Genomic DNA, 906,026 nt, shown 5'->3' with positions numbered 1-906,026 from the left:
CGACCCATCTCGTCCTGTACGCTCCTAAAAACTGCCATACGCTGGTATCTAGCTATATCTAGCTACTGTATCAAGACGACCTTGACGCCTCGACGAAAAGCACACCACTGCGATCAGTGCCACCTTCGCCACTCGTGCCCGCCTTCCTTTGTCTCTCCTCTTCCGCCGGACATTGTAAGTTGTCGTGATTTTAATAATGTTGGGCCCGATCGTGCTCCAAGTAGTCGATACGCGCGACCCGGTTTGGGCGGCCTACACCGTCCAATGTTCATCGTCGATGACGCCGGGCGCGCCGCCCATGCTCGCTTTCTGGGGGAGTAGACGGGATGATGCTGATAACACCCGAAGGACGTGCATTAGCCCGTGTGACACTATTGTTCGAAAGCATCCGATCATAGCGCGCTCTGGACGCTCCCCATTCACACCGAACACCGACCCATTAAGCGCACACTTCCCCCCTCCTCCGTGCTCGCTAGCTCCACACCATCTCCTCCCACGACTATTCGGACCCAAACCCCGGGCTGTTTCAATCAGGTAGGTAGTGCGCAGGTGCAGGCGGGTAAAAACCCTCCGCACCGGGACCGAGTCGTCGTCATAGCTGACGTTTTGGTGTGTTGTGTCTCTTGTGTGCCCTTGTGCCCAACGTTACTTCATTAACAGTGCATCCATCTGCTCGCCCACGACCTTGAAGCATTGCTCGCACTGCTTCTTTCACGCTCTTTATCACGTCTACGACAAACGAACACTTGAACGAAACGACTATACGCATTGATCAACTTGGTTTGAAACCGAGTAAACGCCACCCACCCATCCCGCCCACCACAACCTTTTCGCCCACCGTAGCAACCACCACCCCACCCACCCACGCGACGGCCACACCTTTTCCGCGTGTCGACCATCTGCTCTTGTTTTTACTTTCCAGACCTCTCGACGTGACCAACTTTTGCCCGTGAGTGAGAACAACAACATCATCATCAAACGCGTCTCGGAGAAGGAAACCATGATGCATCACGGGGATATCTCGCGGCGAGCCTCTTTCGCTCCGCGTCACTGCCTCCCCTGGTAGACGGCGCCGCTTGCGCCACATTCGGCGCAAACTGGTCCAGGCTGCACCCAACTTGACCCAAACAAGAAAAACGGGGGTTCCCCCTTGTTGCTTCTCTTGCACCCACCTACCACGTTTCCCCCCCCCTCCCCCATCTCCCCTTCTTCCTTTTCATCCATCACCCACCCCACCATCCACCACGCACCACCCCCACCACACCATCTCCACGTGAAAAACACATGCTAACGTGGGCCGTCTTTGCCCACAGTTTATGAACAGAGCACCCGCACACCGCTACCCCCCATCGGCATCGGCCTCGGCCTCATCCTCGTCGTCGCCGGCGTCACCTTACAGTCCGTACGGAGCACCTCACCACCCGCCCCACTACTACTCGTCGGCACCACCTCCCACGCCGCACCACCCCCAGCCCCACCACCACGGCTACCACCCATACCAGTGAGCATCCATCCATCCACCCACATCCATCTACCCCCACCCCACCCTTTACGCGTGTACTGACGCGTCTGCAGCCGCCCAAGGACGCCCACCCAGCACTACCCTCAGCCACCTCCACACGCGTACAACCCGTACCACTCTCCACCCCGCCCCCGACGCGTCCAAGAGCATCGTCCCCAGACGCTCCTGCCCCCCATCGAAAGCATCTGCTCTTCGACCAAACGCTCCGACGCACCACCACCCCTCTCGTCGCGTCACCACCGTCCTCCGCGATCAAGCGGCGGCCGCACCCACTCGCGTAACAACTCGGATACGTCTTCGGACCTGATCCGTTACTCGTGCACGACCCCGCGCACCCAGTCGCCCGTCGACCACCACCCCCACAGGAGACCAACCTCTTCGCAGCACTACCAGGTCAAGCAGGAGCCCCGCGATTACCACTCGCCGACCTTCTCGCACCAGTACACTCGCCACTACGACGACCACCTTCCTCTGACACCCATGTCTATCAAATCGATGGACTCGCCAAACATGCAGCCCGCCGACATGCGCCGCAGCTCCACTTCATCGGACAGGCCCCTCGCCGTTCCCGAGGACATTTCGCGCTCAATGTCTCCTGCCGAGCGCCGGATGCTCCAGACCATGCCTCCCATGAACCAGCGCTCAGTGACCGTCTTCCCCGTTCAGCACACGTACACGTGGCCCCCAACTGCCGCCGACGGCGTCTCGTCGCCGGCTGCTGCTGGAGCCGCTGCTGCCCCGGCCCCTGCTGCTGAAGGCGAGAACAAGGACCGCAACATTGCCATCGACCCCGCGCTCTCGTCGGTTCGCTCGTCGACCGACGCCGCGGTTGCTGCCACCGCCCCGGCGGCCAGCGTCCCTGAGATCCGTCTGCCCGAGACGCTCGACTCGGCCTCTTCATCTGCTGCCGCGGCGGTCGCTGCCGAGTCGTCCGGCATGGCCATCGACCCCCCCGGTTCGCTCGACGTTCCCAAGAAGGAGACCCCCTTCTCGCGTTCTCCCGAACTTCGTGTCAGCCACAAGCTCGCCGAGCGAAAGCGCCGCAAGGAGATGAGAGATCTCTTCGACGAGCTTCGCGAGCAGCTCCCGGCCGACCGTGGAATGAAGGCCAGCAAGTGGGAGATCCTTAGCAAGGCGGTCGACTACATCAGCCACTTGAAATCTCAGGCGGCCGACGCCCACCGCACCATTGACATGTTGCACCGTGACCTGGCCATTGCCCGTGGCGAGAACCCAAACACGACATGGACGCCCTCCTACCACGGCTTTAGCAGCACGCTCCCCCAGTATGTCCCGCATGCCGGTGCCGCCGCCGCCGCCGCTGCGGCCGCTGCCGCTGCTGCTGCCCCCGCGCCCGCCGCTGCGGCCCCGGCAGCCGCTCCTGCCGCCGCCCCAGCTGCTGCTCCGGCTGCTGCACCAGCTGCTACCCCCGCGGCTGCTCCCGCACCCGCTGTCACAACCCCCGCGCCAGCAGCTGCTGTCCCGGCCGCTCCGGCCGCTGTGACTCCCCAGCCTGCGGTGACTACCCCCGCGGCGCAGCCCCCGGCTGCCGCCCCTGCCGCCGAGGCGGCCAAGACTACTTAGATATACCTGTCTTGTTCGATTCCCCCATCTACACGATCTTTATGGCCCCAATGGTTAGACAGTACCCACGTAGAGTCTCTTATACTCCGTGCTTTAGTCGGCCGTAATGAGCAGAAATGTTACACATGACTTCGAACAATGGTGGTGGAGGGGGATGATTACAAACAAGAGACAGGTGGCGACTAATGCAAGTAAGGTGCCATTTGAAGCGGAATCAAAATGGAGCAAAAATGCTCCCGTGTGTATTCTCTTTGTTGCAAACCCACTTTGAAAGTCGACGATTGTCAGTCATCTTGAGATCATCTCGAACTCGACCTCCGACCTCGACTTCAACTCCAATCCCCCATCCAACACCTAAAACGCGAGGCGCATCATGCACCTCCTCAACCTCACCCTCCAGCCACCGACAGCCGTCACATCAGCCGTCGTCGGCTCGTTTTCGGGCAAGGGGCAGGAGATTCTCGCTGTTCGAGGCAGCACCAGACTCGAGCTCCTCAAGCTCAACCCATCAACTGGTCGCCGTAAGTGCAAGATGGAGGGCGGTGGACGAGACAGAATGCTGACCACGTACCCAGTCGACTCTGTCTGCAGCTCAGAAGTAAGATTACCGTGCTGTTCTCTCGCTAACCCCACAGGCGTTTGGAACCGTTCGCGATGTCAAGGCCTTCCGCCTCGCAGGCATGTCCAAGGACTACATTGTCATCTCGTCCGACTCTGGAAGGCTGTCGATCCTCGAGCTCGTCATTACGCCGACGCCTCACTTTGAGAGCCTGTACCAGGAGGTGTACGGCAAGTCTGGCAGCAGGCGTACCGTGCCGGGCCAGTACCTCGCCGTCGACCCCAAGGGCCGCGCGGCGATGTACGCGGCAGTGGAAAAGTCCAAGCTGGTCTACATTCTGAACCGCAACTCGGAGGGCAAGCTGTTCCCGTCGTCGCCGCTCGAGGCGCACAAGAACCACTCGATCCTCATCGACCTGGTCGCCTGCGACACGGGCTACGACAACCCCATGTTTGCGGCTCTCGAGATCGACTACAACGAGTCGGACCAGGACCCGACGGGCGAGGCCTTCCGCCAGACAGAGAAGTTCTTGACGTTCTACGAGCTCGACCTCGGCCTCAACCACGTCGTGCGCAAGTGGAGCGAGCCGACCGACAGGAGAGCCAACCTGCTCGTCCAGGTGCCTGGTGGCCAGAACGCCAACACCGACAAGTTCGACGGCCCATCTGGCGTGCTCGTGTGTACCGAGGACCACATCATCTGGAAGCACATGGACGCCGAGGCGCACCGCGTCCCGATTCCCCGCAGGAGGAACGCGCTGGCCCAGCGGGGCGAGAGCAGCCGTGGCCTCATCATCGTCGCGGCGGTCACGCACAAGATCAAGGGAGCGTTCTTCTTCATCCTCCAGTCGGAGGACGGCGACCTGTACAAGGCCTGGATCGAGCACGAGGGCGAGGACGTCTCTGCGCTCAAGATCAAGTACTTTGACACGGTGCCCGTTGCCACTGCCCTGTGTATCCTCAAGAGCGGATACCTGTTCGTCGCGAGCGAGTTTGGCGACCAGAACTTTTACCAGTTCCAGAGCCTGGCCGACGACGATGGCGAGCAGGAGTGGTCGTCGACGGATTACCCAGACTTTGGCAACTCCGAGGGCCCGCTGCCGTACGCCTTCTTCACCCCGCGTCCGCTGCAGAACCTGATTCTTGCCGAGAATCTGACGTCGTTGGATCCCATCCTCGACGCGCAGGTCGTCAACCTGCTCGGCCACGCGTCCGACACGCCACAGATCTATGCCGCGTGCGGTCGTGGACCACGGAGCACGTTCCGCTCGCTCAAGCACGGTCTCGACGTCAACGTGCTCGTGAGCTCGCCCCTGCCTGGTGTACCCAACGCCGTGTGGACGCTCAAGCTCGGTGAGGATGACGAGTACGACTCGTACATTGTCCTGTCGTTCCCCAACGGCACGCTCGTGCTGTCCATCGGCGACACGATCGAGGAGGTCAACGACACGGGCTTCCTGTCTTCGGGGCCAACGCTCGCTGTGCAGCAGTTGGGCCCCAACGGTCTTTTGCAGGTTCACCCTCATGGTCTCCGGCACATCCGCGCGGCGGACAGAGTGGACGAGTGGGGCTGTCCGCCCGGTACCTCGATTGTTGCTGCGACGACCAACAAGCGCCAGGCGGTCATTGCGCTCAACACGGCCGAGCTGGTCTACTTTGAGCTCGACGACGAGGGATCGCTTAGCGAGTATCAGGAGAAGAAGAGCCTGCCGTCCAACGTGACGTGTGTGAGCATTGCCGAGGTGCCAGAGGGCAGGAAGCGGACGCCGTACCTCGCCGTCGGCTGTGACGACCAGCGAGTGCACATTATCTCGCTCGAGCCCGACGACACTCTGGAAACGCTCTCGCTGCAGGGTCTGACTGCGCCGCCGTCCGACATCTGCCTCGCTGAGATCTTTGACACGTCGATCGACAAGAACCGCCCGACCATGTTCCTGACGATTGGCCTGGTTAACGGTGTGCTCCTGCGCACGGTGGTCGACCCCGTCGACGGCTCGCTCTCCGACACGCGTCTACGATTCCTCGGCGCCAAGCCGATTAAGATTGCACGCTCGACGGTTCACGGCTCGCCCTGCGTCATGGCCTTCTCGTCGCGTACCTGGCTGCTCTACACGTACCAGGACCTGCTGCAGACGCAGCCCCTGATCTACGACATGCTCGAGTACGCGTGCAGCCTCAACGCGAGCATGTGCCCCGACGGCCTGATCGGCATCTCGGGCAACACGCTGCGTATCTTCACGATCCCCAAGCTTGGCGAGAAGCTCAAGCAGGACTCGACACCTTTGACATACACCCCCCGCAAGCTCATCGGGTACCCATACGGCAACGTGTTCTACTCGATCGAGGCCGACCACCGGACATACTCGCCCCAGGCGATTGAGAGGATAGTGCGCGAGAAGGAGGCGCAGGGCGACCGCGTCGACCGGTCATTGTTAGAGCTGCCGGCGGACGAGTTTGGACGGCCGCGGGCGCCTGCAGGAAACTGGGCGTCGGTGATCCGCATCGTCGACCCCTTGGAAGTGAGTAGATTGTCGGGTGCACGAGCTGACGCAAAGACATCAACAGTGCAGACGATTGAGCTGGATGAGAACGAGGCGGCATTTTCGGCGGCCGTCTGCTTCTTTGAGCGGATGGGCGGTGAGCCCACTTTGGTGGTCGGAACGGCTGTGGGCACGACGCTCGTCCCCAAGTCGTGCAAGGAGGGTTGGCTGCGCGTGTACGCCATCAAGAACGAGGGACGGACGCTCGAGTTCTTGCACAAGACCAAGACGGACGACATTCCTATTGCGGTCGCGGCGTTCCAGGGCTTCCTGCTTGCGGGTATCGGCAAGTCGTTGCGTCTGTACGAGGCGGGCAAGAAGGCGCTGCTCCGCAAGTGCGAGAACAACGGCTTCCCTACCGGTGTTGCGACTATCAACGTCATTGGCGCGCGTATCATTGTCGGCGACCTGCAAGAGTCGACATTCTTCTGCGTGTACCGCTCAGTGCCGACGCGCCAGCTCCTGATCTTTGCCGACGACAGCCAGCCACGATGGTTGACGTCGGTCGTGTCTATCGACTACGACACGGTCGCGTGCGCCGACAAGTTTGGCAACGTGTTTATCAACCGCTTGGACGAGCGCGTGTCGGAGAAGGTCGACGATGACCCAACTGGCGCGGGTATCCTTCACGAGAAGGGCTTCCTCATGGGCGCGGCGAACAAGACGGACCTTATCGCGCACTACAACGTCGGCAGCGTGGTGACGTCGTTGACAAAAGTGTCTGTGGCGCCTGGTGGCCGCGACGTTATTGTCTACACGACGATCTCTGGTGCCGTTGGCGCGCTCATCCCGTTCATCTCGAACGACGACGTCGAGTTCATGTCGACGCTTGAGATGGTGAGTTTTGGTATTGTAGCATGAGCTGACTCTGCAGCACATCCGGTCACTCAACACGTCGCTTGTGGGCCGCGACCATCTGTCGTACCGCGGATACTACGCGCCGGTCAAGGGCGTGGTCGACGGCGACCTGTGTGAGAGCTTCAACCTGCTGCCGTACCCGAAGCAGCAGGCGATCGCTGCGGATCTGGACCGCAACGTTGGCGATGTGCTCAAGAAGCTCGAGCAGATGCGCACTGGCAGCGTGTTCTAAGCAAGCGGGGTAGTGTGCGGGGTGGGGGTGAGATAAGACGGTGATCAGGTGACATGAGGGCCGCGATTAGGAGGAGGCGATTAGGAGCGGAGATTAGGAGCTGGACTGGTGCCGTAGATGACACTAGAGTCTGCAAGGTAGAAGTGGGTGCAAGCATTAGCGCAACCGAGGGAACAAGCGAGAGGCAGCGATCTGCACGGCCGCGGGCGTTTACCGGTGCCGATGGGCCGTGAGCGGCGGCGTCGGGGGAGGCGTCGAGCGGGCGTCGAGTGCGTTCGGAATGTGTCCGTCGCGGTTGGAAGCCGACGAGGAGTGGTGGGTGAGGGTGCGGACTTATGCCGCAACGGTGCCCGCCAGCGTCGCCGACCTGACCCGCTGGCTAGCCTTTCCGATTCGGATCATGGCCGCTGGGTTGGGCCTGGCGGGCGCCTGGCGGTGGGAGCGGGAGCAAATTGCGGGTACAGTCGGGGCTTGCTGCTCCACGGCCCACTGCGCCAAGGAGCAAAAGCGAAAGTGCCTGTCGTCATGCCAAATAGTGTCGACGACGGCGGCGGCGCGTGTGGAAAATATATAGCAGCAGGTTCGGGCCAGAGCCGTCGACGCCTCATCACATACCGCACACATCATTACCACAGTTATGTCGTCGTCTTCAGCATCTTCATCCGACCGCTCGGTCGCCACTCCGGTCGGCAGCGATGTGTCGTACATCGAGGTGGGTAGCCCCAGGTTGAGCCAGTGCGGCCGCTAACAAAGCCCAGCGCGGAGGCCGCGACCAGCAAAAGTACATGTCGGACGTTCTCTCGGCCGCGTCCAAGGGCCTCGTCGTCGGCATCGCCGGCGCCATGACGGGCAACTACTTCCTCAAGCGGCGCTCGCCTGCGTGGCGCGCCGTGCCGATGCCGTACAAGTTTTTCGTGGGCATGATGATGTCGATCCCCGTCGCGACTGTGTTTGGCGAAAAGGCCGGCGAGAAGCACATTGCCCAGCAGTGGAGCGGGTTCGGCAAGGAGGAGCTCGACAAGGAGGCGCAGGCGGCGCACGAGCGCTGGGAGAGCATGTCGGCCTGGGACAAGACCAAGGACTGGGCCGCGCGCCACCAGTACACCATCATCGGCGGGTCCTGGGTCGCGTCGCTGGGTATCGCGTTTGGCGTCGTCGCGCGGAACAAGTACCAGACGTTCCCTCAGAAGGTGAGTGCGGCGCGGCGAGGCGAGGCCGAAGGCCGAGCCGGGCGTAGGCGCGGCGGGCCGACACTGCCGGTGTCGCACCGTGCGCCTTCCCCCCCACCCCACCCCCCAGCCCCAGCTGACTCTCCAGATCGTCCAGGCACGCATGTACGCGCAGGGCCTCACGATCGGCGTGCTCATGGTCTCTGCCGTCCTCGCCGGCGTCAACGCGCAGGGCAAGAAGCCCGAACTCCCCCCCGACCACTCCTGGCGCGACATGCTCGAGCAGGGCGGCCAGCTCACAAAACAGGAGCGCATCAACCTCCGCGCGGCTGCCAAGGTCGGCAAGGCCAACGCGACGGCCAAGCCGGCCGACGTCGACGCGCCGGTCGCTGCTGGCGCCGAGGCTGCGGCGTAGGCGGCAGCGTGAGCACGCACCCCCGCCCCGCCCTTAGACTACGGCCCAGCCGCTCATTGTTTGTACTTTACGCATGGATTGCATAATCGCGGTGTGGGGTGGGGGGTGCGACGAGGGCTGATCCGACGTCGTATCGGTGTCTTGCCGGCGCCGTGGCCCGAGCGAGATGCGTGTGGCGGTACGCTGTGGCGGTACGCTTGTGGCGGATCGGCGGGCGATCAAGCAGCGACGGAGACGGCGACGGCAGGGCTAGCGCACGACTAACGCAGCAGCGCTGGCAGCGACACAACGGGCTCCCGACGGCGTCGTGGCATAAACCACTCCGGCACGCGCCCACCGACCTCGCCGCCCACCTCGACCGCCCCCCCACCCCGATGCCCGCCATACTCCTCATAAACGGCTTCCCCGGCATCGGCAAGCGCGCAGTCGCCCACGAGCTGGTGTAGGCGCGGCCCACCCCGCCGCTAGCTGACCCCCAGACCACTGCTCCCCGACGCGCGCGTCCTCGACACGCGCGCGGCGCACCACCCCGAGCCGCACGCCGCGCTGCTCGAGGCCGTCGTGCGCGTGCTCGACTCGCCCGCCGCACCGCACACGCTCGCCATCCCCGTCTTCTTGTCCGTCCGGCGCGCTGACCGCGCCGCGCTGCTCGAGCTCGCGAGTCTCGCCAGCACCGCGGGGTGGGCGTTCGTCCATGTCATCCTTTGCGCGTCAACCGAGGCGCACGTCGCGCGTGCCGCCGCCGCCGGGAGGGCCAGCGAAGACGACCTGCTCCTCCTCCGCATGGAGGAGGAGGTCGCCGCCCTCGCGCCGTGCCCCGACCTCACTGCCGAGCTCGAGCTCGACACGACGTGCTTGGACGCCCGCGCCACCGCGGCCGTGCTGGCTCAGTATTGCGACACGCTCCGCCGCGAGGTCTGCGTCCAGGCGCGGCCGCGTCCCTAGCCCGCTCCTGCGACGTGCCGTGCTGGACGCGGAGGACGCGCGCCCGCCCCCCGTGCCCCCCCGCCCGTGTAGACGATTCATGCTATGTGATGCTCGATGCGTATGCTAGTGCCAGGCCAGTGCTGCTGCCGCTGCCCCCGCCTACCCCCTCTTCCCCTTCATGCGCTTCTGCTTGCGCCCGAACTGCGCCTCGCGCTGCTTCAGGTTGGACCGCCCGTGAGCGCCCGCCACGAACGGCGACTTGGGCGCTCCCGCGCCCTTGTGGTGGTGCCGCGAGCCCGAGCCGACGGCCAGCTGCTTGGCGTCGACGCGGTGGTGCTTCGACTTGAATTTCGCCGGCTTGGCCCCCGGCGAAGGGTGCGACGGTCTGGAAATCGGCGACGGGGGTAACGACGGCCGCTGCGGCTTGGGCGCAGCGCGCACCGGGCTCTTGGGGCTCGACGGCGCGCCGTTTGCGTTTGCGCGGTTGAGCAAGCGCTCAAACGCCGAGCTCTCGCCGTTCGCGACTCGCTTGATCGGCGACAGGGCCGCGGGTGCCGGCCGCTTGACCGGCGACGGGCTCGCCGGCTCGGCACTCTCGTCGTCGCGCCGGCGCTTGGGCCCCACCGAGCCCGCCACGGCCGGCGCCGGCGTCGACACCGGCGTCGACATCTCGGCCGCGTCGTCCCGGATGTAGCTCAGCAGGTACGCCGATCTGTCGTTGAGCACGTCGGACAGCTTTGCGTGCGACACGTCGTCGTCGTCGGCGCTGTACCACCGCCCGTCGGGCCCGTGCACGTACGACGTGTAGTGGCCGTAGTTGAGCGACGTGCCGTGGTGGCACGTCACACCAAACAGCCTGTACCGCGTGCCCTCGTGCTGTCTGTCAGCCCCACACGCCCTCCCCACTCACCCTCCCCTCGGTCATGTACGGCGCGATGTCCAGCGCCTTGCCGTACTCGATCGCGTTGTTCATCTTGGTCATGCGCCCCGACATGGACAAGCTGAATCCAAAGCGCTTCAGGTGCAACGTGAGCACCGGCGGCGCCTCTGCAATCCGCATCGACTTTGTCGCTGCCGACTTCTTCTTGCAGCTGGTCGTCAGCGCCGCCACCACCGCCCACTCACTTCTCGCAATTGTACTTGTTCTCGCCGTCCAGCCGGTCCTCGTGGATGAATCCCTTGAACAGCTGGTCGAGGGTCCGTGCGCGGGCCGGCACGTCGAGCGACAGGTCGAGGAACGAGTCGAATGTGTCGGACGGCTTACGACACGTCAAGCACAGCACGCGCGAGCGCACCTGGCCGCCCCAGGTGCGGTAGACCCAGGTCGTGCGCTTGAGCTTCTCTGGCAAGTCCCTAGTCCCGTCAGCGCTCACCCTCCCCCAGCACCCACTTAGGCTTGCCCGCCAGCGCAGTGTTCTGCAGCGCGTCCGTGACGAAGCGGAAGAACTCGTGCGTGTCCTCCTGTCTGTGTCTGCTAAAGCCCTTCTTGATCTCTGAGCCGTCAGCGGTGAGTCACCGAAAGCAGGCACGCACGGCCGAGATGGTTGTGCACCGGGACGGGACGGTACGCGCGCTTCTTGCCGGCCCAGTGCTCTGCGACGGCGACCTGGCGCAGCGCGCACAGCATGCAGAACTTTGTCTTGGTGTGCTTGGCCTGGACGCAGCTGGCCGCGTCGTGCGCCAGCGCGACGCGCAGCACCGGCGGCGTGTGCAGCAGCACCTGCAGCGTCGCGTTCGTGTAGCACGCCATCGAGCCGTTGTGCAGCCCCGCGGCGGGGCGCTTGGCCGACGCGATGGGCTCGGGCCAGGCGAGGTCGTCGATGGGGGGGTGGAGGCCGGCGCCGGCGGAGGAGGCAGCCGCAGCCTTGGGCGCCGGCCGGGCCGAGCCGTTGGCCTTGGGCCCGTTGCCGTGCGCGTGCGCGTGTCCGTTGGGCGTGCCGTTCGGCGTCGAGCCCGTCGTCTTGGGCGTGCCGTTGGGCTTGGGCGCGCCGTTGGCGCCGAGCTCGCGCTCCTTGCCCTTGCGCGACGGGAGGGACGTGGGCGTGGCCGGCGCGGCGGGGGACGCGGGCTCGGGCTTGGACGACGACGCGGCTGTCGTAACCGGCGCGATGCGGCGCGGCGTCGCCTGCGTCGCTGGCGGGGTGGGGAGGCCCGCTGGGGAAGGGCTGCGGCTGGCCAGGGTGACGCGCCGCGTCGCGTCGCCCAGCACGAGGGCACGCCGCGCCTCGAACGGCAGGAACTCTAATGTGGCGGCTGCCATCGCTCAAGAGGTCAAGAGGGGGGGGGAAGGTATGCGTGTGGTCAGTAATGTCTGGCTCGAGACTGGCGCGCCGAGGCCACTTGCTGGCTCAGGTTGCTCGTTGTGGCCACTGCCCACCGACGCGTTCCCAAAAAATAAATACGGCGGGAGCAAATTACCCCGCCAGCAAGCGCCACTCTGCCCACCCTGCTCTGCCCTCACACATGCATGTTGTACAACAGCCGCAAGCAGCAGCATCTACGACGCACAATTATAGCTATGATGAGCGGGGCGTCAGCGGTGTGGCGCCTCGTACGGCGCCAGCCCGTCCACCGGCGACTCGGTCAACGGCGTGTCCTGGTCCCAGACGTTCGAGTCGGGCGACGGGGCGTCGGACCGTCGTGACCTGGGCGCGGACAGGCCGTCGTCGGTGGCGTTTGATGTGCGCCGTTGCTGATGCGACAGGGTGCTCCAGACGCTTTGGCCGGCCGGCACCTCATCCGCGGCGGGCGGGTACAGCGGCGAGGTCGGTGCCGACGCCGTCGCGCTGCTCGCGCGCGACGTGACAATCGGCGCAATGCTGCTCCGCGAGCCCGAGCGCGAGCGCAGCCCGCCGGGCCGGTCGCCGTCGCGCAGGCTGGCGTTGCGATGTCGCGGCGAGCTCATGGCGAACGACGCCTCCATGTCCGTCTCGCGAGTCGGCAGCGGGCGGTACCCTCCCTCTTCGTCGTCGTCGTAGCCCTCGTCGTCTTGCTCGTCCTTGGCGTCTGCGCCCTTGCCGGCCTTGATGAGCTGGTCCATGACGCAGAACTGGAACACGTTCATGATGACGGGGAAGATGGCAAGCACAAAGATGACCTGCGAGTCGACCGACAGCCACGACAGCAGGCTCTGGCCGAACCGGATGAGAATGCTGGAGATTTTCGGCAGCGTGAGCGGCAGCAGCACGATGAGCTTCATGGTCACGACGGCGAGCAGGTACGGCTGCAGCTGGCGGCCCCACAACTGCCACTGCGGCGGGTTGCCGTAGTAGCCGCTCTTGTACCCCTCCAGGCCGTAGTGGTTGGCGAAGAGCCAGGTGTAGCCCTTGAGCGCGACGTAGAAGATGCCGACGCCTGGCGTCAGCACACCGACCAGCCGACCAACCCACCGATAGTAGTGTCGATGAGGATGTTTAAAAAGTAGAGCGAGCACGGGTTTTTCACGTCGTCCCCGACGTTGGCGTGTGCGACCACGCTCGATATCTAACGTCAGCCATCGCTCCCCCTCTCCCACCCACCAAGATGTTCAAGCCGTGCAGCACGGCCTGGCCGACGAGCTGCTTGCCGACGTCGAGGACCCAGACGCGCCATCTCCGCTTGCGCTTCTCGAGCTGGCGCTTGACGACGAGGCTGCCAATGACAATGACGCCCATGATGGCCTGCACGACGAGCGCCGTCGGCCCGAGGAGGTGGCAGCGCTCGGCGGCCGCGTCTGGCGGCGGCGGCGCCGTCACCGGGAGGCCGGGCACGGGCGACGTGTTGTTGGACATTGCGGGGGGGGAGGCCGGGGGAGGACAAAGATGAGCCGAGCAAGAGGCAAGGGCCGCCGTACGTGTCTGTCTATCTGCGCATATGGTCGCGAGAGGAAAGAGCGTGAGCAAGAGACGTCTGCTGAGATGGAGTGCGATGGTGATGTCGTCAAAGCTGGGTCTGGGCAGATGAGGGACCGGCCAGGAACAGCGGGCGGGCGGCAGCGGCAGCGGCGCACACGACGCACGCGGACATGCGGGGTTACTCCGCGCTCCCCGCCGCCCCGTACCGCCAAGCGCCGCCGCCAAGCTCCGCCGCGCTGGGCTATGCATGGGACGAGCCGACGATGCGCAAGCGTCGCGGGGAGAGTGTCGGGGCAGCGATAGCGGCGCGGCTGGCTCCTTCTGTGGCGGGTGGACCAGCTCGTGGCTGGTGGCTGGGCCGTAGTTGTCGGTGCTGCCCAGCCATTGCCGCCGGTCAGGAGAGCACAAAGCCACACCAGGTGTGGCTCAGCCATTCCGGTCAGCCCCCAGGTGCGAGCTGCACCACGCCGGTCGGCGCCGTCCGCCGCACCACCACCACGACTCACACATTAACATGATGATACAACACAGATACAATGCCACGTCGGGAGCAATCGAGCACAGACCGGCCGGGCGTGCCTACTCCCCAGCCATCGCCCAGAGCATGTTGGCCCGCTGTACCCTGCTCGCGCCGTCGCCGAGCGACACGACATTGACGTCGGGCTTGGTGTCGTTGCCTGGGGAGTCAGCTTGATGGAACGATACGTCCAGCAGACTCACGGACGAGCACCTTGGAGTCGCCGATCATGCTGAACCCGAGGCCCTTGAACAGCTCGAGGCGGACACTGGGGGTGAGCTTGGGTTCATGACTGTCGCTCTCCACCACACTCACACCTGGCCTGCGTTGCCCGCGCCCGCACCCACGTCCCACGCGCGCACCTTGTCCCTCTCCGTCTTGGTGCGCGCGAGCTCGCTCTCGCGCTTCGTGATCCCCTCCTGCTCGTCTCTGAGCGCCTTGTGCGACGCGTACTGCTGCTGCTCAAGCTGGCGGACATGGATCTCGTGCTCCTGCGCCGACGGCTGGCCCTCGGGGCGCTGCGCCGCCGCCGTCGCCTGCTGCAGCTTGTGGATGAGGGCTGGGCGGGTGAGCTGACCGTGACGACGTCGACACCACGCACCATTCAAGTCGTCCTGCAGCTTGTCAACGACCGCCTTGCGCTCATTGTCCTTGGCGTTGACGGCCGCCTCGGCCTTTGCAATGTCCTCCAGCTCGTCCTCGGGCGTCAGTGTCGCGCCGACGTCGCGGAGGACAGAGCTGCGTGGTGAGCGAGTGGATGGGGGCGGGGAACGTACCTCAGCGCGGCGCCGGACAGGTATTCTGTTGACACGTTGCCCTCTAGTGATTCTTCCTGCGGTGCGGACATTGCTGCGTGTGTTGTGGTGGGATGCAAGAGTGCGAGAATGCAAGAGTTGCGAGTGGAAAGCAGGCGCGCTTGTTGTTGTTTTCGAGTGGTGGTGGCAATTGCGCGCCTAGCAGGCCTGTGAGTTAGGCTCGAGTTTTCAAATCAGGCCTAATTCCGCCGTTATCCCTTATTCCACCCTCCCTCCCCCTCCAAGCTCTGTGGTGTCGCGCGCATGGGGCTGCGGTGGGCAAGACGGTCGGTCGCGCGCCTTGTCGCGCCGTCGCCCCCTGTCGTCATTTCCGTCTTCCCCCCTCCTCCCCCAACTTGAGCGTCGCCTGGCCGCACATCCGGAACACCTTCCTCGGAGTTCAGGTTTCACCCGCCCCGCCCCGCCCCGCCGCTCCTCCTCGTGCCACTTCACCCCTCGTCGTCGTCCTCGTTCGCGTCTCGTCGCCGCTCAACCTGCAAAGTCGCCCCCTCTCTATTGCATTCACTCGCTACTCGGTGACAACAACGAGCCTTGCAACAGCGAGCGACCAACTCGGCCTTTTTGCAACAACCCGGCACTGTTACACGAAAACCCAAAGGCACTCCCCACTCCCGGCTTGGACCGCTCGCGCGTGACGAAAGCCACCAGCGACAACGAACGAGAGACCCCACACGGACCCACCTAATTTCAAGCCGCCTGCCTGCTAGCACCGACCGCGACACGACGCTGGCGCCAAAAGATCGCAAAACGAACCACATCCTCACTCGCACTCTCCCACTGCACCCACACACACCATGTCGGCACCCACAGCACAGCCAAAGCGGCACAGGCGCTCCGACGGCCGCGTAGAGGGCAGACGCTCGACCCGTGATCCCGACAGCTCGCAGGACGCCAGCGAGGAGGGTGAGTCTCATTGCCGTGCAACTGCCCGAGGTGTGCAAGCCGTCTTGCCCGGCGAGCTGCCACCCAGTCGCTTGCATCGTGCTTGCTCTTTCACTGACACGCTCTTGATCTGCCTCGTCCTGCCTCGCTCCGTATCGACCCACCTCGTCACATCACCCACCACACGCGCCCGTGCATTCTTGTTGACGAACGTGTCTTCAACGTGGCGTGCTGCTCAACACCATGACTTTGCTTCTCGCTCGTCCGGCCGGCCCACACGCCCCCACCCCCACCCGACCCTCCACAGACAACGACGTGTCGGACGTCGCTTCCTCGATCAACGCTCCTTCGCTCACCCCTTCGGTGGCGTCTTCGCCTCGCCTCAACGCCCCTTCATCCGGCAATGGCCCGACATCAGCCTCGCGTGGAAGCGTCCCCCTCCCTCCCCTGCCCCTCCCTCTCGGTGTCGCGCTCAACCCCCTGCTACGCCGCAAAGATGCCAAGGAATGGAGCGATGAGGGTCTCGAGTCGCCCACGTGAGTTTTCCGGGTACGGCTAGCCGCTAACCCGCAGATACGATGGCGACATTGAGAGCTCGTCGACCATCGGCACGCCCATCCACACCAACCACGCGTCCAACCACCAGCGCCGGTCGTCGTCCCCGTCGCCGCAGGGGCCATCAACAACGTCGCCAGGGTACCCTCTGGGCCGGGCGCCGACCCCCAAGGCGTCGCGCGCCAAGCTCGTTCCCGAGATTCCTCCCCCGCTCGGCAACCACGCTGCCGACGTGCCTGTGGCCGAGTCCGAGTCGCTCTCGAACCCGTACCGCCATCACGAGCAAAAGTCGACCGGCAACAAGGCGGTCAGCGCTGCCGGCCCGCGGAGGATGTACACGCGCCCTGTCGAGCTCAGCGAGGACAACATCCGCTCGTTTGTGCAGCGCGCGATTGACGGCCGCGGCGAAGAGGACGGCGTTGATCGCTGGTGGAAGACATCGCCCCCGCCAAAAGACCGGCCAGTGAGGATCTACGCCGACGGCGTGTACGACCTGTTCCACTTTGGCCACGCGCTGCAGCTGCGCCAGGCCAAGCTGTCGTTTGACAATGTGCACCTTATCGTCGGTGTCTGCTCGGACGCTCTGTGCGCCGGCCACAAGTCTGCGCCGGCAATGACGCACGCCGAGCGCTGCGAGGCCGTGCGCCACTGCCGCTGGGCCGACGAGGTGTTCCCCGACGCGCCATGGGTCGTCGACCAGGACTTCATCGACAAGTACGAGATTGACTACATTGCACACGACGAGCTGGTCTACCCGTCCAAGGACATGGAGGATGTGTACACTTTCGCCAAGGGCCAGGGTGCGTGGATTGGATTCGCAGATTCGCGAGGTACTAACCCCCACAGGCAAGTTCCTGCCCACGCGCCGCACGCCGTCAATCTCGACGTCGGACCTGCTCGAGCGCATTGTGCGCGGGTACCGTGACGGTTTCTTCGACTCGAAGCTCGAGAAGAATGGCCAGATTGAGCTGCTGGCGGCCGACGTCGACTGGGACTCGGACAAGAGCGTCGAGCGCCGCCAGCGCCGGGCGGCTGCGGCCAAGAAGAGCAGCAAGGCTTAGAGAGGTGGCTGGGTTGGGTTGAGTTGGGGTCGACTAGTTGGGACGGGGCGGACGGGGCGCGTCTCCGCCGCCGACATACAATGGTTTTATTCTTTGCTCTCAGACATTCCGCCATCATGCCGCGTCATGCCGCGTGTCCGTGGCTTGTGACTATCCTACTGCATGCAGATATACAAACGCGTGGCGCGTGATCGTGATGGCTTCTGGCGTCGGTGCTGCCGGCCAGAGTTACAGCGCCCCCTGTCTCTCCAACTTTCCTGGTCCCCGTCTACAAGTGGTCCTTGCCGGCCGCCTGGGCCTCGTTGAACATGCGGCCAATGAGGCCGCGGCGGATCTCCTGGGTGCCAGCGCCGACAGTGTAGAGGCGCGAGTCGCGGACGAGGCGTCCGACGTCGTACTCGTTGATGTAGCCGTTTCCGCCAAACGACTGCTGGGCGTCGAGGGCGACCTCGACTGCGCGGTCCGACGAGTAGAGGATGGCACCGGCACAGTCCTCGCGGCTGACCTTGCCGGCGTCGGCGGCGCGCGCGACGGCGTACACGTAGGCGCGCGAGGCCGAGAGCTTGGTGTACATGTCGGCAATCTTGCCCTGCATGAGCTGGAACGTGCCGATGCTCTTGCCAAACTGCTTGCGCTCGTGCGTGTAGTCGAGCGTCAGGTCGAGCGCGGCCTGCATGATGCCAAGGGGGCCGCCGGAGAGCACGAGACGCTCGTAGTCGAGGCCCGACATGAGGATGGCCGCGCCCTTGCCCGGCTGGCGGAGGAGGTTCTCCTCGGGAATCTCGACGTTGTCGAAGAAGATCTCGGCGGTTGGCGAGCCGCGCATCTGGGTGGGGTGAGCGGTATCCTGGCTGTGTCGGGCCCCGCGGCACTTACGCCAAACTTGTCGAGCCCCTCGCCGACGCTGAAGCCGGGCGAGTCGCGCTCGACGAGGAACGCGCTGAGGCCCTTGCTCGCGGGCCCGTTGGGGTCGGTACGGGCGTAGATGAGGAACGTCGACGACACGGGCGAGTTTGTGATCCACGCCTTGGAGCCGTTGAGCACCCACTTGTCGCCCTTCTTCTCGGCCTTTGTGCGCATGCTGACGACGTCCGAGCCGGCATTGGGCTCGGACATGGCCAGCGAGCCAATGTGCTCGCCGGTGAGCAGCTTGGGCAGGTACTTTTGGATCTGGGCCTCGTTGCCGTTGCGCACGAGCTGGTTGACCATGAGGTTGGAGTGGGCCTGGGGGTGGGTGTGAGCGGTGCACGCGAGCGGAGCGAGCGGGCGCGGTCGGCACAGCGGCGCTGTGTGCAGCGCGGAACGCGGCTGTGCCTCCCGCCTCACCGCCACGGCAGCCTGTCGGCCGCCATGTCGCTACTCACACCGTAGCTCAGCGCAATCGACGCCGACGCGCGGCCAATCTCCTCCATCGCAATCGTGTGCTCAAAGTATCCCATCCCAAGACCGCCGTACTTCTCCGGCACCGTGACGCCGAGCAGGCCCATCTCGCCGAGCTTGGGGAAGATGTCCTGGGCGTGAGCGGGGCTCAAGTGGCCAACCTACCTCGGGCAGCTTGTTCTCCTTGTCGATCTGGGCGGCGCGCGGCGCGATCTCCTTCTTGGCAAAGTCGGCGACGGCGGAGCGGAACTGGGGTGTCAGAGGGGTCCGTCTTGGAGGCAGCCTACCTCCTCCTGGGCGGGGGTGAGGCCGGCGACGGGGGCGTTGTACGACGTGAAGGTGCGGGCGGCGAGGCGCGGCGCCAGGCGGGCGGTGCGGGCGGCGGCGAGGAGGGTCATTGCGTTTGTGGTGAGCAGGGGAGTGGAGAGGAGGAGCAAGACACGACCAAGTCGAGGTGGAGCAGTACTTGAGCAAGAGACAGCCGCCAGTGACGCCGGAAGGCGGAGAAAGGACGGAGCTTGGGCGCTCGCTTACTTGGGCCAAGCGGAAAACAAGACCCGGCTAAGGTCCGGCTATGTGCCAGGCAACGACGACGGCCGCGACGATTAACGGGCGGCGCGGGGTGGGGAGGCAGGTTGGGGATGCAGCCTGCCAGTGAGATATGCACCGATGCAGCGCGCGCCGACGCAGCTGATAAGATCGAGCGAGAGTGGGAGGCGTGGGGGTGGGTTGGAAGGCGAGCGGAGCACCGCACCCCGGCGTAACGCAGCTCGCGTGATATCTGCCCGCGGCGCGGAGGGCGGCGCTCGCTCTGCGCGCGACTTGCGACCCCGCGCACAGGCTGACTGGTCCACTCTCGGCGTCTCGAACGCCGAGCGAAGGGCGCGCGCGCACGCGCCATATCCCGCGGGTTGTCGCGCGCTCGGCTGCGGCTACTTCACGGGTCCCCACCCCGCGACCTCTGCCACGCCCGTCCCCGCCACGAACTACAAGCTACTCCTTGCATACAGCACAGCACTCCGCACATGCACTACCTCCCCTCAGCACCCTTACGCGGCGTATTCTCCACCCCCTTCCCCTCCGCCTCGACAAACAGCCCGCCAGTCGGGGTCACCGGGCCGACGGGGCTCGTCGGCGTGCTCCCCCCGCTCGTGCTGCCCCGGCGCGCGCCCCACGGCCACTTTGCGACGGTCGCCGCGTCGGCCCACGAGAGGGGGCGGTGGGCTAACTCCGGGCGCTGGGGGGAGCGGGGCGCAGCGTCCACCACGGACGCGGGGCGCGGGGGGTCGAACGCGGCGGCCGGGTGCGGGCGGTGCGTCGACTCGGCGAGGGTTAACGGCACGGGCGGGGGCGCGCGCCGCGGCGCCACGGGCTCGGAGAAGGTCACGCGCCGCGGCTTGGGGGGCACGCGTATTGGCGGCGGCGTGGGCTCGGGCTCGGGCTCGGGGTCGAGGTACTCGTCGTCGTCTTCGGCTAGGCCCACGATCGCGGTGTGCGAGCGGACCGGGAGCGCCGTGAGGCTCGAGCGGAGGGACGGGGGGGCTGGGCGTGAGCTCGTGCGCGTGCACGGACGCGGCGGCGACTACTCACCCCCGTTGGGATCCACAATGTCGAGCACGACCGCGCCGAGCAGGCAGTCGCGGTACTCTGCGTCGTAGCCGAAGGCCTCGGCGCGCCACTCGGCCTCGATGGCCGAGTAGGTGGTGGGCTTGGGCGCGGGCACGGGCTTGCTGGGCCCAGCGACGGAGCTGGGGGCCATGGCGCGGGTTGGGTAGCGATGCATCAGCAGCGAGTCGTGTCAACAATGTTTTGTTTGCGCCGCGGCGGCGGCGGTGTCGGCGGTGGCCTGGGGACTGCGGCTGCCCCTCAAGCCACAGGGCATGGAAGGCAACGTCTGCAAAGGCAAAGTTAGGCGCGCGGTCGCGGTGTCTGCTCTGTCTGCGCGGCTCATGCATGCACCGCCGCTGCTGCTGCTGTTGAGCGCTCGAGGTCTGGCCGGCCTGACAATGTTCATGCAGCAGACGTCGCAGAGCGCGCAGAGGTGCAATTCACGACGCGGCTCGTGGCGTCGCAGAGCGCAGCCTACGCTACGCGCTACGAGGATCGCGACTAGCCCGGCGCGTTGTGCCCCGCGTCGCCCTGCTCGCATGCTCGCGCTCGTCCTATTAGAGTCATGTCGCGGCACCGCGGCGGGTGAGCCTCGGCGCGCTAACCATACATGTTCGTCGACTGCGCCGGCGCGCGCTCGGCGAATGAGCGACGACCCGAGAGGTGAGGTGCCAACTCGCTCCGAGAACACCGCGTGGTGCACTGCGTCATCGGAAATTGCCGATACACCACAACTAGATATGGCCCAGCTCCATCGACGACGTCTGTGCTCTCTTTCCCCCACCTCCTTCCCCGCCATGCGCATCGCCCTCCTCGCCCTCCTCCCCGCCATCGCGGCGTTCCGCCTCCCGTCGCCCGAGGTCGCGTTCGAGCTCGCGCACGACCTCGTCGACGACGTGCTCGGCGGCCCTGCGGCCGCCCACGCCCCGGCCGACGCGGTCCTCTCCCCCGCTAGCGACATCACGCTCGCCTCCATCCCCGGGGACGAGCACTACGTCCTCACGTCGGCGCTGCACCCCAACCACAAGGTGCGCATCAAGAGCACGCAGGGGTGGTGCGACCCCGATGTGCGCAGCTACTCTGGGTGAGTTGGCGTGGTCGCGTGGTCGCGTGCTGGCTGGCTGGCTCACGCCCCCAGCTACCTCGACGTCGGGCACGGCAAGGAGCTCTTCTTCTACTTCTTCGAGTCGCGCTCCGACCCCGCCAACGACCCCGTCATCATGTGGATCAACGGCGGGCCCGGCTGCTCGAGCTCCATGGGCCTGCTGATGGAGCTCGGCCCCTGCTCGGTCAAGGACGACTTCAAGACGGTCAACGACACCAAGGTCAACCCGCACTCGTGGAACAACAAGGTGGGCGGGGACTACGGCCGTGTTGACTGACCCCAGGCGAACATCTTCTTCCTCGACGAGCCCGTCAACGTCGGCTTCAGCCAGGCCAAGCACGGCCAGGTCGTTGCGACCGCCGAGGAGGCGGGCCAGGACGTCGCCGCCTTCATCTCGATCGTGCGTGCAGCTGCAGAGCTCCGCTGACGACAGTTCTTCGACACGTTCAAGGAGTTCAAGGGCCGCGAGTTCCACATGGCCGGCGAGTCGTACGGCGGCCGCTACCTCCCCATCTTCGCCTCGGCCGTGTACGACCAGAACAAGGAGCTCGTCAAGGCCGGCAAGGAGCCCGTCAACCTGCAGAGTGTCCTCATCGGAAACGGCATCACTGACTGGTGTGCGTGGGGACCACGCCGGTGGCACTGCGGACGACGCTGACAACCCCCAGACGCCACCACCCTCTCCTACTTCCCCTACCAGTGCACCATCAACGGCAACATGACCGACACGGTCCAGTCGATTTCCGCGTGCGTCGAAATGGCCGAGGCCGTCCCCAAGTGCGCCAAGATGGCCCAGGAGGGCTGCATCGACACGCGCGACCCCGTCAGCTGTGAGATCGCCCAGATGTACTGCGGCGCTACCCTCAGTTCCAGCTTCATCCGTGCGAACAAGAACCCGTGAGTCTTGTTGGACCTGGTTGGGGCCGACGCGCTGACATGCCAGCTACGACGTCACCAAGTCGTGCACGCTCGAGGAGCTTTCCGACTCGCTCTGCTACCCCGAGACCAAGAAGATCAAGTACTACCTCGACCTCCCCGACGTCCGCGCTCGCCTCGGCGTCGACAAGGCCAAGGGTCCGTTTGAGAGCTGCGACTCGGGCGTCGGCTATGCCTTCTCGGCCGCCCAGGACAACGTCGGCCAGACCTGGCTCTACGTTTCCGAGCTCCTTGAGCGTGGTATTCGTATCCTCAACGTGAGTGGCAGCAAGAAGGGTGAGGGCAGCTGGCTGACGCGCAAATTAGTACGCCGGTACTCACGACTTTAGTGAGTGAACAGACGCCCAGTGCCACAGACCTCGCCGTACTGACCAACAGTCTGCAACCACCTCGCGCAGGAGCCGTGGATGGCCGCCCTCGAGTGGTACGGCAAGGAGGGCTACAACGCGGCCAAGTTTGAGGACTGGAAGGTCGACGGCGTGCTGGCCGGCTCGTACAAGACGTACGACAACCTCACTGTATGTCGAGTCTGCCGGGCTGCCACTAACCGCGCAGCTCCTCAAGGTGTACGGCGCTGGCCACATGGTGCCCTTTGACCAGCCCAAGCACTCGTCCATCTTCCTCGACGACTGGCTCAAGGCCGGCCGCAAGTAAGAGGGTGTCGCGTCGTCGCGCGTCGAGCGACTCTTACTCGGCGGTGACTCGGCACAGTGGCGACACTGGGTGGCCACTGGGCCGCGTTAGATCCCGGGCTGCGGGTGTTCCCGTGGGAACGGATCTGCACACCGCTATCAGCATCAACAATCACCAGTAGAGGTGTAAAGTGTCATGAAGCAACATTCAAAGCACTGCAGCAAGCACCTGAGCATGCTCTACGCTGCGAGCCCTTGAGCATGGGCACGAGAACGCATTATACACCCTGCACGCTGCTTCAGGGCCCACCAAGTGTGTTTCTCACGACCACGGGCGAGCAAGTGTACTCCAGGGTCTCGAGGCTAGTAGGTTTTTTTTGTTACATGCTGCAGAGAAAGGGACGGGTACGAGGGTCAGGTCAGCCAGGCAAGCGTAAACTGTCCAAAGAGGTTTGGGAGGTAGGATGAGTGGTGAGAATGGACAGGGAGGGGGCTGAGTGGCACGGCGGCGGCTGAGGCGAGGGAGGGACAACAATAATCGGCAGTTGCCAAGGGACGGACGGAATGGAACGAGGCAGGGGGGACCGGTCGAGGCGTGCAGCGTGCTGCGTCCGCGTGCCTATGTACGGCTGCTTGGCAGCTGGGTGCAGCCGGCCTGCGCTGAGTGTGTATTCTACGAGCCCGTCGTCATGGGTACGGGTCGCAGGAACGGTACGGTTGTTTCGCGGGGACCCGTCGTGGGACTGCTGCTGGGGTGGCGTGGTGGAATGGCAGCGTCAGGGCCAGCGGGGGGCGGGGGATGAGGCAAGCTGGTCCAGGCGGGGAGGGCCAGCACAGAGGGGAGGCAGATGCATCACGGCTCGCTCGCATTCTGTCTGACGGGCAGGCACGCCCAACACGGCGACGATCGCTAGGCCAGGGCCCTGGCTGCTGGCTGCTGGCTGGCGCACGGACAGATTGCCACGCGCCGCCCACGCGGCTTATCATTACCCCCGAGCTGATCGGCTCTGTGCATGACACACACCACACGTCATTCCCCTCCACCACTCTAGTCAAGATTTCTGGTCCAACTTATCTTTCGGCCCACCTCGTCGAGATCACGTCGGTCCACCCCATCCCATCTCACACCACACCACCTCGCTCAACATGGCGTCCGCCGAGATCCACGACCTCTACGACTCGATCCTCATCCTCGACTTTGGATCGCAGGTGGGTTGCGGCTTGCTCCGACGCCCCAAGCCACTAACCCGCCCAGTACTCGCACCTCATCACCCGACGATGCCGTGAGCTCAACGTCTACTGCGAGATGCTGCCGTGCACGCAGAAGATGGCCGACCTCAAGTGGAAGCCCAAGGGTGGGTTGTGGCGCTGTGTAACGCGCTAACGCCGCAGGCATCATCCTCTCGGGCTCGCCCTACTCTGTGTACGCGCCCGACGCGCCGCACGTCGACCCCGCCGTCTTCACTGCCGGCGTGCCTGTCCTCGGCATCTGCTACGGCCTGCAGGAGATTGCGTCGACCCACGGCGGCAAGGTCGAGGCGCACACGCACCGCGAGTACGGCTCGGCCCACATCCAGGTCGTCAAGACGGGCAACAAGAACGCCGACGCCCTCTTCGAGGGCATCGAGGCCGGCCCAGAGGGTATCCAGGTCTGGATGTCGCACGGCGACCAGCTCGCGTCGCTGCCCCCCAACTTTTTGACGGTTGCCTCGACCCCCACGTCGCCGTGGACCGCCATTGCCCACGAGTCGCAGCAGATCTACGGCGTCCAGTTCCACCCCGAGGTCACGCACTCGCCCCGCGGCAAGGAGGTCATTGGCGCGTTCGTCCACAACGTGTGCGGCATCAAGGGCGGATGGAGCATGGAGACGTTTATCCCCAAGGAGATTGCGCGTATCCGTGAGATCTGCGGCGACAAGGGCCAGGTTATCGGCGCCGTCTCGGGCGGTGTCGACTCGTCGGTCGCGGCCAAGATCATGCACGAGGCCATCGGCGACCGCTTCCACGCCATCATGGTCGACAACGGTGTCCTCCGTCTCGACGAGGCCAAGAAGGTCAAGAAGATGCTGGTCGAGGACCTCGGCGTCAACCTTACCGTTGTCGACGCGTCCGACCTCTTCCTCGAGCGCCTCCAGGGTGTCGAGGACCCCGAGAAGAAGCGCAAGATTATCGGCAACACGTTCATCGAGGTCTTCGAGGCTGAGGCCGCCAAGATTGAGGAGACCTGCGCCGCCGACAAGTCCAAGGGCCCCATCGAGTGGCTCCTCCAGGGCACGCTCTACCCCGACGTTATCGAGTCGATCTCGTTCAAGGGCCCCTCGGCCACCATCAAGACGCACCACAACGTCGGTGGTCTCCTCGACGACATGAAGCTCAAGCTCATCGAGCCCCTCCGCGAGCTCTTCAAGGACGAGGTCCGCGCCCTCGGCCGTCTCCTCGGCATCCCCGCCCACCTCGTCGGCCGCCACCCCTTCCCCGGCCCCGGTCTTGCCATCCGCATCCTCGGCGAGGTCACGCGCGACCAGATCAAGATTCTCCAGCTCGCCGACGAGATCTACATTGAGGAGATCCGCGCCGCCGGTCTCTACGACCAGATCTCCCAGGCCTTCGCCGCCCTCCTCCCCGTCAAGGCCGTCGGTGTCATGGGCGACGCCCGCACCTACGAGCAGGTCGTTGCCCTCCGCGCCGTGTCGACCGAGGACTTTATGACTGCCGACTGGTTCGTGTTCCCCCCGCAGGTCCTCAAGAAGATTTCGTCGCGCATCACCAACGAGGTCCGTGGCATCAACCGTGTCACGTATGACATTACCTCGAAGCCTCCCGGAACGTGAGTCACGAGCGAGGCGCGCAGCGCCGAGCGGCCCCCCGCTTCTGTCCAATACTAACCTCCCCCAGTGTCGAGTGGCTCTAAACGATTACGGACAGCACTTGTATAGTTTCGAATGCATTTATCACGGTAGCGGTGGGCCGGTGGGCCGGGCAGGACCGCAACCCGAGAGCGGGAGGCAGGGGTCGGGTGCGGCAAAGACCGGCTGCTCGCGTCCGACTTGGCTGATTCGAGACGTCGACGGCGGCGAGGGCGCGTCGTCGTCGTCGTCACGGCGTCACCGATTGTCCGCCACGCCCGCCGCCCTCGCCCTCTGCTTCTCTCGTCCATCGCGCCGATCCCACGGCGTCACGACGACTGCGTGCTGCGCCCGCTGTCCGAGTCGCAGCTGCGGCGTGACGGCGCGACGATCAGCGAGGACAGGCGCGAGGGGGATCGGCGCGAAGCACGGCCGCTGCGGCGCGGCTGCCTCGTGTCGGCCTGGCCCGGCCCGCCTGGTGTGGCTAGCTTGCTCGCTTGGCCTCGCTGGCGCTGGCTCTCGAGGATAAAAGGTGGCATTGCGCTGCCTGCTCTTCACTCCTCCCACTCGCTTACTCACTCACCACACTTCACTCGGCCGACCTCGACGTCGACCTCCCACGCCCCACCCCTCGCCATGCTCGTCGCCCGCGCCCGCGCCCCCGGGCGCTGGCAGCGATACGGGCGTGAGTGAGCGGGCGAGGGCGTGGCCGTCTTCGCCATGCTCCGCCCCGAGCCCTCGCACGCGGTTATACACCCCCCCTCGCCACCTGGCCTCTTCCCACCCGCCATGCACGCAGCGGACAGCGCCGCCGCCGCGGGGTTCATAAGGCGCACGCTGGGGCTCTTGTCGCCCACCAACGCTCCTCCTCCTCCAGCCTCACCTCCTCCAACCGCACCTCCCCCAGCCCCACCCCCCGCCAACGCAGCAATGTCCAAGCCCGCCACCCCCGCCACCGCACCCAAGGCCAAGGGCCCCGTCGTGCTCGACGACGGCGCAAAGGCCCACGACTCGACGACGGTGTACGACTCGGCGTCGACCACGAGCTCCAACGTGCTCGAGCCGCGCACCTACATCGACCCGGCGGCCGACGTCGTGCTCCGCTCGACTGACGGCCGCGAGTTTCGCGTGTGGAGCTACTTTCTTAGGGCCAACTCGTGAGTACTTGTACTCACTGTGAGCGCGGCATCCAACGGCCTCGCAGGTGCGAGGCCGTTTCGGGGGGGCGGCGTGGCGCTTCTGCGTCCACTTGTTCATCCCCTCCCATTCCACCAGGTGGTGGAGTGGGGGCACCGTCGCACAGGTGCCAACAAAGATCTCTCGTGAGCAACGTAGCCACGCCGAGATACCGACTCCTGTGCGCGGGTTGTAACCCGCCACGGAAACATCGGCCGTTCAAGGTGTTGAAACCTCGCTCGGCCAATCTTAGCTCCCGATGGTGACCATCGGGGCGCTGGTGCGGTGCAAGGCTAGTCAGCCTTGCACTGCTCGTCGGTCGCCACATGGCCACCTGGCCATGTGGCACCACCCCCAGCTCCAAGCTGTCGAGCAGCTTGGAGTTGGATCTCTGCCCCCTTCCTGCGGATAGGCGGCACCGGATGCTGACGCCACAGTACCGTCCTTCGCGAGACACTCGCGGGCGCTCATGACGACGTGATCCAGCTCGACGCCCACCGCAAGATTGTCAAGATGTGGCTCGACCTCATGAACATCCGCGACGACGTCAACGTCCACGGCAACCTCGTGTTTGTCGTCCACAAGGCGCTGCTCAAGTTCTGCGACGACCTCGGCAGCAAGGCCGTCGCCGAGCGCGCCCTCTCAGCCCTCATCATGGTCGTGCACAAGGACCCGTGGGGCCTCTTCCTCCTCGCCTCGCAGCGCAACCACGTCCCGCTCGCCAAGACGGCCCTCCAGCACCTCGGCTCGCTCGAGCGCCAGCAGAAGCTCCACGACAGCGACACGGACGAGGGCCGCCGCGAGGTCAAGGTGCAGCACGGTGCCGTCGCCAATGGCCACGCCGCGGCCAACGGGCACATCCAGTACAAGGCCAATGGCAACCTTGCCGTTGCTAGCCCCAAGCGCCCCCTCAAGGCAAAGTACAAGGCCAAGTACCCTGCGCCCGCGCCGATTCCCAAGGTCTCGGACCTCACGCCCGAAAACATTGGCAACGTCGGCGTTCCGTTCATGCTCGGCCTCTTCAACGCCGCGCTCGACCAGCGCGGCGTCGTCGAGCACCCCGGCGCTGTGGGCTGGAACGAGATTTCTGAGAAGTGGGAGCCCGTCTACTAGGCCGTGTTAGGGTTCCAGATCCACTAGTCATACGCCCTCCTTCTCGTAGCCGCTGTCAGCAGGGGTGAATAATCATTAGTATGGGGGTGTTTATAGTTATTGGGAATGCACGAGCGCGTAAAGTCATGCTGGGCAGTGTTGGCGGGCGTCGGGCGGTGGGTGGCAACTCACATCTCGAAAGTGGCGGTCCTCACGCCCCCCGTCGCTGCGCCCGCCCTTCGCACGCATTCTCCTGGCATCGCAACTATTAGATGGGTGGGATTGCAGGCGTCGACCTCTCCTGCTAGTTGATACAACATGGTGACTGACGAGCCGGTGGACAGCGGCCAGCAGCGTCTCTATTGGCGCTTCTCGCACGCTCGCACTCAATGAGTGATGACCCTCCAGACTTTGCCGTACCACGTCGTCGGCTCGGGCTCCTCGGTAATGTCCCAGGGGTTGATGATGTTGGACGTGAGGTCGGCCTCGGCGGGGTTGACCATCTGGCGCGGGGTGAGCCACGTTCTCTGCCACACACGCACCTTTGACCGCTTGACGACCTTGTACCCGACATACGGGATGAGGTAGAGCACGAAGCCTGGGTCCATCAGCAACGATCGCGACACGCCCACTCACTGATGTACGTTGCGACGAAATCCGCGCCGCTCCACCGGCCCTTGAGGAACACGGGGAAGCCCTGGAAGATGCACACGATGATGCAGAAGACGACGGCAAACCAGGCCGCGTACGGCTGGAAGCGGCCGTACCAGACCAGCGTGCGGCGGCTGATGTCCTGCGCCTTCATGGCCTTGTGGAAGCGGAGGTAGGTGAAGGCAAGCAGGCCCCAGTTCATAATGTTGTTGAGGGCGATGAGGTTCTTGAGCCACTGGAACGCCTGGCTCGCGCCGCCCGAGCCGACCGACAGGAAGGCGAGCAGGCCGAGCGGGGCAGAGCACAGCACGGCCATGAGCGGGACGCCGTGCCGCGTCGTCTTGGTGATGAACGCCGGTGCCTGCTTGTTGAGCGCCATGCCGCGGATCGTGCGCGCCGCAATGTACAGGTACGTGTTGCCTGCCGACAGGGCCGAGGTGATGATGGCCGCGTTGATGATGGACGGGAGCGCCTTGATGCCGGCGGTTTTGATCGCGATGACCCAGGGCGACGAACTGGCGTTGCCCTTGCCGTTGACGAGGTCGGGGTGGTTGTAGGGCACGCTGGGGTGGGGTCAGTAGGTGGATCGGGTTGGGAGACCAGGCTCGACTCACATCATGCCGATCATGAGCGAGCCGCCAATGTCTGCGGGTCGTCAGCGCTGCCTTCTCGTCCCCGCCCCCACAGCCCACTCACAGAAGAAGAGCTGGCGATACACGAACAAGCGCACGTTCTTGGGGATCTGCCGTGACGGGTTCTTGGCCTCAGCACCGGCGAGCACGATGACCTCGGTGCCGCCGTACGCAAAGGCGGCGTTGGTGAGCGAGCTGCGGCGTCAGCGATACCCACGTGCGTACGCACTAGAAGAAGCCGAGGAACTCGCCCAGCGACCCGGGGATGCCGTTGAAGTGGTTGAAGGCGCCGGGGTTCTTCCAGTACTCGAATCCGCGGCGGTGGCGGTCCGGTGCGCCGCCGAGCGTGATGACGAGGCCGCAGATCATGAGGCTGGGCACAGGGTCAGCGGGCTTGTCGCCTGTCTCGGCGACACTCGACTCGACTCACCCGACCAGCGTGATCACCTTGATGCACGCCGTGGCCACCTCGGCCTCGCCGTACCAGTTGACCGGGAGCATGTTGAAGAACCAGATGACGGCGAGCGCGATGGCGATCCACGCCGCGGCGTTGACGCTCGTGATCCAGTACTCGACGAGGATGCCGATGGCCGTGCACTCTACGGCGACCGAGATGGCCATGTTGAGCCAATCTGGGGTCAGCGAGCCTCGCTCGTTGGCAGCTCACATGTCCAGCCGATCGTGAAGCCGATGGCGGGGTCGACAAAGCGCGTGCCCATCCCCGGGAAGCTCGCGTCGACCGGGTACTGGGGTTATCAGTACGTGATGCCAGGCCGCCGACCCTCGTCGGCAGGGACACCATTCAGCCACTGCTCGCAGGTAGGGCCCTACCTTTGTCACAATCTCGCCGATAGATTGGATCTGTTGTCGTCGTCAGCCAAGCGCACGCACGCCCAGGGACACTCACGACCGACCACACCAGCACTCCGGTGATGGCGAACGAGAGGAAGATGCCGGCCGGGCCGGCGTTGGCCAGCGACTGGCCGATACCGACAAACAGGCCTGTGGTCAGCGCCAGTGGCGAGGAGCGTCTACCCACCGACACCCTGGAGGAGGTTAGCAACGTCTCGGGCGGAGGGAAGGGGATCATCGGTCTTCGTCGTCACACCATCCTCCTCTCTTCCAAACAACCCCAGCTCTCCTCCAACGTCCTCGGCGCCGCTCTCGCATGCAGGTGAGCACTCACAATTCCGCCGCCGAATCCGATGAAGGAGATGTGCCGCGACGTGAGCGCGCGCTTGAGGCCCTGCTCATCTGCGCGATGTCAGCGCGGCCTGGGGCGAGACGTACGAGACTCGTTGAACTCGCCGCCCGCCTCAGCGGTCTTGGCCGTGCCGCCGTTGCCGTTGGCCGCATATGCCGGGTTGGCGAACTCGCTCGTGTCGCCGAGGCTGAGGTCGCCGAAGCCAAAGTCGTCCTTGACGTCCGTGTCCTTCTCGTTGCCGTTCATGATGCCAGGTCGTTCAAGAGACGTGTGGATGGACGGTTGTGAATGGATGTCGATGTGGGGCGGCGGCGGGTGTGGGTTGGCCCTCGAGTTGCCGAGCGAGCATGCCCACCGACCCAGTTACTGCTGCCGCAGCCGTCGAGCCCAGTTGGCCAGGTGCTTCAGGTGCCAGGTGCGGCCCAAGTCTCTCGCTCGCTCGCTCGTGCGTGCGCCAGGAACGGCCCCGCGGGATCTTCGTCAGATGACACAAACAACGGCCAGCGGCGGCGGCTGATGTGATGCTTTGCTCCTCTGCTTGCTTGCCATCTCCACGCGCCTATCCACTCCTCCCAGACTAAATGCATGCTGTGTTGCCATCGACAATGCCACTGTGCAGCTCATCGATGCATCCTCGTCCACCAGCAACAGCTACGACCGTGTCTCAAGCAGCATCCACCGCCAAGCCCAAGCCCACGTTCCAGATCACCCTCCCCTCCCCTCCCCCTCCCCCCGCACGCAGGGTCGGCTCACGGATAATCCCTCGCCCTCATTGGCAGTGGGCGTGCCGCGGCGTTGACCGTGGCCAGCGGATGAACGTGAAACCTGGCAGGCAGCACCACACCCACGACGCTCTGCTCGCGAGCACAACCGCACACACGCACGTCCACAAGCGGCGGTCCCTCTTCGCCTCCGCTGCGGCCGGCGGGGTTCGGCGCCAAGCTTGCATGTGCACACTGGCCTGGCCACGGATGCGAGGCGAGGCGAGATTGGCACAGCATGGCTCGTGGCCCACTCGCTGTCGCTGCGCTGCCGTTGTCCTTGGGCCGTGCGCTGGTGCTGCAGACTGCCGTGCCTGTGCTGCCCTCTGGGTCTGCGAGTATGCATGCTCCAGAGCTTGCCAAAGGACGCAAGGGAGGGAGGGAGCCCTGCCAGAAGAGGATTAGGACACAAGGGCATTCCTAATCACCCACGTGACTCGGATTAGAAGCCTTTGGCTCGTATTAGATCTCGTCAGCTGGCCCCGGCGGGATCAAATTCCCCCGACCATCCGCTGCCCGCCGCCGGCAACTGTCGGAACCGTGCTCAACCTCGCTCTGCTCCGACGACATTTCCTGTAACCCACCGCGGCGACAGCGACAACGACGACGGCCGCTCCGAGCAAGCGAGCGGCGACACCCCCACCCCCTTTCCGCCCCCTGCCCCCGCCAACATGTCGCGCGCAGCGCGCCTCGGCGACAAGGTGCGCGGATACGGCTGGGATCTTCGGTACCGCGCGCTGCCCGTGTGCAAGTATGTGGTCCAGGCGTTTGCGTTCGTCCACCTCGTCACCGAGGTCGCCGTGACGGCCGTGCCGTGCAGCGGCACGAGCATGCTCCCGTCCCTGTCGGTCGACGGCGACGTCATTGTCCACGCGCCGCTCGCGTACTGGCGCTCACTGATGCCGTGGGGCCCGCGCTTCGTCATGCCCAAGCACGGCGAGCTCGTCGTCGCGACCAACCCCAACGACTTTCGCGGCACCGTGTGCAAGCGCGTGATCGGCCTCCCCGGAGACATTGTCGAGTACGACCCGCGGCGCGGCGACGTGACGTGGTCCAACGGCTCGCTCGTGCCCCAGCTCGAGGCGGACAAGCGCAAGGAAAAGGGCCTCACGTTTGTCAAGGTGCCCAAGGGCCACGTGTGGCTCAGCGGCGACAACCTGTCCAACTCGACCGACTCGAGAGACTATGGGCCGATGCCGATAGCCATGGTGCGCGGCAAGGTGCTCACGATTGTGAGTTGTGGCCTGGGCGAGGTTTGGACGACGCGGCTGACTGTGCAGTTGACGGACAGGGGCAGAAAGCCAGTGGTGACGACTGTCACTGAGTTGGGACCGTCGCCCGACCCAGCCAGCTTGAGGGACAGAAAATCGCGACAATAGAGATCGTGCGAGCTCGACCGACAGAAAAATCTCGGCACTTGTGATCGTGCAGGCAGCGGGCTGTTTGCCTCGGAATGACGAGTTCCAACAAACCTCCGTGTCTCACTCCTCGACACCCCTCGCCGCACCCTTGCCTTGGAACCGGCTAGTACAGCAGTGATTGCTGGAACCCTGCCCCGATCATGTCGAGCGCCACCGTCAAGCCACACGCCGCCCCGCACCCCGCCCATTGAGGCCGGCCCACCATACCCAGCACTGATATTCCTCACTGTACACCTAGCTAGCATGTACTGTATGGCCCAGTCCAGTCCAGTCCACTAGTGCATCGATCAAGCTCCCGCGAATCTCGTGTCTCCGATCAGTATTCGCGGGTGCTAGTGTGTCGACAGTCAGAGAGCGGAGAGCGGAATTTGGCCCCGATCGCCTCCCGAGATGGGCTTCCGCCACGGTCCTCGAGTCGTGTGGTGTGCGTCGTGTCGTGATGCGTGCCGTCTCGTGCCGGCCACAGTGTGCGGGGTGGGCGTGGGCGGGTTCCAGCACTCTGGTACTCTGGACCGCCTGCGGCGTCTTGCGTATCCCTGGCCAAGGCGGCCCCCGACAACCGTCACCTCCGTTGGAGCCTCGTCCTAGCGACGGGAGCGTGGGCCCAGCGCGATAACCCGCTATCGCGGGGCTAGGCCTCGTGCAGCCGGTTCCACCGATGTGGTTTCGCCGGTCGTGTGCATGCACATGGGCACGGATGTCGGGGCCGCAGGTGCATGGCAGTGGCGGTGGGGCCGGCGGGGCTCGCCGCCGCAGTCGGCGCCGAGATTGCTCGGCGGCCCCGCTCTCCTCTCCGCCGAGTCGACCCGTGGCGCGTAGCGCGCCGCGGCCACGCCAGCTCGCCGCGGCCAGTGGAGCCAGCCGGCGCGTGGCATAGCTTACTACCGTGCGGGTTCGGTGCGGATCTGGAACGCCAGCCCCGCCAGCCCAAGGAAGTGGCAATCGCACCGCGCCAGCCACGCAATTCGCATGTCCGAAACCGCGGACCGCGGCAGGTAGCGCTCGCGGGGTTCGCAGCTTGCGGCTCCACGAGCGGCGTGGCGCGTGGAGCGGGGGTGGGGCAGGACGAGGCGAGCCATTGTGGGTTGTGGCGCGTTGTCCAGGCGAGCACACGCTCGTCGGGCGCGGGCGGATACTCCGGCGCGGGCGACATCTTGAGCGACGGGGGCCGTGGTGCTTGAGGGCGGGGCCGTGGCGCTTGTGGCGGCTCATCGGACGGGCGGGAATGGCCCAGGCGCGGCTGAAGTGATGGCCGGGCAGTTGTGGGACGGTCGGGCGCCGGTGGAGAGGGGCACTATGCCTGTCGAACGAGGCAGTGGCGGGGGAAGGGCGCCGCCTGGCGAGGGACAATGGCTGTCGGGGGCCGCCATAGTTGACCCGGAATGATGGTTATCCCAGAATTGATGTTCTCACGCACGTACTGTGCGTTGGGGGACAACCCCGTGGGCGGTACGTGGAGGGGGCGACATATGGTGACATCAGGATGAGGGGGGGGGGCTCCGGTCCGTCGTGGCGGATAACTCGTAGGTCGTAGGTTGAGAGCGAGGCGGAGGGAGCGACGCTGGAGGTTGCGACGGCTCGCCCTGTTTCTCGGCTTTCGTCCTCTCTCCTCGGTTGTCCACCTTGTCCAGCTTCACGTTGTCCAGGTGGACCAGGTTGCACAGCCCGTCAGACCAAGTTGTAAGCTTGTCCAGGTTAAGCTTTCCAAGTCGCCAGCTCAGCAAGGCACTGGATGTGGCTGCGTCGTCAAGGTCAACCCGCTCGAGAAGACATCAAACTCCATAGGCACACGACACATCGTCGAATCCGACGGATCTTTCATCGAGGCATAGCCGTGGCTACGCTCGACGCCAAATCGTGGCCACCCAGTCCAGTGGTCAGCCGACATGGTCAGCGCGTCTTGCAATGAGCAAGTAAGACGTCCAGGCGCGTGTTTTATCTGACAGGTAAGATCAACACTGACAGCGGGGTACCAGAAATGTCGACCACACTGCACGCGCCCAGCGCCCAGCGCCACCAAGCAAGCGTGTGGTCACCACTTCTGGTACCCCGCCCCCACTGTCCTTCTCACCCTGTTGGCGAGGGATGAGAGCCCACCCCTCAGACCTCGCGCGAGACGGTAAAGCGCCGCCTTCGACTGGGTCGGGCGCCCTCGTCGGTCGTTGGGCATCGCGCCGAGTTCATATTGGCCACCCAGCCCCAGGCTGCCCGAGCCGTCGACCCGTCGACTGGGAACCACACTCGACAGATCGCAGCAGTATGCAGATCGCAGCAGTATGCAGATCGCAGCAGTATGCAGATCTGATGTCAGTATGCAGATCTGATGTCAGTATGCAGATCTGAAGGCACCCGCCCAAGTTGCCGGCGCATACCTCGCGAGTCGATCCGCCGTCGATGCCGTACGCTGCGTTGGTGGCGAGTTCAGTTCTGCCTGCCGTTCAGTATGAGCCGCGGCAAGAATGCCTCTCTCGTCTGGCAGTTAGCATGTCAGTAACCGCTAACATGATCAGAACCAGGCCACCGCCTTCTTGCGACCGCACGCCTCGTCCCAGCCGGGGCGTGGAGCCATGGCCACGGCGGCCACACGTCCACCGCCACGGGAAAGACTGCCCCGACCAGCGCCACGCCAAGTGGCCCGGTCACGCCGGGCGAGACGGTCTCGTCACCAGGTGCCACACCACTCCCACAAGCGAGGTGGAGCCGGCCGGCCGGCCTGGCCGCCACGCTGCTTGCGTCACCAAAGGCCACATTCGCTTAAACATTCCGCGCGCACGGGTCGAGCTTAAAGAGGTCTCGCTGGCCGCCACGCGCCACTGTCGTCAATGCCGGCGTCGGGAGCATCAACCTCGTGCGGGCAGGTGCCGTCGGTCCGAGGGGTGGGTCGCCAGGCCCTCTCCAGAACGAGCAAGTGCCGCCGACGACGGCCAGCTATTTGCGAGCTGGCGTGCCCCGGCCGCCCTGGGATCGCAGGGATGCCTCCGAGCCGAACAGACCCCGAGGCGTTGTTTGTTGATCCCAGAGGCGGCCTACTCGACCACGACCACCTGCTGATGAGGGAGGCGCCTGCAACTCCCGGAACGAGACGCGCGCGTCACGCTGGCGCAGTATCTGTCTGATATGTCATTTTTCGGGCGGAAAGAACGGACGTGGTGGGAATTTGTAGTCTGGCGGCTGGGATTTGTAGAATGGCGAGTATTTGTAGGAGCAAAACACGCCAAAGTGGCCACGTCTCGTCCGGGCAGCGGTGCAGCGGGCACGGCGCAGTCGGCCATGCCTCAAGATGCTGCAAGACGATGCTGCGTTGGCGATGCTGCTGCGGACCGCTCTCCCCTTGCGATGCTAGGCCATGCGCGATCCCAGTCGGCCCCCTTGCCATGCTTGAGTGTGGCCTTCGGCGGTCCTCGGCGGCCCTCGGCCGCCAGCTTGCACTTTGGGGATGCGTCCTTCCTTGCCTTGGCCTCTCCTCTGGGTGCGCAACTCTCACGTCTCGTCGCGGGTCGCCGTCCGCCTTGCCTTTGGACGAGCAGGAAGAGAGGAAGGAAAGGAGGTAGGGACAGACGCAAGGGGGACCGAGAGGGCCACTCTGCAACACCCGATCTGCACCCACCGTCGTCGCCTCGGCCGCCTCGTCCTCTGCCTCCGCAGTCGTGCCCACCAGCGACGGCCCGCCCTAAGTACGCAACGCGTCGTGCTCCGTCTGCCCTGCTGCGAGCTGGATGCTCACTTGCTCACCCACCCACCCCCTTATAACATGCACGTAGGCTCCGATGAACACGGCGCAGCTTGACGCGTGACCCGCTGGCCGCTGGCCGACCCACGAACATCCCACGCCGGTCATGCATGGCAGAGTCGGCACGGCGTGCTGGTGGCATCGGATTGGCAGCGGATTGGCTGGCTACCAAACACCTGCTCCCTGCGCGACAGGCCCCGCAATTCTAAACTACGTCCGAGGCATGCCGTATCGATGCCGAAACGGTGGTGACCGCCGCTAGCTCTCCCCTTGATGCTGGGGCATGCCAATCAGCAGGCACCCCCACGCCGGATAATTCCACAATGACGGCATCGTCATCATCAGCAAATCGAATGCGATCACGCACTCCAAGTCCCAGCTCTGCCGCGCGCAGCCGGTCTGTGAGCTGAGACAGCGTTGGGTAACACACAAGATCTCTGCCTCACCCCCTCCTACCAACGTGAGCTCCTGGAGAATCCACTCCTCGCTCCCACAGTCGTCCGGCCTGAAAAACCGGTCGGGGGCGAGGGGTTGAAACCGACCCGACAGTCTGCATTGATTCCTGAGATGCCGATGCGTATAAGCTGTGATTCATCCCGCTTTCCAGGTCCCCAACGGAAGACATAAAACGGTCTTCAAGACGCGCGGCAATTTACCACGACGAATGTTGTTTCGGCAAAGATATTGCCGGCCTCTTTTGGCGACGGCCATCGCTCCCTGCTCCACACTTGGCCAGTTGTTCGCTGGGTTCCTATGCATTGTGTATGGTAGGTATCAAGTCATGTGGTGCGGGGAGGTCACGCGGGGTTGGCATTATGATAGTGGTTTGATTTAGTAAACGACGGGAGCTCTGCTGTTTGATTATGATGACACTGGCCAGCAACGACATTGTAACTCGCGGTCTCTCGCCGGGATGATTGCTACATCTGGATGGTGGGTCGGTCGTCTCGTTCCTTGAGTGTCGATGTCGTTGACGGATGCACCGCTTCTGTTCCTAACGCATTGTCGAATACCTTCGCGCTGTTAGCACCAGTTCCCGCATTGCCACGCATTGACACGGCGCCTCACTGGCTCCGAGAGTGACATACCCGGCTTCCAGTGATCCAGTCAACTGGGCGAGCATGGGGCGCCCCAGTTCCGCGTCTCGAGCTAGTACTGCACTTGGCCCCTTCCGACAGGCGCCAGTTTGCCTATACGGAAGGACGAGGTTGACAAGCACGGCGGCGTTTGATCGGTGTTCTGCTCTGTCGGAATCGGCCGAGTTATAGGAACGGGCACGGGGACCTAGGTGGCGTTGCTGGGGGTGCCGCAGTTGGCGCACGTACGTCGAGTGGGCGTCTTGTTGGAACAGGGTAGCGGATGGCGTGGCTCAAAAGCCGCCAAACCAGAGAGAGAGAGGCGAGGTCGGGACGAGGTCGGAAGCGCGAGTGGGGGCGTCCGGCTGCACTGGCGCCGCCGCCGCCGTCGCCGCCTCCGCCTCACTTGGTAGTGGCGTGAACCAAGGAACGATCTAAGGTAACCAGGGACGGGTCCGGTCGACCCGCGTTATTAATGATGTGGTGGTGGTTTCGCAGCCTCTGGCTGGAACGTGGCTGACGATGGTGATGCTGGAGGCGACACTGCTTGGCGTTCATTCTGTACCGTCATTGTCAGCAAGAAGTGCAGACGTCGGCGAGACTGGGAGGAGGGGAGGGGAGGAGACTGCAGTGTGACGTCGTCGGCTGGTGACTAGGGCACCAGGGGGGGCCAGGGGAACGGATGTTGACGTGTGACAGGGTCGCTGACCTGGCACAGATACTCCGCTGCCGTAAATCCCTGTGGCGGAAGTGGTAGCTGGGGAAACATGCGTGTGTGCAAACCCTGGTCAGATCTCTTGGACATTCACGACTTGTCATTCAACCTCCCCTGGCCGCCGTCGTATGAGCGGAGAGGATGGGATGGTGCCGCACAGCTACACCAGGTAGCGAACAAGCACACACGCACAATCACACAACGGTGGGGTGAGAAGGGGGCAGGTAGAGGATGAGAACCGTACCTTTCGGGTGTTAAGCTTGTACCCCTGGCGGGCGAAATGCTCCGCTAGTTCTGTTGGCTTTGGCAGACCAGGAAAACTTGTGCCCGCTGTCAGCAATGTCTCAACACTTGGAGTAAAAGCGGCAATGCGTACTTGCGCGGGGAATAGACCTTGAAGTCGGCACTCTGACACTCGACGAGTGGTGGGATAGGTTCGCTGTTGGCCCCGGTCCCGATGGCAGTCATATCGAAACAACGGAATCGCAGAGAGTAGCTGTGGATGTGGTTAGTACGACAGGTGTGGCCTGGGCGCGGGGATTCATACCTTCCCTCGTTTCTAATGGACAAGTCCTGGGTCACGCATCAGTTGTGATCGGTCGGCCCGACGACTGCAAACGCGGGTGGTGTGCGTGGGAACGAGCACTCACCGTGAAGAGGAACCAGAGGCCTACGCCACCTTCCATTGCGGGGACGCGAACTCCAGCCACATGCAAGTTACCGTAGAGGTTCCGCCCAGGTACCACTCTGCGAGAGCCGCTGCCAGGTCTGTCACCAAGCGGCTCGGAATGCGTTACTCTGCCCGAGCCCCCTCTGCTGCCTCTGCTGCCTCTACTGCTTGCTTGAGACGGCGGACGCGTGGCTGACGAAGGTCGGTCGTCGGGGATGCCGTCGATGTCGTCCATTCGGGGCTGGTGATTTAGCGGAGGTGTTGGAGTGTATCGAGGGTCCAGAGCGTCACGGTCGTCCTGGGGTGAAGCTGACACTGTGCCGGGAGAGCGCTTGATGTATCCGTCCTGTGCTAGTCGTGCTGGAGAGGGTGTTCGCCGCTTTGGTGATGCTGTTTCTCTCAATGGCACTGGAAAGTTTGAGGATTCAGACTGCGCTGGTGTTGGCTGTCGCTGCGAGGAGAAGAGCTCTGCGGCGCAGACGATATGAGAGACCTCGATGTCTCTGCAAGACCGCTGTCAGCACTGGCATGAAGCCGCCATGGCGACTCACGCTGGGTCCACGGCCACGCCTGGCGCTGTTGAGTGGGCATGTTCACGAATCCACAGACGAACGATCGGACTTGGGGCAAGCGGGCGACGATCCTTTTCAGTCTTGCGGCGGCCATGCACAGGCTCTTGGGCGACGTCGAGCCAGAAACTGTTGTCATTAGTGGGTTGTGATTGAATAGGTTGAATAGGTTAGATGATCCGAGACTCGGTGTGCCTCGAAAGGGCCCATTCATGCCTCGTTGGGAGGCGCTGAACACGATCGACGCACGCATGGGCGGGGCGTGCTTGCCCACCTCCTCACTACTTACCTCATGTATCTCCCTGCAAACATGCCAGATCTGATGAGTGTGACCGGTGTCCATTCACCACCAGTGTCCAAACGTCCTCGCGATGGTCCCGGGGTTGGAAGGTCGGATGCTGTTGACGGACGTTCTGTCGCCGACTTCCCGACGGAACGCGGTGTGGCAGACCGCGGGCGAGAATTGGGCATGGCGCGCAGCTGTTGGGCTGCGCGCGTGGGGCGTGGGCGCGATCCAAGTGATTATAGTGGGGGGAGGTGGAGAGGAAGCGCGCCAGACCCTAGTAGACGTGTGGTGAGCTCAAGTGTCCTCGCTGCCGACTTGACATTGACGGTGGTGGGTACGAATGTGGGGTGGGCGATTGCGGCGGTGGTGGCGTATGGGGTGCTCAGGGGTAGTGGCAGCGCCGTACAAAGTAGGCTTGGTCGTGGGTGGGCCGTCGTTGCAGTCGTTAAATTGATGGATTATTGATGACGTGGGAGCGTGGCGGGATGGGTGGTTGAAGTACGCCAAAGACCAAGTGGTTGCACTCCAGGATTTGTTGGCGGCTGCTGTCGACCGTGTCGCAGTGGCGTCCAGGCAGAAACTTGAGAATGACGGTCGAGTACAGAAGTGGAAGCGGAATACGTAAGGGCAAGTGAAATGTATCCAGGGGTGGTGGGGTTGAAAGAGGCGAGCGAGCAACTGAGGACGAGGAAGAGGCGAGGTAGGGCCGAGGGGGGGAGCGGGGGTACAACGACCGAGGTTCAGGTCGCGGCTATGGCCAGGACAGGTGAGATAAAGTTACAGCCTGGCGAGGTGACACCGTGGCTTGCTGTTTTTGGCGTGTACGTCTGGTCGGCAGCCAGGCCCACCAGGATGCAGGATCGGATCAACGCCTCGTGCGCTTTTCCTGATACTTGAGCCCTTGTACCGCTTCCTCTGCGGGGACTTGGTATGTCCGGGTGGCTGCGGTCCCGCTGATAGCACGCGAGGTCGCCGCAAGTGGGGCTGCCGGATTGCAAGTGTTTCGCGATGCTTGAGTCCGCTCCAACCAGGCTCGACTTGAAGAGGGAAGCTGGGCGCGGTGACCAGGGGCGGTCGGGGCGGTCTATCTCCCGGGTTCCCTAGTTCCCGCCGGGTGTTAGGGGGGGCGGCGCGGCGCGTCGGTGTGATGTGGGGTCGAGTGTCGAGAACCGACGGGGTCCGCAACACCTATTGAGTGTATACAGTGTTGGCGCTGCCGTCGATGTCGTCGTCGTTGTCGCCTTCAACCAAGCAACTATGTAGGCGATCGTTGCCGGACGTTGCGATTCGTACTATGCACGTTGGTTGTCGCTAGTTCTCGTGGACACAAACACCCAACGGAGCAAGCACGGATGCAGGCACAGTACCGTAGGTGGGCGGTGCCTCCCTTGTGTGCCTGTGCAGTACGCTGCCAAGTGCTCGATGGGTGCTCAGAGCCCTATCGTGCACAGTGCCGACAGCGGTGACGAGCCGGGTCTTGTCTCGCTGTCAAAGATCGGCTGTGCACAGCGACAGCAGCGGGGCTGGGAACGTGACGGGAAGTGTGAGGTGATGGTCGAGATATGGACAAGGTCTATCTGCGTGTTGTGGGAGGCAGGCCGGGACACCCGGTGTGGTTTGAGTCGGGTCGGGTGGAGGAGGGAAGGGGGGAAGGAAGAGGCGTCGTCGTGCACCAGGCTGTGGCGGCGCGGGGGAGGGGAGGGGACCGGGGGGGTAGAAGAAAGAGGTTGAGAGAGTTGTCTGACAGATCTTTGCCTGTCCAGGCGACACGCGGTGCATTGACTCGGTTCTTGTGGGGTGGTCACCACTTGCAGGCTGGGGACGACGGGTCGTCCGAGGGGAACAGCGAGGGAGGGGAGACGAGACGAGAACAGGTTTGTTTCTTGTGCCGCTAGTGCTGACGCGCGCCGTGTGATGATTGCCCCTACCAGCCCTGGCAGAGGACGAGTGCTAGAAATTCCTCGGACGGCGGCGACGCAGAGCGTGCACGGCGGCGAGGCGAGGCCGTCGCGAGGCAGCATGGAGCAGAGCACAATCAGGCAGGCAGTCAGGCAGGCAGGTTGACAGCCAGGCACGCATCGACCGAGGGTAGACGTTTCCTTTACCTTGCTTGCCTCGTTGCGACCGACCGGACAAGGCGCCGTGCTCTGTGCTCTGTTTGTTCATTCGGTTCGGCTCCCCCTAACGGGATACGGAATACCGACAGAGGCAAAGGACGCGGCCGGCCGATCTCTGGGATGGATTCAATTGAGGGCACCGGATAACGGCGGCTTGTCCGCACGCACGAACCGAGTGTACGGCACCGGTCGTCCCTTGGCGTGGTGCACTGCAGGTCGAGACGGGCCGCTAACCACGGAGGGGGGAGCGAGCTGCATGGCTCGATCTGTAGTGGGTCGCTCGCTCGCTCGCACTGCACACGCGCAGGCACGCTTGCTCGAGATGATGATGATCGGAGTCTTGCTGGCATGCCATCCCTGACACACGGGTGGGGCAGACGGCAGACGAGACGAGACAAGATGGGCTAGAAAGGGAGCCGCTCGTTTTCATTCCCCTACGTCCGTCCGTCCGTCCCGGCAGCCGAGATGAAACCACAGCTGGCGCGTACTCGACGAGTTGCTGCTGCCGCTGCTGCTGGCAGTCCTACAGCCTAGTTGCCCACTTGAGCCGCGGTGGGCACGACAATGGCAACGGCAACGGCAGCTGGCTGGCGTCGGGGTCGCCTAAAACATGCGCGGGTCATTTCGGAGAGAATATGCCCAATGATAGGTCAAACCTACACGTGGGATGGAAGAATTGGCGGTACCATCACATCCTAGGCTCGAGCTGGCTAGCCAGTGACACCCTGTCCCAGTGACGACAGACTCGTCAGGGTGCGCGACCCGGCACCTGTGGGCCAGTCGAGTAAGCCAGGCCCAGGTCCCGACCTGGTGCCAGGTGAGGTGCCAGGTGCCAGGGGAACCACGGTGCAGCCAAACATCCATCTCTGTCGTAGTCCACCCGCGCGCGCGGCTGCCTGTTTGCCTGCCCCAACCAAACGAGCGCCTCTTGCTGTCCCCGCCCTAGAACATTACGAGCGCCTTTCCCTGCGGTTTGTAACCCACTACCTCGGCGGAACCCTGGCGGACCAGAACATTCGTGCGTGCCGGCCGGCGTGGCGTGTGCCAGAGAAAGCAAGAGCAGCGGCCAGCTGAAACGCGCGGCACGGTTGTGCTGGCTGCAGACCCGATCGCCGCCAGGCAGCTATGCATTCATTCTCCACCTCCTGTCTCTCTCTCGTGAGTGCCGTGCCAGACGACCCTGGACCTCTTGGCCAAGGTATGCAGCAGGTGCAAACACGAGGTGCACTCGCGGCACGGCACGGCGCGGCGCCAGTCCGCTCAAAGGCCCAGCACACTGGCAAAATGCGCTGCAAAATTGCCTTCCCGTCACCATACACTACCAAGGTCCCACATCGATGCGCCGTGTCAATCAAGCAAGCACAAATGAATCCTCTCACTGCCTGCCCACCCCGCTCGCGTATCACGGCTCAACCAATAATGGAGCTCAGCCTCGGTAGTTGCCGTCGGTGACCAGTCGTCATCCGTGTGGCATCTAGACGCTTGAGCGCTCTCTTCCCGCAGTGCTCTTCCATGACTACCCGGCAGTCACCTGCCACGCAGCCGTCGCCGTCTTCTTGCTTTCCTCTCCCGCCTGTCCCTTGCTTTCCGGATCTTGCGCAGGGGAGCAACGAGGAACAAGACTAAAGGTTCCGCGTGATGCCGGCCGGTTCGGCGGCGGCGCTATACTACCACCACACCCAATTGCCATGTTTACATACTCCTTCTCTCCGCGCAGTCACTTTGTCCCAGGCTCTCGTCGGGAAAGCCGTTGCGGAGTGTTGGGCTACTCGCAAGTAGATCCCAGTCCCTCACAGTCACCGATCACGAGCCACCTAGTCGCCACCGGCCGCTGCCGTATCGCGACTCTGACACGACGCAGCTCCACCACGTCTTGACCAGTTACATATGTTTGTTTGTTTCCCCCCTTCCTTGATCATGTTTCAATCCCCTGCTTTAACAGAGCCATTCCAACCTTGTCCCCTTCGATTGTCGCTCAGCAAAGCTTTTCACCCTTCTCAGCTCCAAACGTGGAACGCACGACGCGCAGCGATGAGGTAATGTGATCGCAATTAGGGCATACATAAACAGGGAGAATGACAGGGGTCTCCGACCATCTACAACTAGTGCTTTGCCCGTCGACACGCAGTATCGACGTCCTGGGCAGTGTACTCGAGGGACAATCCCGAGTCGGCGTAGCTCTTTCCCATGATGGTTGTGGCACGCTCAACTTCGCGCCGCAGCCCGGCCGACAGCTCTCGCCACACGGCCGCAATCAGGGCAGCAGTCGCTGGGTCAGAGGGGGTAACACTGCTACCGCCTCCAGACACGACAGCGCCAACTCCAGTTGCCGTTTCTTCCTCGTTGAAGTGTTTGTCTACTCGTCGCGCCATCGTCTCGACGGCCTTGCGCATATCCTTGGCCGTCGTCTCCTTGAGCACCTTTTTGAGGTTGCTCTTGGAGCAGCCGTCATGGACCGACACCTCGTTGGCGGGAGTCGTTTTGAGTAAACGTTCAACAGTGTCGAAAAAGTCCTAAAAATACGAGTCAACACACGCGTGGGGCGAGGTACGTGCTAACTACTCACAATAAGACGAGCAAATCCTCGCCGCAGCATGAGTTTGATGTACGCCTTCATGTTCTCCTCGTAAAGGCCCTTGGCGCGTTGCAAGAAAATGTCGAGGGCTGGTACGTCGAGAGCCGACACTTCGTCCACAAACAGGTGCAAGTTTTCTAATCGCAGGTTAGCAGGTGAGGTAGGTGAGGAATCAGTCTACTTACCGATCATGACGACGTGGAAATACAGCTGGCCCTTCTCCTCGCCCGAGGCCATCTCTGCGCCAACAATCTTTGAGACATGTTGGAGTGATCCCAGCACAGCCGCGACGACCCTTTCGTAGGCGCCATTAACTCGGTCGCGAATGGGCAGGCCCTCGCAGCCATCAAGCTGGGATTCGATCCGCTCAACGAAAACGGGGAAGTGTTTGACAAAGTAGAAGGGACCTTGACGCCGGCGGATGCTCGCCTTGGCCGCATCGATTGTCTTGACTTGTTCGGCCTAGTGGTGTCAGAGGCAGCTCAAACAACGGGGATTCGGCTGAAGGGGGTCGTTGGGGTTCGCGAAAACATCACTAAAATAGGATCGCACTGAATGACTAAAGGGAGAACTCAAGTCGAGACAGCCACCACCAGAAATCGCGGATGACGGACACGAAAGCTGGACGAAAGCCGCAGCAAGTGGGAAAAGAGGAGCTCGTGGTAAGGGATGAAGGGAGCGCACAGTGAGAGGGATGATATTAATCATCAACCCCTGCTCTGCGCAACAACCAGGACAGCCCAATGTTGAAGGAGGAAGACATCGAAGGGAAGACGCAAAACGGGGACGAAGTCATCGAGAAGAGAAAGGAACATGTGCTCTCGCTCGAACATGGGAAGGAGGTCGCTCGAAGGGAACCGAAGGAGGGCTCCGAATGCACACACATCGGGCGGGGAGGGAGAGAACCGAAGGAGTGCTCCAATAGAGGACGGCCGACTCGACGAAAAGAAAATAAAGAGATAACCTGTGCTCGAGATGGGAGGATGCCGCGGAGGAGAAAACCGAGGAAGAAGACTCCGACCGCAACACGCAAAACGAGGGAATCCGCGAGAAGAGAAAGGGACAACGTGCCCTCGACAGCGAGGAGGAGGCACCTCGGAGGGAGGAAACCCAAGCCGATACTGAAGAGGTAGCCCTCGCGTGAGGCACAACGTCGAAGGAGGAAGACCCCGAAGGCAACACGCGAAGCGAGCGAGTCGACGAGAAGAGAAGGTGAAGGACGATGTGCCCTCGAAAACGGGTGTGGCCACCCAGAGAGAGGGAACCAAGTCGCTGCTGCGTTGCGCTCGACGACAAGGGTTTGAAGGGTGGGATGCAAGAATGGGACGATGAAAAGCAGGGAGAGAGAGACAGCGAGGAGCGCCCACCCCGAGGAAAGACGCCCAGCAGGAAAGGAGGTTGCAAGGAAAAAGGGGATAGGTGAACCGACGCAAGGGGGGACACGCATTCGCAGTGGAGTCGGGCATGGCCAAAACAAACAACTCACAATAAACTGATCAAACGACTGGCGCTGGCGGCCGAGCTGCTTGTCAAAGAGCTGGAGCAAAAAGAGGGAAGTTTCCAGCTGCTCTGCCTCGCGGGCGAGCGACTCTGTGATGGCGATGACGCCGACGATTGCGCTGATTTATTAGCAGGTTTCGGTGCTTTCAGCCGAGCCACGTACACTGGGTTCTTTTGGATCGCGGCATCGACCCAGTTCTTGAACTCGCCCTCGACGAACCCGAACAGCAGGTCCATGCGCGAGCGCGTCACCTGCGCCAGGCCGGGGCTCATGCCGTGCGCGGCGTGCCGCGCCGCCTGGCGACGGAAGTACGAATCGAGCTCCATGTAGTCTGCAAAGGTCGACTCGGTGTCGGCGAGGTGGAGGAAGGCGTTGATAAAGTCGTCTTCGGTGACGACCTGGTTGACGACCTCGCCCATGCCCTGTTTGTAGAGCTCTGAAACCTTGCGCGTAGCCTCGTCTGCCTTTCTGCCCTGCTCTTCCTTTGACGACGTGTCGTTGGGCCGCTTCATCGTCTTGGAGCGCACGACGGCGCCGCCGATGGTGGTGGGCTTGGGGACGGCGGCCGCCGCGCGGGAGAAGGAGACATCGGGGTTGGTCTTGGACTTTGTGCTGTTGAGGGCCTTGATGAGGTTCATCAGCAGGTCCTTCATCTCCTCTTGGTGGAGCTTGCTGGCGGTGGTGATGTAGTTCAAGCAGAGCTTCTTGTACTTGTCTTCGTCCATGTCCTTGACAAAGAGCACCAGTCCCTCGTACGTCATGAGGGACTCGCCCAGCGCCGTGTGGGGGACGAGCTTGAGCGCGCCGCTCGCCGCGCCCTTCTTGTAGTCTGCGAGCGTCGTGTCCGACTGGTGCTTGAACGCAATGTCGAGGTACTCGAGGATGCGCATGGCGAACTGGGTGCTGGCGGCCTGGTACTCGCGCGCGTGGGTCGCGGTAGCGGCGACCTCGTTTGCCTGGTCGCGGCTGGCCTGGATCGCCTTGTAGAGCGACGCGGCGGCGAGCTCGAGCTCCTTTACGCCGCGGGGCGTGGACGGGCTCGTCTGCGACAGCTTCTGCAGGTCGGCGCGCGGCACGTCGGTGATTTGGATCAGCTGCTGCACCTCTTCCAACAAGGCGCGCTGGTTGGACGTCTGGACCTGCAGGCCGCGGTTCTGGCCCTCGATGTAGGCAATGTCCTCTGTCACGGCATTCAGCTGCAGCCGGTACCCGGTCAGGTGCATGTCAATGTCGTCGAGCTCCTGGAGCGCCTCGCCAATGTGCGCGATGACCTGGTCGATGCGGTCGTCCGACTCGAGGAAGGCGTGGATGTTTGCAGACTCGAGCGCGGCGAGTTCATCCAGCAGCCGGCTCTCAATCGTGTCACCCTTTGCCCTCGTCCCGTCCGGGTTCACGGCCGACGCCGAGGCCGTCCAGTCAAAGCCCTTGATCATCTCCTCGACGTTGGCCATCATCGCGTCGCCCGCGTCCTCTGCCTCGTCGCCGATGACGGCGTCGGTCCCCGTCAGGCCGGTGCGCGACGTGAGGAGCACGTCGCGCGAGTAGGCCGTGGTGAGTGGCTGGGCCACGAACGAGACGCGGCGCTTGGCGCCGGGCGCCCCTTCGGCCGACGCCGTCGACTCGGGCGTGCGCGCACGCCCCGGCGCCTTGGGCGACTTTGCCGGCGCGAGCGACGGCGACTTGCTCGGTGCCGGCGAGGCCGACGGCAGCGCGGCCTTGCTCGCGGCCGGCGACGCCGAGGGCAGCGACGGCGGCTTGCTCGCCACGGGCGAGAGGGACGGCTGCTTGGCCGTCACGGGGGAGAGCGCGGCCGCCTGCGAGCGGGGCGAGCCCTCTGGCGAGGGCGAGAGCGTGGCATTCACCACGCGCAGCGCCGGGCGCGGGGGCGCCGCCGCCACGGGCGGGACGAGCACCTCCTCGCCGACCCCGCCATAGGCATCGTGTGGCGGCTCGACGATCGGCGGGATGTCCGGCGCCGTCGCGGACGGGCGGCGGGGGGGCCGGAGGCTCGTCGTGCTCAGTGTCGGGCTGGGCTTTGTCACCTCTGGCCGGAGGCCTCGGTCGCTCGAGCCCTGTCGCTGGGGCGGCGGGCGCCCGATGCCGATATTCGTGCTGCTATCGCCGTAGGCCCTGCGCCCGAAGCCGCCGCCATCGACAGTCGCGACCGGCGAGCGGCCGTACGAGTCGCTCTGGCTCGGCGCCGAGCTGCCCATCGAGCTGAAGCTCCCGTTGCGCTCGCCGCGGTCGCCGCGGCCGACGGGGCGGGGCGGCGCCAGCGCCGGCTCACGCAGACTCGCCTGCGACGCCGAGCCGGCCGGCAGCCGGCCCGTAACGGGCAAAGGCGAGCGCTGGGCCCGCGGTGACTCGGGGACAAAGTTGATGATGGCGAGGTTCTGGGGCCGCGGCACGGCCTTGCTGGCCACGACGAGCGAGGTGAGGAACGCGGCCATGTCGTCCTCGCGGTCAGTCTTCCACACGTACCGCCGCACCGTCATGGTGAGCGAGAACTCTGCCGGGCCGACGCGCTCGAGCGCGCGCATGTCGTCAAAGCTCCACGTCTTGCCCTTGGAGAAGGTGCCGTTCGAGTTGCGCTTGCCCTTGTGGATGAGGTAGCGGCGGTCCTTTGTGACTGGGTCGTCAGCGCAAGGCGGCGTGGGTGTGCTTACCAGCCAGCATGAGGTAGCGCGTCTTGACGCCTCCGGGCTCGGGCTCGTGGATGACAATGTGCGACACGAGCTGTTCTTCGAGCGTGCCGTCGGCGTCGGTGCGCGAGAATAACGACGCGGTCATCTGGGTGCGCGTCGTGTCCGCCGACGCGGTGGACGGTCTTCGGCCTCCCATCGTGGTGTTGTTGGTGTTGGGTGCGGTCGACAGTCGACGATGTTCGACTTGTGATGGTCGACGAAACACGACAACACGGTGCAATGACGCTGGTGGCGGGAGCAAATGGGCTCTGGGTGGGATTAGAAATGGAAGCCAAGAGGTATTACCCGCTCGGCATCCCAAATGTCGGAATACTATTCTGAACTTCATCATCTCCAACAGCAACGTCGGCGTCGGCGTCACCAACTCAGACCTCACCGCGCCGACAAGCATGAGCGCCGCCGCCCCATCGCCCCCGGCCGACCCCCGCGCAGCCCTCCACGCGCTCCTGCACGCGCGCCTGCGCGTGACCCTCACCGACGGGCGCGTGCTGTCCGGGCAACTGCTCGCAGTGGACCGGGGCGCGAGCCTCCTCCTCTCGAGCGTGGTCGAGCACCGCGCGCTGCCGGACACGGCGGCCGGCGCAAACGTGGCAGCGTACTACCCCTACTCCCGGCGCGGGGGAGAAGAGCCCGGCGCCGCCGGCGGGGCGGGGAGTGGCGGCCTGCGCCGCAGCCGCGAGCTCGCGTCCGTGCTTGTGCCGTTCCGCTGGGTCGTGTCGGTCGAGGTGGACGAGGGCGACGCGCAGGTCTGGGCACACTTTGCCGGCGTGCACTTCTCCGACGGGAGCGCCGTGCCACCGCCCCCTGTACCGGCCGCGACGGCGGCTTAGCGACGCCGCCGATGACGACGACGGCCGCCACCCCCACCTTGTCGACGGCGACCACGCCCTCGCAACCTCGGCCACTCGCCCTCGCGACCTTGCCTCGACGACATGCCCGCGGCCGACTCCCGACTGCGCCTTGGCCAGCCCTCGCAACACTGCATAGACACAGCCAATTCCTCGGCAACTCCACGACTGCAGCTCTCTCAGCGCTGCCTCCATCAGCATTAGCACCCCCACTGTACTAGCCCCCCCTCATCGACATGAATGAATATGCGAGCTACGAGCTACGAAGCGTCCGTCTATGGCTGACCTGCGCGGTCCCGAATCATGTGCAGGATACCGATATGTACACGATGGGTGTGATGACAATGAGACAAAACTAGTGTGATGAGAGGGAGACAGAGAGAGTGTGTGTGTGCGAGGTGGTAGATTACACAACCGAGGGTCCGTAGGTAGGGGGAGAGGTCTAATGAACACGAGGGATGGTCAGAGGGGGATCGGAGGATGGATCTACACAATGTCGTCAGATGGGTGGCGGCCGTGCTGCGGCTGGGGCAGCTGCATTGACTGCGACTGCGGCATCGACACGTTGCGGCGAGGCGACGTCGGGCGAACATAGTCGACCTGGCCAAAGTCGCCATACGTCGTCTCTCGGCGCGACCGCGTAGAGTAGTAGCTGTTGCGGTTGCCAGCCGTCGACTCGCCCGGCGACATAGGCCCGTGGGTCGAGTACATGCTGTTGTGGTTGCTCCCGGGCAGGCCCGGCGACTGCGGGCCGCCGATGAACGATGCCGGGCGCGATAACGAGAGGGGAATGGCCATGTCAGAGTTGGATGAATGAACACTGAGCGGGCGTGGCATGTTGAGAGAAATGTTGCGGCCCTGGTGGGGAGCCCCGCTCAGAGAGCGACGGCTGGCCGCGCCGTAGCGATTGCTTCCATTGACCGAGCCCATTGACATTGGACGCGGCAGACGGCCGATCGAGGACGGATGAGGCGAGTTTGTACGCGAATCCGAGCCCGACGAGCCCTGCGGAGCGCCAACGCCGGATTCAGACGGGCTTGGCGGGCGCAGCTGGTCGGATGAAGGCACATGAGGTGGGTCAGAGCTCTGCGAGTCCGAGTCTTGCTGGACTGCGCCACCGCCCGTCGAGTCCGAGCTCGATGTCGAACCATCACGATGGAGATTGGTATTAAGGGCGGAAAGGGGTGGGCGGTTCAGATGAGTGGCGCCAGGCGTAAACGCCCCAGTGCCGTTTGACGACGAAGACACAGAGGGCGACGCCGATGGGATCGATTCTGGGAGAATCTTGGGCGAATCTGCCTGTAGCGACGATCCAGGTGAGGGATAGAATCCGGGTTGAGCGAGAACTGGGTGGGTTAGCAGGCGGCCTTTGCGAGAATGCGCACGTGTGGACATGGAGCTTGCGCGGGTGACTGGCCGTCCACCCGACAGCGTGCGGCGGTGCGCGCCGTAGACAGGTGGCGAGTAGGCTTGAGTGACGGAGCGCGGGGGCCTGGGATATGAGCATGTTGTTTGGGACATGGCAACTCACGGAGGGGGGAGCTTTTCTCCGCGGGAACGGTGCCAACGGCGGACCACGAAGAAGAGGATGACCAGGAGGGCGATTCCCACGACTCCGCCGACAATGGGACCGATGACCCACATGGGGAAGCCGCTCTTGTTGCCAGAGCCAGAGCCGGTGCTGCCTGCAAACGCCGTCGGGTTTGAAGACAAGCTGTATGATGAGCTCGTTGATGGTCCCGCCGGGCCCGACCCAGCAGACGACGCAGCGTGCGACTGCGAGGCTGATGACGCTGCGGCAGAACTTGCACTGCTGCCAGGCGCCCCAGCTGACGACGAGGGGGCCGGCTGGCCGGCTGGAGGGGCGCTACTTGCTGCTGCTGGCTGGCCATTTTGGGCAGCTGCGCTCGACGGCTGTGCTGCTCCAGGGGCATTTGACGACGCCGCAGGCTGCTGGCCTTGGGACTGACCCGACTGGCCTTGAGCGGGAGGCGTTGGTTGTGGAGCAGGAGCAGACGAGGCAGCTGGGTTGCCAGCCGGCTGTTGTGCCGCCATGCCAGCGTCGAAGAAGGTGGAGGGAGGGAGACGGGGGAGGGAGGGGGAGGAGGGACGGTGTTTGCTGTCGCTGGCCTATGTCCAGAGGCGATGTTGTTTTTCACAAGGCAGGTCTTAAAGAAGACGGTCGTCGGCAAGTATTGAGCCGTCGTCGAAGCTGTCGAGGGCCAGTCGTGGGTCGTGGGTCGTGGGGTCGCGCCGAGGGCTACGCTGTGGGCGCTGTCTTGCTGGGAAGGAAGGGAAGGGCGTTCAGTAGGCGTCCACTACTCTGTCGTCTGTCAGCGTCGGGCCAACGTCTCACGCAATGTCTGGGCAGAAATTCGTGTCTTTGCGACCACCGGAGGGTGAGAAGGGGGCGGGGCGGGGCGGGGGGTGCCGGGGCAACACCGACAATGACGGAGGGAGAGGGAGCGAGCAAAGCAAGAGGCAGGCAGCCAGGCTCGTCGAGGGGATGGGGTTTCAGACTGGCCAATGCCGCCCGTTGCCGACGACCACATGAGATTTACTGGAATGGAGTGCGGCGGCGGCGTCGGCGTCGGCGTCGAGCACTCACGGTTTAGATGCTAGACACAGGATGCGGCGGGCGGGGAAATGTCAAAAGAGTGACTGTGGGCTGGGGCTCGTCGATGTGGTGGTGGAGTGGGTGGGTGGGTGAGTGGAGTGTGCGACTGGAGTGATGATGATGATGCTGATGCCGCCGCCGCCGCCGTCCGCTGCCGTCGCTCGGTCCGTCGTTGGGTTGCTTGGCGTGTCTTGTTGTCGCACGTCGGTCGCCGACAGTGACAATGTTTTAAAGTATACACAAGATGGAAAGCGAGGGAGTTGTCCTTGTCGTCGTCTTCGCCGATGCGATGAAAACGACCATGGATGTGCTTGCTTGTATACGGGCAGTGCAGGCCGCCGTGACCGAGGAGGAGGCCGCTGCCCTGCTTAGCGTTGCGGTTCCCATCGACACACCCAAAGAGGGCAACCGGCAGCCGGCACGCAGGCCGCCGCAGGCAGGCAGGCAGCCAGCATCGGCCGCAAGGTTGGATCCAACTCTCTCTCTCGCTCTCTCACTACATGTTCAGGGCAAAAATGGTCTCAAGTCGCCTCTGCCGCTGTCTGCCGCCGCGGCCGATGCCTGCGATCCTGCCCCACTGTCGCCTGGCTGCCCTGTTCCCTTACCTCGTTCCTCCCATGCCTCGCCTCGCCCTCTCCCAGCTCTGCCACCATGTCTCACAATGTATCATGCTGCGAATGACGTCGCTCATTTACCTGCACCCATCTTCGGCAACTCACACATACTCTGCGAGCGCAGCTTAGGCTCTAGGCTACCTACCGAGCTCCACCCTCAACGTCATGGCCTTGACCCGGTGCAAGTGACCTCGTCGCGGCGTGGGCTCATGAGGGAGCGAGCAGCAGCTAGCAAGCAGCAGCATGACAACACCCAACGACACAGTTAGGACAATGAAACGAGCCCTGTCCGCCAAGGCGCTCGACTCACCCCCCAGTCTTTCCTTCCGACATGACAGCGACTCTAATCCCGCCAAGATCGCGAGGAAAATGCCCGCAGCTGCCCTATGCAGCAAACAGAATTGTCATCATGCTTGTGTATTCACCCGCGAGATGGCTGATGGTTGGGGATGGATCGCTCTGGCCCGGTGCGAATCCCGGCGCATGTCGCTAGGCGACGGGGGGGAGGCACTGCGCAGTGGGTGGGGGTGGGGGTGACAGCGGGGGTGGAGGAAGACCGGGACGCAGAGGCACTGAGTGAGCAGGGCGGGCGACACCGCCATACGCAGCAGCAGAGGCAGCAGTCAGCAGTCAGTGGCACCAGTAGCCGACAGCAGACGTAATGTACGAGCCAAGGTTTGGCCCGGTACCTGTGTCATGGAGGCCGTCACTTGACAACATGCGACACGCGACAGTGGCAGTTGTGTCGGGCGTCGTGGTTGTGGTGGCTGTGTTGGTGGTGGTGGCTCGTGGATCGCGGATCGTGGATCGTGGCATCAGTCGCGCGTCGCGCGAGGCATGCATGCCCCGCAATTCAGCACACATCGCGCGATCTGTTTCTAATCAGCCTTCATGCAGCATGCCTGGGCGCGGCACGTGTCCAGCCACCGCCAAACGCCCAGCCCCATGCCACCGCCGCTGCCACCGCCTCCGCCGCCGCCAGTAGCTCGCGTGCATGCCACATGCCCGTACAATCGCTGCTGCTACGCGCTACGCGCCTAGGCGCGCGGAGCTCCGCGCCCCGGCGTGCCCCCGCCGCCCCCCTCCTCGTCCGTCTCGCCGTCCTCGTCGCCGTCCTCGCCGCCGTCGAAATCCGTGCCCAGCTCGTCGCCGTCCCACTCGTCGTCCCCGAGCCGGTCGGTGTCGCTCTGCACGGCGCGCTCTGGGGCCGGCGCGTCGGCGGCCGCGCGCACCGCGAGGACGAGGCGCGCGTCGAGCTCCTTCCACTGTGTGTCGGTCAGCCTTCCTCCCAGCCTTCCCCCCAGACCCCGCCCCCACCCACCTTGGCGGCGCACTCCCTCGCGCCGTGCCCCACGTGCTCAGCGACCACGTCCCACCTTTCTCTCTGGCCGTCAGCGCGTTCTTCGGGCCCACGCACGCGCAGGACAGCGCGGTACAGGCGCTCGAGCGCGTCCGGCGTCCACGGCTTGCTCTCCTCAGAGGGGTACGCGAAGCGCGACTGCGGCGGCGTGCCCTTCCCCGGCTCGGGGGACGACGCTTGCTCCTCCCGCCCGCTGGCGCCGGCGCGGAAGCGGACTCTGGGGCGCGAGGGCGGAGTCGGCGGCGCGGGGACCGACGCGAGCGGCACGCTGGTCGACGCGCGGCGGCGCGGCGGCGGCATGGTGTGTTGGGTGGTTGAGGATGAAGGATGGGCGCGGTTGGGGATGATATGGGCGCGGCGGTCTGTGCGTCGGTCGGCGTACAATGCGTCATGTCACCTACGCCACGAGCGAGTGTGAGTGCGGCGAGTCGAGCCGCCTTCTCGTCTTCTCTGACAGGCGGCCGCGATCACCGTGGGCCGTGGGCTGGGGAAGCCGACATGACTCGTTGTCACTGCCCGTGCCCCGGTCGGCGCCAACGAGCACGGCGTCCGTGCCCGCCGCGTAATAGTCCACCCAGAGTCCACCCCGCAAGCTGCATGCCAATGGCCGACAGTCGGCTACGAGACGGCGCATGAGCATCCCACATCTGTTCGCCTGTTCTCGCGACTTGCCGCCGATCGTCTCGCGGTCGTGCGCTCGCTCGTCGCTCGTGATCGCCGCGCTGCCCACGTCGCGGCGTGAGAGTGAGGCGCGGCCGGGGCGAGGCCGAGTGCGCCAGCGCCAGAGCACCTCTCGTCAGATGTGTGTGAGTAGCGGTGCTGCCGCCCCATCTGCGGCTGCCCCCTCCCCATCCCATCCCCATCCCCTCGCCCCCCCCCCTCGCCCCCCCCCCCCCCCCCCCCCATCCCAACCTCACCACATCCCCATCCTCGCCACCCAACACCTCGCAACTCTCCACCCCAACCATGCCGCCCAAGCGCTCGGCCAGCACCTCGCCCGCCGCCGAGCCCGCGCCGAAGAAGGCGCCGCCGGCCAAGGCAGCGAGCAAGCCCAAGAAGGTGGCCGTGGCCAAGAAGCCGGCCTCGTCGTCCCCCGCCTCGGCTGGCGCCACCGCCGCCGCCCGCCCCCCGCGCGACAAGCAGGCGTGGACGCGCGCCGAGCTGCGGCGCCTGTACGAGACGCTGCAGCCGCGCCGCGTCGGCGTCAACTGGGCCGAGGTGACCGCCGCGATGCCGGGCCGCACGGTCAAGTCGTGCCAGAACAAGGTGGGCTGTTCGAGAAGGCGGAGCGCGCGCTGACCCCAGTGGGCGCGTATGCAGAGCAAGATTATCGCGGCCGTCGAGGACCTGGGCGAGTAGAGCGAGGTCGCGCAATATGTACATAGCTGCTGATGCACGCCGTCGGCGCGTTTGGCAGCGCTGGGACGGATGACTACTCTTTGGCTGCTGAGTGGCCCTGCTTCCGGCGGAAGTGGGGCCGGGAATTGCCCCTTTGGGCACGTCGTTCCCAGTTGTTATCCATCGCCGGGTGGCCGTACTCATCTTGGCGGCACATCTGCTGTCATCGCCGCCGTCGAGCGGGTTCCACAGCGACGAGCACAACCTCTCGGCAAGGTATAAAAGCAGGCAACAACGTCGTGATCATTTACATTTCTTATCCAAAAAACTCTCTCCCATCAGTTCATGCTCCGAGCCACCAGCTCAGCCACAAGCTCCACCCTCCGCACCCTCCAAACCAGAACAATGACCACGACACGCACCACCGCCAAGGTCGTCTACGCCCGCGAAACCCCCGAGGGCGTGGGAGCGACCGTCCGCCGCAGCATCGGCACCCCTGCGCTGCGCAACCTCTCCCCGTTCCTAATGCTCGACCACGCCACGATCGGCCCCGGCGCCGGCTTCCCGGACCACCCGCACCGCGGGCAGTCGACCGTGTCCTACGTCCTCGGCGGCATGTGGCAGCACGAGGACTTCACCGGCACCACGGGCCAGCTCGCAAAGGGCGACGTGCAGTGGATGACTGCCGGCCGCGGCATCGTGCACTCCGAGATGCCTTTGTTCGACCCCGACCCGTCCAAGCGCGAGGACACCGAGGCGCTCCAGCTCTGGGTCGACCTGCCGGCCGACAAGAAGTTTATCGAGCCCTCGTACCAGGAGAAGAAGGCCGCCGACATCGACACGGCCCACCCTGCCGACGGCGTCACCGTCACCGTCATCAGCGGCGAGAGCCACGGCGTGACGGGCTTCGTGCGGCCGGTCGGCGGGTGCTGGTTCCTAGACTACAAGCTGTCCAAGGACGGCGCGAGCGCGTTCCAGCCCATCCCGAAGGGGTGGACCGCGTTTGTGTATGTCATCACGGGCAAGCTCCAGATCGGCGAGGACGCGACCCCGGTGGACAAGTACCACACGGCCGTGCTGAGCGCAGAGGACGACCAGGACGGCGTGCTCCTCACGCGCCCGGACGGCACCGAGGGCGAGACGCGCTTCGTCCTCATTGCTGGCGAGCCCCTCGACCAGCCAGTGGTCCAGTACGGCCCGTTCGTGCTCAACAACCAGCGCCAGGTGATGGAGGCGCTCTCAGACTACGGCAAGGGCGAGAACGGGTTCGAGCGCGCCCCCGGCTGGAAGAGCAAGATCGGCAGCAAGATGCAGGTGTAGGGCCGTGGGCGACGCGACGCCGAGCGACACCGAGGACGACTGTGATGACTGTACTATAAATCATAAACCTACCGCATGTATCCAGACGTAGCATTGAGCGTGGCTGGGCGTTGAGCGTGGCTGGGCGTTGAGCGTGGCATGGCGTGGAGACTGACATTGAGCGTTGAGTGGCATGAGCGGAGTGGCATGGAGCGAGAGTGGCACTGAGCGTGGAGTAGCATGGTCAAGAGCCGCACGCCACAGTCGCGCCGCCACGACCTGCCAAGCGGTAGCCTACTGACAACTGAACTGACACGGTACCCGTACCACGCCGAGCGCGTTGCCGTCCCCCCGCCCCGCCCCGACCGCCGCGCCGACCACCGCGCCGAGCCGCGCCGCCGAGGCATAGCCAGCGCGCGGCACCTCGGCACGCCGGCGCGCAGCCGCTGTGCCGCGGCGCGCTCTACCTCACACCCGGACGAGCGTCTCGGGAGAGGTGGGCAGCTGATCGTCTGTGGCAGGCGCCGGCCGAGTGCACCCCGGTCGACAGGCGGCGAGGTCGCGCTCGTCGGCGACGTTCTTGCCCTCCTGCCCCAGCCCCAGCCCCCCCCCCCCCTCCCTGCCACTCGGTCCTTATGACTATGCTGCATGACTGCTACTACACAACACCGATGCTATGCCCGTGGGCCCGGGCCCGGGCCTGCCTACACGCCGTCCGCGCCGCACGCGGTTTTAGAGGATCTCCTTGAGCACCTCGACAATCTTGTCGCCGATCTCGGTCGTCGACTTCTGGCCGCCGAGGTCGCGGGTGCGGAAGTCGAAGCCGCCGTCCTCGGTCGAGTCGAGCACCTTGCGCACGGCGGCCTCGATCGCGTCGGCAGCCTTGGCCTGGCCGAGCGAGTAGCGCAGCATGAGCGCAGCCGAGAGGATGGTGCCGATGGGGTTGGCCCAGCCCTTGCCGGCAATGTCGGGCGCCGAGCCGTGGATGGGCTCGTAGATGCCCGAGACGGTGCTGTTGGCATCGGGCGGGCCGGCGAGCGACGCCGAGGGCAGGAGGCCGAGCGAGCCGGGGATGACCGACGACTCGTCCGAGATGATGTCGCCAAACAGGTTCTCGGTGACGACGACACCGTTGAGCTTGCGCGGGTTGGACACCATGATCATGGCAGCAGAGTCGATGAGCTGGTGCTCAAACTCGAGCTGGGGGTACTCCTTCTCCATGACCTCGGTGAAGACCTTGCGCCAGAGACGCGACGTGGCCATGACGTTGGCCTTGTCGAGCGAGGTCACCTTGAGGGGCGGGTTGGCGGCAAGCGCAATCTGGGCCGCGACACGCGTGATGCGCTCAATCTCGGGGCGCGTGTACGTGCAAGTGTCGAACGCGACACCCTCCTCGTTGGGCTCGCCGCGCTCGCCAAAGTAGATGCCGCCGATGAGCTCGCGCACGACAATGATGTCGGTGCCCTTGGCAATCTCGGGCTTGAGGGGCGAGTGCTTGAGGAGGCCCTCGGACGCAAAGTTGGACGGGCGGATGTTGGCGTACAGGCCGAGCGCCTTGCGCAGGCCGAGGATGCCCTGCTCGGGGCGGACCTTGCCAACACCCCACTTGGGGCCGCCGACGGCGCCTGGGTTGCGTGAGCTGGTGCCAAAGGAAGACGGCGAGGGCCAACTCACCAAAGAGGACGGCGTCGGCGTCCTGGCACGCCTTGAGCGTGTCCTCAGGCAGCGGCGTGCCGTGGTTGTCGATGGCGATGCCGCCAAAGTCCTTAAAGGTGAGCTCGAGCTTGAGGTCCGACTTGTCCGTCACGACGTTGAGGACGCGCACGGCCTGGTCGATGATCTCGGGTCCGATACCGTCTCCGGGGAGGACGGCGATCTTGTAGCTGTGGGGGATTAGCGGGGAGGCGGGCAGTGCTGCGCGTCAGACTCACGTCTTGGCAGCCATTGTTGTGGTAGTGTTGGTGTTGCGGGTGGGTGTTGATGGAGGTTGAGATGGACGATCCTTGTCTTTATGTCGGCCCGGTTGGTGACGACTCGCTCGAATCCGACTTTGAAACTCGACCGCCAGCAGTCGCCCGTTAGTTTTTCGGCCGACGCGGAATCGAATCGCGCTGATTGGCCACCTTTCGGGTTAGCATGTCCGGAGACCACGTGGTGCGGACTTTAAAGGACCTCCGTCTCGCCACGCGAGCTTTCGTCAAGATTTCTGGTCCATCACAAATGTTCCATGTTCTCGAGCCTGCTGACAAGACTTCCACACACACCATGAGCACGTTCAGTTACAGCGCCGCCGCGCGTCAAGCAACAGCATCAGAGACAAAGGACGTGGTGGCCCCGGCAGCCGCCGAGGCGCCGGCCGAGGTGCCCGCTGCCGAGGTTCCCGCCGCCGGACCTTCGACCGCCCCTTCGACGACCCCCGCCGCCACCAGCAGCAAGCCCGAGCCGACCAAGATCCAGCACCTCATCCTCGACGCCGGCCCGCTCCTCAGCCTGACGCCGGTGCGCCACCTCGCGACAACGTTCCACACGACCCCGCTCGTCCTCGCCGAGCTGCGCGACCCCAAGGCGCGCGAGCACTGGGAACACCTCAAGCTCACGGGCGTCGACGTGCGCGTCGAGCCGCCGTCGCCCGAGGCCATGTCCAAGGTTGTCGCGTTCGCCAAGAAGACGGGAGACTTTGCCGTCCTCTCCCAGACCGACTTGAGCGTCGTCGCCCTCACGTACCAGTACGAGGCGCTCGTCAACGGCACGGCGAGGATCAGGACCGAGCCTGGGCAGAAGCTGCCCCCGCTGTACAAGCCCGAAGCGGTGACGGAGACGGTGGCGGAGGAGGAGGAAGAGGAAGAGGATGACGAGGAGGATGAGGAGGAGGTCGAGGTCGAGGCTGGCGAGGAGAGCGCAGACGCCCCCGGGGAGCAGGAGGCTGCCGCTGAGCCCACTGTCGAGGCAATCACCCAGGCGACTGCTGAGCTGTCAACCGAGGCCAAGGAGGAGGCTCCTGCGCCGGCCGCCGCCCCCGCACCTGCGGCGCCTGCCAAGGTGCCCGGGTGGGACGAGGACGACGAGGACGAGGGCGGCGCGTGGATCACCCCCACCAACGTCAAGAAGCACCGCTCGCACGACCTCGGCCTCCTCCCCGACGAGAAGCGCGCCGCCGCCGCTCCCCTCGCCGCGGCCTGTATGACGGGAGACTACGCTGTCCAGAACGTCCTCCTCGGCATGGGCCTCGGCCTCGTCGGCGAGGCTGGCAAGCGCATCAGCAAGGTCCGCTCGTGGGTCCTCCGCTGCCACGCCTGCTTCAAGATCTGCAAGGACTCGAGCAAGCGTTTCTGCCCGTCGTGCGGCAACGCAACTCTGATGCGCACGACCGTCTCCACCAACGCCGTCACTGGCAAGCAGACGGTCCACCTCAAGAAGAACTTCCAGTACCACCTCCGCGGCACAAAATACTCGATCCCCGACCCCAAGCCCGGCCGCGCAAAGGGCCAGATCAAGGCGGGATCAGGCCTCATCCTGCGCGAGGACCAGGCAGAGTGGCAGGACGCGGTCCGTGTCAACCGCCGCGAGCGCGAGAAGGAGGAGAAGCGCGCCGCAAGGGGAGACGGCAGCTGGATGGACCCAGACGTGAGTGTAGCTAGGAATGCGACCTGTATAGCCAACTGACACTCCCAGTGGATGCCCGAGATCATCTCGGTTGGCATGAGCGGCAAGGGACGGTCGCATGGGCACAACATGCCTTCGATCGGCCACGGCCGCAAGAACCCCAACCAGGCCAAGAAGCGCAGGTGATGCGTGTAGAGAGCACCGTGATTATAGATTGCCAGCTGCCACGCCATTGTTCATGCATGTATTATACATCTGGGTTTAAGCAGCGTCTGTGTGTGTGAGGCGTGCGAGTGCGACAGTCGCCCCACTCACCTCGTGCGTCATTGTTCGTTGGGTGCGCCACCAGTTGGAATTTCAGCCCACCCGGATTTCAACCCTTCCTTTCCGCCTCGCAACTCGCCCATCCTCCAACAACTCACTCTCTCACAGACAAACATTGCCTCGACGGCCCTCCCAACTATGTTCCGCTACCTCTTCAAGGTCGTGCGGTTCATGTGGGCGTATCCAATCGTATCCGTCGCCATCGGATTGGGATTGTACTTCGCGTACAGAGCCCTCGTCCAGCACTGTCAGCGGCGGCAAGCACACATCAACTACCGGCGGTGAGTCCTTTGCCACCCAGCGAGGCTGACCCCGCAGCGAGCAGCGCAGGCGCGCAGGCATCCCCGACTCGGACAAGCGGCCATGGATGATTGCGAGACCCGCCGCCGAGCTGCGGCGGCGCGAGGAGGCGCGCGAGGCTCAGCGCCTCGCCGCCGAGGAGGCCGAGCGCCAGCGCATCGAGGAGAAGAAGCGCGAGGTCGACGAGTGGGGACACGGCGTCATCCACAGGCTGCGTAGGATGCAGAGCGGCGACGTTGGCCCCTCGCAGCCCGCGCCTTCGCCAGCAAAGTACGGCCCCAGGATCCGCGCCGACAGGCGGTACGATGACGAGAGGTGGGTGTATGGTCGCGTGCAGCGCTGACTGATACCAGGCTCGTGCCGTCGCGCCAGAACTCTTCCCGAGCTTCTCCAACCCGGAACCTGTCACGCAAGAAGCAGTCTCACTCGCCAGTTCGCGGGTCGCCCCAGCGCCGCGGGCCGTCGACGGCCAAGGCGGGCGGCAGTGCAAGGTTACCGAGCCGCGCACGCGTCCCGGCCCAGAAGCGTGGCCGCGGCGACACGGACAGCGAGAGCGAGGAGTCGGAACCCATCACACGGCGGTACAAGAGCAGCCGCAGGGCCAAGGCGCGCGTCATCGATGAGGTTGAGGACGAGGACATGGCGAGCGAGGACGACCGGGAAGACGAGATCATGGACAGCGAGGACGAGGACATGGTGGTGGATGCCAAGCCCGAGGCGAGACCCCGACGAACGGCGTCGCAGCGCGCGAAGCGTGGACGAGTGGAGGAGGACTCGCCGCGCAAGCGCGCGCGCAACTCGCCGTCTCCGAGCGACGAGTCGGAGGCTGAGGACATCCAGGTGGACGAGGAGTCGGAGGAAGAGTCGCCCAAGCAGCCCGTGCCGGAGCCTACGCTCCAGCGCAACACTGGTGCGCCGGGTGGCTTCCCTCTGTACGGCAAAGCTAGCAAGGTCGAGGTCAACAAGACGTGGACCGACCCTGCCGGTGTCCAGTGGTTCACGACGACAACGGGCCAAAGGTACCGCCAGGAGGAGATCCGCGTCCCGACGTTAAAGTACCGCATGCCCGCGGACTCGGAGCATCCGGACGCGCGTTCCGAGTCGGGCGCGCTCGTGCGCGTGTGGCTCGACGAGAAGGAGTACGCGCGGCTGAGGGGCGAGCGGCGCCTCGGGTGGCAAGAGGGCGGGGCCACCGAGTCGCCGCTGAGCCGCAAGGAGGCGGCTCCCGTCGCCTCACCTGTGCCGGTGCGCACGACTGCCGTGTCTGCCGCGACGATCGCCGCGCGGTCCGTCTCGCGCAGCTTCTCCTCGACACGCATCGGCCTGAGCAACAGCGTCGTCGCCCCGAAGAGCAAGGACGAGGCGAGCAAGAGCAAGACCACGAGCCCAGCCCGCGCCCAGTCGCCGTACTACACCAACGTGGCGGCGTTCGACAAGCAGATTAGCGCGCTCAGTTCGCCAGCGCGCAGCCGGCTCAACTCGCCCGCAGGATTCGGTTCGCCCCGTCTGCTCTCGGAGGCGGGGAGGCAGAAGCGCCAGGAGGAGCTGCTGGCCAAACTCGGCCACTCGCCCGCGTCATCGGCGCCGCCGACGCCGGCCGCCAAGGCGCCCGAGCTGCCCTCGTCCTCCACCCCGGCCGCGACTCCCTCGTTCTTTAGCACCCCGAAGGCTGGCGAAAAGGAGAAGGCCGACAAGCCGGCTGACGGCACGGTCCCGTCGTTCTTCACTCCACCCAAGGACGACAAGGGCAAGGGCAAGGAGGCCACCCCGGCAGCGCCATTCTCGTTCGGCTCGACGGCCAAGGCTACTGACTCTGCACCCACCAAGGACTCGCCCGCTCCGTTCTCGTTTGGGACAACGACCAAGGCTGCCGAGCCTCCTGCGGCCAAGGAATCGCCCGCCCCCTTCTCGTTCGGCACCAAGTCGGCGTCGCCGGCCAAGGCTCCCGAGTCCAAGGCTGCCGAGCCCGCTGCCCCGTTCTCGTTCGGCGCGAAGCCAGCCGAGACAGCAAAACCAGCTGCGGCACCCGCGGCCAAGCCTGCTGGCAGCCTTTTGTCTCGCATGAGCCCGTCAAAGGAGGCACCCTCTGAGACGCCGGCACTCACCTCGACGCCCCAGACCTTTTCCTTCGGCGCTCCTGCTGCAACTCCACCTGCTGCGACTCCACCTGCGACTGCCGACAAGCCTGCTGGTTCCTTCTCGTTTGGCTCTACCCCACCTGCCACGGCGGACAAGCCGGCCGACAAGCCCGCGTTCTCGTTCGGCTCGTCAGCTTCGACACCTGCTGCGTCGCCCTCGATTACTCCTGCCGAGCCCGCCGCCAAAGCTCCGTTCTCGTTTGGAAAGCCTGCCGCCCCGGCTGCGGCGCCCTCGGCCCCTGCCTCTGCACCAGCCTCGTCCTTCTCCTTTGGCAAGGCCGCTGACTCGGCTCCGCCCGCGGCGTCCAAGCCCGCCTTCTTGTTTGGAGGCGCGTCCACACCCCCGGCGCCCGCTGCCACGCCGGCCGCGTCGGCTACCTCGTCGTTCAGCTTTGGGGCCAAGCCTGCAGCTGCCGCTCCTGCGGCGGCCGCACCCACAGCCACCGCGTCATCTTTCTCGTTTGGATCGTCAAGCGCCTCGACTCCGGCGGCCACTCCAGCTGCACCTGCTACGCCCAGCGCCGCGGCCGCTGGCTCTACGTTCTCGTTCGGCGGCGGAGCCCCAGCCGCGCAGGCCAAGCCGAGCGGCTTCAGCTTCAACTCGTCATCGGCCCCGTCCCAGCCCACCCAGCCCACTTCCTCATTCTCATTCGGCAACAACACTACTGCATCTACCACAGCATCGAGCAATCCTGCATCCGCCCCTCCATCATTCTCGTTCGGCCAGAGCGCGGCCGCTCCTGCGCCAGCTGCTGCCCCTGCTGGCGGAGCGTTCAGCTTTGGCGGCGCCGGTGCCGCAGGTGCTGGCGGCGCCAGCTCATCCTCGTCCACCTTTGCCTTTGGCGCGCCGTCCAGCGGGCCCACGACGCCGACGCTGAGCAGCACGCCCGCGCCTTCCACCCCGACGTTCAGCTTTGGCGCGGGTGCTGGCGCCGGCGCCGATGGCACGCCCCAGAGCACGCGGCCACTCCGTTCGCTGCGCCGTCGCTAGCTATGATGATGAATGAATGGAATCGAAGAGTTGTGGAACTGACACCTCCATACCTACCCACTCCCCCCACCCGCTACCAAACTTGTCCTCCCGCGTAGCGGCGGGGACGGTTTGCGGCCTCCGGCCGAAGCGCAGAGCAATGGCCTATCGGCGAGCACTACAAAGGACTTGCGCAACCGAGCCATGTTGTGTCGAGTAGTATGATGTGCGGACAAGAGTGGTGGGGGAGTTTGTCAGCGAGCAATGGGCAGCGGTAATGGGAAATTGGGTACAAGAGCGACTTGCTAAATGGGAGAGATGCCACTGAAATGGGAAAACAAGTGCAGGGGCGGCTGGCGGATGTCTCCGTGGCGCAGCCGCCCGCACCGTAGCCGCCCAAAGCCCAAGATAACCGAGTTGGAGATTGCATCGACGAGCACTTTCCATCGGCCAATCGCTCGTTACGACTGACGAGCGCTGTGTATAAGTAAACCGATCGCCCGGCTGCAGGACACACCACCACCGCCATGACATACGACCTGCACCCCGCCCTACCGGCGACGCCCACGCCGAAAGACTACAGCCGGATCCACTTTGACCCGGCCGCCCTGCCGGCCAAGCGCATCGTCGGCCTGCTCGCGTGCCAGCGTGAGTCGGCCCCCACGCCTACTGCCCCCCGTGCGCATGGCCCAGCTAACCCACGTCAGGCGACCCGCTCCTGCGCACCCTCACGCGGCGGGTAGTCGCGGCCCACCCGGCGCCCGACGTGCCCCTCGCGCAGAAGGGGCGCGATCGGAAGAAGGCGACGCCGTCTTCGTCGGCCGCGCCCTCCGGCGCCGCGACGCCCACCGGAGCGCTGTGGGAGGTCGAGCTCGAGGACACGGTCATCTTCCCCGAGGGCGGCGGCCAGCCGTGGGACACAGGCGTGCTGCGCGTCGCCGACGCCAACGGCGGGACGCACGCCTTCACGATCGAGGCGTGCGTCCGGCGCGGGCTCGACGCCGTGCACCGCGTGCGCGTGCCCCCCGGCTCTGCGGTCGACTTTGCCGCCCTCCCTGGGCTGGAGGCCTCCGTCGAGGTGGACTGGGAGCGGCGGCTCGACCACATGGTCACGCACACGGCGCAGCACTTGCTCTCCGCCGTGCTGGACCGCCGCGAGCTGCCCACCCTCTCGTGGGGCATGGGGCAGCACCCGTCCACCGAGGCGCCGTACGTCGAGCTCCCGCGCGGGCTTACCTGGCCCGAGGCCGAGGCCGTGGAGGCCGAGTGCAACGCGCATATTAGGGAGCAGCTGCGTGTGTGGATCGACGTGACTGTGCAGGGGGAGGGGGTGCGGGATGACGAGCGGGCGGGCGACGTCGAGCGCGAGGAGCGGGGCATTCCGAAGGACTATACTGGGGTGAGTGGGCGCGGGGGGGATGACCGGTGTCGCGGCCACCCCTCGCTGCCTTCGGCAGCTCGCGCTAACGCCAACGCCAGGGCGTCATCCGCCACTGCAACATCACGGGCGTGGACCGCAACGCGTGCTGCGGCACGCAGTGCCCGGACCTGTCCTACGTCTCGTTCCTGCACGTCCTCCCGCCGAGCACGCCGCACGCCGCGACCCAGCCGTCCTCGAGCACCCCGACGCGGCTGTACTTTGTCGCCGGGCCCCGCGCCATAGCCCACCTCGCCAGCGCGAGCCGCGAGCTCAGCCGCGCGGGGCAGGCGGTGAATGTCGGCCGGGCGGACGTGTACGAGCGCGTCGCGCGCATCGAGGCGAATAGGTTCGAGCAGGCCGAGGCCGCGAAAGCGATGAAGGGCGAGCTGGCGCGTCTCGTCGCCTCTGCTGCCGCCGCGAAGGACGGGGCCATCGTCACGCTCCACCGCGCCGAGAGGGCGACGCACGACTTTGACTTTTTGTCGGCCGTGGCCGGCGCGTTCTGCGACGCCCGCCCCGACGCGACGCTCGTGCTGACGTCGGCCGTGGCCCCGCCCGCGCTCCTCCTCGTCCAGAGCAAGGACGCCGACAAGGCCAAGGCCGTGTTCGAGCGCCTCAAGACGCTCCTTGCCGGCGAGGACAAGGCGCGCGTAAAGGGCGGCGGCGCGAGGGGGCGGTACATGGCCAAGGTGGACGGCAAGTGGGCCAAGGGCGACGGCGCGGCTGTAGAGCAGGTCGTGCAGGAGCTGGCGTGATGCATGTCTGGGGTGCTGGCTGCAGCGTGGGTTGCAGCTGCTATGGGCGACTCTGCGACACTCACAGCTAACCGCCGCCGCGCCGCCGCCACGCTGCCACGTGTTGCCTCGCGCGTCTAGCGTGGCTGCTCGACGCGCTGCGCGCCGCTCTCCATCGCGCGTTGCATTCCCCTCGCACCTTACCCCTCCCAGTCTCACCCGCGTCACCCCCCCAGGCACATCACGATATCAGCACGATACCCCGGCTATCCATGTCGTGCTGCATTTCCCATCGCAATCTGCCTCGACTCGTCGCCGCCTCCGAGCCGACCGCCCCGGCCCTCCACGTCGTCGTCACCCCCTGGCCGCCGCACCGACCGCCGACGACTCACTCCCCACTGGTTAGTCTCCTGCACGTGCTGCTGCTACAGACCGCACGCTGCGCGCGCGGCCTGCCTCGCCATCGTGGCGGTTGAAGCCATTCATAACACCAAATGAAGGCCGGCTCTATTCAAGATCTATTGGCGCAGAGTAGAGGGTGGCCGGGTATTGCGTGGGCACGAGGCCGCAGCGACGCTGGTCGCCGACTCACGGGGTGGTGTGGGTAATATATGACGATTTATGTTGGGAATGTGTGCTATGCGGTGGTATAGTATGGTAGGGCGGTGTCGTGCGAGGTGGAACTCGCGCGTGGGGCCTAGTGGCGTCCCAAATGGATGTGAGGAGGTGACCGGAACAGATGCGACAAGCCGTCAAGTAGCTTAGTACTTGAGGGTCTTGGGCTTCTCCCACGAGTAGTCGGGGTTGCCAAAGTGGCCGTAGGCGGCAGTCTGGCGGTAGATGGGCTTCTGAAGGTCGAGCTCCTTGACAATGACACCAGGGCGGAGGTCCCAGTTGTTGCGGATGATCTCGACGAGCTCGAGGTCCGACTTCTTGCCGGTGCCGTAGGTGTCGACGTAGATCGAGAGGGGCTCAGCGACACCAATGGCGTACGAGAGCTGGACGAGGGCGCGGCGGGCGAGGCCGGCGGCAACGAGCGACTTGGCGATCCAGCGGGCAGTGTAGGCAGCCGAGCGGTCGACCTTGGAGAAGTCCTTGCCCGAGAAGGCACCACCACCGTGGGCACCCCAGCCACCGTAGGTGTCGACAATGATCTTACGGCCAGTAAGACCAGCGTCACCCTGGGGGCCACCAATGACGAAACGGCCCGAGGGCTGGATGTGGTAGACGACCTTGTCGTCGAGGAGGTTCTTGGGGATGACCTTCTGGATGATCTTCTCCTGGATCTCCTTGCGGAGCTCCTCAGTGGTGATCTCCTCGGCGTGCTGGGTCGAGATGACGACAGTGTCGACACGGAGGGGAACAACAGCTCCGTCGGCGTCCTTCTTGTACTCGACAGTGACCTGGGTCTTCGAGTCGGGGCGGAGCCAGCCGAGCGAGCCGTCGCGGCGGGCGTCGGCGAGGGCCTTGTTCAGCTTGTGGGCAAGGACAATGGTGAGGGGCATGAACTCGGGGGTCTCGTCGGTAGCGTAGCCGAACCTTGCGGATCGTCAGTTTCCGTCTCCGCAGCAGCAATGGCGTGATTCCGAAACTTACATGATACCCTGGTCACCGGCACCGTGGGACTCGAGCGAACCGTGGTCAAGACCCTGGGCAATGTCGGGCGACTGCTGCTCAATGGCAACAAGGACGTTGCAGGTCTTGTAGTCGAAGCCCTTGTCCGAGTGGTCGTAGCCGATCTTCTTGATCGTGTCACGGATGACCTTCTGGTAGTCGAGCTTGGCGGTGGTGGTGATCTCGCCGAAGACCATGATCATACCAGTCTTGGAGGCGGTCTCACAAGCGACCTTGGAGTTGGGGTCCTATTTCGGGTCAGTCGTGTGTACCACGCACTCCCACGCGCCTACTTACCTCGGCAAGGCAGGCATCGAGGATGGCGTCCGAGACCTGGTCACAGATCTTGTCGGGGTGGCCCTCACCGACCGACTCGGAGGTGAAGAGGAAGCTGCGTGGTGTGTCAGTGACTGCCTTTCCCCGATACACTGAGGCGAGGGGAGGAAAAGTGGTGAGGTCCAGGCTAGCGACGTGTCCGTGTCGCGTCTAGCGCCTAGCGGCTTGGGGCGAACGTGCGCAAAATCGCCTTGGGTGCGATGATGGTGGGGGCGAGATGTGGTGAGCTACTCACTGGCCAGGAGCGAGGACGTGGGCGGGTCCGTTGCCGTTGATAACGCCGGTCATTGTGCTTGTTGTTTGGGTTTTGTTGGGGTTTTTGGAGGAGAGAGAAGAGAGATAGGAAAGAGAGGAAGGAGGAGAGAGAAATGTTACGATGGGAGGGCGTTTTGAATCTTTGGCGGCTGGCTGGGAGGTTGGTGGCCCTGGGGGGGAGGGAAGGCAGGGGGCGAAGCTGGGGGAAGAGCTTTGGCCGGCCGGCCGGGGCAAAAAGCGCTTGCTCCCCCGTTCCTGCATGCTGGCTGGCTGGCTGGCTGGTTGCTGGCTGGGCGCGCGCGCTCGGCAGTCGCACGCCCTCGTCCGTCCTTGTGCCCCCACACGCACCGAATCGCCCTCCCTCCACGCCGCCGTGCCACGCCGCCCACTGACTCGCAGCCAACTTTTGTCAAAACGCGTCACGCCATCGTCCGACGCCTTGCTCGCCTTTGGAACGGCACGGGATCAAAAAAATCCAAACGACCCTGAAAGTATGGTGTGCGCACAAATCATGACCGACCCAGGCCACGCAACGTCCGTCCGGCGTGGGACACCACGCCTTCCGAGCTTGACTGCAACAGGCAGAGCGGAGCGAGCGCAGAGCACACAAGAGCTCGGAGCATGCGACGAGCCTTGGGCGGATATAGAGCGATGACTCGATGACGACTGGTCGGGCACATGGCAGCCACGCAGAGCCAGCCTAGCCCGACTAACCCCGAGGATCCACAGCCGAAGATTCTTGCACTCGGCATTCGGCTGCTCCAGCGTACCCGACTGACATTTCCGACTCTTCACCAGGTGAACAATGTCGCCTGCCTCTATCGCCAGATGGCGTTCATGGATCAGCGCTTGGCGTGCTTCTCCCCAAACCTCCATGCACAGTCGCCAGTCGCTCAAGCTTCTTAGAGTTTGACCACTCCTTCTTACCAGCCCTCCCCATCAGAAGCAAGCACCGAGATATCTCACGCAACGGCCGACAAGAGATTCCGGCGCTCCAGAATGTACCAGTGCGTGGGGCACGCGCGTTGAATGGGCTTCGAATTGGCATCAGTAAGCGAAGTGGCGTCTGGAGGCGCCTCACCTCGAGATAAGGGAGGCCAAAGCTGTTTGTCCGCTCGCGCCACGAAGGGATGGGACAGCCCACAGCTTGGAAGATATCCTTCTCCGACTTGGTGGGTATCTCGCTGCCAGGACCGAATCCATCTGCAGTAGGTTAGTCGCTGTCTTGATGATGATGTAGGTATCCAGCGCTGGTCCGGGAAGGCCCTCAGGCAGCTCGCGTCAGAGTCCAGATTGCGACTCATGCCATACTCATTCAGAGCCATACCATTGGCCATCAGCCCCCAACCTCAAGCCAGCCGCTTGCAGTTCTGCAGTTCACCGAGCCCACCAAGAGCCACCCGGGCTACGCCGTCCTGGGCTGGTGAGGGTTACCTGGGAACCTACCTCTCTTCCAAAAGGGCGCCCATTTGACCAATGGTGACAACAGGCTTGGCCTCATCGTCGGGTTCGAGAGGGCCCGGTGAGGGGGACGATTCCTGCTGCCACCTGCGCTAGGTCCAGCCCGGTGATGGGAAGTAACGTGCTCGTCTCGAGGTCGCGGACCGAGTTGAACAGGAACCTGTTGGGGCCGTGCGTGCCGAGGAGGCTGGTGGGTTAGAACAATTCGCGTGACGGGTACCCACCGTCTCCCAGTCTTTCTGCAGGTTCAAGGCCTGGCCCTCACGACGGCTCGCCGTGGGGAAGGTGGTGCGAGTGGGTGGAGCAAGGGGGCACCGTTAGTCTCGCCCCAAGACGGTCAACGACCTTGAGCATTGCTTCTCGTTAAAGGGGGCTATTAGCGCCAAACTGGTAAGAGGAGATAACCGGTAAGCTGTGGAGTTCCTGCTGAGTGAGCACAAGGGCCCCTCAGGCGACGGCCGAGGCCTCGACTGTGTGTGTTCAAGTCGGTGCGAGGTGAGTCTTGGGTCAGCGCCATGGCGTCTGATGCGGTGGCGCTGTGGAAGAGAACATGTACGTCCCTTTGTAGTGCAGGTCATGATCAAAGTGTTGCGAGGAAGGAAACGGGGAAGAGAACAAAGAAGCCATCAGTGTCTATCACAGGTCGATCGCCGGAAATCCATGACCTCATAGATAATCCTTCTGTATCACGCGCGCCTACTACACAAATTCTAGGCGCCCGACACCCAACTGCCTCAATTTGCCTCCGCCCAACCTTCACGCCACCAAGGAACTCCACTTGTTCCAACATCACTCGAACAACTGCTGATCGACAACAATCACCTTCAACCCACCCGTCACCCTCCTTCTACGCGATTCAGGTGACCTGTATCGACACGGAGACGACAGCGGACCGGGATTTGGTGGAAAAAAGTGCACCAACGTCGCTGTTGCCTGCACCCAGAGTGATCAAACATCAAGATGGTAAGGCTGCCGACGCTGGATCTATTGCTGACCTGTGCAGGTCCGCATCATCATCAAGGGTGGTGTCTGGCGTAACACGGGTACGTATTGATGCTGGAAGTGGTTTGCGTGAGCTGACCCCGCTTCAGAGGATGAGATTCTCAAGGCCGCCATCTCCAAGTACGGCAAGAACGTGAGTTACTGGCTGCTTGCTTGAACACCTGAGCTTCGCTGACTGTTTTAGCAATGGGCTCGTATCTCGTCTCTCCTTGTCAGGAAGACGCCCAAGCAGTGCAAGGCGCGATGGTACGAGTGGTTGGATCCTTCAATCAAGAAGGTCGAGTGGTCGAAGGTGAGCTTTTGATGATTGACCATAAGCTGACATCCAGACGGAAGATGAGAAGCTATTGCACCTCGCAAAACTCATGCCAACACAATGGCGTACAATTGCCCCGATTGTAGGCCGTACGGCCACCCAGTGTCTGGAACGATACCAGAAGCTCCTGGACGACGCCGAGGCCAAGGACAACGAAGAGCTTGGACTCGGTGACGGCGAGAACGAAAGCTCGAAGCCTGCCTCCGACGTGCGCGGCCTCCGCCCTGGAGAGATCGACCCCGACCCGGAGACTCGGCCGGCCCGACCAGACCCCGTGGACATGGACGACGACGAAAAGGAGATGCTCTCGGAAGCGCGTGCTCGTCTCGCCAACACGCAGGGCAAGAAGGCCAAGCGCAAGGCGCGTGAGAGGCAGCTCGAGGAGGCACGCCGCGTTGCCTTCCTGCAAAAGAAGCGCGAGCTCAAGGCCGCCGGTATCAACCTCCGCGCAAAGCCCAAGAAGAAGGGCATGGACTACAACGCCGACATTCCTTTCGAGAAGCAGCCGGCGCCAGGATTCTACGACACGGCCGAGGAGCGCTCCAAGACGTACGCCGCGCCTGTTGGCCAGACGCTCCGCCAGCTCGAAGGCAAGCGCAAGCAGGACATGGAGGAGCAGGACGAGAAGAACGCCAAGCGTCGCAAGGATGGCGGTGAGGGCAGCGGCAAGCCTGGGTCGGCCACCCAGTTCGTCCAGGCTCGCGAGGCCCAGATCCGCAAGCTTAAGGAGCAGGAGCAGATTGTCCGTCGCCGCAAGCTCAACCTCCCCACCCCGCAGGTCGGCGAGCGCGAGCTCGAGGAGATTGTCAAGATCGGCCAGGCTGGCGAAACCGCTCGCGGCCTTGTCGAGACCGACGGTGCGACCAACCAGCTGGTGGGCGAGTACGAGAGCCTCGGCAAGGCGCGCATGGCGCGTACTCCCCGTGTGGCGGCGACCGAGGACAATGTTCTCGCTGAGGCGCGCAACCTGCGTCTCATGAGCAGCGTCCAGACGCCTCTGTTTGGTGACGAGAACACGCCGTTGCGTAGCGAGGAGGCTGCTGGCACGGGCTACACGTCGGCCACGCCTCGCTCGCACATTGCGGCGACTCCCAACCCCCTCGCCACTCCCGCCCGCGACGGCGGCTTCGCTCCTACGCCCCGTGGTGCTGGCGCTACCCCGCTCCGCACACCCATGCGCGACAACCTCAGCATCAACGAGGCCGGACCTTCGTGGGGCGAGACGCCGGCTGATGAGCGCCGCCGCATCAAGGACGCGCGCCGTGCTCTCAAGGCTGGATTCGCCTCGCTTCCCAAGCCGGAGAACAACTTCGAGCTGGCCGAGGATGAGGACGAGGAAATTGAGGAGGACGAGGTCGAATTGACAGAGGAGGATGCCGCCGAGCGCGACGCCCGCGTCAAGGCTGCCCGCGAGGAGGAGGAGCGCCTCGAGCTTGAGCGCCGCAGCTCGGTCGTCAAGAAGAACCTCCCTCGCCCTGCCAACGTCGACACTCGCACCTTGCTCCGTCAGCTCGACGCTGCCACCGACGAGGTCGAGGACGCTATCGCCGCTGCTGTCCGCCGGATCAACATCGAGATGGCCAACCTCATGAAGCACGACTCGATCGCGCACCCTCTGCCTGGCACATCGACCCCGGGCAACACTGCGTCTGACTACGACATGCCCGACGACGACCTCGTCGCTGCTGCCAAGGCCGAGATCCACGCCGAGCTTGCTAGTGCGCTCGGCCTCCCCGGTGCCAATGACGACCAGCTCCGCATCGTCATCACGGCGCAGGCGGCCGACGAGGACGAGGCGTACGCCCAGTCGTGGGTCTCCACGTCGTCGTCGTACGTCTTCTCGCCTTCTCACAACGCCTGGGTCGACCCCGCCACGCTGTCGCCGGCCGAGCTGGCCGCCGCGTACGAGAGCATGATCGGCTCGAGCCGCGACCGCATGGTTGCCGACGCGACGCGCGCCGCCAAGGCCGAGAAGAAGCTGGGCAAGCAGCTGGGAGGCTACCAGAACCTCAACACCAAGGCACGCACGACCATTGTCGACACGATCGACCAGATCCAGCAGGCGCAGCGCGACCTCGAGACGTTCACCATGCTGCGCACGCTCGAGGAGGCGGCCGGGCCCGCACGTCTGGAGCAGAAGCGCGAGGAGGTTGCCGCGCTCGAGCGCCGCGAACGCGACCTGCAGGCGCGGTACGCCGAGCTCAACGACGAACGTCTCCGGCTGTCCGAGTCGATCGAGCAGCTCGAGGAGGACAAGGTCGTGTACGCTGCCCAGGCGGCGCTCGACCTGCAGGAGGCCAACGGCGCCTAGGTGTAGCAGTAGTTTTGGCTCTAGTAGCATGATGCATGGCATCAGTATAGATACAGGTTGGATGGTCTACTTGTTTTGTTGCAGCCGGCCAAAGAGGTTGCCGGCCGCGCCGGCGCCGCCCCCGCTCTTTGCGCTCTCGAGGAGGTCGCGCATCATCTTGTACTCTGCCGCGGCGTCGCCCTGCAGGTTCTTGGCCTCTGCGGGCTCGTCGGCGCCGGCACCGAGCTCGTCGTCCGAGTCGGCCCCGGCGTCGCGCAGCGCCTGGCGCAGCTCGGCGTCCATGGCGGCCAGCGCCTCGTCGTCCATGTTGTCGATGTCGTCCTCGGTCGGCAGCGTCATCAAGCTCGACGCCTTGCCCTTGCCTGGGCGGAGCTTGCCCTTTGCCTTGGGCGTGCCGGCGGCCTTGGGCTTCTTGGACACGAACGGCACGGCGCCGGCGCCCGTCGGCGGTCCGGTGGGTGCGGGGGCGGCCCCGCCCTCGGCGTTGGCGCGCGCCAGCTCGGCCTCCATCGCCGCCATGACGCTCTCAAAGCTGTTGAGTGACATGTCTGGCGCGCGGGGTGGCTCTTCGACCTCGGTAGCCTGCACCACTGGGAGCGAGGCGTTCTTCGCCGCCGCCGAGGTGGACGCTGAAGCTGCCTTCGTGCTTGGCTTGGGGACGAACGCTGCCGTCAGCACAACCCCTCAGCCCGAAACTCACCACCACGCTCCTCGCGCGACTTGACAATGCTGTCCCACTGCTCGGGGCTGATGCCGAGCGACTCGCGCGCAAACTTGAGAAACTCTTCCTCCTCCTCGCCCATGTCGACGTCCATGTCGTCGCCGGCCGTCTCTTCCGGCTCGTCGTCGGCGCCCCACACACGCTGGCGCATCTGCTCGTCAATGTCCCTGTCGTTGAAGCGCAGCGACTTGGCGCGCGCCTTGTCCTCCTTGTCACTGCCTGCTCCCTCGTCCTCGTCGTCGTCGATCTCCTCGATGGTCGCTTCCGGCGCCGTGTCGGCCCACTTCATCTGGCCAATCTTGCGCCCCAGAGTGCCCGCCGGCGCGAGCTCGTCGTCCTCCTCGTCAGACGAATCGGACACGACTCCGTCGTACTCTGGCTTGGAGAAGACGGGTGGGCGCATCTTGTTCGGGAGGAGGGTTTCTGTCAACGGCGTTTCCTTGGAGCTCTGCGGGCGGTGAGACGGTGCCATCTCGACGTCCTCGTGCGCCGGCTGCTTCCTGCCCCACTCCTCAGCAGGGAGCGAGGGGACGAGCTTGGCGAGGCGCTCTTGCCGCTCCGCCTCACTCGGCTTGGCCTCTTCGTCCTCCGAGTCGGTGTCCATGTCCTCGTCCGAGAGCTCACTGGGAGCATGAGTTGTGCTCTATTTTGTACCGCCAACTCACTCTGCAAACCGCGCCCCCGTCATGTCGCCCTGGCCGCCGACAAACTCTTGCACCTTGCTCGCCAGATCAGCCAACGCCTTGCCCTGCTCGTCGTCGAGTTTGGGAGCCGGCTCGCCAGACGCAGCGGTCTTGGCCCCAGACGCGCGCGTCATGAGCGTGTCGAGCTCGTCGGGCGAGATCTCGAGCCACTTGTCGCTGTCCTCGGGGCTGTCCTTGGACACCTCGAGCTCGCTTACGGGGACGTTTGCGCCGGCGTCGATCGCCTTGTCCACGAGGTACGCGAATGATGGCCGTTCTTGTGTCGTGCTGCGCTGTCAGCTCGCCGATCAGATCCACAACTCACTCTGAAGACTGCGCATCGATCCAGCCCTTGGCAGCCACCTGCTCCCTCTCCTTCCACTTTGCGCTCCCCTGGAGCTCGTCTCCAAAGAATCCCGCGGTCTTCAGATCCGCAATGTACTTCTGGTACTCTGGCTTGCTCTCGAGCCCCGCCGTGCTCGTCTCGGCCTGGCGTCAGCGCGGCCAAAGCCCCGCACTCACATCAGCCGTCCGCCCCTTCCGCCCGCCCTCGCGGTACATGATCTCGAACCCAGTCGCGACCTTGACACCGAGGTCGCGCCAGCGGTGCTCGTCCTCGTCGCCCTCGGGCACGTGCCACTCGGGGCCGAACACGCGCGGGGGGTGGAACACCTGGCCCTGGAGCTGCGCGTACGCCGCGCGGCTCATGAGCACGGAAGCGAGGACGCTCGGCGACGGCGGGAAGTGCGTCATGCGCGCGGCGGCCTGGCGTCAGCTCATTCTCGCTCTCAACCCACCCTCAGCTGTGCTGGGTCGCGCACGTAGAAGCCCTCGACGGCGCGCTGGATCAGCTCGGGCGCCTCGCGCAGCGCGCGCGCAATCGGCACGGGGAGGTAGACCTTCGTTCGGTGCTGGTGCGTCTTGAGCGCGTCGGGGTAGCTGGGTGTAAGCTATGCTTGAGCTCATTAAGCTCACCAAGCTATCCGCTCCCACACGGCGCGCTCGACATCGGGCGCCTGGTACTTGCCCGTGCGGACCGCGGCGATCGCGTCCGCCTCGGTCACCTGCGCGTCCGGGTCGACCGCGTGCCCGGCGTCGTCGTACTTGTCGTCGGCGAGCTGCTTGGGGACCGACGAGCCCGACGAGCGCACCGACAGCGGGAGGAGGTGCAGGTGTCCGCCCGCGAGCCAGAGCTGGGCTGTCAGTTGTCGGTCTAGTGAGGCCCAACTCACCCGGTTGTCGGCGTTCTCGGGGGATACCCACGCCGGGAGCTCGTGCGCCGCCTCGATGAGGAGGAACTCGCCGTCCGAGTCGCGGATGCTGGTTGTTAGCTTCATACAGGGCTTCAACCCACGAGATGACGAGCTCGGGCCAGCGCTTGCTGACCTCGCGCAGGAGCCAAACAACGAGCCACTCGTCGTCGACCGCGTCGCCTACGCGCATCGTGCCCTCGAGCTTGCCGTGCCCGGCCTTGAGCTCCCATGCGTCCTTGTTCCACAGCCACGGGTGCGTGAGCAGCGACTCGACGTACGTCGAGATGAGCGTCGCGAGAGCCACCTCGTCGGCTTCGGTGCGCGTGCTCGACGCCGGCAGGTGCAGAACGTAGTGCAGCGTGTCCTCTGCTATCGTTGGGAGCGGAAATGCGGACGGCGCATGGCTCAGTGATGGAAAGCCCTCTGCCATGGCGAGGGTGGATGTGGGTTGGGTTGCGAGATGAGCGTCGTCGAGGTCAACAAGGTCGCTCCCTTGCCGTCCTTCATGACGTTGGGTTCGGACCGAACTTTCTGGTGGTGGCAACGGATCCAAATTAAGTGTGGCACTCTCCTTCCCTCCTCGTTCTTCGTCATGAGTGCATGGCATGGCATAAATCTATGACTCGGGATACACCTGAGAACAAGGAACCTATACTGCAGCCTCTGCGGTTGAGCTGCTGTCGACTACGCTAACAATGCGAGACATAATAACCTTCCGAGGCGGGGGGAAACATAAAAAGTTCACAGGAGTGGGTAATGATGGAGCAATGAGAGTCCAGGTATGTGTCGGGGGAATGAGTCCATTGGAGAAGGGAGACAATGGGTGTGGTGCGAATGTATCCGTGCAAGGTGGAAGGTCGTGCGTGGGGTTCGTGTGCTGTGTGGTTGGGGCAAGTGTTGGGTGGCAATGCGCCGAGAAACCAATTATGACCGGATGGTACTAGGGAGGGGAACACCGTTCAAGTACGGCGACGTGGGGTTGCTAATGCTGGGACGCTGAACGGGGGGAGCTAATGACGAGCCGTGTGTGATGGAGGCGCGCTTCGAGTACGTCGACGAGTACTTTGAGCGGTCGGTCGGCGTCGAAGGGGCTGAGTCGGACTGGAGCGTATCCCGGAGGCGGGTGTACATGGCCTTGAAGGACGACTGGGCGCCCTTCTCAAGGGTGAGTGACACACTCGTGTAGACCTTGGAGCCCGCGGCCGCACGAGTGAACTCGACACGGAAGCGGATGGCCTTGACAACCTCGCCGTATAAGCCGCGCGAGTCGTCCATCTTGACCTTGAAGCCACGGACACCGTTGATGTCAACAACAGTGACACGAGCGTTCTGCGCGGTGAGGGCACGACGGGTCTTGTCACGAGCCTCGCTGATGTCGATGCTGTTGACGCGGATCTCCATCGCAGCAGGCTTGAAGGCAAACATGTTGGTGAACCAGCCGCTCTTGGGGCCGCTTTGCGATCCCGACGAAGGGATGACGGGGGAAGCAGGCTCGACGGGGGCCTTTTTGCGCTTCTTGAGAATGCTGCCGAAACCGTCGGCACCAAGCTGCGCGCTAAGGGCAGATCCCCTCTTGCTTCCCCAGCTGGCCATTCGGTCCTCGGGCATGTCGTCGGCCGAGCCGACCATGACATACGAGTTGTCGCGACCGAGGAGCGATTCGACCTTCTCGTGCTGTCGGACGGAAGAGCGCGGCGGTGGGGGAGCGGGACGCGAAGCCGTCTTGGGGGGTGGGCGAGGGGCCGAACGGTTCGCCTTGAGGACCTGGGCAGGCACTGCTGGCAGGGGGACGGCAGCGGAAGGACCCGCGGGTGAGCGGCCGGGGGTGGGGATGTCGAACTGCGCGTTGAATCCGGGGCTGGGAGTGTAGAACGCAGATGACTCGGACGCGTGGGTCGAGCCTCGGGATGGCGGGCGGTAGCCAGCAGAAGCAGACTGTTGGCTCCAACGTCCAGAGACTGGAGGAGCACTGTTGCGGGATGGCGCACGGGGGGCAGCTCCGAGACCGAGGCCAGTCATAGGAGACTGGGGGACAGGCGATGGCGCATACATGCGTGCGGTGGCGTGAGGGTCCACAGAGACGTCGCATAGCGAGGTAGCTTCTGTCTCGTCGTCATCAGCGTCGGCGAACTGGTCGTAGTCGTTGGCGAGAGCTCCCAACTCGGCCTTGTCGGCGACAGGCGATGTAATTGGCGACTGCGCGGACATGTAGGCCATGTAGGCCTGGAACTCTGGAGTCTGCAACGCCGAGTTTGCCGAGTTGCTCGATGCCGTCGAGGAACGAATGCTGATCTCGTTGAGCTGGTTGGAGATCTGGTTGAGCCAGTTCTGCAGCTCTGGGTTCTCGACCTGAGGCGGCGAGAGCGGCGGGCCCGACGCGTTCTCCCCAGAACGCGGGCGGCTCGAGGAGACCTGGGCAACGGGGGCCGACACAGCGTCCTTGACGGGAGTAGCCTCCTGTAAGGTGATGGCCGGTGCTGCTGCTGAGCGGCCGACGGGTGAACGGGGGCCTGCAGGGTGCTGTGCCGCTGTGCGAGGAGGAGCAGTAAGCTTTGAGGGACGACGTGTAACAGGGGCAGCCCCATCGCCGGCAGCCTTCTTGGGAGTAGGGGCCTGCGGGCGTGGGGGAGGGGTAGCGTTGCCATACGTCTCGTTCTCAGCGAGCGGAACGGGCTTGCGACGGGACTGCTGGCTAGGCTGGGGCGAGGGGGTGACGCGGGCAACCTTCCTTGCTGGCTCGACCCTTGGCGCCTTGTGCTGCTGGCTGCGGCTTGAGGGCCGGTCGTGAGGGCGGGGACGGTTCTCCATCTCGGACATGTCATCGTCACTGTCGTCGTCGTCCATGTTGTAGTTCTCGAGATGGCGGTTACGGTATTTGACCAAGAGGTGGTAGATTGCCTTCTCCCACGTCTTGTCCGGGCTCATGAGTGCGGCGTAGATCTCGCCCTCGGACGCGCCGTGCCACAGCGTCTTGAGGTTAGACAGGATGTCGGGGTCGATCTCATGGGCAGCCACGGGACGGGCCATGTCGGCTAATGCTGGTGGTGCTGGGAGCTCACGGGAGCCGGTCAAACGGGGAGGACGCGAGAGGAAGAAGGGGTGCGAGACAATCTCGGCCATGGAGATACGCTGTTCTGGGTCCTTCTCCAGCATGCGGAACAGGAGGTCACGCGCCGGGCCAACAATGTCGTCGGGCATCTCAAAGTGGCCGACCTTGACCTTCTGGAGAAGGGTACGGATGTTGTCGTCGTCGAACGGCAGACGGCCGGTGAGCAGAGCAAAGAGGATGATGCCACAGGACCAGATGTCGCTCGCCGAGCCATTGTAGGCCTTGCCCGCAACAATCTCTGGAGACGCGTAGTGTGGACTTCCGCACGACGTCTCGAGCATGCGCTCGTCGGCCTGCCAGGCGGCCATGCCAAAGTCTGCAACCTTGATGTTCTTGTCCTGGTCGAGGAGCAGGTTCTCAGGCTTCAAGTCGCGATGGCAGATGTTGAAGCGGTGGCAGTAGTCGACGGCGAAGATGATCTGCTGGAAGTAGTGCAGGGCCTCGGACTGGGGCAGGCGTCCTCTTCTAACGAGATAGTCGAACAGCTCGCCTCCTGGAACGTACTCCATGATCAGGTAGCTGGTGGCTTGTCAGTTTTACGCGTCGTCGCGGGCTTCAGGGTTCAGCAACGTACAGGTCGGTGTTGGTCTCCCACACGTCGTAGAGCGAGAGCACGTTGGGATGGTCGATGAGCTTCATGATGACAATCTCGCGCTCAATGCCGAGGAGAAGCTTGTCGGCGCGTGCGCCGGCCTCGTTCATCGACAGTCGTGATGACATGATGAGACCTTTTGGGACGATCTTGACGGCGGCATACTGACCCGTGAGGTTATGCTTGACAACTTTTACGCGACCTGTGTGATGGGAATGCACGAGCAAGAGAGGGGACGAGCGTCAGTTTCCATCACTTGGGGGAATGGGGCGAGTGATGGGATGGATGATGATGCGCCATGATGGCCGTGCGCACGAGTCGAGTACCCACCTGATGATCCCTTGCCAATGGTGCGTCCAATACGCCATTGTCCAATGCTCTTCGCGTCGGGCTCGGCCTGGCTGCTTGAGCCCGACGTGGTCGACATTCTGTTACTCCTGCGGTCGCCGTTATGGCTGCTTGGGCCGGCTTCAGACCGCTGTGATGTTCGTCGTTGAACGGCGGCCATGGTGTCGCGGTGGGAGCTGGGGGGAGGGGGAAGGGGGAGGGGGAGGCGTCGGGTTTGGCGCGTCAAACACTCGATGCGGTGGGTGAAAGGGAGGGGATGTCGTCGTTGGGCAACGTGTCGAAGCCCTCGGACAGACGCTGGGATGGATACAGGCCACTAATACACGAGACGGACGGGTTGTTTGGTGTTGTGTTGAAGAGTGGGCGCCTGAACCGAGCTAACGAGCAATGTCCGACGGAGGGGACAAGGCAGCGTGTGTGGTAGTCGTTGTGCTGCTGGTGAGCGTGCGCAGAGGTGGCGAGTGACGAGTGTGTGCGTGTGGGTGCAAATTGACAAGACAAGCAGCTGGACGCTCGACTCGCACTTGCAGGTTCTTTGTGGAAGCTCGCACTGGTTGTTGAGGACAAGTTAGGAAAGGAGTAAGGCAACGACGAGGGGCTGGGTTGTGCAGGCCGGGTTGGTTGGTTGGTTTGGCAGGAAGCAAGTCGGCAGCATCCCACCCAGCGAGCGAGCGAGCAGCGCGGAGTGCATGCACCCAGGTAACAGGACGCACGCTGGCTGCTGGAAGCAAAGTGAGTGGGCTGGCCGTGTGACCGCTGCTGCTCCTGTTGCTCCTGGTGCTGCTGTTCCTCGCCTCTGCGTTGCCAACGACTCGCTCTGCTCCCTGACTTGAGAAACCAACACACGGACGACGCGACTCACGGCCCCTGGCGCGCTACACCCAAAGTCAGGCGCGGTTTGCCTGGGCGGTTGATTGGTATTGGTGGGGAGGGGGAGGGGCAAACGACGCCAGCTGTTGTTTTGCGAGGTGCAGGGTGTCAGAGGCGAGGGGGAGGTCAAACCTGAGCTGCCTGAGCTGCCTGAGCTGCCCGAGCAGGGGGGGAACCTAACGGCATGGGATCCAGGGGTCGCACCCACGACGCGCCACCGCGAGCCACGGCCAAAAGGCATGTCACCCCAGCAAACCTATCCCCGGCCAGGGCCTACCGCGCTCCAGGCTCGCTCGCTGCCTTTTTGCCTGCCAGCCCCCTTGGGCGCGCGCGTCTCAGGGACGTCAGGAGTCTCCCACCGCGAATGCTTTCTATATGCGTATATGGGAAAAAACCAAAGTCATGGTCAGACCTCGTCCTGGTCGCTCCAGTGGACATGCCCCACGGTCTTGGGCTGCCTGGAGACGCGTCTCGGGGTCCAACGACACATCCATTCTGCTAAGGCTGCAATGTAGGTTGCAAGGCCTGCCGTACACCTCGTCTTCCCCTTTTACGCAATGTAACTGAGTCTATGGGAACAGGTCAAGCTGTAGCGAGATGGACCAGTCCGGACCAGCATGACGACGACAACGAGCGAGCAGCAGCAACCACTAGTGTGCTCGGAGCGGCTTGAACATCGATCCCAAACACTGCGGCGGTCACACACACCGCACACGCACTCCCCTCCTGCGGAAACCGGGGTGTGGAGCAAACAGCGCTTGGTGAACCAAAAGCCAAACACAATACGCTGCGACCCTTTCATCTCCACAATTCTATGGCTTGCCCCTAAGTAGTTTTGTTCCCAAGTTGCGGCCCGCTGCCTGCCGCGGGATGCCGCGTGTGGGCAGGTGGAGCCGGCGTGTTCAAACACCCGCGCGCGTGATAGCTGAGCCAAACGAGCCAAACTCGAGCAGCGAGGCACGGTGGGCTAGACTCGCGATGTGCGCCACCACGCAGTGTTGTGCTCACTACGCTCCATTGTTATGTGACATTGGCGTGGCCCAACTTGGTGACTGGGCGTGGTGGTGTGGCGCAGAGTTGTTTAGGAACGGGGCGAGGCCGTCCGCCACCGTTGGGAGGTGGTGTCGTGCTCGTCGAGCTCGACGAGCGGCGGCGCTGGTCGGCGTCGGCGCCCGTGCTTGGTCCTATGCCACCGTGTACGTGCGTGCCAGCGTCTCTACGCATCGCACGTCCTCGCCGCAGCGGTGCACACGCCGCGGCATGCACCCCATGTGTTGTTTCGCCAGCCTTGCCCGCTCACGTACGTCGGCAGCACCGCCAAGTCGCACAAGTCACCAAATCTCCTCCGGCGGCACCTCGAAACCTTGTGACCCCAGCCAGGGGCGGGCGCAACACAACAACGCGAGCGACGACGCGTCCGCCGGCTGGGCAGGCCCCGACGTCACCCGCAGCCTGCTCCGTCGCCGCCGGTACTCGACAGAGAACAGGACCGAAGGCGGTTCCGGGGGGCGACGTGCCCTGGAACGAGCGGCAAGGCGTCGCGCCCTGAGATCGCGCAGAGACTCTCCACTCCCATCGGCACTTGCACCAGCCAGCAGCACATTGCGCAAGATCAGTCGCGTACTTGCAGGGGGCTAAGAACAAAAGTCAGTCGCATCTCGACAAGCCTGCACTGCATCGAAGCTGGCGCAGACGCCGCCGCCACGGCCAGCGGCGAACGGGGCCCGTCGCGATAGACGATAGGCGCAGAACATGGGGGGCAACTTCGGCGCAGCAGCAGTCCTGCCAGGTGCAGTGGGCTGGGGCGAGTGGACGAGGAGGCGCCGACAAGGGTGCTCCGGTTCGGGCTATGATTCCACCGCAGTGGTGTCGCCAAGTAGACCGGTGGACGCCGCCCGCGTAGCTGGCCAGTCCCGGCATTCATGACGACTGAATCGCGGCGCATGCACGGCTCTTGAGTGCGTGCTGCGTGTGGGCGTGCTTAGGTGCGCATTCAACACCGAGCTCCATTCACCGCGTCCGTCGGACGGCGCCGCCGCAGCGTCCCGAGGATCATGGAGGGGCAGGGTGCGTGGCTGCCCTGACGGCGGTGGGTCCGATCAGTCAGCCAGCCCGGCGCCCCCCGGGCATGCATAGGACACTGGAATACGCGAGCAGGGGATATTGCATGCTTGCTTGCGTGACTGCGCTAGAGTGAGCGACCGGACGTCACTCGCTGTTCGCTCGCACCGTGGCTGATTTTCATTGCCATGTTCCACCGCGATCGTCGAGTGACAACATCGTTACATGGGCGTGACGACCGACGCCGCGGGCGTGCGGCGCCGCCATGCAGCGGGTATGGGTGTGGAAGATGTTACCGGTGGGTGGGTGTTGCATGCATGGCCTGGTGGCGAGGTGACCGATGTGGCGATGCGACCAAGTCGGCGGAGTAGTGGCCGAGAATGGCGGATGAGACCGGGGCCAATGTGGCGATTGTCGCGAGTGGTAACTAACCTCCAGGCTGCTCGTCGATCAGGCCCAGGCCGGGGTGTCACCCCCAGTTCGACCTGGCCGCTGTCGGTACATGCATGCTGCGGTGAGACGCCGTCCTGCAAGCATGCGCAAGCGTGCACCGGTGCACCGTTGCGATGGCCGGGCGGGGTGCGGCACCGAACAGCACCGCGAGAGAAAGTGGCAGCCGAGTGCCACAGAAGCACATGAGCGCCCTCGGCGCAGATCGTCGCAGCACACGCCTCGTAGAACGTCCTCAACGACCCATCACTCAACTTCTCTAAACACAATGCCGCCAGCCCGCACCCCGCGCTCGTCGCCGGCCAAGCCGTACGCGCCCAAGCCGGCCCTCCGCACGTCCGACTCGGCGCCGGCCGCCCTCGCGCCGAGCCCCAAGCGCTGGACAAGGGCAGAGTACGTCGCGCTCTTCGACCACGTCGCGGTGCACGGCGCGGTGGGGTTCGAGCACGCGGTCCCCGGCCGGAGCGAGGCGCAGTGCCGGCGAGCGTTTGTGTATGTGCTGTCCGGGCGGGAGCTGACGCCAGGGAGACGGTGGCGCCGCTGTGTCGCGCGGCGCTGGCGGCCAAGGGGAAGGACGAGTGAGGTGGGTTGGCGGGTAGTTGCGGGGCTGACAGTAGGCTCTGGTTCCTTCTACCTCGAGCTACAGCGACGAACGCGACTCGACGCCCCGAGTGAGTAGGAACCTGCGCGCCGCTGACTCCGGAAACACCGGCTGAAGTCATCACGCCGGGCCAGAACGATCCGCCCGCGCCCTCCGTACCATGCACATGCACTCTGTCCATCATGCCGCGCCCGGTCTGGGCGAGGGGCTACCTCTTCTTGCGGCAGCATCGATATTCCGCCTCGTCACCGCACTCCTCGTCATCATCGCGCACGATGCCACCCGTCCGCCACCCCTCCTCCGCCGCACTCACCGCCAAGCCCTACGCCGGCGCAGTCAAGGCCGACCCCGCGTCACAGCAGGCCGAAGCCCCCACTTGTGCCACCCCGTCGTCCAAGAACAGCCACGGCCGCCAGTGGACCGGCGCCGAGTATGTCCGGCTGCACGCGCACGTCGTCGCGCACGGCTGCAAGCCCAAGGACCTCCACAACGCCGTGCCAGGCCGCACCGCGAACCAGTGCTACCTTGCGTTCAGGTGTGTGCAGCCAGCGCGCGGGCTGACGCCGCAGGGATGTCGTGCGGCCGGCCTGCGAGGCAGCGCTGCTCGCCAAGGGCAACGACAAGAAGGGGAGGAAGTAGGCTCGAGTTCGCACGTGCAGGCGGCACCACGGCTGTGGCCGGGGCAATGACCAGGCGCTGCTTGCAATCGGCCTCTATCACCTGTACATCTGGCGTATATGCACGCTACCCCCAGATACGAGCTGCGCCCCGGCGCGAAGAGCAGCGAGGGGCACATCCCGGCCCTTGACATCATCCACTTCCTCATTCATACCACAGCACTCGAACTCGTCCCCGCACCACTCGCCATGCCGCCGACCCGCCAGCGCTCCCCCTCGCCCGAGACCAAGCCCTACACTGCCTCTGCGAGCCCCTCGCACTCCGGGGGCACAAAGTGGACGGCAGCCGAGTACCTCCAGCTCTTCGACCACGTCGTGCACCACGGCCCCGGGAAGAAGGGCCTCAAGGACGCCGTGCCCGGCCGCAGCGCGAACCAGTGCTACAAGGCGTGGACGTGGGTGCCCGGGTGGATCTGGCTGACGATAAGGCAGACGGTTGGGCCCATCTGCCGCACGGCGCTCGCGGCCGCCAAGGGCGGCGACAGGAAGTAGCGGGGCGGCGTGGGGCGCTGTAGCTGAGGTCATCTCGCCGCGGTGCCATTTCGGCGCCCAGCGCCCCGGGCTGTACTCTCCCACATGCACTGTGCATCTATCTACTCTCGAGCAGCCCGTTCGCACCCACAGCAGCACTCACAGCCCCGGCTCGCAGCCACGACTCGCCGCCACACCGCCCCTGCAATGCCACCAACCTGCCACTTCCGCCCCCCCTCGCGCGAGATCAAGCCGTCAGCCGTCCCGCCCCCCCGCCTCAGTCATCAGCCCACCGCCGACCCGCCTGCTGCGACCACGGCCGGCACCAGGCTCCAGCTCGCAATGCATATGCTCACTACGTCATCATATCGGGTCGTCCGATTGGATACAGCTGGGCTCATCCTCGGAGACTACACGCTCGATGCCGATGTGCCGGAAATTCTGCCATGACGCCGGCTGGGGGAGGTATACCGGTCCACACACCGTCCGGCCCGCTGTGGAAACGTCCTTTGACGTTATTACGAGCCATGGCTGAGTGTGAAAGAGTGCGCAGAGTTTTTCCCAAGATCGAAGGACACGTCGCTGCCTCGCTATCTCGTGCTTGCGACCATAGATCGCATGACGAGGAGGGGGGTCCGGGAGAGCACCCATCCGGTAGTAGCGTCCTCCGAGGGCATAGCTGATGAAGGGGATCCAGCTAAACGCCACTTCCGGCCGACATACATCACCCAAGGCCGCCATGGCACCACTCGCGTCGACGGCATCCGCGATTAACCAGCACCAAGTCGCAAAGTGGACGAAGATGTCGGTGAGGAGTCGGGAGCGGCAGAGCGAGGGACGAGACGTCCAGAGGTGGCTGCAGAACTCGCGATTGCAGCCGGTGCACTTGCCGCGCTCATGGGTCAGGATGGTTGCTGGGGCCACGCAGACCGTCTTCCTGGCGAGGCAAGTCGTACACGCCAGGAGGCCGCCGAGGGCGACCTCGCCCTCCGAGACGATAACCTCCGCTCCACTTGGCGACGTGATTCTGCTACCGGGCCCAAAGACGGCAGTGTCTTGCCAGGAGTAGACCCCTGACCCTCCCCCGACCCCGATGCGAGCGGAAGGGAGTCTTGCCTCCGGTTCCAGCCATCGAAATGGCGCAGTGGACTCAATATCGCGGAGTATGCGGATCGCGGCGGGAGAGCGTTCGAAGTAAAGGGTGTGAGCCGCCTCACGAACTGCCCGGGCTACGCCACGAAGCCCGTTTCCGCTGAGGCTGCCCCAGGAACCAAGAGCAAATGATAGCTGATAGTAGATAGACATCGCCAGCTCCGAGACCGAGCCCTGGTGGTCGCAGCCGTGACACTCGCTGCCTCCCGTCGGCTTGCAAGCGCGGCCAATGTTAACTGTTGAGATTCGACATTGCGGGTACTCGCTGGTCTTGTCTTGCTGTTGGCTCGTGGACTTCTGTTGGCTCGTCCACCTCCGGAGGCAGTTACCGCATGCCCAGAGCACAGGCAAGCAAAGCTCATCCGTCTTGAGAGGGTCGTGGTGGGCCCCCGCCGGACTTGTACCACGAGCAATGGCTGCCCGGTCCGCTACCGTGGCGATTGCAGCGGGCAAGGTGGCCGCTCCGGGCGACGACCCCGTCTTAGGGATTGAGACATTCCCAGCGCGAACATCCTCGCCTGCGACACGTCAGCATCACTGCGGGGATCGTAGTAGGTAACTAGCCTGTCGTGCGTCCAACCCCAAGCTCATGGGGCGGCTCCTCACGGGGCGGCTCCGTGTGTCCAACGAGCACTCGGGGCGGCCCCACGTGTCTAAATCCGAGCTCACGGGGCGGCCCCGTGTGTCCAAATCCGAGCACGCTGGGAGGCCCCATGTGTCCAAACCCGAGCACGCGGGGCGGCTCCGTGTATCCAAACCCGATCACACGGGGGGCCTCCATCACCCAGTCATCCTCCCTAGCCGGGCCCAGTCCATTGACGGCGCCATCTGCATAATAGCCTGTAGCGTGATAATGATGGTGGGGCATGCGCGTCGCTCCTGCCACTAGCATCAGTCAGAGCGGGTAAGAGGGTGAGTGGTTCATGCAGCAAGGTAGGTACTCACCTGTTCGGCGCAGCCGCCACTACAAGTTTGAGCTCGGGAACGGACCTGAAGGAGGCGAACGCGACGTCGAACACAACAACACGGAGTCGAGCTCGTAGCCCGGACGAAGAGAGGGCAAAGGCAACTCGAGGAGTCGTGATGGAGAGCAGCGCAGAGCACATGGAATGACAAGTTGTTTGGCACGAGTGGCGAGTGGGAGCCGCCGCCACGTGACCCCATCGCGACGGACGCGCCGACGTGCCGCGGCAGGTGCCACTTTCGCTGCTCACATCGTACTCGACGCATGAAGTGACTCGGATGTCGTCAGCAGCGCCCGTGCAAGCTCAGCACACGGGCAGCTCGCACGCCCTGCCCGCTAACATCTCGCCACCTCACTCACCAGCCACCAAATCACAAACGCAATGCCAAAGCGGCGCACGTCCGACCTCAAGCCCGACGCCGAGGCGTTCGCCGCCGACCCCGAGCCCGCGCCCGCAAAGCGCCAGAAGAGCTACGGCGGCGACTCAAAGGGCGCGTGGACGCCCGCCGAGCTGCTGCAGCTCTACGCGCACGTCACGACGCACGGCAAGACGCGCTGGGAGGCGGCTGTCCCGGGCCGCTCGGCGCAGCAGGCGCGCGAGACGTGGTGGGTCGGGGTGGGGGGTGGCGGGGCAGGGGGCGCACGGGCTTACGCCGAGCAGGGGCCGGCGGTTGGACGGGATACTCGTCAAGACTATTGCTGGGCTCGGGGGCAAGGCGTAGGCGCCGGGGTGGGGGAGGGCTGAGAGGTGGTGAGGACGGTGCGACTTAGCGGGGGATGTATCGCGTGAGCGGGGCTCGTGGCGCCGGCGGGGGCGCGACGCCGCGGTGGCGACGGCGACGACGGACTCCTACCGCCGTACAAAGAGACAAGGGACAGCGTGTCCGCCTGTCTGGCGCACCAATCGTCCAAGGGGCGGGCCTGGCGCCAACATCGACACACACACACGCTGCGCCACCCTCACCTCATCCCTTCCTCCGCCCACTCACTCACCCTCCTACCACCCACTCACCCAGCACCATGCCGCGCAGCGAGACCAAGCCGTACGACCGCGAGCCCGCCGCCGAGCGCAAGCCCAAGGTCAAGGCCGAGCCCAAGCCCAAGGCCGAACCCAAGCCCAAGGCCAAGCCCGCCGCCACGCCCGCAACCACCTGGACCCCCGCCGAGACGACCGCTCTCTTCAACCACGTCAAGACGGTCGGCGAGCGCCAGTGGGAGGACGCGGTCCCCGGCCGCACTGGGCCCATGAGCCGCAAGGCCTGGTGCGTTGCCACCGCGCCGCCGCACCGCACGCGCTGACACAACGCAGGAAGAACCGCGTCGAGCCCTTCATCCTCAGGGCGCTCGCTAGCAAGGGCGCCAGCGGCGGCAGCGCGCCGTAGATGTCCTCAGCGGCAGCGGCAACCCGTCCCCCACCCCCGCAATCTCTAGTGATGCATACAGTACATTAATCGAACAGTACGAGTCCGGCGCCGTGCACCGGATCTAACAACACGTCTCACCCCCGCGTCGCCGCCCAGCGCCTACTTGCGCTTCGGCTTGGCCGGCTTCTTCGCCTTGGGGTTGCGCTTGCGCCGCTCGAGACACTGCGGGCAGATCCAGTTGCCCTCGGGTGCCTTGTCGAGGTTGAGACACGCGACGTGGTACTGGGGGAAGTTAGCGGGTGCACAAGCTAGGCCCGGGTGCACGAGCGACGAGCGACACGGCCGCGACGGGCGGTGCGCACTCTCGTCACTCGCGCGCACAACTTACCCATTCAATCTCGCACTCGTCGTCATCACACCCAATCATCTCGCCGTAGCTGAACTGTCGGCACGTGCAGTACACCTTGGAGTCGACCTCGGCGTCGCCCGCGCCATTGTCCGTATCCGCGACGGCCGACTCGGCATACGTCGCTGCCGTTTTCTTGCCAGCTGAAGCCGTCGCGCCGGGGCGCTTGGCGGGCGGCTCGTCGTCCTGCTCCTCGTCGTCGTCCTCATCCTCCTCGTCGCCGCGCGCACGCTTCGTGCCGCGCCCGCCGGCACGCGCGCGGGCCTTGTCGCCGCCAGACTGCTGCGCCGGCGTCGTGCCCCCGCTCTTGCCGGCCGAGCCCTCGCGCGAGCCCAGGTCGATGCCCAGCGCGCCACCGGGCACCGTCGAGTCGTTGGACGCCGACACCTGCATCGCCTTGCCGCCGCGGCGTGGCTCGTCGTCTCCCGACTCGTCCGAGTCCTCGTCCTTCTTCTGCGCGGCGCGCGCCTTGGCCGCCGCTGCGGCAATCTGCCGGGCCGTCCGCGCGACCGGCTCGCTCGGCTTGCCATAGATGGCAGTCGAGGCGACCGACTCTGATGGCGATACTGCGCGGTTCGTCCTGCGTCGTCAGTGCCCGCACCACACCTCGTACCCACTTCTTCTTTCTCGTAGGCGCCTTCTTCTTCTCGTCGCGCCCGTTGACGCTCGACGCGTCGTCGTCGTCGACCCGCCCAGCGACCTCCTTGCGGTTCTTGCGCTTCTTGGTCGGCGTCGCGCGGTCGTCGTGCCGGCCGGGGAATGGCGAGCCCGTCGCTCTTGTCTGCCCGCGTCTTGTCGCCGCCGCCACGGGCAGCTGGGGGAGGGTGAGCGCGGCCGTGTACGGCGAGGGCGGGTCCTTTTCCAGTAGCGTCGAGTGCTTGAGCAAGTTTGAGATGTGACGCTGGTGGGCCATGATCTGGGTGTGTCAGCGGCGCATCCACTCGCGCTCTGCCACTTACACCATCACACGCGCCGCCGGCGACGCGGATCTTGTCGTCGCCGCCGAGCTTGTATCTCGCGGCTTCCTCGGCAATCTCCTGCAGGAGCTGGAAGCGCTGCTCCGGCCCGACTCTGGGGCTCTGCACCCAGTCGATGAGCTGGTGGAGCTTGCGCTCGAGGTTGCACAGGGTGGCTGGGGTGTGAGTACGAGGGGACGAGGTCGGGGCTACGTCTGGGGGGTGGATCGGTGGCCGATGCCAGCCGCCGGCTGATACGCCAGCCAGGTGGACCACTGCCCAACCCCCAAGTTTACTCACAGTACAACACGGCGCCCAGCTCGTTCAGATCCGAGTGGACGCGTGTCAACTCGGTCGGGATCTGATCAATCGTGTCCATAAAGTCCTGGATGACGAGGATGTCGTTCTGCTCTGTATGCGCCGACGCGGCCGCCGACACTGGGGCCGGCGGCGGCGGCGGGGTCGGCGAGAGCGGCCGCGCGATCGCTGCCTTGGGGGGCATGGCGTGGGGTGTGGGCTGGCTGAGTGGGGTGCTTCTGTGCTAGTTTGGGCTAGGAGAGTGGATCGTGTCGCCGAGTTGGAGGTTGGATGGGTTGGTGTCAGCAAGCAAGAATGCAACAGTGGGTGGGGGTGGGTGGGTCTGACGGACTGTCTGACTGTCTGCCTTCGTCGGTCGGCTCTCAGTATCGGACAAAAGGGGCCGCATCGTGTGGTACAGTCACGTGACTCAACTGATTGTTGCCACCTCCACAATGAATGTCCACGACCGCCGCAATCAGCATCGCCCGCAAACGGATCAAAAGCGCATGTCATCTAGACTACGTTCGTCTACAGCATATCGTACACGCCTACGGCATTACAACATGCACCCAAGTAACCACATCGTATGTCGACCCTCTTAACGCTGCAAGCCGCCTACGGCGGCGAGCTCAGCTCCACTGTTGGGACAGGTGGCCGCTCGATAGATGGCCGCTCAACAATCACCATGGCCGAGCCCGGCGTAGAGCCCAGCTCATCGGTCGTAGCCAAGCTCCGTACCTCCAGATCGTGGTCCAAATCGGACACGTCGTGCTCCAGTGCACGGCTAGCGACTTGGTCGGCATCGGGCTTGGCGGTCCCTGTCGAGCCGGGGATGTCCGTCGCTCTCGCTAAAGCGTTGATTGAGCTGGCGCGAGGAGGGAGCTCATGCGTGGACGATTCGAGGGCGGCGGAGCGGGTGGGAGCTTCATGCTCCTCCTTGGTGGCAGGTTCACCGATATGACCAGGTTCGTCTAATGCGCGCACAGCGTACCCAGGCTCCCGCCGCGCGGTGGCATCACCAGGCGACAAGTCCTTCGAAAGGTCCTCTCCAAACTCGCCAATGAGCTGAGGGGTCGTGTTTCGCGAGCTCGACGCGTTCAGTGTCGCCGAGCGAGACGGCGGGTCGAATGCAAATGAATCAAAGTCGTGGCTGTCATCAATGGTCGTGTTCGCAGAATCCGCCGCAAGGTCGTCAGGGAGCTGGGCACGAGGGGCAGCTGGAGAGAGAACGCCAGTCACTTCCTCGTCCGACTCATCGTCGTTATCCTCGAGCTCAGAGGCATCCGGCTCGGACACGCTCTCGAGTCCCTCGTCCTCACTCCATACTGGTGGCTCGTCCTGGACGATGAAGATTTTCTGAGGAAGCTGAGAGGTTAGCACTGGATGAGCCACTCTCGCCTACCTTGGAGACACGGTCACACAGGTCATCAAACTCAGCCTCAGACGTGCAGAGGAAGCCGAGAAGCATGCTAGGATCTAAGCCAGAAAGGGGCAGCTTCTTGACGCGGTCACAATGGAAAGAGCGAAGAGATGAGTCGGGGTAGGCGTTGGCATACCATGCTGTCTGAGGGTCGACTGGCAGAGGCGAGTGGGACGGCAGTGACGATGTCGAGCTGGCAAGCGAATGGGGTGTGTGCGATGGGCGTCCCGGAGACGGTGAGACCGGAAACTGGCGCTGGCTTGTGGGCAGCGTTGGCGTCGTTGGCGACTCTGGCGTGTCAGAGTCTCGGCGGAGGGCGCCTGGTCGGATCTTGAGCGAGTGGGGACCGGTGAAGCGACGTGTCTTCTTTGGGGCCGGAGACGGCTCGACAACCGGCTCATCGACATTGACGACGTCCACGGTCGGAGTAGTGTCGTCGATCGCAAACTCGTCTGCGGCCTCCTCCTTGGGGACGGCCTTCGGCACCGGTCTTCTCGGCGGCTCAGGGCGAGAGGCTGGGGCGGGACGAGCATGGTCCGAAGTTGACACTGAAATGGGTGGGACATTGAGAGGGACGGCGTTGCGAGTGATGTGAGGGTCGAGATAGAAGAGCGAGTTGCCTTGGGAGGCGACAAAGTAGTACGACGACGACGGGCGACCGCCGGCGATGCCGACCGACTGGGGGAAGGTGAAGAGGGCCTTGATCGAGTCGTAGTAGATAGGGTTGACGCCGTCCACGCCGAGGCGCAGGCCGATGAGAATCAGGACCGACTTGCCACCCCACGAAGTGCGGTGCATTGATGTTGGGCGCTGCTTGGTCGCCGTCTCTCCCGGATTCCAGCCCTTGGAAGAAATGTGGGAAGCCGCATACACATCCGACTTGTAGATTGTGCCGTCCACAGCAGTGGCCACTGACAAGCCACAGATGGGGAACGAGTTGGCGAGCGTCTTGAGAGCACCGGCGGCTGTGCTGGGGCCGAACCACTCGCCGACTTCTTTGCCAAGCTCCTTGCCGACCAGTGCCATGCGGTGAACACTGAACGGCGCGACGGGCGAAGGGTCGTCAAAGAACCACGTCAAGAGGCGCACATATGTGGCGTAGGCTTCCAGTTCGGCTAGCTCAAGCGGGTTCTCCGGCGACAGCGATGGCCTGTGGAATGGCACGCGCCATCCCCTGCCAAGGTGCAGGTGGATCAGCGCGTTAGCCAGCATGCTCTGGCCGGTTCGCAGCATGCAGCCCCAGCCGGCGTCGCTTGTCAAACCGTCGCCACCCTTGACCCAACTCCAAGGTGAGGAGCGCGGCGTTGTACTTGGCGCGATTGATGGCGGGGCAGTCGAGCCGTCCTTGGCGAACGCGCCAAAGTACGATTCGGGCGAGAGCAAGAGGGCTCCCGGTTGGTACGGGATAATCGGGGCATACTGCGACCGGTAGGTGCACCATACTCTCGACCTAAAGTCGTCGTAGACTGAAACGTTAGCGCTGTCCATCACGCCCCTACTTACATTGCTCTGGCCACTTGAGTGGCTCCTTCGACTTGCCATTGCGGCCGGGTACGGCAGTGGATGGTGGGGTTGAAGGCGGGTTGTCAAACTGCGATGCAAGGTTGGCGCTGGAAGGCGAGAAGAAGTTTGCAAACGACTTGCTTGTCGGCGGTGAGGGGTGCGTGCCGCTTCCTTCCTTGATCCTGGTAGTCCACGACGGCGGTGTTCCGGTCGGATCTCCAGTGAAGAATGGGTTGTCGTCCAAGCTCGGGGTCCAGCCTGGATGAGCCACGCCCATGACCCACATGGTCTCCTCGCACTTGTCGGGCTGGGCGTCCGAGTCGAGGAGGTACCTCACGCCTCCAACGGCCTTCTGGCGGGCAGCGTTAAGAAGCGACGCGGCAGCCGACGGCCCTTTACGCAGGGGTGAAGGTGGGTGCTGGGATACATCCTGCTGGACTGGGGACCCGCTGGGCTCCCCCGCTGGCAGTAAGTTGGACCACCACGACGTCACGCGACCGGGCAGCGAGGCCTCTTGTCTTGGATGTGTGGGCGGCATGCTGCCACCGTTGCGGCTCATCGACGGGACCGAGGTGCTGAGGTGGTGGCTGCTTTCACGAGAGCGGGGCTGCTGCTGGGGAACGTGCACCGAGTCGTCTTGGGATGACGATGTGCGCCGGAGCGGAAAGGCGGGCGGCGGGTGCCACGAGGAAGGTTGCTGGCTGGACGAATCCTGCGAGCCGCGATGAGGAGGCGAGCCTCTGCCGTTGCTGTTGGTGCGCGAGATGTTCCAGTGGTGCTTTGCCGACCGCGGGCCACTGTCGCCCGAGGCCGTGGACGAGAAGGAAGACTGGCGCGCGCCTGCGCCCGGCGGCATGCCCAGCGTGTTCCCCGCCGACGCCTGTGCTGCCGAAGACCCCGACTCGTCGTGGTGACCGTTTGCGTTCCGGCCAAAGAGCCGAGAGGTCTTCTTTGCCAGCGCTCGGCCCTTACTCATGCGCTTTTCCGTGCGGTCTACGGCTGCTGTCGACAGAGCAGTGTCCGAGTCGCCCAGGGAGAGGGCATCGACCGATCGCCCAAGGGTAGAGGCCTCGCGACCCACAGACACGCCCGCGTTCACATGCCCGTTGCTCGACGTGCCTTCGAGCAGCCACTCGTCGTCCTCTTCCTCGTCGAGAGTGGGCGTAGGGGTGCTACGCCCACTCCCTCGATTCTTGGGGAGGAAGGCGCGAAACTTTCTACCCTTTGGTGGGTGCCCGGACGTTGCGATGGGCTGCGACGTTGATGGCGGGTGGACCGGCTGGTCCCCAGTGCCGAGGGGAGGAGGCTCGACGGATGCGAGCTCGGGCGCCTGCACTGGCTGGTGACCCGTGGTACCCATGATGTTCTCTGGCAAAGGTCAGCCAAGGAAGGGAAGGGGGCGGGCAAAGTCAACAAATCGCCGGTTTGCCACCATGTTGGGCCGGCGGCGGCTCGACGACTCGCGCGCATTGCATCGAGCTACTCACGAGGATGCTCGGTAACGAGCTACACGCGACTGGCTGCTAGCAACCGGCTGCGCAGTCTAGTTTATCCACGGCGGCGGCGATGGCGGCGACAGCGTTGATGTAAGGATACACACCGCCAGGTCCGAGCGGCGACGCGTCCAACCGGGCCGGCAAGTGGATGTGTTGTGGATTCGGCGCGCCAGCGGCGTGGAACAGGTACTGCTCGGAGCAGCAAGCGGGTAGTGATGCTTGACGCGGTCGGTCGTCTTGGGTGGGTTTAACAGGGGTATTTGACACGAGATTGATGATATCGTTGACAGGACGAGATGGCAGGTCTGGTAGGTGGCGGCGAAGGTAGGCAGGGACGCTGGTGATGATGACGCTGAGGTAGGCAAGCAGCAAGCAGGCGTGTGGGTGGGTGTGTCGTGTGGTGTGGTGGGTGCGCGCTGGGTGCTGGGCGGGTCACCCACAGGCGCGCGTGATTTACCTACTGATGGCTGGCACACGCCTAGTTTCAGGTCTCTTGCGCACGCCTACATTCATGACCATTACGTCATGGGGCGTGCCTGAATGACAACACTCAGAGTGGAGGGCAACCTCCATCGTCAATGGCCATCCCTCTCCGTCTCGTTGACATTAACAACAACATAAAATGGGACAGGGCAAGGTGAGCTCGACTACCAGCTCTAGCTCACTCACAGGGCGGCATCAGCTGGCCGATCCAAGAGGAGACCTCGGATCCCGTGGCAAAGTTCTTCCAGCCCGGCTCAGTGGGTCCCTTCCCTCGCGCACCCGCTGACACCAGAAACTCTCGTGGCACTACAACTGGAACAAGAACTGGGACGTGCTGCTGCCTGGGACATCGCCAAACCTGTCCATCGATGCCGAGTTCGTGCCCATGATGTGAGTGCCGCGCTGGCTCATCTGACGCCAGCTTCGCGCCGTCATACCTCAACAACGAGTTCACGCTGCAGGCCGGGTGGAAGCTGCTGCTGGGCTACAATGAGCCTGGTGGGTGCTGGGCTCTGAGGCAAGCTAACCCCAGACCATGTCGATCCCGAGGTCGCGGTGCCAACCACGCCGGCGGACGCGGCGCGCGCGTGGGTCGAGCTCGCGAAGCTTCGTACCGAGGGCACCAAGCTCGTGTCCCCGGCCGTGGCAGGCAACCTGGACTGGCTCAAGGTTGGGTATGAGATTCTGCGAGTTCTGACCCCCACAGGAGTGGTTCTCTCTCATCCCCGAGGACACTCGGCCCGATTTCCTCGCGGTGCACGTCTATACGACGACGTTTGACGACTTCCGGCGCCAGGTCGAGAACTACCACGACACGTTCAAGCTGCCCATCATCGTCACCGAGTTTGCGATGACGGTGGGTTTGTTCGGCAGCCGTGGCTGACGGTGCAGAGCTTTGACCCAAACGTCCCGCCCCCGCAGAGCATGCAGCAGGTACACGACTTTATGGGTATGCGCTGGCGCGCGGCTGAGCTGACCCCCAGGCCAAACGACGGCGTGGCTCGACGCCACGGACTGGATCGAGTGAGTTTTGGGGAGGAAGCCGCGCTGATACCAGACGCTTCGCGTGGTTTGGCGCAGTGCGTAACGCGTACAACCTCCATGGCGTGCACGAGTTCAACCGCCTCATGGACGCGGACGGCGAGCTGACCGCACTGTGAGTTTGGATCCCTGCTCGCGGCTCATCCTCCAGCGGGCACCAGTACGTCCAGGGCGGGCATGAATGAACGCAGATGAGGGTGTAGGCATACGACACAATGTACCAAGGGAATCTGCAATTCTGCAACACGAGACAAGGCGTTGAGAATCTCTCCTTGACCGGCCTTCTGTCGGACGACGACAAGAACAACCCCATCGCTCCTGCGGCACCCGCCGACAATGCCTTTCAAGATCTCGGGAATTAATCTCTCGCTTGCTGGAACCGAGCTCGCTGTTTGCTTCATGAACAAGTCAGGAGCGGGAGATTCCTCGCCACCGCCACCGGGGGCCGACTCGAGCCCACACCGCGCTGTCACCGCCCCCGCCGCCGCCACAGGAACTGTGCAATTGACTCTTGAAACTGCCGGGGGACAGTTGTGCTGTTGTGTTGTGCTCGCTGCAGGTCCAAGCGTTCCCGGCGCCAGGCGGCGGGCTCGTGTCAGTCAGTGCCACGCACACGTCGCCACTGGCGCTGCGCAAGTGCCACGACGTCACGGATGGGAATGCTGCGCCGCTGCAATGGGGAGGCATGAATGACGACGCCATGGGGAATTGTAGTAGCACCGGTGGCCAAGTAACGGCGCCCGGGATCTGGCATCTGACGACGCCGGCGGCGCCGGCGGGCGGCGGGCGGCGCTGCGCAGAAGCAGGAGCGAGGAGGACGCGCGGACGTCTTGGCCGTGGCGTGGCTGGCTTGTTGGCGTAACGACGCAGCGGAACAGACCGAGAGAGCTCTGCGTACGCTCCGAGCTACGCACCTGCACCGGCTGTCGTCTGTCGACGCCCCGCCGCGCCCGCCCGGCGCCGCGCCAATTCATGACGACGTGGTCGAGCGACTACCCCCGTTGCAACTTTGATGATGCCTGGTGCGAGCTTGCCGCCAAGCCCAGGGCGGTGGCGGCGCGGTGCTCCACGTCACCATTGCTGTCGCATGCATGCATCGGGCAGCGTGCCGAGCCCGATGCGACCCCAAAGCCACCGACGCCCGAGCTGCGCCAGTGCGAGAGGGTCGGGACCGAGGGACGCGGCGCTGGCTGGCGCACTGCATAATCGGAAACGAAGAACACGGCGTCACTGGCGGCGCCATGGGCACATACACCTACACGCACCGCCGAGACTGGGGCTCTGGCCTTTGAAAGGGGCGGCAAGCGCGGCTGGCGCGGCGGCGGCGGCGTTGGCGGCGACGGTGAATGCGCGCTGGCTGGGATCTGATCGCCGGTGTGGAAGCATCCGTTTGCCGTTCTGTTTTCGGCGGGATCTGTGCAAGCGGCCGGGCACTGCGTAGTAGCCTTGTACGCCAGTCATCCTGCCATTCATTGCCCGCCCCCGCACCGCAACTAGCGACGCCCACGCACGCAGCCCACACGGCGTCTACATCTACACGACTGTTTTCCCGAGACAGCGACTAACGCATGGGAGGGGCAAGCAGGTGCGCAGGTCAGGACGCAGCACGGTCGCCGGTGAGCGATGCGAGTCTTGGCGTAGGGAGTGGAATGCCGGCACGCACCGACGACCCGATCGCATCGCATCGCTTCGCATCGAATCGCTAGCATCACAAACCGGCCCATTCACGCCCGCCCGCCGCTAGGACCCGGCACTGACCGACCGCCGGAGACAAGTGGTACACGTTGGCGTTGGGTCAGGAATGCGGCGTGTGGGCGGGCGTGAGGGCATTGCTGCAGGGGCCGGTGCGGCGGCCCAGGTGGGCCAGGTGGACCGGGTGGATTGGCCCAGGTGGCGTGTGGCGTCAATTCTAGTGTTGATGAAAACAAGCATGCCTAGAGGCGTTTGCACGACGCCATCAGTCCCTGACTAACCAACCCAAGTCCAAGTCGACCACAGAAAAAATTTATCACCTCGGTCGTGCTCTGCCAAGCCCGCGACACGGCAGCGGCAAACAATTGCGTAGAGGATTGATTCATTAGGGCCTGTGCTTGTTTCGCATCATGTCGTTAGGCGGCTCGACATGAGCGTGCGCGACCCAGCGACCGTGTGCGTGTGAGATGGATCGGGGAGCGAGGACGTATTTATTCACCAGCCCGCCGTTCCTAAACAATGCAGCGAGCGAGCGACCAGGCGGGCGGGTGCACATTCCGCGCACGGGAATAGACGATGGCGACAAAGATTGTTTACTATCAGTGACGACGGGCGGCCTCTGGACCTGCCTGCCTGATCGAGCCGTCAGCCGTCCGCCGCCCACCCGCCCCCCGCGACCCGCTCCCACTCTCGGCAACGGGCACACTAGTCGCGTGCATGTGTTGGGCGATTCGCGTACGCCTGCCCACCTGGCCACCGGCCAGACCAAGCACTTTGTCGGGGTCTGATCCCATGATTCATACCGTGTACGGCAGCAGCGCTGGTGCCCCAGCCCCGGGAGTCGTCGCGCTGCGTGCTGTCGTGCACTGCGTGCACTTCAGGTTCTGGCCCGCCGTTATCCTGCAAGATATGAAACGAGCGAGGGTAACGTCAACCTGGCGCGGTCGGTCCTGGTCCTGGCTGGTCCTGGCTCCTGGCTCGCCCACACGCCCACGCCCGTTGTGCTGCGCACAACCTCGCGATGCAAACCATGTGCATTTGGCCGTTTCCGGTACGCTGTCGCGTTGCCACCGACGCAACGGGGCTGTGCATGTGGGGTGTGCTTGGGCTTCTGCGACACGCCGCGTGTACGTTTCAGGGCCAGGCGGGTGACAGCAACGCAACGCAACAAACGGGACGGGAGGGAGCGAGTGAGGCCGCGAGGCCGCCTTCCGCACAAACGCTGTTACATGCACTGAACTCTGCTCTGCCCGAATGTGCTAAGCATCGATGCTTGTTCGGCGGCGAGGAGCGTTGCGTTCCGTTCACAGCCGTGCCTCGACGTGTCGTCGGTCGGCGGGTTGGTCGGCGACGGACGGCGGCTCCACCTCTTGCGACGTGTGCATGTGATTTTTGATTTTTGATTTTTTTTTTCTTGCCTTTTTCTTCTCTTCGGCGCGCGTCAGGTCCTGGCCCCATAGCCCCGCTCCATCAGTTCCGAAGGGTGCGTCGGGTGCACTGGGTGCATTCCATAGAAGGCAGGCCCGCCCACCCCCCGCGCCCCCGCCTGCGGCACGGCGCATTCGGGGGCGGCGGCGACTGGTGCATCAGATGTGCTCGACCGGACCCCAGATGCATCATTGCGTCGTCGTCGGGGCCCTAGAAGAACGAGGCGGCAGGGAGCGGATGCAGTAGCGTCGCCCGTGGCGGCGCAGTGGGCTGCGCACTGCGCCGTGCATGCATTCGCCACGTAGGGGCCATGCACAGGACTTGGACTTGTTGGCGTTGGCGTCGGCGGCGGCAAGAGGGCCTAGCTAGCAGGGAACAGGTGTGGCAACGACGACGGGCCGACGACACGACGACGACGCCGGCGACGACAGCGGCGGGTGAGTGCGGCTAGGCTAGAGCAGACAAGCGGGCCGAAGGGCAGAACGGGCAGACGGGCAGACGAAACGAACCATGGGTACCTCGGATTCCTGTCGATCCTACCTACTGTTCAAACTACCAGGCTCTCTCGTCTCCTCGCGCTCACGCGCGCACGCGCGTACATGTTTACTCAGAGACCCATCGATACACGCACGTACCTTGTGACAAGTCAAGCGACCGTTCGCGCCGCGCCTCGCCTCGAACGAACAGACTGACGACGCCGACCGACGGGTGGCCCGTCGTCTGGTGCGCCCCTAGATTATTGCAGCGAACAAGGGGGCATGTCGGCACGGGTGACGGTCGGAGCACAACATGGTTTGCGCACGGCGGCAGAGTGACGAGACGCCCCCAGGCCGGCTGCACCAAAAGTGTCAAGTGTCTACTCTAACCCGAGAGAAACAACGTCACTGAGGCACGACCGTTTTGGGTGCCGAGAGGGGGGGTCTTGTGGCGTGGGTACAAGGGGCAGATGAGATGGGCATGGGCACTAACACTATGCGTGCGTTATTAGCCGCACGCGCGCCGCGTGCTGCCTTCCTGCTTGCCGGGTTGCCCATCTGCTGTGCATTGACATTTGCGTCGCACGTCGGTGGGTGGGTGGTTGTGCCGCGCCTCGCTGCGCCGCAACACGCCGCGCCGCAGCCCTAGAGTTGCAGTAGTGTGTGCGACCGACCGGCTACATTGCTAGCTAGCTAGGCTGATGCGAACGGATCGTGCTCGCCTCGGCAGTCGTCTTGTCTTGTATTGCTCGCCACCGCCGGGGCCTTGTCTTGCACCACCAACCTCCGACCGCCGACCCAAAGATAGGCACGATTGTTTGGGCGATCAAAGTGAGAAGACGACGACGCCAACGACGACTGACGACGACGACGAGATGGTCGTTCAGGGTCCTGCCCAAATCCAACAAAGGGGGTGGGCAAGTAAAAGGTCAGGGTCAGGGCGCGGCCAGATTCCCTCTGTCGCCCCGGGGGCGCAAAAGACTGGCGCCAGACCAAATCAGTTTCCCTGAAGCCAGCATGTCGACCGACCGACCGACCGACAGACTGATGCAAGTCGAGTACAGTCACTCACTCACTCACCCAGTCACCCGCGCCCCGCCCTGCCCGGCCCTGTTTGCCCTGTCGCCCAGACTCACTCATTGCCGCACACCCCCTTCCCTTGCCGCCGCCTTCCCTCGCCTGCCGCCTTCCCTCGACGGAAGCTTGTGCTTACCCACAGTTTTCCACACACATGCCCCTTTGGCTTCCCCTGGCTGTCGCAGACTCCAATGCCGACACGACAGCCTCGACCCACGACTCCCACCATCATCATCGCCGTCATCATCAACCCTCCGGCTACTGAACCCGTATAGCCCATTTCTTCGCGCCGCGCCGCCGCCGCCCACCCTATCTGCCGCAGACTCCGCTTCCCTCCCTCACCTCCCCCCTCCCCCCCTTTCCGTAAGGGACAGATTATGTGTGTACGGCCCCCTTCTTGATCAAAGTGGGCTGGCTGGGCGGGCGCAGTTGGGGGCGGGGCTTAGCGGTTTCTTGTCTTCAGGGTAAAGAGGGCAGAGTTTAACGATCCGAAATTGTGGATGCCGAACTCGTCGTCGTCGTCGGTCAGTCGTAGATGAGTCACAGCTGCACGACGAGCGAGGCGGTGGACGAGGAGGAGGCGGAAAGCGAAAGCGGCACGGCGCAGCAGCGGCGCAGTAGGGTTGTCATGGAGGCGTTTGGCTGGCGCGGCGGATGCTGAATGCATGCAATCAACGCTCTAGTCTGTTGCACCTCTTTGCTCCTGCAATCTCGTGCGCTTGCCGCACGCGGCTATGGCTATGGCTGCGCGCGGCGCGCACCGCACACCGTCTCATCTCATGGTCGCCGCCGCCACCGCGCACCCGCAGCAGCTGTGCGCTACGCTACCGCCTTTTGCTGCGATCTTGGGGTGATGAGAGAATGTTACTGCTGCGTCGATTCCCTTGGACCAAAGCCGGCATTGACAAGGTGGGCTTGTGCATGGCTGACAGACTGACCGACTTGGCTTTGGCTTGCATGGGCTTGTGTGTGGGCTTGTGGGCTTGTGGGTTTTGGCCGCCGCCGTCGCCGCCGCCGCCTGCGCCTGCACCTGCGCTTCTACAAGCTTTGGTTAGGTCTAATGCCCTGATCGTAGTCTGGCGAGATGCACACGCCTCCTTTTACATATTGCCCCGAACGAACGCTATCTCTGTCCGTCGGGATCAAGGAGGTTGAGGGCGGCAAGGGGGAGGAGGGGGAGGCGGGGCGGCAAGGGCACGGGGGGAGGCGGGGGGCGGAGGCGGCGGCGGCTGCAGGCGGTGTGTACATCCAAGGTAAGGTACAGAGTACACCCAGTTGCCGTAGAGACAGTTACACAAACCCCCCCGCCCGCGCTCACAGGGAGAAAGGGGGGGACGACGGGGCAGACGACGGGGGGGGGGGGGGGGCGCGGCAGCCCGAGGCGCGGCCAGGAACCAAAAGTCAAGAACAGGACCCAGCAAAGGCCCTGATGGCGGGGAGCTGGCGCACGACAATCTCACCCATCATTGACATCCCACCCGATGGATTCAGTTCAGTTGCGGCGGCGGCGGCGGCGGCGGCTGAGGCGGCTTGATGCTTGATGCTTGCTTGCTCGACACCACTCTGGTATCCAGTGACAAGTAGCAAAGGGGCCAAACCTTTCCTGGTCCGTCTCCTACACTACTGCTCGCTACTCGAGCTGGCAAATCTTGTAACACTCACAAACCCAACGCCGCCGCCCTCTCCCTCCCTCTCCTCTCCCCTTTGAGCAAGCCAGTCGGCCAGCCCTTCAGACGTCGTCCGTCTCCCGGTCTTTGTGCGCAGGCCGCAACTCATCCCTTGCATTAAACGACACGACGACGACGATAAAGACGACAACCCACACGCGCGTCGCTTTGCCCCCTCGCCTTCCCTCTCCACTTCACATCGACACACACCGCCTCGCCTAGTCTCGCTCGCTCGCTCGCTCATTCTCGCTTGAGCACGAACCCGAACGACGACCTCGACTCTTCGCGCTCAGTCCCCCCGTCGCCCACCGCCCCCTTCTTCTTCTTGATCACCTCGGGCCTGCGCGTGTCTGGATCTGCGAACCGAAACGAACCTTGAAGCCAGGCGACAAGGACAAGGACGACGACCCACCGCCGCCTCGCCTTCCCTCGCCTTCCTCGACGGCGCGCGCGTCTATAATTTCCCCTTGCCTTCTTGGGCACGACGCACGATCCGACCATTGTGTGTGTCGTGTGGTGCGCCCCCCTCTCGGCCCCCCTCCCCTTGACTCCCTCCCCCTGTGTCACGACGACCCAGATCGGCACCACCCAGTAGCAATCTCGGCCGCTCGACGCCCCGCTCCGCCTCGTCTGTTCTTCCTTGTCGTTCGTTCGCTCGCGCGCGTGCCGACGACGCCCACAGAGCCTGCCTCTTTGACGACGCCACCGCCGGTGCACTGTTCCTCGTTTGAGACAACAAGTGACTCTCGCAAGCGCCTCTGCCGTCCGACTGGTGATCTCCCATTCCCTGCAGCCCCGTCCCCCCCGCCGCCACCGCCTTCGGTCCACGACGCTACGTCGCGCCCGCCCGTACGCTCCGACGCACAATAAGCTGCAGCTGCAACAGCGACATCAACAGGACCACTGCGAGCCACAACATTAGCAGTCAGTGCGCCGCACTGTCCTTGCCCCCAAATTGTAAGTTGTCCTCCGGGTTTCGTAACCGTGGGTGGTCGTCGTGTTACCGTGGTGCTTCCTGGCCACGCACGCACACTCGTGGCGGTCGTCGTGCTCGCCGTTCTCTCGCCCCCGACCCTCCTCCCCTCACCCCCTCCCCCTTCCTTGCCTTGCCTTGGCTTGCCGTTGCCGCCGCCCCGCCTCGGCCGTTGCACCTCGCCCAAGGACGCCTTAGCGGGCGCCCGCTGCCCGACCGACCGACCGACGACGCCGGCACCGAGCTTTGTGTGTGTGTGCTGTGCGTCGCCGTCGTCGTGCGCGAGCGAGCGAGGGGTGGCGCCTGGCGCCTGACGCCTGGCCCTCAAAGAGAGATTAGCCCTCAAACGAGGCCGCAGGCACGATCAGCCATCATCAAGTCGCCCGCGCGCACCACCGCGACGCCTCACGTCGTGCAACATCCTCCTCCTCCTTGACCACCACACCACTTCGGCACTTAATTTCCCGTCGTCCACGCTCACACCCACAGTCCAGCCCCAACACACGCCTCGACACACACACCACATCAAAGCGCGAGCGCGCGTCGTTGTGTTCGTCGTTCAACCTCACACTTTCTCACTCGATACACACACACGTATCGATCTCAGGTCGCCACTCGCCCCGCCTTGAGAAGGAAGACGGCAGGTTGAGTCAGTGATTCCCCCTCGCGCCCACTCGAACAGACTATAAAGCAACAAGCCTCGTTCGTCCAACAGAGCCAGCCCCTGTCACCGCCCTCTTCCTCAAGAGGTACCTTTGCGTGAGTTGACTCACATCCCCACCACCCCCACCTCCCCACCAATCTCCACCTACCACCTCCACCGGCCGGCGCCACCGCCTCATTGTTGTTGTCTCGTTGTTGTTGTTGACACACCGAAGCTCTTCCCCTCTACCCCCCCGCGCCAACGGTGGCAACACGTCTGTGGCGGCGGTGCTCGTCCACAGACATTCACGCGTCGTCTTGCAGCCACTACAGCAACTGCCCCACTGGGGCCGCGTCGAGGGCCAGGTGGCCTTCAACCAACAGGTTCAAAAAGGCCACCACGCCCGCGGCCCATACCGCTCTTCGTTGTCGCTTTCCCCACCAACATCCTCTTCACCGTCCTCCACCTACCGCACCTCACCCATGACCTGGGCGTCGTATCAAGCGGCAGCGGGCTCCACGTCTTCGTTTGAGCCGCAGACGCCACCGCTATCGGGGCCCATCATGGACGGTTACGCAAACGCGTGGGACGCGAACGGCAATGCCGACTACGATCCCTCCTACGACATGCCGCCCATGATCGAGGATCCCTTGCTGGTCAAGGGTGCGGCGGCGACCGAAGCAGCCCCACTCCACACCTACATGGCACCCTTGTCTCTCAACGCGGCTCCAAGCCTGCCTTCTCCACCACCATCCAAGCGGATCGACATGCGACTCGCCCAACCAGGAACAGAAGAATCTAAACCTGGCTACCTCACCCCCCTCGCCTCCTACACGGGTATGTTGGACAGCCTTCTTGTGACACGCACAGCTAACACGCCACAGCCGAGACATTCTGGTACTTTTGGTACGCAGTCATCTCGCCCATCGACACGGCTGGTCGCCGTGTGAGCAACTTCCACTCGACGACGACGGCAGAGCCCTTTGACAGCGAAGGACGGCCACGACATGCCATCAACGCCGGCCTTCTGCCGCACCAGCTTCAGCCTAATCTTGCATTCCGCCAGTTTGTGTACTCGGTCCTACACAGCACACAGGTGTCATTCAGCGTGACGATCCTCGCCCTCATGTACACGTACAAGTACAAGAAGATTATGGCGCTCGGACAACGCCTCCCGTTCAAGCACGAGGTCAGCGAAGCCCAGGGCTTTGTAACAGGCTTGATGCTTGCCAACAAGTACCTTGACGACAACACGTACACCAACACGACGTGGGCTCAGTTCCTGGGTATTCCCGTCAAGGACGTCAACGAGTACGAGCTCGACTGGCTGGACGCGCTGAGGTTCAACCTCTCTGTCAAGCCCGACGACTTTGAGAACTGGCGGTCCATGCTCGACGCCCACGTTCGCTCGCGGGAACGCGACGATGCTCTTGCCGCCATGGCGGTCGCGGATCCCTTCTCACCTGGCGTACGCGCCCGATCAGCATCACCGCCCCTTGGCTACTTTGACGTCGCCGCTCAGGATGCTTCCCTGCGGAAGCGCAGCGCCAAGGATGCCTTCTCCGCCGACGTCCTGCACAACACGGGAATGTACGAGGCCGCGCGTCTCGGCGCTCGCAAAGCGTCATTCGTCCAAGGATACCCGGGCGTCAGCACCGCCCTTCCCACCCCCACGCCCTCTGTCCTATCTCCTACCAACCTTGTCGGCCACAGCAGCGGCAGCAGCCTTGGGCGCTCCAACTCGCTTAACCGCCAGATTGCGCGTCTTCCCAACGGCCGTCGGGATTCATCAGGGCAAGATCAGATTGCCACCGCGACCATGGACCTCCGCCACGCAGTCGCGGCCAACACGCTCAACAGCTGGGTGTACCCTACGCCAGCTGCGACCGAACCTATCCAGTTTGACAAGGACGAGCGCTGGCGTCAGGCTGCCGCTCGCCAGCACCGCCTCTACTTCTTACAGGCTGCCGCGACGCCGCAGTTTGGCCCCGACCCGCGTTACCACAAGGCGATCCCTCACTACGTGGACCCGTCAACTGGCTACGGGTACACGGCCGCGGCGGTCGCGCAGTACGGCACTCAGGAGATTATGGATGTCGACCACCTCGCCAACGAGATCAACCTGGCCTCGCCAACCGACGTGGCCATGGCGCAGCAACAGCAGCAGCAGCAACTGCTCATGCAAATGCAGCAGCCGCAGCCCGCGGTGGCGTCGGCCTACCTGCCTGTCGCGCAGCCTGTGCTCCACCCCCACTTCCACAACCCGCAGCCGGCGCAGTTTGCCAACGCTGGACCTCCCGGCTACGCCTACGGTGCCCCGGCCTGGTTCCAGCCTCAGCAGCAGCAGCCTCCCCAGCAGCTTCAGCCGCAGCCGCAGCAACCATGGGTTGCGACGCGCCACTGGCGCGCTGGCCACACGTCGCGCTGGAGCACGAGCTCTGACGAGGGCTACATGAACCTGCGCCCGCCGCCCATTTGCAACTCTGTCAGCGAGTGGTCTACACCTCTGCACGCCGGATACTAGACGCGCCACGCCCGCCCGTTACGCAACACGCCACGCGCCACGCCACGGCCACGCCACGCACCACGCAATGTTTACGAGTCGCAGCAGGACTCCGGACTCGAAACTTGATTCAGCAGCATCCATCACGCCATTCAACCACTTAATCCATCCATGTCATGTCTGCATCGAACCGTCACCGAGTTTTCACTGGTATTTTTACTGTATCTATAGAGTGGTACACAGAAGTTGGATGTACATTGTCGAGTGTGTGTGTGTGGCAGGGGGAGTTGGGCGAGGCACGGGGCGGATGCGTAGGTGGAGTTGGCGGGTGTCGTAGGTGCATCGCCTCGGCCAGGTGGCGGGGCGGGTTGGGGGTGGCATGGCCTCGATTAACGCGGGGGGTACGACGTACGACGAGTGTGCGCGCAGTCGAAGTCGTGGCAGTCGGCAGTCAACAAGCGACGGGGGGGCGCGGCCACGGTTACCCTAGGCGTGGGACGTGGCGTGGTCGACGGGGCTGGTTGACGACGGCGAGGGGGTAAGGTTGGGCCGATGTTTGGGTGTGCGGGGGTGCGTGGCGTCGGCGTCGGCGTCGCATAGGTGGGGTTAGGCGCAGGTGGGGCGCGTGCACACAGGCGAGTGCCTCTGCAGCGCTCGCAACCTACTCGCCGCCACGCACCTCACGCACACGCACACACCGCGCAGCAGAGGAACGCGCAGCGGGAATCAATCTGCGCCACCTCGCCGCCGACAGCGATGCCGTAAGCGTGCGGCGGGTGCACTCGACATATTCCCGCCCGCTGCCGGCACGCGCCACGGAGCAGGCAGGCACGTGCTAGCTCGAGGCGAGGCGGTCATGGTCGCCGTGCTCTGCGCACCTTGCCCTGTTCCAGCGACGTTTCGGGGCCAGGCGCAGGTGCCTAGGCACGGGGGGGGGGGGTCGTCGGGGGATCACAGCTGCGTGTGGATGCCGATTGCTGCTGCTTCCGGCGGCGGGTCACGCTCACGCTCTCGGCAGGGGGACGAGTGGCGCGCGGCGGGGGTGGTTTTGGACGCTTTGGACGCTTTGCACGCTTGCTGTCGCTCGGTGCGTGCGGTACGTAGCGGTGGTAGCTGTGGCGACGGTTGCCCCGCAGAGACGATTCCAGCGCCGATCCCACGACCTCAGCCGACTGGCGACGCCGGCATCGTTCCCAGCGCGGCTTGAACCGTTGCGACGGCGGCGGCACGTGATGACCGCGCTCGCACTAGAGGCTGAGGCCTTGATTAACTGCAGTCGGCAGCGGCAGCCGGTTCCCAGCACCAGGACGGCAACGCTCCCGAGATCCATATCGGGCTCGTCTCTCACACTTATGCCGGGGGGGTGGCGGGTGCGATCGGCCAGCAACGGCACAGTGTCGGCAGCGACTGTCGGCGCTCGTCGCCGCCGTCCCGTGCACTGCCGGCCTGTCCGCTCTCGCAGCTCACTGCGCCTGTCGCATCGTTGCTCGCCAGGCCCCCGAGCTGCCGATTGGATGATCTGCCACTAACGCCACCCGCCCATCACGGGATCAAAATCGTGACGCGCCAAAGTCAAAAATGTAACTGGACGAGTTAGGAATCGAACCAAAGACCTTGACAAATCGGTCGCGAGAGGCAATCAGCCACCTGCGAATGTCACGCTCTACCAACTGAGCTACACGCCCGCCAGCCACTTGCTGATGCGTTTTGCCGGCGGTGGGGCTCTACGAGCGTGCACGCGTGCTCGCCGCACAGGCCCACGCGATGCATCGTGCTCCCCACGCGCCGTGTCGCTGCCGGTCTGCCCCCCGCCCAAGTGAAATATCAACCCGGACCCGTACTGGCGATTCTGGGTGGACGGAGAGTGTTGAGGCAGAGCTCTGGCGGCCTGCGGCTCCAGAGGCTCGCAGCCATATCCTCCTCGTCAAGCTGGCCGAGGGCGCGGCGTCCCTCGATCGCGGCGTTAGGATCAGGCGGCCGGGCCACGCCGAGCCACGAACGGAGATCACAAGGCGAAGGCGCCCACGGCCTCCCCCACAGCCATGGTCCAAGTCTTGGTACCGCGACGCTTGAAGCCGCCGCCGACGAGGAGGGCCCCTTGCAGAGGGCACTGAGCCAAGCAGATACCTTGAACGGCGCGGTCCTGGTCCAGTGCCGAGGGCGAGGTGGGATCGGGGTAGACTTGGGGCGGCTGAGCACGGGAGGATGCGCGTCGACCAACCTGGGGAGCTCGCTGCTGTCAGTCCGTTCAGTGATGCGACGCGGGGTAGAGCGAGCGAGGACACTGGCAACGAGTGAGGCGTCACACATGCGCCAGCCTCTCGCATTGCCGCGACAGGATGTTGCTCGTGCGAGAGGCAGATCAGTTCCTCAGGCCGTCCAGTTAGCAGCCTATCCACTCCCACCAGCCCACAGCAGCACATGCATCTAAGCCCCCTCCTCGGGCGCAGACGCGGGCGCCGACTCGGCCGGCGCCTCAGCCACCTCCCCCTCGACAGCAGCGGGCGTGGGCGCCTTGGGCTCGGCGGACGCCTCCTTGGGCTCCGCAGCGGCCTCGGGCACGGACACAGGCTCGGCCGCTGGCTCCTCCTTGGCCTCCTCCGTGGCGTCCGGTGCAGGCTCGGGGGCAGCCTCGGGAGCCTTCTCCTCCTTGGCTTCTTCGGTAGCAACCGCGGGAGCAGGGGCCTCGGCGTCGGCAACCGCCGGCGTTGTCTCCTCGACGACGGGGGCAGGGGCGGGGACGTCGACGGGCGCGGTCACCTCAGCCGGCTTCGCGCTCTCCTCAACCGGCTTCTCGGCAGGCGCAGCCTCCTCGACTGTGGGCTCGACAGCTGGCTCGGTGGGAGCGGTGGGCTCCTCGGCGGCAGCGGGCTCCTCGGGCGCGGCGGGTGCCTCGGCAGCAGGCTCCTCGGCTGGTGTTTCGTCCACAACGATGGGCTCGGCGACGGACTCGGCGACGGGCGCAGCGACTTCCTCCTCGACCACCTTCTCCACCACCTCGTCCACCTCGATGGGCTCGGACGCGTCGACCGCGACCTCCTCGGCCACGACCACATCCTCGATGACGGCCTCGGCGGGCGCCGGCGTCTCCGCCTCGACCTTGGGCTCGACGGGCGTCTCGGGCTTGGCGTCCGCGGGCGTCGCAACGTCGGGAACGGCTGGCGTGTCGGCGGCTGGTGTCGCGATGACTGCGGGCGAGTCTGCTGGCGTGTCGGCAGCCGCGAACAGACGCGCTGGCGCAGGCGTCGCGTTGGCCGTCGGTGGCTCAGTCTCGTCCTCCTCCTTGTCCTCGTCCTCGTCGACCTCGTCGCCCTCCTCCACGTCGTCTCCCTCGTCCTCGTCCTCCTCGAAGGGTGTGGACACGGTCTGCGGGTCAGCGTCACGCGCCTGTTGTCCACCACCGCTGCGCTACCCACCTCGTCAAGCTTGATCCACTTGCACACCTGCGCCGTCAGCATCCATCCCGCGCGGATATGCCGCCGCGCTTACCTTGAACGTGCTTCCTTCTGGCAGGCCGGCGGGTGCGACCCATCCCTTGCGCCATCGCTTGACGCTGTGGAGGTAGGTTAGCGAGGATAACAGGCAGCAGGAGACGCGACGTACGGCGCAAGCAGCTGGCGCTGGTACGCCTCGGATGCAGTGTTGGTCGTGAACCGGCCTTGGATTCGTCGCACGCCTGTGCTGTCAGCGAGGGGACGACGGGTATACGCACCGTGTGACATTGTGTTGGTGGATGGATGAACGGAGGTGGACAGTCGAGTGTCAACATTCAGTTCCCGCCGTTCGTGTGGTGCTTCGCGTGGCTCCGGAGACACACCTCCACTTAGTGTCCCTTGTCTGTCCTCCTACTCTTCTCCCAGGCGGTCTGCGTCGGTGCAGAATGTCGTCTGAATGGGATCACCTGCTAGCAGTATCACGCCCATGCATGCAACCCTCTTTCAGCTCGGCGCTGCGCTCAACGACCACTGCTAGCTGCTGCCTCGTGTGGCCGGTCCCCCCTTTGGTCCATCTCGCGTGGCAGTGGCAGCTGAGAGTGGCTCTTTCACTCTACGCCCTTGCTACTGACCCCCCGACTGTTTGTCACGATTGTTTCAAACTGACAAGTCGATGCATGCATTGTGCATGCATCTCGGCGTCGAGGGCGGGCTCTGGCGCACCCGTGCGGCGTATTCCAAATGCCGTGTCATTGTCGTGCAAGCAGTGATTAGGCTCGCCTGCTTTTGGCAATTGGGAAGCAAGGGAGCGGACCCTTTTCTGTCGACTGGACTTGGCCCAGCGCCCGTCCTCTTCCCCCGCCCACTCGCCTCGCTCCCTCCCATTCCTCGTCTACGCCGTCGCCACGCCACTGTGCCACCATACGACAACGACCACTGGCTGTACTCCCACTCACTCACCGCCTAGTCGTCCATCCACCACCCACCCACCCGAGCCACCAAAGATCCGTCAGCATCTTCGGCCTCATCCACTTTGCACTTTGCACAACACACTTCAATCTCCCATCCCCACCATTCGACACTTCTCGTACACCCGTCGACGCCATCACATCGACAGGTCGGCACTCGCAAACACCCTCCGTCCTCCCGCTTAGCGCCATTGCTGGCCAAAAGCCCGTACTCGCAATCCCGGTCGCCGTCCCTCACCTCTCGACACGACCTTCCCCGCCTTCCCTCCAACCACTACATCCTCCAACCCAAAAGCATCCCGGGCCGTCTCGCCACCCACCAACATGTCCGAGCCATCCTCTGCCCGCCACTCACCCAAGGACAAGAGCCCCGTCGCGGCCGCTCCGGCCGCTGCCGAGCCCGTGATCGACCCAGAGCTCGCCGACCTTCCCCCTCCCCCGCACCACTCCAACGGCGCAGCCTCGTCGTCGGCCAATGCGGCCGCCATTAACCGCGACACGCCCTACCCACCTCGGCAGCCCGGTGACCCAATGGGAATCACCGAGTCGATCGCCAGCGCACCCAACCCTCACCACGCCGAGTTCTCACCACTGCCGTTCACGCAGGACAGCAGCATTGATGTCACGGCACTCGATGACGCCGCGGACAATGCTCCCGGATCACCCAACGCTCGTCTCCTTCGCGCCATTGCCCCTCCCAATGCCGCGCAGCCCAACCCCAACTGGCCACCTGTGAGTGTTGCCGTTTGCCACGAATCGCCATGTTGTCTTGTGACAACATGGCAGGTGGCACTGCCGCTTGTACAATGCTGACAGCCACGTGCAGCCTCCTCCAAACGCTAGTGTCAACCTCTTCATCGGTATGTGTTACACCTGATCGTATACAACACCACTGCTACAATGTCTCCGGCGGCACAAGCCCGATGACAAACATGGCTGTCGGTGCGACACGGCGCTACTGTCTTCCCTCGTCGTCATACAGGAGCCCGTGCTAACGTTCCAGGCCGTGCACTCTTGTCCAACGGCAACGACAACTGGCCTTTGGTACGTCGACTTGTCTCTCCTCGTGCGGATCCGTCGCTGACCTCACCTTCCTTTCTCATCTATGTACGCTGCGCCTCACAGAAACCCAACGACATTGTCAACTGGATCAGAAAACACTACCCCGACGAGTGGGACGGAGACGAGGGCCGCTGTTCGGCCCACCGTGTCCGTACCTATCTTGCACGCAAGGGTGCCGACATGTACTACGAGAAGCTCAACCAGGGCTGTATCGCGGGATGGCGTATCAGGCAAAACCACCTCTGGCGATTCGAAGGAGGTGGATTCCAGGGCCGCGGCATGAAGCAGGAGGAAGCTATCGCCGCCCAGCAAAAGGAGAACGAGTTAATGGCAACAGCAGCACACAAGGCCGCCGCCGCTGCCGCTCTCGCCCAGGGCCACCCAAGTGTCAAGGTGTCGATGTCGACCAGCGGTCTCGACGGTCCTCCCAACAAGCGTCTCCGCAAGACCAACGGCCAGGCAAGGAGGAAGAGCGAGAAGAAGAAGCTTGACGAGGACGAGTACGGATACCAGGCCGCCTACGCGCAGCAGTACGCCCACCTTCCCGCCGAAGGATCAGCCGAAGCCGGCTTTGATGCCTCGCTGGACGCATCGACCTCGGCCGCCGCTGCCGCTGCTGCTGCCGCGGCTGCCGTCGCCTCGGTCGAAGAGCAGGCCGCATCGATCGCGGCTGCCGAGGTCGCCCCTGTCGCCGAGGCCTTCGCCGAAGAAGCCGCTCCGGCGGGCGAGTCCAACCTCGACGACGCAAGTCTGGTGCAGCAGGCCATGGCCGCTGCCACGGCCGCCGCTGGCCAGATCGACGAGCTCGACATGGGACTCGACATCCCCGTCGAGATGCAGATGCACACCGACACGCACGACCACGACGGCAACGACGGCTACCACCAGTACGGCCAGGTCTTCGGCGGTTCATACCAGCAGGGCCAGTAAAGCCCCTCCTCCCTCCTCCTCCTCCTCCTCCCAGCGAACGAGGACAGTCGTGCAAGAGAAAGTCGTGTTTGGGGAACGGCCACCAGCATTAGAGCGCAGTCGTACTTGTCGAGTGTTAGAGTAGTCTCAAGAGTCTGTAGATAGCCCAACCATGTCATTTCCAAAGTCGACTATACCAACGGCTGAGACGCCGGACGCATTCGAGCACACCTTACATTCCGGAAAGAAAAGAAACGACTAAGCAATGCTAGACATACCTGCTACGACAACAGGGCCCCCTCTTGCACCTCTGCACCTCTGATCCTCACCTCCTTCTCATATGCAATAACAAGTAACGAGGTTCCTCCTCACAGACCAATGCTCCCACTCCTTACTGCTCGGCATAGAGCACCATTTTCTGATCCTTGGTGTTGATCCACTCTGACAACTCGTGGTCGTCGCGGATCGGTCGCTGAGGGGCGTTCGCTTGCTGCGAGGCTGGCCCGCTTCCGCCGAGGCGGTACTGCAGGACATTGATCTCGGGCCCAAGGCGCGCGCGGACCTTGTCCAGAAGGTCGGCAAAGCCGACTGTGGGATGGACGCGAAGAGCGATGAGATCGTCCGTCTTTCTGTCGTAGATCTTGATCTTGATGAATGACGTCGACGGCTTTGCTGGAGGACGAGGCGGTCCAGCGGGCGCCGGGGCCACGGCCGCTGCAGGAAGCTGTGGTGGTGGGGGAGCGACAGCAGCAACTGGAGGAGCGACTGGCTGCTGGGGAGGAATGTGGGCAGTGGCCGCGCCAAACGAGTTGCTGCCCGCCGAGTGGGATCCTGAAGTGTTTGCCCAGCCTCCGTTCTGATGACTGGCACTGGATTGCTGCTGGTTGGCAAGGACAGTTGCGTTTGTGGACGCCGTCGTCGTGCTCGCGTTCCGTGCGTGGTTGGAACTCGTGCCAGGCGCGATGCCAAGACCGGGGAGGTACTCGTCCTGAAGGGGCGAGTTGTTCCGCACAGCCTGATTCTGCGTCCACGGCTGCAACGGTGCTGTTGGGTCGTGCTGGTTCGTGACGTTGGGGTCGGAGCCTTGGCGGGCTCCAAACGGCAGGTGATGAATGGCGGCAGCCGACGTCGATGAAGATGGGGGGCCACTCTCGAATGACAGGTCGCCCAGTCGCTCCTGGAGCTCCTCGACGGCATCTGCTCTGGGGCTCTCCTCGCAGTAGTCGCCATACTTGGCCGCGAAGAAGGTGCGGATGAGCTCGTGTCGCAGGATGTACCCAGCACCATGGGCTCTCAAGTCGAGCAGCGCGCGGACATACGAGTCGAGCTCATCGCGTCGGTACTCTGTCAGCTCGTCGTCAATGGGCTCGTCGACGGGGCCTGGCATGTAAGGCAAGATTCGCGGCGGCGGCGTTCGATCCTCCTCGCCTGGCAACTGGCGACCGGCCTCTGTGGGGAACGTGTCGAGAAGAGTGATCTGGAAGTCGTAAAAGTCCTCATAGGTGCGATAAAGAATGAGGGTGTAAGCGGTCTGCGTCTGGTCGTCTGGGACGAAGGTGCAGTGGAGACGGAACCAGTAGTTGCCCGACTCGTTGTGGAAGGACGGGACTCCAAGCTGGACAAGTTCACCCGCGGGGAGCATCTGATCCTGTTCTGGCCGGTACCCTGTAAGCGCCGTGTGGTTGGAGATGGGTGGTGATGGTTGCCTGCGCGTCGCGCTCGAGGGCGAACCGGACCGTGCGTTGGACTGGTGGGAGGCTTCCGACGTCTGAGAATCGCCTTGTGCGAGTGCTGCGGCCTGAGCAGCAGCGGCATACGGCGAGTTGGGGACATGCTGGTCCGGCGCGAGGTCCAATCTTCCTAGGGGGATGGCCGCTGCCTTGTACTCTGCTGTCGCCTTCTTCCACTCTTCGACCTGAGGAATGGTGGAGGGGAACACTTCGATGGGCTTTCCCGAGATGGGATCGCGGATCTCGACAAATGCGACGGGGATGAGGCCTGGCCCACCGAGTCTGCCTATGGGCTTTGCGACAAACCTGCGCGCGCAAGTCAGACGGTGCACAGAGAAACAAAGGATAACGACGCGACGTACCACTCGTGATTGCTCTGCGCAATGACCACGATGGGTTCGCCAGCCTTGGCTTCGAGTTCGTCGGGGCGTTCTGCGTGGAAGTCGTACTGGACGATGGCGTATAAGCTTTGCAGTGTCAGTTTCTTGGGGGACTTTTCCATGGCGCATGGAGTGTGGGTGGATGGCGTCGAGATGGCAGAAGAGAAATCAGCGTTTTAAACTCACGGTTGCGTCTTCTTCTTTGTGGGCGAGTTTAAGCCCATCGTCGGGGAACCTGGGCCTGCGTTTTGCAGCTGGGCTGGCTGCTGCTGCTGAAGCTGCTGCAGTTGCTGTTGGTGCTGGCCGCCTGCCGAGCGAGACAATGACCTGGCACTGGCGCATTGTTAGTTTTGGGGCCCTGCTGGACGCCATCGAGGTCAGTGCTCACTGATCCGATAAGGTGGCGACTGGAGACGTCGGCGACGTTGAGCCTGCTCCCTCGCCCGACTGCGAGCCGCTGCCAGCAGGAGCGTTTTGGCGACCTCCCTTGGCAAACTCTTCAAAGTCGCTCTTGGGCACTAATCCTCTCGAGCCCGTGATAGGATCTTGAAGAAGACGGCAGTCAGCACGATGCACAAGGCGGCGGAAATTCCACCGCGTCGACGTCACGACTCACTTAACGCTTCATACCATCCTTCGCGCTCGCCCGTCACATACCAAAAGTCGCCCTTTTGGTAGCTCAGCTCTTGAGGGTTGGTACTCCTGTGCGAGTTGAGGGCCTTGATGACCTTTTGGGGCGGTGCGACCTTTTCGGTTGGCCTGGCTATGGGGTTGATGAAGGCGCCAGAGCCAGCGACGGGGTCGTCGGCGGCAATGTGGTTGTTGTTGGGGTAGCCTCCCGACCAGCCGCCCTGGCTGCCTTGCGGAGCGTGCTGAGCGCTCGGACCGGCGTTGCCATGGCCGTGGCCGTGATGATGGTGGCCGTTATTGAGTGAGCGGCGGAGTGACTTCATGCCCCCGGCTCGGTTGTAGGCTGTGTGGGGGCCGGCGCGGTCAAGAGGAAAGTGAGGACGGTGTTTTATGCGACGCGCGCGTGGGTGCGAGCCTGGGCGCGACAGACGGTTCGACAGGATGTTGCAAGGGACGCTCAGAGGTCGACGCACGCGCAGCTGGGCGCGTGGGGGTGGCTGGAGGGTGGATGGTGCACGCGGGCAAGAGAAGGATGGAAAGGCGGAGAAGGGTTGTGCAAGGCGCAGTGTTGGCTGGGTGGTGGGTGTTTCCCTATGAGATCACACGGCGGCGGCGCGTTGCGGCTGGCGGCAAGGCGGTAGGTTTGGCGTGCTGGCGACAGACTGTTGCGTGGGGGAGGGAGGGAGGGAAAAGGGATGCACGTAGGTGGAGTCGAGAGAGTGCAAACAGGCAACAAGAGCACGCGCAGCGTGGAGAGGTCGATCCAAGTCGTAGTGTTCGTCAAGCCGTGCGTGTGTGGTGTGCGTGTGTAGATTATGGCGAGTCTGCCGTCGTCGTCGCGACGAGGATATGTTGTTCGAGGTGGTTTGAATGGATGCAAATGGCCTAGACGACTATTAGAATCCAAGAAATGAGGGAAGGGATGTGTGATGTTGTGCGTGCAGCAGTGTGCATGCAGGGTGCGTGTCCGCCGCCGGTGTCACTGCCGCCGCCGCCGCTGCCGCTCTACGCGTGGTGTGTGACAAGTGTGCCGTTTCTAGGTGGCTAGGTGGGTGGGTCACTTGGATCTGAGCCAAACCCCCAAATACAAGCTAGCAAAGCTAATCACTCTAATGGCTAATCCGATTTCAACAAGCCGGCAGCAAGGTCGTAGTCGTCAGTGCTCGTGCATCCGCAAAGGGTTCACGCCGCGCCGACTGCGGCGGCGGCGGCAACAGACGCGGCGGCAGAGGCTGCCGCTGCCGCTGTGGCAGGCGGCAGTGAGGTTGAGGGTGCCGCACGGAGGCTCGCGGCGCCGGAGGCGGAGGCGGCGCAGAGGAGCCAACTCAGGCATTAGGGCCAACGAGCCGCCGCTGCAGACGTCGTATGTTTGCTTTACCTTTGTCACCTTGTCGCCTTGCTTAAGCCGCTGGCTGTGCCATGTCCCAGCTGTTCCTCCCCCAAAACACGACTTCGCAGTGCACACTCGGAGTGTTGTTTGCTTTTACTTTTTTCCCTCGGTGCCGCTGCCGTGCGTGCCGGGCGGCTGGGGAGTGTGCCGGGCCTGGACCCAGTCTGTTTGCTGCCTTCCCTCCGTTCCTCCCTCCCCCTTCCCTCCCTCCACCCCTGTGCCCTCTCTTCCCTTTGGCGCGCCGCCTCTGCTATTACAATCAGCACCAAAGTTGCCCTCCGACTGCATCGGCACTGACTGAATGCTCAATACAACTTTGCAGTGTCATCAATCGCAGCCACAATCATGCATCAATGCGGGCCATGTACTCCTCGCTCCCGTATCCCAGCAACAACAATGACGACCCCCGTCCTCATCATCCACACTCGTTAGAGTTAACCCACAGAGTATCCGTGCACCAAGTTGTGCAACCCCACCAACACGCACAATCGTCTCCTTGTTTACCTTACCGGTTTGGTGGGTTGTTGTTCTGGGCCTCTGCGGCCTCTGCACCCAACCTCCCTCTTCAGGCATGGTACCCATGCCTCGCTCGCCTGCGACGACCGAGGGTAAACAAACAAACCCACAAACCTGGTTACAACCCCCGGCTACAAGCTTACTGCATTTGGCGATCTGTAACATCTGGTCCTGAGATGGAAGGCGAAAGGAAGGGGCCAGGTGTTCGGGGGGGCGAGTGGGGAGCAACGCAGCAGCGATACGAGTAAACACAGAGGTAGAGACGGCTCTGGGAACAGGGGACCACTAGCAGCTAGCACTGTGTCGCAGTGGCCGTGGGGAAACAAGCCGATGAGCAGGGGCTAGACGCTGGCGCTGCTGGGTTGGCGCCTCACTCGAGGGCCACAGTGTTCCACCACGCCACCAGTCCATTCCCGCAACAGCGAGCGCCCATCTTGATGGTGCCTGCTCGTGCCATGCCAACCCAAACACCGAGAGACGGCGACAGCGGCCGCAGCCGCTCAGACATGACCGACGAGGCGGTAGAGGCGGCAGAGGCAGCAGCCGCGATTGGGGGCCTCGTGCGCCTCTTCGTCAGCGGCAGCGAGCGCCCCATCGGAGGATTGACGGGCGTCGCACGACGTCCACGACCAGAGCCGCGCATAAGGTTGGGCGTCAACCCAGTCCGAACTGTTGGACCTTGTGTCGACGTCGCGTGATCTGTAGTGCACAAGGCAGCTCCCACGACAAGGTTCAAGCCATCCGAGAGCCAGAGCAAGTCGAGCCAGCGGCGCTGGCAGCGAGCGTGCCAAGCGCATGCTGTAATGCACGGGCTTTTAACTCGGACACGACGTACGTCGGCAACCAGTCGCCGTCGGTGTCGGGGTTGTGCCAGCTCTGGCAAGCTCGCTTCGTGTTTCAGCATCCAAGGCAGGCGTATAGAGTTTCCAAAGATGGCGATTGGCGTCGTCTGCATCAGTGGGCAGCGGCAACGGCAGCGCAAAGGGCCCGATCCAGGTGCTTGGGCAGGTGCATGGCGGCGTCTGCTGCTGCTGCTGCTGCTGCTGCTGCTGCTGCTGCTGCTGCTGCTGCTGCTGCAAGCTCTGCCCTCTGAAACGGGGTTGAGGCGGGCCAAAGGTCGACAATGTATTGCGACAACATGGACGCCGAAAGCAGCTAAGCAGCGGACGAGCCAGGGCTCGGCTGGGCGGAACGTCGGCGGAGAGATTTGCGACGGAAACAAGCATCAGTCACGCGGCAGCGGCGGGGAGTGAGCGAGTAGGGGCGGCAGCAGCAATATCGGGGGCCGGGGAACTAAAAGAGGTCCTCGGTCGTCGGGCTCGTGCATCCTGGCCCGCCTCGAGGTCGGGCAGCAGTCTGCCCCATGCGCAGAGGAGGCCTGAGGCGATGATGAATGCTGCTGCAGAGGCGGCGGGTGGTGCACGCCAGCAGGCTGATGGCGCACGCCACGGAGGGTTGGGGCGCACCCGGCTGGGGTACAAAGGCCCTTTTGTTGTTGCCTGGCTGCCTGATGGCGACGACGACGACGGCGGCGACGTGAGCTGGCGTCGGCATTCAAGGCTGCGCATAGGTGGTGGATGCACAAGGCGCCAAGGAGGCCACTGCAGGAGTAGGCAGCGTGCTTGGTGCACAGCACTGGAATCAAATGCCTGCCTACCTACCTGCGTGCGTGCATGCCGGCGTGCGCATTCCCCTCGTCGCTACGTCGCATCAGTGCCCCGGAAATTATTCTATCACAACAACAAAGCAAGCACACCCATCACACTCGCTCATCGACGCGTCCGTATCCAACACATTGCCGCGTCCGCGTCCGCTGCCAGCCACTCTCCCCGTCTTGTCGATCCCCGACCCATCCCATAGACCCGCAGCAGCGCTCACGGCATAGTCGAGAGCGCTCGAGCGAGCGAGCACCTCTTTGAACTGCCGAAACTCAGGCACCTTGGACTGGGCCGCCTTGCCGCCCGTGCCGCAGCCCGAGTGTCTTGCTTTGGTCGTTGTTCCTTTTTCCTTTTGCCCTTTGTCCTCCTCTCGCCTCGAGCTCCTCTGCTCTGCTCATACACCACCGCACTCGGCCTCGCCTGACTATTGCTACTTTTGCGCCAAGCCAAACCCACCTAAAATACGGTAAACGGTCGTAGCACTGGCTGGCTAGAGCAAGGCAAGGCAAGGCAGCAAGGCAGCAGCAGCCAGGCGGTGCACCGCGACCACCACCACCACCATCACTCACTCGCCGCAAGGACCGAGCAAGCAACAACACACTGCACCACCCAACTTGACACTCATTCCCCGTCTTTCGCTCCTCCCCCCACCCCCACTCGACATCCTCGCGCGACACCCACTTCTCCACATTACTCCATCAAATCCATCGACTCGCCCACCGACAGCACCAACAACAACCCCCACCGCGCCGCTGGATAGCTACACACGCTCGCCTCCAGCACAATGGCGTCGGTACAGGCCAGGAGGCCAACCATCACGGCCTTACCCGGCGCATCCGACTTTGCCGCAGCCGCAGCGTCCTCGGCCCACTCGCCGCTCGACCAGCTCGGCCTCGCCATGCGCCGCGGTGGCCAGCCAGACGTCGCGAGCGCGGCTGCCGTCGCCGCCGCCCCGCGCGCCGCACCACCACCCATCCCCACGCTCGACCTCAACCTCTTCCGCTCACCGAGCATCTACTCGGTCGAGAGCAACCTCGACACGATCAGCCTCACGAGCGAGGAACACGACGCGGCCTATGGCGACAGCTCGATTGGCTACGGGTACGGGTTCACCCACGAGCCCGAGGAGCAGGGCACCGACGAAGACGACGACGACGACGATGACTACGGGTCGCCAGAGGAGGGCACCGAGATCAACTTTGGCGCCGAGCCCTCAACGTCCACGCCGTCGACGCCGCGCGCAGCCCGGCGAATGGCCTCGGACGAGGTCATTGGCGGGTCACCTGTCCGCTCAGGCGCATCCACGCCGACGTTCCGTGTCCACAGACCCAACCAGCATGCAGGCGGCCCAGCACCCCCTCCCGTCCCCACCGTCCCGTTCAACGTACGCTCCGCCGTCTCTGACGGGCCGTTTGCCCTCCGCCCAGTGCCTGTAAGGTCCCAGCGGAGTGCCTCGTCATTGGCGTCATCGACGAGCACAACGACGACCGTCACGCTGCAGCCCAGAGCGGCGACCGAGCCCGTGCCCCGCGATGCGCCGGTGGTTACCCGCGACGCACCGGCGCCGCACCAGCCTCAGCACTCAACCGTCCCCGACTGGGCCAGCGTCCACGGCGAGCAGGGCTCGGACTGGGGCGACGACGAGGCCGAGTTCGAGTGGTTAGACAAGGGCCACCCTGAGGCAATGAACGGTAACACGAACGGCACCCTGCCCAGGAGGCTCGGCCTCAGCCCCAAGCGCCTGTCACGGATACGTGCAGCAGTGCCCAACCTGACGCCCACCAACCTCGTGCCTCCGAGCTTTGCTGCAGGGAGCGGCAGTGGGGGCAGCAGTGGGAGCAACAGCTCTGCGTCGAGCCCTGTGTCACCCGGGCCTCCAGATGGGCCACAGAGGATGAGAACAAAGAAGAAGCGCCCAATCGTTATTCCCCGACGCGCCGCACCCCCTCCCCCGACCGGGGCACCGAGCGCTCTCCCGCAGACGAGAAGCAGGTCGCCCCAGCCACTGAGGTCACCACCGACCCGGGACGGCAACTCGGTCTTTGACTCGCACCCGTCGGCAGAGACGCCCCGAGCGAGGGATCAGTCGTCTCCCGAGCTGGAAGGGCCCGTGCTGCCGCCTGTCGTCATCATCAACGCGACACCTGATCGCGTCGCAAGACGCCAGCCGCCCCTCATGGTGCCGCTCAAGGACGGCGACGGCGGCAACAGGCCAACATTACGACGCGTGCCCAGCCACCAGTCAGAGCACAGCATGCAGTCGTCGCTCGCCTACTCGTTCTACGATCTGGACGATCCCAGCCGTGCGCCATCCAGAGCAGAGTCCCCGAGCCGTATGCAAGAGGCGCAGCAGCCGCGTGGGCGCTACGCCAAGATCCCAATCACCACGATCGACCCCGCCGGTGGCAGCCGCGTTCGTGTGACCGACACGACACGGTCGCCAGTGACGCCCGTGACGCCCGGGACCCCCGGGACCCCGGGCGTCCTGGGGCCGAACGCGCACAGCCGCTTAAACCTGCAGTCGGCGTCGACGACGTCGCTGTCGTCGATTTCTGCCGCGGGTCTTACCCCCGATGAGCTCGTTGCCGCTGGACTGGAACAGCGTCGCGCCGGTCACCTGCCCAAGGCTGCGTACATGTTCATGAAGGCCGGTGAAGCCGGAGGAGCGACGGGGCAGATTTACTGGGGCCTGGCGCTGCGACATGGGTGAGTGACGGTGTCACGCGAGTGTGACGACAGCTGACACGGTGTAGGCAAGGCGTTGCGCGTGACGAGAGACGCGGATTCACCGAGATCTTACAGGCGTGCGACCGATCGCTTGCGGAGGGACCGATTGATCTGCGCGCGGCTGCGGGCTCGATCCTCACGCCGCAGCAGGTGCAGACGATGACGCCGGGGTTGTCACTGGGGCTGTACGAGGTTGCGTGCTGCTTCCTCGACGGGACTGGTGTCAAGCGGTCGCCTGATACCGCGCTCGAGTACCTGCGCATGGCGGGCAGTCTGGGCGACCTGAACGCTCAGGAGGGTGAGTGTGGGCGTGGTGGGGCCGTGTGTGTGCGTGGCTGACGTGTTAGAACTCGGACTGCTTCTCGCCAAGGGCGGCCATGGTGTGAGAAAGGACATGAAGGAGTCGGCCAAGTGGTACCGTGCTGCGCTGGAGCAGGGCCTGAACACGCCTGGTCTGGCGTGGGTGTGGAAGGAAAAGTACAACTAGGCGGGTGCTGGTGCGGTGCTGGACATTGGTGTGCTAGAGCCGGCCGGCTAGAGAAGGTGTTGTAACACTATACACATGCACAAACAACAAGTAGATGTCACCGGTGTAGGGGTGCCACATTGCCGAAACGCCGGGGCGCGCGGGTGGGACCTGGCTGAGCCAGCGTGGTCGAGCCTGGGCGGTGGCAAAATTCAGGTTCCGCTTTGAAGTTGCAGCTGGCGTAGCGTCGAGCGCCGGACTGACAAAAGAAGTGCAAGTCGAGTTGAGTGCTGCACAACACACAAAATGGCGTCCACTACTGCGTGAGTGGGCCGGGGCGTACGGAGCGCACGAGCTGACAACGCGCAGGATCAAGTCCGACTGGGCTGAGGATGACAAGTGTGGGTAGGCGTGGGCGTGGGCGTGGCGCGCGCGCTCGGCGTTGCGGTCGCGCAAGACGGACGGCTCGCTGACGCTCGCCTCGCAGACGAGCTCCCGCCAACAACCGAGACGACGTCGCCCGACGGCATCACGACGATCGTGAGCTGGAAGTTTGACGAGCACGACCAGAAGGTCAAGGTGACGAGGAGAGTGCGCCGCAAGGTGCAGACGACGATGGTGTCGCACACGGTTGCTGAGCGCAAGCACTGGGCGAAGTGAGTCCGAGGCTGAGGCCGAGTCCTCGCCGCAGGCGAGGGCGAGGGTGGCGGGGGTAGGGGTCGGCGATGGGGCTGGGCGATGCGACTGGCAGCGCAGGACACGGCGGACAGGCGGGGTCGACGGGCCACTCGGCGAGTGGCAAACTGCCCCAACCTTTCGTGTGCCTTTTCACTTTGCCACTGTCGGATCCGGCTGCCTGCCTGCCTGCCCCACCCCCCGCCGCATCTCGCTGCGCTCGATGCCCGTGCTAACGACGTAGGTTCGGCGACGACAAGGGCAAGCCCTCCGGCCCCGACCGCCAGACGACCATCATCGGCGAGAACATCTTCTTCAAGGTGTCTGCCGTTAACAAGGCGGCCGCCGAGGCCGCTGCCGCTGCCGCCGCTGACGCCGCGGCCGCCGACAAGCAGCCGGCCGGCAAGGCCGTCGTGTGTCGTCTCTGCAAGGGCGGCCACTTCACCGCCAAGTGCCCGTACCGCGAGCAGCTCGCCGAGCTGGACAGCGCCGCGGCCGCGCTCGACGACGACGAGGCGGCGCCCACGGGCGGGCTGGGCGCCGCTGCTCCCGGCGGCCTCGCGCGCGCAGGCCTCGGCGCCGGCGCCCCGGGCGGCAAGTACGTGCCTCCCAGCCAGCGCGGGCTCGGCGGCGCCGGCGAGAGCATGTTCCGCAGCCGCGACGACCTGCCGACGCTGCGTGTTACTTCGCTCAGCTACGACGCAGAGGACGACGACCTGCGCTCCCTGTTCGAGCCGTTTGCCAAGACTGGCCGTCTGGCCCGCGCCAACGTCGTCCGCGACCGCGAGACGCGCGAGTCCAAGGGCTTTGGCTTTGTCTCGTTCGAGAGCCGCAAGGACGCAGAGACGGCCCTCCAGAAGATGAACGGCTACGGATACGACAGCCTCATCCTCAACGTCAGCTGGAGCCAGCCGCGTGAGCCCAGGCAGGGCCCTTAGGCGCGCCCAACTGCGAGCGCAGCGAGCAGCACGACGACGGCGATGGCGACGGCGACGTCGTCGCCAACATACCCATGCACACCTGTGACATAGACGTAAAAACCGAGCGGCGTTATGTAGACCCTCGGATGATGCATTGCATGCTGGGAGCGGTGGGCGGGGCTGCGGGGCATTGCATGCTGGGCGCGGCGGCGGTGGCGGCTCTGGCTCGGGCTGTGGCTACGGTCTGGTATCTCACGTGCAAGCTTTGTACATCATGGTATCCACACGGCACTATGGTATATGTACATCACCGCCTATGGTATATGTACATCGACGCCTATGTACATCTGCGTCGCGCCGACACCTACTTCTTCGCCTTCCCCTTGCCCTTCGGCTTGACCGCCTTGATCAGCTTGTCCTTGCCCAGGTCGTTGACGTCCTCGTCCCCGTCCCCACCCGCCTCGTCGTCGTCGGGCGGCGCCTCGTCCTCCTCAAACACCTCATCGTTGTCCGGCGCCGGACCCGTATCCGCAATCTTCTTCTTCGACGCCGCAAACATGTCTCCCTTGTGGAACGCAATCGGGTGGTCGCCCTTGTTGTACGTCCGGGTAAACGCAGACTTGGTCGCAGTCGGAATCTTCTTGAGCACCAACTCCTCCTTCATCGTGTCGACGCCCAGCTCGACAAACGCGTCCCAGTCGTCCTTGCCCAGGTAGTACTCGTCCATGGTAGCAATAGTGTCGTCGATCGCGTCCGAGCCGTTGCTCATCAGCGGCGTCACAATCTTGCTCGCAAGCAGCGGCATGTACTGCTGTCGAATCTCGTCGCGGCCACCAGATACTCTCAACCGCATCCGGATCTGGATGTCGGTCAGCTGGCGCTGCAGCTTGGTCTGCTTCGAGTTCTGGCCAAGCCACTGAGGGAACGATGGGCCGCCCCATCCACCGTTGGGATTGCCTCGTCCAGGGCCGTAGATTTGCGACGCCGGTGCCACCATCGACGTGACGGCGTGCAGTGGCAGCAGAGACCAGTGCTGCTCCGAGCCGTGGATCATGCGGTCGACCAGGTCGCCGTCAGAGATCCAGTCCGCCGCCTTGCTGATAAGCTCGAGGTTCTTCATCTGCTTCTCGGGGCCGTCGAGGTTGGTTAAAGCCGAAGGGTTCGTCTTGATGTAGTGCTCCTGCATGAACAGGGGAACAAACGAAATGTCGTGGAAGAAGAGTTCCATCTTGTCGTTCAGAGTCTGTCGGTTTGTCCTCGAGAACGCATACGGCCCGGTGATCTTGTCGATAATGGTGAACGGTGTCATGATCGTGTTCTTCTCGTTGAGCTTGAGCAGCTCCTTGCCCTCGTCAAACGACATGTCCGACTTGCTGAGCTTGTACGTGGACAGCATGTTGAGGACCTGTCGGATGTCCGAATTGACGCCGCCGATGAGCTCGTCGACGACATTGGTAGGGATCTTGAGCTTTTCCTTGTGGAGAATCGACAGGATACGAGAGCGGATCTCTGGTGCTGAAGGTCTGGGGAGAGTTAGCCACGAACATCTGATGCCCAACTCACTTCCTAAACGCCAAGTTGAACGTCGTAGCCCAGAGCGGCTTCATCTTCGGCAGACTGCGATCATTACAGATGAGAATCATGGGGATCTGGGTGGGTCAGTAACATGCGAACACTGCGGACCCACCTTGGTCTTCTTGATGAGGGCGTTGAGGGCTCCGACACCGCCACGGTCACCAGACGACATGCCGTCAACCTCGTCCATGATCAGACAGGTTCGCGAGTTGACATTGGCGTTCGCAACAGTCGTGCTGCCCGCGCCCTTTCCTTGGAAAAAGCCGTCCAGCGACGTGTTGTCAATGTTGGTAAAGTTCTCAATGAGCTTCTTGCTTCGTGCGTCACTCGCGTTGAGCTCGAGGGGGTTGTAGCCAACTAACTTGGCGACGAGGTGCGCAGTAGTAGTCTTGCCGATACCGGGGCCACCGGAGAGTAGTGCGGCACGGTACAAGCCGCCGCCGTCCTTGCCCGGTCGCTTGAATCCCGTCTTGTAGTTCTTCTGCCTGCAGGGGGGTCAGCTTGGTAGACAACAGGGGGTCCGGTAAGCTGACCAGTCGGTGAGCCATGCGGTGAGCTTCTCCACGTTGCCCTTGTTTCCACAGATCTCCTTGATGTTGGCCGGCGCGTACTTGGTGGTCCACAGCTGTGCCGAAGGAGGTGCAACCTTCCTGGCCGGTCAGCATTGTCTCCACCGGGCAACTCACTTGACGGCCTGTCCTGTTCCCTCGAGCGCTGCCTCCTTGCGCTTTTGCAACTTCTCTTCCTCCTTTTCACGGCGCTCAAGCTCCTTGGCCTGGTCGAGGACCTTCTTCTCCTCCTTCTCGATGGCAGCCTTGGTCTTGTCATCCAGCTTGCCAGGCTTGCGAGTGCGGATCATGTCGAGGAACTCGTCTTCGGTGAGGGTAGGGATGCCCTTTTCCTTGATCATCTTGAGCTTGCTAGGACCGGCATTGTCGCCGAGAACAACGTATGATGTCTTGCCGGAAGGGCCGCCCGTGACCTTGCTATAAAGGTTAGCTATCGTAAAGACACCAGGACGTACGCAAAGTATCGCTTTGCCAGTTCGATCGCCTCGTCTCGTCCGAGTGACTCGAGCTCGCCGGTGAACACCAAAGTCAGGCCCGCAAGGCAGCCAGGCTGGCCCATAGGAATGTCCTTGGATCCTGGGGCTTTGGGTCCCGCGGCACGAGAAGCTGCGTGGGCGTAGTAGCTAAGCCGTCAGCGAGGTGTTGTATGGCATGGTTACAACTCACTTGAACTTGGGCTTGTCCTCCCCGCCGTCCTCGTCCTTCACTTCCGCCTTCGCGGCAGGCTTGGCAGCAGCAGGCTTTGCAGCAGGCTTGGCCGCCTTGGACGAGCCTGCCGCCTTGGACGCCGGTGGTGTCGCCTTGCCCCTGGCCTTGGGCTTGGGCATGACCTCCTCTTCTTCTTCACTCTCACTGTCGTCTGACGGAGGGGCCCTCGCCTTGGCCTTGGCATTGGGTGCAGGTCGCTCATCCTCGCTGTCAGAGCCGACGAGACGCGGCTTCGCGGCCGGCTTGGCCGGCGTAGACTTGGGGGTGACCTTGGGCGGGGCCTTTGGAGCGGGCGCGGCGCGCTTGATAGGGCGCACGGGGATCTCCTCGTCACTGTCCTCGTCAGAGGAAATCACCTTGCGCTTGGATGCGGAAGAAGGGTTGGGAGCGGGCTTGCGTGGAGAAACGCGTGTTGAGCTTGGTGTGCTCGACTCGGCAACCGGACGGCTCTGTGCACGGTCAGTTTGGCCACCATCACAGGCACAAGAAACTGACCGACGACGAAGCAAAGTGCTTGCTTGTAGTTGCAAGCTTGGGTGCCGGCCTTATCTGCATTAGCACACGAGTCAGGAGCGTCTGGCATACACATACTTTGCTCTGCAAAGTTAGCTCGACTCGTGTGGCCACAACTCACGGCCTCTTCTTGATCTCAATCTCGCCATCGCTGTCGCTCTCATCTGGACGGTCAACACGCGCCCTTGCTGGACACCTGACAACATACCAATCATAATAGGCTCGTCTCCAGTACCCTTGGCCGCCGGAGCCTTGGGCTTGGGCTCTGGCTTCTTGGCGGCCGCATTGCCGAACTGGTGTGGTCAGCTCGCGCTCAGCGCCGGGTCACCCGACGCGTCTCGGATCACGCACAAACGCTCGGATATCGGCGCCGCCGCCTCCGCCGCCCTGCGACGACTTTTTCGCTGACGGCGTCTTCTCCTGGCTCTTCCGAGGCGATGCCGGGGTCGGCATGGTGAGGGTGTCGTCTTGGTGATAGAGGAGAGTGCAAGTGAGAGACGACCGGAAGGCCCAGCAGCGGCGAGAAATCAAACGACGCGTTCAGCACCGTCATCTGGTGGAGGCGCGGGAGCAAATTCCTCAATGTTGTGACGCGACTGAAATTGCATGTGGCCGGCTGCTTGACTGCCTTTGAAAGTAACAACGACATACTCACAACGCCAGACATGCCGCCCGCAGTGAGGAAGAAGCCGCGCCGAGCGTCTCCAGAAGCGGAGGCTGGCCCGTCGAACGAGGCTGGGCCGAGCACCGAGCCGTCGGCGTCGCACCTCGTCTCCTTCCTCACCTCGTACGCGGACCGGGAGCGCGGCTCCTCCGCCTCGGGGTCGGACGACGAAGGCTCAGCATCAGGCAGCGGGACGGACCACGAGCCCGAGGACCCGGACGACGACGGTGGGCAGACGCGGACGCCGGCGAAGCGCGGGCTCGTCGGCACGCCGAGCAAGCGGCGCAAGACTGCGACGACGCCGACATCCACTCCGCGACGACGAGCAGCGGGCACGCCAAAGTCCAAGGGCAAGGCGCCGGCGACACCACTAAAGCCCACGGACGAGGGGTTTGTCCGCGCGTCCAGGGCCGACGGGTACTTCCTCACGACGTCGCGCTCGGCGCGGACATCGGGCCAATCGTACACTTCGCTGGCGCAGCCGCTCAGCCAGGCCGAGTACGAGGCGGCGGCGAACGGCGTGCGGGCGGGGCAGGCGCGCGTGCACGAGGCGCTCGAGCGCGCGTCGGCGCACTTTGACCAGTGGGCGGCCGAGCTCGAGGCAGGGTTCAACCTCCTCCTGTACGGGTACGGCTCGAAGCGGCGCGTCGCGAACCGGTTCCTCGAGTCGCACCTCGCCCAGCGTGGGCACTGCGCCGTCGTCAACGGCCACTTTCCCCAACTCGGCATCCGTGACGTGCTGGCCGCGCTCGAGGACACGCTAAAGATCGCCGACGCGCCAGCACCGCCCGCCGCCACGCCACTCGAGCGCGCAGCGTACCGCCTCTACGCTGCCTTCTCCGGGAAGCGCAAAACCCCGCCACTGTTTCTGGTGCTGCACAACATTGACGCACCGGCACTGCGGACACCCAAGGCGCTAGCTGCGCTGTCTCTGCTCGCGTCGTCGCCGCGGATACACCTCGTCGCGACGTTTGACCACGTCAACACGCCGCTGCTGTTCTCTGCGACGCTGAACAACACGCCGCCACACGCGCCCGGCGCCACGGTCAACGGCGAAGTGCCCCCCTCGCGCGGGTTCAACTGGCTGTACCACTCGGTCCCAACGTTTGACGACTACGACGTAGAGCTGGCGTACGCAAGGCTGTCCGCCGCGACCCTGGCGCTCGAGGGCGGCGGCGGCCGTGCAGGCATCAGCGAGGAAGGCACGCTGCAGATCCTGCGCTCTGTTCCGCCGATGGCAGCGCGGCTCCTCAAGGTCATCTTGACGACGCAGGTGGCGTCCCTGCCGGCCGACAGCGCGAGCCACGTCGCGCACCCGCCGGCGCAGACGGCGCCGGGGTTCGCGCTCGACGTCGACCTGCTCCAGCGCACGGCACGCGACAAGTTTATCGCGCGCGAAGAGGACCGGTTCAACGCGCTCCTCGGCGAGTTCCGCGACCACGGGCTCGTCATTGTCGTCGAGCTCGACGCCGAGGGCCGCAGCGGCCGCTGGGCGTGGGTGCCGCTCGGCAAGGCTGCCATCGAGCGCATTCTCGACGAGATGAAAGACGTCGAGGGGTAGGGAGGCAGGTCGGCCGGCTGGTCGGCTGGGCGCCCGCACGGACGAGTGCCAGCGCGACCGCATGCGGAGGGGCTTGGCTATGCAGACGCAGCCGCAACACAGCCGCCGTTTGTTTTCCGTAGCCAGCCAAGCCAAAGGCTGCATCATGCGTATGGATGGTGTGACGACGGCAGCAGTGGGCAGCCTTGGGCGCCAGTCTTGGCCTCGTCGCCGAGCTTTGCTTGCTGCGTGCTCGTGCCGCTGCCACTTGTACCGCGCCTGTGCCAGCCCCTGGCGCCCACCCCCGCGGCGTGGGGCAATGACACGGCCAAGCACAAGACCATGGCTGCGTTGGCCAGATTCATGCCAAGGCTCCCGTTCCTGCAACCGTGGAGCGGCTGGCTTGGCAGGAAACAAGTCGTGGTGCTGCTTCTACCTCGTTTGCTCGCGTCACGCTGGCGCGGCGCGGCGCGGCACAGGCTCGTTCGTTGCCCCACGGCTCTTCCCCAAGGCATGCACGCCCCGCCATCGTCTGCAGTAGTGGTATGCTCGTTCGCCGCTCACCGCACTGCTCGCTCGCACCGCACACGACGTGATCGTTTCAAACATGCATAGGAATACAACGTCGCACGACGTGCGAGAACCCTTGAGCTACGATACAACAGCGGCACCAGCCGTAAACCCTCTCATCTATGAACCCAGTGACGACGATACCTAGGCGAGCTCCTTGCGCTCGGCCTCACGGACACCCTCGAGAAGCATCTCGAGGCCGCCCGGGGGGCGGCGGTCGTCTCCAGGGGACGGGGGACGGCGGTCACGAGACGAGGGGGCGGCGCGGCGGTCGTCCTCACGAAGGGGGGCGAGGCGGTCACCACGCTCACGCTCACGCTCGCGCTCGTACATGGCCGGAGGGGGAGGGAGGTGGATGCGCTCAGAGGGGTAGGCGCCGGCAGGGTAGCCGTTGTAGCCGTGGGGGAGCGAGACCGAGGGGCGGGGCGACGAGTTGTCCGACGAGACCGAGCCGCGCGAGAGCGAGGGGGTGCGCTCGGGAGGGTAGCCCTGGAAGTCGGCGGGGTTGGGCATGGGAGGCATGGCCTGCATCTGGGCCTGGATGGCGGCGAGGTTGAGGCGGGCCTGGAGGATGGTGAGGCGGGTCTGGATGACCGAGGTGAGGCGCTCCTCCTCCGACTTCTTGGCGCCGAGAATGGCCATGAGGAGGTCACGGTCGCCCTCGCCCGAGCGGCGGAATGAGTCGAGGATCGACTTGAGCGACGAGGGGGGAGCGGGCTGGGTGGGTGGTTAGAGGGTTGCAACAAAAAACTGAAAAAAGTGCCACTACTCACCACATCGTCCCAGAAGTTGTCGGTGGGGTCGGCCACGGGCGGCGAGGGCGCCTGCTTGGTGGACATGGGCGGCGAGTAGCTGGCGTCGCGGCGCGAGCGGGGAGGCGAGGGGGGGAGGCGGCGCTCGCGGTCGTCCTGGCCAGCCGAGGGGGATGGCCTGCGGCGGTGGTGCTGCTGCTGCTGGTGGGCGGCGTAGGGGTGGGCGCGGGCCGAGGCGGCGACATAGGCCGGGGCGGGGTGGTGGGGGCGGGGGGATGTAGAGGCCATTGTGGTGATGCAGTAGTGGTGGGTGTGGTTGAGAGAAGTGGGCGTGCAGGTGGTGGGGTGGGTGGATTTTATGGGAGTGGGATTGCGTGGCGCCAAGACTGGAGCTAAGGGGCCAAGGACGAGCAGTGGCAAAGTGCGGTCTTGGCTCGGGGAGGGGGCCGGTTTGACAAAAGTCGTGCGTGGTGGAGCGCCAAGATGATGCGTTTGTGGCGCAGTGTTGTTGCGAGTGACTGGGCAAGTGACAATGGAGGGGTGGGGTGGGGATGAGGTGAAGAGGGAGTTGGGGGGGCAGGTGATGTTGCAAACAGGACGACTCGTCGCTTCTATATTAAAGCACTTTGACGGGAGTGGGGCAGGCAAGCAGGCAGCAGCATGTCGTCTGCCGTCGTCGTCGTCGTCGCTCCCTCGTCGCTGCTCGCTCGTCGCCAGCCAGGCCACCCAAAAGGCTATACTCGAACGAATCCTTGTGCCAAGCCGAGGTCTTTTCTGGGTGCCAAGTCTTGGCATTCCTGAATTCAGGAAACATGCCACGTGAAGATGAGTTTTTCCTCTGGGCGGGCGGGCGGGGCGCGGGGGGGCGGAGGGAGGCGTTGGCGGCGACGGGCGGGCGCAAGTTGAACCGCAGTGGGCCATTTTTGGCCATGCTGGCACCACTGTGGAGCTATAGACGATTGCAACGGGCTACGCACTAGGCCCACCAACGCCGCGCCGCCGCCGCCGTCGGCGAAACGGCCCACACCACCGGCACCACTCCGCCTGCATCCAGACACCTCACGCACTACCCGACGACAACCCACCACGACGACGCCGTGCCGAAAAAAGACATGCTCGGCTGCGTGAATGCTGCTGCGTGCGCAGCGTGCGCTGCGTGCTCTTTCTGCGTCCAACCGGCTACACCTTTGCCATGGACAATGGCGTCAGGGGACCCAAGGTTGACTCGGTCTCGCCCACCCACCCACGCCCACGCCCACACTCACACCCACCCCCACACTTCTAGCATCACTCACACACTGCATACATACGCGTCAGCGTCTGCCCGCCCCGCCCCCGAGGCATGAGATCCACCCGCCCGGCACCGAGGCAGCACCAAGCCCATGCCACACGGCGGCTTGTTCCCAAGCACACCATGCACACCGCCGCCCGCCGAGCACTTGCCTGCTTGCCAAGCGGGGCGGGGCACTCACCCCCTTTGGCGCCCTGTGCGCCGGGCGCAGTGGTGCATCACGACGTATTCTTGGCCATGCTTGATGTCTTGGCATGGAGCTTTTGGCGCGGACGCGGCCAGCGCCGCAGCACAGGAAGACTTTTCGAGCGATTCGAGCGGCACCGAGCCAGGGACGGGGCGCCCCTTTTGGGGGGTGACGACGTGGGCGCGGGGTCAGAGGCGAGAAGTCGGTCGGGGTCCAGACTTGGCTTGGTATAGATCAACATGGCGGCGGGGAAGGGGCCGAAGGGGGCGGCGGGCGCGGCGTGCTGCGACTCTGTGCCAAGGGCGGCAAAGAAATGCTTGGGATGGAGCGGCCGCTCCACCGACGATTACTTGGCCCACCCAGCCGCGGCCCGCGCGACACACCCCCTTGCCCGACAAGACACAAAGTGGGCCCGCACGGCTACCCACGGCTGTGAGAAGTGCCAAGGCCCGCTAGCTGCGTCGGTCGGTCGAGCGAGGTCGCCTGACTCGTGCAAGCAACAGCAGGCAGTCGTCACCCCCAGCCGCCCAGACCAGCCCGCGTCCCGAGTTGTCGGTTGGCCAAGCCCTCCGAGCCAGGGACGCCCTCTATATTTATGGAAATGCGCAGCCCGCCCTGGAAAAACTAGCTGGCTAGGGCCACACTTGCTAATAGCGCGGCCTAATAGTCGCTGCCAGGTTTCTATTTACACCATGCCATATTATTTTCGGTGCGACACCGGCTGCGGCGGGCACCGGCGACGTGGGCGCTGCTATACATACTCGGGGGGCGAGGACTGCGCCGAGCTGCGCACACACGAGCAAGCATGCATGCATGCAGAGCGGCAGTGTGGCACCGCTCAACGCGTGTCCATCAGACCAACGCGCCTCGCGGTACAAAGCATGGTGGGGTGGGGCAACTCGCCGCGCTCGCTTGGCGATGGCGACCCGCACTGCCAAGCCGGCCCCCGTGCCCCTGGTGCGCCGGCCAAGCTCTTGGCACCAGGCGAGATCGCGCAGCCCATGCCCCCGGACCGGCCGTTAGCGAGCGGCTGGATTAGCTGGCCCCCGACCCACTCTGCCATGCTATTCTGGACGGGTGCGTGCGAGTAAGTGTGCGCTATTGGCCGTCCATGCCGCTGCCCGCCCGTGCGTGCGTGCGTGCTCTGGCAGTGTGGCGTGGCGCTGGATCGGCTCGCCAGATCGGCTTGGCAACGCCGCAGAACACGCCACGCGCGGCCACGTTCTTCGGCCACCCCGTCGGCGTGGCGTGCGCAGTCGCCATTGTCGAGCAGAGCGAGCAATGGATGAGTAACGCCGATGGGCTGGGGTTGGCCGTGGCAGGGTGGCGCCGAGCATGCACACCGCACGCGAAGGCAACACCTGGAAGCAGCGTATTTGCGCGCTGAGTGTACTTGCGTGCTGTGGTACTTTGCACCGGGGGAGGAGAGCCCGGCCCCTTTCCGTTACGTCGCAGCGGGGCCTGTGAGGCACTCGGGGGCGGCGCAGCCTGGGTGTGCAGTCAAGTACTGCCGCCCTGCTGAAGCCACGCGCGCAGGGGGCGGACACGAGTTGTCTGCGAGTGGCGCCCATGCAGCCCTCGGCGCTCAACGCAGTTGCGAGGCGAGGCCTGTCACCGTCACTGTTGTAAAGGCCTGGCAGAGCGCGTGGGGACGCTTACCGACGCCGAGGGGAGAGGGCAGACGTGCGGGCGGATGCCCAGCGCCGCCAGGACCGGGTGCTGGGGTGCAGTGCAAGCTGATCGCCGAAGTGCGGTCGAGGCAGCCACCCCCGAGCTGGACCAGTACGTTGCCTTCATCCCAGGTCTGGCGTGCCCATCGTCGGCCTCGCACCCGCGCTGCGTACCTCGCATCCGCACCGTGTCGCCGTCGCCCGGCGTGCAAGCAACGCGGCGACCCATGTATGGAAGCGGTACGAGGAGGCGGAGACGGCGATGGCTTGGGCATGCGCGCGGCGCCACACTCGGCCCATCCACTCTCAGCACACAACACCCCGGGCCGTCCCCGAGCCTGGAGTGACCTGTCGGCCTGCTCTCCTCGCCAGGGGCAGCACGCCGGCCCCTCGGCCCAGGTCGGCAAGATACGAACCCGCCGATGGCCGGCGCGATCGCACGGCGTTGACACCAACGCCGTACGTCGCCCCCGCATATCGTCCCAGTGTTCACGTCGGTGTCCTGGGATATCCGTGCGTGCGCTATCGGGCGATGGTGCATGTGGCGGGGCGTGTCGGTGGCACTTTGGAGTTGGGCGACGCAGACCTCATCCAAGTTGTAGACATGTGCCACGCTGCCTGCCACGCGTCCGCTCGTCCGTTAAGGCATAAGTCGTGGGGTCCTCTGCATTAGTACCGTACAGTGTTCACTCCGTGTCATAGCCCTCGGCCAGTGCTAACGGCGGAGAGGGGGTGAGCGCTGCGACGACGATGAGAAGAGGGGACGAGGGATGTAACCAGTGGACGACGGGACGAGCGTGGAACAGCCCCTCCCGGGGACAGCTGGCACCATGCCCCGCTGACTCCCCCGTTCCCTTCTCCCCACACTGGGCGACCTGGAAACCGGGCTTGGTCTCTGGAGAGCTCGCCGATGGTGTATGGGTCAGTGAAGGGATATGCGACGAGGGGTGGACAACCTCAACTGAGAGGTGGGCGGCACACGTACCCAGCTACCACCCAGCTCCATTATCTTTCACCCTCCTCGCGACAGACTGGAAGCCGGGCTCGTCGAGGACACACATGATAGGCCGTGGCAGTGTGCCAAACGCAGAACACTGTCGACCTCGAGTCAGCTGCCACCCGTCTACATCTACAGCCGACCGCCCAGCGGCCCGGTAGCATACCCGACTCCTCCCACAGCGTCCACACGTCACCCGTTCCCAGTCGCACTGATAGCATCTCCGAGTGCGTTCGCGCTCGTGACACAGCGCCGTCCGGCCCGCCGACGCCGCCGCGCTCGTCGTTCCGTGGCAGACACTTGTGAGTGGGGAACGAGGCCCCGGTTAGAGGACGAGCGACGGCGTAGCACTTCCGACTGGGACCCGGGTCGACGCGGGGGGGGGGAGGGGGGGGGTGGGAAGGGGGCGTGGTGGGGTTGGGCGGGCTCGGGAGGTTGGGTAATGCGTGGACTGGGCCAGGCCGGACGACACGACGCGGCGCCGGAGCCGCTACTGCGAGCCGCCGAACCCCGACGCCGACGCCCGCTGCGGCCAGGCCAGCACCACGCGAACTGCCACCGCGACTCCAGCATCCACCACGCGACTCCAACCAGCCACGCGTACAGCACCCAGCACGACCGGCGCCCCACCGACGCCGCGCGCACACCCCGCGCCCACACTCCGCGCGCACTCCGCAAACTCGCCGATAGCACTGCCGATTGGCGGGCCGGTCGCGCTGTTCCGGGCCGGGGGCCGATAGTCTCAGGGTCGGGTATCGTCGTGCTGCGATATCGGTCGTCGCCTGGGCCGACTCTGCGCGCTGTGCATTCAGTCACTCTGCACGCTGCAGGGCGGCTAGGGGTGTTTTGCGTTGCGAAGCGCACTGCTGCACGAGGCTGCACGCACTACGCCCACGCCCACGCCCCAGGCACGCCGCACTACGCCCTGCCACTTCCCCCCCTCCCCCTCCCCACCCCCCGCCACTGCCGCCGGCGCGGCCCACCCCCCTCACCCACCCTGCCCACGCGCCAGCTAGCATTTCCGGCGCCCTCGCCGCTGGCCGGCAATACAACGGTGGGTAAAATGGTTCGAGGACGGGGTCCCCCCCGCGCCTAGCACATCCGGCGCGGGGGGAGGCCTCGCGGCGCCGAGATACATATACTGCGATGCGGAGCCTCGAGCCAGCCCCCAACACACCCCGCAATGCCCTTCCTCAACCTCGGCTCAAAGGCGACGCACCCGCCCGACAGGGCCCACATCCCGAGCTTTGACGACCTCGGCGTGGTGCTCAACCCCGACGCGGTGGAGCTGGCCCACGACCCCGAGGCGCTGGCGAATGCCATCGGCGGGAATGGTGAGTAGCGAGCTGGCAGCGAAGCTGCCGGCGCGAAGCTGGGCGATGTGGGGTGTGGCACTGCTGACGGCCCAGGCGTCAAGGACCTCTTCGCCTCGCCCGTCGTCTTCATCTCGTCCGTCGCGGCGTGCCTCGGCGCCCTCCTCTTCGGCATGGACCTCGGCATCCTCCAGCTCACCCTCACGATGACGCAGTTCAAGGACCAGTTCCCGCAGTCCGACCCCGACCAGGACCCGCACGGCAACCTCAACCGCGGCGTCATGGTCGGCCTGCTCGAGCTCGGCGCCTTCTTTGGCGCCCTCGCCGCCGGCTACGTCGCCGACCGCTACTCGCGCAAGACGTCCATCCTCATCGGCTCGCTCTGGTTCATCGTCGGCAGTATCCTCCAGACGGCGTCGTACTCGTTTGCCATGCTCGTCGTCGGCCGTTTCGTCGGCGGCATCGGCGTCGGCATGTTGTCGTCCACCGCCCCGACCTACATCTCGGAGCTGGCCCCGCCGAACATCAGAGGGGCACTGCTCGTGCTCGAGGTAGCCTGCATCTCGACTGGGCAAGTGGTTATGTTTGTTGGTACAAACGCTTCGACGGCCTTTGTGGGACGACGGAGAGGCCGAGGGGGAATGGTGGTTGACTCTGCCGCGAGTGTGACGGCGTCGCCTCCCCCCCTCGTCCCCGTGCCACAAAGTGCCACACGCCTGCACCAGCGCTAACCCCCCCAGTACATCACCTACGGCTCGCGCTACATCAAGAACGACTGGTCCTTCCGCGCGCCCTTCGCGCTGCAGATGCTGCCGTGCGTCCTGCTCCTAGCGTGCCTCGTCAAGCTGCCCTACTCGCCCCGCTGGCTCTGCCAGGCCGGGCGCGACGTCGAGGCGCTCAACACGCTCTCGCGCCTGCGCGGCCTGCCGACGTCCGACGCACGCGTGCAGGCCGAGTGGATCCAGATCCGCGCCCAGTCCATCCGCAACCGCGAGGTCCTGGTCGGCGCCCACCCAAAGCTCGAGAACTCGCCCCTCCGCCTCGAACTCGCCGCCTGGGGCGACATGTTCAAGCCTGGTGTCATTCAGCGCACGTACATCGGTATCATGCTCCAGCTGTGCCAGCAGTTTATGGGCATCACTGCTGTGAGTTGTGTTATGGGCCGACGGGGCGGGGAGAATAAGTATCATAAACCCCCGAAAATGCCCCAAAATACGCCACAAATCACTAACACACACAGATCCTCCTCTACACCCCCCTCCTCTTCAGCATGCTCGGCATGGACTACGAGATGCAGCTGCACCTCTCGGGCGCAATCAACCTCACCCAGCTCCTCGCCATCTCGCTCCCCATCTTCTACCTCGACAAGGTGGGCCGCAAGCCGCCGCTCCTCCTCTCGGGCATCGGCATGGCCATCTGCCAGTACATCGTCGGCGCGCTCGTCGCGCGCTTCTCCAACGACTGGGCCGGTAACAAGATGGCCGCGCACGCCGGCGTCGCCTTCATCTACATCTACATCCTCGTGTACGGCTGCGGCTGGGGCCCGATCCCCTGGGCCCTCCCGGCCGAGGTGCACTCGTCTGCGCGCCGCGCCAAGGGAGTCGCGTTGACCACGTGTACCAACTGGTTCGGCACCTTCATCATCGGCGTTATCACGCCCGTCATGATGGACAGCATTGGCTTCGGGACGTTCTTATTCTTTGCGTCGGTCGCAACCCTCGCGCAGGTGTGGGTCTACTTCTGCGTGCCCGAGACCAAGGGCGTCACCCTCGAGCAGATGGACAAGCTGTTCCACTCGCACTCGAGCGTCGAGGACGCGCAGAACGTCGAGCAGCTCATCGGCATGATCTGCAACGACCGCCACAGCGCCAACGGCTCGTCCGACGACCTCAAGGGCGAGGAGACGCGCGTCGAGAAGATTGCCTAGGGTGTGGCGGTGCCACATGGCCGGGGGTTGGTGGACGCTGGCCGGTGACGCCAGGTGGTTAGGGTTAGGTTAGTTAGGGGTGCTCAGTGGCGCAGAGTGACGTAGAGGGAACGGGAAGAAGTGCAAAAGCAGTTGTAGTATCAGCAGGAAGAGTGGAATGCAGGGATTGGAAGCTGTGGCGTGATGGGCGGGGGGCGTGTTTATGTGGTGACGACAACGATGAAGGTTCCGAACCAACGCATCCGTGGTGACGACAATGATGAAGGTGCCAAAGTCTTGCAGGGAGAGTAGCGCAGTGACGTAGATGTACTAACAATGCAGCAGGGAGTGGAGGAATGGATATCGACCTAGAGCCGCGCTGGAAGCCGAAGCCGATGAATCGCGCCACAGCCATGGAGCCGGGCCCACGCCCACATTCCAGCGCAGTGGCCCATTGGAGCGTCGTAGCACCACACCACATCCAGCCTAGCACCACGCCCGACTCGCAGCCTCACATGCAGCGAGGTCAGACGACAACCCGTAGCGCGAGCGCCCCACCTATGCATCCCACTGCTCACGTGAGCGGTCGTGTGAGTCATGCCGCGAGTGGAGCCGAAACAAGGCCTTTGTAGTTAAGGGGGTGCTCGAACAAGCGCCACGCCACGCGCAACCCCTCCGCCAAGGGCCCGCTTGCCCACAAGCGAGTGGCTTGGCGCTGCGTCATGCGTCATGCTGCCCCGGCGCCCCGGTGACGCGTCCACGCACGTTGATGCGGTGCAGCGTATCGTGTTGCCACCCGGCAGTCAGCCGCTTCTAGCACTATCTGAGGCGCCGGGTGGGTGGGACTCCTCGTCGTCCTCTCGTGCCGTGCCGCTGCTGCCGCTGCCGTGCCGTGCCCGTGCCGGGTCCAGTCCAGTCACTGCCGTGCTCGTGCTTCCTTGCTTCGCATTACGCCAGTCGTGCGCCTGTGGCCCGCTCGTGCTATCTCCCAGGCCCGCCTGCCCCTTCGCCCTCGCTCCCCCTTGGAGTACCCCCGACCCATTATTAACCCCCCCGCCCACTCCCCCCTCTCTCATTCACCCATCACACGACACGCATGGCTAATACTGTCCTCATCACCGACGCCGAGCCCGAGCCCGATATACGAAGCTGTATAGATGGCTCAAACTCTAACAACGATCACCACGATGGCGCGCGTGAGCGCGCCGCTGCCGCCGCGCAGGCAGCCGCACCCGCGCCGCCGGCGCCCATCATAACTGGCCCGCTCGACGATGACAAACACGCTTCTACTACCACCCCCAGCGATGCCGCCTCGCCCGTCGCGCCCGTCGCGCCGCACGTCAACCACGCGTACGGCGACGACTGGGCCGAGCCCACCTACTGGCAGAGCTTTAGGGTGAGTGCGCTGTGAGAACCGACGGGACGCACGCTGACCCAACGCCCAGAACATGATCCGCTCCGTCCCCGTCATGGTTGTGCTGCCGATCATCCTGCCGATCGCCTGGGCGCTGTACTTTTCACACCAGAACCCGGTCGCCGTGTTCGTGTGTAGTCTGCTCGCGATTGTGCCACTGGCCGGTGGTCTTGGCTTTGCGTGAGTCGCTGTCCGTGGCGGAGTGGCGGCGACACGCGTCGCGTCCCCCGCCACTCCCACCAACCCTTCTCCCCCCACTAACACCCGCAGCACCGAGGAACTCGCTGTCCGCGCCGGTGACGCCTGGGGCGGCCTGCTGAACGCAACGTTCGGCAACGCCGTCGAACTGCTCATCGCCATCCTCGCACTCGTCAAGGGCGACCTCGACATTGTGCAGGCGTCCATGGCCGGCTCGATCCTGTCCAACATCCTGCTCGTCCTCGGCATGTCGTACTTTGCCGGTGGCCTCCGCTTCCACGAGCAGCTGTACGCCGTCGTCGGCGCGCAGACGCACATCTCGCTGCTCGGCATCTCGATCGCCGCCGTCCTCCTTCCCGAGGCCTACCACCTCGCGTGGCCCACCACCAAGGCCGCAGCCTCGATTGACGCGCCGGCGCCGGTATCCCCCTCGCCCACGCTGCGCGGCCTCGGCACCATGGACCCGCGCGAGCAGGCAAAGATCCTCGCCATGAGCCGCGGACTCAGCTTCATCCTCCTCGCAGTCTACGGCATGTACCTCACCTTCCAGCTCTGGACCCACGCCTACCTGTTCAAGGTGGCGCGCGAGGCGCCCGACGCCCTGCCCCCGCCGTCGACGACGCAGGTCTTCCCCAAGCCGGGCTGGGTGCCCTCGTTGTACACTGTGCGGTCGACCAACGATAGCAAGGACGACGTGCGCGTCAGCTTCTCGGCCGCGTCGCCGCGCACCGACGAGCAGTACGGCGCGACGCTCGCGCCCGACGCTGCGACTCGCGCCCGCGCGGGCTCGGGCGCCAGCTCGATCCAGCCCACGACCGACCTGCGCTACCGCCGCGCCGAGAGCGACCGCTCGACCTCCATCTCGACCCACGACGAGGAGCGCGCCGTCGCCATGGCGCCGCACAACCCCCGCCTCGTGGTCCCGCACGCAAAGCCCCGCGCAAAGACGTTGTTCGCCGTCGCCGCCCTCGCGACGTGTACCGGCCTTGCAGGGTTGACGGCCGAGTGTCTGGTCCACTCGATCGACGGCCTCACGGAGCGCACCAGCGTCTCGCGCGAGTTCATCGGTCTCATCCTCATCCCCGTCGTCGGTAACTCGGTCGAGCACATCACCGCCGTCACCGTCTCGCTCAAGGACCGCCTCAACCTGTCGCTCTCGATCGCTGTGGGATCCAGTGTCCAGGTCTCGCTCTGTCTGCTCCCCATCCTCGTCCTCATCGGCTGGGCCATCGGCCAGCCCATGAGCCTCTTGTTCGACACGTTCGAGACCATCTGTCTCGTCATCGCCGTCGTCCTCGTAAACTTTGCCATCTCCGACGGCCGCACAAACTACCTCGAGGGCTTTGTCCTCATGATGACGTTTGTCTGCATGGCCCTCTGCTGTTGGTACTACGACCCCATTCTCTAGTCGCAAACTACGCATCTAGTTTTGTGAACAAGATAAGGGCTAGCCTCAACTGCTGCCCTTCCGTTGCGCTTCTCATCTCTGCCGAGGTTGCTCTGTCGAGTTGCCTCAGCCGTGATTGCTCCTTTCTTTCGTAGCCGAGGGTCCCCTAGCGGGCTCCCTCCCTGCATGCATCTGTCTGTTTATGAACGGCGTAGCGAGCCCAAACATCCTACAGTCTATACCTCAGTCTCGCTCGTCCTTGATGCTACCCCGCCGGCAGAAGCCACGCCATGGCTGCCGACAGGCCGATACTAAAAACGCCTATGCCACCTCCAGAGCTACATCACCAACCTCAGCCCTCAGCTCATCACTCCCCCACACTTTAGAATGCTCTTACTCCGTCCCCCCGAGCTTCATCAGCGACTTTAATGCCTTGGCAACGCCAAAGCTTGCACTTGCAATGCCCTGTCGCAGCTGCTTGTCAAAGCCGCCAGCATGCGCCGCTGATTGCTGTGCCTCGCCGAGGCGGTCCGTGTTGGCGACCAGGTCGGCAAGCAAGGGGTCGCCTTGAGGCCGCAAGTGGTTGGGCAGAGCAGAGCTCGAGACGCCAACAATCGACGACGAAATGGCAATAACCTCTGACAAGTGCTCGTTGAGCGCAGGACCCTGGCCACCCGTTCTGATCGCTGCCAGCAGGTTCTGAATCGCGTTGACCAAGGCCGAAGATTGTGTGTTGAGGTAGGGCTGCGGTGTGAGCAATGTGCAACTACGTCTCAGCTTACCTTGAGATCATCCCACTCGCGGCTGTCGGCGTTGGAACCGTTCTGCTCGTATCGTCCGAATGCCTGGTCAAACGTCGTGGTGTGCACGCCGGCTGAAGGAAGTCCACCTAAGCTGCTACCAGCTGAAGCGAGCGATAAGCCACGCATGTGTTTTTCGTAGTCGCTGGCTTTACTGCTGCCGATGCTGTCCTGCAAGGCGCTTGTGTGCGTCTTAGGCGAGGTCGTGCTGATCGCGGGCACGGGCACAGGTGGGCCATTGCGTTGGCTGGCAGGCGGCCCCGTAAAGGGATCGTTGCGCGGCTCGACGAGGCGCCTTGGAGGAGCGCTGCTGTACTCGCTGGCACTTGCGACGCTGGCAGTTGAGCCCTTGCGTTCCAAGTCAAACGAGTCGGAGCGCTGGGCAGTCGAGATGACCGACTGGAACGAGTTGATGCGGAACGAAGGGTCGTACGAGCTTGGTGGTGGGGCAGCAGCTAAATTGGCGCGAGGTGGAGACATTGTTGCGGCTGGCGCGGGGTAGTTGCCTGCGCCACGGTATGGACCACTGTTCTGGCGATCGTCACGGCCCGCAGTGACATGAGCGTCCCGCAGCTCTTCTTCAGAGCCGGCGGGCCTCTTGACCAAGGGCTGCGTGTCGTCGTCCTCACTGTCTCCGTTCTCAGGCGTGGGGTTGCTGTACACCGAGTTGCTGCGCTTGACCATGTCTCCAATGCTCATGCTGCCGCGCGTGGCGAGAATCTCGCGCATCGAGCCGGTGCGACGGATCTTGAGCAGCTTGATGATCTCGACCACGTTCGCACTCAGGTGGCCAGCAGCGGCGTCGATTAGGGAGACGGGCGACAAGCCGGAAGCCATGGCGTGGTTGCGAGCTGCCGTCATTAGGCCTGAAAGACGAGAGGTGCTCTCGTACTTCAGCGACTCGAGGCGGCTGACATCGACGTCGAGGTTGGGGCTCTCTTCAAACTTCTTGACGTCCTCTCCAACGTTGGTGACAGCCTCGACGACGGCCTTCATGGCAGGGAGGACACCCGAGGGGTGTGACGAGCGGGCAGCTGCGAGCATGCCATCAATGGCGGTCTGGAATGCCGAGACGTGGGCATCGGCAATGTTTCCGTCTGGTGATGCTGGCAGGTGGTCGTTGGTGAGCGGCTGGGAGACAAACATGGTCGACGTGGCCTTCAGGTTGCGCATTTCGATCCGGATGGCGTTGAATTGCTTCTTATACTCTGCCAATCTGGTCTCGAGATTCTCCCGGGTTTCCTGCTCGTGCTCAAGCTCGGTGACGAGCTTATCGTACCTTTCCGACTGCTCCTGGAGCTCCTGGACGAGCGAGCGCATTTCGGCCTGCAACTCGGCGACGAGGGCGCTGTCGGCACCGCCAGCACCACCGCCAGGGGATGTCCGGACGTCTGTCGTCGTGCGGTGAGCATGCTCCTCCTCGAGGCGGCGAAGCTCGTCCTCGAGTCCCTCGCAACGCTCCCGCCACTGGCTGATCTCCTCCTGGGCTTGACGAGTGGTCTGGTCTCCCTGAGAACGAACAGTGTTGGCGCTGTCGCGCGCGATATCGAGCTCGTTCTGGATCGATCGGAGCGAGGACGCGTGGGTAGTGGCTCGTTCCTTGAGGCCGCGAACCTCGTCCTCGAAATCCCTTCGCCGCTCGCGTTCGTCTCCCAGGTCACGGTTGACCTCATCACGCTCCGTCTCGGCGATCTGCAACCGCCTCTCGAGACCGGCAATGCGTAACTCGTAATCGGCGCGGAGCTTCTGCTCATGGTCATCCCAGCCGTTTGGCGACGTGATGCCAGCGCCCTTGGGCCCCCTTGCAGAAGTCACGTTGGAGGCGAAAGACATGCGGTCGAGGTACTGCGACTGCGACTCGTCGGTCGTCGGCGACATCAGACGCTCGCGCGGTGGAGATGTCGCTGATGAGTCGATCTGGCCGCTCTCGAATGACTCGTCGGAACGCTCACGCAGACCGCTGGGGCCGACGCCGACCAGGCCGCGGCCACCCATCATGTCGACGTCCGCCTGGCTGTCGCGGGCATATGGGACTTGAATCTCCTCCTCGTGCAGGCGACTCTTGTTGGGAACCACAATGTCGTTGGTCGCCGCAGTCAGGTTGGCGAGTCGGTCGCGGTCCACGCCGTTGGCGCCAAGGGGCGGGCCACCGCCGCTGACGCTGCTGCCAATGGAGGATCCTGCTCGGTGATGCCCCTGTCGTTGAGTGTTGTCATTGGAGACATTCCTCAAGCTACCGCCAGACGGGTTAGTCCGGTGCCCCTGCTGAAGGGGCACAGGCCCAGGCGCTGGGGGTTCATCGTATGGGGCCTTCTCGTGCGTGACAGACTGGCCGCCGTCCTCCTCGAACTCGGGATAGCGACGACGCAGCTCGAAGAAGACGTCCGATGCGAGGTCTTTAAACCTATTCTTGGGGAGGGTCGCAAGCTTTTGTCTTGCCTGGTTACGCTTGGGGTGGAAGTCGTCGCGAACAGGTAGGAACGGAAGAACCACTGGGATGGATCAGCATGTTTCCCTCGTCGCAACGTACTCTGCCCATCTGGGTTGCCATTCTCCACGCTCAAGCGACGCATGAGCTCGTCGTAGACGTCGGTGCTGAGCTCGAGAAACTGGAGCCGGGTCAGGCGCGTCAACTTCTCCCGCGCGCTTGCGCGAGCTGTTGGTGATTCTGGGAGCGGTCAGCGTCGGCGTACAATCTCGACTGCGACTTGCCCTTCTCTGCCCAGGCCGCGAGAAAGTCTTTGAGCGCGCGCCAGTGCACCCAGGCCGTCTCCTTGGTGTCCTTCTTGCGCAGCGAGCCCTGGGCGCCGGCCGGTCCAGTTCGCTGTTGCAGCATCGCCTGGTTGGTACCGGCGGACATTGGCGCGCCAGGCTGGTTGCCCATGGCATGCAGGTTTGGCGACGAGCCCGCCGACGGCAGGCGCATGTATGCTGGCCGCGGTGTGCCGCTGGCACCACCTTGTCCGGGCAGCGGGACAGCGTTGCTGCCGGGCGAGGCCATGTAGCCAGGAAAGTTGTGGGCGGGAGCGCCGGCCTGGGGAACCGCCGCGCCGAAGCGGGTGGCCATGGCCGTGAGAGTGTAGAGGCGTAGGAGGGATTAGGGGTAAGGCGAGTGGTGGTACGAGCAATGCCTGCCGGGAGACGTGCTGGGCGACGGGGCGGCGGCGAGTGCAGAGAGAGTCAAGAGGGCAGCTGCGGGTGTGACAAGATGGAGGAAGGTGTGAAATGTCCTTCCTTGTGTAGATTAACGAGTGTGTGGGGGTGGGGGTGGGAGTGGGTGCCGTGTGGATAGTATTGCGGCGCTGTCAACAAGGTGGCCGTGGCGTGTCGTGTGGTTGTGGTGGTTGTGGTTGCAGCAGTTGCAGTTGTGGTTGTCGTGATCCAAGTCAGTGGTGCACAAGGTACGCCTCGGGGCAATAGTTTGAACGCGTCGTCGACGTCTGTCGGTGTGTCGGCGCGGCGCGGCGGGCGGTGGTGGTGGTGGTGCGCGTGGTGCCGTCTGGGCTAGGAGAGGAGGGGGGGAGCGAGATGCGAGGGAGATAGAGTTGCGTGATGCTCTTGTTGCTGCTCGCGTCGGGCGGCGAGACGGAGGAAGGAAACGCAAACGACGAGAGAGAGTACGTACGCACAGACGCCGGTCCGTGTGGTTTGTGTGCGTCTCTGGGCATTGTTGTGTGTTTGGCTGTATTAGCCTAGCGGGACTATTTTTTCAAACTTGTATTGTGCCTGATGCCGGGTCCTAAAGGGTTTATTACGGGTCGGTCCCTTGCCTTAGTGCAAAACGGCGCGAGGTGAGCAAAGCACAACAAGGACGCGGCGACGGCGCGCGGCGACCAGCACCGAGCGACTGAGACAACGCCGACACTCTGCCCGATCATGAACGCGACTAGAGGGCAATGCGACACCACCCGGATCAGAATCCGACGCGGCGGCCTACCTCCTGGGCCACCACACCATGGCCCTGCTGCCACGACGCAGGAACACTGACCCCAGCGACTTGAAACAGCACGTCCCCTAGCCTCGCGTGCTCGCCAGCTCCTCTGACGGGTCTCGGCGCCCACCGCGCGCAGCGCGTGCAGCAGCGTGTTTGCGCAGGCCGGCGTCAACACAACATCGCGTCAGTGTGCATCTACCCCTGGTGTACCAGGGGCACGCAGACTGTTCTGGACTGCGTCGCGGAGCGCTGCTTGGCTCGCGGCGTTCGTCAGATGCGACGCGGCGGTGCAGCGCGTCGCCGGACACTGTACCACGGGCTCAATGCCACGGGCTGCATCTCTGCGCGTCGTCCAGATGCCGGCGGCGTCCACGACTACCCGAGATCCCTCCGGTCCATCACGACCGACCCGGTCACATCACGCTCCTAGCCGCCACATCACGCCTAGCCGTAGATCTCGGCGTCGAGCCCCGAGCCGCCGCTCCACCCTTCTCCCGGGCCGAACAGCCCCTTCCAGGTCGCCGGCTCGGTGATCTGCGCGTCTGGTCGTCAGCTCTGCCGCAACCAGCACCCACCGATGCCGAGCACGCCGAGGGCCACTCCGGCCAGCGCGTGCGCGTCGCCCCGGTTGTCGCCTTCGACGACCCACGCGCTCACCGCGCCCGAGGGCACGTCGGCGAGCGCGCCGAGGATGCGGCGCGTCAGCCCCGCGCCGGGCAGGAAGGGCGGGTACGTCGCCGTCTCTTTTGGCGTGTGCGCGGCGGCCTCGAGCGTGAGCTTGAGGGCTGGGAGCTGGGCCAGCCTCCCGAGCGCGGGGTGCGCCCCCGGCGAGGGGGGCACGACGGCCTGGTGTGGTGTCCTGCCTGTCAGCGTTGCAGCGCCTGCACCCACAAGAGCTGGGCGTCGTCCTGGTTGGCAGCGTCGAGCGACGTGAGCACGAGCGCGAGCTCGACGCCGTAGTTGTGTGCGAGGGCCGAGATGAGCTCGACGTGCGCGTCCTTCTTCGCCTGGGCGTGAGCGGGGCCAGTGAAGGACTAACCTTGAGCGTCGGCGCGCGCTGGAGGAGCACGAAGATTGGCTGCCCCGCAGCGCCGTACACTGGGGATCAGCCATGCCTCAGGCAGTCAGGCAGTCCACACCGGCGGACTCACGCTCCAGGCCGCCCGTCACGAGCCCGTCCTCGCCCTGCCCGGCGAACGGCGCCGTCGTGTCCCCCGTGCCGAGGAACGCGACGCGCCTCAGCCCGAGCGAGGACACGATGAGGTCGGCGGCCAGCTGGGGCACGTTGCCGAGTGAGACCGAGGGCTGGGTCGCCGTCAGTGGGTGGAGCAAGGAGAGATTACACCCACAATGATGAGCGTCGCGCCCTTGAGCGCGCTGGCGTCGAAGCCAGCGACGGGGTACAGCGGTCCTGTGGCGCCTGGCATGCTTGCGAGTGGGTAGGAGTTGAGTGAGGTCGAGCTGCCCGAGATTGTTATTGAGCGCGGCAATGACGCAGCGATTGCTGACTTTTGGCTCGATGCGCAAGCGTGCCACGTGGTCGTGGCGGCGGCGGCGCAGCGGCTTTGAGCAGCTCACGATCCACGGCTGCCATTGTGTTATCACGGCTGCCAGTATCATGCCGCTTTCGCATGTAGGATATGTCAGATCTTACGGCCCTGGTCGCGTCTCCATCCCCGAGTGCATGCCATGCTCGCCACCTCGCCACCTCGGCTACAAACTATAGATCTACCTTGGACCGCTTGGGCCTCCACCCGGGTCCACTTTTATCACTTCACCGCCTACGCAGTCGGCGTAGCCGCGCCGCTCGCCGCAGCACCAGGGCACATAAAGTACTGGTACGCAATGTTGTCCGTCTCCTCGACCCAGGGGTAGCCGAGCTGCTCGAGGAACTCCTCAAGCGCACTCTCCGAGCCAGGAGGCACCTGGAGACCGACAAGGACCTTGCCGACGTCGGCGCCGTGGTTGCGGTAGTGGAAGAGCGAGATGTTCCAGTCTGGCTTGAGGCTGGTAAGGAAGCGGGCGAGGGCACCAGGGCGCTCGGGGAAGGCAAAGCGGAACACTCTCTCGTGCTCGACGTTGGCGCGGCCGCCGACCAGATGCCTCACATGCGACTTGGCAAACTCGTTGTCGGTGAGGTCGCGCGCCTCGATGCCCATGCCGCCGAGGTCCGAGATGATGGCGTCGACCTCCTTCTGGCGCTCGTTGGGCGACGGGCCCGACGCCGACGACGACGACGCCTTGAGGTAGAACGAACAGATGATGTGGCCGCGGAGACCGGGCGAGTAGCGGTACGAGAACTCGGTGACGGCACGCGGGTTGAGGTAGTTGTGCAGCTTGACAAAGGATCCAGGGCGCTCGGGCACCTGGAATGACATGAGCACCTCGCGGCGTTCACCGATATCGGCACGCTCAGCGACGAAGCGCAGACGGCCAAAGTTCATGTTGCCGCCAGAGACGACGGCGATGAACTTCTTGCCGCTGCCCTGCAGGCCGTTGCGCATGATATGCGCCTTGAGGCCCGCGAGCGCGAGCGCGCCCGACGGCTCGGGGACGGAGCGGGTTTCTGGCGGGTCAGCGCGGTCAAAACACACAAGGCACCCACCCTCAAAGACGTCCTTGATACCGGCGCAGATCTCATCGTTGTCGACAATGACGACGCCGTCAATGAGCTCCTTGCACACACGGAAGGGCTCCTCGCCGACGAGACGCACGGCCGTTCCGTCCGCGAAGGGTCCCACCTCGTCGAGGAGCACGCGCTTGCCGGCCTTGAGCGACTGGTCCATGGCGTCGCCGTCGACAGTCTCGACACCAAACACCTGCGTCTCGGGGCCGGTCACGCGCTTCAAGTATGCAGCGATACCGGCGACGAGGCCACCACCGCCGATGGCGGCGAACACGCCGTCCAGGCTGTTGGGGTCGGCGACTTGCCTGCAGATCTCCATCGCGATGGTGCCCTGTCCAGCGACGACGTAGGGGTCGTCATAGGGAGGGATGAAGGTCAGGCCTTCCTCCTTCGCGCGGCGGAGACACTCGGCCTTGGCGCCGTCAAAGTCCTGACCATGGAGCACGGCGTTGCCGCCCAGCCTGCGGACGTTGTTCACCTTGATGCTCGGGGTGGCCAATGGCATGACAACAGTCGCCTCGATGCCGAGAGCCTTGCCGGACAGCGCGACACCCTGCGCGTGGTTGCCAGCGCTGCACGTGATGACACCCTTCTTCTTCTCCTCCTCGGTCAAGCTGGCCATCATGTTGTAAGCGCCACGGATCTTGAAAGAGAAGACGGGCTGGAGGTCCTCGCGCTTGAGCCAGATCTCACACCCGAGGCGCTTGGACAGGTTGGCCGCGTAGGTGAGGGGCGTCTCGCTGAGGTTGAGCGGGGCCGAGTACACCTTGGCTGGGGGTTAGTGCTGGTCAAGCGCGTCACTTACAGGTGAGGATCATGCGGAGGTAGTCGGGCACATCCTGGCCGTTGGGCCCCTTCTCGAGGTATTGCTTGGGCAGCTTGGCGTAGAGGTGGTCCGGGACGCTCTCGTCTTCTGTTCCGTCCTGGGCATGCTTGGATGACGAGGGAGGGAACGGGGCCGACGAGGCGTACTCGATAGTCGAGGTCTGGTTGGGGGGCGACTTTGCCAATGGAGCGAGGTCGTTGTTGGGGCTCGCGAGGAGGTTATTCCTCGTAGGGACGGGTACTGGGTTGCTGGGCGGGTTAGTACGGCCAGTGGGTCGTAATCCTGGTAGACAAACTCACGAGCTCATTGTGGTGTTTGTGGAGTGTACAAGAGAGAGCTGCTCTCTTGATCTTTATCGGGATGGGATGGTCGTCTGCACAGTGGTCGCGCCCAACTCGTTACCGAGTCGAATCTCGCCCGATTCAAAAGTCGGGCCGGGAACTGGCAATCAGCCCAGGCAGGCAGCGTTCCGCGTGCTAAACTAGGAGGAGCTGATAAACTCAAAAACGTGCTTAATTACAATGTTACGTAAATGCTACTCGGTGACCGATTTCGAGCCTGCGCGGCGAGGCGTGTAGCGTCGTCACTTCGGCGACGCATCCAGCCAAGTAGGCGGACAGTCGGTGGGTGGTGTCGATGGGTACTAGCAAGTCTCACCCATCTCCGTCTTGCTACTCTTAAAGATCCAGGTGCTACTGCAACAACCCCATCAACTCTTGACTCTTCCCCACCACCCCCCACCACCGTCGTCCCCCCCGTCGCTCGCAATGTCGGCGCAGCACAGCCCAAAGGCTGCTCACTACCGCGCAAGTCTCGGCGCGGCACTCGTCAGAGGAGCCTGGGCAGATGCCAACCCGGGCACCGAACCAAACGGCAACCCGCTGTCCTGGGCCGAGCTCATTCGCAAGTGGGCAAAGCATACCGCTGGAAGTGAGTAGTCGCAGACCCATACCCGGACATGGCGAGCGCGAGGCTGATAATCGCCCCCCACCAGATCCAAACGTCGTCCACGCCATTAGGAACGTGTCGCTCCTCGAACTGTCGTCGGCTCATCACGTCGCCGTTCCCTCCCCCGCACATCTCGCTTCCTCGGCCTCGTCGGGCGATGGCCTCGAGACGGTCGGGTCCGGATCCGCCTCGTCGTACATCCATGTTTCGCACCCCTCGCACGCTCCAGGCGGCCGATCGTCCTTTGAGACCGCCCCAGCCCCAATAGCATCTACTGCTTCGGCGTCAGCGACGGCGACTCCCGGCTCGATAGGTGGTGCCGTCTCGCGTTCGCGTGGGGCTGCCCATGACGGCGAGGACGGGACCAGCGCCGGCGCCTGGGCTGTGGGCGCCTCTTGGGGGCGCGCCCTCGACTCATCAAAGGGCGAGGAGGTCCGCGAGAGCCTTCGCGCCCTCCAGTCGGCGACGCTCAGCCGCGACGAGTCCATCTCGTCGGCCCTGGCCATTGCGTACCAGCACCACGCCCTCGGCGAGTTTGACCTGGCGCTGGCGGCGTACGAGCGCTTCGACTGGTCGTCAGATCCTCTCGTCGGCGTGGTGCCCGGAGACGCGGCCGTGACTGAGCGTATCCGTGCAAGGACGCTCCAGGGTATGGCATACGAACTAGGCTCTCGACCAGACGCTGCCAGTGCTCTGGAGGCCTACCTCGCTGCAGCTGCGCTCATCGACAAGCTGTCGGCTTCGCCACTGGCGTACCCTTCCTACCTCGCCCCAGCAAACACGGCGAGATCGACAACTGCGCCCTTTGAGAGTCAGCGCGAAGTCTTGAGACACGTCTCGACGGCGCTCGCTCGCGCGACTGTCATCACGGGGCGAGGCACCGATTCAGCTTCGACACTTCGCATCCTGCGCACATACAACGCCCTGGCCTCCAACTGGGCGCCGTCGTTCCGTGTCAACCAGCGCCAACGTATGCTCTCGCTCTACCTTTCCGCGCTGCAATCGTCGTATCCTGTCACCGGTGCACCTCCAGTGGAGCGCTACCTTTTGAACGGTGGGGCACCATCACGTCAGCCACGCGCAACCTGGCGGGCAGAGGTCGCCGACGCCTTGGCGGCCGGCCAGAAATCCTTGTCGGATTCGACCACGTTCCCACGCGCGGGCGAGATCAACTACCCCGTCGTCTCGTTTGCCAACCAGGCTGCAGCGTACGCTACGATCTCGCCTCCGCTCACTCGAGAAGTCATCAACTCGCTGTGGTGGGCAACGACTGTCACCTTCCAGTCGCAAGCGATCTTGCGACACCTCACGCGTCTTCAGGTCGCGGCGGGAGATGCCAAGGACGCGCGGAGGACGTTTGAGCTCTACGTCAGCCTTGTCCTCAAGGCGCGTCAGGCGCGATACCCCGAGTCTGCGCTCGAGCTCGCCTTGAACCCTGACGACGCGGCCGCAGAGGAGGTTTCGAAGAATGGACTTGAGCGTGACTCGGACACGGAACCAGAGGAACACGTCCACGGAGATCTCGATTCCGACTCTGACTTTGTGTCGGCGTTGTTGGTCGGTTCACGACTACTGCTGCTGGAGCTCGACGAGCCGTCCGAGGCCTGGCGCTACATCAGCTTGGCCGGAGACGTTGTCAGAATGCACGACGTCCCACCGAATCTCACTGCAGCGGTGGAGGAGGCCAAGGGCATTATCCGCATGTCCATGGCTACCAATGGTGGGTTGAGTCTCCCCGAGTTTGTCTAACATGCAGTTGCCACGCGCAAGCAGCGCCCGCTGTTCCAGGTGCAGGCGCTGAGCCACCTTCGTGCTGCTGTCACTCTTGACCCTTCGTCGTCGAGCGCATTCTTCCACCTTGCGTATGGCCATGCCATTGCTCGCGAGATTGCACCAGCTACCGAGGCCATTAGGACCGCGCTCGAGCTCGACCCTCACAACGTTCGCGGCTGGCACCTTCTTACGCTGCTTCTCACAGCAGCCAACAATTGGAAGGGGGCGGAAAAGGCTGGCGAGACAGGCGTGGCACTATGGGAATCGGACGACACGACGGATGAGCTGGATTCGGATTCGGAAGCCAACAACCCACGACCTCTTCTCCTCTCCTCTGGGGAGAACTCTGTCCCTTCCTCGCCACCAGCGGTACGAGTGGACAAGGCGCAGAGGCTGGAAGCGGTTATTCAACTCCGCATGACGCTGAACGTGATCGCCGAGAAGCTCTATGGCCCAGATGTGGCCCTGGAGCGCCAGACCCAGCTGTTCAGCTTCTTCTCTCAGCGTTCCGAGGCTGAGCGTTCTGGCAACACCACTCGCAAACGATCAGACACGTTCTCAACAAGAGTGACCGACAGACCTGCCTCTGGCCGGGCAAGCGATGGCAGCATCGCGCCGTACGACCTTGGAGGAAGCTACGTGTTCACGCCAATCACGGACGTGCAGGTGTCGCCCCCTTCGCCCACGCAATCTGTGTCCAAGGCCACATCGACTGCCAGTGGTGTCGCCAGCACCACGGGTACTGTCACTGGACCAGGTACCTCGACGACCTCGACTGCTCGCAAGCCGAACGCCTACTCTGAGCTCTCGGCGGATGACGGCAAGAGGCTGGGGCCGCGGCGTGCGATGCTCTCGCACAGGAAAAGTCTTCTCAACAAGCACCTGCACGTGCCTTCGGTTGTTCGAAGTGGTAACGGTCGTTCGGATGGCCGTTCGGACGGTCGTTCGGAGACTTTACGCACTGCGAGTACGCAAAGTGAGTAACCGGCCTTTACGGCCTTAGTTGGTGACTGTGGCTGACATTCCAGGCCTGCCACTGCAGTCCCAGCACCGTGCACGCACGCCATCGGCGTCGACGGTCGCTCTGTCGATCGCGCCGACGGCGGTCCACTCGCACTTCCGCGGTGCACGCTCGATTGCTCCTCCACCTCCGCCACCAGCCAAGAACGCTGCGCCACGTTCGCCCACCGAGGCCAAGATTCTCTCCGACTTGTGGCTCATGTCTGCGGCATCGTTCCGCCGTGCTGGCAAGCCCGAGCAGGCATTGGTTGCGATTGAAGAGGCCGAGACGATTGCGCCGGACAACCCGGCGGTGTGGGTGCAGCTGGGCATGTTCCACCAGGCGTGCGGCCACGTCGACCAGGATGGCAAGCCGTCGCAGGCGCTTGCAGCGTTCACCAAGTCGCTGCTGCTGCGGCCCGATCACCCGCCGGCGGTGGTGCTGCTGGCGCGGCTGTACCTCGGGCAGGGAGACGTCGACCTTGCGCACTCGCTGCTGTCGCAGCTGACGCAAGACCGGGGATGGGACGTGGCCGAGGCGTGGTACACGCTGGGCACGGTGTGCGAAAAGCAGGGGCGCGCGTCGGCGTCGAGGGAGAGCTTGTTGTATGCGCTCGAGCTCGAGAGGTCGCGCACGTGTCGGGCCCTGCCTGACGCGCTGCCTGCGTGGGTTTAGTGGGCCGAGGGTTGGGGACGTGAGTTGAGTAGTGCTGCGGGGATCTAGTCGTGTCTTGGGAAAGAAAGAGTTTCTTGTCTGGCGTGGCGCGCGGCGGCGACACCAGTACATTGATGATGCTGTAGTTTACATATTTCCATCATACCTACGCAGGGTCTATGCATTGGTCTAGAATCGTGGGGGAGGGGGGGCAGGGGTGGAGCAGGAGGCGGAGTAGATGGTCCCAAGATGAGTCGGTCGTGGCCAAGGCAGAGCCACGCCCTATCGCCCAAGCACACACTTCTCAATCCAGAACTGGTGCACACGCGCGTCGCCGCTCAGCTCGGGGTGGAACGACGTGACGAGCTTGCGGCCCTGGCGGAGCATGACGTGGGGCGTGGCCGCGGCGTCGGGCGGGCCGAGCGCGCTGTCGGCGGGCGGGGGGGCGGGCACGCGCTCGGCGGGCAGCGAGGCGACGACCTCGGTCTCGGCGTCGGACGGCACGAGGCTGTGGACCGCCGGCGCGCGGATGAAGATTGCGTTGAAGGGCCGCGTGGGGTCGGCGAGGGCGGGAATCTCGATGGGCTGCTCGAACGACTCGAGCTGGCCTGGTGGGCGGGCGGCGGCGTCAGCGGGCCTGCCTCGCTCCGTTCTGGCTACTCACCGCCGTAGAGGTTCCTCCACACCCTCAACCCCCGCATACCCCCCCACGCCGCGCCATCCCCCTTGCGCTTGCCGCCGCCGACGCCGTCCGCGTCCGCCATGAGGATCATGCCCGCGCACGTGCCGTACACTGGCCGGGCGGGGTCCGACACGAACGCCTGGAGGAGGGGCAGGAGGCCGGCCGTGCGCGCCGCGACGCGCGTGATGGCCGTCGACTCGCCGCCGGGGATGACGAGGGCGTGGCAGGCCTGCGAGCGGCGTCAGCCGCGAGCCGCACACAAGGGACGCCAACGCCGTTCACTCACCGCCAGCTCTTCCGGCGTGCGCACCGCCACGGCCGACACGCTGTGCCCCTTTACGCGGACGCTGGGGCGTTAGCTCGCCCAAGCGGGGCCGCACCTCTCGAGATAGTGCATGTGCTCGGCGAAGGCGCCCTGGAGCGCCAGCACGCCGACGACGAGGCGCTCGGGCAGGCTGGCGACCGGCGTGTCGGCCGCAAGGGGGGTGTCGAGGGTCATCGGGGGGTTGCTTTGGGGAGGGAGGGGGGGGGGGGGCGAGGAGGAGTGGGGAGGAGAGAAAGAGATGCGTTGTTGCTCTCGACTCGCGATTAGATTGTGTTGGAAATTCAGAGCGCACGTAGCCGGCGCCAGCGCCACTGTGCCAAGCGGTCATGGGCCGACAACTGCGAGGCGAGGTCGGACGACGCGGCGCGCGCTTGGAGCAAGCAAGCGACGCGGAAATGTCCTCCAGAGATCTGGGGCGCGGGAGTATAGTAGCGTGCGCGACGCGTGCGCGCCACGCGACGACCACGATGCGATCAGCGCTATCATGAGGCACTTTCTTGCCCGACCCCTCACCACATGTCCCTCGCACGTTGCTTCCCTCGTCGACTCCATTCCCCGTCCCTCCCCAGCAGCCCCGCCCAGCCCCGCGCACCACGTTGGTGTTGGTCCCGGTGTCGGGTCAGCGTCGTCGTCGGGGTATGTGCGTGCGCTCGACTCCCCGGACATTACGGCGTGCACAGTGCCGATTGGAGCGCACGAGGGTGCGCAATCGTGGCATGGGAAGTGGGTGACACCCGCGCTGCCCGCTGCCTGTTCCGGATGTCGGAGGGACGGGCTCGTGTCTCCGACACCCCCCCCCCCCCCGCATTGCTACACCCGCGAGACACGCACTCTGCCGATCCCGAGCAACACGTCTATCTATGGCAACTGGCGCTGGACGTGGGAGCCCCGAGTAGGCCGGCGGCGCCGCAGCTAGTGCCGCTGATATCGACGCACGAGGGCGCCAAGTGCAGTCGCAAGCGGCCTTGGCGTACCTTTCTGCTGGCATGCCGGGGGTATGGAACATGCGGGGATGCCGAGACGAGTCACGAGGCCTCGAACCCGCTGGCGCCGTGCTGGCCGATCAGCACATGCAGCGGCACATTGCAGCAGCGCGGTGCCACAGACCGGGACGTGGCGTGGCCGTGGCCGCTGCCCAAGCCTCGAGGTCCAAATATGGAACGGCGTGAATACGGAGGGTGCAGGCTAGTTGGTGGCCGGCGCAGCAGTATGGTCGCCGGGGCCGAGCTGCTCGCGACCACCTGTCGCCTGCTCGTCGCCAGCTGGTCTGCATCCAGTATCCACCGTGGCGGCAGCATGTCATGCTTCATGTCCCGCTGCCGTATGCAGGCGTTCCTGCGAGCGTGTTCTGCCACTGGAACCAGGATGAGGCAGTACCCGTCCAGCCATCTCACGACAGGTCATGTAGCCCGCCGCGTTGGACCCCATTGCATTCATTGCGGCCCTGGGCGAGCCCCTGAGAGTCTGATGTCGGCCCAACCCATGGAACCCGCCCCCGCGGTGGCTGTTGGGTGGGCCCGTTGCCATGATGCCGTGCGACGGGCGGGCATCGACGTGCGACGTGTGCGTGTACATGCTTCGCAGGCCAAATGGGGACCAGATACCATGGCCGTCGTGCTGCGCTCGCTCGCTCGCAGTTTGCTAGCTGCCGGTGCCTCTGGGCCGAATGTGACGGGGGTGTTGATTCTGCTGCGCGTAGTGTTGTGGAATAATTTGACTTTGTTTATTCAGGGCCGGGCGAAATGACCTTGTTGATTGTTGCGGCGGCGCGCCCAGACAATGCGACGACTGGTTTTGGCTGCGTCAGGGTCAGCCTCCCACCCCAATCTCGCGCTTGGTTTTCCTCGCCCGCGCGCCTGGCTTTGGTCCCTTGCAACCAGTCAGCTTTGGGTCCGCAGCCAGCCAGGCAACAATCAACCACACAACGCACGGGCTGGTGCACGCCCCCCCCGGCGATAGCGCCAGCACACACACCCACCCCACCGCCCCCCATCATCTTTGTTACTTTCTCTTCTCTACTCTCTCTACCCATTCTACTCTCCTTCCCCCCCAACCCACTCTCCTCCTCTTCCCGTGAGTACACCACACACATGTCTCACACAGCGGCGGATGTGGCTGGCGCCGGCGTACCCACCCACTCCACAAGCGGTGATCAAGCCCCCTCGCCGCCGCCTCCGCCGCCGCCGCCGCCGTTGATGATCATGTGTTTGACCCGACGACGCTGACAATGCCTTCCTTGCTTTGCCTTCCCTCCGCCCTGCCGCTTGGCCCGCTTCCCACCCACTCTTTTACCTCGCGACCATTGTCCCGCACGTTCCGCATTACTCTATTCTTCGTCGTCATCCGGCGTTCCTGGCAATCAACGCCCACCGCCTCGTCCCTCGCCTCCTCGCCCTCGCCTCTGCACTGGCCACCACGCACATGCTTTTGGTTTCAAAACTGTTGCGACTGTGCCATGTCTTGGCTCGCTCGCGGGTGCACTGACTGACTGGCTCGTTGTCATCCGCTGGCACAATCACCTCTCCATATCATCCCCATTCCCTTCCCCGGCCCGCCACCTCTCTCTCTCGCAACATCACTCCCACCACACACCCACACATCCCCTCGCCATCTCTCGTGCCATCACTCAACTTGCTCTTGCTCTTGTCGCACCCCCTCCCCCAACCCCCACTACCCAAACAGGCCTAGACGCTGTGCGTCAACAGGACAACCCATTCGCAGGTCGAACAAAGCGCTAGTCGCAGTCCACTCTCCCACCTCCCCACCCACATCGTCTTCTGTCGCTTTAAAGCATTCACCTACCAAGCTCTCCTTCAACCCATCCCATCATGAAGTCTGCCATCATTCTTCTCCCCATCCTGGCTTCGCTGGCGCAGGTCGCCACAGCCTTCCCCTTTGTCAAGCGTGCTGCCGAGCCGGGCCTCGTGCGTGCCCGCAACGAGCGTTCCGGCCACTTCATCCACGTTCGTGGCGAGGACAGCAAGCGTCTCGTGCGTCGTAAGCGCGCTCCCCAGGACTGGGACGCGTCGGCTCCCTGCACGACTTCCACCGACGCCCCCTCCCCCACCTCGTCGTCGGAGTGGTCCTCCTCCGACAGCAGCAGCAGCGGTGACTGGTCGACTTCCTCGAACTCGTCTTCCGAGCTGAACACTGGCGGCAACTTAAACGCTTCTCCCCCTCCTTCGGGCTCGTCCACGTCGAGCGGCTCGGCTCCTGAGAGCACCTCGGCCTGGCAACACGTCGAGACCATCTCTGGCAGGAACTTCTTCGACTCGCAGTACTGGAACTTCTGGAGCTACCCCGACCCCACCCACGGCACTGTCAACTATGTCGACCAGAACACGGCTCAGGCCCAGGGTCTGATCTCGATCAACGAGCAGAACCAGGCCATCATGAAGGTCGACACCACCCAGCACGTCCAGGGTGGTCGCAACTCGGTCCGCATCCACAGCAACCGCATCTGGACCGGCGGCATGGTCATTCTTGACGCCGCCCACATGCCTACCGGCTGTGGTACCTGGCCCGCCTGGTGGCAGAACGGCCCCAACTGGCCCGAGGGTGGAGAGATTGACATCCTTGAGGGTGTCAACGATGTGACCAACAACCAGGTCTCGCTCCACACTGGCGTTGGCTGCACCATGCCTCAGGACCTCGACTCGAACCAGCTCGGCACCCTCGCTACTGGCAGCTGGAACGCCTTTGACTGCTCGTCTGCCAACACCCAGAACCAGGGATGCGGTGTCATTGACCGCAAGAGCAGCAACTCGTACGGTGCTGGCTTCAACTCGGCCGGTGGCGGTGTTTACGCCCTCGCCTGGGCCAAGTCTGGCATCAAGATCTGGTTCTTCACCCGCTCTGCTATTCCTCAGGACATCACCTCGGGCAGCCCTAACCCCGACAACTGGGGAACCCCCGTTGGCAACTTCCCCTCGGACAACTGCAACCCGTACCAGTTCTTCTACGACCACTTCAACATCTTCGACACGACCCTCTGCGGTGACTGGGCCGGTGCCGACTCGGTCTGGTCGCAGAGCTGTGCCGCCAGCACTGGCTTCGCCTCGTGCTCCGACTACGTTCTCAACTCTGGATCGGCGTTCGAGCAGGCCTACTGGGCCATCAACTCGGTCACGGTAAGTTCTTTTCTTGGCATCTTGTCGCCATGGCGATGCCCCTTGTCACGCGTGTTTGCACCGCTAACACCTCTGCAGTACTACAACTCGACGACTCTTGTCTAAAGCCCTGGTGGCATTGCGCCGCTGGACGGCGTAAAGCAAAAGTCACGTTATAGAAACGAGTTTGATACCACGCCTGACCTGACGATGTCGACCCACGTCGTAGACTTTCTTGTACCACCTCTGATCAGTATCCATAGAGACGACTCCCGGTTTTGGTAGCCAGAATGCAACTCTGTGTGTACAGCTGTGTGGGGCGTGGGGGGCGTGGGGGCGTGGTGTTGGTGAGGCCAGTGGTTCGATGCCAAGTCGTAGGATGCCAAGAGCCGAAAGCGATCCTTTGTGGAGCAAGATCAGTCGCGTTGAGCGCCACACGGAGGCAAACTGCCCACGTGAGTGGCGGACATGAGCTCCATCTCCACGTTGGAGATGGAAATGTCTCTGTGTCGTTGTCTGCGCGCAACTCGGTGTCCATCCGTCTGATCCACACCACAGACCCCACACAGGATCGACAATGTTCAAGAAGTGCGTGGAGATGAGCGTGGCGGGAGGCTACGTGCCATCCCGAGCTACTCTGCCCTCTCTATTGCCGCTAACATCCCCCAGGTTCAGCCCAAAAGAGGACGTGTCGTCGTCGACCTCGCTCAAGTCGAGCGTGCAGCGCAACATCCGCAACAACCTGCTCGAGCAGCTGCCGCTGCTGACCAAGCCGGCGTACCGGGAAGGTAAGGCGGCCGAGCCTGCTGCTGCCGCCGCGCCCGCGCCTGCGCCCGAGCCCGTCGCCGCGCCGGCCGAGGACGAGGACGAGGGCAAGGGCAAGAAGGGTGGCAAGGGTGGCAAGAAGGGGGGCAAGGGCGGCAAGGGGGGCAAGGGCAAGAAGGACAAGGAGGAGGAGGCTGCGGCGGCGGCCGACGAGGACGAGGGCGAGGCGCAGCTCATCGACGACATCTGGCCCAAGAAGGAGGCGCTGGGCCTGACCAAGTGGTAGGTCGAGCCTCGGGACACGGGCCCCCGCCCCCGGCTCACAGCCCCAGCCACGACAGGATAAGCATCTACACGGTTAACCAGGTGCCCCTCTTCTTCAACCACTTTGACGGGCCGTTTGTGCCCACGCTGCGCCTGCTGCACCAGTACCCCGACCTGCTGCCGCACGTGCGCGTCGACCGCGGCGCGATCAAGTTCCTGCTCGCGGGAGCCAACATGATGGCGCCGGGCTTCCTGTCTGCCGGCGGCCACCTCCCCGACGGGCTGCAGAAGGACGACATTGTCGCCATCCACGCAGAGGGCAAGGAGCACGCCACGGGTATCGGCAAGATGATGATGAGCTCGGACGAGGTGCGCGAGACGGGCAAGGGGATCGCCGTCGAGGTCATCTGCTGGATCGGGTGAGTGGGCGGGCTGGGCGGCGGGAGAAGGGAGAATGGCGACTGACGGGCCCAGCGACGACCTGTGGAAGGTGCACACTATTGGCCTTTAGGAGTGACGATCATGGACGATGCATAAGTGTGGCCGGAGGGGGGCGCGCCGCTCGGCGGTGGGCTGCGTCAGAGGCGGGGGCAGAGTAGACGTAGAGAGGCTGGCGGACATGGTCAGTAGCTGAGCGAGTTTGGCGAGAGCGAGCGCGAGCGCGGCAGGGCGGCGTGGCGGTTCGGACCTCCCACCCCGGCCAACACAGCTCATGCGCGCGCTTCCCCGATGAGACTGCGCGCTTCCGAGACGAGACCAGTGCCGCCCCAAGGCGACCGCCACGCAATTGCTGCCCCCTCGCCGCGCCCATACCCTGCGCGGCCGTCGTACACACCTGTGCAGAGCGCCAAGTGCCACCCCGGTCGGAAGGTTGCTCGGAAGGGCTGCTCAGAAGGGTTGCTGGGCGGGGCAGTGCAGGTGGGCACGTCGGCGAGGCTGGGCCGTGCCTTGTCGCTCGACGTCCTGCAGGCGTGCGTGCGCATTCATTCGAGTGCACTGGTCTTGCCCGACGCTTGAATTGTCGTGTGGTACCCCCTCGTCCGACTTTCCGAAGTTGACGAGCCCGGAGATAGCACAGGCCGACGTTGGCCGCGCCAAGATAGCACCGGGCAGCGAGCAGTCCCCGCTGCTGCTGCGGCCACTCGCCCTGCTTGCCCCCCTCCCCCTCCCCCCTCCCCCTCCCCCCCTCCCCCTCCCCCCACCCGCACAAGCACTCTGTATGCATCCCATCTGCGTCGGCACGCAGCATCGTCGTAATACTGGGTATCCGGCTTGGCTGTACGTAAATGGTCATTAGACGCCACACGGGCGCGGTGAAAGTATGTATTAGGGGCTGTAGGGAGCCCGCGAGCTGTAACCTGTATACCTATACCCCAAGACGCTGGCCGCGGTCGACGCGGGCAGCCCAGCTCGACGTCACCCGCCTTCTAGGTGGGCGCTGCTCACACGTGCCGCCTACGCCAGGCTCTTCTCGACGTCGCGCGCCGACGTGGCGGGGCGCGGGAGGCCCTTGACGGTCGGCTTGAACGAGACGGTGTACTTGAGCCTGATGGTGACGAGGTGCATGATCTGGGCGTGGAAGGCGGGGATGACGCCGAACAGGATGCCGCCGGGGAGCGCGAGCACGTCGAACACTGCGCGCGGGAAGGGCCGGTACGAGCGCGCAGAGGGCTGCGCGCCCAGCCGGTCGGCGTACTGCCAGCGGTGGAGCGCCGCCTGCTGGTGGTACCTGTCGAAGACGATGATCATGCCGATGGTGGAGAAGAAGAAGAGGGGGCCGAGGTACGACGCCAGCGTCTTGGAGTAGCTGACGAAGATGGCCGAGCCAGACGCGACGGGGAGGGGCACGAGCTGCACCGGGCTCTCCCAGACGTAGTGGGGGATCTCCTTGAGCACGCGAATGACGGCGAGGATGGTCATGTGGCCGATGAGCAGGTGTGCCTCGTACAGCCGCATGATGAGCACGACGAAGGGCATGACCTTGATCTTGTCGCGCGGCGGGAAGGCCAGGTGCGCCTTCTCGTCGCCGTCGTTGAGGCCAAAGCTGCTGACAGACGCCGCCTCCTCCTCGCAGATGGTCTCGAGCGGCGTCGACAGGCCGCTGACGGCCGGCGTGGCCGGGCCCGAGCCGACCGTGTCGATCCAGGCCGGCGCGTGCAGCGTGCTCTCGTCCGTGTGGCTCTTGTCCTCGAGCGTGAAGACGCCGACCGGCGCGCCCTGCCGGTGCGCCGACTCAAAGTCCTGCTCGCAGGGGCCGAAGGCGCGGCGCCACAGCCGGTCGGCGCAGTACCCCGAGTCGACTGGGTGCGTGAGTTGATAGTTCGGGCCACAACCCAGTGCCACTTACGCGAGCCCCAGAGGTGGCGCACGGCCTGCTTGTAGCGCGCAACGTGGTCGTTGTACATGCCCACAAAGCCCGCGCTGTTGGCCGCGCAGACGTCGAGCTGGGACGCAGGGCTGTAGACGGTCGTGCTGATCACGTTGCCGGCGGTGCAGAAGAGGAGCTTGATGTGCTCGTGCATATCCTCGCCGATGGCGGCGGGCTGGTGGCAGGCGTCAGGCAAGCACGTTTCGCCAAGCATTTATCAACTCACTCCAGCGTCGTGGAAGCCGGTGCGCGACGCAAGCGTCAGAGCAAGGCTGTAGGCACTCGTCGGGATCTTGACCGTCGACTCGGGGTAGATTGTCGACAGGCCAGCCATGGCCCACATCATGTCGACGAGGCGGACCGTCACGGGCACCTCGTGCGCATTGCGGTCAAACACGATGGGAGGCACAAACGTCATGCGGGTGCTGCGCCGGGCTGTTAGCACGAGGCATGCGCAGTCTGCTCAAAAAACGAAAGCCACATACCGTTCGTCAGCATTGCGGAGGGCATAGTGGCAGCTGATTGCCGAAAAGTAGTCGCCCGCAAGCGCGGCTGGCGCGTGTCAGCAGGGGTTGAGACCACGACGCGTCCCAGCTGCGATCCGCAGCAACAGCCACCGCTGCGCATAACAAGCAGCTCACGCGATCCACGCATCGACGCGTGCACGCGTGCACGCGCAGCCGCACGCGCCGCCACCCGGCCACCGCAATCAATCCGCAGCCATCCTTATGATTACAACCCCCAGCTGCCCCCACTCACTGTCAGAATCCAGCACCGTGACCACCGTCTTGGCCTCGGTGCGCGGGTCGCGCTCGGTGAGCGAGTACCACGCCTGGCGGATCGCCCACGACAGGTTGGAGCTCTTGCCGGCCGCCTCGCCCTGGATGCCGCCCGGGTGGAGCGTGTACGAGAGCGAGCCGAACGAGCCGCCGTACTCGTTGAGCAGGAGCTCGGCCTTTGTGCGCGCGCCGCGCTCGCGCGCCTCCATCGCCAGCACGGGGTGGTACTGGCGTGCATCGGGGTGCGTCGACAGGAGATAAAGCGTTTCCCCTAGATTTAATTATGTCAGCACGCGGTACACATCGACTTTGGTCGGAAGCGCCGACAAGCCCCCGTTGATAGGGACAATCTCGGTAATGGCGCGTCGCACTCACGGAGAACTGTAATATCCTCCTCGTAGCTATTTTCGAGCTTGTCAGTTTATAATCAACCGGCGAGTGCGGTGCAACAACTTACTTTGGCACAATGACTAGGTGCTGGACGTCCTCGTAGTCAAGCACGTCTGCGTCCTGCGGCAGGCCTGCCCGCTTGGACGCGTACTCGGCTCGCCAGTCGGTTTCCGAGTGCTTCTTGACTCCCCGCCACGCGCGGAACGTGCCGTAGATTGTGCTGAGGCGGTCAGCACAGGCATTGTGTGGCGATCGAGCTCCCGCACGATCGTCCAGGATGCTCCGCTGCCATATGGGACGCCTGCTTACCGGAGGTTGACGCCCAGCACCATACAGTGGACAATGGCATTGAAGATGGCAAAGGCAACGGGGGCGTAGGCCGGGCCCCAGATGGCCAAGGGGAGGACAAAGATGTGGCTGATGATCGGAAGGCGCTGCAAGATGCGCTCACGCAGAGGCGACGTGTCGACAGTGGCCATGGCGACAGCTAGAGACTGGGAGGATGACTTGGTATCGTGAAGAGGTGTGATGGCCCGGAGGGTTGAACGCGTCTGGGTGGCCACACGTTCGACTGGAGTGGAAATTTCTGGCCCCCCCCACAGTAGTGGTAGAGCTCTAGGACGTTATGCGACGCGTATGACGCGGGGTGCGCGCGGAATGGGCAGCTGCTGGGCTGTTATCCCGTAGTGGAACAGCGCGCAGGGGCCGAGTAAGACGTCGGACGCGAGAGACCACGTTCGTTTTTGTCAACACCGGGGCAATTTCGTGCCAACGTTGCCAAGATTAGACCGCCCAACCACAACCTGCAACAGTGTGCGAGGCGCTAGGCGTGACGCTGTTGAAGAGTGACAGGGGAAGAGGGAAGAGCGGGGTCGAGTCCGAGGAGCTAGGACAGGTGCCGACAAGTCACCAAGGTGGCAGCTTGGAGGCAATCGCAGTTCGAGAAGGGACCGTCTCATCAATGGTGTCCTTTGGGCTTAAGTAGCCACCCAGTACTGGCGAGGTCGAGAGCACACAGACAAAGCCAAGGCGCTCTCCTTGCGCTCGCTCAGCTATGCCCTGGCGTGCTTGCATCGCATTTATCAACCGCCGCTCGAGAGTTAGCAACCGACTCGCTCCCTGTGCTGAGCGGCGTAGTAGCACGACAGCCAAAGAAAGAACAACGGGGCGCCACCAACGGCGCGCGTGCCGCCCCACCGCCGCCGGCGCGTCGCTGGCCGTGGCTGTGGTTCAGTGGGGGAAGCGGCCGGCCGGGGGCAGAGGGGCACGAGGGTGGGGTGGGCAGCCGATGGGCGCTGGGCGCGGCGCGTGGGCGCGCCCGGGCAAAGCGGGCTCTGCAGCAGCTCAGGCCGACCCACCTCTGGTCCAGGGGCCGGCCTGAGCTCGCGCCAGGACAGGACATGACAGGACGCGGCATGCTGCTCCATCTCCGGGGGTTCGCGGCGCATGGGCTGCGAATGGCGCAGCGGGCAGCACCCGGGCGAGCGAGGCGCGCAGGCAGTAACGGCAGCGGCAGGCGGCAACAGCGGCAATCAGCAGGAGCACAAGGGACGAGCATGCAGGGGAGGGATCGGGCCCGGAGCGCCGTGGCGACTGGGCTGGGGGAGGAGGGATCATGCAGAGGCGCAGAGAGGCGAGGCGGCGCGCCCCCCGGAACGGAGCGCCAACAACACACATACCATACACCGTCGCTGATTTCTGCTTGCTGCTTGCTCTGGCGCGCGCTCCCTCGTCTCGCGCACATACCGCGACCGGAGGACAAGGAGGGGAGCGGAGCGCGACGCCACAGCTATCTGCAGATTAAAATAACACAGCCACACGTTTTCGCCCGCCCCGTCGGGTTAACACTTGCACAAAAGTAACGGCAGGCAGGATCGGGCACGTCGGCGGGCCGCGCTATTGTGCGCTGGCTGGCTGGTTGCTTGCTTGGTCGGAGTCGCCCCGCCCCGCCTGCTGCCAGTGGGCGTAGTTGTACTGCTCCAAGGGTTACACAAAGTTTACAGCACCGCTAATAGGAGCATGAGTGATACAGTCTCGTCTCGACCGGTCTATTGACGTTCACCACGTTCCGTTCGGACATTGCGTGCGCGCGGTGGCGGCCGTTGTCGGGCCCTGGACGCACCCGCCGGCGCCAGATCCTTTATCCAGGGAAGGGTGTTTAACCATTCCTAACCGAACTGTCGCGGTATGGTGGTAGTGGCGCGCGCACCATTCCCCGACTCTCCCCTGCCAGCCCGTCGCCACCAGCTGCGAGCATACACCTCATATGTCCGACCGCAGCACGCAGTGAGCACGAACAGCGGCACACCGCCGGATTTACGGGCGATAAGTCCGCCGGCATGCGACAAGCCCGCCTCGCATCGCAGGATGCCCTCGACACCGCACTGGGTCACGCCATAGTCGATTGATCCGGGCTGTACTTGCGACCTCGCTTGCTTCGTCGCCGCGCCATTGCGACACAGGTCGCGCTGTCGCGGCACACCGGTGTCAGGACAGTCGCTATGCACTATCCCGTGTCACAGGGGCGCTGGGGCACCATGGGGAGCATTGTTGGCAGGGATGTGCTGGCCTGGCCAACTCGGCGGTGCGCCGACATTCAACGCCGAAGTATCTACCCGCAGCACAGCCCCGGGCCGGAGGTCTTTCCTCATCTCCGACCCGACGACGGAGACAGCGGTAATCGTCCACCCTCGATGCCTGAACGGCCGGCGGCGCACGGCGCACGGCATTCGCCGCGGTCTCTGCTCAGATCCGCTCGGGATCCGCTGGCCCAATCAGTGCGGCACGCATTGTCGGTCCCAACGCCGCCGCTACGGCCTGATTAGGAAGATCAAGCCGAGCACGACAGGCCAGGCACTCGAGGCGTGCTCCGCTGTCTCTGCAAGGGCCTGATGCGACGGAAAAACTGCGGTCGTCCCCACCATGCCAGGACACGAGCCTGATGGCGCCGTCCAGGTCTCGCGAAGAGTGACTGCCAGCAGGATCAATCGCCACCACCACGCATAGCCGCTCGCTGGTAGCACCAGCACCAGCTCGGACCGAGTTTGAATAAAGCGGCGACAGAGCCAGCTCGACGCCCGCCGCGCCGCCGCCGCGCGCCACCCGCCCCACGCCACACGGCGCTGGCTGCCAGGTGAGCGAGCGGTCGACTGACCGAGCCATTGGGCCCAAGACCAACGTGCCGCGCGCTCGGTGCTCTTGGCCTTTTGGAGTTTATTCTGAGGCGCGTGTCGTGTCCTGCCAAGCGGGCTAGGCGCGCCCACCACCTCGCGGAGCGGATGCCGCCAAGTCCCGCGCTTGATGCCTTCGAGATTGCAAACGCGATCAACCGAACCATACACACGTGCTTGATGCCGACAATGCTCGAGCGTCGCTGCAAGGCGGGCTTGGTGCCGCTCATGCATTGTCACGCCGTCGCGACGTGACCGCCGTGACTGACGACGGCATTGTAATGTAGATAACAGACGCAGTCTGTGTGTTGTTGTTGTTGTTGTTGTTGTTGTTGTTCTGCGGACAGGGGGAGCTTATCTGGCTTGCCCACCCGGCTGTTCCCTAGTTTCGACACGACTGTCTCGCCACTGGACGCGAACAGACAACCAACGCTCTGGGCGAGGGAGTATTGTCGAGTTCTTCACGTCCTGGTCTTGCAAGTCGATTGTATAAGCACAGAACGATTGATTGAGGAGGAAGACATCAACTTGCTCGCGCAGAGTCACTCCCAATAGCAAGAACCAAATGGAAGAGCCCACTCTGATTAGCGGAAGTAAATGAGGGATTATATTGCATGTCCTATTCTATTTTCACGCAGCCCTCCACTTCAATACCAGGGGGCTCATTTAGACAATATTTTGGAGATTGCGCCCTGCGCGTCATTTCCGACGTCGAACGCTGCACCTGCCAATGTTGTTGTTGTTACCACCGCAGCGCTCATCTCGGCCCCAAACTCAGCAGCAGCGTGGCTCGCTGCTTCACCGCAACCACACCAATGGCCCTCCCCCGCCTCCTCTTCCCCTTTCCGACCCGCACACCATCATGGTTCGCAGGCCACATGGCCCGCTCGCTCCGCGAGCTCCCGGCGCTGCTCGATGAGGTCGACCTGGTCCTCGAGGCACGCGACTCGCGCCTCCCCCTCACTAGCGTCAACCCGGCTTTCGACGCCGTCCTAGAGCGCGCGTGGGGCCACTGTGGGAGCGGACCAGACCGCAAGGGCAAGGGCAAAGAGAAAATCGTCATCTACACAAAGCGCGATCTTGCCGAGGCCCGTTACGAAGCGGTACGTGCTGCGAGCCGCTCGAGCCGTGTATCGGCGATAGCAGCAACGGGTCGTGCGGCTGCTGGATGTCCAAGCCCTGTGATCCTCGGCAGCTGGTGCGCCTGCTCCGAGCAGAGCGGGTGGCACGCAGGAGCTGTTCGCGATCGAGTTTCGGGGGTCCGGTGGAACCTCGAAGCGAGCCCATGCTGACGGTTTCAGCCCCTGCGAGATGCGTTCTGGAGCCAAGCCCAGCAGCGAGTTCTTTTCGTGGACAGCCGCCAAGACGCGGACGTGCGCGAGGTCATGAAACGCGCCTCACAGACCGCGCGCGACCACGGCGAGACGTTGACCGACCTCAAGGTCCTGGTCGTGGGTATGCCGAACGTTGGCAAGTCGTCGCTCCTGAACGCACTCCGCCGCGTCGGAGTTCGGAAAGGCAAGGCCTTCATGACGGGGGCAGAGCCAGGGGTCACGCGCCGCTTGACTGGCACAGTCAAGATCCAGCAGGAGCCCCCAATCTACGTCTACGACACGCCCGGAGTCATGGTCCCATACCTTGGCCATAGCGAGATTGGGTCTGAACGCGGACTCAAGCTTGCCTTGACAGGTGCGAGGCGCTCGTGACTGTCAGCTGACGTGCTAGCGGGAATCAAGGAGGGCCTTTTCGAGCCCGATGCCATTGCCGATTATCTCCTCTACAAGCTCAACCTTCGGCTCGGCGCCGAGGAGTATCTCGGGATTGACGAGGCATCGCGGCGTGGGTACTCGGGAGAGTGGGGAAACTGACCGCGTAGACGCGTGCTACAGCGCTGGCCTGCCCCTGCCGCCAGACTTTGCTCGCACCGACTCGCTCATGGAATTCCTCGACGCGTTGGCCTTCCGGCTGGGAGCACTGCGGAAAGGAGGGGAGCGCGACCTTGAGGCCGCCCTGACATTCCTTCTCCGCGCATTCAGAGAGGGCAAACTCGGCCGGTGGACGCTCGACGATGTCGATGGCGTCGAGGCCGAATTCATCGCCAGGGCGAGCCCGAAGGACGAAGCGGGGATGCTAGCCTCGACGGCGGTCCATTCCGAGCTTGGCCTTGTTGGCTCAGCACCCCCAGCTGTGCCAGTACCCGATACCGCAGCCCGCGACCTTCCATTATCGGCGCGGGTGTCGCAGACGGTCGCCGCATTCCTCCAGACCTCTGCACAGGAGCGAGCTGATGCGGATGCTGGCCGCAACCTCTCGGGCAACCAGCAGAAGAAGGCTGTCCTGCGAGAGAAGGCAGAGTTCCGTCTTGCCCGAGCCAAGGCCCTCGGACTTGACAAGAAGCCCAAGGGATACCAGGGCCGGCGCCCGCGTCGCCGATGAGCCTCGGCCACGAAGGCGAGTGAAATGACGGTGTGCATGGATGAGTGATGCTGTATTATCTTGTCTGTACCAAAATCCCACTCCTCTCTGCATCATGCACGGCCGCGAGCTGCCGCAAAGCGGCTACCCGCTTGCAGGCGCTCCAATGACTCCGCCGGACCAAGGGCGGTCATGAGCTGGGGCACACCGGGGCCGGCCTGATGGTCAACGTCGGTCTTCGGCAAGCTACTCACCTGACAGCCAGTGAGGGCATGGCGCATCGGCAGTGTCAAATCACTGTTCTTGCGGAGGCCCAGCTTGGCGGTTGTTGCATGCATGGCCTCCCAGCAGAGGTCCACGTCCAGCTTTCTGCCCTTCTGGATGAGGTTGTCGAGCTCTTCGGCGACAGTGTCCACGGCCTCAACTGCCAGTCAGCAACAGCCGTTGAAACATGCCGTACCATAAGTGCTCAGTCGGAGCTTGGCCAAGAATTGCTTCGCTTCTGCCGAGTCGTAACCGGGCTTGAGGTAGAAGAAGAGCGACTTTGGAGCCATGTCGCAAAGCTTGACAGTTCGGGCCTAGGGATCAGCAGCGCGCATGTCCTTGTACCTACCAGCTCGGTGTCAAAGACCATGCCCACATACTCGAGGTCATCAACGAGGGCGCTACGAGTCTCAATCAGCGAGATCCACACGAACCGCCTCCAAGCCCACTCACCAGTCCTTGAGAACCTCCTGCTCCCTCAGCGAAGCCTGGTACCGCTTCACCAGCTCGTCACGGCCCTCCTCACTCGCAGTCGGGTCGAGAACCTTGCCCGTGCTGACAAGTTCACCATCTTCACCCAGGCGTCCAACCTTGCGGCGGAGGTGCATCTTGTTGAGGAAGTCGAGCTTGCCCAGGTTGACTGCTGCTCGGCGGTGGGTGACCAAGCCGAGATCGAAGGCCGCCACTAGTTGAGGCAACGTAAAGAGCTCATAAATCGAGTGCTTGTCGCCGCGGGCGTGGAAGGGCAGCAATCCGTCTCCATGCTCATCTGCCGCAGCATGGGCGTTCTCGATGGCGGTTTGGTAGTCCCAGCCCATGAGAGCGAGGAAGTTGACAAGGGCCTCCGGTTCGTATCCCTTGTCCCGGTAGGCGTCCACAGAGACGTCTCCAGTACGCTTGCTGAGCTTCGTTCCGTCGAGGTTCGCCAGCAGGGGGAGGTGCGCGAACTGTGGTGGCTTCCAGCCGAACGCGCGGTAGAGCTGGTGGTGCTTGGTGACTGACGGGAGCCATTCCTGATGCCGTTAGCACCAGGCTCGGGACCGGGGCGGGGTACGCACCTCTCCTCGCAAGACATGGCTGATCTCCATGAGGTGGTCGTCCACGACGCTCGCCAGATGGTAGGTCGGCCATGCGTCCGCCTTCATAAGGATAAAGTCGTCTGCTCCGGTGCTGACGGTCGTCGGCTGCGCAGGACCGAAGATCAAGTCCTCAGGAAGGGTCTCCTTCTCGGCTTGGGACTGCATGGTTAGCGTCTGAACACCAGTCAAGTACTTGCCTTGAACCTGATGACATGCTTATGTCCGGCACGCTTGCGCTGCTGGACGTCGTCGCGAGAGAGATGGCGACAGCGTCCATCGTAGCCGTGGAAATGCCCCTGCTTCTTCAGAGACGACTTGATGGCTAGCAATTCGTCCGGGGAACAAAAGCACTCGTAGGCATGGCCACCCTACGATGGTCAGAGATGGTATCTGCAGCGCGGGCACATACGTCGACGAGCTCTTTGGCGTAGTGGCGGTAGAGGTCTAGTCTCTCGGACTGCTGGTCAGCCATGCCACAGTGGGTGGACCTACCTGGGTATAGGGCCCATGCTTGCCGCCCGAACGGCCAACGCCTGCATTTTCAGAACAGTCTCACCGACGCCAATGGGCATACGCACCTTCGTCGTAGTCGAGCCCTGCCCATTCAAGTGACTTGATCAAGTTCTCGACCGACCCGGGAACCAGGCGGGACTGCAAGCTCAGCCGTGTCCCTCAGCCCTCGTTGCAGCCTGACGCACCTGATCCGTGTCCTCAACACGGAGAAGCCATTTCCCGCCGAGCTTGCGCGCAAGAAGGTAGTTGAACAGGGCCGTCCGCAATCCGCCGAGATGAAGAGCCCCGGTTGGCGACGGGGCGAAACGAAGGCGAGCGGCAGATGACGACTCGGGAGCCGTGGCAGTCGAGTGACAGCGCGAGCAAGAGACCCTCCAAGGTCCGCTCTTGGAGGACCTGAGTGCCCTCAGTGCCGACTGCATGTGGTAGGTGCAAGAAATGTGATGCTCGAAAGGTCAACAATCGTCGTCTTTCTCGGTTTGATCTTTTGGCTGACGGGTAATTCGGTCCATCCACCACCTCTCCAGGCACGGTTTGTCGCGTGGAAATCACGTGAGCGTACCTCCACGCGCGTCAGGCCGTCAGGAGTCTCGACGTGTTGCGGGTCGGGTCTGTAGAGAGCGACGCATCGTCAATCTCATCTACCCGCACTCGCACTTGCAGACATATCGCCAGTCGTACAGCTGGCACACCCATCTCTCGAGTGGATCGTTCTCGGCTGCGTCGAAAATGCCCCCACGCGAGGTCCTCCTCACGTACACGCTCTACCCTTCGGGTAATGGCGACCTTCATCGCGCCGTCGAGGGTGTCATTGCCCAGTTCCCATTGAGGAACCTCCACTGGAAGTCAAGCTCGCGGACGTCGCTGCGTACGATACAGGAGGTTGACGTCCGGCTCGTCGACCTTGGAGACGTGCCCCCGCCCAAGGAGTCCGTATCTGGCAGTGTGCTCGAGACGCCTCTCGTCAACATCTGCTTCGTGGCCTGTGACGTGAGTGGCCCAGTCAAGGACGTCAGGTTCTTGCAGCTGACCCCATGCTAGGACGCCGATATCTACAAGAACAACACCAGGTCGTTCATTAAAGACTGGTTGTCCGTCCTGCAGTCTCGTCGCAGCTCGCACACACCACTGATCGTCCTTGTCAACCCTATACCAGCCTCGGGCGTGGCTGCGTCGACGAAGAACGTCTTCGGTCGCGACAAGGGCGTCATTGCAAAGCTGAAGACCGATTTCAACACCAAGCGTGATATGTATGTTTCCGAGGCGGTAGTGTTCATCATCGCTAACTCGCCCAGCTGCACCCTTCTCAATCTGCCACCAACGGGGGCAACAGATCCTGCAGCATGGCCCGAGCTTCTCAGCAAGCTCAAGGAGAGCATCGTGCTCGCGTTCGACTCGTCCATTCTGGAACGTGAAGAGGAGGTGAAGCGCGGAGAGGCCCAGCGTTTGACAATCGGCTGGAACTTTTGCACTTGGTTCCTTCTGAAGGTGAGTGCCCTGCCATGGCCTTGCTAACGGCTCAGGAATCGCTGGCCCATTCCTTCGAAGGCGTGAACCTCAACGAGGATGCGCTGATAATCTACGAAGAGCTGGACGCAGCTTTCTTGCAGTGCTTGAAAGACCAAAACCTGAGCTGGTTTGGCAAACTCGGGGGGACTGGCGAGAATGACGACAGCTTGCCCATTCTCGACACAACTGCCAAGCCATACAGAGACCTCTTGATTTCCAGCACGATATCCATCTTCGACTTCCGCATCTATGTGTTTGCTCGCCAGTGCGCCTTGTTAGGCAAGCTCGGCCGAATTACCGAGATTGCCAAGCGCGGCCAGTGGTTTGTCGCCAGTCTGGCTCGTCGCCTGCTGGAAAGCGAGGTGAGCCAGGCTCTGCTGCTCTGGGAATGTAACTAACAATCCCAGGAAAGCCTTCCCAAGTACTTTGTGGAGAGCTGGACATACACCGCGTGTATGGACATTGTCGCGCATTGCGACGAATGGTCCAAACTCGAACGTCCCAACAATGACTACTCTGGTTTGATCGCATACGAGTCTGCGCGGTCTGAACTGTTGGATATCGCCCGTGTCCAGGTCGAGCGTATTGGTGTTGGGTCAGGTCACTTGCCCAACAGGTACCCTTTCCAGCAGACGGCGACTGTCACTCGTACCCCCGACGATGTTCTGTTCGAGGACGGGGCTGAGAACGGGAACGCCAAAGCGCCAGCAGAGCCAAAGACGCGACCCCTTCTCACGAACCGAACTATCCTCTACGCACTGGAGAGCCCCGACGCGTTCAAGGCGCTCTATTCAGATCTCACGAAGAGCGCTCTCTCCGCCTACGAGGCATGCGGGAAGTTGAACTCGGCCATTCGCTTAAAGGTGGACCTGGCTGCTCTTGCCGAGTGAGTCTCTCACCACAGGACTCGACTGATATCAGATACTCGGAGGACTACCAGTCGGCCTACACGCAGTTCCGTCTTTTGGCGCGAGACTGCATTGAACTGCACGTGTGGGATCGCGTCTCGAAGTACGCCATCCAGAGTGCTCTGGCAGCGCATACCAAGTTGCAACTGAGCAAGGACGAAGACTGGGCCCAGCTTGCTCTGGCACTGCTTAGGGTATGCGCAGTGACTCCAGAGTCGAAGCCTACCTCCGAGGAAGAGCTCGCCCAGCTCCAGTCTGTCATTGAAGGACTGAAAGAACTGCCAGAGTCACGGCAAGGTTCGTGTTATAACGATGCGTGTGAATTAGTTCTGACTTGGCAGTGCTGGACAACCCGGTCTTCCACCTGAGGCTTCTTGACAGTGTCGCTTCACCGTGCTCCGATGTCAGCCTGACCCAGCTGGCTGTCCAGGTCAATAATGGTTTGCCATTGCCTGTCAGGGTCAACGACGTGTGGGTTGACCTCGAGTCCGAGATCTTTGGGGAGATCACCTACTCTTCGGGTCCAGTGGATTTGAAGCCAGGGAAGCAGACGATCACTGTTACATGCTCAGTAAGTCCGGAATCACTGCTCGTTGATACCTTCACTGACACTCTCCAAGACCTCCATCGCTGGTGCAGTGACAGTGAGAGATGCCTTCGTGGCCGTTGGCCCAGTTGGGTTTGTCACTTCGTTCCCCAAGAACCAAGTGGTCGTCCCCGTTCACCGGAACCTGCGTGGAATGAGGGCAGTGTTGCGAATGCCATCGTTCAGTGAGTTGATGGCACCTTGGCAGACTCTGTGGAACTGACCAGCTCTCTAGTCTCGCTGGACGAGGAGCCTCGAGTTGTGTTGGAGGTGCAATCAGGTCACCAAACCCTCAAGGGCGTCCGCATGGTTGTGGCTTCGCTACAGACCGAGGTTGGCTATGCACTCGACCGGGCCACAAGTGACGACCGGCCGCTGGACGTGAACGAAGAGAGCATTGGCCTGGGCGACATCGATGAAGGTACCTCGGTGGCGGTCACGATTCCTTACACTGGTATTCCGCGCATGGAGCTGGCCAAGGCGAGTAGAGCTGTGTACCTCAGTTCCTGCGGCTGACATTACAGGCGCACATTGTTCTTCAGTACGATTCCCCAAGCGGAAGGGTGTGCAGCTTCGTTGAGGAGCAGACTCTCTTCCTAGGCCTTCCCTTGACGGTCAACGTCCAGGATATCTTCCGTCCTGATGTGTGAGTGTGACCCGCGACCGTCAACCACATGCAGCTGATTGACTCCCCAGCCTGGTATCGAGCTTCGTGGTCGCTTCGGATGGTCACGAGTACCTCCGCATTCGATCCGTCAACCTGCGGTCGTCGACGGACGCTTATGACATCGAGAGCTGCAGAACCAGCTGGAAGGACTCAATTGTGAGCGGCAGCGATTTGGACAGGATAGCTGGAGGCTGACGTCGTGTAGCTCGTTTCGCCTACCCAGTCAACTTCGTGCTTATTCAAGGTTAAGCCGAAGGGAGCAAAGCCGCCATCGAATGACGTGCTGCGTCTCTCCATCGACTACCACACTATCGAAGAGGAGATTGAGGCCGTGGCTCAGGCGAGCCTCGACAAACTTCAGGAGCCTTGTGCTCCGTTGACCCGAGTCGTGCGTGACCGCATCACGGATCGCAGTACCTGGCTCCAGAACTACTTGCTCGCAAGCGACCCGAAGGTTGTGTTTGACGACGCATGGCTTGCCGGTCTTCCAGCCTCAGTGCCGGCCCAAGTGTCTGCCGCGTTCACAGCCGCCCTCTCCCCCGTCGAGGCGAAGTGGCGGACCCTCCAGATTCCGGTCGAGGTGCCTCTGCGACGACTGCTCACCACTGTCACGTTGAAGCCAGCGCAGTCGCTCCCGGCCATCTATGAGGGCCGTGCCCTGCCCTTTGACCTCAGCTTGGCGACATCGCTGTCGTGGATTGGGGAGGGCGACGGCGAGGCCAAGAAGGCACGCACCTACCGCGTGACGTTTGATATCCAGGCCAACGCCGACGACTGGGTCGTGGTGGGCAAGAAGCGCGGCGTCTATACCGCAAACGTGAGTCTGATGTTGAACGGAAGGAGGAACCAACGCTGACGCATCATCCAGCCCGACGAGCCTGAATGCCAAGGCGTCATTCTTGTTCCAGTTCGGTCGGGCAACATCGCACTCCCACCCGTCAATGTTCAGCTCGCCGCCGACGCGGCGGAGGCCTCAGAGCGCGTCCTGTGTGAGACCTATGTCTCGAATGCTGCGCAAGGCATCCGAGTCCTGCCGGCTCGGACAGGCATGGCCGCGCTGGTCCCAATTTCGAACGAGTGGGAGCAGCGCTAGTGATATCAGGAATCGTACAACCCGTTGTAATACCCAGCATGGCGCTCTGTCGCCCAACTACCCACCCCTTCCCCCATGTACCGAAGAAATCGCAAACCGCCCTCCTGCTGTAGGTTGAAACATGCATGATGCTACTTTAACATTTACAAGGCTGCAATGCAGTACAATGATGGGGCCAGGTGGCACCTGGCGCCCGTTGAGTCTAAGTCTTCTCCTCCCCTCTCAGCTCACACATCTCTACCACCGGGAGAGCACGCTCGAGACGTAGTCGTGGGTCAAGTGCAGATTGTGGTATCCGGCGACTGGCAGATGTCAGCTTATGCTACCTTCGTGGGCTTGGCTTCAAGGCCTGCTCACCACTCTGGATCATCCTGAGCTTCCTGGTCAATTCACCGCGGTTCAGCGATGGCCGGAAGGCACCACCGCAATGGCAGGTGGGCGACAGATTGGTGCTCTTCGTCTGGCTACACTTCAGGCAGATGATGTCCTGGGTCTGCCACGACGTGATAATGTTCGACACGACGTCGATGAGCGGGTGCTCGATGACAAACTTGTCGTACTCGGTGTCGCATTTCTAGAGATATTAGCGGTGGCCAAAAGACAATTGCAGGCCGACTCACATGGCAGGCCCACATGGCGTGTGGCGCCTCAGTGACTTCCTTGGTGTTGGGATCCACACTTGGCAAGCAGTCGGGATCACGTCCCAGGTCGACGTCACGGATCGCATTACAGCGGTCGCATGTGACCATCGGCACAATCAGGCTTTCGCCTGGATTGCGGAACTGAGCCTCTGCGGCGAACTCGCGAACGCCGACCAGGTCCAGGAGGTTTCGACGGAGAACTTGAATGTCGACAAGCAAGTCGGAAGAAAGTGAGAAGACTTCGCACAATGACTTGACAAACTCGAGGGCGACGTTCTCGCGCTTGCGGTCTCCACTGCGTGTACCAGGAATGTCGGGGAAGATAAACGAGGTCGGCTTCCCCTGCTCGTTCGCATGAGCGACCGCCACCTCTCGCTTGATCCTCGCCACATCTTCCAACAGCTTGCGCGTGAGTGTCGTGGAAACGGCCTTCGCAGCAGCAACCCTCTCCTTCTCCTTTGCGGGGTTTGCTTGTGTCGCAACAACATCGTTGGAGGTCTCGACGTTGAGGTTGTAGATGGGTCGTAGTGGCCCGCGGTTGTCCGTGGCACTGCGCTTGGCCGAGTACAGGAGGAAGATGAAGTCGGCCACACGAAGCTCGAATGTACCTTGAATCTCCACTGGAAGGAAGGCTTGAATGTTCCAGTCCATACTCAATTCGAACTGCTTTGGTGGGGGCGCACCACTCCCAGCAAGCTCTGGTGGGACGCGAACACCTCCGTAGTTGGCAACATCCATCCAGGCGAGGTAGTTCCAGAACTGAACAACGTCAATGACAACGTGGCGGAACAGTTCGTGCGAGTTGGCGGCGGTGACGAGATACTTGGCAAAGGCGAACGCGCTCCCTGCGTCGGGCTTGGAGGTGAGGATGAAGATGCGGTTCAGGTCGGCGTAGACCACTTGCGTACCGAGCCTCTTGAACTCGGCCAACAGCTGGAGCAGCGTCTTGCGCATGAGTCCGTGGATGAACCTGAACAGCGCGGGCTCGAACATGCAGCTCGAGCTGGAGCTGATCCAACGCCAGAAGTGGTCCACGACCATATCCGCTGAAGTGTTTGTGGCACCACGCACATGGGCTCGAGCTTTGTCAAGGAACCAGCCGCGAGCCAGTGACTTGAGGATCGTGAATGTCTGGATCGACAACACCGCATCGCCAAACTGGACGCTCGCGTTCGCCGTACCCTGGGCGTACTCGTCGAGATTGTGGGAGGCGGCACCAAAGGCCATGGAGCCAGAACCACTGCCCTCCATTTCGTTGACGAGAGCCGACTGAAGCACCGCGTTGATGGCCACGTCTGCTAGTTCCATCTCGAGCACGACGGAGGAGTAACATCCCTTCGTCGAGATGTGGGGTGGTGTGAGATCGTCGATACCGTTGGTGTCCTCTTCAGACCCTCCAAGGTCCGGCTTTGGAGACGGTGACCACCACAGGATCATGTCCTGCTGCCGGAGACGACGAGCGAACTCGAGATCCGCCACGAACGTAGGAGGGTCGGACCCAAGGTTCTGAGTAGTGTCAGAAAAGTGAAAATCTCCATTCCGCTCGGACTTACGCCAACCGGAACATCGTAGTGAGATGCAATGTCGATCTGCTCGGCAATCCAAGCGGACAGACGAAGGTACTGCACCACCATTCGCTTCGAGGTGTTGACCAGCCACATGAGTGATGCCTCCTCGTCCTTGACAGTCTTGATGGTCATGAATGGGAACTCTGAGAACACGGCGTGGCGAGCCTGGTAGTAGGCGTGTTCGAATGGCGAGCAGAGTGCAATGACGTTCAGGCCTGAGCGAATGGCCTGGAGGTCCTTTGCAAGCTGCTTCATCGCACCAGTCTCGGTGGGAAGATAGGTCACCGCAAACTGCAGCTCTTCCGGGTAGTCGAAAGCGCCTCCTGGGGGCACCCTGTTAACAAGTTCCGAGTACCACCGTGCGGGGTTCGGCAACTGCTGGCGGTTGCGGGCATTGTCGACAACATAGACCTTGACCGGCCCAACAGGAGAGAACAGCGCAATGAGGTGTCGAGAGTTCACCGTGGCGTGGAACAGCAGATGGTAGCGCAATCCTCGTCCACCATTGAGGTAGCGGTGCCGAATGACGCTGGCACCTGGCCGCTCCAACTCGACGAGGTCGAAACCCTTGTCCAAACCACGGCTGAGGCCACCGAGCGACCCGGATTTCAGAGCACAGGCGGTGCCCAGGTTGAGGAGAGCACGAAGGACGAGTGGGACCTGTTGGTGTCAGCCCTGAACGCGAGAGGAATCGAGGAACCTACCTGTAGCTCAAAGGCTCCATCAACATTTGGGTTGTTGATCAGACTCGAGAAGTGTGACTCGCCGTCCACATACAGCGCCTCATCTACCATGAGGCGGTACAGGTTAAGCGATGCCTGCCCGCGAGGGAGGACTCGAGTCACGGGTGCCACATCGTACCTCGTCGAGAACGTCTCCAGTCCCGGCTTCTTCTTGAAGTTCAGGTAGAACTCGCGTGGAACACGCAGCCGAACGCTCTGGAATGTGCCATCGATGGCCAGCCACAGTCGGAACTCGCCGGGGCGTGAGGTCGAGGCGATCTGAAGCACATCCCATTGGCGAGATGCCAGGTTGACGGACTGGGTGCGAATCATGGACGAGACTGTGCCATCTGGCCGTGGCGCGCGCTTTCGGGACTGGACGCGCTCGGCACGCTGCCTCCGCCACACCTTGCGCATTGCCCTGACGTAGCCCGAGTAGTCTTCATTCGGATCGGGGATGATCTCCGGTTCCTTTGGCTCTTGCGCTTTCTTGCGCTTGACGATGGCAACCTTTGGTTTGGGGACAGACTTGGACGAGCCAATGTCCTCCATGTCGGCGAGAGCGTTCGTCCTCATTTTGGCGAACATGTCGGTGAGCTTGTGCTGCTGGAACTTGTCCTCCTTGGCAGCGACACGCTTGAACAGCCAGTCTGGATGGCGAATGCGAGGGACCGGGTTGGCGACCTTTTGGAGAGCCGCAGGGATGGTGATGAGCTTCTGGATGACCGAACCAAGACGCTCAGTGTAGTAGCCCCAGTCCAGAATGGACCGCATGTCAAAGTCGTTCAGGCTGTTGTCCTTCAACCACTTGCGCAGGAAGTGGCGCTTGACAGCCAGATCGGCGTCAAAGATGGCGACAGGGATGGCACGCTCCGTGACAGGTGCTCCATTGGGCTTTGCCGAGATGATGAACCGACAGGAGAGACCCTTGTCCTTGACCATCTGCTCGCCCAGGAACTCGGCAAGGCGGCGAGCGGTGGAGATCGAGGTCGACTTCTGCGATCCATACTCTGCCAAGGTCTTTGACATTGAGCGGTTTTCGGCAATGAGGTCGACCAACTCTGAGTCGTGCAAACTCGAGGCCTTGCTCTGCAGAATGTCGAGCCATTGATCGGCGACCACAGCCACAGCGGCGTAGCACTCCTCGGTAGTCGAGCCCAGCAAGAACTTGTCGAAGATTTGAGACTGGAAGATCTTGATCAATTGCAACTCGCCACGTCGTTTGACCTCGAAGCCTTTGAGCTCTGCAAGCGAGCCATCAAAGTTGAAGACAGCATATCGCTTCTTCAAAAGCTTGTCCTCTTCCTTGGAAGACGGAAGGATCATGGCCTTGTACGGGCCGTCGAGTTCGAAGAAGATGGAGTTCTCCCGCTTGACGTTGTAGATACCCTTCTCGGGGTCGACCAGCTCGTGGTACTGGTGGTTCGTGAACTGCTCGTGGACCAGGTGGTTGAGCATGGTACAGGGGTACGAGATGCCAAACTTCTTCCCTCCCTTGAGTTTGAAGTTGAAGTTTTCTGGGAACACGCCGGGGAGCATGCACCAGATTCCATCGGTGTCGAGCTCGAGAGGTCGGCCGATCTGCTCGACCAGCTGCCGGGCCATCTGGATGATCTTGGCACCTGTCAAGCAGGTAATGCCGGCCATCTCCATCGAGTACCAGCGGGCACCCTTGCGCATGACGTAGCCGTAGAAGGAGTTGAGAATACACTTGTGCGCGAGCTGGAGCGAGTCGTAGAGCACAATCATCTTCTTGGCCTCGTCGACAACCGACAGCGCGGCTCCGCTGCCTTGGGCTTTGTCGAGATTCTTCTTCCAGTCCTTGTGAAGGCCTTTGTAGGTGTATCGACGATCACGGAAGGCTCGCACGGTGTCGATGTAGAACGAGTTCTCTCGTTGGCAGATGATCGCAGTCTTGGTGACGACTTTGGTGTCGTGCGTCTTCTTATACACCTTGCGCGAGTAGTCTCCCAGTCGCTTCTGGAGCAAGGCTGCTTGCTCAGCGGGGCCAAGGTCGATGTAGCGGCGCTTAGGCTGATTCGGGAACTTGGGCGGGAAGAGCTCCTGTTCAAGAGCATAGCGAACCATGTTGACCTCATCACGCTTGGCGGGGAAGTATTCGCCACGCCACGCCCATTCCAGCCGTCGGTCGCACTCCTTGTCGGGCCGGTTGTAGTCGCAAACAGCGCAAGCTGCTTCATCCTTCACCGAATCGGGCTGCAGTCGATTTGACAACATGATGTTGGGGTACATGGCGGCGACGTCCAAATGGTAGATGAGCGGCTTGTCGAAGCGGGTCGGGTTGTCACGCATGAGCTCCAGTGCGGCTGCGATCTCGGCCTTCACTTCGTCGTAGTTCTCGACGTCCTCCAGCTTTACCTGGCCTTCTTCGACCAGGGAGAACTTGAGGGCGTTGTCGAGGTCGTCCAACAGCTGCTGTATGGCACTGGGCACAACCTTGAAGTGGGTTGGGATGTCTGCCCGGAAGACACCAGCCTCCAACGCCTCGACGTGGCCACCGACGTAGGTCTCTGATGACAGCAAATGGCCTTCATATGTGGCGCTGTGGGGGTCCTCGTGGCGATTGGGCATGATGATGTGCGCATCGTATGCTTCAACCTGTCCTGTCAGCGATACGTTCATGGGCATCAAAACTCACCATGAGCAGCGTCTCACAAAGCGTCCCCGAGCCCTTTCGGAGCACTTCGTCTGGGTTGAGGGGAATGATGTTGCACAGCGAGAAGATGAAGGGGTTGACGTATTTCATGTAGAGGTAGTAGGTCGCAACCGCATCGGAGACCGAGTACGCAGCGAGCTTCTGGGGTTGTTCGATGGCGTACGGCGTCATGAGTTCGGGGTCGAGCTCGATGGGGTTGTAGCCCAGCTTGGCTGTGGTAACAGCCTTCAAGCCTTGGCTTCCTTGAGGCAGATATGAGTCTCGCTTCACCCAGCTGCAGAGTCAGAGATAACCCACACGCTGTCACTCACCGGAAGCAGTCCATGTGCATGCAGGCACTGCACTTGTACTCGCCCTCATTGTCTGGCTTGAATCCGATCTCGTCGTACATGCTGATGCCGTGAATCTTGGCGCGCGCGTCAACGAATGGGAAATCGAAGCTGTCTCCGTTGTAGGTCGCCATGACAGTCGGCTTGGAGTCTCGGATGTGCTCAAACCACCTTCGTATCAAGCCAGGCTGGTAAAGTCAGTCACTGGAAGAGACGCGCTTGGTCCTCACCTCATCTGGTTCGTTGAAGATTGTGAACTCTCCTTCGTACTCTGGCTTTGGCGTGTACTCAAAGTCTTCAATGTCCTCGCCGACAATCTCACGGTTGGTGATGAGATATCCCTGCCCATCAATCATGTACGAAATCATCATGATCTGGTCCGTCTGCTGGTCCGGGAACTTGAGCGGCTGTTTCGTCGTCTCAATGTCGTATGCCATAACCACGGGTTCGGCACGGCGTTCACGGTCTGTAATGCGGGCCATCTTGATCGTGCCCATCGACGAGGTGACTGTGTACCACAGACCGACGCGGAGGTTGAGGTCGATGGCAACTCGGAGATAGTACGCGATGTCGTGCTCCCTGATGTCGATGATACACTCTGATGGCTCACGATCCTTTCGCTTCCTGGCGTCTTCATCCTCTCCCCAGGCGCGTTGCTGCCCATCATCGCCGTGGCCGTGGTTCGCGCTCTCCGCTCCAACGACGTCCGCGTACGCGTCGACGGCCGTAAACTTGGCCGAGTTTGCCTCTGCCAACGGTAACAGGTCTCGGCGAACGGATTGGAAGTCGGTCGTGTTATGGAAGAACAGCTTGAGGAGAACAGGCGGCGCGGACAGGAGATGGTTTGGCTGGTTGTGAGCGACGAGATCCAAACGCGTCCACTTACCACATCCAAGTCCCACTTCTTCTCTCGCTGAACCTTCTGAACCATTCCCTCAAACCGCTTTATCAACCACTCTTCGACAATGGTCTCTGTTCCCGCCTGTTACTGTCAGCATCGTCGGCGCAGGACGTCAACCACTCACTCTACACGCAACGTAGAAGTAAGGCTGGTAAGGGATCGTCGCCTTGAACATCCCTCCGTCATCCTGGATGAAATAATAGTCGACAGCGGCGAGCCCACTGGCGTGCGTGTCGGACTGTACCAATGTCTACGCGGCGTCAGCAAGGCCCCCTTGTCGCTCATCTCACCTGGTGCATGTTGACAAGCCATCCCTCCTTGGATTCACCGGCGGCGAGGTTGCTTTCGAAGCGGTAGAAACCGAGCTTGTCGTCAATCTCGTCGAGGACCTTGACCTCTTCGAAGCGCTCTGCGAGCGCTGTGCCGTCGTCATTGCGTGCAAGAGCTGGCCGGTCGCGCGGTCCGAGGCCGGTGTCGCCGTTGTTACGGTTGCCGCCGCGCTTGCCAGTGAAACGCGTATTGCCCTTGGAGCTGGAGAAGCCTCCGCGTCCACGTCCTCGTCCGCGAGAGGACATGTCGAGCGGTCACCAGTGGATGGGGGGGCGTGAGAATAGGGAGAAGAAGGAAACAATGGAAACAAACAAAGGAGAAGAGAAGAGTGAGATGGATGACGAGGTGACAAGCGGCTGACTGACTGACTGACTGGCGGCGGACGCGGATGAAAACCAGACGCGTTGTGGCTGGACGACGCGTCCAGTCACTCATGTTCAATTCGATTGCGGGGACCCCGCAACTCCACTCGACGCGTCCTCGTGTTTGGTGCAACGCGCATCCATCGTCCCTCTGTCGGCTATTCACTTTCTGACGCTCCACACACTCCCTGCATGCTATCAACATCTTACTGCAACCATCTCTTCGGGCACATGCTATTCTTCTATGCCTGGTAGTCACGGTACTCCTTCCACTCCTCCGTCTTCAGGAGGCCCCCAATGAATGAATGGAAGTGGGGAGCCTGGGCGGCGGTACTCATGCGGTAGAGGGGGATAGCGGTACGAAGCGCGGTGCGCTGCATCTCCTCTGCGTCGTATTAGCACACATTCAACAACCAAACTAGGCCAGTTTCAACTCACGCTTTCGCTCCAGGTCCTGCTTGATTGTGTCCTCCTTCACCTCGAGGTCCTTCATGATGACGGCAAGGGAGACGGACACTTCGTCCAATCTAGGAATGACAACGGCAGGCGCCAGCTGGCCAAGACGCAGAAGCAGCATCAGGCCAAGAATCTTGATCTCGTTGACGTCGCTCAGCGCCGCGAGAACGCGCTCAGTGAACTTCGGCAGGTCGATCTTGCTGAATGCAGTGGCCAGGAGCGTGTAGAGCGTCTCGTACGCCGTCTTGCGGTTCTCAAGACCATCATCCTCGATGACCTTCCAAGGACCCATCTGAACCTCGCGCTGGAGCTCCTTCTTGACTTCAGTCTCAGCGTAAAGCCAGGGCTGCACTGTGCCAAGCTTGTCAACGATGAGATGGGGCTTGTGCTGGAGGGCCGCGTTGAGAGAAGCGACGGACAGGCGGCGCACAACGAGGTTCTCGTCCTGCATCAGAGACAGGAAGTCTCCAACGTAAGGCGCAAGAAGCTCGCTGTATGACGCAGACGAGTCGATGAACGTGTACCGAATGGATGCCGCGACCAAAGCGCGTTGAGCCGGGGTCGACTGCAGCATGTTCTGGAGCTGCGGGAGGAAGCGCTCCGGCGAGGCAACAGTCAGCTTGCCAATACAAGCAGCCTTGACGTTGCGGATGCCGTCATCGCCGGTCGTGGCCGTGTCTGGGGATGCAACGCCAGTGCCAAAGAGAGGCTGCCAGAGGATGTCGGTAAGCTTCTCAAGCTGCCCAGTAGACGAGTTCAGAATGACCTAAACAGGGGTCAGCATGTGCGTACGTGCCATGAAACAGGTAGACAGACGCACCTCCTTAAGAGCGTACAGCAGCAGCAGGCGAATAGACTCCGACTTCTCCGTTTCGATATGCTTGATCAGTACGGGGAGGTACTGGTCGGAGGCCCCGACAGTAATGTTGCCTTCGACTGTCAGCTAACTCGCTTTGTGAAGCGCGGCACTTACCTGCGGCGAAGGCGGCGGCGCTCCGAACGTCTTCGCTGGGGTGCTGGAACAACGCAAGGACGCTGTCCAGCAGACCTGCGTTGGCCGAGAGGTTGCTGTCAGGGTGTCAGTGAGGCACGACAAGGAGGGTCCCCAAGGCTTACAAGTTGCGTCCAACCTCGCCAATGACGAGAAGCGAAAGGTAAAGCTCCACCTCGGACGACTTTGATGACTGATTGTGGGGTGAGCACACCTCATCGTTTGGTCACTCACTTTGAGAGGGCGCTGGAACAGCTCAAGGATGCCAGCCAGGTTCCTCTGGCTGTGCTCAACAACCGTTCCGATGATCTTGGCAGTGGTGTTGTATGGCTGAGTGCCTCCAGCAGTGGCATCGGGGATGATGCTCGCCTTGGGGAGGTTGTTGGCCAAGGTGGGCACGAGGCGGATCGCACAGTCAACATCACCATCGACGTACGCCGCAAAGAAGGTCGGGAGTTCGTCGGCCACCGGCCCACTGCTTGGCGACTTGATGAGCCTGAAAACTTGGGGCAGAATGGACTTGTCAACCGCAGGACGGCTAGCCGGCTGGTTTGCGAGCACCAGGGAGATGATACGAAGGGCGCCTGGGGTGGAGACGAAGCCCTCAAGCTCACCGACAATGGCCGAAGCCACATCGGCCGGGAGATTGGGGCCGATACGGTTCAAGATGTGCTCCAGAGTGACAAACTCGGAAGTCTTGGAAACCGAGCGCTTGTTGCGGCGCACAAAGACCACCACCTCGGACAAGACGTCCAACAGCCAGGCGTTGAATGCGCCGCCCCCAACCAGCGATGACTCAGCGACGCGGCCAATGACCACCACGGCAGCGGGCGCCGTGTTCTCGCTGGTAAGACGGGCCGTGATGAGCTTGAGGGCCTCGGGGAGCTGAGCAGACAGGGCATCACCTTCGTGAACCAGGAGGTCGCCGAGGGTGTTCAGGGCCTTCTCACGAACGTCACCGTCAACAGACGAGTCGCCGAGGACATTGGTCGTGGCGGTAAAGATCTGCTGAATCGGCTTGTCAAGGTTCGAGCGAAGGGGTGACTGGGAACCACGGTTGTTCAGGGGACGAATGGCCTTGGCCAAGGCAGAAGCCGCAGCGAAAGCCTCAAAGTTAACTCGCTGCAGCTTGTCTCTCATGCAGCGAACGATGGACTGGGAGAGGCCAACGAGATGGGTTGAGTAGCTGCGAGTGAGGTGGTGCGTGAAGAATGCGGCGAGGAACGTGAGGGCAGCAATCGTCAACGAAGGAGTCGTGCTGTCCGACGTGCACAAGGCGTTCTGAGCAGCCGTGCAGATGGCGTCCGCCTCGGAATCAAGGCCGCCGTCCAGAGCCTCAACAACCTGGCGAAGAAGAACGAAGCTCTCCTGGCGAGTGCTGACCGTCTTGGCAGTAGTCTGCTTCAAGATCGCCTTTACGAGCTGGGGACGAAGCTCCTGCAACGAGCGGACGACGCTGAAGAGGTCAGCCCTGAGCCCGGACGCCAGCCTCACCTTTCATCATTCGCAGCGTCCTGGTCCATGTCGTCGCTTCTCTTCCGCTTGTTCTTGCCACCAGACGTGAGCTCTGCAGTCCTGGCGTTGGCAGTCTGCTTTAACAGAGCCTCAAAGGCTCCCAGCACCTCAAGCCGAACGCTCTCCTCACGCTCGCTGAAGCGGGCAATGAGGACAGGGGCAGCGACCTTGTAGAAGTCGAGCAAGAGGTCAATGCGGGTGCTGATGAGGGCATTCAACAACTTGGCTGACGAGCGTCGAATCTTCCACGAGTCATCGTCGTCGTCCGAGTAGCTTCGCTGGTCAGTGACAGTAGGGGGAGAGCAGAAGGCACTTACGCTCCAGTGTCAAACTCGTCGTCATCATCGTCATCCTCATCCTCGTCGTCCATGTCAACATCGTCGTCGTCAAAGTCGACATAGTTCTGGGGGATTAGAAGGAGAAAACACACAGGTTGCACAGAAACGTACAGGGTCGTACTTGACGAGCTGTAGTGCTCGGTTGGTGATGGTCTCCGCGTACGGAGCGACTGCGGCAGGGGTGCGAAGAACCAAGACCTCCAGCGTCTTGAATATTTAGCCAATAGTTCCCGCTTTACACTCACCGTGAGAGCACCTTCGACAGCATCGCTGTCCTCAACGTCCTCGGTTTGCTTCAGGATGCCCTCCAGCAAACCACCCTCAGCAATCAGAGAACCGATTGCAGGAGCAGCACCGGTCTTGGCAATTCCACCGACAGCCGCAACCCAAGCCTTGGCTGAGTCTCCACCAGCGGCAAAGCCCTTGGCCAAGTCTGCCTTCAGCTGCTCAAAGCGCTGAGGGCAGACAGAGATGAACGCAGCCAGGGCTGGGACGGCGCGCTTGCGGATCGACAGACGCGAGGTGGAGAGCACGTGCTTGAAGTTGCTGTACGAAGACTCCTGAAGATCGGCACTTGCAGCCACCGCCGCCGGGAAACGCTGATAGACGTCGGTGAGGATCTGCAGAAGCTCGGACGCGAGTTGGGGGTTGGTGCTGGGCTGCACACGCCGTTAGCACATATGTAGGCGAGGTGCCGGTATGGAGGCCAACTTACATGGGCCACATTCTGGCGAACGCGGTCAAGAATAATCGCCAGCACCCCATCGACGTTGTTACCCTCCGGCGGGATCTCGGCAACAACAGACTTGAGAGCTGTTGTTGGTCAGGTCTGAGGCTAGGCTTTGTGCGCGATCTTTGCTCACCCAAGCACGAGATGTCTCTGACCTCCTCGTCGACCTTTTGGTCCGGAGCGCCGATGCCGTCGGTGATAGAAACAACAATCTGGCGGAGGTAGTTCGGACGCGCCTTCTTGGACATGTTCGCGAGGCTGCCAAGGTGTCAGTCCCAGCGCTTGCGAGTGCCAAGCACGTACCATGCGACCGCGGCATTCTTCACCTCGGCATTCGAGTCGGTGAGAAGGCCAAGGACTTGGGAGGTCAGAAGCTTCTCGACAGCTTCATCCGCATAGACGTCAGGGCCCTTGCTCGTCGTCTTGGACACTGGAGTAGGCGAGTTGACGATGCGCGTCAGTTCCTTGTTGAGGTCGATGAGCGCCATGACACTGAGCGAGGTGTGAGCGTGTTGCTGCGCGTTGCGTAGCCTCAAGGGCTGCCATGGCTCACCGAAGGTCCGAGTCAGAGGACTTGAACTGGGGGATCAAGTCAGCACAGCCCGCGCGCCGCCGCCAGAAGGAAGGTGGTTTATTGTGTTCACCTTGTCCGTGAGGGACGAGACCAAGGCGTTGAGCGCCTGTCGTGAGGTCGACATTGTGATTGAATGCCTATCTCAGGACTGACTGTCGACGCGAAAGTAGAAGAGAGAAGAGAGGTGATGAAGAAGAAGGGGAGAGAGGGGGGGCGATGCTATGTATCGTTGTTCAGTGCCTGCCTGCGGTCGTTGCTGCCCGCCGCCGTCGTTGTCTGTCGATCGCGTCACGTCCAAAGAGCACAACTGGGTGGTCATCCGAGCAGCCAAGAGTGGAGGTGACGAAGGGACGGGGGACGGAATCAAATATTTTATACGTGGATTTTTGAAACGAGCTGTGTGTGATACTGTCCTGGGTGCAGCAGGCATATCGGGTCTGGATGGATGTCCAGTCTGCCGACCTGGTAAAAGTCGGCAACAAGCACTCGACGAACTCATACTCGACCTCGACAACGTCAACAACGACCCACAAGACACCCCTACGACACGGGCAGCCTCTTCCGCTCATATCCTAATCAAAACGACTAGGCAGCCACCGACGCTCCTGTCTTCATCGATCAACCCCATCTTCCCTCCTCGACGATGCCCGTCCGCATCCGCCTCGCCCGTCACGGCCAGCGCCATACCCCCGTCTTCCACATTGTCGCCATCAACGCTTCAAAGAGGCGCGACGCGCGTCCCATTGAGAAGCTCGGCGAGTACGACCCGATCCCACGAGTGCCCGAGGTCGAGAAGCTCCCATCCTCGTCCTACGTCTTTGGCGCCGAGCAGACCGCCCTCCAGAAGGAGAAGCGCATCGAGTGGAACGTCGAGAGGATAAGGTATTGGCTCGGCGTCGGTGCCCAGCCATCCCGTCCCGTGGTCAAGCTTCTCGAGCGGGTGAGTTGTGTCGAGTGCCAGTGGCACTACCACTGTCCGCGTACTGACCGGTGACTCAGGCGGGTGTTCTTACCACCCCTCACCCCTGGCAGCACCCTTGGTCGCCAGCTCCTCTGAGCACCGACGCTGCGGCCAAGCCGGCTGCTACCGAGCCCAAGACTGAGGCATAGAGTGACGGACGGCGCGAGGGAGGCGGCGTTCGCGGGAACATTGAGAGTCGCTCTTGAGCTACTTTCGCCTTTGCATTGGCGAGTAGCTGGCAATAGGCCTCGATGAGCATTTAAACAGCATGCATGTATAGCACGGTCTTGATTTCAGACGTGAGTGAGCTCGAGGACGTGCATGGTGGCATGGGGGGGTGGGCAGCGCGCATGCAGGCTGGGACCGACCTTGATTGTAGGCGGAGGTGTATTCCGTGCCTGAATTGGTACATGCAACTTTTTTGGATCCTTCGAACTTGAAGTTGTGGTTCATCTCGACAAGTTGAACCGACAGACAGTCGTTCGCATCACACACCGTCTCGACCACTCTACACAGCGCTCCCCAAGACAGACCGACCCCCGCACTCTCACCATGTCGGCCCCCAACGCCGTCGCCAGCTCGTCCAAGCACAAGGACCGCAAACACAAGGACAAGTCGTCCAAGAAGTCCAAGGAGCACAAGCACAAGCACCACTCGAAGAACAAGCTCCCCAAGGCGGAGCGCAGCGCCGTCGATGGGCCCTTTGAGCACCGTGTCCAGCGCATGAGGCTAAGCGTGCCGCCCAAGTTCTCTGCCGACTGGCTCGAGGGCGTGTGCGAGACGCTCGATGGCATGCTCATGCGGTGAGTAGGGGCTGGATGACTTTATGGAGCGTGGCTGACCAGCGTCCCAGCTACGTCCCGCAGCTCGGCGGCGTGCTGCTCGCGCACACCAAGCACGAGTTTGTCGACGACATGGTGCGCATCATCAACGAGTGTCCGTTCGGTGTCGTCGAGGTGCAGTTCCACTCGATTGTCTGGGCGCCCAAGGTGGGCCAGGTGCTGTGTGAGTCGATCTGCGTTGGGCGCTGGGCACGTCGCTGACAGCCTGCAGACGGCACGCACTCGCTCTCATCCCCATCGCACATCTCGCTCCTGTTCGCCAAGACGTTCAACGTGTCGATCCCGCTCAACCACATCCCGCTGGGCAAGTTTGAGTTTGAGCACACCGACTCTCCAGACGAGGACGACGAGTCGAGCGACGAGGAGGACGACGGCGACATGTTTGGCGGCTCGCCCGTGCACGAGGTCGGCCGGTGGAAGGAGACGGCGACGGGCAGCCAGCTGGGTGCTGGGGGTGCCCGCGTGCGCTTCACCGTCATCGAGTGGGTTCAGCCCTTGGGCGCGACGGCACCGCCGCTAACCCCGCAGCCTGCACGTCACAAACCACATGCTCTCGCTCACGGGATCGCTGCTCGACGACCCGTCGCAGGCGCCCGCACTGCCGGCCGCTGCGGCTGCCGAGCGCGAGCTGTCGCTGTCGCCCGAGCTGCCCGACCTGCCACCGGTCAAGGTGGCGCGCGTCGCGCCCAAGCGGGCGGCGCCTGTTGTGCCCGCTGCGCCAGCGATCGACGAGAGCAACCTGAACGCGCGCGAGCTCAAGAAGCTGCGCAAGGAGCAGGAAAAGGCCAAGCGCGACGCGCGCAAGGCGCGGAAAGAGCAGGGCGGGTTCGAGGACGAGAAGGACGACGACGGCGCGGCGCCGACTGGCGCCAAGCGGAAGGCCGAGTCTGGGGGCGACGGCGAGCGCAAGAAGCGCAAGGGGGAGTAGGGGGGTTGTTCACTGGGGTCTCATTTTCATGCATACGGATTGATAGACACGGGCTGGCGCATGGTACTGTCCACTGGCTAGCGCCTGGTAATGTCGACCTTGCGCGTGCCGACGCGGTCTGCCTGCTCCGGCGAGTGGGTGATCCACACGAGGGCCTTGGGGCCAGTTGCGCGTCTGGGGATGTTGGCGCCCTGGGCGTGCGTGAGCGCCAGCCTCCCTTGCCCCCGCACCCGACTTACCTTTGGCGCGCCGATCGGCGCCTGGGGGAGCATGCCGACGAGGGTATTCTCGACGAGCTTAGTCGTGGCCTCGTCGAGCGCCGACGTCGGCTCGTCCAGCAGAATGACCTCGGCCCCGCCGAGCCCGATGGCGATGGCGAGCGCGACGCGCTGCGCCTCGCCGCCGGAGAGCGTGCCCCACCCGCGCGTCCAGCACGTGCGCTCGATGCCCCACCCATCAGCGAGGTCGTAGGGATCGGGCCAGGACCGCCCCTCGGCCTCGAGCGCCGCGTCGCGCGCCTGCCGCGCCGCGAAGGAGCGGCACCGCTCGAGGAAATCCACCGGCGTGCCGGGCAGCATCGAGGGCCGCTGGGGGATGTACTGCACCAGCGTGCGGAAGTTGGGGATGCCGTACGACGCCGAGGGCCTGGTGTGAGCTCGGAAAGCGGGGACACCCACTGCCCGTTGAGGCGGATCTCGCCCTCCTGGTACACGTTGAGCTCGGCGATGCACTTGAGCAGGGTTGTCTTGCTGGGGAAGACGTCAGTGCCAGCCTGCACGCCTACCCACCCCGAGCCGCTCTCGCCCTGGATGATGACCACCTCGCCCGGCTCGACAGTCAGGTCGAGGTGCTGCGCCGTCAGTCTACGCAGGGGGTAGCACTCGCGCTCAGGATGGCACTCCCCGTGCCGTCGTCCCGGCGCAGCGTGAGGCCCGACGCTTCGAGCAGGGGGGGCGACATGGTGCGGTGCTGGGTGAGCTGGTGCGCCGTCAGTTGTCGTGGATGGAGGGAAGAGGGCAAGCGCAAATGCAAAGCTGAGCTGAAGCCGTCGCCGTCGCCGTCGCCGAGCGACTCGGTTATTTTGGTGCGCATCATGTTGCGTCACTGGCTGGCAAATGGCGGGTCGTGCTGCCACCAAATCTTACATCGATGCTCCTTGCGACTGCACTCTCTTGCACCTCTCACGCGTCTCGACTGGCACTGCCACTACGGCCACTACTCCTTCAAGGCGGCACAAGCAGCTTGGACCGAGCACACACTAGACGCCGCCTCCCTGAAGCAGCGACTCAACCACCACCCATAGCGCAAGCCACCCCCGCCCGCTCCCCCTCCCCCCCACCCCCCGTACAGATGTTATCAATGCATAAGGTAACTGCTGGCTGTAATTCGTTTACTCGACCTCCTCGACCTAAGACAGCCGTCAGCACTACCCCCTCCCCTCACCACACCACTCACCTCGGGCTCGTCGGCCTTCTTGGCCGCGGGCGCGTCGTCGAGGTCACCCTCGTCGTCGTCCTCACCGCCGGCTCCAAAGTCGGGCATGCCGCCGGCGCCGCCCATCTGCTCCATCAACTTGGCCTAGGGAGTGTCAGCATGCCATCCTTCCAGCCCGCCGAAGAACCCACAAAGTCGATGCCGCCGGGTCCACCGCCCATGCCGCCCATACCAGGCATGCCACCCATGCCACCCATGCCGGGCATACCGGGCATGCCGCCGCCCATGCCGCCCATGCCGCCCATCATCTGCTCCATGCCGCCCATGCCGCCCATGCCGCCCATGTCGCCCATTCCACCGACGTCGACGTCGGCACTGTAATTATCAGTAAGGAACGCTTGCCAAGAGCTGCTCATGGGACTCACGCCTCGTCCTGCTCGTCCTCGTCGACCCACTGCGGCGTGTCAGCTACTCTACATTGGTCGACATAGCTACCCACCTTGGAGAAGTCGGTCTTGATCCAGTTGCGGTTGGGCTTCTCCTTGGTGAGACGGGGCCAGTACTCGGCGTTCAGCTCCTTCTTGCGGAGGACGAGGACAATGGCGCGCGACGTGACGTGCTTCTTGGTGGCCTGGGAGACGGTCAGTTCCTGCCCTGATCCACGCAGAGAACCAAGCTCACAGTAGGGTCAATCTCGGCCCAGAGGTCGAGGTCACAGGCCCACTCCTTCTCGGGAATGTTCTTGGAGGCGCTGTTGACAGTCAGTAAAGTTCGGCTGCCTCCAAAGGCGCTGCTACTCACTCTCCCGTCTTGGCGGCGAACGAGAGCTGGTCCTTGGTGACATCGAGCGTGGGGGTGCCCTGGATGTCGGGCGTGTTGATGGTCACGTAGACGATGTTCTGGCACGATCAGCGACCAAGCCTTCCTCCACCAGGCCGGGTCACTCACCTTCTCGGCGTCAGACTCGGAGGAGCGCTGGGCCCAGAGGATCTCGGGGTGCAGGGGCTTGACGAAAGTGGCCATTATTGCGATGTGTTTTCGATGTACGTTTTGGTTGATACAGTGAGTTGGAAGGAAGGAAGGTGGTGTCGAGAAATGTTGAGCCAGACGAGCGGACGTGGTGGACTGTGGTCGTCGTGGTGGTAGTTGCCGGCCCGCAGCGCCAGCCAGCACCGCGTCGTCATGCATCACCGTAGCCGTGGCCGCCCAGCAGCAAGCGGAAGCATTTCGAACCGCCTGGAAACTTCTTTTGGCCTGCAGTGCATGGTCACCGTAGCGAGCGAGCTCACCCTGGTGTCACCATGCAATGCATAGCAGAGAGCCCGCCGCAGGTTCCCCATCTGATACCTTATCATCTCCAAGACATAGCGTCTCCCAAGCTCAGGACAGTTTTATCGGGCCGAGGAACATCCACTCGGAAGCGCTCTGTGCGATGGGCACTGATAACCGTGATATGGCGTCAGATCAGACACAAATTGATGTCAGAGGCACACCTTGTGGCTCGAGCTGCCGCCGACGAGGACAAGGCTGACAATACTAAACTATTGACATAGTCCTGGCAGGATAATACTTGGATTGCTTCAGACAGACGGGCAGTACATTGCTTGTCGAGGGCTTGGGTGGCAGCCCTGGTCGTCATGGAACGCAAACGAACACGAGGAGCGGTCCGAGTCACCACACCACGGCTAGAGCTTCGCTAGTCAAACCAGAGTGATGACCTGCTGGCCGGTAAACTCCTTTCCTGCGGGGAGCGTCTTCCACTCGCTAACAAAGCCGGGCTCGACGCAGACGTAGCGATCCTGGGCCGTCAGTTGTCACCTCCTTCACGCCACTCACCCATCCTCCGGGCTCCATGTCAGCCATCTTGCTTCCAGCCTCGGCCGTGGGGTTCCAAATGGTCGCACTGGCGGTGTGAGTGAACGGCGCATCGTCGCCGGCAGGCGCGACTTACTCCTCGAAGCCGCGGAAGCGGACCTTGTAGCCGCCATCCTGCCCGTCGTTGACCTGGATCTCCTGCGAAGGGATCTTGGCGTAGACACTGTATTCGGTCAAGAACAGCCAGCCAGCAGCACTGTGTCCCAACGCACCGGTCAATCTGACGGTCGACGACCAAGGAGCCTCCGGGAGCCTTGAACTCCTGCCCGCCAAGGACCTTGTCCTTGTAGGTCACGCCAGCCGCGATACCCGTGAGCGAAATCTTGGAAGCATCGGGGACGGCGAGGTAAGTGTGGAGGAGAGCCTGGAACTTGAAGTCCTCCGTGCCGTTGTTGCGAATGTGGAGGTCGCTGACAAGCTGGTGACCAGCCAGGGTTACGACGTAGTGGACCTGGATATCCTGGTGACCGAACGAAGCGGGAGGGGGAGGGGCGACGAGGCGCACAGACACACCCTCCTCACGGTCGAGGAGGATCTTGTCGAGCTTCCAGGTCTGGGTGCGAAGGAAGCCGTGCTGCTTGAGGGCAGCGTACTCCGGGGGCGACGACGGAGGAGGGCCGAAGATGGGCTAGGGGTGTCAGCACTCCCATGACCACAGTACAACCCATGCCTGCTACTCACAAAGACGACCGGGATACCACCGCGGATCTAATCAGACGTCAGTGACGCACTCGAGTGCCAAGACCGCCGGTCAACGCACCGCAGCCGAGCCGTCGAGGGCGGCCTTGTTGGAGAGGAAGATGTTCTCCTTGCCGTTGACCTTCCACGAGGTCACTGTGGCTCCGAAGAGGCTGGGCGAGGTTAGCAGCAGCCATCAAGGCCGATGGCCTCGGCCAGCTGCCCGGCGGCAAAGTGGCAGCCGGTGGTCAAAGGCGCTGCGCCGTCGACGTACTAGATCTCTGCGGTCGCGCCCTTTAGGTGTCCGTCAGCACAAAGTGATTCATAGGGTGGTTGTGGTCATGACCGACATTTGCGTGAGTGAGGATGATAGACTTGTCGTTCTGTTCAACGCCCATGATGGTCTGCTGTTGATGAAGTATGCCGTTTGACAGTCGAAGTGGTTGTGTTTGGCCAGAGAAGGCTATGGTAGGTATGCTGGTCGTCAGTCTGTCCACTCGAGCCAGCCAGCCAGTCGTCAGTGACGTATTCTGGAATGCAAGTGGTGGACGGCTCGAGCAAGCGCCCAGCCAGCCAGCCAGAGTGGAGGCAAATGGGTCCAGATGTCATTTCAGGGAATGGGCGCGAGGGAAGGCACCACTTGGGCGGACGACTGATTCCCGAGAGCGGACCTCCACTTCCGCCAGTGACTGCTGGCTCACTGCTCGCCCAACTCGACACATCCCTCGCACGTCATGCACACTCGTATTCCGAACAGTGCAATAGTGGACGGTTAAGCAAAGGTCGGGCATGCTGGGCGTGCTGGGCCGCGGGCCACCGGCCGTCGGGCTGCACTCTCGGCGATGCTGCATGAACGCCGATCTTCTACCGCCATGCACACCGAGCGTGCATCCACGTGCACCCAGCCAGGCGTCGCGGCGTCGCTGGCACAGGCATGCAGATGGGATCCGGTGGTAAATCACGGCTACGGCAGCAGCTGATCGAGTGGGTTGCCTGGGTGGTGGACGGCCAGACACGGTTCTGGGCCTGAAGCCTGAACGCTGGGCGCTGTGCGGGCCGGACTACCGTGGCTGGCTGGCAGGCTTACCGGGCTGGCGGCACGGCGGCAAGCGGCTTTTGGCACCGGACCGGACCCCCGAAAGCCAGCCAGCCCAGCCCAGCCACGCTTCATCCTCGGAGGGGCGGCCATGTCGATACCGCCAATTGGGGCATCGCTCAACGAGATAGGGACAGGGCCGGCCGTAGACGAGCGCAGCAGTCAATGTTGTGATGCATTGCCAGAGGCGGAGAGGCGGATGCGCGCCCCGAGATGGATGGCGGGGGGAGGGCCGATGGTAGAGAAGCGAGGCTTGCAGCCAGCAGCAGTCGTGTTTAAGCGGCTAGCAGGCAGGATACGCAGTCCCCAAAGAGGTGCCCGGCGGTCGAGCTGAGAGGCCGACACTGACTAGCTCTGTTTGATTTGGCTCTGGGTGTCAAGGATGGCTAAGCTGTGACGACACTGCTGGGGTTGTGCCTTCGCTCGCATTGGCTGGGTTAGGCAACGAGTTGCAGTGAGCGGAGTGAGCGGACATTGCGGTTGGGTCAGCGTCAGGGCAGTGACGCGGCAGTTGACTGATCTGGCCCCTGAATGCTGCCTGCCTGCGTCGAGTAGCAGGCAGTTGCGTAGACAATCCCAACGGGTAGGCGGCGCCGGCGTCACCTGCCAGCTGCACCCCAAAGAGTGCGCTGCCTTCCTTGCCTTGGCCAGAAGGTCGACAGTGACAGTCCGAGCCAGCTGACCGAGAGGTCTGACTGCCTTCCCCTGGGGCTGGCTTGCCTGCCCTCTTGCCCTACGCCCGTCCGTTGCCGCCCACGGCTCCTGAGCCGCTCGCTCACCGCACGGCACTTTCTTTGCGCCTGCCTGGCTGGCCTGACGACACCGCACGCACCAAACCCACCCCAACCATCTCGCTCCCACACCCGCTCGACCGCCCGCCCGCCGCCCCCCCCGCCCGCCCCAAGCCCCCCCATTTCGGCCGGCTGCGTCCATTCCCCTCATAACCCACCCCCCTGCATCGACATCATCTTTCTCTTCTTCCATTACCTTCTCATCTCTCTAAAATACAATCAAAGTAGAAATGTCGAACGACTCTCAGCTGTGAGTAGACGATGCTGGCTCTCCACCCCTCCCCCTTAGCTAGCTGCGAGCCCTCTTCAGTAGTTCTCACCGCCTGGCGGTGAGCTCGCTCTCTGAAGAGGACCTCGTCATTGGCTCTGGGCGAGCCGGAGAGCCAGCCTGAACAGTAGAACAAACGTGCTGACATCTCTCCCAGCGCCGATGTTGGCCTTATTGGTCTGGCCGTTATGGTGTGTAGTTGCAGCTTCCCCCCAGCCAGTCTGCGTTTCTGACCGTTGCCTCTCTTGCTGCTATCTATCTGCCCATCACTGCAATTTCCCAATGCTCTACTCTGCGCTTCTCCCCAATAGGGCCAGAACCTCATTCTTAACATGAATGACAAGGGCTTCAAGGTTGTTGCCTACAACCGGTGAGTGCGCCGAGGTCGTGGGGAGGAAGATGGGGCGCTGGACAGGCTCTGACGTAACCAGTACCACCTCCAAGGTCGACCACTTCCTCGCCAACGAGGCCAAGGGTGAGTTTTGCGAATCGCACGTTTCCAGCCTGGGCTAACATTGTAGGCACCAACATTGTCGGCGCCCACTCGATCCAGGAGCTCGTTTCCAAGCTCAAGCGCCCTCGTCGCATCATTCTCCTCGTCAAGGCCGGCCAGGCCGTCGACGACTTCATTGCCCAGCTCGAGCCCTACCTCGAGAAGGGTGACATCATCATTGACGGTGGTAACTCGCACTACCCCGACTCGATCCGCCGCTGCAAGGAGCTCGAGGCCAAGGGCCTCCTCTTTGTCGGCTCGGGTGTCTCGGGTGGTGAGGAGGGTGCCCGCAACGGCCCTTCGCTCATGCCCGGTGGCTCGGCTGCCGCCTGGCCCGCTATCAAGGAGATCTTCCAGAAGACTGCTGCTCAGGTCAACGGCGAGCCCTGCTGCGACTGGGTTGGCGGCACCGGCTCGGGCCACTACGTCAAGATGGTCCACAACGGTATCGAGTACGGAGACATGCAGCTCATCGCCGAGGCCTACGACATCCTCAAGCACGGCCTTGGCCTCCCCACCGACGAGATCGCCGAGATCTTCGCCAAGTGGAACACTGGTGTCCTCGACTCCTTCCTGATCGAGATCACCCGCGACATCCTCCGCTTCAAGGACACCGACGGCGAGCCCATTGTCGACAAGATCCTCGACAAGGCCGGCCAGAAGGGTACCGGCAAGTGGACTGCCATTGACGCCCTCGACCAGGGTATCCCCGTCACCCTCATTGGCGAGTCGGTCTTTGCCCGCTGCCTGTCTGCCCTCAAGGACGAGCGTGTCCGTGCTTCCAAGATCATCCCCGGTCCCCCCAAGCAGCCCTTCCAGGGCGACAAGCAGCAGTTCATCGACGACCTTGAGCAGGGCCTTTACGCCTCCAAGATCATCTCGTACACCCAGGGCTTCATGCTCATGCGTGAGGCTGCCGTTGTCAACGGCTGGGACCTGAACAACGCCGGCATTGCTGCCATGTGGCGCGGCGGCTGCATCATCAAGTCGGTCTTCCTCAGCGACATCACCGCTGCCTACCGCGAGAACCCCAAGCTCGAGTCGCTCCTCTTTGCTCCCTTCTTCCAGAAGGCCCTTGAGAAGGCTCAGCCCGGATGGCGCCGTGTCAACGCCCAGGCTACCCTCTGGGGTATCCCCATCCCTGCCTTCGGCACTGCCCTCTCGTTCTTCGACGGCTACCGCACCGAGATTGTCCCTGCCAACCTTATCCAGGCCCAGCGTGACTACTTTGGTGCCCACACCTTCCGTGTCCTGCCTGGCAAGGAGAACGACCACCTCAAGGACGGCGAGGACATCCACATCAAGTGGACCGCCACCTCGGGCAACGTCTCGTCGTCGACCTACGACGCTTAAGTTTAGTGTCCTTGTGTGTAAAATTGGATGCTGTAGTGACTTGCCATTGGCAAAGATGCAATGGGGAGTGGTAGCTAGAAAGAAGCGTGCATGAGGGCGACTTGTTGCAGAGGAGATGGACTGGTCTGAAAGAGCTGGGCAGTGTATGACTGTGCAGTGAGCGGCGCAGGTGCACCACCGTGGGAAAGTTCTTCTGGTGCACCAACATTTTATGGACGGCCGAGGCTGATCTTGTGCGTCCTCCACATCTTCGTCCCCACCACCACCGTCACACCAGCAATGTCGGCCGTCGCAGGACCGTCGTCGAGCAAGAAGTCGTCCAAGTCGTCCAAGGCCAAGGCGGTGCGGCCGCCCACGCCGAGCGAGGTGGACTCGGGGTCGGACAACGAGTCAGACGCGAGCGCCGACAGCGACGACCTCGACTCTGGCGCGATCAGCGTGCCGACGTCGGCGTCGGCGGCAGCGAGCTCATCGAGGCGCGCGGACTCTCGAGGCCGGTCACTTGCGTGCGTCGCCGCTTTCTTTCTCTCTGCCTGACGAGCCCATGCTAACGCTCGCAGCCGCTACCAGCCCCCGGCGGGCATGGAGCCCGTCAACGTGTCCGTGTCGTTCGGCTCGTCGCCATTCGAGTACGCGGCGCTCGCGCGCAAGGCCGGGGTCGAGCTGTGGGCGATCCGCCTCCCGGGCGACTTTAAGCCGAGCCGCCTGGCCTCGCTGTCCGTCGAGGCCGGCGGCGACGTGCGCGGCGAGCTGGTTAGCCACGGCAAGAGCTACGCGCTTACGCCTGCCGAGGAGGGGGACGGGGGCGCCGAGATGGCCGGGCTGACGCTGCTCGTGCCCAACGTCGGCGCGGGGGGCAAGCTCCAGCGGGGTGGGTAGCTTGCTGTCTGTCGCCTTGGGGCCCGCTGACGCCGCAGCGCCTGTCAAGATCGCACGCAGGCTCATCCTCGCGCCCCGCGCGGCTGGCAGCAAGACGGACGAGGACGCATACGTCGCGCCCGCAAAGATCAGGCGCACGCAGCCGGCAAACCTCAAGTTCAGGAACTGCACCGTCGGGTTCGCGACGCCCGGGCCTGGCGCCGAGTCGAGCGCCGCTGCCGCTGCCGCTGCCGCGTCCCTGCCCCCCGTTAGCCCGAAGAAGAAGAGCAAGGAGGGCAAGGAGAAGGAGCCCAAGGACAAGGACGGCAAGCGCAAGAAGCGCAAGAGCGAGGGCGGCGACGCCTCGCCGTCCAAGAAGAAGAAGAGGACCGACGAGTAGGCGCAGAGTAGGCGCACCCACGTTTCATTATCGCATCGCGGATACATAGAGGGTTATGGACTGCATTTCAGAGTGTCGCGGGGCAAGGTGGGGACGGAGTCTGGCGTCGAGTGCGTGACCTAGGTCAACGCCAGCGGGTCGGCGCCACGCCACACATGGTACAGCTTCTTGGACAATGCCTGGGTGGGTCAATTTGCATCTCACGCTGGGGACGACACCCACCTTGCCCACTCGGCGCTCACTCGGCGCGCCATTCTTCAGGCTGCGGACCTCACACCCCACCACCATGTCCCCGCCAGCCTCGGCGCCGCCCGACTCTGCCTCCTCGTATGCCTCCATGAGATGGCGGAACGACGGGAAGCGGATCGCGATGCTCCCAGCCGCCGACCACGTCAGGCCCTGCACCTCTTGCAGCATCAGCTCGAGCGTTTCCACCGGCTCGGTCGCCTTGCGCGGGTGGTCGGGAGCCGAGAATGGCAGGTGCGACTTGGACAGCAGCTTGAACTGGACCGTCAGCGTGTGGGGCCACTACTAACTCACGGGTCGAACAGCAACGTCACAGGCGAGGTTGAACACCCAGTCTTCAATCTCTTCCGTCTTCTCCACTGCCTTGTCAGTTGCTGCTGCCCGTGTCCCCGCCCACCTTGGACAACGAAGACCATCTCCTCCAGCTGCGCCCTCAGAAGCTCGGCCTCGACCACAGACTTGTCGACCCGTCCATGCGTGGCGAGGATGGACGATGGGCCAGATTGGTCGCCCGACAGGCCGGCACGCGCCGCGTCTCTGAACGCACGCTCGGCGAGCGACTTTGTCTTGGCATGGTACTTGTCCAGGCCGCGGACGAGAAGGATCACCTGGTCCTCCTTCTTTAGGCGGAGGGTGAGGCGGAGGTCGGCAAGCCACTCGATGAGCGCGTTGTCTCCCTCAGCGACAAAGTCGACGACATCGTCGGCCGAGCAGACGAGGACTACCGTAGGATCCCACTCTGTGCGCTCTTGATCTAGCGGAATGTAGCGCTTCGTGTCCTTGTCCCACTCGGCCCGGACGTGACGCAAGAACCGTATTGTCGCTCCCACAACCGTCTCCGTTTGGGACAGGGTGTGGATCGCCGAGTTTGAGGCTGCGAGTCGCGCCTCTATCTCGGGCAGCGCGCCGGCAATGGGAGCTGATGGAAGGGAAAGGTCGTGCGCCAAGTGGACCTCGATATCACGCAGCGCGTCCGTCTTGGATATTCGGAGCTTGTTGACGTCGTTCAGCTTCTTCTGATACGACTTCTCCGCTTCTTTTGCGGCCTGGGTGGTGAGCTTTGGGGCATCGACACCACCAACCTTTGCTTCGTCCCTTGCTCGTGCGCGCTCCACCTTGGCCGCCTCTTTCGCCGCCTCGCGTTCCCACTTCTTCTTGGCTCGTGGGCTTTCTCCAGCATCGAGTTCATCGAGATGAGCCGCACTACGCTGGGGCGATGCCCGGGCTGGCGCCTTGCGCTTCTTCGTCTTCGTCGGCGTCGGCGTTCGGCTTGGTTCTCGTGCAGACGGCGACCGCGAGCGAAGATTACTGAACCCGTCGACCGACTCGAGAGCTGGTCTCTTTTTCTGTTGGTGATAAGCAGTGAAAGGGAGCAGGCGCACTCACCTTTAGCCTTGGCTCCTCGTCTCGACGGTCCTGCCGCGCGCGGCGCGAAGGCCCAGCGACGGCCGAGTCGGCAAACAGCGAGTCAGTGCGGCCCGTACGATAGGCGCCTGGTGGCCGAGAATCAAGATATCGGCTCGGGGACGCTCTGAGCGGGGAGGGCTGCGAGCCGCCAGCGCTGCGCCATGGCGGCGCGCCGTGGTCGTCAATGTCGTCGCTTGTGATGCCGCGCAGAATGGCCTGGATGTCGAAGCTGGCGTCCGACGAGGGGTTGGGCCCGTCCGAGGACGAGATGACGTGGATCTCGGCTCTTGCCGACCGCTGCCTAAGGAAGAAGGGCGAACTGGAGCGCAGCCGCGTCACCCGCGTCGAGCCGACAATGGCGATGCCGTCGTCCGAGTCGGACGCATCGGAGAGCACGATGATCTCTGTGGGGTGTTAGCGCGTGCATATTTGTCGCCGAGTACCTTGATGCTGCGACATTCCAGCGGTGCTACAGGTGTGCTGATGGGCCAAGGGACATGCGACGACGGTGCGGCAAGCTTGGAGTGATTGGGGTGGGGGTGCGATTGATTGTTGTTGTTGTTGAAATCGTCGTTGTAATTCAAGAGTGGTGACTTGGGTTGACTTGGCTCGGTGGCTTCCCAGGCACCAAGTCGCGCGTGGCGCGTCATGCGGCCATCATGAGCATCTCCGCTTGACTTGTCCTTGCTTGGTCGTGGTGTCCAGCAGCAAAGCACAGATGCACAGGCAAAAGCTCGGTACCACTGGCATTAAGCACCGATCGAGGCTGATACACATCTCTCGAAACGGGTACAACTACATAACAGTTACCATTACCCGGCTGTCCCGGGAGGTAGGCGGTACGAAAGATCCCGCCAGTATCATCTAAGTGGGCAAACTGAACGAACGTCGTTACATGACAATGCAGCACGAGTTTTGCTAGGCGCAGTGTTAGTACATGAGCTGCAGGCATCACACCACCACGACATACCTTCTTGGCCGTCTTGTAGAACATCTTGCTCTGCGCAGAAAGAGCGTTCGAGCGTTCGACAAGGTTGTCCAGCTTTTCGCCACGCTCCAAGACCGACTCGATCGTCTTGTGCTGTGCAAACGTCAGCAAGTAGTTCGTTGCCAGGGGGTCACACGATGGGTGAAACCCAGCACCCCACTTACCAGGACAATCTTGGTCTCGTCCAGCTCCTGCTGGACCTTCATGATCGTGTCGGCCTGCTTTGGGTCCTGGTACTTTGCAAGGTATGTCGCCAACGTGCCCTCAAGCTTGCCCTTCTGCGCAGGGGCGAGACCGCCCGCAGCGTTCTGTGAAGGGTTGCCACCAAAGGCCGACGCCGAGGCAGCCGAGAGAGATGGGGCGGCAGAAGGGTTGGGAAGCTGGGTGAGAAGCGAGTTGTTCTCGTCAAGGAGCTTGGTGAGGAGCGAGAATGCAGGGCGGTAGGGGTACTCCATGTCTGTGATCATGACAGCTGGATAAGTGTCAGCACCAGTCGCTAAACAGGTTCGGCAACCCGGACGTCGATGCCGAAGGGGGTGGGAGGTCACTCACCAGCCAGGCCGAGCCCGCCAGCGGTGCGGCCAGGGACACGGAAGACATGCGCCTTGTAGTTGTTCTCCTCCACCGAGGAAGGCTGGTTGGGAGGCGTGCGCTCTGCGACAGTCTTTCGCCAGTCAGTATTGTCGGTTGGCGATAGGGGCCGCGCGTGCGCACCTTTGTGAAGAAGGTCATAAACTCTCCGACACTGCCTCGCTGGTAGAAGGAGAAGCTAGCCAGGTCCTGGGCAGTGCCGAGAAGAGTAGCCTGAGCCGGCGTGCTCGGGGTGACGGAGAGAACGGAGAGCGAGTAGACCTTCATTGCGAATGCGAGCGGTGGAGCTGGTGGGGGGAAGGGGCACGAGATGGAAGGGTTAGGCGAGTGGGATCGAGCTGTTGCAAGCTGGAGAGATGTTGGCCGAGTTGGTGTCGACGTGTAGGTGTATGAGGCTTAAGGAAGACGACAAGAGATCAAGCCGACGAGGAAACAAAGATGATGATTGCGAGTGATGCGGGCGAGAGATTGACTGTTGAGATGCGGGCCGCCGGCGAGCGATGGCAGTGAGCGAGCGAGCGAGCGAGCGAACAGTGCTGCTGCGTTGTCAGTGTCAGGCTCGCTCTCGCTGTCTGGCGGCCGTGCCGTCCGTGGGCCAGCCATGTGCGTGTCAGGGACAAACGAGGGGGGAAGGTGGATGGGCGGCGTTGCCGAGGGACATGCTAGTTGCCAAATCGGGCAATTTGAATCCGCCTCCTCGCGAGTTGGCGGTGACGCATCCAACAATGGCGGCGACGGCAGAGACGGCATACTCCACCCGACCGACTTGACCGACCACCCAACCCAACCAACCCACGCAATCCTCCTTTTAGGCACGCAGACGCCGCCGGCCGACGACGCCCCCTTCCGCCCCCACCCCGCACCACCACACCACCACCCACACACACCATCCGGCGCAATCATCCACAGCCTACTCTCCTTCCAACAAACCGGCACAGTCCCCCCTCGACACATCCTCCTCCCCCCCTCAACTTCACTTCCTCCTCCTCCCCAACACTCAACTCCCCGGCGCAAGCATCAACCCAACAGCTGCCCTCACCTGCAACCTCGCTCTACCTCGGCTGGCTCAACCGTCCAAAACGTGGGCCTCGGTTACTCAAACAAACGCGTCACCACCACAACTCCGCAAGCCTTGGTGGATTCACGTCAAGCCGTAGAGCCCCCTTGCATCCATCCTCTCGCCCCGTGTCTCCCTTACAATGGCAGACTCGTTGCCAGAGGAGACTTGGGTCAATGCCTTTGAGGGCGTGCAGCCACGCACCCTCCTGACGTCCCTCCAACGCCGACAGCACGCCTCGCAGACCCACGTCCACGCACTCGCCGAGCTCTTCCGCGAGCGATCTGTTATCGAGCAAGAGTATGCCACCAAGCTTCAGAAGCTGGCTCGTGCGGCGGAATCTGGCCAGCTGAACGGCAAGGGCGGGCTCGAGTGGGATCGAAGTGGAGGTGAAGCCAATCTCTTCAACTCGGTTCTCTCCGACATCAACGAGGTGAGGACGCACCTCCCACCCCGACGTCTCAATTCTGACGGAATGACACACAGACGGCCACTGCCCACGGCAATCTTTCGCAGCAGCTGAAGAGTGACTTTGAGCAGCCTGTTCGAGAGCTCCCCAACAAGATTGTTCCATGGCGCCGCATCGGCGAACAAGAGTCGTCTCTGGATCGCGCTCTCAAGGATCAGGAGAAGGTTCACGCCAAGTACGAGAAGGCAGCGAACAAGGCCAATTCTGCCAAAGCAGAGCAGCTCGCATCCGAACTTTCGCAGCTGGACGGCACAATCAGGTCTCAGTCGCCCAAGGTTTGGACCACGTTCCAGCGACTCGACGAGGAACGACTCCGAGCACTCAAGGAGGTCGTTGTTCGTTTTGCTACAGTGCGGTCTGACGCCGCCAACAAGGAGGGGGAGAGAGCTGCCTCTACTCTCTCCAGCCTGCTTGGGTGGGAGACATCGGACGAGGTGATTACCATCGGCCACCGCCTCGGCGCCAGCGGAGGATCTGCTCGCTCCAGCACGAACCGTCCTCCTCCACCCGCGGTCAGCACTGCTGGTAAGTTGCTGCCATTGTTTCTCAGCTTGTCATCTGACATCACTGCAGCGAAGAGACAATCCGTCTTGCCCGGAATGCTCCCATCACCGGGTAGCGACTTCAGTCCTCGTGTCCAACGAGCCAACGGTTCGAGCAGCAACTTGAGCAGCGGTGGCGGCGGTGGCGGCGGCGGCTTTGGCGGCCTCAAGTCGATGCTCTCTCGAAAGGGCACCACTCGCCAGCGTAGTGGAAGTGAGGCTACCTCGACCAGGAGTGCTAGGCGGCCAACTGGAGACATGTTCGAGCCTCTGGATGAGTCGGAACGTATCAACGAACGTGCACTTGACAGTCAATCTGTTCGTGAATACCGCGAGTCACCTGAAAGGACTATTGAGAACGAGCGCTTCCATGAGCCCGCTTCTCGCCAAACAGGACCAGGGCATGGCCAAGTGGGTACCCTCTACGGTCTTAGTGGCTGACGTTTCAGACTCCTCCTGTCGATTCGGAAGGATTCTCGATCGCCCCAGCTGATAGGCATCGCAACCCCTGGGAGGATCCCAACGATCTCATCCCCACCCCAGCGTCGGGCAAGGGCCCCTCTGCAGCTGGTGGCGTTGCCCTTCCGTCCGCCATCCTTGCCGCAGACCAGCGCAAGGCACAGGACAACCAGTCTAGCACGGCCAGCTCCATTGGCGGTGATGATGCCCCTCGTCTCAACCTTGCACTTTCTCCTAACGTCATCCAGGAAAGTGAGGAGGAAAGGCAGGCGGCGCTCGCCAAGATGCAGCAGACTCTGCAGATGGCACCTCAGGCCCCTACTCGACGAGGCACCGTTGCCCGTGGTCGCCGTGAAGTGCGCAACACCATCCAGGCTTCTGCGAAAGAGAATGGCCCCATCCCTCAGCAGCACATCAAGGCCCTTGCTCAGATGGGCGACGATGAGGAGCGTCTGGCCGATACGAAGGCTCGGTTGACTGGCACGCAGGAGGGGTCACAGTTAACGACGCCTGTCATTGACCGCCGCCCGTCGCTCTCAAGCATCAACTCGTCCTCCAACCCCTTCGAGTCTCCAGGCGTTACGCCTGGCGCTATTTCCAAGGAACCTTTCGGAGGATCGGCGGCTGCCAACCACACCTCGGACTCTCAGGCTCGGACTTCGGCTGCGAATGGCGCTGGCTACGCTACTGCTGGTGTCGTCGGTGCAGGAGCTCTAGCTGCAGGAGCTGTCGCAGGCGCCGCTATTGCGAAGGCGCCCACCGACAATTCCATCTCTGGGGCACCTCTGTCCGCAGAGCCCGAATCCCTTAGCAGTCCGCCAGTGCCTTCTGGCGCAGAGCAGGCCAAGTCTCCCCTGTCTGTCCCAACCTCCCCAGTTACTGGCACGTCTCATGTGGCTTCGCTCTCGAGCTCTGCCATCACTTCGCCTGTGGACGCCCCTGTCACCCAGACCGTGCCTGGCCTGAATGCCTCGGTCATTGAGACTGTCCATGCTTGGACCCAGAAGCTCGCGTCGCAGCGTACTGTGATTTCTGGCGAGATTCACGTCTCACTACTGGCTACGGCAGCCCGCGCTCAACCTCAACCTGGTGCCGCCTTGCACATCCGTATCACCAACTTTGATGCCCTCGAGTCGATCGCACCCAACCCTGCTTTCTTGGCCCAAGTGCCAGACCGACCAGGAGAGTACTACCTCAACGCGGATGCTGTGGCCCAGGCAACAACCAACCCAGAGGCAGGATCCAAATCGCCTGGTCCAGTGCTATTCAAGTACCATGTCCTTGTGCCCGCTGGACAAGAGACCGCAGTGGCGCCACTCGTCCTTAACCCTGCCTTCCAGGTCAAGGATGGCGAAACGCGGATGATTCTTCAATACCGCTCCGTGGCCAACGCTGGCCCGATATCCCGCTTCCGTCTTACTGCTCACTTCCCCGCCGAGCCCGTGATCACGAACACGCAGTCGAAGCCTCTGTCCGGCACTTGGGCCCCCGAGGACGACTCGACGGAGCGCCGCATTACGTGGACGCCTCCTCAGGCTCAAACTGGTGTTGAGGGCAAGATTATTGCTCGTTTCATCACTGGCCAGGCGAGCCGTGTCCCGCCCAGCAGCGTGGATGCTCACTTTGTCCTCCCCGACCACCTCCTCTCCGGTATTGGGCTCGAAGTCGTGGGCGACACCCCAACTGTCATCTCTGGCTGGGAGGCCTTCGACAATGTCTCTCGTGTGACCGTGTCTGGAAAATACGTCGGCGGCATCGTACTCAACCCGTAATTATGCACTTGCTCAAGATTTGAAGTCTATGCTGGACTTGCTAGGCGAGTAGTTAATGAAGATGAGTCGAATTCTCCTTGCTACACGAATGTGACGTGAAGAAACATCGGATACAGTGGTATCATACAATAGAAATATACCGCGGTTCGCAGACAAACTACTACTTGCCCTGCAGCTCCTTGTTGACTTCTGCAAGGCGACGCTCCCACTGCTCAACTTCGCCGTCCAGCACCTGCTCGAGTCGTTCAATCTCCTTGTCTAGCTCAAGCTTCTCTTCGTTGGTGTGGGACGACATTTGGGTCAGCTGCCAGCCTTGCGCGGCAAGAGGAGTGGACGGGGTGCCTATGTTGGCATGAAGGTTGGCCGTCGACAGCGAGGGCGCCAGGGTGGGTTCACCCAGACGAAGATGACGATTGTGATACTTGAGGAGCGACGGGCGATGACTGCGAACATCAGGATGCAATTCTGGGATGCCATTCTGATGGACGTGAGCAACGTACGAGATCGTGATCAGCGTGATGCCGAGTGCCTTGGCGTGCTCGTACATCAGTCCCTCGACGTCAGAAGAGACAGCCGAGGTCGCTTCGTCAAGAACAGCGTACGCTGGACGGTGGTAGCTATCGCAGTCAGTTGAACTGCTCGCGATTGATCAGCAAACGACTTACAACAGGCGAGCCATGCCCATCTGATCAAGTCAGCAACTTCTCTTCCACGAAATCAACGGTGCTTTGACTTGCCCTTTGCTTTTCACCGCCACTGGTTTGATCGTCAGCCGAGCTCCGACCACACGCGTTGGCAGAAACGAACCTGAAGACATCCTTCCACTCCTTCCTCGTTTCCCATCCTCCTTCACGAGATGGGAGGTACGCAAGGTGGACGTGCTCCAGGATGCTCATCAACTCGGCGTCGGTGCGGCCGCGCGCCTTCATCTCCGCGTACGTGTGAGGACTGTACGGTCAGTATGCGCTTTAGCAAGTGCACAATACACACTAAATGACCCTGATAATGATGTTAGCGGCGCACAAAGTGGCAGTTCCAGCTCCACTCACTGGTCCCTCAGACTACCAATGCTGAGGTATGGTCGCTGCGGAAGGAAGAAGATGCCACCTTCGCCGTGGACGGGCCGCTCCATCAGGCCAGTCCAAGTGGGCCAGAGTTGAGCGATCACGCGGGCGATCGCAGTCTTGCCAACACCGCTGTTTGGGTTAGTAGACTCATGGCGTGTGGGGCTTACTTTGCACCGGTGACGAGCGTGTGCTCGCCCTTCTCGACGCGGAGATCAAGGCTATGGATAAGCTCCTCTCCACCGCGCTCGGCACCGGCAGCACCTCCCGCGGGAGCAACAATGGGAACTCCCTTGAGGAGTACATGGCTGGGTCCGATGATGACGCGACCATGGACGTTTGAAAGGTCGTAGAAAGGCTGCATGTGTTAGGGATCCTGGCTCAAGCGGCTGTTTAGGAGTGGACGCACCTCGTTGGCAGGAAGAGAAGCTGGGCGTGGGTTCTCCGGGTAGATGTTGTTGTCGAGGGAGTGCAGAGAGGCCAAGAGAGAGTAGACACGGCTGGTGTAGCCCGACAGCTCGGCAAGCTCCTTGCCACTGTACATCAAGCGCCCTCCCGCATCGCCGAGAGACAGCAGCAAGCGACGGTTTGAGACATAGGCTATTTATCAGCGCGCTGTAAAGCTGGCGTCTTACATTCTGTTCGCTCTGCGACCTCGTTGGTCGTGTCCTTCACATTGTGATCCTTCGGGTTGAGGGCGTGACGAGCGACTGGGAAGAAGACAGGAATCGACATGAGACCATATCCAATTGCGGACCAGAAGTACTTGATCACAAAGTCCTCAGTCATGCTGCAGAGTACAGGTTAGCCTAGACCCAGGGGTCTCCGAACATAGGATCCGACTCACCCGTAAGGAATGCGAACCTGCCGCGTTAGCAATGTACCTACACGCACAAGGTCGCAGTGCTCACCTTGAAGATTGAATGCGCATGCTTGGCCAGCTTCAGGTATGCCGACCACAGAATCCCGAGCTCTCGCTTGCCGCCATCGTAGAAGCTGCACAACTCAGTTTCTTCCCCGTGACGCAGAACCTACGCAATTTCCTCGCTGTCTCGTCCCACACGACCCAGGCCAGTGCGGTACTCTCCCTCCAAGCGCGCTTCGGTGGCAGCCATGCGACCGAAAGCAGGAGTGGCCTGGCGGAGAACCCAGGCGGTGAAATAGTACTGGGCGAATAGACCCATAGTTCCCGAGGGGCCTAGAGAGGCAGCGAGCTGGGAAGTGAAGATGACCATGTCCAAGAACGGTTTGCCCATGTTGCCACTGGTTGATCAGTATTGTGCCATGCTGGGGAGCGGTCATCTTACTATAGAGACGCCAGCGAGTCACAGAATCGGGCGAGATCGGTGGTGATCAGCCTAGGATGTTAGCTACAGCATCTTTACGAGCGGTGCAATCACTCACTGGTCAGCGCCACCGGCCACGACTTCTCTTTCTTCAGAAGTGAGACGGCCCTCTGCTTTCGCCTCGGCATCGCTGCTGCTTCCGCTGACAACACCCAGGCCGAGCCCAAACTTGTAGTAGTTGAGATTCTGGTTGCTACGCGAAGGTCAGTCTAAATCCGTACGACGAGTTCACCACTCACAGGTAGATGTCGTGAATGTAACGCGTAAGGTTCGTGCGGAACGCCAAGGCTAGCTTGTGCTCGAGGTAGCGAATCTGTAGAGGTCAGGACTGTGTAGAGCCTTTGATTGCTCACCATGGAGTTGGTGTATGTGCTTGGCACCGCCAGCACGAACCACCAGCCAAGTCCGCCGATGAAGCCAGGCCCGTTTGCTGAGACCTTGGACGCGTTAGTGGCGAATTTTGTCATCCAAGTCAATCACGAACCAAATCACGGACAATACGTCCGTCCAGACGCGCCACGAGGACACTGAGATAGGTGCGCGCCACCAAGAAGAAGGTGTGGAGGATCAGGAGGAAGGCCTCCTTGCTCCTGGCTCTATATCGATGGTCAATACTCATAGGAAAGCCTTGACATACCCGGGGATCGCGATGGTGAGAACCGCTCGAAGCATTTGCCAAAAGCGCTTGTTGATGCCTAGCTTCTCTCCTGGTTGAAGCGGAGTGAACAGTTTGGCATTGGCCTCGTACGTTTCTTGAGGAGTTGGGGTGATGTGCACCTTTGATATGCGTCCCATGTGAGGAACTAGCAGAGTGCGTGATCCTGATGGGTCGCGAATGTACTTTGGGAGGTTAGCTCTGCCTGCAAGGGCGGGCTGTCGTAACTGACCAGATCAACCATCTTCTTCTCGAGCGCAGGCGTGTTGCTGATGGCTATTAGCTGCCTGTACGACCGGCCATGGCCCAGAATCACTCACAGAGGAGTCTCCCTCTCGCGACGCCTCCGCTCTTCGCGTCGCCGCTTGCGTTCTTGGCGCCATTTGCTGATGTTAAGAGTGTCGCCGATGGCCGCAAAGCTGGAACGGCTCCTCGCCAGTGCGACAGATACGACTAGGAGGGCAATGATCCGACGGCGCTGGACCGGATCCAAGGAGATGGAGGGGATCCCGGCCATGGTCGCTGATGGGTTTGGCCAGGATTGGGACGGGTGAATGAGAGTGAATGGAGAGTGGAGATGAGATGTTAGCTTGTTAGGACGGGTCTATGTCTTTGTGTGTTGGATCGCGACCTGGTTGCCTGTTGCACCACAGGCCGGGCTGCTGGCTGGGCGGCAACTTGACGGCGTCATGGTCGCCGTGTAGCCAGCAACCAGCCAGACTGGCAGCCTACCCGGTTAGTCGCATTGCCCGCCCAGCCAGCCAGCCAGCCAGGGCGCCAGGCGCATCGCCGGTAACAAGGATGTAGCTAAGTTTTGGTTCCACCATGCCACGTGGTCGACCTCCACTTTGCGTACTTTGCCTGGTGCCTTCGCCCGCCCGCGCCTACGCGCCTAGCGCCTGGCGAGCAGCCAGCAGTGCCCTACTACCGGCCGCCCGGCGGTGACCCTCCGATACCACCACGCGATGCACTCCGCCGCGCACTCCTCGATCGTGTCATGGCAACAAAGCTTTTGATCCTCAAGGCACTGTTGACACTCGACAATACTGATCTTTTGACTCACATCAACACCAACATCATGACCGACAGAGACGTGACACCGACCGCCCCACCCTCGGGTGCGGCAAAGTACCGTGGTGCTGTCGTCGAGGTGGGTGAAAACGAGCTGCTTGGCAGCAAAGACTGACGCGCTATCTCTCTCGACAGGACTTGCAACTGCCCCCAGCGTTCTGTCTTCCTCACGACGCGCCTCTCTCCCTCGCCCTTGAGAAGGCCTACGAGCGTGAATTTGACCAGCTTCCGTGAGCAATGGTGACAATGGTCCGTTCGGCCCAGCTGACCGTGTGTGCGAAGCGTCCTGGACGACAACCGCAAGCCCCTCGGCTACCTGGATGTCCCCTTCCTCAAGCGCGAGTTCGAGGCCGGCAAGGTTGGACAAGCAGACCCTCTTTGTGAGTGTGATGCGTGCCACCTGGTCTCGGAACTGCGGATGGTCAGATGGTCGTGCAAAGTCGACCACCTTGGCAATTGTCCCCTTGCTTCGCAGCGCGCAGCGCGTGCTCTGCTCCTCAAACGTCAACGTGCGCCTGCTGACCATCCCAGCCACGCACACGACCCACTTCCGCCGATCCTCCAAGTCGCACCCCTACACCGTCATCACGCCAGACACCGGCCTTGAAGATCTCGAAGAGTTCTTCTCGAAGAACGGCGTCGAGTTTGCTCTTGGTGAGGGCCTCAACTCGTCGGCATTCCTCATACTGACGAGCACCAGTCACCGATGTTGACCGCAAATGGGTCCTTGCGGTGGCCACGAGATCCGACCTGGAGGTTCGTACAAGCAAGAGGGCTCCGTCCTCGTGGAGATACAATGCTAACTGTTGCCTGCAGACGTTTGTTCAGCGACGAGGTATCGCCTGAGGAAGAGGCTATGTGTAAAGATGGCTGCAGCTGTTGTTACCCCTTCGCGGCTGTTGGAGTTAGGCGCGATCTGGCCATCGACGTGCCTTCGTTGATCACACCACTGCTGTGATTCCGTACTCCCCGACGCGCACACTATCATGGTGGCATGAATCCCAATAATTGCGGAAATGACCGCCCACGCACGACCTCGCTCATGATATGATCGGTCCTCAGTCCAAAGCATTGACAGGAATCACTTCGCAGTATTTACACATTCCGACAGATCTTCCAGACTTTTGAGTACGCACTTGTGAACCTGGTGATGAGGACCCACCGAGAATGCCATGATGTCAACTACGTCAGAGACATGGCGGCGAAGCCCGTCCCACTCACCGCCCGCCCCCTCGCCTCACAGCCCACCACCCTCGGCAATGTATAGCGACACCTGGCATCACCAGCCGGCGATTGACAGCGTCCCGCGAAGAGGCTCTACGGCTTTGGGCCCAACTCTAATCGTATTGCTGGCTCGGAATCATCTGAATGGATGCGGGGCAGCAAGTCAGGTTGCAGGTACAAAGCAGACCACTGCACCAAGCAAGTTCCCATCGCAACTGCTACACGATACACGCAGCATGCTCGACACGCCGTGCTCAACAGAGGCCACAGTGAAGATGCTGGACAGACCGACACCGGAAAGAGAGACCGACACCGGAAGGGAGGAAGGGGGAGACGCAGTTCCCATATCAATCAAGCACACAATCGCGTCCCAGAGTTCGGCTACTCGCTATGGAATGGGGTGGCCCCACCTTCACTTGGAGGGTGGGGTAGGTTGTGCAGCCACCTTGGAGGGTGGGGGAAGTGTCGAGCTTGCCTGAGGAGTTTGATCGCTCATAACTGGATTAAGGCTGCTCTTTGTCCTGACACCACCGTTCGAGTGATGAAGTGGTCAAGTGAGCAAGTGTGGCGCAGCCTAATGGACGAGGTGCCGCAAAGACAATGGACTGGGCGGGTGATTGCCGTAAGGCTAAGGATCTGAATGAGATGTCGAGGCGCTCCTGGCGGGCGGATTGACAAGGCGACACGACACCGATGCGGACCACAAGGTCCGTGTCGGCCGCGCCGCGCGTGGCTGATATGCAGGGCTTTGGGCTTTCCTGCCCAAAGAAGTGGCATCGCGGTCAGGAAACAAAAGGCACCAGGGAAAGTGGCAGTGCCTGGCCCTCACAGACACCGTTTAAGCGAATCGAACAACGTGAGGCCCTTCCAAAAATGTCAAAACGGTGGAAATGGGTATTGGGAACGAGCATGCTCTGGGTGGGGCCTTTGCCGAACAAGGACCAACAACATACGCAGTACCTCCACACCGGACAGGGTTAGGGCAGATGGCTGCAGGGTCCTTGTCCAACCCTCAAGTGTCGCCTGACTGTTCATCTCTTCCAATCCAACAGCACATGTCTTCTTAAAATCCGGTGCCATCTGGTTGGCCACGACCTCCGGTCTTCAGGACATCTTGATCTCTCGCCGCCCTTCTCGATCTCGGGACAACGTCGACCAGTGTACGCTCGAGCATCGGTACATCACACGACCACCACCTTTCCGTCTCTCTCACTTGCTCCAACTTGTTCGCTCATAGAAGACGTCGTTCGCCCGCCTCCCGTTCCCCACTCAGCACTATCTCGATCTCATAATGTCGCACACGTCTCGGGCTTCGGGCTCCTCCTTGCTTCACCTCTACCGACCTCTCCAACTCGACGATGTGCCCTCCCGGGGTAGCAGTGTCCACGAAGATGATGTCGTCTCTGCCTCATCTGAATCAATCAGCTGTGAGTACCTTCGGCGACCTGCGAACGTAGCTAATCTTGCAGGCTCTCCCAGCTCCTCCATCTTCCACTCAGCAATCACCTTCGGCCCTTCAAGAGCTGGCCCCAGCATGAAGCTTGACATGAGCTCGGCGCTGCCCGTCAAGCCACCAATGGTTCGGAGAGACACCTCAGAGAGCTCGACCTCGGAGTCGTCCACTTCCAGCTCCGACGCACTCGAGGGCTGCCTGGACTTGCTGCGCTCTATCAAAGGGACCACCCCCAGTGCCAAGCCAAAGGATGACTGGCAGGTATGTCGAGTTGTGCCCTCCGTTGCATTCACTGACCGTCGCCCAGCCCGACCAAGACACAGTCCTTTGCAGCCAGCGGCAGTGCTCCGCCATGTTTGGCCAGGGAAGACTGGCTCTGGGCCCGCGACGACACCACTGCCGATACTGTGGTTTGAGTGAGTGTTGCTTCCCAGGGCAAAGCAGTAGCTAACATTTCAGTCTTCTGCGGCTCTCATTCTACTCGTCGTTGGCCACTCCAGACATTGGACAGCAACAGTCGCCCGGTTGTGCTCCCCTTGCGTGTCTGTGACGGGTGCTACTCAGCTTTCACGGAGGACCCAGCTTCCTCGTCCTGTGGACCTACAGCCTCGGCGAGCTCTGCCTCGTTGGCAACAGAGGACTTTGGCTTCTCTGAGGAGTACGGAGCCTGTGGCACTGTGGGAATCGGCCGCTCTCTTTCGTCCTCGGCAGTCGACGGCCTGCAACCTCGGCTGGCACCGGTTGCCGATTGGATGGACCGATCAGGCGTGCTCAGTCTGTATCCTCTCGCCAGTAAATCGTCTCACTCGAGGTCGAGGAGGGGTTCGCCAGAGGCTCCTCCCTCAGCCGGCCCCTTGTTTGCCCCTACTGTCCTCTGCCGTCGAACCGCAAAGGAAAGGGAGTGGGAGCGAATGACGTTGCGCCGCCGACGAAAGGATATTAGCACTGCCGCTTTCATTTCCACCCCGGCTGGCAGCGAAGCTGGTTCCGACTATGAGGACGACCTTGACACCCCTCTTGCCCAGCAGACGGGCGAGACCATCTTCCGCCTCGGCGCTCACACGAGAAGCGGCAAGAAGGCTGCTGCCGAGATCCTCAGCGGGCCAGCCGACTGGTCTACATTCTAAGCCGACCCTAGACATCTGTTCCCTCGCCTTGTGGGACGATCTGTTCCACTATGTGTTCACAATGATCATCGTTGTAGTTGTTTGTAATATGTTGTTGACTTTCATCATGTGATGGACGAACGTGTGATAACGTCTGTGTGATAAAGGAGCTATTTGATAACACTGAGTGGGCTATCTAGCAGTGCTGTGGAGCAACAGGGCACTCTCTTTGATCAACTCGTCGGGTCTGTGTGATAAAGGAGCTATTTGATAACACTGAGTGGGCTATCTAGCAGTGCTGTGGAGCAACAGGGCACTCTCTTTGATCAACTCGTCGGCGAGTGGAGCTCACTGAGCTTGATGATTGCAGATCAGTATGGGACCACTGCGGGAACGTCTCTGGTCAGGAGGTCACTACGTCATTTGTATGGTGGTGGACATGCCCGCTTTAGTCCAAGCATCCAGAAATACAAATCACGTTGTGGAGCCTCCGTGATAGCTACACGCGTTCTGTGACTGCAGTCACCACCACCTCCCCGACGCACCGAATGTTTTCCAACATAAAGCGTGCTTGACGAGGTGTCAGTTGTCACCATTGAACTTACAAGAACGAGCTCCTCTCCCGACGGGATTGAGGCTTTTATATGTGGCCTTTTGAGAGATTGTGGGTGACGGCGGATGTATTTGGATCAGATGAGTAGACTACACGCGATTATCATCCGGGGCCCAACATTTCAGACTCGCGTAATAGCAACCTGCATGCAGCGGCGTTGCTCCAGCAACCACTCAGCTCAGCATCGAATGCCGCCACTCTCCACGTAGGATTCAAGCCTCCCCTCCACCATGGCCGGGCTCTATCGTGAGTGCATGCTGCCGAGCACATTACTGACCGACGAGACGGGCACCTGCTGGAGTTTCCTCTCATCCGAGTCGACTGCTTCACGTCCCCTCCCCCAGCTACCTCTTGGTTTCTCCCTCATCCTAAACACCCGTCGCGGCCATGGAGCCCCGCCCCGAATGCCCAGCTCTTTCTCCTCACGCATGTCCATTCCGACCATCTCGTCGGTCTATCAAGCGCCTTTGCCGGCAAGATTCTCTGCTCTCCAGACACCAAGCGAATGCTTCTGAGCTTGGAGGCCGAGACAGATCGAGTTCGTGCCTTGAATGGAGTCCTCGAGATTCCCAGGCGCAAGTATGATGGACTGAGGCCTCGGTATCGAATGGACGGGAACCGTGTGAGCGTAGTTGATATGATTGTGAGTTGAGCCATTCCTAAGGGTTGGCTGACCTTGAGGAAACGCTGCCATATGGCGAGACTCGAGAGTTCGACCTGGGATACCACCTCGATGAGCACATCAAGGTCCAGATCACACTGTTTGATGCCAATCACTGTCCAGGCTCTACGATGTAGGGCCTTGTCGAGGTACCAAGTTTGACCAGCTCAGGTTTCTCATTCAGTCACACAACCACTCTGTGCTACACACCGGCGATGTCAGGGCGGATTCTGCCTTCATGAACAAGCTACGTAGGAACCCCGTCCTCAAGCCGTACGTTTCCCCTCGTGGACCGGGCGAAGATCCCAGTTCCTCGCTTGGGCGACGACGTTTGGACCGCATCTACCTGGACACCAGCGCTCTGTGAGTCGTCGCGGCACGTACTGTACTCCAAACCATCGTGCTTACTCCGGAAGGCTGGGCACAGGCGACATGCCTGACAAGGTACGCACTTGGATTCCGTGGCACGCATCTCACCGCTCCAGGACATGCCGCTTCAGGACCTCATGCGGCAGTTGGAGCTCTACCCCAAGGACACCGTCTTCTTCTTCAACATCTGGTGCTTCGGGTGGGAAGACATTGTGAAGGAAGTGGCACGGCACTTTGACAGCGTCGTGAGTGTGAACCACCCCCAAGCCTCCAATCTTACTTCGCCAGGTTCACGTCGACCGATACAAGCAGTCGATTTACAAGGCTATCGCATCGGATCCATTTCTCCTCAAATGCACCACTGAAAGCTGGGAAGCTACTCGATTCCATGCCTGCGAGCGCCTAGCGAGGTGTCCAAGGTGTCGATCGCGCAAGCCGGTTCCCGGGGTGCCATCCAACCTGATTGTTCAAGTGGTCTTTGCAGAGATCAAGACTGCCGCGTGGGATATACAACACGAAGAGTTTCTAAGACAGTTGAGAAGCGCTACAACTGGAAAAGGCGATTATCCAACAACTATTGTAGGTCCTCCAACGTTTGAGCTGTCCCCAAGACGCTGACACGTCGAACGCAGGAAGTGCCACTGGCGCGCCACTCTCTTCTCCCGGAGCTGCGTCGGCTGGTTCACGCCTTTCGTCCCCAAGCAATCTCCCCCAACACCTTGGTGCCAACCTCGAGAGGGATGGACTACTTCTTGTTTCCTCAACTTTTCGGAGAGATGCTGTCAAACGAAGAACTCGAGAGGGCCAAGATGGAGCGGGACAGCTGGTTCATGCGGCACCCGCGCTTCGGAAGCGCGTGGCTTGCCCAGATCAAGTCGCTGTCGGAGAGCATCGGGCTGTTCGGGCTCATAGGTGTTGACGCCGGCGACAACAGCGACACCAACACGCCACAAGCAAGTGGAACGTTCCTTCCGAGTCGGGATACTCGAGACGTATGCCATGCCGACCAGGTCACTCGCCTCCTAGCCAACGCTCCCACAGAGGACAGTGTGAGCCTCGAGTTTGGTCAACAAGCCCACACTGCGGCCATTGTTTCCAAGCCCTTAACTACGACGACCGATCAGTTCATCAATCCGCGTTCCCTCTCTCGGACTGGGCCCAGGGATCAGTCTAGACACGCCTCAGAACCGTCGCATCCACGCCCAATACCTAGTCTCAAAAGGTCAGCGGACGAGGCTGCGCCCGAACCATCCTCAAAGGAGCGAGGTAGTAGGAGGAAGACGCGGGCGCCGTCATCGTTTCGTGTCGATATCACCCACCTGCGTTCCATTAGCGATGCCCTCATCATTTCACAGAGGGGTACTGTGTGAGGTATGCAACTACACCCAGGTGTTGGATGCACATAGAGAACAAGGTACCTATGCATGCCATGAGATTGTAGACTGTATGAACCGAACAAAACATTACACAGAGGACGTAATCAATCCTCTCATAATTCACGCTCCACTTCTCCTCCCTCGCTTCGTCTCTTTCTCATCTTGGCCTTCGGGTCGTACAGGGTCGTACATCGTCTGGGGGATCTCGACATAGTCTGCCTTTGCTTGCTGCTCCGCAAGGCGTGTCTGGTAGATCGAAACGTCGATCGTGTCCAATGCCAGAAGGCGATGGACGTGTACCGTCCTGCTCTGTCCGAATCGTCGGATACGACCAATGGCCTGAGTTTCGACTGCCCGATAGTTGAGCAGAGTGTTCGTGAACAGCGGGCCGATGAAAATGGCGTGGTTGGCAGTGGTGAGATTGGAGCCCGCCGCCGAGGCATCGTTGATCTTCAGAAGGAGGACCCTGTTGGTGTCGACATCTGAAGATTGGAAGGCGTCGAGTTTGTTGGCGCGTGCCTTGACGCCGCCGCCAGCGAGCGACACATGTTTGATGCCACCCGCATTCAAGGCGTCCGAGACCTTGGTCGCTAGGTCATCCCACTGAAGGAAGACTAGGACTCGTTCGCGACGCGGGATTGAGTTGATCAACTTGACAAGGAGCTCGAGCTTGGCACCATAGCGACCCGAGTGGAGCTCTCCTTCGATACCCAATGACGAAACCTTGACAATGTTGGTATGGCGAACCGCGGCGTGGCAATCGTTGCCCTTGACACAGCGTTGCGAGTTGGCGGCCTCCACCATGCAAGTGTAGCAGGCGACGTGGCCGCAGCAGCTCAGAACGGCCATCTCCAGGTCCGAACCGGCCGACGGCTGGTGGCCACATGCTGATGAGGCGAGCACCTTACGGGCATCGGCTCCGTTCCGTTGAAGCTTGCGAACGACATCGAAGAAGCGCAGGGAGCGAACACGAGCCACCAGCTCCTTGGACAGCCGACGCAGAAGGTGGGTGTGCTCTCGAAGATCCCACTTGACGTCTTGAAGGGGCTTGGCGTCAACCTTGGCTGCCTTGACGTCCGCAGGTTCGCTTGGAATCGAAGTCGAGGTGAAGTTGCACCTCCGCAGGACCTCGACGAGGCGCTGGGCAGCTTCGGCATCACCTTGGTGCTTGGTTTCGTCAAAGGAAAACTGCACCCAGTCGCGGAATGGCTGTTGGTCTTCTTTTGTGAAGCCGCCGCGCTTGCGAATCGCAGCGTTCAGGCCCACGCCGATGTTGATAGACTTGCGAAGATCCTCTTCGCAACCTTCAAGCTGTTTCCTTCGGGCGCTGGCGATGTGATCACATGCCTCGATGGCAGTCTTGGCGTCATGCTTCTTGTCGGATAGGTCGAGGGTGAAGTGGCAACACCTCTTCAGAAGGGCCTCCTCGGCAGTACGAGAATCTGCCAAGGCTTCTTCCAATCGAGCGTTACGATCGCCTTGAGAGACGTTCTTGAACTTCGTCTCCTTGCGCCTGTACAGTGTCAGCTCCGGTAACGCCGTCCCGAAGACCAGACTCACGCCTGCATTTCCAGTGCTTGGAGGTGGTGCTCCAGCTCCAAGTAGACTGCACCTTCCGAGGCTGGCAGCCTAAAGTTGTGAATATGCTCGAGCGTCGGGATATCCTCGATTTCGGCAATGTTCTGGCGCACAAAGATGTCGAGGAACTCTTGAGCCAGGTCGTCCCGTCGGCGGTGCCACGATGCGCTGTGCACCTCTCGGAAGGCGTGGAACTTCTCGGCAGCCGTCTGCTCCTTGGCTCGAGCCTTCTGCAGCTGGGCGCTTCCTTCGGAATCATCTTCAACGCCGAGATGAATGCCCATGAAGCTGGCGAGGCTGCGGACTGCAGGGAAGTCGTTCACTGGCGGGGTGCCGGACAGGACCCATTTACAGGACGAGGACAAGCGGAAGAGAGAAGCCAGGCCCCGCTTCTCCAGGTATGTAAACTCGTCGGCAATAACACGTCGGAAGCTGCTATCAGCCTCGGTCAACATCCTTCATCCTTACCGGAACATGTGCAGAACAGGGCAAGCTAGGCGATTGAAGTTCTTTGCTGCTGCCGGCCCGCTGAGCGATTCGGCGCCACTCGACGGTCGGAAAGTAGGCTTCGCCATCAGCAATTCTGAGTCCTCTGCGTTTCCGTCATCGTCCTCGGGAGATGCCTTTGAGGACGATGCCTTCGCCTTCTTGTTGACGTGCGTATCGGCGTCATACTTATCGCGGTAGGCGGCTCCCTTAAGACGCTTTCCAAAGTTGGCAGCCTTGAGTTCATCCTTCTTGCTCTCAGCTTCGTTGATAGCCCGTTTGTGGAGGGCCGCTCGGCATTCGAGTGCCGCCTGTGTACCGCCCTCCTGCAGGCTTTGCACTTGCTCGTTGAGAGTGAGCATAGCAGCGTCCAGTTGGTCTGCAAAGAAGCGGCCACCGTTCTTGTCGCCAAGCCAACCATCGGGCTGCGCTGAAAGGTACTCGAAGCGTTGCCAGTAGACTTCCGATTCGAACAGTTCGGACGCCACCACAATGACATCCGCTGCCTTGAAGTCCGCAATGGTTGTCTGTTGCAGATCCTTCACCGTTTGGAGAACGATTGTCTTGAAGAGCGAGCCAGTGAAGCGCGCGATCTCGCTTGGCCACTGTTTGCTGAGGTGACCTGGAACCACGATCAAGGTCGCTTTCGAGTCGATGAGCCCCGGTGGGGATGCCTCTGGCGCCTTTTGGCCCATAGTCTCCGCAATCAATGCGAGAGAAATGATCGTTTTGCCGTAGCCGACCTGGTCCGCGATGACACCACCTCGAACCATGACTGGCCGCTCCGCCTTGCCTTCACCCCTCCAGCCAAGGGCTGGCAGCTGCGCTTCCGAGATTTCTTCCTCCACGAAGGTGTGCGTCTTGCCTTCGGCACGCTCTTGCGAGATCATCCACCACAACGACCTGAGCTGCTCTTTGCGCAGAGGGAGCAGGAAGCCAGATGGCTGGGCGTGCTGAGGGTCGCGCTTGTTGCTGGGCAGGACAAAGACCCGAGGAGGCTCGGGCACATCGGCGGTGAGACCAGTTGTCAAGCGCCATGACAAGTGGATAGCACCCTTCGCTTTGCTCTTAGGAAGTCGAGACAACGCTCGATGCGCCAAGGACATGATGTTCAAGCCAATGCGGAAAGTGCCCAGGCTGTCATCCAACCGCAACTGCAGCACGAACGGTGCTGGTCGATTCTTCAGCGCCTACATGGTCAGCAAGCGGCGTCCGAAGTCCGTGACACGTACATGCTCGTAGCGACCGGCTTGCTTGCGGTCCTCGAAGGGGAAGATCGTGCTTTTCGTCTTGTGGCCGTTCTTGTTGGGCTTGCCAGCTTGCTTTATCCAGTGAATCGTCGGTGGGCGTGGCGCGCACTGGGAACATGCTGCGCCCGCGATCTGAACAGTCAGAATTTGGCTCCCAGATACCTCACTCACCTCGACGTCAGGAAGCTGGGTCCATGAAGAGAAGCCTTTCAGCGAAGGAAGCCGCTCTGTGATCCAAGCAAGATTGGAAAATGTAGTGTTTCCGTTGTGCTGCAGGTCGACTTCGCCCCAGGTGTCAGAAGGCCACATGGGCTCGGAATGCGAGGGGTCGAGGGGCACGCTAGCCGACAAGATGGCAGTGGCGTGCTGGCAATCTTGGGCAGATGAGGACACCGCTTGGGCAGATGGTGGAATAGAAACGGTAGCTCCATGTCCGTGGCCAGTCTTGGTCGCGATGCTCTTGTCGCCGATTGCCACAAGGCGGGTCTCTGGGCATTGCACCCATCCGCCTCGAACATGGACGGCGACCCGCTTTTTGTCTGACTTCGTCTGGACCGTCTCTCGCCATTTGCGATCCACTGATGCGACGATGTCCCTCTCAACATTGTAGTCGAGTCGCTCAATGTTTGTTGAGAAGACGAATCGGTCGTCGGCGGCTTCCCCAGACCGACTGGGGTCGAAGAAGAAGTACATCCGAGGTTGCCCGTCGTCCGCCTCCTCCTTGACATGGAGAGACGACATTGCCTGACCACATTGTGGAAGCAACGAATAGACTCCAGACAGCGGCCTGTCCAATACACGATCCGTGGCTTCTGGGACGGTGATTTTGTACTTCGACCACCGCCAAGTGTCTTGAAGGCCGTCCTGAAGGCCGAGCGAAGCTTGCCACGAAGGGACCATCTCTCCCGCATGGCCGATTTCAACGTCGAAGGTCTGGTCCGACGGGACGCATAGCTCCCACGCTCCGTGCAGCAAGCCGACACTCTTATTGCTCAGCCGCATCCTAGCCGCAGGCTGCAGGAGGAGCTGCCGCAAGCGGCTGTTGGCGGGCTCCTCCGCCGGCGGCTTGATGGTCAAACGCCACTCTGGAGTGGGGCTCTGCAACCAAAGATCAAGGCTGGCGGACGGAGACTCATACACAGCAGTCCAGATGTTCTGCCGTTTGAGGTATCGGAATCGGAACTCGGCATGGTGTGTGGCGTCCAGGACTGCTTGGCTCCACTTGGTCCAGTCGGAGCTCTTGACTTGTCCCTTGCCGTCCTTCTCAGCTTGTCGCTTGGCGGCATCCAGAACGTCGGCTGTGAGTCCTGAGAATGTAACGCGCATAGGGAGCATGTTCTTGAACTGCTTTTCGAAATGTGATGGTTCGACACGGACGTCCTCGTACGGCGCGTACACATGTTCGGGACGTCCGCCACAAGTCTGGCACGACCGATAGCCGCAGGCTTCACAGATTTGCACTGGTGCTGGAGCCGTGCCAGATTGGCCTTCGCAGGCACAGTGCCGCGAGCTTCGTTCCGCGAGGTCGAGTATCTCGGCCAAGGGGGTCTTTGCAACCTTTGCCAGATCAAGTCCGCGGCGGACGAGGCTGTCTTCACCAACGATCCGAGATGCCGCAGCGATCGTTTCACGCTCTCGCTCCACAGCGGCCAGATGAGCTTCGGTCATGGCGTCGTCACCCTCAGGAAGGGTATGGGCAGCGACGTAGAGGGCGGCCAGCATCGACGCGCCAACGACAGTCGTGGTCATGGCGTTTCCGGCGAGGTCGGCAAGTTGATCTTCGTTTTCGCTGGTGAGGAGCAGCTCACTGACAGGGATTCCCTGCAGCGCCAGTGCCTCACGGCCTGTGACAGGCCCGCCGCGGTTTGTTACCCATGGAATCATGTTGGGGGTGAGACAGGGGGCCAGGGCCGTCTTGGAGGAACCCGTTTGCCTGTCAACGTTCTGACTGACGTTCCAGATACAGGCTTTGAATCCAGCGTCGATACCATCCTTTGCCATGCGGAGAGTCGAGATTTCGAGGAGGTCCACGACTCGTTCGGTTTGGCCTAGAAGCCAATCGTTCCACGTCCAGTCGAGGCCCTTGCACACTCCTGCCTCTTGCCAGGATGTCAATGGCCGGAGCACACCAAGGCCTTCTTCTTGTCGCGCTCGGGCATGCCTCGACTCGCATCGGCCCCAGTCGGTTGCTTTCCGTTGAGTGCCATCCTTGGCGAACCTCGCAGCGGTGACATCGAGGCGAGTCCGATGGATGTTGACGTCGTCCGGTGGGAGGAGGAAGGCTTCAAACGAAGACGACCAAGGACGGCGCAAGTCGCGAACTGTGGTGGCCCACTTCTGGGCGAGGTGTTGCTTGTTTCCAGCCTGGACAGGGGTCGCAAACAGGTACACGCGCGTCCTTGTGTGGGGAATGTAGAACTCCTTGGTATCCAACCTCATCGGTCAGCATCACCCAGCGCCATGGCGATCTTACCTTGTGTATTGCGCGTCATAGTCAATCTCAGCGAAGTACTCCACAACTCTATCCCAGGGAGCGCTGCAGACATTCTCGAGGATGACGATTGGCGGCTGGTGCTTCTGAACCCATTGGATCATTCCTCGGAAAGTGCGGCCGGACTCGCCGTTCGCGTCGATGCCCTGCTTCTCATTGTTGAGACCAGAATAGTCGACACAGGACGTTCCAGCGATAAGAATCTGGCGTCAGCGCAGAGCACACATATCCGACCTACATCGACGTTGCCAGGGACATCCACAAGTGAGCCGTACGCTGTGTGGGCCTTGTCGCTTCCTAGTTCTGTCACGTCACGGAACAGAATGGGGGGTGCGAAGTTGCGCTCGATGTAAGCTTGCTTGAAGGGCTCGATTTCACAGGAGAAGACATGGTCGAACTCCAACGAGATGTCCGACTGGGTCTTCGCTGCCTTGGCCAACATGTTGAGCGCGAGGAGGGGTGATTCCGTGCCCCTGTGCACACATCAGCAAAGCTCACGTGCTGTTGTACTCACGAGCACATCGTAGCCACACGAAGCTTGCGACCATTCAGACGCGTCGCGATCTTTTCGATTGCGGGGAGCTTCAAGCCCGTTAGCAAGCCGCCGAGTACCAAACAGCTGTCCACTTACGCGTGAGTTGAGATTCTCAAACATGGCTTCCACATCGTTGATAGGTGGGAGGTCCTCAGCACTTTGCTTCGCAGCCGTCTTCAAGTCGACGGACATCTGCAGCGGTGCCACGTTGGTCCTGAAATTGTGGCTAAGATGTCAGCTCATCGTTCCTCGGAGGCGGGACTCACAGTGTGACCTGCGGCTTCTTAGGCGCCTTCGGCCCAGCTCCCCATCCACCATGGGTCTTTCTGGCAGACTTGACAGGCCCTAGACATCAGTAGTGGTTCGGAGACGACATGCTCACTCTCATCAACCTCGTCCTCAGAGGGGGTAGCGGGCTCGCTCGGAGCATCGTCGACATCACTGGCTTCCGGTTCCGACTCGGACCCGTCATCCGCCTTGAAGTCGTCGTCCGACACGGACCTGGCCCGCTTGGCTGGGACACGCTGGTTCTCCTTGCCAAGGCTGCGAGGCTTTGCTGCCTGAATTGTCGGCACCTTCCCTGTAGCTTTGGTGTCCTTCACCGTAGCTTTGGTATCCTTCACCGTTGCTTTGGTATCCTTGCTGGAGGTGGCCTTGGGTGCGGCGGCTTTTGAGCGAGCTGCTGGAGCAGGCCCACTTCGCAACAGGTCGAGGACGGTGCGTTGGTTGCGGCGCGGCTTCTTGGGGTACTTCTTGTGAAACTCCAGAACTGGCGGATCATCTTCGTCAAGCTGTGACCCGAGTGTCCAAGAACGCTCAGAAATCGGGTACCCCTGCCAGTGAATGAGATACTCGAAGACAGGCTTGCCGCCATACGAGCGGAAGCGCGAGTCGACGATGTACTCGACCTCGTACTCCTCCTCCCCAAGTCCAGGAGCCTCGCCCTCGGAACTCGATGAATCCTCCTGTGGGGATGGAGACTGGGTCGTCAGCAGAGTATGCGCTACCGAGATGGGCTTCACCTTCTTGGTCCGGTTATGCTTCTGGCTGGTCTGGAGTGGGCGGTGGGTCTCGGCCTCGTCGTTGTCCGACTCGAAGGTTAAGTCGACATAACTGACAGAGACTGCAGCCGCACGTCGTGCAGTCCCGCGATCTCCGGCCATTATTGAGGTGTTGTTGGGGGGTGGCCTCCGGCCATTATTGAGGTGTTGTTGGGGGGTGGCCACAAGAGACCGTCGGGTCATTCGCTCTGGCAGACGGTTACAAAGACAAAGTCAACAAGCCGCGCGACTGGGCTGGCCGGCGCTCACTCGACCGACGCGTCTGGCGCGTCGACGGAGGCAATTTGCACCCTACATGGCGGAATGTTGACCGTGGCTAGACGCGACGTGATTGCATTACGTCATCAAAACAACTCGTAGACTACAGAGCAACCTCCCTCCACTCGAACGGCCGGCCCATCCCTAATCAAGCTCTAACATGTTGGACTGTTGCGACGCCAAGATGGCTGAGCCTTCCTCAAGGGAGGTGCGCAGCTTGGCAGAACGAGCCTCAACTTCGTCCAGCAGTCGCAGGAGCTCGGCAATCTCGTCCTTCGGCGTCGCTGCTGCTCGCTTGGCGAGGACCATGCGAACGGCTTCCGCGATATCCTCCTCGTTTGGCCCAAGGCGCTGGAGTCTCTTGACCTTGTGCTGCGAGACGGGGCGAGCTAGGTATGTGTAGATGTTCGACAACATGAGGCCCAGAATGATCACAGCCATGATCGTTCCTTTGCCGATGGGCCAGTCGCCAATCAAATCGCCCACAGCATCGGTGGCAGTGCTGATGCCGCTCGCGATGGACTTGAAGCCGGAAAGCACAGAGTCGAGAGAGCCTTGGAGGACCCAGTAATCGTTGTCCTGCCTCGCCCGACGCGCCTGTGCCGCAAACTCTTGAGCTTCCGTCGTCCCGGCTGGAGATGTAGGCGCCTCCAGTTCGGCCTCGTCGATGTGTTCCGCACCAGCCACGGCGAATTCGGTGGGGTGTTCCTTCATATGGGCCCGGATTTGATTGGCGAGATCGTCATGGAATTGCTTTTGGCCCTCGATGGCACCTCGCTCAATGATGCCTGCGACATGTCAGCTATCGATACTCCGGCATCCTGCAAGACACACCCTTCAACCACGATTTGCCCGTCCATTCCACCTCTGTTGTCACCAAGACGCGCGTCGATGCCGGCCCAGCCCAAGTGAAACACGTGCGGGTCTTGACACTGAACACGCTGCCATTGGGAACGTCGGGCGTCTTGGTTGTCGTGATCATTGTGATGTAGTCGTCAAAGTCACAGTGGTCATGGAGATCGACAATCTGACACTTCGTCTGCTTGGGGCCGACTGAGCCGTTCAAAGGCTTGATGTACGACATTGATCGTGTGAGCTTTTGATCCTCGTCCGGTCGCCAGTCTGATGACTCGATGTCTACACGGTCAGCACGTCAAGCAAGCGTGGGCGTCACCTTTGAGTTTCTGGCTGTCGTAGAGGAAGGTCCTGAACCAACCGCTGTTGAAGATCAGGTTGTACACCTTCTCTGGCGAGCTCGGGAAGACGGTATCGAGCGCCACCTCGGTGTAGTGCGTTCCTGCCTTGCCACACGCACACTCGGTCGTTCGATGGGAAGCCACAGTTTGAGGTGCTTCGCAGTCCGTGACGGATGGTGGTCGGGAGGTACCGTTTGCGACAGACGGAGTCATCACGTCGTCCGGATGAGCGATGCGCCAGATGTTCATGAGAACATCGAAGGTTGAGTCGCGGGAGATGAGCGAGGCGAATGTATACTGGGAAGAGGTCAGCAACACAGAGTCTGGTCTCGAAGGCGACACAAGCACTCACCCTCTCCTTGGCTGTGTACACTCCAATCGCGTTGGGAATGACCAACGCCGTCATCTTCTTCTCAATCGTCTTGACCTCGGAAAATGGCACGACAACCTAGTGCGCGGTCAGCACAGCTGTGACTGAGATTGGCACTTACATCTGTCACCCATCCGAACAGGTTGGAGTGGAAGCAGATATGGTTCTCCGAGACGTAGAGTCGGCCATGGACGAGGATATCCTTCGCCAGCGCACAGCCGTAATCTGTAGAGTTAGCTTCAGCTTCCTATGAGCAGTTCATGTCATACCTTCAATCAAGTAGTCGCCTTCGTCAACCGTTGGGAATAATGCGTGGAACTCGCCGTTGCGGCGGTTGCTCGCAACGGCAAACCCAGTGACGGGCAGGTGGTCGAGCCCTTCGGTGTCGCTATCGTGCTCGCTGTCGTCCTCTGAGCCGTAACCGTCATCGCTGTCGTCGCCGTGGGCTCGGATCAGGTAGGGGGAGCGGCCAGTTGAAACGGCCCGCTTGCCAATAACGTCGTCGGGCTGTGCGCTAAGGCCACTGCCACCCTTGGCCAATGCGGTGGAGATGGTACGACCTTGAGAAACGGCCGACGACGTTGAGGCCCGGCGCGAGCGGCGTGATCGGCGCTTCTTCTCTTCACCATGGCCATGGACATGGACATGGACAGGCGAGTTTAACTTGTCGGTCACCCTCTGAACCAGAGACTCGCGGCGGGAATGCCTCCCATCGTAACGAACCTCTGAAGCTGGAGTGGGTGATGTAAGGGATATTTCTGTGTCTGGATGGCTCATTGCTGAACGGCTGTTGATTTCAACTGGAGAGTCGAGTATGTCGTTGCTCCAGTCGTCGGTGATAAGGAGACGTGGGGTGGTAGCCGACCTTGGTGGATATGGGGGGCCACCGCTTTCCTTTAATGGCGGCTTTGGGAGGGTGGATTGGGGCGGGGCTGCTGCGATTGAGAGGGCGTGTTCGGCCGGCGAGGGAGAGTTGGGTAATGATGGTGCAGTGGTTGGGGGCTTTTTTGAACGAAGGATGGGCATCAAAGAGAGTTGCGTGGGGTAAAGAGGTGGAATGAAAGTAGGGCCCGACGTCAGTCAGGAGTCGTCGTCGTCGTCGATGATGATGCAGTTGAATGGTGGCGACGGATTGCGGACGGGCGGTGGATGCCGAACTGGCAGGGACCCGACCCAGAATGTGGCCATCCCGTCGTCGTCGTCTGCCCGCATGTCCTGCTCGCTGGCTACCTCGCTGACTGCCTCGCGGCTTGCATATAAAGCGCGCCTGCCCCCCGCCCCCCACCCAGTGCATGCGGGCATTCACATTCAAGTCCTTCGCATACAGCCCCACCCATCCAGCATGCACCCCTCCGCACCGACCAGCAACGACCAGGTGGACCCACGTCATGAAGTCATACTTGCCCGAGTGTTACGTAACATTGAACCAGAGATGCAGGAAGAAAACGCTTGTCCAAGGTCGAACTCGTCGCATCGTTCAGAGCTCAGAGCAGATCGAGCAGAGAGCACAAGGCGCGCGCTCGAATCACAACACGATACACGTCTGCCCAAGATACATCTCATTGCAGAGGCGCGTGCCCGCCGGTCCCATTACCGTAGAGCCTATCCAAGGTACAACAAAATATCTGGGGCATTGTGACTCACGCCATCACTGGGATGGTAAACCACGCCTACTGCGCGAGCCAAAGTAGCACCCAAGTCTCTCTGAGAGCGTCCATGCCTTGGTGGCCCCACGAATGTCAACTCTGCTGCACTCAATGTCAACAAAGGTTCGTAGGAGAGCTCTGGTTTTAGAAATTAGTAGAGAACCAAAAGTGGATGCCAACGGGCCGACATTTTATAGGAGCTGCAACAGGGGGTGCGAGATCACGTGATGACAGGACATGTAGATTGATTCTATGAAAGTATTGTCTACTTCGCAAGAGACTTGCCAGTCATTTCTAGCAGTGTTAGCTACCTGCTTGGTTCGCCAACGCGCCAAGGACTCACCGGCAGGCTGAGGAACACCCAGGATGGAAAGGATGGTAGGCGCGACGTCCGCAAGAGCTCCGGGCTCGTTGGAGGCGAACAGTCCCTTGGGGCCCGTGACGATGAAGGGAACATGGTCTGAGTTGGGGTAAGCCTACTGCCAGTTTTCGCCATTGAAGAACATACTGGTGGTGTGGGCAGTGTGGGGGTTGCCAGTCTGGAGGTCAATCATCTGCTCGGCGTTTCCGTGGTCGGCAGTAACGGCGAGGATGTAACCGGCCTCCTCACAGGCGTCGTAGATGGTCTTGACAGCAGCGTCGGTGGCGGTGATGGCCTTAACCGCAGCCTCGTAGTCACCAGTGTGGCCGACCTGGGCAGGAGTCAGTTCTACAACCAAGTTCGGACACAAACCATGTCGGGAGGAGCAAAGTTGCACATAACAAAGTCGAACTTGTTCGACTTGACGACCTCGGCAACCTTGTCGGCAACGGCCTGGACGCTCATCTCGGGCTGCTTGTCGTAGGTAGCAACCTTGGGAGAAGGAATCATAACACGCTCCTCGCCCTCGTACTGCTTCTCAACGCCACCGTTGAAGAAGAAGGTGACGTGGGCGTACTTCTCAGTCTCTGGAGAAACCGTCAGCACAGTCGGGGGAGGCCAGTGGCTTTTCTCTGGGCACGTACCGGCGATGTGGGACTGGGTAAGGCCCTCCTTGGCGAGCCACTCGGCAAGAACATTGTCCATGGAGACAGGGGGGAACGCGACGGGGAGGGTCCACTCCGGGTTGTAGCGCGACATGGTGGTGATGTTCTGGAAATCAGCGTAAGCCCAGAGGTGCCCACTCACAAGACCCTTGGGGATCGTAAGCTCGATCGGCTTGTCCTCAAAGGCAAGCAGAGTGACAAGCTCGCGCATGCGGTCAGAGCGGTAGTTGAAGGTGAAGATCGTGTCGTTCTCTGCTCAGAGTTAGAGATTGGACCCGACCAGCAAAGCAGGTTAATGAACGCACCCTGGATGCGGGTCGAAGCGTCTCCGAAGATGAGAGGCTTGACGAACTCATCAGTGACGCCGTTCTCGTAGGACTGCTCGATGGCCTTGACGGGGTCATCGGCCTTCTCGCCGGTGCCGTCGACAAGAGCGTCGACCGCGACCTTCACACGCTCCCAGCGCTTGTCGCGGTCCATGGCGTAGTAACGGCCAACAAAGGTGACGAGCTCGCCGATACCGATCTCCTTGATGTAGTCGAGGAGCTGCTGGACGTAGACAGTGGCCGACTTGGGGGCAGTGTCACGGCCGTCACCAAACGCGTGAATGTACACGTGGGGGACACCAACCTCCTTGGCGGCGCGGAGGAGGGCGAAGAGGTGGTTGATGTGCGAGTGAACACCACCGTCCGAGAGGAGACCCATGACGTGGAGGCGGCCGTTCGTGTCCTTGGCGTGCTTGAGCGAGGCAGCAATGGCAGGCTGGAGCTTGAACTCGTCGGTCTTGATGGCTGCGGTGAAGTCAGCATCGTTCGTGGACCGGTTGCAGTTCAATGAACGTACACTGGTCGATCCTGACAATGTCCTGCCAAACGATACGGCCAGCACCAATGTTCAAATGACTAAAAACCTCAGCATTGGCACTTTCAGGAGCGCACTTACCCGACCTCCGAGTTGCCCATGAGGCCATCCTTGAGACCGACAGCGAGGCCGTGCGCCTGGAGCTCGACAAAGTTGTGCTTGTCGCGGATGGCGTCCATGTTGGTCGTGTCACCGTGGAAGATGGCGTTGCCCTTCTCGTTGTCCGAGATTCCCCAGCCATCGTGAACGCTGGTACTGTTAGCAGTTGACCGGGCAAACGTGTGTTTGCTCATGATACTGACATCAAGCACACCTTGTCTAAGGTCGAGGTCAGCGTTGACCCGTGCGCACATTACGCTCCTGCCCGCTGTCATACTCACTGTTGGTGCTGACCTTCTGCTTCTTGGAGTCGTGGGGAGGAGAGTCTGGCGAACGAGTAGCCATTTTTGCGACTTTTGTTTTGGTGAGAGAGGGAGTGGGTTGTAGAAGAGATGAAGGATACGATTGGAAGGGCCCCAGCAACGATTCTTATCACAGACTCCACTTGTTGGGGGTGCCTCCACTTGGCAGTCTGCGCGGCAAAGTCCAATGACGGCTGGCTGGCTGGCTGGCTGACGGCCTGACGGAGAGCGGAGAGCCGGAGGGACCACTGGCAAGTCGGACAACTCAGGAGCTCGCACGTGCGTAAATGGGAGGATTATACAACAGCGTCACTGAGTGACCCCCGGAATCAAATCTCAAAACGATCGCTGTTACACCTTCAGGGCTTGATCAAGACTTGAGGGAAGAGCGGGGGCAAATGTGTCCCAGATCAAACCCAACACCGCTTCGTTTGTGTGGGAGGCAGGAAGGCGGTCGGCGTCAGTGCTGGTGCCCTCAGGGGTTGAAATCTCGTAGTGCGTCGCGCCAGGGGGGCTTACGCCGCTGCGAGCCCGCGCCTCACGGGTCTTGCCCCTTGCTCCCAACTCCCAGCTCCCAAGCTCCCCCTCCTCCTTGTGCCAGCCAGCCAGGGTCTCGCGCTTCAACCAAGCAAGCCAAAGCTCTGTCACGTTCACGTCCCTCTCAAACCCAACCAACCTCGCAATTCCTCCTCGTCCTCACCACCTCGACACCAGTCTTCATCTCTCTCCTCGAGCCACATCAACTCACCTCCGCTCCCCCATCTCTTCTGGCCTGCTGCTAGCATAGCTAGTCGTATCCAGCTCACTCTCTTTATCCCCCCAACAGCCAGCGGCCCGACCCACGGTTTCAACTCGCTCCCACATCGCCCGCCGTCGTCTCAAAGCCTTGGGCGTCAGCCTCCATCTCAACACCACGCTTCAACCTATCCCACCATGTCGTTGACCACTGCTCCTTTCAAGTTCGGTTCGTTTGACTGGGTCTGCGAGCGGGCTTCGCTGGTCGTCTGCCCGATGCTCGGGAGCTCGACTGGTATCGAGCCCACCTGCTATGCCCGCAACGTCCAGCTCGGAAGCCAGATCATCTTCCAACCCGGTACGTTTGTTTCTTGGCCTATCTGCTGGGCAAACTTGCTGACTCTGGCCCAGCAACATGCTTTGTTCACATTGCGGCCCTTGCCATGACCATTATCATGCTGTTCCACGTCCGATCAAAGTACACCGCCATTGGTCGCAAGGAGATTGTTCTCTTCTTCTACATCTACATGTTCGTCGAGCTGCTCGCCATCTTCCTCGACTCTTCGGTCATCCCCACCTCGCACGCCGTCTACCCCTGGTTTGCAGCTGTATACGCTGGTGCCATTGGCGCCCTTTACTGGTGTCTCCTCATCAACGGCTTTGTTGGCTTCCAGCTCTACGAGGATGGAACCCCAATGAGCCTCTGGGTAAGTAGCGGTCGACTCTGGCCGTGACCTGAATGCTAACCGGACTGCAGTCTCTCCGTCTCTCCTCGCTGGTTATCTGGGCCATCTGCTTCGTTGTTGCCATCGGAACATTCAAGAACACGGGTGGCCTCAGCAACAAGAACGCCATCGGCCTCTTCATCACCTACCTCGTCTTCCCTCTGATTGTTGCGGCGATCTACATTGTCTCGCAGCTCATCCTGGTTATTCGCACGCTGGATGACCGTTGGGTCATTGGCGACATTCTCTTCGGCGTTGGCTTCTACGCCGTCGGCTGCATCCTCCTCTTCGCCTTCAGCATCAAGATCTGTGACGCCGTCTCGCACTACATCGACGGCGTCTTCTTCTTCACGCTGTGCATGCTCTTCACGGTTATGATGGTCTACAAGTACTGGGACTGTACGTACCGCCGCGTCCCGCGTGGGCTGTTGCTAACACTTCTCTTAGCCATCACCAAGGAGGACCTCGAGTTCTCGGTCGGTTCCAAGAACGCTGTCTGGGAGGTCAAGGACCCTCTTCTGGCTGTGAGTGGACCGCAACAGCGCGCGTTCTCTTTACTAACACTGTCTAGCCCAACCCCGAGTACATGGAGGACGACTCCCAGTCGGCCTTCCGCGGCGCTGGCGGCTCTCTTGTTGGTGGCTATGGCGGCAACGCCATGTACGGCAACTACCAGTCCTACTCCAAGTCGCCGTCGTATGAGCATGGCCCAGAGTACAACTCTCACTACTAGGTCATGCTTCTGTAACGACACCCCTCTATACCCCGGCCACAAGGCTACCCACGCACCGTTAGGCAGCCTTGACCCACCTATGTATCTTAGAAGAGTGATGGACAATGCACGCAATGACACACTGCCGTTATGAACCACCCTGCTGTTTTGGTAGGGCAGGTCGAGGATCTGTCCGGACCGTGATTCGCTCGCTCAGTTCTTCCCGGCTATCCACCGAGTGTACTGGGCCACGAAGCACGCCTCTCGGCCGGTCGACGGGCACGGAGTGATCGCGGCGTGGTGGGGTGAAGAAGCAAGTGATTGTGCCTTGAGCCGCGGGTGGACCGGAGGAGAAACGAAAGGGTCGGTTCCTCCTGATCCGGGGCCAAGTGCAACTATCGGCCCGATGATTGCCAGTTGTTCTCCGGCCCTATTCCCGTCGCGGACTTGAGAATACATGATAAGTACAGAAGGAGCACTATGAGGCAGAGATGTAGTACCCCTCACGCTGCGTAAACCCACAATGTCTGCTTCGGTCAAGGTTGGATGGTGTGGTCTTGGAGCCATGGGCTCGGGCATGGTTTCGGTGAGTGGCCACCTTCGGAGTTGGAGCTGACCAGCCAGAGCCTGCTGTCCCAACAGTTCTCGGTCAAGGCCTATGACATCTACCAGCCCTCAGTTGATGCGGTCGTCGCCAAAGGAGCCGTTGCATGTGCCGACCCCAGGGAGGCTGCTACCGATGTGGACGTCTTGGGCCTGATGGTCGTCAACGCCGCCCAGGTAGAAGCCATCGTGACTCAAGTTGCCGAAGGTACGCCGAGGCAGCAAGCCTCTTCATTTCTCGGCTGATATCTTATCGCTCAGTTCTTAAGAAGGACGCCTCGATCATCTGCTTCTCCACGGTTCCACCGACGTTCCTTGCTTCCATGCAGACGAAGCTTGACCAGGTCGGCAACGGCAACACGGTAAGCCGTCCGAGGCACCTGCTCGAGAGTCAGCCCTAATATAGACAGCTGGTCGACGCTCCTGTTTCTGGAGGGTTCATCAGAGCGGCAGACGGCCAGCTCAGCATCATGACAGCGGGCAGCGACGAGGCCCTCAAGAAGACCGCCCCTGTCCTCGAGGCGCTGACACGCTCCCCTGGCCAGCTGGCTGTTGTCGGAACGAAAGTGGGACAGGCCAGCGACTTCAAGCTCATCAACCAAGTCCTCTGTGCTATCCACATTGCCGCTGCTGGGTAAGTTGTGCCGAGTAGGCGCGGTGAGCATCGCCCTGACGGCACAGCGAGGCGATGGCTCTCACAGCCAACCTTGGAGTCAACCCTCGAAAGCTGTACAATGCCCTCAAGGACTCTAGTTTCATGTGTGAGTATCTCACCAGCTCGTCCAAGGAGCCCGAGTGCTAACACCTGCTCCTCAGTTGGACACCGTGTGCCATGGCAGTTGAGGGACGACGGCCTGCCAAAGTCGGCAATGACAATCATCTGCAAGGATGTGGGAATCGTCATGGACGAGGCCCGCCTGATCGGCTTCCCCGCGCCGCTGTCCTCTACCTCGGAGCAGCTGTTTGGAGCGGCCCTTGGTTCCGGTCTCGCCAAGGACGATGACGCCAACGTCGTCAAGCTCTGGCAGAAGTTTGGCGGGAAATCGGTGGTTGAATCCGGCACGATTGAGGAAGAGGAAGCCGCTGCTCTTGCGGCAGTTGGCGGAGAGGAGCACATCGAAACAGTGTCAACGTTGCTTTGGGCCATCCATACTGTTGCTGCGGCTGAGGCATTGGCCTTTGCGAGACAGAAGAACATGGACCTTGAGGCCGTCTTCAACGTGATCGGCACCTCGGCAGCATCCTCCCAGCCTTTGGTCAAGTTCAAGGACGAGTTGTCGTACCCCAACGACCACTCGCCCAAGGACGGGCAGCCATCAGTCAAAGAACTCCTCTCCAAGCTCGACGGAGTGCTTGCCGAGGCGAAGCGAACATCAACACCCCTCTTTTTGACTCAGGCTGCCTACCAGCAGCTGGTTCTTGCGTCGAGCAAGGGCTGGGGAAGTGAGGGAGCGAGTGTCGTTGGACGCCTTTGGACTCAATAGAGATAGGATTAGATGGTTCATAGCCGATGGATTGCTCTGGATTACTCTTGAGCTTCGCGTATAGTCAGTCGCCTTTCAATGATGTTCCGTTATTTCCGGGACTGCAGAAAGCCGCTGGGAGGTTGTGAGGGGCCACAAAAGGCCGCAAACCAGTCTGGGAGGGTTGAAATCGATGTTACACTCACACCCACGTCCACATCTTGTTATCAATGGATATCCCAAAGCCCCTGGCTCGATCTCCAGTCCCTAGAGCATCTTGGAATGCCGTGCAGAAGATAACCGATCCAGGATACGTTGTGCGGAGGTGAACAGACCAGTCTTTCTTTGCCGGCAAAAAGCCGCACTGACAACAAGTGCCTCAGGTACCGAAGCCGAATTTGATGCCGGTACCTGATCGACACAACCTCCACCACGTCGGCATGTCCAATCACGTCGACTTGGACCATGTTGCAACAACCGACCTCTGTGCGAGCGAGCGAGTCACCGCGGCTCCTTGCGCCTTGTGGTGACAGGCGCACGGCGCACGGCAACGCGGTTCCACGGCCGATACAGTCAGTCCTGGAATACGCAGTCATCCTAAGACATGTATAAATGCAGACGGACGGCCTCGGCGCCAAGTGTCTGTCCTTCCTCCCCTCACCAAAAAGGAACACCATGTTTACCCTCCAGTCTGTCCTCGCTGCGTCGCTCCTGGCCTCCTCTGCGGTTGCCCACTTCACGCTCGACTACCCTGTGCGTATCTTGTTATCAACCCGACTGTCCGCAACGGAGAGATAGCAATGATCGGTTACTAACACTGCGGCAGCCCACCCGTGGCTTTGACGACGACAAGGAGCCCCAGGTGAGCCACGACCGTCTCAGCGCGTCCGAACCCCACTAACTGTTCCCAGTTCTGCGGCGGTTTCAACAGTGTCGGTACCCGTCAGCCGTTCCCCTTGAGCGCCGCCGCTCCCGTCTGGATCGACTCGCACCACACTCTGGCTTCGGTCGCTACCTTCGTCTCGACCAAGGCTGCCCCCTCCAACTTCTCCGACTTTGTCAACATCACCAACTTCTTCCAGGTCAAGGATGGCAAGTACTGCTGGGATGTCGACTTTGAGAGCCTTGGTCTTGGCCTTACCAACGGCTCCGAGGTGACCGTCCAGGTCCAGTACAACGGTGTAAGTGGCACCAGCCTTTGAACAAGTCCGCGTCCAGCAACTATCTCTTAACACTCTCAGGGCGACGGCAACCTCTACCAGTGCACCGACCTGGTCCTCCTGTCCGACTACACCGTCCCCGCCAACCAGACTTGCGCGACCGACGCGTCCGTCACGGCTGTCAACGTTTCCGCCACGGTCGCCCCTCCCGCGCCCGCTGCCTCGACGTCGGCCGCCTCCGCGTCGGGCGCCTCCGCTTCCGCCTCGGCCTCCGCGTCTGCGTCCGGCAAGCCTACGTCGGGCGACCTCGTCTCCAAGCCCGTCAGCGTGGCCGCTGCTGCCGTCGGCGTCCTTGCTCTCGGCTGGGTCGCCCTCTAAGCAGGTGGTCATCTAGCTGCCCAGCGGCGCAGTACAACTATAGTCAAGAAGTCAAAATCCCACGTCGTATCAAGTCAGATAGTATGCTACTACAACTTGCTACATGATTGATACACTCCCAAGTGGGAGCGCGATCAGGCTGCAGAACTGTCCAACGTCAACTGATGAAGCTAACCCAACGAACGACCCAACTGCCGCCTGCCCGTGCAACCACACAGCCCCGTTTCGAGAGCATACACAAGACAAGAAACCCAAACGTGGAGGCCTGAAGGGCAAGAGGATCAATCAATGATGGCAGATGCTCAGAGTATCGAACGAAACATTGGTATCATCTGGCTCCAATCCGGTCTCGTTGTGGGAGGGAAGGGGCAGGCGGATTGGCGTCCAGGTTGGTGAGAGGTCACACATTGCTCTTTCTCTCTACTCCAACACCACGTATTCCTGCCTTGTGTGGCTACCTTTAGACAGTCTTGTTATCGGTGGTAGCATCGGTTCCCAAGGTACGATGAAGTTGACGGCTTCTGACACATGATGCACATAATGAATACAAGACTGTGGCTCCATCCGGGAGAAACGAAGGAAACCAGTGTCTTTCTTACTCATCGCCCTTGGATACTTCTTTGTGGCAATACCCCCACAGCTGCAGGGCGAAAGTAAAGACTCGCTTCGCGCCCTTCTACGTTGCTGTTTTCCGGTTCATCTCGTCTATGATGGTATCTGTTATTGTGGCCCCGTGCAGCCTTGCTCTACCCAAACCCGGCCTCGGACAAGCTAGGCCAACACCAGCTAGCCCAGCTCCTTCCGGTTGACATCGCCGCACACCGTGTGCCCCCCGCCACCGGTTGAGTGGGGCAGTAGTGCTGGAAGGGTTCAATCCGGCTTTTCTCAACCTTGGACAACGAGATGGTAACCCTTCTCGCCGGAGGCACCAACTGAGCGCCACGCCGTGACTGCTGTCGTCTCCAATGTCGTCGTGTGCACAATCGTGTATGCTTCACCCCCCACAGTCTGCGCCTGCGCTTTCAACGTCGGCGCTCCCGATGAAAAGGGGGGGGGGGGGGGGATGCTCTTGGTGCTGTCTATGCAGAAAGTCAGTCGTGGCGCTTAGCAGGCACTTCGCCGCACACCCAGATCGCAGACACACTTAATTATAGAATAGAAGAGCTTGTCTCCCTGCCACATCTTCTTTGGTTAACCCAAGTGAGAAACTGACTGATGGTCAGTGATGCCAGGGTGCAATCTAGCTGCCGACGGAGAGCATAATCATAACGTACCGGGTAGTGTCTAGTGAGACCAGCCTCTTTGCTCTGTGGGTCCGATTCATTCACGGTCTCGGCGTCTAACAGTGGAGGATGTATGACTTGTGTACACCCGTGGTTCCGAATGAAGTCAATTGCGTGGACAACTCTAGTGCACCTGGGTGCATTCCGCACTTCTCGAGTTGTATATAACCACACTTCAGTTTGGAAGGGCCCTACCACCTAGTAGCAAAGTTGGTTGAACTGGCTGAATCTGATCGCTTGCTGGACTACATTTGATCATACGATACCGACCGAGAAATTATTTCACAACTTCAGAAAATTGTGCTTCCCCTGTGGTGTCTCCCTGGAGTACTATCGAACCACTGGCTGCTGCTGCTTGGTAAATGATTGGACTCCATCCCTCTACACCGGGGCCTTCTAGAAGATCGACTGCAGAAGGGCTACATCACTTCAAGGATGATGATGACCCTTTCTTTGATCGCCCCAGTACACATATCTGCCGCACGATGGTCGCCGGGGACTTGTAAGAACCAAGGAGCTCCAACTCACTTTTGAAAGCTCCTTGATTAGATAGATATATACATTGTCCTCATTAGTTTCAAACAGCCTCATCAGGAGCTCCCCCGCGTATACGCAGTTTGCTCATGCCCACACCCTCCCTTGCAATTGTCTCACTTTTGACTGCAGGAATCCAGCCCAGAAACATCTATCACTCTGACAGAGAAAGAAAGGTGCAACTCTTGTCTCAAGGACGTGTAGATCTCTGACTGCCCTTACCTAATGCCGCCAGCAGTAAGTAGTGACCCTAGCATTGCGCTCGGAAGGCCTGCCAGCATCCGTCCCCACTACGAAGAAGCCAGTGAAAGGCTGTTTAAGAATCAATCGAGCAGGAGCTCAGCGCTGGAAATTGATCGATGGGGATCAATCAAACTGCTCTCCATCTCCAAATCGGGCAGCGCAAAGGAGGTTTTAGGCTGGGTTTGAGCTGCCAGAGTGCCCTGCACGCAGTTTACCACTCCCCCTGTCTTGGAGCAGCTCTTCAACAATTGTCACCTTTTTATTACGAATCTGTAATGAGATTTGCTTCCTAATAGAAGTCAGTCGTTCTGAATCACACAAGGCTGATTTTCTCACGAGATATCAAAAGCGTCCCAACCTTTCTTTCATCTGACACTGACATCGACGATACCTGCATTATTAACTTCCTTCAGACGTAGGACACAGTTTGAAAAATGAATACTTCAATCCTGTCTTTTGACACTGTTTCTGACCACCAGACCGGAACCGGAAAACGGATTTCGATGCAGCTTAGCTGGAGCTCTTCCCAAGCTCAATGTCCAACTCAGCGGCTACCTGCAAAGATTGCGACAGAACTTCACCCATAGAGTCACAATGCAGTAACAGCCATGCACATGCGCCATTCCATGTTGCATACACTATCAGGGCCAAGGACCGTGCAGGAGTATATCGCAGGTTGTTAAGCTGAGAAACATGCTCGGAGTCATTGAAGCCACTGCTCCCACTCGATTAATCTGGTGAATCTCGGTGCACCCAGCAGAGCTCGTAGTAGGATGCGCGAAGCGTAGCCGATGGGCCATTATGTCCACTGCATTAACATCTCAACCGAAAAGCTTTCACTCAACGCATGTTGGTTTTTTTTTTTGTAACCCAAAGACGATGCGACGGCGTCACGCGGTTTGGGTGCCATGGGAGGACGAAATGCGTGCGAATGCCACAGAGCATCCGTGTGCAGATATTCACCGTAATGATCGTTCTTCTACGCAAATGGAGGCTCCACCGAACGACACTTGGCGACTGGTGTGAAAGTGCAAGAGCGCAGTTCAGGACAGGACATTACAGGATGCGAAAGAAAAACAGGGATGAGGGGATAAGATCGTCAAAGGCGCTGGCTCTTGGGTGGTGTGGTAGGCTATACAACGTTCCTCCATTGAAAAGCTCTAGTGGATGTGGACGAGTGACACACCATGGTTAGCTAGCGGCATAGAACAGAGCGAACATGAGCGGTCAGTCCCGCGTTGGCTTTATCGGGCACCCTCAGCAGGTCCTCCCCAACTTTCGCACCTTTCCTTCCAATTGACGTTCGATAGAAATCGATCCAAGCTATACAAATCGGTCCATTAGCAGTCGCAACTTTGGGCTATGGGACTTATGGCCATGAAGATACAAATGCGGTACAGAGAGATACACCTGTTAATTAAGATGTGTGTACAGCATACCCTAACGGACCACCACAATAGGCATTTCATGACTTGCAGGGAGCAACCATTGCGAAAGTTGGAGGCGCGGCACTGTTAAGCCGACAAATATCGAAATCATCCTTGGGAATATGCCCCATGAACTGCGGGAGGGCAAGTCTGCTCCCACCTCTATAGAGTACCAAGAGGATCCAACACCTTCCATTGCACTTCCATGACTTTGCTGCCGTTTCTACAGCGCTGGCAAGGCACTAGGAGCGATTGGAAGAATTGTCACATTTTCATTAGGAAATCGTAATTGATTTCGGCTCCTAATGAAAGTCGCTTGCTCCTCATTGTAGGGTGCGATGAGTGGATCAGTTAGTGCGCTTTCAACGGTTCAGCAGCCGCCAGCGTCCATGTTGCTGATGGTGCAAATGGTTGAATTGATGATATCGGGCTTGAGATGCAGTGAAAGCCCAAATTGCCTTGGCGATTAGTTGCAATTTGGGCCGATCGGGGACAGAAAGAAAGACTCATCGCATTGTCAGGCGCGTTCGACGGACACGGACTCATTGAAGAGCTGTGACTACTTGTTTGTTGGCCTTGTGGGTTTCGTAAATGTTTGCCTAAACGCCCAATGGTTGGTTGGACCTTTGGCGCCAAGCTTCGCTACACGCACATATTGTGTTTATAATTTCACACGCTCGATTCTGTGCACCCACGCCCCCGGTTGGTAGCGTGAGAGACGTATGACTATGAATCTGGTGGCTACCCGAGGCCGTGGTGACGAACGGTGTGCATGAGGACCTTTGGGTCCCTCCTCGCTGTTGTGATGGGCATCGAGTGCGTGATGTGGTTGGTAGGGGGAGGTTGTTGAGTGCCGGAGGTGCTGTTTTGACGCAACCTCGCAACGTGGGTCATTTTAGGTGGGAGGGGGAAGGCGCCTGCATTTAAACACTTGACCTGCGTGCAGCGAAGTTCGACGACGTCTGGGCCATACATGTTTAGGAGCCACTGCTTGCTCACGGAAGGGTGAACATCGTTACGCGGATACGTCGTTGAAAATGCACGCATTTGATTCCATGGCCCCACCAAGACTCGTTGCATGGCCTCATACGAGGGACAACTCGTGTTACAACTTGCCCAAAGCCATTGATATTCACACCATTCGTGTCACCTAAGGCACATCGCACTACAAATCACTGATTTATGTTGTTATCATGTCACGAGAACCGGATTTTGGTACCATTATCGCTTTTCCACTGTGACCACGAATAAATACACATTCAGAGCAGCTCCCCATATATTGTCGAAGTCAAAGAACGGAAAAGCTTGAAGTCAGAACTCCGAGGAATCAACTATACACCGAATCATGTTTGGGGTAGCATCTTGGGGGTCCTCATTTTGTCTTTTGACAATAGTGACTACAAGTGTGGACACTGCCCCAACCGGAGTGCCTGGTGGTTGCTTCTCGCCCATGATGGAGCAATTGACATTGCTGCACAACCCGTTCCGACACTCTGCGCTCCCAGGCCCTCATTGTAGGGCGCGTTGTCTGCGGGCATCAGTGGGAGAACTGGCACATTCGCAGCCTTCGGCTAATGTGTGTGTGGCCTGACAAGTGAGAAAGAGACTCCAAAGTTCGTCAACCGTCGCTGCACGCACACGTTGTGTTGTTTGCACGAGTTTTGCCCTGCTGCCACCACACCCAAAAGCACCAAAACGTTGCGAGGTTGCGGCAAAACAACACCTCCGGCACTCAACAGCATTATCACCCACATCATGCCTCCAGATGTTCACCACACCGACCAGCCACTAGGGGACAGCCCTCAAACACGGTGTTCAGCGCCACAGGCCCAGGAGCAGCAACCAGAGCTAGATTTGTGCTTCTCCTATGTCAGGAATTGGGAGCTTGCGCGATGAGACGGAATCAAACGCGTGCCCATAGTACGACGCGGGCGTGCAGCGAAGTTTGACTCCAAAATTGTCACGTTTCTGTCTAGACAAAGTGGATCTATGCATTTAATGACAGTTCTGGCCGATGTTTATTTAGAAACTATTGGTGGGGTGAAAGGTGTGAAGAAGTCATGACCACAGGGGTGTGCGGCGAATTAATTTGTGGATCCGGTTGGTGAATCGTCTTAAGTAGTGCTCATCAACGTTTTCAAACCTGTGAGGCATTCTTGAAGAGACATCCACGGTAGTCCTTGGGAGAATACATCGATGACATGACGGTAAGTACATCATCGCCGGCTCAGCAGATGAAGACTTCATTCACTCACTCTTCTCGTCTTTTTTGGCAAGAGAATGTGCGGCAAACTGCTTGTTTTGGAACAATACTCCGTCGGACTGTAACGAGGCCGCCCAACATTTCCCTGTCACTCTGTTGTGTGATTTATCGCTCCATGTAGTTAGTTACCAGAAGTGTGAGCTCATCTGTTTGGCGATAAGCACATGTCAAGGAGTGCGCCGTGCTTCGGTTACGAAATCCTATTGGAAATTCAATTAATGGAAGTTGATTGGCTATGATTGGATGTGAGGACGGAGAACCTGTGTATCTACTTGTTTCTAGTTGGCCTTCCTGGAGCCTGACCATTGCCGTTCTGGATTGGAATGTAATACAAGCTTTGAGAAACCATAGGGGATGTTTGTTTCCTTCTCGGCGAACTGCGATTAGCGGACAGCCTTTCCCAATACCTGTAACACATTTTCAAGCTCACCAGGGCTTTATGGTGGCAACGCGACTGGAAAGTTCTATTGTAAACACTAAATTTGGCTGCTTAAATGACTGCGCTTAGTACTCACCACCACAGGTTTCAATTCGGGGATACCTGACGGTTATTGTTCAAAGGTACACAAACATCTGCATATACAAACCAGTAAGGGGTGACATGGCTACGTCTGGCAAGACTTGGAGAAACTCGCGAAACTGAAACTCCTCCACCTCAATGTATTGAGTATTGTTGGATGTCAACCCCCTTTGTGAAAGATGTCGACTCGTCCTTCCTGGTACCTCGTTTAACAACACTCGATGGCGAGAGGGTCGACACTCTTAATAGTCACCTGCCCCGGGATCCGTCCAACTGCGGTGCAGAGGACATTGGCAGTGCCCACATCACCTCCGCCATCGCCGAGGCCGGACGTCAAGGGTTCATCGGAGCGCCGACCGCCACGCCCCCGAGGGCTATGTTGAAGGCCTAATGCCCTAACCCCTAACTAAGATCTTGCAAGAAGAAGGGCGTTGACTACGATGCAAGGGCGATGACTATGTACAATGCCCCCCCCGAAAAGCCCCTGCCTCACTGAACGATGGCTTCGTCACGCGACATGAACAGGGCTGGCCTCCTGACTACGTGGGGGTACAACATCAAGAATGATGTGAATACATAACATGAAGTGCCTCAAATGTGTCCCAGCTCTTCACCCCAACCCCCGCGGCCGATCTATGTACGGTGTCCCAAGGGGAGCCGGAGAGGAGGCACGCCGGCGGCAGCACCTTACGAGGGAAACGCGTCCGGGTGTGGGAGTGCGTTGGTGTCACCAGCCTTCAGCAATCAATCACCGGCCCTCTCTGGAAGCATACGCGAAATAGGTGAGGGGCCTCAAGCCCGTGAAAGAATGGATCAACAACGGGACAACGAGTCCTGGCGTTGCAACCAGCATCGGTGATGAGGGGGGCGCGGAGGAGGATCGCGTGAGATCGCGTGGCGTTCGATCGGGATTACAAAGATCTGGGTGTGCGGGGAACAAAGAGGACAGGAGTGGTGCGCACTGGGACTGTGGCCGAGTGTAGACTCTGCACGTTACTACAATGCTACATACTGCTACTCCAAGATCGGGAGTCATAATGTGTCTATGTGGCACAACCTCCGTGTGTACGGGAGGCTGAAACCCCATCTTTTCCAATAATAAGACACCCTGATCAAGGCCGCCTTGTAGCGGCGCGCTGATGTGGAAGAACAAGGGTTGAGGGAGGCGCAATAGCTGCCGATGTCTCTGGGGCAGAAGGGGAGTTACAAGTGCACGAAAAAGCAAGTATGAAAAGGGGAGGTTGCGTCGGTGTTCACTTCCATTGAATGGGAACTGATCTGTGTCGTCGTCAGAGTAACAATAAGTGGAAGCGCAGCACCTAGCGACTGTCCGTTTTTGCCCAAGAAGACGCTGAGTCTGTCCTCGTGCGACCACCGAGTATCCGCGACTCCGTTGGACTAAGCGGGTTGGCTGGGATCGAAAGGGAGCCCTTCACAAAGCTTGCAGCCCTCTATGAGGCCCCCCGCTCCTCTGGACGGAAGTCGTCATGAGCATTCCATGTGAGAATGAGTAGGAAGTCGAATGCCTGAACCTCGATTTACCTTGGAAACTCGCTCTCTAGTCTTGCAAGAAGCTAAGAGCTCATGCCAGCCGGAAGCTGATCGTCTGTCAGTGTTCAGCTCCTGTAGAGAAATCACGAGTACCATTCGAACGAATTGCAGTGTTTGGGGCTGCTCGAGGTTCACTGGATGCTGGTTCTTCATCCCGACCTCAACGCCGGCCTTGCCCGGCCTTTCGTGGATGACCTGACCTGGTTGATCGTTCCAGCCACGGCGACGGGTGCTCCTCGACCTCCAACTCGAGGTTCTGGGAAGTCAAACGAGTACATATAGCTACTTGCCCAGGCAGTGATACGATACGCGTACGACTGGGTAGCCTCCCTTCAACCCACCATTCACATTCTTTCGTGCACATGGCGTGCCTCACCTTTGCCGAGCGCCTGGCCGTGCTCAGGGATCCGATCCGTCGCCTCCATCGTCAGCGTGCTTGGCGTTCCAGATGCAAGTGGCGCCTCTGAATACCTAGTACAGTTCGCTATCTATGCACACCGCACAGCGCTGTGCGATGTGCAAAGCCTCGGATCCATGCAAGGACGTCTTGCAGATAGCTTCCCGGGTGCCACAAGAGGTTTCAGGCACGGGGGCCCCACTGACAAAGTCACGTGAGAGTTGTAATTTCACCACAACTTGTTGAGTTTTGACTGTGCGGTGTATCACTTGCATCTTGTTCTTCTACTCCGCCCTCAACAACCTTCCACACTTCAAGCGAAGCGATGTCGTCAACCTTGGGACCACGACGAAGGAAGCGCGCTTCTGACGCTGCGCCTTCAAAGCATCGGAAGCGCAACGAGGAAGACGAGGAGCGGGACCTGGAATCTCGGCTCTTCGGCTCCCGTAAACCTCAACGCGAAGCCTTGCTGGACGACGCGCTGTCCTCTGACGACGAAGAGACCGGGTTGGGATGGATGCAAGACAATGAGGTGAGCCATTGTATCTATGACTGCGCTGACGAGGCCAGCTGTTCACTGTCGACATTCCCGGTGATGTGTCCGAGGACGATCTCGAACCACCTACGATGGAGTTCCCAGAAGAGGACGAAGTCCCCTCTGTCGCGAAGAAGGCAGGAAGCGTGTGGAGCGATCCTGCGGATGATGCGGTGGTTGTATCCCTTCAGGAGAACAAGCGGCTTCGCAAACTGAAGAAGAAGGCATCGAACACGAGTGAGACGGCGGATGGCAAGGAGCTGCAGGCGAAGCTGCGAGCTCAGTAGGTTCGAACACCCGGGCCCACCTCTGACATCTCAGGTTTGAGCAACTGCACCCCAAGCCGGAGTGGGCCTCGCGGCGTCTGGAGGGAGCTGTCCCTTCCATCCACCGGCTCCTCAACTCTACCACCTCCTTGATCGCGAAGCCTGAGGCGAAGCGGTCACCACTTGAGCCAGGCTTCCTGGACATTCAGAGGCTTCGCAATGCGAACGAGCAGAACCCAACCACAGGCAAGAAGCAGGCATCCAACGCTGGCTTCGGGGTTGTGGATCTGGCATGGCATCCATCACCACGAGTCCCAGTCCTGGCAGTCGCAGGTGGAGACAGGCGCGTGCGATTCTTCAACGTGAGCTTGTTGTTCCGACGAACATGGAGTGTGATGCTGATGAGTTCCAGATTGATGGTCACACAAACGCGCCCCTTTTGACACTCAACATCCCCTCGCTCCCGCTGAAGAGGGCTACGTTCCATCCGTCTGGCTCTTCAGTCCTGCTCACAGGTTCAAGGCCATTCTACTACACGTACGATTTGGCGGCGCAGACCTGTATCCGTTCGCCGCGCAACCTTTTCGGCTCTTCGCCCACGCCCTCGAGTCCTCAGTCCCTGGACCGACATGCCTTCTCGCCAGACGGAAGCCTGCTTGCCGTTGCGGGCAGGCGTGGGTGTGTTAGTGTGGTGGAGTGGAGGAGCGGCGGTAGCAACGGTGTTGTCGTTGGCGAATTACGCAGTGGCCGTGGAGGGACTGTCGCCGATTTGACGTGGAGCGACGATGGCTCGCAACTCAACGTCTTGGGAGGCGCCAATGGTGACGAGGTCGAGGTGTGGGACATTGCTGAGCGCAATGTTGTCCGGCAATGGAAGGATGACCGGGCCTTCGGGGGTCTGGTCATGCGTAACAGCAGCGAGTACACGGCGATCGGGTGGGTTGTGGTTCGCAGGTCCGATACAGACCACCTCGCTGATGTAACCCCAGCTCCACCACTGGCATCGTGAACCTCTACCGGAACGCATCCCTGGCCGGTCGCAAACAGCAGGGCAATGCTGTCGAGTCCTTCAAGTCACTTGAGCACTTGACGACCCCTATCAGCTCGATTGCTTTCCACCCCTCCCAGGAGATTATCGCCTCGGCCAGTGGGGCAAAGACTGACCTGCTGAAGCTTGTAAGTGGCGTGCTGGGAAAGGCAAGCATTCAATACTGACACAGCGCAGTATCACCTCCCCTCCGGTACTGCCTTCTCCAACTGGCCCACCTCCTCGACGCCCCTGGGACGTGTCAACTCTGTTAAATTCTCGCCTGGCGGAGAGTACTTGACGACAGGCAACACCAAGGGTGCTGTGCTGCTGTGGAGCCTGAGGCATTTCGCGGTAGATGAGTGATAGGTCAGATGTCACTTGATATGGCCCGAGTGACAAAAGGATGCAGACATCTGTCGAGGACATTGCTGCGCGCAAGCTCCAACCGGGTTGCAACCCTCGTCTTTCACTGCAGTTGATTTGAGCAAGGGATGCCACCGAGAGACCAGTTCTGCGATTCGCCTTTGTACCCATCGTCCATTCATCATTTGGCTACACATAATGTCTGCCGCGCCCTCTACACCGCAGTCCTCTTCCGCTTCCCTTCTAAGCAGGGTAGATGGTGGGGAGGGTACGAGAGATGATAAGGCGCTGAATCTGCGAAGTTCCCTCGTCTGCCGGCGTCAGCATTCATCCAGCAACGGATAAATCAAACTCACAGAGCTCAAAGATCTTGGCGTCGCTGCAAGAAGATAGTGTATCAGCGACCGTCGTGTACGCTGTTCAGTAATGTCTTACCGGTAAAGCTTCTCCAATGGCATCTCCGTGTTGAAGCCAATGCCACCGAGCACTGAACTGTTAGCTTATGCAGGTATGCAAAGTGGGACATACCCTGGACACCCAGGTTGGCGTTCTCAACGGCAGCGCGGCTGGCAAAGGTCTTGGCAATCGACGCGTGGAAAGCTGGAGATCGAAGTCAGCTGAAGACGTCGGCCTAGTGACACGAACTGTTGCGCTCTCCAGCGTCCTTGGCCCAGGCAGAGCGCCAGACAAGGTTGCGAGCAGCCTCAGCGTTGATCGCCATGTCGGCGAGCATGAAGCCAACACCCTGGTGGTTGATGATGGGCTGGCCCATGGTCTAATGTTGTTAGGGCTCGGCAACACCATTACACCTTACCTTGCGCTCCTGGGCGTACTTGGTGGCCTCCTCCAGAGCCCTCTGAGCCACACCAACAGCACCGGCGGCGACAAGGGGGCGGGTAATGTCGAAGGCCTTCATGGCAACTGCCGGTCAGTTTACGGCCAGATGTCTGACCCACTCTTGAAGCCCTCTCCGCGCTTGCCAACAATGTTCTCCTCTGAGACGGCAACATCGTTGAAGGTCACCATTCGGGTGTCGGAGCATCGCTGGCCTTTTGGAGGTCAGCAGCAGGATCTCCAACAGCTCCAATGGACAGCAGACGTACCCATGTTGATCTCCTTCTTGCCGCGCACAATGCCCTCGGTGTCACCCTCAACGACGAAGCCAGTCATGCTCTTCGAAGGGTGGGCGTCGGGGTCCGTGACAGCAAGAACAAACTGGAAGTATTAGAGACACGATCACGGACAAACAGCATGGCTTGGAGTTGCTACTCGATACTCACGAACCAGTTGGCATGGCCGGAGTTGGTGCTGAGATTGGGTTAGAGGTTGCCGCCCACTTTGACCAGCGGTACTCACATCCTGGGCAGTCAGCGTCAAGGCTCCTTCAAACGAGCGCATTATGTACTCACCACATCTTCGTGCCGTTGATAACCCACTTGTCCCCAACCTTAGTGGCCTTGGTCTTGATGCCGGCAACATCGGAACCCGCTCCGGGCTCCGTCTGCGTTCACTCTTAGCAGGCTACACACAAGGACTGCGGCATTGGCACTTACGACGGCATACGAGGCAACGAGAGGCTCCTCAGTCATACGACCAAGGAACTTGTTCTTGATCTCATGGGAAGCGGCGACGATGAGAGGGGCCTCGGCAAGACCGTTGGCTGAAACTGTCAGCTGGCGCTCTCAAACATGTGGCCACTTACCCTCCATGGCAGTGCCGATGCCAGAGCAGCCGAACGCAACCGACTCGGAGATAATGGAGCACTCCAGGAGGCCGAGCTCCGGGCCACCGTACTGGTGTCGTTTAGTAATTGGACTATTGCGAGACCCCTCCACCCACCTTCTCGGGCACGTGGGTGTTAAGGAGGCCGAGCGAGTGAGCCTCCTTGATAAGGGGCCACGGGTATTCCTTCGCATGTCAGTCATGCCGTGCTGAAATCGTCGCTATGGGTGGTGCAAGGAACTCACCATGGTGCGGTCATACTCGGCAGCAACAGGGACGACCTTCTCGCGGCTGAAGGTTTGAGCGAGCTCTGTGCCGGTCAGCGATGGCGCCCATCTGTGTAGGATCGCAGCGATGATCTGTTGACAATGGACTCACCTTGAATAGCCCTCTGCTCATCACTGAGGGCGAAGCTCACAGCTGTGATGTTGTTAGCTCTGAACAAGATAAGGGTGCCGACTTACCGCCCGGGGCAGAGGGCGTGGCATAGAACCTCTGGGAGGCCCTGGCAAGAGGGCGAAGAGCGACGCGCTGCAGTCCAGACTTGACCAACATGTTGAGATTAGATAGCAGAGGCGGAGGTGCTTGTTATGAACTTGATTCGAGTGTTGAGGAGACGTTGGAACACCAAGACCGGGAAGGGCTGCTTTGAAAAGTGTGGTGCCAACGCGATCCTGCTTGCCTCGTCGTTGTTCGGGTATACTGTGTGTGAATTCTAGCCGGCCAGGTGCATCCAAAGACTAGTGACGTATCAACAACAAGCATTTCAACGAGCTCCCACTTTGTTTCCCTTTGCACTCTTCGGTTATTCGCGCCAGTCGACACCGAGCTCGCCACACACGCTCGGTCGGCCGGTCGCCGTCGCCGCCGTCGCCGCCGCCCCTCGCCCCGCCCCGCCACAGCGCCGACCCTTTTGGCCGCCGGTGTAAGGTGATCGATGTCATCCAAGCGGGGCCCGGTAGTGACCAAGGGACCAAGGACGGATTCAGGAATCAGCACGTGGTTTAGATTCCGTGATCTCATTCGCGAAGGTGGAGGTTGCGAATCAAGTGCGACGCGTTCGTGACTGGACTCGCCGCCGCCGCCGCTGATTTCTTGATTGAATCATCATCGGCACTTGACAGCGGTATCTTGCTTTCTCACCCATCTCATTCAAGCATGGTTCAACCAATTCCAAAGAAGAGAAGGCTCGACAATGCCGGCCAGTCTCTGGGACCGCAACCAAGCTTTACAGACGTTCTGGAGCAGCTGGAAGCAGAGGAAGATGCAAGTGGAGGTGAGTAGTCAACACTCGTCTTACCGTCTCTCCAGCTCACGCTGACCTTCTCTAGAGTCAATGGAGGCTTCGAATGCTTGGCCACGTCCTCCTATGAAGCCAGTTGACCCTCGAAAAGACACTCTCGGTATGTCCCCTGCCTTCCAGGTGAACGCGGCGCTCACAAGGTCCAGTCTTCCAGCAAATCGAGGTCACAGAATCAACGCACCACAAGTACGGCACGACTTTGAGGTTGTTCGGTGTGACACGCAATGGCAACTCTGTCTTGGCCCATGTATACGGATTCAAGCCCTACTTTTACGTGGCCGCCCCCAGCGGCTTCCTCAGCCAAGACCTCGGTGCTCTCAAAGACACGCTTAATGTGAGTCGAGACTCAGTGTCGCCTCAGACTGACAATCGTGATAGGCGTCTGCAGCCACGATGACCCCAGTAGTTTCCAACTGCGTCATTGTCAACCGCAAATCGCTGTGGGGTTACAAGGGAGATGAGTCGGTCCCATTCGTCAAGATTGTGTGTACAGAGCCAAAGGCCATCCCAAAGGTCAAAGATGAGTTTTGTTCTTCGGCCGTGTTGAGCCTCGGGCTGACAGTTCGTTACGTCTATTTGAGCGTGGACAGCTTGATTTCAATGGACTGTTCCCTCAAGAAATCATGACCTACGAGAGCAACATTGCCTACACATTGCGCTTCATGATCGACACCAAGGTGGGTCATGGCCCAAACACCACATGCTGACTTGCCTCAGTTGGTTGGTATGAACTGGGTAGAGTGTCCTGCGGGCAAGTACGAGGTTGTTCATGGCTCCGACAAGCGCTCCCATTGTCAACTGGAGGTCATTCTCAAGTTGGTTTCTCCATGCCCCTGCTGAAACTTGCCGCTAACTGCTTCCCAGCTACCAGGACCTTGTGTCACACGCACCAGATGGAGAATGGTTGGAGATCGCTCCTCTTCGAGTACTGAGCTTTGATATCGAGTGTGCGGGTCGCAAAGGTATCTTTCCCGAGGCGCAGATCGACCCCGTCATCCAGATCGCATCAATGGTTACAAGACATGGTACGTGCCGCCGCTCCAAGCAGTTGAGCCTGACAGCCAGGTGAGAGCAAGCCTTTCATCCGCAACGTCTTCACTCTCAATACCTGCGCCCATATTGTCGGCTCGCAGGTTCTTGAGTTCAAGGACGAGCGCGACCTCCTCTTGGAATGGCAGCGGTTTGTCGAGCAAGTCGACCCAGACCTCATCATTGGTTACAACATTTCCAACTTCGACTTGCCATACCTTCTGGACCGTGCCAAAGCCTTGAAAGTTCCAAACTTTGCTTACCTTGGCCGACTCCTCGGTGAGTTCACAGACAGAAACGCCCTTGCTAACGAGAACACAGGAGTGAAGTCAGAGGTCCGCGACACCCACTTCTCTTCGAAGGCGTTTGGCCAACGAGACTCGAAGGCAGTTAACATCGATGGCCGCTTGCAGATGGACATCCTGCAAGTTATCCAGCGTGACCACAAGCTCCGCAGTTATACACTCAACGCTGTCTGCGCTCAGTTCCTTCAAGAGCAGAAGGAGGATGTTCACCATTCCATCATCACTGAGCTGCAAAACGGTACTGCAGACTCACGACGCCGTCTGGCTGTGTATTGTTTGAAGGTGAGGGCCTTAAACCACGTGAAGCTGACCATGTAACAGGATGCCTACCTTCCGCAACGCCTGCTCGACAAACTCATGTTCCTAGTCAACTACACCGAGTTGGCACGAGTGACGGGTATCCCGTTCAATGATGTCCTCACGCGTGGTCAACAAATCCGTGTCATCTCACAGCTCTATCGCAATGCGGGCGATACAGGTTACCTCATTCCGGCCATGCGCAGCGAAGGCACAGACGAGCAGTACGAGGGCGCTACTGTCATTGAACCCAACAAGGGGTTCTACGACACCCCTATCGCGACGCTCGATTTCGCCTCGCTTTACCCATCCATCATGATGGCCCACAATCTCTGCTACACTTCGCTGTTGGACAAGGCGACGATTGAGCGTCTGAAGCTCGTCGAAGGCGAAGACTACGTGCAGACACCAAACAACGGTAGGTGGACTTGTGGTGTGGTTGCTAACTGTACCAGACTTCTTTGTCACTTCGACGAAGCGAAAGGGTCTCCTGCCTATCATTCTCGAGAATCTGTTGTCCGCTCGTAAGCGTGCGAAGGCAGACCTCAAGGTCGAGAAGGATCCGTTCAAGAAGGCCGTGCTGGATGGACGACAGCTGGCGTTGAAGGTAAGTCTGTCCCATCGCGCCCAGAGTTAACGTTGTTTAGATCAGTGCCAACTCAGTGTACGGCTTCACGGGTGCCACCGTCGGAAAGCTGCCCTGTCTGGCCATCTCGACTTCAGTTACTGCCTATGGCCGACAAATGATCGACCTCACAAAACAAGAAGTCGAAAAGGAGTACGCCATCAAGAATGGCTATGATCACGACGCCAAAGTCATCTACGGAGACACTGATTCGGTCATGGTCAAGTTTGGCTGCCCAGACCTCCCCACGGCCATGCGCCTCGGTATGTGGCAGTTAAAGCAAACATGAAAGTCTGACACCTCACAGGGGCCGAGGCAGCAGAGCTGGTGTCGGCGAAGTTCAAGAAGCCTATCAAGCTGGAATTCGAGAAGGTCTACTTCCCATATCTTCTCATCAGCAAAAAGCGTTATGCTGGTCTCTACTGGACTCGTCCGGAGAAGTTTGACAAGATGGATACCAAGGGCATTGAAGTGAGTGAAGCGAGGTTGAGCACGAGCTGACCTCACAGACTGTCCGACGTGACAATTGCCGCCTCGTGTCAACCATGATCGGTACCTGCCTGGATAAGATGCTTATCGAGCGGGACGTCAAGGGCGCAGAAGAGTAAGCTAAAGTGGTGACCTACTTTGCTAAGCAGCGCAGCTATGTCAAGCAAACGATCGCAGACCTCCTGCAGAACAAGATCGACATGTCTCAGCTCGTTATCACCAAGGCCTTGGCCAAGACGGGTACGTTTGTGACCGCCAAACTGCGCTGCGAGCTAACCATTCAACCACCAGACTATGCGGGCAAGCAAGCGCATGTTGAGTTGGCAGAGAGGATGAAGAAGCGAGATGCCGGTGAGTCCAGAGTCCAGTGCTTGCAAACTGGAGACTGACCTCCTAGGATCTGCTCCTTCTCTAGGTGACCGTGTGGCATATGTCATCATCAAAGGAATCAAGGGTAAGTCATCATGAAGCGATATGGAGAAGGTGTGGCCTAATGTTCCAGGCGCTGCTGCGTATGAGAAATCTGAAGACCCACTGTATGTGCTCGAGCACAATGTCCCCATCGACACGAGGTACTACTTGGAGAATCAGCTGGCGAAGCCTCTGATGCGTATTTTCGAACCAATCTTGGGCGAGAAAGCGAATAGCCTTCGTAAGTTGCTGGGACTGAGCCTGCTGACCTCTTTCAGTCGCTGGAGACCACACGCGCAGCATCCAGATCGCGACACCCACCGTTGGTGGTTTGATGAAGTTTGCAGTCAAGACTGTGACTTGCATTGGGTGCCGTACTCCTCTGAAGAGGGCGAACAAAGGTGGGGTCAATCTGTAGGCGCCATGCTGACCGTGTTAGAAATAGCCGTTTGCGTCAACTGCCGTCCACAGCTCGCCGAGTTGTATCAGAAGCAGGTTCGTCGAACCGATTGGTATGCCTGGCAAGTAGCTGACGGTTTAGGTGTCGACTACGTCAGCCCTTCAGGTCGATTTCGCGCGCCTGTGGACTCAGTGCCAGAGGTGCCAAGGGTCATTGCATCAAGTGAGTGTCACTTGTTCGCATTCGGGATCGTCTAACTCCCGTCCCAGGATGTTATTTGCACGTCGGCCGACTGCCCCATCTACTACCGACGAACTGCCAGGCAGAAGGAGGTCACCGCGGCTGTGGCGCAACTCGATCGCTTCGATGACGAGCTGTTCTGGTAAAGGGCTGCTGCACCACGGGCCGAGACCCGCAGCACCATCTCAGCTCAATAGAATGGAGAACTGAGAGTCTGTTCATGTACATAAGAGAGCGCATGCATGTGTCACATATGTTGATTGAGAGGGCTGGGCTTACACCATGGGGTAGTTCTCGAAGCCGGTGCGACCAAAACGAACCCATCCAGTGTTCCCCGAGTCATTGACGGCGACGATCAGGCCTCGGTCGCCGTTACGCATCGCGTGCATGGCGTTGCCTTGTGGGCCCGAAGGTGGCGTCTGCCACCAGCACAACCAGCCAAGCCACTTCTGGAGTCGTGAATCCGCGGCAGGGGGCGGAGCAGCGCGAGGGGCAGGGCGGTTTGCGTACTGGGGTCCAACCCGCTTGGGCTGCGTTGTCGGCTCATCGGGCAGCAGATCAAAGACTTCGCTTAGCTGGCTCAGCGTCGGTAGTGGGGTGTCTCGTGACCTGCAGGGGTTAGCATCCAGGCGTCATTGTGTTGCGATTCCAACTCACTCGACGACTGCCAGGATGTAGTCTGGCTTCTGCTTCCCCAAACCCTCGGTGCTGCCGCGATCCCACTTGGCCTTGCTCCATGCCGTGACCGGCTTCCAGACGTGGAAGAAGGGCAGGTATGGGTTGCGCTCCAGAGCATCGTAGATCGAGGTGACAGGAGCTGAAGAACCCTGCTGAGGTGTGGGTTGGCTGTGGCCGCTCGGGATGAATCGTAGCTCAGAGTACATTGATCCTGCGGGGTCAGCGAGCTGCCGAGCGACATCACTCACCGTACGAGTCCCCTGACCACGAGGCTAGAGCCGTTCCCCTTAGTGGGTTGCTCCAGAGGGAGGTGATCCCGAGGCCGACAGTCGAGAGACGTCGGAGCGATATCTTCAGCGTGCTGAACAGGCGACAAGCGAGTGCTCTCAGGCGTCGAGGTACCGACCGCAGCAGCCCCAAGATGGAGCCAACAAACGATGTCCTAGGTGGTTCGGGCTGCTGCGACAGGAAGTGCTCGGGGATGAATGCCCGGGTTCGCTGAACCGTGTACCCGAGGCGCTTGAGCACGGTGTACGCCTGTTCACTCGACGTCAGCCTTCCGCACCACTCTCAGATGAGAACTTGCCTGGTATCGCTGCCATGTGAGGGCCTCCTTGCCCATGAACGCCCCAAACACCTCCATGACGCTCATCTCCACAGCACCTCGCACTCCAAACTCCTCGTCGCACCATTCTCCGACGCCTCGTTGGCGGTCTTCCTCCGTCTCGGGGTCACGGCCGTTCCAGATCTGAAGCGTGCCTCGCTCGGCCATGTACATCGCCTCCTCCGGTAGCAGTTCAACTCGGGATGTCGTCTTGGTCTGATCACCTTCGGTGATGGAGCGCCGAACAGTGATGCCCACAGAATCCAAGACGTGTCCTCGGGACACAATGAGCTGAGGGAAGGGGGACGACGGCGTGACCACGGCATGCGAAAGCGATTTGCTGTGACCTCGTCAGTTCACGAAAGACTGCCGATGCAGGGTCTCCCCTTACCTTGCTGCTCCACGAACACCTTGAAGCGCGTCGAAGAGAGCTTGCCGGCTGTTCTGAAGCATCATCTCTTGCAAGTTGACTGTCTCTTCGAGTGGCTCAAAGTCCTTCTCTCCACGCTTCGGGATCGTGATCTTGGATCTCGAAGTTTCGAACCCGTCCAGCAGCTCAGACGGAAGTCTTTGGATTTTACTTGGAGAAGAGTCAGAATTACACCCTCGATACACTGCAGGCACTCACTCCGAGAAGCTTTGGATGAATGCTACGTCCATACGCTGGTCATCGTCCTCTTCCTCGCCTTCCTGAGGCTGCGTTGGGGTCGGAGCTGCGTGTTTCGAGCCCTGGGCGACCGACGGCTTGGTGCTAGGCCGACTACCCTCGCCCTTGGGCAGATCAGATGATCTGACTGGAGCGGGAACTCGAGACATTGTGGTCGGACGCTGAGTGATGTGGGATGAGAGGAACGTCTGGTTGGCCACCGAGATGATGACTTCAACTTTTGAGTTGCACGTCTCGAAAATGGTAGGCGGGGCTCCACATCGCAGTGTCAACAACCCATCCGGCCATCTATCAGGCCATGCGGCCAACAACGCTGCTGTTTGCACACACATGCTCAAGCATGGGCAGGGTTACATCGATCATGTTGGTTGGGTTGATCAGGTCTATGAACTATCGTATCTACTCCTCCTCGCCTCACCCTACGCTCCATAGCTCATCGCATCGCGGTCGTCCGCATTAAGACGTGCCCACTCGATGCAAAGCCTGAGGGTGGAGTGGTTAGGTCAACTCAGCCAAACGAGATCCAAGGGAAGCTCACCTGAAGACGTAGATCTCCATATCAATCTTGCGGCCGACGGAGAACATCCAGTCACGGCCAGCCTTGGCAATCTTCTGTAATTCGGCGTCACCGTCGAGCTTGCGAGTGCTAAGGCCCGCGGACTGGAATTGGTCGCGCGTAGAGTTGGCGGCTGACAGCATTGAGGGCGAGGGGCCTGAGAAGTAGGCGTGGATGTTGTAAATCTCGTTGTACAGCTGCGACACAGGAATGTAGTGAAGCTAGCCGGTGTCAGTATCCGCCTTGGCCTGTCATGAGGCACTCACCCAGGGCTGGAGCCAGTCCGACATGAACTCTGTGTAAACCGTAGACTTCAAGACAGCACTCTCCGACTTCAACTGGGGTTTGTGTAAGTACGCGTACGCGTACGCGTGAAGACCGTTTAACTTACGAGAGCAAAGAGACGGGCAGAGTAGCCCATTCCGTCAAGATCAATCAAGTACTTGTGACGCCAGTTCTCTCCGAGGGGCACAGCGTCTGCGAAGCGGTGGTCCTTGCGCATACCGTCACAGCCTCCGGGGTACTGAGTACAGCCGACCGCCTTGGTGAAAGCGACGTCCATCATCTCGTCGTTGAGCTCGCCGATGGCCACTGCGGCAGAGATGAAGTTGTTGGTTCCAGGAGGGTACGAGAACACAACAGTCTTGTTCACCGTGGACTGGTCCGAGGTCATCTTGATAAACCTGGCGTTGTTAGGAGACTACAATGGCAATACAGCGAAAAGGACTCACCTGTGGCGCTGGTACTGAGCGAGGTAGCCAGGCGGAGTGGAACCTCCACCAGTGGTCGCACCGCGCCAGAAGATGTCATCGGACTTCTCGTCCCACGGCGTCTCCATGTCATCGACATCCTTGATCTCCATGTTGACAGGGTCCCAGCCATACGTGTATCGCTTGGTGGAAGAGAAGTAGTAGTGACTTGGGATCATAATGTCCGAGTATCCCGCACCCTTGGCCGGCGAGAACATCGGGTACAGCGCATGAATGGTACGCCAGTCGGAGAAGAAGTGGCCCTGGTTGTAGTGGGCCCACGGGTGGGCACAGAAGTCAAACTTATCGTCCACAGTCTCGGAGAATGAGAAATCCTCGTCGACAATCTCAGAGGAAATGCCGGCGTTGGCGAGACGGGAGATAGGCACCTGGCCGTCCTTGAGCTGGGCGCGAAGAGAGCCGAACAGCCGGCGGGCTTGCGAGGAAGGGTCGCATGTTCGGCGGTATGACTCCCACACATTGCCGTCACCGCGCCAGTCGGGAATGAACTTGCCACCCAAGACGTGCTCGATGCCCTCTACAAGGGAAGTCATTGTCAGCAAACGGGTGGTCTCGGAGGAGATAAGATACGCACTTGATGAGTCCGCGGTGAGGTTCGAGTACAGCCTCTCCTCCCAAGGAACAAGGATACGTCCCTCTGCCTTCTCGTTGATGGGGAAGTCCATGTCAGGGAGGTGCTTCTGGAACTTCTCCAGCATGACACGGAAGCCCTTGGCACGAGCGCCAACCTCCGAGTCTTCGAATCCCTTGCTGACGTCGATGGTACGGGTGGTGCCGTTGGTGATACGAACGAGATCGACTGAAGGGAGGTATCCGACGTCGATGCAACGCTGCCTGATCTCCTTGCCGCTGAACTGCCAGAAAGGCTCAAGGTCTTTGACCAAGTTGTCGTACTCGTCGATCATGACGGCGTCGTGGTCGACGGCAAACTTGTACCAGATGTCGAAGCCCTTAGGAGGTGCGCGATTGTAGCGGCGCTTGTACTCCTTGACCGCCTCTTCCAAGGTCTTGGACTGGCGAGCGACCTTGGTGTCGTAGGACTGGCGAGCATCGGCCATGAGCTTTGGGATAGGGTGGTGAATGGGTGGTCGTGGTGCCTTGGCCTTTGCGCGCAGGAACTTTGAACGCAGTACCGACGACGAAGCTGTAGTCCATCGCTGCGTGCTTGAGAGAATCGAGTCGGACCCGGGGAAGATGATGTGAAGAAGGAAGACGAGCGTGATGAACGCGGCTGCAATGGCAGCAACGCGGCCGCGAGGCGACAAGTTTGTGGGTTGACGCGCCATGGTGGGCATCAAGGCCTTGTGAACAGTCGTCGCCAGCAATAGGGACGTTTAAAAGTTGCGTTGAGGTGGTCACCGAAGGCAGTCCAAGGTCAACCTGACCTGCAGACTGTGGTTGAAGGACGTGTGTGCTGGCTGGCTGGTAAAAGACGAGGTGACGAGCCACCAAAGAAATGAACGACGAGATGGACGGTGCGTGCACGTCGCACGTCCAAATGGTCAGGGCGGCAGTGACCTGCAGGCAGGCAGGCAGGCAGGCAGGCAGAGATGCTCGAGCCAGGCGCCAGCCAAGCCAGCCAGGGTGGGCGGGCACGGGTCGAACAATGAGCAACGAGATGTTGTACGTAAGCATTTCATTTAGGTACGCAAAGAATTAGGCGTGAATAGAAAATTAGGCGTGAAAACATCATTAGCGACTGTAGCGACCACCCCGCGATAAGTCGAGTCGTTCTTTGTTTTCCGGCCTTGGCCTTGGGGGGACGCGACGCGACTTACGCGACGACGCAATCATCATCGAGGCCGGGCCAACCAGTGTAGTGCAATTACGGGCATACTCGTCCGACCTTGCGATTCTTTCTCACTCCTTCTCATCTCAAAAATGGCCATTCTTAGGTTGATCGGCAGGCCAAGGCTGTCGCTGTTCAGCAGCAGAACATACGCCACAATCTCAAACCCCCAGACTTTGGTCGAAAAGATTGTCCAAAAGTATGCCGTCGACCTGCCTCAAGGGTCTAAGGTTCACTCGGGCGACTATGTCATGATTCGCCCAGAACATGTGTACGTCGGGACTCGTTCAAGTCCGAGGGTGAGCTGCTAACCGTTGGCGCATACAGCATGACCCATGACAACACTGGGCCTGTCATCTCAAAGTTCAAGTCGCTCGAGTGCTCCAAGCTCGACAACCCTCGCCAGCCCATCTTCACTCTCGACCACGATGTCCAGAACAAGTCGGAGACCAATGTCAAGAAGTACCAGCGTATCGAGGCCTTTGCCAAGGAGCACGCTGTCGACTTTTACCCCGCCGGACGTGGTATCGGACACCAGATCGTCGTCGAGGAGGGCTACGCATTCCCTGGCAAGATGGTCGTCGCCAGTGACAGCCACAGCAACCACTATGGAGGTGTTGGCTGTCTCGGTACTGCCATTGTCCGCACGGATGCAGCGTAAGTAGAGCTTGCGCTTTTGGCTGGGCTGACCATACTCAGTGGCATCTGGGCGACGGGCAAGTTCTGGTGGCAGATTCCCCGCGTTGTCTCCGTGTCCCTTGACGGCAAGCTTCCTTCCGGTGTGACTGGCAAGGATGTGATTGTGGCTCTTGCTGGACTGTTCAACCAGGATCAGGTTCTCAACGCGGCTATCGAGTTCACTGGCTCCGGTGTCGAGCACCTGTCCATCGACGAGCGCCTCACGATTGCCAACATGACCACCGAGTGGGGTGCGGTTGCAGGCGTTTTCCCTGTCGACGGCAAGCTCATTGACTGGTACCGTGGCCTTATCCGCAAGGCCGAGCTGCGTGGCTTTACGGCCCCCTCGTCGTCGCCCGCCAACGGCGTCGGCCACCCTCGTTTGAACGATGATCGATTGAGCGCAAGCCTCCAGGAGCAGCTGGCCGCCGACCCTGGAGCCCACTACGCGGCAAGGCTCTCGCTCGATCTGTCAACCTTGGTGCCCCACGTCTCTGGCCCCAACTCGGTCAAGATTGCCACTGCTCTCCCGAAGTTGATGGACCCACCAATCAAGATCAACAAGGCATACCTTGTCTCTTGCACCAATTCTCGTGCTTCGGACATCGCATCTGCGGCCGCTGTTCTCCGCGGCAAGAAGGTTGCGCCCGGTGTCGAGTTCTACATCGCTGCGGCTTCCAGCCGTGTCCAGGAGGATGCCGAGGCTGCCGGTGACTGGCAGGCGTTGGTTGAGGCCGGAGCCAAGACCCTGCCTGCTGGCTGTGGCCCCTGCATCGGTCTCGGTGTTGGCCTTTTGGAGAAGGGCGAAGTCGGAATCAGTGCGACGAACCGCAACTACAAGGGCCGTATGGGTAGCCCTGAGGCTGTGGCATACCTCGCATCTCCCGCCGTCGTCGCTGCTTCAGCCGTCAACGGTTACATTTCGGGACCCGACTCTCTCGACCTTGCGGCTCTTCCTCAGTACGAGACTCCCAAGTTCTCGATTGTCGAGTCTCCTCCTCAGGAGGTTGTTTCTACGTCGGACCCCGAGCCTTTGCTGGACGGTTTCCCCGAGTACTTTGAGGGACCTCTCGTGTTCGCACCCCAGGACAACCTCACCACGGACGGCATGTACCCCGGCAAGTACACATACCAGGATGACATCACTCCCGAGCGTCAGGCCGAGGTCGTTATGGAGAACTATGACCCGTCCTTCGCCTCGACTGTTCGCTCGCTTCGTGGCTCTTCGCCTACCCCCATTCTCCTTTCGGGCTACAACTTCGGAACAGGCTCTTCCCGTGAGCAGGCGGCGACGGCCATTAAGCACGCGGGTATTCCTCTCGTTATCTGCGGATCCTTCGGCGACATCTTCAAGCGCAACAGCATTAACAACGGTCTCATCTGTATCGAGGCACCCTCCCTGGTCGAGGACCTGACGGCTCGGTTTGCTCTTGACGGACAGCGTGGCAAGGGTGGCCTTGACGGGGAGCTTACCGTCATCCCTGCCGACTGGCGAATCCGTGTGGACACTCGCCGTGGTGGTGTGACTGTCACCATGGGCAAGGAGGGCGAGAAGTTCTACCCCTCTGGCCGTGTGGGTCGCAGTGTTCAGGAGCTGTGGGTCAACGGAGGCCTGGAGGGCTTCATCAAGGCCTCGCTCTGAGTAAAAAGTGCTGGGCGTGCAGGTAGTAGCTGCAGCGTCCTTGAAGGCACATTATTGTAGATACATCGGTGTAGAATGCATTGCGGTTGGCATTGATCTGAAGAACGAAACGACGAACGGCAGCAAATCAACCCGCCTCCAACGTCATCGTCGGCTCGATTGTTGTGAACACGTCCAACATTTCGCAACTGCCTCGTCGCAGCGCTCACTCCTCGTACCATGGCCGACCTGAGCAAAGCAGAACAGGACACGTTATCGTTCGACCCCAAGGCCTTCGACCCGCCAAAATGGGCAACAACCGGCTTTCACCGGTACCAAGGCAGCGCCAAAAGCCCGGTCGACACGGCTCCCGCCGCCGGCGACGATGACCACGACGACGCCGACGACGCCGAAGGCGATGCCGAGGGGCTCCCAGACCTGGGGATAGAGACGACCGCGACCGGAGTAGTCAAGTTCACGACCGCCGAGCTGGAGGTAGGTCGCCCGCTCGCCGCCTTTTGCCCCGCTGACGACGTGCAGAAGCTGCTCTCGACCGCAACGGGGCTCAAGGAGAGCGGCAACAAGCACTTCACGGCCAAGCCGCAGCGGCTCGAGGCCGCGCGCGGGGCCTACCTCTCGGCGCTGGACAGCCTGTCCGACTGCCAGCGCGCCGAGGAGCCTGCCGCGCGCTTCGAGGAGCTCGACGACGCCGCGGCCGCGGCGCTGCAGGCCGACGAGGAGCGCAGGGCCGTCGAGCAGCGCGTCCGCGACTGCACAAAGGCAGTTTGGGGTAACCTCGGCGCCGTGTACCTCGCCCTCGAGCAGTACAAGGAGTCGGCGGACGCGTGTACCAAGGGTAGGTGTGGGCCGCGGCGCGTGCGCTGACACGCAGCGCTCCAGTTTGACGCACACTACGTCAAGGTGCTGCAGCGGAGGGCGACGGCGAACGAGAAGCTCGGCTCGTGGTCGTCGCTCACGACGGCCCAGGACGGTGAGGCGGCGCTGGTGACGCGACACCCGGCTGACATTGCGACACGCCGCTGACATTGCAGACTACACGCTCCTGTTGACGCTCCTCCCCAAGTCGTCGGCGCAGCGCCCCGCGATCCAGCGCACGCTCGCGTCCCTCCCCGCACGCATCACCACACAGCAGGAGAAGGAGAAGGACGAGATGCTCGGCAAGCTCAAGGAGCTGGGCAACGGCATCCTCGGCCGCTTTGGCCTCAGCACCGACATGTTCAACATGGAGCAGCAGTCTGGCGGAGGCTTTAGCCTCAACTTCCGCAACTGAGACATAGAGAGTATCGTCCGATGGCCTTTTGCATGGCTCTACTGTATGCAATGTACCATATCTATCGCCGGTCGCCGCCGTATACGAGCGACCCCACGCCGTACCGAATCCCAAAGGCGAGCGCACTGGACGCTACCTGAACGGCGCCGAGCGCCAGGCAGAGTGTCTGCTCGTGCATGGGCCCAAAGACCACGAGCAGGTAGTTGAGAATGGTCAGGTTGCTTGCGGCCATGATCCTCGTTGGCTTCTTGGATCCCGTCGGGTGAGCTTTGGCATCCCCATTCTTGGACGTCTTGGTCGAACCACTCTCTTCGTGCACTGGAACCCGCTCGATCTCCGTGAGTCCGAAAAACTCGAGAATCTCAAGGGTGATCTTGGTTTTGAACGGTGGTGGCTTGTCAAACACGACTCGAGACGGGGTGAGGAGGCCAGTTGACGCATTGAAGCTGCTATGTTAGGACTCGGCCAGAGCGACGCGACTCACTGTGGCAGCCTGTGACGGGGACATTCCACGAGTCCGAACAGCTGCGGGCATGACAGGATGAAGTTGAATATCTGGGGCAAGAAGAACAAGATCATCGTCTTGGAAAAGTGGCCCTGGATGGCGACAGCTGCGAATGCCATGCCGGTGAAGTAGCAGAACGTGTCTCCGGGGAACGCAGAGGCGGGGTACCTGTCTCTGTCAGCTTCACAAGCCCTCCAACCTGCACGCCCACTCACCAGTTGTGCCAGAGGAACCCAGCGGTGACGCCGATCAGTGGCACCATGAAGTACAGGCTCATGAGGTGGCGCTTTACCACCTCACCTGCGGCCCATGACAGGACACGGCCCTCATCGGGGTTTCCAATGTTACCCAAGAGCACAAGCAGCCAGCGGGGCCACACAGGGAGGAAGAGAAGGTCGTTGAAGGCGACCGAGAGGGCGATGATGAAGGCCTGTGTTACCTCGACTCCGTTGACTCCCGCGACAATGTTGATCGAGTTGGTCGTGAAGGTTGGGAGCAGAGCCAAGTAAACATAGTAAAGGAATCCTGGAGAGCATCAGCCAACTGTATCCCCAGCTACTCACCCAGATCAATAGACTTGGTTCCCTCCCATCCACCGAAGCCCAGGTAGCTAAGAAGCTTGCCAAGGCTGGCTGGCAGAACAACCCATGTCCAGCCTCCTTCAGCGTAGTAGACTACCAGAGTAGGCACAGCTGCGATGAGGGGAATAGGGAGTTTGTGTCGCCAACGAATGTCGAACATGTCGTCGATGAACCCGAGCATGGTCGCCGTCATGAGCGAGAGGAGCGATGTCAAGTAGAGCGTGAGCTAGAATGGCGTCAGCAACACAGTCGCCTCCCGACACCAACCTCTCCCTTCGGGAATGCTTCACGTCCGGGGCCATGTTGCGTCGTTCCCTGGAAGATGTGCGAGAAGGGGAACGGGATAAAGAGCATCATCAGGAGCAAGTAGAGGGATGCGCATGGCAGGCCGAGGCACTCTGGGCTATTGGTAAGCGCGGAGCTCACAGTTGTCACTTACATCCAAGGCCCCGTGTTCCGGTTACTGCCCTTCTTGAGCTGGTCCCAGCCCTTGAGGCCCTTGGCGATGAAGGCCTCCCCGACCTTGGGAACAGACAAGACGGCGCCGATGAAGGCGAGCAGCGCGAAGCCGACATTGGCTTGGAGCGCGGGGTAGGTTGGTTGCGGAGGTAGCGGAAACTTGTCCAAGATGTCCTGTGGAACAAAGAGGGGAAGGAGCGGGTGCGCTATCAGCGTCAAGGCGATCGGGATCGAGGTGTAGATGAACAATGTCGGCAGCGGCCGACCAAGCTGTGTGTGCTGTGTGTGTCCTCTTGAAGGTGACATGACGGGCTTTGTTGATGCGATTGGGAAGGAGCTCGAGGTGACCAACTAGAGGCTTGCAGGCGTATGGCCAAACAATAACAATGTGAGTGAAGGAGAGTGTCGTTGTGCTCTTGATTGCTGGTGACGTGGATGATGGGCACACTGCACAATGTTGTGACCATGAGACTGTGAGCAACTAGAAAAAGTGGAGGTCGAGATGGACGTGTCAGTCAGTGGCTCAGTGGCAGACGCCGTGTCATCATCGTCATGCACGTGTCACGTGTGTCGCCGACGCGGCAACGTTGATACGGCCGAGGGAAGCGCAGAAGCACAGGACAAGCAGCAGCCCCAGCAAGACCGACGTCTGCTCTGCGGTGACTGACTGACTGAATGACACTGACTGGATGACTGCGCGTGAGTGACCCATGGCCATGACCATGCGTCACCGCCGCCGTTTGTCGGATCGCAGCGAGCCGATGGAGTCGATCCGGCGACAACCCGTCCCTCGGCGGCCGGGTACCTGTGGCCCGAACCCACCGCCGGCACCTTGAATCCAGTCATCTCGGCTTTATTCATTGCATTGTACAGTCTGCAACACCACTATCAGCATGCTCACCATCACGATCGTGAGTCGGAGAGGTGGCCCCGGCCTCTTTTTGCACTGGTTCTGGAGCTCACAGTCGACCAACAGGTCCGCCACGGCGAATCAACCGGTGCGGCCGGCCTCCATACAACCTCGTGCTGACTTCAGACAACGTCCGCGCCGTCTGGGCCGGCTGGGCCGACGCGCCGCTGTCAAATCATGGTGCGTGGGCCTGCTGCTGATGCCTTGCTGACTCGCGATCGTAGGCATGAACGTAAGCAGAACCACCACGGGCTTTCCCTCTAACCTGGCCAGCAAGCCAAGGCTCTCGGAGCGTCGCTGGCAACGACCTCGATCAGCGCGATTTACGCCTCTCCCCTCAAGCGGGCTCTCTGGACTGTAAGTCTGTCTTCGTTTGATGGCGATTCAGCTGACACTCTGTCAAGGCCCAGCAGATCGAGGAGCAGAACGAGACTGTCCCCAAGCCGAAGCTCACCGAGTCTCCTCTGTTGAGGGAGCAGCACTTTGGTGTCGGTGAGTGGCAGCCCTGCGTTCATCGCTGATACCACCAGCTGAGAGCCAGCCGTTCGGCTCAGAAGAGGGAGGATACACTCGCATGCCTGGCCGCGACTTCAAGTTCCCCGAAGGCGAGACACTCAACGACGTCCGCAAGCGCGCCAACGAGGCGTAGGTGTCAGACGTGGCGAGGGCACATCCTGAAATCCACAGAATCGCCCAGTTCGTCGAGCCTGCCATTAAGGAGAGCCAGGGCCAGCTGGCTGGCTCAAAGCACCTTGTGTTTGTGGCGCACGGCATCTTCAACCACGAGTTCATCGGCGCCATCCTGGCGCGCCGTCCCGAGGGAATCAACCAGTGGGAGTACCGAGGTGAGAACTTGCAGATCACGAACTCGATGTGTTGATAGCTGACAGAGGGCCAGGAATGACCAACGTAGGATGCCAGCGATGGAGAGTGTTCTGACCCCACAGACTGGTTGGACTCGTCTTGAAGTCGGCTACGAGGTGGGTTTGGAGCAGGCCGAGGGCTTGACTGACACGAGCAGGGAGAAGTGCCCGGACAAGCCGACTCGGGTGCCATTCAGCCAGAGTACTTCAACGGCCTGCCGCCGTTCAACGCCAAGATCCTCGTCGCCGACGTCACGTCGCACCTGGATCAGGTCCACCGCCAAAAGGGCGGCATCGGGTCCTCGGCTCACGACCAGAAGCAGCGCGATATCCGCAGCTTCTTCAGCGGTGCGAGCACTGAGTGATGCATATGATGAGTGTTGGGTACAGTGGGGCGGTCCCCAGTCTAAGCATGGTAGTGTTCTACTCGTCCAAGTCTCCTTCCCCGTTGAGAATGGCTTCTAGTCGCCGGCTCTCGAGGTCGTTGTGGAGGGCAGTGACGACCATGTCAAGCCCATCGCCGTCGAGAACCTCTTTAAGACCAGTGAGGGAGAAGCCGATACGATGGTCGGTAAGGCGGTCTTGGGGGAAGTTGTATGTGCGGACCTTGTCGCTGCGGTCTGCGCTCTTCACCTGGCCCTGGCGCGCTGCACGACGGGCTTCAACCTCCTCGTTGTGCTTCCGTTCGCTCAGCCTCGCCCGGAGCACATCCCAAGCCCAGGCTCGGTTCTGATGCTGGCTACGCGAGTCCTGCATCGACACGGTAATGCCGGTCGGGATGTGGGTAAGGCGGATGGCCGACTCGGTCTTATTGACGTGCTGGCCGCCTGCTCCTCGAGAGCGCATAGTTTCGCTCTTGACATCCTTTGGATCGACCAGCGGGGCCTCGGCCGTGTCACGGTAGATCGGCAGGACCTGTGTTGGCGTTAGCTTCACGAACGATCTCGAGCAAGGCTTTGCTCACCACAACGGCAACAGCACTGGTGTGTACGCGGCCCATGGTTTCTGTCACCGGCACTCGCTGAACACGGTGGACACCCTTCTCCCATCGCAGGAGGCCGTAGACCTCGTCTCCCTCCTCCGCATAAGCAGGCGGATCGAACTTGATGGTGATGTCGCGCAGGCCTGCGCCGCCCTTTGCTGGTGGCCCGTCTGTCTTGCTAATGACCTCGGCCTTCCAGCCTCGCTTTTCACCAAATCGGAGGTACATCCGGGCCATCTCTTCCGTGAAGAGGGACGCCTCTGAGCCTCCGACACCGGCGTTGAGCGACATGACCGCAGGGAGTGACGCGGTAGAGGATGGAGGCAGGAGGAGTTCAGGCATCGTCGATATTAATGTGTCCAGTCGCTCGAGTAGTTCTTCGCGCTCGAGCTGGAAGAGCTCACGTAGGGACTCGTCGGGGTCGGCAAGATGTGGCTCAAGGTCGGCCACAGCCTGCGAATGTCAACATCGAGCCCAGACGGATCCTCACTTTACGGATATCCAAGTACTGATTGTACGCCTCAGCCAGAGGGCCCAGCTCTTTGATAACCTTTGTTCGCTCGACCTGAGCTTGAATGGTGTCGTCTGCGCCAGCCTGCAACGGTGAGCGAAAGCTATCGTGACAGGCCTACCTCTTTCTGGGCGGTTCGGGCTGTGTCGTACCGTTGTGCCTGCGCCGCGACGGCAGCGAGCACTCGTGCGTTGTCCTTCTCATGGTCGGTCAAGGGAGCAGGGGCCTTGGCAGCATTGCTCTGGCGCGATGTTGTTGCCAGTGAGCGAGCTGCGGAGCAGCCCGCGAGGCTGAGCACTGGGGCTCGGGAAGCGAGGGTAGGCGGTTGTGGCCGACTGCATGGGCTGTAGAGGCGGGTTGAGGAGGAGACCCAGCGCGACGCTAATGACACGCCTTCGAAAGCAAGCCGTTGCTTGCCGACTCGAACGCGCATCGTGTTGCGTGCTTGCTTGCGATTGTTTGGGATAAGATTAGGACAGGAGCAACGACGAGTCGATAGTGGTCGCCTTAAAATTCCGAAATTATTCGGGCGATGACGACGGAAACGAGCCGACGAAGACAGCGGCGACGTGATTTCAGCGACTTTGACGACGAACGACTCGACGCGCCAACAAACTCTTTATAAAGGAGCAACGACGCACCACCTTCCTCCCCATCCTTTGACCCATTCACCCCACCACAATGTCCTTCTCGCGCGACCAGATTCACAACTTTGCCGCTGGCCCCAGCCCCCTCCCCGAGCCCGTCCTCGAGAAGGCGGCCAAGGGACTGCTCAACTACGACGGCACCGGTATCGGCGTGTGTGAGCTCAGCCACCGCGGCAAGGAGTTCAAGGCCATCATCGAGGGTGCTGAGGGTGAGGGCTTGCGTCCAGTGACGCCGTGTGGACTGCAGCTGACGCTCCGACAGCCAACCTGCGCAAGCTGCTGCAGGTCCCCGACGACTACGCCGTGCTCTTCTCGCAGGGTGGAGGTACCACCCAGTTCTCGTCCGTCTTCCTCAACCTCCTCGCTGCCCGCCGCTTGAAGCACGCCGACGAGACCAACTACGCTCCCCCCACTGTCGACTACGTCGTCACTGGCTCGTGGTCGTCCAAGGCGTACCAGGAGGCCGTCCGTCTCTCGATCCCTCCCGCTCCTGGTGCCCAGCCCTTCGCCGAGCCCCGCATCGCGGCCACCACCAAGCCCGCCAAGTTCACCACGCTCCCCAAGGCTGACGAGTACGACTTCTCCAAGGACGCTGCATACGTCTACTACTGCGAGAATGAGACGATCAACGGCGTCGAGTTCCCCGGCCCCGACTCGCAGTCGCCCTACGCGTTCCCCTTTGACCGCGTCCCCGATGGTGTGCCCATCGTCGCCGACTACTCGTCGTCGTTCCTCTCGCGCCCGATCCCCCAGATCGAGCGCCATGCCATCATCTACGCTGGTGCCCAGAAGAACCTCGGCCCTCCTGGTGTCACGATTGTGATTGTCCGCAAGGACCTGCTCGTCGACACGACCGAGGCCATGAAGCTCGGCGGCATCCCCGCTGTCCCTATCCAGAGCGAGTTCAAGACGCTCGCCGACAACAAGAGCCTGTACAACACGCCTCCCGTCTTCTCCATCTACGTCTCGGCTCTGGTTCTCGAGTACCTCCTGGCCGAGCGCGGTGGCATTGCTGGTATCGCCGAGGTGAACCGCGCCAAGGGAGACGCTCTGTACGCCGCTCTCGACGAGGCCGAGGCGAAGGGCAAGCTCCGTGTCGTTGTCCAGGAGAAGGACGCGCGCAGCCTGATGAACATCACGTTTGTGATTGAGGGCGAGGGCCGCGAGAAGGAGTTCCTGGATGGCGCCGAGGCTCGTGGCTTCCGCCAGCTCAAGGGCCACCGCTCTGTTGGAGGTGAGTGGGCGCGGGGCTGTGGACGCTGTGAGCGAGCTAATGGTTTCAGGCATCCGCGCGTCATTGTACAACGCGGTTACGCTCGAGTCTGTCAAGGCTCTCGCCGAGTACATCAAGGCGTTCTAAATTGCCCCGGCTGTAGTTCTTTGGTAGTTTGTGTGGAGGGTTATGGATTGTGTGTCAAAGTCTAATCGGCCTAATCGCGACGACTTATCTATTGGGCGCGGGGTCAAAGTCGCGTGGCAAGCGGCGCGTGTCAATGACGACTGACGACCACGACCTCCCAAGCTAGAGCAACATTGACAGTTGCAGCTCTCGCTCGCCCACACACCCCACCATGCCCCCAGCATTACCGCAGCCACCAGCAAGCGCCTCAGCCCAAGCGATGTACCCGTACAGCGCCAACACGTCGACGTCGACCGTGTCGCAAACGCCGCGGTCCGTGTCGGTGCGCGACTCGCGGGCGTCGCCGCACCCGTCGGCCGCGACGCCGCAGCCGCCCGGGGCCGAGGGCAACATTCTCGAGCGGCAGCTCAACGCTACGCGCGGCGCCGAGGTGTCGCTCTCGGCCTGGTCGTTCCTCTTCGCCGAGATTGTCGCCTACAGCCAGAGCCACGTAGACAGCGTCGCGGACCTCGAGAAGCGGTGGGTGATGCGCCGGGCCAGAGCTGACAGGCAGACTCACGAGCCTGGGGTACGAGGCGGGCCAGCGCGTCCTCTCGCTCCTGCTGCTGCGGAACGCGCAGGCCGCCGGCATGAAGGTTGGTGGGAGGGATGAAAGGCGCTGACGCCGCAGGACCCGCGCCGCGAGAACCGCCTCATCCCCATCCTCCAGTTTGTGCACACGCAAGTGTACAAGTACTGCTTTGGCCGGCCGGCCGACGGGCTCGAGCGCAGCGTCGAGGGCGAGGACGAATGTGGGTTGTTGGGCGCGGCCGCGCTGACAGCAGACATGATCACGATGAACCAGCCGCCATTGACACAGCACATCTCGATTCCAAAGGACATGTCCCAGCTCAGCTGTGAGGCGTTTACCGCCGGCATTGTCGAGGGCGTGCTGGACGGACTGGATGTGGTGCGTCGTCTCCTTGGGCCTACGGCCAGCGTTCGCTGACACGCTGCCCCAGCCATCCCGCGTAACCGCACACACCGTCGCAACAGATCAGTACCCCCAGCGTACCGTCATCCTCGTCAAGCTCGACGCGCGCGTCATGGACCGCGAGGCCGGCTTGTCAAAGTAGTCCCTGTCGTCGCTATGCATGAGGTTATATGTAATGCAATGTTGTATTCTAACGGCTCCTGAATGCTGAAATGGCAATGCTCGCGAGACCCACCACCGCGGCGCCCGCCACGGCTCCGGCGACACCGGCCGCGCCGAGGTCGCGCTCCACTGTCGGCGGTGACACGCGGCCCAGCTGGGCGACAATCCACGAGAGGACCTCTGATTGTCTCGTCGAGGCGGGGGCAGCGGCCGAGAGCTGCTCAATGGGCGACAGCGAGGCGGCCTCGTCTGGCACAGATGGCTGCCCGAGGACGGGTTCGTCTGGTTGCGCAGCCGTCACAGTCTCGGGCTGCGGTGCTGGGGCGACACCTTCGACAGCTGCGACAGGCGGCACGGCGACCGCCACCGCCGGATCCAGCTTGGCCACTGCAGACGAAAGGTTGCTGATCTCGCCCTCTACGCGCGACATCATGCCCGACATGCGCTCTTCCAGGCCCTCCACCATCCGGCGCCGCTTCCATGGCTCGACGAATGCGATCGCGCCGACAAAGACGATCAAGTTGGCAGCCAGGGCGATCAGGCCAGCCCAGGTGGACACGCTGCGGATCTTGTCGCTCCAGACCTGCTCCTCGTGGTAGCGCTCGAGGATGGACTGCATGAGCGAGGTGAAGGCCTTGTCGACGGCGATTTCCGACGCCTTGAGCTGCTCCGAGGTCGCGGTCACTGCGTGCCTCGAGGCGTGGTCGGACCGGACGAGCGAGGTAAAGCTCGCGACATCGCTGTCAGTCCACGAATGCTTCCTCTCCAGCAGAGCATTGACACTTTGCTGTGATGTCGCGCGGGTCGAGACGGCCTCCTCGTAGTCGACCTTGGCAACACGCGCCTCCTGTCGCCGAGAGGTAAGATCCTGTTCTGGAGCCGCGTCAGTAGGAGGGACGGAGCGATCGGCCCGGGGTTCTCACCTCGATCCTTGACAGCCTGCTTGAGTAGCTCGACCTCGCGGTACCCAGTCGCTTCGTTGACTTTGAGGCCAAGGAAGGACAGGCCCTTGTATGCATTCTCGGCGAGTTCACGGCTCTTCTTGTCCAGCTGGTCCTTCCACTCGGCGACTTGAGCCTTGTACTTGCCGTCCGGGTCGAGGCTCGAAGCACTCCACGCAGTCGAGGCGGTTGTACTCGAGGCGGTCGTACCATCGTCGGGAGGGCTCGAGTGGACAGAGTTCGGCCGGGGCTCGGCCGCATTCACCGTCTTCGCACTGTCGTCCGCCGGAGCTGGGACATCGTCGGCAAGCTGGGGAGGCAGGTCGGACGGGGCTGGAGATGAGAGAGCAATGGGTGGAGCCTCTGGTGCCTTTGTCGGTTCTGGATCCGAACGTGGTGACGAGGAGGGCGGTGGAGGGGGAGGAGGAAGAGGGATGGTCGAGTACTGGCGGGCGAGTCCGCACCGCGTTACATGGTTTCGAGGGACCAGGAGGAATGATCGGTGCCGGACGAGGAAGGCCGCCATGACATGCCGAGGCCGTCGGTGTTGTGCTGTGTGTTTTGTTTACGCGTTTGGTTGCCGTTGGCTGGCGGTGGAGGGAAGAGGATTGCAACGCGATACGCGCACCAGAGTCGGAGACGATTCCGACGACCAACTTTGGGTCAACCCACAGTGACGCAGGCACGGATCTAACAACGGGTGTCATCGCGCCGGCGACAGTTGCGACAACCGTGGGAGAGTTGGAGGGAAGGTCCGAGTTCCAACCATTGTCGGCCGCATTTGGCCGGATGCAACTGGCGTCGATTGGGGTTGATGGTCAAACTTGGGCCACTGTTGCACCAGTATGGCAGTTGGCGCTGCCCAACGCGGACACGGCACACGGCACACGGCACGCGGCACCAACACAACAACACGACCGAGACGCGGTGTGACTGACGACGACGAGACGCGACCTGAGAAAGGCTGTGCGCGCCACAGTTGACGCTGCTTGGCCGTGTTGAACAAATCATAAGCCGATCAGTGTTTGTTGGAAGTGGTGCCTCTTGGCCAAGCGAACTTCACGGCCACACTGTCCAAACAGACGGCCTACCAAAGTGGCCGTCGCCGTGTCCGTCGCCGTTACAAGGCCCCGGACCTGGGAGGGAAGGTGGACCCGAAGGCTGTGGTGCGACGACTTGTTTAGACGGCGACGGCGAGGCACAAGCTTGGTTGTATGGCACAGCCAAGCCGGCCGGCTTCTTGAACTGGGGGTGATGTGGGTCGAGGTACCACAACCCGCGGGCTATGTCTGCGCAGCATCAGGCTGCATCACTGCACATTAGGTTGACGACGACAGCGGCGCGGTTTGAGGGTTGGAACTGATGCAGGGTGAGGGTGTGGCGCGCACGCGCTGTGAAGGCACATTCCCTTATAGTGCGGGGTCCTCTGGCGGCCTCTGTGAGCGCTGCCCGCTCGGCGCCAACAGACCGACGCCTCTGCATCTCGGGATTGAGAAAGAGGGTTTCCCCGGCAGGGATTCGAGTGGTGGGTAGAAGGAGGGCACTGGCCAGCACTGGGCCCACTGGCGCACAAGACCCAAGCCACAGCAGCCACAGGAAAAAAAGAGAGAACACCAAAAGCGCGGTGGATGAGGGTGGCTGATGAAACCAACTAACCCCTGTAGGGTCCGTGACGCGGGCGCGTCTCATTCAGGGCAGAAAGGGGTAGCCCCTGAGACTTGTGGCACACGACGAGGCACAAGGACAGAGCAAGAGATTTGATGCAAGGGATCCGAAAGCAAGGTGGGGCGCACGCGAGAAGCATCATGAGGCTTGAGGCGCGAGGCCCGCGGCCCGGGGGCACTGACTGATGGTTTGGCGGCTCCCCGTCCCGCCGCGTGCAAGTCGCGCGCGTCGTCACCCACCCCGCGGCCTTGCGTGTTTCTGCCCAGTGGTGGATTGTGACCGCGTGCCCGCACGACCCGCGCGCCTCACGCACGGCACCAGTACCCTGGGACTTGAACACCCCCGACCGACGGCATGTCACCCCCGCGGTCCGCGTCCGCGTCCTTGCGGCCAGCGTGATCGTCTCCCCTCTTCTCTTGCTCCTCTTCCTCTCGTCCTCATCCCATCCCGTGTCACTCTTTGCCGTGCCAGCCAGTTGACCTGCGCTCGTCCTGCTTGCTTGGCCTTTCCCCTCTTCATCTCTTACACTACCTACTCACGAACTCTCCCCCTGTACCTTCTTTCTCTCCTCCCCTTCCCCTCCCCCCCTTGTAGAGGCCTGGTCCCCACCCCGTACCTACGTCCCTGGTCCTGTTCAACACCAACAACTCGCGCGCGCGCTGCTGGACGACGCCCACGCTCACCCAACAAACCCCCCCCCAGGCCCACCACCCACCGACCCAACGACTCACTCTCGTTTGTAGCCATCATCCTCGTCGCGTTTGTTTCTTAACATCAACTCTCGACAACTGTCTCTCCCTCAACCGACAACCTCTTCTCTCTCTCCCCCCTCTTAGTATCGTAGATCGGACGTCCCGGGGACTCCTCTCGACACTACTTTACGACCCCTGTCACTCGTTTGTTCTCAACGCTCGACTTTGCTCTGTAGCACGCTTGGTTCACCCAGAGTCAACCAACGACAACCAACGACCACTCGACCTTTTTTACTGTTCAAAGTACTCGCGAATAACCCAACAGAATGCGCTTCTCCACCCCCACTGTTTGGGCCATCCTTCTGGCCCTTTCGGCCACTGGCCAGGCTTCGGCCCGTCTTACCCAGCGCGGTCCCAATGGCCGTCTCGTGGTGAGGGCCGACGACTACGCCGCCGCCGCCGCCGACACGCCTTCCTCCGTTTCCACCGAGGCTCCTTCCTCGGCTGTCACTGAGGCTCCTTCATCGTCTGTCACCGAGGCTTCCTCGGCTGCCACCGATGCTCCTTCCTCGGCTGCCACCGACGCTCCTTCTTCGTCTGTCACCGACTCTGCTTCCGGCACCGCTACCAGCGCCCCTTCGGAGGTGACTTGGACCAGCGCCACTGCCACCGCTACTTCCACGGCTGAGGAGGACTGTGAGGAGGAGGCCTCTTCGACTTCTACGGCTGCCCCCACCCAGCCCACCGACGATGAGGACTGCGAGGAGGAGGCCTCTTCGACTTCGTCTGCTGCCCCCACCAAGCCCACCGACGATGACGACGAGGACGAGGACTGCGAGGAGGAGGAGGGCTCTACCACCACCTCGAGCGCTGGCCCCACCAAGCCCACCGACTCGTCCGGCGGTGACGACGAGGACTGCGACGAGGATGACGAGGACATCCCTTGGTGCGACGAGGATGAGGGCCACGAGGAGCCTGGCACCGACGGCGGCAACCCCGATGGCGGCAAGCCCGATGGTGGCAAGCCGGACGGTGGCAAGCCTGACGGCGGCAACCCCGACGGTGGCAACCCCGACGGTGGCAACCCCGACGGTGGCAAGCCTGACGGCGGCAAGCCTGACGGTGGCAAGCCCGACGGCGGCAAGCCCGACACCGACGGCAACCAGCCTGGCAAGGACGGCGAGAACGGCAAGGACGGCGAGAACGGCAAGGACGGTGCCGACTGTGGCACTGTTACCGTCACCGAGACCAAGACTGTCACCATCACCGCCACTCCCCAGCCTACCCCCGGTCCCGACGGTGGCAAGCCTGACGGTGGCAAGCCTGACGGCGGCAAGCCCGACGGCGGCAAGCCTGACGGCGGCAAGCCCGACGGCGGCAAGCCTGACGGCGGCAAGCCTGACGGTGGCAAGCCCGACGGTGGCAAGCCTGACGGCGGCAAGCCCGACGGCGGTGACGAGGAGGACTGCGAGGAGGAGGAGGAGGGCACTAAGCCCGGCACTGGTGGTGAGGAGGAGGAGGACTGCGAGGAGGAGGAGGGCACTTCGCCCGGCACCGGCGGCGAGGAGGAGGAGGACTGCGATGAGACTTCCAGCGGTTCGCCCTCTAGCACCGCCGCGCCCGCCTCGTCGACCTCGGCTGAGTCTTCCGGCACCGCCGTCCCCACTTCTTCCGCTGTTGAGTCGACGACCTCTTCCGCTGTCGAGTCGACCACCGCTGCCTCCACCACGTCGTCTGCCGAGTCTTCCGGCACCGCTGCCGCGACCACGTCGTCTGCCGAGTCTTCCGGCACGGCCGCCGCCGCCGCTGGCAGCTACGGTGACTACCGCCGCTTCAAGCTCTGGCGCTCGTAAGGTGCTGAACCTCGCGCCACTCCCGACGTCAGCGCCGTTCATCATACCAATCTAAACAGAACCGTGATTTCGGACCCTTCGTACATCGCTGTGCTGCTGCGCTGGCGCATGCATTGTTTCCATTAGTTTTGAACTCGATTTGCTTCGCTTTGCGTATGCAAAATGCATCTTCGTCTGAAAGCTACAACATGAGGCTGGTGGTGACAATGGACTGGAGGTTGGCCCGCTACCTACCCACAGGAGGACGGAGCACCGGAGCACGAGTTGAACTCTGGGATCGTGTTAGTCAAGGCAAGTGCCTGATGAGTGGGAGACGGTGTCGAGTCGAGTCGAGCACTCACTCTGGCCGCCAAGGTCACCCAAGGTCATGAAGCCGCCGCCTCCCCCTCCGCCGCCGGGACGACGGCCTCCGCCCCCACCACCACCACCACCGCCACCACCTCCACCTCCACCGCCGTTACCACCGCCGGGGCGGAAGCTGCCGGTGGCCGGGCCCTCGCTCGTGCGGTCGAGGATGCGCGAGTTGGGGTTGAGGAAGGGCTGTGTGTCAGCGTGCGTGCGCGAGAGGGTAAGGCTTACGGTCACGAGCGTGTCGACGAAGAGGTAGGCGAGCGCGATGTAGTCCTGCGCCGCGTCGTAGACGCGCGCGGTGAGCGGCCGGGGGGCGAGCGAGCCCGAGGACGTGACGTAGGTCTGCTTTGGAGCGCTCATGGCCGTGGATGGGTGGAATGAGGACGAGGGATCGACACAGTAGGTGGCTGGCGGCGTGGTTGGGTGGCGACGTGTGGCTCGGCCGGGCCGGCGGGAGCAATAAATGGCGTGGAATGGGTCAACCTTGACTTTGGGCAAAAACAACCAGACGGCGAGTGCGCGCGATTGTAAACAAACCCGGCGCGTCTAGTCGTGTACACACTTGCCATATCACACGACCCGGTCAGAGCGATCCCCAGCGCACAGAGTAATCGTGTATCAGCGACAACGCCGGCTAGCATTGAACGCCTGCCCCGCTCGTCAACGGCATGGCCAGGAAGGTGGGTTACGAGCCGCGCTGCGCCGCGCCGCCCCGCGCAGCACACACTGACGCCCGGACAGGTCCAGAAGAAGCTCGTGGTTATTGGAGATGGCGGCTGCGGCAAGGTACGCGCGCACGCGGTCGCGGCCGAGCTGACGCCCAGACGTCCTTGTTGACGGTGTATGTCAAGGGTGCGTGGAGCGGCTGCAGTGGTGCTGCTGGTGGTGCTGACAGCGGGCAGGATACTTCCCAACAGACTAGTGAGTGGCCCGCGAGGACCGAGCTGACGGTAGTGAGCCTACAGGTGCGCCCTCGACCTCGGGCCGAGCTGACTGCAGTGTTTGAGAACTATGTCGAGCTCGTGGCGGTTGACGACCGGCAAGTCGAGCTGAGCCTGTGGGACACTGCGGGTATGTGCTGCGCGAGCAAGACGCCAGAGTCTGACACGTGCGCAGGACAAGAGGACTTTGACAGGTTACGGTCACTGTCGTACGAGTCGAGCAACATTGTCATGATCTGTTTTTCGGTGAGTGGCGTCCGTGCGATCAGAGCTGATGCCCCAGGTCGATATGCCAACGTCGCTGGAAAACGTCGAGACAAAGGTAAGATTGGCGAGCGTCTCCGCTGACCCGCAGTGGATCGACGAGGTGCGGCAGTTCTGCCCCGGCGTCAAGGTCATCCTCACTGGTACGACTGTGGTGTCGGAGAGTGCAGCTGACATGCAGCGTGCAAGTGCGATCTGCGAGAGGACGAGCAGGTGGCCGAGAAGCTCGGCCAGCGCTCTCAGAGACCGACGTCATACGATGAGGGTCTGGCCGTCGCCAAGCGCATCAAAGCCAGCCGGTACCTAGGTGCGTGTGCGCAGAGGGCGAGCACTGACACTGCAGAGTGCTCGGCAAAAGAGAACCGTGGGGTGCAGGAGGCTATTGAGGAGGGCGCGCGTGTGGCCCTCGGGAGTCGGGCACGCGGCGGAGGGGGCAGCTTGCGACGGTCATCTCGGTGCGTTATTCTCTGAGGACATGGCATGGGCATAGACACGACATGGCGACGACAACGGCGACGACTACTGTAGATACTACGTTAATGCTGGGTGCTTGCTTGCCAGATGACAATGGTATAATATCTTGTGTGTTTGGCGCGGGGGTCTGCTGGTGTGCACGCACTGATGCGCGTTGCCTGGCCAGAGCTGAGCTGGTCGACGAGCGCCACGGCACGGCCTGCCAGGCGCCTCGCTATTGTAGGAGTGCAGCAGTCCCTCGACCTGCGCAGTCGTCTGGTTCGCTCGAGCCAACTTTGGACGTGCCAATGGCTCGGTGTGGCTGCGGAGTGCTGGAAATAGACCCTGAGTGACGGAGAGGGAGCACGCGTCATGGCTGGGCGGGGACACGCGCCGGCGCGCCGTGGCGCACACGACCGGCGACGGGGTTGGGTCGTTGGGGTCACTCGTTGCACCTTGCCTTGTCCTATTTGCGCTCCGTGCTGCTGCGCATCAGCTCTGGTCAGGACAAGTCGCCGGGGACGCGGCCACTGGGGTCGAGTGCCTCGAACTGCGTGCTGCACGCTGCCATAGAGCGCGGCGACCTGCTGCAGCCCCTTCCCCCGCAGCGTGCCTTGAAACCAATCACGCAGGATTGAGATCCAGACATGGCGACCGACGACAAGTTTGAGTGCGTAGCTAGCTGGTGCAGCGACGGCGATCTGCTGTTGCTATTCCTGCCCCTCGTGTCGTCGTGCTCCTCGTCCACCTCCTCGCGTATCACACGATCACCTCCTCGTCGCCGGGCTGCGCAACTCTACGATTGGCGCGCGTGCGTGCACAATAGCACTAGCACTTGACAATTGCTCCACTCCCCACACAACAACAACAACGAGAGCAACAACAACTCGGCACCAGCGATAAGCAGCAGGCCTGGCCAGACCCACAGCGGCGACTGCAGATCACCGCCCGCCCCTATCGTCCGCCCACTCGAGCAGCTCCAGCGGCCACGCTGCGCGCTTCATGTTCCCTCTCCACTCTCGGGCACCAGACTCGCCTGCAGCAGCAACGTCGTACAGCACGTCGTATGGGCCGGCGAGCCCACGCACGCCGACAGCAGCAGGCTTTCACCCCGACCACTCGTCGCCGCACCTTCGAAGCCAGAGACGGCCCCGAGCGCCAGAGCACAACGCCAACCCCCGCGCCGCTGGGCTCCTGGCCGCCATGCCCCGCAAAGTGCGACACTACCTCACGCCGCGCGTGCTCACGCCCATCTTGCTCTGGACATCTGCGCTGTGGCTGATACACCGGTTCCTCTTTGCCATCCCGCTGCCGTCGCTCACGACCATCCTCCCGGGCCTCCCGGGGAAGGCGGCGCACCACCACCTCTCGGACAAGTTCCCACCGCCGCCGCCGCGCGAGGGCGAGGACTGGCGCGACTCGGTGGACCCGCGATACCGCCCGCTCGCGCCGCTCACCCAGCCGAGCGCGCCGTTCCCCCGCCTCCGGCCGACACGCTTCCTCCCCCAGCGCTGCCTCGAGGCGTGGTTTGCCGACGGCAGGTCGGTGTGCGACGCCGACGAGCTGGGGCCCGAGGAGACGCTCGACGCCGCGTGGCTCTGGGTCAATGGCTCGGACAGGCGGTGGAGGGAGGAAATGGTGTACTGGCGCCAGCATGAGGGAATCTACTCGCCCGAGCACCACTTTCGGTGAGTGGGGAATGTGGCACTGGGCTAACTGGCTAGCGAGCAGAACGAGCTCGTCTACTCGATGCGGTCGGTGATGGCAGCTCTGGGCGGACACATCAAGACGATTCACTTGATCGTGTACGACTACGCATTCAACGTCACTCGCGACCTGTCTCTGCTGCCCGAGGCGACCATTGAGTTGCTGGAGAAGAAGGTCAACCGGCGAGGGAGCGCCGCAGCTCAGAGCACAACAGGATCCGACGGCCGCAGAGTCTCGGCGGCATTGGCGCAGCACCTCGAGTCTCGCTGGCGCGTGGCTCAGACGCCAACTTGGCTCGACTTCTCGCGCCTCGATCCCAGCTCGCCTACTCACCCGTTCAGCCCCGCCAACGGGCCCCACGTGGATGACGGGCAGAGCCCATCGAATGGCACCAAGTCGCCAACACCGCTACAGCCCATGTTCCGCTACGCAACGCACTCGGAGATCTTCCACCTGCCGACGATTGAGAGAGACGCCATGACCATGGAGCCCGGAGAAAAGGAGTGGCGAGAGAAGCAATGGCGCAAGAATGCCCTGCCGACCTACAACTCGATGTCTATCGAGAGCCGCGTCGGCTGGCTGCCAGGCCTCGCCGATGTGGCGCTCGCCCTCAACGACGACTTCTTCATTCTCCGTCCCCACGCGGTAGGTCGTGCACTCTCGGTCAGTGGTTTGGTGCTAACTGTCGCGCAGGTCGCAGATTTCCACTCGCCCTTCTACGGAAACGTCATTCGCTTCGACATGGGGGTTGGTGCCACCTGCCAGGTCGCATGCTGACATCCAGTTCAACCAGCAGATTAAGCCGATGCTCGACAAGACAAGGTTCAATGATGCGGGTGAGATGGGCGGCCTCTATCACGCCAACTACCTGCTGTCGCAACGTTTCCCCCGTCGAAGGCGCCCCTACTTCGCGCACTCCCCCAAGGTCATTACTCGCGGCCTTCACCATGAGTCCAGCCTCATGTTCAAAGAGGCTCTTACTGTCAGCAGCTCGAGGCGATTCCGCGAGATGAATGTGGGGCACGGAGACATCCAAATGCAGTGGCTTCTGTCCCAGCTACGCGTAGGTCGAACGGCGTAGTGACTGGGAGTGTTCTAACGTCGCAGGTGGAACGCTGGCGCGAGGCTCTCCTCTGGACCTACCTCGTTGCCAACCTCGGCGGAGCTGATGGCCGCTTGGGCGACAGCGCTCGGGATGCTTTCAACGACCTTTTCGGGCTGAAACCGGTCGTGGACGACGATGTCGTCCAGATTGAGGTGTATCGCGGCCCTCGTTGGACTCTGGAACGCGCGAGGATGAACTCCAACTTTGACCGGGCCGGCTGGGAGGCTCCCAAGGCCACCGAGTTCTTGTGGTGTGAGCCTTCTTGTGGCTTCGTCACAGCCCAAACGCTGACCATACACAGCTTCGCTGGACGGCCACTTGCCCCAAATCCTCCCGCCCAGCGCAGATGCCAAGCAGCGAGACCAGTGAGTGCCAGCGTGCCAGGTTGCCACCAGCTGATCAGGGCAGGTGCTTGTTTGACCTTGAACGGTGCTTTGGAGGGTTCTGGACACGCAAGGCGAATGTCTCTGCGTCCGACATGTTCAAGCGCTTGACATTCCAAGCAGGGGAATGCGGTGACTGCCGTGAGTGCCAGCGGCCAAGCGTCGACACTGACATGCCAGTCATCATGGCTCTTGTGACGGCCTCTGGTCCTCTTGGTCTCTCGCCATTCTTCCCGTTGCCCAACGCGACGTACACCAACCTTGCGAAGGAGCCGTTCCCCGAGTACCTTCCTCCCCCTCACCTCCCTCTGACGCCAACCTGGCAAGAGGCGGACTTCTCAATTCAGAACGTCATGTCGACGACATCGCTTCCTGGAGAAGTGGTTAATCTCAGGACGTACACCATGCACCTGCTGTCAAGGTACCTATACATTTCTGGTGAGTATGACTCGGCTGGCGACGTTGCCCAGATTGACAGTACAGGCAAATCCGTGTCGCATTTCCACATGCTCAAGGACCCGGCGCACGCCAGGAAGGTGGTCAAGATGATCGAGGACAACCCAAAGGTATCCATCATGGGCATGAACGACGACATCATCAAAGGTTACGATGAAGTCAGGGCGACAATAAACGACTGGTTTAACAAGCGTTGGCCGGCACCTGCCGTTTGGGAACGAGCGTGGCGCGGCCAGGCTTGAAGGGGTCACATAGCATTAGAATCACACACACACACTGTACAATGCAACATCTGGCATTTGGGTAGAGTTGCAGACCAACGGCAGGGCATGAGGGCAAGTGCTCGCATGAGGCTACTACTGTTTAGGATGATTGGCAATGAAGATGGACAGGGAAGATACAAGTTGTCGCGGCCGGCACGGCAACTTGCCAAGGTGTTGGGATGCGGGTTTAGCAGTGCTTCAGGTTAAAGTAGTGGCCAAGGTTGTAGCCCTCCTTGCCCTGCATCCAGCCGTTGACGGTCTGGTAAAGGTAGTCGAGGTTGTTCTGAGCGCGGCAGTTGCCCTCGGAAGCGGCGCGAGTGGCGTCGGCGACGGTCATGCCGATGCGCCAGCCATTGTAGTTGCCGAGAGCCGCAAGAGCGTTGCCGTTGTTCTGGGCGAGGACCTGGGAGAAGTACTGGGCACCCTTGCCAATGTTGAAGTCGACGTCGTGGCAGTTTCCGCCTGGGGCATCACCGCAGTGAGCGGCAATGAGCTGCATGAGGCCAGCCTCGCCGTTGCCACCAGTGATCCAGGGCTGGCAGGTCGACTCCTGCAGAGCGATACTGGCGAGGAGGATAGGGGGGATGCCGTACTGGGCGCCGTACTGCTCGAACTTGGGGAAGAACTGCTGGCAGACGGCGAAGGGACCGTCGGCGGAAAGGTGGACGTACTTGAGGTCGGCGAGGGTGACGTGGGGCGGGTTCCAGCCACCAGCGTTGATGCCACAGTTGAGCCAGTCCTCGGAGCCGTTGGGGTTCTCGGGCGACGCGTCAGAGGGGCCGCACTGGCTACGGGGCGTTAGCTTGGCGTGTTACACATCCCGAAACAAGCAACTCACGAGTCGGCGATGGAAAGGAGGCCGGCGCTGCTCGAGCCACCCGACGAGGCGCCACCCGACGAAGGCGTAGGGGCCGGGGCGGGGGCGGCCGCGAGGTTGTTGCCAAAGTTGGCGTTCTAGGACAGCATGTCAGTACGCGGCTCCAGGGCGCGACGCGATAACCTACCTCGGAAGGAGTCTCGGCCGCGGGCGGGGCCGAGTTGTCGGCAGGCGCCTGGTCGGCAGCGGCGTCGGCGGCAGCGGGGCTGGGCGAGGAGGCGGCCTCGGCAGGCGGCGCAGCGTCGGCAGCGGCGGGAGAGGGCGTGGCCGCGGCGGAGGCAGGCGCGGCAGCAGTGACCTGGGTGTGCGTCTTGCAGGTGCCGCGCTTGCGGTAGCGGCGGCGGTTGTCGACCTCGCCGGCGACCGCCCTGCCAGCGGGGCGGTACTCGTCGCGGGCGACAGGGAGGTTGCGGTTGCTCGTGGGGGCAGCGACGGTGAGGGCCGGGAGGAGGGCGAGGAGGGCGAGCTGGGTGAAGGCGACCATGTTGATTGATGCGTTGATGAGTTGAGCGAGTGAATGAGTGTCGGAGGGGGAGGGCGGAGGTCGTTGGAGGAGAGCCTGCTACCAGTAGCAACTGCGGGGATGAGTCGAGAGAGTGTGAGGTGGTCGCAGACCGAGATTCCTTTGTAGTAGTGGGTGAGGAGAAGTCAACAATGGGGCATGGGCATGGGTTGGTTGTTAGTTTGGGAGCGAGCGGTGCGGTGCAGCATGGCTTGCTTGGCTGACTGCCTCGCTCCTGGCATGGACGCGGGCAGTGTGAGGCAAACGGGGGAGTTACGGGATGTCGCCCGTATTACGCGCCGCATTGCTGTTCCCAAAGGGAAAAATCCGTGACGAGGGGGACCACAGAAGAGTCGACGACAGGGTCCTTCAGACACTTTAGACCCGTTTCGTCCCCGAGCAAGACGCGCCGCGCGGCGCCTCGAACGCAGCCAGCAGCGAGCAGCGAGCAGGCAGCCACCTGGTAAATAGCAGCGGCTCTCTTCTTGGTCGGCGACCATGCAACACACTGGGGACTGGGACTGCGACTGGGGTCCTTGTCAGCTCGGCGACCGGCATTGTCCTTCTGCATGCTGCTGGCTGGGTATCGCTCGTCAAAGGATGGATGTTGTTTGGACGTACGTGACGGATCGCGGGACGCGGCGAGGCGAAAGGGGGAGGGGGAGAGGGAAAGGGATCAAGGGACGAGCCGAAACGCGTCCAACGCCACTCACATTACTGCGGGGCCCGGGCCTCTACTCGACTTTCTTCCTTCCCTCATGCACCCGCGGACGTCAAAAACGGGGGTCCACTCTGCAGACAGGGGGAGCAAGGGGCTCAAATCACCTTATTGTCTTGGCCACCATCCATTAGCCGAGCAGTCAGCAGCAACATCACCGCCCTCTGCCGCTGCACCATGCGTGTTTATGCCCAAACTGATGTGGTTAGCAAAAAACAATGGAGGCTGCCAAACATGCCGGCAAAGTGAGACTATGAGTTTACGAACCGCGACTGGCATGTAAAATGCATGTAAGTACGTAGTCGTGTTGTGGCGTTGTCGCGTTGTCGTCGATTTGATTCCGCTAGCGTGGCTCTCGTGCGACTTTCACGTGGTCAATCACGTGATGCAACCACCTCAGTCATCCACCCCCGTCACCGTTGATGTCACTGGTTGTTGACCGGTTGCTCGTCGCCCGCCTTCCTCCATCCTCGCCATCACGCATTCCCTCCTCGGCCTCTTGCCTACTCTCACCATGGAGGCCGCAGCACGCAGCACCTTTGAGATCAACAACAACGTCCAGGTTGGTCGACCTGGCGTGGAACGAGCTGACGCTGTAGCTCCTCGGGGCGGCCGACCAGGCGTTCCTCTACGACGACAAGGCCCTCCGACAGCAGTCGCCTTGGGACAATGAGTAGGTGTCGCCGGGGACAACAATCCATCCCTACCTATTCTTACATACCCCGCAGCCCGCACTACTTCCAAACGGTCAAGATCTCGGCTGTCGCGCTGATCAAGATGGTAGGGCGAGTGGCGCATCCGTTTGTGCTGACAACAGACTATCCACGCTCGCTCGGGTGGCCAGTACGAGATCATGGGTGTCATGTACGGCAAGGTCCGCGACCACACCTTCTGGATCATGGACGCCGCGGCGCTTCCTGTCCAAGGAACCGAGACGCGCGTCAATGCTGGTGTTGAGGTTCGTAGCGCCGATGGGACCCATGTTCCTCGCTGACCAGCCTACAGGCCTACGAATACATGGTCCAGTTCCAGGCCGCCAACAAGACTGCTGGAAAGAACGAGGAGCTGTGCGGGTGGTACCACTCGTACGTCGTGACGTCTCGGCGGCGCCATCTTTGCTCACACATCCTAGACACCCTGGCTACGGTTGCTGGCTGTCGGGTATCGATGTCAACACTCAACTCACCAACCAGAAGTTCACCGACCCATATCTGGCCGTCGTGGTACGTTGAATTGTCTCAGAGATGATCCGCAGCTGACGCCACGCAAGATTGACCCCAACCGCACCGTGTCCGCCGGCAAGGTCGAGATTGGGGCCTTCCGCACCTTCCCCGAGGTAAGATTGGCCAAGCATACAAGAGGCTGACTATCCAAGGGCTACACACCACCGGCGTCAGGCAGCTCTGAGTACCAGTCGATTCCGATTGACAAGATTGAGGACTTTGGTGCCCACGCGAACGCCTACTACCCCCTCAACATCGAGATCTACAAGACGAAGGCCGACGAACAGCTCTTGGAGCTGTTGTGGAACAAGTACTGGGTTGCCACTCTCAGCCAGAGCCTCATCCTCACAGTACGTCTGTGCGCTCAGGGACATTACTTACCAACTCAGAACCGCTCGTACGGCACCTCGCAGATCAGAGATCTCAACGCAAAGCTCAACTCGACGACTGACGGCAAGCTGTCCGAGTCGGTTTCCGAGCTCAAGCTAAAGGCCCCTCCTCCAACCTTGGAGTCTGGCGATAAGAGCAGCAAAAAGAAGGAGGACCCATATGTCGGGGTGGAAGCAACCCCGACGGCACTCAGTGGACCCCACAAGGACAGGCAAGTGCCACCGTGTCCTGCACACTGACCCGTTGCAGCCTTCAAATCTCGAATGAGATTCAGAACGGTGTTACAGTCCAGGTGATCAAGAACCAGCTCTTCAACCAGCGCCTTGACAGTGCTGTTACCCCGGAGGCAGCATCCTTGGCCGTCAGTGGAACCTTCACGGCGTTGTCGTAGTGACTTGAAAGTGAGGCGCTTGTCGAGTTGGCGGCGCCTTCCATTGTACTTAGAGTGTTCCCCATTTGTACATAAGCTGCATTCACTTGCAGATCCTCCAGTCTATATAACTACGTAGCATTGGCCTCAGGCCGGTGAGCAACCCATGCATGGCTGTTACTCGTGTTGCATTTAGTTGCCAGTGGACGTCTGCCCTCGGCCCTCGGGTCACCGAGTCAGTCAGTGCCCCAGTACATTCAGGGTCCAACCACGTGGCGATGGGTTGCACACCGCGCCGCACGGTCCACCTGGCGCGTTGCTCCCACCCACCCACCCGACCACCGAGTGCACAGCGCCGCAGCGACGACGCACCCACTAGACTCGCTCGACCTCGTTCAACCCATCCAGACGACATTACCAGTCAGTTTGCCTTCAATCGGCCACCATCCACCCATACTTTGACTCTCCCCTATACCCTCATACCATACACAAAGGGGAAAACTAGACGTACAACTCGCCCCGGTCTCGCCGTTTCCCACTGGCCCCCTCGTTACGTCAACAAGAGAGCGGTGCTTTCAACGTTCCGTCAGCTCACCCACGACCTGTCATGCCTGTCCGCAACCTTGATGGCAAGTAGTCCCCACTGGTACGCCCTGTACTACGATCTAACTTGCACAGTCTATCTCCGTGAGCGCAAGCTCGTACAAACGGCACCGTTGAGCGCCCTCGCTGGCACGCGACTCGGTATCGATGTCAACTACTATGTCAGAACGCTGCTCCAGGACCCCGACCAGAGGGAGCCGTTGATCGCCTCTACTGGTGGTCTTCCGCTGTCGCTCGCGAACCGCATCGAGAGCGACCTGCGCCAGCTCGACAAGGCTGGAATCAAGCCCGTCTTTGTCTTCTCTGGCCTGCCGCTCGCCTCGCGGCCCCTGCCAAAGGGTCCCAACTCCCAGATGGAGAGAGAGAACCATGTCAAGAATGAAGCCTGGAACTACTACGAGGATGGCCAGGTCGATAGAGCCGTTGTCGCCCTCACGCAGGTCCGTGGGGGCCTCTGGATCGACCCCAACGAGGTCGTTCGCATCTTTCTCCGCGCCTTCAAGCATCGTTTCGTGGAGTATGTGATTGCTCCCTATCTCGCCTCGGCACAGGTAAGCCCAAGTATTTGAAGCGCGCTGACCCCAGCTTGCATACCTCTTGAGACACCCCAAGGGCTACATCCATGCCATCTGGTCCGACTCGGAAACGCTGCTCTGGTCGGTCGACAAGGTCATCACGTCGATCGAGTGGTCCGGCAACTTTACGTTCCTCGACAAGGCGCGCGTGCGCCAAGACCTGGGAATGACGCCAGAACAGTTCTTGGATGTCAGTCTGCTGGCAGGCTGTTCGCTGCTGCGCACATTCCCTCCCTACGCCGACAGCTTCCAGATCCGAGCCATCATCGACATTGTCCGCCACTTAAAGACTGGCATTGCTGCCTGCCAGCAATTCCGCGACAGCCCACAGATGAAGGCGTTGGGCTACACTGAGAGCTTCATGCGTGCCAGGCTGGCGGTCAAGTTCTCGCTCGTCCTCACGACCGAGGGCACTTGCCTGCCACTGCCCCTCGTGGTCCCCCCTCAAGCCGCGGTGGTGACGGCGACCGACGTGCCCTCGGATCTCGACGAGATCTTCTCGCCGCGCCTTCCAGACGAGGTGTATTACCTGCTCTGCCGCGGTATGGTTTCGTCGAGCCTTGTGGGCTACCTCACCTCTGGGTTCATTGATGAGAGACAGCCTCTGGCTGATTCGCCCGAGTACCGCCGCTTCATCAAGGATATCATCACAGAAGGCCCGACCTCTCCTCGGTGCACGACTCTGGCACTGCTCACCGCTGGCCTGCACCCCCAGTGGGCTCAGAAGCGTGTGGTGAGTGTCCTGCCACCCTTATGTGGGCCCTCGAGAACTGATCGCTGACCCCACAAGCACGCCCACTACTACTTTGACCAGCCTTATGCACCACCGCAGGGAGCGATTGTGCCCACTACCGACGTTCTCACGCAGTCCCTCGTCGAGAAGTGTGCGACCTGGATGGTGCCGCACCATGTGGTCTCAGATGAGCTCCGAAGGCAAAGCGTACGTGGACCATGGACGAGACTCTTGCTAACAATCAGTCTTCCACTATTGACCTGAAGCTGTGTATTGGCACACTGGAGAAGGAGGAGACGGCTGCCTACACCAAGAAGGAGAAGGCCGCAAAGGTCCTCGAGAAGAAGGATGAAATCGTTGCCAACATCATCTGGCGGTTCTTGGACGTGCGCGGGTGAGTGCTGGACCGGGCCACCTGCCTTCTGACTTGGTACTGACACCGCGCAGGTTTGTCAGCGCAAGCCACCAGCAAACGTCGATGGGCAAAGCATTCCACGCCGCTGGCAACTCTGCTCGTGTCACCGACAAGCTGCAGGAGTCCATTTACATCGTGCTGGAGCTCTTGAGGGCCGGTGTTGTCCATGGCCACCGGTTTGGAGGGCCGAATGCGCCTCTGCTTTCAGGAGGGCCCAGCTTTGGATCGGATGAGGAGCAGAGCAACACATTGCTCATCATGCGCGTCCTGAGTGTCGTTCCTCTGAACTTTAGGGTGAGGACATCGACTGTCTCGTTTGCATGACGGCGAACTAACCCTCTTCTGCAGCCCGAACAGTGGGCGGGACCACTCTCTCGAGAACTGCTAGTGTTCAACTCGTTTGTCAAGGCCACGTCCAAGGCGCTTCGCCAGCTGCTCGAGGCGATCAACGTCCACATCCTGTTGACGGGTAATGCGCGCCGCATGCGTGACGACTACCTGGATATGTGCATCAGTAGGTCTCACATGACTTGAAGTGATTGCGGTCATGTTGACGTAAAACCCAGGTCTTCCGTTCCAAAGCGACGTAAACACTGGATTTGGAATCCTTGCCAAGACATATTTGGACGCAGCGACGATTCACTTTGGTGATACGATCACCGAGGAGAATGCGGGCTCGGATGACGTGAAGCAGGCCAAGCTGTCTGCTCTCCAGTTTGTTGATCAAGCGTTTACGGGCGTGAAGAGTCCAACACAGGAGGTCGAACGAGGCTTCCGCTTCTGGGATGCGGTAAGTGGTGGCTCGTGGCTCGCCGTTCCTGGAAGCTACCTTTGGCCCCTCACTTTGTGCCTTGGCTGACAACCTCTGAGATTATGGTGGCCATACGTACACTTGACCAGGAACAGGGGCCCAAACCCTCCGTCGCCAACACGGTCATCCAGCCGGATATTATTGAGCAGTTTGAGCGAGCAGACAAGTGGCTGCGGCCGATGCGGCCATAGGAGCAGCCAGTTGGATGTGAAGGGGCGGCTCTTGCCAGTGAAACGGTTGCGCTCCCAGCGAGTGCCAAAACATGCATTCATTTCGCATAGAGTGTGGATGCCCACTGACAATGAGGCCGAGGAGGAGGTTGCGACGCTGGACCCAAGGGCACAAAGCCAAGGGCGGGCTGCGCACTCGGTGGGTTGGTTGGTGGCGCAGCTTCCCATATGCACATCGGTTCTTTGGGCGCTCACAAACCAAACAAGCCAAGGATCCGCTCTTGCGTTGTTGCGGTCAGGCCAGGTCAGTCAGGCGTCGTCAGCCCGCGCGGCACGCGTGCGCGTGGCGTTTGGGTACACATGACCTGCGTACATCTAGACGCGCCGAACGAGAGGCGTTTTAGACTTTTTAGTCAAGCGGGCGGTCAAGTTACGAACGGCATAGTTACGGTTCAGTGGTGGCCCGTACCCGTGTCTATCCTATTCTGAGGGCAGAAGCTATGACAAGCTTTGTCGGTCGGCCACGGCGGCTGGGGGTGGGTCGAGGTCAGTTGATTGCGCATGGCCCATGCCAAAGTGGATCTGGCAATGTGTGTATGTTTGGAGCCGCGGTGGGGCCGGCATGACCTGACCACGCTACCAGCGGTTGCCGGCTGACCGGGAGGACTACTCGTATCATGTTACGACACGCATTGACAGGATGAAAATCCTTGGCAAACTAACCGAGCGAGCTGGGGTGCAGAGCCCGAGCGACGGAGAGTCCGACCCTTTCGCTCCCCCAACCCCCAAGCAGATGGCCCGATCAAGCAGGAAGCGACAGGCATGGTTGACGGCAGCGATCTGTTGCTTGAGGGCGACAAGGTGGGACGAGGTGGGCTGTGGTGCGCACTGTGGCCGCGCGTACCGACCGAACGACCGACTGTGGCGCAGGGGCAAACGTGGGCGGGCAGCGGTGGCGAGCAAGCAGCAGCATGCAACACCGCAATGGCCCCTAACCGTGTCAGTGTGCTGTGCCGTCGGCGACAACTCGTGTCCTGTGTTGTCCTGTCCTGTCCTGTCTGTCCTGTTTCTGTTACTGACTAACTCGCCCCCTCGTCCTCCTACGGAAATGAAAAATAAAAGGGGGTAGTCGCTGCCAATGGACGAGCTGATGCAGTGCGAGAGAGAGAGCGTGACAGTGTCAGGTACTGGAATGCCTCGCGAGCTGTAACGGAGGTTGCATGGGGTGGGCTTGACGTGGCGCGACTGGCTCACCTCAGGCATGCACGCACGTACGTCGAGTAATAAAGCGAGCCTACGACGCTCTGCTCTGCTCTGGCTGGCTGGCTGACGCGCGACACGCGCCGAGCCGAGCCGAGCTGAGAGTGCGTGGGTGTGTGCGCTTGTACTTACGTGCGTTTGTGCCATACCATGCATCGACTGCCCACCACCCGGCAGAGCTTGCGTCGCCCCAACGCCGAGTTTGGCCCACCCAGAAGCGAGCGCCCACGACGACCACAGCGACCGAGAGTTTGACTGCTGAGCGACAGGCACGCTGGGGGCGCTGAGTCGCGCGTGTGTGTGTGTCTCGACGCGAGGTGGCATGCAATGCAAAGCCGCCGAGGGTATTTCTCCGTGCACGCATGCACGCACGCGCGCGCGCGCCGAGCGCCAGGCCGAGCCGCGCAATAATGTTACACGGCGAGTGGGCGTCTTGGCAAGTGGGCAGGGCGGTGGGCGGACGGGCATGCATCCTGGGTGCGTGGCAAGCAAGCTCCGTGGAAAGCAAGCTCCGAGGATCCGAGGCCCGGGTCAATGCCGCCGCCCACCGCCCGCCCGCCGCGTCGGTGCAGCCTCGGTGTCTCGCACGCGCGCAGGCACGCCGTGTCCCCACTCACTCACTTACCCACCCACTTACCCACCCACTCACGCACCAACCCACGCACTGGATCCGCTGTGCCGCGCTGCCTGCGCTGCGCTGCTCACAGGCACGCCGGCCCACCACGGCGTTGGCCCGGCATGATCGTCACCTATGCACCTTTTTTTACGCTCAGGCACAGAGCTGCCGTTCGGTTGAAAAGGGCGAGAGCAAGTGAGGAAGTATGCAAGCCGTGCAAGCCGTGCAAGCCGTGCCCGCGGCAGCGGCGCAGCCCAGGCGCGCGGCGGACCTGGCAAAACGTTAATGTGGCGACGGGCTCGTGTTTGGGACCAAGAAAGACGCGCAGGTGATGCAATGCATCGGAGTGGGCCGAGTGCATGCCGACAGCGAGACACGCCACAGGAGTGATTGGTCCGCGGGTGAGAGAGTGCGACAAGTGACTAGCACATGGTGGATGCCGTAGTACCCCCCGCCCCCACCCCTCTCGGCGCCGCGGCTCGAAAGTACGCAGTACGTTTGTTGGGCACGGCACGCCGGCTGCGATCTGGCTGGCGTGGCTCCTCGCGTGTTTGAGCCACGCACCACGGCAGAAACCATGTTGGCTTCATTTTCCAACCCTTAACTTGGAACCCGGAAAGTGTACGTTACATCCATATTGCCCCAAAGCAAAATGCCAACGGAATGACATCGGTCGATCACCCGCGCGAGGGCAGGTTTGTGAGGGGCAAGAGGGGGACCCTTCATCATGTCGGCATGACGCGTCGTTAGCAGCTCTGTGCCTGCTGTGCCTCCTGCCGGCCCCCGGCCCTTGTCCTTGTCCTGGCTGGTCCTGGCTCGTCCTTGGCCATGAGCGTAACTGAACTGGGCACAAGTGCCTGAGCCGGACCAAGGTCAGTTTCTAGCCGAAGCTGGCACCTTTGAAAGGCACGAGGAAAATTACACGAGGGGGATTCCAACAACCTAGAGGGGGTACCTCCTACAACGGTGCGATGGCAGTCCGCCTGCACCACCGGATGGGGATGCAGTTAAGCCGCTATGACGCGCCTGAATGTCACGGTGCGCGCTCTGCCTTGACACACGACCGACCGACATGACCGGCAGCTAAAAGCTAGCCCATTAGCCTAGGTCCGAGGACCAGCCGGCCGGCCCTATGACAAGCCTGAAGCTTTTGCGCCGGCGCGTGTCCATTGGTCTGATGCAGGTGCGTTGGTCAACGGCCGCCAACGGCGCAGCATTGTTGCACGTCATGGCATGCGCGGGCCGATGTTGGAGCCGATCAACGATACGCCGGCCGCAGTCGGCTGCTGAATGCCGCGCTTGCCGTTTCGCCGAGAGAGCAAAAAAAAGAGAAAAAAGATGCACAAGCCCGATCTCGATCTATTGATTCGCCGTGGTCGTAGCCGGCGCCGCCGTTGACGTCGTGACGATCAGCCCGGCATTATTGGACGCCCTGGGTCCCGGCTGGTTAGTGACTTGGAGGCGCGGGGGGGTTACATTCTGATCACTGATTGTGGGGTTTGAGAGGACAATGACAATCTAGATCGAGGGGCGCGCGCGGCAGCATAATGTCGCCATGGCGTTCATGATTGAGCCGAGACGGGGCGCGGCAGCCGCCACATCAGTTCAGGTATCGCATTGCGTTGCACGGTCGGTGGACAGTGGCCGCCGTCAGCCGTGCGTGTCACACGCACGCACGCACAAAGCACGCACACATGCGCGTGGCGCGCCCCGTGCCTTTCCTGAAGGGCCTGCGTGCGTGGGCGTCAGGTCCCCCCAAGCCAGGTGAGTCAAAGCCGGCACGGGGGTAATAGTACAATGCAAGCACTTGTTGATGCATTGGATGGCGGGCGTCGCAGCAGCAGCGGCAGCAGCACGGTCAAGAGACAGCGCTAAATGCCAGGGGGGGGGGGGGGGCGGAGGAAACGCTCAGCTCTCAGGGGGGTTGCACGCGCGGATGGGCAGAGTGCGCGTGGCCATTTTAGCATTTTAGCCAGAGAGCCTTGGCGCCGGTGGGGTAACTGTCGATCTCTGGCGCAGGCGGCCTTGTCCACCGCCATTCGGCACCTCATGGCCGAGTGGTGTGGTCGCCTGCGAGCCAGACTGGCCTGGCCTGGAGTGGTGTGGGACTCGCCGAAGTGGCGCACATCCAAGGGGGGGCTCAAGGGGGAGGCGGCGTGGTGGCGCGCTACGCACAACTACGGTTACTCAAGCACCCTGAGATTGAATGTACGTAGGCCTCAAATTTGGTGGTGGGATGGGTGAGGGGCAGCAATGGGGGATAGCACGGCAGGTAGGCACGTAGCACGAGACGGGCGAGGGAGCGAGCGACCGAGCGAGCGAGCCAACGGCGCCGCGCCGCCGCCGCCATGGGGTGGGGGTGGTTGTGGCCCCTCTCTCTTTTACCGCGCCTCCGCGTCATTCCATGCACAATGGCTTACCTGCTTTGTCCTTGTCCAATCCTCTCAATTTTGCCAGACTGAGCGAAAAAGGCACACCTCGTTCCCTGGACGCATTTAGCGCGTGCACGCGCGCACAGGCGGGCGGCCAGAGGCCAATGTGGCACCCCCTCCCCCCTTTCAGTTGCCAGGGACAAGGTGCCCAACTCAAGGTCATTATTCCACGTGACGTTTTCTGTTGTTCCCAGGCTACAGTGGCGCAATGGGGCTCGCGCGCCTGGCGAGGCGCGGCGCGGCCGATTTCCATGGCATGGCGTGGCGTGGCGCGCGCCGTGCCGCGCCTCGCCGCGCCAACCCTGCCCTGCCCCCGCAGCCAAGCGAGCCGCCGCCTTGTCCAACACCGTGACACCACCAATGTGACCGACCCGAGTGGATTCCAACCTCGGCCCTGGTCAGCCCCTCTGTCCTTGTGCCCTTTCAAGGTAAGGTGACGTAAATCTAACCTCCGGTTCCGTCCCGGCTCTGCCGTAACCTCTTTCTTGGTGGTGCCGGTCGCTTGTTGCTGCTGCCATGCCTCGTTGAGCTCTTCAAGCTCGGAATGACAGGCACCTTGGCCAGCAGCAGCAAGGCGCACAGCAGGGTTAACTCAGGAAGTATGCATCCTCGCGAGCGAGACGCAGACGTGTCTCAGCCACGGCGGGCATCCGCTCGGCTCCCGCCCCGTCTCTCCCGCCGATCGCTCCTCTTGCTCGCCTCGCTCTATCTCATCCGAGACAACCTGCCCCTGCCCTCACACCACACCAGTTTCTCCCGCGGGTTGGGTCCAAGTAGACCGTCCGTGTCGCTCTACTATATGTAGCAAGGCAACCACCTCCCGTACACATCCCACCCCCTCCCGCCTCGACTTCCCCTGCCAACCATATCGCAGCCCCTTGCGAAAGGAGTACGAGCTCTCAACTACTGGAATCTACTTGACAATAATAACACAACTTGGACACACCACGCTCGCGACTCGACGTTGACGACGACGGACAACCATCACCATGCAGCACTCTACTACCAAGACAACCATTGACAGCCTCGCACTCAACGCCAGCTTCACCTCCATCATGCCCGGAGGCGAGTCTTCGACCCGCAGGCAGCGCATCGCCATGGCCTGCCAGTACTGCCGTCACCGGTGAGTGCCACAGCCCAGCTGGCCGACGCACATACACGTCAGCCACACCTGTACACAATAGCTGACACCATCTCTAGCAAGATCAAGTGCTGCGGCGCGTCACCATGTGCCAACTGCACCCGTGCTCGTCGCACCTGCGACTACTCGCCCGTCCCAGAGGAGGTCAACCGCGCTACCCGCGAGAAGAAGGCCGCCGCCAAGGCAGCAAAGACTGCCTTTGCTCACCGCCCAACCCCATACTTTGTCGACCACCAGTCGGTCTACGGCATGCCCTACCTGGCTGGCCCAGGTCCCATCCGTGGCACCCACGTCCCTCCTCGTCGCGCCTTCACCACCCCGACCATGACAATGTCGCCCTACTCGCCCCTGCCCCCTCAGGCCCCCGCCATGTCCTCGCCGGCCCACTTCGAGTCGCCCTGGTTCAACGGCCCCCCCGTGCCCGTCATCAGCGTCTCGCCCATGGTCCCCGTCATGCCCCACTCGGCTGAGCCTCTGCCAATCCCCGAGTTTGAGGACCACCACCACGCCTACGCCCAGTACACGACGGCGCCCGTCTCCCCCACCGAGTCGTCGGCCTCGTCGACAACCCAGTACCCCATGCCCATGACCCCGGTTCGCAAGACGATCCTCCACACGCCCCCCCACACCCCATCAGCCGCCTACTTCCAGGCCGCCACCCCCAACATGCTGTCCTACACGCCCCAGCCGTTCCCCTTCTCGCCATCACCCCTGGCCCAGTCGACCTTCCAGTCGTCACCCACGCTCTGCCCCGGCCTCCCCGTTCAGCAAAAGCTTCCCCCTCCTCAGCCCCAACAGCCCCTGGTGGGCCTCGGTATCGGCTTGACTGCCGCCGACGAGGGCATCTCTTACATTCCCATGGCCAGCGACTACCTCACTGCCAGCAACGTTTGGACTCCCCAGCCTGAGGCTTCCCCATACCTCTCTTAAGCGCGCTTTTTTAGACTCGGAAGACGGACTATTCTTCCTTAGACGGACTATATCAGGACTCTTTTTTTCTCTCTCTCTCTTCTCTTTCCATTTCTTTTCGTTCTCCTCTCTTGACATTTCCTGTAACGTATAGTGTGTAAAGTCGTCGACGACCCCCTCTAGCCCCCGGACAATAGTACAGTTTGTTGTGCCCCGTCATGCGACAACCGTTTCGTGGTATCCACTTTGATGCAGCAGTCTACCTGCCAAGCCCAAGCCTCCTACTTACTCCTTCCCGCTCCTGCGCCACACCGAGTAGCACGAGCAGAGTAGCCCAAGTCGCGCAGTAGTACGCGTAGCACACAGTAGCACGATCACAGACCGAGCGTCATGCCGATGATCGGACCACAGATCTCGCCGGGTGGTTGAACCGGTATGGTACCGTACGGGGGGTGGGCCCAGATGGCGTTTTCATCACGTCTGCGTCGTCGCGCTCCAACCGACACTCCCGCAACCACTTCGTGGCGGCTTCCTAAACGCACTAGCGATCCCATCCCTTGTCCTATAACGATCTAGGAATGCTGGCTCCACACTGTCTAGGGTTGACGACAATGTCCGTAATAGCCCACCACAAAGGGAGACTCGCTCGCACGCGTGCGCAGGCAGGTCCACCCTGCCAGGTCTCCACAAGATCGGTAGCGCTACCCTGTCCATTATCTCCAGTGGTCGGGCCGTCCTCGCACTCAAGGCCACACAAAGGCCGCACCGGACGGTGCTTCCAAAAGAACTGCACTGCAATACTACGACTGCATTCATGCCGCACATCTCATATGCGTACGTGGCAAGGCCTACAGCACATCTAATCCCAAAACATGGGGGAACTGGGGAGGAGTTGGGAGCAATGGCTCTCAATAGGTGGAGGTAAGACGGAAGTGAGTCGAGACCGAGTTGGCCGGCCGAGTTGAGGCGCCAGTTGTGGCGCGTCGCGTGGCTGAATCTGCTCAAAGCTATTGACGGCATCAGTTATCTTGTCTTAACAGACCACATTGAGACTCACCAGGCTGTCCATGCGGCCGAAGATCTCCAAGACAGTTGCGACCACTTCGAAGCAGAGCTCTTCCTGATCCTCAGCTCCACCGCCAGCGCCCGCGGCACCATTCGAGCTCGACGACATCTCCTTCCTGACCTCCCTGACCAACTCCTGCACACTCTCGCGGCCAACACCGCTGCCACCATCACGACGACGCGACCCTCCGCCGACGGTAACGGGGCCTGCCTGGTCGGCGGTCCCAATGCCAAACGGCCATGTCGAAAACTCGGCGAGAATCTCGTCGCAGCGAACAAAGGCAGCCTCCCGTGAGTCGTAAGACAAGCGCTGGAGGGCATTCTCCAGGACGCTCGACGCGTAGGCTAGTTTGTGGTCAGATAAAGCTTGCCCGGATATCACTGATGATGTCGTACTCACCAGCACAGACGAGACACGCAGCGCGCATGTACCGGTACTTGACGCCCTCCTTGTACACCGCCTGGGGAGGGATGGCGGCAGTCCTTGCCGTGAGAAGAGACAGGCACCGCCTCAAGACGTCCTCCTTCGCGTTCATGTCCGCAATTGGGTGGGTAGCCATGTCGAAGAGAAGGAAGTTGCGCTTCTCGGTGCGCAGGACGCCCTTGTCGACGAGGCCCTTGGCAAGTCGTTCGCGGACCTGCTTGAGCTGATATCCAATCTTCATAACGTTCCAGGTCTCTCCTACGCGGCCGTCAGCACTGACCGAACGAGGGAAGCTGCAGCGCAAGGCTGTGCCATAGCAACACGCACCACTCATCAGGTCAACCCACGCCCCGGCGCCGTACTTCTCGCTGCTCTTCATCATCTTGAGGGCCTCGTCCAGAATAGTCTCGCCCGTCTGGCGGTCGTCGATGACCTCGATGAGGCGGTCCGCAAGGTCCAAGCGGCGTCGCGATGGGTCGCGAACCATGGCAATGCGGCGACGAAGGGCGAGCTCGATGAGAATGCAGCCGCGGAGGGCGTACGAGATGTTATCGTTCCAGAATGAGAGGTAACCCTGGTGAACATGTCAGTCGTGCTTCCGTCTCGTCCTCTAGATACCCACGGCCTTGTCCTTGAGACCCAACAGGAGGACTTCCTCCATCAAGGTCAGGCGCGGGTTCTGCTTGGTCTCGCTGTCGTCGTTGAAGTCGCGGGGGTCGTAAGCGACCTTTGGGCGCCCCTCGACCGATCCCGAGTTGGCATTCGACGACATGACGCGCGACGATGGCCTGGACTGGCCCGACGATGATGGGGCCGAGGGCTGCTGGTCACCACCCGAGTTGAGCGCGGGGGAAGCCCCGCCTCCGCCGCGACGACGAGTGAGACCTTCACCGGACATGGTTGCGGTGTTTTGACGGGGATGGGATGGGATGGGGGGTTAAAGGAGAGCGGGTGGACGCTGCCCGCAACGCGCTTGCTAGCTGTGGAGCAGACTGGCTGGTCGGGTCGTGACCGGGGTTGCGAAAGAAAGGAGTGAAGAGAAGGGTGAAGGGACAAGAGTGGACAAACAGTGGTTGCGAAGTCGAGTTGGGTGTTCGTGACGCACAGCATACGGCGAGTGGTCGTCGAGTTGGTGCCAGCACGCCAAGGGTCGCCGAACGGGCGGGCGCGCGGATGGGCAGCCAGGCTGAGGGCGGGCGGGCAGGCAACCTCCAACTCCGCGCGCTGGCTGGGTCCCTTTGCTACCTTGCTACAACCGCGCGTCGAGCCCAGCCAGCCCTGGACGCGTGGCACCGAGGCGCCCCACGCATCGCCAGCCCAGCAATCACCGCCCAAAACACCGCAGTGGCAGCCTTGTTTTGGTTCAAAAGTCGATGACGTTGGGTTCGAGCTGCACATGTACAAGTCACCATTGTGCCCATCTACAGCCCGACATGTCTAACCTGTAAGCTCAGGACGGTGAGACTGCAGCTGACCACTCTACAGATACGCCACAGAAGTACGTCATTGCTTACCCTAGCTGTCACCTGCTTACACCGCGTAGCCGACACCAAATGGCAAGGTCATTGTTGACACGACGGCCGGCGAGATCGAGGTGGGTTGGACGGAGGCGTGGGGTACCAGGCCGAGCCTAACAGCTGCACCAGATCGAGCTATGGGGGAAAGAGGCTCCCAAGGCCGTTCGGAACTTTCTCCAGCTGGCGATGGAGGGCTACTACGACGGGGTCATCTTCCACCGCATCGTCAAGGACTTCATTATCCAGACTGGAGACCCGACCGGAACAGGAATGGGCGGCGAGAGCATCTATGGCGAGTCGTTTCAAGATGAGATTCACAGCCGTTTGAGGTTCAACCGGTGAGCTTTGAAGCCCTCGCAGGCCGCTGACGATTCCAGACGAGGGTTGGTGGGCATGGCGAACAACTCCAAGCGAAACACCAACAACTCGCAATGGTTTATCACACTGGATCGGGCCGACGAGCTCACAGGGCGGCATACGCTCTTCGGACGCATTCAGGGGCCGACATATTACAGTGGGTGCTTGAAGCAGCCGGTGATTCTGACAGGCAGATGTGCTCAACATTGGAAACCTGGATGTGGACGCGGAGGAGAAGCCTCTGGTGTGAGTCACTCTGAGCAACACAAGGCGTTGCTGATGCTTGAAGTCCCCCGAAGATCCGCGGTATCAGGATCATTGAGAACCCGTTTGACGACATCGTACCGCGCATCACTGCCGCGGAGAAGAAGGCCCAAATCCAAGCCCGCATCGAGTTGAAGAAGGAGAACGAAATCCGCGAGAAGCGCGCCAGGGCGAAGAAGTGAGCCTGAAGGAGATTGGATATATGCTAACGGTCAGAAACACTGGCCTGCTTTCGTTTGGAGAGGCAGAAGAGGAACAGGAATCGGCCGTCGTCATTAAGAAGAAGGACATGAGCAGGAGCGATCGTGAGTCTCGCTCAGAGTCTGCAACTGCTAATACTTGTTAGTCGTTGCCGATCAGCCCCGTAGCTCCCGTGAGCCTGCGGCGTCTGCGTCTGGAGAAGAACCACGGAAGGCGAAACGGGAAGACTCGCCAAAGGGCCGGGCCGAGGAGCGAAAGGTAGGGAGCATGCATGACGCAGCGGACCAAACACTAACCTTCACCAAGGCGGTTGACTTGAAATCCATTCGCAGCGAGCATGAGCGGCAAAAGCTTGGTGACAAGTGGGTGGCATCTAGTCTTGCACAGGATGGCGTTTCTGACTCCGCCTAGGAATGCCCGAAGCTCCAAAATCGACCGTCTGCAGGAGGACCTGCGGTATCTCAAGAAGCGCCAGGGTGAAGGATCCGACTCTGAGTCTGACGACTCGACATCGCATAGAAAGCGCAGGAAGGGTGCAGACTACCTGGAGGAGGAGTTGGCAAAGTACAAGTCTGGCCGGGGACGAGCAGCGAAACGGTCTACCACCAGCAAGAGCCGCCGCCGCGACGACGACGACGACCTTATGAACGACCTCTCGATGTTCAGCAAGAAGGTTCTGGCCGTTGTTCCCGATGCGACATACGACAGCGACGACGAGAAGGGAGACGAAGAAGGAGTGGAGGTGGACGACGATGTGGGATGGCTGCGACACGCTCTCAAGTTTGAGCACGAGGTGTCTGACGAGACGCGTCGGGCTGAGGACGAGTACACTGTGAGTCGAGCCTGCCCAGTCTGGGCAGGCGCATCTGGTGCAATGATGCAATGCTTATACTTGCAGGTCATCGATCCCCGGGCCAAAGCTCGCGAGCTGGCAGCCGACGAGGAGCGCAAGGCAAAGGAGCGGGCAAAGTCTCGCAAGTAGCTCCAGTATGACGCATATGAGACTTATGTAAACAATAACAATGGAGTTGTGCATCGCATGCCTCGTAATCCGGTGGCCAGGTGCAAACAAAGTTGCCCGAAAAGGGAATAATGTACCGAAGGATAGGACGACTACCACGTGGGTTTTCCCTGAATTGGCATCGTGCGTCGTTCGATGTAGAAGTGGGACGACGTTCAAGACTTTGGGTGGCCACAAACGATCAAAGTAAATGATCTCTCTCGACATTGACATTCTCTTCAACTCGCTCCTTGACACAACACAGCTGTAGCCACCATGTCGGCGGTTCTAGCCAACGACTTGTTCTCGTTTGACGACAACGACGAGTCTGTGCCATCCAGCAACACGCTATTCCCTCCAACTCTGTCCTTCCCCGGCCTCGACGCGCTCGACAACGCGTACTTGTCCCCCAACTCTCTTTCACCACACTCATCCGACCCGTCCCACACCCTCTCTCCCCCTTCGTTCGGGAGCCCAAACTCGAGCCTGTCATTTGCGACCGACGAGTACCTTCTCAACAACAGCTTTGGCAACGATGAGCTCGACCTCCTCATCTTCCCTGATGAGAACAAGCCCGACCTCAACCTGCTCGACTCGCTCGCCATGCCAATCCCGCAGACGGGCAACCAAGGCTTTGGTTCACTCAACGTTGCTCCTCAGCCCGACATCAAGGCGCCAATAGGCCACCCTGCTGCCGTGCCCGCTGTCCCGATGGGCGCGATCCAGCCGCCCGCGTTTGACGGCCTCCTGGACCAGTGGCGCCAGAGCCTCGTGCAGAGCATGAACCAGGGACAGCAGCTTCCTTGGATGGTCGGAACGGGAGTCATGCCGACCCCGATCCAGCCAGCGGTGCCCAATCCCCAGCCCACGCAAGCTCCTATGCCACAGCAGGCGCCGCCACCGGCTGTGGCGCTTCCTCCTCAGCCTACCCCGCCCAAGGAGGCTCCCAAGGCAGCCAACCCGCCACCCCGCCGGAGCGCGCCCAACGCGCCTCTGACGAAGAGATCAGTGTCGCCTCCTGTCAACGTTGGCAAGCACAACAAGACCGAGAGGCGTTACCGCCAAAAGGTCCAGCAGGCCCAAGCCGATCTTCGTGACGCTGTCCCTGCTCTTCGTGTGCTGTACGGCACCTCGAGCGAGGAACAGAAGCAGCTTACGGACATCCGAGCGGCCGACGGCACCGTTGACGGCCTCGGCGAGGTGACGCGCCCCAATGCCAGTGCCAAGGCGACTATTCTCATCGGCGCGAGGATGTACATTGAGCTACTGCAGCGCCGCACCGCCTCCCTTCAGCGCAAGGTCGCGGAGCTTGAGAGCTGGAGACAAGCCGTTGGCGGGCCGGACGACCTCGAGGCCTGGCGCGCCGACTTCGATGCGCGCGAAGCAGTCCTCGCTGCTCAGCTCGCCGCGGCTGCGGCTCTGAACAGGTCCGACGACTCTGGTGACGATGACTCGGAAGAGGAGGAGGTCGCCCCCCGCAAGCGCCCTCGCGTCACCAAGAAGGCCAAGGCTGCCGACGACAAGGTTGGCCAAGGCATGAAGGCCTTTGCTGCCTTTGCCGTTTCGTTCTCCCTCATGCCGTCGGCTTCCAAGATCTTCAGCGGCACTCCTTCGCACGCTGCCGGCTCCTCGAGCAGTGTCGCCTACACTGGCGAGCTTGCCCGTACCCAGGTCATCTCGCGCCTCCCCCTCATCACCGCAGAGCATGGATCCCGCCTGCTTGCCCGTGCTCTTCCTTCTGCCGTTGTGCCTGGCCCCCACACCATCGTCGACTGGACCGCCAAGCTGCTCGTCGCCGGCGTTCTTATCTTCATCCTGGGCCCCGTCCTGGAACGTGTCACTCGCAAGCACCGCGACGAGAAGACTGGTGCTGGTGGCATTGCAGGCTTCGTCCGCGACGCTGTCAAGGCGCACGTTGGGCCGAGTGTGGAGGACGTCGGCGAGTGGAACACGCTTGCTGCACGAATTGTTGGAGGCTGTGAGTGGCTTGCTTATGTAAACACATATGACCCGCTAACAAATCCACAGTCGTGAAACCATCAATACTTGTCCGGTGGCACGTTGCCTTCAGGCTGCGCAGGTCGGTTGATCCATACAGCCTGGCGTTGCTGGCTCTGCTCGCCCCGGAGTGTGCGTCGTCGCGCACAGCCTGGGTTGAAGCCAGGACGAGGGCGGCCCCAAACTCGCCACTGGCCACTGTCCTCGCCCTTCCTCTGGACGAGGCCTCGCGCTGCCTTGAGCTCGTTCCTCCCACCTCGGCGCCCATTGCCGCCATTGCCGAGCAGATCAACCTCGCGCACCTGTATGACCTCTATTCGCGCTTCTTTGTTCGCCTCGTGGCCGCGGTTGGCGACGCCACCTCGCTCTCGCCAATGCTGCTCAACGTCCAGCGCAGCACGATTGCGCAGGAGCTCAAGTCGTTTGACCGTGAGATCCGCGGTGTGCTCCACGGCGTTCCTCGCCACAGCACCTCGCACGCGCTTGGCCTGGTGCTCCTCGGCCTCTGGGGCCTGTTCTCCGGCTACCAGTCTCCGGCGGTGCTGGTGAGCGCTCTTGCGGCCGAGGAGGTCCAGGGCGCCGGCTCGTCTCTTGCGAGCGTGTCTGCCCTGCTCGAACTCCTGTACCCCAACTCTTCGATCCCCCGCCAGACGACCTCTGCGCCTGCCTCGCCCAACGCCCAGGCCATCGACAAGCTCGCGCTTGCGTGCATCGGCTTTGTCGATCTCCTGTACTCATCGTCCAACGGGTCCACTGCCACGCGCGTGGAGCGTCTGGAGGTGAGCCAGCGAGTGCAAAAGGAGGCTGTGCGCCTCCGTCTTGTCCTCACCCAGGCCACGTTTGTTGGCCTGGATGACGATGAGGAGGACAATGCCTCTGAGGAGTCATTCGACGATGCGCGTCAGAAGCTCGTGTCAGTGCTGTGCAACGTTGGACGGCGCGCTGCCGGGCGCAGCGTGTACCGCGACGATGACTCTGGGCTCGAGGACGACGTAGAGGACTGGTAGGCGTTGCGACGGGTGGGCAGGAACACGAACACTGGGCATAGCTGCCGTTGTAGGAACATGAAATGTGACTTGTAGCACCAAGCCAAGCTGGGTCTAGGACACCTGTTGTCTACGTGACCGAGTGGTGGTTCCTGTTGGAGCACAGGTGTGCGAGAAGTGGTTTGTGCATGTCGGCATGTTGTTGACGCGCACTCATGGCTAGTAGCGTCTTGGCTGGCTGGGTAATGACTGGTGCTCCCACGTTGATGGGGCCGTTTGACGCGGTCGCCCAAGTCGTCGTCGGTCGCCTTGACGACCAGGCCCGGGGGTGGTAAGAGGAGTTAGCCTTGATGAATTGAACCCAGGACTACGCGTAGAGGGTGGGGCGAGTGGGGCTCGTCGAGGCACTGGGTGCACGGCACGGGCCGGAAGTGGCAAGGTTCAGGTCCAGCCGTGGGAGGTGGTGCCGACATCCTTGAGCAAGGAGGCACGGGCAACGAGTTTACCCACGATAGTTTTCTCCGAGCACGCTTCATGTCCTTGTCCGAGACTAGCACCGGGGTATGGAATGGCCTTACGCGATTCCGTTCGGCGTCGCGGCTCCACTCACTCGGGCCTAGCTAGGCTAGTTAGTACGCACGCGTCGTCGGCCGCGGCGGCTGCGGCTGCGGCTGCGGCATGCCGCTTGTCTCGGCGCGCGGGAGCGCTTCCGGCCATTCAATATACCATCTCCACTGTCAATTGAATCGTGTCATGTGGGGAGCTAGCGCGCGCGGGTGTTTGGGGGCGTGTTTCGCATGCCCATGGCTGGGCTGTCCACCCAGGTGGACATGAAACAGTCGCTGCGACGGGCTGCGGCGAAAGCCAAGTCGTGCAGCAGCCCCAGCCTACTCGGTCGCGCCGTCGTGTCGCTGTCGGTCGGCCAGTCGGTCGGGCATGTCTGTCGGATGATCCAAGATGCGTGGGGTGCGTGGGCTGGCGACGAGGTGTGGGCTGGCGACATTGTTTCGTGCACATGAACACCCAGCCGCCACGCGCCCACCGGGTGGTCAGTGGCGAGCAGCGTCTCAGCGCTCAGCCGCCGCACATTCCAATGACCGCAATACCCCACCACCCGCTGGTTTGGTCCAGGCACGACAGCGTCCCGTCATGACGGCCCATTACTTTATCAGCCGCCAGCCGCGTTTCTGACAGCATGGATACGGCAGGCCGTGGGGCGAGGATCTGTACTGTCGTAACTGCGTGTACAGGCCCGTCGGCACAACCAGCGCCACACAAGCTCACCGCTGCCCCACATTCGCCATGTCGGCTGGTCGACAGACAGCCCTCGAGCCCATCCCACAGGCGCGCAGGTAATGTATCATGGACACGGTGTTGCGTGGCGAGCGGGGGGGTGGGTACGAGTTGACGGTGCGGCTGTGTGTTCTGACCATGGCCGGGGGGTGCATACGGCTTGTGATGACGACTAAAGTGACGAGGAAGTGACGAAGAAGTGACGACCAAGTGACTCCCTCGACATACTCACCATGGAGGTCGGCGCGCGGCGGTACAGCGAGCCAGAGTGGCCGGCGTTGACAGCAGGCGTGGCCGCGGGCGCGGGCTCGCGGCGGGCCTCGGCGCCGGACACGGCGATGGGCGAGGAGGCGACAGCGAGCGAGCCCAGCGACCCGCCATGGCCGTCGCCCAAGGGGCACCCGCCTTGGGCAAAGCGCGCCGAGTTCAGCGCACAGCGTAGGCGTCTAGCGAGAAGCGCAGCTGACGCCCAGCACACCTGCTCCAGCTCCCGCCGCCGCCCCAGCTCCCAGCCTGCAGCCTGCGCATGGCGTTCCAGGCGACGAGCGGGGCCGCGGACCTCCCGCCGGCCTTCTACGTGAGTCGCGGGGGAGGTGACACAGCGACGCCGGCTGACACCCCAGCCCCGGCAACCCATCCCCACGCTCCTCACGCTCGAGCTCGCGCGAAACTCGTCCCTGCCACACGCGCTCGCGCCCCAGCTGAGCATGAGCATGGTCGGCACGCTGCGGCTCGGCGCGGCGCCGCCCCAGACGATAATCTACGTCTCCGTCAGCCTCGAGCAAGGGCTCGCGCTGTGGGCGCGCGACGCGGGCGCGCACGACGCAGCGGCGATGCCGGGGGGCACGTACACCCTCCCGATTAGCGTACAGGTGCCCGCTACGCCGAGGCTGCCGCCCTCCTTCGCCGTGCCGGGCGCGCACTTTGCCGTTTCCTACGCGCTCGAGGTCGCGCTCAGCGTCGCGTCGGGCACCGGCCGCGTGGTGCTCGCGCACGCGGCTCGCGCGTTCGAGATGCTGCCCGAGACGCTGCCGAGCCCCGCCGTAGCGGAGGTCCCGCACGCGCTGTGGGTGCCCGGACCGGGCGGCGCAGACAGGTGGGAGCTCACGCCCAGCCTCCCGACCTCGACCTACTCGCCCACGTCGGCCATTCCCCTGCGCCTGCGCGTGCTCCCGCCGGGGGGCGGGCCCCGCGCCGTGCTCCTCCGCCTCGGGCTGGTGCGGAACGAGGCGAGCGACGGCGAGGCGGGGTGCGAGCGCCGCGCCGTCGACGTCTCGGCGCGCTGGGGCTGGGTGTGCCCTGCGCAGGCTACCACCGTCACCGCCGCGCTGCCCATCATGACGGGCGCGACTTGGGACCACGGGTTCAGCACCGTGCTCAACGTGCACGGCGCGCGCGGCGCGACGGTCGCCAGCTCGACCTTCTGCCTCGTGGTCCAGGCCGTGTTTCTCGCCGACGACGACGGCGGCCTTGCCCACTTCCTCGACGCGCTCGGTGAAGGGCGCCTCGCCGAGGGCGAGTTCTCCGCCCCGCTCCCGGGCTGCGCCGCCCGCAAGGCCGCTTGGGACGCCCTCGTCCGCGACCACGCCGCGGCGCAGCGCACAATCTCCATCCCCGTCATCCTCGGCTCCGTGTCCGAGCCCCGCGGCGCACTCCACGCCCACCACTGGTCAGACCTGCACATCGGCGCAGACGGCGGCCGCGCCCGCATGATCGAGGGCGAGGCCTTCAGCTCGGAGGACGGCTGGATGTGTGCCCCGCCCACATACTCTCAAGCATTGGACGACATCCCATACGTGTATTAGTAACATCCGTAATCAATCATGCACCGAGCGCGCACTCAGCGCCGCTCTCTAATGCCAGATGTCGACACTTCATTTCATACGCATTCGTCACTCGCCGTCACTATTTTGTGCAATCAGACACCCAAGCGGATAAGCTGCTTGACTCCAGGCTGGGGATGTTAGTCATGACCACGCACCACCACCTTCGCGCCACTCACCGCCCAGTGGCTTGTATCCGAGGTAGCCGTAGTCAACAGGTCAACGTGGATCGCGAGCGCGCCGTTCGGGTCGCGCGCCCCGATCGCCTGCACAATCTGGTTGAGCTTGGCAATCGTTTCTGGTCCAACCGCGTCGTTGTTGAGCTCGTCAAAGAGAATGTTGAGACGGCGGTCAGTGTCCCCGACAATCTTCTTCACATGAGGCTGTCTTGTCAGTACACGTCCAAGCGCCACACTCAACGCCACACTCACAGGAACGTCCGCCTGCTTGACCCGGGCCAACTCGGCCGACAGCGCGTCGTACACTGGGCGTGACTGCGCAGGGATGTGCGAGCGGTCACCGGCAGCTGCGCTGTGTGAGCGACTGGTCCAACACAATGCGTCAACACTCACGATGCCTGGGCTGAGCAGGTGGGGATGGCGCCTTGGCTGGAGGCGGGGTCGCCGCGCTGGGTGGGCGCGGGCCCGCACGTCCAGGAGGAGGCGGGCCGCCTACCCTCGCGCCAGGGGGTGGAGGCGGAGGGCTCACAGCGCCGCCGAGGGAGTGCTGGGGCGGGCGCCCTCCTGGACCCAATGGAGACAGCGCGCGCGGAGGCGGGCCGGCGACGACACCGGGGGGAGGCGGGCCAGCCCTCACAGTCCCACGAGGAGGCGGGGGTCGCGCCGCCGCTGGAGGCGGGGCGAAGCCGCGCGGCGGCGACTGCGGCGCAGCGCCGGGGGGTGGCTGGGATGAGAACGGCTGCTGGATGGCGGCAGGTGGAGGCGGTGGGGGCGGCGAGCCCGGGGAGCCGCGGTTCTGCGACGGGGGACGAGCTCCTCCCTTCGGGGGCGGAGGAACAACGCCAGGCGGTCCTCGACCAGGTGGAGGAGGCGCCGCGTGGCCCTGGGGAGCAGCTCCATACGGCGACGGCGCCTGCTCCGACATCGGGAACGGCGAGGTAATCGCCGCAGGCTTGGGGGTTTCCCTCTGTGCGCTAGCCGGACGCTTGGGGGCAGCCAGGGAAGGGGCGTCGTTCCATCCTGTCAGATCACGTCGCTGGGCAGCTGGGAGGAGAGGCTCGCCAGTCTGCGCGTTCACAGCTCGAGGGGGAGGGGGAGGGATGCTGGCACCGCCGTATGCCGGCTGCGAACCACCGTACGAAGGCTGGTATCCGCCGTACTGCGACTGAGGCTCCGGAGCTCCGTAGCCGTTAGAACCATACGACTGAGGAGCGTAGCCGGTGGGGTTGTAAGGCGAAGACTGCTGAGGCTGAGGGGGCTGGGGCGCACCGTAGGGGTCTGACTGAGTCTGAGCAGGAGCGTAGGGACCGGACTGCGCTGGGGGAGGCGCGTAGATACCTGGTGCCGAAGGAGGGGGCCTGGCAGTCGGCTGCGTCGCGTAGGGGTTGGACGGGGCCGGCTGGTACGCAGCAGGAGCAGCTGGCTGGAACGACGTCGGAGCCGGGGCATAGCTGTTGTACGAGTTGGCCGCGGGGTACTTCTGGGCCGACGGACCACCAGCTGCCCTGGTGCTCCCAAACGTCTTCGAGGACTGGCCAGGCTTCTGTTCTGCGACACCTGCAGCGACAAAGACACGCTCACGGGCCTTGTCCAGAGCAAGACCACCGGTACCGATGTAGTCCTTGGGGGTCTGCTGCACATACTTGGCAGCAATGTCCACAAGACCCTGGGTGGCAAGGAGGTCGGCATACTCGTAGAACCTGTCGTAAAGGCCGGCCAGGGCGTAAGTGCGAGCACCAGCCTCGGTGGTGGACGATGACGGAGCCAAGTCCTTGTCAACGTAGCCAGTCGCCGCCTTGAACACGGCAACCTTCTCGATGAAGGTCTGGAGAGCGTTGACGTGGGCAGAGTAACGAGGGGCGTCCGTTGTAGCGGCCTCCTCCTCCGACATCTCGTCAATCCAGATCGAAACGACGTGCTCGAGGTTGCGAGCAGCGAGGTAGCAGAGGGTGGCGTCCTGGCGCGCAGTCTTGGCAGCCTCCTTGTTCTCGGGGCTGTCAGATGCGGCGAGAAGCTGCCACTTGAACTGCAGGCGGCGGCCGAGCTGGTCGGCAAGGTTGGCAAAGTCGGCCTCCTTGGCAAAGGTGCAGAGAACGACGAAAACGACACGCCACTCGCCGAGGTCGGCGTTCTGCACAATGTCGACGAGGTCCTCGGTGACGATGGACTGGAAGACGCGCAGGAAGGGGTGGGCCATGGTGCGACGAGCAAAGTAGGCCTTCTGGGTCTGCTGCAGGAGCTCAGGACCGCCGCGGACAGCGAGGAGGAGAGCGTCGGCAAAGCGCTCGGAAGCGAGGCAGAGGTCAACGGCCGAAGAGAAGTCACCAAGAACCAGGGCCTGGGTGATGAGCTTGTCGACATCCGACTCGCCAGGGGGGTAGATGTGGAACGTGTTGTCCTTGCCAATGTTCTCGGAGCGAACCGACGAGGGGCCAGAGCCGATGGTGGCGGCAACCGACGAGTCGGGCAGGGCGTTCAAGTGGGGAACAATGTTGTCGAGCTGAGGGTTGCGGAGGCTGCCACCCTGAGCGATGGACGAGAAGAAGTCAGGTTCGTCGCCAGTGGCAACAGGGGTGCCGGGGCCGCTGTTGCTGAACAGGTTGGCGGCAGCGCTCGACGACGTGGGGGTCGTCTCCTTCTCCTTGTCCTCCTTCTCCTCCTCGTCTTCGGCCTTGACCTCAGGAACCTTGGGGAGCTCAGAAGGAGACTCCTTGGCGGGCGAAAGCTTCTTGACCGCTTCGGCAACCTTGGTAGCCACCTCCTCCTTGGAGAAGCCAAGAAGCGTGATGAGGTCCTCGCGCGAGTTGGTGCGGAAGAGAGTCTGGAGGGCCTTCCACGCGGCGTCGTCCAACTTGTTGCTCGCGAACTCGGCAAGCTTCTCCTTGTCACCAGCAGTCTCGTCGAGGGCTTTTGCGCGCTCAATGATCGAGTCCTCGGTGATAATCTGGCGGAGGTGGACAACACCGCTCTGGTGCTTGCCGTGGGCATCGGGGAGATTGGAAACGCTGGCGAGAAGGCCACCGTAGCCGAAGGTGGCCGAAACAGGACGGCGCATCCACTTAGGGGCCTGGGTCAAAGACTGGACGTTGACACGGTCGTCGCTCGCGTTGGTCTGGCCGAGCGAGCTGAAGATGTCCTCGGCGGTCGCCGAGTCGGGGAGGGCGGGGGCGGCAGGCTCCTCCTCGCGCGTAGCCTGGAGAGAGTGGATACCAATGTGGCCGTCGAACGACGCGGTCGCGAGGATGTTGGGGTTGCTGGGGCACCACGATGTCTGGAAGGGCCAGTCGCTGGTGGTGGGAAGCTAAAGAGTTAGCGCAGCCCCTCGAACAAACACCTACCTCGCCGACAATGTCGCCAGTCTGGGGGTTCCAGAACAGGGTGCGGTTGTCCTTGCCGCTCGAGACGAGAAGGTCGGGGTCCTGCTTGCACCACGAAACCGAGAGCACGCCCTTGGTGTGGCCGGAGAGGATGCGCTCCGGGGCGCGGGTGTTGCGGAGATCCCACAGCATGATGATGGGCGACTCGTCGTCCTCCGAAGCAGTGATGAGGCGAGTGCCCTGCTCAGGGTGCCAGCAGACATCGCTCATGCCGCGGCGCTTGCCGACCTGTTGCCCAGCAAAGCGACCCGAGACGTCGCCCTTGGCAGCACCGCCGCCGTACTGGAGGCTGACGACCTCCTTGCCGGCCTTGAGATCCCAGACCGAGGTGTATCCCGACGAGGACGAGGCGGCGAACACGCGCGAGACGGTCGTGTTCCACTGGAGGGCGGTGATCTCGTTGAGCTTTGTCGAGAGCTGTCCAGGGGGGATCGGCTTGGACGGGTTATTCAAGTCGGTGATGAAGAGCTGTTGTCAGTAGAGCTTCAATACGACAGTCGTACCTCTGCGTTGATGGCACCCGAGAGCAGCAGGTTCTTCTGGATAGGGTTGAAGTCGAGGCCGCGGACCGGACCAGTGTGGAGCTGGTCGTTCTTGAAGATCTGGGCATCTCCACCGTCGAGCAGCTTGACAGGGTCGTAGAGGTAGAGCTCGCCCGTCTCCATACCGGCGGCGATCACGCCGCGTCCCGATGCCGTGGCGCCGGGCTGCGACCAGGCGAGGCGGTTGAACCTGGCCGTTGTTAGCAGCTCGCACGCGACAAGCAGTTCGAGGCTGCTCACCTGCTCGAGACGGTGACGCTGCCCTCGGGCTTGTTCTGGCCCTTTGCGCCGAGACGGTAGCCCTGGGGCGAGGCATCCGACTCTGATTCGTAGAGCTTTGGAGCCCAGATCTCGAGCTGCGAGTCGTTGCTGAAGCTCTCGTCGAGGGCGCCGGCGACGGCGCCGGTGACGATGAGGGGCACCGACGCCGGCGAAGGGTCCCACGCGAACGTCGCTGTGCGCGAGATGTCCTTGAGCTTCATGCTGCCGGACGGGGTCGGGGAGGGGGAGGGGGTGGGTGTGGGTGTGAGGGAGTGGATGATGGTGGAGATGTGCAGTGCGGAGATGGTTCAGCGTGGTGGATGCTGGCTGGTGCGTCTGCTGCTGTCACCTGTCACCGTGGCAGCGACCATGGCGTGCGTGGAAGAGAAACGCGTCACTGGGTGGGAATAGGTGTGTGTGTAAATTGGAGCGCCTATCCTGAGGCTGGGCCTAGGCGCCCAAGCCACGTGCGACCCACGCTCCGTGCCTGGCAGTTCAAAAGTTCAAACCGATACCCAAGTCATCGACAACAGCAACGAGCCGACATCTCGCAACACCCACAACCACCACACCATGCCCGACGCCTTCTTCCAGTCGCAAAAGAAGCGCAAGCGGCCAAACCGCGCGGGCGGGTCTTCGCGGCCGCCGGCGCGCAAGCCACGGGCGGCGCGGGACGAGGAGCTCGGATCAGACGAGGGCGAGGGGCGCGAGGTCGACATTGACGACATGGACTTTACGGCTGGGCGCCGGCCTGCGGCGCTCGACGACGACGAGTTTGTCGACACGAACGAGACGGCGGCGGAGAAGCGTGTGCGCCTGGCGCGCGGGTACCTCGACAAGGTCAAGCAGGACATTGAGGATGGTGGGTGCGGGCTGGCTGGGCGCGGCTGACGGCAGAACGCGCAGAGGATGACTACGACGCGGCCGAGATCGACAAGGAGCTAATCGCGTCGCGGCTGCGCCAGGAGGTCGACGAGGCCGAGGGCCGGATCCACCGGTTCGTGTCGTCTGCCGAGGTCACGGGCTCGCGCTTCGCCAGCACGCAGCACGTGCCGACCGGCGTGGCGCTCACGGCGACGGGCCGCGCGTACGTGTCGACCAAGAACGGGAGCGTGCTCGAGTTTGACCGGGCGACGCTCAAGTCCAGCCGCCTGCCGGGGGGCGAGCACAAGGGCGCGATCTACGCCGTCGCCGCGAGCGAGGACGGCAAGTGGGTGGTCACGGGCGGCGCGGACAAGCTCGTCGGCGTGTGGCGCGACGGCGCTTGGGTCGCAGGAATGCGGGGGCACAAGGACGCCGTGTCGAGCGTCGTGTTCCCCCCGCTCGGCAACGCCTCGGCGCACGTGCTCTCGGCGTCGCTGGGCCGCCACCTCGCGCTCCACTCGCTCTCGACACTGAGCGCGCTCGACACGTTCTTCGGCCACCAGGACGCGATCAACTCGGTGTCGGCGCTCAAGCCCACCGCCGCAGTGACGGCCGGCGGCCGCGACCGCACCTGCCGCTGGTGGAAGGTCGAGGAGGAGGTGCAGCTCGTGCTCCGGTCGGGCGGCAAGACGCGCGACGGGGACAGGGAGTACGTCGAGGGGTCGGTCGACGTCGTGTGTGCGCTCGACGACTCGCACTTTGTTTCGGGAGGCGACACGGGGTGAGTTGCGTGGGCGGAGTGCTTCGGAGATGAGGCGTACTGACTCGCCAGCACAATCTGCCTCTGGTCCACGGGAAAGAAAAAGCCAATCTACTCCAAGGTACTCGCCCACGGCACCGACACGGACGGCCACAACAGCCTCGTCGAGTCGTCAAAGACGCCCGCGCCCCGCTGGGTTACCGCCCTCGCCGCGCTCCGCGGCACAAATCTCTTCGCGTCTGGCTCGTGGGACGGCTGGGTCAGGCTATGGGTCATGGACGCCGAGCTGCGGACGTTCAAGCCCGCCGGCGAGTTTGAGCTCGGCGGCTTTATCAACGCACTCCAGATCCTCCAGCTCGACGACGGCATCGTCATCGCCGCTGCTGTCGGCCGCGAGCCCCGCCTCGGCCGCTGGATCTCGCTCAAGAGTGCGCGCAACGGCCTCTTCGTCGCCAGTCTCGACCTCAAGTCGGACGTGTAACTACCCATCCAATGTAATATGTCATCCAGTATCCATGCATTCGGCGTTCCTGGCAATGTGGTTATGGTGCTATAAACAAGATGCAGGGTATGTGCATGGCGTCAACTAATGCTCGTCATTGTGGGGGTGGAAGACAACCGTCGTGTCGTGGTCGGCGGCAGAGTCGTCGTCGTCGTTATTGTACTCGGAGCCAGCAGACAGCTCAGAGATGGCTTCGAGGTGAGATTGCAGGTCGGCCTCGAGATCGTCATCCGTCTCTTCGGCATGGTGTGACGATTTCGACGGAGAGTAGGGTGAGTCGTCGGCAATGTCGCTGAACGTGCCGTCCCGCCCATCAGCAGGGCTGCTTTCCTCAGGCGACAGGTGGAAGTAATCCGGCGTGCCGCTAGGAGGCCGCGTCGACGCGCCGTCGTTGGGCTCTTCGTTGAAGTCGCCGCCCAAGATGGATGGAATAGACTCGGGGCTCTTGAAGCCACCGGGTGTGGGGCTTGGAGTCACCGGCAAGGAGATGTCGTCTGTGCCTTCGGGGCTCTTGGCACTCCCGTTGGGCGCCGGGCTCTCGAAGATGTTCATCATCATCTTCTGGGCTAAAGAGCCAAAGTCGACATCCTGCGAGCCCATGGACGGCAGCAGGAAATCGCTGAAGTCGGTGTTGGCAGGCAAGGGTGAAGGCGGAGGCGCTGGCTGGCGGCGCTCGCGTTTGATGCGTGGCGTGCCCTCCAGCTTGAGGCGCTGCAGTCGTGCGTCGATGAGGTTGTTCTCCGACGACGTAGACGCGCCTGTAGGCTGCGGTGTGAGTGCCGCACGGGCAGCGGCCCGTCGCTCGCGCAAAGCGACCTCCTCCTGGCGGGCGCGGTTCGCCTGTCGACAGAACTGGCACAGTCAGCAATTGGAGCAGTAGAAGGACCAACCTTGTACGAGGATGTAAAAGTCCGGAAGATGCCAAAGAATTCTTGGCTCTGTAGACGTCTTCCGTGCTCCTCTCCTTCGCCATAGTACGTCTCGACGTCGCGCAGTCCCTTCTCCGCGTTGATGATCCCGTCGCGCAGCGTCTGCATGTCGTCTTCGGCGGCAGCGGAAAAGCGGAACATCTTCCTGGTGTAGCCATCCTTGTCGGTTTCAAAGTTGGTCTCGAGCGACTGGCGAATGCTGCGAATCTCGTCCAACATCTGCTTGGATGTGGCCTGCATGTCGGAGAAGCTGACTCGGCTGGCATCAGACGGCTTCTCGAGCTCGTCGAGGAACCCTTCGAGCTCTGGGAAGTGCTGTGCCACGGTGCGCTCCAGGAAATGCAAGAGGTTCTGTCCGTTCGAGGATTTGGTGTCGACCAGCTTGTTGATAGAGCCAATCTTGAATCCATAGGCCCCACCGGCAAAGTTGGTTCCATTGAGGTAGTTGCCCATGGTAAGAATGACATTGAGCAGCTGTTGGAACTTCTTGGCGTTGCGGAGGTCCCCGCAGGCGACGATAAGGAGGTCGAGACTCTGCTGCAAAAGCTCCACGTTCTGGGCGAACCGCACTTGGAAGAGCATTCCTTTCGCACGATCGGCGAGGTGCGGCACTTGAATGAGGCGGACCATGAGACGGTCAGCGGGGTGGAGCAGCTCCAGCTCTGCTTCCGAGTCGGCCGAGTGTGTGAGGAGCTTTCCTCGGTCGTCGTCGTTTGGAAGCACGCCGCGAAGCTCGTGGAGGAACGTTTCCGTGCAGAGTTCCTTGTTGAAGTTTGCAATGGCGTCGCTCAGCTTCTCTGGAGGCATGAAGCTCTTCGCGGTCGAACCAGCCATCAAGATTTCGATGCGCTTGCGGTGCTCGGGGGCGAGTACACTGAGAAGCTCGGTTTCCTTCTTCTTCTTGACAGCGTCGAAGATGATCTCTCGAGCCTTGAACTCGTCTTCGATCTCCGACCAGAGGTTGGCAGCCTTCATGCGCTGAACAAGCTCCTCCTCGGCGACCGGAGCCTCAGGCTCCGACCAAACAGTCTTTTGGAGCTGGGCTTTGGAAACCTTGTCCCATTGAAGCTGCTTCATCTTCTTCGAGGCCACCATGGCGACGTTCTTGCGAGAGTCGTTGACACCATGGAACAGCGAGCCGATCGGCGCGTTTGGCGCGCGCGAAACGGCGGCGCTGCCGAAGGGCCCGCGTGGTGGGGGTGGTGCGTCCGGCGTGCGTGGTGGGGGTGTACCCGCCTTGTTGAGTTTGACACCTCCTCTGATGCCCGCAAGTAACCCAGCCATGCCAGCCGGGCCACCGGGGGCTCCACCTGGCGGGGGTGGGGGTGGAGGCGGAGGCGGTGGTGGTGGCGGGCCGCCGGCTGCTGAAGGCGACTTTGCTGCCCGAATTCCAGCCAGTAGCGCTGCAGGTAATCCTGGTGGTCCACCAGGTCCACCAGGTGGTGGTGGCGGTGGTGGCGGCGGTGGAGGAGGCGGTGGTGGAGGTGGTGGTGGAGGGGGGGCAGCGCCCGTGGCAGCAGACACGATGCCACGAGAAGCTGCTGCTGCCTCCTCGGCCTCAGCTTCGGCCGCCTTGGTCTCATCATCCTCATCCAGAGTGGGGAGCGCGGGGGCAACAGTGGGCAGGTAGTCGTCGGGCTCGTTGGAGCTGGCACGTATTGTCCTCGCCCGGCTGAGCACTTGGGCGGAGAAGCTATCCCTGATGGACAGGGATCGACTGGCAGCATCAACACCGGCCAGGTAAGCAATGTCAGATTGCCCGTCGTGGTCCTCGCCAAGGTTGACAATTGCAGGAGCTGATGAGCTCCGAGCAATTGCGCGGTAGCGCAACTCTTCCAGGAACTTGTGCTGCTGTTCGATACCCGAACTTGTCGGGCTCCTCGGCGAGCTGCGCAAGATCGACTTCTCTTGAATGGGAGGAGCATTGGGAGCGTGGCGCCGCTCGTGTCTCGTGCTTCGTGATGACGACGTAGCGTGGCCGTGGAAGCGAACAGGTGACTGATCGTTAACAACTGCTCTTCTACGATACACTCACGACTTTGTCTGCTCCTTCGGCCAACGAGTTCTCGATATGGGCGCGGACGTGGTCCTCTTCGGCGTCCAGGAACTGAGAGCCCGACAGACGGACTCTCTCGGTTGAGGGAGATTTTGCGGTCGCGCTCTTCTTGGCTTTCGGAATCCGAGTGCGGGGACCCTTGGGAGCGTTCTCGGCCTCGAGCTCGTCGCCATCACCCTCGTCCTCATCCTCGCTGACATCGTCTTCAGTCTTGCCCAACCGTCTGCGACCTTCCAGGCGCTGGATCGTCTTCTTCCGCTCCCACTTCTCGCGCAAGTCGTGGATGAGCTTTCGTCGATCGATGGGGCCGTTGGTCATTGCCTGCACTTCCTCCAGGTGGTTGGTTTCCCGCAGCATGTTGAACAGCTCTTGGATGTAGAGCTCCAAGTCGGCAATGCGTTGCTCGTAGTCGCGCTTCTGGCCTTCCATCTGGTCCTGGATGTTGTCTCGAGAGTCGCGAGCGGCCTTGAGCTTGTCCTTGAGGTCGGCAATCTCTGCCCTCAAGGCAGAGACGAGATCGTGGCTGCCGGCGGCCATCTCCTCTAACAAGTCGACCTTTTCCCGTTCGCTGGCGGCTAGTCGAGCCTTTAACCCCTTCAATTCTTGAAGTGCTTCGTCCATACGCTGCTGCTCGACAAACTTGCCCATGACCTGCTGCACCGAAATGCCAAAGGCTCTTGAGAAGTCCTTGTTTAAGTCGGGCGAGTCGTTCATGACAATGCTCTGGATCAATTGGTCGATGAGCTGGAAGTATCGCACCCGGTCCTCGCCCTCCTCCTTGATGAGAAGAAGGTGTCGGAACGTGTTGAGGAGGTACGAGCTGGCCTTCGATCCCTTGGTCATGTCGAAGAGCGCGCGGAGGACGTCTTCGGGTGACTTCATGGACTGGAGCGTTTGGGTGTTCTGCTCCTGGGCAAGGTCTCTGCGATCTGCTTCTTCCTCTTCTTCGTACTGCTGGATCAGCTTGGTGGTCGAGTGCTCGTTCCATGTCTTGATCTTGGCGAAGACACCTTGCAAGTTGGCGAGGTCGAGTTGACCACGGATAGAGATACGGGCCCGAAGATCGCTTGCTGATGTGAGAGCGTGCGCAAAGTGGATCATAGTCATCTGCACGGGGTCAGCGTGACGCGTGTGTGGGTGCACTGACAGTGTAGTCCAACAGCTGGTTCGACTCGACGCCCGTAGACGTCGCGCCGACCTGGGAACCCATGCGGCCGCGGCTGTTGACGACCTCCTCGGTCTGCCTGATCCAGCGCTCGAATCGGGAGACCTTGTTGGTGACGCCGACTTGAGCGTTGTGGTTGGCCTCCAGTTGTTCGAACGCGCGGAGGACGATCTGAAGGCCTACTCTGTCTGGCGAATTCTGCTCCCACAAGGAGAAGAAGAGAAGGATCTCTGCAGACACTTTCCGACAGGGGGGGTGAGCAGAGAGGAGAGAGTTGGCGATCGCGTATATGACTTGAGGTTGTTTGATGGCATCGTTGGCTCCGATCTTCCCATCAGTGGGTGGCAACGGAACATGTACACACCTTTGTGCTCAGTGATCGTTTTAGACACTTGAGAAGCTCGAGTTCCGTTTCAACCTCCAATCCGCCCTTGCCCCGCCGATGTGATAGCGTGTTGAGGTAGTTTGCAAGGACGACCTGGCCCTTGAGGTCCATGAACTCTTGGATCCAGCTGGGCAGTGGTCAGCAGGGCAAAGCCAGAGGTCCTGTCACCGCTCTACTCACTCCAAGGGGAAAGTTCGCAGCGAGACGTTCAATGTCGTGAGGTGTTGCTGGGTCAACTTGTCGTCTAACACCTTGCGGATGATGTACTCTGGGCTGTCACGCGGGATGGCGGCTGCCGAGCGCCGTCCTCGGCCCATCTTGACGGCCTCCTCTTCCTTGGCCTTGTGCCTGCGGGCCGTCTCCCAGCGTGACCTTGCGTCCGCTTCGACCATTTGGAACTTTGTGTCGACAGACAGGGTTGATGTGGTCCGAGCCACGGCCGAGGCGGCGGTCATGGTCGACAGGTTCGAGTGCCGGGACGAGATGGAGGGCACGACATTGCTCGACGAGTCCAGGTCTCGGTTCTCGACGAGCACCTGGAAGAGCCTCTCTACCTCGTGGTCAGAGGGCCGCGGAAAGGCAAAGTCCTCGTGCCGTGTGCCGCCGCCGGCGATCGACGACGCGTAGTTGGGCATTTGCGGTGCTGGACGGCCGGGTATTGAGACGGGAACGTAGTTCTGTGTCGCCCTTGTCAGAGTGGGATATCGCCCTAACTCGTCGTTGGGCCGCTGCGAGACGGAGCCGGAGGAGGACGCTACTGTTCTGAGCGACGCCGTATCTGAGCCCCTCCTGGTTGCCAGGGTTGCCGACGAGTGGCCGTAGTTGCTGGTGTAGGGGTGCTGGGGCGAGCCTCCAAACTCGCTCTTGATGGAGGGGGCGCCGTGTCTGCCGTTTGTGTGAGAGTCTGCGCTAGATGCCGATGACTGTGGTCGAATTTCCTCCATGAGAGCAGCGCTGGGGCTCATCATGCGAGCAGTGGGAACGCCATCTTCGCGGCGGCCACTGAGCGTATAACTTAAACCTGCCGATGGGCTAACGGCGACGACGGGGACCGGCTTGGATGAAGGGAGTTGATTATAGGGGACCGAGTGAGCAAGTTCGCCAGCCTGTGAAGATGGTGGTCGCTGGCCTGACGATGCTGACGAGGTCGAAGTCCGCGCGCTTTGGCGCGACTTTGACGCTCTGTCCCCCTTGGATCCCTTGTGCCCGTTGAAGAACATGGACATTGTGGGGGGACGCAGCGCCGGCGCGCGTTGATGCGCTGTCGCTTAAGCAGCTAGCTAGCAGTGAGTGCGATCGTGGTGATGCCAAGGATCGAGCTGCCGACGTGTAGGTGAATTGTGATGGCGTCGGCGGGCTAGGTGACGGGCGGGTTGGCCGGGGTGAGGCAGAGGCGAGGCGGGTGCGCGCGCGAGGAGGCGTCGGCGGGCTCCAGGATGTGAACGCGGTGGCAATAAGCGGGGGCGGTGGGCGGGGCGGGGTGTGGGTTGCTGGCTTGTCTTGCCGGTCGATGCGTACGCTTTGCAAGTAATATAATGTAGAAGAGATATTAAAGACGAGTTGGATAAGACGTGTAAGGACGAAGGTGAATCGAGACGAGAGACCGAGTTGCCGGAATGAGGAAGGTTGGACGCGCGATGCTACACGACGGCGGCGGCGGTCGGCGGGGAACCACGAGAGGACGAGGGACGAGAGGGACGGCAACGACCAGAGACACAAAGTGGGGGAACAAGTGACACTGTTGACACTGATGCTGCTGTTGATACATGCATGATACGGGCACACGCTACAATGGCCATGGACGCGACCCCCACATGCATGAGAGCGAGCTGGTCGGGTACGTGGCTGCCTGGTTGACTGCCTGGCTGTCTGCTCTGGACCATCTCGCCGGGTTGCATGCACGCGCTTTGGGTCATTCAAAACGAGGTGTCAGGGGTAAATAGTAGACGGGCTAGAGGTTACAAGTTGGCGGCGTCAGGCGTCAGGCGGCGCGGCGTGTGTGCGTGCGTGCGAGGGAACGGCGGCACCCACCCACCAGACCACACCGCGCGCGCGTACGGCAGAGACGGCGTAGGCGGCATGCGCGGCGTGGGCAGCTGGCTGGGCCCGCCGCACTTGACCACTTGTCCCTGTCTTGCCTCCCTTGTGCCATCACATCACGCGGGCGCGCCAGGCACGCGGTCAAAACGGCTTAGGATCTGGGCATTTCATCCTAAACAGATCCACGTTTTGTAATCCACAAACCAAGGCGATTAACGGCGATTAACACACAAGCAAGTGACACGACCGACAAACCTCCACTCACAAACGACACTCAAACCCCAACTTGCACTCGCACTCTAACCGTCACTCCCACTCCCACACCCACACCATGCCCCCGCTCCCAGACTACGGCAACGAAATGGCCGGCGCATGGTCCACGCCAGCAGCCGCAGCAGCCCCAGCCGCCGCCGCCGCGTCCGGCCCCGAGCCCTCGGTCGAATCCACGCTCGAAAAGGAGCGCACGATCAAGAACATCCTCGAGCTGCGCGACGGCCTGCGCGGGCTCCTCGTCCGCATCACCGAAGTCGAAAAGGAGACGGACAAGCTGCGCAACGACAACGAGTTCCTCGGCACGTACATTGACAACCTGTGAGTCTGCGGCAGCGGCACGGCACCCCCTGCCCACTCGACCAGGGTTTGGCATGTCCCACGGCGCGCGATGCCGAGACGGTGCGCGGGTCAATCGTCCAGCGCGAAGCGTCGTCCTTTCTATCTCCGAGGCCGCCTACTGACACGCACGCAGCACGCGCAACACGGTCGTCGCGGCTGGCCAGAAGCGCTAGCCGTGAGGCGGGCTGGAGGGGGGCTGGAATCGGCTGTATGGAGCGGCGCCGCCGCCGGCCTCGACGTCTGGAATCGGGCTGCGAGCTGCGCTTGCTGTGGCCATGGTCACATGTCGAGCGCCGCGTGCTCATGCACAACCCGCGCGCGGTGTATCGCGCTGTACCGACTGTGATCTGCGACTCGTGACTCTCGCCTTCCCCCGACCCCCTTCCCCGCGCACGGAGCCCGACTCTTCATCATCACCTAGCATACTGCACCACTGCATCATAATCATTGTAGACGCGGCGTGGCCAGCAAGGGCTCGCTCGCATTGTAACCTAATGTACTTGTTTCTGGGCGGGGGAGTGGCTTGGCGGGCAGGCGAGCGGGTGAGGAGGGAGTCGCCCCGCGCGTCGTGCTCGCTGCCATGCACAGGAGCGAGGTAGCTCGTAGCACTGCAAGACGCCGTGGCCGTCGCGCGGTCTCCGCGACATGTATCAGCGTTGCGACCAAGCTCGCTCGAGCAAGCAGGCGATGCAGGAGACACGCCCCGCGGTGAGGCCTCGACGACGGCCCGCCGACCCCGCACCTACCGCCGACCTCCACCTGACGCGTCACACCAACAAGTCATTTCACGAGCCCGACCACGACCATCCTCGCCTCACTCACATCCCACTCACATCCCAACTCATACCCCCCAACGGCCCCCCGATGGCATTCTACCTCGCCATAGTCTCGCCGCTCGACACGCCGCTCTTCGAGCTGCAGTTCGCGTCGTCCAAGCCCGCGCCGCCAAGCAGCGCAGCCAGCGGGTCCTTTCCCTCGTGGAGCACCTTCTCCAACGGCGACGGCGCCGCGGCGCCAGCACAGCAAGCGGCCCAGGGGGAGAAGCACGTGCTCCAGATGGTCGCGCACGCCGCGCTTGACGCGGTCGAGGAGGTGTCGGAGGGCACGGCGAGTTTGTGGGTCTAGCTGGCTTGCGCGTGCGACGGCTGATCGGGCTCTAGGTATCTCAAGGCCGTGGACAGGCACAACGAGTGGACCGTGTCGGCGTTCATCGCGAGCAATGGTGCGTCTTGGGGCGTGGGGAGGCTCACGCGTAGTCAAGTTCGTGCTGCTGCACGACGCGAAGAACGACGACGGGATTAGGCTCTTCTTCGGCGACGTGTGGGAGCTGTATGTCAAGGTGGGTTGGCTGGCCCGAGCTGGCGGCGACCGGGCTCGAAGAGGGCCTGGACTGTGCCAGGCTTCTGGCCCGGACGGCGCTGCACCCCGTCGCAAGCCTCCGGGCACCACTGGCCACACCTCGTCCCCCCGTACTAACCCACCTCCCACCCCAGGCATCCCTCAACCCGTTCCAAACCGTCAACACGCCCATCCGCAACCCCGCGTTCGAGACAAAGGTCCGCGCGAGCGCAAAGCGCTTCCTGTAGGCGCTGCACACGCCGCACTCCCCTCCCCCACCCCACCCAATACCCACGACTCGCAATGATATCATGCATGCTACTTGTTCTAAGATTGAGAAGCTAAACTTGGGCCGGGGGCCGCTCTGGCGCAAGGTGTGAGTGGGATGCCTACGGCCGACACCGAGCACGTACCGAAGGGCTGGATGAGATCTGGGTCCCATCTTCCATCGTTTAGAACGGTGGTGTCGGCATCAACGTGCTGGGCGTTGATGGGTGTTGGATGCGGGGGGGAGGGAGGGGTTTAGGCAAAGTTCTCGGCCTGTCCGGACTGTCGGGGGTGAGCGTGCATCCCGGGTTCAACCACACTCTCTACCCACAATCAGGAGACCAACAATGAGGCCAAAGAGACCCAAGACCGAGCCGAAGATCTACGCCTGTCAGCATCGCGCCTTCCCTGTCACCACGGTCACACCCACCTCGACAATGAGCATCTTGACGAACAGCGCGCCGTCCGCAGCGTCCGCCAGCGCCGTCGACGAGCCGGCAATACCAACAGTCAGGCCGCAGAACAGGTTGCAGAGGCCGACCGCGAGACCGCCCCAGAAGATGGCAAAGCCTGAGGGTTAGCAACACTCAAACCTCCTAACCCACCAGTGAAGTAGTTGTTTTCCGTGAACGGCGTGTCGACCTCGAAGCCGTTGGCCTTGGCCTGGAAGACGATCGACATGATGATGCCATACACGGCGACGACCTCTGCGAAGATGATCCTGGAGAGGCGGGTCAGCGTCGCGTCCCCGGTCACCCGCCCACGTTCTTCACACTCACGAGATGAGGTTCTTGGTGCTGATACGCGGGGCACGGACACCGCCACTGAGGATACTGGCGCCGGTGATGAAGATTCCCCTGGGGGGTTAGCCACGCCCATCAAGCACCAACGCACCATCCGGCGCCGGCCACGGAGAGGCCGATACAGAGCGCGATGCCGGTCGACGCCCACGCGAACGGCGACACCTCCTCGAGGAACTTGCCGACGTTGAAGCGGTGGCCCTGGCCTGGGGGACGTTAGCGATGCCGGCGCAGTCTAGCAGCCGCCGGCCGAGAAAACACACCCGTGAGGAGGAGGTAGAGGCCAATGACGACAACGGTAGCTACCCCCGTGCCGTAGACGCCGCCGTAGTAGTAGCCCATCTTGTGCGCGTTTGCGTGTCCGAGTGACCGATGCCGCCGTCGAGAGAGGTCGCAGGGAGGGTGGTGCAGTGAATCGTCGTGTCGTGACGATACGATACGCTGGATGAGTGTGGGTTGGGGTGGGTTTGGTGTGATGTGTGTCGGCGTCAGTGGATGGTGAGGGTGAGGAGTGACTGGTTGGCGGCAGTGGTGGTGGGCGCGGAGGTTGGCTCGTCTCCGCGTCATGGCAGTTCGGTCACCCACCCAGCCAGCCAGCCAGCCAGCCAGAGTCTGTCCGTCCTCGCCCGTTTGCCGCCGTCGCCGCCGCCGCCGCCGCCGGCGGGTGTGGATTCAATTGCTCACTGCTCGCTCGCGCCATTCCGCCCGCACCACCCAAACCCACCCGCCCGTATCAACCACCACCACACCACCACCACACCACCCCACTGCGTCGTCTCCACTCGTCACCTCACCGCCCGACGGCACACTCGACTCCGTATCAACAACAACAACCCACATCACCCCATCACTCTCACCACCACAACCCCAACAGCATCAAGTGGCGCAAGTATACCTGCATACCTCTGCTTCACTTGATCCAATCGCGAGCTCGGCACACACACCCCACTCGTCGCACCACCAAACTAGAACAATACAGGCTCATGTCATCCCCAGACGGTAGGCCGACAACCGCCCCACTCCCAACCGACGAGGCTTCCTCAAACGGCCAACCCTCGACAGCGCGAGGTAGGTTGCTCTCATGCACAGGCGCCCCTTGCATCCACTGACCATGCGCCCAGAGTCCATCTCTCTCAAGCGGGGCCGCGAGGGCTCGGTCGTAAGTGACGCTCGACAGACCCGACAGAAGCGCGGTCCGAGCAGAGCGCGCTGACCCCAACTAGGACCCTCAGGCAAGCGAAACGCCTACATCGTCGCATATTGCCGCCAAAAAGAACCGGCTCGAGACTGCCAGCGCCGACGCCGACATTGTCGAGACTGACGAGGATGCTTCGGCCGCTGCGCCGCTGAAACCCGAGGCCGGCAAGGAAGGCCACACCGTCGGAGAGGTTCGCCGCAAGGTTGAGGAGCTCAACTGGGAGGAAGGCGCCGCTCCCCGAGACGGTGCCAAGGCCGAGGTTGACGTCGACGCGTCCGAAGACTCGAAGGACAACGACAACTCCAAGGCCGACTCCAAGGCCGCCTCGGACGCCGCCGACAGTGCCGACTGGGTCAAGGTCAGCAAGCCCGACGAGGACGGAGACTCTGCTGCTGGCACGTCGGAGAGCGAGTCGCCCTCGCTCAAGAGAAAGGCTGGCGATGAGGCCGATGTCAGCAGCGTCGCGTCTGACGAGAAGAAGCGCAAGTCGACCTCGGTGGGTTGGCCTCGGTCGGGCTGTTGCGCCACTTGCTGACCACCATTGCAGCCTGCACCACGCACGGAGAAGGACTCGGCCGCGGCATCGGCCACGGCGTCTGCGCCCACGCCCTCGTCTCCACCAAAGAAGCCCCAGGCGACCTTTGGAGCTTTCAGCTCGAAATCCTCGCCATTCGCTTCACTGTCCTCGTCATCATCGCCTTTCGGCTCTGTCGCAGCGTCGTCTTCGCCTTTCGGCTCTGTCGCAGCGTCGTCTTCGCCTTTCGGCTCGGCCGCGGCGAAGCCATCTCCGTTCGCGTCGGCCGCTGGGTCGTCATCTCCATTCGGCTCGGTCAAGCCCAAGTCAGCGCTTGACTCGGCACCCGCGGCCAAGCCTGCTGGAACGTCCGGCTTTGGCAACTACTCGAATGCGTTCACCCAGTTCGCCAAGAAGTCGACTGATGCGGCAGACGCCGACAAGCCCGAGGCATCTACATCGACTACCACCTTTGGTGACATCTTACAGGAGAAGCACGAGGAGGAGAAGGAGGAAAAGGTGGTCTATGACAAGCAGGATGGTACGTACCATGGCGATGGAGGTGCTCTACTGACTGCTCAGTCGTCACCGGAGAGGAGGATGAGGAGACCGTGTTCCAGACGCGCGTCAAGCTGTTCAGCATGGATCAGGAGGGTGCTTGGAGAGAGCGAGGCCTCGGAGCGCTCAAGCTCAACAAGCGGAGGGCGGATGGTGGCGGTGCGCGTCTTGGTACGTCGCGAGTGCGTGGCATTGATCTGACACACAGTGATGCGCGCGGACGGTGTGCTGCGTGTTATTCTCAACTCGTCGCTATACGTCGGCATGACCTGCCTGGAAGACGGCAAGCACGTGAGGACGACCGTGTTCGAGGGCGGCGAGCGCAGATTCATCACCATCAGGGTACGTGTTCTGCCAGTGTCTGTGGACCCACTGACCCCCACGCGCAGACTGCCAACCCCAAGGTTGCTGCCGAGCTGAGCGCTGCGATCCAAGAGCACACGCCATTGGAGTCTGCGCGCTCGCCGTCGGCGGCTGCGCGATCTCCGTCGGCTGGAGCCAAGGAAACTGTCTAAGCATGTTGCTGTTTCTGTGTCAATCATTCACCCTGCACCCGGTGTTGGTGCATTATCCCCCATCTGACATGGGTTGGGGGTGTGTTGCTGCACATCCGTACATATCCTCCCTCACTGCCTCTGTTTCTCTCACGTCCCACTCCAGTCCCCCTGCACAGTCCCTACGCCGCCTCTGTACGCCTTGCCGTGTCCCACCGGTTGTCCGTGCTAGAACGGACAGGTGGGGCCAACTGTAGTATGCATTGCGGGGTAATCGCACGGGGAGTAAAAGGTCATTATGGGGAGTTGGGTGGCGACTATGGGGCGGGTGCTGCACAACGAGTCGTGCGGGTGATGGGACGGAGCCGCAGCCGCCGCTGTGAGCTCGTAGCAGCGTACCCGGTTTGGGGTCTCTGCTCGCGGGCTACGCCGCCATGCACCGGGGGCTGTCAGTACGAAGGGCCGCCAGCGCGAGGGCATCGGGTCGCGGTGCGGGCTTTGCGAGCTGCGCGGTGGCCGTGGCCGTGCCGCCGCGTCGCGTGGCCTCGACAGCGCCGATCGCCGCGGGGATGGGCATTGCCATGCATGTGCTGTGCTCTACGTTGCTGTGGTGTGCTGTGCTGTGCAGAGCAGTGACGTGTAGTCGAGTGGCGAGATGGCGGCGGCGAGTGTGGCGACTTGTGGTGGGGACTTGTGGTGGCGCTGCTTGTGCCACTGGTGGCGGGCGGTCACACGACAGTACCAACCGACACACCGGCCAAACTCGTCTCGACAAACAAGTGGGACGGCGACGTCTCGACAAACAAGTGTGCACGGCGCCTGGCCTGCCGGCTGCGGCGTACACACTGGTTTGCCAGACGTTCGTCTGCCAAACGCAAAAAAGCCCACCCCCCGCCCTTGCCCACTTGGGCAGGACGAGGAGTGGGCAGTTTGCCAACGCCAGATGGTCCTCGTAGAGGCCCAGGCGGCTGTTGAATGAAAGGGAGAGTAAAGGAAGGAAAGGGGGAGAGTGTAAAGCAAGGTAGATCGATCATAGTCAATGCGGGAGACATGCGTCAACAACATGCCCAAACAACCACTGAGCTGCGCACCCTTACGATGAACCGAGACAGTGCGGGTCGCTTGTCGGGTCCGAACGCAAGGTAAGGTGCGGTTGCGGCCAGTGGCCAGCAGTTCGCTTGATTCTTGAGGATGGCCGCGGCCTCGATAGCGCGCGGCCCCGATCACCTAGAGGGGAAGGTCTTATGGAATCCCGACGCCACAACCCGGCTCGCATGGACTCGCTCGCGCACTCGTGGCCTGGGCGACGCGCCCTTCATCCGGTCCCGCAGACGCGGGGCGGAGAGGGGGGTGCGGCGTCCGTATTAGCCAGTCGCTGTGCTCGCGATGCAGCTGGGCGGGGGAAGGCGATCCTGTCGTATGTGCCAAAAGGCTTTTCTTCTCGTGCCCAGAAAAGAGGAATAAAACAACTTAGCTGGGCTTGATGCGTTTCGTTCAAAGACGCCGTGCGTGCTCCGTGGTAGCACTCGTTGGATGGGTATGCCCCCAGATCAACTGTAGGAAGAAGAAGTAGCCCGCGGTTGGAAGGCCAGAAAAGACCTCACCTTTGGAGAAAAGAGCGTGGTAAGCAGAGAGGAAACATTGACCAGGGGGTCATGAGGCTCACTGCCGGGTACCGTGTGGCTGGAGGCCAGCCTGCGCTGGCGGCCGTGTGGCCTGCCGAGCGCTGCCCGTGAACAGTAGTCTTCGTGCGAAGACGAAAGGAAGAGAGAGTGGGAGATGTCGAGGGTGGGTGGTGGTGTCGACTTGAAGGTCGAGGTTAATATGGACAATGGGGGGTGGCAAGTTGGGTGTGCTAGGCATATGTATGCCTGAGAGGGGAAGGGGGCCAAGGGGGATTATCGGGTGTGTTGTGTCTGCCTTTGGTGTGTGCGTCGACTCAGCCGCCCGGCCGCCGCCGCCACTCGCTGCCACCGCTCTGCCCCCGCCCCATTTTCCTGTACAGGCACAAGCAGCCAGCCAATAGCGTGCAAACTTGCCGCTTGCGCACGACGCCCATTGTTGCCCGATCCGGCAATCAACCAGGGGGTTCTGGCACAATCCCCCTGGGTGTAGCGCCCCTGTACGCCCCTGTACGCCCTCACTGCATGCGCACCGCACTGACGCAGAGCCCCGTCATGCATTGTCATCGCCAAAGGGGGCATTATTCACGCCACCCTCTTTGCGCAGCCTTGGCAGGCGTCACTGCAGCGAACAAGGCAGCTCCAAGCGAGTGACGAGTGTTGTGTCGTGCAGTGGCGGGTGCATGGCGGCGCTGTAGGCGATGATGGGCGTCGAGTGACGGCGATCTGTGCGTCGGATGGGCGGGCGGGGCGCTGGGGCACAGGCGCGAACAGCAGGAGCGCAGCCCAAGCACAAGCACACACCCGGCAAGCGGGAGACAGCGCTCACACACACACACCGGCCGGTGGCAACATGGCAACCGCATCACTACCCGGGACCGACCGACCGGGCGACCGGGCAGGTCGCCGGCCGGTCGGTCGGTCGGTGTCGTCGTCGGTCGGTCGGCCATGTCGCATTGTGCACAGAGTGGAGAGTGTCATGCCTTCCTTTGCCTTTGTACCTGGGTCTGCTTCGCGCTATTGATGGCGCAGACAAGGTTCGGCACCGTGCAACAAGGCATCACGAGTGATGGAGCAGTGTGGCATTGTTTGGGTGGGCTTGCTTCTCGGCGATATTCGCGGGCGTGGCCGGCGTGGGCACCGTCGTCGCGCGTCCAGCACAATGCATGCGGCCAGCCGAACCGAGGCCGCTTGCCGTTGTTCGCGACGCCCGGCCCAGAGCAGCAGCAATGTGCATGGGCCAGGCGGGCAGGGGTTGGCTCGCGCGCGTGCGACCGATCTCCGTGTGGGGCGTGCTTCTGGCCGCGTCTCGTCTGTGATCTGGGCATCGGACGGCACAGGCCGGGCAGGGCGCGTGCCCCGTTGTCCGTCTGCACCGTCGTGGTGTGGGCGTACGGGCGGGTGGGTGCGACCGATCAGCGGTGGTGCTAGAGGTCGCACTGGCCGCTCGCCTTCCCCGATGGATACCCGACGTGACGATCGAGCCCGACAGACGAGGGCGCAGAGCTGCGTCCTCCGCTTCTCGCTTCCGCGGCTAGGCGTTGGTAAGGCCGATGGCGTGGGGCAAGGCCGACGAGTCCGTGTGGGCAAGTGTGCTGCCGATGGGACGGACAGTGTGGTCGGCGAGGGTGATGAGCGGGGAGTGATGGCGGTAATGGGCTATTGTCGACGCCGCTTCTCTCCTCGACAGCATGCATTGTGTTGTCCCCGTACCTCCCCACGACACTTTCTTTGCCTTGTTGGGGCTGGTTTGGACCGATGGCGCACCTGGGGTATCCTTGATGGCCGGCTCTGCCAGGCGTATGTGTGGAACTCGGACCAGGCTACGAGGGGTCCCTTCCAGTCTGAGATCCATGACCTCGTCCCAGGAGCAGGCCACAATCGCTCGATTCATTAACATGACATTCTCCTCTCTTCCCCACTGCCAGTATTGGCACACTCAAGCCCCGGGGAAGGCGGTCTGGCGCACTTGGCAGACGGCATGTGCCACACCCTCAGCGCACGGGTCTTAGCACCCAGGCTCGGTCCACAGTGCGCCCATGCATCTCTCTATGCAACAATACTGACAGTACCACCTTGTAGCACAAGTCAAGGGGGCTGCGGCTCTCACAGCTGTACTGCTACGGCCGGACGACGGTGTATGGGCCAGCCTGTGGCCGCTCCAGAACTGCCACTCTCACAGGGCAGCCCGTGGACGCAATACCGCCTGCCCGGCAGCCTCGTGTAGGCAGTCTGGCCCACGCCGACGCATTCATTCCGCACTCTGTGTCAGTATGCTCCGAGTCGATGTATCCCGATACGTATCGAGACCGACAGTGTCCGACTGTTCTCCTTCGGTGACGTTGGCTGCAAAGCGACGCTGATCGCGCCGAATGCTGCCACGTGCCATGACGTCGATACGCGTGTCATGATCGCTGATAGGACGTGCGTCGTGCGTCGTAACGCGCCGGCCGGCGCCCCTCGCGGCGGCGGCAAACGCGCCTTGCCTGCCTGCGGTACTGGCCGTTTTGACAGTCAAACCCCTGATCGGCAACGGTGCGACTGGACGGAGCCGCAGCAAGGAGTCCCCATCGGGGAGCCTCCGGGTCGCATTCAACGCTCCGCTCGACACCACTCTGTGCGTCCTAAACCACATCTCGTCGCTCTCTTGCACTCTCCCCCCACCCCCCAAGCCACGCCTGCGACGACAAGCCGCAGACTGGACCCTCCCCGACGCCCCGCGAGCTCGACCCCACCACCCCTCCTACCCTTCCGCCCACCCACCCACCTGCTCCACGTGCCGGAGCGAACGTTGGCACAGCAAACAGCGACCGACAACGCGATGCCAGTCGCAGCTGGAAAGCCGCGGCCGGAGCCGCTCGTGATGCCGCGCCCGCCGGTGCGCCGGCAGAGCACGACGACGCCGCGCACGCCCAAGACGCCGCAGGACGAGGCCATCGCCTTCTTCTCGGGCGAGAGCGACGGCGAGGCCGTGCTCGTCTGGGAGTTGTGGCTCGACGGCGACGGCGGCCCGCCCGAGGGCAAGACTGTGAGTTGGGAGCTTGGCAGCCAACTGACGGCCAGTACGTGCGCCTGCCGCCGCCGGTCAAGCCGTACGTCCTCCGCTTCTCGATCCACGCCGGCACGCCGTGCACGCGCAACGGCGTGCTCAAGAGCGACTTCCCCATGGACGGCGGCGTGTTCGAGCGCGGCGTGTGGTCGGAGCGCGGGCTGCCCAACGACGTGTCGAGGTAAGTCAGGCCCGAGGGGCCTCGCTGACGCCAGGCCGATCCACGTCGACCTCGCCATCTCGGCGCCCGGCGCGTTCGCCTACTTCATCGAGCATGATGGGCCCGAGGGCCGGGTCATCGGCCGCAGAGGCTACTTCAACGTCGACCCCATCATCTCGCTCCCGGCGCGCACGCCGTTCAAGCTCGAGCCCCCGGCCGACCCGCTGCACGACACGACGTCGGCGGCCGTCGAGAAGAAGAACATCAACCTCCCGCTCGACGGCCTGTCGATCCTCTCGGTCATCGCAAAGTGGCAGGGCAAGGTCAACGAGTGGGACCCATACCTCGAGGAGGCGAGCCGGAGGGGGTACAACATGATCCACTACACGCCGCTCCACACGCGCGGGTCCTCGGGCAGCCCGTACTCGATTGCCGACCAGCTCTCGTTCGACCCCACGCTCTTGACAGATCCCAAGGCGGAGGAGGGCGGCATCGAGCAGATTGTCCAGACGCTCGAGAGGGCAAAGTCAAAGTACGGCCTGGGTGCCATTACCGACGTGGTGCTCAACCACACGGCGTTCGACACGCCATGGCTTGAGGACCACCCCGAGGCGGGCTACTCTCCGCACAACACGCCCCATCTCGCGCCCGCTGTCGAGCTCGAGGACGCGATGCTCAAGCTCACCGACGAGCTCGCCGCTAGCGGTCGCGGCGCAAGCGTTATCCGCGGCGAGGAGGATCTCATGAGAATCCGCGACGAGATCCAGGGCGCCATCAGCGCCGCCCACCTGTGGCAGTACTACGTCTTTGACGTCGCGACTTCGGTTGAGGAGGTCGAGGAAGCCCTCAAGGCTGGCAAGGTTACCGAGTGGACTGGCGAGAGCCTCAGCGGCAAGTCGATCGACGAGCTCGGCGAGATTGCCTACTCGACACCAGACTTTGTCGAGAACTACCGCACCTTCTCCAAGCGTTTCGGCACCCACGTGCCGGCGGACAAGGCTGCTGGGTTTGCCAAGGTTGCGTTCCCTACGTTGAGCGGCGCCGACCTCGCCAGACAGTGGGGCAAGCTCCTCGACGTGGCAAACGTCAACCTCTACAAGGAGTGTAACGAGGACCTGGCCGCCGCACGCGATAACATCGTCGGTCGTCTCCGTTACACCCGCCTCGAGAAGGGTGGCCCTCAGCTCGGCCCCATCAACAAGAAGTGAGTGGTCGTCATCGTGGCGTGGCTGACGACAGAAACCCCATGGTCGAGCAGTACTTCACCCGCATCCCCAAGACGGCCAAGACGGCCAAGTTCCCTCCCGAGGCTCTCGCTGTCGCCAACAACGGCTGGATGTGGGCTGCTGACCCGCTCAAGAACTTTGCCGAGTACCCCTCAAAGGCGTACCTCCGCCGCGAGGTGATCGTCTGGGGCGACTGCGTCAAGCTCCGCTACGGCCGCGGCCCTGCAGACAACCCATGGCTCTGGGCCCACATGACCGAGTACGCCGAGATGCTCGCCAGCGTGTTCGACGGTTTCCGCCTGGACAACTGCCACTCGACGCCGCTGCACGTCGGTGTGCACATCATTGATGCCGGTCGTCGCATCAACCCCAACCTCTACGTCATGGCAGAGCTGTTCACCGGCAGCGAGGAGACCGACTTGAAGTTTGTCCGCGAGCTCGGCCTCAACAGCCTTGTCCGTGAGGCGTACAACGGCAACGACAACAAGGAGTTTGCCCGCCTCCTCTACCGCTTCGGTGTTGGCAAGCCCATCGGCTCTATGGACGGCGCGGTCCTGTCCGCCAAGGGAGAGCTGCCTCCTCTGTACCACGGCGGTGCTCCTCGCCCCTGCATCGTGACCCCCCTGCCCGGCTCCGCGCCCCACGCCGTCTTCTACGACGTGACGCATGACAACGAGTCGCCTGCCCACAAGCGCACTGCAGAGGATGCCCTGTCGACTGGTGCCCTCGTAACCTTTACCAAGGCTGCCATCGGCTCAAACAAGGGCTTCGACGACCTGTACCCCAAGCTGCTCAACCTCGTCACCGACACCCGCATGTACAATGTCGGCGAGGACGACAAGGGCGGTATCGGCCGCGTCAAGCGCATTCTCAACAACCTCCACACTGAGATGATGTACGGTGGCTACGAGGAGGGCCACGTCCACGAGGAGGGAGAGTACATTATGATCCACCGTGTCCACCCCCGCACGCACAAGGGTTACATGCTCGTCGCGCACACTGCGTTCCCCGGCAATTCTGGCCGTGGCTGGGTCAACCCCTTCAAGCTGTCGCGCACCAAGGTCGAGTTCCTGTTCGGTGCTACCCTCCACACTCGACCTGGCGAGTGGAAGGACGACGACAAGGTCCACTACGGCATCCCGTCGACACTCGACGAGATCCCCGCCGAGTCGGTCAAGATCGTCACTGGCAAGGACGACCACGGCGATTACACTCAGTTCACCGTGCCCGAGAAGTTTGACCCCGGTAGCATCCTTGTCTTCTCGACCGTCATGGACGTGAGTTGAGGGGAGACAACAAAGCTGACAGATAGGAAATGTCGAGCAAGATTGAGGCCTACTGCCGGGCGGGAACGGCCGAGGCATTCGGCGACCTCAACCTTGTTGAGCTCAACGTCGTCCTCCACCGCGCCGACGGCGAGGAGCGCGATGCCACAGGCGGCGATGGTGTTTACAACATTCCCAACTTTGGTACACTGGTCTACTGTGGCCTCGAGGGCTGGATGGCGCCTTTGAGGCAGATTGTCGAGCACAACGACCTTGGCCACCCGCTCTGCGAGCATCTGCGCCAGGGAACCTGGGCTCTCGACTACGTGCACGACCGTCTCCACCGACAGACGGACGTGTTCCCCAAGCTGGACACGCCGGCAAAGTGGTTCAAGGACCGCTTTGACGTGATCAAGGCCACAGTGCCCGACTTCATGCGGCCCAAGTACTTCTCCCTGGTCATCTTCGAGGCGTACAAGGCCGCCCGCGAAGCCGTCTTCGAGCAGCAGTCCGAGTTCATCTCCTCGGGCACCACGTTCATCCACGACCTCGCGCTTTGCGCCGTGCAGATGTACGGCCAGGTCAAGTCGGCCAGCATCATCCCCAGCAAGCCTGTTCCTAGTCTTGCTGCTGGTTTGCCGCACTTCACCGCTGGCTGGGGCCGTTGCTGGGGCCGCGATGTCGTGAGTTTACCACTAGTCGACTCCCGCTGACCCCAGTTCATCTCCCTTCGTGGCCTGTTCCTGACCACTGGCAACTACACTGCGGCCCGTGACCACATCCACGCCTTTGGCGCGACTCTCAAGCACGGTTTGATCCCCAACCTACTGGATTCGGGACGCAACCCCCGCTACAACTCGCGCGACTCGCCCTGGTGGTTTGTCCAGAATATCCAGGACTACACCAAGCACGCGCCGGACGGCCTGTCTCTCCTCAACGACCCTGTCAAGCGCCGTTTCCTCTCCGACGACACTTGGATCGCCTGGGACGACCCTCGCGCCTTCTCCTGGAGCAGCACAGTTGCCGAGCTTGTTCAGGAGATTGTCCAGCGCCATGCCGAAGGCATCGAGTTCAGGGAGTGGAACGCTGGTCCCAACATTGACGGCGACATGAGCGATGCGGGCTTCAACCAGAAGATCTGGACCGACTGGGACACTGGATTCATCCACGGCGGCAACCGCTTCAACTGCGGCACGTGGATGGACAAGATGGGCTCGTCTGCCAAGGCTGGCAACAAGGGCCTGCCTGCTACTCCTCGTGACGGCGCTCCGATCGAGATCACCGGCCTGCTGAAGTCGACCTTGACCTGGCTCGCCCACCTCAGTGAGAAGGGCCAGTTCCCCTTCGAGGGTGTGCACGCGACGGTTCGCGGCCAGAAGGCGTTCATCACCTACAAGCAGTGGGCCGACCTGATCCAGTTGTCGTTTGAGAAGCACTACTTTGTGCCCTCGGACCCGGCCGAGGACGCCAACTTCGTCATCAACAAGGGCCTGGTCAACCGCCGTGGCATGTACAAGGACGTGTACGGCACGCCCAAGGACCGCGAGTGGTCCGACTACCAGCTCCGCTGCAACTTTACGCTGCCCATGGTCGTCGCGCCCGAGCTGTTCACGCCGTCGCGTGCCGTCGAGGCGCTCCGTCTCGCCGACAAGGTGATCCGCGCGCCGCTCGGCATGAAGACGCTGGACCCCTCGGACGCGCAGTACCGCCCCGACTACGACAACCGCAACGACAGCACCGACCAGAGCGTCGCCAACGGCTGGAACTACCACCAGGGCCCTGAGTGGGGCTTCCCCCTCGGCTGGTTCCTCACGGCGTGGCTCCGCTTCGACCGCGTCGCGGGCGACGGCGTCGACGACCCCTCGGCCACGATCCACCACATCTCCAAGGTCTTCCTCCAGCTGCGCAAGCACATTGAAAAGGACCCATGGCGCGGTCTGCCAGAGCTCACAAACCACGACGCGAGCTACTGCCGCGACTCGTGCAACACGCAGGCGTGGTCGGCCAGCACCATCCTCGACGTGCTCGAGGAGATGCACAAGCTCGGCCGGGAAATTTAAGTTGTTCTCAAAGTAGATTAGATTGTTATGTGCTCATTGTCATGCATACGTCAAGCTGGTGGGGTGGGGTGCACAGGCCAAAAGACAAAATTAGTATTCTCTCGGTGTTGCTGCTGCTGCTCTGCTCGCTGACTGCTGCGCCTACTGCCACTTTGTATTGCAACCTGACTCCTCGAGTGCCACTGTCACACCACCTGTCACACCTGTCTCACATCGTGTCTCAGAATGCATGTCTCACTTCACCGACCCTTTACTGACGGACTGCCCTGCTAAGACTCGAACTGAGGATGCATCGAGCTGACACAAGTGCTAAATGTGTGATACTCTGACTGTGCAACGCTGGCGTTAGAGGATGTTAGTGGCTGTAGCCATGTCTGGTCGTATTTGAGCTGCTTCAGCGGTGCATATCATTCGCACCATGCAGCATGATCAGCATGATAGCGGAAGCACGACCACGGTCACCACACCCCACAGCAACGCACGCGCATGTCTGCATATAATGGTCTAGCTCCATCCACATCACACCGTTATCTAGTCGTCCTGCTTCTCGAGACGGACGGCAGGGCGTGTCTTGACGGCACCAAGGTCCGTCTTGTGGCCGACGAGCGTGCGGATGTCCTGGATCTTGTACTTGATCATGGTTGGGCGCTCGAGCGAGAAGCCCCAGCCGAGCACGCGGACACCCTTGGGCAGGCCCATGGGCTCGAGCATCTCGGGACGGAAGACACCAGACTGCGATGTCAGCTCCTGACCGTTCTAAGCTGAACTTACGTTTCCAATCTCGATCCACTTGCCGAGACCCTCGTGCCATGAGAAGATCTCCATAGAGGGCTCAGTGTACGGGTTGTACGCGGGCTTGAAGCGCAGCGTCTTGTTGCCCATGCGGCCGAAGAACTCCTGCATGAAGCCGATGAGGTGGCCGAGCGTGATGTCGTAGTCGGCAACCACACCCTCGACCTGGTGGAACTCGGCCAAGTGGGTGGCGTCGGTAGCCTCGTTACGGAACACACGGTCGATCGAGAAGAGCTTGGCGGGCTTGAAGCCGCCGGGCTGGTTGGCGAGCTCGTAGAGCATGGCAGTGGACACGGCCGTCGTGTGGGTACGGAGGAGGAGCTTGTCGCTCTCCTCGCGCGAGAACGGTGCGCGGTAGCCGATCGAGCCGTAGCCTCCGGTCTCGTGTGTCTTGCGGACACGCTCGTAGTAGTCGGCAGGGGGCGCAAGCGCTTTTGAGGGGCCTGGGTTCCGTCAGCCATAACGTCTTAGAAATCCGCCTCCGCACTCACTTTTCAGGTAGAAAGTGTCCTGCAGCTCACGGGCAGGGTGCTGCTGGGGAACGAACATGGCGTCGAAGTTCCAGAAAGCGGTCTCGACGAAGCGGTTCGCGGGCATCTCGGTGAAACCCATGTCGAAGAAGATCTGACGGAACTCCTCGCGGACCTTGAGGAGGGGGTGGAGGGCACCGCCGTCGGTGGGCTCACCCTTGGCAGCGAAGTTGTACTGCTTGAACGCGGCCTTCTCCCATGCTCCCCTGCAAGCGTCAATAACACTGGAACACGACACACTCACGAAGCCAGCATCTCGACAGTCAGGTCCGTCTCGAGTGTCTTGACCTCGGTAGCGAACTGGGGGCCCTTCTTGGCCGAGTAGTGGATCTGCTTACTGCGCGGGGTTAGCACGGCTACAGCAGAGGGAGACAAGCCGCTCACCGAGTCTGCACAAGCTTGCGCTTCTGCAGCTCCTTGAGAACAGCGTCGCCGCCGGGGTGAGTGCCAGTGCTGTCGATGGTCCTCAGCTGCTCGGCCGTCTCGTCGACTGGTGCCTCGACCTTTTCGCCGTCAGCCTTGCTCCTCAGCCACACCAAAACACTCACAGCCCTAACAAAACCACCGGTGGCATCCTTGGCGATCCACTTGCTCTTGAAGGCGCGTCCCTGGCCGACCTTGACCGTCTCGGCACCAACTTTGCTCTGAAAGTGTGTCAGTGCCAGGCGGCCATAGCGTTCGTCGACTCGTCGGTCTCACCGTAAGGTCCTTGACGCTGAGTCCGGGCTGTCCAGCCACTGGCAATGCCGACCAGACGCGGAACTCGTGCGAACCCGAAGCCACAATCTGCTTTCCCTCCTCGGTCAATGCCCAGAGGTTGTTGGTGATCTGGGTGTACTCGACCATCTGATGGTGTTAGCAGGGCGGGTCTTGGTTGCCGTTGGACATTGCAGGACGGCCCTCAGGACGTCCACAATGCCTCGCCTTGCCCAACGCACCTCCTTGCTCAACAGCGAGTCCAGGGCGGCTTTGATAACGGCCTGGCCCTCGGGGCTGGCGAGCGAGGTCGTTCCGACCTTGAGCTGGCGCGAGTCATCGATGGTACCGGTGGCCGATGCGTCGAGGGTCTGCAGAATGGCGGTCTGGACCTCCTCAACTGTTGGGAGAGACATTTTGGGTAGGAGTAAGAGACGCTTCAATGTCGAATCGAAGAGTCTGGCTAGAAGACCATCTCCCAGTATCCATCGACAGAGCTCATTGAAAGTCAGGACGAGTCGAGACGGCCAGGCACGGGAGGAGGAAGTGTGGCGGGCCTAATTCCTGGCCACGTGGGGCCGCGCCTATCTTAGGATAGTGGCCGGACTCTGTGGACTCACGTTGTAGATTGTGTGCCAGATACCCATGATGTGCAGTGACAGTGGGTTGATGAAGCAGTGAGATGGGCCTCAGGGCCACTTCTTTGAAGAGTGTGGGAACGTCGAGGCTGGATGAAGGGTGTGCGAGATGGAGTCATAGCACTGCCTGTTTGCGGAACCGTCCTCGATTTGAGTCGGGAGCTCGACTCGGTCGTGCACAGGCACGAAATGTCTAGCATCTGTGCAGACAGATAGACGCCTATGTAGACAGAGGAATCTTTGAGCCTACAGTGTGCTATGTACAATGTTCGCGAGCCTCTCTTGCATGTGGTACGCGTCTGGAGGGCGCTCACCACCATTTGTTTGGTTCCAGCGGAACCAAAAATATCCACTCACCTACATGTCCTAAACATGATCATGACGGTCGCATCCTCGTTCTTCCCATCACCCAAGCAATGAGCGCAGCAATCCTCGCCAAGATACCCAAGCACGCACGTCTCGTGGTCCGGCGCGCGAACGACGATGGGTCCCTCGACCGCGGGGAGCTGACCATGTCTGCCGCGCGGCTTGCGGTTTGCAAGAGTCTTGGCCTGCCTCCGGACGGTTTGGACGGCGGTGATGCGAGGAGCGTGGTCAAGAACGCGATTAGGGCGGCTATTGTAGGTGTTTCTGTGTCGTTTTAGCTGACATCAAGGAGGCACTAGAGGATGGAGAGGACGGGGGCGAGGGATCAGAGCCGGAGGGATCAAAGTCGAGCGAGGAAGACGAGCCACCAGCACGCAAGCCAGCGACGAAGGCGAAGCCCAAGGCGCGCGCCTCGAAAGGCCGAAAGAGCACGGCAACTGTCTCAGATGGCGAGTCAGAAGAGGAGCCACCGAAGGCGTCGAGCAGGAGGAAGCCAGCAAAGCGCGAGGAAAGCGCAGAGGTGGTGAGTTGCCTGAAGGAAGGCGGCGCCGACTCACGCCATACAGGAGGTAATCGAAGTCCCCGCGAGCCCCGCATCGTCCGTCATGTCAAGCGTGTATGACGAGCCTCCGAAACGCGGCAAGGCAAAGACGAAGCCGCGTTCCGCGTCCGTGTCGTCAGCCATGTCGAGTGTTTACGACGAGCCGCCAACGAAGCGCAAAGCGGCAGCAGCGAAGGGCGCGGCCACCAAAGCCAAGAAGCCCAAGAAGGATCCGAACGAGGGGGTGAGCGATATGGCGTTGCGGTGGCTAACCGGCAGCTGTCGGCTGACGAGGTGCGCGTCAACAACTTGAAGAAGATGGTGCTGGCGTGTGGCGTGCGCAAGATGTGGTGAGTGAAGCTCGGCGGCTTCAGGAGTGCCAGCAGCTAACTCGACTCCCAGGACGAAGGAGCTAGCAGATTGCTCCACGGTAAGCGCAATGCCCCGCACCCTAAGCTCACACCAAGCCGCGCGAACAAGCAAAGCACATTGTCTCACTACTCGAGTCACTCGGGATAGTGGGAAAGCCGACGTTGGCCAAGGCCAAGGCGCTTAAAGAGCAAAGAGAACTCGCGTCGGAGCTCAGTGAGGACTCGACTTGCCATCACCGCTGACAGCTCAGACGATGTCAAGCAGTTTGAAGCCTCAAGAGGGCTGTCGGCGCGAGGGAGGGGAGGCCGCTCGCGCCGGTCTGACGTTGCCGCCGGCTCGGGGTCTGACAATGGCGAGAACGGAACAAAGGACAGCTCTGCGATGGCGGCCGTCATGGACTTCCTGGGGGACGACGACAGCGACTGAGGTCACAGTAGTGGGGTACAGGATGGAGACATGCGACCGTGGGTGTGCACCTTTGGCAATTGGCGCGGCTTGCAAACTCTGGACCTGAAACTCAAGAGTTCGGAAGCGCCCTGAGGCGTCGTTGCAGTGATCTTCAAGGGTACCCGCCGGGGAGGGCGCGGAAGAGGTTGGGTTTGTCGTAGTGCGTACGAGTGGGTCAGCACCGTTGGGGGTTTCGTGAGGCCGCTTGTGCGAGTCGCCCATCTGCTTGCATGTTGAAATGGATCACGAAAGATCAGCCAGAGTGCCGCCGAGTGGATCAACAATCAGCCCGCGTCTCAATTGACTGGCGTCGCGACTTGACTATTACACTTGTTTACCCTGAAGTCTGTCCAAACTGGACATCGAGCCAAGCGCGTACGGGCAGCAACAGCGGCAAGACAGTCGCGGCAACTCTCACCTTCTCCCAACCACCACGACCATGCCGCCCGCGCCGTTCCGAGCGACAATGGCCAAGAAGCGGCCCAGCGCGTCGGGCGCGGTCCTGTCGCGCCGGAGCCTGGTGCGCGTGGCGCTCACCGCCAGCGTCGTGTGCGTGCTCCTCTTCCTCGTCTTCCAGCCGGCGCGGTCGCCAGCCCCGGGCAAGGCGGCGGGGGCGGGCTACCTGCGGAGACCGAACGATGGCGGCGCGTGGGTCGACCTCGACGAGGACGTTCCGTGGACCTCGTATGATGGTGGTGAGTAGCTGCGAGTTGGGGAGTCGCTCACGCCGCCCAGGGATTGAAGGCTACTCCGTCTTCTCAGACCTCTACTTCTCTGGCGGTGCGCTCGTCGCCGTCATGCCCGACAAGGAGGCGGGTGATGCTCTCCCTCACCCCATGTCGATCATGTCGGCTGAGCACGGCGGCCCCCCAGGCCAGGACAGATGGACGACAGTGGTGGGCGCCGAGCTCGCGCGCGCCGAGTTTGGCCGGCGCGTCGTGCGGCTCCCGGGCGTGACGTACATCTTCAACGACCCTCCGGGGACTGGTGAGTGGGCTGGGCGAGCGGCGCTGACGTGCAGCTGGCTTCATGGGTGCGTAGCGTGCGGTACCGCTGATCGACTGCTAACCGCCGGGTCTAACAGCCATGCACGGGTGAGCGCTGCCCCACTACCCCGCACTGACACGGTAGTCACTTCCTGCCCGAAGTCTTCATCCCCGCGGCCCGTGCGGTCGCGTCGACGATTGACGCGAGACAAACGCCCGTCGAGAGCCTGTACCCCAGCCGGCTCATGTTCCCGCGCTGCGGCGTCGACAAGAGCTGGCGCGACACGCAGTCGCTGAGTGAGTGCCGTGTCGACCATAGCTGACCCCCCAGATGCGTGGTTCGTCCAGCGCGTGCTGCCCGGCGTGCCCATCGAGGACAAGACCAACTGGGACGACATGTCGGCGTCAGAGGTCGGGTACCTGTTCGAGAAGGTCGTCGTCGTGGACCGCCGTGAGTTGCACCAGCCGCGCGCCGCTGACCGCTAGGCTCGGCACACTCGGCCAGCGGCGCTGTCTCCAAGTGGGGCAAGATGAACGGCAACATGCCGCAGGTGCCTGCGCCGCTCGACTTCTTCAGCCCGTTCAGCGCCAACATGATCGAGTCGGTGGGCGACCTGCTCCCCAATGTCGGCAAGTACAACCTCCCGGTGGTCGTCTTCGTCGACAAGGACGGCAAGCCGGGTTTGGCGCCGTTCGCGCAGAAGAAGCTGGTCGAGGCGCTCAAGGGGCTGACAGATATCGCCGAGGTGCATGTCACCAAGCTCAAGGCCATGACGCGGTCGCAGAAGGTGGCGCTGATGTCGCGGGCGACGATTCTGATCAGTGTCCATGGCGAGGAGCTGCTGCAGAGCGTGTGGATGCAGCCTGGGGAGGGAGCCACGGTGATTGAGATCTTTGAGGACGGGGGCTTCCAGCGTGAGTGTGGGCCTGTGAGTGGCACTGACAAGCAGCCGACAACGCGCTCCTCGCGGGCCTGCTCAACCTCGGCTACATCCCAGTACAGGAGACGAACATTCTGCGCGGATGGCGCCAGCTCAGCGGCGCCAAGCGCGGCCCGGGCAGGGATGTGGGTGTGGGTGACGCTTCACGCGCTGACGCTGCAGTCGGCCGAGCTCAGGATCGACCCCAAGGCGTTGGTCGCCGCCGTGAGGGACATTTTGGTCAACAAGGAGAAGAGCAAGTATCTGGAGGGGGTGTCGGTGGCGTAGGCGTTGGTTCACGGCATAGACAGCATGCATCATGGGTCATGGGTATCAGTGTTGATGGTGTGTGGGTAGGCGTGGGATGGATGGGCATCAAGTGTTCGAGAAGTGGATGCCACATTGCCCTCTGCGGAGCCGCAGCCACGCGTTAGTACCAGGCCCAGCTGCGACAGCATCCAGCCGTCCAACACCGCGTCCCTCCCCCCACACCGCCGCACCATCGGAAAGAATGCGTGCATCCCTGTATGAAATGTGAGACGGCAGGCACCCATCCTCGTGCCCACACGACCTCGAGCCCCGCCTCGCCGACGACAACCTGGTGGCTATCGCGAGAAATTTACTTCTTCTTGCCAGCGACGGCACGGCCGACACGGCGACCAGTGGTCTTGGTGTGCTGGCCACGGACACGGAGACCCCAGTGGTGACGGAGACCACGGTGCGAGCGGATCTTCTTCAGGCGCTCGAGGTCGTCACGCATCTTCTGGTCGATCTGGTTCGAGACAATGTGCGAGTTCTTGCCGTCAATGAGGTCGCGCTGACGGTTAAGGAACCAGGTGGGGATCTTGAACTGGGCGGGGTTCTGCATGATGGTGACAATGCGCTCAAGCTCGTCCGAGTTGAGCTCGCCGGCACTGGGTAAGAGTCAGACAAAGCCCCCATACAACGGCCACTCCCTACGCACCGCTTGTTGAGGTCAATGTCGGCCTTCTTGCAGACAAGGTTCGAGTAACGGCGACCAACACCCTTGATCTCGGTGAGGGCGAACATGATCTTTCCAGTGCCCTTAACGTTGGTGTTAAGGAGACGGAGGATGTGCTGTGGGGGTCAGCCTGGGCTCGGGGGTACAGGTGCCAAGTCGGTCGTCCGTAGCACGAGCATGCGCGGGTCGTCTGTCTCCTGTGCTGATGGGGCCACAACGCCGATGCCGCCGCCGCGACGAGCGTGCGCTCGCCGCGACCGCACAGCGTCTCGACCCCATCGGCTCGCCCGCCCTCGCCGCCGCCGCCAAACGGCCCCCCGCGGGCCGATTTCCTCCATTCCTTCGCGCGCATGCTCGTGCTCGTGACGCCGGCCGTGTCGATACACACCTGGAACTGCTGGTGAGCCTCGGGGGGAGCGAAGGTCGACATTTTGGGCGTGGTTTTGTTGAAGGTTGGAATCAGCACACTGAAAGGGCGAAAAGCACCTGGCGGGTCGCGAGCGCACTGCGAGCCAGCGGACGGCGGCGGCACCAAACTTGCCAGCGACCACTGCCAGCCAAATCAGGCAACGAAATGTGGCCCAAGCGTTTGTCACGGAATCAAATTAGTTTATTGCCACAGTCGGCATTAGGATCCACGTGGCAATTTCCGGACATGGCGATCCTAGGTATGATGATGAACAGCTAGCTGCAGCTTCGACGTCAGAGATAAGAATCAAGCAGGCTGCACCTTGTGTAGACGCCAAGACGATGTCTCAACACTGGAGACGAGTCGTTGCTCCGCTGACGACTGCCATGACTGAGGCGGTCGTGGCGTGTACGCCGTGCTTCATGAAAGTGCTGTTCCACACTGTCCCAATGCCACTGATTTGATGCCTCAATGCACGCCCTAGCCATCTGCCAACGCTGGCCTTGACCACGCCTTCGATAGATACAAACCGGACCCCTTCTTCGTAACAAGCCATCGCAAGGCCGTTCGTTTCGTTGCAGCTCCTCATCTGCTGCAGTATAGTCTCCTCGGTGACACCGCCTCTTCGTTCCGCTATGCATTGCACTACCTGCTGTGCTCCCAACGTTATCCAAGACGTGTGTATGCATACCGACGGCCTGGCGACTTTTGCCACACGCCAAAATGCCGAAGCAGCCAAAATGCCGGGGGCAAGGAAACCGTGGTGGATTTTGATCCCGCTGCAGTTTCGCTGCTGGGTGTGGTGCGCCCTGCTAAGTCTTCGACGAGGTGGACATCTAGCCCTCAAGCTTCAAGACCCATCGACAAAGCGGCAAAAATGTGAGTGCAGGACGGCGAGGACGGCCCCTACGACGACGACGGGATGCTGACGGATGCTCCCCTACCCGCTGTGCGACTTGTGTCCTCTCTTTCCGCCCCGCCACGCCCGTGATACGCGTCTCGAACGGTCGTGTGGTCCTCGTCGATTCGATCTGTGTCGTTGTGATGTCGTCTGTTCGTCTGGAATGCGCGCGCTCGACCCGTCAATGCCGTCCTGGTGCCGTTGCTGTCCGCCCTCTGTGTCGCTGTCACTGTCGACTTGACCCCGGTTCTTGTGTGCCAATTTGACCCTTGGCCGACTTTCTATCTGCCCTCGTCTGGACGTATGCCGACTGTTCGCCTCTCGCAAACGCGCCCATTGGGATTCTCCTCCACAGGGTTAACATGTGCGTCGATCTACGCCGACAGGCTGTGTTGGTTGTGACTTTGTGCTGACTTTGCCCAGTCCCAAGTACGTTTTCTTCGATCGGTGTCTGGCCTTGCGTTCGAGCTGGAGAGGGTGGCGAGGGATGGGACGAGGAAGCCGAGGGGGTTCCGAGAGGGGGAGAGGAAAGCAGACGGCGTACTGTTCGCTGTGGACGCAAGGCTGGAACCGGAGACACCAGACCCCGGACCCAATGCTAACCCCCCACCAGGACCCGCCGCACCTTCTGCAAGTCGAAGACTTGCAAGAAGCACACCCCTCACAAGGTGACCCAGTACAAGAAGGGCAAGGACTCCATCTTCGCCCAGGGCAAGCGCCGTTACGACCGGAAGCAGTCCGGTTACGGTGGTCAGACCAAGCCCGTCTTCCACAAGAAGGCCAAGACCGTGCGTACCTGCCTCGAGACTTGGCCTGGCAGTCAAGCTGACCAAACCCTACAGACCAAGAAGGTCGTCCTTCGTCTCGAGTGCACCTCGTGCAAGTCGAAGTCGCAGATCGCCCTCAAGCGTTGCAAGCACTTCGAGCTCGGCGGTGACAAGAAGCAGCGCGGCGCGGCCATTTCGTGCGTGCTATTGCGTGTACGATACACTAACCTATTAGCTTCTAAGCGTCTTGTCGCTGTTCTGGTCGACCTTTACGCGCTCGTCATCAAAATGCGACTTCCGAGCCCCTCAGGGAGGATTGCCGCCGATGGGCGTGGGCTGGCTGGCTGGTTAGAGTTGGGAGCTTGGAGCAGATGCACCGGGATGTATTGATATCACCGACCCACTGGTCTGAGCTGCAGCGAGGCAGGATGGGGTGTTGGGGAGGTCGAGACGAGCCACAGAGGAAGTGCTGCGCAGGCGCGCAGAGTGAAGACGCCACGTGGCGTTGAAGGTGGCACCTTGGCACTTTAGCAGGGTGGCGACACACCAGAGCTGCTGTGGTTGTTGTTTGATGGCCAGAGTCCCCGCAGTCGAGAGCTAGCACGAGCCCGGTGTCTGGTGAGTTCAAGAGGCGTCCAAAGGTCGCGGGGTCTTCATAGCTAAGGGGTGTGAGTTGCTGTATATGTTTAGTGCTCTCTCTAGCTGCCCATCGGTTCATCTGGGTCAATGCCACCCACCGCCCGACGCCTGTATTTTCCTTTGGCACAGCGCACCGTGTCGCGCGCCACTCCGAGGAGATGTGGCTTGTATCCAGTCCCAGTCCACGTATTCTCGCCTAGGGCGTCGGTTTGGTGTCTGGCGTGGAAACGGGCACACCTAGAGTCTTTCGGAACCGGTCACCGCGTCAACGTCCTCGATCGTGTGGCAGCTGATACCTCTCTCGGCAGGAAAGGCGGCGGTTGTGGAGGCAGAATCGATAGCTGGGTACGATGGCGTGCTCGGCGCGGGTCAAGGTGATCGGGTTGATAAGGAAGGAAGGTCGACGTGATTGGCGTAATGCGTGTTACGATCCTCGGACGCGGTCGACGGTCGACACCGACTTGCCTCTCCATTTAATACTGTCCCTTCTATTCCGCTCTCTCAATCTATCTCTCTCTTTCTGCATCTACCCCAACCCTTTATCTATTCCTTCGCGTACTGCCAGTGGCGTCGACTACTACAGCCCCCGTCAACGTCCGGATCAATATACTTCCTAGACCCCCTTCCCTACGCCAACAACCTCAACCACACCCATGCCGACGGTCAGCCCTTCCCCCAAGAAGAAGCTGTCGTCCTGGGTCAAGGTCAGGCGTTCTCTGCCTCACTGACAGTCCAATGCCCGGTGGAGACGGCGACATGATGAACCTTGGCGAGGAGACCACCTCGGATGCCACTGCCGCCAGGTACGTACGAGCTGCCCTCGGCGCAGAGAGCGACAGCTTACAAGTGGTACTGTAGCATTCTCGACGCCGCCCCGGATCAAAGCCAGCTCGCAGCCGCCGAGCGCGTCGCCTGGCTCTTGGCCGGCTCGCTCTTCGTCGGCAGCGCTGCGCCTCTGCCACACTCTCGGCGGCACCTAGTCCCTAAAGTCACGAGCTGCACAACAGCTCCGGATCCGCGCTGCAAACTCTGCATGGACGACGGGCACGGCAGAGCTTCAGTTTGTAGTGGTTGTACATTTAGCTACTAGCGACACGTTGAGTGGATACTAGGAGGAAATATGTACGTATGTGGCATTGGGACTTTTTTTCTTTTAACACAGGCGACAACTGTATCACTCAACGCGACAAGCACCAAAAGAGAGGGCCTCGCTCCCCGGCCCCCACCTCTTGAACGGGAGGGCCTCCCAGATAGCGCCGCAACTCCCGCCGTCAAGTGCCCAGAGGGTTATCCAGCTGGGCGGCCACCCACGCCGTGTGGGTGCAACCGTGTCTGACGGTCAGGTCGATGAGTTTTGTCGGTACCGGGGGTCGAACGCCGCATCTCCTGGTATTGGCAGTGAGTGGGCAGGTGCTTTGCCTTGCCCACTGGGCAAGCGGTCGACACAGAGGAGCGAGGTGCCGGGCTGGGGCGCGGGTGCCATACGTGGGCATCCCGCTCACCCCACAACCCACAGATGCAGATGCATGAACGATAGAACCCGTCTAACCGAATATACTAGGAGAAAAATAATGCTGCTACATCACACGACAAGGATACACCTGCAGAACCAACAAGGCGTGCGCCAGGTTACACCAGCTCGAGATACTTTTCCGGCGTCGTGAGCGCGGGGTTGACACGGCGGTTGTCCTCGACAACCCTGCCGTTGGCGTCGATCCACGACGGGACCTGGGGCCGGCCAATACTCGCGAGGATGACGTTGCGGCCCCAGGTCGGCGCCGCAAAGGGGTTGTACGGCCGCGTCGTGGCGCGCATCCAGTTGTTGCTGGCCGACGCACGGATCTGCTCAATCGTCGTAAGGTTGTAGAGCAGCAGCCGGATGTGGTACCAGAGGAGGAACATGACGGGCGCGAGGGTGAGCAGGCCGAGGAGGAACGACACGGCCGCACCAGGGCTGTCGCGGAGCGCCCTGCCAAACGAAACGTGGTCGTGGTGGCACAGGAGCGAGAAGTGAATGGCCGAGAAGACGACGACGTAAATGTCGGAAATGCTGGTGGCGATGACAAAGACCAGGAAGGCAAAGTAGTTGCGGCGACCAACACAGCCGTGGAGGTACGCGCAGTGGTGGTCAATGCCCTCGACACAGTTGCCGCAGAGGCGGCAGTGCGAGCAGCGCGGCGGACGGTAGCTCTTGCACGTCTCGCAGTACTTGACATTGACCTTGTCCACGCCGTCCTTGCCGACGCGAATCTCACGGGGGTTGGCCTCCCAGTACACGTCGATGCGGGTGTATGGCGGGTCAGGGTCGAGGTTACGCGGGAGGATGCCGGGCTCGCGGAACGAGGCGGCAATCATGGACGAGACGGACAGTCCAAATAGGTAGGCAAAGACTACGTTGATGGCAATGCCACCGCCGTGAGCAAGACCGTATCGGTTTCCGTGCCTCCAGAGCCACACGCCAGTCGTGCCGACCCAGACACCAGCGATACCCAGAAGCAGGATGATCGAGATGATGAACGACCAGGGCGAGCTGCCGCCGGTCATCAAGCGGCCGCCACAGAAGAAGGTCGAGTGCACATCCTCGTCAAACCGCTGGTACTTGCGCACGGTTGTGGGCACGCGAGCATCTTCGTAGTTGGTACGTCTGCCAACGGTCGTCGACGTGCCCGTTGTAGATCCCTTGTGAGGCTTCTCTGCTGCGAGCGAGTCGAGAATGACGAGGTGGTCACTCGAGAGGTCGGGGTGGTGGGGGTGGCTCGGCGACGAGGTATCGGTCCCCCGCTCCCAGGCCTGCGAGTGAGAGGTCGGCAGCGCCGTGTCACCATGGCCGAGAGCGCTGCCGTGCCCGTGGCTGCTGCCCTGTTGTGTCGCTTGGATCGGGTTTGGTCGGGGTGCTGACACGATTTGCTGGGAGGGTCGTGGCTGGGCGGGTCGTGCGTCCTTGCCGGCGGACGCAGACGGGTGGGTCGGCCACTTCGGTTCAAAGGTCTGTGGTGGTGATTTCGGCCTCGAGAGGTTCGGGCTCCCAGCGGCCGGCTTGATCTGCGACAGCTTGAAGGTGCGTCCTGGCGGCAGAGCCGGCGAATGGTTGTGCGATGACTGAGACATTTCGGTGGGCGAAGGTACACCCTCATACTCTGCTGGCACGGGCCTCTGGTCGGTACTGGTGCGTCCCGACGAGCTGACTTGTGGGATCCTTTCCCGTTGTTCTAGTCGTCGTGCAGCGGCGGGCTTCTGCGGTGCGAGGAAGCCTCGGGGCGTGGGCAGGGGGGCGGCCGAACGGGGAGGGGAACGCATGGTGAAGCTAGACTCTGATGGCGTCTGCGAGACTGGCCGCGGAGAGTTTGTGTTACTCAGCGTGCGTTGGCGCGCGCCAGTGGACGGGCCGGGGGAGTCGACATTGTACTGGACGTGTGTCAGCGGGGAGTCGTGGGTGCGCGTGCCGACGCCGACGCGCGCGTGCTCTGCATGCTTTACTCACGTATCGCCTTGTCCCCTCCAACGAGTCGCGGCCCAGCGGCGCCACCGAGTCGTCGTTCTCATTGTCCGAGTGGACCGATGCCCGTCTCGTGACCGTCACGTTTGCCCGCCGGCTGGGCAGCGACAGGCCAAACGGCTCCGAGTTGGACGGAGAGGTCATGGGGTGTGTGTGTTGATCGTGTCACGAGTGTGTGCGTTGTGTGTCGGTGTTGCGTGTGGAGTGAGTGATGCGATGGGGGGCTGGTGGTGCGATCGGGGCGAGAGGGGGTGGGGTGTGTGTGTGTGTGTTGTGTGCGGGTGGCTTGGTTGAAGGGAATCGAGATGGACACGAGGGGCGGTCAGGCTTGCGTCGAGGCAGCTGGCGTCTGGCGTCTTGCGCCTGGCGTTCGCTGTTGGCGTTGATGGCGTCCTGCGCTCAAATCCAAGTGGTGAGATGCGTGTGTTGTGAATGCTGAGCGAGCGAGCGAGCTTGGCTGGGCTGGTCGAGGAAGGGGAGGGCGTCAAGGAAGGTGGTGGTCAAGAAGTCTGACGACACGACGAAAGCAGTCTACGTCGTGCCAATCGCCGAGTTTGGGTCGATGAAGGAGTGAAGACGGACGAGGGAGCGAGTGCAGAGTGCAAAGGAAAGCGGAACGACGACGAGGGAGACTCTGCACAATGGATGATCCGTGTCGTGTGTAGGCAGGCCGCAAGCAACTGTCCAGGATCAAATGCAGGCAGATTCCACTCCCGATGGCGTTTGCCCTGTCCTCTCCTGGGCGGCGGCGGCTTCAACCACCACAGTCTCCTTTGCTGCCTGCCCATGCTGGCATGAATCTGAATCTGGCCTGGACCGTCGCGTTGTTGCTCACTGCACGCGTGAGGCCGCTGCCGCCGCCGTCGCCTGAGTCTCCCCGTCACGGGTTAAACTAAAAGCGGGCGGGACGTTGAGAGGCGTCGAGGGCCTGTTATGCCCATGGGCCATTCCGCCCTGCACCCACCCACCTCTCGGCAAGCATCTCAGGGAACAAGGGAGTCGAAACCCTAGACGCGTGCGTGCATCCATCACGTGACTTGGTTTCAAAAGACTACGAGTGGCAACGTAACGCCTTGCATGCCTAGGATGCCTTGACCGCTTCCGCCACACAGCGGAGATCTCGGGGTATCCCACGTGGAGAGAGAGAGCGGAGATCTAGCCAACTCCTTGCATATGAACCCATGCGTGGCTGCTATCAGATGTGTGGAGTGGGTGGGTGGGTGGGTCGCCGCATTGGTTGGAGGAGCCGCTGCATGCGGCGTCAGCCAGCGAGCCAGAACACTCCAGCCAGCCAACAGGCCCGAGTCCGGCGGTTGGACGTGTCGTCGGCATCCATCTGCGACCAAGCACGTTATTCCATTTCAACCATCAGCCGGCTGCCATCACCACTCTCTCTTCCCCATCACACTCCCTCTCCTCCCCATCACGAGTCGCTAAAATGGGTAAGCCGTGCACATGCTCCTCCATCAGCGCCCGCTCACACCACAGCCAACGCAGTCAACGACATTGTCGCCTCGGCCTCGCTCAAGAACACCTTTGGCCGTGAGTCGCCCGCCTGCGCCTGCGCCTCACACGACCACCGGGCCCCACTAACCCCCCCCCAGTCATCACCAACGGCCAGAACAACGACCTCGTGATCCAGCTGTCCAACACGGGCGCAGAGAACTACACGCTCGTGTCGGCCGCCGCCTCGTACCACGACCCCGCCAAGGACTGGAAGCTCGTCAAGAATGTCACGGCCGCAAAGTTCAACGTGCCGCTTATCGCTGGCGGCAACCTCTCTGCGCCCTTTGCCGTCAACTCGGAGTGAGATGCCCCCCAACCCGTGGTCCGCACGCCGCTAACACGCCCAGGTTCAAGCCCCAGGAGCTCGGCCTGACCGTCTGGGTCGACGTCAAGCACGGCAACGAGCTGTCGCGCGTCACGGCCTTCAACTCGACCGTGTCGATTGTCGAGCCCGCCTCGTCATGGTTTGACCCCGGCGCCCTCTTCATCTACCTCGTCCTCGGTGCGGCCCTCATCGGCGGCGCGTACGTCGCCGTCCAGTCGTACTTTGGCGACTCGTCGGCCGGCAAGAAGAAGCGCTCGGGCGCCAAGCGCGCCGCCCCCGCCCCCGTGCCCGTCGCTGCCAACCCCGACGGCAAGGCGTACGACGAGGACTGGATCCCCCAGCAGCACACGAGGAAGGGAAAGAAGTCGCACGGCGCGGCGTCGGGCGGTGAGGGCCTGACCTCTGGCGGTGAGGGCGTGACGTCTGGCGCCGAGACCAGCGGCGCCGAGGGCAAGACCCGCAGGCGGAAGGGCGGCAAGAAGTAAGCAGTGGGCCAGTCTCGGCGTGTAGGTTATCTCTGTCTGCGGGTAGTCTCTATCTCATGGTGCATTGTCTGCATGATTGTGTGTGAATGAGCGGTGCATGGTTGCATTTCTGCATGATTTTATGTCTGCCTTCTGTCCTCCTCTAATTAACTCGACTCCCCTAAGCGTTGACAAAGTCCTTGAGGTCGGCAAGCCAAGTCACGTAGTCCTGGGCGTCAGCTTCCCCGAAAGAGACTGCCAGCTCACCTTCTGCTCCTTGTACTCGGAGTACGAGACGACAAAGTTTGCGAGCGCCTCGTCGACGCCGCGCTCGTGGAGGAAGTTCTGGAACGCGTCCTGGACGGCCGTGTCGAGCGTGTCGAACTGGGGGCCCATGTACTTGGACCTGCGCTGCCAGTCGGCGTCTGCGCCGTCCTGCTCGGCGAGGCCCTTCTCGTAGACGGCGACGTTGGTGACCTCGAACCCGTCGGGCTGGGCCGCGAGGTCGATGAGCAGCGCCTTCTTCGAGCCGCCCTTGGTCACGAGCAGCGACGAGGTGATGTACGCGGGCTCGACGGCGTCCTCGATCACGGCGCCGTCGGCGTCGACCGACTCGACGGGCTCGGCGTTGTCCAGGTCCGAGACCTGAAACGTGAGCTTGAGGCTGGGCGTGAGTTTTTGCTTTCTATCGCCACCCACTGCTCGTCGCCAAACTTGCGGCTGATGATAACGTCGTCCGAGCCGGGGATGTCCTTGACGGCCCAGACGCCGTCCTGCTCGAGGTTCTTGAAGAACTCGGGCTTCTCGTCCGACGCCGACTCGGTCTCGTACGCGTGCTCGGCGGCGAGGGCGGCGGCAAGCTCGCCGTCAGCTGCGGGCGTTAGTTTGCCGCTGGTGACCGCTGGGGACCGCTGGAAAGGCACTCACTCTCGCCGCTGCCCGAGGCGCGGAGAGTGGCGTGGAACGAGCGCGCGGCGACGGCAAAGGCCGGCACGGGGCGGGCGGCGGCACGGGGCGCGCGGAGGGCGGCGCGGAGCGCGGGGCGGAGGACACGGAGAGCGGACATTGTGTGCTGGACTGTTGGGTTGGGCGGAAAAGTCAAGGTCGAGGTCGCTGAGAATCGTAGAGGATACGGCATGGACCGGCATCGATCTCGTCCAACTTGCAACTTCTCGCACCGACCACGTGTTTGGCGGCGAGCGGATTCGTTCGGGCCGGCAAATACCAAACGACGTCATGGCTAATGGCGACGGCATTAGAAAATTTGGTCCCGCTAATTAGCGTGCATTCGATCTTGGCGAGGACCCTGAATAATTGAGTTATCTGGCGGCTAACCCTCGAAGTGTGTTGGCCAGCGAGCGAGTGCAGAGCGATTGCGGGCGTGTTGTTGCAAGCACACTACAGGTGGCTGGCACGCGCGAGCAACTCTTGGATCTGCTCTCTGCCCCACACACCACAACAATGCTCGCGCTCGCCCTCCTCCCGCTGGTATCCGGCCTCGCGACAGCGGCCACCTGCAGCCCGGACGTCGTGTCGTGCTCTGCCGACGCGAAGGGCGCCGACCCGTGCTGCGTCGCGACGGCGGGCCTGTTTGTGTTCACGCAGCGCTTCGAGCCGGACGAGGGTGACGCCGGCGCGTGGAGCATCGACGGTGTCGAGGTGCTCGAGTATGTGGCACTCTGCGCACGGACGCGACGTACGCTGACGCGTGCAGGTGCGACGGATCGAAGGTGAAGCGCGCCGTGTCGAAGCGCAAGACGCACGAGGAGATCGGCTCGGCGACGCACAACAGCGCCGTTATCGATGCCAACGCCGCCGAGCGCGCGTGGGCTCAGAGCGAGGTCGGCGAGGGCGTCGAGGAGCTCTGGGAGAGAAGTGTATGTGGCTGGCCCGAGCGCAGAGCTGACAGCCACAGTGGAACACGGCAGGCCGCTACGTCTCGACCATCTGCGACGGCGACGTCGCGCCGTTCTTTGCGTCCGTGTACGACCTGCACAAGGGCATCCCGACGGCCGAGCTCCTGAACAACGCTGATGTGAGCTATGATGACGGTGGTGATAGCTGACCCCAGATCTCCCCGTCCGACGACACCACCTACGCGCTGTCCGACATCATCGGCGCGCTCTCGCACCGCGGCCACCAGCCGATCCTGACGTGTGACGAGGCGACCCTCATCTCTGTCTCGTGGCCGGTGCACGTCAAGGGCAAGCTGACCGGCTTCGTGCCGGCGTCGGTGGACCGCAAGTCGAGCTGCCCGGCCGAGGGCATCATGTAAGTGGGGCAGATGTGGCCGTGCTCACACCCAGCTACCCCCCATCACTGGTGGTCCACGCAACGACGACAAAGTACACGTTTGACCCGATCCACCGGCCCACGATGCGCCCCATCACGCTGAGCCACGACGAGAGCAGGCAGGTCAAGTACGACGAGGCTGAGGAGGCCAAGAAAGCGGTCAAGCTCGGATTCTTCAAGGGAAAGCAGAAGGGCTCGCTTGGGCGCAAGGACGAGCTTTGATGGGATATAGATTGCATGTAGATGGGTGTAGAGTTATGCGATGGTGTGTATGGGGAGATGGTGGCTGGGTCGGGGGAAGGATCCTTCAAGGCCCGTGTCCAGAGCCAAGGAGACGACTCGTTGCTTCATGTCGCGGCAGTTGGCCCGCTCATGTGGGTTTACTCACACCTCGCGTAAGCCCGTCGCGCAACACGCGTCATGCAACGCGCCTGACGCGCCTGAACGCATCTCCCCTTTGCCAGGTCAATGCCACTCGCACCAAAGATCACTCACGTCAAGTCCAGCATGTTCCGCGGTGTTACGTAAACTGCCGCCGGCTGACTTCTGCGTCACCTTAAATTTCCAGCCCCAACCACGTCCTCGCTCCTCCTCTCTCCCCCCTCCAACCCCCTCTCTACCCAGAAAGTGAGTCAAACGTCCTGCCCAGCCGCGTCCCCAAGCCCACAATGATGGTCATGTAATTTGCGTTTGACGGTCCGAAACCCGGGCCATGAAACCAAAACCTGCCTTTTGTCTGAATCTTTCACCCTCCTTCAACCTCGACGACGACGTGAGCACGGCTAACGTCACAGTGTCGACAGACAAGCAAAACCTCTTCCCTTCCCTCGGCGAGGTGGCGGAGCGCACCGACGCGCTCCCCGACTCGGTCCAGGAGGAAGTCGACGACGGCCGCGAGATGAAGGAGGTCGAGTCGCTCTGCATGCGCTGCCACGAGCAGGGCGTCACCCGTCTCCTCCTCACCACGATCCCCTACTTCAAGGAGATCATCGTGTCGTCGTTCCACTGCGACCACTGCGGCTTCCGCGACACTGAGATCCAGTCGGCCGGCGAGATTCAGCGTGAGTTTTTCAAGCACATCGCTCGAGCCCCACTAACCCCTCAGCCAAGGGATGCGTCTACACGGTCCACCTCCTCAACCGCGAGGACCTCCAGCGCCAGATTGTCAAGAGCAGCTGGGGCACCGTTACCGTTCCCGAGCTCCAGCTCACCATTCCTCCCGGCCGCGGCCAGCTCTCCACCATCGAGGGCATCCTCCGCGACACTGTGCGCGACCTGGCCATCGAGCAGCCCGTCCGCAGGCACCTCGACCCCCCGACTGCCGCCAAGATTGACGGTATCCTCGGCAAGATTCGCGATGTTCTCGGCATCGAGGAGGGCGACGAGGACGGAGCTGTCGGCCGTGACGGCGACGAGGCTATCGCCCACGAGGGTGAGGGCACCGACAAGCCCTTCGAGCCCTTCACCCTCACCCTTGACGACCCCTCGGGCACGTCTTTCCTCGCCTTCAAGGACTCTGTCAACGACCCCCAGTGGAACCTCCGCGCCTACAACCGTACCCTCCAGCAGAACGTGTTCCTTGGTCTCGTTGCCGCCCCCGAGGACGGCGCCAAGCCCGAGGACTCTGTTCCCGAGGACCACCGCTTCAAGTCGGCTGCCGAGGCCAAGGAGCGTGCCAAGGTCGTCGAGCACGAGCCTGGAGTTGAGGTCCCGGAGGAGGTCTACTCGTTCCCCTCGACATGTCGCTCGTGCGGCCACGAGCTTGAGACGCTCATGAAGCAGATCAACATCCCCTACTTCTCCGACGTCATCCTCATGTCGGCCAACTGCTACAACTGTGGCTACCGTGACAACGAGGTCAAGTCGTCTGGCCAGATTTCCTCCAAGGGCAAGCGCATCACGCTCAAGGTTGAGGCTGGCGACGAGGACGCCCTCTCGCGCGACCTGCTCAAGTCGGACACGTGTGGCCTGGAGATTCCCGAGATTGACCTCGAGCTCCAGCCTGGTACCCTCGGCGGCCGCTTCACCACGCTCGAGGGCCTGTTGAACGAGATCTACGACGAGCTCTCGACCAAGGTCTTCAAGACGGGCGACTCGAGCACTGCTGGTCTCGGCCAGGCTGGCCAGGACCACACCAAGGAGGAGCGCAACTTTGAGCACTTCCTGCAGGGCCTCAAGGACGTCATGGCCGTCAAGATTCCATTCACGCTCATCCTCGACGACGCCCTGGCCAACTCGTACCTCCAGAACCTCAACGCTCCCGAGCCCGACCCGGACATGGAGATTGTCGAGTACGAGCGTACGCAGGAGCAGAACGACGACCTGGGTCTGTCGGACATGGTTGTCGAGGGCTACAACCCGGAGGCTGAGGGAACTGCGAAGTGAGCTGGCGAGCATGAGCGGCGCAGCGCAGCCGCGATTGTGAGCGGTGAGCGAGTAGTGACCGGCCTAGCGCCGTGACAACAAGTTCAACAGTGAGTGTCTCTTCCCAGCTACATCTCCTCCCCTCTCTTCACACCCGGATGATCCACAAAATCAAGCATAGTTCAATCAGACCTACCATGATCGACACTAGCATCTAATAGTCTTTCGCTCCTATCTGAACCGCTCTGTCCCAATCGCCGTCTCCACATTCGAAACAGCGCTGACAACGACAGGAACCGCGGTAGAAGAAGTGGAAGAAGCGCGAAGACGGCGTAGAAGCGGCGAAGAACGGCGTACCCTAAAATGATACACCTAGCAGGCACGGCAGAAGCATAATTTTGTAGTAGAGACTAGAGCTGTGAAATGTTGTATGATCGTCGTCAAGTGAAGCGAGTTGGGAGGGCAAGGGGGACGGGTGTGAGTCAGTCAGCGCGAGGTGCGTCGAAGGCGACGGACCCGAGTCAGCGTCGAGAGAAGACGTATGCGAGGGCTAGGTCGCCCGAGTGGGTCGAGTCAGCTGACGGCGTGGGCTTTGGCGTCTTCCGGCCGGGGCGAGTCGCGACGTCCAACAGAAGTGCAGGATGCGGCGGGAGGTAGCGAGGAGAGCGAGGCGGGGGTCGGGGGGGAGGTATGCCCAGGCGTCGTGCCGAGGCGGGCAGCGGCGCTGCGCCGCGCCGCGCAGCGTCATACCGATGGAAGGAAGTACGCTGGGCCGTGCCGTGCCGTGCCAGTGCACGCATGCGCGCACGGGTGGTGGGCCCGATGCGCTCGCCTTGGCTGCCAAGATGTGGCATGCGGCGGTAGCCGCTGGCTTGGGCCGCGGGCGGGGCGGGCGAGCGCGCGGGCGGGCGGTGGTCGGTTGCGTGCGCATGCGTCGCACACTGCGGGGGTATCATCGGGAACTAGTTATCAGATAGTGTCGGGCCCGATTATCTGCCAAGCGCGGCGGGGTGTGCTGCGGAGCCGTGGGCGATTTCACGGCCGAAGGTGGGATGGCTGGCTTGGCGTGTGGCACTTGACCCGGGTTATAAGGCCGTTTGCCTGTGGGGGATGGTTAGCCAGCGACCCAACCCCTCCCGCCCGCTACACCATGCTCCTCTCCGCCCTCGCCAGCACGCTCCTCGCGCTCGCCGCCCCTGCCTCCGCGGCCATCTTTACCGCCCGCCCGGCCAACAGCACGATCGGGCGCGGCGGCGAGGAGTTTACCCTCAAGTGGATGGACGACGGCAAGGCGCCGTCGCTCGCCGACATTGGCGTGACCCGCATCGACCTGTGCGTCGGGGGCCGCACGCACAACGCCGTCGTGCAGGAGATCACGCCCGGCGTCGACCTCGGCAAGCAGGCAAACATCACGTTCACTGTCAACCCTAGCGCGGGCGAGAACGGCCAGTACTACCTGTTCAAGTACACGTCGGCGAGCAACAACGTCGTCGACGGCAAGGCGTACGAGCAGTTCTCGGCCCGCTTCTTCATGCAGAACATGACGGGCTCGTTTAGCTCGGAGCAGAGCGCGCTGATTGCCGTCGCGACGAGCGGCTCGATCCAGCAGCAGCCGACCCAGGCTGTGGCGGTGAGTTTGGCGGGATAGAGACGACGAGGACGAGCTGACCCTCCTCCCCAGAACACCGTCTCCGTCTCCAAGCCCGCCGCGGCCAGCGCGTCCGCCTCGGCCTCGGCCTCCAAGGGCTCGGGCGCCGAGCAGCTCGCCGTCCCCGCGGCGCTCGCCGTCGCCGCCGGCGCCGTCGCCTACCTCGCTTAGGCTTTCAGTAAAAAGTAGCGTATAGCGTGGCAGTAGAAGCAGGTCGGGCGTAATGCATTCCGGTTCAATGGCTGGCTGGCTGGCCCGGGTCGTCTTGCTTGGCAGTGCAGCACAAGAAAGGTCACGAGGCCTGGGGCAAACCCCGGTCCCCACTCACGCGCCCGCCCCAGCCCCCGCCCCACGCGTACCCCTCCTGCGGCCACCAGTACTCGACCGCCTGTGGCTCGGGGCGCGCGTTGCGCGGCGGCGCACGCGCGCCGTCCCAGCGCCGGCCGCACGCCTCGTGGCCGGCCAAGCAGGCCGAGTGCGCCCAGGTATCCCCGCCGCCGTTGATGATGAGCTGGGCCGCGGCGTGCGCGTGCGCCATGGCGACGTGCTCTGCGCCGGGCTCGCCCTCGACCTCGGCTAGGCCCGCGATTGCGTCCGACGACACTGGCGTTAGCTGGGCATCGGGGGCACGCACAGAGATACGCCGTGGAGAGCAGCTGCGCGCTCGTGAACCGGCTCTGTAGCACGGCCGCGGCGCAGTCCCGCGCGATCCCGTACCACCGCGCCGCGCGCGTCACCTGCGCGAGCTGGAGCGCGGTTTGTGCCATGTTCGTCCAGAGCTCGCCCTCGCTGCGTAAGGCGTCAGCGCCGCCGCCCACACCGCTTACAGCTGCGCCACGCCCAGCTCGAACGCGTCGACCGCGCCGAAGAGCAGAGGGGTATTGGCCCACGGGTACAGGTCGTACATGGTGCGGCAGTAGGCGAGGAGCGCGCGCGCCCAGTTGCCGACGGCGTAGTGCCTGCTCGTTAGCTCGCTGCCGTCGCCGCGCCCACTTGTTCGTCGCCTCGTCCATGTCGCGCGTGAGGCGGGTGACGAGCGCCGACAGCGGCTCGGCCGCGCCGCGCGCCTTGCGCTCGGCCAGCAGCCCCATGCCCGCCGTCTTGAGGTCGTGCAGCGTCTCGGGGACGTAGTGCCCGCCGGCGATGAGCGAGGCGTACGCGTGCCGCAGGGTGCCGAGGTTGGCGGCGATGCGGCCGCGCTCGTGGTGCGGCGCGGCGAGGATGAGCGAGGTGCGGGAGTAGCGTTCCCCGCCGGGGATCCAGCGCCTGAGGAGGTGAGTTGTGCCTCCGCCCAGACTCACCTCGCGCACTCGGCCTCGGCGCGCTCCCGCAGCTCGCGCAGCTCGTCGACGCCAGAGTCGACGGGGAACAGCGCCCACACGGCCCCGTTCAGACTCGCGTCCCGCTGCTCGTAGTGGGCTGCGCCTAGCGGCGCGACCCGCGCGATCGGCACAGCCTCCCCCCCGGCCGTGAACGGGCAGTGGAGCGGCGCGGGGGAGGGGTCGGGCGCGTCGTACAGCGAGAGCAGGAACGTCGCCATGTTGTGGTCGTCGGGTCGGCGGGGTGTAGCTGCTACACTCGCCCTCTTTATGCTTGAGAGGCCGAGCCGCCCCGTGCTGCCTGCTTTCCCCGCTGCCAGGGGCCCAGCACAGGCCGCGGCACTCATGAAGTGCAGGTGGCGACTACCCGCCCCAGTCCACGAGGTCAGCTAGTGTGGGGTGAGCTGCCGATGTCAGTGGGCCGAGCCGCCTTGCTGCTTGTGGGGGATTTGCCAACACCACCAATGCACACCAGATCCCCATGCCATGCTACAACGCCGTCGTCTATGTCGGTCGTACTTTGCCGCGTGCGCGCGGCCCCCTAGGCGACCTGTGCGCCGAGGGCCTCTGCGAGCTTGCGCGCGCGCCGCGCCACCTCGCCGCGCTCGCCCATGACCGTCAGCCGGAAGCCCACGCCGGCGAGGTCCGGCGAATCGTCGAGGCTCGCGGCCGGCGTGAGCTCGTGCCGCCCAAACGCCCAGTTGAGGATGTGCGTCGCGTACGGTGCGTCTGGCGCCGGGAGCCGCACAAGGCCCTTGACTGGGCGCGTCAGGAATCCGCGGGGTTGACGTCGCGCTGCACTTACCGCGGTAGATCTCGAACGGAAGCTTGGCGAGCTGCTCCTCGAGCTGTGCGCGCTCCACCGGCACGACCGGCGCGGCGGCAGCCGCTGCTTCATCGTCCCCGCCCTCCGCGCACTCCTTGCACGCCTCCCCCTCGTGCGCGTGCTTCTTGCCGGGGCGCCGGCCGCCACGCCACACGCTCTTGGTCTCGACCTCGTCAATGTGCGGGCCTTGGCCGCCGAGCGCAGCCCACGAGTCCTGCTCGTTCTCGCCTTGCAGGAAGAGCTGGCTGTCGAGCCCGAACACGAGCTCGGGACGCAGCGGCTTGTCCCTGCTGACCTTGATGTGCGGCGTCGTGTCGTTGAGCTCGCCGAGGTGGTCGAGCAAGATGTCCATGTCGCGCTCGGTCACGAGCTCGTGCTTGGACAGCAGCATCAGGTCGGTGTACTGCGCCTGCAGCTTGGCCGTTGGCGAGTTGTCCTCGTACCCGCGGAAGTTGACGCAGTCGATGACCGTCACCACGCCATCGAGCTTGAAGCCCTCGGGCTCGAGCTGCCGGATCTGGAGTGCGAGAGTAGCGGGGAAGGCTGTTCCGCTGGGCGTCAGGGGGGTGTACCTCGACACCACTCACCTCGACTCGATGATGATGCGGTCCGGGTGGTACTTGTCGCGGATTTCGATCATGGCGTTCTCGACGAGGCCGACCATGGTGCAGCAGCTGTGGAGTTAGCAGACGTGACAAGGGCCTAACTCACAGGCAGCCGTTGAGGATCTCGGACACGCCGGTAATGTTGCTCTGCTGGGCGAGGAGCGAGTCGACTGCGGGGTTAGCTGGTCGTCAAGCTCTTCAACCCACCCTCAACATCGCCGTACTCATTCTTGACGAGGACGACCTGGCGTGAGCTGCTGCCGAGCGCCCGCGCTCACCTTGTAGTCCTTTGGCAGCTGGCCAAGCAGCCCGAGGATAGTCGTCGTCTTGCCCTGGGGCGTCAGCTCGTACATCAAAGGCAACTCACGGCGCCGAGGAAGCCGTTGATGGTCGTGACGGGGATCGGGGAGGTGACGGTCATGGCTGCTGTTTGTACAGTCTAGTCTATGTATCTATGCGTCGTGTCTCTCGTCGTCGTTGTCCAGCAACAGTATAAGTGTACTGTCAACAAACCCCCAACCCCACATCTTGCAATCTCCACCAACTGGAAAATCAGGCCCCGCCGCCAACTGCCGCCTCCGCCATCGCCGCCGGACGGCCGAGCCGAACTTATCTTGCTGACTCTAGCTAGCCCTCCATCACACACACACACCACCATGCCGCAGCTCCAGCTCGTGGCCGACCTGCCAGGACACGCCGAGCCGGCGTGGAGCGTGGCGTTCAACCCGTCGCGCCCGCTCCTCGCCAGCTGCAGCACGGACAAGACGGTGCGGCTGTACGGGTACACGCTGCCCTCGGACGCGGGCTCCTCCTCCGCGCCGTACCCCTCGCCGAGCGCGCCCAAGCCGACGTTCGCGCTCGACACGACCATCGAGACGGGGCACAAGCGCACGGTGCGCGGCGTGGCGTGGGCCCCCGGCGGCCGCACGCTCGCGACCGCGTCGTTCGACTCGAGCGTAGCCATCTGGGAGGAGGTGGAGGAGGGGTACGCCGACGACGCGGCCGAGGGCATCGACGCGCCGCGCAAGGACGGCGGAGACGAGGGCGAGGGCGAGTGGGAGTGCGTCACCACGCTCGAGGGACACGAGAACGAGTGCAAGGGCGTCGGCTTCTCGGCCGACGGCGGCCTGCTCGCCAGCTGCAGCCGCGACCGCAGTGTCTGGGTGTGGGAGGGTGAGTCGGCTGTGCCGGCAGTGAAGAGCCAGCTAACGCGCCCAGTGCAACCCGACGCCGATTTCGAGTGCATCGCCGTCATGATGGACCACTCGGCCGACGTCAAGGCCGTGGCCTGGCACCCGAAGGAGGAGATCCTCGCGAGCGCAAGCTACGACGCGCACGTGCACCTCATGTTCGACAACCCCGACGGGGACTGGGAGGCGTTCCAGCGGCTCGACCCGGCGCTGCCCGCGGCGGACCTGCACATTCCCGCGAGCGCGAGCGCGGCGCTGCTGGCCGAGATGGGCCCGTCGGCGGCCGAGCTGGCCGGCCGCGCCGTCGAGGTCCCGCCCCTCGCCGAGGCCGAGACGGTGTGGTCGCTCGCGTGGTCGCCGTGCGGCAAGTACCTCGCGACTGGGGGCGACAGCGGTGGCATTAGGCTCTGGGCGCGCATGGGGCCCGACGCGGACGCCGAGTTTGTCGAGTGTGTGCATACTGCCGCGCACTCGGCCCCTGCGTTCTCCCTGGCTTGGACGCCGGGCGGGGAGGCGGACGGGCTGGGACTGCTCGCGAGCGCTGGTGGAGACGGGCGCATCATCGTGTGGCAGGTCGCCGCGCACGAGGGCAAGGAGGGCGTGTATGCTCCCCCGCCTCGCCTCGAGCCCGTCGCGGCGGTGCGTGAGGCGCACGGCGTCGCAGATGTCAACTCGATCGCGTGGAACGTCCGCGAGGACGGCAAGGCGACAGGCCTGCTGTCCAGTGCCGGCGACGACGGCTCGGTCAAGGTCTGGCGCATCACCGCCGACGAGTAAGCAGTAGATGGGATCCTCTAGACGCATGCACAAGGGCAACAGCAACAGCAACGCTCCTTCACCCCACAACCGCGACACTACTGTAATTCATTTCATTCTACTATGATCGTGATGGCGTGTGACTGGAGGGGTTAGAGGCTAATGAGGCGTCACATAAGGACCAAAGAGGTTGCGAGGGGTATCGCCAGAGATACACAACTAGGTGGGAGGTTTAGTAGAAGCCGGTTGGCTGCTGGGCCAGACCGCCGTTGGGGAAGCCACTGGATTGTGTGAGCTATGAACATGGCAGAAACAGCTCCACTTACGTTGGCCCTCCAATCAGTAACCGTCCACCGAGACCACCGCCGAGAAGGTTCGACTGGGCATCCTCCTCTGGCTCCTTGGCAGCCTGCTTCGCCTTGAGCTCCTTGAGCTCCTTCTCCAGCGCAGAGATCTGGAATTGTCAGCAACGGCCTCGTCTTTGCCACAACCCCGACTCACCTTCTGCGACACCTCGGTCGTCTTCTGGAGCGAGTAGGGACGGGTGATGTCTCCCAATCCGTAGCGCCAGCTGAGCTCCTCGACAAAGTCGGGGCGGATAAGCTCGTAACAGACATACAACAAGGCAGCGAACGCCTCCTTGTTACCAATGGAAACAAAGTACGTTGCCAGGTCCTCGGCGACCTCGGTCTCCTTGGAGTAGGCAGCGGTCTCGAGGGCGTCGCGCCACAGGCGGTCCGACTTGGAGAGACCAAGCGACTCGTCCCACTTCGAGTTGAGGCGGTACAGGAGCGAGGCAATGCGACGGAACTCGAGCAGCTCGTGCTTCTCGAGGCGCTTGGCGAGCCTGATGGCGTCGTACTGGTCGTGCGTCTCGAGCGAGCTGCGCAGAGTGACGTGGTCCTCCTCCTCGATAAGCAGGTCGTTGTACGCCTCGTTGACAACCTTGAGGTTGAGCTTCTGAGTGGCAATGAGGTACTGCTTGGCCAAAGGAAGGTTGTCCTCGTTCTCGAGAATCTTGACAACACGGGCGTGGTCAAGACGAGTGGAGAGGGCGGCGAGGAGGTCGGGGAGCAGAAGAGGCTGCTTCGCAAGGTAGAAGGTGATGGCCTTGTAGGCAATCTCCATGTTGGCAACCTTGACAATGATCTTCTTGAACTGGTCGTGGTCCCAGTCGCCGAGACGCTCCATCATGGCAAGGGCAGCATTGTCGGGCTCGTCGTACACAATGTACAGGTAGACGAGCTCGGGCCAGAGGGCGGCCTGCTCGGTGGCCTTGATGACCTTGGGGATGTTGATGCGCTGCCAGAAGAGCTTGAGGTGCTCCATGAGCTTCTCAGGGCGGTACTTGGCGTAGAGGACCGAGAGCTCGGTGAACATGCCCATGTGGGCACGCTCAAGGCCGAGACCAGCCTCCATGAGCGAGATGATCTCGTCAAAGTAGCCGTTGCGCTGGTAGAGCGAGAGAAGCTGGGGAAGCTCCTCGGCGTGGACAATGAGGTTGAGACCACAGATCTGGGCAAGACGGAACTCCTTCTTGTCCACACACGCAGCGTTGACCTGCTTCCAGACCTGCGTGTTGCCGGCCTTGCGGGCGGCGTCAACAGCAGACTGGTTCTCGCCGAGGTAGATGAGGGTGGTAGCAAGACGGGCCCAGTTGGAGATCGAAGAGAAGAGGAGCTTCGAGGCCTGGTAGAGCTCGTCGTTGAAGCACTTCTCACCGACCTGGAGAATGTCGGCAACGTTGGTCATGCCAAGGAACTCCTCCATGTCGTGGAGACGGTCAGTCTTGGCGTAGGCGTAGGCAAGCTCAGTGTCAATCTTGGGCTCGCGAGCAGTCTTGCGGGCCATCTGGAGGAAGCGGATGAGGTCCTCGTGCTTGCCAGCGTGGTTGGCAATCTCGATAACCTCCTCGAAGTTGGACGGGTCCTCAGCCTTGATGTACGAGTCGATGGCATCCTTGACACGGAGACCGTCGAGCTGAGCCTTACCGAGGCGGCTCCAAACAGCAGGCTCGTTGACCTTGTTGGCGTAGGTGAAGCCACGGTCGATCGAGACCATGTGCTCGACAAGGACGTTCATCGCATCGGCGTGGTTGTTGTGCTTCGAGTAGATGGTGAACGCCTCCTCGTAGAGACCAGCCTCGGTAGCGACCTTGGCAATGGCGTCAACATCGTAGCCCTCGAGCTTGCTGATGTAGCCCATGACCTTGCCCTTGTCGTTACGGATAGCCGTAAGGAACATGAGGCTCTGGAGCGACTTGTTGTCGCTGAAGGGCGACTCCTCAAGGATGATCTTCTCGAGAAGCTCGAGAAGGGGACCGTGGAGCTCCATGTGCATAAAGGCCTTGACAGTCACCGAGACATCATCAGGGTCGGTAGACTCGGGGATCGCGGTGGCGATGACCTGGTCAATGAGAGCACGGCGGTGGATGCTCTCGGGGTTGAGGACCTGGGTCCAGAGGTCGACGTCACGGCGCTTGACGAGGTAGCGAGCCTGGTGCTTGTACATCTGGTTCTCGTTGGTGACGTGGATGAGCTCCTCATCGCAGAAGCCCTTGGCGTAGGCAATGTAGGCGAGGTACGGGTCGCGCTTCTCGCAGTACTTGCCGACAACCAGAGGGTCGTAGAGGTTGTTCTCCTTGAGGAACGCCTCGGGGTTGTTGTTCGAGTCGATCGAGATCTTGGCAATGGCGTTGTACACCTCCTTGTCGGTCGAGCCCTGCTCGACCTTCTGGTTGAGCCAGGGAAGGATGAGCTTGAGACGGTTGCGCTTCTCGACCTCAGCGACGAGCTCATCGATGGGGAACGAGCCGGTGACCGAGAGGAGAAGGTTCTTGATGGTGGTCTCGTCGCAGTCGACGTCGAGAAGGCCGCCAATGACCTGAGGAGTACGGGCGGCGTTGACACGCTGGACGTAGATCTCGATGAAGTTTGTGAGACCGTTCTGGTAGAGGTACAGAACAAGGTCGTGAACAAAGTCGAAACGGTCGCAGACGATGATGAGAGGAAGCTGGTCCGAGAGCTTGGCCTCCTTGAGGAAGTTCTTGACCTTCTCGGGGTTGTAGTAGTTGGACTCGCGGGCAATGCGCTCAACCTCGCGGATCTGGCCAGTGCGGGTGGCAGCCTGGATGTACTTGAAGTGAACCTCGGGGTCAGTGCTGAGGTTGACGATCGAGCCGAGGTAGTAGTAGAGACCCTCAGAGCTCTTGAACTCCTCGAAGAGCTCGATGAGCTTGACGGGGCCGAGGAGGTCCGAGTACTTGGTGGCGATCTGGATGACGACCGGGAGGTTCTGGCGGATGTTGCTCTTGAGCATGGTGCGCAGCGACTCGAACGACTGGTCAACAGTGAGGCGGCCAAAGTAGTTGACGAGCCACTCGGCGTTGAAGAGGTTGGTGTGGACAACGACACGCTTGATGTCGTTGATGTCCTCGTAGTGCTCGAGAGCACGCTGGACGAGGCCGGCCTTCTCGGCGAGGTTGGCAATACGAGGGCGGTCGTAGTGGGTGAACATCTCGTTGCCGAGGATGGCGTCGGCGACCTGAGGAGCGTTGATGAGGTTCATCTCGAGCAGACGAGTCTGGAGAGGGCCGTGCTCGGGCTTGTTGTCCTTGAGGGCGTCGAGGAGGAACGACGTGGCCTGCTGGATCATGTTCTGGGCCATGAAGATGTCGACAACGCGGTCGAGGTCAACGAGGGGACCAGCCTCGTCGTTGACGAGCTGCGTAGCGAACTCGGCGCCCTTGTCGGGGTTGACGCGGACGAGGTGCTGGAGCAGCTGGGCGTAGTCGGGGGTGAAGCCGACCTTCTTGGAGTACAGGACAATCTTGTCGAACTGGCCAAGCTCGGCGAAGCAAGCAACGACCTTGTTGGGGACGTTGGCGCGGAGGTAGACCGACAAGGCGAGGTTCATGTCGACGGTGCGGACCATGTCTCCAAGCTCCTCGCTGCACTCAAGCTACGGATGTTAGAACTGCCGACATAGGACTACCCACCTTGTTCTCCTTGAGCCACTTCTCGAGGAGCTGCTTCTTTCCCTGCTGGATAACGGGGCGAGCAAGCTCGAGCGACTCGTACGTGTTGAGCTCTCCCTTCTCGAGGAGGATGCCAAAGTACTGGAGGATGGGCGAGAGGGTACCCGGAACGTTGGGGAGCTTCTTAAAGGTGTCAATCGTCTCGGGGGTACGGAGGATACCACGGGGCGAGTTGGCAGCGATCTTGGCGGCCTCGCCATACTGGCCGGCCTGGAGGTAGCGCTGGTACTGCTCAAGAATCATGTTGTCAGCACCGGGGAGGCCAGCGCGGGTAGCGAGCTTGATGGCAAGCTCGGGGTTGTTGAGCGACTCTGGGGGTGGGTCAGCTTGGTACGTGAAAGACGCAACAGCTGCGACGCACGCTGAACGTAGGGAACAATCGTCTCCTCGTCGACGCTGACACTGAGGACTTGACCCTTGCGGTTGACACCGATGATACCGTTGAGCTGCTCGTAGGGGGCGGTGGTGAAGATGGTCTCGCCCGAGATACGGTTCATGTAGATGCACTGGCCAGTCTCAACCTCGTAGAGGTGGATGAAGCCAAACTTGGTGACGAGGTAGATGATACCGTGCTTCTCCGAGACCTGCATGGCGACGGGGAAGTCGTTAGTGGCCTCTGGGGGGAAGAAGACGTCGACGGCCTTCTTGGCGAAGGGCGGGTTGGGCGCCTGGTGGCCAATCTCGACGATGTGGAGCTGGGGCGAGTCAGCTGCAGCCCGGGTTGTCGTCCGCTACACATACCTTGGCGCCGGTGCCGCTGCGGACAGCGAAAGCAAAGAGCTTGCTGGGGGTCTGCGCACCGTCGAGCTTGACGGTGGTGAAGGCCGCGGCGTGACCCTCGATGGGCTGCGAGACACCGCGCTCAATCGAGTAGAGCTGCATCGAGCCCTTGATCTTGAAGGCGTTCGAGCCGGGCTGGCCGGCAGCAGGGTTGGACGAGATGCCAACGAGAACGAGCCACTTCTCATCCTGCGAGATGCGGTAGTTGATGATCTGGTTGCCAGCGAGGGACGCGTGGCGGTCAAAGATCTGAAGGGTTAGCAGCTGCGCCTGACACTGAAGACCCGGTTAGCTGACCTTCTTGGGAGCGGCCTGGCCCTCGATAACGTTCCAGTGGTGAACCTCGCGCTCAGTGACGATACCGAGGACGTTCTCGTTGATCCACGCCCAGTAGATGACGTCCTCGTTCATGAGGTGCGAGCCAAGCTTCTGCTTGGTGGCCAGGTTGAAGACCTGGAGCTGGCGGCCGGCTGCGAATCGTCAGCGTCGTCGCCTCGCACACGACCGCAACCACCCACCCTTGAGCGCGATGATCTTCTCCTTGGGGTGCATGATGGCCGAGTCAGCAGTGACTGTGCCACGCGTCAGCGTCGCTCCCTGCCAGCCGCGGCTACCCACTTGGCCTCCTCATGACGTTGTTGGCGTCGGCGAGGTCAACAATGACAACCTGGTTGGTGTCGTTAACATTCTCGCGGCTATTTGAAGTTAGTCTTGAGTTGAAGGGGCTTGGGGAGATTTGAGAAGGCTTAACGCACACGCAGATGAAGTGGTCCGACTCCAAGGTGAGGTTCTGGAACGAGATGGACTGGGGCTGAATGCCCAGCGCTGTAAGCTGTGGGGAAGGTCAGTGGGGTTCGGGGGCGCGCGGGGTCCTCGTGCCAACCTGGACATGCTCGGTGAACTGGGTGGCGGGTCAGCTGGTCGTCGAAGGAGCGTAAGCAGCATGTCTACGCACGACGATTGGCTTGTCAGCCATGATGGGCGAGGGGGTTGCGGTTGGCTCGACACGGACTTGTGCCAACGTGGAGGAAGGCGGGCGCGTGGATGAGGCTGCCAGATGCGATGTGATGCCTGGCCGAGTTTTTGTCTTTTCCGAGGCCCGCGGTGGTGGCGGGGAGGTGGGACGGGGGGAAGGGGGAGGAAGAGACGGAGGTGGGAGGGATGAGATGTGTTGAGAGAGAGATGGTCGACGAAGTGCCCAGAAGGTCGCGCGTCGGTCGGTGCGTGCAAGCGGTGTCGGCGCTCGCTGCGTTGGCGGTGACGATGGCAGCTCAGGGTCAAAATGACCTGGCACCCACGCGCAGGCGGCACACGTCGCAGCCGCCACGAGACAGCCACAACGGCGGCAAAAGTCGGTGAAAGCGAAAGGTGGAGGTGGGGTGGTGGAGGTGGGCCACTGTGGTCACTGGCTTGCAACACATTGTACAGTCGTGCAATGCATCAACACTCGACATTGTGCATCATGGCAATCGGGGCCAGAGAAATCGACAGTACACAGTACACTGCTGGGTGGCGTCTGGTTCCAGAACGCTAGCTTGAAAGGACAGAGGGTTGTGCCATCCACACCCACCTTCCTCCTCACCACCACAACCTCACACGCGTGATCGACCGGCCCACTGCCAAAGACAAACAGCACTGATCACCCTTCCTTCCTTCCCTCTCACGCACTGACCGCATTCCTCGTCCTCGTCCGATCAGTCTCGACGAAACACGCGACACTGCACCAGCCAGCACCAACGCCACGCCATGCCTCCTTTTCCCCGCGCACAGGCCGCGCGCGCCAAGCTGGGCCACACGACACTCTTGTCGCGTTGCCCGCCCGCCCGCCTCGGCGGCCTGCAGTTGATCACTCGCCAAGCAGCTGCCAAGTGATCGACTGTCGACGTCGCCTCGCCACACCAAGCCACGGATGTCAACATGTGCGTCGGCCCGAGGCGCCACTAACCCAGCACGCAGGAGCACGCTCCCCACCCCGTTCGGATGGGACGGACTCCAGGCCACCTCGTCAGAGGAGGACCTGACGGCCCTCGGCCTCATCCTGCACCCCAAGGACGACGGCGTGCCGGCCGCAGCAACAGGCACGCCGCCGACGCCGAGCACGCCGCTCTCGCCCAAGGGCGGCTGGTCGCCACGCCGCAAGGCCCCGCCTCTCGTCATGCCCGAGATCAGCGTCACCGTCCACCCCCCGTCGCCCGTCGATGGGCCACACGCGCCCGCACCAAGGCCGGCGCCGCGGCCCGCGGCCAACCTCCGCGCCGAGATCGAGGGCGCGACCGGCGTGCTCAACCGCAACTCGGCCCTGATTGGGAACACGACGACGCCAGGTGGGTTGGGGCGAGGCGCCGCTCATATGACCAGTGTACTGGGAGGACGAGGAGCGCGCGCGGCAGAGAAAGGCGGACAGCATCAAGCGCCGTGAGAGGTTTAGGAAGTTCAAGGTGCGCTGTGGTGAGGCTGGAGGCGTGCTCACGTTAGATTCCACTCATCCTCGCTATTACTGTGCTCGTCGGAGGAGGTATCTCCGGCATCATCTTCGGTGAGCTTATCACCCCGGTACGCCGCTCACCCCAGTCATCGTCCACTACACGGCCCAAGCACATCACTAGGACACCACATGTAATCCGGATACCCATGCATGATACAAATATGATAGAGTCTAGTTTGTTCCCACAAGTCGCAGCACACCGACGCTCTCGACGTGCGCCGTCTGGGGGAAGAGGTCAAAGCCACGCAGGCTCTCGAGCTCGTAGCGCCACTTGCCCGCGCCGCGCACCTCCGACTCGCTGATGAGCCATCCAATGTCGCGGGCCTGCGTGTGGACGTTGCACGAGACGTACACGGCCGTCAGGGGCTTGAAGTTGAGGAACTGCTCGAGGAACGGTGTGTCGCATCCTTTGCGAGGAGGCTGCGGGGCGTCAGAAGCGCCACAATCAAGCACTCACGTCGATCACAATACACGAGTGGTCACCGCCAAAGCCCTTCTCCGCCAGGCCGCCGAAAATGTCCTCGGCCTTGCCACACAGCCACGTCGTCTTGTCCAGGAGGCCGTTCATGCCCGCGTTCTTCCCTGCCGCAGCAATGCCCTCAGGTGAGACGTCGACACCGGCGATGCGCTCAAACTCGGACGACAGGGTGATTCCGAACAGTCCAGAGCCGCAGTACGTGTCCACAAGGTGGGTGGGGCGCTTGGCAGTGGACCCTGGCGGGAAGATGGCCTCCTTGACGTAGTCGGTGAGGGGAATGAGGATCGAGTTGTTGTTCTGGAAGAACGAGCCGGCCGAGAACGAGAAGAGGTAGTCGCCGACCTTTTCGTACACCGCCTCCTTGTGGTTGGTGACGGCGATGTGGGGAGTGCTGGCGTCAAACGTCTTGACGTCAAACGGCTGCTCTTTTGATGGCACCGGGTCGGGCGCAGGGAGCGAGTCTCGCAACAAGAGGGTGGCGCCACGCTTGAAAGTCGAAATCGTCTCCTTGATACGCTGGCGCTCGGGGCCCATCTTGGCATTCAAAACGTCCGTGGCAATGGGGCACTCCTCGATATCCAAGACCCCGGGCATGCCCTTGCGGTCGAAGCCAATCTTGCAGGTCCATGTCCTCTGCTCCGTGTTCGTGGACTCCGCCTCGGCGTCGGCTCCAGCTTGCTGGGCCGCCTCCTGCGCCTTGACCCACTTGGGGACGGCGTCAAAGTGTGGTGTGATCTTGGTGCGGTATGCCCACTGCTTGGGGCTTGCGATGGTGGGCAGGATCTCGGGAACCTTGGACGCGTCGAGGTTCGCATAGCGCTTGTATGCCAGGTCGACAGTGCGCTGCTTGTGCTTGAGCTGGATCGCGTATGGCACAGGCTGAAGCTGGCAACCGCCACTGAGATGTGTGAGTTGTTGTATCCGGCTTGCGGGCCAACTCACCACTCGCCAAAGTACTTGCACCCAGCCTCGGGGTTCTTGCGGCGATCGCCCTCTCCACCACGCAGGTCGTCACAGTACTCGACAATCTCGACCAGGTCGGCCGTGGTGTGGAACCGCTGGTTCTGGATAAGCTTGGCACGGATCTTGTCCTTCGGGTGGGCGAAGGGCACCACGATGGCCCACTTCTTGCCGTCCTTCTCGTACAGAGACAAGCTCTCGCCTGCGCGGGTTAGCTGAGGCCACTACAGCCAAATGTAACCCACCAGAAACGGTCATGGCACCAACGGTCAGCTCAATCTCCGCGAATCTCTCGAGGCCCTCGGGTGCGTCCCACTCGCTGTCGTCGCCCTTGGCGAGCACGGCGTCGGTGTACTCCTTGCCGAGGAAGTCGACGACGTCGTGGTACAGGATGTCTCCGGGCGAGTAGGGGTCGGGGAGGATGCGGCGGTTGCGCTTGCGCTTTCCCTTGCCCTGCGGGGCGTTGTTCTTGCGCTGCTGCTGCTGCCTTGGTGCCGGGTTGGAGGACGACGGGGCAGAAGCAGCGTTCAGCGCCGCCTCCTCGTCGGTAGGTGCGATGAGCGCATCGTTGCGGACGCGCTTCGGAGGCGGGGTTGCTGTTGGCGATGCGGTGACCGACATTGCGCGAACGGTTTGGGGGGTGCAAAGGGGGAGCGCACGAGGGCGATAGAGTGGTCTGGGGAGTGTCTGAAGAAGAGCACGAGCTGCTGACCGCATGCACCTCGTTGTCGTTGTCGATGGAATGGGCAGAGGGCTATTGGATCGCTCCGAAATTTCAAGAGCCAGACAGACCTCCATCCACAACAAAGAGCCGGAATCAGAGGGTCAGGTCGGTCACGTGGTAAAATGGGGGGCTGGAACAAAAAGCGCCCTCCATCAGGCCGCGCGTCTGACACCAGTGACGATGATGGACGGCGGGGGAGACTGACGACAAGGTCCATCGATTCTACGCAGTTCCTCCTCAACACCACCATCAACCACCCACCAGACACCATGGCCAGCGCAGAAGCATCGTCCTCGACCACCTCGGCATTCGAGCCGGCAAAGGTCGAGGCGCTCAAGGCCTACCGCGCGGTTAGTTCAGCTTGAGGACGTGATTGCGACCAGCTGCTGACATGACTCAGAAAGTCAAGGAGCACTCGCAGATGTCGGAGAACCTCAAGAAGAGTGAGTAGCTACTGAACTTGTGTAAGACAGCCCGTTGCTGACGCCACAGTTCGTTTGAACATTCGCACCCTCTCGGCCGACTACGACAAGACCGAGGACGACATGAAGGCGCTCCAGAGTGTGGGCCAGATCATCGGCGAGGTGCTCAAGCAGCTCGATGATGAGCGATGTGCGTCCCCTCCTTTGTGTGCTCTGGGCTCTGCTGACACACATAGTCATCGTCAAGGCGTCGTCGGGCCCCCGTTATGTCGTCTCGTACCGCCCTTCGCTTCCCGCACACAAGCTCAAGGCCGGCGTCCGTGTCTCGCTCGACATGACCACCCTCACAATCATGCGCATCCTCCCCCGCGAGGTCGACCCCATGGTCTACAACATGTCGCTCGAGGACCCAGGATCGGTCAGCTTTGCGGGTATCGGTGGTCTCGGCGACCAGGTCCGCGAGCTGCGTGAGGTTATCGAGCTCCCCCTCATGAACCCCGAGCTCTTTGAGCGTGTCGGCATCAAGCCTCCCAAGGGTGTGCTGCTCTACGGACCACCAGGAACTGGCAAGACGCTCCTCGCTCGTGCCGTTGCCGCTACCCTCAACACCAACTTCCTCAAGGTCGTCTCGTCTGCCATTGTCGACAAGTACATTGGCGAGTCGGCGCGTCTCGTCCGTGAGATGTTCGCCTACGCGCGCGAGCACGAGCCGTGTATCATCTTCATGGACGAGATCGACGCTATCGGTGGTCGCCGTTTCTCCGAGGGCACCAGTGCCGACCGTGAGATCCAGCGTACGCTCATGGAGCTGCTCAACCAGATGGACGGCTTCGACTCGCTCGGCCGCACAAAGCTCATCATGGCTACCAACCGCCCCGACACACTGGACCCCGCTCTCCTCCGTCCCGGTCGTCTTGACCGCAAGATTGAGATCCCCTTGCCCAACGAGCAGGGCCGTCTCGAGATTCTCAAGATCCACGCCAAGGGCATCAACAAGAGCGGTGACATTGACTACGAGGCTGTCGTCAAGCTGTCGGACGGCTTCAACGGCGCCGACTTGCGCAACATCTGCACAGAGGCGGGCATGTTCGCCATTCGCGACGACCGCGATGCGATCAACCAGGACGACCTGATGAAGGCTACAAGGAAGATGCGCGATGTAAGTGTGCTCGAGGGTCGGGGAGGGCAACAAGCTGACACCAACGCGCAGGCCAAGAAGCACGAGTCCCAGCTCGACTACAGTCAAGTTTAGGCATGCATAACGTAGACAATGCGAGGTGCGTTGGAGTGGGAGCGGTGGGTGGATGGCGGACCATGTAGAATGGCTTCTGGTGGTGCCACCTTCCACCTTCCTCCGTCAAGGTCCCATTAGTAGCCGCAAACTGACACTGATTTGCAGCGTGAGAGAACGAGGAAGAGGATGAGGTAGTAGAATGCATGTAGATCATACAACGTGTGTGTCTTGACGTGGGGGTGGTGGCATGGTGTGGCGTTGTGGTGTGTGGCGTGGTGTGTGGCGTGTTGTGTGGTCTCGCTGCTTCTACCTAATGTTCATTGCTCTACTTTGCGGTCAACAAGTCGTTGATGAGACGCGAGACCTTTTCGACTCCCTCCCTGACCCTCTCTCTATCATTCTCCCTCACGCGCGGCAGGGCGCGCCCATAAAACCGGTCGGGGTGGAACAGGCGAATGGCGTCACGCAGCACCTTGCGCCGCGCCTCGGTCGCCTTGCCGTCCTTGGCCTCGTCGTCGGCCAGCGCAAACAGAAACGAGCGCACATTCTCAATGGTGAGGTCGTCGAGGCCTAGCAGGAGCTCGTAGTCGCCCTCCGGTCGCGCCCTGTAAACAGGCCACGGGATGTCGTCGAACCTAAGCTCGACGGCGACCACGTCCGCCGCCTCCCCGTCCACAACCAGCGCGGCGCAGGCAGCGCGCCACCGGCCGCGCTGGTACGTCCTCGCCGCGGCGTCCTTGGCGGGGTCGGCGCGCTTCGCACGCTCCGTCGCGACGTGCTCTTCCCGGCGCGCCCACTCGGCGTACTTGGCCCGCTTGCGGTCCCGCGCCTGCCGCTCCTCGTGGAGTGCGCGCTCGCGCGCGCGGCGCGCGTCCTCGTCCCGCCGCGCCTGGCGCGCGCGCTCAGCCGCAGCCTGCTCCGCGTGGCGGAGGCGCGCGCGCAGGCCCTCGCGTATGAAATCAGAGTATTCGCCCTCGGTCATGTCTTCGAGCGGCGGGACCGGGCCGCGCGGATCGAGGTCGACCTCTGCCCAGCCCTCGCGCCGTGCGTTCGAGGCCGTGGGGCGGTGGCGCGCGGGCACAAAGTCTTCCCACCCGGCAAAGATGTGCCCTGGCTCGTGGTACCGCAGCTCGTCGTCGTGCAGCCACTCCATGTTGCTGAGAAAGTCCTCGCGCTCCTCCCAGTCGTCGTCGAGGCGCGCCCGCTTGCCCGCGTTCGGGCCGTAGCGCGGCGGGGATATCGACTCGTCGCGCGCCTGCCTGGGCGGGGAGAAGACGCTGCTCGACGCGTTGGCCCTTCGTATTCTCTCTTGCTCGCGCAGGATCCTGCGCTGTTCTTTGCGGTACAGGCGCTCGGCCTTGTCCGTCTTGCTTTCCTTCCTGGCGAGGTCAGTGATCGAGTGGCAAAGAGCTGGCGCGACGGCGCGACGCACATTTTCATCTTGGACGGCTTGGGCATGTCATAGTCGGATGATGGAGGCATTGGGCCGCTCGACGCGGGTCCCCCGCGTCTAATAGGCCGGGCGGCGAGGTGTGAGGGGTTGGATAATGTCGCGCCGAGCCTTGTTGATGATGCTTCTAGATGGGTGGAGAGGGAATGGTATGGTCGAACCGTGTACGACTCGTGCCTGGCACGTGGTGCACGTGGGAATGCTCCCGCCGTACGTCATGGCCGTGCGCTCGTCGGCATGATCGGCACAATGCGGCACTCGACGTTCGACACCTCTCCTAGATCTTTTTTGTCGGCGACGTGGGCTGTATCTTGCCCCCCACCCCGCAACTCTGTCGGCATCCGGCCTTGGGGGGACCGAGCCGAGCCAGCTGGCCGCTGCCCGCTGGCTGCCGCAGCATGCAGCAGACAAGCATCAACGTCCTGGGGCTGGCTCGAATCCCGAGATCCGGCTGCCAATGCCGCCAGTCAGAGAAGAGGGCCTTAGTCGCCTGCTTCTGCACAAACAAGGGTCAGAGGTGCTCACGCTCAAATTGGACTACTGCTGCCGACTGAAAAAAAGAATGGACGCTTGCTGCAGACTTTTGTGCGCTACGGGTCGGGTGGGTGCCGCTGCCGCCGCCGCCAAAGCCTAGCTAGCCTGGGTTTACCGTCTTTTGCCTAGTTCCCACGACTGTAGACTGGAGCCTTGGTCTGTGCGGCAGCAGCAGCAGCCGCAGCCGCGAGCCCATGGCGAGCGAGTCGATGGTTATGGTGTTGTCAACGACCGACGACGCGGTATGCCCCGTGCCTCCAACTCCGAGCCGCCGGGGGGTCATTGCATCATATTGATGTAAGAACGACCGAGTCGAAAGGCCCAGAGGAGTCGGACGTCGCAAGTGCGGCAGTGGCGCAGGTGACCGTCTGTCGCTGTCGATGCCGCTGCTGGTGCACCTTGCTTTTGCCAAGTCCCGTGTCTCGCGGCCTCGCTCGCTTGGGGTTCAGTCAGTCTGTCAGTCTCGTGCCCTCGTGCTCTGCTGCCTCTGCGGTCATCGGCCTATCCCAGTGAGTGACTGTCTGCCCCCCTCCGTCGGCTCGATCTGAAAGGGGTTGGGGGTTGGGTTTGGTTTGGTTGTCGCACAAGGCCGGCCGGCCGTCCCTGTGACGTTGTTTCTTGTAGCCGCCGCCGCTGCCGCCATGCGCCATGCCATCTCGCCGCCTCCGCCTCGCCTCTGGCTGGCCGCCTCGCCCGCCATTGTTACATTCCTCCCAATTCGAATCCAGTAGACATCTCACTTTTGCTTGCATCACACTTCCCTCCCTCCCTCCCTCCTCATCATCGTCACTGTCATCCATCGCACTTTGCCCATGGTCATCAGCCTCTATCCGGCCATTCCCATCACACCACTCAACTCTTGATCACTGTACACACGGGTGTATCGTCAAAACACCACACCCCACAGTCGGCGCCGAGGACTCAAACGAAATCACAAAGAGGACCCCCACAAAACCCCAGTGACCGCCAGCCCACGTCGTCGGAATCCGCATCGCAGCTCGCCGACATCCATCAACCATGTCGCAGTTGCCGATCAGGAAGAACAGCGGTGGCCCGCATGGCCCAGGAAACCCTTCAAAACCAGGCGTGCCACCCATACCACTCTTCCCCCAACAACTCATGCAGCTGAAAGAATCACCGGCCTCCCGCTCCCGTTCCTTCTCGGCAGACCTTATCGACGACGAGAACGGCACTCTTGTGACCGACGAGGAAGAGCTCGACGATCACCCCAAGGAGAGCAAGAAGGAGAAGAAGCCCCATGCCACTCGTCGTCGAGTCGTCCAGAGCTGCTCAGAGTGTCGTCGCCGGTGAGTCCCTCCCCCACCAACCCCCGGCTTCCGATTCGCCGATGGGCGGCCGAGTTTCTCGCTCGAGATGGCACCGACGACCTCCTGCTGACACCCTTGTGCCATCCACAGAAAAATCAAGTGTGACAAGAAGTGAGTGGTGCTGGCGGTCATGCATACGAGCTTGCGCTGACATTATCAGGTTTCCTTGTGGTGAGTCGGCAACTACCTCGCCGAGCCCTCAGCCAAGCCCTCGGTGCTAACCCGTCAGGTCCTTGCATCCTCCGCCAAGACCAAGCGCGCTGCCACGAGGTTGGCATTGTGAGTTGCGCGGGATGCGTTGCTGGGGACTACACTGACACCGTCGTCAGGCAGAGAAGCAGCTAGTGGCATCGTGGGTGATCAAACTTAGGACCCCGCTGACACCGCAAGCTCAAACTACGCTACCACTCAAGATTTGGCTACTCTCGCCCATCGTCTCGATGCGCTCGAGGCCGCACTCGTCAAGGCGGGGACCATTGTCCCGTCCGACCTCGAACAGGTCCTCACCCAGATTCAAGCCAATGTGGCCACAACACCGGTGCAGGAGCAGAGCCACCATGTGGCCAACCCCAGCATGGCCAGCAACCCCGCAATGGGCAACACGGCAAACGAGGACTCGGGTGACAATGTCAGCGACACTGAGGGAGCCGCCCTCACGCTGGAACACCTTGCTTTCGGCCGCGCCCGTGTAGACGGCGCGCACTCAATTGCCAGTTTCTCCACCCGCAAGCCTTCATCGGTTAGCCGCCCGGCTGCTGGTCAGGGCTACCACCTTGTCCACGGATCAAGTGGCACCGAGCATGACAGCTTTACGTCCCCGCTGAGCCTCGCACGTCGCTCCTTCTCGTTCAGCGATGGCAAGAGCATCAACCCATCCGAGCACCAGGCCCGGATTATCGCCCTCGCCGAGGCTCTCTCGCCGATGGATGTCTTCGAGATGTACACCCGCAAGACGGATGTGGTGCTCAACGCCCTCACTCGCGTGCTCCCTTCGCACGAGAGGGGCGAGCTTCTTGTCAACGCCTTCCTGAACAAGGTTGACTGGCTTCACCGGCGTAAGTTCAGGAAATCGCCGCAGAAGGCCTTGGCTTACCCTCTTCAGTCTTCCACACGCCCACGTTGCTCAGCCAATGTCGCGACCTGTGGGCACTGCCGCGCGAGAGGGTCGTGCACGAGATTTCGATGCCCTTCATGGCGGTCTACTTCGTCGTCATCACGGTGAGCAGCCGCCGGTCGGACACATGCAAGGGCCGCCACTGACGAAACCTAGCTCGGTCTCCACTTCATGGACGCAGCGGAGGCGGAGAAACACTTTACCGCCGATGAAGTACAATCGCTTTGTGACGTCTGGTACAGCGCTGCTCGTTCGGTGAGTCGCGCAGAGTCCAGCCGCCGGAGATACTAACGCGCCCGTCAGGCACAATGGGCAAGCGACTTTATCGGCACCCACACGCTGGAAAACCTCCAGGCCCTGATCCTCATGAGTGTACTCATGAACAACCGTGACCGTGCGGACGCCGCTTGGGCCCTCCTCGGTGCCTCGATCAAGGTAAGCAGCCTCCACCCACATGTCTGATCGCCCGACTGACAATCACTCAGATGGCTCAGGGTCTCGGCCTCTCACGTCTTGGGTCGGAGCAACAGGGCACCGAGGGTGAGGAGCGCTCCATGCCCATGTGGAAGGGCCGCTGGGAGAGCTTGATCCAGCGTGAGGTTGGTCGCCGCATCTGGTGGAACCTCGTCTTCCTCGACTGGTCGCTCGCCCCGAGCTACAACTATGCCAGCAGCATCCAGCCGGATCAGAGTGGGTGCACTTGGGCCTGTTTTTTGATCACTGGCTAACCCACACAGTCAAGTCGGCGCTGCCGGCCAACATCGAGGACGAGGACCTCATTGACGGCCAGCCTCTGCGCGCGCAAAGGCTGAACGTCCGCACCAGGATGTCGTTCCAGCTGGCCAAGCTCAAGTTTGCCGAGATCTCTCAGCGTCAAATCTGGCAGGCGAACAACAACAACCACCCGCCGTACTCCTTCATGTGAGTGGCTACAGATCCAAGGAGGATGTGCGCTAACGTGCCACAGCCTCAGCGTCGACCGCGAGTTGCGCAAGGCCATGCTCGAGCTTCCCGCGTTCTTCCAGCCGGACAACAGCCCCAACCCCACCATCACGGACCCGAAGAAGCTGGTCGAGCACTACGAGAAGATCACTCTCAGTCTCGCCATCCACTCTCGAATGCTCCGCCTGCACCGTCCCTGGCTGTCGCGTGGCTACGAGGATGAGAGGTTTGCCTACTCCAAGGAGCAGTGCATCCGTGCCGCCCGTGCCAGTCTCCGCATGATGTCAGACACGTCTGGCGTGGCTCGCTTCCTTGAGAAGTGGTGGATCCCTCTGTTCTATGTGACAGTGTCGGGCATGGTGATCATTATTGACCTTCTGGTGGGTACCTGCGCCCAACATCCCTAACACCCAACAGAAAACCGCCAAGCGTGACATGAAGTCGCGTCAGACCGAGGAGAAGATTGCCGAGGTCAAGGGCGCTCTTGACCAGATGCGTCATATCTCGGAGTCTTCCATTCCCGCCAAGGCTGCTATCAAGGTCATGGACTTCTTGATGGCAGAGGTCGAGGACCGTCGCAGACCCGGAGGCTCAATCCTTGGCAAGCGCAAGGGCGAGTCCGAGGCGGGCGACGACGAGGAGCACAACTTGCAGCGCGCCGTCAAGCGCCTTATTCGTCAGGCTCAGCTTGAGTCCGACAGCCCATCCAACTCGAGCGCATCGTTTGTTTCACCCAGTGGCGAGGCACACACGGTCAGCCCAAGAGACAGCAAGTCGATCCCCACACCAGAACAGCGCCCCGTGTTTGGCGCATACCCCATGCCCGGCAGCAACAACGGACAGTCGCAGGTGGACGTCACACAGGCCAACAACGCGACCAACTCTGCGGCTTTCGCTCCGCCGTTCCAGTTTGCGACGCAGAACGATGCTGGTGGCTTCAACTTTACGCTGGACCCGTCCGCCAACGCGCTGCAGCAGTTTGACGCGCCGCAGTTTGTGGCCAACCAGCCGAACCTCGACCCCGCGGTCGAGTCAATGCTTGCGTCCTACTTCCCAAACCCAAACACGTCAACCAACAACTCGGCGCCCCACAGCGAGCTTGGACCGGCCGCGGCGCCCCAGGTTCCCGACGACTTCCTCAGCCGTGTATTCAGCTTCTCATGGGACGGCAATCAGCAGCAGCAGCCGGCCAACGCCTCGCAGTCTGCGACGTCGTCTGCCGCCCCCTCGGCTTTGCCCACGCCCCAGAACAACCAGCAGATCCGCAACAACATCGGGGCAGGAAACGGTGTCAACCCGCAGCCACCCCAGCGCCAAGACTCGATGTCGGCGTACGGAGCGTTCGACTGGTCGGGCCACGGCTGGATGGCGTAGACGGGTGTGGGATTGGGAATATCAGTGTACTGACCTTGCCGTGTAGCTTATCTGAAGGATGTAATAGATGGTGTATGGTGGCGGGGGCTGCGGCCGCGGGCTGACGTTTGGTTTCGTCTTCCTCGTCTTCCGTCTTCCTCGTCTTCTGTCTTCCTCGTCTTCCTTTCTCACTACTAACTTACAACAACTCTCTTTACCCATCTCAACAAAACACGATCGCCTCTCCTTCCTGCCCATTGTTCATCTAGTACCAAACACTCCAGAATACTACACATGTCATCAGCTACAGCAGGGCCGTCTGAAGCCCGGCCACGGCTCAAGCGCGACCGGAGCTCCTCCGAGGCCTCCTTCTCCGCCTCCTTCTCCCAGCCCGTTCGGCGGCCGCTCGCGAAGATGCGCCACCTGGACGAGTTCGACGACGACGAGGAAACCGGGGGAGAAGCGTCAGAGTCCCAAAGTGCTAAGGATCCCTACCCCGACGCGGTGGGCTCGCTCATTTACGAGGTCGCCAATGAGGAGCCATGTGAGCGGATCACTTTGCGCCAGGGGTGGGTCGTGGCTGACGACGCAGTGCGCATCGTCGTCACGCTACAAGAGATTGTGGTCATCGGTCGCCACCACGACTGGTGGGTGCATGCCCCTTCGTCCTTCTGACTCTAGTGACCTTGTGCTGCCGTATCCGACCGTCTCGGCGCGTCACCTCCGCCTCACGCCGTATGTTGCGAGGAAGACGATCACTCACGCCTGCCTAGCGTCCGCACAAACTCGCAGTTCACCATGGTCGCGCTCTCCGACCTCTCGACGTACGGCTTCATCCTCAACGGCGTATTTCACCGCCCAGACCGCGTCGCAAAAATCGACGAAAAGCGCCTCCTGTGCAAGACGTACATCCTAAAGGCTGGGGATCAGATCCAGTTGCACGAAGTCCCCGGTGTGTTTACGTGGTCGCAGGGGCAGGCGCACTCTGTCGAGCTCCTCGCCCACCCGAACAGCAGCCCGCCGATCTTCACCACGACCGAGGCGGCCATGTACCCACTTCGAGAGAAGTGGACGGTGCACAACTGCCCGATCGGGAGCGGCACATTCGGTACAGTAAACATGGCCTCGCATAGGAAGGCGTCCTGGCTCCAGGTCGCGTGCAAGACTGTGGCGAAGCCGACGACGCCCGAGGACATTAAGGCCCTCCAGGACGAGATCGATATTCTCAAGCGTATGGACCACCCGAACCTCAACGGGATTCTGGACCGCGTCTCAGAGGACGCGCCGGCCCCGCGGGTGCACCTCATCCTCGAGCTCATGACCGGGGGCGATCTGTTCGCATACTCGGAGAAGCACGGAGGGCTTGAGGAGCCAGAGGTGAAATGGATCGCCTCGCAGTTGGTCGACGGACTGGGTTATCTTCACAATCTGAAGATTGCCCACCGAGGTGAGTTGGGTTGGTTCTTGCTGGGGCTGAGAGGCACGCAGACCTAAAGCCCGAAAACATCCTGCTCGCCGTTTCCGCCATCTACCCGCGGGTTGTCATTGCCGACTTTGGCCATGCCATCTCATACGAAACAATCCTGGACTCCGTCCCGGAGACCGAGTTCACCAAAGTCGCTCGCCAATTCCCGCGGGTCGGGACCGCGAGCTACATCCCGCCGGAGCGACTCAAGGCGTGGTGTCGCGGTGGGCAGGGGTTGTCGGGTTATGCCGAGGATGTCCACTCTAGCAGGAACGGCGGCCCGACGCGGCGAGAGAAGATCGCGCGTCAATGGTTCAATGATGAGCTCCTCCTCGACTCTTGGGCGCTGGGAGGTGAGTCGCCCTGCGGTGGAGTCTACCTCCACTCTCTGACGCCCCCAGTCACACTGTACACGACGGCGTTCAGCGAGCACCCTTACGACTGTGTAAAGATGGAGGCGGCGACTCCGGTGGCAAGGACGTTTACAGAGGACAAGGGAAAGGGCCGAAAGGTCAGTGGCGCGGTAAGCTGGGCGTCCTTCCGCCAACAAGAAGGCGAGGGCAGGTCGATTGGAACGTCTCGGAGGGCGTCTTTCAACACTGCGCGTTATCAAGAGCTCTACAGCCACTGCAAGCGAGATGTAAGTCGGGCTCCTGGCAAAGCTGACGGGTGCAGGCTCCCCAAAAGTGGTTCATCTCGCGATGGGGGTTCGTCAGCGACGAGTGTGGGTGGAGAGAGCATGCTTGTGCTCTGCTAACTACAGGCATCTCCTCCATGCAGGGTTTACTGCACACACGCAGCGACAAGCGGCTTCAGGTGCTGGGTTGTTCGTCGCACGAGTGGCTCAAGGGTGACCGGCGCTTCCTCGACACTCTTTACGACCGCGTCATCGAGCATGGCGAGGTGCTGCACTTTGATCGTGTAGAACAGCTCCTCGCCGACATGGAGCATGATGCGGGGGTGCAAAGCTCGTTGCCGCCGTCGCAGGAAGAAAGCCCGTCCAGCCGCTGGATGACGGAGGCGGAGTCCAGGCGCTCTCCTATCCAGCCCTTTGACCGTCCGTCCCCCATTCCGGAGCAGGAAGAGGAGGACATCGAGGTGGACGAGACGGGAATCGAGGTCGACGAGACGGCTGATGGTGAGGTGGGCGATACGATTGTGGACGACACGATGAGCGACGACAGCTACGATGGCGGCGACGATACGTTCCATCCCGAGACTGGAACGGTGTAGGCGATAGAAGTGTAGTAGAGACGTGTAGACATCAAGTAGAGCACTCGCGTAACTGTCAGAGTAGGTGCACATGCACACAGATCCATCCGCACTCACCGATGCCACTCGCCAAGTGCCACCTGCGGCGGGGGCAAAAAGTCGGAGGCGACCGTCATGTCGGTCACCTCCACTCAATCGAGCCGAATCAACAATCTACCCCCCATCCCACAATGAACCGCGTCCGCCAGCTGGCCCCAGCGCGGCGGTGGGCGTCGTCGGCGTCGGCGTTGTCCTCCTCCTCCTCCTCCTCGCCGGCGCGCAACGTGATCGACGAGCTCGAGGCGCGGGGGTTCATCCAAGCCGTCACGAGGTACGCCCCGGCCTCCCCCGTCTCCCCTAACCCCCAGCCCAAACCTCCGCACCCACCTCGAGTCCCCGAGCTGCGTGTACGTCGGCGTCGACCCCTCCGCGTCGAGCCTGCACGTCGGCAACCTGCTCCCCCTCCTGGGACTGCTGCACTTCCGCGCGCGGGGCCACCACGCGCTCGCGCTGATCGGCGGCGCGACGGGCAGCATCGGCGACCCGTCGGGCCGGAGCACGGAGCGCAACGCCCTCAGCCCGGCTGAGCTGGCGACAAACGTCGCGGGCATCACGGCGCAGGTCGAGCGCTTCTTCTCCCGCGGCATCGAGTACGCCGGCAGGCGGGGGTACGACGTCGCGTCTGAGCCTGTGGGCCGGCCCGCCGCGTCGGCCACCGCGGTGCTGGGCGCGCGCGGCATCGACGTGCTCAACAACCACGACTGGTTTCGCGATGTGTCGTTCCTCGACTTTTTGAGGGACGTGGGCAAGTACGCGCGCGTCAACGTCATGATGGCGCGGGATAGGTAGGCCCGGCGCGGGGGCGAGGCTGATGCCAGTGTCAAATCCCGGCTCGAGTCCGACGCAGGCATCTCGTTCACAGAGTTCTCGTACCAGCTCCTCCAGGCGTACGACTTTGCCACCCTCTACCGCACGCACGGGTGCCGCGTCCAGCTCGGCGGCTCGGACCAGTGGGGCAACATTGTCGCGGGGATCGACCTCATCCGGCGGCTCAACGTGCCCGACGGGGCCGAGGAGGCGGCCGACCCCGCGTTCGGGCTCACGATCCCGCTGCTTACCACGGCAAGCGGGGAGAAGTTTGGCAAGAGCGCCGGGAACGCCGTGTGGCTCGACGAGGCGCGCACGTCCGTGTCCGACTTTTACCAGTTCTTCCACCGTGCCAACGACGCCGACGTGGAGAAATACCTCTCGGTGCTCACCCTCGTCCCGCCGGCGCACATCGCCGAAGTCATGGCCGAGCACGCCAAGGCGCCCAAGCTGCGCGCGGCGCAGACCCTGCTCGCAGAGGAGGTGACCGAGCTCGTGCACTCGCGCGCGGCCGTGTCCCGCGCGCAGACGGTGCAGAAGGTGCTCTACGGCTCGGACCTGGCGTCGCTCCGGGCGGCCGACGTGCTGGCCGCGATGGAGGGCGACCCGCGCCTCGTGCGCGTCAGCGCCGCCGACGTCGCCGACGTGCCCGTCTCCAAGCTGGCAGCGACGTACGGCCTCGCCAAGAGCCGCGGCGACGCCAACCGCGTTATCGAGGGCAAGGGCCTGCGTGTCAACGGCGCGGTCGTGGCCGACCCCCGCGCGACGATCGCGCACGCAGACCTGATCGACGGACACTTGGCCCTGCTGGCCCGCGGCTCGCGCGACATTGTCGTGCTCTACATCGACTAATACGCACACCTACACTACTCTGCATGCACCTGGGTTGCCAGGGATGACGACGGCCAGGCTATTGTCCTTGCTCCGTCCCAACAGTGCGACGATGGCTGACTCAACTTAACAGGAACCAAACAAACAGAATGATCGGCGTCGTCCTTGTCCATCTTTGTCCATCCCCTGTCTTCCTCGCACTCACTCACTCACTCATTCACCCTCGCTCCATCACTTTGCGCTCTAATACTCACTCTCTTATCAGCTCGTCCACTCTCCTCTTCCGCTCTCTCACTCTCACTCTCTGACTCCTCACTTCTCTCTCACTCACGCTCCTTCACCCCCCACTCACTGCGACCCGCGACAATGCACCTGCACCCGCCTCTCCTGCCGACCCCAAAGCACCTTCCATTGATTTCTTCCCTCCAACCCCAGCCAGGCCCAGCTTTCCAGCGCAAACCGCCTCCCCGTCCATTTACGCTTCCCATCGCCCCCCTCGTCGAGGTCAACAGAGTCGCTTCGCCCGACCGCGGGTCGCTCACCTTCACCGCGTGGCTCGACGTCGTCGTGGGGATACACCGCGACATCAACGACCCTACGCTCGCCCACTTTGTGAGCAACCGCGAGGTCGCCATTCCCAGTTGCCCGATGAAGATCACGGCCAGCGTCGGCTTCGTTAGCGCGCTTGGCTTTGTGAACCCGCACTACACGCGTGTCGGCGCCACGCTCATCGACCTCCGTGTGGTGGACCTCAAGTCGTTCCATTTCTGGGCAGATAGGCCTCTCACTGCTCTCGCGGTAGGAGGGGAACGAAAGCCAGCCGCTGATGGCTCGACCAGCTCTTTGACGACCTCCTCACCCCACCTGCCGACCAGGAGGCCACGACCCGTCTTGACGGCATGAAGACGGCGACGATCGCCAAGATAAGGAAGCACTGGCACAGGGCTGCGCGCTGGAACGTCAACCAGGTGACCATGTTCATCGCGGCGATGTGGGCATGGGACGTGGCTCCGGAGTACTCCTGGGACCCCCTGGGCACCTACACGGATGACTGGGGATATCACAGGGACGCCGACCCCAAGGTGCGCTACATTTACGAGCTGGTTCGCTTCTACGACCCCAGCGCGGCCGAGCTGCGTCCGGCGTGTGAGGCGGCGCGCATGTCTTTACTGCCGCACTCGCTCTTCCACCCTGTGTTCTCGCGCGACAAGTGTGTGGCGTGCTTCTGCAGCAAGGCCGAGTGCATTGTTAGAAGGGAGTGAGGGCGGGGGCGAGTGCTCAGTGACGGTCAAGGCGACCAAGCAATCAAACCTGCATCCTAGATACTCATGGCGCGCATGTACATTGTAGACTCACGCGCCGGCATGTTTGCGGGGCTCCGCCAGGAACAGATGCTCCGACTCCACCTCGCTTGGTCGATGCTCGGTGTCATTGTCGCTTCGACCTCTGTGTATTGCTCGTCTACCTCGCGGAACTGCTCCGCCGCTGCACACAAAGGCGCGATCGAGCGCGACGTCACCCGGAGCCGACGCTCGCACCTCTGGAAACTTCGACTCTGCGCACGCACGCGACTGGCCCGCGCGACTCGCCCGCGGCACAACGCAGCTTCCTACTTCTCCTCGCCGTCGGCGCGATATTCCCCCAGCACTCGACATGACCAACGCGCCAGCACCAGACGCCGACGCCCCCGTGGCCATCTACCGCGCCGAGCCGGCGGACAAGGCCAAAGCCTGGGCCATAGTCGACGAGTACAACGAGGCGATCGGCGTGATTGTGCGCGACACGCCCGCCGCCTTCGAGCACTACTTCGCGCCCGACGCGGGCATCTGGCTCGCCGAGCGCGCCGGCGCAGTGGTGGGGTGCATCATCCTGCGCCCTCTTCCCGGAGTCGGGGCGGCCGCGTGCGAAGTCAAGCGGCTGTACGTTGCGCCCAGCGCGAGGGGCCTGCGTATCGCCGACAAGCTCCTCGCTACGCTGCATCAGTACGCAAAAGAGAAGGGGTACGACACGGCGTACCTCGATACCAAGGACGATCTTGTCGCCGCGATCCGCTTCTACCAGCGCCAGGGGTACGAGGAGTGCGCGCGGTACAATGATAATCCGCAGGCGACGATGTTTATGCGGAGGCGGTTGTAGCGCGAGCTCGCGAGGCCGAAGGCCGAGCGAGGAGGGGGCCGCGAGACCAACGGAGTGGGCCGAGCGGGCGGGCGACGCGGCGGGCGACGCGTGCCGACGCTGCTGTGCTCGATGCCGCTGTTCTCGGGTCGGGCAGCGGCTCGCGCCGACCTGCCCGCGGCATAGACACCCCAGCTATACCCACCATTGTAGGCATGGACCCATGTGTATTGCAGGCAGCCCCCCGGCGGCAGCGAGAGCCGAGGGCGCCTATGCCGCTGCGAGGAGGAGACACGTTCGCGGCATGCATGTCGACTGGCGCGCGGACGGCCTGCACGCAGGAGAAATGGCGCAGGCAAGCCCAGGTGCGTGACCAACATCCAGTGGATATCCGAGGGTGGAGGACGCGCACAACGTCATACGCGCCCCGATGTCTCGGCGGTCGACATCGCGGCCGTTGCTATCGCCCACTCGCCGACAACAAGCTAACCCCGGCTTCTGCAGCGGCGCCCGCTGCCCGCCGGCCTGCTCGACGCGCCGCCCGCCCGCCGCGCCCCGCACACGTGTGTAGCAGCTAGCGGCGTCTGGAACGCTGCGCTGCTTGGCGTGTTTGAGATCAAGCCTGCCTTACTGGCCTTGCCTGCCTCGCTCGGAACGCGATCGGATGGGCCGCGATAAACGTGCCGACGCGGGCGCGGGCGCGGGCGCGCTCGACGCCGAGGCGGGGTACTTAAGGCGCCGGCGAAGATGGGGAGTGCGCGCCCTCGCCACAGCCATGCTCGCCTCCCTCCTCCTCCTCGCGCTTGCCGCCGGCGCGGCCGCCGCGCCGCGCCGCGCCTTCCCCGCCAAGCCCGCCTGCGACGACGCGCTCAACCCGTACCCCGATGGCCGGCGGCTCACGTTCGCGCCGGACGGCACGTTCAAGGTCGTGCTGTTTACTGACTTGCACTATGGGGAGCGGGACGGGGGGAACGTGTGGGCGGCGTGGGGGGTGGAGCAGGTGGGTGGTGTGGGCTCGCTTGCCGCCGTCTGGCTCTGACACCCGCAGGACACCAACTCGACCCGGGTCATGAACCGCGCGCTCGACGACGAGGCCCCCAACCTCGTCGTGTACGGCGGCGACCAGATCACGGGCGAGAACCAGCTGTGGGAGAACTCCACCGCCTACCTCGACCAGGTCTTCGCGCCGGCTTTAGCCCACGACACGCCCTTCACGAGCATCTACGGCAACCACGACGAGAGCTACAACATCAGCCATGTCCAGAGCTACTGGTTCGAGAAGACGCGGGCGGCGGCAAAACGGCTGTCGTGGACGCAGATGAACGACGCGAGCAGCGCCGACCCGAAGGGCGTGTTCAACTACTACATTCCCGTGTATGCCTCGGCGTCTGCGCGCACGCCCGCCCTCCTGCTCTGGTTCTTCGACAGCAGGAGCGGCACCTTCAACTCGGGCTACTTTAATGTGTCAGACGAAAAGCACATGTCCCAGGACTGGGTCGACCCCCAGGCGGCGCAGTGGATAAACGCCACGGCCGGGCGCATGCGCGACGCGTGGGGGGCGCTGCCAAAGTCGCTGGTGTACGTCCACATCCCGCCGGCGGCCGCACAGGTGATTGGCAACGGCAGCGTGGCAGAGAAGCCGGAAGAGCACCCGGGGATCGACTACGACGAGCCCGTCGACGTACAGGGGCAGAACGGGGCGTGAGTGGTGTGCCAGGGGGGTTGGCTGACTCGCCAGCGCGTTCTGGGGCCGGAGTAAGCCCGACAAGCCGTTCTGGGACGCCGTGACCGGTACTCTGGGCGGCGCGGACGGCACCGGCCTCATCGCCGTCACGGCCGGCCACGACCACGGCAACGACTGGTGCGGGCGCGACCCCGCCGTCGGGCCGTTCACCTTTTGCTTTGGGCGGTGGGTTCGGGCAAGGGGCAAGCTGACCCCCAGGCACACGGGATACGGCGGCTACGGCTCGTGGGCGCGCGGCAGCCGTGTCTGGCGCGCGCGGCTCGACGCCGCCGGCGCACTCGCCGACCTCCACTCGTGGATCCGGATGGAGGACCACTCGACGGCCAATACCACCACGCTGGTGCAGGGCGGGCACACCGTGCTCATCAACTCGCGCGACCCGGCGCCGGCGGCGTGAGCTAACACGCACTTCTGTAGCATTTCAATCTCGTCTATTTCTTTGAACAATGGAATGTATAGGCCACGGCCGCGCTCGCTACGCTCGCGCGCTACGCCCGGATACCCCTGGCAATCCCCCCGATCAGCTCGACCAGCTCATTCGCGTCCTTCTGCGCCAGCGCCTCGTCCTTCTCAATCGTGATCGCCTCGGTGAGCGCAGGGAACGTCGTCGAGCCGTATCCGAGCCACTTGCCAGGGGCGACGCCCTTGTGGCGGTACCACTCGCGGTCCTTGATGCCCTCCTCGGCGATGAAGCCCGACTCAAAGTCGCGCAGCTTGACGTTGACACGGCGGATCGCCTTGAGCGTCTTCTTGATTTCCTTCCAGTTGGGGCCGTGGGGCGAGGGCTTGGCCGCGGGTGTCGCGTCGGGCGCCGCGTCGTCCCACACGGCCATCTTGGCCCACGCCGCCGCCTGCGCGTGTGGGCACGGCGCGAGCCCGAACGCGTGCGCCAGCGCCTGGCCGTAGCTCCTCGGCGCGTGCTCGGGCAGCGCCTTGCGCAGCTTGGCGAGCAGGTCCTCGCGCTCGGCGTCGAGCCCAGCGCTCGCCGCCGCCAGGTCCGTGATGGCGTCGCCGAGCGGCGCGAGGTCGAGCGCCTCGTACCCCGCCGCCTGCTTCAGGTCCTCGACCTTGGTGAGGTAGTAGCCCAGGTCGCGCGCGTACTGCGTCGTGTTGAACGGCAAGATGACACTGTCGGCGAGCCGCAGCGCAATGAGCCCGATAATCTTGGCAGCCTCGGTGTGCTTGTGGAAGCCGGGGTCGCCGTACGTGCTCACCCAGTGGTGCGAGTCGTAGATCGAGTGGTAGTGGTACACCGCGTCCTTTGGTCCGCCCGAGAACGAAAAGTCGGTCGACGCAATGCCGTAGCGCTGCAGGAAGGCCGTGTAGTCTGAGCCTGAGCCGAGCGGGTTCACGCCCGAGCCGCCAGCTGCGACGCTCTGCGCCGTGGCGGGCGCGACTGAGGGGTGCAGCGTCGTCGCCGCGTGGAACGCGTCCCAGTCGCCGCCGGACACGCGCGCATCCCACACGCTCACGCCGGGCTGCGTCGTCTTCTCAATCTCCTGTGCAGCGCCGCGGAGCAGCAGCGCGAGCGAGGGCGATGCCGACGCGCGGAGGTTCTGGCCCGACGAGCTCGAATCAAGGTTGAGGTACGCCGCCGCGTGGCCCTGCAGCCAGTCGCCAAAGTCCTCGGCCCACTCGGTCGACCCGATGAGACCGTACTCCTCTGCGTCCCACGACGCGAGGACGATGGAGCGCAGGGGCTTCCAGCCCTTCTTGATAAGCGCGCCCAGGCCGCGCACCAGCTCGTACTGGCTCGCCGTGCCCGAGTTGGGGTCGGCCCCACCCAGCACCCACGCGTCGCGGTGGTTGCCGACAATGACCACCTCGTCGGTGATGTGGCCCGGCACGATCGCCAGCGTGTTCCAGATGGGCGTGACCCTCGTGTTGACCTCGTTGACGAGGTGCACCTCGGCATCCGACGGCCCGGTGAAGTACTCGACACCTTTGTATCCCAGTCCGCCCTCAAAGCTCGGGTCGAGGTCAGCCGCGGGGATGCCCTTGCCCTTGAGCGCCTTGAGGAGCGGGATCGCGTCCTCGTAGCTAAGCGGGAGCGAGGGGATGTCGGGGAAGTTGCCGCCCTCAATGCGCGTCGCGTTCTTGTACGCCGGCTCGCCGGGCGTCGTCGGGTCACCGGGGTACTTGGACAGGAACTGGACCGAGCCGCGCTGCACCGAGCTGGGCACGCGCGCCGGGCCGGCAGGGTACTGCTCGTAGCCGTTGGCCTCGGTCACCTCGCCGTCGTCTCCGGGGTCGGTGAAGATGAGCGTGCCGATCGCACCGGCCTCCTGCGCCGCCTTGACCTTGAGCCCGCGGAACACGCGGCCGTACTTGACGAGCGCGATCTTGCCCGTAAAGTCGATACCCTTGGCCTGGAGCAGCTCAAAGTCGTACTTTGTGCCGTAGCCCGCGTAGATGTACTGCGCCTGCACGTTGCCCGAGACGCTGAATCCGTGGAACACGGGCACCTCGTCGCGGAGACGCGAGTCGGGGTCGCCGGGGAGGTACTCCTCGCGCAGCTTGGCGTGCACCGGCGGGTCGGTGAGCAGCGTCACGGACGACGAGACGGGCGTGTTGAGGACCGGGTAGTACGTGTCGATCCAGACGCCGAGCTTGCTGAGCGCGCCCTCGCCGCGGATACGCGACTGCGACTCGTGCGAGCCCGCCTCGTAGATGTGCTCGTCGGCGCCTGACACGCGCAGGCCCAGCGCCGCCTCCCAGTCATTCTTGACCTGCAGCGCCGTGATCAGGTCCCAGCCGGTGCCGGCGGGGTGCGCGTTGGCAGTGTACCTGCGCGACGCGGCCGCGGCCGAGTTGTTACTCGGTACCTCGAGGTAGAGCTTCTCGGCGCGGTGCGGTGAGATCCACTTGTGCTTGTGGTCGCCGCCCGGGTGCTTGGGGTGCTTGGGGTGCTTGTGATCGTGGTCGTGGTCGTGCTTGCCCTTGACGGCCGCGGCGTAGCCCTGCGTCGCGACGCCGGTCCAGTATGCCTCGACGACGGGGTCGACGACCTCGACCTCAGCTGCGCTGCTGCCGCTCCCAAGCGAGACAAGGCGCGGGATGACGAGCAGGCCGAGCACGGCAAACAGGGCGACGTGCAGCGCGCCGACCTTGCGCTTGCGGGCGCCGGTTGCCACGGGCTGCGGGAGCGTGTCGTCGCTCGTCGGCAGCGGGGTGTACTCTCTCTTCTCGGCCACCATTGTGATGGGCGTGATGTGGGAAGAAGGAAGAGTGATGCTGACTGATGAGCGAGGTCGAGTCAGTTCAGGTTACTCTGTACGCGACTTGATGTCACCACATGCTGCATCTTGGTCAATCGTCGGTGCTCGCCGATACTAATGGCGTCATTGCGGGGTGAGGGGGAAGGCAGGGAAGGCGGATTGATACTGGCAACTCGACTCTTTATAGCCATGTCATTTTCACTCGACCTCGGCCTCGCTCGCCTCCACTTTGCGAGTCCACCCAGCCCTGTGTCTCGTGTCTGCTCTTCTATTGTTCTCGCTACCATTTTTGCTTTTTGCCAGCCTCGGAGCCTCGGACCCACTCATTGTCGGCCAAACTCTTGCTCCCTCTCCGCCAAAACCGCTTACCGCTTGCTCTCCACTCTAAGGCCCTGCCACTTGGCCACTGGGCGTTCCGGCGTCCGCTGACTGACGCCCCCCGTGTGCCCAACGCCGCCGCCGCCCCCCACACGCCGCCTTCCTTTGTCCTCGAGCGCACAGACGCCAAAAATCACACACGCGGGCGGCTAGTGGCGGGACAAAGACGGCAGGGGGCGGGGGATGCGGCTGGATGGCGGCTGCTGGCCAGACTGACGCTCGGGCCTCCTCTGCTCTGCAGTGGTTTGCCGAGCTGTTTTGCCCTTTGCTCTGCTCTCTCGCCTCGACACGCGCACTGATCGCCCAAAGTGCACTCAACGCCGCCCATCACCCAGGTTGACTCCCCCTTAGGGCGCCTGGCGCAAGCGCATTGACCCCCCTCCAACTGCAGACACACGCGTTGACGCGCGGACGCGACTGGCCGCCAACCAACGGCCAACGGCCAACGCACTGTTCCATTCTGTTCCATCAACCCCTACTCTGTGTGTGCACTGGCCTTCTATTGCACAGGGAAACCGACGCGCAAGCTGCAACAGAAATCTCTGTCGTGATGATGGCCGTCGTTGGCGACCTCGCCTGTGGCCCGCCCGGCTGCCCAAACATGGGCGTGGCATTCCTCGTGTCCAGGATCCAAGCATGAAAGAGAACAATAAGCATCAGACGATGCCGGGCTCACGTCGACATGGCCGACCACATTGGCATGAATCAACCCGCTGACGACTCAGGCAGTGCGGCACGACTGTACGCACTCTCTTTACGCCCTCATCCCCGTTTCAGTGCTACCTGCCTGCCTCGTCCCCCTTGACCTTCCTTTGGCCCTCCATGTTTCATTAGTGTGGTCTAACACGCCGTGATGGAAATTGCGCAGCTGGCATGGCTTGCTGGCTCGACTGTGGGCGAGCGGCGAGATCTGCAGCTCTACGACCAAGGCGAGTCACCGAGGGCAAGCCACTGCAAGCCCCCTGGCGCGTCCAAGTTGCGGAACGCCCCGGCAGGCAGCGTGCCATCATGCACCCCACCCCACCCCACCCGGGCAGGCAACAAGCAGAGGTCAAAGCGGGGCACAACTCGCCACGATCAGTTGTTGCAGCCACCCGAGGCAGGACACACACCGCCCACCGGCCACCCGGCCACGACAAAGGCCAAGGGCCAACAACGGCCACCGTGCCACCACCACACGCCTCACCTCGATCCCTGTGACTGCCCTGCGAGTCGCAAGAGACGAGGCGCGCAGAGGCTTGCTCGACACCGGCTGGAATCGTCTCGAGGCCGACAAGCGCCGCTCGAGCTGATCCACCTGGATCCCAAAACTCCTCCACGGACCACCTCTTGATCCCTATCATCCTTTTGCGATTCTAGTCTGGACCACGACCCACACCCGCCCGCGACCACAGCCCACAGCCCACAGGCAGACTTAATCAAGGTCGAGCAAGCGGCACCAAGGGCCCGCGCGCACGACCCCCATCAGCACCACTCTCCCCCCTCCCCCCTTGGCCTGGTCCTCCCTCCCCCGCTTGCCCTCGCGCCTTCCCCCTGCCTACACCTCGGCCTCGACCACCTCGACTCTCCCTTGCCCCAATCCTCCGTCGCCGCCGCCGCCGCGGTTACAGGAACGAGCACCACCACCACGACCCATTCCTCGTTCTCAATACCTTTCAACTTGGTTTCATCGCATACTCCATCCTCCTCCTCATCCTTGTGCTCACCGCGACTGTCGCGTATACTCGTACCCTCCCTTTCACACTTTCTCCATCACCCTTGCCATCCTATCCAACCACAGCATATCCATCACAAAACTTCAAGTCGATAAACAGACTACCTCCCACACCAAGGCCACCACCGAAGCCCCCCTCCCCCAACAGTCCTTCACCCCCCCCCCACCCCCCCGACACTCTCCCTCCCAACCTTCTTCTCACTCTCCGACTCACGAGCCCGTGGTCCTCTTACTCCGCCATCATGGGTTGCTCACAATCACACGAGGACATGGACGCGAAGGCTCGTGAGTGCCTGCCGTGCTGGGGCTCAGAATCTGAAACTAACTCTCAGGCAACGCGGAGATCGAGGAGCAGCTCAAGCGCGACAGGCAAAACATGGCGCGTGAAATCAAAATGCTTCTCCTCGGTAGGCTATCTCCGTCTCGACCTCCGCTGACCTGCCCAGGTGCCGGTGAGTCCGGCAAGTCGACCGTCCTCAAGCAGATGCGTCTCATTTACAACAAGTAGGTACTGCCCCGATCGTGGCCGTGTTGCAACTTGGCGGTCAGAGTCTGTGCAGGAGGCCCGTGCACGCTCGTCGCGTGTCGGGGGCCTGCCAAAGACGGAGCGACGGCCGGGCAGTGTGGCAGGAGGAATCTCTGCGGCGACGTCGACGCTGACTTCAACAGGCCCTACGATGCGGAAGAGAGGGATAGCTACCGCGAGATTGTCTACTCGAACACAGTCCAGTCGATGCGCGTCCTTCTGGAGGGTGTCTCCTACATGGAGCTCGAGATCAGCCCATCCAACAAGGGACGGTGGGACGCGATTATGAACGCCCCTGCACTCATCGAAGGCGATCGCTTCCCTCCTCTACTCGCCGACGCCGTCAAGGGCCTCTGGCAAGACGAGGGTGTCCGCGACGCATTCACGCGGCGAAACGAGCTCCAGCTCAACGACTCTGCACCATAGTAAGTTTTCTTTCTCCGTGTCGGCCTCAGCAGGGTGTGAGATCCGCCATGGCCGTGTCGATCCGAGCGGTGGCGCCGACGCCGTGGCGGATGTCGGCTTGCACGGTGACAGGATGCTGTATGGCGGCGGCGCCGGCACCACACAGACCACCACAACCCAGCACCCCGGTGCCACTCGTCCCACCTACATTGACCTAATTTTAGCTGCATTCGCTTACACAACACAGCTACTTTGACGCCGTCCAGCGCATCTCGCAGGCAAACTACGTTCCCACAGACCAGGACATTCTCCGTGCCCGTGTCAAGACAACAGGTATTACCGAAACGCACTTCACCATCGGCGACCTCAAGTACAAGATCTTTGATGTCGGAGGTCAGCGATCGGAGCGTCGCAAGTGGCTCGGCATCTTCGAGAATGTCACGGCACTGGTATTCCTGATTGCCATTAGCGAGTGTGAGTTATCAGCAAGCTTGAATGGCAACTAACCCCCAGACGACCAGAAACTCTACGAAGATGAGACTGTCAACCGTATGCAGGAGGCCATGACCCTGTTCGAGTCGGTCGCCAACTCGAGATGGTTCACCAAGACGTCTATCATCCTCTTCCTCAACAAGATCGACTTGTTCCGGGCAAAGCTGCCGACGTCTCCGCTCAACGAGACCTTCCCCGAATACAAGGGAGGGGCCAACTACGATGCTGCATGCGCCTTCCTTCTTGAGAAGTTTGTCGGCCTGAACCAGAACCCATCCAAATCGATCTACGCGGTGAGACTAGCTTCATATGACGCCTTGTGAAGCTAACCCACGCAGCATTACACTGACGCGACGGACACGCGTGCACTGGCATTCGTTGTATCGGCCATCCATGACATGCTTGTCAACAGTGAGTTTGCTAGGCCTTCAAAGGCGCATCAGCTGACCCCACCAGTGAACCTGCGCGAAGCTGGTCTCCTCTAACGCCAAAACAAGACTCTTGCCATTGTGTGAATGTCCGTCCTTGGCGCGGGAACAGGTCGTTATCATAATGCTGTACACTATCGTTTTTGTGCAGTGCATGCGTATGCTACTACTCTCTCTTGCGGGTGCGGGGCGAGGGGGATAGGTGAGGAGGGAGGACACAGATATGGTCGATGCCAGTGCCACTGATCACGGAGACTTTGCAATGTCCGTGTCACCACCCTCCACCAAAACGTTCCAGCGACGTTGTTGACACCTTGCGTCACATTCTCTCATCCACTCCGCCTCTGGGCAGCAATGCCGTCTAGAGAGCAGAGGTCGACGACATAGAAAGCGCGCAACGTAACCCGCATACACGACCCCCGCACCCTCCTACGCCATGACGACAAACTACCAAGACTACCTCGAGCTGCTGTCGGCCGAGCAGCACGTCCAGGTGGACAAGCTGCGCGAGGCGGCGCGCAACGGCGTGCTGCCCAAAGTCCGCGGAGTGAGCCCTTCCTCTCCCATGCCCACGCTAACGTGCAGGAAGTGTGGATGTACCTCCTCGGCGTGCTCGACTCTGACAAGACGTCGGAGATGACGTCGCTCAAGGCCCTGCGGCAAGAGTACAATGCTCTGCCATCTACCCTGCCGTCCGACCTAGCCTCGCTCCTGCTCAAGACAGCGCTAGCGCACCACAACCGGCGCTTCGAGTCGCCCACGTACGAGAGCCTCATCAGCTCGATAACCGCCGAGCCCACCTCGGGCGCGGGCACGGCGGCCAACTCGGCGCCGGGATCGCGCGCGACCTCGGGGTACGGGATCACGCCGCTCGCGAGCCTCGTCGCGCAGGCGAGCGGCACGAGCCCGAGCCCGAGCAGCGACGACCGCGGCGGCTCGGGCCCGCTCGTTCCCCCGCCCACTGCGTCGCCCACGCGCGCCCAGTACCTCTCGCTCATGGAGGACGTGCTCGGCAAGTACTGGCACAGCGCGGACTGTCAGCCGAGCTCGATCGAGGTCGCCGCCGGCGCGGGCGACAGCACGGGCCCACGCACGCGCTGGCTGCCGGGCCAGCCGCCGGCACCCGCAGACTGGGTGTACCTCGCCACGCCGTTTGTCTGCTGTCTTGCGAGACCGATGGCCGTGTTTTATGGGTTCGAGGCGCTCATGGACAAGCTGAGTGAGTGGGGCGGGGGGCTGATGAGCGGGGGAGGATTGCTGATGATGTGCAGAGGCATGGCCGCCATTACCGTCGCGCCTCGGCTCCGTCCTCGGGCTGTTCCGCTCGGCGCTGCCCGAGCTCCACGAGTACTTTGAGGACGAGCAGGTGCCGATGACGGCGGTTGCGATGAGCTGGATGACATCGCTGCTGTCCCGCGAGATGTGGCTCCCGGACGTGCTCCGGCTGTGGGGTGAGTGTGCGTGAAGGCAGGCGCTGACGCCCAGACTCGTACCTCGCCTCGGACGACATGTTCGTCATGCACTGCTACGTGTGCGTCGCGATTCTGTTCACGTGCAAGGAGTGAGTGTTGCGCGCTTCACCGCTGACGGCAGGACGCTCGAAGAGCTCGACGGGTCCGAGGCCAAGCTCATGCTGCTCGACCTACCGCCGCTCGACGTGGACCGGGTAGGTTGGTCCCAGTGGCCCCGCTGACGTCCAGCTGCTCCACGACGCGGCAAACCTCAAGGTCGCGTTCCCGCTGCCCATGCCTGTCACCGACGACCCCGACGAGTACGACGACGACTAGGTGCATATCTTTATCCGTAGCTGTTAGATCCATGTATTCAAGGCATATGCATTGTGGGTGCACTCGGTGCACTGGAGGGATGGTGCTGCCGCCACTCTGGAATATTCTTGCCGATTTTGTCCCTTTTATCCCGGAAGGTGTTCTGCTGGAAGTCGCCTGCCCCATTGCGGGCCAAGAGCAATCCTTAAACTGCTCGTCATTGTCTCATGTCCTCATTCAATCACTCTCTTCTTCTACTCCCCATCCACCAACACGCGCCCCTCCCCCCCCCCCCCCCCCATAGCTAGCCCCAGCGTATCAAAAAAAGAGGAAGAAGTAGTCCCACAGCCCTTAGTCCCTTTCAACCGCGTCAGTCGTGTCTGGGTGCACTGTGCAGGAGACCAAAGAGAGCCTCGTCGCCGCGCCGCCGCCGCACACTCCAACCTCCCTTGTACTCTCCATTGTCCCCATCGTCTCTTTGGGCGACTGATCACTAATAAGCTCCCGGGACAGGTCGCAGCAGGCAGCAGCAGCGGCAACTCATCGCCTCGTATTCACTTCCGTGGCAGACTAGGACTTGGCCGATTGTTTCTCGCACCTCGACACCATGTCATACGGTCACTACCCACCCCAACATGGCGGCCCGGCAAACTACTACCCCCCGCCGCAGCACCCGCACGACCCCTTCCGCGCATGGTACGCCCAGCAGCTCGCCCAACTCACGTTCAACTCGCGCCCGATGATCCAGAACCTCTCGATCGAAGCCCAGAACCGCCAGCAGGAGGGCAACTGGCAGGCCATGGAGGCGATTGTACAGGAGATTGAGGATGCTATACTGAGGGTGCGTAGGGGAGGACGAGTGTGTCGGCGCTCGCCAGCGCACACGACCACTGATTGCATGACTGACCACTGCAGGCACCACCCCAGGGCAAGCTCCCGCTCCTCTACCTCATCGACTCGATCTCCAAGAACATTGGCCCGCCATACACCGACCAGCTCCTCCCGCCCATCCTGCCCCAGTTGTACCTTGCCACCTACCGCCAGGTGGACGGCGTGACCAAGAGCAAGATGGCCGACCTCGTCCGGCTGTGGCGCACGGGCGGACCCGGCGGCACCGACCTGTACCCCCCTGCGATGCGCGAGGCTGTCGAGCGCGACATTTTTGGATCGGGTGGGCCCCTCACCCAGGCTGGCGTGCAGGGCATGCTCAAGGAGTTTTTGCGTGAGAAGGAGGAGGAGATGAGCCGCGAGTGGACACAGCAGCGCGGCAAGACGGTCAACGCGTTAGTCAACCTCGACAAGATTCTTACGACTTCGAGGGTGTCGCCGCGCGAGCTGTCGGATATCAACGACAGAATCCAGTCGATGAAGGCGGGACACCCGCCGACGTCGGCACCGATCGCTCCGACCTCGTCGGCGTATGCGCCGCGTCAACCCGTGCCACCGGTTCAGCGCCAGCCTCCGCCCCCACAGCCGCCTCAGCAGTTTGGCGGCCAGAGGTGGGGAGGCAACTCGCCGTACGCCCAGGGGTCTGGCTACCCTCCGGCACCGCCTCAGAACTACCCGCCTCCTCAACAGCCGCAGCAGAACCTCGCGCCGCCAGCCCCCGCTGCACCGGTTGCGATCCCCGCCATCCCCGTCAACGTCAGCGACCTGCTCAGCAAGCTTACCAGCTCGGGCATCTTAAGCCAGCCGCGCACCCCCGAGCCCACGGCCGCCGCCAAGCCCAAGTCTGCCATTGAGAAGTACGAGGACATGATTCTTGCCTTCAACATCCAGGTGGATCACTTTGACCTCTCGCGCGTCGGCATCCCCATGTTCCACCTCCCGACGCGCTGCCCCCAGTGTGGCCTGCGCTTCCCCGAGAGCGAGAACGACGTCAAGTACCAAGCGCATATGGACTGGCACTTCCGCCGCAACCGCAAGGAGCGCGAGTCTGGCGGCCGCGGTGGCCACCGCAAGTGGCTCCCTCGCGCCGACGAATGGGTCAACGACAATGCCGAGGCCGGCCCGTCTTCTTCGCCAACAAAACCCGAGTCTGTGGCGCTCCCTGACGCGCTCACGGCCGACAAGATTGCGGCCCTCAAGCGCAAGTGGGTGCCGGTGCCTGCCGACCCGGTCAAGGCGGACAAGCCGTGCCCGATCGACAAGGAGAAGTTTACATCGGTGTATTCCGAGGAGGAGGAGGAGTGGGTGTTTATGAACGCGGTGGATGTCAACGGGACTGTGAGTGGGCGTAAGGGGTGCGGTGGGTGCGGTTCTGACAGACAGATCTACCACGCGACATGTCTTGCAGAGAGGAAGGCGTCGAGCGTCGCCCAGCGTGTGCTCAGCAGGGATGCTGGGCGCGGAGCGTCCAAGTCGCCTGCGCCGGGCACGCCCGAGCCCGAGCCGCACGCGTCGCCGTCTCCGGGCACAAAACGCAAGGCCGAGGGTGGAGAGGGCGAGGATGACGCCAAGCGCGTCAAGGTAGAGCCTGGCGAGGGGGGCGAGGGCGAGGAAGCGGTCACTGAGAGCGCAGGCGAGGGTGTGGCGGTCGGTGACGGCGGCGCAAGTGGCGGCGGGGTGAGCGACCCGGCGAGCGACCCGGCGAGCGACCCGGCCGTTGAAGGCGTCAACGTGACTGAAGAAGCCAACGTCAAGGTGGAAGCGGAGCCGGCGGCGGCGGTTGAGCCGCCTGCAGAGTAGTAGCAGCATACGTAGCGTAGCATAGCACATCCTTGCATATTGTTGCATTGCGCGGCGTGGTGAAGCAGGCGGGTGGAGTTGTGTGGCGCCCGAGGCACCTTAGATGGGGGAGCAAACAAGCGCCGCCACGTGAAACGCCGTCATGTAAGTTTCATCTCGCACAATCCAGCGGGCGCGGGTGGGCGGCAGCGACGGCGACGAGGACGACGATTCGAGGTGTCGCAACTGCATATAATTCTCTCTCACAACAGCACAAGGTAAGCAGCACGATACCCACCCCATATACCCGCTCACGAGCAGCACCATGTCGGCCATCACCAACATCAACGACTTTGACCCGAACAAGGCGGACAATGCCGAGGAGATTGAGATGCAGTGGTGTACGTCAAGCGCTGCGAGCGCGGGCGTCAGCCCGCGCGAGCCCCCCCTCCCGCGCGCCAGCTAACCCCCCCTCTAGCGGTCAAGACCGTCGAGCACATGGAGGCCTACGAGACGCTCCTCACCACCACCGACCCGAAGAGCATCAAGCTCACCTCGATCGACGACGAGATCCACGCGCATCTGCTGGACAAGTTCCCCGAGTTCAAGGACCACGCGAACCTGCGCACCATCGACGAGAACTGGCTCAAGTCCAAGGAGGGCAAGGAGCGCTGGCGCGAGTGGCTTGCGAGCTATGAGCAGAGCCTGCCAGACTACAACTTTGGCACGATGCTCAGGCAGCACGCGGACCAGCTGTACAGCGAGCACAACGCCATCCTCGTGCTGAGGGCGCAGTTTGTGGCTATTGAGATTGCGCGTAATAGGGCGGGGTTGAACGAGAAGGTGTATCATGAGGCGCAGCACGCCAAGTAGGCGAGGCGTCGGCGTAGCCGGCGCCGAGCTGCGCTGCTGCTTGCGAGGGCCTGGCGACAGGCTCTGCGCCGCGGCCGCCCCAACCCCCCGCCCTAGTTTGTATCCACCGCATCGAATGCACACGCAACATGGATCATGAAATGGATGGAGATGGACGGAGCAGCGTGTGTGGCGCTGTGGCACGGCAACTGACCATTACCCGTTCGTTGTACAAATACATGGAGTGGAGTATGGAGTATGGAGGATGCTGAAGTACACATGAGTCTATCAATGCAATGTCTACGACGCCTACGACCCCAGCCGCGCCGCAACCAGCTCGTAGATGAGAAACATGCACGCGGCATTCGGCACCACGCGGAACATGTGCGCCGTCAGACCCCCGTACAGGCTCGCAACCCCCTCCTCCTTGATGACCAGCTTGAGCGTCTGCACCAGCCCAGTGTACTTTTGCACGCCGTTGATCGCCGGCTGCCGCAAGCGCGTGCGCACCACCTCGTGCGGGTACGTGATGAGGGACGCGACGGCCTTTGCGCCGCCCGACGCGCCGACAATGCTCCCCACGTACCCGAGCAGGCTCTGCTTGCTGTCCTCGAGGTCGACGGCACGCGTCCGGCCTATCCGCTTGAAGCGCTCGTACAGCGTCCACTGGATCACGCCCTCCGACACGCCGAGGTAGCTCGCCGACAGGCCGCGGTACAGGCCGCGGATGCCCTCGTTCTTGATGATGTCGGCCGTCATCTTGAGCGCCTGGTGCGACTCGGGCTTTGCAGCGCCCGGCGCAGCCTTCTTGGCCGACAGCTGCAGCCGCGTCTTGACGACCCAGATCGGGTTGGTGCCGGTCGACGTCATGACGCCGGCGATGGCCGCCGCGCCGAGGTGCACGAGGGGGCTGTCCTCGGACGTCTGGCCCTCCTTTTCTGTCGGCGCGTTGGGGAACGTCTTGGCGAGGAACGCCTTGGACGTAGGGTAGAAGTAAAAGTTGATGGCGCGGGCTGGGATGATGCCGACGAGCGACGGCCCCAGGCCCTTGTACAGCGCGCGCCACCCCTCCTCGACCTGTATCCGGCGGATGAGGTACATCGTGTCGACGAATTGCCAGAGCGAGCCGGAGATGCCTCCCCGGTGGGGCACCTTCTTGGCCACCATCTCGGCCTCGTGGCGCATGACGGCCGCCGCGCCGTTTCCGTTGCCGTTGGCGACGGCGGCGGTGGCGGCGCGCGCCGGCTCGCGAAACAGGTCGGACTGGAGGCGAGTCTGGCATCAGCACAGCCGTGCCACGAGGAGCTCACCTTGACAACATCAAACGGCGACGTCACGATAGCGCCGGCCATGCCGCCGAGACTGGGGTTTCAGCTTGCGTCGCTTGCGTCGCACGCCGGAGCTCACCTCCCGGCGACCGAGTGCTGCCATCCCACTAGCTGCTTCTTGGCCTTGGGCGAGGGTGGCGGGACGAGATGTGACGACGAGGCCGGGGAGGATGTCTGCACGGGGGTCGCAGACATGTCGGGGAGGGAGAGGGGGTGCTGGCCGTGTGCTGGGCTAGCGATGCGCGTGTCGTGGCTGTTGCAGTTGTTGTTCACACCACAAAATGAACATTTCTGCGAGGGCTTGCAGAAATCTCAACCGGCAGATCGGCACCACCCGCTGTTATGTAACGGGAATGGCCGGGTAGACCACGTGGCAAAATCCCACGTGTATTTAAATTTCCGGGCTATCAGTGGGCTGTGAGTGTTGACGGTGGAGGCAGGTTTGAATTGTTGGTGCTTTCATCGCCGTCATCTTCGTCGCGCAGACAACAACACAAACTCGCCGTCTTCTCGCTCTCGGTCACGGAATGGCCAGATAGCCGGGCGGGCGAGTATAGCATGTTCAACCTCATCGCCGTGCGGGTGAGTTGGGTGGCCGGTTGCTCGCTGGAGGAAGCTCACCCGCCACAGGACACGGTCCCCGTCGCGCCCAAAACCTTTGGCATCGACCCAGCCATCACGATCCAGGATGCGCTGAACAAGAAGTGCGCGGAGTGGGGAGACTCGGGCTGACGCCGGCAGATTCTCCAACCGACTCATTCCCGAGCGCGGCCTCGCGCTCTCAGTCTTCGACATCCTCACGGCCGAGGACGGCCGCGTGACCTGGGGCAACGGACAGATGTTCTACAAGGGTGAGCTGCGAAGAGAGCATGGCAGCTGACGTTCAGTCTCTTTTAGGATAATCCTCTTTGCACCGTTCGTCGGCGAGGTCATCCTAGGCAAGGTGCACTCGACGACGCCAGAGTACATCAGGGGTAGGTGGTGCCGCGACGGGACTCTGCTCACCTACCAGTATCCCTCGGCTTCTTCCAGGACGTATACATCCCGCCAACATTGCTCCCTCCCGGATCGGCATAGTGGGTTGCTAATCCAAGACACTGCTGACCCCAGTGACGACAACGAGAAGAGATTCTTCTGGTACCCGGGCGACGACGCAAACCAGATGGACGAGGCGCAGCTGCTCAACACGATCAAGGCCGAGCGCTTCTACTACGACCCGGGAGAGCCTATCCGCTTCCGCGTCGACTCGATCGAGTGGCACGAGAACGAGCCGGGACCACCACAGGCGCGCAAGGAGCCCGTCGAGGGCGAGGTCCCAGCCGAGGACGAGAAGGGCGCGTACGAGCGCGCAGGGTACCGCGTCATTGCCGCCGTCGCCGAGCAGGGCCTCGGGCTGGTCAGCTGGTGGGGCGAGAACGAGGGCGGCGAGGCTGCCGAGGAGGAGGTGGTTGAGGAGGGCGCGGCCGAGTACGAGCTCATCGACGAGAAGGCATAGCGGAGGTGGTGCACTGCACCGCGTAGCGGCTGGCACTGCCCAGCGTGTGACACTAGAATGCATACTACTGTAATGGGAGAGGGCGTGTGGTCACGCTTTGACTGGGGGCCCACTAACCGAGGTACACCGATGTTCCGTCAGCGCCGACGACGGCGCAATCGCGGTGCCTCGGCGCATCCGGCCCGCTGTGCCCAGCGCCGACACTCCATGACCATCTCCAGATGACCAGCCGCTGTCTTCCGCCTAGATCCCGAAGACGAGGGTCGTGCGTTCGCTGACTGATGAGACCGAGCTGGTGCTGACCAGCGCGCTGATCATACAGTCAGCGAGCAGCGCACACATGCAGGTGTAGCATGCGTCTCGGCGCTCGGCGAGCCGATCTACGAGCGCCGGTACGAGCGCCGGCCAAGCAGACACTCGGCGGTCGGCGAGTCGTCGCCGCCGCAGCCAATTGATCAGGATGTCGCAGGCAGAGATTAACCTCGCCTCTCGCTATCGCCGGCTGCGCAGCCTCGGCAGCCTCGCCAGTGATCCAACGGACCTTGCCGGGTGCAGCCAAGCCCGGATGCATGGCGCACCGGTTTGTCAGATGCATGCCTCGCTACGCAGCGGGCGGTGGGCCGCGCGCTGTAGGCCTACAGCGTGGATTGGCTGCCATGTGCGCGCCGCAGCCGCGTCTTTGTCATGGTGCCCACGGCTTGGCGAGTCCCGACGGCGGCGGCGGCATGCGAGCTAGTCAGGGGCGGGGGATGTAAGCTCTCCGCCGGCTGTCCGCCCGCGCGGGGGGTGACTGATTTAGAACGTGTCGCCTGGCTGCTGGCTGGTGGGTGTGACGACATTGGCCTCGTTGTAGTGTTCTACGCCCCCCCGCGTCCTCGTCCCCGCACAACTTAAAGGCTGGCAGCCTCGCTTCATTCCACCACCCTTCATCCACTCTTCCCCTCAACTACCACTACTACCACCACCACCACCACCACAACCCAACAGCAACAATGGTCTACACTATCCACGGAGCCGTCCCCTCGACCGTGAGTGTGGCTTCGGCCTGACCCGACCCAGCCACTCCCCCACTCACGCCCCACAGTGCACCCGCCGTGTCCTCACCGCGGCCATCCAGATCGGCGCCGACATCAAGGTCGACGAGGTCGAGTTCACCAAGATCTACACCCCCGAGTGGTGCGTAGCTGGCGTGTTGCAAAGCTGACTCTTCACAGGACTGAGCACCAGCCCTTCAACCAGATGCCCTACCTCTCGGACAGCTCGAACAACTTTGAGACGTTTGAGTCGCGCGCCATGGCCAAGTGTGAGTGCTATGCAAAAGTCCTTTGGCTAACGGGTGTAGACATTGCGATCAAGGAGGGCTCCGACCTTGTTCCCTCGACCAACGACGTGATCGCGTACGCCAAGTTCGACCAGGCTTGCTGTGGGTTGAGACGTTGTGGCCGAGCTGACAGCAGCCATCGAGCAGTCCAACTTTGACCCGTCCGCAAGTGGCCTCGCATCGGAGCTCGTCTTCGGTCCCGCGTGAGTGGTGCTCTGATGCGCGCTGGGCAGAGTCGAGGGCGTGGAACGGGGTAGAACGGTTGGTGTGGCACCCGTGTGTCGAACACTGCCCTCCTTCAGCCGCCACTACCTGCCCTCCTCCACCTGCCACTGCCTGCCCTCCTCAGCCTCTACTGCCTTCCCTACGCCGCACAACCTCGCCGGGCCTATCTGACGCTCCCAGCCGCGGCGCCACCCCCGACCAGAAGCGCGTCGAGACCCTCACCGCCACCCTCGCCAAGAGGCTCGAGGGCTACGAGCGCATCCTCTCGAAGCAGAAGTACCTCGCCGGCGACAAGCTCACGCTCGCCGACATCTTCCACCTTCCCTACGGCAAGATGGCCGTTGACCTCGGCAAGGCCCCCGGCCTCGTCGACGGCTCGCTCCCCAACGTCACCCGCTGGTGGAAGGAGCTCACCGAGCTCCCCGCCTGGGAGAAGGCCAACAACTGGGGCAAGTAAGCGCGGCGTAGTGCCTGCGTGAACGCAAAAAGCCTCTTTGGCAGTATAAGAAGACGTAACGTGAAAGTGGAGATGCGACAGCATGTAAATATGAGCCGACGGGATTTTGGCACCCTGCCACACAACTCACTCCTGCCACTGCAGTACGAGACTACCCAAGGCAACACTGACCTCGCTCGCTCTGCAGCACACAGCCCAGCTCGCTGGAACCGTCAAGCCAACGTCTCGCCCCCTGCAGCAGTTCAAACCCAACAAGGCCAGTGTGATGTTTGCGGTCCCGAGCCTATCCCGATTCCAGCAAACCTCGTTGTACGAACATCAAAACTATGTCAGTGGCATGTGGCTGGCGTGTCCGTCTAACGATCTCGGCCGCGTACAATAACATTGGCACCGCAATGGCTGCGTACGTCCGCAGGGTGGATAGGGTTACCAGACCCAACGCGCAAAGCACTCATAAACGCGCCTGAACGCGCCCAACCGACGGGCCAACCACTCGTGGTCGTCATGGCGCCCGCTCGCCACTGCGTTTCACCGCAGAGGCGGGTCGGCCCTGGGGTGCAGATCGCCGACATGGCTCGCGTGCCTCTCATGTCCGGGGTGGCATGTGCACACCGAGTCGTCAAGCAGCACTGTGCTGCCTAGGTGCGGTGGGTGCGTGGGCTCCCCCGCACCGCCAAAAGCCAGCCGAAACACAGGGGAAGGAACCGTCGTCAATGTCTTTTCCCAGGGCCACACCGGCCGGCTTGGAGACGGCCCAGCGACAAACTGGGCCGGCCGGGGGTTCATAAGCTCGGCGAGGGGAGGAGACGCCCGGCATGCACCCATGCGCGCGACGATACTGTTGTTGCTAGCGGCGGCGGCGGCGAGGGCAGCCCGCGGCCCGCCAACGACGGCGGCGGCGCCACTGCGCAGCGACTTCGACACACCACAGAACAGCGACCTCGGCACAAGGCATCGCACCCGACTGCGACACGCGCGGCAGGAGGCGGCGAGCACGAGCGCGGCGTGGAGCGAGCCGGCGCCGACGCAGAGTACCTCCGCAGAGGGCGAGGCAACGTCGAGCAGGTCGAAGAAGGGCCGCAAGTCGACAACAGCGTGGGAGGGCGAGGGCGACTCGGCGACGACTGCCTGGACGAGTACGGAGCCCGCGCACTCTGAAGCGGCGAGCGAGCCGGGGAGCAGCGCCGCCGCGCACACCGACTGGGCGAGTACGGCGGCGAGCGAGCACTCCCCCGCCCCGAGCGCCGAGTCGACCTCCCCCAGCGCCAACAGCACCTCCGCCTCCTCCCCCGCCGCCGCCGACGTCACGGTCACCCAGCTCTTCACCGTCGGCCCGTCCCCCACCGGCGTGTCCAACGGCGCGACGCTCCTCTTCCCGCGCGCCCACGACTGGTGGGTGCTCAACAACGGCGTCGTGGTGCAGTGGGCACCGGCGCTCCCCGAGGCCGTCGACATCGTCCTCACCAACCCGGACGGGCGGCTCATGCCGTGGGCGTACTACATGTCCAGCGCTGTCCCGCCGGGGTTTACGAGCATGCGGCTCAGCGTCGCGAACCCCGCCATCCCGGGACAGGGATACATGATCACGCTGAGGTCCACCGTCAACCAGAGCCACGACTATGCCATATCTGAGCCGTTTGAGATCAGGCGCTCGGGCGAGCGGCCGCTCGTGCCGTCTGGGTTCGCGACTATCACGGCGGTGAATCCGGACTACAACCCCCAGGGGCTGCAGAGTGGCGCGGGGAGGCCGGCGGGTGTGGCGCTGGCTGTCGCCGCGTGTGCACTGGCGCTGGCGTGGGCGTGACCTCGTCGACACGCTCGACCTCACCTCCTACTCGAGGCCACACGATCACATCCACATGGCGGCAGTGGTGGCGGCTGTCGTGGCTGCCGCGGGCGGGTGCGCACTGGCAGTGGCACTGGCAGTGGCGTGACCTCGTCCTCGACAGCTTGGCCTCGTTCTCGACGGCTCGACCCCGCCCTCGACACCCCCTTGGCCTCATTCTCCGAGCCACACCCCCACGCAACGGACACAACACGGACACTACGAACATTGACGACGACGCTGTCGCTAGAAATAGAAACTCATCGCATTTGTACCTTTCTAATGTAATAGTGGCTGGTTAGGGGTGGTAAGGGGCAGTGGATTGGATGTCCATTTATAAAAGTGGATTCGCTGCATTACCGGAAGCAAAGTTGCTTTTAACCGTGGCCGGATTGAAATCGGTCCTTACCGTGATTACAACGCACCCTAATCCCCTGACGGGTGCATCACTTAGGGCACAGGGGCCGGCTGCCTGCACTGCCCCGCCAAGAGGCGCCGAGCCGCCCGCGTCTACGCCGGCGTCAGGATCGCCAGCCATCCTGCCGAATCAAACCTTGGACGGGTGATGGCGGGCCGGACAGCCTGAACCGGTAAGCTGGGCCATGTCTGCGCTGCCTGCCTGCCTGCGTCGTCGTCGTCGTGCTCGCTGCGTCGCAAATGGCGCGATGGATGCACGCACGTATGCACGCCGCGCTAGTGGATCCAGCAGCAGCCACATGAATGCGTGATGGCCATGGGTCGATCCCGGGGCAGCGCAGGCCTGCAGGCAACCAGAGCCGCTCGCAGGCACCCCGCGTATACGTACAATCCCGCTGAAACACAAACACCCTGCGGCCACCATTGCACCGCGCGCGACAGGACGGCGCGACGTGATTGCAAAACGACGCACCCGCCCGTGACCCACCTTCCTTCCCTTCCCTTCCCCCCCCTGCACCCCCCACGCCCCTTCCCACCACCCAACCCAACACCCCCTTCGACCACATTACCTTCCCCCCTCCATTGCCCATCTCGTCGACTTGCAACACCCCCACACTCTCTTCACAACCACCACAACAACAATGCTCGTCTCTGCCTTCCTCGCCCTCGCCCTCCCGGCCTTTGTCACCGCCCAGCAGTCCCCCGGCAAGGGCGGCCTCAAGATCAACTACCCCGACTCGCAGAACTGGTGTAGGTCGCCGCCATCGTCGTTACTGCCTCCGCTGACAAGCAGGGATCAACGGCGTCGCCAACACCCTCGCCTGGTCCGGCGACACCCCCAAGCCCGACACCACCGGCACTTTCGTCGCCTGGCTGTCCAACCCCGACGTCAACCTCCTCTCGGGTGTCCAGGCCCTGACCGCCCAGAGTAGGTCTTTGGACGAGGCACTTGCGCTGACCCCCAGCGCCTACCTACCAGACGTCGCTCGCCATTTCTGCGTGAGTACTCTGGTCACACGGCGCCGTGCCCAACGCGCTAACCACGTCCAGCCTTGAGCAGAAGCCCGGAGCTGGCTATGTGATCCAGTTCTCCAACGCCCTCAACCAGACTGGTAAGCCGCCCCGAGTCGGGCCCGCCCTAACCCCCCAGACGTCTGGGCCAAGTCCGAGCCCTTCGAGATCAAGGCCAAGGGCTCCAACTACCCCCCGGGTGCCGCCAGCGCCGGCGGCGCCCCCGCGGCCACGGTCGCCGTCCCCTCCGGCAGCGGTGCTAGCGGCGCTGGTGCCGCCTCGGGCACCCAGTCGGGCGCTGCCGCCGCCTCGTCGTCGGCCAAGTCGGCCGGCACCCGCGCTGTCGCCCCCGCCGCCGCCGTCGCCGCTGTTGTCGGCGCCGCTGCCTACATCATGGCCTAAGCGACACTCGACCGTGTTTGCCTGGTGGCGTCAGCCACTGCGCCGTGGCTCGCCGTGGCCTGTCACGGCTAGGCCCGGTGGAATCGACAATGGACACTGGCGATGACCGAGATGCTATATACCTATTTCCGTGGTGCAATGTCTATGCATCTTAGTACTGGCGTGGGGTGTGAGGTGCGGCGTGCTGGATTGTTTTGTTCTATGCAGTCGGATGCAAACGCTGGCCTTGGCTGTGCGGGGAGGGGGGTTCGAATGACGACTGTATTGATGCCGCCATGCGTGTGACTGCTTGCGGTTGATGGGTGGTCCGTTTGCCGCCCAACCACCCCACCTCGACTTGCATTCTTCACTCCTTATCCCAACATTCATTCTTGAGCACGCTCCCCTCGACGCCGTCACACTTGCCCTCACCCCCCCAACCTCCTCCCCTCCCCACCCCCGCCCACCCCCGGACTCAATGGAGTCCAAGGCGTCGACCGCCGCCCCCGCCTCCCAGGCCATGACCTCCCTCGTACGCGCCGCGGCTCCACCCTTAGTCCCGTCCCACTCACACCCCCAGCATGACATTGTCCTCGACTATGTCATCAACAGCGCCTACTCGAACACGGCAAAGGTGCTCGCGCAGAACAGCGACCGGACAAGGACACTGGCGTCGCCTTCAGCGTCGCCCACGCCGCCCTTGACGGGAGCGGATGACGACGACGCCGCGGCCGCCGCCATGGACGTGGACGGCGGCGCCTCACTAGATGGCGGGGGCAGGGCTGAGCGCGACAGCACGATTCTTGACGATGCGGCCCTGGCGTCCATCGATCGGCGGAGAGGTGCGTCCGCCGCCAAGAGCAGCCGCTAACAGGCAGAAATCCTCGACTACATCCTCAGCGGGGCGGTCGTGCGCGCCGTCGCAGCGCTCAACGCCCACTTCCCCGCCGTGCTCAATCCCACTACGGCTGCCGCGCTGAGCGCGCTCCGGAACGGCGCTGAGCCCAGCCACTCGAACGGCGCGAGCAGTAATGGCGCGGAATCGAACGGCGCAGGTAACGGCACGACCAACGGCGCGAGCAACCTATCACCCTACCTCCCCCAGCCGTCACCTTCGCGCGCGCGCACAGCACCATCCACGCCCGGAGCGACAGCCCCTCCCCCGCCTCCTACCAACCACACGACCCCGCTCTTCGCCCGCTCGTCCGACCCGGGCCATGTAAAGCTCAATCTCAGCATCCAGCGGTACATTGAGGAGATGCGCAGCGTGCCCACGCAGAGCGCGACGTCGTCACCGTCGTCTTCGATTGACAGCTTGACGGGCAGCACGGCGCTCAGCGGCGACACGTTTCGCGATCTCATGGCCATGCACCAGGAACTGCACACCGAGGCGATGAAGCTGCGCCCCGAGCACCGCGCCGCATATCTCCAGGAGATCAAGGATGTCACGGCGCTGCTGGGCTACAACAACCCTGAGACGAGTATTCTTGGTGGTTTCCTCGAGCAGGAGAGACGGGTCGCGCTGGCACAGCAGGTCAACGCGGCGATTCTGAGTGAGTGTGCGAGTGGGCGGGCGGGCACGGTGGTGGCTACGGCCGTTGTGGGAGCGGGGAGGGCGGGCGCGTGACTGGCTTCTCGTCGTTGAGATCCGGTTCTCGTCGCTGTTCCCGCCCCCAGAGCGCCGTTCTTGCCGCCGGTTGGCGTTACCGGCCGGCGTTGTCGCCTGCCCGCTTCGCTCCACCAAACCTTGGTTGGCCCCACTAACATCCCCAGGATCCCAAGGAAGACCGGTCCAGTCCCACCTCGAGCAGATTGCGCGCGCCACGTCGGCCATCTACTCGACGCTGCACGACGCCGGCATCGACCCGCAGCCGTCGTGGACGGCCGACTCCAAGTCTGTGGCCAACTGGCGCATCGCCGACCAGCTCAAGCGCCGCTCGTTCCAGAAGGGCGGGTTCAGCCTGCACGAGTATGTCTGGGAGCTGGCGTAAGGTGGGTCGGGGGCAAGCAGCTGCATTGGCGTCGACGCGCCACTCATCCACGGTTATCAGAAGAAGCACAAGGCGCATGTTGTAGATTGTCTGAAGCATCTGTGATTGCACGGAGCGGTGGCACGACTCGAGACTGAATGATACATGCGCAACTTGGCCTCTACTTCAGCAGGTCGGGTCTACTTGGGCAGGTCGGGCACCACAAACGACACGGGCGGCAGGCCCCACTCCTTGGGGTCCCACTCCTCGAGGTGGGCGAGGACCTGCTTTGCGCCGAACGTGGCGTCGGGCTCGAGCGCGAGGAGCTCGGCCTCGGGGACCCACACGACTGTTGTCAGCTCTTTGCTTTTCCTCCACGCACCATTCATGCCGGCCTTAACGCCGGCCGCGACGCCGGGGCGCGCGTCCTCGAACACGAGGCCCTTGGCCCGCTCGGCCGCCTGCGCCGGGGTCGGCTCGGCGTCCGGGCCGCCGGCGTCGCGCCCGAGCTTGGTGGCCGCGGCCAGGAAGATGTCGGGGTTGGGCTTGCCGCGGCCGGGGCGGACCTCGGGGCTGTCGGCGGTCAGGATGGCGTCGGCGTCGAACAGGCCGAAGAGCTCGGGGAGGTGGGCCTGGGCGCGGGGGTCAGCGAGTGCTCGTTGCTAGAGGAGACTGATACGGCGAGCACGCCGCCCCCACCCAAGCCACACCCACCGTCTTGAGCTCAAAGTTGCGCTTGTTCGACCCCGTGGCCAGCGCGATCGGCACGCCGGCCTTGTGCAGGCTCTGCACGAGGGCCACGGCGCCGCGCATCGGCGGGACGCGGCGGAACAGCTCGTCCTGCATCGCGATGCGCTCGGCGAGGTAGTCGTCGATGCTGAGCTCCTGCTCGAGCCCCGGCATCTTGGAGTAGAGGAACTCGCAGGCTTCCCGTTGGACTGGGTGTGAGCCGCTGTTGCGCGTTACCGCCGCTCACCCTTGCCCATGAGGCCGGCCTTGATCTCCCACGTCATCTTGCGGCCGTACCGCGCGAGAATGTCGTCTGGCGGGTTAGCACCGGACGTGATCTGCGAACCCACTCGTCACCTGCGTGTAGATGCGCTGGGACGTCAGCGGCCTGGGTACATGCACGTCGCGTTACCCACCTCCGAGTCGCTGTGGGCAGCGCGTCAGTATCCATAGCAAGCGTGATCAGCAGCCGGCTCACACTCCCCGTCAGCGCCACACACACCCTTGGCTCACTCAACAACCCGTCCATGTCGAAGATGACATACTCAATCTTGCCGCGGAGCTCGGTGGTCATTGTGCGTGATGTGTAGAGTGTGGACATGGCTACGTTGTCAACTCAGACTCGACCTTCAACATAGACACCGACGCCGCCGACCGGGCCGATCCCCACGTGTCCTTAACCGGCCCCCCACTTTTACCAACCGGAGCAAGCCGAACCTCCGAATGAGGTCATGTTTGCTCTTAAGCCGCATCTCGCCATTTGCCGTCTGACATTTCCCGCACCCCCAACCATGACGGACAAAGCTGCCACCCCGCTGCCGGCGCCGGCGTCGTCGCCGTCGCCGTCGCCCGCCGACGCGCAGCGCGCAGGCGAGAACCGCAAGATCAAGTTCATCGCCGGCGCGCTCCTCGCCCTCTTCGTCGTCGTCCCGCTGCTGGGCGGGCCCTCCGGCTGCGCAGAGCACGCGAAGAGCGCGATGGCCAAGGTCGCGGGCAAGGGCCACAAGCACCACGGTGGCCACAAGCCCGCGCCGAGCACGGGCTTCTGCCCGGCCCAGCCCGCGCCCCTCAACGTCGGCGACAACTGGGACCCCGCCACGGTCGACGGCTACCCGCTCTCCGCGTCGCAGCGCCTCGCGCGCGCGGTCCAGATCAACACCGTGTCCCAGGACAACGCGCCGGCTGACCCTAAGGACCCGGCATTTGACGGGCACTACAAGTTTGCAGAGTATCTCGAGGCCGAGTTCCCCAAGGTGTACGGCGCGCTCGAGCACGAGGCCGTCAACACCCACGGCCACCTGTACACCTGGAAGGGCAGCGACGAGGGCCTCAAGCCCGTGTACCTCATGGCTCACGAGGACACGGTGCCCGTCAACCCCGAGACGCTTGACCAGTGGACCCACGGCCCGTGGGAGGGCGCGATTACGACCGACGAGAAGGGCGCGCCGGGCACGTGGATCTGGGGCCGCGGCGCGAGCGACTGCAAGAACTCGCTCGTGGGCATTCTGGCGGCTGTTGAGAAGCTGGTGGACGAGGGCTGGACGCCGGAGCGTACGGTTCTGATTGGGTTTGGTTTCGATGAGGAGGTGGGTGTGCGTGTTTGTCAGTGGCGCTGACCCTAGATTTCCGGAGGCCGCGGCGCCGGGCCTATCTCGGCCCTCATCGAGGAGCGCTACGGCGCTGACGGCATCGCGTTCCTCGTCGACGAGGGATTCAGCGGCGTCGAGGACGACGTGTACGGCCTGCGCATCGCGTCCCTCGGCATGGCCGAGAAGGGCAGCACGAGCGTCAAGCTCACGGTCGACACGCTCGGCGGCCACTCGTCGGTGCCCCCGCCCCACACTGGCAGTGAGTCGAGGTTGATCTACCCGGTCCCAACCTGACCCCCGCAGTCGGATACATCTCGCGGTTCATCGCCAAGCTCGAGGACAACCCGTTCAAGCCCGAGCTCACCGAGCAGTCGCCGTACCTCAAGTACCTCTCCTGCCTGTCCGAGTACGCGCCTGCGTTCCCGTCGAAGCTGTCCAAGGCGCTGCGCAACCCCAAGAAGTGGGGCAAGCTGGCCAAGAAGCTCGCGAGCAAGGACCGCGTCGTGAACGCCTTCCTCTCCACCACGACCGCCGTCGACCTGATCAACGGCGGCGTAAAGGTCAACGCGCTGCCCGAGGTCGTGACGGCCGTGGTCAACCACCGCGTCTCGTTCGTCTCGACCGTAAACGACACGCGCCAGCACTACCTCGACGTGCTGGTGCCCTACGCCAAGAAGCTCGGCTTCAGCGTCACGGCGTTCGGCAACGAGGAGCCGCACACCGACCGCCACTTGACCATCGAGGCTGTGCCCCGTGGGACTGAGGGCGGCCTCGAGCCTGCGCCCCACACGCCGTCCGACGCGCCCCCCTTCGCCCTGCTGGCTGGCACCATCAAGACCGTGTTTGGCGAGGACACGATCGTGTCCCCCACGGGCATGTATGCCAACACGGACACGGCGCGCACCTGGCGCCTGACAAAGCACATCTTCAGGTTCAACCCCGCGCGCCTGTCCGACTCGGTCAACGTCCACACGGTCAACGAGCGCATGAACCTCGACGGCCACCTCAGCACCATCCGCTTCTACTACAAGCTGCTCCACAACACTGCGGGGTGGACCGACTAGGCGGGCTGTTGCCGTACGGAATAGAGTTTAACGTGAATGAAACTGCTTGAGCGAGCCGCGACAAACTGCACACTGGTCACACTGTTCATAAACAATAACAACATACTTCTGACTTTGTGGGCTTGACCTGCCTCGCCTCCCCGCCTAGGCGTCGTCCGAGGAAAGCGGCCTGACGACGAGCGGGACAACGACGCCGTCCTTGCCAATCACGCGGGAGCGCAGGATGCCCAGAACCGTCTCGGTCGAGATGGGCGGCTTGGACGGCAGCTCGGCGAACGAGAACGAGCGGAGGAGGACGAACAGGATGATCTTGAACTCGGCGAGGGCGAAGCGCCAGCCACTGGATGGGTCAGCACGGGTTCAGTCCTCTGTTAGTGCCACTGACATGCAGTTGCGCGGGCCACCGAGGAACGTCATGAGGCTGTGGCATTAGTCTCGTCCAAACTACCTACCCGCGCCACTCACTTGCCGTAGATGCCCGGCACCTGCGCGGTCGGGATCGCCGCGTTGTCGTACCGGTCGGGATTGAACACCTCGGCGTCGGCGCCCCAGATGGCCGGGTCGCGGTTGACGCTGTTGAGGGCTGCGAGTTAGGCGATGTGGCACACACTCTACTCACCCAGAGCCACTTCCGTCCCCTTGTTCAGGAAAATCTTGTCCATGAGCTTGCCGTCGCGCCCAACCACCGGCGTGCCGAGCGGGAGCACAGTGTCCTCGACGCACTCGCGCGCGACGACGGGAACGGGCGAGTCCATGCGAAGGACCTCGCGCGTGAACTTCTCGAGGTAGGGCAGGCCGTGGAGCGTGTCGCTGGGCGTGCGTCAGTTTCGCTTGGAGGGGCGACTTACACATCCGGCTGGTCCTCATGGATCGTCTGGAGCTCCTGGCGCAGGCGTGTCTGGATGGCCGGGTTCATCGCGAGGCGGTACAGTGCCCAGGTGAGCGCGATTCCCGTGGTCTCTGAACCTGCGAAGAGCTGCGAGTTAGGGCCGAGCGCCGGTGCCACTTACGAATGTGCAGATCTGCGCCTGGACCTCGTCGTGGCTCATCTTCTGCCCTGCCGTGAGGGCCGGGTCGAGGTTGGCGTGGATGAGGCGCGAGAGCAGGTCCGACGTTCCCAGATCCGTCTCCTTGTCGATGCCGATCTGCTTGACGATGCGCGTCTTGTCGTTGACAATGCCGTCGCCGACGCGGTTCATCGTCGCTTTCGAAATCGCGCCGAGCTTGGTCATGGGCGTGGGCTGGGCGTGAGTGGGTGTCCGTGGTGGGTGGAAGGGTGCTGCTCGCACTGCCACCCGGGCAGATCTCCCTAGGGTACAACCCTGCCACCGTGTAGCTCACTCGCGCCTTCGGCGCTTCGTTCGCTCCCCTCGCACTCACCAACGCATCGAAGATTGGGAACCTGTTCTGAAGCTGGCTGAGCGCCGCGTCCTTCTGCATGATCTTGAGGGCGCTGTGGAACGCATGCAGCAGCTCGTTCTTCTTCGTCGTCAAGCTCTCAAACTCGTAGTCGAAGCCGGCCTGGCCGATAACGTCGAGCGTCGTGAGCTCAGTGTACACACCGACGTCGATCGCGCCCGCGTCCTTTGGCAGCTTCTCGCGCTCGCCGTCGGCCAGGAGCGCGCGCGTGCTCGCGCCGTCCTCGAGCATGTCTGTAAACTTGTGGTGGAGCGCCAGCGCGCGGTCGTAGAAGATCGGAGCCATCTCGCGCACGGCCTTTGACGAGAAGGCCGGGTTGAGGAGCCTGCGCTGCCGGCGGTGGTCGTACCCCTCGACCGTGACGAGCCCGTCGCCGAGCATGCGCCGGAGCATGATGCTCATCGACTGCGACTTGGGCCACTGGTCGGGGTGCTGCGTGATGTGCGAGATTGCGACCGGGTCAACCGTGTACACGCGCTTGCTGCCGAGGAAGCCGTGCACGCGGCCAGTGGCGCCGTACTTGTCGGCCCAGCCGCGGTAGCTCGGCGTCGGGTGCTGCCTGGTGACGAGGTAGAGGAGGTTGCCGACGAGCCAGTGTTCGCGGTCCGGGCCCGGGAGGTTGCCGTACGAGATGGCCCACTCCGAGTAGACGTACAGGTAGATGTAGAGGCTCGCGAGGAAGCCGAGGAAGGAGGCGATGCCGAGGCCGAAGAGCTGGAGCCATGAGAGACTGGCGACGGCGCCGACGGCGTCGCGCACGACGGTTGAGAGCGACATTGTCGTGGTAAGTGCGAAGAAGCGACAAATGGCGTTGGCGCGGTATGATATACAGGTGTGGGTGCGGGGAACGAGCGCAGCGCAGCGAGCGCGCCCGTGGCCCCGCGCGTGACTTCGAGCCGCCTCTGCCGCCACTGACGCCGGTGTTGACTGCCGGCAACTTGGACGAGGCGCCTAGCCGATAGCAACAGCGACGACTTCACTCCACGCAGCGCAAGCCAACCAAGACTGCGGCATTGCAGCCCACCTTGACATCCCCCGCACCCAGGCTTTGCTTGGCACTTCTCGAACAGGCTTACCCCGCCCTCGATCCCCCTCACACATCAGACAGAAGTCCCACTCTTCCGCGGGTTTAGGATGCTTGAGACCTCCGTGTCGCCCTCAGTCCGTATCCTCAATTGCACTCAACCTCGCCCCACGCGCCCCACGCACGCTCGCCGCGTCACCGAATGCCGCTGCGCGTGCATGGATGCACAGACTGATGCTGACGCGCAGACTGCTGATGTCATGGGCCGGTCGGTCCTCGCCGCCGAGGTCGTGACTAGCTCTGTTCCTGTTGGATCCTGTCGCTCTCACCGACACCTGGTTTATTACTGGAACCGAAGCGCCATCTCTTGCGCCGTTTCATCGGATCAGTCGCATCGCACATTAACCCATGCAGAAACCCAAATCGCGATACGCGCGCCTGCCTGCAGCGGCGTCGCAGCCAGCCAGCGCCGGTCGGTCGCGTCTGCCGCTTGGCAGCGGTTGCGTGATTTAGAGTCATTTTGGGCGGCGACAGCCTCCAACCTCCACCATCGTTGTCCACCGCGGCCCTCTACCGACCAATACGGCTGTCAGCATCATCGTGACCATGAGCAAACATTGCTACTGATGAGGAATTAGGTGCGGTCGACCGCAGCATTCATTAGCTCGACGACGGCGAAGACGACAACGACGGCGGCGGCGAAGACGCTTCACATATCTCTCCAACACGTTCGTTATTGAAACCCAAACAACATGCCTGCGACTCTAGGCCCGCCACCTACCGGCGAGAGCGTGGACGAGTTTGCGCAGGTGCTCGACACGGGGCTGCGCGCAGCGCTGCACGCGGCCTCGAACCCACCATCACGGAGCGCTACGCCCGCCGGTCGCTCCTCAAGCGTGGTCGGCAGCAACAGGCGACATGCGACGCCTCGGGGCGCGGCCGGGCGCTCCGTCTCCACCGTGCGCCGGCACCTCGAGGTCGAACTCGTTCAGCTGCACCCCCAGCAGGGGCTGTACGTGCCGTCCGGCGACCCGCTGTCGCTCCTCGGCGTCGAAGACGGACTGGCGGAGCGCGCCCAGATCGACCGGTACATTACGCCGCCGGTGAGCCCGATCGTGAGTGTGCGGAGCACGCCTGTGCCGTCGCGCGCCGGCTCGCGCGCGGGTTCGCCAGCTACAGTATTCCGCTCGGGCTCGACGAGACGCGCGAGCTCGCCGGCGTTCGTGCCCCCCTCCCCGAGGGTGCACTTCATTGCGCCCCGCCCCAGTCCGCTGGCACAGGTCGGCGAGGACGAGGAGAGCGACGAGGACGACGGCAAGGTCACGGTCGAGTACATCAACGGCGCTGGGCCCGACGACCTGGCGAGCATCGCGTCACTGCCAGACGGGGTCGACTTTGACAACCTCTCGGCCGGGAGCTTTGCGCGTCGCAAGGCCTGGCGCCGGCCAGGCGCGCGCTGGATCCTCTTCTTTGGCATCGGCGCGACCCTCAACCTCGGCATCACGAGCAGCTCGCGCGCAGAACTCTACCTCGACTTTGCGTGCCTCGCACACCCACCGCAGACGACGAGCGACGGGGTGGCGGGGTTGGTGGGAGCGCATGGAGTGGCGGGGCTGCCGGGCGTGTATGGCGCGGCGCTGGGGGACTGGGCGGGGCAAGCCGTGTCCAACGCGAGCGCAGTGCACGCCTGGCATGCCACGACGCCAGTCGAGCCGACGCCCACGCACCCGGGTGACCGCATCCTGTCGCCCGGCGAGAAGTGGTTCATCGACGCCCAGAAGGACATCTACCGATGGAAGAACCGCAAGGAGAAGTCTGCCGAGCCGTCCCCCGCCCCAGATCCGCAGCCCAACGAGCCCTCTGGCGGCGGTGCGGACGACAGCGACGATCTCCCAAACGCGCCACCAGACCCCAATCTCCCGCCCGACCTCCCCCCGCCGTTCCCGCACATCGACCCGGCGGCGTGCAAGCGCGACCCGGGCGTGCAGCGGGCCGGCGCGCACCTCGTCATGCTGCTGACCGTGTCGACGGGCCTGCTCTCCGCGCTCACGACCGGGCTCTGGGCGAGTGTGAGCGACCGGATCGGGCGGCGCAAGGTCCAGTCGGTCGTCCAGTTCGGCATGTTTCTCAACGACGTGTCGCTGTTCACCATCGCCAGCTTCCCGCACCTCATCACACACAGCTACTACCTCCTCCTCCTGGGTCCGATCATCGACGGCATCCTCGGCGGCTACTCGACGGCCACGGCAACGATGCACGCGTACATCTCGGACGTGACGCCCGACGGGAGCCGCGCGTCCGAGTTTGGCTGGCTCGCCACGAGCCTGACGGCCGGGTCGACGATCGGACCAGTGCTGGGCTCGACGCTGATCAGCACCACGGGGAACATGTGAGGCGCCAGCGTTTTCCGCGTTACTGACGCCCCAGCCTGTCGCCGTTCCACTTCTCCATCGTGTGCCAGTTCATCCTCACCATCTTGATCCGCTTCCTCCTCCCCGAGAGCCTGAGCCGCGAGGCGCGCGGCCACCTGCGCCGGCGCGCCGTGGCGGGGCACAAGGCCGCGAGCGAGCGCGAGGCTGCCGAGCGCGCGTGGGAGGACGCCGACGATCTCGACTCGAGCGACGACGGGTCCGCGTGGAGCCGGGTATCGAGCGTGCGCGGCCGCACCAAGCGGAGGCTGCAGGGCAACCTGCGGCGGTTCGCCAAGCGCCTCTTCGCGCCGCTCGCGGCCCTCGGCGTCTTCCTCCCCCAAAAGGTCGACGGCAAGCTCGCCGCGAGCCGGCAGGCATGGAGCATGACGTACATCGGCGTGCTCATCTTCCTCAACAGCATCACGATGGGCATCGTGCCGTTCAAGCTGCAGTACGCGCTCTTCGCGTTCCAGTGGGGGCCGAGTATCGTGGGGCCGTACCTGAGCTTCATCTCCCTCTGCCGGGTCATCACGCTCGTGGTGCTGCTCCCCATAGCGCTGCGCTACGCGAGGTGGCATATTGCCGAACGCGAGCGGCGGCGCACCGCCGCTGCCGCGGCCCCGTCGGAACGCACCCCGCTCCTGGCCAACATGATTCCCGGCACCGCGGCGTTCGACGACGAGATCGACATCGAGGAAGCAATCTTCACGACGTACGTCCGCCGGCCCGACACCCCACCCCCGCCCCCGCCCCCGCCCGCCCCACCAGCGCAAAGCACGACGCGCTCCCCAGAAATCGACTACTGGCTCCTCCGGGCCGGCATGCTCGCCGAGCTCGTCGGCTACTCGACGCTCTCGACCGACGTGCCGCCGCTGCAGAGCCGCTTCGTGTCCGCCACGGCGTTCATCACGCTCGGGAGCGCGGGCATCGCCAGCGCCAACTCGCTCGCGCTCAATTTTCTGCCAAACAAGGCCGAGACGGGCCGCCTGTTCGGCGCCATTGCCGTCGTGCACGCCGTGTCGGGCGCGCTCATCTCGCCCATCATCTTCAGCAAGGTGTTTGGCGCGACGCTGCGCTTCTACGCGCCAGCCGTGTTTGCGCTCACGGCCGTCGCGCTCGTCCTCGGCCAGATTGTGGCGGCCTTCATTCCCTCCAAGCCCGAGAAGGCGCCGGTCGACGCCGAGCAGACCTAGGGGCGGGCGTCGGCGCGAGCGTAGACGCAAGCAGAGCTAGAGACGAGCGATAGATATAGTAATGACCACTGCATGATCTGTTCCATTCTACCGATTGTATGATGTTTCTACTGCCCCGCGGTGCACACTACCCGCCTACTTGGTGTGGAAGCCGGCCACCTCGAGCACCGTCGCAAACGTCACCTTTGCAATGCTCGCAATCTGCTCAAAGTCGTAGCCCTCGCGGTCGGCCAGGTCGCCCGAGTTGTGGTACATGGGGTCTGCGATCCAGCCAGCGCGCTCAAACACCTGGGTCGCGGGGAAGCCGTACGAGATGAAGCTCTGGTGGTCGGAGCAGCAGGCTGCCGTGCGGCCGACGAGCAGCTCGGGCGCGTACAGTGCCGACACGTTGGCGACGAGCCACCCGGCCTCGGGGAGCTCGATCGTGGCCGGCAGGCCGAGCTGGAGCGGCTCGCCGGGGACGCGGTACGCGAGCATGTCTGCCTGGATCTGGAGGACGACGGTGGCGTTGGCCTCGGCGAGCGACTTTGCCCAGTAGTGGCTGCCCCAGAGGCCCTGCTCCTCGCCCGAGAAGAAGGCGAGGGTGACGCGCTTGTCGAACGTGATCTTGTGCTGCTTAATGCCCTCAGCGACGGCGAGGACGTGGCTCGTGCCGCTCCCGTCGTCGTCGGCGCCGGGCGCGCGCGTCGAGCCGAAGGACCCGCGCGAGTCGTAGTGCCCCGAGAGGATGACGCGCTCGGTCGAGTTGGACGGGTAGGTGCAGAGCACGTCGGGGGAAAAGCCGTCGAGGTAGGAGAAGTACTCGCACTCTGCGCCGGTGGCCTCGACCTTCTCCTTGATCCACTTGGCTGCGACCCGCGCGCCCTCGGTAAAGCTGTGGCGCGAGACGATGCCGCTCGGCGCCTCGCCCGTGAGCCAGCGCACGTCGCGGCGGATGGCGTCGGCGTCGATGCTGTTGACGACGGTCGCCACCTCGGGGCGGAAGCGCAGCGCCTTGGTCACGTTGGCGAGGTGGCGCGCGTAGTGCTCTGGCACGTCGTAGCCGAGCGCAACCGGGCTCGGGGCAACGCCGACGGGGACGTAGTGCGGGGGAAGGAGCGTGTCGAGGAGCGGGAGCGCGGCGCGGGGGACCGAGATGAAGAGCGCGGGGTTGGCGCCGTCAGACGCGTGGAGGAGCGAGACGGGCGACGACGAGCCCGAGCCCGCGCTGAACACCTTCTGCGGGGTGTCGAGCAGGCGGGGGAGGAAGGCCTGCGCCGCGGCCGAGATGTCGGCGAACACGTCGGAGGCGGCGCGCCCGCTCGCGCCCTGCACACCCGCCGGGCCGACCCACACCACGGCCTCGCCGTCGCGCGCTGGCACGAGGCTTCCGGAAGCGAGCAGGCCCGCCGCGCCGGACGCGACGCACGCGTCCGAGGGGAGGAAGACGTGCTGCCCGCCATAGGCGCCGTGGTAGGCCTGCGTGAGGCACGGCGCGAGGGAGGGCGTCGGCGCGCTCGGGGTTATCAGGAGCGACGGAGCCGCGGAGGCGCCGAGCGCGAGGATGAGGGGCAGGAGCGCGGAGAGCGGGGCCATGGTGGATTGGGTGGTGGTGGATGGAGGGAGAGGGCCTGATTGTGTGTGGACGCGTGAGCGAGGCGCAGGGTATGACGCCATGCGGGACGGGTTTGTGGCGGCCAGCAACGGCGCGGCGAGGCACAATCACGTCGCACGGCAACGCGGTGTGGCCGCACCGCGGCGTCACCACTCCTCATGCGCTTTTCACCGCGCCGACGGCCACACGCGAGGCTCACGCCGACACGCCGACACCGACGCAGCGTCGGCGTCGCGCGGCCCCTCCCCGCGCTGTGCCGGATCCGACGACCGACGAGCACGCCACCGTCACGTCAGTCGCCGCTGCGCAGCGCGCCGCTGCAGCCAGTCACATCCCCGCCGCACAACGATTTTGAGCAAGGTTGAGCTGCTCTGGCCCACGACCACCGCTGGTGCGTCGCGGCGCCGCCCTATGCATCTATCTACTAACGCCGGCGTCAAAGCACCCCCACGCCCACGCCTACTCAAAGTACGGCAGGATGAACGAGTACTTCTTCTTGGCCTCGGCCGACTGGCTCTCGGCGCGGGTGATGCACGCGAAGCGCATCGAGCCCTTGATCTCGTCGAGCTCGCCCGACTCGACGTGCTTGGCGACCTCCTCGAGGATGCCGGCGGCGACGGCGCGCGAGTTGCCGGCGTTGGTGTGCAGCGTCTTGACGACCTCCTCGACGGTCACAGGCGCCTCTCCGACGCGCCACGCGTCGTAGTCGGTGGCCGTGCAGATGAGCGTGTAGTCGATCTCGGCCTCGCGCGCGAGCTTGGCCTCGGGGATGACCGACATGTTGATGATGTCGCCGCCCCACTGGCGGTACATGAGGGACTCGGCGCGGGTCGAGAAGGCGGGGCCTGGGTTGGTCAGCGGGGGGTGTTTGGGCGGCTCGGGCATCGGGGGCGGGGGTTGAGGCGGCTGTGTGGCTGCGTGGCTGGTGCTTGCCCAGGCTTGCACGTTCTCGCAAGGCTAGCCGCTGCTACCTAGCCGCTCCTGCCCTTCGCCCTACTTCGCTCGTCCGCTTGCTCGCTGCGCTCGCTGCGCTCGCACTCACCCTCCATGCACACAACCGTCTTGCCAGTGTGCACGGCGACACCCGAGTCCTTGAGGATCTCAGCCACGCGCGGCGCGACAAACTTGTTGAGCTTGTTGCTGAACGGGTCGCCAAACATCGAGTGGACGACGACGCCGTCGCCGCGGAAGAAGGTGTCGGCGCGGATGCCCTTTGTGCGGTCGATGATCTGGTCAGGGATGACAAAGTGGCCGGGGGCAATCTCCTCGCGGAGCGAGCCGACGGCCGAGAACGCGACGATGGCCTGCACGCCGAGGTGCTTGAGCGCGGCGATGTTGGCGCGGCCCGGCACCTCGGTGGGCGTGATGGTGTGGTGGGCGCCGTGGCGGGAGATGAAGGCGATCTCGGTGCCGTTGGGGAGGGTCGAGATCGAGATGGGCGAGGAGGGCTTGCCCCAGGGCTATTGTCAGCGCGACCCCAGCAGCTGCCTTACAGTGTCGACCTCGACGGTGCGGCTTGACGTCAGCGCTTGCAAACGGGAGGGGGACGTACACAAACTTGAGGTTGTCGAGATGGTACAGCCCCGAGCCGCCGATGACGCCGATGAGGACTGGGGTGAGCTGCCTCCATGACGCCGCACCCACCCTTGCTCTGTGCCATTTTGATGCGAGTTGTTGCGATGCGAGATAGCATCGCGCATCGAGCGCGCATAAACGTGGGCGGGGGGGTAAGCTGGCTAAAGAAAGCGATGGTGACATATGGATTTTTTGGTCCCGTGGGTGTGGGGCTCCGGGTGAGCCGTGCGCTCGGGGCATTAGAAACTTGATTAGGAGGGAGGTCACGTGGGGGATTAGGAGTTGGGTTATGTTGTGTCGTATTCCCGGGGTTTGCCACGCGGCCCATCGCTTGACGTTGGCCCGATTGTTGGCCGCGCGGCGGTGGACCGGCCAGACGCGCACGCCGCGCACGCCACGGCAAACCCTGGGCGAGATGAGATCTGGTCGCGGCGGGCCCGGTTACGAGCGGCCTGGGCGGGATGCATTGCACGCGTGGACGAGAGAGAGACGAGCAGGACAATAGCATGTGGGTGGGTGGGGGCAGCCCTGCGTGCGCTGACAGGTGCGCGTCGCTGTGCTGCCTGCATGCGGCGTGTGTTGTGCCACCGACGGCGCAACGACGACGGGTGACCCGATCCACGAGCCCTGCCTCCTGCTTGCGGTGTTGCTGTCCTCGATCTCGCTTGGCCCATACCCCGGCCGGCGCCGCCTGAGGATGCACTCCGGGCCAACTGCGGATGGAGAGTTTGTCGTCAGGGCGTAATCTCGTCCAGTCCATCCGCGGGTCGCAGGCCTGGCCATGTTGTGGCTTGGCCGAGTGCTCCTCTGCTGGCTGGGTCCTCCCAGCTCTCTGCCTGCTCGTCTGCAGCACGATCCAGCACGCGCACACAGTCGCCGTTGCGCCGGCTTGGCACGCTATAACTACACCTGTGCCAGATCGTCGCCCCGCACTCATTCACATTCACCACCCCGCGTGCAGGTTTCTCATTCTCCATCTCCCCAACCATGGCCCCAGTCCCAACAGCGCCAGAGCTCGCCTTCTGCGCCGCCCAGCTCGAGCGCACGCGCATCACCGACCTCCTCATCCTCTGCTGTAAGCCCCCCTGCCGGAGCAAACTAACCCCCAGTCGGGATAGGCATCGGCGTGCTCTTCTTCGCGATCGCGCACGACGTCTTCGTCACGCACGGCGGCGTGTGCCGCGGCGCGGCGGGCCCCAGGCGGTGTCGGCACGCGCGTGCGCTCCCCGTGGCCCTCTTCGTCCCGGATAGCAGCGACGCCGATTCGGAGGACAGCGAGCCCGAGGCGCCGAGGAGGCCGTACACTGGCCGCGTGAGGCGCGTGCGCGCTGAGCGTGAGAAGAGCTAGGCCGAGGGGATCGTCACGGACACGGACACGCACACGGACACTCGGCGCCGTCGCCGCTGCCATCACTGCCACCACTACTGCTACCACTACTGCCACCACTACATGCATGTGTGTACCATACGCCGCCGCCGACGCCGCCGCCCAGACGCACGTTCGTCCCGCCCCCGAAGGCACGCCGCCGCACCCCGGAATGCTAGCAGCGGCCTAGTTCCTCGGCGGTTGCCTGGCGACGGCGGCGACCTCGCTCGGTGACATCAGAGGTGACAACGACGGACGACTAGTTTCACCAACACGCTGCGCGCCCGCTCGCACGACCACACGCCGACACTGCACTGCTTGGAGGGTCGTCGGCGCCAGGCCCGGCGCCGCTGCCTCGCTTGCGAACACAACGCACCGCCTCGCGGGAAATGCAGTATTAATGGCATGGTCTATGTCTACAGAGTGTTGGCGTGGCTCCTGGCGTTCGTCAGCGGCGTCCCACTCGCACGAGCAGGGGAGGGGAGAGCAGGATCAGATATTGAAAAATAGTAGTCTCAAGGCGCTTTGCGCTCGAAGTGAGCTGAGTAGATGTATCATCACATAGGGTGGGGCAAGTCGTGGGGGCACAGGGCGGGAGACAAGTCGTGTAAGAGGCCAACTCCACGTACCTCACTTCGCCGCGTCCCTCCTCGCACGCTTGATCGCCTTGGCCTTGTTGATCGCCTGGCGCTCGCCAAAGCCTGAGTCGTGCATCTCCTGCGCGGGTCAGCATCATTAGACTTGTATACCCACCATGGTTGCCACTCGCCGCGCAACCGAGACCTTGTTGAGGTTCTCGAGCACGGGCTCTTCCGGCAGCTCGAGCTCCGTAAGTGTCACCTTGACCTCGTCCTCGATGCTCTTGACGAGCTCGACGTCGCGCTCCGTCACAACCGTCACGGCGACACCGCCGCGCCCGGCACGAGCAGTACGACCGACACGGTGCACGTAGTCGTCGCCGCGGCGCGGGCAGTCCCAGTTGATGACCATTGCGACTTCGGGAATGTCGAGACCACGCGAGCCGACGTCGGTCGTCACCAGCACCGGCACCTCGGCGGCGCGGAAGCGCGCGAGCGACAGCAAGCGCTGTGGCTGGGTGAGGTGCGAGTGCAGCGGCACGGACGGGACGCCCAGCTCCTGCAGCATCAGGTGCACGAGGTGTGCGGTCGCACACCGCTGCGTGAACACTATTGTTGGCGGGATGGCCGCGGCCTCGTCGTCCTCTGGCGTCTCGGAGCGCTGCCTCTTGCCGCGCTGCTGCTTCTTCTTCTCCTTCGGCTTGGCGACCTTGTGCCGCAGTGCGACATCAATGTCGGAAGGCGGGTGCAGCAGCAGGTAGTAAAGGTACGGGTCGCGGATCTGGCTCGGGATGAAGAGGTACTTCTGCTTCAGGCGGTCGACGGTGAGCGTGTCGGATGCCACGCGGTAGACGAACGGCGGCTGCTTGCCGGGCGGAGGAGGCTTCTTCGCCAAGTCCATGATCGCGTCCGAGATGGTGGCGGTGAAGAGCAATGTCTGGCGCTTGGCCGGGATCTGCTCGAACAGGAACGCGAGTTCTGGCGCAAACGTCGGCGTGAGCATGCGGTCTGCCTCGTCGAGCACGAGCGTGCGGACGCGCGACAGCTTGCCCTTGCCCACCGCATCCGAGCGGAGCAGGTCGACCAACCGACCCGGAGTCGCGACGATAACGTGGGGGCGGCGCTCGAGCTCCTGCGCCTGCGAGAGCATGTCCATGCCGCCGACGATCGTCGCCGTCGTCAGGCCGAGCGGGCGGCCGATGGCGAGGAACTGCTCGCTGAGCTGGTACGCGAGCTCACGGGTGGGCGTGAGCACGACGGCGTACACGCCGAACGGGTCGCGCGCGATCGACTCGAGGATGGGCAGCGCGAACGCCATCGTCTTACCGCTGCCCGTCTTGGCGCCGCCGATGCAGTCGCGCCCGGCGAGGATGGGCGGCACGCACGCCGACTGGATCTCGGTCGGCTTGCGGATGTTCATGACTGCCAGCGCGTTGATGATTGGCACCGAGAGGCCGAGGGACGCGAAAGTGTCGTGGGCTGCGGCGCGGGGGCCGTCGAAGGCGTCCGCGGGGGAGGCGGCGGCCTTGCCCTTCACGTCAGCGCGGGCAGGGAGCTTGACGCGCGAGGTTGTGGCCACTGAGGCGGCGGGCTGGCGGGGAGCTGGTGATGGAGAGCGAGAGGAGGAGGGCGAGACGGCCGGGCCGGCATCGCTGTCCTCCCCAGAGTCATTGCCAGACTCGTCAGAGTCAGAGCCGGAGCCTTCCTCGTCGTCGTCGTCACTGCCGGCGGTGGCCTGCGCCTGGGCCTGAGCGAGCATGGCCTTCATGACATCGCTCTGGTCGAGAACTCCGGCGCCCGCGCCGTTGGTGTCGCTCTTGCGCTTTTTTGTCGTCGTTCCGGACATGGTTACTGGGTGAGATTGGACGAGGTCGTGTTTTGACATCATGGTTTGGCTGGAAAATCTTGAATGTTGCAAGTGGAGGTGGTGGAATCACGTGGGATAGTGGGGTTGCTACGATCTCCGCGCCCGGCCCAGCCGTAGACTTGTGAGTGGAGGTAGGCTCGGTGAGACTTGCTAGCCTTGTACGCTCTGCTCTGCACATTGACTCACCCACTCTCACTCTGCCTCTCGCAGTCCGTCCTTGGCATGCCTCACCTCTCCACCCAACTCCCCCCCTGCGCCCTTGCACGCAGATGCGACACGGGGGGCACCCTCCCCCACCCTGCGCACTGATGCGCGGCCGGGGCGCACCGCGGCGCCAGGCAGGTCGCGGATCTTTGCTCGCCGACGCCACTTGGACGCTGAGCACAGTCCGCTCCAACAATGTCTGTCTCGACAATTTCCACGAGCGCCAGAGCCATCAAATTCAAACTCGTCACGCGGGCAGGCGTGAGCCTCTTCAACTCTACCTGATCAATGTCTCGCCATTGTCGTGGCTCGGCGCCCTTCCCTGCGCTAGTTTGAGCCTGCAACACCTGAAACTGATACAAAACGGCCCAAACGGGCAAAGTCAATGGGGCCAGTGCGCGGCGAATGACGCCCTTTGGCGCCCGGCCAGGCCAGGCGCGAGCTTTGTCGTGGCGCCGGCGTTGCGACGGCGTCCGGCACATAGCGCTCGCGCGCGCGCTGCCCGACGCCCGTTCCATGTCTCGTCGCCGCCGCCGTCGCCGGCGCCATGTTCAGGTCTACAATGCGCAATGGGCTTCAAGCTTTGCCGCAACCTCGAGAGGCCAGAGCGTTCTCGAGCCCTCGCGCTGTCTCGCTGCCTCGGCTCACGACAGCACCATTCTCGCGACGCGCGCGCACGCACTGTCGACGACGACACGAGCTTGAGTCTCCGACCCCTCCCTCTACTACTTCTAACTACTACGACTACTACAATCATCTTCACACTCACTCACACTCTTTTCCCATTCCATCAGCGACGAGGTTCTAACCACTCTGGGCGTCATTGTCAAGGCACACTACACTCTGCGCCCTCACCCCTCACGGTCCTCCTCGTCGTCCCTCGTCCCTCACGACAACCTCGGCCTCGACTGCAGGTCTCATCACTCAGACACATCACCCCATCGCATAATCTACCCATCGCCGCGTCACGCCCATCACTGCACACACCAACAGTGCCCATCTCATCCGTCTGTCTTCACACCCAACTTGGATCTTCTCCTCTTAGCGCCCTGGTCAGTTCTCTTCTAGCCCATCCTTTCCGCGCCGTGACTTTGGAGGGAGCAGGCAGCTGGCTACCTTGCACGCCTCTGTCATAAACTCCCTCACCCCACCCACCCCTGGTCCATGGGTCCACATGCTGGCCCCTAACCACCTACCGTCCACCTTCCTTCCTTCCTCGCCTTCCCCCCTTGACACCTTGATCAAGGCAACTGTCCTGGTCCAGCCCAGTCACGCCCATCCCATATCCCAGACGACCATTCACCCACTCCCACTACCTTTCGTCGCCATCTCTCTTCCCCTTTCCATCTCCCATCTCACATGTTCTCACGAAAGACTAACAAGTCTCCAGACTACGCTCACCGTCACCACCCTCTCCCCCAGACCACAGCCCACCACCTTGGCAACGACTTTGCTCCAGCATTCCTCGCCGTACCTTCCCCATCGACGTCCGTCTTCCCATCAGATTCCCTTCCTCCGGGCCGCCTATCGTCGTCGTCCTCCAGGTCCAGCCACTCAGTCCTCAGCAAGGCCGACCCCTTCGCCCGTGTCTTCCCTCGCCCTCCGACAGATACAAGTCGAGAGACCCCGTTTATCCGACCAGGATCTGTTCGTTCCGTTACCCCAATACCCAACAGGAGCCCCACACCGCGTTCACCCCTACCCTCGGACGACCACCCGTTCATCATGTCGCACTCGTTTGAGCAGTCGCGCGATGGCTCGAAGAAGAAGAGCCCGGTGACTCCTTCCTCGCCCCCAGGAGACATTCACCTCGAGATTGGTGAATCTGCCGATCGCGTGGGTGCGCTGTCGTCCGCCTCGGATAGCGTGGGCGTGATTGGCAGCTTTGACAAACGCCTCAACCGCTCAGTCATGAGCCTCGGCGCCAAAGTCAAAGCCGAAAAGGTCTTAGGAGCCGACCCGCAGCCGCGCCTTGCTTCGCTCTACTTGGTTTCCGGTCTTGGCAAGGTGAGCACGCCGCGAAAGGGCTTGTGCTGTTCGGATCTGACGTTGGCAAGGAACCCGCCCAATGGTCGCTATCAGACTCGGACGCCACACTAGGCGTTCAGCCCCTGGAGGATTCGCTCGGGGTCTTCTGGCGCCCCGACATGCTCGGTAGTACCTTTAGTGGTGAGAAGAGCGAGGAGTGGAGCAACCGCCAGACCAAGTCCTCCAACCGGAGCTTGGGCTCGGTCCTTCGCCGTGACATTTCGGCCAAGACGGTCCCAGGAGCCGGCCCGGAAGGCGCCTCGCGTCTCGTCGCCAGAACCATGAAGTACGCCCACCCAAAGGACGTCGAGGTCGTCAACTCTACCCTGGCGCCACCGACTACCTGCCACACCTTCACCTTCAGTGTGTCCCGTAAGAGCACATTGACTGCAGTGGCAGCTCAGAATGACCGCAAGGGCAGCTCGCGCACCGGCGTCGACGTCGACCAGTTCCAGTCAGTCACCACCGAGGCTCCTTCGGCCACGCCTGGTATTGGTCAGGAGCACCTCCGCGGCACGACCTATGGATCCGACCTCGTTTTCCATGGCGTGACTCTCACTGTTTGGTCGCACGCCGACAAGGAGCGCGCTGCAAAGCTCAAGATCTTCAAGCAGCGCACCGCTTCCCGTCCCCGCGCCGACTCGCTCCTTTCAGAGGCGGCTGCACGCGACAAGTCTCGCCGCCGCCGTGTGCAATCAAAGACGCCTTGGTCTTCGTCCGCCAAGGGCAAGGGTGCTCCCTCCGACTACACCGCCACTGACACCGAGGTCACTGGTGTCAGCGATTCGGACTTAGAGACGACCTTTACCAACGACCCCACCGAGTACTCGGTTGGCGATGCTGCCCAGGCCTTCGGCGAGTCGAGCGATGTTTTCTGGATGCCTTATGCTTTGACTCTGGGTGAGTGACTCACGGGGACCATTCCTGACGCCAGTTTCTCGATACCCCATTTACGATGTCATGCAGGACTACCTTCGTCTCAGTGTGAGTTGAAAGTGCCCGGCAGCGCTGACGAACAGTGGGCCCGATACTCCAAGGATGCCCGCTCCCACATGAGGCAGATCTTCTCGCTCCTCAACACCGACGCCCCTCGCGCCGGAGACCCTTTCCGTCTCCCCATTGGTACCAACTCAGAGGACGAGGTAGCCATCGAGGCTACCATGCCTGGTGCTCTGGACTTTGAGATCCGTACGGTCAAGGTCGACTTCCAGATGTGGCCGCTGTTCCAAGCCCTCGACATTGACCACATCCTCACCTGTGTCGAAGTCGCGTTAACCAACTCTGGAAGGGTCATCTTCTGCTCGCGCCACCCCGGCATGCTCGGTACCGCCGTCGACACACTCAAGTACATTGTCGAGCTCCGCGGCTGGGATGGTATCGCTCTTCCCAACATCCACACCCGCGACACGACCTTCATTGTCGAGGACCCGGGACCGTACATTATCGGTATTGCCACGGAGGCCCGCTACCTCGTGACCCCCCCGCCAGAGGTCGTTGTCGTCGACCTTGACACAAACTCGCTTACTGTCAAGTCCCTTCCTGCCGCCGCTCTGCCCTCCCGTCAGAAGCGCGAGAAGGCCAGACACAGGTTGATGAGTGCTCTTGGCCACACTTACCCATCGGAGCACTCAGTCGCCATCGACTATCGCGCGACCTTCCCCAAGGGAATCTTCCGCAACATCAACAACGTCACCCATGGTCCTGTCCGCCCTCGCTACCTTGGCGAGCGTCTTGACCCTCCCGAGTGGTGGAACCAGAGCGCGGTGGTTGCTGTATTTGACAGGATTCTTGCCGACAAGCACAAGAAGCCGACGTTCTTTGAGCGTCTCACCAAGTCGGGCAACGCGCGCGTTCAGGAGCAGCTCACTGCAAACGAGCGTCTCGCCAAGGCCATGATGCGCAAGCGTGCTCTGCACTATGTCGAACGCCGTGACGACTTTGAGCTCAAGGTTGCTCGTATCACTCGCCGCCTCCAAAAGCTCATCCAAGAGGGTGAACACTGGAAGCACCGCTTCGAGCTTTTCGAGAAGTATGCCGAGCGGCTCTCTCAAGAGGCCAACGATCTCAAGGCCAAGATCGACAAGGAGCAGCGCGAGGCCCGCCGTCTGTCAAACAGTGAGTTTCCGCTATCGTTCGTTTCTAACAGGCAGTCAACAACGAGCAGGTCAAGGAGAACGCCGAGCTGGCCAACAAGCTCGTTCAGACTGAAAGCGCCCGAGCCGAGGCCATGCGCCAGCTGTCCGACATGCACCACTCGTACGTGTCGCTCTTTTCAACACGACTGACATGTAGCATCCAGGAGCTGGAGCGCGAGCGCAACGAGATCATGGACGTCATCGAGATGCAGATCACCAATGCTCTCCAGCACATGCCCTTCCTCGACAGCGAACACGACTCTCCTCACAGCCCCGAGTCACCAGAGAAGCAGTCTGCGTCGACGCCGCCAGACTCGCCCCCAACCTCGCCCAAGTCGTTGTCATCGACAATCCGAGACAAGGCCCGGCTTCGCCCCGGCACGCGAGACTCGACGCAGACGCGGTTCAGTGTAGACACTCAGCCCATGAGTGTAATCGGTGCCCTTCACCAGGGATCTGTCCGCCGTGGCCTCGGCTCGATCCTCGACAGCGACCAGATCAGCACGGCCGATCGCCTTTTGTCGAGCTCCAAGAACGACAGTGTGGCCAGCCGCGTGGCAATCATTCAGGCCAAGGTAAGTCTCATTGCGGTGGGCACGACCTGACACCCCAGCTCGAACTCGCTCTCGCCCCTGCCCGCGAGGCAGGCGATCCCGAGCAGGAGGAGGCCCCGGAGGAGACGGAGCAAGCGCTCGAGGACGAGGCGAACCAGGACCCGAACCGTGTTCTCCCGGTCATCAAGGAGCCGACGTCACCCACGCCGGAGCGCAACGCCAGCCCCGACCCCGCCTCTTCGTCCCGCCGCACCAACAATGTCTCTCTCACGACCAGTGATGCGGGCAGTGTGATGAGTAACGGTGATGCCGAATCCGATGTCAGCACCCCCGAGCCAAGTCAGGCGCGTCCGGCGCCCGTCTTCCGCCCCGTCGTTCTCCGCCCCCCTCCTCGCAGGGTCACTCAGAAGAAGAGCTACGAGTCGATCGGGTCGACCAAGCTCTCCCCAGCAGCCGATGTCAAGCAGTTCCCCACGACGGAAGCCCCGGTTGAGAGCGAGGTTCTTCTCACGCTCGCCGACTCCAACCACGAGAGAGCGCACGTCAACGGCGGGCCGGAGAAGACCACTCGCACACGCAAGGAGTCGAGTGTCAGCACTGCGTCCCGCCCTTCCTCTATCCAGTCGACCATGACTGTCACGTTTGGCCCCCGAAAGTAATAATGTCCGCCGTGTCCTCGGTGTGGAAGGGCAGTGCGGGCCGCTGCCTTGACCTTGTCACCCTTTGTTTATCTCTTTCCTCTCTCACTCCGCTCGCCATATCATCCATAGCCTGTCCGCTTCGACATGTGCAAAGCCATAGAAGACGACCCAGTAACAAACGGTAATGCATGTGACCAATTAAGGACAGGTACAGGAGTGGCGTCAAATAATGCAAGTTGCCTCTGATGTTGTGATGTGATACTATGTGCAATGGGGATGGAAAGAAACGGGAAGTGATCAGGTCAACTGAACAGCTGCATGAGTTCGTCGGCCTTTTGCTCCATGAGCTCCTGGCGCGACATGTTCTTGAGGGACAGATTGGCGAGGTTTGCCTTCTTTTGCTGAATGTCGGAGAGCCTCTTCTCCACCGAGTCCTTGACCATGAGCTTGATGGCTGTGACGGGGCGCTTCTGGCCGAGACGGTGGATGCGGTCGATCGCCTGGGCCTCGACCGACGGGTTCCAGTACGGATCCACGAGATATGCACGCGACGCGCTCGTCAAGTTGAGGCCCACACCACCTGCGCGCGTCGAGACGAGCATGACCTCGATCTTCTTCTTTGTGCGCAGGTCGTCCATCGCCCGGGCACGTTCCTCGCGCGTCATGGTGCCGTCCAGGCGACAGAAGCGAATGTTGGCCTCGTCCAGCATGTCGCCGATGCGGTCGAGCATGGTCGTCCACTGCGAGAAGACGACACTCTTGACCGCGATGGGCGCGCCATCATCATCGAGCTCAATGACCTCGTCGTCGGGACTGCCCTGGAACCATGGGTCGTAGTTCTCCGAGTACTTGTTGCGCTTCGAGAAACGCATGAGCTCGTCCAGTAGATACTGCATCTTGGTGGACAAGTTGGGGCGCTCGCCAGGCGGGCGGACATACTTGCGTCTCGTCGACTTCTTGGGTTGTGGCTCTGCCGCGTCTTGATCGTCGGCTGGAGGGTCGACTTGGATGATGTCATAGTCGAGCTGCAGCATCTGGTCGCAGACGCCACATTGCCGCGTGACTCCCTTGAGGCCCTTGGGGTATTGAGGCCAGACGGAGCGCTTGAAGCAAGTGTAGCAGATGATGTGCATGCACTTGGTCAGGATGGGTCTCACCTGGACCTTTTTGCCCTTCTTGTCGACCAGTTCGGGCTTGGGCCCCTCCTCAGCGCCGCCGAGCCCCAAGGATGGGAAGTAGGGCGCATAGTCCTTGTTGCACTCTGCGCACACGGCACCCTCGGCCGTGTCCTTGAGGAAGCAGAGGACGGATTGTGCGCGGGCAAGGCTGAGGCCGTGGCGTTCGATGCCCTGGATGGCGACATCGTACTCCATAATGGTGCCGTCGTAGTCTTCCTCGACTGCACCCGAGCTAGGAAGATCGGTGTGGTTGCAAGTCTGGCGGAGGCGCAGAAGGTGCTGAAGTACATGGGCGTAGTTCTTGGTAAGCTCCTTCTTGGCCTGCATCTCGTTGACCTCGATCTTGACTTCCTCGAGACGGGCGTCGTAAATCTTGCGTTCGTCCTCGCGGAGCTCGAGCCAAAGCTGGACCTCTTTACGGGGTGGGAGGCTGAGAATCTTGGCGCCAGTATCTGTGGTCGAGTCCTTGGTGCGACGCAAGGTACAGGCTCGCATGATAAGTTGCAGGCGGGCAATACCGACCGGGTCACCAGCTTTGCAAGGGGTGATGATGAACTTGTTGAAGACCTCCTTGTCGTCCACCGGACCCAAGCGGAGGAACTTGAACAACGCCCAGACATCCTCGATCCTGTTCTGGATCGGGGTACCTGTCAGCGCAATGCGACGGTCGGCCTCGAGGTAACATGATGCCTTGCAAGCGACCGTGGCCGACGACTTGATGCTGTGGGCCTCGTCCAGGACGACACGGAACCAGTCAATCTGCTGGAGAGGGCTGCGCTGTTCCGATGTGGCACCCAGCTTTCGCCTGGGCTGCTTCTTGGTCGTCCGTAAGGCTTCGACAATGTCCGCAGGCTTGATATCAGACTCGCGGTCGCCCTTGGTGGAGCGCGAACCAGACCCTGGTCTTGTCGAGTCGACGGGGCCACTCTCATCGCTGCTGTTGACACCGGTGTCTGCTGGTGTTGATTCGTCGTCACCACCGCAGGTCGCACACTGCTTCGAGTACTCGTTGGCGAGTGTGCTGTAAGACGTGATGACGACATCAAACTCGGCAAGGAACCGTGGGTCGGCCTTTCGTGACGTGCCGTGGTAGATGTATACGCGGAGTTTGTCATCAGGGTCCTCATCACTGCTGCTCTTGTCATCCCGCTCCTTCTTGACGTTGGCAGAAGTGCCACCGATGACCTCGACATCGCCGTCCCAGTGCTCCTTGAACTGGTCCTCCCAGTTGGTGATGGTCGACATGGGGCAAACGAGCAAGGTGGCCTTGGAGCGCTTGACGATTTGTGCGCGGCGCGCTCGCAGAGCAGCGGACGCCTCGTCGTCTCGTGGACGCTTCTTCCTCTTCTTGGAGCTCTCTGCCCCCAAGTCGTCATCAGGCATGCCAAAGACTCTGGTGCTCATGGCCGACGCGCCAATCTCCTCCTTGCAGTCGTCCTCATCGAGCTCGACCTTCTCGAGTGGTTTGCGAGACCATGCTCCAGCCTCGGCGCGGGTGGCAGCGATGAGCGATACGACCGAAAGCGTCTTGCCAAGACCCATCTGAAAGTGTCAGCGAGTGCACCCCAGCTCGCCTACCCGTCAGCACTCACGTCGTCTGCCAAGATCGCTCCCCTTGCGTCCTTTGGCCGCTCGCCCTTCTTGAGGCGGACACGCTCGTTGGTGATCTTGTTTTTCCAGACACGAGGGCGTCCCTTGTCGTCGGGCTGGGGCTCCCAAAGGGATCTAGAGTTGTCGTCTTTTGGGTCTCGTGATTCTGACCGCTCCTTCTCGTTTCCGTTGGACGCGTCGTCGACCTTCTCTCCCTTTTCCTTCTTGACCTTTGAGAAGCGCTTGCGGGCCGACTTGAGGCTTGTCCAGTCCTGCTCGCCCTGGAGGAGGAAGGTGAGCGCCTTGCGCTGGTGAGGGAAGAGCTCGGTTCTGATCCACGGTCCGGGATCGCTCTGCTCGAGTTCTTGCCCGTTTTCCAAGTTCTTGAACACCTCTTCGACCTGCTTGCGTTGCACCTCGACCTGGTTGGCCTTGTCTATCTGGGGGTTGAAGCTGCTGGATGACCCTCCGCCGTAGTGACTGCGCTGGGCGTTCATGTACAGGTCGTACGCGATGCGTCCACTGCCGTGGGCGTTGACGTATTCTGGCTGCTCGCCGTGGCGGTTCGGGTCGTATGGGGGCATGGGGTCGAGGAGGTAGAGATTATGGGCGACGAGCGTCGACCTGATGTAGTTGATGTTTGAAGGCAGCGTAAACACCATGACATTGATGCGGACCTCAAACATGTTCTGCACCGTCAGCCCCGCCGAGCTCCCATCACTCACCCCATCAGGCTGCAAGCGCATGGCGAAGCCTTCCAGCCGACACAGCCCTCGCGTGAGCATCTGGATAAGGACCTCGGACACTGCGGGGTCAAGGTCGCCAATGTACGTCGTCATGCCGGCTGCGAGATTAGCAGAGCTCCAGCACTCGGTCGCTGCACGAGCCAACTCACGCGTCATGACTTGGATGACGTCTCTGCTGACGGCACTCCACGGCTCGTCGGGGCGCGTCGGCTGACCTGCGCGGCGAAGCTGCTGTCAGCTCATCGGCACGACCTTTGCCACCCACCTTCAACTTTACGCGGATCATCTCAACACCGCGAAAGTTGACAATCTCCCACGGGTCACGGCTGCCCGGCGGCGGCTGCTGGCCCTGCACGACCGCCTGGTTCGGGTAGAGCATGATGGCGCGGGACATGAAGGCGCCGATGCAGACTGGCTTCTTGGGGTTGGCGTTTGGGCGGATCTGGACCGTGTCGACGTCGATAGCCGTCGCCTGCGACGTCCCCGAGCTCGGCGACGGCGTAGGCCCAGAAAAACTAAACGAGGGGAGGGAGGGCACGACGGGGACGCGGGGCGTGCTCGGTGCGGCCGGCACGCCGCCGAACGACGACGGGCCGGCACTGGCAAACGCCGAGCTACCCCCCGCCGAGGCTGCAAACCCGTTGCTGAAGCGGTTTGCGTTCGCGTTCATGGCTGCTGCCGGCCCGTGAGATGCCGTGATGGAGAAGTCAGAGACTGGGCGTTAGCAAAAGGAGATGAGGAGAGAAGATGGAGCGGGCGAGACTCACTCGTGCTCGCGGGCGGCCCGTGCGCGGACAGATCGGCAGCGACTGCAGCTGCAGCACCACCTCGCCGCTGAGACGCGGCGGGCGCCTCCTCGCCGTCCGAGAGGTCGGTGAGGTCGATCGGCGGCGCGACGTCGGGCGCGAGGGTCATGTCCGAAGAGAAGAGAAGCGGGGTGGGGGGTGGGGTGGGTGAGTGGAGGCGGGGGGGCTGCGGCGTCAGGCGCCAGGGTGGTAAAAGACGCAGAGTCGAGCCGAGAGGGAGAGAGTGTATGTGCCGCCAGCGGGCACTCTATGTTGCTGGCTCTATGAGGTGGGTTGAAGAGTTGATGATGGTGACAAAGATGCGAGGTGTCGCCGTGACTTGGCCGTCGGCGCCGCGGTCGTCGCCGAAGGATGGGATGGAGGGGGGTTTGTGTGCCAAGTGTTGCCACCGAAAGTGTCAAAATTGGAGTCACCCCCCGCCGAATTCAAATCAGACCCAGCCGATTGTAATGTCCGACCTTGTGTTAATCAAATTGGATCCGATTCCCGTTGCTGACTCATGCCTCCCGTCACCACCGAGAATCTTCTCGGCCACACCTCCGCTCCGCTCAGATCATGCATACAATGTGCGAGGCAGACTCTACAATACAATCAATCCACTCCATGCTATGCGCACACGCGGCCATACACGCAAGCGTCTAGCTCTTGCGCCGGCCCTTGACATCCTTGCCTGATACACTCCGCACTCCCTTGCCTGCAGTCGCCTTGCGTGCCGTCTGCCCAGCCGAAACGGCACCAGACGTCTTTCGTGGCGCTTTGCCTCCAGTCACCTGACGTCCACTCGCAGTGGACTTTGAGCTCGTCCGCGGTCTCTTGGCCGCCGGCTTTGACGTATCCTCCTCCTCGTCGCTTCCGTCATCCGAGTCGATAGCGATCGGGTCCACCACCGTGCCGCTCTGCTTTGCGGCCGAGACTGGGATGCGTGTGCTCAGACGCCGAACCTTCGCCGGGACAGCCGGCATGGCAATGGTCAAGGTCTCCTCGTCGGCGATTGCACTCCCGTCATCGCGGGCAAACAAGATGGTCGCAGTCTGGCGCGCCGCAATCGGCTCGCCCGCAAAGCCGTTGCCCAGAGTTCGCTCCGCCGCCGAGTTCTCCCACGGGCGCGACTCGTCCTCGACGGCGTCAGGTACTTCGTCGCGGGTGATTTGAGGCCGGAACAGCGCAATGGGGATCGAAGCAGTGTCCTTGAGCGCCTTGCTCGCGAGGAACAGGTCGGGATGGCGCTGGACTGGCACCGTCACCATCTGCTCAATCATCTCCCAAGGTCGGTCATCGAGCGCGATGCCGACGTCGTCCACCAGGACATGCGAGCCGCTCAGCGCCATAGCCCTGAACGCCTGGGCCGGTCGTGGGAGCGCGCTGGAGAATGCGGGGTAGCGTGATACAAGCTCCTGCACTCGCTCGGTCGAGGTTTCATACAGCAGGGCCTGGTGGACACTCGAGGACGAGGACGGCGGAGTGCCTACATTTGTCAGCACATACTCGCCCGCCGCAGTTGCACTCACTGTCCACCAGGTAGATCAGCAGGTCGCGCATCGAATCCAGGTCATTGTGTGCCGGAGAGGCCCCGCAGATTGCCTAGGTCGGTGATCAGCATTGGTCATGACCGAGGTGCCACCCTGTGGCGGTTCGTACTCACGACTGCAAGGTGCAGGACGGCCACTGCGAGGGCGGCATAGTCCGGCTTGGGCGCGGTAGGTAACTGCAACTCGGCAGGTGGCACGGCAAGGACGAAACGGAGAAGTCGGAGTACGACCTTCAGCACGTCCCCCGGGTCGGCGGGCTTGGCGCCAGGGAGGAGCTGCATCTCCTCCTCGGGAGAGATACGGCGCTCGAGGGATTGGAACGCGACAGTCAGCAGCGAGAAGAGGCGGTCTCGCGCCGCAGTTGTGGTCGGGTCCAGGCGCTCTTGGCGTGTCGCGGAGCCAATGACCCGGAGCACAAGATCGATGGCCAACGCGGTCTTTTCGACCGTGTGCTGGTCCTCCGCACTCAGGAGGTGCGACAGCAGAACACCGAGACGGTCAAGGCCGACCGAGAGAATCTCCTGCGCAACCACCGAGTCGGCGCCGCGGAAGGCCTCGACTAAGAGGTCGACGTCGTCCGTGCTCGCCTCTCGGTCGAGGGATGACCGAACGAGGCGGGATAGCGACTGTCGCGCCTCGACCGGCTCCTCGTTGTTTGCAATCCGCATCGTTAAGCGCTTGAACTCGACACGCATCTCGAGGACAATCCGTGTCCACCTCCATGCACTGTAGCGAACTCCGCGGTCGAGGCCAGAGATGGACGACGATGACGACGAAGACGAAGGCGTCTTCTTCGACCCCGCCACACTGTCCGACATGATGAGCTTGAGATGCTCGACCATGCCTGACTCGAGCGACGAGTCGCTGGTCCTCTTGATCCAGTCATTGGACAGGAACGCATCCTTAAGGACGTCGAGATTGCGGAACGCGGCCGTCTTGAACTGGGGGAGGACGGCAAGTCCACGGAAGATGTTGCTGATGAGGTCCCGTGTCTTCTCAGGTACAACCTTGGAGTGCTCCAGCACCACGAGGACGGGAAGGTGCTGGATGAGGCCCTCAACGTTGGCCTTCGAGAAGACTGTCGCGCGCGCTGTCTGGACAATGTACGCTTCACGGAGGTTGGCTGGCGCGAGACTCTTGTGCGGGCCGCAGAGGAGCAGCTGCTGCGTCATAGTCACAGCCCATTCGATGGCGTGCGTCCTCTTGCTGGACAGGCGGGGGTGGGGTGCCGACACGACGCTCGCAGCGTGCTTGAGCTCGGGGAAGATGAGGCGCTCGAACAGGGAGAGCGAGCCGATTCGGCGTGAGACAACGAGCAGAAGGAGGAATCGAACCACCGGCGGCACGTTACGACGGCCGAACAGGTCGACACGGGTCGCCGGTGTCAGCGATTCGAGCCAGGTCGAGAGCACCGAGCTGAGCGAGCCGTCACCGGCATGGTCGTCGACCTCGCCGACGTGCGCGACTGCAGCAGCCGCCGAGTTCGACGAGCTGGGGTCGCCAGCCTGGACGCCGGCAATGATGGTCGTCCACCACGTCGAGGCCCATGTCGAAAACTTGCCGTGGCGAGTGAAGAGCTTTGGCGCGAGCGAGATGGCCCTCGCAGAGTCACCTTTGCTGATGATCTGCTTGAGCCCCTCCATGCTCTGCTCCATATCGACGGTGAATGCGGGCGTTGGGGGCGACTCTGGCCTCTGCCTCTCCGTCGCCGCACGAACCTCCGACTCGGAGGCCGTCGGAAGGCGGCCCTGTCTCGCAATCTGCAGCAGCAGCGTCGCCAGAGGAGCGAAGAAGCGTCCCTTGCGCTGCATAGCACGGAAGCGCTCCATGAGTGCAGTCGTGATCTGGTTCCAGCGGTCAATCGAGGTCCAGACGTGTGCGTCGCCCTTGATCGAGTCAATGATGACGAGAAGAATCTCCTCGTCCTCGGTGCCGGTGATACCACGAACGATGAAATCAGCCAGTGTCGAGTATCCTCTGCACTGCTGGAAGATGTTCATGACGCGGGCGTAGGTCGACGCGTCCATGGCGGGCTGTGAGCCGCTGCGCTGAAATATTCTCACTGCAGCAGCAAAGAGCCAGAAGCGCGAGTGTACGAACTGGAAGCGCGTGATGCCTGCGGCCGAGGGTAACGCATAGTCGATGCTCTCGCGGATGAGAGCGCTCTGACCGTACCGCTTGAGGCCAAACAGCTCGGGCACATACTCCTTGACTTCCTGGCGATACGTGTCGAGGGCGAGGTCCTCCTCCATCTGGTCACGTTCTCTCTGCTCGCCATCTCCACTGATGACGAGCCTGCGCTGCTCGAGCAAGTCGCTGGCCTCAACAAAGATGGGCATGGCGTTGAGAAGCGCCAGGTGGTGAGATGGCTTGTCGGCGTTGGTGTTGAAGCGCGCGCTGTGCCCGCAGGCTATAAGCGTCTTCATGTACCGGCCGTACGAGAACAGGCCCTGTCGTGTGAGCTCGCCGAACGAGATGCCGATGGCAAGGACGTTGTCCGCCCTCTGTGCGGCCAGGGACGTGTCAAGCCACTTGTATAGGATCGGGAAGAAGTCAAAGTGGTCGTCGGGCCGGTAGTCCTCGTGCCAGTCGAGCCACTTCTTGAACAGCGTGTAGACGGCGTACGGGCGGTGGATACCCATCTGGTAGAGACCCATTGCCCAGTTGAGCGCGATCGAGACCTTCTCCTCAAACTTCTCGATATCAATCTTGGCCGAGTTGGGTGCGCACGAGCCGTTGAAGTACGACTTGCACAGCGCCGCCATGTCGGTCTCGGCGCAGATCGAGTCAAGCTTCTGAATGTCGGCCATCTGCTGTCTCCGCGGGCTGGTGCTGGTATCGACTGCGACGGGCTTGAACACGAGTGCGTCGTTGCGGCGGCCAAGCTCCTTGAATGTCGGTGTGTTCGACTCGACCAGCGTCGCCAGCAGTGCCTGATGCCTCGTCCACGTTATGGGCGAGAGCAGGACCTCGGGGTCGGCCTCGTACAGAGTCCTCACGATGGAAGACAGCTGCTCCTCGACCTTTGCCAAGGCCTCCTTTGCCGGAGACACGCGAATCTCTTCAATCTTGGCGCATGCCGCACGTACGCAGTGGCGCCCAATGTACGCGTACTCTGACACGTAAGCCAGGCTCTCGTGCAGAAGCTGGGTAACGAAGCCGAGCTGCGCAAGGTTGGCGGAACCGAGGAAGTCTGCGAGCCAGGACACGAGGAGGCGTGACGCGATGAGGCGCTTGCGGTATAGTTCTCGCAACAGTGCGTTCGAATACTGCCACTTCGCAAGCCACCTCGCGCGGCTCTTGTCGTCTCCGAGGACACCCGTCGGCGCCTTGGGCGGACCCGGCGGCGCCGGTGTGTTCGCCGCCGACACGGCCGCTGGCTTTGTGCCTTTGGCTGGCAGAACCAAGTGCCCCAGCTGTATTCTCAGCCATGCCGTAAAGGCGTTGGTAAACTCGGAAGTGTACCAGTCGTTGCTGTTTTGCGGTGGGGCAGCCGCGGGAGCTGCCGTCGCCGTCGAGCTGGGCGTCGCCGCGACCGGCGACGGCGCCTGGACTGCCGCGACCGTCGGCTGCGCTCTTCCGCGGTGTGCTGAGATCTCGTTGGCGCCGAGCACACGGATGAACCAAAGCGCTCGGTCGAGCGGGATCGGCTCCGCCGGCGCCTGCGGCCTCGCCGCGGCCGCGACACCCGTCACGCGGGGCTGCGGCGGCATGAACATTGTGTCGAGCAAATCCACGCCCTTGAACCCGTGTGGGACGGGGTTGCGCATGAGCCGAGTGAGCGGGATCGCGGGGTTGGCGAGGTCGGTGAGGAACTGTAGCCTCTTGGTATCGTTGTACGTGACGCGCACGGGGATACGGAACGAGCGCTCGCTGCGGTCATTGTCAGCTCTCACCCCATCCCATCCAGCTCGGTACTCACGAGAACGCCGGCATGCTCGCGTTGCGCTGGGTGATGATCTCCTGCCCGAGTTCCATGAGCTTGTCGAGCCCGCCGCCCTGGAGCTGCTGGTACACTGGGCCGTGCATCGAGAAGCTCTCGGCCTAGACTGTGTCAGCGCCGTCGTCGTCCCCCACCCACCGTGGCATTGACAGGCGGCTTGAATGCAAAGCCCTGCTTGACAAACTGCTCTGTCAACTCGTCCTCTGGCTGTCCGAAGCCCGGGCGGCTCGGGTAGAAGTCGGGGTATCCTGCGCATCAGAAAGCGGCCCCAGGACGCTCAGCTCACCCAGATCAGCACGCGAGTTGAACACCGTGCGCCATGGGGGTGGGGAAAACTCCTCGACCGGCACCGGGTCCGCGAGCGGCCCGCCGTCGTTGGCGCCCGCGAGGCCAGACGAGCGGCGCCGGCTGCCCGGCGCCTTGCCCCCCGTCGCTGGGTGCGCGCCAGACCCGGAGCGGACGTGCCCCTGGGCGTATCGCGCCGTCGGCATCAAGGTGTGGTGGGGTGGGCTGTGGGGGGTGGGTGTGGGAGGGGAGTGGTAGGTCGAGGTCGGGTGGGCGGGATCACGCCGGAGCCATGCTTTGGCTGGTGGGGCGGGGTGCGCGGCGCAACGGGTGATGTGGTAGATGACAAGTGGTGGATGCGAGAGAGGGGAAGAACGAGTTTGTCGCTGCGACGAGCGCTGCGAGCGGCAATGCAATCTGGCTGGGGTGGGTGGGTGGCCGAGTTGAGCAGCGGTGGGATTCCAGGCACGGGGGGGCTCATCCGACATCGACGACCGACAGCGAAGACGCAATCAGCGCCGCGACAAACCGCAACGACGGCCATTCAACTCATTCAACCACAACGTGCATTCCACTCGACTCTAGTTTGCGAGAGCAGCATCAGCACAAGCACACGCATCGCCTCTAGCACGTCCCACCCCCCGCCACCGCCGCCAAGCACTCGGCCGTACCGCCGCCTCCGCTAAGCCGTACCCACCCCGCCCCGCCCAACCCCTCCCCATGCCCATCTCGTGGCCCGAAGCCGGCGCGCCCGGCGCACGCGCGGCCCTCTCCACCGCCGACATCTCGCCCGACATCTCGTCGTCGTCGCTGCCGTCGTACCCCTCGTCCGATGCCAGCGACTTCTCCGACGACCAGTCGGCACTGATCCAGGAGGAGTGGGACGAGTCGATGCGCCAGATCGAGGGCGTCATCTCGCTGCTCATCCTGCCCTTCTTTGGCAAGTGGTACGGCCGCAAGGTCGCCTTCTGGGGTGAGTGTGCGCGTAAGGGGCCACGCTGACGTTCAGCCTACGACCGGTACCAGGCTGTCGGGTTCACGCGTCACTTCTTCGGCTTGTAGCCGCCGACACCCCGCAGCAACATGTAGAACAACTGGTAATCTAGAGCAACGGCCCACATATGCATGATAAGGACTAGACTGGCCGACGACCCCGCAGCCTAGTAAACCACGCCTCGGCGAACCCGCTGCCTCGAAGCCGCGATCAACTGCGCCAGCGTCCCCTTGTTCGTCTTGAAGTTGCGCGCGTCAATGTCGTCGAGCACCGTCTGCAGGTCGTCCAGGTTGGGGCTTTTCTGCAGCTGTGCGAGCACGACAGTGTACGTGTCGGCATTGGGGGCGACGTTGTGCTCGATCATCTGGCGGAACAGGGTGATGACGGGTACGGTCGCGTCGGCACTCTTCGCGGTCCGCAGCCATGCCGAAGCGGCGTGCTGGAGAAGGATGTTGTACTGCACCGTGCTGAGGTCTTGGCCGGCTTGGCGCATCCGGTTGAGCGACAGCCAGCCTTCCTGGAACCACTGGCCCTTGAAGTACCCAGCGGCGAGGGCAGTCCACGCCGACGAGTCGATCTTGACGCCGCGGCTCCGCATCAGCCGGATAAACTCTTCGGCCATCAGCAGCCCCCCCTGCTTGCCATCGCGCGCCATGTCGTGCACGAGCAGGGTGGTCATGTGCGAGCTGGGCTCCATGCCGCGCTTGCTCATGGCCTCGAGGGTGGCGGTGACGAGCTCGGGCCGTTTGGCGTGGAGCAGGCCCATCACGAGGGTCGTGTAGGTGATGTCGTCGGCGATCAGGCCCTGCTCCTGGGCGTGCGTGATGATGGCATTCATGACGTTGATATCACCAAGCTGCGCAGCGAAGCGAAGGGCAGTGTTGGCGGTGATAAGGTCGGGCTTGAAGGGCGATTTGGGATCCAATGACTGGCCCCACAGCGCTTGGGCGTACTCTGCTGTGACGGACCCGATGGTGAACATGGCAGCGAGGTTCTGGTTGAGCGTTTTTGTTGGGGGCCAGTTGGTGTCGCCCGTCTCCGCGCGGTACAGTTCCCTGCAGCTGGTATCCGACTGAAGCTCCTCCCAAGCGTTGATGAGCTCGCGTCCCCGGTGGGCGCGCCCCAGTCGCGACATGTACGCGCCATAGGTATCGAGATCCTTTGGGATGCCCCGCGACTGTTCCCAAACCCTGATCGTCTCGGTGGTGAGGAACTTGGCGTCATGGACCTCGGTATCCTCCTTGCGGCGAGCAGGAGAAACAGGGTTGAGCAGGAGCACGGAGAGAACGGGCAACGGCATTGGTCTAGGCGCCTTCGCGAGCGCAGCGGCATCGAGTTGCTCGATGAACCGATCATCTTCCTCCGATTGTCCAGGATTCCGCGTCAAGCGGGCAGCGTGGATAAACTTTGACAGGGCCTGATATCGCTGGTCCGGTGCTGCCAATGGGTGCTCCGATTTGGGGTTGTCATACTCGGCCAAGAAGCTCAACCACAGCGCCTGCACACTGGCCAGTGATCCGCCTCGGCGCAAGGCAGCCAGTCGAGACTGAAGCGCTTCTGGTGTAGTAGGCAGTGTCGTTTCGGATTTTGCGCCACAGAGCTCGTCAATGCTCTTCCTCACGGCGTCGTCGGCGAGGTTCAGATTGTTCGCTCCGCCGAGAACCGTCGACGCGTGCGGGAGTGCGAGGACAATGTCGCCTGGTGGAGGGCCTGTCCGCCCAGCGCGGGCACGGAGAACGGACCAGGCCACGGTGAAGGGGACCATGAGGCGGGCCTCCTTCTTTCCGGTGACCGTGAGGCCGCGTAGCTGGTCCTCATAGACGTCCAAGAGGGTGTTGATCCGTGCCCCGTACGGCTTCGCTCGGGCGGCTTCGGCATGGAGGAAGGCGACATACTGAGACGCAATGACGAAAGGAGGCTCCTTTTTACTTGATCGCACGGCAACTGAAGGCTGCCGCAAGCAGCAGTATGCCAGCGCGCGTGCTACGTCCGGCAAGACGTCGTCCGACGGTGGGTTGGCGGAGTAGTAGCTGGACAAGACCTCGGCTACCTGCCGCAAGTGGTTCATCGGATTACCGCGCGGCTCACCGGATATCATGGGGAGGAAGACCTCCAGAACGGTAGGCACGTCTGGCGGGTCGGCATGTCCCCTGGCATCGACGTTTGGGTAGAGAGCTGCGCGAAGTCGGGCGTTGAGGAAAGTGGCTGAGGGCCCGGATTCGCCGATAGTCCCAGGCTGAGGATTAGCGCTGCCAGTCTGGAGGACTCACAATGGGAACAACCTCTGGTCTTCCTACTTTTGGCTGGTTCTTGGACCGGTGTGGGCTGGGGCGCTCACGTCGCGGCGCCGGTCTGACTGGCCTTGCCTGGTCAGGAGAGAGCTCTTGGCGAGCTGAGGAGGACGGTGCCGAGGTGGTGTTGAATCGCGCAGCAGCGACTGGGACAAGCGCGGTGCGCTGCCGCGATACCCTCCGTGCTGCTGAGGCAACGGCCTGGGCCGAGGATTCGCCCAGTCGGCGTGTAAACATGTCTTTGGTGTAATGGTCAGAGTGCGATGCCGTCGTTCTGACTTTTGGCTTTCGTTACATGCCGATCCGGCACGGGCTGAGAGTCGATCTCCGCATTCCACGTGGGAATACTCCCGCTTCGCCACCACTTTCCATCTCCTCGGCGTCCACCAACAATACAGCCAGAGACTGATCCACTACACATCTTGAACAGCAACCGCCCCAAGCATCAAGATGGCGCCGGCACCACCACGACCGGCAGTCAAGCCGCAGAAGGTGCGCTACTTCAAGGGCAAGCCCGTTGGTGCGGTCGCGAGCGACTCGGAGTCGGACGACGACGAGGATGTTGTCATCCCGAAGCGCACTGTGCCGAAGGTGGACGAGAGCCTCGTCGCCGGCGGCGCGGGCCGTGTCCTCAAGGAGGGAAAGCCTATGATCAAGATGGAGCTCGGAAGCGTCAAGGTCGGCGGCGACGGCGGCGTCAAGCATGGTGAGTGGCGTGTGTGGGCTGCGCTGACCCCAGCCATCGGCGAGGAGAGTGAGGACGAGTCAGAGGAGGAGAGCGAGGAGGAGGCGCCAAAGCCCAAGTTTGTGCCCAAGCTCCCTGGCGGTGATGAGGTGGGTTGGCAACTCTCGTTTTTGACCTAACCCTGCAGTCAAGCGAGTACGAGACGGACAGTGAGGAGGAGTCGGAAGAAGAGGTCAAGCCTGCGATCCGGCCAGTCTTTGTGTCCAAGTGAGTTAGCAGCGCTGGCGTACATGCTGACGACAGAAACACCCGCAAGACGGTCAGCTTGGAGCAGCAGGCGAAGGAGGCAGAGGAGAAGGCCCAGCGCGAGGAGGAGGAGCGTGTCCAGCGCAAGCTCGACTCGAAGGACCTGGCCGGCGAGACGATCAGGAGGGAGCTCGAAGAGAGTGGGTATTGCAGAGCTGTGGAGGTCGTGAAGTGCTGTTCTTCGACCTCCGTTGGATCAAGCTAACCCCTCGCAGAGGAAGTATCCAACGAGCTTATCCCCAACGTGGACGACACGGACGGACTCGACCCCGAGGCCGAATTCGAGGAGTGGCGAGCACGCGAGCTCACGCGCCTCGTGCGAGACAAGCAGGCCGAGGCGGAGCGCGACGCCGAGCGCGAGGAGATCGAGCGGCGCCGTGCCATGCCCGAGGACCAGCGCATGGCCGAGGACATGGCATACGCCGACGCCACGCGCGCACGCGAGAAGGGCGAGATGGGCTTCCTGCAAAAGTACTACCACAAGGGTGCTTTCCACCAGGACGACGACCTGCTCAACCGCGACTACACGGCCGCGACCGAGTCGCAGGTGGACATGCAGATGCTGCCCAAGGTCATGCAGGTCCGCGACTTTGGCAAGGTGGGTTGTGGGGGTGGGGCAACGCTGACGCCAGGCATCGCGCACGAAGTACACCCACCTTACGGACCAGGACACAAGTTCTGGCGGCTGGGGCACAGCACACCAGAACTTTGGCAGGCCGGGTGCGGCCAAGGGTGTGGAGTTTGGGTGCTGGAACTGTGAGTGGTGGGGAGCAGGAGCTCATGTGCATCCGCTGTGCAATACTGACGATCCAGGTGGCGGCCCCCACGCTCGCATCGACTGTCCCAACACGGATGTCAACGACGTCAACGCGATCTCGGGTCTCAAGGCGACGGACGCGAACAGCGAGCTGCTTGGGTTGGGCACGTCGAGGCCCAAGGAGGGCCGGTTCGGCGACCGTGGCGGTGGGCGTGGAGGAGGTGCGGGAGGTGGAGGGGGCTTTGAGCGCCGGGGGCAGGACTCGGGCTGGGGAGGGCGGGATGCGTCGCGTGGCGGCGAGCGTGGTGACAGCGGCCGCAGGGATCGCGGCGACGCATGGGTCAGTGGCAGCGGAAGTGGCGACCGCCGCGACCGCGACGACCGGCCACGGGACCGTGACAGCGGGCGGGATCGGTACGGCAGCCGCGACGAGCGCGACCGCGGCGAGCGGAGGGACCGCGAGCGCAGCCGGAGCCCTGGGCGGCGGCGCGACGACCGGGAGCGGGACCGCGAGCGCGACGGCGTCAGGCGAGATGGGCGAGATGGGCGCGACGGGCGCGACCGTGACGAGCGCGACCGGCGCGACAGGGATCGTCGCGACCGTGACGGCGGGCGTGAGCGCGACGATCGGCGCGACGACCGACGAGACGACCGACGCGACCGGGACAGGAGATAGGCGTGGCATGGCTTGTGGCAGTGACGCGATGCATGGCATGGGGCGTTGGAGGCATGTGGAGTGCAGGAACGAGTGGGTTGCGGAGAGGAACGAGTGGGAGGCATGTGGGGGAGGAGGTACGGGCGTCGGGCGTCAGTTACAGCGGCATGTGGGGGTGGAGGCACGGGGCGGCTTGGCGAGAGCACGAGGTGGGGGTGGGCGTGGATGAGTTTGGCCCCGGCCGGAGGTGGTATTGAAGGGGCCGGCCGTTCTCGTGACCGAGCTCCGTTCCAGACGTTCCCACCAGGTTGGGGGTGAATGGAAAACTGAGGTCGTGGCGCCGAGGGTGGCGGCGGGACGGCGGCGGCGGCGGCGGCGGAGGCGGCCTGACCCTCTGCTGACGGCGCCGGTGTGTGCGCGCTCCTGCATCATTCATCTCGTGATCTGCAACGAGACGCGACACGTCGGACGCGCCTGTGGCGTGGTGCGGGACATGAATCAAATCAAAATCAACTCTACAAATCACACGCGCGACGACGTCCAGGAGATAGCGATACGATTACCCATTGAAGTGATTGATCGCGCTAGTCCGCTTCTCACGTTACGCAGCTCAATTGCCGGCCCGGGGAGTCAGGTGAGTCACGCCGGCTCGGTGGGCGGGGCCGGTGTGTGCGAGTGCATGTATGTGCGAGGAGTGGGCGTACTGTCTTGTGGAGAGCGAGCATGTGCTCGGTGGGCAGTGGGCATGCACGCGGTGGGCAGCGGGGCAGCGCAGATCTCGTCGGCGACGTGCGCCGGCGTGCGCGGCGACCGGTGTGCGGCCTGCCGATGTCTGTTCTCGGCGTCGCTTGCTGGCTACTTGACCGGTGTGGTCGACGCGGCGCGCACTTCCCCCCCCCCCCCTCCCCCGGGGCGCCCGAAAATCACACACGTACTCGCATTTGCTCCGTGCCGCGGTCTCGAGCGGCCATGCCCTGCTCCCCTCGAGTTGAGCTCGAGGTGACTGCCGCATTCACGCACCGCTGAATTGTTTCCAAGTCGTTTGCCGCTAGCCGTTCCTGTCGCTGCCGCTGTCGCAGCTTTCGGCGACCGCGACTGCTCCTTGTCAGTCACTCGCGCGAGTGACTGACTTTGTGCACAAGGTCAGACCCCGACGCTACTCCGACGCTAGCAGGGACCTATCGCCGGCACACAGGGCACAAGGTTCGACTCTCGCCTCGCCTCGCCTCGCCTCGACTCTCGCCTGCTCCGACTCTCTTCAACAACGGTATGCATTGCTATCCTATCTCGTACATGCAGAGCGAGCTCTGTACAAATCGTGGGGTGGGGCGCGGCGGGGCGGGGCGTGGCGTGGCGAGTGTCCTGGCGGCTTATGCGAAGGGATTAGAGCCGGCGTGCTAGTGGGATTTTCGTGGACATGTTGAATGGGGAGGGAGGGATGCGTGCGTGTAGCTAACACGACACACAGGGTATTGTAATGCTAAAGACTATGCGACCGGCGCCAGACAGAGAGAACCGAAACGAGCACAAATCTTGACAGGGACCAGATGAATGCGAGAACGAAGCGAAGGAATGCTGCGCGCAATGGATGATGACGACCATGCGCGGTCTAAGGGTCGAGCAGAGCGAAACGCGAATATTGTGGTGGTGATGAAGGTTGACTCAGAGATCCGTCCAGATAGCAGGCAGGCTCGCGCGCATGGGAAGATTCCGGCGAGACGAGACGCGCGGCGCCTTGCCGACGCGGGAAGGCGATGGCGACTTGTCGACCGAGCTCATGCTGATGAACGAAGCGGGAGAGCCCGAGAGCGACGACGCCGACGACGAGATGCTCTGGACAGAGTCGGACGACCTCAGCGACGACATTGACGACGACGGGCTGAGCCCAGGCACGCTCGTCATCGATCGCATCGAGCTTGATGCCGACACCCCAGGCGTTGCCGACGACGAAAGGTTCTGCAGGAACGTGTGACTTCCCGCTGAGAAACGGGGAGCGGGACGCTGCGCACGCGACGCCTTGACGTAGGGAGCACCGGGAACGGCGCGGACGGGGAGCACCATCTCGGGCGTCGTGTAGAAGTCCTTGCGACGAGGGAACTGGGGTGATGGCGACGGAGCGTCGGCAAAGCGGTCAGAGTCCTTGACGGGCGACTCGGGCGCGTCGAGGAACATGCCCGTCTCATGGCAGAACTCGGCGTCGAACTCGCCGCAGGTCGTGAGGAGCTCACGCAGCGCAGAGACGAGGTTGACACCTGACGACGGGTCGCTGGGAGTCGTGGGCGTAAGGGGGGTAGTGGGGGTGACGGGCGAGGGCATGCCGTCGCGCGCGGCCTCCCACTGCTCGTCGGTGAGGATGGGGAGGGCGGGGAGGAGGCCACATGCAGCCATGGAGGACGTGCGAGGCAGAGGCGAGGCCAGACCCGACGACACGCGCAGAGGGCGAGCGGTCGAAGGGGTCGTGGCAGAGCGGGGGGAGCGTCCGGCCGGCGAACGCGAGTGACCAAGGAACGAGTCGAGGTCGAGTGGTGGTGGGCGACGACCCTCACGGAAGGGCGAGCGCGAGGTGAACAATGGCTTGCCGAGTGACATGTGGGTGTTGTCCTCTGCAGAGTCAAACTGGCCGTGGATCGTGCCGTCGAGCAGGAAGGGGTCGTCGTTCTCCTCAAACGGGGTAGTAACCTCGCGCGAGTCGTGCGTGTCCGAGCTCAACATTGCGGGTGACGAAGGGCAGTAGAGATCAGACTGCCACGAGGCGCGGTGGCGCGAGCTGGGGCCAGCGATGGGGCCAAACTCGTCCTCGTCGGCCTCGGAGACTGTGAACAAACCCGATGCTGAGGGCTCGTGGAGGTGCATGTGGCGTGCACGGTGGGAGCGACGGGGCGAGTTGTGGGTGGGGGGAGCAATTGGGAGGGGAGTGCACGGGACTGAAGTCTTGCGGCTGGAGACGCGAGGGGTCGACGACATGGTGGCACGGGTATGAGGTGGCGTCTTTGGGCAAGATCGGTGGCACTGGGGCAATGGCGCGTGTGTGTCGCCGTGTGTGTTGTTGTTGTAGAGAGTAGAGTCGCAATCACAAGCCAGTTGCGTAGACTGTAGAGAGAAGAGTGTGTGAGTGATACAAGCAACAAAGGAAGGCAAGGAAGGGTGTGTGTGACTGACTTGGAGTAAAGCTTTCCTCTCTCAAGGCCTGGTTAGGTAGGTTATAAAACGAGGACTTGGCCAGTCGGGGGTAAGTCGGCGGGTTTGAGCCGGATCAAGCAAGGTGGCGTCGCGGATGGGTGGCGGGGCGGCGGCGGCGTGGCGTGGCAGGGCGCGGCGGCGGCGTCGGAGGGGGCGTCGTTGGTTGACGCGACCTGACCGTGTCTGTGTCGTCTCTGAGGAAAGTGGGAGGATGAGAATGTCAAGGTTGATAGGGGAGCTGGCCAAAGTGATTAGCAGTGGCGTCGCGGCTGCGTCTAGGAAGGCGGCCGTTCTCGGTGATGGATGGATGGCGTCTTGCGGGGCGGCTCGCGGCTTGGCTTGGATGACTCGCGGGAAGCTACTTTCCTTTCAGGGTTGCCGGATTCAGGGAAACGTTGCGCCCAAAAGGACGGTTTTCCGCTAAAAGGGAGATTTTTTGTCGTTTCTGGTTTTGGCCGAAGAGGGCGCAGGGCACGGGCACTCGGAGATTTGATTTTGATCCCGCGGGTGTGAAAGGGAAGGGCTAGGGGGGGCGTAGGAAGGACGAGGGGCGCAGGGGCAAGTCTTCAGGGAAGGGTCCTTGTCGATTCTCAAATGGGACGGGTTTGGATAATGGAATCTAGGAAAGATTAAGCGTCGTTGCCGTAGAGTCGATGAGGAGAGAGGAGCTCGACGCGTGGGGTGCTAGTCGTGATGGATCTTGCGGGACGTGCGTGGCAACGTGGGTGGATGAGTAGACCGTGCCGTTGTCGTTCAGGTTGGTCGTCAAGCGCGTGGTAGTTTCGTGGGTTCCAGTGATGTAGAACTGGGTAGAGTGTGGTAATAGACGAGCGAGGAGGAAGGTGGGAGGAGGAGGGAGGGAGGGGGGTTGAGCAAGTGGGCGAAGAGGACCGGCCTGTTCGTCGCTTGATGTAGCTCGAGGAGGGGACAATAGCGAGTTGGTACAGAAGCTAGCAAGCAGTGCGAGTGCTATCTAGTTTTCTTGTCCTTTACACAGCACAATGGGTCTTGTGCAGCGTGCGTTTTGTCGACAACCGAGACAATGGCTGTCGAGAGAGTTGGGGTTGGGGAGGAGGGGGCGAGGTTCGCGACAATCCCTTCTTCGCCGTAGATATACCTTGTTCCTTTTCTGGTTCTTCTAGCTCGCTGGCTCGCTCGTTCTCGACCGAGACAGGACAGTACTGCGCTCGCTCGACTTGTTTGGGGAGTGGCAGATGGAAGCGGCTTGCGTGGTGGGGTTTGTCACGGGTGGCTGCGGCGCCGAAGTGTCCGAGGGTATGTGGCGTCTGGTCCGACTATCCTATCTCAACCAGCAGATTGGGTTTAGTGTCGTTTGGTCTGGTTTGGCTGGGGGTTGGAGTAGGGGCCAGTCGGGGGTTTGATGGTGGCTGTCTCGCGTGAAACGATGGCTACTGAATGTGTTTGGTGCTGGTGCAAGAGGGGACAGCGGCGTATGCTTGAAGGGCAGGGAGGGTGCGGTGTGTGCGTGCGTGTGGGCAGTGGGGGCGCGTCGAGGCCGTCGCGGCTAGGCCGGGGTGTGGGTGTAGGGAGAAGGCTGGCTGGTGCTGGCCGTGCTGGCTAGTGAAAGCGAGCAGGTGGTGAGGAGGTAGGGAGGCAAGGGGGGGTAAAAGTAAAACTAGAGGACAGGAAAAAGTCAGCCTCGTCGAGCTATCAAGTAGTCGCCCAGCTCGGACGCGAACAAGTGTGTCTCGCCAACCAGGTTGTCTCAGCTCGGCGCGGCGGCGAGGCGAGGCGAGGCGAGGCGAGGCGAGGCGAGGCGAGCGGCACGGCGACCGCCCAGTCTCGAGGTGTTACAGAGCGTTCCTCCGCGCGTCCGCGACTCGACTGCCACGCGCGAGTGAGTAGCCAGCAGCATTGCAGCAGCGAGAGCGACAGGGGCCTCGGAGGATGCCAAGTCCCGCAGCTCCCGTGATCCCAACCTGGGCCCGGCCGCCGTCCCTACCGACGGATCGCGGATCGGTGCTCGTGGCTCGTTGCTAGCATGACAGCGGTACGGCGGGCGGCTACGCAGCGAGGAACACGCACCGGGGGGAGGTATGAGGGGGGTAGGGGGCGACGTGTGGGCCGTGGGGACGCGTCCAGCGAGCACGGACAGACGCGTTGGCCGGGCGGCTGGGCGACACGTAACCCTCAGTGCATGCTTAGCTCCCCCTAGAGAGATCATGTCGGCGTGTGGGCGTGGGCGTGGGCTTGGGCTGGGCCCGGCCCTGCAGACCAACGCACGGACGCACTACCGCACAGACGCCGCCGCCGAGCGTCTGGACTCGACTCGCCGCCGCCGACAGGACAGCTCCGTCTCCGCGCCTCGGCCCTGCCCCTCGGCGGATTACTCCCCGCCGCGCGCGCGACCCTGGCGGGCGCATGTACATGGGCAGAGATGTAACGGCGCGTTGCGTTCGTATCGCACACCCCTGGCCTGGCCTGGCGCTGCGCTGGCCTCCACCCGCGACCCGGTACCTCGACCAGGGGGAGCAATAGCCGCGAGGGCCGCAGCAGTCATGTAGCTATGCAGCTCGACGTGTGGTCGCTGGCCCACCGGCCCACGCCGCAGCAAGGGCACGCCACGCGTCGGGCCGCGGCGGGACGGCTCACCCAGGAGCCAGCACACCCCCGCCTTTACGTACACCGGCTTACGGCCACGTAAAAGCTGGTACCGGTAAACCCAAAGTGCATTCTGGGATTAATGCGATCTCGGCGCCGCGTGGTATAGGCATATACTACGCCGACTAGGTTGGCTATTACGGCCACGAGGGTTATTAAGGTGTGAGACAGGCGGCGGGTGCAGCGGACGAAGAGGACACCACGCGCGGGTGTACACGTCACGGATGGACAGTGCCGTGTACAGCAGCCTACTGCAGCCTCGGTAGGACGACGTGACGCCGGCAGGCGTCGGCAAGGCCGCGATGCTCTCGAAAAGCTTTGCTTACAGCAGCGCACCGCAGCTCAGCACTGCGCGTGGCGCCGGGCGCCGGCTACTGCTCGCGCTCCTCGCCACACCCGCGCGTTCCAGAGCACCATTCCCCACGTCTTGGAATCCAATCCACTTCCCACGACCGACACAACCGACCCAGAATAACGCCGACGAGGTCCTGGGTCATTCATTCAGACCAAGATGCGCGGCGCGAACGACGCCGTCGCCGTGACGCCGGAGTTGTGTGCGTGCCCAAGAGGTGCCAGGGAGGAGCGGCGGCGGATGAGCAATAGAGTTTGATACATTGCGAGGAGAGGGTGCGCGAGTTGCCGCGCGCTTGTTGGCCTTGTGAAACACTGGGTCTCGATTGGCAGGGAAGGCGGAGCGGACCGGCCGGCACTGGCGCGCACTGGCCCACCGGGCGAGCAGTTGCACGGGTCTGTCTCGGAAGGCGGCGACTGCGTGGCGTCGTCTGCGTGAGTCATGCAGAAAGAATCGTGCATGCAGACAGAACGAGCTGCGTTGATGAATGAATGCAAAGGGCAGTAAGCATGTTGAATTGGGCAGTCGGCGCCGGTGTAGTCTGGTTTGATCCCGTGACGCCGAGCCGCAAGACAACGCCTCTCCGCTCAATGTCGCCCCGCGTCCCGTCCATCATTCCCCACATCAACGGCGCGCACAGCGGACACTACATCGACGCGGAGGGAGGAGACACGGCTCAACGCGAAGCACCCCGCACACGACCATGGCCGCAAAACCCGCCGAGCCGCGCCCCGCCGAGGCGAAAACCGACGCGCAGCGCTGGGCAGAGCAGCACGGCGCCGCGGCAAAGCAGCCGCCCTGCCGCCTGTTCAGCATCACGCAGTTCGAGTGCACGGCGACGACGCGCGTCGAGTGCTTCCCCCTCGAGCGCATCTTTCGCCAGTGAGTGGTGGGCGTGGCGTGGGGGTGTGGGCGGTGGGCAGATTGCGCGGGGCGGTGCTGGCTGGCTTGGTCGTCGGCGCCGCGTCCACGTCACGGCTGGCTGTCACGCGGCGTCGACAGGGATGGAATGGACGCGGTGTGATGTGCGAGCAGCTGCGGCGGTCGTGGTGGGCGTGGTAGGTAGGTGGGGTTGTGGGTGGCAGCAGGCCAGCTCCCTCGACAGCCCCTCCCCCACCCTCCCGCCCCCTAGCAATGTCGCATCAGCGTCCCAGCTTGTACCTGCCCCTCGGCCCCTCTCCTGCGATAATCATTCCAGCGCCCTGCGCAGCGTGCCTGCACCCCCAGCATTCCCCTAGCCCTCTCCCGCCGTCGCACCGCAAGGAGAGTAGCTGACCAGCAGGTGCGGCGCCGGCCCAGCAGTCGAAGTCACAAACCACCTCACGGCCGACGACCCGGCCGTCGTGTCGCCCGCGTTCATGTGCGTCGCGTCTGCGCCCAGGCTCTGCTGACGCCAGCGCCCACCCGCCGCAGGGGACAGATTTCGACTTCAGGAAGTACAGGTAGAGCGCGACGTCACCCGCGGTCAACGCCTCGACGATCGCAAGCTGCACCGAGCCGAGCCCCGAGAATATTCTCGCCGCTCGTCATTGCCCACGCACCGCACGCGCCCACGCACGCGCCAGATCGCACCCCGCATCAGGCATATCCATCGCGTAAGCCCGGCCGGCACCGGGACGGGAGCTCCCGCCTCCGAGATGCCAGCAGCGGCCGTGCCTATAGTGCCTCGCCGTGCAGATGCAATATTTTGGTGAAACACCCGACGGCGGTTGGGGGGGAGCGCTGCCGAACTCGGCACGGCGATGCTACGTGTTTCTCCGCGACGTGGCGGCGCCGACGGCGGCGACGGTCCGCCCCACGACCAGCCGCATGTATCCTAGCCCCACGGCGCGGAGCATGCTGCAGACTGACAGCGCCATTGACCTCGACTAGGCCCGCGCCGGGCGAGATCTGGGGTCGGCGCTAGCTGCCGCCGGCGCGCGGCACGTAGCGTCAGAGGTGGTGCGGAACGTAGCGGCAGTGGGCTCAATCGACGCATGTGCGTGCTGGGGCTAGCTGGCCAGACGTTGCTACTCTAGCGCCTCGATTCCATCGCGAGCAGGTGCCGAGCACCATCTGACGGGACGTGATAGCAACAGCGGCAATGTAGACACTTATCCGCAGCGCCAGGGGGTATTCATAGACCTCGTTGTTGATGCCTTCTTTAACGGTCACGGACACACGTGCGGAGTTCTGTGCGAGGTGGCGCTGCGATCGATGCCAGCGCGTGCTGGTGGCGCTGACGGGCACGTTGTGGTCTGTTCTGAGCGATCGGACTGAGCTCCTCGAGGTGCGAGGGGAGCGTGTGGTTCGGTGCTGCAGACTGGTGGAAAGACGTAACGTTACATGTGGGACAAGACATTCTGGAGAACGAGGGGGTGAGACAAGGAGGCGGTCGTGGCAGAGGCGGCGCCGACGCCGACTGTCCATCTGTGGACTGAGACTTTGGCGAGCATGTGATGACCAGAGCCTTGCGATGCCAAGAGTGTTGTTGTACTAGGTGGAGCATGTGATGCAGAGACATTGGAGAGGGGGAGACAGTTGGAGAACAGGGGGTGAGACAGCATGAGACAGTCTGCAGTGAGGGGCCTCGGCTCGAGGCGATGACGGAGACGCGGCTCCGACGCCATCGTTCGTCTTGGCACATGGTTCGACAATCTGCAGCACGAGGCGGAGCATGTGCGAGACACTTGGGAACAAGGGAGACAACAAGGGGGTGAGACAGTGCGGCGAGCGAGGGGCCGGCTCGAGGCAGGACGGAGACGCGGCGCCGACTGGGGTTTGTCTTGCAAGTAGATCTGCGACACTCTGCAGCAGTAGGGGAGGAGCATGTGCTGAGCATGTGATGCGCAAGACATAGGATGACGAGGGGCGAGACACTGGCTGAGCCGACAGGGGCGTTTCCTCTGAGCACGCTGCGACACTCTGCAGCCGAGAGCGGAGCAGGCTGCCTCAATCTGGAGTATGAGGGGGAGTGTGCCGGCGGAGCTGGACAATAAGGCAAGTGAGATGTGGGCCGCGAGACAGGCGGTGAGACAGGCCCGCTGAAACCAAGCTCGCCGCTGCACACTCGTCACCAGCACCGTATCCCCGTGCAGCTGGAGGCTGAGGTGCAACACTGTTAAATCAGACACGGACGTACACGCGCAAGATGCAAACTCGCGTGGAGGGCAGGCGTGCGGTGCTGCACGCTGGTATCGGGCCGCCCTGCAGCCCATAGGGCAAGTATTGTTGGGCCGCTTGCTCCATTGTTTGGCCGCTCGCTCGATTTTGATTATGGCAAGGTGCGTTGTCGCCACACTTGATGATAGATGCAGCCGGGTGTTTATGACGGCTGGAGCGAGCCGCATCCCAACGCGCTTCTCTAGCGCGGGGCGGGTGGCTCAGTCGGCAGTTGAAAGCTACGACTGTTTCACCAGGTCCGGGGTCACGATTAGGACGGCGGTTCGAGCCCGACTGTGACCTGACATCCAAGAGGGGATAAAACGTGAAGGTGAATATTTATTTTGTTTTGGGATAGCCGGGGTTCGGGCCGGTGCTCGCAACTGCTGGCGGCGCAGTGTCGGCATGAGAACCATCCCCGTGTGCGGTATCCGCAAGGTGGTGTTGGGATACACCGCCCGACCATCTCGATGACAACTATTACCTTTTGTGGAGTCGTATAAATCCCTACAGGTGGATCGCATTCGGGATACACACGGCCGCTAGTTGCTGGGGCTTGTGAAGTCGCCGTGGGGGGTCGTGTGGCGGCTGACGTCTGCTGTGGAAGTGAAGTGGCTGCCTCGAGATGCGCGGTCATCAAACCGTGTCGGGCAGCGTGGCCTCAGCCACGCACCACACGCTTGCCCCCTGCCTCCCAACCGGCCACTTTCTTCCTACCACTCACTCTTACATGACCACTGAGGCTCAACCGCGCACGCCCACGTCCGCTCTCTTACTCCCTCGCACTCGCAACGGGTCGGGCGTTACTATCCCCACACTTCTCACTCACTCACACAGGCCCTCTCGTCACTCTCACACTCCTCGCTCGCTCACAGCTCCCCGTCAACTAGCGGCGCGTTTCCTCGTGCATGTGTGGGTGTGGCTAGGTTCCAAAGTGCCAGTGGAAAGCGGACGTCAGACAGGCGGACTGGCAGCTGCGCCCACCCCCAAGGGCAGTGCTGGTCGCATGCGTGGTTTAATTTACTCACGCGCTGGCCCGTAGAAAACGGACAGATGAGACACACACAAGGCCCAAGCCCTCCCCCAGCCCACTCTCGACGCCACAGCGCCACGGGCCGGGTGGAAACCTTGGGCCTCAGGTGGCACTTTCATTTCTGCCCACCGAACCTTGTCGTCGTAACGTGTTTAACCTTGCGCGCTGCGTCTCCGCGAAAAGGAAAACCTTGTCCCATTAAAACCTTGCTGCGCCACCCTCCCCCGTTTCCCTTCGTCATGGCGCCGAGGATGATCGCCGAGGCGTTGAGGGCTGCGTGTTCATTAGCCCTCTGCCCACCCGACATGCACCTGCCCACCACCCAGTTTTCTCGTCGCTAGCGCACACTTTTCTGGGCCGCGTAAGATTTCTGGGTCGTCGACTTGGCGGCACATGTAGGCAGGGCCAAACTCACAACGCGCCAGTGCCGCTCGAGGCGACTCAATCCCGTGCGCGCATTGTCTTGGTGCCACGCTGCGCGCCCCATCCCGTCGTTATCTCGCCTCTCCGCTGCACGACTGCACAATCTCTTCAGTAGCGCTGTTTGCCGTCACATGTCATTATGCTAGAGCCATTGTTGGCGCCAGTGCCCTCCTAGGCGAGTCAGATCCGCCGATCCCGCAATTCATATGTCTCTCACAACCTCAGCCGCGTTCCCACAGATCCCCGGTCGTTATCTCCGTGTCGCTCTCTCGTCACGGCGGCGGTACGCTGAGGATGTGGCACTGCGGGGCTGTGCGGGATGGCGAGCAGCCTAGGTAGCTTGCAAAACCTCGGTTGAGAGCGGGTGCCACGGTGTGCGGACGAGGCTGGCAAGTCAGTTGTGTGGCGTTTGACTGCCGTGGGGCGCGGGTCCGTGTCGTGGGAGGTGAGAAGACTCGTTGTGTGGGAGTTATGATGACTTGTTGTGTGAGAGGTGTGATGACTTGTTGTGTGGTAGGTGTGAGGACTTGTTGTGTGGTAGGTGTGAGGACTTGTTGCGTGGGTAAGAGTGAGCGGCCAAGAGTCTATCGCGACGAGTGCCACATCTTGCACACCGCTCCCTTCCATCACACGCTCGCTGTCAAGTTGATTGCCCAACAGGGCACTGTTGCAAGTGGATTCCCCCTCGCACACGCCCTCGTGAACAATGCATACACCGCATACACCACGTACAACACTCCTCACCGCACCTTCGGCGTCGTGACAGCGCCCGGGCCGACAGAGTTGCGGTCCCGCCGCTCCGTCTGGTAGATCCGCATCCTGCCGTCAGCGTCACCCCTCACCACCCACTCACAGATCCTTGATCGTGGCGACAATCTCCTGCGCCTGCTTGCCGTTCTCGGCCTCAAACTCGTACCGCTTCTGGTTGCCGTCGCGCCACACGTAGATCTTGAACCCGCCGGCGCGGCCGGACAGCTTGACAGACGCCACGAGCGTGATGTGGAACGACGTCGTCTTCATCGTGTCGAAGAAGGTGCGGTTCTCGGATGGCAGGATGTGGATGTAGTCGCCATCGATGGCGAGGATGCGCGCGTGGCGGCCAATACCAGTCTTCCGCTGGACCTGGTATTTCTGCAGCGGTTAGTCCTGGCTCAACACACGGCTTCGAGCCCGACCCACCTTGTACGTGCCGGCAAAGTCGCCCGGCATGGCCAACCGCGCAGCGATGCTCGCTGGCTCGGTCGCGCGCTTGAACATGCTCGAGTTGGGATCGCCACCCACTCTGTCCGCCGCGCGCAGGCCGTACTCGGCAGCAAACTGTCTCTTCACCAGCGCGAGCTCCGACTTGCCCTCCAGGCTGGCGACAGTCTTGTCGAGCGGGAGCGCAAAGCTGAGGTCGGCGAGGCAGAGCACCCAGTCTGAAGACGGCTGCTGGAGGTGCTTCCGCTCGACCAGCACCTCTGTAAGGTCCGCAATGTACATATCCGATGGGCTGGGCAGGTCAGCGAAACTACAGTCCCATCATGCCAACATACACGCTGATGGTGGTCGTGAAGCGCACGTCGGCACCGGCCCGGACCTGGACGCGCAGCAGCACGGGTGTTGCGTTGGATGAGCTGAGCCCAGCAGTCCGTGCCGTGCTGGCCAGTGGCGGCTCGTCGAGGTACTCGATAGGCTGAGGGCGTGCCTGTGCAGCCGCAGCCGCTGGCTGCGCCTTGGCGACGGGGCGACTCGCCATCGGCGCAGAAATGATCCTCGATGGCCGTCGCTGGATGAGCGGCTGCATAGCCGCGTTCTGCTTTTCTGAGGAGTCAGCTTGCGCCCACGTTTCGCTAGTTGCACTCACTCTGAGAGTCCGTCGCGCGCACGATACCAAACTCGGCGTAGCCGAACCGCGAGATCTGACCCTCCCGATCCAGCGGCGGAAAGTCCTCGTCGACCTCGCCGTCGTCCTCGACAATGCGAAGCCCCCACCCGACAGTCGACATGTCCTCCTCCTCCTCGAGCTTGGGCTCGCGCCCCTCGTCCCAGTACTTCCACAGCCCGTGGCCAGTGACTTCCTCGACTGTTGCGTCCTTGCGCACCTTGATCTCGATGGGCTCGCTTGGGTCCTCTGAGTGCGGGAAGAACACCGACAGCGACATGGATGGCACAGTCGGTGGTGCAGCAACGGACGCGTACAGCGAGGCGAAGGGGTTGCCACCCACGCCGGATGCTCCACCGCTGGGCGGCGCAGCGCCACCGCCTGTCGAGACAAGGTGCGGGACGTGTTGATTCAGTGCCGAGGTCAGTGCCGAGCCGCCTGATGCACCTGGGAATGCCGATAACCGCTTGAATTCCAGCTTCTCGTCCGTCGTCGTGTCCGTCGAGCTGCGCCGGTCCTCGTCCATTGTCGAGACACGGTAGTGCGGGTGGGCGAGCACATCGCGAGATGCCCGTCGTGTACCTCCTATAACACCACCGGCCAGCACTGGGGGCGCAGGAACCGGCACGTCGTCGTCCATTACCTCGGCGCTGCCGACGTCCGAGCCCTCATCGACCATTTCCACGGTAAGCGGGTCGCTATCGGCTGCCGTCATCGCCAGGTCGCTGGGTAGCGCGCTAGCAGCGACACCCATAGAGCTCCCCTGGTCGTAACCGGCGGCTCCTAAAAGCGATGGGGGCTTGAGCGGCTCGGAGATGTCGTCGCCCCCGACGTCACCTTCTCCCTCATCACTAATCACCGTCTCGGGCACCGCTACCCCATCCAAGGCGCTCACGCCGAGGGGGGCAGGCGACGGTGCCGAGTCTGCCCGAGCCCTCGGTGATGATGTGAACACATCCTCGGTGGATATCAACGGCTGTGGTGGCTGGTCGTGCGGCTTTAGTGGCGGCATGGGTGGCCGCATCGCCTCTGACGACGACTGGGCGCGGCTCGCGACTGATCTTCCGCCGAGTGCGCGGCGTGCAGCAAGCTCTGCACCCCGCCCCTCAGCAGCTCTCCGTCCCGAGACACGCATTCCTGCGCCACCTGATCGCCCAGCGCCGACAATGGTCTGGGTGTACCGGAGCCCCTGGGCACCGCCTTTCCTCGGCAGAGCTTCCCTGTCCGTATCGCTCTGTGCGCGTCGGTTCCGCCGTGGTCGCGACGGGCCAGGGAAGTCGTCGTCGTCGTCGTCGCTGTCGAACGCCAGAGGTGCACGTTCTGGCGGCGGAGAGTCGAGAGCGCGCTGGATCTCCGGCCACTTGTCGATGTCGCCCAGGCCCATCGCGGAGATGTAGGGGTTGAGCCCGAACGCCGGGTCCAGCGTCACAATACGCGGCGTCACGGGGTCATCCGTTGTTCGGAGAGCTGACAGCCGGATGGCGTGCAGCGCGTATCTGGGAGCATCAGCAGTGTAGGTGAAGAAGATCCATTGAATACCTACATTGGGTCCGAGATCATGGCCATCTTGGCGAGCTTGTTGACCGTCGGTGGCCAAACCCTTGCTGTGTAGGTTGATACAGTTGCGATGCGTGTCGATCCGTGCTGATACAAGTCTATAGTCGTGATTCCGAGGAGATGGTGACGGGCAATGCAATGTTGTTTACGAGTAACCAGCTCGATGAGATGCGCGCAGTGCAGAGTCAGTGACTGTTGTCAAGAAGGGGCCGTGCCCACAGTGACGCCGCTCAGCTGACACTTCGGTGCCCCGCATTGATAAAAATTGACACGCATTAAAATTCAGGCACGGCTCGATTTGCCGCCCATCTCTGGCCGGAAATCTTGAAACCTTGCAGCAGCGAGATCACGTTGACAACTGCACTTCATCTCTCCAACCCCAAACATCATGGACGACGGCGGGATCGAGCTCAACTTTTCCGTCCCCGATGGCGGAAACGTCCGCCGCCAGCTCGCCCCGAAGAAGGGCGGTCGGTGGACTGACCGGTGAGCTACCTCGTCCTTCTCCTAGCTGACATTCAGTGTCAAGGCCAAGCAGGCCGCGAGGCGCGTGGTGAAGAAGTACGAGACGGGCAAGGCTGAGCCGGCGACGACAAGGCCAGTTGGTGAGCCGCCCGTCCGTGCTGCTCCTCCAGCTCCGGCAGCCAGGCCTGCCCCGAAGCCCGCTGCCCCGGTCGCACGACCTGCGGTACCAGTGTCGCGCCCCAAGCCTGAGCAGGCCCGTCCAGCCGCCAAGGCCGCACCCGCGCCGTCCGCCGAAGCTGGACCATCTCGCCTCCCGATGGACGTCGCTCCGAAGGAGGTGCCCGCTCCCAAGGCCGCCGCGGCGCCGGCCGGCCCGCAGATCATCTCGTCGCTGTTCACCGCCAACCCCCTGGTACCATATGTCAAGACATCAGTGGAGAAGGTCGTGGGCGCGCCGTCTAACGCACCGCTTGTAGGCGACACCAACACGTTTGCCGGCCTCGGCCTCGACCCCCTCCTTGTCCACCACCTCCAGAACAAGATGGAGATCAAGGCGCCAACGGGCATCCAGAAGTCGGCGCTCCCGCACATGCTGTCCTCCCCGCTTGACATCTCGGCGAGGAGAGAAGAGGACGAGGAGGGTTTTGCCAAGCCAGTGGCCGACGAGGGACCGCGCGACGTCTTCATCCAGAGCCAGACTGGTTCCGGTAAGACGCTGTCGTTCCTCCTGCCCATCATCCAGACGCTCCTGCCCCTCTCCAAACTGTCATACATCGACCGCTCCATCGGCACACTCGCCATCATCCTAGCCCCGACCCGCGAACTGGCCCAACAGATCTCTCAGGTCCTTGAGAACATCCTGCGCATGGCGCTGTCGCTCCCCGATGATGAGGAGGACCGCGGCTACACGCGTTGGCTCGTCTCTGGCTTGCTCGTCGGTGGCTCGACCCGTACCCACGAGAAGGCCAAGCTGCGCAAGGGTGTGCCCATCATCGTGTCGACTCCTGGTCGTCTCCTCGACCACCTCCAGAACACGGCCAGCTTCCAGACCGGCAAGTGCATGTTCCTCGTGCTCGACGAAGCGGACAGGCTTATGGACCTCGGCTTCGAGGAGACCATCCAGGGCATCATCAAGGCCATGGACGGCAGGCGGAGGAACGAGATCGCCGCGGAGCGCGAGATGGACGAGGAGGGAGGCGGTCTCATGCGCTGGCCTTACTGGAACCGCGGACGTCAGACCGTGTTGTGTTCGGCTACCGTCGACGCAAAGGTCGAGCGATTGGCAGGCATGGCGCTCCGCGACCCCATCGTCTTCCGGTCCGCCGACGTCGAGATGAAGGAGAAGAAGAAGAGAGCGGAGGCGGATGACAAGGTCGCGGATGCGCTCAAGGCCGCCAGTGCAGTCGTCCTGCCGGAGACGAGCGAGAAGTTCACCCCGCCGTCCCAGCTGTCGCAGAAGTACGTCGTCACACCCGCCAAGCTCAGGCTCGTGACGCTTGTGGCACTGCTGCGATTGCTAGTGGGATCTGGGGCCAAAATCCATGTCGAGGGAGAGAACGACGGCACCAAGGTGATCGTGTTCTTGTCCTCAACCGATGCGGTCGACTACCACTACAAGCTGCTCGGCGGCGCATCAATGGGCGGTCCTAAACCCGAGGCCGAGGAGGCCGAAGAGGAGGGCAGCGACGATGACGACGACGACGACGATGACGAGAGCGAGGGAGGCGAAAAGACCAAGGCGAAGGCGAAGGCGAAGCCAAAGCCAAAGCCGAAGCCCAAGGCGGCGGACGACCCGGACAACGTCACGCTGCGCTCGTCGCTCCTGCCCAACACCACGATCCAGCGCCTGCACGGTTCGCTCCCCCTCAAGACGCGTCTCGCCTCGCTCAAGGCCTTCAAGGAGCCGACTCCCCACGCGTCCATCCTCCTCGCCACTTCAGTCGCCTCGCGTGGTCTTGACCTGCCTCTCGTTCGCGCTGTCGTGCAGTACGACCTGCCGACAGAAGGTGGCGCCAGCGAGTATGTCCACCGTGTCGGTCGTACGGCTCGTGCTGGTAAGGGTGGTGAGGCGTGGGCGTTTGTTGCGCCAAGTGAGACCGAGTGGGTCCCCTGGGTGGAGAGCAAGATGGGTGCGGCAGAGGAGGTTGACGGCCAGGACGGCGGCAGCGTGCGTCTTGCCCAGGTGGGCGTCAACGAGGTGTTGCGTCGTGGATTCGGTGGCCGTGGGCACGAGTACGAGCAGCGCGCAACGGACGTGCAGCTGTCGTTCGAGCGATGGGTCCTGGGTGACGACCAGGTGAGTGTTGCAACCTCAGCATTCCAAGCAACACTGACACGCGCAGAACGCCGCACTGGCGCGTAAGGCCTTTTCCTCCTTCATTCGCGCCTACTCCACACACCCACTGGAAGAGCGCCGCTTCTTCCACGTCAAGTCGCTGCATCTCGGACATCTTGCCAAGTCGTTTGCGCTTCGTGAGGCACCTGGAACGCTCGCCGCGACCATCAAGCCCGCCAAGGCGAAGATCACGTCGTCAGCCACGAGCAACAAGCGCAAGCGCGACGGCGAGGACGGCGAGGACGACGACGACCAACCGCGCGGCGGAAAGGAGACGACGGCGAGGAACGAGACCGAGAGGAGGATGTACGAGGCTGTGCGAAAGCAGGGCCGACTGCACAAGTCGGGCGGCACGCTGGGCGCGTACAGTGGCGAGGCGGGGAGGAACAAGGGTGGTCGGTCGTCTGCGGCCGCTACCTCCGGGGGCGAGTTCCAAACACTAGACACGAGCGAGCTGGAGAAGCTCGTTGCGAAGGCGCGGCGGTGATGAGCATGCATCGAGTCGATAGAGCAAGAGCAAGGGGTTTGTCGGTTTTGCGCGGCAATGGTAGGCAGCAACGTTGCTGCGCGTCGGATATCTCCGTCTTGTCGGCGCGTGGCCGCTCGCTTCGGTGTCTGAGCCGACGGGCCGATGCACCACCGAGCGAGCGAGCGAGTGAGCACGCACACAACCGTGTCGCTTCACTCGCATCCATCTCGCCATTGCACTTTTCTCATCCTACTCTCAACCAACATGGCCTCGTTCCTCCGCAACGGCCGCAAGATCGTCGCCATCGGGCGCAACTACGTCGACCACGCCAAGGAGCTGGGCAACGCCGTGCCGAAGGGTGAGCGCGAGCGAGCCGGCGAGCTCCTCTCCTCCCCCGCTAACACCCCCCAGAGCCCTTCTTCTTCCTCAAGCCCACGTCGTCGTACCTCTCCCCCGGTGAGGGCCCCGTCGAGATCCCGCGCGGCGTCAAGCTCCACCACGAGGTCGAGCTCGGCGTCGTGATTGGCAAGAACGGGCGCGACATCCCCAAGGCGCAGGCGGACTCGTACATCGCCGGCTACAGTGAGTGGGGTCGCAATGGCGATGGGCTGGCTGTGGGTGTGGTGCTGACAGGTGTTTTTAAACTCGTTGCGTACCTGTACTCTCCTGCTGTCCCACTGCTCGCTCGCTCCAGCCCTCGCCATCGACCTCACGGCGCGCAACATGCAGGACGCGGTCAAGAAAAAGGGCCTGCCCTGGTCGGCTGCCAAGGGCTTTGACACGTTCACGCCCATCGGCCCCTTCATCCCCAAGTCTGCGATCGCGGACAACACCAACGTCGGGCTCGAGCTGTCGATCGACGGCAAGATCAAGCAGAAGGGCGTGACCAAGGACATGATCTTCGACGTGCCGACGCTCATCGAGTTCGTGTCGGGCATCATGCGCCTCGAGGAGGGCGACGTGCTGCTCACCGGCACGCCGGCTGGTGTCGGACCCATTGTCGACGGCGAGACGGTCAACGTCAAGCTGTCGTACCCTGGTGTCGAGGGCGAGGTGCTGTCCGAGTTTACGGTCAAGGCCGAGGACCGCAAGGGCGGGTACGAGTTCAAGGCTGCGGCATAGGGGGCGGGTGAGCGAGTGACATGCCGTGGTATGGCGTTAGTGCGAGTTGAGCACCGCAGCGCGTTTGTATGCAAATGCCAGTGCCGGATCTTGCAGTGTAATGTCGACTGTCGGGGGTTGTGCGGTCGACGCGTCTTGAGCCTGCGTGCGCGAGGCCCCGCGGCGCGCGGCGTCGCCGCTATGACCCAGCGAGCGTGGGTTCACCACCTGCTTACAAGCACTCCGAGTCGGGTGGTACTTATGAGAGTAGAGCCCACTTGGCGACGCGAACACTTCCGACATCACATCGTCTGACCGACCGCACCAGTGCCGCAACATGCGAGCCGACGTCGCCCTGCAGATCTGCTGCGGCGCCGCCACCGTGCCCACGGTGCATGCACCGTTGTGTCGTGCCACCGGGCGGCGCGTGCTCACCCACCATGCGCCGCTTGGAGCAGCCGTGGGCCGCAGTGGCGGCAGTGGCGCGCCATGTGGCGGGTGCACGGGCCACGCTGAATCCGACGGTCGCCGAGTGGCTATTGTTGTGGTCGGTGAATCGGGCCTGGCGGGCTAAGCTCGTGTGGGCAGTCGTGCATCTCGACATGGCTGTATAAATCGGCCTCGGGGTGGGTCCTCTCCCCCAGCAACTATCAACGATGAGTGCGTGCCCCCCCTACCCACCCGCGCCCCAGCTAACCCCCCAGCATCAATCTACCACTACCAGCGCCCGTACCACCACAGCGCGACCGACCTGCCGCTCGCGCTCCCGTCGCCCACGTACCCAGCGGTGCAGTACACGCGTCGGCCGACCAAGGCGCCCGGGCCCTCGGCCCCGCGCGCGCCCGTCCGGCCCGCGCCGCCCAACGGCGGCGTCCTCGGCATCTCCTTCCGCACGCCGTGGTGGAAGAAGCTGCTCGCCCTCCCGGCCTCGCTGCATGCCGGCGCGCCGAGACAGCACTCGAACGAGCTGTACGACAGCCGCGCGGCAGCCGAGCTCGAGGCGCTCGTCGTCAACACTTTGACGGCGCGGGGCGCGCCCCAGACCCAGGTCTTCGGGCTCGCCGACGCCATCGCGACCGCGCTCCTCATGGCCACGCTTGACCCGGGGGCTGCTGAGGCGCTCTGGCTCAACCTCTTTCACGGGGACGCGAGGGCACACACAGGCTGCGCGTGGTGCGTCGAGATGCGGCGGCGCGTGCCGACGTGGATCGCGGACGCGGTGGACGCGATCGACGCGCAGCGCCACGCTGGGGCGACGCTCCAGCTCAGGCGGGGCGAGGACGGGCCGGTACTCCGGCCGAGGCGTGCCGTGTCCGACGCGCAGAGACCACACTCGGTCCGCGTGCCGGTCCCGCCGCTCATCCCGCCGCCTATCCGCCACCACGCCCACCTCAGCGCGTGCCTCGAGAGCCCTGGCTCGGACGCGACGGCGCACTCTGACGACGAGGGGCAGCTCACGGCCGTCGAGTGGATGAGCGAGGATGACGGGGTGGTGCGGTCTGCCACGAAGGGCGTGTTCGCGTCTGCTCAGGCGCGCGGCAGCCTCGACACGACACGGCGCAAGGCACCGTAGCCTCGACGCCAAACAGAATGCATATCAGTTCCACATGCGATACCACCACCCGCGCGGGATCTCGCGCTTGCGCCCGGCGCTGTCGAGCATGCGGCTCCAGTTGGGCCCGCGGGGTGTGTGGTGCTTGCGGCGCTTCTCGTCAGCCTCCTGGCTGCGGATGCGCTCGCACACCGGGCACTCGGGGGTGAAGCGCGGGTCGGACACGGTGATCGTGGTCGCGCGCGTCATGGTGCGGGTTACGCCGCGGGTGAGGGTGCGGCTGAGGGCGAGGCCGGGGCCGGTGTGTGCGCCGGTCGCGGGGGCCGAGCCGCGGCGCGGCGTGGTGTACGTCGTGCCGTGGGCGCTGGTGCTCGGGGACGGGGGGCGGGTCGACGCCGCACTCGCCGAGGGAGGGGAGACGCTCGCGCGCCGGGTCCGCGTGCGCTCCCCGCGCCCGACGGTGCAGTGTGCCGCGTGCCACATGGTCGTGCTGCTCTGCGTCGCTGCGAGCTCATCGAGGCGCCCACTGTCGGCGGAGGTACGCTCGCGCACCTCCGAGTGGCGCCAGTAGCTCGGGCCGGCCTCGCGGCTGCCGATGCGCGCGAGCGGGTTGCTGAACGTCGCCTCGCCGGTGTGGTAGTACTTCGCGCCCCAGTGCGAGGGCTGGCGCGTTGGGTCGTGGTCGTGGAACGACATTGTTGGTTGCCAGAGGGAGTGGAGGGGTGGAGAACAGTCAGAGGTATGCACTCGCCGCTGCATATGAACAACGCAGGCAAGTGGCTCGTGCCTCTTGGCACGATTCGCCACAATGACGCGGATGACGGTGTGGCGGGGCCAGGCCGGCGACGTACGTCGTCGCCGTCGTCGTCGGGCACGCGTGTCTGGACAAGTCGGAGCGCGGGGATTGGCGCAGAGCCGCCACCGTGCAAGCGGCGCGAACGTACCCCCTACACGTGCGTGCTCCCGATCGACTGACCCAGACCAGACACGCCGCGCTCGTCGTCAGGTGGGCGAGGTATGGCAGTGCCGCCACAGACCACGCGCCGCGCGCTGCGACGCGGCGTGGGGGGGAGGGGAGGGTTACGGGTAACAGCTGACGTGTCGGGCACAGGAATGCTGGAATTGGTGTACATGGGAGAAGGGAAGCGACCCAGGTGCCGCGGCTCATGACGACCCCATGACCAAGACTTGTCGCCATGACCAAGCCGACTTGTCAATGACCAAAACGCTGTCGCCACTCTGCCGCGGTAGATCCAACCCCAGAAGAGGGGGCGAGGCCGTCGTGCACACCTGTGCTGAGCACGCGACCGATACTGGTGGAGCGTGAGCGAGGCGGTGAAGACGGGGTCATGACGGTCGGTCGGGCGAGCCGTTCCAGAAGGTGGCAGTCGCACTCCCGACGCGGTGGTAGGACGCGCCGCGGCGCAACTCTGCCTAAGACTGTCCACGAGCTTAGGCAGAACCCCATGGAAGGATTCGCCGGGGGAGGAACCAGGCCCAGAATATGAACTGCACGCGAGCAAGTTGGAAGAGTCATGTCGGGTGGCGGAGGGAGGCTTGGCAGCGGTGGTTGGTCCAAACTTGGCACGACGGGTGGAGCTCCAACTCCGTGTCCGTCTGCACCGCCCGCACTGCACCCAGCCGACGTCCAGGCCCAGCCAATGCATACATGCAGCTAATGTACAGCGCCGCAGCTAATGTACAGCGTCGCAGCTAGTGTACAGCGTCGTAACGTCCGTCCTTCTGGCTAGTCGTAGAGTCATCGCGCGCCCGGGGGCACAGCGACACGCGGCAGCGCGGCGAGCGCCACGTCGGCGTCCTTGGGCGAGCGGGAGCGCACCACGCGCGTGATGGGCACGCTGCGCCAGTCGCGGAGGAGCGCAGCGGGGGGTGCGGCGAGGGCTGGGGGGGTGGGGAGGGTCGGCGAGGCAAGGGGCGCTGCGGGCGGGGCGGGGAGCGTTGGGGAGCGCGCCTCGTCGAGTCCAGCGCGGACCGGCGTCGGGGGGAGGACCAGCGCGAGGGGCACGGCCTTCTCCTGCACGAGCTTGCGCTGCGGTGGCGGCTCCGAGCTCACGCTGTTGGCTCTCGAGCTGGCCCTCGAGCTCGTCCGACTTGCCGGCCGACTTGCCGGCCGGCTCGCCGGCTTGCGCCACCCCGCAACATCCCCCACGTCCATGTCGTCGAAGCGCATATCGGCGCGGGTGCAGGCTGCCGATTCCGCTCGGCGCGGGGGCGGTGTGCGCGCGTACGGAGCTGCGAGGGCTGCGATGCGGCGCGGGCGGGGCGTGAGCCAGCGGCCCGTTGTTGGCTTTTGAGGCATCGCGAGTGGGTCGTGGCCTCGGGCTAGTGTGGTCGGCGTTCGTGATCTAGTGTGGTATGCGATGAAAGAAGCAGAAATATGCTTCTGCGCGCTTGCTTGTATGCACATGGGTGCGCTGCTACTGCGATGCAAGGCAGGTCGGTTGCGTTCTCAGCGTCGCAGATGCCCAGGCACCTGGTGGCTGGCGGTGGAGCCAAGAGCAGTCGCGGTGGGGCAACCTTCGTCCGGCTGCCGCTTTGCTTCCCATTCCCACTGCCGGGTCGGCGCGGGACGACGAGCAGGTGACCCACCAGTGCCAGTGCCGCATGGCCCCGCGCCAGCTCGCCAGCAGCATGCCCCCATCGCAGTCGCCGTGGGATCGTGAGAGTTAATCTGCACCCCGCTGCCTCGGTGTTGCTCGCTCGCGCTCCAGTGCTGTGCCTGCAATGTACTGAAACAGCCTCGCGCGCCAAAAGTGGCAAGATCCAGCCGGCAGCCACATGACCTGCCCACCCTAGCTCGCGCAACCCAACCTTGACATCAGCGGCGCAAAGTAAAAAGAAATCAGCGTCGTCGGCGTCAGCTGCCAGCGGGCCTGCTGCCGAGCTAGAGTGGGAGCCGGGCCCCAGCATACCCTCGTGCCGTATCTGGGGCAGGGATGAATGGTATCCGCATCGAGCAGTCGCCGTTGCAGAGTGCCAGCGCCGCCTCTTATACCGCTGCGGCTGGTCGCCATGCCCCCCACGCTGGACACGGCAACGAGCAGCACGTCTCACGGCGTCTCACACGGTAGCCTCCCGCATCACGACGGCCGAGCAGCGCAGAGCCCACCCAGAGGAGTATATTGCCAGGCAGCAGTGGTGAGTGAGTCGCAAAGCCTCCCCGAACCATCCTCGCCATGAGCTGTGAGCATCGCCACTGCGGGGGCCTCCTCGCCAGCTTCTCCCTCGCCCCCCCTCGCCCCAGCACCGCTCACACCCCAGCCCTAAAGCCAGCAGCAGTCTCAGCCGACTACAAGGCGCTCTACGCCGCCTCCCGCAGGTCACTCAGCATGCGCCCGCACTCGTTCCTCGAGCCCGACGCCCCAGCGGGGCCCAGCACCTCCGACAGCCTGGAGGGCACGCACGGCGCGCACATCGCCGCTGGGATACCCTACGCGCCCGCGTGCCCCGCCTGCGCGCCGAACCCGCAGCGGGCGAGCGCCGAGGCGAGCAAGCGCGCGGCCGCGGCAGCGACGTACGCCGCGAGGGCGAGTCGCGCAAGGGCGGCGTGGTACGACGACAACGTGTGGCCCCCCCGGCCTGAGGGGTGGTGGGCGCGCGCGGCGAGGGAGAAGAGGCGCCGGAGGGAGGCCGAGGCGAAGCGGCAGGATAGGGTTGAGGACGGGGAGCGCGTGCGCCAGCTCGCGCGGCAGGCGCGGGGTAAGCGCAAGGGAGCCCAGCCGCCGCCTCCGCCGCCGGCCGTGCGCTCGGTCTCGGGATACTCGACGGCGTCGAGCTCGGCCAGCTCGGCGTCGAGCGCGTCGGGCGGCTCGCCGCCGGAGTCGACCGCGGCGAGCTCGGCCGCCGTGTCGTCCTCGGCCGGGAGCACGGCGGGTGCGTCGGCTGTGCGGGCGGTGCGTGACGCTGGGCAGGCGCCCGCCCCCGCCACCCCGCGCGCCGAGCCCACGCCCGGCCCAAGCCGCTGGGGCGAGGGCGAGCGCAGCGGCGCCGTGTGGCGCGGGTGGCGGCTGCGGTGGGCCGCGCCGTCGTGGTGGTAGCGGGGGTGCGTGGACAGTACGGACTGCAGGGACTATACAGAACGACTATTATGCATCGGGATCAGGCCTACTCCTCTGCAGCGGGCATCCGCACAATGATCTTGCCCTTCGCGCGCCCGCTCTCGAGGCGCGCAAACGCGTCCGCGTACTCGGCCAGCGGGTACTCGCTATCCACGGTGAGCTGGAGCGTGCCCGCGTCCACCATCGCGCCGAGCTGGGCGAGCTGCGCGCCGTCGGGGTTCATAAAGAAGTACTCGTACCGCCTGTCGCCCAGCAGCGCCGCCGTGCCGCGGAACCGCGCCCAGAGGATGGCGTTGACGAACCACCTCTTCCACGCGGGCACGTAGTCGTCGAATGTGTGCGGGTTGATCGGACCGGCCACGGTGACGATGTGCGCGGTAGCCCCTGCCGCGCCGAGCAGGTCGCTCACGTCTGTCCTGGGCCCGGCCGTGTCGAACACCTTGTCGAAGTGCCCGTTGCTCTCAGCCCAGGCGGTGAGCGAGGTCGCCTTGTAGTCGATGACGGCGTCCGCGCCGAGCCGCTCCACGAGCGCCTTGCCCGCCGGGCTCGCGGTGGTCGTGACCCGCGCGCCGCGTGCCTTGGCCAGCTGAATGGCGAAGCACCCGACGGCCGTAGCCCCCCCGGCGATGAGCAAGCTGTCGCCCTTCTTGACGGCGAGCACGTCGAGCATCTGCAGCGCGGTCAACCCGGCGAGCGGGAGGCCGGCCGCGCTCGCGAGGGGGACGGAGGTGGGCGCCGGGGCCACGAACGCGGCCGGCACGGAGACGTACTGCGCCAGCGCGCCGGTGCGCATCTTGCCCACGCGCGCGAAGACGCTATCGCCGACGGCGAAGCGCTCGACGCCGGCCCCGAGGGCCACGACGCGCCCGGAGAGCTCGTTGCCCGCGAGCTGGGGGAAGGCGAGCGGCGTGATCTGCGCCATGGCGCCAGAGCGGAGGTAGACGTCGACTGGGTTCAAGGCGGCCGCCTCGACGGCGACGAGGACCTCGCCAGGGCCGGGGGAGGGCGTGGGGAGCGTGACGAGGGTCGCGACCTCGGGCCCGCCGTAGCCCGTGTAGATGAGCGCTTGCATTGTCGCTGGGGGCGCCATGGTGGTGGTGGTGGCTGAGTGGGTGCTGTGCATGTTCGCCTGCATCTACTTTGCATCTACTTGAGTGCATCTGCTTTGCATTGAGTGGTGCAGCCACTTTGGTTCGCACGGCCACGGCATGCCGCGCACCGATCTGACGCGGGGCCGCCACCCCGTGCCAGTGGCGACGACACCACACCAGCACTCCGACGACGCGCCGACACCGCACACGGCCCGCCAACGCCGTGCCCGCCGGCCCGGCATGACGAGACAACATGCGGCGTGCATACCATACTATACTACTCGTACACTGGCCCCGGCCCCCCGGCGCCCGCCCACGCCTACCGCACCACGGCCCCCTCCGCCCCCGCCAGCACTTCGGCCTCGGGCTCCCCCGCGCCCCCCAGCACCTCGGCGTGCAGCGGCGCCGGGGATGCCGTAAAGTCGATACGGATGCTGTTGTCGGCCGAGGACGGTGCGTCGGCGTCGTGCGTCGGCGGCGCGTTGACGCTCAGGTCGAAGTCGGGCGGCGGGGAGCCGGGCGGCGAGGCTGGCGAGGGTGCATCGGCCGCCGCGGACGTGTCGGGTTCGGCGGGGGCCGTGGGCTCGGCGGGCTCGGCGGGCTCGGTGTGCTCTTCCCTCTCGCTCGGCTGCGCCTCCTCTGCCCCCTCAGCGCCGGCCTCCTTCTCGCTCACGACGCTCGCGACGCTCGCGACGCTGGCACGGGCGCCATCCGCGTCCGACTTGGCTGCCTCGACTTCCGCCCCCTCGGCCGCCGCCGCAGCCTTCTCCCGCTCAGCCCTCGCCTCGGCCGCCGCGGCCCGCGCCTCCTCAGCGAGCAGCTGCGCCTCGGTCTTCCCGCGGCCCGACACGCTCGCCTTTGGGCTCGCCGGCGTCCATCCGCGCGCGGCGGCCCACCCGCCCTCGGGCTCCTCGGTACTAAAGCCCATGAGGAGCGCGGCCGAGTCGTCGTGCGCCGTGTCTATCCTCAGCGGGGTCGAGAAGGACACGGTGCGCTGCGCGGGCAGCCTGGACGCCGGGCGGCGCAGCGGCGTCGTGCTGCTCGCCTCGTCGACGTGCCCTAGGTTCCGGCGCGAGACCTGCGCGCGCGAGTAGAGCTGCTTTGTCTCGGGGCGCGGGGTCGCGTCGATGCACAGGAGCTTGCGCCAGAAGGGTGCTGGGCGGGTCAGAGTGGCGACGGGTGCATGGGTGTGGGCATGTACGTGGGTCGTGGGTCGCGTGCGCGGCTGTCGGCGACGCGCCGCAGGGCCCCGCTCCCGCCGAGCGGCTACTCACAACTCGTTGCTGTCGCCATTGTCGTCGCCGCGCTTGCTAGCTCGCTGGTCGCGCGATGCTGTGCTGTCCGTCGCCTGGAGTGAGTGTGCAGATGCAAAGTGTCGCCGACGCCGTTGTCTAAACAGTAGCAGAAGGCGCGATGCAGCTGGACTTGCATCTAGGTCTGGGTGCTTGCGCCTTGGCGGGTGGCTCAATCTGGCTCTGCCTGTCCAACGGCCAAGCACCCCGCGCGACACCCCGGCGACTCTGCAGCCACCCCCCCACCCCCTCCCTGAGGAATTTATCAAAGCCCACGCGAATTTCCACTTTGATTCATTCGACTATTCACTAGCTCTACGCGAGTGCGCCGGGGGTGGTGGGCTGGCTTGCATAGGGGCAGCCAGGCAGGCGGCGGCGATGGCGACGCCGCGACGCCGACGCCTGCCAGCCCACGCGAGCAGGCCGGACGCGTCGTGTGCCGTCACGTCGGCACGTCCACTTCTGTTGCTTGTTGCTTGTTGCTTCGGATCGGTCTGCGAATCTAACTTGAATCAATCGTGGCGAGGTTGGGCCTGAGCCGTAGTCGGTGCAGGCTACCACGACGAGCTGCCGCCGCCACCAGAGTCGCTGCAGCCCCCGCCGCCGCCGCCAAAGTCGGACGAGCCGCCACCGCCGCTGTAGCTCGAGCCGCCGCCAGAGTACGAGTAGGACGGCGTGTACGAGTGGGACGGGGCGCTCATGTGGCCGGTGGACGAGGAGCAGTGGGGCACGGTGGGCGCCTCGATGCGCGGCTCGGTGGGGCAGGGCGCCGGAGCGCTGTCGACCGTGATGGCCGGCACGATGGTCGTGGCGGTCACCGTGGTGGTGTCGGAGCGCGTCGTGCTGCCGCCGGCGTACGAAGAGGACGCTGGCGTGGCCTTGGCCGCGGGCTTGGGGGCCGGCTTGGTCGCGACCTTAGCCGCCGGCGTCGGCACGGGCGGCGTGTTGTCGCCCCGCAGGTAGAGGTGGTCCTTTGCTTCGTCGGTGGACACCGTGTCGACCGACTTGCGCGGCTCGTCGGCGTGGTTGTCGGCCACGCAGAAGATCTTGCGCCAGACGCTGCGGCGCGGGGCTGGGCGTGAGGGGGGTCCGAGGCCGTTGGACTTACTGCTGGATGACTTGGTCATTGTGGTGTTCGTTGGGCTTGGTTCGTTGGGGGTGGGTTGGTTGGGATCGTTGAGTCGGGGGCTCGGGGGCTTGAGTTGTGTGTTGCTGTTGTCTTGTCTTCTTGCAGAGGCCTCCTTAAATCCCTTTCGCGAGCTCGCCGTCGACTCTGACTCGGAGCACACCACCGACCACACACGCCACAACAGGCACACACCTCATCGAGATAACAATGCCCTCCGCGCACGCCGGCGCTCGGATCAAGAACCTACGCCGCGCCAATGATGCGCGGCGCTTGGAGGCCCGCTGCATGCAGGCCCGACGAGTGCCCGTCGAAGCGATACACACGTGCATTGCGCTGCAGTCGTTAAGTGGCAGCGTGGCAGTGGCAGCGCCGAGCGGCCACCTGAAACAACGGCGAGCGGCGGTGCAGCACCGCCCAGGCCACTCTCGCCGACCCGACACACCGGACCTCTTATCGCTGCACGCGTCATGCTGCGTCACGGTGCCGCCGGTCCGGGCGGACATGTGCATGTACATACACCGGCAACTGTGCGCTCCGGAGAGGGGTCGTGTGATGTGCCGAGGAGGGTGGGTGAGGTGGACCGAGTCACCTCCCCACCACCACCGCCTCGCTGGTGCTTGATCCGCCCGTCGTCAATCCCACCAAGCCCGACGACGCTCGCATCGCTTCGCTTCGCTCTACCTCGTGACTGACGAGCCGAGTCAGTAGAGCACGCATGCATCGCAGAGACGGGCGCGTATCTGTCGACCGAGCAGGCCGGCCTCTCCCTCTCCCCCTGACGTCATGCGGCAGTCTGTCGCGTGCACTGCGATTTGTTCGACTTGGCAGTTTGTGGCTGCAACTCCAGTCTCCGGGGGCCCGGTATGCCAAGGCGGAGACATTGCGCCGTGGCAGAGGCCAATGCTGTGGGGTTGGGCGGGCAGTGGCAGAGGGAGGGGTGGGGTCATGGTGATGTCGGCGACGATGTCATGCACCCAGCTCTGCCAGTCGTGCATTGCTTGGGGTAGAGTTATGCTCGTTGCCGGCTGGCGCTTAAGGCAATTAGACGCCGTGTAGCGGTAAACACCCAACCTCCCCCCACGTGCCTACACCCCTCCCCCTCCCCCCTCCCCCTCCCCCGCCCCTCCCCACCTCCTATGCATTCCTCTTGCGATTGCTCGCTCACAGTACACGCTCTGTGGCCTGTGAGATGGGACAAAGTGGTTACGGGAGAGGAACCGGGTCGCGGGGTAAGCGACGGAACCAGATCGAGTGACATTCAACTTGTTTTGTTTTCGGCGCGTCAGCGAGCAGCAACCACCGAGCGACGAGATGCTCGACGGCGGCTCAACCTGCTCTGAACAACAGCAACTCGAACGACTCAAACTCTAACTCTCTCTACAACCCCAACGCGGCACAACACACAACTCGACAGCGCATAGGCCGCCGCCGCCTCGACAAGCGACTCGCCCAACACAACCGACGACGCCGGCACCGACGCGTACCTGGCAACACCGCGGCGTGTCTCGTTCCTTGCCGCCCCGCCCTGCTCCGTCGGCCCGTCGCCAGTCGCCTGCCCCCCCCGCCAGCCGCCGCCGCCTCCGCCGTCGTCGTCTCGTCGACGACGTTGACGTCCCTCCCTCCTCCATCCACTCCACCTATAATGCCATTACAAGCGATGCCGCCGCCGCCGCTGCCCCCGCCGCAGGGGCCGCCACCGCCGACGCCGTCCGCGCGCCCTCCGACGCCGGCCCGCGATCGCGACCGCGACGCAGGCGCGACAGAGGAGCTCGTATCCGCCCGCCGCTCCTCGGTGCGCTCGGCACGCCACTCGCGAGCGGCAATCTACGTCCAGCAGCAGGCCGCGTACGAGGTCGACCGGGCGGCCACGACGCCGAGCCCCGTCAGCTCGGTCGCGCCCAGCGTGTCCACCTCGTCCTCGCGGAGAGTGCCCTTCCCCGAGTCGGCGAGGGCCGCGCCGTCGGCCGAGAACGAGCGGCCACCGTCGAGCACCGGACACGTGCCGTCCTCGAGCTTTGGGCACGCGCCGTCGTCTAGCTTTGGTCACGACGCGCCTGCCTTTGGACTCGAGCCGCCGTCGGTATCCGCGCCGCTGGAGGACCTGACCCCGAGGGCGGCGCCGGGGGCGGGCACGACGCCGACCGCGTCGACGTACCCCTCCGTTCCGATCACGCCGCTCCCCGACTCGCTGTTATGCCGGACTACCTTTAACGCCGTCGAGCACTCGGCGACGACGCTCAAGCGTCTGACGAAGACGGTGCTCGCGGCGTCGTCGACCGTCGTCGCGCTGCATACCCAGCTCGCTACGGCCGAGGACGACCTCCTCGTCGCTTTGGGCGAGCTCGGACGCTGGCTGGAAGGAGGGTACGGCGTGCGCGGCGACGTGTGGGACGCCGAGGGCGGCATCCGCAAGGTCACGCGAGAGAAACGCACTCGTGAGCGGGAAGAGCTCCAGGTCATGGTCGAACATAGTGTCCAGGCTGTCAAGGGCGAGATCAAGCGCCAGGGGCTGGCTGGTGCTGGCGCGCAGCAAAAGTTTGAGGTGGGTACTGGTGTGGCCGCCGCAGCTGACAGTGCAGGGAGTCGCAAAGCAGTTCTACGCCCACACCGCGACGTACCTTGGCGAGGGGACGAGTTCGGCGCCGGACCCCGCAGCCGACCTCGCGCAGGCGGCACGCACGGCGCAGTTCGATCTGGTGCGGTACAACCACCACTCGACGCTGCTGTATGCCGTGCCGCCTAGCTCGGTCGGCTGCCTCGACCTCCTTGTGGGGCTGTACGCCTGGGTCGGCGCGCAGCTGTCGTCTGTGCCTGGTCGCCGAGCCGACACGCACCCACAAAAGTCGACCAACGACTTTGCGTCGCGCCTCAATCTGGGCGACGACACGCCCACCCAGCGGGGACGAGCACTCGCCGTTAGCGAGACGCCAGTGCCTATCTTGTCGCGTGACGACGCCGGTGCACGAGGCAATGTCGACGTGCTGGCGCGCGATCTCGCCCTGAGCCTCGCCCACTTGGTCCAGGTTCGCGGCGACTTGCTCGCTGGCTGGGCAGCGCGCGACCACCAGACGAAGCTGCTCGAGGAGAATGCGAGGAGACTGGCCGACCAGCTGCCTGATACCAGCTCGGTCAGGCATATGCCGATCGCAGACGAGCCTGCGTCGACGCCGCAGCCCGTCGGCAAGGAGAAGGGTGGCCGCCGACACAAGATCCAGAGTGCAGTTGGCGGCCGTATCCGAGGCCTGTTCTCATCGTCGTCGGCCGCGTCGTTACCCACGCTCGCCGAACGCGCACCGCCAGTGTCGTCCAATTCGATCCCGCCGCCCAATTACAGAAAGAGCATGGACGCGAGGCTGGAGGCGGCCTCGTCAGCAACGCCGGCCCGGGGCGTGGTCCACGTCTCGTTACCCCAGGCTGCGCCGCCTGTTCCGGCGTTACCCCCTGGAGCGGCCAAGCCGCGCTTACCCTCGGCGCCTCCAAGACCGCCGCGCCGTGGAACTACACCAGAACCACCGCCGCTACCCAAGGCCGGAAGACACTCGCTGCAAGTTTCGCAGTTCTCGTATACTGAGCCACAGCTCAGCCGCGCCAAATCGAGCCATGGGCGGTCGCAGTCGACCAACAGCGCTATCACCAGAGCCAGGTCCTCGGCGCTGGCCGAGACCACGGCCAAGCTCATGGGTACGGCTGGGGGCAGCCCATCGCTCGGCGGAGTGGGTGGTATCGACGGCACTGGTGACGAGGACGACGCCCGACACGAGGTGGGGAGAGTAAGAGAGGGCGTGCTGTGGGGCACTGGGAGCTGGGAGGAGCTCGACAAGGCCGGTGGCAGGGGTCGCTGGGATCGCCTCTTCGTCGTCCTCGCCCACTCCAACATTTACGAGTACCGCGAAGCCAGCGCCGGCAAGACAGAGTCTGCTGCGACCGTCATCGACCTCAAGTTTGCGAGCGTGCGCGAAGGCCGCGGTACCGACCGCCGCTTCGCCTTTGAAATCATCACGCCGTCACACGGCCGGCGGCTGTACCAGGCGACGTCCGAGGCCGAGATGAAGACGTGGATCTACGCCATCTGCAACGCCATCGAGTCGTGCATCAACGGGACTGCCACCCTGCGTGCGAGCGACAAGCCGTATCCGACCAACGTCCTTGACGACTACATCAAGGCCGCCCCGCCGACGCCCAAGCCCGGATTCTTGACCAAGTCCGCCAAGCACACGTCGATGCCGGCGAGCTCGGCGCTGCGTGAGACCGAGGCGCAAAGAGTCCGAAGAACGAGCTTCAAGAACAAGCTCAAGCACTCTGCCGAGTCGGCGGGCGACAGACTGCGCCCTGTCACGCGCAACTCGCTCGGCGCGGACATGTCGAGACCGACGTTCTTTGCGCAGGGCGGGAGAATGCCGAGTTATGGCAGCACCGGCAGTGCGTCCGGGCTCGTGACGGCGCCGCTGTCGGGCAACGGCGGCGGGGACACGTCGTCGGTTGGAAGCCACCACAGATCGTCGTGGTACGACGATGACGGGGAGATTGAGAAGAGAGTGTTGGAGATGGCCGGGCTGGGGGCGGCGCCGGGGCAAACAGGCGCGGACCAGGAGACGCTGATCGACCATCGGCAGTCGGTTGATGGGCGTGCCAGGACGAGCGCCATCCCTCCGTCCTCTGCACCGCCGGCTGCTGTCGGCCCGCCGGCGTCTCCTGGCCCTCTGCAGCAGCTGCAAGAGCTGGCGGGGGCCGAGACGGGTGTCGTCGTCGACATGGCGTTACTGCGACGCATCGCGGACACTGGAGCGAACCGGCGATGTGCCGACTGCGGCAAGGGCATGAAGAGCAGTCGCTGGGCGACGCAGAGTGAGTCGGGCGTGCGGCGTCCCGCCATTGCTAACCCCCAGGCCTGCGCGACTTCCCCATGGTCATGTTCCTGTGCATCCGCTGCTGCGGGCTGCACCGTGGGCTCGGGACGCACATCTCCAAGCCGCGCTCGGTGGACCTGGACAACTGGACGCCCGAGTCGATCCTGCTCGCGAGGGAGTGGGGCAATGAGAGAGGCAACGCGGTGTGGGAGCGGCGCAAGCCGGTCGGGCACCAGGCGACGGATGAGTGAGTGGGCGTGCGAGCGGGTGAGAGAGAGTAGTGACTGACATCGCAGCGACATCGCGGCCTACATCCAGGCCAAGTACGTCGAGGGGCGGTGGCTCGCGCCGGGCGACCGCGCGGCGTTTGGGTTTACGCCGAGCGGGGCGGCGAGCGCGAGCACGAGCGCGACGCCGTCGCCCCAGATTGGGCGGGCATTTTAGTGGAGCGGAGAAGGAGAGGTGTGCATGGTGGCCTGGTGCCGCTGCAGGGACGATGCATGGGATACTGCATTGGGCGGGCGGGGTGGGGTTGGCTGGGGGGTTGGGCTGCCGAGTTGGGACATTACGACGAGCCAAGCAGGGTCGGTGTGGGGTGTGGGGTTGTGTGGGGGACGTGGACACTCATCTCGCAATCTCCGTCAGCGTCTGCGCCGGTATCGTGCACGACGCGGGAATGCAATGCGCAGAGCAAGTCAACAGCAGCAGCGGCGAGCGCCAGAGCGGTATGCGGGATCGCGCGACGCCGGCGCAGGCAGCAGCTCCGACCACATCGGCCAAGTGGCAGCAGCTAAATACTCGCGCCGAGCCCGACCACACGGCCAAGCACCATGCCCGCAACGACACACAGTGCGCCCGTCTGCCCCTCCCAGCTGACAAAGCAGCAGTGACGACACAGCACCCGCCCTCGAGCTGGTGGCGGCGGCTCGTCGGCGCCGAGCGCGTCGACGGCGCCGCGGTGGCCTTCCTCACGCGCCAGGGGTTCACGGCGCGCGCTGCGGCGGTTGCGCTGCGGGAGACGCGGGGGGACGTGCAGGGGGCGTACTGCTTGCTCGAGGGGGTGCGGGGGGCGGTGCGGCGGGGCGAGGCGCCAGCTGGCGTCAGCGTCGTGCTGTGGTAGTAGCGTGCGGGATATGCACAATGAATGCGAAGGATTAGGACTGGGATTAGGATGTTGCTCTGGTGGGAGGGCCGGCAAAACACACAACAATAAGGTGTGAGTGGGGTTCGAACCCACGCGGCTGACGCCAAATGATCGCTGACGGCCGATTGGCGCATTCAAGTCATTCCCCTTAACCACTCGGGCATCGCACCTGACCGACGGTGGCAAATGGCCGACGGTTAAGAGGGGCGCGGGCACGTGACCTGGCTACGGCGCGGGCGCCCTTTCTTTCTCATGTACCTCGCGGGGAACAATGCAGCGGGCGGTAAGGTTGGGCGGCCCGGCGTATGCGGGAGCGGTCGGCGCGGCACGGCGTCGCGGCGAGGCTGCTGCGCGCGCCATGCACTGGGATGTCGGCCAAGCGCTCGCCAGCTCGCTGTCTGCCTGCGCTCCCCGGCGTCTTGCTTTGCTTGCTTGCCTGCCTGCCAGCCGGGCTGCCCTGCTCCCAATGCTACCACTTACACCTGACACAAAACCAATTACCCCTCCGGGCTCTCCGCACGCCGTAATGCAGCCAGGCTTGGCTGGGCGCTGGCCGGTGCCACGCGCGCGCGGGCGGTGACTGGGAGCAGAGCAGTCGACGCGGCGGAGGCAAAAGCGCGACGGACGCGCCTGAACTCGCTCGTGGCTGCCGCGGCGACGGCACTCAAGGAAGAAACGCGCGCGGTCGTTTTCCCTGGATTACATTGTGCGACGGCTGCAACGGCCCTGGACGACCACTTTAACTACTTGGAGTGGCCGGCCGCGAGCGACGCTGCATTGTTCCATTGTAACTCACCACCACGGCGACGGCGACAGCATCAAGCACCAGCATCGGCATAGCGACGACGACGAGCACGGCATACTTTGCATAGAGAGCGGCTCGACGACACCCCACGACACCCACCCCGACGCGTCGCCCCCCACCACCCAGCCACGAAGGGATCCCTCCCCCCCCCGCTCCTGAGCCAACACGACACGGCGAACCAACGTTGTCTGGTGCGAGAGAGTGAGGTGTGCATCGCACCCCACCCACCCACCACCACCACACCCACCGTTACAACTTTGTCCCTCGCGCCTGTCTTTGACCCAGCAGCACACTGCCCCCTTTGATCCGCGAGGTGAGACGGGTCACGAGTGACCACACCCACCGCGCGACTCAAGCCCCCCCACCGCCGCCGCCAGACGCCAGACGCCGCCGAAACTCCCATCCCACCTTGCATTTGTGACATTCCACTGCCTGCCCAGCGTCTCTTGTATCCCCCATCCGCCGCACCCTCCCCACCATGGCGCCGTCGACCAAGCGCACGCGCGCGAGCGCAGACGCAGAAGACGCAGCCTCCGACCCCATCACCCCGACCGCGACCCCGCCGCCCGCGCGCACTGCCCCTCCCGCTGCCGGCCCCCCTCCCCCCCGGCCGCCGCGCCGCCGTCCCCTCCCGACCGCGCTGGCCCCACCCACCCCCGGCACGCCGGCGCACCCTTCGCCCGCGTCCTCGGCCGCCGCGAGCCCACGGCCCCCGTCCCGCCCCTCGTCGACCACCCCGAGCCGCACGTCGACCCCGTCACGCGCGGCACCGTCCACCACCCCCCTGCGATCGCGCCCCCCGTCGACCCGCGCGCGCCTCGCCCTCGCGCCGACACCAGAGGGAACACCCACCCGCGCACCCCTTACACGGTCTGCGTCACTCTTTTCGCCGGCCGCGCGCGGCGCTAACACGCCTCCCGACAATGTCGCCGGGTTTGTGGCGGCCGCGCCCGTCGGATCCGGCCAGCGCGGTGGGACGGCTGTGCTGACGCGCGCCGCGAGCATGAGCGCCGTGCCGAGCGCGGCGGCGTTGAAGGATGCTGTTGGGGCCGGCGGAGGCGGCGTGCCACCCGTCAAGGGAGGGTCCGACGACATCGGCATTGGCGGGCCTAGCCGCCGCTGGGGGAAGGGCAAGGAGAATGTCCCCCCACCCAAGGACGAGAACGCGGCGGCTGAGGGCTCGCGCAAGCGCGTCCGTGTCAGCAGGAGGGAGAGCAGTTCGACGCCGGGGCGGACGCGCTCGGCGTCGGTCGCCAGTGTTCGTAGTGAGACAGCCAGTGAGTCGCGCCGCGAGGCCCGCGTGCTGACCCCAGGCATCGCGTCCGTCGGCCCGTCGTCCAGCTCGTCGCGTCCAAGCTCGTGGGCAGCGCGCACGCCTTCGTGCCTGCCCTCGCCTTCGCCGTCACCCTCGACCGCCACGTCCATGTCGTTTGACCGCTTCGAGTCGCCCCAGACCGACTCGCTCGACATTATCGAGGTGCTCGACGATGCGGGGGTGATGGACGTTGACGACGACTCGGACACTGATGTCGAGCTTGACACGACGCCGACAAAGAAGGGCAAGGGGGTCAGCAAGCGCGTCTTAGCCGCGCGAGCGCGTGCCGGTATTCGCCCCCAGGCGACTACGGGCGTGGTCGTCGAGACTTCTCCCGTCAACACAGAACTGGCAAACGCCGTCGAGATGATCAGCGTGAGGGGAAGGCGTTCGAGTCACGCCACCATCAGCCCGGAACGCGAGAACGCCTCGGACGACGCGTCGCCCCGCACCTTCTCTAACGCGTACCGTGCCCTCAAGGCCTCTCTCCGCCTTTCGTCGGCCCAGGCCGCCCCTCAGCACTCAGCCACCTCGGCGATCGTCGGACGCGACGACGAAAAGGCCGTCCTCCACTCGTACCTCTCCCTTGTGTCGTCTGCCGACGTCGGCATGTACATTTCGGGCCCGCCCGGTACGGGCAAGACGGCGCTCACGACGGCGCTTGGCCGCGAGCTTGCGCTCAACGGTTGGCGTGTCGTGGAGGTTGGCGTCATGGGCCTGCGTGCCGCCGACGTCTGGTCGCGTCTTGGTGACGAGCTCGGATGCGGAAAGAGCGAGGTCGACGTCGCCGCCTACCTCAAGGCCGTTAAGCAGAACGTGTTCATCATTCTCGACGAACTCGACTCGCTTCTCCCTCCTCCCCCCGGCATGCCCTCGGCCGCCACATCGCACACTCTCTCGCGTCTCTTCTCTCTCCCGCTTCTTTCGTCTTCCGGTCGCATGGTCAAGCTCGTCGGCATCAGCAACACGCTCGACCTGACTGTTCGTGCCAACCTGGTTCTCCCCGACGGCGCTCGCCCCCAGGTGCTCCCCTTCAAGGCGTATGGCGCGCTCGAGATGACCAACATTGTGTCAGCAAGGCTTGCAGCGGCGAGCGAAGGCCCGGAGGCTGCCCAGGTTGACGGCAACGCCGCCCAGCTGCTCTGCCGCAAGGTTGAGGCGCAGAACGGCGACCTCCGCATGTGCCTCGGCGTGCTCTCGGACGCCGTGTCCCTGGCTGAGGCCGAGTGGGTCAAGAAGAACGCTGGAGCCGAGACGCCCCGGCCACTCGTCAAGGTCTCGATGCCCCACGTCCTCAAGGCTTTCCAGTCGCATACTAGCAAGCTGCGAGCTGCCGCAGGCTCCTCGTCCACCGGATCGGCCTCGCCCACGACCCACAAGATCCGCTCGGTTCCGCTCCAAGGCCGTATGGTCCTTGTCTCGCTCCTCGTGTTCATCCTGCGCACGCGTACCGGCCTCGCGCCGTGCCCGAACGGCACTGCGTCGGATACCCTCACCGCATCGACGCTCTACGCGACGTATGTCCACCTGCTCAGCCACGACGCGTCGCCGTTCCCGCCGTCGCCCGAGAGCGACTACCGCGACCTGGTGTCCAACCTTGAGACGCTGGGCCTCGTGTCGCTCACGCAGGACGGCCGCCGCGCTCGCAGCCTGGCATCAGGGCCCAGCCCGCGCATCGAGCTGTGTGTCCGCGAGGCAGAGGTCAAGGACGGCCTGGGACTCGGCGTCAAGGGCGGTGTAGGCCTCGCCGAGGAGGAGGTGCAGCGGGTGTGGGCGCGCGAGGAGACGCGTGTTGCGCGTGTCAAGGCGCGGTCCGAGGCGGTGATTGAGCGTGCCGCGCAGGGCATTGCCGTGGCCGAGTAGGCGGTGGGTGCGTGCGTTGTGGTAGGGCTGTGTGCCCGGTAGTCCCCTGTGAAAGAAGAAGACGCGTCGCGACGCGCCGACGCGCCGACCCGACGCCCGAGTCCATGTTTAGAATTCAAGATGCCTGCCTGTGCAGTGCCGCATAAGTTATTATTGCAGTCTTCTTTGTAGTCTTCATTGCCATGCATTGTTCATGTTACAGCAAGTCCAAGCGCAAGGTCAGTCGCGTCGAGGGTCGAGCGGAAGCAAATCGATTTCCTGATCAGCGGCGCGACGCGCTTGTGGATCAAATGAGCGTGGGCGGCGCGGAGCGCGTCTGTTGTTTTGAACACGTAACCTGTCTCGACTCGACATTATCTCAGAGTATAACATCTGTGCTTGGCACAGCAGACCACGACGACCGCAACGATAGACAACATGCCCACGGCCGTGACGGAGCGGGCGAACCCCGAGCATGGTGAGTGGCGTGGAGGGCGGGCGGGGAGGTCGGCGTCGGCGTCGGCGCTGCGGGGGCTGGTGCTCGGCGGGTCGAGGGACCGCGGCGCGACATGTAGCCGCGCCGCGCATTGTCGGGCTCGAGCTGTGCCGGTCGAGTCGCGTAGTGGGACGAGAGGCGAGCCTCGCCTCCAGCGAGTCCCACCTCTGCTCCCTACCTCCCCCAACCTCCCCTCACTCCCCACCCCCCACCCCGACCGCCCCGCTAACAAGCCAGAGGAGTACCAGTACCTCGACGTAATCTCGCGCATCATCGCGACCGGGCAGCCGCGCCCCGACCGCACAGGAACGGGCACGCTCGCGCTCTTCGCACCCCCGTCCCTCCGCTTCTCGCTAGCGAACGGCACGCTGCCCCTGCTCACCACGAAGCGCGTCTTCACGCGCGGCGTGATCGAAGAGCTGCTCTGGTTCGTCGCGGGCTGCACAGACGGCAACGTGCTCGCCGAGAAGGGCGTGCACATCTGGGCCGGGAACGGGAGCCGCGAGTTCCTCGACAAGGTCGGGCTGGGACACCGGCGCGAGGGCGACCTCGGGCCCGTGTACGGCTTCCAGTGGCGCCACTTCGGCGCCGCGTACGGCACGTGCGAGGACGACTATACTGGCAAGGGGGTCGACCAGCTCGCTGAGGTGATCGACAAGATTAAGAACAACCCGACGGATAGGCGTATCGTGCTGAGCGCGTGGAACCCTGCCGGTGAGTAGTGGAGCTGCCCAGGCCAGTCGCAGCGCGAGCTCGCGCTGACGCGCTCGCCCCCGCCAGACCTCAAGCTCATGGCCCTCCCCCCGTGCCACATGTTCTGCCAGTTCTTCGTCACCCTCCCCGAGACCCCTGGGGCCCGGCCAAAGCTCTCGTGCCTCATGTACCAGCGCTCGTGCGACCTCGGCCTCGGCGTGCCCTTCAACATTGCGAGCTACGCGCTGCTCACGCACATGATTGCGTTTGTGACAGGGTGCGACGCGCACGAGTTCATCCTGCAGATGGGCGACGCGCACGTGTACCGGGATCATGTCGAGCCGTGAGTCGGGCGCGGCGCGAGGGAGCCCGCGAGCGTGGCGTCGACCGATGCCACGGCGGCCTCGCCAAACGTGGCACTGCTGACCCCCCCGCAGCCTCAAAACCCAGCTCGAGCGCACCCCCCGCCCGTTCCCCACGCTCCGGTTCAAGCGCAGCCTCGAGGAGATTGGCGACATTGACGGCTTTACGTACGACGACTTTGTCGTCGAGGGCTACAGCCCGCTGGGCAAGATCGAGATGAAGATGTCGGCGTAGGTTAGAGTGTACGATATGATGGATATTTTGTGTGCAGAGGGCGGGGGCGCGAGGGTGAGGTGGAGCACGGCGGTGCAGAGCAGGGCGGCACAGAGCAGGGCTATCGACTGTGGCCAGAGCATCATTCAAACCACAACTATTGATCCCTGCTGCACGACAGCTGCATTCGCCTGCCGGTGCCTACTCACTACGCGACTTGCCCAACGTCCAGAACTGTTCACGCCCCCACGCCCCCCGCCCCACGCCCCACCCATGCTCACAGCTCAATGCATTTACAACAGTACAGAAGGTGGCTAGGTGACAACGTAGAGACTAGTGCGCGGACAGAAATGAAGTATGGCGTCACCGACCGAACCTTGGTCGCGTGACATGGCTGCGCCTCGGTTGTAGTGTATCCTCCCCGAGTAAGAGCTAAATCATGCTCGGGTGGTTGAGGTAGAGCGCAGCGGGTTGGCCCTCTGCGGCAGGCTCGACAACCTCGTTCGGCTCCTCCTCGATGACAGAAGGCTTGGCGCGCGCGACAATCTGCTCGCAGATCGGGCAGTCGTCGACGCGCACCTGCGTCGCGGCGTGTTTGGCGTGGACAAGCAGGTTTGCACTGCCCTCGAGGTTGCCCTGCGTCGCCTGCAGCGCATGCGATGCGTCGGCCTCGGTGTACCCCAGGCGGACGAGCGCGGCGATGGATGCCGGGTCCGGCGCAGCGGGCGCCAAGAAACGCCGGTACCAGGGTGCTGCGGCCGGTGGAGGTGGAGGTGTGGCTGCGGAACTCGGCGCGTGCGCAGCCGACGCTGACAGCGTGCGCGAGTGGAACGGCGGTAGTGCAGAGGGCGACGTGAGGGGGTGGTAGGGGGATGTGTTGGAGCGGCGAGGCCTTGGAGGGGTGGTGGGGGTGGTGGGCGAGGTGGGCATGGTGGCTGGGAGAGAGTCAGCATCACTAACGGCTGCGCAGCTGGCGGCGCCAACACCTACTAGTGATGTGGATGAGAGAGTCGTGGCTATGGGCGATGAGAAGGAGAGTGCAGATGCAATGCCATGGGTTGAGCAGCGCTCTGCTGTGCGAGGGAGAGTGTCGAGTGTGTCTTGAGAGATATGTGTGAGAGTTGAGATTGATGGTGAGATGGCGGTCAAAGACCATTTCGGGGGTGCTTGGGCTGGGAGTTTGCTTGGCGGTGGCATTTGACAAGGATACCCGACACAAATCGGCCGCGCGATTCAACAAGCATTGAGTCGGGCTCACCGTGGCGTCTAGGCCATGACGGCCGCCGGGCCTTGAATGCGAGGCGACGCCGCTGCAATGGTCCCGCCGCCGACACGGGACATTGCCGGGCGTTTGTCGCTGCTGCCCAGCGCACTGGCCAGGTTCATTGCGCTGTCACCGCGCTTGCGCTTGCGCCGGCGAACGTCCTTGAGCTCCTGTAGAAGCTGGCGCTCGCGCTCGACGACGGCGGCGAGCTCGCGTGCGCGCGCAGCGTTGGCGAGGCACACCTGGCAGTCGGGGACTGGCCGGCCTGGCGGCGCATACTTTGCGTGTTTGGCGTGCACGAGCAGGTTCTTTGCGCGCTCCTGCTCGTTCTGGGCCGAGATGAGCGCACGCCGCGCGGCCTGTGGGGCGAACCCGAGCTCGTTGACGAGGTGGTGCAGCGCCTGCGGGTCGGGCCGTGGTCCCAGCACTGTGAGCGTTGGGAGGAGGCGCTTCCACCACGCGCGGTTGTGCTGGCGGGTCGTTGTGGACGGTGACTCTGGGGGGTGAGCTGGGGCGGGCGTGCGTGCACTTACTCATGAAGTTGGTGCGATGGGAGGATGAGATACGTCGCAGGCGATCACTTGATGTGGGCCGGGGTGAGCAGTCGCCGGGCCGTGGGGATGAGTGCGGGCAGGGCAGCAGGCCGCAGTGAAGGTTTAATATAGCGCGCTTCTATTGTTGGCGGGGGGTGGGGGGTGACGGTGGCCGCTGCTGCGTCGAGCGGCGCGAGGTGGCTGGCTATGGCTATGCACGAGAGCGGCGCAGTGCGCAGTGACGAGTTGTGCGATGCGGCGTGCAATGCGTCGAGGAGCTGGCCGAGTGGGCGGGGCGTCGGGCGCGCTGAGCTGTTGCTGATGTGATGGCGCGGCGGGCGGGCGAGACGAAGAGGGAAGGTGGTGATGGCGGAAGACGAGATGTGCGTGGGCGAGGGAGGGGCTGAAGATGCAGAGGGATAGACGGGCGAGGCGAGGCGAGGCTTTGAGAAGGCAGTGGGCGGTGGGGAGAAGCACAGAAGAGAAGCCGGCGTGTGATGGGTGTGTGATGGGTACAGAGGTGTTTGTGGTGATTGCAAGTGGTCTATGCGTGCAGCGTGCAGCGTGCAGCACTCGTCGCCGTCGTCGCCGTGATAAAAACCGCGCACTGCGTCGCAATGGCCAGCAGAAAGCAGCAATGGACACGTCGTGGTAAAGACCAAACTCGGAGACCGGCCAGCCAGGTCAACAAGTCAGGCGACCAGCGGCCAGCGGCGAGCGGCCAGGGGAGCAAAGGGCCAGGCCGCGGTAGTCGAGCCGTCGTGGGAGTTGTCCTGCTCGCTCACTCGTTATGCACTGCGCGAGCCGCCTGGTACACGTTGCGTGATTTAATCCTCTCACTTTCCCATCACTGCGGCGCATGCAGCGTCTAGTCGCCGCCGCGGCTGTCGTCGTCGTCGTCGTCGTCTGCGCCGCGTCGTCAACACCCACGTCGAGTCAAAATAGAACGCGCCGAGAAATGGTGCGACGCGGCAACTTGACGTCACGGCGGGGGGGGCGAGGGGGCAACTCCGCTGCGACTGCACTTGTATGCTGCATGCTCGCGACGTGCTACATACTCACAACGGGAGCGGCATGCATAGCGACGCGACAGCACGACGCACACTGGCACCATCAGACTGCTTGGGGCGGCCGGGGTCACGCATCGCGCCGGTACGCCGCCTCCGACGCCGCCGCGCACGTCCCTCCGTGCGCGGCCCAAGCTCATCTCCGAGACAGCGACTGACAGCGACAGCGGCAGTGGCAGTCTCGATAACGTGCATGCGTCGCCGTGGCTGTACGGCGTAGGTGCACAGCTGCAGCCGCTCACGCGACCAGCAAAGGCGCAAAGGCACGCGGCGCGAGACCAGACCCCGGCGTACGTCGCCGCGTGGCCGACCGCGTCGTCGGCGGCCTGCCAAGACGCGTGTGCACGCGACCTGCACCAGGCTCACCTCAAACGATAAGCTGCTTGCGGCGGTGCTTGGCGTCGCGCTCCGTCGACTGAAGTCGGCACGCACGTGTCGGCTGGGGGTGGGTGGCTTGGCGCGGGCCGGGGCAGTCTAACGCGGAGCCGACTCGGGACGCTGTTGTCGTCTCTCGTCGTCGCTCCTCTTGCCTTCTCGCTCCTCTCTCACCCCATCGCGCTTCTTCTCGTATCGACGACGGGCCAAAGTCGAGGACAGGCGAAGCTTCAGTGCCCCTGCACCTCAGCACACATCGCCGCTCACCTCCGAGCTCGACCCGACCCACCGGACCAACTCTGCTCCGATCATGTTCTGTGCGTCCCCCTCCCGCTCGTGCTGACGATAGCCCGGCGCCGAAGCACGCAGGAGCCGAGCCGGACAGGCCTGTTCAGGCGGCGCGACACCGAGCCGGCGGTCCCCGCGCCCGCGGCGCCAGCCTCCGCCCCCGCCGCGAGCAGCGCTCCCGCCGACGCCGCCGCGACGCTGCCCTCGCCGCCGCAGAGCCCGCCAGTGCAGCCGACAGCACCCTACGCTTGGCCAGCAGCGTCCCAAGGGCCGAGCCACTGGCCCCAGCCCCCGTCCCAACCGACCCCGCCACCCCCGCCCCACCACCCCCCGCCCCAGCTGCACTCGCCGCCGCAGTCGCCGCCGCTCGCGCCGCGCGACTATGCGCGCCCGCCGCCGCCGCCCCCGCGCAATTGGCAGCCTCCGCACATGACCCAGCCGGCCCAGTCCCCGCCCCAGCCCCAACCCCAACCCCCCGCCTACCGCCCGCCACACATCGCCAACCTCACGGCGCTCGAGGGCGGGCGCGCGCAGCCCAACCCCCTCCTCCCCCCGGGGCCAAACGGTACCGTGTTCGGCCTGACGCCGGACCAGCTCGGCGCGCGTATTGCGGCGCTCGAGGCGTCCCCCATCGTCCGGCTCGGCGCCTTCTTCGACCGCTTCGACCCGCCCCCGCGCGCGCCGCCACCCCCGCCGCGCGACGCGGCGCTAGAGGAGCGCATGGGCAACCTCTTCATCGCGCGCGGCGCCGACCCGGCGCAAGTGACGCCGCACATGCCCGAGCTCGCGGCGGTCATGGCGCAGAACGCGGCGCTGAGCAACCAGCTCGCACACGAGCGCGCGTACAAGGCCCACCGGGAGGCGTGGCACGCCGCCAACCCCCGCCGAGGCGTCTTCGGCACGCGGCCAGCGACGCCGCCGCTGCCTCCCCTCCCGGAGGAAGCGCTGACCGACCCCCAGGGCCTGCTCGAGCACATGGTCCACGGCGCCGGGCTGCTGCAGGCCCCCGTCCCGGGGTGCAAGTACTGCGTCCCGGTGGCACAGATGCGCGAGGGCATGGCGCGCCAGTACGAGGACCACCAGGCGGGTCTGAGGCGGCGGCGCGAGGAGCGCTGGCGGCAGCGCGTGGGCGAGTGGCGCGCGCGCTACGGGCGCGAGTATGACCACGCGCGGGCGGCGGGGGTGCAGGATCGGTTTGGGGAGGGGTGGGAGTATCTCGAGGGCGGGGCGGCGTGGGACGCGCTGCAGGCGGAGGAGGAGAGGCGGGCGCCGCGGTACTCGTCGGATTGAGGGGGAGCCGCGAAGCGGCGAGCCGGGCGCGGCGTCGACGAGGCCACGGGTGTGTCGAGAATGCGGACGGCATTGTGGTCGCCGCGGTGGAGCCGGCCCACATTTCACAACGTTTCGTCCGCACACCACCCGCCACACGCTCCACAGCGGCGAACGGCGGCTCGACGCCGCCGCCGAAGGCCAGGGCCAGGTCCGTGGCGTGGAGCGGCGGCGCCGTGCTCCACTGCGCCGCCCCACTACTCCGCCCCTCTGCGCGATGCTCTAGTCGGTCGCATCAAGACATGATTATACAACAGTAGTCTAGTTTGTATGGCCACGCACGCGGGGGCTATTAATAGTGGCGGTTTTCTCACAGCCAATTGGGGGGGTTGGGCGGCTGTGCGGTGGCGGCCGAGGAGCCGCCGAGGAGCCGCAGCGGCGGCGGCGGCGGCGGGGTATGCAGCTCGCGCGAGCGGCATGGCGCAAGGGCTGGGCCCGGGGTGTCGTGAGCCGGGCGGCAGTGACCACGGCAGGACGCAGCGGAGCGGGCTGGAGTCCGACTCGCTACACCTCGCTACTCCGCCTCGCCGCGCGCTCGGCGCTCCGCCGCCGTCTATCCTCGCCGCGGCAGAGCGCGCACTCGGGGTACACTCTGCGCGCTGCGCCCGCGTGCTGGCCGAGTACGATGACGTGGCGGGCGTGCGCGAGCGCGTCGCGCGCGGCGCGCGGGTCGCCGCCTGCCTGTGCCAAAGCTGCGGCCGCCTCGTGCCGCCCGTACCCGAGCTGCACGAGCTGCGCGATGCTCCCCTCGTCCGCGGCGCGGTTGAGCCGCGAGACGAAGCGCGACCAGAGGGAGGGCTTGGGCCCGGACGCCGACGACGGCGAGGTTGAGGACGAGGGCGCGGACGAGGGCGGTGGGCGGGGAGCGCCGAGGTGGTAAGGGAGCTGGAGGGGGAGGGGATGCGCCGCCTCGTGCCGCTCCGCCGCGCGCCGCGGCGTCGTAGCGGAGTATATTGGCGCGTGCTCGGGGGACGAGGTACGCCGGAGCGGGGCGCGCGCGAACGCCAACGCCGCCGTCGGGCTGCTCGGCGTGCTGGGCGCCGGCGTCGAGTCGTTCGAGGCGGGCATGGCTGAGGTGAGCGGGGCGCGAGCAGCTCGACCTACCCGTTATGAGTGCGATGCCAACTGCATTGTCAGAGTTGTCGTGTATGTACAGAGATGGACGAGTGTTGTGTGGAGCTCGTCGCCGCCCATTGCTTTTATTCTCGGCACAGGCTATACATAGCCATGTGGCGTGGCGCAGCTGCCGCGCTGCCGGCTCGGCCGTGGGGCCGGCACAGTCGGCATGTGGTGCGGCGTGTGCCTTGGGTGTGCATGTGGTGCGGTGGGGTGTGGTGCGTGCTGCGTGCTGCACATGCACATGCTGCTGCTGCTGCTGCTGGGGTTGCTGGCCTCTGAAAATAATCTGCGCGACGACCACGACGACGTCGTCGCCACTCCGGCAGACGCCGAGCCCCGCCCGCCAGCCCCCAGCCCCGAGCCACACAGCCCGCCGGGCAGCGCCGAGCCAGTAGTCAGCACTCGCATCTATCGGCCCGATATACATCGCCCAAGATATGTATAGTGCGCGTCGCTGCGCCGCCTCCGCTGCGCCGCTGCGCGCGATATGTATAGCGGCTACGCAGCTACAGCTCAAGCCCCCACGGATACCGCTTCCGGCCCGGCACCGTGCGCCACCCGTCGGCGCTGGCGACCGTGTCGTCCGCGCCGGCGGTGGCCCCGATCGCGTCGATGCTGTCGGTGGAGTCGGTGCGCGGCGGCGCAGCCGTCGCCGACGCAGGCGCAGGCGCTAGCGGGGCGGAGGCGGCGGCCGGGGGGAGCACGGCGCCCTCGCTCCGCGTGTGCTTGTGCCTCGTCGCCACCGGCCCCTCTTCCTCGTCGTCGATGGCGAAGCGCGCCCGCTGCCTCACGCGCGGCCGCCGGCGCCAGCTCGACGCTATCCGCTCAGCTTGGGAGTGCGCGTCGATCTCGCGCTCGCGCGCGAGGTCGAGCCCGCCGCGGAACGCCGTGGGGAGGGACAGCGAACGCGCGTGGGCCGTGCCTCCCCCCGCTTCCTCGGCCTTGGCCTGCGCCGCCGCCGCCGTCGCTGTCGGGCTCGGCGCCGCCCCACGCCCCTCGCACCACTCGCACCCCGCCATGCGCTCCCCCCCACCCCCCTCGAGGTGCGCGACGAGAAAGTGCGCGCACATCCTCACGTCCCCGCGCACCACTTTCGCCGCCCACACCGCCTCGAAGTGGGGGAAGCCCATCGCGACGAGGTGCCGCACTTTCGCGCGGTTGGCCGGCAGGTGGGGCCTGATGTGGGTCGCGACCGCGGCTGCGAGGCGCTGGAAGCGCGCGAGGAGGGGCGTGAGCGGCGAGCTTGCGGCGCCGCGCGGCGTGGGCGGGGTGGGGGCGCCCTCGGGCCAGAGGGGGGGGGAGGGTCTGGCCTGGGCGTCAGCGCCGTGCTGGCGGGGTGCTTACGCGTCATGTCGTCGTTGTGGTCTGTTGCTGGGCTTGTCGTTGTCTTGGTCGTTGGAGCTGCTCTGCTCGCCGCCGCTGAACAAAAGTCTGTAGGCCGACACCTGCGCGCGCGCCGGCGCAAACTTGGGCGTGCCGTGGGCGCCGTGGGCCTGCCCACTCAGCGTTCACCACCCACTCCGCGCTGTGCTCGCAACGCCCAGTGCGGCTGTGAGTTTCACTTGGCGGGGGGCAGCCGACGGCCGTAGACGACCCAGTGCACGGACACGAGCTCGAGGCGCGTGGCGGCGCACCGACGCGGCGACCAGCGCGCCGCCACGCGCCGCCACGCGCCACGCTCGGCCTGGTACGGACGCAGCGTACGGGCATTCGGCACACCACGGCGCAACATCGCCCTAAATGCATCCCCTACATGATGAACTTTTTCTGCTCGCGCAGCAGCACGGCGGAAATGTCCTGCTTCGTACCCCCCTCGCGCTCGAGCTCGCGCACGCGCACAAGCAGCCCGACGGTGCGGTGCACGTGGTGGCCGCCGCCGGCGCGCGCCGTCTCGCCCAGGCGGTTGACGATCCAGTCAAACTGCAACGTCAGCAACACTCCCACCCGCGGCCCCACCTGCTCGTCATCCTTCGCCTCGAGGCCCGCAAAGAACAGGGGCCGGTGGAACACGGTGCTCGCGACGTCGGGGTGCAGCGCCGCCAGGTTGCGCGACACGGCGTAGATGCGCTCGGCGGCGCGCGCGGGCGGCGGGAGCCCGAGGATGCGGCACAGGTATATCACGATCATGTTGTACAGGCAGCCCAGGAGGCAGAGCGTGACGAGCTGCGGGGTCGGCTGCATGTCCTTTGGCGCGGGCGCGTCGGACGTCGTGAGCGACGAGATGCCGTCAAGCGCCGCGCCGTCGTACTTGTCCTGGAGCGCGGAGAGCGCCGCAAACAGCTCATCGCCGTCGGCCAGGAGCTTGCGCACGGCGTCCGTATTCCCCTTTTCCCGGCCATCGCGCAACGCCCCGTCAAGGCGGATGCAGCGCGCCGAGAAGTGGTTGAGCCGGAGCAGCTGCATGCTCTCCGGGTGCCAGCTGTCGGCGAGCTCCGTGTCGAGCAGCGAGTGGGCCAGCTCGAACGTATACTCTGCCTTTCCGCGGTGGAACATGCTCGCGCGGACGTCAAAGCTGGACAGGAGCACGGCCATGCGCTGCCCCATGACCGAGAGGTGCGCGAGCGTCTCTGCCGGCCGCACGCAGAGATACTTTGCGAGGTCGAGCAGCCCCTGGATGCTCGAGGGGTCGTTGCCCAGGCCAATCTCGTACTGGCAGTACACCTTGATAGCTGACAACACCGGCTCGATGTTGTCGGTGCTGTCGGACGCGAGGTGCGCGCTCAGCGCGAGGAAGCACGCCTCGTGCTTGGCCTGCGCGTACGTGAGCGCCTGCTCGCGGCGCGCGTCCAGGCTCGGCAGCGAGAGGCCTAGGGAGAGGGCCGACCACGCCAGGATGCCGAGGTAGAGCGGCGGGAAGAAGAGGGACACTGCGAAGACCGAGAGGAAGTGGTTCGGGAGGTGGGGCTGGGCAGTCAGCGTGCTGGCCCAAGCCAGGCCGCACTCACCCCTCTCATCTTGGCCCACTGGCTCGACCGCTCGAGATAGAAGGCGATGTACGGCTGGTCCTCTAGCTGGAGGACGACGGGGCTGGCCCCGCCCGCCGCAGGGGTCGAGCTGCTGCTCGTGCTCGCGATCGGCGTGAAGGGGATCACGGGGGGTACGCCGCCAAACACGTTGAGGCTCGCCGCGACGGCCGCGTCGAGCGCGTCGCGCGGGAACGCGGCCAGGTCGACCGTGCCGAGCCCAAACGGATCCTCCGGGGCGCTGAGGGCAAAGTCGAACAGCCCAGGCGGGAGCTGGGTGAGCGGCAGGGGCGGCACGGCGGGGGCCTGCGCGAGCGGCGCCGAGGCCGCGACGTCGGCGAGGAGGGGGAGGACGGAGGCCGCGCCCCAGCTCTGCTGCCACTTGTCGTCTGTGGCTGTCGCTGTTGCCGGGCGCACGGGCGAGCGCGAGCGCGACTTGGCGGCGCGGCGCCGCAGCGGCTGGTGGTTGGGGTCGTTGACGTCGGCCTCGACGGGCCACGTGCATTTCAGCGAGAGGCGCGTGCAGTGCGCGCACTGTGGTCGCTCGCGGGTACATCCCACACGGCGCTTGCGGCAGGTGAGGCAGCCTGGGCAGAGGTGATCAGGTCGGAGCGAGTGAAGCGAGCGAGCGGGCAGTGTCAGCGAGGAGGAGTAGCCGGCACAAACACCCACCATCCTTCCGCCGCGTGTGGCCCTTGCGCCGGCCCTCGTCTGCTGCGCCTGGGGTGAGTGGGTGCGCGGGATACATGCACGTACTGCTCTGCGCTGGCGGCATGTTTTATAGGGATGGGGATTGGGGGGAGGTGGGGGGGTGGGAAGATGGGCGTTAGCGGTAGTAGCGATACACCCTGTTTGTTTTTAGGTTGGTCGAGTCGCGGTCGTCGGGTCGAGTCCGTCACCCCACTCACTCGCCGCCGAAGCGCCGAGTAGTATGCCGGCGCTACTGCTCCTGCTGCTCCTGCCTCGCCCACCCGCCCACCGACCGCCGCCCGCGTGCGCCATCCCCGCACCGTATCACCCATGCTCGCGTGCTCACTCTGGCCAGTGGCAGCGGCGAGCGCGGCGATTGCCCTCGGCCCAGGGCTGTCGGCGCCCTGTCCCGAGCCGAACATAGCAGCCGGCAGCAGGAGGCCTCACGTGAGCCACTGCTCGTACACCAGCCCTAGATAGATGGCGACTGACGATTATTTTCATATTGCCAAGGATTCCGGCGAGGAGAGCGAGGAGCAGCCGGGATAGAGGCATAGATACGGGCACCTGCTGCTGATCGCTTTCTGACTACTTACTTACTCACTGACTCGATGGGAGCGAAGCAGCACACCGAGCTGGAGGCCGCGCCCCAACTCCCGGCGCACGGCGTCGAGCCGGCGGCGCACGACCTCGACCTCGAGCTGGCCGCCTCGGCCGACGAGAAGCGCGACCGCGACACCGGCGACGAGGGCAACGTGCTCTCCGCGGCTGAGGGGAATCTCAAGCGCGGGCTGGGGCAGCGGCACCTGTCGATGCTTGCGCTGGCCGGTGAGTGCGGCGTGGAGGCGGGGAGAGCTTTCCCCCCACCCGCCACCTCCCTTCCTCCTCCCCCTCGCACACGCGCTGACGCGCGTGTACTCGCCCAGGCGCAATCGACGGCGGCTTCTTCCTCTCCCTCGGCGGCAGCATCAGCACCGGCGGCCCGCTCGGCGCGCTCCTCGCCTACATCTTCATCGGCGCCGTGGTCTGCAGCGTGCAGTTTGCCGTCGGCGAAGTATCCGCCTTCATGCCGGTCACCGGCTCTTTCGTGCGGCACGCCGAGGTGCTCGTCGACCCGGCGTGCAGCTTCGCGCTGGGCTGGAACCTCGTGTACGGCAACTGGCTTTCCGTGCCCTCTGAAATCGTCGCCATCTGCGTGCTCTTCCAATACTGGACCGACCTCAACTCGTCCGTCTTCATCGTCGTCTTCATGCTCCTCACCGCGGCCGTAGCGTACTCCGGCATCCGGGTCTTCGGCGAGCTCGAGTTCGGGTTTGCGCTGCTCAAGATCGCGCTCATCGTCGCGCTCATCCTCTACGGGCTGATTACCTCGCTCGGCGGCATTAAAGGCGTGGACCGCATCGGGTTCCGGTACTGGCGCAGCCCGGGCCCCTTCGTGCCGCACATCGCCGAGGGCGCGTGGGGCCAGTTCCTCGGCTTCTGGAGCGTGCTCATCTACTCGGTCTTCAGGTGGGTCGCGGCCACGAGCCCGCTGACCCCAGCTTTGCCGGCGTCGAATCCGTCGCCATGGCAGCGGCCGAGGTCCGCTCGCCGCGCCAGGCCATCCCCAAGGCCGTGCGGCGCGTCTTCGTGCGTGTGACCCTCTTCTACGTCCTCAGCGTGCTCGTCATCGGCATGATCGTGCCGAGCGACGACCCGCGCATAGCCGAGGACGCGGGCACGGCCGCAACCTCGCCGTTTTTGATCGCGGCCCAGGCCGCGGGCAACACCGTGTGGCCGAGCATCGTCAACGCGGTCGTCATAACCTCCGCGTGGAGCAGCGGCAACCAGGCCCTCCTGGCCGGCTCGCGCGTGCTCTACGGCCTCGCGGTGAAGCGGCACGCGCCGGCCGTCTTCCTCCGCACGAATCGCTTCGGCGTGCCCTACGTCGCCGTGACGACAAACGTCGCTTTCGCCGCGCTCGCGTTCATGAGCCTGTCGAACACCGCGCTCACCGTCTTCTACTGGTTCCTCAACATCGTTGGCTGTGGCGTGCTCATCTCGTGGAGCGCCATCCTCATCAACCACCTCCGGCTGCGCGCAGCCTTCAGGGTGCAGCGCCTCGACCCGGCCCAGCTGCCGTGGTACAACTCGTGGACTGGTGCGTTGGAGTGCCGAGCACGCACGCTGACCCCAGTCATTTCGTCCTCCGCGTCCCTCGCCCTCTGCTCCATCCTCCTCCTGACTAACGGCTTTGTGGCCTTCACAAAGGGCAACTGGTCCACGTCGACCTTTATCACGGCGTACATTGACCTCGCGGTTGTCGGCACCCTGTTTGTCATTTGGAAGCTCGTCAGGCGCACAAAGTTTGTACGCCTCCAGGACATTCCCCTCGAGAGCATGCTCGAGCATATTGCGCGCACGCCAGAGCCGCCGCTCGAGAAGAGCAAGGGGTGGGTGCGCTTCGTGTCCTGGCTCTGGGACTAGGTGGGGCGTGGCTCTGGGACGAGGTGGGGTGTTTGTGCTTCTCTGGGATGCACAGTTTTTCTTGTGCACGATGTGTTTTGCTATTCCACGACCGTTTTGCCTTCACCCCGCCGCCGCCTTCCGACTGATGCATGCTACGCGTCGATACTGCATGTGCCAATGTGCCAATGAATGGAGGCCGGGAGCTTGGCTGCCGCCGGCATGTCAACCGACGCCGCCTACTCCTCGTCGTCGAAGAACACGACGCTGGGGTGTCTCAGCACACTCCGCACACTCCCCACCCATCGCCGCGCTCGTGGCCCTGGCACTCACCTAACCGTCATGTCGTCCCGCATATACCGCGACACCTTTCCGTGCAAACTGAGCAGCTCGCCACGCAGCTTCCTGTCACCGCCGCCGAGCGCATTGCGGATCAGGTGCGTGGCAGCATTCGCGTCGCCCTCAAACGCCCACTGGCCGTCGGTGCGCTTGCCCTGTCCAGGCAGGTCCTCGACGGGGTACGGGCGCGGCTCGGTCGTCTTGACCTTGATCTCCTCGGCGAGCGTCACCTTGCCGACGTCGGGGCGCTTCGCGTTGGCGAGGTACGCTGCCATGAGAACGGTCGCCTCTTCAGACGTGATGCGGTCCCACACTGGGGCGTCAGCAGAGTCCTACTCGGCTCACACCCCACTCACATCCATCCGTCGCCAGCACCAAAAACTTGAGCTTCTCATCCCCGTTATGCAACGTCCGGTGCGTCACCTCGGGTCGGGCAGTCACATATGGCGGCGTAAAGTTCCACGGGCGCGATGCGCGCGGCTTGGCCCCCTCGGCGCGGAACACGTCGGCGACGGCAGCGCTCTGCGCCGATGTCCACTTGTACACGGCGTCGCCGAACGCGCGCGTCGGCTGCAGGCCGCCCTGCACGCGTCCGTTGCGGATAACCGTGTCGGCCTCGTACGACGGGTGCTCGGAGCGCATCCTACGGCGTCAGCGCAAGCCTCAGACGTCCGACCCACCTCGCAACTTCCCGCGGGTTGTCGCCCATCTGGTCCTCGGACAGCACGTCGCACCTCCAACTGCCGTCGGCAGCCTGCCATCCCGCCACGGCGCGGCAGTCGCCCGCGACGGCGACGTACAGCCCGTCGTTCTCGGCATCGACAAACGCCGTCGCCGTCACGGCGCCGGCTGCGGCGGGCTGCGCGACGGCGACAAACTTTTGCCGCGCCTCGACCTCGTCCTCGGCCGCAAGGAGCGTCGAGAGCTGGTTGATCGGCGTCCGGCAGATGTTGTCGTCGAGGTGAACGTAGCTGGGGGTGTTAGCGGGGTGCTGGTGGGCAGTGCTGAAATCCAGGGCGGCGGGCGTCGCTGGCCGAGTCGGTCGTGCGACCTCGTAAGGGCGCCGACGACTCGACCAGCGACGCCGCCGCCGTGCCCGGAGTCGTTCGACCCCCACGCCACACTCACGCAGTCTGCAGCACCCTTGACACGTTCAGCGGGCTCCAGGTCTTGGCCCACGTCAGCACGTCGGTGATCTTGTTGTACCAACTACGGCCGGGGACGATGCCGGCCTGCAGGCCAGCGAGGTAGAGCGCGATGGTGGGGTGCAGCGTCTTGCTCAGCAGCTGGCTCGTCGCGTCGCCGGCGTGGCCGTCAATCACCGATAGGAGCACGAGGTCGCGGTGTCCCGGGTGGTCGGCCTTGCCCTGCACGTCGCCTGTCGTCCACCAGCCCTTTGCCTGTCCGCGCGGCACAATGTCCCCGGCCGACCGGTCCTCGCTCGGCTCGTTGGACGCGACAAAGTTGGTGTCCCACTTGACCACGGGGTTGCCCTTCCTCCCGACCGGCGTCGTGCCCTCGTTCTCGTGCAGCATGGCCTCGAGCTCGGCCTCGGGCTTGCGCTCAAAGTTCCACGTCTTGACCCCGGCCGACGTGTTGATCGTCACGGTGAATCCCGGCTCAGTCTTGTTCGGGCCGATAAGCCCCATGGCCTCCGACTCGTAATAGTAGAGTGCAGCCGACGCGGCGAGCAGCGTGCCAGCGACGATGGCGTTGCGCCTGACTGTAGATGGGGATTGCGGGGTGGTCGAGTTGAAGCGTGCGGATGGGAGGCGCACTGCACGCACATGCGGCGCGATGCGCGCAGCGCGCAGCGCCAGTGTCGGTGTCCGGGATAGCATGGGCGAGTCGAGAGGGGGGGTGAAGAGTGTGTTGTTGACACTTTGTGTAGTGGTTGGGGCGAAAGTCAGTCCTGGGGCGCGCGATGGGCGACTGGCGGGGCGGGCGACGCGGCGTCAGCCAGGGCAGGGAGCGGCGGCGGCGGCGGGCGGCCAGTTGATCGGTGCCTGCCGGTTTCAATCTCCCCACACCAAAGTCATCATCATCATCATCATCGACGCCGCCGCCGCCGCACAGTTGGCAGCGTCAACAATCTCAACCTCACTCTCACTCTCATCATCACAAGCACAACTCACCCCCCATGGTGCTCACTCTGGCCCTCGCCTACATAGGGGGCATGGCCACCTTTGCCCAGGTCTTCCTGTCGCTCCCCATGGCGCTCGACCTGCTCGGTGAGCCGTCATGTCGCTGCTCGGCATACTGACCTAGCCAGGCCCGCCATCATTCCTCCTCCTCTCGCTCCTCTTCACGCTCCACCACTTCTTGTACAGCACCCTGCGGCTACTGTGCAAGAACACGATCCTCGCCCCGCTCATCTCGGTGCTGTCGTTCCTCTCGCCAGCAATCTCGGGCGGCGCAGTCCTCCTCACCCTCTACTACTACCTCTACCCCCCGCAGGCGGGCAACACGGCCGGGCACATCCTCGTCAACGTCCTGCCGTACCTCTACGCTTCGATCCTCCGCTGGGTGTCGCCCCTCTTCACGCTGCTCGAGGGCGTCTCGACTCTCCTCGTCATCCAGGTCGTCGGACGGGTCGGCAAGGGCTGGGCAGACGACGATGAGAAGGAGGAGGGGTTGGAATGGCGCTCGCTCGTCGGCCTCGTCGTCGCAGCCCTCGTCTACTCGGCCGGCCTGTGGCTCATCATCTGGGTAAGTGCTGCATGCTCCGACTCGTGACGGCCCTGACGCCCCGCCCAGACCTTCCCCGCCACCCCGTTCCCCGCCTTCCTCCTCGGCGCGATCCTCGCGTCGACCCTCTTCCTCAGCTTCATCGGCTTCTCGCTCCGGCGCACAAATGTGCTCGAGACAAGTCTGGTGCTGTTCTACATGGCCTACTCGGCGTGGATCTCGGCCGCCGAGGGTGCGATGGAGTGAGTTGTCGTTTCCACTTACTAGTAACCCAACTCACACCCAGGCCTCGGCAGTATGGCTCGGGCTGGCTGAGCCACGACTGGGCCGTGCCCAAGTCGGTGTCGGCGCCGAATGTCAACACGCTCGCGCACATCGCCTACGGCAGCCTGTTCGACTCGCTCTGGCGCGTGTCGCTGTCCCTCCCGCCCCATCTCCTCCTCTCGCTCATCTACCGCGTCGTCGTGCTCCACTTTGCCGCGCGCATCGTGCCCGTCATCCGCAAATCGACGGGCTGGGACGGCGAGTCGGACGCCGTGCCCAACTTCTGGGACGGCAGAAGTCTGGGCGAGGAGCCGGCCGTGAGTGTGCTGCCTCGAACCGACTGTCTCAGCACTGACTCCCCAGAACATGCGCATCACGACCATTGTCCTGTCGTACCGCCGGCCCATCCTCATCGCAGTGTATACCCACCTCCTGCGTAAGTGCTCCCCCATTGGCTCCCGCTCACCCCAGTCCTCGACGCCGGCTCGCAGACATGGTGGCGCTGGATCAACATGACTCTCTTCCTCGCCGTGTGGAGCCTCGAGCTTCTCCTCGACGCCGACGAGGACGCCGAGAGCAGCGTCGGACGGTGGAAGGTCGAGTAGCATCTAAAACACACATACCAGTGCACCACAGTGCATATACAGTACCAATAGTGCATGCAACAGGTTCTAATGACAATGATCTATCTCGCAATGCTCATCTCGTCTCAAGCGCCTCCTTGCCGTACTCGCCGCGTCGACGCGCCCGCTTCTGCCCCTTGAGCACGGCCTGCTCGCGCTTCCTCTTCTCCCGCGCAAGCACCTTCTCCTCGTGGTCGGCGCATCCCTGGCCGACCAGTCCGCCACCCTGCGCGAGCCTGTTGGCCTCCTCGGGGTCCATCCCACCCTTGACGGCGTTGTGCGCGCGGCAGTGGGTCAGACACATCGTGTTCTCGCACTTTGCCGCCGCCGTCGCTCCGCACTTCCACGACTTGCCCTGGCACTGCTCGACGTGGTTGGCCGGGCGCTTGGTCACGACCTCGGCGGCGGTCGCGAGCTTGTTGGGCAGGAACTCGCCCTTGGCAATCTCCTCCATCCGACCGCGGATGTACGGCTGCGACACCCAGTAAGGGAGCGGCCTGTACCCCGTGCCCTTGTCGATTGGCGTCGACTTGACCGATGTCTCGGGCTTGTCTCCGGCACACAGCGCCTCGACCTTGTCCAGAAGCCCGCGGTACGCCGTCGTCCGCCCGTCCTCATCCATGCCCGTCGCGCTGATCAGCTCGCGCACCTCGCGGTGCCGGTCGAGCGTTGGCTTGAGCAGGCGGAACATGTGCGCCTTGACGGCCGATCCCAGCGTCGGCGTCTCGAGTGAGTCGACAATGTCGAGGTATCTCCGCGCGAGGAACAGGCTTGAAATGTACGCGTGCTCATGGTCGGCAGGCATGAAGACGGCCGGGTTGTGCAGGTTGCCCTCTGCCGACATGACGCCGTCGACGCCCGTCTGCTCGAGGCATGCGTCAACGTCCTCGCGGTAGAGGATGTTGCCGTTGGCAAAGACCGGGACCTTGACCGCCTTCTTGACTGCGGCGATCTGCTCCCAGTCGGCGACGCCGGTGAGCTGGCCCTTCATCTCACGCGTACGCCCGTGGCACGTGAGGATCTGCGCGCCCGCCGCCTCGAGCATTTGCGCGTAGCGCACTGTCTTCTCGACTTCTGGGAACACGCGGAACTTGGCCGTCACGGGCACCTTGAGGTTCTTGTGCAGCGTCGAGATGAGCGAGTGGATCAGCTCCCACTCGTCCTGGAGGAACGAGCCGTAGTGCCCCTTCTTGGCGATGCCTTGAGGGCAGCCGAGGTTGATGTCGACGGCGTCGACGCGGTCCTGGACCTTGAGCGCGGCCTCGAGGAGCACCTCGGGGTCGTTTGCACAGAACTGGGCGAATAGCGGGCGGTCACCCCCCTCGATACCCGCGATCGTCTCGTGCGAGCCCTCCTCGTCGAGGGTGAGGTTGAACAGCGTGTCGCCGCCGTTGCCGCGCGACGTGTTGAACACCATGGCATGGATCATGGGCGTGTACGACAGGTGCGCGCCGCCAACGTAGCGCGTGTACGTCGTCTTCGAGCCTTCGGGGGTCACCTTGGTCGACGGGCCGGCCATGTCCTCAGGCAGGGGTGCTTTCGAGAGTAGTCGCCAGGCCTGGAGTGAGTGACTAACCAGGTGCAGGAACTCACCAGCTCGCTCTGGTCGACCATCGGCGCGACCACATACTTCGGGCTGCCGATGCTCTTGTAAAAGTCGAACCCGCCGAGCTTGTCTTGCAGCGGCTCGACCTTCTCAAAGGCGTTGGCGTTCGTCATGCGCGTGGTTGTTGTGATGGGGCGGGAGGGAAGGGTTGCGCGTGTGGCGCGGAAGAGGGCTCCGGAGATGGAGCGCGAGAGAGACAGCGTGACGCGGCGGTGGCCTGTCCGCTATGCCAGAGTCGAGGTGGGGGACGAGAGCAGACTGACGGGGCTGGCGAGAGAAATGGCGACAACAACAAGATGCTGTCGGTCCGTCTTGCCGCCAGCCCAGGCTGTCGACTTTTTTTCAGGGTAACAGGGTGAATCACGTGACTATTAGGAGTGAGGTATAATTAACAGTGCAAACACCCCTAATGTTGGATTAGGAAGTTCATAAATGAGTCTGAAGTTGGCATGGCAACGAAGTCGCGCCGCGTCGCCTGAGATGCCTCGTCCCGTCACATGCGGGTCTCTCGACCTCGACTCCTGTCTCCATCTCATCCAGCAGCGGGATTCTGCTGCTGCTCCTCGCATCCTAGACTCCTAGACAACATACACGACGAGCCGCGGGCCGGTTCGACGACTTCACAACGCACCGACCACTAGACGAGCGCTCCGCCCCACCTTCCAGCTCACTCGTCGTCCTTCCCTCCTCCCCACGGGGAGGCCGTCATCTCGACTCGCCCACAGCAACACCGGTGTAGCACTCAAACATGTCGCCAACAGAAGCGGCGTACCTCTCCGCCATCGCGCGGCAGCCGAAAGATGCGCTCCCAGAACAAATCTACGAAGTGAGTCGTGCCCCAGCACACCAGCTGACAGTAGAAACTCGAGATGGTCGGCAAGGGCGCGTACGGCGCAGTGTACCAGGGCAAGCATACCGGTACAGGCCACGTCGTCGCGCTCAAGATCATCAATCTCGATACAGAGGACGATGACGTGCAGGACATCCAAAAGGAAGTGTCCCTCCTCCAGCAGTTGATGAAGAGCTTTGCCTCGGCAGCAGCGACTGGGCCGAATGCCGCGGCGACACCCATGCCGAACGTCATCAAGTACTATGGCAGCATGATGGACGGCCCGAGGGTGTGGATCATTATGGAGTACGCCGAGGGAGGAAGTATCCGCACTTTGGTGAGTGATCCCACACGCGTCGTGTGCTGACGATCAGTCGAGAGCACAGCCGCTCAAGGAGCTGCACATCTGCTTGATCATTCGCGAGGTCCTCGTTGCCCTCACATTCCTCCACAAGAACGGCATCATTCATCGCGACATCAAGGGTGGGTTCTTGATTCGGAAGCCTGACGCTGACGCACACAGCTGCCAACATCCTCCTGACGTCCAATCCCACCCGCATCCTGCTGTGTGACTTTGGCGTCGCTGCCCTACTCGCGTCCAACACGTCCAAGCGATCAACTTTTGTCGGCACACCATACTGGATGGCACCAGAGGTCGTGACCCAGGGCAAGCTGTACGACGTCAAGGCCGACATCTGGAGTCTGGGGATCACGCTTCTCGAGATGGCGCACGGCGAACCACCAATGTCGGGTCAGCCCGCAGCCCACGCCGTCAAGATTCTTGGGGACAAGAAGCTTCGCGCACCAAGACTAGAGGGTGGTACTTGGAGCAAGGATATGCGCGACTTTGTCGTTGCATGTCTGAACGAGGAGCCCAGCGACCGCTCCAGCGCCGAGGAGCTCAGCAAGATGAAGTGGCTCAAGAACCAGGCCAAGGCGCCGCTTGCGCCGCTCAACGAGCTCATGGTTCGGTTCAAGAGCTGGAAGGACCAGGGTGGCCAGAGGCAGAGTCTGCAGCCGGGCATTGGCGCGCAGGTCGAGGACGACTCGGCGACTGTCAGCGGCGAGGACTGGAGCTTTGTGAGTGGCGTGTTAGCCCGACCCCGGTACTTCGCTAACACCCGCACCAGACAGTCAAGTCGCGCATGAGCATGCTGTCCGACCTCCCGTCGGATGACCAGAAGCCGGCACCGCCGCCAGAGTCCCTGCGCCGCCTATTCCAAGACGACAGTCTCGACTCTGATCCGTTCCAGTCGCAGCACCAGTCGACGTTTGCGCATCAGCAGGCATTGCCGCCTGTCCCGCCTATCGCGCCGCCCATCGAGCCCAAATCCCCGCTTCGCGCACTTGTTGCCGCTGAGAAGAAGGACGACGGTGACAATGATGGCGGTACAGTGAGGCAACGCAAGCCACCTGGCCTGTTCATTGTCACCAACCCATCCAACCCGACGGCGACGACGTCGACGATTGGCAGCAGCGAGGAGTCGTCTCAGCCGACACCCTTAGCCCGGCCACCACTGCGCACCAAGGCTAGCCTCGACACGTTTGCATCGGTGCCGACGAGCCGCTCGCAGCCGGAGATGCCGAGAGCTGCACCTGGTGCCCGCCGTCCAAGTGGATCGGATGCCGCTGGCCTTCGGGGCTTCCAGTTCCCGCTCATGACGGGTGCGAACAAGCAGCAGCCCGCGCCGCCGCCCCAGTTTGCTCGTGACCCTCGCCGTGCTCAGTCCCCGTCGACCATACCACCGCTCAGCGACAGCCCGCTCGGTCTCGGTGCCGCCCCCAACCCACCGTTCGCACAGGGACGAACGCCGATGATGCGTCAGGCGAGTGCTACGATCATGGAAGGCCGCGCGACGCACAGCCAAGCCGCGCAGCAGCAGTTTGCCCTCGCCCATGAAGGCCCCGTCTCGCCGTCCAAGGTGGCAAGAGCGCCGAATCTCAGCGCGGGGATGATGCGGTCGCGCTCCGGATCTCGTGTCGAGGAAAACGGCCTCGCCGGCGGCATGGGTCTTCGTGACCTCCTCAAGTTCTCGCCCGCCGTCCCCGACCCCGACCTCCTCCCCCCGTCGCCGTCGACGCTCACGGCGCCCAAGCCGTTCGTCGCGCTGCCCTCTCCGCTCGCCATCCCACCGGGGGTGGAGCACGAGCGCCATGGCTCGGGATCAGGCTCCACCCACGGGCCCAGCGGGCTCGCGATGCACGCGTCGCGCCCGACCCACGGACACTCACACGCCAACTCGGCGTTTACCTCCAACGTCTCGTCGACGTCGTTCCCGATGCTCACCCCACCCACACCCGGCATGCCGCCAGGCACGCAGTTTGCGCCGCCCCGCCCGCTCGACCTCGCGCGGCTCGACAAGACGCCGGCCGTCCTCGCTGAGATTGACAGCACGGTCGACGACCTGCGCCGCTGGCTCGACGTGGTCGAGCGTGGCCTCGACGATCTCCTCCACTGCAACCCCGACGACGACGAGCATGCGCCGGGCATCCGCGCTGCGTCACCCTCCGGCCTGCCCGTGCCCCCGCCGCCCGCGCACCCGGTCAACCCGGGCGGCCTTGCGGCGCGCTCGGCCGCCAACCTCATATAGACTGTTGTACAATAGTGTATGCATCAGACTAGGTGTACCGCGCGATGAGCGCCGCCTGGTCCTCCGACGGCTGGGGCAGCCCGCTCTCGGCCAGCGCGTCGAGCACGTGGGGGAGGACGTGCGGCCCAAGGCGGGTGAGGAAGCGGTCGAGCTCGTCGCGCGCGGCTGCGTCGACACCGGCCCGCGCGAGCTTGTGCGCGAGGAGGACGACCATGTCGTCGAGCCCGACGGCGATGAAGCGCATATGCGGGCCGAGCATGGCCAGGTCCTGGCGCTTCTCAGCGAGCCGGGCCTCGGTCTCGGCCTGGGTGAACGGCGACTGGGGTTAGCGGGTTGCCAAGGGGGGGACCTACGCTAAGGTCCATGGTGAGTTGGGAAAGGCCAAGACGGAAGGATGTGGCGGGCTGGCATTAAGGACATCGGTAAGCAGCTTGATCAGACGATAAGTCGTGCAGCTCCTCCTTGGGAGATACGAACCCGTCACGTTGGCCAGATCCGCCTCGTGTCGGCGGCGGTGGCGGTGGCGGGCATGTTAAAGGTGGCCATGGTGGCGCGTGTGGCATGCGGCTTGGGAGGCGCTGCTCGCCCGACTTGGGAATCAGAGCACGCAGGCGGCCACTTGCACAGGCGATGTCCACGGCCATGCTTCTGCTCTGTGGCAAATCGCCGCCCGGGGCCACGGTGCCACTGAGGAGACTGACAACAGCTCGGCGTGCGCCACATCCCGTCTCGAGTTTCTGCACCAGTTCATCGTTGCATGTACATTGCTTCTTTGCCAGCGCTTAGTTCGGCGGGGCGCCCGGGTGGCCGCCATGGTGGCCGTGAGGGCGGCTGTGAGGCGCGACATGAGCCTGGTCGTGAGGCTCCATATGAGCCTGGCCGCCGGGGTGGCCGTGAGGGTCGACATGATCCTGGTCGCCGAGGTGGCCGTGAGGCTGAACATGAGCCTGCCCGCCGAGGCGACCTCCAGGATGGACATGCGGCTGGCCATGAGCTTGGACATGAGGCTGACCATGAAGAGGCGGACGCGGCTGGACATGCGGCTGGACATGCGGCTGGACATGCGGCTGGACATGCAGCTGGCCGTGCTGGACATGCGGCTGACCATGCTGGTCCTGCTGGTCATGCGGCTGCCCGTGAGGCTGGCCATGAGGTTGAGCCTGAGGCTGGCCCTGAGGAGGGGCATGCGGCTGGTAATGCGACTGACCATGAGGATAGCCGTCATGGTATTGCTGGACATGCGCCTGGCCGTGGGGCGGCGCCGGCCCGGTGACGAGCGCGCCCTGCTGCTCCCCCATCGCCACGACCTGGCGCTCCAGGCTCCCGCGGAGCGTGTAGAGGAGGTTGATGATCACGGGGTCCAGGCCGACCTTGTTCGCCCCAATGATGGCATGGCGCATCATGCACGGCGGGACGCGGCGCAGAAAGTCCTCGAGCTGGGGCACGGCGTCGGCGCCCGCCTCGGCCACGTGGCGCAGCTTGCTGTCGAGGAGGTGCGTCACCTCGGCCAGCGTGAGGGCTACGACCGCGGCTGGGGGGTGCAGCGTGTGCAGTATGGCGCGCTGGCCCGCGACAATGTCGAGGTCGGCCTGTTGGGCGGGCGTGAGGGGCGGGGGCATGGCCCGCGAGGCGCGCTGGGCGGGGCGGGTGGGCATGGCGCGCTGGGCGGGGTTGCCTTGCTGGGCGGGGTGGTTGGACATGCTCGGTGCTCTGGGTCGCTTGATGGGCAGACATGGAAGTCGCGACCAGTGTTAAGTATGCCTGGACAGGGGGTGCGAGTGGGGGAGTGCGAGTGAGGACATCCATGCCTTCGCGCCACAATGGCGGCGATGGGTGCGACGTGACGTCGACGGGCTCGCCACAATGGCGACTGTGTGGTGCAAGGTGACGTTGCGGGCGCTCGCCCCACTGGCACTGGCACAGAGCGAACGATCTACGTAAAGCCTCTGTGGTCTTTGTATCCCCATCGGCAACACAGTACGCTAGGCCTACACATGGACAGTTACATTCACACGCTGTCACAACTGAAATGCTGCAAGGGCCACAGTGCCACAAGCGAACTGCGAGATTCTGTCGTCGTGCAAACTACCCAGCACATCTCAAATTCTGAACTAATTCATAGTATGCTTACACTATAGGGGTGTATCAAAATATGCTTCTTGTGTTGCTCTACTCAGGCGAAGTGGCCCAATGGGGCCTCTTCTCGCCGCGAGGCTGGGCCGAGTCATGGGACGTACGCGCGGGGGTGGCGAGGGCGGCTGCAATGGCAGCGATAGGCGGACCATCGGCGGGGGGAGCATTGGCGGGACCATCGGCGGGAGCATCGGCGGCGGCAGTATGGGCGGAGGGAGCAGGGGCGCGGGGAGCATGGGTGGGGGAAGCATGGGCCGGGGTGGCATGGGAAGCGAGGCCACGAGCGGCGGGGGGAGCACGGGTGGAGAGAGCATGGGAGTGCGCATCATCGGCGAGGGGAGCACGGGCAGGGGAAGCACGGGCAGGGGAAGCACGTGCGAAGGGAACGTAGGCGGGAGGAACATGGGTAGCGAAGTCATGAGCAGCGGGGGCATCGACGGGGGTAGCATTGGCTGCAGAACCATGGGCGGTGGGGGCAACAGTGGGACGGTAATCGGCGGCGTCGGTATGGGCGTTGAAGTGGGTGGTGGACGCACTAGAGGTACCGCCACCGATCTCCACCCCACGGCCCCGTCTGGGGGGACGGCTGGCCAAGAGCTCGGGCGTGTGGTAGGGAGAGCGGCCAACAGAGGGCCCTAAACGGGCGGGCCTTGCAGCGACAGACGTGCTCTGCTCCTCCCTAAGCTCGGAGCGGGTCCTGCTGAGGATATCATCGAGCAACCAGCGTAGCTCCGAGTTGAACCCCCTCCTGTCGATCCTGGTGATGGCATCATGGCGCAGATCGGGCCGCACGCGGCATGCAAGCTCCCAGACGTATTGGAAAAACGCTCTTGAACCCTCATAATCCACGCGGTGGAATGTGGTTTCGAGGAGGGTCGTGATCTCGTCCAGTGTGAGCCTGACAAGAGTCGAGGAAGGCCCGAGCTCGCGACAGGCAGCGACGTGTGCCTCCAACATGTTGAGGTTACGCGCCTGGGCTGAGGGTGTTAGTCCGGGGAGGGAGGGTAGACTTGCTTTCTGTGATGGGGGCGCCAATGATGATTTGCTCAGCTCTGTGGCTGTTGGCTTGCCGGGCGGGGCTGCTGGCCATTGTGGGTATCTGTGTGGGGGTATTGGATTCGCCGGCTTGCTGAACGGTGCTGCTGGCCATCCGGGCTCGCTGAGCGGGGCTGTTGGACATGCTGGGCTTGTTCGGTGGGGCAGTTTGATGAACAGATGTTGAGGGTCTACGGCCGGCCTTGTATACCCCCCGAGTGGGGCATTGGGGCGAGTGAGAAGAGTGGCATTGCCTGGGACAGTCACATATACAGTCACATCGGAGCAGTATGCCCGGGAACAATGGCGACATCGTGATCTCTGTGTAGTGGAACCTCTGATCTGCCAGACTGATGGGCCGAGCAATGCATGTGAGGCGCTTTGTATTCAGAGATCGGCTTCCATATGTATCACGTATTCACGTTCGGCGGCAAGACAATGGTGTTGCGAAACGCCACTGTGCCACAAGAAGGGATCGACATGATTCATACGTCCTGCGACCATTCTCCTCCAGTTTTGAACGGTTTCATACGCAGTACGCAATCTGGACAAGTAGCTGCTCGGTCCTACTAGCAGAGAGGATGGCGGGTGGGGATTTGGCCCTTGGGATTCCGGTCGGCAGGGTCACGGGCAGAGTATGGGCGGAGTGCCGGCCGTACGACAATGGCGCCATCAACATCAACACAGTGCCACTCGAGGGAACCAGCAGGAATCTGTCACCGTGGAAGGCTTGCGACACATTTGCTCTGAGCCTAAACTAGTTCATAGCATATACTGTATGGCTGTATGGCCTTGTGGATTCTACTTAGCCCCTACTGGGGACGAGATTGGGCACTCTTGCCACGGGCGGCGGGCGAGCCATGGGGCAGAGGAGCCTGGGCCGGTGAACCATGGGAGGGGAAGCCATGCGCCCCGGTAGCAAGGGCGGGGAAACCGTGGACAGAGGTGCCAGAGGTCACGGGAGCGAAGCCATATGTGCCAGAGACGGGGTCGTAGATAACAGGACCGTAGATAGGGAGTGCCTGGGCAGCGGGAACATGGTTGTATCCATCGACCTGGGGAGTTTCGGTGTGGAAGACAGGGGGATGGGCATATAGGGGACAGAGTGAGGGAAGGTGAAACCATGGGCCGCTGGAACATTGACAGCTGGGTCGGCAACATGGAGAGCTGGGTCCGCATGGGCTGAGGGAGCACGGGTGGGAGGACCGTCGACAGCGGAGCCATAGGTCGAAAGAAAGTGGTTGACGGGGTCATGAGAGGAGGGGAGACGGGCGACGGGAGCAAGGACGGCTGGGGCGAGAGATGCCGAGGGAGCTCGGGACGGAGGACCATTGACAGCGACGCCATACGCCCCAAGAAAATGCGGAGCGGGGTCGTAGCCGGCCGGAAGACGGACAGCGCAGAGATTGGCGGCGTCGGGCCCAAAGGAAGAGGGAGCATGGGAAGTGGGGCCGTGGACGGGGACATACACTGTTGGGTCATGGGCAGTGGGGCCATGGGGACCGGAGGCATGGGCGGCATTGGGTTGGCCATTGGGCTGGCCAAGGTATCCATAGGCAGTGGTTACTGTGGCTGGGGGAACATGAACGGCGGACCCACGGGCAGCGGATCCAGAGGCGGCCGGGTGAAAGGGGCCTGAGTCATAGGCGACAGAGTCGTGGGGTGCAGGAGCATAGGTGGCGGCGCCGTTGATGGGGTTGGGTGCGGAAGGATGGGGGTCGGGGACGGGCGCAATGGCCGAAGCCTCATCGGCAGCAGAGGTACGAATGGCAGAGGTGCTCGGCTGCCCGATGATATGGTCGTAGGCTTCATTGCGGAGCGTCTCAATCAGATCAAGAAGCTCCGGGTCGAGGCCTCTGTCTTCGACACCCAGCATGGCGTCGTAGAGCGGCTGGTGGGGCACGCGGCGCGTGAAATCATGGAGATAGAGGATATCCCTCCCGCCCAGTTGGCTCACGAGCCGGATCTTATTGTCGAGGAGGACGCTGATTTCCACCTGGGTGAGTGGGATCAACCACCAGGGTCGGCCTGCGCCGACAATGCGGTCAATTGTGCGTTGGTGGGCCCGCTGCTTCTCGATGGTCTGCAGGTCCCGCGCCTGGGCTGAGGGTTAGTGTCATAATGGCTGATGGACGTACCAGGTGTGAGGGGGGCACCAACTATAATTTGCTGGGCGGGAGGGAGGGACTGGCCCGGTTGCTCAGCCGGGTTGTTGGGCAGGTGAGCTTGCTGAGCTGGGCTGTTGGACGTGCCGGCTTGCTGGCCCGGATGGCCAAACATGCTGGATGTCTGTGCCGGGTTGTTGGACATGTTGGGCTACTGGGCTGGATGGATTCATGAACAGAAGATGAGGGAGCATGGTGAGCCATAAGTATGTTCCCAGGGGGCGACTGGTGAGTACGACTGCTCGTGCCATTGCCTCGTGCAGTCACATTCGCACTCACATGGAACCGTCTGCGTCGCACGCGGCCAGTCAGCCCTTTGTTTGCAGTTGATTTCTGGGCAGTTGCAACGACCGACCGAGCGAAAGTGTCACGCAATGGTCGCAGCGCTTTGTGTTCGGAGATCGGTCGTCCCCTGTTGGATACATTCACATTGGGGACTGGCACGACAATGGTGCCTGCAGACGAAACGCCACATTGCCACACCGGTCAGCAGACACCGAACATGGCTGCTGGCGAAAGTTTGCACACCTCACCGTCGGCAACGCTTGACCGAGCACCAACTTCCTTAGTCCTTGGCTGGATGTGTATTTGCCCGAGCAACGGATATGTGGGTATGTGTCAAAAGGAGCCGCTCATTCAAAATAAGCTAATGGCGTCAAAAACAAAATAAAGAAAAAGAAAAGCTCGTCCCAGCCTCCACATCTGACTGCAAGAGCGAACCTGCTCTGAGGTTGGCACAAGTGGGTGATGCAACACAGCGATGCATCAACACTATACCATACTTGTGACGGCCCGCCTACTGCAGAGCGTGGCGGAGATTCTGCCTGACGAGCATGACCTCGAGGAGAGAAAGCTGCTGCACGCGGGGGCGGGACATGGCCTCAACGACCGCGGGGAGCAGGTCACCGAGGCGGGTCGCGTACTCGATGTAGTCGTCGTTCTCCTCATCCCCGCCGTCGCGGACCTTGGCGATACGGTGCTCGAGCAGCAGGGCCAGCTCTTCGAGCGTCACGGCCAGCGGGTAGGCGCCGTCGCCGAGGCGGCGGATGTCCTTGGCCATCTTGGCGCCAACGGCGAGGTTGCGAGAGAAATCCTCGTCCGAGGCGGCCTTGATCGCCTCGATGAACTGGTGTAAGCGGGCTCGAGGGGAGCGGGGGGCGCACCTCTTCCTTCTGGGCAGGTACGGGGTTGACTGCGGGCGGGGTCGGGGTGCTCATACTGTCGTGGGTTGGGTGCTTGTTGGGTGAGCTTTGGGGATGGGTTGCTTTATGCCTTCTACTGGGGGCCAGGGAGCAACATTAGGGGGGGGTTGTGCACCGAGTGTGAGGTTGAACAATGAGTGCGACACGAAGGTTGCAACTCATGGTGTGCAAGGTGACCAAGGACGAGTGTGGCTGTCGTCCGACCACACGAAAGGATGATATGAAACCCGACTCCGACAGCCACCTCCCTGGCCCCGCTCCACAATCCCTGCACTTCAGGTAGAAAGAACAGACAGCAGGGGCACAATGGAGTATGGGTCATCCTTTGCACTGTCGATCACACACTGCATGGTCCACAGCGGCCAATTTCACGCTCCATAGGTCTCTGCCAAGGTGACTTCTCATACCACGCCCCAGACGAAAGAACTCAAAGGACAGAACTGACATCGGTATACACACTGTAACATTCATTGCTACGGTGTCGACTACTGTGGGCTACATGAGCATCGTGAGAAGACGCATCAAAGTGGGCGTCGGCTGAACCAGCTCGGTCTTGGCCAGCGCCGCCACGGCCTCTCGGAGTCTCTTGGGGCCGAGGCAGATGCAAATGACGCACAGCTTGTCAAACTCGGCACGGTAGCCGACAGCACAGCAGGCGATGCGGTGGCTGAGCACAACACAGACTTCATCGAGGTCCATGCCGAGGAGGATGTCGCGCCGTTCGCTGGCTAGAAAGGCATTGACCTTCGCTTGGACGAGGTGTAATACGACCTTGAATGCTTCGTTAGGCTCATTGGTGGTGTCCGTAAGCTGCATGTGAGACTTAGGTATGTCGGACTGGTGGAACGACGAATCCACTTACACCCGAGGGGAGGAGGGTAGTGGAGAGGTCAATCGGGTTGGACATGGTCGAACGTGAGGGTTGGGCAAGAAAGGGGGGGGGGGGGGAGAACGAAGGCTTAAGCTTATGTATCTGGGGCACAAAGACGAAGAGGCAAGAAATGTGATTCACCCCAGGATGATGAAACGCAACGGTGTCGACGATCATTCAGCCCCGTGGCGTATGTACCGTGAAGTGGGTTGGGGGCGAGGCTTCGCTGGCTTGGGAAGGGGAGCTACATATTGTCTCCGTTCAGACCTCGGACTTGCTGGAGCAGGGGGTGTCGGGTGACCGTTCACGGACAGATCAGAACTCGGAACTGTTGGCTGTCTAAAGACATAGGTACACACGGTGAATCGACATCGAGGCACTTGAGACAGCGGTGATGAGTGGCCATTGGTTACATGATCTTCCAGGAGCCTGCTGTACATGCGAGGAGCCCATGTCAACCCTATGTAGCCAAGCACTACAGGAACTCCTGAAGCATCGCCATGTGCTCGGGCGGGAGTGGACCCATGGGCGGCCTGACGAGCTCGTCGATAGCCTGAAGGAGGCCACTGTGTCCGAGGCGCATGCACAGGCCACGCAGTTCGCGGTGGTCCTCCTCGCTGCCCTCTGCCGCGCCGAGGAGGCGGATTTGGAGGAGGAAGACGACGTCCTCCAGCCCCACCGGGATACGGGTGAGCTGGGCCTTGATCGGCGCGAGGTCGGACTTGAGGTCTTGGACTTCGGTCCTGATAGCCCCGATGTCGTCCTTGATGGTGGTGAGGTCTTCGGTGTTGGCCTTGAGCTTGAGTTCGTCCTTGAGCGCAGTGACAATTTGGACACCGGTCTTTTGTGCGTTCAGAGCATGGTTATCGGTAACGATAAGACCCTCCATGAGAACACGGATACTTTCACGGTTCTGATTGAGGATGTTGGTGACTGTCGCGAGCTCGTTTGTCACGGTGTTGAGAGCTGCGACGCTGGCCTTGTGGGTCTTGATGTCCTCGACGCTCGTCTTGAGCTCCATGACGGTTTCCTTGAGAGCCTCGTGCTGCTGCATTAAGGTAGCCATCTTGCGCTGCTAGGTCAGCCGAGTAGGCACAGCTACTTACCTCGGCCGTCCTTAGGTCCGTAGCAGCGCTGATGAGCTTGCTCGTCTGGTCGACGGGAGTGGGCATGGTATATGTGCCTAGGTTGATGGGGCATGAACGGCGGCGAGAGTTCACGAGCTTATATGCTATGATGAACAATGGAGCCCAATTTGCTTGTGCACATAATGCTGCGTTCTTCAGAAGGGTGAAGCGGCGATCCGTTGAGTTGGCACGCAAGCGCTTTGTTCAAGTGGCGTGGGGGCGGGACGTGCCTGCCGAGGAACGCCAGTGCGAACTTCAGAATTTTACATGCCCACACAACCCCATTAAAAGTACGCACACATCATCTCCATCTGCTCTGATGACGGCTGCACCAGGTCATTCATCGCCAGCTCCGTCACGACCTCGTGCAGCGCCCGCGGGCCCATCAGCTCTAACAGGGCGCGTAGCTGGTCCCGCGCCGCCCGGCTGCCCATGTTGTCGAATGCGAGGGCGAGGCTGAGGAGGACGACCGGGTCGGTGAGGTATGTCGCTGCATCGCCGTAGCAGCGTGTTGTGGCTTGCACGGCGTCCACTAGTGCTCTGTTGGCCGGTGCGCTGGCGTTGAAGCGCCCCACTTCGGCATTGTGCGCGTCGACTTCGGCCTTGACGTTTGCGAGCAGGCCAGTATCGCTGGGGTTGGTGCAGAAGCTGAGCATGTTGTTCTCTAGCCGCGCCTTGATGCTGTCAAGAAAAACGACGTGCGCATAGAACGCCTGCCGTTAGCAAGGAGAGGCGGGAAGCTCACGATCGGCGCGTTGTGCAGCGTTGCGTCGGTCCATGGCTCGAGGACGCCGACGATGGTGTCGGGGGGTAGTGTGGTGTCATTTGGAGAGGTTTTGAAGATGGTGAGTGTCGGCACGCAGGACATTGGGTTGCTCTGCAAGAGTAAGAGGTGAAGAAGCCCACACGTGAATCAGATCACAAGTCATCCGAGCACACCAAGAGAGGGAATGGTGAATTCCTCGTGACATCTGTTGCCGGTGGGAGAAAGATTGAGAGCATCTCCAAGCCACCCCAGCCACTCCAGTGCGTTGGATGGTGGTCTCGAGTGTCGGTGTGCGCGTCATTCTGTATTTGGATGGGTGAAAAGTGCAATTCCCATTGGGAGATTGGTGGACGGACGTCCGCGACGATCCAGTCGTTCTGGACCCATCCACCACTGTCTGTTCTCATACAAGCAATTAAAACACGATGGTTCAGTTACTCCGACTCAGTACTACAAAAATGAACGTACAAACCGCCGTTGCTCATAATTCATGAGGCCGGGGACTCCTGAAACCCTTCGCAGCACCCTGCGGAGCACGCGCCGTCCCATCGCCTGCAGTAGACACCGGAGGGAGTCGCGTGCCGCCTGGCTCCCGAGCGTGTCGAATTGAAGTGCGGTGCGGAAGAGGGCAGTCGGGTTGGTGATGCTCCTGGTGGGGTATACCGCCCACAAGGCCCGGATGGCTTGTGCCGCCATAGGACGCTGTCCTGGAGTGACGGCTTTGAAGCGGTCGTGTTCCGCATTGTGTGCGTCGCACTCGGCGTTCACCATCTTCCTGTCGGATTCGTGTTGACGATACATGAAGTCGTGTACCGCCTTCTCGGCGTACAACTTCGATCGGCGAAGAAGGCAATCCTCGAGTTCTTTTAAGAGCCCGTCACGCTGGCTCGTGAGCTCCTCCACGTCCCTCATGTGGGTTACATAGTCTTCGTAGATGAGCATTGCCTCTTCAATGCTTTTCTGGGTGTCCGGGTGCATGCGGGCTTCCGGGGCTTCTTTCTCCTGGCGACGAGGGCCTCTTGCTGGGCCACGTACGTCCTGCCCCGGGCACCGCGCTCGTCGAAGACGGCGCTGAGTTCCTCTTTCTGTGCCTTCCAAGACTCCGCATGACGAGAGAGGGTCTCTTTCCGGGAGTTGAGGTCGGCCACAGCGGCGTTGAGACGGCGGCCTTCCGCGCGTGGGAGAGGGCGGTACGTGCTGGGGAGCTGGAGTGAGCACTGCGACTACACTGAACGAACCTTGTAGCGGGTGTAATCCGAGTCAAGTCCACGGCGCTTCGCGATTCCCAGGATGCGAGGAAGCTCCTCGCCGTCGACGGGGGCGATACCGGAGGGTGACACGATGATGCTGAGGGTTGGTGTCGGGTAGTGGGTGGTGGACGACATGTTGAGAGTTCTGGATGGAGTGGTGTAGAGAGTGGAGAGTCATAAAGTGAAGAGGGAGAGCAGCGGGGGATGGGTTGAGTGACTGGGTTCTGGGAGGAGCGCACGGCGCGTGGCGGTGTGTATCGTGTGTGGGCGCCGTGTGCACCACACACACAACACGAGGCTCGACCCTGACCGTGGAAGCCCTCCCACCAGTCGTCATTGGGTGCTTTGAACCACCTCATCAAGCAGACCTCTTATTATCGGAATTTAGAGACCGCCCCGATGCATTGCACTCTTGATTGTCTGTGCAAGGATGTGCAGTTGCAGTGTTAATGGTGGCCACAGTTCGTGCCACCAAATGTTGTGACGGGATCAAAGTGAGCCTCCACTCAGTTGCATGACTCTGCGCCTCCACTCACGCGTCACTCGTCGCCGCCGTCGTTGTTGTTGACACTTTGCACTTCTCGGCTCGCTTTGTCATTCAACTCTTCACTCATATGGTTTGAGCCACCCCTCTCACGCCTCCCAACACATCACGAAGCCCTCTATGCCCACCTCAACGCACAACCGTCGCGCACCATGACGAACACGTACAAGAAGCGCAAGACCCCTTACACTCGTCGGCCCGGTCGGCTGGGGAGCGGCGTCGCCAGCGAGCGTGAGTCACGCGAGACACCAACCACTGCCCCGCGGCTGACGTCAACACGATAGACGAGTACTTCCTCAACCAGCTCAATATCAAACTCCATGATCCTGTTACCACCGAGTCGCTTCGCGACCACCTCAGGCACGTCCTCCACTGCGTGACTAAGATCAATCGGTCGGCAGTCGGTGGCAACTGGAACAATTGGATTATCCAACAGTTCCTCAACTCACTTCCACAACACCTCGCCCGCTCGCTGCTCCACGAGTGGAGGGCCGGCACCAAGGAGACCTGGGAAGCCATGGTCGCTCTCACATTCAAGAAAGCACGCCACATGGCTCCCGACCTCGGACTGGATACCCCGGGTTCGACCAACGGAGGCACTTCCGAGGTTTCCAACGACACGGGCTCCAGTATTCAAACAGCAAATTATAAGGCCCAGCGACTGCGAGAGTCCAAGAGCGCGCGCAACACGTCACTCGGTACAACTGAAGCGGGTGCTCGTACCCCGACGGCCACGCCACCCGAGGCCAAGCCCGCAACAGAGAGCGTCGCCACGGGCATCGGCGTGACGCCTGGCGGCTCATCCACGTTCTTCGTCTCCCAGTACGGCACCCACTCGATTGTGAACGACTATGCGCTCCTCATCAACAGGAAGCAGCTTCACCCTCCAGCCCTGTTCGCCCCTCCTGGCGCTGAGGATCACCCGGAGCGCTGCCTCATCAAAGCGACCTTAGTCGGCGAGCTGGTCTTCAGGCGGCCCAGCGGCGACAATATCATCATCCCAGAAGTGTACCTGAGTCACAAGGCCCGTCAAAACCTCCTCGGCAGTCACGCGATCACCGCCGCCAACTTCAGCTACGATGCCGAGAAGCACATCCTCACCCATGCGCCAAGCGAGACCCGGTTCCTTGTCGACGAGCAGTACCACAGCTTCCAGGTGCCCCACTTCGGCCCAGGGAAGTGCAAGCCTGCCCAGATGGAGGACGGTGTGGGGTACTGCCTTGACGTGTGCAAGGTCGAGCGGGACCAGGAGGAGGAGGGGAGGGCGCTGTCACCGACACCCGAGTTGAACGAGATCGGCGAGGTTGATTGAGGCGAGAGGTGCGACTTGCGCCCAGTGAGCAGCATTAGTTAGGTTTGTTTGTTGGCAGCCCGAGGGGCATGTATGTATGCATCAGCGAGTTCTCTCCCTGTACGAGCAGCTAGCACTGCAGACGGTTCACGAGCCTTGTGTCGTCGGATGCACCAGACAAGAGCCCTCCCTATAGCCTGTCTGGTGCGACTTGTGACCCGACGGAAGCGAAATCTGGCGCGTCGGAAAAGTGACGTCGGTGCGTCACCAACATTTCTTTTGTCCTCCCCTGGTCTTGACTTTCCCCTATCTCACCATCCATCACTTCTTGCACTCTCAATACCATATCCACCACCCACGAAGCAACAGACGTACTTTCCAGGATGCCCGACAAGCGCCCCAACGGTGGCACTTCGCGCCCCCGCGTCGCTCCCTCCTCCCGAGCTGGCCCCTCCTCACAAGCTGGCCCCTCAGCCCTTGCCTCGGCACCCATCAAGCAGCAACCGCCCAGCGAGCCACCAAAAGCATTCCTCGGTGCTTACACCAAGGCCCTCATCGACCCCATCACCATCGAGAAACTCGAGGAGCACCTAGACTACTTCGTGGTCGACAATGGGTTGATCAAGGGCTGGTCGAAGAGTGCTTCGCCGAAGGAGCAGGAGCGCGCCGTCGACCTGTTCCTGTCCACGCTCCCGCCGCACCTGGCGTTCTATCTCCAGCAGAGGTGGGACCGCAAGGGCGGTCGAACGTTCGACCAAATGCTCGACATTGCCGAGAACCTGGTCCGGTCGCTTCACGAGGCAGACGAAATGGGCTTCGGGTACACGCCCATCCTCCCTGAATGGTATGGCATGACGATGCCCAAGCTTGAGACCCCGGTTACGACAGACGCACTCATCTCTCATACCAGCCGGTTTGCTCTCCGATTCAAAGCCAGCAGCGAGCGGGACATGGATTCACTCGTGGACAACTTCCTCTGCAGGCTTCCCGTTGAACTTCGGCGGCGCTTCCACCGCCAGTGGATCAAAAGTCGGGTGTGGACGTGGCCCAAGATGGTCGATGTTGTAATGGACGAGTCGGCACGCCTGAACAGTCTGCCTTCGCCCCTCCCCAAAGCACCTCGCACCCAGAGCCCGCCTGTCGCCAGTTTCAATGGGCTGTCGATCTCGGACAAGCCCGCGACGGGTCCAGCCCAAGCCGAGCAGCAAGAGGTTCATACCGGCCTCGGCTCGCGTCTCTCCGGCTCATCGACATTCTTCATCGCCACTGGTGGTACCCACTCGGTAGTCAAGGACCAGGGCCTACTGGTTGATGTCAAGAGGCTAGCCATCCCAGCATTATTATCGACCCCACACCTCGCCGCACCAGACCCGGCCAGAATGCTCTACGCGCGTCACATCGGCACACTGCGCTTCTTCCTCCCGGGCCCCTGCACTATCGATATCCCTGGTGTTTACTTCTGCCCTGAGGGACAATACAACGTCCTCGGCGTTAACGCGCTGTCCCGGCAGCTCCTGCAGCTCGAGCTCGCGCGCGGATCAGTGACTCACAAGGGGACGAGGACGACCTTCCCCCTCAATAGCGACCACTTGCCCGCATTCGATGTGCCCCATTACGGTCCAGGCTTCTGCCGGCCTGTCAGACTCAAAGAGAACGGCCTCTACATGCTCAGCGTGTGTAAGTATGAGTGGGTGGACGGCAAGTTGGTCCACGCTACCGCCAAAATACGCAGGGCGGATGATTCCGATTCGGAGGAGCATTCCGATTATGATTCTCATTCTTCAGAGGATTGGACGCGCTACGTACACATAGGTTGACGTTGATCACGCGCCCGGAGGAGGGGCATTGTCATTGTGGTCGTTGGCTGAAGGCCCGCGGGGGCGTGCCGCATGTTGTTGCGTAGTGTGAGCCTCAAGTTGTTTGCTTGGATGGGATTCGGGCAAGTCCGACGACTATCGAAGGAAGCGAAATCCGGCGCGTGCGCGTCACAACACTTCTTTGTGTCCTCGTCGCCTCTCCTCATCCCACATTTTCTCTTACTCATCCACTTACTGCACTTACATTCTCATTTCCACCTCACAGGAGACGGCTGCACAACCCCGGATGTCCGACACGCGCGCCAACCACAGATATTCGCAACCAGGCGGAGCTCCCTCATCTCAAGCTGGCTCTTCCACCTTGGCCCTCGTCTCAGCTAGGGCCCCTCAGCCCGTGCCCAAGCCATGGGGGTGGCGAAAGCCATTCCTCGGCGCGTACACCGGGCGCCTCGTCGATCCTGTCACCGCAGCGGAGATCGCAGATTTCACCGAGACCTTCGTTGTTCGCAACGGGTTGGTAGGGGACTGGCTGCAGATTGCGTCGGCGGATGAGAACCAAAGCGCTGTCGACATGTACTTGTCCGCTCTGCCGCTGCGCCTTGCGTCGCAGTTTCGGACAGAGTGGGACATCGAGGGTGGGCGAGCGTTCATCCATATGCTCGCCATTGCCACCAACGACATCCAGCGCCGCGAAGAAGCTGTCAGGCTCAATCTGGAGTACGAGCCGAAGGTTCCCGACTACCGCATCAATCTTCAGGCCCCGACAATGGCCGATTTACTCAACACTCTAATCCGCTACTTCGACGTCATTGTCCTACCTGGGAGGAAGCGGGGCGCCGCGAATCACGGGGAGTCAACCGTGAACATCTTCCTTCGCAGACTCCCCGATGTCCTTCGGCAGCGTCTCAAGGCCGAGTGGGTCGTGGGCCATAGCCGAACGTGGCTCAGGATGGTCAACATTGCGCTCTTCGAGGTGGTGCGGTTGAGTTGGTCTCCCTGGCTTTTCCCGCCTCTACCTAGCATTGAGCGGGCCCAGAGCCCGCCAGTCTCCACTTTCACAGAGCCTGCGATCTTGATCCCACCGCCGCAGAGCTCAGCTGTCACCATTTTCACTGGGCCTGCGATGTTGAACCCACTGCCCCAGGGTCACCAGCCCCCCTTGTCACTGGGCCTGTGATCTTGAACCCACCCGAGGAGCCCCCACCTCAACGGCCTTCCAAAACTCAGCAAGAGCTGCCTGTTAGCACGGGCCTGGGCTTGAGCCCCTCCGGCTCGGCAACCTTCTTCATCTCTGGGGGCACTTGCTCGGTGGTCAAGGACCGGGGCCTGCTTGTCGACATCAAGCGGCTGGCCATCCCCGCGCTGCTATCATGCCCTGGCATTGAGCCCGACCAGGAGCGCATGACGCCCGCGCGGCACAGAGGCACGCTGCGCTTCCACCGCCCTGGGGCCTCCGACATTGACATGCCCGACGTATTCTTCTGCCCCGAGGCCAAATTCAATATCCTAGGCGCTGATGTGCTGTCCAAGGTCAACCAGCAGATCCGCGGCGACGTCGCGACGATGACCCACCAAGGGACGACCACGCGATTCGCGCTGAATGGCGACAAGCTGTTCTCGTTTGATGTGCCACACTTCGGCCCCGGCTTCTGCCAGCCTGACAGGCTCGACAAGGGATACTGGCTTAGTGTGAACAAGTTCGGTTGGTTGGACGACGACGGGAACTTGGTCTACCCAGATGCTTAGGGCTGTCGATACACCTGAAGCACATGCTCGTTTTGGGAGTTTGGGAGTTGTATGGGCCGGACGGCTGCCTCCAGTACTGTATTGCATGCATTTGCGCGCATTGTCAAATAGCGGGTAACATGCATCACTCGACCAGCCTCCAATGCACCTCCAACCTCAACCTCGCTCCTTCTCGAGACCAGGCACTTGCCCAAGCCCGACCACAGCTTCGCACGGCACGAGGCAAAGACAAACACAGCCCTGGAGCAGTGGGAGGGGTAAAAGTCCCCCCCCAGGAGGGCCCTCCCATTCTCCTGGGGTTCTACAGTGAACCCAATATGGCCGGAGAGCATGTCCGAGCTCGCGTCAGGAGCATACAGCGCCGTAATGTGGGCAACGGGCTCGCGAGGTGCGTGCCCGATCTCGAGGGTGCCGTAGTGGCGTGCGACGACCACGCAGTCACCAGCGGAGAGGACAACAGGTAATGCCAGGCGTTTGAGGTTCCCGAGAGCTTCCGTGCTGTTCACAACTCCGATGGGGATGATGGGAGCGGAAAGGGGGGCGGGGTTCGCGGTGCGGCTGGAGGCGCTAGAGGAAGGCGGCGAGGGTGGTAGGTGTGGGCTGAAGGTGGTTTGGGAAGAGGAACCTGGGAGGTGCTGGAGGTGAGGCTCGGTCGTTGAGTGCGTTGGGTGAGGTTCGGTCGTTGGGTGCGTTGGGGAGCGCCTCGGGGACGGCATGTCGCGCGGTGGGGGGCGAGCGGCGCGGTGCGGATCGGCGGAGTGGTGCCGTTGGGGACCGCGGTGCGCTGCTTGCTGGGAGTCGGCGTCTTGGGTGAGTAACATGAGACCGGGGGTATGGGTTGGAATGAGCATTGTGTTTGTGAAAGGCGAGGAGGCGAGAAAGGTGCGAACAGAAGATGAAAGGATTGGCGCGCCACCACTTGTGGCGTGGGGGACATGATTCGGCTGGAGGATGGCTGACGGCGCGGCACCGGCTTCGGGCTTCTCGCCAGACCAGTGAACAATCCGCGGCACACACATACATTCGGGGCAACTCTGCATGGATGTATAAATCCGTCCTCACATGTTCCATTACCACCCCCTCCTCTCACCAACATTCACAATGGAGCAAGCCGCCCCTCCCAGCCTCCCTTCCTTCCTACCAGTCCTCTCCCGCCCCCTCCCGAACAACTTCACACCTAAAGACCTAGATGAACACCTACGCAGCTGGACGCGGGCTCTCAACAGTTTCCGCGACTCCGAGGTCGACAACGGGCCAGAGGCGAGAGCGACCGCGTTCATCAACACGCTCCCCCGCCAGTTCGGGGACGCCGTCTTCAAATTGTATACGTGGCGGCAGGCAGCGCCCCGAAACAATGGGCACTGCGAGCTGGCCCACATCCTCCATATCACAGTCGAGTACATGCAGAAGGGGGTGCCCTCCCCGGCTGAGGTGTCGGCGTTCGACCCGGATTCGCCCGACGCCATGGACGGCACAGAGCGCTGCAACTGCCCCAAGGCGACGTGCAAGTTCTGCGCGTCGCACTTTCATGCAGTAGAGATATGCCCGGAGCTGCACTATGTCCGCGAGCTCGAAGCTCTCAAGTATGTCAAGCATCGCCCGTGGTCTCCTGCGTCCGGAGCCGCCTCTGCATCCAACTCAAGCTCGACCCAGGCCTCGCCGCAAGTCTACACCGGCACCGGCCAGACGAGCACTGCCCGCGGCTCGTCGACCTTTTTCGTCGTCACTGGCGCGTCTCACTCGCTCATCAAGGACAAGAACCTGCTCAGCAACCTCAAGCGCCTTCCCACCCCGGCAATGTTCCACCCGGCACTCCTCCGCCCCAATAGCCCGGCCGACATCACCATGCTCGCCGAGCACGCCGGCACGCTGGCGTTTCGTCGGGCGGGCCAGCCGTCAATCGAGATCAGGGATGTGTTTTGGTGCCCCGGTGCCGCGTACAACATTCTCGGCATGGACGTCATCGGCACCGACGAGTGGCGCATCAGCTTTGGAGATTGGTCGCTCAGCCACCTCCCGACGGGTGTGCGCTTCCCTTTCTCATCCCCCATTGTCGCTGCATTCGACGTGGCGCATACCGGTCCGGGCACCGCGCAACCAGTTGTCATCGGCGAAGGGGATGCGTTCGCGCTCGGTGTGACCCCGTACAAGGTTGTGAATGGGAAGTTGGTGAGCTGGTAGTCGTAGGCATGACGTCGGCGTTCGCCCACCATGTTCGATGCATCGAGTTGACTCTGAAAAGACGCTGTTCCGAGTCAGATATCCCGTTGGCAGTGTTCTTCGGTGCCGTTGAGGTGAAACGCGCCACAGGGAGCACCACGCCACATGGAGCGTGCCACACCGCCACCGCGCACTGACCGGCCAAGGTGACTCGATGACGCACCGACCATCCTTCTCGACTTGTCCATTGCTCATCCACTCTACCTCCAACAGCACAAGCCGTTCCAATGGCCGGGAAGAGGCGCCGCAGAACCTATGCGCGACCGCCAGCGCTCGACAGAACCCTAGGCCATTACTTCGAACCGGACGAGCTCGAGGAGCACCTCGAGCCATGGCGGCCCGCACGAATGGTCTGGAACGGCGGTCCGCTCGACGACAACCCGGAGGACCACGTCTGGGCGTTCCTCCGCACCCTCCCCCAGACGCTCTGGGAGCCACTCTTCCAGGCCTGGGACTCCGGGCACGAGCTCACGTTCGCCAGCCTCGCGATCGTCATCTACCTCGCGGCGCGGTAGATGCGCGCCGGCGGCCCCACCGATGCGGAGATCGCCGCGGTCCACAAGCACCACGGGGACGCGCTCAACGGCAAGGAGCGCTGCGAGTGCGGGGACGCGTGCCGTGTCTGCGCATGCCACTGCCACGAGAGCGAGGACTGCCCCGAGCTCGCGATGGTGCGCGCCCTCGAGCACGCGGGGTACGTCCAGCCGCGGCCGTGGGTTCCTGCGCCGCATCCCCCGTGCCGCCGGGTCGAGGGGAAGGACGAGAAACTTCGGGTGCACACCGGCACAGGCGCGGCCGGGGAGTTTTGTGGCTCGTCGACGTTCCTCGTGTTCGACTCTGCCAGAGTGTCGCACTCGCTCGTCAAGGACAAGCACCTCCTCGTCAGCGTCAAGCGCCTCGCCCTACCAGTGGCATTTGTGCTCCGCTTTTTCGGGGATCGGCCACCACAAACCATCGTCGCGCGACATGTCGGCACGCTCGCGCTCAACATCCCCGGCGAACAGCCCATCGAGGTCGACAACGTCTACTTTACTCCGGAGACGCCGTACAACTTGATCGGCGACGCTAAGGACTGGACGTCCTCGTGCATTTGCTGCCGCATCGAGCACACTCACGTGCCGACGGGCGTGCGCTTCCGCTGCCGCGAGGGGAGCACCCGCGCGATTGACCTGCCACACTCGGGCCCCGGGTTCTGCAAGCCTCTGCCGGTGGGCGAAGAGGTGCCGGACGACCTGCGGCTTGACCTCTATGAGCCAGAGGAAGCCATGGAGACGGATGAGTGAGATTGGCGGAGGCGTGGGTACATGCGGGGCATGCAGTGTGTGTCATACGGCGTGGACACAACACATGTCTGCGGTCAGGGAATCAGTGTAAGGACGGGGAGGGGAGCATGGTTGTGACGAGACCCCGGCCCCTCCTGGCCGCGCACTTGTGTCCTCGCTCCCAGCACTTCCAGCGCCCCGGGAAGTGATCGTGGGCTCCGACCAGCCTCCAGCCTGATGATCGCAGCTTGAGGGTTGTAAGGACGGCGTGTCCTCCATCAGCGCTCCCGGAACAGCTATCCTCGCCGCAACCAGTCTCCAGCCTGGTCGGTTTAGGAGTCGGTTGGTCTTAGCGACGGCTCGTCCTAGCCACCGACCACTCCAGCTCGGCACTGCAGCCAGCTCACGCAGCACTAAGAAGGCAAATCTGCCGCCAGTCAGTTTGCCCACGACCTCCCAGGAGAGGCCGTGCCAGCCTCGCTCCGATCCGCCAAGTCGCCATCCTCGCGCCGCCGTCAGCACTCCGGGAAAACAACAACACCAGGGGAGCTTAGATTGAAGGATCCTGAAGTGACGGTCACGCACTTCCATCACAGTCTGAGGAGAGGGACGAGCCTAGCGCATATGGTCTTCGGGGCCAAATACCCCTCTGCGAGCTCCAGGAGTGAGCCCACCGACCTCTGCTGCCCGGACACGGGATCAAGAAGCCGCCTACACCCCTAACCGCTGCTACTCCTGGAGCCCATGGGGTCAACGATCCCAGAGCCTAGCAGATCCCAGTCTTCACCAGGCACACCCCCAGGAGGCCAAAACCCAGACACCTCACGGAGAGTGCATTTCGCGCTACTACCGCCCGCTCGTCATAGCCAGCCTTCCCGCTTCTGCAGGCCAGGAAGGCGCCAACTTCTCGCCCCACCAGTTCACCTCAACGACGCCCAACCACCTCCCAACCCCCCTCGGTCTCCAGCGACTCCGGGACGCCGTGGCTGCCATCGGCGTCCTGGTCCCCCTCCACCCGCTCCACATCTTTGATGCCCACGAGAGGGGACGCATCGCACTTCCGGGAGCGCCGCTTTCGCGCCTTGCGCTTTTTCTGGGGCGAGGGAAGCGCTGGGGTCAGCACGAAGATGGATGAGGACCTACCTGGGAAAGGCTCCGGCATCGGGGTACTCCCCTCGGCCGCGGCACTCCCCTCGGCTGTGGGAGCAGTCGTGGGGACAGGCGTGGGGAGCGCCGGCGGGGGCGGGAGCGGCGCCCAGCAGCTCGGGGGGCCGGGGGCTTGCTTCAGGCGGGGCGGGGGAGGCGGGGCCGGGTCCTGCGACCAAGCGCGGAGACCTGGGGGTTTTGCGGCGCCGGGCGGGCGCGGCTTGGGCGTTGGGGGCATTGTGGTGGTGTGTGTGGATTGGGATGGGCGGCTCGCGTGCTGGCTTATGAGGAGTCCGCCGGCCGGCCCGGTGCGACGGGCACTGCGTGGCTCAGCATTGTCTCGCAGATCACTTGCACAACGACGCTCCGAAACACATGTGTGGGCAGGGGTCTGGCAGCTCGCACTGGTTTGTTCATTCATCACACGCCATTGTCCGCCACACTCACAAACCGCCACATTCACCCCCACACCACTCTCGCACATCCCAATGCATGTACATGTCACGTCGTGCTACAAGTCCAAGTCCAATTGTTGCTGCTGCGGGCACCAGGCTGCATTGGCCCACCGTGTCATCTCCATCGTATCACCCATCATCCATCAACTTCCCACAGCCCTACTTACTTACTCCGCGACTGGCGCGCCGCCTCTAACTGGCTGATGCGCTCGCGGATGCTCAAAATCGCGTTGGTGCCGCCGGGGCGGCTGGACACGACGGGTGCTCGCGTCGCCGCCGTGCCCTGCTGCAGCTTTGACACGGTGGCCGACACGGTCGACGGGCGGGACGAGCGGGCCACCGTGGCCGCCGGCGTCGACATCGTCGTCCTCGTCTTCGGCGCGACGACCTCCCGCTTGGTCGGGCTGGGCGGGGCGGATAACTTGGTGCGGGCGAGCGCAACGCCCGCGCCGGGGGCCTGAATAGTCGAGTTGCGGCGGTTGGCTGCCGCACCGGCGTCCGCGAGTGGGCGCGCCGTCGGGTTCGCGGGGCGAGCGATGCGCTCGGCGGCCGGGGGCAGCGTGCGCGTGGTGCCCGCCGTGGTCGGGGGGCGGAGTGTGCGCGACGCCGCGGGGGTGATGGCCGACGAGGCGGTAGTCGCGAGCGACATGGCCGAGGCCGACTTGGGCATGCCGCTCGGCAAGGGGCGGCTCGAGGCGGGGACGGTGCGCCGCGTCGTGGGGACCGGGCCGGATGTGACGCGGGAGCGCGGCTCGTATCCCTCGCCCGACCGCGATATCGTCTTGGAGGCACGCGAGAGGCCAGTGTCGGGCTTGACGGTGCTCGACGCGCGGGACGTGGCAGTGCTAGAAACGCGGGATGCGGCGGTAGCTGCGCTGACTGCGCTAACCTCGCTGCCTGACCTGATCGAGCTGGCGCGGGAAGGCGAGTTCCGGGTGCCAGGGCGGGAGAGAGAAGCTGCTGTCGAGCTGCGTGATGGGACCGCCGTGCTAGTAGCAGCGCGGGACGACAGCGTCGACGCCGTGTTCGTCGACGAGCGGGACGTTCGAGACTCCGTACTGAGGGTGGTCGCTGGCCGCGACGACATGGACCGGACGGAGCTGCTCCGAGTGATGCCACCAGTGGTGGTGGAAGGACGGGCAGCCGCAACAACAACAGGGTCGCGCGGAACCGCATCAGCCCAGCGGTCCGGCGACGACGGCTTCAGCGTCGATGGCGCCAGTGTCCGCGTCGAGGTCACAGACTTTGGAGCTCGGCGCATCGTCATCGGCACGTCCGAGTAGTCGCGTGCGGCTCGGGGAGTGGTCGGGACGCGAGCGGCCTCAGCCTTGGCGAGGGTTCCTGCCAGCGAGCGCGTTGAGCCGGATGCCGGGAGAGGACGCGACGACAGGCGCTTGACGGGATCCGCGGTGACGGTGCTCGCTGACTCGGACCGGGGGAGGGCGCGCGCTGAGTCTGACCGCGGGAGAGCAGTATGCGAATCTGACCGCGGCATAGTCCTGAGCGAGTCGGAGCGGGCCATGGTCTTGAGCGAGTCGGACCGGGCAAGAGTTCGCGACGAGCCAGAAGCGGGGATTGTGCGCGTCGAATCGGAGCGGGTGATCGGTCGCGATGAGGCCGGAGGGAGGCTCGACTTGGCACGCGTGTTGAGTGCGTCGCGGGCGGTGCTGACGCGGGATCCCATCACTGGCGGCGCGCTCGACTTGACCTCGCGGCGTGGAGCCGGCGCGGCAGCGGTGCTTTCAGTATAGCGCTCCGCCAAGCGGCGGATCGACGTCGACGGAGGAAGCCCTCGGGCGGCAACAACCGGCGTCGGGGCCGTGACGCGCGACGACGGGAGAGGCGGCTTGACGGGTGTGGGGCGAAGACTCGGCGGGAGGACTTCGTCGTCGGACAAGTCGGCGAGCTCGAAGCCGGCGCTAGCAGCCAGGAAGCTCTCCTCGGTCCCGCTCGGGCGCTTGGGCTTGCTCGACTTGACGAGCAGCGTGCCGAGGTCGACCGTCGCGTCGGGGTTGTTGGCCGGCGTGGAGAGCAGGTAGGCGCGCGAGGATGTTGTGGTGCGGCTCGGCGTGCGCGAGCTGCGGGCAGGTGTGCGCTTGGAAGACGGCGTCGCGGCAGGCGGCGTGAGTCTGAAGCTCGCGCCGTCGAGAAGCACGGCGCTCGTGTCGTGCTTGAGAGGGCTGCTGTTCTTCGGCACAGTGAGGAAGGTCGACGCGGCGAGGTTGGCAGCGGAGCGCTTGGACTCGAGGCGGGCGACGGCAGAGCGGACCGGCGAGTGGGGTTTCGCCGGCTGCTCCGGCTCTTCCCTCAGCGCCGCGAGCGAGGTGCCCGACGACGAAGGGGCGAGGTTCCGGCGGCGTGTGACGGGCGCATCCTCAAACTGCGAGTCGTCGGCCTCGTCCTGGACGCGTGGGAGGCCGAGGGCCAGGCCCACACCGAGGCTCTTGCGGCGCTGGTGGTTGACCTCGACGGCGACCTCGAGCGCGTCGTACGTCTTGTCTCCGACGCTGCTGGCTGCGAGCGAGACGTCGTTGATGTCTCCGAGCATTGAGAATTCCATTCCACGGTCGAAGAGGGGCGACGACGTACGGCGTGATGGCGCGCGGTGGGCGCGCGGCGTCGGCGGAGTGGCGTCGGCGGTCGCTGGTGCCGACGCCGGAGCTGGTTCTGGCGCCTCTGCCACGCTCGTGGGCGTCGGTGATGGGCGCTGGGGCGACGAGCTGAGCGACGCCGCCGACTTGTTTGGCGACGCGGATGACGACGATCCATCACGCCCCTCGCCGCTGGTAAACACGTCCTTGGTGGGGGATGGGAGCGGCTTGGCGGGCGACGTCGAGCGCGCGCGGGCCGGTGCGGTCTTGACAGGGGATGCAGAGGGCATGGCCAGTGACGCAGGCTTGAGCGGCGAGTCTGGTAGCGCGATCTGGGCCGGCGACACCTTGGCGGGGGAGACGGGGCGCGACTGCAGGCTGAGCGGTGCAGGCCTCACCGGCGAGCGTACGGGCGACGAGAGCAGCTCCTCGACGCTCCACGCGCTCGCGTTGGACGAGGAGCGCGTGCGCGGGAGCGGCACGGCGGCGGGGTCGAGCAGGTCGGCGATGCTCATGGTGTGGGTGGGTGTGGGCTGTTTGGTGTTTGGTTTGTTGGGTTTGTGGGTTGTTGATGCGGGGGCGGGGGAGGGTCTGTGCGCTGTGGTTGTGGCCATGTATGGGGCGGCTGATATGCGTCGTTGAGAGATGGCGGCGTGCTGGGCGGCGCGCAGTTGCCGTGTTTGTCGTCGAGAGGGAGAGAGACGAGGAGTGCGTGATTGTTGACGTCGCGTCGTTGAGTGACTTTGCGGCGTCAAATCAAGGTTTCCAAACATGACCACATAAAAATCACGCGCGGAGGGGGAGACAAACAAGGTTCAAATGGGGCGTGGCGCGTCGCATTAGGATTTTGTAATGCGCCAAGTGGGGCATTAGGAGCGGGCCCGGCGACGCGAAACACGACACGTCCGTTCCACGGCACGTCGCCTGTCGGCATCGACGGCATGCACGGGCGGGGCGGGTCGTGGTCTTCTCGTCCCTCGCCTATCGCGGCATGCGGGCTGTTCGTCGCCGCGCGTAGACGGCGCACGAGGCAGGACATGAAGACACGACACAGGACGCGTCGCGCTGGCTCGCTTGCTGAGATAGCGACTGATGCCCTATCTCGGCACTGTCTCACTGTCTCACCTCCTGCACGCGAGCAGCCGGTAAGCGTACAAGTGTGTTGATGAAGGGAGATGAGATCGGGCCGCCCCCCCCACAGCTGCACCTAAGCCGATACACTTCTGACATCTCCACACTCTACGTCTTCCACTCTGGCGCCCGCTTCTCCAAGAACGCGCCCATCCTGGTCGTCAGCGACACCCACACACGCCACTCACCCCTCGCGCGCATCCGCCGAGCGCGCAAGCAGCGCCATCACGCGCCCCGCCCACCCAACAGCCTGGGCGTACCCGTCGCCTCCCTGCCCCTCGGCGTCGCGCAACCCAACCTGCGTCCAGAAAGCCCACTTGCCCATCGCTGTCGGCTGGCCCGGGAAGCTAGCGACGCGGCCCACGACCTCCGCGACGCGGCGCTCGAACGCCGCAGTCTCCGCCTCGGCCGCGACGTCGGGCAGCCCGCTCGCGACCGCCTCGGCCGGCGGGTCGACCACGTCGATCGCGTCCCGGAAGTCGCCGGCGCGCACGGCGTCCGCGGTCAGGAGCATGCGGTACGTCGCCGCGTTGCCGAGCCGGCGGGCGACGGCCGTCGCCGGGCTCGCGCAGGGCAGGCCGATGGTCGCGCCGGGGAGCTTGAGGGGCGTGCTCGCGCCCGCGATGGTGTAGTCTGCGCTCAGGGCGAGCTGGAGGCCAGCGGCCGTGGCGAGCCCCTGCACGCCGCAGACGATCGGGACGGGGCTCGCGCGGAGGAGGCGCATGACGTCTGCGCAGAGCGCGAACGTGTCCTTCACGCCGTCGCGGGGGAGCGCGGCCATCTCCTTCAGGTCGTGCCCGGAGGAGAAGACGGGCCCCTCGGAGCGGAGGACAAGCACGGCCGGGAGCTCGGCGGCGCGGTAGGCTGCCGCGTCGAGCAGCCAGGCGTACCGCTCCTCGCCGGCCTCGAGCGCGTCGAGCACCTCGGGCCGGAAGGGCGGGAGCGTGTGCAGCTCGCCCGTGGGGGACGTGAGCGCGCACGTCAGCTGGCTGTGCAGGCTGCGCAGGGTGGCCAGCGACAGCGCGTTGCGCTTGGCCGCGTTGTTGATCGTCAGGTAGACTGCGCGTGCTGGCAGCGGCGGGAGCGGCATGGCGGCGGTGTGGGTGGTTGACAAGTGTTGGAGGACGAGGTCGGCCGTCGTCAGTCGCACTCGGCACTCGGCTTGGCTCTCGGCCCCTCGGCTATGACCGGGGAGCTGCCGGCAGTCCCCACCCTCGCCACCCCACCCCACCCCACCCCACACCACCCCACCCGCCGTTCCACGACCTCATGCATGCTAACAAGAAGGAGAATAATACACGGTCTTTCGTCTGCTACGTCTGCTACGTAATTTCTATGCAATTAGCCGCCCCAGGCCACCCCTACTCCCCGCTCAGCCCCGCACACAGCTCGCGCAACCGCCGCACCAGCATGGCATGGTACGCGTCCTCCTTGCGCCCCTGCCCAATCGTCGCGTCGACGTCGTCGAGGCGGTCGAGCACGCCGCGGAGTGACGCCGCCACGCGCTCGAGTGACTTGAGGCTGGCCGCACCTGGGCCTGCCGTCGCAGCGCCCGCCGTCGAGAACGACAGCGACATGGTCGTCGGCCGCACCGTGCCGCTCGCGTCCGAGCCCGCGCCCGCGTCGTTGGCGTAGAAGAGCAGGTGACGCCAGAGCAGCAGCAGCAACGACTCGATCATGTTGTAGATCGTGCCCATGCGGCCCGCAAACGCCGCCTGCAGCTCGTCGACCGTCTCGACTTCAAACTGCGCAGCGAACGCCGAGATGTCCTCGGCCGCGGCAATCTTGTCGGCCACATCGTCGTACGAGTTTGACACATCCTGCGCAGCCTCGGCGAGGTCGGCGAGCAGCTCGACCGCGGCAGGGAGCGACGGTGCCGACGCAATGTACTTGGTTCCACTGGCCCGAGCAACGCCGGTAACGAACACCGGCTGTCCGTGGCCTGCCTTGAGGCCCACCGTCGTCGCACAGAGGTAGGTCAGGATGACCTGGTTCAGCGCGAGCACCTTTGGCCGCGCGCTCTCGGCATCGACGCGCGTCGCGTCGGCCCACTGCTTGTCAAAGAACTTGGCGGCGAGGGAGAGGACCGCAAGGTGGAAGGCGCCAAAGCCCGACGCCGAGCGGAGGTCCTCGGGGTTGACCTGGCCGACGACGAGCGTGAGAAGCGCAATGATAAGGCGCGTCTCGTCAATGCCGGGGACCGTGATGAACGCCTGGTTCTCGCGCAGGAGCACCAACAGGGACTCCTTGTGGGCGTTAAGGAAGCTGATGCCGTGGACGACACCGGAGCGGGTGTTGGAGGTGAGGATGCGGACCAGAAGCTGGAGAGCGCAGACCAGGACGCGGTGCTGGCGCTCGACAGTCTCGTTGGCGGAAACGTCGTCCACAACATCCTCGCTGAACGGCTGCACGGCGATGAAACCGCAGGTGGCGAAGGTCTGGAATACCCCAGCCTCGACCAGATCATCAGCGCCCTTGGGGGTAGCCGCGTAGGCGATGAGGAAGGCGAGCTTCGACTCGTACACCCAGTACGCGTGCAAGTGGTCGTGGTCGGGCGAGAGGCACTCCTGCAGGGCCATCTCGCGGTCCTTGACGCTGCGCACAATCTGGACGAGGTAGCCGCCCTGGGTGAGGGGCGCGACAAGCGAGCCATCGCCGAGGGACACGACCGACGCGAGGAGCGAGTAGCACTCGGTCTTCCACACGTCGCGCATGTCCATGGCGTCGCGGCAGAGCACCGACACGAAGCGGTCCTTGCGTGCGCCGAGCGCGGTGACAGTCACGCGGTGCAGCGGGCTCTGCTTGTCCTCGGGCACAAGCTGGAGGTACTGGCTCACTGCGGCGTACAGGTTGCCGCGCGCATTCTCGGTCGTGCCGGGGCGGATGACAGCGTCGACAATCTTCGCCAGGGTCGACGAGAGCCTGTCGACGGGGAGGTTGCTGCTGTCGATGACCGAAAGAACCGAGACAAGGGTGGTGAGCGCAACAAGGACGGCCTCGGCGAGGATCTCAAGCACACCCGGGGCGAGGTCTGCGGTCAGGCGGTTGAGGATCTCGTCGAGGAGCTCGAACAGGAGAATCTCCTGGCGGTCCTCCGACACTGTGTGGAACAGCATCGCAAGCGACACCTTGAGGGCCTCGAGCCAAGCCTGGAGGAACGAGCCCTTGGCGATGGAGATCTCCGTCTCGCGGTTCTTCATAGCGAGTCGTCTCAAAATGTAGTTGGCCTCGGCGACCATGGACTCGGCGCTGGTACCGGGGATAACGGCACCTTGGCGCTCAAGCTGGCGGCGGTACGAGCGCAAGGCGCGCGACAGCAGCTGGAGGTCGTACCAGTCAGAGTCGGGGCGCTTGAACTGGTCAAACGAGAAACCAGAGTAAAACTCGAGGACCTTGTTCTGCGCTGCCTCACCGGCATCCGTCTCGGTGAACTGGATGTCGACGGCCGAGACAAGATCGATGATGAGCGGCGGGCGCTGGTCCTCGTCCTCGCTGGCGTCGGAGAAGAGCTGGCCAGCGACAAACTCTGATGAAGCGCCGTGACCCTCGTACGCGAACGTCTGAAGGGCAACCGACGAGAGAATGTACTGCTCAAACTCGAGGTACGCGACCAGTACGCTGGCCGACGTCTCGACCTCGTCCGTGCGGGTGGCGGCGATGCCCATGCCCGACGTCTCGTGGGTCGCGGGAGGGCAAACTCTGGGCAGAGTGGCGAGCTGGCGGGCAGGGAAGGCCTCGTACGACTCGGCGTAGGCCATGGTAGATGGGCCGGTGACCGGGTGAACGAAGAGCTGGTGGAGCAGCTGGGCGCTCTTGGCTGCGAGCACAGGGTGGAGCTGGATGACAGGCGGGGTCGAGTTGAGCTGGTCGAGAACGACGCCCAGGCATGACAAGCGGGCCGTGGGCGAGCGAGGGTCCTGGAGGCCGAACTCGCGAGCGCGGAAGTCAAAGCCGAGGAGGAAGTGGGCAATGTTGGGGCCTGTCGAGTCGGCTGTACCGTCCACCAAGAGGTCGAGGATTGTCGAGCGAACAATGATTGGCAGCGAGTTGGCCTTGTCACCGCGGAGAACAGCCTTGGCCTGTCTCTCAACCTCCTCTGGTGAGAGGTCCTCGCCCTCAGACTCGAGGCGGACACAGAAGCCCTGGGCGATGCGGATCGAGTCGTCCGACGCGTCAATGACACCAGCGAGGCGGTTCATGGCCTTGGTGTACTCTCCACGGAAGACGTCGGTGGAGGAGAACAAGGGCGACTGGGCGAGCGCCTGGATGATCTTCAAGCTGACGAACGACGTTGTCAGGTCATCGTCGCCGACCAGGAGCGCAATGTTGGTGACATTGGAGAGGCGGTTCAGGAGGTAGTGGTCGAGCGATTGGAAGCCGAGGGGACGCCTGAAGCCGCTGGTCGATGCAAGGGTGAGGAGGAGCACGTCCGAGAAGACAAGCTGGATGTCGAGGACGCGGTAGTAGATGCGAAGGACGCGGAGGAGGCAAGTCGAGATGATCTTGGCACGGGGTTGCGAGACAGTCGTGGCGTGGTCGACAACATCGGCAAGCGGCGTGAAGATTGCAGGCTCGGACAGCAGCCTCAAGAGGACCAGGAAGCCTGGCTGGTCGGCCAGTGCGGCAGCGGTGCCGCGGGTAGGGGTTAGCAGGTCGGTGAGGTCAAATGACAGCAATGCCTTCTCGAAGAATCCCATGGCGGCGTCCAGCACCTCCCAGTGCTCGTCGTCACGGACGTAGCGGTGCGTACCGAGGAGCACCCTGTCGATAACGTACACTGCGCCACGGCGGAGCGCGTTGTTGACTCTCGGCTTGCTAGACGGAATAAGCGCCGTGAGGAACTTGACGTAGGCGCGGGTGAGGGGGTACTCGCCCGTGTCCTGCTCCCCAAACTCCATGCGCTGGATCCATCCAATGGGCGCCGGGACGCGGGATCCCTCGCGGACCTCAAGAGTCGGGTCGGCGAACGAGACGCGCTCGTAGAACTCGACGGCGCGGGCAACCACGTCGTCGTCGGCCGTGTCGCCGCGACGCTCGACAAACGCGGTGATGGCGTCCATGACGATAGCCTTGAGCGGGATGGCAATGTCACAGTTGACGAAGTCGAACAACAACTGGAGCGGGTGGGGCTTGGCCTGGAGGAGCGCACCGCGTGCGAGGGCCGATCCGCGCACAACGGTCGCCAGCAGCCTTGTCCAGCCCTCAAGCGCATTGTACTCATCCTCAGGCATGGGGTCGAGGGAGATCTGGCGCGAGACCTTGGTCGTCTCGAATAAGTGAGGCATGATCTCGGTGTAGTGCTGGTAGAACTTGAACAGCGACGCCCATGACAGACGCGTGTCCTTGAGCTTCTCGTAACACTTGGACGCGCACACGGGGCCGGTCGAGATGGCGGTGATCATGTCCCAGAAAGCGTAACCAGGGAACGTTGAGCGGTTGTCGAGGGCAACTGATGTGAATGACGGCTCGTCCCATAGCCGCTCCGCGCTATCTGGTGGCAGCCTGGTGTACACGACGGCGGTGAGGGTGAGGAACCCCTGGAAGTTTGTCGGTGGGGTCGTGGGGTTCGTCTGCGAGCGGCGCAGCCCGACGTCCTCCTCCTTGTTCTTGAGGTTACGGAGGAACTGGCGCTTGGCTGCAAGCCAGGTGATGAGGAGTTCGAGCTGCTGGTAAAAGAACTGGTTGTTTGCTGGGTCGGAGCGGGATGCGAGGGCCGTCGTGGGGTCCTCTGGCTGCCTGTCAAGGCTCTCGACAAGGCCCGAGAGGAACTGCAAAACGCCTGCGCTGATCGCGTCCTGGACGTTCCGGTCGGCGTTGTCGGCGGAGAGGCCGACCGACTGGGCTAGCGAGGGTTCCTCGCGGACAGCCGAGTGGTAGAACAGCGACCACTGCAGCTTGACGGCCTCCTGCAAACGCTCGACCTCAAACTTCTCGCCAAACTACCTGTCAGCGCTGCACGTTCAGTCCCACTCACGATGACGTTGGACACCACAAGGATAAACTTGGCATGGCGCGAGTACGTCGCGATGGTGTCGTACCGATGATCCCTGGGGTCGATCGATTCCAAAGGTTGTGTTGCCGCCGAGAACGCCGCAAACACAGCGGCAGCCACAGCGTCCGGCTTGGCACACTTCTTCAACCACTTGACAATCTTGACGACCTGGGACGTCTTCAACAGTCCCGAGTCGGCAAGGACGCCAAGGATGCCGGCGAGCCTGTTCTGCTCGGTTCTCAGCGCCGCGACGCGGAAGTTGATGAGGTCGAGCTGGCCGCCAGACGCGGGGGAGCGCACAAGCGCATCCAAGCGGACCTGGATGGCGTCAATCTGGTCAACGGCCACATCGGCGAGGAACCCAAGCGCTCCCTTCTCATCGAGCAGGTCCTCGACCCAGATCCTCAGCTCGTCGAACGGCTCGCCGACCTCGGCATCCGGCCCAACCGTTAAGCGCAGGAGCTCGCGCACGAAATCCAACAGCGCCTGGAGCGCCTCGTGCAGGATGTAGGTTGCGACCTCGGTCGGGGAGCGGCTGGGGAAGCGGCCGCGCTCCTGGACGGCGTGGAGCGCGAGCACAGCAGACAACAGGTGCGAGATGTTGAGCGTGTCGGCAATGTCGTTGGTCGTGGCGAGCAGCTGGTCCTTGACCTGGACCTGCACGCCATCCGAGTTGGTGACGGGCGAGTTGGCAATGGCCTCCTTGTCCTCGTTGTTTGGGGCTGGGAGGGCGGAGAGGGCCAGGATCCACGGGCGGGCGACCTCGAGCTTCTGGTACAGCCTGCGCACGAGCGACGTGGACGGCTGCGTCGCGACGAGCGACAGCAGCTGCTGCAGCTCTGTGAAGAGGGATGGGTCCCACTGCGCGAGCGGGAGCCGCGACATGTTGTTGGGTGGGGTGTGGGTGATGGAAGTTGGACAAGGTTGTTGGCCGCCTTGAACGAGATTTGTTGGTGCAACGCCAGAGTTGGTTGTCCGTTGTTCTTGAAAGTGAGGGCATAAAACGTGGTTGACACGTGGTGGAATATCTTTTGTTATTTGTTTCCCATTTTATCCCATCGCCCACTGAGGAAATACTCCCGCCCCCCCACCCGAGTCTGTAAACAAGACACGGCCGGACTCGATTGACCTCGTCGTCACTACAACATCGGCAACATTGACTTCCATCCAATCCACCCACAACACTAACACGACATGTCATCCAAGACCACGGGCGGAAAGGGAGGCAAGGCAAAGACCTCCTCCGAGACAAAGGTGCTCACCACGCGCTCCTCCAAGGCCGGCCTTCAGGTGAGTCCTCGCACCTTCCTCCTCGGGCCACTCCAGACACTGACTTCCATCCAGTTCCCCGTAGGCCGTATCCACAGGTAAATCGACAACTGCATTTCCCTCGGCAGCTCATCTGACGCGTACCCACAGGTTCTTGCGCAACAAGAACGCCAACAACGTGCGCGTCGGTGCCAAGGCCGCCGTGTACGTCGCCGCCATTATGGAGTACCTCACCGCCGAGGTCCTCGAGCTCGCAGGTAGGTCGTGCCGCCGCGTCTCGACGTGTTTTTTCGCCTTTAACATCCCAGGCAACGCCGCCAAGGACCTCCGCGTTAAGCGTATCACCCCCCGACACTTGCAGCTGGCCATTCGTGGCGACGAGGAGCTCGACCTTCTCATCCGCGCCACTATCGCCGGCGGTGGTGTCCTTCCCCACATCCACAAGGTAGGATGGAGCCCAGGACCTCGGCTGACCCCCAGAACCTCATTACCAAGCCCGGTGCGGTCAAGGGTCCCAGCCAGAAGAAGTAGATGTTGTCGTCTTGTTGAGTATAGCTGTTACCCAGAATCGTTTCTGCCTACCCGGCCCTCTGGCCGCATTTATTCGCTTCGTGTATGGACATGGCTCTTCGCTTTGATCTCTCCCTTTATGCAGTTAATCTCGGTATATGCGTACAATGGGCAGGTTACTCGGAGAGGTCGACACGGCGGGCGAGGGCGTGCAGTCTGTCCCATGGTGATTCGCCGTTCCAGAGTTCCGTGCCAGAGGCAGAGGTGGTCGGAATGGGGAGGCCGCGCTGCTCGATGGCAAACGAAGCGGCAGTGGCGGCGTAGATCGTCGCTGGGGAGTTAGCGGCGGTGGCGGGGTATGGGGACACGGAGATCGACCAGTCAACCTGGCCTCCCTCCTCCTCCCCCTCTTGATCCTTCACTCACCTGCTCGGAAGTCGCCGTCAGAAAGAGCCAGTCCAGCCAACAGTCCACCGAAGAATGAGTTCCCCCCTCCCGTGGGGTCAACGACGCGTGTGGAGTCCTGGAAGTATGCCGGTACCCAGCCCGTCCACTCTCGTGAGAGGGTGAACGCGCCGTCCGCACCTGCGCGTATCACGATGGCGGGCACGGGTCCGCCCATAGCCGCCAAATGGCCGTGGAATAGTCGAGCACAGGTCTCGGCATCGGCGTCCGGCTCGTCAAGGATGGTTTGGAGCTCGAGGTGGTTGGGGCTGAGGTCAGCGCTGCCACGTTCGCCACAGCAACCTACCTGAAGACCCCAAAGCGACGCGCGAGGGCCACGTACTTCGGCAGTGCATCGGGGTCCGGTTTCTAGGGCGTTAGCTTTACCTTGTGGTGGCAGAGAAATAGCTCACTCGGATCAGCGGCTCCCACGCCAGCTCGCCGTTCCACCCTTGGGCACGCCATTTCTCCGCGTCGTCGAGCACGGCACCAGCGCGGCCGATATCGCATACCACGTGGATCCACTCCGGGCGTGGGGTCGCGATCGGGGAGATGGGCGAGAGGAAGTCGGACGGCCAGAGCTGCGCTTGCCTTGCGAGGTACTGGAACGTCTGGTGGCCGGTTCTGCGAGGTGTCAGTAAATGGTATGGCGCAGTGCTCCCTCCCTCCCCCTCCCCACACCTCGGCCTCCCTCAACCTACCCGATCTTAGAGCCCGAGTACACATTCAACGCGCGCGTCGTCTCGCCCTCTGCCGGCCGGAACCAGACCATACCATCGCCGAGGCGGCGGAGCGTGTCCTCGAACGTGGGTGGAAAGTCAGGGGCCTTGTCCGCGATGAAGCCGACGTGCGATGGTGGGAGGAAGAGTCGGGCCGCAGTGGCAGCGTAGATCCCTCCTCCGCCGATCTGTCCAGTGTCAGCAATGAGTAAGCCTCGTCCGCATCGCGCGTCCAAGACGCAGCCAAACGCACCGCCTCGTCACCGCCAGGGACGCGGTTGCCGGCGGCATCAGTCACCTCGAACAGGTCGATGATGAACATGCCTGCATGGGTCAGCTTGTCCATTTGGCACGATACCCACCTAGAGTCACTACACGTCCCCGGTTGGCAAGGAAGGCGGCCGTGGGCGGGTCGAAGTGCGAGCGCGGCAACGGGCTGCGCCGGCTCAGGCTCTTGACAACACGTTCGATCTCGGCGGCGTCGAAATCGGCGTCTGAGCCGCTTGTTGGGGAGATGGGAGAGATTGGGGCGGGCACTGGCATGGTGAGCTTGTCGCTGCGTGTGTTGCGACGGAGAGAGGGGAGAGTGGGACGAGGAGGACGAAAGGAGAGAGTATGTCGATATCCTCGAGGCGGCAGTTGGCAAAGCCGGCTGACTCTGTAGGGTTGTGTTGCCGTTCCCGCTGATGCTGCGCCGCGTTATCGCCCACCCACCCCAGTCGTCGTCCTCCCTTCGGTCCTCCCGTCCCTGCATCCGTCATCTTGTCGTGCATCAACTCTTACCTTGCATCAGTCGACCATCACGCAACGCAGCGTGCATCACTCGTTGCGTCTCTTGACATTGTCATCGTCCGACTGCCTGGGTTCATCGCACAAGTAAAGAGAGAAGAACCAACAGCGTTGGCCATTGTCACCAACCTAACCTTGTCTACCAGTTGCCACCCACCCACACCCACCTACCCACCCACACCCACCTACCCGATTCCCTCGTCGTCATCAAGCCGCCGCGTGTCGACCCGACACCCGCCAACACCCACCTTCCCACACTTCCACATCACACACTCCTTCATACACTCAACATCACCTACCAATGCCCCCAGTAACCCGCTCCGACAAGGGCAAAGGCAAGGCCAAAGCGGCGCCCTCGGACTCCGAGACGGCACCGCTCCTCCGCCAGTCGGCAATCGACCGTTTGCGCGCAGAGTACGGCGCTGCAGAGTCGAGCGCATCGTCCACCGCATCGGCAGAGTATACCGTTGACACGCCAGCAACGGGTCACTCGCATCGGCGATCCAAGCGGTTCGCGGTCGTCGCCTGCGCTTTATCACTCATCCTCGGCGTAGTCGTGTTTACTGCGCTCCTCGCAGCCAGCTTCATCCCGCCTGCCGAATCTGAATCCCTCGACCTCGCCCCAGCACTCGTCTACACCTCTCCCGGCGTCAAGGTGCTCGACGTCTCGGGCTCGGGTGTCCGAGTCAACGTCACGTTCCGCGGGGGCGTCGACGTCGATTATGTCCTCGCCGAGACCAAGCGCGAGTGGCCCAGCTGGGTCCCTGGATGGTTCGGCCGAGTCCGAGAATCCGTCGCGCACGGCGTGATCGGGACGCTGCCCCAGAAGACTGTGACCGTCGCGATCCCCGAGATCCTCGTGTACCGCCGAGAGGGCGGCCTCGCGCTGTTGAACGTCTCGTTCCCCGGCACGATCGAGGTGCCGCTGCTCGTGGGCAAGGTCCACGAGCCAGAGTATGTGGACATCTCGGTCGAGGCCGTTGGTACACCCGTGGCGCCCGCCGGTGACGTCTGGAAGTGGTCCCAGAACGCGTGGGCAAAGGGGCACGCCGATGTCGTCGTTGCTGCCAAGGAGGCAACTGCCAGCGTCCAAGGCGCGTGGTGGTCAAAGTACCTCACCTTCTCCCAAATCGATGTGTCCATCCCTCTCCGTTTGCCTGGTGAGTTTCCCTCCTCCCACCCCGCTAAACTCAGTCCCGCGTGCTTTCGAGCTCCCCTTCTCTGCCCAGAGGGTAGTGGCCTAGCGGCTGACTCTGCAGTGCCCGCGTTGCCGAACTTGCCACCGCCGGGCAAGCCGCTCGATCTCGCCAAGCTCGTCAAGCTTGAATCCTACGGCCTGTACACGGATAACGGGCTTAAGATCAATGCCAACATCAGCCTGCCTAACCCTGGTGTCCATGAGGTGCCATTCGGACTTCCCTTCGCCGTCGAGCTCGAGGGCACGCCGATCGCCGAGGTCCTCGCCGTCGCAACCAGGTGCACAAACACCTCGGTGCACGTCAACATCGATGGCGACGTCACAGTCTCTACAGGCGACCCTCTGTCCCACTTCCTTCAGAGGTTCCTCCATGGCGAGGACAACCCCCTCACCGTCCGCGGACTGAGCAAGGTCCCTCGCGCGAACCCGTCGATACCCCTCCCCCCTCCATGGGTGTTACAGTCGCTCCCTTCCCTCTCGCTCGACCTCATCTTTCCGTCTCCTACGAATCGGCCCAACATCGTTCGCAAAGTGACTCTGGAGGACATCAAGTTCTTCGAGATTGCGGGAACCATGCACGCCTCAGGCATCGTCGTCGCCTCGATCCAGCTCCCCAAGGGTCTCGAGCATGTGGCCGTCAACGTCACCGCCATCCGCCCCGACGTGCTCGTGTTCGACGGACCGGTCGAGAGCGACGGCACAGCCGACCCGGACGACCCGCCTCCGAACGCATTCGGCCGCATCCACCCGGACGAGTACCTCAATGCTACGACGGGCCCGTCTGAGGACCCCGATCTACCATACGGCCTAACTGTCCGCGCGCCGTTCGATGACCTTGCGCTGGATGTTCTGGAAGGGCGCAACGGTGTTCTACAGAGCTTTGTCGCCAAGATCCTGTTCAAGGGCAGCGCTCTGGCGGGCATCGACGGCGTAGCAGATGTGCGCGCCGCCATTGTCGGGCTCGACGGCGAGCTCGAGGCCGGATCATTACCCGTCCGAGGCGAATTTTACGTCAAGCGCTAGTGTGTAGACTCTTGTGACTCTCGTTTTGTTGCATTGTTGTGTTTGTATAGAAGACGAGCAGCATGGCAGCCACCAGTGTGGCTATTGAAATGCAAGCGTATCGTGATTAGGCAAGCCGTCCCCGATCATTAGAAACCGCGTGACAATCCTAATGAGCTTTCATCCACCAAACGTCGGTCGTATTTTGTTGTCCTCCACCTCGTCAATTGTCGAGGTCCGCGTCTCTTCTTCCTCTCCTCACATTCTTCCACTTTGCGCTCCCTCCCTCACCCTCCTCCCATAATGAACGCCTTTGGCGGCAACGCCGCGCCAGATGATACGCCAGCTCCCACGCCCCCTCCCCCGCCAGCGACCAACCTCTCCTTCCCCGTGCTCCCGCAGAGCGACATCGACCAGGTGGCTGCCGTGAGTGTCGCTGGCTGGGTGTTCGACCTTGAGTCTTCACCCAGCCGATTGCGTCTGCCAACTAACTCACACCTCAGACCATCCTCCAACTCTTCGACCCCGCGACGTCGTCCAACCCCGCCCTCGCGAAGAGCCTGCAGCAGCAGCTGCAGGAGTTGCAAGCTCGGCCGGAGGCGTGGGGGCTGATTGCGGGCCTGGCGCACCACGACGTAGGTGTCTTCTCGAGTGCTACCTACTGATGGCAGGACCCGAATGTGCGGTTCTTCTCGGCACACACGGCACAGGCCAAGATATCGCGTGACTGGTGGGTGGTGCATGTACAGCGGTTCACCACTCACACCGCAGGGAGTCACTGCCCCAGGAGCTGCAGCCCGCCTTACTCCACCTCCTCCTCAACACGCTCTCCGAGGCCATCTCGCCCACGAACCCGCAGACATGGCAGCCTGCCAACGCCGTGGTCGTCCGCAAGCTCTTCGGCTGTGTGAGTTATCCGGGGTTGCGAGACGTAGCTCACGCCCCAGCTCTCCTCCCTCATCCTCCGCCTCCCATTCCACATCTTCCCTAATCCTATCCAAACCGTTCTTGGGACCGTCTCGTCAGCGCTCGCACGCGCAACGACGCTTCCGCCTTCGGCGCCGGTTAGCGGGTACAACACGCCCAAGCACCCCTTCAGCAACGGTTTCGGCTTGGGCGACGAAGCCAAGTTTCGCAGCCGGTTGCGCCTGTGGGCGCTGGAGTGGTGTGGTATTTGTGTGGAAGAGATCTCGCGTGCAGGTATCAGCGAGCAGAAGAGGTGAGCTGCCTTATTCACAGAGCTCAGCTGACCGCACAGGAACGCCCTCCGACGTCACCTTGACCTCGACGTTCCCGCCGTTATGGCAACCATCACCGAATCAATGAACGGCGATGCTGTTCAGTCGCCTGCTGACTGCATCAAATCCGCTGAGGCGGCGTGCAAGTGCGCTCAGAGCTGGATCAACTATGGCCTCGGCGCGGACGAGCTCTCGGCTCTGTTACCACACCTTTACGCCCTCCTTCCCCTCCCTGCGGCGTCCACCACCCTCGTCGAGGTCCTCTCTGAATCAATCTTCAAGTACGGCAAGGGAACAAAGATTCTTACGGAGCCATTGCTCGCCTGGGTCATCGGCCCTAACGGTCAAGGCCTGATCGGCGGTGCCGACGACGAGCCATCAGAAGCAGTCGAGGCGTTCACGAAGATGCTCTGCTCGCTGGTCGAACACTCCTCAGCATGGCTCGTTGAGCGTCTGAACCAGTCCGACGTGCAGGCATTCTTGACGACGGTTCTGCGCATCACTGGTTGGCAGGGCACCGGCGGTGTCGACGAGAACGTGTCCGAGCTCACTCTCCCGATCTACCCCTACATCCAGGAGGCGATCATGGACTCGGACGTGTTCTCTGAGCCCCACGAGACGAGCGAGACATGGGCCGTCGCCAAGTCGTTCTTCCGCGAGCTCGTCGATGTCACAAGGCGCAAAGTTCGCTGGCCTGGATCCGGAGAAGACTCGTCCCTGGGCGGCCTCGACCGCGACGACCGCGAGGCGTTTGACACTTGGCGTCGAGACGCGGGCGAAGTCATTGTCGGCGCATACTACATCCTCCGGGATGAGATGCTTGACTCCCTCACCCGTATCGCCACCGAGCAGGCTTCGAACCCCTCGACACCGTGGCAGGACATCGAGGCGACACTCCACTGTATTCGGTACAGCGGGGAAGGCGTCCCGTTGGCAGAGCGGGTGTCGTTACCCGTGCTGTTCTCTGATCAGGTTCTGGGACAGCTGCAGCAGCGCCCAACAGCCGGCCTGGGAGAGGAGAGGCTGCGCCTAACTGTCGTGTGCATGATCCGTACGTCTGCTGGGCGGACACGTGTGTCTCAGCTGACATCCCAGGCGCCTACGAAGAGTGGTTCAAGTTCCACCCGGAGCACCTACTCCCTGTTCTCAACTACCTCGTCCCCTCGCTCACCTCATCCCACCTTGTCGCACCATCCGCCGCCGACTCCCTCAAGGCGCTGTGTGACATCTGCCGCAGCAAGCTGGTCAACCACATCGGCGCGTTCTCCGAGCTCCACGGCAAGATTGGTGACCTCGGACCGGAGGAGCAGACAAAGGTTATTGAGGGTATCACCTCGGTTATCCAGGCTTTGCCTCCCGGCGATGCCATTGCGCCAGTGCAGGGCATCCTCGGCCCCATTGTTGAGCGCCTGGGCCAGGCTGTGTCTGCTGGCCAATCAAACCCTGTGGACGCTGCGCCGCTCCTCGTCCAGGCGATGAACTCGCTCACGGCGTGCTTCAAGGGTCTCTCGCCATCAGACGACGACATGTTTGACTCGCTCGAGGGCGACGACGAAGTCAAGGAAGCGGCCATCAATGCGGCGAGGGCTGACCCCGGCATGGTGGCCTTGAGGCAGCAGGCTGAGAACGCCATCTCGGGCGTGGTGACGGTGTGGAACGGTGACGGTGAGGTCGCCGACGCCATCTCGAGCCTGCTCAAACAGGCGACGCTGTCGTCGACCGAGACACTCATCTCGCTCTCGCCACTACCCCTCCTGTCGCTCGTCTGCGCTGCGTGCGAGCAGCAGCCTTCTGCCCTCTGGATGTCCCTGGCGTCGACTCTTACTCTCCGCATCGGCACAGCCACGTCCCCTCTTCAGCTGAAGAAGGACAGGAACGATGCCGAAGAAGCGAAGAAGACGGAGGAGGACACGGAGCGGTGGAACGTGGTCGCGGACGCAGGCACTCGCCTGGTTGCCATCGCTGGCAACATGCTCGGTGTTCCCGGCGGCATGCGCGACAACCCTGATGTCGTCGAGGCGTGGTTCAAGTTCTGCTCGGCAGTGAGTACCATGTGTCGACAACCGCTTACCCCAGATCTCGTCGCGCTACCCCGGTGTACTGCTCCGCCTCCCGACTCAGGTGATCGAGGCGTACATGGCACTGGGTATCATGGGCCTCGGTACGCAGGAGCGGTTCTCGCTCAAGACGGCTGCCGAGTTCTTCGTGAGTTGACGGGTGGCCACGCCTTGGGAGAACCCGCTAACCTCACACAGCATGCCCTCTTGAACCACACGCGCTACCCTTCGCCCCTCGAGAGCGCTGTCGAGCCGCTCATCTCGCACTTCGGCCCGCAAATCCTCCGCGCACTGCTACTTTCTGCTGGATCCGAGGGCCCCCGCTCCGTCATCCCCAACCTTGCCGATCTCCTTACGGCGCTTGTCACGCGCGTTCCCGGACCCGAGATGTCCAACTGGCTCGACGGCGTCCTGGCCGAGGTGAGTCGAGTTGAAGAGCTTGAGCTGAACATGCAGGAGGGCTTCCCCGACCCGCGCGCGACTGCCGAGTCCAAGTCGAGGCTCAAGGGAACGATTCTGAGATCGCGCACGTCGAAGAAGATGCAGATGGCGCTTCACGAGTTTGCACTCGTTGCCCGCGGGCTCGCCAACACGACGTACGGCAACGCGACCGCCGTGGACCGCAGCTAGGCGTGGCCCGCCACCCCTAGTTCCCTATAGACACTAGAACACACCTGTACCACCGCCACCTTGCATGCATGGCCACGCGTCTATGTCTAGATGAACGAGCTTTCCCGGAGCGCGCGGGCCAGGAGCATTGTCATCCGCCTGCTCTTCTCTACGCCGACCCAGCCCTCTGCGCCGCCGAGCGACGGGTCCTCACTTCCCCCATCCTTCGCCCACGTGAAGAAGCGCGTCTCTCCCACCACCCCCTCGGGGACGCACCCGAGCAAAAACTCTCTCAGGACGGCCTCGGCGCCGCCGCCCTCTTCCGGCCTCGCGCCCTCCCACTCGCCCTCGAGCAGGATAGTCTGCGCGCTAGCGTTCGGCAGGATGTGCACGGAGAGGCTGAGCGCGGGCTGCGGGTGGGCCGTGGGCGGGAACGCGAGCGTGGTGAGCACGAGCGGCGTGCCCGTCAGCGGCGTCGGCGTGGCCGCCTGCGCCGTCGTGCTCGCCGCCGCGCGCGCGCTCTTGCTCAGGCCGAGGACGAACGGCGAGAGGAGGTTGTGCAGCGTCGGCATGACGAGGGTTGCGGGCCGCACAGCGAGGATCTTGTACTTGCTCGGCTGGCGCGGCTTGGGCGCCCCCTCGTCCTTCTCTGCGGCCTTGTCAGGCGGCGCGTCGACGTCCATCCCAGGGTGGTCGACAATCTCGAACCCGTCGTCCTCGATGCTGTCCTTCTTGTCCTCCTTCTTCTCGTCCTTCTTCTCGTCCTTCTTCTCCTCTGCCTTGGCGGCCGCCGCACCCTCCCGGTCCTCCAAGAACAAGTACGTCACGTCGTCGCGCGCGCCCATCGGCACCGGCACGTCGCGCACCGGCGGGATGCTCTGGCTGTACGTCACGGTCGTGAGGATGCGCGTCGCGCTCGGGGGCGGCGCGGCCGTCATGTCGCCGAGCGCGGGGATCTTGTCGGTGGGGAACGCGGCGCGGAAGGTGCGGAACTGGATCGTGCTGCGGAGGGGGTGGGTGATCTGGAGGGGGGGCGTGAGCACCGGTCCGGGGGGTGAGCGCAAAGAGGCTGGGGGAGAGGGAGAGCGGAGGGGGAGGGGAGGAGGAGGGAGGGGAGGACCCGCGCACTCACGTTGTAGTGCTCCAGCACCCGGCTCAACAACAGGTCCGAGATGCTCGACCCGCGCGGCTGCGCCGCCGGCGTCCACTGCATCAGGCTGGGGTGAGCTCTGCCCCTCGCGGGCGACTTACATCGCGTAGCCCATGGTGGGTGATGTCGAGTTGCCGAAGTTGCAGATTAGATTTCGCGGGAACAAAGGGCGCGAGTGTCAACAACAACACGGCGGCGATCGTCTTGTCTGTCTGTCCATCACTCATTGTTCGTCTTCTTCCATCTTGCAGTCTGGCGAGCAGCAGCCGACCAGTAAGCATATCCACAGCCCCGCCGCTGCGCTTCTCGACCACCCCTCCGCCGCACATCGACTCCCCCGCCCCCACCCGAGCTGCTCGCTCCGCTCGCAGCCCCGATGAAACTCACCGTCAAGGCCTACCGCCCCGTCGCCGTCTGGAAGTGGGACACCTCGGCCGACCCACACAAGCCGTACCACTTTGCCGAGCGCGGCTACGACCAGGACGACGACGACGACGACGACGACGATGTGTGCGGTATCTGCCGGCTGGCGTTTGAGAGCACTTGCCCGGAGTGCAAGGTGCCGGGGGACGACTGTCCGCTGAGTGAGTCGGACGGGCGCGGGCGCGAGCGTCAGCGAGCGCATAGAGTCGAGCGTGTGGCCTCTGCTGTGTAACTGGCCAGCGCTGGCCAAGCTCCTCGCCGCCATCACGAGGGCCGGAACACCATGCCGGCCTGGCCGCCTGGACGACACACCGCTAACCCCCCAGTCTGGGGCGAATGCACCCACGTCTTCCACATGCACTGCCTCCTCAAGTGGATCGACACCGAGTCGAGCAAGCAGCAGTGCCCGCTGGACCGTAGGCCATGGGGTGAGTGGTGCGAGGCGGCGACGGCGGACGGCTCCACCCTCGCCGCCGCCGCCGGTCATGCCCTAGCCCGCGCTGACATCGCAGTCACGGCCGACAGAAAACCCGACCAGCTGCCCACGACCGTATCCGGCGCGCCCATGGCCTCTGTCGCCCCCGGACCGATGCCGCGCCGCGAGGACAGCGACGAGGAGGCCGAGGAGGTGGTCGAGGGCGAGGACGACGTCGAGATTGAGTAAGCGGGCGTAGCACTGCGCATTCGCTCAGCGTGCACCGCGCGTGCACTGTACCACACCCACTCCATGTATGCATATACTTGTCTCTGCTGTTTGTCGCCCGCGCCGGCTCGCTGCCGTGGTGCAAACTATTTGCGGTGCTCGGTGACGGACGCGGCGTCGCTCACCCTCGGCCGGGCACCGCCCCGCCCCTCGCCGCAGACGCGGTGTCGCCTCCACCCGCCCTGAACACTGCCAACTCCACTCAAATCCATCCACCCCCTCCCTTCACTCCTCCCCCCATCACTCCTCCCCCGCGCCCATCTCGATGCCGCCAAAGAAGAACAAGAAGGGAAAGGCCGCCGCATCGGGCTCGAGCACGCCGCCAGAGTCGGTCCCGCTCATCATCACGACCAACGCGACGCCGCCGCCCGACTCGCCGCCGGCGCTCCCCGACGACCCGCTCTCCGAGGGCAGGTCGAGCGCCGACGTCGGCCTCGAGACGATGCACGAGGAGGTGCGGGTGAGCCTAGGGCATCTTATCAAACTAACGCCCAGCCGACGATCCACACGCTCGCGCAGCGCGGTGACATTGCCGGCCTCGACGCGCTGCTGGCCGCCGACGCCGGCCTCGACACGTCGGCGCGCGACGAGCAGGACGTGACGCCCCTCCACTGGGCCGCGATCAACGCGCACATCGCCGCGTGCCGCTGGCTCCTCGATCATGGCGCCGACGTCGACGCCGTCGGCGGCGAGCTGCGGGCGACCCCGCTCCAGTGGGCCGCACGCAACGGGCACCTGTACGTCGTGCACCTGCTCATGACGCGCGGCGCCGACCCGAATATCCACGACGCGCAGGGGTTCAACACGCTGCATCTGGTGACGCACAGCAGCGCGGTCATGCCGCTATTGTACATTGTGAGTTGGGCGGCGTGGCGGTGGCTGGCGAGCTATGATCGGCTCTGCGGCTGCCGAGTGCTCCTCGGCCGAGTAGTGCTCACACCCGCAGCTCCAGCAGCCGGTCGCCGTGGACGAGAAGGACAGTGACGGCCACACGGCGCTCATGTGGGCCGCGTACCAGGGTGAGTCGGTGCACAAGGCTCCAGCCCCGCTGACCCCCAGGCGACGGCCTCTCGGTCGAGCTGCTGCTCAAGCACGGCGCGTCGGTCCAGACACGCGACCACGCCGGCCTGTCCCCACTCCACTGGGCTGTCGTAAAGGGCTCGCTGCCGTGCATCAAGCATCTTATCGAGGCGGGCGCCGACCTCGAGGCGAGAGAGGAGCAGGGCAAGACTCCCCGAGACATGGCAGTCGAGCTCAAGTCGACGGCACCGCTGGAACGGGCCCTCGAGGAGGCTGTGCGCACGCCGGACGGAAGGCCGATTCAGGCGCGCTTTGGCGACCGCAACACGAGCGTGCTCGTGTTTGTGCTGCCGACCTTCGTTCTGCTCGCCGCGTTCCTGACGCTCAAGAGCTTGGAGTGGTACATCGCCCTGCCGCTGGCCGTGTCCTACTTTGTGGCGATGCAGATGGTGAGTAGCGCCGGACGTGCGACACGGCTACGACGTCATTACCGGGACGCCTCTAACCCCCACAGATCACTGTCCGCCTTCTCAAGCACAAGCCCGCACACGACCGCATCACGGCCTCGCCCTACTTCGCCGGCATCATCACCGGCTCGCTCCTCTGGGTGTTCTACACCTGGGCTACGCGGCTGGTCCGCGGCGCGCCTGGCCACCTCTTCTCTCAGCTCACCTTCTTCGTCTCGTTCGTCGGCTGCGCCGCGTCCTTCTACAAGGCCATCACGACGGACCCGGGATACGTGCCCAAGCCTGAGAACGACGGCGAGACGAAGGAGCAGATTGATCTGCTCACGGACGAGGGGCGGTTGAACGGCACCAACTTCTGCATCTTCTGCATGGTAAGTGGGGTGTAAAAGGCTCGCGTGTCACCCCGCTGACACGGCCAGGTGCGCAAGCCCCTCCGGTCCAAGCACTGCCGGTCGTGCGACCGCTGTGTTGGGCGTTTCGACCACCACTGCCCATGGATCTGGAACTGTGGTGCGTGGACAAGCTCCCCTCACCGGGCCCGACACTGACGGCCACAGTCGGCTACAAGAACCACCGCTTCTTCCTCCTCTTCGTGTTATTCCTCATCTCTGGAGTCATCTCCTTTGACCGCTTGACTATTTCATGTCAGTTGATGCTTGCGCTCGCAGCTGACTCCCCCAGACATCCAAGAGAGCGCACCAGCATACGAGGCCCCGGCGATCCCAGGCTTCTCCGTCTGCGACATCTCCGAGACGCTCTGCAGAGGAACATCATACGATGCGTTCGCTGTTGCCGTCGCCTTCTGGGCCACGCTCCAGCTCACATGGACGTCGATCCTTGCCATCTCGCAGTTATGGCAGGTGACGCGCCAGATGACCACCTTCGAGGTGTCCAACCTCGGGCGATTCGGATACATGGGTGGAAAGGGTGGGACGTCGCTGCGCGACCAGTCGGGTGCCCTCCGCGCTGCTGGTGTGCAGTTCCGGCCGATGGCAGAGCCGGACGCAGAAGGCGCGTCGACAGAGGCGGGCCACGTCCACGGCCCGCAGTGCAAGCATGGACACGGACATGGGCACGGGCACAACCACCGATGTGGTGTCCTCGGCCGCTTCTGCTCTGGCCTGGGCAAGGTCATCACCGGGCCTCTGTTCCAGCTCCTCGGCCTCGACTTCTTCACCAAGGGCAAGGGTGCGAGCGGGCTGGCCAAGGCGGGCAAAGAGCAGAACCCATTCGACTTAGGCTTAGTCCGGGTGAGTACGGCGTGAGCGGTGCGTGGACCATGCTGACGCGACAGAACTGCATGGACTTTTGGTCGGGCGGCAGCGGTGTCGACTACGTGCAGCTGTATGATGTTCCTCCGGAGGGTGAGTTGGACGCTACCGGTTGAACACCAACTGACGTCTCAGGCTGGGCCGCGTACCGCCGCAAACTTGCCGCTGGCGGAGCGAAGAAGCCCAACGGCTATGTCGCCGTTGCGCGGGAGGAGGTGTAGGTGTAGCCTAGGATACAATGGTGATGCATAGAGATGATACAGTGGGAGGTGGGGGTGTGGGGTCACCGTGTGGGGTCACCGTGTCTAGTCGTCGTGGTCGTTGTCGTTCTCCTCGTTCTCGTTGTCTTCGTTGTCGGTGCCGTCACCGTCGCGGGGCTCGCCGTCGACGCCCTCGGCCCCGTCCTCGCCGGCCCGGCGGCCAAGCGGGAGATACCCCGCGTCCTTGAGCTCGGCCCGCACCATCTCCTCGACCAACACGCCTGGCGTCAGCGCGGCCCTCCCACAAACCCACCAAGCGCAAGCAGCGCATTGCCCTCGAAGCACGCGCGCATCTCGCGCCGCTTGTACAGGCTGCGGGTGCTCTCCCTCTTCGACGCCTTCGGCCCAGGGCGCGCGAGCACGCCCTCGACGAGCAGCGCCCGCTTCTTGCGCGAGAGGTAGGTGTACTTGCGCGTCTTGCTCCCAACCGGCGCCAGCAGCCCGTGGGACGCGTACAGCGCCGCCGTGTGCGCGTGCAGCGCATTGAGCAGGTCCTAGAGGTGTCAGCGGCTCCTACGCTCGACAAGCCCGGCACGGCACTCACATCGCTCGGGAGGAGCGACGCGTCGGCGCTGCTCAGGTCCGCGAGGCGCGCCCAGCTGGCCGCAAAGTGCCGCCGGCGCGTCGCCCACCCCGCGAGCGTCGCCGCGTCGCGCTGCTCGGGCTCGGGGCCGGCGGGAGGGGCGTCCGCCGCCGGAGCCTGCTGCCCCTCCCATGCCCAGCCGGGCGTGCTGGGGCCAGCTGGGGGAAGGGGTGCCGGGAGGCGGGTGCGCTTTGGCGGCAGCGAGCGCTCGGCCTCGGCGGGGCCGGTGTACGCGCTCCCGATCTTGCGCTTGCGCGGGCCGCGCGCGGGAGCCGGGGATGGCATTGTGGGTTGGGGGATGGTGTGGATGACGAGTGGTGGTGGAGGATTTCATGTGGGTGGTTCGCATTTCAGGCACGGATCCCAACAAAAGTTGAGGTCGGCACACCTCCACCTTCTGCCCTTTTCCACTTTCTCCTCCTCCCCCCAACTCTGCTCGCGCCCGCAGCCATGTCCGCCCCCGACGCCGACCTCCCCGCTGAGGCCCTCGAGCTCGCCCAGGCGCTGCTGCACGCCTCGTCCACCGAGCCAGCCTTCACCATCGCGGCCTTGCTCGAGCGGCACGCGCCAACATGGTACCAGGACGAAGACCTCGGCTTCAGCTGCCTGCACTACGCTGCCGAGCGGCGCGAGCCCGCGATCGTGCGGCAGCTGCTGCGCGCCGGCGCGGTCTGGAACGCCGTCGACCACTGGGGCCGGACGGCGGGCGAGGTCGCCCTCTCTTTGGGGGACAGGGAGAGCTGGGAGGCGATTCGGAACGAGGGCGTGCGCTCAGAGATGCTCCACCACGCGCTTAAGGGCGACGCGGGCAACGGCGTCGTCACGCTCCGCGCGCAGGACGACAGCTCGGCGGGGGACAACCTCGCGTTTCTGGCGTCCGAGCTCACGTGGGAGACGGGCGCGGACGGGCGCGAGCGCGTGCTCGATGCGGACGGCAATGGGTGAGTCTGAGCCCGAGCGAGTCCGAGCCCGTAGGGCGAGGGCGAACGGCGCCAACGACCGAGACCGTGCTAATGGCTCCAGTGTCATGATGGGCTGGGAGGAGCCGCTGAGTGAGTGCCAGCTTCACATATGTTCGCAGTGTCGCTGACCACGCCAGTGCGCGAGCACGTCCGCCTCATGACGGCCGACCACCCCAAGGCGAACGGCGCGAACGGCGGCATGTCGATCCTCAACGTTGGCTACGGCCTCGGCATTGTGAGTTACCGCGACGGGCCTCGCACACTCGCTGACGTGCGCGCCTCAGGTCGACCGCCTGTTCCAGTCCACCTCGCCCGCGTCGCACACCATCATCGAGGCCCACCCCCAGGTGCTCAAGCACATCCGCGACACGGGCGTCGACAAGATCCCGGGCGTGCGCATCCTCGAGGGGCGGTGGCAGGACTGGGTGGTCGGCGACAAGCTGGGCGAGCTGATCGCCGGCACCGAGGACGCGATGGGCTTTGACGCGATCTTCGTCGACACGTTTGCCGAGGGGTACGAGGGTGAGTCGCGGCTGACTGGGCTATCTTCTGCTGCTGGGATACTGGCTCACACTCGCGCTCCGCGCTCGTGTTCGCCCGCAGACCTCAAAGCCTTCTTCGAAGTCCTCCCCGACATCCTCGAGGCGGAGGCCGGCGTCTTCTCCTTCTGGAACGGCTTGGGCGCGACCAACCCGACCATCTACGCCGTCTCGTCGTCGCTCGCCGAGCTGCACCTCGACGACGTTGGCCTCGACACGACGTGGCACGACGTCGCGATCCCCGAGTCGCTCGCTCGCGAGGTGTGGAAGGGCGTCAGGAGACGATACTGGGAGCTGCCCGGGTACAAGCTGCCCGTGAGCAAGATGCGGCTGATGTAGGCGGGGTTGAATGCACTAATACGACGTGGTGGTACATGATGCTTTCACTGCGCTACGAAAAGAACACATTCATTGGATATGACACAGTCGTCCTCACTCTCGGAAGCACGCGTAGCGGACAGCCACGGCGCCGACGACGCCGCAAGTCCGACCGCCGGCGGACAAGGAGCGGCTCACACGCATTTCACGCCTCGGCGTTGTCGCTGACAAGCTCCACCAGTCTCCTGCCAACGCCCTGTGTGTTCCTGCCCCACCCCTCAGCCGTGGTCTGGAGGTAGAGCACCCCGTCCTCGATCCACGGCTCGCAGTCGGTGCCGCCGTACCTCCCCCCGCCCTGGAGCTGGGGCACGACGCGGAGCACAATCCGGTTGGAAGGCACGGCGTCGACAAAGGCCTCCTGCATGTCGTCACTATCGAACTGGTGCGCGAGCGTGCACGCCAGGTCGGCGAGGTAGGCCTTCGTAACGCCGGCAAGATGGTCGTCCGCATCGTCCCGCCCGCTGGCCTTGAGGGCAGAGTACACTCTCTCGAAGTTGGGGTCAAACTCGAGCTCGGGGTTGTCGAGCGCCTTGCGGATGGCGGCGATCGTCTCGTAGGGCTCAGGATCGTTGGTGTAGAAAGTGCTGATGCTGAGCTTGGCCGCCACGGGGAGTGGGATACGCCTCCCAGCGCCAGCCTCGGCCGCGGCGAGTTCCCTCAAAATCGAATCCTTCTCGAAGCCGCCTGCGCTGGAGCACACCTTGGCCGGGTTGAAGACGATGACGATCTTGCCGCCGCGGATCGTGGGGCCGCAGCACTCGTACCTCCCCTCAACGTCGACGTCGAGGCTGATGGAGTGGGCCGGAACGAGGCGGTTGAGATCGTCCTTTGTGGTGGGGTAGGTGTAGAACAGCTGCCACTTCATGGCGTGGGGGATGGGCTCGAAGTAGCTGATGTTAGCTGCTGTCGAGGAGACTCACGAAAGGATGACTTCGCCGATGCGGCCCTTGAACTTTGAGGTGGCGAGGTACGGCCAGATGGGGCGGGGGTCGACGTCCAGCGTCCACTGGGTGCCCATGATGGCCGAAATGGCATTCTCCAGGTCGGCCTTCTTGTTCTCAAAGTCATTGCGGACTGGGAGTGAGCGCCACACTCGGCCAATGCCAGCTTACAGCTCTTTCTATCGGTGGGAGGCAGCTTGGCGGGGGCGGTGAGGCGAGCCGCGACCGTCATTCTGCAGTTGAGGGCATGGAAAATGTAGTAAAATGGCTGAGTTCGAGGTTGGTGGGTTGTCTTGGAGATGACGATATCGGGGTAAACAGGTAGACGAACCGTAAGCCTCCTTCAACGCGCCGTGTCGTTGCGTTAAAGGTCACGTCGTGCTGGCCCAGGAATATGTAAACGGCCTCGATGCCCGTCACGCGTCGTTTGCTTCGGAGCGGTTCTGTAGCCTCTGCCACATCCCTCACATACCTTGTCTGAGACCAGTCGCCCCAGCCATGGTCACATGAGGATGGCCGCTGCGCAGACCATCGTAATTTGCGCCCCAGGCGGCTCACAGGCACAAGGCTGTTTATTCTGTTCCGGACTGACGACTCCGCTTCGATGGCCGGCGGTGTCGACAAGAGTGAGGCAACGTTCCTGCTCGGCTTTGAAGCAGGATGCGGAGGTGAGCGCGGGATGGGACAGAATAATTGGATAAATACCGTGGGCTCCGCCTAAGTGGACTGTCACCTCCGGTTGCTGCGGACCTGTTGATCGCCAGCAAGTCACCTGGCCCAGATTTCGTCATGCCAGGCCGTGTTTCGCGGTGAGGCGCTCGGATAAAACCCTGGCTGTCGGGCTTCGGACGGGCTAGGTTGCGACGTCTGCTGCTGCAAGTCCGGTGCCAGGTAGTTGAGATTAATGACCACGGTTGGAGTGTGGGCTCGGGCTTGACGCACTGTTCCGCTGCGAGACCGGTCATGTGCCGCCGCGCGCTCAAGTCCCGACCAGTGTGAACGCATCGATCCGAGAAGTATGGAGCCGCTGCCGTCAAGCGGGCAGGGGCATACCTACCACCGCGACGTGGCAGCACGCCGCACGACTACGGTTCAGGTGTGGGGACGACCCTTGGGCATTCACTGGCGCCGACTTCGTGTGGTAACCAGACCGCCAAGGTTTCGTGTTCCGCAACGTTGGGACGGGTTAGCCGACAGTGGCTGGCGTCGGTGACTACGGGCATGGCTGCCCCAGCCCGCACGGCCATTCCGTGGCCTTTGCCACTGCGCCCTCGTAACCTTGCTCCTTGTTCTGGCCCACACACTCGGTTGCAGCCGCATGCCAGATCTGTGGAGTGCATGCCCCGGAAGCTCCTCGGAGGCAGATGGTCCGCGGCACGCCCCTCGTCCGCCACACCTGAGAAGTCGGAGGCGAATTTCTCGGAGCTCGGATCTCGGCACTCGTTGTCAACGTGCGATGTCCGTTGTTCACGGGGTCGTGGAGCTGGTTTTGGCGAACGTGGCTACTCGCCGCTGCGGCAACACGTCCAGTGTGTTTTGGAACAAGACCTTGCGTATCGGTTCGCCTGGCAACAATGTGTACCCTCATCGCTGCGTTTGTCGGGCGACATGAAACTGGTGACATTTCCAACATGGCAACTGCTACGAACCTTAACAAGCAACTTCTTCGAATCTACAGTACCACTTACTCCCAGCCCCACCACGCACTAGCCAGAATGACGTCCTTGCCGTGGAGGTGGTCGCTCTTGATCTTGAACGAAATGCCCGACTCGGCGTGCGAGAGCTGGCTGTTGGTCTCGGAGCGCTCCACAACCCAGCCTTGCTCGACGAGGAGGGACTCGGAGAGGATGTTGAGAGCAGTCCCAACGCGCGACGTACCGCCCACGTAAACATCCGCAATGTCGATGCCCAACACGTCGCCCTTGTGGCCCGGGTCCTGACGAACAGAGAGATAGAGTTTGCCGACCATGTCGATTGGAATCGGCTCAATGCCGAGAAGCGTGGACGAGAATGTGGCCTTGCACCGCCAGTCCTTGACATGAGATACTCTGGCGTGACAACATGGTGCGAGGCCGTGTTGTCCAGGATGAGCGAAATGTTTCGTGGACGGTAGTGGGGTGTCGGCATCTTGCCAGTGGCGTTGTGCATAGTCAGACGAGACGTGACTGGGTCGGCGGGTTGCGGGCTTTGCGGTCGACTGGAAGCTGGAGCGTTGATGCGGACAAACGAGCCCTCGGTATCCGACTCAGACGAGATAATGGGGGCCGGGGGAGCACTCGGGACCTTCACTACCGGTGTCGGTGGCTCAATGATGAGAAGAGGCTGTTGACGGGTCGGGACGATAATCTTCTCGTCTTGATCATCGTCGGCCTGTGGAGTCTTGGCTCCAGTGCTCGGTGGAATGAGGCGAGTGGCGGAAACACCGAGGGTCGAAACTAGGTTGGTGAGCGCGCTGTTGATAAAGTCGTCGAGCGAAGGGCGCTGAGCTGCCGGAAGCTTGGAGTGGGCAGTCTCAAGAGCATTGTAAAGCACCTGGTAGGTGGAGGGCTTGGACTCGGCAGCCTCGACCAGACACGAGACGGTGCCGCCCAAGGCTGCGTTTGAGGCGCCGGCGACGTGTTCGAAATTCACGGGCTTAGTGAGAGCGGTGCTGGTCTCAATCGGAGTAGGGAGGTGAGTTTGAGATGGAAGTACCCCATGGGCGACGTAGCCGATGCACACCGAAGACCCCTTGTGCCACTGAGGTGGAGGAGAGATGGGATAAGGGTGGGCTTTGAAATCGCCAACGAATGGGATTTGAATCGCCAGGAGACCGTTGGGGAACCTGGCCAGTACGATGTCCCCTACACGAGGGATATGAAGAATGCGGAGCTCATCGAGGACGGTCCACGACTCCCCAAGGGCGTGGGTGGAAAGAACGTTGCAAGGGGCTTCTGGTGCGTAGTACACGTCCTCGATGACGACGGGTGAGGCTGTGGCCGGGATGGACTTCCAGTATTCTCCGTAGTGGAGTTGGATCGAGCCTTTGAGAGTGCTCTTGATGACTTCGTTTGAGCCAATGCGCTGAAGGGTGATCGGGTCTACTGGCATCGAGTTGTGCAGGAGTGCAAGGTCGCGGACGACGTGCACCTGGCCGGCGGCGGTGGCGTACGGAGCCAGGAAGATGGTGGTGGGGACAGCAATGCCACGATTGGGGTACTTGCCAAAGTCGGCAGTAGGGTGGGTGAGGAACAAGCCCATGTCGATCTCGGCAGGTGTGGTTCCGGGCGGGTTGTCGGAGCGGTACAGGGCCAGGCGATTGACCGGAGCGCACCCGGCCTGCTTGACAGGACACATGTCGATACGGTGGGTCTCAGTGTAGGCTCCGCAGTAACCGCAGTCGACTTGACGCCGGTACGACGGGTTGGGCGTGTCGTACAGGTTGGGTGGGTACGGCTGCTCGGGTAGGGCGGTGTGCGGGATGGCTGCGGCAGCATCGGCACCGGTGCCAACGTCCGAGCTCGTACCAGCGTCGCTCTCATCCTCATCCGTGCTCTCGTCGTCGCTCGTCGGGGGCTTGTAGCTTGAGTCGTCCGAGCTTGTGTCGAAATCAGCCGAGTCGACAGCCTCAGGGCCGTCCTCAAAGCGGAGGTGGGTGCCACGGACAGCGCTGTTATCTTCCTCGGTACCAGGGAGGACCTCACCCGGCCCGAGGGAAGCCAAGCGCTCGTGCATCGGCTGCGCCCCATACACCGGGCGCAGGCTCGTGATGCCGCGGATCTTGACCTTGAGGTATGCGTCGCGCACCTGGTGGAAGGTGACCGGCATGCCGCGGGGCCAGTCCTCCGTGACAGCGTTCGCAAGGTCCACAGGGAGCGACTCGAGGAAGAGGGCGGCGCGGACGAGCCGCGAACGCGTCTTGTCCTGCACGATTTGGCGGAAGATCCAGTCGCAGAGCCGCTCGAAGTGCTTGAGGTGGAAGTCGAGGGCGTGGGGGGTGTACGGGGGTGAGAGGCGTAGGGATAGTAGCTTGGCTTTGGTTTGGGCGTGCGAGAGGGTCATCGTGGCCGAGGGAAGGTGCGCGAGTGCGCGCTGGTAGTGACAGTGGATGTGGGAGGCGGAGCCGAGTGACGTGGTGGGGGAGGATGGGGGAGAATGAGAGGGAGTGCGAGGTGTATGCACAATGAGTTGAGACGAAGAGTAGGTGAGAAGAAGAGTTTGAACGAGAAGTGAGCGCCGACTGAGCCCGCCTTTTATTCCAGCGCTGTTGCATCCACCCAAAACGAGTGTGGCACCAAAAGTGCAGCAACGCCGCCGAAAACACACTCGCGGCCCTGTTTTCCGTTGAGGCTCGACCTTGCGTGTATGCATCTTCAGAACTACCTTCAACTGGCTGTGCCACACGTCTGCACTTCGCGGCCCCTCCCATCCCCACCACTTAGTCCCAAGGACCGCCTCCTCGCCGTTCTTGAGGCGCTCGATCTTGAACGTCACACCGGACGCAACGTGGCGGAGCGTGTCCGTGCCCGACAGCGGGCGATCGAGCTCCCATCCCTGTTCGAGCAGCCTGTCGATCGAAAGCACGCTGTGTCGAGTGAAAGCGCCCTTCTTGCGGGTGTAGACGTTCGGGATCTCGACCGCCTCGTCCATGCGGCTGGGGGAGACGAGCAGCCTGCCGACCCGATCAACCTTGCCCGAGACACCCAGGATCTTCGACTCGAACACAACCCCCTTGACGGGCTGTGCGCACCGGAGAGAGGATGCCGGGACGAGGTGTTCGGTCGCGGTACTGTCGAGCAGGAAGGATATAGCGTCGGACTTGTACGACGCGGTCACGAGCGTGCTGGTGCCGGTGTCGTCCTTGCCTGTGTCGTCCTTGGCGGTGGCGCCCTTGGCGGTGTCCTCCTCGTTGGTGGCCGGCTTCGTCTGGACGGGGTGAAGCGAGACAACCTTGCTACTCAGGGGCAGAGGCGGACCTGGCTTCCTGCGGAGCTTGGGGTTCTCGAACAGACCGGGAGCGGGCGCGACTTTGGCAACCTGGTTGTGCTTGTGTGTCTTGGCCAGCTGGTTGTGCTTGTGCGTCTCGCCGAGCGGCGACTTCTTGGTGCCGGGGTTGCCGGGATGGGTCTTCTGGGTCTTCTGGGACTTGGGAGGTGTTTTGCCACCCTTCTTGCCCTTGGCCTGTGCCTTCTTGCCCTCCTTTATCTCCTGAGGCATCTTAACGTTGCGCTGGAAGAGCACCTCGTCGACCCCCAAGGCCGCCAGCATATCGTGGTAAACTTGCGGGCCGTACGCCTCGGCGATGTGCCCCATGTCCCCCAGGCGCGCCGCGACAGCGATGTACCCCAAGCGAACAGGCATGAAGGTGTACGGCTCAGGACCAGCGGCGAGCGCGACGGCGTCGGCGAGCTGCGCCGGCAAGCTCTCGAGGAGGAGCTCGATCTTGACGGTGGTAATCGTCTCGCGCTGCATGCTCTCGTGCTGCGCGCGGACGAAGTGCGGGAGCATGTGCGTGATGGCCTCAAAGTCGCGCAGGTGGGCTTCTAGGCGCGTCTGCGTGAAGGGCGGGACGAGGTAGCACCCGAGGAGCGTGGCCTTGACCCTCTGGCGATTGGCCTTGGTGTCGTCGTCCATCGCCTTGGCTTTGTGCGGGCGGAGGGGTAGGAGGAGGGTCATTGTGGAGGCGAGGAAGGGAAGAGTCGAGAGGGGGGTTTAGGGCTTTGTGTGTGATGGAGAAGAGGGTGATGTGTGAAGTTTGAAGGCGAGGGCGAGAGGGCGACAGTGTTGAGTGACACAGTCTGTGTTGAGTGACAATGGTTGGTTGTTGGTGCGATGGCCGATGTTGATGCCCGTGGTGATCCCGTTCACCCATCACGATCATGGGGTGAACTACCAACCTCAGATGCAGCATGTCACGATTCAACAGTAGGTATTCATCCGTCATCATGCATGCTGTATGCGTGTGTCATGGGTTACAAGTAACTACCGGTACATCCGACGCCCTTCTACCTACAACCGCCACGTGCTCGCGAGAATGAAATCCACACCACCTTCGCTCTGCTTGATGGCGAAGGTGAACCCGGTCTCCGAGTGACGGAGCTGGCTCTGCCCTCCTGAGCGGTCCACCACCCAACCTTGCTGAACAAGGAGGGGGGTTGACAGGATGTTCAACCATGACCCCATGACCTCGTCCGCGAGATACACATCTCGAATCTCGACGCTGGCGATGTCGCCTTCGCACCTCGGGTCGTACGGCTCCGAGAGGACAATGGCTGATGACACGTCGAGCGAGGTGGGCGGTATGCCGATGCTGGTGCTGCTAAAGATCACCTCGCTCGCGCCTTCTGGGGGCGACGAGACGAACTTGTCAGACATCACGACGTGGTGTGTTGCCGAGGGGTCGAGAACAAACGAGGCGTCGTAGCTTCGACGCTGGAGGCAGAACATTGGCCCTGTCGAAGTGTGGACGAAGAGGGCGGGGGTGATGTTGGGTCTGTCCTCGTTCACAGACTTGGGTTGTTCACTGCTGTTTGCAGCTGCTCGTGGAGTGAGCGCGGAGTTGGCGGTGTCGTTCATGTCGACGTCCATGTGGTTCAGGTCGGTGTCCACCTGCTCTTCTGATCGGCTGTCGACAATTTTGACGGCCCCCCTGATGGAGAATTCCTTCTTCGCCTTTCCCATGTCGTCAGAGGTTCGCGCGTATCCGATGTAGAACGAGGACTGAGTGTTCCACTGTGGCGGAGGCGACACATTGTCATTGGGACCGAGGAACACTGGAGCCTGCACCGCGAGAAGGCCGTTGGGAAACCTAGCAAGGAGAGCCTCGCACCGAGGGCCTTGGAGGAGGCGCTGATTCTCAAACACCTTCCACTTTGTGCCAAGGGCGTGAATCGAGAGCGAGTTGCATGGCGCCTCTGGGACGAAGTAGACGTCGTGAATGGCGACTCCCGCACCACTGTCAGGATTCGAGGACCAGTAACCGCCAAACCGAGGAAGAACCGAGCCTTTGAGGAAACTTTGAACCGTTTCAGTGGAGCCAATACGCTTGAGCTCGACTCCATTGATCGTCTTAGGCTTGAGAAGGAGGGAGCGGTCCCGAACGACGTGCACTTGCCCCGGGGTGGTGGTGTAGGGCGTGAGAAAGATGGTGGCGGGAGTAATAGTGTTCGTACCAAACCGTGCGGTTTTCATGAAGAGACCAAAGTCGAGCTCGGCGGGTATCGTCCCCTGGGGATTGTTGAAGATCCTCAGGGCGATACGCTCGGCGGGTATCATGCCCGCCGCCTTGTCGGGGCAGTCGTCGATGGTGTGCTCGTCCTCGATGTCTTGGCAGTAGGAGCACACAAGGAGCTCCTTTTGGCCAGGGACGTGGTACAGCTTGAGAATGAAGGGGAGGCCGGTGGCGAGGGGGTTGGGCGGCGATTCAGCCTCGCCGTCGGACCCCACTGTGCCGATTGGGACGCCGCCGCCATCGTCGCTCATATCCTCCTCTGAGTCTGGTGCGACAGGCGTCGTAGTGCGCTCCAGCGCACTGGGATCCGCTACCAGAGCCTGCGTAAAGACTTGGCCCGGCTGAAGCGACTCTAGGATAGTACGGTACGTCTGTGGACCCCAAATCGGCTCGTCCGGGGTCACGATATGGTCGGCGGTCTCGGCGATCAGGTTGAATGCAGCGCGGACGTTCTTGTACTCGTCGGGTTTAGTGGCGGTGTTCTTCACAGCGTCTAGGATCGGCTCGGGGAGAGTCTCGAGGAAGAGCTGGGTGCGAATGCGGTTGGACTCCCGCCGTCTTCCAAAGGTTTGGCGAATTGCGCGTGTGTTCATCTCGAAATGGCGCATGTGCCGCGTGAGAGACACCGTGGTGAAGGGCGGTGCAAGGCGGAGTGAGAGGAGGGTAGCCTTTGCCTGGCCCTCTGGGATTTTATCGGCCTTCTGATTCTTCGAGCCACCCATTGTGGCCAGTGTGGAGAAGGCGAGGGCGGTGGCGAGTGATATCTGCGGTCGTGGTGGTGGTGAACGGCTGCGAGGGGTGTACGGGTTCTGGAGGGGTATGCTGATGAATGACGAGGAGGGTGGATGTGAATGGTAGTGAGAGTGTGGTGAAAGAGTGACAGGATGAAGAAGAGTGGGAATGTGGTTGAGTGAGTCGTGTGTGCCGCCGCCGTCACCGCCGCCGCCGCTGCCCATCTCTCGCCCCCGGCGGGCGTCGATCCACTCAAGCCCACGACAGGCCTCCACCTCCACCCAGGACGAGTGTGGCACATTGGCACGAAAGAAATCATCAACCGCGCCAGCACGACGCACCAGCGGCCAACTTGCGCCTGCCCACCGTAACATGCAACATATGCATGTCTTGCTTCTTGCGTGTATGTAGAAGTTATGGACAAAGTATGTATGTACGAGACAAGAACGGCTTGAAACTCATACGCTCACTCCCACCCCCACCAAGCAGTCGCCAGAATCACGTCCTGCCCCCCCATCTCGTGGATCTTGAAGGTGAGTCCCGAACCTACGTGGTAGAGCTCGCGGTAGTCCGAGGTGGCGATCTCCACAAATCCCTGCTTCAGAAGCAGGGGCTCGGAAAGGATGTGATGTTGCTGGACGAACCGATACGCGAGCTGCCTCCGACATAGGCATCGTCGATCTCAGCGCATTCGAAGCCGGCGGCATCCCCTTTGTCGGAAATACACAGCTTGCCGCCTTCACAAGTGGCACAAAGTCCACTTCAAGCTGATCAGAGGAGAATAGGACTCCAGCACGGCTGGAAGTACTGACGAGACGCTTGGACGATCTCATCACGTGGTGTGAAGCCGTTTTGTCGAGAACCAGCATGATGTTGCGAGAGCGATACTCATGTGTGGTGAACTCCCCCGTGGAGTTGTACACGGTAAGAGCGGCGTTGTCAGGTTCGTTTTCCTCTTCATCATCAGTTTCCGGATCGAGAGACTCGGAAACCTCGTTGTGAGCTAAGTCGGCCACATCGGGGGCGGTGGCAACATGACTACCAGTGGGTTCGCCGTTGCTGGTTGCAGCGGGGGGGTTGACTTGAGTGGCCGGTGTGGTACCCTGGGGCTCGACAGAGATCGTAGAGCGTGAACCAAGGAATGTGGTGATGAGAGCGAGGGCGTTGCCCACCACCTTGTCGAGTTCAGCACGGTCACCAACAGGGAGGTGATCACGAGCTGATTGAAGGGCATCGTTGAAGTCTTTGTAGTTTGAAGTCGAGGGGTCGTCAGACACTCCCGCTGGGTCGGACCCAGAAGCCTTGGGGCAATCTGTCGCAGTTGGCTTGCCACCAGCAGGGGTGACGAGGCGGTATCCAATGCACACGGACGAATCTCTTCTCCATTGGGGGGGAGGAGAGACAGGGTAGAGTTCGCTGATGCAGGGGATTTGGGCTGCCAGGAGGCCGTTCGGGAAGCGCGCCAGGAGGAGATCTCCAATGGGAGTGTCGAGGAGGCGGCGTGAATCGTCCACTATCCATTTGTCAAGCCCGAGAGTCTGCAAAGAGAACACGTTGCAAGGAGCGTCGGGAACATAGTAGACATCGGGAATGATTTCGTCCTCGGGGTCTTGATCCGGTCGAGTGGCGTAGTCATCTTTGAAGAGGTGAATGGATCCTTTCAGGCTGCTGTAAAGGACTCTGTTGGACCCCACTCCCCCGATGAGGACTTTCTCAATCGGGGTCGTGTCGGTGAGAAGGGCCAAGTCGCGGACGACGTGAACTTGGTGAGGGGTCGTGGCATGCGGAGCCAGGAAGATGGTTGCCGGCATGGCGATAACGGGGCTCCAGCGGCTCGTAGTGGCAAGAGAGCCAATGAACAAACCCGTATCAACTTCAACTGGGGTCGTGCCGAGAGGGTTGCCCGGGCGGTAAAGAGCAAGACGCTTGGAGGGCTTGCTTCCACGTGCCTTCTCTCCGCAGTCATCAATTGAGTGATCGCTGTTGTCGCAGTAGGGGCAGAATGAGACCCTCATCCCGCGGCGGGGCGGGACCTCGTACAGTTTCGGCGTTTCGATCGAAGCAGATGAGGAGTGAAGTCCTATCTTTGTCGGGTAACTAGCTTCGGCGCCCCGACTAGCATTGGCGTCGATGGCGCTGTTGTTCGGATCAGCAGGGCTCGGGTGGCGGGAGGTCGTGATGTCGTCGTCGTCCGTGCCCGATGCGTCTTGCGAGCTTGAGTCCCCACCGGGGCCAGTTTCCCATTCAGAGCTCGTATTGGGCTCCGTGTTCGAGAATGTCGAGTTCCTAGAGTCGACCTCCGAGCCCGATTCGAATGTCGTATGCGTGCCCGGTGCGCGGGTGAGGCTGGTGCTGGCCTCCAGATTCTTTGCCGCGGGCCACTTGATAGGGCGCCCAGGCACCAGGCGCGAAACGGCATGGTGCCATGGCTGCGAGCCATACTCGACGTCGCCGGACCGCATGCTCTCGGCGACCTTGAGGTACGCGTCGCGCACGAGACCGAAGGTGAGAGGCTGGTCTTGGGGGATGCGCTTGGTGACCGCGTCGGCGATTATGGTTGGCAGTGTCTCGAGAAAGAGACGGCCCTTGGCGTGCTTGACATCGAGGTGCTTGGGGTTGGTGGAGAAGAGCTCGCTCTTGGTCGCTGCGGGTTCGAAGGTGAGGAGGTGGCCCATGAGGCTTGGCTGGGAGTACGGTGGATGGAGGTGGACCGATAGCAGGCGGTCTATTGCGTCTGAGGATACCATGTTGGAGGGGTGAAGCTGTGGATGGGTGAAGGGTAGGTGGGGAATGTGGCAAGAGACGGTGCACGGGGGGGCTTATGTAGTGGAGAGGAGAGTGCGAGAGTGCGAGAGTGAAAGAAGTCGGCGGATGAGTGAAGAGTGAATGGTTCAAAGGAATGTTGAAACACACACACGACGAAATGACGACGGGTGGATGCCGGCCGATTGCACTTGTCCGCACAAAGACTCACATGACCACTCGACTTTGGACTGCCCACATGACTCGCCCCCATAACTAGTCCTTGACGCTGGTGCATACCGCCGTGCATGTACCACGATGCCGTGAGCTGCTCGTGCGCGATTCATCCCCCGTGCTTGAACCGGTCGACCTCGGGTCAGGTCCATCCGAAAACAAGTAAGTCGCGTTGCAACCGCCCACTCGAGACGACGTCACCAAATGTGCCTCCCCGCAAATCACTCCCTCTGCACTTCACCGTTACCCACCACCTCGCCTCCGACCTCGGTACTGCTCAATTGCAGTTACTCGACGCCATCAGTCACCGCCATGGATATCACCGCCGCGGATACCGCCGACACCCCGTCGACTGGGTACACCGCCATCCCGCACCTCTCACTCAGCCCCGCGCTCAAGCAGCACCTCGAGGCTGTTAAAACCGTCGTATACGCCCATCCAGAACGATTACACATGCCCGCCTGCGCCTTCGCTCGGAATGGGGCGCCGAGGCGACCTATTTCGTCGCGGGGGGTGTGGTGAGGGCGTCTCGACCGCAATGTGGAGCAGGGCGAGGTGTGCGGGTGTAAGTAAGTGGAAGCAGAGAGCATTGGGCTGATGGCAGCCTAGAGGACGAGTGCGGTGTGCAGTCAGACGAAGTGTCGCCGCGTGCACTTGTGGCGCGGGCCGAAATGAATGTTGATCCGCGGGGAGGTGGATTGGGGGCGGGTGAACTCAGTTCACGTCCCTCCATCCATGCCCGCTTGTGCAGGTACCAACAGCACTGACGCGCAGTCCCACCAAAAGCGAATACAAGAGGACCCCGCGTCCAACCGGCCAGGCAACCTTGCATGCGGCGGCACGTTCCGCGCCCCGTGCGGTGGCGGCGCGCATGGGGCGGCTGGCCACGGGCGACTCTCTACGGGCGGCGAAAGGCGGCTGGGTGCGAATTCGACGCGTCCATCTCGCCCTCCTCCCCCAACTCACAATGGGCCGCCGACAACCATCCACGACGTACGCGCACTCGCGCGGCGCGAGCACGACGACGCAGAAGTCGGTCGCCTCGACGCTCGCGTCCACCCTGCCCAGCAGCGCCTCGTCGTCGCGCCGCTCCAGTCGCCAGTTCCCCTCCTCCTCCCTCGACCGGGTCAAGCTCCGCACCCCGCTCACCCAGCCGCGCATGCTCTCCCACCTGCACCACTTCAGCGCGCTCGCCTCGCACTCAGCCCTGTCCGACGAGGACGTGTGCCGCACCTTCCTCGCCAGCCTCCCGGCCGCCCTCGAGCCGGCCGTGACCTTTCGCTTCGGGCAGGGCGCGCACGCGTGGAGCGCGCTGCAGTTTGTCTTTCTATCCCTCGTCGAAAGCCTCGACTGGTTCCGCCGGCTCACGGGCTCGGCTTCCGACCCCGACATCGCCCCCGTCGACCCGTTGACGCGCCCCCTCTCCCCTGCTGCCCTCGCGACCCTCAACCCGCCCGGCACGGTCGTCCACCCCGCGCCGAACGCTTATTTCCTGAGCCCAGCGCCCAGCCCCGCGCCCCCAGACGCCGTCGCGACCCTCCTCCTCTCCCCGATGGCGGACCGCCACCTCGTGCGCGATCGCGCGCTCCTCTCCGACGTGCGCCGCCTCCCTGTCCCCGCTGTCTTTAGGCCCCTCTTCCTCGAGCACGAGGTCGCCGCGCTGCATAGAGGCACGCTGCGTCTCCGGCTGGCCAATGCGCCGGCTGACGCGGATCTCGTCGTGAAGAATGTCTTTTGGGCCCCCGACGTCCCGTTTAATGTGCTCAGCGCGGCCCGGCTACGCAAGCAGGGCTGGCGCGTAGACGCCGACGGCACAATGACAAACGTCATCCGCAAGGTCGCCCTGCCCCTCACTACCTTTCCCAACCGGTACCGTGCGGTCCAGGTCCGCGCCTGCGTCCCCCCGGATCAAGTCACGCCGCCGCCCCAGTGGGACGCGACTAGCCGCATCGTCATCTCATACCTCGAAACAACCCCCGACACCCCCACGTTCTAATGTAGCGATACCATCAATGCAATGTACAAGTCTATATCCACATGCTACTGTTGTGAAATGCTGCTGCTGCTGCCTTCGCCCTATGCCTGCTTCTGCGCCTTGCCCCACGCCTTGTACCCCGTCATCTTGTTCTGCATCCAGCGGTCCTCGTCGCCGCGCTCGGGGTCGTCGACCGGAATGACCGGGAGCACGAAGGTCTTGGTGGCGTCCTCGACTGGCCCCAGCTGCCCCGTGATAATCGCGTCGAGCTTGGCGCCCGCCGCCTCGGTGCTCGCGCCACTCACGCTGCTGCTTACCGAAGCACTCTCGTCGGTAATCGTCGGCGTCACGAGCGTTCCATGCACGTTCTGGAGGCGGCGGTGGGTCAGGTGGCTAATAACCTCCTCGGTCTGCCACGATTTGGTAAAGTTGCGGCGCGACGACTCGCTGACGTAAATCACCTCCGTGTTGGCGCTCTCGGGGAGCGGAGCGGGCGTGGCGTACCCGCGTGGCGATGTGCGTGCATACTTGGGGTTGGTGCACGTCTTAGGTGAGATGACGGCGATGTGGGCGGGGTTGATCCGCGCTCGAGGCGCCGCCTGGTCGTCGGTGACCTCCTCGACCTCGACGGTGTGCTGCTTCGTCTTCTTCTTCTTGTTCTGGATGCGCCTGTTGCGGTTGCGCTTCTGTGTTTTGGCGTTGGGTAATGGGTTGGCGGGGTCTGGGTGGGCTTGGTCGTCGACACCAGCCTCGCTGGCGTTGACCTCGTTGGTGTCGACCTCGGCGGTGTCGACCTCGTTGGTGTCGACCTCGTTGGTGTCGACCTCGACGGTGGCGGCCTCGCTTCCCTCGTCGATGGCAGCGGTTTCGCCGGTGGCCGTTGGCTCGGGGTTGACCGAGACATTGAGCAGCTTTGGCGACAGCTGCTCCGTGGCCACCTGGGGGGGAGCGACCGGCTCGGCCACAGCCTCAACAACAGTCTCTGGGACAGGCCCGGCGAGGTGCTCGGTGGCCGGCTGCTCAGTGACCAGAGTTGCCGCGGGCTCCTCCACCCCTCGCGTCGCCGCCGCCTTCTCGCGGCGGCGCTGCTTCTTGCCTTTCCTGATCTTGGGCGACGGGCCCGCCGACTCAGTCACTGTGTCATGATCGAGTGCAAGGGCGCGGGGCGTCTCGGTGACAGTCTTGGGGGTCTTGATGATCGTCTCGGGGGTCTGCGGCGACGCCGGGGCCGCGGGGTGGACGACGCCGACGTCGTCAGCGGCGCCAGGGAAGACGGCAGCCGCTGCGGATGTGTCGGCGATGACCGCGTCGGCCGGCGCGTCCTCGCTCTCGTCGCCGTACACCGTCTCGGCGAGGAGCGTGGCGTCGCTGCCCTCGGTCGCCGTAGCCGGAGTGGTGATCAAGACGCTGTCACCACCATCGGCGACCTCCTTGCTGTCCCCGCCGCCGTTGGTGGCCGGGACACCCTCGCCCCAGTCGGTACTCGGCGAGGCCTCGCGTGTCTCGGGGACGGGCTCGTCGAACGAAACCTCGCAGCCGGCCGAGCTGTCGTCGCTGGTATAGTCCTCGGGCAACCACGCGCCGCCGACCTCCCCCCCGGCCACAGTGCCGCTGACTCCGGCTTCCTCGACACTGACGTCACCCGGCGCCGTCCACGCCGGGGCGAAACCAGGCGGGGAGCTCACCGCGCGGGGAGCAGCAGCGCGGCGCGCACCGGGGCCATACATGACCTCCCAGAAGTTGGTGACGAGCTGGGCGAGCTCGAGGCCCACGGGCGGGCGGTGCGGGGAGCAGAGGAGCATCTGGTATCCTGCCGAGTTAGCCTCCACCTGGGCACGCGACTCACCGTCACTCGTCGCGTACAAACGGCGGAGCCAGAGGGACACGGCCGTCTTGGTGTTGTTGCTCGTCGTGTCGTCATACCACACGCTCATGTCGAAGTGGCGCAGCATGCACTCGACGTCCCACGGGAGCGGGATGGGGAATGAGCCGAGGATCGGCGGCGGGTGCGCATAGTACGCTGCCCCGCGGGCGGCGAGCCACTCGTTCCCAAAGGCGTGGTATGCGAGCGGGGTGTGTCGGCCAAAGAGGGGGTGCGCGCTCACAAAGTCGGGGATGGCGACCGCGGGCCGGTCCAGGGGGACAAACGCAAACGACATGGCTAGAGAGCGGTGGTGTGTCGTGGCTTGCTGCAGGTGTCTGGCTCTTGCATGCGGGGGTGGGTGTGGGTCTTGGGGTGGGGGGGGGAGGGGGGAAGTGAAGAGAGAGGGTGAAGGGAGAGAAAGAGAGAAGGAAGAAGGAAAATGTTGGGTGACTGTCGAGAGTGTCGCGACTCGTCACTGCACCACTCATTGTTGCCGCCCGCTGGTGTCACCCCCCGCAGTGCGACGCACAGACCTCCAACATCGACAACCCCACGACCCCCACCCCCGCACCGCCGGCAACATCATAACCTTCATGACTCATATGCTATGTATCTACAGATATCTACACATTAGATCCCCTTTACACTCTCCTCGCTCACGCCCCCTACGCCCGCGGCCCCTGCCTCACGCTGTCGTTCAACGCAGCCACCTTGTCCCACACCGTCGAGCCGTCAATGTACGCGCCCTTGAGCCATCGCGTCGGCTCGCCCGGCACAATGACCGTGCCGTCGCGCTCGACCTCGTCATAGGTGCGGTCGCGGAACGCACGGCGCGCGTGCAGCGTGCGCTGGTTGTCAAACAGCACCAGGTCGCCCTCCTTGAGCGTAAACTCGTACTTGTACTTCTCCTTGTCGAGCTCCTCTTGGAACTTTGACAGCGCGTCGTACAGGTCGTTCTCAGCCCGTGCGGCGGCCACGGGGTCAGACGGAAGCGTGTAGGTCGCGTCTCGGGCTCCACGCGTTGGCGGCGCCTGGAATGGAGGCGACCAGTTGATAGCCGCGTGGAGGTTGGAAGCTCCGATGGGGGCTTGAGGGATGACGCGGTGCTGGAAGCTCAGGTAGTGGCCGTCGTTGTCGTACTCGTACTCGAGCTTGTTGTTGCGGAGAAGCTTTGCAAGGTCGGGGTACTCCTCGACGAACGCAGCAGCGGCCTTGAACGAGTCGACAAAGTAGGACGCACCGCCAATGACACGGTTGCGCAGGCAGTGCAGAAGCTGGAAGCGGGGAGGGAGCGCAAAGTAACTGAGCAGGTTAGTCCCTAGATGGCGTGTTGCAGACTCACAGAAGGTCCATGTGAAGACCCAGGTTGACGTTGGTGTACGCAACGTTCTTCGCCTGGGGCACCGACTTGACATCCCACGTCTCGCCGTAGAACGTGTTGCGAAGCAGGCCAATCTGCTCGACAACGTTGCGCAGCTCGCACTCCTTGTTTCCCGTCTTGTCGGTGGGGACACCGGTCAGGATGGCGATACCGTAGACTTGGAGCTGCTCGAGTACCCGAAGGAGGACATCGGGCTTGGCAGCCAGCGGCTGGCCAGGTGCCGCCCCGTTCAGCTCCTCGTACTTGGTGTGCAGGTTGTCCTGGTGTGCGAGCAGCGCCTCACGATCCCACAGCTTGCGCTTGAGCTGAACATTGAGGTAGCTCGTGCCGCGGAGGCGTTCAGCCGAAAGGCGGCGAATAAGCGAGAGCGGGTAGTAGGACGTGTGCTGTTCCGCCTCACCCTCGCCCACTGCGGGCCAGTGCACCTCGATACCGTGCTCGCCCGTGACGTCGTCGGTGGCCATGTGGATCTTTGACCCGTCCAGGACCTCGTTGCCGAGGCCGCGAACCAGGCGGTACGCCTCGCCCGACGTGTGGTTCTTCTGGCGCGTCGACGGGTCGATACAGTTGCCACAAGGGCAGGCGTCGCGCAGGCGTGGCAGCGAGATGGTGGTGTTGAGGGTGTGCGACGCTGCCTTACTGCCCAGCAAGTCGGCAGGGTTCGTGGGGCCCTTGTACTGGACATAGCCGGGTCCGACCGTGATGGTGCCCTCGTCGGGTGAGTTGAGGAGGGTGCGGATGTTGGGGTCGGCGGGTTCGCCGCGCGCCGACGACTGGACCGCGCGGAGGTGCGGCCGCGAGGCATGCTTGGGCGGAGGGGCACCTGAGCGTGGCACGCGAGTGCCATCGTAGTTGGGCTTGTATGGTTTGGCCTTGCTCTTGGGCTTCTCACTCGCGTCGATCTCGCGCCTCTCGCTGTCGCTCAAGGCAAAGCTCCCAGCAAGCTTGTTGGTACGCAAGACGGGTGCCTTGAACCCACCGGCTGCGCTCGTGCCGCTCCCGCTCGGTGTGCGGGGGCGGGGCACCCAGGTCTGAGCGCCTGCCTTGTTGGGCGAGGGGTGGTCCTTGACGGGGTTGGTGAGCAGCGGCGTCTCGGCCGACGACGCGAACGAGTCGAGCCTGCTCTCGGGGATCTTTGTGGGCTTTTTGGACGGTCCCGACGATGACGACGCGTAACGCAGCCCCGCGGGCGCGATGGGGCGAAGCCGGAGGGGAGCGGCGCGGACGAGGCTGCTCATGGCGGGGAAGGAGGGGGAAGGTGGGAGTTGGAGAGGAAGGGTCGCGGCACTGTTAAGTAGACAGACGTGTTTGAGTGGGTCGCGAGTGGGTTGGGTTGAGGACTGAGCGCGTGGGTCGGGTGAGATGTGAGAGTGACGACCTGTTGTTGATGTCGCGGGTTGTCGGGTCGAGCAGTCGCCCTGTTGGGGGAGGGACAGTGCTGTCCCCCTCGCGGCTAACCTCGGACCGGCTTGACGATCAATAGAGCGGAGGCCAAGCGGATGTGGATGGCAACCGTGGGCAAGTTGAACCACGTGGACCACGTGGAGTTGAATCCGTCTGTAAGGCTGTTGCACTGTTGCACTGTTGGCTGTTGGTCCACTGGTACATGGCAAGCTTAGTGCAGCATTGCGGCAAGTGGGCACAACGTACTACCAAGACGGAATCCGTCCCGCAATGCGTCTCTGCATCTCACATTGCGCGGCATGGCCGATCTGGGGTGGGCAGCGTCTTGTTGGGTGTTTTGGCCAGCTGGTAGTGCATCATCTTGACCCTCGATTGCTACCTAGAGACAACGTGTGGGCATGAGCGATGGCATGATGCATCCAGGTAGAGAGAGAGAGAGCACATGGTTGGGTCGTCGTCGTCCTGCAGTCCCGCGTCCTGCGTCCTGCGCGAGTCGCGACGCCTTGATGACCTTGTTCCTTGCAGGTTTGTACCTGACGTCAACATCCAGCCAGCCAGGCCTACAACCCCGCTTTTCCATCTCACCTCCTTACTCCTTACTCCGGCGCGTCGTGTTAGTTACTCGTTTCTACCAAACAACCCCGACATTCCTTTCCACCTTCTACTCTACAAACTACTACTACTGCATTCTACACTCTGCCCTCGACTCTGGAAGCCCGGGCAGTGTAATCCACCCTCTCCCTCTCCGCCAAACCACTAATGAGTCTTGTGGCCGATGAGCGCGCCAGGTACGTGAGCACTTTGCCCGCCCACGCCCATCTTTTGTCGTCTTCCTTCCCTGGGCCACTCGCCGCCGCCGCCGCTGCCGCCGTCGCACCCACAACCCAATCCATTGCTCCACCTCGAATCACCATCGCAATCTTCCTCGTCATCGCTAACATCAATGTTCAGGCTGCGCGCGTTCCAGACACTGCTGGACGGCTCTCGCGATGCCTCTGAACAAAAAGTAGAGCTCAGCTCGCTCAGGCGACTCTGCGCCCGAGGTAAGCACTGGATGTCCATCGCCGCTATCGCCGGCGGCGTTGCTTCGGCGTCGGCCGCACACACACACGTTTAAACTCACACCTCAGGCATCCCCGAGCACCCAAGCCATCTCCGCCCGCTCGCCTACTCGCTTCTGCTCGGCATCCTCCCCGCCGACAAGCGCCAGTGGAAGCGGACTGCACGCCGCCAGCGCGAGCAGTACTACGTGCGTCGCGATCCCTGGTATGCGCTGACCCCTCAGTCTCTCGCAAAGACGTTCCTCGAAGAGGCCGAGGCCGCTCCAGCAGTACGTGCTCTCCGACGCCGTGGCAACGCCGCAGCCTTCCCTCGCCACCGCAGCTGACACCGCCTTAGTCGTTTGAACCCCTATCCCGGAACGACGCATTGCTCGTGCGCATCGCCAAAGATATTGAGCGCGTCGACTTGCCCGTGCTACGCACACGCACCGTGCCCTCTCGCTCGTCGCCTCTGGCACCTCCTCCCGATGCCGAAGGTGTGAGCTCGCCGCTGTCGCCGACATCGTCGGACAGCGATGATGGCCCAGTAAACGAGGACGCGGCGAGGACCGACTCCCCGGTCAAGACCCAGCGTCGGCGATCGCGTGCCGCGGCCCGTGCGGTTGAGCCGCTCCTGTCCCGTCGTGCCCTCTTCACCCGGCTGGAATGGCGCGAGGACACCGTGGGGCATGGGCGCGCGCCGTCCGTCAAGGGCAAGGAGAAGGCAACCGACAGTGGCCAATTGCCACCACGGATTGTCCTCTCCCACGAGAAGGTGGCGTTCTCCCCCACGGACACGGCAGCCGCCGGCATCACACCATCACTGTCCCTCACCATCCCCAACGACCACGACAACTCGCGGCCACCATCGCCCATCACCTTGCTGTCGCCTAAGCTCGTCGCCAATGGCCAGCCCAGTGCCTTCCCGACGTCTTCGATTCTCTTGGCGGACAAGCACTCCGAGTGCCTAACTCGTTTGCTATACATCTTCCTCCGCACAAACCCACAATACAGCTACGGCCCCAACTTTGTCGACATTGTCGTTCCCCTGTATCTCGTCTACTCCGAGACACGGTTCGGCAAGGCCAAATCGCTCAGCCGCGGCCGGTATGCCGAAGAGGAGACGTACTGGGCGTTTACTGCGCTCATGGCCGAGTTTGGCGACATCGTCGGTCTGCCGGCGGGCGATGACAGCGCCGTGACGAGCGCACTCGAGCGTCTGGGACGACGAGTGCGATGGGCCGACGAGCAGCTCTGGACGACGCTTCGCGACCGGAACCTCAACCCAGCGTCGCCGCTTTACAGCTACCAGTGGATCACCGGGCTCCTGACACACGACCGGGCCCACCTTCTCCCCCTGTGGGACTTTGTCTTTGCCGAGCCACCCTGCACACCCGACAGCAACCCCAAGGTCGAGTTACTGGTCGACATCTGCACCGCCATGATTGGACTGTGCAAGAAGCAGGTTCTTCTCCCTCCGCCCGCACCACTGCCCGCCGGACGCACGAGCATGTGGCAGGACGTCGTTGGGGCCGAGCCGAAGCTGGAGCCGGAAGATCCCGAAGCCGCCTTCGTGAGGTGCTTGCAGCTCTTCAGGAACTATCCGCTCGACCGGGTCGGCGGCGTCAGTGCCGTACTCAACACGGCCTTCGAGCTGTCTCAGGCGCGCCGAGCTGCACAGATCCAGGGCGACGATCCAGACACTCCGGGATGGATGGAGGCTCGCGACGACGCGGTGAACAGGCCCAGCTGGGCCAGTGCAGCTCTGCGTGGCGCGTCGGCCTCCACGGGCAAACTGTGGTCTCACTACACAGAGTCGGACACCGCGGCCTCACTTGCCAAGGCGTCTTCCAACTGGACCGCGTCCGCAATCTCCACATGGCAGGCTACCGGCCGCAAGGTAACCCCGACGTCTCCCCCGGAGTCAGCAGCAGGCCCTGGGTGGACCACCAAGGCCGCCGGATGGTTCGGTCGGAAACGAGACGACGACGATGTCTCCGTCTCGGGTTCCGAGTACGACTCGAATGCGTCGTCGCCCACAAAAGCCATGTCACCCGGGCACAACAACTACACCTCCATCCCAGCTGCGGGCGTCACATCTCGCAGAAACCGCAGTGACAGCGCTGTATCCAACACATCGGCCTTGTCGGTCACCAGCTTACAAGAGAAGCTTACTGGCATCGCGTCGTCGCTCACGGGATCGGCAACGAACACGCCGCAGCAGCGCGTGACTTCTGGTCCCCGCCCGCTCCTCCTCTCTGGTGCGGCGCGCCGTGCCAGCAACAACTCGCAGGGTGGCCGCAGCCCGCGCATGTCGCCCCAGCCGAACAGCAACTTCTCCAGCCCTCCTGGAAGCATCGACGGGCACCGGAGCAACCGCACGAGCTTGGCTTCGAGCAATCGGCCTTCCTATCCCATCGGCCTTGCAAAGAAGAGCCGGCAGTCGAGCCTGTCGTCAGGGACGCATACGCCGCCAGTGCGTAGGAAAGAGAGCATCGACACGACGTCGACGTACAATACGTTTGAGAGCAGCTCGTCGTCACTCGCCCGGTCGGCCGAGAGCGTGTCATCACTGGTTCTGGGTGCGCCAATCGGCCTGACACCGTTAGCCCGGGAATATGCCGAGTCGACCGTGCGCGCACCTTCGCCAACTCCGGCCCCTGCATCCGTCCCAGCACCGGCCGTCCAGCCACCCCTCCCAACTACCTCTCCGGCTCCTGCGTCCCCCACGGAACCCATCACAATCCCGACGCCCCAGATCGCACACCTCACCGAAGACGACTACGAGCACGTGTACGAGCCCGCCGAGGACTCATTCATCCTCCTCGACGCGCTCGAGGCCGATGCCGCTGTCCTGCGCGACCTCAAGCCTGCACTAGCAGTTGAGATTGGCTCGGGCTCGGGCATTGCCTCGACGTTTGTCGCTACCATGCTCGGTGACGACGAGGTGTGCATCCTCTCCACCGACATCAACAAGTATGCCTCGGACGCTACGAAGCGTACTGCTGCGGCCAACGACGTCTACCTCAACCCCGTGCTCTCCGACCTCCTCACGGGCCTTAAGCCTCGCATCACCGGAAAGGTTGACCTGCTCATCTTCAACCCGCCGTATGTTGAGACGGAGGAGACGGAGCGCGCCGTTACCCAGGACCAGCGCGACATTGGCGGCGCGTGGGCCGGCGGGCAGTACGGCATGACTGTGACGAACAAGATTCTTCAGCAGTTGCCAGTGGGTGATTATGGTGTGGGCGCCAGCTGACATTGCAGTCCCTCCTTGCCCCTGGTGGTCGCTTCTACCTTGTCGCTATTCACCAGAACAAGCCTGACGAGATCATTGCCCGCATGCGCGCTGTTGGGCTAGAGTGCAAGGTGGGTCACAACTGCGGTTTCTGGACTAACCTGTTAGACGATGATCAAGCGCCGAGCTGGCCGCGAGCTGCTCTCTGTCATTAGAATGATCCGACCTGCCCATGTCCATGCGCCGGTGGTCGCGCCGATCGTAGCGCCGACCCCGACTCCAGCCACCCGCGTCCTCGGCCCCCGCAAGCAGGTCGCTGCGCCCGTCGCCTCGCCCCAGCCCGCCCGCGTCGGTGAGGCACCTGCCAAGGCCCCTCGCCAACGCGAGTCGGTCTATGACGAGGAGGACACCTACGGTGATTTACTCGACGCTTACGATGCGTAGACATGTGAGGGTGGTAGGGTGAAGGTAGTATCCGGACCCTGGGCTGTTGTTTGCATATGCATTTATTCATCAAGGACACCGGATGTGGCAAGGTGGCCATAGTGGGAAGTTGTTGAGGTGGTCGAGTGCCACGTGTGTTTCCCTGACTTGACATCGTCATGAGCACCGTCCCCTCGCTCGTCACCCATCAACGGCGGCCTGCTGGCAGCACCGACGTCCGACTCCCACCTCGTCTCGTCCATCGTCCATCTCACCTTGCATCGCACCGACCACCACCACGGACCGCTTCCACCCCTCACCCTCCTCAAACCACCACCTCCAAGCAACGTGAGTAATGTCCAGTCCACGACGACGATGGGATACTCACAGTCGCGACCCGTCTCGCCCGACCCGTCCCCTCCGCAATCCACACCACACTCGCACTCGCGCCTCGTCGGCCCCGGATCCTACCCGTACGCGTACGACGACGCCCCGCCGCCGGTGCCGTCCTACCCGCCGCGTGTACCTGCGGCCTACTTTCCCGGCGCGTCCGACCCCGACTTGACGCATACGCTGCCCACGCCCCCGCCGTTCATCCCCGCGCCGACGCCGCACCGCGCCCGCCCGCCCTCGGCCTACTCCCTCTCGTCGACGTACAACGCCTCGCTGCCGGCCAAACCGCCGCCCCCGCCCGTACCGCAACAACCGGCCCATCTACGCCGCCTCAAGACAGACGACAGCAGCAACATGGCAGCGCAGCCGCAGGGCCAGGGGCTGCACTCGCTGAGCACGATTCTGTGGGTTTTGTATTGGGGCTCGCGCTGACAGACAGGAAGCGGCTTGAGGGTGGGTCGAGCTCACGTGTTGCGGCAGTGGAGATGATGCCGCTCTTGCCGGCGCTCACTGACCTCGTACAGCCGTCACGTCTCGCCTCGAGGACGTCGCCGTTTCGCAGCAGTCGGTCGCGGCCACCGCATCCCTCCGCACCCCTACCGCCGGGGTGCACGACTCGCTCGCGCCGCATGTGGCTGCCGCTGGTGTCGGCGCTGCTGCTGGTGCGGCGGCCGGAGTGGCTTCCGCGCCGCGTACCCCCTCGGCTCCCGCGCCGCCCCCTCCTCCCCCTCCCCCTCCTGCGGCGGTCGAGGAGGAGCTCACACCCGCCGTCAAGGCGTACCAGGACGATCTGGTCAACGGACTGTTGGCCGAGTTTACGGCCAACGCTGCCAAGGTTGGCGGCCTGGTCCAGGAGCATGTGAGTGTCGTGGCTGGTCAGGTTGTGCGTTGAACACGGCGCTAATACGTCACGCAGTCCGCCCTCGTCCCCCCGCTCCTTGAGAAGCAGCTCGAGTTCCTCAAGTTCGCGTCGCAGTACGCCAAGCCTTCAGCTTCTGCCTTTGCGCCCCTCCTCAAGCCGCAGGCGGACGCGATCGGCGCCATCCTCGAGGCCAAGGACAAGCTCGGCCGCTCGAAGGAGGGCCGTGACTGGGGAGCCGCCTTCTCTGTCCTCGGCGAGGGTGCCGGCGCGTGGGGCTGGGTCCAGGTCGAGCCCGCACCGGCGCCCTACGTGCTCGAGATGAAGAATGCGTCTCAGTTCTGGGTCGACCGCGTCATCAAGCAGTACAAGGAGACCAAGCCCGAGGCGGTCGAGTGGGCGCGCTCGTTTGTCGCCCTGATCGACGGACTGCAAAAGTACGTCAAGCAGTGGCACACGACGGGTGTGGTGTGGAACGCAAAGGGCGCGCCCGCGCCCAAGGAGATCCCAGTGTCGGGTGCGCCGGCTACCCCTGCTGCGACGCCGCCTGCTAGCGGCGCTCCCCCGCCCCCGCCCCCTCCCCCTGCTGCTGCCGCGTCCAACGGCGGCGGCGGAGGTGGCCACGCGGCGCTCCTTGCTTCGCTCAACAAGGGCGGTGACATCACCTCGGGCCTGCGCAAGGTCGACTCGTCGCAGCAGACGCACAAGAACCCCGAGCTGCGTGCCGCCGGCGTCGTGTCCGACAAGAAGGTGTCGTCGCCCCCGCCTATCAAGGCCAAGCCCGCGTCCTTCTCCAAAGCGGCGCCCAAGAAGCCGGCAAAGACCGAGCTCGTCGACGGCAACAAGTGGGTCGTCGAGTACCACGAGGACAACCGCAACATTATCATCGACGACGTGGCGCTGCACCACACTGTGCACATCTTCAACTGCAAGAACACGGTCGTGCAGATCAAGGGCAAGATCAACGCGGTCAACGTGCTCAACTGCAAGAAGACGAGTGTGGTGGTGGAGAACCTGGTCTCGGGCCTGAGCATTACGTCGTCGCCGAGCTTCGAGGTGCAGGTCACGGGCCTGGTCCCCACCATCCAGATCGACCAGACTGACTCGGGCATCGTCTACCTGTCCCAGGAGAGCCTGCCGACGACCGAGATCATCACGTCCAAGACGAGCGCGATCAACATCTCGATCCCGACGGGCGACGACGGCGACTTCAAGGAGAGCCCCGTGCCCGAGCAGCTCAAGAGCCGCGTCGTCGACGGCAAGCTTGTCACGGAGATTGTAGAGCACGCCGGGTAGAGTGCTGCTGTGACGGCGAATGCATTGTTGTTTGGCTCGTCTAGCGGTCTCTGCTGCTGTATCTCGGTGGGGGTATAATCTACTGATGGGGGCGGGCTCAGACCGCGCCGGCGGCACGGTACAGCGAGACCTTCTTGTCGTCGCCGGCGACGGCAAACTGCTTGCCGGGGGGCAGGCCGCCCTCGACCTCGGGCTGCCAGGCGAAGCCCCAGACCTCGGCGTCGGCCGTAGACGTGGACACGCACGCGCGCTGTCCGATATCCCAGAGCTTGACGAGCGAGTCGGCGCCGCTGGGCGTCAGTTGCCTTTTCAACGACACAACTCACCCAGAGCCGAGCAGCCGTCCGTCAGGGGACGCGGAAGTCGTCAGCACCCAACCCTGGTGTCCCTGCAGAATGGCAGCGGCGCCCTCGCCGCGCGCGCCCGACTTGGCGCCGGCCCGCACATCGTGCAGCACGATACGGGCGTCATCCGAGCCAGAGTACAGCCACTGGGCGTGAGCTACTGCCTGCTTCCCCAACCCACCTGCGAGTCGGGCGACCACGAGACGGTGCGCACGCCCATCGCGTGCGCAGAGTACGTGGTCAGCACGGTGGCCGTCTCGGCGTCGACGACGACGACGTGGCCCGTCTCCATGCCAACGGCGATTTGTGCGCCGTCCGGCGACTGGCCGTTAGCATTGCCAAGGAGGCCCACTCACAAACTGCACGTCCATCCCGAACTTGCCCTTGACCAGGTCGACGACGCTGCCCGCGCCCGAGAGGATGCCGTCGCCCTCGTCCCCAGCCGCGGCGTCGACCGCGCGGATCGCCAGGCGGCTCCCGCGCCCGGCCCACGCCAGCGCCGAGGTGGCGGGGTGCAGGGCCGCTGCGTAGGCGGGCAGTTCTGGCGTCAGCCTTCTGTCAGAGGTCAACGACTCACCGCCGAGCCCCTCGTCGACGGCGACGCGCCCCGTCTCCAGCCGGCCGCGGACGGCGCCCGAGGCCAAGTCGACGGCCGCGACCGTCCCGTCTAGACTCGTGCTCAGCGCCAGCGTGCCCGCGGCGGACAGGCTGCTCACGGCGAGCGGGTGCACGGCGAACTCGTTGAGCGGGAGCTCGAGGTCGGTCGCGTCGTGCACGCGCACCACACCGTCTGCGCCGCCTGAGACGAGGCCCGCGGGGGACCACGCCAGGGCCCAGAGCGCTTCTCGTTGGGCTGGGGGGTGAGCTGTGGCCCGGGGGGAAGGTGGAGGAAGGGGGCGCCGACTTACGCGGGGTCGCTTCGCCTTGCAGGTAGACGAGGTTGCTCGACTGGGGCGTCAGCTGGGGTGATCCAAGAACAGCTGGCTTACCATTTTGTGTGAGAGATGATGTTGAGCGATGCCGATGACACTGTTGTTACTCGTTCTCCACTTCGGTTCGGTCGAATCCATTGAAGTCATGTTGCTCGAGTCACGTGGCAGCACGTGGCTGAAACGTGGAAATACTCCCGCACCTCCTCCACCTCCACGCAAGGCGACAACCACAGACGTCAACGCGACAAAGGTTGGAACAGCGACGACAACACTGCAACACACCCACACCATGGAGTACCTCCCCAAACCCGCCCGCGACTTCCTCGAGGGCGACATCGACCCGTACAGCCAGCAGCAGCTCGAGTGGTACTCGACGCTGTACCTGTGTCTGCTGGTCGTGCGTCTCCTCACCCCCGTCCTCGGCGCCGCTAACCAGCCCAGCTCGTCGCCTTTGGCGTGTCCTTCGCGACCGCGTCAGTGGCCGTCGCGCTGCAGATCTTTGCTGGCGGCTTCCTGCTGCTCCTCGTGGTGAGTGGCTCGGGGGAGCAACTAGCGAGCAACTAGCGAGCTGACGCACGCTACAGGCGACCGTCCCAGGCTGGCCGTACCTCAACGCCCACCCCATCCGGTTTTTGAAAGTCCGCAAGAGCGTAGCCAAGGCGTAGAAGGGCACTGTGTTGTATTATGGACTTTGTGGGCTGCTGGTGTCGCGGGGGTGACTGACGCTGCGGCTGACGGCTGACTGCGGCTGGCTGGCGCGTGTGGCCGACGCGGGGCCCACTGACGGCGAGGTGGTGCGCGTACACCGGGCGTGGAGCCTATGCGCTCTGCGACTGCCAGGACTTCACTACGCCGACATCCAGGTTTCATCAATGCCCGCCCTCGCCGTCTCAGCTCGCCGCCGATCGGCGTTGCGCGATGCCAGTCTGGCGCGCTGCGCGTGCGCTGCATCGAGTGGGTAGAGCATGGGCCCAGCAGCGCAGATGGCACCCCTTGATGTCGCACCTGTCTCGTGCGCGGGTGTTGGAGCTGCTGGACTTCGCCTTCCCGGCATGTGCCAGCACCGCTCGCCCGACTGGCCGCGCGCTGCCGTCGGGTGCACTCGATGGACATGAAGAGAGCTAGCAAGGCGCCAACGCCGGACCGCTCAGCCCTTTGTTCCTCCGCTGGCTTCTCGTCCTCTGTGCCCTCCTCAAGACGAAGCTGTTGTCCGTGAGCGGAATGCCGTGCTGGATTCTCTAAGGTGGGCTGTTGCCGGTGTCTGCTCGCCGTCACCTACCCCTCCCAGCCGTTCCCCGCTGCCCAAGGATCGAGCAGCAGCGCCGGTTGTGTTGCCCGTGCCCTTCTTTGAGTCTCGCGGCGCTATTTCGAGAGTTGAAGATGGGACAACCTGCCAAATGGCGCCGGGCGCCAATGTCAAGCCACCTGCCTATGTCATGCCAACCGCGTCGCCGCCAGGCCGCCGGCAGCCCACACGCCGCGATCGCCGTGTCAATTGCCCACATGATATATTCGGAGTATCCCGTGGCGTGCTTTCGGCACCTCCACGCGCGAGGGGACCGCGTGTTCCAGGTATGTGGTGCAGCAGGTGATGATCGCCAGAGAGGTGGAGGCGGCAGTGGAAGTGGAGGGCGTGGTGGTGGGTGTCGTCGTGCTCGGCGACTGTGGCGGTGGAGGCGAGCGCCTGCAGGTTTCGGCCACGATGTCGGAAGTCGGCGCATGTCGGAGGGCAGGGTACCCAGCGCGGCGCCGACACTGTGCGCGCGTTTCACGTCAGAGGCACTATCAACCTGGCGCTGGCGTGATGAGACCGGCTCGATGCATTGGTGCTCTAGCCCAGCCTCGGGCCGTAGTGCACAACTACGCGATGCATCGTGCACCGACAACGCGCTGTGCGACTCGAGGGGCCGAGGCGCTCGAGGCGCTGGCGGCGCTGGCGACGCCAAATTATTCCAAAAGAACCACACGACGAGGCTTGATGCAGCTGATAACGCCATCCGGCCGCCAAGCTCGCCTAACCCGCCGATAAGAGCCCCGCTCGCAAGACTCTTTTAAGGCGGCGCGCTCGACACGGCCAGTCTACTTATAACCAACAGACAACCGAGATCGCTGGCGCCATCAGCTGGAATGATCACGCCAGCGGTGGGATTCCGAGGTTGCTCGGTGCCAGTTCGCTCGAGCCCGAGCCCCCGCGTACCCCCGGCTATCCGCTCGTCGTCGTCCACCGCCGCCCCGACTGACTCAATATCCAAACTGACGCGAGCATGACGTGACGCGCTCAGAAAAGTCTGGCCAAGCTGCGGAGAGAGAGATGAGGTGTATAACTAGCTGAGGGTGAGAGATCAGTCGCCATCATCGACCGAGGCCGCTACGACCACGCCCCTCCCCCACCCCTCACCCCCACCCCCTCCAGCCACGCCGGCACCCCACACCCCGACCGCATCCAGCACCATGTCCGAATCCGAAAAGTCCAAGTCGCATGTCGACCTCGAGAACACGGCGGCCGACGCCACACCGACGCTCGCGCGCGTGACGAGCAAGCTCAGCGAGGTCGCCCTCGAGCGCAACTTCTCCTTCCTGTCATGTCTCGGCCTCGCGTTCGCGCTCCTCAACTCGTGGACGGCCATGTCGGCGTCGCTGTCGGTCGTGCTGCCCTCCGGCGGCTCGGTCTCCATGGTCTGGGGCCTGCTGGTCTCGGCCCTCGGCACCATCGCCATGGGCCTGTCGCTCGCGGAAATCTGCCACGCCTTCCCCATGACCGGAGGCCAGTATGACTGGGCCTACATCCTCGCGCCTGAGAGCCTGCGCAACGGCCTGTCCTTCTTCGTCGGATGGTGCGCCGCCGGCGGCTGGGTCGCCATGAGCGCCGCCGCGTGGGCCTTCATCGCCAACTTTGTCTTCGGCATCCTCGCCCTCTGGCAGCCCGAGACCGAGACCAAGCCGTGGCAGTGGTTCCTCCTCTACGTCGCGCTTGCCATCATTCGTGAGTCGGGCGCGCGAGTGCTGTCAGGCAAACCCTAACGCTCCTAGCCTTCGTCCTCAACACGTTCTTTGTCCGCACCCTCCCCGCCATCGACCGCATCGGCGGCGTCTGGTCCATCATCGGCATCGTCGTCGTCTCCATCACCATCCTCGCGTGCTCCAAGGGCAACTTCCAGGATGCCAAGTTCGTCTTCGCCACCTTCTACAATGAGACCGGATGGCCCAACGGCATGGCCTTCATCCTCGGTCTCCTCCAGTCGACGTTCGGTCTCACCGCCTTCGACGCCGTTACCCACCTGATCGAGGAGATGCCCAAGCCGTCGCGCAACGCCCCCAAGACCATGGTCCTCGCCATCATCCTCGGCGCCGGCACCTCGTTCATCTTCACCATCATCCTCCTCTTCGTCATCCGCGACTTTGACAGCGTCGTCACCGCCGCCACCGGCCCCATTCTCCAGATCTACTACCAGGCTACTAGCTCCCAGGCGGGCGCTACCTGCCTCCTCCTCTTCAACCTCGGCGGCATGTTCTTCTCGGGCCAGGCCATCATGACCGTTTCCTCGCGCATGGTCTGGACCGTCGCCCGTGACCAGGGCCTGGGCCCCCTCTCCGACGCCCTCAAGCCCGTTCACCCCCGTCTCAAGGTGCCCGCTCGCGCCATCATCTTTGTCCTCGTCTGGGTCTTCGTGTTCGGCCTCATCGAGCTCGGCTCGTCCATCGTCCTCAACGCCATCCTCTCGTCGTCGGTCGTCCTCCTCCAGACCTCCTACTTCTTCCCCAGTAAGTGTCGCTGTTGCTCGTCGCTCGGTCGGCACAACTGACAGCGCAGTCTTCCTCATCTTCATCCGTGGCGAGAGCGCCTTCGACCCCGCCAGGGAGCACATCATCTGGTCCCTCGGTCGCTGGCGCCGACTTGTGAACGGCTTCGCCCTCGTCTTCGTCACCGTCACTTCGGTCGTCTTCATCTTCCCTCCCGCCATCCCCGTCACCGGCGCCAGCATGAACTATGTCATCGTTGTCGTCGGTGTCGTCCTCCTCTTCTCGACCCTCACTTGGATCTTCCACGGCAGGAAGCACTACAAGGGCCCAAGTCAGATCGCCGAGCGTCTCGAGATCGCAAAGCACGCCTAAGTGTTGTAGATATAGTCTAGTCGGCGCGGATTGTACGCGTCTGTTAAGTGTTATAGAGTAATCCAATGTTAGGGGTAATCAGTTCGGCGTCGTGTGGGGGAGGGTGTGAGCTGCGCGAGGGACAGCGTTGCCGCGATTGTTGACGCATTGGAGTCAGCATTCCGGCTGGGCCCACGGATGCGACCTGTGGTGGTACCGCTGCATCATGCCATCGACAGCGCCATACCTCAGCCTCGTCAGCTGGAGATGAGAACGAGTAGTGTAAACAGCAACCGATCTGATCCAGGCACACCAGCTCTTCCAACCCACAACCACTCCTCCTTGCCCCGAAACGCAACGCGATTGTTTGCTGAACTGTGCCTATGGTCTGGATCTTAGTACCTCATGCACTACTGCTCGTTGTGAAGAGCGGTGCGCGCAAACACCCCCTTGCCGGTTGTTGCTATGCTTTGTGACAACGGGGGACGCGTCGCGCCAGTTGAACTAACTTTACCCAGCTCCAAGGTAGTTGGTGCCAGGTGACGCGATTGTTTGACCGTGCCAAGAACGATGTGCTTGTACTCGTGTTTGTTGTTGATGTGCAGGCTGGATGTCCGTTGCTGGCGCTCCAAGTCTAATGTCCAGCGACCTTCTACGAACACCAGTGTCCTTCTACGTTACAGGCCCTACTGCGAACAAAGCCTCGCCTTCCCGCCCGCACTCCCCAGCATAATTACATGTGTCTCGGGGTTGTAATCGGTGGTCAAGCTACGGGCACAAAAGCAGCAATACCGACAAGTAAGGGTGGGGGAGGTGTCACTATTGCTTGGCAAACGGGAGCTGCCGCACGGGTTGATACTCCGAGCTCCGCGTCTGTAGGGTAAGGTGTAACGAGTTACTTCATAGTTTACAGCAGCCTCCGCAGCAGGCAGCAACACACAGACAGTAGCAAAGGTCATCTCGGCACTTCATCAAATTCCAGCCATTCAAAGCGAACGTGGTGATTGTTTGAGCAGAACATGGCGCCCAAGCTAGTCTCATCGGGGGTGTGCAATGTTGTGCGTTGTGCTTGAACTGCCCAGCCAGGCAGCTCTTACTTGGCGCAGAAGCCTCGAACAAGTCGGGAGGAGGGAGGTCGAGCCGCGCGGCGGGCCTGAAGCCTGAAGCCTGAACCCGCTCCCTCTGGCTGCCTGCCCACTTTAGACGCGTTCCTCCCGTTTCACGTAAAATAGGCACCCTTTTCCTGACTTTTCCTTGCAGCGACGCGTCCGTTTGTCCTCGTCGCCCATGCCACCCAGGTTATGCTTGTTGGTAGAACGTCAGGCGTGAGTCCATCCCGCCGGCGGCCCGCCCCACGCGACTGCACTTACTGGAACAGGCATGCTGCTGCTTTCGCTTGCTGCCCGAGGGCCTCTTTCTAGCCGCCGAGCAAGGGAAGCCCGGCCGGATGCATGACGGGCATGTGGTGGCGAGGGGAGGGAGAGAGAGGGTGAGGGAGCAGAGGGAGAGGGAGCAGGCCGACCTGGACCTGAGATGGGCACCGTTTCATCAGCATCAACGTACTGTAGGTACCTGGGATGGAGCACGCTGGACAAGACCTTCGGACTTGCTCGTCGTTTGCTCTCTTGTTCGTGTTTGCTTTGTCGTTGTGCTGTCGTCGATATCTCACACACTCGTTGACGAGTGCCCTCTCCCATCCGGCTTGTAAGTACTTCGTGATAGATTGTAGACTCTAGGACACCTCGTCCGCCCCACACTCGTTTGAACCCCACCCCACCCCCCTCTTTCTTCGCCATGGTCGCTCTCCCCCTCGCCACGGCGTTCACGCTCCTCGTCTCGCTGTCGACCGCCGAGGCGTTCCCCTTCGGCCTGTCCGCCCGCTACGCGCTCGCCACCCCCGGCACCGTCAAGGACATTGCGCTCGTGTCGGCTGGCAACGACGCCGACCTGCTCAAGAACGAGCAGATCGCTATTCGGGCGAGGTACGCTCACCTCCTCAACCCCGAGGAGCGTGAGGTTCTCAAGCGCGATATTGCTGCCCGGCAAGACGACTCCACATCCCAGGAGTGAGTGCGGCTGATGATGGCGCTAGCCGTTATCGTGTACCACCATTCCATACTAACTAACCCCACCAGCCTTCGCTTCTACTCCTGGAACACGCCATACTCGGCCAGCATTGACATTGGAACTCCTGCTCAGACCTTCAAGCTCGGCGTCGATACTGGCTCCCCCTGGCTCTGGGTCATCGACAAGTCGTGTACCGACCAGGGCATCTGCCCCTCCAGCAGCCCCCGCAACCAGTACGACCGGTCGGCATCGTCGACCTTCCAGGCCGTGAACGGCACCGCCGACCTCGCCTACTCTGTCCAGCACATCGTCGGCGACAAGGCTAAGGATGTCGTTTCTTTCTCCAGCACTCTTGGCGGCGGCAACCCCCAGAAAGTTGACAACTACGAGTTTGGTGAGCGCATGCATGGATGGATGGCCGCTAACCGTGTCAGTCTCGGCCAGCCGCGGCAACATCTCCTTCCCGATCAGCGACCTCTCGGGCCTGCTCGGCTTTTCGTTCCCCTCGGACGAGGCGACTCCCTTCTGGCTCGAGCTCGCTCCCAAGTGGAAGAACCAGGTGTTCGGTATCTACCTCAAGAAGACGGACGCTCCCCGGCAGGCTTCGGGCTACGACGGCGGTATCCTCACCCTCGGTGGCACCCGCACCGACCTGTACACTGGCGACGTCAACTGGCTGAATGTCGTGCAGACGCAGTCCAAGACCTACTGGCGCGTTGCCCTCGACGCCGGTTTCGTCGACGGCGGCGCTTCGTCGACCAACGTCAAGCGCGCGTCCGTCGCCGGCGGCACTGCCCTCGTCGACACTGGTGCCTCGGGCATCAACGCTCCCCAGTCGTTTGTCGACCTCATCTACAACGACATCGAGAAGCTCAAGGACTACGGTAACGGCCAGTTCGAGGTCGACTGTGCCAAGTGGACTGCGCTCGGCAAGACGGCCACGCTCGTGTTCAACGGACAGAGCTACACCCTCGGCGCCGACGACCTCGTCGAGCCCACTAGCAACGGCAACTGTGTCACCAACGTCATGCCCTACCCGGCCAGCTCTGAAGGCCTCTGGGACTGGGTCATCGGCGCGTCCTTCCTCCGCCACGTCTACACCATCCACTCGTACCAGCCCGCTCGCGTCGGTTTCGCCCGCCTCGTCGAGGAGATCAAGCCCTCGTCCTCGTCCTGGGTCGCCTCGAGCTCCTCGACCGCGGCTTCGAGTTCCTCGACTGCCGCTTCTAGCTCTTCGACCGCCGCCTCTAGCTCTTCGACCACCGCCTCTAGCTCTTCGACGGTTGCCTCGAGCTCCTCGACAGCTGCGTCGAGCTCCTCGACTTCCGCCTCGAGCTCTTCGGCCGAGCCCTCGAGCTCTTCGACGGTCCCCGCCAGCTCGTCGGCCAGCTCGTCGGCCCCGACCAGCGCCTCGACCACCGCGCCCGTCACTGAGTCATCGTCGTCTGTGCTCCCTACCAACACCTCGTCCTCTGCTCTCTCCACCGGCAACGGGTCAACGTCGGCTCCTCTTTCCTCCAGCTCGGCGACCTCGGCTTCCTCTGAGTCGACGACGTCGGCTACCCTCCCGAGCAACTCGACGAGCCAGGCCTCCAGCACCTCTGTGACCTCCGTTCTCCCTACCGACGGCTCCAGCAACGTGCCCTCCTCCACTAGCGGCAGCTCGACTACCGTCCCCTCGTCGGGCACCGTCTCCCCCAGCGGCACCGCTTCGTCCGGTTCGGTCTCGTCTACTGCTTCCGGCACGCCCACCTCGGGCTCGACTGTTCCTACCGGCGCTTCGTCTTCTGGCTCTGCCTCGAGCACGCCTGCCTCCGAGTCCCCCTCCTCATCGGGCGCTCCTGCCTCGGGCACTGCTGTCTCCTCGGGCACTGCTGTCTCCTCCGGCACTGCTGTCTCCTCCGGCACTGCTGTCTCCTCCGGCACTGCTGTCTCCTCGGGCACTCCTGTGCCGGGCACTCCTATCTCGGGCACTCCTGTCTCGGGCACTCCTACCTCGAGCACCCCCCCTGTGTCCGGCAGCCCCACCACTACCTCTGCTGTCCCTACCGGCGACGGCGGCATCGACATCGGACTTGAGCCTGGCTCGTCGAGCAGTGCTCCTTCGAGCAGTGCTCCTTCGAGCACCCCCACGGGCTCGGGCGACGGCGGCATCGACATCGGCCTCAACCCCGGCGGCGGTGGCGGCACGACCTCGCCCGCGCCCAAGCCCACGCCGAGCAAGAAGAAGTGCCCGCCCAAGAAGCGCGGCCCCAAGGCCAAGAAGGCGCGTTACGCTGCTCTCTGAGCTGCTGCACCGTGGCGCCGGGCGTCCCGCCCGTAGACCAGATCACGGAGCGCAGTGCGCTTGATACCCCAAATCATTAACTCTTGGCATCATATGCACCTTTGGACACTGCGTGTTAGGCTGCTGCCATCTGCTGGCTGATGGATGATGGCACACACACAACTCTCTTCATCTTTGTTTCACTTTTGAGGCACAAGTACTTATCTCAACTATTCTCTGGGTATCTCACGGTGTCACACCTCAAGCGAGAGCCGCAACAGCGAGGCCAAGCATCGCAACACCGAGCGCAGCTGGTGTGCCAGTTGGAGGTGCTCGCCCCAACAGAAGTGAGCAGGTGGCACTCGGCACCACCCATTGTGCCACATCTATGCGCGGCGGCGGCGGCAGTGACTACCCTTCGACGCGCTCGCAGACAGCTTGGCGAAGCCGATCGCAGGAGGCTCGAGCTGGAACACGGTGTACAGATTGCGAAGGAATGGAACTCCGAACAGCCAGTCGACGTTGTCACTGATGAGATAGATGTTAGCGAGGTGAGTCATACTGGTGACCATCTGTGTACTTACAACGACGGTTCACCCATGGTCTGGAGAAGGCCCATACACCATCCAGCTGGCTCCTTTGTCGACAGGACGGCCTCGTATGGCGTGTACAGGGCCTCAGCAGGGATAACGATTTCCTTTCCGCCCAGTGTCAAGGTGAGAGGCTTGACCTGGCCCGACGAGGCACACGGGAACGTATAGTATTGAGGTGTGTCCCCTGACGCCTCCACAAGACGGGCGTCCGAGATGTTTGAATACACGTCGTGGAACAACTTGTCTGGCACAGATGACGAGGTGGACACTGCGTCGACAGACGCAATGGTACCGTTTCCAGTGTCGTTGCCGTACTGCTTGCCACCGTAGTCGGCGGCATCGACCGTGATCTCCCAGAATGTGGGCGCGCCGTTCTCGGCAAAGCGCGTCGAGAGGGGAACGTAGTCGATTTCACCAGTGAACAGGGCAGAGTTCACACCCCTATGCCAGAGTCAGCACGGCTTTATGATCCTGGGACAACAGTGACAGACACATACCCAAGGGTGAGGGTGCCACCCTTGCTGTCTTGGGGCTCGAGCAGCCCATCTGCAGGCGCGGGCTGCTGGGCGAGATGGATGGCGAAGCGCTTGTCCTTCCAGCCTTCGGCGAGCTTGGAGAGCATTGTTGGCGGACTAAAGCTTCCAGGGCTGGGCCATCCCAGCCCGAGCCCGCCGGCAGGCCGCTGCGTAGAGTTGTTGATGATGCCGCCAAGCTTGCAGTTCACTGCGAGTTAGGTCGGAGTCTCGTCACCAAACCTACTGAACATGAAGTTGTCCACAGAGGCGCTCTTCCCCTCAGCCCCATCCACGCTGACAGTGTCTGATCCCCATGTGCCGTTGAGGAAAAGATCATCCGACAACTGGACGGACGGCGGACCTTGCGGTCGGCTGTTGAGCGTGTCGTTTGCCACATAAGTCGACGACTTGCTCGTGTCAAAGCCCCCCGTCTGACCCTTGCACGTGTCGGGCGTGCACGACGAGTCGTACACCCAAGTCAAGGGAGATTGGGTCTCCAGAAAGAGGACAAAGTCCTGTGGCGGGGTCCTAGGCGGTAAGCATTTGGAAATGAGACGCGAGCCTTACCCGAATGCCACGTTGACCGCGTAGGCGGAATCGAACCAGTTCACAAGGCTGCGTCGTCAGCTAGGCGCCACAAGATGCCGCTCACTTGGCGTTGAACGGGTCCGTGTTATCGCGCTTGGAACGGCGATCAGCCACGTGCTGGAGGCTGGGCACCGAGCGGCGCGGCGCGCTCAGCTCGAGGTGGACAGGGCCGCCATCGGCGCTGAGCGGGACGGCTTGGGTGGGCACGGCGAGTGTGGCGAGGGCCAACACAAGGGCTGATACGGTTGCTACGGACATGGAAGACATTTGTGAGGTTAGGGATTCCTAGGGATTCCTCGGCAAAGGCTCGCACTTCTCTCCCTTTATACACGGCAACGATGGCAGATGCGCGTGTTTGGATGCAAACGCGACCCCGGGCAGAAGGGGGGGATGTTTGGAGCACATACGTCGCGGAACCCCTCGTTGCTCTCCTGCCACAAGCATCGTAATCGCGAGGAACCCGCGCATCCTCCCAAGCGACTGTCTAACGTCAGAATGATTCTCCCACAAACTGACACACCAAACAAACGAGCGCGGCCCCCTATGCTTACAGGGGTCACGATGATGCTTAGCCGCGTCATACTCCGCAAGAGTGTCGGTAGCAACGCCAACCAGGGGTATCCCGCGCTCCGTGTCGCAGAGTGGCGGTCTGGACCATGACATGCTTGATCGCCTGCCCGCGACATACGTTGGGGCTCGCCACAACACCCCCTGCAGGCCGTGAGGCGCTCGGGACGGAGCGATCGCCCTGTCGAGTCAGATTGTGGCACGGCGTTTCATCTGCCCGCTGCGTGACCTTCTGCATCCGATTCTGGCGGCGGGCGTGGCGTGCGTACGCTGTTGGTTGACGTACACTATCTCAGCGGACCGGTCCCAGGTCCCCGCGCAGTCCCCGTCTCCGTCTCGCTATGGGCGGTCCACCGGTCAGGAAACTCTGCATCCGGAGCGGACGCGTCGACTCCTCTTACAGCCGCTCACTTCTGGACACTTCAGCCCGCTTCCCCTGCGTCTTCAGTGACCCGTGACTCTAGGCCCGTAACAACCGGAAGCTCGAAACGAAGACCTCAGGTACCCACGGGAACTGCCCGTGGCGTTTGCTCGGCCGGAAGGCATGTCCATTGTATAATATAGATACAGGGGGTCGAGATACCGATGTCTTTCGCCCACCATCACCTACGTCCGCATCGCCACAACAATGCCGAGTGCCACGGCACCCAAGCTTACAGCCGCCCGGCTCGCACCAGAACTCGGCTTTGGGAAGATAGTTGGGCTGGCAGCTGCGCTTCCCCCGCCAGCTCCACCGCCTGACCCAGTGCCCGCTGAAGGTCCTCCTGTAGAAGGAGGGTCCTGAACCGCCTGACCCGGAAGGCGCGCGAACCCGACTGCCGGCGGCGAGTACTGGTACACGGTGTACACTTGGACGAGGAACGAGTCTCCGAGCACCCATTGGAATCTGAGCAAGCGTTAGCGCAGGCGATGGGTTTCAAAATGCCTACTCGTCGTAACTGTCCTCCACAGGATCCAGTGAGGAGTAACAGGTCGTGCCGGACGCTGACGCCACTATGTACAGGTCCACAGCCGGGATGGTGTACTGGCGGCGGTTGAGCGTAATCGTGAGAGGTTGGAGCTGGGAAGCCGATCGGCAGGGGAACGCGTAGCGGCTGCCTTCGCTTCTGGTCAACTGTGCCCCGGGTAGGTTTGCGTAAACAGCCTGGAACACTGAACTGGGCACAGACGTGAACGGGTTGCCAGTGTCGACGATGGCGACTGAACGGGCTGCGAACGTCTGCCCGCCGTACTCTGCCCCATCGACAGGGATCTCCCAGAAGAACGGTGCGTTGTTACGGTACGTCCTGTTGGACATTGGGATGTAGTCGATGTCGCCTACGAACAGCTCGGTGTTGATGCCGCCCAGCGTGAGGACACCGCCATTCGACGAACGGTACTCCGGCGGGGAGAACGCCGAGTCGTTCTGCCTGGCAAAGTACATGCTGAAACGCTTGTCCTGCCATCCATCCACGAGGTTGAGCCAGAGTGGCGTTTGCCCGCGGATCGTGTACCAGGCCAGGCCCAGATTACCGGGTGCCTCGTGTTCAGATTGCGTCGTGGTGCTGTCGTTGCAGCGGACTGACATGTTCAGCACCGCCTCGCAATCGGGGACCTACAGAAGGGTTGCTGCTGGACCAAGGTCGTGGCACGCTCTGATCCAGTCCGCCCGTTGGTGATCCCAATCGTGTCGAAGCCAGCGGGGCCACGGCAATACGAGGAGACGTATTGAATCTCGCCCGTGACCCCAGCGTCCTTGTACGTCGACGACTTGCTCGCATCGAAGCCACTTGAATGCGCCCCACACTGGGTCGGCGTGCACGCATTGTCGTATACCCACAGCTCGGAGCTACCGGTGTCCACATCGATGAGGAAGTCCTGCGGCGGCGTACTGCAGCCACGAGTCAGCACAGCACCTCCCCAGCACCCAGCCGAGCTTCAGACGCACCCGAACGCCATCATGACCGAGTACCTGCTGTTCGCGCGGTTCGAGAGGCTAGGGGACCGGGTTAGCGTGGCCCAGCGTACCATCAAAACAAGGCAAGCTCACGTCCAGTCCGACTTGACAGTCTGGCGCCTCTGGAACCCCGGACGCTGAAAGTCCTTGAAGATGATGTCGCGGCGCAAGGCTTGCGCCTCCGCCACGTCCTCGGCCCGCAGCCGGGCCGCATTGCGAGATGGGAGGAGGTTGAGGTGTACCGGCCCGTTATCGCTTGCTGCGGAGTGCGTGATCGCGAGGGCCAGCGTTAGCACGGCCGCGAGCAGGGTCGACATGATGCCCGTGCTTTCTGTGGCGCAATGTTGAAGTCGAGTGAAGTACGTAGCTTGTAATGTCGCCGTAGCACTTGCGTTTCCCCCAACGCTGCGTACGTGCTGCGGCTTGCTGCGAACGTGTGGGTGGTCTCTTGGAAGCAGGTCTCTTGGCAGGATTCGGGACCAAGGCACCGTGTTTGATGGGAGCCGAACTGACGACGCTACGTTTGAGACCGCGGCATGAGGCTGCCTGCACTGCCGCGGCAACAGCTTCGGGCTTCGGGTTCAGAAGGCCTATAGACGGGAGCGCAGCCGAAAGGAGGGTGGGGATCTCTCTACATTCAGCGAGGCAAGACTTGCCCAAGGACAATAGAAGTCTGAGCGATGGTAACCAGGAGAGTGCATGTTCGTTCATGGCAACTTCACCAGCGAACATGTGCCAGACGAAAACAAAACAATAGAGAACCTCGAACGCCGTCTTAAACCGTCCACTGACCCCTTGTTTGCCCCTCGCCCGCCTTACAAGGTGTTTCGGCGCGGAAGCGGCCTTGGCTTGCCGTAGACCGCACACTGTTTTGTCAACAACTGCACTGCCAGTGTAGCCGAAAAGCACGTAGACCGCACACTGTTTTGTCAACAACTGCACTGCCAGTGTAGCCGAAAAGCACGGAACGAGTCCAAGGCAGTGGTCGGCTGAGGCAGTCCGCTCATCGCGAGCTTGGCATCGTGTCTGGGCCCAGGCGGCTCGAGCGGAGTGAACTCGGTTTGAGAGAGTATGACTCCAACTCCCCGTAAACATGTATCACCTTGACCCGCCCCCGTACTGCCCCACACCTCTTCCGGTTCCTCGCAGTCGTTGGCGACAACTCAGCGGCAGGCGATCAATGTTGTCGATGCCAACCCCCCAGCTTCACAGACACCCATGTTCAACCCCCACCTTGGAGCGGCTGCAGCGCTCTTCGCGGTGTCGCTGCTCGCTGAGCCATCAGCTGCTTTCCTCCCTCGGGCAGACGACGGACCGGTGAACGTAGACCTGTTCTCGAACCCCCAAGCTCGGCTTGACAGCCACGTCGAAGTTCGGCAGTTCGCCCGGCGACGCCTTGCTCTCAAGTATGGCTTCGATGACGAGGTGCTCAAGCGACAGGAGGGGGACTACGAGTGGGTTGCGGTATCGCCCTCCAAACTAAGCTGCTCAGCCTCACAAACTACGTGGACGCGCGCTACAACATCAAGACAGCATTCGGGTAAGCAGCCCGCCCTCCCCCCTGGGCGGCATCAGCTCACGGCCACCAGCACGCCACCGCAGGACTTCCTCCTCGCGCTGGATACGGGGAGCACTGCCATCTGGGTGTACGACAGCTCGTGTTCGCCCACGACATGCGGCAACACGACCGGTGGCTTTGATGCCAGCCGGTCCTCGACGTACAGGCCCGAACCAAGAGTGAACCGTGATATGACCTACCTGACGACGTATTGCAAGGGCCCGTGGGGGTACGACACGGTGGGGTTCACCAACGGGCTCAGTGGAGCCGAGCGGCGGAACGACTCGACCGATGCTCTCCTCTTCAGTGGGTGATGATGCCTGGGGAGCATCGCAGCTGCTGACTGTCTGCCCAGTGCGCTGTACGGACGGCAACACGACCACCCACCAGCTCTCGCACAGGGGTGTCCTCGGGATGGGCTGGTCGGTGACAAAGGACACTCCGTACTCGCTGTGGATGAGGCTCGTGTCCAAGTGGAAAGACCAGCGCTTCGGCGTCTTCCTTGCCAAGCAGGATGCCGATCTGGGCGAGGATCTCTCGCACTCGGATCAGAACGGCGGCGTTCTCACGCTTGGGTATGTGTCCAAGGCGGCTGGCATCGCAAGAGGCTCGACTGCTGACGCCAATCAGCGGGGTCAACACGGCCCTGTTCACCGGTGACATCAACTACATTCCGCTGAGCAACGCGTCGTATCTCAACGGTGTCCCTTACGACTGGGGGGTCATGCTCGACAGGGCCGAGTACGGCGGCAAGGAGTTTGCGGTCAACACCCCGGCCGTCGTGGACACGGGTGGCCCGACGTCGCTTGTCCCCCCGGAAGTGTACCAGGCCGTGTACGGCGACATTCCTGGCGCCGAAGCGTACACAACGCCAGTGCCCTACGTCGCTTTCCCCTGCGACACCAAGCTCGCTCCGCTCACGTTGACCCTCGGAGGCGTGCAGTATACGATCCCAGGCGAAGAGCTGGCCATCTACATCCCCAAGTGGGACAGGCCTGGCCGCCCCAAGTACTGCACCAACGGGCTGGAACCCACGCCCAGCGGAGTCAGAGAGTGAGTGAATCGCCTCGTCGTGAACTAACAGCCCAGCTGGGACTGGCTCCTCGGCGACGACTTCCTCCGGCAAGTCTACTCGGTGTACCAGTACTCGCCGCCAGCGATCGGCTTTGCAAAGCTGTCGGACAAGGCGGTGTCGTACGCCGCTGGCGGCAATACCGCTGGCAGCAACACCGCTGGTAGCAACACCACTGGCACTGGGGCTGCAGCCGCAGGAGCGAGTGGTACTGCCTACCCGTCGGCAGCGGCGTCGCCGACGCGCACCGACTCAGGTGCGGGCTCGACAGTGGCTAGCCTGGCCGGTGTGGTGGCGGGGGTCGTGCTTGCGGCTCTGGCATGAGGCTGGGAGTAGTGCATCTGGCCATTGTACAGTCCCTATGCAACAATGCAGCAGCGCCCACGCAAATATGTTGTCAGAAAGGATCACGCTGATGTCAGCACGGCACACGCCACCAGTCTTTGTGATCGACACTGTGTTGCGCACGCCCCAGATCCGTCGTCGACGCTGGCATGCGTCCTGGTGACTGTCCCACACGTGGGCACTCATTAAAGACCTGTTCCTTGGCTCGACGCTATCTGCCGGCCAGCGGTCGCTGCATACCGCACCCCGCCTCGCCGATATCAAGCCAAGAGCGCCGCTCACCGCCGCGACCACAGCCCAAGGATGCATGCGCCGAAGGCCGTGCAGGCCGAGCCGGCGTCCTGGGGCCCAACCCCACAAGCATGCTCCGATCCCCTGCCCGCGTCTCAGAACTTTGGCACGCATGCACCAGTGCCTGTTATCCTGGCCTGCTGCGTCACCCGCCCTCGTCTGCCGCCTAGCGGATCTAGCAGGAGGATAATAGTCTTGGCGACGGTGACCGAGGCCGCTCGATGCTCGGCTAGAAAGTCGATGCAAACCAACTCGACATGCTTCTTCACCCACCATGCACACCGCAGCGCTCGTCCTCGCGCTGGTAGCGGCAGCGCAGGCCGCGCTCCTCCCGCGCGCAGACGACGGGCCGGTGCATCTCACACTGCACGCCCCCGAGCCGCGGCGCGCCGGCCTCGACGCCGACGGGCGGCACGCAGCCGGCCGGCTCGCCATGTACAGGAGGCAGCAGGGCGAGACCCTTGACGCGAGGTGAGGCGGCTTGCGCCTGTCGCGCACGGCTGACGATCCCAGCCTGACCAACCACATGGAGTCGCGGTACAGCGTCAAAGTGGCGATCGGGTGCGTTTGTTGTCGACGGCACGGGCTGACCGGACCGCAGCACCCCGCCGCAGGACTTTCTCCTCGCCTTCGACACGGGCAGCCCCGGGACGTGGGTGTACGACAGCGAGTGCACGCCGTCCATGTGCGGCTCGCACTCGGAGGGGTTTGACGCGGCAAAGTCGTCGACGTACACGCTCAACAACCGCACCGGCCTCCGCCCCGGCGTCCAGTTCGTCACGACCTACTGCAACGGCCTGTGGGGGTGGGACACTGTCGGGGTCGGGAACAGCAACGTGCAGTCGGCAGAGGCGTACCCCTTCTGTACGTGCCCGTGACCCCTTCGCCGAGCTGACGCCAGTGCGCTGCACAGAGGGCAACGTGACCCAGTCGCTCGCCGAGCCCCCAGGCGTCATCGGCTTCAGCTGGCCGATCCGAAACTACCCCGAGCCGCTGTGGCACGTCCTCGTCAAGGACTGGAAGGACAAGCGCTTCGGCGTGTACCTCGCTCCGCAGTCGGTGCGCGCCGGCCAGCAGCTGCGGCCCGCCGACCCGAACGGCGGCGTGCTGACGCTCGGGTAAGCCCCCCTCCCCCCGCCCCGCTAACCCTCAGCGGGGTCAACCGCGACCTGTACACCGGCGAGATCAACTACGTCCCCAACGTTGTCCTGCCGAGAAAATCCGAGCCGAGCGAGGCGCAGAACCACACGTTCTGGGCGGTGCGCGTCGACTCGGCCGCCGTCGACAGCAGCACGTTCACGCCTGGCAGCGTCGCCGTACTCGACACGGGCACGCCGCTGAGCTGGGTGCCCCCCACCGTGTGGGACGCGGTCTACGCCGGCGTGCAGGGCATGGTGCTCATCCCCGAAACGTCGACACACATCTTCCCGTGCGAGAACGCCGAGCACGCCCGCCCCCTCGTCCTCACCCTCGGCGGCGTGCCCTACACCATTCCGGCGGCGCACATGTTCCTCTACTTCCCCGGCGTGACGGGCGCCGGCGTGCCCGGGTGGACCGCGGGGCCGAGCGGGCGCGTGTGCCGCGCCCAGCTCCAGGCGACCGACCCCAAGGATCTGGGCTATCCGTAGGTCCGGGGAGAGAGCGACACTGACGACAGGTTCGACTGGATGTTTGGCGACACCATCCTCCGCCTCCTCTACCAGGTGTACCAGTACGACCCGCCCGCCGTGGGCTTTGCGCTCGTTGCGAATTCGGCAAGTTCCGGCGCGAACTCGACCGCGCCCGCGTCCGCATCGCCCGGTGGCGGTGGGATCACTGGCGCCGCTAACACTGTGTTCGGAGCGGACTCGACCACGCCGATCCAGCCGTTCCCGACTCCCACCCGCGTGTCTTCGGGCGCGGGCCCGCGACTCGTCGCCCCCGCCGCCGTGATCCTCGCCCTCGCCGTGGCCCTCCTCTCATGACCCAGCAGCACAGATCTAGCATGCATTACAGCTATATATGATATGAAGTATATACAAGTGTATCTCAGTATCCAGAGTCCCCGATGCAAGCACAGCCGCCACCACGGCCCCCAGCGCCACAATCCCCGCCCCAGTCACTCGCCGCCGCGCACCAGAAGGCTTCGACGCCGTCGGAGGCGTCCCCGACGCATTCGCCCCGGCCGGCGACGACGGAGACGCAGGATGCACCGGTGTTGTTCCGTTGCGCACAAGCTGCGCAAAGCCGACCGCGGGTGGGTCGTGCTGGTACACAGTGTACACATTCTTGAGGAACGTGTCACCGATGATCCAGTTGTTTCTGCGGGCTTTAGCGCCAGACTCGCCTGCTAGCCACTTCTACTCACCCATACCCTGGCGGCGTGGGCATCACCTCGCCCGAACACCACTCGACGCCGCCCGACAAGATGCTCGGCTCGAACCGTACCAGGTCCGACTTTGGCACAGTGTACACGACCCCGCCGAACGTGAACGACAGGTCGGTGATCCCGGCCGCCGACGAACACGGAAAGTAGTAGTACCCCAGGCTGCCCGACTGCTGCACGCGCGTCACGTTGCGGTAGAAGGCGTCGCACACTGTCTGCGGCGCCATGATGAGCGCCGAGCCCGTGTCGATGATGGACGTGCCCTTGCCGAACGTCACCCCGCCAACGAGCGCGCCGTCGACCGGCACCTGCCAGAAGAAATTCGACTCGGAGTAGTACTTGGTCGTGTCGAGCGGCACATAGTTGATGTCGCCGGTGAAGAGCGACTTGTTGACGCCCCCCAATGTCAACACACCCCCGTTCTTCTCCGGCCCACTCATGATGTGGTAGTCGCGCATGTCCTGCTTGCCAAAGTACATGCCGAAGCGTGGCTCGGGCCAGTGGGGCGCGAGCGTCAGCCACAGAGGGTCGGGGAACTTGTCCCTGCGGAGGGACATGCCGATGATGCCGACGGCCTGGGTAGGGTCGTTTGTCACGTCGCCGCTCGTGCAGCGGACTGACATTAGTGGTGGCTGCTTCGCTTCACTCACCAAACTGGTACCCGGTCGACGACTGTGTCGATCTCGCTGGCCCCTCGAGCCCATTCGTAACTCCGACGACGTCGGTGCCCCAAGGGCCAGTGCACGACGACGACACATAGGTCACGGTCGCCGTCTGCTGGAGGTCGTGGTACGTCGACGACTGTCCGTGCTTGAACAGGCTCTGGGTGGCCTTGGCGGCCGTGCAGTTTGAGGTCGTGCATTCGTCGCCATACACCCAGAGGTAGGGCGTTGCCGTGTCGAGGCGGAGGTAGAAGTCTTGTGGTGGGGTTCTGGGGGCGTCAGCGAGTGAACCAGCCACGGGCTTGACAACCAGCGCCGAGACAACGAGCGACCTCTCGACGCCACAAGAAACCCACCCAATGGCCACCTTGGCCGAGTACATCCAGTCATACCAGTCTGATAATCTGCACTCATGTCAGCGAGGTCGTTGGATTTCAGGTCAGTGGATCGGCGCTGGAGATCTGCGGATCGGCGCTGGAGATGGAGGCACGACCCGGCACGTCGTCAAGGCCAGCAGCGCAATCCTCGTCCACATCATCAATCACTCACGTCGTATCCAACGCGGGCTGCTGTTGCCGCTTGGCTGGGGCGTCTGACGGCAACAGGTCGGCGTACTTTGCCAGGAGGCGGCTCGCGGCGCCCTCGATCCACGGCTGGCCGTCCTGGGCGGTACGGTTCGGGGCGACGAGCACAATGTCGACGGGCCCATCGCTGCGGGGGAGGAGGGCGTGGGCCGTGGGCGAGGCCGTTGTTGTCGTCGAGGCTAGCGCGAGCGCCAGCACGGCTGTGAGCATGGGCTGGGCGAGCTCCTTTGGTCGTCCGTCGCCTGTCGCCGCCGTGTCCGTGTCGCAAACAACTGGCCAGTCACAGAGCGGGTATTTGTCAAGACAATCTATGCTACAACGACAACGACGATGCGCGATGCCATCGTATGCTGCCTAGTGTGTTTTACGTCGAGTGTGCACGTTCGGTTGCTGCTAGCGTGCATCAGATCGTTGCCGAAGGACCAACCGAGCTGGTGAATGAATGCGCAGCATGCCAAGCCTGGCGAACCGGCCGGCTGCGGGGGGGGGGGGGTAAGTGCCAAACAAAACACAGTGGAGCAGGTTTCACTCCTCCCCGCTGCCCACCGTCATTTGGCTGGTGGGATCGGGGGTGCTACATACTGCACTTGGTAGGTAGGCAGGCGCAGGTGACGACGGGCACAGCAGCTGCCTGCCCGCCTGCCCCACCTGGCCCGGCGACCAGAAAGGCAGGCAGGCAGGCTCCCAGGTGGACAGGCTCCCAGGCGCGACGAGCAGCCAGCCAGGCAGCGTGCCAGCCGCCGGTTGCGCGCGTGTGCGTGTAAACATGGGCACAATGTGACAATCGGCGCACAGGCAGGAACCAGAAATGCCCCAGGCACGCCCACCGGGCGCGGCACGGCGCCGGAGGCAGTCAGCCCCAGGGCCCATGCGGAGCATTTAATACGTAATGAACTTCGCGTGGTTTCCACGTGGAGGGACAACCATTTATTCAGCCCTCCCCATAACGCCAAATTAATTTGACGTCAGTGGCACTTTGGCAGGTTCGAGGCGTGCGGATCAGGAAGGACAGTAGGATCAGCAGCAACGCGTCAAGCCGCAGGTTACCCCTTGCATTCAGCCTCCTCGCCCTGCTCCAGGGTGCTGCAGATTTCGCAGCTGGACGCCAAGTCGGCGATGTTGAGTTGAGACAGAGGAAACTGCGGCAGCTACATCGGCTATTGCCCCAACCCGCCCGCCCCCAACGTCAACAACGCGTCCAACGCGTCTATGGTGAAAATGATGCATAGTGGGCTGCCAGAGGGTGCCAGGAAAAAAAAAAAAAAGAGACTGTCCGTGAAGCAAAGAAAACATCTAATTAAATGCGGAGGCCCCGCTTCTGCTGGGATGGAACGCAGGCCCCGTCCTGGAGACGGAAGCCCTTGCGGCAGCCGCTGATGACACACTGTCCTTCGCTGCAAGTGACGGCGCCGAGGCGGACGCCGGGGAGCGCAGTGCAGCTGTGAATGCGTGTCAGCAAGGCAACCATCTGTCTCACAACACTACTTACTCGACGCCGACAGTCGTGGTCATGTTGACGTTGGGGGGGCCGAAGCGGCCGTACCTGCATCCGCCGCAAGACTCGAGTTCGGACTGGGGGTAGAGGCACTCGAACGACTCGTCCGAGGGGTCGGCCGAGAGACGGCATGACTCGCGGCCGGGGGGGCAGTACGGGTTCTCGGCGAGCACGCGCTCGGCGTCGATCTGCATAAGACGCTGTTGCCTCCTGGCGAGACCCTGCGAGGCCTCGAGAGCCGTGTGCTGGTAGAGGTAGAAGGTCGAGCTCGAGCACGTCTGCGAGACGGCCCCGATCGTGGCTGGCGGGAAGTTGGCGCAGTAGCAGTTGTAGTTGACCGCGGCAGTGGTCGCCTGCATGTAAACGTTTCTCCAGCTCTTGCACGCGGCGTAGCAAGCCTTGGGGTCCAGTAATCCCTTGTTGTTACCGGCGGCAATGTCGCGCGAGTCAAAGGTGACGGTCGATGTGCACCCGCCGAAAACGAACGTCGATCCCATCATGTAAGACTGGCGGAGGTTAGCTCGGGCGTTTGAGGTGTGGGGTACCACCAACCTGGTATCCCTGAGCGGTGCCGCAGGCCACGCCGCCGTCGTTCGCGGCGGCGTTGATCAGGCCGTTGCCGGCCTGCCAGTAAGGACCACAGCCACACCATTGGTTGGCCTGGCCCCAAACGAAGTTGTTGTTGGTCGCGACCTTTGCGCACTCGGCCTGCTGGTTAGCAACGGGCGTCCGCTCATCTCATGACTTACAGCACACAGCGCGGGGGTCGCAAAGAAGCCCGAGGCCCAGTAGCCACCGCCCGCGAGATAGCCGTACCAAATGCAGCCGGCGTAGGTCTGAAGACTTGTCTGGGCGAGGACCGCCGGCGCGAGGAGCACCAGGGCGGCGATGGTAGACAACAGGACCGAGACAGATGCCATGTTGACTGTCTGGAGAAGAAAACGAGTGAAGGTCAGTTGGGAGAGACAATGGGGAAGAAACGAGACATGGGTCAGCCTTTTGACGGCGCGCTTGAGGCTGCGCGTGGGAGGGGTGTGGGATGTGTCCGATACTCCGACTGCGGCTGTGAGCGCTGTAAGACTGTGTGACTGCGAACAGCGTGGACACCTAGAATACAGCCTGGAAGAGTCAAAGAACGGAGGCCCCGAACAGGATAGAGGGAAAAATAGACTCGGCACATGCAGACAAAGACGACCTACCATGCCATGAGGCATAGCCACGAAGCGATGGCGCGCCACACTCGATCCGCCCGCTAGTGCTATTCAAGCCTGTAGTATTCAGTGCCCAGGGACAGGAAGTCAATGAAGCCTCTTTGTCTGCTATCAATGCAACCACTTCAGGGCCGCAGGGAGCAAAAGACATACTAGGACACTAGCCGGTTTCTAATGCCTGATGCAAGAGGCTCTGCATACAAGGGCGCGGAAAAGTCAAAACAAAAAGGTTTGCTAATCCTTTGCCTCGGCAGTGGGCAATGCGCGCCAGGCTCCACGCGGAAACTAGGCTTGGCCAGAATACAATGCGCAGTGGATGATTTTCCCGTCTGGCTGTATCGACCTGAGAGCTTCGCATCGACACGGGCAAAGCAAAGGGCCCAGACTCTGATCACAGCTTCTCACTTCTTGCTCTCTAGCCGTTTGCAGGCTTGCTCCTCCTAGCAGACCATTCTGTAAATGACTGGCTCCATGTGGACATGAGGAGACCATTCCTTGCACGACTGGCTCCTCCCAGCCGCCTGCACTGCTTGCTCCTCCGGGCCGCTCTCACCATCGCATGGACGGCTCGAAAACACCAGCGGCTGTCAACCTCCGACAGCCGGCGGCGTGTCACCGACACAACACACTCGTGGCTGAATGTGAGCGCTGGGAGGCTGCGGCAGAAGCTTGGGGGCGTTGGGGGCGTTTGGGGAGGTTGTCTTTGTCTGCCGCGGGCGGCTGCCGGCTGCGAGCAGCCCCCTCGTAATGAATGGGAGGCGGGATGTACCTGCGCCGCGCTAGGCAAGATAAGTCTGGCGGCAGGGATCTCGGCAGTCGAGTTGTCGCGGCGCAGCAGAGTGCCGAACCGGACCCGTCGTGCCATTCAGTTGGCCGCGTCTGCCGAGCCGATTATGTTTAACACATGCCAACGGACGCGACAGGACGGGCCGGTGCCGAACCCTGGCTTCACCATTTCGCAGCAGCTGGCTAGCCTGCCTTGGATTTTGCGCGGCAGGCAGTGCGGACCTCAGATATGGAGGCGCCTCTTGTGCTTGCTTTGGTCTGCGTGGGTCTTTGGCTGGGCGTCAGGTCCGCCTTTCAGCCCGTTTGGCGGCTCCTGCCGCTCAGCCACGTTTGACTGCAAACAGAACAACAAACAGTGTGATACTGCATGCGGGAGGTCGGAGCTAGTAGGGAGCTATCTTCATCCCGTGACCAGTGTTGTGTTCCACCATGATAAGCAAAACAACAGCGCCGTCATTGTCCTCGGCTGCTGGGGATGACAAGCTGTCTCAGCATCAGACATACCCCACCACGAGCGATCGTCGTGCGCAGCTGCCGCGGCAGTACCACAACATGCCTGCTCATCAACCTGTTGCCCATCAACTTTGTGTAAGGTAGCCACTAGTGTGTCTCGCTTATTAACTTTTTGTCCCTATTGCCCTTTGCGGAGCATGCCGTTCCAACGGGCGTGATGGCTGATGTCTCGGTGCATCGTTGTGGCGCTCTCAGTCGCTCAGCCTTGCTGCGGCCCGCGGCGTGCAGCCGCGGGGCCCTAGCCCTACATATAGCCCCATTGTCCATCTTTATAGCTACATAGCCCTGTAGCAGATAGCCCTATAACCCTATAGCCCATAGCCCTATCGCATGGCAGGCCGTCGCGTGGCTCCCACATGGCAATGTCCTGTGGAGCACATCCATGACGTCAGTGGCACTTTGCACTTGGCACCGCGTCACTGACCTTTTTCAACCCCCCCACTCTAACTCCACCCGCGCAAAGTGACGTCGGGGGGCGCAGTCGCGCCGAGCAAAACGGGGCGGAGCCCATCTCGGCGTCGGTTTAAACAGCGACAGCGACAACGACAGCGACAGTCACGACCACACACATTACCACATACACTACCCACACTACACACCCTCCTTGACCTCCCCCATCACTGGCCCCATACGGCCCCATCACCACCATTACTACCACACTCGAACTCGGCCTCGTTGGCCTGCTCTCGCGCCCAGTCTTGCGCGCCGTTTTCCAAAACGGAAGTCAGAGCCAGGTACCGCAAACCACCGACGGCACTAGCAGCGGCGAGCACGACTCCGCCGCCGTAACAGCAGCAAAGACTTCACCACCGCTCTCCTCACCACCACCCCTCTCGGACGCGTCCACAGACAGCGAGCCCGCCCCCAGCGCATCCAGAGCATTCGTACCCGTACCCGTACCCACAATGGCCGCCACTAGCAACGGGGCCCGCGCCCCACCCAGCTCCACACCGCACACGACCGACCCTGCCCTCGTGACGCAGCGCGACACTGACCACCTCGCCGCCCAGGCTCGCAACCTCAGCATCGCCGATGCGGGGGGTGCGGGGGCGGGCAAGCTCGCCCCTGGTCAGCACGCCGCGGGGCCGCCGAGCTCTGTCGGCGCCGTCGAGGACGAGGACCAGCGCCCGGCTTCGACCTTCGTGCCCGTCGTGATCCCGGCTAATGGGACAAACGGACACGCACACGCCAACGGCCACGCCGAGCGGCCCAAGTGAGTACCGAGTCGCGTCGCGTCGCATGCATGGTGCCGTGTTGCGTGTCGTGAGAGTCTGGGAACAGGATGCTGACCACCTAGCATCCGAGACGCGCCCTCGAGATCGTACCTCCACCGCCCGGAAATTGTCACTTCGTACGAGCGCCCGCTGAGCGAGGCCAGGCCCACAGCGTCGCGCAACCAGTCGACGGCGAGTGCCAAGCCGGCGGCAGCCACAAGCCCTGGTGGGGCCGGTGCGAGCCCCACAGAGGGCGCCAACCCCACGGCCGCTGTGGCCGCCGGGGCTGTTGTCGGCGCCGGCGTCGCCACTGCCGCCACTGCCGCTGGCACGCGCACAAACTCGTCGCGCAAGGCGCCGCGCACCCACTCGTACGTCATGGTCGAGAACCCGGGCCGCCAGCCGCATGTCCTCGACACGCCGGACGTGGCCGAGTCACACACGGGCTCGTTTGGCGACATCAAGCAGCCTGTCCCGCAGCGCCCGTCGTCGGCCCACGCCGGCGTCTTCCGCACATCGAGCAACGCGAGCCAGCAGCGGCCCCACTCGGTCGCCCATACGCGTGCCGACTCGGAGCGCTCGTACCGCGGCACCGGGGTCCCGCTCTCGCCGCAGCACTCGCGCCTCCCCCCGATCGAGGACGACCCGGTCGACGCGGCCGTCCACGGGCTAGTAGTGGGGCAGGTCGCGTCGCAGTCGCACCAGCGCGCGCTGCAGCAGCAGCTGCCTCCGGGGCCGTACAACCACGGACACCCGGGCAACGGGCACCGGGGCTCGAGCTACCAGGGGCACCAGCTGTACGATGACGGCCCGGTGCCGCGCCCGCGTTCGGCTTTCGGCGCGCGCCCGCAGCCGGTGTTTGTTGAAGAGGACTACAACCCGCATCTGGGCCGGAGCAACACTGCGATGAGCCGCGCGACGACGGCGCGCGCTGGTACGCTGTCGCGTGGCGCAAACGGCGGGACGATTGGCTCGCGCCGCGGCGCGTTTGGCAAGGGCGCCGGGTTCAGCGTCGGCACGCAGCCGCAGGAGGTGCTTGGCAGGGAGTGAGTGGGCTTGGGCTGGTGTCGAGTTGCCACTAACCCCGCAGTGACATCCACGCGCGTGCCGAGGTCTCTGAGCGCATGCTGTCCAAGGACCAGCTGGCGCGCCTGTCGCGCATGGAGAAGAAGGATGCCAAGAAGCTGGCCAAGCTGCTCAAGGAGGAGGGGCGGGCCGAGGCACGCGCAGTCGCGCAGAGCATTGCCGACGTCGGGCGGCTGGCGCGGCTGCAGAAGAACGCGATCGAGGAGGAGCGCAAGTCGCAGCACAACCTGTCCAAGTGGACGTCGCGCGAGCACCGCGCGCGGCTGCGCTTCCTCAAGGAGAAGGAGAAGTACGAGCGGATCGAGGCCGAGCTGCGCAACGCCGAGAACGACTTTGAGGAGCGACGCGACCACGCGGCGGGCCTGACGGCGCAGGTCGCCGAGCGGACGCAGGAGATTGACGACATGCGGGCGCAGAAGGCTGCGGATGACCGCGAGCGCGAGGTGAAGCTCAAGGCGTTGAAGAATCCTGCGCATGCGTAGGGCGGGGGTGTAGGCCTGCCAACCACCCTGTGACCCAGTCTGCCACCCAGCTGCCACCCACATGCCAATGCACCTCCCCACCGCCACAAACTATAATACACTCGTTGGCGGATGTAGCACACACGACCGTCTTTGAGAGATGCATCACATTGCTTTGGCCGCGCGTCACATTACTTGGACCTTGTTGTGCGCTACGACCCGCCCACCTGGCCCAGCAGCTCCATGAGGAGCGACTCGCGCGAGTAGTGGCCCACGGGGTCAAAGTCGAGCTTTGCGCCGTCGATGAGGCCGAGGTCGAGCTGGGGGGTGAGCACTCCCCACCCAAGTTACACTCACATCGGCGTAAATGATGCCCTCCTTGTCCCACAGCGGGCCGGCGAGCACGTCGCCCAACGGGCCGACGATCGCGCTCCCGCCGCGGCTCCACACCTCGGGCAGCTTCTCGGGCTTGTCGTCGCCCACTGAGGGCGGGTAGTCGGGCGGGAAGTCCCCGGCGGCCTGGTACTGGTTGGCCGTGATGACAAAGCAGCGGCCCTCCATCGCGACGTGCTGCATCGTCGGGAGCCAGGTCGTGCGCCCGTCTGCCGTGGGCGCGAGGTAGATCTCCACGCCCTTCTTGTAGAGGAGGTAGCGGGCCAGCGGCATGTAGTCTGCCGAGCGTCAGCGAGGCTGCTGGCGAGGCCGCGTCGCATGGCCTGGCGGCCATGGCGGAACCCACGCCCCACTCACTCTCCCAGCAGATGAGCGCGCCGATGCGCCCCACGCTCGTCGGCACGACCGGCATGTTATCGCTGCTCCCCGCGCCCTCGCCGCCGGCGGTGCGCTTCAGCCCTATGGGGTTACTCCCCTCTCCCTGGCTCCAGACGATGCGCTCGGCCGCCGTGGGCTGCAGCTTGCGGTGCTTGCTCAGCAGCACGCCGTTGGGCCCGAACAGGAGGTTGGTGCACCACAGCGTGCTGCCGACGATGGACGCCTCGACGACGCCGACGCTCAGAAAAATGGCGTACTTCTTTGCTATTTGCGCGAGCTGCTGGAACGCCCAGAACTCGCCCTCGGGCTTTTGCTCGGGCGCCGTCGCGAGCCAGTCGCGGCCTTCGGCGCCGAGCGGGACTTTGACGCTCGACTAGACGTCAGCGGCCGACGAGCGCAGCGAGGCGAGGCGGCGGGCGGGCGGGGGTGGGGGGAGGGGGAGGGGTTAGGGGCGAAGCGAGCGACTCACCCTCACATACCGCCCGTACCACTCGCGATTCTCCTGCGTCCTGCTGCCGATCCGGAAATCCAAATGACGCGGGTACGCTGACAAGAAAGCCTCGGGCAGGACGACGAGCTCTGCGCCATTATCGCGCGCCGCGAACACCAGACTGCGCAGCTTATGCAGGCTCTTGTGCAGGTCGTACGCGACGGGCGCGGCCTGGATGGCCGCGACGCGGACCATGGCGGGCTTGGGCGACGTGGCGGCGGGGTGCGCGTAGCTCAGCCGGCGGGCGTACCACTCGCGCTGTTCTGCCTCTGTGCGCGAGGTGCTAGGCTGGAACGGGAGCTGTGGGGCGGCGGGGGGTGCGCCTGGGGCCGGGGCGAGGTCGGGCGCGGGGATGAGGCTGTCCCACTCGGCTGGGGTTGAGGCGAGGAGGTGCACTCTGCGGTGCTGGCGGCTTGCTGGGGCTGGTTGCTGGGCGGGCGCGTCGTCCGTGTCCATGGGTGAAGGGGGGGGGGGTGCACCCAGCCGCGCCGCTTATATCACTGTGCTGGTGCGGACGGTTTCCGCGGCTCTGCGCTTGGCGACGACGGGCGTGGCCGAAGCGTCGGGATCACGCAAGCCTTCGCGATGTCGGGTGGCCGGGCGCGCTTCTTCGCGCCGACTGGGTCGAGATATAGCTGCGACGCTGCCGCTGCGACCGGATAGATACCAGTCTTGCGAGCTGGCATCAGCTGCACCCCTTCGTCTTATACACCTCGACGTCGGTCGAGTGTCGGCCAACACGCCGCTGCGGGGCGGAGGGGCACCGCACCCGCCGCAACAGATCTCCAGTTGAGCCGGGTGCCACACTCGTCGCACCCGCGCACCCACGTGACGCCCGCTCCTTATTCCCTCCCCCCACCTGCGGCGTGTCCCTCACGCCTCAGGCACCGCGCAACAACAAAAAGGAAAAACCAACGCGTGAGCGTGCCAGTCGGGCGTTAGAGTTGGGGTGGCAAGTCGCCACAGCACCGACGCGCCAGTCCCACCACACCCCGCGCCTCGCGCCGCACACCTCGCTGCGCTCGGTGCACTCGCTACTACTAACAAACGATGAATCAAGGACACGACATTACGTTACGACTAGACGTCTAGTACTCGCCCTCCTCCTCCTCGGCGTCGACAGAGTCGATGCCAACCTCCTCGTAGTCCTTCTCAAGAGCGGCAAGGTCCTCACGAGCCTCGGAGAACTCACCCTCCTCCATACCCTCACCAACGTACCAGTGCACGAAGGCGCGCTTGGAGTAGAGCAGGTCGAACTTGTTGTCAAGGCGAGCCCAGGCAGTGGCAATGGCAGTCGTGTTGGACAGCATGCAGAGCGAGCGCGAAACCTTGGCAAGGTCGCCACCGGGAACGAGCGCAGGGGGCTCGTTGCAGATACCGAGCTTGAAGCCGGTAGGGCACCAGTCGACGAACTGGATGGTGCGCTTGGTGCGCACGTTGGCAACGGCAGCGTTGACGTCCTTGGGGACAACATCTCCACGGTAGAGGAGGCAGCAGGCCATGTACTTGCCCTGGCGGGGGTCGCACTTGACCATCTGGTTGTTCGACTCGAAGCACGAGATGGTCATCTCGGCAACAGAGTTGGACTCGTGGAACGCCTTCTCGGCCGAGATGACGGGCGCGTACGTGGCCAGGGGGAAGTGGATACGGGGGAAGGGCACCAGGTTGGTCTGGAACTCGTTCAAGTCGACGTTGAGCGAGCCGTCGAAACGGAGCGACGCGGTGATCGACGAGACGACCTGGGCGATGAGGCGGTTAAGGTTGGTGAACGAGGGCGAGGCAATGCCGAGGTTGCGACGGCAGATGTCGTAGATGCTACGCTGTCAGCTACACACTCCCAAACCCCACTCACGCCTCGTTGTCGACCATGAACGAACAGTCAGAGTGCTCGAGAGTCGTGTGCGTGGTGAGGACCGAGTTGTAGGGCTCGACAACCGAGGTCGACATCTTGGGGGCGGGGTAGACCGAGAACTCGAGCTTGGACTTCTTGCCGTAGTCGGTCGAGAGACGCTCAAGGAGGAGGGCGCCGAAACCCGAGCCGGTACCACCACCAAACGAGTGGAAGACGAAGAAGCCCTGGAGGCCCGAGCAGTTGTCGGCAAGACGACGGACCTGCTCGAGGACAGAGTCGACAAGCTCCTTGCCAATGGTGTAGTGACCACGGGCGTAGTTGTTGGCAGCGTCCTCCTTGCCCGTGATCATGGTCTCGGGGTGGAAGAGCGAGCGGTAGGTGCCGGTGCGGACCTCGTCAACGACGTTGGGCTCAAGGTCGACCTAGCTGGGTCAGCACGTGTAGGCCGCCGGGTCCGGGTGGGTTGGCGTCGCTTGCCGCCATTTTTCCCCACCACTACTCACGTAGAGCGAACGGGGGACATGCTTGCCCGAGCCCGTCTCCGAGAAGAAGGTCGAGAAGCCGTCGTCGTTGTGCGAGGGCGAGGTTTCCAAAAGGCGGCCGTCGGGCTGTGCGCTGTGTGAGCAAGTGTGTCCAAGCGCGCGCCGCCGCCGTCGTTCCACGTCAACGTACGCTCAGGCCGTGCTCAATGGTGTAGAGCTCCCAGCACGCATTACCGATCTGGACACCTGGCCAGGAAGTTAGTTTTGCAGTAGCGCGGAGTGTAGCCCTGCGTGACGGGGCTACACGAGGTGGTAGTACGCACCGGCCTGGCCGACGTGGAGCTGGGCCAGTGTCAGCAAACGCCGAGCAGTTGTCCAACGACGCCCGCACTCACCGAGATGACCTCACGCATAGTGACTGTTGAGAAAAGGAGAGTTAGATAAGTCTGCTGGCGCAAGCAGGATTATAGAACGTGGAAGTTGAGGGTGAATGCAGAGGGAGGAGTGGGGTGTGAGTGAGGATTCGAGAAGTAGGTCGACCGGATAGGAAAGTAGGCGGGCGTGGGCGGGCGGGCAGGTGTGGGCGTGGGCGTAGGTGGTTGCAGCGCGGGACGGTTGGCGCAGGCGGGCGGGCGGAGCGTTGGTGGGTGCGAAATGAATAGGACGTAGAGGACGGCGGCGCGTGAGTGATGGGGTGGGGACGGCAGCAGAGAGGGGGGAAGGGCACAGCGTGAGCGGGTCGTACAAGAGGGGCAAACAACGCGGGCGCGCGACTCTGGCCATGACCCAAGACGCACCTTTTAAAACTTTGATGCGTTGACAAACCTGTCGTTGCTTTGTCGAAAACTGATCGATCTGGCGAGGAGCGATAAGAAGTCGAACGAGGAGTCGAATGGAGGTTGGACGACGACGACGAGGAGGAAGAAAGGGAGAGGAGCGAGGGGTGTAACGTCGAGCTGCGTGTTGTGTTACAATCGGCGGCGCGCGGCGGCGTCAGGCGCGGGGACACCCAGCCAGGCCAGGCAGGCGCGGGTGCGGTGGGTGGGTGGACAAGCGGGGGCATTTCTGGGCTGGGCTGGCCGGCTGGGCTGGGCTGGGTCGACTTGGACTTGGGCCTGCCCAGGGCGTGACAGCCCCGGGACCGCCTAGTGCGCCCCTTGGCTTGTCCGCCCGCCCGCCCAGCCGCGCGGCGCGTCGTCTGCTGCACGGATCCACGCGCCTTGACCGCCCTGCCCCTGAAACCACACCAAGTCCCGGGGTTACACTGCCATTCGCCGGCCGTGGCACCTCGATCCAGAGGTCATCCTCTGTTTACATCCTGCTTGCACAAACTCTATATGTATCGATCCACTCGAACCCACTCCTCGACGCCTACTTGCACCGCTCAATGAGCCACCCGCGCCAGTCGGCAAGCACCCGTTGGCGCTTCTCGTCGTCGGCAGCGTCAATCCCAACCTGGAGCACAAGAGTTCAGTAACGCGTCGCACAGGCCAGCCTCGTGCCCCTGGCCCAAACCTCACCTTGATCATCACTGGGCGTGTGTCAGCAGTGCTTTGGTCCAGTCTCGCCCGCGCCAGCTAGCCCACTCACCGTGCTCGTATCCGTCGTAAATCTTGATCTGCTTGTCCTTGTTGGGAAGGCGCGTAAACAGCTTCTCGGTGCCGTGGTACGACGTCGCGCGGTCAACATTGCCGTGCACAAGGCGGATCGGCACGTCAATCTCTTCGGCCCTCTTGTCCACCTCGATCATGCCGTCGAGCAGCGAGAGGCCAGTGCCGATGCGCAGGCGGCCGTGGTAGCACAGAGCTGCGTGTGTCAGTTGTTGCAAGCCACGACGCGTCGCTCTACTCACGGTCGGCAAAGAAATCGGCCTCGACGCGCGGGTCATCACTGACGTTGCCTTTGGGTCAGCTCCTTCCACATACCCTAACCCACCCCGCACACCGTTGACCACTGGCAGCGCGCCTGCAGTGGCGCGGAGACACTGGCCGATGATCTGAACAATCTTGGGCGGAACCGACTCCTTTGACGCCTCGACCATGGGGCACAGCACGAACGCCGCGGCGACCTGCACGCGGGGTGGCTCTGGCCCGCCGTTTGCGTCGCCCGAGTTCGCGATCTTGACTGGATCAGACGAGGGAGGGTACCTGAGAACGTAGTCGAGGCTGTGGGCGTCAGTGGTCGTTCCCTTCCCCTGGCCATCACGCACCACGTCCAGCCGCCCATCGACGCGCCGCTGATGAACACCTGCTTCTGGGTACGCCCGTTCTGCAAGTCCCAGCCGACAACGTCCTTGAGGACGGTGTGGACGGCCGCCGGGAGGAGGTGGATCGAGGGAAGGTACGAGTTGATGCCGGTCGAGCGGCCGTACTTGCCGTCAGCTCCGTCACAACCACAAGACTCACAGAGGGAAGGTCGGGGATGATGACCCTAAAGCCAGCCTTGAGGAAGTGGAGAACGTGCGGCGCGTACCGCAGGCCGTAGTCGCTCAGTCCGTGGACGAGGACCAAGTCGTGGTCCTTGCCCTTGCCGCCTTCCTCCCACCCGCCTTCCGGCTCGTCCATCTCCCAGACCGAATAGAAAATCCACCGTCCACCGCGCTTGACGCCCGAGGCGATCTCCTTCTCCTTGATCTCGACATCTTCAGAGTAGACGATCTCGGTGGTTTCATACGCCTCGGTCCACGTCTGGAAGGCCGAGTTGGGCTTGAGAAACACGCGCCGGAACTGGTGGTGCACCTTGGGATTGTCGAGCAGCGCCTGCGTCGGAGGGTGGTGCGGGAGGAGGTACCGGCCGTAGGCTTGTGCTGTCAGCAGGCATGTGCATGTATGGCGTCATTGACACGGCTGGTCCGTGGCGAAGTCGAGTTGCGGCAGAGCAGACCGGCCAGGAGTTGATTCGGACCAACCTGCCCAGCCCACCCTCGAGCATTGCTCGCATGGCATCTCGCCCACCCACCGACCCTGCTGCGCGAGCAAGATGCATGTATCTCCACCGCCCAGCCCTCCACCAGACCAGGCTCCGCCTTCCCCCGCCAAGACATGTGGGCGGGTGTGGGCGGCTCGGCAGGTTCGGACCCCCTCCGAGCCGCCGGGAAGGGCGCCGCCGGCAATGTCGCCAGACAAGTCTGCGCTCAGGATTACTCACTCGGGTCAGCCGGGGTGTACAGGTGCGTCGCCACGGCGTATGGCTCGACTACCTCCCTGTTGGGTGTGAGCGGGCGGGCGGTTGAGGGCCAACAACGTGGGTGGCCTCGGAGAGGAGGCGATACGCACCATACTGGGTTGTGGAGGGGCATTGTGGTGGTGGTGCTGAGCGCCAGAGTGTAGTGGTATGTTGTAAGGAGTGGTATGCTCGCCGCCTGGGCTGATGCGTTTGTCGTTGTCTTGTTGATTGTCGTCAAAGAGAAGGAAGGCAAGGAAGGCAATGTTGGACCGCCCGCCGTCGCTGGTGTCACTGTCCATTTGCCGCCAGCCAGTGGACCGGCGCAGTCGCAGTTGTCGGCCCCCGAACGGAACGCTGACCGCCGACATTCAGCTTCAGCTGACAGTGCGGGGTCTCCATATCGGCCGCAGTTCGGTGCAGCACCGAGGCGACCCTGCAGCCTGCCCGGTGTGTCTCCGGCCACCTCTCACCCGCACCCATCTCATACCTCGTCACTCCTCCCTCCCCCTCCCTCCCCCCGCCAAGCATCGAGACGAGCAAAGAATCAAGCGAAGTCCTGCACCCGTCCACTACCGCCGCTCCTTTTTCTCCTCATCAGTGCCCTCCAACAATACTTGTACTCTCTGTCACATCCATCTGCCCATCTTGCCCCCCTTTCGCCCTCTTTACCCACCCCACAGCCCTTCTTATCGACGACCGGACTCGGTCGCCACTGTTGGCGCAAAATCTCATCTTCCCCCCTCCCCGACGAGCCCCCTCCCCGCTCGCCACTTCACTCCCCGCTGCACACCATCTTGTGCACCGCCGCCCTCTGCGACCGCATCGCACCACATCGTACCCCCCAGCCTTCCCTCACACCGCTGGCAGCAGCCTGCACCACCTGTGAGTTGTTGTGGCGCAACGCCGAGCCCGCCATTCATTTCATCACAGCTGACATCTCGCCAGAGTCAGGTGACACCCGTGTCAAATCCTTAGCGAGCTACTAGAAGCAGTGAGTACTGGATTCGGTGTCGCGAGCGCGGATTGCGTCGTAGCGAGGGCCAACAAGCGAGTTCGCCAGGCAGGCGAGGAGGGTGTGGGAGGAGTGCGTGGTGGGCAGCCGACGCGATGGCGTAGGAGTGGTAACGGTTTGGATGAGCCCAGCCCTCATCTTTGCCGACGACCTTCGCACTACATACCACTGGCCGTGCAGTTCCACCTCCACCATAGCCGCGGCGCTCGCCGTGCTCGGTGGCTTCGGTGCCGCGCCGAGGTGTTATCGGGGCAATTGCGGGGGAACCTCGCTTCCCCCCGACTAACCTAAGCGGGAGGTATTTCTGGTGTTGTGCCTCGTCATTCATCCCGCGCTGTTGTGTCGCAACGTGTATCGCAGCGTGCTGACCCAATGCAAGCTTCGCTGTCGGCATCGTATCCACCACCTGCACAATGTCCAACCCGACCGAGCCGCATGTGCGCCCGACGGTGAGTCCGGATTGCCTCCCCAGAGCTGCATCTAACGCGCCGCAGCTCCCCCAGCCCCGCCCCAAGAACGTAATCTACGTTGATCCCGATGGAGATGCCAACGAGACGCTCCCACCCGTCAACGCCATGGCCGAGGACTACTACGGCGGCAAGAAGGTCTACCCTCGCGCGCGTACCCTCTCCAACGCCGGCACGACTGGCACGACCAAGTCGCGTCCGATGACGATGAACGGCGAGACGATCCAGCGCAACCGCCGCCTTTCGCACGACGAGGTGCCATCCGCGCCGCGCCGCTTCCTCGTCGACGTCGAGGAGACGATCCGCCTCGTTCTCGCCCAGGAGGACACGGACAACAACTGCCAGATCTCGATCCACGACTCTGGTCCCAAGCTCATCTCGCTGGGCACGGCTAGCTCCAACGCATACCGCACGTGGGACGTCCGCGGCAACTACATGCTCTCCAACCTGCTCCAGGAGCTTGCGCTGGCGCGCGACTACGGCCGCCGCTTCATCGTGCTCGACGAGGCGCGTCTGGCCGAGAACCCGGTCGATCGCCTGTCGCGCATGATCAAGAACTCGTTCTGGAACGCCCTGACGCGTCGGATCGACGCCCAGGGTATCGAGGTGGCGGCGGCGGATCCCAAGAACCGCAGCCGCCGCAACATTGCGCGCATCTATGTGCCATTTGGCGAGGACGAGATGTTTGAGCACTACAAGGGCATTGCCAAGGAGAAGCCCGATCTCAAGCTCGAGGTCATCCAGATGCCAAAGGACTGCGACGACCCGTACTACGTCAAGTCGCTCAACGAGTCGCCCGGCATCCTCGCCCTTGCGATGAAGAAGGTCGACGGCAAGCTCGAGGCCATCCCCTTCGTGGTCCCCGGCGCGCGCTTCAACGAGATGTACAACTGGGACTCGTACTTTATGGCTTTGTCGCTCCTCGTCGACGGCCGCCTCGACCTCGCCATGGCCATTGTCGAGCACTTCATCTTCCAGATCAAGCACTACAACAAGGTGCTCAACGGCAACCGCACGTACTACCTGTGTCGCTCGCAGCCTCCGTTCCTTACCGACCTGGCGCTCCAGATCTTCAACCAGATGGACCGCAGCCAGCTGGCCGAGAACAAGGAGTGGCTCAAGCGCGCCATCGCCGCGGCTATCAAGGAGTACCACCGCTACTGGATGCAGGAGCCCTCGCTGCACATTGGCACCGGCCTGTCGCGCTACCGCCCCAAGGGTGTCGGTATCCCTCCCGAGACCGAGGCGACCCACTTCACCCACATCCTCCAGCCCTACGCCGACAAGTACGGCATTTCGGTCAACGACTTTATCGAGGGCTACAACGAGGGCAAGATCAAGGAGCCTGGTCTCGACGAGTACTTCCAGCACGACCGCGGTCTGCGCGAGTCGGGCCATGACACGACGTACCGCTTTGAGAAGAAGTGCGCGGATCTCGTCACGGTCGACCTCAACTCGCTGCTGTACAAGTACGAGATTGACATTGCCTCGGCCATCGACTGCCTCTTTGACGACAAGTTTGAGCTCGAGGAGGAGTTTGAGCTCTCGCCGTGGCCCATCACCGAGGCCACGTTTGCGTCGCCCGAGCGCGAGCTGTCGACTTCGCGCCCGATGAACTCGGCCGAGTGGTACGAGCGCGCCCGCGTCCGCAAGCAGCGCATGGACGAGTACCTGTGGAACGACGGCCGCAGCATGTACTTTGACTACGACACGAAGAAGAAGAAGCAGGCGCTGTACGAGTCGGTCACGACGCTCTGGCCCCTGTGGGCTGGGTGCGCATCCGAGACGCAGGCGCTCAAGACTGTGCGCAACGCCATGCCCAAGTTTGAGGTCGCTGGTGGTCTCGTGTCGGGTACCGAGGAGTCGCGTGGCCAGATCTCGCTCGACCGCCCGAACCGACAGTGGGACTACCCGTACGGCTGGCCGCCGCACCAGATCATGGCATGGGTGGGTCTGGAGCGCTACGGCTTCCTCGACGACGCAGCAAGGCTCGCCTACCGCTGGGTGTACATGATGACGGTGTCGTTTGTCGACTTCAACGGTATTGTGCCCGAGAAGTTTGACGTTGTCGGCCTTTCGCACATGGTCGACGCCGAGTACGGCAACCAGGGCATCGACTTCCGCTTTGTTCCCCGCGAGGGCTTTGGCTGGATGAACGCGGCGTACCAGATTGGTCTGCAGTGCCTGACGACTGGCATGCGCCGCGCTGTCGCGACGTGCACGACGCCTTGGGAGTACTTTGGCCTGCCTACGCCCGACCTGCCTGCGATCCGCCGGCGCGAGGACCGCGCGGCGGTCGAGGAGGCGGCCAAGAAGCGCGAGCGGCGGCCGTCTGCTGCTGGTGGCCTCACGTTTGCGCAGACGCTCGACAAGCTGCGCAACATCAAGATTGAGGAGAAGGGTGCGGGTGTGAGCAGCGAGGCGGGTCCGAGTGGGACGAACTAGGGGGTGTACGGTAGCATTGGCGGCGGTAGCCGCGTCAACATAGAACGTTTTACATTACGGCTGTGGCCGGAACGTGTGTAGATTGTAGGATGGATCGCATTGTGTGTGGGCGTGAGCTTGCGAGCGCAGCGAGCAAGCGAGGGGGCGAGGGCGTCGACAACAACAAGGCAGCGTGAATACAAGGCAGCGTGAATACAAGGCAGCGTGAATACGAGGCGCGATGCATGGGCTAGCAGAGCAGTGTCATATCACAGTCCAAGTGGCTAGAGGGCCGCGACAAGCGCAGCGACAGCGAGGGCGCCGAGCGCAGGCGCAGCGAGCTGCTGGCCGGCCGACTTGCCCGACGCCGAGGGCGAGGGCGAGGCAGACCCCGACGCGGACACGGATGCACCAGAAGGCTTGGCCGAGCCGGGGGCGGGCGCCACGCCGGTGTTGCTCGCGCCTGGGCTCGGGACGGCCGTGAGGCAGTCGGTGCTGCTGCCCTTCTGGACGGCGCTGGCGGCGGAGAAGACGGTGGCGCCGGTACCGTCTGTGAGCTTGATCGTGCTGCGAGGGCGAGCGGGCGAGCGCGTCAGCGCGAGCCCGCGTCGTGTGTGGGGAGGGGGGGGGCGGGGGGTCGGGAGGGCGGTGGGTGCAGAGCAGCCCCTCCCCAGTCTCCTCCCACCCCACGCCCGCTCACCGCCTTCGGCGGCTCGCTCAACTCACACATTCGTCCCCGCCTCCAGGTTGACGACCCACGTCGCAACCGTCGTGTCCTGCTGCGGGAAGGTGACGAGCGCGGCGGCCGACGGCTGGCCGGCGGGGATGACGGCGGGGTAGTAGGGCGGCGTGCCGGCGCTCCAGCTGAGCTGGACGGGCTGGCACTGGACGAGGGCGGCCTAGCGTGGGTCAGCGAGCGAGCGGAGCGAGCGTGCTGGCGGGGTGGGCCGGGGCAAGGGGGGACAAGGCAGGCGAGGAGGCAGCTGGGTCGCCTGACCCGCTTTGTTTGTTCGCTGGCCTGCCCCGCCCTGCCCTTGCCCCGTATGCACCTCCCCCCGACGCCGACTCACCGGCGAGTTGACGGTCAGCGCCGCCGCCGACGCGAGCAGCGCGAGTGCTGTGGCGAGCTTGAGCATGGTGGTGCGATGGTAAGAATGAGGCGTGGACGACGGCGCGCTTGGCTCTTGGCGCGTTGGGATTTATTGTCGCGCTGCTGCGGCGGCGGCGGCGCCGGCGGCGGCGCGCGCCGGGCAAGCGGCTCACGACTCATTGTTGCGGCGCGTCATGCTGCGCGCTGCTTTTAACCCCAAAGCGCTGCCATTCACTGCGCCTAGCGTGTTTGTTGTCTTGGGCGCGTATGGTACTCGGGCAAGCCCACTGTTCGGCGTCAGTCGGTCAGTCTGTCAGTGGGCTGGCGGGCAGCGCTGCGAGAATTGATCCAGCGGCGCACGCGCAGACACGCCCTGGCACTGGATTGTCAAGCAGTGAGACTAATGAGTGGGCTGAGCGAGTGAGTAGAGAGAAGGCGACTGCATGCAGAGCAGAGGAGGGACAATGACGCACGACGATGCGGGGGGACAACGGCATGACGGAACGAGGGGTATCAGTGCCTGGCGACTCGCGACAACAGACAATGCCCAATGTCCCCGGCCGGGGGTGCCGGCCCGTCACTCACCTCGCAGCGCACCAGGCGAGATGGCGGCGTGCGTGCACACGACGGCGACGGCGACGGATAAGCGACGACGCGGCGGCGACGAGATCCGCGGGATAACACCCTCCCTTGGGTTACCTCGGTGACACCGTGACGGCGGCTCTCGGGACACTTTGACGCAAACTAAGAAATTTTACTCCAAAGCACTCACGACGCAACGGGACAGGCGAGGAGAGCGTCGCTCGACGCAGACGCAGCCAGATCTGATCGGGACGCACGCGCGCGACATGGCGCAGGCGGTCGGTGCTGTCGTCGGTGGCAACGACTCACCGGCTTGGCTTCCTTTGCGCTTTGGCTCGACGCTGCGCTGCGTCGACTGACTCGAGGCAAGGCAACAACAGCGACAACGACCCACTCTCCTCGCCCCAGTCGCCAGCATCGCCATCACCTGCCCCCCCCCCCCCCCTCGGCGCCGAAACAGACCCACGGCCCCCCCACCTGCAACACGCCACGCCGCCACCCGCACCGTGCGCGGCCGTCGGCGACGCGACGACGACCTCACCCGGGCGACTTTATCAGACTTCTCTTCAGCACCCACCCCTCCTCGCAGCGCTACACTCGCACCCCACCCCATGGGCCGGCCAAAGACCCCCATCAAGTTCGGCCTCTTCGGCCACCACGGCCACGGGCACGACTCGCCCTCGGCGTCGGCATCAGCGCCGGCCAGCCGCGCGAGCAGCGTCCACTCGGGCCACCAGCCGTCAGTGTACGCCGCGCTGCTGGCGCACTCGGTCCACTCTGCCCCGGTACCGCCCAAGGCACCCCAGCCCGGCATCCCGCAGGGGTGGGACGACGACCTGAGCATCAAGCTGCCCTCTGCTCCGCCCGTCCCGGCCGTGCTGCCACCAACGCCCCGGCCGCAGCCCCCGCAGCCCGCCACGCCGGGCTCCCCGCCGAAAGTGTACGCGGGCGGCAAGGCCAAGGGCTCGGCGGCGAATCCGGGCGCGGCGTGGGCCGCGTGGGAGCGCGAGCACCTCGCGACGCGGACCGAGTCGGACGGGGGCCGGCGCCGCGCGGCAGTGAGCAGCACGCTCGCGCCCCGCCCCGCCCAAGGCGCGAGCAAGCACGTCTCGGACGGCGCGCTCGACCACCGCCCAGAGCACCGGGACAACCTGTTCGGCAGCCTGAGCCGGCGCGCGTCGCGCATGGCGTCGCTGCGCGTCCCCCGGCCTCCGGCCCCCCCGCCCGCCGCTCAGGCCCCAAACGGCAACGGTACGCCCGCGCGCAAAGGAAGCATGCCTGACCCGCCAGCCTCGAGCACGACGCTCAGCAGCTGGAAGAGCGTGCGTCGCAGCGTCGCAGACGCGAGCAGCGCCGTGAGCCAGTACTACCACACGCATACGCCGAGCCCGAGCCACTCGTACGCTGCGCTCGGGGGCGGCGGGGCGGGCGGCGCTGCCGGCGGCGCCGGGCTGCCGCCCTCCCCGTGCCCCTCGAGCCCGGGGATCGCGCCGCTCCCCCTCCCCTCGGCGGCAGGGACGCCGGCGCGCGCGCCCTCCCCGCTGCCGCCGACCCCTCGCTCGCCGCCCCACTCGCCGCGGCTCGCCCCAGTCGCCCTCAGCCAGGCCCCGCCCCCACCGGCGCCGCCGACCCCCGTCTCGCCGCCGCCCTTTGGCAGCGCCAAGAGCAGCGTGCGCGGCAAGCGGCCGCACACGGCGGGAAGCACGGGCCACACCTGGTCTTCCTCCGGCGCGTTCTCCTCGGCGGGCTTCGCCGCGCCGTTCGGCCTGGCCTCGGCGCCGACCGCGACAGAGTCAGAAGCCTCAGTGACGTCGAGCGCCACAGACTTCTCCAACCTCTTCACGCGGCGCCGTGAGGGATCAGGCTCGGCGCGCACCAGCCAAAGCGTGCACCACTACCGCCCGAGCGACATGAGCCTCGACTGCGCGACGCCGACGACCGAGGCGTTCGCGTCGTGGGAGAGCGCGGCCGTGTGCGACTCGCCCGCCGTCCTCTCAGGCGAGGGCGCGCCGAGCGTGCAGAGCCCGGCCGGGAGCGGGTGGTACGAGCCGCCGACTCCCCGCGGCGCCGGGGGCGTGCGCCGCGTGTGGCGCGCCGACGGGCGCGAAGTCCGCGCCATCTACAAGGTCGGCTATGAGCGCGCCGTGCTCGACCTCGAGGCGCGGCTCCACGAGACGATGTACGAGGTCGCGAATGGGCGCCACAGCTTCGTCGACGCCGTCGAGCACGAACCGGGCCGCGTGCTCGACCTCGGCACCGGGACCGGGCTGTGGCCCATCAGCGCGGCGCTCCAGTGGCCCGAAACGCACATTGTCGGCGCCGACATCGTGCCCGTCCAGATCGACCTCGACGCGCTCGTGGCCGCCGAGGTGCGCGCGCGCACGAGCAGCGCCGGCATGTGGGCCAGCGTGGCGAGCCGCATCAAGTTTGAGCAGTACAATTTGTGAGCTTGGGTCTGTCCCCCCGCTGACCGCCAGCCTCGACCCCCTCCCGTACGAGGCGGGTTCGTTCGACATGGTGCACATGCGCTTCCTGGGCCTCGGTGTGCCCGAGACGCGGTGGGCCGAGCTGCTCGACGAGGCGATGCGGGTGCTGAAGCCGGGCGGCGTGCTGGAGGTAAGCGGCGTCGCTTCTGCCTCCCTCCTCCTGACCCCCCTCCCCCCAGATTGTCGAAATGTCATTCGAACCCCCGCCCACCGCGCCCCCGTCCGTCGCCAACTCGTTCTCCTCCCTCCTCCTAAGCGACTACGTGCAGCCCAACCCCCTCTTCGCGCTCCAGCTCCACCTGCCAGCGACGCACGGCGTCGCGGCAGGCGCCACGCGCCCCGTCTTCACAGACAGCTTTGCGCCAGCCAGCACAAACATCTTCGCGGCCGACACGGCGCCCGGCGCGCTCGCCGACGCGGCGATTACCTGGATCCGCTCGGCGCTAGAGTACAAGGGCACGGCGTTCGTCAAGGCGCCCCGCGTCCCCGGGTGCGACGGCGACCGCGCGGGCCGCACCCTGTCCGACATCAACCCCGTCCGCTGGCCCTACACCCCGCCCGATACGCCGCCAGAGACGCCGACAGAGGGCACGAGGATATCCCTCGCGGCGTGGGTCGTGCGCAAGGAGGCGGAGGTGGAGGCGTAGGCGGGCGTGGTTAATCATACTCTCGGCTTGTTAGTTTTGGGTTCCAGCGTCCGCCACACACATGAATGGTGTCATGTTCAGTACTGGCTCGTGCTCCTCCTCGCCCTCGCCACCCGCTTTACGTGTGGCTCGGCGCTCGCAACATGTACTCGTACATCGCCCGGAACCAGGCCGGGCCTATGGGTGTGCTAAGATGAGGTAGCAGGATACCATTGCGTGGTGATATTTTTGCGTGTTCACAATGCGTCTATGTCTAACCGTGCGAGAAGTACAGTGCCGTGTGGGCGTGATGCGATGATTGTGGTGTGACAGATGGTGATCCAGGTGGGGTGGAACAGGGCTCCTAGTGCGGACTCCGGCTCATGACGCTCGACTTGCGGCTCAGTACACTGCCCTTGCGCCCGCGGCGCGGGCCGAGCACGAGCCCGTCGTCGTCGTCATCGTCGGCGTCGGCGAAGCGGTCCGAGGTGGGAGCCGGAGCGAGCGAGGCAGGCGCGGGCGCAGGCTGGCCAAGCGGGACCTGCGAGTGCGCGGGGGTGGGGGAAGGCGAAGAATCCGCCGAGTTGTCGAGGTAGACAGTGTTGGGCGCCGCTGTAGGCGGCGGCGATGAGTGTGAGCGGGCCGGGGCAACACCCAAGGGCGACTTGGCCCGGTACGCCGAAGGCGGGACTCGGTGAGGGCTCCCGTGCGGGCTGCCCGTGGCAGGGAGCCTCGAGACGTCGACGCCGCCGCCGGATCGAAGCAGTGACTGCGGCTGAGGCGCCCGCACCGCGGGCGATTCGGTAGTAGGAGTATGCCCGTACGCTGGGGCAAAGATCGCGGGCATGTCGCGCGAGTTTGGAGGCGACACCCTCTGCAGGATCGAATCAGAAGGTGACCGTGCCCAGTTGGCCAGGTCCGAGGCGGAGTGAGACAGGTTACGGTCGGCCGCTGACGAAGGGATCGCCTGGAAGCTGCTCGGTTGGCTACCGCCTATCCTCCTACCAAGGTTGTTGCTGGCAAGAGGCAGGTCGTACTCGTCCTCGGAGCACTGCTCGTCGTCAGAGTCGGGCACGTCGCCGTCAAAGTCGACCTCTTCGTCTTCCATGACGGGCCGAATGTCCTCGCTCAGAGTCGAGCCTCTCCGCAGGCTGTAGCCGTTCGACGCCTCGGCGCCGCGGAACCTGGGCTCGTAGCCGCTGCCGAAGCGGTCGGGGCTGGGTGCAAGGTTTCTCGACGACGGCGAGCCGCTCTCAAACGTCTCGAGGCTCTGGCGGCGAGGGAAGTCGTCGTAGCTGTGGCCGCGGAGGATCTCGGAGCCGAGGCCAAAGGCGGACGGCTGGGAGCCGAGCGAGGTGCCAAGCGCCCCGTCGTCGTCCTCTGCCGAGCCGGCTTTCGGACGACCATTGTTGCTTCTGACGCTCCGCGATGATCTGTTGAGGCCGTCGCGGCCGAAAATGTTGCGCTGGAAGGCACCGAGCAGCGAGCCGGCGGACGACGACGCATTCGACCCTGAGCGCGGACGTGGCTCGACAATGTCCAGCGACGGGCCTCTGGTCACACCGGTGGGTGATGACGAAGCTTCAAGCTTGAACTTGTCGAGGGATGAGATGGAGGGCATCTGCCGGGGGGTGGCTTCGGCAGACGCGGTAGCAGCCGCAGGGGCAAGATGGCGCGCGCCGTCGTATGGTCCGTGCGGGGGGCTTGTGTCGGCGTGGGCGGGAAGTGCGTGGGACGGGCGCGGCGATTCGGCACGGTTTCGGTCGCGGGACAGGAGCGAGAGTTTTCGGGCGAGGGCGCTGGGTGCCGGGGCAGAGACGCCGTCGGAGCCTGAAGACCCGATCGCGTCGTTGCCAGAGGCCACGCGGCGACCGGCAGTTTCTGTTCCAGAATGATCGCCCTTGTCGCTGCCATCGGCTACGCTCCCGCTCCTGTGGCGTCCGCCGAGGAAGCCGAATCGACTGGAAAGAGACTTCATGCTGCGCTTGAAGCGCTCGCGGAAGCTGCTTCCGCGGGTGACGGCGGCGGCAACCTCGTCGTTGGTGACGGTCACAAACGACTGGTTGCGGAGATCGGTGCTGGCGAGCCAGGCCGGGGCGTCGGATAGGCCGCGCAGGGTGAACGGGTGGTGCCTGGCCTGATCGAGAGTGATGCGCTTGGTGGCATCCTTCTCCAGCAGCCGAGACAGCAAGTCGAGCGCCTCCTTCGCCTCCTGCGGTTCAGCCGGGCCGCTCGTACGTATGTGGTCGCTTCCCATTGTGGAAGGAATGTCGTACTGTGCGGTCGGGATGGCCTGCATGAGGAGGTACTCGTTTGGCGCGTCGAAAGGCGTCTTGCCGAAGAGCAGGCAGTAGAGGGTGACGCCAAGGGCCCAGACGTCGATGGCATTGGTGATGGGATGCCTTGGCTTGGTGGGGATCGTCGCCGCCGACTGCGACCTGGACACGGAGCCGCGAGGATCGGCAGTGACGAGCGGCTTGGGAATGGCGCGTCCGGGCGAGTACGGGACCGACTCTGTGGAGACCCTTCGCTCGCCGTGCTCGTCGACTAATGTGGAGGGCGGACGGATAGTGAACGTCGGGACCGTCTCGAGCGGCTCCACCTTGTCCTGGACCTCAGAGTAGCACATCTCTGGCGCAAAGAAGGCTGGACTGCCTGCAGTCTTTGCCAACTCGACGTCATTGACATACGACTCCTCGCCACCTGCTGCCGCTGCAAGCAGTGCCTCGGAGAAGTGGGAGCATCCAAAGTCGGAGATCTTGACTTTGCCGCCGGAATAGAGCAGATTGCTGGGCTTGATGTCACGGTGAATAATCCCCTGGTGGTGCAAGTACTCCAATCCGAGCAACGTATCCCGAAAGATGTTGCGTGTTTGTCCCACCGTCAAGGCGGGGCCACCAGATGGCAGCTTCCACTCAATCTCGCCTCCGTCGCAGTACTCGAGAACCATGAAGATTTTGCTCGACTCGGGGTCGTCGATGATCTCCTTCATGCGCACAACGTTGGGGTGGTGCACCTTTTTGAAGATTGCGAGTTCTTTGCGGATCCTGTGATTCCAGTCAGCAAAGTTCCTGGCGTACGCCTCCTGGACTCACTCGTTCTCGGCAACCAGCTTGCCACCATCAGTGCGCCCTGCTCCACGGTTACGGCCCAGGGCATTAAGCCGCTTCTGTCTGGGGTTGCGGTCGACGATTTTGATCGCCTGTGTGTGATCAGCAGCGTCCCCATCCACACAACCTACATAGAGACCGGGCCCGGATGGTGAGGCCGGATCAATGTCGGCGTCGCCCGCCTCAAAGACATCACGACCAAGGCGCACGCGACCGTGCGTTCCAGATCCAATCTCCTGCAGCACCTGTGCCATGTCAGCCGGGCGCACACTGCAGATTTTAGTCGACTCAACGCACCAAGTACTGGTTGATCATCTTGCGCCCCGTCTCTGGGTCGCGGTCCATCCGGAGCTGCGGGGTCTCGATCCTGCAATGTGAGCTGTCGTCGATCGAGAGCGCCGTTGCGACCTACACTTCTGTTTCTGACACTGGCGATCGGCCGCCGTTGGTCGCTGCGCCGTCGTCGAGCGTCTTGGCCTTGACCGAGTTTGATCGGACCGCCGAGGCGGGCACAACGACGGGTGCAGCCGCCTTGTCGCGCTGCGAGCCTCTGCGCGAGAGCAGTCTGGGTGTGCCGATGAAGCTCGAGCTCTTGGAACCCGAGGCAGATGACGGGGCGGTAGAGCTCACGCGGTCCCCATGACTCTGTTGCCTTCGCACTGGGGGCAGGCTAGCGCTTCTATCGACCGAGGTGCCGAGCAAGCCGGATTTTGGGGAAGTCGCGAAATGGGACGATGATGCGCTCTCTACCTGGCCAGCGTGCGAGAGCGACTGGGCCATGGGCGTTGCGGGCGCCGGTGTGTGCGATGTGCGGCGCCCGAGTGAGAACGAGCCGAACGTGTGGTGGTGGTGGTGGTCGCGAGCTGGGGGCGGCGGTGGTGAGCCTGGGGCGAGCCTGCTGTGCCCGTGCACGAGGTGCAGCGGGTCTGCATGGTGCCGGGTGACCGTGGTCGGGGACGGCGGGGAAGGTGGGTGCGTTCCGAGCGACATGGCCGGAGGATGCGCGTGGACAGTCATGTAGGTGGGACTGGTGCACGCGATCGCGCCGGCGGCCAGCGTCGGGGGGGCGTGGGGAGGGGGTGGTGGGCGGACGTGTGGGCTGGTGTCGAGCTGCGGGCCGGGGAGGTGTAGTGTGGTGTGTGCAGTGTCAAGGCCGTGTGCTTTACGAGTCGACGTGTCGTGAGTGTTGGGTTGTGTGCGAGTGAATGAGTGATGCAGAGGAAAGTGTGGGTTGTGTGGGTTTGGGCGGGCGGCAAGGTGCGGCGGTGGCGGCGGCGGCAGCGATGGCACGGGAGGTGGGTGGGAGTGCAGCCTAGGGGACGGGGGGGAAGGTGCGATCGAGGCAGGCAGGCTGCTTGGGTGGGTGTGATGCGATGGGATGGGCGATACGCCGTTGGGTGGGTGGGGGGGTTACGTTGTTCCCAAGTGGGCCAGGCGGGCGGGCGACGGGGGATTGGGCGAGCGCGGGCGGGGCGGGGCGGGGCGGGGGGGGGAGGGGGACGAGGGGGGGAGGCGGGGTCGAGTGGTGGTATGCAGGGGTGTGTGCTCTTGCTCTTGCTGATACTGCTTGGTGTCGCTGTTTACACGACGCACAATGCAACGAGGGAGCGAGTGACAAAGCTGAACCAAACAGGTGAAACCAGGGGGGTGGTAGCCTGGGGTGGTAGCTGGTAGCTTAGTCGCTGGGCCCACCTTGTCGTCAAGACGGGGATCTACTGGGTCGTCGAGGAACGGCGGCGGCGAGGGGGAGGCAGTGTGGCCAAGGGGGGAAGAGTCCGACTGACACGGACCAAACAGGCGATGCGAGGCGAAACGAGTCGACGCAAACGTGTAGCAAGTGAGTAGAGCAACACGTTGCAAAGCAGCTGGCACGATGCTTGCAAGCAGCCTGCAGCCTGCTCGACACTCGACGTCTCGCTTGCTCGAAGCCGCGCCGCGCCGCGCCGTTGGCCAGCGGCCGGCGCCTCATAAGCCACGCCGCGCGCCGGCATGCACGGCCCTGGGGCTGCTAAGCTGTAACCGGCCAGCCAGAGCTCAAAACGGGGTACACTTGGGTCCATCGTCACCGTGTCGATCTCGCCTCGTCTCGACGAATGGGGTCGGCCCAACCCCCTGCCTTATGTTTACCTTTACCACCCCTCGCCTCCCCCCCTCGCTCCAGGGAAGGAATGTCGACTCACAGCACTTACCACGACTTGGCACGGCCAGTTTTACCACCGTTGCCTACACCTCCCTGGCCTGACGCGGTCCTGCAGCGGGCAGCGAGCGCTCCTTCCCTGGCTGGCCGAACACGTCGTCTGCTGCCTTAGGGAGCGTAAAAGCTTGTTTGGCTACTTTCTCGGGGCTGCGTGTGCGTAACCCCCCCTCCCCTCCCCCTCGGCCCTCCGCTCCGAGCACCACGGCGGACGAGGGGGCGGCGGAGGGAGCGGCGCGCACCGCTCCCCCCAGCCCCAAGCCGCGCCGCCACCCAGCCCCCGCAGCGCCGTTTCACACACCCCAGGGCCGGCATGACGTCTCGTCGGCGAGAGCGACGGGGGAGCGACCCTCGGACCTTGACCTTGCCTGCCTCTTGCTCTCGCCCCCTGGTTCCTCGCCGAAACACGACCCCAAAACGACGCGATCGCGCGGCGCACTTATCTGCCCGCCGACGGATCAGCGCGGTGCGGCGCGGCGCGGCGCGGCGCCGTCATGGTACCATGACGCCGTGGAGCCAGCTACGATAAGCCCCGTGCCAGTCGCACCGCAGTCCGCAGCTCCACTTTCCACTTGCCCACTGACATCACTGGCGCGCGTCATGAATGCGCGACTACTGCCTCACTGACATCAGCCTGCTGCTACAGGCCAAGGCAAGCAGCAGGCCACGCATAAGCACCTGACATCAGGTGGGCATGCAACTTACATCAGGCGCCGATTGATTGCACGAGGGACACGACGAGGCTCCGCTCGGCAGACGAGATAGGCTTCGACGACAACGGCAGCGACCTTCTCCCGCCTTTGCCACTCCACTCGTCAATCTCCTACCAGCGACTCATCTTGCACCCCGGCCCACCCCGCCCACACTGTGCACAATATCATCCACGCCCTACGATGGTATACACAGCTACCAGATGCTACGTCCTACGGCACACACTCACGAGACACTCACCTGACGCTCCAAGTCTTGAGGGCCATGGTAAACACAAACGAGGGGGAAAGGAACCACGAAACGCCGCTATGGCACTACGGCGTGCTATGGAAATTACAGTGGCACTACGGCCTACAGCTCTATATAAGGCTGGGTATATGGAGAAACGGAAGAGGGAGGAGTCCTTGGAAAGAGGCGGTGGGGGCCAGTTTGCCGCGCGACCACGACAACTACGGGCTACGACCTACTGACCTACAATCGCTAGCTCTCTAGAAGAACTGCGAGGCAAACTGGCCGATCTGGGGAAGGATGTGGGGGAGGAAGCTAACGTCGTCAGCAAACCCACGGCACGCGGCACTCGCGACACTCACTAGCCAGCCGAGGCACCAACGCCCAGCAGAATAGAGCCAAGGGCGACGCGCTTGGCAGTCTGGACAGCACCACCCTGTTCAACACGCTTGTTGGTGCGGATGGCGCGGTCGCCCTTGGCTCCGCTCGCAATCGACACACCCTCGTCGGTCTCGCCGGCAGAGCGCTTGGCTCCTCTGCTGCTCTCGGGCTGGGCAAAGCCCTGGTCCTCGAGGTCCTCGCCAGCGGCGGCACGCTCACGGAGCTGCTGCTTCAGGTCGCGGACGAGCTGCTTGGCGGACTCGATCTCGGCGTTCATGTCGACGGCAGTGCCGGCGGGAGCAGTGACAGTGGTGGTGGCCTCGACGGTGAACACGCGCGAGCCAGAGGCCTCGGGGGTGGCAGCGGCCTCAGAAGTGGTCTTGCGCGCACGCTTAGGAGTTCTGGAGGCGGCATCGGTGGGAGCGGCAAGAGACGGCGCGGCACGGGCAGGAGTGGCAGCGGGCGGAGTCTGGCCCATAGTCGTAGCCTTCTGCTTGGCGAGCTCGTCGGCGGCAGCCTGCGAGCGCTGCGACTTGCGGTACGAGACCGAGGGGTCGGGGACGGCGCGCGAGAGGGCGGTCACGAGGTTGGAGATACCATAGGCCGGGGCGAGGTGGATGGCGAGGTGGCGCGAGACCCTACTCGATCAGCAATGTGCAGAGGTACGGGCGCCACGACGCGCTTGGACCGTGCGCGGCCATGTCCCACCAAGGCTCGACGCGAAACTTACCACTGGCCAGCGAGGCGAACGGCATCACAGTCGCGCCCACCGTTCGTGTTGCGCGTGTCATACGAGGAGCGGACCTAGGAGATTAGTTGGCGCGTCCAGTCAGCCTGTACCCTACCCATTCCATTTCCTTCTTCTCCTCGTCCTCTGTAGCGCCGGGGAACGAGACCTTGAACATGGTGGTGAGGGAAATCGCCTGGGTGTCATAGCGGCGAAGGATGAAGGCGTGCTGGTTGGGGCCAGGCTGGTGGGTTAGCCCTACACTCGTCACCAGAGTGACTCACAGTGGGCACCTTGATGCGGCCGACGACGATCTCCTGTCCCTCGCGAACAATAGTCTGGAACTTGACAAGGGTGGCGTCCTCGGGCACTGGCAGCGTCAGTGGGACTGGTATTGGCGGCGAGCGGCGCGCAACTCACAGTTACGGAGGTTGGGGTTGCGCTTTGCCTCTGGGAGGCGGGGGCGGTTGACGTGCTGGGGGGTGGTGGGGAAGTCGGTCGCGCTCTCCGAGTAGGGCGGGGGCGGGGCGGTGGTGGTGAAGGCCTCGAGGTCGGCCTCGTTGAGGCGGGCGGCAGCTGGGTTTGCGGGCATTGTGCTTGTGTAGGGCGGGGAGTGAGGTGGTGTGCCGAGGAAGGGTGACGAGGAGGAGAAGAGGTGAAGAGAGGAAGACGGGATGGATGGATGGGTGGATGGATTGGGTTGACGAGTGCAGAGCGGGCCGCGAAGAGTCGAGACTTGGGGGGGGGACGGCGGCGCGGTTAGCGCTGGGTGGGGGCGGACGGGGGCGCGGGGTGACAGACGCACAGGGCAACCGCTGGTGCACTACAAGGGGGCGTGAATAACGAACACGAGTGTGGCACTTTTGCCACCGCCCACGTGGCTTCGCGGTTACGTAACCCAAGCGATTCTCAAAAATATCAGAATCAAGATGGTCCACCGGCTGCTCGACGACACAGCGACAACAGGAGCCACAACTCGCCCAACCCACCCACCCACCCAACCACTCACAATGCCCAAGTCCAAGCGCCAGAGGGTGACAACACTGTCCAAGACGCCGGGGCGGACGTCCAAGGCGAGCAAGCTCGCGCTCGTCAACGAGATCCGCGAAAACGTCGACAAGTTTGAGCACGTCTGGCTCTTCAGCGTCGGCGACATGCGCAACGAGGGCCTCAAGGACGTGCGCGCCCAGTGGCGCGGGACCGGCCGCTTCTTCTTTGGCAAGACGCGCGTCATGGCCAAGGCGCTGGGCGTGAGCGCCGAGACCGAGTACGAGGAGGGCATTGGGGCCATTGGAAGGGTGAGTAGCTGCTGCTGACGAGGCAGAGAGAGAGCGAGGGCGGGCGCTAACGCGCCGACGTAGCAACTCAAGGGCCAGATCGGCATCTTCTGCACGTCGCACCCCGTGGCCGACACGCTCGAGTGGTTCGAGACGTGGTCCAAGAAGGAGTATGCGCGCCAGGGCGCCAAGGCGGCGTTCGACGTCGCGCTGCCCGAGGGCCCGCTCCTCACCCCCTGGACAGAGGAGAACAACGGCGACCCGTTCCCCCACTCGATGGACCCCCAGCTTCGCGCGCTCGGCCTCGACACGTCGCTCGTCCGCGGCGTGCCCAGCCTCAAGAACGCCCACGTCCTGTGCCGCAAGGGCGAGAAGCTGTCGAGTGAGAAGTGCAGGATTCTCAAGCTGCTCGCCGTTCAGATGGCCGTAAGTGGCTACGGCAGCGCAGGATGGACGAGACACTGACCCATGCCCTAGGAGTTTAAGATCGTCCTCGGCTCGCACTGGACAAAGGGAGAGGGATACGTCGCGGGCGCCGAGCTCGAGGCAGGTGACGACGAGGACGAGGCCGGCGACATGGACGAGGACTAGATTGGGACCTAGACTAGGACCATTGTACAACCTTTGCATTCGGTACAAAACAACAAACAGTATGAGGAGTGGCAGTGTGGGGTCGGTCGGGCGTGTGGTATAGACAGATGTGTACAGGGATGAGGTAGGTGAAACAAAAGAGTATCCGGAAACTCGCAACTCTAGTCGGCTTCCTTGGCCTAGTCGTCGTCCTTGGCCTCAGCGAGCAACGCCATGAGGCCGCCCATGGCAGCAACGTTGCCGTGGCCAGAGTTGATACTCCGTGTAAGGTGGTACTTGAGGCCGTTGGCCTGCTTGTACACCTTGCCACAGCCCTCTATTGGGCATCGGAACCTCTTCTCTCCAGGTTGCTAGGAATGTTAGGGAGGCCACACCAAGTGTCACACGACCACAACTCACCAAGTCTTGGTCAGCCTCCTCGGCGGCCTCCTTCGCTTCACGCTCTGCCTTCTTCTGTGCCTTCTTCATCACCCTCGCCTGCATCTGCTCCTGAGTCAACGGGCTCGACTGCTGGGGCTGCTGGGACTGCTGCTGTTGTTGTTGTTGTGTCTGGAGCTGGGGCGCACGGGCCTGCTGCTGGACTGGAGTGGACGGGGTGGATGGCGCCGGCGGCGCGTACGACAGCACGCTTGGCGGCACACACGCCGGCGGGTTGAGACTCGGTGGGCGGAACGCGGCTGACCAAGGACTCGGCACCCCAGGCACCATGCCGCCGACGGCAAGGCCAGACACAGACGCTTGCTGGAGCATGGCTTGTGGTGTCGTCGGAGTCGGGTCGTCCATCTCAATGTCCATCATGCCTGGTGGCTGCGGCGCGTCGCCGTGGTTCATCGAGCCGATTTGCGAGCTAAGCGAGCGCTGGAACGGGGGCTTGCTCTGCACAGCGTTGATGGCGGCCATGCGCACGTCCGGAGCGAGGTTGGCATGCTCCTCCTCATAGCTGCGGCACGTCTTAGTAATCGTGTGACACGATACCTCGCGGCGACTCACTGCTCGAGCAACTCGTGCAAGCCAAGAAGCTGGCGGCCGCAGCACGTAAAGTCGCGAACATACTTGGCCTCGAGCTCTCGCTCGCGTCCCTCTGCTTGACGGCCATAGCTTGTGCCCAGTGCACCGACGCTGCCGACGAAACTGCCACCCCCAAAACCGTTGCCCATGCTGCCTGGCTGCCACCTGGGGGGCGAAATGCTCATGGCCATTGACGACGAGTAGGGCGACGATCCCATGCCCGTCTGCGATGCACCGAGCGCGAGCGCCGAGAAGGACAGAGGCCCAAACGACGACGGATGGAACCCAGAGTGGGGGTTGCTCGACGGCGATGACTGGTGCCCCGGCGGAGTGCTGTGGTTGGGTGGGGGGTGGAGGTTGAGGGTCAGCTGAGGTGGTCTCGCCCTGCTTACCAAAACAACGCGGCGTCGTCGCGCCTCCGCCGACGGCATCGCACGCATCCACTTACCCATTGTTACGCATCATTGTGCTGAGGCCCGAGACTGCTGCTGCTGGCGACTCGTTCCATCTTGACGGGCCTGGCTGACCAATGTCACCAAAGCTGGCTTGGCGGGGGAAGCTCGAGCCACTGGCGGCGGCGGCGGCGGCGGCGGCGTGCCCGCTGTTGGATCCTGATGGAATCGGGAGGAAGCCGGTCTGTTGCATGGTTGCAATGTTGATGGGTGGTGTCGAGACTGGGTGTGGGAGTCACCTTGTCTCTAGAGTTTGGGTTGCTCGTTGCAGTGTCGGGCGCCGAAGCGTGGTGTAGATGTGGGAAGGAGGAGGTGAATGATCTACAGTCGAGATGGATGGATGATTGTGGTGGTGTGGTAGTTGGGATGTGGTGTGGTTGTAGTATTGCTAAGTGACTTGTGGCAAATAGCTATTACACTGCCCGCCTAAGCAGCAATAGCCGTCGGTGGGCGAGGTGAGCGAGGCCAGGGTATAACTGCTAATCTGGCCTCCTCCACCCAGTCCACATCCACACCACCGTGCAGATTTTCGATTATTGCCTCTTTTGGTAATAAAGTGGGGGGCGACCAGGGCGACTACTCACCTGTATTGCTTGGCTACTCGCGTGATCAAATCAATAACAAGGACGGGATGCTTGCTTGAATGCTTCAGCCAAGTTGGGTTGGGACAGGACAGGATGCAATGCACAAGACGACGCAACTCTTACGGACGGCAAGCCAGTTGATATCTTGTCTTGACCCTCCTCCAGCACAGCGGCGAGCGGGCAGCGGGATGATGGGTCTAGACACTTGTAGCCACCCACCCACCACTCCCAGTAGCCACCCCACCCCCAACCCCACTTGCCATCTTGGCCCATCTTTAGGAATCCCGTCGTCTGAGTGGGTGGCGCGGCCAACGACCGCCGCCGCCATGCCATGACCACCTCAGATCCTCAGATTCACTAGCTGCCTGGTCCAGAGTGTAAATTTTACTCCCGCCGGCCAGTCAGGAATTTGATTCCGTTGCCACCCAGTGTCGCCGCCAACCACGTGACACCTCGTCATTGCCCGACCGACGACCGACTCGTAGATCGCGGCAGACTGCGGTTGTCCGGGGCTCGCTGGGTGGGTGGGCCTCTGCGGTGCACCGCGCACCCCCTGCTCCCACTAATAGACTTGGCTCACTCACTATCGCAGTTCCCGACAACCCTTCCCCTTGGCCTTCCTCCCCACCTTGCCTCTTGACATTCCAAACCCCGCGGCGGCACACGGCATAGACTAGTCTTGATCAAGCAAACTACCTTCCATCACACATCTCCCGCCCCCCTGGTCCCCATCACGACACTCGACGACCTTCGGCGCACGCCGTCAATCTCCCGACATGGTGGTCGTCACTGCCGGTAAGCGCTTAGCAGCAGTAGCTCCCCACCGACTTGACAACAGTCCACTAACCACCTCCTCCCCTCCCCCAGTGACTCAACGCCTCGAAGGCTTCCCCCAGGACTTGTCAGACTTTCAACTTCCCTCACCTCCGACAAAAACAGAGCTCGCAGACATCATATCGCACCTAAACATTCTCGCAACGACAGAGAACACGCCAAAGGCACGGCACTCGATCGCCCAGGTCGCAGCCCTCCTTCCCCCCGAGCAGGCCCTCGAGGGCATTGAGCTCGCATGGGCGCTCGACCAAGGGGCGAGTGTGGTCGCTATCGATCAGCATGTGGCGTCGGGGCTCGCTCAAGGCGTGTACGATGGGCGGAAGTGGATCCGGGAGCTCGCGGCTGCCGAGACACCGCGCGGGCGAGATGTGCTTGTCGCCTGGGGATCAGAGCATTTTGATGTATGTGGCGAGGGAGACTGGCGCTGACGTCTAGGACTTCTTGGACGCCTGTCAAGCAGAGTTTGTCAACCCCACCTTACGCATAGGCATCCTCCGCATCGTCGTCTTCCTTCTTCTCGACGCACCATACTCGCCAGACGTGCCCTACGAAACGACCCTCATGTATCGGTTCGCAGCCCATACCTTCTTCACCTCGCTGCTTCACAGCTTGCTGCTCGACACGAACAACCAGCTCTTCCCCGTCGCGCTGAGCGCTCTCAACACTGTACTGCCATTCTCCCTTCAACTGTGGACACCCCACGTCCCCCTGTTGATGGTTGTGATCGGCCGTGCCATCTGCTGGCGCGATCGACCATTCACCCTGTCGGGTGTGACAAAGGCCACAGGAACAACGCCGACCCCCAAACCCAACCCCGACCTCAACTGGGTCGTGTCAGAGGCAGACACTTCGATTGCACCGACGCACACGGAGAAGATTGTCGTCCAGCTCACCTTGATTGGATTCTACGGTGCGTGGCCGTCCAACCTGGTCGGCTTCGTTCGCAACCCCGACCAATACCTTGTGAACAAGAACATCCACCCAGTGTACGACGTCCCATGGAAGGATGTGTGGCAGCCAGGACTCCTTGGATCACGCACACTACCCCTGATCAATGGATTCCAGCTCCACCCGTCCATCATCCAGTTCACGTCCGAGGAGGAGCTGAAAGACGACAAGCGCTGGGACAAGTATGACCCGTCTGAGTTTGCGTCAAAGGCACGGATCATGTCAAGGACCGAGGACGATCCGAACACGACGTTCCAGTTCTTCACGAGACCGGCGATGCGCCTGGACCCGCTGCCGACCGAGGTCACGGACCACGACCCCGCGCTGGAGACGGCCAACTTCAAGGACGTGGACGACGTTGCGCGCCTCAAGGAGGAGAACGAGCTGCTGCGACTCGAGGCCATGTACAACCGTCGTCTCGGCAAGCAGTACCTGTATCGTGAGTTGTGCTGAGCCTTGTAATCCCAACTCACACCGCAGACATCGGACGGCTACACAAAAACTCGCTGCGATTCAACACGGACGAGGCGGAGATCCACACCTTCCTCAACAAGATCAAGGAGTTGACCAAGACGATCGCGACGATGACCGCGGAGCTGTCGCAACAGCGATCCGAGGCAACACAGGCTCAGCAGAAGCACGTCAAGTGGCAGGAGCAGCTGCGAGACAAGGTGTCCAGTTTCCGAGAGGAGCGGCGTGCGTGGCAGACCGAGGCGACCAAGATTCGCTCCGAGCTGAGTGAAGCCAATGCCATGGCGAAGCGACTGCGCGACGAGCTGGCCGAGGTTAGGAACAAGAGATTTGTGCTGGAGAACCAGCTTCTCGAAGTCACGCCCAAGGTCCGACACATTGCCGACTACGAGACAAGGATCAAGCAGCTCACAGACACGCAAATGCTGTGGGACAGTGACATCCTGAAGCTGCGCGAGGCCGAGGCCGCGGTCGAGGAGCTGAGTGGGCGCGTCTTTGAGCTGGAAAAGATGCTCGAGTCGCGCGACAAGCTGGTGGCCGAGCAAGCCAGCAGCATCAACAAGCTGGAGAAGTCGCGGCTGCCGTCCCCCGTGCCCACGCCCCCTCCAAAGTCGCCCAACCAGATCCCATCACCCAGCTTCTACATCAACGTTGCGGACAACACCAAGAAGCGGTGCGAAAAGCTCGAGCGGGAGAACCTCGAGCTCAATGTCGAGATCGAGCGCCTGCGGCGGCTGTCGCTGCAGACGGCGACTGGGGATGTGGGACACAGCCTGATCTACGGCGGCGTGGAGGGGCGGTAGTGTAGACTAGTGCCCTAGCGGCGATGTATTACATTAAGTACTCTAGCGGCGTGCTCTGTCGCAGATCAATACTCGACCTCCATCTCGTCGGCGTTACCAGCCGGCGCCGTGTCGATTTCAAAGCCCAGCTCGGGCTCGCGCTCGTGCCTGTCTTCCCTTACTTCCCGTGGCGGCGCGGCCTCGCCCTCGCCCTCCTCGGCCTTGCGCTTGTCCTTGAGCGCGTGGAGCTTGTCACCAAGCTCGGCGATGCGCTCGCGGCTCGCCGCGGCCGCAGCGCGCGCCTCGTCCTTCTCTGCGCGCAGCGCAGCTTCGGCCTCAGACTCGAGCCTCTCAGCATCAGCAGCCTGCGCACGCAGCCGCTCCTCCTGGTGCGGCAGGAGCACTTTCGGAAGCTGCCGTCAGCTCCGCCTCTCGCCCAAACTCACAAAGTACAGCGCCTTGGCGCGCTCAATCCGCGCCGGGCCGCGCGCGAGCGGGAGCGGCGCCGCGGCGATCAGCGTCGCCTCGAACACTGGCGTCCCCGCGCCGGCCGTAGTCGCGAGGTATCGCGCCGCAGTGCGCAAGCTTGCGCCCTGTGCCGCGAGCTTTCCGTCAGCTAGTCCCCCCCCCTAAAACCCACAGCAATCTCCTTGTGCTTGAGCACGTAGGCCGCACTCTCGGCGCCCACGCGCAGCGCCTTGAGCTCGCGCTCGGCCTCGGCAATCTCGTGCAGCTTGGAGGTTTCAGACCGCAGCCGCTCGGCGATGCGCGCGCTCGTCTGCTCGCGCCGCTGCGCGGCCGCGCTGCCCCGGCTCCGCCCGTCGTCGTCCTTGAACTTTTGTAGCGTGCCCAGCAGGTTGCCGAACATGCGCCGCGAGCGCGTCTTGTCCTCTGCCTTGCGGTCGGTGCGCGCGCGTCTGGGGGTCAGCTTGGCGGAGGGGGCAGGCGTACTTTGGTGCTGGGTCGGGCTCGGCGCCGTCTGTCCGCCGGGGCGAGGCCGACTTTGATGGTCGCCGGGGCGAGGCCGACTTTGACGACTCGGCGTGCGGAGGCGCCGGCGCTGCCTCTGGGCTTTGTGGCCTCTCGTCGTCCATGTTGCGCGATGCGATGTTGTCAACACAAAGTGGTGCTCTGAAACCAACTTAGTTGCTCGTCCTCGCCGCCGTCGCCGGGCCCACGTCATTTTTCGCGGCGCTTATCACGCCACCTCCACCCAGGAGCCATGATTTTGTTGGTGACTCTTGAGATTTCTGATCAAGCCACACCCACAACACCATGAGCGGCATGAGCCTCAACCAGTCGATCACAGCGGCGTGGGGCACGCAGCCGGCGGCTTCGACGTCGTCCGCGGCCCTCGGCGCCGCCGTCACCAAGAAGCGCGTGCGGAAAACCGTCGCCGGCCTCAACAGCCCCGCGTCGCCCGGGCCAGACGGGACGAGCACGGCGCCGGCGAGCGAGCCCGAGGCCGCGCCCAAGCCCAAGAAGCGCGTCAAGCGCGAGGGAAGGGAAGCCCGCAGCGAGGACAAGTACGCGCCGCCCGACGCGCGCCTCAACCAGCTCGGAGGGCTCGGCAAGCAGGTCACCCAGCTCATGGAGATTGTCGCCCTCCCCCTCCTCCACCCCGAGATCTACGCCCACACCGGCGTGCCCCGCCCCCGCGGCGTTCTGCTGCACGGCGTGCCCGGCGGCGGCAAGACGCAGCTCGTGCGCTGCCTCGCCGGCGAGCTCGGCCTCCCCTTCATCCCCGTCTCGGCACCCTCCATCGTCTCGGGCATGTCGGGCGAGTCGGAGCGTACCCTGCGCGAGCACTTTGACGAGGCCAAGGTGAGCTAGCCGAAGTTGGGTGTCTAGCTGACGGCAGAAAAACGCGCCCTGTATCTTGTTTCTGGACGAGGTCGACGCCATCACGCCAAAGCGCGAGAACGCGCAGCGCGAGATGGAGCGCCGCATCGTCGCCCAGCTGCTGACGTGCATGGACGAGCTGGCGGCGTCCGACAAGCCGGTCGTGATCATCGGCGCGACGAACCGCCCCGACTCGCTCGACCCAGCCCTCCGCCGCGCAGGACGGTTCGACCACGAGATTGAGATGGGCGTGCCGAGCGTCGAGGGGCGCGAGGAGATCCTCCGCGTGCTCTGCGCGCCGCTCTGCCTCTCGGGCGAGGTGGACATCCGGTGGCTGGCCAAGGCCACGCCGGGATACGTCGGCGCCGATCTGACGGCGTTGACGACCGAGGCCGGCGTCGGCGCCGTCAAGCGCATCTTTGAGAGCATGTCGGCCGCGACTCTGGCCGCAACACCAGAAGGCGCGATGGAGAGCATGGCGCTCGACGACAGATCGGGACCATTCACAGACCTCTCGCCCGAGCTCATGGCGACGCCAATCGCCCGCTTCCTCGCCAGCCACCCCGGCCCGCTCTCGGCCGAGCAGCTCGGCAACCTCGTCATTGTGCCCGACGACTTTGTCTCGGCGCTCAAGGTCGTCCAGCCCAGTGCTAAGCGCGAGGGCTTTGCGACCGTCCCGGACGTTACTTGGGCGGATATCGGTGCCCTGGGCAACGTCCGCGACGAGTTGCACATGGCCGTGGTCCAGCCCATCCGCCACCCCGAACTCTTCTCGGTCGTCGGTATCGACGCCCCGTCGGGCGTCCTCCTTTGGGGCCCGCCAGGATGCGGTAAGACTCTGCTTGCCAAAGCCGTGGCCAATGAATCCCGCTGCAACTTTATTTCCGTCAAGGGCCCCGAGCTGCTCAACAAGTATGTCGGCGAGAGTGAGCGCGCGGTGCGCCAGGTGTTTGCGCGCGCTCGCGCCTCGTCCCCCTGCGTCATCTTCTTTGACGAGCTCGACGCGCTCGTTCCCCGACGTGACGACTCTATGGTGAGTAGAAGCGGCTGGGCAACGCTGACGCCAGTCTGAATCGTCGGCGCGCGTGGTCAACACGTTGCTTACCGAGCTCGACGGCTTGGATACCCGCAAGGCGGTGTATGTCATTGGCGCGACCAACCGGCCTGACATGATCGACCCGGCAATGGTGCGCCCCGGGCGTCTCGACAAGCTGCTGTACGTCGACCTCCCGACCCCGTCCGAGCGCCTCGAGATTCTTCGCACGCACACGAAGCGCACGCCGATTGACGAGGCGTCGTGGAACGGCATTGCGTCGATTGTCACTTCGCTCCAGTGCGACGGGTACAGCGGTGCGGATGTGGCGGCCTTGGTTCGCGAGGCTGCGTCGCTGGCGCTGCGCGGGGCACTCGAGGCCATCGGCGCGTTCGAAACCGAGAGCGACAACATGCCGACGCAGCGCATGGTCGTCACCGTGGACAACTTTATTGCGGCTGCGGCCAAGACGCGCGCGTCGGTGTCGCGCGAGCAGCGCCAGCGGTACGAGCGCATGCGGGACAAGTATGCGGGCGTGCCGACCAAGGGGCGGCGGCTGCGCGAGGCCGAGGCGGAGCGCGAGCGGGCGGCGGGCGTGGCAGGGGTGGAGGGGCCGGCGGAGCCAACCGAGCCCGAGGACGTTGGGATGATGGGCCTGAGCTAGGCCTGAGCGAGGGGTGGGGCGTGCGGCGGGGCGGCCGTGGCCACTGTTGTTAGACATATCGCTGTTGCATTTGCTTGGGGAGAAGCGGTGGGGGTGGGGGGTGTGCCCAGAAGTGTGCGTGCAGCGGCGTGAGCTCGTGCAGCTTTGTGGGATCGTGCATGTCGTGAGACCGTGCAGCGTCGCGAGTTCGTGCAGCCTCGTGTGCAGTGTCGTGTACGACACGACCATCGCCACACATCGCCACTCCCAACATCGACAACTAACCTCACCGCCACAATGGCAGAGGACACGCACTACGACGTGCTCGGCGTGGCGCGCAGCGCGAGCACGGGGCAGAGTGAGCCGGCTGCCGTACCCGCTAACCCCAGTCCGCAAGGCCTACATGAAGCTAGCGAAGGACGTGCACCCCGACCGGCCGGGCGGCGACGAGGGGCTCTTCAAGCGCGCGTAGGGTGGCGCCGCGGTGCGCAGCTGACGCCAGCGCAGAGGCGTACGCCGTGCTGAATAACGAGGCGCTGCGGCGCGAGTACGACGGGAGCATCAGCGCCGAGGCGCCAGCCGAGGCCGAGGGTTCCAGCGAGCCCAAGGCCGAGGGCAAGGACGGCAGGGCGGAGACCCAGGCCGGCGCAAAGATCAGACTCAAGGGCGGCGGCGGCGGCGGCGGAGAGGCACGCCCCGCCGCCCCCCCGGCGCAGCGCAAGCGAAGCCAAGCCGCGACAGTCGCGACCGAGCCCGACGTCGACGCGCCCGCGCCGGTGCTCCGCGCCGGCCCCAACCGCGGGGTGGGGGCAAGCACGCAGCGCGCGCCGGCGGTACACAGCGTCGCGGGGAGCGTGGGCGGGTCGCCCCAAGCAGTGTCGTACTCGCCCGCCGGGGCCGCGTGGGGCTGGCGCCCGCCCGCTCCGGCTCCGGCGCCGCCGTGGGGCTGGGGCGGGTACGGCGGGGCGTATGGCTTCGCGTACGCCGAGCCGCCGTTCCGCCCCCCGTTTCCGGGGTGCGGGCACGCGGCGGAGTACTACTACGCCCCGGGGCCGGGCGCGTACGAGTACGAGCTGGCGCGGGGCGCGGCCGGCTACCCCGGCCCCCACGGCATGGGGTATCCCGTGGGCCCGGGGCCGAGCCCACCTGGAGCAGCGTGGTCCCCCCGCGGCTCGCCGGCCGCGGTGGCGCCGCAGCCTCCCAAGCCGGCCGCAGAGACCAAGCCCAAGCCTCGGTCCGCGCCTCAGCCGGCAGCAGAGGCAAAGCCTGCAGCTGCCGAGCCGAGGTCCGCTCCCAAGCCAGCGGCAGAGCCCAAGTCGGAGCCCAAGCCGGTGGCAGAGCCGGTGGCAGAGCCCAAGCCAGAGCCCAAGGCCGCGGCACCGGCCTCCAAGCCCGCGCCCGCCAGCAAGCCCGACACCAAGGACACCAAGGACACCAAGGGAGGCACAAAGGCAGACGCCAAACCGGCTACCAAGCCCGACGCCGCCGCCAAACCGCTCGACCTCGTGGCATCACCCTCCACGCTCCTGTTTCCAAAGAAGGCCCCCGCCGAGGCCTCCAAGCCCCCCGCCGAAGCCGCCAAGCAACCGGCCGAGGCCCCCAAGCAGTCAGCAAGCAAGCCCCCCGCCGAGGCCCCCAAGCAGCAAGCCAGCAAGCCCCCCGCCGACCCCAAGCCCGCCCCCACACCCGCACCCGCGCGCGTCGTAGACCCCCCGCCCGGCTCAGACTCGGACAGCGACAGCGACAGCGACCGCTCGTTCGTCACGGCCGCGTATCCGCCCCCGCCCCCGCCGCTGTCCCTGCCGGCCGACGCGCGCCCCAGCCGGGTGCTGAGGGTCAATGCCAAGCCCGGGTACCACATCGAGTACCGCGCCGTGGCCGATGACCCGGGGCCGCGCGTGCGCGCGACGCACACTTACGAGCGGCGGACGACCACCTTCTCGTTTCCCGCCGGCGAGGAGCGCCACTTTGTGTTCCGGCCCCCTGGGGGCGGCGAGGACGCCGAGGCCGTCGAGGCTGTGTATCGGCGGGCCAGGATTTAGCCCAACACCAGGCAAAGTGCCACACTAGCCCCTGGCACTTCCTTCGTCAGCGATGTAGAACCGACTGTGGCCGACAAGCAGCTGCACATGTACCTATGCACCTGATTCCTCTGCATGCACGCACAGCCGACTCACGCGACAGAGCCGACGCCCCGACACCGCGATATCGGCGCTGGGCGGCGCGGAGGCATCGCCGAGCATGTCCGAACCGCCCATCGGACGTTTCCGATGACGTCGGGCTTCTTAAGTCGCTGACTGTCCCACCCAAAAGCGCACCACCTACCCTCGCAATGCTCACCCGCACCACCCTCCAAGCGCGCCTCTTCGCGGCCTCGCACCACGCCCGCAAGCCCCTCCGACTCCGCCCACTCGCAACCATGCCCGCGTCCGCGTCCGCGCGCGGCGACGCCCTCCCCGCACACCCCGGCATCCGCGTCGCGCCCGCCCTGCGCGCAGAGGTGCCGCAGATTGTTTCTTTGCTCGCCGACGACAAGCTCGGCGCGGGCCGCGAGCACGCCGACGCGGGGCGCTACCTCGCGGCGTTTGACGCGATCGCGCGGGACGCAGAGCACCAAGAGCTGCTGGTCCTCCTGGATTCGGCGGGCCCCACCACCTCGGCAGAGGGCGCCGACCCCGCCGCCGACGCCCCCGTCGCCGGCTGCCTCCAGCTCACGTACATCCCCGGCCTGTCGCGCGGCGGCGCGTGGCGCGCGCAGATTGAGGCGGTGCGCGTTGCGCCGCACCTGCGCGGTGGGGGGGTCGGCGCGGCCCTCTTCCAGTATGCCATTGAGCGCGCGCGGGCGCGCGGCGTCGCGCTCGTGCAGCTCACGACCGACCTGCAGCGGCCTGACGCGCGCCGGTTCTACGAGCGGCTCGGGTTTGAGCACTCGCATGCGGGGATGAAGATTGTGTTTTAGGCGGGGGGCGAGGCGGCGCAGCCGCCGAGCAGCCGCCGAGCTTTGGAAGGAGGGAGGTTACGTCACCAAGTTCGCTACGACAACCACAACACTCAGCAACCATCTTCGACTCTTGCGACTTGCTCGACCCCCGACGCTATGCCGCCCACACCTACCCCACCACCCCCGCTCGCCTCGTCCTCAGCCCTCGAGGCCCACTACGCCGCGTACCTGTCCATGCTCAACGACCGCGCGTTCGACCCCCCGACCTTCGGCACATTCGTCTCCCCCACAGTCGTGCACAACGACCGCGCGCTCGGCCACCCGGGGTACCAAGGCCTCATATCCCCGGGCGCCGTCTTCACCGCCAAGAGCGCGAGCGCCGACGTGCCGGCCAAGACGGCGCCGGGCAAGGTCACGGCCAACCTGCACATCACTGTGCCCGGCCCGGGGCCGGACGGGGGCGTGTTTGACGAGTGGGTGCGGTACTGGTTTGATGAGGAGGGGAGGATTGAGCGGGTTGAGAGTGTGGTCGAGCGGGTCGGCGAGGCGGAGGGGGTGTAGGGGGTGTAGGGGTGTAGGGGGGTAGGAAGTGTAGGAGGCGTAGGACGTGTAGGATATGCATGTTGCGTGTACTGGCTGGACGCTGCTGCAGTGGAGGTTCCCCAGCCACGACGGGAGCGAGGCGGCCCGTCGACCCGCGACCCGACGCCTACTGCCCTGCACACACTCGACGCGCGCGACTCGCCCCGCGTCGCCTTGCCCGCCGCCCAGAGCAGGGCGAGCGCGTCGCGCGCCATCCGTGGCGCCGTGGCCCGAAGCAGGCTGCCCCGCGCCGCACCGCACCGCCCGCCGGCGCCACCCCTCGCCACGCTGCCGACGGCCTGAGCGGTGGCCCGAGCGGCGCTGCTGCTCGCTCGCCGCTGGCACTGACATGGACGCTTCGTCGTCGACGCAACTGTACTCTCTCGACGCTCGTTTCCCTCCCACCTCCCAAGGCAACATGAAGGCGGCCGCCTTCCTCCCGCTGCTGCTCGCGCTCGCCCCGCTCGGCACAGCGCAGAACGCTACGTGCGCGCGACCGTGTTCTGCGCTGACGCCAGCAACTCCCCCGCGCCCCCCTCCTCGTCCGGCGGCGGTGCCGGCGCCCCCACCAGCCTCTCGGCCTCGCGCAACTCCACCACCCTCCCCGCCAACGGCACGACCCCGGCCCCCACGACCACCGCCGGCCCAGTCAACCCGTTCACGTTCCCCACAGCCACGCTGGCCATCACGCGCGCGCCGAGCGCCATCAACTCGTACAACCTGTGGTCTGGGACCGGGCCGGACGGCATCTTCGGGCAGGAGACGAGCGCGGGGGCATGGCCTTGCCGCGCCGTGCCTCGCGGCCGTCGTCGCCGCCGCGCTCGCACTGCTCTAGGCTGCGTCGTCGCCCACGCCGCCGTTCCCAGCCCACTGGACTGCACTCCACCCATGCACACACTCACTCCCAGGCCACGCACGCATGCATCATTCATCGTTTGACTGATTCAGACGCACCCACCTGACCTAGACAAGTGGGTGGCTTGGGCGCTAGGCCGTTTCGTGGCTGGCTCGCCGGCCTGACGACCGCAGGCGGCGACGACGCGCGTGTTTGTTTTGTCGCGCCCGCCGAGGCTGGGGCTGGTACTTAAACGCAGCGACGGGGTCCACCCACGCAACCACCCCGACGACACCACACACAATGGGTAAGCATACCGCAGACTGCAGCTCACCCCAGCGCCGCTTCGAACCATCACGCTGGCCGGGTCAGCGCCGGTGCCGACGACGCTCACGCTGGCTGTAGTGCTCGACGCCGCGCCGACTGGCGGCGTGGCGCCCGACCTCGCCCAGCTCGCGCCCCCCACCCCCGCAGCCCTCGTGTCCGACCTCGTGGCGGCCGCCGCAGCCCTCGCGCGCGGCCTCGCCAGCGCTGTCTCGCCGGCCCACGTCCTCGTCGGCCTCGTCGTCGCCGCCGTGCTCGTCGCCGCGCTCGAGCTCTACCTCGCCCTCGGCGCACGCCGCGCCCGAGCCTCCCAGGCCGTCGCGCTCGAACCTGACGCCGTCGAGATTGCCGGCCAGCGAGGCCGCCTCCGCGCCCGCCTCTATCGCAAAGCATGACGAGCAAATGAGCGGGCGATCCACATCCCGCCCGCCCCCGCTCATGTAGATCATTTCCCCTCCTATCGACAGACCCACCCAATGTGTACATGTATTATGCCGTGACGTAAACACCTCAGGACAGCAACAACCGTTTGGGCACTTATCTCGCCACCCATGCTGCCACCCATGCTGCTGCACTACTGGTTGCATCGTGGCTGGTAGTGGTATGGTATGGTGACTGATGATACACATGATGCACGACGCGCGCCTGTCCTTACATCGACTGCAACTACTTCTTCGGCCAGAGGTCGACCCACTTCTGGGTACACGAGTAGCTGTGGCAGCGTTAGTACGTGTCCAGTCGCCATCCTACTCACCCCTCAAAGTCAAAGTTGTCCCCCGGGTTGCACCAGCACTTGCCGCGCTTGTGCGCATCGTTCTGCGGGCAGTGCTGGAACGGGTCGTGCCTGTATCCAATGTCGTCGAACCAGTGGATCTTCTCCTTGGGGAGGAACAGAGCCGCAGCGATGGAGTGCACCGGCGCGTCGCCCCAGCGCTCGTAGTAGAAGCCTCCCTTGTCATCGAGGAACTGGAAGTACTTCATGTACGCGTCCGAGCGCCACAGGTTGAGGTCTCCAATCTCAAAGTTGGACCAGACTGTGGTGTCAGCGGACGCGAGTGGTCGTTCACCTACAGTGGCACAGGTTGTATGTCTCTCCGCCGTCACTCGACAGGAAGTCCATCGAGTTGCCCTCGGCAACAAACTCCGGGTGCAGCTGGATAAACTCTGCATGGTCAGTGCGGTCTACGCCTCTGCACGCACCTTTGGTGGCGTTCCACAGCGTGGGGATCGTCTCGATGTATTCGTACAGCGACAGTGTGAAGCCGTACTGCTTGCCCTGCTCCTGCATAAGCAGGAACGGGTCGTAGTCGAGGTCGCAGAAGTACTTGACGCTGGGCCTGTGCCGTGTCAGTTGCCACCTCCCACCTGCCACTGAATACGCACTCCATGCGCCAGTAGTAGTCGTAGTCGTCGAGAAGCGGGTGGCGGTAGAAGAACTGGAGCGTGAGTACGCCGTTCACACGGTAACACCTACGCCAGAGTTGAAGCGGCACATGTTACGGTAGGGCACCGAGTGGCCATAGATAACCTTCTTGCGGGTCATCTCCTTGCGCGCGGCAGTGGCCTTCTCCTCGTCGATCCTGGAGCGTAAGCACGGGCACGGGCACAAGGGCCGCAACGTACCAGTCCGGCTGGTGCCAGTGGTCGGGGTCAATCTTGCCATACTTGCAGGTGGCCGAGGTCAGAGCCTGCGTCTTCTCCTTGAACTCGTCGGAGAAGTCGTCGTCGTTGAGGAAGATGTAGTCGTACTGGGCCCAGTGGTTGAAGCGGTCCTCCATCTGCTTCATCGACCCGAGGAGGTCGTACAGGTCCGAGTTGCGCGCTGCGACCTCGTCAGCCTCCGGAGCGCAGCAACTAGCGCGTCACGCACCAAGCGAAAAGATGACCGCCTTGGCCCGGGGCCTGTCCTTGAGCTTGTCCTTTGACAGGCGCAGCTCATCCGACGTGGGGATCTCGGGAATCGCGCCTGCTGGGGGGTACTCGCTGCCTTGCCAGCTGCCGATAGGCAGGTCTTTGTAGCCGGAGCCCGACTTTGTCCACGACGACGGTAAGAAGCCTGTCGTGTGGCTTCGGTAATCTGAGTGTAGGGAGAGGAGGAGGTGTAGCACGACCTGGGGGGAAGGTTAGACGGGCGGCAACATTGCGCGTCGCCGCTGCTACTCACGAGTACGCCGAGGGCACCGGCCACATACTTTAGCCGCGACATGGTGTCGGCGAGCGTGGATACTAGGACGCAAGAGCCGTACGCGTCGCTTTTACTCGTTCCTATGGGCGAGGTGTCAGCGGTGTCGTTGCGCGATGGTGTGCGTGCGGTGTGGAGGGCGCGTAAAAACGCGATGTGACAGGGCAAGGTGGACAAGGGGGGGGTTTCGTGATGGGCCGAGTGATGCCGCTTGACGACGGGGCCGGGCGCGACGAGCAATGCTTACAGTGTTGTGTTGTGTGCAGCGCGTCTGTGGATGTGTCGGGTCGATGCAATGTAGGGCGAGAGAGAGTTGAAGAGAGAGAGAGAGGTGGTTGTTGGAGTGCAGTGCAATGTCGTCGGTGGTTGCCTTGTGCTTGTCGTGGAGTACGTGTATCTCTGGATCTCTCTGCTGTCACTCACTCCACAGTCAAGTCTTGAAACGTCGACCCCAGCACGCGCAGCGGGGGAGCAGGGGGGGGCCAGAGGGGCTGGCCGGCCGAGCCAGCCCGCCCGCGAGCCAAGGCAGCCAGCAGGCAGCTCGTGCCGCTCGCTCGCCCGCCACCCGCACCGTCGCGACGTCGCCGTCGCCCGGCACGCGTTCCACAACGACGGTCCCACCGTGGTCCATTCCTCGTACATAGGCGCGCGTAGTGAGGCACGCCTTTGTCTCAATCTGGTGTCGGATGCAAAACGCGTGGGACCTTGACGACAATGCCAAGCGCCCGCCTAAATGGGGTGGACTAGGCCCCCCATTGAATAGGCTCGAGGGAATAGGCCTGAGTCCATTACTCGCTCACGTGGCTCCCGGCGGGTGTGGCCGATGTGGCACCTTTGGCCCGCTGCCGGCATGCTCGCGACGGCTGTTTAGGTCGCAGACGATGGGGATGGGGACGGGACGTGCGCGCGCGCGGGTGCACGAGTCCGTCGACCGGAGGGGGCTCGACGCCGACAAGGACGACCACGACGGCGCAGCCATCACCGCTCATACGTTCCACCCCCTCGGCTGCTCCCCGGTGGCAGAGGCGCGCGGAGCATTTTTCTCGGCGCGCGTCTCGGCTTCCGCGGCTCAGCTCGGCGGGTCGATACTCGGCGTTGGACAGCGCCCTGGCTAGCGATCCCGGCGAGGCGACGACTGCCGCTGTACGCGCCCCGCTCTTCTTTCTGGATGGCCGGACGATACCATGTATATTGTGTGTCGAATGGGGGAGGTGTCGCGCCCTCGTCTCTTCGTTTACTCTTATTTCATTGTCCGATGCGACCCCGCCCAGGTGCGACCTCGCCCAGGTGCAGCTTTTCAACCCCCACACACCTCACTGGCCGCGGGATAATGATGGGCCGAAACGAACAGCGATGGCATGGCGCCGACGAGCACAGCATTAGGGAGGCCCTGGGCCACCTCCACCACCGTCGATGTTCACGAGGATCGAAACGAGCTGCGGATAGCGATGCCGGGGTCGTGTCGCTGGTGTTCCGGGGAAGGGGGGAGGGGGGGGGGAGTTGCCCGCTGAACGTACTCAAGCACCCCGTTCCACGCCACGACCTCTCGGTGAGCGCCCTTGGGCGTGGCATAGCCCTCCTATAGGTGTTCGGGGCTCAGTGCGAGCTCGCGGAAAGGCGTGCCGGGGCTCGACCTGTCGAAAACGAGTCCCAGTCTCGCCATGACCCCCGCATTCAGGCAGGCGAATCACGACTGAGAGGGCTCCAGAAAAGGCAGTCGGTATCGTGCCGCCAGCGGGGTACTCCAAAGAGGAGACAGAGGACGACATCTGCGACGTCGCCCGGAGCGTCGCAGCGCATGTGGTAAGCACTCTTGATCAACCATCGTCGCAACACCTCACCGCCTGCCCATATCACGCGCAAGCGGGAGGAAGCAGACGATCGACCGCCAAATAATAAGGTGTCGCCTGTCCCAGCCGCAGTGGGCTCAAGGCCGACCCAAGGACGTACCAAAGACGCCTGGTCAGCGCCAGTGCCGACCCCGCCGGCGTGCACAGCGCTCATTCCCCATCCTCGACCTTTGAATGACAACAAATAAGGCCAACGGCTGCCTGTTGAGCGGCGGACCAATCCTATACCAGTCGGGGTCGCCCCTCCAGCGTCAGCCGAGCCAACACCCATCGCCGTTGACAGGCAGCCGTCGAGCCGACTCTCGCACCTCCTACCCCGACTCCAACCCTCCCCTCACATCAGCAAAAACGAGCAAGCGGGTCACCGCGGCCCGCGCTTCAGACACTCAGTATCCCCCCATCCCCGGGCCTGGCCAAAAGGAAGCCTAGTATGGGGCTCGAACCCATGACATTTTGATATCTTAGTAGTAAGAGTCAAACTATCTACCGACTGATATAACCAGGCCAAGTCTACGTTCTCCGCCAGGGAGTCGAACCCTGCTCTACCGCGATGATTCTCTCGAATGAGAGGCGGTTATACTAACCGATATACTAGCGAAGAGGACGTGTAGGATGTGTATGACGACTGGCGGGGTCGAACCGCCGACCTCACGCGTTCGGGATGTGAAGCGTGCGCTCTAACCAACTGAGCTAAGCTGCCGGAACATGTCGATGGGAACGGGCGCCGAACGGCCGCGTTGAGCGGTCGGTGCGAGCGAGTGCGAGCACGAGTGCGAGGAAGGGTCCGAGGTGCGAGCAAGGGTGCGAGGGTGCGAGGTGGTGGAGTGGAGAGGTGGCGTCGGCGTCAGCGGAGGCGTTGCGTCGTTGGCACCGTTGCTCGCACTCACCACGTGGCCTGTGGCGTCGAAACCAGTCGCGACGACGTCTGGAACGGTATGCGGTGTTTCGTTGACGCTCTTGGGAGCGCGACGCACTGACAACATCGCGAAGAACGAGGGGGCGAAGTGCTGTCGACACAGACCCGCCTGCGACCCCGTGCAACTTCTCCTTTCGACAAGCCAGCACGCTCACCCCTCGGCGAGCCGCGCCTCGACTTCCCACCCCAAAGGCCTGTGAACTCGATCTGCCACTGACGTCGATTGATCGCGCTCGGATACTCGACTAAACCTCGGTACGACAAGGTTGCGGTACGACAAGGCTGCGGTACGACAAGGCTGTCAGTATTCACCGCCAAGGCGGAACTGAGGGCGGGAGGAGTAATTCAAGTCCAGCCTCCAGCTCACCGCCAGTAGTGGCGACAGCGGCGACTTGCACACGCGCCAGCGGCCACTGCCGCACCGTGATGAATTTTACTCCATGAATGCAAGCGACACAGCGCGTGCTCGCTCGTCAATGTGCACCAGCGCACAGTGACCGACTTGCTCGGGCATGGGCCACTGCCACTTCTGCGTGCTCCCTGCCCGAATACCGTCCTAGCAACGACAGGCACATTTGGTAGGATAGCATGTCCATGTAATCAACTCCTGCCGTTAGCTAGGACCTTACACACAGTCCTTGGGCGCGGGCCAAAGCATGTGCCACGAACTGGACGCAGCGCGTCGCGCTTGACGGCGGGGAGACAGTCGCCGAGACATGTCGGCGGGACTGAGACAGTCGCCGAGACATGTCGGCGCCCAGCGCGTTGTGGAGGGTCGTCTTCGCGTCGCAGGGATCGCGACGCGTTCGCGCAGCGAGTCACCGCTGTCCCGGTTCCCTGCTGCATAACGTGATGCCCGTGACAGGACCCACTTGATCCACCACACGACTCGCAGCGCCACTCACAATGCCGCCGGGTGTGCGTTGCAGTGTGGGAATCAGGATGGATGCCGAGATGAGACACCAAGGTTTGACTGCCCTCGCAAATCTTGTTTCACTTGCGGCGCAGTCAATTGGACAGGACTCCGTCATCGGCCACAGTCTCCAGCGGGAACCTGGGTGCGCGGTGGTCCTGGCGGCCGAGGTCCCGGAAGCCACCTCGGTGCGGAGCAAACGCGCGGCGGGAAACCTTTGCTCGCGCCGGCCGCCGCTGTGTCGACACGTGCGCGCTCGCAGTCGGACGAGGCGCGCACTAGAGCCGCTTCGCCGTGGTGGAGACGCGACCGAGACAACGTCGAGCCGGCGACTGAGCTAGCCTCGGAATGAACTCTGATAACGGCAAGCGCGCGTCCAAGTAGACCACGCGCGCGACTGGCGTGCATGGTGCAGTGCCTAGGCGGGTTGGGCACCAGGATCCACTGCGGACTCGGCAGAGCTACGCCTGCTACACACCTCGGTACCTCGCTTTCGCCCTGCCACGAGGGAACAGTACTACCCGCGCCACGCAGATCTGAAGTGGAGCGCTAAGGTGCTCCCCGCAAGGAGAAGGCTACGCTGGTGCGACAATGCAACGTCAACCACACTGCGTTAAACGAAAGAGACACGTCGGCAGAGGTTGGTTCGGTTCAGCACGAGCGCTTGCGGGAGAGGCACCGAGCGAACAACGACAGATGCACGCTGACGCTCACTGGACGAGCGTTGCGGGGCGGCCGCCGACAGCGGCAGCGGCAGCGGGGTGCACGAGACGAGATGGCCAGACCCACCCCAAACACCAAACCCCAAACAGGACCAGCCTTCTCACAATTAACTGGGTCCGACCGACGCGTGCATTGGGGAGCAGCGGTGTAACGGTTTACGGCAGCGTCGCGTCGCGCTCAAACCCGCAACAAACAAGCACGCCCACCGTTGTCGAGGAGCAGATGACGGCTGTCGTCGAGGACCACATCCGCGCGTGCGGGGTGCGGACGTGGCGTCCGGGGCAAACTGGCCGCCCAGCCCGCGTGCGGGTTCAGCCTTTTTGGTCCGACGGCGTGCTCCGCCGCGGCCCGCGGCACTGGCACATGCACTTGCGGCGGCACTTGCGGCAGCTAGCTGGGTGGCTCGCTCGCTCCATGCCCAAGGCACCGTGGCGTGGCGCTTGACGCTGCTGCGAGGCGAGCTGCGAGTCCAAGGTGGGGGAGGGATGCAAACGGGGGTGGGTTCGGGCTGCCGGGGACGCGGTGGGGACGGCCGCGCGCCGCTCATTCCCACAGCAACAGGCACTCTGCCACCCTTTCCTGATGCCAAGGGGGGAAGGGCCAGGCCGGTGGGCAGTTGTTAATTTTACTAGCGAGTGGGTGTTGAAAAACTATTACGAGAAGGCCCCAGGAACAAACGCGTACAGTTCGCGTCGATTCGATCCCTCTACGCGCCGCGCGATCTCTGGCGTCATCACATACCGCTTCGCGTCCCGGCGGCGCCTTTGCGGGTTGGCTCGATTTGCGTGGAGTATGCATGCCACCTTCTTGCCGCCTTTTCGACCGCCTTCTCTCGCCTGGGGGGCGGTTCTGTCTCGGCACGGCACAGCCCGTCCTCTACCGCAACGCGAGGGGAAGCTGCTACTGCCATGCCACAGATCCGCCAGCTCCACTTGTGGACCGTGTCAAGCTGTCCAGATGGTGGGGCAGCAGCGGCCTCTGCGGTGATGTGGGTGACTGCCTGCTCGCCGCAGTGTGCTGTGCACGTATCCCGTCGGTGACGGCGCAGCTCTGCTCGGCTCTGCTCGGCCGCACCTGAACCCTCAGTTACAGTGGGAATCGCGATAAACAACGGGGCTCGGCGACGCACAGGTCGTATGCCCACCTCTCGGCCTGTCACGGCCAGTATTGGGCCGATAAAGTTGCAGAGAGGGCTGGACGTCAAGTGAGCAGAGTTTGGACGCGCGCCAGGTCCCAGTCCAGCACCGCACGTCCAGGCCAGGTCCGATCTGGTCTGGCGATGAAACCGTCGCGGTGTCATGGTGTGCACGGCACGACTTGTCCCCATTCCGGCCACCGGAGCAGGCAGAGAAAGGGAACCCAGAGCTCATCCCCGGATAAGTGGCCTGCGGCAACTTGGAGCCGCCCGCTTGACGACATCATAGGGGGGTGTTTATTCCGGACCTGATCTCTCTCTCAGAGCTCTGGTCGTGGCGTGACGGTGGAGCGAGCTGCAAGGGCCACCGGCACCGGGCACCTTGCTCGCGTCGAGGCCCCCGCCCTTGATAGCGTCAGTGACAGCCCAGAGGCGCACGCACGGGCGGGCAGATGGGGGTATTCAGGTGGGCGCGAGCCCGCTGCCTGCTGGCTGCCAGCTGCAGTCTGGCTGCTTGACAAGCTAGGCGCTTTGCCTTGCCTTACCGTCCAAGGCCTTGTTTACACCTAGCCCCTGGCCTTGGTCCCGACCCCTTGTTTGGAGATTTTTCACCATTAATCCCGGGTGTCTCTGTCGACAGCCTTGGGTCTCCTGCCTGACGTGCACGCGACTGACCTTGCCATCGCGTGGCATTTTCCTGGATTGATTTTTCTGCTTCAGGCACGTTTGCGTGTTGGCAAGGAAAACTCGTCAGGCGCGTTGGTCCGGCATCCGTCCGGAATACGAGAGACAAGGACGGACTGTAACCCCCCGACCGTGCACCCCGCCGCACCCCGCCGCCGCTGCCGAGCCAGAGCCAGCTGACCCACAATCAACAAGTCCCCGCGGCACCCAAGGTAAAGCGGGACACTTGCTGCGATCAATCCCATTGCCGTGCCGTACTGCCGTTCGTGTTGACATTCGTCGTCTAGCAAAACACCTAACCAGCGCGCGTCGACCCCACTAGACCTGCTGCTATCCTGGCCCGCGTTTTAAACCTCTAGATACATGGCCGGGGTAGGTCTTGTCTTGCATTCCCTGACGCACAAAACGCATAACACGGCCCATCCGACAACCCCCCGTCGAGCATCTCTTCCAACTCCCATCCGACATCCTCGTCTTGGAAGCCGACCTGTCCTTCCATATCATCTATAAACCCTTGTCTTCTTGCCCAGTCTTTTGACCTCATCCCCCATCCGACAACCTCTGCTGCAACATTCCACCCCTTGCAGCCGTCTATAGTTGCGTACATCATACCAACCCACCGTAGATTCCAGAGCCCTTGCCCACCCTCTCTCATCTACACTCCCGCATACACCCACTACGCGTCGACAGTAACACTTGACAACAGTTACTAGGTGAGTCGCGTCGAGCACGGCTAGATCGATGGCGACGACGTGAGCTGACACGCGTAGGAGCTTGGTCTCAGCACTCCCTTCTCCATCCCCCCCCTCCCCCTTCACCCCCTCACCCACCCACCATGCCTCGCATCCCATCACGCGAAGAGCCCTACCACTCGGTCGCCAAGTGCAACAGGCACTGGAAGACCAAGCGCGAGTTCGTCACCAAGGCCGCCAACAAGGCCTCGCACGTCGACGGCTCGCACTACCTCCTCATCTGTGTCGCCCCCAAGGGCAACATTGAGGTCCACGCCAGCGAGTACTTCTACGACGACGCCAACCAGCACAAGGCAGACGGCGTCATCAACTGGGAGGTCCTTCGCGGCCGCGCCGAGTTCATTCAGACACGAAACGAGTCGCGCTGGCAGGAGGTCGAGAGGCAAGAGAAGCGCTTCGGCCTCGAGGGCGACGATGCCGACGACGAGGACAACGAGGACGCTGACGACGTCGACTCGAACGACCTGTCACTAGGTGACCTCAACCTCCCTGATACCCCCACCGGCGGCCAGACCCAGCTCATGTCCACCTTCTGTGCTTCCAACCCTTCCAAAATGACCATCGGCCCCGTCTCTTCCATCACCGTCACCCCCGCCACCATGGACCGCGAATACCACGCCCGCTTCGAGCACCTCGGCCAGAACGTCTGCGCCAACATCCTCAAGGCCTGGATCAAGGTCGTCGAGCCCAAGAAGCAGACCAAGTACCCATACAAGGACAAGAAGGGCAACGAGGGCCGCCCCCCTCCCTGGTGGCCCACTGGTCTCCGCCACATCGAGCCCGACCACCTTCACAAGGACGAGCGCCCGCGTCTCCTCACCAGCATCCTCCAGCAGGCTTCCAAGCCCCGCTCGGAGAGCGCCCGCCAGGCTGCTGCGCTCGCCAGCGCTTCCGGTGCCAACGCTCGTCCCACCCTCGACCAGCGCTCCGAGCTCACCATCTCCCGCCTTCACTTCGCCACTGCCGAGATCGCTTCGTCGATCCCTCCCCGCCAGCACTTTGAGCTGCGCCAGATCTACCTCATCGCCAAGGAGATCCGCAAGGCCAACGAGGACTCGGCCAAGGAGCGCCGCAACGCCGCGTCGCGCGAGGGCACCGTCTTCATCGAGGACGACACATTTGTCCCCACGTGGAACGAGCTCACTGTCGACTTCTTCGAGCGCCACCCCTCGGCCTCGCACTCGCAGAAGCGCATGAGCGACGACCTCATGATGGGCCTCGGCAAGGAGAACGTCGACTACGACTCGCGCATCATCAAGCGTGGCAAGCGTGAGATCACCGTGGCCCCCCTCACCACCGACCTGCACCACCCTGCGCTCACCCCTCTGGGCTCGCACACCAACGTCTACTCGACCGTTCCCTACGGCATGGACGCTGGCACCCCCCACACGCCTCACACTCCCCACACCCCCGCCCACGGCTACCAGAGCTGGCAGCCCATCACGGTCCCCCAGTCGGCGACCACGCCCCAGCTCACGCAGGCCCAGCAGCAGGCCCAGCACGCCGCGCAGTACTACCCCCGCTCGGCGCCGCCCACGTTCGCTCTCGACGTCAACTACCAGACCAGCCACTACACGAACAACGGCACCCCCACCCCCACCACGGCCACGCAGCCCACGTACAGCCACAGCAGCCAAGGCAGCATTGGCGGCAGCGCGTCTGCACCGGGCACGGCACCAGCATACCAGCCATACGTCCCCCAGGGCCTGAGCTACCACAGCCCATACTCGTCTACTGGCTCTGCAGCTGCCGCGGCCGCCTACACAACACCCCAGTACACGCACAGCGGGTACCCGGCTGCCACAAGTTACGACACGGGTCAGGCGTTTGTCAGCGACCTCGCGGGCCTCTCTGCATGAGCGGGCAAGGGCTTCCCTTAATGACATTACGACCTCGTGACGACCAGCGTTGCACGCGAGTGCACGCACGCCCCAGCTCTAGAAACGCGCCGGCCGTGGCGCCCCTTTCGGTTTTTCTCTTGTTTTCGTTTTCCTCTTGCTCTTGGACACTTTGGCGCGCTGCGCCTGGCTTGCTACATCTCGACAAAGGCCCGAACTGTATGCTACTATCGCGTTTGGAAGAAGAAGAAGACAAATGTTACACTTTGGGATTATGCTCTAAGGGTGCACGGGGTGCGGGGAGCGATTGATTGATTGATTGCCTTGCCTCACTGAGCATGTTGGCACCTCCGAGCGGGGATGCCGCGGTGCCGCAGACGTGTGGAGCTCGCTCGCTCTGTATCGGAGACGGCTTTGCATACGCCGTAGCGCGACGCTAGACAGTGCTACAGGTTGCAGCCTAGTGCGGCAGTGGGTGGAGCCGCAGAGCAAGGCTAGCAGCTACTACCGCTTGTCGTTTCTACTTGGGCTGGCGGGGGGTGGGGCTGTAGTGTGTGGCAAGTGCTTGCTGGTGCCATTCCGTTTGCTCGTGTCAAACAGCCCAACCCCACCCCAAACAGAGCGACGTCCGTCCCGCCTACACACTTGTCCGCGGCAGTGCCACCCCAAATCTCGCCGTTCTCGTCATTCCGTGACATGTCACGGGCTGTTTCAGCCGTGTTGTGTGGCGGAGCGCAGCACAAACAACGCAGACGAGTGCTGCAGCAGCAGTGATCGTCAGCCCGCGGCCAGCAGCAGCCCGCTCGCTCGCTCACCCCGCCCCACCCCGCTCCCCGTGTGCCCGCCTGCCGCGTTTGGCCCCCGCGCGCGCGTGTTTGATGAAAAGCACGCGCGGCACGCGTGCACACGGCATGCTCCTGGCCCGACAGCGGAAAGGTGACCAAAAAACAAAAACCCGGCCGCCCCTCGCATCATCAGTACCCGCTCCGTCCTGCGGCCGCGCGCGCGAATTAAGCTCGGCCGCCCTCTTGTTATCGTCAGCATGCCAGGGCAGCGTGCGCGTAGGCCACGTCTGCCCGAAGCAGCTAGCCAGCAGGCCGGGAAGTTAACTTTGTTTGCGCAGATTAACAGACGGGCCGACGAGCGCGCACCCATCGCGGTGCGTGCTTGCCGTTATCGTGTCTCAGACTGATACAGGGCTGTGCTTTGGTGTGAAGGGGCGCGGCGCGGCGGCGACCAGACCAGACGCGTCGCGGCGCGCCGGCGTGCAGCGCGCTCGTCGAGCAGAGTCGAGCACGGAATATCCACCACTCGACTAGTCCTCGTCCTCTGGCGGCGAGGGCCGCCCAGCGCCGAGCGGCGTCCTCCAGACGATGATGGCTGGCTGGCAGGCCTGGCTGGCACTCTCTGGGCGCCGAGCCGAGCATCAAGGTTCGCCAGGGCGGGGGTGCCGGGGTCGGCCGTGTTTACACAGTGGCTGGCTGGCAACTGCAGCCCCGGCTCGGCTCGCTCCTAGGTACTTCCATTCCATCGGCTTGTCCGCAACGAAAGAGTCGTACGCCCCGCCCTCTGCGCGCTCCGACACCAAGCCATCTCGTTATCGCCGTGCCTCCCCGCCACTGCTGCCTATCAGCTGGCGGCACCGTCGCCGTGCCTCTCGCCAGCTGCAGCTCCACCAGCTAGCGTGTTTGGGTGCCGGTTTCACCATAGCGCTCAGAACAGAATCGTCACGCCCGCCAGTCATGTGGCGCGCAACTGCTACCTGGCACACGAAACGAACGCAACGGCGTCTGAGCCTCGGAGAATACTGCCACTCGACAAAACAACCCACTCCGCGTGAGAATCGGGTGGAGCGGCTAGTGGCAGTCGCTGCTGTGAGAATGGTCCGAGTTTTCGCAACACGCCGCGCGCGGCTTCGTCTCGTCTGTTTGTCGACTTGACATGGGACGCGCGGAGGTCGCGTCGCGCGGGGTCGGGCTGCACCGACAGGCGAGACGGGCGCGCAGGTTGAGCGAGAGGGCGAATCTAAGCGTGGGTTCAGCAACCTCGTCTCACTTTGAGTCCTGGCGTTTCCCTCGTCGCGCTGTATTGCACCGACCGACGCGGGCAGCCGACTCGCGCGACCGACCGTGACCGCCTCGCGTGCTACCGACTCGCCGTGACCCACTCGGTGTGCCCCACACGAAGGCAGGGGCCGTCCGGGGCCCGCCGCTGGCTGTGGCTACTGACTGTGACTGACGGACTGGCCTGCAGGCTTGTTGACTGGCCTCACTGCCTGCTGGGGGCTGCTGACTTCGGGGGTGGGAGGGTCGCCGCGAGCGCGCCCGCCTCGCCTCGGCATCACCTCCATCGCCCCTCCTGCCGACGCCTCGAGCGGGACGGCGGGGTACAGCGATGAGTGGTGGGCGCGAGGTGCCCTCACCAGCTCGGCGCGGGCACGACGTCGCCCTCATCACTCGGCAACACCACCCCGCCGAGCGACCTTCACGTGCGACGTCCGGACGCGAGGCCGAGGCGGGAGAATCTCCCAATCGCCGCGGCCAGTTGCCAGCCACGCACCCGCCGGCCGCTGGGCCCACGCCCGCTGCGCCGAGAAGAGCCGGGCACGACGACGCCGACGCGCGCGGCATCCCGGCCAGAAGGCGCCACTGTCGGCGTACACGCTTGCTCCCGGCGGCCTCGCACGGCGAGAGCGCCGCCCCGTGGTCGTCCCTCCGCCCACCCGGCCCGGAGGCCTCACGAGCGACGGCGACACCACCACCGCGGTGCTCGGCTCGTGGCGCCTCTGCGTGAGCTGGTGGGGTAGGCGCCCTCGAACCCGTGGCCGCGCGCTCGGCACCACACCAACGGGGGGTGCTTGCTCCTGTCGCCATCTCGCCGGCCTCCCAGAAGGCAGGTCGAGGCAGCTACCCCGCCTCTCCGCGAGCCGCGCCGTAAACCCAACAACCACACGCCGAGTCCTCCCAGCGAGCTGCGTACTGCACGACCAAGCCGTCACCCGCCTCGCCTCGGGCGGACCACGGCTGCACGTCGACCTGGCACATCCTGGCGCTACCACGTGCCCAGCGACGCGCCAGCAAAGCTGCCCGGCGCCGACAGCGCCCGTGTGGCTCGGCCGTTTGTGCTCCTTCCGCCGCTGCCCACTGCCGCCGCACGGTGTCGCTCGGGCAGGCTGCGCGTCCGAGCTTGGCCTGTGCCGACGCAGCGCCAGGACGAGTGTCGGCCATCAGGTGGCACTGCCAGCTGCGTTCTAGTCAGTGGTGTTAGGTCTCCTGGCTAAGTAGTCAATGCCCTCCTCCACACCTCAGTCATCAAGGTACTATCGCATGTATTATATGTCCAGGGTTATATGTCCAGCAGCTTGGCCCAATGTCCAGCGCCATGTCCAGCGGCTCTGACCCAAGCCGTGCTGCCCACGAGGCCGTCACTTGCGCACAGCCTCAATGAAGCGAGAGAACGCGCCCTTCTTCTTCTTCTGCTCGTCCCCCTCGGCATCAGCGTCGTCATTCTGATCCTCGGTCTGCCCCTCCTGCCCTCCCCTCTCCCCGTCCGTGGCCGGCGGCGCAGCCTCCGCCTGCGCCGGCTCGGCCGCTGGCGTTGGAGTAGCCCCCGGCACAGCCACCGGCGTGTCGCTGGGCGCGGGCACAGCCGGCGTATCACCCCCGGCCGTGACATCGCCGGGCACACCGCCGGCACCTACGAGCTTGGCTTGCTGCTCATGCGAGTCGAGCTGCGTCGTCTCGGCGTCCATGATGTGCTGGGCGGCCGTGACCTCGTCGTCGTCTCTTGCAGGGGGCAGCTCGGGCAGGTGGTTGGGGTTGAAGAGGTCCTCGACCTTGCCGGGGCCGACGAGCTGATCCCACACGGCCAGCGTGGTGGGGAAGCGGTGGCCGCCGCCGGCCTTGATGGCGTCGAGGAGCTGCAGGGCGTACGTCTGGCAGTTGTTTGAGATGAGGTTGTAGAGGGGGCGCTCGGCGCGCATTGTTGCGATTACATGCTCGGCTGGGGGTGTGAGTGGGGGTGTGCAGGGTGACAAAAGGGCCCCGACTGCGGCTCGCCGGGCGATCTGGACCTCGGAGCTCGGCTGCACCGCTGAGATGTTCGACGACCCAATGTCGACAGCAGCGCGTCGATTCCATGGCCGCCTCATCCCAGGATTGAGGGGCGAGCTCGCCGACGCCTCGACATCGACGACCACACGTGGACGGCGACGACGCAACAAGTCGATGGCACCATCGCAACGCGACGCCGTCGCCACGAATCCCCCAGGGATCTCCACGGCCCCCTCGCCACAGCCTCACCGACCGAGCCAACCCCACCGAGGATACTCACCAGTCCTCCGCACGGCATCGTCGTTGAAGCGCGTCTCGCCCACCGGGAACATGTGCCACTCGTCGAGGTTGACCTTTGCATTGGTGTAGATGATGTGGAAGTTTTCGTCCTGCGGTGTCGTGTCAGCGTGCGTGCGTGAGAGGCAGCGGTGGTGCAGTGGTGCGACACGTGCGCTGGGGCGAGAGGGGCGCGAGGCCATCGCGGGACCGCGGCACCGCCTGGCGGCGCACGGCGAACGCACGGCGGCACGGCATCGCTACAGGCTCCGTACGCGCCGCTGCAGCGATGCCACAGAAGGCAACCGTCAAAGCATCGCAGCGATCGCCGCATGCGTAACGGCACTGCCGGCCTCGTTGGCGCGAGCGACGTCCGACCCGACGATCCCGCTCCCGTTGACGACGCTGGCCCAAGCTCCACGGCTGCCCCACCCCCCCACCCCCCCCCCCCCCCATCCCCACACCCCCACTCACCATCCACAGCTGGTGCGCGTACTCGCCGACGAGCACGGCCCAGTGCTGCGTCGGGTCGGGGTACTTGTTGATCTTCTCGGTAATGAGCTTGCCGATGCCCGAGTCCGAGAACCACTTGGCGCCGGGGACGGGGTGCCAGCCGACCTGGACCTGGCGCGGGGGCGACTGCACGTCGGGCGTGGAGACGGGCACGACGTTGGGCTGCGGGCCGAGCCCGGCGGCGTGCTTGACTGCGGTCTCGCCTGCGGCCAGGGCCTCGCCTCCCTTCTCGAGGCCGAGCTTGCTGCCTGCGTCAGTTGCATGTAGGACGGAACATTGCCAACGCACTAGAGCTTCGCGGCCATGTCTGCCGCAATGTCGCGCTTGCTGCGCTGGCCTTCTGGGGTGGCCGACATGGCTGTGGATTGGGGGTTGTGGTCGATGGCAATGTTGACGTCGGGTGATCGATGACCTCGTCGTGGTGGCAACGAGCTAGGCTGGCCAATTCACAACAAATCGACGGAGGCTATTTAGAGCACTAGCCAGATTGCCAGTGTGGGCAGCTACAACCGAGGCTGCAACGAGCCATGCATGCCTCGCAGACAGCAGCCTGCAGCTTAGGCGAGCGCGCGCCGACGCATGCAAGCGAGGTGCTTTCCGCGGGCCTTCCAGATCGCGACGAATGGGGCAAGGTGTCGGGGTTTGCCAGGTTGTAATAGATCTTGAGCTGGGGTTAAGCGAGCCCAAACCCCCGATTAATGCCAGTCCGGCCAGTCCTCGACTGTTCACGTCCGCGCCTCGTGTCACCGGCGCGGCTGCCCTTGGAGGCACACCCGGCCCTGCACACGCGAACAAGGTTGGCTAGAGCCGCCCGCAGCGGTTGCAGCACATGCCGTCATGCCGCCACACGAGCGCCCACCGACCCGAGAAACTGGCTCAAGCTTTTCTTCGTGTGCGACGGGGGTGGTGCGGCCGGTACGAGAGGGTGTGCAGCGGCGTGATCGTCGCGTGCGGGCGCCTGCGGCTTGGCAGGACGCGTGCGGGTGAGGGAGCGCACGGCATCGCATCGAGCGCGTCGCCCTTGCCGGGGGGAGGGTGGCGTCGGCTTGGTGGCCTTGGCCAGACAGTGAGCCGAGGCAGCGCCAGTCCCGCCTACGCCGGTGACACCGAGGCACTTACGCCATGCACTGTACATCACGCCCAGCGCCCAGACATGCACCACACGACCACTGACGGCCACTGACGGCGAGGGACGCATCACTGGAACGCCGATTGAATTGGCTGCGCACGCCGCGGCGCCTCCGGGATCGACAAGCGTTCGGAAACATTTTTGGCGGCGGGGGGACGTGGGCGACGGCGGCGGCGGGGGTGCGGCGGCGTGGGCACTCCCGCACTGTCCTAGGAGAGATGAAAGGGCTGCCGCGCCGCGCCGCTCCGGCCGGCCGGCATTGACATGACGTCGGGCAAGCGACGTTGTTTTTTTAAACTCGGACAAAGGTCGAGGGGGACGCGGAGGGATAGCGAGACAGACACGCAGAGGCACAGACAGAGGTCAAGAACGAGGCGGCCACGCAATAAGCTCTAGCTCTCGGACAAAACGCGCGCGAGCGTCGCAAAGTCGCACGCTGCTGTTTCACATGGCCGCGGTGCTGGCTAGTGCGTCGAAGTCTGATGTTGATGCTTGCGGTCAGCACTCCTCGCCAAGCATGCACTGCCCGCGCCGACGCCGTCGACGCCACGCAGACGCCACGCCGAGCTGCGTGACGGCATGCATGGGCAGGTTAATGGTGATTAGTGGTGCAGCGGCAGCAGCAGCAGCAGTGCGCGGCTCGTCGCACGAAGATCTCCAAATGCCTAGCTAGGGACGCGGGAGTGCAAAGGTGATACTTTGGGCCGTCCCGCGGGTTGGAGAGGGACAGCGGCCGCTGCCTGCCCTCCGCCTCGTCCTCCTCGACACGATCCCTCGTCCCGCGTGTCATAATTCAGGGCAAACGCGGCATCGACGTGCATCCACCTCGTCCTCGTCCTCCTCGTCCTCATCGCTGCCACTCTCCTCCCCCTCCCACCCAACCCTCTGGGCCTCCCGTATTGCAGACTCCACCGACCTGATCTCGATGCATGTATGCCCTGGGAACAAGCCGGCGGCGCCGCTGACCACTGACCCTCGCCGCTGACGCTGCCGCCGCGGCGCGATCATTACCTTCTTTGCCAGATTGGCGCAAGCACGGCACGACGTACTCCGCTCCAAAACAATGTTTTAAAGCAAGCTCTAAGGGGGGCCACCCACAGCTGACGACAACGACGACGACTCCTTTCTCAAGACTGCCTGGGCAAGCACAACCAAGCACGCACACAAGACTTTATAACCCCACTGGACTCCCCGCTCCCCCCTTCCTTCCCCCATCGCAACAACCACAAGGTGAGTGTGATAGCGGCGGCACCCAGCGTCGTCCAGAGTCGGCCACCCCACCCCCACCCACCCCACCACCACCTGCGACCGTGTCGACGTCCCCACGCAGTGGCAGCCGGGTGAAACCCACGGCGCGGTGCTCGTTCCTCAGCGACATTGCATTCGCGTCGTTGGCGAATTTTCTGCGGTGGTGCCTGGGTTGGGTTGACGGCAACGGCAACGACGGGGCGAGGACGGGAACGTCGACCTGGCGCGGCGTGACTGGATGGTGTGAACGGGGGTGGGGTGCACGCTGTATAAAGCATGCGTCGGGGGCGACTCTTGACTCTGGACGATGCCTGCATGCCTGCCTGCTTGTTGTCACTGTTCGCTGACGCCACTGTCACCCAGTGTGTTTAGCAACAAGCGCCTTTTGCCAAGCTAGTCGACACCAGGCAGACACCATCAGCACCAACCGACAGCCACAGACACCGACCACGGCGTCGACAGCAAACTCGCCTCCCGCCCCACACTCGCCTTGATCACTGTTCGCAACAATGGGCAAGGTGAGTGCATGCTCTTGGCAGTGTGGGTGTGTGGTGTTGTGCATGTCTCGTCGTTGTCTTGGTCGGGCCGACGGCTCGTCCCGCCTGGCCCGTCCCGGCTGGCTGTTGGCCAAGGCGCCACGGGACCATGTCGCATCATTGTTGTGCGACGCCGTGTCACAATCTTTCCTCGCCCCAACGTCTCGCTCCTTCTCTTTGTCCTCGCATTGGTCTTGGGGCGGGGCGGCGGGCGCGGCGTTGCTCGGCCCCGCTCGAGCCGCATGCGATGCATTAATGCAGTGCTCGCGCCGCGCCGTGCCGCGCCGGCCCTGTTCGCGGCCGAAGTTGTGATGGCGGCGGTCCATGCAGCGGGCGGCGCGGCGCGGCGCGGCCCCTGGCGCAAAGATCGCCTTTATTGTCACTGCCTCGCAATCTTGCCGATCATTGTCCCTTCTGCCGCACGCGACGACGACGACCAACGCGACGGCGACTGTCGCACCCCACCCCCCAACCCTCCCTAAAGATCTTCCAGCTGACCCAATGCCCAGTCTTCAACCACCACAACGCTCCTGCACCAGCCGGCCCCCCAGGTCGCGCTCCCTCACACGCCGCCCTTGACCCCTCCGCAGAACAAGGACCACTTTCCCTCGCTCGTGTCGCAGTACGCGCCGCGCACCCCCGTCCTCTCGCCCTCGAGCTCGCCCGAAAGCGAGTCGTCGGCCATCCTCTCGCCAGCCGCCGACCTCCCTGGACTGGGTGCCGGAATCGGCCTCGGCCTTGGCTTTGGAGACAGGCACAACATGTCGGCGACCTCGACGATGAGCACGAGCACGAGCACGACGGTGAATGAAAAGATTGGCGCTCGACTCCCTATCCTGCCCCCCAACCACCCACTGCGCAACAACCTCCAGTCGCATGGAGGAGGAGGAGCCGGCGGAGGCGACTACAGCCGCCGCCCGCTGAGCATGGGCATCAGCGGCAACCACAAGACCAACAAATCTTCGGGCATTCTCAACCCGTACTCTTCTTCGACTCCCGGCTCCAACCTACTCTCCAAGGCCGGTCTCATGATCCGCGTTCCCCGCCGCCTCCGCCCAGCGCTCCTGCTCGCGACCTCGCTCTTCGTCATCGCCATCATCGTCATCTCGCGTTCGGTCAGCGACGCACCGCTCGTTCGCTCTGGAGCGCAGGACAATCTGTCCGCCTTTGGGCGCAGGGCGTACCGCGAGAACACTGCCGCCGGCGCGTTCAAGCAGGCGATCGTGCGCGTGCCGTCATCGCGCATCACTGCGGCGTCGCAGGTGGGCGGGCTCGAGTTCGAGTCCAAGCACGACGAGCTGCTCGCCCTCATCAGCTTCATGACGTCGGCCACTGGCAACTCGCTGCCGGCGCACGTCGACGGCTCCAAGCCCGTGCCCGCGCACGTGCTGCTCGGGTTTGACACGACGGCCGAGTACGCAAAGGACGACCTCGAGATTGTCAAGGACGAGGTCAACGACCTGAACCCGATTGTCGTGTTTGGCCGCCTGCGCGACCCGTTCCACCGCGAGCTGCGCCGCATCCTCAACTCGTACAAGATTGTGCCGGCGCCGCTCTTTGTCGACGTCGACCAGCGCCGCGACGCTGCCAACTTTGTGCCCACGCTGGAGCGTCTGCTCGGCTCGAGCGACTTCCCGCAGCTCGTCGTCAAGGGCAAGACGCTGGCTTCGTTCCAGAAGCTGGTTGGGCTGCACGACGACGACGAGCTCGCGGCGGCGCTGGAGAAGGCTGGCGGCAGCGGGGTTAGCGTGCGCCGCGGCAAGACGAACAAGAAGGGCAGGAAGGAGCTCGAGCGCCAGGAGCTTGAGCGCGTGCTTCGCCCGAACCCTGTCGAGGACAAGTAGGCGGGCGGCGCGGCGCCGAGCGCTGCGGCGGCTGCTGCAAACGCCGCGAGCTTCGCCAGGTGCGAGGTTCCGTCGCCTGGCGGTTCTATCGCCTGTTCTGGCGCGCCAGCGCCCCCTGGCGTGCTATTCCTGCGCGGTGCCTTGGACGCCGGCACCCACCCGGACAATCACCTTTTGTTGTATAAACATTTCTCTCACCCAACCCACCCACCCGCAAAACCAAACCATCACACGAGACTCGCTCCTACCTCGTCGCGCACTCTGGAGTTTAGATAGCATGGCGTTATGCAAGCGTTCGCCGAAGGGGGGCGGGGGAGGGCCGGCCGCGGCGAGTCGAGTCTGCACCAGTCGCCAGTCGCCAGATCTGCAACGAGGCACGGGGGCGCGGAGGATTGCTGGAATCGCGCAGCGCGCAGCAGTGGCGGCGGGAAGGGAGCGGCGCCAAGTCGCGAGTCGCGGGCACTGAACTTGTCATGTTGGTTGGGGGCGAGCATTCGCCGTGAGCGGCGGCGATAGGCGCGATGGGCGTGGGCGCGTGGGCGGCGTGGTTGGCTGCGAAGGGTGCGTGCCGTGGCGTGGGCGTGGGGGTTGGCGTCGAGCGTGCGTTGGGGATCGCGTCGTCGCGTCCCCCCTGCCTGCTTCGGCGCAGCGGTGTCTGCGTCGGGCTGTCGGGCTCGGGCTCGGAGGTCGGACTTGGTGACCCCGATGAGGGCCGCGCGCCGTCCGTGCCACTTTCCCACGGTGGCCGATGACGCACGAACAACAACACTGTCATCCGTCGCAGAGCGCAGTCGTAACAACAACCAACACCATGACAGCGCAGGCGACGGCGCCAGCGCCAGCACCAACGAGCACGACGGCGACGACAGCGCCAGCCACCATGCCCTCCCCCGCCCCCGCCCCCGCCCCCGACCTCCCCCTAGCCCACCTCGCCCCCCCCACCACAGCAGTGCGCACAGGCCACTTCCAGACCCTGCACCCCTCGCCCACGAGCGCGCTGATCACCGACGCGATCCACGGCGCCGTCGAGCTCGCCGAGCCCGTCCTCCTGGATCTACTCGCCGCGCCGGCGGTGCGCAGGCTCGCGGGGGTACACCAGCACGGGGTCACCGGCCTGCTGGGGCACACGGCGCGCGTCACGCGGCTCGAGCACAGCGTCGGGGCTATGCTTTTGGTCCGGCGCGCAGGCGGGGGGCTAGAGGAGCAGGTGGCCGCGCTGCTGCACGACGTGAGCCACACGGTGCTGTCCCACGTCGTCGACTGCGCTTTTCCGCCTGGCGCGCGCGGCTCGTTCCACGAGGACGAGAAGGAACGCTACGTCGCTACCACGTCCCTCCCGGCCTTGCTCCGCGCGCACGGGCTCGACCCCAGCGCCGTGCTAGACGAGGAAGCGTACCCGCTCGTCGAGCGGCCCGCGCCGCACCTCTGCGCCGATCGGCTAGACTACGGGCTGCGCGACGCGGCCGCCTTCGGCGTGTTGTCGGTCGCCGACGCCCGCGCGACCGCCGCCGACGTGCTCGCGTACCCCAGCGCCACGGCCGCAGACCGCACGCTGGCCCTGCGCGACCCCGGGCTCGCGCTGGCCCTGGCTCGCGCCTACGCCGCCGCCGACGCCGCGGTCTGGGCCAACCCGTCCTTCTCGGCGCTGTACGTCCGCACCGGGGCAATAATCGCCGCCATGGTCGCCGACGGGCGCGTGCGCGACGCCGAGCTCTGGGCGCTCAGCGACGAGCAGTTCTGGCAAACGCTAAAGGAGCGCGCGAGTGCCGAGGAGCAGGCCGAGCTGAGGGACATCGAGGGCGTCCTCCCGCCTCCCCGGAGGCTGGAGGGCTCGGCAAAGATACGCACCCTCGACCCCGACGTCGTGGTGCCCGGCGGCTTGGTGCCCCTCAGCACTGTGCGGCCCGAGTGGGCGGCGGAGAGGGAGGCGTACATCGCCAAGCGGAGGGCCGAGCCGTGGTAGCGTAGCCTGACGCGGGGGGTGGCACGGCGCCGCGACGGCGCGACGTAAACTTGTGTATATTGTAGACCACAGCCGTGGCTCTCCCCACGCTGCCACGACACCCACACGACATAAACATGTATTTATCAGTAGACAATGGTCATGACACTTTCTCCACGCTCGCCCGCCGCTGCACGGCGTGCACCTCCTGCTACCTGCTACTCCCCGCCGCTCCGCGGCGTGCTCACTCCTGCGCCCTCGCCCGCCGCTGCGCGGCGTGCTCGAACGCGTGCTTGAACCTCTCGCTAATACATACATGTGCGGCCTCGGCGCCTCGCGCTACGCGCTCGGCACCAAACCTATGGAATCTTCTGACTATGCTATTATGTGAGGTGGCACGCCTACCACCCGTGCATCCGATAACTCGTGTCCGTGTGCTCGCTCCTCCGCGCCAGCTCGCGCCGGTGCCGCGCCCGCTCCAGATCCTCCGTCGACGACCGCACCATCGCCGGTGCCACAAACTGATTCGACCCGGCCCTCTGCCCGGTCGGCGACGGCGACGACAGCTCGGCATGCGGCGACGGCGACGTGTTCAGCGCCACCGACGACTGCGTCCGCTCCAGCGTAGGCGATATCGTACTCGTCGTCGTCGCCCGCGTCAGAGGCCGCAGGAACCCGCTGCCCAGCACATTCTGCGCACCGCGCCGCTTCGTCTCGGGCGACACCGACGCCTGCGGGTGCAGGTTGGGGCTCGAGGGAGCATGCGGGTGGCGCAGCTGCTGGCCCGGCATCATTGCCAAGTTGGGCTGCGAGTTGGTCCGTTCCAGTCCGACACCACCGCCGCTGCCGCCGCCACCAGGCGGCTGAGTCGCAAACCCGTTGACGTCAGAGGTCTGCGACCGCTGCCGCTGCAGTGGCGCACCGTAGCCGACATGGTGGCCGCCGTACTGCGCCAGATTCACCGCCGACGACACCGTCGGCAGTCTCGACGTGTGGACCGACGGCGGCGGGCGCGTCTGCCCAAAGTTGTTCGTCCTTCCCGACGACTTCTCTCTTTCCAGAATGATATCTGCGAGGTCAGCAACGCCCCATCCCACGCCGCAGCCCGCGCCCACTCACTCCTCCGCAGCGACTCCGACATCTCCCTCATGATAATCGTCCGCCGTCTCGTCGTCGGCGACAGCGGCCGTACAACCCCCTGTTCGTCCAAGTTGTCCGACACAGAGGCCAGAGCACTCGGTGGAAGCTGGGGAATCATCACCCGCTTCTCCCGCTTTGCCGCTAGCTCGTCCAGCTTGCGCTGCACCTGCGAGCTCGCAAGGTAGTTGTCGTCCTCGCTGTCCTCGTCCGACGACTCCATCTCGACACCGTCCGGACCCGACGGTCGCCTCTCCTCGCTCGTGCCCGTGCCCGAGACGTGCGACCGCGACGTCACGCTCACTCCACTCTGCACAGGCATGGCGACTGCAGACTTTGTGCGGGCGAGACCGGACGGTGCCGGGCCGGGCGATCGGCCGAGATTCGTCAGGGTGCCGTGCGTCGGAGCACGTCGCAGCGCGGCCGATGGCGCGCCCGTGTCGTCTTCTTCAATCTGGGTAAGATCGATCATGCTCTTGCCCGAGCGGAATGTTCGTGTGAGCAGTCCTTCGCCTTGGGCCGCCTTTGGTGCGCCAAAGATCTGCTGCTTTGCAAACATTTCGCGCTTGCGCTGGGCGTCCTTCTCGGCTTCGATCCGTGCCTTCTCCGCCGCTCGCTCTCTCTTGGTCTTTGGCGGCGTGGGCGCTGGAGGTGGAGGCGGAGGGAGAGTCACTCTTGATGCGCGTGACTTGTGCTTGAGGTGCGTCGGGGCCGGCGAAGGCTCGGCCGTGCTCGGGTCGTCGTCCTCCCACTCGCCGTCGTCGTCCCCGTCGACTTGCTCCTCGTCCACATCCTCCTCGTCCACGTCCGAGCCGTCCTCATCCTCCCACTCCTCGTCATCCGAGCTGTCCTTCTTGTTGCGAGCGGCAATCGCCTCGGCTGCTCTCGCCTTTTCGCCTGCGAAGCGACCCCGCATGTTGGCCATGGTCACATGCCGGCGCTCCTTACGCGCAGGCGGGCGAATCACAATGGCCGAGGACGAGTCACCAGAGCTTCGGCCGTGCGAGCTGACAGAGATGCCAGTGGGTGCGGGTGGTGGCGGGGCAGGCTCGGGCTCGGCAGCTTGAGGAGCAGACGACGGCAGGGATGAATCCGAGCCGCTGACCTTGCCGGGACTCGTTTGGATGAAGAATCGGTTTTGCTGCTTGCGTCGCGGTGGCATGGGTGTCGACGTTGTTGCCGAATTCCTCGCCTCAGCTTCGGGCTCCTCGTGAATCCCTTCTGGCAAGAAGGACGCCACTGATGGCTTGACAATCGAATTGATCTGGCTCCCAGTGCCGCCGAGCGATCCCACGCGGCTGGGAACCGGCGTGGGCTCAACAAGACGAATCTCCACGTCTGCGATCGGAGTGTCGGGGAGAGCGAGCGACGGCCGCGGCGCCGGGGTACCGTTGAGGCTGCTGGATCGGGGTGTCGAGGTTGCCTTTGGCTCGGCAGGTGGGGGATTCCGCTTTGCGGCCTCGACCCAGTCTTTGAATGAGTTTTCTTCGATCAATAGCTTGAGGGCGCCGGTGAACGATCGGCGTTCAAAACTACGAGACCGAGGTATTGTTGTAGAATGATCGGAGGGAGTATGCAGCGATGCGGACGAGGCCGTGGTCGATGACGACGACCGACGTCGCGAGTTTGGAGAGCCCCAGTGCCTACACGCAGTCGAGTCAGTGACTGTGAACGGTATGTTGTTGTGAAAGAGCACACGTAGCAGGCACCACAGACGTACCTCCAAGCCAAGTTTTCAAGGCGCGAGCCGTCCTTGACAATGTCGGACGCGCGCGAGATGACTGTTGGGGTCAGCACTGTGCATCACGCCGTGACAGGCCACGACGCACCGTTCCAGATGTCCTTGACGTCGAGATCTTGCTGCTCTGGAGCAAGCACTTCTGGCTGGCGAATTTCCGCGGTGATGGGCGCGAGGGTGAGGAGGGGCGCTGCACTGCGTTGCCGTGATGGGGAGCGTGATGAACCGCCCGAGGAGGCCGATGACGCCGATGCCCGCGCCCCCGCATCAAAGTGTGAAGGCGGGGACGGCATGGGTGTGAGAGTTGCTTGGCAGTCTAGAGGTGTGGTTGAACAAGCTGTTGGCCGCGCGACGTTGGAGTCGACGGCCGTGGGGCGGTGCCGGGGGTCGACGGGGCCAGAGGATGGAGGAGGGGGAGGAGGAGGGGGGAGGGGGAAGGAGAAGGGTGGCTGCCGGTGTCCAGCGTTTGTTAAACGCGGCGAACAATGTTCATGGGGTAGCGATGCACAGACACGGGGTAGACGGTTTGCAAAAAAATGGGCGAGTGGGGTTGGACGCCGCGACGTGGGACGAGCCTGCAAGTGCACGTCCAGAGCGGGGCCGAGTAGGTGGGACCGAGGCTCGCGTTCGAGTGACGTGCAAGCAAAAAAGTCGAGTGGATGTGTTGCCAAGGAGATGAGAAGAGAGATGTGTAGAGAATGGTCGTGTCGTGGATGGCTTTGCTTTCCCTGCGATTTGCAGACGGCGGGTATTCAATTAACAGTAGCCGTAATGCTCGGCGGCGGCGCCGAGGTAATAAGACAAGGCGGGCGGGCCGATGCGGCGGAGGCGGCGGCTGCGGCGGTGGTTGTGACGGCAAGCGGCGCAGATGCGGCGGCGGCGGTTAGCGACGGGTGGGCAGGCGAAAAGGAAGACCCTTTGTAATGTCGCAATGTGAGGAGAGAGCTCGGTCGATGAGCGAGGCGAAGGCGAGCGCGTCGCTGGGTCGGGCAGTGTCGGGGGATGTACGTGCGCGTGCTCGTCCGGGCGGCGGGGGCGGGGGCGGCGATGGCGACGGCGACGGCGATGAGGGAAGGGGCCGAGAGTATGTGTGTGTAAGAGTGTTGTTGAAGATGGGAATAGTAGTGGATGGTGCAAAAAGCGACACACAATAAACACCGGCGGGCGGCGGGCGGGCGGGCGGCGCGGCGCGGCGCGGAGTGCGCGGTATGCAAACTGGCGCCCAGACTAACACCTGTCGGCGCGGCGGCGGCGCGGCGCGGGGCAGGTCCCAAAAGCCAAGCAAGGCCCGAGTCGGTCGAGAACGCGGCGGCGGGTCCGTCTCGGGGAAACCACTGCGGGGCGAGCGAGGGCCAAGGCGAGCGGGCCGGCGGCGCGGCACGTCCTTGTCCGAGGGGCACCGGACAGGTCAAGCAAGGCAGGGTGGTCGACAAAGCGCCGAGCAAGAGTGCGAGCTGGATGCGGGCGAGTCGAGCAGCGAGCGCGGGGCTGCAGTCGGTGTGGGTGGCGAGTGAGTGGGACGATGGGCGACGACGAGACGAGAGCAACAAGACGGCCGTCGGGTGCTGCGATGATGGACTGGATGCATTGGAGGGATCTGGCATAGTGGGGCAGGCCAGCCGGCCGGCCTGTCGCCGCCGCGCCGTCCGCTGGCCGACCAACGAGCGAGCTCGCTCGACGCATCCGTCAACACGAGACAGCGTGTGCATCAGCTGCTCTTGTGTCCCTCTCGGCTCTTGACGGATTAAGGCGCTTGCTTGCTCGTTTGGCGAACGAGCGCCGAGGTCATGTGGCCCACACTCGACGACGACAATGGACGACGCCACTGGCTGGGACTCCTCGACGCCTGCCTCGGGCAACCTGCGGCAACTCGGCTTCACAAACAATGCCTGCATCAGTAGCGGTTTCACGAGCCCGCGCGCGCCCAGGTGGGTCGGTCGGGCAGTCTCACTCGACGTCATGCACGGCGACCGTAGACCGACCGCATGCATGCATGCATGCGTGCGTGCGTCGAGCGCAGCAAGCCAGCCCCAGTCCCGCCCATTGTCCGACTTGCCGGCCTTGGACGCCACCGCGGCGGTCCCCACCGCAAGGGCAAGCCCCGCGCCGCCACCCACCCCCGACCCCCACCGCCGCCGTCACGCATATCACACAGGTCCCCGCGTCCCGCTGCATTGTCTCGCGGCCTCTTGACCGGTGTATGGGGGGTACAGTTCTATTCCGGGGTACGTGATACAGTCTGGCTGGTGTGCGGTGCAGCAGGCCGGTGCAGGCGCAGCACGCAGCACGCAGTACGCGGCGCACGCACTCAGCGGATGGAGATGTTCGGCGTCGTTCGGCGCGGCGAGCCGCGAGCCACCAGCCGCCAGCCGCCAGCGCTCGCTCGCTCGCCGCACACCGAGCTAGCTAACAATGTAGATCGAGCGAGTTGGGCCAGGCTTTTTCTATTCATGCCGCCGCCGCCGGCGCCGCTACGGGGGGCGCCGCATGCCGCCGCGGACCGCCAATGACGCCATCGTCGTCGCTTGCATCGTCGTCGTCGTCGTACTCGTCCCACTCTTGTCGACGCGTTTCGTTGGGCACGAGCAGGCCCGCGCCGAGGTTGAGCATCGACATGGCGAGCATGAAGAGCCACCAGAGGCGCCCGCCGAGGACGCCGCGGTCCATCGACAGGGCGAAGAGCTGGGGAGTCAGGGGGAGCGGATGGGCCGGGGGCCTCTTGGTCACCCAGCAGGAAACCATCTCCGAGAGCGGAGCAGCGCACTCACCGCACTGACAAGGCTCGGACCAACGACCCTCGCGAGCGACCCCACGGCCGTGCTAATCCCATTCACGGCGCCCAGCGCCGCGCGGTCCGGCGACGAGTCGTTGACCACGACCATGAGGAGCGAGTTGTTCAACGTGACGAGGGTCACGACCGACAGCAGCGCGTTCACGGCGAGCGTGACTGTCCAGCCCCGTGTGGCGGGGTACATGCCCTCTGCGTCTGGCGTCTCGGCCGCGACGAGCACGCGGCGGAGCAGGGGTAGCAGGAGCCACACGGGCACCCAGCCGGCCGTGAGGAGGACGTAGGCGCGGCGCAGGCCGAGGGCGAGGCGCAGGCGCGTGAGGATGAGCAGCTGGGCGACGACGGTCCACAGGCCGTTGAGGGCCAGCGCGCCGCCGATGGCCGAGGGGGACATTGCGAGGCCGCTGGGGGGTTAGCGGGCGCGCTCAGTCGTCGGGGGGCAGCCCGCACTCGGCTCGCTCACTCACTTATGCCGGTCGTAGAAGAAGAGCAGTGACGCGGCGCCCCACGAGCCCGAGACAAACGAGTTGAGGAAGAGGGCGAGGCTCGACACGCGGACGGGGCGGTACGCGCACAGCTCGCGGAAGCCCCACGCTGGGGCTGGGCGGGGCGCGAGGAGGGGCTGGTCAGTGCCGCCGGCCTCGTCGTCGTAGGCGAGGACGCGCTTCGCGCTCAACGGGGACATGGGGACGCTCTCGGCGGATACGAGGGTGGCGTCGGACGCGTCAGAGCGGCTGTGGCCGTGCGTGAAGCGTAGTGCCGCGTCCCCGCCGCGCCGCTTGGAGGGCAGCGACTCCTCGTACACGGCGGCCGCGAACACGATGCCGACGAGCGTGCAGCCGGCGGACACGAGACACGCTGCGCGCGTCAGCTTAGCCCCTCGCACGACGCACGGAGCCAGTACGGGTGCCGCGTGAACACGTCCCACGCGCCGAAGAGGCGGGGCCACCGCTGCGCGGGGTGCGCGAGCGCGCCGCCCAGCGCCGTGCCGAGGATGCTGCCCACGGTCCAGGTGAGCGCGTAGAGGGCGAACGCGTCGGTCGCGTTGGTTTCGTCTGTTATCTCGCCCAGCGAGGCCTTGATGACCGCTACGTTGCCGTTCAGTGCGCCGGATAGACATCGGAAGAGGAGGAGCGTCCAGAAAGAGGTTGCGAGGCCGCTGCGCGAGGGCGTCAGCTGGCACAGCAGCCCGGGGCGGCCACGCACAAGAGCGAACTCGACACCACGACGCCCGTCAGCCCCGCGAGAATGACCGGCCGCCGCCCTATCCGGCTGTTGTTAGCCTGCCCTTGCCCCACACCCACTCGGACAGCTTGGCCCAGTGGTACACTGTGAACACTTGGACCAGGGCGAACGCCGACTCGACGAGGCCAGAGTAGAAGCCGATGCGGTCTGGGTGGTCTGTCACCCCCAGCTCGTCGATCATCTGGTTGATGAACGGGAAGATGATGGTGTAGGCTACTGGGCGGGGTCAGCCCGGGTAGTGCCAGGCGGCAGCGGGACGCCGGTGCGCTCGGCGCTACGCGCCTCGCTTTGCTCGCGACTCACTCGGCTCGGCGAGCCGCACGCCCATGAGCACGGCGACCTGCGCGTACGGCAGCGGCGTGGCGTAGGGCGGGCGGGAGAACATGCGGGGGGGAGGGGTGGGAGTGGGGGTTGGGAGGGCGAGGGCTCGGGGCCATGGGCGCGGTGCTCGGCGCGCTCTTCGGGTCAGTGCTGGGCTACAGAGATGCAATGAGTAAGAGAGACACGCCGCCAGCATGGCAGCATGCACCTCGTCTACCTCGTTCGCCTCTCCGCAGCGGCCCACCCACTCGATTCACTCTTTAATTCCCAGACACGAGTCGCGCTGAGCGGTGGGGTGGAGCTGAGTCGGCAGGTCGGCCCCGCCCCGAGTCAGTCACGTCGGAACGCTCGCTATTGTCGGTGCAGTCACTCAACTCCCACAGCCCAGCTCGCTCGCTCGGAAAGCGAGTCATGACGACAATGTGAGCCACGGGCGTGGGCGGGGTGCCTCACTCAGCGTCGGCCATCTCCGGGTGGAGGGACGCCGACCGCGTCATGCCCACCGCCGATGGTGCGTCCACGCCATCTGCGTGCACGATGGCGGCGCAGCAGCATACTCGCAGCGAAACCGGAACAGACTGGTACTGTACTTGGCGGTGGCGCTCCTGCTCAGCAAGCACCGACGGATAGGCGGGGCCAAGATACCCCGCCTATTCTGGGCGGGACGATATCCGCAGTTGGTCTAGCCGGCTCGGCGCCGATACAAACCAGACGTTCCGCCGCGCCGGCGTGTCCAAACGGCGCCGCGGGAAGCGTTGAGAGCAGGTTGGGACACCCGGCCTCGCAAGCGACTCCGCTGCCCTCGTCCTCGCACTCTCACTTCCCCACCCGCGTCTGGGAGCTGCTCACGCCAGCGCCAGGTTGCGCGGGTGCCAGGTCCGACGCGACGGCGCGTCGCAATGCCGACAGCCGCTCGACGGCGGCTTGGCGCCGGCGGCGACTGACTGCGCGGACGGATCTCCGCAGAGCCTATCGCGCACTGGTTACGCTCGCAGTCGTCATGTCGGCTCGCCCGGCAGCGGGGTCGCGATCCGCCTCTCGAAAGATACTGCGCTAGTGACTGGGTAGGTACTGACGGCACACGCACCTCCCTGGATTCGAAGGACGCGATACGGCTGCCTCATGACGACTGCCACACCGCCGCCACCACCATCTTATCGCCAATGTCGCGGCTTACTCACCTCGCTCACCGCTGGGCGACGATAGGCTTGGGCCGGGCCGGTGGTGCACGATAGAGGCGCTGGAACGAGTACTTATACTGTTCTGAACGGCCGGGATACCAGCACCACCGCCATGTCGGACAAGGACAAGAAGGATCTCGCGCTCGACTCGCCCGGGCTCGACGCCGTGCCCGTACTCCTCTCGGCGCCGGCTAAGCGCCCCGCCGAGTCCCAGCGGACCTGGCGCTCCATCATCTGGCCATGTACGTCGCTCCAGTGGACGCCGCTGACCCCAGCCCTCGACCTGCCCAAGGAGGAAGCCCGCTTCCTCCTCAAGCTCGACCTCACGCTGCTCTCGTCGGCCGCGCTGGGCGTCACGATCCGCTACCTCGACCAGTGGGTCTCGGCTGGGACTAGCTGACACGCAGGGTGAACCTCACCAACGCGTTCAACTCGGGCATGAAGGAGGACATGAAGCTGTTCGGCAAGGAGCTCAACTACGCTGCGGCCTTCTGGAGCGCTGGTGAGTGGCGCCACGGAGACACCTGACCCCAGGCTACGTGTTCGGCCAGATCCCGTCCAACCTCATCCTGACGCGCGTCAACACGTCGCTCTACGTCGCGTTCCTCGAGTTCGCGTGGACCGTCGCGACCTTCGCGACGGCCGGGATCAAGACCACGAGCCACCTGTACGCCGTGCGCTTCCTCGTCGGCCTCTTCGAGGCGGGCCACTTCGGCGCCGTCATCTACGTCTGCAGCAGCTGGTTCAAGCCGCACGAGCTGGCCCGGCGCAACACGATTATCCAGGTCGCGACGCAGATCGGGCCGCTGTTCTCGGGCTTCCTCATGGCGGCAGTCCACGCCGGCCTGGACGGGCGCCTCGGCCTCCCGGGCTGGCGCTGGCTCTTCATGCAAGTGGCGCCCCCTGGCGGCTGCTGACCCCACAGCATCTGCGGCGTCATCTCGCTCCCGTGCGCGGCGTGGACGGCCGTCGCGATGCCCAAGCTGCCGTCGCGTTCCAAGCCGAACTGGCTCTTCTCGGCGCGCGATATCGAGATCGGGCGCGCGCGCGTAAACCCCGCCGACCTCAAGATCCACACCGGGTGGTTCAAGTGGCGCGACGTGCTGCGCTGGCACACGACGTGGCACGCGTGGCTGTGTACGTGGCGCCCATCGCAGTCGCTGACACCCAGTCCCGCTCTACTTCCTCTTCATTGTCCAGCTCGGCCAGTCGGGCGGGTCGAGTGAGTCAACCCCCAACCCCGCTGACACCAGTGATCTTCTGGGTCAAGAGCTACAACGTCAAGGGCAAGCCGCCGGTATTCAGCGTCGCGCAGATCAACCTCATCCCGCTGGGCATCAACATCCTCAACATATTCTGCGCGCTCACCGCCTCGTGGATCGCAGACAACCTACCCGGCGCGCGCCGCTGGCCCGTGCTCATCGGCGCCAACCTGCTGGCCACCGTCTTCCCCATCGCGCTGGCAGCGACGCCCGTCCACCCCGCGAACCGGGGCTCGCGCTGGGCGCTGTACTGTGAGCAAGCGCCTCCAGCACCCAGCCCAAGCTCACGCCTCCAGACCTGACGGCCCTCGGGACATGTACCGGCGGCATCATCTGGACGGCGGTCAACGAGACGAGCAGGCAGGACCCCGAGAAGCGGGCGTACGTGTCTGCGCTGGTGCGTGCGTGTGCAGGGGTGGCACTGACGCCAGATGAACGCCGTGGGCACCCTCTTCTCGGCGTGGGTCCCCATCTTCACCTTTCCAGCGAACAAGCAGCCGTGAGTGTGGCGGCGCGGGGGGGGGGGGGAGGTCGCGCGGGGTCGGGCCGCTTACACGAGCCCGCAGCTACATCGTCGCGGGAAACTACATAAACGCCGGGTTTGCGTTCGGCGCCGTGTTCATCAGCGTCGTGATTGCGTACTTTGACGAGCGGCAGCGGCGCGCGCAGCGCGAGGGGGGCGGGGATGGCGGGGCCGGGGCCGAGGTCAAGGCCGAAGGCGAGGGCAAGGGTATGTAGGGGGCGTGGAGCGTAATGGGGCTTGGGCGAGGAGGGACAATGGGGCTTGAGCTGGGCCGCGGCGGGCGTGAGGGCACTGGGTCGTAGGCTGCACATGCATGGGTTGCTGCGGGTCGCCTTGTTGCAGTCTGCAGCGAACTCGTGGTGGTGCCACAGAGTGGGGGAGTGGGGTACCGGTGGGACCAGACAAGCCGATAACGACGAGAGCTCGGCGCTCGGCGCTGAAAGATGAGAGCCGACATCGCTGTGATCCTTGTCCTCTCTCTCAGCACCACCACCATGCCCTGGCAAAAGACATTGTACGCCCCCCCTCCTTGGCCGAGCTAACGCGCAGCCGCCTCCCGCCCCACACAAAGGGCATGCACCTCGTCACGCGCGACGTGCTCCGCGAGGTCGAGGAGGGGCTGCGCGGCGTCGACATTGGCATCTTCACCCTCAACTGCCTGCACACGAGCGCTGGGCTGACGGTGAATGAGAACTGTGATCCGTGCGTGGGCTTTCGTCTTCACTGCTAACTAACTCCAGCTCGGTCCGAACAGGTATGCCGGCGCGGCCCACTCCCCCCCCCCCCTCCCGCCCCTCACCCCGCTCGCTGACCCGCGCTCACGCCCCAGACATGGACATGGCGCTCGACCGCATCGTGCCCGAGAGCTTTCCGTGGGAGCACACCGACGAGGGGCCAGAGTGCGTCGCTGGCGTGGCTTAGACAGGCAGCTAATTCCCAGCGACTCCGTGTCACACCTCAAGACGTCGCTCGTTGGCAACAGCATCACTCTCCCCATCGCCAACGGCAAGCTCGTCCTCGGCACCTGGCAGGGCATCTACCTCGCCGAGTTCCGCTACTCTGGCGCCGGGTGGGGCGGGCGCGGCGAGGGCCGCAAGGTGGTCGCGACGATCCTGTGAGCTACGCCGCAACTGACTGCTGAGCTGACAACCAGGCCATGAGTCGACCGCTGCACCACGCCCGTACAATCATAGACTATGCATGTGCCTCCCGGCGATATGTGCCTCTCGGCGATGTGCCCCCCGGCGATGTGCCTCACGGCAATGATATGCTGCTCTCTCGCAGATGCTACTGACTCCCTCGCGGTCTAGCCCCCGCCGCCGCGCTCTCACACTGGTTCAACCGCGCAGCCTTCAACGGACTAGCCCGCGCGCACCCCTATGGCTTGCGCTTGTTGTCGCCCTTGGGCTTGGCCTCACCCTTCGGCTCCTTCGGCTCCTTGGGCTTGCGCTGCTTGCCCGTCTTGTTAATGGTCACCACTTGGGCTTCCCACTTTGCGCGGCCCTCACCGTGCCAGTTCTCCAGCACCCACGCCGCGCACTGGTCCTTGGTGCCCTCCGGGTGGTCGAGCTGCCAGACGTTGACAGCGTCGAGGAGCACCTTGAGCAGAGGACTGGGCTTGAGGTCGAGCAGCTTGAGCACCTCCTTGCCGTCGAGCAGCGGCGCGCGGTCAATGGCCTCGGGGAGACCAAGCTCGACGATGCGCGCCTTGAGCGCGAGGAAGGACTGCAGGATCGCCTCGTGAGCTGGCGTCCACTCGCCCTGCCACGTCGGCACGATGCGCTGGGCAATGGCCCACACAAAGCTCTGCTGCCATGGCCTCACGGCTGGGTGCTGGAGCACAACGCCAATATCGGAGCGAGAGCCCGACTGGAGCTGCGGGTCGAGTAACGTCGCCGCGTCGAACAGGTGCGAGACCGAGTCGGTGATGGCAGCAGAGAGCTTGAGCGCGTCGGCAATGATGACGGCGACGACAGGCTTGTCCTTGTTCTTGACCTGGGTGATCGCGCCGCGGTACGGGCACACGGCCGCCGCAAGCCACAGCAGGGGGCTGGATGCTGAGGCAGGCGCTGCCGAGACAAGCTCGTCGCGCTTGAGCAGAGCATCGAGAACACGCGCAGCAGCGATAGCCTCGCTGGGTGGGTGAGGCGGGGCGGCGGGCCACATGAATATGGACGAGTTGAGGTTGAGGCTGTCGATGAGCTCGGCCGACACCAGAGGGTTCTTCTCCACCATCTTGTACGTCTCAATGCCGACACGCTCGCGGCTGACCTTTGTCCTGAGGGCCGCCTGGATGTCGGCCTCCTTGATGGCCTCCTCTACATCGGGCTGGATCGTCAAGCCGAAACGCGACGTGAAGCGGACGGTGCGGAGGATGCGCAGAGGGTCGTCGAGGTACGTCTGCCGTGGGGGAAGAGGCGTGCGCGCAATCTTCTTCTCCAAGTCGTCGAGGCCGTGGCGCGTCCAGTCCTCCACCTGGCGCGAGTGCACGTTGAAGAAGAGCGAGTTGATGGTTAGGTCGCGGCGGAGTGCGTCTTCCTCGGGCGTGCCGAGGGTCTGGGGCGTCAGCACCCACTCGCAACCGAACAATCACGCCACTCACAACCTCGTCCGGTATCCTGCTGTCCGTGTACGTCTCGGACCTGAGCCCGACAAAGTCGCAGTCGAGCCCCATGATGGTCGTGGTGCCCGTCTCGAGGTGCTTGCTCTGGTCGGGATTCGCCTTGACCTGGCCCACACGGCCAGTGTTGATCTCGCGGTGGTTGGCATGGAGGAAGTCGACAAAGGACTGAGCAAACGCGTGCCCCGAGGTCGTGGTGAGCGCGATGTCGACGTCGTGCGACGGGAGGGAGAGGAGCTGTGCGGCCGTCAGTTGGTGCTCCTCGCCGCGCGGGCGGCATCACGACCGGCAGCATGCCGCTGCACATCCTTGCCACCTCCCCCTACTCACCTTATCCCGGACCCATCCGCCTGCGATGCGGCACTCGACGGGCGGCTCGAGCCCAGCGGCAAACTTGTCGAGGAGGGACACAAACTTTTCCTCGTCGTCGGACAGGCGGATGGCGCCGGGGGCGCCGAGGATGGGCCTGGACATGAGGGATACTCTCGTTGCGGTCGTGCTTGCGAAACGATGTATCGAGCGTAGAGGGAGGGTGAAGCGCATGCAATGGGGAGGAGTGTGTTTGGACAGAGTCGACTCGAGCCGGCGCTTAAACGGTGAGGAAGACCGCCTGCCGCCTTTTGATGGCCATTGCAGTGCGCGCTTGGAGCCCCGCATCGTGACGGTCGCTGCTTGGCGGGTTGCACTGCTCCTCCGGCTCTCGTCGTTGTCCACGTTGCCTAGTCGCCCATCTCGTCGCATTCAATCCACCATTCAACACCATTGCATGAACTCCAGCACATCACAGCCATGAACAACGACGTCCTTATCGCCCTCGACCGCATCAAGTTCTATGCCCGCGATGCCCTCGTCACGGTCACACAGGTGCGTCCCGTCGTGGGCGACGTCTCCCTTGTTGTTTTCGTTTCTGACCCGCCTCCCCAGTGTATCTGCAAGCCGTGGGTCTAAACTTCGAACCGTACTCACCCGCGCAGCGACGCGACACTCAAGATCAATGGCCGCTCGTACAAGGTCGAGAAGCTCCTCGGCGAGGGCGGCTTCTCGTTCGTCTACCTCATCCGCGACACGTCCTCGGGCCGCCTCTTCGCGCTCAAGAAGATGCTCGTGACCACGGGGCAGGAGGGCGTGCAGGCGGCCATGCGCGAGGCCGAGGCGTACCGGCGGTTCAGGCACCCCAACCTCATCAAGCTGCTCGACTCTGCCGTCGTGCAGGACGAGTCGGCAGAGGGCAAGATCATCTACCTGTAAGCCGAGCCGACCAGGCCGAGCGCGAGCCGTCAACTAACGCCCCAGCTTCCTTCCCTTCTACCAGCGCGGCAACCTGCAGGACCTCATGACCCAGGTGTCGGTGACGGGCAACCGCGTCGACGAGGACCGCCTCCTGCGCCTGTTCCACGGCACGTGTCTTGGGTGAGTGGGCGCGCGCGCTCGTAGCTCACAGCAGCGTCCGCGCAATGCACCAGTACCGCCTGCCGGCGGTGAGCGCTTCGTATCCGCCAACACGAGACGACGACCACGAGCACCTGCTCGGCAACCAGCCCGAGCTCGTGTTTGACGCGCCAGAAGACGAGCCCGGGCAGGAGGGCGAGCTCGTGCCGTATGCGCACCGTGACATCAAGCCGGGGTGGGTGTGCGAGCCTGTATATGTTCTAACCCACCAGCAACATCATCCTGTCCGACGACGACACGCCCATCCTCATGGACTTTGGCTCGACGATCAAGGCGCGCATCGACGTGCAGACGCGGCAACAGGCGCTGCTCGAGCAGGACATTGCCGCCGAGCACTCGACCATGCCATATCGCGCGCCGGAGCTGTTCGACGTCAAGACGGGCAAGCGCTTGGACGAGAAGGTTGATATTTGGGTGAGTTGAGCTTGGCTGGGCGAGCAGCAACTGACAATACAGTCGCTCGGGTGCACGCTCTACGCCGTCGCGTACGGCGTGTCACCGTTCGAGACGGACGGCTCGTCGGTCGCCATGGCCGTGCTGTCCGGGCGATACCGCCACCCTGCGGGCTATTCTGAGCGCCTGACCAAGCTCATTGACGCCATGCTCGTCGTGGACCCGGCAAAGCGCCCCGACATCCAGCAGGTGAGTCTGCGTCGGTGCGAGTGCTACATTACTTCATCTGACATGCTTCTACCAGGTGATCGATCTCACAGAGGCGGCCATTGGCGGCCAACAACAATAGGGGCGCGGCGTGTATTGCACTGTATGTGATGGACTGGCTGGACGTGTGGTGTGTGGGGCGGCTACGTGCCCGTGGTGGAGCGAGGTTGTGTGCGTTCGGGGCGTGCAGGGGCGCGGCGCCCGCTCAACGGAACAGGTCGCGGGGGGCCATGGAGGCGAGGTACGTCGCGGCGTACGACGGGTCGGCCTGCACGCGCGCGTGGAGGGCCGGGTTGAGGAGGGCGAGGAAGGGAGGTACGGGATGGTCATCTGCGCGTGTCAGCGCCTTGCGGCCCCGCATTCAGCAGCCGTTAGTCGCGACGTACGCCCGAACGCGCGGCCGCCGCAGCCTTGGTGAGCTCGGCGCGCACCGCGGCAGACCCGTACGCTTCCCCTCCACCGAGCCACGGCGGCGGGTCCGCCGCCGCGAGCCGGGGCAGGCGGCACGTGCCCTCGAGCTCCCAGTCGTACTTTGCGCGCGCTGCGGGGTTGATGAGGATCGAGTAGGCGTCTGGGCGTGTGAGCGGCGCAGCTGGACGTGGAAGACTAGCCAGCCGTCAACCCGACTCACGCTCGAGGCGCTGGAAGCGCGCGGTCGCGTCGGCGGCCGAGCTGCGGTCCGGGTGCTGTGCTAGCGCTAGGCGGCGGTAGGCTTTGCGGACTGGGCGTCAGCGGCCGGCGCGCGCGGGGGGCTCACTCTCGGCGTCGGTCGCGTTCGGGGTGACCTCGAGCGCGGCGTAGAGCGTTGGTGCGGTGGCGAGTGAGGGCGCGGGGCTGGTCGTCATTGCTGTTGATTGATGGCTGTACACTTTGTGGTCGGGCTGGGCTTTATACTTTTGGTTGTCGACACAACACTGCCTTGCTCTACTTTTTTTCGAGCTGTCCGTCACCGAGGTCCTTTGGCTCGATGGCTGCCGATGGCGACAGCAGGGGGCAGGGGGAGGGGAGGGGCGACACGCACACGACACGACACAATGCTAGCAATTGCTATCAAAGGACGGTGTAGCGACACACACCTCGACGGCTATGCCGCCCATGGCGCACCCGAGTGACTTGCCACCACGAGGCGCACATCGCCAGATCCGTGGATGCGGACCGATGTATCAGCCCCCACCCCCGGGATGTGCCGAGCGTACAGACTGACACTCGAAGCATGACAGGGGAAGCAGGCTGACCCCCCCAGCCCCCGGCCCCCGTGGTGCACAGCACTCGTTTCGAAGTATTGTTCAACACTGTGGACATGCTCTGAGTGGCGCCAGCTCAAGCCCCAGCTGATCCGAGGCGTGGGGCGTGCCGTTTGGGGCGTGTGCAGCCGTGGGCGTGTGGCGAGGTGGCTGAGCGTCGCACATCGCCTGCGTCGCCAACGACGACGAGCATGAGGCTGCTGCACACGAGGCTGTGGCGTCTGCGTGGTGAGTCTGTGCACATAGCCCGCACTCGATACAGTTTGAAGCCCCGACGTGGCAGCAGCGGTGACGATTTACCGCCGGCTTCGAGCCTCAGCTTCGACCACCCCTTCGGCGATGGCGCCACTTGTCTATACCACGTTTTGGCGACCCACCCGTGTCTGACCCACTCGAGATCTTGAGTCGAAAGCACTCGGGCGAATACACTTCGACCCCGCTTTTCTTGTGCCACTCACGCCAAAATTCGCCACAATGGCCCGACAACGCTTCTCGTGCTCACAATACGTGCCATGGCGGTTTGAAAGAAACTCAAAGGAGTATGAATACCTGTCCGTGTATGCAGGTTGGAAGAACCGATCCGCCGTTTCGTACGAGTTTAGACGCGAAGCGGCGCGGCCACGCGGTGTTCTGCCATTAGTGAGGTAGAACTTGCCACATTGTCAACATACCGTCCGGGGACTGGTGCCAGCCCGGAAGTTCGTCTGCCGCGTCAGAGGGAGTGGATCGTACTACTCACGCGCAAAGTAGGCCTGCACGCTCTGGTTGTGGTTGTCTGAGATGTCAGTGGGGTCGTCCTGCTCATTCACTAACGGGCGGGGTTCTCCTTGCGCCCGCCCTTGCCGTGCGTGGCCGGCGAGAGGAAGCCGGCCTGCTGCATCTGCTGCATCTGCTGGCGGTGGTGAAGGGGCACGCGGTTGAAATTGACGCCGCCGTGCGAGTTGGTTGGCATGAAGGGGAGTGGCGCGCGGGTGGGAGGCTCGCCTGGTGTCAGCTGGGAGCAATGGGAGGTAGCTCACGATACTTGTGCGCGCTGTCCTTGTCGTGGGTGGGCGGGGGAACGAGGCTCTTGCCGTGCACATTGGTCGGGATGTTGGTGGAAACCTTCTTGCCTTGGAACTCGCTGTAGCGTTAACCTGTTGTCCGCCTCTTAACGCACTGAGTCTCGAACCAGTGGAGAAGGCGGACGACGGCGCCAGAGCTGTGGCACGAGATGAACGCAATCCTGGGTGTGAGCAGCTCGCCGCTCTCCCCTTCACGCACCCCTTGTTCTTCCCGTTGCACTTGTGCTCGAGGAAGGTGATGTCGCGGTGCGTGATCTCGATGTTAGCCGCCTTGGCAGCCTCAATGAGGTCGGCGTCGGACGTGTACTGAGGTGTAAGTGATCAACACGTCCTCTACATACCCAGTTGAGGTCCGAGACCTGGAGGACGGTGCAGTGGTCCGGGAGGTTGGGCGGGCGGTGAACGGGCTCGGGTGAGCCGGGGATGATCTCAACGGCGGGTGGCGAGGTGCGGCCGTCCTGCCGCTGTCAGTGGGTACAACAAAGTCCAATCAGCACCCACAGTATCGGGGGCGTTGTCGACGACTCCCATCTTGCTGATCGCCTCGACGAGGGCCTTGATCGGCGCAGAGGTATCCTGGGCGTTGTTGACGGCTTCGGGCTGTGGGCGGGTGCGTGAGCGAGGTGAGCAAGGTGGCGAGGAAGGCGGGGAAGGCAGCGTGTGCGCGTAGATCTGCAAGGGTGTCCACACCTACCGCAGGAGAGGTCGCCGAGCTGTGCGTGTCGGTGACGGGCTTGTCTGGCATGGTGATGTCGTCGAAGGGTGAGTGACAAGAGTGAGAGTGAGTGAGTAGAGGAAGAAAGAGAGAGAGAGAGAGGAAGAGATGACAAACAGGAGGAGGAAATGGGTCGAAGAGTTGAGAGTAAATGGCAAAGTCGACGAGGGAAGACGAGGGAAGACGAGGAAGGCAGGCGACGCGACGTGCCGCGGCGCGACCGAGGGCGCAGTGCAATAAATATACATGACCATCACTGACTTTTGATTGTGGCGGGGTGGATCCAATCTACGATCCCCCCTGCGACGATATGCACTCTACACCACCTTCTTGTCTTGCAGCGACGCGACATCGGCATCAGAGTAGCCCAGGTCCTTGAGCACCTCGGACGTGTGCTGGCCAAGGTACGGTGGTGCGCGGTAAATCTGGCGGTCAGCGGGCTGCACTCTCCACCACGACCCACCTTGGGCTTCTTGCCGTCGTACGTGACGGGCGCGGCGGCGAGCTTGATCTTGCCTGCTCGAGGGTGCTACCAGTCAGCGAGGTCACAAGAACAAACTCACATCAATCTCCTCGACGACCTTGCGGGCCTTGGCCTGCGGGTGGTTGAACGTCTGGGCAATGTTGTTGATCGGCGCGAAAGGCAGTCTGGCGTCAGTTGCCGTCCCAAGGCCTAACTCACCCCTTGCCGGTCAGCTTCTCGACCCATTCGTCCTTGGTGTGGTGGCTGAGCACCTCGTTGATGAGGGGGATGAGCTCGCCGCGGTTGGCCACACGCTGGTTGTTCGAGTCGAAGCGCGGGTCGTCGATCCATTCTGGCTTGTTGAACACCTCGGGTCCACACAGGATCGCCCACTGCTTGTTGTTACCGGCCGAGACCATGATCCAGCCGCCCTTGCACGGGAAGACCTGGTACGGCACGATCGAGGGGTGCGAGGTACCCCAGCGCGTGGCCTCCTCGCCGCCGATGAGGTAGTTGGCTCCGATGTTGGCGAGCGAGGCAATCTGGCATCGTCAGCGACGTGCCCACGACCCGGCGTCCGCCTGCACTCACCTGCGACTCAAACAAGCTCGTCTCAATGCGCGCACCCACGCCCGTCTTGCCGCGCTTGATGAGAGCAGCGAGCACCGCCGAGTGGGCGTAGTGTCCGGTAAGAATGTCGGTGACGGCGACGCCGACCTGGGCCAGTGTCAGGATTGCCCTCCCCTCCTCCCATCTCTACCCACCTTGACGGGGGGTCCGTCACGCTCGCCAGTGATGTGCATGAAGCCGGCCTCTGCCTCGATCACGACGTCGTAGCCGGGCGCCGAGGCATAGGGGCCGGTCGAGCCGTATCCCGTGACGGAGCAGTAGATGAGTTTGGGGTTGATCTTGCGGACCTGCTCCCATCCAAGGCCGAACGCCTCGAGCTTGCCGGGCACGCTGGACGTCAGCTCCGAGCCCCTCCCAGCAAACCCACTAGTTCTCGACAAACACGTCGGCGTCCTTGATCAGCTGGTGCGCAATCTTCTGGCCCTCCTTGCTCTTGAGGTTGAGCGTGATGCTGTCGCGTAAGCCTCATCCCAACCACACCACCCACGATCGCTTGTTGCGGTTCGCCTGGAGGAAGTAGGCCGACTCTGCTGGCAAGTCGCGGCGGGGCACGTCTCCGTCCTCTGGGATCTTGGCGATGGGGGGCGCAAAGTTGCGCGTGTCGTCTCCAGTTCCCGGCGACTCGATCTGCCTCGTCAGCTCGGCCCACCACTCCGGGCGAGTCACCCACCTTGATAACGTCGGCTGCACGCGGGCCGTGAGTACCCGTCCACCGTGAGTCACTAGTACTAACCTCCGAGATCGGCCTGTCTGTCAGCAAGAGCCCACACACCGCACGCACCATCATCATCGTCGCGGTAGGCCCGGCGAGGATACGCGTCAGGTCGACAACCTTGATGCCCGACAGTGGCCGGTCGTCGCCGGCGGGGTGGATGGCCGAGAAGGAGCGCGCGAGCGGGCGCGCAATGTACGCGCGCGAGGCGGAGAGGCTGCGGATCGCGCCGGCCGCGGTGGTGGTCGAGCGGAGCATGGTGGTCTCGAGTCTATGCAAAGGTGTGAGAGCAACTTTGAGTAGCTTGTGAGAGATATAGCGACGCATGTCTGACGAGCGAGCCGTCATGGTCTGGCCCGTTCACCCGTTCTCCGAGGTCAGATGTCGTCGTTGTCGGCGTTCGGCTATGACCGAATGCCGGCGTATGCGGTCGCTTGGGCTACGACGGGTCTACCATCGTCTCCAACCGCCAGCCTGATCTCTCGCTCGCAGCGCACTGGGCGCTCGGCGGCCCGTAGCCGCGCGTCTAGTATCGAGACAGGCGCCGAGGACACGATGCATGCATTGTAAATGGTCATGTTTGGTCGACTCGTCGCTCGAGACGGCGCGACAATCTACAATCGGCGTTGGCGGCTTCGGCTCGTCGGCAGCCAGGTCAAATCAATCTCGGCTTTGGCGCGGCCGATACGCGCGCGGTGACTTGACGGATTCGGTAGACGACGAGGTGCCGTCGTCCTCGCCGCTGCGCTGGGGTAATTAACTCGTGCGAGCGTTCCATCGACGGTGCCGCGTGTCTGGGTGCGAGGGGCACGGATCTCCTCCGCCCGCCAGGCGCAGGCGAATGGCGGGGCGCCGGCCCTCAGCATGTCACTGCCTGTCACCTCGCAGCCAGCGACGAGCTCGCCTCAGCCAACACCTCTCCCTGGAGCGTGGCGCGACGGCGGCGCCCACGCAAAGCCGGCATGCCCGCAGGACTGGTCAACCACTGGGTCGAATCCCGGCCGGCCGCAAGCGGGCGTGAATCCCGGCTGCAGCGAGCACCGGGGCAGCAGGATCGGCCCTGCCCATGTATCCCTCAAGGCAGCGCCGAGCGCGCAGCGGCGAGCATCCCAGGCTGCCGGCTCACGTGAGGGGGAGAGGGAAGGGGGTGAGTCGGCGCCTCGGCGGGTCGGCGCCGGCGGGGGATGCTGGCTCGCGGCGCTGTGCTTTTCGGCGATAGGGATTGCGCCCACGGCACTGCAGCGTCGTCGTGGGCAAGTGAGCATACCAGGGGGAGAGACGGCGGCGAGCGCGCTGTTCTGTCCAGTGACGACCTCTCCGCCCATCGGAGAGCAGCGCGCTGGGCGTCAGTGCCGCCTCCTGCGTCGATGGTACTGACGCACTTACCCGCTCACTCACGTCCTCGATCACTTACTCGCCTCCTCGACTCACGGCTGGTCGGACAACGCGGCGCCGTGTCCCAAGAGTACGCCTACCACGCCAGAGTCCTTCCCATCAGTCGAGTCGAGTGGCAGCGCAAGGAGCGCTCGAGGAAGAGCGATGCAGCAACTTGCGGAACTCGCCCGCCCCTCTCCTCCCTCTACCCCAGACCCCGCAGACAGCTCACCCCGTCTGGCCGGGGAGAAGATCACCGACGCCGAGTGCTCTCCGGGCAGAAGGTCGAGCCGAAGAGAACAACTGGTGCCGAAGAGAACACGTACAGCGCCGCCACGATCTGGAGTTTGAGGCTGAGACAGTGGGCCGTGAGCCGATCTGCGTGGCCTATTCCGGGCTGCTTCGAGCGACTAAGAGATAAGTCGAGGCGCCACGAGTGTTGCAGATGCGATTCCGAGGGCTGAGCCGCGTCGACTGTTCGTGGGCCGTGGCGCGGTGTCAAGCCGTCGTGTCAGCCACGCCGTGCCAGCTGCTGAGCGGCGACGCGACGCAGGCGAGACGGAGGGAGGCAGCGACGTTTCGTCAACGACCCCCCACCGAGGCTCGGCCACGACATCGCCGAGGCGACTCAGATGTTCGATCCGATCCTGTCTCGCGTTCGTCTCACACAGCACACAGCGGGCAAGCTTGATCTCTCTCTCTCGCATGGCGGCGCTGTCCGCCAACACACCTCGGGCACGCCTCGGTGAACCAGCCTGCCCGCGCCGCGCCGCCGCACCCCCTGCCGCCGGCTCGAGCCCGGGTGTCCGGAATCGACGCCTGCCAGCGCCTGCGGGCAAGCTGCAAACCCGCCGGCTCACGTGTCGAGGCCGACGGGCACTTGGATCGCCGCTCGCAGCAGCAGGTCTCGCAAAATGTTCCAGGCGGATCTTGTGCCACTGTCGATGAGGGGCAGCCGCGGATGTCTCAGCGCTGTGCTGTCTCGGCTGGGCTCGATCTCTCTCCCTCTCTCTTTCGAGGGTCTCCACGCCACCGCCGACACAGCCCGTCGATCTGCTCGGATTGCCCACCTCGGCTGCGCGTTTGATCTACGCCCAATGGGACGTGTGGGACAGATCTGGCGCGCTCGCTTGCTTAGCGGTATGAATTGCACTGGTCGTAGCGCCGCCTGGCGGGCCTAGACTGGCCGATACACACGGTGGCGCTATACTATTCTCGCCCCACTCGGCCCCGCCAGCCTGGCGTGGGGGGAATCGTTGCCCAAAGTCGGTATGAGTTGGCGCCGGCGAGGCCGGCCCCGCGCAGAGATCCAGGCGCCACCAGATGCCTTCGGCCTCGGCCTGGCCTGGCCTGGTCGACAGCGCCACACGCCACACACCGCCCGTCTCGGAACAACAGACCGACATTCTCGGGTCGTACTCGGCGCGCGAGTCACGAGGTCGGGTCGAGGTAATTATCTCTTGTTTGGCCTACCCATCCCATGGGCAGGGATAATCGTCGGAAATGGAAGACTATACGGCCCACCCTCTGTTCGGAGGGCTAGGTCCGTCGCGCCCTGTTTTCTGCCTCGAGCCACTGGGACCCAGCGGCCGAATGTCTCGGCATCAGCTGTACCACACCCGGCAGACGCGACGTGATTCGCCCCCAACGCGTGCTGTGCGCTCTTCTCGGGTGAAGCCTGGTATGTCGCCGAACGAACCGGCGAGAGCCCACTCCTTCTGTGGCTTCCCAGCAGAGGGCGGTGACGAGATGTACGTAACCCCAACGCGCTGCTGCCGTCACTTGTAACTGATTTCGTTTCGCGTCGAGAGTGGGCGTGTGCCCTCGGGGGTTGTGCCCTCGGAGAGTTGCACCGTGCGTCCCCACGCCGTCCGGTCAATCGGAGGACTCGGAGTAATTGGGTGCATAGCGTGGTGCAGAGGAGTGGGGCGCGCTGGACGTCGTCGTCGACAGACGGCGACGACGACGACGTGGACAGGAAAACAGCAGTAAAGGGCCGGACTGGCAACGCGGCGCTCAATCAAGCCTCGTCCTCCCCGCGTCTCCTTGTCCATGGCCGCGGCCGCCCACTCGTTACCACTCGGGTGGGTGGCCCAATCGCCCCTTTGGTTTCGCGAGTGTAATTGAGGGGGATGAGGACGAGGGGACCAGGAATCACTGGATATGGTGGGGGAGTGGTGAGGGTTGGCCTCTTTTTTCCAACGGAGGGCGCACGTTTTCCAGGGAACCGCCACTGGCCGGCGCCTAACATGGGGAGAGCTTATGGCCACAACGGCGCCAAGACAAACAGGCCCATACCGTATCTACCAGGTACCGTTTGGGTTTTACGACGACGAGGTTAGCGTGCTCAGGACGTGCGTCGAGGTTGTGCTGCTGCGGGGTGGGAGGGGGTGACGCCAGGCGGCTGTTTGCGGCTGTTACCGTCCGACCTTGGGCCCAAGGGTGTCGGTGTGGCACCCCCCTCCCCCCCTCGCTGCCTGCCTGCTCACCTCCCTCGCTGCCTTGGCTTTCCCGAGCTAACTGGCACCAATTCAGTGCCTGAAAAGATCTTGTGGTGCCTGGCTGGGGGCAAACATTTCCTGGACACGGTCACGCTCGACGACCAACGAGCTTGAGAGCCACACGGCACACGGCATGCTCCTGGTACCGCTCCAGCGTCGTTTGGCAAATGGCAATGGCCAGGTCGAGACTGCGACGACTGTACCAGCAACATTGACATCGAGTGGAGGGCGCCGCCGGCAGCGCCACCGCAGCTCAGAAGGCGTGTACCCAGCACAGTCTCGGAGTAGCCTCCCTCTGAGCTAACGTCATGTCGGGCTAGACCAGGACGGGTTATCCATCATGCACACAGACGACGCTGCTTCCCACCGCGCCTGTCGCTGATTCCAAAGGCCATCAAAGTCGACGTTACCATAATGAAACGCGACACGTACTCCCGGCGGACGCGCGCATGCGAAACGACTCGCCACACGAATAATCTGGGGTTGTGGGGGCGGGGTGCTGCCTCGGCGCTACATGCCGTAGTCGTCGCCCACAAAGGCCAGGGTGTCGACCTGTTCCCGTGTCCAGGGACGGGGCACGTACAGTGTTTGTGTTTGGTTGGGAGCAGCTGCTCGTGCTGCACCACGTCCTTGCTTACCGAAAGGTTGCGTGGATCGACGGGCGGGAAGGCGGCCAGGGAGGACCTGATGGACGTGTCGAGGACGGGGTATAGGAGAGCGAGGCGGACGAGGGGGGACGAGGGGAGCAGGACAAGGAGGGGGAGCACCACCGTTTGATCGTCTGTGGGCATGCATGCTCCTCTTTTACGATTTTCAGGAACCTGAGACAAGTCGTCAGGACGTGGATAATTTGACCCCTGGCACGAGGGCACCGGCCAGGACGACGAGGTGGTCACGGGCAGCCAAGGCCAGCGAGAGCGATGCAGCGAGCGAGGCAAGCGACGACGAGGCATCCCAGCCGAGGAGCAGGCGGATTGACGATCAGATGTCACAAGCCAGTCGCGAGCCGGGGGGGCTCAGCAGCGCCAGCAACCAACAAGGCTAATGATGCGTTGGGAAGTCAGGGTGTCTTTGCGGCCGTGGGCCGTGGGCAGAATACACGTTTAGGTGGCGTTGGCGTGGGCGCGGTGGGCAGCAAGCAGCCAGAGGCAAGACGCCGCGGCTCTTCGTCGTACTTCTTTCCCAGTGGTCTGGGTGTGGCGCGCGCCGCGGCGGTGGGGGCGGTGGGGGCGGCGGCGGCGGTTGAGGGGGTGGGCGAGGTAGCTAGTCGGCTGGCGTTAGCCACGAGCCGCGGCGCCGAGGAGAGAGGCCGTGGAGCTGGAGCTGGAGCACGGCACCGCCCGAGCATGCACCCAGCATGCTTCTTGCCAGCTAGCCAACCGACCAACCAGGACGCGGGCTACAGGAGACGGGGGGGGGCTCAGGGCGGGCTCGAGGTCCCAGCCAGGTCAAGGGCGCTGATGTCGATTCTCTGGCTCTGGTTGCGGTACCTTCACCTGCTATCAGCCAGGAACGAGACGGAGCCAGAGGGGGAAGCCACAGGAGCAACAGCGCATGCCGAAAGGCAAACGGGACGCTGGGTGAGACTGAGCCCTGTGCCGATCCCCCCCCCCCCGGGCTGGGGGCAGGGAGAGGGGCCGAGGGTGAGCGCTGCCGACCTGCCCACGAGGACCGGACGTGGTTGGCGTGCTGTGCTCGCTGCTCGAGCCAGGACAGGCCGGCCTGGTCGTTCTCGGCATGTTCTCTGCCAGGTACAGGGCCGCACGAGCATCAAGGAGCGCAAAACCGTCGACAGACGACGCTTAGGATGAGACAAGCATAGGGACGCACATCTGCCCGCCATTCAGGACAAGGGAACGAGACCAGACGTACGTGAGGTAGCTGAGGCAGTAGGCACAAGTCACCATGGTTGCTCGACTTGATCGCTGGCCTGGCTCGGTCGCTCGCTCGCGCTCGTTCGCTCGCTCGCTCGCTCGATGCATTGGTCAAAATCTCCCCCTGTTCGGACATGGCCAGTTGTATATAGCCTCGAGGGTACCTCTTCCATCTTGACGCCATCTATCCTGCTCCTTGGTCCGGCGCGTGCGTGCTTGCGTGTTGCTTGTCTCGTCTCGTCTTGTCCAGTAGCCACTACTACTACTACTACACTACTACTACTACAGTCTCGTCTCGTCCCCACCACCACCGTCACCATCTAGTCCCCCCTCCCCCCCTCACCGCCGTCTCCGCCACATACACGCACTGGCACGATGGCCTCGCAGCCCCAGCCCCAGCCCTACCACTCGCCCTACCCCGGCGGCGCCGGCGGCACGCCGTACCGCGTCGGCGCGAGCCCACAGCAGCAGCAGGCCTACGCCTACCCCCAGCACCAGGTGTACCACGGGCACCCGGACATGAGCGCGTTCGGTCTCGTCACGCCCCCGACGCAGACGCCTCCGACGTTTGGCTCGCCCCTCATCGCGTCGGGCGCGTACCCTCCCGCCGCGAGCCCATGGTCGCTCAACGCCCTCGCCCTCCAGGACCAGCAGCACTACTATGCTGCTGCCGGCGCCGCACCCTACGACCCCAGCTGCGCCGCCCCGGGCGAGCTGTTCGCCGTCGCCCCCCAGGTCATGCACGACCCCTCGCTCGTCTACCACGGCATGCACCCCCTCTACCGCCGCGACCAGCTGGGCGCCATCGAGCCGGCCCACCTCAAGGGCCAGGCGATTATGCGCGCCGACGGCCAGCCGGCCGAGGTCAAGAAGCGCAGCCGCACCGCGCAGGCGTGTGAGCGCTGCCGCGTCCGCAAGGCGAGGGTGAGTGTTGTTGTCATCTTGTAGATAGTGGCGGCCAGCCAGCAGCCAGCTGGCGGTGCTGGCGGTGGTGGCGCCGCCGGCCGGCGCTCAATGCGTGGCTCGTGGCTCTCTCGTGGTGGCTCAATGACGCCTGCTGACCACCATTCAGTGCTTTGGAGGCAACCCCTGCAACAGGTGCACCAAACGCCGGTTCGTATGCGAGTTTTCGACGGCCGTCCGCCAGCGAGGCCCGAACAAGCCGTCTGCGGCCGCCGCCAGCTCGGCGACGCCGACGTCGAGCGCCGGCCCCGAGGCCGCCGACGGCGCCGCCCCCTCGCCCGAAGAGGCCCCCGACGCGACTGTGACCCCGACCACGAAGACGCCCGCCGGCGCCAAGCCAGCCCCGCGCCGCCACAGCCTGCCCGAGCAGCCCCAGGTCGCCCACTACAACGCAAACGTGCCGCCGACAAAGTCGCTCAGCACCGACGTGACGCCGTACAACGCGACCGTGACCGAGGAGGCGACGGGCCACCCCGTCGCCTTCAGCCTGCCGTCGAGCGCCGTCATCCCCCAGCACGCGCACATCCAGCAGACAGAGTACCTCGCTGTTCCGGCCGGCGCCGGCGCCGCCTTCCCCCGCACCCACTCGGACTCGGGCGCCCTCTACACCGGCCTCAACGGCACGCGCAGCCCCGTGTTCGCGTTCACGCCCGAGTCGGCCGACTCGAGCGCCCCGCCCAGCTCGGTAGACTACCCCTACACGCCCATCTCGCCCATCACCACCTTCTCGCCCACGCTCACAATGACGCCCACCGTCAACATGTCGGCGTATGCGGCCCAGGCGGTCCCCGTGCCGTCGCCCGACGCGGCTGCCGCTGCCGGCGCGCACCCCCACCAGCAGTGGTACCAAGCCACTAGCTAGGACTTTCGTCTCGCCTCGGCTCGCCTCGCCTCGCTCTGTCTCGCTCTCGCTCTCGCTCTCTCCATTGGGTTTTCTTTGTCTCTCGCGCTGCTCTGCTCTCTCCTGCATCGGGCCGGCCACTAGGCCACTAGGTTTTACTTTCTTTATTCATTGGATCGCATCGTCGCGTCGTCCCGTCTCGTCGCGTTCGCTCGCACGCAGCATCGCGTGTTCGCTTGTACCCGGACTCGTCTCCTAGACCTGTAGTTTACCCCACCAATGGACCGGTGTAATCGTGGCGGCCGTGTACGTTAGAGCGCGAGAATAAATGCTCCGTAGTGCGTCGGGTCTTGGTCGAGAAACGTGCGCAGAGCCGTCGAGATACGGCACAGCTCCCACCGCCATTGAGCGCGCAGAAAACTGGCTTCTTGCTTCACGGCTAGCAGCAAGCTTGTCTTGTCCCAATGACGACGCCAGACTCGTGCCAGACGTCTTGTCTGCGCAGCGCGCAGCGCTATCGTCCCAACCAATGCGCGCCGAACAAAACTGGGTGACACGGCCCTGTTTGTTTCCCAATCAAAAACAAATGCCCGCCGCACACGAGACAGGGAGCCATGCCCACTGTGTTTGAGTCGGCCTCTGCGACAACAACACGGCAGGTGGGCTGGGTCGAGTCGGCTGGCAACAGGCTGCGAGACGGCGTGCGAGACAGCATGCCACTAGCCACTGCAAAGGCAAGCACGAGCACGAGCACGCACCTTGCCAATCACTCGTCTCACTCGTCTCGCTCGTCACTGCCACTCCTGCGACCCCTGCCGTAACGACCCACCGCTTGGGCAGGGACCTGGTACGTATGTCTGTTTGCTTGAACGAGTTTTCGCTCGTCCCTTTTGCCCTTTTGCCTGGATAACGTACGAGGCACCAGCCTTGTTCGGGATAAGTCACATCAGGGAGCGCACCCCGTGCTGCTCGTGCACCTGTCTGCCTCGCTCCTGTTCTTTGGGAAAAGCTAACACGAGAGCGTGCGTACGTCCCGCGTTACATGTCGTTAGAGTGTTGTTCCTGAGCCTCGTTAATGGCACTCTGTTGGTCGACTTGACCAGTCGACCGCCCAGCCCAGGCCACAGCCGTGTGCCTGTTGCTCGAGTACTGGCGCTCTGCGCTCCTCGTCCTCTGCCGAAGCCTCCAGCCTCCTCCTCGTCCCCCAACCCCCACTCACGCGTCGCGCACGCACACCTCACGCACACCACGCACACGGCACACTCACCGACCGAGCCGCGAGCAACCCAGTCCGACGGCCCGACGGACCGACCTCGACTGGGGCGGGGGGCGCCCGCGCCAGCCCCCAAAGCACAACCTTACCTCCAGGATCAACAAAGGCACCCAAAACATGACGCGACGTCCTTGCGCTTCATTGTCTCGGACCTGCACACACACACGCCGCAAACAAACCTACTACCCCGGGTACTAATCGAGAACACGGCCCGTCGCTATCGTCCTCTACCGCGCCAATGCATGCAGAATGTCATTCGTACAGTACAGTCCCGTACACCCAGTACAGCCCGTACAGCCCATTACACAACAGTCTATCTAAAACGCGTCCAGTGCCATGTCGCTCGTCTTCATTCCGCTCCTACGCCGTGGGAACAGGCTCGCCATGAACGCGAACCTACAGTGTCATTAGCAACAGGCACGGGGGTGTCGATGAAACGGGGGTACCGCTGCACTCACCCTGTAGACACAGGTCGTGTCCCCGCCCCAGTTCGACACAAAGCGGAATAGAACAATACGCGTGTCGATCCCTAGCTCGACGATATGGGGCGGAATCGGGAACGTCTGGATGTGGGCTGGCGCGGCCCAATCGTACGTAAACGAAGTCAATAGGACAGTCTCGTCCGTTGGCTGCAGAGTTGACCTGTGTACTTGTTAATTAAAAGCACGCGCGTGTCACTCGTTTAACTCACTGCCCGTCCCACTTCTCGGCAAGGTACGCGGCCTTGCGCTGGTTCTCCTCGCCCGACACCTTGGCGTACTGCGGTCGTCGTCAGCCTTGCAGGCACTGACATAACACGTTTCACTCACAACTTCCACTCGCCGAGGAGCAGACGCAATGTCGCCATACGACTGCTCCTTCGGCAGGTGCTGGAGAGTCACAGACGAGACGACAATGTCACGAGGCAGGCCGACGCCGAGTTGTCCTTCACCGCCCTTGAAGGGCCAACAGGAGCCAGTCTGGACCGCGTCTGTAAGCGCCGTCTCCGGCGGGAGCCCGTAAATGGGCTGCGAGCCTTTGATGCGGCGGCTCCACAGGCCGGGCTCTTCGACTAACAGCAGCTGAGTTGTCAACTCGTCGATGACACGAGCGCCGCCAGAATACAGCGCGTAGTCGGCGCGCGCAATCGTGTCCTTGCTGAACTTGAGCAGCGACGCGTCGACAATGCCTTGCAACGCCGGGGTGATGTCCTCGCCTTTCGAGGTGACGATTGTAGTCGATCCCGACTTGGGCACATGGTTGCGCAGCGCCTTGAGCTCCTGCCTCAGAGAACTCAGGTGGTCCTCGATCAGCGAAATGAACTCGGACTTGGTGATGAGTTGCTCCGAGGCCGCCTTGCGCCGGAACATGTCGGCAGCCCAGCTCTGCAGCTCGGCCTCGTGGTCGGCAAGCTTCCACGGGGTCGAGGGCTGCACGGCGCCCGCCTTCTTATCCCTGGCCTGCTCGGCGGTTCGAAGTCGCTCGTCGACAGTTCTGAAACGTTTGTCGACATCGTCGTGGACCACAAAGACCTTCTTGAGATGAGCCCAAAAGCTTGGGTCGATGGAGTAAACACCCCTTTCGTCGACGCGGACAGGCATCATGCTTGGCAGAAGGTTTTCAAGGGCGGAGCGAAGACGGCCGTCGTCCAGCGCGGCCTTGACGTCTTGCTCCACCGCCGTGACACGCGTCTTGAGGGCGATGACCTCTTGCTCGACCACAGCATAGTTCTTGAACTTGACGTCATGGTCACGGACGACCGTCTTGACGCTTGCCATCTCGGAGCGCAGGGCATCCAGCTCTCGACGGAGGGTCTGCACTGTCGAGCTCTTCTGAATGGACGCCTCGAGGTTCGGAGGTGTACCGGGCGCACTTGGGGGTTGGGACTCCAGCTTCACGATGGCCTGTTCGAGGCTGGCAAGTTTTGCAGCGAGCTGGCTGACGTCCCCGGGTATGGGAATAGGCGTTGGCTGCTGGGGTGTGGTGATGTCGCCCCATGACTTGACGCCACCCTTGAGGCAGATGACGCAGAGGCAGATGGCCATAACAAAAAAGAACAGCGACCACAAGACTCCCGGCTGTTGGCATTTGGCGAGCAGATCTTGCAGAGAAACAGAGACAGCATTAGCCTTGGCGGCACGGCGGAGAGGGCTCGTTTGGACTCGGCTGCGTGGCTCGCGAGCCACTGACCCCCGAGCCATCTTGGATTGCGCAGGAGAGGGTTGGACCACGCGAGGGGTACCAGTCCCCCGAGCTCCGTAACCGGTGATGCGGACAGGCGTGGGATCTGCCGCCGAGATGTCGACTCCGTCGTAGTCTTCGGCGATGTCTGTCTCAGGCTGGGCAGGCTCCAGCTGCGGGCTCTTGGGTGCAGTAGTCTTGCGATTGCGGAGCTCGGCAGTGGCCTGGGGCCTTGCAGATGTCGACGGGCGATACCCATCTTCATCAAGGCCTGGTGGAGGGACTGAATCGTTGGGAATCTGTGACGCCCGCGGCCCTCTCCTACTGCTCACTGACCGGGCGCGGCCTTCGTCAGAAGAGCTAGAATCGGATGCTGGACGGTATGCGGCATCGTCGAAGGCTGAAGCTCGCGAATGACGAGGGCGGTTGCCGTTCAGCGACTTCCGAGGGCCAGTAGAGCGGGCGACCGACGGTGCGCGATATGACGACGACGCCGCAGCCACCTGTGGGGCGACCTCGCGTTCGAGGCTCTGAAATGTGTTGTGGCTGATGTTCGCGCTGCTGTCGCCACTTAAGCTGTCGTCACCAGTGTCGTCGCTGATGGGACTATGGGCGTTGGCCCTTCTGAACGCTTCTGGCTCTGCAAGGCTGTACTTGTAGAGGGTTCGGGAGGGGGTTGTTGCCTGCGCGTTTTGTGCCAAGGACTGGGCGGCAAGGCTAGAGGCCGGGGTAGTGAGCCGCCTGGGACCCCGCGATGAAGGCACAGGAGGAGCGAGCATCGAAGATGAGGGTGTGTGGGTAGGTCGGCGACCTAGGATGCCGTTCATCGCGCTCGTTTCTCTGATAACGTTAGCCGCTGCCTTGGCTCCAGACGTACGCGGCCGATGAGTTTCCATGTGGGGCGAGGGCATGAATTGAAGATGCCATTGTTGTGAAAGGGAAGGGGGCAAGCTGCGCATGCTGTCAGTCACGGCTGTAACAAGGCCTCGAGATCGCTGTTGCCACCCAGCACGCGTGCCGGGCATTGTCTCATTGTCCAAGCCCAAAGACTACTCACCCAGGTTAGCTGCTAGAGTTGCCGAGGCAGGGGCGCGCTTCGGGAGCGGGCCGCTCGGCGTGTGCGCCGCGAGCCAGTGGTGGCGTGCGAGGGGGTTTGGGTACCGACCGAAGCGTGTGCCTCGGGCTAGGGCCGTGGGGGGAGAAGGTGCGCGGGTGGGGGAGGAGTGGTGGCAATGAGGAAGGCGCGTTTAACAAGGCCGAGGTGAGTGCCGGCGGAGGAAGTTGTTGTCAATAGGGGTGGGTGGGGGGAGGTGACGGCGGCTGTGAGAGGGAGCGCCGAGACGAGATGGTGGTGGTGGTGGGGGAGGGGAAGGTAATGAAGAAGGAAGAAGAGCGTCGACGCGACAGACGAAACGGGCACCGTGCGAGATTGAGACTCGAGGAGGTCAGTTTCGACAATGGGCGCACGGATGAGCGGATGGGCGGGTGGGGCAAACGAGTGAGTGGTGGCGACGGGAGTGACGATGTGGTGGATTATAAGGTGTGGCGATCGACCTGCCGTACAATAGTCGAGATGCGAAGGAAGGTGGGGTGGGGTAGTGGTATTGTTGCAACAAAGACAAGGACGGAGTTGACTGGATCTCGGCGTATGGGTGTGTGTGTGTGTTGCGACTTGTGGGTGGCTCGAGGACGCAACACATGCTCCTTGTGGTGGCTGGATGGCTGGCGGCGCCGGAGTGGCCACTGGCTGGCTGGCTGGCTGGCTGGCTGGCTGGACTCACTCCCCTGATCCAGCCATGGAATGCTCGTCCCTGACAAGCAAAATCATTCTCGCGAAAAAGAAGCAGTTTCATACAACCATACAGTGAGCGCTGCTATTGTCACCAGTCGGTGCAGACAGACGACACAACAAGAATGCACAAGACGTACAACAGCGTCCTCAGCTTCATGCTCATTGTCCTGACAGTCTGAACTTTGTCGTTGCAGCGTCGCGTCGGCGCCATGGCCACGCCTCTTTTGTCCGCGGCTCGGGAGGTCGTGCGCGCACAGACCACCCACCGCCATCTTGCTCCAACAGACGCGCCTCATCCACCAACCCCTGCTGCTCCATCCGTGGTCCGCGTGTCATGTTGCAGCCAGAAGCAAAGTCCACTCGCTCGCCACGCGGCTGCCTCGAGTCACCACGACTGTGGCGTGGCACTGCTCCCACCTTCCCCACTCTACCCCACCCAGGCTTGCCGAAACCAGATGCAAAACGGTACTGTGGTCATGATATACATACCCCAATGCTGCGAACACTCGCCGTCCCCCAGCAGCCTGCCACGACCTGTGCAAACAGGCTCCACATGGAGACAACCATCCGGGCGAGTCGATTAACGGTACGACTTCTGGCGGCGAGCACGGGCACCGCGACCACCGAACTTCTTGGGCTCGGCGCGACGGGGGTCGGCGACGAGGAGAGTACGGTCGTAGGCAATCAGCGTCTTCTTGAGCTCAAGGGCCGAGGCGGCGTCCTCGTTCTTGGCGTAGAAGGCGACAACACCCTTGGCGATAGCCTGGCGGAGGGCGTAGAGCTGCGAGACGTGTCCACCACCCTTGACGCGGAGGCGGATGTCGATGTTGGCAAGCTTCTCCGAGCCGACAACGAGGACGGGCTCGTAGACCTTGTAGCGAAGGAGAGCGCTGCGGGGGTTGTTAGTGGATGCGGTGATGGTGCGGTGGTTGGGCAGTGGTTGGGTTGGACCTGCTGGCCGACTGGGCGACTGGCACCTCGCGTCGGCCTCCTCGACATCGCCCTTGAGATCTGCTCTGCGCGCACGCACACCTGCACGCTGAACCTGTAGCGCAGTCGTCGCGGTGACGCAGCGCATAGCCTTCTCCCTCAGCTCCCTCCAGCTGGCCCAACGCCACCAGCAAATTTCCAGCAAACCTCCAATCTGCTCCAGTCCCGACCCAACCTTGCTCCAATCCACCGAATGACACTCACGGCTCGACGAGCGAGATGGGGGCGCCGTTGAGGCGGATGAGGCCGCGGCCGGGGGTGACGTGAGCCACGGCGGTGGCAGTCTTCTTCTTGCCGAAGGTCTGGACGGCCGACATTTTCTGTTGTGTGGTGCGCGGCGCGGGGGCGAGGCGATCAGGAGGTGCAAAGGCCGGGGGATGGGCGAGTGGGCGAGTGGGAGAGAGGGAGAGAACGTGTCGTTCAAAGTCGAGGGGATGGGGTCAAGTCGTCGTCGACACCGATTTGCACGAGAGCAACGGCAAAAGTTGGAGATCGGGCAAGATGGCAATAATGGCGAGCGCAAGCGTCAGCACTGTCCTCGGTGTCCTTGTCCGGCGCGTGTGTCGGGGTGCGTCGCGCTGCCGTCGTTAACACTCACGATCTTGCTGTGGAGACTGTCAAGATTGCAGTCGTGAGCGTGAAGGTCAGCGAGCAGGCAGCAGCAGCAGCGAGGCGGGCGGCAGGAGCGAGCGCGAGCGTGACCGCACAGTGCACCCTGGGTGTCTGGCCGCGAGCCGCCAGCCAGGAGTGCAGCCTCCTCAGCCAGAGACGAAAGTGCGCGCTGGGTGAACGGGGGTATTTCGGCGCCCCGTGAAATTCCGCTGTGGCGGAACGTGGTTTCCACGTGCGTTAAGGCCGATCGCCGACTTTTGCGATTTAAAGTAACCCTCGTGAGTTCTGCTCGACGCGCGACGCTCGCCTTTCATCGTCGCTGCTGCAACGACTCGTTGCAACGAACAAGTCAAGCATGACATGCCGACGCGCACTCTGCTCCAGGTCTTACAATGAGGCCATGCCCAGAATCCAGTGTCACCGGCAGATCTGCAGAAGACGCTGCGAAGACATTGCACCGTCGACTCTTGCACCAGCCTGAGCTCGGAACTCATAGCACTGGCACTGTCCGCGCCGCACCAAGCCAGAGCACGAAACCTCTGTTCTCAGACCACGCAAGCCTTGACGCGGGTTAGGGCTCCCGTGGCGTGTTGCGAGAGAGCACTACCTGTGAGCCGGTGCTCGGCGACGGGAGCCGCTGCCGCGGAAGGTCCGAGCGAGGAGGAGCAGGCGATGGCCGACAGCTGCACCACCAACTCCGGTCGTGCAGCGGGCGAGCCGATGCGCTGTTCTCGGTCAAGCCGCGCCGCGGTCGGCTGGCAGCCGCAGGTGGCAGGGTGGCCTGGGCCGGCTCGGCCACCAACACACTCGGACTGTCTGGCCGGCTGCAACAAACCCTTCCTCGTACTGACCACCTATACCCAAGCAACCCCAGTACCATGCATGTGCCCCTCCAAGCTCCCCCCAGGCCGTCAGCCCAGATCCCATGCATACCTTGATCCCCGCACACGACCAGTCGTCGCGCTCACCTCCTCCGCTCACCTCCACCACCAGGAACGGCAACGCACGTGGCAATACTCCCGCGGCCTCCGGAACCACTCGTCTTCTGAAAGTTGAACTTGTCGGCTCGATAAACGACATCGACGACACCACCACGCCGCAAGCCGACACCAACGACGATGAAGGCCGCCGCCCGCCTCGCGCCAAGACTGAGCAGCGTGGGTATGTGCGCAGGGCACGCCGCTGACATGCAGGCGCTCCGCCCCCTCTCGCGCGCGCCCGTCGCCGGGCCGAGCAGCCTGCGCGCTGCGTCGAGCGACGCCGCCGCGCCGACCCCCGCGGCCCCAACACCCGCCGCCGCGTCGCACACCCACGCCGCCGAGTCCAACGCGCTGCCGCAGAACCTGGGCTTCGAGGACCTGACGTCGGCCAAGCGCCAGGTCGCGCTCTCGCTCCTCAGCCGCGGGCAGGTGCTCCACGAGCCCCCGCTCGACCCATACGAGCCGATCACGCACCCGCTCTCCTCGCTGGCGACCGGTACGCCGACGGCCGGCCTGCCCGGCGCCGCCGTCTCCCTCCCGGCCGAGGTGTTCGGCCGCCGCATCCGCCAGGACATCCTGCACCGCAACGTCGTGTGGTACCTCTCCACTTTGCGCCAGGGCACGCAGCACACCAAGACGCGCGCGACCGTCGCGTATAGCGGCAAGAAGATCCGGCCCCAGAAGGGAAGCGGAAAGGCGCGTGTCGGCGACCGCTCGAGCGGCACGCGCCGCGGCGGCGCGCCCATCTTCCCGCTCCACAACCGCGACCACGCGCAGGACCTGCCGAGGAAGGTGCGCGAGCTCGGCCTGCGGACCGCTCTGAGCTCCAAGCTCGCTGGGGGGCTGCTCCGCGTGGTCGAGAACCTCAACGAGGGCGAGTGGCCCGGCACGAATGCCGCGCGCCGCGCGCTCGCCGACGACCGTGAGACGCTGCGCTTTGGCCCGGGCGACAACATTAGCATCCTGTTCCTCCACGCGCCGTTCAAGCCAGAGGACGAGGTGTTCGAGTTCTGGCGCACCGTCCGCAACATCCCCGGTGTGGAGATGCTCCCCACCGACGAGGTGGTCGCGTACGACATCCTCAAGTACCGCTGGCTCGTGCTCGAGGCCGGCGCCGTCGACGCCCTCTCGGGCGACAGCCTCGAGTTTGAGTTCGAGCCCGAGTTCGAGGGCGTCGAGCTTGACGAGGAGCAGATCGCCCAGGCCGTTGCGGCCCAGGCCAAGGCTTAGGGGTTGGTAGTTTTGGTTCCCACTTGCATGCACACATCATGGTAAAAGGCGAGTGTACACATTATAGCATCTAGCGCTATGGCAATCTACTGCTGCTGCTCGGCGCGACGAACGCGCCAAACTGCTCGGCCTCGTCCTCCTCGTCTCTATCGTCCTCGGGCAGCGTCGTCGTCGATGGCCGGTGCGCGTGGCCCTCGTCGTCGTCGTCGTCTTCGTCGAGCAGCAGACCACCGCGCTCGCCCTTACTCCCCTTGGTGCCGCCCACACCCTTCTGCTCGTGCTCGTTGTCCTCGCCGCCGTCGTCGCTGACGCTGCCGACCTCCCACAGCACCTCCTCGGCGGGCGGCGCGTCCTCCTGCCCCTCCTTCGGGAGCACGGCCGAGCTCGTCCCGTCCGCTGACACGTGGTCGCGCGGCCGGAGGCGAAGGTTCGGCTCGGGCGGTGACGTCGTGACGGTGTGCCCTGGCTCTTCTGCCACCTCCTTGGTCGAGAGAAGCACCTGGGGTGTCAGTTGATCCGCGTCGCCTTCCAACTCACCACACCGCCAATCAGCACGCCCATCGACAGGAACACAGCCACCAGCACCCAGCGCGCATACTGCCCCGACTGGTTGTAGAAGATGAGCGCGTTGATGAACCCGAAGACGGTGTATCCCGCGTAGAAGAGCGGCACGACCACGACCGTGTCGGCGCACTGGAGCGCCTTGTTCAGGCAGATGATCTGCAGCACGGCCGTGACAATGAGGAGCACGAGCGTGAGGAGCGGCGTGAAGTGGACGAGGGGGTGGCCGGGTCTCCAGAAGATCTTGACGACGGCCTTTGTGAAGACGAGGCAGAGGCCGGCCAACGAGCCGCCGGCTACCGCCCACCCGATGCCCTCAAACCACAGCACCTTGGAGTCGTCTGTCCGCGCCAGGAAGCGCTCGAGGTGCCCGAGCCAGAAGCCGTCCCACGCACGCCACTTGGCCTTGGCGGAGCGGTACGCCCGCACGACGGGGTTGGCCGGCGCCGGCGCCCGCGAGCCCGGCAGCACGCCGAGCCCGACGCTGGGGGACGGGAGCGGGGAGAAGGACGCGCGCGAGCGCGACACCTTGCCGAGCAGGTCGGCGACGACGTACGTCGCGAAGATGAACGCGATGAGGAAGATGAAGTAGGCGAGCCACGAGCCTCTGGCCCACAGCGTGTTGAGTCTGGCGCGTCAACTCGGCCACAGTGCCCCGCGGCAAGCTCGGTCTGCCCCACGCCACTCACTCGCCCACGCTCAGCTCCTGCTTGAGCCCGTGGTTGATGCTCGAGAAGACCACGATGAGGATCACGCCAAACACGATCAGCGCCGTGCCGCGGATATCTGACGTCGTCACGGCTGCCATTAGCGCGTCCCACGGCGGCGCACCCACGCGTCCCGACCATCCAGCGCGCAAACAGAAAGTTGAACACGAGCGAGCTGGCGCCCAGCGGCGCGACCCAGTCCGGGCGGAGGTAGCGCAGCGCCAGGGGAGACCCGACTGTGACGTGTCAGTGGGGGCGTGCGGCGGTCAACCAACATATCTGCGATGCGCTATTGTCAGCGGGGTACCAACGCGCCGGCTTACATGTAGATGCCCATGCCTGCGAGCCACAGCCCGCGCAGGTACTCCTTCTTGCGCTGCCGCTTCGGGATGCCCTGCTGCTGCAGGTGGTCGAGTTTGGTAAGGTTGAGGCCGAGCGCGTTGAGCACTGACGCGCCGAGGACGATGAACAGGCCGATGAACGTGTTCTGGTGGTGCGGTCAGCAGGCGGGTGAGAGCGTGGGTACCCACTAGCACATAGTTGCCCTCGGGGACGTCGTCGTCGCTTGCTGGTGTTGGTGCCGGCGTCTCCATCGCAGTGGCGATGGCCTCGAGCGCGCTGGAAGTCACGCTCGCCAGCACGCTCTCGATGGTGGTGGGCGTCGCGTCGGCCATGGTGCCGGCGTGCCTGTGTATGAAGATGTCGTCGGTGTCGTCGGCTGGGCTGATAGACGAAGGGTGGAGATTGAGATTGATCGATTGTGCGATTGATAGAAGCCTGGAGCCAAGGACGATGTAGGTCGTTGCTGCCGAGCCGAGCCCGAACTCGTAGTCGTCCGTTCGTCCGTTCAAAAACAGCGCCGACGTCACCCTCGCCCGCCAAGAAATCAGGCACCCGCCACCCACCACGCGGAGGCGCCGATGCCTCGCTCGTACGAGGCGCTGCTCCGCCCCACCCCGCTTGCGCGTTGACACTGCTTTACATGCTTGGGACGAGCTATCGTATGGGAAGTGCGATGGAGATGAACTGGATGCGGGCGTGCATAGCGCTGAACACCACTGCCACATGCGCAGCGACGCTCACGGGCGCTGACCAAAGTGGCCCGTGAACACCATCCACGCCACCTGCTGCCGGGCGTCTTTCAGGCTCGCGGCCGGAACGCTAGGGTGTGGTTACCCACAGGGGTCAGCTCGCACGTACCCTCCAGTGAAGAGCTCGTCGTCGACCGTGACCTGGCCGATGAAGCTGGTGACTTGGCCGGGGTTCTTGAGAATAAGCTGCGTGTACTTGGGCGGCGGGAGGCCAGACGAGTGGCAGAAGTCTGATGGGTAAGAACTCAAGGAACCAATTACCCACTCTCGAGATGAGCCTGCCAGTCGGGCTGTTTGCCTTCCGCCAACGTCTCGGATGTGCGAGTGGCTGAGGCGGCCGGCGGCGGCACACTCGGCGCCCGCGGGCCGGCGAGGCGGAATCCGCCACCAGCCCCGCCAGTCCTGGAGTAGTTGTTGATCTGTGTCACTTTGCTCGTCAGTCGATGCGCAACTACAATAGAAGCTCAGCTGACCGTCTTCCGGGCCCTGGACGGGCGCAGTCGTAGCGTTGACCACTCTCTGCTGGAACAGAGAAGCCTGTTGGAGGTAGTTCGTACGGTGCCGGGGCAGCATTGTGCGGGACACAGCCGGCGACGAGTGGGAACCGGGAAGAGCGCTATCACCCTTACTGATCTCGCCCGACTCTTCACCTCTCACAAGCTCCATCATCGAGTCGTCTTCGACGTCGATCATGTCAGGGTTCTCAATGACCTCGCGAACGCTGTCACCGTCAGAGTTGTACCCGTCCTCGGCAGCGGGCGCCACGTTCGGCGAGTAGATCCACGTGAGCGCATCGTCCGCAATACACGCGGCGAGGGCGTGATTCTGAGCGTCGACCTGGACGAGTCAGTCTGGGTATTGGTACGGTGTCGCAGCACCCACCTTGAGTTTCTGTGGTGCGCCTGACCACGTCTTCGACCCGTCGATCAGCCGCACGACCTTGCGATACTCGGGCGAGTAACGGTCGGCAGGGAGGACCTTGAACAGCCTGTGGGCTGTAATGACTGGGTGGGACGGAGGGAGGATGAGCGTGAGGTGGGCGATAAACTCGACCTCGTTTGAAGGCTGTTAGCCGTCCACACTTTTTCAGCCTCACCATGCCCCAGAAGTGTCACCTCCTCGTACTCCCACTGAACCATGGGCTGGAGGTCAGGCGGAAGCGAGTGGAGGAGGACGTTCCAGACGCGAGCAGGGTGCTCTGCGGCCATGTTGGGCAGGGTGGGGTCGAGCGCAAGGCGCGGGATATGAGGGAAGAACGTGTCGCCCGCGAACTGGGGGAGTGTAATATCACATCCTGTCTTGTGGAAGAGCGCCGTGGTCGGGGCAGGAGAACTGGGGGTCTCTTCCTCGGCTGGGGTGTCAGCTACCTAGCCAGCGAGGAGGGATGGAGGGAGCTGACCCACCGTCAGAAGACTCGCTGTGGCTCTGAAAAATGTCAGCGCCATGGAGCACTCGACCATCTCACCATATCCTTCTCGCTGGAACTACTAATGGAGAGGTAGGGCGAGGAAGGCGACCAGGGGTGACTTGTGCCGAGGGGGCCTGGGGGAAGGCGCGGCTTGGAGGGACGCCACACAACGCTGCTCTCATCCTCGTTATTGGAAAGTAAGTCGCGGACCCGGTCAGCAGCGGTGAGATTGTCAGCGTTCGAGTGGGTTTTGAGGTTCTTGGCGGGGGGGAGGAGCGGCGGGGGCATGGCCGCGTCAGGCTGCTCAGTGGCGGCTTCGGTGAGCGCGTTGCGGTAAGCCTTGGTGGAGTCGCGCTCGCGCTGAGTCGGAAGCCCCGAGTGGCGTCTCATGCTGCTGCTTGTCATGGTGGTAGAGAGGGTGGGTAGCTAAGAGGGGAGCTGGGACTTGCTCGGCTTGTTGATGGCGAGAGATGAGGAGTGGACGAGGGAAGGAAGATGGTTCGGAACGAGGAAGGCTAAATGAGTGATTCAGGGCCCGTGCACGCGACTCGAGCCAGCCATGACGCGCGCGTCTGGCGCAATCCAGTCAACCAAAACAACATTCAACGCAACATTCATTCTCCATTCTCCCATTCATCCACTCTTCTTGCACACTTCATTCTTGATGGCACCAGGCAAAGACATGGCGTCGCCAGCCAAGAGGCGACGGACTGCAGCGAAGGATGCGGAGAGCTCGTCCGCACCGTCTCAAGCGGAGCGCGAAGAGAAGCGGGCGTTGAGGGAACGTGCAAAGTATGTCATAATCCACGCTGTGCTGACCCCCAGGTGTCCCGCCGCGATCACCCAACGGAGTGAGCTGGTCGCCTGGATTGAAGCTGATGCCAGTGCAACGCGTCATCTCGCAGCGCATGGTATGTTAACTTAGCTTTGAGTACAGAGCAACAGCTGACAGTCCAGTTCATGATTGATCGACAGGACACAAGCTCGCAGCACGACCTGTCGTCCGTCTTCAAAGTCGTAGGTAGCTCAGCTGGGAAATTGTGCTCATCTACCAGCTCGGCTCGACAGGCAACGTTTATGTGGGTGAGGAGAAGGCTTGCCACTAACCCACCAGACTGTTGAGATCGCCCAGCTGCCCAGCTGCGACTGTCCCGACTTTGCAAAGGGCAACGCGCCATGCAAGCACATCATCTTCATTTTGTATGCCTCCGGTAGGGCACGCTGACAGAAGCTTGAAGGTCCTCAAGGTGGACGTGTCGAGCGCGGTGTGGTACCAGCGCGCTCTTCTTGTGGGTTGCCGGACGCCGCTCCTCTGACCCAGCAGCGGAGCGAGCTCCGCGCCGTGATGGACGCTGCACCTTCCACATCCGGTGTCAGCGTCTCGTCGAAAGTCCGCACCGCCTTCCTTAAGGCCTCAGGCGTGGAAGTGGAGGAAGACGAGACGCAGGAGACCACGGCGGAGGAAAACGGCAAGCGTCTCAACTCGATCGGGGAGGACTGTCCTGTGTGGGTGACCGGCTGCCACCTACATCGCTCACCCACCAGGTGCTTTGAGGAGATGACGGCAGCGGAACACGACGCAGGAGGGCTGGTATTTGACCTCTCCGAGGGCGGGTGCGGCAAGCGTAAGTTGTCCACCCTGCCACAGCAACTGACCCACAGCCCTCCACGCGCAGTGTTTCGCCATGTGGTCGCAAACTGCCGTGGGTGCTTCCTTCAGGGCCCACTAACCCGCCAGAAATCAAAGTCCACACCCGTCTCCTGCGTGTGGTGCCGGAGCAAGTGGCAGACCGCGCCCGCGCCGAACGCGGCTGCGGGCGTGGAGTACTCCTCGGGCGGATAGTAGGTGCCCGATACAGGCCCCCACCTGACACACAGCATTAACCTCGCCGAGCTGGCGGGCGTCAGCCGCGAGCGGGACACCTCGTGAGTCGTGGTGTGTTGGCACGCTGACAGGCAGGAGTTACTACCGAGGCATCAACTGGAAGAAGCGGTACCGCGGTTACGACTAGTCACAATATGCTTTGTAGCATTTCCCCGCACCGATGGTGTACATACATGGCGGGGAAACTGTTGTCTGTAATGTGATAACCGTAGCGCTGTTGATGGTACAGGAGTGCGCCCCCAAGAGGGTCGGCCGTGGCACTGAGTCGGTGCCACTAACGACGTGTTGCAGCTGCAGAGATGGATGGCAACCACGGGGTTGCTCCGCGCCAGCCTACGCGGAGAACATCGGCTCCTCTTCCCCCCCGATCCGCCGCTCACCGGCCCACCCGGCTCGAAGATAGCGAGCGACCCTTGCCCAACCGCCACCCTGACACCTCGCACCGCCGTACCCGCGCGTATCCACTATCCCCACCGCGCCAAGACCGTCTCCTAATAAATGGTTCATGAAACAATGCGATGGGGTACTACTACAGTGAAGTCCTGTCCCGTACTAGTACATGGGCGGCGGTGCCAGCCCTCTACACACGCGGTGCGCGTTTAGTGGTGCTCCTCGTCACCGGGGATGACGTCGAGCGTGTCGAGCTCCTCGAGCGACTCGCCGATGATCTTGACGGCCTTGCGGACGTCCTCCTCGGAAATAACGAGGGGAGGGGCGAAGCGGATAATGTTGACGTGGGTGGGCTTGGCGAGCAGGCCCTTGCTCTTCATGAGCAGGCAGAGCTGCCACGCGGTGCGGCCCTTGGTCGACTTGGTCTCGTCAATGACGACGCCGTTGAAGAGGCCGCGGCCGCGGATCGTCTTGACGAAGGGCGAGTTGAGGTCCTTGACGCCCTGGCGGAAGATCTCGCCGAGGCGCTGCGAGCGGGCAGCGAGGTCCTCGTTGACGAGCACGTCGAGCGCAGTCATGGCGACGGCGCAGCCGAGCGGGTTGCCGCCGTACGTCGAGCCGTGCTCTCCAGGCTTGATCGTGAGCATGATCTCCTTGTCGGCGAGCACGCAAGACACGGGGTACATGCCGCCCGACAGAGCCTTGCCGAGGATGACCATGTCGGGGCGGACGCCGTCCCACTCGTGGCAGAGCATCTTGCCGGTGCGGCAGAGACCCGTCTGGATCTCGTCGCAGATGAAGAGGACGTTGTGCTTCTTGCAGATCTCGGCAACCTTGGCGAGGTAGCCGTCGTCGGGGACAAAGATGCCGGCCTCGCCCTGGATGGGCTCGACGAGGAACGCGGCGACCTCGTTGCCGTACTTCTCGAGCGCGGCCTCGAGGTCCTCGGCGTGGTTGTAGCGGATGACCTTGGAGTCGACGACGGGGCCGACGTTGTCAAGGAAGGGGCCGAAGCCGTTGCGCGACTCGGGGTCAGTCGACATGGAGATGATGCCGATCGTGCGGCCGTGGAAGTTGCCGTCGACCGAGAGCACCTTGGCCTTGCCCTCTGGGATGCCCTTCTTCTCGTATCCCCACTTGCGGGCGAGCTTGATGGCCGTCTCGACGGCCTCGGCACCAGTGTTCATGGGCAGAACCATCTCGTAGCCGAACATCTTGGTCACCTTCTCAGCGAAGGGGCCGAGGCCGGTCGAGTAGAACGCGCGCGACGAGAGCGTGAGCTTGGACGCCTGGGTGACGAGCGTCTTGACTGCGGGGTGTAAGCGCGGGTACACACGAGAACCACGGGCTACTCACGGATCTCGGGGTGGCAGTGGCCCTGGTTGACGGCGCTTTGGGCAGGTCAGATACCGGCAAAGTGCGGCGAAGGTAGCAGTGACTCACGAGTAGGCGGCAAGGAAGTCGAGGTACTCGTTTCCCTCGGGGTCCCAGACGTGGGCGCCCTCTCCGCGCTCAAAGACGACAGGGAGCGGGTGGTAGTTGTGGCTGCTGGGTCAGCTACCTTCCTCGAGCAGGCTGGCCGGCTGGCGACGCGCCACTCACGCAGAGTACTCGGACTCGAGGTTCATGATCTCCTGGGTGGAGAACTTGGCCTTGGAGGGGCCGGTCTGGGTGGCGGGGGTAGCGATGGGGGCCATTGTGTATTTTCTGCAGTAGTGAATGAATGGGGAGTGGGCGTTGAATGTTTCTCTGTTGCGTTTTATAAGGACGGCAGACGTGGAGCGCCGCCGCAGAGTAAACTCGCGGCACGCAGGCCAAGCCAGTCGTCGGTCGGTCGGTCGGCGCGTATCAAGAGGCGTATAAGCGCTGTATCCGCGCGTGCCCTGTGTCACACGGCCACAGCCCACCCAGGCGGGGGATCAGTGAAAACGGCACCTGGCGGAAGAAAACCCCAGGTGCTCCAAGATCCGAAGCAGCCGCGTCATAAGCGAGGGTCCGATACCACGGAGGGTGCACAGAGGCCAGCGGCGCGCGCGTGCGGCGGCGTGGCTTCGGCGTGACCGGCGTCCGAGGCCGGCAGGAGCATGCCAGGCGCGCGTATACCACCCGTCGGCACTGCTGCGTTGCTTTCTTTGCTTGAGACTTTTGGTGAGCGCGCCCACGGCGGGGCGAGCGATAAGCCTGGGGGGTCCGGGGCCCAGTGCAAGCCGCCGGCTGGGAGGACACCTGGGCACGGCATGCTTCCTACCCGCTCATGCCAACACCACCGCCCACACAGACTACCCCCGACTCGGCCTTCCGCTCCATGTCCTTATCTACTTGTCTTGTCATGCATGCGCGCTGCTTGCAATCAGTCACGAAACAACGATTCCGGTGCGGTATCCTACTCTTCCTCGCCGTTACGTCATCCAGTGCCGTCCACTGATACACTAGTCCACGTCATAAGCCACGTGGGGTCCCCTCCCATCGTACTCAACGCGGCATGCGGCTCGGCGGCGTCGTCACTCGGATGGACTGACGGTGCGGTGCGCACACGCGCGGCGCGGGCGAGTGATTGCGCAGTTTGAGGCAGGCAGGCAGGCTGGCATTGCCAGCGTGCAGCAAACATTGCGGGTTGCATGCGGTGGTGTGTGCCGCGCCGTCACTTGGTCTTGGCTCCATCTCTTGGCTGGCTCCAACATCTCAACCCAACCCAGACCGCAGCACACCATCACAAATCTCAAAGCACTCACTACCATCACACAACCCACCGCATCTTTCTGCTCTTGCACACCATCTCACTGCATAAGCGCGCGGACACACTCCACGCCTTAGCGCACCCCCTTCCTCCGACACCGTCACCAGCCTCGTCAACCTCCGTCCCGTGCGCTGCTCGGGCCCACCACAGGTCGACGACGACGGAGCGATGTACGCCTCGGGACATGCACCAGGATATGGCGCACCTCCGGTCAACTACCCCGTCCCCCCCGGTCCGGCGGGATACGTCCCAGCCGCGCAGGGCATGTACGCGCCGCCGGGCGTGGTCATGAGCCCGCCCCAGCAGTACGCACCGCAGCCGGCAGGCTACCGGCCTCCCGCGGCGTATGGCGGTGGGTTTGCCCAGCAGCCCCCACAGCAGGCGCCGCCTCCGCAGCAGCGGCCCGGACCACGACACAAGGGGACGATCCCGCCGGGGCAGATGGTAAAGGTCGGCAACAACGTCGTCCGCGTCGAGCGGTATCTCTCCGAGGGCGGATACGCCCACGTCTACCTCACGAGCTCGGACAAGCCAATCTACCCCCCGCCCCGGGGGAGCACGACCAAAGGCAGGTGGGGAGAGAAGGGCTTCACCGAGCACTGCCTCAAGCGCATCGCGTTCAAGGACGAGGCCGTGTGGGCCGACGTGAGCAAGGAGATCGAGGTCATGGTGCGTGGCTGGCTGTCTGACACGTTGGCGCCGGGGAGCTGACGCGGATAGAAATCACTCCCGCCATCTCCGCACCTAGTGCAGTTTCTCGACTCGGCACACAACCGTCTGCCAAACGGAACACACGAGGTGTTTATCCTGATGGAGTTTTGTTCCGGTATGTGTGTGGGCGCGAGACACGAGCTGATGGCCCAGGCGGCGGCATCATCGATCTGTTGAATAAGCGGCTCCGGGACAGGCTCAAGGAGATTGAGATCCTCAACATCTTCACAGACGTGTGCGAGGCCGTGGCCGCCATGCACGCTTGCTCGCCCTCGCTCCTGCATCGTGACTTGAAAGTGGGTGCGGCCCGGGGGGACAACACTGATGCCAGATCGAAAACGTCCTGTCACATCCCCTCAACGCGGCGCCGACGCCTGGACGACCAACGCCGCTGACGTTCAAGCTCTGCGACTTTGGGTCCACGACCTTCCCCGCCTCGCACCCGCCCACGTCTAAAGCCCAGGCCGATGCCCTCGCGGCTGATCTCAACAAGCACACGACCCTCCAGTACCGCAGTCCGGAGATGGTCGAGCCGATGCTCGGCTTGGCTGTCGGCCTCCCAAGTGGTGCGTATCGGGGTTGGCGCTTGTGGCGATGCTGACCCCGCTCGCAGACGTCTGGGCCCTCGGTGTGCTCCTCTACAAGCTCTGCTACTACACTACGCCGTTCGAAGAGCATGGCACCCTTGCCATTGTCAATGCAAAGTACACATTCCCCCAGTTCCCCATCTACTCGCCCAAGCTCCAGCACCTCATTGGTAAGTTGCCTGCTGTTCCTCGCTAACCCCCAGCATCCATGCTCGTTGAGCACCCTGCGCGCCGACCGACCGTATTCGAGGTTCTCAAGGTCGCCCACGAAATGAGCGGCACACGCCCACTGATAGACTATCCCGCACCTAATCGTAATATCCGTGCGTCTGGCTTCCAACAGGCACCGCCAAAGCCGGCGGCAGACAAGCACAACGCTCTCGACTTTACCGATGCCAAGGCGACGTCGGGCTCGGCCTCGGCAGAGCCTCCCCTCGCTAGCACGATCACCCCGCAACGACGTGGTCGCCCCAACCGCGACTCAATCTCAGCGAGCCAGCCGCCGCAGGTTGGGCGGTTGCCGCCTATGCCCCAGCTGCCTCCGGGAGTGACGGCGACGTCGCCTGCTCCCGCGCCGTCGCAGATCGGCAGGCCAAAGCTGCAGCTCACTGGCGACAAGCCAGCACCGTCAACGAGCCCCGTCAAGAGCATGTACGGGACTGTGGGAGGCTTCGCCGGAGCCAAGCCCCGTCCGCAAAGCTCTTACATGCCGTCCAAGCCTGTCTTACAGAGACTCAATGTCACTGGTGGCGACAAGTCTCAGCGCAACACGCCATCGCCGCAGACTGGCACCGATGCCTTCGGCCTGCCCTCGAAGAGCAGCAAGGCGACACACTCGCCTGGCGGCTTCGGCGACGCATTTGGCGCCCCCATCAAGTCGCCGGCGACTGCCAACACCCCTGGAGGGTTTAGGGACTCCTTTGGCTCGGCCAGAACACCGACGGCGGGCTCTCGGCAGTTCAGCGATTCCTTCGGAGGCAGCTTCACCTCCGGCTCGGCATCCCGGCAACCCCCTCCGCCTACGCTGCCCGCCGGTGTGTCGGGCTTTGGCGACTCGTTCACCGGCGCCGCCAAGGCCAAGACGCCGTCGCCGTCGACGATTCAGAAACCCCCATCACCTGTTGTCCGTCCACCCTCGCCGAAGCCCCTCCCCGCCAGCGAGCTCAGCTTTGAGCAGCGGTTCCCGTCCATTGATGATCTTGAAGGCGAGAAGACCTCGGCCTCTCCGCCGGCGACCTCGCCGAAGCCTACCCACACCAAGCGCTTGTCTCTCGTCAAGGCCAACCTCACGGGAGGAAACCTTGGTGCCTCGCACAAGTCGCCCGAGACCATGAAGCCGATCCCGCGGTCAACCCAAGTCACCGGTACGGCGTTCAAGGCGGACCAAAACCTCCGGCCACCGCTCGGCGCCGACTCGGGGTCACCTTCACCCACCGCCGACTACCTCGACCTGTTAGGCGACGACGAGGATGAGCCCGCTCGCCGCGCCAACAACGACTTCATGGGTGATGATGAGGGGTCCTCCCAGGTGACACTGCCTTCGCTCCGGCCCCAGCTCTCCAACCAGAAGATGTCCGGGTCGCGCTTCGGTGTCACTCCCCCCGTTGTCGCTCCCAAGCCAGCCGCGGGCTCAAGTCCCGCCGTCTCCACCGCTCCCACACCCGCACCCACCTTGACCAAGACTGAAGCGACGCCCACCAAGCTTGAAGGAGCGGCGCAGCGCGCCACGTTGCCGCCTATCTCTGCCGCCCGGCCGGAACGCAACTTCAACTCTGAAGCGTGGTCTCCTCTGGAGGCAATGAGGAACGGCAACAACCGGAACGCTCCCATTCGTCCGCCGTCGCCATCGCCGCCGTCGACTGCCAACAAGCCTACGTATTCGTCGCTCGAGATAGACTCAAGCGATGACGAGGCGGTGCCGGAAGACGCGTACCGAACCGAGCATCGGACAGGATCACAGGAGCACGGCTCGCAATCTCCTGGTGTTTCGCGACGCAGATCTTGGTTTGAACAGCCTCTGCCGTCGCCGGGCCTCCAATTGTCTGGGCGATCGCGACCCCAAACGATGTACGCAGGGTCGACAAATGCGCCCGCATCTGCGTCGACAGCCGACGCCTCTGACGATGGCCACACGAGACGAGGCAGCATCAACGATATGGTCTCTCGGTACGAGTCGTTATCTACTGGTCCATCGTCTCCGAAGAAGGACAAGTTTGGTGCAGCGAACGGACATGGACACACTCGACCGGCTGCTGGGGTTGTGCGTAAACCAAGCCTTGCACACAAGCCTCCGCCGACTGTCGCTGCCAAGCCTCAGGCGCTGCGCAACAACCCCCACAACACCGCTGATAGGGTATTGTCGGCACCGGGAGCGGGCCCGGCAAGCCGAGACGACGCGTCAGTTCCGGTAACCGGTATGGCGCCATCGGCGCGCCCTCCTCCCGCCACGCAGCCGAAACCGCCCTCGCTTCGACAGGCGGTCAAGCATGGCGACATGCCCCAGGTGGATGGGTATTCCAAGTCGTCGTCTGGGCGTTCGTTCCCAGTCACCCGCTCGGCGGCCGGAGTCGGGAAACCCGATCTGAAGGCAGCCGGCGGCTCGACCAGCCCGGATCAGAGCACACGGGCCCGAAGCAGCAGCAGCAGCACGGTTCCACCTCCAGCACAGCCTGTCCGACGTGGCAGTGGCAGCTCGAGTCGGTCGTCGAGCCCCGAGAAGCAGCAGCCTGTCAACCTGTTGATTCAGCGCTGGAACAAGGGTGAGGTCAAGGGCAAGCACGGCGCTGCGGCGGGCTCAGGCGCCAGTGGCGCACGGGGCTAGATGGCTGTGTTTTCTCTCTCGTCCTGCCTAGGCATTTGCATTGTAGAGATATGGCTCGGCCGGGTACGCGGCGGCTAGAACCGGGCTGGGTCGTACGAGCACAGTGTTGTAACGGCGATTGATTAGGCCAGCGTGCATTGGTTTTTTTGGGCCCAAGGGCAGAGGGGTAAAGGCAGAGGGAGACGAGTAAAGGCTTGGCTGACGTTTGGACGAGGACCGACGGAGGTCTGGACGTGTCTGGTGGTCGCGGCGCTGTGGGCGTGAGCAAGTGGCGAGGCGAGGCCGTTTCCGATGGAAATGCATGTCATGACATGTGGGCAAGCTGTGACCCTGTGCACGGGAAATTGGTGATGCGCTCATGGATGCTCATGGGCGACGAGGAACGGGGCGGGCGGGGCTGGGTGACCGGCGCGGTGCGGCTCGGCGTGCGCGTGCGCCTGCTCGCCGGGCGGGGTCAAGCGAGCGTGCTGCGGCGGTGGGTGGTTGTTGCCGGAACCCACGCCACGCTGGGTCGGGTCTTTGGTTTTGACGGTTCGGGCATCGGTGACTGGCTGTGTCGTGTTGCTGGAAATTGTTCGATGCCGGCCTAGGGCCGACTTGGGCCGTCGGCGGGGATTTGGTCCCGCGGGGTGTGGGTGTGTGCGCGATACGGTGTGGCTTGCTGTCGGTGCCGGGCGCTGGCGACGCTGCACGCTGAGTGAAGCCGCAGTCCGTCTGCCCGTCTGCCAGACTCAGTCTCGCGCGCCATGACATAGTGCGTTTGAGTCAGTTGCCCGTGTCTGCATCGTCCGCCTGGCCTCTTCAACCCCGCCCCTTCGCCTTCCCCCCTACATCCTACATCCCATTAAAAGTCATCATCATTGTCGCCGACAGTCGCCGCAATCAATCTCGTCTTGCAAACCATTCCATCCCACGCAGGTCGACGTCGACTCGAGTCCACTCAGTCGACATCTAATCCACCATCACGCGCTCCACTCCACCACCCACCCCACCCACCCCCCTCCCACGGCCCCCACCACCACATACCAAAGCACAGACGGCGTGACACGCCCATCCCACCGGGCACAATGTCCATGTCCACCCCCGAGAGCGACACGAGCCCGCGCCCCGCGGCCCAGCGCTACGGCTACCTCGGCGCTGGCGGGGCCGGCAGCTCGAGCTCGCGCCGCGCGTCGGGCGCAAACTCGCCCGGCGGTAGCGAGACAAAACCCTCCATCCCAGGCCTCAACGGCCCGACGCGCACCCCCTCGGCGTCCGAGCTCGCCGCCGAGGCAGAGGCCAAACGCCGCAAAGTCCAGCGCGCGTGCGATGTGTGTCGGAGAAAGAAGATCCGGTGCGAGGGGCCCATGAACTCGAACTCTGCTAGCAGTGAGTCGTGGACCAGACGGCGCGACGGCGCTCAAGCTGACGCGACCCCCCAGAATGCGCAAACTGCTCGGAGTACGGCCTCGAGTGCACCTACGTAGAGGCGGCAAAGCGCCGCGGCCCGCCAAAAGGATACATTGAAACCCTTGAGCAGCGCTGCGGCCGCCTCGAGCGCCTGCTGAATCAGTTGTACCCCAGCCTCGATGTCGTCTCGACCGTCGGCCCCACGCCCGACCGCGACGACTTTGACCTCGGCAGCTATCAGGAGCAGCTGCGCGCACTCTCCATCCCGCCGTACCCCGCGCTCAAGGCCGCGCCGGCCGTCGAGCTCGGCTCGGTCGGCCACGGCGCGTCGCCCACGGCCGCCGCTGCGCCGTCCCCACCCCCCCGCGTCCTAGGCCCCGCGCCGTGGCAGCACCACGAGCGCGATCCCAACCGGCCTCCAGATGACGAAGTGGAGGCCGGTGAGCACAGCCGCTTGGCGCATGCCATGATCAAACTGAATATCCGAGACCACGAGGCCTTCCGCTTCCACGGCAAGGCCTCGGGCGCCCATCTGGTGCGGCTCGTAAACGAGCTCAAGTACTCCGAGGCCGACGTCACCTTCTTTGAGCGCCTCAACACGTCGCGCAGGACAGAGTACTGGATGGTGCCAGAGTGGGAGAAGGTCATTGCCACCGAGAATGTCCACGCGCTCGACTACTCGATCTGGCCAGACGAGGACCTGGCCAGTCGCTTGATCGACGGATACTTTGAACACATCAACCCCATGATGCCGCTCCTCAACCGCTCCATCTTCACCCGCCAGTACCAGTCTGGCCTGTGGAGCACAAACTCCGAGTTTGCAAAGATGTGTCTGATGGTGTTTGCAAACGGCGCGCGCTACACGGATGACGAGCGCGTCTACTGGCCCGCAGACTGCGCCACGACCGAGGAGGGCCGCGAGCGCCTCCGCAACGACCGTGACGGCACGCTCAAGTACTCTGCCGGCTGGGTCTACGTCCGCGCCGTTATCAAGATGGGCAAGTCTTGGCTCCAGGGCCCGAGCCTCCTCGACCTGCAGATCACGGTGCTCGTGTGCCTGTTCCTCAACGGCAGTGCCGTCCCCCACCTGGCTTGGCTCGTCGCTGGATCAGGAATCCGCCAGGCCCAGGAAATCGGCATCCATGTCCGGTCTACAATGGTCCACACAAACCCCATCGACCGTGCACTCTACAACCGCGCCTTCTGGTGCCTGTACCACTTTGACCGTCTCAGCTGTGCGGCCATCGGACGGTCCGTCGCCATCCAGGACTCTGACTTTGACGCCGACTACCCTATCCCTGTCGACGACGAGTACTGGGACACGGGCGACCCGGACCGCGACTTCAAGCAGCCCCCTGGTCTGCCCCCTGACCCGGCAATCGCCGCCTTCACCCACCTCCTCAAGCTCGACCACGTTCTTGGTGCTGCCCTTCGCACAATCTACGCCGTCAACAAGCTCCCCGAGCACGGCCCTGACCAGCGTGCCATTGTCGTCGAGCTCGACAGCGCGCTCAACGCCTGGGCAGACTCGGTCCCCGACAACCTCCGCTGGGACCCCACTCGCGCCGACAAGCGCCTGTTCGAGCACTCGGCCGTCCTCTACGCCCACTACTACTACGTCCAGATCCTCATCCACCGACCGTTCATTCCGACGCGCAAGCACCCGGAAAACGTCGGCTTCCCCTCCCTCGCCATCTGCAGCAACGCCGCCCGCTCCATTTGCAACATTCTCGATGCCGTCCTCCGCCGCGGTCGCCAGTTCGGCACGCTCCCGGGCCACGCCGTGTCGATTGCCTTTGCGCTCCCTGCCTCCACCGCGGCCATTGTGCTGCTCATGAACGTGTACGCCGTTCGCCAGCGCCAGAACGAGCGCGACAGGTGCATGAACGACGTCAAGCGCGTCATTGCCGCCCTCAAGGAGATGGAGCTCACTTGGCGCCAGGCAGGCAAGATGACCGATCTCATCACCGAGGTCGCCCGTGAGTCCACCGGCGACTTCAAGGGCACCGAGAACGTCTCGCCCAGCACGAAGCGGTCGCATGACGAGACGTCCGACCCTCCTCCTTCAGTCGGCACGCCCGGTGCACCAGAGTTTGGCCCATTCGCCACAAGCGTCCTCGCGCATGCGCAAGCGCACGCAGCTTACGAGCAGGGCTCTGGTCAGCAGCCACTCGACTGCATCCCCGGCCAGAGCCAACAGGGCACGCCACAAACACAGCAGCCTCAGCCCGTCGACCCCAACGGCCACGTCGCGGCCCCCAGCACCGGACCGAGCGGCTCCACCTCGGAATCAACCGCGCCCCCGACACCCAACTTCATGGCAGCGGCCAACCAGGGTGGCGCCGCATGGGGTGGTGCCGGCTTCCCCGGCATCCCCGGCAGCGAGGCCGTCATGGGCGCTCCCGACTTTTTCGACGCGGGCGACCTGCACAACCTCAACTACGCTGTCATGAACTTTGACATGCTCGGCGACTCGTCGAGCCCAGAGTTCTGGAGCCAGCTGTTGCGACAGCAGTCGGGCGGCGGCGTGCCCATCAGCAACGGCATTGTGGGCGGCATGCCAGGGCTCGGCGCAGGCCTCGTAGGCAACGGCCTGGGAACCACCCCGTCGCAACCCGGTCCGGGCCAGCAGCAGCCCAACTGGAACTTTTTGCCCTGGCTCCCGACGGATATCCAGCCAGAGGTCCAGCAGGCGCAGCAGCAGGGCCGGCGCCAATAGGGCGTGTCGTAGCCGGCGGCAGGGCGGCGGTTCGGCTGCGGCGCCGCCGCCTCCGAGTTTCTTGGGATTTAGGCGACTGCTTGTGTAATGATTGCAGGGATCCGATAGATGTCGTGTACAACATGCAGCGTGTATACTTTGTGTGTAGTGTGCGAGTGTGTAATCGTGCCAAGGTGACGTATGACCGGCGGTACGTGGAGCGTCGCCGGTGGGTGCGTGGCCGGCGGCTTGACTAACACGCGGGCGGGTGTGGTCGGGATACAGGCGGACACAGGCAGGGTATGACGCAGGCACTCCGAGATTTTCTATGCCTCGGCTGTCCGAGTATGCGCCGCTGATCGGCTTGAACCCCCTTTCCCCCCCATTACTAGCACTACTGCATGCACGTAGCTACTTTGGCCCGCGGGCACCCTACATTTTACACTTTGCGGCCATGGGCCTCGGCAGCCTTCTTGGCCGTCAGCGCGCCGAGGGCGGCGCCGACGCCCGAGCCGTCCTTTGCGAGGCCGATCGTGATCTGCTTCTCCGTCTCCTCGCCGAGGACGTGCCGCAGGGCACCGCGCACACGGCTCTCAAAGTTGGGGAGGAACTCGGCCACGGATCCGTCGACGCCGACGTCGATCGTCTGCTCGTCCGACTTGCGGCGGTTGGGCTTTGTGTGCAGCACAATGGCGGCAATGGCCGTCGCTGAGAGCGTGCACGCGCGGTCGGCGACAATGTTGACTGCCCAGCGCACGAGCTCGGGGTCCGAGTCCCGGACGTGCTTCTCGTCCACCTTGAGGTCGGTGAGGATGGCCTTCTTGACCTCTGCGTCCGTCTTTGCGCCCTCGACCTTGGACACGAACGCCGCGTCAAAGCCGTAGTGCGTGTTGAGGATCTCGGAGCTGTGGCCGTCGAACAGGAGCGACGAGTCGATCAGGAACAACAGAATGTTGCGCGTAATCTCGCCAAGGTACATGCCCGAGACCATCTTCTCAAACGCCTGCTTGCGCGGGTTGATCGACTCGCGGTCGAGCTTGTTGTCGAAGATGGAGACGGGGAGGCATCGGCGCTGGGTTGGAGGTTAGCGATTGTCACAGCCGTGCACCGTGGCACACCCCACTCCCCCACCCACCTTGTTGTCAAATGCTCCCCACTCGGTGTTGACAATCATGTACTCGCCCGCGTGCTCGCCGCCCTTCTCGAGCTCGGCAATCTTCTCGGCGCCGAGCTTCTTGATCGTGCTCGTGCGGTCGATGTACGCGCCGTTGGTGCCCGTGCCGAAGATGGCGCCGATGAGGGCCGTGCCGTTCTGGTATGACCGCGAGAGGAGGGTGCCGACGGTCTGGGGGCGTCAGCGTCGTCTCCTGGCATTCGGGCGTGCACACAGCACGGATGCGGCTTCTCGTGCGCGCCCCACGTCCTCTCCATCGCTTGGGGCCCTCCCCGCTGGCCCCGCAAGCCGAGCCTTCGGCCCAGCGTCCCCGGCGTACTCACGTCGTTAACAAGAGCAACACACTTGACGTGAATGTGCTTGCGGTCAAACGCGTCCTGGAGGAGCTTGACGACATCGTTGCCCACCGCGTTCTTGGCGTTGAAGCCCTTGGTCCAGGTGAGCAGCTTGCCGCGGTCGAGCGCCGTCTGCTCGACGGGGAACGAGAAGGTGAAGCCGAGGAGAAGGGGCTCGTTGCCGTCGGGCTGCAGCTCGGACCCAATGTCGGTGAGGAACGCGTCGACCGAGTCGGCGATGTAGTCTGGGGCTGTCAGCATGTACGCAACAGGGATTGCGGCCGGCGTCGCAGGCGCCGCAGAAGCACCACTCACCAAACAGCACGCGCGCCTGCCCCTGCTTGAGCTCCTCCGACACCTTGTACTTCTGCTGCTTGATGTCAAACTTGTTGTTGCCCTGCAGGCGGACCTCGCACACGCGGAGGTTTGTGCCTCCGAGGTCGAGCGCGAGGAAGGTGCTGGGGTCGGTCAGCGCACGAAGGGCGCGCAGGCCACGGCCCCACTCACCCCTGCTCCGAGCCATCCGGGACGCCCGGCACAAAGGTGGGCACCATGGCCACGTCCTCGCCGTAGTTTGTCAGGCCCTCATCGAGCTCCTTCTTGAAAAAGTCAACAATCTCGCAGAGCTTTTCGTTGCCCAGGAGGAAGTAGGGCTCGATTGTCTTTGTGATTTCTGGGAGCGGCATGGTGGTGGTGGTGGGGTGTTGTGCGTGCCGAGGGGAGAAAGAAGAGGCGGTCCCGCTGGATAGATCAAGCACGACCAGAAGTGAGATGGAAGCGAGAGAGAGAGAAGGAGGGGGAGTGGGGTGTGGGGTGGGGTGTGGTGAGTGGTGAGTGGTGGGTGACTGCTGCAGCCGCACAGTGAGCGACGTCACTTGATTGCTGCCGCTTGCTCGTGCCGCAAAGTCTGTGCGTGCGGCGCCGTGCCTCCAGGCGGTACGGCCGTTTAACTGGGGGGAACTGATGGGGCATGGGGGCACGAGGGGGGAGCCAGCGCCAGCCAGCAGCTCGCAACTCGCAGGGCATCTGCATCTCGTAAGGGTAGCCACGGACGACTGTTGGCCGTTGCCGCTGACTGCAAAGTGGAGGCAGGGAGGGCTGGCCTTTGCTCTCTCAAGCCAATCGCAGTCAGCAATCACCTATCCGCTGTGGCCATGTGACATGACGACACACACGACCAGCTAGGCGCCTCATACTTGGCATGCTCCACTACTACAATATCACAACAAGCTCATACATCGGCGGGCACCTTTACTCATACTGAGAAGCATTAGTCACGCTCACCACCATTCGACTCACCTTGGAGAGATCCAATGACAACGTCCTCGACGAGTTCTCCACCTGCTCACGGTACACGCCAACCAGACTGTCCGCGTGCTCGTACCTGCAGGGTCAGCGAAATGTGGAGGGTGGAGGTGTCGAGGGTGGACTTACAGGGTGCTCTTGAGCGAAATGATCAAGAACTGTACGGGCTTGTGGCCGTCGGAGGGGTCCGAATTCTTGCCCTCGGCCTGTTCCCGAACAAACCGTGCGAGCTTGGCTACATTTGTGGCGTCGAGAGCGGCGTCCACTTCGTCGAGCACAAAGAATGGGGCAGGGTGGTAGCTGCAATGTCAGTGGGGCGCTCTCGTAGTTGCTGCTTACCTGTGGATGGAGAACAAGAGCGCCAGTGCGGCCATTGTCTTCTCGCCTCCAGACAGCTGGTCAATCTCGACGAAGCGCTTTCCTGGCGGCATGGTGCTGTACTTGACACCGCCAAGGTAGGGCTCATCGACATCCTCCAAGTTGAGGAATGCCACACCACCTGTGGGAACAACGCTGTTCTTCGTAAGGTCCTTGTAGTATCGATCAATGCACCCGGCCATGTGCTTGAACGCCTTGTTGAACAGCTCGCAGCGCTTCTTCTTGAGAGCCTGGAACTTGTCTCGAGCCGCCTTTGCGCTTTGCCGTGTTTCGTCGGCCTCCTCTTCCGCTTCCTCGAGGCTCTTCTGTACTTCTGAGAGTCGCTCCATGGCCTTCATGTTCGGCACCACTCGTTCGAGCTCGGCCTTCTTGTTCGCAATCTCGGCCTCGAACCGCCGTCCCACTTCATCAGAGTTGTCCTCCTTGTCTTCGTCCTCGAGCACGTTGAAGTCGGGCTCAATGTCAAAGTCGTTTGTTCGCGCAGATCGTAACGTGTCCTCGAGTTGGTCTTCCTCTTGCTCAAGGGCAGCCTGTGTTGTTAGTTCCCGCACGCTGCCACAACTGGACTTACCTCCTCAAGTGGCACATTGTCAAGCGATCCTGACAAGAGTGGCAGATCAATGTCTTCGAGACGGCATCGACGGTAGATAGCGTGGCGGTTCGAGTCGGACCGCTCAATCTCGTCGTTCCACCCGGCAATCTCCTTGAGGGCGCGGTCAAGAGCACGCTGTTGCTTGCGGGCGTGATCACGCGCTGCCTCCACCTGCTGAGCAACCTCCTCAAGCTCTGCGTTCGTCTCCTCGAGCTTGGCCTGTTGACCGGCGATCTCCTCTTGCAGTTTCTCAATCTCAGCCTCGACTGATGCCTTGTTCTTGTGAAGCTGCTTGATAGTCTTCTTCGCCTTGTCGACTGTGGACTGCAGATGTGCGAGTCGCTCGTCGGTGCTGTTGAGCTGGCTCCTCTCGAACTCGATCCTGGGGATGTTAGAATGACAGCACGGGTTTCCCACTCACTGATGAGAGGCACGAGCACTCTGGGCAGAGAACGCCTCAATGGCTTCGTTCTCCTCACGAGCAACCTTAAGCTGGACATCCTCGTATTCTCGAATGTTGGGCACCTTGATGCGCTTGCAGAAGTCCGCAAAGACCTTGTCGTCCTCCTTCTCAATCACGCTCGCGAGCTTGGAAGTCTCCTTCTCAGCCTTGGACAGCGCTGATGCCTTCTTCTCCTGGTCCGGAACCATCTTCTTGAGGTCGCCGTTTACGGTGCCTAGCTCCTTGCGCAGACCATTGAGGCGAAGCTGCGTCGCGCCAAGATCGTCTTCGGCCATGGACAGCTCTGCCTGGAGACGGGCAAGACCTTGAAGCTGGCTCTCCTCAGCCTTCTCCTTGGGCTTTTCCTGGTTGAGCTGCTTGAGCTGTTGGAGAACCTTCTCCTTCTGCGCCTTGAGCGCGTCGACATCATGGTCCTTGGCCTTTCGTGTATCCTGACCGCGACCACCGGTGATCTGACCACTCTTGTGAATGACGGTGCCTTCGAGGGTGACGGCTGTGGCGTATGAGCGAAGCTACCGGCGAACCACATACCCTTGACGTCCTGCCTCTTGTCATAGCAGATGTGCTTTGCAATGGCGGACGTGTCACAGATGAGCGTGCTACCGCAGGCATATCGGATTGCCTTCTCCACCGCGGCGTCAGCCTCGATGCAGTCGATGGCGAGACGGGCGCCCTTGGCAAAGTTGCGAAGCTTCTCGGGAACAGGCGCGACCTGGATCCTGTCGAGAGGAATGAATGTAGCCTGGCCAGCGCGTTGCTGCCTCATGTACTGTGATGGTGAGCTCTGCTCAGCCAGATCAACGCACCTCGATGCACTCAATGGCAACCTTCTCCTCCTCAACGACAACAGAGTCAAGGTTACGACCTAGAACAGTCATGACAGCAGTTTGGTACTTCTGGGCCGAGGCCTTGCAGAGATCGAAAACACGACCGTGGACACCAGGGAAGATACGCTTCAGGTTGGCGAGCGTCTCCTTCAGCCTGACCTCGCGCTCCGACTCGCGCTTGTCAGCACCGGCCTGAAGCAGCTTGTTGAGGATGTCCTGCAGGCGCTCGTTGGCCTCGGTTTCTCTAATGCTGCGGACGTCAGTGGGAGAGCTTGCCTGCACACGAACTTGATCTGGGTGCGCTGGGCTTGAACCTTGTCAATCTCCGTCTTGATCCTCTTACGCTCCTCCTTGAGGTCGGTGACCTTGGCTGAGAGCTAATCGTCAGCATCTCATGTTTGCCGAGGTCACTTACAGCCTCCTCACGGTCCGCAAGGCTTTCCACTTCGCTGCTCAGCTTGCCCCGCTTACGCTCGGCCTGCTGGACCTTGTCCTCGGCCGATGCAAGGGAGTCGCGGAGACTCTTCTGCTCGCGGCGAAGCGACTCGAGCTTCTGACGTTCCGTAACGACCTTGGTGTTTGCATCAGAGCGGCTAGGGGTCAGCGGCGACAGCGTGGAGGACATACAGGTTGCGGTACTCGGCGAGATCGGCTTCAGAAAGAGCCTTGCCGGTGGCCTTGCTCTTCTGACGCTGCTTCTCACGCGCCTCTTCCATGCGAGCCTCAATCTCGGCGGCACCCTTCTCGATCTGGGCGAGACTGTCTGCCTGGCGCTGGCGATCCTTCTGAACACGTTCGAACAGGGTCTTGGAGTTGGCATCCTTGCGTTCCGTGTGTGCGATCTGCGTCTCGATTGCCACGAGATCCGGCTTCTTCTCCTCAACAGCCTTCTGAGCCTTCTTAACGGCAGCCTCGCGCTTCTTGACGTTGAGCTGGACTTTGCCCTGGTCCTTCCTGGCCTCCTTGAGCGCGGCGTCGCTCTCATCCTGGAGGAGTGAGTGAGCATTGGTCTCCCTTGGCACAACCCCACTTACAACCGCATTCCTCCGCTCATGCAGCTGCTCGGTAGCCTCCTCCACCTTGGCGATCGACTCGTTGATCTCCTCGGTGATGTGGTAGAGTCGCCACAGGAGGTTGCGCTGAACCAGCCCGTCCTTCTCGTCGCGCAGCTTCTCCCAGTGCTTGACCTCTGCCGTTTGCTCCTTGAAATGCTTGGCCTCGGTCAGCATGCCGCGCTTCTTGGCGTGGTTGCTGTTGGCCTCCTCTGACGCCTTCTCCTGCGCGAGCTTGGCCGCCTCGTACTCTGGCGCGAGCTCCAACGAACTGGCAGAGTCAGTTACACGCTCCAGCAAACACACTCACCCGCTAATCCGGTCAATGAGCTTGGCAAGAGCCTTGCTGTCTTGACTCGCGACACCCTCAACGTCACCCTGGAAGACGAGGAAGTTCTTGGCCTTGACGAGAATGTTGAACTTCTCAAGCTGGCGGTTGTAGTCGTTCCAAGAGACGGCCTTTTCGTTGAGGTAGTAGGTCGACGATCCCGACATGGCAATGGTGCGCTTGAACCTCCACTCCTTGCCGTTGCCGTCCTCGTACACGGCCATGACCCAAGCGTTGCGACCATCGTTGCTGATGCTCTCGTCCTGGGTCTCGGGCACCTCGACATCGAGGCCGAGGATCTCGTTGGCTCCCTCGGCAGCCTTGCGTCCACGGTAGATGAGGTCCTTGAGCTGGGTACTGCGAAGCTGGGCCGACTTTACGCCAAGGACGAACGAAATGGCGTCCATCAAGTTGGACTTGCCGGACCCGTTCGGGCCGATGATGCAAGTGAAGGGCGCATCGCCGAGGTCGACCTTTTGGGTGCCACGGTACGACTTGAAGTTGTATAACTCGAGGCGCCTGAGAGGCATCCTGGAGCGGGGTTGTTGTTTGTTGTTGTTGAAGGGAGAAAGTGGATGGACGTGTGTGAAGCGGGCGGGGGCGAGGGAAGACAACAACAGTGCGGCGGCGGGGAACAGGTGAGTCGCGTCAACCACCACCCAAAGCGCGACGCGCCAGATGAGGCAGGGAAGCCCACGTGGTTGTGGCGCCTATTAAGGCCCCCATCAACTGAATATCCAGCTGGGACGCCTATTTCTTCTGCCGCCGCCGTCCACTCCTCCCCCCCACTCTACCGTCGAGTTACCGCTTGACCGGTCCGACGAACCGGAGCGAATGTTCCTGTGACCCTTTGGCGCCCAAGGTCGTCCTCTGCCCTCAAGCGCCAACGAGCGGCCACCAAGCGCGGCGGTCACCTGTCTACTTACCCCACTCACCCAAGCCTTGGCTCATTGCCGTCCATTTGCGTAGACCGGCCCGCTCATCTCGCGCAAACCTCGTATCGTGTTGACAATTCTCCTACATCGTCCTCCCCATCGCAATCTCCTCCTGCCCCATCCAAAGCAACCGCAGACCGAAAGAACCGGGTCGCGATAATCTTCATTCTCTCTCACATCGGCCCCCTACCAACGTCTCCCGATCATCCGACCACTCAAACGGCCTGACGATTTGCGATTGGCCTGCCAGACCTCGTGAAGCCACCAACAACTGCCAAGGACAGCCGAGTCATGTTCGGTGCGCTGTGCCACTAGAAAGACACCGACATCTCATCCGCACGCGCCTCACTACCCTCCACAAGCATATCCGCTGCCACACGACCACTCGCCCCCTGCGATGCAGTCCTACGACAACTATGGGCCGGGCGGAGCGGGAGATGACCAGGATGATGACTACTCGCCTCCTAGCTCCAGCTCTCGGGACCCAAAGGCTGCAGACAAGGCAAAGGCCGACCCAAAGGCTTCGGCCGGCGACAAGGGGGATCGCAAGGGTATAATCAACAGAGTCAACCGTAAGTACAGCGACGAGGCTGGCGCAAGTCTGTGCGATGTTAACCGACGGCCTGCTCTTCTCAGGTGCCTGCGTGAGTCCACAAGGTTGCTGCGGCGCCTTCCCCCTGACTGGCCAAGCAACTGACCATGTGTGCTCAGAACAACTGCCGACGGATGAAGATGCGCTGCGTTGGAGCAGAAGACCCACCATGCAAGCGGTGCCGCAACGGTGGACTCGAATGCGTCATGGAGAAGCCCGGTCGAACAGCAGGAGATGGCGTCGGGGAAGAGTACGTCGATGCACTTCACACCTCTACTAACCTTGCCAGCCGTATCAGGTCCCTGGAGTCGCAAGTGACAAGTATTCAAAACACGCTCAGCGACTTGGTGCAGACTCTACGTGCTGGCATGTCCACATCCAGTGCTGCCTCTAATGGCTCTGGTCACACACCCGCCGGTACCACGACGACACCAGAATACGCGGCAGGTCAAGGCTTTGCGCCTGCAGCACTTCTTGCAGGCGCGTCGCCACAAGGAGTCCACAGCCAGCGCCCGTCGACGTTTCATCCAGCAACGGCTCTGGCGTCGCAGCCACGGTTCTCGCCAGCCGGAGCGACCCCGCCGGCGGGATTCATCCCTCCTACCCAGACCGGAACCTTCAACCCCTACGCCAATACCTCGGCCATGATGACCCAGACGCCGGCTGACAGTCCCCTGAGTACCGGAACACCAGGTGTCCGAGGCCAGTTCAGCCACGACGGTGGCTTCAGGCGGCCGCTCCCAGCTGGCGGTACCCCTGGACAGTGGAACGCGTTCCCTCCTCAGCCTCCGCAGTCGGATCGCCACATGTCCCTCCCACCTTCTCGTGCGGGGTCAGAGGGTCCGGACGACATTCTTGCGCCCGAGGACATAATCAATCCCCTAGGCACCATGTCCAACATGGCTGGTTTGGTCGAAGCTGCCGTCGAGCGTGCTCGGCAGGAGCAGCGCAGTACTCCTATTGCCGTTCAACCACCAGGGCCTCCAGGCGTTCAGAAGCGCGAGGCTGACCATCAGGACGATGGCCAGCCCCAGCAGAAGAAGGCTCGCTTCAGTGACCACATAAGCCCAAAGCCTCCGGCCGTCGTCGAGGCCCAAGGGCTGCCACAAACACTCGCCCCGCCAAAGCCCAAGTCCAAAGTGAAGAAGACCCATGTCCATGCCTACCCGGATGTCGTGGACGAGGGATACGTTTCCGAGGAGGAGGCCAGGGAGCTCATGGGCCTGTACTACACTGGCTCGTGCAACTTCCTGCCGTGCTACGACCCGACTTTTGACACTTGGGAGTCACTCAAGATCCGTTCGCCGTTCTCCATCACTTGCATCACCATGGTTGGTGCTCGTGTTCGGGACGGTGGAGGTCCGGTCGGCGATGTCCAGAGACTGTGTCGGGAGCACGCTCAGCGTGTCGCCATGGGGACCATGTTCAACCCTGTTGCCAGGATTGAAGCAGTACAGGCGATGAGCATCCTCGCGGCCTTTAGCGACAACGGATGGCTCCCTGGTGGCCACGCTGTGCGGATGGCGCTGGACATGGGCATCAACAAGTCGTTCATCAAGCTCTTGCGGACCGGGATGGGGAAGGGCAAGACGCCCGAGGAGCTCGAGGAGGAGCGGCCACTGGTGGTGCACTCGCGTGTCTGGTTCTGCGTAAGTCGTGCCCTGTGAGGCTGTCGCTGACAACGTAGTTGTACTTGATGGAGCACCAGATGGCCTATGGCATGGGCCGGCCCGCCATCCTTCGGGAAGACGAGTCGATCCACCAGTGCCGCCGCTTGCTGGAGCACCCACTGTCGATCACCTCGGACGCGAGGCTCATTTCGACCGTCGAGCTGACTGCTCTGAGGGGTGAGTTAAACGCAGGGCTATGCAGTGCTGACACCCGCAGCACCACTCCACGTCGACCTCACTGCGGCTCCGGATCTTCCTATCGACCAGAACACGCTCAAGAGACTGAAGCAGGCGAACCACGAGTTTGACTCGTGGGAGCGGTACTGGGACAGGATCCTGGCCGAGCGCTTTGGCAAGGGACGAGGAGACTTTTACCGCGAATCGCGTGAGTAATGTCGATGAGAGACGTCCTGCATCACCACTGACCTCACAGTCGGCATACAACGACAGTATGCCGAGCTCTTTGTCAACTCACAGCTTCTTCGCGGCATTCGGGAGCCATCCGACGTCCTCAACATGCCAGAGGAGAAGCGCACGCTGGCTATTCGAGCAATGCGGAACGCCCAGCATTGTTTGGAGATTTGCCTGCGTCGTGAAAACTACCGCAACGGGCTGCGGTACGCTGTGCACTACACACACGTCTGCGCGGCATTCGCAGCATCTTTCCTCATTCGCATCGCAAGGCTCTTCCCTCAAGAGCTCAACTTGAAGAAGACGGCTAAGGATGTCGAGGAGCTGGCTGGTGTCCTGTCCGAGAGTGAGTTGTGGCATCCCTGGTGTGGCACCAACTGACACCGCAGTCCCTGCTGGTCGGTACGCTCGCTCACTGCGCCTGATCTTACGCCGCGCACGCCGCGCCAAGGTCATCCCGGCGGCATCCGTGATGCCGTCCCCGAACCGGACACCAGCCCCGCTGCCCCAGGTCTCGGGGATGACACCCGCCGTTGCGCCCAGTCCTGCAACAGCACCGGCCTTCTCGCCCACGTCGCTGGTTAACACGGGATACATGGGCACACCGGGACAGAGCCACCACTCACCTGGTAATCTCCTGCTGAGCGCCGCCAGCCAGGTGCTGGAGGAGTCGCCTCAGTCGACCCACGAGATCAGCGAGTTTGATTTCTTGTTTGCGCAGGAGAACCTCGAGCGGTCTGGTCTGCAGCTCGGCGAGGGCGACCCGCTGCCGCTGTTCCTCGACGGACACTCGCTCGGCGGCTCGCTGGCTGCGACGGACGCCGCGCCGTTCGTGGGCCTGGAAAACTTCTTCCTGCCCGCCGACGTCGACCACCGCCTGGCTGGCGGCACCAACCCGGACGGCACTGGGATGGGCGACGTGCCAAGCGGCGACCTGTGGTGGTGATACCCTACACACTACTTTCCCATACCATGTCATGCATTACCACCATGTATTGTTGAGTGGGCATGCTTGTTAAGCATGCGTGGTTGTATGACAACGCCGTGAGCGGTGACTTGTTGCACAAGGTGGCCCAGTCACCCAAGTCGCCTCCACCAGCGGCCAACCTCCACCTCCCAGGCACCAACTCTCCACAACAAAAATCAGCCAAGAATTGAGCTGCCGTCACCCACCGCCTACCTCGCCATGAACCACGGCCTCCTCGCGGGGCATGCTCCGCCCTCGCGCGAGCTGCTCAACGCGTACCTCGACTCGATGGACGTCTGGCGCTCGGACGGCGTCGCGATCGCCGACATGGCCTCTGGCGGCGGGTGGCGCGCCGTCGCGACGCGCGACATGGCCATCGGCGAGACGAGTGGGTCTGGGCGTGAGCACCGCTGACACCAGTCTGCAAGCTGCCGAAGAGCGCACTGCTGTCGGTACGCACGACCGAGCTGAACCGCTTCCCGGCGGCCGCGCGCGAGCGCACGACGTCGCACGCCATCCTGAGCCTCGCGCTCGCGCTGCTCAACGAGCTGCGGCTCGGCGAGGAATCAGGCTTCTGGGGGTACATCCAGAGCCTGCCGCGCGAGACTGTGCCGATCCCATCCCTGTGGCCCTTGTATCCCGCGGGGTCGGACGCGGAGCTCGCCGACAAGTGGCTGGACGGGACGGAGGCGCGGCGCGACCTCAAGCGGCGCGAGGACGAGGGCGTGGGCCTTGTGAGTGACTCTGCCTGGCCGCGTTGACTCTAGGCCGACATGCGTGCGTTCTACGAGTCATCCCGGCTCCCGCGGACGCGCGCGCACCCCGACCCGTCGCCGTTTGAAGCCTTCGCGCACGCTTTCAGCCTCGTCTCGACGCGCGCCTTCATCATCGACCTGCACCACACGATCGCGCTGTGCCCCTTCGCCGACGTGCTCAACCACGCGGGCGTGAGCCACACGAGTCTTGCGAGCGACGACTTCGTGTGCCACGTGTGCGGGAGCCTCGCGCCGTGCGAGCACGACGGGACGGCCGAGCCGGCGCGCCTCGCGCACCTGCACCCGAACGCGCGGGCGCGCATCGCAAACGAGCTCGACACGGTCGACATGTACGTCGAGCGCGCTGTGCGCGCCGGAGACGAAGTGATGAACAGCTACGGCGAGGGGATTGGCGAGGCGCGGCTCCTCGTCGAGTGGGGCTTTGTGCCCGGCTCTGCGCCGGCAGCGGGCGACGAAAGCGACGACGACGAGGGCTTCCTCGGGGACGGGATCACGTGGGCGCTCAGCGAGCTGTGCGACGCCGAGCGCGCGGCGCACTGGCTCGCAATGGACGGGGGCGAGCTCGCGGGCGAGCTGTTCGAGGCCGGCGCGGACGACGACGCGCGGCTCGTCTGCGCGCCGAGCGCCAGGCCAGGGGTCTACCACCTCAACCACGCTGGCCAGGCGAGCGCCCGGCTCTTCGGCGCGCTCTGGCTGCAGGGCTCGGGCGCGCACCCCGCCGACGACGTGCGCGGCCGCCTACGGCGCGCGCTGGCCAGCGTCGAGATGGCGTGGGAGGCCCACGTGGCCGACGACGACCCGCTCCCGCTGGACAGCGGTGTCGCCGATGCCGTCCGCGCCGTGGTCGCGCTGCTGGAGAGGCGCCGCGCCGGCCTGCCCGCGCTCACCGTCGACGAGCTGTACGACGCGCGCGAGGCGCTCGCCGACGCGCCGCTCCAGGCCGCCGCGCTCACCGTCGCGATCAACGAGGTCGCGCTCGTCCAGGCCGCGCTCGAGCGCTGGGGCGAGTTTGCGGCGTGGCTCGAGGGCGACGCATAGAGGCATAGAGTGTATGTATTACCATGTGGAGGAGGGCAGGGGCATCGCCGCACTGCGGCAGGGGTGATCGGCCAGGCAAAAAGAACGGACCGCGCGCGCCGTCGAAACGGCGCGGCTGTAGACCTCGAGGGTCAGAGCAGAAGCGAACTTCTGGAGCTGTTTGTCGTGCGCTACGCGGCCTTGTGGGGCGACGCTTTCGGGGCGTTATGGCCTCGCTGTGGAGGCCTGCTGGTGTCCCTTTGGACGTCGCGTATGCGTCCTGGCTGTGCATCAGGCCAGAGCCGGCTGCACTGCAGACGCCGCTGCGCTCGTGGCGAAGTAGCGTGCGCGCCGTACTGTCGTTCTCAGCTCCATGTTGGGATATACAGCCCGACCATCTCGACGACCACTAGTACCTTTTGTGGAGTAGTATAAATCCCTACACTCCATAAGAACGCTCTACAATGAACGATATCGAGACGCCATTCAGCTTTCCGCCTCCTGTTGCTCCAGAGGAGTGAGTTGGGATGGGCTGGCCATGCTGGCCATTGCCGCCGTCGGGTGGCAAACCGACTCGCCACCGGATCCGGCGACCGGCCCACCAAAACACCGGTCCAGACCACCTCGTCCAAAAGAGATGGCTTCTGGACCGCGCGCGCACTCGAAACGAGGCGGAAACTGTTGGTTTCGCTGGGTTAACCCCGCATAACTGTGTTTTAGAAATGTGCTACGCGGCCTTGCCTGATTTCGGGTTTTGTCCGTTATAGCCTCGTCGCGTGCAGCCTGCACTGGTGGCGGCCAGCGTATGGCCCGCACTGAGCATGCAACTCTGCGCGTAGCCTCAACTCTGGGCCTAGCGTGCACACGTGGAGACTGAGCGTAGCACTCCACTCGCACCGCGGCTGGCTTCAGGCATGGTCCTGCGAAGGCGGCCGTGGCGACCAGCGGCAGCCCGTCGGACCCGGGACGAGGCACAGGCCGTCCTCTCGCCTGCGACGCATGCCGAGGCCCCCTCCTCACGAGACGAGACCAACCCCCTCGTATCCAATGACAGCCGCGCTCGCCGCTCGCAAAACAAAAGACCGCGCGCGCCGTCGAAACGGGGCGGGCTAGGTGACCACGGGGGTCGCATTCGGAAGCAAGCTTCCAGATCAAGTTACGAGTATGCTACGCGGCCTTGTAGTGTTACGTTTTAGAGCCATTATGAGCCCTCCATACGCGTAGGTGCTGTACTGCATCTCGAGCGGGCATGCACCTTGCACTGCAGTACGGACTGCATCGGCTGCAGGGTGCTTGCACGGCAGTGCAGTGGCGAGCCAAGCGCCACAATCACAGCCATGGGGTGTTGCCTCTCCAGCTCACTAGATCAAGGCGCAGAGAGAGGTCTAGACGCTTGCCGACAGCAACGATACACCCAGGTGTCGATGGGCCACGAATGCGAGCCTGGCAGTGGAGGAAGTCGGGTGGGGGGGATGGAAACGGCGGCAGTGGCTACCGGTGGCAAAACGAGTCGCCACGCCACCGGATCCGGCAGCCCGCCCACCCCTCCTTGGGCTGGAAACGACGTCCCGCTGCCCAATAGCAGCATGCATGTAGCGGGGAGCAGGGGCAAAAGAATTAGATTCTGACCGCGACCGTGCGTTGGCCCGAACACGGGAGGGCTTTTCTTAGGATAATGATCTCTCTTGCGAGTGCTTATGAGTTTGCTACGCGGTCTTGGGAGTAGGCGATTTCGAGCCTTTAAAACGAGTCCGCGGGGAAATCGTGCCTCACGTACATATGTAGATCGCCACCTGCATGGAGTATTCTGATGCCCCTATCGGCCGGGGAGGATGGCATGCACTGGGGGAGGCGGAGGTTGCACGTGCATCTGAATGCGTCTTGTGGCAACGCCCTGGATGGTGGTTGCTCGTCCAAACCCGTCCTGGAGGCGGCATGCGCCTTCGACGGGAGTTTCGAATAGCTTGGTGTATAAACATCTGTAAGTCCTTGTATTCAAGAGCACTGGCAGAGGGGGTGAGAGGGAAATGCGGCCAGTGATGAGTGTTCAAGACGTCGACGCGGTACCGTGGACATGCAAATGTGGCAGGCTGGCTGCTCGCACGATGGGCTCTCCCCCCTCCCTTCCCGCTGCCCTCCTTTGACGGTACGATCAGCAATCTGAGACATTGATAGTCAGTCCCAGTCAAGTGAGTCCGCCATGGTCTCGACGCAATGGTGCGTGGTTGCCAGGTGCTCAGGCGACAAGGGCGGGTGGCTAGCGCCCCGACTTCGATGTTGTCGCTTCGTTCACTCGTCGAGTCCCTCGAGGGGGGCTATGTTAATGGGAGATGTTTACAGAGAAGCCAATACGTGGGATAGTGTCGTCTTTCCGACCTACGATGGAATCGAAGAGTGAAGAGCGTCCACGGATGACCAGTGCGCCGCCCTCGATGTTGCTTGCCGGTCTCCTCCTGACGGATGTCTGAAGCCCACGCCGCACGTGTATCATTTTACGGTATCCGCATGTCGCTGACCTTGGACAGACGCCGGGTGTGTGAATGGAGGGTTTAGAAGAGGACAGGTGTCTGGGAAATCGCCCTGGCCGTCAGATCAGAGCGCCTCGATGGAACCACCTCGCCCGCCTCCCAACCCCGTACGCTTCACCATAACGCATTGTTCGCAGCAAACCTTGTTACAATGCGTTGTCTGGCGTGTACAGCTCGCCCGGGGGTCTCAGGTAGGCAGGCTTGGTCCTGTTCTGGCCAGGATGGGCAAGGAACGGCCGCCCGACGAGGTGTGGTGTTCTGGAACTCGCCATCGCCCTTGTCTTCAGCGTTCTCCCAAGTACCCACCTCCAGCCCCTCCCAACCCCGTGCGCTTCACGATAACACATTGTCTGAGCAAACCTTCTTCACAATGCGTTGTCTGCATGTACAGGTGCGCCGCCCAAGTCGACAGGCTTCCCAGAGACGTCTGCTCCAAGAGCCGGGCGGCCGGCAGGGTCGAGGCTGGTGTGGTGTCGCCGGTCGTCGAGGTTGGCGACCTCGTGGCCTTCCCGCAGCACCGCCTCCCCCTGCTACCCTATGTGCTTCAGAATAACCCACTGCCTGACCCAGATCTTTTGCAGAATGTGTTGTCGGGGCGGGGCCTGCTATCGCCGCGGTCGTTCCGCTGGCCGGCGCGGGCTCGATTGTTCAGGATCGACCATCGGGAGTTCAACAAGCTGGCCAGAGCCCAGCCCTCGCGCCCATTATGCCGCGACACGGCGATTGACGTTGACTAGTGTATGAGGTGCAGGCCTTGCCTCTGCATCGTGCAGAAGTGGTGCTGCCGCGGATCACACGGAAGAGGGGTCTCCGCGGGCCGGGTGTTGCAAGGGCTCTGGGGCTGGAGGGGCGGAGGGAGCAGGAGCAGGCCCCGGCTGGTACCCAGCTAGTCCGCCTCGGTGCAGCACGCGCTTGTCCCCTCTGCATGCAGCGTGCGGCATTCTGTGGGTACATGCTGCAGGGTTGTGCGCGTGCTGCAGGGTGTGTGCCACACTCAACTCGGCGAGGCGGTGCAAGTTTCAGCCCTCAGTTCCTGTCGTATAGCCAGCGCGCGCGCCGCCACAAGCCAGTCTTGACTGGGACTGGGACGGGCTCGTTCCTCATTACGGCACGGCTCAACCCGGCCCGATCATACGGCCAATGCTTGTGCTTGCTGTGAGAGATGAAGATGGACGAGGATGGGGTTAGTTCATTGGTATAGGGTTATAGCGGTCACGTGGCACCACTCTCCTCGACGATATGGGCGACCTCTACGACCTCGACGCCTCGACGCCTCGACTCCCGGTGCCCTGCGTGGTGCTGTCCCTGCCAGACAACGCATTGCGCTTCGCGCTAACGCATCCATGGAGCAATACTGCGTTGTCGACGGGAACAGTGCGGCCGGGGCGACGAGTGACTGAAGCGACGAGGAGGATGACGACGCGCTCGGCGGAGCCCACCTCCCAGCGGAGCGAGCCGCCTCACGACGCAGGCCGATTCGTCATGGCTATAAACGGCATCGGCGTGCCCCGCGACGTGACCTCCATTCGGTCAACCACCCGGAACCCGAACGCAGTGTAGTACTTGACCTGGCGTCAGCGCGACCGCCAAGACCCTCGCCTACATTGTCCTCGCTCTGCGTCGTGAGCGTTACGAACGCGCCGGCGCGCTCAGCCCGCGCAATCAGGTCGCGTATCAGCGCGCCGGCGAGCCCGCGCCTCCGCGCCGACGGCGCAGTGCACAGAAACGAGAGGTAGTACGTCTCGTTTCCGAAGGCCCTGCCCTCGAACTCGTGCAGCGCGTCCCCGCACTGTGCGTGAGCCTCGCCAGCCGCGCAGCACCCACCTCGTCCCGCGCCGCGACCACTTCGGGCAGAGTGCGCGCCTCCAGCTCGGCAGAGTACGGCGTCGGGCCGGGCTCGCTGGGCGTCAGCTGGCCCCAGGGCACGCGACCCACCCGTCCATCGTGCCCGGCGGGTTGACGATCATGACGGCGCCCGGCGTGCCGTCCGCCTCGGCGACAAAGACCTCGAGCCGCGCGATCGCGTCGTACAGGCGCTGCTTGAACCGCAGCGCCGTGAACCCCTCGAGGTCGGGCGTGCCGGCGTAGACGATGCCCGAGATGGGGTCGTCCGCCGGGTTGAAGCTCTCCGCGAGGATGGCGGCGGTTCGCGCGAACAGCGGTGTGCCGGGGTCTGTGAGGCGCGTGAGGGTCGCGGGCATCGTGAGTTGTGTGAGTGGGATGCTGAGTTGAGGGGGCGGGGGAGCATAAGTATGTAGAGCCTGCGTCGAGTCGGCTGGAGGGCCTCCACCGTGCTTTGGGCGCATCTCGGTTACGACCGACGGAGTCTCCGCTCGTCGTGCAGTCCAGGAGCTGATAAGGCTGTCGACGGCCGCGGTGAAGAGAGGAGCTAGAGGAGCTTCCATGGGCCCGAGGAGTCATGTGCACCTACTGGACCAAGGTGGGGACCGACGGGGACCAAGCCAAGTTGGTGGTGGACTAGCCAAGTCGCCAAACCAAACAACGTTATCAACCTCCACCGCCTGTCATCTTCACAACATCACCATCCACATGTCGCTGCTCGATCTCCAATCATTCCCGCACCTAGCGGACGCGATAGCCGCGTCGGCCGACCGCGACACGCTGCTGGCGCTGCGCCCCGTATCCCGCGATTTCCGCGACCTCGCTGACGCGCGCCTGCTGGCCCACATCGCGCTGCGGCCCGTCACGCCGGCCCAGTGGGTCGCGCTCGGCGGCAGCCCTGACCCGCAGCGCTCGGGTCTCCCCATCTCGTCCTTCCTCGCCGTCGTGTCGCTCTCCTACCCCGGCCCGCTGTACCCGCCCAAGCTGTACGCCAACTGGCTGGACGGCGCGCCCGACGTTCCGCTTCTTTCGATCGCGACGCGCGAGGTGGGCGCACTGCTTTATGAGCGCCTGACTGTGCGCGACGCGCCGGCGTCGGCGCAGGAGGAGTCGGAGCGCGCGGCGTGGGCCGCCCGCCTGCGGCATGTCAAGGTCCTCGACGTTGACGAGCGGATGGGCTACCGGTGTATCCAGTGGTGGGTCGACACGCTGCGCGCGCACGGGGTCGAGCTCGACGCCGTGCGCGTCTCGTGCGAGACTGGCATACCGCCAGACAGCCCAGTGTTTATGATGGCGCGTACAGTGCCCACGCTCCCGACCCAGACGGTCGTCGCTGTCCCCACGCAGCAAGGAAGGGGCCTCCGGACCCCGGCGGCGGGGTTCGACACCATTATCCAGTGGCTGCCGTTCTCGGCGGACGAGGACCCGGCCGTGCCATACGCCGTGCTCGACGTCGAAGGGCTGTACCCTGCCGCCTTTGACTGGCACCTCAAGGCCCAGAAGAGCGGATACGAGATGCCGTCCACGCGGCACGCGGTATTCATCATGACGCTGCTCCACCCCGAGCCGTGCGACTTCCCCGAAGGGTGCTGCGAGATCGACAGCGGCGGCACGGCATGGGCGGACGTCGTGACGACGGTCGCGCGCATGCTGTTCTACGGCGCGCGGTGCACCCTCGTCGACTTGGACTTGGTCGCGCCGGCGTGGTTCCGGGACTACGACTCGGAGGATGATACGCGTCCGGCGGCTGACCGGCTCCGCGAGCACGTCGTCGGCGCCCTCATGCACGGCGACCTTGGCTTGGAGTTGGACGTTGACGAGAATATGGGTGAGACGGCTGCCACGGAGCTGCTCGACGAGCTGCTCGAGTGCCTCGCGGGCTGGGAGTATGCCGAGACGCTCTCCCCGGCCCTGCGCCATGCTGTGTGGGACGGGATGTTGGAGGACGTTCCAACAAGGCCGGAGGCGTAGTCGCGAGTTGGTGCCAAGTGCACGCGCCCGCGACTCCATAGGGCATGCACATGGTTGTGTGGACGAGGCATTAGTGGCTCGGAGTGGCCGCTCCCGGAGTCGGCGATCTGAGGCCGACAGAGGACGGAAAGTCGCTGCGCTGTTGATCTGCGCAGTGCAGGTGCACGCAGCAGCCGGGAGGAACACCCCGCACCAGCCTGGCACGCAGCGAGCCCAAAGTATCTCATCAGCAGGCGAGCGTCAAGGAGGCTCGCGCCTCGGCGATGTTGTGGCGAGCGGCCGAGCGTCGCGCTTACTGACTTTTGTGGGGTCAGGCAGATGACGTATCGGCAATCGCCGCGCCGGTGCCGGACAGCCATCGCACCGACCGACCTCGACATATGTGCACCCCCACGGCGTCCGATCTCCCACTACCGCCCAGCATGCCCACAAGCGACAGCGCAGACAAGGCCGTGGCCCGACTCGCGACGGTCTCGGCGCACCTCCAGCGGAGCGGGGTGCACACGCGGCTCTCCGACCTCCCTCAGCGCTTCGAGTGAGCCTGGCCTGGCCCGGTACTCCGCTGACCGCAGGAAACCGCTCCTCATCCCCTCTGTCAACGCGGGCGACCCGCCCGTCTCCGGCTCACACGTGCTCTCGAGCTGGAGCTCGCCGCCGACCTCAGTGCTCATCGTGCACAAGGACGGCGACGTGCGCGTCGACCGCGCCGTCGGACAGGTGCTCAGGTGGGTGCGGCGCCGAACCTGCTGACAGAAGCTACTTTGCCGACACGTACGGCAACATACGCATCCTGGTCGAGCGGCACACGGCCGCCGCGCACCCGGACCACGACCTGGTCGTGATTGACGATGGTGGGTGAAGCCGCGGACCGCGCTGAGGGAGGCAGACTCGCCCGACCTGTTCGCGCACACCGACCTGGTGATCACGCTCGGCGGCGACGGCACGATGCTGCACGCGTCAGCGCTCTTCTCGCAGGGCGAGTGCCCGCCCGTGCTCTGCTTCTCGATGGGCAGCCTGGGCTTCCTGCTCCCGTTCCCGATCGAGTCGTTCGTCGACGTGCTGCGCGGCACGCTCGCCGGGCCCGTCTCAATCCTGTACCGCATGCGCCTGGCATGCACCCCGCTCGACGACAGCGGCAACGTGCTCGCGCGCTGCAACCGCACGCTCGCGCCCCGCGGATGGCAGGTGATGAACGAGGTCGCGCTCAACCGCGGCGCGCACTCGCACCTCGCCGTCCTCGACGCGTACCTCAACGGCGAGCGCCTCACCACCGGGATAGTGCGTACGCGCCAGAACAGGGCTGACGGCAGGCGGACGGGCTCCTCCTCTCCACACCGACAGGGTCGACGGCGTACAACCTGTCGTCGGGCGGGCCGATCGCGCACCCCGAGGCCGACGTGTTGTTGCTGACGCCAGTGGCCCCGCGCTCGCTCTCCTTCCGGCCGGTCGTGTTGCCCGGTTCGGCGCGGGTCCGGCTGCAGATCGGCGCGCGAGCGCGCGCACCCGCGCTGCTCTCGCTCGACGGGCGCGACGTCGGCGAGCTCAACGTCGGCGAGAGCGTCGACGTGCGCCGCTCGCCCTGGCCCATTCCGTGTATCGAGCGGGGCGGCGGGCCCGGCACCGGCTGGGTCAAGGATATCAAGTGGGTGCTATGGGCGGGGTGGCTCTGACGCCAGCTCGCTGCTTCTCTTTAACACGGGGTTCGTCAACAGCCGGGAAGTGCGCGACCGGTGACCGGCCGGCCACTGGGATTGAGCTGCTCCGCCAACTGGCCCAAGTCTGCCGTGTCGGGACGTCAGTGCAGCAGCGGCACGACACGACGCGGCGCCTGGCACTGAGAAACGCATAGACGAGGCCGGCGGCCGGCAACAGTGTGTTTTGGTTTGCTTTGGCGTGTCGGCGATGTGTTGTACAGGGTAGAGGGGAAGAATGTGAAGGCACCGCGGCCACGGCCGACTGCGCCGCAGCACCCGGCTGTCAGCTGACGCCGCGACGAGATGCATGGCTGCGGGCATGCTGCATGCAGAGTCGGCGGCCAGCAGCTGAAATGTCGCAGACCTGAAGGCACGCGCTGGGTGCCAAGACGGCCGGGCCGACGGGCATGGTGTGAACGGGAGTCACAATGATATCGGCGTCCTACTACGAAATACACTACATCTGTACACAAGCCGGTCTTTTCCCCACCACCCCCGCCTACTCGTCGTCCTTGTACCCCGCGTCGACCTTGACGAGCACCTTGCCGCGGGCGTGCAGGCCGCCGAGGTGCTTGTACGCCTCTTTGGCCTCGTCGAACGGCCAGACCGAGTCGCGCACGACCTTGATGTCGCCCGCCGCGAGGGCGTACACGACCGCCTCGCGGTCCGCGAGCGTCGGGCTCATCATCGCCACGGCGACCCACTTGCGCCCGACGCCCCCGAGGCTCGTGGACGTGGGCCACCACTCGTTGAGCTTCATCTGGAGGACGGCGCGCAGAAAGTCGGGCACGAAGAACGTCGGCGGCTTGATGCCCACGCTCACGTAGTCGGCCTCCGGGGCGAGGAACGTCGGCGAGGCGAGGTACAGCGCCTGGTGGCCGAGCGTGTCGAACGCGGCGTCGAAGGGCGCGTACGTCGCTGCGAGGTGGGCGCCGACGCTCGCGTGTGCCGTGTAGTCGACCACCTCATCCGCGCCGAGGTCGCGCACGAGCGCGGCGTTCTTGCCGCTGCACACGCCGACGACGAAGCCCTCCTTGCCGACGGCGGCGCGCGCCATCTGCACGACCATGGTCCCGATCCCTCCCGACGCCGCGTTGACGAGCACGCGGCCCCCTGGCTTGACCGTCGTGCTGCCGAGCATCTCGTGCGCGGTGAGCGCGGCGATGCCGCACCCCGCCAAGTCGGAGAAGGAGACGTGCGGGGGCTTGGGGACGGCGTAGCGCGCAGGAATGCGCGCGTACGCCGCCAGCGCGCCCGTGCCGCTCGGGAGCGTGTAGCTCGCCGGGAGCATGGCGTACACGCCGTCTCCTTTCTTGAAGCGCGACGGCGCGGCCTCGTCGCCGCGCCACGTGTCGACGACGACGCCGGACAGGTCCATCTCGGGCACGCCGTTCGCGGGCCTGAGGAAGCCGGGCACGAGGTTGATCTGGAAGATGGCGCCGGGGTTGAGCCCGGCGAACGCGACCTTGACGAGCAGCCACTCCTCGGCCGGGTCGATGCCGGAGGGGAGGGGTGTGGGCGGAGGCAGCGTGGGGACCGGACGCGCTGGGTTGAGGCGGAGCACGTCCCAGGCGAGGCCGCGCGCGGGCCACTCCCACGCGGGCGCGGTGGCGGGGGGCGAGGTCGGCATGGTGGGTGAGGTGGTGGGAAGGACGATGCGCCGCTGCGTTATGTACTCTTTCTGGCAAGGCGCAGGCGAGGCCGCGAGTGGCGATTAGATGCTGTGTGGAATGTCGCTCGCGCTCGCTCGCCGTCGGCTGTCTCGGCTCGTGTGGAAGTGTCGCGCGTCGAGGGGAGTGGGCGTGTTGCTAGAACACGAGGTGGCCGTGGGTCGAACGTTGTTGACGATGAGCTGGTCCAAGCCGTCGTGCGTCGTCGTGACAACGTGTCTGCCTGCCTTTATGTCCCCGCTGCCAGCTTTGGCGTTCTCCCCGGCGCCGAGAGCGTGCGCGTCACTGCCGATGCGCCGTGACGTGGTGGCCGCTGCACATTCCGCAGGTTGCAGAGGCCGAGCCGCGCGCCGCGAGCCAGCCGCGAGCTGCCGTGTCGAGCTGCCGAGGCTGCCTGCAGCAGCGGCAATCTCGTCTTTGGGTGGCGGCGGGCTTGGCGGCGCGGCGACAGCGCCTCGCCACGTGGCGCCACGTGGTCGCCCACCGGCACATCTTCGGACAAGCCGGCGGAGTGCGCTCCACTTTGCGGGCCGGACTTGTCTGCGCCGGACCGGCATACGACGGCACACACGGCGTTGACGAGCTCCCCCACTTGACCATCGCCGTCGACTCACGCGCCGCCCCGCAGCAGCAGCCAATACATATCTATCCCTCTGCATCTCTATCTCTCGCCATAGCAAAACTCCCCACAATGTCCTACACTCTCCTCGCAGGCGGCTACCGCTCGTCGATCGCGACGCTCGCGTTCGACCCCGCCGCGCGCACCCTCACCACGACGTCGGACGCGCACACGCCCATCAACCCGTCGTGGGTCGAGCGCTCGGCCAGCGGCTTCTACGCCGTCAGCGAGGACGAGAAGAACGGTACCGTCTTCAGCGGCGTGCTCGGGGACAAGGGCGTCGAGGTGACGTCGGAGCGCAAGACGCACGGCGGGCCCTGCCACGGTGAGTCTGCCAGGCTAACTGGGGCGAGCTGACGTGCAGTCCACGTTACCAAGGACGGCTCGGGTGTCGTCGTCGCAAACGTGAGTGGCTCCGCCGCGCATGCACTGACCTCGCGCAGTACGTCGGCGGCTCGGTCCTCTACATCCCCACCAACGCCGACGGCACGCTGAGCGCGACCTCCGAGTCGCCCGTGCTCTCCCTCCCCTTCCCGTACGACCACGTGCCCAAGCCCAACCCGACCCGCCAGGACAGCTCGCACGCGCACCAGGTCGTCGAGGGCGCCGGCGGGCTCCTGTACGTGTTTGACCTCGGCAGCGACAGGGTGTACCATGTGGCCAGGGACGGCGAGAGCGGCCTCAAGGTTGTGGATTGGTACCAGTGTTCTCCTGGCTTCGGCCCGCGCCACGGCGTCGTGAGCCCCGATGGTGAGTCGCACGCAGAGGCGCCGCCGCAGCCCGCTCACACCCCCAGGCTCCATCCTCTACGTGCTCGGCGAGCTGGGGCACGCCGTGACTGCCTTCCCCGTGCCGGGCGACAAGTCGTCGCAGCCCCTCTTCGAGCCCGTGGGCATCATCCCGCCATCCGTGCCCGAGGGCTACTCGGAGGCGATGGACGCGGCCGAGATCACGCTGCACCCGGGCGACGCGCGCACGCTGTACGTGTCCAACCGGCTCGAGCTGGACGCGAGCAAGATGACCCCGACGCTCCCGCCCATCGAGGAGCGCCAGGTGGGCGACGCGGTGGCGGTGATCCGGCTCGCTGAGGGCGGCAAGGCGGCCGAGGGCGTGTCGTTCATCCGCACCAACTGCGACACGATCCGCGCGCTCCAGGTCTCGCGTGACGGCAAGTACGTGGCCGTTGCGGGCCAGCAGAACGGGCTCGTCGAGGTGTACGAGATTGGCGGGGCCGAGCACGACAAGTGGAGCCTCGTGGCGACCGCCGAGGTCGAACGCGTTACCGACTTTATCTGGCTGTAGATGCAAGCGCACGAGCGTAGCGAGTGCGTGGTGGCGACGAGGGGTGAAGGTGGCCGGAGTGATGGGGTGCGGTGGTGCGGCGGCTGACGCGGTGGCTTGTGGGCCGTGCGGGGTACTCACCGGTGTGGGCTATCTGGCGTGTCTCGAGACTGGTGCACGGGGTATGGAGATGGCACGAGCGACCCAGAGTACAGCGGGTCGGACATGCCACAGCACTAGGCGGCGCACATTCCGAATGTGGATTAAGCTGCGGGTGATTCGCCGAGGCGGGGGTGCGCGCGGCAAGCATGCACAGCGGCGACGGCAGCAGCACGCAGCGCAGCATGCAGCGTGCAGGCGTGCAAGCATGCACCTCCGCCCGAGCCAGCCAGCACGCACACTGGAGGGCATTCCTACCCCAGCAGCCAGCCCCCACGCGGCGGCGGGGTGACCCGGCCGGCGAAAAAAGTTGGCCCCAATCTGCAATCTCGCATGTTTGCAATCTAATCGCAAGTGGCCGAGTGGAGCTGAGCGGCGTGTCGTCGGTCGTCGGCGTGTGCCAGCTCCAGCGGCCGGGTGCTCCCTGCCCCGTGTGCATGCGCTCCCGGAGAAGGAGACGTGCATGCGCTCTTCCAGCCCCGCTCGGCTACGTAGCCTTGCCCCGAGGCCGGTCGCTGTCAGCCGCGGTCAGCACGACGGGCCGCCGACAGGGCCCAAGTCTTGGCACGGAGACCCCTCCGGCCCAGTCAAATTGTGTAAACTTTTTCCAAGGATCCCAGGGGGAGGAGTAACAGGCGTACATAAGCGGGGAGGACTGCTGCAGCATGCACACCCCACACCCACCCCTTTGATGCCTGTGTACAGCGAAAATGACAGCTTTGGACTCCCCCCGCGCCCCGGTCGCCGACGAGTTGGATAAGCGCGACGCCGCCTCTGTTGCCTCTTCCGACTCGTTTGACTCGTTTGACAACGACGGCTTTGACGACCTCGACGTCGGGCTGAGCGCCGACACGTTGGCGGCCCTGCAGTCGTTCTACACCGAGCAGCAGGCGACGCAGGACGCGCTCGACAGCCTGGCAGACATGCTGCAGCGCACCGACGTCGACAGCGACGACGAGACGCCGGCGCCGGTAACCCCCGACGACCTCCCGCTGAGCATGGACCTCTTCCCCGAGGAGTGGGGCATGAGCCAGTTCTGGAACGACGAGGCGAGCGCGGCAGCCATTGCCGCGGAGGCAGCCTCCGCCGCTGGGGACGGCACGATCGTGTGCATTAGCTCGCCCTCGACCTTCCTCGCGCTCAAGAAGCTGCGCATCCCCAACCCTCTCCTGCTGCTCGAGTTCGACCCCCGCTTCGCCGTGTTCCCCGAGTTCCGGCGGTACGACGTGCACGACCCGCTCGACATTGCCGGCCTGGACAAGCTGCGCGCGTGCGCAGCCGTCGTGATCGCCGACCCGCCGTACCTCAACGCGCAGACCATGGGGAACACGGCCGTGACGATGAAGGCGGTCGCTGGGGAGGGGTGCAAGTTTATCGTGGCTACTGGTGAGTCGCAGTCGAGCGCAGCGAGACTGCAGGGCGTTGGGGGGTGAGGGGTGGGGGGAGTGGTCGAGCCGTCGCCACAATCACCCCTCGCCACCCCGCCCCGCTCGCTGCGCTCGCGGGCCGGGACCGAGCTCACACCCCAGGCTGGGTCGTCCGCGACACCATCAAGACCGAGCTCGACGCCCGCATCACAGCGTACCGCCCGCACCACCGCGGCGGGCTCGCCAACGCGTTCCGCACGTACCTCAACTACGCGAGCGCCGACCCCGCGTTCGCGTTCGTCGACGAGCAGGTCGCAGCCGACGGCGACAACGACTTTGCAGACGACGTCGCGGCCCGCAAGCCCCAGATCGGCATGGTCGTGCCCGAGCTCCCGGGGCTGAGGTCGTAGGCGTGTGCTGGGATGTATTGTGTTTTTTGGCGGTGTGCGCGCTGGGCGAGTCGAGTTGACGTTTGGGCGCCTACGTACGTCGCGTCGCTCACTGTGCTTGCCGGTGGATGGCTTGGGCTGCATGCCGTCAGTTGTCAGTGGCGCCGTGTTGCTGCACATGTCTGTGCGTGCCACGAGATAGCCCACATCGGTGACCAACCCCGCACGGCCACAGCCACCGCCCCGCCTCCGCCACAATCACCCCTCTTCGGCTCCCCCCCCCAGCCCCCTCCCCCGCACTCGCTTCGCTCGTGCGCTCTAACACTATGCATTGTCCGACTACTCTACAACGCCAGCCTCCTGGCGTCTACTAACACCTTTCTATTACTTCCTAACAGCCGCGGCGGCCTTCTCACCAGCGTTACGGATAGCCCACGTAAGCTCGTATGTCTTGGTGGCGTCCTCGAACGACGACAGAATGTGCGCGTCGGGGCCGCCCTCGATGGCGTCGACAAACGACGAGATCTCGCTGAAGAAGGGGTCGTCGTCGGTGAACGTGTGCTTCTCCTCGTGGTCGTCTCCGGGGCGGCGGACGAGCAGCGTGGGGTTGTTGTAGGGGTCGACAAGGCGCATGTGGTAGCCGTCGCACCAGACCTCGAGCTCGCAGTCGTAGGCGGTGCCCTGGAGGGCGACAGTGTGGGTGAACGAGCCGACGGCGCCGTTCTCGTACTTCCAGACAGCCGAGGTGATACGGGGGATACGCTCCTCCTCGGGGATGGCCTTCTCGTTGACGGCCGCGGGGATCTTGGATAACTCTCCGGGCTTCTCGTACCACTCGACGGTGCGGGCGGAAACGGTGCCAAGGTCGACGTCACCGCCAAAGTAGCGCGACAGGTCGCAGAAGTGGGTGCCCTGCTCAATAACGGGGCCCATGTCCTTGGACTTGTCCCACCATGCGGGCTTGTCAATCGACTCGTACGCGGCCGAGTAGCGCGCGTTGGTGGCCATGACCGAGAGCTTGTTGTCGTGGATGATCTGCTTCATCTTCTGGACGCAGCGGAGGTAGCGGAGCATGTAGCCGACCGAGACGACGTTTCCGTTCTTGATCAGGTCCTGGGTGACCTGCCAGGCCTCCTTGACGGGGCCGGCCGAGACGGGCTTCTCGATAAAGTAGGCGACGCCGGGGAAGAGCTTGACGAGCTCGAGCTCGAGGTTGCGGCCCTCGGTGGTACCGCCACGGAACATGGGGGGCGAGCCGACAATGATGGCCCTGGAGGCGGCGTCAGCATCAATGACATCACTACGGCCGTCGGCCACAGCCACGTGTTCCACTCACTCGGGGTCCTCGGTCTTGGACGAGCGGAGCGCATCGTGGTAGTCCTCGATGGTGCGGTAGACAATCGTGTCACGGTACGCGGGCTCGACGAACGACGCGCGCTTCTTGTCGAGGACGGCCTGGGCGCGCTCGACGTTGGGGTCGATGAGGGCCGTCACCTTGAGGCGGGGGCCGAGCTTGTGCTCGAGACGGAACGAGTGGTTCCAGGGTCCGGCGTCTGAGCCGAACATGATGTTCTGGGACGTTAGCGCCGAGGTTAAATTTCCAGGCTCCCAGGCAGCCTTGCTCCACTTACACCAGCGCCGACCATGACGATTTCAAAGTCACCACCGGGGGCGGGGGTGACGCTGGGCGTGTGTACATGTGTGTGTGTGTGGGCGGAGAGGCGTCGTCGCCGTGTTTGTTTGTTGATCGACCGTAGAGGGCGGGTGGGGACAGATCGACGGACACGTTGGATCGGCGCGGAGTTGGGGGAGGGAGAGGGGGGTACAGTCAGCGCCGCTTCCTCATCGCAGGGCGGGGGGGCCGACCGCCGACCGGTAGCCAGCGACGGCCCAGGCGCCGCTCGCTCTCGCTGCGCTCGCCACTCACTCCGAGATCTTGATGGGGTTCTCGACGTTGATGCCGTGGTGGGGGATCTCGTCGGGGCCACCGTCAGCGAGCGGCGTGCTCGTCGTGATGCCGCGGCGGAGGGCGGCGACGACAGCCGGGCGGACGGCGACGGGGCGGGCGACGGCCGACGAGGCAAAGCCGCGCGCGGCGGGACGCGTCGCGGTGCGGAGCGAGCGGAGGGCGTACATTGTGGTGAGGGGGAGATGGGAGATGGGAAGAAAGGAGCGGAGAGCTGGGGGGGGTTAAAAACACTCTCGAGGCCGGGCAAGTGACGCTGGCAAAAGTCTAGCTGCTACCTGGCAGCGGCCGCAGAGGGGCCATAGCCAATGACACGCATCCTCCTCGCTTCAGGGAGGCGCCGCGCAGCCAGATGCCGCCGGGGGGAGGGGCGACTGCCGACGGCGCGGTGCGGCAATGGCCTGGCGGGGGGAGGGGCAGGCGAGGCGAGGGGCCGGCGGCAACAGCCTGCACCCAGGGCCTCGCTTGCGTTTGGTATTGTCGCCCGGCGTGGGGGGAGAGCCTTCGGCGGGCTCGGAGCCCTCTCCTACTCACCTCGTCGGGCCAAGACAGCACGAATGCACGTTTTTTCAAAAGCTGCAGCGGCGGAAAAGCAAATACGATGCGGGGAGATTTGGTATCGACACGACACGGGCTGGGGAACGTCGAGATCTCACTTGGCGGCTACGGCTCCTCCCACTAGACGAGATGGCGAGCGAGCGCGAGCGGCCCGTCACCCGCATCCACGTCGTCGCGCTGTCGGCAAACCCGACTGCATGCCATGCCTTGCCTCTCACTTGTCACATAGCCGACGAGAACCGTCGTCGTAGCCTCATAGCACATAGCCTCGTAGTCGGGCTCGACTGCCGCAGCACCAGCACCACCCTAGCGGCTGCAGTTTTTCCACCCACGGCTCGGCCCTGCACCCGCCGCACCATTCCCGCACCATACACCCACCGCTGACACATGATGTCAAGGCACCCCACACTTCGATGCATAACTTGTGTTGGCCCCTCGCCTTTGACACAACTTCGTCGCCCACGAGGCAGCGGCTGAAGACGGCTGCAGGAACCAGGAACACAACCCATCGGTTGGTACACAAACAGTGGAGAAAATATGCGCGGTATAGACAATGTATACAGAAGGACAGATGGCGGGCGTGTGTGCGTGTAGACTTGCACGACGCCCACACGCCCCAGTTATAGTCAGAACTTACCTTTATCACCTGGAGATGGAAACGGCTGAAATGTTAGGGGGCGAGACGAATGCGATGGCGCAACGCGGCGCGCTGTTAGTTGACAGTTTTCTTGGGCGGCTCGATGAACCGACGCGGGCGGGCTTGAGGAAACGTGGTGGCGTGCGCGGGTAGGGTACCGGAGAGATACCGCCCGAGCGCGCCCGATGCCGCCGGCACACGTTGTTGGGGCGTGCGGGAGGTGTGGGGTAGCGAGTGGGGAAAGGTGTGGGTGATGGAATGCGTGGGGATGCAGTTGGGTGACACATAGCTGTGGTGTTGATGCAGGAGGTGTTGATGCAGGAATGATGTTGGGAATGACAAACTCGGCGAGTCCACAGTTGCTCAGCCTAGAGGCGAGGCCGTTCGGCTTGAATAGCGTCACGGGCGCGGCCGTTGCTGCCGCCTTACTCCGCCTGGAAAAGTCAGCGCCGCACCTTCGACCAAGTCCCTACTTACCTCAGCGCGGAGCTTCTTGGCAGCACTCTCAGGGCTGTCACCCTCACCGTCATCCTCGAGAGGACGCTTTGATGAAGCTGGCAAAGCAACGGCGTCGTCGACCGCGTCGGTGCCAGCTCCGTCATAGACTTCCTCGTCGTAGGCTGCCTCTGCACCTGCCTCTTCACCATACTCGTCGCCTTCGTCGGCGCCGTACTCCTCGTCGTCGTACTCTTCTGCCGCATAGTCGTCGCCTTCAACAGCTGCCTCTTCACCTTCGTCCTTGGCGACAGCGGCGGCCTCATCGTCGTACTCGAGCTCGTCGTATTCTTCCTCGACGTACTCGTCGTCTGCGCCGGGGACGGGCGCCTCTTCCGCGGCCTCATCACCCTCGGCAAGCGTCGAGCCGATTGATGGGTCGCTCTTTGGAGGCTCCTCATGAGCTTCGGGAGCTTCGTCGGCGGGCTCGATTGCCGACTCGCGGACAGCCGCCTCTTCGATACCCTTGATGCCGTACTCGTCGTCGCCGTCGCCGACGTCGTAGTCTTCCTCAGCCTCAGGCGCGTCGTCGTCGGCGCCAGGTACACCTTCATCGGTGCCGAGGGCGGCCTCAGCTTCTCCCTCGGGCACCACCGGTTCGGCGACTTCGGGCTCCGGAACAGCGACAGCCTCGGTCTCGGCCTCCTCAACGACCTCAGCCTCTGTTGCTGGGAGATCCTCAGCCGGAGCCTCAGCTTCTGCCTCAACCACCGCTTCTGTTGGCGCCGGGACATCGGCACTCTCCGCTGTGGGCGGCTCGTCGGCCACCTCGGTCTCTGCAGGCTGTTCCTCAGCACCCTCAGCACCAGCCTCGTCGGCGACGTCGTGCTCGTCGTGCTCGTCGTATTCTTCGTCGTACTCCTCGTCGTATTCCTCATACTCTTCTTGTGCGTCATCCGCTTCCTCGGCGTCGGCGTCGGCACCAGTGTCCTCTGTGACCGGGTCGGCGGTGGCGACGGCTTCGGTGGTGGCAGACGGAGCCTCGCCTTCGGCTTCTGGAACGTGTGCTTCTGGGATGTCAGATTGGCCGGACACTTTCAGCTCACCATCTTGCACACCTTCCGCGCCCTCGGCCTCCTCGTGCACCTCCTCCTCGTAGGCCGCCTCGGCCTCCGCCCCCTGCTCCTCGCCCTCCGCTTCATACCCCTCGTCCGCATCATACTCGTCGTACTCCTCTGGGTGCTCAGACTGCGGCGCGCTGCGTGCGCGCTCGTCGGCCGCCTCAACCTCGCGCTTGATCGCCTCGTACCGGGTGATGAAGCGGCGCGGCTCTGACGTAACGAACAGCTGCACGGGCGTGGGGAGACCACACCCCTCGTGCAGGGCGAGGATGTCCAACAGGGTCACCTTCTGGATGTTGACATCGTCCTGCGTGTGTCAGCACGTGTCGCCATCCACCCAAACGCCACCTACCTCGCCCATCTTCAAGTCCATCTGCTTCTCGACGAGCACAAGCTCGCCGGGAACCGCCTCGCCCTCCTTGTCCAGCTCGCCTCGGAGCGCCTCGAGCAGCGCGCTCAGCGGCTCATAGGCTAGGTCGTCCTGGTGCGCGAGGTAGATCGGCAGCTCGGGCTGCTGTGCCTCTGCGTCGCCCTCCTCGATCTCTGGAGCGGTGAAGAGCGCGCGCGCACCGAGGGACGGGAGGTGGATGAGGACTGGTGCGAGCGGCGCGAGCGTCTCGTCGTGGGCGTCGTCTTCTTCGTCAACGGCATGCTCTTCGTCGAATGTCTCGTCTGCATACGCCTCTGCTGGTGGGTCGGCCGCCGTGGCGTCGTCCTTGTGGACCGGGGCGTCGGGCGCGTCGGGCGCGTCAGGGTCGGCAGGCGCAGATTCGTCCACAACGCCCTCGTCCAGCAAAGCGGCCGAAGTCTCGTCCACTTCGACCGCGCCTTCCTCGCCACCGTCCTCGGCCCACTCGCCACCGTCGCCCTCCTCGAACGCGACGTCCCCCTCCCCCTCCTCCACCTCGGGCTGCATCTCAGCGTCGGCAGCGTCGATGCCGGCCCCCTCCTCCATGGGCAGGTCGCCCTCGTCGAACCCGTCCTCCTCGTACTCCATCACCTCGTCAATGTCGACGCCTGGGGCGTTGTCCAGGTCCATTTGCGATGTCGTTGCCGATGTGAGCTCTGTTGGTTGTTGCAGCTCGCGGAGATGAACAGTGTCGGCTTATGCCTGTGCTAGTTGTGCTCTTGCGTGAGTGGTGAACTCTTTTGTGTGTTGCAGTTGCTGGATGGGTGCTGGATGGATGGGAAAGAAGTTTGACCAGTGGCCAGAAATGTCATGGTCATGACGGTGGTGAAACAGCGGAACCAAATACGCGCGAGCGAGTTGCAGAGTGGCGGCGGTGGCAACGACAAAGCAGAGGACATAAACACCACTGGCATCTTCCACCACCGTGCTCATCAGACATGCAGACACAAACGCGTCCGAGTCTATCGCCCCGGCTCACTCTGTGCATGCTCAAAACGATGCACGCGTCGTGGACAATACTGGAAAGTTTAGGCTGCAGACATGCCACGTGCGTCGTCACCCCTTTCCACCCCCGTTCCACACCCCCTTCCACCTGAAACCATCTCCGAGGCCGTCCCCTCGCCCCCTCGGCGTCGTACCTCTGGCTGGTCGCCTCGACGTCCGCTTCATTGTCAATATGAGAGGCACAGCACCGAGGCACTTCACCAATGACGCTGTGGTCGTGTGGGTCATCAACAGTGGCGGGAAACCACCATGTCTCACTGTACGCCTCGCCCACCTTTCACCAACCTTGTTGCCGACGCCACCAAGCCACACACTGCTTGGCAAGACAGTAAACAAACACGATCCACAAGTCCAGACACAAACACGGCTGGCTCCACCCACGGCCGCCAAAACCCAATACTAGTGCAACTCAGCAATGCATACCGGATACAGTTGCCGGTGGTGGTATAGACACAATGTAACGCAACAAAGTCAGGCAGAGAGGAAAGAAAAATGTCACACCACTCTGGCAGATGCCAGCGAAGTGCATGATTGACGTCAAGGTCCGTTGAGAAAACGCAATGCCGATTTGACCGAGGCCGATGCTCTATGCGGACCACAGAAACCCCTAGAAACGAAGACGGACTTGAGGCTTAACCGAAGACGTACCAGCGGCCGAGGTCGGTGATGCCACCGCCAGAGTTCATGAGGGCGTTGGCCTCGTTGACACCCTGCATGTCGCGCATGTAGCCGAAGGGAGCGTAGCGCTCGATCCAGTCCTGGCCGTCCATCCAGGCAGCCATCTGCTGGTGGAACGCCCAGGTGTCGCCAGGGCTGCACTGGGCACCGCCGTTGAAGTTCTGGCAAGCGTACTCGGTGAGCCAGAGGTTCTTGCCGGTCTTCTCGTGGAAGTTGCGGAGGTAGTCCTGGAAGTGCTGGACGCTGACATCGTAGTAGTGGACGGGAACAAAGTCGGCCGAGCAGTCGGCAGCCGAGTTGCCGGCGCCCGTGCAGACGTTGTAGAAGTCGAGGACCCAGGTGAGACCGTCAGGAGCCGAGGTGGTACCGGCGTGGCCGAGACGGAGACCCTGCTGGGAACGGACGGGAAGGAAGTCGTTCATCCAGTACTGGAGGGCGTCTCCGGGCGAGATGTCCGACTGGCCGACCTGGTTGGGCTCGTTGAAGAAGAGAGCGTTCTTGACGCCAGCGGGCCACGAACCACGCTGAGCGTTCCAGTCGCCGACCTGCTTGACACCCCAGAGCATGGGGACGTACTCGATGCCGGCCTTGTCACCGGCCGAGACGGAGTGAGGAGACCAGGTGTAGTACCACGACGTCTTGGAGCCGACGTAGTTGCCAATGTAGTCGGCCTGGTCGGGGGTCCACCAGTCTCCGTTGGGCCAAGCGAGACCGCGCTTCGAACCGGCGTTGGTGCCAGTCGAGCCGGCGCCGCCCGACGAGGGGGGAGAAGGAGGGGGGGTCTGCTGGGCAGGGGCGCTGGACGACTGCTCGGCAGGGGTGGGGCTAGCGTGGTTCTGCTCGTTGACAATCGACGACGAGGGCGTGTACTCCGGGGCGGCGGCGTCAGGCGTAGGAGCGCCAGCGGCAGGCGAGGAAGCGGCGTCACCACCAGCGGGCGAAGAGGTGTCACCACCAGCGGGCGACGAGGGAGGGGCAGCGTCGCCACCGGTGTTGCCGTTGTCGGTGGCCGGGGTAGGGGCAGCGGCAGCGGTCACGGCCTGGGTGGAGGTGGTGGTCTTGGGGCGGGGACGGCAGACCGAGCCGTCCTTGCGGCGGTGAAGCTTGGAGCGCTTCTTCATGGCGCCGACGGGGGTAACGGGAGCGGCGGCATGGCGACCGATGTGCTTGAAGTGACGATCGCGGGGGTGACGCTGGACCGAGTTGGACGAGGCGGTGACCTGGTGGATTGTTAGGTATTGCGGTCATGCGGCCAGGAGGTCAGGGTATGGAGAGGTGGAAAGGGTGTGGTGGCGTCGTTGCGGGTCGGCCGACGACGCCTGGCAGTGCCCTAGAGTTGTGCACGCGCCTCGCGTCCGCCAAGGACGTCGAGGTGGTGTGAACGTGGATGTGGATGTGGGTGCAGAGTGGAGCACACGGAGGGTGCATCACGGAGGATGCAAGATCGGGAGCGTGACGGGTCGAAACACTCGGAGGGGGAAGGCAGAGAGTGCAAACTTACCGGCACAGCCTCGATGGCGAGACCAGCGAGAGCGAGGTAGGGGAGGACAGAGGCGAGCTTGACAAACATGGTGAGCTGTGTGTAACTTGCGGGTTGACGAGGAGCTTGACAGTTGGTATTTGTCGGGATACAAACGTTGACGAGTGTGTCGGGGGTGGGGTGTTTGGATCAAGGTTGGTCCAGACGAGTAGTAGAGTGTTGTGGTTGGTGGTCGGGTGTCGAGGACGGCAGAGATCAACTCGTACAGTCGCTTCGGAGAGGATTGAGGGGGAGGGGGGTAGTGGGTGAAGGAGAGTGAGGAAGAGAGAGTGTCGATAGGTCGAGACTTGAAGAGAGAGAGAGGCGAGATGAGAGACAGAGAAAAGCAAAGGTGCAAGGAAAGAGGAGCGGACAGAGCGGGCGAGGGGGAGGGGGGAGGGGGGGATCGAGGGGGTGGGTGCAGTCAGTGGTGCATGCGGTGGGCCGGTGGTGCTCTGTGCGGTGACTGCGTAGTGACGGGCGCAACGGGGGCATCGGGGGGGCGCCAGCCAAAAAGGGAAGCAAACAGGGCCTACTACCCAGAACAGGGTCGACCAATCCATTTGGGTGCCAAAGTGTCGTCTGGCCAGATGCACAAGTGCTGCTTGTGCGCCGCCCTCTTGACGCCCCGGGATGAGCCGCCGCGGTCCGACACGAATAACGACAGCCCGCGTGTTGCAAAGGAAGGGGGGACATCGGGGGGATCGGGCAGAAGGGCGCAAGACGCCTAAACGACGAGAAAGCAGTTCCAGCCAGGAATGGGTTAGCCCACAAGGGCGCGCGGCGCGTCCGACAGGGCAACCCGCAGCACTTCAGGGTCGAACGTGTCGGGCCACTCGGGACACCTTGGGCGTCACGCCGCGCACGCGCCAAGACGACGCGTGGAGTGGCGTCGTGCGTGGCCCTCTGTCGACGCGCCTGGGTGTACGTCACGGCGGCGCGGTGCTCACGCCCTACTACGCCCTGCCGCGCCCAAGTGTGCCATTAGTGTGAAACGTGTAGAGGGTGTAAACAAGGGGCTATCCACCAATCTGGGCCACATCCCGCGCACTCGCCGGCCCGCGAGTAGAGCCGCCGACGCCGACGACGACGCCGATGCAGCCCGCAGCCCGCTCCGCATGCTTGTGTGCTCGTCGTCTCCCTGCGATTCAGATTCGCCAGGCCCGGCATTGTAATGTATCATTGGATCGGGGAAGGGGGTGGTGTTAGCCCTGGGAGAGGAGAGGGGGACCGAGGGCGAGGGTGGAATGTTAAAGGTGCGGCCTGGGGCGGCGACGCGCTCAAACACTCACGCTGCCAGGGAAGTGGTGCGCGTTTTTTTGGGCTTGCAAGCGACCGCACCGCACTTTGGCTGCACAAACGCGCCAACGCGAGCGCGGCCTTGGTTTCCGGGGTGGACCCCCACCTTTGGTTTATGCACCAGTCGTCACGCCGCCGACCTGGAGACATAGGAATCACCCCCGAAACAACGACGAGTCCAGACCATGCCATACCAGTCTGGGGTGGGTGGGCCGCATCGCATCGCAGCTCGGCGCCGGCGCCGGCGACTGAGTCAGTGTGGTGCACCACGATGCACCCAGTCCAGTCCAGTCTCGGAGTGGATCTACACGCATTGTTCCTTTGGGCCAGGCCGTCGTCTACTGTTCCGGGGTGCGACGCTCAACCCTACGGCCCTACGTGCAGTGTTGTGTCGTCTCGCTCTGAAACAGCGTACGTCGCACCACCCACCACCCACTGCAGCATCTATGTTTGGCCCCAGTCGTCAACGTCGTCGTCGTCGCGTCGCAGAGGCCCAAACTCGCTCGTCACGGCGGCGTCGTGGGCCAGAGCGGAGGCGAGAGCCGGCGGCGTTCACCCTCGCGCCTGTAATCGAGCCGACCTTCTCCTTGCAGCCACACTCGTCTCGCCACGGATCTCACTCATCGCCCCGCCTTTAACATGGTGTCGCACGCAGCTCGCAGCTCGCAGCCAGCTCGGCACTGACCCGGTGTTTACCTCGCACTAACCAGCCCGCTCGCAGCTCGCCGTTTCAACCTGCGGCATGCGACTAGCGCCGGCCGCTCCACGCTCCACGCGGTTGCCTTCCGGGTGTTGTTGTCCCAATTGTCCTTTCGATCCGGCATGTGGCAGAGCGGGGCGTGCATACGCCCAGTGACTCCCGAGTAACTTGACGCCAGCTTTATCAAGCCGGCTTGCGACGTGCCCCATTGCCTCGGGAAGTGTTGCGACCAGCTGGCGCCGCCGCCACTACCCACACCGATGCCTTCCTTCCGACCCCACTGGCCCAACATCGACAAACATGTCCCAGAACATGTACGGCCTGTGAGCGCGAGGACAGCTTGCGAATGGCAGGAAGCTTCGACCCAGGCTGGGAGTTGAGGTCGAAGCGCCTGCTCGGGGGCAAGCTGTCCCACCACCTTGACGGTCACCACCTTGACGACCATGAGCCAGCACCCCACCCCACCCCACCCACACACTAACCACTCGCCCGTCGCCATCGCACGCCGCGATGAGCACGGCACTAACCACCTTTTGGATATCCAGCCTCGGCAACATCCCGCTAGTGTCCCGCCGCGTGGCATGCCTCTTGGCTCCTCCAGCTCTCCACTATCTCGGCCAGATGGCAGCCTCCACACCAGAGCTCGTCTTGCGTCATGCATGCGTGCGTGCGCGTGCTTATCTGCACATCTTCTTCATGGCGGGTATCATGGGGTGTACTTAACGACGCAGAGCCCATCGCTGCTCACCCACTAACCCACAATGCCCACTCACACCCCCGAGCCCCGCGTGTGGTACCGCTCACCGCTGTACGCCATCGTCATCGTCGGCATCTGCAACTTCACCGCGCCGGGGCGTGAGTCCCCCGTCGGGCGAGCTGACCCCAGTGTGGTGGGCGATGAACTCGCTCGGCGGCGGCGGCCAGGCGAGCCCCGTACGTGCCCCCCGCGAACCCCCTGACCCCAGTTCCTCGTCAACGCCGCCAACGCGCTCACGTGCTCCATCATGGTGGTGACGGCCTTCCTCGGCTCGACCGTGCTCAACCTCGTCGGCGTCAGGTGGGCCCTCTTCCTCGGCGGCGTCGGCTTCAGCCCGTACCTCGCCGGGCTGTACACGAACACGATGTACGGGACGGGGTGGCTCGTGCTCTTTGGCGCGGCGACGTGCGGCGTGTCGGCCGGCCTCTTCTGGGCCATCGAGGCGGCCGTCGCACTCGCCTACCCCGAGCCAGAGCGCCTCGGCCTCTCCCTCGGCATCTGGATGTCGTTCCGCGTCGCCGGCCAGATCGTAGGCGGCGCCATCAACCTCGGGGTCAACGCCACGCGCGCAGAGGCCGGCGCCATCAACCCCAAGGTCTATCTGGTGTTCATCGCGCTCCAGGCCGCCGGCGCGTTCGTGTCCTTCCTCCTGCCGAGGCCGCACACCATCCAGCGGCGCGACGGCCGCACGGTGGAATTGTACAACGGCCGCACGGCGTGGGACGAGGTCAGGGGCACGGCGCGGCTCTTCGTCACGCGCGAGATCCTCCTCCTCCTCGTCCCCTTCTTCTTCTGCGGCGTGTTTCCCGACTCGTACGTCAACACGTACATGGCGAGCTACTTCACCGTGCGGGTGCGCGCGCTCGGCTCGTTCGTCGCGGCGTGGGCGAGCGTGCTGCTCGGCAACGTCGTCGGGGTGGGTCGGGCTCGAGCCGGCTGCTGATGACAGGCCTTCCTCGACCTCAAGCGCGTCTCGCTCAGGACACGCGCGCGCGGAGCCTTCCTCTGGATCATGGCCAGCGCCGGCGCGTGGTGGGTCTGGGTCGTCGTCCTCGAGGCGGACTTCCCGTCGGCCAAGGCCATCGACTGGACCTCGCCGCTCTTTGGCCGCACGTTCGCCGTCTACGTGCTGATCAGCGCCAACTTCCAAGCGTCGTTCGTGTACACCTTCTTCATTTGCAAGGCTGGTGAGGGAGGGCCCGGTGCTTCGCTGACGCAGTGTCCAAAACGCACGAGAACGAGACCCGCGTCGTCGGCCTCCTCCGCTCGGTCCAGTCGGCGTCCTTCGCCGTCGCGTACGGCACCAGCTCGGTCAAGAGCTTTGCGCACCTCGGGTCCGCGGGCCTCAACTTTGCCCTCTGGGGCGTGGCGCTCGTGCCGACGTGGCTCGTCGTGCGGCGCATTGGCGTCGATCTGAATGGGCCGGATGACGAGGTGGGCGCCGAGGCCGAGGGCGATGCCGAGGCGCAGGTGGCGCAGCTGCCCAAGAGCGGGGTGGCTGCGGCCTCCAATGAGGAGAAGAAAAATTAGTACCGCTGGTGTGCATGCACTTTGCTGTTGTCCTCGTGCATGACGTGTGGGTCGACAGTCGTTGACGCCTTTCACTGCACGCGGCATGCCAAGACGACGGCACTGCTTGGAGCCCCGCACGGACGACGGCATCGCCTCCACCATCGCTACACGGACCCCTCTTAAATAGCGTCGTCGCCACCGCTCTTGACTCTTCATCTCCACCACCCGCACCAGCATGTTCGACAGGCTCAAAGGCAAGGGCAAGGGCGCCAGCGGGCCGTCAGACGCACCACCAGGCTACGAGCAGGCGGTCGGCAACCCGCGCTTCGAGAAGGGCGACCTCGTGCTCGTGTCGGCCGACCGCATCAAGTTCAACGTCCCGTCCGAGAAGCGTGAGTGCGCAGCCGGGTGCACACCTAACACCCACAGTGTACTCCGCCAGCCCAACATTCCGCGAACTCGCCTCCAGCGACAAGGGGGCGAACGAGTACGGCGGCCGGACGATCACGTTCGCCGACCAGGCAACAGAGAACGCGCACATCATCCGCCTGTTCCTCACGCTCATATCCGACGGCTCGGTCGACCAGAACGAGCTCGCGCAGGCGCAAAAGCTCGACACGTCGCTCTGCTACCCCAACGTCGACGACGTGATCCTCGCCTCTGTCCCCCTCGCCCAGTTTCTCATACGGTACAACGCCGACGGCGCGCTCATGAGCCTCAAGAACTGGGCGGCCCGCCTCATGATCAGCAACGGTGGCGAGGAGAGCACGGGCGGCGTGCTCCTCGGCGCCGTGGCCGACGACCCCGAGCTCGTCGCCGTCGCGCTCGACGTGCGCCAGAACGACGGCACCCGCTGGCGCTGGGACTATGCCCTCGACGAGGCGCAGGACCGCAGCCTGCTCGCCGACCCCGCACAGCCGGTTTGCGGCGTCGCGCTCGTCGACCCCGCGTCCTGGTCGTGGCGCGTGAGCCAGCTCATGCCCGCCGACTATGCGTGGGCCGTCGGCCGGGCTTGGTCGAACGTCGGCGACAGCCCCCAGCTCGCTGACCGGTTTCGGATCGCGTTCCGGGCTGCCCGCATCGCGGCGCCGGGATCGGGCTCGAGGACCCCGCAGTATGCTCCGCCGGCGGGGCCTCCCCCAGGCAAGGGCAAGAACTAGAGTTTGTCTGTTGTAGAGTTTGTGGCCAGAGTTGAGCATTGAACACGGCGCAGATGAGGAGGAGTGTTGCCCGATGACGCACAGCGACGCTAACACGGCGATGCGGTCTCATGACGTCCTCCACTGAAGGAAGACACTGACCCGCTCAAGTCCTTATAACGCAGTGACAGGGCCACCCCTGAACACCCCACAGCCCTGCAACTGGACCATAGATTTATGGAACCAGGGAACACGGCACCGAAGAGTTGGCACCCGTGTCGGCGGGGAGCCTGGGCCTTGCTTGGCAGTCGCCCACTTGGCGACAGTGTTCCGCCTGACGACCGGCCTTGCTCTCCCCCAGTGCCACGAGCAGTTCGACAATCTCGCGACGGTCCTGGCGATCTTCAACTCTAAATTACTCTTGGTTGTGCATGAAACGCAGTGGCAGCGAGCCCCACGAGTTGCAACAACGCCACGCTACCCACGAGAGGCGGCGCCGGCCGCTGCTGTCCCAGGCAGCGGTGCGAAAGAGTGTGTGCATTGACGATTGCATCCGACCACGGATGGCGGGTGCTTCGAACACAACACGGCATGTGCCGAATGTTCCCAAGATGCGGCCTCCCCTCCCCGGCGACTCTTGGCAGTCCTCCACTTGACGACAGGTCTTGCTTTCCCAACCTGCCACAAGCAAATCGCGACGATCTTGAGCCATGTCGATATAATGCAGCAGCACTCTGGCCCAAGCCCCCCCCCCCCCCCACACAGACTTGCAACCGCCATGCTGCTCACCTCCCTCACCTCGCTCCTCGCCCTCGCCGCGACCGCGCACGCCGCAGCCTGGGGCAGCCTCTGCAACCCCGAGCGTGAGCCTCCCCCCTCCCTACCCCGCTAACTGACCAGTGCGCACCGGCGGCGTATGCGACTCGGTGGGCACTTGTAACTCGTTCGGCGGGAAACCGGTGCCCGGCTTCTGCCCCGGCCTCCCGGGCGACGTGCAGTGCTGCGTCACGAAGCACTGCATGCCGGCGCGCGCGTGCCCCGTCCTCCCCAAGTCCGGCCACTGCCCCGGAGGTGCCGACATCAAGCTCTGCCCCGGCTACCGCGCGTTCTGTAGCCCCAAGGCTCTGTGCGACAAACAGCCGCGCCGCGTCAAGTGGACGTCGGGCTACTGTCCCGGTGGATCCGACTTCCGTCTTTGTGTCATCCGGGCGTAGGCGTGGCTGAGAGCGGCTGCCAGGCTAGTATCGAGAACTGGTGACGGTCTGGCCCCGCCTCGAGCCAGTCCACCAGCAAAGTAGTGAATGAAGATATGACGTCGCAGTGCCTTGGCGCTATCTGATAGCGCGGTGTTTACTCTCCTCGTGGCTCCGACATCTGGCTCTGCAGCAGCAGGGCGAGTGAGGTGTTGCAAGCTCTGCCCTAGCGACAAGCCCGTTCGTCTTTGTAGGATCAAAATGATGTTGGTCGTCCCGCCTTGAGGAGTCACTGGCAAGCTGCATGACGCACCCTGTTCCCTCATATGCGCTTGTGCCATCGACGCCGATGTGACGGCGTGTGACTCGCCGCTGCGCGGGCGGCGGTCTCGCATGCCCGTCACCGCTAGATCAGCAGGATGACGATGAAACAAGCCGTGAATGTTAAAGCTGAGTCTATCTCACTGGCGTAGGCTTCGGGATCGTGTCGCTCGACAACCACCTCCGGATGCAAACGAGAGGCACGAGTGGGTGAGCGAGTGCACTGCTACAACACCCGCCCACCTCCCTCATCGTCGCCGCAGCCTTCGACGACCAAGGACAGGTGACACGGGCCGGAGACCCCAAACGTCATGCACATCAAGGCTGCCTCAAGCCCTAGCTTGTGGCACTGACGTCGTCGCAATGTCGAGGCACTCACACTCCGCGGCCACATCCCTAACCGAAATCAAAAGATCACGCACCCGGAATGTGGCGGTCTCCGCAGGTTATCTGTCTCGGACCTGAACCTGGAACTTGATGGGGCGCCGCGGGCGAGTCGTAACCCTCGTCTAATGTACGATCGCAGAGCCCACTGTTCTTCTCAGTCATTTCGTCACAGATACTTCCCCAATGTCAACGGCCGCTACATGTACATGTATGCCGGCAGCTGGCTAAATGAGTGCCGGGCCTGGAAACCGAGCTTAAGCCAACGAAGCCTTCGTCAGCCGGAGCCACACCTCGACGGTTGCGAGACATATAAACCGCTCGTCAAAGTCCCCTCCCCCACAAACAACATGCTCGCCCTCGCCCCCCTCACTCTCCTGCTCACGTCCCTCCCCGCGCTCGCCCTCAACTGGGGCGACCGCTGCGGCTTCTGTGGGTCCCGACCACGGCGCCACTGACCACTCAGCCCAGGACGGCGTGTGCGACTCGACGGCCCGATGCGACGAGACAGGCGGGTACAACTACCAGGGTGCGTGCCCCGACCTCCCCGACAACGTGCGCTGCTGCGTCAAGTCGGGCTGCATGCACCCCGGCGCCTGCCCCGGTACTGTGCAGTACGGCCTCTGCCCCGGCGGCGGCGACACGGTCTACTGCGAGGGCTGGAGCGCGTGGTGCGGCGCGCCTTCCGCCTGTAAATGGACCGAGGCGAGCCAGGCCCGCGTGCTCAACGGGTTCTGTCCCGGTGGCGAGGACAACAAGCTCTGCGTGTACAAGCCAAACTAGCTGGTTGTTGAATAGCTATGTGTGCGTCGTGAGACGGGACCAATGAAAGATGTTCGTAAGGTTTGTTGGGGTGAAACGGGGGGCTACATGCACTCTCACTGTCGTCGCAAGTCATCCTGGGTGTGAGCGATGGAGTGGGGGAGTGACCCAATGAGGCTCCCAAGGCGTTGGCCTGAGGCGGACAGGAGGAAAGCCTCGATCCGGGGCCTCTTCCAGCGGAAAAGATAGTGGGGGTGCCACACTATGTATGTGGCTGTCACGGGACGTTGATAAAGTTCATGTAGATGAGCCTCAGCTCGGGATGACGACATGCGGGGTGAACGGTCGTCGCAGTTTCGGTTTACATACTCATCCCCAGCGACCTGGAGACGAGACGGTCAGTGGGAGCGACGGAGCCTGAGCTAGAGGCTGCAGCCACCTCGACGGCCTCACCGACATATATATGCCACTCCTCAGAGTCACATGGTCCCCACCACCCAACATGCTCGCCCTCGCCCCACTCACCCTCCTGCTCGCAGCGCTCCCCGCCCTCTCCCTCAACTGGGGCGACCACTGCTGTAAGTGACCCCCCTCCCCCCCCCCGCTCACCCCAGCCACCGAGGGCAAGTGCGACAGCACTGGCCGGTGCGCCGAGACGGGCGGCTACTCGTTCCCCGGCGCGTGCCCCGACCTGCCCGACGACATCCGCTGCTGCATCAAGCACGGGTGCATGCACCCCGCCGCGTGCCCCGTCGCGGTCGAGTACGGCCGCTGCCCCGGCGGCGCCGACAACGTCTACTGCCCCGGGTATAGGGCGTGGTGTGGCCCTCCCACGGACTGCGTCGACACGCAGTTCAACACCAACCCCGTCGTGCTGCACGGCTTCTGCCCCGGCGGAGAGGACAACAAGCTCTGCAGGTTCACGTACAATGGTTAGAGTGGGGTGGCGGGATGTAAATGTGGCTGTGGCGAGGCGGGGGTGCATGGAGCGGGTGACTGCGAGCCGCGAAGCGTGCACCGGCGTGGTTAACCCTCGATCCCGGGGCCTCTTCCGGCGGCAAAGATAACGAGGGTGCAGGGAGAGCGTCATGTGTCTCGCATGCAATTGAGCTCCAGATGATGTACCAGCTCGGATGACGACGCGCGCGGTCAGCGGCAATTGCAGTTTCAGTTTCAAACCAGCGGCGAGTGACGTTCAAGCGACATGTCGTCACGAGGCAGGTCGAGGCCCAGTGACACCGCTCCGCGCGACAAGCTGACGCCGTGTGCTTCGATCCTTACAGCGGAGCTCAGCAAACGAAGTGCCCATAAGTTGCACCAGCCAGAGACAGCGCAAGTGGCGGTGTAATGACGACGAAGCTGGAGTGGACGAGGCCGTGCGCATCGATCGGGGGTCCTGGAAAAAGAGATTGAGCTGTAGTCACCTCGGGATGTCCGACTCTTGTGGGTCCGCTGCCGATGACGCTCCCTACATCAGCTGGACTCGATGGCACTCTCAGTCGGAGTTTGTGCTTGTGTGTGTGAGTATCCGGGGCATGGCGCGTAGTCAATAGACAAGCTCTGCAATCTCCAATCTCCGCTGCAATCTCCTCTGGCCGTCGTCAAGTCGCCAGATTTAGATTGGATGACGCAGCGCCGGGACGAGCTGGACGGCGCACGCCGTCCCGGGCCTTGCCACCGAGCTTGAGCCAAAGAGACGTTGCTTTTGGGGTGTTGTGGCAGTACGGGCATCGCTCGCCGCCGTGGCAGGTACTTATCCAGCGCAACTGGCCAAGGCTCGCCCAAGCACTCACCATGCTCGCTCTCACCCTCCTCGCCCTCACCCCCGCCCTCGCGCTCAACTGGGGCGACCGCTGCGGTCCGTGGCGCACCCAGACTACGCTGACAGTGCAGAGACCTGGGGGTACGGCGTGTGCGAGTGGGACGCCACTTGCGGCGCCGTCAGCGGCGTCAGCGCGCCCGGCTACTGCCCCGGCCTGCCCGACGAAGTCAAGTGCTGCTACAAGATGGGCTGCATGCCCCCCGGCGCGTGCCCCACGACCATCCGGTACGGCGAGTGTCCCGGCGGAGCAGACAACGTCATGTGCGAGGGGTACTGGGCCTGGTGTGGCCACCCCGACCTCTGCCGCGGTACTGAGGCGGTTGTGCTCGATGGCTTTTGTCCCGGCGGCGAGGACAACAAGCTCTGCAGGGCGAGGATTTGAGGCGCCGAGAGTGAATGCAGCCTGTGCAGATGTTGAGGCGTTAGGTATCAGCGGGTCAGTGGCCCCGGCCCCACACTTGACTGCTAACCCTACATCCGATAGTCTATGATGATGCTCGCGCCACGGCCCGTTTACTTGTCGTTGGGGTGGGGCGGCCGGATGTGGGGGTAGATCTTTCCGGGGTTGAAGAGGTTGTGGGGGTCGATTGTGCGCTTGACCGTCTCCATGAGGTTGACGGTGCCCTCGCCGAGCTCGGTGTCGAGGTACTCGATCTTGCCGATACCGACACCGTGCTCGCCCGTGCAGGTGCCGCCGAGGCGGATGGCGCGCTCGACCATGTCGTGCACGGCCTCCTTGACGCGGTGGAGCTCGTCGTCGTTGGAGAAGAGGGCGAGCGAGTGCACGTTGCCGTCGCCGACGTGGCCAAAGTGGCACGCCTCGAGGCCGCGCTTCTCAAAGTCCTCGGACGTCTCCTGCACCAGGCGCGGGAGCTTGGAGATGGGCACACAGACGTCGGTCGTCCACACGCGGCCGTCGGGGCGGAGCGCGAGCACCGACCACAGCGCCGCCTTGCGGCCCTCCCACAGGTCGGCAGCCTCCTTGTCGGTGCGCGAGAACTCGAAGCCCTTGCCTCCGTGCTTGGCCGTGAGGTCCTTGACGGCCTTGGCCGTCTCCTTCATGATGGCTTCAGAGCTAGCGGGGGTCAGCTAAAGCGAGGGGGTGATCGTCACACAACGCACCCCTGGAACTTGAAGAAGAGCGTGTCCGTCTCGGGGTAGGACCTGCCAGCGAGGCCACCGAGGTTGATGGCGCGGATGGTGCGGCCGTCGAGGTACTCGACGCACTCTTGGGTGGGGGTCAGCGGTGTGGTTTTGGTGGGGTGCGGCTACTACTCACGAACAGGGTAGCCCTCGTTGACAACCTCGGTGGCAGCACGGACAGCCTCCTCGACGCTGGGGAAGTTGACGACGGCGACCTTGGTAGGCAGGGCGGGGGCGAGGCGGATCGTCGCCTCGGTAATGATACCGAGCGAGCCCTCGGCGCCGATGAACAGCTTGGTCGCGTCCCAGCCAGCGCTCGACTTGCGCGCGTTGGAGCGAGTCTTGATGACCTCGCCGGTGGGGAGCACAACAGTGAAGTTGATGAACCACTCGGCCTTGGCAGTGCCGTAGCGGACGGCGTTGGTGCCCGAGCAGCCGGTACCGGCCATGCCGCCGATCGTGGCACCAGGTCCGGGGTCGAGAGGGAAGAAGAGCTTGACGCCGTCCTTCTTGAGCTGCTCGTTGAACTCGTCCCACTTGACACCGGCCTGGACAACGGCCTCGCCGTCAGCGACGCTCAAGCTGAGCACCTTGTCGAGACGCGAGAGGTCGATAGAGATACCGCCGTAAGGCTGAGGGCGTTAGCAATCGGCTGCTTGGCTATCTCATCCGCTCACAGAGCTGTAGTGCCCCTCCAACGAGGTACCGCCCGCGAAGGGCGTGATGGGGACGCGGAACTTTTGCGCAATGCGGACAAGGTCCTGAACCTCGGACGTCGAGTCAACCCAGACGACGACGGTCGGGCGGTGCGCCTCGTGGTACGACCAGTCCGAGATGCCGTGCGTGTTGAGGTCGTCCTCGTCCGTGCTCACGCTGTCGGCCTTTCCGCGCGACTTCCACAGCTCCTGGATCTCGGCAATGGCGGCGTGGTAGGCCGCGGGGTTGCCATACTTTGGCTGGTTGAGGTCCTGGAGCCTGATGGCCACCTGCGAGTCGATGAGGGTGGGTGCGAACGCAGGCTGGACAAATGTGCTGGCAATGGCAAAGCCGGCGGCTCCAGCGCTGAGAATGAGCGCGACGTTCAGGAGGGCCGTGACGCCCGCGAGCGACTTGCGGGCCTTTGCCTGCTCAGCAGGGGTAGGGCCGCCGGCCTGGGTCGACTGGAAGCGGAACGCCTGGCGGGCATGGAGGCGAGGCGCGGTGCGGAGGCTGCTGGTGCTGGCGCTGGAGCGCACCGAAGCGCGCAGGGGGAGGGCTGCACGAGAAAACATTATTTTGGAGAGAGATGGAGGAGAAGTAAGCAAACGTCGCCCTTGCGCTTGCGCCTTATGGGGAGTGAGCTCGTCATGAAGCCAGCCGCGGCAGACCCGCGGTTCGGTTCAGATACCGAGAAACCGAGCGGAGCGGGTCTTGGCGCATAATTGGCCGAAACTGGGTGTGATTAGAAAAGTGAAGAGGGTTGATTAGAAAGTGATTTTAAACGGTCGAGGGTGGCGGGTGAGTGAGTGCACTTGCGGGGATTTGCGACGAAAACCGATTAGCGCCATACACGACATCGATTTTGGCGGGCTTGGCCGACAGACGCGCAGTGACTCAAGCCAGGTGCCGTCGCAACGTCGCTTGCGGCTTAGTAATGCACAGACCACGCGGAGCAGCAACATCAACGGCGTGATAGCGCGGTCGTGTGACGCCGTAGCGGGCAGCTGTGCCGCCGAGGAGCAAGTGCCGTCTGCACCGAGCCGACCTTCCTCTCGCGTCGTCTCTCGGAATCGCATTCCGGATTGCGAGCGAGCGGTTAATCAGTCAGACGATACGAGCTGTCGGGATCGGTCTCTCGATTCCAGAGGCCCGATTCTCGATATTCGGACTCGGGATGCCGTGTGCGGAGTGTGTGCGCGGGTGTAAGAGGTGATGCATGCGAGGGGGGATGAGTTGGAGGACGTTGTTGTCGATCCACAGTGGGGCCCACCGTAGACGACAGCGTAGAAATCACGTGACTCGTTTGTGAAAGTCAGGCACGTAACAGTGGCAGGGAAGACACACGGGCCAGACGCGTTCAAAGGTCAAAGGCAAGATCCGCGCGCGGCGGCGCTGGCTGACACCCACCCACACAAATCCAAATCGAGCCATGCATGCCTCCGTCGAGCCGCAACCGCCGCCGCCGCCACCATCACAATCCTGACGTGTGACAACGTCTCACTCGCTCTTACAGGTTGACGAAGACGGCTTGACTCTTCTCACTCTCGCATAGTCACTCTACCCCTCCACACACAATGACTACCCCCGCGCAGTCGGGCAACGGCGCCGCAGCCTCTGGCACCGTCGCCGTCACGACTGTCGTCGAGACCACCTCCGCCGTCGCGGCGCCTTCCTCGCCGCTCATTGGCGGCGCAATCACCGACACTGAAGACGACGGCACGACCGTCTTCGAACTCGTGCACGCGCTCCATACCGCCATTACGGCCGCCATCGACACCCCCATGACCTGGGAGGAGCTCAAGTCGCCCAGCGTCAACTACACGCTCGTCAAGCCCATTGTGCAGCAATTCATGCCGACCGAGGACGACGAAGACGACACGGACGCCGACTCGCTCGGCGGTGTCCTCTACGCCATCTTTGCCAACCGGTAAGCGACACCCTTAGATCGTGCTCATCCCCTTAGTGTCCAGTTCATCAACCTCGGCGAGGAAGATCTCTCGTGGGCCCCGCTCCAGAACTCGCGCGCGCTGTTCTGCGAGCTGCTCGCCAGTGAGTACCTCGAGGTCACCAACGCACGTTCTAACGCTTGTGCCAGTCAAGATCCTCCGCACGAGCCCCACGGTCCAAGACGAGGCCGAACTCTGCAGTGAGCTCGTGCGCACGTGGAGCGCGCTCGAAGGCGCGCCTGCCCGTGTCATCGCTTCACTGCATGACGGCGAGAAGCTCGTCAAGACGCGCACGTCGGCGCTCGACCTCGCGATTGTGTCAGGCTCAAAGAAGTTCCTCTCTCAGCCGCTCGTGCAGCACCTCATCACGCTCATCTACGACGGAGACCTCATTTACGCGCCTGTGTCGAGCAACGCTCTGATCGCCGACAACCTCTCGGTCCCGACTCCCGCTCGCCGCCGTCACACCCACCGTGCCACCACCAACACTGAGGAAGACGACGAGGAGGAGTGTAACCAACCAGTCGAGGTGTACGCCTACAACCCGTACAAGGCTGGCTGGCTCGACTACCAGCGTCTCAGAGTGCCCAAGTGGCGCCGTTGGATCGAGTTCCTCTCGCTTACCGCCCTCATCACGCTGTTCCTCCTGACCCTGTCGAGTGAGTCCAACCCTGTGGCTGGCACTGACCCGCAGCCCGCCGCGTTCGTCACCCGATTCACTTCACCAACGTCGAAATCCTCTTCATTGCGTACACGTTTGGCTTTATCCTCGACGAGTTTGCGGCTTCCAAGGAGCACGGTCTGTCCGTGTACCTGGCGTCCGTGTGGAACACTTTCGACCTGACCTTTATCGGCATCTTCCTCACCTACGTCTTCCTCCGCCTGAGATCGCTGTGGACGCACGACGCCTCGACAGCCGACCTCGGCTACGACATTCTGTCGCTCGGCGCGTGCATCCTGTTCCCGCGTCTTGCGTTCATTCTGATCCAGGACAATGTCGTGCTTCTCGCCCTCCGCGGCATGATCGCGACCTTCTTCGGCTTTATGGCGCTCATTGCGATCGCGTTCAGCGGCATCTTCTTCTGTCTCTGGACCATGGGCAAGGAGAACCCGCACATCAACACGGGCCGTATCTTCGGCCTCATGTTCTCGACGTGGTTTGGCGGCTCGTCGAGCGTCTTCGGGTTTGAGCGCGTGCGGCCCGAGGAGATCCACCCGACGCTCGGCCCCGGCGTGCTCTTCGCCTATGCGCTTCTCTGCGGTCTCTTCCTGGTGCCTATGCTCACGTCCCTCCTGTCGAACAAGTTCTCGGCGGTCAGGTCCAACGCCAACGAGGAGTACCTCTTCCAGCGTGTTGTCACGACCGTCGAGGGTGTCAAGTCGGACGCAATCTTCTCGTACCTGCCGCCGTTCAACATTGGTGCGCTCATCATCCTCCTTCCGCTCGGTGAATTCGCGAGCCCGCAGACGCTCCACCGTGTCAACGTCTTCCTCATCCGCCTGACGGTGAGTATGGATCGGCGTCCTGTTGTCCGCAGCCCACTGATGACGTCAGAACTTCCCTCTCCTGTTCCTCATCTCTGCGTACGAGCGCTCGCGCTACCGTGCGCTCCGCCGTGCCGTCCGCCTCGGTGAGCGCGGCGTGCACCCCGAGAAGAACAGCTGGACCGAGTGAGTAGTGATGGCGTATAGGTGGACCCGCCCTGACACGCGCAGCACCTTCCTTGGCGGTGGCGCCCAGAGTGTTATTACCGCTGCGTTCGAGGTTGCACCGCCCGTAGTCAAGCAGGAGTCGCCTACGTCTGCGAGCCCCACCAAGGCCGGTGCGGACGTCAAGCCTGGCAAGGACGTGCTTGGGTCTGCGGCCAAGAACGGCAAGAACAAGGCTGCGCCTCCGCCGCTGTCGCTCACGCCTTCCAAGGCCGTGAGCCACGGACTCGAGTCGCCTCTTGGCAGGCTGTTCCGCCAAGACCGCAGCAGTGCGGCGACGGTTACTGTCACTGCTGAGGAGTGGGCCGAGGTCCGCGACTCGCAGAAGCGCCTCGAGGAGATGCTTGAAAAGGTCCTCGCAGTTACCGGTGCTGCCAAGTAGGCTGGCTGCCCTGAGTGACCACCGCCCCACCGCCTTGCGGCGATTGAAGTTTCTCTCCCCTCTATCCCCCTCTCTCTTGTACATAGTTAATCTTTACGCCGACTTCACGACGTCATAACGTCAGTCATACGACCCCACTCCCCTCCGTAGCACGTCCGCATGCAACAATGTTTTCTGTGCTCTGCTCGGCCGTTCATTACTGGTATAATAGTCTAGTCTGCCAGTGCGTGTCTGCGTGTGCGTGCTTGCGTGTTTGCGTGTCTACACCTGGTCCAGAAAGATGGGATAGCTGTGGTCATTCGGGGCGTGGAGAGGCTAGTTTGCCTAGTTCTTGCCGGGGGGAGGGCCGGACGGGGGCGCGAAGTGGGTGGCTCCGGGGGGAGCGCCAGGCGGCGGGGCGTAGCTGTTGCCGGGGGGAGGACCGCTGGGGGGCTGGTACGAGTTGCCCTGGCCTGGGGGGGTTAGTGGTGGTGCCGGTGGTGGGAGTACGCAGCGGCGAGGCCAGCTGCGTGGGGCCTGGCCCGAGCTCGCAAAACTCACCGTAGATGGGCGGCGAGTCAACACCACCCTTGAGCTCGTTCTCCTTTGCCTGGTCGTACTCGTAGCCGTGCTCGACGTCCTGGCCGTCAGCGGCGCGCGAGTTGCCGTAGTAGCCCTGTGCGGCGCCGCCGGGCTGGTACGAGTTGGGGGGCGGGGCGGGGTTGCCGTAGGCCGAGTACGAGCCGTACACTCCCTGCGGGGGCGGGGGGTTGTTTGCGTACGGCACCGAGGGCTGGACCTGGTTTGTCGGCGGCGGGGGCGGCACGTAGTTTGCGTTGGCGCGCTGCATCTTTTTGCGGCGCATCACGCCGCACATGGCGAAGAGGAGGAGCACGACGACGGCCGCCGCGATTCCGATGCCGATGCGCGCGCCGAGCGAGAGGCGGTTGCAGCGGTAGGTACCTGGGGGTGTTAGCGGCGCCGCTGGGCGGGGCGGGGCGGCGGCTGGGGAGCGGCGCGTCGCTGCTCCGCTCCACAGCGGCGGAGGTGCCACTCACGGCCGGTGTAGCGGTCGCGGCACCAGGTAGCGGCGTCTGCGCCCTGGGCGCTGATGAGCGCGCCTGCGAGGGCGAGGGCGATTGCGGTGGACATGGTGGTGGGGGGGTGGATGGGGAGATGGAAAGATGCAAGATGTGCGCGATGTTGAGGATCGATCGGCACGGAGGGGGTGGATGGGCGGAGCGGCGGAGGGTGAGTCGCGCAGCACACGGCGCACGGCCCGAGGCGAGTCAGTGGCGACACCGGAAGCAAGTGGGGCTTGGCGCGGGGGCAAAAACGCAAGCGAGTGGCAAAAGTGGACGCGGACGCGAGTGTGCGAGTGTGGCGGCTTGTGGCACTTTGCACTGGCGTCACGTGATGCCGTCTTACTCGGCCCCCTCACTCACCGGGCACCAGGTGGTGCATGCACTAAGCCCATTCATGCTATTCACGCCACCACGCCCACCCCTGAGCGTGTAGCTGCAGCGTGCGGCGGAGTGCACGCAGCGGAGGAGACGCAGCGCTAAGCTACATTGGACGACGCCTCCTGAGCCAGTGATGTGGGCTGGGGCGGCGGGAGATCAGCGCGAGCTCGACGCGGGCCTGATGCCGAGAAGCGATTCCAAGTGAAGCTTCCAGTGCAAGCTCGAGCAGCGCGCAAGCTTGCCCGATCCGACGATGCACGCATGCACGCAGCACACCGGCTCATGCTCGCCGCCGTCCCACGCCCGCCAGCCGAGCCGGCTACGCCGGCTGCCATGCTGGCACCGCTGCTGCGAATGAATCGCCTTACGGCGTCAAGATAGGCGATGCGCCTCATGACGACAATGGCAATGTTCAGGGCGGGCGTGGCCACGACCCACAGTGCTGGGCCAGCCAAGCTGTGTGAGCTGCCTCCCCAGCCGCCGCCCCCGCCGCCGCGCCCAGCTTATCTGTCTGGTTGCCATGCCACGGCGCTGGCCGGTGCAGCTCGTGCAGCCGGTGCCCCAGCCGCCCCAAGGCGTGGCCGATCTGTGCGCTGTGCTTGTGCGCGGCGTTGACGCCACGCCACTACGCTATGTGCGCCGCGCCCTGACGACATGAGATGGTGTGTGATCAGGCCCACCGGCTGCTGCTGCCCGACCACCTCCCACCTCCCCCGCTATAAAGGTCGAGAGCACGAGTCGACGTCGACGGCCCCCCACGACCATGTCCACCCCCTCGGCCTTCTCGAGCCTCAAGCGCCGCGTGACCAAGCACCACGGCGCGCACAAGCGCGTCAGCTCGGCCTCCTCGGCGGCCAGCACAATCTCCAGCGCGAGCAGCGCGAGCAGCGACGACGCCGCCCCGCCCGTCTCCTCCCTCCCCAAGCGGACCAGCTCGCTCGTCGACAGCGCGCCGCCCTCGCCCACACGGCTGAGCGACCACCCGCCCGTGCTCGACCGCCCGCCCGCCCTCCCCGCCCTCGAGGCCGACCTCGCCGCCTTCGCCCCCTCTCGGCCGGCGCCGCCGCCCCCGCCAGTCCCGCCGCGCACCGTCGCCCCAGGCCGCGCGCACATGCTCGCCCTGGCCCAGAGCTATGCCGCTGTCGCTGACGGAGCGGCCCCGGCGACTGGAAGCGCAGGCCTCACGGCCGTCATCGGGCGCCTGGCCGACCCGCGCCTCTCAGAGCGGCAGGCGCTCGCCCTCCTCCGGTCGTACCTCGACGGCGTGCACAGCGACGCATCGTACCGCCGCCGCCATGTGCCCAACTGGTACCGGGCGTAGCGTCGTCGACGGCCGACGCCAGCCGAGCCACCTTCCCTTCTCCTCATTGTAACATCCGGGGTGAGTGCTCGGGCGTGCCCGGCCCACACGCCCCCGCCGCAAACTAACCCCCCCAGCTTAGGACATTTGCTTCAGTGTATCCATACATGTTTTCGCATGCGCCGCGGCGCCCCGTCGTGTATGCACGGCGTTGAATTGGCGGTGCGTCAGCGGTGCAGCGGTGCAGCGGCGACTGTGGCTGCGGCGGCTGTGAGCGGGCAAGGCCATGCTCACCGCCACATGGCCTGCGTTCCCCGGCCGCCTTCCCCGGCGTCCACCTCATCGCCACCGTCCACTCGACTCGTCCACTCGCCCACGGCGCAGTCACCAGGCAGTCACGCCGGCGTGTGCGTGGCGGCCTGAGAGCGATCGCGCACAGGCTCAAAGGCGGTGGCCTGTGCTGAGATTGCATCGGCTTGGCGGGGCGTGGGTGGCAGAGCTCGCATTTCCCGATGCTGCGGTATGCCTTGACGCCGACGCTGCGGTATTTGTTCACACTGACTGGGGTATTGTTCTCCTCGATGCCGGCGCAAGTTGCACTGCTGCTTGGCGGCCGGCGGATCGCGCCGGATCGCGCCGGATCGATTCAAGGGCGGTGTGGATCGTGGCGGCGGATCTGGCAGGATCGTGTCGCACTGAGATCTCGCTTCAGCCGGCCGGCGGCGCATTCATGCTTGCCGTGTCACTGCGTCGCCGCCACCGTTACCACTGAGTTGCATGGGTTGCCGGGCGATCTACTCCGCGCTGCAAAGGCTGGTCACGGACTCGGCCTCGGTGCCACCAACGACGCGATTGATTCAGACCTGTCTGACTGCATTTGTTTCTTGCGGCCGCCTCCCCGGGCATCAATTCCGGGGGCCTCGTCGCAAGCGTCAGTCGCCGTCACCAGCGTCGCCCGTCGCCCGTCGCCCGGCTCACGGCTGGCCGGTTTGTGCCTGCACTATGAATGCAAACACGCCCGCCCGATGTATGCAAACACGAGCGCTAGACGACGCTTCGAAACGCGAGGGGTGGTAGTCGGTAGTCGCTCGCGTGAGGTTTCTCGGCGACGGTGGCCGAGGAGCGAGCAGGCGAGCGTAGTGTTGCGCCACGCGCCATTGGCGGGCGAGCCAGCGTGAGGCCGGTGAAGCCGAGTGCGTGAAGCCGAGTGCGTCGAGCTGTCGTGGTGTCGCAGCCCACCGACGCCACGCCAGACGCGTGCGTGCATGTAGGCTGACGTGGTGTCGACGCCACGTCCCCGGCAATGTACCGACGCGTCGGCATCTCGTACTGCGCGCTGCGCCGGGCGGGCGGGCGTGAAAACTGCCCGCGCTGCCCGCTCTCGTACACACGCGTCGGCGTAACATCACCCGCGGAGGTCTGCAACCGTAGCCCTCTGCACGCCTCACTACGACCTGCACGCACACGCCCGCCCACACCCCCCCACACATCTCCCCCTGGCTCGCGCGTCCATAGGCGCGTTGCACCTGCTGCATGCGGGCACGTGACGACGCTGCACGTCGCCGTTGGAACGGGCTAGCAGTGCGACAAGTCTCACCCCAGCCCGCCCAGCCTAGCGCGTTGGATTCGAATTGAAATGCTGCCCACGGCCGCCGCGGCGGCCATGGCCAACGCGTGGCGAGGTATTCCAACTTGGCGTGGCGTTGCCAGCGTTACTCCAACGATCCAACGCACGCGCCAGCGCATCGCCCGCCCGCCCACCGACAACCCCCGCAACGGCCGCAGCGTAAGCCAAGCGCCAACCGCATCAGCCAAGCTCTGCAGTTGGCAACGGCGTCAGCTGCCGTAAGACGCCGAAGGCGACGCGGGGAGGGTGGGCAGCTGACGCGGGGGGTTCCACCGCCCGCCGCCCAAGCCCGGCCGACAGGCCCAGAATATGCCGCCAGCAGGCGCCCCTGAAACGAGGACTGCCCCTCCCCTTGCCGCTGGGCTCGGGTCCCGCGCCTTGCCTGCCGCGCACGGGCCGCCTGGGCCATTGCGTTCTCGAACTTGCTAGTGCCCTGAGTGTTCCCTGAGTCCCTGCGGGCGGCGCCCTCGACTCTGGGGTAGTCGCTGCTTGCGGCCACGCGCGGCTCGAGCTGGGCTGAAAAATCGGGGTGGTCGTGATCCGGCGAGGCGAGCGGTGCATGGCGAGTCGATGGACAGCAGCGATATTAGAATCGGCGCCGCGACTCCTCTTCGCAATCACCACCACCACAATGGCAGCACTAGCACCACCACCACCACGGCCGCAGTCGCCCTACTCGCCGCTCAGCACGCTCATGTTCGACCTCGCAGCGGGCGACGACGAGCCGGCCCAGTGCCAGACCCCGCCCCTCTCGCCGCCGTGCCAGGCCATCCTGCTCGAGCAGCTGCGCGCCGCCGCCGCCGCCCGCCCAACGGGCGAGCTCGACCCCGAGGCCCTGCTCACCGCCGCGCTGGGGTCAACAGACGAGCGCAAGCCCGCCGCGCCCCTCCCGACGCTCACGCCGCTCGCGTCCCGCCGCCGCGTGTCGGCGCTCGTCATCACGACCCCGGCGCCCCTCTCCGCGTGCTACGGCACGACCGACGACCTCTCCCCGCCCCTGCCCCTGCCCTCGCCCTCGGATTCGGGCGCCTCGGCGTCCCCGCAGAGCGAGTACAGCGCCATGTTCCGCTCGGCCTCGCCCGAGTCGGACAGCTCCCCGTCCAGCGCGGGCCACGGGTTCAAGGTCGTCTCGGGGGCGCGCGCGCGCCGCAGCAACGAGGTGCCGCGCCCGCTCAGCCAGGCGCTGCCTACACTAGCTGAGGCTGGGCCGGCGCCGTCGCCGACAAAGCCAGCAGCACGGCGGCAGCCCCGCTCGATGGGCTCCATCTCGCGCCCGCCAGGGTTCAAGGCCGCCCTCGGCCTCTTCAAGCGCGGCAGCCAGCGCTCGACGACGCTGTGAGCGGTGCCCAAGCATCGACGACGCGAGCTGTGCTCGCTGTGCCCGCTGTGCTTGTCGCGACGACGCCGCCCGACCTTGGAGCCTACGCCGAACCCCACCCCACCCACCCTATCTGCGCGTACCGCGTACCGCAGTTGTCAAGCACGCGCCGCCCGTGCCCCAATGTACCTCACACGCGCCGTGACACCATCCCCACGCAACATTCCCACAGCCTAGCGCTGTCGTCATTGTATTCCATGGACTCTGCGGGGACAGACAGACAGACAGATATTGTACTAGACTAGCCTCGATGGCATTGTATGGAGTAGAATTGGTGGTTGTGGGGCGGCGAACGGTCGGCCAGTCGGCGTGGGGAAGTCAGTCACCAGTCACCACCGTGTCTCATCGTGGCGCGAGCCATGTTTCCCAGCGTGCAGCCCCATCCGAATTGATGCAGGCGCCGGATCGATCTTGTCACGCGTCAATGTGCACGACAGCAACGGGTGCGCCGACGGCCCGCATTGAATCGTGCGTGCCGTAAGTGTGACCGGCGTGTGCGTGTGCGTGGGGGGGTGGTCGTCGCGCGACCGTCACGGCGACATGGCGTGGCGTACATTGCTCTGTCTGCATCAGTCGCCGACGCGCGAGTCGGGCAGCGCAGACTTGCAAGCCCTGGCCGCTTCCGCCCGTCGCCCGAGGCAGGGCGTGGCGGTGGCCACGGCGCCACAGGGCCGAGTGCCGGCAGCCCAGGACGGGCGGCGCCGCCGCAGCGCACGCGAGCGAGCTCGGCGTAGGCTCGCAGGGCGACTCCGGCGACAAGATTGCCGACGCCGATGGGCTGAGTGCAAGTCGCGCGAGTCGCCTCGTGCCAAGTCCACTTGCTCAGCGCCACGGCTATTCCGGGCTGCAGGCTCGATGGCGCCGAGTGCTAGCTCGCCGGTCGCCCCGGATACACGGATACGCGGCGCTCTTCGTGTTGAGCAGCGCGAGGCAGGTCGAATCCCGCCCGTCTTCTGCGTCTCCTCGCCCTCGGTGCAGAGGGCGCGGGCGACTGAGCGGCGTTGTGAGCTTGGGCAGGCTGACGGCGCCGCCGCTGCCACCCAGCCCGGCCACGCCGCCGGCAGCCGCCTCGTGAGGCTACCGCCAGCGCCGACCCCACCGCCGCCTCGCGACCCGCTGCTGCCGGGCCACTGTCGACCCGACTGGACGTCAGTTGCATGACGAGGTTGCGGGCGCGGCCGCGGCTGACAAGGCGTGATTGCCGGCGGCATGCCAGTGCCGCGTGTGCCTCTGCCCTGGCGTTCTGCTTTTATCTCTGCCGTCTGCTCGGACTCGCCCTGCCGTACGTGTGCACGACGCCGTCATACTCCCCATACAGCGTCATGCGTCCTGATGCAATGTCGCGGTTGTCACCATCGCCACGGGGTGTGGCGTCACCCGCTGGGCGACTCGGCCGGCGGGTGAGGCTGGCGCCGGCTTGGGTGGCTGTCGCCAGGCTGCAGGTCCTCACCGGTCTGACGTCTAGGACAGCGCAGAGGGCTGCTGCGGGGTGGTGGTGCTACCACGGCCGGCCGTCGGTCGACTGGCCCAGTTGACTTTGGCAGCGACGCGCGACGACGACTCCGTGTGCCGGACCTCGTCGCCCCTCATCAAGCTGCGCTCTCCACCACGGCGGCCTCGTCCAATGGTGCAATGTCGCGCGATGGACCGCGACGCCGGTGCAGCTGCTTGCGCCGGTGCTGCTTGTGCCCCCTGGGGATAGATAATGCTCGGGGGGAGGAACGCGCCGCCCCACCCCCCCCCCCCCCCACCCACCATGCTGTCGTTCTCGGACAAGTCGTCGGAAAAGTCGGCGGAGACGCCGTCCGAAAAGGCGCAGAAGCTCAAGGACCGCTTTCGGGACAAGTACGAGGAGTTTGAGGCCACGAGCCCGGTGAGTCTGCCACCGTCCGCAGCTGACAACAAGCGCGAGCACGAGATCAACCTGACTAACTCGGACGCGGCCAGCGCCTTCACCTACCTCGCGGCCAAGGAGTAGGCCCAGGCCCGAGGCCAAGCTGATACCAGGTACAAGCTGTACACTGCCGACGCGCGGCGCCCCGGCGTGTCACAGCGCGACCGCATCATCCGCGAGATTGTCGGGCCGATCGTGGAGCGGGTGGGTGGCGGGGGAGGCTCTGCTGACGGCCAGGAGTTTACCCAGCGCAACCTGTACTACCTCGACAAGAAGACGGTGGTAGAGTACACGGTCAAGAATGTGGACAAGGTTGAGAAGAAGGTGCATAGGAGCACGTTGGTGGGCACGCGGCGCAAGGTGCTCAACCGGGTGTCGGAGACGTTGTTTGCGTAGTGGCGGAGGGGCCGGCCGAGAGTCTCATAGTAGTGGTCGTTTTGTAGCATAGCGATGCCGTCATCCGTCATCTGTCATCGGGTGCGTCCTACTTGACAAGACGGTCGCGAAGCCGAGGTGAAGGTCGAGACGGTCGAGGAGGGTGTCAAGTCGTGTCGCGAGTCGCGAACAGTCGGCACGAGCTTTGTCGTCGAAGGCTGAGTGGATCTTCGTGGCGCTCTTGCCGGCGGCATCGGGCGGTCTGTGCCGCCTCGCTCCCCCCTTCCCGCTCGTGCCAAGCGCTCGTGCTCGTCCTCGCGCCGCGCCGCGCCGCGCCGTGTGCGTGTATATCCAGATACTTGGCCTCGGCGTCGGCTCGGCTCACGGGCGGGGCAGATGGCGTCATGCGCGCTGCCAGCGATTCGCTGGGCGTGGCGCGTGGCGTGGCGAGGCGGCGGTCGATCCGACCCGAGCAGGCCGGCGGGCTCGGTGCGGGTGCCGGCTCGGTTCGTCTGCCGCATGCATGCGTGCGTGCGTGCGTGCGTGCGTGCGTGCGTGCGTGCGTGCGTGCGTCTATTACTAGTGCAGTGGGCAGCTTGGCGGCATAGTGTCGCTCTACGATAGTTGGCGTAGGTTTGGCCTGGTCAAACGACCAAACGACGCGACGGCCAAATAAGGTCGCCGTGGCCGTGTCTCGTGCCCCTCGTCCCTCGGTCCTCTTCTGCCCGAGCTGCACCGGCTGCACCCAGCAGCACTGTTTCAGCGCCCAGCCGCGTGCCTGTGCCAATGGTGTCATGTCGCGCGATCAGGGCGAGCCGGCGCCCACTGGCCACTCGACATAGATAACCCGGCCGCGGTGGGCCACCGCCCCCCAGGCAACATGGCAGACCAGTACAAGGACAAGTACGACACGTTTGAGCGCTCGTCGGTGGTGAGCTGCCCCCTCACCCCAGCCGCCCCTGCTCACGCCTGCAGCGAGACCGCGAGCTCAACCTCACCAACCACGACACGGCCAACGCCCTGTCGTACTGTGAGTGGCTTTTGCAGCAGGCGAGCCACCTGACACCCCAGTGGCGGCGAAAGAGTACGAGGCGTACACTGCCCACAATGGCAAGCACGGGAGCGTGTCCAAGCGCGACAAGGTCATCCGGGGGATCGTGGGCCCGATTGTCGACCGGGTGGGTTGGCGCGCTGGGCGCGGCTGACGAGGCAGGAGTTTACCGCCAAGAACCTGTACTTTCTCGACAAGAAGGCGGTGGTTGAGGCGACCGTGAGCAACGTCGAGCGGGCGGAGAAGGTGGTGTAGGGGGGGCCGTAGCGAGGCATGCATCGAGGCATGGGTAGCCCCGGCGAGTGCTCGGGTTGTCCGGTCGCCTCGAGCTTGATTTTGTACAGCAGCCCCAGTGTCACTTGGCCATGCCGTCATCCAGCGTCGTCGTCATCAGCCCAGCGGGACAGCAGTTCGCACGAAGCACCCAACCCGCTTGTTTCATCTTCGCATCCACCTCACCATCCACCACCACCACAGACACCATGGCAGAGAAGTACCACAGACAGTACGACGAGTACAAGCGGCTCGGGGGGGTGGGTGCGGTGGGGGGCAAAGCTGACGGCAGGACGTGAGCCAGGGCAACCTGTCGCAGGAGCTGCTGTCCGACGCGATCGCGTATGGTGGGTGCTGGGCTGGGCCGGGGGGTGCTGTTGTCGTTGTTGGGGGGCAGGCTGACCCGCCAGAGGCCATCACGACGTACGCCGAGCGCGCGGGCGAGCCGGGCAAGCAGGACGCCGTGGTGGCCGAGATTGTCGACGGCATCACCGAGCGCGTGGGTGTGTGTCGCGGCGGGGCTGACAGACAGGAATTCATCGCCAACCAGATCGGGTGGCTCGACCGCAAGGCTGTGGCCGCGGCCGCGGCCAAGAAGACGAACGAGGGGATCGACAAGACCAAGTAGTGGATGCATGAGGGCTTGTGCCGGCTGGGGTGGGGCGGTTGGGTCATGCCTTAGGGAGGGGCTGCCCAGCTGCGAGCTGCCGCTGCTCGCTGCTAGCTGCCACCTGTATGGCCGCAGGCCGCACTCATGGCGAGGGCGGCGAGTCCAAGACGACACTGCGCGCGACCACGCGCCAGGCGGCCACGACTGACTGACCCACTCACACGGTGCGCACGTGTACCGGCCACCGTGCCCCGTGGCACCCATGATGGCACCTCCGCCACCACCGCTGCCCGCATCCCGCCCAAGACACGAGCGAGACCAACCTCGGCTGGGTGGGCCGTGGCGCCGAGCGTGGCTGTTGAGAACGTGCCGCGGCGTAGGCGGAGGTGGTGTCTGCAGAGAGGGGCGATGGATGCCACGTTGGTTCGGCGGAGCGGCAGCGCCGCCGCGTGGACGCTGGATGGTGCTTCGCGCTCCGCGCTGCCTCACTGACCGGTGCTGCTCAACCCCCGCGTCTGCATCGTCGCGGCCGCGACGCCGGAAGCCAGCCTGCGTTGATGACGTCACGAGATGGCATAGTGGAGAGCGAAGCACACGACGGCGACGCGACGCCTCACAATGTCGACGACGCGGGCGAGCATGCCACTTGCGCCCGTGGCGTGGCGGAGGAATCGGGGGCGGGGCGGGGCGGCGTCGACGCTGCCAGCACTGCGCCGAGGCGCACCCATCACTCGCTGTCGCCTGCGTGCTCTTGCTCATCAGCATGACTGTCACCAACGTCGATGCGAGCAGGCTCGACGACGACACGCACACACGCAGCGATTAGATTGCTCACCCCGTCGCGTCTATTTTTAGTGGCAGGGAAGCGCCGCGGGCAGGGCAGGGGTGCGTCGCGATCACGTCGGCGCGCACTGCCTCGTCGCCGTCGCCGCTGCGCATTGCCGCCCAGACTTTACTCCGTTCAGGCGCAGCGGCATCGGCAGAGGCATTAATGAGACGGGCCAAGCGAGGGCCACGCGACGCGCTGCTGCCGACCGCGCCGACCGACGCGCCGGCGCGCACAATTGGTGACACTGGTGCTGCGCTTCCCGATTTAGCTGCGCCGGGTGTAGGGAGTGTGGCTATTCTCGGCGTGCAGTGTCGCGCCTGGCTCTGGACTTGCTCGACGTGCACAGCAAGGAAAGGGCGTGGAGGACGTCGGCGGGTGTGTCGGCGGGCGTGTAGACGCCAGCGTCGCGCTGGCATACTTAAGCTGGTCTGCCCGTCTCGACGCCCAGCACCTCCTTCCTCATCTCAACCTCACCAACCACCCCCACCCACCCCCACACAATGGCCGACTTCCAGAGCTTTGAGCGCGCGGCGCAGAACTACGAGCAGTACGGCAACGTAGGTCCTCCTCCAAGAGACGCCGCTGACGCCCAGCCCGAGCACCCCGAGCACGAGGCCAGGCTGTCGCACGAGCTGATTGGCGGTGCTGCTGCGTTTGCCGCGGCCAAGGCGTGAGTACTGCCTGCGAGCGGAGCGAGCGGGGCGTGGGTGGGCGGGCGACGTCTTGCTCGCGCAGGGGGGGAGTGGGCGGGGAAGCCCATCCACGTGGAGCAGGCGGAGGGAAGGCCAGGAAGATAGGACCAAGCTTGACCACCACTCACACCCACCCCCAGTTACGAGAACCACCTCGCGGCCAACGGCCAGCCCCAGTCGCACGCGACGGCCAAGGCGCTGCTCGCTGGCTTTGCCGGCGCCTTCATCGACCGCGTACGTACCCGGTGCCCATCCCGTCGCCCGCACGCCCCGCTAACACCCCGCAGGAGTTTGAGACCAAGGGCCTCGACTTCCTCGACCGCGAGAAGGCCAAGCGCCACGCGATTGAGCAGGCCGAGGCGAGCGTCAACCCGGGGCAGTGGTAGCGTCCAAGCACTACGATGGGGTAGTGGGCAGCAGTAGGTAGTAGCGAGCAGCAGCAGGTAGCAGCGAGCATGCAGTTGTGCGTCGCGCAGTGGAGCGTGGCCAGGCGGGGTCCGTTGAGTCGAAGGCACGTGTCGCCGACGCCAGCATAGCCGCAGCTCGCCGCAGCAACCGAGACACAGCCGGACGCAGCCGAAGACACCGACAGCAGCGTGTGCACGCCTGCAGAGGGGGGGAAGAAGCTCGTATCGCCCAACGCTGGGGGGTAGAAGCAGGCCTCGCCGACGGCGACGGGCAGGCCGACTTTTTTTATCAGTGGTCCATGCCCGACGGCCGGCCGGTGTGGGCAGTGGCGTGCCTGGCCCCGGGGGGCAGATAGCGCCGTCATCGGTCGTCGTGTGTCGTGTCCACCGGCCTTGAGTGGCCTCGCTTTCTCATCGTGTGTCATCATGACTGATGGGGGGGGGGGGGGCTGGAGGTGCGGCGCGGCGTGCATAAAAGGCAGCGGGGGGGAGTGGCAGCTGACTTCACTCACTCGACTCACCTCCTCCCAGCAGCCCAGCAACCCCACCATGCCCGCCCTCCCGCCCTCCTCCCTCATCCTCGTCACCGGCGCCTCCGGCTTCATGGGCACGTGCGTCTCCCTCCCGTTGGCTAAGCCCATCCAGCCGCTGACCAGCCCAGCCACACGGTCGGTGCCCTCCTCGACGCCGGGTTCAGCGTGCGCGCGGCGGTCCGCAGCGCCGCAAAGGGCGAGCACCTGCGCTCCTCGTTCCCCCAGCACGCCTCGAGGATCAGCTACACCCTCGTGCCGGACATGAGCGTGCCGACGGCGTACGACGCGGCGGTGGTCGGCGCACAGGGCGTGGTGCACCTCGCCTCGCCGACCGACCTGGCCACACCCGGCGCGCCGAGCGTCATCGTCCAGCCCGCCGTCGACGGGGTCACGCACCTGCTCGCCTCGGTCGCCAAGTTCGCGCCGGGCGTGCAGCGTATCGTGCAGATGAGCTCTGTCGGCGCGGTGGCTACGGTCGGGAAGGGCGCCGTCCCCGAGCCCGTCACTTACACCGAGGCCGGTGAGTCGCCCCCCTCTCGCCGGCGCTGACCGGTAGACTGGAACACGGAAGCCCTCGACGTCTGCGAGCAGCAGGGCGCGGCCGCGGCCCCGAACTACAAGTACTCTGCCTCCAAGATTGCCGCCGAGCGCGCGTTCTGGGCCGGCGCCGCCCACGCCGCGTGGGACGGCGTCGCCCTCATCCCGACGTACTGCGTCGGCCCGCCGTCCGGCTTCGCGGCCGCCGGCGCCGTGTCCGGCCCCATCGCCATGGTCGTGCCCTTCCTCCAGGCGGGGATCCCGGACGCGGCCCTGGGCCAGTCGTTCGACAACTTTGTCGACGTGCGCGATGTTGCGGCGGCCATTGTCAGCTCGCTGCAGCTCCCAGGGGCCGCGGGCGAGCGCTTCATCCTCGGCGCCGACACGCTCTTCGGCAACGACTTTGCAGTGGTAAGTCGCACTGCGGTGGCGCGAGCTCACGCCCCAGGTCGCCGGCTCGCTGCAGGGCCTCGCCGACGGCGTTAACAAGGGCAACCCCGACCCCGCGTACCGCGCCTCCCTCGCCGCCAGCAGCGTCGTGTACGACGGCGCCAAGGCCGCGCGCGTGCTGGGCCTCGAGTACCGCCAGCGCGACCAGTCTATCCGCGAGACCTTTGACGCCATCCGCACGACCCTCGGCATCTAGCCTGAGACGCCGCAGCTATCACATGCACCGATGCCGAGGAGCCCGCGGCACGCCCACTCACCTGCTGACACCACCACGCTGACCCACGCTGCCACTGACCCACTCGCTGCCGCTGACCCACTCGCTGCCGCTGACCCACTCGCTGCCGCTGACCCGCCCCACTTGGCCTCCCTGCCACCCGCCGACGACGACCGACCCGTGTCACCGCCCCACTTCCGGCGCTATCGCCTATCTGTCCTCCGCCAGCCCGCCAGCCCGCCGCCGGCAGCGCTTATCTCGTCGTTATCGCCGTGCGCAAGATCCCGGGCCGCGCGCTAGCGGCCATCCATGCCCGCTTGCCGCGGCTCGCTCCTCTTTGCCTCTCGACGCCGCGGGGTGGTATGGGGTGCGCATCTGGCATGGGCGTGCGCGCGAGGCATGCTGGGCGGCGGGGCGGATCCGAGCCGGCGCCTGACGACGGACTTCGATACTGCTCAGTCACAAGAGCCACCCCACCACCGCCAACTGCCACTCCCCCGCCCCCGCCCACACTTGACATATTAAATTGCATTGGCCACACAGCCTACACGAGACATTTGTACTACCAAGACTAACTTAGACAGCACCACCACCGCCGGGCACGTACATGCCCGCACCGGCGTAGTCGCCACCAGCAACCTCCTTCTGGATAGGCGCCGAGGCCTTCTCGTCGCCGGCGACGCCGTGGGCGTAGCGCGACGTGGGCTTCCAGCCAGGCGAGTGGCGGGGCGAACCAACCTCCTCCATCATGCGGTCAACCTGCTCGAGGGTAAGACCCTTGGTCTCCCACACGAGGAAGTAGGCGTAGACGAAGCAGCAGGTGCAGAGGGCGCCCCACAGGAAGAAGACCTTGGAGCCGAGGTTGCCCTTGTCCTTGCCGACGAGGTAGGGGGTGATGACGGCGATGATGCAGTTCCAGAGCCAGTTGGACGCGGTCGAGAGACCAACACCGCGCGAGCGGATGGGGATGGGGAAGATCTCGCCAATGACGACCCACGCGCCGGGACCCCAGGTCGAGGCGAAGAAGAAGATGTAGATACAGATGAAGGCAATCTGGACCTTGGCGACGGTGGTGTCGTTGGGCTTGGCAGTGCCGATGATGCCGACAATGAACTCGCAGATAAGCATGCCGAGGGCACCCCAGATGAGCAGAGGGCGACGACCGAAGCGCTCAATGGTCCAGAACGACAGAGGGGTCGAGCAGACGTTGACGAGCGTGGTGATGAGCGAGATGAGGAAGGCGTTCTGGATGGTGCCGAGCGACTGGAAGAAGACGGTGCCGAAGTAGAAGATGAAGTTGACACCGGTCCACTGCTGCATCATCTGCATCGACGTGCCGAGGATGGTAAGGCGGAGGTTCGAGTTGGGGCGACGGAGACCACCGGTGAAGCAGGCCTTCCACGACGACCAGTACGTCTCCGAGGGGATGAGCTGCTTCTCGTACTCGTGGTTGGCGACAATCTCGGCGAGCTCCTCCTGGATGTAGGTCGAGTCCTCGGGCTGGCCGCGGATGCGGGCGAGGGCACTGGCAGCCTGGTCGGTACGGCCCTTCTTGACAAAGTAACGCGGCGACTCGGGCAGGAGGAAGAGACCACCGGCGAGGATGAGCGCCCAGGCGAACTGGATGGCAATGGGGATGCGGTACGAGCCAGTGTCGCGGCGGTTCTCGGTGGCGTAGTTGACACACGACGCCAGGAGCAGACCGATCGTGATGCAGAACTGGTAGCCCGAGACGAGGGCACCGCGCACCTTGCGGGGGGCGATCTCGGACATGTACAGGATGATGATTGCCGACACGAAACCGACACCGAAGCCGGCGACGAGACGGCCGGCCACGAGGAGCTGCCAGCCATGCGAGGCGACCTGGAGGATGATGCCGATGATGAAGATGCCACAGCCAGCAATGATGGTAGTGCGACGACCGACATAGTCGGCGAGGTCACCAGCAATGATAGCGCCGAAGAAGGTACCAGCCGAGAGGATCGAGACGATGAGCGAGTTGCGCGACGAGGGGAGGACAAACGCGTCCTTCTCCGCCTGCGAGGCGTTGGGGCCGGGGATAGGGAGGCCGGTGTAGAGCGAGATGACATACTTCATGCCAAGCACACCGCTGATGTAACCTGGAGCGTGTGAGCCACATGCCTCGGTGCCACTGGGCGGGGGGGGGGGGGGGCGCGGCTGTGGACGGTGGACGGAGGCTGATGGAAGCGAAGGGGGCGGGGTGGGCGGGGTGGGCGGGGTGTGGGCGGCGACGGGCATGCCTTGCAAGCGAGCAAGGTCCGATCTGTACGACCGCGCCCGACATTGCCGCTGCGGCGTAGCCGAGACCCCCACGTGAGACGCCAATACGTCAGGTGGGCGAGCCGGGCGAGCCGTCGCTGCCCACCCCTGCGACCCAGTCCCGCCCCGCCTACAGCCGTCCGCCCGAGATCTTGTCTCATGATGGAGCCGGTTTACCAGCCAAGCCAAGCCACTCACCAGAGTCGAAACCGAAGAAGATGCCACCGAACGAGGCAAAGGCGCAGGCCATGTAGGCCTTGAAGGTGACGGGGGCCTCGACGCGGTCATGGTCGACGTCGGTGGCCGGAGCGTGGGCGGCGATGTCTGATCCAGCAGAACCACCCACTGGGAGTGTGAGCGACAGCGAAGGGGGAAGGGGAGGGTGGCGGTGGGTTGGGTGAGGGGCAGTGGTGGCGGCGACGGTCGACGACCGACGGCCCACTACCCACTGCCCTCCCGGCCACACTCTACTCACTGTTGATTGATGTGGGGCTGGTAGTGTAGTTTAGTAGTGAGGGATGGAGCACGAGGGGGGCACCAGTCAGCAGACCAGGCTTTATATGTTCATGCACAACAGTGGCTGGCGCGAGGAAGGTCAGCAAGCGGGGCAAAACTGCGCTAGACGAGGTGCCGCCGCCGCCGCCGCGTCCGGGTCACCATTCCATTCCCGGACAGCAGGGCGCGGGGCAGGGGGGCACGGCAACAGGCAAAGCGTCGTCTCCATGCGTCAGTCAGCAGGCGGCAAGCGGCAAGGGAGCAGGAGCAGGACCAGGATCGAGGCATCACGCGGGGGACGAGGGCGGCATGTTTGCGGGCGAGGCGAGTGAGAAGGAAGGGTGGGGTGGCCCAGCGGCGCGCCGCTACACCCGAGTCACTCTGTCAGCTCTGTTGGGACCCCAGCCGTTAGCCCCGTCGTCTGACAAGTGAACATGTGGGCCGCCACCTGGGGCTCTTTGCGAGGTCAGCTGAGAGCCCGTCGGTTCGGGAGCGGAAGGTCGTCCCTGGGTTTGCTGGGCCAAGGCACGGCTGCAGCAGGCAACCTCGAGCCTTCTCCGCACACTTGGTCCGGTTCGACGCTTGCTTGCTTTCCTACTGGCTGGCTCCTGCCCTCTCTCGACGTCTTTTTCCCCGATCGGCCTGCCCAGACAAGAGTCGAGGAATACGAAAATAGTGGGCAGAGGGGGGAAACCCTGTGAGAGTTTGGCGAGTTGCCGCAGACCACCCCGGTCACTTTTGACGCGGCGACATTCAACCCGAGGTCCTATTCAAGAATCCCAAATCGAGACGACCGACGCGACGCCACAGCGGCGAGCGCTTGCGGCAGACTGAAGCCAGCGCCGTAAACAACGGCGCAGGCGCCAGCCGCATCGGGCGACCGCAGCAGGCAGCGAGCGCGACTCAGCGATCACACGCACCACACACCCGAGGCACCAAACACTGTCGCATCGTCGCACAAGTGACCACCCCGCATGCAGCCAGCCGAGCTCTACAACATACCGATTGTTCACGTGCCGCGCGACCGAACTAAAAAATGACAAGAGACGAGGCGCGAGGCGAGCGAGCCGCAAAGAAGTCGCGCATGACAGTTGTCGCCCGCCCCTGAACACAACCCGAACGCGGACACCCCTTCGTCGTCAGCCGTCGTCGTCGTCCTTCTCTTGGCTCTTCCCCTCTCTGCCCGCGCAACCCGTGTCAGCAAGCGAGAGCGCTGCATTCCAGGGCGATAGTCGGCAGATCGATGGCCACACGTGAATCTCAGGGGGCGGGGGAGGGGAAGGGCAAACAGGGAGCGGCTGCAGCCGGCTAGCACATGTCCACTCTGCTGCGATTTGGCATACGCTGCGCGCCGCAGGCTATTTCCACACGCAGGCCGCACCGCGGTGGACGCCGGAACACAAAGGGGGGCCGCGGCGCACCGGACCATGGCGGCGGAGCACGCCCGCGCCCCGCGCCGCTGCGCGCTCCCCGCTGACCGAGCTCCCCGCCCCCTCCGCTGCCCCCTTGGGCTCCGTTGTCCCCGGTATCCCCGGGGTCGTGGGTCGCGGCGAATGCAGAGTGCGAGGATGCACGCGAGCACCCTCGGAGCGACGCAAGCGAGCGTCGGCGGCGTCGACGGCGCGCGGTGAGGTCAGCAGGCGGCGTGGGTCGGCGTGCTGCGTCGCAGCGCGGTGAGGTCAGCAAGGGCACTCCGCGTCGAGGTCAGCATTCGGTGAGGGTCGTGTGAGGTCAGCGCGTCAGCACTGTGTGGACGCGGCGCCACGCCGTTGCGAGTCGGTGGGCGTGGGCGTGGACATGGCCGTGCCCGTGGACGGGGACGTGGATGTGGGCGTGGCCGTGGCCGAGCGCGGCGCCACCCCGCCAGCCCGACCGGCCGACCCACTCGCCCGACGCTGCCGCAGCGCACCCCGCAACCCGCAACCCGGGTCAGCGAGCCCCGACGCACAGGAAGCAGGCGGGGACGGCCGCAGCGCACCCGACACGCCTGCTCGCGTCCGCGCAGTTTCAGCGCTGTGGCGGCGGCGGTGGCGGCGGCGGCGGCGGCAGTTGGGCTGGCTGACGCGGATCGACGACGAGGCGGGCGAGGTTGCCTTTGCTGCCGCGGATTGCGGCATCTCTTGCACCCGACCAGCTCGGGCCAAGCGCCGTTCTGAGCTGAGCTGAGCAGCGCAGAGCAGGGCAGAACTAAGCAGAGCAGAGCAGCTCAGCTCGCGCAGGCAGATCTCATCTTCCCACTTACGCAACGTATCCCGCGAGATTCACGCGACATTGCTGCGCCTCGCTTCACTGGATCACTGGCTGGGGCCGCATTCCCCCCCTCCCCAACCCCAACAGGTTTGGGGCAGATAAGATGCGGCAGCGATGACGCCTTGGGCAGCCGCGACCCGCGTCAATGATAATGCGTTCATTGACGACGTCGTCGAATTGGACCCCGCAGTCTTGCTCAATTGCTGGGGCCTCATTCGTCAACCACCCCAGACGCGCTCGTTCGAGCTGTGCCCCAGACGCGCTGTCCTCCAGCCGTGTGTGCCCCAGACACGCACAATTACAGTTAGAGCCCCAAACGCGCTCGCGACAGAACAGGACGTTGGGGCAGCGCTAGTCGCGCTATCGCCTGCCCACCGGGCCCGGACTCGTCTCCTCCGTCCGTCCCCAGCCCGCCCCCTCCTCCACCACACACTCGAGCTACACAGACCAAGACAGCCTCGAGCTACTCCGAGACGACGACGCGTGACGCCAGGCCCATGCCCACCGCCGAGGTCATGTGCTCGACGCGTGTCACGCCGAGGAACGCGGCATGGCTGGGCTGTCGCCGTGTTGCGGGCTGCCCCTCGCCCTGTCACTCTGCTCCGGCGTGGTGCTGTCGTCAAGGTAGCTCGAGCTCGTAGCGGCCAGTGAGCAAGCGTGAGCAAGTGAGCCACCGCGCACGTCACGATGAGTTGGACGAGGAACGCACCCATCCTCCCCACGCCCGTACCTCACCCCGCAGTGTCTCAAGTGTCGTCCAGCGGGCCCCGTGTAGATCACGCCTCGGCAACCCCCACTCCCTCGGCGCACACAGCACCACGGGGCCCATATCCGCTGTACATCTATGCTACAACAGGCGCCGGCGCGCGCCGCCGCGTTACCCCGCCGTCAACACGCCGCGCAGGGAGTGCCGACGCGGGGCGGACCCCGCTCCGCTCGATCCAACCCGCCGCCTCGCCGACCCCTAGGCGTACCCCCCCTCCCTACACCCCCTCGGTGCCCCGCTCGCGCTCGCGCTGGCGGCGGAGCGCACCCATGCGCCGCATGAGCCCTTCGATCGCCTCGGCGTCCTGGCCCTCCTCCATGGCACGCTCAAACGCGTCGATAATGTCGCGGTACTGCGACTCGGGCGCCGGCTCGTTCGTGTCGCGCAGGTACAAGTATCGCGCGCGCAGCAGCATCTTGATGAGCTCAAACGACGATCTGCGATACCACCCGCTGTGGGGCTGGGCATCAGCACGACACCTGCACCGTTCACTTACATCACACGTGTCGTGCAGGCTCATCGGGTCGTAGATCCACGGCAGGATGACCGGGTCGACAATGTCAATCAGCTGGTAGTCGGGCTTGTTGCGGTGCAGCTCCTGGCCGTCGAAGCCGTAGCTCTTGCTGTTGTCGTCAGCACAGCCGTGGCATTCCCACTCACGCCTTGTCAATAGGCGGACGCAGGCCCTCGGCAATGCGCCGGTCCTGCTCCGTCTCCCACCAGAACGACGGGCGCTTGGATTCCTCCTCGTCAACCTCTTCGGGCGGCGCGTTGAGTACATTGTTCCTGCCGCGCTTGACGTCGAGGTAGATGTACACGCGTTGGTATCTGGCGGGTCAGCTTGCGGTGTCCAAAAAGCCGTGTCTAGCTCACTTGTGTGCCGCGGGGTCGTTGCAAGGGTCGTAGCCCCAGCGGACGAGCGTCTTCCAGTACGGCCCGGCTCCGTAGGTGAATGCGACCGCTGGGAGGTACATTTTGTTACTGCAGAGTGAGCTGAATTCTTCTCGGCGGCTACCCACCTCTCGATCTCGTATCGATCGGCGTCAGAGAACTGGGCTAACAGGCTGTAGCGCATCCACACCGGCCGCTCATTGAACAGCTACGCGAGTCAGAACATGACCCAACGCCACACCCACCTCGTGAAGGCGGTCGAGGATCCGCTTGTCGAGCTTGGACAGATGCTGGCGGATACCCTCCTCAGGCTCAGTGGGAACGGGGTGCGACGAGCCAATGGTGACCATTGCCCAGCCGCTCTTGCGCGACTTGTTGACCAGGCGGTCCCTGTACGCTCCCGTCTCGTCGTCCCAGACCCTCTCAACGACAGCGTGCGAGCTGTTGCGGTATCTGCGATGTGTTAGAGCCATAGGTGGAGACAACCCACGTGAAGCTCGGCGGCAAGTGACGGTTGCTTGCGACTGGTGTCGGCTGCAGCTCGAGCAGGGATCGGAATGGGAACGCCGGCGCCTCTCCATCCTCGCCTGGTGCTGTTGGCGCGATGAACTCCTCGTCGAGCCCAGGGAACTTGTACGACAGAATCGTGTGGTCTGTACGTTAGTACCGCGCAAACGATCAAGTCTCACAGTCCAGCTCGTCCAGCGCTTGCGTGAGCTCGGCGATTGAAGTGTCCTTGTTTGGCGTGAACTGGTAGTCCGCCATTGCTGCGACGTGAGCTGCCGAGCCACCTTCCTCGACCTACACCTGAACCGCACAGTCTGGGGTATGGACCCAATGACATCGACAGTGAAGACGCCTTCCCCGCCTGGCGGTTGCGTCTGCCCCGGGAGCGCCTTCTTCCTCCGCTTGGTGAGCCTGACGAGCATCTTCTGGCTCGCGACGCGCGTGCCGCGCACCGGGACGGCTGAGCGTTCAGCTTCGGGACCTGCGCCGCGGTAGCGCATCTCGAGCTGGCGTGCATCGGCAATGTTGGCGTTGAAGCACTCCTCAATGTCGAGCGGCCGGATGACATTGTGGATCAGGTCGGGGTAGGCTACTGGCCCGGGGTACTCGATTGATCGGTAGGTTGCTCGAGGGAGCGGCTTCTCCCCCCATGATGTTGTTGGCAGGGACTGAGTCGAGGGCCCTGCGGTCGCATTGTCGTCGCTGTCGACTGCATCGTCGACTGCTGGAGGTGACGAGTGGCCATTCTCGTCTTCGTCCATGACGGGCTGGCTATTATTGTTATGGTGGGTGGGTTTGTGTGAATGATGTCAACACAAATGCCAAGAGTGGAATGCGGCGGGCGGGAAAAGTCATTCCAGCGCTAATCACGACGCGGCGACTTTTGTATTGTGACTTTGAAATTGCCCTTACTGACAACTACCCCGACAACACCACGACCACCACACTTGCAACACCTACTTGGGCCTTTTTCACCCCACACCCATTCCACTTCAGCGACACTCTACTCGCACGCATCAATCCATCCACTGCATCCATTAAGAGTGCTACACTGTCCCCCTCGGGGGCTACCCAGCGACACCAACCTTGCCTGCATAAAACGCCTTGAAAAGCGGCATTTCACCGCCCCGCCTAGCGGTGGCTCTGGCCCATTATGAAGGTGCGTAGGGTCGCCGACCGCCCGCCCAGCCAGCCAGGCGGCCAGCACCCGCACACCCAGGCAGGCTCCCTCCTGGTGCTACTGCTGGCTGCTGGGTGCAAGCTGCCGCCCCCCTCCCTCACGCCCCGTCCACAACGCTGATCGATGCATCCACCACACACAGTACCTCCTAGGGTACCTCGAGGGCATATCCGATGCACCCAGCCTCTCGGATCCCGACTTTCAGCAACTGTTGGTCGACGTACAGGCCTCAAAGGTGAGTCCTGCCCATCGCGTCTCCCCGCGAAAAGAGTACCCGAATCTCCACCCACAAGGGCCATTGCGGTCGTCTGAGCTGACACTTTTGGGCCTTGCATCAACCATCCGCGCTTCAAACATGCTTGTGCTCGCCTGTAATGCGTACAGCCCCACACCAAGTCGTCCGATGCGTTCTACGAATCAATGGAAAGGATTGTCAACGACTTGAGGAGCACCGTGAGTCGCCAGTACCAGTGCCGAGGCGCCATGTTGACAAGTTGCAGCCTGAAGCAGCGGCCTTCCTCAAGCCCGTGTCCAAGCGCGATGCGCCAGATTACTACCAGTGTGAGTAGGGCTGGGCTGGGCTGTTCCCCAGCAGCTCGCTCACACCCCTGCAGACATTACAAAGCCCATGGACCTGTCGACAGTGCTCCGCAATGTCAAGACTCACAAGTACAAGTCCAAGGCCGAGTTTGCCACGGATCTCGACCTGATCTGGCAGAACTGTCTGACATACAACACGACAATGGTGGGTGCTACGGCTGGGGGCCGTGCTGATTAGCCAGAACCACCCCCTTCGCTCTGTTGCACAGTACATGAGGCAGAAGACGGACCACCAACTGAGCGTGTTGCACGACCGCGATGAGAAGGGGCACAACCCGCTGCTGGCGCTCCTGGCAGCGTCGGGGGCCCCTGCAGAGCTTCAGCGGGCAGTGTCCCAGCAGCCAAGTGTCGGTGCGCCAACGACTGCCGCCGAGGACGAGGATGCTGCAGGCGAAAGCGACGACGCCATGGGCGAAGACGACGACACTGCGCGACCAGGCAACGAGCAGACTCCAGCTCCGGGACAAGATGACCCAAATGGGAGGGCGACCCCAGCAGTCGATGCTAGCCGAGATGGACGGGCGACTAGCGTCGGATCGGCTCTTGGGGAGCGGCGCGTGAATGGGCGAGTGAATGGGGAGAAGCAGAGTGTAAGTGCAAAGTCGCGAGTTCTGTGCTGACCTTGCAGCCCCCGCCATTTCGACCCAATCTCCAGGCCAACCTGGAGCTCACACCCGCACTGATCCGAACGCCCTACACCATGACCCACTTCCAGCCCGTTTCCCTCAACACACCAGGCCCGTCCTTTTCCGACAAGGGAATGGCCCGCGAGATCCTCTATGGCAACGCACCGCCCACATGGTACCCAGTGTCTGTGACGACCGATGACGAAGATACAAAGTTGGAGGGGTACTGGTGGGGTGTCACCGGCAAGGACGAGGCGTACGTCTCGGGCCTCCCTGTGGTTCCAGGCATGGTCCAAGGGCCTTCGTCGAAGCGGAAACGCATCTCGCAGCGACGCGGTTCCATGTCGCCAAAGCAGCAGCAGCCCAATGGCACAGCTCGGCGACCACGGTCCGATTCAGAACCGCCACCATTGGTCCCCTCCAAGCCAGTGTCCTTGGAGAGGCTGGTCCACAAGTCGATCGACTCGCTGTCCGAGACGCGCCGGACGATGAACCTGATCCAGGAGTGGCAGCGATTCGAGATTGAGGGAGGGCCACCGCCTCCGCCATTGGAGCCACCAGACGTGGAGCGGAAACGAAAAGCCGACGAGCAAGCCGATTTCAAGTGCAAGCGGAAAGAGGCTCGCGTCGAGGCCAACAAGCGGAGGAAGATTGGTGGGGAGGTTGGCGAGGAGGAGGCGACATTGTCCCTTAAGAGGGCGGTCGCTGGTATGCTCGCGCACGCTGGTTTTGAGGGTATGTCTCGAAGGCGCCTGCAGTTGCTTACACCCAGGGGCCAACGAAATCCCGCTCGACATGTTCACGCGCGTAGCGAGCGACTACCTGCGCAACATGGGCCGCACCTTCCGCCTGCTGATAGATGGGTTCTCGCACAAGATGGACACTGAGGAGATGGTGCTGCATGCGCTGCACGAGAACGGTCAGGTGGAGTTGCGCGACCTCGAATCGCACATGAAGGACGACATCCAGCGCGACGCGGCCAAGATTGCCGAGACACAACGCAAGGTCAAGCAGGCGTACAAGGAGGTGACGACGGGGCCGGTCATCCAGGACGACATGTTGTTTGCGGCCGACGGCGACATGCTGCGACAGTGGGTAGTGGTGTGGGGATGCGTGCTGATATGCAGTGGCGACTTTGCCGAAGACCTGGGCGAGGACTTCCTTGGTCTGCGCGAGCTCGGAATCGACCGCGAGTTTGGCCTCAACTCGCTCAGCGTGCCCAAGGCGCTGTTCTTTGGTCGGCGTGGACGTGGCAACGAGCAGGCTGCGGCGCTTACAGAAGACGCCCCCGACTACGCCCCGCCGCCGCCGTTCATCCCGCTCAACGTCAACACGTACAAGCAGCATGTGCCGGCGCTGATGCACGCGTTCTATGCGCAGCGCCTGGAGAAGGGCCTGGGCTTGGACGCGGACGATGTGTTCGACACTGTGCACGCGACCATCGGCCCGCTGGGCCAGATTGTGCAAAAGTCTGCGGCGGCTTCGGCGCCGAAGAAGAGCCAGGTGAAGAAGGACGCGGCGGCCAACGGGGACGACAAGAAGGAGAAGAAGTCGGCGAAGAAGACTGGGTGAGTGGGGCTTGGAGTGGGGCAGTGCTGATGTTAGCCAACCGGGTGTCGGCAAGGGCAACTGGATCAGACCGTCCAAGGAGGAGAGAGAGCGGCGCGCGGCGGAGAAGAAGGCGCATCTGGAGAAGATGCGGGCGGCGCGGGATGGGGAGGGGGGTGCGAGCGCCAGCGCGCCTGCGACGACGGCGGGTGACGAGGAGGATGCTCAGGGCGAGGACGAGTAGGCGTGGTGCTAGTGTTGAGATTAAGAGTAGCTAGAGGTTACAGTTGTCTTGAGATATATGTGAGACCTGGCGAGGGCGGCGTAGCTGGGGGGCAAGCTGGGGGGTGGGATAAGAGTTGCGGGGGGGAGGTCGAGTCGCAGCTGTTATGCAGGCCGACTCGGTCAGATGTCAGTGGTGTTGCAGTTGCGCGTCAGCCGGAGCCGCCCGGCACGCCGGCGCACGCCTGCTCTATCAAACCCAGTTACATAGTGTGTTACAGAGGAGGCGATGGGCGCGGGGTGCTGGGGGCTGGCGGTGAGGCCTAGGGCCGTTTTGTGTGTGTCGTGCTGTCTTGCTGTAGTGGAGTCGGGCGTGGGATCGGCATCGAGCATTGGGGGGCATGCTACCGCTCAAAAGTCGAGCGGCGCGCGGTCAACCTCGACGCCGTTGACGGGCGCGTCGGTAACCTTTGTCCCGCTCACGTCGACGCTGCCGCCAAACCTAGCGACCACGTCCTCGACCCCGCGCTGGCGGTTGTCGGGCGCCGTCTTGCCCGACGCGCGCTCGGCCTCGGCGGGCGTGTAGGCGCCCGCCTTGAGCTCCTTGAGGCGGCGCTTGTGCACCTTGCTCTTGGTGTGCGTGTTGAGCGCGACTTGGGTCTCGTAGTACTTTGCGCATTCGAGGCAGTACTGAGGCGTCAGCGGAGCGAAGCGACGCTGGCGCCGAAGGCCGAGCGCAGCGAGGCGTTGCCATGGGCGAGCGCAGCGAGCCCTGGTGACGATAGAGAGCGCGGCGAGCCCCAGAGATGGGGAGAGCGGTGACACTCGAGCGGACGACGACTCGCGGCTGACGCTCGAGCTCGCCGTGGCCCAGAGCCCAGTCTACATCACCCGCTCGCTCGCTGCGCTCGCTCGAGACAACAGAGACCCAGCCTCGCCGCTCGCTGCGCTCGCGGCTCGCGGCAACGGTCTCACCTGCCCGCTTCGCATGCAGGTTCGGCACACTCACATACTGCCCCAGTCCCGGCTTCTCCTCGTCAATCGGCTGCACCTGCAGCTTCTTCTTATGGTACAGCAGGTCGTCCTGCACCTGGTCGAGGTCCTTTGTGCGGTCGCGCGTGCGCGCGGCGCGGTGCACGTCGCGGCGGGCGTGGTGGGTGCGGCTTCTGCGGAGGCGGCCCATGGTGTGGTGTTGGTGGTGGGAGGACGGTCGAGCAGAGTTGCAAGTCGAGTGGCAAGTGGCGGCGACGCTGGGCGGAAGAAATTTGGCGTGCCTGGAAAAAATGACGCGGGCGGGCTGGCTTGTTTGTGTCGCACACACGCCCGCGACGACACCGAGCTTGGCGCGTCGTGAGTGAGACACGGCGGGGCGAGACGGAGCATGCATGCGTCGAGGACGCCATGCATGCTGCACGTCGCATGCAGGCCGAGGCGGCACGCTCGCCCGGGCTCACACCCCCCACGCCGATGCCGAGGTGGTGCGTGCTGCCAGCTTGCCAGTGCCACCTACCCGCCGCGCGCCCGCGCCCGCGCCCGGCGGCCGACCGCGTCGCCTTTTTCCCTATCTCGGCCCACTCTTTACCCACAACCCATCGAGCTGACTTGACTCTTGTGCATTCCATTGTCCCCCTCGTCGTCTCACTCCTCTCCGTCTCAGCCACGACACGACCCGCAACGACCTGCGACCTCGTCGACGGACGCACCCGACTGACTCTTGACAGTGCACGCCCCCTCACCCCCGTCACGTCCCACGTCCCGCACGGAACCAACCCATCCCAGCCAAGCGTCTCACGATCGACGCGCGTGGGCACACCACCTACCACCGACTACTTAGGCCCGAGTTGACAACACCTTGCCTCCCTCCCACCCCCCACCATGCTGCCCTTCCCCACCGCCATCCTCGACTACCTGCCGTCCTTTAACGAGGCGCGCAACTCGACGCTGCTCGCCGCCATGGCGCCGGCGGCGGCCAACCCGCCATTCTACCACACGACGCGGCCGCACATCTTCGACTTTATCAGCGACAGGTACCTCGCGCTCGCGGCCCCCGTCCTCGTGTACTGGGTGCTCAGCACCGTCTTCCACGCGCTCGACACGCTCGAGCTCCCGTACTTTGAGGCGCGCAGGATACACGACAGCGCAGAGACAAAGGCAAAGAACCGCGCAGGGTTTTGGCAGGTCATCCGCGCCGTGCTCTTCCAGCAGTTTATCCAGACGCTCGTCGGCCTCCTCTGGGTCGACAGCGACGACGAGATCCTCGCGCACCAGGTCAACGTCGACCACGTCGCTGCTATGCGGTTTATCACGCCCCGCGTCGCCGATCTCGTCCTGCTCCTCGTCGGGCCAAAGTACGGCGTCAAGCTGCTCGAGAGCCGCGGACACGAGATTGTCAACTGGGTCTACTGGTGGGGCATTCCGATTGTGCAGATGTTTGCGGGCTTGTGAGTGTGTGTGCCGTGGGCAGGCGGCAGCCTGCCTGTCTGCTGCTTGCCCAGCTCGTTTCCTTCTCCTGCCTCGACCGCTCGCTGACGCTCGCTCCCCCTCAGCTGCATCATCGACACCTGGCAGTACTTCCTCCACCGCGCAATGCACACGTACCCGACCCTCTACCGCCAGTTCCACAGCCACCACCACCGGCTCTACGTGCCGTTCGCCTTTGGCGCCCTCTACAACCACCCGGTCGAGGGCTTCCTGCTCGACACGCTCGGCGCCGCCATCGCCGAGCTGCTCACCTTCATGACGGTGCGCCAGGCCATCCTGCTCTTCACCCTCTCGACGTGGAAGACGGTCGACGACCACTGCGGCTACAAGCTGTGGTGGGACCCGTGCCAGCTCTTCTTCGCCAACAATGCAGACTACCACGACATCCACCACCAGAGCTACGGCATCAAGGCCAATTTCGCCCAGCCCTTCTTCACAAACTGGGACTACCTCCTCGGCACGCAGATGACGCGCGCGCAGGCCGACGCTAGGCGGAGTCGGCCGGCAAAGGACGAGTAGACGTCGACCCGAGCCAGCCCGTGCCTTTCCCAGACCAGACCCACCATGCCACATCTGTACAACAACGCCATAATCGATACCGCAGTACAGTTACCCACTCCTCATAGTCGATGCAGCCCTGTCTATAATCCCACACGCGCGCGCGCACACACACACACACACACACACACGCGCGCACGCACGGGCGCCGGCCGCCGACGAGGACGCGCGGTGGCCGGCAGACGCCGGCAGACAGCCGCGACGGTCGGTGCGGTGGCGCTGGCGCTGGCGCCACTCGTACGCGTAAGCAGCGAGCATGGGACATGGCATGGACACTGGGCAGTGTCTGCAACCCAACGCCAAGTGGGCCAAGCAATAGCCACGCAGTGTGTCGCTCGCGAGGTTGTCGCGGGCATGGTGCGTTGTCCGGCCTGTCCTGCTGTCCTGCCCGCTCCGTGGTGAGAACCGGTGACGCAGTAACACTCTCCAGCGCGTCCCACTAATCAGATTATCGGCCGCCACAACCCGAACCATCTCCCACCTCCCCGCTCCCTCCCCACCTCCCCTCCCTCCCCGCATATATACCACGCTGCATCGATACACAAACTATATTAAAGTAATCCGTCTCTCGTCGTGTCAAATAGCCCGCCAATCGTGAATGTGCTGCTCGCCTCACTTGCTCACGCGCTCCTTGAACCGCTTGGCAATCGACGGTCTGCGCTTGACACCGTTGTCGATCGTCGCCTCGACGGCGCTTCCGCGGCGCGGGACAAGGTCGTTAAAGTCGGGCATGACCGGCCCAACAGGCGGCAGCGGCAGGCCCTTTTGCTTGGGGCCAAAGGCGTGCGTGTTCTGCAGCACAGGGGCCGAGCCGCGGCGTCCGCTCGACACATAGTCGCCACCGTTGTTCGTGTCGCGCAGGGGCGAGAGCGGCTCGGGGTTGAGCTCCTCCTGCTCGTCGGTGTGTGCGTGGTGGCGGCCGTTGGGCGGGATGTCGAACGTAACTTCGGGTCGCTCGCGTGCCGGCGATGAAACCGTCGTGGCCGCGGCACTCGCGCTCGCGCTGCCGGGCGCGCTTGCCGGGTTGCTGACCGACCCGCGCATCGCGTGGGAAACACGCCGCTCGTCGCCTGGGACAGGCGGTACCGGCGGCTCGGCTCTGGATGAATACTTGCCTGGTGACGACGAGCGCCCCGATCCGTCCTTATCGCGCTGATGGGAGTCAGCGAACCCACAAGGGTGGGAGTCGCGACGGTCCCCAGCGTGTCGCGTCGCGTCCATGTCCTGGGCCTAATCCTCGGGCGCTCGCCCCTTGCCCACCCAGCTCCCCCTCGCCCTTGCCCTTATCCACGAAGGACCTCGTCTCCCTCGCCGTCCCTCCTCGAGACCGGGTGCCCAGACGCTGGGTCCCAGTCGTCTCCAAAGACCGGGTCGGCAAAGTTGACAGTACCAGGCTCCACTCCTCCATTCTCCTCCTCCTCCACGGCCGTCGACTCGAGCCCATAGCCAGCACCACTGCCATAGCCACTCGGGCGCAGAATGCCGGCGGTAGGGGACGCTGCCGACATGGACTTTGACCGCTCTCCCCACGCGGGGACCGGGGGCAAGCTCTCATCGGGTTTACGCACCATGCTTTTGATCTTCTGCATCAAGCTCTTGGTCCGCTTGACACCTGGGCGCGAGAAGCTTCCACGGTCGCGGTTGGCGGCAAAGCCCTCGTCGGTGGGCGAAAACACCTCCTCGGCCACAGGCGGCGTGCGGCCGGGGCCGGCACCAAACACGTTCTTGAAGCCAGGCGAGCGAGGAGGGTTGCCATTCTCAGGCGAGGGGTCGCTGACTGGGGGGTTAGTCGCCGGTACGGGGGGCATACCTACGGTCAATGGCGTCCTCACGAGGCGACCATCCAAAGTCCTCATACGGCTCGGCTGCGGGGTAAGTCTATGCACTGCAATGTCCGCATGCAACTCACGGGTATCAATACCCCAGGCCGCCTTGAGCGCGCGCTCCTTGTCGGTCTGGCGGCGACGCCCGGGGTGGTCGTCGCCGTCGTTCTCGGGCACGGACTGGTGCTCGGGGAAGTAGCTGCCGCTGGGAACGCTGGTCGAGTACTGGCCGCTCAGTCCGCCGCTAGCGCGTCCGCTGATGGGGCGCGCCGATCCTCGGCGCTCACCGGCGCTGTCCTTGGGCGGGGGCACGGGAACCGAGTGGGGGGAAGGCGCGGGTGCGGCGGCGGCCGGGGACTGGCCATCCTTGGGCGCCGACGTGCCAAACGCATACATGGGCGCCTTGGCTGCGGGCGTGTTGAGGTTGCGAGATGGGGCGGCGGCGTCGTACGGTCCAGCGTGATGCCACACTATGGGGTCAGTGGTGCGACGGCTAGTGATACCTACTAGCTGAACCGAGGCCTGTTGGGTCCCAAGTGTCGATAACATCGGCATGGCGCGAGCCCTTCCTGTCCTTTTCCTTTTGGCTGCTGCTGCGCGGCGGGTCAGCACTGCTGGTGGTTGCTGCACGGCGCGGGGGCGGGCGCCGGCCTCTGCGGTCGCTTGGGGCTACCGAGAGGCTCGACATGGACGACGAGAAGGAAGTGTGGCTGTGGATGCGAGTGAAGCCTTGACTTTGAGGGCTTGGCATATGGGTTGGATGTGTCTGTCGGAAGGTGTTGGATGATGGGTGGTTGCAAGGTCGCGACGAGGATGGTGGTGCCATCCAACTCGCATGTCGCCACCCACGCCGGCCGCACGTCCTCTCGACGCCGCCCGCCGCCCCATCCATCCACACCACGACGACGCCCATTGTTTGGCTCTTGGCTTCTTGGTGGCGTGCGAGCGTGCCAGGCGACAACCAACGAGGGCTCCGCAGCGTGGCGTGCACGGCGCGAAGCGTCACAACGCGGCCAAACACGGCTGCGGGAGCCCAACAAGTTGAAAGCAAAGCCCGGGCGACATCACGACTGATAGCCGGAGGCGCGTCGGCCTGTCCTCTCGAGACCATCACCGCTGCCAACACCATCGCACAGCTACACACGGCATCACACAGGGGTCGTCGGCGCGGCGACACTACCCCGGCGTACCCCACCCGCCCCAATGTCCAGCTCGGTTCCCGTCCAACCCGACCGCAACTCGGCCCCTCCCCACCCCCGCTCCCACTCACCTCTTCGACTTGGACTTGATCTCCTTGGGCTCGGACGGCCTAAACGTCTCAACCTCGTCCGTCTCGAACGGGTTCTCCGACTTGGGCGGCACGCGAGGCTGGACGGGCGCGGCGCCAGCGCCGGCCGTGTTGGGCGACGGGGTGCGGCGCTCGGGGCGGGGCGGGGCCTGGCCTGCGAGGTACTGTGGTTCGTTTGAGCCGTTGCGGATCTGGACGACGTCGCGGACGGCGCTCGCGAGGTCCTGGTTGACAAAGCGGGTCGACATTGTTGGTTGGGTCAGCCGGTGCACGGGCCGTTGGTTGCGTGTTGTGAGATGGAAGCGAAGCTCGAAGCTTGTGGACGCGTCTAGCTCGAGCAGCAGTGCACGTGTAGTGTTTGAGCAGGTTGTGCGTGCTCGCGGATGGGGGGATGTTTGGCGAGCAGCGGGCAGGCGATCTCGACGACGGTCGTGAGGGCCGCTCGGGGGTTGGCAACGGGGAGGGCGTGGGGAGGTGGGGGTGGGGGTGGTGGGGATGCGGTTGGAGCTGTCGCAGTTGTTGTTGTCGTCGAGCGCCGATGAGCGCGTCGTGGCGTGTGCGTGTGCGTGTGTCAAGAGGTGATGCTTGTGTCGTGTAGAGTGTGAGAGCGAGTTGCGAGATGGAGTGAGTTGTGGATGCTTGTGGATGCTCGTAGTGAGTCCCAATGCCAATGCACGATCGTCCCCGCACCGCGCGGGGGGAGGGAAGGGAGAAGGGGGGGGGAAGGCGGGCGGCAGCGGCGGCGGCGGCGGTGGGTGGCAGGCGGTGGGCGTTTGGGCGGGTGGGCGGCGCGGCGCGGCGGCGCGGGGAAGGCAAGTCGGTCCCCCTGGCGCGTGTCGAGACGAGACGACAAAGGGTCCCTAAAACCCACCCACCAGCCAGTGAGTGGCCAGCGACCAGTGACCAGCCAGCGCTGACCCCCCCGGCCCTCCGCCGACGCACCCTCTATTGGCTGGGTACGCTGCTGCTGGCAAGCAGCGTGAATCAATCCGGCGGCGTGCCTGCCCCGGCATAGCAAGGCCACAGGCAGCTCTGCTCGTCCCCCCTTGCCCGACTCGCCTGCCCCTCGCGACGCTGCCTGCGCTGCCTGCCCGACTCGAAACAAGGTCGCGTTTTCAGCGTGCACTTGCACCTCTGAGCTTGCAAGCTTGGTCGTCCCGAGCGTCCAACTCGGTGTGGCGTCGCAACCCACCCTGGATTTCAGAGACAGACCACGAGCGGCCGGCCTGCCGCCTGCCGCCTGACCGCCTGTCTGCTTGGTCGCCGCCGACCCGAACCCGCCACTGGGCCATTTCAGCCCAGGGCTGCAATTCACCCGTTTACCAGCCCCCCCCGCCCCAAGCCCACACCATCGGCCTCCAACTAGAGTTTAACAGACTCGCCGTCACACCCACTCGCTCGCCTCGCCCACTCGCGCCCGCCCGTCGCGTCCACGCGCCCGCACGTGCATCCGCGTCGCGCTTCGCGCTTCCCACTTCCCACTCGTGAAACGGGCGTGACATTGAATAGAAGCAGCTGCGCAGACGACACGCCCGACGACACCCCCCTCACTCTTAAAGCCCGATACGGCGTTGCACCCAGGGCCTTTGACGGCAAGCGGCCAACCGGCAACCAGGGCAGCTACCCGACCCGCAATGTCATTGCCATGCCATGCTGCTACTACCTCCTACATATCCTCCATGCTGTAGGCGTTCGCCTCGAGCGTCCGCCGCGCCGCAGCATTCTGCGCCTGGAAGTACTTCTTCTCAAAGCCCGTAGAGCGGTCTGAGGGTTGGTGTAAGCATGTCGTCACTTTGTCATTGCCCTTCATGCTTAGCCCGTCTTGGCCGCAGGCGCCAAGACGGACGGACAGGCAGGCAGCCCGCCGCCCGCAGCAACGACCCCGTGTCACTCACCGACGCCGTCCCACCGAAATCCTGGTGCGATGCCGAAGCGGTTCGGCGCAAACGGTCCCTTGTAGGTCGGGTACCGTGGGCCCTTTTTGCTCTTCTTCTGCGTCGGCGTCAGCAGCTGTACATCAGAACAAGCGCTCAACACGCACCGTGAGGAACTTGGCCGCGGGGTCGTCCCACCGCTCCTGCTCCTTCATCTCTCGGTTCATATCCTCGTCGTCGGCGCGCCTGTGGCGGGCGTCAGCTTGGCTATCCGTCGGACCCGCTGGGCCAAAAGGCCGGCGAGCGTCACCACGCCGCCGCCGCCGCCGCCGCCGCACTCACCTCGCCACATCCCGTCCGGCCATCTTGCGCTCTTCTCGTGCCCGTGCCTCGCGCTCCTCGCGCTGCAGCAATCCCTTGCCCCATTCCTTCCTCTCTGCCTCCTTCCTCTTCTCTTCCTCTTCTTCTCGCCGCGCAGCGTCGCGCAGCTCGTTGACGTCGAGCACGCGGCCAGACTGGTCACGGTGCACCGTCGCCGTCACGTCGTACTCGGGTTCGGGGGACGGTGAGCGCGCCTCGGCTGCCTCCTGCGCTGCCTCGGCGGCGATCTGTGCTGCTGTGCGCAGACCACCTCGCCGCTTCGTGAGCTGTTTTGGCGGCGACGACGGCTCGGCCTTGACCTCGTCATCGTTGGCGCCGTCGTTTACGGCGTCCTTCGCGCTGGCGGGTACAGGTATAGATGTCGCACCGACGGTCGACCACGCAGACTTGCCCTTCTTGAATGTTGCTAGGGCCTTGCCGACGACTGGCGGGGTCAGCTAGAGTCGAAGCGCGATGAGACAGAGACCAGCTACTCACCAGGCGCATCGGCACCCTCGAGGTCCACGTCGTCACCGCGTGACGCTGCCCACTCGTCCTCGTCCTGCAGCTTGAGCCCACCCGCGCTGCTCGACGACCCGCCGACATAGTCTTCATTCTTTGGCTTCTTCTTGCGCTTCTTTGGTGCGTCGCCGCCTGCCCGCGCGAGGATCGCGTCGGCCTTTGGGCCAGACATGTACCTGGGGTGTCAGCTGCGCATACAGGAATCACCTAGCTACCCACTTGCTGGCAAGGTAGGCCTTGAGGTCGGACATTGTGGGCGTGGTGGTGGATGAGATGCACAAACAATGCCTGATGTCCTTGTTGCCACCCAAATGTTCAAAGTGCATGACGCAGTGCCTCAAGAGGCAAATCCCGCAAAGACCGTGGGCTTCAGGGAAAGCCACGTGGTGAGGGGTCGGGATCAAATTGGCCTGGCTCGTTGTCCACCGTAGGAGAGTGCCACCCACTCACTGTACGCATCCCACCCCACGAGAGCCCAGCCAGCCAGCGCATCACTCACTCACCCCACACCCACACCCAGTTGCCGCCCAACGCAGCCAGCCAGCGCTCACTGCCACCACTGCACGCACGGCCGTCAATCACACCTTTCCTTTTCATCCACCTCGACGACGACTCTTTTGCACTTCAAAACATTGTTCCCCATCACTCTTCTTTGCTTCGGATACCACTCCCTTCTCACTCACGGGCGGCCCGCGACCACTTGCACATCGACTTGCCCACGTTCAACAACGGCAAAACGCTACCGCACCCACCCACACCACCTTGCATTTTAAAACCACCGCCCAAACTCAACCCAGAGATTATACCCAACATTGGCCATCCATCAAGCCGATTCCACGATTCCACAATCACTCTTGCCCCCCTTGCACCTCTTCCACCTCCCCCCACCCCCTCACTCCACATCCCCAGCAAGCTGGCCCCATGCCGACTGTCCACCCACTCCCCGTCAACCCCACAACTGGACAGCAACCGCTGGCATCCCTTCGCAGCGCATTCGGCGGCAGCGGAACCCCAGTCGCGTCGAGCAGCTCTGGAAGCGGAGGTGTAAACCGCGAGACACTCAAGCAGCTTCAAGATGTCGCATGGAGTGACGACGAGGTGGGTGGGAATAGGCAAGGCGGGAAGGGAGGCGCGCGGCGGCGGCGACTGCGCCTCATGTTGCGCCCCCCTGGCCGCCGACGCCGAGCATCGGTTCTGACAATCTCCAGGACGACCCAGACTGCATGGTCTGTGCCGAGCCTCTCGACCTCTCTGATCAGAACTTCAAGCCGTGTCACTGTGGTCTGCAGGTGCGTTTGCATGGCACAGCGGAGGAGAGAGGCCGAAGCTGACTCATCCGTAGATCTGCCAATTCTGCTACCACAAGTTGCTTCGAGACGACCCACGATGCCCTGGATGCCGCACAAAGTACGACAAGTCGGCCGTCGTGTACACGCCAGTTGATCTCGACGAGTGAGTGCGGGCGACGAGATGGCGGAGGCACGCGCGAGTGGGAGCGCTCGCCGTTATCTCGGACGTGCGGCTACGAGAGATTGCTAACGCCGTGCCAGAGTCCGACGGGTCAAAGAGAAGAAGGCCAAGCGAGCAAAGGTCACAAAGCAGCTCGAGAGCATGGGACGGCGACACTTCCTCGACACGCGGATCGTCATGAAGAACTCTGTCTACGTCGTCGGCATGAAGATTCCAGGATCCGGCTCTCCGGAAGAAGCCGTATCAATCTTGCGCTCAAACGAGTACTTTGGACAGTACGGCAAGGTTGCTCGCCTCTTCCTCCGAGATCGCGTCTCATTGAACTCTGTCTCGCCCGGACCGCTGCCCGACTCGCCATCGACGACCACTGGCATTTACATTGTCTATGTTCGCCGAGAGGACGCGGCTAGGGCGATTTCGTCACTCGACGGCATTCCAGCACCGCAGGGGCCCCCTGGCCAAGTCTTGCACGCGTCGTATGGCGTCTCACGCTACTGCGACGCCTTCTTGCGAGGGGCAAAGTGCGACAATCCGCAGTGTCCGAACCTGCACGAGTGGGGAGGCGAAGGCGACGCATTCAACCAGAACGATCTCAAGGTGGCGCTGACCCGACCTGCCGAATACGACGCGAGGCAGAAGCAACTGCAGCTGCAGCCGCCGCCACTCACGCAAAAGTCGGCATGGCCCAAGCCCTCTTCTACGGACGACGTCGACTCGTCGGCGTTGCCTCGAACGGCAAACTGGGGCATGAAGGTACCTGGGCGTTCATCGGCTGCCAGCCCCGTCGCACCTGTCGGCTCGTCTCGGCCGACAAAGATTGCCAGCACGCTCATTCCTTTGGGTCGCGGGTCGTCTGCGTTTCCACCACCGGCCCCATCGCCAGCTCCTTCCGCTCCGACCAAGAAGGAGAGAAAGGAGAAGGCGCTTGGTATGGTGCGTGGAAGGAGTGGAAGCTCGAGCCAGGGGACGTCTGCAAGCGCCGCGTCGCCCAAGAAGAAGTCGTTTTCTGCGGCCCAGCTGCTCACGCCGGCAAAGGCGGCGGCGCCAGTGTCGGCGCCATCACCGCCAGCCTCACCTGCAGCTACACCGGCCGTGACCTCGCCGGCGCCCCCACCTGGACTGTCAGCGCCACCTGGAATCGCGCCACCTCCTGGACTCGCACCGGTTGTCGCCGCGACTGCCGCGCCCGCCCTCGCGCAAGAGCCGGAACCTGCGCCCGAAGCCGGCCCATCGACATATGCCTCGCCGCCGGCTCCTGCACCAGAACCGCTGGCCGCCGAGTACCCGATCCACTCGCCTTATCCCGACTTTGACGACGTGTTCCTGTCGCCCGATGGGCGCGACTGGGGCTTCGAGTTCTCGCTCGGCATGGACGAGGCGGACATCCAGCGCAAGATTGACGAGTCGCACAACCTCGGTGGCTTTGAGCCCAGTCCGTTCGACCCGCTGTACGAGGAGCTGCCGAAGCTTGGTATCCCTTTGGTGTCGTTGATGGCCATTCCGCGATACGACCGACCTGGACCACACGTGTACACTGGTCCGTTCTCGCCGTTTGCGCCGTCGTCGCCGGAGGAGACGAGCTCGATGCCAACGTCGTCGGACGAGCCATCGGGCACAGCATCGTCGTCGTCGGCGGATGCGGACCCAGCACCACGGACGGCGTCGCGGTTCGAGTTTGCGCGCCGGGGCAGCCTTGCATCTGCGCGTGGACAGAGCCCGTTCCGGTCACGGGACGAGTGGGGAGCACGGGTCCCGAGTGCCAACGGGTTTGCTCAGCCAGAGGACATGGCGCGAGCGGCGGCTGCAGCTGCAGCGGCCGCGCACGGCTACCACCCAGCGCTGGCGCAGCTCAACTCGCATGTTGCGGCAGCGCAGGCAGCGGCTGCTTCCGAGTCGTGGTCTGCCGGCGGCAGCGGTGGCAACGGTGGCGACTATGCCCAGTCTCCATACCGTGCCAACGGCGGTGGCGGCGGCGGCTTTGGGCCTGGCGGCGGCTTCAACGGTGGCTACGACTCGCCTCAGCGCGAGAACGTGCACTACTCGCCGGTGAGCGCGGGGCCTCATGTGCCTCCTGGGTACGAGTCGTACGCCATGGGCGGGCCCCAGTCTCCGCAGGTCTACGGCGGCATGGGCGGGTATGTGCAGCAGCGGCGGTTCTAGCGGGCGGCATAGGAGTGAGTGCGGCGCCAGTGCGTGCGCGATATGCAGAGTTTCGTGTGACGTGTGTGGGCAGTGCAAGATACATACAGTGTTGATGCTTTCTAGTCTATGCGGGGTGGAGGGCTTACTTGGAGAGCTGTGCCGGGGTCGGGGCCGGCGCGGGGGCCACGGCGCCGTCGAGCAGGGCGCCGAGGCCGGCGATGCTGACGGCGAAGAGGAGCAGGCCCGCGGCCCAGAGCGGGAGGTAGACTGGCTCGCCGAGGAACTCGAGGCGGTACGCCGTCGCGAGCCAGAGGGCCTGTGCTCCGACCCATGCCGCGAGGCAGAGCGCGAGCGTGCGCCAGCGGAGGCCGGGGAACGCGACGAGCGGGACGAGGGGCAGCGGCCAGAGGAAGTACTGGGGCGTCAGTTGGGGGAGTGGGGGAGTGGGGGAGTGGGGGAGGGGGGAGGCGACATACCTGGCTAGTGCAGACCTTGTTGAAGACGATGAAGAGGGTGGTCTGGAAGAACATGGCGGCCTCGAGCCCTACCGCGGGGGTGAGGGCCAGCCCTGCGCCGAGGACGAGGGACACCTGCGGGAGGAAGGAGGCGAGCGGGTGGCGCAGGGCGGCGAGGAGGCCGGCCGCGGGCGCCGGCGACGTCAGGTTGAGGTAGATGGGCAGGAAGTAGGCGCTGAAGTTGTGCCGGTGGTCGAGGCGCGAGAGGTGGTAGAGGTATGTGTGGTGGAGGAAGTCGTCGCCCCAGCTGTGAGCGCGAGCGCGCGTTAGCGCGCGAGTAAGCGGCGGGGGAGGGGACTTACACCGCGTACAGCGCGCCGTTGAGCACGAGGGCAGTGGCCGCCGCGACCAAGCCAAAGCGCCAGACGCGCGCGCCAAACCACCCGTACCGCGCGGCCAGGGCCGCCCAGATACTCGCGACGTAGATGGCGGGGTAGATCTTGTAGCTCGCCGCGATGGCGAGGAGGGCGGCCGCGGCGTCGGCTGCGGCGGCGCTGGGCTCGGGCGCGGCGCTGCCCTTGTCGCCGGCGCGGCCCTTGTCCACCGGGGGCGTGCCCAGCCCGGCCTTGCGCAGCGCAGCAACGAGCAGCGCCGTCAGCAAACACGGCAGCGCCTCGGGGCTCCCCCGCGTCGTGATGTTCAGCACGACGGGGTTGAGCGTCCAGAGGAGGTGCGTCTTCCAGAAGTCTGCGCCGGTGCCCAGCAGGACGGGGGGGAGCGCGAGGGTGAGCGCGACGAGGACGAGGCGGCCCGCGAGGGGGGCGATGAGGGCCGGCGCGAGGACGAGGACGAGGAGGGGAGTGTACCGGAACGTCGCGCGGTGGTACGGGCTGCCGATGGGGAAGGGTGCGTAGGGTGCCAGAGGGCCAGCGGCGAGCTGCGAGGGAGAGGGGGAGGCCGTGATGGCCAGCCCGTCGGCGACGACGCGCCAGTCCACGTCGGTGTAGGCCAGGCCGCCGAAGCGCTCGGGGTGCGCGTCGACGTACGCTGCGTACGCTAGCAGCGCGAGCTGGATGCCGCCGGAGACGAGGAGGAGCGCGCGGGTCGACGGGCGGCGCATGGGGGTCGGTTGTGGGGGGTGGGCGGTGACGAAATGTCAGGTGGAGGTTGAGTTGGTGGGAGCGTGGCGGCGTGGCGGGCGGACGGGCGGGCTGGCATGGGTCGTCGCGTCGTCGCCTTCGCCGGCTTATCGCTAGTGCTCCCCGCTGATTCCACATTCATTCACTGTCGGACGCCCCTTTACATCTCCAGCTGAACTACTTGCATACGCATTCTGACGAATCACCCCGCCAGGCCCCCCGCTATCCCTCCCTCGCAACCTCGTCCACAGCCTGCGCAAACACGCCCAGCGCCGTGTCCACCTGCGCCTTGCTCACCGTCAGGCTCGGGATAAAGCGGATCACCTCAAACGTCGACGTCGTGAGGAGGAGCAACCCGGCGTCGAGGCACTTGTCCTGCACGCGGCGCGCGATGTTGGCGGGAACCGCCGCGCCGGTCGGGAGGCCGTGGTGCGTGAGCTTGTCGGCTGAGCGGAACTCGATCGCCGCCATGAGCTGGGCGCAAGTCAGCTCTGCCATTCTCCACACCCACGTTCTGGCCCCTGCGCTCGGCGATGAGCTTCTTCCCGGCGTCGGTCGCCGCGATCCGGTCCAGCCCGGCGTTGAGCTGCTCGCCCCGCGCGCGCACGTTGCCCAGCACGTCGTGCGTGCCGAAGTAGTCGACGACCGCGGACGCCGCGGCGCACGCCACAGCATTACCCGCGTACGTGCCCCCGAGGACGCCGGCGTCGAGCGTCTCCATGACGCTGCGGGGCGCGACGACCCCGGAGAGCGGGTACCCGTTCGCGACCCCCTTGGCGAACACGAGCAGGTCGGGCCGGACGCCGGCGTGCTCGATCGCCCACATGGCGCCGGTGCGCCCGAAGCCGCTCTGCACCTCGTCGGCGACGAGGAGGATGCCGTGCTCGTCGCACACGGCGCGCAGGTGCCGGAGGTAGGCGTCCGGCGCGGGCACGTACCCTCCCTCGCCGATCACCGGCTCGATGAAAATCGCCGCCGTGTCCTTCGGCGCGGACTGGGTGCGGAAGAGGAGGTTGAGCTGGGCCGTCGCGATGCGGACCAGCTCCTCCTCGCTCGTCGTGATGGGGAGGCTCATCCCGTGCCAGTAGGGGAAGGGCGTGGCGTGCGCGCCGGGCATGAGCGCGCCCGCGCCGACCGTGTAGATGTTCTTGCTGCGGCTGAGCGCGCCGCTGCCATACGTGCGGCCGTGGTACCCCCCGGCCATGGAGATGACGTTCGGGCGCCCGGTGGCCTTGCGCGCGATCTTGATGGCGGCCTCGATGGCCTCGGAGCCGCTGTTCCAGAAGAAGAACGAGTCGAGCGAGGGGTCCGGCATGATGGGCTGCAGGCGCTCAATGAGCTGCAGGTAGGGCTTGTGGAACCCGATCGAGCACTGGAGGTGGGTGAGCGTGTCGACCTGCGCGTGGACCGCGGCGCTGACGGCGGGGTGGCAGCTGGCAAGTCAGCGGCTGCGGCTGTGGCGCCCCCCCCCCCTCTTCCCCCCGGGGGTGGCCACTCACTGCCCGAGGCTCAGCACCCCGATGCCAGAGCTAAAGTCGAGGATGCGCTCGCCCGCGCTCGTCTCAATCTCGAGCCCGGACCCGCGCACGACCACCATGTCCCGCACCCGCCCGAGGCCGGGGGTGACGTGCTGCCGCCCAAAGTCGACCCACTGGGCCGTGGTGCGCTCTGCGGCTGGGGCGGGCGGGGGTGCGGCGGGCGTCGCGCGCTGCTCGGCCGCGAGGGACGCGAGGGTGCGGGTGCGCACGGCGGTGCGCACCGGGTTGAGGAGGAGGGGCGTCTTGGCTGTCGCGAGCATCGTGTGTGGGGCTGCGTCTCATCGTCAGTGCCCGGCTTATGTACACCACTGCGTCGCGCGATGCCGACGTTCCAAGCGTCGGCAAAGTGCAGGGCCATCCGCCACTCAGGCACCGATACAACTGCCAAGCCAAGCCGACGCGACGCAAATGACTGCTGCCACTGCTGCCTCGTATCGGCGCACCCATGCATGCTGTATCCGATGCCATGCCCCCTACACAATCTCGGCCTCCCACACGCCCCGGAACCCGTTGAACCCGATCACGCGGTATCCCTCCTCCCTGGCCCTCTCCCAGTCGGCGACGCCGAGCTCGCCCTCGACGAGCACGCCGGCGTGCAGGAGGTGGCGGCGCATCGTGCCGGCGAGGAACGGCGTGCTCTCCCCGAGCGCGGGCGTGACCCACGCCCATGCGCCGGCGCGGGGCAGCCGGATCGCAATGTTCGAGGTCACGCTCTCGAGCAGCCTGCCCCCGGCGTGCAGCAGGACCTCGGGGTGCGGCTCGTCGGTCGGCGCGCGGGCCGCCGCCGCGTTGTAGACCGCGCGCTGCTCCGTCTTGTACAGCCTGTAGCTTGGGTCCGACTCCGTCGGGGTCTCGCTCGGGTCGAGGTAGAGCTTGCGCCTTGGCCCCGCCACCGCGCTAGGCAGCGGGTTGAACGCCGCCGTGCCTGCCGCCGCGGGGATCGTCTGCACCTCGAGCCGTGCGCCGGGGTGCAGCAGGATGCGGAGCTGCGGCGTCAGCACACCCCCGATGCCACACCCACCCTCCAGTCGCCGGCGCCAGTCGCCTCGAGCTTGGCCTTGACTGCCGCCCAGACTGCCTCGTCGCCCGGCCACGCGCCCCAGCCTGCCTCTTTGGCCGCGAAGTGCGCGTGTGCGCTACGCAGCCGCCACACGTGCAGGTCCCAGAGCGGCACGTTCGTCTTGCCCACTGCCCCGCCTGTGGCCGTGAACCGCCCCGTCGAGAAGAGCGCCGGCTTGCCCGCGACGTCGACGCCTGCGGCCTACTAAGTCAATCGATGCATGCTACTACGCGGTGCTCGCCTTGGCCTCGGACTCCTTCCACTTGAACCCGTACCCGCCGTCGGCCTGGCGTCAGCGCCGTCACAGCGGCGGTAACTCACGGGGAACTCCCACTCCTGCAGCGCCTTGACGGTCGCGGCGCCCCACTCGCCCGCCTTGGCCGGGTCGGCGTTGGCCTCGGGCCCGCCGGGCAGGTTGACGACCGTCATGAGCTTGACGTTTTGGGGCTGGATGAAGCCGGCTGTCACGGCGTTCTCGACGAGCGTCTGGAGCGACGTGTAGAAGTTGCCGACTGGGCGTCAGTCGTGTCGCAGGTGCTACTCACTGTTCAGGACGAGGACCGGCACCGAGTGGATGCCGAGCTGGGCGGGTCAGATTCGTGCGACTCAAGAGACCCACCTGGTTCCAGGTCACCATCTCGAGCAGCTCCTCGAACGTGCCGTAGCCACCGGGGAGGACGACAAAGCCACCAGACGACAGCTGCGCCATCTTGGCCTTGCGCTGGCGGGGTTAGCATGCCCAGTGACCCAACCCACCTCGTGCATGCTGCCCACAACCTCCATCGTGAGGCGGCCGTCAAAGTCGTCGTCGAGCAGGTCGTGGCCCGCGCCCTCGGCAGACTTGATGGCGCCGTCCTTGGGCGTGCCGGTGAACGCGCTGTCCGAGGGGTGGGGCGTGTGCTCGCTCGCACGGGCGACCAGCGCCCGGGGCAGCAAGCCGTGCGTGTAGCCCCCGGCCTTGAGGTGCGACTGGGACACGACGCCCATGAGCCCGCGGCGTCCGCCGCCGTACACGAGCGGGTAGGACGCCTCGGCGAGCGCGGCGCCGACGGCCGCGGCCGCCTCGCCGTAGATTGCCGAGCTGCCGGGCGACGAGCCGCAGCTGGGCGGGGGCGTCAGCAGAGATAAGGGGGAGGTGGGGGAGGATTGGAGCGGTCGCCCTCGGTCAACTCACAACGCGCAGACGGGCTTCTTGAGCTGCTTGTCGGTCGGGAAGGGGGACATTTTGGGTGGGGAGTGCGAGGAGGGGGGAGGGGGGAGTCGAGAGCGAGAGAAGCGTGGAGTAGAGTTGTAAAGTAGCTTGCTTGTCGCAGTTGCTCGCTCGGAGCCCGTTCGTCACTGTTTGCTCGCTCGCATCAAGTCGCAGTTCCGTTCGAGTCGGCTTCGGCACGCCAGAAACGTGGGCCGTCATCTCGGCCGTGGAGACCCCGCACTGCCACAACGGAGTTATTTTCCGCCATCTTCCCACGGTCGCCCCAGACAACGACGACCCATGCCCGTGCCACGCTGGCCGATGAGTGGCGGGAGCAAATCCACGCGACACGCTCACTCGCCATGTGTCCCATGTCGTCGTCGTGACATCTCGTCGCTCCTCGATGACCATTGCCACGCACTTGGATCCTACTTTTTACAACTACCGGCAACTCTTTTGCACGCTCAAAGCGACGACTCTGATACCCTCACGCAGTGACGACAGCAGCGACGCATAAGCCAACATGTTCATCCTTGTGCGTGTGCGCGAGCTGCCGGCCGAGGACAAGGCCGGCGGCCCCGACATGGTCGTCTTATCACGCTGACGCCGCCCGCAGAACTGGTTCTGGGACGTCCTCGCCCAGCTCGGTGAGTGCCTGCGCTCGAGGGTGTGATTTGCCACTGACACGCCCCAGGCCTTATGAACAAGAGTGTGTAGATCCCGCTTCTCTGACAAACATGCTTCTGACGCGCCCGCCAGACGCCAAGCTCTTGTTCCTCGGCCTCGACAACGCCGGCAAGACTGTGAGTTGCTGCATCGCGAACGCAGACTGACCCCAGACCCTCCTCCACATGCTCAAGAACGACCGCCTGGCAACCCTCCAGCCCACACTCCACCCCACGTCGGAGGAGCTCGCTATCGGCAACGTCCGCTTCACCACCTACGACCTCGGCGGACACCAGCAGGCCCGCCGTCTCTGGCGCGACTACTTCCCCGAGGTCGACGGCATCGTCTTCCTCGTCGACTCGGCCGACACTGAGCGCTTTGCCGAGTCCAAGGTCGAGCTAGATTCGCTGCGTGAGTCGCCCACAGACCAAGACCTAGCTCATACTCCCAGTTGCCATCGACGCCCTCGCCAACGTCCCCTTCCTGATCCTCGGTAACAAGATCGACGCCGAGTACGCCGTCTCCGAGGAGCAGCTCCGCCACGACCTCGGCCTCTACCAGACCACCGGCAAGGGCAAGGTCCCTCTCCGTGACATCCGCCCCATCGAGGTCTTCATGTGCTCCGTTGTCATGCGCCAGGGCTACGGCGAGGGCTTCCGCTGGCTCAGCCAATACGTGAGTAGCAGCGAGCGCGGGGGCGTGTTCATGCGCGACGCCCTTCGGTTGCAGCTCGCCGCGTTGGCGGCCAAACTACGGCCTGCGCATTGCTTCTCGCTCGTTTTGTCCCCCGGGCACCATCCAACACCAGCTAACACCGCCAGATTTAAACGACACGACGGCTTAGAACGACATACGGGAGGACCGGTACGGCGTGGCTCGGCGTATCCGGTGGCTGCCCTAATCCCAGCTGTACCATACAGCTGCATGCTCTCTGACATGCATCCTGATTTCGCACATCTGCACATGTGGCATGGCATTATCTCGTGGCTACTGAATCATACGGCTAGTAGTCTACTTGCGCGAACGCGTCGCGCGGGTTGTGGTTGTGCGTGTGGTTCGCTTCGGCTTCGTGGGACTTGATGCGTCGACGGTGCTTGCAATGCTCGGCGTCGGGCTGCCTAACTCGCTCGCCGCGCCGCCACGCGTGCGTGTCGACCGGCGTGGAGCGGGCCCGTTTCCGTCGTCCGTCACCTCGCTGGCCGCACGAGTCGATCGCTTGGGTAAGGCGCTTGCCTTACCCCTCTTCTTCGGCGCCTCGTCCTCCTCCATCGGGACCTGGGAGGCGCTGCGCGTGTTACGTGCCGGCGTAGGGGGCACGTCGACTGGCTCATTCTCGGGCACGGTGTAGAAGCCGCCCGGAATAGCTGGAGGCGGCATGTCCGGCTCGATCTCAACCGTCGAGGCGCGGGACGACGCACGCGCGCTGCGGCGCTTTGGAGCTGGTGCCTTGGGCGTCGCGTCATCTGCCTTGGTGACTGTTGATCTGCGGGTGCGGCGGGTGGAAGGAGTGGCCTCGACAGGGGGCTCGGACGTCTGGCGAGACGATGCAGCGGCATTCGAGTCCTCCTCGTCAAAGCGGCGCGGGGGGCGAGTCTGCCTGCGGGGCGTGGGCGCGACCTTTGCGGGCTCCTCGTCGATGATCATCCGCTTGGGCTGCTTGGGCTGGCGAGCGGGGCGCGAACTGGCCGACGGAGGGGGCTGGAAAGGGCTCGCGATGTGGCTCGCGCGCACGGGCGACGTCTGCCGGATCTCCACTGGAAGCGTAGCCGCAACCGTCGGGGCCGGCTCAGGCGTGCGCGCGCGCTTCGGTGGCGACGCAGGACGAGGGGATGCGGCAGCGAAGCGTGGGGGACCGGCGAAAGGTGACGACGGGCGGGCAGGCGTCGACGACCCGGCCCCAGAGTCGGCCTGGATGCTGGCAATCGCGGGTGCGCGGATCGGGGTGGGCGCCACGACTCTGGGCGCGGGGGTAGAAGGAGCAACGGGGGTAGGCGTAGCGACGCTGACCCAGTCCGAGTCCATGTCGACGTCGGCCGTACTGCTCGTGCCGTTGGGAACAGCGCGGGCAGGCTCGCGTGCGGCGGGCGCATCGCTTCCTGCCAATAGTGCTCGCCTCTGGGCCTCGGGCAGGATGTCGATAAACTCGCGCACCATTTCGCGTCGGCGCTGGCGGTCCGAGGCCGAAGCGGCGTCTGAAGCAGCCAGCTGCTTGTCTAGAGCCAGGGTCTCAGCGTAGCTGCCAGCGTGGACGAGGCGGAGCGTCACCAAGTCGTGGAGTAACGACCTGGCAGGCGGTTGGATCTCGCGCGGCGGGTTCGCAAGGAATTGTACGAGGTGGTCGGCTTCCTCGTCCGTCAAGGCGAGGTGGAGCAGCTCACGCAGCGCGCGTGGCTGGGCAGTGTGCGGGGCCTTGCCTGCCGGCGTGCGGGGCGCGCCGAGGCTCCAGCACCACACGGCGTCACGAGCCCGCTCGCGGTCCTCGGGTGACGACAGCGCGCGGATACGCCTGAAGGCTGCGCTCATGCCAGCGACCGAGGCGGAAGCAAGGAGCGCGGCGTCGTTCTCCACCTTATCGCCGTCCTGCTGCGTGCGGTCTGGGGAGAGGAGGAAGGCGTAGACGAAGGAGAGCGCACGGGCGGGCGGCGAGACATTGGTAGTCAGCGCCTCGACAATAGAGGGCACAAAGTCGACGGCAGGAAGGCCGGGGTCACGCAGCGCGGCAACACCCTCCTCGTATCGCCCATTGTCGAGGAGCCAGTAGCCGTCAATCAACGTCTGCCAGGTGCGTGGGAGACAGCGAGCCCGGGCGAAGGCGTGCGCGCGCGATGAAGATGCGCTGGAGCTCGACTCGGCGTCGTCCACATCCATCTCGGGTTGCGCGTCACCGTCTCGCACGAGGTAGTAGACAAAACAGTCGCGCTTCAGACGATCGATTGGCGAGGTATGGATCGCGTGCAGGAGGCGGCGGAACGCCGATGGCGAGGAAGGCGGGTAGAGTGATGGGCCTGGGGTCAGTTTGATCGTCGGCGGATGCTTACCGTCTAGCGAAGCAAACTTGAGAAGGCGGTCGTAGAAGAGCTTGCCGTCGGGGCTGGCCCTTCTCCTTGCCTCGATGTCGTGGCTCGTGGACCCGTACGGCAGCGCCGCGAGGTCAAAGTGCCGCAGCAAGCTTGCGGGTATCGCGTAGTCGTCGCCCATTGTAGAAGTTGTGGGCGAGAGAGAGGGGGGTGGGTAGAGGGCGGTTGAGACGTGATGGATACTTGCTCGTCGTTGAACAGTGCCGACATCAACAATGGAGGCCAGCTGAAATCCGTGATGACGCCGAGAGCCACGGGCCGGCGATTTCGGTGTTTGATCCACGTGGCCATCAACGGCGATGACCGTTGTGATGAGGGGGACAAGATTGTGGTGGAGGTCTTCCACTTCGGTTTCGATCGGCATCACACACCCAAGCGAGCGAGCGAGCGACACCGAGCGCACCTCTTCAGCACAACTTGGCAAAGCCGACGCACACCATGGTCCTCTTCTTCACGTCGAACGGTGAGTGTGATCCGGCCTGCTTGGGACCAGCTGACACTGTTCCCCTCAGCCGTCTCTCCCCCCGTGTCCATCTACATGTGAGCTCGGTGAAGCTGGGCGCCTGGTGGAGCGAGCTGACGTCGCCACAGGGGCCGGGACAAGGTCGAGAGTGAGGCTGTTGTCTGTGGAATTATCTGACTTGGCCCCAGACGAGGAGCTGCTCCGCTACGGCCTGCCAACGGATGTCTGGTTCCACGTCGAGTGCGCACCGACCTCGAGTACAGCTCACACCGCAGCAAGCTGTCCAGTGCCCACGTGTACCTGAGGCAGACGGACGAGCAGCCCCATGGCGAGTGGGACGCGCTGCCTGCCGCGCTGGTCAACGACGCCGCCCAGCTCGTCAAGGCCAACTCGATCGAGGGTGCGTGAGGCAGGTCGAGCAGCAGCTAACGACAGGCAACAAGAAGGACAGCATTACGGTGCGGCAGGATGGTACTGACTTCGGGTTGTTTGACTGACGTGGTAAACATCGCAGATCATCTACACGCCATTTACTAATCTCAAGGTTTGTGCTTGCTGCGCCACCGTGACTGATGGCAGAAAACGGGCGACATGGCCGTGGGCCAGGTCAGCTTCCACAACGACAAGAAGGTCAAGCGGGGTGCGTCGGGTGGATAAATCGGCATTTTTAAACATTTTAACCCACTCCGCAGTCAAGATCTCGACGCGGGACAATGCCATAGTCAACCGGCTCAACAAGACCAAGGTGGAGAAAGAGGTCGACCACGAGGCCGAGCGACAGGAGCGCCTGCGCGCCGAGGGCCGCAAGAAGAAGGCAGAGGCGATCGAGCGGGTGGGTACCTTGCCCATGGCCATTTCTGACCTTCAGGACCGCGCGGCCTCAGAACAAAAGGCGCAGTGGGCACAGCAGAAGGCTGACCGCACGTACGAGGGCATGTTCACCGAAGAGGCCATCGAGGGGGCCAAGGAGGATTGGAGCGACGACGATTTTATGTAGAAGGGAGAGGGATGAATGGGGCGTGTACGCGGCTAATGGCCGGTGGTGGGCAATGGTGGGCGGGACTGGATGACTCCGTCGGGTCTCGTTTGCGCCTGCGGGGGCGGGCACCAAAACACATAATGTCCAACATCGGATGCCATTACTGTGAGCAGCGTTGGGGGGAATGGAGGTGGTGCAGCATTTTTGGGTGCGCAGGTGAGGTTCACCGACTGGGACTGACAGTAGCAAGTCATAGCGTGCTCCATGGCATCAGTTCTGTGCTCCGCCTACTGCGATTTGGTGCAGTGGGCGGGACAGTTTGTGCGGACAGGTGTTTGTGGCGTGTGCAGTGTTGCGTCCTTGGCGAGAATGGATCGACCGGGCAGCGGCTGAGCGGCTGCACACCCGCTGTTGCGGCCTCAAGTTGATAGGACAGCATCCTCGCCATTCTCGAGTGTCCGCTTCGAGGGTGTGCAGGCGACGTGATTGACACAAGTAAGACATGTGGGGAACGCCTAGCGCCACCCGGCCGGGTGTACCGCGGTGGGTGGCTGCGGAGAGTCACCTCCGACGCTTCACGCGAGACACCTGTAGGCGTCCACCTGAGCACCGAGAGACAGTAACTACCGACAACCCCCCAGCGTCGGCGAATGGCTGGCAAGCTTCCCGATAGCCGTGAAACATCACATGTGAAGGCCTGCTTGAGATTTCGCTGGAGGGTGTCTGCTCGTGTTGTTGCAGGAAATTGAGCGGAGACGGCACCCAGAGGTTCGCCATCGTTCACCATTGGTGTTGTCGAATCTCACGCAGGCGATAGCTCTCACTGAGACGGTGTCGCTGTAAATTGCAGTGGCCAGTAGGGCGCCCTTTCCATTGAAGATAGGCGGCGATGGACAAATGGGAGAGTAATTGTTATCGGCATCCCAGCCCCAGCCCTCCTCCCCGAGTTGCAGACGCAGGAGCGATGAAGCCTGAGCATCGTCTAATCGCCTCGATCAGCCAGACTTTTCCTGTCGACCTCGAGATTGAGCGATATGTGGCCCAGTATACTGGAATGATGACCGTCCCACCGGAATTTGATGAGCTAGTTTGCCTCGCCAAAGCAAGCCAACGATGCTGCGATAGTCGTGCGGCTGCGAGGTGACTCACGGTGTGGCACGTACTCTCTGTATCTGAGGGAGTCGCACACTCTGGGTGCGATTAATAGCGTCAACCGTCTGCTCCGAGCGGTCTAGGAGCTCTCTTCTAAGAGGATTTACCGATGCAGCACGAGGCACACTGCCAGCCGCGAGGGGGCGATGGCACGGTGGTACAGATGTTAAGGTGGTGATAACGCCAGCCGCAGATGGAAGGTGGTGATAACGCCAGCCCCCGCCTTCTTCGTCGCCGCAATGGATACCTCAGTCCTCAGTATTCAGTCGCCAATAATAGGACGATGAAAGATTTCGGCTGGCACAATTCAGCACCGGGGTCGGGCTGTGCGATAGCAGGTAAGGGGGATGGATTGACAGCGAGGGACAGAGGTGGCTTGGGTCGATGGGCAAGCCAGGCACCTCACCACTCCCATGAATGACACGCGTTGGGAAGAGATTCGAGTCGAGCATGATATCGTGTTCCCTCCAGCACAGGCGTCACCGGCGACCCGAGTCTTGGAGTAGGTCGAAACATGAGTGGAGTGTCAGCGGCCATCAGGGAGCCACAACCCCGGAGCGACAGCCCCGACAGGCAGTGCCCGCCTCCGAGACTTAACCAAGCGCTACCGAGACACACCGCCACCGCTATGTCTCACTCCAAAGTGCGTTCTGGCTCCCGGATCGTCGATGCGACACCGAGGACGACGAGAATGCCCGTGAGACCGACTAAGAGGCGGATGATGCCGGCGACAACGGATGATGGCGGAGCGCGTGTCGCTTGTTTTGCCTCCTCTACCGAGCCTCTCAGTAAAGCTTGCGGAGGGCGCGAGTGTCACCCCTTTCACTGCGTAATCCGAAGCGGGTGGATGATGCGCTGTCGCCCAATCGCTGCCGCGGTCCGGTCCCTCGAAAATACGCCATGGCGACTCGACCCACCGGCCGCGTTGCGACCGGCGGAGCGACATCCATCCCAGCGACAACGACGGGGATACCCAGCTGGAGTAATACGAGAATAGATCCCCTGCACAACGCCAGTTTAGCAGCACGAGGTAAGTGTGTGAATTTGTGGGAGGTCCAACGCCGCTGAGGGCGATGATGGCTGGGCCACCTCACTCGGCGCCGCCTCGTCCATCGTCTCCTCGTTGGCGCCGGGCGATAAATTAACATCACCTTAGCCTGCGCCGAGCTCCACTCCGTCCTGACCCAAGCGTCGCTATTATGGTGCGGCGCCTGTGTCGGGAGCAGCAGGTGCCGAGTACGAGTAGTGACGGGCTGGCGTTGGCGGCGCTGGCGTTCCGGGGCGCAGGCAGGGTGTGCTCGGCGCCCGTCTCGCGGCCCATCCCTACGCCGCGCACCCTGGTCGTCCTCGCTGCTGTCGGTAGAGGGATAGATGCAACAAGCATATGTTAGTCATTTGCCGAGAGGATGCTCGAGCGTTGAGTTGGACGTGTTTAGCGGGTGTTTAGTTTTGTGCCTCTTGTTGGGGGGCGTCACCACCACCCTGTCTGATTTTCCGCCCACACACGAACTGGCCAAACACCGCATGCCACATCACTGGCTACCTCGCCCTCGACAAGCACCGCCAGCCAGGAGACATTTTTGGGGCAGCGAGTTGGGTGGCACTTTTCAGAGCAGGGGCTCGCTGAGACAATAGTAGGTGTTGACGGCTGGTCGAATTTCACCTCCCCCACTCTTTTCACCAACAGCCGAGGCTATTAATGTAGGACCAGACACGGCACAAGCCCGCTGCCACGACGTGCGTCAGAGGTCCAGGCGCCAGATCTTCAACGGGAGGGCCAGCTGGCGGTCGCCCTGCCAGTTCCCACCTGCTTTGTCCCCACCTCAATCCGCCTGCATTTTTGATCCACTGCTATGCGCGGGTGTTTCAGTCCAGTGCATTACATCTCGTTGCTGCGTAAACTCGTATTGTCGTCATTCTACTGCTGTTGAACGGTGCATCACCATTGCCAAGACGGCGTGGAGAGCGGAACCTTGGTTACGGATTAATTACGGGTTGCGGCAAGGGGCAGCTGACCATAGTGCCAGGAGACCCTTGGCGGTGACGTGCACCATTGCCTCCATTTGTCCTCACGCTCAATTGCCACCCGACGGCATACAGCCGGAGGAACCGGGCGGATATGGAACCTGGCCAAGTCCTCCTGGCCCGCGGCTTCGGACCTTGTCGCCCTGCCAGACGTCGCGCCGTAACCACTGTCACCTTCCCCGCGTGCCGTCACGATCACGATTCTCAGCCGACGAAGGCTCAGGCGGGCTCGGGGTCGTGCGTCGTCGCTTGGTCTCTGATCGGTCCGAATTGGAACTAGGCGGCTGCAATGTCGGCTGCCTGTCGCTGTAGGGCTGGCGTTGCGACGCGGGCGGGGGCTGGGCCTCGGATCCTATTGAATCGAGACGGCGCTTACGCTCACCCGAGCCAGCCTCTCTGGCCAGCTTGGCCCTCTGGGCTTGTTGCCCACCATGGCTGGTCTCGTTGTCGCTGGTTTCTGGCTTTTGCTCCGGTTCCTCCTCCGATTGGTTCCGTCGGTGTGGTGGTCGAGTCGACGACGTCCCATTCGTGTGACCGTGGCGACGATGACTCTCGTGGCTACGAGCCTCGTCGTCGTCGTCCAGTTCGTCTTGCTCCTCGTCTACCTTGGAGTTGGCAGTCTCTGGCTGCCTCGACGGGGCCGTGCCGCTCTTTTCGCTGCGCGTGGGCTCTCCCTCGGGGCTGCCATTCGCCTCGCTGTTGCTGCCACGCTTGCCCTTGCCGCGTCGACGCACGTTCTTTTCGTAATTGCAGTCGTCCGTTTTCTTGATCTTGATGCAAGCTTCGCATGGCCTACCGCCGGAGCATCGAACTTTTCGCTGTCGGCACATGTAGCACGAGATTTGCTGGCGCGACCGAGGAGGCGTCGTTGCCTGTTGCCCAGCTGTGGGAAGTGGGGGGCCAAGAGGAATGGGCGACTGGAACAGCATATGCGGTGGCGGGTAATCGCTCTCTGGGATGGGACGGCCTTTCTGATCAACCTGCCATCCTGGACCATAGATGGGGTGAGGGTACGCGGCTGTAGGTGGCGCGCCGTGATAAGGAGGGGGATGCGGAGGATGAGGCTGTGAATGGGGGTGATGATGCCCGTTTGACACTGGGGAAGCGAAACGTCGATATGGTGCTTGGTAGTCTGCAGGAGGCCCAACACTAAGCCCCGGAGCGCCCCTCGGTGCACCGGGGTACGAGTTAGGTGGGCCACGAAGAGGACCTTCGTGATGAGAAGCAGCGCCATGTTGTTCGTGTGAATTCAATGGCCCGCGAGGTTCTGGGGCAAACGGCTGTCTGTCGTCGACGCTGGGGTACCGGTCAAGGAGATGAGGTCGCTCCAAGCGTGGGTCAAGATCACGGCCGTCTCGGTGGTCCCGACGATCTCGACTGTCGCGAGGGTCACGAGCGTCGCGGAGAGAGTCGTGGCGACGCTCTTGGAGGTGCCTATCACGCTCCCAGGCAAGGTCTCGCTCGCGGAGTTCAAGCTCTCTTCTGCGATCCATCTCGGCGTCGTCTCGCTCTCCAGCTCGGTGAACGCTGTTGGCACTCGGTAGCCGCCCTGTAGTATCCAGAATCATTTTGGTTTAGAACACGGGCGGGTAGCCGCGGCGTCAGCGTTTGAATCAACTGGGCCCCGGACTTTTGTTCACTCACGGGTCAGGCCTTCTCTTGCATCCCGTGGAGGAGGTAACTGCATGTCACGGTCTCTCTCTGCCAGAGCCGCAAGTGCCGCTTCCCATCCACGCAAAAACGCATCTCCGGGGTCGTATCGCGAGATGTCGCGTGGGATTGATGGCCGCGGCAGGTCAAAAGGTCTGCAAAGTTAGCCTTCCACATACAATAAAAAATCACCGCCGCACTGACACTGATGCTGGGATGCTGTGAGGCCGATGCACAGGCGCGTAGGATTCAGACGGCCTTGGTGGTGAGCTTTGGCAATTCTGCGCTATAGGCTTACGTTTGGCGCGTCGTCTGGGATGGTTCAGTCCCGGTCGCCTCAACTCTCGGGCGCCCTGTATAGTATCTAGAGTTATGACCGTGAGAGCCCTCCTCGCCAGAATAGGGATACTCTGGTACTTGCTGCTCGCGGAGCGGAGGTCTTGGCGGAGGCACTTGGGGCTGATCCCTCTCGTGTCCATAGCCGGGGTCTGCCCTGTGGCGCCACGAAGAATGCCGCCCTTCGCCATCCTGGTATCCGTATGTGGGTGATGGAAGAGGGGGCGTACGAGACTGGTGAATCGGTGTAGATGAATCGCTTCGTCTTGTGGGTGGCGGCGCGTTTGGAGCAGGAGGGGGTATGGCTGTTGGCGATGTCGGTCGGCGATGTGGAACTACGCCTCCGACCGGGTCGTAGTAGGATTGCTGCTGCCGTTGTGATTCCCATGACTCGCGGGGCGACCTTTGTGGAGGAGGAGCATGCCTGTTCACCAGCTCTGAAACACTGAAGCCTACGGGTGCTCTAGGTGATGTATTGGAGGCGCGGTACCCATGGTGGTGGTCGGCGTGGCGCGAGCGGCTTGGTTGTCCCGGCCCCACGGCGGCAGCGGTAAATGGTGGAGTGCCACCTCGTTGCACACCGCTCATACCGCTGCCGGTGCTCATGTCTTGGTGATTGAGCAATGAATGTGGGCGTTTGGTGAGGAGTGTCACGGTTATGGTGGCAGAAGGTGGGACGACGACGAAAGCGATGGGAATTGGAGTGTGTGGGGTGATATATCAAGGGGAACCGTTGACGTGTTTGTGAACGTCCGTTTAGGTGACGCAGTGATCGGAGCCAAAAGCGCAAGAGGCTGTGAGCCGAACCAGCGGTAGCGGGAAGAAGAAAGGGCGAATGGGTGCCTCCCTGGAGAGATATGTATGTATGTGGGAGGTTGGGAGGCGGAGGCGGGTGGGGGATGTTGGCGGTGTGCGGCGACACGAGCGACGAGCCCAGCCAGCGAGGGGGTGTGTCCCAGCCCACCGTCGGAAGGGGATGAAGATGAAGGAGAAGAGGAGACTGTATTTGAGGCGTTCTGCTGAACCCCCAATCGTGTCGGCCAATGAGTTGCCGCTCCCTGGCTCGTACAGCAGCAACCTTACAAGGGTGGGGAGCGGTAAGGGTGCCAAGGGAGGCAAGTACCGATTCCGGGGGCAATTCCTAGGAAACCAATACGGGCCTCGCCTCTGGAGCGTCACAACGGCTGTACCCGCCCAAACAAGGCCGAGCCTCGCCAGCATGCACTGCCTGCTTAGCAGGCCAGGCTTCAATGTGCGACAATGGTTTCGGCGACGGCTAATCGACTGTCGCTAGTCCCTAGCCCACCTCGTGGGCGGATGAGCTACAGCTAATATTCTCGGCTCTTTGCTTGCTCCCGAGAGACAGAGCGACGGGGCGGCGTTGCCGTGGTGTGGGCTCGATCGTTCCGGCGAGGTGGTGCCAACGGCTGTGCTCGGCAGTGGCTTGCGGCGCCGTCGGCCCTGTCGGCGAAGAGGCGAGTTGAAAGTACCGTGCGCTAGAAATGTCAGTCATGACCGCCAGTTTCGTCGCGATCCCGCCATGGGTGCTGCGACGTCGAGCACGCGGCGTACCGGCCGTACCGGCAGTTGGACCTACTCAGGAAGGGGTCCTAGGCGCTCCACCGGATCAAACCTGGAGCGTGGCCTTGCTGGCCCTCCCCAATGACACTACTGACAAGAAAACGCCGGGCAGGTGTCTTCAAGGAGCAGCAGGTAGCGAGCCGTCGGTGAACAAAGGGCTGATTCCGAGGGCGTGCTCACGAGAGCCAAGATCCTAGGACAGAGCTCCAACTCAATTGAAGCTTGAGCAGCAAGCGAGCGCGGAGGCCGTAACGGAGATATTGCAGAGCCAGCGGCCGAACCGGGAGGTTCCAGAGAGTGGGGTGGGCAGAGGTGGGCAAATGCGAAACCGGCTGTTGGAGAGTCGGCTGTTGAGCACGCGGTGTGTCGTGAAGCGGGAGTGAGCTGTTCCGCGTTGGCCAGTCGCCTTGATGCGCGATTTGTGGGTGTGGTCGTCACCACGGCCGGCGCGTTTTATTGTGATGGAGTCGGGTGTGCGGACCGAGAGTCTGGCGTGTATATGTGTGACTCGTCGATGAAGTGTAGGATGAGAGGTGTCGGGTTGTTGTTTGGGGCCGGTGTTCGAGCAACTAGTTGTTCAAAGTGGGTCCGGTTCCAGGAATCAGAGGGGCCCTGCATCGGAATCGCTCCTCCGGCGTCAGCCACGCACCCCATCCAGCCGCCCCCAAAGCCACGTACATTGCAATTTTATGGCAGAGCTACTCTAATGCATGCGCAATTGATGCGTGCGTACAGGTGTGTGTCCGTCCAAACAAGGTGCACTGCTGCTGTTGTCGGCTGATGGTGTTGCCGTATAGCGTGCCGCCAATGACGACGAGGAAATACGCGTCAAGGACCGGGTGAACAGAGTACATAGGGAAAACAAGCTCTCAGGACACAACCCCAATCATCTCACAGTCACTCACACCCTCAGTCGCCCTCAACGCTCGTGCAGAGACGTTGCCTGGCGATCCCTTGCCGCCTGCAAACACTGCACTATCCACGACCAGTCCCGATATTCGTTTTCGTCACAGAACGTTTGGCGATTCAAGCGGCGCGCAATTTCTACGGATGCTGTCGTCTTCACGCCATCGCTCTGGGCCCCTTGTTGTTGGTATTCCCATTCCAACTCACCATCCGGTCGGCTGGGGCGGCTGCCGCTCGATGCGATTTTCTGCAGCTCTGAACGGTGAGCTCGCGCCCGGGCGAACGAAATGAGGCGTCGCGCCATGGCCACCACCGCCTGGGCCGCCGCCGCCGCCGCCGTTCGTCGCCGCCGCCGCCGCGTCACAGGCGCCGGCCCATCCTTCGTCCGTTGCCATCTCCTTAACCCACGAGCTTTCGATTCAGCCATTGAAACGCCCACCGTGCAGCTACGCCACTGTCCTGCGAAAGCTTCAGTATCTGGCAACATGGCGTTCGAGAGGTCGGGTGCCTCGCAAAGGGTGAGACTGATCACCCCCGCCCCCACCTTGTTTGATCCTGGCGGCGACCACGCCACTGCCTGCCCTCCCTGTGCTCTTAAGGTGGCCCACTCGGACTCCGTCATGCCCCCCACTCCACCCTGGCATCACGCTTCCCTGCATCTCTATTCATCCGGTGGCGGCAGTGGCACCAGCGACGGCCGAGCCGCAGACGGAAACGGCTTGGTTGCACGGTTGTGAGAGTCGGCGCCCGAGTAAGCCGAGGCTATAGGCTTGCGGACAAACTTCTCAACCACACAATCACCGCTGTCGATTTGTCTCGGCCCAGACTGGTGCCCACTCGCTCGCTGGCCCTGGGGATGCAACCATGATCGTCCACGAGGTATCGACAGCCCCAGTGCCCAGCCTCGATGGCACCCATGAGGTCCCTTCTCCATCTTTGCCAGTGAAGGTGTAAGTCTCTTCGGGGCGCCGTGCCGAGGGCTGACCCCCCTTGGCAAGCCACACGTCGCGTCTGATCGCGAAGGGCAGAACAGGCGTCAGGCTCGACGTGAGCCCGGCAACTTTGGGCCTGCCGGCGCCTTCGGAGTCACCAGTGACGACACTGGCACTTGTATAACTGGCCATACAGCGAGCGACCTTTGCCTGTGCGGCTTACGTTGCGAGTGAAACACCGCGTCAGCGGCGACACGCGATGCCACAAGCCACCGCGCCATCCGACTAGAACCGCCCCCCCTTGGCCGTTGTCGACATGGGGGTAACACTTCACGGGGGGGGCAAGGATCATGCCGCCGGTGATACATACCAAGAACACAGGCGACAGCCCCCCCTTTTGGTGAGGAGCCGAGCGACGAGGGACGTGCCATTAGGGACAGCGACACCCTCGAGACGCCTGCCCCCGCCGCCCCTACCTGTGCGCCACGGCTGGCTTTCAACCCGATACCATCCGGTGTTCATGCAGGCCACAGGTTCCCTGCTTGTTCTCCCCCGACTTTTTCCTCCTGTCTTGACCATGTCGCAAGCCCGAAACCACTGTCGCCGACCCCAGATGCCCTCAGGGTGTGGCGTGGCGCGTGGCGGTCAGTTTGCTTCCGGTCGTCCCTACTATGACGGAGGTGACTCCTCGAAGGCGACTCGTCCCCACGCCATGTGGCCAGTTCTTCAGCTACCAGGGGGTGTCTGTTCCCTACAGTGTGGCTTCACGGTAACACAAGTGCTGCCCCTTCGACAGCTGCAGTGTCGCATTCCGAGTTGGCAAAGGAGAGACCCCACTTCGCCCCACAATTTCCGCGCCCGGAGAGGTCGAGATGCACATACGTGGCCCCACCTGTAGATGCTGTCATTCCGCAACAAGTGCAGCCTGCATCTGCGACTGGCTGGCCAGACTGGGGAGCGGATGCGCTGTAGGTGGGACTGGCTGACGCCGTGCTCACGGCTGCCTCGTCGATACCAGGTCGGAGGTGCACCTCAAACCCTGCAGACGACTCACGCGTCATCGTGAGGCCAACCTGTGGCTGCCGTTCGAGTGCCTTGAGCCACTTCGGCATCCTCCGCCTGGCGTCTGATGTTGCTTGTGCGACGTAACAGTTTAATTGGGGTTTACGCAGCCAAACCGGGGTACCCTCCGCTTACCGCCTAGGAGCACATGCAGTGCCTGGCCCCCGGGGCTGTGCACGGGGTGCTTTGAAGTTAGGAAACACAGTCCATGGTTGCGGCCAGACGGAGGACCTTTGGAACGCTCTGATGGTTCCGGTGTTCGATTGTCGGACCCAGAACTGGTGGCTTTGGAGTCCCTGGGTTGTGTCGGCGGCGCCCTCTGCGCCTCCGCCATGGCCGACTCGATGCATGCGGCCGACCTCTCATGGATTGGGAATGTACGTTAGTGAGTAACGACCAAAACGAGGTGGCGGGGGTTGCCGTTCGTTGGGGGGGTGAGGGGGTCGGCCCCATGAGCGGGCCGCGATCCTCCCCCGCGGCCAAGTGGTGCGGCGGCGCACGCAGAATGCGGGTCAATCGCCACGCGGAAGCGGCGGCGACCGTGCCCTTTTGGCAGCGGCAACCACCGCCGGTCGCTCCTGCACCCAGAAAAACGATGAGGCATTGAGTATGTGGCTTGAGAGACCGTCGGGCGGCCAAGGGATGCATATGTAATCTGATTGGGGCTGGCGGATCGGCAGCGAGTGAGACGACGAGTGAGCAGGTGTCCGCCTCTCGACGCCAAGACGTCATGGAATAGAGTCACATTCCTCATCTGCTTCCGAGTGCCAATGTGGCAAGGCGCATGAAGCGCAATGAGAAGCAGAGGATCGTTTGCAACTTGGGGTGGGGGTGAAAAAACGTACACGTACGAGGCTCCGTGTCAGGCGAGCGAGCACCTTGAGCCAGCTGACCCGGGTTAGTCTAGTCGCCGCAATTTCACCGCAGATTATGTCGCTCGTGGGCGTGAGGGGGATGGCAGCACCGATGGAACAACCACGGCCGAACGCGATCTGATCACAAAGGCGAGGCCCGTCGTTCGCCCTAGCGGACGGACATGGCCGTCGTGCTCCAACTCGTTCCCACAGCCAAGTCATGTGCCGCCAGTAAACAGCACCGAACAATGACAGACCGCTCCAGGATTCGCGTGAGGGTAGTACCAACTTTTCGGCCTATCGGGGGCCTTTAGCATGTACATACGCGACTCCGGCGGACTAGAGCGGGTCAAGAGCGGGTGTCGGCAGCGGGGATAGAGTCGCCCCGGCCTTCTCGTTGCTTATCGAGGCACCAGGCACGGCGTGCACCCACGCAGCGCGTTCTAGTCGTTCCGCTCACTAGCAGTCTTCTTGGGGGGTCGCTTGTCGTTTATGGACCTCGATGATGCTCGTCCTAGTTGGCGTGGGGGTGAGTGGAGCGGAGCCGTAGTTAATGCGGTGAGGGAGAGCCGGGCCACCACGATGATGTCGACTCCGGCTGGCCGGCTGCTGACGGCCGCAAGGCCACGACGATGGTCACTGACTCGGCGGACCGGTGGCCGCGGCACCTGGAGGACGAGGAAGTTTGGCGGTGGGGGATTGCTTGTCAGGCGAGAGACGATGTCCGGTGATTGACTTGTTACAGCTCACTGCCAAACTTGATGATGCTCGCGTTGTTGGTCCTCCTCGAGGAAAGCTTTCCTAATTAGGTGAGCTGAAGCTTCCTCGACCAGCGGGTGATGCGACAAGTCTCTGTGCTGCGGCGCAGCAAGGTGGGTCAGATCCGTTCGTCGTACTTTTCGTCCCGCCCGTGTTCCTTGCCGTGATGTGGAGTTGAATCAGCGCGTAGGTCAGTGTCCAACCTGGTCGAAGTCGTGCGCAGCGCGAGGCACTCGTTCCTCCCGATGGAGCCTTGAGAGTACACATGACAATTTCTGAGAGGTGATGGGGGAATGAGAGAGTTGATTAGGGCTGAAGCGCTTTGCGGCCAGCGCAGGGATCTTGGGTCGCTCGCTCGCTCATTGGATGATTGACCAAGTTGACATTCCCCACTTGTGGCACTAAACCATTTTTGTATTCGCTGGTGGGGAAGGAAGGCAGCGTGCTGACCCTAGCCTGACGCAAGTGATCTAGCATAATATGCTGCGGCTGCGCTCAGAACTGGTCTCGTACTGTTTTACCATTTCGCTTCTCACCGAGCATTGCGTTTAACACCACATCTCCCTCACCCAGCGTATCTGCGCTGTGCCTCGCCTCTGCTGACGACGACACGGCCCGAAACGAAAGACCAGGGACCCGCTGAGCTGGTGGCGCAGCGGCGCGCTGGCGTCAGCGCCCACGGGACGAGGGGCTGTCTGGCCTCGAGTGCACCTGAGGACCCCTCCTGCACGACTCGACATGCTGCTGTTCCTCTGCGCTGCAAAAGGCCGAAAAGTATGCGGCGAGGAGGAAGCGTAGACACAGAGTGGGTCGGCCTTAACCCCGAGCCCCCGATTCTTGCCCTGTCCCGACGCCGCGGCACGGCGGCGCCGCGAGGCTGACGCAGGCTTGTCGTGCCTCGCGCCAACGCAGATGGGAGGACTGTGAGGCGTACACGTCTGAGCTCCAGACGCAGTGGCGAGTTCGGTTGGCACGCGTGAGGTTTTGTCGAGCCGGCGGAAGAAGGCTCACTGCACACACCCCAGCGCCATGCCACAGGAGTAGGAGCAGGAGCAGGCTAGCTGACACACCTGACTCATGCCCTTGCCAAGCGAGTGTGGCTGATATGGACGCCGCAATCCCGAAGCGCAGCTGTGAGCTTACATCCAAGCTTACATCACGACACATAGCCGAGCTCGATGGCCAGAGCGCGGTGCGGTTCCGCAAGTCCGACAGCGAAAGGTGGGGATGTGGAGTGAGAGGGGGGAGAGGGTGTAGAAGGTTGGGGCCGGGGATGGAGGATGCGCATGGTGATGTGTGGAAGGGAAGCGGTGGAGGCGAGGCAGCGCAAGACGAGGCGAAAGTGGAGGAGAAGGGCTGGCGAGACGAAGAAGGAGGGGGTAAGACGAACCGCCGAGACCAACTTTGCTTGCACGAGTCCGACTCAAGCCCAGTTGTGGACATGCACGAACGGACAGAAAAGCAGGATTTGTGCTTATGGTCAAGCACGCGAAGGCGGACTCGTGCATGGTGATGAGGGCTAGAGTGCGAGGAGAAAACAAGGGAGGGCGCTGGCCAACCAGAGTCCGGTAGCTCGCGTGGCACACAACTCATGCTGTGCCCGTCTCGCTGAACAGCCTCACCTTGGTATACCTTGGCCCGCAGACAGCTTCGACCGGCGCAAAATACATCGTCTGCATCGCATCCTCGGTGGCCCCGCTCGTGACGGCCGCGCCGCCGCGGTCCTCGTCCGCGTGACGCGGTACCTGGAGAAGCTGTGAGAGCTCGCGGTGAAAAGCCGGCCCGCGGCTCACCCATGGACGGGGGACCCCTTTGGGTTCTTTGTCCAGGACACTCACGGGTAGGGGAGGAGGCGCAGGCGCAGGACTGGCGGTGCTGCTTATTCCCAGCTCGAGCGCGGCGTTTGGGAATGGGATCGATACGGCCGCATGGAGAGGGACCGGTCTCGTTGGCAGCAAGGACAGTGGCGGGGGCGTGAGTGAGCGGGAAGGGCCTGTGTGGGTCGAAAACCGCTGCCACGGCGGATTGACAATCTTGACCTCTGACAGACGAGCTCGCGCTCACTTTAGTCGGGCGCTCACTCACCCCTCCTCGGCATCATCCGCATGGGAGGGGTTTCGTGCTCCAGGGTGGGTCCACTGGATGGCCTTCATCCCCGGCGACTTCTTCCCCAGTGCCACTGGTTTCCTTGCGTCATTAAGCAGCAGCGGAGGATCTTGATGATCATCCTCTCGAGGTTGTTCCCACCACCGCCCCCCCCCCCCCCTTGATGGCAGGGAATGCCGTGGCCAAGAGGCCGATAATGACCCTAGGAATGGACGCAGCCTCGGGGTCGAAGCCGACCGCTGCCTCGTCAATGGCGGACGACGTGCTCGACAGCGAGACGTTCGAAGAAGGCGGAGGGCAGTCGAAGGCAGCGATACTCTGCGGCATGGCGAAGGAGTTTCGTTCGACCACTGCACCGACTGCGGCGCGGTGTTTGACCGCGGCTGGCTGAGAACTGGGCCAAGTTGGGCCACGTCGGCCACGTCGATCAGAGGCCCACACAGCTCCCCGGTACAGTGAGGCGTGTCGCGACCTCGCCACGATTCAGAGCCGCACCATGCCTTGTCTCTCCGAGACGACCGCCACTCGACCAGCTCGGCTTTCGCCGGACGCCGCTCACCTCTCCTCGGCCAGCGCACGCACGATCAGTCGTCTAGCCCTGCCGACCAAGTCATGGCCGATCCTCCACGGAACGACGGACCCACCGTGCCAAGCTGTCGAGCGACGTCCCGCCCTTGTGCAGTGTGCGGGCCCCGTTCTCCAGCGAGCGTCGGGACAACAGCCGCAAACTATGACTTCTCGTCGAGCGTGCGACGCGCGTGCCGGCCACCGTGGCAGCGCTGCGCCCCTCACTCAGCCCACCCGCCTGCCTGATCTCGTCGCAGTCGAGCAATTGTCCCGCGGTCGTCCCAGATCGCGCTGGTCCGGGCGTCCCGTGCCAGTGAACCTGGTCCGAAGGTGATCGTACAGGGCGTCGTGGGCGTGAGCAGCGCATCCGACTCGGCCCGTCGAGAACGTCGAGCACCGACGTGCGCGAGCTGCGCGTCCGGGCCTAGGTGCAACGGGCGCCAGGCTCCCACCCAGCCCTCCCACCCAGGCGATCAACCCGTCGGCATCTGGAGCTGGCCGCCCTCGGACTCGATTCTTGCCGGGTTCGCTGATTACTAGCACCCACGCCAGCCAGTCGAGCCAGCGAACCGACTGCAAAACGCCCCCGGCGATCCCCGAGCTGGTCGACGTGCCCCTGGCGCAACCGGCCCGACACCTCGCCCTTGTCCATCTTCGGCGGACCTCGCCCGGCCAGGCTCCGTTGCCCTCCGTCTCGCCTCCACGCCTATTCTGCGCTGCAGCAGCCCACGGCTTGGCACTGTCCACTGCCCCGGCCGTGGCGTGGGGGCGCGCTGGCGGCACCGCCAGCACGGGTCGTCGTACGCGCTCCCGCGCACGGTTATCAGATATCGCTATCCTCGCTTCGCGCTCCGCGCTCCACTTGGTTTCATCTCCTCGCTTACCCGCCGTCGGAGTTGAAACCTCGAGCTATTCTTGTCGTTGTCGCCCTCGCGGCTAATCTCGTCGGCATGCGCTTGCTTGGCACGCGTTCTCACGGTTGTGGCCTGCATGTGCTGAACACTCGCCCCGTGGCGGAGTGACGGTGCAGTCGTCTCGCTCCCTCGCACTCCGCCTCACCCCGCCCGCCATCTCTGCTCGTTCTCCTCGCCGTGATCCTCAGACCGGTCTCTCGTGCCAGCACCAACCCCCTCCCTTCGTACCACACACCGTCACATCGGATCTCAGCTCCATTGCTACAAACCCATGCGGCATGCAATCTACTAGTAATGATACATGGCCAGGCTGCGCCTAGTCCATTGTGCCCGGACGCGTCGGGCGCGGCCGGTCACCGTGCTCAAAACGCGTGACGACCATCGACTCGAGGCCAGCCTTGGACACGCGTCTGCCGGGCTGCAGTGTAGTTCTGTCGACAGGGGCCCGTCTGTGGTGGACCCACTGACCGTTCTTGCGCACTTCAATGTCGGCTCCAGATCTGCGTCTGAGTCTCGTCGTCGCTGTCGGCTCTGGCGCTCCCAGCTCCAGATCAGCCTCCGACTTCTCTTGCCCGTCGTCGTCCAGATCAGGTCCGTACTCTGGCGGCATCGATTCACGTGTGTACCGTGGCCCTGGCTTGGGCTCACGGTGGACGAGTGGCGGGTCGTTCTCATCAACCTCGACGGGGCTCGCAGTCGTGTCGTGCACACCAGTGGCCTGCTTGCTGCCCAGTTCAGACTCTTCAAACTGGATGAGCTCGGCGACGAAACCAATGTTGGGCGAGATGCCAGGCCGACGTTCGGCCACATAGGCATACGATGTCTTCAACGTCCACGCGTTGGCGTGGATCAAGTACGCCAGCACGACGGTGACGGAGCGAGACTTGCCTGCCTTGCAGTGCACGTACGCCGGGGCCGAGTGGAGCCGCGCGTCGTCTGACAGTGTCAGCACAGCAAAAACAAAAACATTGCACCGCTTACCCAAAAAATCGCAGGCATCCCGAATGCCTTTGCCCACGCCCGATTCCTCGACTGTATCCCTCATGGGGATCTTGAGGTAGCGGTCAAACTCTTGCCGCAGCCCCAGACCCTCGTCGTCGTCGCATTCGAATGCAACGTTGAGGATACGCTTGACGCCAAGCGCTTGGAGCGCCTCGACGTCCTGTTGCGTCGTGATCTCGGGTCCAAGGTAGAGGAATGAGGGAAGAATGGTCGAGACCTGAATAGCTTCTGGCTCGTGTCCGTGTCGTGCGCCGGATGAGCTCGCCGAGAGGTGGCGAAGACCTGGTGACACCGGCATGTTGTGTAGACTCGTGTCCACAGTGAGGCGGTTGTGGGACCATGGTTCACCAGGCGGTGCGAGTGAACCGGTGCGAAGCGGGTCGTGGCCGTGGTCGCTGTAGGCCGCTCGCGGGGTAAGAGGGATGCTGCTCATGACCGAGCCGCCAGGCATGGCGCTCCGCGGTCCACCAAGGACATGGTGGTTTGACTCGCCAACGTCGAGAGTCAGCTGCATGGGCTTGGGCCGAGCGTTGCGCGTCGCAACCGAGGGCATGATGGTCGGGATCGGCGCGGGCGCGGTTCGTATTGTCTTGTCGATCTTGAGACAGAGCTTGGGGGGTTGTTGACGGGTTGGGTTGATGGATAATGATGGGAGGCTCCGGGCCGGGCTCAGTCTGGGTGGCGAAACTGGGCTGACGGCCAGAGAGCTGACAAGGTGGCGAGGTGGGACGGCCATTTGTGAGGGAGCAGGTGCTTGGGTGTAGTGCGATGGATCGGTCTGGGTCTTTTGTACCCGGGGCGACTCGCTCGACTCTCCGGAAACGATAAGCCCGTTCGCCTGTGCAACGTCACTCAGCGCTGCCCAGCCACCGCTCAGGACGCGGGCAGATCCAACAGGCACGATTGCTGTGAGGATGGTTGCGAGTAATCTCGGGGTCTCCCGGTCCGATTCGTTTGCGCCCACGATAACAATATCCGTATGCTGCCCGAGGTCGATGGAATCCCAAACCCGGCGCCCGGCCGGAGTGCTCACATACGAGCCCAGAGACGCCCACCGGTCAGCCGGGTCGCCGCTGGATGCGTGCTTGCGCAAGCGGCGAACAATAAGCGTTGGGATCGAAATGTTTGTCGAGCGGTGTACGTGGGCGGCGAGAAAGTCGTCGAGGGAACGCGTGTCGATGACAAGATGCTGTGCCGAGGTCCGGATAAGTGACAGCGCCTCGCTCGCGCCAATAAATCTGTCGTCATTGCGAACGGCGAGCGGTCCCGGAGATGCACGCCCGCTGCCCGTGGATTCCATGTCGGAATCGCTGTCGCCGTACTCCATGGACGAGAATGGCCGGTCATGGAGATTTTGCTGGACGGAGCGCCGGAGGGCAGAAAGGTCGAGCAACTCGTTGCTAAGCGTGCTGTGGGCTGCACAAGTGTCAGACACTCCACGGCAGACATGCCACTCACCACTCTCAGCCGACATGCCAGTCAGAGGAGGTTGGTCGTGGCCAGGCTCGGCACCCGCGCGGCGGTTGAGATCGAGCGGCATCGGGCGGCGCTTGCTAGCCGGTAATGTCGCGGCGTTCTCCGCCATACCAACAACACTGCCCACCTTTTCAGCCATTTCCGTATCTGCCGGGTGTGGGAGGCCGCTGGCCGGGGACATGACATTTGGCGACATGGAGAAGCGGGCAGGCGAGTCGAGGTAGCGGCCGAACGGTGCGCTGGCCGAGAGCGGGGAGATGGGGGTTCGGATGCGGGGGTTGTAGTCGCTCGGCGCAGTCGAGAGGCTGCTGTTGCCGGCGTGGAGCGCGGGGAGGTTGGGCGAGTCTGGCCGCGGTGGTGTGGCTGTCTCGCTAACGGGCGACGGGCCGTTGCTTGGTTCCATGACGGGTGACAATGGTGTGGGATGCGAGGCGTGCGGTGCCGACGAGAGGTAGTGGTGATGCATCCTCGGCGCTGCCGACTGCGGCGAACCCTCAGCTGCTGCAGCAGTTGGAGGGTTGCCGCTGGCATGCCCGCTCATGGCGACAACAGCGGCGGCGGTGACGGCAGCAGCAGTGTCGAGCAAGGTGTCGTCGACGTCGTTGCCGCGGCGGCGCGACGAGGCGGTGCACACGCGTGGGTGGGGTGCAGTGTGGTCGGCTCGTCAAAAGTCGCTGTCGGACGGATGCAGCCGGCGACGGCGGCTGCGGGCAGTGCAAGCGCAGACTGTCCAGCGGCGCGCAGACAGACGCGTTTGTCGTGGATTCAGTGTGGGGGAATGGTTGCGAATGAGGGTGGGGGTGTGAGCAAAGAGTCGAGAGTTGTCGCGCGCGTCGAAGGCGACGACGACGACTACTGCGACGACGAGGTGCAACACCGCGTTGAAAGGGAAGGTGGGGGTGGGTGGTGTGTTTGAACCGTCAAGCTGAAACCCGGGAAGGTTGTTTGGTGGTGGTGGGGTCGGCGGTCGGTCGGCTGGGCGGGAGGCGGTGTTGATCTGTGCGGGCTGGGCTGGGCTGGGCGCTGGGCACGACGACGCGAAGGGCACGCGCGCGCCGTTTTGGAAAAAGGAAAAAGGAAAAAGAGTCTTTGAGCACGGGCGAGGAAGATGCAAAGCGAGTGACGATGAGGTGCGGGTCGATGATGTTGAAAGCAAAAGTGGATGCGACGACGACGACGAGACGAGTCGGATGGGTGGGATTGTTTGAATGACTGACTACAGGCAGTGCAGTGCAGTCAGTCAAAATGCGATGCACCCAGGCTGGCAGGCGGCCCACCACCAGCCACAGCCACCAGGCGCGCGAGCTGCAGGCGGGGAAGCCGAAGTGGACCGGTCGACGGAAACGGCGGCGGCGGTGGCGGCGACACATGGCACAAAGGCACGCGGGCAGAGGCGCAAGGGAAGGGAGGGAGACGACGGCGGTGCCTGGCTGGCTGCTGGCTGTCGTCGCTGGCTGACATGGGTGCTCGCTCTGTCAGCCTGTCTCACACGTCCCAACAACAACAACCCATGCACCCTACAAAAGGTACAGCATATGATCGAGACGGTGACATCAACAAGACAAGAGCATCATTGTCAGCCGAGCATGTAGCAGCAGCAGCCTCGTCTTGCTCTCAGACAGAGTTGGCACTGGCTGGCTGGGTGGCTGTGATCCAACCCAATACCGATCTCCGCCCGACCTCGGTGTCGGTCTCGGCGTGTGAATGAATTTGATCATGTCAACCATGGGTTTGAATACCAATGCTGGCTTGGTCCTTGTTGCGTTGACACGGCGGCTATCGGAGCTTGCTTGTCGTCGCATGCAGTATCCAGGCACCCATTATTAAGTTACGCTGCCTGGTGGGGAGGGGTTTAGGTAGGGGAGCGAGTCTAATAGGCCCATTAGACTTCATTAGCCCAGCCAATCTATTGCCAACAAGGTATCAGATGACTCATGACGCGCGCGTCAAGCACAACCCGAGGTGATGAGATGAGCATTGTCCTCCTTCTTGTGCCATCCTTGTTCTCCGTCTCCTTGTCCCCGGTACTCGGCCTGCCTCTGCACTCGGTCTCGTCAGCACTAGCCACGTCCTCAAGTCTGCACACCGGGTTGCCCGCCAGTGGCCGGCCGGTGGCGTATGTGTCCGGCGGCTGAGTGCACGCGTCGGCGACTGTCCGTCCTCGTCCCACCAAAGCCTGCACCGTGCCGTTCCTGGCCGGGGCATCAATGTGGAGGTCAAGGCTCGCTCTGCTCGATATCCTCGACGCCCCTCGGCACTCTCTCACACTTGCTTCTGACTCTTGACCATCCTCCTCCTTCCAGCTCACCACACACCCACCTGCTTCCCACAATGCCGGCCCCACCCGACCCACTCCACCTCCCAAACGAGGTCCTCGCGGCCATTGTCGACGCCGCGGCCGCCGACCAGCCGACGCTCGCAGCCCTCATGCGCGTCTGCAGGGTGACGTACACGCTCGCAGCGCCCCGCCTCTACTCCAACCTCTCAATCACGGACCGCAACCTCCCGAGCGTGTTCACCGGCCTCATGGACGGCGCAGGCGGCGAGTGGTCCTCGGCGTCGTCGAGAGAGGCGTCGCCCGAGCTCGTGGAACAATACCCCTCACCCGAGAGCGACAAGCGCAAGCGCGCGCTCCTGGCACACACGACCGCCCTCCGCGTCCTCGGCGTGCCAGAGGCCGACACCGCCCGCGTCGTGCCGTGCCCCATCAACCGCGGCGTCTTCCCCGCCATCCGGACGGTCGTTGTGTCGACGCTCATCCCGTACCACCACAAGCGGCCAAAGGTGGCCTAGTTGCGCCGGTGCGGCCTGGTGTAAAGTGTGACTAGTGGCGTGTTGTTCGACATGGGGGCGGCGCAAGTGTATCCTACGGCATGACATGTGTGTATATGTTCTGGTCGGCAACGGCGATGGCGACGGCAACGACGAGGAAGACGGTAACGCCCACGGTGGTGGCGAAGAAGCGGCGAGGTGCAAGGTGACGCGAGTGCGCACGGATCGCCTTGGATCCACCCACCCCCACATGCGCTGCCGCCTTCTCCGCCTTCCCTCAGTCTCCCACCGTTTGTTGATCTCAGCATTCTCATTCTCACTCTCTCACCCAACATTTCTTATCATGAGCCAACAGCCCGTGCATTCACCTAGCTCAAGCCAGCTGAAGCGCCCGAAAGAGGATTCCGAAGGCGTAGACGCAATCATGAAGCGATTCAGGCAAGCAAGTGAAGAGTGAGTGGGACACCACCCCAAGTTCAAGCTTCATACTCATCGTCAAGGCAAGCTAGGGTTCAGTCGGCCATGCGGCAAAGCAATCCCAAGCGGTTCAAAGGCCACAGCAGCCGTCGCAGCCGAGATTACATGGGCTACAGCTTAGACGACGAGGCGGTCGCCGCGGCAACAGTCACTCAACCCGGACCTTCCGCCGCCGCCAACACGTCTTCCTTCGCCGCCGCCGCCGGTCCTAGCCAGTAAGTTGAGCGACTCGTGCCCAGCTAACTCACAGGTGGGGAAGCTCAACGTCGCTGCATGGCGGCCGACCCAATTCGCGGCTGCCGTCGGCCCCGGCCCTTCCCACTCGTGCCACCATTCCAACCAATGCTCCTGGGACTGCTGCAATGAGGCCGAGTCTCTTTGCGTATACACCTTCCCCCTCGCACCACCCATCATTCTCCTTGGGAGGTTCGACTACGCCTAGGCGGCTCCCAGTGAAGTAAGCTGTGTCTGACGGCAGTAGCTGACTGTAGCTCCCCTGCACCTCCAAAGAAGCCGCGCGGGCCTTACGGTATTGAGGCGACTGCGGCGGCGGCAGCACGGGTGGGTCATTGGAACGAGGCCTCACTGACTCTCGCAGCGCCAGCAGCTCGATCCCAGCATTGGGTCTGCAGCTGTTGGCTGGCGTGACGAGGTGAACCAAGGCCGGTCGCACGTCCACCCCGCCTCGTCCTTCAACAAGGGTTCAGGCAAGAGCAAAGATACAGCGATTCTCATCTCTTCAAGCGACTCCGAGGAGAATGCGCTGTCCGGAGACAGCAGGCAGCACTCTGGCCCCGTCATCGTGAAACCTGTGCCTCGGTATCCGAACGTCAAGGTCGAGCGGCGAGGACACGAGCCTTCCCCCAGCCACCGCCCGAACGCTGAGCCTCTCTTCTTGCCTCGACCCCCCAGCAGCTCGGTCGATTCTTCGCCACAGGATCGCAGCTCGCCCCCTCGTCGCCATGCCACCCCAGCCCACATACCTTCGCCGCCACCTCTTGCCTTCCCCGCCGCCTCGCAGCGGCGCAAGTATGGCCGTCGCAGGTCCCCTACGCCTGCGTCTGATGGCGACCAAGCCGACGCGGCACTCGAATTTGGGGAGCTTGGAGCCGACTTTTGGAACGAGTTCGATGAATTATTCGGTGAGGACGTATCACCAACGCCTCCAGAGAAGTCCAACTCTGAGCGGGCGAGGGAAGACTCCACCAACACCAAGCGCGAATCAATGGACGAAGCCGCCTCTGCAAGATTGCACCCCAATGGCATCCTCGCCTCGCCGTCTTTCGGGACGCAGCCCATTGCGTCCTCGTCCAGCGCCAGCGCCCTGTTCACCTCGCCGTACGGGGCTCCCTCGTCGACGGCCTCAGCAACGCCGACCCTTCCAACGATAACAAGCCCAGCTGAAGCCCCGGAACTCGCCAACCCGTCCCAAGCCACAACCTCTTCGATTTCAGCCAGCACTGTGCCATCGCCAACCAGTGACCCGGAGGGATACCTCGCACACGTCCTGATGGCAATCACTACAGATTTCCCCGACCTCGCGCGCTCGATGTTGATGAGCTTGGTCCCGATGGTCGTCGGCAGCCCCCACGGCTTAACCCACTCGCGACTGAGTGAGCTGTTCCAGGAGCTCTTCGACCCACCTCGCCCATTCGTCCTGCACGACGATGCCGCCCATGTGCTTCTCGAGACGGTCGCGGATCGGCAATACTATCTGCCCCCTCACTCCTTGTTCAAGACCGAACCAATGAAGCGCATAGCTGCGTATCTTGTGAGGCGCAGGATCCACTCTGCCGACACGGTCGAGCTTCAGTCCATGTCGCCGGGCATCAAGCCGAGGCGCTTTGCGACGGCGGTAGACGCAATCACGACGTCGACGCTTTACATTGACGAGGAGAGGCCGAACTGGCCTTGGAAGCCTATTGACCCCGGCGACAAACGCAGTTGTCACTGCCTCTTCCCTTCGGCCACGGTGGTTGTTGTTCGCCAGTTGGCAATGGACCATCTCTTCGACTACCCAGAGGACCTGGCTGGTCTAGCGTCTGTGGTCCGCCCCAAGGAGGTTTGCTTCGACTTCAACCTCGCGGCCAAGTATGAAGAGCCGGAGGGAGCGATCGAGCACGCCATTGCCGCCATTGTGCGGTACGCGGAGCCTGAGCTGAAGTACATCAACTTCCACTCGGCGGACACGATCATCCCCAACGCTGGGCTCGGGCTCCATTACTGGCTGTACTGCTCCCCCTCATCGCTGAGCTACACGCCAAAAGTGCTCGCCACGGGGCCAGACGGTCGAAAAGTCAACCCGCCGGATGCGTGGGTGAAGCGGTGGACGCGGGCCGCCCTCGCCGACCTGGGCCGCTTTGGACGTGACAAGGACGACCATAAGAAGACGAGAAGGTCGACGTACGAAGTGGTGTACCGCAAGCCCACTGGGTCGACCGAGGATGTTCTCGCAGCCCTGCCCTGGAAGGTGAAGAGGTACATGACGGCGGGTATTCGCAAGCGTTACCCGCAGACGAGGGGCCCTGGTGCCGGCGACGGCGACTTGGACGCTGGCAGGAATGCGATCCTGGCCACGGACACGTCCAAGATCCTGTCGGTCAAGAGCTACGGCCGGTTCACGTCCATTGAATGCCCGGGCTGCAGCCAGATGCTCAACCGGGGGGAGAAGAAGGACAAGAAGGTGAAGGCGTAGGCTGGGGGCCCGCCGTTGTAGAGGGGCGTGTTGTAGAGGGGCATGTGGTAGCGGTGGCGCTGGTGCCGAGTAAGTACGTATTAAGTCGCCTGCGCGGCGCAGTGTAGCTGTCATTGTAGAATAGAGTTGGGTCAGTCTGAACGCGCGCGGCACAACGCCGCTGCACACCATCCATGCATGTCATGTTTGCACCGAGCCGCAAGTCCCCTGCACATGCGCCGTCATGGAACCAAACCAACGAATCCACAGTCCCAACCTCCCATCAACCCAAAAGCGTCCAGTCTTGCGTTGCTAGAACGGCGTGCTGGGCAGCGGGCGCACGCCGCCCGGCTTGGCCGGGTCGTCGACGAGCTCGTCTCTGCCAGCGCTCGACGTCGTCGCCGTCGGCGCCGAGCGCGAGTGGCGCAGCGAGTCGTCATACGCCGGCGGGACATACTCTACAATGTGGATGACGTGCGCGCCCGAGTCGCGCTCCTGCACCGTGAGGGGGAGGGGTGCGGGCGCGGTCCCTCTGCGGACCGGCTCGCGGCTCGGCTTCCACGGTGCGGGCGGAGTGTCACCGTTGACAGCGTGCATCGTGTGTGTGCGCGACGACGAGGAGCGGTGGGACGTGTCCCCCGTGCTGCTGTCCGGCACTGGGCTCACGGGGAGGCTCGCGCGGCTCGCGTTGGCCGCCCCCAAGCCCAGCACGCCGTCGCCGTACCCCTGCATCTCTGACATCAGCGGGACGTGCTCTGGGCCAGCGCGCGCACCTGGCGCTTGCGAGGCGGGCGGCGCGTAGAAGGGCTGCGGGCGCGCGTCGTGCCCGTTGTCCACTTCGAAGACGGGGTGGTTTTCGCTACTACACGCACGGGGGTCAGCCAGCCTCGCTGGGAGGGGGCCACGCACTGCTTGTTGCGGTAGACGCGGAAGAGGGCGAGGCCGATGAGCGCGGCGAGCGCGAGGCCCGCGACGAACGCCCCGGCCTGGGGTCAGCTGGTCCCCGGCGACGACTCACAATCCCGCCGGCCACAGCGGCGAGGGGCACGCCGCCTGCCCTCCCCACGTCGGCCGCGCTCGTCTCGCTGCCGTCAGCTCGGCCAGGAGGAAACCCACTTGGCGACAAAGTACTGCACGTTCCACACCTCGCTCCAGCCGCCCGAGACGGCCTTGAACTCGAGCACGTAGTCGACTTTCGGGTCGAGGATTGCCCAGGAGAGAATGTAGGCGGGCACATAGAAGGCCGTGTTGGCGACGTATGTGAGCACCGGGGGGTTGAAGGGCGGCGGCGGGGTCAGCGTCACGGTGTAGTTTGCGAACTGCCACCCCGTGCTCCCCCAGACCTCGACGTAGGCCGTGCGCGGGGGGAGGGTGTAGCGCAGGGTCGCGCCGGAGGTGTTGGTACGCAGCACGGTGTAGCCTGATTCCGGGAAGGCGGCGCGCGTGACTGGGCGTGTGAGCGGCGAGCGAGGAGTGTGAGGCCGGCCGGGCCTGCCTCGCCGGCACGCCGGCGCGCCTACCCACGAATGTCCCCCTCGTCGGGCGTGTGCACCGCCCACTTTCCCGTCGCGTTCAGCGCGGCATTCGCGCTCCCCGTGCCGTCAACCGCCGGCGTGATCTGCCGGATCGTGTCGGTCGGCGAGTCGGTGAGGGTCGCGCTGGGGCGCGGTCAGTACCACCTCCTCCCCCTCCTCCCCTCCACTCCCGCCGCCACTCCCCCCCCCCCCCCCACCCCCCACTCACCCCTCAATACCAGTCAACACCATGACCTCCATCAACACGACGCGCTCATACGTGGTCTGCACGACCAGCGTGCACTGGTGCAGCCCCCACGCGAGGTCCCTAGCCCACGCCACTTCCGCCTCCCACCCGAACCCGGCGTTCTGGTTCTCCCCAGCGCTCCCGGTGGGGTTGTGCGCGATCCCGTCAACACGCCAGTCGAGCACGTCGAAGAAGCCCGCTGAGCCGAGCAGGGACACGCCCGTCCCGACAAACTGGAACGAGACAGTCGCGCCCGCCGTACCCGCCAAAGTCGTCGTGTAGGCCGCCTGTCCCAGGCCAATCATGCCCGGCGCGAAGGCTGCGCTCGAGATGTTGCTGTAGGTCATGTTCCAGGTCGCTGCGGCCGGGCCAAGCGCCGTCGGGCTCAGCTGGATCACGGGCGAGTTGATGCCGAAGACGTAGAGCGTTTGCGGGGGCATGCGGATGCCTGGGGCTTGGGCGGCTAGGTTGGCGCTGGCTGGGGCAAGTGAGGTGTCGCCGACGACGGCGGCGGCGAGCGCGCGCGCGCAGAGGAGCGCCGCGGCGAGGTAGCGCATGTCGAGTGGTGCTGCTGAGATGGAGAGAGGAGCAAACACGACTCGACTCACTCTCGCCGCTCGCCGCCGTCACAACAGATGCTCCCCCAGATCCCTCTGGCGGCCGATGCTCAGTGCGAAGGAGAAGAAGCACGAGGCGGTGTGGGTGAGTGGGTCACTGGGTGAGTGCCGACACGAGCCAGGACAGTGCGCCGCCCGCGCCGCCCGCCCCCCGTGCCCCAGCCCGCACAGGCCGGCCGGGCGTGGCAGGCGACATCCTCGGCGCCGTCACGCCGCCGCCCCGCACAGGTCGACGCCGCCCCGTGCCCCGTGTGCCCCACCCGTTGTCGCCGAGTCAGTACTCGAAGTCAGAAGTCAGACCGGTGACCGCCCAACACGCAATCTCATCTACTTGTACAACAGTCTATCCATGTACGTCTCGACATGTTATTGCCGACGTCGCGGCGTCGCCGCCGCTCACTGTCCGCCGGGGCTGGCCGCCGCGCTCGGGTTACTGGCATCCCCGGTGCTGCCGTACAGCCGCACACCTAGGCCGCTGCCGCTCCCCCCGCCGCTCGTCATGACAAGGCCGCTGTTGCCGGCACTCGCTCCTGCACTCCCACCAGAGCTGTGCGCACTCGTGCCGCTGTCCTTGCGCCCCCACGCTTCGCTCGTCGTGCGAATCGGGCTCGCGCCAGCAGACAGCAGCGGCCGGCGCTCGCTCGTCGCGAGCCCGTCCTCGACGTAGAAGCTCGCGTGCTGCCCCGCCGACCACGTGTCCGCATGCCGCGGCCGACGCCGGCTCGAGTATGTCCTACGCAGACGCGGCTGGTCCAGCGGCGACTCGGGAACAGGCGGAGCCGAGCCATAGATGGCCGACTGGATCATGATCGTCAGGTCGAAGAGCAGCGTACCACCAGAGCCGAGCAGATACGGCAGCGCCTTGAGCAGGTAGTGCGCCCCCTCACCCGGTGGCGCGGGGCGGAACGCGATCGACGCGACGTACGCCACGTTGCCTAAGAAGGCGAAGATGAACAGCAGGATGGAGAGGCCCTCGACAGACTTGCGCTGGAACTGGAGGGTGTCAGATAACAACACAGGAGATGATGGCCACTCACATTCTTCCAGATCTGGGGCAGCCGGGAGGTGAGGTAGAGCGTGGTGCAGGCCCACGCAGAGATACGCCCAATCGTCTCCTTGAGATCGGGTCCGTCTTCGGGCGGTGGCGGGGGTGGCGGGTCGCCCCCGTCCTGCGGGTCCTCGAACGTGACAAAGGTTCGCGGGCGGTAGCCCAGCACTGGTGGGTGCAGAGGCGCAGGAGTCCATCCTGACACCGCAGACCCAGCTGGCGCCTGCTCCATCCTCCCCACGACGTGTCCCTGTCCACCGCCTCGCGGCACGACGACACCGGGCACTGCACCGCGCCAGAACAGAAGCCCCAGCCCCATGAACGCGACTGTCGCCGCCCTGCGCCCCGAGCCGCGCGCGCGCGCCTGGCTCCCGCTTCGGGTCTGGCTCCGGCTACCCACCCGACGCCTGATCTCGAGGATATGCGAGTCGGGCAGCTCGTCGACCGTATCGCCGTGTTCGAGCTCGTTGTGCGGCGTGCCGAGGCCAGTCGAGTTGCGCGTGAGGGTGCGTCCGCGCGGCTCACCCAGAGCGCTGACGCTCTGAGTTAACCGCGCATGATGGGCCTCCTCCTCGTCGTCATCCGTGCTGCTGGAATGTAACGACAGCTCGCTCTGCGTGCTGTTTAATGCCTGTTGAGAGTCGGATCGGGGCGCGGGGGCCGTGGCGGCGTGGCGCGGCCTGGGGCGGTTGCTTGTTGACCTCCGGGCGTGAACGCGCTCAGCAGCGCGCGCGACGTCGAGCGCGGCAGCATACAGCGCGTCAGCCGAGTCGGTAGTTGGGAGGCGAAAGTCGGCCTGTGACGGGTCACGGGATAGAGGTGGGCGCCCACGCCTCGTGCCGCGGCCGCTTGGCGGGCGCGTCAATGGTAAGCTGTTTGCGTGGGCGTGGCCGTGGATGTGGCCAAACAGCTGCGGCGTAGGGGACGGCGGCGCGCCACCAGGCATTGTCGTGCTCCGGACATGCGACCGGTCGCGCTGAGCCGGTGGGGGGAGGATAAGCGAGGTGCGCGGCGAGGGGTGAGTGAGCAAGCTCTGCCTTGGCGTCGCGATGGCAAGCTGCTTGGGGCGATAGTGGAAGAACTGGCCGACCAGCGTTACGTCGACGACGCAAAAGTAGGCGGCGAGGTAGGTCTGGGCTGTGTGAGCCAGTGAAGGCTGAATGACGCCGCCAGAGACGCCGCGCCGGCCACCCGCCGTTGCGCGGTCGGCAGCGCCGAGACACCTCGCCGTTCCCCACTCCGACACCGCGGAACTCACCTGAAACGGCAGCTGGTCGGTGAGCACACAGCCGATGAAATTTGTGAGATCGCCTATGGAGTCAGTGGCGCGCGTCGCCGTGATCGCCAGAACCGCGATACGCACCGAAGAGCCAGTTGACAAGGAACGGCAGGGACAAGCCATCGCACGACTTGAGCTGGTAGTTCTTGATCACCTGGCTGCGGTGGGGGTTAGTGCGCTGGCGGCGGCGACAGCAGCGACTCACGGAAGCTGGGCACAGAGCCAGAACGCGATGGACAAGAGACCAAACCAATCTGCGAGAGCTTCGTCGCCGCCCATTGCGTGGTGCGGGCGGTCGGCCGGGGGGGTCCGGGAGAAGGAGCGGCGAGCGATAACGGTGGGGCGGGGGCGGGGGCGGGGGTGTTCGTCGTCGTCGTCACTGTTTCATCTGCGCAGACGCGATGGATGTAATCGCTGGAGAGGATGTCGGTGTCGGTGTCCCTGCTGCTGCGCTCGACACCGCGTGAGCCGACGAATGGGAGAGGTGCAAAGGACAGGAGTGTGATTGAGATGAACGTCGTGGCTTGCAAGTTGGACTGGGCGGCGAGCGAGCGCGGCTTGGCCCCGCGACGAAACAGCGGAACCAAAAATCCTAATCCCCGCAGATTCGTAGCATTACAATTTGCCACGTGGCCGCACCGTGGGCATTAAGACGGCATTACGAGTGGCGGATAAGCGCGATAAGCGCGGACGAGAGAGCAGCCAGGGGCCGGGGTCCTCGCTTACATGCAAGTTTTGATGCGCGGGCGCGCGGTTACGAGCAGTCTGGCGAGACGAGAGCGACAGAGACAGAGCACCGGGGCAGAGATCACGCGCGACGACGGGTTGCGCCTGTGACGCTGTGGCGTGTTGGGGCAGTGGGGGAGAGAAATCCGGTCAGTGCGGACTGGTGGGGGTGGGGAGGGAGGGGGAGGCCGGGGTGGGCTATCGGCGCGTCGGACCAGCTTGCCGGTCGCTTCCTCGGCCCCGCATCCCATCGCACTTCTGCATCCTTTGCGGCGTCTCCGTCTCGCCGGCAGCGCCGAGCAGTACTTATGCACATGCTGATGGCTGTTGAGCCCACGACCTCGGCGTGACCCCCGTCGACCCAGCACCCACTGTACCGGCGGCAGACGGCGCCATTTCGGCCAGACCCGACAGCTTTTGCCGCGGCCCAACTCTCATCCGCCCACTCCACAACAAACAATGGCGAGCAACAAGCCGCGCGCCGACGAGCGCGCCCCGCTCACGGCGCACGTCGACGGGCGGAGCTACGCCGCCGTGGCCGCCGCTCCGCCCGCCGAGGAGGTGCGCCGCCGCTCAGAGCACCACAACCTCGCCGGGCTCCCCGCCTGGCGCTTCCGCCTGGCCTGCCTCGCCATCTGGTCGGCCACCTTCCTCGCCGCGTTCGACGGCACGGTGGTCGCCACGCTCCTCTCGTCGATCGGCAGCTCGTTCAACGCGCTCAACCAGGCCAGCTGGCTCGGGACGGCCTACCTCCTCTCCCTGTGCTCCTTCACGCCCGTGTACGGCCGCCTGTCGGACGCGCTCGGCCGCCGCAACGCGCTCCTCGTCGCGCTCGGATCCTTCACCCTCGGCACCGCTGTGTGCGCCGTCGCCCCGAGCATGGGCGCCCTCATCGCCGCCCGCGTGCTCGCCGGTGTCGGCGGCGGCGGGCTCACCTCTGTCGGCTCGATTCTCATCTCCGATCTCGTCGACCTCAGACACCGCGGCCTGTACCAGGGCTACGCGAATGTTCTGTTCGGCCTCGGCGCGAGCCTCGGTGGCCCGGTCGGCGGCTGGTGCGCTGACACGTTTGGCTGGCGCGTCGCCTTCTCCGCGCAGCTGCCGCTCCTGGTCGCGAGCGTGCTTGCCATCATCGCGTTTGTGCCCTCCACCCTCGGCGCTGGCGGCGGCGAAGGCTCGTGGTCCGACAAGCTCAGGAAGATCGACTACGCTGGCAGCACGCTCCTCGCTGCGGCCATTGGCTCCCTCCTCCTCGGCGTGAGCCTCAAGACGGCCGCGTCCAAGCCCGGCGGGGGCGAGTACGCGTGGTCTGACCCGCTCGTCGCTGGGCTCCTCGTTGCGTCGCTCGTCGTCACGGCAGTCTTCCTCGTCGTGGAGGGCAAGTACGCCGCCGAGCCCGTCCTTCCCCTTGGCCTGCTCTCGCGCCGCACGCCCGCCAGCGTGGCCTTCTCCAACCTCACAATGGCCGCGTGCATCTTCTCAATGCTGTACAACGTCCCGCTCTTCTTCACCGCCGTGCGCCTGCAGAGCTCGAGCGTCGCTGGGGCTCATCTCCTGCCCTACTCGGTACTCATCGGCTTCGGATCGCTTGCGATAGGATACGTCATGCGCCGCTCGGGGCGATACTACCCCGCCATGATGTTCAGCGCGGTCCTCATCGTGGCGAGCTGTGCGCTCATGCTCACCTGGACGACCAGCGTCCCAGAGTGGCTCACCTGGCTGGCGCCGACACCCGCTGGATTCGGATACGCTGGCGCGTTGACCAGCACGCTGGTCGCGCTCATGGCCGAGGTGACAAAGAACGGGCGAAGCGAGATGTAAGCGGATGCACATGGCGAGGCCTCGCTGACCCCCACAGCGCCGTCGCAACGTCCATGACCTACATGTTCCGCACCGTCGGCCAGGTCCTTGGTGTTGCGCTGTCAGCAGCAATTCTGCAGGCGACACTCGAGGCGGATTTGACCGCGCAGCTGTCGGACCGCACGCTCATCGACGCCATCCGTCACTCGTCGGACATTATCCCCGGCCTGCCAGGGCACGTTCGGCGCATTGCAGTGGACGCATACGCACACGGTCTGCACCGCGTGTGGCAGTTTAACCTCGCCCTTGCCATCCTCACCGTCGCGATCATGGCCGTGGCAGATAACGACCACATCCCCGAGGCTCCGGGCGGCGCGCAGGACGACGCGGCGGACGAGTAGACCCATGGGCCTGTGCGGGGTCTGTGCGACGGGTGCTCGATAGGCCACGGGGACGGATAACACGTGCCCCGACGGCGCGGCTGCCACTTGAGGGCCGACACTGCGGTGTGCCGCGGCTCATTCGGCGCCGTAAAGCGACGAACCCGTGCACGCGCCCAGCGCGTTCGCCTTGCGCCGTCGGCAGGCTCGACGTCGTCGCTGGCCGATACTCGGCACCCGTCGAGTCGGCTAGCAGCGGGCAGGACCAGACGCTGCAGCGACGACGCCATCACTTAGATTACTAGACTTGCAATGTGCATTGGATTATCAGACAGGCGTCTCGCCGCGCCCTCAACGAGGCCTACGAGCCTCCCAGACGGCCGCCTCGAGCCCGCCGCGCCGACGTCAGCCCAGACGTCGTGTGTGGCGCGTGGCGGCGCCAAGCGGTGCCGAGGCACACGACTGACTTCGCACTGACATCTGACGCGGAGCTGCAGCACTCTGACACAGGCACCGGCGGACAAGCATGCAAAGCACGGCATGCACAACCACAGCCGACGTAAGTGCGTCTGTCGCCGCGGCGAACGGCACGGCGCAGCAACCTCCTGCCACACGGCTTGCATCGGTGCCACTGTCGCAGTGCCCTCCGCTCATGGGCGTTCCTAGCACTCCGTGGGCAGAACGATTCGCGGACACGCACGCCGCGCCACCTGCTCCTCTTACAGCTTGTCAGCTTACGCCTAACCCAGCTGCTCTACTCGCCTCCGCGTGCTCGAGGCACCGCGCTACGCTAGCTGCCTGTTCGGTTGCGTGTTTGTCTCCGCTAGGCCAGGTCATCGCCACCCGCCACTCACGACCGAAAGAGAACACGGCACGCTCGCCGCAATCAACAAGGTATGACGGCAAACGTCCCGAACTCGCTGCTCCACACGATGCAGTGTCTGCCCAAACACAACGCGCGCAACAACATAGCACATGCCACATACTAATGCATAACTGCCTACATAGCCTACAAAGTCAAGTCGTCCAGCTGGGGCCTCAGCGGCCCGCAGCATTGCTCCACACTGCTACTGCTTCTAAAACGTCATTCTCGCCGAGTTTAGAGCGCGTACGCGCCTACCGCGGCCAGCGCAGCAGCGAGGGTAAGCGCGACAGACGCGACCGCGCGCGGAGAGGCAGCGCTGCCCGCGTTGGCACCCGAGGCCGGGTTGGAGGCCGAAGGCGAGACGCGGGTCGTTGAGGTGACGATGACGGGGCCGGAGCTGGTAGCCGTGACGACGACGACCGACTGGGAAGAGGAGGGCGCGCCGACGTTGCCGGCACCACCGTTGGGCGCGGGGGACGATCCAGCGGCGGGCGATCCAGCGGCGGGCGATCCAGCGGCGGGCGCCTGAGAGCCCGCGCCGTTGCTCGAACCAGAGCCCGAGCCAGAGCCCGAATCGGAGCCGGCGTTCGAAGACGAGGCGGGGCTGGCGGAAGAGCCAGCACCCGAGCCGTTCGAGTCCGAGCCGCCCGAGCTCGAGCCAGCATCGGGGGTGGCATTGGGGTTGGGCGGGTTGCCGGCGTTGGTGGTCTGCGGCACCGGGGCAGGGGGCTGAGGGGTCGTGTTGTCGTCGTTGGGGTCATGTGTGCCGGTGCTGCTCGCAGGGGCTTCGATCTGGTTCAGACATGACGAGTCTGAGCTCGACTGCACGGCCACGTTCTGGATGTAGCCAATCTTGCCGAGCGCATCGGTGACCTGGAAGATGAGGGTGCCCTGGCTGGGAGAGGCTGCCACCTGCCAGGTGGTGCTGCCACCCGAGAGGCCAGTGATGGTGGTGAGCTCCTTGGTGCCGACGTACATGCCGCCCCAGCCGATCTCGAGGTCGACGTTGCCCTGGGGGTGTGAGTACGGGGGTGACACGAAGTGGGCGCGAGTGACACAAATAGCACGTCGCAGCAGGCACGATGTGACACGAGCCAGCCTGCGCACAGAGCCAGCGCACAGCCCGACTGTGCACGGCCGTGCACGCTACGACCCATCACTCGACGCAGCAGCGACTCACCTGGGTACCGGTCCACGACACGGTCGCCTGGCCGCACTGGACGACATTGGTAGCGCTGACCGTGATGTTGTTCACTGCGTGTGGTGAGCGATGTGGTGGGGTGGGGAGGACGAGAGGTGGGCGCTTTGGGCCATGCCCTCAAGGACATGGAGAGAGGAGGCTGCTGAGGTAACGAGAATGAACCGTCACTCAACACGGTGTTTGCAGGACAAGTCTGCCCAGCAGCCGTCACTGGCGCCAGCGCTAGCAGGGTGGACGGGGCGACGCCCGCCCCATAGTAGCAGCTCCATTCCCCCTTGTCGCCACCGGACCAAACTCACCATAAGCGCCAGCAAGCACACCGTTGCGCTCCGTGATAGCATTGTGCGAGCCAGCCGCGTGCACCGATGTCGAGAGGGCGAGACCAGCCGCCAGAGACTTGACGAGGAGGGACATTGTAAAGGCAAAGGTTTTGGAGGGGGGAGGGGAGGGGAGGGCGTCGCCGGGACGTTGGGTTGTAGAGGACGTGTCGAAGTGAAAGCTCTGTGCGCCTGGCAGCAGAGGGGGGAGGTGGAAGGTGGGTTTGGTTGTGGTTGTGTGAAGAGAAAAGAGAAGAGATAGGTGCTGGGGGGAGACGAATCGTGAGTGATTTCTTGTTGGCTCGGTAGTTGCCCTGAATGCTTCATGATGTCTGCCAGCCATCTCAAAAGTCAACCCTGCGCCGCCACCATCGCTTGCGCAGTCTTGGCCCCGGCGTCATCAAAGCGTGCGTCCTCGCCATCGCATGCATCGTGCCGTGTACTGAAGTGGTCGTGCACGCGTGGCAGCGTGCAGACTGTCGGGGCACAAGGTTTCCGGTCGTGATGGCGACGAGAGTGTCGCGCGCGCTGGTGACCGGATTCCGGCACGGGGGAATGACGACGACGTCATGGGTGGCGGGAATAGGCGTGCATGTGCCCAATTGCGGGCCTAGTTAGAGCGCAGGCCTACTTGCGGCATCTTCCGCCACACCGCCAGACCAGTCTGCATCGACTGCATTGTTCCTTGTGTGTTTCTGGAACTCGCAGCGACAGAATAAACTCTCCCACGGCCAGGAGCGCCACGCACGCTCTATCTCTTCGCACTGCCCACCGCCCCCCTGCCACCGCGCTCCAGATCAAACTCTATTGCTCTGGCCGAGCCAGCGCACATGACCCGCGCTGAAACCCCCGCAGGCACCGGAACGATCTCAACGATCGCAAGGGCTCGCTGACGAAACGCAGGGCTATGGGGGCGTATAGATTGTTGCTTGCTCACAAACCCTCCGCGACGAGTACCCTCCTGTGTTGATGGCGAATCTCGTGCCTCGTGCTGGTGTCGACTGACTCGTTGACAGAGGGGACGTGCGGACGAGAACGCCGCGCGGTGGCACTCTCCCAGGCACCTCGCGCAAAGTGCCACACGCATCCCGCCTGCGCGCCAGCCCTTGTCGCGAGGAATGGCAGAATGTCGTCGTCCCACGATGGTGTAGCAGGCGTGCTGGCACGAGTCCTGACCTAAATAGCACAACCGACGGAAATCATCCGCGGTATGAGTTGTGGGAAAGGAGAGCTTAAGCGCGTGGGATCTGGTCCCTCGATCGGAGGGGTTCGGGTACCGCATGATGTTGATGATGAGGTGGACGCGTGGCACGTAATTTGCGGTCGAACAGTCGTCCACAGTGCATTGTGTTTACTTGTTAATGTTCAATGCACCTCTGCGGTGAGGTCGACGAAAGGCTCATGTTCTCGTTTCGGACCCATCGTTGTCAGCTGTCAGCAGTGAGTGATTAAGGTCGATGCCTAGCTTACACACAGTGTACCATAGTGGCCGACCGACAGGAAACCATTGCCCACGAGCTCCCACCTACTGAAGGCCGTTTCTTGACTGTCCTCAGTGTCATTAACGTGGAGCCTTGGTAAACTGTCAGAGTGCACAGTCGCGCCACCACGAATGTGCGCTCGCTGACAGCTGACGAGCCACGAGCCTCGAGCTACCAAGCGCATCTCGCTGTGTCGGCAACTGACAGACCGGAAGCTGACCTCAAGTTCTTGGGTCAGCGGTACTCGTCAGCGCACTGGTCAGCGAACTCGTCCGCCTCACTCGTCAGCGACGCTCGTCGTCGGCCGTCAGCAGTAAGCTCGGCTCGCGCATTCCCCAGCCTGTCTTTGCTAATGTCCGTCTCGAGGTTGGAAGAACGCAGGACAAGAGCCTCGTCTCCGAGGCCAGTCAAGTGCTCGAGGACGAGACCGTGCCAGGACACATCCAAGACGTCTTCGGAAGTGACCGCCGAGTTCCAATTCTTGCAAGGAGACCAGAGCGGTAGCCAGGCAATAAGCGATGCGGCCTCGCACGACGCGACCTGGAGCCACCTCTAACCCGAGCGAGGAGGCCAGACCGGTAGCCAGGCAGTAAGCGATACAGCCTCCCACCACCCGACATCGACCCACCTCTGACCCGAGCCCCAGAAACTGAGCCGTGTCACATTCAGCTGGGCAATTTTGATGATCCCTCTGACCCCCAGTGGCGCGCTCGACACTCCGCGTCGGCGCCTTGTGGGGGTACCGGCGGAATGTGTCTGCGTGTCACCGTCAATGGGGCGATGCGCCGTTAGAGGGGGCTGCCTCTGCCCGTGCGCCTGCCAAGTCGAGGCGCCGGCGGGCCGGAGGCCGTCGCCTGCCCGCCCGTGCGCAGCACCCGCCGAGCAGGCAAACCGCACCGCAGGCGCGGTATTCGCCGGAATCTTGGCAGGGCAGCTCGCTCGCCTACCACCGCCGAGCGACGAGCACGCAAGAAAGCGAATCGCCAGTCCCGGAGGAAGTCGCGACGGGCCGGGGCAGGCGGCCGGACGTTGCCGCAAGCCGCTCGTGGCGGCCCGACGAGGCGGCGCTCACACTCTGCCTAATCCCACTGTGCAGTTGATCCTCGGCGGCGCACAGAGCGGTACCTCGACATCAAAGTCGGCGCGAGGCGGCACACGCTGCCGCAAAGTCGGCGCATACAGGTTGGCCAGGTCACACGACGCCGCTGCGGCGCCGCGGTCGCCCCCTATCCGCAGCTCGGCGCCGCGTGTGTCCCTCGGCAAGCCGACGCACGCAGAGAATCGCCGCAGCGACGCCAGCGCCGCCGCTGCGCTCGGACCGCCGCCGCGCCGTGGGCCGGACGTGCCTGCGGAGTGTCGCAGAAACTTGGCCGCTCACGCTGGCCCTAACTCGGCGGCATGTACCGTCTCGGAGCTCGCCACGCCTGGGGGCCAGGGCTGGATCCAGGCCTGGCGTGGGGGCGAGTGATATCGCCCGCCACGGCGCCGCCACACCGATAATTTGATGGTCGTTAAAATCCGAGTTTCCGTGGCGCCGTGGCGCAGCCCGTCCGTGGCTCGTCGCCCCGCCGCCACCGCCGCACCCCGGCACGGCGGGCGCTGGTTTCAGCCCGCAACGCCCGCCGACGAGGTGTGACATGATCAGCCAGCCCAGCGACGACCGCTCGGCCTGGGGCTTTGGAATCTGCCTATTAGCTCTGCCTCCGGCAGGGTGGTTGCAGGCAGGCGAGATACCCTGCTCCTGGGGTCGACGTCGGCGCTCGCTCCCGTCGTCTCTGCCTCCGAGACGAGAGCGCCGAGCACCGAGCACCGGGGCTCCGAGGCTCCGACCTCCGGCCGGTGACGCCTGGCCCGTGGCGCGAAGGCTGGGGCTGGCTGGGTCTCTGGTACCACGTCCGGAGATCTCGGATCACCTGGGCAGCTATGGCGCCGGCGACGGGGTGTAGATGACAGCGGCAACAGGCAAAGAAGGATTCGACGCAACAGAACACGGAGCACCTCGGCGTGGCTTGGGCCCGTAGTGCACCCACCCACGCCGGCCAGCACCGCGGCGACGGCTTTCGGCACACGCGGCAACTACCCCCCGCGCCGTCCTGCGAAAATTACCAAAGTGGCCATCGCTAGTGGTGGCGTTTGGGCGCCGCGCATGCCAGGCCGATCACACCATGGCGTCAGGGCTGCCGGGGCGTGGCGCGCACGCGAGTGCAGGTGCTGTTCGGCTGCGCAGCGAGGCATGCTGGGCGGCGTGGCGGCATGCTGCATGCTGCATGCTGCCACGGGTGGGTGGCAGGAATGGGATCGTCAAGATGCCACGGGAAGGCCTGTGCTCGCCGCCACGCCACGGCGACCCACTCGCCCACCCATCTCGGCGAAACGTGCGCCCGGCCCGCGGGGCTGGCCGCGGCGCCAAACCTTCGGACAGTGCTCGGCGTGGCTGGGATCGCCACGATCCGCAAACGCACGGCGCCACTAGCCGGGGTGATCAACGGGCGGCGCGTGACGCCGCGGCCAGCCCGTGGCTGTGGCAGTAGCAGGCCGATGCCGCCGGAGGGCAGCACGTTCATACTCGCTTGCCATGTCACTGGATTTTAGTCTGCCGTGCGTGCCCGGCTCGGTTGTCGTCTGTGGGCAAGCGGGCTCGATGGAACCGAGCAGGCGGCTGCACCTCGTTCCGTTGGCCACGAGGTGCAGCGGGACGCAGCATTCACCGAAACCTTCTCCAAACAAACAAACAAACAAGGAGGAGCCGAGACCGCGCGACCCCACGTCGCCAGGGACGCTGATAGCGCGTATGTCCAGATGAAACGAGGTGCTGTTACACGTTGCCTGTGGCGGTGCAACGCACCCATCACACACGCCACACCTCGTTTGCCACATGCATCTGGTCGCCGGAGGGCGGATCTGCGTCCGGAAGCGAGGGGGCAGCGGCAGGCGAGAACGAGGAGCGGACAGCGGCGAGAGGCAGCTCGGTCGCTCGCAGGCCACCCTCGCCCCACCCTGAGTCAAGCCCCTCCTCGGAGTAGAGCGATTTGGGTATGCGACGAAACGAACAGCGAACGGAACGGCATGCAAGGGTCGTCGAGGCAGGCCGCCACTCTGCCTCGTGCGCTCGTGCGTGGGGAACACTCGGGGTCGGTACGTTCGCGGTGGGCTCGTCGGGCGCCGGCGTGCCCGCCTGCTCGGCGACGTGCTCGCCGACGGAGTACAGGCCTAGCAGCTCCACCCGCCGCCCCTCCCCCCTGCTCCGCCATCGCCACTCGACCCGACCCGTGACGCGGCGCTCTCGCCGCCACTTGCTCGCACTTGCTCGCACCAGCCCGCACGCACCCAATGACTCATGCAGCACTAGCACGTACCTGGCCTCATCATCCAGCACAACACACACGCACGGCGTACTTCCCCCACGCGTGCCGGCATCGAGATCCGCCCAAACCCTACCCCTGGTGTACGGGCCTGAAAGCTGCTCCGGCCTGGGGCCTGGAATGTGGGCATCCTGCCTGCTGACCCACACCTCTGGAATATGCGCGTGCGACGCCCGGCCAGCGGGTGCGCGTGCAGGGCGAGGCAGGGGTGCGGGCCGGTCGGCGGTGGGCAGAGGGGGACGAGTGCTGCTCGCAGCAAGCAAGGTACAAACCCGATGCTGCGACGTTTACCGGCTGCAAACCATATGCGAGACGAAACGCAGCGAAACGAGACGAAACGGTGCGGCGCCGCGCAGAATAATGCACGCGGCGCCGACGGAACAAGCAGCACACCACGCGCCGACCAGCCGCCAGACAGACACCACGCCACGCCGAGGTCCGCCCGCCCCGGCGCAATGTCGCTAAGCCGACTAGCGCGTTCCCGTGCTGCTTGGGGAGTTGGGGGCGGGGGATGTCTCCAGTCGGTCGGATGGGTTACATCACGTCTGTTGCTCCGATGACGGTTGTTAGCGGGAATGCGTCAGGGCCAAAGTGTCCGCCGCCGTCGCCCGCCATTATCCTTCTTCGCTTCGGCTCGTCTTGCTGCACGCGCGCTCCTACACACCACGCGTACGCATTACCGGGCCGTCACCGAATGCCGCCTAGCAATGCGGCTGACTGGTGGACGCTGCCCGGGTTACCTATCATCACGAGGGATGCGCTCCGCGGCGTTATTACTTTCAGGGCGCTTATCACGTAACCTTGTTACGGCTACGGGCAGGCCTCGTTGATTAAACAGTGTCTGTGAGTGCAGAGTGCTTGAGACTCGGGTCATCTTGAACACACCCATGCACACTGCATGCGGTTATGTGACCGGTGAGCTCGAGCTGTCCGAAAGTGATTGTTCTCGGGAGAGCCGGAAGGAAACCCCCCTTGTCTTGTACGAGGCGCGGTTGCGAGCCTCGGCCCTCGCCTCCACAAGGTGCGACTCTGAAACGAGGCGATGACGCTCTGCCATGGCAACAAGCATCCTTGCGCCGGATCTTGGTAGACATGCATGAGAGATTCTGGACCTTTTCACCAGCCTGCGGCGCTCCCCCCCTGTCTCGAGTGCGTGGTCACGACCCAGGCTTGGGGAACTAGGGGCGGAATGCTGCCTGTTGAATCGCTGGAGCCGCAGCCGCAGCCCCAGCCGCAGCAGCCATGGCAGAGACGACGCATGGTATTGTTGTGGTAACTGCCCTTACGCCTCGGTCCCAAAGTGTGCGATGCATCCCCTTACTCCATGCAAGCCGCCCAGAGCAGACAAAACGTTGGCCGCAGTTGCTCGCTCTGGAGGGCCGCCGCCGCCGCCTGCCGAGGGACTGGAGACGCCACCGCCGACGCCACTCGGCCACCACCCTCCATCCTTCCCTGGACACGACACTTGCAAGGCAAGACGGCCACGCTTTCCTCGTGCTAATTTTTCACGTTATTCTCTCTGACCACGCGAGATGCACACCCACCACACCCACCACGGCCACCACGCTCCCAGGGTCGCCTTGCCCATGACTGTCGCCATGGAGCTAGACCGTTCCAGCGAACCCATCGGTGGCGTACCAAACAGCGCAAAAGGGATCTGGCGCTACGGAATATCGGCCTGGATGGGCAAGTGCACAGTGGGGCAAGATGAGGGTCTTTAATTGAAGAGGGAATTTTGGGCTTGCATCATACCCATGCCGCCGCCGCTGCTGCGCGCGCGTGGCCACGCACGCACGCAGGTCACGCTCATCCTCCTCGGCGTGCGGTGTGCACGCCGCTTTCACGCAGATGGGGATTTGGGCAGCACGCCAGGCAAGCCGTCCAGGGAGGAAGTGGGGGTGGGGGATGTGTGGGTGCGCGAGCGGGTGGTCGCCCTCAAAGATTCGGGCCGACCAAGAGGGGCAGACGAGACCAGCGTGCTGCGGAGGGCCAAGGAGCCACCCCGTTGCCATGTCGCAGGTCGACGCTCACTTGGGATGTGCCAAGGCAGTGCGCGACGTCGGTGCGCGAGATAGCAACGACTCGGGCACGGCTTACCTTGGCAGATGGATGGCTCGAGCACGCCGAGTCGGGGCCGGCATGCGCCTCGCCTGACATCGTGACGAACGGCGCCTTGGCGCGGCGGCGGGTCAAGACGCAAGGCAGGGAGGGGTTCCTGACACCTGAGTCCACGGCCGTTGTCGCTGGCCTGTGTGGGTGCGCAGCGTACGTGCGCGCGTGCATGCATGTGTGGGGCGTGCACGCAGCTGCTGCTGCTACCACTCTGCACGTTGCATCACTGACTGGCGTTGGATGCATCATGTGGGAGTCGCGTCACAGGGCCAGGGGTTGGAGGCAGCGACACCGACGACGAGCCCGGCAAAGCATGGAGAGACATGGATAGATGCGTCTGCGTCCTGCGCGTCCTGTTGCGTTGTGCCTGAACAGAAACACCACAGCATAGCAGACAGAGAAAAAAAAAAAACTCGGTACAAGGGGTCCGACGGCGCCAGGGGAAACAGAAAACTGTCTTGTGCAACCGGCTCCCGGGGGTGAAGGGGCAGGGGGATAAGGGGGATGTAGGCGGCGACAGGACAGGGCTCGCTCGGCGGCAAGTGCAGCAGCATCAAGGCAGCCAGCCAGCCAAGAAAGCCATGGCACTCGCGCGGGCTGGCCGTATGCAAGGACTCTGGCGGCGGAGGCGGCAGAGGCGGCTTGGCTTGGGGGCGGCGGGCGGAGAGTTGTTGCGAGAGGTGGTAGCATCAGCAGCAGCAGCAGGCAGACCGGCGGCGAGCCATGACGACGAAGTGGTCATCGGAGACTTGGTCGATCAGGAGCGACCGGCCGGATTGTGGGATGGGAGGGCTAGGGTATGCTGCAAGGGCTGGTTTGCGCCATTGGGCTGGCTGGCAGCAGCAACTGGCCTGCCTGCCTGCCTGGCTGGAGGGAAGCGCGCTGGAGCGCTGGACCGCGAGCGTTTTGAATGGCCGGCAAGCTTGTCGATGCGCGTTTGCGTTTAGGCTTAAGGCTGCAGGCCAAGGTACCAGCCAGCAAGCAATACCCCGCCCGACCCGGACAACCTTGCAGCAGCCATCCCATCATCATCCATCTCTGGCTGGCTGGCTCGTATCAAGTCGCTCGCTGTTACATCGACTTCATCACCACAAACGACTCCACGGCCACCCGTTTGATTCGACAAACTCGACTACCCAGCGATCCCCGGGCTGCATGCGTCCATAACACACGACCTGCTCACCTCGGTCGTGTGCACGCATCACGCAGCTCGACAAATCCCTGTCGTGCGGGTTATTGCCGATTGCGTCCAGGCCATCCCCCTCCCCTCGAGACCCCACATCTGCCCACCTCCAACTGGCCAGCCAGCCAGTCCGCACTGGCCCCGGCCGACCGAGCGCTTATCACGTAGCATCAGCACACACCAAACACGGACACTTTAAAGGACCAGATCTGCGCAGGTTATCCACGGAGACGCAAGTGGCCCCGCCCGCCCTGATCGTGCAGTCCGTGTGTGTAGCAAGCCCGTCGCCGCCGCCGCCGCCGTTGCCGCCAGCCGCTGCAACCAAGGCCGTCTCAGGCCCCTCGACCATCGCGCGCGATCATTCAACCTTGCCCACACCGGCGTCACCGCACAACCCTGACAGTCTCACCTTGATCTGTACAGCCCTAGTCGCAGGCCGAGTGCATCGTCGCCACCGCCGCCGGCGCAGCCATCATCGCCGCCGCTGTAGGCCCGCAAGCAACACGTTGGACGGCGGTCAATTCAACCCTCGCCTCCCCCCTCCCCCCGCATTCGTCTGTCCACATTCCACCCCTTCCCTCGCTGTCGACACCACCAAGGCACCGATCCAACCTCACACGCATCTGCTGTTGTGGTGTTGACCCGCTCCGTCTAGCTAGGTGCGAGCGGCATCACCCAGCGCGCGCGTAGCACGCCGACGCTTCCGTTATCCCGAAGTGCTTGCCTGGGTGTGGACGTGACATCTCGTGCACACGCGTCCCAGTGTTGCTTGGAGTCAGATCTGGGTGCGAACCACTCCCCCACCCCCCACTCTCTTTCGTTTAATAGCGCACAGAGTAGCCAACTCTTGGGTTCGTCCCACACTGTACTCCTTCCTTTCCCCTCGACTCGTCACCGCCATAACCCTCTCACACCCCGTCACCGTGTTCCTCTCCCACTCTTCTCCCCACGCAATGTACCCAAACGCGGGCGGCGGCAACGATCCCCGCGTTAACGGCTACGCGTCGTACGGGTCTGCTCAGCAGCAGCAAGCCCAGCAACAGCAACAACAGCAGCAGCAGCAGCAGCAGCAGCAGCAGCAGCAGCCCCCATTACCACCGCTTCAGCATGCTGCTCCACCACAACAGGCACAATCAGCCTCACACTCAACACAGCCTCCCCCTCTCGTCTCGCATCTCGTCCCGCCTAGTGTTGGTAGCTCGTCGTTCGCCAGTAACGCCGGCTCGTCAACCACGACAGCCTGGTACCCGGCGCACGTCGGCGGCCGCAGCGACAACGACGTGTCGCGTCTGCCGAGTCTCGTAAGCCAGGTTCCTCCTTTGGAGGTTGGGAGTGCCAACAGTCACGTCGGTACGAGCGCCAGCGCGAGCGCAACCGGCAACAGCTATGGCATCACCTACCACCCGCCTCCCACAGCCGCCGCTCCGCCTCAGCTAGCTCCCCAACCCTATTCGGCTTCCCGTACTGGCATAATCACAGTGTACGATGTTGGGCCGCTTCAAGGCCCCGAGGGCACGACTATCCGCATTAACTGCGACCTCAACTTTCCGCCGGCGCCACAACTCGAGGCATCTGGTCAAGACAGCGGTAACCGAGTTCGCATCCTCTTTGGAAACCTGGCGATTGAGACCAAGGTCGAGCTTCCACCACCAGACTCGGCCGATCAGTCGTACCTTGTGACCGCGGCGGTGCCCTCTAGCAATGCCACCAGCATTCGCGGCAGCAACCTTTGGAGTGTCCCGATATTCCTCGAGGCCATTACAAAGCCGTATGGTCTTGCAGAGAGCCAAGGGCTGGGCGAGTTTCGTTACACTGCAGAAGGTACGTCACATGTGGAGTTGCTCTGACCTGTTTAGTGGACACAGGAGGATCGACGCCAAAGCGTGCGCGTCGACGACTCGACATGTCGGGGTCAACCAGCCCAAAGAAGATGGCGATGCGCCGCAGGCGCGAGGACGGTACGTGTCCGGCTGTTTCTGTGACCAAAAGTCTATTTCATCGCACTCCGGGTGGGCAGCGACGCCATTTTCTCACCCCTGGGTGGGTGGTGGGCGGATGCGGTGGTAGTGGGTGGCAGCAGTGGGCTGGCTTATTCTCGATCATAAAAGGCAGGAGGTCGGCCCACTAGATCAGCTCCCAGATCACGTACATCCCCTCTTGTTCATTCCTCTATTCTCTACCTTCAATCGCTCTCATCATTCGATTCCATGACTAAATCATTCGCAGAGTCTTCATACGCCACACCGACGGCGATTCCAGGAGGACCCACCGCCTCGTTTGTGTACGATTCGCCACCACCTACTCCCCAACCCGGCCTTGTACGCACAACACAGATGATGCCCTCGGGAGGCCAGCCGTCGCCGTATGTCGTGCGCACAAAGGCCCGTCTCGAGGTCCAGGGCGACCTGTTGACCATGAAGATGAACTGGTGAGCGACGGCGGCGACGGGCACGATGGCGGCGCTAACAGGTGCAGGTCCCCGGAGATGTGGGCCAACAGGCGGTGCCTGGTCCGCTTCAGTCGTCGCCAGGTCGGCGCCACGGTCCATGCCTCGTTCTCTGCCGTCGAGGAGAAGGACTGGACCCCAAACATGATTGTCATTTCCTGCCTCTATCACGACGCTCGGAACGAGTGCTACTTCACCTCTGTCGACGTCATCTATCTGCTCGAGTGCCTCATGACAACGAGGTACACGACCGAGGAGAAGAACCGTATCCGTCGAAACCTCGAGAGCTTCAAGCCCACCACCCTTCAGAAGAATGAAGGCCAGTGGCAGGACTTTTACGCTCACATCATGAACTACCCCAACCCCAAGCCACGCAACATTGACAAGGGCTTGAAGGTCTTTCCTTGGGCGCACCTTGAGCAGGCTCTCAAGAAGATTTTTGGCAACTACGTGAGTGGAACGGTCCCGGAGGCATCCAGCGTCGCCACTACGCCGCACCGCTGACTCTCTCCAGTCTGCCTACATCACGGCTCCCTTCACCGGTGTTCCAGGAACCATCGCCGCACCGCACATGGGCGAGGACCAGGGGCATGTCACGTACGCCCACAATGCGCTTGGCTCGTCGGATTCGCTCAGCTATGTTGAAGACCGGCGAAGCCTGACGGCTGGCCACCCGACCATGGCCCATCACGCGCACTCGCACGGCCCGTCTACCTCCATTTCGGGCAATAGCGACGAGCAAGGAGGGTACCACACTTCCCCGGCCTCGCCTGGATTCCACCGCCCCGAGCTGCTCACCTCGACGAGCGGGTACGGAGCACTCGACCCGGGATCTCAGGCCGAGGAGTTTGGCAACTATGTCAACATGTCGCCAGCCGTTACACCCTCGGGTGGCACTCCCTACCCCTCGGCTCCCCCAGGAGTCGCCACGCCGCACATGGGGGTTGCCTACGCGTCTGTTGGTGGCGACCAGCTGTCTCACCCCTCGGGCGTGGTCTACCCTGCCCCTCCTGGCTACGCCGAGTCGCCATCGCATCTGCCATACACGCACATGTCGAGCTCGCGCGGCGCCTCGTCTCAGGATCTTCGGGTGTCCTATGACACGCGCCAGCACCCGCCCAACCAGGACGTGTTTCCTCCGGCCTAGAAGCGCTATCCGGCGCCCCCTCGTCTAGTTTCCTGTTTCCTGCATACGCAGATGTACCCCCGGCCTGTTATCCCCGAGGCGGCTATCGCGCCCGCCTAGTCTCGTTACTTTACCACCTGTCCGCCGGTCTTCCGCCCTTATTCCGGTACCACTCGACGTCAACACACTCGGCATAGGAAGACCATTATTCACTCCAGCTCACGCCATCTGGCCGGCCCATTCTACTATGTATCGATTAGTCTATCGACTTGGCCTAACCTGTATGCCCATGTGTCCATGCATGTTCGTAGCTCGCTGTCTATTGGCCACGGGGCCCGGGGCCCGGGGGGGGGAGGTTTGTTGGGCGTAAAATGGCCAAAATTATTAGCCGTTAGTGCCGAGCCGCGGGCGGTGTGGGAAGGATGCGGCTGGGGGCACTGCGCTAGGTCGGGGCTGTGGCGAGGGGGTGAAGCACAGGCGGCAAGGTGAGGCGGCAGGACGAGGCGGCCGCGTCGGTACTGGTGCAGCAGCATTACGCCAACCCGCTGGCGCCTCGAGCCTTACGCACGGCGCCACGCGAGCACCTGGACTAGGCTGTGGGCGTGTGCAGTGCAGGACGGCGGCCGACCGAGGGGCAGAGCACGACGAGGGCGACTACGACGAGGCCTTGATTAATTGGTGGGCTGTCACGGGGCCACTGGAGCACATGGCCGCATGGCAGTGCGGGTCGCCGAACCGAACCGCACCTTGTCGAGTGGGACGGAACTCACAACAACGGCACGCCGGAATCATCTGGGACTCGACTCCTGTGCAGGGCTCGCGGAATGTGTCTAGCACAAGGTGGGCGGTGGGCGGTGGGCCACGGCGGCCGTAAGGATGATCACACTAGCGGCGCGCTCTGGGGCTACTGCGTGGCTTGAAATGGAAGGATGGAAACACGCAGGACGGGGATGTCTCAGACCACTCGCTACCTGTGGCCGCCGTATCGCGGGGATAGAGCGGCGTGCGGGAGCGGTATCGTGCGGTTGTGGACCGCGTGGGGGACGGGGCGAGGTACAGAATTGCATGTGGCCCAGTGTCAGGGGGGCGAGGCGGGTAGGCGACTCAGGTCAGCGGGAGGCTGCACGAATAGACCTGCCCATCAATGTCATTAACGAGAAAATAGCCCCTCGTTGTGCCAAACCAGCTCCAGCGCGAGCTCACATCAGCGGAGACGGCCAGTCAAGAGCGATTAGACGGCCAGTCAAGGCCATTGGGCGGCCAGTCAAGCGCGGGTGAGATCCAGCGCGGAGGCACCCCGCCCACCTGGGTGAGACAGGCTACGGCGACTGCTATCGGCGGGCGCGGGAGGATCGAATCCCGGCGGACGAGACGGCCGCTGCGCACTGGTGCGGCTGAGGTGACGGCAAGGGGACAGCTTGGCACTTGGCAGGGGATGGCGGCGGGGTGGGGACGGGGCGAGGTGCGTTGTCGCCGCGTGCTCTTGGACAAGTCGGCGGGGTACGTGCTGGCGCCTGCATCTGCTTGGACAACTCGGCGTGTTCGCCGCGCTCGCGCTCCCGACTGCTGTTTGTTCTTGTCCCGAGCGGGATGGTGCCGGCCTGTGTGTTGGCACCGAGCCGCAAGGCAATGGAGATTTGTGGCGGCGCGCTGGTGCCAAATCGCCACGTCTTGGCCAGCTGGCACCCCCGATGACGGGCGATCTGAGCGAAATCCAGCCACACTGTTGGGATATACAGCCCGACCATCTCGACGACTACTAGTACCTTTTGTGGAGTCGTATAAATCCCTACAGATTAAGAGTCAAATCTATCTGAACCCATGGGTTGCGCGTTCGAGCCCGTAGGGAGACTCGGATTATTGCGCAGTGCCTCACAGTTGCACACACATACACACACATAAGGGAGCTCAAAGACAGGGGAGCTCATCGTCAGATGCCTCAGACAGAGGGGAGTGTTGGGATATACAGCCCGACCATCTCGACGACTACTAGTACCTTTTGTGGAGTCGTATAAATCCCTACACACACTTGCACCTGTGAAGTTTCCCAGCAAAATACCGGCAAAAGCTGATCGCCGACTGCCACATGCATCCACAGGCAAAAAGCAAACACCCACGCACACCAAAAGATCAATCAGATCATCTATCGCGACTAGGTCTCGATCCTAGGATCTCCAGGTGATCACGTGATATGAGCCTGGCGCTTTTCCACTAAGCCATCGCGATTGGATAAATGATGATAAGTGACTTCCCGGGATCGAACCGGGGACCTACGGATCTTTGGACTGTTTAAAGTTGCAATCCGCCGCAATCTACCACTGTGCTAAAGCCACGGGATGGGTTTGAGTAGGCTCGCTCGTGTAAGAGCAGAGCAGGGATCCGGGTCCGTGCGGTGAGTGCGCCGTCAAGTGCCATTGTGCCGAGCATAGATGGCTCCTCTGCCTCTTCTATGCAACAGCAGCCCGTGCATATGCATCCCATCATTGCGGTGCATAGTCCATGCACGCCTCAGGCATGCTACGGCTAGGAAGTCGGTCGTGGCGCCACTTCAGCCTGATTACGGATGGACGTCCTTCATCGGCGATCACGCCAACGACAACCACGACCTCCAGCCTCCTTCAAGCCTAGCGCCTATCCCGTCTCGCTTAACTCCCATCCCTTGGGGCATGGGGCTGAGGGGAGTCGTCAGAAGGCACAAACAGCTTGACACTCCGGCGATACCCTCTCCCGGATGGCAGCGCTCGCGTGTCTGATGTACCTCGTCCCACAAATGGCGGGCAGTGGCTACATAATCGACGTGTTGGGCGTGAACTCTACATCCCCGTGTACTTAAAGTACCAGTGCGCCAGTAAGCTGCATCGGAGTCAGTCCAACTGGCGAGCGGTGCCGAACTTCTTCTTGTCACGCCGGATTGAGATGTCACATTGGTCGTGAGCGGCCGCTGTCGTCGCAGCATTCGCATTCACTTGCCTCTCTGTTCACCGAGCAACCGGGGTGAGGCTGAGCCATTGGCAGCGAGTGGCATCAGCGCATGATCCCACATGATGCACATGATCAACATGAGCGCGTCCTCGACAAATCGCCCATCGCCCATACAAACACCACGCGGATCGCGGAATCAAAATGTTTACAATCGATCGCCCACCTCCACCGCGACGATTCTCGTCGACGGACGACACCCATCGCGCCGCCGCGAGCGTCTCTCTCATTTCTCCTCCGACGCACCCTCCTCCGCGTCGTCTCTAGCCCTACCACACTCGCATCCTCCACCACAATGTCAGCCCAAGGCCCACCCCGCGGCTCGCACCGCCGCCCGACCGACCGCGGCGGCCACGCAAAGAAGCCGCGCCCCAACGCCCCGGCCGTCGCCCGCGCGAGCACGACGTCGACCCCCGCGCTCACGCCGGGCCAGATGACGCCCGCGCCGCAGCAGAGCACGATCGCGAGCGCGACCACGCAGACGCGCTTCTCCGAGTTTGCCGGCCTCAGCCCCGAGCTGCTCTCCAACATCCCCTTCGAGTTCTGTACCGAGGTGCAGGCCGCCACGCTGCCCACCATCATCAAGGGCACCGACGTGCTCGCCCAGGCCAAGACGGGCACGGGCAAGACGCTCGCGTTCCTCGTCCCCGCGCTCCAGCGCCTTGTGACGTCGCGCGCGCCGACCGGCGTGTCCATCCTCGTGCTCTCGCCCACGCGTGAGCTCGCCCAGCAGATTGCTGTCGCCGCCGAGAACCTGCTCGCGGGCCCCTTTGCCGGCCGCTTCGGCGTCCAGTGCGTCGTGGGCGGCACCAACGTCAACACAGACATCAAGAACCTCAAGACGCGCCGCGCCGATGTGCTCATCGCCACGCCCGGCCGCATGATCGACCTGCTCGAGAACAGCGACCTCAAGTCCAGGCTCGGCGGCCTGTCCACCCTTGTGCTCGACGAGGCTGACCGCCTCCTCGATGCTGGTTTCCGCCGCGAGCTCGTCAAGATCCTCGAGGCGCTCCCCGACCGTCGTTCGGTCCACAGGCAGACGCTCCTGTTCTCGGCTACCCTTCCCGCCGAGGTTCACTCGATCTCGTCGATTGCTCTGCTCCCCGACCACAGCTTCATCTCCACCCTTAAGGACGAGGATGTCAACGCACACAAGCACGTCGTGCAGGAGGCCCTTGTTGTTGACCCCAAGGACATTATTGCCGCGACTGTCGAGGTGCTTCGCCGCGAGGAGATGCTTGCGGGCGAGCGTGGCGGGTTCAAGGGTGAGTGCGCTCAGCCACTAGCTGAGCAGTGCCGCCGCTGCAGGTTCTTGCCGCTGACACCCCAGTCATGGTCTTCCTGCCCACGGCCCGTGCCGCCGGCCTCTACTACGACATCTTCTCGGCCCTGCCCACCGGCTGGCCTGTCTGGGAGATTCACAGCCGTCTCTCCCAGTCGAAGCGCACCAAGGCGACCGACGAGTTCCGTGCTGCCGACCGCGGTGTCCTCTTCTCCTCGGACGTCACTGCCCGTGGTATTGACGTCCAGGGCGTGACTGGTGTCGTCCAGGTCGGCCTTCCCTCCAGTGGGGAGCAGTGTGAGTTGGCTGGCTGAGCCATCCGCCTTGAGCCAATGCTGACGTCGCAGACGTCCACCGTCTCGGCCGTACCGCCCGTGCTGGTGCCCAAGGCCACGGTGTTCTCGTCCTCGCCGACTTTGAGACCTACTTCCTCCGTGACAAGACGATCAAGACGTTCACTCTGCACGAGTACCCGCCCATCGACCCTCCCGTTCTCTCCCACGCTCACGCGCTGGTTGACCAGGCACTGGCCTCGGTGTCGGAGGAGGCCAAGGGCCAAGCGTACCAGGCCTGGATGGGCTACTACAACTCCAATCTCCGCAACTTGGGGTGGAAGCAGACCGACCTGGTCGCCAACGCCAACGCATACGCGCGGGATGTCCTGAAGACGAGGGGCGGCCAGCCGCCTGGACTGCTCGCCAAGACTGTTGGCAAAATGGGCCTCAAGGGTGTGCCCGGTCTGCATATCGTCAAGCCGGATGCCCTTGCCGGCGGTGGCGGCGGCGGACGCGGAGGCCAGCAGCAGGGCCAGAGGCAGCAGCAGCAGCAGGCGCCCCCGCAGCAGCAGCAGCAGCCTCGTGGAGGTGGCGGCGGAGGACGTGGCGGCGGTGGAGGCCGAGGACGCGGTGGCCGTGGCGGGCGCGGTCGTGGCGGCGGCCACGTCCCCGGCGCGTAAGCTTGTCCGCGAGGGACCAAACCTGCCCCGGTGGCAGCAGCCCCGGCGGCACGTAAAAGAGGCACCGGCCTCAATGATAGACCTACATACACTATAGACTGTCAATGAACGCTGTACTTGGGCGTGGGGGTGCACAACTGGTCTATTTCTCTTTCTAGCTCTACGATCTAAGCGACAATCGCAGGGGCGAGGGCGGCGTGCGGAGCGGGCTCGACCGGCGCCGGCGCGCCCTCGAGGTCGACGACAATGCTGGGGACCAGCCGGTTGGACAGGAGCGTGTCGGCGTTGACCATGTCGCTCTGGTCTGCGCGGCGTGCGGCCGCCTCGGGGGTCGCCTCGACCCCCTCGCGGAGATGCCGCCGCACGATGCGCTCGCGCGCCACGTCCCGCGGCGTGTCGACCCAGATCGTCTCGTCGTACCGCGCCGCAGCGGCCGACCAGGGCGCAAGGTCGAGGTGGGCGTGCAGACCCTCGATGATGCTGTGGTCGTGAGCGTGTCTTCCCCGGGCCCGACTCACACCACCTGGTGCGCGGGCAGGACGACCCCGCCATCCGCCACCGGGTCCTTGTCGGCATGCGAGAACGTCGGGAAGGGCAGCGGTCTCGGCTCGTCCAGCGCGCCCACGAAGGCCGCGTACGCCGCGCCGTCGAACGTGAAGTGCGCGCCGCGCCGCGCGAAGAGGTGCACTGGGTTCTGTCGTCAGCTTGCTCGCTGCCCCACCCACCTCCATGGCGCGCAGCTGCGCCTGCGAGTAGTGCCACCCGTCGATGCCGACGCATGTTGCGAGCTCGCGGCCGGCGAGCGCGTTGACGCGCGCCGCGAGCGGGTAGGCGAGCGTGCTCTTCCCCGAGCCGGGGATGCCGCTCACCGCTGGGCGTTAGTGGGAACGGGGTGCAGCCTTACCGACTACGATGCGGCGCGGGGCGGCGCTGAGGGGGTTAGTTCGGCCAGCGCTTCGGCCAGCGCCGCGACTCACCGCTCGGCGGCGCGCACGAGGCGCTGGGCAATGGTCTCGACGTCGGACATGGTGCTTGGGGAGAAGCGGGTGCATGCTCTGGCTATATCAGCACACCGGAGCTTGCATGCTGTCTCTGGCCTGTCGGCAGTCTCTGGGCCGACAAGAGCATGTGGTGTGGGGAGAGGGTGGGGTCGTTGTTGACGAGCGGAGTTGAGCCTCCGCCCGTCTCGCGGCGCGAGCAACTCTACTCGAGCGGATGTTGGCCTCCGTCCACTTGACTTCTCCACATCCATCGCCCAACCTCCACACCCCCGCTCACAATGCAACCTGCTGGTGCGGCAGCGACCAGCAGCAGCAGCAGTGATGCAGCCCCCGCCGCAGCATTGCCCGCCGGCGCTTCTTCGGCGCCTACACCTGCTCCTGCGGGGCCAGGGCCAGCGACGGCCCCCGCGTCGACAAAGCCAAAGGTCAAGGCCGACTCGGAGGCCAGCGGCAGCAGCAGTAGCAACAACAATGCCTCGGGCGACGGTGCGCCGGGCGACGACGCGGCGCCGGTACTCACCAAAATATCGGTAAGCGTGTGATTGCTGCGGCGGCGACGCTCGCCGCCGCCATGCCCCCTCGCCCCCCGCTCACACCCCAGTGCATCGAGTGCCGCCGACTGAAGCGCAAGGTGAGCCAGCCCCCGCGCCCCGCTGACCCCAGTGCGACCGCATCCACCCGTGCGAGCAGTGCCGGCGCTACGGCAAGACGTGTGTGTTCCCCGAGGCCGAGGTCCCACGGCGCGGCAAGAAGTAGGTGTGCGGCCGGAATGCCGCTGACAAACAGGTACATCGCTGAGGTGGAAGACCGCGTCGAGAGGCTGGAGCGCCTGCTCGCCGAGCACGCGCCGCACGCGCTCGAGGCGAGCCCGAGCCTCGACGACGAGCTGCGCCGCCGCATCCCGCACCACCACCACCATCACCACCCTCACCCGCACCCGCATCCGCACCCGTCGCCGCGGGTGCCCATCTCGCCGACGCTGGTCCCGAACGGCATCTTTGCGCACCCCGGCAACCCGGCGGGCGACAGGCGGCACAGCACGGCGAGCAGCACGCTCCCGACGCCGCCGACGGGCCCGCCCTCGGGCGGCATGCTCCCCCCGCCGAGCGTGAGCCCGACGTCGTCCCTCTTCTTTGAGCCGCACGGCGGGGGCACGCACGCGCCGCCGGCCCCGCCGCCGCCGCACCACCTGTCCCCGGCGAGCAGGGTCAACCCCCAGGCGTCGTTTGAGACGGTTGCGTCCACGGCTGATGCGTACGAGCGCCAGCCGCGGAATGCGCTTGGGTACGAGTGGGACGAGCGCAAGCGCGGGACGACGCACGAGAACGACGGGACGGCGAGCCTGAGTGTCGACCCCGACGGCGAGGGATACCTCGGCTTCGCGTCGGGCTCGACGCTGCTGAGTATACTGCAGATTGTCGCTGGCGGCATCTCGCTCAGCCATATTCCGCCCAGCGCCGAGCCGGCCCCGCCAGAAAACTGGAAGCCGACCCACGCAGAGATGAGCAGGTACATCGACGCGTACTTTGAGCACTACCACACGCAGTACCCGATCATCCATGAGAGCACGTTCCGCGCGCAGTATGCCGAGGTCATCCCGCGCCCGCCGCGCGCGCAGTGGCTCGTGCTGGTTCATGTGGTTATTGGCCTCGGCGCGATTTGCTCCTCGGCGCCAATGTACATTGTCGACTACTTCCTCGAGCGCTCGATAGCGGTTATTACGGTCGACCACTTGGAGACGGGCAGCTTGACGCTCGTCCAGGCGTTCACGCTGCTGAGTAATCTTGCTCAGAAGCGCAACAAGAGCAACGCCGGGAGCGTGTACCTCGGCATCGCCGTGCGCATGGCCATCGGACTGGGTCTGCACCGCGAGCTGCCGCTGTGGAACATCAAGCCGTTTGAGCGTGAGGTGCGGAGACGGGTGTGGTGGGTTGTCTTCATCTTTGATGCGGGCGCGAGTGTGACCTTTGGCCGGCCTATTGTGAGTGCAAGGGGGAGTCGCCAGCTGACGGACCAGCTCCTGCCATACGGCTCGGCGGATGTCAAGATGATCCACAATGTGCAGGACCGCGATTTTACGCCGTCGGCGCCGGCTGTCCCTCCCGCGTCGTCGGACACGACAATCTACACGTCGCTCATCTACCAGGCGTCATTTCATCTCTGCGCGAACCGCATCTATGAGCGCGTCATCTCGACACCGCCGCCGTCGGGCGAGGAGGTCCTCGAGCTCGACCACGACATCCGGCAGTGGCACGCGACGATCCCAAAGTGGTTCGCCTCGCCAGTCACCCACGACGACCACTTCCGCGAGACGCCGTGGCTGCACTTTTCCGCGCACAAGCTGTTCTGGCGATACTGCAACCTGCGCATCATCCTCCACCGCCGCGCGTTCCTCGAGCGCGCGCTGCAACGCCTGCCGCTGAGTGCGATCCACACGGGGCAGGAGGAGCTCGAGCACACGCTTTCGAGCTACTGCCTCCAGAGTGCAATGGACACGATCTACGACATCCACGACTTTTTCAAGGGCCGAAAGTTGAATACACTCGAGAAGTGGTATGGGCTGTGAGTGCGGCCTTGGGTGGCTGGAGCAATTGCTGACCTGCCAGCCACTTCCTCTTCCAGTCGTCGTTTGTCCCGCTCATTGCACTGTGGACCGACGTCGCGTCGCCAGACCGTGCGGCGTGGCAGGAGGCCGTGCGGCAGACGCGCGAGACGCTCATGCTGCGCGGCGTGCAGACCGACCCGCTCGCCGAGCGCTGCCTGCGGATTATCGACCTGCTCACGCCTCCAGTGCAGCCGGACAACGTGCCGACGGATGTCAACGCGCTGCTGGATTTGTTCACGGCCAACCCGCAGTGGCAGGATGCGGGGGATGTTGCGCACCAGCTGTGAGTGGGGGAGTTGGTTGGTGGAGTCACCGCTGACGTTTCAGGTTGCCGTATGCCGACCTGGCGACGCTCATGACGCTCTGGCCGTCGTCGCAGCCATGACCCGGAGCACTGATTTGACTGCGTATCTTGTACTAGTAGCATGCATGTAAATGGGTACTGGGTGGGTGGAGTGGGCCGTTGTTGGTGGAGGCGGGGCCACCTGAGTCATGACGTTTACTTCAGCAATCTCATAGCCGGTGGGCCGCAACGCACCTCGATCGCGCGTCACAACTCGATCCTGCATCCAACGCTCCATCGCTCACCATCGCCCGCACAGCATGTCCTCCAAGCCGTCCTCCAAGCCGATCCTGCACTACCTGCACCCCTCACGCGGCGAGCGCATCGTCTGGCTCCTCGAGGTGAGCGCGGCCCCTACCCCCCACCCGCTGACAGCAGGAACTGGGCGTCGACTACGACCTGGCGGTGCACCTGCGCGCGCGGACGGGCTGGGCCGAGCAGTCACTCAAGGGCGTCTCGGCGCTCGGCAAGAGCCCGGCGCTCGAGGTCGACGGGCGCCTGCTCACCGAGAGCGGCTTCATCACGCACTACCTGATCGGGCGGTACACCTCGCCGAATGTGGAGCGCACCCCGTCCGACGACAGCGTCTTCTGGTCCCACTTTGCCGAGGGCACCCTCCTCCTGTGGCTGCAGCCTGCGTTCGTGCTCAGCGGCGGCGCGCGCGCCCTCGCCAAGAAGGACGAGACCAGGGCCGGCGCCGCGGCCCTCGCCGGCTGGTTTACGGGCGAGGCCGGCCGCACCGTCGCTCCGGCGCTGCAGCAGGTCGAGGAGTTTTTGGCCGCGCACGAGTGGTTCTCTGGCACCGACAGGCCGGGGCAGGGCGATGTGAGTGGCCTAGCGGGGGCGACAGGCTAACGCCCAGTTCATGATGGGCTACACGCTCGACTCGCTCGTAGACGGCAGCCGCAAGGGCCAGCTGCCCGTCGGGCCGGCGACGACGGCGTACGTCGCCAAGATGAAGGCGAGGCCCGCGTACGTCCGCGGCATGGCGCGCGCGCGCGCAGCGGCGGACGAGGTGGCCAAGGCGCGCAAGGCGAAGCTGTAGGGGATGTGAACAAGTGGCCAAGTCAAGTGGCCAATGGCTCAAGTCTTGCACCGATGACGGCGGGTTGGGGCTACGTGAAGTGGCCGTGTGAGGACGGCGACGGCGGCGGCGCGCCTACTAACCCCGCCGATGCAGAACAGGCCCGCCCGCTATGCTCGCCCCGCTGGATGGATACCCGCCGACACGGGGTCCATCGCAAACAGCACGGCGTCGGGCCCGCCGCCCGCACCAGCTCGTAGCGTGGCGGGCGTGGCGGCCGCGGGCGGGGCCCTTGCCGACGAGCAGGATGAGGGGCCACGGGACCGGACACGGCCCCGGGGGGAGGTGCTGGGGCCGGACGCCGCAGCGAGCCTCGGTCAGCGGTGTTCTTGCTGGGAGTCCGATGCCCGCGGGGGAGTATTGCTAGAGCAAGTTGAACGCGGCAGTCGGATACGGCACTCACGAGCGGACGGCGGCCCGCTCGCTAGGCGTGGTGCAGGCGCGGGGTGCGCGGGGGGCTCGTAGCGGGCGTGAAGCCGCCGGGGGAGGGGTGTGATGAATGTGGTGCATGTGCATGTAGAGGGGCAGTGCCGAAGACCAAGGAGGGCGCTCGTCGCACTGTTGCGTTTGCTCTTCCCTCGTTCTCGTTGCGTTTACTCCGTCGCGTCCACCGTACTCCCAGCGCCAGACCTCGTCATCGAAGCACAGTCGACTCGAGCAGCGGGGTGTACGTGGGCATGGTAAGCGCCCCGGGGGGTGGGTGGTCGCGGTCGTCGCGGTCGTCGCCGTCATCACGGCCAGGCATGTGGCGTGGCGAGCTGGCGCAGGGCGACGCGCTGTCCGCGCCGTTCCCCGCATCCTCGCACACCTAGCGAGCGACTGCGGCCGCAGCCGCAGCGGTAACTGCTCGCCCGGGACCTCCCACAGCAAGTACAGCCAAGTGCAGCCAAGTGCGGGCCCGCCGCCTGGAGAACGGATGAACGGCGTCGGAACGACCCCATCCGACACCCCGGCCTCGCAACCCTCCGCGCCCAACCATCCGCGCCCAACCATCCGCGTCCAAACCATCCGAAACGCAGCCCCGTGCCAACATGCATACCGGCAGCAGCAGGGCCACGCGCCGCGATCGCGGCTCGGTGCACGCTCTCGGAAGCACGGTGCGGGGGCCAGGGGCGGGGCTCGGAGGCGCGCCGAGAAATGTCCTGCGGGGATTCTGGCCAGCGTATAAAGCTGCGTGCGTCGTGTCGCCATGTCGCGTCTTCGCCCATCGTGAGTCGCGCCCTTGTGATCTGGTTATTGTCAGCGCCGGGCGAACTGAGGTGGCGACGCCCGCCCTCGTTCTCGCTCCCGCTCACCCCCACGCCGCGCCACGGGGCTCATTGACGCTGACCGCTCACTGGGAGGCGCTCTTGCTCACGGCCCGACCCCGCCTCGTCGTTCGTTGGCGGCCATCGCCTTCGCTGCGAGCTTTGAGCTGGCCCACCCGCCAGTGGTAGTACGGGGCTGTTCTAAGTCATTCGCAACCACGATCAGTGCGAAAGGAGGAAGAGACATCGCGATCGGCCGGCGCACCCCCGCCTCCTTGCCCTGGCGGGGCTCGCTGGGGCCGGGCTGCGGACCGTCGGAGGGACCCACCCGCGTCGACGATCTCGCTCGTCGGGGACCCAGTTGGCGCGGCTCCAGGCCGCGCCCCCCCTACGCGTCCAGTCCGAATGTCGCCTTCGGAATCAAGAGCTCACCGGAGCACAGCACGCCGTCGCCCTCGCCCACTCCGAGCGGGCTGAGCGGGGTGGCTGCTCCGCTGGGTGACCGCTCCGCTCACCACCTGCTGTTCCGCTCAAGCACCCCGGGAAACGCCTCCGCGCAGCAGCATGTGCGACGCCAGCTGACTCGGAGCTGACTCGGCCCGAGTCATGTCCGAGCAGCGTCTCGCAGCGCCTCGCAGCGCCTCGCAGTTGTTCGCGAGCCCACTGTGGGGAAGTGAGCGGCCAGCCCACATACCTCGGCTCCCCACCGCCCACCTCGGCACACGCTCGCCAAATGTTAGTGGAGCGGGGCAGTGTGCTCCACAGACGTTTCTCACTGGCGCTTTTCTATTCCAGACGGCCACGGCGACGACGACAGATCGTACCTCGAGCGTCGTGCGCGACCGATCTGCAACGTGTTTTGGGGACGTGGGGCTCGCGATCGATCGACCACTCGGCTCGCTGGGGCACGCAATCCACCACTTTTATCGGCAGACGCGACACCCGAGCGCGCAAGCTCGCGCAAACTCGCGCACTCGCGCTCGACGTCACTGTCAAGACCCAGGTGTCAGCGGCAATGGCCAGGGTCGTGGTCACTCGCCGGCGGGCCAGACGGGGGCGTTGGCAACCCGTGTCAACTCACGCGGGTATTGTCAATGTGGATGTGGGGGAGGGGGGACAGTTGCCGCGGCTGCCGCTGCCGCTGCTGCGCTGCACGGCGCTGCTGCTGCCGCAGGCCCCGCGTTCCACCATTCGTCGTCTCCTCCGCGCTGTTTGGTATACCCAACCTCGCTCGCCCGCTCGCCTCGGCGCCTCGGGTCAAGTCGATAAGATGTGCGCCCAATTGCCAAGGACAGTTGCATCCGATTTAGGACCCACGAGCATGTCTCCGCCTCGAGGTAGGCACAAGGATCCAAAACCTTACGGCATTGCCATGTTATTGCCAACTCTACACAATAACCAATGCGTGCGAGGTGGCAGCAGCGCTCCTGCTCGTCCTCGCTTACTTACCGGCGGGCTGGACGGCTGCCGGCGGCATCCCTCGTGACCCTGTGGCACCCTAGGCTAGAGGCCAACTCGGAGCAACTTCACACGACCACCCGCTCTACAGCCCCGGCCGGCGGGCGGGGCTTGTAGACGAGCCAAGGACGCAGCGCGGAGCACTCATTCCGCATTTAGATCTGCACCACTTGGCCCCAGTCCAGGGTCAAACATCCCCTTCTGGGGCCTGTTGGTCGATTCTGCTTTGCACCGGGGCGCAACTGCCCCGCTGGGGGCTGAGTTGGGCAGCCGCAGCCCCTGCAGCGTGGTATGGCTGACCAAATGCGACGGCGTGGGCAGCTCCCTCTCTCGCCTGCTCGCCTGCTCGCCGCGGCGCCTCGCGCCCCCCTCGCTTAGAAAGCAGACCCACCTGCCGCCGGTTGCGATGTGACTCGTGGCCATTGCCGCCGGACTGGGGACAGGGACTGCCTGGGACCATTTGCCGCACCAGTGCTCCGGTCGCGGGCTAGAAGCAGCCGGGGGACGAGGGGCAGCCGGGGGACAGTTGGCGACCCGCAGGCGACCCGCAACTGCCCCCCGGGCTCCCGTCGACGCGAGGTGTATAAAGCCTGGCGTGTGTCGCCTGTCATCTCCCCCATCCCCACCTTTCATCCACCACCATGGCCGACGAAAAGGAGTTCAAGCACACCGACGCGCAGCTCGAGTACCAGCACCACGATGGCGCGTACCGCAAGCAGAACAACATTGTTGAGAACCCCCTGCTGGTGAGTGTGGGCGTCGCAGCCCGGCGAGCGTCGCGCGTCGCCCATGTCGTCGTCAACGTGCCGCCGCTGACACGCCCAGCGCTACACCGACGAGCAGGTGATCCAGGGCGCCGAGCTCTTCACCAAGGACAAGGGCCTCGACGAGTACCGCGAGCTGTTTGCCAACGCCGCGCTCGTGGCACGCGACCCCGATGGGTTCAACCACATCCCGTCGCTGAGCGAGGAGGAGCGCTCGGCGCTCCAGTACGAGGTCGACCACAAGTGGTCGCAGCCCAAGATGCTCTACTTTGCCATGCTGCTGTGCGCCATCGGTGCCGCCACGCAGGGCTGGGACCAGACGGGTTCCAACGGCGCCAACCTGTCATTCCCCGCAGAGTTCAAGATCAACACGCCCCACGACGAGCCCGGAGGCGTCCGCGACGAGTGGCTCCTCGGCCTCATCAACTCGGCGCCCTACCTCTCCGGCGGCCTGATCGGCGTGTGGCTTTCCGACCCGCTCAACGCGTGGTTCGGCCGCCGCGGTGAAATCTTCATCACGGCCATCTGTCTCGTCGCGACCCCCATCGCGGCCGCCTTCACCAAGAACTGGGGCTCGATGCTCGCCGTCCGCCTCGTCATGGGCCTCGGCCTCGGAGCCAAGGCTGCAACCGTCCCCGTCTACTCGGCCGAGATGGCGCCGGCGCGCATCCGCGGCGCGCTCACAATGGGCTGGCAGCTCTGGGTCTGCTTTGGCATCTTCCTCGGCTTCGCGGCCAACTGCGTCGTCATGGACACTGGCAAGATTGCGTGGCGTCTCCAGATCGGCTCGGCCTTCATCCCCGCGCTCCCGCTCGCCCTCTTCATCTTCATGATCCCAGAGTCGCCCCGCTGGCTCATGAAGAAGAACCGCTACCCCGAGGCGTTTGCGTCGTACCTCAAGATCCGCTCGGCCCCCATCATCGCCGCGCGCGACCTCTACTACTCGCACGTGCTGTACGAGGAGGAGAAGGCGCTGGCCGAGGGCTCGACCTACATCTCGCGCCTGCTCGACTGCTTCCGCATCCCGCGCATCCGCCGCGCCACGCTCGCCGCCGGCACCGTCATGCTTGCGCAGCAGATGTGCGGCATCAACATTATTGCCTTTTACTCGTCGACCGTGTTCGTCGAGTCGGGACTCTCGGCCCGCCAGGCGCTGTACGCGTCGCTCGGGTTCGGCGCGCTCAACTTTGCGTTCGCCATCCCCGCTGTCTTCACCATCGACACGTTTGGCCGCCGCGCGCTGCTCCTCGCCACCTTCCCCGGCATGTGCATCTCGGTCCTGATCACGGGCCTCATGTTCCTCCTCCCTCAGTACAGCACGGCCCCGGCCGCCGACGGCACGGGCGGCGTGTACAACACGACGCGCCTCGCCCTCATCGCCCTCTTCATCTACATCTTCACCATCTTCTACTCGGTCGGCGAGGGCCCCGTGTGCTTCCTGTACGGCGCCGAGGTCTTCCCCACCATCCAGCGCGAGCAGGGCATGGCCTTTAGCGTCATGATCAACCTCTTCTTCGCCGCGGTCCTCGGCATGACCTTCCCGCCCATGCTGCGCGCGCTGAGCCCCGTCGGCGCCTTCGGCTTCTACGCCGGGCTCAACCTGCTTGCGTTCATCATGATCTTCCTCTGGGTGCCCGAGACCAAGGCGCTCACGCTCGAGGAGCTCGACCAGGTCTTCTCGGTGCCCACAAAGTCGTACATCAACTACCAGATCCAGCACACGCTCTTCCGCAGGAACATTCCCCCTCCGCGTCCCGTCGACCACTAGGGGGCTGGGCTGGGGTAGCAGGTAGCAAGTAGTAGTAGCAAGCAGTGTAATGCAGTCTGTGTGTGTCGTCCTCGCCACTCGCCACTGGCGAACCAAACATGCGTCACCGCTCCAGTTCCTCGTCAACGCCGTCGTCATAGTCGACGGCGAAACACACTAACGGCACTAACACGCACCAGTGCCTCGGCGACAGTCGGCACCAGTCCGCGCAGTGCACCGCCGCGGCGGTATGCGTGTCGGCGCTGCCGTGCGGCGCGGGGTGCGGCGTGTGGGGTTGGGCGTGCTGCGAGCGGGTGTGCGACCATACGGTCACATGGTCGCCTCGCCTCGCCGAGCGGAGCCGATAGTCCGCTCAGGCGCTCGGCCTGCTCTGCCCCGCGCCGCGCGGGTCTCGGCGCATGGTAGCCGCGGGGCAACCCCGCGACGCCGGCAAGGGCATTACCGGGTGCGTTGCGTGCATTCGTATGGGGCATATGGGGCCTATCGTCGCGCGCGGGGTGAGGCCGACAAGCGTGGCGGTCGTGCTCGGTCGGCGCCACACTGCATCATTCTGGATGTATGTACACATTACGCAAAGCCACTTCTACCCCCTATCCCTCGCCTCCACCTCGGTCAGCACCGCGTCCAGCGCGTCGAGAAACACGCGCGCGTGCGCCGGGGTGAGCGTGAGCGGCGGCTTGATCTTGAGCACGTTGCGCCGCTCGCTCGTCGCCTGCATGATCACGCCGTAGTCGAGCAGGCGCTCGCACACCCAGTCCGTCTCCTCGACCGCCGGGCGCTTGGTCGCGCGGTCGCGCACGAGCTCGACGCCCTGGTAAAGCCCGATTCCGTGGACCTTGCCGATGAGCTTGTGCCTGCGCGCCAGGTCGGCAAAGCCCGCCGCGAGCTCGTCGCCCACGGCCGCGGCGTTGGCCTGTAGCCCCTCGTCGCGCATCACGTCGAGGACGGCCAGCCCGGCGACCGCCGACGCCGTCGCCCCGCCGGCCGAGCTGAAGAACATGCCCTCGCGCACGAGGCTGTCGGCGATCGCCTGCGTAGTGTACACCGCCCCGAGGGGGTACCCGTTTCCCAGGGCCTTGGCCACCGCGATAATGTCGGGCACGACGCCCTGCTGCTCCACGCCCCAGGTGTAGTGGCCGAGCCGGCCGAGCCCGACCTGCACCTCGTCCGAGATGCACAGGCCCCCCCGCGCGCGCACGGCGTCGTACACGCCGGCGAGGTAGCCGTCGGGGAGGAGGACGCCGCCGCCGTTTCCGAACACCGGCTCGGCGAGGAAGGCGCCGACGGGCGTGCCCTGCGCGTCGAGCTCGTCGAGGAGCGCGACGGCGTCGGCGACGTACTTTGCGCCCGGGTTGCGGCTGTCCGTGTCCCTGTGCGCGCCGCGGTACGTGTTTGGCGCGTCGGCGACGTGGACCCACGCCGGCCGGCTCGCGGCGGCATACGGGTTGTCGTAGGCGCTCGTGCTCACCGCGTCGGTGAAGCCCGTCCAGCCGTGGTACGCCTCGCGGAGGGCGACGACGTCGTTCCGGCCGGTATGCGCGCGCGCGAGCTTGAGCGCGAGGTCGACGGCCTCGGAGCCAGAGTTTACGAGCATGACCACCGACAGGCTCGGGTCGGGCGCGAGCGCGCGCAGCGCCTCGACGTAGTCGGCGAGCGAAGAGTACAGGAAGCGCGAGTTGGTGTTGAGGGTCAGCAGCTGCTGGTTGATGCGCTCGGCCATGGTGGGGTGCCCGTGCCCTATGCCAGCGACGTTGTTCACCATGTCGAGGTAGCACCGGCCGGTCGTGTCGATGAGCAGCTCGCGCCACCCGCGCTCCATGTCGGGCGGGAGCTCGTAGTAGCGCTCTGCGGCGCCGGCGACTGCGGCGTTGCGGCGCTCCCGCTCGGCCGCGACGTCGGGCAGCCAGTCGGCCGGCGGCGCCGAGACGAGCGGCGCGGGGTCGTCCGTCAGCCCCCGCCAGGCGGGGAGCGCGTCGGCGTCGGTGAAGAGCGGGGGTGGGGGTGCACCGGCGCGGCTCCACTGGATCTTGAGCGAGCCGGACGCGCTGCCCAGCGGCGCGCCGGCCGCGACGGGGCCCGCCGGAGCCGAGACGTCGCCGAAGAGGCGGAGCGTCCCGGCCTCGTCGGAGACCAGCGCGAAGCCGTCGGCCTGCGCCTCGACGCTCCCCGCGAACGGGGCGCGCAGCCTCACCTCGTCGCCGAGGACGAGCTGGGTAAACAGTGCGGCGTTGACGGGCCGCGCGCGCCCCGGCCCAATGGTGCGCGTGAGCCGGTGCTCGCCGTACGCGAAGCGCGCGTTTGCGACGCCGGCCGCGAGGCGCGCCTCGGCCGCCTCGCCCTGCAGCCAGACTCCGGCCGCGAGGAGCGGGCTCGCCGTGTCGAGGCGCAGCGCGGTGCTCGGCGCGTCGAGCAGCGCCCCCACGCTCGGCGGGGGCGGCGCTGCGCGGCCCAGCGCGGCCCGGATGCCTGCCTCCGCGAGGCGGGGGTCCAGCGCGGCGGCAATCTCGAACAGCTCCCACTCGGCCTGCATCCGCTCCTTGGCGTACTGATTCCCCGGCTCAAGCGCGACCTGGTGCGCGCCGCTCGCAACGAGGACGGCGCCGCGGAGGATCACGAGGTGCCAGAGCGCGGCGATCTCGGCGTCGGTGAGCGCTGCCTCCCGGTCAAACGCCACGATGGCCGGCAGCGCGTCCCACGCCCGGTCCTTGCCCTGGTGGTGGAGCACGGCGCTGACCGTCACTGCGATCTCGGCGACCCGCCACCCGAGGCACAGGTCGCCCCAGTCGATGATCGCCGCGGGGCGGACGCGGCCGAGCGCATCCCGCGCGCCGACGACGTTGTCGTCTGTAATGTCGCCGTGGATCGGCTGTATCGGGAGGTTGGGAGACAGCGCCTGCACCGCGTCCCACGCGGCCCGCGCCGCCTCGAGCACCTTCGCCCGGCGCGCCTCGCCCACGTCCCCGACGTACGCTTCCACCACGGGCAGCGCGTTGCGCAGGTCCCACTGCAGGCTGCGGTCCAGCCCCTCGGCCGGGAGGGTGGCGAGGACGGCTGCGGCGCGGCCGGCGAGCGCGCCGAGCTCGGCGATGACAGCGGGGGAGAGCACGCCGTCCTTGGCCATCGAGCTCCCCTCGACAAAGGTGAGGAGGCGGGCGCGGGCGGGCTTGCCCCCGACCTGCACCGTCTCGATCGTGTTGCCTGCCGGGGACGCGACGGGGGCGGGCACGGCGAGCCCCGCCGCCGAAAGACGCAGGAGCGCGTCGTTCTGCAGTGCGATCTCTTGCGTCGGGTACGCGTCGTTGTCGAATTTCAGCAGGTAGCGCTGCACGTTGTGGTCGCGCCTCGCTGGGGTGAGGAGGAAGTTGCGGTCCTGGTTCGAGCCGAGCTCGTGCACGCCGCCGGCGATGCCGAACGCGTCGCGCGCGACGCGGATCGCGTCGTCGGCGCTGATGGCCGGGCGCACGAGCGCCTCGGCGTGCGGGTCGAAGCTGCTGCCCATTGTGTTGCGTTGCGTTTGCGTTGGGGGGTGCAACTCGTGTCGTCATTTATCTAGGCGCCGCCGCCCGCCGCCGCCGCCACGGAGGAACCAGATACGACGGATCAGGCATAATTATCCACCTGCGGCGAGATTACTCCACACCACCCGACCGGCCGGCCGTGTATCGTCTAGTCGCGCTGTAGCCAGCGGCTAGGTGCAGTGGAGCATGCCGAGAGTGGGTGGGCATGCCGTGCCGACGGTGGAGGGAGGTCGGGGGGGGGGGGGGGAGGGGGATGTCAGTCCTGGCCGTGGCCCTCGCCAGGTGCTGCGGTCGTCGGGCTCGATTCAGCGCGCTCCATTCTAGGGCGAGGAATGAGGATCTCGAGGCAGCTCGATTGGGCCGGCGGGTGGGTGGAGCAGGCTGACACGGGGCGGGTGGAGGTGGATGTCGGATCGGAGCTGGTGTGGCTCGTCGCGCTCGTCATGATACAATGGACGGAGACAGCGTGGTCTGTCACGGCTGGAGGCTAGGCAGCAACTGGGCATGCAGCGACCGCGACCCCCCTCTGCAGCAGCACGTGCATGCAGCGCAGCTCACAGCGCTCACGGCGTCGCCAACAGTGGCGCCACGCGCACCTTCCTCGTCGCCTTCCTCCTGCCTCCTTTGCGCCAGCTCGGTCCATCAAGTGCGCAACACAAAAAGTGTTACACACTGGACGAGTTAGGAATCGAACCAAAGACCTTGTCAAGTAGGTAGTAGTACCACAGTACCCGTGCTAATGACACGCTCTACCAACTGAGCTACACGCCCGTGGGTGTTTAGGCAATTTTGCACATTTATTTGACCCCGCGGCGGTTCCCTGGAACGCTTGTCGCACCCTCGCTTCCTGCACCCTCCCAGTCCTGCACATGCCGACGTGCTGGGCCGTGGCGATCTCTGACGACAGGAATGTGCGCGGCGAGTGCGAGTGCGAGTGGCGAGCCAGTCCGTGCGAGGATCGCCAGAGGCACGCTCGCAGCCGAGCGGTATGCGTCGTGGTCTCCTCGCTGTCACTGTCTCACCCCCCGTCGCCGGCGTCCCAACCCCAACCCAACCCCCGCGGCTCCAGTACCCGCTCCAGCAGCGGCCAGTGATTCCCGCTGTCGCTCGCTCCCGCCCCGCCCGTCTCCCAGGACCTGCTTGAGGCACTAGGCACCGAGTGCGATTCGGAGGGTGTGCGAGCGAGCAGGCCAGCGACGTGCGTCATGCATGGTGGTACGTGCGTCCGGCGATCTCTCGCACTCGGTCCAAGGGGCCTCTGCCTCTGGCTCTGGCTCCCTCTCAACCCTCCCTCCATCCCCTCTCGTCCTCGCCCCCCCCCCCCCCCCCCCCCCCCCCCCCCCCCCCTCGCTGCCAGATCTCACCCGCTCGGCTCTCTGCTGGCGAGCTACGCACCCGAGTAGACGACGGCCGTCTCCGTCTCCGGCTGCCTGCCTGCCTGCCGCATGCTTGGCGACGAGTTCATTATCCCCCGGTGCTGTCGTGCAGCCGCTGGCCGATGCTGGGCCGAGTGACGTAAATGCTTGTGCCTCGCCCCTCTGTTCCGCTCCCCCGCTCCCCCGCCCGCCCGCAGCGTCGTCGTCGCGCCGTCGTCCTCGCTCGTCCCCGCTGCAGATCATGGCGTCAGCAGGGTCGCCTCGCCCGTCGTTGTTGCTTTGGCATAAGCCTAGGTCGTCGTTGGATCTGTGCGAGTCGAGTGGAGCTCGTGTCGTGCCAGTGCCACGCCACGCCACGCATAGCCTAGGCTCGGCTGCGGCCTGCGCGTGGAATGTGCCCGTCGAGGCCAGTCGGGCGGGTGGGCATGCATCCGTGCCGGCCAGCCGGCTGTTGCGTCGTCAGTCTCACCCGAGAACAGCAAAGCACAGAGCCACACACGGCCTCTGCCACTGAATGCACGGCGCCGCCGCGTCGCCCCCTGTCACCCACCACCCGTGCGTGCCGTCCACCTTCCATGTCGAGGTGTTGCCCACGCCGCTGCTACTCTCCTCTTCCTGGCCTCGCTCGTTCCAAGGGACGTGCCTGGTAAAACCTTTTTTTTTTTTCCTCGTTGCCTCCTTGCTCGGTCGACCCCAAAGCCCATCTCGCTCGCTCGGCTCCTCGGAGGTGCGTGTTGCTGCTGCGCCGCCGCTCCCTGGCGCCCGTTCTGCACATCAAAGTCGGAACAGGAGGCGGCGGTGGCGGCGGCGGCGTTGGCGGTGGCTGCTGGCTGGCGTTTGCGGGCTGGGCTGGGCTGGGCGTGAGCGACGGGCAGGCGGGGTGTGCTGTGGTGTTGGTGCTTGGTCGCTCAGGTTTAGAGAGACAAAGGCACGCGCGCCGACTTGCCGTTGCTGCTGCCTGGTCGCTCGTCGTGGCCCTTTTGTGACTATAGTCCTTGGGTGGGATGCCCGCTCGTAGCTCGTAGCTCGTCCGGCTCGCACTTTTCTCCAGACCCTAAGGCCTCTCAGCCCAGGCAGGCAGGCAGCCCAGGTAGCCCTCAGCCCACAGCCCGTGCCAGCCCTGTCTCCTGTCTCCTGTCCTTGCCTTGCTTGCCTTTTGGCCATGGAATGAATGACATGCCGCCGCCGCGGCGTGGATACACAGAGTCACTCACTCCTTACCCCCCAGGGTCATGCATGGTTGCTCGTTGCTGGATGGATGGATGGATGGATGCACCCGGCCCTGGCTGGGTGAAATGTCAAAGTCGGAGCTGGGCGGCGAGCACTGGACAACGGGCGGGGCGGGCGGCGGGCGGCGCGGATGGATCGTCCTCTGTCGTTCGGCAACCATCACTACTACTACTCACTACTACTCATCTCTCTCCTCGTACAACATCCTCGTCGTCGACACATCGACACCTCTATTGCACCTTCCTCGCCCTTCTCCCACCCAATCCTCCCCCTCCCTCTTCTCACCACCTCCCTCCCCCGCCAGTCCCACACGCACTCCCTCTCCCTCTCCCACCGGCAATCAGATTCCATCCACGCACACCCCACAGACGACGCTCCGTCCTAATCAAGCCGCCCCCGTTGCCAAACGCCGACGACCAAGACCCAACGACACTTGGCCGAGTTGATCATCCACAAGGATCGACAAATTCTTGGAGCAGCAGCAGCGAGGAAAGCACAAAGCAAACCACCGACCGACGCCGACATCCCGACGACGGACACGGACACAACAAGCAGCCAAAACTAAACGAGAATCCATCTCCGTCAAAGTCCGCTCCCCGCCGCCGCCGCCGACGACGACGCCGCCTGCCCGTCCGCCGATCTCTGACCGCACACGACGTGAGACACGGGTCGCCGCGCATCCCTTGTCGTGTTGGACCTCGACACGCCGCCGCCGCCGCTGTAAGGAAAAGGAAGAGAGATCCGCCGAGCGCGCCGCCAATTCAAAGGCGACCCAAAAGGCCAGGAACCGCCAGCCCAGCCAGGACAGCCCAGCTGCGAGTGACCATCACACCACTCACCGGCCAGAAGGCTGCGAGCGACTCGGCACTACGCACCTACTCGCCGTTACTCTCAACTACTGCCCCATCGCGTCAACAACGCGCGCCCGCCATCGACCGCATGACTTTGACGCCGTCGTAGCAGCAGCCTCTACTCCCCCGGCCCCGCGACCCCACCGCCTAGCGACATTCCCCCCTCGCCGCAGCAACCCCCTGCCCGCGACACACCCGCTCGTCCGCTGGTGATCGTGGGCCCGCCGCTGAAACAAGGGCGTGCGCGTAGCCATGACCGGCTTGCCCAGTTCGGATGACCCGCCAGAGCTGGCATCGTCGTCGGCGTCCGCGCCGGCTTCGGCCCTGGCGGACATTGCCCCCTTCGGAGAGCCAGTCTCGCCGCTGACGCCGGCGCGGCCATCCCTCGCCCAGAGACGCCAGATGAGCGTGTCCAGTGCGCTTACAGGCGTCGACCCCCTCGACTCGTCGGCGAGCGCGCATTTTGACCTCACAACAGAGTAGGTTGCTGGGCACGCCGGGTGGATGCTGATAACGCAGTCTGAGCCACTCGCCGACGTTTGACGGGCCCTCGTCGGCACCTCCGACGCCGTCGGTCGTGTCGATCACACACCCCTCGCAGTTTATCCATACCCATCACCCTCGGCGAGGGTCCCTCACCCCACTGGGACTCAATGTCATCTCGCCAGTCCCCCCTCCGCCATTGCAGCACGCGCTCGAGACTGCGTCGCTCGCGCTCGCCGCCCACACGTCGCCGATGCGCTCGGTCGGGTTCGTCGCCCAAGGCGGCGAGTTTACGTCCGAGCCATCACGACGAGACTCGGTTGCGACGGTCGCGTCCAACGCGTCGTCCAACCTGACGGCGACGCGCCCGAGCCCAAACAACGCAAACAACCTTAGACGATTGTCCCTCACGCCCTCAATCTCGGCGCTCCCCATCGCGTCATCGAGCAGCGGATCCTCTAGCAACACTGCACCGAATACAATGTCCAACTTTAATCCTGCCAAGAGGAGGTCGTCCCTGACGCCATCAAATCCAACGCTGGCTGCCCCATCGCCGACCCGCACGCTCGTGTCGGGCCGCTTGAACACCCCGCTGCCCCCAAGAGAGTCGCGCACGATCGACACTCTGCCGAGCCAGCAGCCCCGCCGAAGCAGCGCGCTCGCAGCGCTCGCAGATGGCAGACGAGGGAGCCTGCCACATCTCTACTACGGAGCGTGGACAGGACCTCAGCCATCACAGTTCAACCCGACATTGACCTCGACGCGCGGCAGCGTCGACGACACGGCCGTCATCGACCAGACCTTCAAGTTTGGCAGCCTGCCGGATGAACTGCCGACCGCATCCGCCGCCTCGTCACTGCAGCGGATCCACGCCTTGTCATTGCGCGACAAGTCGGCATTTGAGCAAGCCGAGGAGGCCGAGGCAGAGCGTCAGAGGCGTGCCTTCCTGGCAGCCACGTTTGGTGAGGACTCGCGGCGCGCACGAGCGCGTCTGAGTCTGGGCGGCGGCAACTCGACAACAGGGCCTGCTTCGCCGGCGAGCACGCGCCGGACCAGCTTGTTGATTTGGGAGCGGATACAAAAGCCTCAAGATGGCTCGAGTATCATCAACTTTGACGACGGCTTGGGCCGGAGACCCAGCTTGCCGGTCAACATTCCGCCACGGGGAGCCGTGCCCGAGCCGGAGCGCGACCCAGCCGCGTCAGTCACAGATCCGACAAGTTGGGAGGGGACAGACGAGGAGGCAGCGGAGGCTGATCTGGCCGTGAGTACGCACGCGCAACGGGCGCTGACATTGCAGACCCCACAGCGGCCTCTGCCGCCATTGTTGCCTCTCTCCGACCCCGTCCCACGTCTGCTCCAGACCACACTGGCCCTGCATCGCGCGTCGCACTTGCTCAACTCGCGCAACCTCGAGTCTGAGCCCCTGCCTGCGCCGCTGCCACCATCACTCCACCCTCCCGCCCCGGTCGACTTGTCTGAGTTTGACATCGACTTTATCCTCGCTGGCTCAAAAACCAACCTGGGTCGCAACGGCTCGGGCTCGACCAAGAGCGCGCGCGGGTCCAACAGCTTTGAGACGCCAGACAGAGCTGCCCCAAGACCCAGCGACGAGGTGGAAGACTCGTTTGCCAAGTTTGTCGGCGCTTTTGACGACGAGTACGGAGGCCGTAGAGGCGAGTGGACCTTCCGCGCATGCCCACTGCCGCGTCCACCACCCCCAGTCAACCCCATCTTCCCTGTGGAACACCCAGACGAGGTCGACCCGCTCGACTCGGCTGTGCTCGTTCCCCGCGCCGCGTGGGACGCACCGGGCGCAGGCAGGTTCGAGATTTACACCAACGGTGACATCAAGGCGGTCGACTCGGGCCACGTCTGGCGTATCCGCCAGATGAGCTCACGCGAGTACGACCTTGAGCAGCCGACGCGCGGCCAGCTCATCCTGCCATCCGAGCCCCTCCCTGAAGGCGCCCATCAACCACTCATCCTCACGCCCTACATTGGCTACACCCTCACCGGCAAGATGGTGCACACGGAGAACGGCGGTGTCAAGCTGCCGTTTGCAGTACAGCGCGAGCTCCTTGCACGAAGGGAGAAGCGTGTGTCGCACCGGTTTGCCGTGGCCACTCGCAACCGCGCCAGCGTTAGCGAGCCACTGGTCATGGCGTCTTACAACGAGCTCAACAAATCGCGAGAACAGGAAGAGGCGCGCGCGCGCTTTGGCTCACACGACTCGGACGCTACAGCCATACCGGGCCACCGCGCATCGCAGCCGACCCCCATGTCGCGGCGGCCAACGACCCCGACGCCCCCATCCGGCTCGCCACCAAAAGGCAAGGACGCGAAGCGCGAGCACCGTCGATCTAAACAGAAAGACGTGGACGACGAGAAGCAGAAGAAGCCATCGTCGTTTGGCGGCGCCCTCAAGCGCAGCATGAACAAGGTGCTGCAGGGATACGAGGAGCGCAAGGAGCGCAGCAGCCACATGTGGGGCGCCAACGGCCACAGCAGCAACAACACCGGCTCGTCGCACTCTTCTGGCACGTTCAAGGCGTCACCTATCCGGCACGCGTCGGATCGCAGTGACTCGGCCTCGGCGTCATCACAGCAGTCGAGCCGGTACAACACTGACGGAACTGTGGACCCGTACGGCGACGAGTGGCCAGGCGACGAGGCCATGTTCGGGTCATTGGGCCTCGGTATCGAAGACGAGCAGAACGGCGGCTTACCATGGAAGGAGGGCAAGGCCTGGGTGGGCGTCCCCGACGAGGCCTTGGCCATGGTCATCCCCATCGAGTCGGATATCACCGCTCCGCACAAGTCGCGTCCATCGAGCGTCGCCCAACCGTTCATCAACCCGTTCTTCATCGACGGCCCCAGACAGGCGCTGTTAGTGTGGTTTACGCCATTCAACTCTGGCGGCGACACGAGATTCGGCTCAAACTCGACCCTGTTCAAGATCCAGGAGGCGCCGCACCACGAGCACGAGGAGCACCACGTTGCGTCGTCTCTCGGCAGGCTACCCAAGTTGCTGCGACCTCGCGCCAGCAAGGTGGACTCGCCGAGGAGTGTCGGCTCTCCGCGGGGCATTGGCAGCTCGCGTCACCTGGCACACCCGCCCCCGGCGACAACGACGCCACCGAACGAGCTGCACGACCTCGGCCCTATCCTCGGCAAGGGCAGAGGCGAGTCTACCAACTTGCGCCCCCTGCCGTTCAAGTCGTTCCGCATCGTCGCCAAGGTTGTCCAGGTCGAAGACCTCAAATCATCGCCAGAGGTGCCGGTCATTGCTTTAGAGCAGTGGACTGAGCAGGTGCGCACCGGCAAGCCTGGGGGCCTGGCGACACCGCCGCTGGATGGGGCGACCAAGATGGAGCCGGCGCTGTCGAGCTCTGGGTCGTCGCCGGATTCGGAGCACAACGCGGCGGTCGATGCCAACATGGCGTCGGGGCGGGCGTTCCCGACGGTCATTGCTGTGTGCCACAGCCACAGCCAGGGCGTCGAGTTTGTGCTCGAGGGTCTGGACCGGCTCGGCTTCTGCAAGGGCGAGTCGGCGTGGGGCCCGACAGGCTACGAGGAGTGGCGCGGGACGGGTCTGAGCGACAACGGCCGGCAGTTGATTGATCTGCTGTGGGCGAGTTGTTCGGCGATCATGGGGCTGTAGTCCCTGCCGAGCGCCGCAGGCGCGAAGCTTCCGCTCTGCCTCAACGACCAACGCCATCTCGACTGATCTCGCCGTCTCACTCACCGCCACGCCGCTGCCATCACGCACCACGACACACGACCACGTCCACGACCACGCCCCCGCCCACGCCCACGCCCCCCACGCCACATAGATGTCCGACCTGCGCGGCGCCGCCGCGCGTGTACTGTCTAGCATTTCTTGCCTGTTCTTCTTCTTTGCATCTGACCGTTCTGTCATCACCCATCATCCATTGTGTCCGAGTACGAGCATGCATGTCATGGACTAAGAGAGGAGTGGGGTGGGTGTCGGGGAAACCAAGTGGGGAATCTGCTGGTAGGAGTTAGTGGGCCGGTGAGGCACACGGAGGCACACTTCGGCAGAGCGTAGCGCGGGGCAGTGGTGCGACGGGGTGGGCGGCTGGGGAGTGAGCGCGGCGGCGCGGTGGCGCGGCGGCACCGCGGCGTCCGCGAGTCGGAGCATAAGCAGCTAGCTCAGCGCAGAGCGCGGCGCGAGCTAACGAGCGCGAGTGCAACTGCGCAAGCTCGCAATCTTGGAACGATTAACGAGGCAAGCTGCCACGCAAAACCCACGTGCACCACGTGGTGGCCCATTCCAGCCAGCCCAGCCCGTCCCGCCCGCCCTCACCCTGTCGATCTCGATCAGCCCACGTCATGACAACAAGGCGGCTGCACTCGCATCCATCTCGCATTCATTCCGCCCATTCACACACTCCCTGCCTGCCTGCAACTGCCTGCCTAACCGCTCGACCCGAGACTAGACGACACGATGGGCCTGTTCAACAGCGAAAAGATGCACCCCGTCCAGCCGGCGCTGGGGCTCAACCCCGCGTTCGTGCGCAACGAGGAGGAGACGCTCGTGCTCAGGGAGAGAGTGTTCAGCTTCACTGGGGTGGGTCCGACGCTGCCGGAGGCAGTGGCGAGGCGGTGGGAGGCTGACATTCCCAGGACGACTTTTCCGTGCAGGACACCAAGGGCCGCAGGATCATCAAGGCGCGGGCCAAGCTCGTGTCGATGCATGATAGCAAGGGTGGGTAGTGGCGAGCGCGAAGTAGCTGGCCCATAGCTCGTGGCCCGTGGCTCGTGGCTGGCTCGGCTCGGCTCGTTTCCCACCGCTTGCTCGCGGCTGACGCCGCTCGCACAGAAATCCTCGACGCCAACGGCAACTTCCTGTTCAAGCTGCGCAGCAAGAAGCTCGCGATCCACAAGACGTTTGTCGCCGAGGACAAGGGCGGGGTCGAGGTGTTCCGCGTGTCCAAGCACATTAGTCGTGAGTGCCGACGACGCCGAGGCGCAGCCGAGGCCGGGAGGCCGGCGAGGTGTCGCCCTACGTGGCCTGCACCCCGTCCCACGACCGCGGCACTCGCTGCGCTCGCGCCGCTCGCCGCTCACACCCCAGTCACGTCCCGCCTCGAAGTCGACTTCACCAACGCCTCCGACGGCAGGAAGACCTCACTCACGCTCACCGGCAACATGTTCATGGGCGGCGCAGAGATCAAGTGGGACGGGTCGCAGACGGTCGCAAAGATCAGCAAGCACCATGTGTCGATGAGAGAGTTTGTGGATGACAAGCAGACTGTGAGTGGCGCCGGCGCTGAGCCGCCAGGCGAGGCTTGCCGGAGGAGACGATCCCCGGCCGAGAAACGAAGCTCACACCCCCACCCCCAGTACTACGTCACCGTCGCGCCCGGCGTCGACCTCGCGCTCATCGCCGCCGTGTGTATCTGCTTTGACGAGATCAAGCACGACGGGGAGTAGGGTGGTGATCTGAGAAGTATAGTGGGCAACGATGCACGTGTTGCGCTGGTTGGGGGAGGCGGCATTCCGTGGCGCGGCGCGGCGCTGGGCGACGGGCCGCGGCCTCAGTCGGCATCAGCGTGGAGTCAGCGACAGTCAGTGGGCGCGTCGTCAGATGTGGCCATCTCGCCCGCAGCCCAGTACTCGCGGCAAGGCCCATCCCGTCGCCGCCACGCTCGCCGCTGCGTGGCTCGCGGCTCGGCTCGTTCGCAGAGAGGTGCACCCATGCATATGCTTTACTCGGAAATCTTGGCGAGGATCTCGGCGTCCTTGAAGAGGTGGTACTCCTGTGGTGGTGTCAGTATCGTTCCCTCCCCGCGAGGCATTCCGGACAGACGTCCACAGGCCTGCCAGCGCTCGCTGCGCTCGCGCAACTCACCTCCTCGCCAACCTTGATAGGGCTGCCGCCCCACCCGGGCAGGAGCACACGGTCGCCGACCTTGACGCTGACGGGGACGACGGTGCCCTCCTTGTTGGGCGCGCCGGGGCCGACGGCGATGACGGTCGCCTCGGGGAGGGGCGACTGGGTCGCCGACGAGGGGATGAAGAGGCCCGAGGCGGTCTTCTGCGGCGGCGTTAGCGAGCTGCGCGCAGCGCAGCGAGCGGTCGGGTAGAGGCGAGGCGAGGCGAGGCGCGCAGCGCCGAGCGTGCGAGGGGTGCTTGCTAGCTTGACAATCTGGGCGAGCTGGGCGCGACGCCACGCCCGCGGAGCAGTTCCGGGCCGACGGGCCTTTGCTCCGAGGCCACGGCGCTCGGCGTGCCCGTCCAGCCTGCCGCCCTCGCCGCTGCATGCTGCGGCGCGTGCTGTCGCTCGCGCTCCTCCCTGCCACCCTCCCCTCCCCCCTCCCCCCCACCCCACTCACCGTCTCGGCCTTGAAGCGCTGGACGAGGACGCGGTCCAGGAGGGGCTGGAGCGAGCGGATCGACTTGAACGTGGCGGACTGGGGTGTGTCGTCAGCGCTGTCCCCTCGGTGTCGCTGCCGCCGTCGCCGCTCTCCCCTTACTCACCATTTTTACTGCTGAGTGCTACTTTACAAAAGTCAAGAACGTCCTCGTCGTCGCCATCGGCTATTCGCGAAGGATGTTGCGGCGCGCGGCGTTGCTCGGTCGGCCGGAACCAAATTCGCCCGCCCCGGCCAATGAGAAAAAAACGACGGAGCGGCGGTAACTTCTCGAACTTTTCCGGGCCAGCGAGTCACTGGCCGTGGGTGACGGCTCGGCTTTAGGCATTGGCGAGGGGCCATCTTGCATCTCTCCATCTCTCTACCCACCTCTACCCACCTCGTCGCCATGCTCGCCCGCTCCCGCGCCGCACTCCCCCGCCCCGCCCGCCTCCTCCAGGCAAACTCGGTCGCCCGCCGCCACATGGGCACAAAGGACGTCGTCTTCGGCAACGACGCCCGCCAGGGCATGCTCAAGGGTGTCGACACGCTCGCCAAGGCCGTGTCGGCGACGCTTGGCCCCAAGGGCCGCACTGTGATCATTGGTGAGTAGAGCAGCTGCTCGCTGGCTCCTGCGGAGCCAGCGGGGGTTGGGGTGGGGAGCGTGCGATGGCGACGGCGGCGGCGGCGGCGCTGTAAACTGCCGAGTAAGCCGCAGTGCCGAGCCGGGCGGACCAGATCCGCGCGATCGGGCTGGCGGCGTCGCCTTGTACCGTCGCCACAGCCCCTGCCCCCTGCCCCCAGCACTCGCTGCGCTCGTGCTGGCGCTGACTTGCCCAGCCCAGTCGTTCGGCGGCCCCAAGATCACCAAGGACGGCGTCTCGGTCGCCAAGGCCATCACCCTCAAGGACCCCGTTGAGAACCTCGGTGCCCGCCTCGTCCAGGACGTTGCCTCCAAGACCAACGACACTGCCGGTGACGGAACCACCACCGCCACCGTCCTCGCCCGCGCTATCTACTCGGAGGGCGTCAAGAACGTCGCCGCCGGCTGCAACCCCATGGACCTCCGCCGCGGCTCGCAGAAGGCCGTCGACAAGGTCCTCGCCGTCCTCGAGGCCAACAAGCGCGTCATCACCACGTCCGAGGAGATTGCCCAGGTCGCCACCATCTCGGCCAACGGCGACACGCACGTCGGCTCGATCATTGCCCAGGCCATGGAGAAGGTCGGCAAGGAGGGTGTCATCACCGTCAAGGAGGGCCGCACCATCGAGGACGAGATTGAGATCACCGAGGGCATGCGCTTTGACCGTGGCTTCATCTCGCCCTACCTCATCACCGACGCCAAGACCCAGAAGGTCGAGCTCGAGAACCCCCTGATCCTCCTGTCCGAGAAGAAGATCTCGTCGCTCCAGGACATTCTCCCCGCCCTCGAGGCCGCTGCCGGTGCCCGCCGCCCCCTCCTTGTCATTGCCGAGGACATTGACGGCGAGGCCCTCGCTGCCATCATCCTCAACAAGCTCCGTGGCCAGCTCTCGGTCGCTGCCGTCAAGGCCCCCGGCTTCGGTGACAACCGCAAGTCGATCCTCGGCGACATTGCCATCCTCACCGGCGGCACCGTCTTCACCGACGAGCTCGACGTCAAGCTTGACAAGGCCACCATCAACCACTTTGGTCAGACCGGCTCGGTTTCGATCACCAAGGACGACACCATCATCCTCAACGGTGAGGGCGACAAGGCCGCCATCACTGCCCGCTGCGAGCAGATCCGTGGCGTCATTGCCGACCCCACCACGTCCGAGTACGACCGCTCCAAGCTCCAGGAGCGTCTCGCCAAGCTCTCGGGCGGTGTTGCCGTCATCAAGGTCGGTGGCCACTCCGAGGTCGAGGTCGGTGAGAAGAAGGACCGCTACGACGACGCCCTCAACGCTACGCGCGCTGCCGTTGAGGAGGGTATCGTCCCCGGTGGTGGCACTGCCCTCCTCAAGGCTTCGGCCCAGCTCGACAACCTCGAGGTCGCCAACTTTGACCAGCAGCTCGGTGTTTCCATCATCCGCAACGCCATCCGCCGCCCTGTCCGCACCATTGTCGACAACGCCGGCGAGGAGGGCTCGGTCGTTGTCGGCCGCCTCCTCTCGGACGAGTTTGTCGCTACCGACAAGTTCAACTGGGGCTACGACGCCGCTACCTCGCAGTACCGCGACATGATCTCGGCCGGTATCCTCGACCCCCTCAAGGTTGTGCGCACTGCGCTTGTTGACGCTTCGGGCGTTGCCTCGCTCCTGACCACGTCCGAGGCCTGCGTTGTCGACGCCGAGGACAAGTCGGCGCCCGGCGGCATGCCCGGTATGGGCGGCATGGGCGGCATGGGCATGCCCGGTATGATGTAAGGTGGGGTGTGATCAGACAAAAGCTTGTGAAGCAGGCATAGGAGTTTTGCATTGGAGAAGTTTGTACGCATTGATGGATCACTGCTCAGTGAGCGCGAGCAGCCGAGCGAAGCGAGGCTGCGACGGCACGAGCGGAGCGAGTGCAGTGAGCTGGACTGGCACGAGCGGAGCGAGGGCAGCGAGTCGGACTGGTACGAGCGGAGCGAGTGCTGCGACGGGTGCATGGCGGGGTTGCCGAGGGACTGACGGGTCGACCGACGGACTGACGGGTCGCGTCGACGCATGTAGAGCTGCCGCAGCGGATATCCCGTTAAGCGTGGGCTCGTTGCGTGCTCGCGCGTATCTCTCGGAGCGCTTGTGCCACTCGGGCCCGGTCGCACAACGCACACGCGTCGTACGCGGGCGGTGCGGTGCGGGGACCCCGGATCTCGTCGACGGCCGGCCTCGCACACCGCGTGCGTGCCGCAAATACCCATCGCACGTTGCAACTCACTTCCTCTTCAACACCTACCACGCCAGCACAATGACGTCCAGCAAGGGAGAACACACCCCGGCGCCGGGCGAGAACCAGCCCGACAGGGAGTACGAGGTGGCGCATGCCGTGGCCGACGAGCACCACGACCAGCCCCACCACGACGACCACGACCACGCGCCCCCGCCGCCGACGTACGAGGACGTGCTGTCCGAGCGTGTGGGGAGCACGACGCTGGGCGAGCGCACGCCGCCGGTGTCGACCCGCCCCACGGCGCCAGAGGACGCGCAGCGTGCCGTCGCCCCGCTGTAAGTGGCTTGCCCTGCCCCATCCTCTCCCCCCTCCCCCCTCCCGCCCCCCGCGGCCCGGCTGACGCCTGCCCGCCCCCAGCACCCTCCACCACCTCAACGAGAGCATCAAGGGCGCGTACGCCGTCGACATTGGCGAGAACAAGGCCGGGCCAGACGTGCACCTCAAGAGCACGAACGGCGCGCTGCGCGTCAGCGTGTTCCTGCGCGGGAGCGTCCCCCGCCCCGCCGAGGTGGTCCTCGAGACGACCAACGGGGGCGTCAAGGCGCTGGTCGACCGCGAGCCGGGGCAGGCCGTGCACTTCAAGGCGACGAGCACGAACGGTGAGGCGGGCGCCCAACTCGCGAGCTGACGCCCAGGCTCGGTGACGGTGACGCTGCCGCGCGACTTTGACGGCGTCGTCTCGCTGCGCAGCACGAACGGCGCCAAGAACCTCGCCGACGAAATCAAGGCCAAGAGCGTCATCGTGCCCAACGAGGGCGGGGACAGCAAGACGATCAGCTACCGCGTGCGCCCGGACCCAGAGGATGTCGGCGACGGCGCCAGCACGGCGTGGCACACGGCGGCGTCGACCGCGTCGACGGCGGCCGCATCGACGCTCAAGGGCGACGACAAGGACGAGGCGCACGCCCACGGGCCGGACCGCGCCGACATCCGCACGACGAATGGCGGCGTGCGCGTCGTCTACTACGACCCCGAGGCGCACGAGGAGGAGAGCAAGGGGTGCGTGATTGCGTAGGCTGGAGATTGGCGCGAGCATGGCGCGGTTTACAGGACCCGGTGGTGCCCGACTCGATGATACAGGATTCGATGGTACAGACTCGATGGTACAGACCCGATGTATAGTGTTATTAGGGCGGAGGCTGGGTGCTCGCGGCCGCTGAGGCAGGGCAAGCCGCCGCTGTGAGACGTCGTCATTGTGGCTGGCTCTATCGCCTGAGCGCCACTCGAGGTCCGCCCGGTCCGCACTGATCTTGGGCACGGCCTCGAGCTGCGCTCGGGCTGGCACGTGGGGGACTCGGCCTCTCAGCGGGTGTCTCGCACGGCGGGATCGCACTCGAACTCGACGTGGCGGTTCGGTCGGGGCAACGGCACGACGTATGCTGCAGCTTGGACGACCGGATCAACACGGCATGCATTCATCTTCCTATTATTCCCTCTGAACTACTTCCCCAATACCGCCTCCTAGTACGTCGCCGCCACGCCGTTCAGGCGCGAGTCGCTGGACGCGAACACGCCCCCCTCGGCGACATGCACGCCGAGCACGTTGCTGGTCGGGTAGTTGAGGTCAAACAGGCCGATGTAGTAGCCCCTGTCTTCCAGCCCGCGCACAACGTCCTTGGGCTCAGCGTCGGCCCCGACGCCGACTTCGAGCGTCGTGACGTTCGGGCTCAGCTGCGAGTGCCAGCGCGGGCGCTGGATCGCGCGGTCGACGTCGTCGCCGCACTCGAGGTTGAGGATCGCCTGCGCCACGCCCGGGAAGATGCGGCTGCCGCCCGCGCCGCCGATGACGGTGACGACGCGCCCGTCGGCGTCCTCGATGATTGTCGGGGCCGTGGACGAGAGCGGCCGCTTGCCGGGCGCGATAAAGTTGGCGGCTTGGGGCGCGAGACCGAATGCATCCGGCGCGCCGGGCACGGCAAAGTCGTCTGGCTGTCAGCGCGCATGAGGTCGGCGACTTACCCATCTGGTTGTTGAGAATAATGCCATACTCCGGCGTCATGACGTGGCTCCCCCAGGCCAGGTTCACCGTCGTCGTCGCGCTGAACGCGCCGCCGTCGGCGTCGAGCACAGACACGTGCGTCGTCCCGTGGTCGGGCGGCGAGATCTGGTCCATGCCGTAGTACGCCGGCTGGTGGGTGGTGTTTGTGATCCTCGCGCGCTGGGCGTCGGCCCACGCCTTGGTCTTGAAGCTCTCAATCAGGGTGCGGTTGGGGTTGAAGGCCGGGTCTGACACCTTGGTGCGCGCGCCGAACGCGAACCGCATCGACTCGAGCCGCGCAAACATGTCGTCGAGGCTCCAGCACGCCGACTTGCCAAAGAACGGCTCGTAGATGTTGAGCAGGCCCAGCATGACCAGCCCGCTCGAGGGCGCGTCCATCGTGTGCACTGTTTTACCGCGGAACGTCGTGCTGATCGCCTCGGCCTGCACGGCCGTGTAGTTTGCCAAGTCGCTGTGGGTCAGGATGCCGTCGCGCGCGGTGGTGGCCGCGACAATGTCGTCGGCCATCGCGCCCGTGTAGAACGCGTCGGCCCCCTCGGCCGCAATCTTGGCCAGCGCGGCTGCGTACTTCTTGCGGTAGATCGTGTCGCCCTCCTTGGCTGGGCTGCCGGTCGGCCAGTAGATCTCGGCCCACAGCGGGTCGTCCTTCATGAAGGCGCTGCTCGGGCCCGCGAGCACGCTGGCAAGCTGCTTGGACACCTTCCACCCGTTGGCGCCGAGGTCGGCCACGGGCTGCACAACGTCGTGCCACGGCAGCCGGCCGCCCAGCTTGTGCGCCTTCTCCCAGCCGCGCAGCTCGCCGGGCACGCCGACGGCCAGCCCGCCGATTTGAGAGCCGTTGCGCCCGGTCGCGGCGTACATGTCCTGGCTGGCCCCGGCGGGCGCGACCTCGCGGTAGTTGATCGAGTAGATCGTGGCGGGGGGCTTGCCGCCGCCGTCGTCGTCGTCGCCATCATCGTCACCGCCAGCATCGTCGCCGTCGTCACCGTGGCCGTGACCGTGACCATGACCATGCCCGTGCTTCCCCCCGCCGCACTTCTTCGGCTCGTGGCGCTTCACCTCGCTGCGCTTCACACCCGTGCCCGGCGCCGGCTTGACGACCATGAAGCCGCCGCCGCCGATGCCCGACTCGAACGCGTTGATCATGCCGACGCAGAGCGCGGCCGCAATTCCCGCGTCGACGGCCGAGCCGCCCTTGTCGCGCATGATCGACACGCCGAGCTCGGAGCAGACCTTTTCCTCGGTCGCGACGCCGGCCTTGCCCGGTCCGAGGAGGTACGACGGGTTGCGCGGGCCATACGCGGGCTGTGGGGGCGGGTCAGCGACGTCAGGATGAGCGACCCACCGCGGGGAGCTTGAATTCTGGCACGCCGAGCTCGGCGCGCTTCCAGGGGTGCGCGAGCGCCGGGGTGAGCGCGAGGAAGTAGACTAGCGCGAGGAGATGGGCCGCCATGGTGTGGTGTGGTGGGCGAGGTGCTCCGCTCGACCCAGCGCTTTATACGCCGAGGCGAGGTGCCCCGCCGGCTCACCTCTTCGAGAAGGCCCCCCCCCCGCAGCCTCAACCCCACCACCCCGCTCGCTGAGACAGAGGCACCGGTGCCGCCTGAAGGCACCGATATCGAATCTGGCATTGGCGATGAGCACATGCAAGAGAAGAGGCTGGCTGGCTTGCACAAGCGACCTGCCCCACACTCGGTAACCCCACTACGGCATCTTGGGTTTCAGTTGTCTCCAACGGCTTGGTGCGGGGCTCGTCTCGGGGCTCGCTCGGCGCGCGGCCCGGCCGCAGCGGCACGCTGGCCGATAAGGTTTCGGCGGCACGCGGTCCTCTGGCGCTGCTGCGCTGTCCCATGTTTATCGAATCCGAGGCAAGGGTGAATGGTACCTCGACATCATGCTCGCTTAGGCTTGGAGTGGGCGGGGTGCCGTGGGCTGTGGGGTCGCTGGTATTGCCGACGAGCGGGGGTGGGTGGGCTGGTGCTGGGTGGTGTCGGCGCTGGGGTCAGTGCCTCGGTGTGTGGGGAAGGGGGCATACTGTAAGCGAGGCCGGTGTTTGAGGTTGATGCTGTTGTTCATGTTGTCGCTCGGCTTGTCCGAGGACGAGGTGGACGGAGGTGGTGAGCAATGAGCAAGTGGCAGGCTGCAAGGTTTGCCAAGACATTGTAAAGCGGGGGAAAGCGAGCTAGCAGCGCCAACTTCCCACGTGACACTGCCCACTCAGCAACTCCATGGGGCTCAAAGTCGCATGCATACTGGGTCGTCGAGTGCGTGCAGAGTATCTGCATTGTACATGTGCATGGCAAGCACGGTGGTATGGTGGGGGGTGGGGTACCACGGTGCGCCGCTCGCGACGAGCGCCGGGCGTCGTGATGGTTGATGGGTGGGGTGGGTGTCTTGTTGTTCGGCTTTCTTCTTGTCTTCCTTGTCCTCTCTCCCGTGTCTTAGATTCGGCGCAAACACGCCGTACTGCCAGGAAGGACATCGAACGTGCGCTTCGCAACGTCCCCCCGCGCATCCGTGACCTGCACAATGCTTTCGTCAGCCCCGTCCAAGCAAGCACACTCACACGTCCCAGCCGCGGTCGGCCTCAACGGTCCAGTCGTACAGGGCGCCGACGTCGTCGGCCTCGAGGAGCCAGTCGATGCCGGCGCGCCCGTGGTCGCGCCCAATGCTGAGCGTGTAGGGGCGCGCGCCGCCGTCGATGGCGACGGTGACGAGGCGGCACGAGCGCATCGAGCGGTCAATGTCGAACGCGAGCGCCTGCTCGCCCTGGATGTACAGCGGCTGCTCGCGCGCGCGCCCGGGGTACATGCCGTCGCGGGACGCGGCGAAGGCGTGCGCGAGCGGCAGCTTTGCGGGCGCGGCGAGCGCGGGGAGCGCGGGCGAGAGGGCGGCGAGAGCGAGTGCGATGATGGTCAGCCTCATGGTGGTGGTGGCGAGTGTGGAGTTGGGCATGCTGCAGCGCGATCGCGCTTGCGCTTCCTCTTATATCGTGCAACACTGCCGCAGGCCGGGGATGTGGCCTGGGCGATAGCTTGGGCTGGGTGCCGGCAGAGTTGGACCATGGCCGGAGAGGAGAGGCACTTGATAGCCTAGGCTGGATGAGTGAGTGACTAGTGGCCGTTGTGGCTGTGGGCATGAAACGCAAGCGGCAATTGACTTGGTGAAACAAGTCGGCCACTGCGCGTCTAGTCTTCATTGCAATCACAACCCTCAAAGCAATAGCACTGACTCGAGCAAGACGCAGCTCGATTAAACATCGCATGACGCACGCAGACAATGGCCGCAGCAAGTGCCTAGAGGTCATCAAGGCAGCCCTGGCCGACGCGTTGAATTGGGCCAGTTTCATGTCAAGTGACGAGAGAGAATGGGATCGGGCACAGGTCGGCGTTTGCTTATCGCGACGCGACGCGTCGCCTTGAGACTTCACATTGCGAGT

General features: G+C 63.6%; 341 protein-coding genes and 8 non-coding genes across 349 annotated transcripts; 185 read left to right on the top strand and 164 right to left on the bottom strand.

Annotated features, from left to right (window-relative positions):
* Positions 1-1,316: 1,316 nt before the first annotated feature.
* Positions 1,317-3,106, top strand: Q8F55_006550 (uncharacterized protein; the record flags this gene model as incomplete). The annotated part of the gene is made up of 2 exons (XM_069355009.1): positions 1,317-1,501; positions 1,576-3,106. The coding sequence occupies 2 exons, from the start codon at positions 1,317-1,319 to the stop codon at positions 3,104-3,106; spliced, it is 1,716 nt and encodes a 571-aa protein (XP_069207080.1).
* Positions 3,107-3,479: 373 nt separating this feature from the next.
* On the top strand, positions 3,480-7,294 carry RSE1 (pre-mRNA-splicing factor rse1; the record flags this gene model as incomplete). Its single annotated transcript, XM_069355008.1, has 5 exons — positions 3,480-3,627; positions 3,682-3,704; positions 3,742-6,183; positions 6,220-7,041; positions 7,079-7,294. The coding sequence occupies 5 exons, from the start codon at positions 3,480-3,482 to the stop codon at positions 7,292-7,294; spliced, it is 3,651 nt and encodes a 1,216-aa protein (XP_069207079.1).
* A 637-nt stretch (positions 7,295-7,931) lies between these two features.
* Positions 7,932-8,878, top strand: RCF2 (Replication factor C, subunit RFC4; the record flags this gene model as incomplete). Its single annotated transcript, XM_069355007.1, has 3 exons — positions 7,932-8,006; positions 8,053-8,484; positions 8,612-8,878. The coding sequence occupies 3 exons, from the start codon at positions 7,932-7,934 to the stop codon at positions 8,876-8,878; spliced, it is 774 nt and encodes a 257-aa protein (XP_069207078.1).
* Positions 8,879-9,252: 374 nt separating this feature from the next.
* Q8F55_006547 (uncharacterized protein) lies at positions 9,253-9,823 on the top strand (the record flags this gene model as incomplete). The annotated part of the gene is made up of 2 exons (XM_069355006.1): positions 9,253-9,320; positions 9,358-9,823. 2 exons carry the CDS (start codon positions 9,253-9,255, stop codon positions 9,821-9,823), a joined length of 534 nt encoding a protein of 177 aa, XP_069207077.1.
* Positions 9,824-9,964: 141 nt separating this feature from the next.
* Q8F55_006546 (uncharacterized protein) lies at positions 9,965-12,065 on the bottom strand (the record flags this gene model as incomplete). The annotated part of the gene is made up of 5 exons (XM_069355005.1): positions 9,965-10,681; positions 10,716-10,896; positions 10,931-11,158; positions 11,196-11,298; positions 11,339-12,065. The coding sequence occupies 5 exons, from the start codon at positions 12,063-12,065 to the stop codon at positions 9,965-9,967; spliced, it is 1,956 nt and encodes a 651-aa protein (XP_069207076.1).
* Positions 12,066-12,338: 273 nt separating this feature from the next.
* Positions 12,339-13,575, bottom strand: Q8F55_006545 (uncharacterized protein; the record flags this gene model as incomplete). The annotated part of the gene is made up of 3 exons (XM_069355004.1): positions 12,339-13,159; positions 13,195-13,288; positions 13,324-13,575. 3 exons carry the CDS (start codon positions 13,573-13,575, stop codon positions 12,339-12,341), a joined length of 1,167 nt encoding a protein of 388 aa, XP_069207075.1.
* A 642-nt stretch (positions 13,576-14,217) lies between these two features.
* Positions 14,218-15,002, bottom strand: Q8F55_006544 (uncharacterized protein; the record flags this gene model as incomplete). Its single annotated transcript, XM_069355003.1, has 5 exons — positions 14,218-14,315; positions 14,359-14,423; positions 14,471-14,714; positions 14,757-14,893; positions 14,932-15,002. 5 exons carry the CDS (start codon positions 15,000-15,002, stop codon positions 14,218-14,220), a joined length of 615 nt encoding a protein of 204 aa, XP_069207074.1.
* A 762-nt stretch (positions 15,003-15,764) lies between these two features.
* On the top strand, positions 15,765-17,468 carry PCT1 (choline-phosphate cytidylyltransferase; the record flags this gene model as incomplete). The annotated part of the gene is made up of 4 exons (XM_069355002.1): positions 15,765-15,873; positions 16,160-16,388; positions 16,426-17,207; positions 17,254-17,468. The coding sequence occupies 4 exons, from the start codon at positions 15,765-15,767 to the stop codon at positions 17,466-17,468; spliced, it is 1,335 nt and encodes a 444-aa protein (XP_069207073.1).
* Positions 17,469-17,736: 268 nt separating this feature from the next.
* On the bottom strand, positions 17,737-19,246 carry Q8F55_006542 (uncharacterized protein; the record flags this gene model as incomplete). Its single annotated transcript, XM_069355001.1, has 5 exons — positions 17,737-18,294; positions 18,345-18,692; positions 18,833-18,979; positions 19,014-19,097; positions 19,136-19,246. The coding sequence occupies 5 exons, from the start codon at positions 19,244-19,246 to the stop codon at positions 17,737-17,739; spliced, it is 1,248 nt and encodes a 415-aa protein (XP_069207072.1).
* A 632-nt stretch (positions 19,247-19,878) lies between these two features.
* Positions 19,879-20,607, bottom strand: Q8F55_006541 (uncharacterized protein; the record flags this gene model as incomplete). Its single annotated transcript, XM_069355000.1, has 2 exons — positions 19,879-20,390; positions 20,439-20,607. 2 exons carry the CDS (start codon positions 20,605-20,607, stop codon positions 19,879-19,881), a joined length of 681 nt encoding a protein of 226 aa, XP_069207071.1.
* A 646-nt stretch (positions 20,608-21,253) lies between these two features.
* Positions 21,254-23,151, top strand: Q8F55_006540 (uncharacterized protein; the record flags this gene model as incomplete). The annotated part of the gene is made up of 9 exons (XM_069354999.1): positions 21,254-21,540; positions 21,595-21,808; positions 21,845-21,961; positions 21,995-22,178; positions 22,230-22,458; positions 22,505-22,754; positions 22,804-22,825; positions 22,876-23,015; positions 23,053-23,151. 9 exons carry the CDS (start codon positions 21,254-21,256, stop codon positions 23,149-23,151), a joined length of 1,542 nt encoding a protein of 513 aa, XP_069207070.1.
* A 1,124-nt stretch (positions 23,152-24,275) lies between these two features.
* On the top strand, positions 24,276-26,040 carry GUA1 (GMP synthase (glutamine-hydrolyzing); the record flags this gene model as incomplete). The annotated part of the gene is made up of 4 exons (XM_069354998.1): positions 24,276-24,338; positions 24,385-24,484; positions 24,522-25,956; positions 26,025-26,040. 4 exons carry the CDS (start codon positions 24,276-24,278, stop codon positions 26,038-26,040), a joined length of 1,614 nt encoding a protein of 537 aa, XP_069207069.1.
* Positions 26,041-26,905: 865 nt separating this feature from the next.
* Q8F55_006538 (uncharacterized protein) lies at positions 26,906-28,264 on the top strand (the record flags this gene model as incomplete). The annotated part of the gene is made up of 2 exons (XM_069354997.1): positions 26,906-27,132; positions 27,589-28,264. The coding sequence occupies 2 exons, from the start codon at positions 26,906-26,908 to the stop codon at positions 28,262-28,264; spliced, it is 903 nt and encodes a 300-aa protein (XP_069207068.1).
* Positions 28,265-28,629: 365 nt separating this feature from the next.
* Positions 28,630-30,976, bottom strand: Q8F55_006537 (uncharacterized protein; the record flags this gene model as incomplete). Its single annotated transcript, XM_069354996.1, has 13 exons — positions 28,630-28,746; positions 28,786-28,841; positions 28,880-29,457; positions 29,509-29,539; positions 29,591-29,721; positions 29,756-29,899; positions 29,957-30,158; positions 30,194-30,272; positions 30,358-30,387; positions 30,434-30,528; positions 30,566-30,572; positions 30,713-30,780; positions 30,817-30,976. 13 exons carry the CDS (start codon positions 30,974-30,976, stop codon positions 28,630-28,632), a joined length of 1,698 nt encoding a protein of 565 aa, XP_069207067.1.
* A 1,186-nt stretch (positions 30,977-32,162) lies between these two features.
* Q8F55_006536 (uncharacterized protein) lies at positions 32,163-32,870 on the top strand (the record flags this gene model as incomplete). The annotated part of the gene is made up of 2 exons (XM_069354995.1): positions 32,163-32,723; positions 32,772-32,870. The coding sequence occupies 2 exons, from the start codon at positions 32,163-32,165 to the stop codon at positions 32,868-32,870; spliced, it is 660 nt and encodes a 219-aa protein (XP_069207066.1).
* Positions 32,871-38,190: 5,320 nt separating this feature from the next.
* Positions 38,191-39,984, bottom strand: Q8F55_006535 (uncharacterized protein; the record flags this gene model as incomplete). Its single annotated transcript, XM_069354994.1, has 8 exons — positions 38,191-38,277; positions 38,678-38,753; positions 38,810-38,929; positions 38,981-39,006; positions 39,084-39,180; positions 39,301-39,606; positions 39,655-39,801; positions 39,962-39,984. 8 exons carry the CDS (start codon positions 39,982-39,984, stop codon positions 38,191-38,193), a joined length of 882 nt encoding a protein of 293 aa, XP_069207065.1.
* Positions 39,985-44,177: 4,193 nt separating this feature from the next.
* Q8F55_006534 (uncharacterized protein) lies at positions 44,178-48,992 on the bottom strand (the record flags this gene model as incomplete). The annotated part of the gene is made up of 6 exons (XM_069354993.1): positions 44,178-44,588; positions 44,642-44,787; positions 44,836-45,112; positions 46,137-46,269; positions 46,314-48,780; positions 48,818-48,992. The coding sequence occupies 6 exons, from the start codon at positions 48,990-48,992 to the stop codon at positions 44,178-44,180; spliced, it is 3,609 nt and encodes a 1,202-aa protein (XP_069207064.1).
* Positions 48,993-49,245: 253 nt separating this feature from the next.
* On the top strand, positions 49,246-49,686 carry Q8F55_006533 (uncharacterized protein; the record flags this gene model as incomplete). The annotated part of the gene is made up of 1 exon (XM_069354992.1): positions 49,246-49,686. One exon carries the CDS (start codon positions 49,246-49,248, stop codon positions 49,684-49,686), a length of 441 nt encoding a protein of 146 aa, XP_069207063.1.
* Positions 49,687-50,190: 504 nt separating this feature from the next.
* On the bottom strand, positions 50,191-51,759 carry Q8F55_006532 (uncharacterized protein; the record flags this gene model as incomplete). The annotated part of the gene is made up of 3 exons (XM_069354991.1): positions 50,191-51,050; positions 51,090-51,196; positions 51,236-51,759. The coding sequence occupies 3 exons, from the start codon at positions 51,757-51,759 to the stop codon at positions 50,191-50,193; spliced, it is 1,491 nt and encodes a 496-aa protein (XP_069207062.1).
* Positions 51,760-53,972: 2,213 nt separating this feature from the next.
* Q8F55_006531 (uncharacterized protein) lies at positions 53,973-54,595 on the bottom strand (the record flags this gene model as incomplete). The annotated part of the gene is made up of 3 exons (XM_069354990.1): positions 53,973-54,200; positions 54,257-54,319; positions 54,353-54,595. 3 exons carry the CDS (start codon positions 54,593-54,595, stop codon positions 53,973-53,975), a joined length of 534 nt encoding a protein of 177 aa, XP_069207061.1.
* Positions 54,596-55,261: 666 nt separating this feature from the next.
* Q8F55_006530 (uncharacterized protein) lies at positions 55,262-55,654 on the top strand (the record flags this gene model as incomplete). The annotated part of the gene is made up of 2 exons (XM_069354989.1): positions 55,262-55,561; positions 55,601-55,654. The coding sequence occupies 2 exons, from the start codon at positions 55,262-55,264 to the stop codon at positions 55,652-55,654; spliced, it is 354 nt and encodes a 117-aa protein (XP_069207060.1).
* Positions 55,655-56,038: 384 nt separating this feature from the next.
* PRN1_2 (RNA pol II transcription cofactor) lies at positions 56,039-56,953 on the top strand (the record flags this gene model as incomplete). The annotated part of the gene is made up of 1 exon (XM_069354988.1): positions 56,039-56,953. The coding sequence occupies one exon, from the start codon at positions 56,039-56,041 to the stop codon at positions 56,951-56,953; it is 915 nt and encodes a 304-aa protein (XP_069207059.1).
* A 711-nt stretch (positions 56,954-57,664) lies between these two features.
* Positions 57,665-58,877, bottom strand: LEU2 (3-isopropylmalate dehydrogenase; the record flags this gene model as incomplete). Its single annotated transcript, XM_069354987.1, has 3 exons — positions 57,665-58,557; positions 58,607-58,815; positions 58,864-58,877. The coding sequence occupies 3 exons, from the start codon at positions 58,875-58,877 to the stop codon at positions 57,665-57,667; spliced, it is 1,116 nt and encodes a 371-aa protein (XP_069207058.1).
* A 320-nt stretch (positions 58,878-59,197) lies between these two features.
* On the top strand, positions 59,198-60,721 carry nob1 (20S-pre-rRNA D-site endonuclease nob1; the record flags this gene model as incomplete). The annotated part of the gene is made up of 2 exons (XM_069354986.1): positions 59,198-60,556; positions 60,605-60,721. 2 exons carry the CDS (start codon positions 59,198-59,200, stop codon positions 60,719-60,721), a joined length of 1,476 nt encoding a protein of 491 aa, XP_069207057.1.
* A 276-nt stretch (positions 60,722-60,997) lies between these two features.
* Positions 60,998-64,288, top strand: Q8F55_006526 (uncharacterized protein; the record flags this gene model as incomplete). Its single annotated transcript, XM_069354985.1, has 3 exons — positions 60,998-61,140; positions 61,178-61,474; positions 61,513-64,288. The coding sequence occupies 3 exons, from the start codon at positions 60,998-61,000 to the stop codon at positions 64,286-64,288; spliced, it is 3,216 nt and encodes a 1,071-aa protein (XP_069207056.1).
* Positions 64,289-64,794: 506 nt separating this feature from the next.
* Positions 64,795-66,442, top strand: Q8F55_006525 (uncharacterized protein; the record flags this gene model as incomplete). The annotated part of the gene is made up of 3 exons (XM_069354984.1): positions 64,795-64,915; positions 64,975-65,666; positions 65,747-66,442. The coding sequence occupies 3 exons, from the start codon at positions 64,795-64,797 to the stop codon at positions 66,440-66,442; spliced, it is 1,509 nt and encodes a 502-aa protein (XP_069207055.1).
* Positions 66,443-67,182: 740 nt separating this feature from the next.
* On the bottom strand, positions 67,183-68,659 carry SAM2 (methionine adenosyltransferase sam2; the record flags this gene model as incomplete). Its single annotated transcript, XM_069354983.1, has 4 exons — positions 67,183-67,960; positions 68,018-68,283; positions 68,333-68,426; positions 68,607-68,659. The coding sequence occupies 4 exons, from the start codon at positions 68,657-68,659 to the stop codon at positions 67,183-67,185; spliced, it is 1,191 nt and encodes a 396-aa protein (XP_069207054.1).
* Positions 68,660-71,047: 2,388 nt separating this feature from the next.
* Positions 71,048-73,716, top strand: CEF1 (Pre-mRNA-splicing factor cef1; the record flags this gene model as incomplete). Its single annotated transcript, XM_069354982.1, has 5 exons — positions 71,048-71,050; positions 71,091-71,130; positions 71,179-71,222; positions 71,274-71,381; positions 71,419-73,716. The coding sequence occupies 5 exons, from the start codon at positions 71,048-71,050 to the stop codon at positions 73,714-73,716; spliced, it is 2,493 nt and encodes an 830-aa protein (XP_069207053.1).
* Positions 73,717-73,782: 66 nt separating this feature from the next.
* On the bottom strand, positions 73,783-76,803 carry Q8F55_006522 (uncharacterized protein; the record flags this gene model as incomplete). Its single annotated transcript, XM_069354981.1, has 9 exons — positions 73,783-74,381; positions 74,417-75,060; positions 75,103-75,408; positions 75,446-75,609; positions 75,643-75,885; positions 75,918-76,059; positions 76,096-76,313; positions 76,353-76,440; positions 76,475-76,803. The coding sequence occupies 9 exons, from the start codon at positions 76,801-76,803 to the stop codon at positions 73,783-73,785; spliced, it is 2,733 nt and encodes a 910-aa protein (XP_069207052.1).
* A 494-nt stretch (positions 76,804-77,297) lies between these two features.
* Positions 77,298-80,582, bottom strand: GIN4 (serine/threonine-protein kinase gin4; the record flags this gene model as incomplete). The annotated part of the gene is made up of 3 exons (XM_069354980.1): positions 77,298-80,001; positions 80,057-80,276; positions 80,405-80,582. The coding sequence occupies 3 exons, from the start codon at positions 80,580-80,582 to the stop codon at positions 77,298-77,300; spliced, it is 3,102 nt and encodes a 1,033-aa protein (XP_069207051.1).
* A 3,489-nt stretch (positions 80,583-84,071) lies between these two features.
* Q8F55_006520 (uncharacterized protein) lies at positions 84,072-84,385 on the top strand (the record flags this gene model as incomplete). Its single annotated transcript, XM_069354979.1, has 2 exons — positions 84,072-84,295; positions 84,328-84,385. The coding sequence occupies 2 exons, from the start codon at positions 84,072-84,074 to the stop codon at positions 84,383-84,385; spliced, it is 282 nt and encodes a 93-aa protein (XP_069207050.1).
* A 294-nt stretch (positions 84,386-84,679) lies between these two features.
* Q8F55_006519 (uncharacterized protein) lies at positions 84,680-85,573 on the top strand (the record flags this gene model as incomplete). The annotated part of the gene is made up of 3 exons (XM_069354978.1): positions 84,680-84,939; positions 84,974-85,039; positions 85,159-85,573. The coding sequence occupies 3 exons, from the start codon at positions 84,680-84,682 to the stop codon at positions 85,571-85,573; spliced, it is 741 nt and encodes a 246-aa protein (XP_069207049.1).
* A 2,477-nt stretch (positions 85,574-88,050) lies between these two features.
* Q8F55_006518 (uncharacterized protein) lies at positions 88,051-88,390 on the top strand (the record flags this gene model as incomplete). Its single annotated transcript, XM_069354977.1, has 2 exons — positions 88,051-88,274; positions 88,330-88,390. 2 exons carry the CDS (start codon positions 88,051-88,053, stop codon positions 88,388-88,390), a joined length of 285 nt encoding a protein of 94 aa, XP_069207048.1.
* Positions 88,391-88,688: 298 nt separating this feature from the next.
* On the top strand, positions 88,689-89,050 carry Q8F55_006517 (uncharacterized protein; the record flags this gene model as incomplete). Its single annotated transcript, XM_069354976.1, has 2 exons — positions 88,689-88,930; positions 88,978-89,050. 2 exons carry the CDS (start codon positions 88,689-88,691, stop codon positions 89,048-89,050), a joined length of 315 nt encoding a protein of 104 aa, XP_069207047.1.
* Positions 89,051-91,309: 2,259 nt separating this feature from the next.
* ATG4 (Cysteine protease atg4) lies at positions 91,310-94,977 on the bottom strand (the record flags this gene model as incomplete). The annotated part of the gene is made up of 3 exons (XM_069354975.1): positions 91,310-92,059; positions 92,097-93,580; positions 93,618-94,977. 3 exons carry the CDS (start codon positions 94,975-94,977, stop codon positions 91,310-91,312), a joined length of 3,594 nt encoding a protein of 1,197 aa, XP_069207046.1.
* A 758-nt stretch (positions 94,978-95,735) lies between these two features.
* Q8F55_006515 (uncharacterized protein) lies at positions 95,736-96,822 on the top strand (the record flags this gene model as incomplete). Its single annotated transcript, XM_069354974.1, has 10 exons — positions 95,736-95,750; positions 95,785-95,853; positions 95,889-95,986; positions 96,018-96,094; positions 96,129-96,265; positions 96,303-96,452; positions 96,488-96,545; positions 96,580-96,619; positions 96,654-96,752; positions 96,789-96,822. 10 exons carry the CDS (start codon positions 95,736-95,738, stop codon positions 96,820-96,822), a joined length of 777 nt encoding a protein of 258 aa, XP_069207045.1.
* Positions 96,823-105,075: 8,253 nt separating this feature from the next.
* Q8F55_006514 (uncharacterized protein) lies at positions 105,076-107,117 on the top strand (the record flags this gene model as incomplete). The annotated part of the gene is made up of 2 exons (XM_069354973.1): positions 105,076-105,430; positions 105,478-107,117. 2 exons carry the CDS (start codon positions 105,076-105,078, stop codon positions 107,115-107,117), a joined length of 1,995 nt encoding a protein of 664 aa, XP_069207044.1.
* Positions 107,118-108,681: 1,564 nt separating this feature from the next.
* Positions 108,682-108,781, bottom strand: Q8F55_006513. The gene has a single exon. It is a non-coding gene; the product is annotated as a tRNA-Ala (tRNA).
* Positions 108,782-109,523: 742 nt separating this feature from the next.
* Q8F55_006512 (uncharacterized protein) lies at positions 109,524-110,818 on the bottom strand (the record flags this gene model as incomplete). The annotated part of the gene is made up of 5 exons (XM_069354972.1): positions 109,524-110,462; positions 110,513-110,539; positions 110,586-110,649; positions 110,700-110,772; positions 110,809-110,818. 5 exons carry the CDS (start codon positions 110,816-110,818, stop codon positions 109,524-109,526), a joined length of 1,113 nt encoding a protein of 370 aa, XP_069207043.1.
* A 1,004-nt stretch (positions 110,819-111,822) lies between these two features.
* Positions 111,823-113,490, top strand: Q8F55_006511 (uncharacterized protein; the record flags this gene model as incomplete). The annotated part of the gene is made up of 4 exons (XM_069354971.1): positions 111,823-112,230; positions 112,325-112,358; positions 112,502-112,542; positions 112,624-113,490. The coding sequence occupies 4 exons, from the start codon at positions 111,823-111,825 to the stop codon at positions 113,488-113,490; spliced, it is 1,350 nt and encodes a 449-aa protein (XP_069207042.1).
* A 370-nt stretch (positions 113,491-113,860) lies between these two features.
* On the bottom strand, positions 113,861-116,532 carry BEM1 (bud emergence protein 1; the record flags this gene model as incomplete). Its single annotated transcript, XM_069354970.1, has 5 exons — positions 113,861-115,505; positions 115,562-115,666; positions 115,766-115,912; positions 115,968-116,124; positions 116,196-116,532. 5 exons carry the CDS (start codon positions 116,530-116,532, stop codon positions 113,861-113,863), a joined length of 2,391 nt encoding a protein of 796 aa, XP_069207041.1.
* Positions 116,533-120,557: 4,025 nt separating this feature from the next.
* On the top strand, positions 120,558-122,987 carry Q8F55_006509 (uncharacterized protein; the record flags this gene model as incomplete). Its single annotated transcript, XM_069354969.1, has 3 exons — positions 120,558-122,479; positions 122,527-122,798; positions 122,848-122,987. The coding sequence occupies 3 exons, from the start codon at positions 120,558-120,560 to the stop codon at positions 122,985-122,987; spliced, it is 2,334 nt and encodes a 777-aa protein (XP_069207040.1).
* A 285-nt stretch (positions 122,988-123,272) lies between these two features.
* Positions 123,273-124,579, top strand: TIF35 (translation initiation factor eIF3 subunit g; the record flags this gene model as incomplete). Its single annotated transcript, XM_069354968.1, has 4 exons — positions 123,273-123,289; positions 123,336-123,367; positions 123,454-123,622; positions 123,886-124,579. 4 exons carry the CDS (start codon positions 123,273-123,275, stop codon positions 124,577-124,579), a joined length of 912 nt encoding a protein of 303 aa, XP_069207039.1.
* A 346-nt stretch (positions 124,580-124,925) lies between these two features.
* Positions 124,926-128,379, bottom strand: rfc1 (DNA replication factor C complex subunit Rfc1; the record flags this gene model as incomplete). Its single annotated transcript, XM_069354967.1, has 12 exons — positions 124,926-126,084; positions 126,125-126,210; positions 126,249-126,621; positions 126,670-126,786; positions 126,823-127,122; positions 127,161-127,328; positions 127,372-127,862; positions 127,909-127,957; positions 128,005-128,010; positions 128,048-128,090; positions 128,135-128,219; positions 128,278-128,379. 12 exons carry the CDS (start codon positions 128,377-128,379, stop codon positions 124,926-124,928), a joined length of 2,979 nt encoding a protein of 992 aa, XP_069207038.1.
* A 212-nt stretch (positions 128,380-128,591) lies between these two features.
* ORC2 (Origin recognition complex subunit 2) lies at positions 128,592-130,151 on the top strand (the record flags this gene model as incomplete). Its single annotated transcript, XM_069354966.1, has 1 exon — positions 128,592-130,151. The coding sequence occupies one exon, from the start codon at positions 128,592-128,594 to the stop codon at positions 130,149-130,151; it is 1,560 nt and encodes a 519-aa protein (XP_069207037.1).
* A 693-nt stretch (positions 130,152-130,844) lies between these two features.
* Positions 130,845-131,740, bottom strand: Q8F55_006505 (uncharacterized protein; the record flags this gene model as incomplete). Its single annotated transcript, XM_069354965.1, has 2 exons — positions 130,845-131,417; positions 131,474-131,740. The coding sequence occupies 2 exons, from the start codon at positions 131,738-131,740 to the stop codon at positions 130,845-130,847; spliced, it is 840 nt and encodes a 279-aa protein (XP_069207036.1).
* Positions 131,741-136,780: 5,040 nt separating this feature from the next.
* Q8F55_006504 (uncharacterized protein) lies at positions 136,781-138,837 on the top strand (the record flags this gene model as incomplete). Its single annotated transcript, XM_069354964.1, has 4 exons — positions 136,781-136,931; positions 137,007-137,461; positions 137,651-138,055; positions 138,151-138,837. The coding sequence occupies 4 exons, from the start codon at positions 136,781-136,783 to the stop codon at positions 138,835-138,837; spliced, it is 1,698 nt and encodes a 565-aa protein (XP_069207035.1).
* Positions 138,838-139,912: 1,075 nt separating this feature from the next.
* Q8F55_006503 (uncharacterized protein) lies at positions 139,913-141,836 on the top strand (the record flags this gene model as incomplete). Its single annotated transcript, XM_069354963.1, has 3 exons — positions 139,913-140,212; positions 140,262-140,410; positions 140,501-141,836. The coding sequence occupies 3 exons, from the start codon at positions 139,913-139,915 to the stop codon at positions 141,834-141,836; spliced, it is 1,785 nt and encodes a 594-aa protein (XP_069207034.1).
* Positions 141,837-142,208: 372 nt separating this feature from the next.
* On the bottom strand, positions 142,209-145,682 carry SPA2 (component of the polarisome; the record flags this gene model as incomplete). The annotated part of the gene is made up of 4 exons (XM_069354962.1): positions 142,209-142,559; positions 142,598-145,107; positions 145,146-145,283; positions 145,328-145,682. 4 exons carry the CDS (start codon positions 145,680-145,682, stop codon positions 142,209-142,211), a joined length of 3,354 nt encoding a protein of 1,117 aa, XP_069207033.1.
* A 1,311-nt stretch (positions 145,683-146,993) lies between these two features.
* Q8F55_006501 (uncharacterized protein) lies at positions 146,994-147,976 on the bottom strand (the record flags this gene model as incomplete). The annotated part of the gene is made up of 6 exons (XM_069354961.1): positions 146,994-147,091; positions 147,125-147,408; positions 147,441-147,556; positions 147,589-147,647; positions 147,701-147,854; positions 147,899-147,976. The coding sequence occupies 6 exons, from the start codon at positions 147,974-147,976 to the stop codon at positions 146,994-146,996; spliced, it is 789 nt and encodes a 262-aa protein (XP_069207032.1).
* Positions 147,977-148,330: 354 nt separating this feature from the next.
* Positions 148,331-150,308, bottom strand: ILV1 (threonine deaminase; the record flags this gene model as incomplete). The annotated part of the gene is made up of 4 exons (XM_069354960.1): positions 148,331-149,115; positions 149,155-149,946; positions 149,981-150,249; positions 150,301-150,308. 4 exons carry the CDS (start codon positions 150,306-150,308, stop codon positions 148,331-148,333), a joined length of 1,854 nt encoding a protein of 617 aa, XP_069207031.1.
* Positions 150,309-150,768: 460 nt separating this feature from the next.
* Positions 150,769-154,397, top strand: Q8F55_006499 (uncharacterized protein; the record flags this gene model as incomplete). The annotated part of the gene is made up of 4 exons (XM_069354959.1): positions 150,769-150,931; positions 150,996-152,669; positions 152,706-153,698; positions 153,751-154,397. 4 exons carry the CDS (start codon positions 150,769-150,771, stop codon positions 154,395-154,397), a joined length of 3,477 nt encoding a protein of 1,158 aa, XP_069207030.1.
* Positions 154,398-154,658: 261 nt separating this feature from the next.
* Positions 154,659-155,557, bottom strand: SNO1 (Senecionine N-oxygenase; the record flags this gene model as incomplete). Its single annotated transcript, XM_069354958.1, has 4 exons — positions 154,659-154,984; positions 155,041-155,287; positions 155,345-155,405; positions 155,439-155,557. 4 exons carry the CDS (start codon positions 155,555-155,557, stop codon positions 154,659-154,661), a joined length of 753 nt encoding a protein of 250 aa, XP_069207029.1.
* A 2,654-nt stretch (positions 155,558-158,211) lies between these two features.
* On the top strand, positions 158,212-159,618 carry Q8F55_006497 (uncharacterized protein; the record flags this gene model as incomplete). The annotated part of the gene is made up of 2 exons (XM_069354957.1): positions 158,212-159,513; positions 159,592-159,618. The coding sequence occupies 2 exons, from the start codon at positions 158,212-158,214 to the stop codon at positions 159,616-159,618; spliced, it is 1,329 nt and encodes a 442-aa protein (XP_069207028.1).
* A 451-nt stretch (positions 159,619-160,069) lies between these two features.
* TMA20 (translation machinery-associated protein 20) lies at positions 160,070-161,032 on the top strand (the record flags this gene model as incomplete). The annotated part of the gene is made up of 4 exons (XM_069354956.1): positions 160,070-160,080; positions 160,162-160,539; positions 160,590-160,940; positions 160,996-161,032. 4 exons carry the CDS (start codon positions 160,070-160,072, stop codon positions 161,030-161,032), a joined length of 777 nt encoding a protein of 258 aa, XP_069207027.1.
* Positions 161,033-161,976: 944 nt separating this feature from the next.
* Positions 161,977-164,537, bottom strand: Q8F55_006495 (uncharacterized protein; the record flags this gene model as incomplete). Its single annotated transcript, XM_069354955.1, has 8 exons — positions 161,977-162,821; positions 162,869-163,064; positions 163,116-163,314; positions 163,375-163,441; positions 163,649-163,939; positions 164,044-164,069; positions 164,126-164,278; positions 164,368-164,537. 8 exons carry the CDS (start codon positions 164,535-164,537, stop codon positions 161,977-161,979), a joined length of 1,947 nt encoding a protein of 648 aa, XP_069207026.1.
* Positions 164,538-168,043: 3,506 nt separating this feature from the next.
* mtg1 (Mitochondrial GTPase 1) lies at positions 168,044-169,664 on the top strand (the record flags this gene model as incomplete). Its single annotated transcript, XM_069354954.1, has 4 exons — positions 168,044-168,331; positions 168,530-168,917; positions 168,954-169,067; positions 169,105-169,664. 4 exons carry the CDS (start codon positions 168,044-168,046, stop codon positions 169,662-169,664), a joined length of 1,350 nt encoding a protein of 449 aa, XP_069207025.1.
* Positions 169,665-169,756: 92 nt separating this feature from the next.
* MSE1 (Glutamate--tRNA ligase mitochondrial) lies at positions 169,757-171,921 on the bottom strand (the record flags this gene model as incomplete). The annotated part of the gene is made up of 11 exons (XM_069354953.1): positions 169,757-169,861; positions 169,898-170,067; positions 170,104-170,221; positions 170,257-170,308; positions 170,361-170,920; positions 170,966-171,145; positions 171,184-171,354; positions 171,396-171,443; positions 171,479-171,519; positions 171,565-171,637; positions 171,685-171,921. 11 exons carry the CDS (start codon positions 171,919-171,921, stop codon positions 169,757-169,759), a joined length of 1,755 nt encoding a protein of 584 aa, XP_069207024.1.
* Positions 171,922-172,228: 307 nt separating this feature from the next.
* On the top strand, positions 172,229-176,262 carry Q8F55_006492 (uncharacterized protein; the record flags this gene model as incomplete). Its single annotated transcript, XM_069354952.1, has 13 exons — positions 172,229-172,489; positions 172,541-172,749; positions 172,795-172,987; positions 173,023-173,370; positions 173,416-173,894; positions 173,930-174,213; positions 174,258-174,487; positions 174,537-174,687; positions 174,738-174,982; positions 175,027-175,148; positions 175,199-175,325; positions 175,375-175,986; positions 176,038-176,262. The coding sequence occupies 13 exons, from the start codon at positions 172,229-172,231 to the stop codon at positions 176,260-176,262; spliced, it is 3,486 nt and encodes a 1,161-aa protein (XP_069207023.1).
* Positions 176,263-176,499: 237 nt separating this feature from the next.
* POL2 (DNA polymerase epsilon catalytic subunit) lies at positions 176,500-183,675 on the bottom strand (the record flags this gene model as incomplete). Its single annotated transcript, XM_069354951.1, has 11 exons — positions 176,500-176,564; positions 176,620-176,836; positions 176,883-178,409; positions 178,457-179,131; positions 179,176-181,812; positions 181,853-182,144; positions 182,182-182,387; positions 182,430-183,047; positions 183,086-183,181; positions 183,225-183,350; positions 183,391-183,675. 11 exons carry the CDS (start codon positions 183,673-183,675, stop codon positions 176,500-176,502), a joined length of 6,744 nt encoding a protein of 2,247 aa, XP_069207022.1.
* A 359-nt stretch (positions 183,676-184,034) lies between these two features.
* Positions 184,035-188,520, bottom strand: Q8F55_006490 (uncharacterized protein; the record flags this gene model as incomplete). Its single annotated transcript, XM_069354950.1, has 15 exons — positions 184,035-184,177; positions 184,231-185,014; positions 185,069-185,178; positions 185,222-185,316; positions 185,365-185,432; positions 185,474-186,695; positions 186,734-187,027; positions 187,072-187,157; positions 187,204-187,299; positions 187,338-187,751; positions 187,808-187,905; positions 187,956-188,080; positions 188,126-188,314; positions 188,376-188,401; positions 188,467-188,520. 15 exons carry the CDS (start codon positions 188,518-188,520, stop codon positions 184,035-184,037), a joined length of 3,804 nt encoding a protein of 1,267 aa, XP_069207021.1.
* Positions 188,521-189,039: 519 nt separating this feature from the next.
* MRPS16 (37S ribosomal protein S16, mitochondrial) lies at positions 189,040-189,506 on the top strand (the record flags this gene model as incomplete). The annotated part of the gene is made up of 2 exons (XM_069354949.1): positions 189,040-189,336; positions 189,396-189,506. The coding sequence occupies 2 exons, from the start codon at positions 189,040-189,042 to the stop codon at positions 189,504-189,506; spliced, it is 408 nt and encodes a 135-aa protein (XP_069207020.1).
* Positions 189,507-189,909: 403 nt separating this feature from the next.
* On the top strand, positions 189,910-191,127 carry Q8F55_006488 (uncharacterized protein; the record flags this gene model as incomplete). Its single annotated transcript, XM_069354948.1, has 4 exons — positions 189,910-190,160; positions 190,211-190,362; positions 190,411-190,681; positions 190,728-191,127. 4 exons carry the CDS (start codon positions 189,910-189,912, stop codon positions 191,125-191,127), a joined length of 1,074 nt encoding a protein of 357 aa, XP_069207019.1.
* A 77-nt stretch (positions 191,128-191,204) lies between these two features.
* Positions 191,205-192,087, bottom strand: Q8F55_006487 (uncharacterized protein; the record flags this gene model as incomplete). Its single annotated transcript, XM_069354947.1, is given in 5 exon segments — positions 191,205-191,318; positions 191,367-191,772; positions 191,805-191,876; positions 191,916-191,977; positions 191,995-192,087. 5 exon segments carry the CDS (start codon positions 192,085-192,087, stop codon positions 191,205-191,207), a joined length of 747 nt encoding a protein of 248 aa, XP_069207018.1.
* A 430-nt stretch (positions 192,088-192,517) lies between these two features.
* wos2 (p23 chaperone protein wos2) lies at positions 192,518-193,584 on the bottom strand (the record flags this gene model as incomplete). The annotated part of the gene is made up of 8 exons (XM_069354946.1): positions 192,518-192,535; positions 192,583-192,705; positions 192,753-192,936; positions 192,987-193,015; positions 193,061-193,192; positions 193,243-193,312; positions 193,363-193,460; positions 193,510-193,584. 8 exons carry the CDS (start codon positions 193,582-193,584, stop codon positions 192,518-192,520), a joined length of 729 nt encoding a protein of 242 aa, XP_069207017.1.
* A 677-nt stretch (positions 193,585-194,261) lies between these two features.
* Q8F55_006485 (uncharacterized protein) lies at positions 194,262-195,512 on the bottom strand (the record flags this gene model as incomplete). The annotated part of the gene is made up of 8 exons (XM_069354945.1): positions 194,262-194,360; positions 194,398-194,464; positions 194,513-194,599; positions 194,649-195,064; positions 195,118-195,144; positions 195,197-195,287; positions 195,389-195,408; positions 195,465-195,512. The coding sequence occupies 8 exons, from the start codon at positions 195,510-195,512 to the stop codon at positions 194,262-194,264; spliced, it is 855 nt and encodes a 284-aa protein (XP_069207016.1).
* Positions 195,513-197,231: 1,719 nt separating this feature from the next.
* Positions 197,232-199,115, top strand: GND1 (phosphogluconate dehydrogenase (decarboxylating) gnd1; the record flags this gene model as incomplete). The annotated part of the gene is made up of 5 exons (XM_069354944.1): positions 197,232-197,251; positions 197,427-197,460; positions 197,581-197,639; positions 197,701-197,744; positions 197,791-199,115. The coding sequence occupies 5 exons, from the start codon at positions 197,232-197,234 to the stop codon at positions 199,113-199,115; spliced, it is 1,482 nt and encodes a 493-aa protein (XP_069207015.1).
* A 279-nt stretch (positions 199,116-199,394) lies between these two features.
* Q8F55_006483 (uncharacterized protein) lies at positions 199,395-200,395 on the top strand (the record flags this gene model as incomplete). Its single annotated transcript, XM_069354943.1, has 3 exons — positions 199,395-199,621; positions 199,676-199,986; positions 200,033-200,395. 3 exons carry the CDS (start codon positions 199,395-199,397, stop codon positions 200,371-200,373), a joined length of 879 nt encoding a protein of 292 aa, XP_069207014.1. The 3' UTR covers positions 200,374-200,395.
* A 97-nt stretch (positions 200,396-200,492) lies between these two features.
* Q8F55_006482 (uncharacterized protein) lies at positions 200,493-202,485 on the bottom strand (the record flags this gene model as incomplete). The annotated part of the gene is made up of 7 exons (XM_069354942.1): positions 200,493-200,552; positions 200,596-200,877; positions 200,914-200,978; positions 201,017-201,665; positions 201,702-201,965; positions 202,006-202,430; positions 202,470-202,485. The coding sequence occupies 7 exons, from the start codon at positions 202,483-202,485 to the stop codon at positions 200,493-200,495; spliced, it is 1,761 nt and encodes a 586-aa protein (XP_069207013.1).
* A 432-nt stretch (positions 202,486-202,917) lies between these two features.
* YKT6 (palmitoyltransferase) lies at positions 202,918-203,872 on the bottom strand (the record flags this gene model as incomplete). Its single annotated transcript, XM_069354941.1, has 5 exons — positions 202,918-202,944; positions 202,997-203,107; positions 203,179-203,486; positions 203,567-203,678; positions 203,729-203,872. The coding sequence occupies 5 exons, from the start codon at positions 203,870-203,872 to the stop codon at positions 202,918-202,920; spliced, it is 702 nt and encodes a 233-aa protein (XP_069207012.1).
* A 932-nt stretch (positions 203,873-204,804) lies between these two features.
* Q8F55_006480 (uncharacterized protein) lies at positions 204,805-207,904 on the top strand (the record flags this gene model as incomplete). Its single annotated transcript, XM_069354940.1, has 4 exons — positions 204,805-205,095; positions 205,149-205,656; positions 205,705-206,084; positions 206,123-207,904. The coding sequence occupies 4 exons, from the start codon at positions 204,805-204,807 to the stop codon at positions 207,902-207,904; spliced, it is 2,961 nt and encodes a 986-aa protein (XP_069207011.1).
* Positions 207,905-208,064: 160 nt separating this feature from the next.
* Positions 208,065-211,486, bottom strand: PXA1 (ATP-binding cassette long-chain fatty acid transporter pxa1; the record flags this gene model as incomplete). The annotated part of the gene is made up of 19 exons (XM_069354939.1): positions 208,065-208,347; positions 208,405-208,521; positions 208,570-208,589; positions 208,708-208,852; positions 208,954-209,100; positions 209,139-209,326; positions 209,378-209,568; positions 209,604-209,758; positions 209,816-209,832; positions 209,880-209,964; positions 210,004-210,231; positions 210,276-210,326; positions 210,373-210,507; positions 210,554-210,627; positions 210,668-210,744; positions 210,795-210,910; positions 210,952-211,154; positions 211,202-211,238; positions 211,290-211,486. 19 exons carry the CDS (start codon positions 211,484-211,486, stop codon positions 208,065-208,067), a joined length of 2,466 nt encoding a protein of 821 aa, XP_069207010.1.
* A 561-nt stretch (positions 211,487-212,047) lies between these two features.
* Positions 212,048-212,886, top strand: Q8F55_006478 (uncharacterized protein; the record flags this gene model as incomplete). The annotated part of the gene is made up of 6 exons (XM_069354938.1): positions 212,048-212,119; positions 212,176-212,270; positions 212,323-212,420; positions 212,572-212,694; positions 212,741-212,796; positions 212,857-212,886. The coding sequence occupies 6 exons, from the start codon at positions 212,048-212,050 to the stop codon at positions 212,884-212,886; spliced, it is 474 nt and encodes a 157-aa protein (XP_069207009.1).
* Positions 212,887-214,555: 1,669 nt separating this feature from the next.
* On the top strand, positions 214,556-215,844 carry Q8F55_006477 (uncharacterized protein; the record flags this gene model as incomplete). The annotated part of the gene is made up of 5 exons (XM_069354937.1): positions 214,556-214,691; positions 214,734-214,978; positions 215,025-215,133; positions 215,177-215,375; positions 215,694-215,844. The coding sequence occupies 5 exons, from the start codon at positions 214,556-214,558 to the stop codon at positions 215,842-215,844; spliced, it is 840 nt and encodes a 279-aa protein (XP_069207008.1).
* A 1,491-nt stretch (positions 215,845-217,335) lies between these two features.
* Q8F55_006476 (uncharacterized protein) lies at positions 217,336-218,065 on the top strand (the record flags this gene model as incomplete). The annotated part of the gene is made up of 5 exons (XM_069354936.1): positions 217,336-217,460; positions 217,514-217,541; positions 217,583-217,711; positions 217,755-217,777; positions 218,050-218,065. 5 exons carry the CDS (start codon positions 217,336-217,338, stop codon positions 218,063-218,065), a joined length of 321 nt encoding a protein of 106 aa, XP_069207007.1.
* Positions 218,066-218,962: 897 nt separating this feature from the next.
* Positions 218,963-226,345, bottom strand: DMT5 (DNA (cytosine-5-)-methyltransferase dmt5; the record flags this gene model as incomplete). Its single annotated transcript, XM_069354935.1, has 11 exons — positions 218,963-220,355; positions 220,403-220,852; positions 220,889-222,096; positions 222,139-222,288; positions 222,328-224,590; positions 224,630-224,850; positions 224,886-225,120; positions 225,162-225,229; positions 225,279-225,408; positions 225,449-225,527; positions 225,565-226,345. The coding sequence occupies 11 exons, from the start codon at positions 226,343-226,345 to the stop codon at positions 218,963-218,965; spliced, it is 6,978 nt and encodes a 2,325-aa protein (XP_069207006.1).
* Positions 226,346-226,645: 300 nt separating this feature from the next.
* Q8F55_006474 (uncharacterized protein) lies at positions 226,646-228,844 on the bottom strand (the record flags this gene model as incomplete). Its single annotated transcript, XM_069354934.1, has 6 exons — positions 226,646-227,289; positions 227,336-227,638; positions 227,676-227,994; positions 228,050-228,145; positions 228,189-228,292; positions 228,337-228,844. The coding sequence occupies 6 exons, from the start codon at positions 228,842-228,844 to the stop codon at positions 226,646-226,648; spliced, it is 1,974 nt and encodes a 657-aa protein (XP_069207005.1).
* Positions 228,845-229,978: 1,134 nt separating this feature from the next.
* Q8F55_006473 (uncharacterized protein) lies at positions 229,979-232,044 on the bottom strand (the record flags this gene model as incomplete). The annotated part of the gene is made up of 9 exons (XM_069354933.1): positions 229,979-230,007; positions 230,057-230,173; positions 230,222-230,405; positions 230,447-230,661; positions 230,719-230,991; positions 231,045-231,530; positions 231,583-231,641; positions 231,682-231,849; positions 231,977-232,044. The coding sequence occupies 9 exons, from the start codon at positions 232,042-232,044 to the stop codon at positions 229,979-229,981; spliced, it is 1,599 nt and encodes a 532-aa protein (XP_069207004.1).
* Positions 232,045-232,934: 890 nt separating this feature from the next.
* Positions 232,935-234,194, top strand: CHS7_2 (Chitin synthase, class 7; the record flags this gene model as incomplete). The annotated part of the gene is made up of 5 exons (XM_069354932.1): positions 232,935-233,094; positions 233,148-233,443; positions 233,494-233,860; positions 233,909-233,985; positions 234,033-234,194. The coding sequence occupies 5 exons, from the start codon at positions 232,935-232,937 to the stop codon at positions 234,192-234,194; spliced, it is 1,062 nt and encodes a 353-aa protein (XP_069207003.1).
* Positions 234,195-234,696: 502 nt separating this feature from the next.
* On the top strand, positions 234,697-236,260 carry Q8F55_006471 (uncharacterized protein; the record flags this gene model as incomplete). The annotated part of the gene is made up of 6 exons (XM_069354931.1): positions 234,697-234,759; positions 234,798-234,984; positions 235,038-235,138; positions 235,187-235,410; positions 235,458-235,537; positions 235,593-236,260. 6 exons carry the CDS (start codon positions 234,697-234,699, stop codon positions 236,258-236,260), a joined length of 1,323 nt encoding a protein of 440 aa, XP_069207002.1.
* A 654-nt stretch (positions 236,261-236,914) lies between these two features.
* Positions 236,915-237,777, top strand: Q8F55_006470 (uncharacterized protein; the record flags this gene model as incomplete). The annotated part of the gene is made up of 4 exons (XM_069354930.1): positions 236,915-236,992; positions 237,066-237,101; positions 237,151-237,420; positions 237,481-237,777. The coding sequence occupies 4 exons, from the start codon at positions 236,915-236,917 to the stop codon at positions 237,775-237,777; spliced, it is 681 nt and encodes a 226-aa protein (XP_069207001.1).
* Positions 237,778-246,320: 8,543 nt separating this feature from the next.
* UTP18 (U3 snoRNP protein) lies at positions 246,321-248,189 on the top strand (the record flags this gene model as incomplete). Its single annotated transcript, XM_069354929.1, has 6 exons — positions 246,321-246,527; positions 246,566-246,813; positions 246,852-247,158; positions 247,209-247,732; positions 247,786-247,972; positions 248,022-248,189. The coding sequence occupies 6 exons, from the start codon at positions 246,321-246,323 to the stop codon at positions 248,187-248,189; spliced, it is 1,641 nt and encodes a 546-aa protein (XP_069207000.1).
* A 243-nt stretch (positions 248,190-248,432) lies between these two features.
* Positions 248,433-250,466, bottom strand: Q8F55_006468 (uncharacterized protein; the record flags this gene model as incomplete). Its single annotated transcript, XM_069354928.1, has 16 exons — positions 248,433-248,500; positions 248,546-248,568; positions 248,625-248,676; positions 248,718-248,789; positions 248,835-248,964; positions 249,004-249,110; positions 249,146-249,238; positions 249,293-249,404; positions 249,470-249,497; positions 249,599-249,690; positions 249,743-249,849; positions 249,892-249,982; positions 250,029-250,097; positions 250,157-250,221; positions 250,290-250,331; positions 250,376-250,466. The coding sequence occupies 16 exons, from the start codon at positions 250,464-250,466 to the stop codon at positions 248,433-248,435; spliced, it is 1,242 nt and encodes a 413-aa protein (XP_069206999.1).
* Positions 250,467-251,069: 603 nt separating this feature from the next.
* On the top strand, positions 251,070-255,156 carry POL3 (DNA-directed DNA polymerase delta; the record flags this gene model as incomplete). The annotated part of the gene is made up of 22 exons (XM_069354927.1): positions 251,070-251,187; positions 251,243-251,314; positions 251,361-251,548; positions 251,593-251,779; positions 251,833-251,891; positions 251,932-252,029; positions 252,079-252,239; positions 252,280-252,522; positions 252,565-252,830; positions 252,870-253,263; positions 253,301-253,452; positions 253,493-253,733; positions 253,778-253,941; positions 253,980-254,074; positions 254,114-254,199; positions 254,251-254,310; positions 254,357-254,413; positions 254,462-254,611; positions 254,649-254,771; positions 254,810-254,865; positions 254,912-254,992; positions 255,040-255,156. 22 exons carry the CDS (start codon positions 251,070-251,072, stop codon positions 255,154-255,156), a joined length of 3,168 nt encoding a protein of 1,055 aa, XP_069206998.1.
* Positions 255,157-255,285: 129 nt separating this feature from the next.
* Positions 255,286-257,108, bottom strand: SEN54 (tRNA-splicing endonuclease subunit sen54; the record flags this gene model as incomplete). The annotated part of the gene is made up of 6 exons (XM_069354926.1): positions 255,286-255,619; positions 255,668-255,899; positions 255,937-256,225; positions 256,275-256,632; positions 256,684-256,872; positions 256,921-257,108. The coding sequence occupies 6 exons, from the start codon at positions 257,106-257,108 to the stop codon at positions 255,286-255,288; spliced, it is 1,590 nt and encodes a 529-aa protein (XP_069206997.1).
* Positions 257,109-257,378: 270 nt separating this feature from the next.
* Positions 257,379-259,571, bottom strand: Q8F55_006465 (uncharacterized protein; the record flags this gene model as incomplete). The annotated part of the gene is made up of 6 exons (XM_069354925.1): positions 257,379-257,442; positions 257,498-257,736; positions 257,782-257,853; positions 257,907-258,198; positions 258,247-258,802; positions 258,860-259,571. 6 exons carry the CDS (start codon positions 259,569-259,571, stop codon positions 257,379-257,381), a joined length of 1,935 nt encoding a protein of 644 aa, XP_069206996.1.
* Positions 259,572-260,166: 595 nt separating this feature from the next.
* Positions 260,167-262,394, top strand: LYS4 (mitochondrial Homoaconitase; the record flags this gene model as incomplete). The annotated part of the gene is made up of 3 exons (XM_069354924.1): positions 260,167-260,345; positions 260,402-260,731; positions 260,774-262,394. The coding sequence occupies 3 exons, from the start codon at positions 260,167-260,169 to the stop codon at positions 262,392-262,394; spliced, it is 2,130 nt and encodes a 709-aa protein (XP_069206995.1).
* Positions 262,395-262,613: 219 nt separating this feature from the next.
* Positions 262,614-263,664, top strand: Q8F55_006463 (uncharacterized protein; the record flags this gene model as incomplete). The annotated part of the gene is made up of 4 exons (XM_069354923.1): positions 262,614-262,868; positions 262,914-263,229; positions 263,266-263,364; positions 263,426-263,664. 4 exons carry the CDS (start codon positions 262,614-262,616, stop codon positions 263,662-263,664), a joined length of 909 nt encoding a protein of 302 aa, XP_069206994.1.
* Positions 263,665-263,725: 61 nt separating this feature from the next.
* ALG7 (tunicamycin resistance protein) lies at positions 263,726-265,515 on the bottom strand (the record flags this gene model as incomplete). Its single annotated transcript, XM_069354922.1, has 6 exons — positions 263,726-264,110; positions 264,149-264,337; positions 264,385-264,694; positions 264,733-264,976; positions 265,018-265,153; positions 265,190-265,515. The coding sequence occupies 6 exons, from the start codon at positions 265,513-265,515 to the stop codon at positions 263,726-263,728; spliced, it is 1,590 nt and encodes a 529-aa protein (XP_069206993.1).
* A 587-nt stretch (positions 265,516-266,102) lies between these two features.
* Q8F55_006461 (uncharacterized protein) lies at positions 266,103-267,347 on the top strand (the record flags this gene model as incomplete). Its single annotated transcript, XM_069354921.1, has 11 exons — positions 266,103-266,120; positions 266,186-266,207; positions 266,246-266,299; positions 266,344-266,351; positions 266,393-266,476; positions 266,524-266,611; positions 266,650-266,764; positions 266,807-266,964; positions 267,018-267,028; positions 267,067-267,099; positions 267,141-267,347. 11 exons carry the CDS (start codon positions 266,103-266,105, stop codon positions 267,345-267,347), a joined length of 798 nt encoding a protein of 265 aa, XP_069206992.1.
* A 58-nt stretch (positions 267,348-267,405) lies between these two features.
* MRF1 (Peptide chain release factor 1, mitochondrial) lies at positions 267,406-269,131 on the bottom strand (the record flags this gene model as incomplete). Its single annotated transcript, XM_069354920.1, has 5 exons — positions 267,406-267,897; positions 267,947-268,417; positions 268,455-268,559; positions 268,597-268,716; positions 269,117-269,131. 5 exons carry the CDS (start codon positions 269,129-269,131, stop codon positions 267,406-267,408), a joined length of 1,203 nt encoding a protein of 400 aa, XP_069206991.1.
* A 25-nt stretch (positions 269,132-269,156) lies between these two features.
* Positions 269,157-270,482, top strand: SER1 (Phosphoserine transaminase; the record flags this gene model as incomplete). The annotated part of the gene is made up of 3 exons (XM_069354919.1): positions 269,157-269,331; positions 269,385-270,356; positions 270,406-270,482. The coding sequence occupies 3 exons, from the start codon at positions 269,157-269,159 to the stop codon at positions 270,480-270,482; spliced, it is 1,224 nt and encodes a 407-aa protein (XP_069206990.1).
* A 211-nt stretch (positions 270,483-270,693) lies between these two features.
* trs31 (Trafficking protein particle complex subunit 31) lies at positions 270,694-271,597 on the top strand (the record flags this gene model as incomplete). The annotated part of the gene is made up of 4 exons (XM_069354918.1): positions 270,694-271,001; positions 271,036-271,117; positions 271,153-271,431; positions 271,484-271,597. The coding sequence occupies 4 exons, from the start codon at positions 270,694-270,696 to the stop codon at positions 271,595-271,597; spliced, it is 783 nt and encodes a 260-aa protein (XP_069206989.1).
* Positions 271,598-271,645: 48 nt separating this feature from the next.
* Positions 271,646-273,084, bottom strand: SHE9 (sensitivity to high expression protein she9; the record flags this gene model as incomplete). Its single annotated transcript, XM_069354917.1, has 2 exons — positions 271,646-272,490; positions 272,541-273,084. The coding sequence occupies 2 exons, from the start codon at positions 273,082-273,084 to the stop codon at positions 271,646-271,648; spliced, it is 1,389 nt and encodes a 462-aa protein (XP_069206988.1).
* Positions 273,085-275,241: 2,157 nt separating this feature from the next.
* Positions 275,242-276,768, top strand: Q8F55_006456 (uncharacterized protein; the record flags this gene model as incomplete). Its single annotated transcript, XM_069354916.1, has 1 exon — positions 275,242-276,768. The coding sequence occupies one exon, from the start codon at positions 275,242-275,244 to the stop codon at positions 276,766-276,768; it is 1,527 nt and encodes a 508-aa protein (XP_069206987.1).
* Positions 276,769-276,998: 230 nt separating this feature from the next.
* Positions 276,999-277,479, bottom strand: Q8F55_006455 (uncharacterized protein; the record flags this gene model as incomplete). The annotated part of the gene is made up of 2 exons (XM_069354915.1): positions 276,999-277,039; positions 277,110-277,479. The coding sequence occupies 2 exons, from the start codon at positions 277,477-277,479 to the stop codon at positions 276,999-277,001; spliced, it is 411 nt and encodes a 136-aa protein (XP_069206986.1).
* A 308-nt stretch (positions 277,480-277,787) lies between these two features.
* RHO3 (Rho GTPase) lies at positions 277,788-278,795 on the top strand (the record flags this gene model as incomplete). The annotated part of the gene is made up of 8 exons (XM_069354914.1): positions 277,788-277,799; positions 277,861-277,905; positions 278,085-278,190; positions 278,236-278,306; positions 278,344-278,382; positions 278,416-278,467; positions 278,506-278,631; positions 278,668-278,795. The coding sequence occupies 8 exons, from the start codon at positions 277,788-277,790 to the stop codon at positions 278,793-278,795; spliced, it is 579 nt and encodes a 192-aa protein (XP_069206985.1).
* A 1,185-nt stretch (positions 278,796-279,980) lies between these two features.
* Positions 279,981-282,670, top strand: XPT1 (Xanthine phosphoribosyltransferase 1; the record flags this gene model as incomplete). The annotated part of the gene is made up of 9 exons (XM_069354913.1): positions 279,981-280,465; positions 280,502-281,129; positions 281,178-281,231; positions 281,269-281,547; positions 281,592-281,841; positions 281,891-281,954; positions 281,998-282,113; positions 282,153-282,410; positions 282,456-282,670. The coding sequence occupies 9 exons, from the start codon at positions 279,981-279,983 to the stop codon at positions 282,668-282,670; spliced, it is 2,349 nt and encodes a 782-aa protein (XP_069206984.1).
* A 208-nt stretch (positions 282,671-282,878) lies between these two features.
* Positions 282,879-284,052, bottom strand: Q8F55_006452 (uncharacterized protein; the record flags this gene model as incomplete). Its single annotated transcript, XM_069354912.1, has 3 exons — positions 282,879-283,479; positions 283,530-283,645; positions 283,696-284,052. 3 exons carry the CDS (start codon positions 284,050-284,052, stop codon positions 282,879-282,881), a joined length of 1,074 nt encoding a protein of 357 aa, XP_069206983.1.
* Positions 284,053-285,302: 1,250 nt separating this feature from the next.
* On the top strand, positions 285,303-286,792 carry RRI1 (COP9 signalosome catalytic subunit rri1; the record flags this gene model as incomplete). Its single annotated transcript, XM_069354911.1, has 10 exons — positions 285,303-285,350; positions 285,388-285,461; positions 285,517-285,568; positions 285,606-285,746; positions 285,794-285,873; positions 285,921-286,011; positions 286,059-286,124; positions 286,164-286,361; positions 286,401-286,612; positions 286,651-286,792. 10 exons carry the CDS (start codon positions 285,303-285,305, stop codon positions 286,790-286,792), a joined length of 1,104 nt encoding a protein of 367 aa, XP_069206982.1.
* A 586-nt stretch (positions 286,793-287,378) lies between these two features.
* On the top strand, positions 287,379-290,099 carry COPS5 (COP9 signalosome complex subunit 5; the record flags this gene model as incomplete). Its single annotated transcript, XM_069354910.1, has 9 exons — positions 287,379-287,400; positions 287,450-287,925; positions 287,960-288,682; positions 288,740-288,889; positions 288,928-289,076; positions 289,130-289,391; positions 289,446-289,611; positions 289,664-289,887; positions 289,968-290,099. The coding sequence occupies 9 exons, from the start codon at positions 287,379-287,381 to the stop codon at positions 290,097-290,099; spliced, it is 2,304 nt and encodes a 767-aa protein (XP_069206981.1).
* Positions 290,100-295,375: 5,276 nt separating this feature from the next.
* Q8F55_006449 (uncharacterized protein) lies at positions 295,376-296,457 on the top strand (the record flags this gene model as incomplete). The annotated part of the gene is made up of 2 exons (XM_069354909.1): positions 295,376-295,509; positions 295,587-296,457. 2 exons carry the CDS (start codon positions 295,376-295,378, stop codon positions 296,455-296,457), a joined length of 1,005 nt encoding a protein of 334 aa, XP_069206980.1.
* A 980-nt stretch (positions 296,458-297,437) lies between these two features.
* On the bottom strand, positions 297,438-298,823 carry Q8F55_006448 (uncharacterized protein; the record flags this gene model as incomplete). Its single annotated transcript, XM_069354908.1, has 5 exons — positions 297,438-297,443; positions 297,494-297,846; positions 297,902-298,183; positions 298,253-298,499; positions 298,548-298,823. 5 exons carry the CDS (start codon positions 298,821-298,823, stop codon positions 297,438-297,440), a joined length of 1,164 nt encoding a protein of 387 aa, XP_069206979.1.
* A 535-nt stretch (positions 298,824-299,358) lies between these two features.
* Positions 299,359-301,246, top strand: CWC27 (Peptidyl-prolyl isomerase cwc27; the record flags this gene model as incomplete). Its single annotated transcript, XM_069354907.1, has 10 exons — positions 299,359-299,369; positions 299,411-299,423; positions 299,469-299,519; positions 299,572-299,780; positions 300,089-300,241; positions 300,280-300,368; positions 300,410-300,522; positions 300,571-300,626; positions 300,676-301,096; positions 301,163-301,246. 10 exons carry the CDS (start codon positions 299,359-299,361, stop codon positions 301,244-301,246), a joined length of 1,200 nt encoding a protein of 399 aa, XP_069206978.1.
* A 294-nt stretch (positions 301,247-301,540) lies between these two features.
* Positions 301,541-304,269, top strand: Q8F55_006446 (uncharacterized protein; the record flags this gene model as incomplete). The annotated part of the gene is made up of 2 exons (XM_069354906.1): positions 301,541-303,242; positions 303,293-304,269. The coding sequence occupies 2 exons, from the start codon at positions 301,541-301,543 to the stop codon at positions 304,267-304,269; spliced, it is 2,679 nt and encodes an 892-aa protein (XP_069206977.1).
* Positions 304,270-305,879: 1,610 nt separating this feature from the next.
* Positions 305,880-307,346, top strand: Q8F55_006445 (uncharacterized protein; the record flags this gene model as incomplete). The annotated part of the gene is made up of 3 exons (XM_069354905.1): positions 305,880-305,979; positions 306,015-306,118; positions 306,165-307,346. The coding sequence occupies 3 exons, from the start codon at positions 305,880-305,882 to the stop codon at positions 307,344-307,346; spliced, it is 1,386 nt and encodes a 461-aa protein (XP_069206976.1).
* A 113-nt stretch (positions 307,347-307,459) lies between these two features.
* SEC31 (protein transport protein S31) lies at positions 307,460-311,944 on the bottom strand (the record flags this gene model as incomplete). Its single annotated transcript, XM_069354904.1, has 7 exons — positions 307,460-307,495; positions 307,544-307,747; positions 307,796-307,890; positions 307,937-310,844; positions 310,882-311,388; positions 311,424-311,652; positions 311,703-311,944. 7 exons carry the CDS (start codon positions 311,942-311,944, stop codon positions 307,460-307,462), a joined length of 4,221 nt encoding a protein of 1,406 aa, XP_069206975.1.
* Positions 311,945-312,296: 352 nt separating this feature from the next.
* RRP9 (pre-rRNA processing protein) lies at positions 312,297-313,828 on the top strand (the record flags this gene model as incomplete). Its single annotated transcript, XM_069354903.1, has 3 exons — positions 312,297-312,585; positions 312,621-313,368; positions 313,420-313,828. 3 exons carry the CDS (start codon positions 312,297-312,299, stop codon positions 313,826-313,828), a joined length of 1,446 nt encoding a protein of 481 aa, XP_069206974.1.
* Positions 313,829-313,933: 105 nt separating this feature from the next.
* Q8F55_006442 (uncharacterized protein) lies at positions 313,934-319,610 on the bottom strand (the record flags this gene model as incomplete). The annotated part of the gene is made up of 6 exons (XM_069354902.1): positions 313,934-314,701; positions 314,740-316,776; positions 316,814-317,941; positions 317,982-318,170; positions 318,364-318,511; positions 318,565-319,610. The coding sequence occupies 6 exons, from the start codon at positions 319,608-319,610 to the stop codon at positions 313,934-313,936; spliced, it is 5,316 nt and encodes a 1,771-aa protein (XP_069206973.1).
* A 1,145-nt stretch (positions 319,611-320,755) lies between these two features.
* Q8F55_006441 (uncharacterized protein) lies at positions 320,756-321,209 on the top strand (the record flags this gene model as incomplete). The annotated part of the gene is made up of 2 exons (XM_069354901.1): positions 320,756-321,015; positions 321,170-321,209. The coding sequence occupies 2 exons, from the start codon at positions 320,756-320,758 to the stop codon at positions 321,207-321,209; spliced, it is 300 nt and encodes a 99-aa protein (XP_069206972.1).
* Positions 321,210-321,900: 691 nt separating this feature from the next.
* TRS20 (TRAPP subunit) lies at positions 321,901-322,622 on the top strand (the record flags this gene model as incomplete). The annotated part of the gene is made up of 4 exons (XM_069354900.1): positions 321,901-322,151; positions 322,197-322,258; positions 322,293-322,375; positions 322,530-322,622. 4 exons carry the CDS (start codon positions 321,901-321,903, stop codon positions 322,620-322,622), a joined length of 489 nt encoding a protein of 162 aa, XP_069206971.1.
* A 274-nt stretch (positions 322,623-322,896) lies between these two features.
* On the bottom strand, positions 322,897-323,783 carry vma16 (V-type proton ATPase subunit c''; the record flags this gene model as incomplete). The annotated part of the gene is made up of 7 exons (XM_069354899.1): positions 322,897-322,923; positions 322,973-323,023; positions 323,072-323,211; positions 323,247-323,362; positions 323,421-323,498; positions 323,536-323,647; positions 323,705-323,783. 7 exons carry the CDS (start codon positions 323,781-323,783, stop codon positions 322,897-322,899), a joined length of 603 nt encoding a protein of 200 aa, XP_069206970.1.
* A 641-nt stretch (positions 323,784-324,424) lies between these two features.
* Positions 324,425-326,226, top strand: Q8F55_006438 (uncharacterized protein; the record flags this gene model as incomplete). The annotated part of the gene is made up of 7 exons (XM_069354898.1): positions 324,425-324,509; positions 324,563-324,600; positions 324,665-325,135; positions 325,187-325,694; positions 325,736-325,882; positions 325,920-326,053; positions 326,101-326,226. The coding sequence occupies 7 exons, from the start codon at positions 324,425-324,427 to the stop codon at positions 326,224-326,226; spliced, it is 1,509 nt and encodes a 502-aa protein (XP_069206969.1).
* A 4,422-nt stretch (positions 326,227-330,648) lies between these two features.
* GDB1 (bifunctional 4-alpha-glucanotransferase/amylo-alpha-1,6-glucosidase) lies at positions 330,649-335,587 on the top strand (the record flags this gene model as incomplete). Its single annotated transcript, XM_069354897.1, has 6 exons — positions 330,649-330,855; positions 330,891-331,057; positions 331,092-332,240; positions 332,276-333,539; positions 333,575-334,210; positions 334,247-335,587. 6 exons carry the CDS (start codon positions 330,649-330,651, stop codon positions 335,585-335,587), a joined length of 4,764 nt encoding a protein of 1,587 aa, XP_069206968.1.
* Positions 335,588-336,118: 531 nt separating this feature from the next.
* Positions 336,119-338,021, bottom strand: FRS2 (Phenylalanyl-tRNA synthetase, beta subunit, cytoplasmic; the record flags this gene model as incomplete). The annotated part of the gene is made up of 8 exons (XM_069354896.1): positions 336,119-336,319; positions 336,359-336,822; positions 336,871-337,115; positions 337,154-337,246; positions 337,294-337,412; positions 337,458-337,553; positions 337,609-337,755; positions 337,848-338,021. The coding sequence occupies 8 exons, from the start codon at positions 338,019-338,021 to the stop codon at positions 336,119-336,121; spliced, it is 1,539 nt and encodes a 512-aa protein (XP_069206967.1).
* A 638-nt stretch (positions 338,022-338,659) lies between these two features.
* Q8F55_006435 (uncharacterized protein) lies at positions 338,660-339,948 on the top strand (the record flags this gene model as incomplete). The annotated part of the gene is made up of 7 exons (XM_069354895.1): positions 338,660-338,863; positions 338,899-339,132; positions 339,176-339,394; positions 339,430-339,500; positions 339,553-339,580; positions 339,618-339,735; positions 339,773-339,948. 7 exons carry the CDS (start codon positions 338,660-338,662, stop codon positions 339,946-339,948), a joined length of 1,050 nt encoding a protein of 349 aa, XP_069206966.1.
* A 460-nt stretch (positions 339,949-340,408) lies between these two features.
* Positions 340,409-342,163, top strand: Q8F55_006434 (uncharacterized protein; the record flags this gene model as incomplete). Its single annotated transcript, XM_069354894.1, has 7 exons — positions 340,409-340,664; positions 340,705-340,960; positions 341,101-341,252; positions 341,287-341,406; positions 341,442-341,870; positions 341,906-342,021; positions 342,059-342,163. 7 exons carry the CDS (start codon positions 340,409-340,411, stop codon positions 342,161-342,163), a joined length of 1,434 nt encoding a protein of 477 aa, XP_069206965.1.
* Positions 342,164-342,494: 331 nt separating this feature from the next.
* On the bottom strand, positions 342,495-343,287 carry RPS18 (40S ribosomal protein uS13; the record flags this gene model as incomplete). Its single annotated transcript, XM_069354893.1, has 3 exons — positions 342,495-342,789; positions 342,840-342,973; positions 343,246-343,287. 3 exons carry the CDS (start codon positions 343,285-343,287, stop codon positions 342,495-342,497), a joined length of 471 nt encoding a protein of 156 aa, XP_069206964.1.
* Positions 343,288-344,006: 719 nt separating this feature from the next.
* On the top strand, positions 344,007-345,286 carry RPL44 (60S ribosomal protein eL42; the record flags this gene model as incomplete). Its single annotated transcript, XM_069354892.1, has 4 exons — positions 344,007-344,149; positions 344,781-344,955; positions 345,010-345,131; positions 345,178-345,286. 4 exons carry the CDS (start codon positions 344,007-344,009, stop codon positions 345,284-345,286), a joined length of 549 nt encoding a protein of 182 aa, XP_069206963.1.
* Positions 345,287-347,202: 1,916 nt separating this feature from the next.
* Positions 347,203-349,213, bottom strand: ERF2 (Eukaryotic peptide chain release factor GTP-binding subunit; the record flags this gene model as incomplete). Its single annotated transcript, XM_069354891.1, has 2 exons — positions 347,203-348,978; positions 349,055-349,213. 2 exons carry the CDS (start codon positions 349,211-349,213, stop codon positions 347,203-347,205), a joined length of 1,935 nt encoding a protein of 644 aa, XP_069206962.1.
* Positions 349,214-350,507: 1,294 nt separating this feature from the next.
* On the top strand, positions 350,508-351,385 carry Q8F55_006430 (uncharacterized protein; the record flags this gene model as incomplete). Its single annotated transcript, XM_069354890.1, has 4 exons — positions 350,508-350,511; positions 350,558-350,611; positions 350,674-350,875; positions 350,923-351,385. 4 exons carry the CDS (start codon positions 350,508-350,510, stop codon positions 351,383-351,385), a joined length of 723 nt encoding a protein of 240 aa, XP_069206961.1.
* Positions 351,386-351,545: 160 nt separating this feature from the next.
* Positions 351,546-352,430, bottom strand: MAM33 (Mitochondrial acidic protein mam33; the record flags this gene model as incomplete). Its single annotated transcript, XM_069354889.1, has 4 exons — positions 351,546-351,593; positions 351,632-352,028; positions 352,064-352,235; positions 352,292-352,430. The coding sequence occupies 4 exons, from the start codon at positions 352,428-352,430 to the stop codon at positions 351,546-351,548; spliced, it is 756 nt and encodes a 251-aa protein (XP_069206960.1).
* A 395-nt stretch (positions 352,431-352,825) lies between these two features.
* On the top strand, positions 352,826-353,878 carry Q8F55_006428 (uncharacterized protein; the record flags this gene model as incomplete). The annotated part of the gene is made up of 5 exons (XM_069354888.1): positions 352,826-353,031; positions 353,079-353,241; positions 353,280-353,399; positions 353,436-353,635; positions 353,671-353,878. The coding sequence occupies 5 exons, from the start codon at positions 352,826-352,828 to the stop codon at positions 353,876-353,878; spliced, it is 897 nt and encodes a 298-aa protein (XP_069206959.1).
* Positions 353,879-354,368: 490 nt separating this feature from the next.
* Positions 354,369-356,041, top strand: ZPR1 (nucleolar zinc-finger protein; the record flags this gene model as incomplete). The annotated part of the gene is made up of 2 exons (XM_069354887.1): positions 354,369-354,717; positions 354,762-356,041. 2 exons carry the CDS (start codon positions 354,369-354,371, stop codon positions 356,039-356,041), a joined length of 1,629 nt encoding a protein of 542 aa, XP_069206958.1.
* Positions 356,042-357,170: 1,129 nt separating this feature from the next.
* Q8F55_006426 (uncharacterized protein) lies at positions 357,171-357,839 on the top strand (the record flags this gene model as incomplete). Its single annotated transcript, XM_069354886.1, has 2 exons — positions 357,171-357,650; positions 357,702-357,839. 2 exons carry the CDS (start codon positions 357,171-357,173, stop codon positions 357,837-357,839), a joined length of 618 nt encoding a protein of 205 aa, XP_069206957.1.
* A 121-nt stretch (positions 357,840-357,960) lies between these two features.
* Positions 357,961-359,208, bottom strand: Q8F55_006425 (uncharacterized protein; the record flags this gene model as incomplete). Its single annotated transcript, XM_069354885.1, has 5 exons — positions 357,961-358,244; positions 358,303-358,457; positions 358,496-358,627; positions 358,662-358,934; positions 358,970-359,208. 5 exons carry the CDS (start codon positions 359,206-359,208, stop codon positions 357,961-357,963), a joined length of 1,083 nt encoding a protein of 360 aa, XP_069206956.1.
* Positions 359,209-359,528: 320 nt separating this feature from the next.
* Positions 359,529-360,839, bottom strand: Q8F55_006424 (uncharacterized protein; the record flags this gene model as incomplete). Its single annotated transcript, XM_069354884.1, has 7 exons — positions 359,529-359,746; positions 359,793-360,364; positions 360,401-360,487; positions 360,525-360,588; positions 360,626-360,662; positions 360,697-360,750; positions 360,786-360,839. 7 exons carry the CDS (start codon positions 360,837-360,839, stop codon positions 359,529-359,531), a joined length of 1,086 nt encoding a protein of 361 aa, XP_069206955.1.
* A 235-nt stretch (positions 360,840-361,074) lies between these two features.
* Positions 361,075-362,385, top strand: GUT1_2 (Glycerol kinase; the record flags this gene model as incomplete). Its single annotated transcript, XM_069354883.1, has 2 exons — positions 361,075-361,591; positions 361,637-362,385. 2 exons carry the CDS (start codon positions 361,075-361,077, stop codon positions 362,383-362,385), a joined length of 1,266 nt encoding a protein of 421 aa, XP_069206954.1.
* Positions 362,386-362,596: 211 nt separating this feature from the next.
* Positions 362,597-368,156, bottom strand: CHC1 (Clathrin heavy chain; the record flags this gene model as incomplete). Its single annotated transcript, XM_069354882.1, has 12 exons — positions 362,597-362,645; positions 362,691-362,818; positions 362,866-366,324; positions 366,362-366,711; positions 366,762-367,095; positions 367,142-367,429; positions 367,478-367,650; positions 367,699-367,752; positions 367,799-367,875; positions 367,936-368,012; positions 368,064-368,081; positions 368,136-368,156. 12 exons carry the CDS (start codon positions 368,154-368,156, stop codon positions 362,597-362,599), a joined length of 5,028 nt encoding a protein of 1,675 aa, XP_069206953.1.
* A 933-nt stretch (positions 368,157-369,089) lies between these two features.
* Q8F55_006421 (uncharacterized protein) lies at positions 369,090-369,786 on the top strand (the record flags this gene model as incomplete). The annotated part of the gene is made up of 4 exons (XM_069354881.1): positions 369,090-369,504; positions 369,539-369,618; positions 369,656-369,716; positions 369,752-369,786. 4 exons carry the CDS (start codon positions 369,090-369,092, stop codon positions 369,784-369,786), a joined length of 591 nt encoding a protein of 196 aa, XP_069206952.1.
* A 50-nt stretch (positions 369,787-369,836) lies between these two features.
* TRM2 (tRNA(m5U54)methyltransferase) lies at positions 369,837-371,724 on the bottom strand (the record flags this gene model as incomplete). The annotated part of the gene is made up of 4 exons (XM_069354880.1): positions 369,837-370,085; positions 370,123-371,041; positions 371,086-371,305; positions 371,349-371,724. 4 exons carry the CDS (start codon positions 371,722-371,724, stop codon positions 369,837-369,839), a joined length of 1,764 nt encoding a protein of 587 aa, XP_069206951.1.
* Positions 371,725-372,096: 372 nt separating this feature from the next.
* RPT4 (26S proteasome subunit rpt4) lies at positions 372,097-373,501 on the top strand (the record flags this gene model as incomplete). The annotated part of the gene is made up of 5 exons (XM_069354879.1): positions 372,097-372,177; positions 372,228-372,270; positions 372,320-372,439; positions 372,486-373,408; positions 373,460-373,501. The coding sequence occupies 5 exons, from the start codon at positions 372,097-372,099 to the stop codon at positions 373,499-373,501; spliced, it is 1,209 nt and encodes a 402-aa protein (XP_069206950.1).
* A 307-nt stretch (positions 373,502-373,808) lies between these two features.
* Positions 373,809-374,965, bottom strand: Q8F55_006418 (uncharacterized protein; the record flags this gene model as incomplete). Its single annotated transcript, XM_069354878.1, has 2 exons — positions 373,809-374,862; positions 374,916-374,965. The coding sequence occupies 2 exons, from the start codon at positions 374,963-374,965 to the stop codon at positions 373,809-373,811; spliced, it is 1,104 nt and encodes a 367-aa protein (XP_069206949.1).
* Positions 374,966-376,586: 1,621 nt separating this feature from the next.
* Q8F55_006417 (uncharacterized protein) lies at positions 376,587-380,225 on the top strand (the record flags this gene model as incomplete). The annotated part of the gene is made up of 12 exons (XM_069354877.1): positions 376,587-376,774; positions 376,956-376,966; positions 377,025-377,074; positions 377,125-377,147; positions 377,186-377,850; positions 377,898-378,013; positions 378,066-378,164; positions 378,213-378,344; positions 378,395-378,599; positions 378,647-378,830; positions 378,877-379,231; positions 379,269-380,225. 12 exons carry the CDS (start codon positions 376,587-376,589, stop codon positions 380,223-380,225), a joined length of 2,985 nt encoding a protein of 994 aa, XP_069206948.1.
* Positions 380,226-380,498: 273 nt separating this feature from the next.
* On the top strand, positions 380,499-382,902 carry CIPK7 (CBL-interacting serine/threonine-protein kinase 7; the record flags this gene model as incomplete). The annotated part of the gene is made up of 7 exons (XM_069354876.1): positions 380,499-380,748; positions 380,797-380,851; positions 380,978-381,651; positions 381,693-382,022; positions 382,071-382,192; positions 382,345-382,393; positions 382,433-382,902. 7 exons carry the CDS (start codon positions 380,499-380,501, stop codon positions 382,900-382,902), a joined length of 1,950 nt encoding a protein of 649 aa, XP_069206947.1.
* A 209-nt stretch (positions 382,903-383,111) lies between these two features.
* On the top strand, positions 383,112-384,639 carry MSY1 (tyrosyl-tRNA synthetase; the record flags this gene model as incomplete). The annotated part of the gene is made up of 3 exons (XM_069354875.1): positions 383,112-383,251; positions 383,289-383,765; positions 383,799-384,639. 3 exons carry the CDS (start codon positions 383,112-383,114, stop codon positions 384,637-384,639), a joined length of 1,458 nt encoding a protein of 485 aa, XP_069206946.1.
* Positions 384,640-384,984: 345 nt separating this feature from the next.
* Q8F55_006414 (uncharacterized protein) lies at positions 384,985-385,880 on the top strand (the record flags this gene model as incomplete). The annotated part of the gene is made up of 2 exons (XM_069354874.1): positions 384,985-385,416; positions 385,458-385,880. The coding sequence occupies 2 exons, from the start codon at positions 384,985-384,987 to the stop codon at positions 385,878-385,880; spliced, it is 855 nt and encodes a 284-aa protein (XP_069206945.1).
* Positions 385,881-386,271: 391 nt separating this feature from the next.
* Positions 386,272-386,754, top strand: Q8F55_006413 (uncharacterized protein; the record flags this gene model as incomplete). The annotated part of the gene is made up of 1 exon (XM_069354873.1): positions 386,272-386,754. One exon carries the CDS (start codon positions 386,272-386,274, stop codon positions 386,752-386,754), a length of 483 nt encoding a protein of 160 aa, XP_069206944.1.
* A 754-nt stretch (positions 386,755-387,508) lies between these two features.
* On the top strand, positions 387,509-388,874 carry Q8F55_006412 (uncharacterized protein; the record flags this gene model as incomplete). The annotated part of the gene is made up of 4 exons (XM_069354872.1): positions 387,509-387,733; positions 387,782-388,434; positions 388,472-388,642; positions 388,676-388,874. 4 exons carry the CDS (start codon positions 387,509-387,511, stop codon positions 388,872-388,874), a joined length of 1,248 nt encoding a protein of 415 aa, XP_069206943.1.
* Positions 388,875-388,965: 91 nt separating this feature from the next.
* Positions 388,966-391,674, bottom strand: VPS70 (Vacuolar protein sorting-associated protein 70; the record flags this gene model as incomplete). The annotated part of the gene is made up of 1 exon (XM_069354871.1): positions 388,966-391,674. The coding sequence occupies one exon, from the start codon at positions 391,672-391,674 to the stop codon at positions 388,966-388,968; it is 2,709 nt and encodes a 902-aa protein (XP_069206942.1).
* Positions 391,675-394,029: 2,355 nt separating this feature from the next.
* GPA1 (guanine nucleotide-binding protein subunit alpha) lies at positions 394,030-395,695 on the top strand (the record flags this gene model as incomplete). The annotated part of the gene is made up of 8 exons (XM_069354870.1): positions 394,030-394,072; positions 394,120-394,194; positions 394,234-394,291; positions 394,457-394,738; positions 394,966-395,192; positions 395,232-395,503; positions 395,549-395,621; positions 395,667-395,695. The coding sequence occupies 8 exons, from the start codon at positions 394,030-394,032 to the stop codon at positions 395,693-395,695; spliced, it is 1,059 nt and encodes a 352-aa protein (XP_069206941.1).
* A 379-nt stretch (positions 395,696-396,074) lies between these two features.
* Q8F55_006409 (uncharacterized protein) lies at positions 396,075-397,425 on the top strand (the record flags this gene model as incomplete). Its single annotated transcript, XM_069354869.1, has 6 exons — positions 396,075-396,185; positions 396,224-396,857; positions 396,910-397,089; positions 397,124-397,199; positions 397,232-397,304; positions 397,339-397,425. The coding sequence occupies 6 exons, from the start codon at positions 396,075-396,077 to the stop codon at positions 397,423-397,425; spliced, it is 1,161 nt and encodes a 386-aa protein (XP_069206940.1).
* Positions 397,426-398,011: 586 nt separating this feature from the next.
* Positions 398,012-400,092, top strand: PCF11 (mRNA 3' end processing factor; the record flags this gene model as incomplete). The annotated part of the gene is made up of 3 exons (XM_069354868.1): positions 398,012-398,245; positions 398,320-399,630; positions 399,676-400,092. 3 exons carry the CDS (start codon positions 398,012-398,014, stop codon positions 400,090-400,092), a joined length of 1,962 nt encoding a protein of 653 aa, XP_069206939.1.
* Positions 400,093-400,396: 304 nt separating this feature from the next.
* On the top strand, positions 400,397-400,944 carry Q8F55_006407 (uncharacterized protein; the record flags this gene model as incomplete). The annotated part of the gene is made up of 2 exons (XM_069354867.1): positions 400,397-400,472; positions 400,550-400,944. 2 exons carry the CDS (start codon positions 400,397-400,399, stop codon positions 400,942-400,944), a joined length of 471 nt encoding a protein of 156 aa, XP_069206938.1.
* A 288-nt stretch (positions 400,945-401,232) lies between these two features.
* RIM2 (Pyrimidine nucleotide transporter, mitochondrial) lies at positions 401,233-402,446 on the bottom strand (the record flags this gene model as incomplete). Its single annotated transcript, XM_069354866.1, has 3 exons — positions 401,233-402,198; positions 402,234-402,285; positions 402,331-402,446. 3 exons carry the CDS (start codon positions 402,444-402,446, stop codon positions 401,233-401,235), a joined length of 1,134 nt encoding a protein of 377 aa, XP_069206937.1.
* A 363-nt stretch (positions 402,447-402,809) lies between these two features.
* Positions 402,810-403,746, top strand: rpc25 (DNA-directed RNA polymerase III complex subunit Rpc25; the record flags this gene model as incomplete). The annotated part of the gene is made up of 6 exons (XM_069354865.1): positions 402,810-402,833; positions 402,882-402,955; positions 402,993-403,102; positions 403,139-403,225; positions 403,264-403,327; positions 403,362-403,746. 6 exons carry the CDS (start codon positions 402,810-402,812, stop codon positions 403,744-403,746), a joined length of 744 nt encoding a protein of 247 aa, XP_069206936.1.
* A 992-nt stretch (positions 403,747-404,738) lies between these two features.
* Q8F55_006404 (uncharacterized protein) lies at positions 404,739-407,553 on the top strand (the record flags this gene model as incomplete). Its single annotated transcript, XM_069354864.1, has 7 exons — positions 404,739-404,774; positions 404,831-404,922; positions 404,961-405,049; positions 405,089-405,169; positions 405,204-405,270; positions 405,473-405,745; positions 406,662-407,553. 7 exons carry the CDS (start codon positions 404,739-404,741, stop codon positions 407,551-407,553), a joined length of 1,530 nt encoding a protein of 509 aa, XP_069206935.1.
* A 1,079-nt stretch (positions 407,554-408,632) lies between these two features.
* Q8F55_006403 (uncharacterized protein) lies at positions 408,633-409,404 on the top strand (the record flags this gene model as incomplete). The annotated part of the gene is made up of 5 exons (XM_069354863.1): positions 408,633-408,741; positions 408,785-408,919; positions 408,957-408,990; positions 409,042-409,103; positions 409,142-409,404. 5 exons carry the CDS (start codon positions 408,633-408,635, stop codon positions 409,402-409,404), a joined length of 603 nt encoding a protein of 200 aa, XP_069206934.1.
* Positions 409,405-409,861: 457 nt separating this feature from the next.
* Positions 409,862-411,374, top strand: Q8F55_006402 (uncharacterized protein; the record flags this gene model as incomplete). Its single annotated transcript, XM_069354862.1, has 4 exons — positions 409,862-409,915; positions 409,964-410,225; positions 410,262-410,936; positions 411,157-411,374. 4 exons carry the CDS (start codon positions 409,862-409,864, stop codon positions 411,372-411,374), a joined length of 1,209 nt encoding a protein of 402 aa, XP_069206933.1.
* Positions 411,375-411,553: 179 nt separating this feature from the next.
* Positions 411,554-412,656, bottom strand: Q8F55_006401 (uncharacterized protein; the record flags this gene model as incomplete). Its single annotated transcript, XM_069354861.1, has 5 exons — positions 411,554-411,702; positions 411,736-411,985; positions 412,068-412,291; positions 412,330-412,395; positions 412,596-412,656. 5 exons carry the CDS (start codon positions 412,654-412,656, stop codon positions 411,554-411,556), a joined length of 750 nt encoding a protein of 249 aa, XP_069206932.1.
* A 217-nt stretch (positions 412,657-412,873) lies between these two features.
* Q8F55_006400 (uncharacterized protein) lies at positions 412,874-414,735 on the top strand (the record flags this gene model as incomplete). Its single annotated transcript, XM_069354860.1, has 3 exons — positions 412,874-413,668; positions 413,705-413,930; positions 413,975-414,735. 3 exons carry the CDS (start codon positions 412,874-412,876, stop codon positions 414,733-414,735), a joined length of 1,782 nt encoding a protein of 593 aa, XP_069206931.1.
* A 144-nt stretch (positions 414,736-414,879) lies between these two features.
* On the bottom strand, positions 414,880-416,931 carry Q8F55_006399 (uncharacterized protein; the record flags this gene model as incomplete). Its single annotated transcript, XM_069354859.1, has 7 exons — positions 414,880-415,075; positions 415,121-415,156; positions 415,201-415,318; positions 415,355-415,545; positions 415,584-415,711; positions 415,746-415,976; positions 416,116-416,931. 7 exons carry the CDS (start codon positions 416,929-416,931, stop codon positions 414,880-414,882), a joined length of 1,716 nt encoding a protein of 571 aa, XP_069206930.1.
* A 999-nt stretch (positions 416,932-417,930) lies between these two features.
* On the top strand, positions 417,931-420,782 carry Q8F55_006398 (uncharacterized protein; the record flags this gene model as incomplete). Its single annotated transcript, XM_069354858.1, has 2 exons — positions 417,931-419,567; positions 419,606-420,782. The coding sequence occupies 2 exons, from the start codon at positions 417,931-417,933 to the stop codon at positions 420,780-420,782; spliced, it is 2,814 nt and encodes a 937-aa protein (XP_069206929.1).
* Positions 420,783-420,917: 135 nt separating this feature from the next.
* Q8F55_006397 (uncharacterized protein) lies at positions 420,918-422,357 on the bottom strand (the record flags this gene model as incomplete). The annotated part of the gene is made up of 1 exon (XM_069354857.1): positions 420,918-422,357. The coding sequence occupies one exon, from the start codon at positions 422,355-422,357 to the stop codon at positions 420,918-420,920; it is 1,440 nt and encodes a 479-aa protein (XP_069206928.1).
* Positions 422,358-422,835: 478 nt separating this feature from the next.
* MEU1 (S-methyl-5-thioadenosine phosphorylase) lies at positions 422,836-424,036 on the bottom strand (the record flags this gene model as incomplete). The annotated part of the gene is made up of 5 exons (XM_069354856.1): positions 422,836-423,221; positions 423,419-423,836; positions 423,870-423,891; positions 423,929-423,986; positions 424,021-424,036. The coding sequence occupies 5 exons, from the start codon at positions 424,034-424,036 to the stop codon at positions 422,836-422,838; spliced, it is 900 nt and encodes a 299-aa protein (XP_069206927.1).
* A 902-nt stretch (positions 424,037-424,938) lies between these two features.
* On the top strand, positions 424,939-425,299 carry Q8F55_006395 (uncharacterized protein; the record flags this gene model as incomplete). Its single annotated transcript, XM_069354855.1, has 2 exons — positions 424,939-425,026; positions 425,061-425,299. 2 exons carry the CDS (start codon positions 424,939-424,941, stop codon positions 425,297-425,299), a joined length of 327 nt encoding a protein of 108 aa, XP_069206926.1.
* A 648-nt stretch (positions 425,300-425,947) lies between these two features.
* DBP8 (putative RNA helicase) lies at positions 425,948-427,741 on the bottom strand (the record flags this gene model as incomplete). Its single annotated transcript, XM_069354854.1, has 2 exons — positions 425,948-426,034; positions 426,071-427,741. The coding sequence occupies 2 exons, from the start codon at positions 427,739-427,741 to the stop codon at positions 425,948-425,950; spliced, it is 1,758 nt and encodes a 585-aa protein (XP_069206925.1).
* Positions 427,742-429,691: 1,950 nt separating this feature from the next.
* Q8F55_006393 (uncharacterized protein) lies at positions 429,692-433,342 on the top strand (the record flags this gene model as incomplete). Its single annotated transcript, XM_069354853.1, has 7 exons — positions 429,692-429,973; positions 430,024-430,894; positions 430,929-430,978; positions 431,014-432,109; positions 432,145-432,250; positions 432,287-432,704; positions 432,743-433,342. 7 exons carry the CDS (start codon positions 429,692-429,694, stop codon positions 433,340-433,342), a joined length of 3,423 nt encoding a protein of 1,140 aa, XP_069206924.1.
* A 284-nt stretch (positions 433,343-433,626) lies between these two features.
* Positions 433,627-437,753, bottom strand: Q8F55_006392 (uncharacterized protein; the record flags this gene model as incomplete). Its single annotated transcript, XM_069354852.1, has 6 exons — positions 433,627-436,044; positions 436,095-436,781; positions 436,818-436,936; positions 436,988-437,066; positions 437,104-437,552; positions 437,606-437,753. The coding sequence occupies 6 exons, from the start codon at positions 437,751-437,753 to the stop codon at positions 433,627-433,629; spliced, it is 3,900 nt and encodes a 1,299-aa protein (XP_069206923.1).
* A 529-nt stretch (positions 437,754-438,282) lies between these two features.
* SRB8 (RNA polymerase II mediator complex subunit) lies at positions 438,283-443,607 on the bottom strand (the record flags this gene model as incomplete). Its single annotated transcript, XM_069354851.1, has 6 exons — positions 438,283-439,109; positions 439,153-439,225; positions 439,287-443,046; positions 443,096-443,217; positions 443,255-443,364; positions 443,403-443,607. The coding sequence occupies 6 exons, from the start codon at positions 443,605-443,607 to the stop codon at positions 438,283-438,285; spliced, it is 5,097 nt and encodes a 1,698-aa protein (XP_069206922.1).
* Positions 443,608-444,121: 514 nt separating this feature from the next.
* Positions 444,122-444,463, top strand: Q8F55_006390 (uncharacterized protein; the record flags this gene model as incomplete). The annotated part of the gene is made up of 2 exons (XM_069354850.1): positions 444,122-444,374; positions 444,411-444,463. 2 exons carry the CDS (start codon positions 444,122-444,124, stop codon positions 444,461-444,463), a joined length of 306 nt encoding a protein of 101 aa, XP_069206921.1.
* Positions 444,464-444,561: 98 nt separating this feature from the next.
* Positions 444,562-446,463, bottom strand: Q8F55_006389 (uncharacterized protein; the record flags this gene model as incomplete). The annotated part of the gene is made up of 1 exon (XM_069354849.1): positions 444,562-446,463. One exon carries the CDS (start codon positions 446,461-446,463, stop codon positions 444,562-444,564), a length of 1,902 nt encoding a protein of 633 aa, XP_069206920.1.
* Positions 446,464-447,136: 673 nt separating this feature from the next.
* Q8F55_006388 (uncharacterized protein) lies at positions 447,137-449,110 on the top strand (the record flags this gene model as incomplete). Its single annotated transcript, XM_069354848.1, has 6 exons — positions 447,137-447,520; positions 447,559-447,638; positions 447,675-447,817; positions 447,893-448,275; positions 448,310-448,433; positions 448,491-449,110. 6 exons carry the CDS (start codon positions 447,137-447,139, stop codon positions 449,108-449,110), a joined length of 1,734 nt encoding a protein of 577 aa, XP_069206919.1.
* Positions 449,111-450,751: 1,641 nt separating this feature from the next.
* On the bottom strand, positions 450,752-451,942 carry Q8F55_006387 (uncharacterized protein; the record flags this gene model as incomplete). Its single annotated transcript, XM_069354847.1, has 1 exon — positions 450,752-451,942. One exon carries the CDS (start codon positions 451,940-451,942, stop codon positions 450,752-450,754), a length of 1,191 nt encoding a protein of 396 aa, XP_069206918.1.
* Positions 451,943-455,875: 3,933 nt separating this feature from the next.
* On the top strand, positions 455,876-456,634 carry Q8F55_006386 (uncharacterized protein; the record flags this gene model as incomplete). Its single annotated transcript, XM_069354846.1, has 2 exons — positions 455,876-456,125; positions 456,526-456,634. Exons 1-2 carry the CDS (start codon positions 455,947-455,949, stop codon positions 456,632-456,634), a joined length of 288 nt encoding a protein of 95 aa, XP_069206917.1. The 5' UTR covers positions 455,876-455,946.
* Positions 456,635-460,580: 3,946 nt separating this feature from the next.
* AVO1 (Component of a membrane-bound complex containing the Tor2p kinase) lies at positions 460,581-463,270 on the bottom strand (the record flags this gene model as incomplete). The annotated part of the gene is made up of 6 exons (XM_069354845.1): positions 460,581-460,659; positions 460,694-460,971; positions 461,020-461,332; positions 461,376-461,643; positions 461,687-463,200; positions 463,248-463,270. The coding sequence occupies 6 exons, from the start codon at positions 463,268-463,270 to the stop codon at positions 460,581-460,583; spliced, it is 2,475 nt and encodes an 824-aa protein (XP_069206916.1).
* Positions 463,271-463,649: 379 nt separating this feature from the next.
* Positions 463,650-466,548, top strand: DBP7 (ATP-dependent RNA helicase dbp7; the record flags this gene model as incomplete). Its single annotated transcript, XM_069354844.1, has 3 exons — positions 463,650-463,747; positions 463,784-466,022; positions 466,069-466,548. The coding sequence occupies 3 exons, from the start codon at positions 463,650-463,652 to the stop codon at positions 466,546-466,548; spliced, it is 2,817 nt and encodes a 938-aa protein (XP_069206915.1).
* Positions 466,549-466,794: 246 nt separating this feature from the next.
* On the top strand, positions 466,795-467,652 carry Q8F55_006383 (uncharacterized protein; the record flags this gene model as incomplete). Its single annotated transcript, XM_069354843.1, has 3 exons — positions 466,795-466,888; positions 466,942-467,112; positions 467,225-467,652. The coding sequence occupies 3 exons, from the start codon at positions 466,795-466,797 to the stop codon at positions 467,650-467,652; spliced, it is 693 nt and encodes a 230-aa protein (XP_069206914.1).
* A 635-nt stretch (positions 467,653-468,287) lies between these two features.
* Positions 468,288-469,204, top strand: Q8F55_006382 (uncharacterized protein; the record flags this gene model as incomplete). Its single annotated transcript, XM_069354842.1, has 2 exons — positions 468,288-468,291; positions 468,336-469,204. The coding sequence occupies 2 exons, from the start codon at positions 468,288-468,290 to the stop codon at positions 469,202-469,204; spliced, it is 873 nt and encodes a 290-aa protein (XP_069206913.1).
* A 24-nt stretch (positions 469,205-469,228) lies between these two features.
* Q8F55_006381 (uncharacterized protein) lies at positions 469,229-469,879 on the bottom strand (the record flags this gene model as incomplete). Its single annotated transcript, XM_069354841.1, has 1 exon — positions 469,229-469,879. The coding sequence occupies one exon, from the start codon at positions 469,877-469,879 to the stop codon at positions 469,229-469,231; it is 651 nt and encodes a 216-aa protein (XP_069206912.1).
* Positions 469,880-470,942: 1,063 nt separating this feature from the next.
* Q8F55_006380 (uncharacterized protein) lies at positions 470,943-471,503 on the bottom strand (the record flags this gene model as incomplete). Its single annotated transcript, XM_069354840.1, has 1 exon — positions 470,943-471,503. One exon carries the CDS (start codon positions 471,501-471,503, stop codon positions 470,943-470,945), a length of 561 nt encoding a protein of 186 aa, XP_069206911.1.
* Positions 471,504-472,380: 877 nt separating this feature from the next.
* Q8F55_006379 (uncharacterized protein) lies at positions 472,381-473,241 on the top strand (the record flags this gene model as incomplete). Its single annotated transcript, XM_069354839.1, has 2 exons — positions 472,381-472,387; positions 472,466-473,241. 2 exons carry the CDS (start codon positions 472,381-472,383, stop codon positions 473,239-473,241), a joined length of 783 nt encoding a protein of 260 aa, XP_069206910.1.
* Positions 473,242-473,308: 67 nt separating this feature from the next.
* Positions 473,309-474,352, bottom strand: Q8F55_006378 (uncharacterized protein; the record flags this gene model as incomplete). Its single annotated transcript, XM_069354838.1, has 1 exon — positions 473,309-474,352. One exon carries the CDS (start codon positions 474,350-474,352, stop codon positions 473,309-473,311), a length of 1,044 nt encoding a protein of 347 aa, XP_069206909.1.
* A 320-nt stretch (positions 474,353-474,672) lies between these two features.
* Positions 474,673-475,646, bottom strand: Q8F55_006377 (uncharacterized protein; the record flags this gene model as incomplete). The annotated part of the gene is made up of 2 exons (XM_069354837.1): positions 474,673-475,508; positions 475,628-475,646. The coding sequence occupies 2 exons, from the start codon at positions 475,644-475,646 to the stop codon at positions 474,673-474,675; spliced, it is 855 nt and encodes a 284-aa protein (XP_069206908.1).
* Positions 475,647-476,199: 553 nt separating this feature from the next.
* Q8F55_006376 (uncharacterized protein) lies at positions 476,200-476,772 on the bottom strand (the record flags this gene model as incomplete). Its single annotated transcript, XM_069354836.1, has 1 exon — positions 476,200-476,772. One exon carries the CDS (start codon positions 476,770-476,772, stop codon positions 476,200-476,202), a length of 573 nt encoding a protein of 190 aa, XP_069206907.1.
* Positions 476,773-478,416: 1,644 nt separating this feature from the next.
* Q8F55_006375 (uncharacterized protein) lies at positions 478,417-482,065 on the top strand (the record flags this gene model as incomplete). The annotated part of the gene is made up of 4 exons (XM_069354835.1): positions 478,417-479,316; positions 479,354-481,619; positions 481,661-481,868; positions 481,918-482,065. 4 exons carry the CDS (start codon positions 478,417-478,419, stop codon positions 482,063-482,065), a joined length of 3,522 nt encoding a protein of 1,173 aa, XP_069206906.1.
* Positions 482,066-482,833: 768 nt separating this feature from the next.
* On the bottom strand, positions 482,834-482,935 carry Q8F55_006374. The gene has a single exon. It is a non-coding gene; the product is annotated as a tRNA-Ser (tRNA).
* A 1,113-nt stretch (positions 482,936-484,048) lies between these two features.
* CDC6 (AAA ATPase) lies at positions 484,049-486,748 on the top strand (the record flags this gene model as incomplete). Its single annotated transcript, XM_069354834.1, has 2 exons — positions 484,049-484,847; positions 484,884-486,748. The coding sequence occupies 2 exons, from the start codon at positions 484,049-484,051 to the stop codon at positions 486,746-486,748; spliced, it is 2,664 nt and encodes an 887-aa protein (XP_069206905.1).
* A 417-nt stretch (positions 486,749-487,165) lies between these two features.
* Positions 487,166-488,513, top strand: TMP1 (Thymidylate synthase; the record flags this gene model as incomplete). The annotated part of the gene is made up of 4 exons (XM_069354833.1): positions 487,166-487,205; positions 487,461-487,937; positions 488,004-488,259; positions 488,354-488,513. The coding sequence occupies 4 exons, from the start codon at positions 487,166-487,168 to the stop codon at positions 488,511-488,513; spliced, it is 933 nt and encodes a 310-aa protein (XP_069206904.1).
* Positions 488,514-488,924: 411 nt separating this feature from the next.
* On the bottom strand, positions 488,925-489,648 carry Q8F55_006371 (uncharacterized protein; the record flags this gene model as incomplete). Its single annotated transcript, XM_069354832.1, has 2 exons — positions 488,925-489,427; positions 489,483-489,648. The coding sequence occupies 2 exons, from the start codon at positions 489,646-489,648 to the stop codon at positions 488,925-488,927; spliced, it is 669 nt and encodes a 222-aa protein (XP_069206903.1).
* A 110-nt stretch (positions 489,649-489,758) lies between these two features.
* On the bottom strand, positions 489,759-490,293 carry Q8F55_006370 (uncharacterized protein; the record flags this gene model as incomplete). The annotated part of the gene is made up of 2 exons (XM_069354831.1): positions 489,759-490,252; positions 490,290-490,293. The coding sequence occupies 2 exons, from the start codon at positions 490,291-490,293 to the stop codon at positions 489,759-489,761; spliced, it is 498 nt and encodes a 165-aa protein (XP_069206902.1).
* Positions 490,294-492,448: 2,155 nt separating this feature from the next.
* Positions 492,449-493,309, top strand: Q8F55_006369 (uncharacterized protein; the record flags this gene model as incomplete). Its single annotated transcript, XM_069354830.1, has 1 exon — positions 492,449-493,309. The coding sequence occupies one exon, from the start codon at positions 492,449-492,451 to the stop codon at positions 493,307-493,309; it is 861 nt and encodes a 286-aa protein (XP_069206901.1).
* A 1,664-nt stretch (positions 493,310-494,973) lies between these two features.
* On the bottom strand, positions 494,974-495,486 carry Q8F55_006368 (uncharacterized protein; the record flags this gene model as incomplete). Its single annotated transcript, XM_069354829.1, has 1 exon — positions 494,974-495,486. The coding sequence occupies one exon, from the start codon at positions 495,484-495,486 to the stop codon at positions 494,974-494,976; it is 513 nt and encodes a 170-aa protein (XP_069206900.1).
* Positions 495,487-496,216: 730 nt separating this feature from the next.
* Positions 496,217-498,205, bottom strand: Q8F55_006367 (uncharacterized protein; the record flags this gene model as incomplete). Its single annotated transcript, XM_069354828.1, has 5 exons — positions 496,217-496,387; positions 496,424-497,371; positions 497,413-498,017; positions 498,103-498,150; positions 498,187-498,205. 5 exons carry the CDS (start codon positions 498,203-498,205, stop codon positions 496,217-496,219), a joined length of 1,791 nt encoding a protein of 596 aa, XP_069206899.1.
* A 526-nt stretch (positions 498,206-498,731) lies between these two features.
* Positions 498,732-500,586, top strand: Q8F55_006366 (uncharacterized protein; the record flags this gene model as incomplete). The annotated part of the gene is made up of 4 exons (XM_069354827.1): positions 498,732-498,948; positions 499,047-499,629; positions 499,662-500,260; positions 500,297-500,586. The coding sequence occupies 4 exons, from the start codon at positions 498,732-498,734 to the stop codon at positions 500,584-500,586; spliced, it is 1,689 nt and encodes a 562-aa protein (XP_069206898.1).
* Positions 500,587-500,804: 218 nt separating this feature from the next.
* Q8F55_006365 (uncharacterized protein) lies at positions 500,805-502,745 on the bottom strand (the record flags this gene model as incomplete). Its single annotated transcript, XM_069354826.1, has 5 exons — positions 500,805-500,832; positions 500,899-501,217; positions 501,261-501,547; positions 501,585-501,875; positions 502,033-502,745. 5 exons carry the CDS (start codon positions 502,743-502,745, stop codon positions 500,805-500,807), a joined length of 1,638 nt encoding a protein of 545 aa, XP_069206897.1.
* A 299-nt stretch (positions 502,746-503,044) lies between these two features.
* Q8F55_006364 (uncharacterized protein) lies at positions 503,045-504,461 on the top strand (the record flags this gene model as incomplete). The annotated part of the gene is made up of 6 exons (XM_069354825.1): positions 503,045-503,135; positions 503,177-503,613; positions 503,662-503,834; positions 503,879-504,173; positions 504,220-504,292; positions 504,328-504,461. The coding sequence occupies 6 exons, from the start codon at positions 503,045-503,047 to the stop codon at positions 504,459-504,461; spliced, it is 1,203 nt and encodes a 400-aa protein (XP_069206896.1).
* Positions 504,462-504,555: 94 nt separating this feature from the next.
* On the bottom strand, positions 504,556-506,198 carry DUS1 (tRNA dihydrouridine synthase; the record flags this gene model as incomplete). Its single annotated transcript, XM_069354824.1, has 2 exons — positions 504,556-506,037; positions 506,073-506,198. The coding sequence occupies 2 exons, from the start codon at positions 506,196-506,198 to the stop codon at positions 504,556-504,558; spliced, it is 1,608 nt and encodes a 535-aa protein (XP_069206895.1).
* Positions 506,199-506,833: 635 nt separating this feature from the next.
* On the top strand, positions 506,834-509,505 carry KIC1 (kinase that interacts with cdc31p; the record flags this gene model as incomplete). The annotated part of the gene is made up of 5 exons (XM_069354823.1): positions 506,834-506,911; positions 506,946-507,251; positions 507,289-507,397; positions 507,438-507,994; positions 508,045-509,505. 5 exons carry the CDS (start codon positions 506,834-506,836, stop codon positions 509,503-509,505), a joined length of 2,511 nt encoding a protein of 836 aa, XP_069206894.1.
* A 28-nt stretch (positions 509,506-509,533) lies between these two features.
* Q8F55_006361 (uncharacterized protein) lies at positions 509,534-511,124 on the bottom strand (the record flags this gene model as incomplete). Its single annotated transcript, XM_069354822.1, has 3 exons — positions 509,534-509,824; positions 510,269-510,647; positions 510,709-511,124. The coding sequence occupies 3 exons, from the start codon at positions 511,122-511,124 to the stop codon at positions 509,534-509,536; spliced, it is 1,086 nt and encodes a 361-aa protein (XP_069206893.1).
* Positions 511,125-513,485: 2,361 nt separating this feature from the next.
* On the bottom strand, positions 513,486-514,983 carry Q8F55_006360 (uncharacterized protein; the record flags this gene model as incomplete). Its single annotated transcript, XM_069354821.1, has 3 exons — positions 513,486-513,728; positions 514,241-514,776; positions 514,812-514,983. The coding sequence occupies 3 exons, from the start codon at positions 514,981-514,983 to the stop codon at positions 513,486-513,488; spliced, it is 951 nt and encodes a 316-aa protein (XP_069206892.1).
* A 651-nt stretch (positions 514,984-515,634) lies between these two features.
* Positions 515,635-516,055, bottom strand: Q8F55_006359 (uncharacterized protein; the record flags this gene model as incomplete). The annotated part of the gene is made up of 2 exons (XM_069354820.1): positions 515,635-515,964; positions 516,002-516,055. The coding sequence occupies 2 exons, from the start codon at positions 516,053-516,055 to the stop codon at positions 515,635-515,637; spliced, it is 384 nt and encodes a 127-aa protein (XP_069206891.1).
* A 480-nt stretch (positions 516,056-516,535) lies between these two features.
* Positions 516,536-516,947, bottom strand: Q8F55_006358 (uncharacterized protein; the record flags this gene model as incomplete). Its single annotated transcript, XM_069354819.1, has 2 exons — positions 516,536-516,850; positions 516,903-516,947. 2 exons carry the CDS (start codon positions 516,945-516,947, stop codon positions 516,536-516,538), a joined length of 360 nt encoding a protein of 119 aa, XP_069206890.1.
* A 439-nt stretch (positions 516,948-517,386) lies between these two features.
* Positions 517,387-518,083, bottom strand: Q8F55_006357 (uncharacterized protein; the record flags this gene model as incomplete). The annotated part of the gene is made up of 2 exons (XM_069354818.1): positions 517,387-517,983; positions 518,018-518,083. The coding sequence occupies 2 exons, from the start codon at positions 518,081-518,083 to the stop codon at positions 517,387-517,389; spliced, it is 663 nt and encodes a 220-aa protein (XP_069206889.1).
* A 239-nt stretch (positions 518,084-518,322) lies between these two features.
* Positions 518,323-518,694, bottom strand: Q8F55_006356 (uncharacterized protein; the record flags this gene model as incomplete). The annotated part of the gene is made up of 1 exon (XM_069354817.1): positions 518,323-518,694. The coding sequence occupies one exon, from the start codon at positions 518,692-518,694 to the stop codon at positions 518,323-518,325; it is 372 nt and encodes a 123-aa protein (XP_069206888.1).
* A 976-nt stretch (positions 518,695-519,670) lies between these two features.
* Q8F55_006355 (uncharacterized protein) lies at positions 519,671-520,189 on the bottom strand (the record flags this gene model as incomplete). Its single annotated transcript, XM_069354816.1, has 3 exons — positions 519,671-519,686; positions 519,840-520,009; positions 520,043-520,189. 3 exons carry the CDS (start codon positions 520,187-520,189, stop codon positions 519,671-519,673), a joined length of 333 nt encoding a protein of 110 aa, XP_069206887.1.
* Positions 520,190-520,750: 561 nt separating this feature from the next.
* Positions 520,751-521,910, top strand: Q8F55_006354 (uncharacterized protein; the record flags this gene model as incomplete). Its single annotated transcript, XM_069354815.1, has 2 exons — positions 520,751-520,829; positions 520,883-521,910. The coding sequence occupies 2 exons, from the start codon at positions 520,751-520,753 to the stop codon at positions 521,908-521,910; spliced, it is 1,107 nt and encodes a 368-aa protein (XP_069206886.1).
* A 362-nt stretch (positions 521,911-522,272) lies between these two features.
* On the top strand, positions 522,273-525,452 carry Q8F55_006353 (uncharacterized protein; the record flags this gene model as incomplete). Its single annotated transcript, XM_069354814.1, has 3 exons — positions 522,273-523,566; positions 524,084-524,621; positions 524,951-525,452. 3 exons carry the CDS (start codon positions 522,273-522,275, stop codon positions 525,450-525,452), a joined length of 2,334 nt encoding a protein of 777 aa, XP_069206885.1.
* Positions 525,453-526,853: 1,401 nt separating this feature from the next.
* On the top strand, positions 526,854-528,187 carry Q8F55_006352 (uncharacterized protein; the record flags this gene model as incomplete). Its single annotated transcript, XM_069354813.1, has 2 exons — positions 526,854-527,621; positions 527,912-528,187. 2 exons carry the CDS (start codon positions 526,854-526,856, stop codon positions 528,185-528,187), a joined length of 1,044 nt encoding a protein of 347 aa, XP_069206884.1.
* A 153-nt stretch (positions 528,188-528,340) lies between these two features.
* Q8F55_006351 (uncharacterized protein) lies at positions 528,341-528,955 on the top strand (the record flags this gene model as incomplete). The annotated part of the gene is made up of 1 exon (XM_069354812.1): positions 528,341-528,955. One exon carries the CDS (start codon positions 528,341-528,343, stop codon positions 528,953-528,955), a length of 615 nt encoding a protein of 204 aa, XP_069206883.1.
* A 904-nt stretch (positions 528,956-529,859) lies between these two features.
* Q8F55_006350 (uncharacterized protein) lies at positions 529,860-530,318 on the bottom strand (the record flags this gene model as incomplete). The annotated part of the gene is made up of 2 exons (XM_069354811.1): positions 529,860-530,044; positions 530,078-530,318. The coding sequence occupies 2 exons, from the start codon at positions 530,316-530,318 to the stop codon at positions 529,860-529,862; spliced, it is 426 nt and encodes a 141-aa protein (XP_069206882.1).
* A 380-nt stretch (positions 530,319-530,698) lies between these two features.
* On the bottom strand, positions 530,699-533,641 carry Q8F55_006349 (uncharacterized protein; the record flags this gene model as incomplete). The annotated part of the gene is made up of 1 exon (XM_069354810.1): positions 530,699-533,641. The coding sequence occupies one exon, from the start codon at positions 533,639-533,641 to the stop codon at positions 530,699-530,701; it is 2,943 nt and encodes a 980-aa protein (XP_069206881.1).
* Positions 533,642-534,365: 724 nt separating this feature from the next.
* On the bottom strand, positions 534,366-535,347 carry Q8F55_006348 (uncharacterized protein; the record flags this gene model as incomplete). Its single annotated transcript, XM_069354809.1, has 2 exons — positions 534,366-534,411; positions 534,446-535,347. 2 exons carry the CDS (start codon positions 535,345-535,347, stop codon positions 534,366-534,368), a joined length of 948 nt encoding a protein of 315 aa, XP_069206880.1.
* A 271-nt stretch (positions 535,348-535,618) lies between these two features.
* On the bottom strand, positions 535,619-541,134 carry Q8F55_006347 (uncharacterized protein; the record flags this gene model as incomplete). The annotated part of the gene is made up of 2 exons (XM_069354808.1): positions 535,619-540,196; positions 540,232-541,134. 2 exons carry the CDS (start codon positions 541,132-541,134, stop codon positions 535,619-535,621), a joined length of 5,481 nt encoding a protein of 1,826 aa, XP_069206879.1.
* Positions 541,135-541,443: 309 nt separating this feature from the next.
* HTZ1 (histone H2A.Z) lies at positions 541,444-542,049 on the top strand (the record flags this gene model as incomplete). Its single annotated transcript, XM_069354807.1, has 5 exons — positions 541,444-541,539; positions 541,594-541,616; positions 541,669-541,775; positions 541,827-541,963; positions 541,999-542,049. 5 exons carry the CDS (start codon positions 541,444-541,446, stop codon positions 542,047-542,049), a joined length of 414 nt encoding a protein of 137 aa, XP_069206878.1.
* Positions 542,050-542,204: 155 nt separating this feature from the next.
* On the bottom strand, positions 542,205-543,734 carry Q8F55_006345 (uncharacterized protein; the record flags this gene model as incomplete). The annotated part of the gene is made up of 7 exons (XM_069354806.1): positions 542,205-542,359; positions 542,455-542,741; positions 542,780-542,841; positions 542,886-543,096; positions 543,174-543,379; positions 543,445-543,515; positions 543,554-543,734. 7 exons carry the CDS (start codon positions 543,732-543,734, stop codon positions 542,205-542,207), a joined length of 1,173 nt encoding a protein of 390 aa, XP_069206877.1.
* Positions 543,735-544,281: 547 nt separating this feature from the next.
* On the top strand, positions 544,282-546,201 carry Q8F55_006344 (uncharacterized protein; the record flags this gene model as incomplete). The annotated part of the gene is made up of 2 exons (XM_069354805.1): positions 544,282-545,140; positions 545,240-546,201. 2 exons carry the CDS (start codon positions 544,282-544,284, stop codon positions 546,199-546,201), a joined length of 1,821 nt encoding a protein of 606 aa, XP_069206876.1.
* A 282-nt stretch (positions 546,202-546,483) lies between these two features.
* Q8F55_006343 (uncharacterized protein) lies at positions 546,484-550,105 on the top strand (the record flags this gene model as incomplete). The annotated part of the gene is made up of 10 exons (XM_069354804.1): positions 546,484-546,606; positions 546,684-546,815; positions 546,852-546,910; positions 546,952-547,087; positions 547,128-547,399; positions 547,439-548,469; positions 548,514-549,460; positions 549,495-549,623; positions 549,674-549,895; positions 549,932-550,105. 10 exons carry the CDS (start codon positions 546,484-546,486, stop codon positions 550,103-550,105), a joined length of 3,225 nt encoding a protein of 1,074 aa, XP_069206875.1.
* An 86-nt stretch (positions 550,106-550,191) lies between these two features.
* Q8F55_006342 (uncharacterized protein) lies at positions 550,192-551,349 on the bottom strand (the record flags this gene model as incomplete). Its single annotated transcript, XM_069354803.1, has 3 exons — positions 550,192-551,106; positions 551,217-551,301; positions 551,336-551,349. The coding sequence occupies 3 exons, from the start codon at positions 551,347-551,349 to the stop codon at positions 550,192-550,194; spliced, it is 1,014 nt and encodes a 337-aa protein (XP_069206874.1).
* Positions 551,350-551,610: 261 nt separating this feature from the next.
* Positions 551,611-552,321, top strand: APC11 (ubiquitin-protein ligase Anaphase Promoting Complex; the record flags this gene model as incomplete). Its single annotated transcript, XM_069354802.1, has 3 exons — positions 551,611-551,818; positions 551,984-552,085; positions 552,170-552,321. The coding sequence occupies 3 exons, from the start codon at positions 551,611-551,613 to the stop codon at positions 552,319-552,321; spliced, it is 462 nt and encodes a 153-aa protein (XP_069206873.1).
* Positions 552,322-552,625: 304 nt separating this feature from the next.
* On the top strand, positions 552,626-555,339 carry AKR1 (palmitoyltransferase akr1; the record flags this gene model as incomplete). Its single annotated transcript, XM_069354801.1, has 10 exons — positions 552,626-552,820; positions 552,856-553,215; positions 553,307-553,379; positions 553,420-553,829; positions 553,895-554,218; positions 554,267-554,357; positions 554,405-554,491; positions 554,529-555,097; positions 555,142-555,211; positions 555,254-555,339. 10 exons carry the CDS (start codon positions 552,626-552,628, stop codon positions 555,337-555,339), a joined length of 2,265 nt encoding a protein of 754 aa, XP_069206872.1.
* An 84-nt stretch (positions 555,340-555,423) lies between these two features.
* Q8F55_006339 (uncharacterized protein) lies at positions 555,424-555,582 on the bottom strand (the record flags this gene model as incomplete). The annotated part of the gene is made up of 1 exon (XM_069354800.1): positions 555,424-555,582. One exon carries the CDS (start codon positions 555,580-555,582, stop codon positions 555,424-555,426), a length of 159 nt encoding a protein of 52 aa, XP_069206871.1.
* Positions 555,583-555,605: 23 nt separating this feature from the next.
* Q8F55_006338 (uncharacterized protein) lies at positions 555,606-556,246 on the bottom strand (the record flags this gene model as incomplete). Its single annotated transcript, XM_069354799.1, has 2 exons — positions 555,606-555,872; positions 555,923-556,246. The coding sequence occupies 2 exons, from the start codon at positions 556,244-556,246 to the stop codon at positions 555,606-555,608; spliced, it is 591 nt and encodes a 196-aa protein (XP_069206870.1).
* Positions 556,247-556,411: 165 nt separating this feature from the next.
* RMT2 (Arginine N-methyltransferase 2) lies at positions 556,412-557,801 on the top strand (the record flags this gene model as incomplete). Its single annotated transcript, XM_069354798.1, has 5 exons — positions 556,412-556,902; positions 556,985-557,013; positions 557,061-557,158; positions 557,208-557,445; positions 557,527-557,801. The coding sequence occupies 5 exons, from the start codon at positions 556,412-556,414 to the stop codon at positions 557,799-557,801; spliced, it is 1,131 nt and encodes a 376-aa protein (XP_069206869.1).
* A 184-nt stretch (positions 557,802-557,985) lies between these two features.
* Q8F55_006336 (uncharacterized protein) lies at positions 557,986-559,013 on the bottom strand (the record flags this gene model as incomplete). Its single annotated transcript, XM_069354797.1, has 3 exons — positions 557,986-558,730; positions 558,761-558,914; positions 558,953-559,013. 3 exons carry the CDS (start codon positions 559,011-559,013, stop codon positions 557,986-557,988), a joined length of 960 nt encoding a protein of 319 aa, XP_069206868.1.
* Positions 559,014-560,465: 1,452 nt separating this feature from the next.
* On the bottom strand, positions 560,466-564,436 carry Q8F55_006335 (uncharacterized protein; the record flags this gene model as incomplete). Its single annotated transcript, XM_069354796.1, has 3 exons — positions 560,466-560,829; positions 561,009-562,852; positions 563,213-564,436. 3 exons carry the CDS (start codon positions 564,434-564,436, stop codon positions 560,466-560,468), a joined length of 3,432 nt encoding a protein of 1,143 aa, XP_069206867.1.
* A 333-nt stretch (positions 564,437-564,769) lies between these two features.
* Positions 564,770-566,713, bottom strand: Q8F55_006334 (uncharacterized protein; the record flags this gene model as incomplete). The annotated part of the gene is made up of 1 exon (XM_069354795.1): positions 564,770-566,713. One exon carries the CDS (start codon positions 566,711-566,713, stop codon positions 564,770-564,772), a length of 1,944 nt encoding a protein of 647 aa, XP_069206866.1.
* Positions 566,714-567,189: 476 nt separating this feature from the next.
* On the bottom strand, positions 567,190-569,470 carry Q8F55_006333 (uncharacterized protein; the record flags this gene model as incomplete). The annotated part of the gene is made up of 2 exons (XM_069354794.1): positions 567,190-567,318; positions 567,896-569,470. The coding sequence occupies 2 exons, from the start codon at positions 569,468-569,470 to the stop codon at positions 567,190-567,192; spliced, it is 1,704 nt and encodes a 567-aa protein (XP_069206865.1).
* A 1,196-nt stretch (positions 569,471-570,666) lies between these two features.
* Positions 570,667-571,695, top strand: Q8F55_006332 (uncharacterized protein; the record flags this gene model as incomplete). The annotated part of the gene is made up of 1 exon (XM_069354793.1): positions 570,667-571,695. The coding sequence occupies one exon, from the start codon at positions 570,667-570,669 to the stop codon at positions 571,693-571,695; it is 1,029 nt and encodes a 342-aa protein (XP_069206864.1).
* Positions 571,696-571,775: 80 nt separating this feature from the next.
* On the bottom strand, positions 571,776-573,833 carry Q8F55_006331 (uncharacterized protein; the record flags this gene model as incomplete). Its single annotated transcript, XM_069354792.1, has 2 exons — positions 571,776-573,484; positions 573,521-573,833. 2 exons carry the CDS (start codon positions 573,831-573,833, stop codon positions 571,776-571,778), a joined length of 2,022 nt encoding a protein of 673 aa, XP_069206863.1.
* A 370-nt stretch (positions 573,834-574,203) lies between these two features.
* Q8F55_006330 (uncharacterized protein) lies at positions 574,204-576,157 on the bottom strand (the record flags this gene model as incomplete). Its single annotated transcript, XM_069354791.1, has 2 exons — positions 574,204-574,840; positions 574,881-576,157. The coding sequence occupies 2 exons, from the start codon at positions 576,155-576,157 to the stop codon at positions 574,204-574,206; spliced, it is 1,914 nt and encodes a 637-aa protein (XP_069206862.1).
* Positions 576,158-577,266: 1,109 nt separating this feature from the next.
* Positions 577,267-581,045, top strand: MTQ2 (S-adenosylmethionine-dependent methyltransferase; the record flags this gene model as incomplete). Its single annotated transcript, XM_069354790.1, has 6 exons — positions 577,267-577,366; positions 577,454-577,572; positions 577,609-577,653; positions 577,722-580,592; positions 580,631-580,732; positions 580,770-581,045. The coding sequence occupies 6 exons, from the start codon at positions 577,267-577,269 to the stop codon at positions 581,043-581,045; spliced, it is 3,513 nt and encodes a 1,170-aa protein (XP_069206861.1).
* A 354-nt stretch (positions 581,046-581,399) lies between these two features.
* SRV2 (suppressor of rasval19) lies at positions 581,400-583,572 on the top strand (the record flags this gene model as incomplete). The annotated part of the gene is made up of 4 exons (XM_069354789.1): positions 581,400-581,821; positions 581,857-581,870; positions 581,942-582,276; positions 582,334-583,572. 4 exons carry the CDS (start codon positions 581,400-581,402, stop codon positions 583,570-583,572), a joined length of 2,010 nt encoding a protein of 669 aa, XP_069206860.1.
* A 97-nt stretch (positions 583,573-583,669) lies between these two features.
* rec14 (Ski complex subunit Rec14) lies at positions 583,670-584,908 on the bottom strand (the record flags this gene model as incomplete). The annotated part of the gene is made up of 6 exons (XM_069354788.1): positions 583,670-583,862; positions 583,899-584,062; positions 584,098-584,238; positions 584,273-584,769; positions 584,825-584,864; positions 584,906-584,908. The coding sequence occupies 6 exons, from the start codon at positions 584,906-584,908 to the stop codon at positions 583,670-583,672; spliced, it is 1,038 nt and encodes a 345-aa protein (XP_069206859.1).
* A 229-nt stretch (positions 584,909-585,137) lies between these two features.
* Positions 585,138-585,513, top strand: Q8F55_006326 (uncharacterized protein; the record flags this gene model as incomplete). The annotated part of the gene is made up of 3 exons (XM_069354787.1): positions 585,138-585,245; positions 585,290-585,376; positions 585,433-585,513. 3 exons carry the CDS (start codon positions 585,138-585,140, stop codon positions 585,511-585,513), a joined length of 276 nt encoding a protein of 91 aa, XP_069206858.1.
* A 1,786-nt stretch (positions 585,514-587,299) lies between these two features.
* Q8F55_006325 (uncharacterized protein) lies at positions 587,300-588,961 on the top strand (the record flags this gene model as incomplete). The annotated part of the gene is made up of 3 exons (XM_069354786.1): positions 587,300-587,831; positions 587,879-588,610; positions 588,660-588,961. 3 exons carry the CDS (start codon positions 587,300-587,302, stop codon positions 588,959-588,961), a joined length of 1,566 nt encoding a protein of 521 aa, XP_069206857.1.
* Positions 588,962-590,734: 1,773 nt separating this feature from the next.
* On the top strand, positions 590,735-593,294 carry Q8F55_006324 (uncharacterized protein; the record flags this gene model as incomplete). The annotated part of the gene is made up of 3 exons (XM_069354785.1): positions 590,735-591,006; positions 591,076-591,401; positions 591,442-593,294. 3 exons carry the CDS (start codon positions 590,735-590,737, stop codon positions 593,292-593,294), a joined length of 2,451 nt encoding a protein of 816 aa, XP_069206856.1.
* Positions 593,295-593,659: 365 nt separating this feature from the next.
* On the bottom strand, positions 593,660-595,236 carry Q8F55_006323 (uncharacterized protein; the record flags this gene model as incomplete). Its single annotated transcript, XM_069354784.1, has 6 exons — positions 593,660-593,801; positions 593,858-594,307; positions 594,364-594,589; positions 594,626-594,909; positions 594,949-594,996; positions 595,034-595,236. The coding sequence occupies 6 exons, from the start codon at positions 595,234-595,236 to the stop codon at positions 593,660-593,662; spliced, it is 1,353 nt and encodes a 450-aa protein (XP_069206855.1).
* A 1,225-nt stretch (positions 595,237-596,461) lies between these two features.
* Q8F55_006322 (uncharacterized protein) lies at positions 596,462-597,789 on the bottom strand (the record flags this gene model as incomplete). The annotated part of the gene is made up of 4 exons (XM_069354783.1): positions 596,462-597,096; positions 597,135-597,406; positions 597,464-597,511; positions 597,566-597,789. The coding sequence occupies 4 exons, from the start codon at positions 597,787-597,789 to the stop codon at positions 596,462-596,464; spliced, it is 1,179 nt and encodes a 392-aa protein (XP_069206854.1).
* A 901-nt stretch (positions 597,790-598,690) lies between these two features.
* On the top strand, positions 598,691-600,426 carry Q8F55_006321 (uncharacterized protein; the record flags this gene model as incomplete). Its single annotated transcript, XM_069354782.1, has 6 exons — positions 598,691-598,926; positions 598,965-599,012; positions 599,062-599,336; positions 599,386-599,605; positions 599,661-600,083; positions 600,120-600,426. 6 exons carry the CDS (start codon positions 598,691-598,693, stop codon positions 600,424-600,426), a joined length of 1,509 nt encoding a protein of 502 aa, XP_069206853.1.
* A 586-nt stretch (positions 600,427-601,012) lies between these two features.
* Positions 601,013-602,702, top strand: Q8F55_006320 (uncharacterized protein; the record flags this gene model as incomplete). The annotated part of the gene is made up of 6 exons (XM_069354781.1): positions 601,013-601,209; positions 601,252-601,299; positions 601,340-601,602; positions 601,640-601,856; positions 601,892-602,362; positions 602,396-602,702. The coding sequence occupies 6 exons, from the start codon at positions 601,013-601,015 to the stop codon at positions 602,700-602,702; spliced, it is 1,503 nt and encodes a 500-aa protein (XP_069206852.1).
* A 25-nt stretch (positions 602,703-602,727) lies between these two features.
* APR1_2 (aspartic proteinase precursor) lies at positions 602,728-603,726 on the bottom strand (the record flags this gene model as incomplete). Its single annotated transcript, XM_069354780.1, has 3 exons — positions 602,728-602,733; positions 602,805-603,039; positions 603,086-603,726. 3 exons carry the CDS (start codon positions 603,724-603,726, stop codon positions 602,728-602,730), a joined length of 882 nt encoding a protein of 293 aa, XP_069206851.1.
* A 19-nt stretch (positions 603,727-603,745) lies between these two features.
* On the bottom strand, positions 603,746-604,559 carry Q8F55_006318 (uncharacterized protein; the record flags this gene model as incomplete). Its single annotated transcript, XM_069354779.1, has 3 exons — positions 603,746-604,034; positions 604,122-604,169; positions 604,315-604,559. 3 exons carry the CDS (start codon positions 604,557-604,559, stop codon positions 603,746-603,748), a joined length of 582 nt encoding a protein of 193 aa, XP_069206850.1.
* Positions 604,560-605,646: 1,087 nt separating this feature from the next.
* Q8F55_006317 (uncharacterized protein) lies at positions 605,647-606,764 on the bottom strand (the record flags this gene model as incomplete). Its single annotated transcript, XM_069354778.1, has 4 exons — positions 605,647-605,788; positions 605,839-606,350; positions 606,397-606,552; positions 606,594-606,764. 4 exons carry the CDS (start codon positions 606,762-606,764, stop codon positions 605,647-605,649), a joined length of 981 nt encoding a protein of 326 aa, XP_069206849.1.
* A 2,495-nt stretch (positions 606,765-609,259) lies between these two features.
* On the top strand, positions 609,260-611,136 carry Q8F55_006316 (uncharacterized protein; the record flags this gene model as incomplete). Its single annotated transcript, XM_069354777.1, has 3 exons — positions 609,260-609,567; positions 609,652-610,614; positions 610,659-611,136. 3 exons carry the CDS (start codon positions 609,260-609,262, stop codon positions 611,134-611,136), a joined length of 1,749 nt encoding a protein of 582 aa, XP_069206848.1.
* Positions 611,137-611,327: 191 nt separating this feature from the next.
* On the bottom strand, positions 611,328-612,832 carry NIT1 (Nitrilase; the record flags this gene model as incomplete). The annotated part of the gene is made up of 4 exons (XM_069354776.1): positions 611,328-611,435; positions 611,473-611,786; positions 611,866-612,259; positions 612,356-612,832. The coding sequence occupies 4 exons, from the start codon at positions 612,830-612,832 to the stop codon at positions 611,328-611,330; spliced, it is 1,293 nt and encodes a 430-aa protein (XP_069206847.1).
* Positions 612,833-613,464: 632 nt separating this feature from the next.
* On the bottom strand, positions 613,465-615,123 carry TUB1 (alpha-tubulin; the record flags this gene model as incomplete). Its single annotated transcript, XM_069354775.1, has 6 exons — positions 613,465-614,191; positions 614,229-614,650; positions 614,732-614,836; positions 614,901-614,956; positions 615,034-615,052; positions 615,106-615,123. 6 exons carry the CDS (start codon positions 615,121-615,123, stop codon positions 613,465-613,467), a joined length of 1,347 nt encoding a protein of 448 aa, XP_069206846.1.
* A 958-nt stretch (positions 615,124-616,081) lies between these two features.
* Positions 616,082-618,008, bottom strand: Q8F55_006313 (uncharacterized protein; the record flags this gene model as incomplete). Its single annotated transcript, XM_069354774.1, has 9 exons — positions 616,082-616,165; positions 616,231-616,241; positions 616,301-616,516; positions 616,563-616,610; positions 616,646-616,875; positions 616,920-617,080; positions 617,116-617,510; positions 617,858-617,913; positions 617,986-618,008. The coding sequence occupies 9 exons, from the start codon at positions 618,006-618,008 to the stop codon at positions 616,082-616,084; spliced, it is 1,224 nt and encodes a 407-aa protein (XP_069206845.1).
* A 1,292-nt stretch (positions 618,009-619,300) lies between these two features.
* NTH1_2 (alpha,alpha-trehalase nth1) lies at positions 619,301-621,799 on the top strand (the record flags this gene model as incomplete). Its single annotated transcript, XM_069354773.1, has 2 exons — positions 619,301-619,336; positions 619,382-621,799. The coding sequence occupies 2 exons, from the start codon at positions 619,301-619,303 to the stop codon at positions 621,797-621,799; spliced, it is 2,454 nt and encodes an 817-aa protein (XP_069206844.1).
* Positions 621,800-622,062: 263 nt separating this feature from the next.
* Positions 622,063-622,914, bottom strand: Q8F55_006311 (uncharacterized protein; the record flags this gene model as incomplete). Its single annotated transcript, XM_069354772.1, has 3 exons — positions 622,063-622,345; positions 622,505-622,677; positions 622,849-622,914. The coding sequence occupies 3 exons, from the start codon at positions 622,912-622,914 to the stop codon at positions 622,063-622,065; spliced, it is 522 nt and encodes a 173-aa protein (XP_069206843.1).
* A 1,147-nt stretch (positions 622,915-624,061) lies between these two features.
* Q8F55_006310 (uncharacterized protein) lies at positions 624,062-626,583 on the top strand (the record flags this gene model as incomplete). The annotated part of the gene is made up of 3 exons (XM_069354771.1): positions 624,062-625,893; positions 625,928-626,066; positions 626,116-626,583. 3 exons carry the CDS (start codon positions 624,062-624,064, stop codon positions 626,581-626,583), a joined length of 2,439 nt encoding a protein of 812 aa, XP_069206842.1.
* A 343-nt stretch (positions 626,584-626,926) lies between these two features.
* On the bottom strand, positions 626,927-630,452 carry Q8F55_006309 (uncharacterized protein; the record flags this gene model as incomplete). Its single annotated transcript, XM_069354770.1, has 5 exons — positions 626,927-629,609; positions 629,658-629,764; positions 629,804-629,917; positions 629,970-630,039; positions 630,085-630,452. The coding sequence occupies 5 exons, from the start codon at positions 630,450-630,452 to the stop codon at positions 626,927-626,929; spliced, it is 3,342 nt and encodes a 1,113-aa protein (XP_069206841.1).
* Positions 630,453-633,065: 2,613 nt separating this feature from the next.
* Positions 633,066-634,505, bottom strand: Q8F55_006308 (uncharacterized protein; the record flags this gene model as incomplete). Its single annotated transcript, XM_069354769.1, has 6 exons — positions 633,066-633,120; positions 633,168-633,824; positions 633,917-633,990; positions 634,032-634,157; positions 634,198-634,283; positions 634,334-634,505. 6 exons carry the CDS (start codon positions 634,503-634,505, stop codon positions 633,066-633,068), a joined length of 1,170 nt encoding a protein of 389 aa, XP_069206840.1.
* A 418-nt stretch (positions 634,506-634,923) lies between these two features.
* On the top strand, positions 634,924-635,781 carry MRT4 (mRNA turnover and ribosome assembly protein; the record flags this gene model as incomplete). Its single annotated transcript, XM_069354768.1, has 3 exons — positions 634,924-635,211; positions 635,275-635,616; positions 635,668-635,781. The coding sequence occupies 3 exons, from the start codon at positions 634,924-634,926 to the stop codon at positions 635,779-635,781; spliced, it is 744 nt and encodes a 247-aa protein (XP_069206839.1).
* A 179-nt stretch (positions 635,782-635,960) lies between these two features.
* On the bottom strand, positions 635,961-637,434 carry Q8F55_006306 (uncharacterized protein; the record flags this gene model as incomplete). Its single annotated transcript, XM_069354767.1, has 4 exons — positions 635,961-636,131; positions 636,181-636,721; positions 636,772-637,122; positions 637,238-637,434. 4 exons carry the CDS (start codon positions 637,432-637,434, stop codon positions 635,961-635,963), a joined length of 1,260 nt encoding a protein of 419 aa, XP_069206838.1.
* Positions 637,435-638,601: 1,167 nt separating this feature from the next.
* Positions 638,602-640,881, top strand: Q8F55_006305 (uncharacterized protein; the record flags this gene model as incomplete). Its single annotated transcript, XM_069354766.1, has 4 exons — positions 638,602-638,620; positions 638,693-639,060; positions 639,095-640,046; positions 640,088-640,881. 4 exons carry the CDS (start codon positions 638,602-638,604, stop codon positions 640,879-640,881), a joined length of 2,133 nt encoding a protein of 710 aa, XP_069206837.1.
* A 65-nt stretch (positions 640,882-640,946) lies between these two features.
* Positions 640,947-641,954, bottom strand: Q8F55_006304 (uncharacterized protein; the record flags this gene model as incomplete). Its single annotated transcript, XM_069354765.1, has 4 exons — positions 640,947-641,273; positions 641,307-641,465; positions 641,501-641,777; positions 641,812-641,954. 4 exons carry the CDS (start codon positions 641,952-641,954, stop codon positions 640,947-640,949), a joined length of 906 nt encoding a protein of 301 aa, XP_069206836.1.
* Positions 641,955-642,135: 181 nt separating this feature from the next.
* RIX7 (Ribosome biogenesis ATPase rix7) lies at positions 642,136-644,399 on the top strand (the record flags this gene model as incomplete). Its single annotated transcript, XM_069354764.1, has 3 exons — positions 642,136-642,684; positions 642,722-643,735; positions 643,770-644,399. 3 exons carry the CDS (start codon positions 642,136-642,138, stop codon positions 644,397-644,399), a joined length of 2,193 nt encoding a protein of 730 aa, XP_069206835.1.
* A 276-nt stretch (positions 644,400-644,675) lies between these two features.
* Positions 644,676-646,420, top strand: Q8F55_006302 (uncharacterized protein; the record flags this gene model as incomplete). The annotated part of the gene is made up of 3 exons (XM_069354763.1): positions 644,676-644,736; positions 644,768-644,846; positions 644,881-646,420. 3 exons carry the CDS (start codon positions 644,676-644,678, stop codon positions 646,418-646,420), a joined length of 1,680 nt encoding a protein of 559 aa, XP_069206834.1.
* Positions 646,421-646,710: 290 nt separating this feature from the next.
* Positions 646,711-647,337, top strand: Q8F55_006301 (uncharacterized protein; the record flags this gene model as incomplete). Its single annotated transcript, XM_069354762.1, has 1 exon — positions 646,711-647,337. The coding sequence occupies one exon, from the start codon at positions 646,711-646,713 to the stop codon at positions 647,335-647,337; it is 627 nt and encodes a 208-aa protein (XP_069206833.1).
* A 138-nt stretch (positions 647,338-647,475) lies between these two features.
* Positions 647,476-647,880, top strand: Q8F55_006300 (uncharacterized protein; the record flags this gene model as incomplete). Its single annotated transcript, XM_069354761.1, has 1 exon — positions 647,476-647,880. One exon carries the CDS (start codon positions 647,476-647,478, stop codon positions 647,878-647,880), a length of 405 nt encoding a protein of 134 aa, XP_069206832.1.
* Positions 647,881-648,319: 439 nt separating this feature from the next.
* On the top strand, positions 648,320-649,455 carry Q8F55_006299 (uncharacterized protein; the record flags this gene model as incomplete). The annotated part of the gene is made up of 3 exons (XM_069354760.1): positions 648,320-648,387; positions 648,474-648,623; positions 649,059-649,455. 3 exons carry the CDS (start codon positions 648,320-648,322, stop codon positions 649,453-649,455), a joined length of 615 nt encoding a protein of 204 aa, XP_069206831.1.
* A 271-nt stretch (positions 649,456-649,726) lies between these two features.
* Q8F55_006298 (uncharacterized protein) lies at positions 649,727-651,266 on the bottom strand (the record flags this gene model as incomplete). Its single annotated transcript, XM_069354759.1, has 9 exons — positions 649,727-649,772; positions 649,815-650,094; positions 650,132-650,224; positions 650,261-650,397; positions 650,444-650,496; positions 650,535-650,640; positions 650,684-650,882; positions 650,931-651,171; positions 651,225-651,266. 9 exons carry the CDS (start codon positions 651,264-651,266, stop codon positions 649,727-649,729), a joined length of 1,197 nt encoding a protein of 398 aa, XP_069206830.1.
* Positions 651,267-653,514: 2,248 nt separating this feature from the next.
* Positions 653,515-653,597, bottom strand: Q8F55_006297. Its single transcript has one exon. It is a non-coding gene; the product is annotated as a tRNA-Lys (tRNA).
* A 10-nt stretch (positions 653,598-653,607) lies between these two features.
* Positions 653,608-653,693, bottom strand: Q8F55_006296. Its single transcript has one exon. It is a non-coding gene; the product is annotated as a tRNA-Glu (tRNA).
* Positions 653,694-653,711: 18 nt separating this feature from the next.
* On the bottom strand, positions 653,712-653,792 carry Q8F55_006295. Its single transcript has one exon. It is a non-coding gene; the product is annotated as a tRNA-Val (tRNA).
* A 4,506-nt stretch (positions 653,793-658,298) lies between these two features.
* Positions 658,299-660,074, top strand: Q8F55_006294 (uncharacterized protein; the record flags this gene model as incomplete). The annotated part of the gene is made up of 1 exon (XM_069354758.1): positions 658,299-660,074. One exon carries the CDS (start codon positions 658,299-658,301, stop codon positions 660,072-660,074), a length of 1,776 nt encoding a protein of 591 aa, XP_069206829.1.
* Positions 660,075-663,477: 3,403 nt separating this feature from the next.
* Q8F55_006293 (uncharacterized protein) lies at positions 663,478-665,250 on the bottom strand (the record flags this gene model as incomplete). Its single annotated transcript, XM_069354757.1, has 4 exons — positions 663,478-664,055; positions 664,386-664,494; positions 664,856-665,138; positions 665,183-665,250. 4 exons carry the CDS (start codon positions 665,248-665,250, stop codon positions 663,478-663,480), a joined length of 1,038 nt encoding a protein of 345 aa, XP_069206828.1.
* Positions 665,251-667,780: 2,530 nt separating this feature from the next.
* Positions 667,781-669,651, top strand: Q8F55_006292 (uncharacterized protein; the record flags this gene model as incomplete). Its single annotated transcript, XM_069354756.1, has 2 exons — positions 667,781-667,789; positions 668,317-669,651. 2 exons carry the CDS (start codon positions 667,781-667,783, stop codon positions 669,649-669,651), a joined length of 1,344 nt encoding a protein of 447 aa, XP_069206827.1.
* An 813-nt stretch (positions 669,652-670,464) lies between these two features.
* Positions 670,465-671,614, top strand: Q8F55_006291 (uncharacterized protein; the record flags this gene model as incomplete). Its single annotated transcript, XM_069354755.1, has 1 exon — positions 670,465-671,614. The coding sequence occupies exon 1, from the start codon at positions 670,532-670,534 to the stop codon at positions 671,612-671,614; it is 1,083 nt and encodes a 360-aa protein (XP_069206826.1). The 5' UTR covers positions 670,465-670,531.
* Positions 671,615-671,994: 380 nt separating this feature from the next.
* On the bottom strand, positions 671,995-674,761 carry Q8F55_006290 (uncharacterized protein; the record flags this gene model as incomplete). The annotated part of the gene is made up of 4 exons (XM_069354754.1): positions 671,995-672,662; positions 672,713-674,373; positions 674,451-674,511; positions 674,560-674,761. 4 exons carry the CDS (start codon positions 674,759-674,761, stop codon positions 671,995-671,997), a joined length of 2,592 nt encoding a protein of 863 aa, XP_069206825.1.
* Positions 674,762-676,916: 2,155 nt separating this feature from the next.
* Q8F55_006289 (uncharacterized protein) lies at positions 676,917-678,886 on the bottom strand (the record flags this gene model as incomplete). Its single annotated transcript, XM_069354753.1, has 6 exons — positions 676,917-677,150; positions 677,237-677,660; positions 677,724-678,114; positions 678,150-678,415; positions 678,561-678,717; positions 678,805-678,886. The coding sequence occupies 6 exons, from the start codon at positions 678,884-678,886 to the stop codon at positions 676,917-676,919; spliced, it is 1,554 nt and encodes a 517-aa protein (XP_069206824.1).
* A 1,229-nt stretch (positions 678,887-680,115) lies between these two features.
* Q8F55_006288 (uncharacterized protein) lies at positions 680,116-680,920 on the top strand (the record flags this gene model as incomplete). Its single annotated transcript, XM_069354752.1, has 3 exons — positions 680,116-680,378; positions 680,411-680,505; positions 680,538-680,920. 3 exons carry the CDS (start codon positions 680,116-680,118, stop codon positions 680,918-680,920), a joined length of 741 nt encoding a protein of 246 aa, XP_069206823.1.
* A 57-nt stretch (positions 680,921-680,977) lies between these two features.
* Q8F55_006287 (uncharacterized protein) lies at positions 680,978-682,003 on the top strand (the record flags this gene model as incomplete). Its single annotated transcript, XM_069354751.1, has 5 exons — positions 680,978-681,140; positions 681,257-681,517; positions 681,562-681,662; positions 681,697-681,764; positions 681,832-682,003. 5 exons carry the CDS (start codon positions 680,978-680,980, stop codon positions 682,001-682,003), a joined length of 765 nt encoding a protein of 254 aa, XP_069206822.1.
* Positions 682,004-682,282: 279 nt separating this feature from the next.
* On the top strand, positions 682,283-682,948 carry Q8F55_006286 (uncharacterized protein; the record flags this gene model as incomplete). The annotated part of the gene is made up of 6 exons (XM_069354750.1): positions 682,283-682,302; positions 682,338-682,490; positions 682,529-682,542; positions 682,618-682,687; positions 682,729-682,902; positions 682,942-682,948. 6 exons carry the CDS (start codon positions 682,283-682,285, stop codon positions 682,946-682,948), a joined length of 438 nt encoding a protein of 145 aa, XP_069206821.1.
* Positions 682,949-683,165: 217 nt separating this feature from the next.
* Positions 683,166-684,882, bottom strand: CCA1 (CCA tRNA nucleotidyltransferase, mitochondrial; the record flags this gene model as incomplete). Its single annotated transcript, XM_069354749.1, has 3 exons — positions 683,166-684,344; positions 684,391-684,645; positions 684,739-684,882. 3 exons carry the CDS (start codon positions 684,880-684,882, stop codon positions 683,166-683,168), a joined length of 1,578 nt encoding a protein of 525 aa, XP_069206820.1.
* A 367-nt stretch (positions 684,883-685,249) lies between these two features.
* Positions 685,250-686,599, top strand: ENV7 (Serine/threonine-protein kinase env7; the record flags this gene model as incomplete). The annotated part of the gene is made up of 7 exons (XM_069354748.1): positions 685,250-685,284; positions 685,383-685,652; positions 685,702-685,818; positions 685,853-686,032; positions 686,070-686,271; positions 686,314-686,499; positions 686,555-686,599. The coding sequence occupies 7 exons, from the start codon at positions 685,250-685,252 to the stop codon at positions 686,597-686,599; spliced, it is 1,035 nt and encodes a 344-aa protein (XP_069206819.1).
* Positions 686,600-686,722: 123 nt separating this feature from the next.
* On the bottom strand, positions 686,723-687,362 carry YDJ1_2 (Type I HSP40 co-chaperone; the record flags this gene model as incomplete). Its single annotated transcript, XM_069354747.1, has 4 exons — positions 686,723-686,847; positions 686,900-687,088; positions 687,149-687,238; positions 687,275-687,362. The coding sequence occupies 4 exons, from the start codon at positions 687,360-687,362 to the stop codon at positions 686,723-686,725; spliced, it is 492 nt and encodes a 163-aa protein (XP_069206818.1).
* Positions 687,363-688,359: 997 nt separating this feature from the next.
* Positions 688,360-689,570, bottom strand: Q8F55_006282 (uncharacterized protein; the record flags this gene model as incomplete). The annotated part of the gene is made up of 10 exons (XM_069354746.1): positions 688,360-688,391; positions 688,433-688,465; positions 688,501-688,536; positions 688,575-688,745; positions 688,781-688,884; positions 688,921-688,986; positions 689,025-689,131; positions 689,167-689,283; positions 689,327-689,425; positions 689,520-689,570. The coding sequence occupies 10 exons, from the start codon at positions 689,568-689,570 to the stop codon at positions 688,360-688,362; spliced, it is 816 nt and encodes a 271-aa protein (XP_069206817.1).
* Positions 689,571-689,857: 287 nt separating this feature from the next.
* Q8F55_006281 (uncharacterized protein) lies at positions 689,858-691,603 on the bottom strand (the record flags this gene model as incomplete). Its single annotated transcript, XM_069354745.1, has 9 exons — positions 689,858-689,965; positions 690,004-690,069; positions 690,104-690,188; positions 690,223-690,545; positions 690,595-690,720; positions 690,768-690,963; positions 691,001-691,084; positions 691,121-691,260; positions 691,415-691,603. The coding sequence occupies 9 exons, from the start codon at positions 691,601-691,603 to the stop codon at positions 689,858-689,860; spliced, it is 1,317 nt and encodes a 438-aa protein (XP_069206816.1).
* Positions 691,604-697,469: 5,866 nt separating this feature from the next.
* Positions 697,470-698,919, top strand: Q8F55_006280 (uncharacterized protein; the record flags this gene model as incomplete). The annotated part of the gene is made up of 2 exons (XM_069354744.1): positions 697,470-698,018; positions 698,167-698,919. The coding sequence occupies 2 exons, from the start codon at positions 697,470-697,472 to the stop codon at positions 698,917-698,919; spliced, it is 1,302 nt and encodes a 433-aa protein (XP_069206815.1).
* A 1,612-nt stretch (positions 698,920-700,531) lies between these two features.
* Q8F55_006279 (uncharacterized protein) lies at positions 700,532-702,195 on the bottom strand (the record flags this gene model as incomplete). The annotated part of the gene is made up of 4 exons (XM_069354743.1): positions 700,532-700,567; positions 700,630-700,813; positions 700,863-700,930; positions 700,981-702,195. The coding sequence occupies 4 exons, from the start codon at positions 702,193-702,195 to the stop codon at positions 700,532-700,534; spliced, it is 1,503 nt and encodes a 500-aa protein (XP_069206814.1).
* A 2,508-nt stretch (positions 702,196-704,703) lies between these two features.
* Positions 704,704-706,127, bottom strand: RPS16 (40S ribosomal protein uS9; the record flags this gene model as incomplete). The annotated part of the gene is made up of 4 exons (XM_069354742.1): positions 704,704-705,013; positions 705,318-705,433; positions 705,712-705,718; positions 706,117-706,127. The coding sequence occupies 4 exons, from the start codon at positions 706,125-706,127 to the stop codon at positions 704,704-704,706; spliced, it is 444 nt and encodes a 147-aa protein (XP_069206813.1).
* Positions 706,128-706,843: 716 nt separating this feature from the next.
* yml6 (mitochondrial 54S ribosomal protein uL4m) lies at positions 706,844-707,935 on the top strand (the record flags this gene model as incomplete). Its single annotated transcript, XM_069354741.1, has 2 exons — positions 706,844-706,882; positions 706,919-707,935. 2 exons carry the CDS (start codon positions 706,844-706,846, stop codon positions 707,933-707,935), a joined length of 1,056 nt encoding a protein of 351 aa, XP_069206812.1.
* Positions 707,936-708,011: 76 nt separating this feature from the next.
* On the bottom strand, positions 708,012-709,877 carry Q8F55_006276 (uncharacterized protein; the record flags this gene model as incomplete). The annotated part of the gene is made up of 7 exons (XM_069354740.1): positions 708,012-708,434; positions 708,473-709,124; positions 709,186-709,282; positions 709,332-709,439; positions 709,475-709,482; positions 709,527-709,690; positions 709,734-709,877. 7 exons carry the CDS (start codon positions 709,875-709,877, stop codon positions 708,012-708,014), a joined length of 1,596 nt encoding a protein of 531 aa, XP_069206811.1.
* Positions 709,878-710,282: 405 nt separating this feature from the next.
* Positions 710,283-712,107, bottom strand: Q8F55_006275 (uncharacterized protein; the record flags this gene model as incomplete). Its single annotated transcript, XM_069354739.1, has 7 exons — positions 710,283-710,364; positions 710,404-710,524; positions 710,768-711,131; positions 711,177-711,289; positions 711,391-711,645; positions 711,698-711,719; positions 711,760-712,107. The coding sequence occupies 7 exons, from the start codon at positions 712,105-712,107 to the stop codon at positions 710,283-710,285; spliced, it is 1,305 nt and encodes a 434-aa protein (XP_069206810.1).
* Positions 712,108-712,610: 503 nt separating this feature from the next.
* Positions 712,611-713,714, top strand: Q8F55_006274 (uncharacterized protein; the record flags this gene model as incomplete). The annotated part of the gene is made up of 11 exons (XM_069354738.1): positions 712,611-712,613; positions 712,660-712,719; positions 712,758-712,781; positions 712,817-712,902; positions 712,934-712,991; positions 713,024-713,208; positions 713,248-713,327; positions 713,365-713,405; positions 713,441-713,544; positions 713,581-713,628; positions 713,663-713,714. The coding sequence occupies 11 exons, from the start codon at positions 712,611-712,613 to the stop codon at positions 713,712-713,714; spliced, it is 741 nt and encodes a 246-aa protein (XP_069206809.1).
* Positions 713,715-714,186: 472 nt separating this feature from the next.
* Positions 714,187-715,674, bottom strand: CAR2 (ornithine aminotransferase; the record flags this gene model as incomplete). Its single annotated transcript, XM_069354737.1, has 4 exons — positions 714,187-715,286; positions 715,334-715,368; positions 715,421-715,522; positions 715,580-715,674. 4 exons carry the CDS (start codon positions 715,672-715,674, stop codon positions 714,187-714,189), a joined length of 1,332 nt encoding a protein of 443 aa, XP_069206808.1.
* Positions 715,675-716,882: 1,208 nt separating this feature from the next.
* AKL1 (Ark- serine/threonine protein kinase) lies at positions 716,883-720,833 on the top strand (the record flags this gene model as incomplete). The annotated part of the gene is made up of 6 exons (XM_069354736.1): positions 716,883-717,383; positions 717,435-717,540; positions 717,579-717,721; positions 717,757-717,991; positions 718,039-718,182; positions 718,216-720,833. The coding sequence occupies 6 exons, from the start codon at positions 716,883-716,885 to the stop codon at positions 720,831-720,833; spliced, it is 3,747 nt and encodes a 1,248-aa protein (XP_069206807.1).
* A 1,067-nt stretch (positions 720,834-721,900) lies between these two features.
* Positions 721,901-724,941, top strand: GIN1 (Gypsy retrotransposon integrase-like protein 1; the record flags this gene model as incomplete). Its single annotated transcript, XM_069354735.1, has 2 exons — positions 721,901-722,201; positions 722,255-724,941. 2 exons carry the CDS (start codon positions 721,901-721,903, stop codon positions 724,939-724,941), a joined length of 2,988 nt encoding a protein of 995 aa, XP_069206806.1.
* A 418-nt stretch (positions 724,942-725,359) lies between these two features.
* Positions 725,360-727,115, bottom strand: Q8F55_006270 (uncharacterized protein; the record flags this gene model as incomplete). The annotated part of the gene is made up of 5 exons (XM_069354734.1): positions 725,360-725,992; positions 726,056-726,265; positions 726,418-726,674; positions 726,745-726,887; positions 726,937-727,115. 5 exons carry the CDS (start codon positions 727,113-727,115, stop codon positions 725,360-725,362), a joined length of 1,422 nt encoding a protein of 473 aa, XP_069206805.1.
* A 565-nt stretch (positions 727,116-727,680) lies between these two features.
* SMC1 (Structural maintenance of chromosomes protein 1) lies at positions 727,681-731,904 on the bottom strand (the record flags this gene model as incomplete). Its single annotated transcript, XM_069354733.1, has 13 exons — positions 727,681-727,689; positions 727,729-727,813; positions 727,864-728,034; positions 728,074-728,642; positions 728,684-729,086; positions 729,126-729,660; positions 729,699-729,936; positions 729,974-730,244; positions 730,283-730,371; positions 730,410-730,587; positions 730,622-730,980; positions 731,029-731,317; positions 731,357-731,904. The coding sequence occupies 13 exons, from the start codon at positions 731,902-731,904 to the stop codon at positions 727,681-727,683; spliced, it is 3,744 nt and encodes a 1,247-aa protein (XP_069206804.1).
* A 1,203-nt stretch (positions 731,905-733,107) lies between these two features.
* On the top strand, positions 733,108-735,928 carry Q8F55_006268 (uncharacterized protein; the record flags this gene model as incomplete). Its single annotated transcript, XM_069354732.1, has 6 exons — positions 733,108-733,151; positions 733,191-734,550; positions 734,589-734,748; positions 734,789-734,956; positions 735,005-735,328; positions 735,372-735,928. 6 exons carry the CDS (start codon positions 733,108-733,110, stop codon positions 735,926-735,928), a joined length of 2,613 nt encoding a protein of 870 aa, XP_069206803.1.
* Positions 735,929-736,168: 240 nt separating this feature from the next.
* Positions 736,169-737,763, top strand: Q8F55_006267 (uncharacterized protein; the record flags this gene model as incomplete). Its single annotated transcript, XM_069354731.1, has 3 exons — positions 736,169-736,337; positions 736,370-736,683; positions 736,717-737,763. 3 exons carry the CDS (start codon positions 736,169-736,171, stop codon positions 737,761-737,763), a joined length of 1,530 nt encoding a protein of 509 aa, XP_069206802.1.
* A 3,967-nt stretch (positions 737,764-741,730) lies between these two features.
* Positions 741,731-742,471, bottom strand: Q8F55_006266 (uncharacterized protein; the record flags this gene model as incomplete). The annotated part of the gene is made up of 4 exons (XM_069354730.1): positions 741,731-741,838; positions 741,874-742,059; positions 742,095-742,170; positions 742,206-742,471. The coding sequence occupies 4 exons, from the start codon at positions 742,469-742,471 to the stop codon at positions 741,731-741,733; spliced, it is 636 nt and encodes a 211-aa protein (XP_069206801.1).
* A 349-nt stretch (positions 742,472-742,820) lies between these two features.
* On the top strand, positions 742,821-744,083 carry Q8F55_006265 (uncharacterized protein; the record flags this gene model as incomplete). The annotated part of the gene is made up of 1 exon (XM_069354729.1): positions 742,821-744,083. The coding sequence occupies one exon, from the start codon at positions 742,821-742,823 to the stop codon at positions 744,081-744,083; it is 1,263 nt and encodes a 420-aa protein (XP_069206800.1).
* A 422-nt stretch (positions 744,084-744,505) lies between these two features.
* Q8F55_006264 (uncharacterized protein) lies at positions 744,506-744,833 on the top strand (the record flags this gene model as incomplete). Its single annotated transcript, XM_069354728.1, has 2 exons — positions 744,506-744,618; positions 744,656-744,833. 2 exons carry the CDS (start codon positions 744,506-744,508, stop codon positions 744,831-744,833), a joined length of 291 nt encoding a protein of 96 aa, XP_069206799.1.
* Positions 744,834-745,028: 195 nt separating this feature from the next.
* POS5_1 (NADH kinase pos5) lies at positions 745,029-745,817 on the top strand (the record flags this gene model as incomplete). Its single annotated transcript, XM_069354727.1, has 3 exons — positions 745,029-745,361; positions 745,394-745,725; positions 745,760-745,817. The coding sequence occupies 3 exons, from the start codon at positions 745,029-745,031 to the stop codon at positions 745,815-745,817; spliced, it is 723 nt and encodes a 240-aa protein (XP_069206798.1).
* A 459-nt stretch (positions 745,818-746,276) lies between these two features.
* On the bottom strand, positions 746,277-747,407 carry Q8F55_006262 (uncharacterized protein; the record flags this gene model as incomplete). The annotated part of the gene is made up of 1 exon (XM_069354726.1): positions 746,277-747,407. One exon carries the CDS (start codon positions 747,405-747,407, stop codon positions 746,277-746,279), a length of 1,131 nt encoding a protein of 376 aa, XP_069206797.1.
* Positions 747,408-748,138: 731 nt separating this feature from the next.
* Positions 748,139-749,368, top strand: Q8F55_006261 (uncharacterized protein; the record flags this gene model as incomplete). Its single annotated transcript, XM_069354725.1, has 4 exons — positions 748,139-748,391; positions 748,431-748,471; positions 748,510-748,816; positions 748,863-749,368. The coding sequence occupies 4 exons, from the start codon at positions 748,139-748,141 to the stop codon at positions 749,366-749,368; spliced, it is 1,107 nt and encodes a 368-aa protein (XP_069206796.1).
* Positions 749,369-750,216: 848 nt separating this feature from the next.
* EFM5_2 (Protein-lysine N-methyltransferase efm5) lies at positions 750,217-751,283 on the top strand (the record flags this gene model as incomplete). The annotated part of the gene is made up of 2 exons (XM_069354724.1): positions 750,217-750,892; positions 751,036-751,283. The coding sequence occupies 2 exons, from the start codon at positions 750,217-750,219 to the stop codon at positions 751,281-751,283; spliced, it is 924 nt and encodes a 307-aa protein (XP_069206795.1).
* Positions 751,284-751,646: 363 nt separating this feature from the next.
* Q8F55_006259 (uncharacterized protein) lies at positions 751,647-753,398 on the bottom strand (the record flags this gene model as incomplete). Its single annotated transcript, XM_069354723.1, has 4 exons — positions 751,647-752,532; positions 752,599-752,834; positions 752,894-752,945; positions 753,190-753,398. The coding sequence occupies 4 exons, from the start codon at positions 753,396-753,398 to the stop codon at positions 751,647-751,649; spliced, it is 1,383 nt and encodes a 460-aa protein (XP_069206794.1).
* A 1,450-nt stretch (positions 753,399-754,848) lies between these two features.
* Q8F55_006258 (uncharacterized protein) lies at positions 754,849-757,018 on the bottom strand (the record flags this gene model as incomplete). The annotated part of the gene is made up of 4 exons (XM_069354722.1): positions 754,849-754,857; positions 754,901-755,928; positions 755,965-756,286; positions 756,332-757,018. 4 exons carry the CDS (start codon positions 757,016-757,018, stop codon positions 754,849-754,851), a joined length of 2,046 nt encoding a protein of 681 aa, XP_069206793.1.
* A 1,007-nt stretch (positions 757,019-758,025) lies between these two features.
* Positions 758,026-759,641, bottom strand: Q8F55_006257 (uncharacterized protein; the record flags this gene model as incomplete). Its single annotated transcript, XM_069354721.1, has 2 exons — positions 758,026-759,291; positions 759,573-759,641. The coding sequence occupies 2 exons, from the start codon at positions 759,639-759,641 to the stop codon at positions 758,026-758,028; spliced, it is 1,335 nt and encodes a 444-aa protein (XP_069206792.1).
* Positions 759,642-762,350: 2,709 nt separating this feature from the next.
* Positions 762,351-763,876, top strand: Q8F55_006256 (uncharacterized protein; the record flags this gene model as incomplete). Its single annotated transcript, XM_069354720.1, has 5 exons — positions 762,351-762,444; positions 762,476-762,522; positions 762,555-763,262; positions 763,296-763,533; positions 763,566-763,876. 5 exons carry the CDS (start codon positions 762,351-762,353, stop codon positions 763,874-763,876), a joined length of 1,398 nt encoding a protein of 465 aa, XP_069206791.1.
* A 217-nt stretch (positions 763,877-764,093) lies between these two features.
* Positions 764,094-765,018, top strand: Q8F55_006255 (uncharacterized protein; the record flags this gene model as incomplete). Its single annotated transcript, XM_069354719.1, has 2 exons — positions 764,094-764,250; positions 764,288-765,018. 2 exons carry the CDS (start codon positions 764,094-764,096, stop codon positions 765,016-765,018), a joined length of 888 nt encoding a protein of 295 aa, XP_069206790.1.
* Positions 765,019-765,775: 757 nt separating this feature from the next.
* Q8F55_006254 (uncharacterized protein) lies at positions 765,776-766,211 on the top strand (the record flags this gene model as incomplete). Its single annotated transcript, XM_069354718.1, has 2 exons — positions 765,776-765,860; positions 765,898-766,211. 2 exons carry the CDS (start codon positions 765,776-765,778, stop codon positions 766,209-766,211), a joined length of 399 nt encoding a protein of 132 aa, XP_069206789.1.
* A 1,034-nt stretch (positions 766,212-767,245) lies between these two features.
* Q8F55_006253 (uncharacterized protein) lies at positions 767,246-767,678 on the top strand (the record flags this gene model as incomplete). Its single annotated transcript, XM_069354717.1, has 2 exons — positions 767,246-767,327; positions 767,362-767,678. 2 exons carry the CDS (start codon positions 767,246-767,248, stop codon positions 767,676-767,678), a joined length of 399 nt encoding a protein of 132 aa, XP_069206788.1.
* Positions 767,679-768,159: 481 nt separating this feature from the next.
* Q8F55_006252 (uncharacterized protein) lies at positions 768,160-768,594 on the top strand (the record flags this gene model as incomplete). The annotated part of the gene is made up of 2 exons (XM_069354716.1): positions 768,160-768,235; positions 768,272-768,594. 2 exons carry the CDS (start codon positions 768,160-768,162, stop codon positions 768,592-768,594), a joined length of 399 nt encoding a protein of 132 aa, XP_069206787.1.
* An 857-nt stretch (positions 768,595-769,451) lies between these two features.
* On the top strand, positions 769,452-769,861 carry Q8F55_006251 (uncharacterized protein; the record flags this gene model as incomplete). The annotated part of the gene is made up of 2 exons (XM_069354715.1): positions 769,452-769,515; positions 769,551-769,861. 2 exons carry the CDS (start codon positions 769,452-769,454, stop codon positions 769,859-769,861), a joined length of 375 nt encoding a protein of 124 aa, XP_069206786.1.
* Positions 769,862-769,992: 131 nt separating this feature from the next.
* On the bottom strand, positions 769,993-771,893 carry DLD1 (D-lactate ferricytochrome c oxidoreductase; the record flags this gene model as incomplete). The annotated part of the gene is made up of 4 exons (XM_069354714.1): positions 769,993-770,554; positions 770,602-770,707; positions 770,759-771,254; positions 771,300-771,893. The coding sequence occupies 4 exons, from the start codon at positions 771,891-771,893 to the stop codon at positions 769,993-769,995; spliced, it is 1,758 nt and encodes a 585-aa protein (XP_069206785.1).
* Positions 771,894-772,895: 1,002 nt separating this feature from the next.
* Q8F55_006249 (uncharacterized protein) lies at positions 772,896-775,359 on the top strand (the record flags this gene model as incomplete). The annotated part of the gene is made up of 6 exons (XM_069354713.1): positions 772,896-773,248; positions 773,285-773,370; positions 773,417-773,926; positions 773,962-774,773; positions 774,823-774,938; positions 774,984-775,359. 6 exons carry the CDS (start codon positions 772,896-772,898, stop codon positions 775,357-775,359), a joined length of 2,253 nt encoding a protein of 750 aa, XP_069206784.1.
* Positions 775,360-775,683: 324 nt separating this feature from the next.
* Q8F55_006248 (uncharacterized protein) lies at positions 775,684-776,490 on the bottom strand (the record flags this gene model as incomplete). The annotated part of the gene is made up of 3 exons (XM_069354712.1): positions 775,684-775,811; positions 775,900-776,301; positions 776,397-776,490. The coding sequence occupies 3 exons, from the start codon at positions 776,488-776,490 to the stop codon at positions 775,684-775,686; spliced, it is 624 nt and encodes a 207-aa protein (XP_069206783.1).
* A 1,074-nt stretch (positions 776,491-777,564) lies between these two features.
* Q8F55_006247 (uncharacterized protein) lies at positions 777,565-778,122 on the top strand (the record flags this gene model as incomplete). Its single annotated transcript, XM_069354711.1, has 1 exon — positions 777,565-778,122. The coding sequence occupies one exon, from the start codon at positions 777,565-777,567 to the stop codon at positions 778,120-778,122; it is 558 nt and encodes a 185-aa protein (XP_069206782.1).
* Positions 778,123-780,359: 2,237 nt separating this feature from the next.
* On the top strand, positions 780,360-781,067 carry Q8F55_006246 (uncharacterized protein; the record flags this gene model as incomplete). The annotated part of the gene is made up of 1 exon (XM_069354710.1): positions 780,360-781,067. The coding sequence occupies one exon, from the start codon at positions 780,360-780,362 to the stop codon at positions 781,065-781,067; it is 708 nt and encodes a 235-aa protein (XP_069206781.1).
* A 1,795-nt stretch (positions 781,068-782,862) lies between these two features.
* On the top strand, positions 782,863-783,396 carry Q8F55_006245 (uncharacterized protein; the record flags this gene model as incomplete). The annotated part of the gene is made up of 4 exons (XM_069354709.1): positions 782,863-782,979; positions 783,013-783,080; positions 783,114-783,204; positions 783,238-783,396. 4 exons carry the CDS (start codon positions 782,863-782,865, stop codon positions 783,394-783,396), a joined length of 435 nt encoding a protein of 144 aa, XP_069206780.1.
* Positions 783,397-784,255: 859 nt separating this feature from the next.
* Positions 784,256-784,681, top strand: Q8F55_006244 (uncharacterized protein; the record flags this gene model as incomplete). Its single annotated transcript, XM_069354708.1, has 4 exons — positions 784,256-784,306; positions 784,351-784,405; positions 784,447-784,553; positions 784,589-784,681. The coding sequence occupies 4 exons, from the start codon at positions 784,256-784,258 to the stop codon at positions 784,679-784,681; spliced, it is 306 nt and encodes a 101-aa protein (XP_069206779.1).
* Positions 784,682-784,908: 227 nt separating this feature from the next.
* Positions 784,909-785,327, top strand: Q8F55_006243 (uncharacterized protein; the record flags this gene model as incomplete). Its single annotated transcript, XM_069354707.1, has 4 exons — positions 784,909-784,959; positions 784,992-785,046; positions 785,110-785,198; positions 785,232-785,327. The coding sequence occupies 4 exons, from the start codon at positions 784,909-784,911 to the stop codon at positions 785,325-785,327; spliced, it is 291 nt and encodes a 96-aa protein (XP_069206778.1).
* Positions 785,328-786,638: 1,311 nt separating this feature from the next.
* Q8F55_006242 (uncharacterized protein) lies at positions 786,639-787,216 on the top strand (the record flags this gene model as incomplete). The annotated part of the gene is made up of 3 exons (XM_069354706.1): positions 786,639-786,808; positions 786,971-787,064; positions 787,118-787,216. The coding sequence occupies 3 exons, from the start codon at positions 786,639-786,641 to the stop codon at positions 787,214-787,216; spliced, it is 363 nt and encodes a 120-aa protein (XP_069206777.1).
* A 570-nt stretch (positions 787,217-787,786) lies between these two features.
* Q8F55_006241 (uncharacterized protein) lies at positions 787,787-788,953 on the top strand (the record flags this gene model as incomplete). Its single annotated transcript, XM_069354705.1, has 4 exons — positions 787,787-787,848; positions 787,899-788,290; positions 788,327-788,718; positions 788,756-788,953. The coding sequence occupies 4 exons, from the start codon at positions 787,787-787,789 to the stop codon at positions 788,951-788,953; spliced, it is 1,044 nt and encodes a 347-aa protein (XP_069206776.1).
* A 594-nt stretch (positions 788,954-789,547) lies between these two features.
* On the bottom strand, positions 789,548-792,057 carry Q8F55_006240 (uncharacterized protein; the record flags this gene model as incomplete). The annotated part of the gene is made up of 4 exons (XM_069354704.1): positions 789,548-791,091; positions 791,450-791,596; positions 791,727-791,743; positions 792,038-792,057. The coding sequence occupies 4 exons, from the start codon at positions 792,055-792,057 to the stop codon at positions 789,548-789,550; spliced, it is 1,728 nt and encodes a 575-aa protein (XP_069206775.1).
* Positions 792,058-794,979: 2,922 nt separating this feature from the next.
* On the bottom strand, positions 794,980-796,921 carry TFC1 (tau 95 subunit of transcription factor TFIIIC; the record flags this gene model as incomplete). Its single annotated transcript, XM_069354703.1, has 8 exons — positions 794,980-795,385; positions 795,423-795,590; positions 795,636-795,743; positions 795,782-795,861; positions 795,899-796,106; positions 796,144-796,306; positions 796,343-796,420; positions 796,459-796,921. The coding sequence occupies 8 exons, from the start codon at positions 796,919-796,921 to the stop codon at positions 794,980-794,982; spliced, it is 1,674 nt and encodes a 557-aa protein (XP_069206774.1).
* Positions 796,922-797,313: 392 nt separating this feature from the next.
* SPT7 (Transcriptional activator spt7) lies at positions 797,314-800,358 on the top strand (the record flags this gene model as incomplete). Its single annotated transcript, XM_069354702.1, has 10 exons — positions 797,314-797,319; positions 797,483-797,575; positions 797,725-797,793; positions 797,841-797,901; positions 797,955-798,085; positions 798,123-798,530; positions 798,569-799,301; positions 799,339-799,657; positions 799,694-800,134; positions 800,172-800,358. 10 exons carry the CDS (start codon positions 797,314-797,316, stop codon positions 800,356-800,358), a joined length of 2,448 nt encoding a protein of 815 aa, XP_069206773.1.
* Positions 800,359-800,747: 389 nt separating this feature from the next.
* On the bottom strand, positions 800,748-801,519 carry Q8F55_006237 (uncharacterized protein; the record flags this gene model as incomplete). The annotated part of the gene is made up of 2 exons (XM_069354701.1): positions 800,748-801,026; positions 801,346-801,519. The coding sequence occupies 2 exons, from the start codon at positions 801,517-801,519 to the stop codon at positions 800,748-800,750; spliced, it is 453 nt and encodes a 150-aa protein (XP_069206772.1).
* Positions 801,520-802,211: 692 nt separating this feature from the next.
* Positions 802,212-803,336, top strand: SUR2 (Sphingolipid C4-hydroxylase sur2; the record flags this gene model as incomplete). The annotated part of the gene is made up of 2 exons (XM_069354700.1): positions 802,212-802,777; positions 802,883-803,336. The coding sequence occupies 2 exons, from the start codon at positions 802,212-802,214 to the stop codon at positions 803,334-803,336; spliced, it is 1,020 nt and encodes a 339-aa protein (XP_069206771.1).
* Positions 803,337-803,987: 651 nt separating this feature from the next.
* On the bottom strand, positions 803,988-804,419 carry Q8F55_006235 (uncharacterized protein; the record flags this gene model as incomplete). The annotated part of the gene is made up of 1 exon (XM_069354699.1): positions 803,988-804,419. One exon carries the CDS (start codon positions 804,417-804,419, stop codon positions 803,988-803,990), a length of 432 nt encoding a protein of 143 aa, XP_069206770.1.
* Positions 804,420-804,658: 239 nt separating this feature from the next.
* Q8F55_006234 (uncharacterized protein) lies at positions 804,659-806,734 on the bottom strand (the record flags this gene model as incomplete). Its single annotated transcript, XM_069354698.1, has 5 exons — positions 804,659-805,152; positions 805,190-805,240; positions 805,285-805,668; positions 805,706-805,791; positions 806,469-806,734. 5 exons carry the CDS (start codon positions 806,732-806,734, stop codon positions 804,659-804,661), a joined length of 1,281 nt encoding a protein of 426 aa, XP_069206769.1.
* A 1,418-nt stretch (positions 806,735-808,152) lies between these two features.
* On the bottom strand, positions 808,153-809,493 carry CWC26 (Pre-mRNA-splicing factor cwc26; the record flags this gene model as incomplete). Its single annotated transcript, XM_069354697.1, has 6 exons — positions 808,153-808,250; positions 808,382-808,478; positions 808,528-808,606; positions 808,703-809,165; positions 809,219-809,418; positions 809,462-809,493. 6 exons carry the CDS (start codon positions 809,491-809,493, stop codon positions 808,153-808,155), a joined length of 969 nt encoding a protein of 322 aa, XP_069206768.1.
* A 670-nt stretch (positions 809,494-810,163) lies between these two features.
* Positions 810,164-812,872, top strand: NOT4 (transcriptional repressor general negative regulator of transcription subunit 4; the record flags this gene model as incomplete). Its single annotated transcript, XM_069354696.1, has 4 exons — positions 810,164-810,340; positions 810,451-810,531; positions 810,585-810,694; positions 810,793-812,872. 4 exons carry the CDS (start codon positions 810,164-810,166, stop codon positions 812,870-812,872), a joined length of 2,448 nt encoding a protein of 815 aa, XP_069206767.1.
* A 124-nt stretch (positions 812,873-812,996) lies between these two features.
* On the bottom strand, positions 812,997-814,429 carry GPI14 (GPI mannosyltransferase 1; the record flags this gene model as incomplete). The annotated part of the gene is made up of 3 exons (XM_069354695.1): positions 812,997-813,269; positions 813,331-813,616; positions 813,672-814,429. 3 exons carry the CDS (start codon positions 814,427-814,429, stop codon positions 812,997-812,999), a joined length of 1,317 nt encoding a protein of 438 aa, XP_069206766.1.
* Positions 814,430-814,670: 241 nt separating this feature from the next.
* Positions 814,671-816,246, bottom strand: Q8F55_006230 (uncharacterized protein; the record flags this gene model as incomplete). The annotated part of the gene is made up of 3 exons (XM_069354694.1): positions 814,671-814,922; positions 814,960-815,881; positions 815,948-816,246. The coding sequence occupies 3 exons, from the start codon at positions 816,244-816,246 to the stop codon at positions 814,671-814,673; spliced, it is 1,473 nt and encodes a 490-aa protein (XP_069206765.1).
* Positions 816,247-816,459: 213 nt separating this feature from the next.
* Positions 816,460-818,270, bottom strand: Q8F55_006229 (uncharacterized protein; the record flags this gene model as incomplete). Its single annotated transcript, XM_069354693.1, has 7 exons — positions 816,460-816,972; positions 817,008-817,247; positions 817,368-817,558; positions 817,592-817,628; positions 817,666-817,767; positions 817,803-818,148; positions 818,221-818,270. The coding sequence occupies 7 exons, from the start codon at positions 818,268-818,270 to the stop codon at positions 816,460-816,462; spliced, it is 1,479 nt and encodes a 492-aa protein (XP_069206764.1).
* Positions 818,271-818,761: 491 nt separating this feature from the next.
* SAR1 (COPII coat GTPase) lies at positions 818,762-819,731 on the top strand (the record flags this gene model as incomplete). Its single annotated transcript, XM_069354692.1, has 7 exons — positions 818,762-818,773; positions 818,855-818,885; positions 818,933-818,947; positions 818,998-819,041; positions 819,078-819,315; positions 819,356-819,579; positions 819,726-819,731. The coding sequence occupies 7 exons, from the start codon at positions 818,762-818,764 to the stop codon at positions 819,729-819,731; spliced, it is 570 nt and encodes a 189-aa protein (XP_069206763.1).
* A 184-nt stretch (positions 819,732-819,915) lies between these two features.
* Positions 819,916-822,102, bottom strand: Q8F55_006227 (uncharacterized protein; the record flags this gene model as incomplete). The annotated part of the gene is made up of 2 exons (XM_069354691.1): positions 819,916-821,909; positions 821,943-822,102. The coding sequence occupies 2 exons, from the start codon at positions 822,100-822,102 to the stop codon at positions 819,916-819,918; spliced, it is 2,154 nt and encodes a 717-aa protein (XP_069206762.1).
* Positions 822,103-822,419: 317 nt separating this feature from the next.
* Positions 822,420-823,441, top strand: Q8F55_006226 (uncharacterized protein; the record flags this gene model as incomplete). Its single annotated transcript, XM_069354690.1, has 10 exons — positions 822,420-822,444; positions 822,494-822,521; positions 822,573-822,592; positions 822,633-822,684; positions 822,720-822,844; positions 822,880-822,902; positions 822,959-822,988; positions 823,024-823,084; positions 823,137-823,276; positions 823,313-823,441. The coding sequence occupies 10 exons, from the start codon at positions 822,420-822,422 to the stop codon at positions 823,439-823,441; spliced, it is 633 nt and encodes a 210-aa protein (XP_069206761.1).
* Positions 823,442-838,583: 15,142 nt separating this feature from the next.
* Q8F55_006225 (uncharacterized protein) lies at positions 838,584-841,148 on the bottom strand (the record flags this gene model as incomplete). Its single annotated transcript, XM_069354689.1, has 3 exons — positions 838,584-839,203; positions 839,249-840,685; positions 840,728-841,148. 3 exons carry the CDS (start codon positions 841,146-841,148, stop codon positions 838,584-838,586), a joined length of 2,478 nt encoding a protein of 825 aa, XP_069206760.1.
* Positions 841,149-843,076: 1,928 nt separating this feature from the next.
* Q8F55_006224 (uncharacterized protein) lies at positions 843,077-843,538 on the top strand (the record flags this gene model as incomplete). Its single annotated transcript, XM_069354688.1, has 1 exon — positions 843,077-843,538. The coding sequence occupies one exon, from the start codon at positions 843,077-843,079 to the stop codon at positions 843,536-843,538; it is 462 nt and encodes a 153-aa protein (XP_069206759.1).
* A 403-nt stretch (positions 843,539-843,941) lies between these two features.
* Q8F55_006223 (uncharacterized protein) lies at positions 843,942-846,689 on the top strand (the record flags this gene model as incomplete). The annotated part of the gene is made up of 4 exons (XM_069354687.1): positions 843,942-843,970; positions 844,018-844,209; positions 844,486-844,555; positions 844,593-846,689. 4 exons carry the CDS (start codon positions 843,942-843,944, stop codon positions 846,687-846,689), a joined length of 2,388 nt encoding a protein of 795 aa, XP_069206758.1.
* Positions 846,690-846,980: 291 nt separating this feature from the next.
* Positions 846,981-848,986, bottom strand: Q8F55_006222 (uncharacterized protein; the record flags this gene model as incomplete). The annotated part of the gene is made up of 7 exons (XM_069354686.1): positions 846,981-847,402; positions 847,442-847,527; positions 847,578-847,654; positions 847,687-847,753; positions 847,785-848,115; positions 848,193-848,326; positions 848,412-848,986. 7 exons carry the CDS (start codon positions 848,984-848,986, stop codon positions 846,981-846,983), a joined length of 1,692 nt encoding a protein of 563 aa, XP_069206757.1.
* A 456-nt stretch (positions 848,987-849,442) lies between these two features.
* On the bottom strand, positions 849,443-851,652 carry Q8F55_006221 (uncharacterized protein; the record flags this gene model as incomplete). Its single annotated transcript, XM_069354685.1, has 6 exons — positions 849,443-850,039; positions 850,084-850,458; positions 850,495-851,226; positions 851,353-851,405; positions 851,458-851,531; positions 851,579-851,652. 6 exons carry the CDS (start codon positions 851,650-851,652, stop codon positions 849,443-849,445), a joined length of 1,905 nt encoding a protein of 634 aa, XP_069206756.1.
* Positions 851,653-852,558: 906 nt separating this feature from the next.
* On the top strand, positions 852,559-854,300 carry Q8F55_006220 (uncharacterized protein; the record flags this gene model as incomplete). The annotated part of the gene is made up of 2 exons (XM_069354684.1): positions 852,559-853,916; positions 853,958-854,300. 2 exons carry the CDS (start codon positions 852,559-852,561, stop codon positions 854,298-854,300), a joined length of 1,701 nt encoding a protein of 566 aa, XP_069206755.1.
* Positions 854,301-855,378: 1,078 nt separating this feature from the next.
* On the bottom strand, positions 855,379-856,759 carry Q8F55_006219 (uncharacterized protein; the record flags this gene model as incomplete). The annotated part of the gene is made up of 3 exons (XM_069354683.1): positions 855,379-856,155; positions 856,325-856,398; positions 856,645-856,759. The coding sequence occupies 3 exons, from the start codon at positions 856,757-856,759 to the stop codon at positions 855,379-855,381; spliced, it is 966 nt and encodes a 321-aa protein (XP_069206754.1).
* Positions 856,760-865,753: 8,994 nt separating this feature from the next.
* On the top strand, positions 865,754-868,393 carry Q8F55_006218 (uncharacterized protein; the record flags this gene model as incomplete). The annotated part of the gene is made up of 5 exons (XM_069354682.1): positions 865,754-866,621; positions 866,657-866,758; positions 867,027-867,228; positions 867,276-867,696; positions 867,761-868,393. The coding sequence occupies 5 exons, from the start codon at positions 865,754-865,756 to the stop codon at positions 868,391-868,393; spliced, it is 2,226 nt and encodes a 741-aa protein (XP_069206753.1).
* A 2,123-nt stretch (positions 868,394-870,516) lies between these two features.
* On the bottom strand, positions 870,517-870,598 carry Q8F55_006217. The gene has a single exon. It is a non-coding gene; the product is annotated as a tRNA-Met (tRNA).
* Positions 870,599-870,614: 16 nt separating this feature from the next.
* Q8F55_006216 lies at positions 870,615-870,705 on the bottom strand. The gene has a single exon. It is a non-coding gene; the product is annotated as a tRNA-Cys (tRNA).
* A 941-nt stretch (positions 870,706-871,646) lies between these two features.
* On the top strand, positions 871,647-873,588 carry Q8F55_006215 (uncharacterized protein; the record flags this gene model as incomplete). Its single annotated transcript, XM_069354681.1, has 3 exons — positions 871,647-872,616; positions 872,682-872,930; positions 872,981-873,588. The coding sequence occupies 3 exons, from the start codon at positions 871,647-871,649 to the stop codon at positions 873,586-873,588; spliced, it is 1,827 nt and encodes a 608-aa protein (XP_069206752.1).
* A 167-nt stretch (positions 873,589-873,755) lies between these two features.
* On the bottom strand, positions 873,756-874,615 carry Q8F55_006214 (uncharacterized protein; the record flags this gene model as incomplete). The annotated part of the gene is made up of 5 exons (XM_069354680.1): positions 873,756-874,068; positions 874,107-874,282; positions 874,314-874,459; positions 874,493-874,518; positions 874,566-874,615. The coding sequence occupies 5 exons, from the start codon at positions 874,613-874,615 to the stop codon at positions 873,756-873,758; spliced, it is 711 nt and encodes a 236-aa protein (XP_069206751.1).
* A 252-nt stretch (positions 874,616-874,867) lies between these two features.
* On the top strand, positions 874,868-877,579 carry Q8F55_006213 (uncharacterized protein; the record flags this gene model as incomplete). The annotated part of the gene is made up of 7 exons (XM_069354679.1): positions 874,868-874,880; positions 874,980-875,119; positions 875,253-875,341; positions 875,376-876,570; positions 876,607-877,151; positions 877,196-877,477; positions 877,522-877,579. 7 exons carry the CDS (start codon positions 874,868-874,870, stop codon positions 877,577-877,579), a joined length of 2,322 nt encoding a protein of 773 aa, XP_069206750.1.
* Positions 877,580-877,797: 218 nt separating this feature from the next.
* Positions 877,798-878,582, top strand: GTT1 (bifunctional glutathione transferase/peroxidase; the record flags this gene model as incomplete). Its single annotated transcript, XM_069354678.1, has 3 exons — positions 877,798-877,878; positions 877,916-878,362; positions 878,400-878,582. 3 exons carry the CDS (start codon positions 877,798-877,800, stop codon positions 878,580-878,582), a joined length of 711 nt encoding a protein of 236 aa, XP_069206749.1.
* Positions 878,583-881,967: 3,385 nt separating this feature from the next.
* Positions 881,968-883,858, top strand: Q8F55_006211 (uncharacterized protein; the record flags this gene model as incomplete). Its single annotated transcript, XM_069354677.1, has 2 exons — positions 881,968-882,072; positions 882,152-883,858. 2 exons carry the CDS (start codon positions 881,968-881,970, stop codon positions 883,856-883,858), a joined length of 1,812 nt encoding a protein of 603 aa, XP_069206748.1.
* Positions 883,859-884,441: 583 nt separating this feature from the next.
* On the bottom strand, positions 884,442-887,357 carry Q8F55_006210 (uncharacterized protein; the record flags this gene model as incomplete). Its single annotated transcript, XM_069354676.1, has 1 exon — positions 884,442-887,357. One exon carries the CDS (start codon positions 887,355-887,357, stop codon positions 884,442-884,444), a length of 2,916 nt encoding a protein of 971 aa, XP_069206747.1.
* Positions 887,358-888,049: 692 nt separating this feature from the next.
* On the bottom strand, positions 888,050-888,147 carry Q8F55_006209. The gene has a single exon. It is a non-coding gene; the product is annotated as a tRNA-Ala (tRNA).
* Positions 888,148-891,085: 2,938 nt separating this feature from the next.
* Q8F55_006208 (uncharacterized protein) lies at positions 891,086-894,980 on the top strand (the record flags this gene model as incomplete). The annotated part of the gene is made up of 3 exons (XM_069354675.1): positions 891,086-891,312; positions 891,353-892,580; positions 892,617-894,980. 3 exons carry the CDS (start codon positions 891,086-891,088, stop codon positions 894,978-894,980), a joined length of 3,819 nt encoding a protein of 1,272 aa, XP_069206746.1.
* Positions 894,981-895,787: 807 nt separating this feature from the next.
* Q8F55_006207 (uncharacterized protein) lies at positions 895,788-896,776 on the top strand (the record flags this gene model as incomplete). Its single annotated transcript, XM_069354674.1, has 5 exons — positions 895,788-895,910; positions 895,967-896,048; positions 896,163-896,288; positions 896,418-896,596; positions 896,687-896,776. The coding sequence occupies 5 exons, from the start codon at positions 895,788-895,790 to the stop codon at positions 896,774-896,776; spliced, it is 600 nt and encodes a 199-aa protein (XP_069206745.1).
* A 275-nt stretch (positions 896,777-897,051) lies between these two features.
* Q8F55_006206 (uncharacterized protein) lies at positions 897,052-897,826 on the bottom strand (the record flags this gene model as incomplete). The annotated part of the gene is made up of 4 exons (XM_069354673.1): positions 897,052-897,102; positions 897,195-897,380; positions 897,679-897,756; positions 897,824-897,826. 4 exons carry the CDS (start codon positions 897,824-897,826, stop codon positions 897,052-897,054), a joined length of 318 nt encoding a protein of 105 aa, XP_069206744.1.
* A 279-nt stretch (positions 897,827-898,105) lies between these two features.
* On the top strand, positions 898,106-900,083 carry HSP60 (chaperonin; the record flags this gene model as incomplete). The annotated part of the gene is made up of 2 exons (XM_069354672.1): positions 898,106-898,301; positions 898,537-900,083. The coding sequence occupies 2 exons, from the start codon at positions 898,106-898,108 to the stop codon at positions 900,081-900,083; spliced, it is 1,743 nt and encodes a 580-aa protein (XP_069206743.1).
* Positions 900,084-900,605: 522 nt separating this feature from the next.
* On the top strand, positions 900,606-901,603 carry Q8F55_006204 (uncharacterized protein; the record flags this gene model as incomplete). Its single annotated transcript, XM_069354671.1, has 3 exons — positions 900,606-900,863; positions 900,946-901,187; positions 901,224-901,603. The coding sequence occupies exons 1-3, from the start codon at positions 900,607-900,609 to the stop codon at positions 901,601-901,603; spliced, it is 879 nt and encodes a 292-aa protein (XP_069206742.1). The 5' UTR covers position 900,606.
* Positions 901,604-902,049: 446 nt separating this feature from the next.
* Positions 902,050-904,040, bottom strand: Q8F55_006203 (uncharacterized protein; the record flags this gene model as incomplete). The annotated part of the gene is made up of 3 exons (XM_069354670.1): positions 902,050-902,513; positions 902,548-903,892; positions 903,933-904,040. The coding sequence occupies 3 exons, from the start codon at positions 904,038-904,040 to the stop codon at positions 902,050-902,052; spliced, it is 1,917 nt and encodes a 638-aa protein (XP_069206741.1).
* A 988-nt stretch (positions 904,041-905,028) lies between these two features.
* Q8F55_006202 (uncharacterized protein) lies at positions 905,029-905,512 on the bottom strand (the record flags this gene model as incomplete). The annotated part of the gene is made up of 2 exons (XM_069354669.1): positions 905,029-905,119; positions 905,154-905,512. 2 exons carry the CDS (start codon positions 905,510-905,512, stop codon positions 905,029-905,031), a joined length of 450 nt encoding a protein of 149 aa, XP_069206740.1.
* Between the last annotated feature and the right edge of the window lie 514 nt (positions 905,513-906,026).

The sequence above is a fragment of the Vanrija albida genome (genome assembly GCF_041260175.1).
Source record: "Vanrija albida strain AlHP1 chromosome Unknown contig_5, whole genome shotgun sequence".
In the NCBI taxonomy this organism is placed as follows: domain Eukaryota; kingdom Fungi; phylum Basidiomycota; class Tremellomycetes; order Trichosporonales; family Trichosporonaceae; genus Vanrija; species Vanrija albida.
This window is presented reverse-complemented; position numbering and strand designations above follow the sequence as displayed.